The sequence below is a fragment of the Bubalus bubalis genome, chromosome 12 (assembly GCF_019923935.1).
Source record: "Bubalus bubalis isolate 160015118507 breed Murrah chromosome 12, NDDB_SH_1, whole genome shotgun sequence".
Lineage (NCBI taxonomy): Eukaryota > Metazoa > Chordata > Mammalia > Artiodactyla > Bovidae > Bubalus > Bubalus bubalis.
Window position 1 is genome coordinate 4,306,593 of NC_059168.1, and position 1,096,185 is coordinate 5,402,777.

General features: G+C 43.5%; 5 protein-coding genes, 3 long non-coding RNA genes, 1 other non-coding gene and 1 pseudogene across 24 annotated transcripts in view; 3 read left to right on the forward strand and 7 right to left on the reverse strand.

Annotated features, from left to right (window-relative positions):
* Window positions 1-39,953: 39,953 nt before the first annotated feature.
* Window positions 39,954-50,520, reverse strand: TXNDC9 (thioredoxin domain containing 9). Of its 2 annotated transcripts, none has more exons than XM_006050936.4 (5): window positions 50,363-50,520; window positions 47,799-48,017; window positions 45,782-45,900; window positions 42,884-43,138; window positions 39,954-40,560 (listed from the first exon to the last, which is right to left on the reverse strand). In XM_006050936.4, exons 2-5 carry the CDS (start codon window positions 47,985-47,987, stop codon window positions 40,443-40,445), a joined length of 681 nt encoding a protein of 226 aa, XP_006050998.1. In that variant the 5' UTR covers window positions 47,988-48,017; window positions 50,363-50,520; the 3' UTR covers window positions 39,954-40,442. The 2 variants fall into 2 exon arrangements, with proteins under 2 accessions (XP_006050998.1, XP_006050997.1); XM_006050935.4 differs by having other exon boundaries at window positions 50,381-50,502.
* Window positions 50,521-51,396: 876 nt separating this feature from the next.
* EIF5B (eukaryotic translation initiation factor 5B) lies at window positions 51,397-127,524 on the forward strand. The gene is made up of 24 exons (XM_006050937.4): window positions 51,397-51,691; window positions 79,997-80,122; window positions 80,224-80,308; window positions 80,966-81,638; window positions 82,972-83,189; window positions 83,571-83,721; window positions 91,489-91,584; window positions 92,079-92,168; window positions 96,060-96,134; window positions 99,105-99,391; window positions 108,193-108,300; window positions 108,488-108,598; window positions 111,030-111,097; window positions 111,654-111,795; window positions 119,728-119,859; window positions 120,273-120,455; window positions 120,603-120,764; window positions 121,268-121,399; window positions 122,833-122,964; window positions 123,056-123,132; window positions 123,249-123,413; window positions 124,255-124,393; window positions 125,591-125,752; window positions 126,086-127,524. Exons 1-24 carry the CDS (start codon window positions 51,657-51,659, stop codon window positions 126,191-126,193), a joined length of 3,657 nt encoding a protein of 1,218 aa, XP_006050999.1. The 5' UTR covers window positions 51,397-51,656; the 3' UTR covers window positions 126,194-127,524.
* A 208-nt stretch (window positions 127,525-127,732) lies between these two features.
* Window positions 127,733-205,600, reverse strand: REV1 (REV1 DNA directed polymerase). 6 transcript variants are annotated; one of them, XM_044925649.2, is made up of 23 exons: window positions 205,455-205,600; window positions 185,969-186,029; window positions 184,475-184,601; window positions 176,769-176,937; window positions 169,417-169,569; window positions 166,010-166,722; window positions 163,840-163,947; window positions 162,302-162,418; window positions 157,056-157,164; window positions 151,641-151,769; window positions 149,226-149,380; window positions 146,197-146,316; window positions 139,080-139,300; window positions 138,641-138,813; window positions 133,450-133,552; window positions 132,231-132,393; window positions 131,896-132,098; window positions 130,595-130,828; window positions 129,949-130,069; window positions 129,048-129,268; window positions 128,786-128,942; window positions 128,449-128,551; window positions 127,733-128,140 (listed from the first exon to the last, which is right to left on the reverse strand). In XM_044925649.2, exons 2-23 carry the CDS (start codon window positions 186,017-186,019, stop codon window positions 128,029-128,031), a joined length of 3,762 nt encoding a protein of 1,253 aa, XP_044781584.2. In that variant the 5' UTR covers window positions 186,020-186,029; window positions 205,455-205,600; the 3' UTR covers window positions 127,733-128,028. The 6 variants fall into 6 exon arrangements, with proteins under 6 accessions (XP_044781584.2, XP_025116489.3, XP_025116487.3 ...); XM_025260704.3 differs by lacking the exon at window positions 205,455-205,600 and adding an exon at window positions 204,842-205,028 and having other exon boundaries at window positions 157,056-157,161; XM_025260702.3 differs by lacking the exon at window positions 205,455-205,600 and adding an exon at window positions 204,842-205,028.
* Window positions 205,601-251,118: 45,518 nt separating this feature from the next.
* Window positions 251,119-833,293, reverse strand: AFF3 (AF4/FMR2 family member 3). Of its 9 annotated transcripts, XM_044925656.2 has the most exons (25): window positions 832,790-833,038; window positions 832,003-832,119; window positions 734,885-734,959; window positions 732,533-732,653; window positions 731,156-731,468; window positions 730,647-731,029; window positions 561,264-561,311; window positions 469,609-469,689; window positions 455,936-455,972; window positions 442,461-442,512; window positions 423,712-423,765; window positions 385,637-385,688; window positions 348,638-348,678; window positions 308,833-309,019; window positions 299,611-300,711; window positions 294,394-294,518; window positions 288,540-288,741; window positions 286,370-286,491; window positions 274,809-274,872; window positions 271,154-271,290; window positions 264,613-264,684; window positions 262,691-262,784; window positions 259,403-259,452; window positions 258,705-258,928; window positions 251,119-254,982 (listed from the first exon to the last, which is right to left on the reverse strand). In XM_044925656.2, the coding sequence occupies exons 2-25, from the start codon at window positions 832,053-832,055 to the stop codon at window positions 254,861-254,863; spliced, it is 3,810 nt and encodes a 1,269-aa protein (XP_044781591.1). In that variant the 5' UTR covers window positions 832,056-832,119; window positions 832,790-833,038; the 3' UTR covers window positions 251,119-254,860. The 9 variants fall into 9 exon arrangements, with proteins under 9 accessions (XP_044781591.1, XP_044781586.1, XP_044781587.1 ...); XM_044925651.2 differs by lacking the exon at window positions 832,790-833,038 and adding an exon at window positions 833,087-833,293 and having other exon boundaries at window positions 730,647-731,468; XM_044925652.2 differs by having other exon boundaries at window positions 348,638-348,675; window positions 730,647-731,468; window positions 832,790-833,043.
* LOC112577985 lies at window positions 270,571-271,061 on the reverse strand (annotated as a pseudogene).
* Window positions 447,381-447,452, reverse strand: TRNAC-ACA. The gene has a single exon. It is a non-coding gene; the product is annotated as a tRNA-Cys (tRNA).
* On the forward strand, window positions 537,651-540,183 carry LOC123328393. The gene is made up of 3 exons (XR_006543182.1): window positions 537,651-537,769; window positions 538,088-538,167; window positions 540,033-540,183. It is a non-coding gene; the product is annotated as an uncharacterized LOC123328393 (long non-coding RNA).
* Window positions 810,139-826,130, reverse strand: LOC123464754. Of its 2 annotated transcripts, none has more exons than XR_006639773.1 (2): window positions 825,201-826,130; window positions 810,139-810,638 (listed from the first exon to the last, which is right to left on the reverse strand). It is a non-coding gene; the product is annotated as an uncharacterized LOC123464754 (long non-coding RNA). The 2 variants fall into 2 exon arrangements; XR_006639772.1 differs by lacking the exon at window positions 825,201-826,130 and adding an exon at window positions 811,663-812,687.
* An 8,249-nt stretch (window positions 833,294-841,542) lies between the features above and the next one.
* LOC123328394 lies at window positions 841,543-855,890 on the forward strand. Its single transcript, XR_006543183.2, has 2 exons — window positions 841,543-842,521; window positions 855,661-855,890. It is a non-coding gene; the product is annotated as an uncharacterized LOC123328394 (long non-coding RNA).
* A 214,722-nt stretch (window positions 855,891-1,070,612) lies between these two features.
* LONRF2 (LON peptidase N-terminal domain and ring finger 2) overlaps window positions 1,070,613-1,096,185 on the reverse strand; it is a 32,705-nt gene continuing 7,132 nt past the window's right edge. The window contains 15 exon segments of the mRNA XM_045162412.1: window positions 1,070,613-1,075,433; window positions 1,079,982-1,080,057; window positions 1,080,059-1,080,122; window positions 1,082,081-1,082,119; window positions 1,082,122-1,082,246; window positions 1,082,786-1,082,947; window positions 1,084,117-1,084,235; window positions 1,085,058-1,085,172; window positions 1,086,501-1,086,600; window positions 1,088,303-1,088,493; window positions 1,088,872-1,088,875; window positions 1,089,399-1,089,567; window positions 1,090,230-1,090,271; window positions 1,090,273-1,090,353; window positions 1,092,385-1,092,503. Coding sequence (XP_045018347.1) covers window positions 1,075,239-1,075,433; window positions 1,079,982-1,080,057; window positions 1,080,059-1,080,122; window positions 1,082,081-1,082,119; window positions 1,082,122-1,082,246; window positions 1,082,786-1,082,947; window positions 1,084,117-1,084,235; window positions 1,085,058-1,085,172; window positions 1,086,501-1,086,600; window positions 1,088,303-1,088,493; window positions 1,088,872-1,088,875; window positions 1,089,399-1,089,567; window positions 1,090,230-1,090,271; window positions 1,090,273-1,090,353; window positions 1,092,385-1,092,503 — 1,601 coding nt within the window. The 3' untranslated portion in view covers window positions 1,070,613-1,075,238.

Genomic DNA, 1,096,185 nt, shown 5'->3' on the forward strand with positions numbered 1-1,096,185 from the left:
GAATAAGAAAATCAATTATTGGAATCGGAATGAAATAAGTTGAACTGGGACATGTGCTCCATCTGTCCTTTTAATTAAAAGTGATGAGACCCCTGCTCAGCCCACAGAGACTCAACAGACTGTCAAGCTACAGAATACTGATTCTTTCAAGAAACCAAGAAACTCTGAATCTCATCATGGAGAAGCATGGTGACCCGACTACAGATCTTGAAAAGGAAATTTCTGATGTTTGTGCCTTATCCTAGTAGCCTCCTCATTTCAAAATACAATTACCAAAAGGAGAGTTTTATATTAGTATTTCACTTACTTGGGGTCTTTTTCCTTTAGGTTAGAGGAAAGGTTACACTTTCCTCAGTGCCTTGCTGTAGTCTTTGCTATAAGAAGGATCTGACTGTTCATTGCAGCACTATTTAGAATAACTAGGACATGGAGCAACCTAGATATCCATCGACAGATGGATGGATAAAGATGTGGTACATATACACAATGCAATCTTACTGAGCTATAAAAAGGAATGCATTTGAGTCAGTTCTGATGAGGCGGATGAACCTAGAGCCTATTATACAGAGTGAAGTCAGAAAGAGAAAAACAATATTTTATGTTAATGAACATATATGGAGTCTAGAAAGATAGTACTGATGATCCTACTTTCAGGGCAGCAAAGGAGACACAGACATAAAGAACAGACTTGGAAACAGTGGGAGAAGGAGAGGGTGGAATGATTTGAGAGAATAGCATTGAAACATATGCATTACCATATGTAAAATAGATAGCCAGTGGGAATTTGCTGTATGATGCAGGGAACTCAAAACCAGTGCTCTGTAACAACCTAGAGGGGTGGGATGGAGAGGAAGGTGGGAGGGATGTTCAAGAAGGAAGAGCATATGTATACCTATGGCTGGTACATGTTGATGTATGGCAGAAACCATGATAATATTGTAAAGTAATTATCCTTTAATTAAAAAAGAAAAATAAAGAAGGAACTGGAAGACATTTCCACTCCTTTAAGCCCATAGCCTGGGCATCTCAGACCGCTTTGGTCACCTTGAGTCATATTCCCTGTTCTCCGTCTGCCTAGGCAAGAACAGACCTGGGCCAGAGCCTGGGGATACCAATAAACAGGCTATTTCTGCCAGCAAGGTTAAACCCCTATGAAGTCAGGTCATGATCAGGGTCCAGGATTGAACTCAGAGTGGGCTCGGCAGACAAGAGATCAGACAACTGGTCACCATCGACCACTTGCTCTCAAGTTCATTCTCATCCCAACCATTATTCTAATCATCTTCCTCATGTATAAAGAGCCCTGGTTCCCCTAGTAGCTACTAAATGAATTCACAAATGCCACCCAGGACAACTTGCTGTTGACCCCAGGGAATGCCTGAAGAGCCAGCCACCTGCCCCAAAGCCTCCACCTTCCACCAACCCCTCCCACTGCAAGCTCCTCCCAGCATCTCCTTTGGTCAGCTGAGCTTGGCTACCATCATTTTGAATTATTACTATCATTACTAGTAGACTGTGAGTATAAATATGTACTCAGCAATTTTGTAATGCTCTTTTCATCTTTTTTGTTTGAAAGTTAGTCTTTTGGGCAGTTCCTTCTAAACACCCAGGAAGAGAATATGTCCCAAGATGAAAAAGAGGTATTAAGAATTAAGAAAGTTATTTGAACAAACAAAAAGCCATGCTTTTCATTTTTCTTCCCTACAATATCAAGATGGTCTATTTGATTTCCCTTAGTTGAGCAGAAAATGTCGTATTCAGTCCAAAACACCAGAAAGACACAGGAACTTGGAATCGTAGCTGTGTCTGCAGAAACTCTCAGATTCAGTCACCTCACAGGAATCAGCCACTGAGCCCCCAGAACTGAATGAAAGAGGACACTCCGGCCCAGGAAAAAGAATAAAGAGCCATGTAGGTGCAGGAAAAGCTCATAGTTTCATGAAAGTGTATCTTTACAGAGGCTTCTCACCGGCTTTCTGGAAAGGACCCGTCAGAAAAAAGCACCGCTTGCATCCGGTTGCTAAAGCCCGAGTATTTTACTCTTTTTACTGCTTTTCCAAGGAGCAAAGATACTTCTTGGAAACCAAAGTAGAAGAACTTAGCTTTTATTGCAATGTGAAAGCTTGTCTCATTTCCCAACCACAGAACTAAATGTCTGTGTTGAGTACGCTCTTGAATGCAAAGAGACTATGTAAACACACATGCCGATGACTTAGGAACAGAGTCACTTTCTTCCTTTTTTGTTCCAATTATATCAGGAAGGAGCTAGAAGTGACAATAAGATGTCAGCACAGCATAGTGAAGCAACCCAAACTCTGTGACCCAACTTTCCAGGTGCCAAAAAGTAGTCTATGCTCAGAGAAGAGTGTTGAGGCATCACTGGAGTGTATGTGAGGACTGTCCACAGGTCGCCCAGGACTGATCTGGTCACACCCTGTGGCTTCCACCACTTGGAACCACTATCAAAATGTCAGGTCATTCGTGATGCCAAGCATGGCAACCCTCTTCTCCCTTCCTGAAAGCAAAACAGTGACAGACAGCATGAGGGTGTCAAACTGGGGAGTGCCCTGGAAACTGACAGCCTCAACACCCCTGGGGGTCAGTTTAGGCCCTGGTGGCCTCCCCTCACCCTCCCTCCACTGAGCGCTTTGTAATTCTTAAAGCAGGTTTAGATCTGTAAGGCATCATAGACCATTTCCTCCTCAGTTAAACAATGTTTCTTGAAAAAGTGGAAATAAAGGTCTTTGCACTTCTCTCACCAGAGAGCCCGCATCTGTTTTCCACAAATGTTCTCCCAGATTTTCCCCATAAGTCTTGAACCACAGGCATCCCAGGTCTTGGGGGCCTTCCAACCTGCCTGGAAAAGGTCCCATGTTAACATTCTAAGGTGCTGGGAGACGGAGGTGGCCCTGCCCCTACGTGCCCCACCCCATTTGGTCCTGGAGGGATTGAGAACTCTGTACACCCTGGCCCTGGCTTTAATGCTGACTCGGGTCTCTTGCTTGCTGTGGACTGACAAGCCTTTCTACCGATAGCAGCATCATGCCTTACCATCTCCTCTCTTTCTCTCCCTCCTCGCACACTCCCTCACATTTCCCACAGACTGCTATGCACCCACAGGCCTTAAAATTAAGATAACAGCAATGACAGTCACACATAGAGAACGTTTCTGCCATTAGGACCACGTTTTCTCGAGTCAAACATAAGCCGCCTTCTACGCTCATTTTTTGCAGAGTTGCATTTTGGCATGCTCTGTGAAAATATGTATTTAGTGAATTTGGACTTGTGAGCAAGGAACCAGCCTGGAAGGCTCAAGCTCTTCTCTTCGCTCTCTGCAGGCAAATCCTTTCCTGGTCAATAGAAATCTAGGAGGGAGTTCTTTCTCTCCCTTTGGCCCTAGTGCCTGCTTTCCTCATTTTCCCTATCTGGGATTTCCAGAGTTGAGAACTCCAGGAAGTTTCTCTCCCAGTGCTGAGGATTGTCCCAGGAATATCCCATTCTTTTTTTTTTTTCCACTACACCACGCAGCAGGCAGGATCTTAGTTCCCCACCCAGGGGTCGAATCCACTTCCCCTGCAGTGGAAGCATGAAATCTTAACCACTGGACCACCAGGGAAGTCTTAAGGAATATCCTATTCTGAACAACAATCAAGTCCAATAGACTGTGGTCTCTCTTCCACCCAAGACTCTTGAAGCCTGTCCAGTCTTTGACTCCTGGACACTGCCAAGTTTATGCTGTTAGACTTGTTGGCCTTCGATCTTTCACAGCCTCCGGAGAAGACAGGAGTTTGTTATAGCAGCCTCACTTAAGGTGGGTGGGGTTACATCTGGAAAAATACAAACACCTCTGTCTTTTGGCTTTGAATCCACAAAAGAAGACATCCCATTTGGCCCATCACAGTTCCTGTTAAATGCACACATATTTCTGTTCTCCATTTTTTTCTCTTGCCCATGGTCCCTTCCCAGGTGGCTCAGCAGTAAAGAATCCGCCTGCCAATACAGGAGATGCAGGTTTGATATATGGTCTGGAAGGATCCCCTGGAGTAGGAAATGGCATCCCACTCCAGTATTCTTGCCTGGGAGATCCCATGGACAGAAAATCCTGGTGGACTACAGTCCATGGGGTTGCAAAAAATTTGGACAGAACTTAGCGACTAAACAACAACAAATCCAAAAGTAACTATTCATAGATTTTTTAATTAAAAGAAGTCTAAACATGTGCAAGTATTATTTCAAAAATCATTCTATCATCTATATAATCTTTTACAACTTGGGTTTTCCTTGCAAGATTCTTGCGTTTTCTCTGACTCCAGCTTTTCTTATTTACTTAGCAGCAGACTCACAATCATTATCAGTTTATCAGTTTTTCATACAAAATGGGCCTGAGCAGGGTTCCACTCACCTGTCTTCAGTGAGCTCTTGTTCCTAGAGCCCATCAGCCCATCACCCCTTATATAGAGTCCCTGGCCTGCTTCCTCTTTCCAAAAGTGTTGACTTCATCCTCTTGGGAAGAGAGTTATGGCTAAGTCTTACAAATTATAGTAATCATCAAAATAATTATCAAGACTTTGAACTTATACAGGGCCTTTTATTCAGGAATGTTCTGACATTTGGTAAACATTAGTCAATTAGTTCCTGACCACACCTAAGAGGGCAGATCCTAGTTCTATTCACTTTGACACTTTCAGGTCCTACGTGCGTGGGTGCTCAGTATGTCTGACTCTTTTGCGACCCTATGGACTTTGGCCCACCAGACTCCTCTGTCCATGGAATTCTGCAGGCAAGAATACTGGAGTGGGCTGCCTTTCCTTCTCCAGGGGATCTTCCTAACCCAGGGATCAAACCCATGCCTCCCATGTCTCCTGCATTGCAGGTGGATGTTTTACTGCTGAGCTATTGGGAAAGCCCCTTCAGATCCTACACTTGTTTTTATTTTCACCAATTTCTAGGAATGGGGTCAGGTAAGAGAAGGAAGTAAGGCAGGAAAGAAGGAAGAAGGAAGAAAGGGAGGGAGGAATTGAATTGAATTTGGAGTATTAGAAACTCTTACTTTTGGTTTGTATTTTAGGCAACAAGAGCCATGCCTTAGGTTGAATGATGCTCTTTTGTACTCATCTGATACCTACAATTTGTTCCTAAATGTCTACCCCAATAAATACTTCAAGAGGGTTTATATGAAGTTTCAAGGAAAGACTCTTTGCCCCAGATTGTGCAAAGGATGAATTTTATAATTAAAAGAGGGTGCCTCCTGCATCGCCATGCCCTATGCCCCATTTCTACTGAATGGCTTGATTGCCACCAAACAGCCCCACTGTTTGCTCTGCACCTATGGACAAGCTCCTCCCTCTGGTGGAAACACCCTTGGGGACCAGATCAGCATCTCCTTAGTCTACAACCCCAGCACCTAACAGCCTGCCCAGCACCTATGAGATGCTCGACCCATGGAATAAGTGGCTTGCTCTTTGGCTGACTTGCTGATAGTCTGTCTCCTCTGCATCCCCTGCCTTTTCCCCAGCCCCCTGCTCTGCCACAACTGGAATGTTGGCTCCATGAGAGCAGTGAGCTTGGCGCTTCATTCATGGCTGCATCCTCAGGTTCCAGATCAGAGTCTGGCACATTGTGAGTGTGTATTCAGTAAATACTTGCTGAATCAGTCAACGCAGAAAGAGTTCCTTCGGTCTCACCCAGGCTCCAACCCCACATCCTATCTTGGGTTCCATTTTGCCTGGAGGATATTTCAGCCTGAAAACACCTTGAGAGCAAAGCCTGGGTCTTTTTTCCTGTATTGTCTAAATGGCACCTAAGAGGTATTTGGCAGATGTTGCTGGAATGAATAAAAGAACCAATGGATATTTATGACTTGGGGAAGTCACTGACTCTGTATCTATGACCCAGACTTTGGAGACTGGGATTTCCTGGTTCTCTCCCCAGGGCAGAGATGGTGGGGCTACAAGAGGGCAGGGTCTTCTGAGCAAGCATCCAGACCCAGAGACCAAGAGTTCCTGATTTTCACATTTGTGGAGAGGGTGTGAGAATGCTGATCTCCTCTCTGTTGTTGGCAGAGTTGGGATGAAAAGCAGGTAAGTAGGGACTTCCCTAGTGATCCAGGGGTTAATACTTCACTTTCCAATGCAAGAAGTGAGATTTCAATCCTGATCAGGGAGCTGAGATCACACATGCCTCGTGGCCAAAAAAACCAAAACATAAGACAGAAGCAATATTGTAATAAATTCAACAAAGACTTTAAAAATGGTCCACATCAAGAAAAAACTTTTTTTTGAAAAAGGAGATAAACAACATACCCTATTATAAACCATATCCCTACCAAACCATGGAATCCTCTGTCTTTATTTTGTCTACAAAGGTCTAGCACACATCCATGACAACTCAAATTCATTAGAATGCCCTGGGCTCATCTGTGAAGGCATCATGTCCCCAAGGCCCATCTAACCCAGTACTGAAGGCGCATATCAGCGTCTTGGAAGGCTCTCCCCTGGTTGGCAGCCTGTATGTTGCCTGGCAACAGCTCCACATAAATGATGCCCACTAATGCCCTCAGGCTTTGTTCAGTCTTCAGCAAGTCTCTATGGACGACCTTCCTTTCAAAGGCCTGGCAGACACCCCGTGGGGAAGCTGGGGGAAGTATTGAAAAAATAGCTTGTTGAACTTGCTCTTAAGTGAGACTAAATAGAAACAGCTCAAGATATTCCCTGCCACACTTCTGTAATTCTGACACCAATTCCAATGTGTGTGTTTTGTTCTATTCAAGTAGTTCTGTGACACCAGCTGAGTCTTACAATTTAACTCAATTCTGATACTATCTACCTGGAAATCAGACCCCACAGATTAAGGTTTCAGTCCTATAAGACTGCCCTCTGCTCCCACCTCCAACTTCAGAAGCCAGTTGTAAGTTCAGCTTGCACCTGGGCTTCTGACATATTGCTGTAGATCAGAGGTGCCAATGACTTCTCCTTGGGTTCCATTAATTTGCTAGAAGGGTCATAGAACTCAAGAATTTTTTACTTACAAGATCATCAGTTTGTTATAAAAGGTGTAACTCAGGAACAGCCCGATGGGTAAGATACCCTAGGACAAGGGGTGGGGAAGGGATGCAGAGCTCCCCTTGTGCTGGGAACACTCTCCCTGAACTCCACATGCTCACCAGCCCAGAAGCTCTATGACTCCTCTCCTTCTGGGTTTCATTGCAGAGGCAGGATTGATTAAATCACTGGTTACTGGTGACTCAATTCAATCTTTAGCCCCTCTCCCCTTGGTGGGATTGGAAGTTCCAATCCTCTGATCACTTGATTGATTCCCTGGCAACCAGCCCCCATCCTTGGGGTCTTTCATTAAAATAACAAAAGACAACTTTATGGTTCTCATCACTGAGGAAATTCTAAGGGCTTTAAGCTTTAGGGGCTCTGTGTCCAGAAGGGGACAAATGGAGGGGCGGAGCTTGGAACCCAGGTTTAGGCTAAGAGCCAAACCTGTTTTGCCCTAGATGCTGCCCCAGGTGGCATTTTAAATATTTATGCTTATTTATTTGGCTGCACTGTGTCTTCGATCTTCAATCCTCGTTGCAGCTTGCAAACTTAGTTTCGGCCTGCAGGATCTAGTTCCCTGAGTCTTAGCCATGGACCACAAGGGAAGTCCCTTGGCAGCACTTCTTTCCCTCCCCTGAGGCTGGTCTCAGACACACGCTTGGGGAGCAGTCTCACTGAATGCACATCGTGGATACTGGGTGTGGCGTACTCACTCTGTGGATAGGCTGAAGACGGCTCTCCTGTTTCCATATCCTGAAAGGATCTTTTTTGCTTTTCTAAGAACAAGAAAGAAACTGATCTGATCTGATGTGCATCTGTAGAATCTTTTTATTCATTTGAAGAGATCCCATGGTCATATAAACCTTGTTATCGCTCTTTCATGCATGCATGCATGCATGCCCAGTCGCTTCAGTCGTGTCCGACTCTTTGAGACCCCCATGGACTGTAGCCTGTGAGGCTTCTCTGCCAGAGTCCAGCTCCAGCAGCCAGGGATTCAACCTGAAGGGGTGAGCGGTGTCGGCGAGAGAAACTGAGGCAGCCTCTCATTTTACTTGGACTGCCTCTTTATTTCAAGCTTATGATTCTCTTTTATACTTTTACAAAAGCATTAGGTCAGAGGTTTGATATTTTTAGTTCCCATGGACCCAGATTTATTTTTCTCCAAAAATCATTGTTGCCCTTCAAAAGGAGTTCCTTCCTCAGCAATTCTCTTATCTACTTTTTCTCATGTGTGTCCTTGTGAATACACTGTAACTCATGCTGCATACCACATTCCTCAGTTTAATTCTTATCTTTCTAAGTCCTGTTTGCTCCTAGTATCCTAAGCTCACTATTTCTTATAAAGTGCTTCTACCTAATAATATCTCTAAAGTCCTTAATTTCTATAAGCTATCGTAGAATATGCTAACATTACAGCAATCCTTAAATCTTTAGCTTTGAACTATTTTAATTATTCTTAAGCCCTAAATTCAGCAAACGCCTTTGCCATAAACTTTTCTCACAAATGGGCTTCAGATAGCAATCCCTCCCATGGCCTCAAACTGCTGCCTGTGTGCTCACCCTGGAGCACTTTTTTTGTAAAAGTCCTTGAACAAATGTCAGTGATTAACTTTATGAATTATTCTTTGAGCACAGCTGCAGAAGGCTTTATGCTTTCTCATGCTCCTCTCAAAAACAATAAGCACCTTAATATTCTCTTCAGTCAACTCAGCCGAGGAAAGGGAAAATCAAGTCAGAATCACAAAGCCTAACTCCTTCATTCCGGGTCCGTGCCTGCGGAACAAAGGAAGGGGGTTTAGGACCGTGCCTCTATTTTGTCAATGATGCCTAACGCGGCTCCCGACACTTCTCTGTCCATTTACCACTGAGCCAATGGGGAAGCCTGTTCCTTAATCAAAACACCAGGAACAATAAAATCTATGCAACCTTTTTTTCATACCTTGAACACAGAATTTATGGATGATTTTTTTCTATTTCACGGTGTAGGATGTCGTCCTCAGAAAGAAAGGTCTACACTCTCATTTCAAAAGTCCGTATCTTCCAGTTTTCAATGAAGTCAATGTGAAGGAAAGCTATGATTGAAATTTCAGTCTAAGAAAAATTTGACTACCAAAACTGTCGGATGGGAAAGCTATCACATCTAAATATACTGCTGGTTGCTGCAAGGACAATTTGAAACCTAACTGCTTTTCTTGTCAGTGATTGCTGGCAGAAGAGAGGTATTTTGATCAATCTTGCTCACAAGAAGCCTCCTGCCAGCTCTGGGGTTCAGAGAATTGTCTTGTTCTTAGTAGTCAAGCCCCAGTTCATTGAGAGGTTCTTTCATGCTTGTTTTTCTCTGGGGGAAAATCTTCTATTTTGCAAGAGTACTTTTAAAATCTTTGGCTTGACACATCCCTAAATTATGTAGTCCCCTTGTGTGTTAAGAGCAATTATTTAATACCAGTTTACAAACATGTGAATATCTATATAAATTCAGACATGTAAACACATCTTTTATTGGCTTTCCTCTTATACATAATAAAATCTCCAAGAAAAATACTTCTCAATTGTCAAAAACTTCCATTACGTGGACCAGAAAAATTTTTTTGCCTGAAAGCATTAGGGAGATTGCCTATGAATGAAGGCTGGACCTTTAATTTGTTCTGATTACTTCTAGTTTATGCAAAGAAAGAGAATAATTTGGCATTTGAATTATGAACCTGAAATAGGCACTTTTGTGCATTTTCTATTTATAGTCATATGATGCTTTTTCTCCAATAAGGGTGAAATAAAATATTGACCTTGTGTTAACAAAAAAAATACAAAACAAGGTAAATAAAAAATGCCTAGGCTGGTTATAGAGAAAAGCAATTCCAGGAAGCAAGTAACAACGATATCCCCTTCAAAGTATTTCTGTCCATCCATTAAATGAGTATTTACTTAGTACCTGCAATGTGCCAACCACTGGGTTTATGGCAGGAATAAAATATTTAATAAGACACAGCCTCTGCCCTCAAGAAGTTCACTGCTATTTATTCACTGATGATTTTCTGGCCTCTGTTGGGCTAAGGGGCTAAACTGCTGGCTCCTCCTGGAGCCAACATCCAGCCTTTCATGCACAGGTCCTAAAACTCCATAGAATTTATTAGCCAGCCTACAACACACTGCTGCAGTAACTCTGAATTCTTTGTCCACAGGCATGGGAGTGTGAGACCAATAAAACTGTCATATTCAGGAACCAATAAAATCCCTGCGATTTAGTCACTAAGCAGACACCATCATTATCCTTATTTTATGGTTGAGGAGACTAATATAATACTCAATAATGAAACAGTTTATTCAGATGACCATATCAGCATGGGGGCAGAGGTTGGGTAAGGTGGACTTGTTTGCCTTCAACATTATATCCTATAACTCCTCCGAGAGGATAGAGATCCTTTCTTAAATTTAATGGCATCTCTGAGGACTACGTGACTTGGGGACCTGCATCAGTCAAGGTCACAGAAAGTTGCTTGTTGTGTGGACAACGCTGGCCACGGCGGTTGTGTAGAGGTGACATCCCCCAGTGGCGGCTGCGGTCCAGGGGTGTGAGGCATCCCCAGCAAGGCCGGGGAGGTTGCCTTTGATCAGGGAACGCCATTGATCAGGTCTGGGAATGGAGCTCTGTGTCCCATACCTGGGGATTTGCATTCAGGAATGGAGGACATTAGATGCTCTGAGCATGGAGCTCCCAGGGGTTGCTATCCAAAATCAGATCCTGAGGGGAAGCCTGGATCATGGAGTCACCAATGTCAAGTTCAGGGTGACCCTGGAAAATCTGAGATGGAGATTTATCTAAGTAGTGGGATATGTTGCCTTAAGAATATAGAGACCAGTCTCGGGAGCTCCTCATTTACAGCCAGTAATTCCAAGCCATCTATGGCCTCTGTAATAGTGACCAGTTGAGTAACCAGAGGGAATAAGAAAGTTCTTAGGGTTTGTAGATATTCCCCTGAGAATAACTACCTCATATCTGCGTCAAAAGGAGTGTGCCAGAAGCTGGCTAGGGCTTCCCGTCCACTGGTTCTGAATTTACTTTAACTTAGGCTGAGATGCATCAGTTGGCTGTTCTGTCTTGTGATTCCTTCAAATAATAATTAATTCTGGGATCCACTAGACCTGTGGACCTGAATGTGTAATTGTGTTGTTTAATTCTAAGATTTCTATTTGCTTTTTGTACCTTTAAAAGTTATTTTCTTTTGCTGAGACTTTCTACTTATCTGCTGAGACTTTTTTGTTTGTTTGCTTCAAGCAAGCATGTTTGTGGAAGGATTTAGAAATCTTTGTCAGATACATCTAGCGTCTCTGTCCTCTGGGTATGGGCATCTACTGACTCTCATTCATTTGGAGATCTCACTAGTTCTTGGTATGATGAGTGATTTTTAGTTGAAATCTGGACATTTGAGGTATTATGTTATGAGACCCTGGATCTTATTTAAACTTGTTTTAACTAGGGGGCTTCCCAAGTGGGCAGTGGTAAAGAATCTGCCTGCCAATGCAGGAGACGCAAGTTTGATCCCTGGGTCAGGAAGATCCCCTGGAGTAGGAAATGGCAACCCACTCCAGTATTCTTGCCTGAAATATTCCATGGACAGAGGAGCCTGGTGAGCGAAATCCACGGTGTCACAAAGAGTCAGACACAACTGAACTACTGAGCACACATATTAATAGCTCCCTCGGACACTGGCTCAACAGGGGAAGGGAAAGTTGCCGTGTCTTTACTGCTAGGTGGGGTTGGAAGTTCAGGGTCCCCACTCAGTCTCCACTGACACCCTGTGAGGAGCGGATCCTCAGTACTGTTGTGCAGGGGTGAGGGGGGTCGGTTCCCAAGCAGGCCTCTGCTGACATCTTCCCAGCTGGGAAGAGGCCCTGCTGCAACTCTCAGGGTGGGGTGGGTGTGACCTCATTGGGTGGGGTGACCTCACTGGGTGGGCTGACCTCATTACCTCTGAATGGTAAAGTCCTGATTTTTCATTAGACCCACACAGAATCAACTCCATTGGAGAGAAGGTGCTCATTACTGTCAGGTGATGGCGGAAGTCTCCAGTGACACCACGGTGAGAGTAGGACATTCGTGAGCCCCGTTGGGGTTAAAGTCCCAGCTTCCTTCCTGACACCACAACTTGGGGAGCAATTGAGCCCCTTGTTACAGCCTGGCGAGGGGGGAAGTTCTAAGCTCCCTGTTCAGCCTCTGCTGCTAGGGGTGGGGCTAGAGTTTGATCTCTGTTTTTGCCTGGAGTAGAGCGATAATTGTCAGAGGTTGTCTGTTTTCCCAGGTTGCTCCTTTCTTGATCCTCTGGTTAGACACAGCAGATTTTGTCAAGGTCTTTTGCGGGAGGGAAGGGAGTTTTTCTGGGATCATGGGTGTTTCCAGGTTGCTGGTTTCTTCCGCAAAGTCTGGCATATATAGAGCAAAACCAAACAAAAAAACAAAGCAAAAGAAAACAAACAAAACCCAGGGAGCTCACTGCCACGTCATTCTTCAGGTCATGAGCCAGTCTGCCTTCTTGACCTTTCAGTTTTTTAAAGCTTTTTTTTTTTTTTGGTTGGTTGGTTTTCGTTTTGTGATTTTATTTTACTGAAGTATGGTGGCGCTAGTGGTAAAGAATCCACCTGCAGGAGACATAAGAAATGTGGGTTCCATCCCTGGATCGGGAAGATTCTCTGGAGGAAGGCATGGCAACCCACTCCAGTATTCTTGCCTGGACAGGGGAGCCTGGCAGGCTATGGTCCAAGGGGTCAAAAAGAGTCGGACACAACTTAGCAGCTAAACACCTGTAGTGTCACTTATACGGAGCAGTGGAAAGTCTTAGAGCAGGTAAGGTAACTTGTGCTGAGCAGGCAATCTGATTGGTTGACCTGACCCTTCCTTTAATGGGAGAGCTGAAGGTAGAAAACTTAGCGTGAACAACTCCATGTTAGGCTTAATCTGGTTCTTTTAACAGTGGTTAAGTAAAAATAGGGTGTCGGGAAGGTTAAATGGTATATAAATAATATTAAGCATCCAGGACAGCGCTAGATATGTAGGTATGTTCTATTTCTTTACAGCAGTGATTTTCAGTGGCTGGTCATTAGAGCCACATGGACAGCTTTAAAAAACATCAGGATGCCCGTGCCATGTTCCAGGCCAATTACCTTGGAATCTCTCGGGGTTGGGCCCAGGCATGGGTACTATTTGAAGCGCAAAGAAGACCATGTCTTAATTCCCAGAACCTGTGACCTGTTTCTGGATGTATGTTACCAGACGGGAATCAAGGCAGCAGGTGGAATTAAGGTTGCTAACTAAGCAACTGACCTTAAGATAGGTAGACTATTTTGGATTATCCCCGTGGGTCCAGTGTATTTTCAGGGATCTTTGACCATAGAAGTGGGAGGCGGAGGAGTCAGTGTTAGAGATGCTATCAGGCGTCAGCCCTTAGGAAGATGGAGTAATGGGCCCCTAGCCGAGGAATGCGGAGTAGGCAATGGCACCCCACTCCAGTACTCTTGCCTGGAAAATCCCATGGATGGAGGAGCCTGGTGGGCTGCAGTCCATGGGGTTGCTAAGAGTCGGACACGACTTCACTTTCACTTTTCACTTTCATGCTTTGGAGAAGGAAATGGCAACCCACTCCAGTATTCTTGCCTGGAGAATCCCAGGGATGGGGGAGCCTGGTGGGCTGCCTTCTATGGGGTCACACAGAGTCGGACACGACTGAAGTGACTTAGCTGCAGCAGCAAAAGCAGCTGAGGAATGACGCAGCCTCTAAGTGGAAAAGACAAGAAAATGGATTCTCTATGGAGCATCCAGAAAGAGGCCAGCCTTGCTGACCCTTAGGCTCTAGCCCAGTGAGTGCTCCAGACTTCTGACCTCCAGAACTGTCTGTGGTTTTTGGCCACCATGATGGAGGTAGTTTTTATGACAGCAACAAGAAACTGAGATGTGCAACCAAGGTTAAGAACCACTGTAAAAAGCAAATAAACCAAAACCGACTGGAAAAGGTCAGTTTTCATTCCAATCCCAAAGAAAGGCAATGCCAAAGAATGCTCAAACTACCGCACAATTGCACTCATCTCACACGCTAGTAAAGTAATGCTCAAAATTCTCCAAGCCAGGCTTCAGCAATATGTGAACCGTGAACTTCCTGATGTTCAAGCTGGTTTTAGAAAAGGCAGAGGAACCAGAGATCAAATTGCCAACATCCGCTGGATCATGGAAAAAGCAAGAGTTCCAGAAAAACATCTATTTCTGCTTTATTGACTATGCCAAAGCCTTTGACTGTGTGCATCACAATAAACTGTGGAAAATTCTGAAAGAGATGGGAATACCAGACCACCTGACCTGCCTCTTGAGAAACCTGTATGCAGGTCAGGAAGCAACAGTTAGAACTGGACATGGAACAACAGACTGGTTCCAAATAGGAAAAGGAGTACATCAAAGCTGTATATTGTCACCCTGTTTATTTAACTTCTATGCAGAGCACATCATGAGAAACGCTGGGCTGGAAGAAGCACAAGCTGGAATCAAGATTGCCAGGAGAAATGTCAATAACCTCAGATATGCAGATGACACCATCCTTATGGCAGAAAGTGAAGAGGAACTAAAAAGCCTCTTGATGAAAGTGAAAGAGGAGAGTGGAAAAAGTTGGCTTAAAGTTCAACATTCAGAAAACAAAGATCATGGCATCCGGTCCCATCACTTCGTGGGAAATAGATGGGGAAACAGTGGAAACAGTGTCAGACTTTATTTTTCTGGGCTCCAAAATGACTGCAGATGGTGACTGCAGCCATGAAATTAAGAGATGCTTACTCCTTGAAAGGAAAGTTATGACCAACCTAGATAGCATATTCAAAAGCAGAGACTCTACTTTGCCAACAAAGGTCCGTCTAGTCAAGGCTATGGTTTTTCCTGTGGTCATGTATGGATGTGAGAGTTGGACTGTGAAGAAGGCTGAGCACCAAAGAATTGATGCTTTTGAACTGTGGTGTTGGAGAAGACTCTTGAGAGTCCCTTGGACTGCAAGGAGATCCAACCAGTCCATTCTGAAGGAGATCAGCCCTGGGATTTCTTTGGAAGAAATGATGATAAAGCTGAAACTCCAGTACTTTGGCCACCTCATGCGAAGAGTTGACTCATTGGAAAAGACTCTGATGCTGGGAGGGATTGGGGGCAAGAGGAGAAGGGGACGACAGAGGATGAGATGGCTGGATGGCATCACTGACTCGATGGACGTGAGTCTGAGTGAACTCTGGGAGATGGTGATGGACAGGGAGGCCTGGCGTGCTGCGATTCATGGGCTCACAAAGAGTCGGACACGATTGAGCGACTGATGTGATCTGATCTCTGCTGATGAGTTTCTGTGGGCTCTCAGCCATCATTTGTCAAAATCTTTTCTCGAAATCTTTTGAGGAATGTGTCTTTGCCTGAGAGGAAGTGAGTTGCTGTGGCTGTTTCACTGTTTCTGGTTCTTTTTTTTTATTTCTAAATTTTAAAAATTGAGATAAAATTTACATATAACATGTAAGTTTAAGGTGTATGCATTGATTTGATACAATTACATATGGAAATTTGGTTGCCCCCATTGTTTTATTTTTTATTATTTATTTTTAAAATATGTAAGTGTATATTTATTTATTTGGCTGTGTCGGGTCTTGATTGTGGCAGGCAGGGTCCTCAGCTGGGGCATGGCAACTCTTAGTTGCAGCATGTGGGATTGAGTTCTCTGACCAGGGATCGAACTCCTGTCCCCTGCATTGGAAATTTGGAGTTTTAGCCACTGAACCACCAGGGAAGTCCCACCACCATGGTTTTAGCTAATGTGCGTATCATGACATATGCTTTGCATTTCTTTTTTGGGGTAAGAACAATTAAGATCTAGTCTCTTACCAATTTAGATGTAATACAGTATTGTTGGCTATGATCACTGTACCATTTATTGGATCACCAGAGCTTATTCATCTTCTAGTTGCAGGGCTGTGCCCTTTAACAACCTCTCCCAAGTTCCCCCACCCACCCGCCCTTGGCAATCATCATTCTACTCTCTAAAAAAAAAAAAAAAAAAGAGAGAGAGAGAGAGTTTGGTGCTTTTATTTATTTGGCCATGGCACGCAGCATGTGGGATCATAGCTCGCTGACCAGGGAGCAACCCTGAATTGGGAATCTTAATCACTGGACCCCCAGGGAAGTCCTGAGTTTGCATTTTCAGATTGCACATATGAAAGATATCATAGTTTATCTCACTCAGCATAATGCCTTCAAGATCCATCCATGTTATTGAAATGACAGGATTTCCTTCTTTTTTTGATTTAATTTTCTTAACACCAAAAACATTTAGTATTGGGGTACAGGCAATTAGCAATGTTGTGATGGTTTCAGGTGAACAGTGGAGGGACTCAGCCATAAATATACATATGTCCATTCTCCCCTAAACCCCCCTCCCATCCAGGCTGGCACATAACATTGAGCAGAGTTCCTTGTGCTGTACAATAGGTCTTTGTTGGTTATCCATTTTAAATATAGCAGTGTGTACATGACCTTCCCAAAGTCCTTAACTATCCCTTCCCCTCAGCAACCATGAGTTCATTTTCTAAGTCTGTGAGTCTCTTTCTGTTTTGTAAGTTCATTTGTATCATTTCTTTTTCGATTCCACATATAAGGGATGTCATGATTCATATATTTCTCCTTCTCTGACTTTACCCAATATGACACTATATCCATCCATATTGCTGCAAATGGCCTTGTTTCATTCTTTTTAATGGCTGAGTAAAATTCCATTGTGTGTGTGTGCACCACATCTTCTTTATCCATTCCTCTGTCGAGAGACATTTAGGTTGCTTCCATGTCTTGGCTATTGCGGATGGTGCTGCAGTGACCATTGGCTGCATGCGTTCTTTAAGGGCCCTGTCTTTCTTTGGATACATGCCCAGAAATAGGACTACAAGGTCGTATGGTAGTTCTAGTTTTACTTTTTTAAGGAACCTCCATACTGTTCTCCATAGTGGCTGCACCAATTTACATTCCCACCAACAGGGCAGGAGGGTTCCCTTCTCTCCACACCATCTCCAGCATTTGTTGTTTGTGGATTTTTTTGATGATAGTCATTCTGACTGTATGAAGTGATATCTCACTGTAGTTTTGACCTGCATTTCTCTAATAACTAGTGATTTGAACATCTTTCCATGTGCCTATTGGTCATCTGTATGTCCTCCTTAGAGAAATGTCTATTCAGGTCTTCTGCCCGTTTTGAGTGGATTGTTTGTTTCGATGCTATTAAGTGTCATGAGCTATAAATTTTGGAGACTAATCCCTTATCAGTGACATGATTTACAAATATTTTCTCCTAATCTGTGGGTTGTCTTTTTGTTTTGCTTTTTGTTTCCTTTGCTGTGCAAAAGCTTTTGAGTTTAATAGGTCCCATTTGTTTATTTTTGCTTTTATTTCCATTATTCTGGGAGATGGATTTAAAAAGATTTTGCTGTGATTTATGTCAGAGAGTGTTCTGCCTAGGGATTTCCTTCTTTCTCCTGGCTGAATAATATTTCATTGTGTATATATGTATATATACATACATACATGTATATACACACACATCTTCTTTATCCACTAACAGACACTTAGGTTGTTTCCATATCCTGGTTATTGTGAATATTGCTGCAATAATATTGAGACTGCAGATCTGTTTTTGATATCCTGTTTTCATTTCCTTTGGATATACACCTAGAGGTGGGATGTCTGGTTCATATGGTATTTTTTTTTTTTTTTTGACCATGCTGTGCAGCATGCAGAATCCTAATTCCCTAACCAGGGATCAAACCTGTACCCATTGCATTGGGAGCATAGAGTCTTAACCACTGGACTGCCAGTGAAGTCCTCATATGTTCTGTGTTTAATTTTTTGAGGAAATTCCATACTGTTTTTCACTGTGGCTTCACCAATTTACATTCCTGCCAAGAGTCTAAGAAAATAAAAGTGTCAGTTGCTCAGTCTTGTCTGACTCTTTGCTATCCCATGGACTGTAACCCACCAGGCTCCTTTGTCCATAGGGATTCGCTGGGCAAGATTACTGGAGTGGCTTGCCATGCCCTTCTTCAGAGGATCTTTCTGACCCAGGGATCAAACCTGGGTCTCCTGCATTGCAGGCAGTTTCTTTACCATCTGAGCCATCAGGGATGAACATCTTTTCATGTGCCTGTTGGCCACTCAGATGTCTCCTTTGAACATTTGGGAAAATGTCTATTCAGTTCTTCTGTCCATTTTAAAAATTGGATTGTTTGTTTTCATGTTATTGAGTTTTATGAATTTATAAAATATATTTTGGACATTAACCCCTTATCTGATACATGGTTTGCAAATATTTTCTCCTATTCCATAGGTTGGTTTTGCATCTTGTTGGTGATTTCTTTTGCTGTGCAGAAGCTTTTTAGTTTGATATAGTCCCACTTGTTGATTTTTGGGTTTGTTGTTTGTGCTTTTGGTGTCCTAGCCAAAAATAATCATTGCCAAGGCTAATGTTAAAGAGCTTCTTCCCTGTGTTTTCTTGGAGTTTTATAATATTGGGTCTTATGTTTAAATCTTTAATCTACTTCAAGTTTATTTTGGTGAGTAGTGTAAGATAAGGATCCAATTTCATTTTTGTTTTGCATATGGTTATACAGTTTTCCAAACACTATTTATTGATTATCCTTTTCCCATTGAATGTTCTTGGTCCTCTCGTCAAATAGTTGACCATATATGCATGGGGTTTATTTCTGAGGGATTCCCTAATAGCTCAGTTTGTAAAGAATCTACCTGCAATGCAGGAGGCCCCGGTTCAGTTCCTGGGTCAGGAAGATCTGCTGGAGAAGGGATAGGCTACCCACTCCACTATTCTTGGGCTTCCCTTGTGGCTCAGCTGGTAAAGAATCCACCTGCAATGTGGGAGACCTGGGCTCGATCCCTGGGTTGGGAAAAACCCCTGGAGAAGGGAAAGGCTACCCACTCCAGTATTCTGGCCTGGAGAATTCCATGAATTGTAAAGTCCATGCGGTCGCAAAGAGCTGGACATGATTGAGCGACTTTCTTCACTTTATTTCTGAGCTCCCTATTTAATTCCATTGGTCTATGTGTCTAGCATCATGCTGATGTAATTATTAGTGGTTTGTAGTATAGTTTAAATAAGGACGTGTGATGCTTCCAATTTTCTTCTTTCTTGAGGCGCTTTGGCTATTTAGAGTCTTCGATGATTCCTTACAAATTTTAAGATTGTTTTTTCTATTTTTGTGAAATATGCCATTGGGAATTTTGATAGAATTGCATTAAATCTATAGATGACTTTGGATGGTATGGACCAAACACAAAATTAAATAAACTATAATAAATAAAATTCTGAAAGAGATCAGTTATGTTTCTATACACTAATAATGAAATGTGTCCCAATTACAATAGTATAAAAAACAATACTTAGGAGTAAATTTAATCAAGGGAGTGAAAGATCAGGAAAATGAAAACCACAAGACTTTGAGAAAAGAAACTTAAGACAATGTAAACTTATGGAATTAATGTGTTCATGTATCATGTATCTCCTGTATTCATGTATCAGAAGAATTAATATTGTTAAAGAGACCTGGTTTCTACCCCTGGGTTGGGAAGATCCCCTGGAGGAGGGCATGACATCCCAATCCAGTATTCTTGCCTGGAAAATCCCTATGGACAAGAATAGCCTGGTGGGCTACAGTCCATGGGGTCACCAAGAGTTGGACAAGACTGAGTGACTAAGCACAGCACATAAGTGATATCATATAATATTTGTCTGTTTCTTCCTGACTTATTTTACTTATTATGACAATCTCTGGATCCATCCATGTGGCTGCAAATGGCATTTCATTCTTTGTGGCTGAGTAATATTCCATTACACATACAAACCATATGACACACAAACCATACCACAGACACGTATACTGCGTCTTCTCTATACATTCATCTGTTGATGGACACTTAGGTTTCTTCCATGTCCTGGCTATTAGAAATAGTGCTGCTTTGAACAGTGAGATGCAAGTAATTTTTCAAATGAAAGTTTTCATCTTTTCTGGATATATGCTCAGGAGTGGGATCTGGATCATGTGGCAACTATTTTTAGTTTTAGTTTTTTAAGGAGATCCCATACTGTTGTCCATGGTGGTTACACCATTTTACATTCCTACCAATAGAGTGGGAAAGTTCTTTCTCCTCTAGCATTTACTATTTGTAGAATTCATAATGATGGCCATTCAGACTGGTATGAGGTAATTCTCATTGTAATTTTGGTTTGCATTTCTATAATAATTAGAGATGTTGACCATCTTTTCATGTGCCTATTGGCCCTCTGTATGTCTTCTTTGGAGAAATGGCTATTTAGGTCTTCTGTCTATTTTTTGATTGAGTTGTTTGGTATTTTGATATTGAGTTGTATGAGACAGCATTTGTCTGAGACAGCATTTGTGTATTTTAGAAATCAAGCCCTTGTTGGCTGCACTGATTGCAAATTTTTACTCCCAGTTCATAGGTTGTCTGTTCGCTTGTTTCCTTTGCTGTGCAAAACCTTCTAAATTTGATTAGGTCCCATTGGTTAATTTTTTCTTTTATTTCTTTTGCCTTGGGAGATTGACTTAAGAAAATATTGCTGTGATTTACAAAACATTTCAGGGAATGTTTTACTTGTGTTCTCTTCCAAGAGTTTTATGGTATCATGTCTTCTATTTACACCATTTTTAGTTTATTTTTTGTGTATGATGTGAAGGAGTGTTCTAATTTCATTTATTTTCATGCAGCTATCCAGCTTTCTTAAAACCACTTGCTGAAGAGACTATCTTTTCTCCATTGTATATTCTTGCCTCCTTTATTGAAGATTAACTGACCATAGGTGTTTGGACTTATTTCTGGGTTCTCTATTCTGTTCCATTGATGTATATGTCTATTCTTGTGGCAATACCATGCTGTTTTGATTACTGTAGCTTTGTATTATTGTCTGAAGTCTGGAAGGGTTGTACCTCCAGCTTTCATCTCTTTCCTCGAGATTGCTTTGGCAGTTTTGGTCTTTTGTAGTTTCATATAAATTTGGGACTATTTGATCTAGTCCTATGAAATATCATGGAGAATTTGATAGGAATCACATTAAATCTGTAGATTGCTTTGGATAGTATGGCCATTTTAACTATATTAATTCTTCCACTTCAAGAGCATGGGATATCTTTTTATTTCTTAGGATCATCTTTGATTTCCTTTATCAATGGAAACATAATTGATTTCTGTATATTGATTTTTATATTCTACAATGTACTAAATTTATATAGTTTCAGTAGTTTTTTTATCGACTCTTTAGGATTTTCTTTATACGAGATCATGTGTGCATGCTCAGTCATATCTGACTCTTCGCAACCCCATAGACTGTAGCCCACCAGGCTCCTCTGTCCATGGGATTTACCAGGTAAGAATACTGGAGTGGGTTGCCATTTCTTGCATCTCCTGCATTGCAGGTGGATTCTTTACTGCTTGAGTCATTGGGGAAACCCACAAGAGATCATATTATCTATGCCATGCTACTGTGTTCATCTGCTTCAGTTGTGTCCAACTCTTTATGGCCCCATAGACTGTAGCCCACCAGGCTCCTCTGTCCATGGAATTTTCCAGGCAAAAATGTTGGATTGGGTTGCCTTTTCCTTCTCTAGGGGATCTTTCCAACCCACGGATTGAACTCGCGTCTCTTATATCTCCTGCATTGGCAGATGGATTCTTTACCACTAGTGCCTCCTGGTAAGCCCCATATTATCTATGAAAGTGAAATTGCTCAGTCATGTCCAACTCTTTGTAACCCCATTGGACTGTAGTCTACCAGGTTCCTCCGTCCATGGGATTTTCCAGGCAAGATTACTGGAGTGGGTTGCCATTTCCTTCTCCAAGAATCTTCCCAACCCAGGGACTGAACCCCGGTCTCCTGGAATGTGGCAGACACTACTGTCTGAGCCACCAGGGAAGTCCTGGTATATATATTACCTATAAATAATGACAATTTTACTTCTTCCTTTCTGAATGAATGCCTTTCATTTTTTGCCTAATTGATCTAGCTAGGACTTCTAGTACTACGTTGAATAAGAGTGGTGAATGTGGGCACTTGTCTTGTTCCTAGTGTTATAGGAAAAGCTTTCAGTCTTCCATCACTGATAATGATGTTAGCTGTGGGCTTGTCATATATGGCCTTTATGTTGAGGTACATTCCTTCTATACATAATTTGTTGAGCTTTTATCATATGATTTTTATCTTTCATTCTATTAAACTGTTGTGTCTCATTTATTGATTTACGTATGTCAAACCAGCCTTGCATCCCAGGTATAAATTCCAGTTGGTCATGGTGTATGATCCTTTTAATGTTATTGAATTAGATTTCTTAATACTTTGAGAACTTTTGAATCTATATCCATCAGGGATATTGGTCTGTAGTTCTTTCTTATAGTGTCCTTATCTGGCTTTGATATCAGGGTAATGCTAGCCTCATAAAATGAGTTTGGAAGTGATTCCTCTTTAATTTTTTGTAAAAGTTTGAGAAGGACTGGCACTAATTATCCTTTATATGTTTGGTAGAATTTGCCAGTAAAGCTTTTTTCCCTCTGGCTGTTTTTAAGATTCTCTTTGATATATGACATTTTCATCATATCTTAGAGAAGTGGTTAGGGGAGAACAAAGAAAAAATAATGAGGACAGATCATTAGACTTTCTTCATTCTATTTTCTTTGTTCTCCACTAATTGTGTTATTTCAGAGTTCTAATCCTCTGGCTCACTTTTCCTGTCTTCCATTAGGTCTATTTTGCTGTACATGTTTTATATTGCATTTTTCATTTTATTCACTGAATTTGTCACCTCCAGAATTTGCCTGGTCCTTTTTTAATGATTTCTGCCTCTTTGTTATATTTCTCATTTTTCATGTATTTTCCTGATTTCATTGAATTGTCTATGTTTTCTTGTAGCATACTGGATTTTCCTCAGAACTGCTGTTTCAAACTCTTTATCAGCCTGATCTCAAAATTCCATGTCATTGAGCTCAGTTATTGGAGGATTACTGTTTTCTTTTGGTGATGATATTTTTCATGTTCCTTGGAGTTTTGTTTGCAGCTTTAGCATTAAAGTAGTCGTTGTTCAGTGGCTAAGTTGTGTCTGACTCTTTACGACTCACAGCTTATGGTGAACAGTGAATGGTGCTGCCAGATTCATGGTCTCCAAAGGAGAACTTTTAACTCTGGACCAAAAAGAGTCTCAGTCGCTCAGAGCATTGTGTAGATTTAAAGTGAAAGTGACAGAAAAAGCTTCTGACATAGACATCAGAAGGGGGCAGGAGAGTACCCGCCTCACTAGTTTAAGTGGGACTTTATATACTTCTCAACTAGCTACTGAGAATAGATTAAAAAATACCTCAAGACTGTGAGAATTTTGCCCAGACCCTTTCCCATAACATATATCCTGGGATGACATCAACACGAGATTAGCCAGAAGGAACGGGTTAACCCAGAGCTCAAAGGTGTGGAAGTTTTTACCCAGACCTTCTCCCATGACATACATCCAAAGCTCAAAAAAAAAAAAAAAAAAAAAAAAGGAATGTCCTTGAACAAGAGATGCTGCTGCCTATGAGGCCTGCTTGTCTAAGGCAAAAGAATGTGAAAAAGAAAGAATGTTTACCTCCTCCTCAAAGGGGCCTTAGGCTTGGACTCCTTATCAACCTGCCTAAGTTAACTTTCTCATGACCCCATGAACTGTACCATGCCAGGCTCTTCTGTCCTCCACTATCTCCTGGTGTTTGCTCAGATTCATGTCCATTGGGTTGATGATGCTATCTAACTATCTCACCCTCTGCCGCCCCCTTCACCTTTTGCCTTCAGTATTTTCCAGGGTCTTTTCCAATGAGTTGGCTCCTCTCCTCAAATCTTTAACCAGTCACCTTCAGGTGGGATATACTGTTCATTGTCCTGTTACATATGGATTTTCTCTGACCCTGTATGGGTACACCTGCTCCACACTTCTTTCTCCCTTTTGTGATGGGATTTTTAAGCTTTTATGCCTTCTCTGGTTCTTATAGAATGGATTTCCCTGGTGGCTCAGATGGTAAAGCGTCTGGCTACAATGTGGGAGACCTGGGTTCAATTCCTGGGTCAGGAAGATCTCCTGGAGAAGGAAATGGCAACCCACTCCAGTATTCTTGCCTGGAGAATCTCATGGATGGAGAAGCCTGGTAGGCTACAGTCCATGGGGTCGCAAAGAGTTGGACACGACTGAGCGACTTCACCTTCACCTGTTCTTACAACTCATCAGGTTGACCTCTGGAAACCTTTCTTCGTTTGCCAGAAGGTGGCATTACAGCACAAGATTGAGGTTTCTTGTCCACAGACTCTGGTCAGACTTTTCTGAAAATACTCTGGCCACTGCAGTCAGTAGCACACACAGAGTGTCCACTGCAGAGTAGGGTGGGGGTGGGGGGGGAGTGTGGCTTTGGCACTCAGGGCTTTGGGGGTACCTGCAGGTCCAGTGGGGAGATCTTCAGGTGAGCTTCCCAGAGGCTCATGAGCAGACTTCTTGCCAGAATCCTGAGCACAGTCAGTGGGAACCATGTCCCTTTAATGCTGTTTGATACTCTTAAATTTTTTTTTTTATCAGTGAATAGTTGATTTACAATGCTGTGTTAGTTTTGGGTGTACAGAAAAATGAATCAGTTATGCATATACATATATCCACTCTTTTAAAGATTCTTTTCCCATATAGGTCATTACAGAGTATTGAGTAGAGTTCCCTGTGCTATATGTGCGTGCATGCTAAGTTGCTTCAGTCGTGTCTAACTCTTTGTGACAATTTGGACTATAGCCTGCCAGGTTTCTCTATTCCTGGGATTCTCCAAGAAAGAATACAGGAGTAGGTTGCCATGCCCTCCTCCAGTGGATCTTCCTGACCCAAGCATCGAACCTGTATCTCTTATGTCTCCTGCATTGGCAGGTGGGTTCTTTACCACGAGCCCCACAGTAGGTCCTTATTAGTTATCTATTTCTGTTTAATATTCTTATTTGCCTCTTTTCTGATTTTCTCCATCTCTCCAGTCCTGGAGGCCCTGCCTCAGTACTCGAGGTGCTGCTGGAGAGAAATGGGTTTGTCCAGCAGTGTCCTGCACAGCCAGGACACCCAGGTATTCACGCACTGCTCTCCCTTCCCCTGGGAGAGAGGTTATTGCTGGTGCCAGGTCAGCACTCTGCAGGTCTTACCTGGCCGTGGCTGGGAGGGGTTGGGGCAGGTTCTTACCTGGCCGTGGCTGGGAGGGGTTGGGGCAGGTTCCCCAACTCTACTGGCGCCACAGCCTGTACCAAGGTCTGCCTATTACCAGATGCATGGGCAGTGAGACTCCTCCTGGATCCCTTGGCTTTTGGTGGTGGATCCCACAGCTCCCACTGAGGTACTTTTGTTTGTGGATGGATGGGTAATTAGCTGTTGTCATTGTTTTTAAGGTTTTTTTTTTTTTTTGAGTTTTATTTATTTGGCTGTGCTGGGTCTCTATTGCTGCTCAGGCGACTCTCTGGTTGTGGTGCATGGGCTTCTCATTGCACTGGCTTGTCTTGTTGTGGAGCATAGGCTCTAGAGCATTCAGGCTTCAGTAGTTGCAGCATGTGAGCTCAGTAATTGTGGCCCTCAGGCTCTAGAGTACAGGCTCAGTAGTTACAGCACATGGGCTTAGTTGCTCCATGGTATGTGGGATCTTCCCAGATTAGGGATTTGAACCTGTGTTCCCTGCATTGGCAGGTAAATCCTTTACCACTGAGCCACCAAGGAAACCCAGTTGTCATTTTATAAAGGGACCAAAAGGAGGGACATCTTACACCACGTAATGCTGAGGTCATTTCCCATTTCCAGTTTTCACAATCAAGACTTCTCCCTTACGAGATTCAGCCTGCTTTAGTTTTATTTTTGTCTTTCTGAAGGACCATACTCTTCTTTTTCCTGTGCAATTTGAAACACACACTTAGAAAAACACAGTTGTAAATAATGGGTTTTTTTTACAAGGATGGTAATGACTAGCACAAAATTATTTAAGTCAGATGGCTTAAAAATACATGAAACAAGAATTTATATCATATGTAAGAAAAAGGGCATGCCCCACATTACACTTAATGGAAGAAAGATTAGAAAAGTCTAAGAGAGTCTCATGAAGGGGCAATGTATTAACTTGTTTGCTTGGAGGGATCTGGAAAGAGGACACTGAGGAAGCCAGGCCACTCACAGAAGGGGTACAAAGTGGAGAGGAAAGATCTTGGCAGTGATCTGAGGGAAGGGAAGCCTTCTAACAGACCTGCACTGTCCAGGAAACCCAGACAGCATGTGTCCTCTCCTACCTCACCAACCCCCTCCCCCCAAACCAATGCATACCCCTTACTCTGTCAGCTGTTTTCCCAATCACTTGAAACATGACACTTTAAAATTGGAAGTACTTTTCTCCGTTGTATATTCTTACCTCCTTTGTCAAAGATAAGGTGGATGGATTTATCTCTGGGCTTTCTATTTTGTTCCATTGATCTATATTTCTGTCTTTGTGCCAGTACCATATTGTCTTGATGACTGTAGATTTGTAGTATAGCCTGAAGTCAGACAGTTGATTCCTTCAGTTCCATTCTTCTTTCTCAAGATTGCTTTGGATATTTGAGGGTTTTTTGTATTTCCATACAAATTGTGAAATTATTTGTTCTAGTTCTGTGAAAAATACTGTTGGTAGCTTGATAGGGATTGCATTGAATCTATAGATTTCTTTGGGTAGTATACTCACTTTCACTATATTGATTCTTCCAATCCATGAACATGGTATATTTCTCCATCTATTTGTGTCCTCTTTGATTGCCTTCATCAGTGTTTTAGGTCATTTGTTTCTTTAGGTAGATATATTCCTAAGTGTTTTATTCTTTTCATTGCAATGGTGAATGGAATTGTTTCCTTAATTTCTCTTTCTGTTTTCTCATTGTTAGCGAATAGGAACACTTTCTAACACCACACACAAAAATAAACTCAAAATGGATTAAAGATCTAAATATAAGACCAGAAACTATAAAACTCCTAGTGGAAAACATAGGCAAAACACTCTCCGACATAAATCACAGCAGGATCCTCTATGACCCACCTCCCAGAGAAATGGAAATAAAAGCAAAAATAAACAAAGGAGACCTAATTAAACTTAAAAGCTTCTGCACAACGAAGGAAACTATAAGCAAGGTGAAAAGACAGCCTTCAGAATGGGAGAAAATAATAGCAAATGAAGCAACTGACAAAGAATTAATCTAAAAAATATACAAGCAACTCCTGCAGCTCAATGCCAGAAAAATAAACGACCCAATCAAAAAATGGGCCAAAGAACTAAACAGACATTTCTCCCAAGAAGACATACAGATGGCTAACAAACACATGAAAAGATGTTCAATATCACTCATTGTCAGAGAAATGCAAATCAAAACCACTATGAGGTACCATTTCACGCCGGTCAGAATGGCTGCTATCCAAAAGTCTACAAACAATAAATGCTGGAGAGGGTGTGGAGAAAAGGGAACCATCTTACACTCTTGGTGGGAATGCAAACTAGTACAGCCACTATGGAGAACAGTGTAGAGATTCCTTAAAAAACTGGAAATAGAACTGCCATATGACCCAGCAATCCCACTGCTGGGCATATACACTGAAGAAACTAGAATTGAAAGAGACACGTGTACCCCAGTGTTCATCACAGCACTGTTTATAATAGCCAGGACATGGAAGCAACCTAGATGTCCATCAGCAGATGAATGGATAAGAAAGCTGTGGTATATATACACAATGGAATATTGCTCAGCCATTAAAAAGAATACATTTGAATCAGTTCTAATGAGGTGGATGAAACTGGAGCCTATTATACAGGGTGAAGTAAGCCAGAAAGAAAAACACCAATACAGTATACTAACGCATATATATATGGAATTTAGAAAGATGGTAACGATGACCTTATATGCAAGAAAGCAAAAGAGACACAGATGTATAGAACAGTCTTTTGGACTGTGGGAGAAGGCGAGGGTGGGATGATTTGAGAGAATAGCATTGAAATATGTATATTATCATATGTGAAACAGATCACCAGTCCAGGTTTGATGCATGAGACAGGGTGCTCAGGGCTGGTGCACTGGGATGACCCAGAGGGATGGGATGGGCAAGGAGGTGGGAAGGGGGTTCAGGATGGGAAACATGTACACCCATGGCGGATTCATGTCAATGTATGGCAAAACCACTACAGTACTGTAAAGTAATTAGCCTCCAATTAAAATAAATAATTTTTTTAAATTAAAAAAAAAAGAAAAAAAGAAAATCAAGAGAGAGAGAAAAAATAAAATAAAAACACGAGACACATTCAAATAAAAATAATAAAATTGGAAGTACTGGAGAGCTTTCTTTCTCAGTATCAACTTTCTTAGTAGGAAAAGTAAATTCAGTAATGCTTCTATCAGACAATTAAAAACTTAAGATAATCTCTCAAGACTATTTCATAATGTATACTATGTGCTTTACTTTTTTATGAGCATACAAAACCTGGTACTTTTCTCAAGATTGTTTTTACATGGAGATCTCATTTAGAGATTTGGTTTCCTCTTCCTTAAAAATAATTTTTAAATTTTATTTAATTTTGGCTGTGCTGTATCTTCATTGCTGCAAGTTTTTCTCTAGTTGTGGCAAGTGGGGGCTACTCTCTAGTTATGGTGGGGGGCTTCTCATTGTGGTGGTTTCCCTTGCTGTGGAGCACAGACTCTAGGGCGCGCAGGCTTCAGTAGCCGTGGCACATGGGTTTGGTAGTTGCGGCTCCCAGGCTCTAGAGCACAGGCTCCATAGTTGTAGTGAGTTGTGCACAGGCTTAGTTGCTCCGAGGCATGTGGGATCTCCCTGGACCAGAAATCGAACATGTGTCTCCTGCATTGGCAGGTGTATTCTTTACCACTGAGCCACCAGGGAAGCCTTCCTCTTGTTTTATGAAAAAGAAAAAAGAACAACGTTGTTGAGGTTTCTGGCCCAGAGCAGTCCACATTTTATTTCCTATAAAGGACTTACCCTGTGCCATTAGTTTCATAAGATGAGAATCTGCAGGGGGTGTTAAAAAGAAAGGGGAGGGTTTTCTCATTCACATTTGCCTGATTAGGAACCATTTTCATATGCAGCTTCTGTACAATAGAAGACTTTGCATTCATTAGAGAGCAGGTAGCTCTGTATGTATCACTATGGGACAATGTTCAAGCTATGTAGCTAAGTGTATGTTTGAGGGTGGGGGGAAGCGGAGTCCATGTTATAGGAGGCTGTCCTGACCTCAGATTCTTATCACCGAGAACAGTCCAGTTTGCTTGCTAGTGACAACCTAGAGTACCTTTTCTGTCCCTTCTCAGTTCAGTTCAGTTCAGTCGCTCAGTCGTGTCTGACTCGTTGCGATTCCATGAATCGCATCATGCCAGGCCTCCCTGTCCATCACCAACTCCCAGAGTTCACTCAGACTCACATTCATTGAGTCAGTTATGCCATCCAGCCATCTCATCCTCTGTTGTCCCCCTCTCCTCCTGCCCCCAATCCCTCCCAGCATCAGAGTCTCTTCCAATCAGTCAACTCTTTGCATGAGGTGGCCAAAGTACTGGAGTTTCAGCTTTAGCATCATTCCTTCCAAAGAACACCCAGGACTGATCTCCTTTAGAATGGACTGCTTGGACCTCCTTGCAGTCCAAGGGACTCTCAAGAGTCTTCTCCAACACCACAGTTCAAAAGCATCAATTCTTCGGCCCTTCTAGGTTTTTCTAAAATTGTTCATATCCCTTACCTTTCCCTTCTGTCTCATTTCATTCCTATGTGTGAATGTATGTGCTTAGTTGCTCAGTTGTGTCCAACTCTTTGTGACCCCAGGGACTGTAGCCCATCAGGCTCTTCTATCCGTGGGATTTTTCAGGCAAGAATACTGGAGTGGGTTGCCATTTCCTCCTCCAGGAGATTTTCCTGACCCAGGGATGAACTTATGTCTCCTTTGTCTCCTGCATTGCAGGCAGATTCTTTACCCACTGAACCATCAGGGAAGCCCCATTTCATTCCTAAATTCCCCAGTATTTGGCTTCTGTCCGGATCACAATGGTGACAATACAAAACGGGGTTTTACACTTAGGAGTTCGATTGCTGAGTCATACGGCATTTCTGTTTAACTCTTTGAGGAACCCAGAAAGTGTTTTCCATGGCAGATACACCATTTTACGTTTCACTGTTGAGTTACAAGGGTTTCACTCTGTATCTATCCAAGCACCTGTTCTCTTTGAATTTTAATAATCATTTTAGTGGATAATGAAGTGGTATCTCATTGTAATTTTGATTTGCATTTCCCTGATGAGTTATGATGGTGAACATTTAATCTGCTTGTTGACTATTTGTATATCTTTTTTGAGGAAATATCTATTCAAGTCCTTTGCCCATTTTTAGATGGTTTGCCTCTTAAAAAAAAAAAATTTACTTGGCTACGCCAGGTCTTTGTTGCTTCACATGGGATATTTAGTTATGACGTGGGAACTCTTAGTTGCCGCATGTGGGTTCTAGTTCCCTCACCAGGAATTGGATCTGAGTCCCCTGTATTGGGAGTGCAGAGTCTTAGCCACTGGACCACCAGGACCTTCCTGCCTTTTTGTCGTTGAGTTGTAATTTCATGTGAATTTGAACCGGTCTTTGCATTTTTGCAAAAAAGGCCATTGGAATTTTCATAGGCATTGTATTGAACCTCTTGATTGCTTTTGATACTATTGCTATCTTAACAATATTGTGTAACTCATGAACCTGAGATATACTTGAATTTTTAAAATAAATATTAACTTACTTCAGTGATGTGTAGTTTTCAGTGTACAGGTACTTCATTTCCTTGGATAAATTTATTTCTGATATTTCATTCTTTGGATGCTATTGTGTGTGTGTGTGCTTGCTCAGTTGTGTCCTATTCTTTGCAACCTCATGGACTGTAGCCTGCCAGGCTCCTCTGGAATTCTCCAGGCCAGAATACTGGAGTGGGTTGCCATTTCCTACTACAGAGGATCTTTCCGACCTGGAAATCAAACCCATCTCTCATGCGTCTTCTGCATTGGCAGGTGGATTCTTTACCACTGCGCCCCCTGGGAAGCCCCAGATGCTATTGTAAATGGCATTATTTTCTCAATTGTTTTACTACTTGTTCCTTGCTAGTGTATTGTCAACACAAAACTGATCGTGTGTGTTCATTTGGTACATTGCATCTTTGTAGTGTGCAAACTGAAATTCATTCATTCTAGTAGTAAGGTTTTTTGCTCTGTGTGTTCTTTGGGGTTTTCCATTTACAGGAGCATATCATCTGCAAGTAGAAGTAGACTGATTCTTCCTCTCCAATTTGGATGCCTTTCCTTTTTCTTACTAAATTGCTCTGGCAAGAATGGGCTTCCTTGTCTCGTTCCTGCTCTAAAGGAAGAAACTGTTACTGAATATGAAGTTAGCGTTGTGGTTTTACATGAATCATAATGAGGAAGTTTTCTTCTGTTCCTAGCTTTCTGAGTGTTATTATCCTGCAAGGATGTTATATATTTTCAAAAGCTTTTTCTGCATCTGCAATGATGATTTTGTGGGTTTTTCCTTGGTTCTATTACCGTACTGTATTATATTGATTTTTCTTATTTTTGAACCATCCTTGCATCCTGGAATAAATCCTATTTGGCCATAGTGTATAATCCTTTGGATATGTTGTCTGATTCCATGTTCTAGTATTTAATGAGGATTTTGCAACTGTAAGTGATACTGATCTACAGCTTTCTGTTCTTTAGGTACCTTTGTATGGCTTTGGTATTAGGGTAATATGATCTCATAGAATACATAAGAAATTGCTTCCTCTTCTCTTTTTTGGAAGAGTTTGAAAGACTAGTGTTACTTATTTAGACATTTGGTGGAATTCACCAGTAAAGTCATATGGTCTCGGATTTTCTTTCCTGGGCAATTTCTTCTTTTTTAAAAACTACGTCAACCTCTTTATTCAGTATAGATTTTTCAGATTTTCTATTCCTTCTTGAGTCAGTTGTGGTAAGTTGTGCATTTTCTAAGAATTTGTCTATTTCTTCCAGGTTATCTAATTTAGTATACAGTTGTCCATAACATTCCTTTATAATCCTTTCTAATTCTGTAAAGTCAATAGTAACATCCCAGTTTCTTTTCTGATATTAGTTGTTTGCATGTTTTCTCTTTCTCAATCTAGCTAACAGTTCGCCATATTGGCTAACAGTCTCAAAGAACCACTTTTGGTTCCAGCACCACAGTTCAAAAGCATCATTCTTCAGCACTCCGCTTTCCTTATGGTTCAACTCTCACATCCATACATGACTACTGGAAAAGCCATGGCTTTTGCTGTTTTAGGTTCACAGGAAAACTGAGTGCAAAGTGCAGAGATTTATCATATATTAAATGCTCCCACTCATGCATGGTCTCCCCCATTCTCAACATTCCCAACCAGAGTGGCACACTTGTGACAACTGATCACCTACCTACCTTGATGCATCATTATCACTCAAAGTCCTTAGTTTAGGGTTCATTCTTTTTGTTGCTCTGTTTTGGATGTGGACAAATGTATAATGTAAACATGTATAATGACATGTATCTGCTATTACAGTATGATTCAGAGTACAGATGTCCCTGACCTGTGATGATTCAACTTAAAGATTTTTTGACTTTATAATGGTGTGAATGCAAATAACATTCAGTAGGAATTGAACTTTGAATTCTGACCTTTTCCTGGGCTAGTGCCCTGTTGGACAGAACTCTGGCAATGCCAGGCAGCAGCAGGGAGCCACAGTTCCAGTTAGCACATGATTACAAGGGTAAACAACTGGCACAATTATAACCATCTGTACCTAGACAACCATCCTGGGTTTTCTCTCACTTCCAGTACAGTATTTAAACTACAGGAGATAGTCCACACTTTATACAACAAGCTTTATGTTGCATGATTTTGCCCAACTGAAAACTGATGTGTGCCCTAAGCACATTTAAGGTAGGCTAGGCTAACCTAGGAGAAGGAAATGGCAACCCACTCCAGTGTTCTTGCCTGGAGAATCTCAGGGACGGGGGAGCCTGGTGGGCTGCCATCTCTGGGGTCGCACAGAGTCAGACACAACTGAAGCGACTTAGCAGCAGCAGCAACAGCAGGCTAACCTATGGTGTTTAGATAGGTTGCTGCTGAGTCGCTTCAGTCGTGTCTGACTCTGTGCAACCCCAGAGATGACAGCCCACCAGGCTCCCCCATCCCTGGGATTCTCCAGGCAAGAACACTGGAGTTGGTTGCCATTAGATGTATTAAACGCATTTTTAAGTTATGGTATTTTCAATTTATGGTGGGTTTATCAGGCTGTAACCCTGTCATGAAGTCCAGACAGATCTGTAGTTTCACTGCCCTAAAATTCCTATGTGCTTCAGCTTTTCATACCTCACTCCACTTTAACCCCCTGGCAACCACTCATCTTTTCACTGCCTCCAATATTTTTAAGATTTATTTATTTTTGCTGCACTGGGTCTTCACTGCTGCATGCAGGCCTTCTCTGGTTGCAGTGAGCAGAGGCTGCTCTTCATTGCGGTGCACAGACTCTAGGGCGTGTGGGCTTCAGGTGTTATCACACACAAGCTCAGTACTTGTTGCTTGCAGGCTCTAGAGCGCCGGCTCAGTACTTGGGGGTGCATGGGCTGAGCTGCTCCGCTGTGTGTGGGATTGTCTTGGACCAGGGATTGAACCCGAGTCTCCTGGCAGGTGGATTCTTAACCACTGGACTAGCAGGGAAGTCCACTGCCTCCAATTTTACCATTCCTAGAAATATATAGTTGAAACCATACAGTATGTAACCTTTCAGATTGTATCTTTCAGTTTGTACCATGCATTTAACTTTCCTCCATGTCTTTTCAAGTCTTAATAGCTCATTTATGTTGAACACTGGATACTATTCCATTGTCTGAATGTACCACAGTTTATCCATTCATCTACTGAGACATCTTGGTTGCTACCAAGTTTAGCAATTATGAATAAAGCTGTTGTAGGCATTCATGTATAGGTTTTTGTGTGGAAATATATTTTCAACTTATTTAGGTAAATATCAGGAGTGCAATTTCTGGATCATCTGGTAAGAGTGTTTTGTAAGTAAGAAACTGCCGAACTGTCTTCCAAGGTGGCTGTACCATTATTACCAGCAGTGAATGAGAGTTCCTCTTGCTCTGCACCCACACCAGCATTTGGTGCTGTGGTTTCTGTTTTTGGTCATTCTAATGGGTGTGTAGTGGTATCTCATTGTTTTAACTTGCATTTCCCTAATGACATACAATGTGGGGCATATTTTCATGTGCTTCTTTATCTTCTGCATCTCTTCTTGGGAGAAGTGTCTGTTCAGGTGTTTGGCCCATCCTTTGAGTTGTTTTCTTATGGGTTGTTGTCTTAAGTTTTAAGTTCTTTTTATATTTCAAGAGTCTCTTATTATTGTCTTTTGCAAATATTTCCTCTCAGTCTATGACCTGTCTTCCCATTTTCTTCACATTTGTTTTCACAGAGCACAATTTTTTATTGAATAAAGTCCATCTTAGCCATTCTTTCACTCAGGGACTGTGCTTTTGGTATTGCTTCTAAAATGTCATCACCATACATACCCAAGATCATCTAGGTTTTCTCCTAGGTTATCTGCTGGGAATTTTAGTTTTGTGCTTTTACACTTAGTTCTAAAATCTATTTTGAGTTACTGTTTGTGAATTCTTTTTTGGGAGAAGGGCATGTGAAGGTCTAGCTGTTGTAGCACCATTGTTGAAAAGGTTATCTTTGCTTGCCTCTGCTTTTCTGTCAAAGATCAGCTGACTATACATACAATACGGGTTTGTATCTGGGCTCTCTATTCTATCCCACTGATTTGTCCATTCTTCTGCCAACACCACACTGTCATTGCTGTTGTTGATTAGTCACTAAGTTATGTCCAACTCTTTGCGACTCCATGGACTGCACCACGCCAGGCTTCCCTTGTCCTTTACTAACTCCTGGTGTTTGCTCAAACTCATGTCCAATGAGTTGGTGATGCCATTCAACCATCTCATCCTTTGTCACCCCCTTCTCCTCCTGCCCTCAATCTTTCCCTGCATTAGGGTCTTTTCCAATGAGTCAGCTCTTTGCATCAGGCTATAGTGTTGGAGCTTCAGCTTCGGACCTTCCAATGAGGATTCAGTGTTGATTTCCTTTAGGATTGACTTGTTTGGTCTCCTCGCTATCCAAGCAACTCTCAAGAGTTTTCTCCAGAACCACAGTTCAAAAGCATCAATTCTTCGGCTCTCAGCTTTCTTCACAGTCCAACTCTCACATCCATACATGACCACTGGAAAACCCATAGCCTTGACTAGATGGACCTTTGTTGGCAAAGTAGTCTCTGCTTTTCAACATGCTATCTAGGTTGGTCATAACTTTCCTTCCAAGGAGTAAGCGTCTTTTAATTTCATGGCTGCAGTCACCATCTGCACTGATTTTGGAGCCCCAGAAAATAAAAGTCTGACACTGTTTCCACTGTTTCCCTATCTATTTCCCATGAAGTGATGGGATCAGATGCCATGATCTTCGTTTTCTGAATGTTGAGCTTTAAGCCAACTTTTTCACTCTCCACTTTCACTTCCATCAAGAGGCTTTTTAGTTCCTCTTCACTTTCTGCCATAAGGGTGGTGTCATCTGCATATCTGAGGTTATTGATATTTCTCCCAGCAATCTTGATTCCAGCTTGTGCTTCCTCCAGCCCAGCATTTCTCATGATGTACTCTGCATATAAGTCAAATAAGCAGGGTGACAATATACAGCCTTGACGTACTCCTTTTCCTATTTGGAACCAGTCTGTTGTTCCATGTCCAGTTCTAACTGTTGCTTCCTGACCTGCAAACAGGTTTCTCAAGAGGCAGGTCAGGTGGTCTGGTATTCCCATCTCTTTCAGAATTTTCCACAGTGTATTGTGATCCACACAGTCAAAGGCTTTGGCATAGTCAATAAAGCAGAAATAGATGTTTTTCTCGAACTCTCTTGCTTTTTCCATGATCCAGCGGATGTTGGCAATTTGACCTCTGGTTCCTCTGCCTTTTCTAAAACCAGCTTGAACCAGGAAGTTCATGGTTCACGTACTGCTGAAGCCTGGCTTGGAGAATTTTGAGCATTACTTTACTAGTGTGTGAGATGAGTGCAATTGTGCGGTAGTTTGAGCATTCTTTGGCATTGCCTTTGGGATTGGAATGAAAACTGACCTTTTCCAGTCCTGTGGCCACTGCTGAGTTGTCCAAATTTGCTGGCATATTGAATGCAGCACTTTCACAGCATCATCTTTCAGGACTTGAAATAGCTCAACTGGAATTCCATCACCTCCACTAGCTTTGTTTGTAGTGATGCTTTCTAAGGCCCACTTGACTTCACATTCCGGGATGTCTGGCTCTAGGTCAGTGATTACACCATCGTGATTATCTGGGTCATGAAGATCTTTTTTGTACAGTTCTTCTGTGTATTCCTGCCACCTCTTCTTCTTATCATGTCTTTTTGTGTGTGTGAAATTTGAAGAAAATATGTACTTTCATTAATACTGTATCACATTAATTTCCTGTTTTGTTTTTTGCAACATATTATTTCTTTATATTCTCAGAATTGGATTAGAAGTGTCAAATATCGAATTCTTTTTAAAAATCATTAAAGTAATAAAATTTCTAGACTTTTAGCAGTAATACCAGATGCCAAAATACACAGATGTATATCAAAGTATATTGAGTGAATATAAATTAGAAATCTAGCATTCTATTCATCCTAAGTCAAACAAGTGGAATCACAATGCCATAAATTTTTTACCTAGGCAAAAATTCTTAAGTTTTTAAAAATACACATTGCATTATCAGTTCAGTCCAGTTGCTCAGTTGTGTCTAGCTCTTTGTGACCCCATGGATTGCAGCACGCCAGGCTTCCCTGTCCATGACCAATTCCCAGAGCTTGCTCAAACTCATGTACATCAAGTCAGTGATGCCATCCAACCAGCTCATCCACTGTCATCCTCTTCTCCTCCTGCCCTCAATCTTTCCCAGCATCAGGGTCTTTTCCAATGAGTCAGCCCTTTGCATCTGGTGGCCAAAGTATTAGAGCTTCAGCATCAATCCTTCCAATGAATATTCAGGATTGATTTCCTTTAGGACTGACTGGTTTGATCTCCTTGCAGTCCAAGGGATTCTCAAGAATCTTCTCCAACACCATAGTTCAAAAGCACCAATTCTTTGGTGCTCAGCTTTCTTTGGGAGAAGGCAATGTCAACCCACTCCAGTACTCTTGCCTGGGAAATTCCATGGACGGAGGAGCCTGGTAGGCTACAGTCCATGGGGTCGCTAAGACTCAGACAGGACTTAGCGACTTCACTTTCACTTTTCACTTTCATGCACTGGAGAAGGAAATGGCAACCCACTCCAGTATTCCTGCCTGGAGAACCCCAGGGATGGGAGCCTGGTGGGCTGCCATCTATGCGGTCACAGAGTCAGACATGACTGCTGTGACTTAGCAGCAGCAGCAGCAGCTTTCTTTATGGTCCAACACTCATATCCACATGCCTACTGGAGAAAGCATAGCTTTGACTATATGAACCTTTGTTGGCAAAGTAATGTCTCTTAATATTCTGTCTAGGTTGGTCATGGGCTTCCCTTTGGCTCAGCTGGTAAAGAATCTGCCTGCAATGCAGGAGACCTGGGTTTGATCTCTGGCTTGGGAAGATTCCCCTGGAGAAGGGAAAGGATACCCACTCCAGTATTCTGGCTTGGAGCATTCCACGGACTGTCCATGGGGTCACAAAGAGTCAGACACGACTGAGCGACTTTCACTTTAGGTTTGTCATAGCTTTCCTTCCAAGGAGCAAGCATCTTTTAATTTCATGGCTGCAGTCACCATCTGCAGTGCCTGTGGAGCCCAAGAAAATAACGTTCGTCATTGTTTCCTCATGTATTTGCCATATTACATTATACCTACTATTTATATATATATATATATGTATAGAAAAGCTCTTCTACTACTTTTGATAAAAAACAAGAAAAAAAAGATGGAGAAATTGGAAAACATAAACTAAATGAAATGAGAACACTGAATATGAAATAGAAGTGAAACAAGCTAGATTTACCAGAATTATGTTGGAATTATTTGAAAAATAGAAATGCCCAGGTATTGCTTTTTTCCTCCAAAGTTCCAGATGTGTTTCTAATTAGCGCTCATGTTTAAAAAACAGTGCTTTTTAAAAGGTATGATAAAACGATATGATCTTTTATTGTTAAAGTCTTCAAGTTGGGTAATGTCAGTCTTTGAACTTTGTTGTTCTCCTTCCATACTGCGTTTGCTGTGCTGAGCCTTTTTCTTTTTCTTATAAACTTGAGAATTAGTTTGTCAGTATCCATAAAATAAGTTTCAGGGATTTTGACTGGGATTGTGCTGAATCTATGAATTAAATTTATGAACCTGTGAGTCAAGTTGAATGTAATAACTGACATCTTAAATATTGAGTCACCCTATCCCTGAACATGGACTGTATCTCCATTCATTTATTCCTTAATATCTTTCATGTGTGTTGTTTTCCCTCAAGTCTTACACATATCTTATGTCCATTTAGTGCTAATGTAAATGGTAGCATCTTTTAATTTCAAATTTCAGTTGTTCATTGCTGCTGGTATAGGAACACAGTAGACTTTTGTACATTAACCTCGTATTCTACAACTTTGCTGTATCTTTCATTAGTTCCAGGAGGGTTGTTTGCTTGTTTTTGTAAATTCTGCTGGACTTACTATTAATACATGATCATGTCATCTACAAGCTAACACAAGTTTACTTCTTCCTTTTCAATCTGCACAGATATTTTTTTCTTTCCTTTTGTATTAGCTAAGACTTCCAGTATGATACTGAAAAGCAGGGGTGAGCTGGGAAAGACATTTTGCCTTGTGTGTGATCTTAATGGGAAAACTTCAAACTTCTTCCATTATGTTTGATACTAGTTGTAGGTTTTTGTAGATATTTTAAAAAAATCAAGTAGAGTACATTGCCTTCTATTGTTTACTGAGTTTTTAATCATGAATGGTATTGGATTTTGTCAAATGCTTTTTCTACTGATAACGTTATGCAATTCTAATTTTTTTAGACTGTGATTAATTGATTTTTCAAGTATTGAAACAGCTTTGCATACCTGGGATAAATCTCACTCGGTTGTGGTGCCTGGTTGTTTTTTATATACTGTTGGACTGATTTGCTAATATTTTAAAGATTTTTGCTTCTGTTCAAGACAGATACTGGTCTGTAGTTTTCCTGTAATGTCTTTAAGTATTAGAGTATAGCTGGTCTCATGAGTTAGGAATGAGACCTAACTCATTCTGCTTTTGAAAGGGACTGTAGAGAATAAAACCTCTTCATTAATGTTCACTAGAATTCACCAGTGAACCCATGTGGGTCTGGTGCTTTCTGTTTTAGAAAGGTAGTAGCTGTTGATTATATAAAAGAGGCCTATTCAGGTTGTCTATTTCTTGTGTGAGGTTTAGCAGGATCATGGTTCAAGTACCACAGAGACTCACTATCCTTCCCAAGATTGAGTATTTTCTTGAATAAGTGTTTTTGTTTGCTGTATGCTCTTATGACAATTTCCAGAGACTTTAATTTTTAGAAAAATATTTACCAGTTATGACTGTCTCACTGATGGGTCTGTAGATCATGCTGCCATTCCCAAAGTGCTTCTTGATTGTTTAATGCACGTCTTAAAATATAATCAATCAGGACCTTTTAAATAAGGCAGTATGGTCACAATCTGAAAAAGCTTTCTGATGCCATCAGTTGATTCAACAACACCATGCAGCTTACAGAATAAATAAACAGTTCTTTAATAATTACTTAAATATATTCCAGAAGTGAAGAGTGTTTCTAATTCATTTACAAGTGCTATCTGTTACACCAGTAAATGTTACTTGACCTCTTTATAAAGTAAATGCTGCTGCGTATGAATTAGTCCTGGAATAGTGTACTGAATTTCTATTTTCAATCCAGTAGATTAAAAACACAATTGTGAATGGTATAAAAACGTAAGAATCATTGTGATAAAACCAATCTCAAAAATAGAGAATCCAGACTCTCCTCAGATAATTTTAGAACTCAGAAGTTTTCCTCTACTTAAACACAAGCTCCACATATAAATATTAAAGATGTTTTTCACCATGATGCCACTGCATAAAACTCTAGAATGTGACCATCAGGAGATGAACATACTGAAATCAAGAGTTTAGAAAACACATCTAATTGTGAAGTAAGGAGAAATAAAAAGACGATTTACAAAGAATTATAACTAATTTCTAATCATCATCAGAGTCTGAATCATATTTCTTTCCTCGAATAGTTTTCTTTTCCAGCTTTGTGAAGTTTGTTCCAAATTTCTTTTGGCTCTGAAATGGTGGCTCCATTAAATTTCCACTAAAAAGAAACAAATATGAAAAACACTTAATTCTCTATGATTTAGTACAGCTAGTATTCTAAACTACACAAAAATCTATCCTCACTGTAACACATGGACTAGAGTACAATTTTCTTTATAATGCTGGTGTTGAGGAAGAGGTACTGAAAATTAACACTGATTGTTAATAGTTGATAATAAACAGTTTTAAACCTTACTTTGTACTACTAAATGCTTTTGACTAGCATTTTATTTTCTTATCGTTAATTACTGATTAGCATTTCATGGAATGAACCAACAAAATCTCTGACTGAAAACCATAGAAGGAAATGAGTTATTGTCATGTTTTGGGTATGCTGAATCTGTATTAGATTCCTATCCCTCTGAGAATGACATGGGAAAATCGTGCTCTATTTTCGATAGCCTGTTACGACCAGTTTGATCCTATTTAACATCTTTCAATGTTTAGATCACTATAGACAACAAACTAATGGAACTCATTATCATTAACCCTGAATTAGTATAGAATGCTTTTCATGATACCTGAAAAATAAGATCTTGGTTTTGAAATACCATTTGCCACTGAAGGGAATCATGGCTTCTTGGAGATAAAGTTAATTCCTATGGGGAGTACAACACAGGTCCCCCTAAAAGACCTTACCTGCACCACAAAGAAAGTGCTCAAAGGATCATGGGGATGTTCAAGAACACACAGAAGCCAGAATGCAAGGCTCTCACTGGGCAAACGTGAGGCAATCTGAGCGTCAAAGTAAATAATAACAGTAATACTCAATAATATATCCCATTGAGTAAAATAATCCATAGCCCATTCTAATACAAAGAAATGAAAAGGTAAACTAATGTGGGGTCTGGAAAAGGTCTTCCTTAAATTACCAGTTAGGTTGGTAGACAACTGGTTAGCCAGTGCTCAGATAATACGGCCAGCAGTGAGACAAACCACCCTACGTCTCCTGATACGGTACACTGAGAGCAAAGAACACATCACTTCCATGTTACACCTGTGGGAAATACGCAAAGCCTGAATCTAATTGTGAAACATTAGATGAACCCAAACTGGGAGATGCTCTACGAAATAACCAGTTGGACTCATCAAAACTGTTAAAACTATTGGAAAACAAGGACAACAAGTTGCTACAGGTTAAAGGAAACTAAAAATTCACAGTAAGTACTTGTGCCTCATTTCTTCAGTATGGAGGCTATTATTGGGACAATGATGGACTTTGAATATGGTCTGTAAACTATGTATTTTGTGCTTTAATAATTTTACTGTGGATGTATAAGAATGTCCCTGCTCTTAGGAAATGCGAACAGAAATATTTAGGAGTAAAGAGACAATACATCTACAATATCCAGTCAGATGGTTCTGAAATTTTTCTACTGATATATATACTGATATATATACTGATATACCCAAAAACAGAATGATAAAGCAAATATAAACTATTGAAAATTGAGGGATACAGGTGAATGATATATGAGAATTCTCTGCACTAGTTTCCAACTTATTTAAAATTGGAAATCACGCTTTAATATTAACCTTTTACTTAAGAAAACAAAACCTGGAACTTCAAAATCAATTTCTACAATATAGGAATGACTTATACAAGTGTAGGAGAGATTCAGAGAAAAAGGAGGAAGGAAAATAAAAAGATGAGGGAATTTTCTACTTATTGAAAGGTACTCTGACTGGAATAACTGGAAAACTTAACCAATTATTTTTGCAAATAAAAAACAGATACATAAGATGTGCTCTAATCTGTGAAATTAAACTGTCTGGAGAAGTGAACAAAGAGATGAGTGGAAAACGGAAGTTGGATTTTAGATCATTTTCTACTGAGACTGTTCTTTATAGTTAAGTAATTTAAGCTGAACATAGAAATGAGATGTTATATAGTTTATCAGAGTTGACAAGTGATACAGGAATAACTACATTAAAAATCTTATGTTTGAAAATAAGTCATTATCAATTTGAGTAATCTGGGTTCAAGCCGGAAGGAGTCAATTCTTCTCAAGTGTCATCCTGGGTTTCCAGATGAATACTGAATTAGATTTCATAGGATCTGTTTGAAAACTTTTAGAGTTAGGTGGACTTTAAAACCCAAGATCAACTTTATCTGGAACTCTGATTTTGCTGTAAGATCATACTAAGGTACACTTTAAGAGATATGCTTTTCCTTTGTGGCAGTTTTTCTTCATCTCCAGCTTCAAGATAAAGCTTATGGAAATATTTATTTCCATAAAATAAATATTAACATAAAAATTACCTAAAAACTTCAACTGAATATGGGAGTTAAAATAAACTGATGGTTTGCTGAATGTTACCTGTAATTAAGAATATCAGAACAACCCAGCCTCCACTCTAAGGTTTCTGTGGTGAAGTCGTCTGTATTTCCTAGGTCAGAAAATCCAACAACAAAATCCTGTGTTTTTCCATCTTTCACCAGTGCTAGTGTGGGAATGACTTTGATACGCAGTCTCTCACAAAGGAAAGGTGCTTTTTCCACATTCAGTTTCAAAAATTTGGTCTCAAGATGTTTCTTGGACAATATCACCAAATGTCTGTCTAGTATTTTACACCTGTAAATAACAACACATAGAAAACCAAAGGCTAAAAATGACAATTTCTTTATCAAAGTAAATATTAAGGCACATCTAAGTTTTTACTTTTCCTGAATCTCATAATCTGCCCGGAGAAGGCAATGGCACCCCACTCCAGTACTCTTGCCTGGAAAATCCCATGGACGGAGGAGCCTGGTGGGCTGCAGTCCATGAGGTCGCTGAGAGTCGGGAACGACTGAACGACTTCACTTTGACTTTTCACTTTCATGCATTGGAGAAGGAAATGGCAGCCCACTCCAGTCTTCTTGCCTGGAGAATCCCAGGGACGGGGGAGCCTGGTGGGCTGCTGTCTATGGGGTCGCACAGAGTTGGACATGACTGAAGCGACTTAGCAGCAGCAGCAGCAGCATAATCTGCCAGTCAACCTATGTATCTATCAGATAACCTTATTTCCATTTCATAGGTTAGGTACCTCTTTTTCTACCTCTTATGATACTGTAGTCTAGAAGGTTGGATCTGCCTTAATGAGAACAAAGTATTCAACATATGGCTTAAGTGGCTCACAAAGCTGTCATGTTCATGGCCAAGAATAAAAAATAGTCATTTTCCTTATGCATGTTTCCTGGCATTTCATAGAAAGAGGCAAATCTGAACTTGACAGAGCTCAGAAGACACCTCCCAGAATTAGAAATGTACAGGTGGTGTTCTCTTTGGAAGTCACTAAGAAAGACTGAATATGTCACCGAGAAGGAACCTTTCCAACCGTACAAATTCTGTTAGTGTGAAGTCTATCAAGGTTAAGGGCTACAAATCTATGGTCATTATGGTTCAAAAGAAGTACAAAATACCAGCAATATTTTTATTGAGCCACCTGAAAAGGAAAAGTGGTATTTTCTTTAAATTATACTTTAAACTGGCCAACCCTTTAGTGCATCTGAGATAACTATGAAAACCTCTGTGAGCAGTTGTTCTTACCCAGAGGTGATTAGTACAATCAACTTTTAAAACATACAGATGAATCAAAATTCTCTGGGACTTGGGCTGAGAAACATGCAAGTGATTCCCATGCTCAGTGAAGTTTGATAACTACTCTGCTTTCGATGATTAAGACACCAAAACCACAGCTGATTTTACCAGCAGGTTTTTGGGGTACTTCTTGGTAGTTTTTCCTGAGTTAAGTTCAGGTCCACTGAGTTTCTTATAACCTTGATGCCTCATCATCTGAGTGATTCTTTTTATATATTACTCATGCAGTGAAGCAATGGGATTTTATTAATAATGAAAACTGTCAGGAGAGAATAAGTGGTTTCTGAATGAAGCTCCAAAGAAGTGACAGATCATTTGGAGAAATACATTCTTGAGGATTTCTACATACATCAACTCCACAGTTTTACTGGAATAATATAGAATCTATTTTAAATAAGTATGTCCCATTGGCCAATTAATCCATTTTTTAATTGAATTTTAAATCCAATTTAAACCCTCATGATTTAAATCATGAGGGAGCAGTCATGATGTAGTTAAAATAGCATTAAGCTGGGCTCAAATCTGCTTCTATCATTTAGCAAGTGAGTGCCATCAGGCAAGTCACTTAATTTCTCCAAGTCTTGGTGTCCACACACAAAAAAACATGGGGATTATAAAGTACTTACCTCAAAGGGAGATTATGAATGTTCCAGGATCTTATACCGCCTGAAGTGTCTAGCATTACCACATGCTAAAAACTGTGGTATCTACCTGTCTATATTTATATCAACTCATTCAACCTTGACTTTATTTTCTTTCATTTGTATTCTGTTAGTTAATAAATCCCAGCCACTAATAACCACGTTGTTGGGTGAGGAGGCAAAGACAAGGGCCAGGCAGACTATGGAGATGAGAGAAGAGGGCAGGGCTGGGGCCACAGTGAACAATGGAGACTCTGGGTTGAAGTATGAGTTTCCGCAGGAGCTACTCAGCATCAGCAAATTGCTTTCATACAATTCTAGGTCTGTTATCACATCATCTGATGTTGGCAACTATTCAAACTTTGGAGCTAGGGAAAAAAAACAAGCTTCAGCCATCTGGTTTAAGATATAACCTCTTCTGGGGCTAGTTTTACTTTGAGGGATCGGCCTCCAGACAGAGGTTGGCAGACCTGGGCTCATCTAAGAGAAATCACTTTCTCCACCTTCCAGCCAAACCTGAAGTCCCAACTCTGCTTCTGGAGAAAGGCCTTGTCAAGCCACCGTCTCCCTGTGAATTGCCAGTTGAGAAGTGACTGAATTCAAACTTGTTGTTCAGGTGTTGGCCCCATTTCCAACACTGTGGCTGTATTGTAATAGTAGGGACAAAAGCAGAATTCTTGGAATTGATATTAAAAAAAAAAAAATTTAAGTGCTCATTGCTCAGATGTTTTTACAATTAGCTAGCGAAAATATCATTCAGAAAATAGCCACTTCTATGAAAATACTGAAATCCAATAATTTATACTTTTTTATGTCACTGGTTTTTAAGTTAATCTTTGATGACTGCTTAATTTTAATATACAGACTTCCAGTACAAAGGGACAACTTAGGAATTAGTTCCTTTCACATTTTTCTTAATTTCTCTATTAAGTCAGGGTATCTATTCAACAATCTCTTCATATTTAAAACGGTCACTGAGGGGAAACAAAGTTACCTGAATGTGGAGTCTCTGTAGAAATGGCAAACCACTTTTTTACTCTCCTTGACTTCTTGAAAAAAGTCTCTCTCACTAGGGATTTCTCTGTATTCCCCATGTCCTTTTGAAAGCCATTCCTAATTTGAAGAAAGGAGAAATACCACACATTTGAAATCTCTTTCAATGTCACTTTATATCTTATATCCAAATCACTATATTATTTTGTAATTAAGTTGACTTTATCTTAGAACTGAATTCCTTTCGGTGATGTACTTTCCTATCTTTCTAGTGTCACTGCAGAAATAGTCTGTGGGCACGACCATCTCCACAGCACGGCTTGTAATTATCTGTCTTGGTAACTTGAAACACGTTTTCTTAGAACTTTCAAAATAAAATTTTAGACTATAAAGATTGAGAATGTAAACGTCTATTTAATTTCTTTGCACTTAAACTACTAAAATCAAAAGAATTTGATCCAAGTTACTATGAAGCTTTAAAAAAGAACAGCTGTGAGATAAAGCCAACTGGTGCTTGGGGAGGGGACGGGTACTACAGCTCTGAAGCTGAGGAGCCCTGTGTACTTTTGATGACCGCCTCAGAGACAGCACTCTTCTTGCCTGGCCACCAACGGATAGTATCGAGTGAAGAAAAAGGTGTTTTCTCATGTGGTATCCAGAAAAAGGGACCCACAAGTCCAGCTAATCCAATTCTCCAAATCACTATCTCGACCTTTATCATCCATGTTGGACAGGTATTTCAGTTTCTTGTACCCTTCCCGTGGCAGGAAGCTGACTGCCTCGAGTGGAAACTTGTTTCCTTTCTCAAGACTTCTACTGTCATTTAATCTTTTTTTTTTCCCTCTATTTCTTTGTCTTACTGGCTGTGTTAGTTGCTGTCGTGTCCGACTCTTTGTGCCCCATGGACTGTATGTAGCCTGCCAGGCTCATCTGTCCATGGAATTTTACAGGCAAGAATACTGGAGTGGATTGCCATACCCTCCTCCAGGGTATCTTCCCAACCCAGGGATCGAACCTGGGTCTCCTACATTGGAGGCAGATTCTTTACCATGTGAGCCATTAGGGAAGCCCTTCTCAAGACTAGGTTTTAATAAAAAGGAGGACTGGACTTGCAGACAGAAGGACTTGAATCACTGCTCTACCACGCATTAGGCTGTGAATTCTCATAACCTTTCTGAGTCTCACATTCCTCATTGGTAATGTGGAGATTATAAAACAACTATCTCACTGAGCTACTGTGACAAGACAACATGAAAATAACAGAGCAGCTGGCACATCACATGTGCCTGAAAGCATTAATACATGTATTCTCTAGTTCTCAGAAAAGTCTTCTCTCACCGACTGCAATATATCCTGAACTTTGGTCAGCCTGGACCTCAGATGAGACAAGTTCTAATCTTTCAGGTTAGCCCTTCAAATATCACATGACTGCCCTGTTCCACAGTGAACATTTCTGCCTGCTTCTGACTGTCTCACATGAGGACTTGTAGACGTCCTCATCCTCTGAACGCACTAGAAGCGGGCAGGAGCCCAGGCTGCATCACTAGTTTTGGTATCTGTTTCATGGTGGCTTATGCTGAGCTACTGGGGGGCCCTGGTATTTTTACCTTATTTCTTTGGTAAAGCTTCCATAAAGAGTTTAAACTCCTTAATGACACACTTGCTTTGAGCACAGACAAATCATGACAGGCTTTCTCATAACTCTGCCTGAAAGGGAACCTGCGGACCCCTACTTCTCCCAGTGTTCGTCCTCATCCATACTCTCAACTACACAAATTTGAGCTCAGAAAATTATCCTGGACCAGGTGTCTCTTGTACTTGACTGTGAATTAACACTCATCAGGCTAACTTGGACTGTGTCTTTAAAAACTATCTTTTCCCCCAGGGAGAATTTTAATGGCATTAGGTACTTTTGAGGTCAAACAACCCTAAAGACTGAGAACTTTAGGCACATGTATATAGAAGTGGTTAGAAGCATACTGTGAGAGCAATTTCAGAAAGCAGGGCAGAGAGGTTACTTGTTTCTGCTGTTGAGCTTTCTTCAGAGCCTCGAGTCTCTTTTCTTTGAGGCGTTCTAATTCATCCTCATCCATCTGATCTAGTTTCTGAATTTCCGAATCCAAATGTTCTTCCACTAGTTTGGTAGTTTGAAGTAACTGATTCTCCAGGACTTTTGAAAACATGTCAACAGATGCGTTCGCTTCCATTCTTCTAAATGGTACGGTTCAGCCTTGATGCTGGAGAGAAGGTTTACAAAGTTGGAGAAAAAAATAAGACAGGAAACTTTTAGTTCCCAAAATGCTAGCAAATATATAATTTGGAGTTCACAAAGTGTTCTGCTGGCAACCAACCATGTCATGTTAAGAATTTTTACTTAAATGTTTTAAAATTTAATTTTCAACAGGTTATAGTTACTCGTGCGTGTTAAGTTGCTTCAGTTGTGTCTGACTTGTTGCGACCCTATGGACTGTAGCCCGCCAGGCTCCTCTGTCCATGGGATCCTCCAGGCAAGAATACACTGCAGTGGGTTGCCATGTCCTCCTCCAGGGGATCTTCCCCACCCATGGATCAAACCCTTGTCTCTTATGTCTCCTGCACTGGCAGGTGGGTTCTTTACCACCGGGGAAGTCACACTAGTCAAAAATAATTCAGACCAAAGGTTAGAGTGCTTTTGACTTTGCTTACTATTCTAAAACAAAGACAAACCTTTAAGACCATTGCCAGATCAGAAAGAAATGAGCAGTTGAAACTAAACCTAGCGTTGTATACTGACAGTATTCTTTACCAAAGGAAAAGGGAAGCAAAGCAGAAATGACTGCAAAGATGATGAAGTTTAACTGTAGCAAGGTTTTACACACATGTGTACACACCAAATTTTGCTTCAAGATAGAGCACATTTGAGCAAAAGACATTATTTTTCATCTCTGCCTAAATCATTTTAACTCTGAAGAGAGCTCATTACAACTTGTGTAAAGAACTCTGCCTGGTGTTCCCTAAGCTCTAGTTTCCAATTCTGTTCTCTCAGTAACTAATAAAGTCTATGAGCCCACAAAGATTGATACTAGTATTGATTTGGTGACACTCAGTGCTCGTAACTTTGATGTCAAACAACATAACACTCCAAATATAAAAAGCATATTGATGCTATATTGATCTATGTAAAATAGGAGTTTAAAAATAGACTCTAATTCAGATCTCAATGACATAGTCTATTTATTTAACATTTTTATTTTATATTGGCATACAGTTCATTTACAATGTTGTGTTAAGTTTCAGGTATACAGCAGAGTGATTAATTTATACATACTCAATTACCTTTTCCAAATTCTTTACCCATTTAAGTTATTATAGATTACTGAATAGAGTTCTCTGTGCTATACAGTATGTCTTTGTTGGTTATCTATTTCAACTGCGTATTTTAAAAGGAATTATTTTCTACCAGCAACAATTAGATGGTGAATTTTATGTGTACTCCTGGGTTATTACCACAGAAATTTATGATTTGTCAAAGCAGGAGACTGTTGATCTCAACTATGTTTTCAACTACTACTGAAGCACTTTTTAAAAATCTGAAATTTGTGAGCTCATTTGCCCAGCTTCTGACATACAGACTGGCCCACCAGACCCTCTATTAACTGTTGAACTGAACTGAAATAGTATTCCTGCAAAATTCGCCTCTGATTCCATTTTTTCCCCCACATGAAAAGCAGTCGAAAAGCATACTCGATTTCCTCTTTGTATTCCTGGAGCTAGGAGTGTTGGGAACACTGCAGGTGCGCAAAAAATATTTGTCAACGGTTGAAGTAGCATATGTCTAGCTATTGTTCAAATTATGGTTATGTTTAAAGTATTTCTGGGTTTTAAAAACCAAAATGTAAGTTCCTCGCATGCGATAAAATTTTAAAGGAGCTGTATTTCAAATACAGGAAATGAATTTCACACTCCCTACTTTTCAAGAAAAACTGGATCGGGGCGGATGAGACAGAGTAGTATCTGTTAAACACTGACTTGCTGGTCAGACCTTATTCTTTACAAGGGGCGTAGCGGTTGCTTGTCCCTGGAGTTTTACAGGCTGAGCTCAGAATTTAATTCTGGGATAATTGGGAGGAGAAGCGATTAACAAGAGCTGTTCTGGGCGGCAGGTTGTGCTGGGCATCGCCTTCAGAAAGGGGGAAAGGAGATGGTGCAGAGATAACTTCATTCTCCAAACCACAAGGTTCTGATTCTTTTTTCAGTTCAACTGAATGATGGGCAGGGATGTATCCTCAAGTTACCTAACCATTTCCGCGATTCCCCTGTGTGCACCCGCCAAAACAACCAGGGGGCCTCGCCGTTAACCGCACGCCAGCCGCTTCCCAAAAGTACCCTCGCTACTCCCCGCGCCCCCAGGGACAGACGAGGGCAGAGGCGAGGTGGCCCCAGCTTCAAAGCCTCCCCGGCGCATGCGCCAAAGCCTCCTCCGTGGCTGGGACTCCGGAGCCCGAGCCGCGCCCCTCCCCCGCCTAGGCAGGATGCGGAGCAGGCGGGCGTCCGTTAGCACAAGGATGCATGGCCGGTTTTTTCACGCCACTCTCTGCCTCACCTGAGCTCTCGGCGATACCTGAGATACGAAGAACCAGCTTCTCCAGAAGAGCAATCCTCTCTGGCTTCAGCCTCCAAGCAGCTGCGGGTAGCTGCGAAGCGACCGTCACTTCCGCCTCCTCATTGGCCGCGGATCTCACGCGATAGCAACTGCGACGTCCCAGGAAGTGGAGGTAGTGCGGGGGAGGGGGGAGGGAAGGGCGCGCGGCGAGCGCTTCTGCGCGTGCGCCCTTCTCCACCTTTCCTCTGCTCCAGCTCTCCGAACTCTGGCGTGTGAACCTTTCCCTCCCTCCGAGTAAACAGCCCAGAGGGCGGGGGAGCGAAGTACGCCGGAGATCGTAGTTTCTTAGTGCTCAGCCTGGAGTTGACGTTCTTAGGTTCTGACACATGTTACATCAGAAAGGAAATAGCAATGATTCTGCTCTGGAGTGGCACTCCAATTTTGTTTCCATTCGGTTTATTGAACAATTCCCCCCTTTAAAAAACAAAGTATAACTTACGTGTAAGTTTTTACATAGTTAACACATAGAGTCGTTGTCCAGATCCGGATATAAAACACTTTTACAACCCTAGTATGACATAAATTTTTAGAGCTTGTTCTCGGTTTGAATATAAAGATCATGATCTATTTAGGAGAAATAATGGGTGTGTCCTTTTTTTTTTTAATGGTTTCTGTTTACTTGTTTTGGTAATTCATGGACATGACTACGAGGCTCAATATTGTGGATTTCTGTCTCCCTTTGGAACACCCAGACGGCTCACCAGTGGTTCACTATCCTTCTTTATTCATCTGCACGCAGCTGAGTACAAAGGGACAGAGGTTAAAGGTGGAAGGGAAGCCCAAAGTCTACTTTTGAACTGAGATCCAATTCCCCAACTCTGCGTCCCCCAGCAGGAAGAGACCCGACGGGGGACATTTCCAACCTCATTGTCCACCTCCGGGTTCTAGAATCTTGAAACCCCGCGGACCTCGGAGCGCCGCGAACGCGTGCCGGAAGGGGGCGCTCCGGTTTCCGCCTGACGGGCGGGGTAACTAGAGACGCTCTACCCGCGGCGCAGCTCTCGATGAGCCGCGCCCTGCGTCCCCACGCCGAGGCGGCGGGGCGATGCGCTTGCGCACTCGGAGCTCACACCATATGTGCCCTGTCCCAGTGCGCGGGTCTGTGGAGAGCCGGGTGCGAGAGGCGGCAGCGCGAGGGGCACGGAGCCGAGCGGAGACCGAAGTCAGCCGAGGGACAGCGGGTCTGTGAGAGACCGAGTAGAGGGGCTGGGGCTGCGAGCGCCGCTGACACACGATGGGGAAGAAGCAGAAAAACAAGAGCGAAGACAGGTATTAGTGGCGGGGTCCTCACGGCGGCGGCCGGCGCGGCTCAGGGGGTCGCGCGGGTCCCGCGGGCGCGGGGCAGACCCGGGTCGAGGCTCGAGAGCGGCCCCGCGAGGCACAGGCCGGGACCCAGAGTGGGCAGCGCGGGGCCGAGACCCCAGTTCCGGGCGGGCGAGGAGGGCCTCGGCGGCGAGCGGGTTCCCAGCCTAGACTCCGTCCCCTCGCCCGGCTCGGGAGAACGTCTTTGGCTTAGGAGCCGGGAGTCGTTTTGGGGTTCGCGGTCCCTTGGGGGCAGGGCTCGGGCGGCCTCACGGAGCCGGGGGCCGCTTGGCCACCGTGGCACGGGCGGGTGGGAGTTGTTGTTGCGGCGCTGCTCTTGGCGGAGGTCTGGAAGAATTCTTTTTTATGTCTGTGTGCCTATGAATTCTTGGAGAGAGAAGGGTTTGGAATGCGACGAGCCTCCAGCCAGGTGTTCTCACCCTCGGAGCCTCTCAGGCACGTTAGAGAGAACGCGAGGAGAGTAGCAGGTTGCTCTGTCTTAACTTCAGTTAATTTGGTTCAGCTTTCAATTACTTACGGGCTGATTGTCCAGACTCCATGCTTTTCGCGTTCCTCCTTCCGGCCTTTTGGTCATTTCTTTACTCGCTAGCACCTCCCCTAAGAAAGGAGGAGATGAAACAAACCAACCAGGGTCGCTCTTTTCTTACCACTTAAAAATTGGGGGCGAGGGAGCTTAAGGGTGTATGTAGAGTTGAGTACCCCGAGATTATTGTAACATCCCTGGGTGTCATATTCGGTGGAGTTCTTTACCCCTCTTCATGGAAAGGGCTTACGTCCTAGGAGTGAACAACATATGTTATTTTTCACCTTTGTAAACTACTCACCAAACTTAGTTCAAATACTGGGCGTAGTAAGAGAAATTCGGAAGACAAAAACAGCACCCTTTGATAGTTCATTTTGACTCAAAACGGATATTTGCTCTTGAAGTTTGAATAAAATTACTAGTTGTGATTTGGAATCCTGGGTCGTTCCCTGACCTGGCCCTCACCTAGCTGTTGAATGGAGTTAAAAAGACACCGAGTGTCTTGTATTTCAGTTGGAGGTCTATTGGAGGAAGTTAGTTGGTTTGAAGAGTAGCCAGATAAATAAGAAAAAATAAGCAGAATTCTGGGGTGATTTAGTGGGGCAAAAATTTCTATGCTTTTGACAGGATGTTTTGGTGCCTGAGATACTTCTTTTTCGTCAGCCTTACACAAGAAATGGAGAGATGAGTGTAATAAAGCTTCCTGTACCAGTTACCCAGCTTCAGCCATTGTTGTCACGTGACTGGTCCTGTTTCATCTACCTGCTGGATATTTTAAAGCAGCTCTGAAAATCGTTTCATGTGTAAATCCTTTAAGTGTATCTGAAAGGTGAATACTTGAGGGGAAAAAAACCCACAGAAACACAACATAAAGCACAAACAAAATGTCATTAAACCCAAGGAATACTAGCAATGATTTCTTAAATACAGTTGTCAGTTTTCTAATTTCACTGATCCTTATTATAAGAAATCTTTTTTTTTTTTTTTTTAAACGGTTTGTTTGGATCAGGATTACAGAACTCTATTATTTAGATTAAAAAACATGTATGTATTATCTTAATTTTTTTACTTTTCAAGCTCTTTTGCATTAGAAAAAAGCTATTGAGAAGAGAAATATTTCTTCTTGTGTGTGTATTTTTTTAGAGAAAAGTGTTACTGATTCATAACATTGTTTACGGATGACATAAAGTTTAAATTGCAAACATTGGAACCTGTTAAATGATTGGTTTCATAGGATAGAAAGAAGGCTATTGGATTTTTTTCCCCTCAGACTAAATCTGCAGCCTTTATTTTTTGGCTCACGTTGAAGGAAAAATGGTGGCAATGTCAGTGAAAAACACATTTTCTCATAAGCCAATATCAAGTTTCTTTGTTTTTTAATGCTTTGTGGATTCCTCCCACCTCCCCTTCCCTTCCCAGTTGTCTTAAGCCAGACATGTTTCTGCTCAGAAAGAACTGGGTAAGAAATGAGCACCTGCTTATTAGCTATCAAGTTAAGGCATTGGGCCATTTTTCAGTTACTGGAAAGAACATAAAATACGTGACTATTTTAATCCTTATGTTGTTATTTAAAATTTTTAGCCACTCAGTGTTCATTTAAAATTAGATTTTACTATCTAATCTGAGGGCTTCCAGGTGGTAAAGAATCCACCTGCTAGTGCAGGAGACACAGGAGATGTGGGTTCAATCCCTGGGTTGGGAAGATCCCCAGGAGAAGGAAATGGCAGCCCACTCCAGTATTCTAGCCTGGAAAATTCCGTCGACAGGGGAGCCTGGTGGGCTACAGTCCATGTGGTCACAAAAGAGTTGGACATGACTGAGAGCGCATATGTGCTCACATACACATACATACACGTACACAGCTAATCTGAGGGATCTTATTTGGATTACATATGTTATGTTATGGAGACGGCAACGGCACCCCACTCCAGTACTCTTGCCTGGAAAATCCCATGGACAGAGGAGCCTGGAGGGCTGCAGTCCATGGGGTTGCTAGGAGTCAGACACGACCGAGCGACTTCACTTTCACTTTTCCCTTTCATGCATTGGAGAAGGAAATGGCAACCCACTCCAGTGTTCTTACCTGGAGAATCCCAGGGATGGGGGAGCCTGGTGGGCTGCCGTCTATGGGGTCGCACAGAGTCGGACACGACTGAAGCGACTTAGCAGTAGCAGCATGTTATGTTATATCAGTGACTGACCTTTGTTTAAACATAGAGTTCTAGAATTTTGTTTTAGCTTATGAAATTCTGAGTGAGATTTTGATAGGTGTTAAGCAGGTTTCCTTTTTCAGTTGACTGGGGTAAGAGTCAGTATTCACAGATCATACAGACAAAATACATGGCCAGTATTTTCGTTTCTTCCTGGGCTTCCCTCGTGGCTCAGATGGTAAAGAATCTGCCTGCAATGCAGGAGACCCACTTTCGATCTCTGGGTTGGGAAGATCCTCTGGAGAAGGGAATGGCAACCCACTCCAGAATTCTTGCCTGGAGAATCCCATGGACAGAGGAGCTTGGCAGGCTATAGTCCATGGGGTCACAAAGAATCAGACATGACTGAGCGACTAACACAAAACACATGGAACCTTTCTGGCCGTCGGTTTGTGTGGTCGGGCCGTACCTCACAGCACCTTGCGTGCTCTAGCAGTGCCCTACTATTTGCATTTACACAGCCCGATGGATGTTCTTTTATTAGTATATGCAGAGAAAAAAAGGATCCTGATTATCTAATTTTTCACAGTTAACCTCCAGTTCATCATTTTAATCCTTTTTTTTAAATCCCCCAAGTGTGGTAGTTGTATTTTTCAGGTTGTAAGGAATGTGTTCTGTTGACTTATCTAGAAAGATTAATACATTTCCATTCCATCACAAAGGCTGTAGAGGGAAGAAAGATCATTATTTCACTTATCTCACAGTCATACATAAAGATGGGGATGTCATTCAGAAATTAGGAGTTGTTTCAGGATTGAGTGGGCTTCCCTTGTGGCTCAGCTGGTAAAGAATCCGCCTGCAATGTGGGAGACCTGGGTTTGATTCCTGGGTTGGGAAGATCCCCTGGAGAAGGGACAGGCTACCCACTCCAGTATTCTGGCCTGGAGAATTCCATGGACTGTCTAGTCCATGGGGTTGCAAAGTCTTGGACATGACTGAGTGACTTTCACTTCACTTCAGGATTGAGTGCGGTTCTGGGGCATCTTCAGCTCTGACTTTTCGCTGGTGGTGAGTTAGTTACTGTTCAGTCACTAAGTTGTGTCCAGCTTTTTTTGACCCCATGAATTGCAACATGCCAGCCTTCCCTGTCCTCCACCATCACCTGAAGTTTGCGCAAATTCACATCCATTGAGTCAGTGATGCCATTCAGCCATCTCATCCTCTGTTGCCTTCTCCTGCTTTCAGTCTTTCCCAGCATCAGGGTCTTTTCCATTGAATTGCCTCTTCACATCAGATGGCCAAGTATTGGAGCTTCAGCTTCAGGATCAGTCCTTCCAATGAATATTCGGGGTTGATTTCCTTTAGGATTGACTGGTTTGATCTTCTTGCAGTTCAAGGGACTCTTCCAGCACCACCATTCGAACGCATCAATTCTTTGACTCAGGCTTCTTTATGGTCCAACTCTCACAGCCATACATGAGTACTGGAAAAACCATAGCTTTGGCTAGATGGACCTTTGTTGGCAAAGTAATGTCTCTGCTTTTTAATAGGCTGTCTAGGTTTGTCAAAGCTTTTCTTCCAAAAATAAGCGTCTTTTAATTTTGTGGCTGCAGTCATCGTCCACGGTGATTTTGGAACCCAAGAAAATAAAAGTCTTTGTCACTGTTTTCACTTTTCCCATATGTATTTGTCATGAAGTGATGGGACTGGATGCCATGATCTTCGTGTTTTGAATGTTGAGTTTTAAGCCAGCTTTTTCACACTCCTTTCACCCTATCAAGAGGCTCTCTAGTTCCCCTTTATTTTCTGTAGTGGTATCATCTGCACATCTCAGGTTGTTGATATTTCTCCTGGCAATCTTGATTCCAGCTTGTGATTCATCCAGCCTGGCGTCTTGCATTATGTACTCTGCATGCAAGTTAAATAAGCAGGTGAACTAGTATCGTAGCTCTTTGCTTTTAATGACATACAATGCCTCTGTCATTCCTGGCAAGATTCCTGCCTTTAGGGGAGTTCTGGCTGTCTCATTGACAACTGTCTATGTTCTAGACTTTCGTCTTGGTTTCACACATTCACCTTACTCAGGTATGATCACAGGGTCGCGGGTCCCTCCCCTGAGATAGGAACATGGTGATTCGCTTAAGGGACCTGTGTGGGCATAGCAGGTACTCCGAAGCTTCCCAGAGGAAGTAGTCCAGGTGGCAAATGTGTCAGGTAGTCCAGTTCAACAAAGAAATTTACTTCTCATTTGCGTCATTTTTGAATTAAGAATAAACTATTTGCATACGTTAGATCAAAAAAAGAAAAAAAGATGTATAATCTGACCGATCCCTTGGCTTACCTTGTTCCTGCTCTGATACTTCAGGTGATTGATACTGAAAGGAGGGGAAGATGTCCTAATTTGTCATAAATGGGTAAAAAAGCAGATGACAAACTTGTGAGCTTCTAGTAACCTCTTCAGCCTTCTATACTGGTGATCCCTGAGGAGCTTATGTAGGCATTTTTGATGTTGCTTACCAGCTAGTTGGACATTACTTTCCTTCTAAGTTTATTCCAGTCTGGCAGTTGGTCTATACAGTGGGCAAAGCATTGTTTAACTGAGGACCGGAGTGTCTGGTTAAGTTATAAAAGCAGTTCTCAAACTTTCTGGTCCTAGGACCTCCTTATACTCTTAAATTACTAGGGAACCCAAAAGGCTTTTCTTTATGTGGGTTATATCAGTCCATGTCTGTGTGTGTGTTAAGTCACTCAGTCATGTCCAACTCTTTGTGACCTAACGGGCTGTAGCCTGCCAGGCCCCTCTGTCCATGGGATTTTCCAGTGGAAAAGAATGCTGGAATAGGTTGCCATTTCCTCCTTCAGGATCTTCACTACCCAGGGATCAAACCTGCATCTCTTGCATTGGCAGGCAGATTCTTTACCACTGAGCCACCTGGGAAGCCCATATAAATGGATCAGATCAGATCAGTCGCTCAGTCGTGTCCGACTCTTCGCGACCCCATGAATCGCAGCACGCCACGCCTCCCTGTCCATCACCAACTCCCGGAGTTCACCCAGACTCACATCCATCGAGTCAGTGATGTCATCCAGCCATCTCATCCTCTGTCGTCCCCTTCTCCTCCTGCCCCCAATCCCTCCCAGCATCAGAGTCTTTTCCAATGAGTCAACTCTTCACATCAGGTGGCCAAAGTACTGGAGTTTCAGCTTTAGCATCATTCCTTCCAAAGAAATCCCAGGGCTGATCTCCTTCAGAATGGACTGGTTGGATCTCCTTGCAGTCCAAGGGACTCTCAAGAGTCTTCTCCAACACCACAGTTCAAAAGCATCAATTCTTTGGTGCTCAGCCTTCTTCACAGTCCAACTCTCACATCCATACATGACCACAGGAAAAACCATAGCCTTGACTAGACGGACCTTTGTTGGCAAAGTAATGTCTCTGCTTTTGAATATGCTATCTAGGTTGGTCATAACTTTCCTTCCAAGGAGTAAGCGTCTTTTAATTTCATGGCTGCAGTCACCATCTGCAGTCATTTTGGAGCCCAGAAAAATAAAGTCTGACACTGTTTCCACTGTTTCCCCATCTATTTCCCATGAAGTGATGGGACCGGATGCCATGATCTTCGTTTTCTGAATGTTGAACTTTAAGCCAACTTTTTCACTCTCCACTTTCACCTTCATCAAGAGGCTTTTGAGTTCCTCTTCACTTTCTGCCGTAAGGGTGGTGTCATCTGCATATCTGAGGTTATTGGTATTTCTCCCGGCAATCTTGATTCCAGCTTGTGTTTCTTCCAGCCCAGCGTTCTCATGATGTACTCTGCATATAAGTTAAATAAACAGAGTGACAATATACAGCCTTGATGAACTCCTTTTCCTATTTGGAACCAGTCTGTTGTTCCATGTCCAGTTCTAACTGTTGCTTCCTGACCTGCATACAGGTTTCTCAAGAGGCAGGTCAGGTGGTCTGGTATTCCCATCTCTTTCAGAATTTTCCACAGTGTATTGTGATCCACACAGTCAAAGGCTTTGGCATAGTCAATAAAACAGAAATAGATGTTTTTCTCGAACTCTCTTGCTTTTTCCATGATCCAGCGGATGTTGGCAATTTGATCTCTGGTTCCTCTGCCTTTTCTAAAACCATCTTGAACATCAGGAAGTTCACGGTTCACATATTGCTGAAGCCTGGCTTGGAGAATTTTGAGCATTACTTTACTAGCGTGTGAGATGAGTGCAATTGTGCAGTAGTTTGAGCATTCTTTGGCATTGCCTTTCTTTGGGATTGGAATGAAAACTGACCTTTTCCAGTCCTGTGGCCACTGCTGAGTTTTCCAAATTTGCTGGCATACTGAGTGCAGCACTTTGACAGCATCATCTTTCAGGATTTGGACTAGCTTAACTGGAAGTCGATCACCTCCACTAGCTTTGTTCGTAGTGATGCTTCCTAAGGCCCACTTGACTTCACATTCCGGGATGTCTGGCTCTAGGTGAGTGATCACACCATCGTGATTATCTGGGTCGTGAAGATCTTTTTTGTGCAGTTCTTCTGTGTATTCTTGCCATCTCTTCTTAATATCTTCTGCTTCTGTTAAGTCCATACCATTTCTGTCCTTTATCGAGCCCATCTTTGCATGAAATGTTCCTTTGGTAGCTCTGATTTTCTTGAAGAGATCCCTAGTCTTTCCCATTCTGTTGTTTTCCTCTATTTCTTTGCATTGCTCGCTGAAGAAGGCTTTCTTATCTCTTCTTGCTATTCTTTGGGACTTTGCATTCAGATGTTTGTATCTTTCCTTTTCTCCTTTGCTTTTAGCTTCTCTTCTTTTCACAGCTATTTGTAAGGCCTCCCCAGACAGCCATTTTGCTTTTTTGCATTTCTTTTCCATGGGAATGGTCTTGATCCCTGTCTCCTGTACAATGTCACGAACCTCATTCCATAGTTCATCAGGCACTCTATCTATCAGATCTAGGCCCTTAAATCTATTTCTCACTTCCACTGTATAATCATAAGGGATTTGATTTAGGTCATACCTGAATGGTCTAGTGGTTTTCCCTACTTTCTTCAATTTCAGTCTGAATTTGGCAATAAGGAGTTCATGGTCTGAGCCACAGTCAGCTCCTGGTCTTGTTTTTGCTGACTGTATAGAGCTTCTCCATCTTTGGCTGCAAAGAATATAATCAGTCTGATTTCGGTGTTAACCATCTGGTGATGTCCATGTATAGAGTCTTCTCTTGTGTTGTTGGAAGAGGGTGTTTGTTACGACCAGTGCATTTTCTTGGCAAAACTCTATTAGCCTTTGCCCTGCTTCATTCTGTACTCCAAGGCCAAATTTGCCTGTTACTCCAGGTGTTTCTTGACTTCCTACTTTTGCATTCCAGTCCCCTGTAATGAAAAGGACATCTTTTTTGGGTGTTAGTTCTAAAAGGTCTTGTAGGTCTTCATAGAACTGTTCAACTTCGGCTTCTTCAGCATTACTGGTTGGGGCATAGACTTGGATTACTGTGATACTGAATGGTTTGCCTTGGAAACGAACAGAGATCATTCTATCGTATTAATGGATACCACATTACAAATTAAAACTGAAAGATTCTTTAAATATATTGATTTTAAAATAAAAATAATAAGCATCACATATGAGCATAAATAACATTGCTGAATAATCACTTTCAAAAATTAATGAAAGTAATGGTGTTAAATGGTTCATAAACCTCGACAGTCTGGTTTAGTAGAAGATAACTTGATTCTTACCTGCTTGTGCATTCATTTGGCAGCAAATCACACACCGTGTGGCCTCTGGAAAACACCTCACAGTTGGGAGAAAATGAGAATGAAAAAAGGCCTCCAAGTATTATATGGAAAGTAGTTGTGACCTCTTGATTTAGTTTAGATGCCCTGAATAAGTCTTGAGGGGAAACTACCTTGAGAACTGTTTATTTAGGGATTCCTAAACTTAAGAGCTAGACATTTGTGAGACATTCTCCAAGCTTTTTGACTTTCATTAATGTTTGTCCAACAGGTGCTTAGAATGCTTGAGTATCACTCAGAGGAAAACTTAAGATATTTGTGGGCATGTTCATGCTCTTGATAGTTTACCCATTCATAATTTTATTTTTTTATGTAATAAGTGAGTTTATCAAAGTCTATTAAAAATCTCTTGGGACTGATTTTAATTAGGAATCCCATTAAGTTTTTAGATTATTTGGTACACTTTTATGTTTATGGTATTGAATCATTCCCTTCAAGAAATACATTGTCTGTTTGAGTTTTTAAGTGCCAAATATAGTGCTGAAATAGTGATAAACAAGTTAGTAATGACATGCTTCTCTGGTTAATTATCAGTAATATTTTATTATTTTCTTCATTTGCACCTTTAGGATATTTCTTGTTTGGTTTATTTCTAGGTATCTTGCAGTTTTGGTTTCTGTTAATATAGGAAAACTTACTTTTGAGATGATCTGACCATCTTACTGAATTCTCTATTACTAAAAGTGGCTTTGTGAAGGATGAGGCCTTAGTTGCGATTCACTTCTTAATTTGTGATAATATGTGATAGAGGGAAGAACAGGGAGAAAAAATTGACATAACGGCATTTGAATGTTTTAGTGACACACAAATGACTCCTTTTCCCCTCCCTTTCTAACTTGTTCGGTGGCTGAGTTGTGTCCGGCACTTCAGCCCCATGGGCTGCAGTGCGCCGGGCCCCTCTGCCCTCCACTGTCTGCCGGAGCTCGTGCCCGTTAGTCGCTGATGCTGTCCTGCCATCGCGGCCTCTGCCTCACCCTTCTTTTGCCTTCAGTGTTTCCCAGCATGAGGGTCTTTTCCAGTGAGTCGGCTCTTCGCATCAGGTGGCCAAAGTATTGGAGCTTAAGCATCAGTCCTTCCAGTGATTCAGGGTCAATTTCCTTGCAGTCAAAGCGACTTTCTAGTCTTCTCTAGCACCACAATTCTAAAGCATCAATTTTTCTGTGTTCAGCCTTGTTTATGGTCCAACTCTCACATCCATAACTGACTCCTGGAAAAACCATAGCCTTGACTATATGGACCTTGTTAGCAAAGTGACGTCTCAGCTTTTTAATATGCTGTTTGGGTTTGTCGTAGCTTTCCTTCCTTTTGTTAAATATGTACTGTTAAGAAATTTTAAATCAAGTGATTTGAACTGTTATTAAACAATATTGAAATAAACACAGTATAGTACTTGCTGCTGCAAGTTGCTTCAGTCGTGTCCGACTCTGTGCGACCCCATAGACGGCAGCCCACTAGGCTCCCCTGTTTCTGGGATTCTGCAGGCAAGAACACTGGAGTGGGTTGCCATTTCCTTCTCAATGCATGAAAGTGAAAAGTGAAAGTGAAGTCACTCAGTCGTGTCCGACTCTTAGCGACCCCATGGACTGCAGCTACCAGGCTCCTCCATCCATGGAATTTTCCAGGCAAGAGTACTGGAGTGGGGTGCCATTGCTTACCCTAGCAGTAATCACAAATTTACATAATGAGAACACTTAATTTAGAGGCAGGAAGTATGCTGTAACTAGTTTGAGAATCTGGAGGAAGGGAAAAGTACAAAGAGATAAGAACTACTCTATAACAAGTAGTGGAGAAAACAGATTTAGCATAATAATGTGCTTGAGGCTTACAGCCTCTCCACTGATAAGCCAAATGGGACTCCAGAACCTGTGGTTAAGTGTCCCAAATTTCTTTCTTCCTTAACTTTAATTGAATAACTACCTGTCTCATAGCCTGTTTACCATGAAGGCAATGATGATTTGATGTTTCATTCCTTCCCATTTCAGACATGATATAGAAAATTTCAGGTGTGTTTTTTTCAGAGGAGTCCCGGCTTTTCACCCAGCTAGCAGTCCTTTTTTAGAATCATTGGTTTTCAGACCTCCCTTTGGTGATAGAAAGGTACTTTTATTGAGATACAAAATATTATTTGTTTTTTCTGTTTTTGAAACTTGTTTCACACCATAAACTTCATATGAGCAGTCTCCAAAAACACAGTAAGTACTGTTTTAATGAAATTAAATTTGTTTTCATTAGGTTTTAGGTACCGAGCTCTGGTGAAACTAGTAGATGTCATTGATGATACCGCAGTAGTTGGAATTTAAGTCTAGAATCACATGCCCTCAGAATTCATTGTATGAATGTGCCACATTTGATTAACCCATCCATACATCAGTTAGTGGAGATAGGGGTTTTTCCCACTTTTTGGCTCTTTTGAATAATACCATTATAAGTTTTAAGTATAAACTTATACCTTATAAGTGTATAAGTTTTTGTGTGGGTATATGCCCAAGAGTGAAATTGCTTGGTCACTCTAGATTTAACTTTTTTAGAAACTGTTGAGTAGGTTAACTTGTTTTCCAGTAACTGTCAAAGCTGCTGCTCAGTTTTATATTCCAACCAACAATGTATTCGAGTTTCAGTTTCTCTGCATCTTTGTCCACACTTATTATCATCTGACTTTTTGATGATAGCCATTCTAGTTGGTGTGAAGTGGTATCTTATTGTGGCTTTTGGTTTGCACTTCATGATGGCTTAAGGTGTTGAGTATCTTATGTTTATTAGACTTGTATTTGTATATCTTGTTTGGAGAACTATCTGTTCAGATCCTTTGCTCATTTTATTTTATTTATTTTTATTTTTTTTAGAGTATAGAAATAATCTTTTTTTATTAATGTATTTTAAGTGGAGGCTAATTAGTTTACAGTATTGTGAGTTTTGCCATACATTGACATGAATTAGCTAATCTTTTAAAATATTTTGAACATTTTGTGCAAAGAGGAGTTATCACGGAGAGATTGAGTTCTTTATTATTGAGGAATAAGAGTTCTTTATATATTTTAGGAAAACCACTTTATCACATACGGTTTGCAAATATTTTCTCTCATTCTGTGCATTATCCTTATTTTTCTCCCATAGGAAGTTGTTTCAGTTTCTTGGTGGTGGTATTTGTAGCACAAAAGTTTCTAATTTTGATGAATTCTGGTTTATCTGTTTTTTCTTTAGTTGCTTGTGCTTTTGGTGTCAGATCTAAGAAATTATCACCAAATCTAAGGTCATGAAATTTTACTATGCTGTATAGTTTTAGTTCTTACATTTAGATCTTTGAGCCATCTGTGGTTAATTTTTTTTCTGTTGTCTGAAATCAGCAGTAAAGAATCGTAATGCAGGAGGCCTGGTTTCGATCCCTGGATTGGGAAAATCCCCTGGAGGAGGAAATGACAACTCACTCCAGTATTCTTGCCTGGAAATACCATGGACAGAAAAGCCTGGTGGGCTACAGTCCATAGGGTTGCAAAGAGTTGAACATGACTGAAGCAACTTAACAGCAGCAACAGGGATCCAGGTTCCTTCTTCGCACGTGGACATTCAGTTGTCAGAGCCCCCCCTTTTTTTTTTAAAAGATCATTCTCTATTTCCTTGTTCAAATCAGTTGACTGTGTATGTAGTGTTTTATTTCTGGACTCAGTTCTGTTCCATTGGTCCAGGTCTGTCCTTACTGTTTTGATTACTACAGCTTTAGTATTGAATTTGGAAAGTATGATTTCTCTTTGTTCCTTTTGGAGCTGGTTTTGGCTATTCTGGGTTCCTTGCATTTCTATACTGATTTTATGGTTAGATTCTCAATTACTGCCCTCCCCCCACCTCCCAAAAAAAGAAAAGGCAGCTGGGATCTCAATTGAGATAGGATTTCTTCTGTAGATTGATTTTGGGAGTATTGCCAATGTTATGCCTTCAAATCCATGAACATGAAATGTATTTCCATTTATTTAGGTCTTCAGGTTTTTTCCAGTGTTTTTTTTTTTTTTTTTTAGTTTTCAGTGTATAACAAGTGCAACTCTTTTTAAAAATTATTGAGACATTTAATTTTTTTTTTGCTGTCATAAATGGGATTATTTTTAAATTTCATTTCCAGATTTATTGCACAGTTTAAATACAGTTGATTTTTATATATCGGTCTGTTGTTCTTACTGAACGTCCTGTATTATTAATAGCTTGAATGTTTGTTGTATATATGGATTTCCCTGGTGGCTCAGTGGTAAGGAATCCACCTGCTAATGCAGGAGACCCAGATTTGATCCCTGGGTGGGGAAGATCTCCTGGAGAAGGGGATGACATTCCTTCCAGTATTCTTGCCTGGAAAATCCCATGGACCAAGGAGCCTGGCGGGCTATATAGTCCATAGTGTATCAAAGAGTTGAACACTGCTGAGCAAGTAAATAATCATTGTCGATTCCTCTGTATTTTCTGTGTACATGGTCATGTCGGCTACAAGTCCAGACAGTTTTCTCTTTGTTTTCCGTTCTTTTCCTGTCTAAATGGTTTATAGTTCTCTGGCTAGATCCTGCTGTCCAGTGTTGGGTAGAATCGGGGGAATGGACATCCTTGTCTTGTTTCTGATCTTGGGAGGGGAAGGCTTTCAGTTTTTCCAATGAATGGCTGTTGCATTTTGTAAAATGATATTTCTTCATCTGTGCGATGATTATGTGGTTTTGGTCTATTACCCTATTTATACATGATGGATTACATTAATCAGATTTCATGTGTTGAACCAACTTGCAATCCTGGGATAGATCCCACTTGGTCATGGTGTGTGATCCTTTTTATATGTTTTTAAATTTGGTTTGCTAGTGTTTTATTGAGAATTTCATTTTTTTTTCTTTTTTTTTTTTTTACTTTTAACCTTTCTATGTACTTGTTTGAGTTCTTTGGATAAACTTCATAGAATTGAATTTTTATTAATTTGATAATATCTCTGAGTTACTTATAATTTGCTTGTTACACATCCGTGTTCAGAGAAGGCAGTGGCACCCCACTCCAGTATTCTTGCCTGGAAAATCCCATGGACGGAGGAGCCCGGTAGGCTGCAGTCTATGGGATCATTGAGGGTCGCACACGACTGAGCGACTTCACTTTGACTTTTCACTTTTGTGCGTCAGAGAAGGAAATGGCAACCCACTCCAGTGTTCTTTCCTGGAGAATCCCAGGGACGGGGGAGCCTGGTGGGCTGCCATCTCTGGGGTTGCACAGAGTCGGACATGACTGAAGCGACTTAGCAGCATACATCTGTGTTAGTGGCTCAGTCATGTTCAACTCTTTGGAACCCCATGGACTGTAGCCCACCAGGCGCCTCTATCCATGGAATTCTCCGGGCAAGAATACTGGAGTGGGTAGCCATTCCCTTCTCCAGGGGATCTTCCTGACCCAGGGATTGAAAATGGGTCTCCTGCATTGCAGGCAGATTCTTTACCATCTGAGCCACAAGGGAAGCCCGATTAATGATATATATGATCTTATTTCAGCCATCCTGTTTTGTTTTTTATTTGTGCCAAGTCTGCAGTTTTTTGTTTCTATTTTTACCCTCTCTTATCTTGGATTAGAATTTAAACGTGCTGTTTCTATTTTTTTAAAGTGATTTGACTTAAAATTTTGCCTTGCATATGTATCTAAAGCCCTGTAAACCTGTAAAAAGGTAGATTGTTTCTACCTTTTGGCTGTTGAGGGTTTCCCTGGTAGCTCAGGGTAAAGAATCCACCTACAATGCAGGAGACCCCGGTAAAATCCTGCTGCTCTGAACATTTGTATGTGGTTTTTTTTTTGAGTCCCGGTTTTCCGTTCTTTTGAGTGTGGTATACACCAGGGAGTGGAGTTGGTAGATCGCTCAGGGCTTACCTTCTTGAGGAACCACCAAACTTTCCCACCGCAGCTGCACCGTTTTACATTACCACCAGAACGTACAAGGGTTTTGATTTCGTTGCCAGCAGTTCTGTTCCTTTTTTGTTATTATTAATAGCCATCCTTGCAGTTGTAAAGTGGTGTCCCATTGTGGTTTAATTGGCATTTCCGTGGTTACTAATGATGTTGAACATCTTTTATGTATTCATTGGTCATTTGTATTGTTGTTGTTGGTTAATCGCTAAGTTGTGTCCAACTGTTTGCGACCCCATGGACTGTAGCTCGATAGGCTCCTCTGTCCGTGGGATTTCTGAGGCAAGAATACTGAAGTGGGTTGCCATTTCCTTCTTCAGAGGATCTTCCTGACCCAGGGATCAAACCCAGGTCTCCTTCTTTGGCAGGTAGATTGTTTACTGCCAGGCCACCAGGGAAGCCCGGCCATTTGTATATCTTTGGACAAACGTCTGTGCAAATCCTTTACTCATTTTTTAAAAAAAGATTTATTTGGCTGTTGTTCAATCTTAGCTGTGCAGCGTGGGCATCTGCAAGATGAGGCATGTGGGCTTAGTTGCCCCGGGGCATATGGGAATTTTAGTTCTCAGACTAGGACTCAAACCTGCATCCCTTGAATTGCAAGGTGGATTCTTAACCACTGGATCATCAGGGAAGTTCCTACTCATTTTTAAATTGGCTTGTTTCTCTCAGGCTGTGAGTTATTTCAGGATGCTTGATCTTTAACGGATTTGTAAATACATCTCCCATTGTGTGGATTGTCTTTTGACTGTCTTGATAGAATGTCATTTTTACAAAAATTTTAAAATTTTTAATAAAATCTAGTTTTTGTTGCTTGTGCTTTGGGTATTCCTTGTGTATCAAGGAATCTACTGCTGAGTCATGCCAGGTCATGAAGAACCTATACGTTTTCATGAGTTTTGTTATTTTAGCACTAACATTTAGGTTATACCCCATTTTGAGTTAGTGTTTCTATGTAGTGTGAGGCAGGGGTCCAGCTTTATTCTTTTATGTGTGGCAGTCTAGTCCCAGCACTGTTTGTTGAGACTGTTTCTTCCCCTAGTTACTGATTTTGGCACTGTCACATCAGTGACCACGGATAAATGGGTTATTTCTGGACTAATGTTTTGTTTTTTATGGTTATCCCAATAACTTACCACATTGTTTTGGTTGCTGTAAGGTAAATTTTCTTAAATCAAAAATTTCAACTGTATACAGAAGTAGAACAGTTTAAACACACTGTCCACCACTCACATTCAAATATTATTGATTCACAGATTACCTCGTTTCATCTACATTCTACTCGCTCGCCTCCTCCCTCTCCCCATTATATTGAAATAACCCCAGACGTGTAAATATTTCAGTAGGTTATATAATTGTAAGAAATTATATACTTATAAGAAAGCTTTACATCTTAAATATAATTTTTAAAGAATGGTATGTTTTCATTCATGTGAAAAATTCATATACAGAGAATCCTGTCTGTGTTAGATAAATGAAATATTGTGGTTTTCTCTCAGTGGGATTTTTAAACTGTTGTTTGAATCCGTTGTCTCAGAAAATTCAATTTTGAAGTTTTACAGTGATCAAAATACAGTAGTTGTTACAGTGGTAAACAAGGTTTTTATTAAGCTGAAGTGATGAAACTGGTGAGGCTTGCCTGTGGTATGCAAATTGTGGTTGCCATTCCAGAATAGGGTTTTTTTCTTTAATAGTGTGTCTGTTAGGAATATGTTACATTCCCTGCTGGATGCTAGTTGTAAAAGGTAGGGAGATGAATTGAGCATACAGAAAGACATTTTCTGTTCTCAGCGAAGCTTGCATTGTAATTCAGAAAATAGGCGTAATACAGGGAGGAGCTCTTGGGTTGCTTCGCTGTTGTCTGTACTCAGTGCAGACCATTCTAATGATGGTGGTGCTCAGCACGTGAGAAGCTCTGTCTCCTGAAAGTAGTTATCTGCATCCAAATTTTATTAGTATTTGATTATGCCAGGTGAGAATAATCTTCTAACAGTGATTAAGGACTAGAGTTCTTTTACAAAGAGATTGAGTTTGCTATCTGTGAATGCTGAAAGTATTCAATTCAGTCAATTAATTTTGAACATAAGTTGTGTCCTTAAGGTGTTAATTGAGAATGTCGACTTAAATTACCAGCCCTGCTTTTATATATATATATATCTCTTCAAGCCCAAAACTAAGTATAAATTCTGATGCAGTTTGAAATTGTAAGTACTCTTATCAGATAGAAACAAAGATAAAAATTTTTGACATTCAGATTTGCAGCATCAATGTGAAGAATGATACTTTTGTTGATTCTAAACCAGTGCTCATGTTTTAATGTGCATGTGACTCACCTGTAGGTCTTGTTAAAATGGAGATTTTGATTCAGTAAGTCTTGAGTGAGACCTGAGATTTGGCATTTCCAACAAGCTGATCCTAATGCTGCTTATCCTGGATTTGTTCTTTGAGTGGCAGGATCTGAATGACCATTTTATTGTGAATGTATTGCTTCCTATGATGGCAAAACTTCAAAACCTAAACTTGAGTTCAGCATGCCTATGCTAGTAAAGGCTCAATTTTTCTGATATCTTTTTCAGTATGAAATAATGACTTTCAGCTTTGCTTTATAGCACTGTCTTGGGAAAAATGTTTAATTTCCATCAGTTTGCATCTGATCTTTTACATTAATGTGAAACAACTTAGTGGAGATTTGTAAACAAAAGCCTTGGTTGATGTTCTGTGACAGTAAACTGTGATAAAGTGGCAATCCATATAATTCATGGAGTGTTCAATTAAACAGGTAAAAGTCACTGGGGAGAATTTTCAGATTTCTGAAATTATCCACAACCCTGCATTTCGCCACAACAGACTGGTTCCAAATAGGAAAAGGAGTACTTCAAGGCTGTATATTGTCACCCTGCTTATTTAACTTATATGCAGAGTACATCATGAGAAACGCTGGACCGGAAGAAACACAAGTTGGAATCAAGATTGCCGGGAGAAATAGCAATAACCTCAGATATGCAGATGACACCACCCTTATGGCAGAAAGTGAAGAGGAACTAAAAAGCCTCTTGATGAAAGTGAAAGTGGAGAGTGAAAAAGTTGGCTTAAAGCTCAACATTCAGAAAACGAAGATCATGGCATCCGGTCCCATCACTTCATGGGAAATAGATGGGGAAACAGTGGAAACAGTGTCAGACTTTATTTTTCTGGGCTCCAAAATGACTGCAGATGGTGACTGCAGCCATGAAATTAAAAGACGCTTACTCCTTGGAAGGAAAGTTATGACCAACCTAGATAGCATATTCAAAAGCAGAGACATTACTTTGCCAACAAAGGTTCGTCTAGTCAAGGCTATGGTTTTTCCTGTGGTCATGTATGGATGTGAGAGTTGGACTGTAAAGAAAGCTGAGCGCCAAAGAATTGATGCTTTTGAACTGTGGTGTTGGAGAAGACTCTTTGAGAGTCCCTTGGACTGCAGGAGATCCAACCAGTCCATTCTGAAGGAGATCAGCCCTGGGATTTCTTTGGAGGGAATGATGCTGAAGCTGAAACTCCAGTACTTTGGCCATCTCATGCGAAGAGTTGACTCATTGGAAAAGACTCTGATGCTGGGAGGGATTGGGGGCAGGAGGAGAAGGGGACGACACAGGACGAGATGGCTGGATGGCATCACTGACTCGATGGATGTGAGTCTGAGTGAACTCCAGGAGTTGGTGATGGACAGGGAGGCCTGGCGTGCTGCGATTCATGGGGTGGCAAAGAGTCGGACATGACTGAGCGACTGAATTGAACTGAACTGAACCCATCCTACCCAACCCTCCTTTGAGGGTCCTCATTTCCGATTGAAAAAGCGGCCCTAAACTGATTTTATAGTTGGACACATTGGAATCCATAATAATGTGTGAATTTGGTGCTTGTACTTGCTTTTGCTTTTGTGTTCTTAGTACTTCAGTTATGAGGCATTTAGAAAGTGGAGAATTAGGCTGCATTTTGTGAGAGGTAGCAAGATGCATTCTGTTTGCTTGCATTGTGTGACGCTATGGTTTCATAGCCCTTTGAAGGGCATCAAGACTCAGTTCATAAGGAAACTTTAAGGTTGGAGGGGCTTTTCGTTTTTCTCTAAGACATGATTAGGTACTTCTGAATTTATTAATGAGCTGTACCTAAGATAGAACTCCATTGAGGAAGTGGAGAGTGTTGGGTTCGGTGGTTGTGCAAGTGGCGAGAGCTAGTGAGGAGCAATTACTGTTGGACTCTTTCTTGTTTTATCTTTGTGTTTCCTGTTTGTATATCTAACTGTTGTCAAGGAGTGCTTGACAGGTGTTGAGATAAGAAGAGATGGATGTTGGAGGAAAAGAAATGCTGAAAGGTGTCTTATGGAGAAGGCAGGACTAGATTTCGCTGTTTTCCTTATTGGTCCTGGCACCGGTGAGATAGTTCGGAGTGAAGAAGGGAGTCCTTATGGTTTCTGTCTTGTTTGCTCTTCTTCGTAAGCTGGTTTAAGGGGAGGAGCAGAAGCCAAAGTAAAGTGAGAAGGGTTAGTGACCACTATGCCTGCCCTCAGTACTTACGGATTGTGAACTTTTTTTTTTTTTTCTTTCCACTGGGGTTGGGGAGGGTCAAGTTGTGGGTGGGGAGAGGAGGCCTGTTGTGGTTTGGATTTTACCTTCTTCCATCACTCTGCTTTCTACTTATAGGCCCTGGTATCCTATTAGGAACAGAAAGAAACACATGAGTGCTTCAGTTATTATCATATCCTAACAAGTCATTCCCATACTTAGTGGTTTAAAACACTGAAAATAATCGTCTCTCTTGGTTCTGAGGGTTGACTGGGCTCAAATGGGCCTTGCTCGGAGGTCTCCATGTGGTTGCAGGTAAACGATGACTGAGATGGAGTCACTGGACAGTCCCCTCACTGGCCATCACTTCCTTCTGGAGGTCGATGGTAACTGTTGGTTGGGATGTCAGCCTGAACACCTGTCCTTGACCTCTCTATGTGGTCTGGACATCCTTACTAGCTTGGCAGCAGATATCTCAAGAGCCAGGAAGTAGAAGGCCTGGGCTCAGAAATTGTAGCATCATTTCTGCCATATTCAGTTGAGCAAACATACAATCTTGTATTAAAAGGGAGGGGCATAGACCCCCATTTCTTAGAATGGTGGAGAAATCATGGGCCAGGTTGTAAGACCTCCACAGAGGGTAAAATAAAGAGGCGCTGGAGAAAAGGTATTGTAGTAGGAGAGAATCCTTGGGAGCTGGGAGATTTTGAATTGTGGACTAATTTGGGAGGGGATTGGATTTTCTGTGTTCTTGTCTAATGCAGACAACTTTTTAGTGGAACATGCCTGTCATTAATAAATGGAATTTGCCAAGTTCAAAGTTGAGAGATTTGTAAATAAGTTAATTTTACCTCTTCACAGGGAACTTTTTTGGGTGGGGTTATATTGTATGTAATTAAAAGGCTTTGGTGTATTGATCTCGAAGTGAAGTGTCTCATTTTAAATTTTTATATGTATTTTTTGATTATTCCAAAAAGCCAAGCACTGAAGTTGATCACATGCTTTTACATACACTTAATAAATAACCATGTTTTTAAAAGACTCCGCAGTAATATCATTTCGGTTACATATTACATTGTGTTAGTAGAGATTAAGGTATTATAAAAATATTATATGTTAATTCTTATTTTTATAACTTGTAAAAATGAATAAAGTGATATATTAGATATATATAATTTTAACTTCACTGTTTTCAGTAAATTGATAAATCCATTCTGTAACCTCTCAACTACTTTTATAGTATCCCTAGAGATTTAAATTCTCTTTGAGGTATAATTGACAACAAATACACAAATTTCAAGTGTGGTGTCAATAAGCTTTGGCAAATTATACAGTTGTGCTTCTTTCACCAGGGCTTCCCTGGCGGCTCAGACAGTAAAGAATCTGCCTGCCATGTGGGAGACCTGGGTTCAATCCCAGGGTTGGGAATATTCCCTGGCTGATATTTTATATTTCCATTAGCCCTAGAAGTTCATGACCCTTTGTAGGCAATCCTTTCAGGCCAAAAATAACTGTAGTTTTTTTTTTGGGGGGGTGGTTATTGTAATTTTCCCTTTTCTAGAAATTCATGTAAATAGAATCATAGAGGATGTAGCCTTTATTGACTGGCTGGGTTTCTTTTAAAGTAATACTTTTCAGATTCCTCTATGTTGGTGTGTATAATATGAATTCTTTATTTTTATTATTGAGTAGTATTCTATTATGTGGGTGCCGTGCCATGCCTAGTTGCTCAGTCATGTCTGACTCTGGACCCCATGAAAGGAGCCCAGCAGGCTCCTTTGTCCATGGGGATTCTCCAGGCAAGTGGGTTTGCTATGCCCTCCTCCAGGGGATCTTCCCAACCCAGGGACTGAACCCAGGTCTCTCGAATAGTAGGCAGATTCTTTACCATCTGAGCCACCAGGGAAGGGCAGCTGGATATTTAGTTTTTATTGCAGCTTCTTGTGATTATGACTAAAGCTGCTGTGGACATTTGAGTACAGGTCCTTGTATGGACATATGTTTTTGTTTCTCTTAGATAAATACCTAGGAGTGGGATTGCTGGGTCTTATGGTAAGTGTGTATGTTTCACTTGAAACCGCCAAATTCTTTTCCAAAGTGACTGTGCCATTTTTGCATTCCCTCTAGGGGTGTGTTCCAGTTGCTCCACATCTTCTCTCAACACAGTATTATCAGTCCTTTTAGTCGTTCTGGCGGTTGTGGAGTGGCATATCATTGTGGTTTGACTTACATTTAGTTAATGGTACTGACCATCTTGTCATGTGTTTGTCATTGTCATATCTCATTTGGTTAAGTGTTGAAATCATTTGCCTATTTAAAAATTGTGTTCTTTAATGTTGAGCTGTAGAAATTTAATATGTTAGAGACAAATCTTTCATTAGATATATTATTGCAAAATCTTTTTCTCAGTATAAGGTTTGCCTTCTTATTTAAACTGTTTAGTTTTGCTAATTAAACTTTTAAGATTATTGCCAATTCATATGTGGTTGTAAGAATTAATAGACTCCTGTATCTTTTAATCAGTTTCCTCTAATAACATCTTGCAAAACTGTACAGTATCACAACCTGAATATTGACGCTGGTACAGTTCACTGATCATATTCAGATTTTCCCAGTTTCACTTGTACTAGCACACGTGTGTATGCTTGTGTTTAGCGTTACACGGTATTATCACATTGGAAGATTTGTAAATTCAGTGCCGTAGTCAAAATACAGAACATCACTGCAGGGATCCTTCATGTTTTTCATTTGTAATCATAATCATCTCCTTTCTGTGCACCTCCCCCTACTAACCCCTAGTAATGATGAATCTGTTCTATACTTGAATAAAATCTTTTATTTTTAAAAATTCATATGAGTGGAGTCATATATGTATATAACCTTTGGGAATTAGCTTCTTTCCAGTCAGTCTGATTTTCTTGAGAGCCATCCAAGTTGTTGCGTGTATCAGTGAGTGAAGTGAAAGTCGCTCAGTCATGTCCAGCTCCTTGTGACCCCATGGACTATACAGACCATGGAATTCTCAGGCTAGAATACTGGAGTGAGTAGCCGTTCCCTTCTCCAGGGATCAAACCCAGGTCTTCCGTGTTGCAGGCTGATTCTTTACCAGTTGAGCCGCAGAGGAAGCCCACATGTATCAGTAGTTCATTCCATTTTGTTGCTGAATAGTATTTCATGGAATGGGGATGAACCACGGTTTATTTAACCATTCACCCATTGAAGGACGTATGGGTTATTTCCAGTTTTTGTTTATGCAACAAACATTTGTCTACAAGTTTCTGCATGAGATATATTTTTTGTTACTCTGGGATAAATGAGCATGAGTGCAGTTGCTGGATTATATGGTAAGTACATTTTTAGTTTTACAGGAAAATGATAGACTGTTTTCCAGAGTGGCTGTACCAGTTTGCCTTTCCACCAGCAATGTGTGACTGATCCAGGTCCTCTGTGTCCTCAACCACCACGGGTGTTATCACTGTTGTTTGGAGAGAGGACATTATGATGGTGTGTAGTGATAGCACATCGTGGTTTTAGTTTGGATTTCCCAAACAGCTCATGATGTGAAACATCCTTTATTTGTTATCTGTAAATGCTCTAGTGAAATATCTTTTCATGCCCTTTGTCCATTTCCTAATTGGATTGTTTGGATTTTTACTGATGTGTTTGGAAATTTCTTTATATAGTTTAGATACTAATTCCCCTCTCTCCCCCCTGGCCCAGATATGTACTTTGCTAATACTTTCTTCTACTTTGTAGCTTGTTTTTTTACATTCCCTTCACATGGTCTCTTGTACAGTAGATATTTTAAATTTTGATGAAGTCCAGTTTTTTTTTTTCTGAATTGTACTTTTAACTTCAAATCATAACTCCTTGCTTACTGCAAAGAACTAATAAGTGAATTCAGTAAGTGGGTGGTTGCAGTACCAGATCAGCATAAAAAATTCAGTCACGTTTTTGTGTATTAGGAATGAGTATGTGGAAACATATACTGTGTGGATAAACATATAAATGCATAAACATATACTGTGTGGATCACAACAAACTGTGGAAAATTCTTAAAGATGGAAATACCAGACCACTTTACTTGCCTCCTGAGAAATCTGTATGCAGGTCAAGAAGCAACAGTTAGAACTGAACATGGAACAACAGACTGGTTCCAGTTTGGGAAAGGAGTACATCAATGTACTGTATATTGTCACCCTGCTTATTTAACTTATATGCAGAGTACATCATGAGAAATGCTGGACTGGATGAAGCACAAGCTGCTGGAATCAAGATTGCTGGGAGAAATATCAATAACCTCAGATATGCAGATGACACCACCCTTATGGCAGAAAGTGAAGAACTAAAGAGCCTCTTGTTGAAAGTGAAAGAGAAGAGTGAAAAAGTTGGCTTAAAACTCAACACTCAAAAAACTAAGATCTGGTCCCATCACTTCATGGCAAATAGATGGGGAAGCAGTGGAAACAGTGAGAGACTATTTTTTGGGGCTCTAAAATCATTGCAGATGGTGACTGCAGCCATGAAATTAAAAGACACTTGCTCCTTGGAAGAAAAGCTATGACCAACCTAGACAGCATATTAAAAAGCAGAGACATTACTTTGCCGACAACGGTCCGTCTAGTCAAAGTTATGGTTTTTCCAGTAGTCATTCATGTATGGATGTGAGAGTTGGACTATAAAGAAAGCTGAGTGCCGAAGAATTGATGCTTTTGAACTGTGGTGTTGGAGAAGACTCTTGAGAGTCCCTTGGACTGCAAGGAGATCCAACCAGTCAATCCTAAAGGAAATCGGTCCTGAATATTCATTGGAAGGACTGATGCTGAAGCTGAAACTCCAGCACTTTGGCCACCTGATGCAAAGAACTGACTCATTGGAAAAGACCCTGATGCTGGGAAAGATTGAAGGCAGGAGGAGAAGGGGATGACAGAGGATGAGATGGTTGGATGGTATCACTGATTCGATGGACATGAGTTTGAGCACACTTTGGGAGTTGGTGATGGAAAAGGTAATCCTGGAGTGCTGCAGTCCATGGGGTTGTAAAAAGTCAGACATGACAGAGTGACTGAACTGAACTGAACTGAACTGATGTGGAAACAAATTAAAAATACCAGTTCAGATTACTTTAAAAATTAAATACATACACTGATGGAAAAAATCAAAGAAGATTTAAATACATTGAGACATACTGTGTTCACAGGTTGGAAACTCAACATAGTAAAGATGTCAGTTTTCTTTAAATTCATGTACAGTTAATGCAGTTGAAGAATTTTTTGGTGAACTTTCCCAAGAATATTCTAAAATTTATTTGACAAGTCAAAGGAATTAAGAATAGAGAAAGCAATTCTGATCATGAAAGGAATCATTCCATTTCAAGATTTATGGCCACATTAATCATGACAGTTTAGTAGTGTCAGAGAAGGACACATCAGTAAATAGAGCAGAATGGAAGACTTAGAAGTAGCCCCATACGAGCACAGCCGAGTGGTTTCTGACAGAGGTGCAAAGGCAATTCCGTGTTGAATGGATAGTTGAAATGTTGCTGGAGCTGTTGGCTACCCAAAGGCAAAAAATCAATTGAACATTGAAATACCCAATGTTTGGAACACAACACAGTTAAAAATCTTCAGGACCTAGGAGCTGGTGAAAAGTTCTTTTTCATGACATCAAAAGCATAAAGGACAAACTTGATAAATGGTACCTCATGAAAATTCAAAATTTTTGCTCTGGTTAAAAACCCTGTTAAGTGAATGGAAAGACAAGCTACAAATTGGAAGGGAGTATATATAAACAAACCATATGTAAAAGAGGTCTGAAAACTCAACATTAAAAGAAAATGATTCCAACTAGAAAATGGGTAAAAGAAATGAAGAGACATTTCACTGAATATGTGTGAATGGCAAATACATGAAAAAATGTTTAACTTCTCTAGCCTTCAAGGAATTGAAAAGGAAGACTTTATCACCATACATCTATTAGAACAACTTGAAGGAACACTAGACATAATACTAAATAATAAGCTGGAGTGTGGGAGAAAATGCATATCTCTATGGAGATACTGCAGATATTGGTGTATATATGGAGATACATCAATATTGTTGGTGTGAATATTAAGTGGGAAACCACTTCAGAAAGTGGTTCAGCTGTTTCTTGAATTGCACATGCAGTATTCTTAATAGCTTCATTTTTTAAAGGGCATTCAGTTATAACATTTTTTCTGTCTTGATAGAGGAGTGTGGCCTCTGAAAACACTGCCTTGATTGAGTACCATGGAAAATTGCCTTTTATTTCTGTAAGTTTGCAGTAAGTTTGGAATAAAGGATTAGGAGCTATAAGGGGAAATACTAGTAGGAATATTGTAGCTTTGATAAAGGAAAAAGTGGTCTGCAGAAAGATATACCTTTGGAAATATACTCTTACAGATTTCTTAAAGATTTTAAAGCGTTCATTATCAGCATGACTGGATTTATATTTGACTCTTAGTTCGTTAAAATCTTCAAGCTGTAGTGTGTATGGATAGGTAGAAAAGTAGGACTGAAATGTAGATAGTAGATAGAGTATGATTTAAAGTTTCAAGTTAAATCACTGACACTATATGTCACTTTCATGTCCTGTTGTAATAGGGTTGACATTTAACGACATTCTTTTGAATCAAGGGCAGGAAGTTCTGTACACATTGAAAGAATGCTTTAAAAATCACGGTAATTAAGACTGTTAAGCATTGCTATATCATTGATATATTTTGTAGTTGTATATGGATTTCTCAAATAATTTTCAGAAACTTGATTACTGAATTTCCCATTTTCTAGGAAGTCACTACAGTTTTGGTGTCAGATTTGGGCTTGAGTTCCTGGTGTGTGAGTTTCTAGCAGGATGCCTTTTATGAACTATTTATCATCTTGAAGCTTACTTTAATAGAGTTGTTAAGGAGGATTAATGGCATAATAAATAGTGTGTCTGGTGATTGGTCAGCACAATGCCTGAGACACAGAAAGCATTAAGAAACTGTTAACTTCTCTTACTACCCAGAAGCAGCTTTTCAAACTCAGTGGCATACAGATGTAGTTCCGTGTTTTGTTAGTCTAGAGCTATTTGTTAATGAATATTGTGGCAGTATAGCCAACTGTTTTGATTAGATGAGTATAGTTAGGTGAGGGCTGACAAAGTTTTGGAGGTGAGGTGCCAAGTTTCAGTATTAACCGCCTTCACCTTCCCTTCTCACCCTGTCAGACTTCTGTTTTGTGAAATGTTGGCAGGGCTGCCTTTGGAGATAGTGCTGGTTGATCTCAAGCTGGGCCAGATGGCTGATGCTGGGCCAGGCTGAGGTTCCTGTTACCTGATGAGACCTGAGGTTTGGCCTTGATTCTTCCCTTCCCCATTCTGTGTACATTCAGTTAGTCACTGGTGGTGCTGATTGATCCCTTAGTATTTACCTGACTCATATGTCTTCATCTTGCCTGCCAGTGCTGCAAGTCAGGAGTTTGTCATCCCAGTTAACTGTAAAAGCTTCCTACCTTTTCTTGCTTCTTAACTAGTTGGGATTCTGCCCTGTCATTTATACCAGAGGCAGCTTTCTAAAATGCAAATTTGATTATGTCAGCAGGGTTAAGATCTTCAACTTCAGAGTCAGAGCTTCCTGGGTTCAAATCCCATCTCTGCCTTGTCTGATTCTGGACAAATTCTCTGTGCTTCAATTTCTTCATTTATTAAAAAAAGAAAAACAGGTCAAATCTGACTTGCAGTCACCTGGGAAGATAGCTAAACATACATTGCCTAGCTCCCACCCCAAATTCTGGTTCCCTAGATCTTGAGTGGGATTAAGAAATCAGTAGCCTGTAAAAAAGCTTCTCAGTTGGTTCAGATACCCTTTTTTGATGCCTCCTGAGGCCCTGTGCGTGTTATTACCTTTAGGTTTTTGCGCTCATTGTGTCTGATACATGGGCCTCCTTTGCCTGGTTAACTTCTTTTTTCCTTCAGTAACTCGGGTCAGAGTTTCCCTCAGCTGTGAAGTATCTGACTTTCTCTTTCTTGATTTGGTGCTTTGGAAAGTTACCACCAGTACAGCGGTTCTGTGTTCTATAATCTCCCTCAAATACACTGTCTAAAATATAGGACAAAAGGGAACACATTCAATTCTAATGTGTCACTTAGAGGCATTAAATTCCTTCATTTTGCAGTTCCTGATTTACTCATTTTCTCTCTCTCTCTCTCTCCTTGAAGCTTCTTGAGTATAAATTCTGTGTCCTCAGTGTCTTGTCACCTAATCTTAAAATTTGTTGCTGTTGGTTAGTTGCTAATTGTGCTTGACTCTTTGTGATCTCATGGACTGTAGCTCACCAGGTTCCTTCTTTCCATGGGATTTCCTAGGCAAGAATACTGGAGTGAGTTGTCGTTTCCTTCTCCAGATCTTAAAATCACATGTTTCATGTTAGGAATTGTTTTTGTTGAAGTGAAGCATCTTTGCAATGAGGCACCCACCAGTGGAGGCCGTGTTGCATGAGGTCCTTGTTTTCTTATTGCATCATTATTTGAATTCATACACCTTTTCTACCTGTGTGTCTCAGACTGACCTCCTTTGTTTTCTGTAGGTTTTAACGGAATTTAGTTTGTTTTGTTCTAAATAAAATGATATTGGTAGATGGGGATATTGGGGGATGGAACGAGAAATGAAACCAGGAATGTAAAAGATGGTGAGCAGGTTTGGTTCTGAATTTGGGGGCTGTTCTGTGTGTTTCATTTACTTAGTCATTCCTAATTTATTTAGATTTGGATGTGTGGTCATGAGTTGCTGAAAGCATTCACACTTTTTTGCATCTTTGTTTCCCCTCGATGAAAGTTCCTTTCAACTCTAAAATTTCTACTTTTCCAAGTAAAGCTGCAAAGATTTCCAAAGGTTTAGGTTTTACTGATAATCAAGTAATAATATTTTTCTCTTTTAAGTTCTTTTCATTTTATAAGTAACTCCATTCAGATATTCACACACACAGAAGAAACTTTGGTATCAACAAAAGTGAATTTCCTTTTCTTCTTTAGGGTTACTTGAACACAAGCATGAATTTCCTTTTCTTGATTACCTAGATTTTCTCCCTGGAGCTCTTCATTACGACTCTTTCTGGGTTTGAGTGTAACTCACACTTTATTGAAGTAGATGAGAGAGTCTGAATAAATAAAACCCAATGTTGTCATGAAAGACCTTGTCAAGTGATTTTTTTTCAGTGGGCTGCCAGTGCATGAAAAATGCTAAAATGAAGAGAAAATTTTATGTAAGTGAATGTGGTAGATTTATTATTTTTCTCTTGAGTAACACTTGGGTCTCCTTTGTTTTCATTTAAGTGCCAAGGATGACATTGATCTTGATGCCTTGGCTGCAGAAATAGAAGGAGCTGGTGCTGCCAAGGAGCAAGAACCTCAAAAGGCAAAGGGGAAAAAGAAAAAGGAGAAAAAAAGACAAGACTTTGAGTAAGTAGATTTTAAATATATTTGATTTTTCTTAGCTTTGGTGCTAGATTTACTTATTAAACTGATTCAGTATCTCAAACTGTATTTTAACCCGTTTCCAGTGAAGATGATATCCTGAAAGAACTGGAAGAATTGTCTTGGGAAGCTCAAGGCATCAAAGCTGACAGAGAACCTGCTGCGGTAAAGGTGAAATACAGATCACTGTTACTTGTTCATGCTTCTTTCTAGCTCCATTTTTAGGCACTGCCTTTGGAAATTTTTGAGCAATGTATTATGTTGGTTAGAAGTTTCTAGCTGATACCAAAGGGGGAAAACAGTTTCTAGGAAAGCAATAATAAATTTTGAAGTCTTTCACAGATATAAAGATACTTTATTTGGGAATCTAAAGCTGTTTCACTTTATATTGCCAGTTTATAAAATTGGTACATTTGGAAATACAACATTTCACAACTCTACCTCCATTTTCTATATTATTTCCTTTCCATCCTTTGAAATTGGATAAGCTTCAGAGTAATGAGAGAAGGGTAGGTATTTTTTTCTTTCAATTTTCCCCGTAGGTTTTTTATGCCATATGAGGAAGATAGTGAGCTGGACTGTGATTAATGTCTGCTTCAGAGCACTGGGTTCCAAAACTTCCAGTGACTGTGAGATGTGCTTGAGTCCTAGGCCAGCTGCTGGGACTTACTTGAGTTTTATATTCTTGTAAAAGAGCCGTAGTTTAAAATTCTTTTGATAGTTTTTTCCATGCGTACTTAATGAAGTACATGACTTTGAACAGCTTCAGTTATTTAAAAAAAATGAAATATAATGCTGTTAATATTTCTAACAGTGGACATGTTTTAGCCAACAGAAAATAATGAAGATGAACCCATCTCAAAACAAGATAAGAAAAAGAAAGGACAGAAAGGCAAAAAACAGAGTTTTGAAGATAATGATAGTGAAGAATTGGAAGAAAAAGATTCAAAGTCAAAAAAGACTGCAAAACCCAAAGTGGAAACGTACTCTGGGAGTGATGATGATGATGATTTTAATAAACTATCCAAAAAAGCGAAGGGGAAAGCTCAGAAATCAAATAAGAAGCGTGATGCATCAGAAGAGGATGAGGATAACAGTAAAAGAATTAAAGAGCGTATGAGAGCACATTCTTCTGGTGAAAGTGGTGATGAATCAGATGAATTTTTGCAATCCAGGAAAGGACAGAAAAAAAATCAGAAAAACAAGCCAGGTCCTACTGTCGAGAGTGGAAATGAAGATGACGACTCGTCCTTCAAAATTAAGACAGTGGCTCAAAAGAAGGCAGAGAAGAAAGAGCGTGAGAGAAAAAAACGGGATGAAGAAAAGGCAAAACTTCGGAAGCTGAAAGAAAAAGAAGAGCTGGAGTCTGGTAAAAAGGATCAGGGTAAACCAAAAGAATCTCAGCGGAAACCTGAGGAGGAAGCTCTGAAATCCAAAGTGACACTTGACTCTGGGGCAGCTCCTGCCTCTGAAGAGAAAGAGGGTCCCACAGGCGCAGAAGGTTGGTGGTAATATTGACAGAAGGGCCAGAGGCTTGGATTCATAATTAGTTCCTTTGTTTATTTGCTGTGCTGGGTTTTCGTTGCTATGCACAGACTTTCTGTAGTTGCGACGAACAGGGGATACTCCCTTACTTGTGGTGCGTGGGCTTCTCATTGTGGTGGCTTCTCTTGTTGCAGAGCACAGGAGGTCCTAGGAGCTTGGGCTCAGTGATTGTGGAGCATGGGTTTAGTTGCCTCGTAGCATGTGGGCTCTTCCTGGGCCAGGGATTGAACCCTGTCCCCTGCATTGGCAGGAAGATTCTTAAACACTGGACCACTGGGGAAGTCTTCAGTTAATCTGAATTTTGATTGTTATGCTCCAAAGTCATTTGTTATTTGTCCTTGGTTATAAGGGTACTGAGTTGTAAGATGCATAAAAAAAATTAGTCTAAGTACTTGTTTTAAATTGATTTTTGTTGCTAAACATGTATGTAGTATAAAGTATCTTTCAAATGAGTTGTACACAAACTAGGATTTTTGTGGAATTTCACTTTGGAAAACAATTTTTTGCTGCTGATGAATACTGGAAGTTGCTTAATGAAAAATTTATTGTTCCTTTTGATAACTCAGTGTGAGATGATACCTGAATTCTCTCCTGTTATTGAAAACCTAATTCAGGTTTTTAAATGAAAATGAAATGGAAAAGCAATATACTAAAATTAGTTAATGTCTTTTAAGCAATAGTGAGCCATGTTTTTGTACCAGAACCCGTTAACAAAAAAAAGCTATCTAGTTAAACTTACCCCTCTTATTCAGAATGAAAACAAAGATCAAGTGATTTACATAATTTTTCCTTTAGACTGGAAAACTTTTAATGGGAAAATTGGCATAGCTTTTAAACCTCTCAAATTCTTACTGTTTGGACATCTTTGAGGAGAACCATCATGAATGTAGCTTCAGAATCCTTAATTCTTCAGTATAATGCTAAAGAGTTCTTGGGACATATTTGTATTTTTGTGTTTTATCCTAGTATCTGTCCCCTTAAGGTAGGCTTCTTATCATCTCCATCTTACAGAAGCATTAGGTACAGTGTATCTTCTCCCTTCTGACAGCATCTTCCTGTCTTCTCGAATCACTTAGGATAACTCAGAGTAACACCAGCATCATAGGCGTCTAAGGAAGCCAGCTGGGTGGTTCTGAGCTGCACCAGCTCCTCCCAAGTGCTCAGGAGGCCTTGATGCCTAACGACCTTAGTCTGCTGCTGGCCCATTGTAGTCCCTGGATTCTAGGGTTTGCTCACCTCTGTTGTAGGAAGTGACTTTTAAAAATACTCTTTGCCTCTTTTTTTGGTAGATGACAATGAAGGAGACAAAAAGAAAAAAGATAAGAAGAAAAAGAAAGGAGAAAAGGAAGAAAAGGAGAAAGAAAAGAAGAAAGGACCTAGCAAAGCCACAGTTAAGGCTATGCAAGAAGCTCTGGCTAAGCTTAAAGAAGAGGAGGAAAGACAGAAGAGAGAGGAGGAAGAACGGATAAAACGGCTTGAAGAGTTAGAAGCCAAGCGTAAAGAAGAGGTATGTTTTTGTGAAGTTGCTGACATTGACACATTTTACTTAAATCCTCTTCTCATAACACATCTCTAGGTTTCTAATTGTAAAACTTTCTTAGTTGCATGGTAGTTCAGTTACATTATTGTTCAGATATAGATAATAAGATGAGTACAGAAAATCCTGCCTTATTTCCTCGAGTACAGACAGGAGTTGCTTTTGCATCGTTACCCTCACGTGATACTAATTATACTCATTGTGTACATTTAAAATACTTTCATTGGGAAGTTCCTAACATAATACTCTGCATGTATCTCAAGAGCTTTGTTAGAAATTTGGGGTGTTTGCTTTTAAATTTTGTAATTTGTTAAGCTAATACAGTTTTGTCTGCTATGTCTTCTTTTATAGGAAAGATTGGAACAAGAAAAAAGAGAAAGGAAAAAGCAAAAAGAAAAGGAAAGGAAAGAACGCTTGAAAAAAGAGGGGAAACTTTTAACTAAATCCCAGAGAGAAGCCAGAGCCAGAGCCGAAGCTACCCTTAAACTTCTACAAGCTCAGGGTAGGTGGTGGTCTTAATTAGCTGAACAGTCCAGAGAGTTCTCTCAAGCAGTTATCTCTGTAGTGGTCAAAAGGAGAATTGAATTGAGACAGAAGGAGAATTTCTGTGAAAAGGCTATGAAAAAGTCCAATAGTGTAAGTAGGTGAGATAATTTCATTATTTCAGGAGATGAACTCTGTACTGTGATAAATTTGCATGTTAAATAATAGTTTGTCTGTAAATGAAAGTACAGAATAGTGAAACGAGTCCCCATGTATGCGTCACTGAGTTCTAACACTTAGCATTCTTATTTTGTTCCCCTCTCACTCCTTCACCACCACTCTAGAGTGTTTTAAAGTGAATTACAGAAGTCAGTATTATTCTCTTCACAGTTTACTTTAGTAAGTGTCTCTAACAGGAGATTTTCCTTTTTAACATAGTATAGTATGTATTATTATATTTAACAAAATTCCTTGATTTCTTGATTTTGTCCATGTCTGTGTTTTTTCCACTTGTCTCCAAAACATCGTTTATAGATTTGTTCAGATCAGGATCCAGATTAGATTCAAGTATTGCATCTGGTTGATATGTGATTTGGTTGATTGGATTGATACTGCTGTTTTTGGCCTGGATTTATTTGTTCAAGATACTGGACTTTTTTTCTAGAATTTTCCCTGTTCTGAATTTATCTAATTGCATTCTACTGGTGTTGGTTAATTTATTTCTCTATATAGAGAATTATAATTTTTTAGATCTAACAGTTTGGCTGCTACTTAGCAGTGCTGTGTAGCACCCAGTGCCTCGTGTGAATAGGCATATGATCTGGTTGTCTTGCTTCTAATGATGTCAAGATTGATCATTGAGTTTAACCTTTGGTAGCCTTGTCCATTACAGAAGTACTTCATTGACTTTTCATCTAATAATTTAAATTCCAATTGGTGATCATTGCCTATATCCTGTATTTCATTAGGAATTGCAGAATTGTGATAGGAAAACCAGGAAATATGCTTAATTCTTTCCCTTTTTTCACTGATTTACAAAATAATAATTTGCTTTCCCCACAACCTCCAAAGCTAACCAGTGAGTTTAATTTTGTTTTCGATGTAGAACACTTCATCTTAATGGAATTTTATATAATTGATATGTTTTCATCTCCTGAAGTTATTTACATTTTGGATATTCTAATTAGATGCTATTTTTGGCTAGGAGGAGGTCAGTCAGGTTGGTCCCTATGACTTTTTCATTTGACTACAGTGTTCTTGGGCCCTTCCTTGCTTTCTGACACCATGAGATAGCTCAGGTTCACCTTGTACATTTTCTTCTCTAGACCTTGAAATCAACCGTTTACCCACCAAAGAAGTTGGTTCCTTTTAGTTTAGATTCCATAATACGAACATTTCATTAATTGTGTCTTTGACAGGTAAGATGATTTAAAATAGTGTCTTTGCTCCATCGAGAAGAATGTTTTGGGATTTCTCTTTATGTCTTGTCCCTGCATTCCACAGGTTTTATATTATAGTAATTTTGGTACTTATGCTATAATTAAAATAATAGCTACCATTTATTAATGTATTTAGTATATAACTGATGCTATTTTTGACATTATTTCTTCATAAAAGTCTTCATTTCCATCATGTAGATGAAAAAATGGAGACTCAGGAAACTTGAACAGCTTGCCTGAGGTCCTGGAGCTGAGATTTAACTTATCTGTGGGACTTCCTCTATGTTATGTTCAGGTGGAAGCAGTAAATTTAGAGAAACACAGGACTGAGATTTCAGAAAGTTTTATTTTTAACTGGGAATTTAGCTTTTTTAAAAAATGAAACTAAAGAACAGATTCGAGTACAACTAGCAAATCCAAATATTGGATTTAACTGATAGCTGTCTGACAGACTGGAAGCTCTCATGGAGAAGCTGGGATGGGGCCATACAGAGAGTGGCGTGCCAGTGTCAGAAATGCTGTTTTATGAAGTAGTTTGACTTGCGTTTATAAGATGAAAATTAAAATTATGAACTTGGCATCAGTCTTTAGGACAGGCTTGGAAGAGGTGGGATCTCGTGTGGCATCTCTAGCCTCAGTCTCCTTCTTTATTCTTCATAATGTTGCCCAGTGTTTGCCCTCTTATGGGCTCTGTATTGTCTGTTAATAAAAAAAAAAATCCAAACTTCTTAGTTGGGCATTAAAGGTCCTCCACAAGTTGTTGAGTCACTTCAAGGAAGAAATGCTGCATGTTATGTCTGACCATATCTTTTGAAGCCACCTTATTGGATAAATATTATTTACTATGTTCATTACCTAGGATTATATATATAACTTATTCATTGAGCTAAAAAATGTGTTCTTAGAGAGTGTATCTGCAGATATTTTCACATAATGACCTTGAATTGTGTAGCAGGTTATCTTTTTGGTCTGTTCATAGCCTTTAGCCTGTAACTACTGAGCATATAGCAAGTACACATTCCTTAAAAGACACAAACTACCAAAACTCAAATACATAACCTGGATAGTCCTGTATCTATTTAAAAATATACTCCTATCTATTTACATTTTAGCTCAGTTAAAAATTTACAATAAAGAAAACTTTATGCCTCTATGATTTCACTTGGGAATTCTAACAGATATTTAGGTAAGAAATATTGCCAGTTATGAACATTGTCTTCCAGAATCACCCAGCTCCTGAGGACAGCATTATCCTTATGTCATAGTGAGACAAAGACATTACAAGAAAGGAAATTGTAGATCAATATCCCTCATGAACAGAGATGCAGATTTCTCAACAGAGTATTAGCAGTGTGATTCCAGCAATGCAGTAGTCCCTTGTGCAATCTAGGAGTCGGGGGCAGCTCTCCATGCAGTCACCAGTTTGTGGACATTCGTAGTTGGCCCTCTGTAGCCACGGTCTATCCACATACTGAACCAGTAGTGGATCTTGTAGTACTCTAGTATTCAGTGAAAAAAGGTGAGTCCAAGTATCCGTGTAGTTCAAACCTGTGTTATTCAAGGGTCAACTATATAAACATACTTATGTGCATATATTTTTGTATATATTTAGGACAGTCTGTCATGACCAAGTGGATTTTACCTTGGTAGTGCAGGGGTGTTCAGTATTTAAAAATCAAGAAATAGTTCTCCATATTAATAGACTAAAGAAAATCTACATGATTGTCTCAATATACAGAAGAATCATTTCAAAAAATTCAGTATTCGTATATAATAAGAATCCACAAACTGGGGATAGAAGAGAACTTCCTTCCCTGATATAAGACATTTACAAAAAATATGCAATTATTACACTTACTTTTAAATGACTGAATACTAATAAACTCTAATATTGCGATTAAGGCAAGGGTATGCAGTTTCATCACAGTCATTCCACATTGGTCTGGAATGTCATGATTCAGGCAATTAGGCAAAAAATAAGGCCTGCAGATTGGTAAGAAATAGTCTATTCATAGATGCCAGTTGTCTACATAGAAAATTCCATAGAATCTATCCCCCACAAAATCCTATAGCTAGTAAGTGAGGTTAAGAAGATTATAGATAGGCCAGTATGCAAATATCAACTATTTCTATATGCTAGTAATTAACATATAAATACTAACAGTATAAAATTAACAGTACTATTTATAGTAGTACCCCCCCATAAAACAAATTGAAATACTTAGTTAAAATTCTAGTATTTGTGGAATCTATATGCTGAAAACTGTAAAATACTGATGAAAATAATCAAAGGCCTATGTAAATGGAGAGATGTTGCTTTTGCAGAGTCAAATGCAACAAATGCAAGCAGTCAAATCTGCTTTTGCAGATGTTGCTTTTTGCAGTCTGATACTGTTAAGATACCAGTTCTCCCAAACTGATTTGTAGATTCAGTGCAATCTCAGTCAGAATTACAGCAGAATATTCTGTTGATGTCTGTCAGCTGTTTCTAAAATGTATGTGAAAAGATAAAGGAATTAGAACGACCAAAGTATTCTTGAAAGAACCTTGGAAGACTCACAATATCCAATTTCAAGACTGGCTGTAAAAATACAACAATCACAGTGTGATACTGGTTAAATGGTAAACTAATAGGTCAATAGAACAGAACAGAATAGTCTGTCTGGTCAGGTTTTCTTTGTGTCATAAGTTCAGTTCAGTCCAGTCGCTCAGTCATGTCCGACTTTGCGACCCCGTGGAGTACAGCACGCCAGGCCTCCCTGTCCATCACCAACTCCTGGAGTCCACTCAAACTCACATCCTCTGAGTCTGTGATGCCATCCAACCACCTCATCCTTGTCGTCCCCTCTCCCGCCTTCAGTCTTTCCCAGCAGCAGGGTCTTTTCAAATGAGTCAGTTCTTTGCATCAGGTGGCCAAAGTATTGGGAGTTTCAGCCTCAACATCAGTCCTTCCAGTGAATATTCAGGACTGATTTCCTTTAGGATGGACTGATTGAATCTCCTTGCAGTCCAAGGGACTCTCAAGAGTCTTCTCAAGAGTCTTCACCACAGTTCAAAAGCATCAATTCTAAAGTGCTCAAGTTTCTTTATACTCCAACTCTCACATCCATAGATGACTTCTAGAAAAACCATAGCTTTGAGTAGATGGACCTTTGTTGGCAAAGTAATGTCTCTGCTTTTGAATATGCTGTCTAGGTTGGTCATAAATTTTCTTCCAAGGAGCAAGCATCTTTTAACTTCATGGCTGCAGTCACCATCTGCAGTGATTTTGGAGCCCCGGAAAATAAAGTCTCTCACTGTTTCCCCATCTATTTGCCATGAAGTGCCATGATCTTATGCCATGATCTTAAGACCAGATGCCATGATCTTCGTTTTCTGAATGTTGAGCTTTAAGCCAGCTTTTTCACTCTCCTCTTTCACTTTCATCAAGAGAGTCTTTAGTTCTTCTTTGCTTTTAAAAAGGGTGGTGTCATCTGTATATCTGAGGTGATTGATATTTCTCCCGGCAATCTTGATTCCAGCTTGTGCTTCCTCCAGCCCAGCATTTCTCATGATATCCTCTGCATATAAGTTAAATAAGCAGGGTGACAATATACAGCCTTGACGTACTCCTTTTCCTATTTGGAACCAGTCTGTTGTTCATGTCCAGTTCTAACTGTTGCTTCCTGACCTGCATACAGATTTCTCAAGAGACAGGTCAGGTGGTCTGGTATTCCCATCTCTTTCAGAATTTTCCACAGTGTATTGTGATCCACACAGTCAAAGGCTTTGGCATAGTCAATAAAGCAGAAATAGATGTTTTTCTGGAACTCTCTTGCTTTTTCCATGATCCAGCGGATGTTGGCAATTTGATCTCTGGTTCCTCTGCCTTTTCTAAAACCAGCTTGAACATCTGGAAATTCACGGTTCACTTACTGCTGAAGCCTGGCTTGGAGAATTTTGAGCATTACTTTACTAGTGTGTGAGATGAACACAATTGTGCGGTAGTTTGAGCATTCTTTGGCATTGCCTTTCTTTGGGATTGGAATGAAAACTGACCTTTTCCAGTCCTGTGGCCACTGCTAAGTTTCCCAAATTTGCTGGGATATTGAGTGCAGCACTTTCACAGCATCATCTTTCAGGATTTGAAATAGCTCAACTGGAATTCCATCACCTCCACTAGCTTTGCTTGTAGTGATGCTTCCTAAGGCCCACTTGACTTCACATTCCAGGGTGTCTGGCTCTGGTGATCATACCATCATGATTGTCTGGGTTGTGAAGACCTTTTTTGTATTATTGTTCTTCTGTGTATTCTTGCCACCTGTTCTTAATATCTTAATATCTTATGCTTCTGTTAGGTCCATACCATTTCTGTCCTTTATTGTGCCCATCTTTGCATGATTTGTTCTCTTGATATCTAATTTTCTTCAAGAGATCTCTAGTCTTTCCCATTCTATTGTTTTCTTCTATTTCTTTGCACTGATCACTGAGGAAGGCTTTTTTCTCTTTCCTTGCTATTCTTTGCAACTCTTCATTCAAATGGGTATATCTTTCCTTTTCTCCTTTGCTTTTCCCTTCTCTTCGCAGCTATTTGTAATGCCTCCTCAGACAGCCGTTTTGCTTTTTTGCATTTCTTTTTGTCATAGGAAGAGACAATTCAGTAGATAAAATATGGTGTTTGCTACAAGTGATAGTGGGATAATTAGACCATTTATTTGCAAAAAATAAAATGAAAAACCTGGCCCTCAATCCCACTCATTATATAGAATTTAACTTGTAATGGATTGTAGATCTAAATGTGAAGAACTTTCAGAGGAAAACATAGAAACTCTTTATGAGTTTGTGCTAGGCAGGGAGTGCTTAGGTACAACTTCAAAAGCATAATCCATAAAAGGGAAAAAAATGAGAAAATTGAGGAAGTCCAGTTAACAACTTCTGCCACTCAAAAGACACCATTGAGAGAATATCAAAGATAATACCTAAAAATCACACATCTGAAAATTGTGTTTATGTGTATATAAAGATAACTCAGAATTCAACAAGAAAAACAATCCTATTTGGAAAGGGGCAAAAGGTTGAAGAGACCCTTCACTGAGATACTGTAAGCATGTGGAAGGAATGCTCAACACCATGGTGGTGGTTCAGTTGCTCAGTTGTGTCTGACTCTTGAGACCCCATGGGCTGTAGCCTGCCAGGCTTCTCTGTGTATGGAATTCTCCAGGCAAGAGTACTGGGGTCAGTTGCCGTTTCCTTCCATGGGATCTTCCCGACCCAGGAATCAAACCCTGGTCTCCTGCTTTGCAGGCAGATTCTTTCCTGACTGAGCTACAAGGGAAACCATTAGGAAAATTCAAATTAAGACCACTATGAGGTACCACTACACATTTATTAGAATATGTAAATTTAAAAAACCCCAGCATTTGTCTTTACCAAATGCTGGCAAGAGCAGCTGGAACTCTCATGCGCTGCTGGTGGGAATGCAGAATTGCAGAGCCACTACAGTTGGCAGTTTCTCACACATTTAAATACAGTTGACCTCTGAACAACATGGATTTGATTTGTGAGGGTTTTTTTCAATAATAAATGCCACAGTACACGATTTGTTATTGGTTGAATCCAAGAATTTGGAAACCATGCATATAGAGGGCTGACTATAGGTTATATGCAGATTTTCAGCTACATGGAGGGTTGGCAGCCCAGAACTACATGTTTTTCAAGGGTCAGCTGTACGTATTTAATGTCCCATCCACTGCATGATGTGTATCCCAGAGAAATGTTCACACAAAAATCTGCATGCAAATGTTGATAGCAGCTTTATTCATACTGTCAAAAACTAGAAATAACTCAAATGTCCTTTAGCTGCCTATCGAATAAACGGACTGTGGTCCGTCCATACACTGGATTACTGTTTACCATAAGAAACGAAGTATTGATACATATAGTAACGAGGATGATTCGGATCCATTATGATGATAGCCAGACTGTAAAGCTTTATTTCTGTGACTTTCTGGAAAGAGACCATCTTAAGGGATGGAGAACAGATCAGTGGTTGCCAGGGACTTAAGGATGTGAATAGGGTTTAACGTCCCAGAGCAGCCTGGGGTGATGGAACTGTTATGCATCTTCATTATGATGGTAATTGTGTAACTACAAGCATTTGTCAAAAGTCAAAGAGCTAGACACCAAAAAGATGGAATTTTAATGCATGTTTAAAATACCTTATGTTGAAAAGAAGGGTTTCCATGAAAGTTCTTTATATTTTAGGGTATGTATCTCTGAGGTGAATAAAATGTTACCTTCTTAAATAGTGTTTCTTAGGTGTCAAGCAAGTAGTATAAACACTGAAATTTTCCAATTTTATCCCTCAGGTGTTGAAGTGCCATCAAAAGACTCTTTGCCAAAGAAGAGGCCAATTTATGAAGATAAAAAGAAGAAAAAACCACCACAGCAGATGGAAAATAAAGGTTTGCATACAAAACCTGTGATTTAGAAACAGTTTTGCTTGCCTTTTCCCCTATAACCTTAAAAACAGAAATCTTTTAAAAAGAAGTCTAACCAGAATTGCATATTGAAACCAACCAATTGCATATTGAAACCAACTATTAATGATATTAATATCATTCTCCACTGATTCAAATGACAGGTTAAGGGAAAAGTATATCGGTTTGTAAAATCTGAGTCCTATGCTATGAATAACTGTTATTGACTGAAAAAGCATAACTATCATTTCTTTTTTTTGCTGTTTCCTTCTCAACCTTCTGTAATTTTATATTCTAGTCTTGTCGGAAAGAAAAACTAGTTTCCTGTTTGTAAAAAATCATAGCTGGTATTAAATGTTTTGTAAACTTACTAAAGAATTTAGATTGTACTACTGGTGTTTATTCAGTAGTTAACAGAGTATCCTAACAGGAAATGCACTGAAAAGTATTGTTAAGTTGGTTTCTGTTCCTTTTATCAGTTTCTGAACCAGTGGAATTAAGTGCTGCTGCAGAAGTTGTGGAGCAAGGACTACCCGAAAAAGAAGAGACACCGCCTCCTGTTGAACCAGGCCAGTAGTGCTCATGTGTCCTAAGTTGTCTTGGTTGTCACTAGTTTGGAGAAACCAGATGTCTGGCAGAATTGGCCTTCTTACTTTGTAGTTCTTTCTTTAAATCGTTTCATTTTCTCTGGAAAAATTGTAGAGATGAGACTTGAATCACTGTTGTTCTTTACAGTGGTGTTGGAAGTGTTTTATAGAAAGGATTAGAGGTATTTGGATTTTCTCTAATGTTTTTATTTATGGGTCAGGATTCTTAGGTGGTACCAAAAAGACCTAAAGTTCTTTGTTTAAATCCTTTGGAAGCAAATTGGGAGCACTTTTGATTGGAGCTTTTTACTAAGAATCTTAAGAATTGACATTTTAAAATCTTCAGAGGTCAGCTTCTGTTTACTAAATTAGTAAGAGGATTCAGTTTACTCATTCTGTGTGTGTATTTTGGGATTGGAGAACATCTCTGGATTTTTTTTTTTTCTTTAAACATTGTTCTAATTCGTGAAACTAGGTGTTGCTAGGAGAGCCAGAGGCTGGCTACATTGTATGTTGGGTAAAATCAGGAGAATCTCCGGTGTTTACAGATAGGAGTAGGAGTTGCTTTAGAGAATGTTAAGACTGACCCTTACTGAGGAGAGTTTGGGGGAGAATGGATTCATGTATATGTATGGCTGAGTTCTTTTGCTGTCCTCCTGAAACTATCACAACATCATTAATTGGCTGTACCCCAATACAAGACAAAAAGTTTTGTGGTTTTTTTTTTTTTTTTTTTTGAAGATTGACCCACATTTGTGAAAGATACTGGGTTGGCCAATAAATTCATTCAGGGCTTAAGATGTTACAGAAAAACCCAAATGAACCTTTTGTCTAACCCAGTATTCAGATCAGATCAGATCAGTCGCTCAGTCGTGTCCGACTCTTTGCGACCCCATGAATCACAGCACGCCAGGCCTCCCTGTCCATCACCAACTCCCGGAGTTCACTCAGACTCACATCCATCGAGTCAGTGATGCCATCCAGCCATCTCATCCTCTGTCGTCCCCTTCTCCTCTTGCCCCTAATCCCTCCCAGCATCAGAGTCTTTTCCAATGAGTCAACTCTTCTCATGAGGCGGCCAGAGTACTGGAGTTTCAGCTTTAGCATCATTCGTTCCAAAGAAATCCCAGGGCTAATCTCCTTCAGAATGGACTGGTTGGATCTCCTGCAGTCCAAGGGACTCTCAAGAGTCTTCTCCAACACCACAGTTCAAAAGCATCAATTCTTTGGCGTTCAGCCTTCTTCACAGTCCAACTCTAACATCCATACATGACCACAGGAAAAACCATAGCCTTGACTAAAGGAACCTTTGTTGGTAAAGTAATGTCGCTGCTTTTGAATATGCTATCTAGGTTGGTCATAACTTTCCTTCCAAGGACTAAGCGTCTTTTAATTTCATGGCTGCAGTCACCATCTGCAGTCATTTTGGAGCCCAGAAAAATAAAGTCTGACACTGTTTCCACTGTTTCTCCATCTATTTCCCATGAAGAGGTGGGACCAGATGCCATGATCTTCGTTTTCTGAATGTTGAGCTTTAAGCCAACTTTTTCACTCTCCACTTTCACCTTCATCAAGAGGCTTTTGAGTTCCTCTTCACTTTCTGCCATAAGGGTGGTGTCATCTGCATATCTGAGGTGATTGATATTTCTCCTGGCAATCTTGATTCCAGCTTGTGTTTCTTCCGGTCCAGCGTTCTCATGATGTACTCTGCATATAAGTTAAATAAGCAGGGTGACAATATACAGCCTTGACGAACTCCTTTTCCTATTTGGAACCAGTCTGTTGTTCCATGTCCAGTTCTAACTGTTGCTTCCTGACCTGCATACAGGTTTCTCAAGAGGCAGGTCAGGTGGTCTGGTATTCCCATCTCTTTCAGAATTTTCCACAGTTTATTGTGATCCACACAGTCAAAGGCTTTGGCATAGTCAATAAAGCAGAAATAGATGTTTTTCTGGAACTCTCCTGCTTTTTCCATGATCCAGCGGATGTTGGCAATTTGATCTCTGGTTCCTCTGCCTTTTCTAAAACCAGCTTGAACATCAGGAAGTTCACGGTTCACATATTGCTGAAGCCTGGCTTGGAGAATTTTGAGCATTACTTTACTAGCGTGTGAGATGAGTGCAGCTGTGTGGTAGTTTGAGCATTCTTTGGCATTGCCTTTCTTTGGGATTGGAATGAAAACTGACCTTTTCCAGTCCTGTGGCCACTGCTGAGTTTTCCAAATTTGCTGGCATATTGAGTGCAGCACTTTGACAGCATCATCTTTCAGGATTTGGACTAGCTTAACTGGAAGTCTGTCACCTCCACTAGCTTTGTTCGTAGTGATGCTTTCTAAGGCCCACTTGACTTCACATTCCAGGATGTCTGGCTCTAGGTGAGTGATCACACCATCGTGATTATCTGGGTCGTGAAGATCTTTTTTGTACAGTTCTTCTGTGTATTCTTGCCATCTCTTCTTAATATCTTCTGCTTCTGTTAAGTCCATACCATTTCTGTCCTTTATCAAGCCCATCTTTGCATGAAATGTTCCTTTGGTATCTCTGATTTTCTTTCCCATTCTGTTGTTTTCCTCTATTTCTTTGCATTGATCGCTGAAGAAGGCTTTCTTATCTCCTCTTGCTATTCTTTGGAACTCTGCATTCAGATGTTTATATCTTTCCTTTTCTCCTTTGCTTTTCGCTTCTCTTCTTTTCACAGCTATTTGTAAGGCCTCCCCAGACAGCCATTTTGCTTTTTTGCATTTCTTTTCCATGGGGATGGTCTTGATCCCTGTCTCCTGTATAATGTCACGAACCTCATTCCATAGCTCATCAGGCACTCTTATCTATCAGATCTAGACCCTCAAATCTATTTCTCACTTCCACTGTATAATCATAAGGGATTTGATTTAGGTCATACCTGAATGGTTTAGTGGTTAACCCAGTATTACTGATCCTTTTTTTCTTCCCCTCCTATTCTCAGTGTAAAAAGGATCATTTTCCTTAGCTCGCCTCAGCTTAACCTGTTGAAATCAAAGACATTCATGTTGATAGACTTATGGGAGTTCACTACTTTTGGTGGTAATTTGTAGCAGTAGAAAGAGTTACTAATTTAGAAGGAGTTTAGGGTTCATGTTTCTGACTCATTTCCTCCTCCTCAGGAAAATGTGTCCAGGCTTGTTGGCAAGTAGTAATTATGACAGGGAAGCAAATACCCCGTGTTCCACCCTCATCTTCCTTTCATTTGAGAATAATTTTGCTTGACTAGATTTAAGTAAAAAGAGAGTCATTTTTGTTAATAAGGAGAGTTTATAGTCTTTAAATTCAAAATTATACCTTTCTGGCCGTTTTTGGGTTGTAAACACAACGTGCTGTTCTTTCAGCTGGAAGGGAAGTGCAGATTTGTACCTCCAACCATGTAATTGAAGTAGTATTTGTATGTATTTGAAGAGCTTAAAGCTAAATAAACAATACATTCTTATGTATATAGTTTGAAGATCAAAAAGAAGAGATATGTGAAATTCCATTTGTCCTCAAGAACTGAATGCCATCATGTACCCTTTTCAAGATCTAAAGGAGTATTTCAATGAGTTGCTAATATTTTGGACATGACTTAGCGACTGAACAGCAATATTTTACCTCGGATATGAAATCTGGGTTAAGTTTAATATATTGTATTCAAAACATGAGGAAATTGTGAAGCATTTAGTGACAGTAAAGGATTTAATCTGCTAGGTATGTTGAAAAATAGTTGCAAAGAATGAAATTATATACATACTTCTTTTTATAACTAAAGCGTTTTTTAAATGTCAGTATAGTTTTCTACATTTTTTTTTCTAAAAGCAATCTTAGTTCTGATAATTTTTATGTCCTTAATGAAAACTTTCATCCACAGAAGAGGAAGAAGAAACAGAGGATGCTGGGTTGGATGACTGGGAAGCTATGGCTAGCGATGAGGAGAGAGAGACAGGTGAGTAGCTTGGAAGCCTGCACTGATACCTCCATTGGCTATTGGTGATGTGTCTCTGTTTAAAGGAGTAGTCTCTTGATTGTGAAAGCTGCACGAGCATTCCTGGAGATAGAGGACAGTCTGGCTCTTTCCATTGCCATGATCCCTAAATCCTCCTGTGGATCCTGATTTCATTAATAAATGGTTTTTCAGAAAGTGATTTGTAAGATAGTTGCCTAGTATTTAGAATGCATTTTTTCCCAGAATGGTGATTTTTACAAATGAAAATAGATTATTAAAGCTCTTTAACTTAGAATAAATACAAAGATATACAAACAAGATAATAGAGTTCCTCCTAATCATTGTGAATAAAAAATGGTTTTCCTGGTCATTTCTTCCTGGCTTCTTTTTTAGGGTTTTATTTGCTGGCTTTCTCCTAACTTTTTGAAGTGAATATTTGGCTGTTTGTTTTTTCAGTCTTTTTTAAAATGATGTATTTTTCTCTAAGCCTGGCTTTAGCCAAATTCTCTAAGTTCTGATATATTGATATTTTTAAATTTCTATTTTGATATTTTAGCCTGTAATTTATTTAGAAGTTTATTTCTTATTTTATGAAAATGAGGACTTTACATATCTTTGTTATTTCATTGTGATCAGAAAAACACGTGTTTCTGTCCTTTGAACTGTGTTGACTTAATTTACAACCCAACAAATGGTTGGTTATTTTACATGTTTCATGTGACTGGAAAGAGTTTATATTCTGCATTAGTTGAGTGCTTTGCTATCTGTATTTAGGTTGCTGATTATTTTATTCAGCTTCCGAGTTTTTTTTTTCTGGTGTACTTTTCTCTCTTTTGCTGAGAGTGGTATACTTAAATCTCCCATTGTGCTTATAGATTGTCTTTTTCTCTGAGAGTTATCTTAATTTTTGCTCTATGTATTTTTGTGCTGTATTATTAAATGAATGTAATCTTACATCTTTCTGATGAATTGACTGTTTTATATCTTATTTCTAGTAATGTCTTTTTCCTTAAAGTCTGCCTTATCTGATGTTAATATAGGTATACCAGCTTTAATTTACTTGATTTTTCTGTCTGTATTACACTTTCTATATCCTTACACAGCATATAGTTGAGGTTTTTAAATCTATTTTGTTACTTTTTATTTTACCTGGAGTACTTAGCCCATTACATCTAGAATGTAATACAGTTAATGAAGTTTAGTGATCTTCTGTTTATCATCTTACTCTTATTTGTTCTATTCCTTTTTCTCTCCTTTCTAACTATCTTTTAGATTATTTGATTTTTTTTTTTAATTCCTTTTTTTGCCCTTTCATGAGCTTGGACGTTTTGTACTTTTCTTCTGACTTTTGGTGGTTACTCTAGATAGTTTTAACGTGGACTTCTGAACTATCAATGTCTGTTACCTTCTTTCCAAGCAAGATAAAGACCATAGAATACATAAATTACATTTGAACAGTTCTCAGTTTATATATACCATTGTTCTCATTTACTTTAATTCTCTGTTTTAAACCCCAAAAGCTTTAAAACACACACACACAACAATGGGTATACATTGAAGTTTATTCACATTCTGAGCTTTTGTGGTGCTTCTTTCCTTCCTCAATCTCTTACCTTCTATTGGGGTCATTTCTTCCAACCTGAAGCGTATCTTTTAGAATTCCCTTCAGTATGAATCTGCTACAGAGACTGTCCATATTTGCTTTTCTGAAAAATCTTTATCTCATCTTCATTCTTTTTTTAAAAAAATTTATTTATTTTTGGCTGTGCTGGGTTTTCATTGATACGTGGGCTTTTCTCTAGTTGCGGTAAGTAGGGGCTAACTCTCTAGTTGGTGGTACACAGGCTTTTCATTGCGGTGCCTTCTGTTGCGGAACATGGGCTCCAGGGCATGGGGGCTTCAGTACTTGGGGCTTCTGGTCTTTAGAGCACAGGCTTGATGGTTGTAGCACACAGGCTTGGTTGCTGCAGCATGTGGGTCTTCCTCGACCAGGGATCCAACCCATGTCTCCTGCTTTGGCAGGCGGATTCTTCACCATTGAGCCACCAGGGAATCCCTCATCTTCATTCTTGAAGGTGACATACTAAATGAGAAATTCTTTGTTATAATTTGATTAATGCTTTGATGATTCTAATCCCCTGTCTTGGCTTTTATTGTTTCTGTTTAAAAGTCAGGTATCACTCTAAAGTTTCCATGTGTCTTTGTTTTCATCAGTTTTATTATGATTCAACCCAGTTTGTTTTTATTTTCTCCTGAGTTGTTTGAAACTGTAGAAATAATTTGATGGCAAAGTTGGTGTTTTCTTACTGTAGAGAGAATTTATATGTACATCTACCAGGAGTCTGAGTGAACTAGCAATACAGAATCATCTTACACCCCGTTTGGAATTTAGAGAACCTGGAGGTGATCTGCCAGTAATGGGGAGATCCTGTTTACTTCCTGTTTATCCTGTTATTTCCCCAGAGTTTTTCAGGATTTCACCCCACAGTAAGGGCACTACCCAGTGTCCGTCTACCTTGCCCCCCTGAAATCCTTGGTAGGCCTGAACTCCCAGTGCCTGGACCCTTGAGCACTGAGGGGCCTTTAAGAGCGCTGCATAGCCTTTCAGCTGCCTCCTCCAGGGTCCGCAGATGACCCCGGGGGGAGGAGGTACTAAGCATTGTGCTCTCCACCCTGGGTTTCTGTCCTCTCAGGGACAGTGTATCCTGGCCAGTGATGCTTTCCTTTTTTTATTAGCTACTTAAGCTAATAAATGGTTAATGCATTAAGTTTTTACTGTAAAAGGCAGTCTTTACTGTAGTATGTAGACAAAACTTTGCATTTATGATGTATGAAAATATTAATTTTGAATTATATAGTAAAACTGCCTTATTTAGTACCCTTTCGGTATTATTTTGCCTTTAAGGTCTCTATTTTGATAGAAATCTCATTTTTAACTTTGGTTTATTTCAAAATGTCTTTTCCTGAAAGAGGAAAACACGGTGCATATAGAAGTAAAAGAAAACCCTGAAGAGGAGGAGGAGGAGGAAGAGGAGGAGGAGGAGGAAGAAGAGAGTGAAGACGAAGAGGAGGAAGAAGGAGACAGTGAAGGCAGTGAAGGTGAAGATGATGATGAAAAGGTGTCAGATGAGAAGGACGCTGGGAAAACATTGGATAAAAAGCCAAGCAAAGACGTGAGCTCAGAATCTGAGGATGACTCTGATGACGATCGAACTAAAGAAGAACGGGCTTATGACAAAGCAAAACGGAGGATTGAGGTACTCATTTTTCCTCTTCTCTACTCCTTTCCTTCCCCTTCCTCTGTGATTGTTAGAACTTTACAATTAAGGCTTCTATTGAGGAGCAATTTAAAAAACAGTCTCGGATTGGTATCTGTTCACTTTTTGTGATGCTGAGACATAATAGGTCCTTGACACTGGTCTAACCCAAGGACCTCACTGTTTGCTAAGATGGAATGCTGACTGCTTTATCAGTTTTTTCTTTTTTTAATCCAAATTTTAGTGTGCTCTTTGAGAGATTTTTTTATAGGTTTATAGAGATATTCTGAGCTTATGCGCTCTAACTGAGTGTTTGCCTTGTGTGTTTAGTCATTCTGACACATGTGGTCCCTTTAGTTCTTTAGATCAGTTGTGTTAATGAGGCTTCCGTTTAGTCAAGTTCACATACCCTGCCACTTAACTGTTTTCCCTTCTTAATGCAGTAGACTTCTACTACTATTTCTACTAGACTTCAGGAGGAAGTTTTCTCTAGTTATGTCAGCTTAGCATAAATAATACACTAAAAACTAATTTTCTTTGAAGAGGCTAAACTGTTTTAAAACTAAAAATTGTTTTTAGCTTTCCTTAATTTTTTCATGTGCAATTCTAGCTTTCAGTTAGTTTGTGAATACCTCTGTGTCAATATTTGCCTTTTCCTTCTGTAAAGTTTAGTTAGGAATACATTTTCCAAATTTCTAAAGGACTAACAAAGTCTGTTACTGTAAATTGGGGTTTCTCAGCCTCAGCACTATTGACATTTTGGGGCCTAAGAATTCTCTGCTGTGGGGGACTGTCCTCTTCATTTTAGGATGTTGAGCAGTATCTCTGATCACCCTCTAAATCCCCTCCGTTCTCCTGCTCGTGTCTCTGCTTCTTCCCACAGCACCTGCTTCAGCCAGACATTGTATACTGTGCTTGGTGATTTACGAACAGAATGGATATAATCAGAAAGTAACAGTTCCCTATTATCTCACTCCCTAGTGAGATAGAAGAACTGCCTTTGGCAATGAATCTGGTTATGAACCCCATGATTTAAAAAAAAAATAATTAAAAATTAAGTAATAAATTTAGTGTTTGCATCCCCCCACCCCCGGCCCCTCCTTTTAACAATATGCAGTAGTCCTCTTTAGCTCAACAATTTAAAAAAAGTTTTTTGGCTGCACTGGGTCTTCGTTGCTGTGCTCAGGCTAGTTCTGTGCTGTGCTGTGCTTCGTTGCAGTTCATGGGCTCATCAGTTGCAGCTCGTGGGCTTAGTTGCTTTGTGCCATGTGGGATCTTCCCAGACCCAGGATCGAACCTGTGTCTCCTGCACTGTGTGGCAGATTCTTAACCACTAGACCACCAGGGAAGTCCTAGGTCAGCAATTTTTAAACGGCTTGGTTGAGATGTGATTTCATACTGTAAAATTGACCCATTTTAAGTTTACAATTCAGTGACGTTTTGTAAATTTAGAGTTGTGCAGCCATTCCCACAGCTCAACTTTTGGAATATGTTCATCACCCCAGAAATATCCTTGTGCCAATCTGCAGTCATTACCCATTCCTGCCCCCAAGCAGCTGCTCATCTGTTTCCTGCCTCAGGACAGCATCTTCTCCAGAAACTTCATCATAAATGCAACTTTATATTACATGGTCTTGTGTGTCTGGCTTCTGTCACTTCAGCCTATTCATCTGTGTTGCTGCTCTGTCAGTACTGTGTTCCTTTTAACTGACAGCAGTGTCCCTTACATATAGATACCACATTTTATTTGTGTCCATTCACCAGTTAAAGAACATTTGAATTGTTTCCACTTTTTGTAATTTGTACTTCTGTTACAAAACAGTCTCATATGAGTCTGTGCATGGAGATATATTTTTGTTACTTTTGAATAAAAACAATTTTTAGCAGTGAATTTTTTTTAATCCTAGAAATTTGGCAATGTCTAAGAGTGAGATACGAATACCCAGTTGTGGATGTGACTGATGATAGAAGCAAGGTCCGATGCTGTAAAGAGGAATATTGCATAGGAACCTGGAATATCAGGTCCACGAATCAAGGCAAATTGGAAGTGGTCAAACAGGAGATGCCAAGAGTGAACATCAATATTCTAGGCATCAGAGAACTAAAATGGACTGGAATGGGTGAATTTAACTCAGATGACCATTATATCTACTACTGTGGGTGGGAATCCCTTAGAAGAAATGGAGTAGCCATCACGGTCAACAAAAGAGTCCGAAATGCAGTACTTGGATGCAATCTCAAAAACGACAGAATGATCTCTGTTCGTTTCCAAGGCAAACCATTCATTATCACAGTAATCGAGATCTATGCCCCAACCAGTAACGCTGAAGAAGCTGAACTTGAACGGTTCTATGAAGACCTACAAGACCTTTTAGAACTAACACCCAGAAAAGGTGTCCTTTTCATTATACAGGACTGGAATGCGAAAGTAGGAAGTCAAGAAACACCTGGAGTAACAGGCAAATTTGGCCTTGGAATACGGAATGAAGCAGGGCAAAGGCTAAGAGTTTTGCCAAGAAAATGCACTCGTCATAATAAACACCGTCTTCCAACAACACAAGAGAAGACTCTATACATGGACATCACCAGATGGTCAACACCGAAATCAGATTGATTATATTCTTTGCAGCCAAAGATGGAGAAGCTCTATACAGTCAGCAAAAACAAGACCAGGAGCTGACTATGGCTCAGATCATGAACTCCTTATTGCCAAATTCAGACTTAAATTGGTGAAAGTGGGAAAACCACTAGACGATTCAGTTCAGTTCAGTCGCTCAGTTGTGTCCGACTCTCTGCGACCCCATGAATTGCAGCAGGCCAGGCCTCCCTGTCCATCACCAACTCCCGGAGTTCACTCAGACTCAAGTCCATCGAGTCAGTGATGCCATCCAGCCATCTCATCCTCTGTCGTCCCCTTCTCCTCCTGCCCCCAATCCCTCCCAGCATCAGAGTCTTTTCCAATGAGTCAACTCTTTGCATGAGGTGGCCAGAGTACTGGAGTTTCAGCTTTAGCATCATTCCTTCAAAGAAATCCCAGGGCTGATCTCCTTCAGAATGGACTGGTTGGCTCTCCTTCAGGTATGACCTAAATAAAATCCCTTATGATTATACAGTGGAAGTGAGAAATAGATTTGAGGGCCTAGATCTGATAGATAGAGTGCCTGATGAGCTATGGAATGAGGTTCGTGACATTGTACAGCAGACAGGGATCAAGACCATCCCCATGGAAAAGAAATGCAAAAAAGCAAAATGGCTTTCTGGGGAGGCCTTACAAATAGCTGTGAAAAGAAGAGAAGCGAAAAGCAAAGGAGAAAAGGAAAGATATAAGCATCTGAATGCAGAGTTCCAAAGAATAGCAAGGAGAGGTAAGAAAGCCTTCCTCAGCGATCAATGCAAAGAAATAGAGGAAAACAACAGAAGGGGAAAGACTAGAGATCTCTTCAAGAAAATTAGATATCAAGGGAACAAATCATACAAAGATGGGCACAATAAAGGACAGAAATGGTATGGACCTAACAGAAGATATTAAAAAGAGATGGCAAGAATACACAGAAGAACTGTACAAAAAAGAGCTTCATGACCCAGATAATCACGATGGTGTGTTCACTCACCTAGAGCCAGACATCCTGGAATGTGAAGTCAAGTGGGCCGTAGGAAGCATCATTACAAACAAAGCTAGTGGAGGTGATGGAATTCCAGTTGAGCTATTTCAAATCCTGAAAGATGATGCTGTGAAAGTGCTGCACTCAATATGCCAGCACATTTGGAAAACTCAGCAGTGGCCACAGGACTGGAAAAGGTCAGTTTTCATTCCAATCCCAAAGAAAGGCAATGCCAAAGAATGCTCAAACTACTGCACAATTGCACTCATCTCACACACTAGTAAAGTAATGCTCAAAATTCTCCAAGCCAGGCTTCAGCAATATGTGAACCGTGAACTTCCTGATGTTAAAGCTGGTTTTAGAAAAGGCAGAGGAACCAGAGATCAAATTGCCAACATCCGCTGGATCATGGAAAAAGCAGGAGAGTTCCAGAAAAACATCTATTTCTGCTTTATTGACTATGCCAAAGCCTTTGACTGTGTGGATCACAATACACTGTGGAAAATTCTGAAAGAGATGGGAATACCAGACCACCTGACCTGCCTCTTGAGAAACCTGTATGCAGGTCAGGAAGCAACAGTTAGAACTGGACATGGAACAACAGACTGGTTCCAAATAGGAAAAGGAGTTCGTCAAGGCTGTATATTACCACCCTGCTTATTGAACTTACATGCAGAGTAGATCATGAGAAATGCTGGGCTGGAGGAAGCACAAGCTGGAATCAAGATTGCCGGGAGAAATATCAATCACCTCAGATATGCAGATGACACCACCCTTATGGCAGAAAGTGAAGAGGAACTAAAGAGCCTCTTGATGAAAGTGAAAGAGGAGAGTGAAAAAGTTGACTTAAAGCTCAGCATTCAGAAAACGAAGATCATGGCATCTGGTCCCATCACTTCAGGGGAAAATAGATGGGGAAACAGTGTCAGACTTAATTTTTTTGAGCTCCAAAATCAGTGCAGATGGTGATTGCAGCCATGAAATTAAAAGACGCTTACTCCTTGGAAGCAAAGTTATGACCAACCTAGATAGCATATTAAAAAGCAAAGATACTTGTAGACTTTTGGATCGCAGCCATTCTGACTGGTGTGAAATGGTACCTCATAGTGGTTTTGATTAGCATTTCTCTGATAATGAGTGATGTTGAGCATCTTTTCATGTGTTTGTTAGCTATCTGTATGTCTTCTTTGGAGAAATGCTACAAGCAATAAATGCTGGAGAGGGTGTGGAGAAAAGGGAACCCTCTTACACTATTGGTGGGAATGCAAACTAGTACAGCCACTATGGAGAACAGTGGAGATTCCTTAAAAAACTGGAAATAGAACTGCCTTATGATCCAGCAATCCCACTGGGCATACACACTGAGGAAACCAGAATTGAAAGAGACATGTGTACCCCAGTGTTCAACGCAGCACTGTTTATAATAGCCAGGACATGGAAGCAACCTAGATGTCCACCAGCAGACAAATGGATAAGAAAGCTGTGGTACATATACACAATGGAATATTACTCAGCCATTAAAAAGAATACATTTGAATCAGTTCTAATGAGGTGGATGAAACTGGAACCTATTATACAGGGTGAAGTAAGCCAGAAAGAAAAACACCAATACAGTATACCAACGCATATATATGGAATTTAGAAAGATGGTAACAATAACCCTGTATACGAGACAGCAAAAGAGACACTGTTGTATAGAACAGTCTTTTGGACTCTGTGGGAGAGGGAGAGAGTGGGATGATTTGGGAGAATGGCATTGAAACATGTATAATATCATGTATGAAACAAGTCACCAGTCCAGGTTCAATGCACGATACTGGATGCTTGGGGCTGGTGCACTGGGATGACCCAGAGGGATGGTACGGGGAGGGAGGAGGGGGGAGGGTTCAGGATGGGGAACACTTGTATACCTGTGGTGGATTCATTTTGATATATGGCAAAACGAATACAATATTGTAAAGTTAAAAAATAAAATAATTTTAAAAAAAAAAGAAAGGGAAAAAAAAAGCAGAGATACTACTTTGCCAGCAAAGGTCTGTCTAGTCAAGGCTATGGTGTTTCCAGTGGTCACGTATGGATGTGAGAGTTGGACTGTGAAGAAAGTTGAGCGCCGAAGAATTGATGCTTTTCAACTGTGGTGTTGGAGAAGACTCTTGAGAGTCCCTTGGACTGCAAGGAGATCCAACCAGTCCATCCTAAAGGAGATCAGTCCTGGGTGTTCATTGGAAGGACTGATGCTGAAGCTGAAACTCCAATACCTTGGCCACCTCATGCGAAGAGTTGACCATTGGAAAAGACCTGATGGTGAGAGGAATTGGTGGCAGGAGGAGAAGGGGACGACAGAGGATGAGATGGCTGGATGGCGTCACCGACTTGATGGACATGAGTTTGAGTGGACTCCAGGAGTTAGTGATGGACAGGGAGGCCTGGCGTACTGCAATTTATGGGGTCGCAAAGAGTCAGACACAGCTGAGCAGCTGAACTGAACTGAAGAATGAAATTGCTAACTCACGTAGTAAATTCGTGTTTAGCTTTTTCAGAAACTGCATTTTCAAAGTGGCTCTACAATTAAAGATTTTAATCACTTGAGGGTTCTAGTTTCTCGATATCCAAATACTTGTTATTGTCTGCTTTCCCATTATAACCATTCTAGAGGGATGTGAAGCAATGTGTCTAACTATGGTTTTAATTTGCATTTCCACGATGTTTATCATTTCTTTGTATGCTTTTTGGCCATTCCTATAGTCTTAATTGTTGAAGTATCTATTCAAACTTTTGTTCATTTTTAAATTTTGGAATTTGTCTTTTTTTATTGTGTTGTAAGAGTAGTTCTTTTCATTTTTAGCAGTATATTTTTGACATGCATACATCTTAAGTTTGGTAACATCTAATTTATTAAGTTTTTCTTTTACTAGAGCATAAATTATTCTTCTGGTGTTGTATTGAAGAAATCTTTGTTGAAACCACGATCATGAATAGTTTGTCCTGTGATTTTCTTCTTACAGACTTATACTTTTTGTTCCTTGTATCTATTTTAAGATAATTTTTATGTAGGGTGTAAGGATTTAGGTTATTTTTTTAATGATAACCAGCACCGTTGGTTTAAAAGACGACCCTTCCCCTCTTTGTGTTGCCTTCTCATCTTTGACAAATCAAGTGGCAGAAGTGTGAGGGTTTGCTTTTGGACTTTCAGTTCTGTTTCATTCATCTGTGCGTCTTTTCTTATGTCAGTACCACACTTTCTTGATTACTATAGTTTTTATGATAAGTTTTGAAGTTGGGTAATGTAAGTCTTCCAACATTGTTCCTCCTTTTTTAGATTGTTTCAACTTCCTAGGTCACTTGCTTTTCCATACAGATTTTAGAATCAGCTTATCAGTTTTTGCCAAAGTCTTCTCACACTTTTGATAGGGACTGCATTGAATCTGTAGATCAATTTTAGGGAGAATTACCATCTTATTAATACTGAATTTGCCAATCCGTGGAAATAGCTATCTCTCCATTTATTTAGATCCTTTGAAAGTTCATCCAGCAATGTTTTGTAGTTTCCAGAGTATAGGATTTATTTTTCTTTTGTTAAATTTATTGTCACATATATTGTTTTTTTGATGCTCTTGTGAGTGGAGTCACTATTTAATCTTCCATTGTTAGTACAAAGAAATGCAGTTGATTTTTATAGATTGATCTTATGTGCTGCACTACATTGAAATTTTTTTACTCCAGTAATTCTTCATAGATTGTAACTAAGCTCATGATGTTTGCTTTTGAGTCATACTTTTGTTTTTAAGATTTTATTTATTAGTTTTGGCTGTGCTGGGTCTTCTTGCTGCACACGAAGTTTCTCTAGTTGTAGCAAGCAGGGGCTGCTCTCTGGCTGCAGTGCACAGGCTTCTCCTTGCAGTGGCTTCTCTTGCTGTGGAGCAGGGGCTCTGGGTACATGGGCTCAGTAGTTGTGGCATGTGGGCTCTAGAGCACCAGCTCAGTAGTTGTGGGGCATGGTCTTAGTTGCTCTACAACACATGGAATCTTCTGGACCAGGGATCGAACCCTTGTCCCCTGCATTGACTGGTGGATTCTTAATCACTAGACCACCAGGGAAAGTGTGAGTCATAAATACTATGAAGCTGTTGTGTACTGCTCTTTGCTAGTAAAATTGCATCTCTCTTTTGGCATTCCAAAATATTTTTTCATTACAGTTTCTATAGAAGGATTCAGTGTCTGAGGCTAGAAATGAGAGTGTTCTTACAAAAATGGTTTTTAGATGGAAAATAGTTTTGTAAATGGCATTACTTCAGCCTTTTGTGGAAGCCCTCCTTCATTCGCACGCCAGCTTCACCTGAAAGGCTGGCGTTTTGAAGAGGAACTGCCGCCTGGTGTTTTTGTTTGGTTCTCAGAAACTGAAGTGTTTAGAAGTAGACGCTTGAGTAAACACATTGTGGGTCAGAAGGCTTCTCATGCTTAGATTCACCTTGGGAAGGTGGGAGTGCCATCTGGGTGTCTTAGGCTGGAGCTTGCAGTAGCCATGTACATGTGTACACTGGATGCAGTTTTGAAATATATTGCTTTAAGATTTTTAACAATTTGAAGTGAAATTTTTTTGAATGCTGGAGTATACTTCTTTTTATATAAACTTCCCCCCACAGGGCTTCCGTGGTGGGTCAGCAGTAAAGAATCCACTTGCACCGCAGGAGATATAGATTTGATCTCTGGTTTGGGAAGATCCCCTGGAGAAGGAAATGGCTATCCACTCCAGTATTCTTGCCTGGAAAATCCCATGGACAGAGGAGCCTGGTGGGCTACAGTCCACGGAGTCATAAAGAGTTGGACATGATTTAGCAACTAGACAACAGAAAAACAACAACATAAGTTAGAGGTTTTACTATATAGTAAGTGTGAACAAAATATTCATTATATTCCATTAAATTAACCACGTACAAAAGTGTTCAGAAAGTTTGAGCAAATATTTTACATCATTCTAATCCATAATTAGCAGTGCTGCTCTGAAATCTAAACAGGCGTCTCCTTGCTCAAAGGTGGTAAAGTTCACATTGTAAAATGCAATTACACGTAGTTAAATCAGCAAACAACTTGTATGCAGGTTGTGGCATTCTCTTGCGAAGGCAAACTAATTTAAAGGAAAATGGTAGTGAAAGTCTGAAATATTTAGTTTTGTGTGTGTGTTTTTGTTGTTGTTCCCAGAAACGGCGACTTGAACACAGTAAAAATGTAAATACAGAGAAGCTAAGAGCTCCTGTTATTTGTGTACTTGGACATGTGGATACAGGGAAGACAAAAATTCTAGATAAGGTAAGAAAATGTTGTGTGCATTGATATATAACTCTTTGAATAAGTGAATGATACCCTATGAAAAGCTAATAGAAACTATAGCACACATGGGCAGTTCTGTTTACAATAAGTAAGCTGTTGTTTTATTAATGCTTTTGCTTCTTTATGCATTTTGAAATTTGACTTGAAATCTACTCTCTCATCCCAGCTGCGTCACACACATGTACAAGATGGTGAAGCAGGTGGTATCACACAGCAAATTGGTGCCACCAATGTCCCTCTTGAAGCTATTAATGAACAAACTAAGATGATTAAAAATGTAAGTGCACTGTATTTCGTGTGTCTTAATCTCTGACAAAAATTGTTATAAATTATTTTACATACAGAAGAAAAGAACAGTATAGTATCACAGATCCACACGCTCACCATTCATAAGTAACAAACGCCACGTTGCCCTTCAGATCTCTTTTTTAAAGACACAAAGCATTAAATATGGTAGGAGTCCTCCTTTCTTCTTGCTCCAAGAGGCAGTCGCTTTTCTGTGTTAAAAGTATGCCATTTCCTTGTTTTAATACTTTTATCATGGATCCCCATGTTTAAACATTCTGTTTCCTCCCCAGCTCTTTTGATTTTATCTCCTTTTTCTCACTTTAGAAATACTCAGTTTTTATTTTTGTTAAATATAACAGGAGAGAAAATCACATATGATTAATGTAAAGCTTAGTGAATCAAACACCGTTTGTGTTACTCAGCTTCTGGGTAGAACCTTGCCAGTTTCTTTAGAAGCCTTGTGTCCCTTTTCAGTCCGAGTCCTCCTCTTCCACCCAGGATTAGCTTTTAAAGTCATCTCTAAATGTTGATATTCCGGTCCCGTTATCCGATTACTTCTGCAGAGTCCTCATCTACTGTTTGGTCTCAGAGTGATGGAATGCGGGAGAAAGGTCTGATCCTTCGCCTTTATGTACCAGCTTTTCAAACAAAGAGTGGTTTGGTTTTGTATTATTATAAACTCATGGATTTCAACCTGTTTATACTGTGTTTTAATCCATTTCAATTTTTACTATGCCAAGATAGTTCCATCTTTCTAGGAGTGATTGGCTTCTGAGTGTTTTTGATACTGTTCAAGTAGTCTTGTTTGTCTTGTGACATCCATGTGCTCTGATGTAACACACAGCATATTGTCACATGCTGGTGTCTCTCTTCAGTCTCAGTTCTGTGTTTAGAAAGGCTCTGTGAGTGTGTCACTCCAGCTTTTGTTTTGTTTGTTGGAAGTTGTTTTTTGAAGCTTGTTTTCTCGTAGATTCCTAAAGGAGTAATGGAAGTAATATTCCTTGAGTTCTTTGAATATTGAAGCGTTACTTTTTGACTTTCATCCTGGAAAATCAGTTGGCTGCATGTAAATCCTTGGTTCACCTTTTCTCTCCTAAAGTGTATTGACTGTTGTTGGAGTTTCTTCTCACATAAAGCTTCACCTTTCAAGTTTTAATACAAGCTGGCTTTCATCCTCTTATAAGCTATGTGGTCTTTTGCATCTTGGTATTGGTTGTTCTGGGTCAATTTTCTAGTTATATGGTGTTCCACTTTAGTATATAGTTTAATATCTTTATTTTAGGATAGTTTTCTTGAATTGCAGTTTTCTGAATTTGTAAATGAAATTTGATTCTGGTGGTTTTTATTGTTTGTATTCCAGACAGTGAACTGAAAGTAATTATGGCAGATTTTGATTTAAGACCACCAGAATGCAAAATTGAAATGTTTTGCATTTGAATCATTTTGACCTAGATCACTAGATAAGATTTTGGAAAATCATATCAAGATTGACAAAAGTATAGATAAGCAAAGTGAAAAAAGTTCTCTGTGTATGCGTGAGAGAGATTTGTTGGCCAGTGCTACTGTTCAGGTTAAAAGAGGATGTCCATATCTCAGTTCAGTTCAGTTCAGTCACCTAGTCATGTCCGACTGCTTGAGACCCCGTGGACTGTATCACACTAGGCTTTGCTGTCCATCACCAACTCCTGGAGCTTGCTCAAACTCATGTCCATCAAGTCGATGATATCATCCAACCATCTCAGCCTCTGTTGTCCCCTTCTCCTCCTGCCTTTAATCTTTCTCAGCATCAGGGTCTTTTCTAATGAGTCAGTTCTTCACATCAGGTGGCCAGAACATTGGAGCTTCAGCTTCAGCATCAGTCCTTCCAGTGGATGAATACTCAGGTGTAATGCTCTTTCCATTCGTTCATGGACTTTTGTCCAGAAAATCAAGTCTTTATAATGACATTTGAATAAAGCAGGATATGAGCTTAATTCTTTTAATATTTTAATATGTTAATTTTCTTTTAAAACATACTTTGGGATATTTTTCAGAGTTTAGAATTGCTCTAAAATTTGACCAGATAAGTTTTCCAAACACTGAGAGCCTCTTCTTCTGTGTTAGCTTTTTATAGATAATCACTGTCAGATCCTCTGTCATTTGTCCCTTACAAGTAATCTGTTCAGTTTTAGACTACATCATAGTTAACTTAACAAGGGGAATTTTTCTCATTTCATTTTTTTCTACAGAACGCCTTTTAATGAAAAATGTTAACTGTTGTGCTTTGCTGGTTGACTCACTATTTTAATAAAAGCAGTTCATTTGGAAAAGGAAGTGCTGTTATTTTGAAGTTTTCCTGGCAGAATAATTGTCTTGTAAAGATGCTTTTGTTGTTTTGGTTCTTTGTTAAGTCAGCTCTCCACTTTTCCTACTTTTTCTAGTTTGATCGAGAGAACGTACGAATTCCAGGAATGCTGATTATTGACACTCCGGGGCATGAGTCTTTCAGGTAAGAGTGGTTTGTGTCTTTTGTCAGCAGGCACACTGCTTGAAGCCATTAAGTCTCGACGTTCAGTGAGTGAGGACTTCTGACTAGTCATTAATCTTTGTGTACTATTTTGATATCTGTGGTCCCTGTAACTACCAGCCCTCACCTGTGCCTCACTGACTTGTTAGTAGGACTTTATTTGAGGACTTGTTTTTTGTAGAGAGAAGTCTTTTCCACTTTGAAAGAGCAAATCCTAATACATGCCTGGTCTATCTCCTATGAAACTGTTACAGGTGGAGTTTTATTCTGTTGCCTCTTGACCATGTTCCTTAGTGCAAAAAACTTGGTCAGTAAAACTGGCAGAAATAATGGAGGAATTTCTGGAACTAAGTCATTTGCAACTGATGTCAGTTCACTGTCAGATAAGCATTTGGCAGGTTAAGGGCTAATGCCACCTGAATTTAATGCATGTACTTCATTTTGTTCTTTCTGTGTGGGTTTTACAAAGAAATGAACATTTTAAGTTTCTTTGAGTAAAAGTATTTAAGATTTCTATTTATGTGTCCTTTTCCAACAGTAATCTGAGAAACAGAGGAAGCTCTCTTTGTGACATTGCCATTTTAGTTGTTGATATTATGCATGGTTTGGAGCCCCAGACAATTGAATCTATCAACCTTTTGAAATCTAAAAAATGTCCCTTCATTGTTGCCCTCAATAAGGTAAGCTCCTCTTCTGAAAAATTAAGTCGTGAAAATGTGCTTATTTTTTATGGTTAACATAACTTTCATGTAAGAAAATACACTCCTGTTAAGTGTACAGTTCACTGTATGTGGACAAAATCACACATACAGCCACCATCATTTAGAATATAGACCTAATGTCCATATTCCCAGAATGTTCCCTCGTGTTCTTTTTGTTTTTTTCCCCTTCATGTTCTTTTAAGTCAGTGTGCCCCTTCTACACCCCTAAATATCAGCTTTCTTTCTGCCATCATAGACTAGCTTTGTCTGTTTTATAGTTTCATATTAATGGAACTACACAGTGTGTGACCTCTTCATCCATGTTGCTACATAGGTCATAGATTGTTCTTTTTATTGTTCAGTAAGATTTCATTATCTGGTTAATATGTCTTCACCATACTTCATCCATGTATCTCTTGAAGGATTCTTGGATTGATTATAGTTTTAGGTTATTAGCGAAGCAGCTATGAACATTTTTACACAAGTCTTTGTGTAGACATTTATTTTCCTTTACTTGTAGTAAATATTTAGGAATAGAATTGCTGGGTCATATGGTAGGTATATATTCAGCCTTATGAGAAAATGACACATTTTCCCAAAGAAATGGTACCATTTTACATTTTTTAACCAGCAATTAGGAAGAGTTTGTTTCTGCACATTCTTGCCAACACTTAACCCCTGCCTGCTGCCACTCTAATTAAAGTGTGTAGTGCCAAAGTGTACCATTTCCATTTGCATTTCCATGATGACTAATGGCATCAGACATCTTTTTGTAGACTTCCTTGATTTCTCAAGTATCTGTTCAAACTCCTTTGCTCGTTTTTTATTAGATTGTCGTCCTACGCAGTTGTAAGAGTTCTTTATATTGTCGACAGAAGCCCTTTGTCAGTTGCGTGTGTTGCGGATGTGTTCTTAGAGTCAGACTTAGTTTTTCGTTTCTTTAATGATGTTTTTTTGAAGAGAAGAAATTTGTAATTTTAGCAAAATTGATTTATGAGAAATTTTTAAATAATTTGTTGTTTGTATTCTATACAAGTAACCTTTTCCCACCCCAAGTTCATGAAAATTTTTTTCCAGTGTTGCTAGATACTTATGATTTTAATTTTGCATGATATAAAGTAGAATCCAAAGTTCACTTTTTTCAAAATGTATATCCACCTCAAAAACCCCTTGTGAGGTTATTCTTCCCCCATTGAATTACTTTGCAATCTTTGTTAAAAATGACCATGTTCATATGTTTGTTCTTAGTATTTCTCTTCTCTTCCGCTGACCTCTGTGTCCATCCTCACGCCACTGCTTCCCTGTCTTGATTGTAGTTTCATAGTGATTCATGAAAGCAGATGGTGGTTAAGTTCTTCAACTTTTTATTTCTCAAATTTGTTTTGGTTATTTCAGGGTCTTTGAATTTCCATATAAAGCTTAGAATCAGCTTGTTATTTTCTGCAAAAAACCTTCTGGGATTTTAATTGGGGTTGTGTTTGTAGATAAATTCTGGGAGGATGGACATTTTAACCAAGTTGAGTCTTCCAGTCAGTGAGCATGGTGTCTGTCTCTACATTCACTTTCTCTTGACAGTATACTATAGTTTTTTATTGTCCATGTGCTGGTCATATTTTACTAAATTTTTCCTAATATTTCATGCTTTTGGTGTTACTGTAAATAGCTGTTTAAATTTTGGATTTCTAATCATCAATTTTAAATAAAAATACAGTTGATTTTTATATATTGACCTTTATCCTGTGACCTTTTAAATTCACTAGATTAGGCCTGGGGGCTTCTTTTGTAGTTCATGTGGGATTTTCTGTAGTTTGCCAAAAAGTTCATTCGGGTTTTCCAGGTTTGGGGAAAACCCGAATGAACTTTTTGGTCAAATCAGTACATGACTATGTAATCTGCTGATGAAAACTTTTATACTTTTCCCCTTATCTGTATCCTTTATAAATGTTTTTCTTCTGTATTTCACTAACTGGATCTTCTAGAATAGTGCTGAATAAAAGTGGTGACAGACATCCTTTTCTCTCCTTTCTTCTCCATCTTAGGGGAAAGTTCTCCATCTTTCCCCATTAGGCATGCTGGCAGGTGTAAATGGACTTTATTAAGCTGAGGACATTCCCTTCTATTCCTAGGTTACTTAGTGTTGTTTTTTGTTTGTCTTGAGATAGTTGTTGATTTTCGTCAGATGCCTGTTCTCCGTCTCTTGATATGCTCGTGTGGCTTTTCTCCTTTATTCAGTTAACGGTGAGAATTCCTGTTGATGTGGGGATTGGGGGACTTGACTTACTTCTTGTTATTTAAAACTTTATTGTTTTTAGAGCACTTTTAGATTCACAGCAAAATTGAGGGGAAAGTACCCCTGTCTTCACACATACAAAGTCTCCCCCATTATTGACATCCTGCAGGAAGAGGAACCTTTGTTACAACTGATGAGCCTCCATTGACGTGTCATTATCACTCAAAATTCTTAGTTCACTCTTGGTGGTGTTATACTCTCTGAGTTTGGACAGAGCTGGAGGAGACTGACCACTAAGCCTTCTTCACAGTCCCAGCTTCTCTAGGTGACCTTTGAAAACTGAATTCTTTCTAAGCTTATCACTTTTTTAGAAGAGAGATGAAGATTCTCATTAAGCTCTGATCAGCACCAGTTGTAAGATGGAGTTGTTTTCTATCTTTTCTAAGTCATAAATCCTGTTAAATGGTAACAATAAGAATTTACTGAGTGCCTACTGCATACTCAACCCTTACCATATATTCCAACTACTGTGTTAATTTTGGAGAAAGACTTTTGTGGGTGGCTTAGTTCAGTTTGAACTTATAATAGTTTCTGTGTCTTTTACTGTACAATGTGCACACCTGGTAGACCATTTCTTTCCACTTCATTTTGTTATCTTTTTTCCTTCTAGGAGTTTAACTGTGTTTAATCCAATTTCCTTAATTAATTAAGGTCATTCGAATGCTGCTTTTTTCAAATGCAGACAGGTCCTCCCTTAGGAGTTTTCTCCCAGACCGTACAAGCCCGTGCTTTTGGCTTCTCATCAGCACGTGGTTTGGCCAGTGGTGGCGCATCTGAATTAAGCAAGCACGGTGACCTGCCACACTGGTCTTGTGTCCTGGAAACCTCTGTTTGCTCCTTACTCCTAGAACTTTCCTAGAAAAACCGACAGTCTTAACAGGACCTCAGCCTGCTCTTCTGCTGTAGGCACCGCCTTAGTCAGCTGACTAAATTTTCTTGTTTTGTTGTTTCCGGAGAAGCAGCATCCTGAGAGCTCTGAGTTAGCAGCAGAGTGGGACAATGGTTAAGAGCTTGGTGTCCAGGGTTTGAATCCTGGGTTCCTATCCTGGCTTTGCCACTTCAGACTTAAAAAAATGGGCCTTAATTAGTCTCTTTTTGCCTGCAAAATAGAGCATTATTAAATTTTTGTAAGAATTAGATAAAATATGTCAGGTTCTTAAGACTAGTATTTGATCAGAGTAAGGTTCAAAATAGGTTCATTATTATCAAGTGGAAAAACGGTGACATAAGTATTTTCATTCTTTCTATAAATTTGCTTTTCCCTTATTTTTAAAGTGTTAATCGATCAGTTGTGTCCGACCTTTTCAACACCATGGACTATAGCCCGCTAGGCTCCTCTGTCCATGGAATTTCTCAGGCAAGAATACTGGAGTGGGTTGCCATTCCCTTCTCCAGGGTATCTTTCCAACCCAGGGATCAAACTCCCGTCTCCTGTATTGCAGGAGGTTTCTTCATTGAGCCACCAGGGAGGATTGAGGTAAAATTTATATACAGTGTGAAACTGAGTTTTGATAAATGTATTCATAGATCCTTGTCTATTTTTGTATAGTCACTAAGTTGTGTCCAACTCTTTGCGACCCATGGACTGTAGCCCACCAGGCTCCTCTGTCCATGGGATTCTCCAGGCAAGAATACTAGAGTGGGTTGCCATTCCCTTCTCCGGGGATCTTCCCAACCCAGGGATTGAACCCAGGTCTCCTGCATTGGCATGTGGGTTCTTTACCACTGAGCCACCAAGGAAGCCCACATCCTTGTTAAATAGCCTAAATTAAGACATAAAACTTTCCATCACCTCACAAGTACTAGCGTGCTCCATTCTAGTCAGTTCCCAGCCCCTCATAACAATCACTGTTCCAAATTCTATGTCCATGGGTTAGTTTTGCCTGTTCTTAAACTTCATGTAAGTCAAATTTGACAAAATATACTCTTTTGTGTCTGGCTTTTTACATTTAACATTATGCTTCTGTGAATTCATCCATGTTTTTTGAGGGTGTGAGAAGTATATTACTATTTTTTAAATAAGTCTTAATTTTTAAGGACAGTTTCAAGTTCACAGCAAAACTGAGGGGAAAGTAGAGATTTCTGATAGACTCCCTGCCCCACACATGCATAGCTTTTCCCATAGTTGTTCCCATGATCAGCATCCCCCCCACCCGCCCAAGTGCTACCTTTGTTGCAGCTGATGAACCTACACTGACACACTCAGAGTCCATAGTTTACCTTAAAATTTACTCTTGGTGTGGCACACGCTCTGGGTTTGCACAGATGTGTATCCACCAGTATAGAATCAGACGTTGTTTTCACTGCCCTAAATATCCTCTGTGCTCCACCTACCTCCACCCACTGTCAGCCACTGATCTTACTGTCTTCCTAGTTTTGCCCTTTCCAGAGTAGTCATATAGTTGGAATTCTATAGAATGTATGTAGTCTTTTCAGATTATCTTCTTTCTGTTAGCAATGTGTTAAAAGTTTCTTCTATGTCTTTTTTCCGTGACTTGATAGTTCTTTTCTTTTAGCACTGAATGATATCCCATTGTCTAGATGACCCATAGTTTATTTATCCATTTACCCACCGAAGGACATCTCAGTTTTGATAATTATGAATAAAGTTGCTGTAGACATTTTGTGTGTGCGTAAGTTTTCAACTCCTGGGTAAATAACAGTGGAGCATGATGGTTGGACTGTTTGGTCAGAGTGTTTAGTTTTCGTAGGAAGCTGCATAACTGTCTTCCAGAGTATCTGTAGCATGTTGTATTTCCACCAGCAGTGAAGGAGAGTTCCCATCGCTCCTCATCCTCACCAGCATTTGGTGTTGTGTTTTGAAATTTGGCTGTTCTGATGGGTGTGTGCTGTGCTTAGTCGTGTCCAAGTCTTTGTGACCCCATGGATTGTAGCCCACTAGGCTCCTCTGTCCATGGGATTCTCCAGGCAAGAATACTGGAGTGGGTTGCCATGTCCTCCTCCAGGGAATCTTCCCAACCCAGGGATCAAAGCCAGATCTCCTGCATTGCAGGCAGATTCATTAGCGTCTGAGCCAGCAGGGAACCCCATGAATACTGGAGTGGGTTGCCATGCCCTTCTCCAGGGGACCTTCCCGACCCGGGAATCAAATCAGGTTCTTCTGCACTGCAGGCGGATTCTTTACAGCTGAGCCACCAGGGAAGCCCGATAGGTGTGTAGTAGTATCTTGTTTTAATTCGTATTTCACTGGTGACATAAGATGACATCCTTTCATGTACCTGTTTGCCATTTTTATATCTTTTTTGGTGAAGTGTTTGTTAAACATTTTGGCCCATTTTAAACATTGGGTTCTTTGTTTACTTACTGTTGAATTTTAAAAGTTATTTGTATATTTTATTGTTCCTTCATCCACATGTTATTTTGCCAGTATTCTCTTCTAGTCTGTGCTTTGTTATCTCACTCTCTTTACTGTGTTTCACAGAACAAACGTTTTTAATTAAGTCTAATTTATCAGTTCTGTTTTTCATGGATCATGCCTTTGGTGTTGCATCTGGTCATCACCATGGCCAAGGTCATCTGGGTTTTCTCCTGTTTAAAGAGTTTGAGAGTTCGGTGTTTCACATTTGGATTAGTTTTTTTGTGAAGGGTATAAGATTTGTGTCTCTTCAGTGTTTTGCCTGTGGACATCCAGTTGGTCCAGCACCATTTGTTCTTTACCATTCCTTTTTGAAACAGTAAACCAACTTTTCATTACTGGAACAACACCTGCTTGGTCATAGTATATTTTTTATGTTTTGCTGGATTTGATGAGCTTTTTTATTTGGGAAGATTTTTGTGTCTCTCCATGAGTGATTTTGGTGTATAGTTTTCTTTTAATATCTCGTCTGGTTTTCAGAATAATGACCTTATAAGATGAGAAGTATTTCCTCCTCTGTTTTCTGAAAGGGTTTGTGTAGAAATATTCTTCTTTAGGTATTTGATAGGATTCATTAGTAAAGCCACATGAGCATGGAGTTTAAGTAAGCTGAGTTATTTAACTCAGTTTTATTTAGTTTTTAACTTTCCTTTTGTTAGTATAGAAATCTGTGTCTTTCAAAGGACTAGCTTTCGGTTTTATTGATATTCTGTACTGTTTGTCTATTTTGTATTTCATTGATTTCAGGGGTAATTTTTATTTTTATTTTTTTTTTTGTCTTTCTGGTTACATTTGTATTCATTGTTCTTTCTCTGGTTTCTTAAAATGGAAGCTTTCAGATATTTATTTTTTTCTTTTCTAACGCAAACATTTAAAGGTCTGCCTAGCACTATTAAAAACATTGCTTAGACTTACTGTGTTTTTATTTTCACAGGTAAAATATTTTCTAAATAGTTTTATTGCTACAGAATTCTAGGTTAAAAAAATTCTTTTTTCTTTCACCGTCTTCACTTTCTGGCTTTTATCTCTAGTCACTCTTTGTTCCACAGTGTTTAATATGGGATTTGTTAGATTGCTTTTAAAAAGACTTTTTCTTTAAGAATTTTGTCAGTGAGATTATGTAATAGTTTCCTTTATATTTATCCTGCTTCAGTTTGATTTCCTTAGTTCTTGGTCATTATTTGTGCAGTTATTTTTCTGCTCTCTTATTCTTCTTTAAGTGTTTGATAGAATTCTAGAGCTTTTCTAGACCTTGAGTTACTTCTATTAATATTGTTTTATAGAAGTTACTGAAGTTTTCTTTTTCTCCATGGTTTTTTCCTACATGCCTCAGTTGGGGTAGTTTGTATTTGCTTTATCTTATTTGCTGATCTTTAGCATTGTGTCATCTGCTTCAGTTCAGTGATTTTTTTTTTAGTTCAGATTTTATATATGTATACACACTTTTTAGCTCTACAGGTTACATGCTTTTCCTTTAAAGTCATTTACATAAATTTATATATATAACAACTGTGTATTTATAACAACTGTTTTAAGGCCCCTGGATGCTAATTGGGGGGCTTCCCTGGTGGCTCAGAGGTGATGCTAATTATATTTCATCATTGTCATTTCTGGGTCTGATTCTACTGATTTTCCTTCTTGATGGCATTCAGATTGGTCTGCTACCTTTGTATTATCACCCTAGACTGAGCCAACATAGTATTTTTTTTTTGTTTTTACTATTATATAATTTTCCTCTTTATACTCATCTATCACTCTTGAAAAGTGAGAGAAAATAGATTATTTATTTAAACAGATTCAACCCTTATTTGAGCAATAAAACAGTTACTGATGGGGTGTTCTCTGAGATAGGAAATAATTATTGTCTTCTGTATTTTTCATATGTCATTTTCCTGGTGATGGTACTTGGCTGTAATTAATCCTTTTTTCTGTCAGCTATTTAACCATTTTGGAATTCCAGCATATGTTAATGTTCCTAGCATATATTTGAATAAATGGCAGCCTCTCATGAACTGGTTGGAAGCCAGTGGGCAGTGTGGTACTTCAGTTTCTAATTAAGAGGGGATGCAGCTAAGCATGTGATCGGGACTTTCGGTTCCATGAAATGTCTGAGTAGTACACACTCTTCCACATGTGTGTGATACACATTCGGATTTCCTGGAGCTTTTACATTAACCTTATTTATTAACTTGTTGAGCTTTGTGAGTGCTTTAGAGATGTTTCTGACATAAAAAAACGTTTCTAGATTGATAGGTTGTATGATTGGAAGAAAAGCCCTGACTCTGACGTGGCCGCTACTCTGAAGAAGCAGAAGAAGAACACCAGAGATGAATTTGAGGAGCGGGCCAAGGCGATCATTGTGGAATTTGCACAGCAGGTCAGAAAGCTTCCCTTCTTTACAAGAGACCACATCACAGGAGATTTTTTTCTTCTTTTGCCTTGTCTTTATAATCAAGCCAGTACTTTGATTGGTACTGGTTCTGTTTCCCTATGAATGGCATTTAGCATTTTTCATTCCTTTCTCTTCTCCATTCTCCTTAAATTCTTTTTTTTCAAAGACCTCTCGTTGCAGTCTGAATTTTTAACACTTAAACAAACACTTGTTAAACACCAAGCTGACTTGGAAGGGAACTGCTTTTCTGTACTGTGTACAGGGCACATGTGGTCTAGGTGTTGGTGAGGCATTCTCAGAATGAAGAGCCATTGTTCATCCAGCCTCCAGGCTTCTGTTCTGGAGGCCTTCCCCCCCAGCTTGGCCTGTACCAATGACTTTGCTTTTTATGTCTCTAGGGGCTGAATGCAGCTTTGTTCTATGAGAATAAGGATCCCCGCACTTTTGTGTCCTTGGTACCTACCTCTGCACACACTGGCGATGGCATGGGAAGTCTGATCTGCCTTCTTGTCGAGTTGACTCAGACCATGTTGAGTAAGAGGCTTGCCCAGTGTGAGGAGCTGAGAGCCCAGGTGATGGAGGTAATGCCAGCTATTCAGTTTAATCCACCCTGCCCCCCCGCCGCCTCCCAAGCAGGGTTTTCAGGTGGGGCCATGGATTGCTCTCAGTTTAATCAGTGTGGGTCATCGTAGCCTGTGTTTCACCCCCTTTGCAACAATGTGTCCTAGGTTAAGGCTCTCCCGGGAATGGGCACGACTATTGATGTAATACTGATCAACGGGCGTCTGAAGGAAGGAGACACGATTATTGTTCCCGGAGTAGAAGGGCCTATCGTCACGCAGATCCGAGGCCTCCTGTTACCTCCCCCTATGAAGGAGTTAAGAGTGAAGGTGAGTCAGGGTGGTGAGCGTCGGCATGCAGCACTTGCACCATGTTGAGAAGTTCTGCTGGGGTTGTTCTTCCCTTTGAGAGCCACCTGCTGTAATACACACACGCACCCATCACGGGTTTAATTCCGGGTGTCTTCATACAGAAAGGACCTTCTATTAGAGATTTGAGAAATTTCTTACTTGCCAGCAGAGTTCCTCATAAAACTCAAATGCATGTTGTTTTGGTTCCACACAGCTATCTAGTTACCAACAGTAACTGTATGTATGTATTGTGGCATCTTCTGCTGTGACTCATTTGTTTACTCATTCTGTGGTATCTTGGGAATCAAAGTTACTTCGCTTTTTAATGTTGAATTTATCAGTCTTTGATTTGTATTAATTGCTTTTTGCATGTACTACAGAACTCTTGCTGTCCCAAAGTCATGACAGTATCCTCTATCATCGGGTCCCCTGCTAAGCCACCTTTCACGTAAATGTAGTAACAACTGTTTTGATCTCTGTAGAACCAATATGAGAAGCATAAAGAGGTAGAAGCAGCTCAGGGGGTAAAGATTCTTGGAAAGGACCTGGAAAAAACATTGGCTGGTTTACCCCTCCTCGTGGCTTATAAAGAAGATGAAGTCCCAGTTCTTAAAGTAAGTTCATTTCTTTCTTCCTCCAGTGATGTTTTGTGTTGTGTCTTGTGTGAGGAGGGCACTGCTGGGAATGAAGAATAAAACGGGCACCTTTGTCTTCGTGGAGACTTATCTGGGTCTCTGAACAAAAGGTTGATGGTTCAGAATCACTTCCGTTTGTATAACCACAAGCCGGCATAAGTGATCATTTATATACATTCAAGTTAGAACATTTTATTTAAAAAATGAACCAGGGACTTTCCTGGTGGTCCAGTGGTGAAGACTTTGCTGCAGGTTCAATCCCTGGTCGGGGGACTAAGGTCCCACATGCTTTATGGCCAAAAAACCAAACATAACCCAGAAACAGTGTTGTAACAAATTCAGTACAGATTTTAAAAATGGTTCACATCCAAAAAAAAAGAAGAATCAGAAGCTAGAAGTTCTCCATTCGTGATTTATTTTTTAAAAATACTCAGTTATATATATAGACTGGGCTTCCCTGGTGGCTCAAATGGTAAAGAATCTACCTGCAATGCAGGAGACCTGGGTTCAGTCCCTGGGTTGGGAAGATCCCCTAGAGAAGGGAATGACAACGGACTCCACTATTCTGGCCTAGAGAATTCCATTGACAGAGGAGCCTGGCAGGCTACAGTCCATGGGGTGGCAAAGATCGGACATGACGGAGCCGCTTTCACTCAGTCATATAGACAGAACTAACGAATCTCTTACTGGGTTCTAGAGGTCATTGTAAAGCCTGTCTGCCTGTCTTCAGGAGTAGGTGGCACACACGAGCCCAGCAGAGCTTCACAAAAGCAAATGCTGAGACCTGACTATTTATTCTCTTGCAAAGAGAAAACCCCGCTGTTGGCAGCACGGGGCTCCCGTGTGCTGGGGCAGCTGCTCTGGAGGCAGCACCCAGTCACTGCTCAGAGAGTCGGCCAGTGAGGGCAGGGGTGCCCCTCTAGCCAGTCTCCAGGAGGCCGTGGACTTGTGTGTCTTTCATGGCAATGACAGGGTGGTTTTACTGACCTCTGATCAAAATCTCTCCACCTTGTATGGAGCAGTGATAAAGGACTGTTGAGATGAGGGGTCTTGACCGTCAAACCCGCTGGGCTTAGGACTCCTGTACCACATACATCGGGACTTCTGTCTCCCAGAAGATTATTTGCTGTGTCATTCCTTTCATCCATCTGCTCTATGTCTACTCTGCCAGGTGCTGCAGAGGCCTCACGTGTTCCAGCATTAGTCAGCCTAACTGAAGTGAGATGCGCACAGCTCGGGTCGCACCCATGTCTCTTCTTCCCTTCCCGCACAAGTTTACCATGCCTTGCCCGCACTCAGCCTTGGGTTCATATTTTCAGATGAACACTTAATCAAAAAGAGAAACAATTTAATTCTAGGCTGCTGAGATAGCAGTGTATTTATAACCTTGTCAAATGTCGTTTCTTCTCAAGGATGAGCTGATCCACGAGTTAAAGCAGACACTGAACGCTATCAAATTAGAAGAGAAAGGCGTCTATGTCCAGGCCTCGACCCTGGGATCTCTGGAAGCTCTCCTTGAATTTCTGAAGACATCAGAAGTGCCCGTAAGTCATGGGGCCAACTCCCCAGGACTCGGTGGGGGGCGCTGTCCTGTCACCTGACACAGGCATTTGAACTGGGAACCCCTTTTTACAGTACGCAGGGATCAACATTGGGCCTGTCCACAAAAAAGATGTCATGAAGGCTTCGGTGATGCTGGAACACGACCCTCAGTAAGTTATTTCTCCTCTGCACTGAAGGCTTGCATGCTGCCTTTTTGATTGAGTAGGACTGTGAAGACATGGTCTATATTTCATCCAGTAATCCTTGATGTGTTTTAACCTTTCAGGTATGCAGTGATTTTGGCCTTCGATGTGAGAATTGAACGGGACGCCCAAGAAATGGCTGATAGTTTAGGAGTTAGAATTTTTAGTGCAGAAATTATTTATCATTTATTTGATGCCTTTACGAAATACAGACAAGACTACAAGAAACAGAAACAAGAAGAATTTAAGTAAGTTGGTAGTTTTACCTGCTTTGGAGCTGTGCCGACGCAGCTGCTGCTGCGCCGGCCTACATCGCAGACAGGTGTGTGGGCATCAGCAGCGCGGCGCTTGCCGCCCCGCAGTGACGCGCTGCCAGACCCTGCCCGCCCCTGCCCGCCTGGGACGCAGTGTGTGACCCCATGCTCTCTGTAACTTTTCTGTTCAGTATTTTATTTTCCATTCGGCAGACCTAGGTTGCATTAATGGCTTGGGAGTCCTCATCTGGGGTCGTGTGGACCAGCGTGAGTGGGGAATTAGAAAGTGAAGGGCCCTGCGTAAGGAGCCTCACCTCCTCCAGCAAAGCTCCAAGGGCGACCCTGGCAGGTCCCTTCTCTTGGAACTCAGGGGTAGGACTAGTAGAGAACACGGGAGAAGCTGGGAGACGCAGGGTAAAGCAGGGAAAAGCCTCAGGGAGGCGAGCTGAGGTTGACGGTGTGGCTAGGGAGGCAGCTGATCTGAGAACGGAGGGTGCGGCCCAGACGCCTGGGGCGGGGTGGGGGGGTAAGAAAAGCCCTGATCAGGGTGGGTACTGAGGCGGAGACACCGGTGACCTGGGGGAGAGCGCAGGAAGCACCTGGTAGGCTGTGGGCAGGGCTTTAGGGGATGGCGGTAAGAGCCCTTCGCCAGCCCCCCTGGTCCAGGCGGGATGTGGGTAGGGCTCTGGCCAGCAGGACCTGCAGGAGGGCCAGCCTCCCTGTTGCTCTCCCCCGAGGGAAGGAGACATCTCAGAGTCACTGGTGCTTGCTTTTTCATGCATCTGAAGGGATTCTGTAAGCTGAAAAATCCTTGGGTTGTACTTTTTTCTTGCAGGCACATAGCAGTATTCCCCTGCAAGATAAAGATTCTCCCTCAGTTTATCTTCAATTCTCGGGATCCGATAGTGATGGGCGTGACTGTGGAAGCAGGGCAGGTGAAGCAGGGGACACCCATGTGCGTGCCCAGCAAAAATGTAAGTTCTGGGTGTACTTTGAAAAGTCTTCTCTTAAAAGCAGTTCTGGCAGTTCAGGAGTGAACACAAAACCCAGCAGAGCTCGTCCCTCCCTGTACTTGATTCCTCGATGGCAGCTCCTTATCAGTGTCGATTCTCAGCACCTGGTGTCAGTGCTTGACGTAATGAAAGCTGCAGAATTATTGACCTTGATACTTCTGAGTCTGGGAGAAAATTCAGACTAGAATAATGAACACTCATTCATCTTTCCTCTGGATTAGCGTCATACCTAGGGAAAAGTAACATTGAGTAAATCCTGTGATTCACAGTTCTCATTGACACTTCACCGATAGTGCCCCAAATGTCTCTGGTCATGTTTGCTGATCCTGCCCAGGGCTCCATCCAGGTATGTGGAGTCTGGTTATTAGCGCTTCAGTCTTATCAGGAACAGCCCGCCATCCTTTCTGAAGAGTCCAGACCAGTAGTTTCACAGAGGGCGCCTCAGCCTGGATTTGTCTGGTGGTTTCCATGTGACTGGGAAGGACACTCAGCATCTCCATCGGGGACAATTTGCCCCGTTTAACCACTCACTGTCCTACCCTGGGCAGTGGTTGTACCTTCTCCCCCACCCTGGACTTCCTTCCCTTCAGGCATCTTGTACACAAGGGTTCATCTCTCTCGGTACCCAGTTATCCGGCGTTTGGTCGGCAGGAGCCCATTCAGGCTGGGTTCTGTCCTTGCTGCATGGCACTTGGAGCCTGCTGTCCCTTGCTGGGGCCCTATGGTGCCCCAGGAGGCCTGGCTCCCAAGTGCCGTCCTCTGCGCACCGTGACTCAGCTGCCCCTGGGGCTCATCGCTCCTCCACCAGCTCAGTGGGCTGAGCTGGACACTTCCTGGCAGCAGGGGTCCCTGGTGTGGCTTTAGCCAAACTAGATTCCGTTTTCATTCATATTCTCCTGGATGGGGATCCAGGCAGCAGAGTGGTGCTGTGGCTCCCCTCACTGTGGCCGAGGGCAGGTGGCTCACAGCGCCCACCACACGTGGGCTCCCTGCCTCTCCGCTCGCCCCCTTGTTCTCCATGCCGGTCACCCCAGGCTCATTTCTGACCCGGGGCTTCTGGGCCTGCTGTTCCTCCCCCTCCGGCAGTTGTCACGCAGAGGGCAGGGTAGAAACAACTCAGAGGGCCTCCGCTCACACTGCAGTTTCTGTTCTTTACAGTTTGTTGACATTGGAATAGTAACAAGTATTGAAGTAAACCATAAACAAGTGGATGTTGCGAAAAAAGGACAAGAAGTCTGTGTCAAAATAGAACCCATCCCAGGTGAATCTCCCAAAATGTATGGACGCCATTTTGAAGCTACAGACATTCTCGTCAGTAAGGTAAGCCACTCACTCAGCAGTTAAGAGAGGGGGCTGTCGGCTCTTCTGATGACTTGACTCGGGAGTGGAGGGCTGATGTTTAGAACCCGAAGGGACTGGATTCTTCATTAAGGCTTGGCTTGGCGTCCAGCCTCCTCAGAGCACCCACTAGAACACCTAGGTCGGGCCCCCTCTCCCTGACTCGCTGAGCAGAGGGGGCCCTGGGCCTCTGCGTCCTGACAGACAGGTGGGCGTGGCCTTGCTGAGCTCCACCGGAGCTGTCTTGGTGATGGCAGCACCGGGCACTCACTTGTTACGTGGTTTTGTTTATTGTCTGTGCCTTGGGCCTTGCAGATCAGCCGGCAGTCCATCGACGCTCTCAAAGACTGGTTCAGAGACGAGATGCAGAAGAGTGACTGGCAGCTTATTGTGGAGCTGAAGAAAGTGTTTGAAATCATCTAATTTTTCCACCGGGGACAGAAATTGGAGTCAATGCAATATTATGTGGTAATATCACCAAGAAAAACAAGGAATGGACCTGTCTGAACACTGATTGACCTTAAGTATAGAAGGAAAAAACTAGGTGTATAAAATGTTTTCCATGAGAAACCAAGAAACTACACTGGTTTGACAGTGGTCGATACACGTCCCCACAGCTCCGACGTGCCTGTTCACTCGCCCACGCCCTCCCCTACTGGCTGCTGTTTTAAAGTTTGCCCTTCCTTCCCCAAATTTGGATTTTTATTACAGATCTAAAGCTCTTTCAATTTTATACTGATTAAATCAGTACTGCAGTATTTGATTAACCAAGCTTCTGCAGATTTTGTGATTCTTGGGACTTTTTTGAGGTAAGAAACACGTCTTTATTTATTCATTTCCTTCCCAGTGATTCTTCTCCCAGCGTTCTTCTGCCATATGCCCTTAGGAATTTTTTAAAATAGAAAATTCGGCTTTCTTGATATTTCTTTATCTGCTTTGTGTGAAACCATGGTGTCGAGCATCGCCGGCTGCCCTTCACCGCTTGTGTGGTCACGAGCGTCCACAGTTCTCAGCACCATCCTCAGTTCTAATAAAGAACCCAGACGCGGCCCGCAAGTGCCACTGGGCTTCCCTGCCTGTCAGCAGAGCTGCTCTCCGAGCCTCCTCCTGGTACAGCACGTTCTCGCGAGGACAGGAACCGTCCAGTCACCTTGGGTCCTAGCACACATCGCAGCAGGGTTTTTACACATCAGTCTGCGTCTGTTTGTCCTAGCAGGTTCTATCATGCATATATTTTCTGATGAGACAATCAGCAGGGTGTTGATTAACTGTCTGGACTTAGTATTTCTTTCTAAGTTGTTACAGAGACATAACAGTTTCTTCATATTAGTAATTTGGTGGTAGCTAGTTCCCTAAGGTTTTCCTGAAGAATATGCGAAGTGGGTCCCTGAGAGCAGCAGTCTGTTAGCATCTAGTACCTGCCTACCTTCTATAGCACAGTGTTGAGTGAAGTCAGTGGGGGTGTTGGATAGCAGGTGTCCCCAAGTATTCACTGGCATAGAGTTATAAACTATATTTTTAAAGTCTTATAGCATATAGCATAGACGAATACTTTTATATACATTTGAAAATCTGTACCATTCTTCATTATTTCTGAAGTTTCTCAAGGGCCAGTAGAGGCGAAGACAAAACCTCTATACCATCTGGGGACATAATTTTCCCAGGAAGAACTCAGTCTTCATTGTGTGTGTGTTCTAATTCAAAATATGTGAACTCCTCCACTTGGAAGAAGTAAAGAAGACTTTGTTAACATGTCCCTGTGTCGGTGCTTTGGGTTAGGAGGGAGTGAGTCACGCCTGCTTTACCCTTGCTTTGGCACAAGTGGACACCAGTCAGGGCTCTCAGGAGTGTCAGAGCTTAGCATGGAGCCTGTAACCGTCCGGCCTGGAGGGTTTTCAGCCTCTTTAAGTAGAATAGTTCAGGATTTGCTTCCTAAAGGATTCACAAAAAGGAGCCTGTACAAAATATACATACAGTTCTTTATTAAACAACTGTAAACACTTCACTGTAAAAATCCATAAAACTTTATAAACAAACATTTTGTAAATAGAATCTATGCTACAGTAAAAGAACACAATTATTTACATGCAATACTGACAAATTTGGCACTTACTGAAAGAAATGTACAAAACACTTTGCTTAAAAAGAAATTTAAAATTATAAAACTCAGAGCATTTACTATCATGCACTTTGCAAATACCTCACAAGCACTTATGGCACAGCTAGTGGAGAGCGCCAGGCTCCCTGGTAATTCATCTTCATGTGACTTTTAATGTGCTTCCGTACGTTTGCTGTAAAACCACCTGAACATTGTCGAGAATAAAGTCAAATGCCATATTCCAAACCGACTCCACCGACTGCTGCATCAGCCTACAGGTGAGCAGAGGGGAGGTTAGTAAAGGTTAAGGGTTTGAACAGCTTCAATATAACACTCCAAAAGGTACGTCTATGGTTTGACTTATTTGAGAGGAGGAACAGCCTCGTTTTGACCCCTTTCTAGTCCCCAATCAATACTAGCTGGTGTTCAAAATGAAAACCATGGCTCTCGCGTAAGTAACTCTGAGGAGCCCAGTTAACGTAAGCAATGCCCAGAAAGGGTGCAGCCTGCCTGCCCTACCCCACGAGCTGTGGTGACAGACACGCTTTTTCCTTTTGGTAAAAAGCACTGAATAGTTTACCTTTTCATGTATTTTATAACGAGGTCCAACTTTTCCAAATCCTTTTCCTCTATTAGATCAGTGCAGTATTTTACAACTTGCAGAATGTCTTCCTCCATCGGATCTAGAGTGGGGAGAGCACATGTGAGGGCCAGCGTATCCTGAAGGGGGAAGGCTGCACTCCATGGGGAAAGTGGGGGCCCTCACCCTGGGGGGCTGTAGTGAGCAAGGCTGCAGAGCCAAGCCCACAGTGCAGGGGCTGGTTTATCAGACCTTGGAAACTAGCTCCTCCCTCTAGCTGAGTTCATGCTCTACACCCAGGCTGTCACTTCTCAGCACCGACACCAGGGCCACCAACCTGAGATGGTGGTGATCCACTCTCTGAGCAGGGTCTTCACGTCACTGAACTCCACGGCTCCAGCCAGGTTGGGCGCCGGGGGCCTGACACTTGTGGATACGTCAGGCTGCAACCCAGAAAGGCCAGCAACACCTGAAGTGGAAGCAGAGAGTTCTCCCTGTTAAGAAAACAAATGATAACAAGTGCTGGATTTACATAACATCCGGTACAGGAGGATCTGATGAAGGAAGGGGTCAAAGTTTAAAAAATGTAGAAGAGTTACCAGAGGTTTCTCTGATGTGGGACCTTCGTGTTTTAGAAACCCATCAAGGAGCTTCTGGGGACTTGTGCAGGCCCCTGGCAGGGTCTTCGCCGGGCTGTTCACCAGTGTGGTTTTCAGAGGGCTCTGAATCTTTCTTTGGGGGCTGAGGGGATTTTTTTTCTTGTTTCTTTTCTTGTCTTTCGCTGCTGCTGGTTTTAGCTGCAGTAACGGGTTCTTTGGCACTAGAGGAAGATGGACGTAAGATCCTCAACATACATGCCGAGGGGGTGAGGGGGAGAGCGCACAGGCTCCCTTTTCTGCCGTGTGCACCCCACACGTGGGCGCGTGCCCAGCCTGAGGGCGGCCGCCGGCCCCACTGCTCCGAGGGTTGCTCAGCCTCACGGCCTCTGCGTGTCTATCTCGGGGCTCACAGGAGTCAAGGGAAACTTCCAACAGGGGAACTGCTCCCAACAGTTCAGCAGCACTGTTACTGTTTTCATTTTAACAACTTCTTGTTAAAATGATTTCTGACCAGAGACATGAATGTGTTTTGTTATTGGAACAGAACGTTACTGGCCAGAGGTATTTCAGTGTTCACTTATATAACAAGCCGCTTACTGCAAAAATCCCCGGGGCAGTGATGTGTTAAATGTGTTTGTGACGCATGTTCAGAAAACCTTCAGATTCTGTGCTTTAAAGCTACATCCTTTGAAGGAGCAGTCTCAAAGGACAGCAGACTTGACAGATAACTCGAAGTTCCAGGTACGGTCCGCCTGGGACTCGGACAGCCCGCCCTCTGTCTCTGAGCTGACGGGCACTAACAGGACTGACGGCTTAACCCAGGCCGTCCCACGACAACAACCCAACCACACGCGCGCTCCGCACAGCTCCACTGCCGGTCCCTGAAGCCCGCACAGCTTACCGGGGGCGCCGGCCGGCTGCTGGGGAGGGCTGTGTTCTCCCTGGCGCTGTCTTTGATCGTAGGCTGCTCTCAGCTCCTTCTGAAGCTCCACAGGGAGAGCCGCAAACACCTCTGGGTCCACCTGGTGGAAAGGAGCAAGTTCGAAGTCAGACCTGGGCTGGCTCTATATATAGGCAGCTGGCTGATTTTTTCACTAAGTATTTCAAATCATACTTTTCTGATCTGTATGTATTTTTATTTGTATGGTCCTCAGCAGCAAAGCTCATTAAATTCTCACAAGGTTTTAGGCTGAGAATAAGGAATACAACTTTGAATATGAATCGATGAACAAAAACCACCAGGACAAGAAGCACTAGTGGAAAATGGGGAGCAAAATGCAAGAAAACAGGTGTGTGTGTAATGCGCCTCAAACCTCAAACCCTGACTGTTGTCCCTGGTGCTGAGGGGGGCCCAGGGAACAGCAGACTATTAGGCACCCCCACACCACAGCCTCCCTCTTTGCCCTGGTGTCCTGGCTGCTCTGTCAGCTTCTGTCCCGCGGGTGATGTGGAGACCCGCCACGCTCCTCCCACGAGGGCCGCGGTCAGCCCTGGGAGGGACAGAGGCGAAGAGAAGTGCTGGGGGCTGGACGGCCGAGGACACTCACCTGGGAAAACGCCGGAAGGGCTATTAGATTAATTCCCGTGTCGCTGTTAGGGTCTTGAGGGGCCGGGATTTGTAGTAGCACAGTCCCCACGGGTTGTGGCAGGATCCCTGTGCTGCAGCCGTTGACAGGCTCTCTCCTCCGGTCACCCGGTGGCTCCGCCTGCTGCACAGCACACGCCTGCTCCACCTGCTCCCGGAGGTCGGGCGGGAGAGCCTCCAGGACGGAGCGATCGAGCTGTGAGAACAGACAGACGCTCAGAGACCACATGTCCACACTGGACACTGGGGGCAGCAAGGTGAGCTACAGGTGCCCGGCTAGCAAGGCCACCCCCAGACAGACCAGCTTCTGGAATTGGCTAGGATTTTGGCCACTGACGCCTGGCTGGTCTGATGTGGACTCTGGAGACGACCAGTGCAGGCCCCTGGCTGGTTCCCAGGGCCAGCTCTGCCCACCTCCTCACCGGACCTCCTCCTCAGGGGCAGTCCTAGACCTTGCCCTGGAAGCAGCCAGAGCCCAAGGCACATATCCATTTCTGGGATGGGTCCAGAGTCAGAGGTTTACTTTTCAGACAGGAGACTGCCTGCCTCACATCTATTTGTCTGAGAGCAGCAATCCAGAAAAAAGGGATTCTAGAAGCTTAACTCCACTCCAGCCTACACACAGAACCCCCTGCCCATCTGTGACATCCTCACAGCAACATGACTGCAGACACTGGGCAGGCCAGGCTGGCTTGCTGGGAGCCACCCCTCGGGGAACTCACCAGAAACCCGTGCCCTCCCCCGGCCCAGTCACACCCACCCCTTTCCCTTGCCTTACAGCCCCCATTGCTCAGGGACACAGAGAAAAGTGGATTTTCCCAACAGAGCTTCCAAACTGCAAACACACCAATAGCATACCACGCTTACAGCCCACATCAGCTGACTGAATAGCTTATGTTAGGAAAATCATTCACCCTACAGAGCGAGCTGCTTGCCAAGGCTGCAAGAAAAACCTCTGATGTAAGGCCTCTGCAGCAAAGCTGTGCTGTTGACCAGGGTAAGTCACCACAATTACGTCTGGTGGCTGCTGATGGCGACAGTTCAGGAACTGGCTTTCATCCGTGCTGCACGACCTGCGAGAGCGGCAGGTCTCCATGGAAGCACTCTGGCCTCCCGGTCATTTCCCATTGGAATGAACACCTGGATCCTCCCTGACAGGTAGCCCTTTCTCCCTTTCTTGGCTGTTACTGGTAAAGAAAAATTGCATTCCTGCTGTAAAGCTACTCTCGTGCTGACCTCACGTCTACAACTGTGAACACACACCTGGGAAGGTGACGGGACCTCTATGCTTAGGTTGAGTCTTGGCTTTAAGCTGATGGGAGAATGCAGCCCGTTCCACTTGCTGGCACACTCGGCTTTGCTGGTAGTGACAGGCGTGACACCTGACGTCAGGTGTGGAGACAGAGACGGCACAGTGCAAGATCGAGGGGCAGGTGGCATTTCCAGATCCACAGCAGCCAGAAATACTGGAAATACAGGAGATGTCATAAAATAGCTTCTTCATGCAAAGAAGGCCTCGTTATGTATTCATTGTAACTCAGAACGTCAGGCTGCTGCACGCGTCTGGCAGAGCCCTCCCGGCCGCTGGCAACACTGACCTGCGGGCTCCTCTTCCGGGGGCCGCCTCGCCCGCTGGGCCTGCAGGAGCTCCAGGACCGACGGGGCCCTGCCCGCACCGTGGCTGGGCTGGGCCGCTGGGTGGCTGAGGCACGCGGGCGGGTTTGGATTCGCTGGAACCAACTGATTCACATGAATACCAACCTGCAACCAGAGTGAAACAGGTTTCTAGGAAGAAAAGTTCAGTGAAAAATATTCAAACAGCCTTTTGTATCATTTATTCCAAAACTACTTCTGCAGTAGCTGGTGAGCAGTTAATTTACCTCAACCTTCAGTATCTAATTCTAACCAATTTCTTCAAAATCAGAAACTCCAGAAAAGTAGAATACTGTGCCCACTGACGTTTTCATCAATTAAGCTTTTATTTATTTGTTTTTGGCTACAGCTTGTGTGATCTGAGCTTCCCAACCAAGGACCAAACCCCAGCCCACAGCACTGGAGGTGCTGAGTCCCCCCAACTGGACTATCAGGAAACAGCAATTAAGTTTTAAGACTTCAACAAAATGTAACTAGGGGGCAGTCTACTTGCAGCCCCACTTCATCCATCATTTTGGGGTGGGGTGGGAGGTGGGTGTGCTGCAGGGAAGCACAGGTAAGCAGCCCCGCCCCGGGGAGCACTCATTCAATCACTCCAGTGCTCAGGGGTGTGTGTGTGTGTTGGGGGGAGTCTTATCACCACTACGGACACTTCAGTCTTTCCACAAAACCCACACCATGCCACTAACTACCCTTTACTCATACATGTGTGTGCACACGGCCTACAAAGGTTAATCTTTAGGAAAATTGAGGTTTTTACATCTAGATGGCCTCTCACCATCTGTTCCAAAGGTATCTTCACGTGCCTGGGGTAAAGTCTCCCTGCTAGGTCATCAGACCTCAGAGGTCAGACCATTTGCAGCCTCACAGTCCCCCCGGCCCTGCCCATTGCAGGGACCAGAGCAGTGGTCCCTAACGGAAAAACGCTTTAAAAATTCAAGACCATGAGTGGGTGAAACCCTGATTCGCACCATGAGCACCCTCAGATGAACCCTCAAGTAAGAAAAGCGTTACAGTTCAGGGTTTCCCTACTCACCCCTCGCACGTCAGCTATGCCGAGCTTCATTGCATGAAACATGTTCAGGGTTTTCCCTACTCACCCCTCGCACGTCAGCTATGCCGAGCTTCATCGCGTGAAACGTGTTCAGGGTTTTCCCTACTCACCCCTCGCATGTCAGCTATGCTGAGCTTCATCGTGTGAAACATGTTCAGCGCGGCTGTGCCAATGAGTTTTGCACTGTCTGTTGCCTGGTCAAGAGTCACGGTCCTGCAAGTGATAGAATCAACTTTTTTAAAGAACAAAAGCTGCATTCCGTATGTATTCTCTAGTCCATAAGCGGTACGGAACTGTTTAAAAGGATTAAAGTTGTAAAGAGTTATCGAAAGCTTTAAGTAAGTGGGATCCTTAGGAAGGAGTGCCTTCCTTCAGTGAAGCCAATAATGTGAAATCCATTACGCGGGCAACAAGGGGGAAAGGAAAATCAAGACCACTGGGACTTTCAGAGACCTGGTCAGCTAAAAATATGCTGAAAAATGTCTCATAGAAAATGTAAATATTTTAATGTATACTTAACATCAGCATCTGTGCTGCTTCTCAACCCTGAGTGTAAGCACAACGATGTAGGCTCCCAACAGAGCTTTTAGGTTGCAAGACTATCTATGCGGAGTTACAGTTCCTGCTCACAAGAGAAAGATGACTCCTGGGTTCTCCTGACACTGTTTTCAACACGTGAACACGCCCAACCTAACTGTCCTTTCCTCCCAGAGGGTGTCTTAAGTGGACACAGATGTGTGGACAGCTCTGATAAAGGAAGAGTGGTGGCGCCCTGTCTGAAAGCCAGACTCGATTACACAGTTCTTACATCTAAAGACTCCTCAAGGAGGACCAGAGAATGTGCCAGCCCTGATGGCGGTGGTTTAGTTGCTAAGTCGTGTGACTCTTGCAACCCCATAGCCTGCCAGGCTCCTCTGCCATGGGACTCTCCAGGCAAGAATACTGGAATGGGTTACCATTTCCTTCTCCAGGGGATCTTCCCAACACAGCGATCGAACCCAGGTCTCCTGCATTGCAATGTAGTTTTTGGCACCTAATAATGCTGGCACATTATTAGGTGCCAAAAACTACATTTACTCTTGATTTTTTCCATACCATGAATACATCATGTTCTTATTTTGGATAAGTCCCTATTTCTTTAAGGAAACCCATTTGCAAAAAATTTCCACTGATAACGGTTATCTTAAGTGTATTTCACACAGATCAACAGAGAATAACTTAAAAGCAAGATTTGTAGTAGTGGACTGTGGTGGTTTAAACATGTTTATTTTCTCTCCAAAACAACACTAAAAAGGACTTGAAATTCTTTCCAAATGGCATAAACTCTTGAATACTGAAAGCAAATCAGTAAATGATAAGTTACCAAATGCCTGTTAAATGTGTAAAGCAAGGCACTAACTCTGAGATAAGCCAGTTTATAGTACAAAACCTCTGAAGGGCTTAGCAGTCAGAGGGGTCGGGTATGTGTGTGGAGGGTGCCTCCTCCCCTGACAGCTTCCCAGAGACGGGGATGGTGACACACAAGCTACAGACTGGGGCACAGCGAGCAGGAGCAAGGCCCCCTGCAGCACAGCACACCCTACCCCCAGAACCCCTCCTGAGTACCCAGAACACCAGCTGCAGGGCCCATCTTCTCGCCCACCCAGGGCTGCACATCTCATAGGAAGGGCGGCAGATACTGCCCGACCTGGTGAGTGACCAAAGACCACAGCCCCCCATCGGCTCCCCCTGGCCTTCGTGTCCTACTAAGAGTCTGGAGGCGCCCACGTGTCAGCAGTTCACGAACAGTCAACAGCTATCAGGTAAATGCTTGAAGAAAATCTCAAAACAGCAACAGAAACTGGAATAAAAGGAGCTTAGAGAAACAGACATTGGGACTATTAGAATCTTCAGGAGGCAAGAGAGAAATTCTCTCTGGGAAGGGAAACTATAAATACTTAAGGTCCAAAGAATAAATTTAAAAACTCAAAATGTTAGTAGAAATGAAAAATTTAGTTATTAGAGATGAAAACTTAAAAAAATTCACTGACCAAGTACCGGGCACAAAGACAAATGAAGACCACTCCAGAACACTTGTGATACAGAGCTGATTTCCTCTGAAGAGGCGATCAGAACAACAGGAACCCTGAGAAGATGATGGCAACAGAGCCTTTCTTTATCTGCTGCTGCTGCTGAGTCACTTCAGTCGTGTCCGACTCTGTGTGACCCCATAGACGGCAGCCCACCAGGCTCCCCCGTCCCTGGGATTCTCCAGGCAAGAACACTGGAGTGGGTTGCCATTTCCTTCTCCAATGCGTGAAAGTGAAAAGTGAAAGTGAAGTCGCTCAGTCGTGTCCGACCCTCAGCGACCCCATGGACTGCAGCCTACCAGGCTCCTCCATCCATGGGGTTTTCCAGGCAAGAGTACTGGAGTGGGGTGCCATTGCCTTCTCCGTTCTTTATCTGAGGAAGGACAATTGCTAAGTTATGTTTATACTTTAGGTCAGCAAACCGGTGAGTATGAGCAGAGATGGGTTTACACCCGTGAATTCTTGCTCAAGCTCTGAGCAGATCAGAGACAAAACAGATCCACACAGAAAAAGGCCATCTCACAACTCCAACTTTTTAGCAACTCTTAAAACGAACTCCGACTGGGGTAGCAGGCTGGGCTGCCCCGAGAGACAGGCCTCTAAGAAAAGAGGTCAAAACCAGTAACGGACCTGGGGATGTGCTGAAACTCAGTCACATTGGAAGGGAGTTTGGGGGTAAACTCAGTGGTAAATTCACAAAACAGCAAAACCGGATGCTCAGTAACTTGAAGAGAAACGCAATCAAAAGGAAAGGAAAGGTTAGCCTAGTGGACAGTATGGGGTATGTAGATACACGCGCATCCTAACAGCGGCACACTGGATGGACCAAACCAAAACCCACCAACTCTACCGGGGCAAACGAAACACGCGGATGGACAGCAACAGAAGGAAGCGGTAAGTCCGCTGCTACTGCCGACTCTGCTGACATTTTGGAAAACTATGGGTGTATCAGAAGGAACCACAAAAGAAGAATGGTGATCAGAACCGGGGAGAGGAGAGGGGCAAGGGGCTAGAAGCTGTTATTTGACCTTTTCAATTAATCACTTTAAAAAATACATATACAATCCAAAATAAAAACATACACAAAAGAACCCCCAGAAGGAAAACTTCTTTTTCCAAAAGAAAACTGTTATGAGAAAAGTTTCCCTAAGTGGTGATGAAGCCACAGATCGCGATCTCCACGCGGCTCTGACCTCCCAAACTTGTCACTCCAATGACAGTCTCTCAACACTGAGGCACGTGCTGCAGGGAGCCTGAGGCCACAGAATGACCACACACTGAGCTGAGGCAGGCACACCAGGCTCCTAACTACAACACTTCTGGGAGCTTACACTCTGTCGTCTCTTTCACATAGTCTATTTTATACAACCTTTCATATAAAAATCATTCTTATTTACCACAAATCATGTAAAAACAGGCCACAGGCCGGATGTGGGCCACAGGAAGTAGTTTATCATCCCCTAAGTTAGAGGAAATACAGGATCAGTATTATAATATTTCAGAAGCTCTTACCTAAAGCTTCTCTTAGGCAGTTATAATACCCCCAAAATGTAAGGCTGAAATTAATGGCTTACAATTGATCAACATCTTATATTTATAAAGTGACACTACTCTCAGTTTAAGAAGTGTAATTATCATGCATTATCATGTCTTACATCAAGGTAAAGGCCAAGTGAAGCCCCCTGGCCTGCACGTCCTACTAGGAGGCCAGAGGTGCCCACGTGTCAGCAGTTCACGTACAAACCATCAACAGCTATCAGGTAAATGCTTGAAGGAAAGCATGTCTTACCCAAAGGTAAAGGGCATGGTGAAACGAGCACTTTACTGCCAGCGATGCAGGCAGCTTTTGAGCTGTCCTGTGTTCACTAAAGCAGAGTCTTGTCACAGATAAACACCTGGAAACCCATGGAAGAAACGGTTCGGTCTCTGAGAGTCACTCCAGAACAGCTGGGGGCCTGTGGTAGGGCCCAGCAGCGACCGTGGGACTCGGGGTGAGGGCTTCAGGACACTGTTCTCTGCTTACATGTGTACATTTTTCAAAATAAAACTTTTTAAGTTAAATAGGACAAAAATGAACAAATACCGGTAACAGGAAGCAGATAAGTGCATACAAAAACGCTGAATGAATATTATTATTGAATTGGGGGGGGGGAGGCGATGGCACCCCACTCCAGTACTCTTGCCTGGAAAACCCCATGGATGGAGGAGCCTGGTAGGCTGCAGTTCATGGGGTCGCGAAGAGTCGGACATGACTGAGCTACTTCGCTTTCACTTTTCCCTTTCATGCATTGGAGAAGGAAATGGCAACCCACTCCAGTGTTCTTGCCTGGAGAATCCCAGGGACGGCGGAGCCTGGTGACGTGCCGTCTATGGGGTCACACAGAGTCAGACACGACTGAAGTGACTTAGCAGCAGCATAGAGTATAGTTAAAATCCCAATTTTTAATGTTGTGTTCGTAACTAGATTTTTTGGAATATCCGGATTTTTCCAAAAAGGCTTAAATGAAGGCAGATTTTCTCATTGAGCTTAGACAGACTCAGCTCCTAGGTACTTCTGAATGCACCAAAATACAGAGTTCTAAGAAACTGTAAGGTATTTAAAATTGAGTAAATAGCAAGAAGAAACTACTACACTGTATTTTAATTTACCTGTCAGTCAACCAGAGCTTCACAACACAGTGTCCTGTAGAGTAAAAGTGGCATCCAAAATTAGGTATTTTCATATTGGCCTTACATATGAGGCCAGACCTTAACATCAGTCTTATATTAGTGGCCCTCACATTTAACAAAATAGGGTTTTAAAATGCTTTCTACCAATTTTCAGAGACTACTGTGATTAATCTTTTCACAAGAAAGAAATCACACCTCCCTAAATGAAATAAAGTCCTCACTGCAATCATTTTCTGAGTAACTGCACTGAGGCTTCCCCACGGGACCTTCCCACCAAGCCCACAAGCACCCCCTTCCTGTCCCTGCACTGAAGCCACGGCCTGCAGACCCCAAGGACAGGACAGCCTGCCCCGTCGGACATGCCGACAGGCTGGGGCGACCTGGCCCGCAGGGCCGCTCCACGGCCAGGGGCCGAGACCTGGCTCTGCACGACTCCCAGGAGCGTCAGTGTCTGCAGCTCTTTGGGCACACTGTTCCTTGTTGTTTTTCTCCCATTTTCCATTCATAAAACGACCTGTAATGAAATATCAATATCTAATGTCCTTTTTATTAATAAGCTTACCTGGTGGTGATGTCACAAATGCCATGGCCTCCATATTTGGCAGATTCTATAGGGGCTCCCGGCTTCCGTACCATGATTTTGAGAGTCAGGCGTTTACCCTTCATGCCTATAGCTTCAAGGCGCCGCTGAATTTCTTCTGAAAGACTCAGAAGAAAAGCTTCTGCTTCTTTTGGCTACAGAAAGATAAACATAGAAAATATCCATGTTATTTTCCTTTGCGCCTAACGGTTGTTCTCAAGTATATTAACCTCCCATATTTAACATGTGATGATCTACTGCACTGTCTGCTCTAGTTACGAACATACGTTCTGCCAGCTCTGGGAACGGCAAGGGTTTTAAGGCTTCATTTCAAGTGTCAACAGTCTATGCTCTAGCTGGGGAGACAGGACTATGTGCAAATATGAAAAACAGAAGCTAAAACCTGTGAGGAGATCAGTACCTGGGAAAACCTTATTCCATAGTTGATCTCAGCTGAAATAGATTTTCTTTCCTTTTCAGTGCGAACTGGTCTGTCGTCCAAACCTCGGCAGAACCTATAAAGCATCTGACCAGTTTTGGAACCAAATTCTTTCTGGAGTTTGGCCATGGTCATATACTGCAAGTCTCCACACGTCCTAATCCCCAAAGACATCAGCTTGGATTCCATGGAACGTCCAACTCCTAGGAAAGGGACAGTTCCTTAATTCGGCATGTGAACTGTTAAAAACAACTCAGTGACATGAAATGACTGCTCACGCACAAACATCTAGTTTAAAGTAATCTCCCTGAAAGTTCTGAAGTGACATCACTGAAGCAGCTCATAGATTTAGAATTTTTTTTAGTGCCAATCATACTAGAAAGTTATTTCCAGACACTGCTTCTCAATTTGGACTCCACCTACAGGTGAGCCAGAACTTCTCAAATGGGTATTAGTCAGTTAGTTTTCCAAAAAGAGTGATTTTTATTTATTACTGAGTAATAAAGTTTTCTATCTTAGTCACAAAATCAACTAAGTTACACACTGGCTTAAGCTGGTCTACAGCATGACTACATTCTAGGAGGCCCAGGAATGTGAGGGATTCTACCATGGTTTCGGCGATAACACTTCTCAGTGGCTTCAGCCACGTTTTCTTTGAACGGGAACTGGAACCAGAAGCCATGTCAGGCGCATGCCACATGCTCTCGTACCAAACAAGGTGGCACAAGTGATGGGGACGGCGCTTCTCGAGCCAAGTGGCCGCGAGCGGAGGACAGGCAGGAGTCTTGTACAAACGAGGCCTATCTCCCTAGAAAGGCAGTGAGTTTCCTGCAGCCAGGCCGGCACCCAGCAGTCCCCTCGTCACCATTTGCAAGGTGGAGCCTCATCCAAAGGGTGCCGAACGCTTATGAACATGGTCTCCACATGACAAGATCCGTAAGTCCCTCAGCAATTCAGACTGAGGTTCTGCGGGGTCTGGCCCACCCTCCACTACTTCTGGCTCCAGTTCTCTGAGCGGCCTTGTGGGGACAAGCAGTCCGTCCCGGTTCTGCAAGGGGAACCTCTTATAGCCGTTACGCAGACACATGGTTAGGAGGGAGATGGACCACCTTATAAAAGGTATACAGCCACGGAAGGGGGACGAGGGACACGTTTAACTCAAGAAAACCTGCCCCCTGATGGAAGTCAGATGAGAGGCGCTAAGGGTGCTGCATTGCCTTTGTGCCACCTTAAAGTTCAAGTCAGAACAGAGACCAAGCGCGAACAGCAGGGGCTCGGTCAACACGAGAGGAAGGACACTGTGCACAGAAAGACCAGAGTTTAAGTGAAACCTAACCGAATGTACAGGGAGGTTGCCGTTCCCTTCTCCAGGAGATCTTCCCGACCCAGGGGCTGAACCCTCGTCTCCTGCACCACAGGAGGGTTCTTTACTGATGAGTCACGGGGAAGCCCTAAAGAGAGAATGATCGGGCAGCAGCAGATGGTGTGTACACGCGTGCTAAGCTGCTGCAGTCGTGCCGCCCACCAGGCTCCTCTGTCCATGAGATTCTCCAGGCAAGAACACTGGAGCTGCCACGCCCTCCTCCAGGGGATCTTCCTGACCCAGGGACTGAAGCTGCGTCTCTCATGTCTCCTGCATTGGCAGGTGGGTTCTTTACTAGTGCCACCTGGGAAATTACTAATTTTTAACAAGATAAATAGCTGCTGCTTTGTAAGAATTCTCAGAAACTTTTACTGCCTAGTCTCCTGTACATATGTGAAACCTGTTTCCAAAGGAACAGCTCGTATTTTAGATGAGTTACCAGCTCAGGGTAGGGATAACAACTGAAAATGCTGACATTTTACATACTAAAAAGCTCTAAAACCTGTCCAATAATAAATTTGAGGACTTTTATAAAAATCAGTAGTGTTATATGTAAAAATCTCATGGACAGTTCTGGGTGGCCACAGTTGGCTACAAGCCGCATCTGAAGCAGAGAGGGGCAGTGTGAGAAGGTGGTTTGCAGGAGGAAGTCCATCCTGGCTGCCCCACTTCCCCGCATCTCAGCTGTCTCAGGAAATTCAAGGCTGTGCCGAAGGATTCAGCCAGGACACATAACCGCACACTTGCCCTTCAAAACGTCAAGTCCTTCCGACCATGAAGCAAACGAAGGTGAAAGGTAAACTCTATTTCTGTGTTTAAAAAAAAAAAACCCAGAACACATGTATACCTGTGGCGGATTCATTTTAATATTTGGCAAAACTAATACAATTATGTAAAGTTTAAAAAAAAAAAACAAACCCTAAACCGAACAAATAAACCTTACAAAAATGATGCAGTATGAAGACGGTGCTATGGATGGAACTGCATCCAGAATCTCAAGATTCCTGTGCTGAAATCATAATTCCCAGCATCTCAGAACATGACTAATTGGAGAAAGGTCCTTCATAAAGGTAATTACACTAACAACAGGTCATATACGCGGGCCTAATCCAGCATCCCTGGTGTCCCTGTAAGAAGAGATCAGGACACAGACGCACAAAGAGAGAACACCATGTTGAGAAGACAGCCACCTACAAGCCAACAGGAGAGACCTCAGAAGAAACCCAACCTGCTGACAATTCAATTGTGGACTTCTAGTCTCCAAGATCTTGAGGGAATAAATATCTGTTGTTTAAGTCATGCAATCTGTGATATTTTCTTATGGCTGTTTTAGCAAACTAATAGAGATAACCAGTATCATAATCGAACTCAGATTCCACATGCACTTTAAATATACTGGTTCCTTCTTATATAAAACTGCAATAAGATGTGTTAATGTTGTATTTCACGTTTCTGGTACTAACACATTCTTCAGTTCAGTCGCTCAGTTGTGTCTGACTCTTTGCGACCCCATGAATCGCAGCACGCCAGGCCTCCCTGCCTATCACCAACTCCTGGAGCTTACTCAAACTCATGTCCATCGAGTCAGTGATGCCATCCAACCCTCTCACCCTCTATCGTGCCCTTCTCTTCCCACCTTCCATCTTTCCCAGCATCAGGGTCTTTTCTAGTGAGTCAGTTCTTCCCTTCAGGTGGCCAAAGTATTAGAGTTTCAGCTTCAGCATCAGTCCTTCCAATGAATATTCAGGACTGACTTCCTTTAGGATGGACTGGTTGGATCTCCTTGCAGTTCAAGGGACTCTCAAGAGTCTTCTCCAACACCACAGTTCAAAAGCATCAATTCTTTGGCACTCCGCTTTCTTTATAATGCAACTCTCAAATCCATACATGACTACTGGAAAAACCATAGCTTTGACTACATGGACCTCTTTAGGCAAAGGAATGTCTATGTTTTTTAATACGCTGTTTAGATTGACCATAGCTTTTCTTCCATGAAGCAACTGTTTTTAATTTCATGGTTGCCATCACCACCTGCAGTGATTTTGGGGTCCAAAAAAACAAAGTCTCTCACTGTTTCCCTATTTATTTGCCATGAAGAGATTGGACTGGATACCATGATATTAGTTTTCTGAATGTTGAGTTTTAAGCCAACTTTTCACTCTCCTCTTTCACTTTCATCATGAGGCTCTTCAGTTCTTCTTCACTTTCTGCCATAAGGGTGGTGTCATCTGCAAATCTGAGGTTATTTCTAATTCTCCTAGCAATCTTGATTCCAGCTTGTGCTTCATTTAGCCTGGCATTTCTCATGATGTACTCTGCATATAACTTAAATAAGCAGGGTGATAATATGCAGCCTTTACGTACTCCTTTCCTGATTTGGAACCAGTCTGTTGTTCCATGTCCAGTTCTAACTGTTGCTTCTTGACCTGCATACAGATTTCCCAGGAGGTAGGTCAGGTGGTCTGGTATTCCCATCTCTTTCAGAATTTTCCATAGTTTGTTATGATCCACACAGTCAAAGGCTTTGGCATAGTCAATAAAGCAGAAATAGATGTTTTTCTGTCACTCTCTTGCTTTTTCAATGATCCAACGGATGTTGGCAATTTGATCTCTGGTTCCTCTGCCTTTTCTAAAACCAGCTTGAACATCTGGAAGCTCATAGTTTACGAACTTTTGAAGCCTGGCTTGGAGAATTTTGAGCATCACTTTACTAGCAGGTGAGATGAGTGCAATTGTGCAGTAATTTGAGCATTCCCTGACAATGCCTTTCCTCGGGATTGGAATGAAAACTGACCTTTTCCAGTCCTGAGGCCACTGCTGAGTTTTCCAAATTTGCTGGTATATTGAGTGCAGCACCTTCACAACATCATCTTTCAGGATTTGAAATAGCTCAACCAGAATTCCATTACCTCCACTAGCTTTGTTCATAGTGATGCTTCCTAAGGCCTACTGGACTTCACATTCCAGGATGTCTGGCTCTAGGTGAGTGATCACACCATTGTGATTATCTGAGTCACGAAGCTCTTTTTTGTATAGTTCTTCTGTGTATTCTTGCCACCTCTTCCTAATATCTTCTGCTTCTGTTAGGTCCATACCATTTCTGTCCTTTATTGAGCCCATCTTTGCATGAAATGTTCCCTTGGTATCTCTGATTTTCTTGAAGAGATCTCTAGTCTTTCCCATTCTGTTGTTTTCCTCTATTTCTTTGCACTGATCGCTGAGGAAGGCTTTCTTATCTCTTCTTGCTATTTGGAACTCTGCATTCAGTTGCTTGTATCCTTCCTTTTCTCCCTTGCTTTTTTCCCTTCTCTTCTTTTCACAGCTGTTTGTAAGGCCTCCCCAGATAGCCATTTTGCCTGTAGTCATTTCTTTTCCCTGGGGATGGTCTTGATCCCTGCCTCCTGCACATGTCACGAACCTCTGTCCATAGTTCTTCAGGCACTCCATCAGATCTAATCCCTTGACTCTAATGTCACTTCCACTGTATAATCCTAAGGGATTTGATTTAGGTCATACAAAATAGTCTGGTGGTTTTCCCTACTTTCTTCAATTTAAGTCTGAATTTGGCAATAAGGAGTTCATGATCTGACCCACAGTCAGCTCCTGGTCTTGTTTTTGTTGACTGTACAGAGCTTCTCCATCTTTGGCTGCAAAGAATATAATCAATCTGATTTCAGTATTGACCATCTGGTGATGTTCATGTGTAGAGTCTTCTCTTGTGTTGTTGGGAAGAGTGTGTTTGCTATGATCACTGAGTTCTCTTGGCAAAACTCTATTTGCCTTTGCCCTGCTTCGTTTTATATACTCCAAGGCCAAATTTGCCTGTTACTCTAGGTATTTCTTGACTTCTTACTTTTGCATTCCAGTTCCCTATAATGAAAAGGACGTCTTTTTGGGGTGTTAGTTCTATAAAGTCTGGTAGGTCTTCATAGAACCGTTCAACTTCAGCTTCTTCAGCATTACTGGTTGGGGCATAGACTTGGATTACTGTGATACTGAATGGTTTGCTTTGGAAACGAACAGAGATCATTCTGTCGTTTTTGAGATCGCACCCAAGTACTACATTTTGGACTCTTCTGTTGACCATGATGGCTACTTCGTTTCTTCTAAGGGATTCCTGCCCAGAGTAGTAGATATAATGGTCATCTGAGTTAAATTCACCCATTCCAGTCCATTTTAGTTCGCTGATTCCTAAATGTTGATGTTCACTCTTGTCATCTCCTGTTTGACCACTTCCAATTTACCTTGATCCATGGACCTGACATCCCAAGTTCCTATGCTATATTGCTCTTGACAGCACTGGACTTCACTTCCATCACCAGTCATATCCACAACAGGGTGCTGTTTTTGTTTTGGCTCCGTCTCTTCATTCTTTCTGAAGTTATTTCTCCACTGATCTCCAGTGGTATATTGAGCACCTACCGACCTGGGGAGTTCATCTTTCAGTGTCCTATTTTTAGCCTTGTTGTACTGTTTATGGGGTTCTGGAGGCAAGAATACTGAAGTGGTTTGCCATTCCCTCCTCTGGTGGACCATGTTTTGTCAGACCACTCCGCCATGACCCATCCGTCTTGGGTGGCCCCACAGGGCATGGCTTATAGTTTCATTAAGCACATTCTTAGATTTATTTACTAGGGAGTCAAGTGGCTTTACAACTAACCCATCATAAAATGGTATTTGGGTCCTTTAATAACTTTGGCCTGTAACAGATACTTCTTAGGCTTAAGAACATGGATTCAAAAATACCACTGAATCTACTTATAACGAACTTTCACTAAAAATATACTGTCTTGAATGTTCCCACCACAAATACACAGGAGTTTTGTGAAGCTAACACAAGCTGCTTTACAAAAACCGGACAGGATTATCTGAAATGGTATCATGGATTACTATAAGCTTCAGAGAAACTTCCTTTTAAAATTTATTTTTAATTGAAGGATAATTGCTTTACAGAAAGGACTTTCTTAGAAAGAGGTATCACCATAGAAAGCATGTCTAAATATTTAATAAAAGTGAAGTGAATTCCCTACACACAAAATTTACACCTGTTGAAGGGCCTCAAAGGGCAATGATTTTCCTGTTATAGTTGGTTACACTTGATGATTTTTCCATAGAGAAAGAGCTCTACATGCTAGGGTAGCTAGCCAGAGAAGAGTAAAATAACTAGCCATGCTGCCCAATAGGGGAGAAAGGTATGCCCTTCTAGACATTTTACTCCTGAGTTAACAGAACTTAATACTTCGTTTTAGGTTTTCTTCTTCCTGATATGGTTCAAATATTTTCTACTTTTAAAACTACTTGCTTACTAAACTCAGAAACATATTGCTAGCTTGGCAGGACAATTTTGTAAACAGGGGAATCAACTGTCAAAACTTTATCTTGGGCCTATATGTATACTAACTATTTCAGTTCTGATTTATTTAAAGGATCAAAAGTCAGTTTCATCATATTCTTTTAAATAGTACTTCTTAGAATTCCTTGACCTTGGTACTTTAGAAATACTTAAATACTTGAAGTAAAACACACGAGAGGCAAAACTACTATATTAAGGTTCTGATAAATCAACTGAAGGGGTATTTACTGTGGTGTTGTGAATTTTGTTTACCATGGCACACAATAAAGATTAAAAAAATTTAAATCATGTTTTGGAAAAGAGAGATACATTACACGTCTATACAAAAGCACTGATGAATATTTACAACAAATAAAAGTTAAAAAGAGATGCTCTATATTTACCTGGTAGGTTAGTAACTAGCTGACCTCTGATAAAATCATCTACTTCTTCTGGTTTTAAGTGGTATTGGCCATCTGGTTTTGCTTTTCTAGTTGCCATTCTAGCCAGTAGAATATTAGAACCTATAAAAAAATTTTTTTTAAAAAAAGAAAAGTCATTTAAGAAATAGTCACAATTATTTTCAAAATTTTCTAACAAAGACATCTACAGATAGGTTATCTATCAAATTTCTGAAAAGAATGAAAATAATCTGCCACTGTGCTAACTGAGTTGCTAAGTCATGTCTGACTCTTTTGCAACGCTATGGACGGTAGCCCTCCAGGCTCCTCTATCCGTAGGATTTTCCAGGCAAGAATAGTGGAGTGGGTTGCCATTTCCTTCTCCAGGAGTATCTTCCCAACCCAGGGATCAAACCCACATATCCTGTACATGTCTCCTGCATTCCAGGTGGATACTTTACCACTGATCCATCAGGGAAGCTCCAATATTTAAAATATTTACTTGTCTGTGCCGGGTCTTAGATGCAGAGTGGGGGTCTTTAGTTGTAGCACATGGGATAGTTTCCCGACCAGGGACAGAACCCCGGCCCTGTGCATTGGGAGCACAGGGTCTTAGCCCCTAGACCACAGGGAAGTGGTCATTTTAAGCATAATACAAAACTGGCAGAATTCTGTTAAGTATTACAGATTATAACCACCATGGTTCCTGGACAGAGGCTTCCTTTTGTTCCCAAACGTGTGACGTTTCGGCATCTCCCACCCAGGTAAAGGAGCAGAGAAAACAATCCTGATCAAAGACTAGAGGTCCACAGGCAGCAATCATCAGCAATCAGCTCATTTTACCAAACAATCTTTGTGTTTCTGGCCACACCGTGCAGCCTGCAGGATCTTAGTTCCCCACCCAGGGGCTGAGCCGGACCCACGGCAGTGAGCGTTCAGAGCGCTACCCACTGGACCGCCAGGGAAGTCCCTCATTTTACCAACCAGTGGATCCACACTAGGGAGAAATAAGGCCGAAGCAATGCCACTGGACTGCGGGGAGCCCCCAAAACCAGATGTCTCGCTATATGATCAGAATATGGGCGCAGAACTGCAGGTATGAGTGTCTTAGAAAAGAAGGCAGACAGACAGGGAGGTCCAAGGTGTGTCAGTGGACACAGACATTAACGCGGAGCAGAGAGAAGGCTACCGGGGTTAGAGAAGGTGTCAGGCAGCTGAGAAACATCTCAGTGTGGGGTCAGATGAACTTCTGTGTAAATAACAAAATCTCCACAAACTACAGAAGGCTTCTATAAAGGACATATCTTAGTTTTATGGGAAACTCATTTAAAAACAATGTGTTTTCCTAGGGTAAATGTAAAAATATTTATGAAGAGAAAAAGTCACAAAGTCACACCAAAATGATAAAAGTGGTGAGCTGTGAAGAAAAAGAGGGCTGAGAAGTAGACACATCATCTGGGACTTTTGTCTTAATTATGTGCTTGAACTTAAAAGAACATATTCGTACCATCCCACTTGTACATTTAAAATAAATACAATTAAAAACGAAAAGCCTATTATACAGAGTGAAGTAAGCCAGAAAGAAAAACACCAATACAGTATACTAACGCATATATATGGAATTTAGAAAGACGGTAACAATAACCCTGTGTACGAGACAGCAAAAGAGACACTGATGTATAGAACAGTCTTATGGACTCTGTGGGAGAGGGAGAGGGTGGGAAGATTTGGGAGAATGGCATTGAAACATGTAAAATATCATGTATGAAATGAAAAAAAAAAAAACCACATATGTGAAACCTAATGAGAGGAAAGTCACAATGAGACTATAAACTACTTTTACAATGCCATTCTCTTCCTTGAGAGTAACTAACATAAATAAAATGTCACTGTCTTTATACTCTAAAAAAATAAATAAATAAATAAAAATGTTGAAGTAAAAAAAAAAAAAAAAAAAAAAAAAAAAACGAAAAACTAACCCTGTGCCTAATGACAGCGGACTCCAGGAGGCAAGCCCTAAACGAATGCTGAGGGGGTCTGCAGGCCACACCCAGGAGCCCAAGGGCAGGCCTGCTGGGGAGGGATGCTGTTAACCTGCTTTGCATTGGGTGGGCCAGAAAGTCTCTTCAGGTTTTCCTGTTACATCTTATGGAAAAACCCAAACAAACTTTCTGGCCAACCAGTATTTTCTGGGGCTCATGATGTTCTGACTTCTTAAAAGCCCCGCCTGACGCGGAGCACCTGCCTCCCCAGGGCTGGTTCACTCCTGAAGACGGCAAGCCACTTCCGGTTCCTGGGAGCCCGCCTCACACACCCCGCCAGAAGCCCAACCTCCTAGCCACACTCACACACACCGCAGCAGAGGCTCCAGCCGAGGAGCCCGTTCCCTCCCACTTCAGCCTCCAGATCTAGACCTGGTGCTCTCTCAGGTCACCCTGCGAGGGCCACACAAGCAATCAAGATCTTCAGTTAGCAGAGGCACCGCGTGTGCTCAGAGAGGAGGAGGCACGCAGGGAGGCCGAGGGCGACACGGGGGACTCCAGAGCACACCGTGGGAGAGCCCAGGAGGAGCACAGATGGCGGGGCGGGCACACGTCAACACTGCTGACTTCTGCAGACAGTGAAGACGGCTGGCTGAGGGCCTGGGGAGCTTCAGAGAGGAATCGAGTTCCTACAAGACTCAGCAACACGGAACTCCAAACCCAGCCCCACTGCACGGCTTTAAACACAGCCTCTGTTCACATGAGAAAAGTACAGTGTTGACAAATACTGAATTCTGTTCTCCCCATTTTTGAGGGAAAAGAAATATTCCAACTTGTGTACTCTAAAGATGTTATTAACCACTTACTAACACTTGCAACAGTTTGATCTCAGGCTTCGCCTGTGAGCCACACTAAGCACCGTCTCAGAAGTGGAGGCCTAAACATGAAAGTGAGAGAAACAAAACCTAAAAACTAAAGTTAACTGGGACCCAGTGCTCCTAGAGCAAGGCTCCGACCACACGAGCAGTGCGAGAGGGGCCAGCTACTGACCGATCCCCACAGAGGCAGCACATTTGGTCTGGTCCTTAATTTCCATGCGGACAGCATTCGCAAACTCGTCAGGCGTGAGTCTGGTCTCGGCGAGGATCTCGGTGATGTCTACCAGGGCTTCATCACAGCTGACGGCTTCGATGTCGTGTGTGTAGCTGCCAACACAGAGCAGAGGCGCCGAGGCGCAGCCACGCTTAGCACATGCCCGGCCGCACGGGCTTCCCACGGCCGCCTTCTCCAGCATTGCCTTATGCGACTTAAGATGCTGAAAGCATTAGCATTTTAACTGAACTGGCTCAAGTCACTTAACCTCTAACTGCAAAGTTCATCAGTATTTTTTTCCATATTAACTACCAAAAATACAACAGAAATGATCATTTCAATTTCTCTACAGTGAGAACACCTCCGTAACCCTTTGAATATATGGGAAGTATTGAGTCAATTAGAACTGTCACAACATTTAATTTTAAACATATTCGAACATGTTTTACCAGAATCCCTGAGGAAGAGAAAAACCACACAAATCAAGCAATTGATTGTCTCCTGAACACAAATGCCCAGGATAGAGCAGGATATGATGGCCAGTCAGCCACGTGCCCGTCTAGAAGGACACCAGTGACATTCTCTTCAGATGGAAACACTGCGGGCTTTGGTTTTGGTTGTTGCTGTTTTGGGTCAGGATCTACCTATACAGAGCACTGTTTCGGTTCACCAGAGGAAAGGAAAAGGGAGAGAAAAGTTGTTGTGTGGCTCTGATGTTCATTAAATTCGTGGACCACAGGCCAGCAGAGGCCTCAGGACGAGAAACGGATCTTCAATAATCCACTTGGTGAAGTACCAGGGGCCCAGCCCTCACCTCTAACAACTCACTGCAGGTTGTGAATCAGACTAATTACTATCCACAACCATTTAAGAGATGACTGGTCTGTCTTGGATTAACTCCAGGGAGCAATCTGTCAGAGCAGAGGGTGTCCTGATACGAAAGCCGCCCTGAGGAGGGATGTCCAAAGGCGGCAGGAGAATAACGGAATCTTTGGCTCAAAGAACAGCCACATGGCCACTGAAAATGTCTCCACCAACCCAAACTACATAACAGTGTGCGCGTCATCCCCACCCTGAAGTTTAGGCTGCAGGCCACTCGGGCTCCGTGACCACAGGCGGCAGCACCAGCTCAGACCTGCCTGCAGCCCTTGCGGGCCGCTGCGCCTGACCACAGCTCTGGGGGGCCCAGCAAGCACAGGCTCCACTTTCTAACAGGACGGCCAGCCCCGTGTTTGGGGTCTTAGGACAGCTGCGTGAGAACTGGCTACCCCCAGCCCTAAGTCCACACAACGATGGCAGAGAGCTTCCCTGGCCCTCTGAGGTTCGCGCTCCGTTAAAGGCAGCCCCCCAAAGGCGGGGCCCCTCTCCTGCAGGACTGGCGGCATCGACAGTTGTCTGCACGTGGTAGATACTCCATAAACAGGAGAGGAAGCAGTGACGAGAGAGGTGAGCATCTCCCTCAGAACAGCAGCACAGCCAGAGGGCTGACCGGTGTCCACCCACACCTCGCCGGCGGCTGTGCCCGCTGCCCTTGACAGAGCTCAGCGGCTGGGACAATGACCTTACCTGGCCTTTTAGAGAGAAAATATGCTAACTTTAGAGCATATAGAGCCTGCCATATACTTATTTAAAAGTTTGAGTTTTGAATTAACATTAAATATATGTACACTGTAAATATTCCAAAAACAAAATCTCCTCTCAAGCCATCTAATTACCTATCTGGAGACTACGGCCAACCCTTGAACAACAGTGGTATGAACCTTGAGGGATGGCTCATACATGGATTTTTTCAGTAGTGAATACAAAGAGTGCTACGTGATCATGAACACGGAGAAGCCATGCGTACACACAGCTGGCTGTGGGCTACACACGATTCTGCACCTTGTGGAGGACAGCACCCACGGCCACCAAGTCGTTCAAGGGCCAGCTGTATCACTAAACATTTTTATAAAAGCTAACATTTGGCACGCCTAATGATTTCAGAGGACAAACGGTTCGAAAGAGTCTCTACTTGTGAATCTATAGTTTTAATTTTCAACAAAATTTTAACTCATATTTAATAAAAGAGAATGACCAGGTTAAAAACACCCATCTTTCATCTGTCTGGTTCCATGAAGGGAAAACTGGAACCACTGAGCAAGAATCATGTAGACAGAAGATCAGACCCCTAGCGGCACCAGCGAGCAGCTCAGGTCCAGCCCCACAGAAGTGTCCCGAGGCCTGAGCCTCGCCCTGGAGGTGCTTACGGAAGGAGGGGGCCGGGTGCCAGGGGGCGGAGGGGTGGGTTTCCAATAGGCCTGAGGCAGCTGGGGTCCCCTCTCAGTATCAGGTACGAGCAGTCAAGGTTCGGGAGAATGAGTATGGTGCACATACCTGGCCAGCGTCTCGTACATCGTCTGTGCAACCTCTTTATATGCGTGGAAATCATAAGGGACCGCCTGGAGATTGGGACAGAGCTGTTTGGCGTACCCGAAATACATTCCATTCCTAATGCCAACTTGTCTAGAGAGACAACAGAATACAGGGGAGGTTAGACCTGCAATGTTTAAAAGCCAAATCAAGTGTCAAATATTGCTATCTCCCCAAGCCATCGACACACGAGTGTCATTTAACTCCCCTCTCAGGAGAGGTAAAAACCAGGCTGTGAGAAAGCTTACAGGTTTGTTTCCCCACAAAGGAGAATCCCACAACTGTCAGATAAGTGTGAGTGACACAGCAGACACGCCCAAATATGTTATTCAAAGACATCTCCCGGACCTTGTACCTCTGACCCCTCTGCAGATGCCAGAGCATCCCCTGCCAGCAACGTCACAACCACCCCAGAGCAGGACCGTGCTGTGGAGGTCTGCTGACCCAAACGAGGGCCTGGCTCAGCCACAGTTCATCCCCCAAAGACAGAGAACCACACAGAACAGTGAGCGCTGCGCGACAGACAGACAGGGTGTACTCATCCTGTCACCACCCAGCTCCCCCGCGACCGACTCCAGGCGCCCGTGTGGGCTCCATGAGGGCCAAGCTGCCGAGAACGGTGGCCACGGCGGGACGTCACTCTGGCAGGAGCCAGGGGTCCACAACTTTGAGGGACCTGATTGAAAACGGTACATCTCAAATCTCCTACATGTCTCTGTGCCCCACATTGCCTTTGATATTAAGAGCATTCAGCACAAAACTGTAATTATGGGATTACGCACAATGAGTAAAATTCCATGTTACTACTCTGCAATGAATCAAGAAGAAAATCTTACAGTAAAAACACAAGCAGATAACAATAAGCAGTGTTTCCCGAGATTACATACTTCTAGATAAACGCATCACATGGTTACTTCACGTTTCTACTCAGTAAACACGTACTCACTCAGTACTCAGTACTTAGTATGGAGGTGTCCCTGTTTTTAAGAAACACGGTCTTCAATACAGAGAGGCCTGTGGCTCCCTGACCATCCCAGACCACCACTGAGCACCAAGGAGGAAAAGAATCCTCCACGCTACTGAGATGAAATGGTACACTTTTTTAATGTATATAAAACGGTAATGGATGATCAGACTGCAAAGCCCAGAGTAGATGAGAAACATCTAATAGGAGGGAAAAATGACAGGAAAAGAAGAGATGACTAACAAATCACAGTAAAGAAAACAATGCTCTCACTCGTTTAACAAAAATCAATGTCTCAGGCGCCATGTGAAGTGGTGGGCAGAAGACAGTGAACAAAGTGGACCCCATGGCATCCACCAGGATGACCCGCACAGGCCGGGGGGACGGGCTCGAGCCCACGGGCCTTACTGAGGCAGGGGGTGTGTGCATCATAGTTTACAAGGCTACGTAGAAGTACACAAATAGTTTAAAACATGATATGCAGGTTCAACATGTAAAAGCTAAACTTATAAATTAAAGGAATGTGTTACATAATTCCTATAAGTACTATATTCTTATATTTACAGTACTTTCATTTTCAAATTTTTCACCTACACAAAAAATTTCACAGGCATATTACTTAGAAAAATATAATACATCAACTTACGTACTCAGGCGTATTGATATCCCAGAAAGAAGTGCTTAGGGATCACTCGACACCGTAAGGAAGTTATGAACAAAAAACGAAACACCTAAGAGGCCTGCCACGACTCAGGGAAGTAACACACTTCTAGTCGGTGGTTGGGAAAGGAGGCTCGCGGCATATAAAACAAATGAGTAGGACTTCCCTGACGGTCCAGTGGCGAGGATTCAGCACTCTCACTGCCGAGGGCCCGGGTTCAACCCCTGGTTGGGGAACTAAGATCCCACAAGCCATGCAGCATGGTCAAAAAATAACAACAAACACGTAAAGACAATTACAAAACAGTCTGTGGTGACTTCACTACAATGACGTCTATGCGGGTCAGCCGCCAGGATCGCGTAGGCCCTCGCGGCCGGGCCCTCAGGGAGAGCGGCGCGGGCCCTCCTCTCTGCGCTGCGGGCTCGCACAAGCGTCCTTGGGGCTGCAGCTGCTGCTGCTGAGTCACCTCAGTCGTGTCCGACCGTGCGACCCCATAGACGGCAGCCCACCAGGCTCCCCCGTCCCCGGGATTCTCCAGGCAAGAACACTGGAGTGGGTTGCCATCTCCTTCTCCAATGCGTGAAAGTGAAAAGTGAAAGTGAAGTTGCTCAGTCGTGTCCGACCCTCAGCGACCCCATGGACAGCAGTCCACCAGGCTCCTCCGCCCATGGGATTCTCCAGGCGAGAGTGCTGGAGCGGGTGCCAGTGCCTTCTCCAGTGCTGCAGTAGACAACGTTAACAACCCAACCATCAAATCACTGTCAGTGCCAATTCAACATTCTGTAGGACAGTCACATCACAAATTCAGGATTGTAAAGGGGGAAAACGGAGGTTTAGAAAGTATTTGCTCCTTAAAATCGATAATTATAGGATATTTGTATGTCACTACCTATCCATCCACATATCTGCCTTCTAACTTAGTTGTGGATAAAGCTATTACTAGTTCTCTATGGTGGTTTAGTCACTTAGTCGTGTCTGACTCTTGACATCCCATGGACTACAGCCTGCCAGGTTCTCTATGGTAAATGTAAGTAAAGGTAACAGGCATGCAAATCCTGACTTGTGGAATTAGATTCTACCTTCCTATTGCTTCTACGGTCACGTTCCCTACTTAGCTGACCCCATTATTATAAAGTCCATGTCTACTGAAAACTCTCCAGGCCCTAAAACTGGGATGACCGTCCCTATAACCTAGTCTCCAGTCCAAGCCCAGAAACGTTTCTCTGATGCAACTCCGAATATATTAAAAAAAAAAAAAAAAAATCTCACTGAAGGAAAACATAACTGTTAGATAGCCTTTAAAAAACAGGGTATCCAAGAGACCCTCCTTAGGAGCGCCCCAGAAAATGAAAAATTACAATCAAAGGACACAAACCCAATCGCTGTAGGTTTCATGTTTTTCTTTCCCCCCAACTTACACTCAAATTCGTTTTCACCACTTTCTGCATCTCCTTAAAACAAACATTTGCCATCTAAGTGACACTTAAATGGCTTGCTGCACAGCATTTGGCCCTCATATATCATCACTCCAATTATTCTCAACATATTCAGCTTGACAATCGCCATCTGTGGTACAATACAAATGTCCTATCCAAACACCAACAGAGGCCTGGAGTCCAAAACCTCCAGGAGCTGGCAACGCTCCTAACTCTGGGGCGACCTTGGCACTCATTCCCCAACCAGCATCCAGCAGGGAACGCAGGGCACGGGGGAAGACCCTACAGAGGCAGCACAGGAAGGCGGCTTCCACGTCACCAACAGCCAAGCCCAAAGACTGGGAAGCATCCCTCACGCATGCCTCAGAGCTTGGAGATGCAGAGCACGACGCCCGGTCACCAGAAGCACGCCGTCACCACCCCGAGACTCCGCAGGGGGAGGAGACGAGCCCCCTGCACACGGCACAGAATCAGCTCTAAACGTCCTGCACTAATGGCAACACGGGAATCCACAATTCAGATCTAATTATCGTTTTCATTAAAGAGAGTTTTAATTCCTTGGCGACATTATCAATGAAGAAGATTAAAACATAACTCTGTCACTGAGAAAAGCAAAGTCAGTCTGGGAGTAAAAGCTTGACATGTCATAAAGGATTTGAATATAATCCTTTTTTCTTAAATATCCTTTTAATAAAATAACTGGCAAGAGTTTAAGCAAACTATTCTGGTTAGAAGATGATGTGTCAAGATCCTTTTTTCATCAGATGAGACTTGCTTGAGTAACTCCAACTTTAAATCAAGAAAACTGTTATATGTATCAAATTGTTGTTGTATACTGTTAATGTTACATGTCAATTATATCTCATTTTTTAAAAAGTATGAATGACAAAACCATTAAGACACTACCAAACAAAAAAAGGACTAAAACCGTATCCGATGTGACTTCAGCCTGCTTCTGTAATCAGTGAATGCTTCCACATTTGCCAATGACGTGGAGACAAAAGCTTTGTTGCTGCTGTTCAGTCGCTCAGTCGTGTCCGCCTCGTCATGACCCCGTGAACTGCGACTCACAGGCTGCCCTGTCCCTCAGCATCTCCTGAGTTTGCCCAAGTCCGTGCCCAATGGATCAGTGACACCATCCAGCCACCTCACCCTCTGCCACCCTTTTCCTGTCTTCAGCCCTTCTTTCCCAGCCTGAGGGTCTTTTCCAATGATTCACCTGTTCCCATCAGGTGGCCAAAGCACAGGAGCTTCAGCTTCAGCATCAGTCTTTCCAAAGAGTATTTTGGATTGATTTCCTTTAAGATTGACTAGTTTCTCTCTGTGCAGTCAAGGGACTCTCAAGAGTCTTCTCCAACACCACAGTTGGAAAGCATCGATTCTTTGGCGCTCTGCCTTCTTTATCGTCTAGCTGTCACATCCATACACGTCTAGTGGAAAGACCACAGCCTTAACTATGCGAGCCTTTGTCAGCAAAGTGATGTCTTTGCTTTTTAACACACAGTCTAAATGCTTGCTGTGTTATAAAGTGTCTGTGTTCAGTTAACAAGAAAGAAAAAAATAATGAATGCTTTTAATTAATCACTTAATCATTAATCATTACTCCATTTTTACAACCTGAATAATCGATTTCTTTTTTTATTTTATTTTTAAACTTTACATAATTGTATTAGTTTTGCCAAATATCAAAATGAATAATCGATTTCTAAAAACATTTTCCTGAACTATGAGGAACACGTGATATGTATGTTTCCTCTGGAACTGACACAGCTGGCTGTAATCAGGGTTCGTGCTGGCTAGCAGTGCTGCAGCTTGAAGTGAGCGATGACCAGGCGTGCCACGGCGGAGCTGCTGAGCTGTGACCCAACAGGCAATCAAGTTTTAACATAACTTAAAAAAATACTGAGTACCAGGTTTAAATAACAAGGGATTTTTCCTGGCAGAAAGAAATAACGATCAGAGCAGATGACCCTAAGGCCCTCTTCCACCCCAAAATACCTAATTCTTTAATCTTATGCTTCGAAAGACAACGACTGAAAAATGACAATGTCCAGCTTCTTTTGGTTTTCATCACAGAACCTACTGCTTCAGCAGGTCACTAAAGTATTTATTTAAAGTTACCAAGCATTTGTGAAGGCAAAAAAAAAAAAAAAAAAAGGAAACGGAAGGGATTAAGGTTAGAAAGACTTCTTTCCATATTTATTACATTTAAGTCACAGGCTTGACTAACCCATCTAAATCCACTTCAAAAGATTATATAAGAAATGAAGTAAATTAATTATTCATTAAGCATTACAACATCTTTAATGCCTACATACCTGGCTTCATAACTACAAGATGCGATTTCAGCCTTTGACAAAACAGAATCAATTCCATTTATCTGTGCGGAATCTTGACTCTCCCACGTTGATGGATCTGGTATTTCTGCTTCAAAAATAAAATTGAATGATTTTATGTTAAAAACTGATTTTCCTTAACTTTCATTCAAGAAGTTTGTTTACCATTCATTTCATATACAAACGTTCAAGTTTATTTGGAATAAACGGACATTTACCCCCTAATTATTGGAATAAACTGACATTTACCCCCTAATTATTTAACAAAAGAAAATCTAAAACTCTAAAATAGCTTACTTCCAGTATATCCTTTACCAGCAATCAAGAACTTATCACAATACATACAGTTCTATCTTAATAACAGTTTGAAGAGACATATACCAAAGGATAAATATAAACCATCCCTTCAGGTCTCTGGAGATGCACAAGAATAATGAACCCCTTCCTACAGCTGCAAAAGGATGACACAGCTCTCCCAACTTCCAGCTTCACACAAGAACACCGAAGCACACAGTCTAGACAGAGCATACGATCTGAGCTATGATTTCTGATACAGCACGTCCTGTGATACGACCAGCGAGTGAGAAATGGATTAAAACACAACTTCAGTTACGTCTCTTGGGACACTACCGAATTCCCAAAAAGAATATGCTCTAAAAAAATCTATTCTCATAGTTGTACTATTCTGAACGAAAAATACCATGAGTCAGTAAAATAAGACAGAGTGCCTGGGCTGATTCTAGACAGACGCTGACAGCACAGCGTTAACAGCACGTCACGAACAAGCTCAGGATCTCCTTTCTATTTATTTCAGAGACATAACATTCCATGAAAAACCAGCCAAGTGAAAAGCACTGCCAGGCAAACAAAGGTTTACAAACAACTCCTCCTGGTCTGACTTCAGTGACCCTCAACACATTTCACCCAACTACGCGACACAGACAAGCAAGTCTGGGTTCCAGCACCCACACACATGAAGCATAAACGCAAATCAAAGTATGAGGACTGGCATATTCACAGGGTCAGATTCCACTTGCATCCAAAATCAGCATAGCATACAATCTGAGCCATGATTTCTGAAACAGCATGACTCCAAAATCACTGCAGATGGTGACTGCAGCCATGATATTAAAAGACGCTTACTCTTTGGAAGGAAAGTTATGACCAACCTAGATAGCATATTGAAAAGCAGAGATGTTACTTTGCCAACAAAGTAATGTCCGTCTAGTCAAGGCTATGGTTTTTCCTGTGGTCATGTATGGATGTGAAAGTTGGACTGTGAAGAAGGCTGAGTGCCAAAGAATTGATGCTTTTGAACTGTGGTGTTGGAGAAGACTCTTGAGAGTCCCTTGGACTGCAAGGAGATCCAACCAGTCCATCCTAAAGGAGATCAGCCCTGGGTGTTCATTGGAAGGAATGATGCTGAAGCTGAAACTCCAGTACTTTGGGCACCTCAGGCAAAGAGTTGAATCACTGGAAATGACTCTGATGTTGGGAAGGATTGGGGGCAGGAGGAGAAGGGGACAACAGAGGATGAGATGGCTGGATGGCGTCACTGACTCGATGGACGTGTCTGAGTGAACTCCGGGAGTTGGTGATGGACAGGGAGGCCTGGCGTGCTGCGATTCATGGGGTCGCAGAGTCGGACATGACTGAGCAGCTGAACTGAACTGAACTGAAGTGAACATATGCTATGCTGCTGCTGCTGCTAAGTTGCTTCAGTCGTGTCCGACTCTGTGCGATCCCTGAGACGGCAGCCCACCAGGCTCCCCCGTTCTGGGATTCTCCAGGCAAGAACACTGGAGTGGGTTGCCATTTCCTTCTCCAATGTGTGAAAGGAAAAGTGAAAGTGAAGTCGCTCAGTCGTGTCCGACCCTCAGCGACCCCATGGACTGCAGCCCACCAGGCTCCTCCGTCCATGGGATTTTCCAGGCGAGAGTACTGCAGTGGGGTGCCATTGCCTTCTCCAGAACATATGCTATACTAGGACAAATTAAAGACAGAATGCAGAGCAGTTGACCCAGTGTCCTGAAGGGGTTTGGAAGGCTAAGTATCAGCTTTAATAGTCCATCATTCTAAGCTGAAAATATGTAAGGATTTCAGGGTTGTTAGTATGACAGTTCTGGAGAAGGCAATGGCACCCCACTCCAGTACTCTTGCCTGGAAAATCCCATGGACGGAGCAGCCTGGTAGGCTGCAGCCCATGGGGTCTCGAAGAGTCAGACATGACTGAGCGACTTCACTTTCACTTTTCACTTTCACGCACTGGAGAAGGAAATGGCAACCCACTCCAGTGTTCTTGCCTGGAGAATCCCAGGGACGGGGGGAGCCACTAGGCTGCCGTCTTTGGGGTCGCACAGAGTCGGACACGACTGAAGCGACTTAGCAGCAGTATGACAGTTCAATAGTGGCTGCTACTAACCCAAAAAAGAAGAGCTGAAGCCTGAATAGCCACAACCAGCTGCCTTTCAAAGCAGCACCCATGAGTTATGCCTTAAGAGCTGGGGAGTCAGGGGACTTCTATTCGAAGGGCTAATTAACCCACCTAAGGGAAAAGTGATGCTGCTGGTGAGAACTGTCCGTGGTCCCTGCTCCCAGCGGCCTGCCTGGGGAGCCTGGCAAAGTTCTCTGCTCTGGGTGGGCTGACCCGGCCCACAGCGCGGCAGGCACAAGGCCTGCACGAGCGGAGGGAGCGGCTTCGCGGGGGGTTCGGGGGAAACGCAGGGACACAGCGTCCTCCCTGGAGGGCGAAGGAGAAGGCTGCTCGCCAAACCCTGACAAACCAGACGGCATATGCAGCGTGCGCAGGGACGGCTGGAGAAAGCAGAGAGGACCCGCATCTGTGAAAAAGAAATGGCTGAGAATAGATCTATGCTAACACAATTTAAAACTTTGGTCGCTCTTAGAATGAACACTGAAGTTGCTGAAGGGATAGGGAACACCTGCATTCTGGAATCTGGGAAGGGAGAATTTCCAAATTCGAGATGGTCAACGAGAAGGCTCACTGCTGAGTACGGCTCAGGAGCAGCTGCAGAGAGGCCTGGGGTGGGGGCCCTGGGCACGCTGGTCTGATCAGACCGAGTCCCTCAATGTGACAAGTAAGAAACTGAGGTCCTATAAAAGGCCAATGATGCTCTTGGCTCTAAGACCTTGCCTAGATGTGTAAGACAAAACATTAGAACTGCATTTTTTCTTAAAGTTCTGGTACAGAAGGCAAAGATTCTAATTCCAAAATTGATCCTCAATGTTTTAAAATTTGGTGTCATTATCTAATTATAGGGCCCAGGGAAAGAAAGATCAAAGAGTAACAAGGAGAGAGGAACAAAAGCACCGGAAGAACAAGTTCCAGGTGTGAGCTTAACTGCACCCCATCTGTAACAAAGGACAGCTACTCACGCTACATGCAGTAGATACTGTTAAGACACTAACAGGTCCACAGTTTAGGACACACATGGGAGTGACTGATGTCCAGTCAGAGAGAGTATAAAACATAAAGTATCGCATTCTCTTTTTCTAGTGACAGGAAAATCCAGTTTTGACAGTTTTCAATGGCAAGTGCAACATCAATACTTCTTCTAATATTTACTTTCTGGTTTACCACTCATACTTAAAGAGGCAGAGAGAATGTGAGCTATACGAGCTTATGAAAATCCAGCAGCTACACCGAGGAAGACAATTAAGTTATTACCAAGGTCAGAATTCTGCTTACAAACTGCTTATGGTCAGATCACTGGTGACAGGAGGAAAGACCCGAGAGGACCAGCTCTCCACGCTGAGGAAGGCTGCTTGCCAAGACCAAACCTCTGGACGCATACTGCGTAACAGGGGCAGACACAAGGTTCCACCCACAGGAGCAGCTCTGAGCATCGGGGCACCAAGAGATGCTATGAGCAGCGTGCACAGGCGTCTTCCCTGTTTAAAGCTCATTCAGAATTTCTTGAGTGCCCAGTGTGACAAGTGCCGTGCATTCTCTTAAGCTACCTGTTTACCAGAATGTTAGATTGCATCTTTAATACCACACAGAAAAGACAAAAAGGAAAACCAACCTACCACAAAACCAAGCTACCAATACTTCAACAACCCATCTTATCAAATACCACAATACAACTAACTCTCAACAAGTTCAGAATACCAACCTCAAATTCTACTCACTTCACATGAAACACTGGAATCTCAAAAACTCTCTTATTTAATGACCAGGAAAAGTTTCAGGAAGTCTGGAGAACACAAGTACACATGAAGCATCAAAACACAGCTATAATTATCCTTTGTATCCATGGCATGATGATCACAACCAGCAAGAAAAATGTAATCCCAAGAAGGTCCTCCGAGACATCTACTGGCATTCCTTTCATCTTAATTTCATCGAGGTCATTTCTAAAATAAGCCCCAGTTTTTGTAACTGAAAACAAAGAACCTGAAATAACTGGGATGAAGTTTAACTGCAAGCCATCCAGACTGCTACATATCTATTTTCTGATTAACACTTTTCTAAAAAATTAATCAAAAAAATTGTATCCACAGACATCCATGAGAAAACTGACCAATGTCAAATAATTACTTAGTAATTACTAAGCAAGTATTTCTCAGGGAAAACTGTGGGGTGGGGGAGGGAGGAGGAGGGCAGAGACATGAAAATCTTAACAGTAATATGATTAGTGTAATTTATTTAATTTTTGCTTATTAACAGCCAAAATTTAAAAGCCAAAGAGGCAAGAAAAAAGTTTTTCGTATGAAATAGGTACAACAAAGATGTGGGGATGCTTGCTGGCATTCATCTTCTCACTCCAGTAAACTAAGACCTTAACTGCTCTTCAGTCCACCGATGCCTACACGTCTTCAGAAAACAAACTTTAGCGTCCTTGCTGGAATCAAGAGCCCTAAACAACAGGTAATTAACTTTCAAGTCTAGAGGTTCCTACAAAATGATGTCCATGATCTTCCTCCCCAAACTAAATCTATACAAAGCAAGCTAATCATGCCTTTTAAACATTCTTCACTCTCTTTCCCAGGAAAGTATCATTATCCAATTCAACAAAGCCTAACTATAAACCACTCATTCGTATTATGTTCAGATTCTGCTTTAATATGTGACTGACACCCTTAAAACCCTTGAATGAAAAACCTAATTGTTTCAACTCTGCTTTTATTTCTGTAACAACAGAACCAAAGCAAAATGCAGAAGTCTTCGACAGGTGCACTAGGACTTCACAGCTTGTTATCTGTACCTGCTTTGCCTCTCAGGATCTTATTCTGATAATACTGCCATTCCAACTGGGGGTTAGCGCCAGGACGCAGAGGGGCCCTGCCGGTGCCCCTGTTACTTGTAACAGCCACTGGTTTTCCTGTAAGAAGAGTACAGTTAGTTTTAAATCTAAGCACAGGAACGTTAACAACAGTAAAAAACATGTAATGGAAAATTTTTCAGAAGACATAAAAAAATATGACATTTTTCTTTAGCTTTATTCAGGCATTAGTCCCTAATGGAGCCAGGAGCTTTAAAGATTATCAACTGCTATGCAAAAGTCATCTAAGTGTCTTTGCTCCCCCCAAAGTAAACTACTCATGACAATTTTGATGCATTTATTCAACTTAAAAGCAACACTATCATAGCTTCTCGTTGTCTCTGTGGTTTCTTAAAGTAGAAAACAGGCAACAGAGAACCTCAATTCAGAGTGGCAGGGTGAGGAGAGAAAGAAAAGCTGTCTAGGCTTTTTATAATTCTGGTATCAAAAAAGTAAGGTAACATCTAAGCTAATCTTTATTTTTACAGCAAGAAAAAAAACTAATCAAATATATATGCAGAGGAATCACAACCTGACCTACTACAGAATCAAAGGTGAGTATATATAGTCATGAAATTTTTGGTTTAGTTACAAAATCTTTCACACACCATTTCTTTGCATGCGTATGTGTCAGAAGATAGCTCTAACTCTGTAAACCAACACATGGATAATTCATGGATTTTTTGTGTATGTGTGTGTATAAAAATATATTTCACTAAATGCATTAGTGAGGACAAAGAAAAAAATGCATCAAAAAGCCAGTCATGGGCTAAAATCAACTCTTTACAATCTAAACACCCCTATCAGAGCTGAAGCAGCAACTACCTGTGATAAAAATAAAGCCCTATTATTATCCCCAGCAGCTTCTGTGCTTCCCTTACACTCTCGGAAGAAATACTCACTCTCGGAAGAAAAGGCTATTAGTTATCTCTTTCAGATCTAAACTTCTGAAAAATCCAGAATAAATATTTTCAAAAGTACTGACAGGTCACAAATACCTAAAATTTCCATTAAAACAAAGACTGCACGGAGGACAACACGTTTTAACAACGCTCAATAATACAAAATTACTCTACACCCAAAACCTTAGAATGCCTCCACAGATGGCTCATTCAAGAGGAAGGATAGTGACCCAAGTCGCAAAGACATATGCTACCATAAAATTTCCATTTATTGACAAAAAATAATAACTATAGATAAAAACATAGAAAATGCCCAAAGCAGGTCCTTAATCTTAATGATAGATCCTTCAAATGAAGAGTATTCTTCCCTAAAGGCCTGATCTCTACAGGGAGGAAAAATCTTTTTTCTAATTTCCCTCAATCTTTCTTAATTATGGAGTCCAGAAAAACTGGAAGCAGTAACTGATTTTGCCAAGGAAAATCAGAATGAATATTTCTTAAAGAGTATTTTGTGATCCCTTAGAATATATATTTGTAACAACATATCAATTTTCTTAATACATAAACAAGAATACAGACCTTTGAGATCTGGTCTATTTCGTATACCCACTGATACAAAGAAGCAATCCATATCAACATGCATTATACAGCTCTGATGTCTGGGTGAACTCAATACTGACATAGTTCCTAGAAGGAAAAAAAGAACGTTCAAACCCCAAACTAACCAATACTTTAAAAAAAATCAGGTCTAGTTAACTTTAGAAATTATATTCTTAAATGCTTACAAGCAGAATGAAGTTTTTAAAAAAATACAGATTCTATAGTAGATTATTTATATCACCTCAAGAGAAATCAAAGTTCAGTTTCTTTGGCTCTAAAAATAATGCAGAGATACAAATTTAGTTTCCAAACATCATGTTTCCTAGTCTACATTCTAACAAATCTCTCAATCTGTCTAAATGCTTATCTCAAAGTTACTCCTGTGTGCTGAATGGTATATAAAAATGTACAAAGTGTGTTCACATATTTAGTCCCAGGGAGCTAAGCACTTTAGAGGACAGCTACTCCACGTGGTAACAGCATTCCTCGATAGGACGGCCATACACACTGCTACTGTTACCAGTGCTGGGCAGTAGGTGTCAGGCACTGCTGGAAGAGCTTTACATGGATTCATTTAAATCCTTACAACCACACTATGAAAGAGATAATAAGCTTATTATCCCCATTTTGCAGAATAATAACTTCAGTCACACAGCCAGTAGGAGGCTGAGCTGGTCCCAGGCCGTCTGATTTCAGAGCCCACAGGCCACCACCCTTGTAAAAAGCGATGATCTCACAAAGGAATTTTCCTCTGATAGATTTAAGAACAATAGTACTGAGGTTAGTCTTCGTAACAGGCTTCTAAAAACTTACAGTTACTACCCAAAAGGTTGAGACAACTCTATTTACCAGACCGTGACTATGAGCACCTTTCCCTTGTTCCCACTAAGGGCACAGCGCTGGCCCTGCTCCTACCACCTCCTGGACCATCACTCGCCAGCCAACGGGAGACAGACGCAGGGAGTGAACTCACACGCTGCTTTCTGAGAATGGCGCAGCTAGGCGACGCGCGGCTGCCTGACTCCAAAGCCAGGGGCTTGCCTGCTGCTCTCCCTGTTACCTCAAGAAATAACTTATAGATCTTAATTATAATCCTGCTGTATAAAACTATTATATAAACATAATGTAAACAACTCAAAATAATGGTTTTAAAGATTCAAGTCATATGGAAGGCATATATGAAATGCCCACCGAATGCTTTCATACAATATAAAAATCTCTCATCTTGGAAAATTCCCACTCATGGAAATGATTCATAATTACTCTTTGAAGCTTTCTAAATTAAATGACCTTTAGGTAACAAGACCAAGGCATGATATAAGGAAAATCTAATACCTATAACCATTATTTTGAACTATTTTATAAATAACAAAAAGCATTTGGAAAAACTAAACACAGCAAACCATAACAAGAAACCCACATGTAGAGGCTCTACCAGTCTGGGAGACGTGAGCTTCTCTGTGCACCTGTTTCCACAGCTATAAACTGAAGGGCAACGGCAGTTCATCTTCAGGGAGGAACCATGTAAGCCATAAAAAGCAACGAAAGCCTCAAACTAGACACCAATTTATATTGACAGGCACAGAAATACAGCCTGTTACTGTTGGGTTTGTTCTGATGACAAGAGAAATATTGAAATACAAAACACAATTAGCCAATCTACTTATGTGAAAATACTTAACCTCACTAAAAGCGAACCACTATGATTACAACAGCTATTATGTCAAAGTCACTTAATGACTGAAAAATTATTATGACGCAAGCTTTTAAAAATTAACAGTTCCTCTTACCAAACCATTTTTACAGGAGATTAAGCACTGAATATAAACTATACTATATTTTACAGTTCAAAACTTCAACAACTGATAAAGTCTACAGGAAGAATGAATGCTCAGAACCCCAACCTTGGGCCTATTCAAATTACTTAAAAGATTTTTAGTTAGCCACATTCAAAACTAATTTTGTAAAAAATACTTTAGTAAGAAAGCTTTTTATCATCTGTTATACTTACTGTTACTTACAAAACCCGACACTCCTCAAGACTTCCACGTTACAAGAGCTTAGTACTGACCAGAACCCCAGTGACAGATTAAGAACAAAATGGTAAGCATGACTGTTCTTAAGAAAACGATTGTAGTTGAGTATCTACCTGTGTCAGTTACAACAAGTGCGGACCTGCCTGCTTTCATTTTTTTTAACTTTTCCCTTCCTGGAAAGATACCACTACTCTGTTTCTGCAGCGCACTGACAAACTCAGTCAGTTCCCACTTCCACGCGGATATGTGATGCAGTCTCGACCGGGAGTAGAAGTCCGAGATGAAGTTGAAGTCCGAGGGTCTGGGTGGCCCCGAGGGCCGCCCCCTGCTTGGGGAAGGTACTGAAGAAGTGCTCTTTGTGCTTGAAGGCCCCTGAACGGTGGAGTGGTGAGCACCGTTGACTCGAGGGTTACTGTGCAAAGGCGGCGAGGAGAAGGGCTTAGTTCTGTGTGGATCCCGCAGAGCGTCCGCGCTGCAGGCGCTCTGCTGGGCCAGCTGCACGGTGCAGTCTCTGAAGGCGCCGCGGCTCCCCTCGGCCCCCGCGGCCTCCTCCTGGGCAGGCTCTGGGGACAGCCTGCTGGCGACACCACTGCCCGGGGGCGCCAAGCAGCCCACGCTTTCTAAGGCACCGTGAGAGCTGTGGGCGTGCCCATTACAAAGGGCACGGCCACCTCTGGGATGCGGAATTCCATTCTGTTTCCTTCCTGGGAAGACAGGCTCCAGCCCCACAAAATCAAAGTCATTATCTGCAGCTTCTTCATTCCAGTTGTTCACTCCATTGACTCTGACTTCACTTTCCGTTTCAATTTTCTTAATTATGTGATTTCTAAAGCAGGAAAAGAAAAAATTTTTGTTTAAATGAATAGTGTTGGACTTTCAAGCTGAAACAATTTTTCATGTAAACTCTCTTACTGATATACACTTTAATATCACCCCGCCCGAATCTGAAAGATTAAACCACGACTTGAATTACTGCTCTTCCAACAGAAGATAATTCTTTTCTAAACTGAAGGAGCAAGGTACTAGGAAAATTCTAGCACATTAACAGCCTTTTAGGTTTTGTTTCCTTTTTAAAATTTCAGACACTCCCAAAGAAGAAATAGAATGGGATCATCTGAGATTGAAGAAAAAACCCAAAAAACAATTTTCAATTATTTTCCCATTAAAAATCATCTATTGGTATAAGCTTTAAACACCCAGACTGAGGCACAGTGCCTGGCATACATTAGTAGTCAAGCATTTGCTCAATTAATACAATATGAATAATTCCTGTAAAAATGGGTAAGAAACCTCATGTGAATTCTAAGTGCTATGTTTATTTTCAGTTTTTTATGTAAGGTACTGTTCAACACATTAAATTCAATACTGCCGCCCTCCTGAGGCTGGTTACTTTCCCTCAGGAAACAACCAACAGACTGTATTCATTAATCCATTAAAAGGGTCAACTGATGTAGATAAAAAGTAAAAAAAAGAAAAAGTCAATGTGTAAGGTTAATTCAATGAAATTTATATCCAGAAAAATGCGGATGTTTGCCCTATTGACAGGGAATTAGTGTTTCCTTTCTAAGAAATGCATTATGTAGATGCCACGATGGTAGGTCCAAGGCGGTCTGGACCCAGTGTCCTGATGACAGGTTTATCAATGCAAGAACTATGATAAACGCTACACTAAATTCCATCGCTCCTCCAATGATTCCCGGTAATGCTCTGTAATTAAAAATTCATTTGTATTCAAAAGAATCATCTAAGTAACAAAAACAGGAGTCTGAAATACAAAGCCGTAATTCACTCTTCTTAGGAAGGTCCACAGCGTTTGCCCAGTTTCAGTTCAGGCTCCAGATGAGGGCACGCACAGCACCAAGGCACAGGTTAGACTGCCACCCCATTAACAGGTTTAATCTCAAGTTCCTCCTCCTAATACCAACTGAGTCTATTATTAATGACAGAATGACTACACAGGAAAACCACACATGACCTGGATCCAAACATCACCTCCCATTTCTGGGTTGGCTCTGGCTGATCAGCTTGTGGAATCTGACTGCCAACTCTGGGTAGGTCAAAGCCTCGCAAGTAAGCACACCACAGAGAGAAACAGAAAACCAACCAGAAACGATTAAGAGACGAAGGAAAGAAAACCTAACGCGATCTAAGACAGAGAAAGTCTGGCCCTTGAGACAAAGAGCAAGGGAGCAAAAAGCGGCATGAAGGAGCTTCAAAAAAGTTTATAAAATGCGCTGAACATGCCAGAAAATAAAGATCAAGAAAGAAACAAAACTGCAATCAGAAAAGCCTTAGATCTAGTTTTCTGTGTTATAAATACTAAGACTTTAAATGAATACTAGCAACACATGCAATAGAAATGCACACACTGGCAATAGAACACTGCTCACGGCCCTCCTTCTGCACTATGGTGTTCCAGCCTAGGCAACCGGACATCTAAAGAGGCTGGACTGGAAACACACCACAGGTGGGTAATATATTCACTAGGCAACAACATAAATGGATCAATAATTACAATCTAATAGGCAAATTCTTCCTAAAATCGACACAGAGAAGAATTTCAAAACACACACACATAGATATTTTCCTTTATTAGTGGAGTAAGAAAAAAATAGATGAAGCTGTGCATTCACAAAGTTTTCTGATATTGCCTGTACACACTGATGGTACAAAAAAAAACAAAATTAGAAGTTTTAGGTAACATGAAAAACAACTTATGTAAGTGAATACAGTTAAAGAACAAACGCCAGCAAAGCTACAGAAGGTAGTGGCACTGGATCCCCCAGTGCAATTAAGACTCCTGGTCTTTTGGAAAAAACATATCCAACTCCCAAAGCAAGCAATTTAATAAATAAGGAGAAGGCTCATGACAATGAGTCATGATGATAAACCACCTGATATATAAGTTAACGCAACATACCAATTAACTGTGGAGCCAATTTACCTAGGGTTACTGCAATTAAAGCTTAAATCAAAATATTTTTAAAACCAGACACATGGAATAAGGCCTAGATTCATCTCTAATTCTATAACCTTGAGGGTCATCAACTAAATTTTCACCAACATAAAGTATTTATGTTTTTATATTGTTACTGACTTAGAATTTTTCAAAAATAACCTGGAAATGTTAACATTCTCATTGTCTACCTTTCTGCGCAACAGCACACAACAAATGCACAGTGGCGCGGTCCCGCCTTTGAGAAGGTAACATTCTGCAGCAAAGCACTCGCGCCAAAAACTATCACTGCCACGACAATCCATGAGAAAGTTTAATTCTAGTCACTTAACAGCCAATGCTTTAACATGGAAATCTAACGTGAGTGGAAAAGTTTTGTTTACATTTTATTTATGAAACTGTCGTGATAAAAATAATGTTTAGGTAAGACACCCACCCCTATAGTTCACCAGGATTAATACAGATGAATAGCCAGGTTTGACGTGTGTTTCTATCTTGAGTAGAGCAGGGGCCATGCACACTCTAAACCCCAGCTCCGCGGTCGCCCCAACCACACGCACTTACACCCTGTCGTTGAGCTGCTTGGTGATGCTGCTGGGACCGGGGAGCGGGTCCTCAGGTTTGCACACAGGATTAAAGTTGAGACTCTTTTGCACAGAGGATGGCTTGCTGTACAGCTGATACGGAATGCAGGACAGGAGTCGTCCAGCTTTGATGCTAAAACGAAAAAGTCAGAGCAATTTAAGAGTTTAATACCAGGGGTACACGAGCTTCACAGAAAATCAATGTTCTCAATAACAGGAGTATTCCACCACCACCATGTCATTGCCCTTTCTAGTTTATTCCTTCCTCCTTTGTTTTAGTGGTCCTAATACAAGATAATTTTAGTTAAACATGAAGAGACGTGTCTGAAATTTTAAAAACTAGTGGCCAACAATCTCACATTGAGGAGGGGAAAACTAGAGAATAGGATGAGAAAAGTTTAAACACAGAGCTGGACTAGTCAATATTTTAATAATCATGACTTTAATATTAACCACAATCTTTCCCCACAATCGCTACAGATGGTGACTGCAGCCATGAATTAAAAGATACCTGCTCCTTGGAAGAAAAGTTTTGACAAACCTAGACTTCATATTAAAAAGCAGAGACATTACTTCGCCGACAAAGGTTCATATAGTAAAAGCTATGGTTTTTCCAGTAGTCAGGTATGGATGTGAGAGATGAACCATAAAGAAGGCTGAATGCCGATGAACTGATGCTTTTGAGCTGTGGTGTTGCAGAAGACTCTTGAGAGTCCCTTGGACTGCAAGATCAACCCAGTCAAACCTAAAAGAAATCAATCCTGAATATTCATTAGAAAGACTGATGTTGAAGCTCCAATACTTTGGCCACCTGATGAGAAGAGGTGACTCATTAGAAAAGACAGCCGACTCATTAGAAAAGACCCTGATATCAGCTGGGAAAGAGTGAAGGCAGAAGAAGGGGACAACAGAGATCATGAGATGGCTGGGTGGAATCACCGACTCAATGGACATGAGTTTGAGCAAACTCCAGGAGATGGTGAAGGGCAGGGAAGCCTGACATGATGTGGTCCATGGGGTCGCAAGGAGTTAGACTCGACGGAGCGACTGAACAACAACAACAACAATCTTTCTCCAGTTCACATACAATCATCGAGGTTTTCTCAACCTATCTCACATGTCGTTTCCCCAGAATAACAGGACTGGATGAGGATCCCCAATTTCTAAGATTCACATCAGGTCTATTACATGTGAAAGCCTGTAATGTGAAGCATAAAATAACCTCAACTTTAAGAGAAGTAAGTAATTTATACTATTTTATATGTATAAATGTGATAGAGACAAGGCCACTAGAAGACAGGAACTAACAGAAGTTATCATATACATCTATGTATCCTCTTCCAAACATTCACTAGCTACATATCAAACATCACTGAGATAAATCAGGGGGCATGAGTAGTATAATACTAGACAGTCCTGGCCCACTAACAGACACTCCCAAACACCTATTATAACTAAGAGCTAAAACCAAGTTCATGAAACTGAAATTTGCTTTCTAATAAACTGAGTTACATATGGTTACTGTGTCTTTAAATATATCATTTTCAATTCAAAATTGAAACTTTTGAAAGCATGTGTGGCTTTAAACCTAAACTATATATTAAGAAAGCCACCCTTCAGTTAATTAGGAAAAAATGAATAAAGAGTAAAATACTTTTCTTATTATCTGACAAATTCAAAAGTTTTGACGTTTTCCTCAAAAGGCATGCTACAAAACTTAAAGTGTAAGAAATTACTGAACTGACTTAAACAAACAAACCAATTCAAAATATGAGTCAACAACTGTGAATACTGAAAAACGTATGATGATATCCTAAAAATGGAAATATAGCATGTTGCAAACTAAGTTCTTTTTGTAATTATAGCAGTATATAATCCCGCTGAAACACCTTCAGCTTTAGGTAGCATTACTAAACATGCTGAAGCACTAAATCACGACAGTGGAGAACGTCACTACTGACAGCACACTTCAACCCTCATTTACTAAAGAAACTACCATCAGGCTCGAGTCAGTTTTTATCAAGACGACACAGCGGAGACGGCAACGGTGCCCGGTGTGCCAGGGGCACACCAGAAGGAAGACCCAAGTGCAGCAAAGCCAGGACAGGCCCCGCGGTCGTGCTGGCTTCTCCCAGCCTCCTGGCAGAGTGCTGGCTGACCAGACTCGAGGGGCTCTCTGTGGTCAACACTGACCGCACACGACCCCTGTGAAGACTGAGGTCACTGGCGGAACCTAAGGCTCTCAGCCCATGGAGACTGATCAGAGAGCCAAGTTTAATACTGCAGGTTTCACCAGACCTCCTCAGAGATGCCTAGCAAAAGCAACTAAAGCCCAGCGCATCACCATCTTGTTAGACAAGGAATTTTTAAAATTTCAAACCCAAACCACTACACATACATTGTACATTCCTAACTGTCATGACTTATCCATCTGTCCAGCTACAGACATGGCAAAAGCATTATCTGAAGGTATGTTTTTAAAAGATCTTCTTTTAAGAAATCTCTCAGGGATTAACTTGTAACATTGTCTAATTTCACTGCTTATCCTAAGCACAAAGGAACTGTATATGTTCTACTATTTTTAAGAAAAAAAAAAGCTGAATACCAAATATCAAAATCCAGATTTCAAGATCAAAAGGAGTTTCACTTTACCAAAAGATATTACTACATGATTTCTTTAAACAGTGGACTTCCTTCATACACTGAAAATAGACTCTGGTATATATGAAAAATATGTGTGTATATATTATATAATATATATATTCTATTCACTGTATCAGACACATATTCACTGATGTGAAATATTTACTTACTCTGGGGACTCTTACCTCTCGGTTTGTCCTCTAGCCCCAGAAAACTTATCTCTAAAGTAGAACCTTGCTTCTAACACTCCTCTAAATCATTTCCTATGCTGACACAATGAATTTACACTGACAGTTATAACCAGAATCTGGAAAATTTTGTAGAAATCAAGATATGAAAGTCACGACGTTGATTTCCATTCCAAACTCTGTAGTATCACTGTAGCAATACTATCTTCTTTAGATGATGCAATTCTGCTCATCAAATGTCATATGGCTCCAGTCAACGTCCCAGTCATTCTCTATGAGAAAACCCCTAACACCGTGTATTCACCTGCCCATCCAATTCAGGCATGTTTTCTTCCTCATTCAAAAGTGAATTTAAGACAAGAAAGGACTGAATTATGGGCTAAGGAAAAACCGAACTGTTTTTGCATTATATTCTACCACTAAACAAAAATTCTTCATTCATTCAACATTAAAATTGCCTTTGTCCCTACCTCTCTGATCACCTAAGCTTTCCAACCACTCACAAAGATTGTACAAGCTCAGAAAAGGAAATAACAGGTAAGAACACATATATATAACTTGTTGTCCTTTATCCTACAGGGCCCAAACTGCTTTTTATTTTTCACTACAAATACTGAGAGTTAAACTATTCATAGTCATTCTTTAGCTCCTGAAAACCAAGAATATATTTTCTTATAAATATTATCTACAACATGGGGTGGGGGGGGGGACTGAAATGTGTGTACTGAGTAGTTGGCCAAGTAAAAATAATTTGAGAAGAATTCTGTAGTGTTGTGAGAGAAAAAAGTAAATACTCAAGATAAATTTTTTTTAAACGCAAATCTAGACCAGAAACAAGAATCATGCATACTTTCTATTAAGAATTGATGCAAGACACAAAAACGTAAGGGGAAAATCATGAGATAAAATTGTAGTCAACTTATATTTGATATGAATAAGCACTTTAATAATTACGTGGAGTGTAATTAGAAACAGTTTTATTCCATGTGAAGTGTGAGGGCTTCACGGCACTGCAGTTATGTGACAGACACGAGCATGTGAAGCTCAGGAAGGAAGGGCGCACTGACTGGGAGAAGACCCTGTGGGCTGGCGTGAACGGGAACCTCTCTCCTCGCGGCCCAGCCTGGGAGAACCAGGCTCTCTTGCCATGGGAGACTCAACGCAAAACGGACGACGAGAACAGAACAGACTTGGAGTAGCACGGCACCACGGTTTCTACTGTGCTCTGCCCTGATGAGCCAGAGGGGTGGCCAGAGTGGCTTCCGTAACTACTTCACACTCCAAATTTCCACATCAAATTGTCTGCAGAAAGGGATTAACAAAAATGTGAAAATCACAAACTCATACTATACCATATACAACCGTAAGATTCATAAGACAAAGCCTTCAGTTACAGAACTCAGAACTTAAACTAATGCACACAGGCTTCTCATTACAGGACTCCCCTGCCTCTTGGAAGTCGTGACCTCGTAAACATGCCTGTATTAACTCGGGTTTAATGGCACCTACACAGGCACCAGGGAATTTGAATCAAAGCAATCTGCACACTTAGAAGTGTTAGTCACTTTTCAAACTGCTCAAACCCCAAACAGGAAAACCAATTATAGAAGAGAATACCATATATCATCCTTTAAACAGCTAATATAATGTTCAAATTTTTAAGTATAATAAACTCTCATTAAAGCCCTGCAGTGGAGAAGAGATGAACAAGACTGGGATTAGAGCATGGAAGCAAACGGCTCTGATTTACCCTGCAGAAGCCCATGCTTATGACATCACGGACACCAGGCATTTATGTCATGTATGAGAGCACAGAGCTGACTGATCCATTTCTAGACAGATGAATGAGGCAGTTCTCCTATAACAACTTAAACGGCAAAGAGCAGACCCAATGATGAGTCAGAAATCTGGATTCTGAATTCTGTCACTTGGGCAAATCAGTTAACCTTATCAGTCCTGCCTTCTCATCTAGTACATAAAGCAGATACATCAGATAATCATGATTCCAAAGTCACTTCAGTTATTTAAAAACAGATCATTAGGTCTGAAGGTGTATTTTATAACTTGTAACTGCCTCAGCTGCGTTTATTTTGAATTACCCCTCTAGCTGCATTCAGCAAAAAAGAGCCAGTATAAAGAAAGAGCTGTCCTGAAGACCACCATTTTCTAAGCACACTAACGTGCGCCCAGCCGGGCCCCCCTCACCTCCTTTCCTGTCGTCCACCGTCTCCCCTATTCTCCCCAAAGCCAGACTAACATCCCCAGATCCAAATCCCAGCCCCAGCCAATGAAACGACTGTGTAAGTGTCCACACACAGCGGAACTCTGAAATGATACTAACCTCTCATACGAAAACCTCACAACTCCTTTTTAAGAAGACACACCACTAAAAGCCATGTGGATAAATCCTATATAATGAACAGTGATTGGGTCCTTGGAACACAGCACAGCATGTTCCAGGGATGAGTCTTCAACTTAATACACCAAGACTTAAATTTAAAAAACCCTAGTCTATATGAATAATTTGGCTTTCTGGAAGCCAAATGCACTTTTTCCCTAAATGTACCTTTGACCTTCCGGAATTGATTTTTCTAATACTCGGTCATGTTTAGAGAATACAAATAAAATATCATAGCAGCAGCAGCTTCTTCCGTATCACGTCTCTATAATATGGGAAGCACTGTGCCAGGTAGTCTGCATGAGTTATTTCTAGTTTTCACATAGTCATAACAGGTAGACAGTGATCTTCTTTTACAAATGAGGAGACAAGGTTCAGAATGGCTGCGCCCCTGCTCCTGTTACAATCCAAGACGACAAGGACCCTGAACATGAACTCAGGTCTGTTTCCAGAGCCCAGGCACAGCCTTTCCACAATATACTGCCTCTTGCAAATTCATGCTGATATCTGTGATACAGAAGACCTGAATAAGTCTAAATCTACCGAATAAATTAATTTAAGGTGTCAGAATTAATGAAATTTAGGGTAAGAAAAAAAGCTTTGGCAGTTGACCTAAATAATTTCTAAGTTTGTGTCATTAACACTCCACTATACAATCTGACCATTCTCTCACATACTGATTACAATCCATTCATGCATAAAATTATGATTTTAATACTTTCACTTTTAACTTTCAATCACTCATATAAATTATATGTGAATCACTTAAGTTCTAGCTCATCCTCAAATTTCAGATGATGTATTTTATGTTAGAAAGTTACTAAGAATGGTCACCACTGATTTACAACATACCAATTCCAAACCAACAGCCAAGAAACTAGAACAACTGAAAAACAGGTATTAATAATACTGCAAACTGCTCTCCTCTCCAAGAACTTCAGGTCCACATTATCCTCATCTTTTTCCCCTTCCGTTCAGTTCAGTTCAGTCGTTCAGTCGTGTCTGACTCTTTGCGACCCCATGAATTGCAGCACACCAGGCCTCCCTGTCCATCACCAACTCCCGGAATTCACTGAGACTCACGTCCATCGAGTCAGTGATGCCATCCAGCCATCTCATCCTCTGTCGTCCCCTTCTCCTCCTGCCCCCAATCCCTCCCAGCATCAGAGTCTTTTCCAATGAGTCAACTCTTCGCATGAGGTGGCCAAAGTGCTGGAGTTTCAGCTTTAGCATCATTCCTTCCAAAGAAATCCCAGGACTGATCTCCTTCAGAATGGACTGGTTGGATCTCCTTGCAGTCCAAGGGACTCTCAAGAGTCTTCTCCAACACCACAGTTCAAAAGCATCAATTCTTCGGCACTCAGCCTTCTTCACAGACCAACTCTCACATCCATACATGACCACAGGAAAAACCACAGCCTTGAGAGATATGATATAAACTTACTCAGTTCAGTCGCTCAGTCGTCTCCAACTTACTCACATATTGTTCATTATCTGTTTCCCCCAGTAGAATGGAAGCTCCCAGAAGCAGGGGAGGTGCTCTGCTTTGGTCAATGGTGTATTTCCCAAGTACAAAGAGCACTGTCTACTGATAACAGGTACACAGACATTTGCTGAATGAGTAACACACTTGGTCAAGCCCTTCCATCACTGCCTCCTACTCTTACTTGAGTCATCTCCCCTAAGTTCTGGGAGCTGAGGATGCAGGAACACTAACAGCAGACCATAGGCACCTGAACGACTACGCAAGGCTGAGGAGAACAGTTGTCGTTCAGTTGCTAAGTCGTGTCCAACTCTTTTGTGACCCCATAGACTATAGCCCGTCAGGCTCCTCTGTCCATGGGGTTCCCCAGGAAAGAATACTAAAGTGGGTTGCCATTTCCTTCTCCAGGAGATCGACCTGACCCAGGGATAGAACCTGTGTCTCCTGCACTGGCAGGCGGGTTCTTTACCACTGAGCCACCCAAGAAGCAGAGCAGTGTTGTTTAAGACACTGATTACTCTTCACCCTTAAGTTAAAAGGTACTGCAGGTTAGGTAAGGGTTTATAATACAAATAAGCATTCCAATTTCTAAAAACGCTTTAATTAAAAATTAAACTTACCTTTCCACAATCCATTCTGGCCGAATTACTTTTTCTCCCTTTAACTCTTTGATTTTGGCATTAGGAAGATTTGTGGCAATGATGTGTGTTGTTTTGGATCTGGAATAATACACGTGATACTGGCCTCCATGCAACATCATTAGCTTTCTCAATTCCTCAGCAGATGGATCTGTAAAATTAATAATAAAACACGCTGAAAGTTTTATATATAAGAAAGTAGAAGTAGAGCACTAGCTGAACAATCCCTTCAACTGGATGATTTAAAGAACACATCCCTGGTTCACCTTCTCCTTGGCTGTGCTGTCAGTAAACGAAGCTGGGAGGAAAATTACAAAGAGATAGAGCTGTTTTGCCTTACTCAGCATAGCCGATTCTCCTGGCCACTAACAGCCAACCAACACAAACACATCTCCTGCCGGGCTTCCTTGGTGGCTCAGGGATAAAGAATCCATCTACTGTCTACACAGTAGACTTGGGATCGATCCCTGGTCTGGGAAGATCCTATATGCCATGGAGCAACGAAGCCCGTGCGCCACACCTACTGGCTGTGCGCTCTGGAGCCCGGGAGCCGCAACCACCGAAGCCCACCACCCTGGACTCCACGCTCCACAGCAGGAGAAGCCACCACAGTGAGAATCCCGGGCACCACAACCAGAGAGGGGCCCCCATGCCCTGCAACTAGAGAAAAGCCCATGCACCAACAAAGACCCAATGCAGCCAAAGTAAGTAAAATTATTTTTTAAAAACTCATCCACATAAAAAAAAAAAAATCTTAGAAAAGCAAAAACAAAAACACCTACTGACAAGAGATGCCCAGAAGAGCAGACAGGTGCCTCGGGTAATGAATCTGATGCTGCCAACACTGCAGCGCTAGAAACGGTGGGGATTTTTACCACAGTTTAAAAACACCTACTATGGGCAGACTTACCGGAGGGCCTGTTAGACTTTACTCCTCTGAAGCTATCTAAACTTTTATTTAAGAAAATATAAGAAAAGTTAAAATAATTTTATTTGGTTTCCTAATACGAACTTGCATCAAAACCAAAAAATAAACCAAAATAAAAAAAAAGAACTGCCAACCAAGAAGCACCGTTTTATCCCCAATTCTGTTTCAAATTATTTTATTCTTAATAAAACTACAGAAAAATATCTTAAATATGAATCAATGTGGCTTATGCTTTCCCATAAAAATGTCTGACTCACTGAAGTTATGTTATGACTGGCATTACTAGTACCACATTAAACTAATTATTTTCAATAGCTCTTCTATTTCTTTTTATTTTTATCCTAAGAAAAGGAAAGGAAAGTGAAAGTCACTCAGTCATGTCCGACTCTTTGAGACCGCATGAGTCCGTGCAATTCTCCAGGCCAGAATACTGGAGTGGGTAGCCTTTCCCTTCTCCAGGGGATCTTTCCAATGCAGGGATTGAACCCAGGTCTCCTAGCTGAGCCGCAAGGAAACTCTGCATCACACCTCCCATAGCAACAGCTACTGGAGGTGATATCCACAGGAAGCTTGTGTATCTTCTTGGCTATTCAAGCAACAGATTGTCTTTAAGCACAAATAATACAAATCCAAGCATTTAAATGAGTACTTTTATTAGAATTACTAATTCAGTGAGTTTGGGTCTTTAGAAGAAGAAACATGTTTCCTTAACAGGAATTTTGGTAAGAGTTTTATCATGAACAACCTAACCTTACACCTAAAGTAACTAGAGAAAGAAGAACAAACAGAACTTGAAGTTAGTAAAAAGAAAGAAATCATAAAGACAAATAATACCAGAAATGAAAAAAGTTAAAATGAACACCATGGAAATACAAAGACTCCTACAAGACTACTGTGAGCAGCTATATATGAATAAAATGGACAACTTAAAAGAAATGGACAAATTCTCAGACAGGAATAATCTCCCAAGACTGAACCAGGAAGAAACAGAAAACATGAATAGACCAATTACTAGCACTGAAATGGAATCAGTAATTTAAAAACTCTCAATAAAGGCTTCTCTGGTGGTCCAGTGGTTAAGAATCTACCTTGCAGTGCAGGGGACACTGGTTTGATCCTTGGATGAAAGTGAAAGAGGAGAGTGAAAAAGCTGGCTTAAAGCTCAACATTCAGAAAACTAAGATCATGGCATCTGGTCCCATCACTTCATGGGAAATAGATGGGGAAACAGTGGACACAGTGTCAAACTTCGTTTTTCTGGGCTCCAAAATCACGGCAGATGGTGACTGCAGCCATGAAATTAAAAGACGCTTACTCCTTGGAAGGAAAGTTATGACCAACCTAGATAGCATATTGAAAAGCAGAGACATTACTTTGCCAACAAAGGTCCATCTAGTCAAGGCTATGGTTTTTCCAGTGGTCATGTATGGCTGTGAGAGTTGGACTGTGAAGAAAGCTGAGCACAGAAGAATTGATACTTTTGAACTGTGGTATTGGAGAAGACTCTTGAGAGTCCCTTGGACTGCAAGGAGACCCAACCAGTCCATTCTAAAGGAGATCAGTCCTGGGATTTCTTTGGAAGGAATGGTGCTAAAGCTGAAACTCCAATATTTTGGCCACCTCATGTGAAGCTGACTCATTGGAAAAGACTCTGATGCTGGGAGGGATTGGGGGCAGGAGAAGGGGACGACAGAGGATGAGATGGCTGGATGGCATCGCCAACTTGATGGATGTGAGTCTGAGTGAATTCCAGGAGTTGGTGAAGGACAGGGAGGCCTGGCGTGCTGCAATTCATGGGGTCGCAAAGAGTCGGACACAACTGAGCGACTGAACTGAACTGAACTGAACTGAAGCCTAGAGTGTGGCCAGCGTCTTATTTAAAACCTAGAGACTTAAGAAAATGGAGTTGAATTAGCATACAAGTGAACACATTTTAACATTCTAATGTGCAAGCATGACACTCTGTCACTCATTCATACCCTCAGCTAATATTTACTGAGATCTCCCAATGTGCTGCGCTAGCTTCCAGCCCTTGGGGCTCCCACCAGGGCTGCACTGGGCAGACAGAAAGGAAGTTGGAAAAATACCAGCTGGAGTGCAAGTAAATTCTATGAAGAGAAATAAAGCTGGATAAGAGATAAGAAATTTATTTTAGACAAGGCTGATCAGGGAAAGTCTCCTGGAGAAGGTAACATCTGACCAAGGCTTGAATGATCAAGACCCAGAGGAGGAAGAGCTGAATGGAGGCCCAGGGATCACTACACAAAACGGGCTTTCTGACTCCCCAAAACTTAATACATGTAAAAGCCTGACAAAACAAAACAAAACTCGGGTGTTCTGTTTTCTAGCCAAAATGCTCTGAAATGTATATACAATGGACCAGCTTAGGGAAGGAGGGAAATCTAATTAATCTGAATGAATATGATTCCAGTTTACAGAGTGAGGCAAGGAGCTATTCGTCACAGTGAAAGCATGAGCAGCAGCAGAGGAACAACAAGGTACGAAGACCGAACTAAGGTATCAGAATAATCCTGCTGACCACAGTTAGAGAATGTCAAGGTGAAAACGCAGGTGAGGGTTAGGACAAGAATGCCTTTACCCATTTTCATCTAGAAAACATCGGTTTATCCAAAACCAGTTTAAAAGCCCATTCTACCTCGAAGGCTCACTTTAGTCTGTGCCGCCACCACTCGCCTCTGTCCGTATCTGCTGTTCAGAGATTGACTTTTATCATCACAAAATCCATATTCTCCACCATTGTCATCTCTGTTCAAACACAATTCCTAACCCACAAGCAGCATAAAAAATATATTTCTTAATTAATCAACATAGAGTAAAATGGGATGAAAGGTTTAAAGACTGGAAAACTTAACAAAGATGTCAATTCCTCCTAAACTGAGCTATAGGTTTAATGTAATTCCTATCAAAATCCCAGCAAGGCACCTATTTTGTAGACACAGAAAAACTTCTCCTAAATTTTATGTGGAAAAGCACAGGCTCAACAAAATAGCTAGAACAACTTGACAAAGAAGAATAAAACTGCAATAATATACCTGATACTGCAGCTTACTATACAGGACCATAATCAAGATTACGTGGCACTGGTGAACAGACAGACACGTATTTCAACGGGACAGAACCCAGAACCCAGAAACAGACCCACCCGAATATGGCCAACTGATTTTTGAGAAAAGTACAAAATGGATGAAGAATAGCCTTTCAACAAACAGTGCCGGAGCAAGTGGATATCCACAGGTCACAGAAAACAGAAATAATCAATATGGACCATGAGCTTAAGTATTAAACATAAACCTGTATAATTTTTAGAAAAAACTAGGAGAAAATGCAGAGAAGGCAATGGCACCCGACTCCAGTACTCTTGCCTGGAAAATCCCATGGACAGAGGAGCCTGGTAGGCTGCAGTCCATGGGGTCTCGAAGAGTCGGACACGACTGAGCAACTTCACTTTCACTTTTCACTTTCATGCATTGGAGAAGGAAATGGCAACCCACTCCAGTGTTCTTGCCTGGAGAATCCCAGGGACGGCGGAGCCTGGCGGGCTGCCGTCTATGGGGTCGCACAGAGTCGGACACGACTGAAGCGACTTAGCAGCAGCAGCAGCAGGAGAAAATCTTTAGGATCCAGGACTAAGCAGACTTTTGACTTGAAAGCACAATCCGTAAAAGTAAAGGCTGATAAATTGGATCCCATCAAAATAAAAAACTGTTCCACAAAAGACTGTGTGAAGAGCGAGAAAGACAAACCACAGACTGGGAGACAATATTTGCAAACCACATATCTGACAAGAAGTAGTATCGAGAATATATAAAGCACTCTCAAAATCCAACAGTAAAAAAAACAAGCAATTCAACTGGAAAACGGGCAAAGGACACGTACGGACACTTCACTGAACAGGATCGGCAGGCGGCAAAGTAACCCGTGAAAGGAGGCTGGGCACTACCAGCGGCAGCAGACACCGACGAAAGCCACCTCGAGATGCACATCCATCAGAACACCTACATTAAAACCACAGAAAACCCAGCCTGTCTTTACAAAATGCTGACGAGGATGTGGAGCAACTGGAACACAAACTGAAACCACAAAGACATATCACTACATACCTATTAAATGTTTAAAACAGAAATCACTAAATCCTAACAAGGATGCAGAGAAACTGAATCGCCAATAAATTGCTCGTGGGAATGTAAATCATACAGCCACCTGGGAAAGAGTTTGGCAGTTTCTTTAAAAAAAAAAAACAAAAACCAGGCAACAACCATATAACCCAGCAACTGCACTCTTACGTTCACACAAAAACTCATACATGAGTGCTTACTGTCAAAGATGACATAATCCAGACATTCTTAAATGGGTCAATGGTTAATCTGTGGAAACACTCATACCATGGAATACAGCTCAGTAATAAAAAGGACAAAACTAATGATAAACACAACAACCTGGATAACACTCCAGACTATTAAGCTGAGTAAAAAAAGCCAATTAATTCCAGAAGGTAACATACTGTATGTTCTATTTATGTAACATTGTTGAATTGAAAAAGTACATGAATGGAGGCCAGACTAGCAGTCCCCAGGTGCTTAAGGAAGGAGCAGTGTGGCTACAGAAGGGAAGCATGAAGGATCCTTGTGTGAAATGTTCTGCATCTTGACTGTATCCGTATCATCCATACTCTATCCTGATTGATAGAGTGCTATCTTTTTTAAGATATTACACTGTGGAAAAGAGGACAAGAGCCATGGTTTCTCTCTGTATTTTTTCTGTGTGTGAACCCATAGTCAAAAACATTTTTAATTAAAAAAAAAAAAAATTGGAAAGCAAAGAAGTGAACTTAGAAGGGAAAAGATGCTGTTTGGGAGGAAAAAGAGAAGACAGAATAAGTTAACAGAGGCAGAGTATCCAGAAGATGGGGGATCTTATCTCTAAATTCAAGTTCAAAACTATGTTGGAAGGGATGGGGATCACCAAAGAGAAGTTCAGATGGCAGAACGGGGAGCTTTAAAGGAATCAAGGAAACCTGGAATATGAGTTACAGTCCGTGAAGAGCGTAAGAGTCAACATTATCACACAGTATGCCCACTGTCTCAATGAATCCAAAGCACTAGTCTTTACTTGCTGAGTCATCACAGAGGTCTTAGATTCTGTTTCATCTATAAAGCTGCAAAGCAGTCACTGAAAGTGGAAATTTTTATAAAAACAATTATACCACCACAACTTGCATGTCCCTAAAAAAGTCAACTTAATGGAACTTTACTTATGGAATTATAATGTAATCCTAACAAAACCAAGAATAAAAACTATTATTATTATCCCTATCTTAAAGGAAAGGACAGGGATAATAAAAGGTCCAAACGAGAAAATGTCTTATAGTCACATACAAATCAGTGGTGAAAGTAAATTGGGATTCCACATTGTCACCCATGGGAGTGACCGCTACAACATTCATTTGCTTCTCCCTCACACAAAGCATCCCCTTTTCTTCCTCTAATGTAAATAAGGGTGCCCCTGTAAATTGGGGACTTCCAAAACTGGCTAATGTAACAAGTTATGTTTATGTCTTTTTATTAACATCTGTAGTCTTTTATAATGCATCTCAGCAAAGTCTGTAGAGTTTGAATGTTCTAAGATGCCTATGTAGAAAAGCTGCATGTGAATTTTCCCAAAGTTGCAGCAGCACCGGTTTTGAGTTAGCGTTCCTAGACGAAACTGTCAGTGATGCCTGATAAAATGCAACAAGGCAACATTATTGCTTAACTGAAACTTAACTTTAATCAACAAACACCCCAAGCGTTACACACATCACTGCAGGGGCACCAAGGACACCAGAGTAATGAAATGTGGAAATGGAGCTCTTGCTCCTATCTAGTAAACCAGCAACTACAGTAAGATCCAATAAATGCCAGATGTGAATAAACACAAGGAGCCACAGCCCCACAGAACCATGAGAAGCCACCCCCACCAAGAACAGGACAAGGGACAACCAAAGGGAAGTGGTTCACGGAGACCTTAAAAACAAGGAGCTAACAACCAACTAAGAAGTAGAGAGGAAAAGGGCTCCTGGATGGCCGGTACAACAGAAAGCTGACGGTTGACACTGTAAATTAAAATTCTCAATCTCCTCTCCAACTCACAGAGAAAAACCACCCGGTCCCTTCCAGACACTGGACTCAATGACAACAGGCACGGCAGGAGGAGAGGAGGGACACAGAGGAGGAAAAATACAGCACGAGAGTAAACGAGACTCTGCTTCCTCAACAGTGAGAGCTGGGCCCTCACCTCTCCTGCGGGCAGCCAGATCCCAGCCACTGGGCTTACACCCGTCTAAAGGCCGGATAGTCAGAACCCGACGCCCGCTCCACCGCCCCCCACCAGCCCCAAAGGGCCTCTGGACAATTACAGCTGAAGAGTCACCAGGGGAGGGTCCCTACAAGGTCCCCCTCTTCGATGCTCACAGTTTACAAAGCCCCATACGTGTGATGAGCTGTTTAAACAGAACTACAACTTTTCATTTTAACGTCATCTGACTTAAAAAAAAAACCACGTGCTTTGATAAAAATTAAAATAAGCAGAGGTGAGATGGAAAGGAAGCGTGAGGAAGGAGTATCTAAGCAGAGGGTCTTACTTCTATCTTTTTTATATGCAAGATAAATAATTAAAAACAGAATTTAAAACAAGTCACCCCGATCCTAAGAAAAGGTACACAGCAAAACGAGATAAATAAAAAGTTTAAGATGCAGTCAACCTGTGTATCCATTAACATAGATGGCAACTCCACTAAAGATCGTCGATGAAGCTCCGTCCTTCTGGATAGCAGCGTCTGATCGAAACTGTTGCTCCAATTTCTGCACCTTGGCGGCCATATACCCACCCTAGAATTCAAGAAAAGGTAAACTAATCATAAAAGTTTTTATTTCCTTCCCACCTCCCCATTTTAAAAAGAAATTTAAATTAAAAAAAAAAAAAAAAAAAAAAAGACCTTACTCTGTGATAGTGATCAACATACAAAGATGACATAGGGCATAATAATAACATAAAGCATAATTCAAGGTGATACAACAGGCAGGTCAAGGGAGACTTATGTTAACTGAATTTTTAATAATTCTGTCCATAACATTGTAAAGCAGTTACCCTCCAATTAAAGAAAAATTCTATCACATTCTTACAACAGTAAGTGCTATGTTAAAAGAGGGAAAAGGTAAGTCTAGAATAAGTGTAATATCACAGAATATTGCTCTTATCTACAGAAATTATGCCAAAGTTTAAACCAATTTAAAATTTGACAAGTGGTCAGATAGAGTATATTTTAGACTGGCTTCCACTATCTTCTCTGTATAGTAAGCTTAACAACAAAAACTTAAAAGTAAAATTAGGCTGTTGACAAACCAACAGTTGCCCATACATGTGGATAAGAATACAATAAGCAATTCAGTGGTTAAGTTCTGGATCTAATCAATCTGATAGTAGTACTAAAATTCATAACAACAACCTAAAAAAAGAATGTAAAAAGATTATTATGTCTGCTAAAGACTTTTAGAAAGCTATACCTTTCCTGAACACTGAAACAATACGCTAAATCTATTAAGACTTATCAATCTTACTTTATTTATAAAGTCTTCAAAGTAAAACTGTAGATATCTATAAGTGGTATATATTTTCCCCAAAATGGAAATGACTTTAATACTGTTTTTGATTATTCAAATATCACATGCCATTAAACATTTTTTTTTCTTTTCCCAGAAAAGAAGAAATTTTAAATTAGCTGTGATCCATTCACTGCTAACATTATGGGATCTTACTTTTAAAGCTTATTTCTGTGCCTCAGAACACAAGAAGTTTTACAAACACAGGATCACATGTAATATTCCTTTATACCACAAGACCATCCTGCCAGATCAGCACACAGCTAAATGATGGGTACATACTCTTCTACGCTACATAAGATAACTTACTTGACCAATCCCCTGTTACTGGATGTCTATGTTTTCCTGTTTTCTAGGATTATTAGCAAATCTGGATAAAATGATGATATAATAAATTCTGTGCACTAGAACATTTATTTCCTCAGGACAAAATTTCGCAAAGTTTAAGCTTTCAATATACTGTGAATACACACAAAGAGTTGGTGTCTAAAGCGATTTACAATTTAGAAAAGACCTTAAACCACATTATAAACTAAAAGAAGAATGAAGAATACCTAGACAGTTCAATATAATTATTTTTATTCTTTAAAACACACCCATTTTTCCCAGTCATCTTCAGCTCTCTTCCTCCATCCACCTCGTCTCATGGTGGAGCTTCTGTATTAGGGGGGAAGAAAAAAGAAATACTTCAATTTCTTAACAAACTGTACTACTAATTGATACTATATTTCAATATCAAGAACAATGAGAAAGTAAAATAAATTCAAATGTTCAATTCATTAAAGTTGAAAGTATAATACTGAGGAAATTTTTCCAAAGCGTATCATTCTCCTACTTCACCCCAAACTCCGTGCAGATATATCAAGTTGAAATATCAGACTTTAATTACAACTAATTTTTATTTTTGGCCATGCCGTGCACATGTGGGATTTTAGTTTCCTGATCAGGGAATGAGCTCGTATCTTCTGCATTGGAAGCACGGAGTCCTAACCACTGGACCACCAGGGAAATCCCTTCAATTTTAACAGGAAAAACTTTTATGCATTTCTGAGCATCAATCCTAACACCCACGTATATAAAGCATCACCAAATCCAACTGACATACTGTGCTTACTTGTTAACATTAATTAGTGTTAAAAGAACCTAAAATATTTCCCTCCATAAACTGTCCTAAAATATGGCTTTTGAATTCTGTATTTTTTTTTTAATTATTACTTTATTTTTTGGCTACACCACACGGCATGCAGGATCTTAGTTCCCCAACCAGGAATTGAACCTGCGCCCCCTACATCGGGAATGCGGAGTCTCACCACTGGACCATCAGGGAACTCCCCTGATTTCTATCTTTGCTATTACATACTGCATACTTAAGAGTGCAGTCATATGAAGTGCAGTCATATGACTAGGCACACACACCAAAAAAGAGTGCAGTCCCAGTATAATTCATCTATTATGCAAAAACCCTAAAAGAAGTCAATCAAAGCAGCGTAATTAAGGGACATGATGTAGAAAGATTATCACTGATAATAAATTAATAAATCTGGCATTCTCCTTAAGGGAACACATGACCAACCATACCATCAAGCCACCAAACTAGCTGATCTCAAGTGTCAACTGGCTTAGCAGTGATAAACGTATAAATCAAAGCAGACATCACATGAAGCTCCTTGTAGAGTCAAATTCTTCTAATTCAAACAGCTACATCCTGGGTGGGATACGACTGCATTAGCCTTCACAAAATTAATATGAGCTCCATTTTTTTCTTTTAGTAACTATATAGGTTAATACCAAATGGTTACCATATACCACTGGAGAAGTCTTATATGTTATCCAAGTTAAACTGGTTCTGATATGTTTAAAACAATCTTTTATTGAATAACATTTTAAAATAGCCACACTTTATTCACATATATCACGTGATATTTTCCTTCAAATATTTCTTTCTTAGTATATATAGGATTTATAATATCTACTTGCTGACTTTATACTAATTATGATTTTTACTGCCTACTCTTAAAAGGCACCTGAAAGACATGCAGAGATGGTCTCAGCATGAACCCCAACAGGGAGACCAGGGGCAGGTGGAAAGGACTCTGAGAACAGGTGGCAAAGTGGAAGCCCTGACCAGGCACTGTGGGTGCAGGAGGGGAGGGGGCTGTTTGTTCTGTCTCTGACAAGCAAGGGCGTGTGTTCACCCGGAGTCCCAGGACAGCCATCCGTGCTGTTTAATACTTCTTCTGGTCTCAGCAGGCTCACTCTGTCCAGTCTGTTCCCCCAAGACCTCTCTCTATCTTAAAGGAGTCTGGGAAATGTGACCACACAGTTCTTGACTTTGACTCCACACATCTGCTCTTACAAGTGAAAAGTGTGGGCATTCTGGTCATTGTACATTAAGAACGAATACTAACAAAAATTTTACAAAACCATTAATCTGCTAAATGAAGCTAAGTTTAAGGAAATAACACATTTTAAAAGTTTAATTCACCTGACCATTTAAAAGCCTCATTGAAAGAAGTCAATACGAAAATCCGTGTTGATGGCTTAATGCGGGAGATCTCACTGCACAAAACTTCTTCAAAGAAAAGTTTTAAAGGTTCTCCCTCTTCCCAAGTAAAGCTATCCCAGACCAAGTTTTGAAAATGAAAAGCAATGAAGGGCTAAAAAGGTAATTTCATCAAATTTCAAAAATGTAATTTGACCCATGTACAGCAAACTCCTGCTGGCCCAGGATTCAATAAAAACCAAGAAAAGGGAAAAGGAAACAAGAAATACACTTCATTTTACACATTCAAATTCTACTTTGAAAAAAATTCCATGACAAATAGTAAACCTGGTTATATGGACCGACTCTCCTGCTGAGAAAGAGGAAAACTAGACAAAACATTGTTTAAAAAAAGAGCCTCAAGGCACAGGAGGCCGAGCAAATAATGAAAAATTACTGTGCCAAGACTCGGCAGCTGATAGAGGAGAGCTGCTGCGTCACATCAGCTCCCCAAACCGGGAGACCCTCCCCTCTGGCTGAGCACACATAATGAGTAAGGGAGTGCCAGCGGGGGCTCAGGGTCGTCCTGGGACACGGCTCTCCACATCTGGACGGAGGGCCCAGTGTCAGAGTCAGCTGCAGGCAGGCAGCCCAGGGCACCCTGCCCGGGGTCAGCCCAGCCTCAGAGCAGACCCAGGTGACCCGGGGCTGCCCCACGGCGCCTGGCAGAAGGCAATGTGGATGCTCTGAGGAGACAGCTGCCTAAACTTCATGTATGTCTACCCGCGAGCTTGCAGATACAGTATCTGGCACATAAAGATAACGAGGCACACCAAGAAACGATCACACGAACCAAGAGGAAACAACAAAATAAACAGACCTACACAGACTCTACGAAAGGAAATTAATGTAGACTTTAAAGTAGTCATGTTTACTCTGCTCAAAGAGGGGAAAGACAAACTTCAGACTATTGGTAAAGAACTGGAAAATATCAGAAATAACTAGACAGTAACTCTCTAGTGAAAAGATACAATATTAGAAATTAAGAATGTAATGAACAGAAAAAAGGAAACAAAGAATAAGTGGAATAAGTCAGAAGAAAATGTCCAGATAGGGAGCATATGGACAGAAGGGAAAGAGACACAGAATGTACACAAGAAAGTCTAATTTAAGTAAATTGCGGGGGTAAAGAGGAAAAAGAGAAGTTATGTTTAAAGAAACAATGGCTAAAACATAGTCTAAAACTGATTAAAGGTATCAAACTACAAATTCAAGAAGCCCAGTGAGTCCCAAACTGGGAAAAAAAATCAAGAACCTATATCTAAACATGTAATAGTGACACTATGAAAAACTAAAGACAGAAAAAAAAAGTCTTAAAAACTGTCATGGGTGGGAAAAAGAGATCCCGTTCAAACTACTGTAATGAAACAGACAGCTTTCTTTTCCACAGAAACACAGAACCAGAAGACAACAGTGCCGAAAGAAAACGATTTCTTAGAATTCCACACCCAGAGAAAAATTCAGCCAGGAAAGATGAAATAAAGGCTTTTTCAGGCAAATAAAAAGAGGTTAATGTCACCAGCATAGTAAAGAAAATTAGAAAGTATATCCCTTAGGTAGAAAGAAAATCCTCTTCGATGGAAGATCAAAAATACAGGAAAAACATACACACACACAGCAAGGAAAACAGTAAAGAGCTGCATGAACCAATCGAAAAAGCAAGAGAGTTCCAGAAAAACATCTATCTCTGCTTTACTGACTATGCCAAAGCCTCTGACTATGTGGATCACCACAAACTGTGGAAAATTCTGAAAGAGATGAGAATACTAGACCACCTGACCTGCCTCTTGAGAAACCTGTATGCAGGTCAGGAAGCATCAGTTAGAACTGGACATGGAACAACAGACTGGTTCCAAATAGGAAAAGGAGTACGTCAGGCTGTATATTGTCACCCTGCTTATTTAACTTCTATGCAGAGTACATCATGAGAAACGCTGGGCTGGAGGAAGCACAAGCTGGAATCAAGATTGCCGGGAGAAATATCAATAACCTTAGATATGCAGATGACACAACCCTTATGGCAGAAAGTGAAGAGGGACTAAAGAGCCTGTTGATAAAGGTGAAAGAGCAGAGTGAGAAAGCTGGCCTAAAACTCGACATTCAACAATCAAAAAAGATCATGGCATCTGGTCCCATCACTTCATGGCAAATAGATGGGCAAAAAATGAAACTAGTAACAGATTTTATTTTCTTGGGCTCCAAAATCACTGCAGATAGTGGTGATTGCAACCATGAAATTAAAAGATGCTTGCTCCTTGCAAGAAAAGCTATGACAAACCTAGCTAGCGTATTAAGAGGCAGAGACATCACTTTGATAAGAAAGGTCCGTCTAGTCAAAGCTATCGTTTTTCCAGTAGTCATGTATGGATGTGAGAGCTGGACCATAAGGAAGGCTAAGTGCTGAAGAATTAATGGTTTTGAATTGTGGTGTTAGAGAAAATCCTTAAGAGTCCCTTGGACAGCAAGGAGATCCAACCAGTCCATCCTAAAGGAAATCAGTCCTGGGTGTTCACTGGAAGGACTGATGCTGAAGCTGAAACTCCAATACTTTGACCACCTGATGCAGAGACCCCACTCATTAGAAAAGCCCCTGATGCTGGGAAAGATTGAAGGCAGGAGGAGAAGGGGACAACAGAGGATGAGATGGCTGGATGGCATCATCGACTCAATGGACATGAGTTTGAGCAAGCTCTGGGAGATGGTGAAAGACAGGGATTAAGCAAATGAACACCGCCACCACCACCACCGAGTACTGTCCTCACAATACAAGCAGATGGGACAGTCACTACGAAGTTCAACTAGTAGCTCCAATGGGTTCTCGCTTGTCCTTAAATGGGAAAGGCTTCAACACCAAAGAGCTGTTTTGAGGTTTTGTTTTGTTTCTGTTCAACCATAGAGACCCTCACTGTCTAAGGCTATGATCATTCTCAGATCACTGAGGTTATAAGGGCACAATGGAGATTCCTGGAATTCAAAACCCAGGGAAGCAGAACCTTGTTCTAGACCCACCTACACATTAGTCAGATTGCGACTTTGAAGAGACTCTCACCAATGTATTAAAAACAAAAATCAAATAACTATGTGCAGGGCATTTTTATGTCTTTGTAACACTCTTTTGTCTTCACCGCATACTGGCTTTTGAAGTGAAGTCGCTCAGTCATGTCCGACTCTTTGTGACCCCATGGACTGAGGAGCCTACTATGCTTCCTCTGTCCATGGGATTTTCCAGGCAAGAGTACTGGAGTGGGTTGCCATTTCCTTCTCCAGAGGATGTTCCTGACCCAGGGATCGAACCCAGGTCTCCCTCACTGGAGGCAGAAGCTTTACCATCTGAGCCACCAGGGAAGTCCTAATACTGGCTTTTAGGGATTCTAAATTGAGCTGACAGTTTATATTCTAACACAGCATGTATTTCATACATTTAAAAAGATATTTAGAACAGATATTACTCTTAATCTAACAGAACTCTTAAAAACATTTTTTTTAACCTGGTCTCTTCACCTTCAGTACACTGAAAGATTTTCCTATTATCAGTTATTTTAATGTACAATGAAACAATTCCTGTACTATAAGATATCAGTTTGATCAACACCAAACACACAGACTTGAAAAAACCTTAACCCACCACTAAAAGTGGCTACAGTACACAGAGCATTCTCTAGACAACAAGCTATACGTGTGGGTCCGTTTGCCTTTTCAAGAAGTGGGCCTGATCTGTCTTTTCTCAAGGCGTTCTCTACTGCCCTCCAAATTCATGGTCTGTGTTTATACACCACTTTGCCAGGTTGCTTGTATTCAGTTGTGCTAGGCATCCATTTTCAAAAACAGTTTTTCCTTCTATGTAAACGCACTGTATGTTTACTGCAAAAAACTGAAACTACAGGGAGCAAAAAAGGGAAGGGAAAATTATCACATTCCCACCTTCTTAAAAAAAAAAAAAAACACCTGTTGACTGACACTGTTTATTTCCTCTTCAGTATTCCTTAAATTTTTAACACTGAAATGTAAATGTTATGTTGAACAATGTTATGTTAAATGTTATGCTAAATTGTTATTTAAATTTAAATGTTAAAAATTTAAACACACCAGTGTATCTTACCACTGCATTTCCACAGTGTCTTACTTTTCCCAAGGAGGTCTGTACATCTCCTATTTATCTCGACAATACATCTATGGAATAGGGAGGCCAAATACTGATTATTTCACACATAGGCGCCTTCTAGGTAAAAGGGCTAAAATGTTTGGTAAGTATGCATGGCCGGTTTGTGGTGCAAAACCACACTCTTCTTGTACAAATGTATGTCTCCAAATCTCGCATGGAGAAATGAACAATGCTATTAACATAACAAACTTCTGAAAACAGCACTCCCACTGAACTGAACCAGCCTGACACGGTTCCACAACACGAGATGCTTCGACTCTGGCACCGTCCAGGTCAGAAACGGCAGCTGCTGGACAGGTGACAGGACTGCAGGGAGAACCGGGCCCCATGAACAGCCTGCATCCAGGCCCCACCATGTGTCTGCGGTCACGAGAGGCAGAGGCCCAGGAACAGCGCCCCTGCAGCTGGTTCTCTGGCCTCAAGCCGCCAGGAGCTCCTGCATCTGTGGAGAGAGGGCGGCCTGACCAACTCTAGTCTCTTACAGTTTTTAAAAATTATGATTCTGTGCATCTATCCATTTATGAAAAAGGCTTTTACGATGAAAGCACACGTATCATGCTACTCTGTTTATTCGTCCAGGAAAGGAAGGCTGCGCACAGATGTGGCTCTAACAGTAAGTAATGAACCCTGCTCAGTGAGAGGTCTGGCCTTTGCCCCTGGCTTGCCCTGCTGATTTCTCCTTTTACCTGAGGGTTAACAGCCACTTCAGGTAGTCTAACAGTAAGATTTACGGTGGAGGCTTCAGGCCACGCGCCACTAACCTTCTGAGGGGCTAGAGACAGAAGGTCAACCTCATCTATCTGACCAAACTCCAATAAAAACCCTGGCCACTAGGTGAGCTGCCCTGGTTGGCAGTACTTCGTGGGTATTGTCAACTGTCATTAACAGAAGTCACCCCACCTCAGACTCCAGCGGTGCAGCCAAAGCTCCACGTGGAACTCCCCTGTGTGGCCCATGCCCATGGCCGGCTTTAACCTGCATCTGTTCACTGCAGTAAGTCTCCACCACGACGACCGCAACAGCTCCCAAGAGCTCTGAGTCCTTCCGGTGAGCTACTGCCCCTGAGGGTGGTTCTGGGGACCCCCAAGCTCTGGAGTGCCAGAATGACAACAGCCTCCCAGTATTCATTCTTTCTTTTAGTAAAAGAACACCTCTCCTAACCCATCTTAGCGGTGAGCAGGGCTGCAAAGGGAGGCTCTATTCCCTCAACTCCTTTGAATCAGGAGTGGCCATGTGACTAAGCTCTGGCCGGTGAGATGAGAGCAGAGTAATGAATACAAAACTCTGTGCCATTTTTTCTGAAAAGAAGTTGTTTACTCTTTTTTGGAATGCAGCTTTGAGGTGACCGAGCTTCAACCAACAGAACAAAGACAGGGGATGGCTAAGAAAACAGAAGGAACCTGGGCCCTCAATGACCTCAAACAAGCAGTCGCCCATCAGCTATGCCCTGCCGCCATCAGGGCAGAGAGCTGTCAATCCTCTGTCATCGCCCACATCACTCTGCTCGAAGTCTCGGCCACAACCGCGCACCCTGGTCCCTTGCTACCCTGCACCCTAAGGAATGGACCTACATTTCACTGTTTGGGTATTATGACTCAGAAGCAATTATTTCAATAAACTACACAGAAATAGAGAGAGACAAGCAATAAGATAGAGAATTAAAATTTATGGATATACAGGTTTCGCCCCCTTTTTTCAAAAGTTTATTTTGCACCACTTTACTCTTATGAAAAACCTACATCAGTACATGTTTTTGCTAACCAAAAGAAACCCCAAGAGGATTTTCACTTTTATAAAAAGATGGGAAAGCAAAAGCCGCATTTGGCTTGCTTTGCAGCAGCCTGTTACCAAGGGAGCGTGCACCCAGGAGCGTTACCAGGAGCGTGTGCACTGCCCGGCGCCTTCTCCAGGAACCACGCGAGGTGTCACGGCGTCAAGCCCCCACTGTGGTGGGCCGAGCCACTGGGTCTGTGAGCATCTGCACTTCATCTCAGTTTATATTTTGCACCCGTTGGCAAGACAGTCCTGCAGTAACTGTTTCTTTGCTTTTGGCCATTTCAGCTTAAGAAAGGTTTCACAGGAACACTCTACTCAGCCAGCAGGGGAAATCTGTATTCAAACTGAAAATGGGTAACAGATACTTGTAATGTCCTGTTTGAGGCTGATCTTGCTAAAAGCAAATTTTCTATCTCAAACCATTCAATATAACAAATTTCTCTCTTATCCTCTTGGTTAGTCACAACAATGAAAATATATTTCCTTCCCCCCGCAAATGACTGATCTAACAAAATCAGTCATTTGAAAACAAAGTGTTCTAAAAGAATCACTAATAATTTTCTTCCCTGTAATTACAGATTTCCATAGAAGGAAAAGGAAACGAAGACACAGTGGTAATAAAAGTACAAAGAACCGCCACCTCTGGTTTTCAAGGGTGTAGCAACATTAACTGGTTTCCTAATGCCCTCCCTCTACTTGGTGAACTACAACTGCTCATTTAAGTATCTCCACTAGGAGGTCCCACCTGCTTCTCAAAGTCAGCATGTCCAAAAGTAGGGATCAAGCCACCAAGGAAAAGAATGTTCTGGAGATGATATGATTTTAGAAAAGAGAGTCAGCGAGGAGTGATTTCACTAAGGAGAGGCTCCAGTCTCACAGGAAAGCCAAACAGACACCTGGAGGAAGTTCAAGGTTGTGGTAAATCAAGGACTCCCAAGGCCAGGGGCGAACTCAGCCGGAGAACAAAGGGCGTCCCGCCAGAGAAGAGGGCGGCCTGTGCTCCCACTGGGGCTTCACCGGCAGCTCCTGGAGGGCGTGTTAACACACACGCTGGGCCCCAACTGCAAGCTGCTCACTTTGTAGGCAGGTCAGGAGTGGGGCCAGGTACCTGAATTTCTAAAAAGCTCCAGGGGAACAGTGACGCTGCTGGTGTGAGGCACAGGCTTTGAAAAGCACCAGCTTTGCCTACAGTGCACCTAGAGTGGTCACAGGACAGAGACAAGTGCAGCAGAGTTCCGAGGTACTGACACAGAGTACCAAGGAGGAAGAATGCCGTGACGACGCGCACCAGCAGAAAGACCTTCACAACAGAGTAAGCGCAGCTCAGCAAGAGGCGGTCTGGCTTAGATTATGGGTAACAAGATCTTTCCTGTCCTTCGCCTTCCCCCCGTCCCCCCCAGATTCCAGGTCTGAGCCAATAGTTTACTCCATGTTCACTGAATATTTACTGTAATTTGCAGTTTTCAAGATGAATAAAGTGTAAACCACAAGTCAAAATTATCTTTTAGAGAAAAAAGATTTGCACAGACCTGCAATACTGGAGCCAACATTAGCGGCACCGACAAAAAGCAACGGACCCCCAAGAAGACAGCAGTAGGTAGCTCTCTTGTTGGGGACTAGATCCAAGACTTCACTGAAAAGGCAGATCTGAGCTGAGGGCAACGAATAAGATTTTAATAGGCCTAGGGGAATGAAAGAGCGATTTCAAGAAAAAAAAAAAAGCTGTTCACGGCGACATCCTGGGGCTGACACAGGGACAGAGCCAGGGGCAGATGCGCAAGGCGGGGAGGGGACAGAGCAGCAGGCCCTCAGGGTCATCTGAGGTCTCAACCTGCCTGTGTGAAAGTGAAGGAAAGAAAAACGTCGCTCAATCATGTCCAGCTCTTTGTGACCCCATGGACTGTAGCCCGCCAGGCTCCTCTGTCCATGCGATTCTCCAGGCAAGAACCCTGGAGTGGCTTGCCATGCCCTCCCCCAGGGGATCTCCTGACCCGGGGATTGAACCCTAATCTCCTGCACCCGTAGGCAGGTTCTTTACCCTCTGAACCACTGAACCTGTGAGTATCAACGATGGAGGAGGCAATGACTGCATGCGGGGGCAAGGGTCCGGCTCCTGAGCCTCCTCTAGACCAAGAGCTCATGTTTGCCACCCACACAAAGCGTTAGAACTCCCAACTCACACGGCAGACATGCGACACACACCAGAAGCAAGCCTTTCTGAGTGGCTGCAGTTCAAGAATAAGGCAGGCCCACTTGAGTCTAGATCTGCTATCAGCTCCATTGGCCACAAACCTCTTCTCTCACAAACCCTTATGTTAACACAGCTGCAAGTGAAAACAGTGTTTTAGAAACAGCCACGGCATTACTTTCTGGCCTCTTTTCTCTTGCTTTGTGACAAGAATTCCCTATGTTAAAAACAACCACAAACAACTCCACTACTTTCTAGGATGACAGGACATTTTACCAAGCTACTGTGTTCATCGTAAGACACTAGAAATCTTCCTCAAGACAGTTTATTTAGGTTCTATGCCTGTGTTAGGAGAAGGCAATGGCACCCCACTCCGGTACTCTTGCCTGGAAAATCCCATGGATGGAGGAGCCTGGTAGGCTGTAATCCATGGGGTCACTAAGAGTCGGACATGACTGAGTGACTTCACTTTCACTTTTCACTTTCATGCATTGGAGAAGGACATGACAACCCACTCCAGTGTTCTTGCCTGGAGAATCCCAGGGATGGGGGAGCCTGGTGGGCTGCCATCTATGGGGTTGCACAGAGTCGGACACGACTGAAGTGATTTAGCATAGCATAGCATATGCCTGTGTTAACAGATTCTATTTCTGAGAAATCCTCCAGTGAGCTCCAAGAGGATATAATAACCTTTAAGGGACAATCAAAAATAAGATGTTCCATTGGGCACAAATAATATGCCAAAAAATTAACCCTCAACACTGTAAACCTAGCAACTTCAACTCAAGATCTAAAATTCAAAGTGCCAACTAAGTGGCTACAAGATTTTACAACTCTACCACCACCACCTCCCCTCAGTAGCAAGAATCCCAGGTCACAGACTTAGGTCTCTTTTCAGCTAACAACAGTAATAACCTACAATTAAAATTACAAATTCAAAAAGAAACCAAGAGTAAACTTTTTAGAGTCCAAATTACCGTGCTTTTAAAATACCAAAAGGCATGTAGTTTATAACCCTACCTACAACACAATTTATATAAAGTACTTAACTCAAATGAACCCAGGTTTCAAATGTCATTATTTCCATAAGAGAAAATGCTATTTTTCAATAGAAGGGGATCTTTCTACATACATAAATATATTCAAATGCAGCCTATTCTACTGGAGATCTCCAAGTTACCACTGCAGAGTTGTACCAACAGTGCATCCGTTCGCACTTCTTTAGCTACTGTTCTTTAAGAAAGAATCTGGCTGGCCTTTGTCCCAGGTTCCTGGGAGACTCTAAACCCCTGGAATTTCACAGCTGACAGCAGTCTCTTTGTTATCCACGGTGGACCTCCAGGACCACGTCTTTTATATAAACAGGTGACTCCCAGGTGGCCCCTTATTTCAAGATGGGGAGGCCACACTGGAAAGGCCAACCAAGTGATTAGAGGCTTGGCTCTGAGCCACATGCCATCAGCCTGACCTCCTGGAAGAAGAGGGCTCTGTAGATGAAATTCAACCTTGTGGTCCATGATTCAATCAATCGTGCCAAGGTAATAAAAACCCAATAAAACCTCTGGACTCTGAGATGCAGGTAAGCTTCCCTGGTAATCACAAACTGAAGGGTAGGAGGATGAGTCCTGAGGACAGGGAAGCACCGGCTCTGAGACCTCTCAGATCTCTCCACGCCTCTCTTCATTTGGCAGATCCCGGCTTGTATTCTTTATGATAAAATGTCAATTCTAAGTACAGCACCTTCCTGAGTGCTGTGAGTCATTCTAACAAATGATTAAATCCGAGGGGGCAATGGAACTCCCAAATACGGGGCCCGGTGGTCACAAGAGCAGGGGACCTGCAAGCCCCAAAGCCTGCAGCTGGCATCTGAAAAAAAGGGAGACTGATGCCCTTAACCTGTGGCGCCAGGTTGGCTGCCCCAGCGCTGGGCTGTTATGTTAAGAGCCAAAACCACATGGTGCACATAAAACAGCACATACAGCCCTGCCCCTCGTCTCAGGACTTAACAGAGGCTAAATGAGGAAAAGTCAAGTGAAAGCACTTTTTAAGGCCTGTGCTTAGTCACTTAGTCGTGTCCGAGTCTTTGTGACCCCTTGGACTGTAACCCATCAGGCTCCTCTGTCCATGGGGATTCTCCAGGCAAGAATACTGGAGTGGGTGGCCAGGCTCCTCCAGGGGATCTTCCCAACCCAGAGATCGAACCCAGGTCTTCCGTCTTGAGCCACCAGGGAGGCCCTTTTAAGGCCTAAAGCATTACAAAAAGGGACTTTTTTGGTTCCGTGCTCAAAAATATTAAAGAAGAAATTATTAAAATATTTTTAAAATTCATGATTGTTCAGCTTAAATTTCTGAAAGGCTTAAAATATCAATAAATGGCCAGTAAGTCATATAAAGTTTACTATAAGATAAAACTGAGAAATTCAATGAAAAGCATTTTAAATCTCAAGTGTAGAAATGATGGAGTTTCAGTTCAGTTCAGTTGTTCAGTCGTGTCCAACTCTTTGTGACCCCATGAATTGCAGCACTCCAGGCCTCCCTGTCCATCACCAACTCCCAGAGTTCACTCAAACTCACATCCATCAAGTCCCTGATGCCATCCAGTCATCTCACCCTCTGTCGTCCCCTTCTCCTCCTGCCCCCAATCCCTCCCAGCATCAGAGTCTTTTCCAATGAGACAACTCTTCGCATGAGGTGGCCAAAGTACTGGAATTTCAGCTTTAGCATCAGTCCTTCCAAAGAACACGCAGGACTGATCTCCTTTAGAATGGACTGGTTAGATCTCCTTGCAGTTCAAGGGACTCTCAAGAATCTTCTCCAACACCACAGTTCAAAAGCATCAATTCTTCGGCGTTCAGCTTTCTTCACAGTCCAACTCTCACATCCATACATGACCACTGGAAAAACCATAGCCTTGATTAGATGGACCTTTGTTGGCAAAGTAATGTCTCTGCTTTTGAATATGCCATCTAGGTTGGTCATAACTTTCCTTCCAAGGAGTAAGAGTCTTTTAATTTCATGGCTGCAGTCACCATCTGCAGTGATTTTGGAGCCCAGAAAAATTAAGTCTGACACTGTTTCCACTGTTTCTCCATCTATTTCCCATAAAGTGACGGGACCAGATGCCATGATCTTTGTTTTCTGAATGTTGAGCTTTAAGCCAACTTTTTCACTCTCCTCTTTCACTTTCATCAAGAGGCTTTTTAGTTCCTCTTCACTTTCTGCCGTAAGGGTGGTCTCATCTGCATATCTGAGGTTATTGATATTTCTCCCAGCAATCTTGATTCCAGCTTGTGCTTCTTCCAGTCCAGCGTTTCTCAAGATGTACTCTGCATATAAGTTAAATAAGCAGGGTGACAATATACAACCTTGACGTACTCCTTTTCCTATTTGGAACCAGTCTGTTGTTCCAGGATGAAATTTAGAAAATGTGAAATTCAGCTATTATATTCTGATTAAACCTCCCAAGAGCTCATTTTAGCCTTGATTCTGATCAGGCATGATTGAGAACAATAAGCAACATTTTGCCTACTCATATACTGGACTCAAGCAAAAACTATTTACATCATAACCAACTTTATGCCCATCCCCAACTAATCTTTTAATTTAAGGATAAGACCACATTGGTCTTTAAAAAGTTTCTCAAACCATCCCAGACGCATATGGCAGAATATACCATTCAACTCTACCCTCTTGAACCTAAGATACTAAACATACAGTGTTGTCTTTCTCTCGGTGATGAAGGGGAAAATTTAGAGTACCAGCGAAAAAATGGCTTTAGAGTTTAAATACACACACACAAAAATCCCAACAAAACCCTAGATTCTAGTTCTATTTCTCCTCGATCATCAAATAATTCTCTGGGTCTCATTTTTTTCTCCAGGAAAATACAGGGCCATGGCCTACAGAACCTTCAGGGTTCATTCTAGCACTGGCGTTCTGAATCTACTTAAGTGTTGACAAGTCAGCAACTTAGAATTTAGATACTCTTCAAATTTTAAAAATGCCACAAGGTGATGTCAAAAATCATTAAAGCTTACCATGGCGTAAAAACGTGCTACACCAATGTATCCCTCCTTACTAAAAACAAAAATAACAAAGGCTTGCACCCCAATCAACAGAAACACATGTATTTACCTGCCACCTGAAAATCTATTTTTAGCCTTAAGCAACTTTAAAGCTAGTCACATTTTCCTAAATCTAATGCTTCACATCTACGACATGCAAAGCCTCTTCAAACTAACTACAGAGCTGACCTACCGGACACACATGATGCTTTGACTCATTTTTAATGAGTTAATAATTCTGCATATCGTCACCCTGTTAAAACACTTCACACTTATAAAACACAGACATTTAAATATGGTGCAGATGGTCCCTAACTTAGAATGCTTTCGTTTACATTTTTTCGACTTTATGGTGATGCCAAAGTGACACACACTCAACTGAAGCCACACTTGCCCTTCTGGCCTCTCCTGGAGCCACAGACACCAGTGGGATGCTCTCTGGTGACGCCAGGTTGGGGCTCCACATCTCCCAGTTGGCCACCCAGTCCTGAAGATGGACCACCGATACACTCACAACCACTCTGTTTTTTACTTTCAGTATAGTACTGAGGCTTCCCAAGTGGCTCAATGGTAAAGAATCCACCTGCCAATGCAGGAGAAGCAAGAGACACAGGTTTAATCCCTGGGTCAGGAAGATCCTCTGGAGGGAATGACTACCCGCTCCAGTATTCCTGCCTGGAGAATTCCAGGGACAGAGGAGCCTGGAGGTTGTCAAGTCCATACAGTACACGGGGTTGCAAAGAGACAGACACGACTGAGCACGCTATAAGCTCTACCTAAGAACCAAACCCATTTTTCGGGCGTGGAATCCATCATGAAAGAAGGCAGAAATTGAACACACTAAAGATGGTGAAACTTCTCCTCTTTCCCAACTACAAGACTTGTACTTCAACTGGATCTCAAGGATTTTCCTGTCTTCAGCCTCCAGTAAGTCCTTTCAACACCACAATCACATCTCCAGCTGAACTTCAAAGGACAAGATATAAAAGCCACTCCAGTGGACGACTGTTGAGATAATCACTCTTAGCATCTTCCACAGATCTAAGAATAAAGCTGACTTACACCTAAAGACCAAATACTCGTCACTATTCTCAGCAGTTTATTTTTTAAATCCATTCTAGACATCCACAAAATGTATTTATTTTAAAAGGGAGTTCCATAAATATAACTTTGGTGGCCAGAAAAATTCAGCAAAATAAAGATAAAACTGGATGAACTGCATTTTTATTTCATGCAAAAACACAAAAGTCCTAAGTGAATACTCAAAGCTGTTTTCAGGTATTGGCTTTCAAAACTGTGAAACAGCCCGTTCTAAGCACTTTATATATATTAACTTGATTATTTCTTACCATAATCCTATAAAGTAGGTATTACTGTCCCAAGGAAGGCAAACTAAGGCACCAAAAGATATTCACTTGCCCAAAGCCACACAATCAGTAAATGTAGGAGCCAGGCTGTCTGACTCCAGAACTAATGTTTACATCAACTATATACCACTCATTCACTTAACAGGTTTAACTAAGAGCCTACTGTGTGCCAAGCACCCTTCTAAGCACCGGGGAGAGAGCCACAAACAAGTCAGACAAGGCCTCTGCCCTCCAGTGGAGAAGTAGTCTTGGAACAAACAAGTCTTATGGGGGAAATGGATACATGAAGAGCGTTATCTTATCTCGTAATACATGACAGGAAGAGAAAACAAACAAAATGAATCGAAAGTGACAGAGAGAGGGGCTGGCTTCATCTTAGGGGTAAGAGAAGGGATCATTCTGATGTGATAACATCTAAGCAGCAAACGGAAGACATCTGTCAAGGCAAGATCACCACCAGGAGGAAGGGGTAGGCCAACTTAAAGAACAGCAGGGATAACATCCCTAAGACAGGAACAGCGTGATTTGTTCAAGAAATGGCAAAAAGTTCTGATTCAATTCTAAGGGTAACAGGAAGCTTTTTGGAGGATTTTGATCAAGAAGAGTGATCGTGTGATTTATGTTTTTTAAAAGACCACTCTGTTACTTTGGGATCAGTCAGCAAGACCAAGAGAAACAGGGTCCCAGGGGAAGGCACTGCCACAACCGTCTGAGATGCCTGAACTAAGACCAGGATCCACGTATTAATTATCAGAAGGCACTAAAAGGGAGAAGGCAATGGCACCCCACTCTAGTACTCTTGCCTGGAAAATCCCATGGATGGAGGAGCCTGGTAGGCAACAGACCATGGGGTCGCACAGAGTGGGACACGACTGGGCGACTTCACTTTCACTTTTCACTTCCATGCATTGGAGAAGGACATGGCAACCCACTCCAGTGTTCTTGCCTGGAGAATCCCAGGGACGGGGAAGCCTGGTAGGCTGCTGTCTATGGGGTCGCACAGAGTCCGACACGACTGAAGTGACTTAGCAGCAGTAGCAGACACTAAAAGAACAGCATGCAAGCTAATCGTCCCTGAAAAAGACTCTAAAATATTCCTCCTTCCTCATCTCCTATTCCCGACTTGATTTTGAAAAAAAAATCAGTTTTTAAAAATATCCATGTTAATGCTTTAGTGGGTACTATTATAGGAGGAAAAAAAGGTTAAAAGGTATTTCCTTCACTTACAAACATACTCTTATGATTTATCATATGCCACAAACACCCATACATTCTTGAGAAGCAGAAAGAGCTTTACTGCTCTTTAGTTCAGGGCTTGTTCATTTACTTGGAGACAAGAAGTGGTAGCTCTTCTGATCAGCTTTCTTCTCACACTTTGTCTCAGCACATCCCAGCTCATACTATTAACAGGTTGTGGACTGCAATGAAGTACACCAAAGGGAATAACATGTACCACTATGTACCAGGGACTCTCTAGATGCCCTACATTTAAGAACTCATTTAATCCTCAGATACCCAAGGTAGGAAGTGAAGTCTTCATTACACAAATGAGAGAAAAAAAAAAAATCAGAGAAATCAGTAACTTAAATTGTCCACGATAATAACAGGCAGAGCCAGGATTTAAGTCTACATCTAACTCTGAAGTTCTTGTCTTTCTACTACAGCAGCTATCAAAGACAGGACTATAAAATATATATTACATGTAATCTTTCTAGCTTCTTATTACTGACTACCTTTTTGTTGGTGGGGCTGGGTTTATGAAGAATCTGAGTTTTGAAGTTGGGAATGCAGAAGATGAAGTGATCTTACATTTTCAAATACATTACTTTGAAAAAGTATTTTCTGCTTGAGATTCCAAAGAAATTAATCATAAAGATTGCCACCTTTAAAAAAAATATCTTAAGTATCAATCGTTTACCATGAAGTAGGAGTAATGTTCTCTGAAAGTCTGGTACAGATTCTGTTCTCAAAAGACCTACAGATAAAGACAGGATGCAAATAAAAAGAAAATCATCAATAATATCTGAGAAGTGGCAAACAGCCTAAGGAGTGAATGAAGAGCCTTCTAGATCAGGGAAGGATTGCTGGAAAAAGAGGGACTCTAGGTGAGCTTCCCTGGAGAAGGGAATGGCAACCCACTCCAGTGTTCTTGCCTGGAGAATTCCATGGACAGAGGAGCCTGGCGGGCTACAGTCCATGGGGTCGCAAACAGTCGGACACGACTGAACCAGTAACACACAGGTGAGCCTCCCAGAGTCTAGGAAGTACAGCGAGGGGGCAAGACTCTAGGAGCATCTGCTCCGGCTAAGACGAGCCTATGTGCAAAAGTAGAGATGGAAGTTTGGAAGCAGGTAGACGGTACTCAAGGTTACCTACGTTCCACACTAAAGAGAAAAAGGCTAATTCTCGCCGACTATAGTGGACAGGCCAGGCAGACAGACAGAATTAACAATCAGAATTACATAAAGTCCTTATCAGCCAGTTACAAGCTCTTTTATGGTACGTGCTAGTCTAGTTATTCTCATTTAAATGATACCATCTCTACGCTGGACGTGACCTGAAGATGCGGAAGGCAGAAATAGTAGACTCAACACCTGCAATCTGTTTTTTGTTTTTTTAAGTCAGAGGCGGGGGCGGGGGGGTCAACTAAGGAGTGATACACTAACATATTTATTTCCCAAATGAGTTTCGGCAGTAAGAGCAGGGAAACATGTAGGGAAATGCCCCTCTCCGTCCACACAGGTGCTGAATCATTTCACAAGGAGTGCAGTGGGCGAGGGGCGCTTGTCAGGACAGTTGGGGACAGGTGCCTGCGTATTAAGGCAACAGATAAGCAGGAAAAACAAGTGAGTAAAAACTGCCTTCGCAGAGTCCGACGCCGATTCCCGGGTCCCGCGGAGCGGAGGGGGTGACGCCACGGCGGGAGGCCGGGCGGAGGGTTCGGCGAGGGGCCCCGGCCGCCAGCCGCGACGCTCCGAGCCCGGCCGCCCGCGCGCACGAATGAATGGCGCGGGGCTGAAGAGCCGGCGCGGCGCCGGCGCAGCAGCCGGGAGTTTGCGGCGCGGTCCGAGCGGGGCCGGCGCGGGGCGCGGCGGAGAGGGCCGCGGGCGCGGGTCGTCGGCGCGGCGCCTCCGCGGGCGGCGGCGGCGGGCCGGCCGCGCCATGGCGGAGGGGGAAGGGGAGGTCACGCGTTACATAACCCGGCAGCTGCCGCGCTTCGGGCGCCGCGGGCCGCCCAGGCCGCGAGACCAACGGCCGCGGGGCCCGGGCCGGCGCGCCCGCCCTCGCCCCGCCTCAGGCCGCCGCGCCGGGCGACGCGGGGCCGCTCCCACCCCCCCCCCCCCCCCGCCGCCGGCCCGGGGTCGCTCACCTTCAGCCCTGCCCCAGACCACCATGCCCGGGCGCGGCCGCCTCCTCCGGCCTCGCGGGCCCCGGCGCCGCCGCACGGTGCCCTCGCCGGGGGCGGGGAGGAGGGCCGGCGAAGGAGTCGCACTGCCGCGCCGCGGTCCACGCTCGCCCCACGCTCGCGGCGGCCGGCCTGCGCGCGCTCGGCCCCTGCTCCGCCCCTCCCCCCAGCGGGCGCGCGCGCCGCGGCTCCGCCCCGCCCCGCCCCTCCCCCTCCGGCGGCCGGCGCGCTCTCAGGCCCCGCCCCGCCCCGCCCCGCCCGCGGCTGCTCGCGCTCCGCCCCGCGCGGCGCCCGCGCCCGCGTGGAGCCCTGCCCTGGGCGATGGCGAACCGCAGGCGCCAAGCCCCTGTAGTCCCCGGCCGGCCCGCAGCGGGCCACGCCTCCGTGGCACCTGACCGTCTGGCTCGCGGGGGCGGAGAGGAGCGCGGCGCGGGCCCGCCTTCCGCATCGCGCCGCCAGCCCTGCTCCCCGAGCCCGGCTCGCCTCCCGCTTGGGTCGCTGAGCCGTCCCGGCCTCCTAGAGGCCCCGCCCGGCTCTGCGCTCCCTGGTCTGGGAGGGCACAAGTACAGGGACTGACCATGCTGGAAATCCTGGAAGATCCGTAAAACGCCGGGGTCCCCCGCCACTAGCCGTTGACTCACAGTGACATCTAGTGACGGAAGGGATACTCGCGAACTGACACTTTGCTGTGTCAGGGGGCGACCGGGGATCAGGGCCCACGGAGGTTAGTGGGAAGGAACGCTGCGCCGCCGGGGGTGAGCGTTGCCAGCTCCCATGGGGGCTCGAACACTGGTCCCTGCGCGACCAGGCTCGCCCTGCATTGCACCTGGATCTTTGTAAACCTGCGGCAGGTGGCCCATCCCACATGCAGCACTGGGGTTACACGTGAAAGCAATTTGATACTACTGTCCAAAAAAATCATATATTATGTATGCCTAAATACAATTATAATTGAGGACCTTCTGGCAAAAGACAAGTTGTTCCAAAAGGACCATTTTCCCCCTCTTGGCAATTTTGGTTTGCCAGGAGATCATCCCATATCTCCATTACAATAGTCTTTATTGTTGGAACGCACAAGCATGAAGCGAACCTCCCAGCAAAGTCTCAACACTGTCCATTTATTGCCTTACCTGAAACACTTGAAGAGTTTGCAAGTGCTTAGGAAACAATTAGTACTCTTTTCAAAACTGATTTTGCAGAGCAGAGGCTTGTTTACTGGTGATTCAGCCAGTATTCAAATGTTTCTTTTTTCAGTCCCTTCGTTTTTACTACTTTATAGACTGCTATAAATGCACTTCAACTTGAGTATTCTTGTCTAACCTTGCTGAAAATGTTCTTCTGAGACGTCAGAATTTAATACAAACGGCATCATTTCAACAGGACCACAAACAGGTACTGGCAGTAACATCAGGGTATCACCTCATTAGATGCCACAGAAAACCAGTGGCAGCCCCTTATTACGTTTTTTTTTTTTTTTAATGTAAATCTATGAATGTCAGTATTCTATTAACAAGAAATGGTAAAACTCGATTTTCAAATTGAAGAATGACCTGTGAACTCTACAGGAAAAATACTGTTATATTTCAGTTTTCTTCCCCATTCTCTCCTATCCAAGTCAAAGATTTTTTTCCCCTCTATTTTCTCAAGAAAGAAACACAGACATTGAGATAACTGACCTCAGCAACACCTTTATAGAATATAGTAAAATGGTATTAGCTGCATTTTAGTGCAAATTGGTAGGCAGTCTCCAATAACAAGGGAGAAAAATCAGTGTGCTCTCTAGATAAAACAGGCTAAAAAGAGAGATAAAGAATAGATAAATGTATGTTTTATACCTACACATTTTGTATGCAGATATACACAAACTACAGAATCCTTCGGTACAATTTTGCCAAAGTTTTCTTTTGCCCATTTTAGAATATTCTGTTATGTTATAATATTCCAATAATATATTACACAGTGCCTAAAGACCCTTCTATTTCAATTTTATCCAGTCACCTACACTTGTTCATTCATTTACTTCCATTTATTCTCATGAGGACTATCTTTCCCAGTCTAAGGAGAGCTAGCCTCACCTTTGGGTAAAAGCAGCTGAGAAGGCCACTCAGGACTCTCTCACATAGGGGAGCCCTTTGGGTGCACTGCACCTTACTCCTCTTTTCTGAACTTTATTAAAAATCATTTTTTAAAGGTCTAATATTAATGCCATCTCAAGATCCTATGACATCTCAGGATCCTATGATCCCTGACACGTGTAGGGACAGCCCTGGATAAGGACATGACCCTGCTATCTTTTAACCTCCATATCCAGCAGTAAACTCTTCTTGGAAACATCTAGTCTTCTCACATGCCTCTAGTTTTCTCACATGCCAAAAACAGAAAATAAGAACATGGAACCATTAAAAAACAAAGATCTGTACTCAAGTCCCTTGGGTGAAATACACACTGTAACTCATGTGTTTGCTCTTAGGAAAGAGTGATCTTGCTAATTGTTATAAGGCAATTTATGCCAAAAGACAAAAAAATAAGAAGGAGCACAAGCCCACAGAAATTTTGAGAGGAAAATGGAACCAGAATTGGCTTACTTAATTCTTCTAAACACAGTATCTGTTTTTACAGAGTAAAGACACACCATGGGCAGATACGTATAATATCAGCCCTCCTTAAGGGCAGAATTCCATCTGTAACTGGGCTTCCCAGGTGGCACTAGTAGTAAAGAACCCATCTGCCAATGTAGGAGACCCAAGAGATGCAAATTCGATCCCTGGGTCAGGAAGATCCCCTGGAGCAAGCCACTCCAGTATTCTTGCCTGGAAAATTCCATGGACAGAGGAGCCTGGTGGGCTAGAGTCCATGGGGTCGCAGAGTCAGACACGACTAGCGCACACAGTGCCATCTGCCATCTGTAACTGACTGAACCCATCAGATTTGGAACTGTGGATACAGCAGCCTGACTGTACCACACTGTGTTATATAAGGGGCTTGAGCCTCTGAGAGGGATGTTGGTATCTGAGGGGTTCTAGAATAAATCCAACATACTTAAATAACATACTTCACAAAATTCTAGATGATTCAATAATTACTTTTGATGAGCATTCTGAACGCCAGTCACCCTTGTGTGAATAGTGAACATAATGCACGTCCTGCCCTTGAAAAGTTCCCCGTGTAGCAAAGGAAGCAAATAAACACCACATACTTGCCGTACAGGCTCAGAGCTGCTGCCAGAGGGTAGTCCATGGAGCACACAGGAAGGGTGTCTGGGAGGTTTCCTAGAGAGAATGACATCCCAGGAAGGATTGAGAGACACGTGGGATACCACTGCCCATGGAGAGAGCAACACATGTAAAGGCAGAGAAGGGAGGGAGAACAAAGAACATTCCAGAAACTGCCAAGTGTGAAGTACAGAGGGGCATGGGTAGGGGTGGGGTGTGTGCTGAAAAAGGAGGCTGGAGAGGCAAGCAGGGGTCAGGGCAGGGTAGGGCCCCATAAAGTATATGACTGGGTTTTGACTCTATCCTAAAGGCTTTAAGGGATAGCGTGGCCTTAGAAAGTCACTGTTTGCTGCATGGAAAATAGGTTTGGGAGGCAGTCAGGAGGACTCGTAATAGCCGAGGTGTTCAGGTGCAGGCTTAGAGGAGGTAGGGGGTTGCATTTGGCCTGGGTAGGGATTTTGCAATGCAAGTATAATGAAGAAAAGGGCAAATGCAAATCAAAACTACAACGAGGTACCACCTCACATGGGTCAGAATGGCTATCATAAAAAATCTACGAATAGTAAATTCTGGAGAGGGTGTGGAGAAAAGGGAACCCTCCTACACTGTTGGTGGGAATGTAAATTGGTGCAGCCACTATGGAGAACAGTATGGAAGTTCCTTAAAAAACTAAAAATAGAGCTATGATATGATGGAGCAATCCCATTCCTGGGCATATACCTGGAGAAAACCTTAATTTGAAAAGATACATGCACCCCAATATTCATGGCAGCACTATTTACAATAGCCAGGACATGGAAACAAAGGGATGGATAAAGAAGGTGTGGTACATATATACAGTGGAATATTACTCAGCCATAAAAAGAACGAAATAATGCCATTGCAGCACCATGGATGGACCTAGAGATTGTCACACTTCAGTTCAGTCGCTCAGTCATGTCCGACTCTTTGCGACCCCATGAATCGCAGCACGCCAGGCCTCCCTGTCCATCACCAACTCCCAGAGCTCACTCAAACTCATGTCCATCGAGTCGGTAATGCCATCCAGCCATCTCATCCTCTGTCATCCCCTTCTCCTCCTGCCCCCAATCCCTCCCAGCATTAGGATCTTTTCCAATGAGTCAACTCTTCGCACGAGGTGGCCAGAGTATTGGAGTTTCAGCCTCAGCATCAGTCCTTCCAATGAACACCCAGGACCAACCAGTCCATCCTAAAGGAGACCAGTCCTGGGTGTTCATTGTCACACTTAAGTGAAGTCAGAGAAAGACTAAAATCACATGTTATCGCTGGTATGTGGAGTCTAAAACAATGATACAAATGAACCTACTTCCAAAACAGAAAGATTCACAGACAGAAAACAAACTTATGGTTACCAAAGGAGAAAGGCAAGGGAGGGATAAATTAGGAGGCTGGAATGAACAGATACACATTACTATATATAAAATAGATAACCAACAAGGACCTACTGTATAGCACAGGAAGCTTTACTCAATATCTTGTAACAACCTATAATGGTTAACATAGGATATTGCTTATATGTGGAATCTACAAAAAAAGATACAAATGAACTTATTTACAAAACAGAAACAGACTGGCAGACATAGAAAGCAATCCTCTGGTTTCCCAAGGTGGGGAAGGATGAATTAGGAATTTGGGACTAACAGATACACACCACTATATATGAAATAGACACATGAGAAAGTCCTACTGTGTAGCACAAGGAAAGATATTCAATATCTTATAGTAATCTTTAATAGAAAAGATATTGAAAAAGAATAGATATAACTGAATCACTTTGCTGTACACGTGAAACTAACATAACATTGTAAATCAACTGTATTCAATTTTTAAAAAAAAATCTCTTTATGGTCATTTTTTGTGAGATTTGGAAGAAATAATGTGTACTCAAACCAGAAAGTCACATTGAATTATTTTTAAAATTAATGAATGATTATTTTTCTGGTTTGCTTAGGTCAGTTGTTCCTTCCTGATGTTTGTGTCAGATGTTTCAGAGCCTGTGTTTTCTATCTGAGATCGATCAATAATCTGAGTGATAGATTTTCTTCCTGCTTTCTTCCTTTCCCTTTCTCTAAATCTCCTTGCGCATGGAGCAATGTATTTTATTTATGAATTGCCTGGGAATACTACCACTGAATACCAGCCAGGAAGAAAAAAAAGCATGTAAAGAATCTGATTGCAGCGCAGGAGCTGCAGGGGACTTGGGTTCAATCCCTGGGATGGGAAGACCACCTGAAGGATGACATGGCAACCCACTCCAGTATTCTCGACTAGAGAATCCCATGGACAAAGCAGCCTGGCAGGCTACAGCCCAGGGGGTCACAGAGAGCCGGACACGACTGAGCAACTGAACTGACATCATTTAAAACTACAAGGAGTGTTTCCTTAGGCAATGTGTGTGAGTGTGTGTGGGTCTTTGTGCATGTTTGAAATTGAGGGTGTGCCCTCATGAACATTTATTCTCAGGTTAGAGTCACAAAGAACCATGCAAATGGTTGTAACCATGTAATTGTACCCCACCTCCATGTATCTTGGGCCCCGGCTAGGGAGTTTGGAATCAGAACAGAGGAAGGGTATCCCCAGGTGACACACAGCCTCTGGGGAATTTCTGGGCTGGGTGCCACGAAGCCTCTTGTGGATTCCCAGAGCAGATTCCCAGAGCAAAGCAGCTGCAGTGGACAGAACTCCTCTTGGGCTCCCTCTCAGGGCTTTTCCAGGCCTTGTCAGCCCCGGCTCTGGGATACACCTGTGTCCTTGAAGCTGATTTCTCTGTCAAGTGTGAGTTGACTCAAGTTGGTTTCAATAAGCCTAGCAGCCAAGATTACTAAGGGCTTCCCTGGTGGCTCAGACAGTAAAGAATCTGCCCGCAATGCGGGAGACCCAGGTTCGATCCCTGAGTTGGGAAGATCCCCTGGAGAGGGAATGGCAATCCACTCCAGTATTCTTGCCTGGAGAATCCCATGGACAGAGGAGCCTGGTGGGCTGCAGTCCGTGGGTCACAAAGAGTCAGATACAACTGAGAGACTAACACTTTCACTTTCAAGGATATTAAGATTAAAATCTGTGTTTCACTCATCTGAAAGGTTGATCAGACTGTCTTTGGAGAGTTAAAGCATTTCTCCCTACTAACATCACAAAGAACCAAGGTCAGGGCTTAGGACAAAGAGCTCTCAGCTCAACTTTCCTGGGGACCAGCAAATTCCCATGATTTTGGACTTTAGCAGAACTTGATCTCAGGGACTCGCTATGCACCACTATATGGAGAAAACAACATAAGGACTCAGGCGTAATTGATCAGCCCCCCTCCCCTCACTAGAACAGTAAGCAAACCCAAGGGACATTCTAAACTGCCATGAGCCTTGGACTTAGTGGGAAAGGATGAGAAATGTACTCTTAATTAGCAAGAGAGGTGGGAAGATCACATTTCTGGAGGAAAAGTAAGTGCACTTGCCCAAAGTGACTGTCCTAAATGATGCTATGTATCTTGTTTTTAAACTGTCCTAGATGACGTTTTTTCTTAGCGTCTGTCTGTAACCGGAATCTATCACATTAGGAAAGCCCACAGGGAAAATACAACTGAAGTTATACACCATATCGGCAGGAAAGCTGAAAATAAAGCACAGGGACTTCCACTGCCAACTCTGTCAACAATGAGTCCAGGGACCTGCAGGGACCTTGAAGGATGGAGTCTGTTTCTGAACTTTATTGGATGATTTCCCCTTTGTAGGTGTTAAATACTGGAGGAAAAACGATTAATCCACAAGTTGTGAAAATGATGACTTAGGCCGATGGTATTCAAACATAGATGCCACTTTAAATGGAGACTCGGTTCTGTTATAGAAACATCACTGGGCCAGCAGATAGGGACCAGGTGTCTGGTTCTGACACCAGCACCAATGAGCCACTTAATTTTGGACAAATAGATTAGCTTCTCCAAACCTCAAATTCCTGGTCTGTTCAATGAGTGGACTGTGATAAGTGGTGTTTTCCCTAGTTCTAACACCCTATGAAAACCCTAATATTTTAAAAAGTTTTATTTTATATTGGAGTATAGTTGACTTACAATGCTGTGTTAGTTTCAGGTATACAGCAAAGTGATTCAGTTATATATATACATATATCCATTTTTTTTCAGATTCTTTTCCCATATAGGTTACTATAGAGTATTGAGTATAGTTCCCTATGCTGTACAGTAGGTCCTTGGTGGTTATCTATTTTAGATATAGTAGGGTGTATATGTCAATCCCAACTCCCAGTTTCTCCCTCCAATCTTCCTCCTTTGGTAACCATAAATTTGGAAAACATTCATTTTAAAGTTTTAAAAACTGAAAAAAGTGAATTGGACTGATGGTTGTATTACGCAGTCCAAAATATTCAAAAGAATGCAATTCATTGAATATGATTTTTAAAAGCTAAAATGGTTAAGAAATATATTCATTTAAGGATACAAAGAACAACAGAGAGGCTTTTGTTTCTCTCTTTTTTTTTAAGGACAAGAGGAAGTCAGAATAGAGATAAGGGGATTATAAAAGACAAGCAGAATTCATCATTATATGAATTTAATCAAAGAAAGATTTAAAAAAAAACTAAGAGGCTCAATATTGCAAGCAGCATTCATAATCATTGGCTTTTAAACCACATATACAAGACATCAAATGTTTTTGCATGGGGGGAAGAGCGGCTCAGAGTACAAAAGAAATAAAGACTAGTTTTTAAAAAGACAATTTCATGACTCACAGAGGGAAGTGAAGAATCGCCAAAATCTAGGAACAACAGTTGATGTTCAGGAGGAGACTGAGCGAAAGGGCATTGGCAGAAATGGTTATTAACAGGTGGAGTGCACTTCAGCAGGCAAAGCACCAAGCTCAGACGGTATTGTCTCAAAGGCGTCCAGCAAAGAGACAGAGACATAGACAGAAGCTGAAAACAAAACCCAACCAATGTGAAGATTCTAGAGGAGGAAGCAGCACAGTTACCTTGAAGGAAAAACAACAACAAAAAAACAACTGAAAGACAAAGTCACAACAGAGAATAGTTTGCGTGCATGCATGCTAAGTCGCTTCAGTCGTGTCCGACTCTGTGCAACTCCATGGACTGTAGCCCACCAGGGTCCTCTGTCCATGGGGATTCTCCAGGCAAGAACACTGGAGTGGGCTGCCGTGCCCTCTTCTAAAGGATCTTCCCAACACAGGGATCAAACCCACGTCTCTTATGTCTCCTGCAGTGGCAGGTGGGTTCTTCATCACTAGTGCCACCTGGGAAGCCCAGACAATAGTTTAGGCAAATGCAAACTCTATTGTGGGAAAACGGCCAAGAAGAAAGCTATGGAGGGAACTCCCTGGTGGTCCAGTGGCTGAGACTCCAAGCTGCCAATGCAGGGGTCATGGGTTCGATTCCTGGTCAGGGAACTAGATCCCACATGCTGTAGCTAAAGATCTGGCATGCCCCAACTAAGAATTCTCATGCTGCAACTGAAGATCCTACGTGCCGCAATGAAGACCCAGCACAAGCAAACCAATGAACTAATTAAAGGAAAGCTATGGAAAAGCAACTTGAATTTTGAAAAGCACCATTTGGTCTCATTCTCAGACACGAGCTTAACCATCCATCACCAAACTTTGGGCATTTCTGGAGGTTACTTCTGTAATGATGAAGTAAAGCTGAGGGTTGGTTCTGTGCACAATGATTTTTAGTAGGGAGTGTTTGAAATTCCTGCAGGGGAGATCATCTCAAATGCTGAGCCAGAGGCTAGCAAGTTGGCCCCCTTACGAGCCAGGAAGAGGTAGGAGGGTGGCTCATCAGTGTCCTGGAGCTAGAACACCATTGCTCAGAGAGCCCAGATCCCCAGAAGGAAATGGGAAGGGCAGCAGGAAAGAAGAAATGGGGGAGGAAAGGGGCTCTAGGGGCAAGCAGCGTCTGTGCCATTTTCCGCTCTGCAGTGGAAGTCTTCTCTTGGCCTCCAGGTCACTGGCCTGCTTCCTCAGCAGCGTCACTTTGGGGCACTCTCTCCTTCACCCACCACTCTGCATCAAACTTTGTGCCTTTCCTCAACTCTATCTCTGGCTCTTCCCCCTTATCTGTCCCTCTGTCCAAATACTCCTTCCAAGCTCGCTGTGTGACCAGCTCCTGCCTCCCGTTCAGGCCCCAGTTCATCACTCACCTTGGCAGAGTGACCTTCCCAATGACCAGCCTGCCCAAGGTGTTGCCACCACGCTGTCTGTCCACTTTCCATCACATCCCCGGCTCTGTTGTCCATCTCCTTTCTTATTTCGTGCCTGAATGGTCTCCATCTCACTGCCCTCACTGGAGTATGAGCTCTCTGAGGAGAGAGATCTGGTTGCCTTGATCAGCACTGTGTCCTGCAGGCATTGGCTGCTTGGATAAAAGAATGATAATTACTCAGTTCCCAACAACTTTTCTTCCAAGTGTCCCTTGTCTCTTTTCGTCTTTATTCTGATGACTGTAGTTTTAGCTCATTCCTTTCCTTTCAGACTCACACAGTTGCTTCCTAAAAAAAAATCACCCTGCCCTTTTCTCTGGCCCCTCCCACATGTTAGTTTCAGATGAATCGCCCTAAGATATCATCTTTGTTATGACTCTTCCTATGATGAATTTCAAAAGCAGAGACATTACTTTGCCAACAAAGGTCTGTCTAGTCAAGACTATGGTTTTCCCTGTGGTCATGTATGGATGTGAGAGTTGGACTGTGAAGAAGGCTGAGCGCCAAAGAATTGATGCTTTTGAACTGTGGTGTTGAAGAAGACTCTTGAGAGTCCCTTGGACTGCAAGGAGATCCAACCAGTCCATTCTGAAGGAGATCAGCCCTGGGATTTCTTTGGAAGGAATGATGCTAAAGCTGAAACTCCAGTACTTTGGCCACCTCATGCGAAGAGTTGACTCATTGGAAAAGACTCTGATGCTGGGAGGGATTGGGGGCAGGAGGAGAAGGGGACGACAGAGGATGAGATGGCTGGATGGCATCACTGACTCGATGGACGTGAGTCTGAGTGAACTCTGGAAGTTGGCGATGGACAGGGAGGCCTGGGGTGCTGCGATTCATGGGGTTGCAAAGAGTTGGACACGACTGAGCAACTGAACTGAACTGCCAGCCAAAGACCACTGGGGACATGCCTGTAGTTAGCAATCTAGTTTATTACTCACTGGGCTTCTCTGGTGGCTCAGTGGTAAAGAATCTGTCTGTTGATGCAGGAAATTCAGGCTTGATTCCTGAGTTGGGAAGATCCCCTGGAAAAGGAAATGGTGACCCACTCCAGTATTCTTGCCTAGGAAATTCCTTGGACAGAATAGCCTGGCAGGCTACAGTACGTGGGGTCATAAAGAGTCAGACACTATTTAGCAACTAAACAACTACAACAATTATCACTAGCAATGGAGGACACACGGTATGTGTGTGTGTGTTGGGGGGACTCTCTCAGGCAGAGTGAAAGGAAGAATCTGTAAGATTTGTCTTTGGGTGGCTGATTTAGAAGCAGGTTTAAGGAAGTGGGGGTACACGCTAGACTGGATGTCAGAAAGCAGGGGTAATTCTATGATTGCTTGTCTTAATAATGCTTACCTGTGGCGAGAGAAGATCAGAAGGAAGACAAAGTTGTAATTAGTTGAGACAGGAGCTGTTTGGTAGTTTTGAGTGGCAGAGTGACCTTGGTTTTTCCATACTTAAGCAAAACTATGAAGTGACCTTGCTAGGTCTCATTTCATCCCGGTCTCAGAGTGACCTTGTCTGAGAATGGGAAGCTGTGAGATTGTTTCGTTCTACTCGGAGACTTACACACCTCGCTGTGACAGGCCGCTTTCACAGGCTGCTCTATTTTTTTTTTTTTTTCCTTTCTCATTCACTTTGGTCAAGGGCAGATGAAGTCAGGCCATGAGACATCAATCATGATATCCAGATTGCTACTGTTGCTGGGTTTGTGTTGATTATGATCAGAAAAGTGTCCTTTGAATGTAGTCTGTGGTTAATCGAAGGTTAATCTTTCCTTCTTCTATTGTAGGAGGAGTTGTTGAAATTCTTAAGTGACAGTGGCTTCGCAGAAGCTTTTAAGACTCTGGACAGGCTACATCAGCCAACTGCAACACAGACAATTATCAGAAGTAGAATACTATTAGCTTTTGGCATTGGGTTGGGGCCAAGTCTAGATGATGAGACCCAGGCAATGAAGGTGTATCCTGTAGTTCACCGGAGGTTCTTCAAGAAAGCCAGATGGATTTTTCTGCTAGCTTACTCAAAGCTGTTCTGTGTACACTTGTGTTTATACAGGTGCAATCAAAGTATTTGCTATGGCACAAAATTCTCCTTGGCTGGTTAAGAGGAAATCAAGGGCTACATGGCTGTCCACGACAACTCTAGATGCGAAATTAGACTGACTTTTGGGATTCTGAGATATATATATATCCTTTGAGCTGGAAAACATAAAGCTAAGATCCAATACCTTGGGGGTTTTACTGCTATTAACTGACATGGCCCTTTCACTAAATCTCCAGGTCGTAGACCTTGCAGAGACTGTTTGTTGTCGTATAGTCGCTAAGTCATCTCCAACTCTTTTGTGACCCTAGGCTCCTCTGTCCATGGGATTCTCCAGGCAAGAATACTGGAGTGGGTTGCTATGCTCTCCTCCAGGGGATCTTCCTGACCCAGAGATCAAACCTGTGTCCCTGACGTCTCCTGCTTTGACATTGCAGCTTAAGATAATACTTTAGGCTATGGGAGTTAAGGGTTTCTGAGAGCTTTGCTAATTTCGTTTTAGAATTCCTCTAGTTCTATTTTTTTGTTTGTTTGTTTTTTTGTGAGATTTCTGGATGATTAGTTTTACAGTAGAAGACAAAACTTTATGAAGTTATTTAATAAAAATACCAGTAAAATACATGTCCCTCTCATTAGAGAAATAAGGGAAAACAAGTTGGGAAAATAAAAGCAGGCAATTTTCTTTTTCCTTTTTAGTTCAGTTCGGTCACTCAGTCGGGTCCGACTCTGCAATCCCATGGACTGTAGCATGCCAGGCCTCCCTGTCCATCACCAACTACTGGAGTTCACTCAGACTCATGTCCACTGAGTCGATGAGGCCATCTAACCATCTCATCCTCTGTCATCCCCTTCTCCTCCTGCCTTCAATCTTTCCCAGCATCAGGGTCTTTTCAAATGAGTCAGTTCTTCCCATCAGGTGGCCAGAGTATTGGAGTTTCAGCTTCAGCATCAGTCCTTCCAAAGAATATTCAGGACTGATTTCCTTTAGGACGGACTGCTTGGATCTCCTTGCTGTCCAAGGGACTCTCAAGAGTCTTCTCCAATACCACAGTTCAAAGCATCAATTCTTTGGCGCTCAGCTTTCTTTATAGTCCAACTCTCACATCCATACATGACTATTGGAAAAACCATAGCTTTGACTAGATGGACCTTTGTTGGGAAAGTAATGTCTTTGCTTTTTAATATGCTGTCTAGGTTGGTCATAACTTTTCTTCCAAGAGGCAAGCGTTTTTTTATTTCATGGCTGCAGTCACCACCTACAGTAATTTTGGAGCCCAATAAAATAAAGTCTCTCACTGTTTCCCCGTCTATTTGCCATGAAGTAATGGGACCAGATGCCATGATCTTAGTTTTCTGAATGTTGAGTTTTAAGCCAACTCTCACTTTCAACAAGAGGCTCTTTAGTCCTTCGCTTTCTGCCATAAGGGTGGTGTCATTTACATATCTGAGGTTATTGATATTTCTCCCAGCAAACTTGATTCCAGCTTGTGGTTCATCCAGTCCAACATTTCTCATGATGTACTCTGCGTATAAGCTAAATAAGCAGGGTGACAATATTCAGCCTTGATGTACTCCTTTTCCTATTTGGAACCAGTCTGCTGTTCCATGTCCAGTTCTAACTGTTGCTTCCTGACCTGCATACAGGCTTCTCAAGAGGCAGGTCAGGTGTGCTGGTATTACCATCTCTTGAAGAATTTTCCACAGTTTGTTGTGATCCACACGGTCAAAGGCTTTGGTGTAGTTAATAAAGCAGAAGTAGATGTTTTTCTGGCGCTCTCTTGCTTTTTCAATGGTTCAACGGATGTTGGCAATCTGATCTCTGGTTCCTCTGCCATTTCTAAATCCAGCTTGAACATCTGGAAATTCACGGTTCACATATTGTTGAAGCCTGGCTTGGAGAATTTTGAGCATTACTTTACTACCGTGTGAGATGAGTGCAATTGTGTGGTAGTTTGAGCATTCTTTGGCATTGCCTTTCTTTGGATGAAAGGCAGGAATGAAAACTGACCTTTTCCAGGCCTGCGGCCACTGCTGAGTTTTCCAAATTTGCTGGCATATTGAGTGCAGCACCTTCATAGCATCATCTTTCAGGATTTGAAATAGCTTAACTGGAATTCCATCACTTCCACTAGCTTTGTTCATAGTGATGCTTCCTAAAGTCCACTTGACTTTGCATTCTAGGATGTCTGGCTCTAGGTGAGTATCACACCATCATGATTATCTGGGTCATGAAGATCTTTTTTGTATAGTTCTTCTGTGTATTCTTGCCACCTTTTCTTAATATCATCTGCTTCTGCTAGGTCCATAGCATTTCTGTCCTTTATTGTGCCCATCTTTGCATGAAATGTTCTCTTGGTGTCTCTAATTTTCTTGAGGAGATCTCTAGTCTTTCTCATTCTGTTGTTTTCCTCTATTTCTTTGCATTGATCACTGAGGAAGGCTTTCTTATCTCTCCTTGCTATTCTTTGGAATTCTGCATTCAAATGGGTATATCTTTCTTTTTCTCCTTTGCCTTTTGCTTCTCTTCTTTTCATAGCTATTTGTAAGGCCTCTTCAGACAGCCATTTTGCCTTTTTGCATTTCTTTCTCTTGGGGATGGTCTTGATCCCTGCCTCCTGTACAATGTCACAAACCTCTGTCCATAGTTCTTCAGGCAGTCTGTCTATCAGATCTTATCCTTTGAATCTATTTGTCACTTCCACTTTATAATCATTAGGGATTTGATTTAGGTCCTACCTGAATGGTCTAGTGGTTTTCCCTACTTTCTTCAATTTAAGTCTGAATTTTGCAATAAGGAATTCATGATCTGAGCCACAGTCAGCTCCCAGTCTTGTTTTTGCTGACTGTATAGAGCTTCTCTGAGAGGAGCAACCCCAAATCCAAGGAGCGGTGGCTGCATGGGCACAGGGGGGCCGAGAGGAGCTACTCCACATTCAAGGTCACGAGGGGTGACCTCGTCCAAGGTAAGGAGCAGCGGTTACACTTTGCTGGAGCAGATGTGAAGAGATACCCCACGTCCAAGGTAAGAGAAACCCAAGTGAGATGGTCGGTGTTGCGAGAGGGCATCAGAGGGCAGACACACTGAAACCATAATCACAGAAAACTAGTCAATCTGATAGCACAGACCACAGCCTTGTCTAACTCAATGAAACTAAGCCATGCTGTGTGGGGCCACCCAAGATGGATGGGTCATGGAGAGGTCTGCCAGAAGGGAATGGCAAACCACTTCAGTATTCTTGCCTTGAGAACCCCATGAACAGTACGAAAAGGCAAAATCAGGATACTGAAAGAGGAACTCCCTAGGTCAGTAGGTGCCAAATATGCTACTGGAGATCAGTGGAGAAATAACTCCAGGGAAAAATGAAGGGATGAAGCCAAAGCAAAAACAGTACCCAGTTGTGGATGTGACTGGTGATAGAAGCAAGGTCCAATGCTGTAAAGAGCAATATTGCATAGGAACCTGGAATGTTAGGTCCATGAATCAAGGCAAATTGGATGTGATCAAACAGGAAATGGCAAGACTGAATGTCGACATTCTAGGAATCAGCAAACTAAAATGGACTGGAATGGGTGAATTTAACTCGGATGACCATTACATCTACTACTGTGGGCAGGAATCCCTTAGAAGAAATGGAGTAGCCATCATAGTCAACAAAAGAGTCCAAAATGCAGTACTTGGATGCAATCTCAAAAATGACAGAATGATCTCTGTTCCTTTCCAAGGCAAACCATTCAATATCACGGTGATCCAAGTCTATGCCCCAACCAGTAATGCTGAAGAAGCTGAAGTTGAACGGTTCTATGAAGACCTACAAGACCTTTTAGAACTAACACCCAAAAAAGATGTCCTTTTCATTATAGGGGACTGGAATGCAAAAGTAGGAAGTCAAGAAACACCTGGAGTAACAGGCAAATTTGGCCTTGGGATACGGAATGAAGCAGGGCAAAGACTAATAGAGTTTTGCCAAGAAAATGCACTGGTCATAGCAAACACCCTCTTCCAACAACACCAGAGAAGACTCTACACATGGTCATCACCAGATGGTCAACACCGAAATCAGATTGATTATGTTCTTTGCAGCCAAAGATGGAGCTCTATACAGTCAGCAAAAACAAGACCGGGAACAGACTGTGGCTCAGATCATGAACTCCTTATTGCCAAATTCAGACTTAAATTGAAGAAAGTAGGGAAAACCACTAGACCATTCAGGTATGACCTAAATCAAATCCCTAACGATTATACAGTGGAAGTGAGAAATAGATTTAAGGGACTAGATCTGATAGACAGAATGCCTGATGAGCTATGGATGGAGGTTTGTGACATTGTACAGGAGACAGGGATCAAGACCATCCCCATGGGAAAAAAATGCAAAAAAGCAAAATGGCTGTCTGAGGAGGCCTTACAAATAGCTATGAAAAGAAGAGAAGTGAAAAGCAAAGGAGAAAAGGAAAGATATACCCATTTGAATGCAGAGTTCCAAAGAATAGCAAGGAGAGAAAAGAAAGCCTTCCTCAGCGATCAGTGCAAAGAAATAGAGGAAAACAACAGAATGGGAAAGACTAGAGATCTCTTCAAGAAAATTAGAGATTCCAAGGGAACATTTCATGCAAAGATGGGCTCGATAAAGGACAGAAATGGTATGGACCTAACAGAAGCAGAAGATATTAAGAAAAGGTGGCAAGAATACACAGAAGAACTGTACAAAAAAGATCTTTATGACCCAGATGATCACGATGGTGTGATCACTGACCTAGAGCCAGACATCCTGGAATGTGAAGTCCAGTGGGCCTTAGAAAGCATCACTACAAACAAAGCTAGTGGAGGTGATGGAATTCTAGTTGAGCTATTTCAAATCCTGAAAGATGATGCTGTGAAGGTGCTGCACTCAATATACCAGAGAATTTGGAAAACTCAGCAGTGGCCACAGGCCTGGAAAAGGTCAGTTTTCATTCCAATCCCAAAGAAAGGCAATGCCAAAGAATGCTCAAACTACTGCACAATTGCACTCATCTCACACTCTAGTAAAGTAATGCTAAACATTCTCCAAGTCAGGCTTCAGCAATACGTGAAACATGAACTTCCAGATGTTCAAGCTGGTTTTAGAAAAGGCAGAGGACCAGAGATCAAATTGTCAACATCTGCTGGATCATTGAAAAAGCAAGAGAGTTCCAAAAAAATCATCTATTTCTGCATTATTGACTATGCCAAAGCCTTTGACTGTGTGGATCACAATAAACTGTGGAAAATTCTGAAAGAGATGGGAATACCAGACCACCTGACCTGCCTCTTGAGAAACCTATATGCAGGTCAGGAAGCAACAGATAGAACTGGACATGGAAAAACAGACTGGTTCCAAATAGGAAAAGGAGTACGTCAAGGCTGTACATTGTCACCCTGCTTATTGAACATATATGCAGAGTACATCATGAGAAATGCTGGGCTGAAAGAAGCACAAGCTGGATTCAAGATTGCCGGGACAAATATCAATAATCTCAGATATGCAGATGATACCACCCTTATGCAGAAAGTGAAGAAGAACTAAAAAAACTCTTGATGAAAGTGAAAGAGGAGAGTGAAAAAGTTGGCTTAAAGCTCAACATTCAGAAAACCAAGATCATGGTATCCAGTCCCATCACTTCATGGGAAATAGATGGGGAAACAGTGGAAACAGTGGCTGACTTTATTTTTCTGGGCTCCAAAATCAGTGCAGATGGTGATTGCAGCCATGAAATTAAAAGACGCTTACTCCTTGGAAGGAACATTATGACCAACCTAGATAGCATATTCAAAAGCAGAGACATTACTTTGCCAACAAAGGTTTGTCTAGTCAAGGCTATGGTATTTCCAGTGGTCATGTATGGATGTGAGAGTTAGACTGTGAAGAAAGCTGAGCACCGAAGAATTGATGCTTTTGAACTGTGGTGCTGGAGAAGACTCTTGAGAGTCCCTTGGACTGCAAGGAGATCCAACCAGTCCATTCTGAAGGAGATCAGCCCTGGGATTCCTTTGGAAGGAATGATGCTAAAGCTGAAACTCCAGTACTGTGGCCACCTCATGCGAAGAGTTGATTCATTGGAAAAGACCCTGATGCTGGGAGGGATTGGGGGCAGGAGGAGAAGGGGACGACAGAGGATGAGATGGCTGGATGGCATCACTGACTCGATGCACTTGAATTTGAGTAAATTCCAGGAGTTGGTGATGGACAGGGAGGTCTGGTGTGCTGCGATTCATGGGGTTGCAAAGAGTTGGACACGACTGAGCAACTGAACTGAACTGATAGAGCTTCTCCATCTTTGGCTGCAAAGAATATAATCAATCTGATTTCAGTATTGACCATCTCATAATGTCCATGTGTAGAGTCGAGTCTTCTCTTGTGTTGTTGGAAGAAGGTGTTTGCTGACCAGAGCGTTCTCTTGGCAAAACTCTATTAGCTTTTGCCCTGCTTCATTCTGTACTCCAAGGCCAAATTTGCCTGTTACTCCAGGTGTTTCTTGACTTCCTACTTTTGCATTCCAGTCCCCTATAATGAAAAGGACATCTTTTTTGGGTGTTAGGTCTAAAAAGTCTTGTAGGTCTGCATAGAACCGTTCAACTTCAGCTTCTTCAGCATTAATGGTTGAGGCATAGACTTGGATCTCCATGATATTGAAAGGTTTGCCTTGGAAACGAACAGAGATCATTCTGTCATTTTTGAGATTGCATCCAAGTACTGCATTTCGGAGTCTTGTTGTCTATGACGGCTACTCCATTTCTTCTATGGGATTCTTGTCCACAGTAGTAGATGTAATGGTCATCTGAGTTTAACTCACCCATTCCAGTCCATTTTAGTTTGCTGATTACTAAAATGTTTTTTTCTTTACTTATCTTCTTTTCTTTCTCTTCTCTCTTTCCTCCCTTCCTTTGTCTCTTTCTCTCCTTCTTTTTCTCTGCCTCGCCCTGCCATGGTTAGAGCAGCAGCTCTCAGAGAAGCATCAATCTTTTCTGGGAACAAACAGGCAATAACCAGAATATATTCATAACCCAGGCAGGAGGCTTTGACAGGAAGTCCATAAGGAGAGTTTAAGGATTCCTGAAGTTTGGTTCCTATCCACGCCTGGTCTCCAGAGCTTTTCCAGGATTGTGTCACTAGCTGGTGGGATGTATTTTGGAAACATCCTCATTATACCTATAAAATTACCCCACTAATGTTAGTCTTACACCCCTGCCAATTGATTTTTGCTATTATGTATAATACCATAGGGCTACCCTGGTGGCTCAGCAGTAAAGAACCTGCCTGCCAAAGAAGGAGACATGGGTTCGATCCTTGGGTTGGGAAGATCTCCTGGAGAAGGAAATGGTATCCCACTCCAGTATTCTTGTCTGGGAAATCCCTTGGACAAAGGAGCCTGGTGGGCTACAGTCCATGGGGTTGCAAAGAGTCAGACATGGCTTAGTGACTAAACAACAACATGATGTAATAAAACAGTTTTGCTAACCTTCAGTAAAATTTTCTTTGGCACAACCAGAGAGGGTACCAATTTTTTTTTTTTTTTTTTTGGATCATCCTGAGAGTCCCAAGTATTATCTAATTAGTTAGCATCCTAATTTTTTCCACTTACACTTTCTGAATCAGGGGCTGGTCTCTCATAGCCTAATCACCTCTTTGAATTCCTCCAACACCTGTGTTTCCTGTGTGAGTACATGAGCAATTCTCTTGGATAATGCTGCCCTTTTTCTGGGCATAGTGGTCAGCTAGAGCACTACCGGGAGATTCAAAGTCTTTGCATTTTGAGTCACCTTCCACTTTTATTATAGTTATTTCCTTAAGTGAAAGCAAGGCATTAAAAGTTCTTTAATTTGTTGCCTAGTTTTTATATGGGATCCTGCTGATATAAGAAAGGCTTTCTGAAATATTCTGAAGTCATAGACTACTCTTAAAAATATATCCATTATCAGTAAAACTATTTGCTCTTTTATTCTTTTCCAGCTGGTAGAGCCAGGTAAGGGCAATTATATCTGAGCTGATTTGATTTGGGGAGTTGCTTCTCTTCTAAAGGTGAGTTTGGGTTTGTGGTAACATAACCTGCTTGACAATTTCAGGTTTCTGTTTTTAAATAAGAGCCACCCACCAATAAAATCAGCTTAGGGTTATCCAGAGAATCTGTAATAAATTGGTAGGAGACATAGAAAATTCTTGAAGACATACAAATAATCATAAAGTTCTCCTTTAGGTAAAGGAAGGGGAGCGGTTGGGTTTCCTGTGTTGTAGCAATAGATAGTAATGTTGAAGGAAAAAGAGTAATGTTTCATTGGATGTGAGGCAACGAGTTGAGAAACACTGGCTACTTTCCATACATAAAGGAGCCTGTTCACGGAGAGCCATTAAATTTAGTGGACTCCCTACAACTAGGCCGGTTGAGGCTTCCGAAGCTGCGATGCTGCTGCTTGGTTCTTGGGTGTGTATACGTGTGCTTAGTCGCTCAGTTGTGTCCGACTCCTGGCAACCCCATGGACTGTTGCCGGCCAGGCTCCTCTGTCCATGGGATTCTCCAGGGAAGAATGCTGGAGTGGGCAGCCATTTCCTTCTCCAGGGGATCTTCCCAACCCAGGGATCGACCTGGGTCTCCTGCATTGCAGGTGGATTCTTTACTGTCTGAGCCACCAGGAAAGCCTACTTAGTTCTTAGATGAGGTAACTATGTCTTAGCGGCCAGGTCTAAACGACGATTGGAATGAGCTATGGGCCTCTAATGACTCCCAGGTAATCGAGTCAACACTTATGGTTTATGACAACTAGGCAACCCAGGTTTGGGGTTGTTGCAGACCTGTTCTTAGGTCTCAGAAAGTTTGTTCATCTTCCAAGTATACGTTCAAGGTCTGAAGATTTAGTTCTGAAAAGGAGATTCAATATTAGACAAGCTTGGCACAGAGTGTCTGCAAGATACAATCTCCCTTGCCTGTTGTTCAGTCCCTAAGTCATGTCTGACTCTGTGATCCCATAGGCTGCAGCATGCCCAGCTCCTCTGTCCTTAGCTATCTCCTGGAGTTTGCTCAAATTCATGTGCCTTGAACCTGTGATGCCATCCAACTATCTCATCCTCTGTGCCCCCTTCTCTTTTTGCCTTCAATCTTTCACAGCATCAGGGTCATCCTAGGAGTCCTCAAAGTTGTATTTTTAAAAGTTGGTCTTGGAAAATTCTGAATAGTTTGTCATTTTCAGTGTAGTGAGAGAGTTATCTTCTTGTGATATTGTCTGCCATAAATAATGAACTTGTTGCAAAACTGAATTTCTTTGAAGGGTGTAAGTCTCTTCTGGACTAAGGTCTTTAATAAATACACAAAAATCAATCTTAAAATTTTGCTCATTTTTTGAATATAGTAAAAGATCATCTACATATTAGATTAGAAGAGAATCACAAGGAAATCTCAAATCTTTAAGATCTCAATTAATATGAGAGAAATAAGAGGAGAGCTTCAGCAAATTTCTGAGACAAAATACTCCAGGTGTATTGCTTATTTTCCCATGAGAAAGGAAATAAATATTGACTGTCTGGACCTAATAGGATGCTAAAGAATGAACATAAGTCCATCAGAGTGAAGTGCGTGGTTTCGAGTGGTGGTGAAGACAAAATGGAATTGCGGTTAAAGACTAGTGGGGAAAAAGGAATCACCATTTTATTTATGGTGGCACAGTCTTGCATAAATCGATATCTTTGCCCATGAGGCTTCTTACCAGGCAATCCTGGAGTTTTATAAGAGCTGATGCAAGGAATAATGAATCCCCGATTTATAAAATCTTCTGTACTGGGTCTTAATCCTTCCTTAGCTTCAGGCTTTATAGAGTATTGAACAAGAACAGGGAAGGGTTTAGAAGAGTCCATTTCTATTTTGATGGGTTTGGTCTTCAGAATTCTTTAGTAGGTCTGTTTGGCCCAGAGAAAATTAGGGCTCACATAATTGCTCAAATTGAGATTCAGCTGGATTTTTAGGTATAGCAAAGCTGCCATCTAAATTGCACTATTAAAGGATTATGCATGGGAGAGACTTTGGGTGTTTCCAGCATAGTCTGAGGAACATTTGAATGGGTAGTTCTGTTTACATAAAACATCCTTGCCAATAAAATTTACTGGTGTGGTGTCAAAGAGAAGAAAAGCATGTTGACTAGTGAAGGGCCAAGAGTTACAGTCACAGGCTGGGTAATGGGAAGAGTTTGAGCACTATTTGAAATTCCTAAATGGTTTAATGATAGACATTGTGGTAGAATTTACATCAACAGATTAGCACGCATATCTGTCAAAAAGATTTGCTTTTGTTTTTTATTATTAAAGATAATTCTGATTTAGAGGAATCATTGGAAATTGGGGACTACAATAGCCCTCAGAGTCCCTTCATTATTCCTGTTTGGAATAACAAGGGGCAGTGTAGTTCTGTTTCATTTTGTTCTTTTTTTTTTTTGGACCATGCTTTGAGGCATATGGGAATCTCAGTGCCCGAACCAGGGATTGAATCCCAGGCCCACTGCTTTGGAAGCACTGACATGTAACCCCTGGACCACCAGCGAAGTCTCAATTCTGTTTCATTTTAGTTCAGATGGGGTAGATATTTTTTCAGGGCTCCCCTCTCTCCCTCCACTCCTTTATTTTACAGTATTGGCAAGTAGTCTTTGTCAAGGGAAAGTTTTTATCGTCTCTGGAGGGAGAGAAGGGTAGATTTAATTGCTTTAATCAGAACATTATGTGCTTTGTTGGTTTACTGGCTTATTTTTCTTTTGGGTACCTAGAGCCTTTTCAAAATGTTCAGCCAAATGTTAAAGTTTATGGAAAGGGGTGATCTGCAAATCAACTTTTTTTATGAACCAAATCTGCAATTTCTCCCTTTAAATCGCCAACAAAGAAAGGTGGACAGGGCATTAGAAATGACATCAGGAGCTGAACCAGGATATTGTCTAAGTATGCTGGTTAGTCTGCTGATGAAGACTCTTAGGATTCTTTTGCTATTTGCAAGATGGAATCAAGGCCCATGGTTTTTTGTTTTGTTTATTTAGTTTTTGTTTTAGTAAGAAATTCTTGTGTTACAGTTTCCAAAAGGTTCTCACCCATTTGCTGTACTTTAAGATGTCCTGACTAAGGATCCTCTATGACTCACCTCCCAGAATATTGGAAATAAAAGCCAAAATAAACAAATGGGACCTAATTAACCTTAAAAGCTTCTGCACATCAAAGGAAACTATTAGCAAGGTGAAAAGACAGCCTTCAGAATGGGAGAAGATAATAGCAAATGAAGCAACTGACAAACAACTAATCTCGAGAATATATAAGCAACTCCTACAGCTCAACTCCAGAAAAATAAATGACCCAATCAAAAAATGGGCCAAAGAACTAAATAGACATTTCTCTAAAGAAGACATACAGATGGCTAACAAACACATGAAAAGATGCTCAACATCACTCATTATCAGAGAAATGCAAATCAAAACCACTATGAGGTACCATTTCACACCAGTCAGAATGGCTGTGATCCAAAAGTCTACAAGTAATAAATGCTGGAGAGGGTGTGGAGAAAAGGGAACCCTCTTACACTGTTGGAGGGAATGCAAACTAGTACAGCCACTATGGAGAACAGTGTGGAGATTCCTTAAAAAACTGAAATAGAACTGCCTTATGATCCAGCAATCCCACTGCTGGGCATACACACTGAGGAAACCAGAAGGGAAAGAGACACGTGTACCCCAATGTTCATCGCAGCACTGTTTATAATAGCCAGGACATGGAAGCAACCTAGATGTCCATCAGCAGATGAATGGATAAGAAAGCAGTGGTACATATACACAATGGAGTATTACTCAGCCATTAAAAAGAACACATTTGAATCAGTTCTAATGAGGTGGATGAAACTGGAGCCTATTATACAGAGTGAAGTAAGCCAGAAAGAAAAACACCAATACAGTATACTAACGCATATATATGGAATTTAGAAAGATGGTAACAATAACTCTGTGTACGAGACAGCAAAAGAGACACTGATGTATAGAACAGTCTTATGGACTCTGTGGGAGAGGGAGAGGGTGGGAAGATTTGGGAGAATGGCATTGAAACATGTAAAATATCATGTATGAAACGAGTTGCCAGTCCAGGTTCGATGCACGATACTGGATGCTTGGGGCTGGTGCACTGGGACGACCCAGAGGGATGGAATGGGGAGGGAGGAGGGAGGAGGGTTCAGGATGGGGAACACATGTATACCTGTGGCGGATTCATTTTGATATTTGGCAAAACTAATACAATTATGTAAAGTTTAAAAATAAAATTAAAAAAAAAAAGATGTCCTGAGTAAAATGTATCTCATTATTTTTATTAAGATTTTTTTTTACTAATAAAAGTATAGATCCTCATGCACTTATAAAAAGTCATACAGAGAGATCCCTTGTATCCTTTATCTAGTTTCCCCAAATATCTTGCAAACTGATGCACAATTTTACAAGGATATTGACGAGCCACCAACTTGTTCAGATGGCCCCAGTATTACTTGTAAACATTTGCGTGGACATGTGTACAATTTTATAGTTGGTTAGGTTGATGTACTCACCACCAACAGTCAAGATATAGAACAGTTCCACCTTGCAACAGCCCCTCCCGTTGTCCCTTAAACACCACATCTACCTCCCTCAAGCTCCTACATCCTTGGAAACCAATAATCTCTGTTTCTAAAATTGTGTTTTAGATGATATAGAAATGTTATATAAATGGAATCATGCAACCTTTTGAGATTTTTTTTTTCACTTAGCACAGCCTCTGGAGATTCGGTTGTAGCAGTTATCCATAATTCATTCATTTTTAATGGCTGAATAGTATTCCATTTTCCTCATTCACCCCCTGAAGGACACCTGTGTTGGGCTTCCCCCAGTTTTTTGGCTGTTACAAAGAAAGCTGGTATGAGCGTTCATGGACAGGTTTTTGTATAAACACAAGATTTCATTTATGTGGAATAAACGCCTGAGTGCAACTGGTGAGATGCATGCTAATTGCGTGTTTAGTTTATAAGAAACCGCCAGTCTCCAGAGTGACTGTACCATTTACATCAGCACAAACAACACACTTTGTCCACATCCCTGCCCACATATGGTGCTGTCTTTATATAGGTGCTTCTGTGTTGGGTACAATTTTGGCCATTCTGACAGGTATGTAGAGGTACATCATTGTGATTTTAATTTGCATTTCTTTGATGGCTAATGCTAAAGTTTTCATGTTCTTATTTGCTATGTTTTTGCCTTCAGTGAAATGTAAATATTTGTGTTTCTTGCCCACTGTTTGATTGGATTTTTTTTTCACTGTTATGTTTCAGGATCTTTATATATTCTAAATATTAATCCACTGTCAGATGTGTCATTTGCAAATATTTTGCTCCCAGTTTGTAGCTTGTCTTTTCCATCCTCTTAGCAGAGTCCTTCACGGAGAAAAACTTTTAAATTTTGATGAGGTCCAATTTATCAGTTTTTCCTTTTATGGACTGTGTTTTTGGTGTCAAATACAAGAACTCTTTACAAAGGTCTAGATCCCAAAGATTTTCTCCAATGTCAGCTGCAGAAAGATTTCTAGTTTTTCATTTTACATTTAAGTCCATAATTTATTTTTAGTTAATTTTTGTATAAAAAGTAAGGTTCAGGTTGAGGGTTATTTTCTTTATTTTGCCTGTGGATATCCAATTACCCCAATACTGTTGGTTGAAAAGGCCATCCTTCCTCTATTGAATTGCTTTTGTATCTTTGCTAAGACTCAGTTGAGTGTATTTGTATGGGAATATTTCTGCATTCTCAATTTTAATCCATTGTTCTATATGTATTTGCCTTGCTAGCACCACACTGTGTTTTTCACTCTAGCTGTAAATTAAGCCTTCATAGTAGACCTATTTCTCCCACTGCAGTTTTCTTTGTCAAGATTATTTTAGCTATTCTATAGTCGGTACCTTGGTGGCACTAGTGGTAAAGAACCTGTCTGCCAACGCGGAAGACATGAGAGATATGGGTTTAATCCCTGGGTTGGGAATATCCCCTGGAGGAGAGCATGGCAACCCACTCCAGTATTCTTGCCTGGAGAATCCCACGGACAGAGAAGACTGGCGGGCTACAGTCCATGGGATCACAAGAGTCAGACGCCACTGAAGTTTTCTGAGGAACTTCCATACTATTTTCCATAGTGGCTGCACCAATTTACATTCCCACCAACAGCGTAGGAGGGTTCCCTTTTCTCGACACCTTCTCTAGCAGGACATTGCATCAAAAAAGAAAAAAAATTAGAATATACATTCTTTTCAAGTGCACAGGGAACATTCTCTAGGATTGACCACATACGAGGGCACAAAACTAACCTTAACAAATTTAAGAATACAGAAATTATTTCAAGCATCTTCCCTGACCACAATAGCATGAAACTAGCTGCCGTCCATAGGATCGCACCGAGTCGGACACGACTGGAGCAACACGGCAGCGGCAGCAGCAGCAGTCAGTCCATGGGGTCACTAAGAGTCGGACACGACTGAGTGACTTCACTTGCACGTTCATGCACTGGAGAAGGAACTGGCACCCCACTCCAGTACTCTTGCCTGGAAAATCCCATGGACGGAGGAGCCTGGTAGGCTGCAGTTCATGGGGTCACGAAGAGTTGGACATGATTGAGTGACTTCCCTTTCACTTTTCACTTTCATGCATTGGAGAAGGAAATGGCAACCCACTCCAGTGTTCTTGCCTGGAGAATCCCAGGGACGGGGGAGCCTGGTGGGCTGCCGTCTATGGGGTCGCACAGAGTCAGACATGACTGAAGCGACTTAGCAGCAACAGCAGATATCAACCACAGGAAAAGAAATGAGAAAAAAAACAAACAAACAATGACATGAAGATTAAACAAGATGCTGAAAAGTCAATCAGTCAACAAAAAGGAAATTTAAAACATATCTTGAGACAAATGACAATGAAAAAAACAACTATAAAAAAAATCGATGAGATATAGCAAAGGACACTCTTAGAGAGAAGTTCATAGTGATACAGGCCTTCCTCAAAAACACCAGAAAAATCTCAAATAAACAACCCAACATACCACTTAAAATAATTAGAAAAAGAATAAACAAAACTAAAGTCAACAGAAGGAAGGAAATAAATAAAACAGAGATTAAAAAAATGATAGAAAAAGTCAATAAAACTAAGATCTGGTACTTTGAAAGGGTAAACAAAATTGACAAACCTCTGGCCAGGCTCACCAAGAAGAAAAGAGAGTGAACCTAAATAAACAAAATAAGAAATGAAGAAGGAGAAATCTCAACTGATACCACAGAAATGTAAAAAACCATAAAAGAATACTGTGAACAATTATATGCCAACCAATTGGAAACCTAGAAGAAATAGACAACTTTCTAGAAACACAGCCCACCAAAATTGAATCAAGAAGAAACAGATAATTTGAACAGATTGCACACTAAAAATGAAATAGAATCTATAGTAATAATAATAATAAGCCCTTACAAACAAAAGTCCAGGACCAGATGGCATCACAGGAAAATTCTACCAAACATTAAAGAAGTTATACTGATCCTTCTTAAACTTTTCTGAAAAGATTGAAGAGGAAGAAACACCCCCCAAGAAAAGTCACATAGTCATGTCCAACTCTTTACAACCCCATGGACTGTAACCCACCAGACTCCCCTGTCCATGGGATTCTCCAGGCAAGAATACTGGAGTAGGGTGCCATGCCCTTCTCCAGGGGATCTTCCCAACCCAGGGATCGAACCCAAGTCTCCAGCATTGCAGGCGGATTCTTTACCATCTGAGCCACCAGGGAAGCCCTCTATGAAGCCACCATCACTCTGATACCAAAACCAAAGACAGAACTAAAAAAGAAAATTACAGGCCAATATCTTTGATGAATACAGATGTGAAACTTGTCAACAGAACACTCGCAAACTGAATCCAACAACACATAAAAAAGACCACACACCAGGACCACGTGGGATTCATTCCCAACTTCATAAGTATGGTTCAACATATGCAAATCAATCAATGTGATACACAAAATAAACAAAAGGCAAAAACCACATGATCGTTTCAGTAGATGCAGAAGAAGCATTTGACAAAATTCAACATCCATTCATGATTAAAAAACCTCACATATATAATTTAAAATTTTCTAGAAATTTTCCACATTTAAAAAGTAAAAAGCAGCTGAAATTAGTTTTAATAATATTCTAACCCAAGCTATCAAAGTATTATCATTTCAACATATGAGCAATAAAACTTTGTTAGTTGGATAGTGTTCTTCTTCTTTTTTTTTTTTTTAAATGCTAAACCTTCAAAATCTTGAGGGTATGTTTTACTTACACACATTTCAGTCCAGGCTAAGCTCATTTCAAGTCTTCAGTACCACCCCTTTGCTCCCGCTTTTTTGCTTGACAGATTCTTCCCTTGAGACAATGAGCACAGAATAGCCTTGAATGCTTGAATTCTAAGGACCAGGAGGTGATAAGTTAGAAAGTGGGGAAACAACTGGCAAATATCTCAGAAAGTATTATTCCAGGAAGAAAAGGAAGTCTTCCATTCATCTGAGAACCTTGACTGATTTTCCGTATACGCTTAGATTTTTAAAATTTGTTCATCCATGGTGACTTTTCCATCCCAAATACAGGGCTTAGTTTCCCTGGTGGCTCAGATGGTAAAGAATCTGCCTGTAATACAGGAGACCCTTATTTCATCCCTAGGTTGGGAAGATCCCCTGGACAAGGGAATGGCAACCCACTCCCGTACTCTTGCCTGAAGAACCCCATGGGTAGAGGAATCTGGTGGGCTACAGTCCATGGAGTCGCTAAGAGTTGGACACACCTGAGTGACTAACACACATTTTTTTACATTATACTTTCAAAGGAAGATGACCCCCAGCTCTAGAGAAGCCAGGAGATTAAGAGCCAGTTTTCTGCTCAGAAATGCATCAGCTCAGCCACTTCTAGGAGCCTCCTATGCAGTTCCTCCTTCAGGATCTAATGGGCAGGTAGAGGAAGGGGAACTCCATTTGCAGCCTTCAAAGGGATGTCGAACCCTTCAGTGACAGAGCCAGCAGAGGACCAGAACAGCTCAGAATGGAATGAGTGAACTGCATGGTCAGAGGGCAAAGGGTGAATCAGGGGTCAGGGCGACCTCAACACCGTCAGCAAGGAGGGACATCCCAGAAGGGCCAGTGTTTGAACAAGAACCATCTGGGATAAGCAGTAATCATTGGAAAGAGGGTTAAGTACTTTGCCTGAGATTAAAAAAAAAAAAAAATAGCCCAGCAACTGAGGTATGTACTAAGGGCCTCCCTTTATTGATATACATATATATGGTTTTTATGAGGGACCAGCATTTACTTTTATGGCTGAGTTAATGGACTTCTAGAAATAAAAATTGAAGGCAGAAGGCAACATTTACTACTCCTGTAACATTAGAAAAATCTCCAGCAGCCTTTCTCCTTCTTTCTGTCCTTCCTTCTCCCCCTTCCCTGCTTCCCTCCATCTCCCCCTGCATCCCTTCCTCCTCTCACGCTCATTTACTCAGCATCAAGCCAGGTACTGTGGACAAGGAGAGGAAAGACTGGATCCCACCCGAACCAAGCAGACTAGCTCACATTCTGGTGCCTTGAAAGTCTGCACCACGTAGTGCAGGAAGGGGCTGCGTGGAGCTCTGAGCAAGGTGATTCCAGGGTCCGAAGCTGGCCCCTTTCTTGGATGTCAGGAGGCAGAGAAGTAAATGAAGGTTGTATCTAGGTGGGGGAGGCAGGTGGTCTGGATGATGCCTGTCTGAGGTTTGAAGGCTAATAAGGGATTGGCTGAGTGACTTTGGAGAAAGAACATCTAGGAAGTGGGAGGAGCTGTACAAAGGCATGGAGGTGCTGGGTTGGGACTTGAGTCCAAAGACCTCAAGTGGGCTCAGCATGACTGGAGCCCTCAATGGGGACACATGAGAAGGCTGAGATAAGACAGGCCAAGGCCAGATCACTGAGGGTCTTTATATATCCAAGATGCTGGATTATCTTCCAAAACAGTGGTTCTCAATGTGTGGAGATTTTTTTCCCCTCAAGAGACCGCTGGTAACGTCTGGAGACAATGTACATGGTCACCACATGGAGAGGGGTGCAACTGGTATCATTTAGGGGGTAAAGGTCAAGGATATCACTAAACATCCCACAATTCACCAGACAGCTCCCCAGGGCTGACTCCTTACTTTGCAAGGTCCAAACGAGAAGATGACTTTTGATCTAACACGCGCTGGTCAGGGTTCCCTTTGACCGTAGTATACCAATACTCAGCTAGTTGTGCCTTTGTGTGCTTCCCCTGTGGCCTTCCCTGGTGGATCAGACAGTAAAGAATCTGCCTGCAATGCAGGAGACCTGGCTTCAATCCCTAGGGAATGGCACCCTACTCCAGTATTCTTGCCTGGAGAATCCCATGGACAGAGGAGCCTGGTGGGCTACCGTCATGGGGTCATGAAGAGTCAGACACAACTGAGACACTTTCACTTTCTTTGCTTTCCCATTCTAAATGTTTGGAGTGAATACATTCTGTTGGAAAGTCTTACTTTTGGGGGGGGGGGGGCGGGAACTAGCAGCAGGCTAGTTCCATGAATTAACAAACTCATCAGAGTAAGAAAGAAGTATTATTTTTCTAGATAGTAAGTATGTGGACTGGAATGGGTGAATTTAACTCAGATGACCATTACATCTACTACTGTGGGCAAGAACCCCTTAGAGGAAATGGAGTGGCCATCATAGTCAACAAGAGTCCAACAGGCAGTACTTGGATGCAATCTCAAAAATGACAGAATGATCTCTGTTGGTTTCCAAGGCAAACCATTCAATATCATAGTAATCTAAGACTATGCCCCGACCAGTAATGCTGAAGAAGCTGAACGGTTCTATGAAGACCTATGAGAACTTCTAGAACTAACATCTAAAAAAGATGTCCTTTTCATTATAGGGGACTGGAATGCAAAAGTAGAAAGTCAAGAAACACCTGGAGTAACAGGCAAATTTGGCTTTGGAGTACAGAATGAAGCAGGGCAAAGGCTAATAGAGTTTTGCCAAGAGAACACACTGGTCATAGCAAACACCCTCTTCCAACAACACAAGAGAAGACTCTACACATGGACATCACCAGATGGTCAACACCGAAATCAGATTGATTATATTCTTTGCAGCCAAAGATGGAGAAGCTCTATACAGTCAGCAAAAACAAGACAGGGAACTGACTGTGGCTCAGACCATGAACTCCTTATTGCCAAATTCAGACTTAAATTGAAGAAAGTAGGGAAAACCACTAGACCATTTTTGTATGACCTAAATCAAATCCCTTATGATTATACAGTGGAAGTGACAAATAGATTCAGGGGATTAGATCTGATAGAGTGCCTGAAGAACTATGGACAGAGGTTTGTGACATTGTATAGGAGGCAGGGATCAAGACCATCCCCAAGAGAAAGAAATGCAAAAAGGCAAAATGGCTGTCTGAGGAGGCCTTACAAATAACTATGAAAAGAAGGGAAGCAAAAGGCAAAGGAGAAAAGGAAAGAGATACCCATTTGAATGCCGAGTTCCAAAGAATAGCAAGGAGAGATAAGAAAGCCTTCCTCAGTGATCAATGCAAAGAAATAGAGGAAAACAATAGAATGGGAAAGACTAGAGATCTCCTCAAGAAAATTAGAGATACCAAGGGAACATTTCATGCAAAGATGGGCAGAATAAAGGACAGAAATGGTATGGACCTAACAGAAGCAGATGATATTAAGAAGAGGTGGCAAGAAAACACAGAAGAACTATACAAAAAAGATCTCCATGACCAAGATAATCACGGTGGTGAGATCACTCACCTAGAGCCAGACATCCTGGAACGTGAAGTCAAGTGGGCTTTAGGAAGCATCACTACGAACAAAGCTAGTGGAGGTGATGGAATTCTAGTTGCGCTATTCCAAATCCTGAAAGATGATGCTGTGAAAGTGCTGCATTCAATATGCCAGCGAATTTGGAAAACTCAGCAGTGGCCACAGGACTGGAAAAGGTCAGTTTTCATTCCTATCCCAAAGAAAGGCAATGTCAAAGAATGCTCAAACTACTGCACAATTGCACTCATCTCACACTGTAGTAAAGTAATGCTCAAAATTCTCCAAGCCAGGCTTCAACAATATGTAAACCGTGAACTTCAAGATATTCAAGCTGGATTCAGAAAAGGCAGAGGAACCAGAAATCAGATTGCCAACATCTGTTGGACCATTGAAAAAGCAAGAGAGCACCAGAAAAACATCTACTTCTGCTTTATTAACTACGCCAAAGTCTTTGACTGTGTGGATCACCACAAACTGTGGAAAATTCTTCAAGAGATGGGAATACCAGCACACCTGACCTGCCTCTTGAGAAATCTGTATGCAGGTCAAGAAACCCCAGTTAGAACTGCATATGGAACAGCAGACTGGTTCCAAATAGGAAAAGGAGTACGTCAAGGCTGTATATTGTCACCCTATTCATTTAACTTATATGCAGAGTACATCATGAGAAATGCTGGGCTGGAGGAAGCACAAGCAGGAATCAAGACTGCCGGGAGAAATATCAATAATCTCAGATATGCAGATGACACCATCCTTATGGTAGAAAGTGAAGAAGAACTAAAGAGTCTCCTGATGAAAGTGAAAGAGGAGAGTGAAAAAGTTGGCTTAAATAAAGCTCAACATTCAGAAAACCAAGATCATGGCACCTGGTCCCATCACTTCATGGCAAATAGATGGGGAAACAATGAGAGAGTTTATTTTGGGGGGCTCCAAAATCAGTGCAGATGGTGACGGCAGCCATGAAATTAAAATACACTTGCTCCTTGAAAAGAAAGTTATGACCAACCTAGACAGCGTACTGAAAAGCAGAGACATTACTTTGCCAACAAAGGTCCATCTAGTCAAGGCCATGATTTTTTTAGTAGTCATGTATGGATGTGAGAGTTGGAATGTAAAGAAAGCTGAGCACTAAAGAATTGATGCTTTTGAACTGTGGTGGTGGAGAAGACTCTTGAGAGTCCCTTGGACAGCAAGGAGATCCAACCAGTCCATCCTAAAGGAAACCAGTCCTGAATATTCATTGGAAGGACTGACGCTGAAGCTGAAGCTCTAATACTTTGGCCACCTGATGGGAAGAACTGACTCATTTGAAAAGACCCTGATGCTGGGAAAGATTGAAGGTGGGAGGAGAAGGGAATGACAGAGGATGAGATGGTTGGATGGCATCACTGATTCAATGGACATGAGTTTGAGTAAACTCTGGGAGTTGGTGATGGACAGGGAGGGCTGGCGTGCTGCAGTCCATGGGGTTGCAAAGAGTTGGACACGATTGAGCAACTGAACTGAACTAAAGTATGTGAAGGGTAGGAATTATCTACAAATTCATTCATTCACTCACTCAACAAGAAGGCCAGGCTCTCTGCACACTTTGCAGACATCTGCTCAGTTCACCATTGCCCTTCATGTTGGTTGTGAAGATCAGGATGGTCCACAGAACTTTCTGAAGTCTGGGAGGGTCCGGGATCACCATTCCTCATGCAAAACCCACATCTGTGAGTTTTGTTCCACGAATCCACTTCCTATTCAGAGTCCTCCCTGCATCATAACTTACACACGTTCTTGGTTACAGACGTCACCTCTTCTACTTCCCAGTCGTTCATCTCAGATGTAGAATTTTTCAGTTTACAGAAATGATTTAGAGATTTTCAGAGCCAATCTGTATATTTTCAGAATGAGTCTCTTATGGAAAGATAAAGTCCAGTGGGAAAGGATGGATGGGCATAGATTCAGACCTTCCTCCCTGTCAGACTATCAGGGTAGTATCACTGATGGGAGGGACTTCCTTGAAAGTGGGGAAGCTTTTTTGACCTCTGATAGACATTCATCTGAGCATAGCCTGTGGCCTACTCCCCTGAATCTTAATGGAGCCATATGAATTATAAGAAGGTAGACAGATATACAGCATTTATTCAGCTATGTATGTCTTTTCTTCCCTCCTTTCCCCTCCCTCTAGGAATCAGGTATATGACAGTCAGCAGTTCTCTTCTATAAGCCTGTGTAGGAGGGAAAGAGGCTGGGACCATAAAAAGGAGGAAATGGGAAGAGAATTAATGAAAATCCCCAGTAGCTCTTAAGCTTCCCTGGTGGCTCAGATGGAAAGGTTCCATCCCTGGGTTGGGAAGATCCCCTGGAGTTAGGAAATGGCAACCCACTCCAGTGTTCTTGCCTGGAGAATCCCATGGACAGAGGAGCCTGGTGGGCTACAGTCCATGGGTCGCAAAGCATTGGGCATGACTGAGCAACTAACATTTTCACTTTCCAGCACTTCTTATTTCCGGATCAGTTTGAGGTTGGGTTACGTGGCTACAGAAGGGAAATGAGAGAGAACAGAGCCTGTAACTGCCTTCCTTTGTGGTTTCTCTTTGTGTCTGGGAGCCATGTGGAAGCACCGTGAGCAGAGGGGAGGAGAGCAGCCGCGAGCACTGCCCTTTTGTTGTGAGACCTGGACAGGTTGATGGCTCTGGTCTCAGACAGGGTACGGAGACCTTAGCACCATGTCCCATGTGTCAGGGGGGTCAGTCAATGGCAGGCATGTACACATAGATGTATCACACAAAATGCCAACAAGGGAGCAGAGGGATCATTTATCCAACTGGTCGACCTCCCAGTTGTGGCGGCCATGGCCCAGAGAAGTTAATGCACTTTTTGAGGGTCACAGGCAGTACGATCCTTGGAACCAGCCTCTGGGCCTCGGATTACTTGGCTGGAATTCTTAATGCCAATCACACCCTTGGAGTGAATAAAGGAAAACCTGTATTCTGTCTTGCACGTGTTCTTCAGCATCTGTATTGGCTGTTGCTGAACTTAGCGTCTGAAGCTATCATTTTCATACAAAAGCAAAACGGAATAAAACAATACAACCCATTCACCATGATTTACAAATCGAAGGCACCGAATAATAATACCTTGCATTTCCAGAGAGCTTTTTATCTACAGAGTTCTTCCTAGACAATAAGCACTGAATCCTCCAACTTCCCTTAGGAATAGAGACACACATCCCCACACGCACCAGCGACTTAATTTACATGAAACGAAGGAAAAGACATTCCGAAGCCGTGTTCCGCTAAATCATAATTACAAGCCTGAGCCCAAGATAAACATGTTGAACTCTCCCAGGAAGGCAGTGACGCTTACCCACAGGGGATTTCCTCTTAGATTCTGCCCTGCCCGTGAGGGGAGGACAGTTCAGGAGGTCCACATGAAGCTGGCCTCCCTAGGGTCACGGTCTCCTCGTAAAGCAAACAACCTCGGGCAAATGGCCTGTTGGGGGCGAGTGCTCGTGCAGTGGTCGGGTTGGACTTTGGGCCTTCCTCCTCCGCTGGGCAGCCCGCTCTCCTCTGCTGGGCCTGTCTGGCCCTCCCTGGCACCCCTGCCTCTTCATCGTCTCCTCTTGGTAATTGAAGGAAACAGTGTGAAAAGGTGTCACGGTGAGTCAGGGACTTCCTGTGAGACCCCTCGTGGGAAAACAGGCATTTTACAAAGAAGAGCCTGGAGGTGGATGCCCAGGAGCTGTCAGTCACCAAGGGAGGTAGAGTTGTCTTCCTAGCGCTCCATGAATCACACTATCTGGCTGTCACCTGCCTCCACCTCCCCAAGGAGAGGGGACTGTGTCCAGGCTCAGGTGTCCACCTGTGCCTTCAACCTGCTGGACCTTTTCCACAGTCTAGCCTTACTTACCGTGCTTACTTACTTGCTTTGAGATGACACCAGCCTCCACAGAGATGTCCCCAAGTCCCGTGTTAGAAATGTTCAGGCTAAATGACTCCTGTAGGGGCGTAGTGGAGAAGGCAATGGCACCCCACTCCAGTACTTGTGCCTGGAAAATCCCATGGATGGAGGAGCCTGGTAGGCTGTAGTCCATGGGGTCGCTGAGGGTCAGACACAACTGAGCAACTTCACTTTCACGCATTGGAGAAGGAAATGGCACCCCACTCCAGTGTTCTTGCCTGGAGAATCCCAGGGACGGGGGAGCCTGGTGGGCTGCCATCTATGGGGTCACACAGAGTCAGACACGACTGAAGTGACTTAGCAGCAGCAGCAGCAGGGGCACAGTGGCTGAGTGTGAACGGCTGCCCTCCAGGTCAGCGGGCTCTGTAAGAGTCGTTCCGGTGGAAAGCATGGAATCCCTTTATTTGTCTCTATCCCTCATCCTCTCCCTCCCCATGGCTGAGGCCATGAGACCTCCAACTGCAGGCCACCCACTTCACTCTTGGAGCCGCCCTGAGTCAGGGGCCACATCTCAGTGTCCAGGCAGCTCACGGGCAAGTTCCCTTGGTGCTGGCCAGCTCTCCCATCCCGGCACTGATACCTTATCTCTGCTGTTTTTCCTGGGATGGGTCCCTGGTTTACACTCAGGGTAGAAGGTGCTGTGTTGACCAGCAGTGGATTAGAACTGCCTGGTTTCTGGGTGTGGCTCTCTGAAGGCCAGGATAGAAATGGTCTCCACATGGTCTGTGATGGAGAAGACATCTCTGTTCTGCCTCCAGGGAGCATTTTTAAGGCCAAATTAGGGGTAAGAAACAAAAAGCACCCCATACTAGACTGATGTATGTGGCAGAAGCAACAAAAGGCAGAAACAGCCAGTAGGAAGGAGAGAACTTCCAGGGGTCTGGCTGGATGTGCTGACAAGAGATGTGCAGAAGTGGCCGCAGGACTGAACAGCAAAGAGGTTCCTCAGGGGAGGCCTGAGCAGTGACTGAGCCACAAAGGCCAGGATAACCAGAGCTGGCTTGCCAAGTGGGTGGTTGCTGGTGGGGCTGCAGCCTCAGTGAGCTCCTAGCAACGTGGAGTCTAGACGTCCAAGGCAATCTCAGAAAGTGAGGTAGATGGAAGAGGGAAGAATGCAGACCACTGGTAAGGAAGGCTGAGCTGCATCAAGCCTGTATGGAATGCTCCTGTATGAAATGATCACAGTATGGAAATGCTCCTGCCACTGGCAGGCTTGGTTTTATTAAAGGAGAGAAAGGATCAAGATGGCCAGAGAGATATAAGCATCATCACCACCACCACCATCACCACCACCATCATCACCATCATAATCATCACCAGCACCATCATCACCATGACCACCGCTACCATCACCACCAGCACCACCATCAAAATCATCATCACAATCATCTTCATCCTCAGCACCATCACATCACAATCACCACCATCATCATCATCACCACCATCATCCACAAACTGCACTAAAAAACTAGAAGCATTGCCTTAAAAGGTCCTGGAACTGTGAAGCATCTCTGAGGATGAAAGGATCATCATGAAGAGGAAACCGCAGTTCTGAGGTTGTGCAGAACTAAAAAGATGGAGGGCTGCTCTAGAACGGGATGAGCTTGGAGATCAAGAACATTGGGAGGATCCGAGGAGGACAGTCACTTTGTTCACCATAGAGGAACTGCCACGTCTCCATCCTGAAGGGTGAGAAGCCGGCAGCAGGGGTCTCAGTCCTCCAGTATGGAGCACTGGGTTCAGACAATCATGATGGGGAGGCCAGGTGAGGCCCTGGCAACACCCAGGCGGGATGGGATGCTCTCTACATTCAAGAGACTAGATGCAGTGAAGAGGAACTGGCAGAAAGGCTGAAAACCAGATGTGAAGTGGAGCAGGCAGCCAATGACCCCTAAACATTTGAAAAAGCCATGAAAGAAAGGTTATAGCCCCGCAAAATGGAAAAGTTTACACCCAAAGAGCAGAGTTAATAGAGCAAACAGAACAAGAATTTGGCACATATATAATTAGAATCCTCAGAGAGAAATAAAATGATATTGCACCCATAAAAAGGGATGTTTTAGAGATCTTGGAAATGAAAAATTTGATGATTGAAATAAAATTCTCAGTAAATGGGCAGAAGCACTGAAGCTGATAAGAGAGTAAGTTGAAAGGCTGAGCGTAGGAATGCTCTCTGAATAGCAAGAATGGACAAGGATACAGAAAGGATAAACACCGATTAAGAGAATGGGAGGAGAAACCCCACAGTTGCCAACATTCATTTAGCCGATCTTCAGCAGATGAGAACAGAGAACACTGAGGGGAGAGGTCACTCAGGCAGGGACAGAAGGCAGGGTCCCAGACTGAGGACAGGTATGGGTCCTGGAGGCAGCTGAGCAGAATCAAGGTCAAACAGAAGGAAAGACTCTTATCAGCAATTTCACAGTGACATTTTTGAGCTCAAGCATAAAGAGAAAACCCTAAAGGCTTCTGGGAGTAGGAGGGGGAGGGTAGAGAAGGGAGCGACTACATAACCACAAAAATAACATTGGATACGAGGAAAAACTGGGGAAATAGCTTCAAACTTCTGAGGAAAATCCTTGGGAATCATTATTCCACAAATGTAACAACAACACACACGTGAGGACCCCAAATGAGATGTTTTTCAGAGATGCAAGGATTCAAATATTTGACATCTGAGACCTGATCTGAAAGAAGAATTAACTCAAGGACTATGATACAAGAACCCACAAAACAAGGACTTCCCTGGCAGTCCAGTTGTTAAGACTCCAAGTTGCAAATGCGGGTGGGGACGGGGGTTCAATCCCTGGTCGGGGAACTAGGATCCCACATGCTGGGAAAAAAAAAGAAACCACAAAACAAATGGGGAGTCAGTACCTTAAACATAGAGCCATAAATCACATACCACAAGATTGATCCTTTTAAAGTGTATGATTCAGGAGACTTTAGTGTTTCCACAATGCCGTTCAACTGTCCCCAATGTCTAAGCCCAGGACACTCAGCGCCCAGATAGAAACCCTGTGCCCGTCAGCGGTCTCGCCCTGGGTCTTCATCCTAATTTAACAGGACATTGAAATAGGGTTCCTTTTCTCTCTTTTCTGAGGAGTCCTTGAGACAGTAGGAAAAAGCAAAATAAATAAAACTTGATCCATCCAACAACAGATGAGAGAAACTACAGAAAACGGTGGCAAATATTCACACAGTGAGACGGCAGGTAAACTGAAGCAGGTCAGGAAGTCGCAGCCAATCTGACTCTATTAAATTCATCTATTAAAAATGTGGAGGTGCTCACAGTGGGTAAACCCTACATTCAACCATATGCTGTTGGAACCACAGGTGAGGGACAAACCTAAAGTAAAACCACATAGGATAATAAGAGATCCTGGGATGGAAAAAGATATAGGCAAGTTATCGTAAATGATGCATTTCCATATATAATATATGGTGCTATAGAAATGTAACATGGGCCGAAATAGAATTGGAAGCAGAAGCTTAAGAAGACCATGAAGGATATTTCATGTAGATAAAAGGAATAAACTGTCAGGAAGATCTACCAGCCATGGGTGTTTAAACATCTAAAATATAGTTTCAAAATCTGTTCTGTTCTCTGTCCCCATATACTAGCAATGAAGCAAAACCCACACGCTTATGATCACAGGAGAATCTGTTAGACTCCAGAGAGATCAGGGAAAGTGACCAGAAAGACATGAAACATGTATGAGGCAAGAGTCCCAAAGGGGTGCGGGGGTCAAGCCTGCCTGTCAAGCACTGGGAAGTCGGGTGACCTCAGGCAGCCGGCTCAGGTAGTACCTTTGGAGTGGGACAGGACGGCCAAGGCACCAGGTCCACACTGGCCGCTGGGGTGTCTGGGCGCAGAGCACGGGGGCAGAATGGGGCTGCAGGACTCTGGAGGCACAGCATTTCTGGAACAACTTTATACTTCTGTACCCTCAGAAACACTATTACGTATATCAAATGCTCCAGCTTGGAGCAGGATACCCAAATGTCAGCCCAAGAACCCCAGTATGGGCTGCATCTCTTGGAGAGCGGGGACTGAGAGTGGGCGGGGCAGGGCTGGCTCAGGAACCCATTCTGCTCTTTCCTACTGTTCCTTCAGCCAGGAGACTAAGGCACACATTATCTGTTTTTAAACTGGGCGAGATGTCGCCTGATTGGAACAAGTGCATTTACATGAAATTTAATTCATAACTGATGGTTAAATAAGAGGCCACTCTTAGCCCATCACAACTTATAAGAGAAGAACAAAGTTGGAGGACTCAGGGTTTCCAATTTTAAAAATTACTACAAAGTTATAGTAATTGAGACAGTGAAATGCTGCCATAGGAAAGACACAGAGGTCATTGGAATGGAATTAGAGACCAGAAATAAACCTTCTAGAGTGTGGTCACTTGATTTCAGACAAGGATGACAAGACAATTTAATGAGGGCGAGAACAGTCTTTTAAACAAAGAGTACCAAGACCATTGGATATCCACATGCAGAAGAAAGAAGCTGGATCCCTTTCTCATGCTATATACAAAAACCATCTTAAAGTGGGGTTTAGAGCTACATCTAAATTTTAGAGCTAAAATTTTAAAATTACTTGAAGAAAATATAAGAGTAAATCTTCATGACCTTGGGTTAGGCAAAGCCTTCTTATATATGCTATGATGAAAGCACAAGAGACAAATTTCAAATAGATAGCTTGCATCTCATCAAAATTAAACACTTCTGCATCCAAAAGGATACTATCAAGAAAGTGAAAAAATGACCACAGAATGAAAATATTTGCAGATCTTACATCTGATCAGGGACTCATATCCAGAACACAAAAGAGATCCTTACAACTCAACAAGGCAAAAGACAAATAACCTGTGAAAAATGGGTAATTTAATAGGTGTTTCTCCAAGGAAGATTTTAAAACGGCCAATAAACACCTCAGTATCAGTCACTGGATTCTCCCTGGTGCCTCAGATGGTAAAGAATCTGCCTGAAATGCAGGTGACCTGGGTTCCATCCTTGGGTTGGGAGGAATTGCTGCAGAAGGGAATGGCTGCCCACTCCAGTATTCTTGCCTGGAGAATCCCCATGGACAGAGGAGCCTGGCGGGTTACAGTCCATGGGGTCGCAAAGAGTCAGGCAGGACTGAGCGACTAATGCTTTGGTACACATACATCATTAGTCATTATGGAAATGCAAGTGAAACCCACAATCTAACACTTGGTGGAACAGTCATTATAAAAAAGAGACGGTAACGTGTGTTGAGGATGTCGAGAAGCTGGAACTCACATATACTGCTGGTGTGAACCTATAACAGTGCTGCTTCTGTGTAGAATGGTTCAAAAGTTCCTTAAAAAGTCAAAGACAAAAAAGAAAAGGGAAAAACAAATGTAGGCTTACGTTAGCTTTAGTATGGACCATTTTCAATGTCTGTCTGCCGTTTGTGTCCGAACTAAGTCACATAACAGCTAATAAACAAAGCTCAGACATATAAACAAACAGACAATAAACAACAATCAAAAACTCTCTTAGCAAGATGATTCCAGGCTCCGTCACAGGTTGCTTTATTTTTCACTTCAAACTAACACTTAACTTCTTCTGCCAAAAGCATTATTAGATCAGTGCCCCTTTCTTTAAAATGCTTTTATCCATTCTTCCGGTTCAGGGGGCTTCAGACTTTTGTAGAGGAAAAGATAGCCTGTGACAAGTGGATGACATTTAACACAAAATCCTGTAACACAAGAGAAAGGACATTTTACTTGGAAGAGGTTCTAGGAAGAGACAGTAGGGTGTTTGTGAGACTGAGTGATGTGGATTTCAAGGTTTAATGAGATATTAAAAAAGTACTTTTCACTGATGCATCAGTTTTTACTGTCAAATATAAAAGTGCTTATTCTCACAGATCCTTAAGGCTCATTCTGTTACAGTACAGGAGGACGCTTCCCCGTTCCAGAACTGTGACGCACGCACTTCATGTGACTTACAGACACAACAAAACCTCCATACAGTCAAATAAATGGCCAACGATTCCATCATCCTTGCTTGTACTCGTCAATTTAAACTCGGACCAAACATAAGATCCTCCCAGACAAATCCTTAATATTAGTTGTCCTCTACTCCTTCCTAATATCTTGCCCAAATAATTCATGATTTGAATGTGTACTTCTGTTTATTTGCAATATGATAAAATACAGCTGTGGGGGAGCAACTTTTTCTTTTTTAATACAAGTGGGAGACAATTTGCACTTCTGTAAGCAGATCTGAGCAACCAGCAAAGGAGAGAAACTTTACCCTCCAGGACTGTAGGCGTCTTTGAAGCAGCTGGGAGATGAGACCTCTCTGGAAGAGGAAGAGCTCTTGGTAATTTAGGGAGGGTCCACTGGAATTCCCTTGGAAAAAGTGTTCACGAATTTCAAGAAAACCTGGAAGAAGTGTTCCTTGCTAAAGCCACCATTCTTTATTAATTTCTTGGGTTAAGATTTTTTTAAAAAAATCACATTATTAAAGATGCAGTTGAAAGCACAAGATTTCATCAGGAGTAGGGTGTGTCATGGTGATTCTTAACAGACCATTATGACTACTTGGATTAAAATAGTGACGATCAACACAGATCCTGTGCTTTTTACCCATATCAAATGCTCTCACAAGAAGTCTCAAATGAATATCACATAACAAAAATGAACTTAAGCTCTTTTAATAGTGAACAGCTAGACAAAAATGAAAACGGTATTGGATGTTAATAAATATAGCACTTTATAATCAATGCTACAATATGTACATTTTTACAGCATAAATTACTGTATAGAACTGTCTGACTTAAAATCCTCTTCAATTGTTGAAATAATCCTACGACCAATTCCTGTAAGAGGAGATGAAGGCCCTTTATTTTGGTTTGGTGGCTGCTTCAGCTGGATGGCTGGCGGTGTCTCACGGGGGATGAGGAGGTTTCTAAGTGGCTGGCAGCTTTCCCAAGACCAAGATGCAGAATTTGAAAAGGTGTTTAGTGTGACACATGGGGCCTCTGATATCCCCACACTGCAATCTTGAATTAGAATTGCCAGCTCCACGAATAAACATCCAAGATGACACAGCAAAAGGAAAATGGTGGAATTAAAATTCCTGCTCTGGCTGAGGCAAACCATGTGAGTGACTTTGAACTAGAGGTCACAGAACCTTGGCGGTAACCCGCTGTCGCGCTGTAGTAGGCGTGTCTGTTCCTTAACATCCTTCCTGAGATGAGATGAAATCTGAGTGTCTAGCTGGTGAATCTCCACCTCCTCATGCTAATAGTAATCTGAGTACCTGGAGTTCACAGTGCTGCTGTGAAGAGGGTATTGATATTATTTGGGCTTAACGCAGGCTGGAACTTTCATGACTGTCAGCTGTTACTCTTTTGTCCTAGATAAAGACTAGGAAAGGGGTTTCCAGTGGGTATGACAAGAAGGGGCCCTTCTGAATGAGCGTTTCATGATTGTTTCGGCTAAGCTCAAAGCACTCATTGTGGGATACAAGGAAGCCCCCATGTCTAAATAAATAAAAATATTAGGTAAAAGCTGAAAACCTCAACTGAACATTTATGGCTTGACCTTGGTGATGACAGTCAGGTCAATGGACAGATTTCCGGGCTCTGTCTTGCTGCCTGGAGGGAGAACGGTCATTCTCAAAGTCACTGAGTTCTCAGGTTGGCTTTCCCTCTCCAGGGAGCCTGACTAAGGGTTAGCCTACAATTAAGCAATAACGTTGAGGCAATTATCTAACCCACTAGAGGGAAAACCCTCCTTTCCTCAGGAGGGGTCTCTGCTTTCCCGAAGCTTGTGACATACCCGTGTGACAAGCCCCCTTTCTCAGGGACACACCTCCCAGAGCAGCTGTCCTCCACCCCACCAGCCCCAAACAACAAAAACAGTCACCACCAGAGGGGCAAGATTCTCACGAAGAGAACTGGCCTCCTGGCATCAAAGGGAAGCCAGGAGAGCACGGGTAGTGAGAAGCTGGTGCCGTGGGGCATCTGGCCAGCCCAGGATATTCAGAGCCTGCTGGTCTAGAGGCAGGCTGTGTTCTCACTGAAGAGGCGCCCACGGGGAGCAGGACCCCATGTCCCTCCTTCCTCTGTTTCCTAAGGCCAGGACTGGACGAGGAAGCAGATGGTGGGATTAAACCACCACCTGCAGGGGACCTGGCAAGGAGAGACCCCTCCACCCCTGCCCCCTCACTGGTCTATTAGAACCCTGCCAACCAGCAGGTTGGACTCAAAAGTGGTAACAGCAAAAGCTCGGGGGTCCCATGGAGACCCCACTGTCATCCTCTTGGTTCCAGAGACCTGGGTCGGAGCTAGGACCTTGCACATCACACACCTTTGCATCGTGGTACATAGAGAGACTGGGCTGCCTCTGTTGTCACGGTGATGCTTAACTCCAGCTGCCGGCGACCACTGGGGTCTCCAGCTGCTGCTCTAACCTGGTGATCCGCAATTGGATCTTTGGGGCAGCAGTTAATTGGGTTACATTTCACATAGTGGAAATGGAATTGTGGAGAGGGGCTTTATCCAAGAACCGGGGGCAGCAAGCAAAGGAGGAGAGTGTCTGGGCAGCCTGATTTACCCCTGACCCTTCAAACCTCAACGTCATCAAGTTCTCATATTGAATCTGTTTGTTTAAAGTTCCCGCTGTCTCTAGTAATTGTTCTTCTAAACAGTCAAGATACAGAATCTGACTGATAGAAGGGAAAAAAAAAAAAAAAAAAAACCCTAAAGGAATGAAAAAAAAGTCAAGCCAGCTCACAGAGAGGGTTGAGCTGGCAGCCCTGGGGAACTCAGGGGATTCATAATCAGTTTGCGAATTACTCAAAGGAAAAGTGTTAATACTGTTTTTTTGCCCTACAAATAGATCCGAGATAGCTGGTAGGGCTAAGGAAGTGCCTATCACTAAAGATGAGTGTGTTGCATGCTTAGGATTTTTGACACGTGAACTATGTGGCCATACGCAAGCCTTGGTGATCATTCACACTGTAGATGAAGGGAACAGAGGAGACTCAGAGAATGTTCTTTAAAAAGCCACGTACATTTGGCTACTGTGGGTAGACTCTGCCCAGTCAAGTAACGCGCATTCCTCAGTGGTATTTTCTTTGCTCATTTGGGCATCTAGAAATAAAGAGAAGATAAATACTGGGGGGGGGGGGGGGAAATCAGTCCTGTTTTATGAAAAACTGGAAAAGCATTGGAAACCAATACAGAAATAAGAAAATTGTGATTATTTTTTATAAACAAAGAGCACTCTTGGATAATTCTAAACATTGGCATTATTTTACATCATAGCTGGATATAAGCATTTTCTGATGAGCTTTTCCTAGGTTAGAAATGACTCTGCGATCCAGCTTTTCAGGTCTCAACATTACTTCCTGATGCTTAAAGACAAATGCTGATCCTTGTGTTGACTGGCAATTAGTACCTTGAATTCATCCCTCAGAGCAGTGTGTTCACAATTGGCCATAAGAGGTGGGTTTTCAAAGTAATGCAGAGGGATTTAATCCCTTGATTCCCATTACTACGAGTAAGAGCTGTGAGCCTATATCCCCTTTCAACTGACCCCAAATTCACCCCCTGCTGCCTCAGCGCATCAATTAAATAATAAAACCCAAACCAAACCATGGTCAGATGTATTTCATTTGAGGACAGAGTTTTATAATTTCCCTTATGCCAAGCAAACAAACCCATCTGATGACATATACAGAAGGATTCAGTTTGAACAAAGAGAACACGCATCTCAAAAGTCTGAACATTTCTTGTGCTATTTGTCAGGAAGTTTGTAATGTCAAAAAACTGTGTTCTTCTGGGAATGGGAAGACAAGGAAATAAACTCTGGCTCCAGATTGCTGGAAATGCAGTTTATGTGGTTGGGTTGTTTTTTTCCTTTCATTAAAAAAAAGATCTCTTAAGACTCCAGTTGATTCAGTGAAATGCCATTTGCTCAGTTGTGTCTGACTCTTTGTGACCCCATGGATTGCAGCCCACCAGGCTCCTCTGTCCATGGGATTCTCCAGGCAAGAACACTGGAGTGGGTTGCCATTTCCTTCTCCAGGGGATCTTCCCAACCCAGGAGTCAAACCTGGTCCCCTGCATTTCAGGTAGATTCCTTACCATCTGGGCCACCACTTCTTAAAAATAGGATTCTGATGGGAATAGACTTCAGCTGAGTAGTAGGCTAAACTGAATAAGGGGAAGATAGCTCTTCAAAGACGATTGGACATTTCTTAGCCCAAGCCACCTCTGAAAGAGTGCCAAGTTCAGCAGTCTCTGGAGCAAGCAAAGCCAAGGACCCCATCCTGGTCATCTTTGAGATGAGGTGGTCATCATGGTGACCAGAGCTAGGGTTCTGCTGTCGTATTTGAATATAAAGATACAGGCTGGGCAAAATGAAGCAATTGTTTTACTTCTGTTTCTGCTTCTTTTTAGTTTAATTTGAGGAGGAGAGGAATGAAAAAGGGGAGAAAGAAGAGTAAAAAAATAGGAGGCTAATAAAAAACGCTCTCACATGGAGGAGATATATATCATAGAAAGCCACTGGTCTAATATCTCTATCTTCGGTAGTTCAAAATTCTCTCATTTCACTTAAGAAAATATTGCTGACATTACTCCACCGTGTTGGTTAGAGCTGGAAAAACCTGGTAGACACAAGTGAGGGAATTAACTTCTGTCATTATGGAATGTTGAGTAAAACAGTGTCCCGGGGCTACTGGCTGGACAGGCATCAGTGTAGCTATCAAAATAACCCCCTTAAGCTTCCTGTTCAGCATTTTCTGGGACATTGTGGGTGTGTTATCACACACACGTGTGTAAATATGCTGGGAAATGGGAAAGACAAGTAGCAAACTATACTTCCAATAATGAAAACATTACTTTTTCCCCCCATGAAAAATATCAGACTTGGCAATGATAATCTGTTGGAAGCATCATTTAAAAACTTTTATGAAACTACAAGGTCCATTCTAAAGAGATTATGAACTAGGGACCAGAATGCTTATTTGAATATATTTTGAGTCTGAAGTTTCCTTGTAAAAATATTCACAGAAATTGGTGGACATTTTTTCTTTTTTTTACGTACAACTCGATGTCTCTCATTTACAACATAAATCATTTAATGTAACATTTGCAACCTTAGAAAGGCAGACATAGTTAATCCAAGTCAGTTTATAAATTCCAATTTCACATGGATTAAAAACTGCAGATAAATTAAGTCACAATAATATCCTGTACATGCATTAAGGCTGGTGACTGCTAAAGTGTCTTGGGTATCTACAAACAGGAAATCACACACAGATTACTGGGTCTGGAGAGTGTCTACATCATTAAAAAAAATCTTGCTTTTTTTTTTTTTTTTTTTTTGGTGATACAGATTTCAACAGTAACTCTGGAAAACTGTGAAAAATGTTATTTAAAAATATATATGTATATACTACTGCACAGTTTCAAAGATGTGGTTCATAAATAAGGTTGGCTGCACTTATTAATTTGATAACAATGGCTGCAGTTCCGAGGTGATTTAAACACGCAGTGACTTATACTCAACATTAGGCACTGGTCATATCCTTCAAGCGTACTACAGTTTTATGGTAGCTGTACTGTACATATATATTTTTAAATGTATGCATTTATACAAACTGTGTATATGATGTATGGGATGTCAGAAATGTACACATCATTGTCATGTAATACACACATCTTTGTTGTAGATACAAGGGTACGTTTTAGTGCAGAAAAGCTCACTGCGTTGATTCCACATGTTCAATCCAATACACAGTTTGTCAAGGTTTCAGATTTTTTTTCCAGTACATTTCTCTTTAGATAGTGGGTCCGACTTTCCGTTTGCAGTTTGAAAGTTTCCAGAAATAGCGTTTTAACAGAACCTCTCTTCCCAAGCACAATTCTGCATGTGAGTCTGATCTGTGTCGAATGGTAACAAATCCCACATTTTAATTATGAATATATTTGGGTTCCTCTCTTTCAAAGATATTTCTAATAATTGTGATCCAGGTCCATTCAGGTCATGGAGGGATAAGGCCAGTTGAACTTGTACTGAACTTCTGAAGAAATAATGTCTTCAAATAGAAGGAAATGATGATAGACATTCTACATTTAAATGGGAGCCTCTCCCGAAGGATATACAGGGAAGGGTGAGCAGTGCTGTCTCTGGGGGGTGGGACTGAGTACTTCCTACTTTACACTTGTCTGCATCGTTTGAATTTTCACCATGAGTGTCTGTTAGTTTCATAATCAGAAAACACAAGAGAGCTATTTGTACTTTGAACAAAACTAAAGAAAAGGAAGCAGCAATGATCAGAAGATGCTTCCTTATCAAAAGCACTGATGCCAAAGCAAGGAACAACCACTGCCCCAACACGCTGCACCAGTGAAATGCGACCGTGAGAGGAACGGCATGCTGTGACTGCCCCCAGCTCACTGGCTTCACGCTTTGCTGGAAGTGACTGCGGCTCACGGCGTCCTGATTGCTGCTGGCACAACCAGCTGGAGGCGGCCTGTGCCCTCACTCGTGAGCACACTGCGTGGACGCCACCATGAGGCCTGGGGCTTAAAGGTGGATAAGATCAGAAAGGCACCCCAGGGATGCACAAGGGACACTGCGGGCTGTCCTTTTATGTGAAAGTCTGAACATTTCATCAGAATTCAGCAACAGTGAGTAGAACTCAGCCTCAGTCCTCCAAAAAAAATAAAATAAAAATTTCTTAAGTTAGACCCCAGTGGGAAGGGGAAATCTAGTAATAATTAGTGAAAGGAATGTCAGAAGCACCTCAGTTGGATACATGTGAAAAAAGAAGTATTGTTAATACTTCCAGCTGCTTAAAGGCCAACACGAAATGCAAATTTCACAAAGCCTTCACTTGTTCATTGAGATGAATTTCAAATCACCAAAGCTGTTCAACCACTTGCACAGTTTTGAATCAGGGCTTAGAGCTAGGGAATTACAGCAATCTGATTTCCCACCCACAGATCAGGCTGACGAAAATGTTAACCTTGCAACCAAACCAGTGAGACCATTAGCATCTGATATACATGTTTTACGTTATCATCACCTTGAAAAATGGATTATTCCATGTACCCCATCACCTGTCTTTCTCAGGCTGTCTTGGGGTAATTTTGTCAAGTGAGAGGCATCAAGGTCATTATTTTTGTTTTTAAAGCATGGCAAGGTATATCCTCCTTTCCAAGAGTTTTTCTTTTTTTTACCAATATCTTTGTATTCAAATATATTTAACAAGAACACTAAATCTAGGATATGACGAGAGACAATAAAAGAAATAAATTTCAGACAATAAAAGAGATTTCAGACAAACACTGTAAACAAAATGTTGAAAAAACTAAAATGTAAACTTAATTAAAAAAAAAGCAAAACAAAGAATCGGGGGAAGACATACACGTACCGGATGCACGGGGGTTAAGCATGATGTTCCGGTCGCTGCTACCCCAGACAGAACTGCAGGGATCACCTGCTCTGTGGTGAGCAACCTGCTCATCAGACCCCGAAATACATCCCCCAGGTCAAAAATGCGTTCAGGGTCCGCACGGCACTTTCTCCAAAGACAGGGAGGATTAGACAGGATCACGGCAGCAAACAGTTCTTGGCCTGACAAAGCAACAGACACAGATTCCGAGGGAAGGGACACCCTAGACAATGTCCTCATTTGGCCAAGAACATGGGTAAGAAAGCTCTCAGACAAAGAAAAGGCTTGTTGAAAAGTATCGGCTGACAAGCCCACGGGGCTCCACAGCCCCTGGGGTCACAGTGGCGGGAGGAAGAAACACGTGCCGGCTGGGCTCCTGGTGGGGGCAGAGGGTTGTTTCTCACCGAGCCCGGGGACACAGCTGCTGCTGCTTCCTTTGGGTGAGTTTTCAAAGACATGGAGGGCTTTTTTTTTTTCCACCAAATCTCAGGGTCAGGGTCATGGTCATACTATTTTGGGGGGCAGGGCAGGGAAGGCCCATGGGAGTCGATTCATTTGCATCTAACACGTTTAGCTGATGGTAGAGTTAGATGGAGAACTGGATGGAGGAGGGGAGGGACCAGACAAAAGGCAGGGTATTTGGTAACATGCAGTCTAGTAAACGTTCAGCACAAAAATAACTGACTTATTTTCATTATTCAAATACCCATGAATACAGACAATAAAAAAATAATGGGAGAAAAGTATATTAATACTGAAAGTAATCAACAGTATAAGAGCTGGGTTCATCTTAACTGGCAGTCAAGCTTTTGGTGTGCTCTATTGCACCTGGTTCACTAACCCATGAGATTTTGGTTGAATATTCTAAGAAGTCACGGTTTAGCTTTGAACTAGAAAGTGTGTGTGTGTGTGTGTGTGAGTGAGTGTGTGTCTTCTCTAATCAGAAACATCAGATCACTTTGTCTAGCCTGGGAGGCTGGAAACTAGACAAAAAAGATGTGTTCTAGAGAACTGTTGTGTCTTACACACCTCCACAGGCAGCTTATTCCACACCCACACACACAAACACACATGCCCTGGGAGGAAAGACTGTTGTTCGATGCTGAAAACTATTCACCGCCTTTCGAGAAATGCTGTGGCCGGGAACGTGGGGAGCACAGTGTCCAGAAATGCTGGGCCATCCGTGGAGACGCGCGCACGCCGCAGCTGGGGGCAGCTGTCTAGGCCAGGTGGGCGCTGTTTCGCAGCCAGTGCAGGCCCTGCTGGGAGTACTGGACCAGGTGCTCCATGCTGCTGTGCAGGGTGACCGGCCCCATGAGCAGGTCCAGGTCGTTGAAGAATTCTGGTGAAACAGAGAGGACTGTCAGGGGGATACACGCTCAGCTCCCGGTCCCATCACATGACATGAGCCTCCCAGCAGAGAGCTCACCTAGGTCCTTAGAATCCCTCGACTGGCGACTTCTAATTCAAACCAATGACATCTATTCAGCCAGAAAGCAAGGAAAACTGACTTCTCTGGGCGGCATTCTCCTTTGTGCAGTGACACCTCTCACCCTGAACTTGGCCTGAAGCTCTGTCAGCCTTTACACTGTACTCAACTGTCTTAGGTGCTGAGCCCCTGGGGGAGTCCGAGGCTCCTGGAGGCAAATCAGGGATGGTTCTTTTTTTTTTTTTTTTGGCTTTTGAAGCAATCAGCTTGCATAAACTTTTATTTTTATTCTATTGGAGAAGAATTAATTTCCAATGTTGTGTTAGCTTCAGGTGTACAGCATAGTGATCCAGTCATATGTGAAATAGGATTCAGCTTCTTTTCCCTTATAGGTTATTGCAAAATACTGAGGAGAGTTCCCCGTGCTATAGTGTAGGTCCTGTTCACAGATGGGTTCTGAGACATCTCTACTGAGGCTGCCAGCCAGCCTGTGAACCTTCTCTGGGTTTGTCCTTGCTTTAAACACATATCACTGCCAAGGCTCTATGCTAAGGGAACAAGGGTGGAGTCAGAGGGGACACCAAGATGAAGAATGCATAGGCTCTGCCATCTCAGAGAGCAGTTTAGCGGCTGACAGAGACAAATCAATTCATGCGGCTGCCACGTTGCACCGACCAAGGCCGTTTAAGAGCACTCTCTGGAAGTAAGAATCTGGGAAAAGTGTTTGTCACTCAGTCGTGTCCGACTCATGCGACCCCGTGGACTGCAGCCCGCCAGGCTCCTCTGTCCATGGGATTCTCCAGGCAAGACTACTGGGGTGAGTTGCCATTCCCTTCTCCAGGGGATCTTCCTGAACCCTGGTCTTCTGCACTGCAGGCAGATTCTTTACTATCTGAGCCACCAGGGAAGCCCAAGAACCTGGGAGGAGGTTTTGAAAGGTGCTCCCGGATGTGCTGAATGAGGTCCCGCTAGGGAGGCTCAGAGAAGAGCCAGGGTCCAGGTGGCAGGGAGGACAGCATGGCAGGAAGCCAGGAACAGAGCCAGGGAGGAGGGGCAGGTTGGGGGAAGCCAGGTGGACTTTAGACTGGATGTGTGGCTCTGCTGAGGGACAGGTGGCAGCTGGTGGCACCATCTGGAGCCTGGCCTGCTCAGGTTCTCCCAAACCGGCCATAGAAACCTTTGTACATTTGTCCTTGCTCTTTTATCCACCTGTGACATCCACCCCGACTCCATCTCAGCTACTCGACTATCTGCTTTTCAAAATCCTGTTCTGTGCCAGCTCCTCTAGGGAGCCTGTCCTGCTGGTCTTGGCCCCCGGCACTGACCTCCTTGGCATCCCCACTGGGTTTTCTGGGCACACCATCCCTGAGCTGCTGTTATGTCCCGTCTGGTTACATGATCAGATTCATGTACTCAGGGCCCAGCTGCCGATCTGTGCCACTGGTTCTCATCTCATCATGAACTTCTCAGTCTTAGCCTCTGAAGCACGTTACCATGGGAACAAAACTCTCACTCAGTACTGGAGAAAGAGCAGGAACTTGGTAGGGAGAACATTAATAACATATATACCAATCAGGGCTTCCTTGGTGGCTCAGACAATAAAGAATCTGCCTGCAAAGCAGGAGCCTCGGGTTCGATCCCTGGAGGAGAAAATGGCTACCTATTCCAGTATTCCTGCCTGGAGAATCCTGTGGACAGAGGAGCCAGGCTATAGTCCATGGGGTGGAAAGAGTTAGACATGACTAAGCGACTAACACTTCATTTTCTTTCATAACAATGCATGTCTTAAAAGAATCTATACCTGTTGACCATGTCTTAAAAGAATCTACACCTGATCTATACCTATTCTATTTCTACAACTCCCTCCCATCAGAAGATAATCAGAAATATGAACAGTGATTTATATGAAGGTATCTATCATACTGTTATTTGTAATAGTGGAAGAAAGTGGAAGTAACATAAATGTTCAACAGCAGGGGAATGGTTTGAGAAATTGTGATACTTTAAGACTGTATAAAGTAGCTCAGCTCCCTTAGTAGCTTCCTCCTGCAACGCAGGAGACCACGGTTCGATCCCTGGGTTGGGAAGAGTGCCTGGAGAGGGAAATGGCCACCCACTCCAGTATTCTTGCTTGGAGAATTTCATGGACAAAGGAGCCTGGCGGGTACAGTCCATGGAGTCACAAAGAGTCGGACACGACTGAGCGACTGACACAGCAACTGTATAACCACTACTATGGCAGCGTTACTGAGCCATCATAAAGGGTGTTTTTGAACTAGTTAGTCTCATGAAAATATGCCTGATATAATGTAAAGTGAAAAAAAAAAGGATGTAAAACTGTACACACACTATGATCTTATTTTGGTAAAAATCCTGCATATTTGGAGAAGACTAGATGACATTTCAATAGAACGTTAATAGTGATAAGATTGTTGTTTAGTTGCTAAGTCGTGTCTGATTCTTTTGTAACCCCATGGACTGTAGCCCACCAGACTCCTCTGTCCGTGGAATTTCCAGGCAAGAATACTGGAGTGAGTTGCCATTTCCTTCTCCAAGGGATCTTTCTGACCCAGGGATCGAACCCATGTCTCCTGCATGGCAAGTGGGTTCTTTACCACTGAGCCACCAGGGAAGCCCGTGATAAGATTACCGATAATTAAAATTTTTTTTCTCTATTTTCTGTACTTTACAAATTTAGCCATAGTTTACATACATACCAGTTTAAACATGCTTTTATGAGTAAAAACAAGCATTATTTAAAAGAAATACAGCTACTGTATAGCTCAGGGAACTCGACTAGGCTCTGTGGTGACCTAGATGGGAAGGAAATCAGAAAAAGGGACATATATACCCACACAGCAGAAACTAAGACAACATTGTAAAGCAAGCATATTCCAATACAAATTAATTAAAAAGAAATACAACTTACCCATAAAAACCTTTTTTTTTTTCAGTTGTAACCAGCTATCATTTGAATCGGCAGTAACACTCATGTGTGTGTGTGTTAAGTCACTTCAGTCGTATCCAACTCTTTGAGACCGTACGGACGGCAGCCCACCAGGCTCCTCTGTCCAGGGATTCTCCAGGCAAGAATACTGGAGTGGGTTGCCATGCCCTCCTCCAGGGGATCTTTTCTGACCCAGGGATCAAGCCTGTGTCTCTTGAGCCTCCTGCATTGGTAGGTGGGTTCTTTCCACTAGCACCACCTGGGAAGCCCAGGAACATTCGTACTCATCAGCTAATTAATTCACGCAGTATTTCAGATCCCCAGCTATGTTCTAGGCACTGTGCCGGTCTTAGGGTTACAAAGTTGAATAAAATGTCATCCCTACCTCCAAGGACCTCAGTGTCTAAAAGAAAAACATACGTGTGCATAGCTATATAACTTGTATCTATATCACTGGTACCTGTATCATCTCTAACCCATCTCTATCTCTGATCTTTCCCACAGTAACCATAAAGACAGGCAAAGGCACTGGAGGTGCTGAGTAGGGGGAGAAGTCAGGGAAAGTTCACTCGGTAGGTGACAGCTTCTACTCGGGTGAATGATGAAATCTCGCCCAGCGGTGCCCGAGGACCCGGCTGTCTCCCCGAGCTGTGGCTGACCCACGCACAGCTCCCCCAGGGGCACGCACCTCTGTTTTCCTTGGCCAGGTTGTCCGCCATCTCCCAGTAGTCGTAGCTGTGGAGAATGCTGTTGGTGATGCTCACGTGATTGGCTGCCATCTGGTGGATGCGCTGCGGGATGCTGACGATGGTGGACGGGGACAGGGCGCTGCTGTTGGACAGGCTCCCCTGAGAGCCCACGGAGCCGGTGGGGGACGGGTTGGGGGACATGGGGGATGGGGTCCCAGTGCTCCTGGAAGGGGAGAGCATGGAAAAACAAGAGTGGAGAGGTTAGGACCTGGTGAGGCAGGGCGGCCCCTCGGGGCACGGTAAACAGTAGCGCGATGCCCAGCTTCCCGTGTGTGTGTGTGTGTGTGTGCGCGCGCGTGTATGGGGGGGGTGTGTGTGTGCGTGTGCGTGTATGGGGTGTGTGTGTGTGTGTGTGTGTGTGTGTTTGGGGTGGGAGGGCTCAGTCGTATCCAGCTCTTTGCGACTCCATGGACTGTAGCCCACCAGGCTCCTCTGTCCATGGGATTTTCCAGGCAAGGATACTGGAGTGGGTTGCCATTTCCTCCTCCATGGGATCTTCCCGACCCAGAGCTCCAACCCGTCTCTTAAATATCCTGCTTTGGCAGGCGGGTGATTTACCACTGAGCCACCAGAAAGCCCTTGCTCAGCTTCATGCAACATCTCATTTATCACCTTCACTTCGCAAAAATGAACTTACTTTCCACTGGCCCCCCATGGAGATGGGGCTTGGGCAGCTTTAGATGAATTCTGCAAGAAAACAAAAATGTTGACAGTGAGTACCATCTGCTTGAGTTTAAACAGCCCACAGTAACATGTTCTTGGTTGACCCCTGAGAGAAGTAATGGCAGACCCTGTAGATAAAATGCAGGGTCACAGAAACTGGATCTGGGAAGTTATAGTTACTAGGCTATTGGCTTTCTCTCTGCAGGATAGTAGGGCGGCAGGCAACCCCCCTCCCACACATACACTGAGAACATCTTATATTTAAATGTAGGGCATATTTGCAGAACTGTTGATACACATTTAATGCCTGAAAATATATGAGACCATCAGCTGTTACTGTTTTAACTTACGAAGCTTTAAAGTATTTCTCTTAAAGGAAGTTGCTCTTGAACATGTCTAAAAGAATAGATTAAATGTATTTCCTTAACAGAGACTGAATTCAAAAATTCTGATTTATTTAAATATTCTGATGTAGGATTTGTCGCCTGAGCCAGTTGTTTGCATTAGGCATTTAAAAGACATTTTGCCTGTGGCAAGGAAAGTTTCTAAATGTACAGAGAGATTTCCTCCCTGAGAGTCCAATGAAGCTTTCTTGGACACAAGTCTGTGACATTGTGAAGGAAAAAAATGGTCTTTATAATATGGATGTCAATGTTCCCTTCCAGAAACAAGAAAATATAATAGCCTCAGCTTGGTTTCCCCAGAGACAAAATGCTTCTTTTGGTTAAAAAGAATTTTATGAAGTGGTGACTGATTTTTAATTTTTAGTGGAGGTGTTATCAAAATGGTAAGAAATGGCCTTACACACGGGAATTGTGCAACATTGCCGTCAGGCCTCTTTCACTACAACTGAGGTCCCTTGACTGGAAAAAACACGGGTTGGCAAAGTCCTGCTTTTCAGAGCCAGTTGTACTGATGAAACTTATTTTATATGAACCAACTATCATTGTTTCCTGGTGGCTCAGATGGTAAAGAATCTGCTTGCAATAATGGAGACCTGGGTTCGAGCCCTGGGTTGGGAAGATCCCCTGGAGAAGGGAATGGCTACCCACTGCAGTATTCTTGCCTGGAAAACTCCATGGACAGAGCAGCCTGGAGGGCTACAGTCTATGGAATCGCAGGGTCAGACATGACTGAGCAACTAACACTAATCATTGTTTCCTAAAGTTTTCATAATCTCTGAACTTTAAGTAGTATTGAAATAGCCTTTGATTTAGGGTATCTACCAGGAACTTCTGGAGGGGGAGTTCTGATTTTTAAGTTATGTTTTTGTTCATTCTGTACAGTTTCACGGACAATCCACATACTTTCACAACTCGGATCTCTTAAAAGTTCTGTGGCTTAGAGTTCGGATTCCTTCTTTATTCAAGTGCTTTGCTTTACTATAATAACTCTTAAGTAATAGCTCTTCAGTCAGTTCAGTTCAGTCACTCAGTTGTGTCCAACTCTTTGCAACCCCATGGACTGCAGCACACCAGGCTTCCCTGTCCATCACCAACTTTGAGCCTGCTCAAACTCATGTCCGTTGAGTCAGTGATGCCATCCAACCATCTCATCCTCTATCGTCCCCTTCTCCTTCTGCCCTCAATCTTTCCCAGGATCAGGGTCTTTTAAAATGAGTCAGTTCTTCACATCAAGTGGCCAAAGTATTGGAGTTTCAGCTTCAGCATCAGTCCTTCCAATGAATATTCAGGACTGATCTCCTTTAGGATGGACTGGTTGGATCTCCTTGCAGTCCAAGGGACTCTCAAGTGTCTACTCCTACACCACAGTTCAAAAGCATCAATTCGTCGGTGCCCAGCTTTCTTTACAGTCCAACTCTCACACCCATATATGACTTCTAGGAAAACCATAGCTTTGACTAGATGGACCTTTGTTGGCAAAGTAATGTCTCTTCTTTTTAATACGCTGTCTAGGTTGGTCATAACTTTTCTTCCAAGGAGCAAGTGTCTTTTAATTTCATGGCTGCAGTCACCATCTGCAGTGATTTTGGAGCCCAAAATAGCTCTTAGATTCTTTTTGAAAACGACTTAAACTTAGGCACCCAAAGTAAAGGGAGACTCTTAGTGTCAGTACTCGTCATTATAACCCACGGTTGTCAGTGGACTAAGACAGTTACCTTTTTGGCTTAGCACCCGGATACTCTACATGCTTGGCCAGGCTACTGGATGCACATGGCCCACGGGACCTCCAACACAGCAGGGTCATCAGAAATCATCTCCAAGAAGTGGAGGTTGGGGATTAAAGATCTAAAATGATGACTGTGGGGACTTCCCTGGTGGTACGGTGGATAAGAATTCGCCTGCCAGTGCAGGGGGGACATGCTCTGGGAAGATTCCTAGTCCGGGTGTGGAGCAACTAAAAGCCTGTGTACTGCAATTTCTGAGCCCGAGCGCTGGCGCCCCCGAGCCACAGCTACTGAGCATGCGTGCTGCAACTGCTGGCGCCCAGGCGCCTAGACCCTGTGCTCCGCAACACGAGAGGCCACCGCAACGAGGAGCCTGGGCACGTCAAGGAAGAGTGGCCCCGCTCGCCGCAGGTAGAGAAAAGTCCACTCAGTAACGAAGACCCAGTGCAGCCAAAAATAAACATAAAATGATGGCTGTGTATCTGATAAAGACTTGGTGGAGGCAGAGATGGCATAATTTCTTGTTTCTATAGTCAAATGGACAGCAAAGAGGCCGGAAGTCTCAAATAAATTATGATGTCAGGTCCACTTCACAACAGAACATCAGGGTTTTTTTTTTGTCTCCCCTCCTCTTTCTTCATTCTCCCAATGAAAATGATTTCATCCCATAAAACAGCACAGTTTCCAATTCTATCCTTTTATGTGCACAGTGTTATTCTAGTGCCTCTGGGTTCTACCAAGCCATTTCTTATCATTTAGATTAACACCTTTATTAAAAATTAAATTAGTGACTGGAAATAGCAAAGAGGAGTTGCTTCTAAGGAGCTACTTCTAAGAGGAAGAAGAAGCTCTGAGTGAACACGAGGAATTTATGTTAGCTATAAAGATGGACCTCCTAGGATGCTGGGGTGGGTAACAGGATCTTCTTTCTCTAGGCACCTAGGCAGGGGGATAAATTAGATGGGTTCTCAGGCTATTCTCTGAGCCCTGAATGCCATGAGTAGGCCGTAAATAGGGTTAGTGCAGATATCAGACGGCTCCTGTATTAGCCCCAAATCAGTGGACTCTACATTGAACATGTCCTTGACGGGGAGACAGCTGGGTACAACATTCTGCCCGTTAGCCAGACAGTACCTTGAAATAGTCGATAAGTGCTTTTGAATACTTTACAGCATGATCCCTTTTGAGTCGAAACATCCTCCAGTACAGGAGAGCCAGGCATCGGTAACTGCAGGAGGAAGAGACGAATGAGTGGCCCCTGTGCTGACAATCTTGTTGTTCCAATGCACTCAATGTTCATAGCATGATTATATATATATTAAATATTTCTATACATGCATATATGTCTGTAGGTATCTGACCTTTCTATTTGTTTGATGAGATTCAAAATTTCAGTTACTCCATTAAAAACATCCCTTCATATAAGTAAATATGTATAAATAACATATATACATAAACAATATAAGAATAAATATGAATCAATAAGAAATGTGTGTATATATAAATAAAGAACAGAAGTACAAATGAATAGCTTTATTGCTTCTTCATTGGGACTAAGCAGCTGGCCATTTCCTTCTTCCACCACGGGAGGGCAGTCTCTCTCCACGAGAGGAGCGAGAGGCTCTGGCACATCGCGTGCTCTGCTTTCTGGGTGAACTTCAGGGCAGAACTACCTTACTCTGATTTTCCTTGGACATCTTGAACTTCTGGCCGTGGGTTTGTTGAAGCACAGCCCTTCTACCTGTTTTTGTCACCTTCCCTTTTAAGCTACTTTACTGAGGGAGAGTGGATACATGTACACATGTGGCTGAGTCCCTCTGCTGTTAATTGGCTACACTCCAATATAAAATAAAAAGTTTAAAAAAACTACTGGACTATAATTAGTTCATATAAAGTAACAGATATGAATGTTTTTTATAAGTAATTAAAAACTATGCTGAGACCACATACCAGTAATCCCTCTTATATAATATGAACTAATCATAATTAATTTATTAATCCTGACATGAAAGTTAAAGTTCGAAAAGAGCATAGAAAGCATTTCCCAAGCCATATCAACTACTTCTTGGTGCTTTTCACTCATAATTATTTGCTAACTCAGATATGGTATTGACAGAGTAGAACACCAACCTAGAAAATACAACTTAATGGTCTCAAATTTTATTTTTTTATTTAAATTTTAAAATTTATTTTTATTTTAATACAATTTTTAAAGGTTACTTTCTATCTACAGTTATTACAAAATATTGGCTGCATTCATTCCCTGTGTTGTATTAATACAATATATCCCTGAGTAATAGCACATCAAACTCTACATGAAGTGGTGATGCAAAACTATCAGAGACCCTCTTTTTTGTGTCTGCCACTATTGTTATTATTACTATTTTGAGATTCGGTTCTACGACTTGCAAATCAGGTTCTAGGGTAGAGTATGAACCGTCAGAGATAGAGACATCTTAGTTCCTTATCACAGCAGGCACTAACAGTGAGGTGTCCTGAGGAAATGTCATGGGGAAAATTATTGTTATTACAATCACATAATCATTATCATTTCTGTTATTATAGGAAAAAACCTGTTACATGTTGATTAACCTTTATAAAGTCTTTGATTATCAAAGTGGAAGGAACGGCTCCTCAGTTTAATGGGTTGAGAACCTGAACACACCGTCCTGACTCAGCCCTACTAACCCCACACGTAAAGAGACAGATGAATCATTCTGATTGCATCCAAAATGTTAAATATGACAGATTACATTGGGCACAATTTACATTCAAATGATTAAAACACAGACTTACCAGATTTTAGAACACACACACACACACACACACACACACACACACAGGAAAACGAGACCTGCTCACTTCTAGTCATGAATTCACCTCGTGCGTAGGGCAGCAGGGAGCAGGCTCTCCAAGGCCACCTCGAGAAATGCCCTCAGTTTGGTGTGTTAGAAGCGTTGTGAACACATCGCGCATTTTGGCACCAGGTTACCAGGTTTGCCAGTGCAGACGTGCAAGGCTGGGGAGGCTGTTTTAAGCCGGTATGGTGCACTTACCATAATGCAGCCAGCTGTTTATCCTCTGGTGTGGCATTGGGGCCTGAGTGGGTTTTTAGTCTCATGGCATACCTTAAAAAGAAAAAAAAGGAAAGGGAAACAAAGAAATAAAGCTTTCTTACTAGCCATCGAACATCTTCTAGGTTGGTAGTTCTCTTAGTCCTTCATGGTGCTTGCTGATTTTATTGTTATTTAGTCACTAAGTCACGTCCGACTGTGACCGTATGGACTACAGCCCGCCAGGCTCCTCTGTCCGTGTGACTTCCCGGGCAAGAATGCTGCAGTGGGTTGCCATTTCCTTCTCCAGGGGATCTTCCTGACCCAGGGATTGAAGTCACGTCTCCTGCATTGGCAGGCGTGTTCTTTACCACTGAGCCACCTGGGGAGCCCCGACGGTTCTTTCTTGAGAGCCAGCTGAGGTTGCCCATTTCCCCTAACCATGACATTATTGTCATGACTAGAAAAAAATGACTTTGATGACCATCTAGATACTTTCTGCTTTTTAACAATACAAGTCCAAATTCTACAGACAGTCAAGAGTGTTATCCATTCAAGCATTACCCACGTATATGGTGATGCATCCATTTTTACAACTTCTGATCTATGGCTGAGTGGCTGAGAAGATGTTGGTAAAGTTCAACCCTTTCGGACCAATCTCCAGAAAAATGTTTACTCTTTGTCCTCAGATGAATATGTGGGTTTACCTTTTTTTCTTTTATTGTTACAAAACTCTTATTTTGACAGCAGTATAACTAGTAGATTTTATGAACTTTTCTCAATCTCACTTATTTCTCTGATCAGCAGTTCATGGTCATTCCTTTCTCCAATAATACACCAGGTTACTTGCAGATCCTTGGAGAGACCTGAGGCAGGCTGGGGAATGGTCAGGGAGTCCTGGGTTCAAATCCCAGGTTAGTCACTCATTAGTCATGGGAGCTTACACAAATTAACATCTTTAAGCCTCCTTTCCCTTATTTATAAAGTAAGATGAGTACATTACTGCTGAGCGCATGGCATTGCTGTAGAGATTAAGTGAAACAGTATCTGTAACACTCTTAGCATAGCAGGCTGGCTTGTTGCAAGTTGCTCAAGAAAAGGTACTGTTATTACACCGTCTCCAACACATGTAGATTTGTAGTACTTTTAAAAAGTTTATTTTTTGATAGGTAAGAAATGGATTTATTCAGATTCAGAGAAAAGCACACTCCACAGACAGAGTGTGGGCCATGGCAGAGGGCGAGTGTGTAAAAATCTATTTATTTTTAATTAGAAGATAATTGCTTTACAATATTGGTTTGGTTTCTGCCATACATCAGCATGAATCAGCCGTAGGTATACTTACGTTCCCTCCCTCTTGAACCTCCCTCCTGAACCTCCCTCCCTTTTCAAGTGTATCCCCTTTGTTTAGCTTTCATGGGGTTATTTCTCACAGTTTATTGGTATCAACATTTTCTACTCTGCATGAAGGGTGGAAACCTTACTTCCACGTTTATGCCTTTAAATAACATTGCCTTGAGTATCAGATGGGCTTCCGTGGTAGCTTAGGTGGTAAAGAATCTGCCTACAATGTGGGAGACCTGCCGGGTTTGACCCCTGGGTCAGGAAAATCCCCTGGAGAAGGGAATGGCAACCCACTCCAGCATTTTTGCCTGGGAAATTCATGGACAGAGGATCCTGGTGGGTTACAGTCCACGGGGTTGCAAAGAGTTGGACATGACTGAGCGATTAACAATGTGCACCTATCACAGATGGTGGTATATTTTTTGTTTCAGTCACTGAGCACTCTGGTTTACACAGCTCACGAGGAGGGTGGTTTATTGCACGTGCGCACAGTTCTTGGCTTACGTTGCTTTCCTTTTCCTCCAATTGGTCTAAGATTCCTTCTTTTGCTGCTTCCTTTCTGTTTGAGAAACTTCCTTTAGCCAACATTTAAAGGTAGGTCTGTTAGATACAAGCTTTTCATTTTCCTTAATCCGAGAATGTTTTTGTTTCCTCTGTATTCCTGAAGCGCGCGGCCTCACTGGATCTAAGTGCACAGTTAGATAGGCTTTCTTCTCTCCGCACTGGAGGCCTGGCATGCCACCCCAGCTCCCACGGCGTCAGCCCGCGCGCCCGCTGTGCCTGAACCGGCGTCCCCTGTGGGTAATGCGTCATTCCTCTAGTTGCTTTCAGGGCTTTGTGTTTGTTGTCAGTTTTCAGAAATGTAGTTTTGATGGTGTATTGACATGCAGTGCTTTGGCTTTAGGCTGTTTGGAGTTTTCTCTGCTTCCTGAACCTGTAGGGTTATGTCTTTTGCCAAATTTGGCAAGTTTCAGTCATTACTTCTTTTAAAAAATATAACTTATTTACTGATTTTGGCTGTGCTGGGTCCCTTGCTGCGTGGGCTTTTCTCTAGCTGTGGTGAGTGGGGGCTATGCTCTAGCATAGTGTGAGGACTTCTCCTTGCTGTGGCCTCTCCTGTCGTGAGGCACGGGCTCTAGAGCATTTGGGCTTCAGCAGCTGTGGCTCCTGGGCTGTTTCTCTGACGCATGTGGGATCTTCCTGGACCAGGGATTGAACCCATGTCTCCTGCACTGGCAGGGGGATTCTTCACCATGGAAGCCCTAGACATTACTTCTTTCACATATCTTTCAGTTCCATTCTCTCCTTCTTCGGGGACCCCAAGGACGACCTGGAGGTTTTACTGTCATTGTGCTTGAAGCTCTCCACTTCTTTTTCAGTCTGCTTTCTTGGTTGCTGAGGTTGGGCGTAGATTCTATTTCTTGTCCTCAAGTTCACTGATTCTATCCGCTGTCATCGCTTCTCTACTACTGTGCCCCTCTGGTGAGCTTTATATTTCCGTTACATTTCTCAGTTCCATAATTTCCATTTGGTTCTTTTCCAAAATAACTTCTTCTTCTTTGTTGAGACTTCAATTTTTTTGTTTCAAGAGAATTTTTAATTGTTTGTTGAAGCATTTTTCTGATAGTTGCTTTAAAATCCTGGTCAGATAATTCTAACATCTGATTCATCCTGGTTACTGGTGTCAACCATGTGTTTCTTCTCATCTTGGCTGTGATTTTCTTGTTTCTTGGTATGATGAGTGAATTTCTACTGTATGTTAGACATTCTGGCTATTATGTTAGAAGATCCTGAAAGTGAAAGTGAAGTCACTCAATCGTGTCCGACTCATAGCGACGCCATGGACTGCAGCCCACCAGGCTCCTCCGTCCATGGGATTTTCCAGGCAAGAGTACTGGAGTAGGGTGCCATTGCCTGCTCCAAAGAAGATCCTGGATCCTGTTTAAATATTTTCTTTTAAAAGGAAGTCATCCTGTTTAGGTTTAGCAGGCAAGTCCTCGCCTACTTCTGTGGGATGTGGTTCCAATTACAATTTAATTTTCAGAGCCTTTATGCTACAATTTTTCCCTAAAATTCTGGCATGTGGGATGTAGATATACAATCCCTTTTAGTTTCCTGAAAAGGGATTGAAGCCATGCCCCCCTGAAATGAAAGCGTGGAGTCTTAAACACTGGACCTCCAAGGAAGTCTACATGGTGCAATTTTTGATTTGAGGAGGTGGGGTTCCATTTGCCAGTGTCCCCAGGCACTTTTTCCTTGGTGGAGAGAGGAATTCTCTCACATCCTTAGCTGGGCATCTGTGGCAGGACCCTGCACCCCCCCCCCCCACCCCCCCACTCCGCAGCAAAAGTGCTCCTGGCTCCCAGAGTCTCTCAGTGGGGGAAGGGAGTCTCAAACTTGGTGGGCAACATGCAGTTTCAAGCAGTAAATTAATGTTATCTTCTAACTCAGATAACAACAGCTCTCATTTTAGTTTTCAGAGTAGCTTAAGGGACTGTACTCAATCATCTAAAAAACGGACTGTATTCTCCACCCATGCAAAGTCCCACCGCTGGTGCAGAGCGGGTGTGCTTGTCAGCACCTCCAGTTGTATCTGATGGAATCAGGCAATTACTGCTGCTCGGGTTTGTTTGTTTACTCTTAAAGTGTGAATGCCTTAAGCAGACCATGTACACTCCAGGTCACCACAGGCCCTGTGACCTGCTGATCTGTCATACTGACTGAGTACATACTATGTTGTAGAACTCCTCCAGGGGCTATGAACACATTAATGAACAGATCAGACAACCCTCCCAAACCCCTGTGCTCAAGGCACTTGCATTTTAGGACACCTTACAGCCTCGTGCCTGTCTACTTCCTCCTACTTTCTTCCCCGCCTGCCTGTGGGCATCCACGTCTGTGCCTTATTCAGAGGTGAACCAGGAGAAACTAAGATCATGGACGTGAGTTTAAGCAAACTCCCGGAGATGGTGAAGGACGAGGGAGCCTGGCACGCTGCAGTCCATGGGTTGCGGACAAAACTTAGCAACTGAACAACAACAAGATCTCTTAAAGTAATTTTAAGTCTTTTTTTTACTATGGCAATTTCTTTTCTTCACAGTCCAAAATACTGTACCAAATAAGAAGACAGTATGAAGGAATCGCCAATGCATTGGTGTAGCAGAAATATTTTAATAAGAAAAAGGGCTGGACAGCGTTGACTTCTGAAACATTCTTGAAAAGTGCGTTTTGCAGGTGATGTGTTCTTGATGTTGGGATGACAATTTCAAAGGATGTCATCCTTTCCTGAATCCCAGAGGAGAGTGATGGAAAACACCGTTGACTGGGGTCAACGCATACCAAGAAGATTAAATTTAGGATGATTAGAAATCTTCCAGGGCTTCCCTGGAGATTCAGTGGTTAAGAATCTGCTTGCCAACACAGGGGACATGGATTCCAGCCCTGGTCTGGGAGGAGCCCACATGTAGCAGAGCAACTAAGCCCGTGCTCTGAGATAAGAGAAGCCACCGTGATGAGAGGCCCCACACCCCATAACGAAGAGCAGGCCCTGCTTTCCACAACGAGAGAAAGCCCGTGCCCAGTGACGAATACCCAGCCCAGCCACAAGTAAATAAGAAATTGTCCATCTGGAATAGTGAGGCATGGTAAAACACATCTACTCTCAGGTGGCCTAGAATCCCAGAATTAGAACAATCTCTTAGAGCTAATTTTGGGAAGGGTCATTTCATATAATGCATATTAGACATTATTCCAAGCAGCTGAACCAGCTAAAGACATAAAACATGACAAAGGCTGTCTGAGAACGATTAATGGATGAAATTCCCTTAATGGTTCATTAGCGACATGAAGGATGTGCCTTTCCATGCAGCCATCGTGGAAGATAGGTGTCTCCCGCCTGTGGCCCTGCTGTGCCCCGGTCATAAAGCCTGCGTCTGTTCGCACTGTGGTCCTAGCTCAGGCTGGGGGATGGTGCTCAGGTCCAAGCCTTAGACCAGAACAAGGCCAGTACCTTTTCAGGCAGAGCATCATAGGATGGGTTTCCTTTCCTAAAATCCCCTTGCACCTTCTTTCCTGTTATTAAATACTCCCAAATCATTTATTGATTGGAGTTAGAATTTAGATTATATAAATATAAATAGTATTAAATCATATAATAATATAAAACCACAGTACAGAGGTGAAAAGAGTTCAAATTCTGCCACTTCCCAGCAGGCGAAGTCGACAACTCACGTCTCCCTCAGACAAAGCTTCCTTCTGGCCAGTGGGGTTGGAGGAGCCGCCCTCCCAACCCTCACTCACACAGAGATCAAAGGAGGCAGGCGATGCCAAAACACATTGCAAGATCGTCCATCTTATTTGGGGGATGAACACTGGCTCTTGGTAGCTGACAGTGTGATCTTTTTTTATCCCCCAAGAATAATTATAATAGATATTTATTTAAAGTAATACATTTATAGCACAGATAGTTCTACATTGTACATTTCAGGTTTGAAAGTGAAAGTGTTGATCATTCCATCGTGTCCAACTCTTTGCAACCCCATGGACGGGAGCCTGCCAGGCTCCTCTGTCCGTGGGATTCTCCAGGCAAGAATACTGGAGTGGGTTGCCAGTCCCTTCTCCAGAGGTCCTTCTCGACCCAGGGATCAAAACTGTGTTTCCTGCATTACAGGCAGGTTGAGCCACCAGGGAAGCCCACATTTCAGGTTTAACCAACTTCATAAAGATACTTGAGGGCAGCCACATTCACAGATTTAGACTGCATGATTGTTTCATGATGAATCCTTCTCTCTTTTTTCTTTCCTGAATACCCTCTTTCAGGGTATGGTTCAAGGTAGAATTTAGCTTCCTCATATTTTGTCCACTGCTCTAAAGGCAAGACCTGTTTCCTCATGCTCAGTTCTAGCGCTCTCTTAATATGTACCCCCGTCATTACAAAAGCTCTCAGGAAGCCTTCTTGGGGCTTCTCTTACATCGTCATTCTCATATACCGCATCACCTCACAGTCAGCCCAGGGTACTGAACCCGACAGCGTTGCAATACCATCTTCAAATACCCTCCAGTCACCTGCTTGATGTTGCAATGGCAGGCCTGCTCACCGTTTTGACCCAGAGAGTGGGATCTTTTCTGTGTTTGCAGTACTTATATATATTCTTCCCTCCACCTTCTGCCCCACCCTCTTGCAAGAAAATGCAGTGCTTACCTGATGAGCTCAACTGTCTCTGAATACATGGTGTAAGGAGATTTGGACTCCATGGGGCCCTGTTCCATGGCATTTCCACACTCAATGAATGACAAGGCTGCTTCTGCATAGTTCAGAGCCTTTCCAAACTTTTCCACCTGGTCAAGAGTGAACACAGTGTCTTCCTCAAGAAGAGTTTTTCAAACAGCGTTGTCACAAAATCTATATACTTTATTTGAGAAATTCGACTGTAAAGTTCCCAACTCTTGCGAATGGAACCCAGAAAAAGTAGAAATAGGGTAATTCCTTCTCTAGTTATTTTCACAGATTCCTGCTGGTTTAGGGCAAATGCGTGAATGGTTAAACAGGGTTACGCCAAATCCATATCACAATCAGAACTGCACAGAACGTCACAGCTGCTTTAATTTCTATTGTCCTCTCTCTTAACTCCTAATGGTCAAATCAACTTCACTCCTTGGTCCTTGCTGTTGTGTTCAATATTGATATATGTGTAAGCTGATGGGTCTGACTCTATGTAAGAGTTTTCACATTTTTATGGTATACTCCCACTTGGACAATTTAAGGCCTTGGTTATTGTCTTTTACACTGCGACATCTATTAGGATGGCCAAAAAGTGCATTTGGGTTTTTCTGTAATATCGTACAAAAAGAAAAAAGAAAACAAAAAAAAACCCAAAGCAAACTTTGTGGCCAACCCAATACATCTCCACGCCTCCGTGTAGTCATGCATTTTTCAGTTGTTTCATGAATAGGACCTGACCCTAAGGGGGAGGAAAGACAGGGAGGGGAGGCACAGCTCAAGGAATGGCATCAGTTTGGAGACAATGCTGAGCATCAATAGCACTGATGTGGGAGGATTTGTTGCTGTTGTTTAGTTGCTAAGTCCTGTCCAACTCTTTTGTGACCCCATGGACTACAGCCCGCCAGGCTCCTCTGTCCATGGGATTCTCCAGGCAAGGATACTGGAGTGGGTAGCCAATCCCTTCTCCAGGGGATCTTCCTGACCCAGGAGTTGAACCTGTGTCTCCTGTATTGCAGGTGGGTTCTTTACCATCTGGGCCACAGGGGAAGCCCTTGTAGGGGACTGTAGACCGTCTAAACTTATGTTAATCTTTCCCTATATCAGCTTTACATTCTTAAGTTCTCATAAATCTAAATGTACACATCAGATTCATGGTTCCATACATTCTTACTCTTGATGGATAGCACATTCTAAATTGGGATTGGATAATCTCCCAGGTTTTCAAACATTCATTCATGAAACAAAACAGAATTACAGAGACTCTTAACTACTGCTCTTGCCTCTTAAAAAAAAAAAAAAACCCTCTCATTATTTATGACACCTTAGGAAACGGAAATGTAAGGTAAAACTCTCCTGTGTTAGCAAATCAAAAATTTAAACAGCTTTAACCCTAAGAGGAGTATTTCTTGGCAGTGCTTTTTAGATTAAGGAAGTCATTTCTTTCAGCAAGTATTTCCTGAAGTACCCGATTCTGTGTGATTTGCAGTTGACACACAAAAGCTCCTTCTAGGAACATGTATTTAGAGAGAAAAAAAAGTGCACTCATGAGATAGCTCAAAGTGCAAGGGAGTCCATGATTAACTAGTGAAATGCAAAGGAGTCCAATGCCAAAGGGAGGGCAGGAGGGAGCAAGTGAAGGGGCTACAGGGCGCCTGGGTGGCCTCCAGGAGGAGACCTGTAGGGACCCAGAAGGTGACCCAGGAAGGGAAAGCATGATCGGGCGGAATCTGGGGAGGACACTGAAGGTGTGAGTGTGCACGACAGTGAGAGTGTGTATGTATGAGACACTGTGAGTGTGCCCTCTGCAGGTGCAAAGCCCACTGGCTGGCACAAGTCAGGTGTGCTTAGAGGCGGCAGGGGGCCAGTGTGGTTGTAGCACAGTGTCACTGGGAAAGGCCAGGCTGGGCAAGGTGACACGGAATGAAGAATCCTGGTAAATCTTGGATGATTCAGGCAGGAAACTTCCTGCTTTAAAATTCAATGTGACCATGCATTGGCATCTACTGGCAACCAGACCGTTCCATCACAGAGGTCCCCAGACTTTTTGGCACCAGGGACCAGTTTTGTGGAAGGCAATCTTTCCAGACGAGTCGGGGGATGGTTTGGGGATGATTCTCATAAGGAGTGCACAACCTAGATCCCTTGAACTTGCAGTTCACAGCAGGGTTCACACTCCTAAGAGAATAGAATGTTGCTGCCGACCTGCAGGAGGCAGAGCTCAGGCAGTAAAGTGAGCAATGGGGAGCAGCTGAAACACAGACGAGGCTTTGCTTGCCTACCACTCACCTCCTGCTATGCAGTCTGGTTCCTAACGAATCACAGACTGGTAGTGGTCTGTGGCACAGGGGTTGGGGACCCGTGTTCCATCAGACTGTGGGATTTTGAGGATAAGATCTCTACCTCTTACTTCCCTTCTGTATTTTCTGATACTCTGATTATTTCCCCTGTATACCAGTGGACCCAGGCAGTGAGCTTCATACTAATAAATGCTTGGTGGGCAACCTCAGTAGCATTGAGGAGGGTGAGGTTATAGTTTATGCATCTGCAACCCTGGAAGAATAATACTCTGAAGGTCATTTGAGAGTCCCTTGGACTGAAAGGAGATCCAACCAGTCCATCCTAAAGGAGATCAGTCCTGAGTGTTCATTGGAAGGACTGATGTGGAAGCTGAAACTCCAATACTTTGGCCACCTGATGCGAAGAACTGACTCTTTGGAAAAGATCCTGATGCTGGGAAAGATTGAAGGCAGGAGGAGAAGGGGACAACAGAGGATGAGATGGCTGGATGGCATCACAGACTCAATGGACATGGGTTTGGGTAAACTCTAGGAGTTGGTGATGGACAGGGAGGCCTGGTGTGCTGCAGTCCATGGGGTCGCAAAGAGTCAGACACGACTGAGCAACTGAACTGAACTGAAGGTCATTTGAGATGTCTTACTCATCTCTAGTGCCCTGATTTCAGTTATGAACGCTGGAGGGGAGCAGAACTGAAATGACCAGGGAAGAAGGGGTCCTTTAGGATGAGATTTTCAGACGGAACAACCATATGATCTCTTACAGAAAAAAATCAGAAGTTTTATACCTCTTGCCTGAAGGCGTTAAGCTTTCCCAAATAAGAAAACTTACTCTTTGAAAACATCAAATCATAGTAACTTTACGGTCTTATGTGTGTGTAGTAGTTTCTTGGTTGTCCAGTTTCAGAGGAAGTATTTATTTTGGCAGGTACACATGAAGAACAACAAAAGTCTTTTTGAAAAGGGATTTGATCCTGGGACCAAGCCAAGGACTGGATAGGCTAACAAGGGAGAAAAATGCAAACCTTTTTTTCTTTTAAGGAAAAAAACAAAACAAAAAAAACTACCACCCACTGACTCCATTGCCTCTGGTTCCCATTCAAACTTTAGGACTAAATTGAAATATTTGTTTATCCAGGGCTTCCTCCAAGTCAGACATTATTAGTTGAGGTCATAATTTATTGGGCCATGAGCACTGGATTATATAAACACTTCTGCATTTAACAGACCCAGCCATCCTTGTAATAGATTTTATAATTACCCCGGCTATGCTGCCCCAGCGATGAAGCTGCAGTACAAACGCAATTTGGAGGAACAGATCTGGAGAGAAAAGGTCTTACCATCGCATCTGCTTTATGCTTCATTCGCTTAGCTTCTTGCATAAAATAATCTGCACTGCGTGGCCTACAAGGAGAGAGTGACACGAAACATCATTACTGTGCAAGTGTAAGACCTTCAGCGACGATTTTTTCCTTTGCTCAAACTTGAACCACAATTTCAAGACTCTGCTTAAGATGCAACCAAGTTTTTTTTTTTTTTTTTGCATTTCCAAACTACTGCCTATATGTAAAAGACCATTATATTGCTCTTAAGTTGACAATTCAAAACATGCTCAATATATGTAGATAAATATATACACGTTTACGGTTATTTTTTAACATGGATCCCCAGTGCCTAATTTGTAAATCAGATTTTTTTTTAATCTCATGGTTAAGAAAATGCAAAATCTTATTTCACATGCTGCTGCTGCTGCTAAGTCGCTTCAGTCGTGTCTGACTCTGTGCGACCCCATAGAAGGCAGCCCACCAGGCTCCTCCATCCCTGGGATTCTCTACGCAAGAGTACTGGAGTGGGTTACCATTTCCTTCTCCAATGCATGAAAATGAAAAGTGAAAGTGAAGTCGCTCAGTCATGTCTGACTCTTTAGCAACCCCATGGACTGCAGCCTACCAGGTTCCTCCGTCCATGGGATTTTCCAGGCAAGAGTACTGGAGTGGGGTACCATTGCCTTCTCTGAGACATTTACATAAAACAATCCACTTTTGATATAAAGATGGCAAAGATATAATAATTGTAAAGATGTGCATAGATGTGTGTATTTGTCTAGCCTTATGAAAATCGGTGTTGCTTGTTTGCATAACTGGTACCTAAAGTTGTATGTGTCTCTATAATTATTTTAATGCTTTGCAGTGAGAAATGAAAAGAGGTGATACTGGAATGATTACATTCCAGTTGTAATGAAGCTAATTGTAAAGTGATGTCTCCCTTGTCACAGTGCAAATACGGCTTGTATTCTCTTGAGTTCTGATTAGCTGGCTGGTAAACATTTAACCCCAGGCATGGGCATTATTAAAGCGATAACCCAACTCTGCTGCGAGATGAAGGTAATTCATCCAGAGACGAATCTGAGAGTGTGAAATGACCCCAAGTTACATAAAACCACTCATCAGACAGCACCTTTAAGTACTTCATCAGGTGGATTTTTAAACATCTACATAGTTTAGGTACCATCAGTATAAACTTTTTGTGTATTATGGGTCTTTATGTAATCAATAACCTTGACCTCTTCATGAATACTCACCATAAGGCACCACGCCCTGAATGAGAGATAAGATGTTAGCAGTGATAGTAATCATACACTGTGTAGTCTGCTTAACACACTTATTTTGAACTGCCTTCTTTCAGATTCTAATGGGTCTTTTTCCATACTACAGTATTAGGTAGCCCGGGCATCCTTTTATTCTAAGGGGTCAAAATGCTTAAAAAAATCACACAGATCGTGTCAATGACATTACCATCCAAAACTGTGATCCTCATTTGAAAGGTTTAATCAATGAAACAAAGGCACAAACCAGGATCAAAGCAAATACTTTAATCTTGGGTCACAAATCACAGAAGCAAGAGAAAGACCTTGGTTTTCTATCTCTTCTTCCCCATAAAATATCGTCAGCACTTGTGGTAACATGCTGGGAATATTTAACTTTCCCAACGAGGAAACAAGAACGCGGCTGCAGGGCCCCCTTTATGTGTATGATGAAACCCCCGTCTCTGGGTCATGATCCCTTCATGTTTTCCCGGCCACGCAGGCCTGAGCCCTTCCTTTAATCCTGACGGATCTGCACGGGTGGGTGAAGCCCGTGGGTTCCTTCAAAGGAGGGCTCAGCTTCGACCACCTCTTCATTCTCCAATTTATCTCCTCTATGTTTATTCCATTTGAATGACGTTTTGGTTGCTTTTCATGGTAGTTTATTCTTCTTTGTCCACAGATTGACCTTTGGACGCGTACTGGCTATCTGTTGGGTCTTTGATGCCAACTCTGGCAATTTACATTATTTTTGTTCTTGTTTTTTAATAGACTGTCAAGTTTTCTGAGCAGTTTTAGGCTCAGAGCAAAATGAAGTGGAAAATACTAACCCTAACCCTAGCCACTTGGTACACACGCACAGCCTCCCTTACTACTAACACCCCTCAATTGAGCAGCCCATTTGTTACAACTGATAAACCTAAAGTGAGTGACTTCCTTGATGGTCCAGCGGCTACTTCTGAAAGCTCTCACTGCAGGGGGCCCAGGTCTGATCCCTGGTCGGTGAACTAGATTTCGCATGCCATGACCAAGAGTTTTCATGCTGCACGAAAAGATCCGACATGCCGGCACAGTCAGATTTAAAAAAAAACCCTAAACTAACATGTCATTATCACCTTAAGTCTGTAGTTTACATTTGGATTCACTCTTGGTGTGGCACATTCTATGGGTTTTGAAAACTGTTTGATGACACATATCCACCATAACAGCACCACACAGAATAGGCTCACACCTTAAAAATCCTCTGCAATATTTTTTGTCTTTTTGCAGAACTCCCCAGAACAGAAGACCAGATCTACCGCTAGCTAGAAGCCAGGTCTGACTCCCGAGTTCAGATGGGGTCCTGCAGCCTACCTGTTCAGGAAAGGAGCTCCGTACCTCTATCCACTTCCTCCCTGCTGTTATCACTTGCTATGAACGCTTCCTTGTCAATATCCCCTGCTTTCCTCAAGGACCACATCCACCCAGGTCCAGGCTTTCATTACCTCTCCCGGCCTCGAGTTTCACTCCTGTCCCATCTCTCCTGAGCTTTAACTCTTGAGCAATGTTTGTAAAACACGGCTTTCATTATATATCACCACCCTACTCACAGATCTAAAATCAAACTCCAGAGCCTCTGAAATGGAATCTCAGTTCTGGTCCTTGGTAATCTTGCCTGACCCTCTTCACTGCATTACTTACTCACCAAGTCCCTCAAGCACAGTGAGTGGTGTCCTCACCGGCTGGTCAATGTCTCAGCACTGTTTTAGAAGCCCCGCTCATCCCTTCCTTCCTCCCTAGAACACCCTCCTCTCTGCTCCTTCACTAAATGCTTACAGTGAGCCAGATGTTGCTTGTCTCTCAGTTTCTCAGGCCCTAAGGCCTTTTTGCTGGGAAAGATTGAAGGCAGGAGGAGAAGGTAGCAACAGAGGATAAGATGGTTGGATGGCGTGACTGACTCAACGGATATGAGTGTGAGCACACTCTGGGAGATGGTGAAGGACAGGGAAGCCTGGCGTGCTGCGGTCCACGGGGTCGCAAAGAGTTGGACATGACTTAGTGACTGAACAACCACAAAAGGCCTTGGTAATTTCGGTTCATGCTCGGCTATGTCTTTCCTGATCTCAGATACCACTTCTTGTTCACACTTCGCTTCCAGGCATTTAATTACCTTCTGAGCTGTCCCGGGCTACAGTCATTGCGTGTGTGCAAGTTGGCAGCTGTAATATTTTCAGCGTGGGCTCTGCCGTAGACCTCTTTGATCTTTCCCACCTTGTTGTTGTAGGTACATGGTAGAAGAGAAATGAGTCCCCCGTGCATTCACATTTCGAGTTTAGAAGAGAGAGAGTGTATTGGCTTCTGATGGGGTGCAGCCTCGAAGCCAACGAGCCAGAGAACATCTCCATGGCAACCTGATATTCTCCGCATCATTATCTGTCCCACACTCGAGTAGAGGAGTTTGGTCATTTTTCTCTTGCCCTCTTTTTTGTAGACCTTGTCATTGACAGATCGTCATTTTTTCAAACGCATTTTGTTTTCATGAAAGAATTCTGGTAATAAGCCAAGGCATCTTCGTTTTCACTGGCCTTTTAAGTTATCCCCAGGGTGGCCGTGGCCTCGAGTTCCCCATACGGATACGGTCATCGGTGCTGTTTTTATCTGTAGTGTGTTAATGTATTCTTTAAACCTGAGATGGAGGCTGAGTCACAGACTCTCACAATAGTGTATGTGGATAAGTAACACCTCTATTTTCTGACTGTATCACAGGAGTGACAACATTAACCCGAGATGCTGAAGAAATGTACTATCAGGGCCTATTCAGGAACACATGAGAATTCTCCTCTTTGCATCTCACTGCACTGAGTCACTGAAGACTACCTGCTGATTGGCCCTTTTTTCCCCTCTCAGGTGATTTCTAGAGTGTTGGTTCCAGGTCAGATCATTATAAAGGCAACTGGATGATGGGACATCACCCAGATAGCCCGGCAACGCCATGGACACGTGCTGTCAGGGAGGCATCACTCTGGAGGTGACCTTCAAGTCAGCAGGAAGATAAAACTGTCGTCGCCACCGTGGCAGCTCCAGAATATAAGACTGCAGAGGCACTAAAATAAACCTAATTATCTCAGTGTTCAAACCGATTTTTCCCGGAGTCTTTTTTCTTTTTAAATGTGGAAAATCTAGAGTTTGGCTTTTTATTGTGATAATAACATTCTTCACATTGTTTCTCAGGGTGATGGTATGTGATGCTAATTCGTGAGAAAGCCTAAGAAAAGTACAGTTAAACATCATGCACGTGACTGACTGCATCGCCGGGGCTCTTCAGAACCTGGGCTTGGAGCATCTAAAAACCTCGGCTGAGCCACATGCATCTCTGTTATAAGAGCTCTTGGCTCTTATAAGTAATGTGAGCACTGGATCCAGAGAGCAGGGTCCTCCTCTCCTCCCAGTGCCCCCACCAGCACACATGTGACCTCAGTTCTAAGCAGCAGTGGGTCTGAGCCACCCTCCCGTTTCTGCTGGCATGGGAGTATCACAGCGCTCTGACGCTTTGTTCTCCTGCGTGACTGAGATGGAACTGAATGCTCTCCCACGGACAGCCTGGCAGGCAGCTTTCTGGGACTCCTATCTCCGTGAAACGCCCGTTACCCACCACCCCCCCCAACCCGGCAGAGCCAGCCTGTTTTGTGAAAACTGGCAGAGACAGAGAGACTGACATGTCTGAACGAACAGGTTCCCTGGCACCGCACAAGTCGAGATAATTTTCTTAGGAAGTTGGAATCCAAATCAGACAACGAGGCAACTGCACACCAAATGAATTCATCATCTGATAGCCTGTCAGCTTGTCATCTGATAAGTCCTGGAGGTGTTACCATGGCCCAAGCTGTGAGGTTCTTTCTTCCCTAAGAACGAGTAAGAAGTGGAGGAACTGTTTCCCACGCACTAAATGAATGCTGTGGATGAGGGCACTTTATAGCCAGGGGCCCCGGTGCTGCCGTTGGCTTTATGAGCACTTCCAGAAAGAAGTGAGAAGGCTGCTTACAGCTTCCCTAGTGATTCAGAGAGTAAAGAATCTGCCTGCAGTGCAGGAGACATGGGTTCGATCCCTGGGTCAGGAAGATCCTCTGGAAAAGGGAATGGCAACCCACTCCAGTATTCTTGCCTGGAGAATTTCATGGACAGAAGAACTTGGTGGGCTATAGTCCATGGGGTGGCAAAGAGTCGGACATGACCAAGCAACTAAGCACATTAGCTTTTAAGCACAAGGATTCAGATGCAGCTTTTGTTTCTATGTTCCTGATGTTGGCTGGGACCCTAAATCCCTGGCTTCTCAGAAACATGAGTGATGACTCATCGTGTCTCCTACAGGTCACAGGCTCTCACAGGAGGCTCCTCTCTCGGCCACACTTAGAAAATAACACACGCTTTCCAGGACACGCAGGCTAAATGTGGCAGGTTTTTGTCATTCTATCATAAGCAGCTTTCTGTTTAAGTGGAAATTCATCAATTTGATTGCTGTTCTTCTCCAGGTGTCACAGGTAAGACAAAATCATTTTACAAAGCCCTTCAAAGGATCAGAGGGCTCAGATTTCAATCAGAATGATCTGAAAGGCCTTGTCCACCATTCTTGCCCTCCCAACCTCTGGCCAAATTCTTTTGTTCCTTCTTTCTCTCTGTTTGGACTAAAAACAAGGAAACAAACAAAAAAACCTTGGCTGAGAGGGATTTCATAAGGGAAAAAATTCCATATGAAGAAAGAAAGGCACAGGAATGGTATTATCAGGAAGGGTGGGGTCCAGCTTTGAAGCGACGGGAAGCGGGGGGGCCCTTCGGGAGGGGAATGGTCACGGCCAGCCCACCACGGGAGTGCCTTGCCTTGATCTAATATCACCTATGTAAGGATTTCAGTTGGGGTCCTTTGAATAAATCACCTGACCTTTCACTTACAGGAGTCTTCCATCACCTATAAAATTAAAATCCTTTCAGCTGTAAGAATGCTGAGTATCATTACATCACAAGTGCCAACTTCGTCTTCCTGACCTGCCAGCCACACGGCACAGGTCGCGGCTTCAGCATCGCGCGGCAAGGGAGTCTTTTCTTGGCGTCTGGAGGTTTCAGTAGCTGGGCTCCTGTAATTGATGCCACGGGGACAGATGGGGCGTTCGGAGGCTTGGCTGAATGTGACGATCGTCCTTGTGAAATGTGGGCAAGAGTCGGCACATCCTTCTGGAAGCGGCGGGCAGGTTGGCACCCGGGGTTCTCTGGCTCCCCGGCACAGCAATATGGCACGGGGGAATGGAGGCCAAGCGCCTCACCATCAGCTGTGCTCAGATGTCTGCACCGAGGCCTTCGTGACACAGCTGTTCCCTAGATTTTTCCACCGCCAAGAACTCTCCTGTCACTGATGACACCAGGCGATTTATAGCTCATGGCTTTGCACTGATAAGATCGGTTTCTAGGCTTTGGGCTGAATGAAGCGCCGTCACTCATGGACATAAATTCCTGACAGATTTTTGAAACAAAAGTTTGGTAATCATACCAGTGTCACCTTAAAACCAGAGCTGTCCATTAAAATGAATGAAATAATGCCATTTGCAGCAACATGGATGGACGCAGACATTGTCATACTGAGTGAAGATAGTCAGATAGAGAAGGAGAAATATCGTATGACATCCCTTACATGTGGAATCTAAAAAATGATACAAATGAACTTACTTCTAAAACAGAGACTCATGGACTTATGGAATGAACTTATGATTGCCAAAGGGAAGGATGTGGCGAGGGATAATTAGGGAGTTGGGACCCATATGTATACACTGCTGTATTTAAAATGTTGTGTGTGTGCCTAGTTGCTTAGTCCTGTCTGACTCTTCTGGGCTTCCCAGGTGGCACTAGCGGTAAAGCACCCGCCTGCCAATGTAGGAGACATAAGAGATGTGGGTTTGATCCCTGGGTTGGGAAGATGCTCTGGAGGAGGGCATGGCAACCCACTCCAGTATTCTTGTCTGGAGAATCCCATGGACAGAGGAGCCTGGTGGGCTACAGTCCATAGGGCCGCAAAGAGTCGAACACGACTGAAGAGACTTAGCACGCATGCACGCATCTGACTCTTGCAACCACATGAACTGTAGCCCACCAGGCTCCTCTGTCCATGGGATTCTCCAGGCAAGGATACTGGAGTGGGTTGCCATTTTCTTCTCCAGGGGATCTTCCCGACCCAGGGAGCAAACCCTCACCTCATGTGTCTTCTGCATTGCAGGTAGATTCTTTACCCACTGAGCCACTGGAGAAGCCCCATCATATTTAAAATGGATAACCAGCAAGGATTACAGCACAGGGAATTCTGTTCAGTGTTATGTGGCCGCCTGGATGGGAGGGGAGTTTGGGGGAGAGGGGACACAGGTCTATGGGTGGCTGCCTCCCTTTGCTGTTCACCTGAAGCTATTACAGTGTTGTGAATCTGCTATTCCCTAACACAAAATAAGAAGCTTAAAAAAAACAAAAACCCTGTTGAGGAGTGAAAGTGGCACACGGCTAAACGTCAGGGGAGGAGGAGGTGCAGTCATACTGCCTCCCATCTGAGCCTGCAGGACAGGCTGATCTGGATCACATTTTTAAAATAAGTAATTCTGTTCAGTTCTATCTGCATTCTGAAGGCACCACCTGGTACCTGCTGAATTGGTAAGTAACCTCGGAAAAGGGGCTGGAAGCCTATGAATTTAAATTGACTTGCCTGTAGTAATTCCTTACATTCACGGAAAAAAGAAAAAGAAAAAAAAGATGCAGGTACTACCCTCTGTCCCCGCCAGACAGGCTTCCCTAGTGGCTCAGATGCTGAAGAATCTGCCTGCAGTGCAGAAGACCTGGGTTTGATCTCTGGGTTGGGAAGATCCCCTGGAGGAGGGCATGGCAACTCACTCCAGTAATTTTTGCCTGGAGAATCCCATGGACAGAGGAGCCTGGCGGGCTACAGTCCATGGGGTTGCAAAGAGACGAACGTGACTGAGCAACTCACATTTTCACCCCCGCTCCCCCAGAATGTTATTCCATTTAGGGTCATTCAACAGTTGTTACTGGAGTGCCTGCTGAATTCTGCCTGTTGTCTGAAAGGCGTGTTTATTCAACCATTAACAAGTATTTATAATACAAAAGGATGAGTTTACTATTTTTTTTTAAAGCTACAGGATGCAGCTCTGAAAGTGAAATGACAGTATGGCAACTGTTACTTTTGGGAATGCAATAACTGGATTTCTATCGACTCGAAATCATTTTGGTGCTAATTCTCTAGTTCTTTCTTTCCTTCTGGTGGTCTCTGTTTGTTCATGTCACTGCCTGTTGACACCTCCAGTGAGGAGAAGTCAGGAAAGTGACAGGAGCCAGGTCACGGTCCTTGAAGGTGGTGCAGAGTGGAGAGAAAACAGGAGGCTGAAAATTGTGATCGCAGAGGAGTTTCCTAGAGAGGCCACCCACGTACCGCATCTTCCCTGAATTAATAACTGAATGAATGAAGCATATACCCCCACTCCCGCCCCGGGACCTCAGCACACACCAGCCGAAAAGTTTACACACTTTTAGGTGACTTCCTAGCCCAGTGATCTCTTAAGACCCATATTTTTATTGTTCTGAGGAAGAGACAGTGCCTGCTGTTGCTTTTCAAGCTTGAAGAATTTCCCCACGATTTTCTCAGTTCAGTGGCTGAGTGGCTGTTTGAGCCGTGTGTTTCTTTTACTGTCACGGATTTCAAATCAATTGGGACACATGGCAATTGGAAGATGTCTCTCTCTCCATATGATGGATATGTAAGAGGGCTTTTCAAAAATTCTATCTATATCCATAAAAGGAGAAACAGTTTTCTTGTAGCTGTCAGCCAGAAAAATCACAGTTTGCTAATGGGAAGAATACATGATAACAGCCTCTTGGTTTGATACAGATAGGGACAAAATTACATTAGCCGCCGTCCCAGCAGATTGAGAGACATTTCCTCTTGTAAACAGTCCAAGGAGTTGCAGGTCCAAGTAGGACCATTTAGCTGTTGCTGTTTTAGACTTAGTTTTCTGGTCTATGCATTGGAAAACGCCTTACATGTTAATTTCCCATATGTGTGTATTTAAACACCACGCCCTTGATATGTTTGATGCTCCGGGTACCTTACTGTTGAATGTGTGTGTATGCTCACTTTGTTAGACTATGACAAAGTCTTAGTCTTCCTCTTCTTCCTTTTCTTCTTTTTTGTTCCCTATCACCAGATCTTTCATAATATTTGCACTATTCTTTTTTTAAATTTATTTTTCATTGAATATGGCTGATTTCCAATGTTAATTTCTGCTGCACAGCAAAGTCACTCAGTTATGCACATACGTATATTCTTCTTTATACTCCTTTCCACTATGGTTTATCCCAGGATAGAGAATATAGTTCCCTATGCTATACAGAAAGATCTTGCTGTTTATCCATCCTATATACACTAGTTTGCCTCTCCTAACCCCAAATTCCCAGTCTATCCCTCCTCCTCAGCAAGCTTCTTGAGATGAATAGGGGAGGTTTGGGACCCAAAACCTCAGCAAGCTTGGTTTGAATGATGTACAGAGCCACATTTCCATTCTTACAAAGACTTGACCTATAAGACAAGTATAATTGTTTTTCATTCCTCAAGGAACTGAGTTTCAAGCTGAAGGATACAGAGGCTGACCCATCTGTATAGTAACTACTTTATCTTCAATTTGTTTCTTAATATTAGGGAGAGTATCCTTAATTAAGATGAAAATCAAAAGATACCTACATCTTCCAAATGTAAATTTCCATATTGTCATTAAACACAATTCCAACTGCCTGTTTTTATTAACGGTTGAAGCTCCCTTTGAACAATTTACACCCCCAAACACTAATTATATACGGAGTTGACTGTCAGATTGGATTGCACTCCCATTATACGCCCCTCACCCTGGGGATTAATTACCACTTCTCTGGCTGCCCAGGGCAGTGAGATGAGGGAAAGGCGAGCTGGAGAGGGTCAGGGGAGAACGTGTGTGGGGTTGAGCGCAGGTGCGATCACAGGAAGAGGAGAAAAACACACGTTCTCCTGGGCCACCCTAGCACTTTACTAAACTCAGTCATCTGGGAGTGTGTCCAATGAAGGAACAAAGAATCTGGATTTGGCTCTCAATCCCCGAAGTCTGTCTCCTCGTTAGCTTAATGAGGTCCACGCATGGCCTGAGGAAGACAACTTAGTATTCCTGTTTCCCGGACGTGAAGAAACAGACCTTGTCTACACTCTTGATAAAGACAGGATGGGAGAGAAGGCTGGGAGGAAGATGAGGGTGGAAGAGACAGCTTTCACCTCTCCAGGTGGTCGCTCTGAGAAGGGGCCATCTTGCTGGGTCTCAGGGGACCCGCCAGGAGACCAGTGTCATGACTCACTTTTTCTGATTAGGAAGCAGGGACTCCGAGACGTTTAGCACCATTTTGGTTTTTGACTGTGGGTGGGGTGCGTGGTTTCCAGTCTGTCCCCTTAGCTGGACGGTCAGCAGTCAGAGGGCAGGGGGGACTCTCACTGGTGTCTGCTGGTTCCCGCTGGGGATTTAAGGGCGTGCCTCCCACAGATACACAACTGTATGCTTGCTGAACAGCTGAAGTTGAAAATGGGATTCAAGCCAAACTCTGGAAACCATATCTCCTGCCCTGGAGGCTTGTCCTTGACACATATTTTTTTCCCTAAGAGCCTAAATACTTTTCAGTATCATTTTATCATTTCTCATGTGTCGTTTTTGGCATCTCCCGAGCATTCCAGGATGCTATATTTATTCATGTTCTTCTTTTGTTTCTCCTCCTCTTAAGTTGATGCTGGGAATGAAATACTTGGGTTTTGGCACTATGATGGGGGGATGGATGACAGGATATTTTTTCCTGTTTAAGAATTATTTACACTTTTATAAAGACAATAGCATTTTAGAGAACAGAAAGCTTTCAGGAGTAAATCACCATTTTTCTTTGCCTGATACAGTTTACAAAGACAGAAATGCCTCTTTCTGGTAGCATGCAACCCCAAATGCAGGTGCTCGGAAATTTAAGACTCCTTGATGCCGTTTGCCTTAGATTTCTGGCATCCTGGATACAACCGTGATAGGACTGGCTGTTCCATTCATTCAAACCACTCCCCACCAAGGGCTCAGGGGGTGCACTCAGCAATGTCCTTTGAGAGGGTGACATTTAACTGACTGGGTCACATGCCAGAAATGACCACACTATGGCTTATATGTGTCTAATATATAGATACATATAAACCATCTTCCCTTTCCCACTTATCTGGCCTTCCCCATATCAACAAGACTCCACACTTACATATCATCGAAGATGAGTTTCTGCCTCTTGCAGTCCCGGTGGCCGTTGGAGCCTGGAGACCAGGGCTCTGTCTGTGGCCGTGACTTGTGGAGACTGTTTTCGGAATTGTTGTGAGCCGCTTTCTAGGCAACAAACAAACACAGCTGCCTTTGAGAAACTGGCCCTCTGGCTGAAGGAGTGACCCATTAGAATTGCTGGGGTTCTAGGTTAGACGTGATAGCGTTTTTTGTTTCGATTAAGAAAGAGAAATACATGCATTTCAGGTCTCAGGCTGCACGATTTCACGTGTGTGGCCAGATGTCATCTGCACGGCAACATCACCAGGGAGGTCTTAGTCTTGCTTTCACACATCCAAATCCTGAACCTGCCGAAGCTCAGATGGCTACTGCGTGTGCAGGCTCGGGGCTTAGGGCTCAGGCTCCTGACCCACGGTTCTCCAAACTGACTGCATCAGAATCACCATTAACACACAGACAGCTGAGCGCCACCGCCAGCATCTCCGTCTCAGTGGGTCTGGGGGAGGGCCTGAGAACATGCATTCTGCACAAGTTTCAGAGTGCTGCTCTAGGACCTGGGCTCTCAGAACCACTGAGCTGTGTTTATCCTTCACGAGAGGTTCAGATCATAGACTGACTGGTTCTTATCAGCTGTCTGTGACGAACAGGAAGAGCCAAGTGGTATCGCAAGAAATTATTTAAAATGTGTTTTAAAAGGGAACACTATCTGGGGAAAAATTTAAACATCCTTTTTTTCTCCCCCTGGAGATACAGATATTTAAAGAGCACCTAGTGTGCTGATCATTTGGATCATAAAACACCCTGTCTTTGGTTAGGAAATTCAAATGGATTCCTCTGAAGTAGTTAAAGCGGAGTGGATACCAGTGCTTCTTTAAATATGGGCTGATTTTATGTGCGGATCAAGCCTCTTTGTTATGAGAGCCTCTAGGACTCTGGGCATTTCCTTTGGCATGCAGAGGAGTAAATTACGGATGTGTGTGAACCCTGGTCTAAGCGGCTCTCCTCAGCTTGACTGTAAGCTTGCTGCAGGCAGAGACTGAATCTGTTAGATCATCAATGCTCCTCTATTGCTCAGCAGAATGCCTGGGACACAGTAAGTACTTCCTTAATAAACACCTGTTCAGGGAAAGAAGGTCGAAATAAAGTCTACAATTGGCTAAAGATTCTCTGCACATCATAGTTGCTTGTGATAGAAGGATCTACAGGCAAAGAGAAGTTGTGTTTGGTTTAAAATTTGAATTGCTTGCTTTTTTATTTCTGATTTTCCTAATATGATCTTCTCAGATTCTTGTATCCTAGAACTCAAGAGAACTGCTCTCAAATGAGGGTGCCTAAGAGGCTTAGTTTCCTGATGGTTCAGTAAGACTGAGTATCTTGCTGGACCTTAACAACTTTTTTTTGCCTCTTTGAGTCACCGGAGAAAGCATGAAATGCTGCCTCCCCTGTTTGTTTGCAGAGTCCTATTGCCAAGTCTCATTTCTCCCTGCCTCACAAAGCCCTGCTGGCTTTGAGAAGCTCAGTGGGGAGAGTTTGAAAGTAAATAAAGTACTTGGAGGATGCACAGTTCAGGGATGCCCACTCTTAGAGAGTGTCAGTAAAGAGGAACTCACCTGCAGTGTGAGTGTCCATAGGGGTGGAGCCGGGTCCATGTGGGCCCATGGGGAACGCAGGGTGTTGGAATCACCCTTGATAAGGTCACTAGAAGAGGAGTGGTGGCGACAGTCTCACACTGGACACCACCTTGGTGACCTTGGGCGGCAGGGAGCCCTGCAGCCTTGGCCTTGAGCTCCAATCCCAGGCTTGCCTCTGCCCCAGGGCAAGAAAGATATCAAACGTATAGACTGCTTGGCCCTAGACTCCCAATTTACTTTGTCCTGGGAGAGTGACTTTAGGGCTGTGTCTTTTCAGAATGGAAAATGAGGTCCTCCAAAGAGGTTCCTAAGCAGAAGAGGCTTAAAATACTGCCTCTTTTTCTTCTGCCACAGCCTGTGCGAGAGGCAAAGGGCAGCTCTTGCTGGGTCTTCCCAGAGCAGCATTCAGGACTGCCTTGTGGGGCCTTGAGCTGGAGTTCAGACAGAGCTGGGTTACAGGCAGAGTAAGGGCTGTGCTGGGTTTCATTTCTGTTTCAACCGGGACAGGAGGCATCAACCTACCGTGAGGTCCGTGGCGTGGCTCTGCAGCTGGCTCTCTGCCTTATGCTTTTTGCTGGAGGAGGTGGAAGTGAACAGACCGTTGCTGTTGGATCTGCTGGAGGAAGTTAAGTCCTCGCCGGAGAATTTGTGTTTAGAGGCGTCGGAGAGGGGTGAGATGGGCGACCGGAGCACTTTTTCATTTTTATTTATTGGTATTGCCAAGCTGAGAAAGGAAGTCACAGTAATGGAATGTCACACACTCAGCACAGGGGAAGGAAAATGTTTTATATATGACCCAAACCTCCCATTTAAAACCTGCTGGTAGGAAGACGTTTACTGGGAATTCTTCTGCCAGGAAACAATTTTATGGCATTAGGGCCGTAACAAACAACACACACATTTTGTTCATTGTTTCTTTACTTATTCTCCAAGAATTAAGAGTAATTCTGGAGCTAAACGACTAAAAATAATACTCTCACTTCCCAAGTTTTTCATCCAAGGATCTCAAAATACACAGGAAACCACTTACTGTTTTCCTAACAAGTGCAAGCAGCAGGTAATGGGAAACTCAATTAAATGATACATGAGATCGCTACTTCCAAAAGGACTTTTGCTAACACCTGCTGCTGCTGCTGCTGCTAAGTCGCTTCCGTCGTGTCCGACTCTGTGCGACCCCATAGACGGCAGCCCACCAGGCTTCCTCGTCCCTGGGATTCTCCAGGCAAGAACACTGGAGTGGGTTGCCATTTCCTTCTCCAATGCATGAAAGTGAAAAGTGAAAGTGAAGTCGCTCAGTCATGTCCGACTCTTAGCAACTCCATGGACTGCAGCCTACCAGGCTCCTCCACTGTGGGATTTTCCAGGCAAGAGTACTGGAGTGGGTTGCCATTGCCTTCTCCCTAATTATCACACGGAGAATAACACAATTGCAGAATAATCAAGCATGAAGCCACCTTCCAATTGTTAGGCAACCAGGCATTGATGAATACAAAGAACTGAAACAGTCTTTAGAAATGACATTTTCTGATTTCTACTTCCTTATTTTACCTTCAAAACTATTGTCTATGCCTGAATATACATCCCAGTGGACCATCACAGAAGGGAGTCACTTATATCTGGGTCTTTACAATGTACGTAATGTGGATAGGGCTCTCTCTATTACTTCACTTTGAAACAAAGAGTAGGAAGACACATTAGCCCAAAATGAACTCAATCCTTGCTAACTTGGGATGGTTCTAGAAGTCACCTGGTGGAGTCAGGTAATGTAAGGTAAATTCATCGGACAAAGGGTTAATCATTATTCCTGCATTTATGACTTCTTAATTGCATGTGTTGGCCATCACTGCAAACAAGCCCTTAAAGTCACTTCTTATTTTTTAAGCAATATCCTTAGTTGGTGGTCACAGTGTAGAAATTACAAATGTAGGCCTCTAGAACAAATGAGAAACCAAGATGCTTAATGCTATGCAAACACATTTGTGTAGGGAGAGAATTTCTGATGACAGCTTTCTGGTTTAAAAAGCACTGTGCACCCAACAATTTAGAAGTGAGAAGCTGTGTTCTAGAAAACTGCCTTGGGCGAATCAGAAGTAGCTCAGCCAGTGAAGACGAAACACTGAAGCTGAAGATGGATGTTAACTGTCTGAATGTAATGGTTTCTCGACACATGAGTAAAGAAACCCTATTTCTAAGTCTCTGTTATTTTACATACAGTACTCAGGAGGAACTATAGTGGTAAAGAATCCACTTGCAAGTGCTGGAGACATAAGAGACGCCGGTTTGATCCCTAGGTCGGGAAGATCCCCTGGAGGATAAAATGGCAACCCACTCCAGTATTATTGCCTGGAGATTTCCATGGACAGAGGGGACTGCTGGGCTACAGTCCATAGGGTTGCAAAGAGTTGGACCCGGCTGAATTGACTTAGCACGCATGCACTCAGTTCAGTCCAGTCGCTCAGTCGTGTCAGACTATTTGCAACCCATGGACCGCAGCAAGCCAGGCTTCCCTGTCCATCACCAACTCCCAGAGCTTGCTCAAACTCATGTCCATTGAGTCAGTGATACCATCCAACCATATCATTCTCTGTTGTCCCCTTGTCCTCCTGCCTTCAATCTTTCCCAGCATCAGGGTCTTTTCCAGTGAGTCAGTTCCTACATCAGGTGACCAAAGTATTGGAGCTTCAGCTTCAGCATCAGTCCTTCCAATGAATATTCAGGACTGATTTCCTTTAGGATTGACTGGTTTGATGTCCTTGCAGTCCAAGGGACTCTCAAGAGTCTTCTCCAACACCATAGTTCAAAAGCACCAATTTTTTGGTGCTCAGCCTTCTTTATGGTCCAGCTCTCACATCCGTACATGACCACTGGAAAAACCACAGCTTTGACTATATGGACTTTGTTGGCAAAGTAATTTCTCTGCTGTCTAGGTTGGTTATAACTTTTCTTCCAAGGAGCAAGTGTCTTTTAATTTCATGGCTGCAGTCACCATCTGCAGTGATTTTGGAGCCCAGGAAAATAAAATCTGTCACTGTTTCCATTGTTAAACCGTCTATTTGCCATGAAGTGATGGGACCGGATGCCATGCTCTTAGTTTCTTGAACGTTGAGTTTTAAGCCATGTACTACATGATTTTATTTTTTTTTTAAAGACTTTTTGATGTGGACCATTTTAAAAGCCTTTATTGAATTCATTACAGTATTGCTTCTGTTTAATGTTTTTTTTTTCTTCCTGCCACAAAGCATGTGGGGTCTTAGCTCCCCGACCAGGGAACGAACCCACACCCCCTGCATTGGGAAAGCAAAGTCTTAACCACTGGACTGCCAGGGAAGTTCCTACAGTATTACATGATTTTAAACACGTGTAGGAAAGGAAATTATTACATTAAATATTGTCAAGCACATACAATCTTTTCTTCTTCATCAGAAGTTTATCTATTGAAGTTGACCAAAGTAATTTTGAAACATTGTTGGGATCATGTCTTTGGGACATGCGATTACCATATATATAGAATTGTCTTATTACACTGGTACAGCTTGACAGAGGTAATCACAATGTCAGAAACACACAGACCACTTTTCCTAGAAAAATTCAAAGCTCTTTCATCGCGGCATTGAGTCCCTACTTAACGTAAGTGAAACTATCAGAGCCAGCAGGCTCTGCCAAGCAAAGGGTCTAGAGCAGGAGTCCCTAATCTTTTTGGCATCAGACCGGTTTCAGGGAAGACCATTTTTTCAGGTCTTTTCAGCAGGGATGGTTTTGGGATGATTCAAGTGCATCACATGTAACTGTGCACTTTATTTCTATTATTATTACATCAACTCCATCTCAGATCTTCAGGCATTCAACCCTGGACATTGAGGACCTCTGCTTTTATCCTGGGGTCCCTGAACTTGTACGGCAAAGAAATGACATCTTCATTTTCATTAACCTCTCACTGAAATGGAACATTTCCTTTAATGATGAACGAAGGCAGGAATCCAGACGAGTGGTTAGCAGGTGTACTGCCAGCAAAACCTGTGACTGCGTCACTGGTGGAAATCACAGATATTTGCATGTCATATCGGTTGTTGCAGGCATCTTCAGATATTACTTAGACTCATCACTACTAGCAATTACAGCAGTTACTAGAGCCAGCAGACAGGTTATTTAAGGCATCAACAAAGAAGCACATGTGTAACTCAATCACACATTTGAAGGACACTTTGGAGCCACATTTTCTCCTTTTACATGTGCGCAGTGTTTTGGGACACCGTCTGCTGGGCACAGAGGACTGCGGGCTTGGCCAGCTTGTTGTTGCTGCTCCTCCTCACCCAGACCTTCCAGAGCCCTAGTCCTTCTTTCCCAAGGTGATTCTAACGCTGCAGCCGCCTGCGCGCGGGTGCCCGGGCTCTCTAATTTCCTCTCCGGGTTTTAGTACTGCTCTACATCTTCTCCTAACCTTTCAGTTTACATTTTTATGTGTTGCACTGAAACATTAATCTCCCCTTAAAAATTCTATGTACACAGTCGGGGAGAGTGAAGAGTGTCTGGGCAGAGGGAAAGTGGTTTCTGAGCTGTGCTGTTTCTAAATGGAAAGAGCTTCTATGACTGATGATAAGCTCCTTGCTTGTAATAAATATCCGGGGCCTTGCTTTGCCAGGAAGCCGTTTGTCATGGAGGGGAGTCAGTGCCATGTAGGTCCCTCTGGAACCCCTTTGAGGAGGGGCTGTTTCACCTTGGAGACCCCAATTTTGTCTGTCACCACAAATTCAGTCCATAGCCAGGATCTTTAGGTGTGTTGTATGAAGAGTCTGCTTATCACATCTGTGTGATAAGCTTAGTGTTCTCATTACTCTTAATTCAGTTTTTTGGGTCTCCCAGGTGGCGCTAGTGGTAAAGAACCTGCCCACCAATTCAGGAGACATAAGAGACGTGGGTTCGATTCCTGAGTTGGGAAGATCCCCTGGAGGAGGGCATGACAATTCACTCCAGTATTCTTGCCTAGAAAATCCCATGGACAGAGGAGCCTGGTGGGCTACAGTCTATGGGTCACACAGAGTCGGACACTGCTGAAGTGACTTGGCACACAGGCAGAATTCAGTTTTTAAATTTTCAGAGTGGAGGGTGTGTTTTTGAAAGGATAGAATGTTCTACAGCTGGTAACTGGCCTTTGGTTACAAAGAAGCACGGCTGGTGCCCCTGGAACTGCGACAAGCAGCACACGCCCAGGCGTGTTGGTGCAGCTTGTGTGTGTGCTTAGCCACTCAGGCGTGTCCGAGTGAGACCCCATGGACTGTAGCCTGTCAGGCTCCTCTGTCTGTGGGATTCTCCAGGAAAGAGTACTGGAGCAGGTTTCCATGCCCTCCTCCAGGGGATCTTCCCAGTTCAGGGATCAAACCCAGGTCTCCCTCATTGCAGGCAGATTCTATACTGTCTGAGTCACTAGGGAAGCTCAAGAATACTGGAGTGGGTATTAACTATCCCTTCTCCAGGGGATCTTCCCAACCCAGGAATTAAACCAGGGTCTCCTGCATGGCAGGAGGATTCTTTACCAGCTGAGCTACCAGGGAAGCCCACACCAAGGGAAGCAGGTCTGCAGGAGACAGGCTGGGACCCTGGGATCCTCTGCTTCAGCGCTTGCACCTGGACACATGTGTCCTATAGCAACAAAATACAAAACAATCCTAAAGGACGGAGGGCTTCCCTGGTGGCTCAGCCGGTAAAGAATCTGCCTGCAATGCAGAACCAGGGTTCGATCCCTGGGTTGGGAAGATTCCCTGGAGGAGGGCGTGGCAACACATTTTAGTATTCTTGCCTGGAGAATCCCCATGGACAGAGATCTTGGTGGGCTACAGTCCATGGGGTCGCAAAGAGTTGGACATGACTAAGTAACTTAGCACAGCATAAGGGACTAAAAGCAACTGTAAGCATGTGCAGTTGGAGCAAATTATGAACAACAAGATACAAAAAGACCAAAAACCCACTGCCAATTTTGAGGAACTGGGAGCAAAAGCAGGTCCTGTGCACGCGCCGTGCACACAAGACCAATAAAGCGGGTGGGCAGACCACCTAAGTCCCCCTCTGGCATGACCCCTGGACCCACAACTTACCTCCTCACATTTAAGGAATGCACTTGCCCCCATCAGAGAGCGAGCAAGGGAAACTGTTACTTTTTCCTCACTCCTTCAAGCTGCAGCCTGAGCCCCAACGAAGCCTTGGCTGAATTTCTCCTCTGGCCTCTTATCAATTTCTATTGATTAAGGAGTCCAAGAACCCTGGTCTGGACACCCAGAGCAGAGAAATCATTAAAAAAAATCTGCCTCTCCCCCTGCAAACACATGCCTCTCAGACCCAGGCATGCCTCCACCAAGCCTTGCCTTTGCAGGAGCGCACGTACCTGTTGATGTTCATGCTGCAATGATTTGCGGACAAAGTACTGTTGGCAGAGGCGCTCAGTCGTGAGGCGCTCTCCCTCTCTGCCGGGGCTTTCTTGATCTCCCTGTAGTCGTCTTCGTTGTCGCACTGCATGGAAAGAAGCGAAAACCAATCAGCTTCGGACTTCGAGGGATCACGGTGAGCTCCCATCCCACCAGCTCGGGGGCTTCTTTGGACAAGGTCCTGAGCGCCAACACGATGGCAGCACTCTCGGCCCCGGCCTCAGTTCCCCGTCAGCTCCTCCTCGAACAAGGACGAAATCTGTCGTTTTGACTACTGACAGCTTACTGCGAGGAAAAAGCGTGACACTGGGATCAAACTGCAGGAGGGAATACTGTGACGGACGAAACTGCTCAACTAACGGGCTGGCTTCTACCCTCCAAAGAAGATCTGCTCTGGAGTCTCACTGGAGCTTCAGCATCCCTTTCTTTGGCATTTCTTGGTACCCAAACAAGGTATAGCAAGCGACCTCTCCTGGGCTTAATGCTGTAGGAGCAGTGACAAGCTCAGGCTTTTCTTCTGAAGTTCATGGCCTTGAAGGATCTTTTTATAAAACAGCAGTTCGACTGGATTGTTTGCACGACTGTATTTAACTTTAGACGTGTAATAGGTGTGATGCAGGCCTCCCAGGCGGCACTAGTGGTAAAGAACCCACCTACCAATGTAGGAGACATAGGAGACTCAGGTTCAATCCCCGGCTTGGGGAGATCCCCTGGAGGAGGGCCTGGCAACCCACTCCAGTCTTCTTGCCTGAAGAATCCCATGGACAGAGGAGCCTGGTGGGCTACAGTCCATAGGGTCACAAAGAGTCAGATGCGACTGAAGCAACTTAGCACAGCACACACGCAGGGGTAATGCACGCGCACTCAACCAACTTCTATTGTTGCTGAGATCGCAGCAACACAACAGAGAGACATTCAGGATTCTCAGCGGTGTTTCCAGGAGACGGGCACTGGTACTAAAGATAGAAAGACTCTAACCTTCTCTTTCTAGCTGGGATGTCAGCCTCTGGAGGAAGGACCACAGATGCTCACGTTGAAACTGTGCCCCATGGATGGTCCAAGCCAAAGCTCTGAACCTCCTAGTTTTGGCCCCCAGGGCTCCGGCAGGGCTAGACTCTGCACCCTGGGCAGCCAGGTCTTCGATGTCCCACCTCCCACACCCACAACTGGTGGCTTCACACCCTGGATGATGAGTAAAGAGCGCTGTGCACATGTTCTTCCCCTTCTCTATGCATGTTCACCTATGTTCCGGTAGATTTCATGAGGAGAGCTGAGTGTCAGGCTTAGTGTAAATGACGCTTCATAAGTTAAACTTAAAAAGTCCACGGATAGTAAAATTACTTAAATACAGATTATGAATTATACATGTCTCTGTTTTTGCACATCTCTACTGACATATGCCTGTATAGCTCTATGTATTTCCAATCTCTATACGTTTATCAATTTCTATCTCGGAAACACCTCTCTCTCTCTTTATATCAGCCTGTCCATTTATCCATCACTCTCCAGATGACTGATTGATTTACTCATTAATCAATTAATCACCTGGGAGTTGATGGATAAATGTATCTGACAAGTAATGAGGAGGGCAGGAAATGCAGAGGAAAACAGAAGGAAAAGAGCAGCAGGTGTGTAGCAAGCTAACCTGTATTACTAAATTATATCATTTAAACCCAACAACATCCCTGTAAAGATGTCAGCAGTTTACAAATGAAGAAACTGAAGTACACAGAAGGGAAGGTCACCTGATTGAGGTCACCTATGAGGTCAGGGCTGACTGCATGATTTGTGGGGTTCAGTGCAAAATGAAAAGGCTACGATCCATGTTCAAAAAGCTGGAGAAGATGCTTGATGTCAGTCTTGGTGATGATTTTCTTGAATTTAATACCAAAAGCAAAAGCAACAAAAGCAAAAATAAACAAGTGGGACTATGTTAAATGAAAAAGCTTCTGCAAAGCAAAGTAAAAGTCGCTCAGTCGCATCTGACTCTTTGTGACCCCATGGACTATAAAGTCCACGGAATTCTCCAGGCCAGAATACTGGAGTGGGTAGCCATTCCCTTCTCCAGGGAATATTCTCAACCCAGGGATCAAACCCAAGTCTTCGGCACTGCAGGCAGATTCTTTACCAGCTGAGCCACCAGGGAAGCCGCACAGCAAAGGAAACCATCAATAAAATGAAAAGACAATCTACTGAATGGAAGGAAGTGTTTTCAAATAATATATCCGAGAAGGGGTTAATATTCAAAACACATAAAGAACACTTGCAATTCAACAACAAAGAAACAAACAAAAAAATCTGATTGAAAAACAGGCGGAGGATTTGATTAAATATTTTTTCTAAAGAAGACATACAGATGGTCAACAGGCACATGAAAAGATGCTCAGCATCACTAATCATCAGGGAAATGCAAATGAAAACCACAATGAGATATCACCTCACACCTCTTAGAACGGCTGTCATCAAAAAGACTAGAAATAATACACGTGTGAGGATGTGGTGCAGCCACCGTGTAAACAGTATGGAGGTTGCTCAAAAAATTAAAACAGAGCGACTACATGATCAGTAATCTCACTTCTGGGTATTTATCCAAAGAAAACTGAAACACTGATTTCAAAAGACCCCCACGTTCACTGCAGCATTATTTACAACGGCCAAGACAAGGAAACAGCGTAAATGGCTATGGATAGATAAGGAAATTGTGGCATATGTATGTATACAACAGAAGAAGGGAGTCTCGCCATTTGCAACAACACAGATGGACCTGGAGGGCACTATGCTAAGCGAAATGAGCGGGATGTGTGTGTGTTAGTCACTCAGTCTCATCCGATTCTTTGCGACGACAAAGATGACAAAGACCTTAGGATCTCACTTAAATGTGGAATCTGAAAACCAAAACCAAACCACTCTGGGGTGGAGAGGGGGGTACAACATGAAGGGGCGAAGCAAATAAAAAAGTACAAGTCTCCAGTTATAAAATGAGTAAGTCATGTGGATGTAGTACAATACTAATAAGCAGCATGGTGAGTATGGCTAATAATACCGTAGCACACATTTGAAAGTAGCTAGGAGATCTTGAAAGTTCTCACCAGGAGAAAAAGAAATTTGTAACTAAGTACAGTGATGGATGATAGCTGGACTGATTGTGGTCATCATTTTGCAACACATGTAAACCAATATTGAATCATTATATTGTATAACTAAAAATAATATAATGTTATGTCAATTATACCTCCAAAAGAAAAAAAAAGCGGTAAAAGAGTAACATTATAAAGTACTAAAGTCAGGAACATTTTCCCCGTCTTGAAACTGGTCTCTTAACCTGTCAGAGAAGTGTGTTTATTTGCTTCTTTACATTGTGCTCCTGGAAGCATTGGGGATGCTTGGCATGCGCTGACTCTCCCGAATGCCAGGAGTGCCAGCCTGAGATTGGGTGCGCCCATGCAGCCCAGCAAACGGTCTCCGCCACCTACCAGCTGTGGGTCGCGGGGTGAGGAAGTGCAGCCAGGCACCACCCCTTCCCCAAGGCCAATTGGCAGTCTCTCCTGGGGGACCCCTCAGTACCTGGATTGAGGGCAGGGAGGTGCTGATCCTGACCCCAACCCTCACTATGCCTGTGCCTTGGTCCCTGGATGGGGCTGCAGAAAGGGGAGGCTGCTCCCGCCAGGAATGCAAAGGGGCCACGGGGCAGGCAGAACCCATCCTGGGGAAGTGGGTAGGGGTGGGACCAGGCACGCTCTGTTGTCCCATCACCTTCTCTTGCAAAAGACGGATTCAAAGATAAAGGGGAGAATTCCAAGATGGCAACCACAGGCATTAAATTCTGAGCATGGAGTCTTCTGAGCGGGGGCCGTGAGGCAAAAGTACTACACAAATCTCCAGCTGGTTTATTATTGGGAGACCCTACAGCCAGAGACCTGACTTCATTCCCAGCTCTGTCCTTTCTCACCTATATGACCCTAGGGCAAGTCACTTTAGGCTCTGTGAGCCTCAGTTTCCTCATCTGTAAAAGGGGTATGACAAGAATATTTGCCTCAAAAGTTGTAAGGATTTTATAAATGATTTAGCATCCCTCATGGGGACATACACATGTGTTAACAGTTGTGAATGATTTTGTCCCAAATTTGGGGCCATCCATGATGACTATAATCTTTGGTTTGTTACCCTTTGGGTTTTTCACTGTGGTCCTAGTCACTTTTGAAGATGTAGTAACAGGAGGGGGTAAAGATTCTCAGAACTGGTTTTAAATTATGATTAAGTGATTCTTGTGCTCAAAAATTCTTCAATAACATCTGAATGGCCAAGTGTTTGGGTCTACTTCTAGACCCTCGTCCAGCTCTCCCTGTACTTAAGTCCCTGCCCACCTCACTCTGTTCAATCCTTCTCTGTTCAGCTGGCTTCCTAGCTTTGGCAGCAAATCCTCTGATTACTCAAAAGTCCCTCCTGCTTAGGGCCCTGTTCCCAGCTCATCTCCACCACAAAGTCCTTCTGCTCAATACCATGGGGAGCACCAACCTGTGGCTCCCTAGTCACAGCCTTACTCAACTCTATGAGGCAGCTGGCTTCTTAAGTCAATGAATGACCCCACCTCTTCCAGTAAAGAATGGGGCTCACCTGTGTTTAGTTTTCCTCACTGGTCCAGCTTCTAGCTCATTCCCTGAAGACATTCAGTGAAGATTTCCCAATTGCCCACTTCCACATGCAGTGGGACAGGCCTTAATTATCTATCACATGGGAATAATAGCTGGTCTTCCCACAATGGGCGGTTCTAAGGATGTTGAGTTGAGTTACTATGTGTCAAGCACTTAACACTGGGCTTCCCTGGTGGCTTAGATGGTAAAGAATCTGTCTGTAATGCAGGAGACAAGGGTTTGATCCCAGGTTGGGAAGATGCCCTGGAGAAGGGCATGGCAACTCACTCCAGTATTCTTGCCTGGAGAATCCCATGGACAGAGGAGCCTGGCAGGCTACAGTTCATAGCGTTGCAGAATGTCAGACTTAGCGACTGAAGTGACTTAGCAGGCTCCTATGCGCTTATGTAAAGTGCTCTATGAACGTTTGCTGAAGAAGGACACATAAACCCCTGCTCCTGGAACATTCCAGACCAGTGGACCTGCCCACAAGTTTGGGACCCTCCCTCCCACTGTGCCTTCAGCCCCTCAGGTTTCCAGGCCTACCTTGCGTTTCCTCTTGGATTTTGGCAAGGTCTTTTCCACGGGCGCCTCGGATGCGTGGCTCGGGGGTGCGCTCTCAGAGTCCTTGGCCGCGGGAGCACTCAAGACCCCCGGCTCCTGGGGCAGGTGTTCCGGGATCCTGGACAGAAGTGTCAAGTCAATTTTGACCCAGAGTGACCGGACCTCGTCACTGTCCTTCAACGGGGAGAGAAGCTCGTTGCGGCCGAAGGGGACCAGTGTGTAGAACTGCTCCTCCAGCTCCTTGGCAATGTCGCTGGTGGTCCTGGCGTTGATGGAGCCCACGGGAGCGCGGGGGCCGCCGCTGATGCTGGTGGGAGCCTCCTTCAGCCTTGGGTCGTTCCCGGAGGCGGCGGCAGCGGCGGCGGCAGCGGCCACGGCCTTGGACAGAGGGTAGTCCTCCTGCTCCGACTCCAGGTCCGAGTCCGAGGAGGAGGAGGAAGAGGACGACTCCGTCTCGATGAACTCCTTGGATTTGGGGACGATCCGGCTCAGCCCCCGCGTGCGGCGCTTCTCGCAGGTCACGGCCGAGCGCAGCTCCTTGCGGTGGTTGGTCCTGCTGTTGCCGCAAGGCCGGGGCTTGGGGGGCTCCGGGGGAACCCCCGCGCTCGCCCCCAGCGCCTCGGCAGCTACGGGCTCCTCGGGCCGGTGGCCGCTGTCGCCGGCCGAGGTCCTCTCGGTGCGCCGGGTGGGCTTCTTGCCCGCGGACCTCCGGGCAGGCGCGGGCGCGCTCTCGGCGGGCGCACCAGGCACCGCGGGCGGCGGGGCGGCGGCGGCGGTCACGGCCACGGCCACGGCCGCGGGCGGGGACTTCTGCTTCACCCCTTTGCTCCCCGGGGCCTTGTTCGCGGTCCTCGGCCTCTGCTCCTCCTTGCAGGCGCCCTTGATGTCCTTGTCTCTCAGGCCGGGCGGGCAGACGTCGGGGAGCTTCCCGCAGTCCTGCGTGTCCTCCTTCACTGGGGTGTAGTACTGACTGCTCTCCGGCCCGTGGTGGCTTTCATTTTGGATCAGGACAGGGGGCTTGTGGTGATTCACTTTGTTTAGCCATTTATCCAGCTGCCACTTGTTAGAGGACGCTGGTTCCGCCTAAAAGCAGAAAACCGGCAACAAACAAAACATTGTTTAGGACAGGCTCACTTAGATGCGCCTGGCTGTTTTTCTCTTGACTTGCTGCTCCTCTAGGCGTGTGAGCAGAAACCTGATGGGCTGGAAACTCAAGGAACATGGAAGCCTGTAGGTGTGTATAGCATCAACAGGCACACAGGGCGGCCACCCACAGGGCTTCCCAGGTGGCTCAAAGGGTAAAGAACCTACCTGCCAGTGCAGGAGACCCGGGTTCGATCCCTGGGTTGGGAAGATCCCCTGGAGAAGGGAATGGCTACCCACTCCAGTATTCTTGCCTGGAGAACTCCATGGACAGAGGAGCCTGGCAGGCTGCAGTCCACAGGGTCGTAAAGAGACGGACATGACTGAGCGACTGACACTTTCTAGGTCCCCCACACTGAAATGCCAGTGCGGCAGTTTGAGAAATGAGAGGACCCCCCTATTCCTCATTAGGACCCATTTCCAGCACTTTTGAGTGTTATACAGTGTATATTTTTTGTATTTATACAGACATGCATAAACTTGAGAGCCCATGAAAGTTAACTGGGGTGTAGTTAGGAGACCTTGAGTGTTGAAGCACACATTTTTTTTGGTGAGACTTGTAATTTGGGGAGAAATTCAAAAAGGGGGCTGAGTGGACCCTGCTGGACTTGGTTCGTCCATCCTCAACCCCCTTCCATCACACTTTGCCCGAAATGTTTCAGACGAGGAGGTGACAATGAAAACCTCTCCTGTAAACAGTTTTGCTAAATTAGAGCAAATCCTGGGCATTCCAGGTGTTAAACTCTGACCCACAGATTGGCTCTGGGGGAGAGGCGAGGCCAGGGAATGCCCTGTAACAGAAGGTCAAAGGTCATGTAGACACATTTTGGGGAGAGAATAGTTTGCATAGTTTGCATTTACCTCTCTAGGGATCTATGTCTTATTGAAAGGTTAAGAACCAATTCTCCTGCTCCTGCTCTTAAGTTAAAGAGGTTGTAATACTCCCAGTACTCATGGTTAGCTGTTGGCATCTGGCTCTGCGGGAAGGTAGAGATGGTGATAATGAAGTTGTGGAGATGATCTCCATGATGATAGAACAAAAAGGGCAAGCAGATCTTGCAACACAGTTGACCATGAAGACAGAGAAGCAATCTCCAAGCAGCGAAGATCTGGGTCTTCAGCCATCCCTGAATTCACCTACCTCCAGCACATCAGAGAATGGTCAAAAGCAGGGACCAGGAGTTTAAATATACAGACAATGGCCAGACCAAATATAAAAACAGAATTCTGATTCACATTCTGCAGCACTCAGTCCAGGAAGGCAAACAATGCCTATGACAATCAACACAAGAGGCCAGGACTTGATTAATGACTGACAGCTTCACTCATTTTCCTTTGGGATCAACTGAGACCCAGCTGGGAAAGTCAAATATGCACCCCTACTCAATCACATACAATGCTCTACTTCCAGTTAGTCCACCTACAGTTTCCCCAGGCCAACACCTCTTCCTTCAGGCATACCTTTTTTCCATTTTATATAAACTTTTCCCTCTCCTCTGCCTGCTTTTGAGACTCTGCCAACATAAATGATGGTAGCTAACTCCCTTGCTATAGCAACCTCTTAATAAAAAGCCTTCACTTGTAAAAAAAAAAAAAAAAAAAAGAACCAATTCTCTTATGGGAGTAAATGTTGTTGATTTCTAATAAAAGTCCATTTATCCAGCCTCACTGATTATTAGTAGAAAAGAGGTATATTGATAAGTACAGAACTTTGTTGTTGCTGTATAGTTGCAAAGTCATGTTTGACTTTTTGGCAACCCCATGGACTGTAGCTGGCCAGGCTCCTCTGTCCATGGGATTTCCCAAGCAAGAATACCACAGTGGGTTGCCATTTCCTTCTCCAGAGGATTCTCCTGACCCAGGGATTGAACCCACATCTCCTGTATTGCAGGTGGATTCTTGACTGCTGAGCTACCAGGGAAGCCCCATAGAACTTTAGCTAGAATGTTTTTAATTCGTGAGATGAGGGAGAATTTTGGCGTGATTAAGGTGATGTATGTTTCCTTCCCTACGTCCTCCACTCTATAAATTCATGGCTTCTGATGACTGGGTGAGGTGGGGGTGGGGTGGGGTGGTGGAACTAGATACCGCCCAGAATAAAGAACAATGGCTTAGCTTTGCATTTCATATTGGTTTGTTAAAGCCTAGAGCAAGTCAGGCTCCCTGGCAGGAGAAAACCACTGTTCTTTAAGATCGTAATTTCTGAATGCTTGCTTTCAGGTGTCAAGATTTGGTTTTCAACAAAGAGGTTGGTATTAAGAGCAGAACTTGGGGCACCGCCTCATGCAGAAAGGATCCTGCGGCAGGGCGGCGAGGTGCGAGGAGGGCAGGCAGTGCTCTAGACCCAGGGGTCCTGGCTGAGTCTGGGGCACGGGTCAGGGAGATGGAAAGCCTTTAGAGGGCCAGCAGGGCCTGGGGCCGCAGAGTGTGGACGGTGAGCACTGCAGCTGAGGCAGGGGCTGTGGACAGTCTGCTGGTTCCCTCCAAGCAGACGAGACCAACTGTGCTTCAGGGAACCGCAGTGCAGGGTGTCGAGGGACTGGGAGCAACAAGTGACCACAAGCAGAAAATGACCCTGCAGCACACTGATGATCACTCCAGTGATTAAATCCTCCCTTTGCTGTGAAGGCGCCCTCCGGGAAATCTTAATGGGAGTCTCCTTGTGAGGCATTTCAGCACGGAGATCCCAGGCCCTGCTCCTGGGGCCATGAGGATCGAGGAGCATCCCCATGGGGTACAAGCATGGAAGGGGACTCTCTCGTGACCCTGATGGGGAGTCTGGGCTCTGACTTGATGTTCTGCTTTTCTTGTTTTTATGCCACCCATAGGCCAGGACTCCTGAACAAGAGGCAAAAAATCAAAATGATAAAATCTTGTTTCACGCCTCTGAGTTTTATTTTGTAAATTCTGACCTCGCTTCAATGTGGCACCTGCAGAGACAGGGAACAACGGAGCCTGCAGAGCCCACCTGACCTGGTCCATCCTTCGACAGTGAAGTGACGGAGGAAGCAGGGTGGCAGGACATAGAATGGCTTCTTTGCGGAGGGGGAGCTCTCGCCTGCCCTGAGGGGAGCTCAGTGTGACGAAAGGCTACTTTAATTAAAAATTATTTATTTATCCATTTTGGCTGCACCGGGTCTCAGCTGCAGCACTCGGGAGCTTCAATTTTTGTTGTGGCACATGGGATCTTCAGCTGGGGCATTCGAACACTTAATTGTGGCACGTGGGATCTAGTTCCATGACCAGGGATTGAACCCGGGCTCCTTGCATTGGGAGCTTGGAATCTTAGCCACTGGACCACCAGGGAAGTCCCCTGAAGGCTAATTGGTGGCAAACACATTTATGGCTTTGAGGTTGTCTCCTCCCCAGCCCCGTTTCTCTCTGACCCCTGGCTGGGTCAGTGACTTCTGTGCCTCAGCTTCCCCAGATAAATGGGGCCCAGTAATGTGAGTAGATGCTGAAGGCGCCTTGCAGAAGGGGGCACACACTGGACTGGGTGGACACATTTATGGCAGCATCTGCCACTTACCGCCCCCCACCCCCTGGTCATCCTCTTCCCCGCAGTCCTGAGCCTTCCACACCTCACGTCTCTTACATGCGAGGACACAGATGCCTGCCTGGAGCCGAAACACAGCGGCTCACAGGGAAACTCCCACTAAAACTCCCTGGAGGGAGTCTTCACAGCGAGGGGAGGATTTAATCAATGGAGTAAGGGCCCGCTGCCCCATGTGCCGCAGAGTCATTTTTTCTGCCCTTCACAGCCAAAGAAATCAGGACCATTTTCAGTACACTGCTAAATTATGTTCCCTTTCTCAAGGATCTACAATGACCTCCTCTTGCCTCTCGAACAAAATCCAAACTCCTCAGGCAGCCATCATCTTACAGGCATCTTTCATTGCTGTAACACCCAGTGTGCTCCCACATCACATGTATCATCTAATTTAATCCATAGATAAGAGATACTATCAGCCTTAGTGTTTAGATGAGGCTCAGAGAAGTTAAGTAACATGTCCAAAGCTGCAGAGCTACCAGGCACCAGCAAGACTAAACCCAGGCTTGTCACAGTTGAGAGATCAGATTCCCTTAAGCTCCCATTACTCTCTGGGGAAGCCTCATGAAAAGGGGACCTTGTTTCACTTGAGAAATGTCAGGTCTTCAAATGATAGAATTTGATCTGACTTTTGGAGAAGACACCACTAACTCTCCAGATAATACCTGTTGCCTTCCATTATCCTTAATGGCATCATCTTTTGATATCCATGTCTGTTTCATGTATATGAATCTTGCGTCTTCAACAAAGCCAAACACTGCTTTCCGGCAGAGGCCAGGTTTCTGCTTCTTTGTATCCCTTGCAGGACCCATAATAGGTTAGAGGGGCAGCTTGCTATGACCCTGTTGGTACTAATAACTCACGATGAGCTGTCTCTCCCTGTTTGTCACTTACTTCTCAGAAAAACCTCACAGATTAGACAGTGGGAGATTATCTGCCATTTTGGGGAAAAAACTGTGGCCAAGGAAGCTTAAACAGCCAAGAAATAGGTGGCAGGGGAGGAAGGCAGACTTGGGGCTTGGAGCTCCTTGCCTGGCAGGCTGCTGCCTCTGGTTTACCGTCTGAGCCATCCCCTGGGGTTCCGCCCAGCGCTTTTGCCTGTTTGCTGGCTTGCAGTGTGTATTTCCAGCCAGGACTCTCCTCTCTGATCAATCTTCCCTCTGATTCATGCACAAGCCCTCCAGGGTATACTCTAGTCTCTATTTCATCTACAACCTTCAGGGCACCCACTGCCACATACCCCATAGATGCCTAATTAAGGAGAAGCTTGTTGAATCCATGAATAGCTTGTATTTTTGAAGATTTTCAAGAATGATCTAGGGCAGCATTTTCCAAAATGTGCTTTTAGCCCATGAAGAAAGCCTACCATGGTTGGACATATTTGGGAAACACCACAATGGAGAACACTCTTTACAGGAGTGATGTTGAGGGCTGAGTGGTGCCCTGCAGTACAGAAACGGGTGAAACCCACTTTATCCTGGCTCTTCTCAAAATCCTGTGACCAGGGACTGCCCTGGGGGCCCAGTGGATACGACTCTGTGCTCCCAATGCAGGGGGACCAGGTTTGATCCCTGGTCAGAGAAGTAGGTCCGACATGCTGCAACTAAGAGCTCCCAGGCCACAGCTAAAGATCCCACGTGCAGTCAAATAAAGTCCGGTGACCAGGCTCTTTCTTGTTCACACAGCAAGCTGTCCCTTTACTTGGAACACTGGTCTAAGGAGCTCTGTGTGCTGCTGCAAATGTGCTAATGGAGGGGCAAAACGAAACCCCCCACCCCTTCCTGCTCCCTGGTCAAGCTCTGGTATGAAAGGATGTCCCAGACCAAGAAAGAAGAAAGAACTCAAATGAAAAAAATTAGTCTGATGACAAGCAAGCAAACCTCAGGCCGCAGAGACTGAATCCAGTGTCTCTTCCATGCCCACTCGCAGACTAGGGGTTATATGCCATGGTGATGTGTGTGAAAGGCAGTGGTTTTCTACAACCAGGGCCAGAAACACAGCTTGGATGAGACTCAGGAGAGCCAAGCAGGTGCCCAGTGCTGGCACATTGAGGGGCAGGGTGCAGGATGCAGGTGTCTTGGGACATCATGAGGATCTCCTGCTCTCATATCAGGACATTTCTGAAAGGGGAAAGGAGGGCCAGATACGTTTTGCTGCAAAGCAGCAGGAACAGGTCTTTGCGGTGGAATGGGAGGTGTGTGGCTATGAAGACCACTGGGTGGTCCTGTGGGGGACAGGGAAACGGGTCTCACTGCTCTCTGTCAGGGGACCTGGGCCAGCTCAGGGCAGACGAGAGCAGGGCTGCCGTACAGTCGGCCCTTAATGCTTCTTTCCCCTCTTTGCAATGTTCATTCTGCAAACTCATTGTAATTCTTTTTTTTTTTTAATAAAATCTTTGGCCATGCCACATGGCTTGTGGGATCTTAGTTCCCCAATGAGACACCAAACCCACAATGTCCTTGGCAGTGAAAGCACGGAGTCCTAACCACTGGACCGCCAGGGAATTCCCTCTTTGTATTTCTGAAGGGTGTGTGTCTGTAGTCGTCTTGGGAAAAAATGTTAAAAAAAAAAAAACAAGTCCCAAACCCCTTAATTTTTTTATTCCAAGGAATATACTCCTTTCCAGTAGAGAGAAGTCACATGCTCTGTGGCTACACCTGTCACTTCTGCACTCCCTCTGCAAGGAGAAGCCAGAAGTCGAAACCTACCCATGCCTCAGGTAACTTAAACTCTAAGGCCTGTGTTAGCAGCTTCCCCTCCTCCTCCTCCTCGGCTCGGGGCTCTGATAGCTGCTGGAAGAAATGACAAGTGCTTCCTTTCATCACCAAGGAGTTCAGGTCTTTGTAATTATTTCAGTGACATTTAGAGGGAGTCTGCTCAAAGCCCTTTATAACCGTGCTTCTCTGAGGCTGGTTTCAGCCTCATCTAGAAACTCCAGGAGTCACATTTCAACATGCAAATAGTATTCAACATTCCCGAATTTAACCTTCAAAGTCACGAAGAGCCGGGGATGGGGGCTCTCATTCACAGACCCTGAGGCTTTTAATCCACCGCCACTGTCCCCCTTGGCCCTTACAATGTCCCTGGAACCCAGTTCTTTCTACTACATATTCTGGAGGTTTACAACAAATTAGATCACAAAGCTGGCTCTGAAGAAGCTTAGTTAATGCCTCTGTTTTGTTTTGGTTTGGTTTTTTTTTTTGCTTGTTTGTTTCAAATTATTCTCATTAGAATATCAAGTCTGTGAAGACAGGCATCTTCTTTGTCAGATCATTGCTGTCTCCCAGGGCCAAGCGTATCTGTGGCAGAGACTCAATAATATTTGTTGAAAAACCATAAATGAACAGAAGAATGAATGAAATAATAGAGAAGGAATAATTTAGCTTCTGGGGAAAGTCAGGGTTATAGCAACAGATAGCTTTTACAGGTTAATGTTGCTAAGGGCCTTCCCCTTACTTATACAGAGAGATAGAGATAGACAGACAGACAGATCAAGAGAGATGGAGGGAAACAGAGACACAGGCACACAAACTGGAAATGTGAGGCTGGTTGGCCCTTAAAGGTGCTCTCCTCTCAGCACCAAGGTTTGGACATGTGGGTTTGGTTCATTTTAGAGCTTATTTAGAAATTTGGGCCCCACAGTGGTACAGAGGATTGCAGGCAAAAAAAAAAAAAAAATCCTATGACCCTCAGTAATGTGAAATGTCTATACACTTAAGAAGAAGCCTGTTTTGTTCCTTCTTTAGAAATCAAAGTCTACCCTTACCAATCCAGAAACTGGACAAATGTGTTCTCAGTCCTCTCTCAAGGATCCATGCTCTGAGTTACTATTTAATTTTCCCCTTTAAAGTAGAAATAGCAATGGGTTTTATCGGGACCATATCATGTTTTTATATGAGGCACCTAAATCTTCCACATAGATACTCATCATACCTATAAAAGCTTTCATTATTACTTTCAGGTTCATGCTAATTTTTCTCTGTATATTTTCACAAAGAAAACACAGTTAAAAAGGTTTTATTTATACTTATAGCCCGTGTTCTTCTAATTTGTGACAAACTGCAAAAAGGTAAGATTCTAGCCATGTCTAATCCACAAAACTCCTTTCTCCATGATTTACAGGGGCTCACACTTCAGGTTGGAGCTCCCCTATCTGCTTATTGCCTCGCTGACCCCAATCGTCAGGTTATGTCCAGTCAGTGATGTTTACAGCATGTTTGGAAAGTTCTGGAAGTCAAGATAGAGATTTTTGGATTGTAAGAGATGAAGTTTCTAGATCTCAAAGGAAGCTCTCTAGCTAGGAGCACTTTGAGGAGGAGGCTGGGGGAAATGAGCCCAAATCAATCCTGGCAGGCTGCCTGGGAGTGGTGGCCTATACGGGTCACAGGAGCTTGCAGGCCACGGAGAGTGGGGCAGTGGGAGGTGTGAGAACCACACTGGGAGGAGGACCGACTGTGCTCCCCAGGGGAGAAGCAGGCAGGGGAGGCCCCTGGAGGCCCGCAGGTACTCACCTCGGGACTGGAGTAGTGGGGAGGCTTGCTGCCCTCGCTCTCGCTGGAACTGCTCTCTGTCTCCGAGTCGGACCCCGAGCTGCTCTCCGAGTCGCTGGAGGAGCTGCTCCCACTGCTGCTGCTGCCGCTGCTGCTGCCCTTGCTCGAGGGTGCGGAGGCCCTGCAGTCGGCCGGCTGGAGTCCGGCACTGCCCACCCGCGAGGAAAGAGAGGGAAGGGAAGCCGAGTGAGCAAACACGGAAGCGCCGCTGAGCGGGCTGGCGGGCACCGGAGGCACGCAGCCAGCACATCTGCCAGCCGTCACCTGGATGGAGCTGGCAGACCCACCGGCAAGGTCACAGCAGCCTCCTGGTTAAGACAACGGGGAGCGAAGGCTGCTGCCCCCTGGCCATCGGGCACCGGCTGGTGTGACTGGTCTGTGTGACCATTTCAGAAAAGGAGGTGACGTCGCTGCAGGAGGACTGTCCCTGTTTTGCTGCTGTTTCTGGGAATGGCTTTTCAAATGCATCCCCGATTCCAATCATTGACCAAAAAAACCAGGAAATCCAAAATGCTTGAAATATTTTGCAAAGAACGAAAAGGTCTGTTTGCTTTATTTTAGGAAGTGGGCTGTGAGGAAGGGCACAGTGTCCTGCTCTGTGCTTGCACGGCCTTCTGGAAGGTTCCAGACACAGAGGGACCGACCAAGTTGTCTGGCTTCCTACCTCTCCCCACCCGTAGCGTCCAGTGCTGTCTTCTTTACAGGCCCTGGGTTGCTGTCTAAACAGTACTTTTCCTTTGAGCCTTTTATTAGAGAACTGGAGATCCCTCAGTCACACAGTTTTTATTTATTCTGACTTTAAAATTCAACTCCAGTGCGGTGGCATACAGCAATACCATTTCAAATTATACTCGATGTTCATATCCACGCTGAAATCTGCCAGGAAGTTCTATACTCAAATTAGAAACTCAAAGAGAACAGCAAACATGGATATTCCTCCCGGCAATTAATTAACCACAAAAATGCAAATAACATGCATCCACCCAAACAGTGAGCCATAAAGTTCTGGTACTCACAAAATAGCCAACATCTTCAGTGTCCGTTATTAATTGCATTGAAACACACCTGACTCTGTCCTTTTTGAGGTCAAACTCTAAACCCAGAAAATGCAGTGACTACTTTTTTAATGTTGAGTCAGCACATATCGGCTTGCTTTTACCTCTTGTGACCACCATTTCAACAGGACTGCATGCAAGTGAGCTTGTCAGTTTATGGTCTCAAGCGCAAAAGCAGCCAGGGCAAGGTAAAGGACCCTTCCCACCCGCCCCTTAGATCTTTGACAAATGCTTTGCTGGGGGACAGATTCCCATTAATCCTCAGTGTAGGGGCCGGGGGAGGGGGCGAAAATGCTTTGGGATCTTGCTTTTCAGAAGAATGATAAGACAAGAAATGATCTTGCCGGATGGACCTACAAATCAAAGCACTGTTTTGAATTGCAGGTTTAAGGAAAAGCGGAGTTTGAACATAACCTTCCCCAGTGGTTTTTATTTCTTCTGCCCGTGTCACGGTCTGTACCCAAACAGTCCGACAAAATTCTTCACCATCAGGCAGCATCTGCAGCTTGACACCTTGCCTGAGCGAAAATGATTCCTTTCCCAGCCTGCTGTTTGTTCCGGGGTTGAGTGAGGACTCCTGGATCTTTAGACAGAGGCTGGGAAGGGGCGGTTAGATCTAAGGGTTATAATATTTTTTTCTTCCCTTATGAACTAAAACCCATTTTTCCTAGGGGCTGAGTCAAAGTGACCACTATCAATGGAATCATAAAGAAAAGGCTCCACTATCAATAGAATCATGAAGAAAAGGCTGTTAGATCCTGAACTGAACATGAACGTTTGGGATCCATGTTAACGGTTTGTCAGCAGGTCCCCAAAACACTGGGGAAAAACCGCAAAAAGACAAAAACCTTCCCCAACCCAAACCAACACAAACCCAAACCTAAAAACTCCCCAAAGCCAAAGAACACATGTTGGAGGAAAGAGATCTGTCTGCCTGCCACACTCTGGAATGACATCTGCTGAAGTCCAGGAAATTAAGAGCATTTTGATTGGTTTTATATGATGGTCAAAGGCTTTGATCACCAAGCGGTACATTGTCCGGCTTTCATCCCCACAACAAAGGACGCCTGAGGCTGGTGTTGGGTGTACCTGGTCGCTGTGTCTGCAGCGGACGCAGCGACGTGTGAGCACTTCCCTGGGGCCTGCACCGCAAGCTGACTGTCTTTTGAAGAGCAGCCCTTTAATTTCTGGGAAAATGTCCATTAAACAGTTACTGTGCCGCCTTTCTTTTATGACCGCTGTCCTGTTGTAATGAGACCCACTAGCCCAGGGAGACAGAGTCTCTGATCTGAATCAGATTGGCAGAAAAGCCTTAAGAGTTTTATGTTTTCCTTCCTTATATTAGGAAATTCACTTAAAATGACAGTTTTACTGGCATAACTATTATTTGCTTTTGAAACAGTTGGGAGAGCCAAGAATTTTAGGTTTTCTTCCTGCCTTGCTTTGAAGGGCTGTGAGGCTCTTGTTGCCTCTGGGATCAGGACAGAATACATCCGTGTTTCCGTGGTCTGGGTAGAGACTGAGTGGCTTTTGATATGACAATCAATATCAAGGATGGAGGCAGGCCTGTCTGCAAGGGCTCTGGAGGCTTTGGTTGTTGGGTTAAGGTAACTGCCCTGACCTCCATAAAACCTGCTCCACTAACTAGCCTTTTTGGGGGTCACTGGGGAATGCTGGTCATTTCAGACTTAGTGTAGTGACTGTCTTTGCCACGAGAGGAAGCCACTGTGGCAGCCAGGGTGGCAGAATAAAGAAGCCTGGGATGGTCATCACAGCGGATGAGAACTAAGAGAAGGGTGGTGGTGGTTTAGTCGATCAGTCGTGTCCAACTCTCGTGACCCCAAGGACTGTAGCCTGCTAGGCTCTTCTGTCCATGGGATTCTCCAGGCAAGAATCCTGGAGTACATTGCCATTTCCTTCTCCAGGGGATCTTCCTGATCCAGGAATCAAACCCGGGTCCCCTGCATTGCAGGCAGATACAAGAGAAGGATGGGCTTGCTTAAACCAGAGAAGCTCTTTGGGGTAGTGGATTTAAGACGATGGAAAAAGACATGTTGAGCATACCCTCCTGCAAGAAGACTTCAGGCTTTATATATTTAAAACTGCAAACTGCGAATTTTAGTGTGCTGACTAGTTGTCATGTTTCCATACCAAAGACATTAACAATTTTTTCAACTTAAGTTAAAAAGTAACTTTTTCCTGAAATGATAACATGGATCGACTGTCGTGATGACACAGCATTTTTAGGAGAGTTCTTGGACCCTATGCCATTTCCAGATCATGGTGCCCTTGAAAACATGTGGACGTGGAGATATTATTGAGATCATGGAATAAAAGCCTTTGTGTCAACAAACTTCACACTTGCCTGGGACATAATAGGTGATCACATGTGATTATTTTTTGGGGGCTCCAAAATCACTGCAGATGGTGACTGCAGCCATGAAACTAAAAGACGCTTACTCCTTGGAAGGCAAGTTGTGACTAACCTAGATAGCACATTAAAAAGCAGAGACATTACTTTGCCAACAAAGGTCCGTCTAGTCAAGGCTATGGTTTTTCCAGTGGTCATGTATGGATGTGAGAGTTGGACTGTGAAGAAAGCTGAGCACTGAAGAATTGATGCTTTTGAACTGTGGTGTTGGAGAAGACTCTTGAGAGTCCCTTGGACTGCAAGGAGATCCAACCAGTCCATTCTAAAGGAGATCAGTCCTGGGTGTTCATTGGAAGGACTGATGCTGAAGCTGAAACTCCAATACTTTGGCCACCTCATGCGAAGAGCTGACTCATTGGAAAAGACCCTGATGCTGGGAGGGATTGGGGGCAAAAGGAGAAGGGGACGACAGAGGATGAGATGGCTGGACGGCATCACCGACTCGATGGACATGAGTTTGGGTAAACTCCGGGAGTTGGCAACGGACAGGGAGGCCTGGCGTGCTGCAATTCATGGGGTCGCAAAGAGTTGGACACGACTGAGCGACTGAACTGAACTGAACTGTGATTACTGAATGAAAAAATAAATAGAAAAAATAAGGATTTAGCCTTTCAAAAAGGTTACAAACTTATTGGAAAATACCTTGATACTGGGAAAGACTGAGGCAAAGGAGAAAGGGGTGACAGAGGATGAGATGGTTGGATAGCATCACCAACTCAATGGACATGAATCTGAGTAAACTCTGGGAGACAGTGAGGGACAGAAGAGCCTGGCATGCTGCAGTCCATGGGGTCACAAAGAGTCAGACATGACTTAGCAACCAAACAAGAAAAACAATCTCTCTTCTCTATTAAAAAAAAAAAAAAAAAAAACCACCAAAAACAAGTAAGGGGATTTCAGTCCCTCTCGTACTTTTCCAGTGTTAGTACCTCTCCTTGAAGAGAATGTCTTTAAACATACTCAAAATTTCATGTGCTATGTAATGTAAGCCCCATTCTCCCCTGGATGGTTTATTTCCTTTTGGTATTTTTATTTCAAGAAATGTTTTGCGTGTTTTGTGAGTGGCCAAGACCAAATACCCATTTGGGAGTGTCTTAGCTTCACTCTAAACAAATTGCTTGCCGTGCCCCTTCCATCTGGCCTGGGCCGAGTCTGAGTACCAGTGGTCAGAGAAGAGATCTGGACCCCAGACACCTAGATCTCACAGCACAGGCCCTCCTGCCAAGTGTACTGTGGGGCCTGGATAAGTATCCAAAGTCATTCATGAGCTTTGAACTAACAAGGAACGTGGAGGCTGGCTCTGTGCCTGGCGGGCACTGTGTGGGTGTCTGTGATGCCCAGCGTGCTGTTGAGATGGATTGAAGGATAACAGTTTAGGAGAGGTCCAGCTCCTTCTCATTCAGCACTCTGTATGAACTAACACATGCTTGCTCTCTAAACCGTAATCAGTGCCTGGCGTTGGTCCTCCTCTCCTGATGGTGTCTCTGTGGATACCAACTGATCTAAAACTATAACCACACTGTTGTTCAGTTGCTCAGTTGTACCTGACTCTTTTGCGACCCCATGGACTATAGCCTGCCTATCTCCTCTGTCCTTGGGATTTCCCAGGCAAGAATACTGGAGTGGGTTGTCATTTCCTTCTCCAGGGGACTCTTCCTGACCCAGGGATGGAACCTGGTTCTCCTTCATTGGCAGCTGGTCTCTCTACCGCTGAGCCAACAGGGAGGCTCTGATAACCACATTAGGAGATGTGACCATGGAAAAGCTGGCACAGGAGGTTTGCTGTTGCTGGAATTATCCCCCAAAATATAAAACTGGCGGGACTGTTGGTCTTGGACTAAAAGTTTTTGTTAGCTCTGATGCTGGGAAGGATTGAAGGCAGGAGGAGAAGGGGATAACAGAGGATGAGGTGGTTGGATGGCATCACCGACTGGACGGACATGAGTTTGAGCAAGCTCCGGGAGCTGGTGAAGGACAGGGAAGCCTGGCGTGCTGCAGTCCATGGGATCGCAGAGAGTTAGACATGACTGAGTGACTGAACAACCACAACAAAACTCTGTAATACCTCTAGGAACAAGTCTTGTATTAAACATGGCTTTTGAAGCTCTTCATGGTCTGGCCTTAATTAAATTTCTGGCAATTCCTCAATGGGTCCACCCCCAAACCTCAGCTATAATAAATCTCATCACTTTGACAACCTGGGTACATTTGTATATGCTATTTTCTGTTCCAGAAAGTCCTTTCTCCCTTTCTTCCTCTGGTTACCTCGAACTCACTCTCCAGGAATGAGCTGCAACATCTAAAAGTTCCAGGTTGCCAGCTTCTCCCACTGGTCCAGGCTATATGAGGAAACGTGAACACCCAGAAATCCCATGGACAGAGGAGCCTGGTGGCCTACGGTCCATGGGGTCACAAAGAGTTGGACAGGACTGAGCATGCACGCAGGCACACACACGCAGGGAGCGCACTGCCGTGTCTCTCCTCAGCCCAGAGTTCTCGGCTGACCTGCCTTCTCTCCATCTTTCAGTCTTCTTATGATTTTTAAATATATACGACCTGAAGATTTTAGCTATGCTCAGCAAGAGGAATAGAGAGGAGTATATCAGCATCTTATTCCAGAATAGGAACCACTCAATTAACATTTGTCAAGTGGAAGCCAAGACATGGATACAACCTAAATGTCCATTAACGAAGGAGTGGATAAAGAAGATGTGGTACATGTATACAATGGAATGCTACTCAGCCATAAGAAAAGTGAAATAATGCCATTTGCAGCAACATGGATGGACCCAGAGATTGTCATACTGAGTGAAGTAAGTCAGACTAAGAAAGACAAATATCATATGATATTGCTTACATGTAGAATCTAAAAAAAATAAAAAGGTACATATGAACTTATTCACGATAAGAAACAGAGTCACACATGTAGGGAACAAAGGCGGAAGTTCCCTCCTATGGTTACCAATGAGGAATAAATTGGGGGATTGGGACTGATATATACACATTACTATAAATAAAAGAGATTACTAATAAGGACTTACTGTACAGCACAAGGAACTTTACTCAATACTCTGGGAAAATATATGGGCAAAGAATCTAAAAAAGAGTGGATATATGTGTACGTATAACTGATTCACTTTACTGTACACGTGAAACTAACACAGCATTGTATGTAAACTATACTCCAATAAAAACTAAAAACAGTATTTATCAAGTCAGAAGGAGCCCTCCCTCAGTACTTCCAGACTCCAGCACTGTTTAACTGTGTTAAACGCTGACCTAGGGGACCACCAGGCAGGTCTCCTCTGCAGTCACTGCCCATTTTATCACTCAGGCAAACGAGGTATTCCTTAGTTGAGTCGAAAGACATTCACTGTGGAAATTAAGCTCTGACTTTAAAAGTCTGTGTGCTAAAGCTAGAAAGAACACGTACGTGGATAGTCTTGTGAGAAAAATGACTCGAACTGAGATTGTAAAAATGTTAAGGATAAAAGGAGGGCGTGTCTTTAAGTTTATGTTCAGAGTAAACGGCATGCGGTAAAGGATGATCCTGTGTGACCTCCGTTGAGAATTCACTTGGCGCCAGACGCTGCAGAGCTATAGCGTGCGTGTGCGTGTGCCTGTGCGTGTGCGTGCGCCTGTGCGTGTGCGTGTGGTGCGTGTGCGTGTGCCTGTGCGTGTGCGTGTGCCTGTGCGTGTGCGTGCGCCTGTGCGTGTGTGTGTGCCTGTGCGGGTGCATGTGGTGCGTGTGCATGTGCGGTTTGGGGAGGAGAGAGCTGACAGACACTTAGCCAGGCAGGAGCCTGCCAGAGAGGAGTCGCTTTCTTTCAGCTTCTCCAGGGAAAGAAGTGAACCGTCAGAAACCGTGCATGCACGCGTGCCTGCCTAGTCGCTCAGTCACGTCTCACTCTTTGCAACCCCATGGACTGCAGCCCACCAAGCTCCTCAGTCCGTGGAATTCTCCAGGCAAGAACACTGGAGTGGGTTACTGTGCCCTCCTCCAGGGGATCTTTCTGACTCAGGGATCAAACCCACACCTCCTGTGTCTCCTGGATTGCAGGCGGATTCTTGACCTGGTGAGCCGTCAGAGCTCTATAGAATCATAAAGTAGGTGAAGTCAGCTATAGAAAAAACTGTAATGCAAGTCATGATACCACTTGTGGACAATGCAAAAACTGCACATTTTTCACTAATATACAAAATCAAACAAAGGAAAGTTCTACAAATAAATCCGAATGAAGCATGCAGACCCCAGGGGAGGACAATAGCCATACCCCAAACAGGAACTCAGGTCTTAAGACCTGAGACCCTGGGGTTTTCTGTTACTGTATGCCTCTGTCTCTTTCTTAGAGGGTGGGTATTATTCTGTCTCTTTCTAGGTAGGGACAACCAAGTTCCTAATAAGGGACAGAACTGAGATTCTACTTCCAGAAAGCTATCCAATGAAAACAATCAGGGATATGTAAAACATGTATCTACAAGGATATATGCTCTTATGTTATTTGCAATGGGCTTCCCTGCTGGCTCAAATGGTAAAGAATATGTCTGTAATGCAAGAGCCCTAGGTTCAATCCCTGGGCTGGCAAGATCCCCTGGAGAAGGAAATGGCAACCCACTCCAGTATTCTTGCCTGGAGAATCCCATGGACAGAGGAGGCTGGCGGACTACAGTCCATAGGAAAGGATTTGTAAACAACCAAAATGCCCATAAACAGGAGACCACTTAAATAAATAACTATACATTCTTATGAGGGAATGTAGACCTATGCAGTTATTATAAACATATTAGGGCAGAATATTTACTGCCATGAAAAATTCGCACTCTGCATTTGTGAGGCAATGCGCTTGCAGTATGCCTATCATCTGAGGGCAGAGAAATGGACCAGGAATACCTATGTGCTTATCCTGCTTCTTCCCTTGAAAGAGAGAATAGGGTTTTACTGACTCGGGGTTTTTAAGCTTAAGAATCAGAAGGTCCAGAGGGTCCTCTGGACCAGAGGGACAGGTGGGAACCAGAGGGTCCCACTTGTCTATAAACAGGTTCTGACACGGGAGTATTAAGAACACAGAATGTGTAAGTCTTTTTGATGGGGTTTGTGAGGCCCAAGCGTAGAAGCACTGACATGTAAGTACTTTGTTACAACCTCCAAGGGGAACTGGGGTCCATCTGTGCTAGCTGTGGGGCACTGCTTTCTCTGCTGTGTTGCTGAACTCTTTGCCAAATTAGTGAAGGCCGTCATCTAACCTCATGTGATATCTGTGCATGGTCTTTCCTGGACAATCTGCTGGCTACAAAGTAGCATGATCAGAAGTACATAAAATATATACATATTCCATATACAGAGCAAAACACTGGAAGGATACATATTCAAATGTTAACTGTGGATATTTTCAGAAGGTGGAATTATGTGGATAAATATTTTTCGAACATTCCTATTTTTTCCAGTTCTTCATTTTTTCACCAATATAACATGCTTCCTTTTAAATGTCAATTACATTGTGGAACATTATTCTACTACTATATTATTGAATTTAGCTTGCTAGTATTTTAGTTAGGATTTTGGGAGGACCTATATTTATAGGTGAACTTGACATATATTTACATTTATCCATTTCATGTTTTGTGTTCCCTGGTAAAAAACCCTCCTGCAATGCTGGAGACCTGGGTTTGATCCCTGGGTTAGAAGATCCCCTGGAGGGAGGGCATGGCAACCCACTCCAGTATTCTTGCCTGGAGAATCCCCATGGACAGAGGAGCCTGGCAGGCTACAGTCCATGGGGTCGCAAAGAGTTGGACACAACTGAGTGACTAAGCACAGCACACAGCATTTCATATTTTGGAAACAATTTCTGGCAGATTTTGCAACATGGTGGTTTTAGCTTAAAAGAATATATTGCATAACGTTTCACCTTTTATAGTCTCTATCTATAATAAAGCTTATATAGTATGAGAATTATTTGTTCCTGAAATTTAGAACTTATCACTTGAAACTTACCACTTTTGTAATAACAAAAGTCTAAAAGTCTAAAAGGCGGTGCAGGGAGGCAGGTCTGTAAATATCACTGGGAAGCAGAGAAACATCTGTACCTCTTGTTTGAGTAACAGACAGGATTTAAGCTGGGAGACCTGGTAAGTTAGGGTCTTGGAGGACACTGGGCTTGCACCCTTGTGGAATGCTTCTCCAAAAGCCTGTTGGCTGGGCTAGACCATCCCTGAACCTTACAGCTAAGCAAAACCAGCCTGCAACTGCATTATCGTGCAGCCCTTGGCAGCGTTTAAGAGACTTGCCCAGAAACTGCTGCCTTCTGGTGATGCAAACTTGCTTCCCTTTGAGTCAGGTGGGTGGTCCTGCCAGTGAAGCCGAGTTGAAAAACCTTTCTTGGCTCAGAGAGCATTTCAAAGCCAGGAACTCAACATCCTTCTCTTCACGATTGGGACTGGAGTTGCAATGCAGCAACAGCTCACTCTATGGGAAGCCAGAAAGACCCCCAAGCACAGTGCCTCCCCTGGCAGAGTTACTATCTGGATAAAAGTCCCATTTACATTTCATTAATTTTATTATTAATGTGAATATTATATTATATTAATAAAATTAACATAATTTTAATACTATCTGGATAAAAGTCAGATACACAATGTGAAAACATTTTCCCCTCTGTGTGGGTACTCTTTTCCCTTTCTTGATGATATCGCTTGCAGCAAAACACTTTTAATTTGGATGTAGTTGATCAGCCTATTTTTTATCCTTACTTGACTATTTTTAATAATAGATGCTTCAATGTATATGGTTTATTATATTTTTTCAAGGCATTTTCTTTTCAGATCCCTCCTCTGAGCCTCACGATAATCCTACATAATAAGAGAGCCATCATGTCCACTTCACAGCACAGGTGTGGTGGAGAAGGAAGGCTTGGTGGAGAAGGAAGGGTGCCCCACAGATCCCAAGCTCCTCAGGCTAACTCGCACTCTCTGAGGACCCAGACTTTCTCAGTGACTGGGTTAAACTATCAGCCTTTCTGGCCTCAGGCACATCAGGCACATCTAGAGAATTTTTACCATGTGAGGCAGAATACTGTGTAAACTTTAGAACTGGACAGACCCAGACAGACATCTGACCTCCTCTGCTTGCTCGCTGTGTGGCCTTAGGGAAGTTGCTGACCCTCTCTGAGCCTCTCAGCTGCCTCCCTGGATTAAGGGAGTAATAACAGCATTGGCCTCATAGGGTTGCTAGGTGGACTAGATGAGAACATGCTTGTAAGTTCTTAGCACAGTGTCAAGTATATAACAAGTGCCCAACACCTAAGGTTAACAGTAGTCTCCTTTAATTTTTAATAACTCTCATACTTCTTCCAACATGGCAGCCCAAACAGATAGGAACTCCTCCAGTTTACTGGCATTCTTAACTCATATTACCCATCTGTGGTCACTTCATGGGATTATCAGATGTGCGATCAGGAAGGAACCTGGGAGATTAGCTACTCTGTCTCTCCAGAAAAAGAATGTCGAAGGTGATACAGCAAATGAGCTTTCCAACACTACTTCTTAGAGGTCTCCTAGTTCCATAAACTTTGCTGTTTTAGTGCAGAGTTCCAGACAGCTAGGACCTTGAACAAGGTCAAAGGCAGCTCCCAAGGGAGGCTGGTGGGGCCCAGAGAGACTGGCAGCACCCAGTTGGAATCGAGTATGTCTCCTGAAAACCCTCCTCCTACCCTCATCTCCATCTGAATACATCAATCCCATTTCTCTCCTGTGTTTAAAGCAAATAAACCAAGCATCTTAATGTCAGCATGACGTGGTGTTTAATTTGCATCTCACCACGGAATACAAGACTTAAGAATGACAAGCACAAGCGATTTTCATGGAAACCAAATGACAGAATGTGAACCCAGACTTGTGGCCATGCCCACTCAAGCTGTGATCTCGTGAGCTGTTGTCAACCAGGCTGGATTTGCTCCCCAGATGAGGACTCTCAGGGCAAATGTGTCAAGTATTATTCAGGTGTTTCTGCAGGAAGCGCTCTTCAGAAGGGCCTTTTGAAAGGCTGTGTAATAGCGCAGAGCTGACAGACCATGTCTGGTGACAGGGAACATGGACAGCAATTAAAATAAGCAGAAACCTAGCAACGAAGGACATGTGGGCCTCACAGTAAGAAGCCCCCAAAGAGGGGAGTTTCCAGGACCGGCAAACTCAGAGACTCTGGGGCCTCAGCAGGGACTCAGTTTCTTTCCATATCCTCTCACTGCCATCCTTGACTTGAGCGTCTGCAGGCTGATGCTCCTCACTGCTCTCAGATGGCTGCTACAGTCATCTCACATAGCTGCCCACGTCCAGGAAAAGGGATGGTCCTATCTTATTTCCCTCATTGCACAGACTACCTCTCATGTCAAGCTGGCTTGAACTGCATCCTGTGACCATGGCAGTAAGGGTGATAAGACCACAAAGATTGGGTTGGACCAACCAACAGACATTTCTTAGGGCTGGCGCCTAACCAACTTCCCCTGAAGAACCTGCGGCTCAGTGTAAGGTGAAGTGAATAGAGGGTTCTCTTTGTGAGGAAGTGGAGACCATCATCCAGAATGCCTGCACTATCCATGTGATCCTAACTTCCCAGATACCTGCCACATGTCCATCAAGGTAAGCTTGATGAATCAGTCCAGCTGAGGTTCAGGGGGAGTGGGGCAGCCTGGAAACCTGCAATCCTGGGTCACAGTCAATCCCTGGAGGTCTCCACCTCCCCATCGATTAAGACATGGGCTTGGATCAGATGATTTCAGATGAAATCAGATGGTTTCTAAGGTTCCTCTCACTACTAATATCCTCTGATAAATCTATAATTAATCAAAAATCCAATGGTCCTCATTTTAGCTACTTATCATGAGAAATGCCTAATAGAATTCTAACGAGATGACATGCTCCTTTCTGGGCTTCCTAGGTGGCGTTAATGGTAAAGAATCCACCAAGCCACCCGCCAATGCAGGAGATGAAAGAGATGCAGGTTGGATCCCTGGGTGGTAAAGATCCCCTGGAGTAGGAAATGGCAACCCACTCCAGTATTCTTGCCTGGAAAATTCTATGGGCAGAGGAGCATGGCTGGCTACAGTCCATGGAGCCACAAAGAGTCAGACATGACTGAGCAACTGAGCACACACATGTTCATTTCTATGGAATTCTTTGCCTTTCCCTCATTCAGGATGATGCGCTATGGGAGGGTGAGAGAAAATTAGAGAACACAGGCCCTCAAAGCCACGATGACTTATTACAGCGAGTTAGTCCTGAGTGGACTCTAATATGCTGTCCCTGTGTTTTCTTTCTGAAGATGCATGGAGGTGTCTATATAATGTTTGAGCACATGTGAAACACCTGCCTCAACAAGCCCAGGTGATCACAGGCATTCTCTTGACAACTATGTACTGAGCCTCTGATACGTTAGATGCTGTGCTGGGGGCGAGAGATTTCTTAGCTTGCTGTGTGTTGACTTCCAAGATGAGCTGAAGGCATTACCTGCCTGAATCCAGCCACATCCAGAGCATCTTCCTTTTGTTTTAGGTCAGTAGGGTTCCTCTGCCATTTAGAATTTGCCAGGCTCCTTCCCTGCACTGTGGGTCTGTACCCACACCTGTCTGGCATTGTTCTGAGCGTGGTGGGGGCAAAATGCACCATGCAAATCCACACCCTCTGATTTGGAGGGCCCAGAACAAGGTTCCATGGAGAAGGCAATGGCACCCCACTCCAGTACTCTTGCCTGGAAAATCCCATGGATGGAGGAGCCTGGTAGGCTGTAGTCCATGGGGTCGCTAAGAGTCGGACACGACTGAGCAACTTCCCTTTTACTTTTCACTTTCCTGCATTGGAGAAGGAAATGGCAATCCACTCCAGTGTTCTTGCCTGGAGAATCCCAGGGACTGGGGAGCCTGGTGGGTTTCTGTCTATGGGGTCACACAGAGTCAGACACGACTGAAGTGACTTAGCAGTAGCAGCAGCAGAACAAGGTTCCAAACAAGACAGTGTATGTCAAGTGTTGAATTGTAATAAAATCCTTAGGGCTGAGAGTTGAGGGACCAGGGGAATAGGGAGGGCCAGAGTTTTCGGTTGGGGGGGGGGTCCCCAGAGGAGTAGGAGCTAAGCTGAGTGCTGAACACAAGGTGGGATTTATCTTCTAGAGTAGAGATGGGGCAAGCCTTGGGCAAGGGGGTCGAAGAATGGGTGCGAAGCCAAGGCTGGCGGGACCCATCAGGGCGGTTATGCAGGGTGAAGAGAAACAGGCTCAGACCGGAGGCGGTACTATTTATCCTTCCTCCTAGTCTCCAGAGTCTGGTATCAAGTAGCCCTTTAATTAATTACTTAATTTACTTTGGTCTCAGGGGCCCGCGCCTGTGATCCTGTGTCTTTCTCGATAATTGGGACCGGTGAGCAGGTTCCCGCGAACGCAGGAGCAGGAGCCCTGTGGCTTGCGCATGCGCAGTTCGCTTTCGCGAGCCTTTCCCCAGGTATCTGGGTTCTCTAGCACCACGTGGACAAGATGGGCTTCTCCCATCAAGCCTGGTTCTGCAGATCTCCGCACTCTAGCCTTTCTATTTAGGCACACGAATGATGATGAACAGAGCTGGAAATATAGACAGGGACTGACGGATTTCCTGGACTGCGTGAAATGAAATTCTGTAAGCAAACGTTCTATGTCATTTAAAAGAGCAAGGCTATTCTGAGTGGGATGCTCTTGAGAAAAACGCTGGACCAGGGCTCTCTAGCCTCACTCTGGTGCAGCTGCAGCTAGGGGCGGGGACATATAAATAGGGAGGTGGGCTCCTCTCCAAGCACCTTTACAGTGTGGCCCTACAGATATACTCTTCAGAGGCTGTGCCCCCAAGAGAACACTGAGGGAGACCTCATGGTAGAAAGCAACCCCCACTGATAGAGGCAGAGAATGAGAGAAACCCAGCTTGGGGGAACACCACAAAGACATTCCAGTCGAGGAAAGACATGTACACATTGGTATATCTAAAATGGATAACCAAAAAGGACCCACTATAGGACAGGACCCCGTATAGCACGGGAAGTCTGCTCACATGGGAGCTGTGCTCAGTATTCTGTAATAAACTAAATGGGAAAAGCATCTGAAAAAGAATAGATATATGTATATGTATAACTGCATTACTAACTATTCCTCTGAAACTCACACAACAGTGCTAATCAACTATGCTCTGACACAAAATACAAATTAAAAGAAAATACAATTTTTAAATAGCCAAAACAAACAAATAAACAAAGATGTTCAGGCCATGCCTTCATCTCTTTAAGGTTAGCTGAACAATGAAAGGCAGTTTCATTGCCACATTGATCAAAGAGGGAAAACAGTGGAGAGGGGTAGGTAAGAAAAGGGAAGGGGAATGAAATAAACTAGAATGTGGCCAATATATTATAACTTTATTTGCTTTATCATTCCCGAGTATGGCTTCCCAGACAATGCAGTGGTAAAGAACTCCCCTGCCAATGCAGGAAACATGGATTTGATCCTTGGCTGGGGACGATGCCTTGGAGGAGGGCATGGCAACCTACTCCAGTATTTTTGCCTGAAGAATCCCATGGACAGAGGAGCCTGGCGGGCTACAGTCTGTGGGGTCACAGAAGAATCTGACACAACTGAACAAATGAGCATGCATATACGCATGCATAGTGCCAAGTAAGTCCTGTGACTCTCCAGCGCCGTCCTGGAGGAGAAAGTGAGCAGTCCCTCTCCCCGGATGTACAGCCCGCTGACAGGAAGAGCATCCCCAAACATCGCACCACAGGCCAATCAAACTTTCTTGTCCCTGCACGATGAGATGTTTTGTTCTGGGAGGGCCTGAATGGGCCTGTGCATCAGCCGTGGACGAGCCAGGCCTGCAGGGCCGCAGCGTGTCCTTTCCCCGGACACCAGGATGGAGGCCGAAAGTGCAGTCCGGGCCCCAGCTCGGCTCTGGTGAAAGGCAGAGAGCCTGTCGCTTGTCCAGGGGAACGGCTCCTGCCAGCAGGGAGCTCCCGCTTCAGACCCGTGGTCTCCTTGATCAGAACCACTCTGCCTCGAAGGCCTGTCTCACTTTTCTTTTCCCAGTGAAGGAAAAAGGAGCAAGGGGGATCATAGGAGGCAGGAGGAAGAGGGCAGGAGGAAGGTCTGGCGTCGGAGCACGGGTGGCAGCGTGCGCCTTGCGTGAATCCAGGGAGCAAGCAGAGTGCATTTGGAGCCTCAGAGTGTCACCTGAAGGAACACTCCCCATGAGGATCTTAAGTTAAAAGATGGGACTTGCCTTATGTCCATAAGGCCAGTGACCTGGCATCCCCAGGCCCCGGAGCCAGGACCTGCCACTTAATTTGCAGGGGCTCTCACTGCGAAACGAGTATGTGAGCCTCTTATTCAGGAGGCAGGAAACTAGTGTCATCTCACCACTAAGATACAGCGCCCCTCTTTTCTTCTGTGGCCTCTCAATGGGCCACAGCATTTTTTCTTTGCTATTTCACACCATGCTCTCTGAGCCCTGGGGTACTTGTGGGGTGAATATAAGCCCAGGCACTGGGGGTCTTATCAGGTGGTGCCCTGGCTCGGGGGTTGTGACGTCGAGCCAGGCACCTCCCCTCCCTATACGCCCACAACCCCAACCAACAGGGGTAGGGGGTGACCTCCAAAGTATTGTGGCCTTTGCACCAGGACACATGAGGCAGTAGGGTCAGGTTGGGGGAGAGGGTTGACCCTCAACAGCTGCCCACTGAACAGACCCCAGTGCTGCCAGCTCGGGGTGGAAAGGGCTTTGCAGTGCCCCAGGCATGCTGCCCTCCCGACCCAGCTGTGTCCATGCCCTTCTGGTGGGTATGAGATGGCAGCAGTAACTGCGGAGTGGAGGGGGGAACATTAGGTGGGACCAAGGGAGGCAGACTCTGAGAGCCCATCACAGGGAGGTGGTCTACCCAGAGCCAAGGGCTCCAAGCCCCTGCTGCATGCCCCATGGTCCCTCTGGACTTTGCTTACAAAACACAGATGCGAGGAACAAACTCTTAAGAATTTCAGGAGGACAACTGCAGAGCATTAAATCAAGTGTGGGCAGTCTGAGCATGGGGCTGTACGACACTGTACGGTCAGCGGCCCACGAAGCTGCTCCTGCTTAGAATGCAGGTTTCCTCCACCTCTGTCCTCCTCTGAAACACAGTGCTCAATGTACAGGCTGTCTTCCAGGCTCCTGTCAGGGGGCAGGGGCAGATCCTGCCTGTGATCTACCGGTAACCGATCTGCTCGAATGCCCTTACTTAGCTCACTGCTGTAAAGGTGGAAGAAAATTCTGCACACTATTTCCAGGTAACCAAGGTGGTGACAGCTTTGGAAGCTCAGAGGAGGCTCTGCAGAGAAAGGATTTTAAATAAGTTGGAGTCCCATGTAATTAAAATAATCTCGAATTAAAATTGCCACTTCAGTAATTGCTTTTATATTACAATATTTACTACCATTGCCGTTGTGTAACTTATCTCATTAATTACCTCTGGAAGAAAGATAGGCAATGAATAATTAATGCGATGTGATAACCGAGGGAGTAATAGGGCTTAAGACACAGAGCTTGGAAGTGCCACCTGCACGTGGTCCCATTAACGAGAACCTCGTAGCTGGAAGGCCACAAGCTGGCAGGGGCTGCTGTGTGCCCATCCCCCGGAGTTCTTCCAGGTCAGCACAGAAATCTCTGGGGTTTCCTCCCAGACGTGGAAACAAGTCAGGAATTCTCCTTGGTGGCAGCAAGAGAAAGCTTCCGCTTTATTGAAAACAGACAGTCCTTGGCACAGATAACTCAGCAAAATATAAGTCAGAAATGGCACCAAAGGGTCAGCACAGTGCTGAGGCAGCGGTCCGTGCCTTCTGTAAAGGGGAGCCTGATATTTTCCACCAGGACATGGATGGCGGGCAGGGGATGCGGAGGGAGTAGGAGTGCAGTCAGGTGCCTTTGATCTGCAAGTGGTACCCACCCCCTCCCCCCCACATGGAGTTCCAAATAGGCCAACGCTTGCTCCAAGGACGACACTCTCTGCAGGCACAAAGACACACAATCGTCCAGAAAATCAAACAGAATCCTTGTGCACTGTCCTACTGGGAGTGAGGTGCTTATTCTATTGTCTGAAAAGAGAGAAAATTAGTTTTCAAAGAAGCACTCTTAGAGAGTGAGACAGAATTGTGATTTAAGCTGCACTGATAGTTTGTATACACATGGCCCTCCAAGATCTGGACATTTTCTGATGTAATTTCCAATGAAGATCAGATAGTTTCACAGATTACTTTTTAGATGGACTTTTGATCAAGATATGCTATCTGTAGGGTTGCCAGATAAAATACAGGGCACCCTCTGAAATTTGAATTTCAGATAAACAATGAATAATATGCAATATTAGGGATATACTTGGAGAAGGCAATGGCACCCCACTCCAGCATTCTTGCCTGGAATATCCCATGGACAGAAGAGCCTGGTAGGCTGCAGTTCATGGGGTCTCGAAGAGTCAGACATGACTGAGCGACTTCACTTTCACTTTTCACTTTCATGCATTGGAGAAGGAAATGGCAACCCACTCCAGTGTTCTTGCCTGGAGAATCCCAGGGACGGGGGAGCCTGGTGGGCTACCATCTCAGGGGTCGCACAGAGTTGGACACAGCTGAAGCGACTTAGCAGCAGCAGCAGCAGCAGGGATATACTTATCCCAAAGTTTTCCCTGTAACTTTATTTGCTAAATCTGGCAGCCTAAGGTTTGTGATCTTTCTAATCCACCCATTATAGAAACATGTGGTGTCAAGCACGGAGGAAACACACGTGGAAGGTTTGTGAATGAATGCATGGTCTGGCATGTCTGGCAAACAGCATCACCATTAAGTAACATGCAGGGACTTCCTGCTCGAAGTTGTGCACAGTGTCTTCTGGGTTATTTGACAGGATCCGAGATGGAATAACATGTGAGAAGATTAATTATAGTTAATCATAGATTGGGAAGTCTGAGGATCTGGGAGTTCATATTTCAAGTTGCCTAAACTGTATTTTAAGATCAATGTAATACAACAGACATTTTCATGGAAGCACAGTATCAATGAAAAAAAATGTTGCCATATCAGTAAACAAAGGGTGTTACAGCCATCAAGCCATCACATTAGAGCTGTTTCAACCACCCAGAGAGTGCCTCCCGAGGAGACTCAGGATGAAAAAATGCAGGCTAGCTGAGGTGCATGTCAAAGGAATGATTTCAATGAGCCCCTGACTCTTGTATTTTGCCAAGAATACAAAAGTGCTAAGTTCTTTAACTTGAGATATCTGGTTTTCTTTAATTAAAACAGTAATCTCTTGAAGTTCTGACTACCTGGTCTTTGTTGCAAAAATTCCTGTATATCCTGGCTCCTCCCTTAGCCCTTTGGAGCAGTCCCTCAGAGCTATCTGAGATGCTGTGTCCCGGGCTTGAGTCCTCAGTTTTGTCCACTGAATAAAACATAATTCTCAACTTTTAGGTTGGGCACTGGTTTTTAGTTGACCATAGTTTTAGTAGACCATAGAAAAAAAATAATATGGAGAAGGCAGTGGCACCTCACTCCAGTACTCTTGCCTGGAAAAATCTCATGGACGGAGGAGCCTGGTGGGCTGCAGTCCATGGGGTTGCTAGGAGTTGGACACGACTGAGCGACTTCACTTTCACTTTTCACTCTCATGCACTGGAGAAGGAAATGGCAACCCACTCGAGTGTTCTTGCCTGGAGAATCCCAGGGACGGGGGAGCCTGGTGGGCTGCCGTCTATGGGGTCGCACAGAGTCTGACACGACTGAAGCGACTTAGCAGCAGCAGCAGCAGTCAGAAAATAAAAGGATGATACCATCTGTATCTATTTCAAAGTCACAAAATTCAGGGTTAAAATGTTGCCTTTTAAAGCTTTTGAATGAGCTGAAAGGGATGAAAAGTAAGCCTTATGTAACCACTTTCTCAGGGAAACAAAATTTGTTTACATCTCCACAACTGCAACGCTGCCAGCTAAGGTAGAAACCGAATGTGGCCATAGTTAGAGATTAGGATTTCTAGAAAAAGAAAATGTATTGAACTGGTTTCCAGAGCAGGTGTAGAGAGCGTCCACACCCCAGGGCCTTGAGCACATCCTGATTGTCGGGGTTCCGCCTGCCCTGAGCTGTGTGCTGCTGCGCTTGGTGATAATGTTGGAGTAAATAAGTACCTGCCCTCCTTGGGTGTTTCACACAAAGAAAGTGGGGTCTTTAAAGCTAGAGCTGATTTTCCAAGCTTGTGCTCGCTGTTGTTTCCACTTTTAATCTCATGCCACAGGCAAGGTAGAAAAGTCCTCGGAAAGGAATTCTACTCCTTCAGGCCTTATTGGAGCTTCCTGCTGCCCTGGATGGCCTTCCCTGTTGGCTCAGACAATCAAGAATTTGCCTGCAATGCAGGAGACCGGGGTTCAATTTCTGGGTTGGGAAGATTCCCTGGAAAAGGGAATGGCTATTCACTCTAGTATTCTTGCCTGGAAGAATTCCATGGACAGAGGAGCCTGGTGGGCTACAGTTCATGGGGTCGCAGAGAGTCGGACATGACTGAGTGACTAACACCATCCTGGAAGCAGCTTACCCTTTTTAGAACATGTAGGGAGGATAGAGAGGTAGGTGAGGTCTTCAGCACACACCAAGTTTCATTCCAGATTCCTCTTAGGGAGCTGCTCATGGGGCCAAGTGACCCAGCCCCTCAGAAACTCTACCCTTGTGAGGGGTGAACTCATTAAGACCTGAGTTTCCTGGAGAAGCCTGCCTTGACTAGGGTTCTAGCATTAAGACTGCCAACAGGGACTTCCCTGGTGGCCTGGTGGTGAAGACTCCGCACTCCCAACGCAGGGGACTCGGGTTGGATCCCTGGTCAGGGAACTAGATCCCGCGTGCCAAAACTAAAGATCCTGCATGCTGTAATGAGGTTCCATTTGCCACAACTGAGGCCCGGTACAGCCAAATTAAAAAACAAAAATGAAAACTTCCAACAGATGATCTTCCTCAGAAAGCTAACACTGGAGCTACCATGAAGAGGCATTGCACGAAGCTTGAAAGGAGAAGGTTAACGAGTAACGTGTTAAATAGTAACTGAAGTCACAGCAATGGTGACAGCAAATGGAAAATGAACTACAGTGATCGCCAACTGCTGGTGTTCAAACACCTGTCATGGAACCAAAGAGAAGATTTCAGACACCATCGTCATACTTCCCTCCAGAAGTTAATCAGCTAATGAGGAGATGAGGCCAGCAGAGGATGGTGGCCTGGGGAGAATCAATGGGGCACTCTCACACAGGAGTGACACAGCAGAGGGACCCAGACCTTGAAGGAGCACCAGTCCTGGGCTCCCCTCATGGAAGGGCTGACTTTTTAGGGGACCCAGGCTTTCTTCTTTTAATTTCAATTTGCTTGCTTCTTGGAAGAGAAGTTATGACCAACCTAGACAGCATATTAAAAAGCAGAGACATCACTTTGCCAATAAAGGTCCACATAGTCAAAGCTATGGTTTTTCCAGTAGTCATGAATAGATGTGCGAGTTAGACCAGAAAAAAGGCTGAGTGCCGAAGAATTGATGCTTTTGAACTGTGGTGCTGGAGAAGACTCTTGAGAGTCCCTTGGACTGCAAGGAGATCAAAATAGTTATTCCTAAAGGAAATCAACCCTGAATATTCCTTGGAAAGACTGTTGATGAAGCTACAGCTCTAACACTTTGGTCACTTGATTTGAAGAGCTATCATTGGGAAAGACCCTGATGCTGGGAAAGGTTGAGGGCAGGTGGAGAAGGGGGCGACAGAGGATGAGGTGGTTGGATGGCACCATTGACTCAATGGTCATGAGTTTCAGCAATCTCCAGGAGATGGTGAAGGACAGGGAAGCCTGGTGTGCTGCAGTCCATGGGGTCACAAAGAGAGGACATGACTGAGTGACTGAACAACAACAGCGTTTCATCAGGGATGGTAGAGCGGAAATGGAGGAGGGCATTTCAGAAGGCAGCAGCCACAGCTAAGTCTGGAGGACAGGGGAGGCCTGCGGGGTGATGTAGACCATGGAGGAGGGCTCAATCCAGGGGCGAAGGCCCCTAGGGGTGGCCTGGTTGTCTGAGCTTCTTCCTTGGCCCCCTGATTAGCATTCTAGAAACTGCAGGGAGCCTTCTTTCCCAAAGAACTGCAGCCTAGAGTCAATGAAAGGATGAAGTTAGATTTCCCCTCACTGGTGGCCTGATTCTCGTGTGAACTGCTGCCTATCACCACCTATTCCAAACAAATGTCCTTTCAACTCTTCCCCATCTGCCTTCATAACCAGAGCTCTTATTCCATAGTTGGAAATGAATGGTTTATGTCGAAAATGTTTCCTAACACTGACACATATTCAGAATTAGTTATAATTAGTGTGGATATATACTTTATGGTTTAAACCAGGATAATTTGCTTTTTTAAAAAAAAAATTGGTAAAATACAGATAAAAATAAAATTCACCATCCTAGTCATTTTAAAATGTACAGTTTAGTGGCAGTAAGTATATTTGTATTGCCTTGCTAACATCACCACCATCCATCTACTAAACTCTTTTCATCTTACAAAACGGAACCTCCATTCCTTATAAACACTAACTCCCCATCTCCCACGCATGCAGCCCCTGGCAACTCTCATTCTGCTTTCTGGATTTGACCACTCTAGATACTTCATACGAGTAGAATGACACAGTTTTTATTTTTTTGGAACTTGTGCCACTGAGCATAGTGTCCTCAAAGTACATAATATCCTCAAGGGACATGTTAGAATTTCTTATTCTTTTTTTGAAACTTTTTGGCCCCACCATGCAGTATGTGGGATCCTTAGATCCTTGACCAGGGATTGAACCCATACCCCCTGCATTGGAAGCAAGGAGTCTTAACCACTGGACTACCAGGGAAGCCCAGAATTTCCTTCTTTTTAAAGGCTGATTAATATCCCATTGTGTTATGCAGAGACCGCATCCTGTTCGTCCATTCATCCATCTATGGATATCTGAGTTGGATATAGCAGTTGGACATATCTGATCTGGATATATCATAGAAGATATCTAAGGATATCTTCTACAGCTTGGCTATCATGGATAATGCTGCTATGAACATGGGTCTACAAATACCTCTTGGAGATCCTGCTTTTGATTCTTTGGGATACATATCCAAACGTGGAATTGCTGGATTATCTTTTTTCATTTTTTGAGGAGTTGTCTTTTTTTTTTCTGTACTATTCTACACTCCCACCAACAGTGTACACGTGTTCCAATTTCTCCACATCCTTGACAACACTTGCTGTTTTGTTTTTTTCATAGCAGAGTAGTGGTAACTCATTGTGGTTTAAACTGGGACACTTTCACCAGTGAGGGAAACACAGCTCTTCATTACCCTGGGGTGCGTGGTGACTGCAGATATTCAGCCTGGGGAATGACACAGGAACTGCTGCTCCGGTAACCTCAGATCTGGGGGCAAGGAAGCCAGGGTGCAGCACTCTGCGGAAGAGCACATGCCAGTCTTCAGGGGGGCCCTGTTCCTCCCTGTCGTCTATCTGCTGGCATTCCCAACTTGCATAGGTAGAGGAAAAGTTTGCAGATTACTGCCAGGTAACCAAGGTGGTGACAATTTTGGAAGCTCAAAAAGGCTCTGTAGAGACAGGATTTTAAATAAGGTGGTGCCCCCGAACACTGTTATTGATTGCATAGTAAACACAAAGAAAATTTAGGCTTGTCGAAACACTCTGGTTAGAACAGTGGGCATTTGGACCTGGCTGGGCTGATAATAAAAGGCAATGAAGTTAACTGCTATGCTATACTCAGACAGCTAGTTAGCTGTGTGCTTCAAATAATCCACATCTCTTAACTAGATTTATGTATATCCCTGGTCATTTCACTTTGCTGCTGCTGCTGCTAAGTCACTTCAATCATGTCCGACTCTATGAGACCCCATAGATGGCAGCCCTCCAGGCTCAACTGTCCCTGGGATTCTCCAGGCAAGAACACTGGAGTGTGTTGCCACTTCCTTCTCCAATGGATGAAAGGGAAAAGTGAAAGTGAAGTCGCTCAGTCGTGCCTGACTCTTTGCGACCCCATGGACTGCAGCCCGCCAGGCTCCTCTGTCCATGGGATTTTCCAGGCAAGAGGACTGGAGTGGGTGGCCCTTGCCTTCTCCATAGATTAGGGTATTTTACATGATAATTTTTGTTTGTGACAAGTCTCCATTTATGTGTAAAGATTTATTATGTAGGCCCATATTGATTATGAGTAAAGCTTTAGAGATCCTAATAAAATATAGATGCATCGAACAGAGAACAAATCAGTGGTTACAAGAGGGGGCAGGGAAGGTGGAATGTAGGGGCAGGCAGAATTTATAAAAAGGGTTATTGTGGGATTATATGAAATCATGTGCGTAAAGCTTTTGAAAACTGTAAAGTACTACAGAATTGAAAAAAACTTTCAATAAAAAATTAAAATAATAAGGCAGATACTAATGCAATTACTGAGAAATTAAACAGATGAGTCAGTTCTTAATGTTGATAAGACTCTTTGCTTTAACAACAACAACAAAAAATATAGATCCACAGATTGTTATCTGATGTAAAGAACTAACTCATTGGAAAAGACCCTGATGCTGGAAAAATTTGAGGGCAGGAGGAGAAGGGGACGACAGAGGATGAGATGGTTGGATGGCATCACTGACTCAATGGACATGAGTTTGAGCAAGCTCTGGAAGTTGGTGATGGACAGGGAACCTGGCGTGCTGCAGTCCATGGGGTCTCAGAGTCAGACACAACTGAGCAACTGAACTGAACTGATAGATTGCTACAGGAAACCACCTCATGGGAAAGCTGGATTTATTGAACATAGAAATGGCTCAGGATTAGGTGGCAACATGGTGATCTTGGTGATCCAGGATATTCATGGGAAGAGAGATTATATCAGAGATTTACAAAGACTGTGTTCTTTATCCTGAGTATCTAATATTCCAGGTTTCCCATGTCTAGTCTACTAAGTGCCTCAAGTAAAGAAATAAAATCAGCAATCATACAATTTTAATTTTTCCTAAGGAGATGCGAGAGACGTGGGTTCAATCCCTGGGCTAGGAAGATCCCCTGGAGGGGGAAATGGCAACCCATTCCAGTATTCTTGCCTGAGAATTCCATGGACAGAAGCCTCGAGGGCTATAGTCCACAGGGTCGCAGAGAGTTGGACATGACTGAGCGACTGAGCATGCACCCACAATTTACATATTATTTTAGAACTTTAACCAAATCTACACAAACTAAAACATTTTCAAGGCTTTACAGTGGATAGTATTCAGATTCTATTCCAAGTACAGAAAAGGAGGAAACTACTATGAAGGTATTTTCAGCCGACACCATCCTATTAAGAGACGGTTCTATGAGGAAAGATTATAGGTGTGATACAGCCAATGGTACTTAGCGATATCACAGCTACGTCCTAACCACTGGGTTGCCAGGGAAATCCCCCCAACAGTATTTTAGTAACAGGTTATAACTATTACTATAATAGCTTGATGCCTTTAGTAACTGGGACCACTTAAACTTTTCCAGAAAAACAACTGGATATCAATAGCATCTCTATATTGGCTTTGGATATATTAAGTTTATGATATACATTTAAAATCGTTGTATTTGATGCCGTGTTTGCTGTAAACACGGCATCAAATATAACTTTACAGTGGTTTTCTGTCTCTATTTCAGGTGATGGACAGGGAAGCCTGGCGTGCTACAGTCCATGGGGGCGCAAAGAGTCAGACACGACTAAGCGACTGAACTGAACTGATTCAACAAAAAAGGAGAAAAAGTTGGCATAATGGTAAATAAAGTATTTTTGAATTAAAATTGCCACTTGAGTGATTGCTTTTGTATTAGAATATTTACTGCGATTTCCCTTATGCAACTTATTTCATTAATTACTTTTGGAGAAAAGTAGCCACCATGCCTAGGTTGGGATGTAAAGGGTTAAGGATGAAGGAGGGAATGGGGGTGTTTTGACTTTATCCTTTATTCCTCATCAAGAGTAAGAGCTTTTCAAGTTGCTTTTTCTTTTTTTGCAGCAACTGTATTACTAAAAAGTGGGCCATTTGTAATCAGCCTTTTTTAACAGAGCTCTCTGGCAAAAATAATCTCTCAAAGCCTGACAACAAGGCCTTGAGATGGATAGAAGAAGCATTATTATCTCCACTTCACAGAGGAGAAATTAAGCCCCTGTTAGTCCGACATCCCTTCTGATGTCCAGGGAGACCCATGTGGTCTCCACTTCCCAGGAACTTCATTTCACTTGGTTGAGGCAAGGAACTTGGGATGACAGATGACCAGTGCCCAGAGGAACAGTATATGGTCAGAGAACACAAGAGATTCAGCAGCTCATTACCAGTGACAGGGCCACACAGGAGGCGAGTCGAGGGTGCCGTGGGGGCAGGTGGCGAAGGCAGCAGGGCAGGGCGTTGCAGCTGTGACCGGGAGCATGGAGAGCAGGAGCTGGGCACGTCTGCGGGAGGGGCGGAGAGAAGAAGCCCTGCTCCAGGCAGAGGGACAGCAGGCGTCTCGGGGCAGGGGGTGAAGACTCCTGAGCCCCGACTCTCGAAATGAGTCTGAAGGGGGCCCAAGGACTCTTGATAGTTGAGCTCCTGCTGTGACATCTCTGTTTTTTCTTTTCCATTACAGTTTACTATGAGATACTGAATATGTGCTATACAGTAGGACCTTGTTGTTAATTTATTTTATAAACAGTACATTGTGTCCGTGAATTCCAAACTCCTGATTTATCCCCGCCCCTGCCCCGCAACTTTCTTCTTCATTAATCACAACTTTGGTCTCTATGTCTGTGAGTCTGTTTCTGTTTTGTATATACATTCATTTGTATCATATTTTAGATTCCATATATAGGTGATATCCTGGTATGTCTTTCTCTCTTCACTTACGTCATTTAATACGATCATCTCTAGATCCCTCTCTGTTGCTGCAAATGGTATGATGTCATTCTTTTTTACTGCTGTGCTGGTTTAGTTGCTAAGTCATGTCCGACTCTTGTGACCCCATGGACTGCAGCCCGCCAGGCTCCTCTGTCCATGGGGATTATCTGGGCAAGAATACTGGACTGGGTTGCCATTTCCTTCTCCAGGGGATCTTCCTGACTAAGGAATCAAACCCGGGTCTTCTGCATTGCAGGCAGATTCTTTACTGACTAAACTATGAGGGAAGCCCCTTTTATCACTGAGTAGTATTCTATTACATATATGTTCCACATCTTCTTTATCCACTCATATGTCGATGGATATTTAGATTGTTTCCATGTCTTGCCTTCTGTAAATGGTGCTGCTATGCACATTGAGGTGAACGTATCTTTTGAATTAAGAGTTTTCTCCAGATATATGCCCAAGAGAGGGATTGCAGGATTATATGGTAGCTCTCAGTTTTTGAGGAACCTCCATACTGTATTCCGTAGTGGCTTTCCACCAATTTACATTCCCACCAACAGTGCAGGAGGAAGGTTCCCTTTTCTCCATGCCCTTTCCAGCATTTACTGTTTGCAGACTTTTTGATGATGGCCTTTCTGACCAGCGTGATACATCACTGTAGTTTCGACTTGCATTTATCTAATAATTAGCGATGTTGGGCATCTTTTCATGTATCCGTTGGCCACCTGTATTTCTTCCTTGGAGAAATACCTATTTAGATCTTCTGCCCATTTAATACCTATTTAGATCTTTCGCCCATCAACAATGGTTTTTAGTTTTTTGGTTATTTAGTTGTATGAAGTGTCTGTATGTTTTGGAAATTAAGTCCTTGTTGGCATGACATTCCTTCCGATACCCAGAGAGATCTGTGTGGTCTCAACCACCCAGAGCCTTCACCTCACTTGACTGAGGTAAGGAACGAACTCAGGATGGATGACTGGTGAGCAAGGGAACAATATGAGGGCAGGTTCACATTTTAAAGACTCACGCGAGGGCGCAGAGTTGCTGTCAGGATGTGAGCAGAATTTGGCCTGTATTTTGAAATGTTAGTGAATAGCTAATATTTCTCCAGCCAGGTGGAAGGGAAAAAAATCTTCAAGAAATATAAGCCTTAGGCAATCATGCTGGCTTGGCTCTCCTTTACTCATCATATAACTCCGTCAAAGCACGACCGCAGCGCTTTTCAAGTTTTCCATCATCTTCTATTTTAAGTGCAGAACACAGCAGGAGGCCTGAAATCCCTAGAAGTGCTTGCCTGGAGAAAACAGAAGTGGACTGAGGTCTGTCCTACCACTGAGTGCACTGAGGTCTGTCAAGCCCCCAGCGGGATCCTTCGTGGGCGTGTGTGCGTTCCCATTTTACGTTCAAACGTGGAGTGGACAGAGACGAAGCGTGACTAAACGTGCCTCTGCTCTGACACGCGGGCAGAGGGAAGGGCAGCCTGTGGTCCTGCGCGAGGCACTCAGGCCTGTGCCAGGACTGTGAGGCCAGGGGATTTGTCCTTTTGGGGATTTTGTAGGCAAAGCAGGGATGAGGCCCTTTGCCACCAATGAGGTCTGCCAGGCCCTCCCCGCCCTAGGCTATGCTGCCTTCCCAAAACTTGGGCTCCACCCAACTTGGGCACCTGACTCCACCCTCCAGTCCTCAGTTTCCCCATGTGGAAAGTGGGGACAGTGATACCTACCCCAGGGGACAGTCGGGGGGATGAAATGGGGTGACAATATCAGGTCCCAGCAGAGGACTTGGTGCCTCAAGGCTCCCAGAGGCCTGGGGGTAGCCTGAAGACCACGAGCCTTTCTCATTCAGCATTCTGCTCATCCTCCAACAACAGCAAAGGCCCACCTGGCTGTCCTTTCAGAATTCCACTGAATAGCTCAGTGGCTGGGCAATAACACAAAGAAAACAGGGCCTCCTGCACGTAGTCCTGCCCAATTCTCTGTGTCTGTGCAGCATGCATGGCTGAAAAGGCCTCTACACATCCTATCTGCCTTTCCTCCCCTGGACCAGGATTCGCCTGGCTGCACAGGGGTCTGTTGTCGTTCAGTTGCTCGGTCGTGTCCAACTCTTTGCGACCCCATGGACTGCAGCACGCCAGGCTTCCCTGTCCTTCACCATCTCCCGGAGCTTGCTCAAACTCATGTCCATTGAGTCAGTGATGCCATCCAACCATCTCATCCTGTCACCCCCTTCTCCTCCTGCCCTTAATCTTTTTCAGCATCAGGGTCTTTTCCAATGAGTTGGCTCTTCACATCAGGTGGCCAAAGTATTGGAGCTTCAGCTTCAGCATCAGTCCTTCCAATGAATATTTAGGGTTGATTTTCTTTAGGATGAACAGGGATTATATCTTCATTTTAAGAAGAGGAACTGTGGCCTAAAGAGGCTTGCTGGCTCCCTGATGGTGAACAGGGCAAATGGGGCCACTGTGAGGCCAACTGGGGCCTCTGGACTTCAAGTCTGGGCTAGGCTTCTCGAGTCTCCGTCCAGTTAGCAGCAGGGAGCCAGCAAGCTGGTGGACCTGGTCTGCGAGAATGAAAAAAGGGCCACAGCCTTTCCCTTCCCAAGTAGTTGGTTTGGTATCAACATTTAACCTAACTGACCTGTACTTAATGAATGAGCATGGACATTTCAAATGCTGCCTTGCCAGGATGGGAGGAGCAGTGAATATACGGCAGCATGAAAAGGGAAACTCAAGGCCAGAGAGAGCTCCAGGGAGGGGAGAGGAAAGGCTCAGGAACCCACTCAGTTTGGCAGCAGGTTAGATGGTTGTCCTCGAATAACAGGGATGCAGATGGCCAGGCTCTGATGCCAGCTGAGGAGAGCAGAGGTGGGCACCATATTCTGCTGGCCAACAGGAGGACCCAGGATGACCACTGGCCTGCCAGCACCTGGCCTGGGAGGCAGCATGGGAAAGGTCAGCCTGCTCCCCTCCAGGGGGGCACGTTAACCTTTCAACACCAGCAGGGGAGCTCATGGGGCCCCAGGCACAGTCAGCAGAGCCAGCAGGCCAGCCTGCCAATGCTGGCCCAAGGCTGCCTTTGGAAGACGTTGGAGGCAGGAGTCAGAGGAGGCGAGTGGCAGAGAGGGGCCGAGAGTGGTGGAGGGACAGGCCCGGTGCCCAGAGTTAGCAGCTGGCTGGGCAGCTTGCTCCAGCTGGCTCAGCATCCTAGGAGTGAACAGTGAACCGCCTGGGTGGGGCTGCCTGGCTGTGGGTGGGGGCAGCAGGGAGAGGAGGGGGTGGGAGGTGCTGGCCTGAAAGGCTCTGGGAGCAGAGAATGAAGGCTCCAGGCCTTTGGCTAGTTTTCTCCACTAAAAGGAGATTAAAAGCAAAACAAAAAAACAATTGTGGTGTCACAATTTAAATAAGCTTTCATCAAAAGAAGCTAAGCAGTTTGGTTTTAAATAAAACAAAACCCCACTAATCTACTAGTTTTAAAACTACCCACCCACCGCAAATGTTTCTCCAGCTGGACTCCCACTTATTACGGGCACAGACACAAGTGAAGGAGTTATAAAGACACGGTGGCCTCAGGGCACTAAGAAATATACATGGGAGATTTTGCTGGTGGTCCAGTAGCTAAGGGGTTTCCCAGGTGGCACTACTGGTAAAGAATCTGCCTGCCAATGCAGGAGACGTGGGTTCGATCCTTGGATTAGGAAGAGCCTCTGGAGGAGGGCATGGCAACCCACTCCAGTATTCTTGCCTGGGAAATCCTATGGACAGAGGAACCTGGCGGGCTACACTCTTTGGGGTCGCAAAGAGTCAGACATGGCTGAGCACGCACAAGCAAGAGCAGTGATTTAAGAATCCGCCTGCCACTTCAGGGAGCTCGATCCCTGGCCCGGGAGGATTCCACGTGCCTTGGGGCAACTGAGCCCATGTGCCATAACTGCTGACCGCGGGAGCCTAGAGCCTGAACGCTCCCAACTACTGAGCTGGTGCGCTGCGGCCACTGTGCCCTGTGTGCCCAGAGCCTGTGCACAAGAGAGGCCAGTGCGGTGAGAAGCCTGCTCACTGCAACTAGAGAGAGCCCACGTGCAGCAGTGTAAGAGCCCGTGCGCCACAGTGAAGACCTAGCACAGCCATAAATAATAAATACACAAACTAAATTTTTCTAAAAGTTCACTTAAAAAACTTCCGGTTACCAGAGGCCCCTCTGGATGCATCCTCCTGGCTCAGACCTCAGGCGGTGGGTCCGCAGGAACCCGCAGGCACCCCTCCCAAGTCACTAAACCATCTTAATGAGTAATTAGTGGTTTCAAACAGCTTGTTATTTATTTACTCGAAAGACCATTAACAGTTTCTTTCAGGCTGCTCTGTTCTGTGGCGTAAAATACATGTTTGGGGCCTTTAAAAATATGCCTTATTTACCTGGTAGGACTCATTGTCTTCTCTGGAGCTATTACGTTTTATGGTGGAAATTAGTACTGGGGGGCTTTTTAAAAGCTGGTTTTCAGACTCGATAGCCTGCGTTTGCTTATGATCCTGCTGCAGACAGCGGCGCTGAGTCACCGAGGGCAGTCAGGGACGCTGAGACGGCGGCTGAGCAGCAGCAGCAAGGCGAGTGCGTCCACGTCGGTGAGTGTCCATGGGCACCACTGACCCCGTGGGAGAAGAGGCCCCACAAAGAGGCTCAGTGAGCGTTTTCTGTCTTTCCATGGCCCCCAAACAGATCTCTACCGGGATCCCCCAGGTTACCTGAGAGTCACTGCTTTTGAAATAAGGACGATTTACTTTAAAAATAATAAGATGAACCAAATTCTTTAGAAATCGACTGGAAAAGGTGTCAGGAAATGACCCAGGGTGACTTTTCGAGGTGAGTGAAGTAGGATATTGACATAGGAGAGACAGGTGGCAGGCTCCTTGAGGACCGGGGTGAACTCACCCAGCACCCAGGGACCCACAGTTTGGCTTTTTTTTTTTTTTTAAATGGGAGAATAGGCTAGACTAGAACCTATTACAAAGTTGGGAGGAAATAAGCAATAGTAAGGGATAGTTCTTGGGCTTTGTTGATATTTATTTTTCTATACTCTCAAGGTAAAAACATGCTCCATGCCATGATTTGTTCATGGTTCCATAAATTAAATCCACTCTGTCATATTTTCCTGTCTTCCTGTTTAAGCTTCTTGGCAGGACTTAGAGAATATCTTGTGGTACTTTGATTAGTGGGCTTTCTTAGTGATGCAATAGGGTAATTACTATCATATGAATAGACTAACAAAGCATTTTTTCTATTTATCACCTCATTTAATCTGACCATAAACCTAACAAGGAGGGTATAATTACCATCCTGTTTATGCAACTGAGAAAGTTCAGACTCAGATGAATAAATACTTTTCCCAAATTCCAGCCCAAGTTCAAAGATTCAAAATCCGATGCTTGCTTCATGATGTCTTACAAAAGAAGAGAGGAGATTAGGGAAAGCTGGGCCAGATATATGGTGTTTTTCCTCCTCCTTATCACGGGAGCAGAGATGTATAGCATAATTTGAACTCATGGCCTTTCATGTTTGAAAGGCATTAAGTTATTATTGAGCAGCCATTCTTTTTTTCTCTTAATAACTTTATTTCTTTATATTTACTTTTGGCTGTGCTGGGCCTTTGTTGCTGCAAGGGCGTTTCTCTAGTTGTGGCAAGTAGGGGCTACTCTCTAGGTGCTGTGCACAGGCTTTGCATTGCAGTGGCCTCTCTTGTGGAGTACAAGCTCTAGCTCTCTTTATAAGTTGGTGGGGTGGGAGGATGTTACTGAAGCTGCTAAGAGCATCAGCTGTAGCATCAGCTGCAGTCAGATAGGCCACACTGTGGCTTTTCAGCCTCTAGATTGTGAGTCAGTGACATGTCTCTGGAAACCCAGGTTCCCTACGATTTCTGAGAGGATATGTGGAAAATGAAACGAAATAAAAATTCATCTCTTTAGGCCCTAATGTTGAATTCCTCCTTCTTGGCTGAGTGGGCTATCGTGAGAAATAACGACAAGTGATGCATGTGAAATGCTTGGTGTTGTACTTACACGTGAGTGCTGTGCTAACAAGGCCCAGGACCACACAAGCACACGCCCACATTTAATACACGCAGTAGGTCTGCATGTGTCTAAGTTTCCTCTGAAAGTGAAAGTGTTAGTCACTCAGCCGTGTCCAATTCTTTGCGAACCCATGGACTGCAGCCTGGCAGACTCCTCTGTTGATGGAATTCTCCAGGCTAGAATGCTGGAGTGGGTAGCCATTCCCTTCTCCAGGGGATCTTCCTGGCCCAGGAATCGAACCCAGGACTCCTGCACTGTGGGTGGGTTGTGTACTGTCCGAGCCACCAAGTTTCCTCCACCACCCTGTAAACTCCCAGAGAGTGGGATACCTGGGTTTTTTTGTGTCTTGTGTAGAGACTGGCTCGACCCCTTACTCACTGTGCGGTCTCTATCCTGCAAATGTGCACTGAATGAAGGGAGGAAAACAGAAACACGAATAACTGGTAGAGATCATATGGGAGGGCATCGTAAGGTGTGCCCACAGTGGGAAGCCTGGCAATGAGGAGAGGGGAGGAAGGGACAGGGAGCAGCCAGAGATCATGTCTAGGTATTAGCAGAACTGTGGCATCCTACAGTTCTCTCTGGTTACTGATTTCTAATTTAACTCCACTCTAATTGAATTGCACTGGATGGTTTCAATTTTTTGAAGGTTTTTTTTTTTTTTTTTTTACTTTCTTCCTACTTTTGGATTGTTTAAAAAAAAAATCATTCAATTTCCCTGTCCCGTGTGGCAGTTAATAGTGCATCTCAATTCTATAACATCTTTTAGGCGTGGACTCCTCAGTAATAAGCCCCTGACTGTTAAGCTCTGCGTCCTGTGGTGCTCTGCTGCCATGGTGAACAGGCATCATTTCAGCAAGCTATTTTCTATTTTAAGCCCAAAGATGCCATTTGTTGTTGTCATTCAGTCGCTAAGTCGTGTCTGACTCTTTGCAACCCCATGGACTGTAGCATTCCAGTCCTTCACTGTCTCCTGGAGTTTGCTCAGATTCATGTCCATTGAGTCGGTGATGCTATCTAACCATCTGCATATCAGACACCTTCCAACCTGGGGGCCTCATCTTCCAGTGTTGCCTTTTCATACTGTCCATGGGGTTCTCCAGCTAAGAATACTGGAGTAGCTTGCTATTTCCTTCTCCAGTGGACCACGTTTTGTCAGAACTCTTCACTATGACCCATCCATCTTGGGTAGCCCTGCACAGCATAGCTCATGGTTTCACTGAGTTATGCAACATCCTTTGCCACAACAATGCTGTGATCCATGAAAGGGGAAGAGTTGCCATTGCTTAACCACAAGACATGGGACCTAATTCATTCATTCATTTGTTCATTGTTTTCTTCATTCATCAAATGACTTCTGTGTCTCCTAATTGCCAGGAACTGTGCTAGGTGCTAGGGATAAAAAAAAATAGCTAGGCCAGAAATGTAAGGATTATTATAATTATTAGTAGAGACAAAGGATCTACTAATGCTACTATCTACTAAACAAAGTGCAGATAGAGTAAGCTATTAACATTTGTTAGACTATAAAACATGGGAGGAACCACCAGCCTCTGACCCCATCCAAGCCTGCCTGCTTCCTTGCTGCGTGATGGGGATGAGAGAATTCTACTCCACACGAATCAGAGAACCTGGAGTGCAGCCTCAGCTCTACCACTTGCTGTCTTGTGACCTTGGGTGACTCCATCGCCTGTCTCAGGTTCAGTTTTCTTATCTGTAAAATGGGTCCCTTCTATCTCACGGGGTTGTTGTGGGATCATAAAATTAGACAGTCAATGAGATAGGGTTTCTAAACTCTAGAGCTCTTTAAAGACGTTTTGCACGGTATACCAAAGTGACTTTATCATAAGAAGCTGTTGTGTTGGAGAGACTAGGGACCACTGTGGGACTCGAGGCGAGGCTGATACTTCCCCTCCTGCTACTTTGTCATTTTACAAGTTGGAAATCTGAAACTTTCTCACAAGCCTCTCCTGCTCCCTGTTCGGACCCTTTGAGAAGAGCCCAATCGTCACCAGTGCCTGGCAACTGTAACTTTCTTCTCCAGATTTCAGGGTCGGTGTGTGAAATGAGACCCGGAAAGTCACTCTGCGGTGCTGGTGGCCACGCCCAGTACACGCCCCTCGGCTTGACGGAGGTCGGCCCACTTGGCTACGGGTCAGGAAGGTGAGGCCGAATGCAAAGTGCACCCCCTCCCGCCCCGGCTGCCAGAACCTGCCCTCCCCTGCCCAGTGGCACCGTGTCCAGCCTCGCTTCCAGATGTGATCACACTCAAACGGAGGTGAGCCTTCATTCTAGATGAGTCCTCACTTAATTTCACTATATTCTCCCTAATGGAAAGAGGAGAGTCGATGGGTGAGATTTATTTGAGGAAGGGCAAGATTGAGGCGAGCAGATGCACGAGGCTAATGGGGGCTTTCTCTTCACAAAGTCAGCACCTCTGGACTCTGGACCGTGAAGCGCCAAGCGCAGGTGACAGGCTGCTTCTCCCCACGGCCCTCCGGCACCAGCCAGGGCCGCTGTGCACACAAGGTACTTCAATGGAGCCTCCTGGCATCAGTGAATAAATCAACGGCAGTTGTTTAGATTCCAGTATAAATGGATCTTGGGCCTGAGATACTGCCAGATGGGCAGACCAGGTTACAGTCTGGTGATGCGTCGCCAAGGCTGTAAAAACGGAGCCATTTCTAGTGTCTGCAGGCTGACATTTCAGAAGATGATTACATGCACAGTTTAACCATACAGCCATTCATGTCCTCCTAGCCCCACGGCCTTAACAACTGCTTTCATGTTGGCTTTCTTGCTTGTTCCTTTTTTTTTTCTTCCCAAAGTTAAGCACAATCTTTCCCCTGCCCCTCCCCAGCTTCTCATCTTTCTAGCTGAATGTGATTTATTCATATGAAATTATGCTTCATTTTTATAAAACCCAAGTTACTGCAAATGAAGCTGGAGGTTTCACAGAAAATATTAATTCCTGATCTACGGCTATAAAGCATCCTGGCTCGCTCTGCAGCGGCTCTGTTGCTCCGAGACGGATGGAAGCGGTCCAAGGGGATGATTAACTTCTTAGCCGTGCCAGCTGCCTAGTACCCATCTTGCCCTGGATTTCCAGATTGACCCCCAGCTTCTCTGCCAACGTGCAATTGCTCAGCTTGATAAATCACATGAATCCTTTTTCTGATCACAGTTAGCTACTATTCACTAGTTAGGAAGGGAAGCTAATGGTATTCAGAGGCACTCTCCATACTGCACACACACCCTGTTTTCTCCTGATAGCATTCTTCATATTCTCCACATTACCGGTGACGCGGCACCTAAGACGTGCCTTTAGAAATGATCCACTGGCCAATTAATCCCAATTCTTCTCTGCCTCTCTCTGCCCCACCCAGCACAATGGTCTGTAGGAAGAAGAGATCCTCGAGAGACACATTATAAGTGGGTAAGTAAGAAGGAGCGTGTCTCTTTGCAAAGGGTGGTTTTCTTGTCATTGACTGGCTTATCTTGTTGAGAACTTTGCCACCTCTTCCTGATCTTTGCTTTTCTGTTATTTGGGGGCTGTAGCTAGCCAGCTGCCTCTCAACAGCATAAAACTGACAGATGAAAAATTCTGTAGCCATCAGGAGAAAAGAACAAAACCTACCCACCCCATCTTCACTCACCCTTCCCATACTGCAGGTGGCATGGATGAATTGGGCCAAAGCCTGTCTGGGCTTGGAGTACTTGGGGTATTTTTGTTGAGCCATAAATTAAGCCCATCACTCAGGCAAAACCAAAGAAGGCAACAGGTTTTTCTTGGATGTTTTTTAAAATTTAGTAATGACAATAGCACAGTTTTTTTTTTTTTTTTTTAATATATTTTTGGCCTCACAGTGTGTCATGTAGGTTCCTGGTTCCCTGACCAGGGATCAAACCTGCTCCCTGTTGCTCTGGAACTTCAGAGTCCTAACCACTGGACCACCAGGGGAGCCCTGCCAATATCAGAGATTTAATTGATCAATGTTGTATATTGATTGGCTTTCCCAGTGACTCTGCAGTAAAGAATCCACCTGCAATGCAGAAACTGCAGCAGAAACAGGTCTGATCCCTGGGTTAGGAAGATTCCCTGGAGGAGGGTATGGCAATCCACTCAAGTATTCTTGCCTGGAGAATTCCATGGACAGAGGATCCTGGTGGGCTACAGTCCATAGGGTTGCAAAAAGTCGGACATGACTGAAGTGACTTAGCATGCATGCACGTGTATTGATTACAGAGAACTCACTGAACTTTAAAGCATTACGGTCTCAACTGTCAGATGTTGGGTTTCTGCTAAAATGTTCCTGGAAACCAGGAAGCTGAAACAATGAAAAGACAGACAAGACCGACCTTCAGAAAACATCCGGATGTCCTCCACACTCTGACATTCCATGTAGATGAGATTTCTACCTGACCTTAGAAAGGAAAGAGCAAAGCCTATCCTGTGAAGGGAGACTTTCTTACGGGGAAGCAGAGGACAACTGGCTTCCTTCAGTGTAGACTCACCCCCCTCCAACAACCCACAGCAGGTAAATCACATTCCATCATCAGGCTGTTCATCTTGAGGCAAAACGACTCTGGTCCTGGATCAGATGTCCTGTGCTCACCAGGTAAAGGGGATGGACATGGGATCACAAAGGGCAAGCGAGCCAGACCCTCAGTGTCACGTGGTGATGGGACACAAACCAGCACGGGCTTTCTGCGCAGCCCCCCAGTCCCAGCATGCAGGGGGCAGCCGTGAGGGCCCCAAAGCGCTTCTTCTAGAGCAGAAACACGAGTGCCTAATCACCATGGAATTTTACATCAAGAGGTGATAACAGGCTGAAAAAATAAAAAGTTTAGGAACCCAGAATAGTTTGTGTGAATGGATGTAGAAATGATTACCACCAGGCCGTAGGGAATCTGAGGTATGGGGTTCGACCTCTACTTTGGGAAGGTCACAGCCTGGGGCTGTGGGGGGATTTTTACTCAATTCCATTCCCACCCTGAGGCAGTTCCTGCAACAAAAGAATTCTAGGCAAGTCATACAGTGGTTGGACCCAGAGTCACATTTCTCATTTTCTAGAAAAGGCTAGTTTACTCCACAGAATACGTAACATGACAGAAAATGACATCTGTCATGTGATAAGCTAGCATTCTCTAATTTAAGAACCTGGAAAACATGAGTCCAGTTAATTCAGTAGGCGTTACAAGTCCTTATTTTGAAGAAGGGTGTTTTAACTGTATCTCCCAACAATTACAGATATTTCTCACTCACGGAAATACTCGTGTGGCCCTGAATTAACAGAAAACATAGAACAGGAGGTGAAGGCAACTCATTGCTTCGAAAGGCACCGGGTTCCTCGCACTTTGAGCAGGAAAACTGCTAGATTTAGAGGGAGATGCTCAGTTACATTTGAAGACAGAGAAATTCGTAAGAAGAGCAGTGACTATGGGAACCTCTGTTTCCAGGCAATGGACTTTTTCCCTTACAGTTTTGCACTTAGTGGTTATATAACAACAAGGGCTAAGATGCTAACTTACGAGTCAATTATTGGGCTTCAGGAGAAGTTTTTGAGAAGATCAGAAGATGTCAAAGGTAATAGTGCTGCTCATCATGAAAGTCCATGCCCATCTTCTACCCAGGACAGAGTCACGTGTCTTTGGGGGAGAAGCCTTAGAATATATCAGTCCTAGTTTCTGATGACTTGTCTTTGTATCCACAATCATGTCTTCAAAAGGAGTGCATATTTTTAAAAAATAGTTCTTGATTCATTCTACCAAAGGCCATAAAGAGATTTTGTGTCTCTTTAGTCGTTTTATTGAAATGTAATTGATATACCGTAAAGTTCACCCATTTAAAGCATGCAATTTAGTTGTTTTTATTATATTTACTGGGTTGTGAAATCATCACCACAATCTAATTCTACATAATTTTTATCATCCCCCAAAGAAACCTTGTTACCACTGGCAATGGCATAACATTGTAAACTGTGGGCTTTCTCTTACTTCTCAATGTGTTTTGTTGAAGGAATCACTTAAGAAGAAGAGTCAAAGGGAAAAAAGAAACACGTCGAGAAAAGGAATTAATGTGTCAGATTTTAAATGTGTTTTGATCCAGTCCCTCTCCTCCTCCTACCAACAGACTCAGAGGTGGTACGGTTACCAGCTTTTGCAAAAGTCACAGAAGCAACCCCAGAAGATGACGTGGCAGCCACTCTCAGAGCACACAGGCTTGTGTGGCTGTCATGGGGAAGGCTTTTCAACTGAAATCACAACACTGCAGCTCAGCCCGCCACCACTGAGAAAATGCTTTTCATCTATATGCATGGATAATTCGCCTAAGTGACAGATTTTTCCTTGGAGAGGCACTGAACTGAGTTGGTTTACACAGGCAATTACTGCTCATTCCACAGAAAAAAAGAACTGGGAAGGAAAGGAGTGGGGGTGATGGTAGCTAGCCAATGCCAAGGTGTCTGCTAGCCTGCTGAGTGGGACGTCTCCTCCAGGTCTTTCTTACTTTGTAAGAACATCACTTGTGGAAAGAAAGAAAACAAGCCTTCGTCTTTACCACCTGTTAGTTCTTTAAAAAACACACACACACACACATACCCCTTGGCGAATGAGAAATAAAAAACCAACCCAAACCAATAAATGGTCAAGTCTACTCTAGGAAGTAACTTATTATACAACCCCACTCAACTATCTTTATACAGCCTTAGAGGCAAAGCAAGATGTGAAATACAGCTTGAGTATGTTTACTGATTAGGTTTCCATATCTCATTCAATAACACAAGTCAGAAAAGAGAAGCCAGAGTGAGGAGGAAAAAGTCAGGCACACAGGACTGGGAACTGGGTTCCGTGCATAAAGTATTTCGAGAGAGAATCTCATCAGAAGACAGACAGCTCTAGGGGAAGTGTCTGATGAGAACACCCCAGAATAAATGAAGTACTTATTGTTGAAAAATGAGCTCCAATCTCAACCAATCCCAAAGTTCAGAATTTACTGCACCATTCAGGACTTTCTTTCCAAGTTTCTTGTCTCCTGTTTCATCGCACAACGAGGGATTCTCCATCCTTTCCATGAAATACAACATGGAGATTTTTGCAGTAATAAACTCCACACATGCATGACAAATCGGAGCATGCAAAATGTTTAACATCCCAGTTCACAGATACTTTAGGGACAAAATCCGATTATGAATTATATGCCACAATAAATAGGGCTCAATGTTTCATAAAGCAATTTATAGTTCATAAAAATGACAAAATGTACCTGTCAGACAGAGCATGGAGGGCCGTTCTCTGGGCTGCCTGCTGGAAGAAAGGGTAGAGATGTTTGTTTAATATTCTGGCTTTTAAATTATGTGCTCAATGAATACTTTTAAAAAAAAAACCCTGTGTCACCCACATTTTTTGCCAGGTGGACAAATATGAAACTACTAGTAACAGAGTAGAGAATCCTTTTGTATTATTAGGAATATTAGAAAATGAACATTTCTGAAGTTAACTGAAGCCCCTACCTGGGCACACCTGCCACCAGGGGGCGAGCTTGAGGAGGTTGGACACGGCACCAGTCAGACCTATTTCATTTTTACTTCCTGAAATCATTTTTTAACACTATTTTATTCTAGTTTCCTGTAAGAAAAGGATCTGTTTTGGTTCCTTTGCAGTTACATTCCCAACGAAGGTATAATTTTACTCCCAGTTTTCAGATTTATTGATAAAGTCATCACAACTGGATATTGGAACATTGACTGGCTTTGAGATGATATTAGGTGATTATTGATATGTTTTAGACACAGTTAACATAATTTCACACGCTAGTAAAGTAATGCTAAAAATTCTCCAAGCCAGGCTTCAGCAATATGTGAACCGTGAACTTCCAGATGTTCAAGCTGGTTTTAGAAAAGGCAGAGGAACCAGAGATCAAATTGCCAACATCTGCTGGATCATCGAAAAAACAAGAAAGTTCCAGAAAAACATCTATTTCTGCTGTATTGACTATGCCAAAGCCTTTGACTGTGTGGATCACATTAAACTGTGGAAAATTCTGAAAGAGATAGGAATACCAGACCACCTGATCTGCCTCTTGAGAAACCTATATGCAGGTCAGGAAGTAACAGTTAGAACTGGACATGGAACAACAGACTGGTTCCAAATAGGAAAAGGAGTATGTCAAGGCTGTATATTGTCACCCTGCTTATTTAACTTCTATGCAGAGTACATCATGAGAAACGCTGGACTGGAAGAAGCACAAGCTGGAATCAAGATTGCCGGGAGAAATATCAATAACCTCAGATATGCAGATGATACCACCCTTATGGCAGAAAGTGAAGAGGAACTAATGAGCCTCTTGATGAAGGTGAAAGAGGACAGTGAAAAAGTTGGCTTAAAGCTCAACAATCATAAAACTAAGATCATGGCATCTGGTCCCATCACTTCATGGCAGATAGATTGGGAAACAGTGAAAACAGTGTCAAACTTTATTTTGGGGAGCTCCAAAATGCAGATGGTGATTGCAGCCATGAAATTAAAAGACGCTTACTCCTTGGAAAGAAAGTTATGACCAACCTAGACAGCATATTGAAAAGCAGAGACATTACTTTGCCAACAAAGGTCTGTCTAGTCAAGGCTATGGTTTTTCCAGTGGTCATGTATGGATGTGAGAGTTGGACTGTGAAGAAAGTTGAGCGCAGAAGAATTGATGCTTTTGAAGTGTGGTGTTGGAGAAGACTCTTGAGAGTCCCTTGGACTGCAAGGAGATCCAACCAGTCCATTCTAAAGGAGATCAGTCCTGGGTGTTCTTTGGAAGGACTGATGCTAAAGCTGAAACTCCAGTACTTTGGCCACCTCATGTGAAGAGTTGACTCACTGGAAAAGACTCTGATGCTGGGAGGGATTGGGGGCAGGAGGAGAAGGGGATGACAGAGGATGAGATGGCTGGATGGCATCACCGACTCGATGAACGTGAGTTTGAGTGAACTCCGGGAGTTGGTGATAGATAGGGAGGCCTGGCATGCTACATTCATGGGGTCGCAAAGAGTCAGACATGACTGAGTGACTGAACTGAACTGAACATTATTTCTAAAGAGTCTTTTAGAGATTCACATTGAAATATCTATGAATGCAATTACATGATGTTGGTATTTAAAATAATATAACCAGATGGGAGAGAGAGGGGGTGGGCATATAAATGAAACGAGACAGCCTTGGGTGGATGACTCTTTAAGGTAGGTGATGAGCACATTGGGGGAATATTACAGTATTCTGGGAAATTTTGTATGTGTTTTAAAATTTCCATAATAAAAAAAGAAAAAAGAAAATAAGGAGGCCTCCACCTCTCTTTCAGATTCTCCCAGTTTCTCACTCACTTTCCCTTTCCTGTTCTTTTTTTTTGCCCACTTGGCTTCCCCTGAATCTATGGAAGGCAGAGAGCACACTCTCTTCTCTGATGGGAAGTCACATGGGGAGGGGATCAAAGCGTGGCCTCGAAGACCAAGGCCTCCTCAGGGTCCACACAGGAGACAAGGAGTGTACATGGTCCGTCTTCACTTTTGACCCAACAGGTGTCAAGGTTTACTGTTTATCAGAGACAATAAGGTCTCCCATGCTCTTCTTCTTCACAGGAAGCAGACAAAATAGAATCTTCAGATTAGAAAAAAGGACACATCAGTACCATTATCCCTATTACAGAAACAAAAGATACCCTTGGTGATAGTAGCATGTCCTTGGATCAGGCAGTCAGACCAACACTTACTGAATTCCTACTACACAGAAGATGACTGCCATGGGCGCTACGGGGCACAAAGGCAAAAGCAGAAGTGGTCACTGTCCTGGACAAGCTGAGTCTCCAGAGAGTTAGAATGGAGGTCCAGGGATGACTTGCAGACAGTGATGAGATAACGTGCAAATAAAACGGTGAAGCAGGAGCCAGTCCAATATTGTAAAGCAATTATTCTCCAATTAAAAATAATTTTTTAATAAAGGACAGAGCTAAGAAGGACAGACTAAGGACAGACAGCTAAGAAGGACAGAGCTAAGAAGGGGTGGACATGAATGATGACTAATGGCTGGTGGATCTTTAGTCACTCAGTCGTGTCTGACTCTTTGTGACCCACCGACTGTAGCCCACCAGGACTCTGTGGTAAGAACACTGGAGTGGATTCCTATTTCCTTCTCCAGGGGATCTTCCTGACCCAGGGATTGAACCTGGGTCTCCTGCACTGCAAGCAGATTCTTTACCATCTGAGCCACCAGGGTTCTACAGATCCTCAGTGTGTGGAGTGGTTAACAGGTGCTCTGGGAATATCTGCAGAGTGAACGCCACCAAAGACATCACTTAGGGGTCCTTCGCACGGAAGTGTGGTCCGGGGGAGGGGGCCCTGCTGGCCCTGGGCTAGACGGCAGAGAAAGGGCCTGTCGGAGCCCCCAGCAGTGCTTCTCACCTGGGCTCCCCTCGCCCCAGTGCCAAGAGTGTCTGGGTTTGAGTTGGGCGTGTTCCTGTGCGTCACACTCACGAGGGGCTCACTACTGGCGTTTAGTGCCTGCCCCGAGGGTGCTAACGGCTTTTAAAAGTCAGGAGCGTCCCTGGTAGAATTAGAAACTCTCCCCTTAAAATGACAAGGGTGTCTCCGTGGAGACACTGCGGCAAAGTAGGAACGAAAGGCAGATTTGAAAGGAAGAACCCAGGGAACATGAGCTCTGGGCTCAGCGCCAGGAACGGAAAAATGATATGAGAAACTTAGATAAGTCTACAAGTGACACAGCCACAGTGAGTTAGGAAAAAACATAACATCTGTTGAACCGAGAGTGGAGAGTCTTATGCCCTGGGACAGGCTCTGCCTTTTATTTATATTATGGACCTGTATTCTGGTCCTCAACCCAGACCTTGGTTTTTAAACGACCCTTTCCCTCCCCGAATGGATGCTGAGGGAGCCAGTCGAGGTCCAGGTCCTGGGGACAATCCGAGGGGCAGCTGCCCCTTCCTCCCTTCCTGGATTCCAGGCAGTGAAAGCCCGAGTGTCCTGGCATTCTAGGGTCATGTCATCCATTCAAGACGGGAAACAAGAATGTGCGCTGTGCTTTCTCTTCATGGGGACATGTGAGGGAGTGGAATGAGGCAGGGGGAGGAGGTGAGAGGCTGGTGGAAGGTCTGGAGTCCAGGCTCCCCCAGGACACTGCAGAGGATGCACATCCTTCTCTCTCCTCTCTCTCCTTCCTCTGTGAGGGCCGCCCCAGAAGCACATTCACAGAACACCCAGCTGGTGCCGGGCAGCCATGGTTGTTCCCTGGTTCCCTCCTAAGTTAGGGGTCTCTTCTCACTCGGCAAGATGGCCTTCATGTTGGAAGGTATCCCTGAAAAGAACTTCAGTCACTCCTGACTCTGTTTGGCTAAGTATACAAAAAAGCATCTGGAACTCCCCAGAGGAAAGATGGCATATATTATTAGCACAGTCTCTCCGCATCGCCTCAGTAGGAGGTGTTGGAGACGCACTCGTCTTGGAATAACAAAAATCACAGGAGATGAGACTAAAAGTTCAACAGAAATCTCTTGCGTGGCGTCTGAATTTTCCCCCAGCCCTGGATGTCAATTTTTTAAAAAGTCTATTGATTCCTTTCTCTCCTGCCTGCAAATACTTCCCACTGGCTTTTGTGATAAGGAAAACACAGAGCTTGTTGATGTGCAGTCTATAGAAGATGACTTAAGAAGCAAAAGCAAAGCAAAACAAACCCCCAACAGAAAACTCAGATGCCCGTCACTAGAATACCTACGAATGGATGCTTCCCAGGTGGTAGTACCTGCTGAGAATAAGTCCATAGGGCTGATGTGGGCGAGGCCTCTAATGCAAGCTGAGCTGAAGCTGGGAGCAAGGGCTGCAGAAAGACATGACCCTGGGACCAACAGGTCCTTCCAGGCTTAGACATCCTGCACCTCACCAGTCACTCTGCAGTCTGTCCACACATCTGCGTGTGCCACTATTTTTAATGTCTGCTTTTGATTGTGCTATTTAATTTGTAGTTATTCCCCATCATTAAAAACTTAACAGAAGATGGCTCATCATCCGTCAAGAAAGGAGATGAGAATATATTAAATGTTTTAAATAACTCCTTGAGAAAAAAAAACCTTATGGCATTAAAACTCTATGTTATATGCCAGAGCAAAGATCACCAACTTTTTTTTTTTTTTTGCCTTAAACTTTGGCAGTTGCATACTATTTTATTTTACTGTTGGAAAATAATAAAATAAATAAACATTGGAATTAAACAGCAGAGAAAAATTACTTAGGTGACTCATGATTGAAGCCTGAAAAACTACTCATAGTAAACTAGATGAATTACCCACTTTCCTTTTCTTAAGACTTGTACATTACAGCAACTGTATTTCTCTCTTCCTAAATCATCATCTTCTCTTGTAACCTTCTTTTTATTCAGCTCTCAGCAGAATAGATTGAGAGGGTTAAGAGCCTGCATCATTGATCTTTCCTGAGTTCATTACTCATTCATGAATGACTCTGAAGGGTAAGTCTATGAGTCAAAACAAGTTTTCTGCCAGAAATAATCATTTTCCAGGTTCTCTTCAAGCAATGACATCTTTTCTCTGTCTTTATTATAGGAAGCTGGTGCTTGGGAGCCTAATCAGTAGACTTGCAGGTTTCAGTGTACACTAGATGAGTTACCAGTCACAATCTGTTATTGATGGGAAGTTAAAGAGGAAATTAAGTGCTCTTACTGTAACTGGGTCGAGTGGTGAACAAGTTCATGGATACTGGAGTGGGGAGAAAACAAAGGGAAAAGACTGGAATTCAGAGAGGCTTCAGCAAGATCCAGTTTCTTTCTTATTGACAGAAACAGAACTAACATGTGGGCAGAACCATAAAGCAATCTGATGTACCTGTTATGTGCAGGTACTGGGCTCGGCATGGGTGATGGTCAAAACAGACAAAGCTTTCGCAACACTGTACTTGGAATCTCCAGGTGAGCCAGACGCAAACGGTTAAACACACATGACGAGGGCTATGACCGAAGAGGATAGGAGCTGTGAACCAGAATGTGAAGGGTCCTTGTTTGGGATGAATGTACAAGGAAGGCTCTCTAAGGACAGGTAACATTATTGAGTAAGAAAAGTATGAATGCAGAAGGAGGAAGGGACAACTGTTTAGTAGCAGAGGCCCGAGGCAGGCCTGGACCCCTGCTTAGTTGAGGAGCTACAGCAAGGTTGCTGTCAGGCACATTAGTGAGCGGTGGGGACAGTGGCAGGTTGTGGAGGTCAGGTTAAGGATTTTGGACATTATCCACGGCAATATGAAATCACTGAAAGGTTTACATGAGGGGAAGCTGAGAGAAGGATGTGTGGCACCTGCCTGTATGTTCTTTGCAACTTTCGGTGAATCTGTAATTTAAAGAAAAAGAGTAGGGAGAAAGGCAATATGACTTACACTTTTCAAATACCCCTCTTCCTTTTGTGTGGCAAATGGATTGGGACAGGAAGGGACAAAGTTGAAGGTCACTTGCAGTGATCCAGGTAAGGGAAGTGCATGGGAGCAGTGGAGATGGAGAGAGCTCATGGTACATTTTAGAGGTAGGCTTGAGGGAGCTAGTGACTGACTGAATGTTGGGGGTGGGAGCCGTCAGGAATGAGTCCCAGGTTCCTGGCATGAGCATGTGGTATGGATGGAGAACCACTGACTTGGACAGGCAAGATGGGGCAGAAGCAGGACAAAGGCAGAGTTTAGATCTGGGTGTGTAAAAAACTCTAATTCGAAAAGATACACGCACCCCAGTGTTCACGGCAGCACTATTCACAATAGTCAAGACATGGAAACAGCCTAAATGTCCATTAACAGATGGATGGATAAAGAAGAAATGGTACGCGTATATGATAGAATATTATTCAGCCATCAAAAAGAATGGAACTCTGCCATTGGCAGTAACATGGATGGACTTGGAAGGCATTATGCTTAGTGAAGTTATGTCAGATAGAGAAAGACAAATATTGTATGATGTCACTCACACATGGACTCTAAAAAATTCAAGAAACTAGTGAATATAACAGAAAGGAAACACACCCAGATATAGAGAACAAACTGGTGGTTACCAGGGGGAGGGAGGCGGGGGAGGTGTAAACGACTGGGTGTAAGATAGGCCCAAGGAGGTATTGTACAACATGGGGAATACAGCCAATATTTGGTAGTAACTGCAAATGGAAAGTAACTTTTAAAACTGCATTTATCTTTTTTATTTATTTTTTTTTCTTACAGCGTGTATTTTTATTTTATTTTATTTTTAAACTTTACATAATTGTATTAGTTTTGCCAAATACCAAAATGAATCCGCCACAGGTATACATGTGTTCCCCATCCTGAACCCTCCTCCCTCCTCCCTCCCCATTCCATCCCTCTGGGTCGTCCCAGTGCACCAGCCCCAAGCATCCAGTATCGTGCATCGAACCTGGACTGGCAACTCGTTTCATACATGATATTTTACATGTTTCAATGCCATTCTCCCAAATCTTCCCACCCTCTCCCTCTCCCACAGAGTCCATAAGACTGTTCTATACATCAGTGTCTCTTTTGCTGTCTTGTACACAGGGTTATTGTTACCATCTTTCTAAATTCCATATATATGCGTTAGTATACTGTATTGGTGTTTTTCTTTCTGGCTTACTTCACTCTGTATAATAGGCTCCAGTTTCATCCACCTCATTAGAACTGATTCAAATGTATTCTTTCTAATGGCTGAGTAATACTCCATTGTGTATATGTACCACAGCTTTCTTATCCATTCATCTGCTGATGGACATCTAGGTTGCTTCCATGTCCTGGCTATTATAAACAGTGCTGCGATGAACATTGGGGTACATGTGTCTCTTTCCCTTCTGGTTTCCTCAGTGTGTATGCCCAGCAGTGGGATTGCTGGATCATAAGGCAGTTCTATTTCCAGTTTTTTAAGGAATCTCCACACTGTTCTCCATAGTGGCTGTACTAGTTTGCATTCCCACCAACAGTGTAAGAGGGTTCCCTTTTCTCCACACCCTCTCCAGCATTTATTACTTGTAGACTTTTGGATCGCAGCCATTCTGACTGGTGTGAAATGGTACCTCATAGTGGTTTTGATTTGCATTTCTCTGATAATGAGTGATGTTGAGCATCTTTTCATGTGTTTGTTAGCCATCTGTATGTCTTCTTTAGAGAAATGTCTATTTAGTTCTTTGGCCCATTTTTTGATTGGGTCATTTATTTTTCTGGAGTTGAGCTGTAGGAGTTGCTTGTATATTCTCGAGATTAGTTGTTTGTCATTGCTTCATTTGCTATTATCTTCTCCCATTCTGAAGGCTGTCTTTTCACCTTGCTAATAGTTTCCTTTGATGTGCAGAAGCTTTTAAGGTTAATTAGGTCCCATTTGTTTATTTTTGCTTTTATTTCCAATATTCTTGGAGGTGGGTCATAGAGGATCCTGCTGTGATGTATGTCAGAGAGTGTTTTGCCTATGTTCTCCCCTGGAGTTTTATAGTTTCTGGTCTTACGTTTAGATCTTTAATCCATTTTGAGTTTATTTTTGTGTATGGTGTTAGAAAGTGTTCTAGTTTCATTCTTTTACAAGTGGTTGACCAGAGTTCCCAGCACCACTTGTTAAAGAGATTGTCTTTAATCCATTGTATATTCTTGCCTCCTTTGTCAAAGATAAGGTGTCCATAGGTGCATGGATTTATCTCTGGGCTTTCTATTTTGTTCCATTGATCTATATTTCTGTCTTTGTGCCAGTACCATACTGTCTTGATAACTGTGGCTTTGTAGTAGAGCCTGACGTCAGGTAGGTTGATTCCTCCAGTTCCATTCTTCTTTCTCAAGATCGCTTTGGCTATTCGAGGTTTTTTGTATTTCCATACAAATTGTGCAATTATTTGTTCTAGCTCTGTGAAGAATACTGTTGGTAGCTTGATAGGGATTGCATTGAATCTATAGATTGCTTTGGGTAGTATACTCATTTTCACTATATTGATTCTTCCAATCCATGAACGTGGTATATTTCTCCATCTGTTAGTGTCCTCTTTGATTTCTTTCACCAGTGTTTTATAGTAAAACTGCATTTAAAAAATGCTAAGATCTCCCCAATGCCCCTCCAAAAGTTTGGGTGTGCAAAGTTCCAGTTGCTTATGGGATGTCAAGAGGAGATGCTGAGTAGACAATTGGATTTGTGAGACAAAACTGTTAAATGCCAATTAAGAACACAACATCAATATGTTTTCGCCAAGTGACAATCACAAGGAGAGAGACGGTTTGATTTTCTGGATCTGCATTTTGGTATTGGTCTAAGAGAAGCAGATCTAGACTGCAGCGGGGGAGCACACACTTCTGTCTCTGCGCTTCACGTGGGCATGACGTCCATCTGCGCCCAGCGTCAGGTTTATGACCAGGACAGTCACGGAGGCACCACTGCAGCAGCAATTACAATCGCATCCCATCATTGTGTTGGGCTTGTCTCCACATTTAATTACTTGAATAAACATGATTGCAGCTAATCTTAGTTCATTTGTGTTTGGCTGTTATTGAAGCAGGCTATGAAATTTACATGGACGCTCACATCTTTCTAGGAATTCTGGCTGGTAAGGCCTTAGTATTTTCTTGCCATTCTTCTTCAAGTTGAAACTTGCATTTCTTAACTTATTTCCCTGTTTAATTTCCTTCTACCTCTATTAGCACATTTTATGTTTCATTAACTTAATTTTTATGCTGTTGTTTTTCATTTTGGTCCTAGCTGATGAGTGTCTTTAACTTTATGTTGCGAGTTTCCATTTGGTGTTTTCCAATCCATTTAGCAATATTTGCAAGACAAAGGAAAGAGTCTATTTCTTTTCTTTTCAAGTAATAATGAGTACTTTGCACTTTTAGATTTCTGGAAATGCTGTCTAGGAAGCATTTTGCTCAGTGGACTTTGACCTTATCCTGTACCCTACAGGGGTCAGGCAGAGTCAGGCGTGACACTATGATTTATCATCCAAATAAGAACAGTTTTGAGAGTGAAATGGGATGCTAACCAGATGAGTGTCAGGGACAGAGGAGAAAATCCTGCTTTCTTGGGGCACAACATACGGTCACTTGAATAAAGATGACTCTACATATATAAACATGATCAGAATGAGCAGCACAGAATTTCAGGAGCTGAGGAACTTGCCAAAAAAGAAAGCAAACAGCTGAATGTGGTCATTTTTGGACAAACCACCCTGACTCTTGGTGTCTCTTTAAATCAGGTTGGTGCTTCTCCTGTTCTTCCTCCAGCTCATCCTCTGTTTAGAGTCTGCCTACAACCTGAGGTCCTTTTTATGAAGACTGCCTTGACCACTCAGGCTCCTGTTGACCCTCCAACTCTCAGAGCTCCAGGTCAGAACATGGCTTAGCGCTGGGCTCTATTCTTTCCTGGGGAACTTGCCATCTGCTTCACAAGAATTTTAGTCTTGGCTAAAACTCAAGTCCCCTGAAGATCACTAAAGGCAGAGATCTTAGCTCATCCTCACTCTGCTGGAAAGAGCCTCCTGCGGATGGGCATCACCTGCAGTGGGATTTGAGGTAGGATGTGAGTAGTAACTTTTAGTGATAATAAACACTACTATGTGCCACGGTTATGATTTCAGAGCTTTGCTGAAATACACTTTTTCCTCTTAGCTGTATATTCTTTCTCTATTTTACTATCTTGAAAAGCTAGGATACATTTTTCTTTAGAGAAATTTTGACTGGTTGTTTTAACTGCATAGCTTTGATTTGCATATGTCTACCAGGGATTACTTTGCCAACAAAGGTCCGTCTAGTCAAGACTATGGTTTTTCCAGTTGTCATGTATGGATGTGAGAGTTGGACTGTGAAGAAAGCTGAGCAGTGAAGAATTGATGCTTTTGAACTGTGGTGTTGGAGAAGACTCTTAAAGAGTCCCTTGGAATGCAAGGAGATCCAACCAGTCCATTCTAAAGGAGATCAGTCCTGGGTGTTCTTTGGAAGGACTGATGCTAAAGCTGAAACTCCAATACTTTGGCCACCTCATGCGAAGAGTTGACTCATTGGAAAAGACTCTGATGCTGGGAGGGACTGGGGGCAGGAGGAGAAGGGGATGACAGAGGATGAGATGGCTGGATGGCATCACCGACTCGATGGACATGAGTCTGAGTGAACTCCGGGAGTTGATGATGGACAGGGAGGCCTGGCATGCTGCAATTCATGGGGTTGCAAAGAGTTGGACACAACTGAGCGATTGAACTGAACTGAACTGAACCAGGGATTTGATAAAGATAGCAACTGACACTTATTAGTACTTGTTATATCCTATGGGAAGTGCTGATTAGAGTTGATGATACCAGATGGTTTGCTGGATAACATTATCTTAAAATTTGGATTCTGTTACCAACGCACTGATCTGGGGGCCTATTTAAGGTTGGTGGCCATCCTAACTTGGCAATTCAAACCTTCTGAGAGGGATTAAGAGGCACTCTTGTCTCCACTGAGCATTTCCAGGACATTTTACCCTAGAGACAACTCTATGAACAATGGTGACATTTGTCATGCTGCCCCTTCTGCATCCAGGAGGGGTTTGCCATCACAAGAGAAGAGTTTGGGGCAGCTGCTAAGAGTTAGGAGAAAGAAGGGAAGGTGTGGGGATCGTGTGAGCACACGCCCCAGGGGCTGTCCTCCAACCACAGTGACTGATGTCAGATTCCTCCCAGGAGGCGAGGGCCCCGGGGAGGGCCTGGATGATACAGGCACCTAGAGTGATGGGCCATATAGACCACTATGAGGGCAACGCTGCGGGTCAGAGAGCCCTGGTGGATTCCTGGGGGAGGTCTATGTGGTAGAGCGGGTGGTATATGGTGCTAAGAGGTCAGTCTGTGGTAGGTGGGTAATGGCAGAAAGACCCACAGCCATGCATTAGGCTATTAGTGTGGTGGAGGGGAGGGGCGGGCAGAAGCAAGCTGTGTGACACTCAGCTCCTTGCCAGGTCTTGGGGAGCAACTTGTGCTTCAAGAGCTGTGGCATCACTGTCCTAGAGCAAGTAGCCTCTTCTACCTGGGCATCTAGGAATTCGATCTATAAAGGACCAGACTGAGGGAGGCTAGATACCAGCTCCTTAAGGACAGGAAGTGGGTACCAGTTACATGACTAAACAACTCTTGGTACAGTACAAGGTCTACCAACAGCACAGGGCACATAGATACTTGACAAATATAATGTCCCTAGGTGACCAAGACATGATGGTGTTTCTGCCAAAGCCCTGATGGAGGATGGATTAACTTTCTCTCATTCATTCATTCACTCAGTTTGACTTCATTACTAAAAAGATTTGTGTCAGAGGATGAGAACTCAAAATAAGCAACAGATTTAAAAGTCTCTCACAGATTTTAAAGTTTATTCAAGCTTTTGTTAGTATAATTACAAACCAAAGAGTTTTTTTTTTCTTCTTAATTTTAAAAGAATGAGAAGTCAGACTTTTGTGTTTAAACAGGCATTACCCTTCAATTGCCAGTTACTCTTTTAGGTACGTTGTTGTTTAGTCTGTTAAGTCGTGTCCAACTCTTCTGTGACCCCATGGACTGCAGCTGACCAGGTAAGAAGATGTGAAAAATCTTTGCTGAACTATTATTTTGTTAAAAATCAAAATGGCATGCTCTATGTGCCTGCTTTCTTACAAGAAATTCATTTTGGGGTTTCCCTGCTGGTTCAGTAGTTAAGAATCTGCCTGCCAATGCAGGAAACATGGGTTCCATCCCTGGACCTGGGAAGATCCCACATGTATGTGCGTGTGTGTACACGCTCAGTCACTCAGTCATGACCAATTCTTTGCGGCCCAATGGACTGCAGCCTGCCAGGCTCTTCTGTCCATGAGATTTCTGTGGCAAGAATACTGGAATGGGTTGCCATTTCCTTCTTCAGAAATCTCTTCCACCCAGGGACAGAACCCAAGTCTCTTACGTCTCCTGCAGTGGCAGGTGGGTTCTTTACCACTAGCACCACCGGGGAAGGTCCCACAGGCCATGCAGCCACTAGGGCTGTGCTCCACAACCACTGAGCCTGCACTCTAGGGCCTAGGAACCGCAACTGGTGCCGTGTGCGGCAACCCCGAGGCCTGCATGCCCTAGAGCCCATGTTGTGCAACAAGGGAAACCACTGCAACAAGAAGCCTGCACACTGCAAATATAGAGTGGCCTCCACTCGCCACAACTAGAAAAAAGCCTGCATGCAGCAACAAAGACCCAGCACAGCCAAATAATAAATTAATTAAATTTAAAAAAAATCTTGCAAATTGACCTTGGAATGAATTAAAATGCTGTAAGAAAATGTATAAATGAGCAACATAAAGAAAGTCTGTTCCTCCCCCTTCTTCTTAAAAAAAAAAAAAATTCATTTTTTTTTTCCTTGTGGCATTTTTCAGTAAAAGCTTCTATCAAGGTACTAAATAAGAGACTGTTTTACTCTATGCGACTCCCCATCTCTGGACAGGTGGTAAACCACCAGTCTTTCTTGTCCTCTCTCTGTTGCCCTCTCTCTGCCTCTCTCCCCTAAATCGCCAGCTCACTATTCTCACCTCCTCCTCTGACTTTTAGATCTATTCTTCTATCATTAGCTACTCGCCTTTACTTAGATAAATCAATTTTATGGCTTCTTCCTGTACTCCTCTCCTTTCATTATCTAAATAAGCCTAAAAAATTCCAGCAAGGTAGATGCAAACTTGGAGACTGGGGGAGAGGGGTCAGCTCAGAGAGCACAGGAGTCCTGCACATTTACCTCAGGCCTCACTCTGCGCCTCACTTCCATTGGACTATTACTCTTTATAACAAAGAGATCAAGCCCTGAGCCTTTGGAGTGGGAGCACTGACTCCAATACCCTAGACTACCCAAAGAACTAACCCTAGGAAGTGTCAAATAGTGAGAACTCACACAAAGGAAACCACTTGAATACAAAACCCGGCATCACCCACCCACCAGTATCACCCTGTGAAGGATGCTTCATATGAATGACAAACAAAACAAAAATACAAACCCAATCATTAGCAGACACTGAATGAGACACCACCTCAGTCAGCCTTGCCCATCAGAGGAAAAACAAACCAACAGGAAAAAACTCAGCACAAACCTCCCCCTGTACAAAGCTTACACAAACCACTGGACCAAACTTAGGAGGGCAGAAACCAAAAGGAAGAAAGAATTCAACCTAGGAGCCTGGGAAAAGGAGACCTCAAACACAATACATTTAAAAAAATAATGAAAAGGCAGAGAAATACTGCACAAATGAAGGAACAAACTAGAAACACTGAAGTCCAAATAAATGAAGAGGAAATAGGCAAACTACCTGAAAAAGAATTCAGAATAATGATAGTAAAGATGATCCAAAACCTTGAAAACAGAATGGAGAAAATGCAAGAATCAATTAACAAAAACCTAGAAGAATTAAAGAATAAACAGAGACAAACAACACAATGACTGAAATTTAAAATACTCTAGAAGAAATCAATAGCAGAACATCTGAGGCAGAAGAACGAACCAGTGAGCTGGAAGATAGAATGGTGGAAATAACTTCTGAAGAGCAGAATAAAGTAAAAAGAATGAAAAGAACTGAGGATAGTCCCAGAGACCTCTGGGACAATATCAAATGCACCAACATTCGAATTATAGGGGGTCCCAGAAGAAGAAGAGAAAAAGAAAGGGTATGAGAAAAATTTTGAAGAGATTATAGTTGAAAATTTCCCCAACATGGAAAAGGAAATAGTCAAGTGCAAGAGGCACAAAGAGTCCCATACAGGATAAACCCAAGGAGAAACATGCCAAGTCATATACTAATCAAACTAATAAAGACTAAACACAAAGAAAGAATATTAAAAGCAGCAAGGGAAAAGCAACAAGTAACCTACAAGGGAAACCCCAAATGTTTAACAGCTGATCTTTCAGCAGAAACTCTACAGGCCAGAAGGGAATGGCAGGATATATTTAAAGTACTGAAAGGGAAAAATCTACAACCAAGATCACTATACTTGGCAAGGATCTCATTCAAAATTGATGGAGAAATAAAAAGCTTTTCAGACAACCAAAAATTAAGAGAATTCAGTACCATCAAACCAGCTTTATAACAAATGTTAAAGGGACTTATATAGTCAAGAAATACAAGAGAAGAAAAAGATCTACAAAATCAACCCCAAACAATTAAGAAAATGGCAATAGGAACATATATATCAATAATTACTTTAAATGTAAATAGATTAAATGCTTCATCCAAAAAATACAGACTGGCTGAATGAATACAAAAACAAGACCCACATATATATGCTGTCTACAAGAAGCTCACTTCAGACCTAAAGACACATATAGGCTGAAAGTGAGAGGATGGAAAAATACATTCCATGCAAATGGGAAGCAGAAGAAAGCTGGAGTAGCAATCCTCATATCAGACAAAATAGACCTTAAAATAAAGAATATTGCAAGATATAAGGAAGGACACTACATAATGATCAAGGGATCAATCCAAGAGGAAGACAGAGCAATTGTAAATATCTATGCTCCCAACATAGGAGCACCTCAATACATAAGACAAACACTAACAGACACAAAAGAAGAAATTGACAGTAACACAATAACTATAGGAGACTTTAACACCCTTCTCACACCAATGGACAGATCATTAAAACAAAATTAATAAGGAAACACAAGTCTTAAATGAGATGAGATGGATTTCATTGATATCTTCAGGACAGTCCATTCAAATGCAGAAGAATACACCTTCTTCTCAAGTGCACATGGAACATACTCCAGGATAGACCACATCTTGGGTCACAGATCAAACCTCAGTAAATTTAAGAAAATTGAAATTGTATCAAGCATCTTCTCTGACCACAAGGCTATAAGACTAGATATCAATTACAAGAAAAAAAAGTAAGAAACACAAACACATGGAAATTAAACAATACATTTCTAAATAACCAATAGGTTATTTAAGAAATCAAAAGGGAAATTAAAAAATTTCTAGAAACAAATGACAATGAAAACACAACAACTCAAAACCCATGGAATGCAGCAAAAGCAGTTCTAAGAGGGAAGTTTATAGCAATACAATCCTACCTCAAGAAACAAGAAAAACATAGAATAGACAACCTAACTTTACACCTAAAACAACTGGAAAAAGAACAAAAACCTCCCAAAATTAGTAGAAGGAAAGAACTCATAAAGATCCGAGCAGAAATAAATGAAAAAGAAAGGAGAGAAACAATAGTAAAGATTAGTAAAACTAAGAGCTAGGTCTTTGAGAAGATAAACAAAATTCACAAACCTTTAGCCAGACTCATCAAGAAAAAAAGAGAGAAGAATCAAATCAACAAAATTAGAAATGAAAAAGGAGAGGTTACAACAGACAATGCAGAAATACAAAGGATTATAAGAGACTATTATGAACAACTATATGACAATAAAATGGATAACCTGGAAGAAATGGACAGATTCCTAGAAAAGTTCAATCTTCCAAGACTGAACCAGGAAGAAATAGAAATTATGAACAACTCAATTATAAGCACTGAAATTGAAGCTGTGATAAAAAAATTTCCAAAAAAACAAAAGCCCAGGACCAGATGGCTTCACAGGAGAATTCTATCAAACATTTAGAGAAGAGCAAATGCCTATCCTTCTAAAACTTTCAAGAAATTGCAGAGGAAGGAACACTTCCAAACTCATTTTACGAGTTCATCACCACCCTGATACCAAAACCAAAGACAACACCAAAAAAAGAAAGCTACAGGCTGATATCAATGATGAACATAGATGCAAACATCTTGAACAAAATTTTAGCAAACAGAATTCAGCAACATATTAAAAAGCTTATATAACATGATCGAGTTGGGTTTATTCCAGGGATGCAAGGATTCTTCAATACATGCAAATCAATGTGATATATATTAACAAATTGAAAATGAAAGCCATATGATAATCTCAACAGATGCAGAAAAAGCCTTTGACAAAATCCAGCACCCATTTATGATTAAAACTCTTCAAAAAATGGGCATAGAAGGAACCTACCTCAACAAAGTAAAGGCAATATATGATAAGCCAACAGCAAACATTATTCTCAATGGTGAAAAACTGAAAGCATTCCCCCTAAGGTCAGGAACAAGACAAAGGTGTCCACTTTCACCACTATTATTCAACATAATTCTGGAAGTCCTAGTTACAGCAATCAGAGAAGAAAAAGAAATAAAAGGAATCCAGATCAGAAAAGAAGTAAAGCTCTCACTGTTTGCAGATGGCATGATACTGTACATGGAAAACCCTAAAGACAGTATCAGAAAATTACTAGAGCTAATCAGTGAATTTAGCAAAGTTGCAGGACACAAAATCAATATACTGAAATCTCTTGGATTTCTATATACTAACAATGAAAAATCAGAAAGAGAAATTAAGGAATCAATCCCATTCACCATTGCAACAAAAAGAATTAAATATCTAGGAATAAACTTACCTAAGGAGACAAAAGAACTGTACACACAAAATTGTAAGACACTAATGAAAGAAATCAAAGGTGACATAAACAGATGGAGAGATATTCCATGTTCCTGGGTTGGAAGAATCAATATTGTGAAAATGACTACACTACGAAATGCAATCTACAGATTCAATGCGATCCCTATTAAATTACCAATGACGTTTTTCACAGAACTAAAACAAAGAAGTCACAATTCATATGGAAACGCAAAAGATCCTGAATAGCTAAAGCAATCTTGAGAAAGGCTGGAGCTGGAGGAATCAACCTTCCTGACTTCAGATTATACTACAAAGCAATAGTCATCAAGACAGTATGGTACTGGCACAAAAACAGAAATACAGACCAATGCAACAAGATAGAAAGCCCAGAAATAACCCAGGTACCTATGGGCACCTTATTTTTGACAAAGGAGGCAAGAACATACAATGGGGCAAAGACAGCTTCCTCAATAAATGGTGCTGGGAAAACTGGACAGCTACATGTAAAAGAATGAACACTTCCTAACACCATACACAAAGATAAACTCAAAATGGATTAAAGACCTAAATGTAAGACCAGAAACTATAAAACTCTTAGAGGAAAACATAGAACACTCGATGACATAAATCAAAGCAAGATCCTCTATGATCTACCTCCTAAAGTATGGAAATGAAAGCAAAAGTGAACAAGTGGGACCTGATCTGCACAGCAAAGGAGACTATACGCAGGGTAAAAAGACAACCCTCAGAATGGGAGAAAATAATAGCAAATGAAACAGCTGACAAAAGATTAATTTCCAAAATATACAAGCAGCTTATACAACTCAATACCAGAAAAACAAACAACCCAATCAAAAAGTGGGAAAAAGCAAAAGTGATGTCATTCAGTTGTGTCCAGCTCTTTGCGACCCCATGGATTATAGCCTACCAGGATCCTCCATCCATGGGATTTTCCAGGCAAGGGTATTGGAGTGGGCTGCCATTTCCTTCTCCAGGGGATCTTCCCGACCCAGGGATCCAACCGGGTCTCTTGCATTGCAGACAGACGCTTTACCATCTGTGCCACCAGGGAAGCCCAACCTAACAGACATTTCTCCAAAGAAGACATACAAATGGCTAACAAACACATGAAAAGATGCTCAACATCGCTCATTATTAGATAAATGCAAATCAAAACCACAATGAGATATTACGTCACACCAGTCTGAATGGCCATCATCAAAAAGTCTACAAACAATACATGCTGGAGAGGGTGTGGAGAAAAGGAAACACTCTTGCACTGTTGGTGGGAATATAAATTGATAAAGCCACTATGGAAGACGGTATGGAGATTTCTTAATAAACTAGGAATAAAACCACCACGTGACCCAGAAATCCCACTCCTAGGCATATACCCTGAGGAAACCCAAATTGAAAAATATACATGTAACCCATTGTTCCCTGTAGCATTATTTACAATAGCTAGAACATGGAAGCAACCTAGATGTCCATTGATAGATGAATGGATAAAGAAGTTGTGGTACATATACACAATGAAATATTGCTCAGCCATAAAAAAGAATACATTTGAGTCCGTTCTAATGAGGTGGATGAACCTAGAACCTATTATACAGAGTGAAGTGAGTCAGAAAGACAAAGATAAATATCGTATTCTAACACATATATATGGAATCTAGAAAAATGGTACTTAAGAATTTATTTACAGGGCAGAAATGGAGAAAAAGACATAGAGAATAGACTTATGGACATGGGGAGAGGGGAGGAGAGGGTTAGATGTATGTAGAGAGTAACATGGAAACTTACATTATCATATGTAAAATAGATAGCCAATGGGAATTTGCTATATGGCTCAGGAAACTCAAACAGGGGCCCTGAATTAACCTAGAGGGGTGGGATGGGGAGGGAGATGGGAGGGAGGTTCAAAAGGGAGGGAATATATGTATACCTAAATGGCAACCCACTCCAGTGTTCTTGCCTGGAGAATCCCAGGGATGGGGGAGCCTGGTGGGCTGCCGTCTGTGGGGTTGCACAGAGTCGGACACGACTGAAGCAACTTAGCGAGCAAGCAAGCATGGCTGATTCATGTTGAGGTTTGACAGAAAACAACAAAATTCTGTAAAGCAATTATCCTCCAATTAAAAAATAAATAAATTAACACAGATGTATAGAACAGTCTTTTGGACACTGTGGGAGAGGGTGAGGGTGGGATGATTTGGGAGAATGGCATTGAAAAAAAATTTTTTAAATAAATTAAAAAAAACTTCCAGCAATGTAAATAAAGAACATTTGTGGAGAGAAGGGGAAGAGGAAGAGGAGGAAGGGAAGGGGAAGATGTTAAAATATATAGTTTAATAATTTTATGCAAATATCTATTTATATTAAAATACTTCTAAAAAATTGAAGTATGGGTGATTTACAATAGTATTGTGTTAATTTCAGGTACCCAGCAAAGTGATTCATACATATATATATTTATACACAAATATATATGCATATGTATGTATTTTCAGATTCCTTTTCATTATAGGTTATTACAAGATACTGAATATAGTTCCCTCTGCTATACAGTATATCCTTGTTGTTCATCCATTCTGTACATAGTGGTTAATCCTATACTCCTCATTTATTTCTCCCCTCTTCCCATTTGGTAACCACAAGATTGTTTTCTATGTCTGTGAGTCTGTTCCTGTTTTGCATATAAGTTCATCTGTATCAGCCTTTTTTAGATTCCACATGCAGGTGACATCATATGGTATTTGTCTCTCTCTCTCTGACTGACTTCACTCAGTATGATAATCTCTAGGCCTATCCATGTGGGTTCAAATGGCATTATTTCATTCTTTTTTATGACTAATACTCCATTGTGTATATATACCGCATCTTCTTTATCCAGTCATCTATTTATGGACACTTAGGCTGCTTCTGGGTCCTGGCTATTACAAATAGTGCTGCTCTGAACACTGGGGTGCATGTGTCTTTTTCAGTTAGCGTTTAATCTTTTTCAGATATATGCCCAGGAGTGGGATTGTTGGATCATACAGTTAATTCTACTTTTAGTTTTTAAAGGACTCTCCTTACTGTTCTCCACAGCGGCTACACTAGTTTACATTCCCATTAATAGTGTGGGAGGTTCCCTTTTCTACACACCCTGTCCAGCATTTATTATCTGCAGACTCTTTGATGATGGCCATTCTGACTGGTGTGAGGCGATACCTCATTGTAGTTTTTGATTTGCATTTCTCTAATAATTAGCAATGTTGAGCATTTATTCATGTGTCTGTTGGCCATGTGTATGCCTTCTTTGAAGAAGTGTCTATTTAGGTCTTCTGCCCATTTTTTTTTTTAGGTTCTTTGTTTAAAAAATTTTTTTTTAATCTAGTTTAGCATTTTTGTCTACTGACATTAAGATACTGAAGCAGAGGTTCTCTGAAGTTGGCTCGCTTGTGGTCACAGAGCCAGAGACTAAGACAGCTGGACACACACAGTGCCAGAGAGCGCCCTGGCCCTGCCTTTGCTGACCTGTGGACTGTTCGGGGCAGAGACTGAAGGGAAGGGGCCCAGACGCGTTTTGGTTTCTGCCCGTCCCAGCCAAGAGGACTGGTGGGACACAGCATGGATGTGGACAGACCTGGAGGTGAGATCTCTCTGGGCACGCTCACGCAGGAGTCATCTCTTAAGTCATTTCCCAAAGACCTAAAGACAGGAGGGCTTTATGTTTTTGAGACTAATCTTGATTCTTCAAGAGGTTTCTAGGCAGAAGCGTATTGGTTATTTAGAGCCTGCAAGAAACTCCCCAGGGAAGCTTTTTTTTTTTTAATCTCCAGGGCTCACTGTAACAGGACTACATATGTAAAGGAGGTGCCCACCCAGGTCAGGTCTGGTGCTGTTGGTCGAAGGTGAAAGATCCAAGCTCAGTGGTCAATTCTCAGGTCAGTGAGAGCGGCAGAAGCGTTTAGATTCTGGGACAGTGTTGGCAAGGCAATAGCACCTTCCACATGAGTGAGTCCTTGTGTGTGTGTGTGTGTGTGTGTGCGCGCGCGCGCGCACATGTTTGTCAACTTCAAAGTGAATGCAAATAAGATCAACAACTATTGATGGCTGAGCTGCCCCAAGACCCTCTCTGAGTAGTACGTGAATTGCAGTTTCTGGTTCCTGGGAGTGGGAGGTTAAATTGGGAATATGCAGGGTGATGCAATCCAGACCTTGCAGGTTCTACGTGGCTGCCTGGCTTTCTGGCCTGCTCTTCAGGGCTTTGGGCAATCATAACTCCTCGAATCTTCGCACAGGGCAGTTTCAGTGCAGGCCAGACCTTGAGCGCAGCCAGGATGACGACGGCCCATTAATAACCCTCATCTTTGGCAGAGCGGGTGGACACTGGGATTGCTCACTCCCTGCTTTGGCGGGTTTGCCAAATGCCTCTTGGAGCTTTTAACAGAGTCCTTATGCTACCTTCATTCCATGCTTTGGTGGAGTCCCATTCACTTCCCCTTGCAGTACGTGATTGGTTACTGTGAATGCAACCCAGACCCAGGGGTACGAAAGATAGATGTTACTTTGCTCTTGTCTGAAGACAAGATGAAAGGAACATACATATTTTGATAGTTTTGTTAAAAATGCAACCTGTGCTTGAAGAACCAAAATCTAAGTCTGGCTTTCTGTTTCACAACACATCCTGTTGAATTAGACAAAGTAGCAATATTTGAATGTAAAAATGGGTTTGTCATGGTTAGGAAAGAGCCTCATAATTTCACTTGGCAAGCCAATTAGATAACATAAGAGAAAGCTGAAGTACTTCTGACTGTTTTACTATTGGTGTTAGGATTTTCACCTCTCAACTGACCACTGCTTGATGGTTTTATACTTGAAAGTCTTTTCACACGTAACATGTTTAATTGTGTCTTTTTCCTTCAACTGACTCGGACTTTTAAGAATGAAGTCCAGTTAGAGATGAACTTGTTTGCAGAGCAGAAATAGAGACACAGGTGTAGAGAACAAACTTTTGGATACCAAAGGGGAAGGGAAGGTGGGATGAATTGGGATATCGAGATTGATATATATACACTATTGAGACTATGTGTAAAATAGATAGGGCTTTCCAGGTGGCGCTAGTGGTAAAGAATCAGCCTGCCAATGCAGGAGACAGAAGAGATGCAGGTTCAATCCCTGGGATGGGAAGATTCCCCTGGAGGAGGAAATGGCAACCCACTCCAGTATTCTTGCCTGAAAAATCCAATGGATAGAGGAGCCTGGCAGGCTACAGTCTATGGGGTTGCAAAGAGTCAGACATGACTGAGTGTCTGAACACCATAAAATAGATAACTAATGCCTGGAAAATCCCATGGACAGAGGAGGCCCGTAGGCTGCAGCCGCTGGGGTTGCTGCGAGTCGGACAAGACTGAGAGCGGCTTCGCTTTCACTTTTCACTTTTATGCACTGGAGAAGGAAATGGCAACCCACTCCAGTGTTCTTGCCTGGAGAATCCCAGGGACAGGGGAGCCTGGTGGGCTGCCGTGTATGGGGTCGCACAGAGTCGGACACGACTGAAGTGACTCAGCAGCAGCAGCAGCAGCAGCAATGAGGACTTACTAGAACAGGGAACTCTACTCAATGCTCTATGGTGACCTAAATGGGGAGGAAATCTAAAAATGAGTGGATATGTACATATCAGGGATTCACTCTGTTGTACAGCAGAAAAGAATACAACATTGTAAAGCAATAATACTCCAATAAAAACTGATTTAAAAAAGGAACAAAGTCCAGGTAGAAAGGAGACGTCCCCAGAGACAGATTCTGGCAGCCTCACACTCTAGCACTTTTCTATGAGAAGGGGACCATGTCTGATGACATTTCAGAAACTGTCTGGTCTGCTTCTTTTTTTTTTTCTCCTTGGCCACGCCCTGTGGAATGCGGCATCTTAGTTCCCTGGTCAGGGATAGAAACTGTGACCCCGGCTGGGGAAGCATGGAGTCTTAACCACTGGACCACCTGGTAAGTCCTTGATCTGTTCCTTAAAGATCGTCTTGTTTCACTCAGCACAATCTTTCAGCTACAGATCTGCCCAGGATGGAACTGCAAATGCCCAGGGGCACTGAATTCCCGCGAATGATTTTATTCCCCGTATTACAGAAACAAGAGCCTAAGATGGGTCTCCTGAGGAACGCTGTGCTTCTGAGATAACCGGCCCCACTTGGAGAAGACTTGGACAAACACAAACACAAATAAAACTTTCCAAGCGCATATCTGGACCAGAAACGTGAATGACTGTAGGGGGAGCCTCTCCCATGTGAAGGCCCCCAAGCCTGGGTATGAGTGATAGCACAGATTCCAGGCAGCACCCGCTCTTGAAGGGCTGAACCTCTGCAAATGCTACTGAAGGAAAAAACCCATAAAAGTCACAGGACAAAGGGCTCTTATCAGAGTCCTTTGAAGGCAGATTTCCACTTCTTCTGCCAACCTGTGCGGGGCTAGAGGCTTCATTTGAGAGGAGCGTGCCTATCTTCTTCTGTTTTCTGAATGGAGTCTCTTTTGGTGGTTCTGATATCCATTAAAAAAGCCTGGCTTAGTTTCCAAAATGTAGCTTCCTCTGAATTCTTCAGCTTAACAAAGCCATGAGTCTCCATTTTCGTGTTAATTGTATGTTTGCCCAAATTTAATGGATCACCTTTTAATTTCTACATAATTTTCTCATTTTCCAGATACCCACTGAGGATCCTCAGACTGAAATCAGTCACATCCCATGGTCCAAGCTGAGTGGACACAACTAAGCTTCCATCAATCTCAGGTACCCAGGGGAGGTTTGAGAAAAAAAAGTTAGAAGACAAGGTTGTGGGCCTTGGTATATCTGAGCTCCATGACATGTAGGTTGGCTGACCGTTTCAGTTATGGAAATGCCTGTTGATTAACATAAAAAAGATTTAACTACATTCTTGTGTATCCCCATCTATGCTTATGCTTCTCACAAATGATGTTTATAAAGATTGGCATCATGTTAACCAACAAGGACCTACTGTAAAGCACAGGGAACTCTGCATGATGTTATGTGGCAGCCTCGACGGGAGGGGAGTTTTGGGGAGAATGGACATATGAATATGTGTGGCTGAGTCCCTTCACTGTTTATTTGAAACTTTCACAACATTGTTTGTTAAATGGCTATACTCTGATATAAAATAAAAAGTTGAATAAAAGAGTGGTATCATGTAATAACGGAGAAGGCAATGGCACCCCACTCCAGTACTCTTGCTTGGAAAATCCCATGGAAGGAGGAGCCTGTTAGGCTGCAATCCATGGGGTCCCTAAGAGTCAGACACGACTGAGCGACTTCACTTTCACGTTTCACTTTCATGCATTGGAGAAGGAAATGGCAGCCCACTCCAGTGTTCTTGCCTGGAGAATCCCAGGGACGGGGGAGCCTGGTGGGCTGCCGTCTATGGGCTCGCACAGAGTCGGACACGACTGAAGTGACTTAGCATAGCATAGCATCATATAATAAAACTGGCTATCTTAACAGAATTTTGCACTTGCTTCTGGTGATAGTAAAATTTTATGTATAAAATATTACCTAACTAAACTTTAGGGCCATTAAACAAATAAACAGACAAAAACCTCCTGGTGAATACTGGTGTTTCACTGACTGTGACTGAAGGTTTGAATTATGATTACTTCATATGACAAAGATCTGATCGTTTTCAAAGAGAGTTACTGTTCTGTTTCCATATTAACAAGAAGCCAATCTATCAGTATAGTTAAAGTGGATAGGTAGCTTAGGTACACCACCAATGAAAGACTAAAAATAAAAACAAACATAAACTACTCCTTTTTTCTATTAGGTTTAATATATGTAATATATTATACACATTCCCTGGTGGTTCAGATGGTAAAGAATTTGCTTGCAATATGGGGGACCTGGGTTTGATCCCTGGGTTGGGAAGATTCCCTGGAGAAGGGAACAGCTAACCACTCCAGTATTCTGGCCCGGAGAAGGAGGAACCTGGCAGACTACACTCCATGGGCTCGCAAAGAGTCAGACATGACTGAGCGACTCTCACTTAATATATGTAATGCATACTTTTTTGTACAGTCATTGAGAATAGGGCATTTCCCAGCATTTAATAAGTACTTTGGATTTTTGAGGTTAAATGATCATAATGAATATTACAAATGTGTAATTCATCAAGACTGACAAGCTAGCATCTTGCACGATATCTGACATTTAGTAGGCATTCAAGATTGTTCTGAGAATGACTTTTATGGAAAAATGTTTTAGTTCTTGTTGGCTACAAATCCCATCTATGATACAGGTCATTTCTAATGTAGCAGAAACTTGATTTTGGAGCCTCAGCCCTCAAACCTGGTCCTGATTACTGCTTCAACTCCTGTTTATATAATTCTACACAATTTTGGCAGGAATCAAGAGCACATACCAGGGTGTTGGCTTTTATGAATCTCCTGAGATGTGAATGTCAAGTTGACTGGATGAACTCTGGCCACAAATCCCAGACAAGCACAATGACTCTATTTATTCAGACTTGGCCACCTGAATGCAGATTGACTCTGAGGGTAATAAATTTTCACAGGCAAAGAACTTCAGCATCCACCAAACTGATCCCGAGAAGAAAAATGCACTCAGGGAAGTGGAGCTGGGCTGCAAGAACCTCCTGTATTTTTATTTCACATCTGCATGTCATTCAGCTGATTCATTTGGTGACTGATGGGCATGCCCTGCTGATGGTTTCAGAGGTTCTGAAAAGCTCTGCTTTCTGTTATGCAATTGTCATATTAAAAAGGAACAAGGGAGAAAATGAACAGCGGCCATTACAATTGGCAATCTGCTTTTAATATTACACCCAGAGCTGATGTTACTTATCCAGTGACCTCTACAGTAAAGAGCAGAAAATTGAGATGGGAATGTTCTGCATGCTTCTTCATAAGAAACCAACGTTAACAAAACGCAGTAAGAACTGCAATTTGGCACTCAGAGCAGCCTCACCTATAATCCTGACACCTTGATGAGCGAAGCTTTAGCATTTTTCTCAGACGACTAGATTCTTTTTGAGAGAGATTATTAGCACTCTATGCGTTAAGAAGAAGCAAAGAACTGGCCCTTTAACTTGCAGATTTATGTTAACTACGTGGACATCTATTAAATTAATTGTGTGCTCTCCAAATATTGATTGGAGATTAAAAGGTAACTTTTCTTCATTGTGAGAAGCAAATGATGCCAGTAGGAAACTTTCCCTCTGCAGATTATATCCCATGATCACTGCCTGTAAAATTAAAACTGTCAGTTTAAGTGGATAAACCATGCTTATTTAAAGAGAAATATGCAGTTATATAATTAAAATGAAAAGACTGCCTAATATGTGTGGATAATGTGATTACTGGAAGCTGCAGGCACACACACAGACATTCAATTTGGATCCCTGCGCCTTACTTCCCTGAGTTAATGTATTTGTTGCCTCTGAAACGCTGTCTGCAGTGGACACCATCTCGGCTGCTCCTTGTTGAATGTTTTAATCACATGGCCTTGTCCTTACACCTTAGCTATAATAATTTCAACTAAGTACTTGCTGTGTCCAACCGCCCAAGCTCGCCCTCCTCACTTGAGAGGCCGAACTCATTTTTTAAACTTGCCTTTTATTTATTTACTTTTATTTTTGGCTTCAATGAGTGGCATGCAGGATCTTAGTTCCCCAACCAGGGATTGAACCTGTGCCCCCCTGCAGTGGAAGCATAGAGTTTTAACCACTGGATTTCCAGGGAAGTCCCAGAACTCATTTTTTCACTGAATGGGAAGATACGCAATATAATTCATCTCTCCCTCTCAAATCCACCAAAAAATTCCTTTAGCACTTAGTACTTTCAGGAAGCACTTTGTCTTAAATCTTTTAACTCCATCACTTTCTTCCAAAGAAATACTGGTGTCCAGAAATGTTAAAACCAAGGGTCATAGGCAAGGAGGTGCCACACATATTCTGTGTCCTTCCTTAATTTACCCAAACAAGAAATCTGACTCTCAAATCATATGTCTTATTTCTAGTTTGGGTGTCAAAGGCATGAAAATTATAAGAATAAACATGAGACTGAACATCCATTTTCTTTAAACGTCCAAATTCATTAAACCTGGTTACAATTTCAGTTCTAGAGATTACAGTCAAAATTCTACAGTGTGTGAAAGGGGAGGCTGTGAAGAAATCCATTCTCTTGGTTTCAGAGATTTCTGGAAAGTTATAACCTCAGTATGCCCTGGCATGAAGCTGTAGGCTTCCCAGGTGGCTCAGACAGTAAAGCATCTGCCCCCAGTGCAGGAGACCCGGGTTCGATCCCTGGGGTGGGAAGATCCCCTGGAGAAAGGCATGACAACCCACCCCAGTATTCTTGCCTGGAGAACTCCATGGACAGAGGAGCCTAGCAGGCTACAGTCCATGTGGCCGCAAGGAGTTTGACACAACTGAGCATAAAGCAGTTGTTGACGTTTCTACAGAGACTGGATAAATGTTTTTCTCCTAAATAGGTAGGTCAATTGTGTATTTATCTACAATTTTTGACCTTGGGTCTGTGTTTTTTGTCTTCTTTGTCAAGACTTTTGATCTTCTGATAAGACTAATTTGAAAAATCACAGTGTTCAGAAAAGAAATAGACTGAAAGTCATCTTTGATACTGAACAATAGACAGCAGGAAGTGCTCTTAATTCAACTGAACCTTATGCACCATTCACATATCCATTCAGCAAGTACACAGTACCTCTGCTGTACCAAATACAGTCCCTTCCCCTCAGGAAACTTCCAATCTGGTTGGTAGAGATATTTTTAAGAATAAATATAATGCATAACTAAAATTATGATGAGACCTAAGAAGAAAGGTTAGGTTATCATGACAAGGACTAACAAGGGGCCCAAGTTAGATTACTGAAGACTCCCTGATGAAGTGGAATTGATGCTGCACCTCCAAGATGAGTAGGTATTAGCAGGGCCAAAAATGAGGGAGGAGAAGCCTACGGAGGCCCTAAGCCACCTGGGCTCAACTTCCTGGAGGAGCTGAAATAAGACCCATGGAGTGGAAATACCATGACCCATCTCAATGTGAAGTGAAGCGGAAGCCCTGAGTGAAGCCAGCCTGTGTAGGGTGCTGTCAGCTACCCTATGGGCTTTGGATTGTACCCCAAGTAGAATGGGAGCCCATTTAAGATTTTAGATTAAGGAATGACTTGATCTGATTTTGATGATCTGACTTGATCTTTGTAAAAAGATCCCTGTGTATTCTAGAGGGGTAAGAAGAGAGAGATGCTGGTTCCTACTGGACTGGTTTAGACTAGCCAGGATGGAAAGAGGTGAGTCGGATGGACTAACAGCTGTGAATTTATAGGACTTGGAGATAAAACTAACATTGGAGTGTGGAACGGGGGCGTCATCAAGGATGAGTCTGATGTTTCCAGACTTGAACAACTGGGTGTCTGGCAGTTCTAGGTTAGAAATGGAAAGAATCACAGGGGGAACATATTTGTGTGTGGGTAGGGAGAGGGGTGGCAAAAACCAGAACTCCAGTTTAGCACAAACTGGATCTCAAATGCCTGTGAGACATCCAAGTGGAAAAATCAAGCAGGTTTGTGGTTCAGAAGAGAGCTCTGAGTTGAGGATTTAACTTCAGAAATTGTGAGCATATAAAAACTGAAGGTTGTGGGACTTGATGAGATCACCCTGAGAGAGACAGACAGACAGAGGAAGTGGGGAAGATAAATCAGGAATAAATGATGAAACATTCCAACATTCAAGACTGGATGGAGGAGGAGCAGTCAGCAAAGGAGTCTGAGAAGAAGACGGGCAAGAAACAAGGAGGATCTGACATTAGAAACCTCCAGAAAAGTGGAATAACCAACAGTTTTCAATGCTGTAAGCTAAGCTAAGTCACTTCAGTAGTGTCCGACTCTGTATGACCCATAGACGGCAGCCCACCAGGCTTCCCCGTCCCTGGGATTCTCCAGGCAAGAACACTGAAGTGGGTTGCCATTTCCTTCTCCAATGCAGGAAAGTGAAAAGAGAAAGTGAAATCACTCAGTTGTGTCTGACTGTAGCGACCCCATGGACTGCAGCCTACCAGGCTCCTCTGTCCATGGGATTTTCCAGGCAAAAGTACTGGAGTGGGGTGCCATTGCCTTCTCCGATGCTGTAAGTCTTCTGAAAAGAGACTTCAGCAGGAAAAAGCCTGAAAAGAGCCTAGCACATGTGGCTCTGCAGACCCACTGCAGACACTGTGACCCAGTAAGTAGTTCTGGCAGAGAGGAGGGGCAGAAAAGAGTTCAAGGAGTGAGTCCCCAAGTAACTGAGAGGAAACTCTTGATAAGAGGGAGGCAGTGTCCTCCTGTAATAGGGAGAAGGGAGGAGATGAATGAGGGGAAAGGCAGTTGTGTCCATCTGGTTACAGGAAGATGATGCTTTCCTGCTAGATGCCAGTCAGCATGGTGTGCACTAGGGAAGTAAAGATGAATAAGGCACAGAATAAGATTCAGGTCATTCACTCAAGAAGTCAGGAGGACAGATAACTAAATCTCATATTATCAATCCTGTAATTACAGGATCCTAAGGGAGAAAACTTAAAAATTCCATCACCAGTGAACTGTTATGTGTATATAATGTAATACCTAGAAGAGGCACTAAAAAACTATATAAAGAGATACACTCAAAAATACTATACATAAACAGAAATGGAATTCTATAAAATGTTCAAGGAACATTTTATCAAGAAAACAGAAAAATGAAAAAATAAAGAGAACAAACAGAAGACAGAAAATAAAATGAAAGATTAAGTCCTAACATAATTAATTATCATTAATGTAACATTATGTTACATTAATTAATATTGATTAGTTACCTTAATTTTCAACCAATTATTACATTAAATGTAAATGGTCCAAATACATTGAATTAAAAGACAGAAATTGCAAAGAGGATAAAAGATATGACAGCCATATGTTGTCTGTAAGAAACCAATTTCAAATATAACAATATAGGTAGGTTGTAAGTAAAAGAATGGGAAAAGTTATATCATGCAAACATTGATTAAAAGAAACCAACAGCTGCCACACTGATATCAAGTAAAGTAGACATCAGTACAAAGAAATTTAGGCGAGCTAGAGTGGAACATGGGAGAAGGCCATGGCACCCCACTCCAGGACTCTTGCCTGGAAAATCCCATGGACAGAAGAGCCTGGTGGGCTACAGTCCATGGGGTCGCAAAGAGTCGGACACGACTGAGCGACTTCACTTTCCCTTTTTCCTTTCATGCATTGGAGAAGGAAATGGCAACCCTCTCCAGTGTTCTTGCCTGGAGAATCCCAGGGACGGGGAGCCTGGTGGGCTGCCGTCTATGGGGTCGCACAGAGTTGGACACGACTGCAGCGACTCAGCAGCAGCAGAGTGGACCATGTGTGCCAAGTTGCTTTAGTCGTGTCCGACTCTTCGCAACCCTCTGGCTGTAGCCCGCCAGGCTCCTCTGTCCTTGGGATTCTTCAGGTAAGAATACTAGAGTGGGTTTTCCATGCCCTCCTCCAGGGGATCCTCCTAACCCAGGGATCGAACCCAGGTCTCTTATGTCTCCTGCGTTGGCAGGCAGGTTCTTTACCACTAGTGCCACCTGGGAAGCCCAGAGTGGAACATGTATAATGATAAAAGGTCAATCCACCAAGAAGACGTAGCAATCCCAAATGTGTGCACAAAATAACAGCAGTAAAACATGTGAAGTGAAAACACTGATGGAATAGAAAGGAGAAATAGACAAGTCCACAATTGTAGTTGGAGGTTTCAACACTCCTCTCCCAACAACTGATGGAGCAACTAGACAGAAAGTCAGCGAGGATATAGAATAACTCAAGGACAACATCAATCAACAGGTTCTAATTGACATTTGTGGAATACTCCATCCAACATCAGCAGAATATACATTCTTTCAAGTGCCCATAAAACATATACCAATGTAGACCATAGCTTGGGCCATAAAAAGTACTCAATATACTTATAAAAACTGAAATCATACAGGATGTATTCTTAGACCACAATAGAACCAAACTAGAAATCAATACAAGGAAGACAACAGGAAATCTCCAAACATTTGGAAATGAAACAACACACTTCTAAAAGCACCAAAGAGGATGTCTCTCTGAACTCAATTACAATGAAAGTACAAACGTGGAGGAATTTATGAGCTGTAGCTACGGCATTGCTGAGAGTGAGATGTATAGCACTGAATGATTGTTCTTAAAACAGCACAATCAGAAATCAATAATCTAGCCTCCCTCAAGAAAAAGAAGAGCAAAATAATCCAAAGCAAGTGCAAAGAGGGAAATAAAGGCAAGAAATCAATGAAATTGAAAGCAGAAAAACAGACAACAGAGAATATCAGTGAAACAAAAAGCTAGTTCTTTGGGAAGAGCAATAAAATTGATAAACCTCTAGTAAGACTGACAAAGAAAAAAGTAAAGATCAGTGTTAAGAATGAAACAGGGGCATGGATAAAGAAGTTGTGGTACATATATACAAAGGAATATTACTCAGCCATAAAAAGAACACATTCGAGTCAGTCCTAATGAGGTGGATGAACCTAGAGCCTGTTATACAGAATGAGGTAAGTCAGAAAAAGAAAAACAAATATTGTATGCTAATGCATTTGTAGGGGCCTCCCTGATAGCTCAGTTGGTAAAGAATCCATCTGCAACACAGGAGACCCTGGTTCAATCCCTGGGTCGGGAAGATCCTCTGGAGAAGGGACAGGCTACCCACTCCAGTATTCTTGGGCTTCCCTTGTGGCTCAGATGGTAAAGAATTCATCTGCAATGCAGGAGACCTGGGTTTGATCCCTGAGTTGGGAAGATCCCCTGGAGAAGGGAAAGGCTACCCATTCCAGTATTCTGGCCTAGAGAATTCCATGGACGGTCCATGGGGTCACAAAGAGTCAGACGGACACAACTGAGTGACTTTCACTTTCACGGAATCTAGAAAGATGGTACTGATGAACCTATTTGCAGGACAGCAATGGAGATGCAGACATAGAAAACAAACATGTGGACACAGTGGAGGAAAGAAAGGGTGGGATGAATTGAGAGAATAGCATGGAAACATATACATCACCAATGTAAAATAGATAGCCAGTAGGAATATGCTGTATGGTGCAAGAAGCTCAAATCAGGTGCTCTGTGACAACCTAGGGGGGCGGGATGGTGGGAGGTGAGAGTGAGGTTCCAGAGGGAGGGGACATGGGTATACCTATGGCTGATTCATACTGATGTAGGACAGAGACTAATGCAATATTGTAAAGCAGTTATTCTCCAATTAAAAATAAACAAGTTAAAAAAAAAGAATGAAGCAGGGGCTATCACTATAGATTCAGACTTCAAGTGGACAATGAAGTAATACAACTCTACACACATAAATATGACAATTTAAATGACATCGTGGACACTACTTCCTGAGCAATCCAGTGGTTAAGACTTCGCCTTCCAACCCAAGGGCTGCAGGTTCAACCCCTAGTTGGGGAACTAAGATCCCACATGCCTGGGGTCAAAACCCAAAACATAAAACAGAAACACTGTGTAAAATAGATGACCAGGGCAAGTTTGATGCGTGAAGAAGGGCACCCAAAGCCAGCGCTCTGGGACAACCCAGAGGGATAGGGTGGGGAGGGAGGTGGGAGGGGGGACACATGTATACACATGCGCCCCGATTCATGTTGCTGTATGGCAAAAACCACCACAATGTTGTAAAGTAATCATCCTCCAATTAAAATAAATACATTAATTAAAAAAAATGGTCCATGTCAAAAAATCTTAAAAAAAAAAAAAAATGACACAACGGATTAATTACTTGAAAAGCACATACCACCATAACCTACCCAATGTGAAATGACCTGAGCAGCCCTTTAACTATCAAGAAAATAGAGTATTTAAGTTTCTAAAAGTCTCCAAGCCCATGTGGTTTCCCTGGAGAATTCTGACAAACATTTAAAGAAGAATTAACATTAATCTTATACAATTGCTTCAAGAACAAGAAGAGCAGAAAACACTTAGCAATTCATGTTATAAGCCAGCATTACCCTTATGTCAAAACCAGACACAGACAATACAGAAAAAGAAACCTTTGGACCAGTATTCCTCATGAATATAAAAAGACAAGCACGTGAGGAAATGTAGAGCAAAAGGAATTCTCTACCATTGCTGGGGGCAGAGTCAGAAGGTACAACCATTTTGGGAAAATGGTTTGGGATAATCTGCTCCAATTGAACATCCTGCAGCATTTTCACTCTTGGGGACAGACCCAACAAGAATGTTCCCGCATGCTCCCCAAAGACTTGTACAAGAACGTTAGTAACAACACTATGGCAATAGCCCTAATGGCCCTTGTGCCTGTCAGCAGTAGGCTGGGTAAGCAAAGGATAGTGTATGCACAGGATGGATTAGGAGCCAGCAATGGAAATGCGTGAACTTCACTGATATGCAGTATCATGCATGAGTCTTATACACAAAGTGCTGAGTGACAGAAGCCAGACACTACAGCACGCAGTCAGAATCCTACTGATGTCAATGTGAAAGGCGAATACAATTGAGATATGGTATTAGAAATCAGGAGTAGTTACTCTGGAAAGAGATGTGGGAGACCCCGGAGACTGGCCATGTGTGTATCTTGATTTGGGTGCTGCTTACATGGGTGTGGTTTACGAATACTCATCAAGTCATGCTCTGAGGTTATGTTTAACTTTTATTGTGCATGAGTGCTAAGTCACTTCACTTGTGTCCGGCTCTTTGGAACTCCATGGACCTTTGCCTGCCAGGCTCCTTGGTCCATGGAATTCTCCAGGCAAGAATACTGGAGTGGGTTGCCATGCCCTCCTCCAGGGGATCTTTCTGACTCAGAGATCAAACCCACATCTCTTATGTCTCATGCATTGGCAGGCAGGTTCTTTACCACGAATGCCACCTGGGAAGTCCAACTTTTCATCTGGTATATTCAACTGTGGTGGTTTAGTTGCTAAGTTGTGTCCAACTCTTGCAACCCTGTGGACTGTAGCCTGCTGGGCTCCTCTGTCCATGGGATTCTCCAGGTAGTTGATGTAAAAAGAAGGAAAAAGCCTGTTGGATCTGGTGATATGAAGATTACAGGTGAGCACAAGTTGTGAGGAGGTGGCGGGCTGCAGGGATCTCATGTTAATTCCAGTTCTACATGAGCAGCACTGGAGCACAGAGCAGTTCAGGGACTGGGGCAAGGTTGCAGAGCTACTGGGGAGCAGAGCAGGGAGTTGAAGCCAGGGCTGCTGAGCCCGCGCTCACTCAGTAAACTGGCCTGTCTCTGATTTTGAGAGCACAAAGGCTGTGAGGATAAAGGAACATTAGACAGGAATATGCAAATGCATTTCAGTCTGAGGCTACTTTTTGAAAAACACACAGGTGGAGCAACTCTATGGTCTTGTGGAAGTCCCTTTATCACAGCAGCAACACAGGCTGGTGACCAACAATCTCAGGACGACCTGGTGTCATGCAAGAAAAGGCCAAGGATTTCAGTGCACTGCATTTACCAAGGCAGGGAAAACTTCTTGAAAGATTTGGGGCTAAGGGACAGACTCTGATTATATCTGCAAAACTCACTTACGTAAGATGTTTAATTATCTCTCCATACCAGAGGAAGGCGATTGTGTATGAGAGCTGTGTGTGTGCACAGCCTCCACTCTTTTGGGGGCACAATCATATTTTGGTCTTGAAGAGAAAACAAAATTCTGTATCATCAGTCTTTATTTATCTACTTTCCTTTTTTTCTTTTGAAAAACTTTATTATTTATTTATTTGGCTGTGCCGGTCTTAGTTGCGGCATGTAGGAGCTTCAGTTGCTGCCTGCGGGATCAGATTTGGGTCCCCTGATTGAAAGTGTGGAGTCTTAGCCACTGAACCACCAGGAAAGTCCCATTAGTCTTTTTTTAGAAGCATGAGAATTATTATTTTGTGATTATATAAAGGCCAAGCTACACACACACACACACACACACACACATAAAGGATAACATATATTCAGCGTTAGGACAATCACTAAACTGCCATATACAAAACCACGGTCTGGAGTCTTAATTACAAGGGAGGATTAGGGTATGAAAATCGTTCATTCTGCCCTTGCAAATGACAGGAAGATGTGTAAATGTAGGGACCAAAAGCAAGAAGAAAGACCTGACCAGTATATTCACAGAACAGTATTTTCTATGGCTACAGAGTGGAAAGGAGTAGCTGATAAAGCAAAATGGGTAAACTGAAAGTTTCCACTGCCTTAGACAATTTGGTCCATCCTTCAATTTTTAAACTGTATTTTCAGTAGAAATATTTTCTGGTAATAATCCAGGAAATTCTTTCCAAATTAACTTGCTGAATGAAATAGTCTGTAAACCACTTTTTCAATATGAAGTATACACAATCTACATGTTTGCTGTACATTCCACATTAAGTACACTATGGAATGTACTTAATCTGAACGTCCACTGGGGAAAAAGACACAAGAGATGAGATCATTTGCTTATAGATACAAAGATGATGACCAACATGACCCACTCACTCCTTAGTTCTGCCAAGATCATCAGGTTGTGGATGTCTGGCCTGCTGGGTGCACCCAGAAACAGATGGATCCATCTCTAAATAACCAAAAGCCTGAATGGTCCTCCTTGCTCAAAACTCCTTCCCTTGGGCCTTTCTTTGCTGGCCCATCTAGTTTCAAATTGCATTGAGCTCTGTCTTGTACTCAGTCTGTTCTTCGATGCCTCACCTTCTCTTATGGGGTGGGAGGCTCTTCTGTGACCCCACAGCTCAGATGCTCTTCCTGGATATTTCCTTTGACTTTGATCTCTCCTTGGTACACTCTCTCGGTACCTTATTTGTGTTTGGATGTCTAGACGGCTGCGTGACCTGAGTGGCATTCCCTGATACCTCTGCATAAAATTCACTATTCCAAGATCAACCGAACAGTACACGTGTCTTGTATCACATGTAAAAATGACACAGAAAACCTCTCTGAATTGTCTTTCTACCAATCACATTTACCCCAGCTTGACACAATACAAAATAGGTGATGAGAAAAAGGAAATGGAAGCGGAGGAAAATCTGTCTTTCAAGTTTTCAAACTTGCTTTAAAATACAAACATTTCCTGAAATGCAGAAGTGAAAGTGATGAATGTTAAGTGGGTATTTTTTCACCTTAACTGACTGATCAGAAGAGTATTTATAAACCCCTGACTGATGTCTGGAGCTGATAAATCAACACCAGAGGAGAACGTTTCAAGCACATTTATCACTTAAGACAAACAGGCTATTCTGAGTGTGATTATTTTTTATTCATCACTCTAGCTTACCTCCGCATTCGCTCCTGCTCAGTGTTAATAGCATCTGTGGAAGACTTCTCAATATTTAATGCTACAGCGTGCTTACTGCATGCTGATGAGGTGAAACTCACACGTTTGATCTCCAGAAAGCCAGTAACCTTTCCAAAAAAAGTTTCTATCTCACACTGAAGCCTGATCCCAGGCGGCTTCCATGTAAATAGCTGCTGTTGGCTTCAACACCATGAAGATACAGAATTACAGCTTTAAGGGAAATTAAAGGCCAAGATATTTATATTTGAACAGACTGGCTGAACAGCACAGAATCCTGTCATCAGCAGAGGACACCCAGCAGCCAAGGGTATTGCAATCTAGCATCCATATGACTCAACACCCAGGACCGTCTACTCAGTCAGTGTTACCATGTCACATTCAAAGAACTGCAACATGAAAGAAAATCTTACCTGTTCATTCTCCTCTTCATCGCTGCTTAGCTTAAGGTCATCTTCTAGCATTCTGAAAGAGGGAATACAAAGATACAGATACTTAGCAAACTCAAGAGACTTCAGCACCAAAATACCTGTGTTAGAGCAACGCTTCAGTAATGAGTGTAGATTTTGTTGTTCAGTCGCTAAGTTGTCTCTGACTCTTTGCAGCCCTATGGACTGGAGATCAAACCAGTCAATGCTAAAGGAAAGCAACCCTGAATATTCACTGGAAGGACTGATGCTAAAGTTGAAACTCCAATACTTTGGCCACCTGATATGAAGAGCTGACTCATTGGAAAAGACACTGTTTCTAGGAAAGATTGAGGGCAGGAGGAGAAGGGGGCGATAAAGGATGAGATGGTTGGATATCATCATCAACTCGATGGACATGGGCTTGAGCAAACTCTAGGAGATAGTGAAGGATAGGGAATGAATGTATTAGATTTCCTTATTGAAAAAATGTTTCCTTTCAAGCCCTTTTCCTCCAATGCCACATTATGAAAATGAACCCTCAGGACAGCCATAGGACATGACAGGAAGCTTCAAGAATACGAAGTTTTAAACAATCAGAATCAAACGGGTGCTTTTCCTTGTGAAATTTTAATTCCATAATTATTTGTTCATTGTTTCCCATGTGGCAGGGGCTTGGCCATATCTCTATTATTATTGGCGGGAAACAGAGGAGGAGAATGGGCAGAACCTTGCCAAGAGCTAGAAAATAGTAAACTTCAGTTCTCGATGCAGCTGTTTGGTGTTCCCCATCAAAGATCTGGAGAAAAATCACTGTCTGACCATCCTCCTGGATGGGGAAAAATCAAGTAGCAGGAAACTTTCTGAAATATCTCGTCCCTCAGGTGCGTCATGACAGATCCAGTGGGAAAGCATATTTTTGGATCCATGAAAGTTAAATCCATGCTTTCAAACTGTGGTGCTGGAGAAGACTCTTGAAAGTGCCTTGGACTGTAAGAAGAAACTAAAGGAAATCAATCAACCCTGGATATTCATTGGAAGGACTGATGCTGAAGCTGAAGCTTCAATAATTTGGCTACCTGATGCAAGGAGCCGACTCATTGGAAAAGCCCCTGATGCTGGGTAAGACTGAGGGCAGGAGGAGATGGGGATGACAGAAGATGAGACGGTTGGATGGCATCATTGACTCAATGGACATGAGTTTGAGTGAGCTCTGGGGGACAGTGAAGGACAGGGAAGCCTGGTGCACCGCAGTCCATGCGGTCACAAAGAGCTGGACACAGCTTAGTGACTGAACAATGAAAAGTGAAAAGTCAAAAATTAAAAAAAAATCTGAAAAAGAATAGATACATGTATATGTATAACTGAATCACTTTGCTGTACACCTGAAACTAACATAATATTGTAAATCAACTATACTCAAATGTCCAGGTTTGATGCACGATACTGGATGCTTGGGGCTGGTGCACTGGGATGACCCAGAGGGATGGTATGGGGAGGGAGGAGGGAGGAGGGTTCAGGATGGGGAGCACATGTATACCTGTGGCAGATTCATTTTGATATATGGCAAAACCAATACAATATTGTAAAGTTAAATAAAATTAAAAAAAATACAGGATGATGATAGATATATAAAAAATTAAATTTTAAAAAGAAACAAAATTCAAATGTTATTATTTCTGATGATGAAACTGTACTCTTATCAGCACTGCTGATTTATTTCTTTATAGAATAATTGCTTTCACAGGACGTCATTCAAAAGAAATCTCACTAAGAAGCACATCTAAACCCAGATGAGTGGAAAACTGCTCTGCCTGAAGCAAGGGGGAGAGTCCATTTTGGGACGGACACCGGGGCTCCAGGGATCAGTCTGGAGGCCACTGAGTCCCTGTGCTCGAGAGGCCTCGCTGTCCTCTCTGAAGTTACCTTCATAGTCCAAAGCCTGGGACTCCCCTGGTGGCCCAGGGGTAAGGCTCTGTGCCCCGATGCGGAGGGCCCAGGCCCCATCCCTGGTTGGGGAACTGGATCCACGTGACACAATTAAGGGCCCAGATGCTGCAGCTGAGATCCAGTGCAGCCAAATAAATAAAATAAATATCTTTTTTAAAAGTCCAAAACCTGACCCCTAAAATGTATTGTTTCCTTTAAAAGTTACTTATAGGCCTATTGTTGATAAATTCCTCTGATTATTTAACAATTTATTTTTTGAAAGAAACCGTTTTAAAAGTCTTTATTGAATTTGTTACAATATTGCTTTTGTTTTACACTTTGGTGTGTGTGTTTTGTTTTGTTTTTCCCGGCCAGGAGGTATGTGGGAGCTTAGCTCCCTGACCAGGAATTGAACCACCACCTCTTGCCTTGAAAGGCAGAGTCTTAACCACCAGAAATGGAAGTCCCTTCTGAATAGTTGTAGTAATTTCAGTGACTTTTGGGATAAGCTTGGGGTAAAGATCTGCCAGGGCAGGGTGTGGGCTCAGTTCTGCCCCAAACAGCCCCTCACCAGCCCCATTTCCCTCTTGGTAAAGTGAAGGGTTATAAAGCTGGGCATCTGCAAGGTCCAGTCCTGTTTTATTTTTGTTTATTTATTTATTTATTATTTTTTTTATTTTTTTAAATTTTGATGATTTTATTTTATTTATTTATTTTTTTAATTTTATTTTATTTTTAAACTTTACATAATTGTATTAGTTTTGCCAAATATCAAAATGAATCCGCCACAGGTATACATGTGTTTAGATTCTTTGAGTCCACAAGATAAATTTCAGGCACCTCATTTCCTAAAGCAGAAAAACTCTTGCATTTGTTCTAAAGAGCACGACTGTGAAGTTTCCGAGCAATTTTCCTGTACCATATAAGCCAACACCATTAGGGCACCAAATCCCCCCGCAGTTGTGGCCATTCTACCAGTAGCAAGTGGTACCCTTCTTTATTACTTAAGCCAGAAGCAAACAAGCCAAGCATCAGCAAAGACTGCACAGCTGCTCTGTAACTGCCTCTACATCTGTGTGGCTTATCACTCATTTCCCCCAACCTCATGAATTCGTACGTGGGCCTCCCAGAGAAGAGACACCATTGGGCTTTATTAGAGCATGGCTGGGACTGTGTGTCCTTTGTCCTGGGACCCTAGTGACCAGCCGGGTGGTGGCACAGAGTACAATACCCCTTGGTTGCCTGGGCACCTATCACAAGATGACTTTCCTACCTAAAGGCATGGTTGCTTTCTGATGAAAAGGACAGCTTCTTTCCCCCACTGCCTGTCTTGGGGTCAAGTGCCACCTGAAATTTGGTTTAATCTCGAGGACTGCTCTGTAAGCACTGAGGGTGGGAAGGTGGAGGGAAGGACACATCATGGTTAAGAAGGCCTTGTTAGATGGAAGTCATGTCAAGGGTGACTGAGGAGTTCATCTCTGTATGGACAACAATGTGTACAGATTTGAAGGTCACTGTCAACCAGAGGAAGACACTCCGACATGCCCAGAGCCAGGGTTTTTAGCTTGATTGCACACCAGTTTTCTGTGAGCTGGTCCCTGGGAGCTGTGCAGAGAAAAGAGTGTGTGGCCGCTTGCCTCTGAGAATCCAATTAAAGTCCAGAATGTCTTGAAATAGGAGAACCTGGCGGTGGGAACACCGAGTTCAACAGCTTATCCACACTGCACAGCACCCCGGGAAGCCTCTGCCAGCAGCACCTGGGACCGCAGTTCTGCAGACAGTCACCACCACCCGGAGCTCAGATGCCAAGAGGCACATGCTGAGGCGACTCAGGCTCAAGGCCCCCCGAGAACACGCCCGGCCCTTCTGCTTTGTCCTGGCCACAGCAGAGTCCTTGTGACTCAACTTCCAAAGCACAGCGCTTGTCCCTTTCAATGCTGGGAAATGTCAACGTGGCTTCTTAGCCTGAGGAGGACCTGAAGAGTATCTGAGGTTAGAGAGGAAAAGAGAAAAGCTGGGACCACTTAAGACCCTCAGAACCGTCCCCACTGGGTGCAGACTGTGGCTGGAGGCCACCCTCCACCCATATCCACACACACCATCAGAGCAGTCTGCCCCAGCTCCAGTCCCACCCATTGACGACATATTTATCATCTATTTTCTTTTTTTTTTTTTTAAATTTTATTTTATTTTTAAACTTTACGTAACTGTATTAGATTTGCCAAATATCAAAATGAATCCGCCACAGGTTTACATGTGTTCTATCATCTATTTTCTAAAGGAAATAGATGAGCTTAAGTAAGTTAAACAACAATAAGTAACAACAAAAGCTTTAAACCAAGCGTGAAAGAAAATGCAAGCTAAGTGTTGGTGAGGACTCAGGGCAGGGGTGAAGGCCGACTCCAGCACTCTGAAGCACTGAGCTCGGTGACTGGGGCAGAAGAGGAGGGCTTGTGCTAGAGCACCATTGGCTCGCAGGGCACCCCGGGCACGCCTGCATCTCTAAACCCCTCCAGCTGGGCCCCACCAGGCTCCCCTCTCCACGTCCGTCGGCCCCTCCCCTATACATCCCTGCAGTGGCCTCCCAGGTATCCTGCTCCTGTCCAACAGTAGCAGCTCCCAAGGTGGCAGGCCTGCTGAGCACTTTCTAGACGTGACCTCATTCAATCCCACAGCATCTCCTTGAGGTGGATGCTGCCGGGGCAGCGGTCCTCAGGGGTCAGACCATGCACTCTGAAGTCAGACCACCCTGGGAGGAATCCTGGCTTTGCATTCAGCAGGTCCTTTCTCAGTGGGTTTCCTGAGAAATCATTACACAATCCTTGGAAAGGGCTTAGTGCAGAAGCCGGTCCAGAACCAACATTCAACACATGTTCATTTTTCATGAATATTCCTCCTTTACCTCTGAGGATAAAGCCTTGGAGCATTTAGGAAACTTGCATGTGTCAGCAATTTGGGACAGAAGATGTTTCTGTAATAATGCCTTCAAACTAAGCCATTTGCTCATTTCCAGGCCATCCTGAGAAGAAAAGATGACGTTTTCTGGAGATTGTGGAAGGGGAACATATTTCAGGATATAATTGCTGCCATGGGTGATGGATCTGATGTGACTTTATGTCTACAGAGGACAAAAGGCATAGTCATCAGTCTGAGTGCACGGGAGATATGTCCTGGAGCCTGTGGTTGGCCACATGACAGAGTCCCTTAGCAGGGCTCACAATCTGATGACAATAGGGATGCTGAGATAAAACAGTTGATAAAATAAAACTCTGAAAATGAAGGCCAGAGAGCAAAGGTGCAGCCAGAGGTGCAGCGAAACCTGGACTTCACGTCCTGAGTGCCCAAGGAACTGTCCCACCGTGTCTGGACCACTTCTGGTCAGTACCTGGTGGTGACTTCACTGTGGAGTGTGGTCGGGCAGCTGAGAACCAGGACCCTGCAGGACTGAGGCGGGACTTTATTTTAAACGCGCATCTAGGTGATTCAGATCCTGTTCGTTTCTCACTGGGACAATGTGTAGACAACAGTTTCTTAACATTATTGTCCCAGGAAGGTTACAACATGCCCCCTGAGCAGCTGAGTGTGTGTGAACGCTCAGTTGTGTCTGACACTTTAGCGACGCCGTGGACTGTAGCCCACCAGGCTCCTCTGTCCATGGGATTTCCTGGGCAAGAATACCGGAGTGTTTTTCCTACTCTAGGGGATGTTCTTGACCCCGTGATCGAATCTGTGTCTCCTGCACTATTTTATTGCTATACCACCATGTGGAAGCTGTGCAGAGAAGAGGGTGTGTGGTCGTCTGCCTCTGAGTTCTGATGGGGAACCCAGTACAAACACTTCCCTTCACAGTTGGCCAATCCCACCTCGGGTGGACCGCTGTTTCTGGAAGTGAAGGATGAATGAGAACATTGCCTCACCACTGACAGCAGGATCGCCATCCAAACTCCCAATCACTTACTCATTCCGTCTTCTGCATTCTTTCGTGGTGGGCACCTATCCTTGGAAAGCATACTGTCTTCCAGGGCTGGTTCTTCTCACACATGACATTCAAACCAGTACCAGCATTTTTAAGGGCCTTAACATTTTGAAGGTCTGGCATAACCAATTGTCATGGAACTCAATTGCCTCATCTGAAGGTAAGGCTATCAGAAAAGTGAGGATTTCAATACAACCCTTGCAATTTGGACAGAGGAGCCTGGCGGGTCACAGTCTAGAGGGCTGCAGAGTCAGACATGACTGAAGTAACTTAGTATGAAGCATGCACTTGCAACTTCAATATTTGAAGATGGTAACTCTGGCTCAGTGGTAAAGAATCTGCCAGGCAGACCCCTTGGTGGGGAAGATCCCCTGGAGGAGGAAATGGCAACCCACTCCAGTATTCCTGCCTGGGAAACCCCATGGACAGGGGAGACTGGCGGGCTATAGTCCGTGGGGTTGTCAAGATTCATACACGACTGAGCTCTCACACACACACAGCTTTATGTTGTGGCTGCTGCTTATATTTTTGATGTTCACAATTCCTCAGGAAGCAGAAATAGTAGCCTACCCTTCACAGATGGCCAGCTGCTCCTAGGGCTCATCTTTTTACACAGGTATTGCAAACAGCCACATTAACTACCTTCAAATATGATGGCAGTCATTTCACACAGCACTGGTTTTTAATTAATAGTATTTCCCTGGAATTGCTTGTCATTTGGGACCTTTATCAGATCTGAATCCTTTAGTCTTTTAACGTTCATTTCATGTTCTTAATGGCTTCTTAAAAATCGGATTTTTAATTGGGCTGTTTGGTTTGCAGATTTGTTTCTATAGCTGGTGCTTCTACGATCTCCACCTGTTTGAGATTTAAAGCCAAAGACAAATGCTTATGACTCCCTATTAAACATATTCATATATGCAAATATCTATTCTAACAATTAGCTGTGGTATGTCAAACCTACCTGTCACGCAAGTTTATCCCTCTGAAGGAATTCCCTGAGCCTTCCTCTCTGCTGCTTGGAACACAGGAGGGGAACTTATAAAACTCATCTCCTTGTTTCTGAAGTCCACTGCTCTGTCAAGGTTAGCACTACCATCTGCCTGGGCTTATTTTCACTAACAGGTGACACCCTTCCTCTCTGCGTTTGTTCAGAAGAATTCAGCTTGTGCCATTCCCCAGTTAACTGAGAACCCAGGTGGCCTAGGGCAGGCTCAGCCAGAGTTGGGGATGTAGTGCATCCAGGTCACAAGTGAGGGAACTTAGTCTGGAAGCCAGTGTAGAGATCAGGAACAAGACAAAGGGTGGTCTATACAGACAGCCTGAGACTCTTCCAACTTTAAGTCTATCCTACCCAGGGGAGGTAAAGATGTCATGTCGACATCTTTCAAAGCGATGCTGGTTCATGGGAAGATGGCATCTGCTCACATAAGTCTTTCTGGATCCCCTCTTTCCAGGATTGATTCTAGCTGTTCATGAAATCGCAAACTCTCTTCTGAACTCTTTCATCCATGTGCACTCTGGGGTGAAAGAGTCCTATAGCTTTCTTGTGTATGGCCTCATTTTTTCTTAAGGACCTTAAGTTCCAATGGTCCTTTTCTTCTACTGAGTCTACCTGCCGTCTTGATACAGGCCTGTCTTCTCTAGGGGACAGTATCTCATTTCCTACCACTTAAGACCCTCGCAAAAGCCACCCCCATTTAGGAATCCTGCCAGACCCTAGTGAGACAGTCAAGCAGATAGTCTCATGCGTGTGTGTGCTTAGTCGTTCAGTTTTGTCCGACTCTTTGCAGAGGACCGTCAGGCCCTCTGTCCATGGGATTCGCCAGGCAAGAGTATGGAGTGGGTTGCATACCCTTCTCCAGGGGATCTTCCTGCCCCGGGGATTGAACCCAGATATCCTGCATTGCAGGGAAGCCCAGGTAGTCTATTATCTGGTATCAATACATTAGTATAGAATAAGTGGAAATCAAAGGAAGGTGAAAAGCAACACTAATACAAGGATGCAGCCTGTGGCTCTGGAGTGGGGGGTGGGATGGGGTTGGTAGCACTGAGTCTGAGTTCTTTCCCTAACCAGCTCTGTGAACTTGGCAAATCAGTCACTCATTCTGGACATGGTTCCCTCAGCTCTAAAATTAAGCTGGGATAAAATGAACTCTACAAACTCTTGTGGCTCTAAATTCTGACTCTGCCTCTACCAATGGGTGGAAAGTCCAGTCAGACTGTTGGGAGTTTAGCGAGTTCCCTGGATCTGAGTTGACACGACTCATTTAAAAGTAAAACTGCCAGGTTGATTAAAGGGTCCAAGTTCCACCCTGGAGCCAGGAGCCTGGAGCGAAGTCCAGTTATTTCTTTGAATGTCTACTTCCTCACATGTCAGGTGAAACATTTCACATGATTTACATAAAAATGAACACGGCAGTGCCTTTAGATGGTAGAGTGCTATAGAATGTTTGACTATTTCTAGAAACATCTCAGATATGCAGATGACACCACCCTAATGGCAGAAAGCAAAGCAGAACTAAAAGCCTTTTGATAAAGGTGAAAAAGGAGAGTGAAAAAGTTGGCTTAAAATTCAACATTAAAAAATCTAAGATCATGGCATCCAGTCTCATTGCCTCATGAAAAGTAGATGGGGAAAAAATGGAAATGGTGACAGATTTTATTTTCTTGGGCTCCAAAAGCACTGTGGATGGTGACTGCAGCCACAAAATTAAAAGACATTTACTCCTTGGGAGAAAAACTCTGACATACCTAGACAGTGTATTAAAAATCAGAGACATCACTTTGCTGACATAGGTCTGTATTAGTTTTTCCAATAGTACGTACAGATGTGAGAGTTGGATCATAAAGAAGGCTGAGCACCAAAGAATTTATGCTTTCAAATTGTGGTGCTGGAGAAGACTCTTGAGAGTCCTTAGGACAACAAGGAGATCAAACCAGACAATCCTAAAGGAAATGAACCCTAAATATTCACTGGAAGGACTGACGCTACAGCTGAAGCTCCAATATTTTGGCCACCCAATGCCAAAATATTGGCATCACCTTTTCCTCATTGGAAAAGTCCCTGATGCTGGGAAAGATTGAGGGCAGGAAGAGAAGGGGGCAGCAGAGGATGAGATGGTTGGATGTCATCATTGACTCAATGGACATGAGTTGGAGGAAATTCTGGGAGATCGTGAAGGACAGGAAAGCCTGGTGTGCTTCAGTCCACTGGGTCACAAAGAGTCAGACACAACTTATCAACTGAATAACAATAAGAAACATCTCTCGTGTGATACGGTGTAAAGGACGGAGCCTTGCCGGCAAGCACCAGCTACACTGAGTCTATAATAACTGAGCATCTTCCCAGGAACAAAGGTTCTTGTGCCAGGTGGTCATGAGAACTGGACCGGGAGGTAGTGGCAGCTCCCCACCTGGCTCGAGGCCAGGGAAGTGTTCTTTCTTCTGTTATAAACTAACCCGTTGTCTCTAGATATTTTCTATATTCTTCCTTATTATAGTGGAATGTGATCCCAAACACACATCTATCAGCTTAGGGGCAGTTTAAAAAAACTAGACTCATATTTTTCTTTTCTCCTAAGAGCATCTACAAATAAAATCAGACGGCACATATGCTAAATGATGAGCAGAGCAGCACAGCAATTTGCCGAGAACCCCGAACAAGCCTTCGCCAAGCGCTCTAGGCTCTGTTCCGTGCAGCACTGGAAGCATACGTCCTCTTAAACACTCTGTCCCTGCAGGAGCCTTCATTCTTTCTAAGGAACAATGTGTCCCCGAGCTCCACGGCAAAGGCACATTTAGAAAAGCACGTAGTCACAGGCCATTCTTCCAAGTAACTGAAACAAGGAGCTGGCGGCCAAGTATACTGAGCAGTTCCTCGCTGGATCAGTCTTCCGGGGCAGCAAGGACCCCGAGGTGCTGTGGCAGAATGTTTACAGAGGAAAGCAAACTTGGCAGGCCTGTTATTCTGACCTCCAGCACCTAGGGCAGCAGGAAGCTCCCTGCACAGGAGCCTTGGGACTCAAAGCCGGGCCAGCGGTTCTTAGACACCTGAGGGCTTGTTAAGACACAGGCAGCTGGGCCCGCCTCCAGGTGTGGGAACGCGCCCCCCCATATTTGCATTTTTAATAAGTCCCCGGGTGATGCAGAGGCTGCCGGCCAGAGGCCAAGCTTTGAGAAGCCCTGGGCTAGGCCGTAACCTCCTGCCCACAAAGGTTTATTACATCTCGAGTCAGCCATCGAGAGCAGAGAGCCTGTGGGATGGTCCCTCGAGTCTCCTCTGAGGACTTACTGGGGCCTGTGGTCTGGGTCGGGGGGCCTGCGGCCCTGACGCTCAGACACACCCCAGTGTGAATTCCTCCCCAGATCTCTCACAGTTTGACCTGGGCCAAAGGGTGGGATCCTAGAGAGAACCAGGGAGAACTCCTCTCACTCACTCCCACATCTGCTAGGGAAAAGAGCTCATTCACCCGACCAGCTGAGCCTGACTCACTGGATGCAAGCTCTCAAGGCTCGCACCTGCCCTCAGAATGCTGGGTTAGCCAGGCATGGAGACCGGTGACCCAGGGAGCCCCCGAGCAAGGCACTAGAGGAGGAGGGCCGTGCTGGCCTCAGACTCCTGCAGGGGTCGGCTGGAGTTGAGGAAGGTGATGCCCTGGCATGGTGGGCCTGGGGATGGAGGGAGATTATATCCTGCACCCCCATGGTGTTCTTTCTGAAAAGTCACACACACACACACACATACACACACACACACAGTTCAAGACTCCCCCTGAAGATAAACTATCCGGGGAAATGTCTCCCTCCTTCCTTCCCTACCTACTTACTTCCCAGTCTGGCCCCCAGAGTCACCACTGTCTGTAGTTCCTTATGTATGATTTCAGAGTTTATGCATTAACCAGCAAATATGAATGCAGCACCATGGGCCCCTTAGAGTTGTGCTCAGTCGAGTTCGACTCTTTGCCACCCCCTGGACTGTAGCCCGCCAGGCTCCTCTGTCCATGGGGTTTTCCAGGCAGGAATACTGGAGTGGGCTGCCATTTCCTCCTCCAGAGGATCTTCCCGACCCAGGGATCGAACCTGCGTCTCCTGTATCTCCTGCATTGGCAGGCAGATTTTTTACAACGTGAGCCACCTAGGAAGTCCCAGTTCAAGCCTAACAGGCCATTAAAATGTTCTAATAGCCATGTGAAAAAAAGTAAAAACAGGTAAAATTAATTTTACAACATATTCAATATATATAAATCAATGTTATCATTTCAATGTGATAACATACACATTTTCAGGGCTCAACAGTCATGTCTGGCCAGTGGCTGCCAGACTGGACAAGACAGGCTCAGAGCTTCTGCAGAAGGTGAGGACTCTTTGCATCTCGAGGAAGTTTCATGTCCCTGCCCCCCCGCCCACCACCCAACCTTCAGCCCCTCTTTGCCTCTTTCAGGGGTCACTCTTCTCTACATTTCCTTCCCCACGGAGTACACTGGACAAGCCTGTGACGGTAAAGACCCTGATAACTCAAGAGCGTGGAGGAGCTGAGCAGGAGAAAGGCAAGGCTCTGGTCAGAACAGATGTAAATGTGCATCCCCGTTGACAATTCCTGGTGGGGACAAGGGCCCCAAAGGCCAGTTAAATATGTCAGTGACCCACCTTGCTCCCAATTCTGAGGACACTATCTGCTCGGGACCTGAAACACCACAGGGTCTTACAGAAGAGCTGTGAGGAGAAACCTGTTCACAGAAGGATGTGCATTCAAGGGCCACAGCCTTGGAAAACGGAGCAGGGGCAGCTTTGCAAACTTGCTGTGTAAAATGCTGACCACTTGGCAAGGTAAGTCTGTCTACTTTCTTCTCTCATTGATCATGTCCCCGCTTCTCTTAGATGTAGTATGGACCCATCTTACCAAAGTTATTTGAAATATCCCTTTTTTTTTTTTAGTTACCTATTTTTAAAACTGTGCTGGCTGTTCTTTTTATTTGGAATTGCAGTTCTAGCAAGGGGATCCGGGCAGCTGGGCCCAGTTTCCTTGAACAGTTCAGGCCTCTTTCCACCCAAAAAGCTGTAAGCACAACACGTGATTGGGATGATTGTGAAAACAAGAAAATGTTCCCTCTTTTCCCTTCAGGGCACTGTAGATTATAAAGTAGCTTTCTCAGAACTATTAAACTTGAAAATTGCTTCCTCCTGAAAGAATTACAGGGAAAGAGGGCTGGCTGGACTCGATCATCTCTATCAAAAACAAGTTGCACTTTAGAAAGAATACTTTAATAGGGAAGGCTTGCTCCTCAAAGCTGGTTTTAAAATTCCCATCTTTGTCTGTTACAAGGACTTTTAGAAAATTAGCTTCTGAATTAATGTTTTTGGTATTAGAGGATTCTAATACCTCTAATTCTAATTAGAGGTTTCTAAGACTTAGCAGCAGCAGCAGCAGCAGAAGCAGCAAGGCGTGATGAATTCAAGTTCTGCAGACCTGAGAGAGAGGTCAGGGGACCTTGACTGGGAACTTGGAGTTTCCTATGCTGCATGGGGTTGCTAAGAGTCAGACATGACTGAGCGACTTCAATTTCACTTTTCACTTTCATTCATTGGAGAAGGCAATGTTACCCCACTCCAGTACTCTTGCCTGGAAAATCCCATGGATGGAGGAGCCTGGTAGGCTGCAGTCCATGGGGTCCCTGAGAGTCAGACATGACTGAGCGACTTTACTTTCACTTTTCACTTTCATGCGTTGGAGAAGGCAATGGCAACCCACTCCAGTGTTCCTGCCTGGAGAATCCCAGGGATGGGGGAGCCTGGTGGGCTGCCGTCTAGGGGATCGCACAGCGTCGGACACTACTGAAGTGACTTAGCAGCAGCAGCAGCAGCAGCATGCTGCCCAGACTTGACCATGGGCATTTGTTTACATGAACCTCTCAGAAGGGGATTGCGTACCTACCCCGAGGGAAATGAGAAATGAGATCTGCACCAACTGGGCTCCAGTCTGTGATGCCAAATGTTGATGGTCAGTAAATTGGAAACCTGGTTGCCTATTCTGTTTCCTAACTAGTGATTTCGGAGGTGGTTTGCTTATTTCATTCATAACTTTTGACAGGAAGGATGTATTGAATCTGGAGGGGTCATACATAGGGCAGGCAGGTTAAGATGTGTTCTTTTGTTCACAATATTGCTGCTGCTGCTGCTAAGTCGCTTCAGTCATGTCCGACGCTGTGCAACCCCATAGATGGCAGCCCAGCAGGCTCCCCCGTCCTGGAGTGGGTTGCCATTTCCTTCTCAAATGCATGAAAGTGAAAAGTGAAAGTGAAGTTGCTCAGTCGTGTCTGACTCTTCGCGACCCCATGGACTGCAGCCCACCAGGCTCCTCCATCCATGGGATTTTCCAGGCAAGTGTACTGGAGTGGGGTGCCATTGCCTTAGCCCAAGTCAAAAAAAATTTATATATGTATCTGTATAATCCCTTAGCCAGATTCAGCTTCATTGCTCAGAGCTCAGTGTGCTCTGAATTTTATTAACTTGCCTCAAACATAGTATAAAAAAGGATAACAAAGACACAGTCCTATCTCCTGACCATTCCTCAAAAGAAACCAAACAATAAAAATAAACAAACAAGAAAGCAACCAAGTAACAAAGCCAGCACAGGGCAGCCAGGTGGAAGTGGGGCCTTGGCAGAAATAGTGCACAGAAGGAAGCCTATAGCAAACTTTTATCTCAGCTAGGACAAGTGGGGCAAGATGAGACACAGAGACTGGAAAAGGATCATGTTGAATCTATTTTGTGATTTCATCCTCAACATTAATTATAACTACCTAAAGCCACTTTGTACCATTTGACTCCTACTTTTATTAATTGTATAATGTTCTGTCAAAAATACTTTATAGGATCTTTTCCATACATATCTGTAAGTATAAAGTATATAAATAAGAAAAAAAAATTATTAAATATGTTATAGAGTCTTTGGAACTTGGTAAAACTGCATTCTGTTTTGAAGCAGTTTTAGTTAAACTAAAGAAACTTAAAAAGTTTTCCTATCTGGGAGTGCTGTCTGTGTATGTCTATGCAGGTTTGTACTGATTGATCCATGGGCATTTGATTGTAGCGTGACTTTCTGCCTTGCAAGTAATTTATTTCTGTTCACAATACTAGGTTTTGCATTTTTGTGGCAATTGCTATTGACAAGTTGACTGCTGAGACAGCCTCTAATTAACAGATTTATTTGAATAGATACACTGTGAAGGTTAGGAAACAGAGTCAAGCATAATCCCCTAATAAGTAAAGGCAGGCATGCTGAACTACACTCACGTCACATGTTCCCTGAGTATGGCCTAACACAGTGGTTTCTAGACTTTATTACACAATGGAATCACTTAGGATCTTTTAAAAAATATCAATGCCAGGCTCCCACTCCACCCCCACATTCTGATGTAATAGATCTGGGATGTGATCTGGGCATGTAGAATTTTAAAAGTTCCCAGGATGATTCTCATTTATAGCCAAACATAGGAACCACCACATAATACAGCGAACTGGACCGTCTGCAGAGGGGAATATCTTGAATAGCTCTGGTCCTTGGAAAAAGTCCCAAACTCTGAGTTTTAGTCTGTCCGCTAATAAAAAGGCATGAAAGTCAAGACACAAATGAGACGATAAAAGTGAAAGCGCACTGGAAACTGGAAAGCGTCCTAGGGGTTTCTCATCCATGAGGTCAGCGTTACCTGTGTTGAAGCGCTGACTCATGGGCTCTTTCCCAGAGGTGCTGCTTTAATTGGACCTAGCCTGGGCAGCGTCAGTGCTCCTGTTTTGTCCCGCCGCACGGTATATGGCATCTCAGTTCCCTGACCAAGGATTGAAACTGCACCCCTTGCACTGGAAGCATGCTCTTAAGCACTGGACTGCCAGGAAGTTCCAATATTGATATTTTTGGCAAGCATCCCAGATGAATGTACTATTCAGCCAGGGTTGAAAACCAATGCCTAATTCCAAACAAAAGCTCACCTTTTCATTAAAGCTGTCTGCAATCTCCACGTCTTATCTGACTTTGTACAGAACTAGCGCATTGTATTAGGACCATGTATCAACTCAAGTGCCTTCACCTTTCCCCCAACTTCCATTTGAATACGAACACTTCCAGGGAGGTGGGCACTTCCTGAATGCCTAGGGTAAGGTACAACTCACCCTTACTAATGAGTTAATGGATTAGAATTCTTAGTGGTTGTTTTCAGCAACCATGGGCAGTGCTAGGGCATCTGAGATCATCTTCTGGCTTGTTCTTCAGCCTCTGGGATGAAACAGAGATGCTTCCATAGGTTATGCTGCCTTCCAAGATCTCTGGAGAAAGCCCCAAACTTTCTTCAAGACGGTACAGCAGTTGTTGCTGTTGTTCAGTCGCTGACTCTTTGTGACCCCATGGACTGTAGCACACCAGGCTTCCCTCTCCTTCACCATCTCCCAGAGTTTGCTCAAACTCATGTCCATTGAGTTGACAATGCCATCCAGCCATCTCATCCTCTGCCTGCCTGTAGGGTTTTGGGTTAGATGTCACCAGTGAGAGGTGCCTGCATAGGATTTGGAAGGTGGAAGGGTAATAGAAGGTTTGCACTGGGACAGTGGAAGCAGGCATATAAGCTCCAACAGGTGGTAGATATGAGGCTCTTTGAGAGGCTTCCAGGATCCTTCTGGGAATAACACCTGCAGACGCCAAGACATCTGAGATGACTGTCGGCAGTTTTCATCCATGGCTTTCCAGAACTGATCACTGATTTCCAGCTGGCCCCTGACCTAGCTTACCTAAGCCTCCTTATGGACTTGGAGGGCACTCACGTCCTGTGTTAAGTGTCTTCCTACTTGAAACACCTTGAGTGGCTTCTCTTTTCCAGATCAAATGCTAACTGGTATGTATAGTAATCGAGAGCTTGAGCCCTGCAGTCAGAAAGCCTGACTGATGGATCCATATGCCTGTTTTGCCACACACGCACTGTGCATCCTCGTGCAAAGAACTGAGTTGCTCTCTCAGTTTCCTCATCTTTAAAATGGACAAACAAACAATGTTCAGCTCCTAGGACGGTGGGAATTCTATGGGGGGAAATGCATAAAACATTTTATACAGTGGCTGATACTCAGGAATTACTCAATATTCAATATTAGTATTGGAATTTTATTACCCATTCTGTCTTGTAATAATCACCATAGGATAACGTAAGTTCTTTTTACTTTTTCTAAAAGAGAACATAAACGTCTTAATTTATTGACCACCTCCAGTGAGCCACGTACATTCTAGGTGCTAGAAATAGAAAGTTGAAAAGTCTTTGCCCTTATATGGCTCATAAAGGCAGATAAAAAAACCTAGCAAAGTAAGTAAAAAGTGGGAGCACAGATGCCCATGTTTTTTCCTTGTCAGATAGCCCTGCTCCTCTTTTTCTTTCCGCATAGATTTTATTCTCCCATATCTCCTGCATTGGTCGGCTTATTTTTTTTTTACCTCTGAGCAACCAGGAAAGCACCAGACAGAGGCTATTATATGAATCTACTCACCCTGTCTGCCACAAACCTAATAAGCAGATCGCTTAAATGTAAGGAGAAGGAAAAGCCATCTATGTTCCGTGTTAAAGAGAAAGCATCCTATTATCTATTCATTGAACTGGGTGGGGGATTGGTAGATGATCCTCAAACCAAGGCATTTCGTGAATTCACCTTTAATTTTACCATTTTCATAGTACTTTGCATAATACCTCTGATGCTTCTAGAATTTTTCACTATAAAACTTATCCAGGTGGTCTGAATACATAAATCAAATAACCTCAATTAAAAAAAATTCTCATACATACTAATTCACCACTTTTTTTAAAGTGAAAAGGGCTGAAAATTAGGTCAAGTACATGAAATGTTCTATTTATAATTTTCAGGTATACACATTGGCTTTTGCAATGGGAACTATGATAACCCATTCAAATGCATCTCTGGACTTCCCTGGTGGTCCAGTGGTTAAGAATCTGCCTACTGGTGCAGGGGACACCAATCTGAACCTTGGTCTGGGAAAATTCCACGTGCCACAGGGCGACTAGGCCCATGTGCCCCAACTACTGAAGCCCGCAAGCCCTAAAGCCTGCGCTCTACAACAAGAAAATCTACTGCAATGAGAAGCCCTTGGGTCACAACTAGAGAAAGCCTATGTGCAACAACAAAGACCCAGCACAGCACCCCACCCTGCCAAAAAAAATTAAATAGATCAGTATAACCCCTGCATCTCTATCCACCAATGATATCCTTTGGGGAGTTGTTCTCATGGTGATAAAAAACGTATCAAACAATCTATGCATATTAAACCCTGTCAGCCTATTGAAAGAGTATGGAAGGTCCTTAAAAAATTGAATTGCCACATGGTCCAGCAATCCCACTCCTGAACATACATCCAGAGAAAACTATCACTCAAAATGATACATGTACCCCAATGTTCACAGCAATTACAGTCCAAGACATGGAAGTAAACTAAATGTTCATCAACAGATGAATGGATAAAGAAGATGTGGTACACATAGATACAATGGAATATATTATTAGCCATAAAAAAGAACTAGGGGGACCTCCCTTGTGGTCCAGTGGTTAAGAATCTGCCTGCCAATGCAGGGGACACTGGTTCGATTTCTGGTCTGGGAAGATTCAACATGCTGCGGGGCAACAAAGGCCCGTGTGTCATAACTACCGAGCCTTCACGCCACAACTACTGAAGCTCGTGCCCCCTAAAACCTGTGCTCTGCAACAAGAGAAGCCGCTGCAGTCAGAAGCCCCTGCACTGCAACTCTAGAGTAGCCCTCGCTTGCTGCAACCACAGAAAGCCCACGAACAGCAATAAAGACCCAGTGCAGCCAAAACATTAGAAAAAAAAAAATGAAGGAATTCACTGGTGGCCCAGTAGGTAGGACGTGGTGCTTTCACTGTCAAGGGCCCAGGTTCAATCCCTAGTTGGGGAACTAAGATCCCACAAGCCTTGGGAGCCACGGCATAGCCAAAAAAAGAGAATGACATAATACCATTTGCAGCAACGGAGATGGACCTAGAGAGGATCATACTTAGAAAGTCAGAAGGAGAAAGGCAAATATCATATGATGTCACTTTTATGTTGAATTTAAAATATGACACAAATGAATTTATTTACAAAATAGACTCAAAGACACAGAGAACTGATTTGTGGTTGCCAAGGGAGAGGGATGGATTGGGAGCTTGGACTTCCCTGGTGGCCCAGGTGTTAAAACTCTGTGCTTCCCATTGCAGGGGGCATGGGTTCAATCCCTGGGTCCCTGGTCCAGAAAGTTGTGCATGCCACGCTGGTGTGCCCCCCAAAAATGTAACAGACTGAGTAGTCTGTAGACACAGCTAAGGGGTGGAGCTGCAGTGTGTCTCCATGCTAGCTACAGGCACAAATCAAAGGCTTGTCATTATCTGTGCAAAGTAGTTAAATTCTGGCCAAATAGTCATTTTAAGTCCTAACAAAGCATTCATACTCTTGACCAGCAAGAGTAGAACTTTCCCCAGATGACAGATGTCTGCATATGCAGGCATAACCGGTTAAGGGTTTGGGGGACACCCTTGTTTCTTGGTCTTGCTTGGTCACTTTGACTTATGTGACATTTACGTGATACTCCTTCTTAGAGATGCTCTGTGCATGGCTCTCTGGCCTCTTGAGGGTCTCTTTAACTTTGAATTTCTTTGATGAATCCACCTCTTCTGGCCACTCCTCAGAAGCTGATGCAATCCTAGGATTTTGCCCCCCACTCTCCAATCTTTTGCACCCTCTCATCTCTTCATCTGCTCCCAAGGGTGACCACTGTGACCTTATCCTCCACTGTGATATGCCCCAAACCAGATCCCACTACCTCCCCACCTAAAATCCAACATTCACTGCTGAATTCCATGTCCACCTGCTCATCTGTACGTGGGGTTTGGCTTCCCCTCTCTCCTCCTTACAGCTTCTTCAGCTTTCTCTTGAACCCATTTCTGTCTCCACCCCTTCTCACACTCCAGGTCTCACTGAAATCGCTTACTCCCTCCCTCTAGATTCTATTCCTCATTCCTCTAGATTCTATTTCCCACCTTGCTTCGGTCCCTCTCAAATCTACGCTGTCCCTGCTGCTTCTAAAGTTCACACACATCATCATGGCCTGGCCTCAACTCACGGCAGTTGCTCCTCTGTACTCACTTTGCACTGACCTTGACTGTGGCTTCGAGGACCAGGCCCTCAGAAAGCTGAGGCTGAGCAAGTGCTTTCCAGCCCTGTCACGCCCCCTCACTGCTTTTTTTCTCTCCCCATCGGACCATCTGAACCAGAATTCCCTCCCTCCCACCTGCACTGCACTCCCTGTTCCAGGGAAATCTCAGGCTGCCCGGTTCCCAAGGCTGGTCTCCAACCCAGGAGGCTCCCCATCACAGCTCTGTCCCCCGAGCTGAGTGTGAATTTCAGGAAATTTTAGAGTTTCAGGGGTCCTCTGAGAGCTTGATGAGGGATCTTGCAATATATGTGTGCCCAAATTATCTTCATGAAAGATGCAGACACTGTCACGAAACTCCGCCGGAGATACACGTAGAGGCCGGACTCCGGCAGCCTGTGGTCCGGGGCAGGGTTTTATCTTGGAGCATCTGGTGACACAGTGCCCCTGTGTCCTCTCTCCCCACACCCCGGCCCTGGACTATTTCTCTGCTTCCTCTGACCTACCTTCCCCAAAGACATTTACCTCGGGCCACGGTCAGGGGACTGAGGCCGTGAATGAACTTGTGCACTAGAGAAATCCTCTGCAGAGGGACTGGAGAGGCGTCGGTGACCATGCAGACCAGTGGTTGATAAACTGCGTTGTTACTGGCACCCCAACCCTTTTAGCAGGGGAGAGCCTGTGCAGGAGGGCAGGGGCCTCAAACATCTCCTCAGCCACCTTAGCCCCCCAGAGGGAAGCAGGCCGTGACAGTGCGTGCGGACAGCCCTGCAGGGTCAGGAGAAAACTGGACTTAAGGGAAGCTCCCTAGGACGAGGGCTGTTAGATAAAAGGTAGAAATTCATTCTGAGGGAGGTTGTGTTTCAGGAGGATGTTTACTTAGCGATTAGGAACCAGGGATGGCTCAGACCGTGAAGAACCCGCCTTCAATGCAGGAGATGCACGTTTGATCCCTGGGTCAGGAAGACCCTCTGGAGGAGGAAATGGCAACCCACTCCAGTATTCTTGCCTGGAGAATCTCCATGGGCCGAGGAGCCTGGTGGGCTACAGTCCATGGGGTCACAAAGAATTGGACATGACTGAACAACTAACACTTTCTCACTTTCAAGAACTAGGGAAAGGCTAAGTTCATTCAATTAACTTAGTGTTTAACATGGGGTTAATGTTATCTAGAATTCAGAAGCCTTTAAGGACTTTTCAGCAGAGCCTTCTTCCCTTCTCCTTGGGAACCTCTGGAAGGAGTGACTGGTCATCAGTCCCTGAGGCTTGGCTGTGCTGGCTGGAGTGCAAGGTCAGAACAGCTTTGCTGAAACAGAGGGAGGGTGTGGCCATCGCTGCAGGGCCCACAACCTACCTCTCTGGGCCCCGCTGCCTCTTGCAAATCTCGATCACTGTTAACTCTTTCCCCTGCAGAACTGAGTCCCAAGGCATGAAAAATCCCCAGCTGTTAAATCCAATGTTGGCCTTTGCAGAGGTCTCCCATTAGCCCAGGGGGCCCCTCTGGCCAGGGGACAGGACAGTGAATTCTGTTGATCCCTTGGTCTTGATCCCTTCTTCAGCAGCACAGTTCCTTATTCTTGCTCTTATGTGTCATCAACCGCAGCAGATCGTACCCCACTGATCTGGTGGCTCAGATGCTAAGAGCTTATCAGTTTGTGGTGGTCAGAGGTGGGGATTATGCCTGGGAGGTGCAGGCAGCATAAGGAGGATGGGCTGATGAAGGTCCCGGAGGAGTTTTCGAGGAGAGGGGAGGAGGAGCAGCAAGTCGTATCCTACAATCTCTGGGTGCTGTGTCCTCACCCGCAGCCTGCCCCCTTCCTCTGTCATTTGGACTGCACACACCTTTGAGGGTCCAGGTCAGATATGCTCCTCTAGGAAGCCACCAGACGGTCTGCCTGCTCTGGTCAGGAGACCACCACGGACCCCTGTCCTGGCTGGGTGCTAGGGGTTCCCTCCTCCTAGGCTCTGAAGGACCAAGATGATATATGTAACTCTGCATCCTGTGGACCAGTCAGGTGGTCAGTAACAGGTGAAACAGTGCGAGGGGGCTCGGCATCAAAGCTTCCTGAGGCTGGAGCTGCTGCAGCTTTGTGCGGGCTCTGAGCCCATCCGGATATAGCCCTCTCAGGGTCCTGACACCTTGCACAGAAATGCTCTCTCTCCATTTCACCCCCTAGCCCCGCAGGGCCAGTGTCATTTGAGCAGGGGCTGAGAATGTCATATTCCCATGGTCACTGTCACTCCAGGGCTGAGCATGGGGCTGCTGACAGAGCAGGAACTTAACTGAACAGATTCTCCACCGAACCAAATGAGCAGAAATAGACCACTGTGGTTACAGGGGAAGAGCTGGGCAGTAGAACAGGAGAAAAGGGCTAATACGATGTCATGACGAGAATTCCATTCTAACTGCAATTCAAGTCTATTAATTGATAGGAACGTTAAGATCATTACTCCAAATGGGTACCTCTAAATGTGATTGTTCAAGAAAATTTTATTTTTCTCTGTGTATATTTCAGTCATATTCTTGGAAAGAAACCTTCTTCCCACTCTTAGAAAGTGCAAAAACCGGATGTGCTCAAATCTAATTTTCATATGGAAAGAGTTTACATACCATTAGGATTTCTTACCTGAGATCATCATTTACAGTAATTCTAAGCTTTTTCTATTAAGGAAAAACACTTACGCTTTTCCTTTTTTTAGAAGCCAGGGTGATTTCAACCAAAGAAAAATGAAAGCATTAGTGGATATTACAGAAATGGCATTGCCTCCTAGATCCTGCAGTTTGTAAGTCCTACGTTTATTGCTGGTTCCTTGACACAGGGAAATGACTTTCTAAATCTTATGACACCAAGTAAATACTTCCTTCTACCTTTCCCTTATTACTCAAAAATAAAGTCATTAATTTTTTTTTAAAAGAATGAACACGAAAGCCAGTGATTTTTGGTGCCTTATTTACATTTAGCTTGGTAATAAGTAAAGCGCTCACAATACCTCTTTCTTTTCCCCTCATTATTTCCAATGTTAAAATATCTTACACACATAAAACCCAGGCTTTTCACTGTGTAAATATGTGCTTTTCAGAACCCTGCAGGCAAGGACTTCCCTGGTAGTACAGTGGATAAGACTCCTTCTGCCAATGCAGGAGACAGGGTTCTACCCCTCATCTGAGAAGATTCCACATGCCTCAGAGCAACCAGCCCGTGGGCCACAGCTACTGAGCCCACACTCTAGGGCCTGGGAGCGGCAACTATTGAGCCCAAGTACCGAACTACCAAGCCCAAGTACCATGACAACTGAAGCCTGTGTGACTAGAGCTTATGCCCTGCAAGAAGAGAAGCCACTGCGATGAGAAGCCTGAGCCATCTCAACAAAAAGTAGCCCCCAGCTCTCTGCAACTAGAGAAAGCAACTAGGTTCCAGCATAACCAAAAAAACAAACAAACAAACAAAAAAAAACCCCTCCAGCCAAGAAATTGAAGACAGGTGCTTTAAACACTCAAAGGATTTTGTGGGCTCAAGGTCAAATTCTGAAGGATGACCCATTTGGCTGTTCTTATCCCACTGATCTGGTGGCTCAGATGCTAAAGAATCTGCCTTTAATGTGGGACATCCAGGTTCAATCCTTGGGTTGGGAAGTTCCCCTGGAGAAGGGAATGGCTAGAATCCCATGGATAGAAGAGCCTGAGAGACCAACTTTTTCACCCCACTGATCAGGTGGCAGGTGTAAAGCCAGGGTGCTTGTAGTCAGAGTGGCCACTGGGCAGTCAGTCTCGCTGGCAGCCCAGAGGAAGCTGGGGGCTTCTCACTGGCAGCCCAGAGGAAGCTGGGGGCTTCTCGCTGGCAGCCCAGAGGAAGCTGGGGGCTTCTCGCTGGCAGCCCAGAGGAAGCTGGGGGCTTCTCGCTGGCAGCCCAGAGGAAGCTGGGGGCTTCTCGCTGGCAGCCCAGAGGAAGCTGGGGGCTTCTCGCTGGCAGCCCAGAGGAAGCTGGGGGCTTGGTGTGTAAGTGATTCGATTTCTGGCTCTACTTCCTAGTGTTCTTTATCAGCTTGGTGATCTGGTGGTAAAACTGGCTGTCCATTTCCAGCTCTATAAATGATAACACAAAATACTCTCTCAGAAGGGTATATTTGAAAGAAAATATGTTGAACAAAGGCTTTTGTATTCCCAGGAATGAAACATTATCAAAAGTTTATTACTTGTTATGAGAATTACTGCAGTTTCAGATCTAGGGGATTTATCTTCTAAATACTTACACACAACTGCCCGCCCCCCAGGTCCCCACAAGAGGGCATCTCCCTTCAGGAGCCAGCACCCTGGGAGCTTCTTGCTACTCGAAATGTATTTTCAGCCTCCCCTGATCCACTCTGCCATTTCACATGGTTGGGTCAACCTTTCCCTCACAAATTTGGGGTATCATTTTGATTTTCAGCCTAACTTAAGATACACTAGAGAAAGAGGCTAAACATTGTCAACATTGCTTTAAGAAGTAATAAGAACAGTTGCATTTCTGGGTCAGCTACACCTCCTCAATGACCTTCAAATGTTCAGCTCGTCTACTTAAAAGAAAGCTTTGAATCCCTTAAGTTATGTACAATATGAAAAGGAAGTGGCTGATACCTATACAGGAAAAAGTGCTGGGTCTGGAGTTAATTTTTGACTTTTAACGTTGTCACTTACTTACTAGCTCTATGGCCCTGAGTAATTTAACCTTTTCAGGTCTCCACTTCTGAATATACATTGAGAATAAATAATACACATCCCCTCAACTTTAAAGGGTTGAGTAAGGTAATGTAGATGAAAGAATAAATGAGGGTTTATATCAGTGTAGGCTCAGAGCCTCATATAGAGTAGGGCTCAATAAATGGAAAATGAATTGCAGGGTATGAAAGAATCACCACTAATTCCTCTGGCAACTTGACGAGTAATCCAGGGGTGAGGGAGGGTGGGAAATCCCGTTGGCAGATTGTACTTGGGTTTAGCATGCTCCAATCTGCTTTCTTAACTGACACTGGGATGGAAGTAATGAACTTCAATATCTGGTTATATGGCTCTAAGGCATCAGTTCAAATGATCAAACACAGGGAATTCATTTCATTCTCGTTGGCATGGGCCCCCTGGAAAGGCAGGCAATAGGCCTGGCCTCAGTAAGTGTCTGGAGCAGGCAGACGTCCAGCTGAGGGACCGGGGACCTGCACCCCTTTCGTTCCCTCTCCTGTCCCCTCACCGCCAGCCTGCACCTGCCTGCCTGCCTCCTCCCCATGCCCGGGACCTGGGAGCCCCGGCTGGGTGCTTCTGGCCTCTTCCTTCTCTTCTTCTGCTTGTACCTGTGGCTGGTTTCATTCACCTAGGCACTTAATTCTTCTACTGTTCCCTGTGATTCCTGGAGCTTTACGTCTCTGCTTTGAGGTCAGAGATGGTATTTCAAGTGTCTTTGGAGTCCCCCAGCCCCTGTCTGAGGACCAAGTCTGCAGCAGGTGATAGCTGACGAGGACACCGTGAAGGTGCTGGGCTCTGGTCCTGAAGGCTGCGGGCATCCGTCAAAGGACTGAAAGCAGGACAAGGACCTGCTTAGCCCGTCTTTCAGAAAGATGGTCTTTAGGGCGGACTTGGTGGGAGACTGGGAGAGAGCGAAGCCAGATTTTAAGGGAGGGAAAAACAGGGCCACAATCCTTATCTGAAACCCTCAGGTCTGGATGTGTTTTGGGTTCAGAACATCTTTGCATTTTAGGAAAGCAAACCAATGCTTACACCACACAGCCGATACATCCCAGGCAGGGTCTGGGTGCTCTAATGACTAGATATTCACAGCGAGTGGGATAAAAGCTGCACATCACTTTCAATCGGTTCTGCCAGAGGAATTTTTAAAAACCTCAGGTGTTCAGAGCTTTTAAAGTTTATGGATTGAGAGAGAGACTGTGGGTTGGTATTTAAAGGAAAGCCTTCTAAGAAGGATGGGTCTTGCTGACCAAAGACTCTTGTGTTTTGCTGAGTGCCTGGAGTGGAGTAAGTGGAGGGGTCAGGGAGAAGAACTGCTCAGCCCCATAGAAGGCAGGGTGTCTGGATTGTGGGCAGAGACGGGCAGAGGGCAAAGAGAGGGGCTGGCAGGCTGGTGCGGGATAGATGCTGAAGCTACCCAAGGAAGCCAGGCAGAAGAAGCTGGTGGGGCAGACAAGGGTCTTTAAGAAGAGAAATGCCTAGTCCTCAGTTTGAAATCAACTGCGTTGTTTTCTAACTCCCCTCCCTGTCCGCCCTCACATACCTGATGACTGCCTACAATAGGACCGTCTAACAGAAGGGTCAAGTGGCCACCTGGGTGATTTTAAAATTTCTAGTAATAGTGCTAAAAATAAAAAGAAATGGCGTAATTTTAATAATGTATTTTATTTGACCCAATACATCCTAAATAGTGTCATGTAATCAATAAAAGGGTTTCCCTGGTGGCTTAGATGGTCAAGAATCTGCCTGCAATGCAGGAGACCTGGGTTCAGTCTCTGTGTTGGGAAGATCCCTTGGAGAAGTAAGTAGCTACCCACTCCAGTATTTCTGCCTGGAGAATTCCGTGGACAGAGGAGCCTGGCGGGCTACAGTCCATGGGGTCACAAAGAGTTGGACACGACTGAGGGACTAGCACTAACAATCAATAAAAAATGACTGAGACCTTTCACTTTTTTTTTTGTACCAAGTGTTTGGAATTTGGAGTATATTTTACGCTAACAACCTTCTCTCCAGTCCAGACTCTCCACATCTCAGCAGCCAGCTGTGCCTGGCCGCTCCTGGACTGGGCAGTGCTGCCCTAGATTCCCCAGGGGCCTCCGGGTTGGGCGAGGGGCCCGGGCCCTACTCCCAGCTTTGTGCTGGGTGAGTCTCCCTGGTGGGGCTCTTACAGACTCAATGCTTCTAGTGCTGGACAATCTGACTCCAGTAATTCATCAGCATCCCATCAACCAGGGGATTTAGGCCAGGTGCCCTATCTATGAGCACAAACATGTTCTTCTCTAGTTAGATCTTTTGAGAAAGGCTGGAAGCGTGCCCTGAAACTGCAAGGGAAAATCGGGAGTACGACTTTCTCCGTAAAAACTCTGATTTTACGTGCGTGCCCATAGCTTTAAGGCATGGAGCAGGTGGGACTATCCCTGCCCCCACTCTTTTCATTATAAATGAACATGTTTAGTTTCGACAACCGTAATAAAGAGATTTCTCACACTAACAACACAGCCCTACATTTTCACTTGTTTTTATTGGTCAGAGATTGGATTTCATTTGTAATGATTAATCCTGAGACTCCGTGAGCACTTATACACACTTGAATGCCATAAAATAAGGGAGCTGATGAAGAAGACGAAATAAAGTATCTGCAAAAATAAACATCACAGGGTCATTTTTCTCTGGCTAAAGAACTCTCCAGAATCTCTGAAAAGATGACTTATGTGTGTGGGGACAGCCCAAACCATGCCAACAAGGCACTTACTAAACATGAGTCATCCAGAACTTTGCCCCACCGTGGAGGCACCCACTCCTCATAGCCTGGTGCTCCCCGCCCCCCACCCCAGCAGTTAGCCATCCAAGCCCATTCAAACAAAACTGATTGTTTTTTTTAGTGAGGGGTGTGGATAAAATTCTCAAATGAATTGCCTGAGAAGTCAATTTGACATATGATCACCTAAAATCTCGCTTTCTCAGAAGAACTATAAAAAATTTCATTAACATCACACCAATCTCCAATGTCCTCCTACCAGCATCCCGTCATTTAACAGCATCAAGTCTCAGGTGGTTTATACACACGAAGCTAAAATGACTGCATTGCAGCCAAACAGTAAGCAATTATACGCCCAGTTTATCGTGTGCTGCTGTCATTTAAACTTTAAGTTGTGTTCCACAGAAAAGGTATTATGCATTGCATAGTCCAGGGGAATGCCAGCAACATGCAGTTATATCTACCCCCACTTTGTTTTCTACAAAAGAAAGAGAATCAAGTTTGCTTGTTACTGTTCTACACTGTTCTCCCTTACGTACCACACTCGTGGTCTCTGGAAGCCCAGAGCTTGGACTAACGGAAGGTCTGCACATGGTATGACACAGCGTGTAATTTCTATGTTCTGGTGGGATTACTGATGGCCACGGAGAGGGAGGCGGCCAGCCTCTCTGCTCTCTTTGCTCTTCTCTTCCACTGTCTATTTCTTCTGAGATCCCTGCCCTGCCATGGAGATTTGAAGGTGTTAGGTCTCTCAACTCAATTTTCTTTCCCACCTCCAGGAAATAAAGCCCACCCGGTTCTTTCTAAGTAGAGACTGGAAGAAGGAGGGGAAAGCGGGTCAGGGGCACATTTCACAAGAGTTCAGGTCAGGTTCCTGTGGATCTGCGAATTCTTAGCGCCACTTGGGGTCCTGCCGCACGTGCAGCTGAGCAGACCCGTCTGTGGTACGAGATGGCCTTCTGCCCATCCCTGACCTGGGAGTGGGAGTCGTGTGTGTGTGTGTGTTTGGAATTGTGGATGTTCTACCTTGAAATAGACTCTCCAACTCAAAGACCAACTGTTAAGAGCCCAGAGTCTTTACAGAGAAAGAAAATGTGGAAATTTCAGGTCTACAAGGAAAATGTGGTAAGAAAGAGCAATGACTAAGACGATGAGTTACACTTCCGGACATACTTCTACTGTAAAGGCTACTTTTGTTTTACATAAGCAAGGCATTCTGTTCTGAAAGAAAGGTCCTTGGGATGAAAATAAGAGAAAAAAACAGGTCCTAGTAAGGATCCAAGTCCTGATAACTGTTTTCAGGGTTTGGCAACTCTGCCACATGTTCAGAGCTGATGACTGGTAGATTTGAGGATCTGAATTCTCCTCCTGGTTCTGATGTTAATTATTTAGCCATAAACTTCCTTGTGGCTTCTTTACAGTGGGAATAAAGAACCCAATTCCCAATCTTCTTTATAGGTTGTTGTTGAAGAAAATGTGATAAAGTGCTTTGGAAGACATTATTTTAGTAACATAAATGCAGTAGTAAACAAATACCTGACTATGAATTTGCATGCCATCAATATATCTACTGCCTGTTTGACAAGGTCTCATCTCTAACATTCTATGCATGATTTTTTTTTCCTCTAAAACTTCTCTGTATATTCCCAGCCTGTTCAAAATAGAATTCCAAGTGTGTATCATCTGTAGGACTGGGCAATGCTATGTTGTTTCTGGACCTAACCCAAAGTTCCAAGAACCAGACCATCTCTAAACTTCTTTCCAGTTTGAAAACTCATCTAATCTAAGCAACAACAATCTCTAGCCAGGAACCTCTCCTCTTTGCCTTTGGACTACTATTTTAGCAGCTTATTATTTTTTTTTTTTAAAGCTCATTTCCCCATCCCATGGCTACGTGTCTCCTGACACCACTAATGATGGAGTGCTGGGGCCAGCCTGGGCATCTCTTCCCTGCTGACTGTCCAAGAGTCAGCCTGTGACTCACGCCTTGGGCTCTCCAGCACTGGGGTGCTGGGTGGCTGTCACGATAATGTTTACAGGATTTGGAAATTCCACCTCAAGCTCTACTCCAAGGGTGTTGATCCTGGCTAGCTGCTTTCATGAAAAACAATCCAAGCACCCTGGCTCACTTGGGGAATCTGGCATTCTTGAGCTTTTGATACTGAGACAGTGGAAAACTTTATCAGTATCCATGCTGCCAGTAATTTTTATCCATTTGAGCACTTAATCTTTTACACATTTACCCAGCAATTTCCAAGGCTTACTACAGATCAGAGTTAGCACTCTTCTGCTAGAAGCGAATACCTCATGGTTCTGATAGACATGTTAGTAGACAACATGTGAGAATGTTTTAGACATTTAGGCATCAGCATTTTATAATGTCCATCATAGAGCCCTTCTGCATGTTTTGTTGGAATTACACTTAGCATTTCATTTTCTTTGAAGCAACTGTAAATAGTATTGTATATTTTAATTTGGTTCCTAGTTGTTGTCAGCATATAGAAACCTAATTGATTTTTGTGTGTTGATCTTCTATCCTGTAATATTGTAGAACTTGTTCATTAGTTCTACTTGATAGGTTCTTTGGGATTTTCTATATAGACAAGCATGTTGTCTTCAAATAGACACAGTTTTACCTCTTCTTTTGCAATATATGTCTTACACCTATTTTTCTTGCCATATTTCAGTGGCTAGAATTTCCAGTATGATACTGAATCAGAGTGGTGACAATCTTGCTTTCAACCTTAGAGGGACAGCACCCACTCTTTCACTATTAAGTATGATGTTAGCTGTGGCTTGCAGATGTTCTTTGCAAGGTTGAGGAAGTTCCCCTCGAGTACTGAGAATTTTTATAATGCATGGGTGTTAAATTTCCTCAAATGTTTTTTTCTACATCAACTGACATGATCATATGCCTTTTCTTCTTTAGCCTGTTGCTATAGTTGGTTACAGAGAAGGCAATGGCAACCCACTCCAGTACTCTTGCCTGGAAAATCCCATGAGAGGAGCCTGGTAGGCTGCAGTCCACGGGGTTGCTAAGAGTAGGACACAACTGAGCGGCTTCACTTTCACTTTTCACTTTCATGCATTGGAGAAAGAAATGGCAACCCACTCCAGTGTTCTTGCCTGGAGCATCCCAGGGATGGGGGAGCCTGGTGGGCTGCTGTCTACGGGGTCGCACAGAGTCGGACACGACTGAAGTGACTTAGCAGATAGTTGATTACACTGGTTGATTTTTGAATACTGAACCAATCTTGCATACTTGGAATAAATCCCACCTGGTCATGAGCATGGTCTTTCTATACAATGTAAGATATAAGTTAACATTTTCTAAAACCTTTTTTTAAATGTCTAGTTCATGGGAGATATTGGTCTGTTATTTTCATTTTTGTTTTGTCTTTGCCTAGCTTTGGCATCAGGGAAATGGCCTCATATGATTTGGGAAGTGATCCCTCCTTTTTCTTTTTCTGGGAGAATATATAAAATTAATGTTAACTCTTCTTTAAATATATGGTAAAATTCTGCAGTGTATCCATCAGAGCCTGGAGGTTTTTTTTTTTTTCAGGGGGGGAAGCAAATTTTAAACAACAAATTTCTTAAAATAGTTACAGGGCTCTTCTGTTCAATCCCTGGGTTGGGAAGATCCCCTGGAGAAGGGAAAGGCTACCCACTCCAGTATTCTGGCCTGGAGAATTCCATGGACTATGTCCATGGGGTGTTGGACACAACTGAGTGACTTTCACTTCACTTCATTCTGGTTAAGTATTTCAACTTGGCTGAGTTTTGATTATCTGTTGTTTCCAAGAATTGGTCCATTTCACATAAATCATCAAATTTATGTCTGTGGAATGTTCATAGGATTATCCTATCCTTTGGACATCTGTAGGGTCTATAGTGATACTCCCAATTCACTCTTGATATTGGTTATTTGTGTTTTCTCTCTTCTCTTCAATCATGCTGGAATTTTTAAAATTTATTCAAAGAACCAGCTTTTTGCTTATTAATTTTCTCTATTGTTTTCCTGTTTTCGATTTCATTGATTTTTGCTCCTAGCTGTATTATTTCCTTTCTTCTGCTTGTCTTGGCTTTTTGAGTTTCTCAAAGTAGAATTTAGATAATCGATTTCAGATCTTTACTCAATTCCAACATAAGCATTTAGTGCTGTGAAACTGAAGTGTAAGTGAAATTTGTTTAATCATGTCCAGTTCTTTTGCGACCCCATGGACTATACAGTCCATGAAATTCTCCAGGGCAGAATACTGGAGTGGGTAGCCTTTCCCTTCTCTAGGGGATCTTCCCAACCCAGGGATCAAACCCAGGTCTTCTGTATTGCAGGAGGATTCTTTACCAGCTGAACTACAAGTTCAGTTCAGTTCAGTTCAGTCATGTCCAGCTCTTTGCAACCCCATGAATTGCAGCACGCCAGGCCTCACTGTCCATCACCAACTCCTGGAGTTCACTCAGACTCACGTCCATCAAGTCAGTGATGCCATCCAGCCATCTCATTCTCTGTCGTCCCCTTCTCCTCCTGCCCCTAATCCCTCCCAGCATCAGAGTCTTTTCCAATGAGTCAACTCTTCGCATGAGGTGGCCAAAGTACTGGAGTTTCAGCTTTAGCATCATTCCTTCCAAAGAACACCCAGGGCTGATCTCCTTCAGAATGGACTGGTTGGATCTCCTTGCAGTCCAAGGGACTCTCAAAAGTCTCCTCCAACACCACAGTTCAAAAGCATCAGTTCTTTGGTGCTCAGCTTTCTTCACAGTCCAACTCTCACATCCATACATGACCACAGGAAAAACCATAGCCTTGACTAGACGGACCTTTGTTGGCAAAGTAATGTCTCTGCTTTTCAATATGCTATCTAGGGAAGTCCATTTAATGCTGTAAATTTACATATTGGTGTTGTTTTAGCTGTATCCTACAAATTTTGATATGCTGTCTTTTTTTTTGGTATATGTTGTAATTTTTCTTTCTATGTATATTAAAAATTTCTTTTGAAATTTCCTTTTGACCTACGAGTTATTAAGAAGTGTGCTGTTTAATTTCCAAGTGTTTGGAAATTTTCCTGTCTTTCCATTACTGACTTTTAGTTTGACTCTGTTATGGTGAGAGAACACACTATGATTTCAATTCTTTTTGTTAAGGATTTTTTTATGTACCAGAATAAGGCTTACCTTCATGAATGTTCCATGGGAGACTGTGTATCCTACTGTTGCTGGGTAAAGTGTTCTATCAATATCAATTAGATCCTGTTGTTTGATGGTTTGGTTCAGTTCATCTATATCCTGTCTAGTAGTCTATTAATTGCTTAAAGTAGGGTTAAATCCTTAACTATAATTATGGATTTGTCTATCTATCTTTTCAAATCTATCAATTTTTGCTTCATGTATTTTGAAGTGCTGTTATTTCTCCATACATATTTCCAATTGGTATATCTTCTTAGTGGGTTGACCCTTTTATCTTTATGTAATTTCCCTATTTGTCCCTAGTAATTTTATTTGCTATAAAATCTACTTTTTAATATTAATATAGCCACTCTTGATTTTTTAAATTAATTTTTACATGATGTATTTTCTGATATTTTTACTTTCAAGCTACCTATGTCATTATGTTTGATGTGAGTTTCTTGTGGACAGTAAATAATTGGGTCATTAAAAAAATCAACTCTACCAATCTCTATTATTTAGTTTCTGTATTTAGACCACTCACATCTAGTGTGATTATTGACAATGTTAGGGCATAATTCTGCCATATTGTCCATTATTCACTGTTTTTGCCTTTTGCTTCCTATTCCTCTTTTTCTCCTCTTCATATGGCTTACTAGTACATTTCTCAGATCATTTTGCTTTATTCATAGTGTTTTTTAATATGGTACTTTGTATAGTTTCCTTAGGAGTTGCTTTAGGTAATGCCATACACATAGCTAACTTATCAGTCTACTGGCATCCACTTTGAAGTATAGAAGTTTTACCTCCATTTTACGTCCCTTTATCCTACAGTTTACCCCGGGACCAGCATACAGCTTTAGAAGTCTGGGTCCAAAATATGAGGCCCTGTGGTTCCTGACCTTGAGGTGTGACCTTGAGGTCTCAAGCCATTCCTGTACCAATAACATTTGTATAGGCACTAGGCTTGCAGTTTAAAGAAACATAATATAACCATCCACTATAGCTCAGATCTCAGATGTATGATAAAAGCTCTAGGCAGATGGTCAGAATCAATATATAGTATCATACCTGTGTGGAGAAGGCAATGGCACCCCACTCCAGTACTCTTGCCTGGAAAAATCCCATGGATGGAGGAGCCTGGTGGGCTGCAGTCCATGGGGTTGCTAAGAGTAGGACACGACTGAGCAACTTCACTTTCACTTTTCACTTTCATGCATTGGAGAAGGAAATGGCAGCCCACTCCAGTGTTCTTGCCTGGAGAATCCCAGGGACGGGGGAGCCTGGTGGGCTGCTGTCTATGGGGTCGCACAGAGTCGGACACGACTGAAGTGACTTAGCATAGCATATCATACCCGTGGCTATTATTGGGTAAAATAAAGTACCGGTCTCAGAAGTTGTGGACCCCACCATGAACAGCCACTCCACTTTTAGGATTTGTTTTTATGCTAAGTCGCTTCAGTTGTGTCCGACTCTGTGAGACCCCATGGACTGCCACCTTAAAACCAACAAGCAACTAATCATGTTTCTTGCCCTTTATTGCTTTTCAAGCCCCTAAATCATCCAGTTAGTAGGACAAAGTACACAGTTCTAGATTATGGAATGTATTATGTTCCCAGGTCAGTGTCCTAATCCTTGGCTAAGTCACATTTTGGCATGATCAGAAAGGTACTTTATAATCATATAGTTGGAATGAAGAAACTGGTAGCAGGAAGATCAGGCTTCTATAGAGGGCTGGGAACGAAGCAGGGAAGGCCTGAACAAAGGTATGGCTACAGAGACATAAAGGAATAGAATAATTATACACAGGAGAAGCTGTGGGATTAGAATGTGAAAGGATACAGCAAGTGACTGGGCTCTGGAGCTAAGGAAGGAGATCGAGCCCATGGTTTTGAGTCTAGGTGGCAACACTAACGGAAGAGAAAGATCTGGGGGGTGGGGTGGAATGGAGAGCAATGTGAGGTTCTGAACACATAAGAGTTTGAGGTCTCGGTGACTGGCTGGAAATTCTGGTTAGGAGCTCGAGGAAGACATGAGAGTTAGGGATCTTGATTTGGGAGCTCCTGGACAGAGGTCAGAGTAAAAGATGTGGGAATGGATGACATCACCGTTAGGAGGCTGCTGAGAAAAAGAAACAGATCATAGATTGAACGTTGGTAAGAGAAACAACAAAACAAATCAAGGGAGTGCAGCTGGACAGCAAGGAGTAGATGGTTCAAAGCAGGCATAAGCTACAGGTCATAGACTACAAAGACGTCAAGAAAGTTAGGGGCTGGGAAAGGGCCACTGGTCTGGCCCAGGACAAAGAGGTCATGGTGGCACACAAGTCCAGATGCCAGAAACCAGAAGCAGAGGACAGGAAGTCAGAAAGGAGGGCCCACGGGAGGTCCAAGGACAGGAGAGAAAGGACAAGCATGAGAGCCCGGCAGCCATGATGCTTGATAGGTGTGGCTATTCCACTCCAGTGCTCTTGCCTGGAAAGTCCTGTGGACAGGGCAGCCTGGTGGGCTGCAGTCCATGGGGTCGCGAGGAGTCGGACACGACTGAGCGACTTCACTTTCACTTTTCACTTTCATGCATTGGAGAAGGAAATGGCAACCCACTCCAGTGTTCTTGCCTGGAGAATCCCAGGGACGGCGGAGCCTGGTGGGCTGCCATCTCTGGGGTCGCACAGAGTAGGACATGACTGAAGCGATTTAGCAGCAGCAGCAGGGAAAATACCAGAATGTTGCAGGCTGGGAGGAAGAGTACCTACGGAAAGGATGAACCGGGCCTGCGGAAGGACAGAGGGAGGAGACGAGGTCAGGGAATCGGAAGGGAAATGGGTCAGGAAGCAGGGAGGCGCAAAGCTGGGGGAACATTTCAGGTGGAGACAAAGCAAGTACAGGACACTGCCCCAAAGCCTCTGAACACATGATCACTTTTCTTTTTAACCTACAATGCTTCTCCTGTTGAAATTTGTGTCATTCTGTTGGGGCCTAAGGGGTTTCCAAATCCGACTAATCAGCAACATTAATTGGGAAACCTAAAAAATACAGATTCCTAGGCCCAAACCCAGCCCCAGTGAATAACAATTTCTGGTGGAGAAGGCCTAGGAATCTGCACTGGAAAGCCTCCTCAGTGATTCCTATGGTGATCTGGGTTTGAGACCTCAAGTATGTTTTAAACCAAAGATGTGTATCAGAATGAGCAGCTGAGTCCTCAGAGCACAGCTACTGACATTTCCAAAAGCTCCCCAGGAGATCTGGTGTGCACTCTGGTTAAGAACCACAGTCAGGAGATGGGACTGAAAAAGCAACCTGGTCAGGAAGGATATTGAAGTCACCAAACAGACTGCTTCTCTGTTCCTGACATCACCTGACAATTTCCTTTGGACATTTTCCCTATCAAAACAGTGCCTGCTCCCAGCCTGGCTGCTGCAGGTAGACTGATGTGATTCCTTGCGACTTGTCAATGCATTTCCGAGGCAGCCAGGCCGGTGGGGAGGTCAGCTCTGCTCGTTGGAGAGAGACTGGCTTTGGAACTGTTTTTGCAGCTTCTTTAAGGGAAAGCATATAGAAAAACATTGCTCTTTCTCTGAACTAACCACACACTGAACCTTATGAAAGAAACAGTAAGATGCAGGACAGAGACAAGGTGGTAGAAGAAGCCACATTTCACTAATTCGAAAGAAAATCTGATCAAGTAGACTCATAATTAATTTGGTCTGAAAATTCCTTGCTCTTTTCTGTTGATTTTTTTTTTTTAAAGCAGAAGCAACAATACATAACAACTATAGAAATGACAGCCTGACACGTACTTGTCTGGCTTTGACAGAGGCTGCAAGCCCAGCCCTTTTAATACCTCCCAGAGAAACATTTTCTTTTATCCAAAATGGTGGTGTGATCCAGTCCCTGCTCCAACAGCCCCGATGCCTCATCTGTTGGAGTCTTTTAAGTTTACGGCACAGACGGAAGCTGTCAGTTTCTCTCTCTTTTTATAGGACATTCACATTTGCATTCTCAACAGACAGTACATGCCTCAAAGGCCACATTCCCCCCAACATAATAATCCTACGCTGGAAATATGAACAAGATAATAGTAGAATGAAAATACTCTTACCCCGATGAAGGCTGGCTCCAGCTGTGGCTTAGTAAGTCAAAAACTAGTAAACTTGCTTGTAATAACATCCTAAAAATTCCAAAGGTTATTTTCCCTCATCCACAGTTAAAAAGCCATCTCCTACAGAACAGTGTCATGTCTGTGACGTGTCCAGGATTAAGGCAAGAGAGTTCTTGGTTATAGTAATTTGTCTGGTTAGAGATTAAAGAAAAAAAAAAACACTTGACTTGAGCTGTCAGTTAATATTTTTCACTTAACAACAACAACAAAAAAGCCATTTTCATGCTTCACAGCAGAACTGTGTGATTTTTAAACAGGTAAATTCTCCTCCGTGTCTGGCATCTGATAGTTTTTTTGCATGTCAGCGTAAGCAAGCAAGCAAAACACGACCGATGAAGTTTCAAACGCGTCTTAGTTACATAAACGGAAGTTAGCTTTCTTTGATATAGAATTACCGAAGCATCTCACTGAAAAAGCAAAATCCTCCTTGCAATTAATAAAGAATTGGGGTATTCTAACCGAGCTGAAAACTAAGAACCTTCAAATTCCAAATGTTTCCGTTCCTGGATGAGCTTTGGTATTCACATGTTAATAGGATGCCTGCTTTTTTTTTCTTTTTTTTCTTTGGCCAATGTTCAGGCCAAAGAGTCTGCGAAACAGACTTTTTCCATCTTATGACCTGTTTTAGAATTTCTTTCTTGCAAAATGTTAGTTATTTTGCTTGGCAGATTGCCTGAATTCATTCTTATTTTCTTTCTCTCTTACTACTTTACCTCTCTCCTCTCTCTTCTCTCCCATCTTTCCCCTCTTTTTCTTCTATTCTTTGATAAATTATATATTTAAATTAGAGTTCACTTGGACCTACAGTCAATGTGTGACTTGGCAGGGTTGCTAGAGTTAGCAAATAAAAATACATAATCCCCAGTGAAATTTGAATTTCAGGTAAAAACTATGCCCCCCCCAACCCAGTTTTTTTTTTTTTTTAAGTGTAAATATGTCTCAAATGGGGCTTTCCTGATAGCTCAGTTGGTAGAAAATCTGCCTGCAATGCTGGAGACCCTGGTTCGATTCCTGGGTTGGGAAGGCACCCTGGAGAAGGGATAGGCTATCGACTCCAGTATTCTTGTGCTTCCCTGGTGTCTCAGATGGTAAAGAATCTGCTGCAATGCAGGAGACCTGGGTTCAGTCTCTAGGTTGGGAAGATCCCCTGGAGAAGGGAATGGCAACCCACTCCAGTACTCTTGCCTGAAGAATCCCCATGGACAGAGGAGCCTGGTGGGCTACAGTCCATGGGGTTGCAAAGAGTCAGACAGGACTGAGCGGCTAAGCACGTGGTACACATGTCTCAAATACTGCGTGAGACATACTTACACTCATAAACTATCCCTTATTCATCTGAAACTCAAATGGAACTGGGTGTCTTGTATTTCATCTGGCAATCCTAGTTTAGAGGTGAAACAGAGGGACATGAAACAACAAAGGCTTCCATTTACAACCTCTGGCAGAAGAGACATTTCCACTCCTGTCCTTCTGAATGCCTTTGGTCTAGGTACAGCATTCTCCATGGCACTGCTTGTTTATTTTTGATCAATCCAATTTGAATAAAAGATCCACAGAGGGTACCACATCCTGATACTGAAGAAGTCCACTCAGAGTTCCAGGGCTGACCCAGTATCACCCGAATCCAGAACTTGTGAAATTGGTCCCTCAGGCAACATGCGATCTTAGTCCAAGCAACAGATACCATACAAACACTTGCGTTTTAATGGCTCACTTTTCTTCCAAATTTGAACCTCGTATTTAATGCTTTCAAAGGCACTGAATTCTGCTGGTCTGACTCTGAGGCTGATTTGTAATGGTATGATTAAAAAAAGAAGAAGAAGAATTCAAATGTACTTCAAAATGTAATGAAATGATCACCTCTTGGACATTCTGAGGGGAAGATAAAAATAATGATATGCTACAGACATTTAAAGATAAGATAAACACCTTAATTATGCTAATTCTTAATTCAAGTGTATTTTCCAACATCTAAGTACTCCCAGGGGTATAACACAATTTAGAAGTGCTGTTCTCTAGTTTACAGACACAGTCATATTCAGTATTTGGAAATAATCTGCAGTCTAACAGCAGAAATGAAGGCTGTAGCGAAGTGCAGTTAAAAGCATGAGCTCAGGCAGCAAAATCAGTTGAAATCCCAGCTCTGTCACACAATAGCTGTGTGACTCTGGGCAAATTACTTACCCTCTCAGTGCATCATTTCCCTTATCTGTAAATGGGGATAACCATCCCAGAGAGCTGTGAGAATAATATGAGTAAAATCTTAGAACAGTGCCTAGCACATAGTAAATGCTCAATAAATTTAAGGGGTGAGAGTCATACGACCTAGCCAAAACTGTCAGCAGGAAAACACAACTCACAAAATTAAGAGACTATCTCCATTTTCACAAGTGACTCATGAGAAAAAAAGATGTTTTTGTTTTTGTGGTCAGATGGATAACATCTATTTTTTCAAAATTAAAAAAAAAGATATTTTATGTATTTACACATTAAAAGTCCTCTGTTTTTAGAGTAATCTGCTTCTGAAAGTAGCATCACCCTGTTTCAAGAAGTAAGGCTGTAGGGTCACCAGTTCTACCCAACTACTGGTTGTTTTTCTTGTCTCACCCTGCTTATTAATTTTCCTTACTTGCCCAAACTCCAAAAGCAAATGAATAATACTCTCTCCCCCATCCCTACAATCCAATTAATCTAACTCAATCCTCTCAATTTAGTGTTAAACAGACTCTCAAATGAAGCAGTCCCCAGTCGCCGGGTTTCCCGCCATCTGGTGACGCAGAGCTTCATTTGTTCGTGTTTGGAGCAGCTGCTGAGCCCGGCAGTGCCTAGGTCCACAGTGCAGCCCATGTTTCTGTGGTCTGGGGCGGTGTCAAAGTAAGGGTACTTTCAAGTCCAGCACTTGTAGGGGAACTTCCTTGCTGGGACCCGCTACCTATGTGAGCTCTCCGAGCCTGGGTTCTTAATCTACAAAAAGGGAGATTCTAATGCTGTCGATGTTTTCGAGTTGCTATGAGGATTCACAGAACTGACTCATCTACAGGGTGATCCTGTGTTCAGCTTACGCCAGCTGTGCCTGCATCACTGTTACATATTGCACAACCCTCCGAGTTTTAGAAAGCATTAGCACACGTCTGGTCTACAGTTAGAATTCAGTATTTGTAACCTCTTCATCATGATATATATACCCCCACGGTACTATTTGAAAGAAATGCTTTCCATCCCACAGAGCCATCATTTTTAAAGCAGGAATGACCTTCTTCACACAGAAGGATGAGTGCATATGTGTGAATCTTTTGTCACCTGCCCATTATTCCTACAGTCCCTGTCCCTTTCTATGTGTGTGGGTGTGTCTGTGTGTGCACACTCAGTTGTGCCTGACTCTTTACGACCCCATGGACTGTAGCCCGCCAGGCTCCTCTGTCCATGGGATTTTCCAGGCAAGAAAACTGGAGTGGGTTGCCATTTCCTCCTCCAGGAGATCTTCCCAGTCCAGGGATTGAACCTGTGTCTCTTTCATCTCCCACGCAGACGGGGATTCTTTACCACTAGCGCCACCTGGGAAGACTGTTCAGTCATTTAAGAAGCTCAAAGTGGAGATGGAATTCTCTGTGGCAGAAACTTGAGGGCAGAGGCTTAAATACTTTACATGCTTCAGGGGGGTCATGTGAACACTGCTTTACCAAGACACACTCTGCCAACAGCAGAAGGCCCTTTGAGGTGAGCAGGTGGGCCAGGGCTGGGGAACTGTCCTTTGATGTCTGCCAGCTTCTTGGACTGTCAGATGAATTCCAGACTCCAGCCCCTGCTATTTCCAAGACCTCCATCACTGTGTAGAAACACCACCTTGACTCATGACCAGGCTTCCTCCTGACTCCTTCCGCAAGCCTCCTCCCGGGCTCTGTGGGCTACAACTCTCTAAACTTTATGGTGGGAGAGCAGATGGTCAGGGCTTTTAGGGAGATGCCAGCCTTTTGCTCAGAAACAGGATTCCTTCCTTCCGATACTACTTCATGAGCTGTCTGCAGCTGACCTAAAGCAGTGCCTCCAACAGGGACCTCAGATCTTGGTCCCAAGCTGGTCATTGCCAGCTTGGGAGGTCTCACTCGCTGAGACCTTGCCTTTCCCATCTGCAATATGAGATGTAGTAACGTCACTGGACTGTTGTGAGACTGAAATAAGACAACGTGTCTGGCAGAGTGCTTGGCACAAAGTAGACATTGAATGCACGGAGAGTATCATTTTGGTACCAGGCTGCCTGAGAAGGGACCAGCATTAGAGAGCGGCATGGGAGTGCAAAGAGAATCTGTGATCTGGGGGTGGGAGGGATGGGGAAAACTCAGTTTGTAAATATACAAGCTCTGCAGTTTGCAGATTTACATTTAATTAAAATCCACAGAAAAGAAAGAGCAAATCAAGCTAATAGTATTTCTGAAAGAAGATATACGAAATACACAGCAGATGTATTCAAACCAGCCTCTCTGTTACCCTGCATTTATTCATTTACTCACACTAATAATCTTTTACTGAATAAGTATTATGTTCTAAATGCTGGGCCGGGCTTCAACACAAAAATGTGAAGCAGCTTTATGAAAGAAAACATTTGGATGAAGCATAATCAGTCTGTTAATGTCAGGCAATATTTATTGATTACGTACTGCCATCAATACATATGGTAATATTTATTGATTTACCGCAGTCTCCCTTGGCCAGAGTGACTCAGAAAAATACTGCCATCTGCTACAACCACACTGAATACAGAGGAGCTCCAGTTTACTAATGAATGTCTCTTTGGACTGAAAGAGCTCATTGCAAAGGTGCCAAACTCACTTCCACAGACTGTCCACCTTAATCATCAAGTAAAAGAAGTAGTTGCTTCTCTGGTTGAGTTAGAGGTTGGTGAAAAATAACCCTTCCTGTTCAGCATTCACCCCAAATACATGTTCCGCGAGGCTGTGAATGGGTCCTGAAATTTTCTGAGTTGTCACTCCCTTGAGTCAAAGCTTTCTTTGGCTCTAATATAATGCCTTGGGTTCTCTGAGGAGAGTCCTGCAGGGCTCCCTATAAACTAGCCTGTCGGGCAGGGTGGGCTGGAGAGAGGCCCCACAGCAGACAGACTCCTTGGAGGCAGATCTTTAGACAAGCCCTGGTTTCCTCATCTGTAAAATGGGAAGGAGGAGCTTCCTCTCTTCCTGTAAGGAGGCTGGAAGAGGTCATCCTCACCAGTGACCAAGCCGGGGCTGCAAACACGGCAGGGCCCCTGCTCGTCATTTCCTTCTCTTCCCTCACTCCCTTGGCACAAGTTATTAATAATATCTCATTTATTGGTCAGTAACCTTTACTGTGTTTCGTGAACCTGGGTTGACACAAATGAATCTGTGTGGTTTGACTTGCACTAAAAAAAAAAAATACTAAGAATAGAAAACGTCAGTGTCATGGTGGGTAATGTTTTGTGACACTTTTGTTTGAAACATACACACTCATAGGCTGTGCTGCATGGCTGACTGAGGAGGTTATGTTTGAAAATTTGAGATGTGTATGTATTCCAAAGAATGAAAGTGGGAAGGGATTTTTGTATACTCATGTTCATAGCAGTGTAATTCACAACAGCCAAAAGGTTAGATGTACTTTAAGTGACTATTGATGGATAAATAAAATGTCTATACACATGATGGAATATTATTGAGTTTTAAAGAGAAAGAAAATGCCTTTTTAAAGAGGAAGGCAATGCTGACACATGGTGTAACATGGATGAACCTTGAAGACATTATGCAAAGTGAAATAAGTCAGACGTGAAAGGACGAATACTGTCTGATTCCACTTCTGTGAGGTCCCTAGAGTAGTCAAAATTATAGAGACAGAAAGTGGAGTAGTGGTTGCCATGGGCTAGAGGGAAGAGGAAACACAGAAATATTGGCTATGGCAATTTATTAATTTGGTATTAATGAGAACAGAGTTTCAGTTCTGGAAGACGAAGACCTCTGGGAATACTTGGTGGTGATGGTAGCCACAGAAATGTGAATGTACTTAATGCCTCTGAACTGTACACTTCAAGATGCTTAAAGTGGTAAATTTTATGTTATGTGTATTTTATCACAATTAAATTACACACACAAAAAAAGCTTGAGAAACCCTGACCTAGCTGACACCTTGAGAGATACGCTTGGATGGAATCCAGGTATAGAGAAAACAGAAAGCATGAGTCCAGGGGAACCAAACAGGAGATGGGATCGGACTTGCTAGTTTGGTGGAAGAATTTTCTTTTATGATCTCTGGGACGATGGGCCTTTCCGTCTGGCGTAAGGACATGGAAGTTAGGGTTTGCACCTTGTTCTGGGATGGCATAAGTTCAATCTACATTCTGGATTCATTTAGTATTTTAACCTGAGAGGACAGCTAACACAAAGCGAAAGTGAAAGTCACTCAGTCGTGGCTGAGTCTTTGCGACCCCATGGAGCCCGCCAGGCTCCTCTGTCCAGGGAATTCTCCAGGCAAGAATACTGGAGTGGGCTGCCATTCCCTTCTCCAAGGGATCTTCCCGACATCCTCCGGGGTCACAAGAGTTGGACAAGACTGAACGACTAACAACCAGCACAAAGCGACACCTAATTTCCTTCTCAGGTAAAACAACTTCCTGAGCCCTCCTCCCTTTCAGCAATGCTGCCCATTCCTGCTTGGACAAGTTGGTTCCTGAAGGCTGGGTCAAGGTCTTCCCTCCATATCCACTGGACACGCCACACCTCTCGAAGGCCTTCAATCTAATTGCATCTACGTAAGGAGGGAGTCCAAGGAGCCCTAAAGAGCCTTCCAAGGTTATTTTTTATTCTGTGCCTAAGAGTTAGAGAAACGGGATCTGGTCACTTTTCTCTAGACAAAGGGCCTATACTCGATTTCTCATTTTCCTAGCAGACAGGATCCTGGCAAATGACTTAAACAGATACGGAAAGGCAGTCTCTCGGGAAGGTACCTCACAGGCTAAAAGAACAGTCACAGTTCATCATTTTAGACATGGATTGCTATGGCCAAAATAAATATCAGGAAGGTTTCAGATTTCTCTAAAAAGAAAATAACCTCTTTTGGTAACAGTTCTCAAATCGACTTTGATCTCTCAAATTCCAAAACCTATTATATGATTAGTTTCTATAATCTTATTATTAAAAGCATATGCATAAGTGAGAGGTTTCTTTATATGTTTAGCACATAACTATTCCTTTGTATATTTTCCCTCCATATTTAACATTTTCTAAGGTAATTCTACAAGGGCCATAAGATATGTTTAATAAATAACTATGGACTGTGTCCCCTCTCCCAAACTTATATGTTGAAATCCTAACCCTTAATGTAATGGTATTAGGAGGTAGGCCTTTGGGAGGTATGAGGTCATGAAGGTAGCGGCAGCATGAATGGGATTAATGCCCTTACAAGAAGAGACACGAGAGAGTTTGCTTCCTGTCTCTCCATTCTTTGCAGTGTGAAAACACAGCAAGAAGATAGCCACCTGCAAACCAGGAAGTTTTGGTTTTGGCACTGAGCCGGCCGGCAACTTGATCCTAGATTTCCAAGCCTCCAAAACTATAAGCAATACTTTCTGCTGTTTATATGCCACTGAGTCTATGGTGGTTTGTTATATAGTAGCCTGAATTGATGGAGTTGATATAAACTCATTGATATAACATGAGTCACCTTTCACCTTTATAAATGACTCTCAGGTGCACATCAGACACCTGGAAAGGAGCTTTGGACATCATTTAGACCCACTTTGTTCCACCAGTCAGTGATACCCAAGTCTTCCAAGATGTTTAAGATTAGCAGCGGTGGAAGTGAATTCTCCAGCCAACTCCTGGCTTGGAGTTTACCTCTGGGGAGAGGTGAAGCCATGAACTGCTGGCCTCTGATCCTATAGTCTGGAGGCCGGGAGAAGAGCACTTCCAGCTGACATTTCTGGAGAAAACTGACCACTCAGCCTTTTTCTTCACAGCCCCAGCTTCATTAGGAGAGCTTTGTAAACTTCTTGCTGCTGTTCAGTCACTGCTGCTGCTGCTGCTGCTAAGTCGCTTCAGTCGTGTCCGACTCTGTGCGACCCCATAGACGGCAGCCCAACAGGCTCCCCCGTCCCTGGGATTCTCCAGGCAAGAACACTGGAGTGGGTTGCCATTTCCTTCTCCAATGCATGAAAGTGAAAAGTGAAAGTGAAGTCCCTCAGTGGTGTCCGACTCTTAGCGACCCCATGGACTGCAGCCTACCAGGCCCCTACGTCCATGGGATTTTCCAGGCAAGAGGACTGGAGTGGGTTGTTGCCATTGCCTTCTCTGTGTTCAGTCACTAAGTCATATCAAACTTTTTGCAACCCCATGGACTGCTTTCCCGTCCTTCGCTATCTCCCAGAATTTAACTTAAATTCATGTCCATTGAGTTGGTGATACATCTAATCATCTCATCCTCGGTCACCCTGCTTCTTCTTTTGCCTTCAATCTTCCCCAGCATCAGGGTCTTTTCCAGTGAGTCAGCTCTTTGCATCAGGTGGCCAAAGTAGTAGACATTCAGCATCAGTCCTTCCAATGAATATTCGGGGTTGATTTCCTTTAGGATTGACTGGTTTCATCTTGCTGTCCAAGGGACTCTCAAGAGTCTTTGTAAACTTAACCCTTTCTAACTGTGTTATCTTTTTAAAATGAGAGATGAAAATTCTCATTAAGCTCTGATCTGTATCAACTGCAGAGATAGGGTTGCTTTCTCTCTTCCTCTCTTTTCACTTTCTCTCTCTGTCACATATTATTACTGTTAAATAGTAATAATAAGAATTTACTGAGTGCCTACTAGGTACTGGACCCTTACCATATATTCCAGCTACTGTATTAACTTTGCAGAAAGAAGGTTTTGCGGGTTGCTCTAGTTCAGTTTGAGCTCATAATAGCTTCCCAGTCTTTTATTGTACAATGTGTATGCCGGGCAGACCACTTCCTTCCACTACATTTTGTTATTTCTTTTTCCTAGGAATTTAACTGTTTGTGTTTAATCCATTTTCCTTAATTTATGAAGGTCATTTTGAATCCTCATTTATTCTTTAAAGTTATTGCTATTCTGTTCAAATGCAGACGGGTCCTGCCTTAGGAGTTTTCTACAAGCCTATGCTTTCGACCTCAGACTTGAGCATTGATTGGCCAGTGGTGGGCAAATCTGGATTAAGTAAGCACAGTGACCCTGCCAAATTGCAGTCTTCACTGTGTCTTGGAAATCTCCATTTGCTCCTTATTCCTAGAACTTTTCTAGTAAAGATGTAAAATCTAAAAGGATTTCGGTCTGCTCTTCTGCTGCCCATACCACCTTAGTCACTTGCTTTAAAAGGTCATCACCATAGTCAAGGTCATGGAGGGTTTTTGTTTTTTTCTTTTCTTTTGGCTGTGCCATGCACCATGCGGGATCTTAGTTCCCTGACCAGGGATCACACCCATGTCCCCTGCACTGGGAGCATGATGGAGTCTTAACCACTGGACCGTCAGGGAAGTCCCCATGTAGGTTTTCTTCTATGCGGTCTTCCAGGAGTTTTATGGTACTGTGTTTTACATTTAGGTCTGTGATCCATTTTGGGTTAATTTTAGTGAGGAGTGTAAGGCTGTGTCTGAATTCATTTTTTTAATATGTGCATATACAATGTTCCACCACCATTTGTTGAAAAGACCATCTATGTCCATTGTATTGTCTTTAATTGTTTTTCTGAGACCAGCTGACTATATTTAGGTGGGTCTGCTTCTGGGCTGTCTGTTGTGTTCCATCATCTACTTATCTATTCTTTTGCTAAGTGCTGTAGCTTTATAGTGAGTCTTGAAGCTGGGTAGTTTGGGCCTCCAACTTTGTTCTTCTTTCTTACTGTATTGACTATTCGAAGTCTTTGGCTTTTCCGTTACAGACTTTAGAATCAATTTGTTGATATCCACAAAATAACTTGCTGGAATTTTAACTCAGATTGTACTGAATCTAAAGATGATGTTGGGGAATTTGTTAATTTTTTATTAGAAGTATTCCATTATGTTTCCAATACATTGGAAAGTATTCCAGTATTCCAATATGCCAGAATTGTTTACCCATTTACCAGTTGATGTATATTGGGGTTGTTTCCAGTTTCTGACTATCAAGAATAAAGCTACTATTAAAATTCTTATACTAATCTTTTAAATGACATATGTTTTTCATTTTCCCCATGTTTATAATTACAAATGGAAGTGTGTGCCTAATTGCTGGGGAATGCAATAAATATGTGTATAAGAAACAGTTTTTTAAAATGGTTATGCAATTTTTATACTCACAACAGCAATACACAAGAGTTTCAGTTGCTTCATAACCCATGACTGTTTGGTGGTGTTGGTCTTTTCAGTTTTAATCATTCTAGTGGGTATATAGTAGTATTTCATTGTGGTTTTAATTTGCATTTCCCTGAAGATGAATATTATTAGTAAAATGAATGTTTTCAATTCCTTATTGGCCACTTGTATATCTTCTTTTGTTTTGTTCAAGGCTTTGCCCATTTAAAAAAATCTGTGTTTTCATCACTTTCTTGTTGAATTGTCAGAGTTCCTTATATATTCTGGATACAAAGTATCTGTCAGGTATATGTACTGTAAATATATTCTCGCAGTTTGTGTCTTGTCTTGTCACTTCAGTGACCATAGATTTAGAATTTTGATGAAGTCCAATTCATCAGGGCTTTCTTTTCTCTGGTTTCGTGGTTTCTGTAAGAAATCATTGCAGGTTATAAAGAAATTGTCCTACACTTTCTTTTAGAAGCTTTGCAGTTTTGGCTTCTTTGTTGACGTCTGTGATCCATCTCCATTGTGTCTGGTGTGAGATTCATATGTTTCCCCAGCAGCTGCTCAAGCGCCATTTGTTGAAGACTTGGCTTTCCCCACTCAACAGCTTAATGTCTTTATCAAAAATCAGGTGACCATATATTTGTGGGTCTATTTCCAGACTCTATTTTATCTGTCTTATGTCAATGCCACACTATCTCAATTACTTTAGTTTTACAGTAAGCCTTGAAATCAGGTACTGTAGGGCCTCCAAACTTGCTCTTCTTCAACAGTTTTGGTTACCCAGGTCCCTTGCTTATCTATAAAAATTCGCAACTTGTCATTTTCTATAAGTGTCCTACTGCCCTTTGATTAACATTGTGTCATACTTGTATGAGAACTGACATATAAACATTCAATTAGCCTTCCAATGTATGAACTTCTCTCCATCTATCTAAGTCTAAAATTTCTCTCCTCAAGATTTAATGACTTTCCGTGTATAAGTCTTATATGTCTTTTGCTAAATTTATTCAGCATTTTATATCATTGTAAACAGGGTGGCTTTTATTTCATTTTGCAACTGTTAACTGTTTATTGCTATTAGAAACACAATTGAGTTTTGTAAACTGACCCTTCTAAATTCATTTATTGGTTCTACTAGCATGTTGCTTGGAGAAGGTGATGGCACCCCACTCCAGTACTTTTGCCTGGAAAATTCCATGGACAGAAGAGCCTGGTAGGCTGCAGTCCATGGGGTCGTGAAGAGTCGGACACGACTGACCGACTTCCCTTTCACTTTTCACTTTCATGCATTGGAGAAGGAAATGGCAACCCACTCCAGTGTTCTTGCCTGGAGAATCCTAGGGATGGGGGAGCCTGTCCCCATGGGCTGCCGTCTATGGGGTTGCGCAGAGTCGGACACGACTGAAGGGACTTAGCAGCAGCAGCAGCATGTGTGCTAAGTTGCTTCTGTCGTGTCCAACTCTTTGGACTCTGTAGACGGTAGCCCACAGGCTCCTCTGTCCATGGGATTCTCAAGGCAAGAATACTGGAGTGGGTTGCCATGCTCTCCTCCAGGAGATCTTCCTGACCCAGGGATTGAACCTGTGTCTTTTATGTCTCCTGCATTGGCAGGCAGGTTCCTTACCACTAGCACCACCTGCAAAGCCCTAGTAGTTGTTTATTAAATTTCTTAGGATTTTCTCTATAAGCAATCATTCATAAAGAGTTTTCCAAAAGATTTTTCAATCTTTATGTCTATTATTTCCTTTTCTTGCCTTATTGCACTCACTAGAACTTCAGAGAAGGGGACGACAGAGGATGAGATGGCTGGATGGCATCACCAACTTGATGGACATGAGTCTGGGTGAATTCCGGGAGTTGGTGATGGACAGGGAGGCCTGGCGTGCTGCGGTTCATGGGGTCACAAAGAGTCGGACACAACTGAGTGACTGAACTGAACTGAAAATTCCAGTGCAATGCTAAATAGAGGAGATAATGCAGACATTAACGTTATGTTCTTGATCTCAGGAGGAAAGTGTTTGGTATTTCACCATTAAATATGATGTTAGCAGGAGGTGTGGGGGCAGATTCCCTTTGTCAGATAAAGTAAGTTCTCTTCTTGTCCTAGTTTGCTGAGAGTTTTAAAGCCATAGATGGGTGCTGCTGCTGCTGCTGCAGCTGCTGCTGCTAAGTGGCTTCAGTCGTGTCTGACTCTGCGCAACCCCATAGACGGCAGCCCACCAGGCTCCCCCGTCCCTGGGATTCTCCAGGCAAGAAACTGGAGTGGGTTGTCATTTCCTTCTCCAATGCATGAAAGTGAAAAGTGAAAGTGAAGTCACTCAGTTGTGTCTGACCCTTAGTGAGCCCATGAACTGCAGCCTACCAGGCTCCTCCACCCATGGGATTTTCCAGGCAAGAGTACTGGAGTGGGTTGCCATTGCCTTCTCCGAGATGGGTGCTAAATCATGTCAAATGCTTTTTATTCATTTATTTAGAGGACCATATGGTTTTCTCCATTATTTTATTAATATGGTAGATTATATTAATTATGTTTTCTAATGTTAAGTCAACTGTTCATTCCTGTGATAAACCCTACTTGGTTATAAAGAATCATATCCTTCTTATGTATCATTGGATCATATATACTAATGGTTTGTTAAGAAGTTTAAGTTTTTAATGTCTATAAGAAATATTGGGTGATAACTTTCTTATAATCCTATGTCATATTTTGGTATCAAGGTTATACTGACTCTATAACAATACATTCAGTAGTTTTTCTTTCTCTCCTATTTTCTGAAGGAGTTTGTGTAAGACTAGTAGTTCATTTGTGGTGATTCATTGGTAGAAACATTTCTTACTTAAGTTTTGATGGAATCTGCCAGTGAAACCACCTGACTCTGGAGGAATTTTCTTTGTGGAATAGTTTTGAATACAAATTCAAATTCTTTAATAGTAATAGGGTCATTCAGATATTCTCTTTTTTTCTCATGGAAGTTATGATAAATTACATTTTCTGAGGAAATTGACTATTTCATCTAAGCTGTCAAATTAATTAGCAGAAATTAGTTCATAATATCCAGTTATTACTATTTAAATTTCTGTAGGATATGCAGTTATGACCACTTTTTCTTTGCTAATGTTGGTAATTTATATTTTTCCTTTTTTCTTCCTTGATTAGTTCTTTCAGTGTTTTGCTAATTTTACTAAATTTTTAAAAGAAACAAATTTTGGCTTTCTTAATTTCTCTATTGTTTTACAATGTATACTCCTATTGCTATTATGTATTTATTCCTAATTATTTCAGTTTAGTTTATTCTTCCTTTTCTAGCTCCTTAAAGTGGAAACATAAATTACAGATGTTCACCTTTGTTCTCTTCTAATCAAGCCATGTAAAGCTATACATATGTTTTTTGTTGTGCATATTGTTTCAGTGAATCCAGTAAAAGCTCGTAAATTGTACATGCATTTTCATTCAGTTAAAATTATTTTCTAATTTCCTTTGTGATTATTCTATTTAGGAATGCTATTTAACTTTTAAATATTAGAAGTTTTCTGGAATTCCATTGCTATTGACTTATAATGGAATCATGCTGTGGTCATAGAACATATTCTTTAAGATTTTAATCCTTTGGAATTTATTGATATGTCTTTTACTGTGCACAATAAGGTCTATCTTGGTGAGTGAATCATGTGTACTTGATTAAATTATATCGTACACTTTTTGGGTAGTGTTTTATAAATTTCAGTTAGGACAAAGTGGTTGTTAATGTTCAAATCTTCTATGTGCTTCCTAATATTTTGCTTAATTTTTTTTTATCGATTACTGAAGAAAGGGATTTAAAAAATTTCTATTTTTGTTCTCTCAGTTTTTGTTACATACATATTATGACTGTTATGGTTTCTTCATTAACTAACCTTTTTAGAATGAGAAAATATTCTTTTTACCTCTGCTAATACTTTTCATCTAGAACTCTATTTGGTAGTTTAATAGCATCACACTAGGTTTCTTATACTTACTATTTACACAGTCTACCTTTTCCTCTTTTGGCTTCAACCTACTGGTTTTTGTATTTAAACTGTATATCTTAAAGACAGTAGGCAGTCTTTTAAATCTAACCTATTTTGGTATTTTATTTTAATGCCTCCAATGACATTTATGCTCTTTTGGATATTTTTTAGTGGTTTTTCTAGGTATTTCACTATGCATCCTTAACTCACTGCCAGTCTACTTGCATTTAATATTATTATATATCACTTCACATAAAATGTAAGAATCGTGTAGTCATGCAATTCCACTTACCCTCTCTTATCCTTTGAACTATTTTATATTTTATATTTGCATACATCATAAATTCCATAAAACAGTATCTTATTTTTAGCATTAAATAATCTTTTATATTTACACATATATTTTTCATGTCCTGTAAATACTTCCTTCATGTAGGTTTGAACTTCCACCTGATATTACTACCCTTCAGTCTGACAAATTTCCTTTATCATTTACTGTACTGTAGGCCTACTGGAGACAAATTCTCTCAGATTATATAACATCAAAAATAACTTTATTTCACTTTATTTTGAAGGATATTTTAGCTAGATTTATAATTCTAACTTGACATTTATTTATCTTCTTTTTTTTGGTCTTTCAGCACTTTAACAATGTCTTTGCTTGTATTCCAGCCTCTGTACTCTGTGGTAGGAATCCTTTGGTTAACTGCATCACTGATACCTTAAACATAATATGTCATTTTTCTCTAGCAATGTTTAAGATTTTCAAGATCTCTTTAATTTAGGTTTCAGCAATTTTACTATAATCTTTCAAGATGTGGTTTTACTTTTCTTTATCCTGTTTAGGATTTGTTGGGAGAAGGAAATGGCAACCCAGTCCAGTATTCTTGCCTAGAGAAACCTGTGGACAGAGAAACCTGGTGGGTTCCTGTCCATAGGGTCTCACAGAGTCAGACATGACCGAAGTGACTTAGCATGCATACATGCATTGGGAAGGAAATGGCAACCCACTCCAGTGTTCTTGCCTGGAGAATCCCAGGGACAGAGGAGCCTAGCGGGCTGCCGTCTATGGGGTCGCACAGAGTCGGACACGACTGAAGCGACTTAGCAGGAGCAGCAGGATTTGTTGAGCTTCATGTAAGTTAAGGTTTTCAGCCAGTTTAGGAAAGTTTCAGCTATTAGTTCTTCAAATATTTTTTCTGATCTACTTCTCTGTCCTCTCCTCTGGGACCCCAATTACATGTATATTATACTGCTTGATATTGTCTTATAATTCACTGAAGTTCTGCTCATTGTTTTTAATCTTCATTCTCATTGTTCTTCATATTAGATAATGTTTACTGATCTGAAGTTTATTTACCCATTATTTCATCATTTCCATTTTTCACTTAAGATTATCCAGTTACATTTTCATTTCAAACATGTTACTTTTCAGTTCCAGAATTTTCACTTGGTTTGTCTTAATCTTTTCCATTTCCCTACTGAGAGGCCTCTTCTTTCACTTACTATGACCATGTTTTTGTTTATGTTCTTGAACATATTTTAATATCTGTTTTAAAGTTATTGTCTGAAAATACCAACATTTAGGTTACTTTTTTTTTCTTGATTATGGATAACAATTTCCTATTCCTACACATATTCTTTAATTTTTGGTTAGGCAATAAATATCTTGAATGGTATGTTATAGAGGCTTTAGATTCTGTTTTATACCTTTAGAGTATTAATATTTTTGTTCTTTCAGACAAATCACTAGCTGAACTTGTGAATACTCAGGACTGCATTTTGTTATGATCTACTCTGGTTATGCCCTTAAGTTTTAGGGTGAATCCTTTATTCTTAAAGGCAAGGCCTTTCTGAGGTTTCAGGCAAAACCCCAAGCGTTTGCCAAGTGTTTGTAATGATTTACTTTACATTCCCTATAACTTGGGTGAGATTCAAATTCCATACTCTACAGGCAGTCATAGGCAGTAGACAGATGTTGACATCTCTGCTCAGCTTTTCAGTGATTCAGTTATCATTTTCCACTGGGCTCATTGGCCTTTCCCCATACATATGCAGTTTAGAAGTCATTCAAGCATGACAGGGAATTTAAATACAGAAGTGGAGCTCGCTTCTGTATGGCTGACTTCTCTCTGGAATTTCCTCCCTTAAATCCCAGCCACCCTGGCAGCCTTGAACTCCATCTTCAGCCACTTGAAGATAATATGATTATGGCCTTGAATTGCAGTTGTTCTTTATGGAATGTGGAGTGCCCTCAGAGGAGAAGCTGTATAAATGTAGATCTCATGCATTCCAATTTCTTTCTTTCAAGGGTCAAACTGCCAACATTTTCTGCCTTTTCGCAATCAGACTCTAGTGTCTTCAAATTTTAAGTTTTGTTTTTTTAAGAATATTTCATCTGGAGTTTTCAATAGTTATCAGGAGGACAGTTAATCCAACATAAGCTTCTCTATCACTGAGAACACTGGCATTCTATCACAAAAATTTTAATTTGTGTGTGCGCTAAGAATAAACTGTAAAAAGATATAAAAAACTCTCATCTTTATGAATACTCAGAAAACCGTTCAATAATATATCCTGAAGGGATCCTCAGGTGTTATCCAGACTACTCTGTCCTATAAGGCAATCCCTGTACAGTGATGTATCATGCATTATGATTAACCTCCTGCTTTTACTTGTTTCAGTAGGTAATGTTTACTGAAGTATTGTTAATTACTAATGTTCCAGTAATGACTCCATACAAGTATATACTGCAAAATGATCACGACAGTAAGTCTAGTTGACATCTATTACCACACATAGTTACACTTTTGTGTGTGTGTGATGAGAGCTTTTAAGATTTACTCTTAGCAACTTGCATATATTTAATACAGGATTATCAACTATAGTCACCATGATTTACGTTACATTCCCAGGGCTTTTTTATTTTATAACTAGAAGTTTGTACGTTTTGACCACCTTCACTCATTTTGTCTACTCCTCACCCCCAGCCTCTGGAGGCTACTAATCTGTTCTTGGTATCTATGAGCACTCTCTCTTTTTTAAAGATTCTACATACAAGTGAGGTTATATGGTATTCATCTTTCTGTTGGACTTATTTGACTTAGCATGATGCCCTCAAGGTCTATCTGTGTTGTCATAAGTAGCAGGATATCCCTCTGTTTAAAGCTGAATAATATTCCATTGTGTACATATACCACATTTTCTTTATGCACTCATCTATCAATGAACACTTAGGTTGCTTCCATGTCTTGGCCATCACAAATAATGCTAATCTCCAGCTCAGTTGGTAAAAAATCTGCCTGCAAGGCAGGAGACCTGGGTTCGATTCCTGGGTCAGGAAGATCACCTGGAGAAGGAAATGGCAACTCACTCCAGTATTCTTGCCTGGAGAATCCCATGGACAGGAGTCTGGCAGGGTACAATCCATGGGGTTATAAGAGTCAGACACGACTTCGCAACTAAACCACCTCACTTTTAAAAGAGGCCAGTGAGGAAAGATGCTTCCTTGGAAAATGAGCTGCATGGAGACTCAATTTTATACTACAGTTTAAATCCATAAAATGCCTTTAAATAACTCACAGTTCATGGAACTCTACAGCAAAGCGATATAGAGGCATCTTGGAAGTTGACATTTTCCCACCAAACCACAAATGCGGAAGATGTATCTTCCCCAGTGCCTGTGTGTATGTTATTGACAGTTTTCTTTGCTCTGCTTCACCCCTTCAGTTTCCATGGAGTTCATAATTTTGGACTGTTTTATCAGGTTATCTCGGGTTTCCCTGGTGGCTCAGATGGTAAAGAATCTCCCTGCAATGCAGGAGACCTGGGTTCAATCCCTGGGTGGGGAAGATCCCCTGGAGGAGGGCATGGCAACTCACTCTAGTATTCTTGCCTAGAAAATTCCATGAACAGAGGAGCCTGGTGGGTGTCACACAGGGTCAGACATGACTAAAGTGACTTAGCAGATACACATCAGGTCCTCTCAGCTTGTTCCACCTTCTGGCATCCGTACACTGTGATTCTGCTGAACTGGCTTCTGAATCACTATGATTGTCCTGACCCTTAATGTTGAGTATCCTCTCAAAATCCACATGTTGAAGTCCTAACTTCCAGTACTCCAGAATGTGATTTTACGTGGAGACAGGGTCTTCACCAGGGTAATGATGTTAAAATGAAATCATTAGGGTGGGCCAAAATCCAACATAACTAGTATTTTTATAAAAAGGGGAAATATGGACATAGAGACAGGCATAGGAGGAAGATGATGTGAAGAAACACAGGGAGATGTTTATCTACAGAACAATGAACAAGACCTAGAAAAAGATCCTTTCTTCATAGTAGAAACAAATCCTAATGATAATATTGGGTTTCTAGCTTCCAGAACTCAGATAATAAATTTCTCTTGTTCACGGGACCCAGTCTGTGCTATATAGTTACAGAAGCCCTAGCAAACTAATATGCTTACCATCTAACAAATAAATAGAGCCCCGGTTTTCTACTTGGTTTGACTTATGACTTTGTTTTGTCTCCTAAGATCCACTCACTCCCTCATCATGGTAAATGGCCAAAAAAAGCAAAATATCCTAAGATTTGTGTCCTAGTTTTATCACTCAAATTGAATGACTTTTCTGATCCTTAGAGTCCTTATATGAAAAATAAGGATACTATCCCTGCTTTACTTATCTGTCTACATAGATAAAGCTCAGATAGGGTATCACACAGAGACTGTAAATCTCTATCCAAGTCTAAGGCAGCCTGAGTTCCTGCTCTTTATTCGTAATAAGCTATTCCTCTTGCCTAATCATAACAGGAACACTGCTAGAGGGCTCTTTGAGAGGATCAAGCTCAGAAGTCTCCACTTTTAATACAGGTCCAACCTCAGACTTTATTTCTGCTATTTCTAGTTCAAGAGGCAGGATGTGAGCAGATGAATAAGGAACTGCTTTGTTCAGGAATGTGGGGTCATGCTTCAAGCTTTCACTATTCACAATTCTCTGGAGGGTTTTAAAGTAATTTCTCAGACAACATATTGATTTTGTTAAGGTAATGAGTTATAGAAACTAAGGCTTTTCAGAAATGTATAAGGGAAGGAGAGCTTTAGTGGCACATCAAACCATATTAACAAAATTTGAGTCTATTGAATGTGATTTTTCTTTTTCAGTTGTTCTGTGAGGTTTGTGGGATCTTAGTTGCCCAACCAGGAGCTGAACCTGGGCTCTGGGCAGTGAAAGTATGGAGTCTTAACCACTGGACAGCCAGGGAATTCCCATTGTAGGTGATTTTAAATTTGAAAAAATTAAATGTAGGATGCTAGCTGCTTTCCAACATATTTTGTATGCTTTTAAAATGATTTTGTTGAAAAATGGTTGCTTCTATAATAATTAACACTTTTATAAAATTAATTATAAAAATAAAACTTACTCTCAAATAGTTTACATTTTACTTGCATAAATTCTTCTCTAGTCTCAAACGTTGCTCGAAAGAGCTAAATTTTTTAAAGTGACTCTACCCTTTTCAGTTCTCTAGAATGCCTCCAGATGGCATTAAAACCCTTTTCCTATTTTATATAGTAAAAAATTTAAAAATTAGTAATACTTTAACAATTTGAAACCAGTCACAATCATTATATCATTAGAAATCATGATAATAGAACCACTTATAACTTTTAGGATAATATCTTAAGAAAGACCAGCAAATAATCACAATCTTTATGAAATAAATGGTCATCCTATGCAAGCCGAAGACTCTTCCTAGACTGAGAAACACATCTTGGACAAATACACTCAATAATGTTATATCACAAGCTGTCATTTCTAATGGCTAGAAAGCACTTTAAATGCTTAGTAAGAAGAGCACTGGTCCAAATATAGATATATCCACAAAACTGTCTTATAAAAAGAAATCACATTTAACTCCTCAGAAATGATAAAAATAATTATTTTTAAGAAAAAAAACCTGTTATTAATTCCTATTCAGCCAAAATAATTTGTTAGCTCGTGAGTTATGTAAACTTTGGCACATAAACTTGGCATCAAATTAACCATCCAAACGTTTTTTCGATTGCTTGGGTATTGAGAGGAGAAAGACGAAATGTGGAATGAAGAACAGGTTTAAAAAGAGCCCTTTCTTATCTCTTTACAACTGCGTTTGTAAAGTCAAAAACATGAATAATCCCTTCATGGTCCAGAGAGGTCTATAACTGTATATTTCACATAATTCAGAGGTGAGCTGCAAAGGGCAGGCTTTAAAATGACACTGGTACTTCCCAGGTGTGTAGGACAGACGATCTCCCAGTATGTGAGAAACGTTCTCCAATTATTTATGACAGTGATAGACGTTGCTGAGCAAGTTGCAAAAGCTCTCCTCCCTTCCTCCGCCCCATAATACCATCAAATCTCATTACATCTATCTGTACATGATAAAGAGGAGCCTTGTGTTTTCAAGATTACTCTTACTGGGCTAAAGCATTAGAAAGACCTCAAATGCAACTGCATGCAAAAGCATTTAAGCAGACATTATCATGAGAAAGAGAACCACAGACTTCCTTCCATTATTATTATTACTATAACAAGATATTTGCGCTATTTTGTATTATAAGCGTATTAAAGAACTCGGGATAGAAACAGGAAAGAGACTTACGATGTATTCGATGTGCCATTGTCTGGACTCTCTGGCTCGGCATCACCTTTCTCTTAAAAAAGGAAGCAGAAAAAAAAAAAAAAAATACCAACATGTGAGTGTTACAGCCTTTAAGATTTAAGAGAGATTCAATATTAACAATCATTCAAAATGTGCAGCAGGAGGCTTTTAAAACATCTTTTTATTGTCCAAGAACTGGATTTGCAAAATAGTTTCTTCTCTGTAATACAATTGCCCGGGCACGGATCTATGAATAGGTTCGAAGGAGCTGTTTGCAAACAACCAGAGGCTCAGAGTGGAGACCCTGCCAAAAGATAAATATCTTACAGATGGAACCTGTTTTCTTCCCCTTCATTTTACAGAAAATTTAAGGAAATAAACCCCATTAGCGTTCTAGATGCAAGGCACTTTGATACTTTCTGCCATGTGTATCCTCAGTCACTTCAGTTGTGTCCGACTCTTCGTGACCCTGTGGTTTCTCTGTGCATGGGATTCTCCAGGCAAGAATACTGGAGCGGGTTGCCATGCCCTCCTCTGGGGGATCTTCCTAAACCAGGGATTGAACCTGAGTCTCTTGTGTCTCCTGCATAGGCAGGCGGGTCCTTTACCACCAGTACCACGTGGGTTGGGGGTGTCTAGCTTGTGTTTAGCCCTAACACAAGCTAAACCAGGTGGGCAGCATCAGGGCTTGGACAAGAGGATTGTACACAACACTGAGGCTGCACCCCACCTTACAAGATCCCCAAGAATGACACTCCACAGAGAGCCCTGGCAGCAGATTCTGGGGTCACCCTGTTAATGCAGAATAAGATGCAAATCAGAAATCCTTCCTGACCATCTGAGAGGCTAGTTAAGCAACATTTCTGCCGTATGTGGTCAAGGATTGGATGGGTCCATTTTTCGGAGTTTTAAAGGGCAAATTCCTCTCACAGTAGATATAATTCTTAGATCCTCAACCACTGATGGTTTGAAACTATACATCCTCATATTACAAGGTACTTCTTTTTATTTCCTTGAGGCTAGGAGATAGAAGGGCTTCCCAGGTGGCTCAGTGGTGAAGAATCCATCTGCTAAGCAGGAGACATGGATTCGATACCAGATTCCCTGGAGCAGAAAATGGCAACCCACTCCAGTATTCTTGCCTGGTAAATTTCACAGACAGAGGAACCTGGTGGGCTATAGTCCGTGGGGTCACAGAGTTGGACACAACTGAGCGACTAAACAACAACAGAGGAGACAGAAGGGTCACGACTGCCACTCTGAGTTAGCTCTGGCTATTGGGGTCGCACAGAGTCAGATATGACTGAAGTGACTTAGCATAGCATAGCATAGCATGCTGGGTATGCATTGCTAATAGTTTAACAAACCCCAGAGAAGATTATGAGTTGCAAGAGATGGGACTGAAGGTGGCAACTTGCTTTAGTTTGCTATTTCAAGTCAGGCCTGGAGACCTTGTAGAATCCCTCAGTCTATCATTAAGGGCCTCAGGTTTATGTCCTGTACCAAGCCCCTTTTTGACACCTAGGCTCAGGAATGACCTCCTAAATCACATGATGAACACACTGCAAAGATGCTGTCCATGCTGAACTCAAAAGTAAACTTCTTTTTTCCTTATAGGAAATGAAACGGTTGTGAGAGAAAGAAGACCATTCTATATGGCCCACACATCTATCTCAGATGTGACTGAGCTAATGAGTGCCCACATAGTGCTTGGAGTGCCCATGAAGGGCAGCCGCCTTGTAAAAAAGTCACAACACCTGTTTTAACTGCCTCAGCAGCAAACCCTGATCAGACAGAGCCCCCAAACATAGGAAATCACAGTGAAGTAAAAGTAGAGACAGCAAATTAATAAACTTTGAAGCTCATATTTCCATATCATATTTTGTCTTCCAGGCCAGACCTGTTGTGAACTCATTGAGAGACAGGCAAGACCTTGTCAGCTACTTTCATGCTAGAAAATAACCTAATTTAGTAGTTTCCAGAATTACTTTCCAATAAGTAACCACAATTCCTGCCAGAATCCCCAAATACAGAGTTACAATAGCTGCATTACCTAAGACAGGTAAAGACAACTAGCTGCTGTTCTTGTTCAGTTGTGTCTGACTTTTTGTGACCCCCATAGACTGTAGCCTGCCAGACTCCTCTGTCCTTACCAAGATTGCTGGGTGAAACATCAACAACCTCAGATATGCAGATGATGCCAGTTTAATGACAGAAAGTGAAGAGGAACTAAAGATCCTCTGGATGAGGATAAAAGAGGAGAGTGAAAAAGCTGGCTTAAAACTCAACGTGAAAAAGACAACTAGATGGAGGTTTAATTTTTCTTAAATACAGTGACTTTCCCCCCTTTCTTTGAAGAGACCGGTTATGTTTCCTGGTCTGCAGCCACCAGAAGTCACCCCACATCTCATCATCATCAGGAACGTAAACAGCAGGCAACAGTAAACATTTCTGAACAACTTATGTCAAAAAAAAAAAAAAAATCAACACGCTATATAAAGACATTATTTGGATGCTTGAATAAACATGTTTTACCTTGATCAACAATGCTGCCAGATAACTCGCGGGCTGGGGGACAGAGGCCTTACTGCACCTGGGGTCTGGGGGCTGTGGGGATTGGGGGCCGGATCAGCGCAGGCGAAAGCTGCAGCTGACTACCTCTGCTCTTAGCAGCACTTATGTTGTGGCAACGGGGAAAACAGAACAGTTTCTGGCAAACAGGAAGGATGCAACAGGGCCAAATGAGGCATTTGTGAACAGTCTGGGAGTGAATGCTCTCAGCTGATCATGAATTAACCTTTCTGGGGGAAAAGTAAGCTCAGGATAAGGTCAGGAATTAAAACTATGTCTGTTCATCAGAAAAAACGAAACAAAATTCTCCCCCAATATCTGGAAATTTTAGGTGATGCAATTTCTGAAGTTAACTTGAAATGTCTAAGTGTACAAGCCAGGAAGAATCATAGGCTCTTTATCAGGACCCAAGGGAAAAATGATGAATGTAAGCCAGAAAAAGTGCTCAGGAAGAGACTTTTCAGTTGGGTGCTCAGGAGATGTTTCCTTGCTACCACCAAACAGGACTACTGGGGGTTGTTCTGACTATTTCAGCTGATTTCACAATAGATTCCAAATTGCTGTCCTTTGGAAGGGACCTGAATCGATCTTTTGAAGACACTGGGCATAAGAGACGGACTCAGGTGCACCATGGTCATCTTGATGAGGAAATATAATTACAGATAGGCAGAGAGAAAAATGAGCCATAGAAAGAAAAATTATATACACACACACGTATGTGTATATATATTTATACTCACACATGTAAATAGATATGTACACGTATATCTATATTATTTGTTTTTTCTTTTTTAATTTCTTTTAAACTTTTTATTTTATGTTGGAGTATAGTTGACTCATTGGAAAAGACTCTGATGCTGGGAGGGATTGGGGGCAGGAGGAGAAGGGGACGACAGAGGATGAGATGGCTGGATGGCATTACTGACTCGATGGACGTGAGTCTGAGTGAACTCCGGGAGTTGGTGATGGACAGGGAGGCCTGGTGTGCTGCGATTCACGGGGTCGCAAAGAGTCGGACACGTCTGAGCGACTGAACTAAACTGAACCGATAGTTGATTAACAATGTTGTGTTAGTTTCAGGTGTATAGCAAAGTGATTCAATTATACAGATACATGTATCTGAAGCTGAAACTCTGGCCACCTGATGCGAAGAGCTGACTCATTGGAAAAGCCCTGGATGCGGGGAAAGATTGAGGGCAGGAGGAGAAGTGAGTGATAGAGGATGAGATGGTCGGATGGTATCACCAACTCAACAGACATGAGTTTGAGCAAACTATGGGAGACAGTGAAGGACAGGGAAGCCTGGCATGCTGCAGTCCATGGCAAGGCAAAGAGTTGAACATGACTTAGTGAGTGAACAAAAGCATTCTTTCTAAGATTCTTTTCCTGTTTAGGTTGTTACATAATGTTGAGTATAGAGCTCCCTGTGCTATATACTAGGCTCTTGCTGGTGATCCGTTTTAAATATAGCAATGTGTCCATGTTAATCTACATGTGTTCTTTCAGCTTGACGCTCCGAGCCTTCCACAGGACCAAGCACATACTACACACTCAGTATATGTCTGCTCTCTGATGACCTTTCATTACTGCAGAATCCCACGCGATAGTGGGAAAGAGGAGAATGGTGTATGAGCACGTTCCACTGAGATGGATACAGAATCTGACGTATGAAAGTTCCGAGGCTCCAACAGGCCACTTAAAAAGTTACAGTAGCTACATGTTCAGAGAAGGCAATGGCACCCCACTCCAGTACTTTTGCCTAGAAAATCCCATGGACGGAGGAGCCTGGTAGGCTGCAGTCCATGGGGTCGCTAGAGTCGGACACGACTGAGCGACTTCACTTTCACTTTTCACTTTCACGCATTGGAGAAGGAAATGGCAACCCACTCCAGTGTTCTTGCCTGGAGAATCCCAGGGACGGGGGAGCCTAGTGGGCTGCCGTCTATGGTGTCGCACAGAGTCAGACACGACTGAAGCGACTTAGCAGCAGCAGCAGCAGCAGCAGATACATGGTTAATCCAATAAATGTACCAAGGGCTTATATGGTGTGTACTCTGTCTGGAAAGATGCTATGTTATGCTAAGTCACTTCAGTCGTGTCCGACTCTGTGTGACCCCATAGACAGCAGCCCAGCAGGCTCCCCCGTCCCTGGGATTCTCCAGGCAAGAACACTGGAGTGGGTTGCCATTTCCTTTTCCAGTGCATGAAAGTGAAAAGTGAAAGTGAAGTCGCTCAGTCATGTCGGACTCTTAGCGACCCCATGGACTGCAGCCTACCAGGCTCCTCCGTCCATGGGATTTTCCAGGCAATAGTCCTGGAGTGGATTGCCATTTCCTTCTCCAGGGGATCTTCCCAACCCGGGGATCGAACCCGGGTCTCCTGCATTGTAGACAGATGCTTTACCATCTGAGCCACCAGGGAAGTCTTTAATGTCTAGTGGGTATTTTAACTATAAATAAATTTAATCCTCTATTTTTTGATTAATCAACTTCTGACAGTACCTTTTCTTTTATACTATGTGAAGTGAAGAAGCCCCCCATTTATACTTCCCTCCTGCTCTCCCTTCCCTCCATCAATCCTACTCTGCACAGCTATATCTTTCTTCCTGCATAGCCGAGATTTAAAATATTTATACTCTGTTCAGTAATTATTGAGTCATCTCATTAATATTAATTTAATTAATAATTTAATTTTGGGAAGTACCTATAGGCCAATGAGAAAAATTATATATGAATAATGGAATTTACAATATTGTAACAATATAAATATAATCTCTAAGAAACAGTAGAAAGACTGGACCTGTGTAGAGGGACTGCCACTAAACTTGAATGAAGACAAGGGCTCCCAGCATTTACGTCAAATGGATTCTCATTCTTATATCTCACTGTGGCATAGATTAATCTGTCTCAGACAAAGGCTATGCTTTTCCTAAAAAGAAGTTCAATAAAGCATGCATGTAATGTGTGTAAAAATGTATGTGTGTGTATATACATAGGCTTCCTGGGTGGTGCTAGCGGTAAAGAACAAACCTTCCCATGCAGGAGACACAAGAGACAGATCCCTGGGTCAGGAAGATGCCCTGGATGAGGGCATGGCAACCCACTCCTGCACTCTTGCCTGGGAAATCCCATGGACAAAGGAACCTGGTGGGCTACAGTCCATGGAGTTGCAAAGAGTCGGACACAACTGAAGCGACTGAACACACACACACACACACACACACACACAGTTTTTAAAAAGCAAATTAGGTTAATTGTGAAAACACCTTGCAAGCCCAGAAATGGGACACTGACAAATAAATAACCCAGAATCCTCTTAGGCCTGCATCCTATTGAGTTCCAGTTAGCAAGTAATGGAATCTTGTGTTAATCTTCCAACTTATCTTGATAGTTTTGGCTGCCCTGTATTTATTTGTAAACAAAATAGTCTTCAGTTTTTCCTGATTTTAAATTTCACATCAATGGACTCGTACGGTATGCATTCTTCTGGAACTTACTTCTGTCATTCAGTAGTATGGTTTTTAGATTCAGCCAACATGATGCACCTAGTTTTGGTTCATTCATCCTCACTGCTGTGCAGCATCCCCTTATTTAGTTCAGTTCAGTCGCTCAGTCATGTCTGACTCTTTGCGACCCCATGGACTGCATGCAGCACGCCAGGCTTCCCTGTCCATTACCAACTCCTGGAGCTTACTCAAACTCATGTCCATCGAGCTGGTGATGCCATCCAACCATCTCATCCTCTGTTTTCCCCTTCTCCTCCTGCCTTCAATCTTTCCCAGCATCAGGGTCTTTTCCAGTGAGTCAGTTCTTCGCATCAGGTGGCCAAAATATTGGAGTTTCAACTTCAGCACCAGTCCTTCCAATGAATATTTGGGACATCCTTTAGGATGTACTGGTTGGATCTCCTTGCAGTCCAAGGGACTCTCAAGAGTCTTCTCCAACACCACAGTTCAAAAGCATCAATAAAAACCTGCTATTTTCCTTTATTTGACACTTTCTTTTGGTGTTTTACTTAAGAAATACATCAGAAAGATGTTCTCTATACCCTTTTGAAAGTGTATAATTTTACTTGTCACATTTAGGTCTTTTACAAATACCTGGAATAGTTTCTGTATATGATGTGAGGTAGGAGTTAACTTCCTTTTTCTCCCTGTAGATTACCAGTTATTTTGGCACTATCTATTAAGAAGCCATTCTTTCTCCATTGATCTATATTGTTAGCTCTGACATGAATCTAGTTTTCATATATCTGTGGGTCTGTTTCCTCTATACCGTTTCACCGCTCAATTTGCCTAGTATTATCTTCATTACTTAGTTTTGTTGTTGTTCAGTTGCTAAGTCACGTCCTACTCTTTGCAACCCCATGGACTGCAGCACGCCAGGCCTCCCTGTCCCTTACCATCTTATTACTTAGCTAAAATATTCATTCATTCATTCATAATATTGGTAACACAAGCCTTCAGCCTCACTCTTCTTCAAGAGTATGAGCTATGTATTTTTGGTCCTTTGTAATATCAAATAAATGTAAGAATCAACTTTGTCAGTTTCCACATACAGAAAAACGAAGTTATAATTTCATTGTCTCCTGGTTCCCACAGCTGCTGTCAAAAGTCAACTGGAAGTTTAACTGTTGCTTCCTTATTAAATGGTATTTTAAGAATTTTTCTTTATGTATGTGGTTTTCAGTTTAACTATTATGTGCCTAGTGTGGACTTATTTTTCTTTATCCTGCTTAATATTCATTGGATTTCTTGAATCTGCAAGGTAGAGTCTTTGAATTGTGGAAAAATTTCAGCCATCATCTCCTTTAACATTCCCTCTCCTTCCTTATCTTTTTCTGGAATTCTAGTTAAATATATGTTAGACCTTCTTGCTTTATATCCCAGGTTTTTAAACTTCCTTTCTCAATTGCATTCTAGGTAATTTCTTAAGTTCATTTTCCTGCTTCATTACTTTTTCTTCACCTATATCTAAACTACAGTTAAACCTAACCAAAGAAATTTTAATTTCTGTAGAGGTTCTGATTAGTATACTTTTAAATACCATATTTTCAATTTTCTCATTTTTGAAAATTAACGTGAACATTCTTATTTTATGTTCTGAGCTCGGTAATTCCAGTATCTGAAGTCCTTGGAGGTCTCTTTAATTCTTGGCTATGTGTTGCTTTTCTTTGCTTTTGTTCAAGGTCTCTTGTTTTATTGTATGTAAATATTTTTGATAATAAGTGCTCATTTCCCTAGGGATTCTCATTCTATTATTATTTGTTCTTCTCTATTTTCTTTGTTTTCTTTTTGTGGTATATTCTACATAGCCAGATTTGATCTTTCTGTAATGGCTAATCTTTATGTGCCTTAATTTCCTTTCATATTTTTCATCTCTTTTGCTTTATATTCAGAAAAAAAATGTTTTCAACCTTATATTCTAGACTTCAGCTATTATCCATCATTTCTATTAAATTTAAAAGTTTTGTCAACTTTATCTTTGATTCTCAAGCACTCATTTGTTCTATAACTGCTTCTTTTTCATACCAATCTGTTCTTTTTATTTGATGCAAATAATTTCAATTGCTTCTAAAGACTGCAGTCACATTTGAAATTTTTTTCTTCTGTTTGTTGAATTAAGTAGATTTCCTCTGGGTCAGTGTTTTTCTTTGTTGCTCATGGTTATGTATTCACCTTTTTGAATGTGAATTCAAACTGGTTAAAAAGGTACTGGTGTGGATTTTCTGTATTAGTATATTGATCCATCTTGCTAACATATGTTTCCCTTGTAGGGAGGGGCTGATTTACAGCTTTTTCTAAGTGGACAGAGTATGTTAATTAAGAGTTCAGGAGAGAAGAACTCTCAAGACAAGCTGGGAATCCTGACTGTCTTCTGAACCCCCAGCAAAAATAGGAAGTAGTTTATTCTGGGTGTACAGCATTTTGGTTTATTTCTCTCTTGAGAAAAGCTGATTTTTCTTCCACCAACCTTAGATGTTGGAGAAGACTCTTGAGAGTCCCTTGGACTGCAAGGAGATCATACCAGTCAATCCTAAAGGAAATCAGTCCCGAATATTCACTGGAAAAACTGATTCTGAAGCTGAAACTCCAATCCTTTGGCCACCTGATGTGAAGAACTGACTCATTTGAAAAGATCCTGATGCTGGGAAAGATTGAAGGCAGGAGGAGAAGGGGATGACAGAGGATCAGATGGTTGGATGGCATCAGTGACCTGATGGACATGAGTTTGAGCAAGCTCCAGGAGTTGGTGATGGACAGGGAAGCCTGGCGTGCTGCAGTCCACGGGGTCCAAAGAGTCAGACACAACTGAGCGACTGAACTGAACCATAGATGTCTATTTTTAAGGTTTGGTATTATCTCAGAATCTACTCTGCTTCTCTCTTAGATGCATGTATGTGCCTGTGCTTAGTCACTCAGTCGTGACCAACTTTTTGTGACCCTACGGACTGTAGCCTGCCAGACTACTCTGTCCATGGGATTCTCCGGGCAAGAATACTGGGGTGGCTTGCATTGCCCTCCTCCAGGGGATCTTCCTAATCCAGGGATTGAACCCAGGTCTCCTGCATTGCAGGCGGATTCTTTACTGTCTGAGCAGGCAGATTCTTTATTGTCTGAGCCACCAGGGAAGCCCAAGAATCCCTTCTCTAGGGGATCTTCCTGACCCAGGAATTGAACCAGGGTCTCCTGCATTGCAGGCAGATTCTTTACTAGCTAAGCTACCAGGAAAGTCCCTCTCTCTTAGGTATCAGCTCCCAACTAGAAGTTCTAGGTAACTTAATTTTCTTGGCAAATGTTACTTTTTTTTTTTTTTTTGGTACTTTGGTTTCTGGGGGAGGAAAACCAGACTGAAAGCTCCGTATGAAAACCTGCCAAGATGGGAGTGGAGGAGTAAAGGGTGAAAGAACAGCCATGTTCCCATCACTGTCTATAGTCCACACCTCTTCTCTGTTGGGGTTGAGAGGGAACTGGATCTCTCCTGGAGTGAGCTCTGAAGGACATTCCCACCACCATGGCTTGTTCCTGTTTGTTTCATTATTTTCTTTTTTCTGAGCCATCACCTTCCCTGCCCAGGATTATCTAACAGCACAGTCCCATCCACTCTCCATTTTCCAGAAACCTAGCTGAATTTCTGGTTTGTTAATGAAATCCTTTCCTGTTTTCAGGGCTATTATGTATTTCCTTCCTTCACTGCCTCTTTTGGTTATTTTAATGCAGATTCAGAAGGGAGGGAAAGAAGCGCTTATGCTCAGTCTGACACATGAACGGGACATTCTCACATCTTTAAGAAACTATAAACATGCATCACTTATTTTAATGTTTAAGTTTCTCAATACTTAATAAGCTGCCATTTTATAATATGAAATTAAGTGGTAATCAGCAAGCTTGCTAAAGCAGCTCTCTTTTAAAAGATTTGGATTAAAAAATAATTTTGTTTAATTTATACACTCTTTTCTCTTAGTATCTACATAACCGTTTTCTAATTTCAAAAATAAAAAAGCACTGACCTAGAGTGGGGAAGATCAGTCCATCAAGATACAAACTGTTCCTCCGAAATTCAGTGTTTTCCTATTTTCTACATACTTAGTGGAGTCATGATTCCCCAAACTGTAATTATTTCAAACCAAAGGCAAGAAACAGCACAGGAAATGCTGGTAGGACCCGCTCTGTAAAGTTTCCAGTGTGCTATAATCCACAGAGGACACTCTGATTTTTATTTTTTTCCATTATGATTTCTTACAGGATTTTGAATATAGTTCCCTGTGCTATACAGTAGGATCTTGTTGTTTGTCTATTTTATATACATGATTGTATCTGCTAACCCCAAACTCCTAATTTGTTTCCCCCACTTTCCCCTTTGGTAACCATACGTTTGTTTTCTGTCTCTGTAACTGTGGTTCTGTTTTGTAAATAGGTTCATTTGTGTCATAGTTTATATTCTAGCCATAAGTGATACCATGATATTTCTCCTCTGTCTGACTTATGTCACTTAGCATGATAATCCCTAGGTTCACCCATGGTGCTGCAAATGGCATTATTTCATTCTGTTAGGTAGTTAGAACAGGGAAAAGGAGTCCAGAATGGCGGTGGCTAAAAGATAAGGAGGAGAAAAGCCCGCGAAATTAGAACAAAGGAAGGTCCAAGGACCGGAGTGAGGACCTCAGGTAAAACAAACAACACTCCTGGCTGGCCCAATTTACATAGGACAGGCCCAGGAAAAAAAAAAAAAAAACATATAAAAAAAGGAGCCAAAGCTAGCTCTCTCTCTCTCTCCCTCTCTCTCTCTCCTGCGCGCTGGGGCGCTCGTCTCTTCACGTCTTTGGTTCTACGTGCCCTCACGCTTTGAAGATGGATTTTCCTGCTATCTTCTAAATAAAATAGAGCTGTAACACTGATTTGTCTAAGAGCTATAACACGGTCCATTTGAGACCTGAGAGCTGTGACATGCTGAGGGGGCTTTAATGTCCGTCACTCCAAATCTTTGCTGTGACGAGACAAAGAACCGAGAAGCATACGCTCGCCTGACAATTTTTTTTTTTTTTTGCTGCATAGCATTCCATTTTGGGTGTGTGTGTATGCACACACTTGTATACACAAACATACCACATCACTGATTTTTAAATAATAATATTATCTTTTTTTTTTTTTTAATGGGGGAAGCTTTATTTGGAAAAAAAAAAAAAAACAAAACCCTTACCCCTAAAAAAGAGAAAGTCAATGACAAAAATACTTAGATGATGAATTGCCAGAATGTGGTTTATGCCATATCATGCAGGTGCCACTCACGATTCCAAAGAAGGTAGGCGTGCTTACATAATCTCAATGGTTATGCTGTGCCAAAAAAAATAGGGCAGATGCAAACAAGAATCTTGGACAGGAATTTAATCTCACACGGAAGGGATGAGAGCAACCTTTTTGGGGTCAAGGTTATGGGAGGGAAAGCCTACTGTCTTTGGGACAGAGATCCTTGAATTCAAATCCTGTCGCTTTTTTTAAGCCATGTGACCATGGTCTAGGTATTAACTGCAGAATCTCATTTTCATCCTGTGCAGAATGGGGCTGCAATGCCTACTTCATACAGCTACTGTTAGGATTAAACAAAAGAGCAGACATAAAGAAGAGACTGAACACAGAAGGGACTGAACAGCTATTTCCTTTGTTCTTCTTTATGTCAAAGACTCCAAGCTGAGAGGAAGTACATTTATTCTATTCTATCTATTATCTCCTCCCTTTACCCTGAACTGTTTAAGTTGAAATGGAAAGAAATGGTGAGGAAAGCAAAGGCAATTCTTCTGTATGCTCTCGTCTTTGGCATATGATGCCGATGCCTGCATACCTCATGAACTTAACCATGCATCTCCTGATTCCTTTCCTTATTATTACATTTATTAATTTCTATAGATTTCAAGTCCCTTGGAAATTTCACCTCTTCCCTGGTGCTTGTGCTCACAGCACATTCCAACAGAAGGTGGGATAATAAATGAGATTGCCTATGCACCATTACGCCATCATCCCCCTCCCCTGATCTTCCTCTAGCTGTGCACTAAGTCTAGGGCTTTCTCCTGCATTTGTCCCGATGTCTTTTCTCCATAATCTTTCTGCTCTCACAGATGCTCAGTGGGTGAGCCCCAGGCACATCTACTGGCTCAGAGTGATTTTCACGTTCAAACATAGCCTTGAAATTTGCAAGCAATGCTCTTTAGCCAACTGGATGGTCAAGAGACTAACAAAGCCCAGTCTCTGTGGGTGTGATTACACGACATGGATGGGGTGGCTTATGCATTTTTAATGCTCAGGGAAACATTAATACCAATTAGCACTGCTGAAGAAGAGAATTAAAACAATACTTCATGGAATGATATTCTGTTTGATGATGAAGCTCCAGTGTTTTATTAGACACTGGGTTCAACAACGAAATTCCTTCTAGGATACTTTAGTCTGTTTCTCCCCAGAAGAGGGCATGGTTTCTTCATGGATTCAAAGAACACTTATCATGAGATCTTCTGATTGTTCTTTGCCCACCTATTTTCTTTTAATTTAGGTAACTCATTGTGTGTGTGTAGTAGTCAGTCATGTCCGACTCTTTGTGACCCTCCATGGACTGTAGCCCGCCAGGCTCTTCTGTCCGTGGAATTCTCCAGGCAAGAATACTGGAGTGGGTTGCCATTTCCTTCTCATTCAGTTCAGTTCAGTTCAGTCACTCAATCGTGTCCGACTCTTTGTGAACCCATGAATCGCAGCACGCCAGGCCTCCCTGTCCATCACCAACTCCCGGAGTTCACTCAAACTCACGTCCATCGAGTCGGTGATGCCATCCAGCCATCTCATCCTCTGCCGTCCCCTTCTCCTCCTGCCCATTAGATGCCTTTAAAAATATTTTCCCCTCATACACACCAGAGGCCAACTGTTAGAAAGGATGGTATTCCTTCCTCCTAGGGCTACTTTGAAATTCACCATTTTATATTTTGGTCCCAAGTAAAAAGTGTTAGTTGCTCAGTCGTGCCAGACTCTTTGCGACCCCATGGGCTGTAGCCCACCAGGCTCCTCTGTCCATGGAATTCTGCAGGCAAGAATACTGGAGTGGGTTGCCATTCCCTTCTCCAAGGGATCCTCCTGACCCAGGGATCGAACCCAGGTCTCTTGTATTGCAGGCAGCTTCTTTACCATCTGAGCCACCAGGGAAGTCTTTATTTTGTCCCTACTTCCCTTGAATAAAGATAGAACATCCAAGGTCACGATGTACCTTATCCATGTGGGCAGCGCATTAACAAATGGCCCTCATATTCCCCACTTGATTTTGTCTTAGTGAAGTTCTTTTAAACCTATTGTATATTGCATGCATCCCCACTCTTCACCCACTCCCACCCCCACATATGAAGCTACAGAAAGAAGCATTTCTTACTTGGATTATTGTGTCCAGAGGAGGCAAGCTGAGAGTCCTAAAATGAAACAAGAGTTATCAATTAATTTTCTTATTTTTTCGTTAGACTTTATTCTTCATTTCACTAACATTTTAATATTGTCATGTATTGAAACAATACTATTTAGTTTATATGAGATTACAAAAATTACATGATAAAATTATTTTCACATCTTTATTCTTACAGTTTCAATGTGGCTACTATGAAATAAAAAATTATATGTGTTTATATTATATATCTGTTGGACAGCACTGCTTTTGAGGAATAACAGAACACTGGATATCTAATGGAAAAAAATAACCCTGACCTTTATATGAATTAATCTTAAAATCACTCTAATTAAATCATAGATCCAAGCATAAATACCCAAACTATAAGAGGTCTAGAAAAGTAACCTTTTTATTTTGATTTTCAAAATGAGATATATTATTGGTCGTTCAGAACCTAATCACTGATCATAATCTCTACCAGCTACCATAACAAGAAACATTTATGTGTTCCTTAAGCAGTTCTGGTATACAGCTCACAATCACTTCTTTGTTGTATTGTGGACTTCTTGTTTTGTTCACTGAAGTGAAATTCCTGTAACATAAAATTCCTATAACATAAAATGAACCACTTTAAACTGAACAGTTCAGTGGTATTTCATACAGTCACCATGTACTAAACCACCACCTCTAATTGCAAACCATTTCTATCATTGCAAAGTCAAATTCCTTACCCACTCACCACTTTCCCCATTTCCCCCTCTCCTCAGTACCTGGTGACCACCAGTCTACATCCTGTCTTTATAACTTCTATTCTGGGTATTTCATATTAATATAATGATACAATATGTCACCTTTTTTGTTTGGCTTCTTTCATTTAGCATAATGTTTCAGAGGTGCACCCATATCATAGCATATGTGAATGTCTCATTCCTTTTTATGGCTGAATAATACTCCATTATATATGTATACACACACACACACACCAATTTGTTTACCCATTCATCTGTTAATGGACATGTGGGCTGCTCCCACCTTTTGACTACTGTGAGTAGTGTTGCTATGAATATATATGTGCATGTGCTTGTTGAACCCTTTTTCAATTCTTTGAGTGTACATCTAGGAGTAGAGTTGCAGATCAGATCAGATCAGATCAGTCGCTCAGTCGTGTCCAACTCTTTGCGACCCCATGAATCGCAGCACGCCAGGCCTCCCTGTCCATCACCAACTCCCGGAGTTCACTCAGACTCACGTCCATCCAGTCAGTGATGCCATCCAGTCATCTCATCCTCTGTCGTCCCCTTCTCCTCCTGCCCCCAGTCCCTCCCAGCATCAGGGTCTTTTCCAATGAATCAACTCTTCGCATGAGGTGGCCAAAGTACTGGAGTTTCAGCTTTAGCATCATTCCTTCCAAAGGAATCCCAGGGCTGATCTCCTTCAGAATGGACTGGTTGGATCTCCTTGCAGTCCAAGGGACTCTCAAGAGTCTTTTCCAACACCGCACTTCAAAAGCATCAATTCTTTGGTGCTCAGCCTTCTTCACAGTCCAACTCTCACATCCATACATGACCACAGGAAAAACCATAGCCTTGACTAGACGAACCTTTGTTGGCAAAGTAATGTCTCTGCTTTTGAATATGCTATCTAGGTTGGTCATAACTTTCCTTCCAAGGAGTAAGCGTCTTTTAATTTCACGGCTGCAGTCACCATCTGTAGTGATTTTGGAGCCCAGAAAAATAAAGTCTGACACTGTGTCCACTGTTTCCCCATCTATTTCCCATGAAGCGGTGGGACCGGCTGCCATGATCTTTGTTTTCTGAATGTTGAGCTTTAAGCCCACTTTTTCACTCTCCACTTTCACTTTCATCAAGAGGCTTTTGAGTTCCTCTTCACTTTCTGCCATAAGGGTGGTGTCATCTGCATATCTGAGGTTATTGATATTTCTCCCGGCAATCTTGATTCCAGCTTGTGTTTCTTCCAGTCCAGCGTTTCTCATGATGTACTCTGCATATAAGTTAAATAAGCAGGGTGACAATATACAGCCTTGACGAACTCCTTTTCCTATTTGGAACCAGTCTGTTGTTCCATGTCCAGTTCTAACTTGCTTCCTGACCTGCATACAAATTTCTCAAGAGGCAGATCAGGGTCATATGCTAATTCTACATTAAACTTTCTGAGCAACCACCAGACTTTTCCACAGTGGCTGAAACGTTTTGAATTTCTACCAGCAATGTATGAGAGTTTCAATTTCTCCACATCCTCACCAAAGCTTGCTATTTTCTTTTAATTAAAAAAAAAATTATTATAGGCATTTAAGTGGGTGTGTAGTAGTTTCTCATTGCGGTTTGACTTGCATTTCCCTAATGACTATGATGTTGAACATCTTTTCATATGTTTTTTGGCCATTTGTATACTTTTTTGGAGAAATGTGTATTCAGATACTTTGTCCATTTTCTTGTTTTCAATAGTATCAAAATTATCTTTATTTTTTTCATTGAAGTATAGTTGATTTACAATATTGTATTAGTTTCTGGTGCACAGCAAAATGATTCAGTTATACACACACACACACACACACACACATACACATACACACATATTCTTTTTTATATTACATTGTCCGTTTTTCAATCGGGTTGTTTGCCTTTTGGTTGTTGAGTTAAAAGAGTATTTCGTACATTCTGGATACCAGACTTTTATTAGGTAAGTGATACGCTGAAAGTGGAGAGTGAAAAAGTGGGCTTAAAGCTCAACACTCAGAAAACAAAGATCATGGCAGCCGGTCCCACCACTTCATGGGAAATAGATGGGGAAACAGTGGACACAGTGTCAGACTTTATTTTTCTGGGCTCCAAAATCACTACAGATGGTGACTGCAGCCGTGAAATTAAAAGACGCTTACTCCTTGGAAGGAAAGTTATGACCAACCTAGATAGCATATTCAAAAGCAGAGACATTACTTTGCCAACAAAGGTCCATCTAGTCAAGGCTATGGTTTTTCCTGTGGTCACGTATAGATGTGAGAGTTGGACTGTGAAGAAGGCTGAGCGCCGAAGAATTGATGCTTTTGAAGTGCGGTGTTGGAGAAGACTCTTGAGAGTCCCTTGGACTGCAAGGAGATCCAACCAGTCCATTCTGAAGGAGATCAGCCCTGGGATTCCTTTGGAAAGAATGATGTTAAAGCTGAAACTCCAGTACTTTGGCCACCTCATGCGAAGAGTTGATTCATTGGAAAAGACCCTGATGCTGGGAGGGACTGGGGGCAGGAGGAGAAGGGGACGACAGAGGATGAGATGACTGGATGGCATCACTGACTGGATGGACGTGAGTCTGAGTGAACTCCGGGAGTTGGTGATGGACAGGGAGGCCTGGCGTGCTGTGATTCATGGGGTTGCAAAGAGTCGGACACGACTGAGCGACTGATCTGATCTGATCTGATCTGATGCAAATATTTCTTCTTATTCCGTCAGTTGTCTTTTCACTCTGTTGATAATGTCCTTCAACACATAAAAAGTTTTTAATTTTGATGAAGTCCAATTTATCTATTTTTTCTTTTGTTACCCATGCTTTTGGGGTCATATCTGAGACTCCCCTGTTAAATCCAAGGTTGGAAATATTAATCTCTGTTTCTTCTGTGAAGTTTATGGTTCTAGTTCTTATATTTGGGACCTACTGTAGTACTGACTTTCAATGTAACCCTTCACTCTCGCCACCCCTTTCTGTAGATGAGGCTGGCAACCATCCCCCCAGGGACGTTCCCCTGAACAATCGCTGTCATGCTCACACTGGTGGACAGGAGATTATTATAGCTTTCCACATACCTGGAGTGGCCGAAAGGCAGTACTATGCAGTATTTGAATTCAGTTACTGATCAAGTAAATAGTGACTGAACCTGATTTTATTTCCACTAAAGTGAAATGCTAAATTCTGTTTTGGGAATTCACATCCTCTTTCCTTGCAAAGGGCTTCCCAGGTGGCTCAGTGGTAAAGAATCTGCTTGCCAATGCAGGAAACTTGAGTTCAATCCCTGGGTTGGGAAGATTCCCTGGGGGAGGAGATGGCAACCCACTCCAGTACTCTTGCTTGGGAAATCCCATGGACAGAGGAGCCTGGTGGGCTACACTTCATGGGGTAGCAGAGTTGGACACGACTGAGAGACTGAGTACCTTCCTTGCAAAATTCCTATTTAATATGAATTATAAAAGAGAGTTATAAAACAATGCATTGAGATGGTAGGAATGTAAAAAAACCCATAAAGTCCAGTGAAACTCATTTACAATTTTAGTGTGTGGGACAAAAATCCAGTGAAATGAAGTCAACTTCTATTTTATGGCTTTCTTATTATTTTAAAAAGCAGTGACTATTTTATTTATTCTTTATTATTTTAATTTTACTCAGATTGGTGGGTAGGGGTTGAGTAAGAAATTTGGTTTTCTACTCTACTAAGCAGACTAAGTCATAAACAGATGGCTTTAATGTTAATGTGGTAGAAATGAGCTATTTATCTGAAGAAAAATAACAAGCTCAACTCTCAACCCAAGCTTCAGCTTTTGGAAACAGTGTATTAAAGATAAAATATGGTTCCTGAGATGATGGGCTAAAATGTAATCCTCAGAAATAATTTTGGCCAATTTGAATGGTTGCTGTTACAAAGAGGACATCCATAGTTAACTTCCCCAAAGGGACTGGGATATTTCTCACTCCTTCTAACTAATGTAGAGTTTACATCTGAACATGAATTAGAGTGAGCTCTTCTACATGAAAAATACTTTGAGTCTCATGTAGTTGAGTCCCTTGAGCCATCTGCAGATTTTGGTATTTTGGAGATGTCTTGTACCAGAGTGGTGAAGACTCATTTACTGTCAGATGAAGAAGAATGGTAACTGAGATAGTTTTCAACATTATGACCATTCTTGGGGGAAAAAAACACAAAAGATAGTACAAATTTTTGTGAAATTGTTTGCTGTTGTTATTGGGACACAGATCGTTTTACAACTTGATGCACTGCAGACATCCTGAAACCCAGATGATGACTACTGACCACAGGCTCTTTGAGACCTGAAAATGAGCTTCCAGAGAACTTGAATGATAATTACACACTGCAAGACCATGCGTTTCATAAGCAGTAAATTTCAAAATTTAATGAACACATCTGTGTCATTAATGATGATAATTTCTGTTTTGGATGGGGGAGTGAAAAGAAGCAGAAAATGGTTAAAGTCATTGGTTTAAAAAAAAAAATCACCATCGAAGCCTGCTCTCTGGAGGGAAAGAGACTTTGGAGAGACACAATAAAGACTGCCCCTAACGTGTCATCCCACGTCTCTAGCTGACATCCTCTGGATGGTGTACTGACCACAAATGGAGCCCGTGTGCCTAGACTGGACCACTCTGTGGGTACAGATGATGCCCCAGTATTCTTCTTACTGATCTGGAGAGTGCATCACTTGTCTGCTGGTGGAAGGTGTAATGATGCTCCTCCCAAGTTCAGGTCGCAGGGCCCTGGCTGCATTCTCATCAGTTCTCTGCTGCCAACGACAGGGCCCATGGTTGCTGCCTCTTGAAGCAGTACTGCCCTGTCCAGCCGGCCACAAGACTGGCGGGCGGAGGCGGGGGAGGAGGGCACAGACTATGCAGATCCTTTATTCCTCACTGAGCCAGAGCCTGGCTGGGCTCAGAGGGAAACAAGCTCCAGACACTGAAGTCCTTTCCATTTTCGTGTCTCCTGCTGCCCAAGTCGGACGCTCAGACGCTCTTACAGCTATAGCTTCTGTCTCATAGGCTTTTTCTCTCTCTGTGAACACCATCCCTGGGTAGCTGCCTGGAGAGGGGCTGGCCCCATCTGGGCTCTGTCATTTCAGCCTCCTCTGGGAGCATTCCACCAGACCTGCAAGGCTCCCCGTCGGGTCCTCAGGGGTTACAGAAGTGAGTGTACAAAGCCCCTGCCTTCCCCGCCTGGGAGCCCAGGGAGTCAGCAGAGGAAATGATGTGTATACAAGTTCTGACAACCCAGGGTGGAAAGGCACGTCGTGACTGCTGTGCGGGAGCGCTCTGAGCCTTTAGAGCCTGTCCTCATCCTTGGGTGCGTGTCCCGCCATCTTTGCTTTTCTGCCTGGAAACTTCATTCTCCCCTCAAGGCTCAGAACAGAGAAGCTCAAGGGTATCGGTTCTTTGAAATACTCCTGCATCTCAGAAGGACTTATTTGCTTTATGTTGTCACTGCACAGTGTCAAACTTCCATTATAAGAATTGTCTTTTTGACTATGACTCCTGTTTTAAAAATAAACCTTTATCAAGGTATAAATGATATAACATAAACTGTACATATTTAAGGTATTCAGTTAGATAATAAATATATAATAAAAGAATGTTACTATCGTCTTGACCCAAGGATGGCTCCATCTTATTAAATAGCACTTGCTAGTTAAACAACAGCAGTTTCCTAAAGGGAATCAACCGTGAATATTCATTGGAAGGACTGAAGCTGAAGCTCCAATACTTTGTCCACCTGATGGAAAGAGCTGATTCATTGGAAAAGACTGAGGGAAGGAGGAGAAGGGGGTGACAGAGGATGAGATGATGGGATGGCATCACCAACTCAATGGACATGAGTTTGAGCAACTTCCAGGAGATGGTGAAGGACAGGGAAGCCTGGTGTGCTGCAGTCCATGGGGTCACAAAGAGTTGGACATGACTGAGCAACGGAACACCAATGCAAGTGGCATTAAAGAAAACTCGGGACAATAGGAAAGTGTACGGAAAAGTTGCCTGTGTTCCTACAGCAGGCCATTCCTGAGGTTACTCTAGTGCTCTTATTTCCCACATTCGTTCATGACGCATGTCGCACCCTGACGGCCACGTGCACAGACGGGAGAACCACCTCTGGTGACTGAGAATATCTACAGCTGGAAACGTAGGCTTTTCTAACTTTAAATCCCGAATTCCCAACACCTAAACTATTGTTGGGCACACAGAAATCCCAGAACTTCTTTAAAGGCGGTAATGAGTTGGGAAGTAAAGTTTCTACAAATCATTTTGCTGAAGACAGAAATAACTGAGCGTACTAGTGGCTGAGAAAACCATCCGAGGAAGCATTATAATAAACACTGTATTTCATCAAAGGTAGTTCAGTTCAGTTGCACAGTCGTGGCTGACTTTGCGACCCCATGAATTGCAGCACACCAGGCCTCCCTGTCCATCACCAACTCCCGGAGTTCACTCAGACTCACGTCCATCGAGTCGGTGATGCCATCCAGCCATCTCATCCTCTGTCGTCCCCTTCTCCTCCTGCCCCCAATCCCTCCCAGCATCAGGGTCTTTTCCAATGAGTCAACTCTTCGCATGAGGTGGCCAAAGTACTGGAGTTTCAGCCTCGGCATCAGTCCTTCCAATGAACACCCAGGGCTGATCTCCTTTAGAATGGACTAGTTGGATCTCCTTGCAGTCCAAGGGACTCTCAGGAGTCTTCTCCAACACCACACTTCAAAAGCATCAATTCTTCGGTGCTCAGCTTTCCTCACAGTCCAACTCTCACGTACATACATGACCACAGGAAAAACCATAGCCTTGACTAGACGGACCTTTGTTGGCAAAGTAATGTCTCTGCTTTTGAATATGCTATCTAGGTTGGCCATAACTTTCCTTCCAAGGAGTAAGCGTTTTTTAATTTCATGGCTGCAATCACCATCTGCACTGATTTTGGAGCTCCCAAAAAAATAAAGTCTGACACTGTTTCCACTGTTTCCCCATCTATTTCCCATGAAGTGATGGGACCAGATGCCAAACTGTGTAAGATCGCATTACCCCATGCATTAGTATTGAAGACAATTGCTGCCAATTCATTGTAAAATGCCATCAATGTAAAACAGATCCTGATACTAGGATCTTAAAATGTGAAAAAAATATGCACCTTAGACCAATAAAATATAGTGGCTCTTAAGCTGTTGCTGATGGGAGGGAGTCCTTACCCGGTGAAGACACTACTGGAAAGTGGTTTTTTGTCTCTATTCCTGCCCTGAAAATAGGTTTCTCTGTACCATTTTTCTAGGTTTCATATTATACTCGTTTTTTTTTTTCTTTTCTGACTTACTTTACTCTGTATGATGGTCTTTAAGTCCATCCACATCTGTACAAATGATTCAATTTCACTCTTTTATGGCTAAATATGTACCCCATTGTATATATGTACCGCGTCTTCTTTATCCGTCCATCTTTTGTTAGCCATTGCGGTTGTTTCTGTGTTCTGGCTGTTGTCAATAGTGCTGCAGTGAACAGCAGGGTACATGTGTCGTTTTGAATTATGGTTTTCTCAGAGTACATGCTCAGTAGTGGGAATAACAGCAGAAACTAACACAACGTTGAGAAGCGATTATACTCCAATTTTTTTAAAAAATGGCTCTTTGGAACCATCTGAAGCCTGCTGTACTCATACGTCCCCTTGCTTGTCTGTCAACCCATCACAGGAATTATAAAAGACAAGAAATGGAAACACAGCTTCTTTGCTTTTCAGACCCCCACATAAAGCTAGTTACTATAGGAAAAGAACACTTGCTGTGGTTTGGCTTTCCTCTTCCCCACCAATCACTTTCTTTTCTATGAAGCTCAGAGCCACTAAAATAATGCAAATTAAAATCAATTTAAATGTTTACTTTGAGGCAATGAAGTAAAAGTGAAATTTTAGCTCAAACATTTTGTGGTCATTTCTAAAGCATGCCAGGAACCCAAAGAGAGATATAGATCATAAACTTTTTGGCTTCAAAGTGCTTTCCTTCACACTTGCTGGCTTTCATTCTCCTTGAACTGTATAGAGAGAAAGGCAATAGGGCTCTCATTTCTGTAATCATGCTAGAACTCTTCTGCCTAATGCTTTAGAAACTGATCAGCAAGAACAGTTTCAAACCAGATCTGATCCCATCAGTTTCGGCATTCATTGCCACGTGAAATGTTTGCGAAATGCCATTAGATTTGCACAGATGCCTTCTGGGGATGAAACAAGTTCTACAATTTTAGTTCCCTATTTGTGTTTCAAAACTTATGAGACTGCTCTGGAAATTAAGGGAAAAGGACAAAGCTTTGAAACACCTGCTAATGGCATGCATTCTTTACCAAATTCAATTACTTTTGAGATTTGAAGAATAAGGCAGACACATCTGGTAGTGTTTGTCTAGGGAATTGTGACTCGAAGTCCAATCTTCAGAGAATAGAAAAAACATCCAAGTTCAGTATCAATTGACTTTATTATATGTTATGTCCTTCAATACCCAGACAAATTGGGGAAATTCTCGGAAGTATGTAGCTAATTAATTTAGTGCTACTGGTAACTCAGAAAGCACATTTAAATCGACTTTCCTTTGAGGTCAAATTGCTCCTTTAATCTCAATAAGGACTTAATTTCATTATTTATTAGTCATTTTGGAGATTTTGCCCTGCAAGTTCCATAAACAATTCTAGCTCCTATACACTAGTGATCGTGATAATCCCAAACATTAATAATCTAATTAATGAACTGCAAGCCTCCAGCTGTCAGAATACTAATTAGTGGAGATACAGGTTAAAAGAGAATTAGTGAGGTCTTCTCAGTAAGCAGGACAAGGGCTCCTCCAAAGACGTCTGCATCTTAATTCCCAGGCCCTGTGAATATGCTACTTCTCATGGCAAAAGGGACTTTGCAGAAGTGATTAACTATTTTGAGACAGGAGATCATCCTATTATCCAGGAGGGCCCAGCATCTTCACAAAGGGAAGGGAGGTGGCAGGAGAGTTAGGGAAGATGTGACAAGGAGGTTAGAAGTCAGAATGACGAGAGCCATGAGCTAAGTAACAGGGGTAGCCTCTTGGAGCCGTGAAAGACAAGACAGCAAATTGTCCCTTAAAACATTCAGAAGAAACAAAGCTCTGCCAACACCTGGATTTCAGCTCTGTGACACTGATTTCAGACTCTGACTTCCAGTGTTGTAAGATAATAAATTTGCGTTGTCTTAAGTCACTAAGTTTATGGTGATTTGTTATAGTAGAAATGACATTAATGCAGTCTTATTTCATTGGGACAAGATAAATCACCAATACTCATTGTGAAATGTTTGAAAGAAAGGCATTATTAAAATCATGCAACGTTCCTACACGTTACTTATTTATTTAATTTTGGGGGCTGAGCTGGGTCTCTCTCGCTGTGCGTGGCCTTTCTCTAGTTGCAGCAATAGGGGCTCCTCTCCAGTTGTGGTGAGCAGGCTTTTACTGCTGTGGCTTCTCTTGCTGCGGAGCATGGACTCCAGGGCATGCGGGCTTCTGCCGTTGTAGCACATGGGCAAGGGAGCTTTGGCCCACGGGCTTAGCTGCTCTGTAGCATGTGGCATCTTTCCCGATCTGGGATGTGTGTTCCCTGTGTTGGCAGGTGGATTCTTAACTACTGGACCACCAGGGAAGTCCAATGTTCCCACACTTTGTTAAGTCACCTATTCTTTCTTGAGAAAAACCGAAAGATCTAGAGCTGAAATAGCTCCCCACAAATTCTATAGTAATCCTAGAGAAGACAGGATTTTTTTCCTATTTAAACTTCAAGTTCTGTGCCCTCTATGATGCAATGGTGGGGAGAAACATTTCAGCTCAGTTCAGTTCAGTCGCTCAGTCGTGTCCGACTCTGCGAGCCCATGAATCGCAGCACGCCAGGCCTCCCTGACCATCACCAACTCCCGGAGTTCACTCAGACTCACATCCATCGAGTCGGTGATGCCATCCAGCCATCTCATCCTCTGTCGTCCCCTTCTCCTCCTGCCTCCAATCCCTTCCAGCATCAGAGTCTTTTCCAATGAGTCAACTCTTCGCATGAGGTGGCCAAAGTACTGGAGTTTCAGCTTTAGCATCAGTCCTTCCAAAGAACACCCAGGACTGATCTCCTTTAGAATGGACTGGCTGGATCTCCTTGCAGTCCAAGGGACTCTCAAGAGTCTTCTCCAACACCACAGTTCAAAAGCATCAATTCTTCGGTGCTCAGCTTTCTTCACAGTCCAACTCTCACATCCATACATGACCACAGGAAAAACCATAGCCTTGACTAGATGGACCTTTGTTGGCAAAGTAATGTCTCTGCTTTTGAATATGCTATCTAGGTTGGTCATAACTTTCTTTCCAAGGAGTAAGCGTCTTTTAATATCATGGCTGCAATCACCATCTGAGACACATTTAGATTCTAGACATATGTTGAAGGTAGGGTAGATAGGATTTAATGATAGGTTGGATGCATGTCATGAGGGAGAGAAAAGAATCAAGGATGGTGCTGAAGAGTGTCCCCCAGAAGCTCATGTCTGCTCACAACCTGTGAATTTGACCTTATGTGGATATAGAGTCTCTGCAGGTAAACTCAAGTTCAGATGGTTGCTGAGGGTGGGCCCTAAATCTAGTGACTGCCATCCTTGGAAGAGGAGGGGAGACTTGGGGAGATGGCCCCATAAGTGTAGAGGCAGACACCAGAGTGATGTACCTACAAGCCAAGGGATGTGACCTGCCGTCAGCAGTCACCGGAAGCTGGAAGAGGCAAGGAAGGATTTCTCCCTCAAGCCTTCAGCAGGAGCAGGAACCTGCTGATACTTTGATTTCAGACTTCTAGCCTCCAGAACTGTGAGAAAAATACCCTTTTTCTATTTTAAGCCACCTGGTATGTGTACTTCATTATTGCTGTTGTTGTTCTGTCGCTAAGTCGTGTTCTACCCTCTGTGACCCCACGGACTGCAGCACGCCAGGCTCCTCTGTCCTTCACTATCTCCCTGAGTTTGCTCAAACTCATGTCCATCGACTCGGTGATGCCATCCAACCATCTCACCCTCTGTCGTCCCCTTCTCCTCCTGCCTTCAATCTTTCCCAGCATCAGGGTCTTTTCCAATGAGTCAGTTCTTTGCATCAGGTAGCCAAAGTAATGGAGTTTCAGTTTCAGCATCAGTCCTTCCAATGAATATTCAGGGTTGATTTCCTTTAGGATTGACTGGTTTGATCTCCTTGCAGTCCAAGGGACGCTCAAGTCTTTTCCAACACCACAATTTGAAAGCATCAATTCTTTAGCAGTCAGCCTTCTTTATGGTCCAACTCCCACATCTGTACATGACTACTGGGAAAACCATAGCTTTTATAGGTACCTTAGAAAAGAAATAGAGATGCCTCCAAGACTTTGGCCTGTGCCAACTGCACAAATGAGTAAACCACTTATTGCAAAACACAGGATAGAAGGTTAGTGGGAGGATTAAAGGCTCAGTTTTTGATGTGCCAGGCTTGAGATGTTTGTTAGATCCCCAAGTGGGGATGTTGAATAAGTAAACAGAAACACAAGTATGGCGCTTGGGGGATGGAGAAGGGGATAGAGATACAGATTTAGATGTTAGCCAGCTGAGCATACAGGGTATTTAAAATAAGAGACCAAGACAAGAATGCCAGGAGAGCGAACTAGGAGAGAGGAGGGAAGATGAAGGACCAAGGTAAGTACAAAGAGTGACAGTCAGAGACTCTGGGTCCAGCCTGGACTGGAGACCCGACAGAAAATACACCCCAGCAACACAATCAGCACATCTTAACAAGCAGAAGATTGGAGACGCAACAAACCTTGATGAATTAAGAAACTGACAAGTCATTGTGAAGGCATAATGCTAAAAAATAGTTATAAAAATGTTTGCTTGAAATACTGCCCACTTACTGCTACTGTTAAGAAAAATAAAAAAAAATCTCTATATATTCACTTGGAAAGACTTCTAAATATACCTTATTAAGAGAAATAAAAATCAACTTTTAGGACAGAGTTTACCATTGTGATAATTGTAATGAACAATTATTTCGATAATTTACTTTAGAAAGCTGTGATTTAACATCTAGCAATGACATGTATGCATTGTGTGTATCTGGAAAAAAATCAATTCTTAGAAAAAGTACTTTTAGTACTATACCATTTAGGACTTTAAAAAAAACTGCATATGCACAAATGCATATATAATGCACAAGAAAAAGAACTGAAATAGTACACACCAAACTCTTGATGGTAATCTCGGTAGGGAAATAAAATCTGGACAAGATAAACTTCATATTTTGCTTCTTCTATTTGTATAATTATATCTTTATAATGAGTATATAATTATGTGTTGGTTGTATGATTAAAAAAACAAAACTTACTATACTCATGTATGATTGAAATACATTTTGTGACAGATATTTTGTGTCTGCTAGTTCTCAGAAAATCTTTTTTATTAAGTCCTAGAAAATATTTTCAGCTTTATAAAAGATAACTAAGAAATTATATACTTCATGTCCTTAATTCTAAGACACTGATTTTAAGATACATCATTAATTTAATAACAGCTTTTCAGAAAGAAAAACAAGGCATACAATCACACTGAATGCATAATATGATTATAAGATGCATTTCAACTTCACAAATGTTTCTAGATAAAATAATAATTACAATATTCATGATGTTTTGGAGGAAGTAGGAAAGTGGAGGTAAGTATAATAGGACTGTAAGCTTGACATTATCCCTTGGATGAACAGACCTACACTTGCAAATTGTTGAAAATCAGATCCATGTGCCCCTGCCAGGAATATTTACACAGGGAAAGACAATAAGGGAAAACCCACTGTCCACTGGAAATCTTGTGTGAGTAAAGTATACTCATCCTGAGTGATGCAGGATCTCACCTTATTTGGAAATGGAAATTTGCTTGGTTCCACTTTGCCAGGTGGTTGAATAGCAGCAAGTGGTGGAGGCCAGGTCATCTCCTAAAGGGAGGGAGAAAAAAACAACGCTGTCAAACAGAGAGCATTTGAAGTAGCACATAAAACAGTTTCACAAGCTGGTCTTAGTAAGGCATGGAAGACATAAGGAATGAAGAGAGATAAATAATAAATGAAAGGAACTTTTTTAAAAAAGATCTGAAACCCACTTTTATGATTTCTTTTCCTCATCTACCAATTCCTGGTTCCATGGCTATCTCCATCAATGTTTCTACCTTGGAAAGATCTACTAGGCTATCCCATTTTCATTTCAGTTAAGCTCCTAAGTAAAGGGATGACCCAGTGGTAAAAGTTCCATGGAAAATACCATACAAAGGGGGCTGCTTCCAACAAAGTTCACAGGGTGTTTCTGAAGGAATGCACAAAACACAGGGATCATTATTTAGAGGGGCTATTTATTTTATTAGGAGCGGTGTAAGTTTCCAGTAAGTCCCAAACATAATTTTGGTCTTCACAGAAATGTCATTCATGGAGAAGTGAAAAAACAAATAAAGAATACAACTTTAGCTCAACATGTAATAATACTTCATCTGCTTTTTGACATATACTCTCACTAAACTGTGAGAGAGAGAGAGTGCAAGGTGGCAGGGGGACAATGTTTGTTTCATTCATATCCGGTATTTTTCTCCAGTTCCATCTCCTGGAAAATATTTGCATTCACCAAATGATTGTAGAATTAAATTGAATCCATTTCTCATTACCAAGAAACTGACTTGGGATTTACAAATCAGTTCTGAACCCTATTTCTTGATTCCTTCCACTTCCAAACCTAAGTGACAGGCACTGAGGCAAGAGGTGATTTATTTTGAGAAATAAACTCAACATTCAGAAAACTAAGATCATGGCAGCCGGTCCCATCACTCCATGGCAAATAGATGGGGAAACAATGGAAATAGTGAGAGACTTTATTTGTTTTGGCTCCAAAAATCACTGCAGATGGTGACTGCAGCCATGAAATTAAAAGACACTTGCTCATTGGAAGAAAAACTATGACCAACCTAGACAGCATATTAAAAAGCAGAGATATTACTTTGCCAACAAAGGTCCATCTAGTGAAAGCTATGGTTTTTCCAGTGGTCATGTACAGATGTGAGAGTTGGACCATAAAGAAAGCTGAGTGCCGAAGAATTGATGCTTTTGAGCTGTGGTGTTGGAGAACACTCTTGAAAGTCCCTTGGACTGCAAGGAGATCCAACCAGTACATCCTAAAGGAAATCAGTCCTGAAGATTCACTGGAAGGACTGATGCTGAAGTGGAAACTCCGATGCTGTGGACACCTGATGGGAAGAACTGACTCATTGAAAAAGACCCTGATGCTGGGAAAGATTGAAAGTGGGAGGAGAAGGGGACGACAGAGGATGAGATGGTTGGATGGCATCACCAACTCCATAGACATGAGTATGAGTAAGCTCCAGGAGTTGGTGATGAACAGGGAAGCCTGGTGTGCTGCAGTCCATGGGGTCACAAAGAGTCAGACACGACTGAGAGACTGAACTGAACTGATTTTGAGAAAAGCAAGAAATTCTCTGCTTAGGTGAACACATTTTCTGGAAGTCCACCCTGGAAGGGCTTACTGAGTCTATGTCACCTCTCACCCACCGTGACACATTGCCATGGAGGGGGACCAACCTCATGCACTTAAGGTGTCCCTTCTCTATCCTGCTGTTACCAAGGTCTCCCGAATGAAAAGCAAAGGAAGATCCAATGTCCCATTATTACCGTCTCTCCTCTGTTCCCCAAGCACCTGCCTGTTCTATCATGTATCAAACCATTTTATCTCTTTTAAAGAGGTTGCAAAGCAACACTGCTGAATTTGTGTCCAAGGACAGAGTCAGCCCAGTGCATTTCTTAATTAGTATTCTTGCAATATATCCTTGCAACGTCTCTACCTTTCCACTTACCTGAACTACCATTCTAATCACACCTTCGTTATTTTTAACCTGAAGGATGTTAATGCTTTCTGATGGTTCTCTTTCTACTTTTATTATTAATCCTTCCCACACATCTCTGCTGAATTATTTTTCCTAAAGTGAAGATCCAAAGGAAAAGCTCCCCTGGCTCCACAATCTTCATATACCATCACTTACACAGCCATAAGGGCTTCCCAGGTGGAACCTTTGGTAAAGAACCCACCTGCCAATGCAGGAGACACTGGTGACTCAGGTTCAACCCCTGGATTGGGAGGATCCCCTGGAGGAGGAAATGGCACCCCATGCCAGTATTCTGACCTAGGGAATCCCATGGACAGAGGAACCTGGCGGGCTGCAGTCTGTAGAGTTGCAGAGTTGAACACAACCGAGAGACTGAACACATACACACAGTAATAAAGGTGTTGATGGTGCCACGGGCTGTGCTTTATGCTTTTCAGAGTTCTGGTTCCATTCAAGTTTACACTCAACCCTTAGTGTAATTATTAGCATCTCCGTGTTACAGGTGAGGAAGTCAAAGTTCAAAAAGATTCATTGCTTTGCCCAAGTTCAAAAATGCCACCGCTGAAGTGCGCATCTATCCCCTTGGTACAAATCCAGTATTTGGTTTTCACTCTACTGCGTTTACTGAGACATCATCCTAGTGTCCAAACCTTCTACAAAAAGATTCCGATTTTCAGCCCTGTGCCTTTTTGTTAAGCCATGCACACTAGATAGGATGGACTACTGTCTCTGCTTTTACTTACAGCATTCTCTTTGTGTGTGAATGCCCTAGCGCCACATGCTTTTTGGATTTCTAGCCATTCATGAAGGCTCGTCTTAAACATCACCTCTGTCTTGAGGCCTTTGCTGACTCCCTTTCTATTCCAATACGATAAGAGAGCGCCCTTGTCCTCCTCCTCCAAGGCACTTTTCCCCTCTCTCTTTTTCATAGTAACTGTTTGTTCCTTTTTGTGTTGTAGTTTTGTGAGTAAACACCTCAGTCTGCATTCAACCATTTTTCCCTCTTCTGATACCCTTCTCCCAATGGAGAATAAAAATCGTGCTTAAGAAACCTAATGTCTTTCAAGAACAGAACTCTAAAGAAGGACTCAACATTTCTTTCAATATGGATACTGTCTACTCATCTTTGTGTGGACTAAATAAAGCACCTTGCTCAAAATTACCTTGTTGAATTGAAAGGAGCACCTATACATCAATGCAAAATTGCTTGCTAACATTAATTATAGCTAAATATTTCCATGTGATTTTTCCATCTAAAGAGTACCACTAAATTTATGAAGGAATAGTAAAGACAGTAAGTCCATCCGACTCTTTGCCACCCCATGGACTGTAGCCTGCCAGGCTCCTCTGTCCATGGGTTTCTCCAGGGAAGAATACTGGAGTGGGTTGCCATTCCCTTCTCCAGGGTATCTTTCCAACCCAGGGATAGAACCCAGGTCTCCTTCATTGCAGGCAGATTCTTTGCCATCTGAGCCAAAAGGGAAGTCCAAAACAGTTTATTAGAATTTCCCCAAACATTTAAATATACTTGTTTTTAATTAATGTGCAATGACTTTCTAAGACTGATTCATTATATTAAAGTTCTCCATTAGGGTTTCATGTGAAAGTTAAGTGCAAACAGACTATTTTTATTTCCTCTTCTGTCACTTACTAGCTCAGTGAGCTTAGGTAAGTCACATCTTCAAGCCAGTTGTAGTCATTTCAAACCATCAGCTTTGGAAGCAATCAGATCTCAGCTTGTGGTATCTTTGAAACAGAGGGAATAGAGATGCTAACTATCTCATGGCTTAATCATGAGGATTAAATGGGATTTTATAGATATAATATGTGTATATATATAATCCCTAACTCTATATGTATGTGTGTATATACACATATATGAGCATGGTTCCCTAATGTTTAATCATTCAATCAAAAGCAAATCTGACGCTGATTAGTACCAAGCTGAGTTTCAGAATTCTGTCTAAAATGAGAAGTAGAATCTCTCTCTGTTTTAGATGTCAGAAATCTGAGATGACAGAGTATCTGGGAAAGTGTTTTTATAAAAGAATGAAGTATTGTGCAAATGTAATCCATAATTAAGTTAGCAATGATTAATAGAAACTACATAGTACTAAAACAGAAAGTTATTTAAAGAGATTATTATGATTCCTGAGCATGATTTGTACTTTATACTGGAGAAAAACTCCTTAAGCTCTCATCAGAATAGATCTCTGACATAGTAATAATAGATCTCACATAGCCAGTGAAGAAAGATGTGACTTTAGAAAAGTGTTTCATTGGTACCTTAGTTCTGGGAGTGATTTAGATGTAAGCAGAGGTAAATTTTTCCATAACTGCTAACCCTTCACTTGGTTTGCCTCAGATTATTTTCTCTACAAGGAAAGGATGCTGTGTCCCGTTGCCAGACCATGGACCCCATGCCATTGCATCCAGCAGTCCTCACGCCTGCCCTGCTCAGACCTCCTAACCACAACCACCCCTCATCACTGCTTTGCTCTTCTTCCCATCCTCAGCCCCACTCAGCTGTTCTTTACCCACTTCCTGGGCCACAGATAAGACAGGAAGAGAAATACAAAGCTTGAAGCCAATTACTCCACACTCTAGGTAGGTACTTTCTGATAAACTTTTCTGCTACGGCTTGTATCTGTCTACCTTCTTTCCTTTCTGATTTTCTTGTCACTTAGCGACTTAGCAGCAGCAGCAGCAGGAATGACATTATACCCTGTTCCCCAGTAGCTGGGAGGTCCTCAGTTAAGAGCCTATGCTTAGCCAACTGATGGGATTAAGAATCTAAAAAAAATTATACAAATGAATTTATTTACAAAACAGAAGTAGACTCACAGACATAGAAAGCAAACTTGTGGTTACCAAAGGGGAAAGGTGAGGGGGAGGGATAAATTAGCAGTCTGAGATTAGCAGATATTCACTACTATAAATAAAATGGATAAACAGTAGAGAACTGCTGTATAGCACAGGCAGCTATACTCAATGTCTTGTAATAATCTAGCATGGAAAAGAGTCTGAGAAATTATTGTATATATGTGTGGATATAACTGAATCACTTTGTGGTACACCTGAAACACAACATTGTAAATCAAATATATGTCAAGAAAAATTTTTTTTGAAGGCAATCTGCTTTACTTTTTATGTTTTATTTTTTAATGTTTACAATGTGTATTTCCTCTGTACAACAATGCAAATCAGTCATAATTATACATATATCCCCTCTCTCTTGTACCTTCCTCCCCACCTCTCCCCTATCCCAGAGTGATAGGGGAGTCATCAGAGTGCCAGACTGGACTCCATGTGTGATATAGTGACTTCTCATCAGCTATTTATTCATATTTAACACATGATAGTGTATATATGGGAGAAGGCAATGGCACCCCACTCCAGTACTCTCGCCTGGAAAATCCCATGGATGGAGGAGCCTGGTAGGCTGCAGTCCATGGGGTCACTAGGAGTCGGACACGACTGAGCGACTTCACTTTCACTTTTCACTTTCCTGCATTGGAGAAGGAAACGGCAACCCACTCCAGTGTTCTTGCCTGGAGAATCCCAGGGATGGGGGAGCCTGGTGGGCTGCCATCTATGGCGTCGCACAGAGTCGGACACGACTGAAGTGACTTAGCAGCAGCAGCAGCAGTGCATATATGTTGATGCTACTTTCTCCATTCGTCTTGTTCTCTCCTTCCCCTACAGTGTCCACAAGTCCCTTCTCTATGTCTGTGTCTCCATTCCTTCCTTGCAGATAGGTTCATCAACACCATTTTTCTAGATTCCATAGATATGTGTTAATATCTCAGTGTTCACTGCGCACTGTTTACAATAGCCAGGATGCGGAAGCAACCTGAATGTTCATCAACAGATGAATGGATAAAGAAGATATGGTATATATACACAGTGGAATATTACTCAGCCATAAAAAGAATGAATTTGAGTCAGTTCTAGTGAGGTGGATGAACCTAGAGCCTGTTATATAAGAAGTAAGTTGGAAACAGAAAAGCAAAAGAAATTTTAAGTATATATATAAAAAAAGAATCAATGCGTCTGTGTTAACATAGCTTCACCAGTCCCATCTCCCAAGGAAAGATGTCTAGCTATGCAAGGGATATATATCAGAGTATCTTATTTTCTAGACAGACTTTATTATTATTATTTTTTATAGTGATTTTTTTTTCCTTTTCTTTTCTTTTTTTTTTACTTTACAATATTGTATTGGTTTTGCCATAGATCAACATGAATCCGCCACGGGTACACACGTGTTCCCCATCCTGAACCCCCCACCCACCTCCCTTTCCATACCATCCCTCTGGGTCATCCCAGTGCACCAGCCCCAAACATCCTGTATCATGCATCGAACCTGGACTGGCGATTCGTTTCACATATGATATACGTATTTCAATGCCATTCTCCCAAATCATCCCACCCTTGCCCTCTCCCACAGAGTCCAAAAGACTGTTCTATACATCTGTGTCTCTTTTGCTGTCTCGCATACAGGGTTATCATTACCATCTTTCTAAATTCCATATACATGCGTTAGTATACTGTATTGGTGTTTTTCTTTCTGGCTTACTTCACCCTGTATAATAGGCTCCAGTTTCATCCACCTCATTAGAACTGATTCAAATGTATTCTTTCTAATGGCTGAGTAATACTCCATTGTGTATATGTACCACAGCTTTCTTATCCATTCATCTGCTGATGGACATCTAGGTTGCTTCCATGTCCTGGCTATTGTAAACAGTGCTGCGATGAACACTGGGCTTCATGTGTCTCTTTCAGTTCTAGTTTCCTCGGTGTGTATGCCCAGCAGTGGGATTGCTGGGTCATAAGGCAGTTCTATTTCCAGTTTTTTAAGGAATCTCCACACTGTTCTCCATAGTGGCTGTACTAGTTTGCATTCCCACCAACAGTGTAAGAGGGTTCCCTTTTCCCCACACCCTCTCCAGCATTTATTGCTTGTAGACTTTTGGATAGCAGCCATTCTGACTGGCGTGAAATGGTACATCATTGTGGTTTTGATTTGCATTTCCTAGACAGACTTTAAATGCCAAGTCTCTATGTAGCTGCTGCTGCTGCTGTTGCTAAGTCACTTCAGTTGTGTCCGACTCTGTGCGACCCCATAGGCGGCAGCCCACCAGGCTCCTCCGTCCCTGGGATTCTCCAGGCAAGAACACTGGAGTGGGTTGCCATTTCCTTCTCCAATGCATGAAAGTGAAAAGTGAAAGTGAAGTCGCTCAGTCGTGCCCGACTCTTAGTGACCCCATGGACTGCAGCCTACCAGGCTCCTCCGTCCATGGGATTTTCCAGGCAAGAGTGCTGGAGTGGGGTGCCATTGCCTTCTCTGCTCTATATAGCAAATATACTCCATTCTGTCCTAAATGAATGAACAGATAAGGTTAAATAATAGGAGTATAGAAGGTTGTATTTCATGAACTGTGCAGCCTTTTCTCTCTCCTCCACATACCAATCTTCAGAAGCCAGGGGTTACATAGGCCAGTTTCCATGTTCCTGCCTATTAGACAGCAAGACTGTCCATGGGTCCCAGGACTCTGCAGCGTCAAAGTGAGAAGACGCTCATACACTCATTTTGCACCCCTGCCCACCCACCGTCATGTAGCTTCCACTTGTACTGATATCACCTGTATCAGCCCATCTCAGGACAAATGGCGGGAGACTTAAAGCAGCCATTCAATAAGTAGCACAGCTCTTTATTATCAAAAGAGAGAAGAAACAAAAATTTGCATGTTACGCTGAGGTCTAAAAATCTTAGAGTTCAAAACATGCAGTTAGGAAAGATCTGCAAAATGTACTGACCTTGCAAAAAGATGAAACTAGAAAAAGTGTAAACTGTATCTTATTCCTACTAGATGCCTTGGATAGAAAAACTACTTTCCCTGGTCTCTGTCCCTGGTTACTGCTTCCTGGTGCTATCTACCTTGGCCACAGCCACAGAGGTGTTTTATCTGAAACTGACCGTGCTGCACGGCTTCGGTGACCTTGCTCCACACACTCAGGATGCCCCACCACAGGATGCTATCAAGGCACACTGCTGAGTTACTCTCTGTTACCTTCCTACATTGTCCACCTCTGAGGCTGATGGACTTCCTTCCTGTCCTGTCCGAGCTTTTCTTGTCCTTTCCATTTTCATTTCATGTTATTCCAACCTCACTTAACTTCTTCATTCTTTCTCACCCCCACCTCTTTGATCAGGTCACTGACCAGTGCTGCCCTCAGCAAGGGCTGCCCGGCCCCCTCTCTCTCACCCATGATTTGTGTCACTTCTTTATGGTTTACAGGCTACTTAGGGCTGTGAGTTTTCCTTTTATGGGTTATCACTATCAGATTGTAAACCTTTTATTCCCTACCAGATGATAACCTCTTGGAGGGAAGAGATCATGTCTGGTAACTCCTTCAATGCCTACACAATGGATAAAATAATAGGAATCCATTTAACCTCTCTGAGATTCTTTTTTGCCTGTAAAATAACAACAATAAATTATACTTGTCCTACCAAACACATATGACTGCTGCCAGGATTGCTGTTCAATTGCTAAGTCATGTCCCACTCTTTGTGACCCCAAGGACTGCAGCATGCCAGGCTTCCCCATCCTTTACCATCTCCTGGAGTTTGCTCAAATTCATGTCTATTGAGTTTAAGATGCCATCAAACCATCTCATCCTCTGTCGATCCTTTCTCCTCCTGATTTCAATCTTTCCTAGCATCAGGGTCTTTTCCAATGAGTCGGCTCTTCACATCAGGTGGCCAAAGAACTGGAGTTTCAGCTTCAGCATCAGTTCTTCCAGTGAATATTCAGGGTTGATTTCCTTTAGGATTGACTAGTTGGATCTCCTTGCTGTTCAGTTCAGTTCAGTTCGGTTGCTCAGTCGTGTCCGACTCTTTGCGACCCCATGAACCGCAGCACGCCAGGCCTCTCTGTCCATCACCAACTCCCAGAGTTCACTCAGACTCACGTCCATCCAGTCAGTGATACCATCCAGCCATCTCATCCTCTGTCGTCCCCTTCTCCTCCTGCCCCCAATCCCTCACAGCATCAGAGTCTTTACCAATGAGTCAACTCTTTACATGAGGTGGCCAAAGTACTGGAGTTTCAGCTTTAGCATCAGCCCTTCCAAAGAAATCCCAGGGCTGATCTCCTTCAGAATGGACTGGTTGGATCTCCTTGCAGTCCAAGGGACTCTCAAGAGTCTTCTCCAACACCACAGTTCAAAAGCATCAATTCTTCAGCACTCAGCCTTCTTCACAGTCCAACTCTCACATCCATACATGACCACAGGAAAAACCATAGCCTTGACTAGATGGACCTTTGTTGGCAAAGTAATGTCTCTGCTTTTGAATATGCTATCTAGGTTGGTCATAACTTTCCTTCCAGGGAGTAAGTGTCTTTTAATTTCATGGCTGCAGTCACCATCTGCAGTGATTTTGGAGCCCAGAAAAATAAAGTCTGACACTGTGTCCACTGTTTCCCCATCTATTTCCCATGAAGTGATGGGACCCAATGCCATGATCTTTGTTTTCTGAATGTTGAGCTTTAAGCCAACTTTTTCACTCTCCACTTTCACCTTCATCAAGAAGCTTTTGAGTTCCTCTTCACTTTCTGCCATAAGGGTGGTGTCATCTGCATATCTGAGGTTATTGATATTTCTCCCGGCAATCTTGATTCCAGCTTGTGTTTCTTCCAGTCCAGCGTTTCTCATGATGTACTCTGCATATAAGCTAAATAAGCAGGGTGACAATATTCAGCCTTGACGTACTCCTTTTCCTATTTGGAACCAGTCTGCTGTTCCATGTCCAGTTCTAACTGTTGCTTCCTGACCTGCATACAGATTTCTCAAGAGGTAGGTCAGGTGGTCTGGTATTCCCATCTCTTTCAGAATTTTCCACAGTTTACTGTGATCCACACAGTCAAAGGCTTTGGCATAGTCAATAAAGCAGAAATAGATGTTTTTCTGGAACTCTCTTGCTTTTTCCATGAACCAGCGGATGGGGACCTCAAAAGTCTTCTCTAGCACCATAGTTCAAAAGCATCAATTCTTTGGTGCTCAGCCTTCTTTATGGTCCAACTCTCACATCCATACATGGATAAGAGAGATTAAATTACATTAAATTAAATTACTTCTTTTTCTCTCTCAGCATGTCTCCATGTTTGCTCCCTACGGAGGGTCCACCTCCACAGGCCTGGCCAATGACCACAGTGAACTCCAGAATGCTTTGTGCTCAGCAATTGACTCTTTACAAAATAAAACACTGGGTTAATCCTGCAAATGCAAAACGCCAAAGTCGATTTTTATCTGTGGCAGGGGCTGTTGCAGATCAGAGCATGATTTTATTTTCAGTTTCCATATCAGAATCATCACTCAGCATTTCGGTTCTTTCACACATATTATTCATGTTATTACACTCTTATCAGTTAAGTGCTGCCAACAATGGAACCTGGTAATTTTGATTATACTTGCATATGCTTTTAATGCTGGAAGCCAATAGGAGCACCATATCTCGTGAAAGGGAGACATTACAGCTGGCCTGTACGTGGGAGACAGAGCACAAGACCTGAAGTTAGATAAAGTGGGAAAACCATGCTCCTTCCTGGACAGAACTAGAAAGAACTTTCTAGTTGACAACCCATCCCTGGACTGTACACACAGACTCCAGGTCAGACTTGAAGCCTGGGCAGGCTTGAGCTTAGAACAAGGAGGTCACTGTCAAAATCACTAATTTGGGCTTCCCTGGTGGCTCAGACGATAAAGAACCTGCTTGCAATGCAGGAGACCAGGGTTCGATCCCTGGGTCGGGAAGAACCCTTGGAGAAGGGAATGGCTACCCACTCCAGTATTCCTGCCTATCTGAAGAATTCCATGGAGAGAGGAGCCTGGCGGGCTACAGTGCATGGGATTGCAAACAGTTAGACATGACTGAGTGACTAAACAACAACTCCACAGGTCTACAAAAAAGTCAAAACATCTTCATTCTGTTACTATAGTTGAGGGACCTATAGTTTGAAAAATAATAGGAAGTACAGTGCGTTCATAGCAATTGATGGAAAGCTTTTGGAAAAGCAGTAGCTGCTGAAAAATAAAAATACTTTTCTTATTAAGATTTTTTATACCTATTTTTCTTTTTTTAAAAATGTATTTTATTGAAGTACAGTTGATTTACAATGCTAATTTCTGCTGTACAGCAAAGTGATTCAGTTATATATATATACACACACTCACACACACATAAATGCATTCTTTTTCATATTCTTTTCCATTAGGGTTTATCACAGGATATTGGATTTAGTTTCCTGTGCTACACAGTGGGAACTTGTTGTTTGTCTATTATATATATGTATATATTTTATATATTTATGTATAGTAGTTTGCATCTGCTAATCCCAAACTCTCAATCCACCCCTCCTCTACCCTTCTTTCCCCCTGGCAACCACAAGTCTGTACTCTAGATCTGTGAGTCTGTAAAAACCTATTTTTCTTAGTACAACTCAGGCTGCTAAAATTAAAAATATGCAAATAACCAATGGAAATCTGTAAAAATAGGGTTACCAAAATCATAATGAAATCTTGTTCTTTTAAACTGAAAACCCAGGCATATGTCCAATATAAACTAAAACTGGCCTGAGAAGGGGATTCCCAGTTGCTATATGTGTATTATCTGGTCTCACACCCCCTCCCTGACCAGGGGGTGGGTGGGAGACGCTCTGACTGGAACACTGACTAATCTAATTCACTGCAACGCCAGAGCTTCTAAACTTGTCGCTATCCTCTGTTCTCAATGAAGTTAATCACCAGTGGATACAACAGAGGGTACACCATGTAGGTAAAGATTAATGGAATCAATTCGAGAAGCAGCTTTTGATTCACGTTTCACAGACTGGAGAACACGTGCATGAGAGGACAATATAATCCCACGGGCTTTCGGCAGGAAGGCAGGCGTTGGGCGCTGACATCAGAAGGAAACCTTCCCAACTGGGAATTCCAAGGGTGCCTTAAGACCTGAGCCACACACTCACTCCTATAAATCGACCATATGACTTCCAGTTCTCACAAAGCTAAGCCCGCGTGGTGTATGGCCTTTCCTTATTGCCCTCACACTGTAAAAAGAGTGTTATTCACTGTAAGGAAATCAGTCCCGTTTGCTGGAGGCCCGGACCCCTCACCTCTCTGATTTCAGCTGTCCTTGAAAACTCTGGACTCCTTGTGGAAAGGATAAGAGCCTTGACTGAAGGCTCTTTATATAACTGTCACTCTTGAAAAAATTATCTCATGCTGGAAATTGAAAGTGTTAGTTGCTCAGTTGTGTCCAACTCTTTGCAACCCCATGGGATGTAGCCTGCCAGGCTCTTCCAACCATGGAATTCTCCAGGCAAGAATACTGGAGTAGGTTGCCATTCCCTTCTCCAGGGGCTCTTCCTGATCCAGAGATTGAACCTGGGTCTTCTGCATTGCAGGCAGATTCTTTACCATCTGAGCCACCAGGTATATAGCTATCATTCTTGAAAACATTATCTCATGCCAGATCCCCGCATTTTGGACTTTTCTGAAGATTTCTTGTTCTAGATGCAGTTTTGTTGTTTTCTTGTTTTATTTCGGAACAGGAAGATGGACATGATCTGTCTTATTCTCCTGTCCCTTTGTGTTATGTGCGTTCCCCATTCTCTCTGTGTATTACCTGGAACCTTCCAGAACAATAAAAACCAGACACTTCTAAGGTTATTTTAAATGAAATCTATTCATTTAAGAGGAATATATTTCAAGCTTACTGTCATTCCCATTCTTTGATTTGGGGATAGCTTCTAGGACCTAAGAGTGTGTTAAAATGTTACAAGTAGTGAAATCTACATCAGGTTCTCTGCATGTAAAGGAGATGGTTTGATGTTCAGTGCACATCTGCAGGAACTTCATGGTTCTTGTTAAACCTAGGTGACAGTTTCACCCCTGAATTCCTGCTGGCAACACACAAGTAGGTACCTGCTAGCTCCCTGCATCCTTACAAACCCTGTGCTCCCAAAGAGAAGCACTCACAGGTTAATCATAAATTTAAAAGATGCTTTCAAGGAGAGACTGAAGCATGTGAGGAGCATTAAGAGGATTCCCCACATTTGGAATCTTGGGCTGGTATTTTCCTGTATCCTTTCTGAGAATAAATCATATTAAATCTAGGTTTACAAGAAGAGAGCCAAATTTCTGACCAGCTCATGAGAAAGGTCGTGTTATTAATGATGCCACTGTTATCCTATTTCTGATCTACATTATACCTCTTAGTGGAGATGCAGACACTCAGAAATTAGCCCTGGGAAAGACATATACATTATAATTAATCTCTGAAATAACTGTAGTTTGTAGTAATCAAACTTCTCTTTCATAGTGGCTCAGTGGTAAAGAATCCACCTGCAGTGAAAGAGACATGGGTTCGATCCCTGGGTCAGGAAGATACCCTGCAGAAGGAAATGGCAACCCGCTCCAGTATTCTTGCCTGAAAAATTCCATAGACAGAGGAGCCTGGCAGGCTACAGTCCACAGGGTCACAGAAGAGTCTGAGTGACTGAGCGACTAAACAACAACAAGGGAAAAGACGAGGAGGGCGGTGGAGGTGAGGAGAGGAGGGTCATAATTACGTTCTTGGCCATGTTTTTCACTTTATATGTTCCGAACCACTTTCCACAGACAGATAATCTGGAAATGTGCTTTTGATGAAGCCCGTGTCTCAGTTATAGAGAAGCAGAATGGTGGAACAGAACAGGCTCCAAGTTGGCATTTAATATTTGCCAACCTTGCCTGATACTTGCCCTGCCATGGGCCAGCAGGATGACCTTGGGCAACTTCCCTGTTTTGATTATTGGTGTCCTCATCCACAAACGGCTGTTAATAACCTTCTCTTGCAGGATTACTGAAAGGATTAGAGATAGACACGCAAAGTCCCTAGTGCAGGATCTGGCCTGAAGTCGCAGCTCCCTGGGAGGTAATCATTGCTGTGTCGCTAACTGTAGGATGCGTGTTCCAGCTTTTGGCGTAGACTTTGTGAAGGGATGGGATGAACATAGGGGAAGACATTTATGAGTTTGTTTGTTTTTTTAATTTAACTCACTTCATTAATTACTTAATACTTAACTGGTTAATTATTCATAGTCAAATAGAAGGCATAATGAACGTGTGCTTATTAAACAATAATTTGCTTCTCTAACTCCCTTTGCCACGAAAGCACCACGTGCACGGGGGATGGGGGGGTATGCTATGTCAGTGACTGGCATTTTTCCTAAATGGGACAATTATGAGTAACCAGGATGTGTCCTGTTTCCAAAAGTTGGTTTTGAGTTCCAAAGAGTTCAGATGCTTTGCCTTTGTGCCTACAGATTCCTCCCGGGACAGCAGGGAGGGCCTTCCAGCTGGCATGCTGGCCTGAGAGCTCATCTCAGATGAGCCGCAGGATGCAGTGGGGAAGGGGATGCAAAGGAGGAAAGCTTCTGTGGGATGGGGGGCAGGGCTTAGCATCCAGGCAGGGCGCATGCAAAGCGGGCCAGCATGGCCAGGAACAGACCCTGGAAGCCACTGGCGTTGAGATAAAAATTCTCTGGTGTGGCAGGATTTCTGGTTCACCAGAGGGAAAGCAGGTCTCACGGCTTCACTGCTGTGAACCTAACCCTGTTGAAGGCATGCGTCTTTCTCTCCTTCAAGCCCTTTCCCAGCTAACTTCCTATCAGACAGCAGGCTCCTGTCTATGAACTTCACTCAAATATCTCTTCTCAGGTTGAAAGGTGATTTATAAATCATCGGTTGGCATTGCCCAAGTCCAACCAGATGTTCCCAGACTTAAGGATGAATGTGAAAAGCAAGGTGACTTCATAGGAGACAGAAAATGTCTACCGCAATGCTCCATATATGGACAGTCAAATCCAGAGACTGGGAGAAAGCTGCTTAGCTCCAGAGAAACTTTTTTTTTTTTTTTTTTTACCATGAGGTTAAAATATCCTTAAAAAAAGGAGAAGCGAAAGATTAAAATGTTTTCCCTCAGAACTTCACAGGTCTTCAAGAAGAGAAGTTAGGGTCAAAAGAAAAATAGGAAAAGAGTTACCCTTATTAGAAGAAAGAAACAACAAAAAAGACTGAGTTTAGTATAGCCTGATAAGACGCTTACCCCTTGGGAAAAAATACTCTGTGAAAACAGAAAAATGAAGATAAAAGAGGAAGACACCAAATTAATGATGTCTAAAAAAGATAAGATTCAGAACTCAGTTGCTAAATGTGTCTTTATATGAGGCAAGGAAGAAAAGAACTTTAGGAGGAAATTAGAAAGCAAAGATGATCTTGCAGCAGTCTCTCAGGAGGGGGAGAAAGTGAGAAGGAAGGTTTGGAATATACAGGGCAAATGGATAATTTACAAATTTCAGACAGATGTTTCTCTTCTTTGATCCTCGCTGACAACACACAGCTCCATGTCAGGAGAAGGGGTCTTCAACCACGCTGAGCAGTTTATGACTCAGTAAAGCCAGTCAGGTCAGTGTCCCAGTGCACCCAGATGTGAACTCCCCCAGACACAAATTTTAGTCTCCACTATGTGCCAGGTGCTAGTCTAGGTCCTGGGAATACAATGTAACAGACACGGCCCCACGGGCTCTTAGGGAACATGAGCATCCCTGGGAGAGCCAAGTAATGAACAATGAAGAAGAAATGTAACTACAGCAGGCCCATACTCGTCATGGTGGCTGAGTTTTGCTTTGTTTTCTGATAGGACCACCCCAGCCACCAAAGCTCATCCTGCTTTAATGGGGGCTGGTTGAGAAGCCATATTCCTTACATTGATCTGATGTGTCTAATTAAAGAAAAGCATTAGAGGGGTCTGGGTTGCAGTTATCAGACATTTGAGGGGCGGCCTTGTGGAAAAAACATTTTGTGTGTCCTGTGGAGACAAGAAGCACGATTAGAGTCAAAGCTATAGGAAAGAGTTTTTTTTTTTTTTTTAATAAACCTTCTAATGAATCCGTCTCTGGAGCTAAATATTCCACAGGTGCTTTTTGTTAATAAGCCCTGCTTTAGGAGCTGGAAATAAAGCTGAAAATAAAGTCAATGTCCTCATGGAGGTCACCTTCTGGCCAAAACGAGACAATACTTTGCAACACCATGTGATACAACATAGTGTGACTTAGCATAATGTACTATGATATAGCATAATAACGAAACACAAAAACTACTCAATAATGGCAGCCCATCTTAAAACGGTTGAGCTGCTTATCTTGGAAGTTTCAGGACCATATAGAGTGAGAGCTCTCTGGGAATTCAAAGTCTGGAGCATCTGCTCTGTTCTGACTTTGGTGGGACCACAGCAGGGTTTGGGGCAAGCCCTGCCCCCTCCATTTGTCTCTGATTCTGGATTCAATGAATTATGAACTATCCATGTGATCCCTGAAAGGCTGGGAATACATGATTCCATTTTAATTTTTGATTTAACTGAGAAGTTTCCTCACTACATCTTTTGGATTACATAAATAGTACATGATTTTTGTTAAAAAGTTAAAGACTGCAAAAATACAAAATGCAGGAAAATGAAAGCCAGCCAGGATCCTAAGATGTAGAGATAATGCCCACAGTAAACAGTTTTAAGCCCTGGCTACTTATCCAGGTCTTATATACACATACTAACATGGGGATTATATGTATACTTCTAAAAAGGTCACACTGTTTAGTGACTTAATCTTTTTCATTTTTCATTTCTTCTTTCCCCAAAGAACATATAAACTTGCCATCTTTTTAAAGGCTGCATAGACCATTGCATTGCCTGGAAGTACTATAGTTTATTTAATCAAGTGATGTAGAGTTAAATTGTGGCTAGTTTTCATTACTACAACCATGCTTTAGCAAAAATCCTTGTATATTGATTTTTTTCATGGTTCTGTATTTCTTAAATAGGATTAATTCCTGGTATAGATTTTCTAAGTCAAATGGCATAAATATTTAAAAATTTCATATACTGTCAAATTGTTCTCCAAAAAATGGCCTGTTAATTTACATTTCTCCAACAGTATTCTGTTCCTGTTCCTTTACTAATATTCTTTTGAAAAATCAGATTTGAAGTGGCTTCTGACCAAGATGGTGATACAGGGGGCTCCTGAATTTCTGTTCTCTCACAGACTCACTGAACCCGGAGTAAAATCCTCGGAGAGAAATTCAGAAACCAGATGAGCGACTCCTGCACATCAGACAACAGAGAAAATGCCCGTATCAAAACAGGTGAGAAAGGCCGAGACGCACCGTGGCCATGAAGCCTGCCCTGGGCACAGCACCACACACTTGGAGGGCACTCCCTAACTCCCAGCTTGTCCTTGAGGAGTGAACTATCTGGACCACAGACCACACCCCAGCACTCTAGTTTCTAAGCATGCAACCTGAATGACAGGCCCCCCAGTCACCCAGCTCTGATAATCAGTGGGGCTTGCATTCATGAGTCCCATAGGACTATAGAAAACAGGACCACAGAAGCAGTTGTTAAGAAGCATGGCAACACTCCCATGGCTATATACCTGGCTCGGTGCAGGGGAGAAGTAAAAACACCCAGCTTCACGTTCTCCCTGGAAGGGGTTCAATTACATACATTGCCAGCTGTTGCCAGGGAGTCCAGCTTCTGATCAGTCTGCGTCTAGGTACTACAAATCTCCTCTTTGGGACACTGACAGGTGCTGGCACACTCTCAATTACTGGGAGCCACTAAGAACAAATACAGCAGTTGGACAACCACAGAAATTTGAAAGATAACCAGGAGCTGAGACCAGGCTAATTGATGAGGTTAATCTCCTATAGGAGACCAGTCTGTGAAGACTGAGAGGGGTGATTCTTTTATCTAGTATGCATAAACCAACACAGAATGTATCATAAGATGAAGAAACAAAGAGATATATGCCAAACAAAAGAACAAGATAATTTCCAAAAACCAATATTAATGAAATGGAAATAAAAGACTCAATAGAGAGTTCAATAGATAGTTCCAGATAATCACGATGGTGTGATCACTCACCTAGAGCCAGACATCCTGGAATGTGAAGTCAAGTGCGCCTTAGGAAGCATCACTACGAACAAAGCTAGTGGAGGTGATGGAATTCCAGTTGAGCTATTTCAAATCCTGAAAGATGATGCTGTTAAAGTGCTGCACTCAATACGCCAGCAAATCTGGAAAACTCAGCAGTGGCCACAGGACTGGAAAAGGTCAGTTTTCATTCCAATCCCAAAGAAAGGCAATGCCAAAGAATGTTCAAACTATCGTGCAATTTCACATATCTCACATGCTAGCAAAGTAATGCTCAAAATTCTCCAAGCCAGGCTTCAGCAGTACATGAACCGTTAACTTCCAGATGTTCAAGCTGGGTTTAGAAAAGGCAGAGGAACCAGAGATCAAACTGCCAACGTCTGCTAGACCATCGAAAAAGCAAAATGAGTTCCAGAAAAAGATCTGCTTTATTGACTATGCCAAAGCCTTTGACTGTGTGGATCACAATAAACTGTGGAAAATTCTGAAAGAGATGGGAATACCAGACCACCTGACCTGCCTCTTGAGAAGCCTATATGCAGGTCAGGAAGCAATAGTTAGAACTGGACATGGAACAACAGACTGGTTCCAAATCGGGAAAGGAGTACGTCAAGGCTGTATATTGTAACCCTGCTTATTTAACTTATATGCAGAGTACATCATGAGAAATGCTGGGCTGGATGAAGCACAAGCTGGAATCAAGATTGCTGGGAGAAATATCAATAATCTCAGATATGCAGATGACCCACCCTTATGGCAGAAAGTGAACTAAAGAGCCTCTTGATGAAAGTGAAAGTGGAGAGCGAAAAAGTTGGCTTAAAGCTCAACAATCAGAAAACTAAGATCATGGCATCCAGTCCCATTCAGTTCAGTTCAGTTCAGTTGCTCAGTTCAGTTCATTTCAGTCGCTCAGTTCAGTTCAGTTCAGCTGTTCAGTCATGTCCGACTCTTTGTGACCCCATGAATTGCAGCACACCAGGCCTCCCTGTCCATCACCAACTCCCGGAGTTCACTCAGACTCACATCCATCGAGTCCGTGATGCCATCCAGCCATCTCATCCTCTGTCGTCCCCTTCTCCTCCTGCCCCCAATCCCTCCCAGCATCAGAGTCTTTTCCAGTGAGTCAACTCTTTGCATGAGGTGGCCAAAGTACTGGAGTTTCAGCTTCAGCATCATTCCTTCCAAAGAAATCCCAGGGCTGATCTCCTTCAGAATGGACTGGTTGGATCTCCTTGCAGTCCAAGGGACTCTCAAGAGTCTTCTCCAACACCACACTTCAAAAGCATCAATTCTTCGGTGCTCAGCCTTCTTCACAGTCCAACTCTCACATCTATACATGACCACAGGAAAAACCATAGCCTTGACTAGACGGACCTTTGTTGGCAAAGTAATGTCTCTGCTTTTCAATATGCTATCTAGGTTGGTCATAACTTTCCTTCCAAGGAGTAAGCGTCTGAATTTCATGGCTGCAGTCACCATCTGTAGTGATTTTGGAGCCCAGAAAAATAGAGTCTGACACTGTTTCCACTGTTTCCCCATCTATTTCCCATGAAGTGATGGGACCCAATGCCATGATCTTTGTTTTCTGAATGTTGAGCTTTAAGCCCACTTTTTCACTCTCCACTTTCACTTTCATCAAGAGGCTTTTGAGTTCCTCTTCACTTTCTGCCATAAGGGTGGTGTCATCTGCATATCTGAGGTTATTGATATTTCTCCCGGCAATCTTGATTCCAGCTTGTGTTTCTTCCAGTCCAGCGTTTCTCATGATGTACTCTGCATAGAAGTAAAATAAGCAGGGTGACAATACACAGCCTTGACATACTCCTTTTCCTATTTGGAATCAGTCTGTTGTTCTATGTCCAGTTCTAACTGTTGCTTCCTGACCTGCATATAGGTTTCTCAAGAGGCAGGTCAGGTGGTCTGGTATTCCCATCTCTTTCAGAATTTTCCACAGTTTATTGTGATCCACACAGTCAAAGGCTTTGGCATAGTCAATAAAGCAGAAATAGATGTTTTTCTGGCACTTTCTTGCTTTTTCCATGATCCAGTGGATGTTGGCAATTTGATCTCTGGTTCCTCTGCCTTTTGTTAAACCAGTCCCATTACTTCACGGCGAATAGATGGAGAAACAGTGGAAACAGTGGCAGACTTTTTGGGCTCCAAAATCACTGCAGATGGTGACTGCAGCCATGAAATTAAAAGATGCTTACTCCTTGGAAGAAAAGTTATGACCAACCTAGACAGCATATTAAAAAGCAGAGACATTACTTTGCCAACAAAGGTCCATCTATAAAGGAAGCTGAGTGCCGAAGAATTGATGCTTTTGAACTGTGGTGTTGGAGAAGATTCTTGAGAGTCCCTTGGACTTCAAGGAGATCCAACCAGTCCATCCTAAAGGAGATCAGTCCAGGGTGTTCATTGTTAGGACTGATGCTGAAGCTGAAACTCCAATACTTGGCCACCTGATGCGAAGAGCTGACTCATTGGAAAAGACCCTGATGCTGGGAAAGATTGAGCCCAGAAGGAGAAGGGGATGACAGAGGATGAGATGGTTGGATGGCATCACCAACACAATGGACATGGGTTTGGGTGGACTCCTGGAGTTGGTGGTGGACAGGGAGGCCTGGCATGCTGCAGTCCATGGGGTCACAAAGAGTCAGACATGACTGAGTGACTGAACTGAACTGAGATAGGTCAAAATAACAGTCATAAAGATGCACAGCAAGGTGAGGAGATCAATGCGTGAACAAAGTGAAAAAGGTGAGGAGATCAATGCGTGAACAAAATGAAAATTACAACAAAAAGAAAATATTAAGAAGCATGAAAGAGAAATCACAAACCTGAAGAATATAATAAATATAATAACGTGGACCATAGCTCACCAGGCTCCTCAGTCCAAGGAATTCTCAAGGCAAGAATGCTGGAGTGGGTTGCCATTCCTTTCTCCAGGGGACCTTCCCAATGCAGGGACTGAACCTGAGTCTCCTGCATTGCAGGCATTCTTTACCATCTGAGCCACCATGGAAGTCCAAAAAAGTTCAACAGAGAGATTCAAAAGCAGACTAGATGAAGCAGAAGAGAGGATCAGTGAACTAGAAGAAAGGGCAGTGGAATTCATACAGTAAGAGGAGAAAAAAAAAAAAGATTGAGAATGAGTGAAGATAGCTTAAGACACTTATGGGACACTATCAAATGGAACAGAATATGTATGTGGTTATCCCAAGAGGAGAAGAAAGAGAGAAAGGGGCAGAAAGCTTTTCAGAGAACCTGGGGAAAGAAATAGACTTTCGGATCTAGAAATCTCAGAAAGCACCAAAGGAGATGAATTTAAAGAGACTCATACTGAGATGTGAGATGTATTACAATTAAATTGTCAAAAGTTGAAGACAAAAGTAAGAGAAATGCAACTTGTTTATGTACAAGGGAACCCCTCTAGGACCATGAGCAGATTTTTCAGCAGAAAACTTGCAGGCTAGAAGGTAGTGGGGATTATGCCCAAGAACACAAGACCCAGCAAAGCTGTCCTTCAGAATTGAAAGAAATACAAAAAGTTTTCCAGTTAAACAAAAGCTGAAGGAGTTTATTACCATTAGACCAGCCTTACTATAAATGTTAAAGGGACTTCAATGAGCTGAATTCAAATTAGTAACAAAAAATATTTGAAAGTGTAAAAGTCACTGGTAAGGGTAAATATATAAATTTGTAATACTCCAATATTATAATGATGGTGAGTATTTACAAGGGAGGTGATAAATAACTTATAACTCTAATACACAGGTAAAAAGAAATTATTTACAATAGCTATAATTATAATAATTTGTTAATGAATATACAATATAAAAAGATTTAAATTGTTGTTTTTACCTGACAGTTATACCACAGGTAGACTGTCCAGTTAAGTTGAGAAGAGTGAACCAATAGCTTGTATTTGTTTTTAAAATTAAATTAATCCTGGATAAGAGTTGCTTTTTTTTTTTTTTTAAGGAGTTAGTCCTTGACCACTAGTTTGATACCATCTCTATTTTGGGTGACCTGTTTCACCAGCAGGCCTGTTACTCTCCTTGACTAACTGTGTTAAGTGCTTATAATGGAATAAATTGCTTTTCTACATTAAAAAAAAAAGATTTAAATTGTGACATCAGAAACAAAATGTGGGAAAGGGAGTGTAAAAATAAGCAAGCAGGATATCAGCCTGAAACACTTTTGCACAGCAAAGGAAACATCAACAAAATGAAAAGGTGACCCATGGAATTGGAGATTTGCAAACCACACATCTGATAAAGGGTTAGCATCCAAAGCAGCCAAGGAACTTATACAACTCAATAGGAAAAAGCCAAACAATCCAATTAAAAAATGGGCAATGGACCTGAAGACATTTTTTCCAGAGTTGACACATAAATGGCCAACAGATACATGGAAAGGTACTCGATATCACTAAAGGGTAAGGGAAATGCAAATCAAAACCACAGACACCTCGAAACTTGCCCTGGTGGTCCAGTGGTTACGAATCTGCCTGCCAGTGCAGGAGACGTGGGCAGGGAACTAAGGTCAACGAGTACCCATCAGGTTAATTCCCAGCTTAAAACAACTGCCCTTCGTTGAGAAGAGCCCCACCCACAGAGGTGGACCTGAAGTAATGACATGCAAGGTTCTTGCAACTTAACCCTGACCTCTGGCCACCTCCTAGGGGTGGACAACTGACCCATGCTGGACCAAGATTTGAAACTTAAACAGAGAGACTGAAGCTGGCTGAAGCTGGTACCTGAATGGCAGTGTCCACGTACTCCAGTTGCTGAGGCCTCCATAGTCCGCTACCCATGAAGACCACGGCTGCCATTAGGTTGCAGAGGCAGGGGTGGGGAAGGGGTTCCCATTGTCTCAAGGCCTGGGACCGGCTAGCTGGCGGCTGTGATGAGGGCTCTGGAGCCCTGCAGGACACAGCCCTCAGCCTGTCCCCGGCCCACAGCTCACCTGCGGGCCCCGAGGCTGGAGGGCCCGTAGGGTCCCACGGAGCAGGCTGCCATCCACCTCCCACAGCACACTCTGTCACGAGGCTGACCACGAGGTTGACCATTAGCAGAGTGGGACCTCTAACTGCCGCCCTCAGTCTCGCGATAACTGTCCTGTGCTAACAACTATGCCCTGACCTGCCCCTATTCCAGAACTGCCACCCGATCCAGCAATCCCACTTCTGGGTATATATCCAAAAGAAGCGAATCATCATCCCAAAGAGACCTGGGCACTCCCAAGTTCACTGCAGCATTATTCATAACAGCAAAGGTATGCAAAGAACCACCGTGTCCACTGCAGATAAATGGAAAAACAAACTGTGCTATATATGAATGTTATTTAACCTTAAAATGAGGAAAACTGTGCCACTTTCAACAAATGGATTGACCTTGAGGACACTAGGCTAAGTGGAATAGGTCAGACAGTAACGACAGATACTGTGCGGCATCACTTTACGTGGAGAGAGAAAGTAGGATGGTGACTGCCTGGGGTAAACAGGGAGAGATTGGTAAAAGGATGCAAGTTGTGTCCAACTCTTTGGGATCCCATGGACTATACAGTCCATGGAATTCTCCAAGGCAGAATCCTGGAGTTGGTAGCCTTTCCCTTCTCCAGCAGATCTTCCCAACCCAGGAATCGAACCGGGGTCTCCCACATTGTAGCTGGATTCTTTACCAACTGAGTTATCAGGGAAGCCCTGAAGGATGCAAACTTTCAGTTATAAGAGCAATAAAGTCTGAGGATCTAAGTTTAGCTGATAATAAAATACTTACAGTTGTAATGATTATACTGTACTGCATAACTGAAATTGGACAGAGGAGCCTGGTGGGCTACAATCCATGGGGTCACAAAGAGTCCGACACAGCTTAGTGACTAAACCACAACCATAACTGAAACTTGCTGAGCAGAATTTAAGTGTGCTTACCAAAATAAGGAAGATAAACATGTGAGGCAATGGATGTGCTGATCACCTTGATGGTGGGAATCCTTTCACAGTGTATATCGTACCATCATGTATACTTTAAATGTATTGCAATTTTATTTCATTATACGCAATTCATTATACCTCAATTAAAAATTTTTTTAAATCACTGCCAATTTCATAGGAGAAATGAACTGTTGCTTTAATTGCATCTCTATTAGTATAGCATATTTATTAGATGCATTCTTTTCCTATTTCTAGAATACCTGTTTATATCTTTGCTCACTTTTATATGAGAATATATATTTTTATTATTGTTTAAAGACTGCTTTGGTTATCTGGGAAATTAGCTCTCTGTCTCACCTCTTAGGTTGTCCCACAAACATATTTACCATATCACATCTCTATTAATTCCTGAAATAAATATGAACAAGAAAATTGGAAGGAAAAGCAAGTTTTGAGAAGAAAAGGTGAGCCATCAAGTTTTATCTTTGAAGAGTATTCCATATAATCATTAAAGTATGCGGCAGGCAAGTTTTATTATATAGCAGCAAACTTTTCTAAATGTTGAAACCTGATTGCTAAAAATATGTTGTTGTTTAGTTGCTAAGTCATGTCTGAGTCTTTGCAACCCCATGGACTGTAGCCCACTAGGCTCCTCTGTCCAACAGATTCTCCAAGCAGGAATACTAGAGTGGGTTGCCATTTCCTTCTCCAAGAATCTTCCTGATCCAGGGATTGAACTGGTATCTCCTTCATGGCTGGCAGATTCTTTACCAGTTCCCCATTAAAAATACGTGTTGCACTAAAAGCTTAAATAGGGAAGGACATCAATGTTCCAGTTGAACCATCCAGTGTATAAGAGTGTGTGTGTGTGTGTGTGTGTGTGTGTGTGTGTGTGTGAATGTTTCCATATAATGGGTATGAGGGATCTTACTGGGTTGATGCAATCTTCTAAAACTATATTATGATGATGGTTGCACAAATCTATAAATTTACTACATATCATTGAATTGCACACTTGAAATGGGTTAGTTTTCTGATATGTAAATTACGCCTTGATACAGCTGTAAAAAAGAAGACCTAGAGATTGCTCAATTGTGGGTGCAGATGGTGAGTGGCAGAGGGGTTCTGAGACAATGAATACCCTCTAGACTCAGGGAAGGAGTAGCAAGTTTTTGATGAAGGGTCCAGACCCTCTTCAGCACGGCCCTGAGGACCCCAGCTAAATGTTCTTACCATTCTTTGACAAACTGAAGGGATACTGAAGGACACAGAAGCCCTGGTTTCACATTCCAGCTGGGCCCCAGAATGACCGTTGGCTTTGGGCAGATAACCTCTCCAGGTCAAGACCTCTCATATGAAAAATAGTAACACAGCTCCCTGCCGTGGCCTCTGTCCCCAGATTCCAGGGTTCCCCATGGCCCCGGGACCAGACTCACCACCTCCTCATTCCAAGTCCAGGGCTATTCCCACTTCCTTACGCACAGTTATTCTGTCTTTGGGGGCCCTGAAACACTGGGGAAGGCATATTTTTAAATGCCAGGTGCCTTTGGGCCTAACAGCACATGTCCTGATGCTTCTCCCAGGAGCATCTCCCTGGGGTTCAGGCAAGCCGGGTTCCCACTGCTCCCACATGCAGGAGGCTCATGCGCTCGCCCCCCGAAGCTGCCCGGATGTCTGACCTCTGCCAGCATGTCTCTGTCCACGCCCTACCCTTTCATCACATCCTAGTTCATGACCCCAGTGGTTCAGGAACATCTCACAGCCTCCTTTGTTTAACTTCCCCTTTCTTCGAAAGTCTAGAGCACTAACAGTTTATAACTCAGTCAACATTGATTGAGACCACAGTTAAGCCCTCTGAGGGCAGAGAGCCCTCTTTTGTTCATGACTCCATCCCCAGGGTCTATCTCAGTACAGTGCCCCCATGGGGTTCTCAGATAATGGTTGCTCAACAAGTGAGGGGTGAGGCTGTCCTGAAGCTTTATGACCTTGCTAGATCAACACACATTCGTATCATTTGTTGTCACTGTTCGGCAGGTGGGTCTTTCTTGCCACCAGGGCTGGGGCACCTCAAGATCGTTCTGAAATTCCTCTTTGGGAACTAATGCCTCTACATCATGGGCCTCTGAATTCCTGGGGATAAAGGGTTGGGCGTGTCAGCATTAACAGTGGATCTAAATTCAGAGAGAGTCAGAAGCGGTTCAGAGTCAAGCTTCAAGAAAGTGAATGAGTAAACTAAGGAGAGCCGTTCTGGGTCGTAACCCAACTCAGAGCTCATCCGCTTCGTTCTCAAGAAGAAAGTAGTTCTAGGAATGCTTGCAAGATGACATCACTAGAATGAGTTATTTAGCGTCTCAAAATGACTTTTTGAGGGACAATGAGTAATCCCTTTGAATGCATTAAAAATACTCCAGATGTGAGTATTTCTTTGAAAAACAAACCTAGCAACTACACACACGGCAGGAACTAATTCGACACCGACTGATCTTGTCTTATTTACAGTCGTGGCAGAACACTAGTTTGGTTCTGAGCAAATATGAACTTTGAAATAAATTTGATGCTGAACAAAAACCCAGCATCTCCAGTAGAACAATAAAATAATGCAACAGTAGGAGACACAGAAAAATACATAATGACCTCTCAGAAGGAAGGAAAGTGTGCAGAACTTGCAAATTACGATTCTCAGAGGGGTTTCAAATAACAGTGGGCAAAAAAAGAACACTCTAGTTGTTTCTGGAGTTCCTTATAATTGTGTCTTTTTGGCTCCTAATAAAGAATCGGCAGCAGAGTAGGGATTATTCTGGACATATTTCAAGAAATTAAAACAAAAGTTTAAAAAAACAGTAAGAAGAATAGAGGTCAGTCTGTTTACCTAGCACAGACAGATGGCTGTATTTATGTAGTTAGAGGAGTAAGGCAGAGAGACTTTCAAAGTTTCATGAAGCGCATTTGCCAAGAAAATGCTTCAGGTTGGCAGAAGGTAGAAACCCAGTATTGGGTAAATATTTAGCAACACTGACGGATTTTTAACACTAATATCTCTTGTGCAGCAGAACGTGCTTTATGGTCTGAAACCGCTCTCTCCATTCTGTTTTGCATGTGATGATACAAATCAAAACACAGTCACCTGTCGAGGATGAATTCTGCACCTGTGAAACTGTATTTCAAACAAGCCAGCTTCCCAATTACAATGGCGAGGAGCTGGCAGCGCGCGCTCTCCCTGCTCCTGTAGTGGGCTCCTTGCTCTCACACAGAAGGGCTGTTGGTGCCACCATGAACAAACCACTGAAATCCCCTTTTATTACTGCTGTCTGCACAACCGATGTTCTGTCTGGGCTCCGTGGCAGGCTCTGGCCCAAACCCGAGAGGGCTCCACTCCGAGGCATCCTCAGTGGCTCTGCCTCGGGTAGAAACCAGACTTCTGGGAACACCACGAGAGCAGTCTCCAACCTGGCTTCAGGGCGATGGAGTGGCCCTGCGCTGTGCTTGTCAATGGGGCACAGAGAACAGGGATCATGGAAGGGAGCTTATAGGGCAGCTGGGGAGACAGGAATCCATGAACACATGAAGGCACAAGAAAACAGCCCTTCAGGCACAGGTTGCAGTTGCTGTTGCTTAGTCACTAAGTTGTCATGTCCAACTCTTTGCAACCCCGTGGGCAGTAGCCCACCAGGCTCCTCTGTCCAAGGGATTTCCCAGGCAAGAATACTGGAGCTGGTTACCATTTCCTTCTCCGAGGATCTTCCCCACCCAGGGATTGAACCCGTGTCTCCTGCATTGGCAGGTGGAGTCTTTACCACTGAGCCACCTGGGAAGCCCTCAGACATGGGCAGCAGATTCCAAATTCAGGGCCAGGCAGTGATGCAGGGCTCACCATATGCTGGCATGGCCAGGGCTGCGTGGATCTACTGTCCAGAATCTATATCAGAAGGTGAGAGTTGGGTGACCCTAGGAACAGGCTGGTGGGATAGTCTGAGCTGGGACAAGGGGATGAGTAGAGAGCAGAGGAGGGTACTGGGCAAGATCTACAAGGGAATTTGAATGTGACCTCGAGGCATGGAGGGTAGGGGCTGGCAGTGGGTGGGCACTGAGGGTCTAAACGTGGAGGGTCACACATATCTGGTGCTGCTTTAGAGTGACTTGGCAACAGTGGGCCAGACAGTCTGGATGAGGGGACAGTGGAAAAGAAGGTGACCTTTTAAAGTGATGAGAAATACAATTACAGGAAGGAGGAGATGGTAGGCTCTAGGAAAAATCAGACATTTCGGCATTAGCGTAAGGAACTGCTTTTAGAGGACAGAGTCTGCAGGGCCAGCTTCTGATCTCGGAACAGGTCTGTTTGGAGGTAGTTGGAGCACCAAAGTGTCCCGGGCCCAGAAGGATGACTTGGGGGTACCCATGCTCCACCTCAACTCCTGGACCCCTACCGTGCCCTGCTCTGTCCAGCCGAGGCACCCTCAGGACACAGGGAACCCCCTTCACTCTTCTGGATTCTCCTCACTACAGCAGGCAGAGGCGGACCTGGTCACTGTGCCCTCAAGTTAAACAAACAAAAACTGTGTATCAACCCACCTGATTTATCCAACTCAACATAGAGTCTTCATACAGTCTTTGCCCAGCTTCTGACCATACAGAAGACATCAAAACCACTGTCTTTCCCCTCAGGAGAATCACCATTAGAAGTGAAGATGTGGGACTTCTATGGTGATCTGGTGGCTAAGACTCTGAGCTCCCAAAGCTGGGGACCTGGGTTCAATCCCTGGTCAGGGAACTAGATGCCACATGCTGCAACTAAGACCCAGACCAGCCAAAAAAAAAAAAAAAGGTGGAGATACAATGCAGGTATGCTCAGTTATGTCCTTTCTTTGCGACCCTATGGACTGTAGCCCACCAGGCTACTTTGTCCATGGGATTTTTCCAGGCAAGAACACTAGAGTGGGTTGCCATTTCCTCCTCCAGGGGATCTTCCTGACCAGGAGATCGAACCTGCATATCCTGTGTCTCCTGCATTGCAGGCAGATTCTTTACCACTGAGCCATTGTAGAAGCCCATGATGAACACATATTAATTAGTGAGCATCACAGAATGGCATGTAATTCGCATTCTTAGAATGGCAACATTATGCAGTTTAGATCACAAGGGTTAGATGAGTTGAGAGGCATTTAGAATCAATGACCAAATAATTTCAAAAGAGCATAAGAGCCTGAAATGAGCAGAGCAGCCTTGCTCTTCCTTACTGAGGATAAGACTTTAAGACAGAATGAACCTTGGGCTTTGAGAAAGAGGGAAAATATTTGAGTGGATGTATGAAAATTAAACAATGACCAGTGTAATCACCAAGTCACCCTTAACTGGAAATTTCACATTTAAAATCTCAGTTCAAGGGTGAGACTGGCCGATTCAGTTCCCTGGGCTATTGCTGATCAGAGCATGGACAGCTAATACGTTTTCAAAGGTGTTGAGTACAGAACACTGGCTCAGGTCTCCTTCTGCATGGCTCTTGCAGTCCTTAGAACGGTGTGAGGTAAGTGCTACTGACCCATTTTACAGATGAGGAAACTGAGGACTTGCGAAGTTAAAGAACCTTCCAAGGTCACACACGCAGTAGGTGAAGGAGCCACACCCCCACCCGCCTCTGAGCCACCCTGTCTCTGTGCTCACCTCCGTGGGGAAGGGGCTGCTCGGTTCCCACCCAGAGGCACTGGCTGCCAGAAGCACTCCCACTGCCCTCAACAGGCACCTTCTGCTACTGACCAAGCCCTGGACACAGCAGTAGAGCAGAGCAAGGCTCTCTGAGCTTCCATGAGAAATGCTTCCAGAGGGGATGCAGGCCCTGAGCCGCTGCTCACTCTCTGAAGCATGGGTCGTTTGACATCGCAGGGGAAACCTGTTTTGCACTAGTATACTTTTATAGGCATAACTAGTTGCTGAGAACTGGGTATTTCCAGATAGACTGTTTGCTGGGGTGGTGGGTGTGATGGTAAAGGGGGAGTCCTGGCTATAACGTAATCTTTGGCCCAGAACAAGGCCTCTGATAAGGGGTCTATGCTTTTCTTAAAAACAAACACACACACCAACAATAATAAACAAACAAAAAGCATCCCATTCAGGCTTTCAAGTCAGTTGTGGCTTAGGCGATTGGTTTTAAACAAGCATCTACGGAGAGCCTCCTGCGTCCATGCAGAGTTCTTACACAGGTCCTCTCACTGACCTACTTCCTTCCCAGGCATGTCTGAGGAAAGTGCACCAGGCATCTGCAGTGCTTTCCACACAGAGGAGGCCTCTATTCCTCCAAAAGCCTTGTCCTGCTCCTACCTGACCCCAGCCCCATCCCTTGCGGGCCTTAAACCAGCTGACGGCAGATGGTGGTGGCCGGGATGAGCCCAAGGGCCAACTGTGTGCAGCAGTGGGCCCCAGACCGTAGGTGTGGGTGGACAGACCACGTGGGGTCCCTGGCTTGAACTCTGAGTCCTAGGGATGATCGGCCAGGGAAGACACCATCCTGGCTGCCTGGGTCTACACTTCCTGCGTGGATTTAAGCATCCCACTGCCTGGCCTTCTATGCTTCTCTCGCAGATTTAACTACATGGCTCCTCATTACGACTCTCTCAAACCTCCTCATTATAACTCATCAGGATGCTAGCTCGACAACTCCAGCACCTGGCAGGCTCTCTACTCTGTTCCTGTCCTTTCTGAGAACATGAAACATGGTCTCTGCCAGGCTACCTCCCTGGAGGCAGGAGTCAGCTCCCTTCAGTAGCTCCCCAGGCTGCCCAGAGGAGAGGCCCAGCGCTCCCACAGCAGGCCCCGGGCTTACTCTACAAAACCCAAATCTGGGAAAATTAGTTCCGGTACTGCTGGTTCAAACAGGAAGATGGTATGTCCCTCTGACCTGGTCCCTACAGGTCTGTGGTATAAGGACAGGTTGGCTTGTCCCAGGCTTGAGGGGTTCTGCAGCAACCCGTGTGCCTGCCTTGTGTCCTTGGGCAGAGCAGCCTGGTGCTCCCGCGGCTTGGAGCTCACTTCCCCTTCCCTGGCTTCTGGCCTCCTCTTCCAATTCCTCCTGCAGGTTCAAGGCCGTTACCCGCACCTCTCACAGCACTGGCACTGAGCTTGGGGGCGTATTTATTCCATGAATAAAAGGATGGACCATGGATCTAAGGAAGGGGTGAAGCCGTGGGAGTCTCAGACAGACAGTGACTGGGATGGGGGGTGGAGGAAACAGGGGGCTAAGGAGCAGATCAGAAAGCAGGAGAAGTATCATGCACACGTACATTCCAGCACAGTTCCCGAACATGTGTGCTAAGTCACTTCAGTCGTGTCCAACTCTTTGCAGCCCGATTGACTGCAGCCCGCCAGGCTCCTCTGTCCATGGAATTCTCCAGTCAAGAATACTGGAGTGGGTAGTCATTTCCTTTTCCAGGGGGTCTTCCCAACATAGGGATCAAACCCATATCTCCTATGTCTCCTGCACTGGCGGGCAGGTTCCTTACCTCTAGCGCTACCTGGAAGCCCCATGGCTCTCCTACTCTTAACCAGCTCGGGCAGGATCAAGGTCTGTCTCTTCTGCTCCCACATCCATTTCCCTTTCATGTGAGCATCACTGGGATCCATATGGAAGCTCCTCTGTCTAGGTATCTATGTATCCATCTGTCAAGAGTGTTTTGTGAGGCATCTCTGTGTATACTGTACATGTGTGCCCCGCCCCCACTCACCACACATATAAACATGGACAGAAGGAGCTCAGAAAAGTCATCTCCATTTAAGTGGCCCCTCCTCAAAAGTTTCAATATAAGGATACCTTTTGGAAGTCAGAATTTGGTAGACTTGTAGTTTTTAGGGTATAGTGACCGTGAAATGACTAAAAAAGTTATCCTAAATTCAGTATCACCTTTAAATGAACACACCACATTTAATAATCAGGAAACAATGACATTTAAAAAAAAGTATAGCACCTCCTTGGGCTTCCCAGGTGGCTCTCCGGGTAAAGAATCCGCCTGACAATGCAAAAGAAGTTAGAGACTTGGGTTTGATCCCTGGGTCAGGAAGATCCCCTGGAGAAGAGCACGGCAACCCACTCCAGGACTCTTGCCTGGAGAATGCCATGGACAGAGGAGCCTGGCGGGCTGCAGTCCCTGGGGGTGCACAGAGTCGGACACGGCTGAAGCAGCAGCACAGCACACACAGCCTCTCCTTAGGGACCATCACAGATGTAATGATGAGAAAAACTCTCACTGGACTCTCACTGATGGGAAGCTGAGATGCATTATAGACTCTACTGGTGGATCTTCAGATATTCAGCGATGATGATATTAAGATTTTCAGTTATTTTCACTTCTAATGGCTAGAAAAACACATTGATTCATGGTTCCCAGAAATGTAGATAGGCTTTGGAGAAGGAAATAACGGGGCTTTAACACTACATTGACTACATATGTTAGGGTAATAGGCGTGTATTGCAGAACTTCACTATATTTCCTATATGGAGGCTCTTTTTGTTATTATTATTTTTTTTTAATCTAAACTGTCTACCTTCACAATTAAAAAAAATCTATTCCTTTTAAAGATTTTTTTTTCCTGTGAACCATTTTTATATCTTTATTTAATTTGTTACAGTATTGCTTCTGTTTTATGTTTTGATTTTTTGGCCTTGAGACATGTGGGATCTACCAGGGATCAAACCCATATCCCTTGCATTGGAAGGCAAAGTCTTACCCATTAGGCTGCCAGGGAAGTCCCCTACCTTCACACTTAAAAGAAAGAAAATAGTAGAAAAGGAAAGACATTTGAGTCTGTGTGTGTGGTATGGATGAGTGTGTACGTGCTAAGGAGATGCTTCTCATGGAGAACCTGGCCACTTTCCAATAAAGCACACACTACAGTTGTATTTTTCTGGCACCTCAGAGCCTAAAATCACCATTGCATAATTTTTACTAGGAACTACAAAAATCACTTTCTAAAAACTGACATAAAATCCACATACTATTAAATGTACCATCTTAGCCATTTTAACATGCACAGTTGAGTGGGTTATTAGATATTCACAATGCTGTACAATTGCCATCCATTTCTAACTCTAAAACATTTCCACCATACTCAAAAGAAACCTTGTACCTTCCAATCCACCCTCTGGCAACTACTGTCTACTTTCTGTCGCTATGGACTTACCTATTCTGGACATTTCACATAAATGGAATCAAATAGTGTTTGGCCTTTTGTGTCTTGCTTCTTTCACTTAGCATAATGTTCCCAGGGTTCATTCATGTTGCAATCTATGTCAGTACTTTATCCATATTTATGGCCAAACAATACTTCATTGTACCATAATTTGTTTATCTACTCATCAGTTGATAAACATTGGGGGTGGTTTCAACTTTTTGACTATTATGGATAATACTGCTATAAACATTCATGTAAAAGTTTTTGTGTGAACATGTGTTCTTAATTTTCTTGGATATATACTTCAGAGGGGAACTGCTGGGTCACTGGTCACTTTACGTTTAATTTTTTGAGAAATTGCCAACAGTTCTCCACAGTCCCTGCACCGTTTTACACTCCCACAGCAACAGATGAGGTTTCTGATTGCTAAACATTGTTGCCAATACTTCTTTTATTTTTCATTACCCTCATGGGGGAGAAGGCAATGGCAACCCACTCCAGTACTCTTGCCTGGAAAATCCCATAGACGGAGGAGCCTGGTGGGCTGAGGTCCATGGGGCTGCTAAGAGTCGGACATGACTGAAGCGACTTAGCAGCGGCAGCAGCAGCAGCAGCAGAGTTCTTTATAAATTTTGGATAACAGATCCTTTTTAGACGTATAATTTGCAAATACTTTCTTCCATTCTGTGAGTTGTCTTCTCACTTTCTTCATAATGTCCTTTAAGGTACAAAATGTTCAGATTTTGTAAGAGCTAACGTAGCTATACTTCATGGGAAATAGATGGGAAAACAGTGGAAACAGTGTCAGCCTTTATTTTCTGGGGCTCCAAAATCACTGCAGACTGTGACTGCAGCCATGAAATTAAAAGACGCTTACTCCTTGGAAGGAAAGTTATGACCAACCTAGATAGCATATTGAAAAGCAGAGACATTACTTTGCCAACAAAGGTCCGTCTAGCCAAGGCTATGGTTTTTCCAGTAGTCATGTATAGATGTGAGAGTTGAAGAAAGCTGAGCGCCAAAGAATTGATGCTTTTGAACTGTGGTGTTGAAGAAGACTCTTGAGAGTCCCTTGGACTGCAAGGAGATCCAACCAGTCCATTCTAAAGGAGATCAGTCCTGGGTGTTCTTTGGAAGGAATGATGCTAAAGCTGAAACTCCAATACTTTGGCCACCTCATGAGAAGAGTTGACTCATTGGAAAAGACTCTGATGCTGGGAGGGATTGGGGGCAGGAGGAGAAGGGGACGACAGAGGGTGAGATGGCTGGATGGCATCACTGACTCGATGGATGTGAGTTTGAGTGAACTCCGGGAGCTGGTGATGGACAGGGAGGCCTGGCGTGCTGCGATTCATGGGGTCGCAAAGAGTCAGACATGACTGAACGACTGAACTGAACTGAACGTAGCTATTTTTCCTTTTGTTTCTTGGGCTTTTCATGTAATAGTTAATAAGTAACTGTCTAATCAGAGGTCACAAAGATTTGGGCCTATATTTTCTTCTAAGATTTTTATAGTTTTAGCTCTAAAATGCAGATCTTCAATCCATCTGGAGTTAATTTTTACTTTAAAAAATTAGTTATTTACTTTTGGCTGTACTGGGTCTTCACTGCTGTACTCAGGCTTTCTCTAGCTGCAGCGAGCAGGGCTGTTTCTCTTGTTGTGGTGTGCAGGCTTCTGAGTGTGGTGTGGAGCATGGGCTCAGGAGTTGTGGCCCACGGGTCTAGCTGCCCCATGGTGTGTGGAATCTTCCTGGATCAGGGATTGAACCTGTGTCCCCTGAATTGGCAGGTGGATTCTGGAGCATCAGGGAAGTCTGAATTAATCTTTATATATGGTGTGAGGTAGCTGACTTCAGTCTTTTACATGAGATTGTTCAGTTGTCCCAGCACCATTTATTGAACGGACACTTCTTCTCTCATTGAATGGACCTGGCATCCTTGTCAAAGATCAACTGACCATAAACTCATGGGTTTAGTTTAACTCTCAATTCTATTCCATTCATCTATATGTCTATCCTAATCTCATCATCACAACACCTTGATTAAGTATGACTGTTTTGCAGTAAGCTTTGAAATCATCAAGTGTGAGCCTTTCAACTTTGTTCAATATTTTCTTTAGGCTTTGGAGGTCTCTTGATTTCCATATGAATTTTAAGATCGGCTTGTCCCTTTTTGAAAAAAAGGGCAGCTGGAATTTTGATGGGGGTTGCACTGAATCTGTGAGTCAGTTTGGGGAGTACTGTCATCTTAATATTATTCTTCCAGTCCATGAACACAGGATACCTTTACGCTTATTTACACCTTGAACTTCTTTCAACACTGTCTTTTAGTTTTCAGTGTACAAGTACTGCATTTCCTTGGTTAATTTTACTCCTAATTTTATTCTTTTGATGCCATTGCAAATGGACTTCTTTTCCTAATTTCACTTTCAGATTGTCCATTACTAGTATAGAGAAATATTTATTTTTGTATATTGATATTATATCCTGCAACACTGCTACTTGTTCATTAATTATGATACTTTTGTATATATATATGGGGGCTCTTTAGGACTTTCCATATAGAAGATGATGTTATCAGTGAATGGAGATGGTTTTACGTATCCCTTTCCAATCTGGATGTCTTTTATTTTCTTTCCTAATTGCCTTAGATAGTACTTCCAACACCACGTTGAATGAAGCAGTGACTGCGGACATTACTGTACAGTTCCGGATCTTAGCAGAAAGTTTTCAGTCTTGCACTATTAAATATGATACTAGCTGTAGGTTTTCCATGGATACTCTTACTGGTTGAAGAAGTTCACCTCTATTTCTAGCTTGTTGAGAGTTTTTCATCATGAGAGGGTGTTAGATTTTTGTCAAAAGCTTTACTATTTAATCTATTAGATGATAATAGGTTTTTAAAGATTATTTATTCTATAGTTATTACATTACTTGATTTTCATTTGTTGAATCAATTTTGAGTTCTTGGGACAAATTCCTAAACAACAATTTAAAAACAGCATGAATATGATCATTATGCTTATAGTATCATATACCAGTGTGGTAATTCACATTTTCATGGGATTTTCACAACCAAAAAATCCTGGGAAAGTGACCACATAGTTACTATTTTTAATCTTCATTTTAGAAGTGAAGAAACTGAAGCTTAGAAACTCACCTAGAAGACCATGCTGGCATATGATACAGACATTGAACAAACTTGTTTAAATGAATGAATGAATGCATGAAAGAGAAAAAGAAAAAAGCAAGGAAATGGGGTGAAGAAATGTATCAAAAGGGTATTTGCATTTGTTAGCAACTTAGCCAAGTCTAGCAAAATACAGAGAGGGATTTTCTATTAACAAAATCCAAACATATGTAACATATATTTTATAATTCTCTTTCCTGTAAGCTGGAAAGCCAATGCATTTTCTTTGATGTGAGGAGAGAGAAATGCTGAGAGGGGTACTGGGGGCTGACATGTCATTTAAGCTCATGGAGAACTTTATTACTTTGGAGACTTCATTCCAAATAATCAAACACACACACACACACACACACACACCAAAAACGACTGCTTCAGAAACCTAAAAGGAAAGTTTTTTTCCTTTCTCTTCTTTAAATTATTCTGGCTAATGTTTTGATTTTCCATTTCCCTTTGGGCATGAAGACAGTTTTTGGGATTTAGGGTCTTCGCATTGTAATAATTGTAAACAGTGCACTTGAAAGGCTTAATGTACACGTTACCAAAAGCCCTGTAGCCCGAACATCTGTAAATGCTAGTGAACATTATAAAATAAAGAAACAGAATTCCAGGTTTATGCCCAGTCTTTTTTAAGACACTAGTTCTGAGAGAAAGAGGGAGGAAGGGAGGGAGAGATGAAGGAACACACCCTAAGAGGTTGAGGTAAGCATTAGAAGTTTAAAAGGCAATACAATGTCCCCACTGCACACTCAGGGGACATCCTGCCTGACCATGACCTTTGCTCTGGCAGCAGGCCCGCCACTGACCCTGCCAAGGTTTTCCGAGGTGATCTGTTTGAAGCTGCTCCTGAAACTTTTCATTTATGTATTTTTTATGAGTAGCATATTTTAATTCATTCCCTTCAATTCATTAAACTGAGTGGATTAAAAGACATATAAACAGAGAAAATCTTAATAATATGATGTACATAGCATATCTAATTAACATGCACTGAGCCCTAAATGTTTTTAAATTAATTAATTTATTTTAATTGGAGGCTAATTACTTTACAATATTGTATTGGTTTTGCCATACAGTGACATGAATCAGTCATAGGTGTACATGTGTTCCCCACCCCGAACCCCCCTCCCACCTCCCTCCCCATCCCATCCCTCTGGGTCATCCCAGTGCACCAGCGCTGAGCACCCTGTCTCATGCATTGAACCTGGACTGGTGATCTGTTTCACATATGATAATATACATGTTTCAATGCAATTCTCTCATCCTATCCTCGCCTTCTCCCACAGAGTCCAAAAGTCTGTTCTTTACATTTGTGTCTCTTTTGCTGTCTCGTATATACAGTCATCATTACCATCTTTCTAAATTCCATATATATGTGTTAATATACTGTATTGGTGTTTTTCTTTCTGACTTACTTCACTCTGGGTAATAGGCTCCAGTTTCATCCAGCTCATGAGAACTGATTCAAATGTGTTCCTTTTAATAGCTGAGTAATATTCCATAGTGTATATGTACCACAGCTTTCTTATCCATTCATCTGCTGATGGACATCTAGGTTGCTTCCATGTCCTGGTTATTGTAAACAGTGCTGCAATGAACATTGGGATACACGTGTCTCTTTCAATTCTGGTTTCCTCAGTGTGTATGCCCAGCAGTGGGATTGCTAGGTCATATGGCAGTTCTATTTCCAGTTTTTTAAGGAATCTCCACACTGTTCTCCATAGTGGCTGTACTAGTTTGCATTCCCACCAACAGTGTAAGAGGGTTCCCTTTTCTCCACACCTTCTCCAGCATTTATTGTTTGTAGACTTTTTGATAGCAGCCATTCTGACTGGCGTGAGATGGTACCTCATAGTGGTTTTGATTTGCATTTCTCTGATAATGAGTGATGCTGAGCATCTTTTCATGTGTTTGTTAGCCATCTGTATGTCTTCTTTGGAGAAATGTCTGTTCAGTTCTTTGGCCCATTGTTTGATTGGGTCATTTATTTTTCTGGAATTGAGCTGCATGAGCTGCTTGTATATTTTTGACATTAATTCTTTGTCAGTTGCTTCGTGTGCTATCATTTTCTCCCATTCTGATGGCTGTCTTTTCACCTTGCTTCGTTGTGCAAAAGGTTTTAAGTTTAATTAGGTCCCATTTGTTTATTTTTGCTTTTATTTCCATTACTCTGAGAGGTTTCTGGTCTTATGTTTAGATCTTTACTCCATTTTGAGTTTATTTTTGTGTATGGTGTTAGAAAGTTTCTAGTTTCATTCTTTTACAAGTGGTTAACCAGTTTTCCCAGCACCACTTGTTAAAGAGATTGTCTTTTCTCCATTGTATACTCTTGCTGCCTTAGTCAAAGATCCCTGAAACTTTTTAAACCTTGACCTGCAGTGATTGTTCTCAGGAGCTCCAACTTCAAATGCATTTGCTCTGGGCTTTACTTTTGGTGTTAACATCCAAGGACTGATCAGGCCACGCCCGATGTTTGTTTAAACGGATGGTTAGGTTTGTGGACAAATACTCCTGCTCCTACGTGCACCCACACCTGTGTGCCCACACACACACACACACACACACAAACACACCCCACCACCACCACCACACACCCACTAATGGCAAAATCAGAGACAAGGCTTCTGAAGGTAAAATTAGTGCTTTAAAGTCCCATAAAAGACTCAAAATATTTTAAACTCATGACAGTTAGTTATCCAGAAGTGAAAAAGACATAAATGCTCATTCTGGCCCACAAGTATATAGAGGGTCCATTTTCTTAAGTTTGAATATTTGCCACAGAAATAATTTTAAGCATCCAAAATTTGTTCTGCTTTGCTGTTTTTAGGCAAGTGCCTCGAGTTGCAGAGAGTTACGTGGTGGGCAGAGATGATGAATGGCTGCCTAGAACCTGAGGCCCAACCTGGCTTTCTTTTCTCTAGGTACTTCTCTTGCAGAAGACAGTGGTGGCTAAAATCCATCCCTCACAGGAGGAAAATGGACAATGAGCAGAGATTTCCATGAGAAAACTTCACTATCTACCCAACTTCAAAATGGGCAGAAAGCTTTGGCTCTATCTCCAAGTTTTTCATAGCTGCCTTTTGTTGCCAGTTCCACCTCCTAAACCACCTCCTCTTATACCCTCCTCCACACTTTCAGGATGGACGTTCCCTCCATGCTTGGCCCCAAGTGTGGGAATCCTGACACACTGGTGCCTCTAACCTGGAGCCCGGGTGCTCTGAGGGGGCTGGTGTGTTGTCTGTGCCCAGCGCTGCCAGGGGAAGGTGTAAGTGTCAACTCTGCAATTTCATGCCAGTAGCCAAGCTGCCCTGCGTCGTCAGAGAAGCCACACACCCTCAGAAGATGTCACTCAGGCCTCTGCTTCCCATGGCACTCAGTACTTACTCAGCAAAGATGCCATGTGACAGCAAGGATTAGACGACCTGAGAGGGTTCCGGTCAACCCCACACTGTCCTAAGGATGAAGTCCAGCTTGGTCACTGAGAAAACTTGTGTTCTTTTTGAAACCAAAACATTATCTGTCATAAAGCATTTAGCCTGACTGTCTTTCTAGAATCTAGGCATACTCTATGATGTGAAAGGCTGTCATTAGCAGGAACTTTCCTCCAGAAAAGAAAAAAGATGGTTGAGAGATCTCCCTGAAGATCTAACACCAACCACTTTTCTAAGGTATTCTGTTTTTGTTCTGTTTGCACCAGATAGGGAGCCCTCGTGGCGAGGGAAAGTGACTGGGGAGGGTCTAATGTGTCTGATTAGAGGACCTACTCTGTACCAAGCTCAGAGACTATACTCTGTCAGCCAAACATTACTCATTGCAAGAACCCAGGGCAGCTGCATTCACTCTGATCCACTTTCTGGGTGCACCCGAGCGTCCCCTATAGCATCAAAGAAAACACTCGAGGAAACCTCCTCGTATGCCTGGCTGAGAAGCAAGGACTTACCTCACCAGCTGGCCTGAATGATTAGCAAGGGATTTATTTAAGCCCTCAGCCCCTCAGCCCCTTAGGGAACTGGATTCAGTCCAGAGAATCTGGAGGCAGTATGTGTTGATCAGAACCAGGCCCGCACAGCCCGCGTTTCCAGGACTCTGTCCTCTCCAACACCTCCCTGCCTGGAAGCAAGACTTCACTGGGGAGCTGCCCCTGGTCTGCAGTCTGGGACGGTGTGTGTTTGTGTATGTGTGATGGTGTGTGTGATGGTGTGTGTGTGTGTGTGTGTGTGTGTGTGTGTGATGGGGTGTGTGTGTGTGATGGTGTGTATGTGTGTGATGGTGTGTGTGTGTGATAGTGTGTGTGTGTGAGTGTGTGAGAAGGTGTGTGTGATGGTGTGTGTGTGTTTGTGTGTGAGATATGGTGTGTATATGTGTGTGTGAGATGGTGTGTGAGGTGGTGTGTGTGTGTGATGGTGTGTATGTGTGAGTGTGTGAGGTGTGTGTGTGTGTGATGGTGTGTGTGTGTGTGTGATGGTGTGTATGTGCGAATGTGTGAGAAGGTGTGTGTGATGGTGTGTGTGTGTGTGATGGTGTGTATGTGTGAGTGTGTGAGGTGTGTGTGATGGTGTGTGTGTGAGTGTGTGAGAAGGTGTGTGTGATGGTGTGTGTGTGTGATGGTGTGTGTGTTTGTGTGTGAGATATGGTGTGTATATGTGTGTGTGAGATGGTGTGTGAGGTGGTGTGTGTGTGATAGTGTGTGTGATGATTTGTGTGTGATGGTGTGTATGTGTGATGGTGTGCATGTGTGATGGTGTGTGTGTCTATGTAATGGGGTGTGTGTGTGTGTGTGTAATTGTGTGTGTGTGTGATGGTGAGTGTGTGTGTGATGATGTGTGTGATGGGTGTGTGTGTGTGTATGTGTGATGGTGTGTGTGATGGTGAGTGTGTGTGATGCTGTGTGTGATGGGGGTGTGTGTGTGTATGTGATGGTGTATGTATGATGGTGTGTGTGATGGTGTGTGTGTGTGTTGGTGTGTGAGATATGGTGTGTATATGTGTGTGTGAAATGGTGTGTGAGGTGGTGTGTGTGTGTGATGATGTGTGTGTGATGGTGTGTATGTGTGATGGTGTGCATGTGTGATGGTGTGTGTGTCTGTGTAATGGGGTGTGTGTGTGTGTGTGATGGTGTGTGTGTGGGTGTGTGTGATGGTGTGTATGTGTGTGTATGTGTGATGGTGTGTGTGATGGTTTGTGTGTGTGATGGTGTGTGTGATGGTGTGTGTGATGGGTGTGTGTGTGTGTGTATGTGATGGTGTATGTGTGATGGTGTGTGTGATGGTTTGTGTGTGTGATGGTGAATGTGTGTGTGATGGTGTGTGTGATGGGGGTGTGTGTGTGTATGTGATGGTGTGTGTGTGATGGTGTGTGTATGTGTTGGTGTGTGAGATGGTGTGTATGTGTGTGTGAGAGATGGTGTGTGTGAGATGGTGTGTGTGTGATGTGTGTGTGTGATGGTGTGTGTGTGTGATGGTGTGCATGTGTGATGGCGTGTGTCTCTGTGTAATGGTGTGTATGTGTGTGTGTATGTAATGTGTGTGTGTGATGGTGTATGTGTATGTGTGTGTGCTGGTGTGTGAGATGGTGTGTGTGTGTGTGTGTGTGATATGGTGTGTATGTGAGGTGTGTGTGTGTGTGTGAGATGGTGTGTATGTGTGTGTGTGTGAGAGATGGTGTATGTGTGTGTGAGGTGTGTGTGATGGTGTGTGTGTGTGTGTGTGATGGTGTGTGTGTGTATGTGATGGTGTACGTGTGATGGTGTGTATGTGTGTGTGTGTGTTGGTGTGTGAGATGGTGTGTATTTGTGTGTGAGGGATGGTGTGTGTGAGATGGTGTGTGTGTGTGATGTGTGAGAGATGGTGTGTGTGATGGTGTGTGTGTGTGTGTGTGTGTAATGGTGTGTGTGTGTGTGACGGTGTGTGTGATGGGGGTGTGTGTGTATGTGATGGTGTATGTGTGATGGTGTGTATGTGTGTGTGTGTTGGTGTGTGAGATGGTGTGTATGTGTGTGTGAGAGATGGTGTGTGTGAGATGGTGTGTGTGTTTGATGTGTGTGTGATGGTGTGTGTATGTGTGTGTAATGGTGTGTATGTGTGATGGTGTGTGTGTGTGTGAGATGGTGTGTGTTTGATGTGTGTGTGATGGTGTATGTGATGTGTGTGTGTGTGTAATGGTGTATATGTGTGATGGTGTGTGTGTGTGTAATGGTGTGTGTGAGATGGTGTGTGTGTTTGATGTGTGTGTAATGGTGTGTATGTGTGATGGTGTGTGTGTGTGTGTGTGACAGTGTGTGTGATGGTGTGTGAGTGTATGTGTATGTGTGTGTGTTGGTGTGTGAGATGGTGTGTATGTGTGTGTGAGAGATGGTGTGTGTGAGATGGTGTGTGTTTGATGTGTGTGTGAAGGTGTGTGTGGTGTGTATGTGTGTGTAATGGTGTGTATGTGTGATGGTGTGTGTGTGTGACGGTGTGTGACTGTGTATGTGTGTGTGTATGTGTGTGAGATGGTGTGTATGTGAGTGTGAGAGATGGTGTGTGTGAGATGGTGTGTGTTTGATGTGTGTGTGAAGGTGTGTGTGATGTGTGTGTGTGTGTGTAATGGTGTGTATGTGTGATGGGGTGTGTGTGTGTAATGGTGTGTATGTGTGATGGGGGGTGTGTGTGTGTGTAATGGTGTGTATGTGTGATGGGGTGTGTGTGTGTAATGGTGTGTATGTGTGATGGGGTGTGTGTGTGTGTGTGTAATGGTGTGTATGTGTGATGGGGTGTGTGTGTGTAATGGTGTGTATGTGTGATGGGGTGTGTGTGTGTGTGTAATGGTGTGTATGTGTGATGGGGTGTGTGTGTAATGGTGTGTATGTGTGATGGGGTGTGTGTGTGTGTGTAATGGTGTGTGTGTGTGATGGGGTGTGTGTGTGTGTGTGTAATGGTGTGTATGTGTGATGGGGTGTGTGTGTGTGTAATGGTGTGTATGTGTGATGGGGTGTGTGTGTGTGTAATGGTGTGTATGTGTGATGGGGTGTGTGTGTGTGTGTAATGGTGTGTATGTGTGATGGGGTGTGTGTGTGTGTGTAATGGTGTGTGTGTGTGATGGGGTGTGTGTGTGTAATGGTGTGTATGTGTGATGGGGTGTGTGTGTGTGTAATGGTGTGTATGTGTGATGGGGTGTGTGTGTGTAATGGTGTGTATGTGTGATGGGGTGTGTGTGTGTGTGTGTAATGGTGTGTATGTGTGATGGGGTGTGTGTGTGTAATGGTGTGTATGTGTGATGGGGTGTGTGTGTGTGTGTAATGGTGTGTATGTGTGATGGGGTGTGTGTGTAATGGTGTGTATGTGTGATGGGGTGTGTGTGTGTGTGTAATGGTGTGTGTGTGTGATGGGGTGTGTGTGTGTGTGTGTAATGGTGTGTATGTGTGATGGGGTGTGTGTGTGTGTAATGGTGTGTATGTGTGATGGGGTGTGTGTGTGTGTAATGGTGTGTATGTGTGATGGGGTGTGTGTGTGTGTGTAATGGTGTGTATGTGTGATGGGGTGTGTGTGTGTGTGTAATGGTGTGTGTGTGTGATGGGGTGTGTGTGTGTGTGTGTAATGGTGTGTGTGTGTGATGGGGTGTGTGTGTGTGTAATGGTGTGTATGTGTGATGGGGTGTGTGTGTGTGTAATGGTGTGTAGGTGTGATGGGGTGTGTGTGTGTAATGGTGTGTATGTGTGATGGGGTGTGTGTGTGTGTGTGTAATGGTGTGTATGTGTGATGGGGGGTGTGTGTGTGTGTAATGGTGTGTGTGATGGGGTGTGTGTGTGTGTGTGTGTAATGGTGTGTATGTGTGATGGGGTGTGTGTGTGTGTAATGGTGTGTATGTGTGATGGGGTGTGTATGTGTGTGTATGTGTGTGTGTGTGTGTGTGTCAGTGCAGTAATACCCTGTCCAGCCTCAGCAGGCTCCGAGTCTGACAGATGCAGGACTCATACCAACCAAGAAACATATCACAGAACAAGGATGACAGACAAGGCCTGGAGCTCCCATCTCTGCAGGGACTGGGAACAGACTTGGAGCAAAGAATAGATAGAAGGCAAAGGCGCTGGCTGACAGAGCTGCACACACCAGGAGATTCTATTCCTGCACATGACATATGGGGCTTCCCTGGTGGCTCAGATGGTAAAGAATCTGTCTGCAATGCAGGAGAGCCAGGTTCAATCCCTGGGTCGGGAAGATCCCCTGGGAAAGGAATGGCTACCCATTCTCCAGTATTCTTGCCTGGAGAATTCCATGGACAGAGGAGCCTGGTGGGCTACAGTTCTTAGGTCACAAAGAGTTGGACACGACTGAGTGGCTAACACTTCCACACTTTTCACATGACATAGGAGCATGATATTAGGACAGGAGAAAGCTTTGTGCAGTATTAAGATACTGTTTCTCAATGTTAGAATCTTAGGTTGTTGGCATGTGGCAAGCAAGCTCTACATGGCATTAGACTTGGCAGCGATTTTCTTCTATTGAATAAAATGAGCTTCAATCCTCTTAGATGCTTTTTATTTAGGGATCTAAAGTAAGACTATATCCATGTAATTGCACTGCCCTCAAATTCAGTCCATACTCTTTCAATTACCTTTAGAGGCTGTTTCTATCATGAGTACATGCTAAGTTATTAGAGTATAAAAATTCATAATGGTCCCATCAGATGGCTGTATTAGTTTTCTTCTTTGCAAATGTGCTGTCTGTACTCTTAGCATATCTCCTCAATCCTTAACCTTAGCTCTGAAATTGTTGAGGGAATCCTAACCACAGTATTGTAACCTGTCTGTGTCTTGTTTGGTGTGTATACACGGAAGTAATGCAAGGACCCTCTGAGGTTTTCTCTATTTTATCCTCATGTACAGCTTTGCTTGTGTCCTGACAGCCAAGAGGTTGGAAGAGGCAGAATGAGTTAGAGATGCTGCAGGTCAGTGTGAACTGGTTTGTCTGTTCGTAACTCAATGCAGGAGACCTGGGTTTGACCCCTGGGTCGGGAAGATCCCCTGGAGAAGGGAACGGCTCCAGTATTCTTGACTGGAGAAGTGCATGGACAGAGGAGCCTGGCGGGCTACATGGGGTCTGAAAGAGTCAGACTCGACCGAGCAACTAACAGACACACACAGCCGAAGGCTCGCTAAGCCACCCCAAGCCCTAATCTATGTGGATCTGTATAACAGGAAGAGAGAAAAACAGAGGGTAGAGGATTACAGTAAGACTCTATGACTTATGAAATTATGTATCACTGGGACTTCCCCGACAGTCCAGTGGTAAAGAATCCACTTTTCAATGCAGGGGTGTGGGTTTGATGTCCGATCTGGGAACTAAGATCCTACATGCCGGGGGGCAACTAAGAGAGCCCTCTCGCCACAGTTACTGAGCCTGTGTGCTCCAGAGCTTGCGCACCACAAGAAGAGAAGCCCATGCATTGCAACTAAGATCCAGTGCATCCAAAAAAAAAAAAAAAAGAAAGAAATTATATGTCACTACCTTAGTGCCCACTCATATTAAACATTTCTAAATCTAAAATAATAGCACAGAGGTAGATTCTATCTGCCTGTAAAAGGATAATGCTAGTTCGAAAATTATATCCAAATCTCCAACAATTACCTGGAAAGGTTACAACTGCTAAAAATAGATGACAGACTAGCTTAGAAAGAATAAAACTTTACTGTTGTCTTATTCCTTTCCTCTCTTTATAATGGAATCTTATATATTCTCTAAGGGCAGTAAAAGGGGACATCTCCTCTCACTTCAGGTTTCTGGGAGACAGTTAAGCTAAAAGTTCCTAAACATATTGCAGATGAAAGGTTCATCTGCTGTATCTTATTCTTTTTTTTTTTAATTTTATTTTATTTTTAAACTTTACATAATTGTATTAGTTTTGCCAAATATCAAAATGAATCCGCCACAGGTATACATGTGTTCCCCATCCTGAACCCTCCTCCCTCCTCCCTCCCTGTGTTTAGAACTTTTCAGAAAACTTCCAACTATTTCCATATTATTCAAGAAATTCTTAGAGTTGGAGTCAGTGCAAACATTTCAGTTCTTTAAGAAGTTATAGTCTTTTTGCTCCATCCCATGGATATTAACCAAGTTCCTGCATTTGAATCTCAATTGAATTTCTTTGAGTGACATGTAACTCTCAGCCAGTACAATGCCTGATATGTTTTGCATAAGAACCATTGGAGGGGAAGAGCCTGGGCTTTGTAATGTGACCCCGGGTGGGTCTGAATCTTAGCTCCGCTGCATGTGCTCTGTCTCCTGTGGAGCCTCTGAGGTCCAGTTTCCTCATCTGTAAATGGGATTGATGACCATATTTGACTCAAGGGGCTGAAGAGAGGCTCAGATAAGACAGGAGCACTAAAGCTATCATCAGCACACGAGCTTCTTGTGTCCTTAAATCTCAGTTGTGGCCAATGAAATTTTGTGTTGTTTTCAGGGTAGATGCTTTCTTTTCTTCAATTAAAATTTTTTTAATTGAAATATGGTTGATTTACAATGTTGTTAGTTTCAGGTGTAGAGCAAAGTGATTCAATTGTACATATATGTGTGTGTGTGTATGTATATATATATTTTTTTTTTAGATTCTTTTCCATCATAGGTCAAGAGTCACAAAGAATTGGACACAACTGAGAAACTGAACAAAAACCAATATAGGTTATTATAAGATATTGAATATAGTGCCTTGTGCGATCCGGTAGGTTCTTGTTGGTTATCTATTTTATATATAGTAGTATGCATCTGTTCGGAGAAGGCAATGGCACCCCACTCCAGTACTCTTGCCTGGGAAATCCCATGGATGGAGGAGCCTGGTGGGCTGCAGTCCATGGGGTCGCTAAGAGTCGGACACGACTGAGCGACTTCACTGTCACTTTTCACTTTCATGCATTGGAGAAGGAAATGGCAACCCACTGCAGTGTTCTTGCCTGGAGAATCCCAGGGACGGGGGAGCCTGGTGGGCTGCCGTCTATGGGGTTGCACAGAGTCGGACACGACTAAAGCGACGCAGCAGCAGCAGCAGCAGCTGTATGCATCTATTAGTCCCAAACTCCTAATTTATCCCTCCTCTGCCTTTCCCCTTTGGTAACCATAAGTTTGTTTTCTATGTGAGTCTATTTGTGTTTTGTAAATAAGTTCATTTGTAGCAGTTTTTTAGATTCTAAATATAAGCAATATCGTATGATCTTTGTCTTTCTCTGACTTATTTCACTTAGTGTGATAATCTCTAGGTCCATCCATTATGATGTAAATGGAATCATTTCATTCTTGTCTATAGCAGCAAACATGGCTCAGATGGTAAAGAATCTGCCTGCAATGCGGGAGACCTGGGCTCAATCCCTGGGTTGGGATGATCCCTTGGAGAAGGGAATGGCAACCCACTCCAGTATTCTTGCCTGGAGAATCCTATGGACAGAGGAGCCTGGCGGGCTATAGTCAATAGGGTTGCAAAGAGTCAAGTAATATTTCATTGTATATATGTGCTACATCTTCTTTATCCATTGAAATTATCATTAAGGATAAAAACAATATATCATATAATAATAATACTCATAAAGTGAAGGATATAGTATTGGAGAGTCAGATTAAAAAAGGTTTCATCTTCAAAATCACAAATGTTTTAAAAAAAATTTTAAGCTTCCCCACACCCTGTTTCTTGGTCCTCTGGGATAAAAACATGAGTGTACCTCTGCCCTGTGATCAAGAATCAGGCAGGTAAGTCTCTGATGCTGCCTAGAAATTGGGGGTTCTGGAGCCGGCAAACAGAACAGATACTGGAAAGCATCTGTGGTTTTTATGCCACAGTGCTATAAAGCAAGATAATAAAAATATAAATGCTAACTCCAAATTAATCCTTTTATGCCAACTTGCTGTAAAATATTTACAGGATTCAGGCTGGCTTTCGTGATAGATTTAACGTGTCGGTGGAACTCTGTCCTTTCTGGTACTTTTAGCTCCAGTGGCTGGATTCCCACCATACCATCTGTTCCTGACACTTGGTCTCATTAGCACGACTATTTTTATTGATACACACAGCAATGCATCTCATACCATCTTAGCTAAGCATTATTTATTGTATCTATATAGACAACAATATTAACACAGCCAAGCACCAGGATTGGCCCTTGAGGGCATCATTAAAATCAGCCAGTGTTCAGCGAGAGATTTAATGATGGATTTAATGGTATTAAATGGGAAAAAATGCCCTTGGCCTTTACATTCTCATTTAAAAACATATAAAAGAGCAGTAATTCAGGCCGTTATACTTCTCTCAAAGATTTTGCTCTAAATCACAGATGGCCATGGGAGGCCGTGGTGGCGGCTGGCTTACACCCACACACTCTGACTGGAGCCAGAAGTGCCTCATTGGGTCATAATTAGCAAACTGCCTGCAAACTCAACTCTTTAAATCAGAGACCAGCGAGTGCCAGGCTAAAGCACAGAGGGTGGAAAATGAGCAAAAACGACCTTCTCGGTATTCTCAGGAAGCTTCCTTCTCTGGATACCTGCAACCCCTTCATTTCACACTCAGGCCGTGCAAAGTGGTTTGTTTTGCTTTGTAAGAAAGCCTCATGGTTTGGCTCTTTGCTTAAGGACTTCGAGGAAGTATGCTTCCCTGGACCAGTTCCTGCCCACCTTTCTCCCCAGACAAGTCACATGTTTATATTTCAGAATCACATCACTTGACCAAACTCATTATCATTTCCATAGGATTGGGTACCCTGGAGAGCTCTGATCAGGGGCTGCTGGTCTGAAATATTTCTGATTCAAGACCATTTGTCTAGGTTTCAAATTTGGATGGAGATGGTTTTGGTAGAGCAGGAAAAAAAAAAATCCTGAATATTACTCAGAGGATTGGCTTTGCATTTGCTGGGTTCTGAATCTGCTCTGTGACCTGGGGCTAGACATCCTCTGCGTCTGTTCTGTAAGACTCTGTTATCTGTAAGATGCCTCCCAGACCTGGTATGATAGAAAACATACAAAACAACTCTTATAAAACAATTAGTTAACACTTGTGAAATGCTTTGTATAAAGCTTAATATTTTATTTCTTACTAAAACACTCAGAGTTTTAGTAAGAAATTGCTGGGATTTCCCTGGTGGTTCACTGGCTAAGACTCTGTGCTCCCTATACAGGGGGCCTGGTTTCGATCCCTGGTCAGGGAACTAGATGCCACATGCTGCAACGAAGATCAAAGATCCTGCGTGCTGCAACTAAGACCTGGCAAGCCAAATAAACAAATAAATAATAAATATGTTCAAAGAAATTGTTGATGAGGGGCTTTCCCAGTGGCTGAGACGGTAAAGAATCTGCGGGAGACCCAGGTTCCATCCCTGGGTCAGGAAGATCCCCTGGAGGAGGAAATGGCAACGCACTCCAGTATTCTTGCCTGGAAAATGCCATGGAGAGAGGAGCCTGGCGGGCTACAGTCCATAGGGCCACAAAGATTCAGACAGGACTGAGCGACTAACACTTCCACTTTCAAGCAATAAATATTGCTTTGTTTTCTAGAGACTCTAGAAACCCTGGAAAGTGTGTCCAGAATGACAATCTGGTTGCCCTCTCTTGGAACTTCATCAGGCCTCTCTGATACCAGCTGGAATTAACAAGCAGTGGGTGGCAGCTGCATTGTTCTTGCCTCTGGAATCAGGAAAGACTCATTTTGGAAATCCTGCAAATCAGCACCAAGAATGGGTCCTGGGGGAGAAGCCAGAGAGGAAACTGCCCAAGGACTCCGGTTGCCTCAATGGGAAAGTTGCAGCGCTGGGTCCTGCCCACACGTTTTACAGTCTTGTCAGGAAAAATAAACATCAGTGGCAGAAGCCCAAGCTCGGCAAATTAAAATACAGCTACAAGAGGATCTCCTTTGCATTTTAAAGCCAATTACAGAATCATTCAACTAATTTCAACAATGAAAGGAATGTAGAGCCCGTCAAAATTACACACACATGGACCCTGGTGATGATACCTAAAATTAGATTCTTGGGGGCAGCTCCTGCAAAAATAAATGCAAAGCGATTGCTCATAAGAAAATACATACTTTCCCATGCAAAACTCTCTCGCCTGTGATAAATTCCTCCAACAAAATGACTACTCAAGCATTTTCAACCTGCTTTGAAAAATACTGCAAGCTAATGTTTCTTGTCCAAAACTGTGTACACAGCATGGAAAAGAGAAGAAATGTGACAGCAACATCAGAGTCTTGAACTGTGTGAAAGCCAATACATAAAGGAAATGTCACCAGAGCTGGTTGAAATTGACTAAGAACCAGGTAAACATGGTAACCATGGTGTCCAACAGTTGCAAAACAAAACCTCTAAAAACCTATTAATAAACGTATTACCATCTTCTCTTCACCATCTAGACACAATGGGCCTAACGCTTTGGAATTTTTGAATAAAATACACTAAATAGAATCTTCTGTGAATGAACGAGACACCAAAGATCTGCTTCTCCCTGGTAAAGGAACTCTAAGAAATACTCATCTGAGGATCAAATGTTTCCTTTAGGGAGCACTGTTTGCTTTTAGAATTTTAATTATCAACCTCCACTAAGTCGCTGCCAAATTCTATAGTAGTTTTCAACCCCGAACAAGGTCTGCAGGCATTTTTTGGTTGCCACAACTGAGGGGGTGCTACTGGCCTGCAGGGGGCGCTGCTGAATACCCTATGATGCAATGGGCCCTGAGAACAGAGTCCTCTGGCCCCAAACGTCAACAGTGCCAGGGCTGATAAACAGACAACCCAGAGATTCCCTAGGTATTTACCCAAGATAAACGGAAACACAGGTCCATAAATCAAGAGCCACGAATGAATGGACACAAATGAACAGCCAGATGAACAGGTGCATAGGGTGAGGTCCAGAAGATCCTGAGGAGGGGTTTGGGGTGAGCCACCCTCCCAGCACATGGACAAGTTCTCGTTCACCCACCTGGAAGATCCCTGAACCCCATCCCTCTGGGGTTTTCTAGAGGCTTCATTTTGTAGGCACGATTGATTAAATCATTGGTCATTGGTGATTAATGCCCCTTTTAACCTCAGGACCCTTCCTGGTGGCCAGGACGTAGGGCTGGACATTCCAAGCTTTTAATGACATGGTTGGCTCAGTGTTTAAGAATCTGCCTGCAATGCAGGAGACATGGGTTCGATCTCTGGGTCAGGAAGATCCCCTGGAAAAGGAAATGGAACCCACTCCCGTATTCTTGCCTGGAGAATTCCATGGACAGAGGAGCCTGGTGGGTTACAGCCCATGGAGTTGCAAAAAGGTTGGAAACAACTGAGTGACTAAACAACAACATAATGCTAGTAACTTTCTGTCTACTTGTTCTATCAAATAACGAGAAAAAAGTTTTGCAATTTACAACTAAAATTGTGAATTTGTCAATTTCTCAAGGCAATTCTACCAGTTTTCACATCATACAAGGTAAGCTCTTTTATAAAATATATACATATTTGAGGTTATTATGCACCTTTGATAACTTATTATGCAAACTTTATCATTTTAAAACACTTCACTACATTCCTGGCAATATTATTTGTTCTGAATACTACTTTGACTGATATTAATATAGACCCTCAGTCTTTCCCTAGATTAATATTTGAGTATATTTTTCATCCTTTCACTCTGCCTATCTCTGTTTTTATATTGCACCAGTGGCCACGGGACTGGAAAAGGTCAGTTTTCATTCCAATCCCAAAGACAGGCAATGCCAAAGAATGCTCAAACTACCGCATAATTGCACTCATCTTACATGCTAGTAAAGTAATGCTCAAAATTCTCCAAGCCAGGCTTCAGCAATACATGAACCGTGAACTTCCAGATGTTCAAGCTGGTTTTAGAAAAGGCAGAGGAATGAGAGATCAAATTGCCAATATTCGCTGGATCATGGAAAAAGCAAGAAAGTTCCTAAAAAACATCTATTTCTGCTTTATTGACTATGCCAAAGCCTTTGACTGTGTGGATCACAATAAATTGTGGAAAATTCTGAAAGAGATGGGAATACCAGAGCACTTGACCTGCCTCTTGCAGGTATATGCAGGTCAGGAAGCAACAGTTAGAACTGGACATGGAACAGCAGGCTGGTCAAGGCTGTATATTGTTACCCTGCTTATTTAACTTATATGCAGAGTACATCATGAGAAATGCTGGGCTGGAAGAAGCACAAGCTGGAATCAAGATTGCCAGGAGAAATATCAATAACCTCAGATAAGCAGATGACACCACCCTTATGGCAGAAAGTGAAGAGGAACTAAAAAGCCTCTTGATGAACATGAAAGAGGAGAGTGAAAAAGTTGGCTTCAAGCTCAACATTCAGAAAACGAAGATCATGGCATCTGGTCCCAACACTTCATGGGAATTAGATGGGGAAACAGTGGCATACTTTATTTTTTGGGGCTCCAAAATCACTGTAGATGGTGACTGCAGCCACGAAATTAAAAGACGCTTATTCCTTGGAAAGAAAGTTATGACTAACCTAGATAGCATATTCAAAAGCAGAGACATTACTTTGCCAACAAAGGTCCATCTAGTCAAGGCTATGGTTTTTCCAGTAGTATGTATGGATGTGAGAGTTGGACTGTGAAGAAAGCTGAGCACCTAAGAATTGATGCTTTTGAACTGTGGTGTTGGAGAAGACTCTTGAGAGTCCCTTGGACTCAAGGAGATCCTACCAGTCCATTCTAAAGGAGATCAGTCCTGGCTGTTCTTTGGAAGGACAGATGCTAAAGCTGAAACTCCAATACTTTGGCCACCTCATGAGAAGAGTTGACTCATTGGAAAAGACTCTGATGCTGGGAGGAATTGGGGGCAGGAGGAGAAGGGGACAACAGAGGACGAGATGGCTGGATGGCATCACTGACTTGATGGACATGAGTTTGAGTGAACTCTGGGAGTTGGTGATGGACAGGGAGGCCTGGCGTGCTGCAATTCATGGGATCACAAAGAGTCGGACACGACTGAGCGACTGAACTGAACTGAACTGAATGTTACATGTACATTATCTTGGACTTTTAAGTTTATCTTGGTAGCTGCTTTCTATGTGCCCTGTCTGTTCTTGGTTTCTTTGCTTCTCTTGTCCTTCCTTCTTTTGTATTAATTGTGGCTTAGCTGGTAAAGAATCTGCCTGCAATGCGGGAGACCTGGGTTCAATCCCTGGGTTGGGAAGTTCCCCTGGAGAAGGGATAGGTTATCCACTCCAGTATTCTGGCCTGGAGAATTCCACGGACTGTATAGTCCATGGGGTTACAAAGAGTCGGACACGACTGAGCGACTTTCACTTTCACTTTGTATGAATGGAATCTTTCTTGTATTTTTCCCCCTCATTCACTTATTTGTGATATTTCTGTTTACTTTTAAATTGTTGCTTTTCAGTTTATGATGTGTATTTTTATTATGGCCTGTCGTAAAGTAATATATCACTCTATTTCCAATGTAAGAACTTTATAGTAGTACCCTTAGTAGTAGGAAATATGGTATATTTCCCTGTTCAGTCCTTTGTTAATTGTTGCCATTCATTCTACTTTTACATAAACACTTGAATAAATTTCTATCTTTGGTTTTAGATTACCAGTTATTGTTAACCTAGTATTAAATTAGGAAAAATATTTTATACTGAATAATATATTTAACATTCCTGGAGCTCTTCACTCTTTTGTGTAGCTTCGAGTTTCCCTCTGCTGCTATTTTTTCTTAAGCCGGAAGACATGTCTTTAACATTTTTTTAGTCCAATATGTTGGCAATGTCTCACCTTTTGTTTCTTTGAAAAATTCTACTTTCCTGCATTTTTGAAAGATATTTTCGTTGGATATTTATTTCTAGGTTGATTTATTTTTCTTTCAACCCACTTTGAAAATGTTATTCCATTGTGTTGTTGTTAGTATTATTTCTGACAGTAAGACTGTAGTTATGTTTTTATTATTTGTTCCCCTGTATATAGTGTTCCTTTGGAGAAGGCAACGGTAACCCACTCCAGTACTCTTGCCTGGGAAATCCCATGGACAGAGGAGCCTGGTGGGCTGCAGTCCATGGGGTCGCTAAGAGTCGGACACGACTGAGTGACTTCACTTTCACTTTTCACTTTCATGCATTGGAGAAGGAAATGGCAACCCACTCCAGTGTTCTTGCCTGGAGAATCCCAGGGACGGGGGAGCCTGGTGGGCTGCCCTCTATGGGGTTGTACAGAGTCGGACACCACTGAAGCGACTTAGCAGCAGCAGCATATAGTGTTCCTTATCCCTCTCTGTCGGTTTAAGACTTTTCTGTTACTCATTTTTAGCATTTTGATACGATCTACTTCGATTGTTATGTTCTTTGGATTCATCCTACTCAGGATTTGTTGAACTTTCTGCATCTGCAGGTTTATAGTTTACATCAAACATAGAAGACTGTAAGCCATTATTACTTTAAGGCATTTTTTCCTTCATCTTTCTCTCTTCTCTCCTTCTGGACTTGCCCGGTAAACCTACAATAGCCACCTAGATACTGTGACACAGGCCACTGCGTCTCTGCTCTTTTCTTTTGTAATCCTTATGGCTTATTTTGGATAGTTTCCATGTGATATATTCAGTTTCATTGATTTTTATTTTCTGAAGCATCAAATTAATGGTAAGTCTATTTGGTGAGTTTTAAAATCCAAATAGTATACTTTCAGCTCCAGAAGTTCCATGTTTATATCATCGATGTGTTTCCTTATTGTGTTATATCACCAACTTTTTATATCATCATCAACTTTTATATCATTGATTTCTTTCTTTATTGTGTTAGTCTTTTCCTTTAAATCTTCAAGATCATTTACATTAGCTGTTGGAAAGCCTTTGTCTGATAATTCCACAGTATTTTCATTTCTAGGGATGTTTCTATTGACCAATTTTTCATTTTTAAAGGTCACATTTTGCTTCTTTTTATGTCTAAACAATTGGAATCAATACTTAACATCATAAATGTTACACTGATAACTGTTTTAACCTTTTTTTCTTCAAAGATTGGTGAGATTTGTCACTAGTGAATAAGGTGTATCCTTCCAAGGATTAATTTTTAAGTTTTTAGCATGTGTCCAAAGTAACCTTTACTCTGGGGATATTTTATCCTTATTACTAAGGTATGACTCTTCTGGTGTCTCCACTTAATGGTGGTCTTTTGATTTTTCTTTTAAAGAGATTTCTCCATTATGGTTTGTGAGAATTCAAATACACCTCTGCCTTATATGAGCTCTGGGAATTGTTCAGTTTATAGCTCCATGGAAATCTTTATTTGCATGGCCTGTGGAGTTTCACATTATGTATGCAAGGATTAGTATTCAGTCAAAGACTCAAGGGATTTCCTATGCAGATTTCTGAAACTCTTTCTTTTAATGCCTCTACTTTTGTATTCTGCCTTGCAAATTCCTGTTCCCTGGGCCTCTCCAAACGTTGTTCTCTCCTCTCAACTTGGCAAGACTTCTAGATTCTGCTTGAAGCTACCTCTCTGTACTGCAGTCTGGAGAGCACTTCTGAGTATAAATTTGAAGTGGTTTCAGTAGTCACCTAATTTATTTTTCCTTCTTATAGAATCACAAGTCTGTACTGACTGTGTTCCAATGTCTAAAAATAGTTACTTCATGTATTTTGTGCAGTGTTCTAGTTATTTATGGCAAAAGGGCAAATTTTACGCTGTTTATTACTTCATCAGTGGAACCAGAGTAATCATTCAAAAATACAAGCCTGATGATGGCACTCTCTGACTATATAATTCATTGTCTACATTGAGATATTTTGGTAGTGCTAAAATACTAACCCAAAGGGGCTTTTGTGATAAAAGGCATAAAGGCAGATGGTCACAGGAAAACTATAACCCTCTGCCATTGGCAAGCATCATGGCTTAGCTTCTGAGCTCTTATTACCGTTACCCAACCTCCTTTTCCAACAACATGTACTCCTTACGCTATACTAACTTGATAATGCTCTTTCTTTTGCTTTTGACACCTCTCTTCTCCTGTCCATCTAGTAAATTATTCTTCTGCCCTCCAGGTGGTTGAAACACTATCTTCCTCTATGTCTCCATAAGACTTTGTACTTTATTTGGCAGGTACCTCATGGCATTGCATTAATTTGTTTACATTTTTCCTCCTCTCATGAGCTAGACTTTTGAGGATGTACAAAATCAAGAAATATATCTTTGAAAAATTAATCTAGAAGCAATATTTGTGAAATATTGGATAAAGGAAAAGTGAAATGGGTAGGTTAGGAGATAGTTCAATATCTATGCTGCTAAGCTGCTAAGTCACTTCAGTCGTGTCCGACTCTGTGCGACCCCATAGGCGGCAGTCCACTAGGCTCCTCTGTCCCTGGGATTCTCCAGGTAAGAATACTGGAGTGGGTTGCCATTTCCTTCTCCAATGCATGAAGACTGAAGTTAAAGGGCTTCTGTTGTGGTTTAGTTGGTAAAGAATCTGCCAGCAATACGGAAGACCCAGAAGGGAAATCTACTCCAGTATTCTTGCCTGGAGAATTCCATGGACAGAGGAGCCTGGAGGGCTCATGGGTTCACAAAGAGTTGGACAAGACTGCAACTAACACTTTCACTTTTTGAAGTTAAAGAAGCTCAAAGGCCTCTTAGCACCAAATCATCTTATTAATCTTAGACTCCGAACAACAGTCAAAATCTGCTTAGAAAATCAGGATTTTAAAACCTGAAAATCTCAGTATAGAAGTTCTTCATAGTTTATGATCTAAGTAAACCTGCCAAAATTTGATGAGTTTCAATGTTGGGAAAATACCAGCAATTTCCCCACTGTGCTATACTTAACATTCTACTACAGTACCCACTGCAACTGACATATATAAACCATCATGCACACAATCTCATTATTTGATGCAAAGTGAAAGTGAAAGTTGCTCAGTTGTGTCTGATTTTTTGCGACTCCATGGACTGTGGAATTCTCTAGGCCAGAATACTGGAGTGGGTAGCCAATCCCTTCTCCGGGGGACCTTCCCAACCCAGGGATCGAACCCAGGTCTTTGATCCCTGAGTTGGTACAAGACTACAGTTAAATATGGTGTCATGAATTTTTTTTTCCTTTTATGAAAACTTTTTTTATTTCAAAAAGTTTCCCAACTGGGACAAATACATAAAACAAAGATTTTTAAGACTCCTGACATTAGACAACCAACAACACTGATTCTTAGGAGATGGAAAAGAAGTAAGGTAACGTTATACATTATGCCAGGTTCCTGTACTGAGAGTTTCCAGACTGTGGAATTGAGAGGATAATTAGAGTTATCACTGGTCCAGTTAGAGCCCAGTGACCATCCTGAGCTGAGACTCTGGGAAGACTAGTCGACTAGAGGTTGTAGGACAGGGTGCCAGGGAGGAGACTGTTACATACAGAGAACCCTGAGACCTGAGGAAGGTCCCCTTGAGTACTCAGAGTCCTGAGTAACACAAGAGTGAGGAAACAACTTGAGGCTGGAGAAAAAGTCATCCAAAATGAGCAGAAAGGAAACACCAGGGGCTCACATAAAGCCAGAAACAGTCACTGTTCTCACTAGCTAGAGTGGAAAACCTCATCATGAATAGAGCATTGGATATCGCGTGCAAAGGAATCTTGTCTCAGCTCTGGGGAACAGTCAGCCATAGACTAAACGCTGCTCTGGTCGCATCTTTAAAGTTGCAAAACTAGACCCCAAATGATCAAGTTGTTTCCAAGTAACTTGACTGCACCCTAGAACAAAAGCTCAAGAAGATGCATAGAAATACAAACAAGCAGACTTCTCACTGTCTAATATCCAACTAAAGACTACTAGATCTACAAGGAAGCAAGACAGTGCAACCCACAATGGGGAGAACAGACACCAAAAGCAATGCAGAGCTGACAGGTATTAAAATTAGCAGCTAAAGATATGAAATAGTAGTATAATTGTAATCTATATGTCCCCAAAGTAGAGACACAGAATATATACAGAAGACCCAAATCAAACTACACAGAAATGAAACACAGACCAAAACAGTGGTTAAAAAAAAAAAAAGTAAAAATAGTATCAATAAACTATAGGATCACTTCACAGATGTCTTAAAGTACACGAAATTGGAGTCCCTAAAGAATAAAGGGATGAAAGGGATAGAAAATATGCTTAAAGAAATACAGAAAGAAAAAATTCAAATTTGATGAAAATTGTAAATTCACACATTCAGGAAACTCATGAACACAGGAATCACAAACAAAGCTATATGAGGACACAGTGTAATCAACTTGTTCAAAATCAGTGATCAAGAGAAAACATTAAAGCAGCCAGAGTAAAATGAAATGCGGATTTCTGTCGGATTACAGCAGATTTTTGTTGTTGTTGGAAACAATGCAAGTGAGAAGACAGTAGCACAACATCTTTAATATGTGGAAAGTAAATAGATACCAACTCAGTAACACATAACCAGCAAAAATACCCGTGAAAAACGAAGGTAAAAGCAAGAGATTTTTAGACATATTGAAACTGAAAGAATACATAATCTGCAGACCCGCACTTCAAGAAATGTTAAAGGAACTCCTAAAGGCAGAAGGAAAACAATAGCTGGAAATACGGACACACACAAAGGACTAAAGAGAACTGGAAATGGTTAACTTCAGAGGTCACGATAGAAAATACATTTTGTTATTTAAATGTGTTTAAAATATAATTGTTTCAACAAAAGTAATAATTCATGTGGAATCTATAAAATATACCAGCAAGCCACATAACAACAATAGCATAGAGGTGACTGGGAAGTGAATGCTTCGTATTGCAAAGTTCTTAACACGGTATATGCTTGCTAAGTTGCTTCAGTTGTGTCTGACTCTTTACCATCCTATGGATCATAGCCCGCTGGGTTCTGTGTCCTTGGCATTCTCTAGGCAAGAATACTGGAGTGGGTTGCCATGTGCTCTTCCAGGGGATGTTCCCAACCCACGTCTCTTACATCTCCTGCATTGGCAGGCAGGTTCTTTACCACTAGCGCCATTTGGGAAGCCCCTATACAGTATATGAGTAGCTTCCCTTGTAGCTCAGTTGGTAAAAATCTGCCTGCAGTGCAGGAGACCTGGATTTGATCCCTGGGTCGGGAAGATCCCCTGGAGAAGGAAATGGCAACCCACTCCAGCATTCTTGCTTGGAAAATCCCATGGACAGAGGAGCCTGGTGGGCTGCAGTCCATGGGGTCACAAAGAGTCGGGCACGACTGAGCGTCTAACCTTAACCTTAATACAGTACATCTCTTGGAAGTACACTGACAAGTTGAAGATACAAACCCTAAAGCAACCATTAAAATGACAGAGTTATAGTTAGTAAGACAACAAATAAGATAAAATGGAATAATGAAAGAATAAAGAAGGCAGAAAAAGAGGGAAGCAAAACAAACAAAAGTTTGAAGAGAAAATAGCAAGACAACAGATTCAATCCTATGCATATCTAAGCACATTAAGTGTAACATTCTCAAATCTCAACTGAGAGACAGAAATGGTGAGACTGCATAAAAAGGCATGACCTATTATAGGCTGTTTATAAGAAACACACTTTAGGGACGTCCCTTGTGGTCCAGTGGCTAAGACTCTGTGCTGCCCGTGCAGGGGGCCCACGTTCAATCCCTGGACAAGGAACTAGATCCCACATGCTGCAATTAAGACCCAGCACAACAAAATCAATAAAAAATACCACACTTTAAACATAAAAAACAAATAGATTAAAACAAAATGACAGAAATACCTATTACATGCTAACGTTAGTCAAAAGAGAGCTAGAGAGGTCATATTAACATCAAAGTATATCTCAGTGCACCTAGGGAAAAGGTGGTTACATCATAATGTTTAAGGAATTCAATCATCAATAGGACATTACAATCTAAATGAATCCATACCTAATAGCAAAGGTTCAAATGCATGAAGGAAAAATGGATACAATGGCAAGAAGAAATGGACAAACCTCTAATTATAACTATATTTCAATATCCCTCTGTTAGTAACTGATAGAATAGGAAGAAAATCAGTCAGGATGCAGAAAATCCAGTGGAATCTACAAAACCCTAGTAAAATCAACAAGTCAGTTTCACAGTGTTGCAAGATATAAGATCACTAAACAAAGATCAATTTTATACCTATATGCTAGCAACTAATAAACTGAAATTGAAATAAAATAACAAATGTCCCTTTACAATAGCAAAATACTAGGGACGATTCTGATAAAAGATACTCAAGTCCTGTGCACTAAAACTGCAAAACACTGCAGAGAGAAATTAAAACAGATTTAAATAAATGGAGATATATACTGTAATCATAGTTTGAAAGAATCAGTATTGTTAAGATGTCAGTTCTCTCCAAACTGATCTGCAGATTCAATACAATCCCGATAAACATCCCAGCAGGCAATTTTTTGGGGGGTACAAATTGACAAGCTGATTCTGATATTCACAAGGAAACGCAAAGGTGTTAAAATAACAAAACAGCTTTGAAAACAAAGAACAAAGTTGGAGAACTAACAGTATGTGATAGGAAATCTCATTATAAAGCTACAGTGAACAAGAGGGTGTGATATTGGTGTAAAGACAGAGATAGGAACAAAATACAGAATCCAGAAACAGACATATATGGACAACTGATTCTTAGTAAAAGTACAAGGATAGTACTTTCAACAACTGGTGCTGGAACAACTGGATATCCATGTGCAAAAACTGAACTACCCATTATTTTGAAGTATGTAAAACCTAAAATTGCAAAAATTTTCAAATAAAACATAGGAAAAAAATCCTCATGACCCTGCATTAGAGAAATGTTTTATAACTATGACATCTAAAACATGATACATAAAAAACTGATAAACTGAACTTCATCCAAATTAATTTTTTAAAATGTCATCTTTCAAAAGACATTGTTAAAGAGAAAGTAAAGATGAACCCTGTACTGAGAGAAAATATCTGCAAAGTATATATACATATAAATACTTTTATGCATATAAAAACTCTCAAAAATCAATAATAAGAAAAAAAATCAATGCAATAGAGAAGTGCAAAAGTTTTAAACACTTTGGCAGAGGAGATATTAAAAGATGCTTGCTCCTTGGAAGAAAAGCTATGACAAACCTAGGCAGCATATTAAAAAGCAGAGACATTTCTTTGCTAACAAAGCCCATATAGCAAAAGCTATGGTTTTTCCAGTAGTCGTGTATGGATGTGAGAGTTGGACTATAAAGAAAGCTAAGCACCAAAGAATTGATGCTTTTGAGCTGTGGTGCTGGAGAAGACTCTTGAGAGTCCCTTGGACCACAAGGAGATCAACCAGTCAGTCCTAAAGGAAATCAGTCCTGAATATTCATTGGAAGGACTGAGTGCCTGAACAAAAGAAGAAGATATATAGATGAATGATAAGTAATAAGTGCCTGAGAAGATGCTCAACATAATTAGTCATTAAGGCAACATAAATTAAAACCATGAGATACCATTACAAACATTAGAATGTTTAGATTTAGAAACACTAAATCAGGGGGAGCTGAAACACTCACATACTGTGGTTGGGAATGAAAAATAGGGTAAGTGCTTTGGTGGACAGTTGGGGAGGTTTCCTAAGATGCCAAATATACTTCTACCAGTTGATCCAAACACTCTACTCCTGGATATTTACTCCAGAGGGGAAAAAAAAGCATAATTCTACTAAAAGACATTTTGTGTGTTATAAACATGTGCACAAATGTTTATAACAGATTCATTTGTAACAGCCAAGAAATAGAAACAACTCAAATGTCCTTTAAAAGTCAATGAATAAACAAATACAGTAAATCTGTACATTGGAATTCTGCTCAACAATAAAAAGAGAATGAATTATTGATACAAGCCAAAAGATAGATGAATCTCAAAACAATTATGTACAGTGAATGAAGCCAGATAAGAAAGAACACATACTGTATGATTTTATGCATATAAAACTATAAAAAGAATACAAACTCACAAGGAAATGATACTTAATACCGTATTCTAACACATATATACGGAATCTAGAAAAATGGTACTGAAGAATTTACTTACAGGGCAACAGTGGAGAAACAGACATAGAGAATAAACTTAACGGCCATGGGGAGAGGAGAGGAGAGGAGAGGATGAGATATATGGAAAGAGTAACATGGAAACAAACGAAAAAACTAATGAAAATACAAAAACCTGGCTTTCCTATTAAAAAAAAACTCACAAAAGCCTGGTAATACTGAATTGATATCTTCATCAGGTGTCTGTGACCTGGAGCTGAGTAGCACCCGACTTTTTAATAAAGATGGGTCAGGAGAGCCTTCCCTGGTTTGCACAGTTAAGTTACCCACCAGGTCCTGTAAGCATCTGCATAGTCAAAATCTCTGTCTGAAAGAGCTTGAAATCTGATCTAGGAATGGAAGTAGCAGCAATAAAATTAATATTAAATAAGAAACTCTTTTCAGACCCTGGGATATTTCCTTTTACCTAGCAAAGAGGTTTATGGTGTGTGTGTGCTAAGTCACGTCAGTCATGTCCAACTTCTGTGCAACCCTATGGACGGCAGCCTGCCAGGCTCCTCTGTCCATGGGATTTCCCAGGCAAGAATACTGGAGTGGGTTACCATGCTCTCCTCCAGGAGATCTTCCCGGCCCAGGAACTGAACCCATGTCTCTTATGTCTACCTGCATTGGCGGTGGGTTCCTTACCACTAGCACTCCCTAGAAATCCAAAGAGGTTTATACTACTTTATTATTTCTTTTTAGTCAGGTTATCAGAAATTTTAGATGTAAATATAAGCAAAACAGTATACTTTCTAATTCACTAGAAATTGCATCTATGCCTTTAATTGTAATATTTCTATAAATTTTGTTTGGAGGAGGAAAAGAATAACACATGACTCATAAATGAAACACTTAGCTGATGGTATTTTGAACAAATAAATAGAACACAAACTCATCTATAATGACAGCTGATCAGTGGTGGCCTGGGGATAGGTGGGACATGCAGAGACAGGTAAGAGGAGTGAATGAAAAGCAGCCTGAGAAAAATCTGGGGAGTGATGGATATGCTCATTATCCTGATTGTGGTGATGCGTCTACATGAAAATTTAGGAAGTTGTCATTCTAAACACATGCAGATTATCATATGCCAATTACACCTCAGTAAAGAAATACAAAAATAATATTTCCTATTTCTCTCCAATTCTATGCAATTTAGACTTCACACATGCCATTCTTGCTATATGCTCCAAGCAGTATCTCTTTCATCAAAACAAGCCCAATAATTTTCGAGAAAATTTTCAGAAAATCTTCAAGTATGTTACCTTCAGTTATTTCTTGTCATTTTACAAGTTAACTTTCTCCTTTAACCTTTTTCTAAATGTGCTGAAAGGTATTTTCTCATGTTTTCATTAACCTGGTCTTCGGTGTCATAGACTCTGGTGATTGTGGATATTTCAGGTCAAGAAAATGAAGCCAGTGGCCTTGTTGATCGGATGCCTAAGTAAGGCAGCCACTGACCCAGCAGGACACTCCTGTGCTGCGCATATAGCCAGATCCTGCTGCTGCACGCAGAACCTTGGCTTTTTTTCTTCAGAACACTGCACGAAGGCGCTGCTCTGTTGAAAAGTCTTCACCAACTATGCCCCTGTCTTAACACCTCGTTGTAGGACCTCTCATCTTCCGCAACCCCGCTGTGCTCCAGTTCTTCGATTTATGCATTTCCCCTGATCATAAAAGCAGTGCTCTCTATATTATTTCAAGTCATTAATTAGCCAAGTTCCTTTATTTTCTGTAAGTCAATCCTTTTGCGGCTCTTCCCTTAACTACCTCCCCTCAGAACTATTTCCTTTGTTAAATACATGCTTATACAAGTTTCTGAATGTGTATTATGTATCAATTATATAATTACATAATTACAGTAATCGGATTTAACGGCATAATTAGAATGTGTAATTACATAATTAAAACATGTAATTACCAAGTTAAAAAAATAATATGGAAATTATTTTTTTAAATGAATAATGCATGTATGAGTAGGCAGCTCTCAAAGTTCACTGCTTAAGCGTTCTAAAAATCATTTCAGCTGCAAACAAACCTAGAACCCAGGAAGCAGTTATTTCACTTGACGGGTTGAATATTTTCAAAAAATTTAATAGATTTTGATTTTATTAAAATAGTAAAAACCTTTAAGAGTTCATGCTTCGGATGCAGGACAAAGACAAAAAAAAAGGCAGTTCTCATGGTCTGAACATATTATTCACCTGTTCCCCTAGACAAACTAAAAGTTTCCTTAATGTAATTAACTGCAAATAGTAAGTAGTGATGACTGAGAAAGAAAGTCGTGCCCCAGCTGGTATTCTGGTGAATCCATGAGACAGTATTTCTGATTCTACCCCAAAATTCCATGCTTGGTCTCAAAGGTACAATGCTAATTTTAAAAATAAATGTTGACTATACATGGGCTTCATAATAAAAAAAAAATCCACCTCTATTCATTTAATTTCAACTTGAACGAAAAGTTTTTAAATCTAGAAGTGTATTATATGAGTGGTATGATGATGATGGTTCAATTATGCTAGGTTGGAGATGCAGAGGGGGATCAGATGAGTTCTTCAGATTCACGCTATTCAGACAGACATATAGCCAATAAATAAAACACAGAGAGAATATAGGCAGTAATAGCTTTAAAAGACTTTTTAAAAATCTAATAAGTCATAATTTGGTGCCTAAGGAAGTAATCTTCATCATCTAAACCAGCAATCAATTGCTGATTTTTCTGATCCAAATCAACACAGCAGTTGATTACTTTCTTCACAGGAAAAATCCCTAAGTCCTCTTCAGGCCCATAACACTTTGTACATGCTTAATAATACAGCACTTAATCCCATTATCTCATAATTATGTTTACGTCTGCCACTTTTTAAGAATGTGAGTTCTAGGACAGCAATCACTCAGCGCAGGAAAGATTTCTCACACATGTTGAATGCCTGCAGGAGTCTTCTACACACAGATACATACACAGGCACACACACCAGGAAGGAATATTTGCCTGTCCTTTTCATGGGGACATAGAATGAATCTGTCTCTTGACAACACAAGTCACCAGCACATCTTTCAAAACCCAACAGTTTCACTTGCAAATACTCCTAAAGATCATTCTCAGATGAAAACTTGTTCTTGGACAGAAAAGGAAACACAAACATGAAATAAAAGAGTATGTTGCACAGAGAAGGCAAGAAAAAATTAGCAGAACGGCTACAGTAAACCACAGTCTAAAGCATGATATTTTGCATTACATGACGTAGCTGCTGCTGCTGCTTCTGCTAAGTCACTTCAGTCGTGTCCGACTCTGTGTGACCCCATAGACGGCAGCCCACCAGGCTCCTCCATCCCTGGAATTCTCCAGGCAAGAACACTGGAGTGGGCTGCCATTTCCTTCTCCACATGACGTAGAGGACCATTATATTAATAAGTGTGTATCTGTTGGATCTGATCAGTCTGGTCTTCAGGGTTGCTCTGTTTCAGCAGACAGCTCCATCACTCCTCATCTTATGAATTCATCTGCAGCAGTTTAATGTTTCAGTTCATTAGTTAATTATTTGCATCAACATTTCTTGGGCTTCTATTTACTCTATGTGAAGCAGAGTGCTGGCTCAAAAGATGCAACAAAGTAACAGCCCCTGCCCTCATGGAGCTCATACTCCAGGAATAGGACAGACACAGAAGCAAAGGACAGTCCACATGCTCAATCTGTGCTCAGAGAGTGCGCCCAGACCCAGGGAGTGTGGAGAAGAACAGTGCGCCATGACAAATTCCGCACACTGCACGAGGGCTCAAGCTCCTTGGACCCTGACCATTTCAGAGTTGTTGCAGATAATCTAGGTGAACTTCATACACCAGAGCAACTGGTTTAGAATGACTCCAACACCCCAGAACCTGGAGCTGGAAGATTCATTAGTCTCAGGAACCCCATTCCCTCTAAACATACCCATCCCCAACTCATCCACCCTCACTCCAAGGTAAAAACTGGCAAGCATTGTTCTCAGTCTGTTTTTGTTGGCAAACAAATTAGTAGATTGGGGTCCAACATGTGTGTGCATCCATGCATGCTAAGTTGCTTCCATCATGTCTAACTCTTTGCGACCCCATGAACTGTAGCCCACCAGGCTCCTCTGTCAATAGGATTCTCCAGGCAAGAATACTGGAGTGGGTTGCCATTCCCTTCTCCAGGGGATCTTCCTGACTCAGGGATCGAACACACATCTCTTATGTCAGACAGACCCATTCCCCCAAACATGTCATGAAATGCAGTGTCCTTTGTCCCACAAGTAGCTGTCTATCCATACCTACTGGAAGTCTCCTGAATCAAATGCCCTATTCAGCAGAAAATAGTTTGTAATGTAATACATGCATGCTGCTGCTTCAGTCATATTTGACTCTTTGAGACCCTGTGGAGCCACCAGGCTCCTCTGTCTATAGGATTCTCCAGGCTAGAATACTGGAGTGGGTTGCCATGCCCTCCTCCAGGGGATCTTCCTGACTCAGGGATCGAACCTGCATATCCTGCAACTCCTGTATTTCCGGTGGATTCTTTACTGCGAAGCCACCAGGGAAGCCCCTTGCAATGTAGTACATGGCCCTAAACTGAGGAATTAATGATTCTGCCTAGCAGCAAAGAAGAAACTTGCAAAAATTGTGGAAATGTGCAAGTTCACAGATATTCACATAAATACAGTTGAGGCTTATTGAGAAGGTTTGGCTTTTGTTTGCTTGCTTCTTTTGAGGAAATAGGTTCCTCCTTAGCTACTTGGGACCAAGTAGTAGTCACCCCAGAGCATCCTCCACAGAGGGACGTCAGCCACAGCCAACCAAGAGAGAAGTGCCCGGTGACTCTGAAGACAAATCCTGCTTTGAATTCCAGCCTCACTACCTACTAGCTGAGCGATTCTGGGTAGATCACCTAATCTCACTGAGCCTATTTTCGGCTTCTATTAAAGCAGGATGAGCTCAGTGACTCTTTGCAACCCCATGGACTGTAGCCCGTCAGGCTCCTCTGTCCATGGAATTCTCTAGGCAAGAATACTGGAGTGGGTCTCCACGACCTCCTGCAGGGGATCTTGCCCACCCAGGGACTGAATCCAGGTCTCCCGCATTGCAGGCGGATTCTTTATTGTCTGAGCCACCAGGAAAGCCTACAAGGAGGATGAAAGGAGACAGTATATGCAAAGCCCCAGCTCGGTGCACACATGCCCCCCTCCACACCTGACGGAGCAGCGGCCACAGTTAGGAGCGAGGGTCCCAGCTGGCTGCTAAGAGTTCAGCACCTCAGAGCCCACCTTTTCTTCTCCACTAGCCCTGCTGTCATTCTCCCTTTCTGCCCTGCCTTCACGCCCATCTCCAAGGTCAGATCTTGGAACCTCAGAGGTTTTCCACCTTCCAGAAGCTTCCTTCATATTTCAAAGAAAAAAAATTTAAAAACTCATCATGAAACACCAATGCTTCACGTTAATTTCATCATCTGTCTTCCCTTTAAAAACCCCACAGGAGACCACGTCTTGCCTGGTTCTCTCACCTTTTGTAGGTGAATGTCCGTGTTTTAATTCATTGCCTTTTCTATCTATTGAGTTCTCCTGCCCAGGCAGTGAACCTGTGAGCTTAAAATGGAAACAGAGAACCTCCTCCCTTTTCTGCAGCTGCCGCTTCACTAGCAGTCATTAAGTAGAGTCAGTGTTTTAACGCACTAACAGAAACACATGATTGTTTAACAGAGTATATTATGGAAAATGGCAGTGTTAATAGTCTCTGCGGAGTTCTAGCTGGGGAAAAGTACATTATAGCCTTGCCAAGGCAGGGGGCTGTTTTTGTACGTGAAAATAAGTTGCCGACATTGTATATCATTTTTATATCTTGTTGCTAGGCAACATCTAAGACTGTGGTTATTGCAAATGTGTCTGCTTTCTTGTTTAAAAAAAAAAATCCACTTCTTAATTCTGTTAAATTAGCCCCGTTATTGATTCTGTGGTCTTTCCTGAGTATATTGATTGAGGTTCATCCATTAGCTTGGGGTCGGGAGAGCGGGGGGAGGGGGGAGGGCAAGGCAGGCTTGCGTCTGTAACTAGAACACAGACATTAACACTAATCATTAGTTCTCTTGTTTGTCACTCTTTGTTTTCATACACAGACAGGTAGAGTTCTGGTACCCAGAGATGCAGTCTTCAAAGGATGAGAGGAAGATGGGGACAGAGTCTGCCAGTGAATGAAGTAAGTAAGTACACGTATTTTCTAGAGTAAGCTTCCTATCACCGTTGGTCCTGAGGCCCCAGAATATTTCTTTGTTTTCTTTCTCTTGAAGTATGGCTCTTGTTCCAGCCTCTGTTTACTTGTTCTTCTTTCCTGCTGATGTGCCACATTAGAGCCATATCCCCTGTCACTTAAGAGAGTGAGGGAGGCGGTGGAGAGGGTAAGGAAAGGTGACTGGACATTTCCCATGAAAGAGAATTCTCCTGGCCTCTCTCTCAGCCGCTCTTCCTGGACTCCTGCTAATGGGAGGTGTCTTCTCTTCACCCTGTTGGTGAGGGAGGGACTCTGACCCTACAGTGACGGGGATGCAGAGTGTGGTCCTCCCGAGGCTAGGCAGAGGTGATGGGCAGCAGCTTATTGGTCACATTTATCCTCAGCCTGGGGAGAGGCTCTCAGGGCGTGGAGTGAACCAGCAGGGGCTGTGGGAAGCAGGCAAGAGGATAGGGTGACTCTACCGGGGGGGCCTTGGCTTGTTCTACTAACTCCACAGGCTGGCAGGGAACTAGACTCCTCACTCAGGGATGAGCAGGAACAGCACCTGGTCCCTTGATAAGGAGGGCTGTTTGGATAGGAGACATTAGCCACGAGGATGGAATAGGTGGGGGCTTGTGGTTAGAATTGATGCTTTTGAACTGTGGTGTTGGAGAAGACTCTTGAGGGTCCCTTGGACTGCAAGGAGATCCAACCAGTCCATTCTGAAGGAGATCAGCCCTGGGATTTCTTTGGAAGGAATGATGCTAAAGCTGAAACTCCAGTACTTTGGCTACCTCATGCAAAGAGTTGACTCACTGGAAAGGACTCTGATGCTGGGAGGGATTGGGGGCAGGAGGAGAACGACAGAGGATGAGATGGCTGGATGGCATCACTGACTCGATGGATGTGAATCAGAGTGAATTCCGGGAGATGGTGATGGACAGGGAGGCCTGGTGTGCTGCAATTCATGGGGTCGCAAAGAGTCGGACATGACTGACTGAACTGAACTGTGGTTAGATCATGTGAAGCCCTCCTGGTTTCACCAGGTATCAAGGGAGCACATAGTATTGAATCTCAATCTTAGTTAGTCCATCATAGAAATAGAGCCCAGGATGAGAAAAAAGTTTGTTATCCCTGAAGCAAATCTGGAGTGGAATAAGTTGTTTACTGGGAAGGGCAGTGACTGTAGGTGAGGACCACTCCAAGGCAGCTATTGCTATGCAACCCTAGGCATTTCCCCTCATCTTACCTGGGCTTTCTCACCTCACCTGGTTTCTTGTCTAGGAAATAATTACACTTACGCTGTCAGACAGTCAAGACGTAGTTATGGAATACCCACAGGGCACAAAGCAATAAACTTATTGCTTATTTAAGCCAGAAAATAAAGCTAAAGCAAAGGACAGGATTTGTCCAAATACCTGGGCAAACCAGGCTCAAGTTAGGAGCATTAGACTCTTACTGCCTCCAGGCAATCATGGTCATATGTGGTCTTGGCTTTGGGGTATTTAAGAGCAGTATTTGAGAAAAATCTCGTCTCTTACTTTTGTCAAAATCTGTGCATGTGCTTGTGTTGGTTTTTATTATTTATTTTATTGCTGCTGTAAGAAATCAGTTCAAAATTAGTGGAATGCAAGTCATTCCACTCCAGATTTGCTCCAGGAATAACAGAACTTTTTGCTTATCCTGGGCTTTATATGGATAGATAGAGAGAGAGAGAGAGTATTGAGTCAAACTCAAGAGGATCATGAGTGAAAAATCATTGGCCTATTAGGGAAGCTCTGAAATTCATGAGTGCCTAAAGTTCATTTTATGCATAGTCACTGATTAGTGAGTGTGCATTTATTATCTTACAGGTCAGAAACTTGGAGGCCCAGAACTGGCTAGAATCAAGATCGTGGCAGAGTTGTGCTCTGTTTTGGATGCCCTAGATTCGGACACGACTGAGCGACTGAACTGAACTGAACTGAACTGAGTGGAGAATCTGTTCCCCACCCCTCCCAGTTTCTAGAGGCTGCCTGCATTTCTTGGCTCATGGCTCCTCCTTCCATCTTCAAAGCCAGTAAAGGCTTTTTCACACCCCCATCTCTCTGGTTCTCTCTTCAGCCTCTCTGTTCCACTTATAAGGGCACCTATAATTACGCTGCGCCTACCCAGATAGTCTAGGATCTTTCCCCACCCCAACATCAGCTGCCTAGCAACCTGATTTCTTTGTTCCCCTAACTCCCCTTTGCCACATAAAACATTCCCATATTCTGGGGATTAGGAATGTAATTCTAAGTACATTAGGCATGACTCTGTCCCCCACAGTGTCTGTATATGATTCATTATCTGTCTATCAAGAGCAATGATGAGGACTTACCTGGTGGTTAAGAATCTTCTTGCCAGTACAGGGACAAAGGTTTGATCCCTGGTCTGAGAAGATCCCACACACCACGGAGCAACTAAGCCCACGCACCGTGACTACTGAGCCCGTGTACCTAGAGCCCATGCTCTGCACCAGGAGAAGCCACTGCAATGAGAAGCTGGCACCATGCAACTGGAGAGTAGCCCCTGCTCACCGCAACTAGAGAAAGTCCACGTGCCACAGTGAAGACCCAGTGCAGGCAAAAATAACATACATACATATATACATTAAAAAATTTTTTTTTGTAAAGACTAATTAATGATGGGTTATGAAGGAGATCAGCCCTGGGATTTCTTTGGAAGGAATGATGCTAAAGCTGAAACTCCAGTACTTTGGCCACATCATGCGAAGAGCTGACTCATTGGAAAGGACTCTGATGCTGGGAGGGATTGGGGGCAGGAGGAGAAGGGAACGACAGAGGATGAGATGGCTGGATGGCATCACTGACTCGATGGACGTGAGTCTGAGTGAACTCCAGGAGTTGGTGATGGACAGGGAGGCCTGGTGTGCTGCGATTCATGGGGTCGCAAAGAGTCAGACACGACTGAGCGACTGAACTGAACTGAACTGATGAATTCTATGGGTACAGCCCAGCAACCTGTTGAAGACTGTTTATCACCTTGAGAACTTTATATTCTAAGGAACATAATGCATAAAATATTAATTACCATCAGAAAAAACCCTAGCATTTATAACATGATTTATAGTTACTAAAATACTTGGACATATATATTTCTTATTAAATCCTCATCACAACTTTGCAGGACATGTAAGGAAAGTATTATTATCTCTAATTTACAGGTGAGTAAACTGAGGCACGGAGGAATTTTTTTTTCTCTTAAAGTCACAAAAACAGCAGATTTAAACCTGTGTGTGCAAGTGTGCTGTGTCGTTTCAGTCATGTCCAGCTCTTTACAACTCCATGGACTATAGCCTGCCAGGCTCCTCTGTCCATGGGATTCTCCAGGCATGAATACTGCAGTGGGTTGCCATGCCCTCCTCTGGGGAATCTTCCTGACCCAGGGATCAAAACCATGTGGGTGCTTTACCACTAGCGCCACCTGAGAAGCCTTGATTCAAACCTAGATGGGCAGAATTCCAGTCCAGCAAAACCTACTCATACTGCAAAACCCTGACAGGATACATCATGTCAACATCTACTGCCCGGAGAAGCGGGAAGAGATCCTGTTTCTATGGTGTGAAAGGAAGCCCAGCGGTGGGGCTGTTCAGAAACTTTGTAAGGAACACACAGTACGTCTACACCTCTTGCAGAGCCGACATTCTCCCTGCATCACTGCAGAACTTATCCCTGGTCCTCACTGTAGACAGCGATGTAATGACGGAGCGAGAGGACAGGAAGGGCTACGTAGACAGCCAGCATCACCACGGGGCTGAGGGGCAGCACAGCAACATGTGCACTTCACACCCAGAGCTGAAAGGGCTGCTTGCTTTAATGTTCTGTGTGTTAATAAAAGAAGCAGCTGTGAATGGCTGCAGCCTGCCATGCCTGCTGGCAACTAGGTACCTGAACACATACAACCAGGGAGGGGGAGGAGTTTTGTTAATATCTGGTATTTCTGCTTGCCACTCTAGGTTCTTTTATTCTTCAAAAAGGAATGTTGTGTTTTGTTTTTTTTTTTCATGGAGAATCCAAGGTCGGAAACCTGTTTGCTCTAATGATCTCACAGATGGGTTCTGATGTCTTAACTTAAAAAATAAAGGGACTGATTCTCATGCTCTGCCAAAGAGATGGACATCTGTGAAATGTGGCCACTCCATAGACCATCTATAGTGACTGCTTTTTGGTCACCATCACCCACTCTCCCCATCTGGAGGCTACCCACAGAGGCCATGAGAAATGAAATCTTTTCCAGGGATCTTTGAAGAAAGCCCCGCAGGTGAAAAATTAGCAGAAGCTGCAAAGTCATGCTCGCCTGCCGGTGGAGCCCAGCAAAGTCTCGGGGAGCACACGGGGTGTCCCGTTGTGGCATCCTCTGGAGGTAAGACCTGCCAGGTCCCAGAATGCTCACTGGCCACCACCTTAAGACGTGACTCTGATGGTTAAACTGGTAGAGGATAAGAAAAATGAGAATCACTGGTAAAGGAAAACACACAAATTCGAAGGCATAAAGGAAGCGCAGAGTGACTTCCTTTCTTAATTGCCTAATACAATCCCCCCTAGATGCATAAATTACAGTTCCTATTAACAGCTCTATGAATAATAATCAGTTTACTTTCTGACTTGTACCTAAATATACTTTTCTATATGATTTCATCTTTTATTCAGCTGTTTAAAAGCAGAACATCTAATTACAGTTCCTATTAGTCAACATCATTTTTTCCCCCCTCTTTGCCATGGAGCATGTGTGATGACTGATTTTCTAAAAACAGAATTCCTTAGCATATGGAACAAATCGTGTTATTATTAATGCATCCCCAAATGACTCTGCATTTCAATTCCCTTAATTATTTAGTCACTGCTGATTATGTCTTTTTACAATTCATTATCGCATTTTTCGCAACATGAACATTTTATTCATTAAGTGTCAAAATGATCGGTTTGACCTCATAAAAAAGACACAGTTTTAAAAGTCTGTGCTTCTTTTCTTTAATGTTTTCACGCTATGTGATAACGTGGTGCTAAACAGAAAGTTTTTCAAGGACACTGTAACATACACCTGATCTGTTTGCAGTGACGGCCGTTGTTGGCTGACCTTGGGCAAGTGAGGAGTGGGCTGCGGAACTGCCCCTAGCACATCTCTAAAGATCAATCCAGAGTAAACGAGGAGTTTGGGACTAACATGTGCACACAATTATCTATAAAACAGATAACCCACAAGAACCTACTGCACGGGGAATTCTATTCAATGTTTTGTACAACTTACTTGGGAAAAGAGTCTGAAAGAGAATAGATGTATATGGATAACTGAATCACTTTGCTGATACACCTGAAACTCACATAACATTGTAAATCATCTACACGCCAATATAAAATAAAATTAAAAGAAGAACCCTAATTCAATCACACTGGGATGTGCTCATTTTAAACAAACATACTATCTGTGGAAGAAGATTGTTGTACGCGTTTTAGTCACAAAGCTAAAACCAGCTTTTAAAAATAGCTCTTCAAGTAGTGCTGGGAAACTCCGGGTAAGAAACATTTACTAAAATAATAACTGACTCTTGATAAGAATTAATTGTGCCCTCTGGTTGATCCTCCAGAAGTTATAGAACCAGATTCTGACCTGGACTCTTTAATAAGGCCTGGGCCCTAGGACCCTCATGCAGATGTTGGCTCATGATTTCGGGGAGGTCTGTGTACCTCGTCTGAGGCCAAATTCATTGTAAAAATTTTTTTAAAAAGCAAAGGGAAAATTGGAAAGGATTCAGAAGGCTGAGAATGTGAAGGAATTAAAGGAAAACAGACATGCTTATTTTTACCTGGCTAAAGGCTATCTCTGAGATGTGAGATTTTCTTGCAATCGTGCTTAATTTGTAACCTAGATGGTGGATACTACCATAATGTAGGGGCTTCTCTGGTGGCTCAGATGGTAAAGAATCTGCCTGCAATGTGGAAGACCTGGGTTTGATACCTGGGTCAGGAAGATCCCCTGGAGGAGGGCCAACCCAGGGATCGAACCTGGGTCTCCTGCATTGCAAGCAGACGCTTTACTGTCTGAGCCACCAGGGAAACCGAGGGCATGGCTACCCACGCCCAAATTCTTTTTTTTTTTTTTATTTTATTTTTAAACTTTACATAATTGTATTAGTTTTGCCAAATATCAAAATGAATCTGCCACAGGTATACATGTGTTCCCCATCCTGAATTCCATGGACAGAGGAGCCTGGTGGGTCACAATCCACAGGGTCACAAAGAGTCAGACACGACTGAGCGACTAACAGAATGGTAAACCTTTTTATTAGGTATCCTTTCTATTTTACCATGTACCTCCTGATCATGCTAAAACCGAGTCCTACTGAACAGGATGTGACCATGGAACTCATTTTTGTCTTTGTCTTTTGATTTAGAACAAGCAACAGATGCCATATTGTCAAAGGGAGGTGTACCTAGTCAGGGCAGAGCTCGAATCAAGTGACAATCCTTCATACATGGTATAAGAATATCAACCCATTTCCTTTCTCATTTCTTCTTTTAAGGGTCCATGTAGAAGCTGGAGATTTTCTTTCTTTCTTTCTTTTTTTTTTTGATACCCCTTTAAAAGATTCTTTCTTTCCTTCTTTATTTTTATTTTTTGGCTGTGCTGGGTCTTTGTTGCTGCATGTTGGCTTTCTCTAGTTTCAGAGAATAGGGGCTCCTTTTCATTGCAGTGTGTGGGTTTCTATTGTGGTGGTTTCCCTTGCTGCAGAGCACGGGCTCTAGGTGCATGGGCTTCAGTAGATGTGGTGCAGAGGCTTAGTTACCCCGTGGTATGCGGGATCTTCCTGGACCAGGAATCGAACCCATGTTCCCCACACTGGAAGGACGATTCTTAAGCACTAGACCACCAGGGAAGTCTGAAGTTGGGGATTTTCTGAACCTACCTCTTTGAAGACTCCCACTACTTCAACTGTTCTTCCAAGCCAGAGTAGATTTCTGTGTTTCACACTGCTCGCCTCAGTTGGATAAGTCTTAACGTGGGAAGGATTTATATTTAAGTAGGAGGGTTCTATGTCATTTGCCAATAAGACAGCTGCTCCAAGCAATCTACCAAGTTTATTTCGATGTGAAAATACCGCAGTAAGTTAGAAGCTACGCAGAATTTTTAATCCTTGGTAAGATCTCAGAAGGAGTCTTTAGAAACATAGCAGACTAGAACATATATTATGAAAACTACTCTGCCTGGGTAATCTGATTCATAATTAGGCATAATTGGTATAACCATATACTTGTAAAAGCAACGAAAGGGGCATAAATCGACACAAATGAAGGTAGTTTTATCATAACTAAGAAGGCAGAGAAATTTAAATGAGCACTTTAACTGTACTTACAGAGATAAAAAACCATCGATCACCTACAAACAATGTTCCACCAGGGGGTGTCGTCTGCATTTACTTGCTTCGTGGCTGCTTTGCAAGTGTATGCACCTCAACAGTTGTTTTAAAAAATGATATTTTTGTAAAGTGATTTATAATGTCCCGCTGGCTTTGATATTTATTCCGAGGAAGTACTGTCTTTATATTGTATTGTTTGTCAATCAAACTCAAAGCGATTCCAATGCTTTTGTTTTCTAGTAATACTACCTTGTAAAAAAAGCTGTAAGCAGACACCTAGACTCTAGATATCTAGGGGAATTTGCTATTAATCCCACATTAATCCTTTCCTGTAGGCAGGAGTCCTTTAGCAAAGCAATGATTTCCTAGCAATAAAGATAATCTCGTCAATACTCTACAACTGGATTTTACAGATGGATATTTCCTTAAGTGAACCTCATCTCTAATGAATTTGAAACTACTTGATTATCCTAATGAGAATAATAGCAGCTAACAGTCATCAGTTTCAAAATAAACTGTTTATTTCAATCACAGCTTTGCAAGATTGGTTTACCTCCAGAACTGTGTGTGATGAATGAAAACATTTGGTTAGACATGTTGACTCATGAAGATGTGTGTATCCACAAATTTATCTGGCAATAGATGTTACAACCACATCACATAATGAGTGAGAACAATGCCTTTCTTCTTTGCGAAATGCACGCTGTATTGAAATCTCTATTGACTGGCTGTCACCGGGCTGGTCAGCGGCTGAGCTGTTGTTGAACAGTGTCTGATGCAAGAACTCCAGCTGGGGTGAAAACTCACACCCGGGCAGGCAGGGGTGTGGGCTGTGGCCTCTTGGGGCCTCTGACTCTCCATCTTTATCCATCCCTCTCCTGGAGAGGAGGACAATGTTGATTGCTGGAGCTCTTACGAAGAGTAATATGGGCAGGTGGTGTCAGTAACAGAGCTTTATGGAGGGAGGCAAAACACAGGCTGATGCAAAAGAACCCTGTGCTTCAAGACGCACTACTCAGTAACTGGGTGATACATAAATACATGCTAGAGACCAGCTTGTAAGGAACTATCAAAGGTACTCTTTGAAAAAATTTATTTATTTATTTACTTATGGCTGTGCTGTGTCTTCATTGCTACACGAGGGCTTTCTCTAGTTGCAGCGAGCAGGGGCTACTCTCTAGTCATGTACGGCTCTCATTGCGGTAGCTTCTCTTGTTGTGGAGCACAGGGCTCTAGGGTGCACGGGCTTCAGCAGTTGTGGTGCTTGCACTTAGTTGCTCTGTGGCACACGGGATCTTCCTGGACCAGAGATCATATCTGTGTTCCCTACATTGGCAGATGGATTCTCAACCACTGTACCACTAGGGAAGTCCCTCAAAAGTACTCCTTGTGCACCCCTTGTGCCACATGTCAGGTATCAATCCTCAAGGAAACTGCTGGAAGCCCTGTACAGCTTCTTCTCACTGAAGCAACAGTGGAAGCCATGAGCATGCTTTTATATCATCGAGGCCAGGAGAGAGAGGTGATGCAAACACAAGAGTCCAGATGCATCCCCACAAGGAGAATTTGCCTAGTCTTATGTGTTGAAAATCACTCTATCTGGTTTCTGAACTTAGGCTCTGGAGTCTGGAGTTTAAACCCTAACTGTGTCTATTATTTATTATGCGTTCTCCTCCTGTTATCTCAGTTTCCTGCTCTGGAAGATGAGGATGACTTCATCCAGGGTTAAAGTGAGGATTAAAGGAGAGAGCACATAGCAAGAGCACAGAAAGCCATCGATGCATGATTTGCCATGCCACCGTTATTGCTTCTGTTGCTTTAGTTCACACAGTCTGCTCTGGTCCACAGAGTCTATTCAGATCCCTGCACCTTCAAGAAAATGAGGCTGTCATGCAATGTTGCTCTGATGGGCTCTTTATCATTTTTGGTAATAAAAGGTCCAGCACATGTCCTGCAAGTTTTTACTTCCTGAGTTTTCCCAGCACTGCTAAGACTTGGGCGGGGTGGGGGGTGGGTGGGAGGTTGAGTGGGCAGAAGGAATGCATTTTAAAAATGCTCCAACCAAAGTTATTGCTAATCTGATCTCCAAAACATGTGTTCTAATACACCAAATATTTTGCTCACTGCTTTTTCTTTCCATTTCCCCCCACGTGCACGTGCTTGCTTTTGATGTGGCATGCACTTTAAAAACACATTATTAAGCAGACAAGTCGGTCACCCCTGGAGCTGACACTCTGTCCCCTGCTTATTCTTAACAAGTCTCCTTTTGTGCTGAAGTAATTAATCATTTCAACTTTCTAAGGGTTGCTGATGGTCTTTCGAGATGACTCCAGTTACCGAGGCCCCTCTACCCCCATCACCGTCTACACTGTTCTGAACATGTCAGGAATCTGCTCCTGGGTCTGTATTCACATCACAGTGGGATCCTCATTTCATACAACAATAACCACCAACGTCCGAAAGAACTTAGTGTTCACTTGCCTTTTTCCAGAGTCTGGGCCTGGGGTGTGGGTGGAGGTGTGAGTGAGAGACTTTGGTGAAAAAAAAACAAGGAAATAGAAAGGGAAAAGGAATGATCAGCTCTGATTTTGCAGCCCAGAGGGGAGGTTTTAATCTTGGGTCCTGGAGGGAATCTCTCAGGACACCACCTTTTTCATGCATTGTGGCTGAATTTTCTTTCTCCCTTTTTTGTCTTTCTCTCTCGTTTATTGGCAGCTGAGTTTTCAAATGGCTTTCCTGTTTGAAGCTGAATCTTTGACTCACCAGGGTCAGAAAATGTCATTTAGTTTCCAGGGTAGGTTGCGGGGGAGTTGGTCATTTTTAAAATGCTGTATCAACAATTTTAGCTAAATTTAGGTTCTATTTTTAAAAGCCTACCCTTCCCTGTCCTCCACCCAGGTATCCACTGTTAAACTGAATTCAAAAAACAGGTTTAAAAATGACCAAAAATACTATGAGATCACAAGCTACTGCCAGAGAAAGGAAGACAAAAATGATTCATAAATTAAATATGAAGATATAAATAAACCAATAATGTTGAGTTAATTAATATAGATTCCCAGGGTGACTTTTAGAAAATGTGCACTTTATAAACAGAGACAAATCTATATTTGAGATCATTAAAAAGATATTTATGAGTAACTGAAGAATAGAGTTTTAAATTAGCACATAATGTATCAATAATAATGCTGATCTAAGATTTTTTAATCAGGTTCCAGAAGCCTAATCAATGTTCATACAGAAATACCTTTAAAAAAAAAAAAAAGAAGTAGAATATAAAATGTTTAGTATTTTTAATTCCATAGAACCACAGAACTCTTGTTATTTAGGATGACAATAAAAATAAGGCATTAAAATGAAAACATTGTTGTGAAAAAGTTGTACTAACAGACATGGGTAATAATAAACTACCCATGAGTTATACTCCTGTAACTTTTCAGGAAATTCAGGGGAGAAAGACATCCATTTGGATAAACAGATATGCCTTTTTAGTGGGAGGCAAAAGAAGAGGAAACTCTAAAAAATAAAATAGATCATTAGTGTAGTGTCAGAATACCCTGGTGGCTCAGTGGTAAAGAATTCTTCTGCCAATGCAGGAGACAAGGATTCGATCCCTGGATCGGAAAGATCCTCTGTAGCAGGAAATGGCAACCCACTCCAGTATACTTGCCTGGGAAATCCCATGGACAGAGGCTCCTGTAGGGCTACAGTCCATGGAGTTGCAAGAGTCAGACACAACTGAGCGACTAAAAACAGCAACAACAGTGTCAGGATATGACAATTATTTTCCAACTCAATACAGCAATCCCCTCTTATCTAGGGGGGAAACATTCCAATACCCTAGTGGGTGCCTTAACCCACAGATAGCAGTAAATCCTGCAAACATTGTCTTTTTTCCTATATATGTTAACACATAAGTATGGTAAAATCTGGGCTTCCCTGGTGGCCCAGATGGTAAAGAATCTGCCTGCGATGCAGGAGACCCAGGTTTGATCCCTGGGTTGGGAAGATCCCCTGGAGAAGGGAATGTCAACCCACTCTAGTATTCTTGCCTGGAGAATTCCATGGACAGAGGAGCCTGGTGGGCTACAGTCCGTGCGGTTGCAAAGAGCTGGACATGACTGAACGACTGACTCACACACACACACACACACACACACACACACACACACACACGGGATAAAGTTTATTTATAAATTAGGCACAGTCAGAGAATATCCGAACTGCAAGTATCTACTCTTGCACTTTTGGGCCATTATTAAGAAAAATTAGAGCCGCTTGAATACAAGTACCAAGACACCAAGAAGACTACAAGGTCACTAACGGGTGGGCTGCGCTGGACAAAGAGATGGTTCACATCCCAGGCGGGATGGAGTGAGATGGTGCAAGATTTCGTCACACTGTTCAGGATAGCATGTGATTTAAAATCTACTAATTGTTTATTCCTGGAATTTTCTATTTAATCGTTTCAGAGCTCAGTTGACCATGGGTAACTGAAACTGCGGATAAAAGAGGACTACTGTACCTGGAGAGACAGAAAGGGGCGTCCTTTTTCTAACTTATCAACAGAACTAAAAGTGTTAGGAAGCAGGCTGAGCACAGTGAATCTCCAGAATTTCTTGGCTACACGTGGGCCCAGGAATGGAGCCACATACAAATGCGAAAATGCCTCGTGTGCAAAAACCAGTTAATTTGGAGCTGAAAGAATGCTGAGACTGGATTTCCTATTCTGACATTGCGGTTGTGTGTGTGGACAGCTTTCAAAATCAGAACAAAACAACATGTAGATAAATATGGGTGCAGGTTCTAAAAGTCATGAAAAAAGTCCTGAGTCTCAATCCCTATGTTTTTTAAATACTTAACATCTCACTGCCTCCAACAATTATTAAAAAAAAACAAGAACTGCACAACTATAAATCAAATATGTCAGAATTTACAAGACAACATATACATGAAATGGCAAAAAAAAAAAAAAAAATCAGGTTTTTTTGTTTTTGTTTTTGTTTTTTAATGTTATAATGTCTACATGGGCTTCCCAAGTGGCACAGTGGTAGAGAATCTGGATGCCAAGCAGGGGACTCAGGTTCAACCCCTGAGTTGGGAAGATCCCCTAGAGGAGGAAATGGCAACCTGTTACAGTATTCTTGCCTGAAAAATCTTGTGGACAGAGGAACCTGGTGGGTTACAGTCCATGGGGTCACAAAGGATAGGACACGACTGAACGACTGAGCACACACAGCAATGTCTAAATAATTACGAGTGTAAGAACTACAGGTAATTATCTCTTATTTAAAAGATGATGGACTTGAAAACACTTAGTAAGAGAAAGAAGCCAGCCACAAAAGACCACATACTGTGTGATTCCATTTCTATGCAATGTCCAGAATAAGCAAATTTATAGAGACAAAAGGCGGGTCAATGGTTGCCTAGGGCTGGAGCGGATGGGGAAGGAAGAGAGGTGATGGCTGAGAGGTGGGGGTTATTTTTTGGGGGGTAATGAAAAGTCCTAAAGTTAACTGTGGTGAAGGACACACAATTATATGAATGTACTAAAAGCCACTGGATTGTAAAAGTTCAATGGGTATGTGAATTATTCTCAAAAATCTGTTTAAAAAACAAACTATGATTAATATCTAGATAGATGTTCTAATTTTCCAGGCCTGTATCTTGTCAATCCTTGAATGATCATTTTTGATCTTAGAAATTATTCAAAACTTTCCTGTGAGCATGTAATAGTAATGTGCAGCACATCAGTGTAATATCACAATGCTCCATGTGAAAAAAATAAAGAAACCTGTGTGTGATTTTCCCGATAGTAAGTACACTCTTAAAATGTACTTCTTGAGTTGATAACTGTGGGTAGATGTGCTTTAATTGTTCCAAGAATGGCTTTAGACGGAGCATATTAGTCATGGAAATAACTTTGACTTCCCTCTCTCAATTCCATGATCAACATCATAATTGAATTATCCCTGCAAATTTAACACCTTGATTTCTTAAACATGTAGATTCATCAGATATCAAAACAGAAAACTCCGTCTCATGAAAGATAATCAGACTACAGTTAGCGGATACTACACAAAAGGTCTGAACTCTTCTGGTGTGGACATCAGTGGTATGTCCTTTCCACTTCCAACCCTCAGGAGTTATTAAGTGAATTCTCATTGCTCTTGCAGAAGGTGTCCTCATGCTCCCAGGTAACCCAACAATCTTGACTGTCCTGGGAGAGCTTATGTTTCAGGTTATGCTTCAAGCTTATGCTTCAAAAAAGCACTTCAGTCTCTTTGGGGAAGGACAACAGGGTAGAGAGCAAAAACAGACATTGAGCAAAAGGTCAAAGTCATTCATTCATTCATTATTCCTTATCCATTTATTCAGCATTAATTAAATATCCATTACGTGCTAGTTGCTTGCTAGCCCCTGGAGATAATGGTCACTGCCTAATGGGGCTTAAGAAAGACCATTATCAGTCCATACAACAAGCGCTGTGATAAAAGAAAAGGGTCCCTGTGGAATATAGAACAGGAGCATGTATTCAGACTCTGGCAATCAGGAAGGCTTCCTGGAGGGAGTGGCATCTTAAGTGAGGCTTAGAGAAAAAGAAAGAAACACTTGGATGTTTGGGGTCAGGGGTAGACAGAGTAAGAGTGAAGCCTGGAGGAGAAGGAGAGGGCTGTGGTGTTGCTTGTACAGAAGTCGTGTACAGAGTGGGAGGTGGGCAGCGGAGAGAGACGAGGCTAAACACCATGGGAGCCGGAGCAAGTGTGGCTCTGTAGACCACATCCAGGAACCCGACCATGTCCTGAGCCTGGGGAAGCCACTAACGTGTTTCCAGCAAACATTCTTTAGAAAGCTGATTCTGCCTGCACTGGGGAGAGCTAGGGGGAGGCAGGAGACTGGAAGCCAGAAAGGGGGTCTCTGGAGTAATCAAGGTGGGAAAGGATGGTGCCTGAAGGATGGTGATAGGGACAGGAAGAAATGGACCCATTAGGAGGACATTCAGGAGAAAGCCAGCAGAGGAAAAGCCAGTTGCAGTGAGAGGTGACCTCAGGGCAGCGGTCTCATGACACATCTGGTGGGGCGATCTGGGGGCATGGGACAGGTGAGCATGAAAATCAGGAAACAGAGCCTGATAAATACACCTGATTGATACCCATCTCAGCACAGATGTGAACATGAACCGAGGAAGCCAGCCTGTGAGAAGGAGAGAGAGCCGGGGTAGGAGACCTACAGCTAAAGGACAGCTACAGGGAGAGACGTCCATGGAGGAGACTGGGAGGGAAGGGCCGCCAGGATGGGAGTAATTCCAGGGGGACGTGGTGTGAGAGAGGGCATGTGGAGGCAGGAGTGCTGGTCAGGGGCACTGAATGCCCACCAAGGGCTCACAACACTGCAATGGTAAATCTCATTCATGGAAAGAGATAAACAAGGATTTGCACGGGCTCCGCATGCAAGTGCTTATCTTTATGAGAATGGAGACTCACTGAAATATAAAGAAGCAAAGCACTCGGAGCCGTTGTGAAAACAGGAGTGAACACACAACACTGTGTAATCCAATGGACCCCACGGGCGGCTCTGCCACACCCTCTACATTCTTGTGTTGCTGGGGCTGAACCATGCACACCGCCTTTCAAAGGAATGCCTCTCTATTTGCTTTCTTGCCCACATTATGTCTCTGTAACCCACTTGTCCTGTAAGCGCGGGCTGAGCTCCTCCTGTGAGTCCGGCAAGCGTTCTAAAGCACTGAGTAAATCTACTTCTTTTTGAGTCACATTCAATCTTATTATCTCTCTGGCTTTGTGGATGTACCTTGCAAGGCTAGAGCAACAGAAAACTTTAAAACTCAAGTATATTTAACGCCCTGGTCCTCTCATGTAGTGCTGAAGTTCGCCCAGCATCCTGATGCGAAATGAGGAAGCTGTGTCTTTGACCTTGTTGGGAACCCCACCATCATGCAGTCTGGCTACTGACACGCAGACCTGGCCCAACCTGGGCACAGCAGGAGGCACCAGCGCCCGAGTTTCCTTGACAGCCTGTAGCATCCAGCTGTTGTTACTATTTGTGGGCCTGCTCCTCTCCTCCAGGTGCCCCTTCTCAGCAAGATACTGACAAACATGGGAGCAAAGATATTGACTATGGTATCAGAACGCACCCGAGACTGTGCTGGTGGAGAGTGTGTTCTCACGTGCCGCTGGGCCGGCTAACACCCCCTCCTGCTTCTACACTCCTGGTTCTGTAAGCCTCTGTGATGTAACCACGCACATGGCCACGTAAACACAGAAAGGCAAAGTCATTCACTCTGGACTGGAGCTTCCAGACCTCCGAGGTCCCTTTGGCCATTGCCCCGAAGCCTCTGGGCTCAGAACAGATTCTGAATTATAAAATTCTCACCCCGCTTCTGTTAGAAACTAAACAGCTTTGACATCCGCACAAAGCCTACAGAGTGTAGCCCATGGCCCTGAAACTAGCAGCAGTTTCAGGATACCCCCTCATAGGCACCAGGACCCTTAGGGAGAGACACAGAGCCGCTTAAGTAGGGCTTCTGGTTTCAGCCAAAGGACTCATAACACCTAGCAAAACTGCACCTTCAGATGTAAAATAAGATACTTTACATGATGTTTGTGTCTCTATCCATCTGGGGTGTCATTGTTCAGTCTCTCAGTTGTGTCTGACTCTTTGTGCCCCATGAATTATTGAATGCCAGGCTTCCCTGTCCTTCACTATCTCCCGGAGGTTGCTCAAATTCATGTTCATTGAGTCGGTGATGCCACCAACCATCTCCTCCTCTGTCTCTCCCCTTCTCCTCCCGCCCTCAATTTTTTTCCAGCATCAGGGTCTTTCCATCCAGGTGGCCAAATGAAAAAAAGAAAAATCAAAACAAGACACTGCCAAGTGAAACCCATTTATCTTGGATAAGACATGCAGTTTGCGTGGTGAATTTCTCCAGACCGCCATGACCGTTACTTTCGCTTTGATTCTATTTTACTATACCAAGCAATGGGATACGTAAATGGGGCTCCTCTGCAGTTATGCCCAGCCTGATTTTGCCATTTGTGGGCTTCATTTTGTCGTGAATAAAATCCTTACTACTTGAAACAAATGAAATAATTTACAAAGAAAACAACATGAGGCAGAAAATGCCTGTCTGGTCGGAAACAGGGCAGATCTGACCTCGGTCCAGTTCTGCAAATGACCCAAACAGATCACTTAAAACAAGAGTCTCTTTGTTTTCTATTTTCTCCAAGAGGGGTTAATGTATCTTTGTGGCACAATGGTAAAGAATCTGCCCACCAATGCAGGAGATGCAAGAGATAGGTTTTATCCTTGGGTCAGGAACGCACCCTGGAAGAGGAAATGGCAACCCACTCCAGTATTCTTGCCTGGGAAATCCCAGGGATGGAGGAGCCTGGCGGGCAACAGTCCATGGGGTCTCAGAGAGTTGGGCACGACTGAGCACGCACACACATACACACGTATTTTCATTTGGATTAAGGAGCTTGTGGACACCTGAGCATCAGGTTTCTCTTGGCACACCACTCAGGGCCTGGACATGTTGAGGTGGCATGATGATGTATGTGGTTTGTGATGGTAACCTCAACTCTCTCCTCTTTCACAAACCTCCCAGAAACGCAACTGGAAATCTTCTCTAGGAGGCTCCTCAGTTTCCAGAAAACCAAGGAAGTTGAGTTCCCTCTATTTGCTGGACACCTGGCCACTCACAGTGTCAGGAAATAGGTATGGGTCTCCAGAATTTAAACGAGTCCTGGTTACCCCCTTCATACAGCAGAAAGGCAACTCTACGTACATATCCACCATGAATATTTCACAGGAAATTGGAATTAAATTAGTGACTAAAGATGAAAGCCAAGAAGATAATCTGCTCAGATGGTGCCCTGAGACTGTCTGTAAATCCATCCTTTATATCCAAACCAGATCTCAAACACTGGCCTCTTATTACAAAGGCTCCCTACGTTATGAGGGTGCCTCTCAATAACCACCATCTAGAGCTGTCTGGCATCAAATCCGTGCATTCTAGTTTCAGCCCCACATGACCCCACTGCATTGTAAATGGATTTTATTTGCTGAACAAATGTTAATGCCATTCTACGTGAATGGATAATGCTAGGAAAAGCACCTACATATTACAGCACTGGAGCCCTTAAGGATGAAATACAGTGTAACTTAGAAAACTGTCTGTTACAAACATATGTCAAGCCAGGAGGGCTCCCAGACCTTGGAGCTCATCTCCATAGAACTCCGTTATAATTTGTCCCTTGGTTAAATGAATGTTGCCATAATACATAGATTTACTAGGTCCCAGGAATGAAATTCTCTGAGCTAGGATAAAAAATAATTGTACTTGAGAACATAATGTAATATTCAAATGACTTGAAAACAGTCACCTCAGCAAAAATAAGAGAGGGGAGAGGAAAATGAAGTTTAAAGGTGAGGTTGTTAATGTTGGCCATAAAACCTCCATGAGTTCAAGTGCACGCACGCATGATCAGGCACTTTAGGATCACAAACACGTGGGAGCGGGAAACCTCCCTTTCGTGGCAAAATGCCTGAGTGGTTTCATGAATGAGCCAGGGGGGTGCTTCTTGCTTTAATAAGACAGCACTGCAGGTGGGGGGCGGTGCTGGTCCCAGACAGAGTTGGTCAGAAATCCCGGCTCTACTGCATGGCAGCTGTGTGCTGCGGCTCTCTGTGTTTAACCTCCCCTTGCCTCAGTTTCTTCCTCTGTAAAATGGGGATGAGAATAGTTCCCAACTACACAGCAGGCAGCTGTGATGGCCCAGTGAGAAAACATAGGCAAGAACCTTAGAAGAGTGTCTCAGACATAGTGAAAGTGAAGTCGCTCAGTCGTGTCCGACTCTCTACGGCCCCATGGACTGGAGCCTACCAGGTTCCTCCGTCCATGGTATTTTCCAGGCAAGAGTACTGGAGTGGGTTGCTATGTCCTTCTCCAATAAATGTCATCCTGTCCTTGTTGGTGGTCCATATAGAATCTGGGCTTCCCAGGTGGCACTAGTGGTAAAGAATCCACCTGCCAAGGCAGGAGACGCAAGAGATGCAGGTTCGATCCCTGGGTTGGGAAGATCCCCTGGAGGAGAGCATGGCAACCCACTCCAGTGTTCTTGCCTGGAGAATCCCAGGGACAGAGGAGCCTGGCAGGCTACAGTCCACGGGCTTACAAAAGAGTAGGACACGAGCGAGCCAGGGAACACGCACTCACACATAATTTAGTGCAAATGAAGAGCATGAATGCAAACCATGGCCTCTCCTCATGAGTGGTTTCTAAACTCAGGGCCTCCATCCCAGTTTTCTCCAGTCTGGACTCTGCCCCCTCTCCTCCACAGAAACAGCACTCCAGGCACATCCCCAGCAGTCCAGTGGTTGACTCCAAGCTTCCAATGCAGGGGGTACTTCATAAGGTCACCCATGACCTTGCTTTCCAATCCTTAGGGTGGTCTTGCACCCTCCTCTCTCTTCTCCTCTGGGAAATTCTGAGCCCAGTTGAATGGAAATTCTCTTGGTTTCAACTCTGTGACTTTTCAGTTATGATTTTTCCTCAGGTTCTCTGCTGACTCCCTCTCACAGGCATTTGCCAGTGGCTCTTCCCTTGCCTGGCCTTGAAATGGTGGACTTTAGGCTCTCATTGCTTCTCAGCCTGTAGTCCCTCTCCAGGCAAATGGACCCATTTCTGCAGTTTTACAACCAATGTGCTAATTCATCCACAATGTTGGCCTGCCTTTCAGACCTCTGTTCTGAGCTTATGCACATTCTCCACGTCTACCTGAGTATCACAAGGCACCTCAAACTCAGGATGTCTGAAAATGATTGTGTGATGTACTCCCTCCTCTTGCCCAGCACTTAAACGGGGCAGGACCCTATGGTCCTTGCCCACCCCCACCCCCACCCCTCCATGTCCTCTGCTTGCCTTTTGCTGTGGAAAACTTTAGTCAGAGAATAAGCTTAATCAGAGAAATGAGAAGTGCAGAGATAGAACAAAGGAGACCAAATAATAATAATATAGTCATTAAGCATAGTCAAGGACCTTTAGCTCCTTTTCAAGGGCTACAGATAATATTCTGAGCCATAGCCTGTGAGCTGTCTTACAGATACTGAAACCCTAGGTAGAAGAAGGTAACTACATGATGACCAGACTGTAACCACGACATTACATTAGCTGACACAACTCTGAGAACTGGCCTCAAAGAAATGGGAACAAGTCAATCATAGAACTGAAGATTAACTGTACCTAAAACCACCAAGATGACGCTGGTCAGACCACCGATGACCAATTTAAGGATGACTGTCGTGGCTGACTGTACTGTGTTTCTGCATGTACCCCCCCCACTTCTGTCTATAAAAGCTCTTGCCTTTGTACAGATGGCAGCCTTCCTCCACCAGTTGCCAACATCTAAAATAAAGCAAACTTTCTTCTCCACCAGCCTGGCCTGTTTATTGGCTTTCAGTAACCACTCTTTCGGTAACAGCATCAGCCTCCCCTCCATCTTCACAGGTCTCTACCCAGCATCCCTCACCCGGGACCTGCAACAGCCTCCCCCTCCTCCCGCCTCCTCCCCATGACAGCCAGTCTGCTCACATCCCTCCCAGCTCCGATCCTTCACTGTCTCCCTGGTGCTTAGTGGTTCCTGAGTGTGGCTGACAAGGTTCCGAATGACTGGCCTCTCCTGCCGGGCTTCTTCCATCCACCCTCCCGCTGCACAGGCTCCTCTTTCCTTCCCAGGTCTCTGACAAGCCAAGCTCTCCACCCCTTCTGATAGAAAGCCCCACCATTTTCTTTACGTTGCTTTCCTATTTATCCTCCAACTTTCAGTTCACAGGCTGCTTCCTCAGGGACACTATTCTTGATCACAACTTAGGTAATAAATGGTAGAGAAAATGTTCAGGAAACTCTGAGTATTTATCACAAATAGCAGGACAGGTTTATTTATGAGATTAAAAAAATAATGTAGCATCTATCTCTTCCAGCACATTGTTGGTCCAAAAGGGCCAGGGTCACATCTGTCTAAAACCTACCACTGATGCCCGGTACCTCCCATATGGAAAGGGCATGCTAACGCTTGTTCAATGACTATCTCAACTTCAATTATTTTAAGGCATTTTTCATGACCCTCCTCTTCCTCCACACTGCTTTTCAGAATAAGATGCCTGCAAATAATAATTACCCCTGGTGATCTTGATGACATCAGGTTTGCCTGAGTTGATCCCAAGGGGAGAGAACCTGGTAAGGAAAACTGGGCTCCACAAAGACGGTCCAGAGTAACCCAGCATTAAAAAGGCCAACACACCTCTTTCTTTAGGGGGGAGGCATACAGCATGTGGAACCTTAGTTTTCTGACCAGGGATGGGACCCATACCCCCTGCTCTGGAAGCTTGGAGTCTTAACCACTGGCCCACCAGGGAAGTCCCAGCCAATGCATCTTGTCCATGATTTACAGCGAAGGGAATCCGCTTGTGGGCCGTCACACTGATGCTCACCATTCTCCTTTAGAGTATTCTTTCACTCACTCACTCGTTTATTCATTCATCCCACAAGATCGTGAATTCTAAAGTCTAGACACTGGGGCCACCACGTGGGAAGGACACTGATACATGATGGACACACAACCAACCCAGCAGGCTGTACCTGAGAAGGAGCCCTGTGCGTGTGTCTGCAGGGGAGGAGATGCTTAGAAGAGGCCAAGAGATCCTGGGGATTCCTGCTGTGAGAGGCAGGTAACAGCCAGGAAAACACTCCCGGCAAAACTGGGAATACCCGCATGCTCCTCTAGGAGCTCCCGAAGTACCAACGGCCACTGGGACACCTTGAGCTGCCAGGTGAGGGGCAGGAAAGGGCTCCCACGACAGCGCCAGCACCACCAGCACCTCCCAGTCTACACGCTGTCCTCGCCGGCTGCTCCTCGCGGCCTTCCAGTGGAGGCAGCGTCCCCCACCCTTGACCCTGCACATGTGCATAAATCAATTATCTCATGGGTCCAGGCTTTCCCTCTTGCTCCACACCTGACCTGAGGTGGGCAGGGGAGGTATCCGTGGTATGATGGGTTAGGGGTCAGTATTGTAGGGAGACAGGAGTGAGGCGAGGCTGGGAACTTCAATCAAGCTCTTAAGAAAAAAACATATGATGGTTTAAACACTTGACTGCAGCATCCAGTTTTAAGTGACTTTCGCATTATCTAACACATATCCTTCTGGTATGAGAACTACTCAAGCTCTTTATGAACGCCAAGCCTTGCCTGGAGTGTAGAACAGAAAGGTCAAATGACGGAGCTCTTCCATATCCTCAGAAAAGACAAGAAAGGGTCAGAAGGAGCAGGATTTTTAACACAGTGAAGCCAAAAAGAGGACCAGTGTGTTGTGGTCTGCTCACTTTTCAGACAGACGCCAAAGCCAACTGAAGGAGGATGGCTTAAACACCAAATATTGGGACCCGAAACATGAAAGTGTGTTGAGAGAGAAAAACAGGACAAGTACATTAGCATTTCACACAATTTGCATTTAGCCTGAAACAAGGCCCCAGGAAAGAGAATTTAGACATAAAGTACAATATGTATTTTATTCAGCATACACTTAAATGCCAGGAAGGAAGCTGCCACACACTTCTGACAACTGTTTTCTCTGTAAACCTCTGCCACAAAACCAGAAATCATTACAAACTCCACAAACCAAACTTCAATTAATTATTTTCATTAATTCTACAGTGAAGAGATTTGTGACATAATGCTTTCCAGGAAGAATAAAAAATATTCTACCTCTGAAAATGATTTGACAGTCAACGTAAAATTTCAAACCAAATAATTGTATTATTGTAGCTGACAAAGCAATTCAACAAAAAGTATGTAAGGTGTCCAAACATTAAAAATATATTAAAATAAAGTTATTTTTTCTTTATAGGGAATTGCCACACCATCTGGTCTGATTTATCCTGGTGTTTTGCCCAGTACAATATCAGCTTTCTGAGAGCCATAAATTATTAGGTTATTCCAATGAAAAAATATGAGTGAAGAAAAAATATAGGTTGAAGAGGACATCCTGATTGTAAGTCTGAATACTCAGGAGAACACTAACATGGCAGAACAGCCCAGCCTAAGTGAATCTGTGCGTGAAACTAGTTCACAGGTGTGCATGTGAGATGATGATGATGAAAAGCACAGGCTTACTGAGAGGACCAGGCAAAATAATAACGTGCGTAACAATATAGAAATAAATCTTCAGCATTGAGCATTACCTCTTTGTCAGAGTGCTTCTGATTCTAATTAAGTTTGGGAAAAAAAATAACCAGGCAACCCCTGCCTGACTGGGAAGCATGGACTATTAAAAGATGCTTTTAAATAGTAGGGAGATGAATGGGGGCACCCGAATGTGAACACGGCCATATTTTTCATCTCAACTCTGCTGCTCTATCTTCCAGCTGATCCCCTTCATACAGCATCACCTCAGCCTGTGCAAAGGGGCCAGATGGAGGTGTAGCGCCTAGGTTTCTAAAGGAAGCATGGTTTTGTAAAGTCTTATTTAGGCAACTTGGGTGATTACCCTCTGAAAGGGTAAAGATCAAACAACACATGAACACCGGGCTCACTCTGACACTCCAGCCGCACACCTCCTTCTGTTTAAAACCTACATCAACCAACTGGTAAAATGTTTAAAAGAATATCCTTACCCGAATGATTTCTTCAACACAGCTGTTGGTTTCTCCAGATCGACTCTCCTGCAAGCAAAGGGTAAAAAACATTAAGCCTGATAGAACAGTCTTACGGTTACAATGAAGAGATGGCATTGAATAGAGTTTGGACAGGGTGCATGCCTCACAGGGGACGTACAGATGAACTCATTTCCTTAATGGGACAGCACCCATCATGGCTGAGACCACCCCCTTCCCCAACTGCTGCACCACAGACAGGGCAGTCAGAGCATCGCACACACCCCAGAGTTGCAGCATTGGACCCTCCAGCCATGTCAGCTCTAAGCAGGGCAGCCTCCTTAGGGGCAGAGCACACAACTGGCAGGTGTGAGCTCCATGCACCTGGGGCTCCGTCAAAGTGTGGAAGGAAAGGTGGCCTCTACTGCCAAGGTGCATCTAGTCCACCCACTGGATACGTGCAAGGGCCCTGCCAAGTACCAAGCACGACTCTGGTAGTTGTATCACCCCCAGAGCCTAGATTTACAGGGTAATGGGCTGAAACCTGAAAGATCAAAAGGAGACACATCCTCCGAGGGCAGGCTGGGTGTCATGTCACCCACACTGCCCTGTGCTGAAGGCGCGGTACAGGCTCCAAGGAATGGGGACATCAGGTCACGGCCGACTCTGGGGACCGTTTTAAGTTTCAGAGATGCTGTGTGGTCACTGCTGGTAACACACTGCCAGAGCACGGGAGGTGGTTTTGTGGGGACGTGAAAGCAGCGTTTGCGGTAGAAGTGCCAGCTGTGGTCTCAGTGAGACACTTCTCCGGCCTTTGATTCAGTGACATTGACCAGCACTCGGCGTGACCTCCCAGAATGAGGCTTTCTTCACAATGTCTTTCCCAAGCCCTCCCTGTTCTCTCTTTCCTTCTCATGGTCCTCTCTCCCCGACAAATGCTGACTTGCATATTGCTGGTTTTCCTCGTTTGCTCTAAGTCATCCTTTTGAGGGCAGGTTAGCCGTGACTTCCTCAGAGTAGCATCCCTGGCCCTGGAATATTCAGCCATGGAGCATTTACCTCTTCTCCAGGGCACTCACCAGGAGTAGTTCACACAGCACTTGCTCCTCTTCAGTGTGCTCACCATGACGGCGATTCACGGACCGACTCTGGAAAGATCTCTCCTCCCTCCAGGACACATACCCCGCCCACCTGGGGGCTCTGCGTCCTTCAGCACGTGCGTCACACAGCCTTAAGCGTGTGCGGTGAACGGGTGTCTGTCAGAAGGCACGAATGAACCTACTTCCTGCCGTTCCCAGGAGTGGGAACGCTGACCACAACCCGCTCGAGGACTTTCCAGTATTACAAAGGTTCTACCAAAGAGTGCACCTTCAAATCCCAGACCTCCCTGTGTGCCCCCCACTTTCTTTTCCTGGTGGTGGAGTATTTTATCAGAAATATTCCACACTTCACACTAGGTAAGGAGCATGGGTGAATGAAAGTATGTGAGGCTTGAAAAGGGCCTATACATGATTGAGATTTTTCCTACCCAGATATGGAAGATTTGTCCAAGGCTCCCAACTGAGGCGCAGAAGGTTTACATGACTTGCCCTCAGGCCACAGAACAGCAGGGCCTGGACCAGGAAACAGGACTCCTAATCCTCAGCTGTGTACATTTTGTCTTCCAGATGCTTTCCCCAATCCCAAAGGCTGTGCTGGAAATATATCCATTCTCAAACCTGAGCTCACTTGTTTGGCAAAGGTATTTCATCAGCATGGTTTCTAGGAGTTTTCTACAGCTTGCACACTTTAAAAAAAAAAAATTGTGGTAAGGTAAAATAAACATAAAATAAACGACTTTAACCATTTTAAATATATATGGCCTTTAACCATTTTAAGTATATAAGGCCTTTACTGGCCTTAAATGCATTCACAATGTCACATCTAATTGTAGGACGTTTCTGTCACCCTGAATGGAGGCCCCAGGCCCCTTAAGCAGGAACTCTTCATTCCCCCTCTCCCCAGCCCCTGGTAACCACTAATCTTTTTACTTTCTCTCACTATAGATTTTTCTATTCTAGATATTTCATATAAATGAATTTTGCATTATGTGACCTTTTGTGTCTGGCTGGTGTGTTTCACTCAGAATAATGTTTTCAAGGTTCACGTTGTAGCTTATGTCAGTACTTCATTCCTTTTTGTGGCTAAATAATATTCCACTATATTTGAATATTATCACATTTAATTTATCTATTCATCAGCTGATGGACATTTTGGTTTTTCTACTTTGCTGCGATAGCACTTCTATAAACATCTATGCACAAGTTTTTGATTGAATGCCTGTTTTCGCTTCTTTTGGGTTATAGACATAGGAGTTGAGTTGGTGGGTCATATGGCCATTCTATGCTTAGCTTTCTGAGGAGCTGCCACGGTGTTTTCCACAACAGCTATGACATTTTGCATTCTTGCCAGCAATGCGTGGAGGTCCTAATTTTTCCACATCTTCACCAAACACTTGTCATTTTCTGGTTTTGTTTTGGATAATAGCCATTCTACTGGGTTGAAATGGTAACTTATTGATGTTTTAATATGTATTTTTCTAAGGATTAAAGATGTTGAACGTGTTTTCATGTGAACATTGGCCCTTTGTGTATCTTTGGAGAAATGGCTTTTTCCCAGTTTTTCATTGGGTTGTTTGATTTTTTATTGTTTGGTTGTAGAGTTTTTGATATATTTTGGATAAAGACCCTTATCAGATATAAGATTTGCATATATTTTCACCCATTCTGTGGGTTGTATTTTCACTCTCTTCATAATGTGCATGGATGCACAAAATTTTTAATTTTGATGAAGTCCAACTTACCTATTTTTTTTCTTTATTGCTTCTCTGTTGAGGTTATTTCTAAGAAACTATAGCCAAATCCAAGGTTATGAAGATTTACCCATGTGTTCTTCCAAGAGTCTTACAGTTTTCGTTTTTATATTTAGGACTTTAATCCAATAGTTTGAGAACTTTTAGGTGACGTTTATTTCCTTACAAATTATTTGCTAAGTTTTAGTTAAAACAGGAACACTATTTTAGTTAAGATAGGAACACTATCTTGGTATACATGGTTCCTTTCTAGTCTCATCATTAAGAGATCAACAACAAAATGTGCAAAGCACAACTGTTGGTAACAGTGCATTAACATAATCTACATGTCTATCCCTGTAAAAAGCAGTGTTAAATATCAAGATAAGGTTAGAAGACCCAATGCTTTCACTAATATCTCATTCCTCTTTCCTATATTCATCCCTTCTTCTGTTTTCCCAAAAGTTCTATTTTGGCAAACACATTGACTACACCCCACAACTTGCATTTCCAGGGCCTTATTCCAGGACTGCTCTGGAAATGTCACCATCCTGATACTTCAGTCAAATTAGATCAGAGAGTTCTTTTTGAAACTGACTCAAACCCTATATTCTTTCCAGGGCAGCCAGAGGCAACCATTATAAAGGCCTCAGTGGTCCTTTGAACAATGATCTCTTTTGGAGTTCAGGTGAGAATGAATGGATGAATTGGAAAACATATCTTCGGACCCATGGACCACTCCTCTTATCCCACTTCCAAATTCCAACCCTAAATTCTCAATGTATTTGTTATTTTCCACCTTAAAAACAAACAGCCAAGGAAAATGTGACTTCACACTCTCCTGGTGGACTCACCCAGGCACACAACTTATTACAAAAACTCTTTATATGTTTGGTTCCTTAAAGTTAAGCTTACCCTGAATACCACACTTCAATTTCATTTGAAGTGATTTATGTCGATGACAGGTTCCTCTTAATATCTCACCTCATGATCCTATAAATTTCCACTACCCTTCTCTGTAAACGGAACACTCGGAGAGGGAAACAGCATAGAGGCCTTGTTAAATACTTCCCTTGTCAATGTAGATGAAGGACGTAGGGTTATTACATTCGGCCATCGCAATGGGAATTCCAACTGTGAGCTCTGAGGGTCTGGCCAGACATCAGGTCCTTCCTTCCTGGGAGGGCCCCTCACCCACCTGAGAAGGTGCCGGGAATGAGGCCAGAACACAGGCCTTCCGCAACAGTCTCAGGGAGTCCTACCTTTAAATTACAGGGCTGAAGGGCTTTGGCAAGGAACACTTTGGGCTTTTTCCGGAACATCTCTGACTCCGGGGGTTCCCAAAGGAAGGCACTACATCGGGTTTGAATTTCTCAGATCCTATGTTGTTTGGAGTGGATCCATGAGGCACAATATTGTAGACGGTTTGAAACAGAGGGAACCTTAGTGCTCATTTTACCCAATTGGATGACTTCAACAGATGAAGAAACTGTGACCCGAAGAAGTAGAGAGTCTTGTCCAAAATCATTTTTGGCAGCAAGGGACAGTCAAGGTAGAACCTACACACACCTGTTCAACACCAGTTCAGTGAATTTTACTACCTCATGCAATCTCTCCAAGCTCAACCTCTAGAACTGGCTCAACTTGAGGTCACTGTCATGCTTACTGAAGAGAAATGAAAGAATCTGGACAGTATTTAGGTAAATTTCCTCCTTTCTTCCCACACTGCAAATCATCCAGTTCTTAGTCACTCTGGATCTTACTCATTAACCTCAAACATCACATGGATAAACCAAAAGTGGAAGAGACAGGAGAGGAAGTGGAGAAAAAGAGTTAATACAACCATTTATTTCTTCTGTGACATTAACACACAACAGAGACAAGAATTTGTGCCCTCAGAGACTGGAGGACAGAATTCTACTTCACCTTTTCCAAATCTACAAAGGGGGTGGGTATGTAGGGTTGGAATGGGTTAGGCACAGGGGTTAGGGAGATCGGGGGGCCTTTTACCTGCTTTCTTTCTCAAAGTCTTTCTCAAATATGGTTTCAGCTGCAGTTGTACACTTTGATTATACTTACATTTTTAAAACTTTCAGTGTTTATGAACAAGATTAAAACATGCATGTAATTTACATCTCCAAATTTTTGTTTACATTTTTCACAATAAAGTCATTGCTTTCCTTGGAAAGGTACCCAAGGAGAAGGAGGGCTGCACAATGAAAATTTGAATTACTCTGTATTTTGTGGGGGTTTGGAGCTGTTGCTTCACACTGGGTTGCTGAGCTGTTGCTCCCTATTTACTCTGACTTTGATGAACCCACACCATCTCCCTATCATTACATTTTGAAATGTGTCATAACAGCCTCACCTCACTGAACCTCCAACTAAACTTCAATTAAAAGCGAGCAACCCCAGCTGATTCTTCTTCTCGACAGTGTTGTCGATCACGTTCCTTTTTCACAGAACTGCTTTCCTCAAATCTTTACCGCTTGAAAATACACACCACACACTGTCAGCACAACGTGAGAACGAGCCTGTGGGTAAGGAGCGCTTCAGCAATATCCAGGAGCATCCTATTTCCGAGAGCCTAAGCCCCTAATTACCATGCCAGGCACACAGGCCTGGAAGAAGCAAGCCGCGCTGAAGGAGAAGAGGCTCGAGCCAATCAGTGGGAAATGGCATTTCACGACGGAGGAGTGAAGCTGTACACATCCTATTTTCAAAAATAGTTTAACTCTTCATCAGACGCGTGGAAGGAGGAACTTTCATTCTAAAACAACACTGTTTTGAAGTCACAGTACCTCTGTCTGCAAGCACTCAAAAGGTCCTCAAACATTCAGGAACTGTTTATCACATGCAGAGTCTTAAAAACTTCTACAAAAGTATTCTTAAATGTCTTACTCTTTTTTTCAGAGCAGCATTTTGCATATATTTTATTTTGTTAATGTTTTTTTAATGGTGGTAAAAGTCACATAATATAAAACCTACTATTTTAACCACATTTAACTGTACAGATCAGTGGCACTGAGTACATTCACAGCTACGCAACTCTCACCACCATACACCTCCTGAATTTTTCACCTTCCTAAACTGTAACTCTGTCTCCATTCAACACCAGCTCCCCTTGGCATCTAACAATGTACCTTCTGACTATGAATTTGACTATTCTACATACCTTGTAGAAGACTAATCAAACTTGATTCAGAGGGAAACTGAGATACAAAGAAAGGACGTGTCCCATCAATGCCACCAAAGCAGTGACTGAGGATCTGAGCTCAGCTTCACGGGGGTGTTTAGGTTCACACATCCACGTGAAGCCCCTTCCTCTGACTGTATTCCTGGCCAGTCTCATCCGAGGGCAGAGCCACCTGAGGCCGGGAGCCAGCCGTGCTCTCCTCAGCAGGTTTTACATCAGACCTAGCACCTCCCCTTTCAGGCTGCCCTCTGCTCCCAGTCACCCCCGGGGCAGGCTGGCCTCATCTCTCTCGCATGTCCTCCTGATTTCCCGGATGTGCTCAGCAGATCTGGTCACCTCTTTTTCTGCTGCTCACACCCCCTCTTCCTCTCGGAACGACGGTCACCACCATCACTGAGACACTGACACATCCAGGGGAAAAAGAAAACACGGAATAAGAAGAGAAAGCTGTATCTCAAGAATGCAAACAAAATGGCAGCAGACGGTAGCAGTATTATTTTCAACGAAAGGACAGTTCATAAAGAAAACACTGAATTGGAGAGCACAACACAGAATGAGGAAACAATAGAGCATCAAAATAAGGTGTGTCAAGAAAAAGAAGAAAGAGCATCAAAATCAGGCATGCCAAGAAAAGAAAATAGAGTTCTTAAGGTTGGATGTCTCTAATCCACTTCTGCTTTTCCTAATAGACAAAGGATACCAAAAAGAAGACCCCAACCATATAAGGGGGATAGAGAATTTGAGAATAAAATTAAACAAGGCTAAACTGAGAGATATAATCAACCTAGACAGTTATGAGGAAACCCCAATGCTTCAAGTATACGTGAGACGGCTACTGAAGTGATCACATGGTGAGCTACAAAAGAGCATCAGAAAATTCCTAAAAGCAGTTATTTTATAGTCCAGACTCTATAGTCACAAGTTATCAAAACAATTAAGCCACGAATTAAAACAGTAGACATAAAAATCTCCTAGAATTTTTAGAATAAAACAAACATCACACAACTATAAATAAATCACATTTACAGGAAAATAAAATTATAATATGGCAAAGCAAAATAATGGGATATTATTAGAGCTAAATTCATACACTAAAAGCTTTCATTCTTTTTTAAAATAAAATGTATGTGCTAAGCAATCAATTAAAATTTTAAAATCAAGGAGACATACAAAAGGAAAATAACAAATAGAGAAAACCAATGAAATATTTATAAAACAAAAGTCATAATTTATAAAGCAAAAATATAATTTCTTAAAACAAAAACACATTACTCAAAACAATAATAGAAAGTCACTTCATTTTGATATTTGGCAAAACTAATACAATTATGTAAAGTTTAAAAATAAAATTTAAAAATAAAATTTAAAAAAAAATAAAAAAATAAAAACAATCCAGGAAAAAAAAAAGTCCAAATAAACATAATGTGTTATAAGAAGGGGATAAATATATGGAAGGGCTTGTAATCATAAGAAGACATTGATGTTAACATTAATATAGAAAATAATACTAATAAAGTTTGATGAAGTTGGTAACTTTCTGGGAAAAAAGCTGATATAAAAAATAAAGAAAAATGAGATTAGGCCTATAAATCTGAGCATGCAGGTTAAATTAAAAATTATCTTCAAATAAGGCTTTAAGCCAAATAGTTTTAAAGTGAAGGGCTTTAAACTTTCAAGGAAGAACTAATTTCCACATGTTTATTCTTCCAAAGTAGAAGGTAATGGAAAGCTATGTGATTTATTTTATTAAATTAGTATGAAAACCTCACATAAGAAAATAAATCAATCCTCCTCCAAAAATCTGTGTAAAATCCTTAAGGGATTATTTGTAAATATGATTCAATAAAATATTTTAAGAATTAGTGGAGACTTAGTGGGCTCTGTCCCAGGAATGCAAAAATAGTACAATCCTAGGGTAAGTAACGTATCACTAGGGAAAACATGTAAAACTGTTACCATCTCAGGCTTTTTTCCTGACCTCAGAAGATTTTTTGATCATATATCTAGAAAAGTCCAAAAGAGTCCACTGTTACTATTATTTTAAAGGGAGGTTTAAAAGTGGTTGGCTATTAACAGTCAAAGCTCAATAGCTCTTCTGTGCAGCAGCAATAAACACTTAAAAAATATGAAAAAGATCCCACCCACACTATCAAGAAAAATAAATGCGGAATAACCTTAACAAGACATGTTGAAGATCTGTAAGAAAAATCTTCAGAATTCTACTGAAAGATGAAATGCCTGAAAGAGACCGCTCCTAGCTTCTCCAACACCTTCCAACTCTATCATACAATACAAAGCTAAATAAATGTATTAATTAGGAGAAACTGCAAAGTGAATTATCTTAAAAAAAAAAAAAGGAGGTGAATGTCATGTAACAGAAAACCAACCATTTTTAAAGTGTACAATTTAGTGGCCTTTTATATATTCACAGTGTTGTGAGTCATAGGCATCCCTATTTAGTTTCAAACGTTTTCATCATCCCAAAGTGAAACACTGCACCCGTTAAGCAGTTTCTTCTCACTCCCCTTCATGCTAACTTTTCACTATGATTTTAGTATACTAATAAATACCATCCTGAATTGAAAAGAACAAAATGAGAAAAATGTTGTCGAGTGTCATTTACTTGTATTAGTAGATTTTACGGTGGATACGTCATCTCTCATTTATGTGTTTATGACCAGTTTCTGGCAGAGTTCTTGGCACAACAGAGTAAGCACTTGAAGATGTTTGTTGAATGAATAATAAATGGCCAATGTACAAAAAAATTTAAAAGACTATTAAAAAATTAAAGTCTTACACTTTAGTATGATTGGTCATCTATATTACAATGTCTTCACTTTAATGAAATAAAAAAAAAAAAAAACCAAAAAACACACAGAATTACCTTAAAGGCAAACTCTTAAAATAGCAACATTTATATACTTTATTAAAATTAAGCATATACCCATTAATAGAGAAATCATTAACAAGTCATTTGGCTTCCCTAATCTCCACATTTGTATCTGTAAATTAGGGAACAAGTATTAGCCTTCTATTAACAGGCAATGTTGTTAAAGAGTTAATAATCGATTTTTTCAGTCCGATTCCCAGCCATAGGACAAGATCTTTCAATCATGTTGCTATTTTTATGAGAATTAGCGATCTCAATGAGCGCTTGTAGTTAAAAATGCATTTGGTTTTCAGGAAGTTAAGGGGTCCGTCACTGCACTGACCTTGTCAAGTCTCTACTGATGGCACAAAGAGATTAAAACCAGAGGCAGTGGCTTTACATCCTAATCACTAATTGATATTGAGCGCTTTTCCAGGGGGCCATGTCTCAGTACAGAGCCCTGTGCTGTCTACCGGGGCCAGCCTCCACACTGTCCCGTCATAACTGGGTACAGAATTCACACACAGGAATGACGCACACGCGAGTCCCGCCTGTAGCCTGAAATGGACAAGACCACTTCAGGACTGTTCTTTGCTCTGTGTTTTCTCATCTACAACTGTGCGGTCACTACTTTTAGTGAGAAGAAGACCACACAGGCTCAGGTAAGAGTGACAAGGCTGAAGATATTTAACCCTCCCATGTCAGGCATTCTTCAGTGGGACTTCTAAATGTACCATTTCCTTTTTAATCCTGAATCTCATCCAGTATTCCATCTATATATTGTTGACTGCTGAATAACATGGGTTTGAACCATCTACTGGCCTATTTTTTCCAATAAATACAGTAACTGTGTTTTCATTTTACATATCTTTAAGAGAACTAAAGGTAGGGGAAAGTGTGTGTTTGGAGAGAGATCACAAGATGTGGAATTCAAAGAACTCAGAGCCGAGTCCTGATTCTATCCACACGGTTTCCTGTCCTTGGGTGATTCATTCATCAATTCATTTGTTTCAGAGGCAGAGATAGCAGTAAGTGAATTCTGGATTGTTCAAGGGTCAATTGTAATCTAATAACACATGTTATTTGTAGGTAGCAGAAGGCTTACTAATAGGGCAATCCTATAATCTATCCTTTTTTCCCCTTAAATAATGGAATGAAATGTACAAGAAAAAACATTTGATTACTGTGTATAGTGAGAACATGGTTTTCGTTTCTAATCATGAAATTCTGAACACAGAAACCTATAAGATGGAGAGAGTAATCCAGAGGGCCTGAAGAAATTAACCGATTAAGGAGATTTAGGGCTGCTCTGATTTGTGTCCCTTGGTAAGACGGATAATCAATTCTCTTTTAGCCCTGAAATGAAATGACTATTGGAAATGGTAAAAGTGGGGCTAAGTATTTGGCAAAATTCTATGTGACACAGTCTATTAATTTTACCTAACATTTTGCTAAGAGAAATAGAGATTCACAAACAACTCTTAACTCATTACAGACCAGGGGAATTTTGCAGAAACGCGACACCTGTGGCTGGCAAGTTGTATTCTGGCCAAAAATTAATTCTGTTACTTCATTAATGGTTTGCCAGTCATCACACTCAGTAGTTACACCTGATGCACCCGCAAAGTCTTCTCCAGCACGGTGAGTTTCATTTTGACTTTCCATACCAGAATCAATCACTAAGGTTTTTTGTCTTTTTGGTGGTCTAATACATCATCTGAATCAGAACTATATTCTGAAGAACGATCATCTTCTGAGACAGTAGTACATACGTTGCTTGGATAGCCAAAGTATCTGCATAAATTCACTGAAAAATTCTTCACTCAAAATGTTGCAATGCACCATCTTTGAAATTTTTACAGTAATAAACTTGTGTTTATAATACACACAAGGTTGGAACAAAAATCAAATGGAGCAAAATGTAAATGATAATGACAATCATAGTTGTATAATGAACCTTTCATCCATTTTAAGCTTTAACAATGTTGCAAGGTGTTGTTAATTGTATCACTCTTTAAGAATGGATTGATATGTCTCTGGTCAATAATGTGTAATATATTAAAGTCCCTCATGAGTTTTTCTCTTCATTATCATTTCACTTTTCCAGAAAGGTTTCATGTCATCTGGCCCTCAGAACAGGGTTCATCCTGTGCGTACACTTAACATAAACTCTTTCTATGTATGCCCTTGGAGGAGATATGCTATAAATATGTGCTGAATTAAGATATCCAGTTGAAATCAGCTGGGATAGGAGAGACGATTTACCTGCCAGGTGGAAGCAAGTAACCTTGGAGAACATGAGTAAGAGATCAGTATGCATTTTGATTGGCTGGTGAGAACTTTTTAATACTAGGAAGTTTTCTATCCTTAAATTCTATTCTGTAAATCTATCTACAATGCCATGCTCCTGCTGTTTAGGCACTAAGTCGTGTCTGACTCTTTGTTACCCCATGGACGGTAGCCCGCCATGCTCCTCTATCCATGGGATTCTTTGGGCAAGAATACTGGAGTGGGTTGCCATTCCCTTCTCCAGGGGATCTTCCCAACCCAGGGATCAAACCCATGTCTCCTGCTTGGCAGGCAGATTCTTTACCACTGAGCCACCTGGGAGGCACCCTACAATGCTATACTTAAAGATTTTCTTCTTCTTTTTTTTTCATTTATGCATATTTAACAGCATTTTCATTCTTTCTGTTAAGCCATCCTTTTAAAAAATTTTATTATATTTTAATTTTATTATTTATTTATTTGGCTGTGCTGGGTCTGAGTTGTGCCATGTGGGATCTAGTTCCCTGGCCAGAGATGGAACCCTGCATTGGGATTGTGGCGTCTTAGCCACTGGACCACCAGGAAAGTCCCAGCATTTTCATTCTTAAGTCTGCTGATGTAGTTTTACTGTTCATCTTGGAACATATTTGCAGGCTATCGCAACCTAACAGTCACAATAGGTTTTATCTTTTCCCTTCCACTGCCATAAAATGCTCAGTTACTTCAAAACCTGTGTGTGTCACAGGGTAAGGCAGAGTGAGTCCACTGGCCTGGGGAACCAGCGGTGCCTGGGGCTGAACCTGGATATGAATCCAAACATTTTCCCTTTCCTCCACCAGGGCAGGTCTCAGAAGGCCCCTGGCAGTGCCTGATGACCACTGAATTTCCATGTGAAATATGACCAGACAAAGAAAGCCATCTTCTGGTGACCCTCGCTGGGCAACTCCAGAAGACGAGAGGCACATCAGCTCCTGTGCCCCCACAATGCGGGGAGGAGAGCTGGACTGTTCGCCATCCCTAGTCTAAGGCCTCTGCGGGGCCCAATGAGAGGACAAACTCTCCATCTTCATTCCCTCACTGGGTCACAAAACCCCATGGAGTGATAAGCTGAAAGGAGAAAAACAGCGCTTCCCTGGCAGCTTAGTGGTAAAGAATCTGCCTGCCAACACAGGAGACACGGGTTTGATTCCTGATCTGGGAAGATCCCACGTGCTGCGGAGCAGTTGAGCCCATGAGCCACAGCTACCGAGCCCGTGCTCTAGAGCCTGTGCTCTGCAACAAGAGAAACCGCTGCAGTGAGAAGCCGGTACACTGCTACCAGGGAGTAGCCCCGCCTACCATGACAAGAGAAAAGCCTACCCAGCAGCCAGCAACGAAGACCCAGCACAGCCAAAAATAGACGAATAAACTTATGAGAAAAAACAAAAGGAGAAAAAAGATTTTACAAAGCAAAATCTGATGATAAGTAAATACCCCATTTCAACTATACTGTGATTATTATGGCAAGATGCTACCTGGGCAGAATGCAGACAGCCCCTCTTCACTGCTGCCTGGCGCCATATGTTAGGTCTTCCAAACACAGAAAGAACTGGAGAGAAAACCATTTGCTTAGGTCCCCTGTTGGTGGCACAGACTTTGACTTTTTTGGCTTCTCTGGTTAGGATGTTACCATATTTGATCAGAAGGCAGATTTCTGCATCTAGAATCTCTCTTTCCAAAGAAGAAAATTTTAACTGTGTTTATTGAAAAAAAAAATAAAAAGGGCTGAAATATAAAGAAAACACACCCATGATTATATTGGAACAATTCAATGATAAAGAACATTTTGCGATAAATGCCAAGAGCAGTCAAATGATGTCAAAAAGTGTAAATGAAAATTAGTCAAGGCTGTTTTCTATCTAACACTATGGCTTAAAAGTTCACAGGAAAAAAAAATCACTAAGTGATCTATTAACCCTCCTTTCTAACATAATACCAATGAATAACGATGTTTGAATATTGACTTGATTTCTACCACTGGGAAAGTAAATGATTTTTGAGTCTTTTAAAATTAATTCTTATTGGAGTTGAGTTGCTTTACAATGTTGTGTCAGTTTATGCTGTAGAGAAAAATGAAACAGTCATCCATATACATGTATCCCCTCCCTTTTAGGACCAAAATGAGGCTGCATGTACGAGGCATTTAGGAGAGTGCCTTCCACCCGACAGCCGATCAGTAAATAGGCCCAGTGATTTTATCTTAGAGTTAGGGAATATTTTAGTACTTGGAAAAGAAAGCAATGAACACTAGGGACCAGCATGAGGACCACAAAGACCAGATGATGTTCTCACTCCAATTTCCTCTGGTCTTTTTTTTTTTTTTGAGGCTGTGCTACACAGCAGCATTCGCAATCTTAGTTCCCCCACCAGGGACTGAACCCACACCCCCTTCAGTAGAAATGCAGATGGCAACCCACTCCAGTGTTCTTGCCTGGAGAATCCCAGGAACAGAGAAGCCTGGTGGGCTGCCATCTATGGGGTCACACAGAGTCGGACACGACTGAAGTGACTTAGCATAGCATAGCAACCACTGGACCACCAGGGAAGTCTTTCCTCTGGTCTTAAACATGATGTATCTAGATTTCTTTAAGGTATCTATCAAGGACTTAAAACATCTGCCAGTAGGTGAGCTGGAAATGTACAAACTGGTTATTAACATGGTCAGGTGAACTAGTACACAAGGAGTAAGTATCGTTCAAAACTTGCATGTTCTAGATGCCAGGGACTCAGTAACTGAACATAAGAGGCAAAAATTCCTGCCCTTGACATGTCTAGGTTCCAACGAAAAGGAATAGTAAAAAGATCTTGCACACCGAAACTAAAGATTCCGTGTGCCACAACTAAGACCTGGCATAGCCAAATAAATGTACAAAATAAGTATTTAAAAAAACGAAGCTAAAAAAGGTAAACAGATAAATCACACGGTATCCTAGAAGGTAACATGCAGAGCAAGGGGCCTGGGGACGTGGGCTCGTCTCCCGGGCCACTGTCTGTGCAACCAACAGAGAATCCGAGGCCTGGGCTGGGAGAGCTCCCTCCCCACCGCCTTCCCTGTCCCTACACCTGCAGCATGTTCCCCTTCCACTGTGAGAACCTCAGCACTCTCAGCAATACTTGTGTTCAGTGTTTCCCTTTGTTGCTGAGCTGAAAGCTCCAGGTGTCTAGAAAAGAATGACAAGACCGAAGGAGGTCTGAGCCTTTGAGGAAGAGCTGAAGGGAATGGAGGACAGGAGTGGAATGGGCCACAGCAGAGACAGAACACATTTCAAGGCCACCGCTATGGAAAAGGGTTGAAAGGAATTCTGGGTCACTCCAGACAGTGGAGTTTGACCAATGGGGTCAAGTCCAGGAGTCAATCTAGAGTCTTGAAAGTTCTTTAACAAAGAAATATTCAAACAGAATGATTAATTACATGTTCAACCAGAAATTCAGTGACTGTCTGAGTGGAAGTTAGTCCCTAAGAGTTGGACATGACCGAGCGACTAACACACACACACACACACACTGAGTGGAAGTTAGTTATTAAGTCACACCTCTAAGGGTAAGATTCTTGCTAACTTTAAGACTATAATTTTGGTCACTACCAACCAATTTTCAACCAATAAGATGTTGCATGATAAATTTTCTTCCACTTTGAAAATTTTTTATTGAACTATAGTTGAGTTATTATGTTGTGTTCATTTCTGCCATAGAGCAAAGTGATTCATATGTATATATATATACATACACATATATAATTACCTTTAATATTCTTTTCCATTATGGTTTATCACAGGATATCGAATATTGTTCTCTGTTTTATACAGTAGGACTACGCTGTAGTTTTTTTTCCTTTTATTATACACAGTACATTTCTTTTTTATGTTTTTTAAATTAATTTATTTTAATTGGAGGCTAATTACTTTACAATATTGTGGTGGTTTTTGCCATATATTGACATGAATCAGCCACAGGTGTACAGTTTAGTTACAGTACTATAAGTCTGTATGAGTTATGTGTGAAGAAAACCCATAAAGAGAAGAAAAAGAATATTTTAAAAGCACTAATCTATAAGTATGAAATAAGAAATATTGCAGAACCCAATAAAGTAAGTGGATTAATTGGGTGAAGATTTGACAGATTTTAATGAACAATTAATAAAAGTGTTCAACATGAAAATCTGTTACAACCCTGTTGACATTATTTAACTTCAAGCACTTGAGTTCTGTGTGTTTATAATTAGCAAGCTATAAAAGATGCCATCCATAGGAACATAATGGAAAAAACTGTTTATAATGATAATTAGTATTCGTTTTCAGAGAGGCAGGCCACATGACTACAGGCTGCCGCAAACAGAGGGATAAACTCATTACTGAGGAAAACGCTACACTCAGGCAGGAACCCTACAACGCAAAGCCTTGCCTTAGAAAACACATTATAAATAAAGCTTCCTGCTAAGACAGGTGAGATTTTCCAAAGTGAGGGAGGAAGATCAGCGAATCCATACATTAATACCTTTACTGGACGTAATGAACTCTACCATGTTGGTAAAGACTCAACTGTAGAAGCTGACTTTCATCTTCTCTTTTTGGTTCCTCAAATCTCACCTGCATAAATGTTCCACAGAATATATTCTGTGTATTGTGAAAGCCAAGGGAAAAATTTTTTTAAAGATTTTTTGATGTGGACCATTTTTAAAGTCTTTATTGAATTTGTTACAATATTGCTTCTGTTTTATGTTTGGGTTTTTTGGCCGTGAGACATGTGGGATCTTATATCCCCGTCCAGGGACTGAATCCAAACCACCCGCATTGGAAGGCGAATTCTGAACCACAGGGAAACCCCCTTAATTTTTATTTTGTATTAGAATATAGTTGATTTACTTTTGATGCTGTGTTACAGCAAAGTGGTCCAGTTATACATATACATATATCCATTCTTTTTCAAATTTTTTTCCCATTTAGGTTTTTTCCTGCATTTGGGCTGTGGAGCTGACCTGGGACAGAACTTAATCTCCTCCTCTGAGCACCATGGGGGGCTTCCGGGGGCAAAATCTAGGCTCAGAAGCAGGAAGCATAAACGCACAGTACAAAGACGCTCCCATTTGTCGTTCTGGCTTTAGAAAAATCAAAGTGTTCATTCAGCAGAGATGAAGCTCCGGTTCCTTTTCACAGAAACCCTAACATCTATAGAGACCTACTCGGTGAAGCCCAAAACACTTTCCAGACACACGGTGAAGTAATCAAAGTGCCTCCTCACCTCTCACTGTACCTCTGAGCTGATAAAATCTATTAATCTTCTGACAAAGAACCTGCCAACACTTGGCAATAATTAGAGACAACGGTCCTCTTCTAGACACAGCATAGGCTCACCGTCAATATTAAGTGTTTCCTCTATTTGTTCTATATGTACAGCTCAGTTTGTATGAATCTTCGTAAGATTCCTAGCCTGAAGTCAGGGAGACATTCAGTGCAGGTCACGGGCTGGGCAAATCCAGATACACATGGACAGTAACCCAGTCGTCAGACAGTGCAGCCCACGGCATGGACCCCATGGGCCACACAGGTCCCTCAACAGACCTTATTTAAAAAGAGAAAGATCAGGACTTCTCTGGCGGTTCAGAGGTTAAGAATCTGCCTGCCAATGCAGGGAGCACAGGTTCAACCCCTGGTCTGGGAAGATCCCACATGCCGCAGGGCAGCTAGCCACAGTCACTGGGCCCTTGCTGCAGCTACTGGACCCTGCATGCTCTAGATGCTCCGAAGAGAGCATCTGCAATGAGAAGCCTGCAAAGAATTAGAGAGTGGACCCCACTCGGTGAAATTAGAGAAAGCCCATGCACAGCAAGGAAGACCCAGCACAACCAAAAATAAAGTTAATTAATTAATAATTTTTTTTAAAAGAGAAAAATCTAAGTTCCTTAATAGAGACATGGGGTGAGGCAGGGGGTGGGGGGGTGGCAGCGTACTTCTCATCATCACATGCCTTTTTTCTGGTGTCCTATGTCTTTTCAATCTGAGAAGCAGGAAGATGCCCTGATGCTGGCACTGATCCCATTGTGTCCCCCAAGTAAACAAACTCTCTGAGGGCCCCCCTGGTGGTCCAGGGGTTAAGAATCTGTGCTCTCAGTGCAGGGGCCCAGGTTCCATCCAGGCTGGGGGACTAGGTCCCCACATGCTGCAACTAAGACCTGGAGCAAATAACATTTTCTGAAAAGTCTCCTGAGGGACTCTTTATATACACACATTTTTATTAAAAAAAATCATATATTATTTTTTAAAAACATAAAAAACAAGGAAGATGATGAAGATATCACTTTTGGACAAACCCTTTTGCAAACAGACTGGAGTAAATTAAAAGCTAAAAACACAAGAAAAGCAATTACGTTCAGGGACAGTATCTAGAAGGTCCCTTATCAATGACTTCACTCATACATTTGGTCACAGGTGATCAACGGGGACCAAGGAAATGGACAGGGTCCTGAGTCTCACGGAGCTTATTCCATCCTCAAAAATTCCATATCCGCCCAAAACGGGGCGATAAACCAACAGGACGATTTCAGAGAGCGATGAGAAAAGTCAACAGAGTGACATGAAGGGGTGACGTCTAACCATTAAGATTCTTCTCAGCGTGGATACTACTGCATTTTCACTCATATCATAAAGGTATAATGAGGACTTTTAGTCCTTAGGGTGAAAGGGGCAGTTTGAGATGAGAGTGTGTACTAATAACAGTAGGTATAAAATCCCAAAATACAATCACATAAAACTGAAAAGAAACAGCAATACGCGTTCGCAATTTCTACCACATCCCCAGCACTCTAGGAAAGAACCTATTTACAGTTTCATTGCAGCCATACTGAAAAGGTAGAAAAAGAATCACAGGTTTGGGATAAGAAATTTTGCAAATAACACGGCAGGATTACAGAATGCAAATGTACATGCCACCACGCCATCTGTTCAATGTGATGGCAACATTGGGAAAAGGCCCCGAAAGAAATGATGTTTGAAATCATTAAAAAAATAACATTTCAAGTTTAAAATACTCAGGAATCTTAAAACCAGCATCAACACATTCAGCAACCATATGGCTCTACAGCAGGTTACAAAAAAAAATCACCCTGCTTGCATTTTCTACTTCAACCCAATGGTTTCTAAAACAGGTTCCTTTTTTTTTCTGTTGAATTCCTGGTATTTACAGCTTCTCCAATTACACCTAGAATCATAATATTCATTTCACCCTTCTGACGGAATAGATAATATAGTGAGGAAGATTAAAGTCAACTGTTCCAGAAAAAGGAACATGGAGGTGACTACATATAACTTAATGAACACATCTTATTTTAAGTCTATTAGTCTCTCCATCCCAGGGATGGGGGAGCCTGGTTGGCTGCCATCTATGCGGTCGCACAGAGTCAGACACGACTGAAGTGACTTAGCAGCAGCAGCAGTCTCTCCATATTGATCTCATAGTTTCAGAAATAATAGCCAACTTCATTGAGTGCCTTAAGTTGCCAAGCACTGTGCTTTATATTCATCATCTATTCCAATCATCACAGTTTTACAAAGTGGATACCACTTTTATCACATTTTGTAAAAGAGGAACTTCCTCGGTGTCATAAGACTAGCATGTGGCAGGACCACAGTCCAAAGCCAACTTCGCAGGCCAAGAACACATTCTCAGCTACTATTCCATGCCGTACATCAGTATTCAGATATTTCTGTGGACCAAACTGAGTTGACTCTTCAAGCTTAAGAAATGAGCAATGTATGTTTAAGTGTATTAGTTGCTCAGTTGTGTCCGACTCTTTGTGACCCCATTGACTGTAGCCCACCAAGCTTCTCTACCCTTGGAATTCTCCAGGCAAGAATACTGAAGTGGGTAGCCATTCCCTTCTCCAAGCAATCTTCCTGACCCAGGGACCAAACCCAGGCATCCTGCATTGCAGTCAGATTCTTTACTGTCTGAGCCATCAGGGAAACCCAACGTATGTTTAGGGTCAAGCTGGACAAGCTTTCTTGTCTCATCAATAAGAGATGCTTAGAGAAGTGCCTTAAACTTTAAGATGAGAAGGAGTGTTCTACAGTAGTCTACAGGAAAATTGTTCCAGAGGCAGAAGTCAGAAGGACACTCACATAGTTGGAAAAACCAGGACCAAACGGAGGACAGTGAGTGACTGTTGCCTGTGTAGTTTTTGAGAAAGGAGTTAGAAGAAGATTAACATCAGCAAAACCTATCCCATCTCCTGCAATAAATCAGAGACCTAAATTTTCAACCTAACTTTTAAAATGACATCTACATTGGGACTTGCCCTGGAGGTTCAGTGGCTAAGACTTCGAGTTCCAACGTAGGTGGGGTATGGGTTTGATCTCTGCTCAGGGAGCTAAGCTCTCATGGCCAGAAAACTAAAACATAAGATAGAAGCAATATTGTAAACAATTCGATAAAGACTTTAAAAATGGTTCACATAAAAAATATTTTTTTAAAAATGACATCCACAAAACGATTATTTCCATTGTCAGTAACAGACGACACACCCTACTCTATAACCCAAAGCACTCACCACTAGAGAAGGGACTTAATCTCAATCAGAGACACAGTGCAAATTAGCATAAGCTTTCCAGCGTCCGCCTGAGGATACGCCTGGTGCGCCTAACACAGTGGTGGCCAGCACTGCAGAGATGTGTGTCCCTCAAACTGAGCAAAGGATTTGTGATAAATAGTTCAACTTGTGAGACAGAAAAGCAGCCTGAAGTTCACTGGTTGTATTTCAGTTCATAATTCATCTCACAAGCTAATTCCAATACCTGGTAAAAATTACGAAATTTATAAAGGCCTAGAGAATTAAAAATTTACAACAGAAATCCTTGGGGTTTCAAAGGAATTAAAAAGGAGTCTCATTCAACTTAACAGTTTCACATAGTATCTTAGGGATACAGTGGGAACCCAATTCTTGATGATTGGATAGCACTATTAATTCACATGTAAAAATCAGAATATAAATGCCTCATTCTATGGCACTTCACTTTGCTTTGCTTTACAGATACTGTGATTTTTTTTTACAAATTGAAGGTCCGTGTCAGCCCTGAGTTTAGCAAACCCCTGAACATCATTTTTTCCAACAGCATTTGCTCACTTCATGTGTCTGTGTCATGTTTTGGTAATTCTCAAAATATTTCAAACTTTTTCACAATTATTATATTTGTTACTTTAAGCTGCGATCATTGATCTTTGATGCTACTATTGCAAAATATTACAACTCGCTGAAGCCTCAGCTGATGGCTTTTTTTAGCAAGAAACACTGCTTGTTTGCTTTTAGAAATAATGCTATCACAAACGTAATAGAATACAGGATAGTGTAAATATATCTTTTATATGCACTGATAAATGAAAAAAAAAATCATATGACTTGCTCTCTTAACTGAACCTGCAATCTCTCTGAGATAAGTCTCTTATTACCTCAAAAGGCTGGGGTCTGGTGAGTATATTTTAAATGCTAAAGTTACTTTTGTATCTAGAAGACTTTTAAAAAAATAACAAAATAACAAATAAAAATTAAAAAATAACAAAAGAACTTGATGAATAGTTCAGGAGGAGCTCAAAGGAAGTCAGACAGTAGGAACATCTCTTAAACATTTGAGTTCTCTGGAAATGAAGTTGCAACTGTAACCTCACAAATGCAACAAACTGTACAAGGCTAGATGTGAGGCACTCAGTGACCCCACAATCCGCAAAGGCGCCCTGCCCTTTAGCTGTGCCTACAAATCACCCAGCGAAGAAGCTACTGATACATGTGGCCAGGGGCATTCATGGGGCACAGAAAGCTATGTGGCCTCAGAAAACTCTTTCCCAAACCTTTCACTTCACACTCACCTCTTTTGCTTTTGTCTAATGCTTTTATTTCCTGACTTCTTAGCAATCTTGACTGTGTCTAGCAAGTCTTTAAATCTCATGTAGCCAAAGAGCAATAACATAAAGAGAACCAGAACAACAACTCTGGGCAGCACAAGAAAACATGACAAGTTTGTAACTACAACTGTTCATCCGAGAAAAAAACCCATACACCCAACTCACATAAGCACATGTACACTCGTTCTAGCTCACAGCCTCCTATCACTGCTGCCTCTTGTATTGAAATTCTGCTAGCAATTAACGAGCTCTGTTTTTATTGAGTCCATCTCTTTACATTCTTCAGTCCTTTCCTAGAAAGAATCAGAGACTAACTAATTGGACTCTAATTTTTATCTTTACTTATTATTAAATTATTTGGAGAGGGACCTATGTACATAGATTTCAAGACTGTCCGCATGAATATGTATTTTCTCAAGGGGAAAACTGTGAAACTAATCGTCTTTGATTCTAAATAAATGAGTAATCATAATTGGTGACTATGTCTGGGAGTTCGTTTGCAAACTGTTCCTATAATTGTGTCACTCATTTACAAGCACAATTGATCGAATCAGTACATAACACTGCATCCTACTTATTTGCATTAATTGTGATCAATTGTCACAGTTCGTTAATAAGACGGAATAATTTTTAATCCTAAAATAACTCTGCTGATTATCAAATGATTCTGTATTATTTAGTTTTTCTTTATAACAGTTAGAAATTGTCTAATATAATCACTGCATTCTTGGATTTTCAAACCACAGGGCCTTTTTATTTTACTGTGCTTGCTTTACTTCCAAGAATTTAGAGGTTTTTCCAAGCCATTCTGTCAACAGCTCATTAGCAAACTAAACTAGGGTGAATACATGTTGTGATTTTAAGCATAAAAAACATTAAGATACAGAAACGTAACATTAGAACGTGTGTGCCCAGTCGGTTCAGTCGTGTCTGACTCTTTGCGACCCCGTGGACTGTAGCCCACCAGGCTCCTCTGTCCCTGGGATTCTCCAGGCAAGAATTGCCATGCCCTCCTCCAGGGGATCTTCCCGACCCAGGGGTGGATAGTGTCTCCTGCGTCTCCTGCGTTGGCAGGCAGATTCTTTACCACTGAGCCACCTGGGAAGCTGGGATTATACGGCACATCTCTCTGTGCCTTCCCCTCAATCTTCCTTACAGGAAAATTTTACACTTTAAAATGTTTACACTTTAAACATCTCTGAAAAGACAAAGTCAATAAAATGTTTAAAAAAATTTAAAAATATGAGGTTTCATCCTTAATGAATATGTCTGTGTTAAATTATATTCTGAAATAATCTCCAGAATAAAATATTGTAGCTCTGCATTTCCCACATCCTAATTACAGTGCTAAATTAAGATTGGGTTGCTTTCCTATATTGTCATTATCTTACACTTGCCTACAGTAAAGCTAAGTCTCTCTTTACTGCCCACTCAGTCTTTGAAGATTCTCCTGGGAGTTTTCCTGACCACGCTGTTCTTCAGAAGAATTGTTAGAGTTAATCTGCAAACATGTCACTCTGCACCCTGTTTTCTAGAATCATATCATTTTTAGTATGGACTTTTGGGAGGCAGTGAGGGCAGGAGCATGGTCAGAAACCATCCACAGCACAATCACTTAGAACTTTTGTTAAAATTACCAATTATTGGGCCAGTTCCAGACTTACTGAATCAGAATCTCTGGGGTAAGATCCAGGAATTTACATTTTTAACAAGTTCCCTGGGAAATTCTTATATTACAACCAAGTTTGTAAAATACTTGAATACTTAGGAATATGGTAACTAACTAGATCCCAAGCTAATGCTGAGGCTAATCCTAGTGGAGTTACATGATTATCTATCATCATCCAGAAATATACCTGCTTATCCTTTGTTTTCTATATGATCATTTTCTACCTACTTCAAAACATTGCTTTTTCTTCCTTCCACGTCTACACTTTCAATCACATGAAAGCTCAGATTTCTTTTTCTGTTTGTTTGTTTTAGTAATCTTGGTACACAGTATTTTTAAAGGCCTTCTGATAATCTAAATGAATTTTTCAATGGCTTCTCTCTATTAACAAATTTATATCATCTCTCAAAACTGTGGTTTTGGGGTTAGTCAAGATATTCCCCATGGAAACCACATCCCTACCCCTCAATGCGTTGCCTGGCATTTTGCACTCAGTCACTCTCTCCTTTAACGGTGTTCACTGGCTGGCCTCTTCCGGAAATGACTCATAAATATTAATTCATTGAATTCCTAATGGAGACAACTCAACTGGTCACCAGGTTTTCAGCAATTTGCCAGTTAAATGATGGGTTTTGGTTAATAGCTCCAAAATCAATGCTGCTGTTGATCTGTTTCATTTGTAGTTTCGCACCTCTCTGATTCAAAAGACAATTTGGGACATACAGATGGTCAACAGGCGCAAGAATGATTCTCAACATCATTTACTGTTAGGGAAATGCAAATCGAAACCACAATGAGGTATCACCTCACATGGGTCATAAAGGCCATCATCAAAATACAAATAACTGAGTCACTTTGCTGTACAGCAGAAAAGCAACACTGTAAATAAACCATACTTCAATAACATTAAAAAAAAAAAGACAATTTGATCTTTTCCGAGAGCCAATACAGATTTTATTTAGTTTATTACTATGTAGGTGGTATAGAAAAGGGCCAAGAGCAGTGCCTGGATTTGCACTGTGTTCACATTATGTGTCTTAGTTTCCATCTCTGTATCAATGACCATGCCACAGCAGGACTTCCCTGGTGGCCCAGTGGTTCAGATTCCATGCTCCCAATGCAGGGGGCCTGGGTTCAATCCCTGGTCAGATAACGAGATCCCACAGGCCACAGTGAAGACTCAGCGGTGTCAAAAAATTTTTTTTTAACTTCTAAAAAATGATCATGGCAACAACATGTTACAGAGGTCAGTGTATTACATGTATTACATTGAAAAGTGACTGAAAAGGGCCTGGCTCCAAAGCCAAGATGTGAGGTCATCATTCTTACTTTGAAATCCTCAAGTGTATTCTTGGCACTGTTATAAATCTTAGGCTCCTGGATCCTTAACCCACTCCTCGTTCTCTTTTCTTAAATGTTTTACTTCAAAATATATCATACAGGACCTCCCTGGGGGTCCAGTCATTAAGAATCTACCTGCCAATGCAGGGGACACGAGTTTGATCCCTGGTCTGGGAAGATCCCCAGAGAAGGAAATGGCAACCCACTCCTGTATTCTTGCCTGGAGAATCCCATGGACAGAGGAGCCTAGCGGGCTACAGTCCATGCGGTCGCAAAGAGTAGGACATGATTGAAGTGACTTAGCATGCGTGCCAGGGAGATCCCACATGCCACGGAGCAATTAAGCCTGCGCACCGCAACTCCTGAGCCTGAGCTCTAGAGCCCATGTCCTATCACTACTGAAACCCACGCACCTCGAGGCCATGCTGTGCAACGAGAGAAGCCACTGCACTGAGAAGCCCGTGCACCGCAACTAGAGAAAGCCAGACCAAGTGCAGCCATAAATAAATATCTATCTATCTATCTATAAATACACACAGAAGTGTGTTCATAACACATACGCATGCTTAAAAGAGTAACAGTGAAACACCTATTTGTATATCCAAACAGCTTCAGATACAGAATTAAAATATATTTTCAGGTCCACTGTGCTCCTCACCTCATCACCCACCCTTCCCCATCCCAAATGGTGTATTTGTTATTCCCTTGCTTTTCTTTATAGAGTTTTACTACCTGTCTGTTTAATACAATTTTTAAGAAAACTTTGCAAGCTGCTCATAAATCCTTTTATGACCTATTTTCTTGTCAACACTTCCCATCTGCCGCCTTTTTATTAAGCTCTCCTGTTCTCTTAAAGTGAGGACTGTCACAGACTCTGAAAGCTGTTTTGTTCCTCACAATGGTCCACTTCTTTCTTCACTGCCTAGCTTTTGAAGGCTTCCTCTATCCCCTATCCTCCCCAAGACTCCCTCATTTAATGTTTCGATGTCTAGCCATGTTTATGGATCATTACTCTGGCCCTGGGCACCACAGACCTGTGGTCCTGACGCTGGCCTAAAGTACTTAGGCAGGGAACGTCCATAGTCTCGAATCATCCCTTGTGCTCTTCACCCTGTGTAAGAGCTGAGTACAAGACAATATTTTACAAGCATAAAAGGGATCTTTGAGACGTTTCTGGTGTGTCAGTGTGCCAAAGGCAAAGACCTCATGAAAGGAAAGGAACTAAATGAGATTGTGATAAAATGTACTCAGTTTTCTGGTCTAAATTAAATTTCTGTGCTGGATACCAAAGGTTTCCTCTTTGTGTCCTTCTTTTAAGTAGTTCTGACGGCAATTAAAAAGAGCCCTGTGGTCACTACACTGCACTCTATTCTAACCACTTCTATCATCTAATGATGCTAGTTTGGCCAATGAATATTACCAGGATTTTTTATTAAAATAAATAGTTTTAAATGGAAACACTCAATAAAAAATCTCAACAGATTTTTTTTTTCTGCAAAGGAAATGGAACCACAGAATTCAAAATGAATCCATCTACCTTGCTCAATAAAGACTGCTGTTCATTTACTGTGGTCATTGATTTTTTTGCAGGTAATAACAGAGGTTGAGAAGAAGTAAGCTTTTAAAAACGTGGATGTTTTTGTCTTTCAAAAAGGAGGCTTTGCTCCTTTTCTAGAGACAACAAAGGATAAAATTGCCTATTTCAGACAAAAAAAAGTTTAAAATGTGTCTTGTGCTAAAAGGATAACTATTTCAGAGTAAAAGTAACACTTTTGTGTTATGAAGATGACTATTTCAGTGTAAATATACTATTTTCTCATGGGCTATGAAGTTAGCTGATGACTGATTTAAACTATATAAACATCAGAGTCAGACTGTTCTATTTATTTTGTCTCCAGTTAAAAAAAAAAATTTCAGGAAAGAATTCACACAACCCTAACCCTAATCCTTTAGCCTCCAAATAAAGTATCTTAAATAAATACAACTATGATTTAGAGACACTGGAAAATATCTGAGTTCCTCCACTGATTTATGTTTCTTACATGCCATGTTATAGAGACCACTTATAAAAATCAACTAGTAATACACATATTATGCTTTTATCCAATGATACAAAAATATGATTTAGTGGAGACTAATTCATCCACACAGTAGACCCATTCTTGACAAGGTGACCCAGAGGTTTGGGGGCTGAGTGTGGCCAGGGTGTGTGAGTTAGTCAACAGCATCCTAACTGAGCAGCTCTGAGCCAGAGGGGGATGGAAGCACTGCATGAAAAGTAACACGACAGGTTCATGATCAATTTTCACCTGAAATCCACATGCCACAAAGATGTTGCTTCTTTCCCAAGGGTGGAGCAAACATGCCACATTGGAAATGACAGAGAAGGGGATAAAAGAGAGACATTAATGAAGAACTTCCAAGCCATGAGGGTACCAGGAAGATGCAGTAGAAACCACCTATCTCGCTGGCACTTTAATTCCTCCGAATCACCTTCCCAAGGGAACCTGAGGAAGTCAGTTGTTGCCGGGGGCCTCAGAGAGAATTCACTTCTATTGTAACATCTGACTAGTCTAGCTACTTCCCAGTCTTACCACTGTGGTCTCGCAGAATTCGTTTATGCAGCTTTTCTTTGATTCATGATACAAAGAATCTGATGATGGCTGCATAACCCAGACAGAAAACAGACAGGGGATAAGATCAAAGTCTCTACTCGGGGTCTGTCACTTTTACCCAAGGTGTGTGATATCATTTGGAGTTGGATTCTAGGGTCTTGACAAGTTCATCTGCTCATAAAAATCCACACATCTTTAAAAGTCCACTTAACCTTTCCATGATCATGAGGGATGGAGTAAAGCAGAGTTCCACGACAGTTTCTATTTTGTTTGATCTATTTCATACATTTTTTAAGCACAAACACAGATCTGGAGATTGGTATAGCTATGAATCCAGTCCTTTGAAAGAACTTCTCAGTAGGCTACGAATGTCAGGAGAATCCTACGATCAGCCATTCGATCAGCCACGTGACCAGCTACCCAAAGGCTTCTCTCTTTGCAGACACCACAACCCCTCTGCTGGTAGTGCCCCTCCCGTGGGCAGGGAGAAGCCTGAGTCTACATGCTGGCCAATGCCAGGGAGACCTGCAAGCAACCCGAGCTTCATCAGGGAAAGTGAACTGGGGAGCTTTGCCTGAATTTGACTCCACAACCGACTACATTCACTGAACACGAACTCGAACATGACTCAGAACTGACACGTTCTTCGGGAGCGTGACAGACAGCACTCAGCACCATCAACACCCCACAGAACCCGGAATCAAAAAAAGGCCTAAGAGTTATGCCTTCTGTGCAGCTGGATACTCAGAGGTGACAGGGAGGTCACACATTGCTTCTGAGGCATTTTAATCAGCGTCCTGTAGGAACCTTCTTCAGCATTAAATAGAAAGAAGAGATGCTGAGAGTCAATTTGGCAACGCTGCTGAGAACACGTGGGCACAGATGACCTCAGGCAGCAGCCGCATGAGCTGCTGAACGGCAGTCAACACGAGCTGTGGGGAGGCGAGTGCCGGAAGGACAAGTGGCAGAACTGATGGCTCGGGCCAGCCACCAGGTGCCGGCGGAGACAGCAACAGGGACCGTCCCAGCTAGAGGAATGGGGAGCGCTTCTCTGGGTTGACTCTTTGGAAGCCTTTGAGGAAAAAAAAAGACACACACACAACTGGGCAGGCAGCTTCGACCCATGAGCAATGAACTATGGAAACAAAGAGTGATTAAAGAGTAAACCAAAGAATTATTTATATGAGCACAGAAGGTCCTGGCTGTCACATTGCTTATTTTAGCCACACATACTCCATATGTTTGACGCCAGAATTAGATTCAGAAAGAGCTCATTAAGCTGGATGGGCCATTCTAACAGAATGGAATTTAATAGAGATAAATGAATATTATATTTAGGGCCAAAGATACAACTCCAAGAACATACGAGCTGGAGCTTAAGCACCTCCTGTGTGTACAACTTTGGAGTTACTGGTGGTGGGAGTTGGCAGTGAAGCAAAGTTGACTAATAAATTATTTTTTTTGCAGGAAAAAGGACAACCTTGCTATGGCCAAATAGAGTGCCCTGTGCTATGTTCCAGAAGCCATTCATTAGAAAGGCGCCCAGAGAAGAGGAACATATGATGTCACTGAAAAAGTCAAGGATATTATATAACCCTCACATTTCTGAAGGGGAAATTAAAGCCAATGATGGGCGCACAGTTCATTCACTCAACTAGTATTTGTTGAACTCCTACTATGGGTCAGGCATTGTGCTCGGCAGTGGAGTTGCAAGATAAGGTACATCTCCCCAGCACTAAGATCTTCCCAGAAATTGGCTGGAATATACAATGACTACAGGGTCTCTGAAGATATTAAAGCCAAGTCTGGAAGCTACTTTTCCATCTTAGGCTGACTGGAAATGGAATAGGTGAATTGTAAACTCCTAACTCAGCGCGTGTTATGACCACCTACCAGTTACATTATATATTTCTCTTTATTAGTTCTTCCACATTCTTTGAGAGAGGCTAACTAGTTTAATGTGGCTTTTGGTAGAACGCAATAGAAACCAACTCTAGTGAACTTAATTTGAAATGGCATTTATTAAAGAGAATATTGGGTTTCTTATAGACCCCGCACAAGACCTGGGAAGCTAGGCTTGAAGACCTTAAAGACAGAAGGTGCACAGCATGCATGGCTGGGGCCTGGGGAAGACGCCTCTCTGTAATTGATGGGCCCCATCCCTATCAGCGGGCAGCGGGTGGCGGGCACTGGATGGCGAGCACTGGGTGGTGGGCACTGGATGGCGAGCACTGGGTGGCGGGCACTGGGTGGCGGGCACTGGATGGCGAGCACTGGGTGGTGGGCACTGGATGGCGAGCACTGCATGGCGAGCACTGGGTGGCGGGCACTGGATGGCGAGCACTGGGTGGCAGGCACTGGGTGGTGGGCACTGCATGGCGGGCACTGCATGGAGGGCACTAAAGTGCTACAAGGAAACAGCAGCCTGGAAACCAGAGGACACTGCCACCACTGTTGGCATCCTCGCTGGTAGACTCCACACATTCCCTACATCCTTGGACCACAAGACTCCAACTGAGTATCTGGAGGGGGATGAATCAAGCTGGCAGAGCCTGTATTGTGAGCTTAAGCCCCAGTTTCAAAGGAGGCTGGAGAAGCAAGCATCCAGCATTTTCAGTTTCTGCAGGTGGGTCTGCCTCATAAGGCAGGGGATTCTATTAGGATGATCAGATGCTGAGTTCTCCCAAAACTAAGAAAGATGTAAAATCACTCAATGGAAGTTATAGCAATTCTTCTCCCAATAATATATTCATGAAACCCAGTAACTGAAAGAGAATGCCAAAAGGTGAGAAAATGAAAGCTGGTAAAGTAGCTTCTCTACTACGAGAGGGAGTATTTGCTTCCCAGGTGGCACTAGTGGAAAAGAACCCGCCAGCCCATGCAGGAGACAGAAGAGACATAGGTTCGATCCCTGGGTCAGAAAGATCCCCTGGAGGAGGGCATGGCAACCCACTCCTGTATTCTTGCCTGGAGAATCTCATGGATAGAGGAGACTGGCATGGGGTCGCAAAGAGTTGGACACAACTGCAGCAACTTAGCACATACACATTTGCTCCTCTAAATCCCAATTTTATGGAAGAACTCTGATAGTCATGGCTACTCCTAAACATGGGTCACATTGTAAACTGTCATAGTAGGTCTGAATGGAACTGATAAGAGGAGAAAAACCAAAGAGAAAGCAGGGAATTCCAGGCTGTGGCTCAGGCAGTAAAGAATCTGCCTGCAATGCAGGAGACCTGAGTTTCATTCCTGGGTCGGGAAGATCCCCTGGAGAAGGGAATGGCTACCCACTCTAGTATTCTTGCCTGGAGAATTCATTCTTCAAGAGCCATCTCAAATCTATTACGGCAGATGAGGTTGAAGTCAGCCTACTGGAAAACTCATCACTGCAACAAGACTAGAATAACCTACTGGTATCATGGGACTGGGAGCAACCTCTAGCAGCCAAGGAACCCATCATATAGTGTCCCTGGGGCCTGTATTTCCAAAAAGATGGCTGGCAATCCCCGTTTGCCAAAGGGCCTCTAGAGAAAGTCATTTGATAATTTCTGTAGATAAGACAGAGGGCTTCCCTGGTGGCTCAGATGGTAAAGAATCTGCGTGCAATGCAGGAGACCGAGGTTAGATCCCTGGGTCGGGAAGATCCCCTGGAGAAGGGAATGGCAACTCACTCCAGTATTCTTGCCTGGAGAATTCCATGGACAGAGGAGCCTGATGGGCTACAGCCCAAGGGGTCCCAAGAGTTGGACATGACTGAGCAGCTAACACTTCACACTAGATACGACAGTATTGCAGATGACTTCCATCCCATGCTCAGAATATTCTTTGGTAACACTTTGCTCTTTCCATCCAAGATCCCCCTCCAATCCCCAGGAGTGAGAACACAGAGAAGGGCTCACCATTTCTTCCATTAATTTCACTGTGGTCTCCACAGGACAGTGCTGGGTGTAGGGCACCGCAACCTCACACACAACACAGGTAAGCATCCGCTGGGGCACCCAGACTCCAGGTGACACCTCTGAATGCCAAACTCCCCCCAGGAAGTGTGAGTGTGCTAATCACACCGCTGGGACAGGTGGGCACACGGAGAAAGAGACTAGCCCTCCTCACAGCTGTCAAGCTGGGGCCTTCTCATTAACACCCACATTTCGCTTTCTTTCTTTTTTACATTTCTTTTTTTTTTAGGTCTTTTGACTACAGCTTGTGTACTTGAAGCATGTCACTGAAAAACGCACAGATGGGATCTACCAGCTCATGAGAAGGCTCTCACAGCTTCTGAAAGCATGCTTGGTTTCGTTCCTTAGGAAGAAAAAGAAATCCTGTTTCTGATGTCTACGCATATCCCACACTCTCCCTGCTTCAGAGACAGACTATCAAAAAAGCCAACATTCCAAGCAGTCCTAGGCAATAGGGCAATAATTAAAATCGAGTCCTTGTGATTTTTTTTTTTAAATCTTAAAGCAGCTAATTGTATCTGCTAATCTTGTCTGCATAGTTCACAGAGAGGGCACAGCGCAGGAAACAGACTTAACATTAGCTGGAACTGACTGAAAGTCAATGTTAGGCTGGAAGGGTAGACAGGACAGGCAGCGGGTAGGGGGTGGAGATCTGACAGGTGGTGCCCTGAGGGGATATGTGTCCTGAAGCAGGAAGGTCTTGAAGGAGGGGCCTTCTATCTTGTTGGGAAAGTTCTGGAGAGAGGGGACTGGGAGTTTGAGTTCAGAAGCAGGAAGGGGATGAGCACTGCAGGAAGAGTTCTGAGAACCATGAGTCTGTCTGGGATGACCCTGAGACTTGAGCATTTTAATAAGTAGCATCTCGGATCCTCTGAACAACATCAAAGAAGCAGAGAGGATAAAGTTACTATTCTCTGGCTGGATGCTGTGTTCTCTTTGTAGGAAGCTGTCTCTTTATAGAAAGAAGAAAGGGGGCTATGCCAAGATCCAACAGTCCGATCTTGAATACAAGTTCCTAGTTCTGGACTTAGAGGTGGCCCCGGCCACCCCCACCTGGCCCCAGCCAGCTCACGGGTCTCAGAGAACTGTTTCCCAACAAAGGGCCCCCTTCCCTGTGGGAGTTGGTACAGAGAGAGCTCTAGTCAATACATTTAACACATGCCCAGAATTTGGAAAGGATGAGATCAGCAATCTTCCCAGAAAATACCCAACAGAATTTATTTGGCTGATAAAATTATAGGACTTCTTCAATCTCAGCAAAGGCATTCCATAAAAAGAAGGCGCTGGCTCAATAAACATTTGCTCAGCGCCCACTCTGCCCATGTGTCAGGCGCGGGCCTCCAGGGTGGGCGCGGGCAGATGGGAGGGAGTTAAATAGACTGGGACAGGCTTTCCACTGCAGAGAACCTACAACTGAAAATATCACTAACACAACCCCGGACATGACAACATCTGTCCCCAGGAAGTGCTGGGACCGACTTTACTGAATAAGAAGAAATGCTGAACAAGTAGCACAGTAAGTCCTCTACGTATGAACCTTCAAGTTGCAAACTTTCTAAGATGCGAACGTGTGTCCCATCCGCGTCAGGCATGCGTGAAACTGCAGCTCTCCCTCCGTCTCCTGTTGCTGGTGATCCTTCAGCTCCTCCGTCTCCCACCCACCCTCCCTCCTCCAGTCAGTGACTCTTTATGCCTGGATGCCACTATGACACTATACTACTGTGCTTCCCAACGTACTCTACTGTAAGAGTCAAAATGTTTTATTTATTTTTTTTATGTATTATTTGTGTGAAAAGTATCATAAACCCATCACAGTACAGTACTACATAGCTGATTGTGTTAGCTGGGTACCTGGGCTAACATTTTGGACCTATGACCAAACTGGACTTAACGAATGCACTCTCAAAAAGGAACCGTTCGTATATAGGGGACTTGCCGTATTCAGTTGTATCCATTATCTCCAGCCCAGCAGGCCCACCATCGTGCGTCCTTTTAGAGGACTCCAGAGTAACACAGCTTACCCGTGTTACCTGGTAGGCATCCCAGTGTGTACAGCAATGTGCCAGCCAGCCAGTGACGCCAGCAGGTAACGACAGAACCTTGTCACAGAGGACCACTCTGATGGGAGGATTTAGGAGCAGAAAGTCATATATGATTAAAAAATCTGATGTCACTAGTGGAGGAACTCAAAATTCTGCTCTTCTTTGTGAGTTAATTTCACACTATTCCTAAACATTCAGAAAGAGCAAGAACGTGTACATTCAGTGAGGCGCTGGCTGGATAACAGGGAACCTGTATTAGGGAGTTCACCAGGTCCAGGTGAGCCAGGCACAGAGGAGCAAGTGGAGGGGATGCTGGCTGGGGACAAACTCTGGTGATGCCTCAGCATATCTGCAGGGACCCCGTTAGAAAGTTTTTAGGAAATGAGTAGACTGTGAACTTGGGGGTCCTGCAGGTGTGCCTGACTTCAAAACTACTGCTTATACCTAACAGAGAAGAGCAACCTCCAGGCCTCTCCCCTGCCTCAGCCTCTGGAGCATGGCTTGGCCATGCTCTGCTTCCGGTTGGCATCTTGTCACTGAGCAGCCTTGAGCTCCCAGACCCAACTGGCTCACCTCCCCACTGATCTGCATTCGCCTCCCATACCTCCTCCCTCTGAACCTAGACTTCTGCCCTGATAGCGTGGGCCCGAGGGGTGTGGGCACTTCCCCAGTTGGCAGAGGAGAGCGGGAGGACGTACCTGCTACCCTCCCCACCACACACACACAGAGTTGGCCTCAGTGAGGGGGTGGCACCCTGACATCCTGGCCCTGATGCTTCTGCTCACACAGGTCCTCACCCCCCATCCCTGTGACCTCCTGGAGAACCACTTCCTAGACTATGACAACGAGGAGGAAGGTGACCCCTTGACCATCCTCCACAGAGGGCAGGATACCATGTGGGCTGGGCCAGGACCCCCGAGAAAGGCTGGCATTCTGGGACTAGGAGCCTCCTACGAGGTTTTAACCACCCTGGAAGCCTTGACCCTAAGTGGAGGGAAGAGCAGAAACAATGCAGCTTTTTGCAGGAAAAAAAGAGTCAATTAGCAACTGTAAGAAGCATTATGTGCAAAATTATCCATTACAGAAAGAAACCACTCTGTCCCTCAAACTGGTTAAATTCCATGAAAGGTAATTAAAAATGTGACCCCTGGATGTTGACGGCCTCAGTCTGAATGCTGACTTTGTCATTTGAGAGTTACATAACCACTTTGTATCTGTTTCTTTACCTGTAAAACGTGAGACCACCTGCCTCACAGAGAATGTCTCAGTTCAGTTCAATTCAGTCGCTCAGTCGTGTCCAGCTCTTTGTGACCCCATGGATCGCAGCACGCCAGGCCTCCCTGTCCATCACCAGCTCCTGGAGTTCACTCAGACTCACGTCCATCGAGTCAGTGATGCCATCCAGCCATCTCATCCTCTGTCACCCCTTCTCCCGCCTTCAATCTGTCCTAGCATCAGGGTCTTTTCCAATGAGTCAATTATTTGCATCAGGTGGCCAAAGTACTGGCATTTCAGCTTCAACATCAGTCCTTCCAACATTCAGGACTGATTTCCTTTAAGATGGACTGGTTGGATCTCCTTGCAAAATGCCTGGCACATAGTAGCCACCCAATCTGGTGGCTCAGTGTAAAGAACCTGCCTGCCCATGCAGGAGACACAGAGGTGTGGGTTCAATTCCTGGATCAGGAAGATCCCCTGGAGTAGGAAATGGCATCATATTCTAGTGTTCTTGCCTGGGAAATCCCATGGGCAGAGGAGCCTGGTGGGCTACAGTCCACGGGGTCACAAAAGAGTTGGACAAGACTGAGTGACTGAGCGTGCACTCTCAATAAATATTAGCTACTAAGTGTTTATTTACATCATAACACCATGCTCTGTTCTATTTCACTTCTTGATGAATTCTCTCTGACCCACCGTGAAACATTACAAACTTGGATAAGTTGAATAAAATCCTTAATGATAAGGAAAGGCTCACAAAACCTACTTATTTTGCAGATGTTTCTTCAAGGTTGACTTCCACACAACAATTAATTGAAGGCAATGTTGTGAAGATTTTTATTATCACAGCCACAATGTTTTGAGAAATGATAAAGGTTAGTTGTAAGGTGAATTCTGAAATCATAGCAATGACGTTTTCAAATGCCATTGCATTAAAAGCCATTGGTTTATCTGGCACTTTGAAAAATCTCCTACACATGCATAATATGCATGCATGGATGTGGAACGGGATGCACTGATAATTTGGAAAATATTGGTTGGTTGAATTAAACAGATCTTCCATATGCTAACACATTTCATTACAGAACATCAAGAAATCACATTTATTTACATCACCACCAGTCTCATCAAAAAAGATCTTAAGTGTGTAATTTAATGTAGCTGTCAAGCTCCTAAGTGGCAGATACAAGTTTTTTCTAAAATTGTGATTTTTACTTGCAAGCTCAAATTTTATCATTAGCAACAAACACTGTCAATTGTTTTCCTGGAAGTGACAGCTTCACTTCATTCATTTTCAAGAAGCTGTCTGCCAAACACCCAAGTTTCAGAACCACTGGGTGTCTCTCAGGCATTCTTTAAAGTAAAGTTGTGTTCCATGTTCCTTTTGCATGCGCTATGAAGTGGTTTTTCTCAACCTATAACCCTACGGGGGAGACAGAAATGCCTTACACATACTCCTCACTTAGCAAGTATTAGAAAGACATGCATTCAGCTGTGAAATCTAATAAAATAAATAATTTCACTTTTTATTATTTTTTTTTAATTTTAACATTGTTTTCACCAAATAACAGCTGTTTGAAACAGGAAATTTTAAGACAGTTGAATAGAACAAAGTGAAAGATCACTCTATCAGGATAGCTGCTATGAATAAATTCCTTACTACGTGGATTTGAATCCCATTTTAAGTTTGGCACTGGACTGAACACTGGTCTAAGCCAAAATTTTCTCTTTAGTGTTTTAGAAGCCCTGAAGGTTTTCCTTCAGATTTAAGGGGGGTGAGGGGGAGGAGGAAAAAAGGGAAAAAACCCTTCTATAACAGAACCTCATTAGCTTGATAATGGGTATCCTGAATGCAACTTGGTACTCCCCAAAATTTCAGAAAATGGCAAGAAATTTAACACCTAGGTAAGATGTGAATTTACAAAAGCCTCTTCTCTTTGGTGTGACAAAGCACATTCCCTCCACATAGACATATGACTCTCCTTCAATCTGAACAAAATCTATTAAAAAAAAAAAAGGCAGCTGGAGACCACTTTGTATCTCCCCAGTGAGAATGCCAGTGTTTTTCCTTAAAGTATCAAGCTAACAAGGTTTTATTATACCAGATTGTATAATTTCAATGTGAAAAAAACTTACATACATTTGTTAACATCTTGTAATCTATGAGATGGATCACAAAGAGATGAATGATGTAGGCCAGTGTTCCAAACAAAATTCACTCCATGCATTTGATTCCTACACTGTATTTTCTGTGTAAATTTGTACCTTCAAGACTTCTAAGATATACTCATAAGCCCTTCTATCAAGTGAGTTTAGATCAGCAAATTGGGCAAGCAATTCCCAAGGATGTTATTTCCAAATCTAAAGCCCAGGATGGGCTGGGTCAGGCCCTCGTTGCCATCACCAGTCTTCTTGGGTATCTCACTAAATTCAGCATGAAATAAAAACACACTAAGTCTTACACCAAAATATAGGCTATGACTTAGAAACATGCTTTTAGCTTTTTTTTTTCTGTTTTAAATAACACATTTTTGGGGGGCTGTAGCAGGGAGTTTGAGACACAGTTAATACTTATTTTGGCAAGATAGCAACAAAAACCGAAAAAGCGTAAGTTTCACTCTTTCATCAAGGACATTCTTGAAGTGAAACTGGCAGGTTTTTGTTTGTTTTTAAACTGTGAGTCCATGGCTGTGAACGCGGTTATTTACCGTAAGAAGCCGGCAGTTTTATTCTCCCATTGTTTCCACTCCAACTGTGACCATCAACACAATGGAAAAGAGCAACAAACAGCTGTTATCTCAACATCACTATGAAGAGAGTTTTGGCCTCGGGGACCCACTGTAAGGGTCTTGGCGCCCTCAAAGATTATGTGGTAAGAGCTTTACCTCTCTCTGCCTCAGTTTTCCTATTTGTAGAATGCAGACAATACACAGGACATATCCCACAGGGTTGCTGTGAGAACTACATGGAATAAACCATGTAGAGAACAAAGCTGGCTGATGGTAGGCGCCATGTAAGGATGGGGTGAAAGGAGAGTAGGGACCAACTGAGAGCCCTGGCCCATTTAGGCATGATCAAAATAACCACCGCAGTGATCTAACAAAAAGGAGAATATTCATCAGTCATTTCCGCTGAAAGAGTTGTTGGCTGAGTATTTCTCTGAGATCATGATGTTAGATCACGATCCGGGAGATATCAGTATCATGCTTAAAAATGCCAAGCTAATGATGAGTTCCTTCCATTGCATCTACCTATCTTTTCAGTTCAGTTCAGTTGTTCAGTCGTGTCCAACTCTTTGCAACCCCATGAACCACAGCATGCCAGGCCTCCCTGTCCATCACCAACTCTGGGAGTCCACCCAAACCTATGTTCATTGAGTTAGTGATGCCATCCAACCATCTCATCCTCTGTCGTCCCCTTCTCCTCCTGCCCTCAATCTTTCCCAGCATCAGGGTCTTTTCCAGAGTCAGCTCTTCGCATCAGGTGGTCAAAGTATTGGAGTTTCAGCTTCAACATCAGTCCTTCCAATGAACACTCAGGACTGATCTCCTTTAGGATGGACTAGTTGGATCTCCTTGCAGTCCAAGGGACTCTCAAGAGTCTTCTCCAACACCACAGTTCAAAAGCATCGATTTTCAGTGCTCAGCTTTCTTTATAGTCCAACTCTCACATCCATACATGACCACTAGAAAAACCATAGCCTTGACTAGATGGACTTTTGTTGGCAAAGTAACGTCTCTGCTTTTTAATATGCTGTCTAGGTTGGTCATAACTTTCCTTCCAAAGAGTAAGTATCTTTTAATTTCATGGCTGCAATCACCATCTGCAGTGATTTTGGAGCCCAGAAAATAAAGTCAGCCACTGTTTCCCCATCTATTTGCCATGAAGTGATGGGACCGGATGCCATGATCTTCATTTTCTGAATGTTGAGCTTTAAGCCAACTTTTTCACTCTCCTCTTTCACTTTCATCAACAAGTCAGGGACTCCTTCAAAGGCCCTAGTGATGAGATCTAAAAAACTCTAATTGCTGGCCTCCCCTGTGTGGCCCAAGCACCTCACTTGGGGTTTGCCAGCCAACTCCTCAAAGCACTGGGGAGAAAGCTGACACTTATGGACGTAAGTGTGAGTAAACTCTGAGAGATAGGGAAGGACAGGGAAGCCTGGTGTGCTGGAGTCCATGGGGTCGCAAAGAATCAGACAGCACTGAGCAACTGAACACCAGCAATATACAGGACGCCCATTCTCCATGCTCTGATCTTTAGAGGTATAACACTTTTGATTCATACAGAGATAAAAAGTTGCAGAATGGAGAATAACATTTGTCTTATTGGAGCTTTATAAGAACATTGCAGCCAAACCTACGTGGACAGCTGCAAGAAAAAAAATGATTTAGGCAACAACAAGTTTGCAGCAACCAGCCATACTTCCTGCCCTTTTAGGATAAAAGAAGCCTGAATTCTAACTCAGGTAAGATGGTTCTTTGGCACACCAGTCCACCATCTTGGTCTGCTGGATTTCAGAATTAAGTTGCTATTCTTTGGAACTCATCTCTCCATTTATTGGCCTATCTCATGGTGAACAGTACCAGCCTGGACTTGGTGACAATTTTATGATAAGTATACTTTAGTAGAAATAAAGTAAACAAGTTGCTGTTCTGTCAGTAAACAGTGACATATTTCTTTCCATTGGCATATTCTCTGAGGCCAGCCTATCAAAACTGATGCAGTCTAAAAATAATCAATAATAAATGTAAATTTAAGAACACGTAAGACATTTCAATCAATTAATTAGAAAAACTATCACTAAATTCTTGATTTGGCAATGGGACATCTCTCAAGTGAAAGACAGGTGATTCCTAAAACCTGACAACAGGTTTTGTTTTTGCACTCTTTATTTTAATAGTACCCTGTCACTATACCACTTTTAAGCAGTAATCCCACACCTTGACTCTTTTAAGTCTATGGAAAATCTTGCAAGTATCTGAATTAAACATGGGCAGAGGAAGGAGAAAGCTAAACAACTTTCAGTCCACAAAATCAGATCACTCTGGAGAAGATTCCAGGTTTTCTTTGTTTGCATAAAGTCTGCACTCAGGGCAGCCCATGAATCTTACTAGAGGCAATGAAGTAATAACTCATAGGGCTGAAAGAAAAAAAAATCCCAGAGCTGGTCATGGTGAGGGAAACACAGAGTGTGCAGTTCTAAAACTGTTTTCCAGATTGTATTCTTTAACAAAGATACCTATTATTCATGCTTTTGAAAAAAGTCAGTCACTTCCCTAGGCAGTCCATAACGAGTTCTGCAGATTCATGGAATTCCTTTCTTGAAATCGTTTCCTTTACCTGAATTTTTATGTTTATACTATCTGTCTCCAAGCTATTTAAATTCAGCTTGTGAACAGGGACCACGTTTATATCTTCTGAGCCATGCTCATCAACCTCTTAGCAGCTCCATAAATGTCTAGATAACAACAATATTAATAATATTAATGAAGCATTACATACTGCAGGGTGGGTATCAGTTTTTCTTCCATTTCCTGTGGGTGAAGAGAGCCACCTCTGTAAAATTTCTCTATTATTACCTCATGGTAGGAAAACAGTCAGAGGTTCTCTGTAAAGGCAATTCTGAACTTTTGGAAAGCTCAGAGTTGACTGGGAATAAACAACTGGTGGTTATTTTGCAAAAAGCAGCAAAAGAAATGGGTTACTATTTCATATGTGGCCAGATTCACAAGCAGTCCGGTCTTGCCGATGTGTCCGAGGCCACACTTGTAGTCCTGTCCTAACTATGAAAACACTGACCTTAAGCTTTCTTGAGTCTTTAATGTCCTTTTTGATTATTATTAGTGTCCACAGGAGTAGATACAACAGCTACCCCCTTTAGGTATAAACTAACATCAATCATCATTGTAACTTTTATTTAAAAAATTAGAGCAGTTAAGGACCAAAGGGAAATAGTCTTCCTTATTGACATCATCTAAAAATGCCAGTGACAGTGGTATGATGGCTCCATGTTCATTCAATTGCCAGTGAATCCAGATCCATAACTCAAAGCTGGATTCTCTGCAGAACAGGGCTTCGAGGCATCAACAGCCAAGATCATTTGATAAAAGAGATTTAAAATTTGTATCAGGATTTTACTTTCCAAGAATTCATCTTTCAGCTTTTGTGGCTGGTTGTTTTATTTCTAGCCTACTGGGAAAGGTAAGACCATCTGAGGTAGGCAGATGTTTGAGCCTAGATGCAGGCATGAGAGGAGGAAGAAATCCTTGCACATCTCCTATGAAGGCGGATGGGCCCGCGCTGCACGCTGCCGCGCTCGGGGTCACGCACTTCCAGGAGGGCCCCGCGGGGGCTGCAGAGCCATCTCCTGGGACGCGGCTTGCTTGGAGGTTCTGACTCACTGTATCAGGGCTGTTTTTCCTCTTGGGAAAGATCAGACACTTGCCCTTTATAAAAAACCTCCAAGATGAGTCACAAGGAAAATGAGTTGGCATTCTGGGGTGATGTGTGGCAATCAAGGCTTGAAACGAGGCCGTGCGGCGGCAGAAGGATGCTGCGACCGTGTCCCAGGCAGCTAGGGAGGGCCAGCGAGCATGCTGTGCGCACAGAATCCCCGGCTCCAGGGTTCCTGGCGTGGGCCTCATCATGCTTCTAGGACTCCCACTCAATTTCCAAAGGGTGCTACCCAGCCTGGAAACAAACCTGGTCCACGGAGGAGATGGGAGGATCCACAGCCAGGGGAGCAGATGGCTTGGGGAGAAGCAATCTGGAATGATAGTGAGGTGTGGGAGTCGACATGGAGGCCGGGAGAGCGAAGAAGAGGCCTCGGTATGGCAACAGATGACAGTGTCGTTGGGGAGGAGCAGTTGGGGGAGGCGAGGGAAATGGAAGTGATGTATTTATGCAGAAGGGTTGCAGGATAATTAGGAAAATTCTCCTTCTGTCCACTTGGCCAGTCCTGCGTGGTTCAGACGGAGCAAGCACTGGCCTCCTGGAGGAAGCAAAGGTTACAGGCTCTTCCAGTAGACATTCTATTTCAGATGGAAACAAATCCAAACTGAGCTAATTTGTGTACAGCTGCGGGCAGTATAAACATGGCTGTGTGGAATTCTTTATGGAGTAGAGGCCTTTGTACTCCATACTTCACTGAAGTTAATAAGTAGGTGTCAAACTTTGAATTAAAATTCCCAGAAGAGGACACAGCACAAAGGACAATAAAAATGATTTTTAAATAATCATAGGGATAAATAGCATCCACTTCTGACAAATGTAAGTGCTGGCATAAAATGTTATTAGGCTACAGAGATCGTCTTTTGTTCAGGAAGTCTGTTTTATTCTCCAGCCATGTCATTCATCATCCTAATGACCCCTCAAAATGTAAATTAAATAGCAAAGATGGATTCACTCGAAAAGCATCTTTGTGCTTGGTGTTAAACCATTTTTCTACTTTTATTCTTATATATCAGTTCATTTCTTTGCTGGGGAAAAAAAGCCCTCAATCCTTGAACACTTTATAGGGTAAGTTCATGTAATTCATATTTTCAGTAAACAGTTCATTCATTCTCCAGTACTCTGGAATTTGCGATTAAAAAAAACCCACAAAAAAACCCGAAATCACATTTTAAAATGCTATGCCCTGTAAATTATGTCTGATTCAGAAAAATCTTAGAAACCTGTGCATGCATTTGCTTTGTTTTATTCAGAAGCGATCTGGTCTGGGGAAGCCCTCAATAGGAAAGGATTAGTGAAAATTTCAAACAGCCTGAGTTTACTGAACTGAATGCATTAATGGCTAGGCAAACACCATTTCAACCATTAATGATAAAAGAAAAAGGTCATGAGCCAAATTAGTTGCAATTTCTTGTTCTGTATTGATAAGAACATTCCCCATTCCTATGATGAATAGAGAAATCAGGGTTTTGTACTTGACCTGAATTTATGCATGAGCACACACACAACAGGAGTGATGGAGCAGCCCTGCTCGGGAGGCATCCAGGAAAAATACGCCGGGAGAGGAATACAGCAGCAAATCATGCCTCATTTTGGCATGATTGGTCCTCATTTGCCTCTCTCTGTCTCTCCTTCTCTCTCCCTCCCCAGCTACTCTCCTCACCCCCTCCCCAGCCTAGCCTCTCTTTCTGCAACTTATAAATCATTCTTTGGCCGTTCCTGCTTATGGGAGAGCTCAGCTAACCCATGTGTCTCTCTAGCTCTCAGCTCTGTGTGTGTGAGTGAATGTATATAAAATGAAGGTACAAGTAACTGCACTGCTGAGGTTTACCTGATGTCCAGTGGACACCCATTAATCTGTGCGAGGGGGTTTCTACAGCCCCAATCTGCAGAATAAATTATCATTAACCAAGCTAGGTATGCCCTATTTTATGAGGTCAGAATTGTTGAAGAGAGACCCCAGAGCGGTGGCTTGAAACCATCCAGCTGGGAAAGAAGCAAGCTGGTAGGCAGCACCACAGTGAAATCTAGGCTCTTGCAAGCGCTAGGGACGAACTGCTGGTCTGGCTTGAGGGACATCCCCAAAGCCTGTGTGGTTCGTGGGGATTGCTGCATCTTAGAAGCTCCCATATTTAGCAGCAGTTCCTAGGCAGGGTCCCCCCCTGGTTGACTGTCACCTCCTTCTGAAGGTTTGGCTGATTAAAGAGCACATTATGACAAACAGGGGTTCACAGTAAGATCCACATAGTCCACCCAACATCCAATGGGTTATTGTTAATGGAGAACTTTCTTTACAACATGACAGAGCTGAATTCAACGCAAGACTCAAGAGTGTCAGCATGACAGTTGGCCACATAAAGAGACTCTCGTCTGAACTCAAGCAACGGCTGTTTCACTTCTGCCCATCAGTTTCCTAAAAATGCACATTTTGATGGGCCCATGGATTGGTATATGATTTAAGAGCAGCGCTAACGAGTGAGGAGGACACTAATGCCACGTGTCCACAGGGTCTTGACAAGTCCTGGTGGGAAAAGAACAAGAAGATGGGGAAGGGATGTAGTCTGAGCGATAAAGTAGGCATTACTCCTGACAAAACCAGGCATGGCTCTACGCAGACATTTAACTCTAGTACTATACATCGAGAGATGTATTTTTAAATTTTATTTTTAATGGGAGGATAATTGCTTTACAATGTTGTGTTGGTTTCTGACATACATCAGCAAGAATCAGCCGTAGGTGGGATCTAATCCTCAATCCTCAACTAGAGTCTGGGTAGATAACTGGTTAGGATTCAATAAGTTAATTTATTTTTGACCCCAGGCAGGAAAACAATGTCCAGTCCAGCAACAGGGAGATTTCCTACTGTGGAGAATGTGCCTTTTAAACTTTGCAATCTAATAATAACATAAATTCACACCAATATGGTACCTTCTTAGAAACACAGAATGTGCACACACAAAACCCTTCAAGAATAAAAGAAATAAGCTCCTCCCCTAAATGTTTTCAGAGCAAATTCCCAGTGAAGAAGGATCTCACAGTTTGAATGCATAGACTTTTAACCAGATCTAAAATTCCTGCAAACAGGCCCCTTTATAAATGACTGACAGTCTCACTAGGAACTCTACAAAATAAAATCCATGCTTCATTAGTCCTCCAGCTGAACTCAGAATCCTCTGGCTCAGAATAAATCTCAGCCTTTAAAAATAAATTCTCCTCTGAATTAACATCTCAGAATCATTAATCTTTGGAGTGACCCTTCCATTTCATTTGGAAGAGAACTACCGCATTTCACAAAAGGTCTTTTTTTTCTTTTGGCAGACCATGATTTCATGGCGAGAAGGAAAATAGCATGGCTTTTTTCTTCTTATCACTTCCCCATTCTCACCCTCAAGGTGGCTGCTTTTTCCTTCTCAACCAAAACACCCTAAATCTAAAATTAAGGGGCAGCTATAGACTGAATCAGGAAGGGACTGAAAATTAAGGTTTAGGTCTGTGGAAAAATAAAAATAGACTAAAGGGAATGATTATACATTTCACGGAGAAGGAAGCTCTGTGATTAATAAAAGTTTAGTAAATTCACAAGGGCTGGGATTTTATTCTTCATCGCGGGGATCTGGTTTGTCAAAAAGACACAACTCCGCTTGATTTTTCCACAATATGGAACATGGAACATGAATTATGTTAATATAATTAACAAGTCAAATGAAGAGATGAGGTCTGTGTGCAGCCAGGAGAGACACTGCTCCCTTTCACCCAATGTGTCAGATATCAGAGGAACAGAAATCAAGTTTTAAATACATGTGGAGGGCTTGTTCTACAGGGTAATTCTTACTGTAATTCCTCCTGAAGAAGAGATCCACTCTGGAAAGTAAATAATTGTTCCTTTATATGCTGGTATACTAATCTAGATTTTCAAACCTGAACGTTTACCAAAAGCAGAGTATGCCATGCTGTCGGCCAGCTTTCACCATGAAGCCCACACAAGTCAGGTCTCAGAGGAGAGCCTTTCTGGTGTAAGGACTGCTGGGTTCACTGTATTTCCTTCTCTTATCATCCTCCATCTTATCATTGGGCTTCCCTTGTGGCTCAGCTGCTAAAGAACCCGCCTGCAATGTGGGAGACCTGGGTTCGATCCATGAGTTGGGAACATTCCCTGGAGAAGGGAAAGGCTACCCACTCCAGTATTCTGGCCTTGAAAATTCCATGGACTGTATAGTCCATGGGGTCGCAAAGAGTTGGACATGACTGAGTGACTTTCACTCACATCTTCCTTCAACCTCAGTTCTTCCCTCTTTCAAGGATATTCCGTGGAACCATCTGTGTCTTTCCGTATTTTGGGATTCTTCAGCCAGAATTAGTCCCCCGAGGCTCAGAGGGTAAAGCATCTGCCTGCAATGAGGGAGACTCGGGTTCAATCCCTGGGTCTAGAAGATCCTCTGGAGAAGGAAATGGCACCTACTCCAGTATTCTTGCCTGGAGAATCCCATGGATGGAGGAGTCTGGTAGGCTACAGTCCACGGGGTCATAAAGAGTCGGACACGACTGACTTCACTTCACTTCAGCCAGAAATGACTCCCTATAAGTTTGTCTGTTACCCACTCCTTCCAAACAATTCTATCTTCTACTATTAGGTGGTGGTGGTGGTGGTTTAGTCACTAAGTCTTGTCCAAGTCTGTGACTCCATGGACTACAGTCCACCAGGCTCCTCTGCCCATGGGTTTTCCCAGGCAAGAATACTGGAGTGGGTTGCCACTCCCTTCTCTGGATGATCTTCCCGGCTGAAGGATTGAACCCAGGTCTCCTTCTTTGCAGGTGGATTCTTTACCAACTGAGCCACCAGGGAAGCTCTATCTTCCTTTATTTTTTAAAATTTAAAGATCATATTTATTTGGAGGAAACAAAAAACCCCACAACCCAAAGGATAAGATTTTACATATCAAGACATCTCCCAGGGATTAGGTCTACAGATTACAAGTCATTTTCATAGGAGATATTTTTGTACAAATGTTCCATGTATTGAGGAGGAGGTCGTAAACTTTGTTTTAACAGGGTGGCAGGTAGAGGAGCAGGGGGAAAACACCTTTTTTGTGTACATCTACTTGGAAGGAGTAAACAAGAAGAGAGTAAACCCTACAACTTCATCATCTACAGCAAATGGTTTAAGAAAAACACCCTCTCAACCTTGGGTATCTCTAAAAGCCACTTGCTAGCTACTAGGCACTCCAAGCCAATTATTTAAAGCTATTTCCCTTGGTATATCTTTTATGTCCACTGGGCAAATGATTCATTATGCTCACTGCTGCGGTACTCATGAACCAACACTCCTGCACGAAACACAGCATTCACCACTCAGCTCTCCATGCTTACCAACTCTAAATGGCTCTCCATCACCGAGAGGGTAAATCTACAGCCTGTAGAGCTACGGGCTGCCCCATCCTAAGCTTTCCTGTCTGGTTCATCTGGGCATTTCCTTCTGAACAATCTCTCTAATAGCAGAAATTGGGACTGGTACTGAAATGCATGTAGCCTACCTATAACATGAGGGGCTTCCCTGGTGGCTCAGCTGATGAAGAACACTCGTGGCAATGCAGAAGATGCAAGAGACATGGGTTCAATCCCTTCCCCCCTGGGTGGGGAAGATCCCCTGGAGAAGGAAATGTCAAAGCACTCCAGTATTCTTGCCTGGAAAATTCCGGGGACAGAGGAACCTGGTGGGTTACAGTCCATGGGACTCCCAACTTGAATTTGAGGGAAAAATGAGTCTGAGAGAGATACTCTCAGTTCTAAATTTGTGTTTGTGCCCAGTAGTTGCCTGTTTCAGGGATGAGGGTGCTGGGGCTTTGAAGCCCTGAAAACTCCATCCTTGGCTCATTATAGGTTTCAGAGGCAGTGAAAGGGATGGAGCCCTTTGGGTCCTTGTCAGTGATCACTGAGTTGCTAGGGATGGAGCACTTTGGGTCCTTGCCAGAGATCACTGAGTTGTTAGGGATGGAGCCCTTTGGGTCCTTGTCAGAGATCACTGAGTTGTTAGGGATGGAGCCCTTTGGGTGCTTGCCAGTGATCACTGAGTTGTTAGGGATGGAGCCCTTTGGGTGCTTGTCAGAGATCACTGAGTTGTTAGGGATGGAGCCCTTTGGGTGCTTGTCAGTGATCACTGAGTTGTTAGGGATGGAGTCCTTTGGGTGCTTGTCAGAGATCGCTGAGTTGTTAGGGATGGAGCCCTTTGGGTCCTTGTCAGAGATCACTGAGTTGTTAGGGATGGAGCCCTTTGGGTCCTTGTCAGAGATCACTGAGTTGTTAGGGATGGAGCCCTTTGGGTCCTTTTCAGTGATCACCGAGTTGTTAGGGATGCAGCCCTTTGGGGTGCTTGTCCCCAAAGGGGACACGGAGTTGTTCATGGTGGATCTGCACTTCACTGCATCTTAGTCCTGGGCGAGAGCGAAATTTGACCACTCACTTGGGCCATTTGAACAAGGTCGTTTGGAGGGCAGATCTCACTTCTGGGCAGATCATACTGACAGGACTGGCCTTGGAAGGAATCATGTGATAGAATGTCTCTGTATACCCTCTCCTGTTACATTACAGGCTATGGAGCTTACCTGTTATCAGCTAATTTTATTTCATCCCCTACTGTCTGGAGATGTGCCAAGAACTACTAAAACAGGAGACATGTAGACAAGTGAAAGTTTATGGATCCAGTTGACTTTTGGTGATGAATCTGCGTGACGAGGAACTAGGTCTGAACCAGGTGTGCAATTATTTTTTAAGTCCTCAAAATACATTAAAAAAAAAACAACAAACAAAAAACTCCTTTCAAATGCCTCTTATTCACCCTCTGCCTGATATCCAACCCTGTTCATGTTTATTCAGTTCCAATGTGCCTTTCAGATTTATGATCTTGTTCCTACTTCAGAAAGGTTTACATGACCCTAAGCTGGGTGCTCAGCCTCGTGCTTGCTGGATCTTGTCATTACTTTCCACCCACACATTCACAAACTGGGAGAACACTCATCTGACCCCCTGGCCAGGTCTTGCTGGAGAACCCTTTCTTCAGATTGGCTGCAGCCTACCCTGACACATGGATGTCCCAAGATTCCCACAGCTAAATTAAAATTAGTACACTAGAGTCATTAAAGAAAAATGTTTTTTTCCAGAACAAAGGAGGGACATGCAAAGGTCAGATGGCCTCCTTAACAGAAGATGGACATGTTCCCATGATGTCAGGCTTGCGGGCAGAGCTAAAAGCACGTACGGTCCCCTGCTGTCTCCCCTCCCTGCCAGGAAAACTCGGAGCATGCAAGTCTGCCATCAGGACAACCTTTGATTGCTTTTGGACTAGTTTAACTTCAAGTCCATTGGATTAAGGTCCTTTAAAAAGGGTCTGTATTCCATGCTCCATGGAAGAAATTTTATTAGCCAAATTGAAAAAAAACTGAATGACAATAAGGCAGACATATATTACATCAAACCGAGGGCTGCAGAAGAAATCCCATTATAATATTTGATTTGTAGATTTCTTAACCGGAAAAAGAACAACAGTACTCATGAAGAGATTTTACTGTATTAATTTGGGCTATTCTCTTAAAGGCTTTCTTTTTAAAAAAGACTTAAATTTATTTTTAATTAATGATAATTGCTTTACAATACAGCATTGGTTTCTGGCAAATGTAGGAAAAAGTATTTCAAATATGTTGACTTCAACTTTAAAAAATAGTACCTTTCTCTGAATTACATCTCCAGTGAGTCCTAACTTGTAAAATACAAGTCCTCTCTCAACTTCCCGTAATGAGATACTTGCTCAGGCTCACCTACCCAAACCCCTAGCACTAGCTGGTATTTGTAATGCTCCTGAATCATCCCAAAACCATCCCCCCACCCCAGTCTGCGGACAAACTGTCTTCAACGAAACAAGTCCCTGGTGCCAAGAAGGTTGGGGCCTTCTTGTCTAGATTTTCTGCTATGAGGGGAGGAGACTGGCTTCAGCCTGGTTTGTCCAACTCCAAACAGAAACACTACTAAATATCCATGACCACGTGTGATTCTAAGGGCTCCTTCTCTGCACTTACTATTTGTAACCAAAGTCAGCAAGTGTTGCACTTATAATTTCACAGACACTGCGATAGTCAAAACTATGCATGGAATGTTTTAGTAATGAACCTAATATGAATACTTTAGATAATGCCAAAGCAAGAGAAGAAAAAGTATATCCCTAATATCATATTGGGATGGGAACTCAAAAAATAAAATATAGTGAAATGTCACTGTAATTTGAGAACAAATAAGAGAGTAGGTAATGGGAAGATTGGGATAAATTAAATAAATCTTGTCTGTAAAACATAGACATTGATGACATTATATGAAATTTCAAGTGAATAAAAACTGTCAATTAAGTAGAAGCTTTAGCATATGTATAATGTCTGAACTTTGCCATTTTAAAATAGCATTTTATTTTCTGTATTATATTTCAAAATGACATCCAGGATTTCAGTTACAAGAGAAGGAATGTTTATTTCAATTAAACGTTATCATTACTCCAATGCTTGCAGATACTTTTCTTAGCTCTTCCTTTATTGTTTCCTACTTTGTCAGTTTCTTTTTAAAAACTGTGCTAGTGTGGATTTTGAAAAGTTACTATCCTACGACCTTTGTTCTTAAGCATTTCAGATGGACATGCAACCCAACATAACTTTAAGACATCTTTCTCTTTTGTGTATTGTCATCCATCACTTGTAACTTCTGAAAAGACTAAAGCGTGCACATCCATACTGTATCTTTTTGAAGTGGCAGCTGTCTTTGTCAAAGTGTTGCATCTTTTCAAGGAAATGTCAGCAATGTTATTGTTGGGCCTCCCTTTGCCCAAGAGGCCAATGAGGGCTGAACCACGAAGCCAACAAGACAGTTAAATCAATAGCAGTCACCGCACCATTGTTCACCCAGCAGAATCTTCATTTACAATGAGGTTTTTACATCATTAGAGCAAGAAACAGGCCTGTCGATCTCTACTGGTTTCAAGTGCTAGATGAAAGAATTAATTTGATGGTCACAAAAAATATGATGTAACTGTGTGCCTCACACCTTTAAAAATTCATGTTTAGGTTTACAACTTAGAAGAACAGATGTATTGCCTAGAATTAAAACCCCTGATTTATCAATTCTTTCTTTTTCTCATAGTCTACATAGACTCCAAACAGATCTAATCTTATACAGAGAAAAGCAAAAGGTTTCAATATAATTCCTTGAAGATGAATAATATATTTGAAATACATTTATGTTGACACATCACAACACATGCTCTATCATGACAGACTTCTTTGAAAGGAATGAAAACATTCCATAACACCCAAGCACACCTTCTCAGGGGCAGATGTGGTTTTGGGAGCCCCTGGAGGAGATTGCTTAAAAAAGAATGCAAAGTAAGGAACACAAAATTAAGTACAGGGTCTTCTAAGAGGACAATGCAATCCAAAAGCCCTGAAATTTAAGCTTGATCAACTGAATGGTAAATTTACCCCTGCCTCAACCATTGAAAAGCACATGTATCCTTCTGTTGTCCACTGACAAATTCTGAATGAACTGGGCTTCTAGTTTGGTCTTGTTCTCACAGTGGCCTCTCCAGACCTCCCCTGGATATTCTGTCTTAGGGCTGGGAGAGAAGGCATGGGTATGTGGGTTCCGTCCACAGCGTTCTGTGAACATCCTGAAAAACTGCCGGTGGCCACTCCCACCCAGAGAGACAGTGGCCAGAGAATACTTTCTGAATTTTACACAATTTAGGGGGCTGGACAGGCTTGCCAATAGGTATAAGCTTATAGCTTTCTGAACTAGCTTTATATATGTGCATGTTTTGTTTCTAATCATTTATTTTTAGTATGGATTTTCAATGGAAAATTAATCAGAAAAGCAATAAAGAAATGCGGTAAAGAACATCATCTATTGGAATCAGAAAAATAAATGTACAGTTACAGAAAAAATGTTACTGTATGGTCTACATTATGATTTTAAATGGTTATGATACTAAGAGATTGAAAACACAGTATCACTTCACTCTTTAAACTGGTCTTCTGTATCATACACTATGATTAATGGGTCAAATCCAGCCCACCACCTGTTTGTACAAATAAAGTTTTATTGGAACACAAGCGTACTCACTCATTTACATATTGGCCATTGCTGCTTTCATGTTGCTTTGCCATGGCAGACTTGAATGTCTGCAGCAAAGACCAGATGGTCCCCAAAGCCTTAAATCTTTATTACCTGGCCCTTTATAGAAAAAAGCTTGCTAAATTCTGTTCTGTTCTACTTTTATTTGCAGAATTACCTGTAGAAAATTAGAGGCTGACATTCACACTTACTGATTTTTTTTTTTTAACTTTTAATTTTGTATTGGGGTAAAGCTGATTCATAATGTTGTGATAGTTTCAGGTGAATAGCGAAGGGACTCAGCCACACGTACACGTATGTATATCCACATTCTCTCCCTAACTCCCCTCCCATGTAGCCTGCCACAAAACATTGAGCAGAGTTCCCTGAGCTATACAATAGGTCCTCGTTGGTTATCCATCTTAAATATAGCAGTGTGTACATGTCCATCCCAAACTCCCTAACTGTTCCTCCCCCCAGCCTTCCCCCAGGCAACCATAAGTTCATTCTCTAAATCTGTGAGTCTCTTTCTGTTTTGTAAGTAAGTTTATTTGCAGCAACATGGATGGACCTAGAGACTGTCATTCTGAGTGAAGTAAGTCAGCGGAGGAGAAATATCATATGACATCCCTTATGTGTGGAATCTAAAAAGAAATGATACAAATCACACTTACTGGTTTTAATACTGTGATGATCTTAATTCTGTGATCTAGACTTCCATTATCTAGGTTCTCTGAGGTCATTTTTCCATTCTCCTCTCTGTTTGGAATTTCCTTTCAACACTGTCTGCCTAAAGGAAATGGTTCCTACCTTCTCCCTGAGATGGCTGCTCTAAAAGTCATGTCTGGGTAACGAGCACATTCTAAATTACTTGTCTCTTTCTTATTTTTCTAAGGATCTGGTGTAACTACCAATGTTTCATCACACCCCAGATCTCACTGCAGTGTCTGATACCTATAATGTTGCAGTGTATGATCTCACAGTTATGAAGAAGGTGAGAATATTCAAACACAGGACAAATTTCTAATGGAGTTTCTGGAATATTTGTGAAGGAGTTGGCAAGTTCTGGGAGTCGACTGTCCTGAGACTCTGATCACATTCTCCTTTTGCTACCCAGGCAATTTAACACAAATTTAGGGTATATTAGCCTAGACAAATTAAAACTAGGATACTATTATCGAAGTAAAGAAAGAAAGTGAAAGTGAAGTCACTCAGTTGTGTCCGACTCTTTGCAACCCCATGGACTATAGCCTACCAGGCTCCTCTGTCCATGGGATTTTCCAGGCAATAGTACTGGAGTGGATTGCCATTTCCTTCTCCAGGGGATCTTCCTGACCCAGGGATCGAACCCGGGTCTCCTGCATTGTAGACAGGCGCTTTACCGTCTGAGCCACCAGGGAAGTCCTTATCAAAGTAAACACATCCTCAAATATAAATTGCTTCAGAATGTGCAAAAGGAAATTCTGTATTATTTGATGTTACCTATGTAAGTCTCTTTGGAGTGACTCTTGGACTCACAGATCCTCACAGAATATTATTTGGGCATCATGATAACAGCATCACTTAGACAGCAGAGCCTAAGTGCCGCCACCCGTCCTCTGATAGTTTAGCCAGCATTTGTCATCCTCCCTTCCCACCCAATCCTTCCTGAAGCCTGTGTGTTCCTTCCATCTGAGATGGGCTGGGACTGGGGACCTTTGCTACAGTGCCTGCACCTGGACAAACATCTCTCCAAGCAACGAAACACAAAGAAATGTGAAGGGACTAAAAATAAATCCATGCCTGTGCAGTTGGGCAAATTATAAATAACAAGATACAGAAGATCACAAACCCAATTACCACTTGTGAGGTATCAGAGCAAAAGCAGGGACCTGTGCATGACCCCTGGCACACGGCAGGGGTGTGGCAGACCACCCAAGCCACCTCTCTGGCCTGACCCCTCACCCCATATAAGAGACCAGCTTTCCCTCCCCTCCTCAGGGAGCAAGCAGAGAAATCTGTTCCTTGTTTTCACTCCTAATGGCTGCAGCATGAGTCCCAATGAAGACTTGTCTGAATTTCTTCTCCAGCCTCTTATCAATTACTATTGACCAAGGAGTCTAAGAACTCTGATCAGTAACATATCCACGTCAACATTCTGAGCACGGAAGAGACTCTCATGAGATCAGCAACATGGAGAATCACTGCAGGATTTGCTCCCATATCTGCTGTGGGGATCAGCATTCCACACTGTGACCTCTCCTCCTCAAACAGCTCAGAGGGAGGGTGTGGACTTGCGGGGGAAGATGGGAGTGACGCCCCGTCCCGGACAAGAAAGAGGACATGGCCACCCAGAACATGGTCACCCTGAGGCTGACACAGACCGCTCTGTGACCCGCGAGGAAGAGAAAAGCCATTCTCACCATCTGGACAGACAACGTAGAGGGAATCAGCTTCGGCCCTCCCCCAATCAGTCGTTTTTTTTAATCCAAATAAACCATTTTGTTCACCAGGGCTGGGCCTGTCTGCTTCCTGGTGCTGCTTCAGCTTTCTTTTCACAATGAAGATGATCAGAGCCTCCTCAACACCTCCCACAACAGGAACAATTTCTCTTAGGGATGTATCTGAAGCACTTCAGAGTATGTGACACAGAGCAAGTATTTAATAAATGCTAGTGATGTGCTAACTTTGAAAGTCCCTTTTTAGACAGTGCTATTGACTGAAAATTTGTCTTCTCCAAAATTTATATGTCAAAGCCCTAAAACATGATGTGACAGTATTTGGAATTTGGAGGTAGAGGCCTTTTGGAGGTAATCAGGGTTAGAAGAGGTTGTGATGGTAGGAGTCCTCCTCACAGGATTAGTGCTCTTTTAACACATAATGACTGGAACCATATTCATATGTCTTTTGTTACCCAAACATTACTGACCAGACATATGAAAACGTTTTTAGAGAGTGATACAATTAACATTCCGTTACAGTTCAGTTCAGTCATTCAGTTGTGTCCGACTCTTGTGACCCCAAGGACTGCAGCACGCCAGGCCTCCCTGTCCATCACCAACTCCTGGAGCTCGCTCAAACTCATGTCCATTGAGTCGGTGATGCCATCCAGCCATCTCATCCTCTGTCTTCCCCTTCTCCTTCTGCCCTCAATCTTTCCCAGCATCAGGGTTTTTTGAAATGAGTCAGTTCTTCGCATCAGGTGGCCAAAGTATTGGAGTTTCAGCTTCAACATCAGTCCTTCCAATGAACACTCAGGACTGATCTCCTTTAGGATGGACTGGCTGGATCTCTTTTCAGTCCAAGGGACTCTCAAAAGTCTTCTCCAACACCACAGTTCAAAAGCATCAATCTTCAGTACTCAGCTTTCTTTATAGTCCAACTCTCACATCCATACATGACTACCGAAAAACCATAGCCTTGACTAGCCTTTGTTGGCAAAGTAATGTCTCTACTTTTAAATATGCTGTCTAGGTTGGTTATAACTTTCCTTCCAAGAAGTAAGTGTCTTTTAAATTTCATGGCTGCAGTCACCATCTGCAGTGATTTTGGAGCCCCTCAAAATAAAGTCTGCAACTGTTTTCACTGTTCCCCCATCTATTTGCCATGAAGTGATGGGACTGGATGCCATGATCTTAGTTTTCTGAATGTTGAGCTTTGAGCCAACTCTTTCACTCTCCTCTTTCATTTTCATCAAGAGGCTCTTCAGTTCTTCTTTGCTTTCCACCATAAGGGTAGTGTCATCTGCACTATTAACATTACTGTGTGAAACTGTTAGAGCTTAAAATTGATCAAGGTTCACTATACAATTTAATGTTATTGTTATGACTTACCTTTTGGTCCATTAGGTTTTTGTGCTAACCTTGTGTATATTATAAACACAAAATTTCCCAAAAATGATGCAACGTGAAGTTTTGAGTGAAGAAGAGTTTTTCAGTGAACTTTGTACAAATACTTGATCTGACTATCCAAGTGACATGCACACTAGTGTCTCAGAAGCTGACAGTTCTTCAGGATATAGTTCTGATTCAGGTGATATGAATATTAGACCAACAAGAAGACAAAAATCCTTAATGATTGATTCTGATACATAAAATCAAAACGAGACTCATGGTGCTGGAGAATGCTCCTTTGCTTCTGCAGAAGAGTGGACTGAAAACAATATTTCATGAAAATGAGAAGAATTTACAGGTATGTCAGGTCTGAATGTAATAACCCACAAAGTGTTAATGAAATAGTAGAATTAATTTTAATATTATATCTAATATTAGTTAATTAATAGAGGAATTGATGCTTTTGAACTGTGGTGTTGGAGAAGACTCTTGAGAGTCCCTTGGACTGCAAGGAGATCCAACCAGTCCATCATAAAGGAGATCAGTCCTGGGTGTTCACTGGAAGGACTGATGTTGAAGCTGAAACTCCAGTACTTTGGCCACCTGATGCGAACAAATGACTCATTTGAAAAGACCCTGATGCTAGGAAAGATTGAAGGCAGGAAGAAAATGGGATGACAGAGGATGAGATGGCTAGATGGCATCACATGGCTAAATGGACATGAGTCTGAATAAACTCTGGGAGTTGGCGATGGACAGGGAGGCCTGGCATGCTGCAGTCCATGGGGTCGCAAAGACTCGGACATGACTGAGTGAGTGAACTGAACTGAACTGAGAATTAATTTTTGGCTGGCTAAAAGAAAAATCGCCAGCCCCAGGTGCTGGTTTCTGTAAAAGTTTCCCAATCAGTAATGAGTTAAGGAGAGACACCATAGAGCTTCCACATGAGGAATCTCCCAACCACATGAGGACACAGTGAGAAAGGAACCGTCTACAAGCCAGGAAGAGGGCCCTCACCAAAACCCAACCATGCAAACATCTTGATCTACGCCTTCCAGCTTCCAGAAACTCAAGGATATAAATGTCCGTGGCTTAAGCCACCATTCTATGGCATTTGTCATAGCAGCCTGAACAGGTGAACAGAGATAGCTTTATGGGCTGAGGAAGAGCATCAATTAACATTATTTCACAAAGTGAGACAGATAAACTAGACAGAGAGACCCAGAAATTACTAATGACCTTTTATCATTATCTCCAGCTTTCGACTTGAACTTTTTATCTATTAACATTTAAAGGATTCAAAACTAAGAATCTAGATTCAGACTATTGGAATTTATACCCTGTTCTGCCACTTTCTCATTTGTAAGGCTTTCCTCTCTAAACTACAGAGGGATCTTATCTATGAAACAGAACTCATAATGGGGTTAAATGAGAAGTTGCATATAAAGTGCTTAGAAAAGGCATGACCCACCCATACAGTGAGACACCATGCGACTGCGTAACGTGATAAGGAAACTTCTAGAGAGAGAGATGTCCAAACAAACTGGTGAGTGAAAAGATAAACAAGGAAGAGAAAATAGACATTGATATGTGTCTTTTGTAGAAAAGAAAGAGAGAGAGGGAGGGGGGAAATGGGGGAGAAGGACAAATAAGGAAAATATTTATTCCTATGTGATTGCATTGGCTCAATGAAAACTTTAGATGAATCCACAAGATAATAAATACAGCAATCAGAGTGTTAGGGGGAGATGGAGTGGGACGACGCAGGAGAGATGAGGATGAAGGCGGAAGTGGAATTTCAGTGTATACTTTCTTAGAAAGTGAAAGTGAAAGTCACCCAGTCGTGTCCAGCTCTTTGCGACCCATGGACAATACAGTCCATAGAATTCTCCAGGACAGAACACTGGAGTGGGTAGCCTTTCCCTCCTCCAGGGGATCTTCCCAACCTAGGGATCGCAGCCAGGTCTCCCACATTGTAGGCGGATTCTTCACCAGCTGAATCACAAGGGAAGCCCTTTAATATTATTTAAACTTGAAAAATAAAGAATGAAGGAAAGAAACCGCATAAAAAAGAAAGAAGGACTTTATCTGGCATTTAGCATTTAGATTGTTTGGCAATTTTTCTGATGACTGTCTGGAAAATATTTTTAAAACCTTAATTATATAATACATAAGCACACGCTTTTAAAAAACTTCACAAAGCACAAAAGTACACTATTGATAATCGGTTATTTTGGAAGAGAGATACAGACTGGCAAAAAGCAAAAGGGATGAACACTTTAAAATCTAGGTACTTTTGTGCCTCTCAGGTGGCGCTAGTGGTAAAGAACCCACCTGCCAATGCAGAAGACACAGGTTCGACCCCTGATCCAGGAAGATCCCACGTGCTGCAGAGCAACTAAGCCCCTGCACAACTACTGAGCCTGTGCTCTAGAGCCCAGGAGCATCAGCTACTGAAGCCCACGCACCCTAGATCCTGTGCTCCGCAACAAGAGAGGCCACCGCAAAGAGAAGCCTGCAGACTGCAACAAACAGGAGTCTACCCCCCACCCCCACTTGCCGCAGCAGTGAAGACCCAGCACAGCCGAAGATAAATAAATAAAAAGAAAAGTAGGATCAGGCTATATACTTGTTTTGCAACTGCATTTCATTTAACTTCTTTAAAGTTCTTTCATCAACTACAGATTGATATATAGATCATCTACATTCAGCATATGTAGATCTGCATCATTTTTCTGTCATTGACATATGATAATCCACAATATTTTTATACCCCAATTTAACATCTTCCCTATAGGAAGGCATTTGGGTTGTTGTCAGTTTTTCTCTATTACTAGTTCTTTGTGCACATGTGTGGATATTTCTGCCGGAAATGTGCTCAGGAATGAAACTGCCAGCCTAAAGGGCTCATGTTCTCAAATACTGGCAGATAGTGCCAAACTGCACTCTGAAAAGACAATGCCAGTTTACAATCTCCCCAACAGAGCACTTCCCTATATTTGAGAAGAAAACTGATATAAAGATCGATTTAAAAAATTTAAATGTTGCTTTTGAAGCTGAACTGTATTTCAATAACACAGTGTAGGGACATACCTTTGATTTTAAAAAAGATGACATGTTGAAATTCAGACAGGCTAAAGCAGAAGATGCTGAAGAAGCTGAAGTTGAATGGTTCTATGAAGACCTACAAGACCTTCTAGAACTAACACCCAAAAAAGATGTTAGACACAACTGAGTGACTAACACACACACACACACACACACACACGCTGTAAAGCGCTACCTCTTTTCTTCACTTACTTGCTTCTCCACCTCTTACCTCTTCCTCCTCTTTTTTTTTTTTAAACTAAATCTCTATTGAGAAGTCATATAGCCACAGAAAACAAGAAAACGGTTCACCTTGGGTTTCTCGAGTAAACAGGTAGGAAGACCCAAGGTGGTTATATGACAAATACAACACATTTGGCTCAGATGGTGAAGAATCTGCCTGCAGTGTGGGAGACCTGGGTTTGATCCCTGGGCTGGGAAGATCCCCTGGAGGAGGGCATGGCAACCTGCTCCAGTATTCTTGCCTGGAGAATCCCATGGACAGAGGAGCCTGGGGGGCTACAGTGCATGGGGTCGCAAAGAGTTGGACACAAGTGAGCAACTAAGCACACACGTACATATGATGTTATAAATTTAGATGAAACTGTTATTATTAGTTCAGGGAACTCCCCATCAATACCATCTAAGTGCTCACCTATTACCTCCACATTTCAGAAACAGAAAAGCCCATTCTGACCTACTTCCTGCCATAGCCACCTTCCCACAATCCATTCCTGTGACTTTCACAGGCACGTCTGGTTCTAGAAGAATTTTCCAGGGTCAATACTTGATACTTTTTGCACAAAACTTGACCCAAGAATCAGTCAGAAGTTTCCATCTGAAGCCAAGCAGAGTTAAGCCAAGGTGCTTTAAATTTGCTAGTCAAGATGTTTCATTTGGTCATCTTTTCCCAGTCAAAAATACATTCTTATTCAATAGTTCTCTACTCAAGGGGTTAATGAACTCTTTTTCAAGTACAGCAAAACCTTTAAATCTTAAAGAAATGATTTACTTTTCCTTAGCTTTTTAAAAAATCTTTTTCATTATTTTTCAATGCACTGTGGAGGTTTATTCAAAAATGGAAAATGGTTGGTCACTTTATCTGCCAAAACTAAATGAGGCAGATATTTATTGTAAAGTCAACAGAAAGGTGAATTCAACTAATTACCATAAGAGATGGGAATACCAGACCACCTGATCTGCCTCTTGAGAAATTTGTATGCAGGTCAGGAAGCAACAGTTAGAATTGGACATGGAACAGACTGGTTCCAAATAGGAAAAGGAGTATGTCAAGGCTGTGTATTGTCACCCTGTTTATTTAACTTATATTCAGAGTACATCATGAGAAACGCTGGACTGGAGGAAACACAAGCTGGAATCAAGATTGCCGGGAGAAATATCAATAACCTCAGATATGCAGATGACACTACCCTTATGGCAGAAAGTGAAGAGGAACTAAAAAGCCTCTTGGTGAAAGTGAAAGAGGAGAGTGAAAAAGTTGGCTTAAAGCTCAACATTCAGAAAACGAAGATCATGGCATCCGGTCCCATCACTTCATGGGAAATAGATGGGGAAACAGTGGAAACAGTGTCAGACTTTATTTTTTGGGGCTCCAAAATCACTGCAGATGGTGACTGCAGCCATGAAATTAAAAGACGCTTACTCCTTGGAAGGAAAGTTATGACCAACCTAGATAGCATATTCAAAAGCAGAGACATTACTTTGCCAACAAAGGTCCGTCTAGTCAAGGCTATGGTTTTTCCTGTGGTCATGCATGGATATGAGAGTTGGACTGTGAAGAAGGCTGAGCGCCGAAGAATTGATGCTTTTGAACTGTGGTGTTGGAGAAGACTCTTGAGAGTCCCTTGGACTGCAAGGAGATCCAACCAGTTCATTCTAAAGGAGATCAGCCCTGGGATTTCTTTGGAAGGAATGACGCTAAAGCTGAAAGTCCAGTACTTTGGCCTCCTGATGTGAAGAGTTGACTCATTGGAAAAGACTCTGATGCTGGGAGGGATTGGGGGCAAGAGGAGAAGGGGATGACAGAGGATGAGATGGCTGGATGGCATCACTGACTCAATGGACATGAGTCTGAGTGAACTCCGGGAGTTGGTGATGGACAGGGAGGCCTGGCGTGCTGCGATTCACAGGGTCACAAAGAGTCGGGCACGACTGAGCAACTGATCTGATCTGATCTGATCTGATGATCACCATTTTAGGACAACAAAGACCAACATTTAAACTGCATTTCAGAAGTTTTATTTCAGCAACAGATAAAAGAGAAGTTGGACTGTAGACATATATACTTAATTTTGTTGTTCAGTTGCAAAGTCGTGTCTGAGTCTTTGTGGCCCCGTGAACAGCAGCGTGTCAGGCTCCCTTGTCGTCCACTCTCTACTGAAGTTTGCTCAAATCCATGTCCATTGGAGTTGATGATGCTATTGAACTGTCTCATTCTCTGCCACCCTTTCTCCTGTCCCCTTCAGTCTTTCCCAGCATCAGGCCCTTCACATCAAGTGGCCAAAGTATTGGAGCTTCAGCATCAGTCCTCAATGAATATTCAGGGTTGATTTCCTGAATAGTTATGTGCAATTGATTTATTTTTTCATAAAAAGCAAACTCTCCTGCCCAACCCACACCCCCTTCTCTAGTAAGACATTCAACAGATTCTCAGGAGAAACTTAGGAATGGAAGAGCCTCATTGTCTACACCAGCTGCCTCCTCAGAGCCCAGTTTCTTGCCCTTTGTGAATCCTCTCCTGATGATTTTGGTGCATATTTCTAACTTCTTTCAACTTATGGAATGTGGACTGTCCACACCATTTTTTGTCTTTTTTCATTGACTTTGTTATATCTCTTTATAGTCTTACACAACCTATGCCTTTCTATTTGTCCAGACTAGTGATGAACATAGAGTTGGCAAATGCCAGTAAATATTGAATTGAAATATTTCGTTGAAAAAAATGATATAGATACAGCTGATGAATATGATTCAAGAGTCCCTGAACTGCGAAGCAGACTAATGATCTGCCAATTTGATAAAAACATATTAATTGTGAAATGATAACAAAGTCTCTGATGAAAAGAAGAAATGAAGCCTCCCAAGAAAATGAAGCCTCTCAAATGATTAATTTTTGGAATATCCTGGAGAACTTATCTGATAAGCTGGGTCAACAAGACTCAAGACTTTTCTATTTTCAACCCTCTCTGCAATTCCTGCTGAGGACATTATAAAGTTACACACAGAACACAGACAAACGTGGATTCTCTTCTCTATTGTTAACTAAGAAACAAGTTTGCAAAGAAAATTTTATGTTATCATCCCCTTTGCTTTTCTTTCCATTTTCCTGAGATGTAACATTTCCCCATAAATTTTGAAGTGATGACTACATACATGTATTGACCATCTACACTGTATCCAGCAGGGCGCTCAATGCTTCAACTGAATCATCTCATTTCTTCCTCATATGAGGACATTGAGGCCGGCATTCTGCATCTCCCTTGGATTCCAAAGCCCTGGCTCTTAATACCGACCACAGCACTCCATGACCCCACACAAGACAAGCTGTCATCTCCAACTTCAAGAGCAAGCTCACGATCTCAAAGAGCACATCCTTAAACAGCTGCATCCTGGACACCTTCCTTTTCACTGTCTCCTCTTCTCCCGCGGGACAGCTTCCTCAATCCTGCCTTTGCTTCTGCCAACATTTTCAATCCCCAAATGCTGCCTCCAGCCTGCAGCTCTGTTCCCTCAAGAAGCTTCTTCCACATCTGCTCTGCCCACCTCCTACCCCCAGACAAAGCTTTAATAATATATTTTTGGAATAGTAAAAGCAGGGAAAATGTGTTAATGACTGCTACACGAGACAGCATGATGACTCGGTGACCTTTGAGGAGGGCATGAAGGCCATGTCAAGGTTATAGGTTCTGTTCTGTTTTTAGACCTGGGTGCTGATTACATGGGTTTACTTAGTAAAATTTTAGCAAGCTATACACTCATGATTTACACATTTTTCAGAATTTGCTGTATTTATTTAAAATGTGTAAAATCATAGTTTCACTTTTGGGAAACTGATATGACTTCATTACATTTTGAATACTAGAATACAGTGTGCAAATTTTCCAAGTTTCTCTCCCCTAATGTAAACTGGTACAACCACTAAGGAGAACAGTTTGGAGGTTCCTTAAAAAACTAAAAATAGAACTACAATATACTCCAGCAATCCCATTCCCAGTTATATAACCAGAGAAAACGATAATTCAAAAAGATAGATGTTCATAGCAGCATTATTTACAATAGCCAAGAAATGGAAGCAACCTAAATATCCATCAACAGAGGAATAAAGATGTGATGTTTGTACACACACACACATACACACACCCCCAACACAATGGACTATTACTCAGCCATTAAAAAGAATGAAATAATGGCATTTTCAGCAACATGGACAGTTCTAGAGATTATCATAGTAAGTCTGACGAAGACAGACAAATATCATATAATATCACATATATATGGAATCTAAAAAATGATACAAATGCACATATTTACAAAACAGAAACACTTCCAGACTTCAAAAACAAACATACAGTTACCAAAGTGGAAAGGTGGAGGGGAGGGATAAGGTAGGTGCTTGGGATTAACATATATGCACTGCTGCTAAGCTGCTAAGTCATTTCAGTCATGTCCGACTCTGTGCGACCCCATAGATGGAAGCCCACCAGGCTCCCCCGACCCTGGGATTCTCCAGGCAAGAGTACTGGAGTGGGTTGCCATTTCCTTCTCCAATGCATGAAAGTGAAAAGTGAAAGGGAAGTCGCTCAGTCGTGTCCAACTCTTAGCGACCCCATGGACTGCAGCCTACCAGGCTCTGCCATCCATGGGATTTTCCAGGCAAGAATACTGGAGTGGGGTGCCATTGCCTTCTCCAGTACTACTAAATATAAAATAGATAATCAACAAGGACCTACAGTATAGCACAGGGAACTCTACTCAGTATTCTGTAATAACCTGTGGAGGCAAAGAATCAGAAAAATAATTGATATATGCATATGTATGATTGATTCACTTTGCTGTACACCTGAAACCATCACAACATTGTAAATCAACTACATTCCAACATAGAATAAAAATTAAATTTAAAAAAGTTTCTTTCCCCAATCTTAATAAAAAACAACATGTGCAGTGGAAAAAAAATAATACATTTTCATCTCAGCTTAAAATTCTACAATGGGTCGCATTGCCTCCAGACCTCAAATCCAAGGTCCCGCTGATGGCCCCCTCTTGTTGGTCAACTTCATGTCCCTTGGCTGCCCCTGCTCCCCTCTGCTTGTCTCCCCTCTGGTCCCAGCATCCCAGCCTCCTTCCTGCTTTCTGGTCTCAGCTCCTTGTCTTCTCTTTACATCTCTGCTTAGGCTAACCTCACCCCTTCAAATCCAAGAATAGTTCAAACACCATTTTCTCTAGAGCCCATCTTGCAGGACTCAGCACGATGTTGTCTTTAATAAATCCTATGGCTTTGGAATGTCTGAGTTTGGTCACACACACAAAAATGCAGTATATTGAAAACAAAAAAGCCCACTTATAAAAAAAAAAAAGCCCTCTTCATGGCTTCTTGTCTTTCACCCCACATTCACTAATATACACAAGTCCTCTCAACTCCTGTAATCTTGGTAAATTGAAACTGCAGTTTTCTGAAACAAAGGTCACTTGCTCAGCCACAGATAAATAAAAATTCACAAGCATCTTCAGGAAAATCAATACAGGTACTAAAAAATCCAAGTTGATAATAAATTTTAGTTCCCCTTGCACATTGCTCACGAATGTCACTATTTACTGGAACTGCTGTAATATCAAATATTTCAGAAGGTTATTGATTTTGCCACTGAAGTGTGACTAAAGGGATAAATAAACTGTTCCTGGGGTCAATCGATCCATTTATCTTCACTGGTATTTTATAAAAAGTCAAAGTAGCATAAACTTTGATAAATAAATGTTATCATGAAAGAAATATCGCTGACATAAGGACTTGAAGGAAGAAAGAACAGACCATTCTGATTTCTGAAAGACAAAAAACTGGTTTAACATTTTCGCAACCACAGGGTCAAGAAAAATAGGACCTAAAAATCAAGTCCTCATGAAATAGACATGCAAATCAACAAAGGGTTTGTTTTCTTTTTCCTTCTTCTTCTTTTTTTTTTTTTGCTTTTTTATTCTGCTAATTGGAAAGTAACTGCTAGAGTCTCTAAGGTAGAGAAATGTCTTTGAATATTTTGAAGGTATGTTTGGAAATGGCAGTCTATTTAAATTAAAAAACATTAGAATGGGGTACACTCTGAAGTGGCTTTTGAAGGCTTTACTGTTAAATCAGGCTCTACCAATAATCACTTACCTGCACCACAATCATCCCATAAAGATTTCAAGGCAACCACAGCCTCGTGGCTGTAAGAGGACATTAACGCTTCCAAAGTGAACGTGTAGTGAAAGTGTTAGTCACTAAGTCGTGTCTGACTCTTTGCGACCCTACGTAGCCCAACCAGGATCCTCTGTCCATGGGGATTCTCCAGGCAAGAATACTGGCGTGGGGAGCCATTCCCTCCTCCAGGGTATATTCCCGACCCAGGGAATGAACCCAGGTTTCCTGCATTGCAGGTGGGTTCTTTATCGTCTGAGCCACCCGGACATTAAGGCTTCCAAGGAATTTTGACTCAAGTCCAGGAAAAGTGGGAACCCCACAAAGTGCTATAACATACCATGAGAACTTAAACTGGCAAGATTTTACTGCAGTTGTGTGAAGGCAGCATTACCATCATGTGATGGAACAAGCTGATGATGATCAAAGTACACAAGTTGACGCAGTCATTTCAGCCCAGTCATGACTTCGGTCAAACCCATCCCCCAGGGAGATGCGCGGCTCTTAGAATGCGGAGACTGCTTATGAACTTGGTTTCAGTGTCCTCAGAAAAGGCTCTCCCAACTTAACTTTCCAATCCAAATCTCTCAGATTTGAGCCCGCTCTGCTTCTCTTCTTATTAGTACCAAGACCCCTTCAAGAATGCCTGATTTTTTTCCTTTCCTTCACACAGGCCGTGGCCATCTTCAAAGACTCCTGCCTAGAAAGAGGCTTTTCAGGGTCCCGTTAGAGAAAAGCCCATTCAGCATAGGGTGAGGTAGCTAAAAACAGGGTCTCTCCCCTGGGGGGCTGGTGTGATGCCCAACAGCACACAGTGGGCGCTGCATACAATGCTATTTACTGATGGCGAGTGTCTCGATGGCCAGACCAGGTCTGGGATTCCCTGAGGGCCACAGGATGTTAGCAAGGTGGTTCTAACAGCTGCGCAAGCCACCGCAGGCAAGGACAGAGTGGGAGTCCTGGGTCCAGTCAAAGGGGGGAAAGGCCCTCAACCAGAGGCTGTCTGGAGGCCTGGATGCTCTCCATGAAATAGGCCTGGTACATTCTCATGATGGCAGGTCACTAGAAAGAGTCCATAGAGTGTACAGTGCTGCTCAGTTTCCATTTCCTAAACAGCTGAAAGTATAGGATCAGCGCCAGACTTGCAAAAATGCACATCCCTGTCCAACAGCAGCATTCCTCCTGGTCATTTGAAGGAACAGGATATGTGTGTGCATGTGTGTGTACCTGTGCAAGCATGCTTGGGTGTATATGCACACATGCCATCCAGCTATAAATTTACTGCAGTAAATCTCCCTGGTATGACGGCACTAAAGAAATAAGGAAGATATTCTTTAGTGGCAGATTTCTTCTCTCTTCTCCTCCTTCCCAAGTCCCTCTGAGGCATACTGGACATGTCTTCCCAATGCATTACAGCAAGACCCCGACATTTGAACCTTCAAAGATGCAAATGTACGTTTGCATGTCCAATCACATAAGTTAGCTCACAAGTTCACATCTGGCGTACACTATCACGTACCTGGAGAAGGCAATGGCACCCCACTCCAGTACTCTTGCCTGGAAAATCCCATGGACGGAGGAGCCTGGTGGGCTGCAGTCCATGGGGTCAGGAAGAGTCGGACATGACTGAGCAACTTCACTTTCACTTTTCACTTTCATGCATTGGAGAAGGAAATGGCAACCCACTCCAGTGTTCTTGCCTGGAGAATCCCAGGGACGGGGGAGCCTGGTGGGCTGCCATCTGTGGGGTTGCACAGAGTCAGACACGACTGAAGCGACTTAGCAGCAGCAGCAGCAGCATCACGTGCCTGCATCCTCCACAAGCCGCTGTGCTTTTGTGTACTTTACTGTACAGTACAGTGTAGAGGACAGTACTACAGTGTCTTTATTTCAAGCCCAGGATGTCCAGAAGCAAGCACAAAATCAGCAGTGATGTAGCTGGCACTGCTAAGAAGTGCCAAGTGATAATGATGGAAACAAAAGTGAAAATAATGGAAAGAGTGAAAGGAGGAAAAAACATGCTTTCTATGTATTATTTGTGTGAAAGGTATTATAAACCTATTACAGTACAGTACTATACTGCTGATTGTGTTAGCTGGGTATCTAGGCTAACTTTGTTGGACTTATGAACCGACTGAACTTACAAATGTACTCTCAGAACTTATTTGTATGTTGGGGACTTACTGTAGAAGAAAAAGAAGACGATTTCCCTGTCAAATCAGTGAGATCTTCCCTTCCTCTCCCAGGGTGCCATCTACACATGGGTTATGCAGCACAGCTGGAGAAAATCTGAATGTAGCCCTGCAGACTGGGCCCTGTCCTCGGGCTTGGCCACGCAACCTGTGTTTCTCCATCCAGGCTTCTCCCAGTCTCCGACAAGTTCTGCCAAACTTCGTGGGCTCTGTGGCCAATGGGGCTCTCCACTTGGTCCATCTTGGTCCCCTGCCTTCATCTGCTTTTCTTCGTGTATTTAGTTCCTCAAGGAATGACACCGCCACCCTTCTGACTGCTCAAGCTGGAGCCCTGGAAGTCAGCCTCAACTGTCCTCATTTCACCCACAACCGATACATTACAAACTCTTCCTGAGCCTGAGGCCACTGTCCTCTGCACGTTCCTCTCCATTTCTGTAGTATTTAGTCTGTTCCTGCTTCCAATCTTTTTAGTCTGGCTGCGCAGCTGCCTCCCAACACATCTCCTAGGGTCCCGTCCCACTCCAGTGGCTTCTCCGGTAGGAGAAGCTGTAGTGATCTTTCTAAAGCAGCACCAGAGCCAAGTCACTGGGAAAGACCCTGATGCTGGGAAAGATTGAGGGGAGGAGGAGAAGGGGGCAACAGAGGATGAGATGGTTGGACGCATCACCGACTCAATGGACACGAGTCTGAGATAGTGATGGAGATAGTAATGGACAGGAAAGCCTGGCGGGCTGCAGTCCATAAAGCCACAGAGTCGGACATGACTGAGTGACTGAACAACGTCTGCCTGAGACACTTTGATGGCTGTGCCCTTAGAAGCGAAGGCCAACTGCTCATCCCAGCTGGGGATGGCATTTCACGATCTGGCATACAAGCATCTGCTCAATTTCTTCCGCAGTTCCTCCTTCCAGCCTTGCTCAGCCTCACCTACACGTCTAGGCTTTGCAAATCTGTTTCCCCGTCCCTCTGCATCACCCACTTCTCTGCTTGGATGTAATTTTCTCCTCAAACCGGAAAGGGAGGTCCCTCCTGGGCGTTCCCACAAAACTCTGTGTGTGGTGGCCATTAATATTGCTCATGAAATCAAGATTTTACACATATATGGAACTGTATTTGCACATGACTGTTTAAACTGTAAGCTCATGCACTAAAAAAGTATAAACTTTAATAAACAGTATAAGTAATTTATAGTCCCATAAATTTTTAAAATCTGAAAGTCACGTGCTGTAATTAATACTGACTTGTTCTGCATATACAATGAAGGAAATATTTCTCTTTCTATAGTCAGAGAAATCAAACATTTATTTAAAATCAGTAAACAGTAAATTCTAATTCCCAGTGGGGGACTTTTCTGAATAATGGTTAAATACACACATATGCAGCATACTATGTGTCTGAGTATAGTTAGCTGAATTCTGTTGACTCAGCTCAACAACGCAGGTGTAGCTCATTTTACATGATGGGCATCCTTTGATAACTGTGTGCAAACTGAACTTCTGTGAATCAAAGTTTATTTTAAATGTTTCAATGAGCAAATTCTATGTAATTCCATGTTCAAAGGGAAGAATCATGTCCTAATTTAACTTTCTTGAATAATCCAGACTTTTATAATTGGATCTACTTATAGCAATATTATAAAGTAATTAAATTGATTATCATCACAGAATAAAACACGAAGAAAAAACCCAGTAATATAAGATATGTAGCTACCTATTACCAATATCCTACATAATACCAACACTGAGATGATTAAGCTGTCTTAAAAGCCTCTCATGCATAATGAAGGAAGAAATACAGGAAAGTTTAGTATTTATATCCTTCTGAATCCCATTTGATCTACTAATTTCAATTTTTTTTAAACTCCCAATTTACCACTACCAAGAACACACACAGCATTCTAGAATGGAGGCATATTTTCCCAAAGGCACAAAAATTAGATTCTTAGAAGAATTATCTCAATTTTTAAGTAAATAAACACGAAATAGCTTCTTAGGCATACCAACATACATACACATATAATTGTCTCATTACACTCTGTTTCAACAATTATAAGATGCTGTCAACTGTGAGATGTACCACAATGCTGCGTGCTATTGAGAAAGAAAAACTTCTGTCAACCATGTTATGATTCATAATAGATTGTAAGACACACTCTAATTTCAAAGATGTTAAAATGTGAGAAAATGTGCATTTTGAAATCACTGATATATAGGAATAGACTCCTTTCTGCTGCTTCTCCAGCATTTTGGAAGACTGCCTGGCAACTAGTAAACACTCTATAAATACTTCTTGAGTGAAGGAAAAAATAATAATATTTAAAACATAGCAAAATGATATCTTGCATATAGGAAAATTATATAAATTATGGACACTGATCAAAGATTTTAAAGAATAACAGTTGTTTTATATACCAATTGTCTCTCCTTTTAATTGCAGCTCAGGAAATTAAAATATAATTATAACTTTTATAAATGTCCATTAAATAGATGCCAATCAGGTTTAAGACATGCAAAAATAAATCATCTATAAATTTTATGAGATTCTTGCACATGTATACCTGTGGTGGATTCGTTTTGATGTTTGGCAAAACTAATACAGGGTTTCAGGTTTAAAAAAAAAAAAAAAATTTTTTTTTTTTTGAGGTGGCCTGTTTAGAAGCTTTTATTTTTTATTTTTATTTTTTTATTTTCTTTTTAAACTTTACATAATTGTATTAGTTTTGCCAAATATCAAAATGAATCTGCCACAGGTATACATGTGTTCCGATCACCCTACTATGCCAATTTGATAATAGTTTGCAATAGACTGTCCTTTGAATTTTACTTTAAGACCATTACTTATTTCAGACTTATCTCAAAGGTCTGAGTTATCTTAATGTAACCAAATACCCCTTAGATTCTATCTTAAATCCTGTCAATATGAATGGGAAAGTGCCCTATTTCACACCTGCTGACAACTTGCTGATGCTGCCAATTACAAACCTCCTGAGTGTATTTCATGAACAGTTCTTCCTTAGTATATTTCTTTTCTGTTAGCTGACATTCTTTTGAGATATTACCAAACGGGAGCACTTTTATAAATGAAGAGAGTTCAAAGACTTTTCATTTTTTGCTTAAATTGGCTAAGTGTTAGTTCATCCCTTTACACATCTTCTTTATGGATTTTAGCCCTCATCAGAAAACTTCCCTTTTCTTCTTGGTTGTTTTGCCTCCATGGGCTTACAGGTATGAAAATGTGAACTGGTAATGTCATCTTTAATGGTTTTGCCATCTGATGGTCCACTGGGAATGGAAGCTCTGGCTTACCCAAGCCCTGATCTTCACGTAAAAATGCCAGGTCCACTGGGTCTGAAATAACTCTGTACTCAATACACAATGCAAAACAGGGTCTGGACTCTGGAGAATAACGAACCAAGGTCATTGTGTTCTGTCTTCAAAACAAAATGCACATCTCCATTAAACGGCAAATCCTTCACTTCTAAAGGTTGAATAGGACAGTATTTATAAAAGAATCCCACTTGGTAAAATTTAGAGTACAGGAAAAAAGTCCTATCCAAAAATACACTCTGGCTTGGGGCCCTTTTTGTTTGATTTTGAATTAACTTATTTTACACTTTTTCTCTCTCAATATTTTGGAAGGCAAACACTGGTAGATACAGAAGTCTCAGGCCCTGAAATCTAAAATACTTCCCCAAATCCGTTAGCTGCCTCGTAAAGTTTTCAGTTCCAAGAGGGCTTTCATTTTTATTGATATGTGTTTGGTGCAAGCAATACCAGTAGCAATGCTTTCCTATCTTCTTCATTGTTTTGTTTCTTCAACAGTCAGCTTTGCCTTGGCCTTGTTCCCTAGGCTCCTTTAGAGAGGGAAAGAAGCTTCCAAATGACTGTGGCCAGTTCTGTAAGACTGTTTGGGTCACTAACATAATGCGTCTAGTCCTCTTTCCTAGGTGTCTTTTAGGGTTTAGAATTACAGCCCTTCCCACACCCCCAGAGCCGGCCTTCCTGCCTGTAGACATGTTGGTGGGTTGCTCCATAATGATGCCCAGGTAGCTGGTGCCCCACGGGCCTGCCTTCCCTTCCCTCCACTCTCCTCTTTGCTGGTGCTGCCTCTGGCTTCTTCCCTTTCCCGCCATGCCCTCTGGCTTCCTCCTCTGAGCTGTCACTCTCCTGCATTTGCTCCTCCCACTCTACCACTTTGGTCTCCACGCTGGGGAAGTCCATAAACCGTGCTCCCCTATGGCCAGCATTCAAGGGGTGAACTGTGCTGCCTACAACTCCGTAGGGCATCTGACGATGGTGTGCCATCTGGGAGGCTCTCCTGTTTCGTCTCCCAGCTGGCAGCCATATCTTCAAGGACCTGCCCTGAAGATGCTTGTTCAAGTTTCTGCCAGCCTTACTCTGCTACCTTGGGGAAAGGTTTCCACTGAAACTTACATAACAGCACTCTTAATTCTTGGTAACTAACCCTCTACATTAAGGGCAAAGTCAGTCCTCAGCATACCTGCCTGGCATTCCCAGGCAAAATGCTTCTTGCCTGCCCCACCTCCTCAGAAATTAGTCCATTATTTTTTCTTCTCTCACCCTCTCTGATGTTGGCTACTTTGACAAGGAGGAATGGCCCAGTGCATTGTTCCCTTTCTCCTGAGTATTTATTTCCAGCTTCAGACCCACAAGGAGAGAAGCGTCATGCACTCCACGACATGGATACAAACAGCAATATAAGTCCTTTGTTGCCATTTTATATTTCAAAAACTATAACAGATATTCATGAGTTTAATTTAACTGTCTACTTACAACCAGCCATGCTTGTTAAGGGCTGCAATAAACCAACAGAAAAATTAAGCGCTCCACTTCCTCACGTCCTAAGTAATAGATTATTTGAAGAGGTCCACATTACAGATTCAGTTGGTACTCATACCAGCAGCACAGATCCTAATGATTCCACTTGGTATTCCTACAGATGTTATCATGCATCATGCCTTCTGCTGCCATCGCAGAATCAGGCCATCCACTGCTTGTTTTTTTATTTTTTTCCAATTCCTTGTGTTTGATAAATAAGCTGATAATCTTTGTGGTGCACAATAAAAGAATATTAAAACCAGGCCTGACTAATGTGTGTCTGGAGACATAAGAAGGAATAAACTGTTTAAAGTCCCAGCACCAAAACACTCCAGCTTCTTGCCTACTGCTCCATCCAGCTGACGGTTAGGCATTCTTACATTTCCAGATGTGATTCCAAACAATGTGAAAATAAAACTCTCTAACTTTACTTGGAAGCCTTTAACTGTGTTCTTTCATCATGCCAGATATTCGTGTGATTGACTTAAGAACCCCACAAGCTCCATGTTATAGACGAGGAAACTAGAACTAGGATAGTTTAGGAGGGACTTCCCTGGTGGTTCAGTGGATAAGAGTCTGCAGGGGATGAGGGCTCCAGCTCTGGTTAGGGAACTAAGACCCCACATGTCATAAGGCAACTAAGACTGCCCACCGCAATTAAGACACCATGCAGCCAAATAAATAAATAAACATCTTTTTAAAAAGAAAGAGTTTAGGAAATGCACTTGGTAGGCAGAGAACTAAGAAGTGGTGGACCTGGGCTTTAGACATACACCCCGTGACATCCAAGTAGGTGCTTGAAGATCCACTTGTTGGCCTCAAACATAATCCTACCCTTGTCTATCTGGGGTCGTCAGATATATGTGTCAGCTTGGCTAGGCTAGAGGCCCTGGTTTCTCAATCAAACACTCACCTAGGTGTAAAGGTATTCTGTGAAAGCTGTTAACATCCACAATCAGGTGGCTTTATGCAAAGGACATCATTATTATGGATAATATAGAATATCCCTGAATATTCATTGGAAGGACTGATGCTGAAGCTGAAGCTACAATACCTTGGCCACCTGATATAAGAGCCGAATCATTGGAAAAGACCCTAATGCTGGGGATGATTGAAGGCAGGAGGAGAAGGGGATGACAGAGGATGAGATGGTTGGATGGAATCACTGATTCAATGGACAGGAGTTTGAGCAAACTCTGGGAGATAGAGAAGGACAGGAAAGCCTGGTGTGCTGCAGTCCACGGGGTCACGAAGAGCCAGACACAACTGAGCGACTGAGCAACAACAATCTAATACATATATATTATATTATGCATATAATATATATATCTCCTTCTGTTTCTGATCCCTTCCGGAACCATGACTACTTCACACATGAACTCTACTGATACTGTACATGCCAATACTGCGTGTCACCTCTCCCATGACAATGTTCAGCAAGTCATACACTACATGCCAGGCAAATATTTGATGCACTATATTCCTGAAAATCAACCTACCCCAATCCCTTAGTGACAAGCGATTTAATTCTGTTTTTCGTTTTGTAATTCGGGGCTCCTTTCTCCTTAATGGAGGCGTATCCTTCAAGGACATCCTACTCATGCACTTGGAGTCACTCATATATTTATTATGTCATTGACTAAAAGATGTCAGAATTATGTAAAATCTGTGTAAGCTGCCTAACACTAGCTCAATCTGTTGCACTGTGTACAATTTTACCATTTTACATAATTAACAAGTTCATGCAAAACTCAGTCATTCTATGCGCAAGATTAAAGTGAATTATTCCTAGTATTACCAAAATATTATTCCTTAGACACTAGTTTAGAAAAGCCCATTCTTCTCTTCAGGTTAAATAATCACATTCCCCGAATGCTTCACAGTGAATCATGCATCCAGTCTGGCAATGACTTCACTTGCTTGCCTGTGGAGCTTTTGCTATTCCTTCTTTCTCATCCTAAGTAGCTAGCATTTGATTCTTTCTTCTGATAAGAGATTCTGAATTGCTGAGGAATGCTGCTCTTATTTGGAGGAGGAAATGGCAATCCACTCCAATGTTCTTGCCTGGAAAATCCCATGGACGGAGGAGCCTAGTGGGCTGCAGTCCATGGGGTCCCTGAGGGTCGGACACGACTGAGTGACTTCACTTTCACTTTTCACTTTCATGCATTGGAGAAGGAAATGGCAACCCACTCCAGTGTTCTTGCCTGGAGAATCCCAGGGACAGGGGGGCCTGGTGGGCTGCCATCTATGGGGTCACACAGAGTCGGACACGACTGAAGTGACTTAGCAGCAGCAGCTGCTCTTATTTGGAGGAGGAAATGGCAACCCACTCCGATGTTCTTGCCTGGAAAATCCCATGGACAGAGGAGCCTGGCGGGCTACAGGTCATGGCGTCACCGAGTCAGACATGACTGAGTATGCATGCACAGTACTCAATATGAAACAAATATTTACCACGTGAATAGAAACAAAGGTCAGATAGGCAGACAGACAAGCTGTAAGCATCACATGGTCAAAAGTCCAGTCCTCGTTCACTTGATTCGAGATGGACAGTGAAGAACCAGGTTCCTCTCCGCCAAGAAGAAGAATGAACAGGTAGGTGAACGATAGTATCGAAAGGTCTTGGATTCACTATATTCATCCTTTCGCCACTGCAGTCCCCCATTCATTATTAAGGGAAATGGAAGAAAATGGGCAAGTACAGGTCACGCAAAGAGAAACAAAGGTCAAGCAGGCAGAGAGAGAAGCCTTCAGCATCACATGGTCGTAAGTCCAGTCTTCATTCATAATAATTCTGAATCTGTGCTGCCCATTCTACCTCTTGCCTACTGATCTAAAACCAGTAAGAAGTCATCTATGTGTCACGGAAGTTAACTTTCAAACTTCACTCAATGTCACTGATGAAAAAATGTTTAAAAATGATTTCTTCATCTACAACAGTGATAGGTTCTATCTGAGATGAACTCCCAAATGTAAAACATACTGATTTAGATTAAAAAGGACACAACCACAATGCTATGCTCTGCCACAGAGACTACTCACTAAATATTAATCGCATTAAAATGACTACTCAGGAGAAAAGCACTCTTAATACTTGATTTGGGAATAAACATACTTCTGTTCAGGCAACAATAGAAAACTATCCTCTCATTATTTATTCACTAACTACTGTTAGTTAACAATTTTATTGTTCATTTATTTTCGATCCCAGGCCTATTTTTTAAAACTATATCTGATTAATAATTAAAAATACTGTATTATGTAGCAGCATTTGGATATTATATTAAAGCATTAAGGAAAGCTCTAGAGGTAAAATAGCAATGTACTCATCCTCTACCACCCCTGTGCTATATTCTAGTATTTTGATCACAGTATGCGCAAAGGGATGTACCGAGAACACCTAGATGAAAATTTTATAGTTATTGCAAGGATGTTATAAACAACCTTGTCATCTGTATCACTGTCTACGAGAATACAAAGGAATCAAGTCTCTTGGATCACAATGAGGAAGGACTCTGCTTCTCCTAAGTAACTGAGTTTCTATTTAAGGACAACACGAACACGAATCTTTTTCTTTTTTTTTTTTTTTTGGCCACATTCCATGGTATGTGGGATCTTAGTTCCCTGACCAGGGATCAAACCTGTACCCCCTGGACCATCAGGGAAGTCCCAAGGACAAGATGACTCTTGAAGTCTTTCAAATTTCCCTATTCACTTTAACTGTTAGGAATCTCAGCATCAATTTACAGGCTACTTTTACTTACCAATAATTGTATGAATTTTGGTAAGCTACCTCATGTCCTTTTCAGAATAAGAGAACTATGAGGAGCAGTGTGGTTTGGCAGACGAAGTTAAATATCATCATTTCAGGAACTCTGGCTGGCTTTGCTCTTTGGCTGGAGCAAATCACTTAATTAAAGCCAACATCATGTATTTCTCCAAATTCAGAATTAAGGATGCTATAATTCCTTTCTCCTTATCCAAGGCTACTCTGATGATTGGTGAACTTGGTGAACTTTAACTGAAAAATCTTAAAAGAATGCTTGCACATAAATGTTAAGGAAAGTATTTTTTAAAAAAGCTTTTGATTTGTGTGCACAGTATAATAAGCCAGCACAGTGTCTGAGTCAGAGCTGTGGGCTCTGGGCTTCCTGGAGTGGAGCATATTAGTCCATTCATCCTGCCAGCTGTCTGATGCTTTGTCTTTGACGGTGGACTGGCCCATGCTGCAGGAGGTGCGGCCTCACGCCCGGGTCCAGGCGGTTTTGTGTGTGGCTATCACATCCCAATCTCTTTCAACCACTGATCTATTATTTCTATGTGTTCCTTTTCATAAGACTGAGAATGGACCAAGATTTAGTACAAAAACGATTTTTTTTTAATAAGAAAAAGAATACTCTCAAAACTCAGTAGAAAATGGAAATTACAGACTAGCTCCCTCAATAGATCAAACTGGTTTTGTCGAATATTCATGACCATTTCAAGATTTGCACTTTTTATGTTCTTTTAGATCAGCAGGGCAAAGGGTGTGAGTGTTGCAGCTAAGCAAGTCCTGACCCCTGTGACACGGCAAGATCCAAGTAGGAAGGTCGAGGAGTCCTGGGGGTTTTCTGTGTCCCAAGATTCATATTGAAATTTACTGATGAACACTTTAAACTGAATATAAAAACAGATTCTAAGTGATGTGTCATGTATTATTGCAAAATGTTTCTTTAAGAAATAAGCTGCTTTACCTGGCAGCAGCTGTCATTATCCCCCTGAGTGGATTCTGAGTGGTACCCAAATGGGGTCAGCTGAGTCAGGGCAGCCAAGGGGCTGGAGGTGGAGACCTGTATACCTGTGGCAATGTGGCACCACGAAGACAAAACCCAACACCCAGGCTAGGCGGTGAAGGACCCCTGCCGTGAGCGCTGGGAGGTGAGATTCCAAGAAGCCCCGGGTATCTGAAAGCAATTTAACATTTTAAAAGCTCTAAATGGTAAAGGTTAACCTCTCCATTGATTCACCAATACTGTCTTGTTGAGATGCTAGATTTTACAAGCGCAAGGGACTGAGCCCCAGTGAAAGAGAGGGGCAGAATTCATCTGCAGCAAGGACTGCAGCCTCAGACACAATATTCCATGGCACACGGAAGTAGTTCAGAGATAACAGGACAACAGATTGCTCTTCAGCACCAAGGAGAGCAAGGCTACATCCACATCACTGAGGAACAGCGAGCCTGGTTTCTCCGAGTGATTGGCCTATAAAAGGAAGACTGCTCTATTTATTAATGTAAGAATCTAGCATTATGAGAGGCTTAGGGCAAAAACCTACTGTGTCCCATGGGAAAATGTTTGCCCAGGAAACAAACAATCAATAGTTCTATATTATATTTAGCTAAAGTTTTATGCGTGATGACAAACACAGTCCATAAATGTCACTTGGTAATTTGCACAGGCAAAAATTATTAGCCAAAAGTCACACATGGGGCATGCATGCTTCCAAATACCACATAACTGATTACAACATGTCTTCATATTTATAACTATGCTGTATGTCCCTATTAAGACCCAATAAATTACTTCTCTGCACCACTGATTATAAAGATCTTTCTTCATTAGGGTAACTTCCAATCACACAGAGCTTTCAAAAGGTCGTATTTTTAACCTGAATAAATGTAGTTGTATTTTTCACCAAATGATCCCTTCAAAATCAGAAATCACTAGGGTATGGAAGAGACACTGGGCTACATATTTCATCAGGAAACCGTAAATATAATGAAGGGCGAAATCTCACAGGGTCGTACATCCCCAAATTGTAACACAGGGAAACAAATTCTCAGCTTATTGTTTCTGTATTAGAGACTGATTTTTGCTCTGCCAAAATCACACATTCCACAAGCAAAAAATAGTATTCCCGTTATTTTAAGCCACTGCGTTTCGAGGTATTTTGCCATGCAGCCACAGCTAACACAAAGCCTCCCTATAAGAAGAGCACAAAGACGCTTGTGATGGGCTGTTCTCTTTGTAGAGGCAAATGCTAAGTGGCACCAAAACAGAGGAGAGAAAGGACAACCTTTATCTGAGCTTAACACCTCCTTCCCCACCAAGCCCACACCCTATCATCACCTGGACTCTCCAGCCCTCACTATGTTCTAACAGATCCTGGAGCAAAACCAGCTCCAGCTCACTCCTTCTGCTCAGAGAGGAGGAGAAAGAAGAACCTAAAGTGGCAAGGACAGTGTCTCATCTAGCTATACCCACCACTGTGCCTAAGGCAGGAGGAACTTCATTTAAGTAATTATATTAAATATTGAACTCCTGGTAGTATTTTTTCCTCACATGTGTATGTATTATCAATGGTGAATTTTTGAGTGTGTATGTTTGTGTACATTCTAATATTGAACAAATAAGTAAACAGATTGTGGATAATAAGAACAAGGTTTCTCTCTGTCGGAAAAGGCAGTTATGAATACAGAAAGAGAATATTAGAATGATCCCTGTGAAACTGTATTGGAATTAGAGGTATCAGTATGAACCCTATTTTTTGTTGGATAAAAAGGAAGATAAATAAGATATATGGATGTATGATAGATGTTAAATAGATACTTATAGTAGTTACAGATGGATGGATGTATATATGTATTTTATATGTATATTTAATATACTATAGAAGAAAGATAGATAGGTCATGTAGTAGCTTTGGCCAATGAAAGGGCCTAGTAGCAATGAGCACACACACAGTGCTTGCTAAAAACCATTTCTGCGATAAACCAAGGCTCCCTGAAGATGGCTGATTCTAGGTCTGGGGTTGTAAACCATTGACTAAAATAAAAATCTATGAATTCATATTGGTTAAGTAAATCAAGTAGAAGGTAAGCTCTTCCTTACAGGGGAATGCTGACTAATAAATGTAAAGGTAACTATGTAATTAGAAAACCACCATCTCACACGCATCACTATAGTAACTGATTCAGGCAAGAATCATCAACGAATGTTAAAACTACTGAGTGAAAGGTGGGTGATAAATAAGGTGTTGGCATAGCTCAAAGATTCTTACTGATCGTACTCATTAGTAATGTCAGTGGAGAAACCTGACAGGCACCACCGTAATCAAGTGGTGATGTTCACAGCCCCAGCAACAGGAGAAACTGGTATCATGGGCCTCCTGACATAACGTTCTGAGAGGGATCAGCACCCTTCCAGTGCCAAAAATGCAAAACTTGAATCTACTCAGTTGTGTCCAACTCTGAGACCCCATGGACTGTTGCCTGCCAGATTCTTCTGTCCATGGGATTTCCCAGGCAAGAATACTGGAGTGGGCTGCCATTTCCTTCTCCAGGGGATCTTCCCGACCCAGGGATCTAACCCAAGTCTCCTGTGTCTCCAGCATTGGCAGGCAGATTTTTTTAACACCTGAGAAGCCCCAGAAAACATTAAACAGACCTAAACTAAGAAACAGACTATAAAACTATGGCCTCAAGGCCTCAACAATGTCAAGGTCACAAAAGACAGGAAAAAAAAAAAAAAAAAGCCCAAGGAACTGATACCTATTAAAGGAGCCTAAAGAGAGATGTCAACAATGATCTTAAAGTGGATCCTGGGCCAGAAAAAGAAAGAGCGGAATCATTAGTACAATATGAGAAATTAAAGTAAGGACTGGAGATTACAACATTATAGTAATATTAAATCCCTAATTTGTATCACTGTACTGTGCTTATAGAAGAGAATGTTGTTGCTTTGGGGGGAAATATACTGGAGGTATTTAGGAACAAATAAACATCATGTCTGTAACTTACTCTCAGATGGTTCCAAAAAATTATATGTACATATGCTAATATATTTTAGATTATATACACATAAAGGAAGCAAAGTAAGGAGAAGCAAAAGAAAGAAGAAGGTGGGGGAGGAAAGGGAGGAGAGGAGAGAAAAAGAGAAAAATAAAGCAATGTGGTTAATATTTGGGGAATCTGAGTAAAAGGTGGAAGGGAAGGCTTTGATTCTTCCTGCAACTTTTAAGGATGAAATTATTTCAAAGTAAGTGTCTTAAAATTATACAGATATGGAAAGATGAAAAATATTCACTTAATAATGAAACAGGTTAATTAAAATGCTACATATTAACTTCTAACAGTAGTTAACATGAAAAAATACAGAACAACATGGACCAATAGGGATAGATGCTGAAACCAAGTCAAGTGAAAAAGGCAAGTTAGACAAGGTCATGGACAGTTCAGTATCATCTGCAATTTAAAACAAATATGGGAAATATTACCATAAGATAGTTTGTGAAATTTTTAGTAGTTTTTTAACATGAAAACCCCACATTTTCATTTCTGACTGGGGCTTAAATTATGTGCCCCATAAATTATTGTAATATTTTATTTCTTTCATAACAACCAAAATGAATTAGTTATTTCTGGATAGTATATATCCAGGTGTTCACTATATTATTCTATGTACTTTTCAGTATTTCAATATTTTTTCAGTTTAAAAAGGATCTTTCCTTAAGTTTATCTTAAGATGCTAATATAGCTTTAGCCTGTGGTGATAAAACCAGAAAAAAGGAGCAAAAACAACCCAACAGTCAACATTTCAAAGTCTTTTTTTAAGGCTTGTTATATTTATTTTTCTATAATTTTCATTTAAGGAAAAATAATGTCACCTATGTAAAAACAATTATCAATAACCTCAGATATGCAGATGACACCACCCATATGGCAGAAAGTGAAGAGGAACTAAAAAGCCTCTTGATGAAGGTGAAAGTCGAGAGTGAAAAAGTTGGCTTAAAGCTCAACATTCAGAAAACGAAGATCATGGCATCTGGTCCCATCACTTCATGGGAAATAGATGGGAAACAGTGGAAACAGTGTCAGACTTTATTTTTCTGGGCTCCAAAATCACTGCAGATGGTGACTGCAGCCATGAAATTAAAAGACGCTTACTCCTTGGAAGGAAAGTTATGACCAACCTAGATAGCATATTCAAAAGCAGAGACATTACTTTGCCAACAAAGATTCATCTAGTCAAGGCTATGGTTTTTCCTGTGGTCATGTACGGATGTGAGAGTTGGACTGTGAAGAAAGCTGAGCGCTGAAGAATTGATGCTTTTGAACTGTGGTGTTGGAGAAGACTCTTGAGAGTCCTTTGGACTGCAAGGAGATCCAACCAGTCCATTCTGAAGGAGATCAGCCCTGGGATTTCTTTGGAAGGAATGATGCTAAAGCTGAAACTCCAGTACTTTGGCCACCTCATGCGAAGAGTTGACTCATTGGTAAAGACTCTGATGCTGGGAGGGATTGGGGGCAGGAGGAGAAGGGGACGACAGAGGATGAGATGGCTGGATGGCATCACTGACTCGATGGACGTGAGTCTGAGTGAACTCCGTGAGTTGGTGATGGACAGGGAGGCCTGGTGTGCTGCAATTCATGGGGTCCCAAAGAGTCGGACACGACTGAGCGACTGATCTGATCTGATGTAAAAACATAATTTCATGTTGCTGCTGCTGCTAAGTCGCTTCAGTCGTGTCTGACTCTGTGTGACCCCAGAGACAGCAGCCCACCAGGCTCCCCCGTCCCTGGGGTTCTCCAGGCAAGAACACTGGAGTGGGTTGCCATTTCCTTCTCCAGTGCATGAAAGTGAAAGTGAAAGTGAAGTCGCTCAGTCGTGTCCGACTCTTAGCGACCCCATGGACGGCAGCCTACCAGGCTTCTCTGTCCATGGGATTTTTCCAGGCAAGAGTACTCGAGTGGGTTGCCATTTCCTTCTCCTTCCTGATTTTCTCTTCTGACCAAATTGATCTCCCTTCTTTCCTGTAAATAGGGCATCCCAGGTGGCTCAGTGATAAAGAACTCGCCTGCTAATGTAGGAGATGCGGGTTCAATTCCTGGGCTGGGAAGATCCCCTGGAGGAGGAAATGGCAACCCACTCCAGTATTCTTGCCTGGGAAATCCCATGGACAGAGGAGCCTGGCTGGTTACAGTCCACGGGGTCGCAAAGAGTCAGACATGACTGATGAGACTGCACACACACGCACAGAACAGATTACTAGATTGACCACCAAATTTTCTGATACTAAAACATAACCCAAAAGTATCAGAAATTACAATACTCTGATTCTATGTGATAGCAATGGATATCTATCTCATTAATGGCAGCCCAAATTCTGTACCAACTAATATGTATTTCTATACAAGATACAACATTATTTGGTAAGGAAAGTAAATGATGAAAGTAGCTTGCTAAAGGAGACTGTATTATCTGCTCTATGAAAAAAAAAACCCACAAAAATTTCTCTTGTGTATTTATTACTTGGCCGTTATATGAAAATATTATACAAATAAAAACTCCAGGAAGAGAAAAAAACCCCAATGAATTCTTACAGAACTGAATAGTAATATACTAGTGCATGATCAATTCTAATACCAAAAAAGGAAGAAAGAAAAAAACCCAGTTTTTCTCTTTCAGTGTAGTTTTCAAAAGGGAAAAAGTAATTTACTGTTCCTTCAACCAAGCAGTTCTGTCCTATTATTTGAAAATATATTCTGGTTGCAGGAACAAAATAAGATACAGATTCCTGTTCTTATTTTTTGTACTGGCTTGCCCTTTGCCTTGCTGGGTATCTTTGATGATGAGCATGATAATTCACAAGTCATAGAGGAAAGTTTTCAGAGCATTATCATCTGGCTTTGGAGACAATAAGGAAAAGGCAATCAAAATTGGAAATACCCTGGGAATATCTTGGGCCATTTTAAAACAATTTAAATTAGACCGCTACTTCATTGCATTTGATGTTCTTGTAAATCTACTGACAAACATCTCCATTAACCAGTTCCTAGTTCTTTAGACACTCTGCGCGTCAGAAGTACTAATCCGCACACGCCGTGCTCCACTCCTGCCTTCTGCAAAGATGGTGCCACCAGTAGAAAAGCATCAGTGCTCGCAATATTAAGTGCGCCGATCTTTAATTCATTAACAGCTCTGGGTTGTTGCATTCATTCATTCATTCTGACAACAAATATTTACGAGGTGAGATGAACAGACATAACCCAAATAAGCATTAAACAACAGGCATAGGAAGTGCTAACCTCAAGGCGACCTTACAGAAGTCATGTGCCAATGGGGCACGAAGAATAAGTACCAGCATCGCCTGAAACCAAAACCTAGTAGAAGCAGCCTCCATGGGCCAACTTTACATACGCTGCAGTCTTGTTTTCAAAGACTTTATGAAAAATAACAGCAGCAACAAAATTCAGTAGAAAAGTTTCATATGAAGACTAAACTTGAGTGTCAGCCCCTTCTTTGTCATCCAAAACTGCTTTCACACAAAACTCCTATATCCTCCTATAGCCCCATAAAAAAGTTACTTTTCATCAGGGGCATGAAAAGGCCTGGTTATCACGCTTTGAAAAGCAGAAATTACTATAAATCCTAATCATTATCTTTATTGCTTTATGGTATACCTTAGGTTACTGTTTGATTTTTATTAACATAGACAATAATCATTAATTCTTAGTGGTAGTCTGGAATCATTTCCCTCCACAGTTAATGTTCTTCCCCATAAATGACATGGATGAAAAACATCTGGGGCACCTAATGCTTTTATGGAGGATCCATGAGCATAAAACTATTAATGTTTATCTTTTAAGTGTAATTATCATATTTCTCACATAAATGCTTATGGTTGAACACATCAATTAAAACTGGATTCATAATTTTCATGTTCCAAATGAATTTAATAGTGTGAAGAAAATCTGTTGTATGCCCTCTTGCATATGTCTTTCAGGAGGCATTACTTCGCCAATTCTAGAAAAGGTTGTGGAATATGAGATGATTCCTTCTGTGAACAAATCCAATCCTCTGGGCAGCTGCCATCAATTGGCATACATGCACCACCATAGGTAAAACAGATAGCTAGTGGGAAGATGCTGTAAAACAGGGAGCTCAGCTCGGTGCTCCGTGATGACCTAGAAGGGTAAGATGGGGTAGGGTGGGGTAGGATGGAGGCTTAAGAGGGAGAGAAATTATGTATACTCATGGCTCATTCATGTTGGTGTATGACAGAAACTAATACAACACTGTAAAGCAACTATCATACAATTAAAAATAAATTTAAAAAGACTGGAGCAGCCATGCTTGTTCAGATTATTTTAGGTCTAATAGATGAACTTTGTTCATGTTTAGGAAACTAAGTTCAACTTACCTACAATATTTTTAATTTAAAAATCCCTATTAAAATTTTTTTCACACTAATTAATCTTTTTTCTTCTTAATAAGTAATACTAAGGATGTTAAAAGTAGCACAGTTTCCCAAATTACACCTGAAGTGAGTAGAAAATAACAAATATAAGAGGAAATTAATGAAACAGAAAACTGATGAACAGCAAAAGAATCAGCAAAGCTGGAAGTCAGTTCTTTAAGGAGACTGATAAAATTAATAACCACTGAGCAGCGCTGATCATGATGGAAAAAACAGAAAACAGAAATTATCAATATTAAGAAGAAAACAGTGACCATAATTACAAACTGCACAAAAATGAAGAGCACAATGAGGGGTAGCATAAACAACTTCGTATCAATAAATCTGACAACCCGGATGAAACAGACAAATTCACTTAAAGATACAACTTACCAAAACTGACACAAAAAGAAATCAAAATCTAAATAATGCTGCATTTGTTAAAGAAATAGAATTCATAATTAAACAACTTCTCAGAAGAAAACTCTAAAACTAAATGTCTCCACAGTTAAATTCTTCCAAAAACTAACAAAAGAACTAATTAAAAAAACCAGTCATACACTTTCAGAAAATAAGGAAGAGAATATTTCCCAGCTCATCGTATGAAGTCATTATAATCTTGGTACCAAAATCAAAGATAGGAAAAGAACATTACAGGTCAAAATTCCTCAGGAATATCAATATTAAAAAGTCTTAAAAAAATATCAAATCACTTGGAAATATATAAAGAAAGATAATATATTATAACTGGTAGAATTTACTCCACAAATTAAAGGCTGGAAATCAATTAATGCTGTTCACTGTATTAACAGATAAAAGGGGGACATTCAAACGATCATTTCAGTAGATGCAGACAAAGCATATGACACATGCGCTTATGTCTGAATACATAACCCATCTGTGTTATATCACCCATTTATGTGAAAAGCTTTTCAACATGCTAGGAAGAAAAGAGAACTTCCTCAGCCTCTGTGTGTACAAAATATTGATAAGACTTTGGTCTGAACTGTATTTGTGATGCTGAGCAGAATTCTGATTATCAATTTCTAGAAATAAGATTTCAATAATGAAAAACATATGGAACAGCTGGAAAGAAATAGGCTTTGGGCTTCAGAATCAGCAAGTACTTTATTTCACATTCTATCCAAAGTATTCCCAAGATCCGCAGTGGTAAGTTCTATAAATTTAGGAGATGATTCAAAGTTTTGCAAAAGGACCAATTAAAGATGACTAGGATCTTCTGAATTCTGGCTGAGTGGCGAGTGAGGCCCAACAAATTCATTAAAAAGAGACAAAGCACAGAGCAGGAGCTCTGGCGGTGCAGTTGTGTAAAGCACACCTACGATGCAGCCGGCAATAAGAATTCATCATTTCGCTTTGGGAAAAACATACTCTCCAAACAGGAAATTTCTGCCTCCTTGGTCTCTAAGATCTACATAGCTTTAAAAAAAAAAAGGAAAAAGAAGATGCTCTGACCTACACCAGTATGCATGTACTGTACTAAACATTAAGTGTGTTTGTTGTCTCTCTATATTCCTAACATGGAATGCATTTTTAATGTTGCAGTTCTTACCATGATAATTAAACCAAGGTCAAGAATAAACTTGTGTATAAAGGTTCAGAAAAATTCCACTTTAAGATGGCTCTCTGCTTTCTGACTGGAGAATGGAGAGAATCAGAGTAGGTAGCTAAGTTCAGGTCTCCGGAAAGGACTGCCCGTGAGGACCGTCAAAACAAGAGTATCATTCACGGATCCAACTCAAGCCACTCCTCCTAGTCCATTGTAATACCCTTCCCCCCAACCCTTAAGTGTCCCAGCCCTGTCCTTCCTGCAGCAGACACAACTGAACAAACTTTTGTGCCCTACATCAGACCGAGGACTGAGGGAATTTTAGGTGTTTTGGAAAGAACACACACAGAGAGCAGTCAGCAATGCACAATCTCCTCCCTCTTCAGTGAACACAAACCTCACACAGCCGTCAAGGTTGCAGGTGCAGGTCACTTCCTGTGAGCTGCTTTCCTAGAGCCCCCAAAGACTCTGACCTTCTTCCTCCCGTCACTGCCCATACCCCTGTCATGGCTCGCCTGTGATCCTCTGGTGAGCTACGGTTGACCTCCAGGGTGCGTGTGGGATTCGAGCTGGGTCTGTCTACGTGGAAGTCTTCCTCCATGGCTCAGCACAGCACCCTGCAGGCAGCCACTGCTCACTCAACGAGAGCTGCTCCCCGGCCTTTTCATTTGTCAGGAACATGAGAGAGGACTGTGGTCATCAGGAAGTCGAGGGAGCCAAAACCCCACTCCTTGTCCTTCCATCCATCACATTACATGTAAATCCAAACTTCACTTTACCTGGCTTATTGCTGTAAACTCAGCATTGATCTGGCAAAAATAGCAACATTATGAAGACACTGTACCACATGCTATGCTTCAGATTAGAAACTATTAAGATGACACATTAAAACCCAAATGCCATTTCATCAACTTAATTTTCCCATGTAGCACACTTCAAAAGGGAATTTCTATTTTAGATACACAGCATCAAATGCAAATCACTAAGGTTTTTAATACTATTATTGTTATTATTACTCTAACCATCAACATTATTATTACAACAGATTTTTTTTCCTTTTGCTCCTACTGATTCATTAAAATTTACTTCAGTTTTGGCATGGATGATCAATGTCCATTTTTTCAAGCTCAACAGAGATATTTTCCTACAAACTATCCCCAGCGGCTCAGTGGTAAAGAATCTGCCTGCAATGCAGGAAGCGCAGGTTCAGTCCCTAGGTCAGGAAGATCCCTGGGAAGAGGGCATGGAAACCCACTCCATTATTCTTGCCTGGAGAATCCCATGGCCAGAGGAGCCTGGTGGGCTACAGTTCCATAGTGTCGCAGAGTCGGACATGACAGAAGAAACTTAGCAAGCACACATGCATGCATGCTTATTATTATTGATGAGCGCAGCACATCCAAGGAATAAATCTGATTGCCACCGAGCGGATACTGGAATTTACATCTATTGCTTTTGATCTCCATGAGGTCAAGGACCACACGTGAATGTCACATTTATCTTCTTAGCAGACAGCAGAGTGCCTGGCACATATTAGGTACCCAATCAAAGTTTGTGGAATGGATGCCCCTCAGTTAGTCTTGGTCAGATGAAAAGATGACTCAAGAATTTAAAAAGCGGATTCACTTTGATATTTGACAAAACTAATACAATTATGTAAAGTTTGAAAATAAAATTAAAAAAAAAAAAACTTGTGTGGGAAAGCAAACACTAGAAATAGTTAAGAGACTAAAATTCTTTAAAAAAATTAAAGATGCATCACACTTCAAAAAAAAAAAAAAAAGAATTTAAAAAGGAACGTGGTGAGATCTCAGCCTTCCATAACCTCTGACCTTCCTTGCTGGGCTTCCCTGGGGTGCATGCCTTTGCTGAGCCTGTCCTGGTGGATAGAACAGTTCAGAGGTCAAGTGCAAGTGGAAGGGCACACACAGAACATGGCTGCAGACCCCTGCACCACTCAGCACACAAGAAGACGAGCAGCAAATGTTTGTTCAGTTAGAACTGGACATGGAACAACAGACTGGTTCCAAATAGGAAAAGGGGTATGTCAAGGCTGTATATTGTCACCCTGCTTATTTAACTTATAAGCAGGGTACATCATGAGAAATGCCAGGCTGGAGGAAGCACAAGCTGGAATCAAGATTGTGGAGAGAAATATCAATAACCTCAGATATGCAGATGACACCACCCTTATGGCAGAAAGTGAAGAAGAACTAAAGGGCCTCTTGATGAAAGTGAAAGAGGAGAGTGAAAAAGTTGGCTTGAAGCTCAATATTCAGAAAACTAAGATCATGGCATCCGGTCCCATCACTTCATGGCAGATAGATGGGGAAACAGTGACTGACTTTATTTTTCTGGGCTCCCAAATCACTGCAGATGGTGATTGCAGCCATGAAATTAAAAGACGCTTACTCCGTGGAAGGAAAGTTATGACCAACCTAGACAGCATATTAAAAAGCAGAGACATTACTTTGCCAATAAAGGTCTGTCTCGTCAAGGCTATGGTTTTCCAGTAGTCATGTATGGATGTGAGAGTTGGACTATAAAGAGAGCTGAACACCAAATAATTGATGCTTTTGAACTGTGGTGTTGGAGAAGACTCTTGAGAGTCCTTTGGACTGCAAGGAGATCCAACCAGTCCATCCTAAAGGAGATCAGTCTTGAGTGTTCATTGGAAGGACCGATGTTGAAGCTGAAACTCCAGTACTTTGGCCACCTCATGCGAAGAGTTGACTCATTGGAAAAGACCCTGATGCTGGGCAAGATTGAGGGCAGGAGGAGAAGGCATCGACAGAGGATGAGATGGCTGGATGGCATCACTGACTCGATGGACGTGAGTCTGAGTGAACTCCAGGAGCTGGTGATGGACAGGGAGGCCTGGCATGCCGCGGTTCATGGGGTCGCAAAGAGTCAGAGATGACTGAAAGACTGAACTGAATGAACTGAAATGTTTGTTCAGTTCAACAGTGCATATTGTTCTGAGACCCACTAGCTGAGCTTTCATTCCTGGGAAGCTGTTTAATATCAGGGAATCAACCAAGGTCATAACTATGGATCAGAACTGATAACATTACTGGGTAATGTTACCATTACCTTTCATGCTACAGACAAGTGTGCTGTCTTTGCAGACATTTTAATTAATATCTGCAAAGGAAAACAAAGTCATGATTCACACATTTCAGTAATATTTATTGAGCCCCAATTCAGCTGCGTGAGGAGTTGAGCATACAAAAATGAATAATTCACCATCCTTCGTCCTCATGGGGCCATGTCTCTGCTAGGAGCACACATGCCCAGTATCTGGAGTGGGGCAGAATCTGCTGGTCCACATGTGGGTCTTGGTTCTTTATGTTTCTCCTTTCCCCACACTGAGTTGGGTTCTACTGTTTACAGACATACGTTTTTTATACAACAAAGCCCTGCAACCCAAAGCACCTACTTCCTGCATCGTTAATTTATGCATACATGGTATACATACATAGGTGGAGGACCAGGTTAGAACAGGCATAAACTGTTCTTGATGGGCTTCCCAGATGGCTCAGTGGTAAAGAATCCACCAAAGCAGGAGACACAGGGGACGCAGGTTTGATCCCTGAGTTGGGAAGATCTCCTGGAGAAGGAAATGGCAATCCATTCCAGTATTCTTGCCTGGAAAATCCCATGGACAGAGGAGCCTGGTGGGGTATAGTCCATGGGGTCACAAAGAGTCGGACGTGACTGAGCGTGCATGCACATGGTGCACTCACGAACCGTTATGTAGGGGAGGTTGAGAGCATTTCGAGGGCAGTCTTCATCTCGTACATGGACTTTGAGGCTAACCCCTCCATCAGATGGGCAAAGCGCTTTGAACACACAGGACCTGGATGAAGGGGTAAGCCTGATGCCACGCAGGCTTGCAGAGGATGTTATATACGGCCTGCCCTTTCATTATCCAACAACTTGTTTCCAACATATCATACACTGAACAATGCTTCTATCGATCTCCTGCTAGAAACCTGATTTCTTTCCTCTGCTTATATTAACAGATTAAATACTTTTTCAAATAAAATCAAATCTCTGAAGTCAAACCAATCAGGATGATGCTCATATATGTAAACCTCCAAAACCTCTAGACAAAGGCACCCTAGTGGATATGCCCTGCGTGCATGCCCGGTCCTTCAGTCGTGTCCGACTCTTTGAGACCCCATGGACTGTAGCCTGCCAGGCTCCTCTGTCCATGGGATTTCCCAGGCAAGAATACTGGCATGGGTTGCCATTTCCTCCTCCAGGTAGATGTGCTGATCCAGGTCAATTTCTACCCAGTTTCCCTCTGGCTCCTCTGGGCTCCACGCTTGGGGTGTAAGTGATGTACAAGGTCGTCCTGGACTCTCTTGAGCGTGGTAGACGTCTGCTTCCTTGAAGGAAAGGGGTTGAAACCTACACTTCTCATCTCCGAGCTTGCTCAGTACTTTTCATCATGTCCCTGCTTGTGTAGACAGATACTAGCTTAGGGGCAACAGCTAGAAGGAGTTGAATAATTAAATAATTTTCATCAGAAGGAGATGAATAATTAAACAATTTTCTAAAGGATACCAAATTAGAAGCCTCTGAGTTGGATGGAGCTGGAAGCAATCCAGCCTTGGAGCCTGCCCAGGAATCTAAACCTTCAAAATAGGAAATGTCCCGATCAGAGAACTATGGATGTACACAGAGATGCCACAGAGAGCATAGGAGGCTATTTCATGCTTCAGGGTCCATCAGGCTATTGTGGGACAGATGTTCTAATGTGAGAAAGGAAATGAAAGCTTCAGCCTATGTAACTTCATGAAAACCTCAAAATGACAGTAAAATAGCATCACGTCCCTTTTTAGTATGCACAACATGAAACCCGGGATCCTTCCTTAAGCACAAGTTTCCTAAATTCTTTGTCCACACGGATATTTGCAAGTGATACTTACAGGTTATCTTCATACAGAATGTACTCATCTAATTTTATTTACAAAACTAGAATAAACTAGACTTTGTCTGCCAGTATCCAGAGGAACTTGAAAGTCTCTGATAGATAAAATAACCTTGCTTTAATAGTTCAGTGACTGTATCTGCATAAACTGAATGAGGTTACTTTTTTTTAATCATCACTCTTTATATAAATAAGGAAAGTCCAATGTGTTCTTCAATAAAAAACACAGAAAGAAGCCAGAAAAGAAGACAATTTCTCTGGCAGGATTTGGTGATTTGCTGGGTAATAAACTAATAACTCTACTGTGGCTTGTGATGATCCAATCTATGTTCCTAGCTATGACTAACCCAGACAGCATATTAAAAAGCAGAGACATCAGTTTGCTGACAGAAGTCTGAATAGTTAAAGCTATGGTTTTTCCAGTAGTCATGTATGGATGTCAGAGTTGGACTATAAAGAAAGTTGAGCACTGAAGAATTGATGCTTTTGAACTGTGGTGTTGGAGAAGTCTTGGGAGTCCCTTGGACTGCAAGGGGATCCAACCAGTCCATTCTAAAGGAGATCAGTCCTGGGTGTTCATTGGAAGGAATGATGCTAAAGCTGAAACTCCAATACTTTGGCCACCTGATGCGAAGAGCTGACTCATTAGAAAAGACCCTGATGCTGGGAAAGGTTGAAGGTGGGAGGAGAAGGGGATGACAGAGGATGAGATGATTGGATTGCATCACCGACTCAATGGACACAAGTTTGAGCAAGCTCGGGAGTTGGTGACGGACAGGGAAGCCTGGCGTGCTGTAGTCCATGGGGTTGCAAAGAGTCAGACATGACTGAGTGACTGAGCTAACCTGAAGACATTTTGAGCTATGCTTTAAGAAATAGCATGGGTAAATGGAAGTAAAAACTCTGCTTAGTATGAGAAAATTCATAACCAATTATGTCACATAATAGAAATTAAGTCCATGGATCAACTCAATTCAAGAAGAAATCATTGTTATCATTAAGTCTGACTGCTACCTCCTTTCATATAACTTTACACTAACTTAGGTTGACCTCACTTATTTTTTAAAAAACCGATCAGTTTCTTGTTCCTGGGACTTATACTAATCACCTGAAAAACCACTTTACTTAAAGTGTAGCTTCTTATAGAAAAATGTCCTCTTAGAACAAAGCATTTTCTGATATCACATGGCTTTGTCTTCACTTTACTTAGATTCAAGTTCATAGTGCAATGAAATAAAAAGCAATTGAAAACTTTTAAAATAAATGTGTTTGGGTATAATATTTTACAACCAAAATAGCTTTCAAATAGCATTTCTAAACAACTGAAGAGGCTGGAATGCCAACAAAGATCTGAGAATAAGCATCACTTTAAAATATAGTTTGACATGTTCACTGAAGGGGAACCAGAGGCAGACGCACTATTATACATTTAGAATTTTAATTTTTTTTTTAATGAGCATATAACTTCTTTATATGTTTCAAATTCAGGAAAAACAGAAAATCCTGGGATATTAACATAAATAAACTACTTTCAGGATTCCACAATGACTGCCACAGACCTGCACACCAGCATCTCTCTAAACTTAAGGGAAATGTTGACTCTGAGCTAAGAGAGTGTTCGATGCCTAGGTGAGGTTGATAGGATGAGCTCAGTTTACTCAAACCCTGTGCCCTCCCACTGGGAAAGGATAAAAGGATGGTTCCTATCTGAAGAATGAAACAAAATAATTCTCTTCCCAAGGATCACGATCTGTTAATAAGAAAGACAAGTAGAGCTGAATACACAGCCGGTTCCCATGAAGGGCTGTGCAGCACACCCAGTAATGTGCAGTCAAAGTTCAAGGTCAGCTGCATTGTCAGCTGTGTCTTCAACATGGCTCGTGCACGCTGGTCCCACACTAGTCCGAGTCCAGCCTGAGCCCTGACCCCAGCCGTGGATACCATGCGGTCACCTGAATGTGCCACATACTGTTGTTGTTGTTTTTTTTTTTAATTTTTTTTGGAGTATAGCTTTACAACGTTGCACTAGTTTCTGCCGCACAGCAAAGTGAATCAGCCACACATACACATATACCCTCTCTTCTAGACTCTATTCCCACATAGGTCGTTACAGAACACCTAGGAGAATCCCCTGTGCTATCAAGTAAGTTCTTATCTGTTATCTTTTATATATAGCAGAACTTGTTTTAAGAAGGGAGAAGAGAATTCTCCAGCAGGTGAGGTAGGCCTCTCACCCTCCCTCCTTCCATCCCTTCCTCTTTCATTCCCCCTCCTTCTCTCCCTCTTTCTCTCTTTCACTTAACTCCTACATTTCTGTACTCTGGGACCAACGAGGCTTCTGATCAAAGGTGATCTGTGACTGGGGTTCCAAAGTGTTGATTAATGCTTGTACCTGCTATGCAGATCCATGGGGGGAGGGGAAGACCAGCTTAAGGGCTTTCATGTTTCTTTAAAGTGCCAGCATTTGATGGGCAAAGTTTCCTACTGGGACCTTAGAAGTTAGCTTCAAAATGCAAGCTCAAATGTATGTAATTTCCAATCTACACTCTCAAGGACATGCCCCATGTCTAGAAGGCTTTCATGAGACCTGAGAGGTACATGCTTATAACTGTCCTCATAGCACATCTGGGTATGATTTAGTAACCTGCCTAAGCTTTTGCACACTCAAGTTCCAACTCAAGTTTAAGATCTGGAATTGAAATTCATATAAAAGAGCATTTAAAGTTACTGAATGAGTCTGCCTTTTTTTTTTTTTTTTTAAACTTCACAATTTTGGCAATGGTTCACAGTTTCAGGACACTGAATAAGTATGGATTATCATGATCCCAGGATCAGCCTGCTTTATAAAAAATCAACAAAATTAGAAAATAAACACAACGGTGTCCTCCCCCCTCATTACCTTTGGCTGCTTCAGGCCTTGACTGCATGATAGGTCAGGTGCTAAGAACTCCGTTCACTGAATAGGAGTTGTTTTTGTTGTTGCTTAGTTGCTCAGTTGTGTCTGAGTCTTTGTGACTCTATGGACTATAGTCCACCTGGCTCCTCCGTCCATGGGATTCTCCAGGCAGAATATTGGAGTGGGCTGCCATTTCCTCCTCCAGGGGATCTTCCCGACCCAGGGATCAAAGCTGGTCTCCTACATCTCCTCCACTGGTAGGCAGATTCTTTTTCACTGAGACACCAGGGAAGCACAATCACTAAATAGTTGTTGAGCTCAAACCACTTGCTGGGATATCAAGCAAGGCAGTCTGCATGCTCTGTCCACAAAGAGCTCTCAGTGTGGCCACCAAGGAAAGCCACAAGGTACCGCTCCTTTGAAGGGAGAGTAAGGTATTGGTTTCATAACTAAGAAGAGACTGGATCTTTCTGGCTACCAACCCCGAAGGACCCCAGCTATGAGGACTGGTTGAGATGCTGGAAGACCTCCCATGGATCCTTTGCTCTTCTTTTTCATTTCACTGAGTGCTTCATTAAAGCCATAGTTATTTACGTACACTGTTTAGAGATCACTGTGATACTTTTGTTGTTGTTTGATTTATAGAAACACACTCTAAGTAATTTGCATCATGAGGTTTGCTATGTACCCACTTCAGTCCATGGGAAACGAGATGTTCAACAGCACAGTCTCTGTAACTATAAATTAGGCGCATTTATCTTCCTTAATTTAGCACTACAATCAGTGCCTAGATGATACAGCTGACTCTGCTCATTTTTCTCTTTGAGAAAGTGCATTTCAGAAGATAGTTCTCCTCATTCCAGATTTTATGCTGATTAAGAAAAGAAAAAAACACACCAAGATTTGGTAACAGAGCACTCTCTAGTTTTATGGGGCAAGTAGCAAGCACTGCCAAGAGAATGCTGCACTGCAGAGGCATCCTCTGTACTTACGGCCTTTCCCACACTACACACACCGGAGCGCTGCCTGCAGACTGTGCGAGGGGCCTGTCGGATGGTGCCGTCTTTCCTTGCTCAGGGACAGGACTATACATGGGACACCGTGCCACCTTATAAACAGTCTGCCCAGCTAAAATGTAGGGACTAGGAGGGTAGGGTGCGTGTATCGCTCGGTCGTGTCCGACTCTTTGCGACCCCATGGACTGTAGCCTGCCAGGCTCCTCTGCCCATAGGAGTCTCCAGGCAAGAATACTGGAGTCGGTTGCCATTTCCTTCTCCAAAGAGGGTAGGGACTGCACCTCAAATTCATCCTCGTGTGGCACATACAAAACAGCCATCAATGTCAGCTCCCCACTCTCAGGATCAGAGAAGGTAACTTCAAGAGTTTAAAGGACGACATAGAAGGGCGGCAGGGGAAACAGCCTCCACGTGACCCTCTGGACTTCTGAGTTAATCATGTTTTCCAATTAACTTTTCCACTGTGCTACACAGATCGTCTTGTTCTATTCATGATCATAACATACAGTTTCAATAATGTGTTTTTTTTTTATTGATGTTAAATATGCTCCTAGGAGCTGCACTGCAATGAAGTAATTTCATAGAAAGGCAAACCAGATTTGCTTGTCAGATAATAAATATATATGTTCATAATTAGAACAGATTTATATTTCCAGCAAGGAGCATAATGGAAAGAAGACGGCGGTATGGAAATTTTGTGCCCTGCAACAGTGGTGATGTATTTCGCCTGAGATCGCTTTCAGACCCAGACACAAGATTCTGAAAATTAAAGGTGTGGGGAGGAGTTTGGGAAAGTTCTTTTGAGGACCCATCAAGAAAGCAATGATCTTAAACCAGAGGTGGTGGTATTTAGGGTAAGCATTTGAAAGAGTCTTAAACATGAGCCTTGTTTGTAGAGCAGACAACTAACGGTGGCCGGAGGTGTTAGGAATAAGCTAGTCCTGGGAGGGAGATAGGCTTCAATACTTGTGTCAACCCGGCTGAGCATCCTGAACTTACTTGGGTCTGAGACCTCCACAAAATGCTCAGCAGGCACTCCAGGCTTGGGGAGGAAGCCCCAGCATCTCAAGGGAGACAGTCACTCCTCTGGAATGGTTCAGAATGACAGTACAAGGAACTGAAAGAGGCTTACATATACAACAGAGCAGACTGAGGACCAGACGCCCTGCTTGAAGTCTCCCCATCAGAAGCTGGGCTTCTGGTTCCTGATGCTTCTCCCAACACATCATTGGGGGAGACAGTGGGTTCTCTTTTAGTCCCATGGGTGGACCTTTGACACTGATCTATCAACTGCACATTTTCAGGTCTAGAAGGTGAATACATTTATGTGAGTTTTCATAAAGTGCTGAATGTCAAAAATGGTTCTGAGAAGGCTCCTCTGTGACCCAGCACATCAGGCGCTACAAAGGCAATTCCCTAAAACAACAGAGGGATCTACAGGACTTCAGAGGGGCTGCACATGTATCTATAAGGGCCCACTCACAGGGAGCAGAGGAGCAGGGCAGGTCAGAGAAGGAAAGTCCTGACCAACCTCCACCCACAGGATGGGGCAGGGATGCAGTGGGCTTAGCCTCACAATGAGGGCGGCACTAGCCCAGGGACAACAAGAGTATAGATCCAGCGACTTTCTAGATGCCTTGTGTTAACAGTAGATGTTTACGTACAGATGCTTACCTTGTTAGAGCTTCCCTCTTCTTCTCGACCCAGAGGAGAAGAGGCCTGCGCTCCAGCGCTCAGAAGGGGCCCGATGGGAAGAAGCACTTCCAGCCCCAGGTGGGGGGGGGGGGCCTCTGCCTATTACTGCCTAAGGGAGAGGGCCAGCGCCTGGCTCCAAGTCCTTCTGGTACTTTCCTTTTGCTCTCCCATCAGACAGGAAGCTTTGCCAGGCCTCTTAGGGAAAGCTGTGGCTTCCAGCATCACCCAAACCTGCTGGAATTGGAATATTTAATTCCGGGGAGAAGAGACACAGATGGAAGACCACCTTCTCGCATCCTCTCTGTCAGCTGAGCTTTCCACCTACATCTGCTGCTTATGTCTTATTTCCCAACTAGCTCTGAATCCAGGATAGGAAGAGACTTTATATCCTGCCTAAAACCTGACACCTTAATGTCTGGAAAAGGGAGATCACCCAATGCTGAGCACTGGCACAGAGAAGGCAAGGGCCACCTCCAGCACGGGTGGCGTTCTTTGCTCCAGAGCCGTGGAGACACCTCAGAACCCCCTTCAACGGGGTGTTTGCAGCAGCACCACGGCCACTGAACCGCCTTTGCAACATGAACTATAACCTGTTTGTTATTCCTGTTCCTGCATACTGGACATGGGTTGTGTTTTCTAGAAAAACTTTCTTACGGTACTTAGCCAGATGGCTTCTGTCTCTCACTCATTTATTCGTTCACTGTACAAATATTTAATAAGCAGTTTATAACCAAGTGGGAGAGAAAGCAGCAGATATTTTCCTTAATGAACTTCTTTTAAAGAATTAAGTACTGAACATAATATAGTACCATGAGGCCAACTGAGAAGACATATTCTCACTACACTCATGGCTACAATTTAAAAAAGAAAAAAAACTCAAACATTCTCTGAGAATTGCAGGCCATCCCCCATGAATGAGAGTGGTGACTGTATGTTCCATCTGATGGCGGAGAACTCTGAGGGGTCCTGGCCCCACCATGGGAGTTCCTAGGACCCTACAAATAGCCCCAAACTGGAAGGCATACAGTCTGTTCCCAAACTCCATCACTACTCCTCTATTCTGAATACACTTAGGCTTTGAATACACTTCAGGTTTTTCCTTTCCACTCAAGGTTATCAGAGAGTGAGATATACGAGTGCTCAACAACATGGAGGAAGGAATTGAGAACATTTGCTTGAAACAATCCAACTTCGAATACTCTTCCCAGTAAATAATACAGTTTCCTCATCCTTAATCAACAGAAATGAAAGGAAGGAGACAGGATATAAGACTATGAGTTCAAACAAAAACAAAAGCAGAAATAACTCCAAAATCAGGAAAGGAAAACACACACTCATTGGCTGATCTTGGGGCATCAATAGACAGATAGACAGATAGGTAAATTGACAGATGAATCAATAGAGAGACGAATGTCCAGGGAGAGAGCTAGAGAGAAAGAATTTTCCAAGATACTTGGAAGGAAAAGTAAGCATAACCCAACACTCTTGTGTTTTTCTTCCTTTCCTTTCCCCCCTTCTCTTTCTTTCTATTGCTCAGAGATCATAGCCTTTCAGGAAAGGGAGTTGAGTATCAGCTGGGTGTTAATTAGAGGACTTGAGTTCGCTGGTACAGAAGGATTAGCACAAGCCAGCCACACGATGCTCGGCTAATCCCTCACCTGAGGCACCGGAGCCGCCAGGGCCTGGTGGGGCTGTGTGGGCAGGACTTCCCAGGAAATCAGAGGATCGCTTCCTGACAGCTCCATCTGCCGAGTGCCAGCACCTGGCCTGCTTTGATGATGGGTTTTACCCTAATCAGACCACCCAGGAACTGAAGGGACAAGGAAGCCAGCTGAGCTTCTGAGAGATGTCCATGCTGCTACCAGGAGGATTACAGAATCAAGGCATTCTTGTTATCTGTCAAATCTTTGTACATTCCTACACAGGCGGGAGGAAATGCCATTTGGGCTTGTGCCTGTGAAGTTTATAGCCTTGTAACTTCACGTTCTAATTTTTTTAGAACACCAAGGAGAAGTTCCACAACATGAAAGGCACCAAGGCCAACCTCAACTTCAGAAGTCTCAGGGAAAGGAAGGGAATTAGGGGGCATCCATTCTGTCTGCAGATGCCAGCTCATGGGGAGAAATCACTGGACTTACGAAGTATGAACACACTAGTCAGAAAGGCAAACACTCTTAAGGGACTAATGACCTTCATCAAGAAAGAGTTTCTTCCTTCAGTAATTATTGGCATGTCCTGGTCAGAATGGCTGCTATCAAAATGTCTACAAACAATAAATGCTGGAGAGGGTGTGGCAAAAAGGGAAACTTCTTACACTGTTGGTGGGAATGCAAACTAGGACAGCCACTATGGACAACAGTGTGGAGATTCCTTAAAAAACTGGAAATGGATCTGCCATATGACCCAGCAATCCCACTGCTGGGCATACACACCGAGGAAACCACAATTGAGAGACACGTGTACCCCAGTGTTCATCACAGCACTGTTTATAATAGGATATGGAAGCAACCTAGGTGTCCATCAGCAGACGAATGGATAAGAAAGCTGTGGTACATATACACAATGGACTATTACTCAGCTATTAAAAAGAATGCATTTGAATCAGTTCTAATGAGGTGGATGAAACTGGAGCCTATTATACAGAGTGAACTAAGTCATAAAGAAAAACACCAATACAGTATATTAACACATATATATGGAATTTAGAAAGATGGTAATGACAACCCTATATGTGAGACAGCAAAGGAGGCACAGATGTAAAGAACAGACTTTTGGACTCTGTGGGAGAAGGCGAGGGTGGGATGATTAGAGAGAAAAGCATTGAAACATGTATATTACCATATGTGAAATAGATCGCCAGAGCAGGTTTGATGCATGAAACAGGGCACTCAAAGCTGGTGCACTGGGACAACCCTGAGGGATGGGATGGGGAGGGAGGTGGAAAGGGGTTCAGGACAGGGGGACACATGTACACCCGTGGCTGATTCATGTCAATGTATGGCAAAAACCACCACAATATTGTAATTAGCCTCCAATTAAAGTAAGTAAATTAATTTTAAAAATAATAATGATTATTGGCATGTATTTTCTGCCCTCAGTCCAGACATGAGCTCGAGCTGGATCTGTGTGCGATGTCGTCCACAATCAAAGTCAATGCAGGACATCTCAGTCTAAGTGGACCCTCAGACTCTCAGGTATGATCCAAGGACATCTATGATTATTTAATGGGCCCCAAACCCTAAAAGTAACATTCTAAAATGATTATTTACATTCAGGAAGGAAAGAGGAGGAAAGTACAGTGTATTTCATGGTGCTCGGACATGAGAACCGTGGGGTGCTGGTCTGACAGGCAGGGAGACAAAGGAAAAAAGCAATTCACACAGATACACAGGAGCATAAAAAGAGATGACTGTATAAAGCACATATAATTTGAGTGAAATGAAGGTTCTTATCAGAAAAGATTTGAGAACAGTAACAGCCTTTATTTGTGTGTGTGCTCAGTCCTGTCCAACTCTTTTGCAAACCCATGGACTGCAGCCCTCCAGGCTCCTCTGTCCATGGGACTCCCCAGGCAAGACTACTGGAGTGGGTTGCCATGCTCTCCCCCAGGGGATCTGACCAACTCAGGGATCGAACCTGTTTCTCTTGTTTCCTGCATTGGCAGGCAGGTTCTTACCACTAGCGCCACTTGGGAAGTGCCATATATAACTTTAATACATACTATACTCTTTCTATATGTACACATATGTATGTATATGTGTGTATAAATGTACACACACAAACACGTATGCACAGAGAACCCTATTGGTTCTGTTTCTCTGAAGAACCCTAATACAAATGTTAGCCTTTTATTATTACTTTATGGCTGAGAAAGATGAGACGTTCAAGGGATCAATATCACATGCAAGATTCCATCTTGATTGACTGTTTCCACAAGGATCATCCTGTTTGATCTTGGATCCCAGGGAACTTGGGCAGAATGCCAAGAGGATGATCTACTTAACACACACAGCTGGTTGTTTCCTTCCCATCACAAAATAAATATAAATGTTTAGTTTAGCTTAAATGTAAATGTTTAAGATGCACTTAAGTAACATTTAACATCCTGATCACAAAGGTCTTTACACTTAGCTCACCTACTCACATAAACACAATGACAGAATTCTTTGATTTAGAAGAGAAAAGGGCTTCTCTTTTACTTTGTTGGTCCTCCTTTTCACTGGGTTAAAGAACCTAAGCCCCTTTCCAACACAACAGTTTCTGTTTAGATCGACACTGTACCGGAAGGAGTATTTAAATATTTGCAACAAATTGGAACGAATTACCCAGAAACATCCAACTACGTGCAGCTTTGAAAAGGCTATGATATATTAAAGTAGAAACTACCAATTTTCGTTCATATTTCTTAACGCCACACAGGGACAAATATAGCTATTTGTTAAAGCTAAGCTTCCGGAAACATTTGATATTCTACTTCTGCATTAATGAAACACTTGAAATAGAAGAAGTGAAATTTACATTTCTTTCATTATCTGTTTATGGCATTAATAAGAATAACTTTGCTAGTGTGTCAATTTTCCCTTGAAGTAAATTTAAGTTGTTAAGAGTACATAAAAGCTTTATATTTAAGTCTTGTTCTAAACGATGACTATATTGTTCTGATGGGGCCTGCAGCATTGAGATGACAGTCAGATATGTTCCAGTGTACTGAACTAAAACCTAATTTAGGGAAAAAAATCCCTTCTTTCACAAACACTGAGATCTTAGATTTCTCATTAGAGTTCACCTCCAAATACATATACATCTGACATGGCAGATGACTCCTGCTATACTTTTTTTTTTAACATTTTTTTCAGTTTTATTGAAAAATACTTGACATACATCACTGTAAAAATTTACAGTGTACAGCATGATGGCTTGATTTACATCTATCATACAATAAGCCACAATAGGTTTAGTGAACATTCATCTCTCACATGGATACGATAAAGAGGAAAGAAAAGGCCTTCTGTGATGAGAACTCCCAGGCGGCTCAGTGGTAAAGACTCTGCCTGGAATGCAGGAGATGTGGGTTCAATCCTTGGGTCAGGAAGATCCCCTGGAGAAGGGAATGGCTACCCATCCTAGGATTCTTGCCTGGAGAATCCCATGGACAGAGGAGCCTGGAGGGCTACAGTCCATGGGGTCACAAAGTGTCAGACACGACTGAAGCGACTTCACACATACATGATGAGAACTCTTAGCATCTTCTAAACGACCTTCCATCATGTGGCAACTCATGCTACTATATAATCTTAAATCAGGAGACCCTGACACTCCAGAGCTTCCGTCTATGTTTGCAAGTGAGTGCTCATGGGGTATGTGCATGCTATTCCATTTAACCTGTTACATGGACTTTCCTTTGTGATTATAAATTTTTTTATCAGTTAAGTAATTAGAAAAATATCCCTCTTAAGTAGGTAGAATTTTCGAGTTTTCCAAATTATCTTCCAGATAACTTGTTTTCAGAAACCAAAACTAGAACTAGAACCAGAGGCAATTCCACTTTGTTTTGTTTTTCATCTGTCGAATCCTCACCTTTGTTTCCTGACCACCACCTCCTCACTCCCTTTCTTCATGCTCCAGATTACTAGGTCCATATTAAAGGGAATCAGAAAAGGTCTGCAGAGGCTGAAGACCCATCAGTGGAGAATGAGTATTTCTGGAATATTGCTTTGAAGCCATGAATAGGGAAATGAGCTTCTACTTCTGTGGAGACCAAATCAGGACAGTCAAGCCCCCTCTCTCCAAGAAGGAAGGTCCCAGTGAGAGCCAGTCATCAGGGTATGGATGGTGCATGGGAGTTCCTCTGGCAGTCAGAGCAAAACAAACTGGCTCAGCACTGCTCTAAATTCACAAGAACTGCCAAAAATTCCCCCAAAATTCCTTAGAAGATTCAGCAGCCATTCCTGCTATGAGAAGCTTGGCCTAAAAGATTTCTGTAGGAAGAAGTCTTTCAGGCAGTCTAATAAGTTAGCATGCCCTTGTCATGTTATGCTTACTAGAGCTGCCTTGCATGCCATGTGCAGTAAACCTTCCAATTTTATATAATCTCAATTACATGTAGTGGCAGAGATGGCTAACTACATATTACTATCCATTCTCCCCTTCTCTTTACTAACTGCACCCAAATTTTGTTGGATGAGGCAATATATTCACTTGATAAGTCATATTTCCCAATTTTTGCAGTGACTACTCATGTGATTTAATTTCTTTCAATGAAATACAAGAAGTTATCTGTTGGGGCATCTGAGAAAGTTCCTTAAGTAGACAGTTACTCAGCTGGTAGCCCTTCTTCTGTCCATTCCCCTCCTTTCTAGCAGGGAGAGCAATACGATGGCTGGAGCTGCAGTAACTACCTTGTGACAATGAAGTAACTTTGAGGAAAGAAGTTACACACTAAGAATCTGCCTGCAGTGCAGGAGGCCCGGGTTCAATCCCTGGGTCGGGAAGATCTTCTGGAGAAGGGAATGGCAATCCACTCCAGTATTCTTGCCTGGAGAATCCCATGGACAGAGGAGGAGCCTGGAGGGCCACAGTCCATGGGTTGCAAAGAGTCGGACACGACTGAGCCACTGACAGGACTACTACTAAGGATGGTAACACAAAGAAAGAGCCTGAGGCAATGATGATGTCGTGGCTAAACAGCCTGTTGAGATCAATCAACTTGTCAATCTTTTAAAGACACACATGGCTTATCTTTCAGGTACCTTGGTCACCCCTTTCTCTAGTCAATTATTCACCACTTCCTGAGTGTGCCAAGGGCTGAAGACACTAACATGGGTGAGATGTAGTCATAACAGTCTACTGGGGGAAACATTCAGGTAAGCAGCAGCATACATTTTATGTTACACTAAGATGCTTATCATCATGCATTTAAAAGATGCTTTTACATAACATATATATGTGAAATCTAGAAAAATGGTACAGATGGTCTTATTTGCAAAGCAGAAATAGAGACACAGACATTGAGAACAAATATATGGGCACCAAGTGGGGAAAGGGGTGAGGGTTGAATGAACTGGGAGATTGGGACTGACATATATACACTAGTGATAATATACATAAAATAGATAACTAATGAGAACCTACCACATAAAGCTCAGGGAACTCCACTGAATGCTCTGTGGTGACTTAAATGGAAAGGGAATCCAAAAAAGAGGGGCTATATGTATACATATGGCCGATTCACTTTGTTGTACAGCAGAAATTAACACAACATTGCAAAGCAACTATATTCCAACAAAAATTAAGTTTAAAAAGTAAAAAAAGAATAATAAAAGATGTCTATTAAGTACTTGCTAAGTGCTTACTCCTTGGAAGAAAAGTTATGACCAACCTAGATAGCATATTCAAAAGCAGAGACATTACTTTGCCAACAAAGGTCCGTCTAGTCAAGGCTATGGTTTTTCCTGTGGTCATGTATGGATATGAGAGTTGGACTGTGAAGAAAGCTGAGCGCCAAAGAATTGATGCTTTTGAACTGTGGTGTTGGAGAAGACTCTTGAGAGTCCCTTGGACTGCAAGGAGATCCAACCAGTCCATTCTGAAGGAGATCAGCCCTGGGATTTCTTTGGAAGGAATGATGCTAAAGCTGAAACTCCAGTAATTTGGCCACCTCATGGGAAGAGTGGACTCATTGGAAAAGACTTTGATGCTGGGAGGGAATGGGGACAGGAGGAGAAGGGGACAACAGAGGATGAGATGGCTGGATGGCATCACTGACTCGATGGATGTGAGTCTGAGTAAACTCTAGGAGTTGGTGATGGACAGGGAGGCCTGGCGTGCTGCAGTTCATGGGGTTGCAAAGAGTTGGACACGACTGAGCGACTGAACTGAACTGAACTGAACTGATAACTCACACAGAAGCCCTTAGCTCTGACTAGGGGAAGGGAGAAATCAAGGAAGTTTTCCAAGCTGGACTTGGCTACAACCATGACCTCCTCCTCTCTAGAGCAGAGGTATTCCCAACAGAGAAGCAGCAGTGACTGGATCCCCTCTCCACCCATGCCCTCCACACCCCTGGCTCAGTGACACCACCATCTGTGTCTCACTGCCAACAGATTTTACTTCCCTGAGAAACAGTCATGTGAGACTCAGAGAAAAAAAGCAGAAGAAACCCATCCTGCCCCTTCCCTGTTGGAGGACATTGTTGGCAGCATCAGCACATCAACAGTGGCTGTCGTGAATACGACCCAGCCTGTTCCCAGATTAATGGCCATTCGAAAGTTCACTAACACCCCAGCCCTGTTCGAAGTCTGCCAGGGACCTCTGACTGAAACAGTCGACTGCATCTTCCCTGAGCATATGCCAAGCTGTCATGGAAGAGAAACTGCCCCCAGGACCTCAAAGCTGCAGAGAGTGCACAGCAAGTGAAACACACAGCTCAGCCCCTTCCTCCAAAGCCCAGGGGAGGACCCGGGGATGCTCTGCAGTGGCTCCAGCACAAATACTAAGAAGAGGGTGACAGCCCATTATTTGAACCCTGGGGAATGCAGAAACACACTAGTCCACTGACTTTAGAAGATTCACAGGTGATGTGTTTGGTTTTCACTGGATGATGATATTATTATATGGACAATAATTCTTTGATCTTTAAAAGAAAATGTGGCACTGTCTTCCTCTCAAACCCCAAAGATCTCTTTTCCTCTGAAAAAAAAAAAAAATGACAGTTTATTGAGTGAAAGGGTTTTTCCTCATTTTAGTGAAGATCCTTTCTCCGTTTTCATAGATTTACTGCACACCATAACTGTCAAATTATTACCTGATGATCTATTTCTAATGAACTCAACTTGGTTAAAAAAAGAAGCCCAATGTGGAATAACAGTTTCTCATCAGCTTCCTATTACCCACCTGCTGACGGTTCATGGTCTCTTGTGTAATAACTGATCTGAGAGTGATCTTTGCAGAGTCTTCTGGTGCTTCCCTTCTTGTATGTTTCTCTCAGATTGGTACTTCATTTAACACTGGGACCAGAAGATCATCCTTCCCACTGAAGTCTCTATTTGCAACTTTTGCTTGGATGTTCATCAACATGAGACTGAATGTTGGCTTTCAACCTAACCCACTTCTGCCTTCTATGAGTTCTCTGTATGTGAAATAAGTCTACTTGCATTAACTTTTTGTTCTAATGGCCACAACTGGCCTTGGGGTTGATTATCTTGGGTTAGAGTTGATTATATTCTTTGCATGTTATCACAAGGGCCTCCCAGATGGCGCTAGTTGTCAAGAATCTGCCTGCCAATGCAGGAGACGTAAGAGACCTGGGTTTGATCCCTGGGTCAGCAAGATCCCTTGGAGGAGGGCCTGGCAACCCACTGCAGTATTCTTGCCTGGAGAATCCCATGGACAGAGGAGCCTGATGGGCTACAGATCTTAGGGTCACAAAGAGTCAGACCCGACTGAAGTGACTTAGCACACAGGTTGTCACAATGTGAATATTTCCCACTAAAAATTAAAACTATTTAAATGTACTAGCGATTGCCCTATCAGTAATAACATCCATACTCAGGAATGTCTTAATAAGTAAAGTAGAGTTGATCAAACAAAAACTCAACTTAAGGCAAAGCAGACTCACGGATGGTGGAGAATCTGAATTCCTGCTTCTTCAGAAATCTAGAGTTCTCGGTGAAAGATTCCCAGCCACATCAAATCACACCACGTGACAGGCGCTCTGACCTGAAGAAAATAACAAGCAGCAGCCCTTCTCTCCCCGCAGGTTGAGAAGCTGACATCCTACGGAAGAATCAACATGCTCTCCTACTTCTTGCTCTTTGGCTTTTTCAGCACTTAACATGCTATGAGCCATGCTTGGCCCTGGCTGTTCAAAGAAGGATAAGACGAGGCAGTGGGTGCCAGAGTGGCCAAGGAGCTGCCCTCCACCCAGGGTGACATGTGGTCAATAACCCATGGGATCCAAGTCCAGAAAGAGATCTCTTTTTCAAGATGAAATATGATAATCATGGTTTAAAATATACATTATTTTACATTCAATTAAGAAAAGAAATGGACCTTAAGAAATGGACCCCTCTTGGGTATTTTTTAAAAACAGACTTTTAGAGAAACAGTGCTAAGGAGTCTGGATGAACCTGTGATGTATGCTCTTGAATGTGATTCCGCCATTCAAGCATGCCACAGAAAAGTGCACTGAAATTCCACACCACTGCACTAATGCCAGAGGAACAAAGGCAAGACCTGACCCTCCTCCTGAGGTGCCCTCGTCCTCAGAGATGAGTGAACACAGAGGTAACTCTGGATACAGGACAATGAGGGCCGGTGCAGAGACAGGGACCATGCACAGAGGAACCAGCAATCCAAGAACAGCCTTTAGCTTGTTCTTGGGAGACAAATATGATTTCTAAGACCTGGTATCCTTTTACTGAGAATTAGTTTGGCATTTCTACTCCTTCAAAGTAACAGTGTCTCTTTCTCCCACTGTTCAGACACCACCAGGATGGATGCAGAAGACACAAATGCATAATTCTCTGCTTGTCTATTTAGCAAAACAAGCAGCAAGAAAACAATTCTTTGACCAGATAAAACTCCTAGGCTCATGGAACTCTGAGGAAACCATCTACATCTTCCTTGTAGACTGGTGGCAACCATGACTCCCTCTCCAGAGACAGGTGAAGAGCAGAGATCAGGAGCCCCATCAAGGCTTCTTGGTTCCCATTACACCTTCTCACCTGTGAAGTCAGACCACTCACCCAGGCACCCCAGTGGTCCCTTCCAGAGGGGATGGAGTCCAGCCCTTCCTGCTCTTCATGAAGGCTACTGGGGATGGTTTCTGTTTTCCGCTTGTTTTGCTTCTGTCCCACACTGTCTAGCCAGGGACAATGAGGACCTCACCATCAATCTTATCCGCACCGGGGAAACTATCTGTGATCCAGATTATGCAAACATTGATTCCTTCAACTGGCTTCCTGTGGACTCTAAAGCCTAGTCCACAGGCATATTACACATGGCTCAGCTCTAAACTCTGGGAAAAAGAATCGCTAGAGAAGTCATCTTCTCTGAAAGTAAGCCCTGCACCTGGAAGATGCCTGGGGTTGGAACGCAAAGGCTGTAGACAGAAATCTTAGCACCCACTCAGCACTTCTCAAGAAGAATGTGGGGTATGTGACAGAGGGCTCTGCCCCATGCCAGCACAGGCCTGGAGAACATTCAAAATACACAGCCTGGAGGAAAACTGTTACATACGTGATGGATAAACAAGACCACTGTATAGCACAGGCAAAACTCTATTCAATACCCTGTGATACACCATATGGAAAAGAGTTATGAAAAAGAATATATATATATGTGTGTGTGTGTGTGTGTGTATAACTGAACTATTTTGCTGTATAGCAGAAATTAATACAACATTGTAAATCAACTATAGTTCAACCAAAGTGAAAGTGTTAGTCAATCAGTCGTGCCTGACTCTTTGCAACCCCATGGACTATAGCCCACCAGGCTCTTCTGTCCATAGGATTTCCCAGGCAAGAATACTGGAGTACCATTTCCTTCTCCAGGGGATCTTCCCAACCCAGGGATCAAACCCAGGTCTCCCACATTGCAGGCAGATTCTTTACCACTGAGCCACCAGGGAAGGCTTTATTTTCAATAAAAGTAAAAAAAAAAAAAAAAAAAAAGTATTGAATGATTACTATAAATGACTACATATGTGCAAAGCCAGTTAACTGAATTTTGGACAGATAGAAATTCTTCAGTTACCTACTTCAACGATTTTCTAAATGCTTCACATGTGTCCCCTGTGAAGCCTTCTCCTAAGCTCTGAGAGACACTCACAACCCCTGCCTTGCAGACGCGTTTCTATCCTGCAGTATGACAGAGGGAAGGATCATGAACTCAAAATATGGTGATGGTCCAGAGGGAGGCTCTGACCTCCTCCTGGGGGATCAGGAGACACCAGCATCTCCAGAATTTCTCCACATGCCTCAAATGCAGACATGATGTTTCCCTTGCAGATTGACAGTTATCAAGAATAGAGGGAAGCCAATTAAGGTGGGCCACCCTACTTCAGTTCAGTTCAGTTCTGTCGCTCAGTTGTGTCCGACTCTTTGCGACCCCATGAATCGCAGCACGCCAGGCCTCTCTGTCCATCACCAACTCCCAGAGTTCACTCAGACTCATGTCCATCGAGTCAGTGATGCCATCCAACCATCTCATCCTCTGTCGTCCCCTTCTCCTACTGTCCTCAATCCCTCCCAGCATCAGAGTCTTTTCCAATGAGTCCACTCTTCCCATGAGGTGGCCAAATTACTGGAGTTTCAGCTTTAGCATCATTCCTTCCAAAGAAATCCCAGGGCTGATCTCCTTCAGAATGGACTGGTTGGATCTCCTCACAGTCCAAGGGACTCTCAAGAGTCTTCTCCAACACCACAGTTCAAAAGCATCAATTCTTCGGTGCTCAGCCTTCTTCACAGTCCAACTCTCATATCCATACATGACCACAGGAAAAACCATAGCCTTGACTAGACGGACCTTTATTGGCAAAGTAATGTCTCTGCTTTTGAATATGCTATCTAGGTTGGACATAACTTTCCTTTCAAGGAGTAAGCGTCTTTTAATTTCATGGCTGCAGTCACCATCTGCAGTGATTTTGGAGCCCAGAAAAATAAAGTCTGACACTGTTTCCACTGTTTCCCCATCTATTTCCCATGAAACGATGGGACCGGATGCCATGATCTTCGTTTTCTGAATGTTGAGCTTTAAGCCAACTTTTTCACTCTCCACTTTCACTTTCATCAAGAGGCTTTTTCTCCCGGCCACCCTACTTAGAAATCAATAATAGATGAATAAAAACTAGGTCAAAGTTTACATTTATTTTTTTGACACTTGGGTAAAATGTTTGTTAAGAAAATAATACTAAGAATGGGCATGTGGGAGGGTCATTTATAACCTACTTAGGAGGCTAAACTATCTCAGGCGGCTTTAATCCCTAATTACATACAAATGAGTAACTAATCACCAACCTTTAAGCTATGACTGTGCCTTTTCATTTGTGCATTACCCAGCAGGCCTTGCCTACATCTGAGATAAAAACATTATTTTGAAGACGTGTCACTTGTGGGTTTCTATTTGGCAACATTTTGTTGCTCGCATGCCAGTGAATGTGTTATTTGATCTATTCAGTCATTAGGTAAATATTTAGTCCACACCTATTATGTGCAAAGCCGTGTGTGTGTGTGTGTGTGTGTGTGTGTGTGTGCGCGCGCGCGCGCGCAATAGTCACTCAGTCGGGTCTGACTCTTTGCAACCCTATGGATTGTAGCCCACCAGGCTCCTCTGTCCATGGGATTTCTCAGGCAAGAATACTTTCTTCCTTCTCCAGGGGATCTTCCCAATCCAGGGATTAAACCCGAGTCTCCTGCATTGCAGGCAGATTCTTTACCATCTGAGCCACTGAGAAGCCCAGGAAGTACTGTTAACAGATTGGAAAAATAAACAAACATCTAAACAAGTTCATGAAATAGAAAATGAAAAAAGAGATGTATCGATGAACTGCGTGAAACTTTCACAGGAAGTGGAAGTGGCATCTGACCAGGGAGATCACGACGGGGGGTCTTTAGGAACAGCTGGAGGGTGGGGTGTGGGTGGAGATTGTAAATCAGCTAGGAGAGGTGGGAAGCATGCCTAGGGTGCATGGGGAATACTGAGACATCAGTTTTTTCAGTCTTGGAGTCAACCAAAGGACTACTGGAGGATAAACCTTGGAAGAAAGCTTGGGGAGTCGGAACAGAGCATCCTTCAGCCACAATCAAGCATCTAGACTGAGGCTCTGGACTCCTTTACAACAGGGAGATCACGACACTCAATGTAAGAGCAATAAAGCCAAATTACTTTTCCAGTCCTCTGCAACACAAGATGCTCTCACTTGGGCTGACTGACCTCCTTCCCCCATGCTGGTCTGCACAGTACAGAACCCCTGTCTGGGGCCCTCAGAGCTCTTTGCAGTCTGCCTTGAGGAAGGCCTGGCAGTTTCCTGCCTGCAGTGTTCAAATTCTGTACTGAAGGAGGAAACAGACAGAACAGGCTCCATCTGGAGAGCAGGACTCCATCTCGGGCGGGACTGTGGACATTGAGCTCTATGCCCAGTATCTATGGAAACAACATACCAACGGGAAAACCAGCCCCCCACCCCCAAGGAAGAGCCCCAGGGCTCCTACCTAGACTCTCCATTGCCTAAAAAGAATACCCTAACTATCTGTGTAACCAAATAGAACCATTCATTCTATTATGCTTACCGGGGTATGACCACAGGCCTGTTGATAATTGTCCATTGTTAACTACCTAGGCTTAAGGCCTACGAATTAGGGTTTAAGGCATACGAATCATGGGTTAACTTTGATTGTATCTTTCTTTTCCTTTGTTCAGACTAGTTTCGGGGAATTTGGGGAGGTGGGTTTGGGCATGTACGCTTAAGGTATATAAAGTTTTCACAAAAACTGGTCGGGATCCTTGGCTAAGAGGAGACTCTGCCTTGGGCCCGCCGGTGTAATAAACTGCACTCCACTATCTGCATCGTCCTCCTGAGTGAGTTTGTTTCCTGAAACATGTGGCTACAACAATATCACTCATTCCTTTGAGAATCTCCCGGTCTCAGAGACTCTTCCAAATTAAATCCTGCAAAAGCTCCCCACAGTGCCTGGCTGCATCTACGTGCTGGGCCTTGGCTGGGCTTTGTATGCAGGCATTTTTCTTGCAATTCCATTCAATTCTGTTCCACATGGAACAGAAAAACTCAAAGGAAAAGGAAGACGAATGAAAATAGTGGAGAACAAGGGCCTTGTTAAACAGCACATCTCTCCCCCACAAATGAGCTTCTCCTGTTGTCCCCAGAGGGCCCCTCTGCCTAACGCTGAGGAAGAATTCAAGTCCTAAAGACCCAGCCCAGGAAACCGAAGGCAGGGCCATCATCCTCTATTCCCAACCAACAGTTCCTCCAGGAAGACATCTGAGAATGAAAAACGCTGTGTCACAAACAGAAAACAAAAAGCAAACAAAACACAAGAAAAAACAGACATGGGAAAAAAAACAAAACCTCACAAATGAGCTTTCCCTGCCAGTAACTCATGACACCATCTAATCCTCAACTAGAGGGAGATGAATTGGGTGGAGCTTGGGGGAACAGGTGGGAAACCTCTGGATGTGTCCTGAATTTACTTGCTCCAAATAAAATTTTAGTTGGAAGAAAAGAAAAGTCCCTTTCAAGGTGACCTTGAGCAAGTTACCCAGGTTTCGGATTTCTCATCTATAAATTGGGAAAATAATATTACCAACCTGATGGGGCTGTCAAGAATTTAGTGAACTAGTTCATGTAAAAGTACTTAACACACCCACTTTGGATACCTTATTGCTGCTAACATTCATGTATTAAAACCGTTTTATTTATTTAACTGTTTCCATTACAAGTAAAGTATCTTTCCTTTCAGTTTCTCTAAAGTTAGGAGAAAAGATAAACTTTGGGGGAAGTGTATAAATGCCACTTGGTGTTGAATGTCCTAAAACACTCACAGGCTTCTAGGTATGTCTTTTAAAGCCCTTAAAATAATTTTTCAGTGACAAGAAATAGAATAAAATGTCTTTTTACACAATAACCATGAGGTGATATTTTTTACTCTTTCCAAGTACTTAAAAAAAAACTCTCTTTTATATTTTCCCTAGCCATTATAGTGAAGAAAGCTGAGCGCCGAAGAATTGATGCTTTTGAACTGTGGTGTTGAAGAAGACTCTTGAGAGTCCCTTGGGCTGCAAGGAGATCCAACCAGCCTATTCTGAAGGAGATCAGCCCTGGGATTTCTTTGGAAGGAATAATGCTGAAACTCCAGTACTTTGGCCACCTCATGGGAAGAGTTGACTCATTGGAAAAGACTCTGATGCTGGAAGGGATTGGGGGCAGGAGGAGAAGGGGACGACAGAGGATGAGATGGCTGGATGGCATCACTGACTCGACGGACGTGAGTCTGAGTGAACTCCAGGAGTTGGTGAAGGACAGGGAGGCCTGGCGTGCTGCGATTCATGGGGTCGCAAAGAGTCTGACACGACTGAGCGACTGAACTGAACTGAACTGAGCTGAGCCATTATAGAGAAACTTTTACAATCAAGTCTCTAATATTAGCAATTTGAGTTTATAAGAGACAAAGCATTACTAACAGTGATTTTATAGCTAAATCTTAATTACATGTTCAACTGTGTCAAGTAAGTTTGGACAAAGAACTTAATTGTGAAACTAAATGTGACCTAACAGTAAGATTAAGTGAATTCTCTTTCCGTTCTTTCTGTTCTCAACATTTCTACACTTGTGGTTAGGTTCCTCGGGTTTTGTTTTCGCTTTGTAATCCATCCAAAAATAAGAGGGGAAACAAGATAAAGGAAAGTGGGTGTGTGGGGAAATATGTGATAGACATTCCAAGAGAGGAACAATGAAATTATGTGTTGAATCTCAATATTCTCTTTGGTAAAAGAGATATAAAGTCACAGTATTCTGGATTCCAATGCCTGGGGTATCAGAGACAATTAACTGTTTCTTCTTTGAATGATCACAAGAAATCATTAGTACTAGTAATAATGAAAATAATATGGCTAAACAAAAACTGAGTGGGTTTTGCTTTGGTGTGTGCTTTGAGTGCATTGCCATATCTATGAAATCATTTTATTTTACAAAATTAAGATTAAAAGAATAGACTTAACCATTTTAAACTCATAGATGGAGAATGTATGCAACAAAGAAAGAACATTTATTAATTTATAGTTCAGCATTTTACTATTCTAATTTAATATCCACTCTGTCATGAGTAAAGAATGAATCAAGTCATAATTACTCTTCAAAATAATGTTTCTGACAAAAACTGAATGCCTGTCCTTGAGAACATCTTTCTGAGTTTCAATCCATAAAGAGGATTCTTTGCAAAAATAATTTAGAGTGTCTGTGATTCTTCCAAGGATTTCTCTTTTCAAAATACCTACCAGGCCATCATCCTGGTTGATTTTTTCTAATTACTAACTTGTTTAACCGCCAAATGCTCATTTGCCAATGGCACACTGCCTATGACTCGAGTAGTTCCTCATCACTCTCACTGATATGATGAAATTAAGATGTGCGGGTCCCATTTCCAAGTGTTGTGTTAGCCGCTCAGTTGTGTCCGACTCTTTGGGACCCCATGGACTGTAGCCTGCCAGACTCCTCTGCCCATGGAATTCTCCAGGCAAGAATACAGGAGTGGGTAGGCTTTCCCTTGTCCAGACCCATTTCCAAACTGATGTGTATTTGCAATTTATTGTCAGATGTTTACAATCACTTAGTGACAAATAGGATGGGCAGACACAGGGTCAGAAAAAAGACATCTGAATTGGAATTAATATTACAAATGGTGAGTTCACTTGTAAATATTGTCATTTGCAAATCTGGAGTGACTGACTTCTCTAAGAATTAAAAATGAGATACTAACTTGCCTTGTTTAGAGACAAGAGGTACCCGTAGAGTTCTTCCATTTCAGAAAACTCCTGGGCTTTCTAAGACTGAAACCCTTACTTGCTTCCCTGGGTCCCCCTGCCCCCATCCTGAAGATGCTCCCCTGACCTTCCCTCCAATGTTCTGCTTTTCCTCCTTCCCTGATTATCCAATCCTGCATATTACTATTTCTAAGCTTTATTAGGAAAATAGCTATAGAACACACTGGGCTGGCCAAAAAGTTTGTCATTACGGAAAACCCAAATCAACTTTTTGGCCAACCCAATAAAAGCCTTATCTGACTATATCATTTGTTATTAGAAATGGTACAAAGACAGAAGTCCTCTCCTTCAACACACTGCCCTTTACCAGGGCCCTTCTGTTTCTTCCACTAAGGACTGACTAACCCCAGGCACGTGAACCCTAGTGGTTGGGAATGTGGGTGCTGAGAACAGACAACTGGGTGCAGATCCTGGCTCTCTAACTTGCTGTGTGACCTAGGGTGAATTGCTTAACCTCTCTGGGCTTCAGTTTCCTTAAGTGTAAAATGTGGGTAGTAATGGTGCTCAACTCAATAGAGTCAGGAAGAGTATGAGGTGAGATAATGCGGGAAACATGCCAACACAGTGCCTGGCAACCAGCAAGCACCGAGTAAGAGATGGTCATTACTGGGGATGTCAAGCACCATCCAGGCTACATCAGCAAGAGGCATCAGGATCCGCTTCTGAGCCCTGAAATCTGAAAAGGGGTCTGTATGCTGGGAACTTCAAAAGGAAGCCTCACATTAATGGCTGTGTAATTTGGGACCAGGTTAAGAAAGATGATGCTATGAAAGTGCTGCACTCGATATGCCAGCAAATTTGGAAAACGGAGCAGTGGCCACAGGACTGGAAAAGGTCAGTTTGCATTCCAATCCCAAAGAAAGGCAATGCCAAAGAATGCTCAAACTACCACACAATTGCATTCATTGCACACGCTAGTAAAGTAATGCTCAAAATTCTCCAAGCCAGGCTTCAACAGTACATGAACCGTGAACTTCCAGATGTTCAAGCTGGGTTTAGAAAAGGCAGAGGAACCAGAAAGCAAATTGCCAACATCCGCTGGATCATTGAAAAATTAAGAGAGTTCCGGAAAAACATCAACTTCTGCTTTATTGACTATGCCAAAGCCTTTGGGCGATCACAATAAACTGTGGAAAATTCCTTAAGAGATGGGAATACCAGACCACCTGACCTGCCTCTTGAGAAATCTGTATGTAAGTCAGGAATCACCAGTTAGAACTGGACATGGAACAACAGACTAGTTCCAAATAGGAAAAGGAGTACATCAAGGCTGTATATTGTCATCCTGCTTATTTAACTTCTGTGCAGAGTACATCATGAGAAATGCTGGGCTGGAAGAAGCCCAAGCTGGAATTAAGATTGCTGGGAGAAATATCAATAACCTCAGATATGCAGATTGACACCACCCTTATGGCAGAAAGAGAAGAAGAACTAAAGAGTCTCTTGATGAAAGTGAAAGAGGAGAGTGGAAAAAGTTGGCTTAAAACTCAACATTCTGAAAACTAAGATCATGGCATCTGGTCCCATCACTTCATGCCAAATAGATGGGGCAACAATGGAAACAGTGACAGACTTTATTTTTGGGGGGGTGGCTGCAGATGGTGACTGCAGCCATGAAATTAAAAGACGCTTGCTCCTTGAAAGAAAAGTTATGAGCAACCTAGACAGTATATTGAAAAGCAGACAGTACTTTGCCAACAAAGGTGCATCTAGTCAAAGCTATGGTTTTTCCAGTGGTCATGTATGGATGTGAGAGTTGGACCACAAAGAAAGCTGAGCACCAAAGAATTGATGCTTTTGAACTGTGGTGTTGGATAAAACTCTCAGTCCCTTGGACTGCAAGGAGATCCAACCAGTCCATCCTAAAGGAAATCAGTCCTGAATATTCATTGGAAGGACTGATGCTGAAGCAGAAACTCCAATACTTTGGCCACCTGATGTGAAGAACTGACTCATTTTAAAAGACCATGATGGTGGGAAAGATTGAAGGCAGGAGGAGAAGGGGATGACAGAGGATGAGATGGTTGGATGGCATCACAGACTCAATGGGCATGAGTTTGAGGAAACTCTGGGAGTTGGTGATGGACATGGAGGCCTGGAGTGCTGCAGTCCATGCGGTTGCAAAGAGTTGGACACGACTGAGCGGCTGAACTGAACTGAGTAGGGACAGACATTCAACACCAGCTGTGCATCCTGGCAGTTGTGTGACTCTAGATTGGATATCTAATATATCATTAGACTTTCGTTCATTATAAAACTTGAACACAATACTCCCCAACACGTGATGATTTTGGGGGGAATTTTTTTGATATGCAAAATGCATTTGAGAAAGGATCAGAAACAGACTCACACAGCTACTCACAAATGTTTATTTCCCTTTCCTCCTTTAGAACAATGCCCCTCTATTGAATTTGTGAATATCTAGACGAGGACGTGCCATGTAAATAAAAAGTGCATTGTGGTCAATTTTAAATCGTTCTATGTCCAAACTATAAGCCTTTGAAAATGGAGGATCAGGAATAGCTGTAACTTCTCAAAGTCATCAGAATCTATTATTTCATCCTGAATAGAAGCGACTGAGAAATGAATTGAGAAAGTTATTTTATAACATGCTTTCCGGGGCTGTGTTTTAGGTAGTAGCGGTGTGGTGCAGGGGGGTGGGGTGGATGCCAGTTGTTAAAAGCAGTCAGGAAATGGTGAAATGAGAGACACGGTGGTGGATGGTTCTATAGACACAATGAGCGGACAGCACGGGAGACGGGGGACAGATCACACTGCGAAGGACCTAACTGAGGAGCTGGTTTCCCTCCACAGCCTTGTTCCCGTGATCCTCCGCTCCCTCCGAAAATGGTCCACAGCTGGAAACAGGCCGCTCTCACCCATACAACCGCGTGAGTTGTTATGCAGGTGTAACAAATGATGAGTGGACGTGAAACTGTGTCTCGTGGGTCTGACTGCATGCCCAAGGTCATGGGTCAACTCAGGGGCTTCATGGCTTAACCTACCTTGTATACTAATCGCAGGGTCTTATTGTGACTGTGTGTGAACAGATGACATAGATCTTTACCTCTGCTGCACACAAACCAAAATCCCAAATAAAATGTCCTTCTGATACAGGATCAGTGATGTCTTTTCATATACATTTAGCATTATATAAATGCAGGGAAATTAAAATTTTAAAATACAAAAAAAAAAATACCCTGCTTAAATAACAATTTGCCACTCTGACAATTATACATAGAAGGTATTGCTTATTTTTTTTTTTTCAACCCTCATTCACCTTATAGGACTTTTCTAACTTGTAAGTGTAGCAAAGATCAGTTTCAAACATTTTCTAGTAAATGGTGATATATCTATCTGTCTCCATATAGATATGTGCATGTATGCTCAGTCGTGTCTGACTCTGAGACTCCATGAACTGTAGCCCACCAGGATCCTCTGTCCATGGGATTTCCCAGGCAAGAATACTGGAGTGGGTTTTCATTTCCTTCTCCAGGGAATCTTCCCAACCCAGACATCGAACCTGAGACTCCTGCATCTCCTGCGTTGGCAGGTGAATTCTTTACCACTGAGCCACCTGGGAATCCTCTCTATATAGATATATACCTATTGAAACTTTGTGGATGCTAACAAGGCAATAGTGCACACAATACCGTAAAGAACTACAGTGCTTAGGAATGCTTCGATTATCACCAAGGTGATGTAGTAAAGTAAAAATGATAAAATATAATTAAACATTATTTACAGAAACTATCAAAAAATAATTAACTTGTACAAACCCAGAACTCATATGAAAAAAAGAAACTGATGGATAATAAAATATACCGTATTCTGTCCTCTAGACACAATTACTTCAAGGTAGCAATTAAAGTTATAGGAAGCTGTTAAGTTTCTTTTGTGACACTTTATTACTGTGAACTCAAGATCCTTTGATGGAGAATTGCCTCCAAAAAATTCTTATGATGGTGGGATATCTTAATAGGAACTCAAAGATGTGTGTTATAAACAAGTAGAAATGAATTTTGACACAGTCACGACTCGGCTGTACTTGTCATATTCCTGGTGCCCAAGAGACAGACTTTTGCTCCAATTAGAAATGTCTAATGCTCTGAAAGCCAAGGCTGAGCACAGTGTAATATTAAGAAAAAATTAAATTTTAATGCAAAAATAATATTCTGCAGAAAGACTGGCAGAAGAATATATTTTTACTAATGATGATCATGTCAATGTTTTTTTTACACATTTGTTTATCATTTAAGGAAGTAGAACAATGCTCCATAAAGCCATTCCAGTGTCCTTGTAGGAAGCATTCAGTTTTTGAAAGGGTATAAAAATCCCACATTTTGGTCTTTTTTACAGCATATTCAGAGTCTAGAGAATTCTCTGTATACATAGGCACATGTAAACATAAACTCCTCTATACTACGGCAAGGGATGGGGGGAGAGGCTAAGATTTCAAATGTTTTTATACAGATTTTGTAACCACTCAAAAATTTAGATGGTTTTAGTAAAAAAATAGTCACAGCAAATTTGAAAATTGTATATGTACATCAAACAGCTATCAAGAATCCAACTGCATTTAATTTTTCATCCTCTTATACTTTCCTTGTCCTCAAAAGATGCTTTTTAAAAATATATATAGTTTTAGTCCAAACATACACAAGTGAAGGTAATACAATGGGACAGTAAAGGACGAATTGACTGATGTGCGTCCACTGAAAGAAGAGCTGAGTGTGAGACCAGCGGCGGAGCAGGAAGACAGCGGTAGCAAGCACCAAGGCCCTCCCACACAGATGTGAGAAGAAGCCTGAGCCACGGGAGTAGTGTTTCCTGAAGCAGAACTGAAATGGAATCGTGACAGACGTGGAATGCACCCCACTCTGCGGGAAGCCACTCAATCAGGGGCTGTTTGTTACTGCATCAGAGCTCGGCTTAAACTGATTGACATGAAGCCTGCATCTGGTTTTTATTAGCAAGTTGTGGTTTGAGGACCTGTTTTTACTCTACCACAAAAGTTATCCCTCTCCTGCAAGGCCTTGTTTCTACATAAAGATAAATGGAAACGATTTGGTGACATTCCTTACAGATGCCTAATTTCGACCCTTCAGTATTATGCCATGAAAGAAATTTCAGGAGCACTTGTGTCCATCATCCATTCCTTTTCATGACAGAACATCTCAGCATTGCTGAACAACAGGCGACATTATCCCCGGAGTGTGGTGACAGACAAGCCTTTCCTGAGAGAGGAACAGAAAGTGGAATAGGAAATAAGGAACTCCCTGGTATTATATGATGAGTCATTACCATTGCCTCTGACTGAGGGGGAAATGGAAGCTTCATGCCCTAAGAATCACAGCGTAAAGTAGGTTTAACCTGTATAAAGCAAAGTATAAGTACCTACCCACCAAAGTTACAATTTATAGCAAGTTCAGCAGAATGGACTGACCATGGAGCTCAATAAACTCCAAGCCCCGTGTTGGAGCCCTGGTATGAAGGGACAACACACTTTCCCTTGCCCGTGGGATCTGGACAAGCGTCTCCAATGCAAAAACCATGCAGGCCCCTCATATTCACAGACCGTATGTGTGTGTGTGTCCATCTCTACATGGCCAGGTAGAAACCTGCTACATACCTAACTTAATTAAAGGTTGACCCTAAGAATTGGGGAGGGCATTCCAGAGTTATTTTCCAATGTGTCACTCCTTTACAGGGAAGGGAGTCATGCTAGGCACCTCAGAGTTGCCTGCAGAAAGAGATTAAAATCAAAGGAAAACAACCCCATGTGATAGTTCCCTTAAATTTATCTCTGCAGCCGGTCACATCAGAACATTCACTTACGTTTGTGTGTGGGATGTGGAAGAAGGGAGAGGAGAAGATGGGAGTGAGCCAGTATATCTCTTTACAGAGCGAGAAAGATATAGCCCGGGGTCACAGAAAGACCCCGACCCTGTCGGCCCCAACCAGGCGTTCACAAGGCAACACTGTCTCCAAGGGTGGTGTGAAGGTTCTACAGGACCAACTGGATCCTCCAGGTTAGAGGGATCTTTCAGACGGGGCACATGCAACGAGCAAAAAAGAAGCAAACTCTTAAGATCTCTGGAAGATAAGCACACGTTCAATCTTTTTCAGCAAAAAGCCACTCAGTGTGTGGAAATAAAGGGTTGTGATGCTGTTTGATGTATCCTCAGCATCTAAAACAAGAGAGGCAGGTGGGCCTTTCAAGATGGAACAGTCACAGAACCTCAGTTGGCCTGGCCACAGGCCCAGCAGCATGGTTCATGGCCACCTGGCCCTCAGAGTTTCTGGTAGACTTGCGCATGTGCTAAGTTGCTTCCATCATGTCTGACTCTTTATGACCCCATGGACTGTAGCCTGCCAGGCTCCTCTGTCCATGGGATTCTCCATGCAAGAATACTGAAGCAGGCTGTCATGCTCTCCTCCAGGGGATCTTCCCAACCTGGGGACTGAACCAATGTCTCCTGAGGCTCCTGCACTGCAGGCAGATTCTTTACCATTGAGTCACTGGGGAAGCCCTGGTTGACTTGACTCACCCACGATAATTAAAGCAAAATGCCCCTCATGTCCCTAGGTGGGTAGTTTTCCACCTAGAGCAAGGAAATTGGTCGTGATGTTGTCCTCGGCCCCAGTAAGAGCACTGTTTTCAGTTCTAGATACACTGTTAGGACAAGATCCAAACATGAGCAAACAGAAAGACAAAGGCTTTGGAGAACAACTTTAAGAACTGAAGATGGAGAGCCTGGAATACTGGTGGAACTAAGTAACTATCCTCCAGGTATTTGAAGGTTTGCTATCTGATGCAATTCAGGAAATCTTCACTAAGGAACGTCCATGTGGATGATCCCAGGAGTAACATTGACTGTCAAAACAGTCCCTGTCCTTGGGGAGCTTGCAACTTGGTGCAGGCTGGGAGGTTAGAAATCACTAGTAAGGACACAGGCAAGTGTGAGGAAGTCCCCGGGGCCCTGGGGACTCATGGGCGTGTGGGGAGGTCATATTTCACTAGAGCACTTTGTGGAGGGGGGATGAAGTGGAGAGCCAGACTCTCTGAGCATAAGGTAAGAAACAGGACATTATCAGGAATAGGACAAAGAGAGGTTGGTGTGGAAAAGAAAATGTATGAGGGTGGAGGGAAGAGTCTGGTTTTGTCTGGAAAATACAGGATGATGAGGACAGTAATGGAAAACTGGTGTGTAAGCATGTATTTCCCAGGCACATTTATATTCAAAGAGAATTTTTATCACATTATAGAAATATTCTTATTTGAGTGTTAGGAAAACAGAGAACAAATATCCTTCCCTCACAACCCCCTGGTTCCAGGTAATACTTTTTGGTTCAATACATTATAAACACTCAACAATGGACTACTGATTTGAACAGGAGAATGAAATTATGTTTTTTAAAATAGTGTAAGGGGATAAATACAAATGAGATTATTGGCATTTTTCCTCCTAAAATCAGGCGTAGATTTCTTTTTCCCTTTCTGTTTGTCAACACAGCCCACTCATGTTAAACACAGCCTTACAATAAGGGCCCCCCTTTTAAATCCCTAAATTCCATATCAATCTCCTCTAGACACAAACGGAGTTCACACCCCTCCCTCCCACACCCATCACTTCCACATCCCATCACAGGACCCTAGATGTTTTCAACAGTGACTCAGACGAAACAGCATGGCCAGGGGCTCCTGTGTGCTCTATTACACTAGAACAATCCCTGGTACATGGTCTGTGGTCAACAGTTTGTTGTCAAATAAAGCAAACAGATCTTTAACTTAGGTAGAACAACCCAAAATAAAATGATATGTTTAATTGTTTCTTTGCTCCTTAAAATTACCCGTGATACCAACAGAGTATCCAACACAATCCTGATTTTGCACCAAATGAAACGTGAATGTGCAGACTTTCAAAGGGAAACCCTTTCTTTCCTTGATGGACTACCAGACTGATCATCGCCCCCCACCCCAGTACCCACCTTTAAATATTTAACTGTATCTAAACAACAATAATAGTGCAGGTTTCTCTACTGTGCTTTTTAGACTCAACTAAAAAATGCTGGGGGCTTCCCAGGTGCTGCTAGTGGTAAAGAAACCACCTGCCAACGCAGGAGACATAAGAGACCTGGGTTCGATCCCTGGGTCGGGAAGATCCCCTGGAGGAGGGCATGGCAACCCACTCCAGTATTCTTGCCTGGACAATCCCATGGACAGAGGAGCCTGACAGGCTACAGTCCATAGGGTTGCAAAGAGTCAGATTCGACTGAGCGACTGAGCGTGCACGCAAAGAAAATGCTGACCTCCTATGTCCTCACGCTTTCATAACTATTACCAGGAAAGTAGTCATTCTGATGTTTCATCTAATATTGCTACTTATGATTATTTTTTATGTTTACTGAAAAAACTGCCAGCACCATATGGACTCAGATAATCTGCTGGGATGTTGTATTATATGAACAGTATGCTAAATGCTATCAACCTTATAATAACCCTCCAAATACTTTTCCTCCTATCACCTGCTGAGCTTCAGGCTGCAAATCTTTGATTTTTAAAAAAATCAATATGCCATCTATGTTGAATTATTTTTCATCTCTTCCTCCCTCCTCTCTCCCCTCCTTTGTGCCTACATGCTACGTAGCACAGGAAGCCTGCAAACTGGACCAGGAGCACCTGTGGAAGGGACACCGGCAGGTCTCGAGGGGAGTGGGCACCAACCACAGCACAGAGCAGAGGGGCAGGCTCCAGGCCCCCGCTGAGCACTCTGACAGGCTAAGTCAGGATCTGGCCCCCACCTTCTGCCAGCCCCCGCCTGGGCACGCCGTGCTGTTTGCTCTCAGCTGCATGGACACAGCTGCCCCACCAGTGACCTACCTTCATACAGCCCTGTGCTCCCTGCTTTCTCCACTGTCACATGTCCATCCATATGGAGGGCTTGCTACCTGTTTTCTCAAAACTGGAAATCCCACTGACTCAGCCACACACCTCTTTCACTTTCCAATCACTGCCTTTGGGGTTTTAGTCACCACATGCAGGCATTCATTATGAAAGCCATTCTCCCAAAGTTTTCCTCATCACCTATCTCCCATTGATCTCTCCCTGCCCTGGTTCCCACTCTCCCACTATATGGTAAAGCAGGGACCAGCTGACTTGGGTGGGGGGAGGTATCTTGTTTTAAGATGTGACTTTCTAGCTCTTGTTTTCATATTACCAGTTAGAAGCCTCTTTAATCTTAAGATCATATCCTATGGGCATCATGACCATTGAAAACTGTGGTTATGAATTGCAGAGATCAGACTCGGAGATATATTGATCTTTCCTCCCTTGGAGTCCCCAGGGTTTCCTGTCTATCTCATTCACTTGGCAGTTAATCACGTCTTGCTTTGAGACACATGTGGTTTCCCTTTTGCCATTTGCCATTTTCTTTAGCTCTTTGTTCCCAACTGGCCAGTCCGTTTGACGCACAGAGGTTATGTGGATTAAACATCTCTGCATTTTTCATAGGCTATGCAAACTGGGTCTAAAACATATGTGTGGAATGACCTGTGAGCCTCAATTCTGAACAGGCATGGTGTCAACTCATTTCTCCCTGTTTCTGCTAAGCATAGCAACGAACCCTGGAAATAACACAAAGAACAGCTGAAGGAAAAGTCTAAAAGGTGTCAAGGGTAAGGTGAATTGGCCCGGGATCCTAGGTCCTAAGGTACACAGAGTGACAGCATCTTAGAACCGCCTCATCCAACACAAGACGATGTCTCAGACCTGGCATTCCCCGGCCCACGACCTGCAGGAACAGAAGGCAGCCGCGAGACTCAGTCCTTCTGCAAACTGAATGAGTCTTAACCTACCCAGGTGGTGCTAGGGGTAAAGACTCCTGCACTGGCAGGAGACCTAAGAGACACGGGTTCAACCCTTGGGTCAGGGAGATCCCCTGGAGGAGGGCATGGCAATCCACTCCAGTACTCTTGCTTGGAGACTCCCATGGACAGAAGAGTCTGGCAGGCTACCGTCCATAGGGTCGTAAAGAGTTGGACACAACTGAAGTGACTTAGCACACTTAATCTACGATAGCAGATGAGGCAGAGCTGGTAAGGGGGATGGGTCACATGTCCCACCCACACACTAGTGTCAAGAAGTGTTCTGCGTGACGCAGAGACTGCCAGGCCTGACTGCCCTCCTCACCCAGATACACCACGAAAGGAGGCTCCGCCACAACGAGCAGGTGACTTCACTGTGTAAACACCCCACTTTCAGCAATAGTTGCTGTTTAGCCACTCAGTCATTTCTGACTCTGCGACCCTATGGATTATAGCCAAGCTCCTCTGTCCATGGGATTTCCCAGACAAGAACACTAGAGTGTGTTGCCACAGAACTGCTAAACAGAACATCAAGAAGAACGTGGAAGAAATGAACAGCACAGATCTCACTGACATATGTAGAAAACTCCGCTCAATAACAGAACTCACGTTTTTTTTAAGTGCCCATGGAATAGTCAAAAAGGCAGGAAATACAGTGCATTTCCTGTATCACAAAACAAACTTTAACCAACTTAAGAGAACTGAAATCCTACACAGACCATAAGGAAACCATACTAGAAATCAGTAACAAAATACAATAATCTCTAAACCCCTGGAAGTCACACAACATACTTCTCAACAATTCATGGATCAAAGAGGAAATCTTAAAGCAAATAAAGAATCCACAGAACTGAATATGAAAATATAACATATTCCACATTCAGGACAGGCAGCTACGGCAGTACTGAGAGGGGAAATTGATAGTGCTAAAATACTTGCATTAGAAAAAAGGAAAGATGTCAAGTATTAGAGACAAAGAAAACAAAATCTTGATAAAATACTAGCAAATCAAATCTAGTAGTGTATAAAAAGCATTAAGCACCATGACCAAACAGGATTTATTTCTGGAATGCAAAGACAACTTGAAGGAAATGTGTGGTGATGGAATTCCTCTGATGTTGGCTGAACTGACATCAGTATCCTGACTATGATATTCTCTCATAGGGCTGCAAGATGTTACCACCTGCAGGAAACAGGTGAAGGCTACCTGGGGTCTTTCTGTATTATTTCCATAAACTGCCTGTGAATCTACAATCATCTCAAAACAAAATGTGTAGTTAAATAATCTATGGGTGCTGAATGTAATGCAACTCAATCATTCATCTCTAAGAGATCTCCATTATCACGGAAGACTGAGTGGCATGGTGGTTGGTTCTTAGGGGTTAAAGAAACTTCAATTTTATGAATGACACAAAGTGAATGCAAGATGAAATATAAAAATACATTAAAAAAATTACTGTGAATGCTAGACCTAGAAGACAAGAGTATAACCAGATTGAAGCCACCTAACTAAAGAAATGCCATGTGACTCAGAAGTATGGTTGAGGTGACTGACCATCCCAGTCCTTTCCAGGGAAGAAGCCTTAGTCAAATCTATCACTAAGATCCTATTAGTAAAGCATTCACACCATCGGGATGGAAGCCCAGAATTGTCCTTGCTGCTGCTGGTGCTGCTAAGTGGCTTCAGTCATGTCTGACTCTGTGCGATCCCACAGATGGCAGCCTACCAGGCTCCACTGTCCCTGGGATTCTCCAGGCAAGAACACTGGAGTGGGTTGCCATCTCCTTCTCCAATACATGAAAGTCAAAAGTGAAAGTGAAGTTGCTCAGTGGTGTGCGACTCCCCGCGACCCCATGGACTGCAGCCTACCAAGCTCCTCCATCCATGGGATTTTCCAGGCAAGAGTACTGGAGTGGGGTGCCATTGCCTTCTCTAAGAATTGTCCTTACTGGACTTCAAATATTCCAGTCCTATTCTCCTTCCTGGGGTGCATGGCAGATAAATCAAAATATTTAGAAATCCATAGTAATCCTGTAACTGGTGACAGCTAGCTGAAAGCTATTGTTGCATATATGTCTATCTTTTGCTTTTTTCCCTCGAAGCCAGCCAGATCGCAAACCTATATTCTTCCCCAAATTTGTAATCTTTTTCCCACTTTAGTGAATAAATTGACATTCTACTTCACACATCTTGATAGTTTAATTTATGTGAGTACAGTTTTAAGAGTCTGGATGCAAAATCAGTTTTCTGAGCCTAGGGACTGTGGCAAATGCAGCACTGAAGGCACCACCACAAACGCCCTCTTAAGAACTGGGGGGACTTTCACAACCCACGTCATTCCCTCTGTTTGTCTTGTGTGCTCTGATCTTTCTGAACCCACTAGTCATTCTTCTTGCCTACAAGATCTTTTTTGTGATAGTTTGAGAATTCTTTGGCATTGCCTTTGGAATTGGAATGAAAACTGACCTTTACCAGTCCTGTGGCCACTGCTGAGTTTTCCAAATTTGCTGGCATATTGAGTGCAGCACTTTCACAGCATCAACTTTCAGGATTTGAAATAGCTCAACTGGAATTCCATCACCTCCACCAGCTTTATTCGTAGCAATGCTTCCTAAGGCCCACTTGACTTCGTATTTCAGGAAGTCTGGCTCTAGATGAGTGATCACACCATCATGATTATCTGGGTCGTGAAGAACTACTGCACAATTACACTCATCTTGCATGCTAGCAAAGTGATGCTCAAAATTCTCCAAGCCAGACTTCAACAGTACATGAACCGTGAACTTTCAGATGTTCAAGCTGGATTTAGAAAAGGCAGAGGAACCACAGATCAAATTGCCAACATCTGTTGGATCATGGAAAAAGCAAGAGAGTTCCAGAAAAACATGAACTTCTGCTTTATTGACTATGCCAAAGCCTTTGACTGTGTGGATCACAACAAACTGTGGAAAATTCTGAAAGAGATGGGAATACCAGACCACCTTATCTGCCAGTTGAGAAATCTGTACACAGGTCAAAAAGCAACAGTTAGAACTGGACATGGAACAACAGACCAGTTTCAAATCAGGAAAGGAGTACATCAAGGCTGAATATTGTCATCCTGCTTATTTAACTTATATGCAGAGTACATTATGAGAAACGCTGGGCTGGATGAAGCACAAGCTGGAATCAAGAATGCTGAGAGAAATATCAATAACCTCAGATATGCAGATGACACTGCCCTTATGGCAGAAAGTGAAGAGGAACTGAAGAATCTCTCGATGAAAGTGAAAGAGGAGAGTGAAAAAGTTGGCTTAAAACTCAACATTTCCAAAAACTAAGATCATGGCATCTGGTCCCATCACTTCATGGGAAATAGACGGGAAAACAGTGGAAATAGTGACAGATTTTATTTTTGGGGGCTCCAAAATCACTGCAGATGGTGACTGCAGCCATGAAATTAAAAGACGCTTCCTCCTTGAAAGAAAAGTTATGACCAATCTAGACAGCATATTAAAGAGCAGAGACATTACTTTGCCAACAAAGGTCCATCTAGTTAAGGCTATGGTTTTTCCAGTGGTCACGTATGGATGTGAGAGTTGGACTATAAAGAAAGCTCAGCAAGGAAGAATTGATGCTTTTGAACTGTGATGTTGGAGAAGACTCTTGAGAGTCCCTTGGACTGCAAGGAGATTCAACCAGTCCATCCTAAAGGAAATCAGTCCTGAAATTCATTAGAAGAACTGATGCTGAAGTTGAAACTCCAATACTTTGGCCACCTGATGTGACGAACTGACTCATTTGAAAAGACCCTGATGTTGGGGAAGACTGAAGGCGGGAGGAGAAGGGGATGACAGAGGATGAGATGGTTGGATGGCATCACTGACTCAATGGACATGAGTTTGAGTAAACTCTGAGAGTTGGTGATGGACAGGAAGGTCTGGCGTGCTGCAGTCCATGAGGTTGCAAAGAGTTGGACATGACTGAGTGACTGAACTGAACTGAACTGAGGCATTCTTCAGTCAACAAAACCAAATTCAATATGGTGCTTTGTTCTGACTATATTAACACAATTGTCACATGACAAATAGGAATATACATGAGAGTTTTACTACTGCTTTGACTACCAAGTGAAATAATTTAGTTTTGCTTATTTTAAAGCACTATGAAAATTCAAGATTTAAAAATATAATATTATAATAAAGGCAATGAAATTAATTTCTCCCAATTCCAGGCTTGAAGACTCTTATTAATTAGCTCCATTAAGCTTATGATTTGGAAGATTAGACTAAGACCTTTACAAATACTTCATCTGTCTCCAGTAGGACCTCCCCCCAACCTGGTCTCCCTTATGTGAGCCCTGGGCTCACGTAAACTTGTAGGAGAAAGCCATTTTAGATGAGTTTACTCGGTTTGAATTGAACTGTGGGGTTGGAGAAGACTCTTGAGAGTCCCTTAGACTGCAAGGAGATCCAACCAGTCAGTCCTAAAGTAAATCAACCTTGAGCATTCATTGGAAGGACTGACGCAGAAGCTGAATCTCCAATACTTCAGCCACCTCATGTGAAGAGCTGACTCACTGGAAAAGACCCTGATGCTGGGAAAGATTGAGGGAAAGAGAAGAAGGGACAACAGAGGATGAGATGGCTGGATGGCATCCCTGATGCAATAGACATGAGTCTGAGCAAACTCTGGGAGATAGTGAAGGACAGGGAAGCCTGGCATGCTCTAGTTCATGGGGTTGCAAAGATTCAGACAAGACTTAGCAACTGAACAACAATTGGGTTTACATTTGAAGACAAAGTAAAACATACGTGGCTATAATGGCCAGAGAGTAAAATTAATATGGATGAAATACTGCCTAACAGATCACCTATTATTAATGGTTAAAAAAAAATGACCATGGGAAACTGGACTCAGAAACAATGACCTCAAAAGAAAATGTATGACAAAGGAATAATCAGTAAAACTCAAAAGAGATTTTTTTTAAATCATTGATAAATCATTACCATGTTATTTATGAGGAAAACCATTGATCCTGATTTAAATAATTTCATTAAGCTAAATATGAAAATGAGAAAAATTGGAAACAGATTAACAGCGCTCTATGGAAAATTGATTATGGGAAGGAATTAAATTGGCTTAATGATGTTCCCTCAGGAACTTCATGAAAATTAATTCATGCTGGGCCAATTCTGATTAAAATGTTATGCTCATAAATTGGAGTCAAAACATCCTATGCTCTGATGACATCATTCTGCAGCTTGAATGCCTTGCTGTCTTAGATGCTCCTAGGCTACCTTCTTCTGATTTTCCCCGACCCCTGCTTTCTCTTTCCCAGGCCTTCACTTCCATTTATTTTTTTCCACATCTCAGCTCTTATACACAGGTCTTCCCCTGGACTCAGTTCTAAACCCATGTCTATAAATTCTCTCTCCCTCACTCCCCTACTCTTCCCAGTCTCCTTCCCTTTCTTCCTCCCTTCCTCCCCCTGTAAAGTTCAAGACTTTAGTCTCCATGTCTCCCCACCCTTTCTCCTGAGTGCCAGCTATGAGTTTCCAATGCCTGCAAGACTCTTTTCATATAGATGTTCCACTAACGCATGACACTCAAACAATTCCAAACTGGACCTAGTATCCTTCTCCACAACCTACTGGACACAGGGATGTGCTGGGGCGGGCTCCAACCACCTCATGCTCTGACTAGTACCCCTCTTCCCAACTCCACATGTAGTGAGTGACACCATCCTGGTAGGCAGAAATCAGCTTTGGTGAAAGTGTCTACGATGTGAAAATTGGCAAACAGCCCCTCTCCGGATTATTCCTCCACATTCCACTCAGGGCCACTGCCTAACGCAAACCATCATTGGTGTGCATCGGGACTATTGCATTGTTTCAATTGCAATTGATCCCCATGACTTCCATCTCGGATCATACAATCTGTCCTTCTCACAGCCACAGGCTTCTACCCCTTATAATAGAGTTTTGCACCTTCAATTCTGCTTCCATATCTCACTATTTTCTAGGGAATTAAGTCCCAAACACAGTAGATCATCCTGTGTTCCCAGAACAAGAGAAGTACCTGAACATGTACATCTGTGAATTTCTCTTGTATTCCCTTAACATCAAATGTTCTTACCCTCATCACCCTCATCTCAAGGTCCACTCAGCTGAGAAGCCCCCATCCTGATTCCCCCCAGGAAGAAGTAACCCTTCCTCCCTTTGTGCCTACACAACCTTTGTTTGATCACAATTTCTTCTTCCCTCCTAAGCTTCAATGTCTCATGCGTGAAGCTTGGCAAGCCGTTGTTGTCACTTCCATCTTTTTAAAAACCTCCTTTTGCTCTGAACTGATGGAGATTCCATGTTCCTTTCAACCATGGATTTCCTTCACTTTGCTTTCCTAACCCAATTTAATTATTCCTCAAACCATAAGTATTTACAGAGTTAAGAATGCCTGGTCTGTCTCTCACAATCATGCAAGATGAAAGGATATTTAACCCCAGGCTGGGTGTTCCAAGTGCCTGCAATTAAGTGAATCTTTCTTCCTCCTGTTGGTTGACTCTGTGATTAAAAAAGAAAATGATTTCATTAGAGATAATTTAGTTGACATTTCTGCTTTGGTTCAACTTGGAGTTGCAACGGCTTCCGCTGCCCTGGCATGATTTAGCATGCAGTGACATCAGGAAACAAGGAATGGGAATGCCCTCAATGTATCTGAGTCATGGGTGAGCCATGGAGTGAGCAGAAAGAGACAGGGGCCCAGATGAGGTCTGCTCGGTCATAAACATGCATGGGGAGCCACACTAGCTTCTGGCTGGCTGGAGAGGTTGCACAGTTTCCCATCATCCTTCCTTTTTCAGCTTTACTTCCCTTTACCTCTTCATTGCCCACGTCCAAGGCGGCTGGAGCAGCATCCTCTTAATTATGTACCAGAACGCAGTACTGCGCAATCGCAAAAGAAGACATTCACAGATGTAGGGTCAAGAGTTGTTTTTCAGTTGCTCCGTTGTGTCCAACTCTTTACTTCCCCCTGGGCTGCACCACACCAGGCTTCCCTGTCCTTCACCATCTCCTGGAGCTTGCTCAAACTCATGTCCACTGAGTCGGTGATGCCATCCAACCATCTCATCTTCTGTCACCCCCTTCTCCTCTGCCCTCAATCTGTCCCAGCATCAGGGTCTTTTCCAATGAGCTAGCTCTCCGCATCAGGTGGCCAAAGTATCAGAGCTTCAGCTTCAGCATCAGTCCTTCCAGTGAATATTCAGGATTGATTTCCTTTAGGATTGACTGGTTTGATCTCCTTGCTATCCAAGGGACCCTTAAGAGTCTTCTCCAACACCATAGTTCAAAAGCATCAATTTTTCAGCACGCCATCTTTTTTATGATCCAGCTCTCACATCCTCACATGACTACTGGAAAAACCATAACGTTGACTATATCGACCTTTGTAGGCAGAGTATGAGATAAAAATGAAGAAAAAGGCAGGTGACACAGGGTCTGGCGTCAGATGGAATAAACGTGCAGTCATTCTGAGACCCATGGAAGGAAAGAAGCTTGGCCATAGTTTTTGGATTTCTGCTCTCCCCTCTGCTGGGGTAGAAGGGTGAGGAGCTTATGCCCCACTCCCACACAGGTGAGAAGATGCTCTCCTCAGGTGGGCATGCAACATCTCCCTTCCAGACTCCCCAGGGATGTCAGGCCTGGGTCACTCCACTCGCTTTAACACCCTCACCGGCAACACTAACATTTATTTTGTCTTTTGGTGACTGGCGATTCCAGTCTACCTTGAGTAAAATGTACTAATCAGTAGAAAGATCCATGTTTGGATAATGCTACTTTCTCTGAGGGAGAAAAGTGAAAGAGAAAGTGTTAGTTACTCCGTCACGTCTGACTCTTTGTGACCCCATGGACTATAGTCTGGTGGAATTCTCCAGGCAAGAATACTGGAGTGGGTTGCCATGCCCTTCTCCAGAGGATCTTCCCGACCCAGGGACTGAACCCAGACCTCCTGCATTGCAGTCAGATTCTTTACTGTCTGATCCGCCAGGGAAACCCTTTATGGGGGAAGGGTCAACTTAAACTCTCTTAAGTAAGAAGAAAGACAACTTTTTATTAATAGAAACTTATAAACCTGAAAATCCATATGGCTTCTACCAGATCATCTAGATACATTCTTAAAAATTAATAGATCTCTACCAAATAAAATGATATTAGTATTTCTAAGCCTGAATATCTATTTGCTGTCATCTTTTATATCTGGGACCTTTGAACTTTTATACAAAATAGTTAAAATAGCACTATACATTTATAGAACGTTCTTCCCTCAAGAAATAACATTCTGCCAAGGAATAACATTGTCCACCTCAGCCTCAATTTTTGTTCTGCTCTTTGAACTGAGAAAAACACAATATCACCTAATAGCCTACAAACAGTGCCTCTTCTCTGGGAGAGGCAAAAACATTTTCAATAAGTACTAAAAAGGGAAGAAATGGTAAAAGGCACAGACCTGAAAAGATGTCCCCATAGTTTTTCTCTGGGGTACTTACTCTTTTTTTAAATCTGTATTGGAGTATACTTGCTCTACAATGCTGTTAGTTTCTGCTGTACGGCAAAATGAATCAGCCGTCCATATACATGTATCTCCTCCCTTTTGGACTTCCTTCCCATTCAAGTCACCGCAGTGCATTAAGCAGACTTCCCTGCACTACACAGTACGTTCTCATTAGTTATTCCATGTAGAGTGTCAACAATATATAGGCGTCAATCCGTATCTCCCAATTCCTCCCACTTTCTCCCTTTCCCCTTTGGTATCCATATATTTGTTCTCTATATTTGTGTCTCTGTTTCTATTTTGCAAATAAGATCATCTATACCATTTTTATAGATCTGATATATATATATGCATTAATATATGATATTTTCTCTTTCTGTCTTACTTCACTCTGTATGACAGTCTCTACATATATCTGAAAATGGCACTGTTTCATTCCTTCCTATGGCTGAGTAATATTCCATTGTATATATGCACCACATCTTCTTTATCCATTCATCTGCTGATGGACATTTAGGTTGCTTTCATGTCCTGGCCATTGTACATATCAGGGTACTTACTCTTAAATGACAACACATTGAAGTCACCTTCCTGATGTCCTGAAGAAAGAAGGGTCCCACCTTCTCTTGAGTAACCCTCCATCTGTGACCCAGAGAGCATCCTTTGTCATCCTGAACGTCTCTTCCACCAACACCTCCTTCCCTCCCCTTCCAACAACCACAGCTCTTCTACAGCCTGAAAAACCCACTGATTGATCCTCTTGCTTTCCTGGAAACCTCCTCTCTCTCCCTCCTTCCATCATTCTTCATTACTAAACATGACTTAGAATCAAAATCTCTATTTCATCGTCACCCATCCAGTCCCTTTGAAATCTTTCCCCACCTGGCTTAGGTTCTATCAAACTGTTTTCCTATTTTTATTGCTTTCACAAAAGTCAACAAGGACCTTCTTTTGCCACAGAAATAAACTTTCTTCCTAACTTCTCAAGGCATGTACAATGGGGACGCCTGCTTCTCCCCTTGCCCTCCTGACACACTGCCCTCCCCTCAGCTCCAGGACACTCTACGTCCCTCTTTTCATTCCTACAGCTGTTCTCTGCTGCGGTCTTCAGCTGTGCACTAATGATGCCGGGTTCCCAGGGCTGAGTTCTGAGCCCCTGACGACTCTTCTCTCTCTCAATCTTCTTCCCAAAGGGATTCAGTTACTTGTTTCATTCACTGAATTCTCATTTCTAGGACTGCTCTCTCAAGCACCTACCTTACCTCTCCAAATGCCTCAGAATTCCACTTAGATTTTCTGCCATCAACTCACATTCAACATATCCAATGAGAAATTATCACGTGCTGGAACAGATTCCAGAGAACCGAGGCTGCTTGTCAGTGTCTTCACTTTTATGACCCACGTGCCTTGCATGGATTAAGCTTTATGAATATCTACATCTACAACACGAGAGTCAAAATATCTTTCCTGCCTGGTCCAGAGGGTTGTTGTGATGGTCAAATGGTTTTTACACCTACTGAATGCTGTAAATGCCTGAGGCAGAGTCTTGTCAATTCTCCTGCCTCCCCCATTGCTCTACGGAGCCCTTCCTCAGTCTCAGAATCAGCGCCTTCTCTTCCATGTTCTCCCTTCTCGGCACCTCCAGATGCATCCCCAAGTCCTGCAACTCCCCTTCAAGACATCCATCCTTCTCATTCTTTCAGTCCAGACCTTCATCCCCCAGTACTGGGTTGACCCAATAGTTCATTCTGTAAGATGGTACAGAAAAACCCAAACTTTCTGGTCAACCCAATACTTGCTTTCTGCAACAGTTTGCTGATTCAGACATTTCCCCCTTTTTCTCTTCTCTATCCATTCTGCTACCCACTCACCCCCACAACAACCTTCCTAGGTTTTAACTCCCACAACATCTCTTCCCATTTCCTAAACTGATAATGGTCCCCACTCTGCCCAGGAAAATATCCAAACTCTCCTGGCTGTCTTCCAATCCCTCTGGAACATAACCTTTCCTCTCCAATCAAAAGGATCTCCAACAAATCCAAAACCAGAACCCACGACTCCTAAATGTAAACGCCATGTCTCCCCTCAAGGCTGAAAGCTCCGTGAAAATATACCTACATTAAAAAAACATGTCTTCAATTTATTTTGTGTAACCCACACTGTGTAGTCCACCGTGCATGTGGTGTTGGATCCAACTTGCGCTGAAAACGCTAAGCAGGGTAATATGATCACGAAATCATATTGAAATGAAAGCCACTTCAGTTTCAATAACAACATCATCCAGCCCCACACTGGGGATCCAGGCCCAGGGCCAAACCAAAAAATGAGCAACAAAAGGCAGTGTATTAGTTGGAGGTTTTAGCACAGTAAGACTGATCTAGAAACATATCCTGAGGCCCAGTTAACAAAACTTTATGGTGGGAGAAAAAAAAAAAAAAAGGATGATTCCCAGCGTCTAAATCATGAGCAGGAAACCAAAAGAATCTGGCATGTCTGTGCACTGTGAAGACAGAAGAAGCCTCGATCCCTAAACAGGTGAACCAAGGCAGATCCGCTTCAAGCCAGTGTCCTTTCCAGGGGCACAGAAATCTTCCTGTTTAGGGCCAGATGACCATCTGCCAGAGGACAGCGGTTCTAATCAATCCACTGGGCACTAAGAGCATGGAACTCTCGTACTGGGCATCAATCAGAATAGACCCCCCAACTCCACAGGGAAGGCCAATGATGGTCCAGTGCAGAGGCCACAGGAGTGTGGCAGGCTCAGGAGCCACAGGCTGGCTTTCCAGTCACCCTCTGTTCTCAGAGACCACGAGGAGGCCACCAGATCTGTTCAGTGGGAAGATCTGGAGAGGAGCGCGTCCAAGAGAAGGCTTACCTCTAGAGCTGCTATAGTTGGTGAATTCTGGAGTCAGGGAAGCCTCAGGCAGTCTCCTTTCTTATCAGTTCATGGAAATCATGTGGCGGAGGGGATCAATGACAGTGACACCATGCAGAGTTTCATGGAATATTCTGGTTAATTTTCTTTTCAAGATGGATGGTATTTTCATTAACTCGACGACTAGTTACGGGCCCTTTATTGCATGCTAGGCACTGCTGCGGCTACCCACGATACATCAGTAAACAAAACAGACATGGTACTTAATATACTGAGGAGGCAGGCAATGAACCAGAAAGTGACGAAGGGAACTGCAGACAGTGGTAAGTGAAATGCAGAATTCCTAACAGGCTGGAAAGGATGCAGAATACATGTAGATGGTCAGGGACCTGAGGGAGGCAGTCAGTGGAGGTCATGGGACGAGGATGCGTCTCCAACTCCTTCTCACCACCTTCCCCTGGCTCCTGGAGTTGGAAGCGACCTCTCAGCCAGAGCTCTGTCTCCACTCCTGCCTGGGACAAATAGTACGTTGCCTCTTTACTCCTTTGTGAAGCCTGGCACCATCATAACAAAACAATGCCTCCATACCTACACATGCTTAAGGACATATGGACACGTGAGCTCTTTGCTGGTTATTTCATTTCATGGAAAAGCATGCTTTTGGGCATACTTGACCTGATCAGAAATGGACCCTAAAACAACACATGACCACTTTCATTTTTTTTTTCCTGGAGATCTTGTATAATTTCTGAACACTTCCATTTCCATGACGCTTAGTGGCTCTGTATGGAGTGTTCACTGTGGACACATTTGTTGTTCTCAGCATTTGTGGGTCACACTCACCTCTCACTGACCTGTGCATGATGCAGCCAAAGGGCAGGCCAGCTGCTCACTAGAAAAACACCTGTTTGCTAGGAGTTGACATGAGGAAGGAAAACAGGCCCTCAGGACTTGTGTCCTTTGTAATGGCTTTATACCCTGTGAAAAATGGGGGCCAACGAGGTTGCTCTCCTGGCCTTACTTTCTCATGACCTGCATCAATTCAGAATACTTCATGAATAATTTTTATCCATCACTTCAGACTAGCACTTAGGATGGAGGAGTTTGTTTCTCTTATTCAAATTTATGCACAGAGGAGGAAAAGATCACTTGACATGGACCCATGTTTCTCCTAAGTTTGACACCCTAAGCCTGTGCCGCAGGGAATTAGACCCAAATTAGACATTTGGGTCCATGGAAATCATTCTCACTGTTTAGAAGTGGGTGTATAACACTGTGGGCTTTTCAGGGGGCTCAGTGGTACAAGAGTCCGCCTGCCAGTGCAGGAGACGCAGGACACTGTGGTTCCATCCCTGGGTTGGGAAGATCCCTTGGAGAAGGAAATGGCAACCCACTCTAGTATTCTTGTCTGGAGAATCCCATGGACAGAGGAGCCTGGTGGGCTACAGTCCACGGGATGGCAAAAGAGTCAGACAGGACTGAGCATGCACGCTCAGTACAGCACCAACTGCCTAACTCTCATTCTTAATGTTCTCTCTGATCCAGGTGGACTTTTATTTATTTTTTTTTTTTAAATTTTATTTTTAAACTTTACATAATTGCAGGTGGACTTTTAAAAAAATAAGACCTTTAATGGAAAATGATTGGTACAGGTCTTCTATTTCCACTTTGCATCTGCAGCTATTGTTTTAATTAGTTTGTGCGCTGGTGGGCTGGCCCTTTGTCGTGGCCTGCCCTGGGGGATGGGGGCCTGCAGAGGGGTCTTCTGTTGGAACGTGGGTCTTAATGAGCCATTTCAGAAAGACAGCCTTCTGCTGAGCCGGGAGCCAGAGCACCACCCGAGATGCCCCCAGGAGAGGATGGCTCATGAATTTCTAAGGTTGCCTTTCTCATTTGCATTTAAACATAACTCCCAAAGAAGAACAATTTCACCAGTGATTTTCTGAGCTGGGACGTGAGGGAGTTTAGAGGTTGAATATGTACAAATTATGTTAATACAACAGAGGTAAATGAAAGTCAAGAGCATTGTCATGTAAAACATATACCTGTTATCTAAATGTCTATTTTCTACCAAAGGTGGCTCCCCCTCACCCCGCCACCACCTTTCGGTGAAGCGTGATGGAAAGGTTTTAAAGAAAGTGAACCTTTAAAATTCCTATTTGATTAAAACCATCTGAAGAGTCCTCCCATTCCTGTAGCATGGGCTTCAGAAACCTTAACAAGAGGAAGATTGGTTGGTACCTGGTGACTCTGTACAATGCTTGGAAACCAATGTAACTTAACACTTGTGCGGACGTCAATAAGTGTGCTCCAGCTCAAAAGTGAGCACGGTGCTGAGCGATTCTGACACTGACTGCGTGACAGCCACAGACCCTGTACCCAAGCACTGGCAGATAAGAAGCTAAGGGCAGTGATGGAAGGCGCCTGGCTACAAGCAGGCATGATCACAGCCCTGACCCACAGATAGACAGCCTGCTCGCCTTCACCACCGGGGCACTCCGGCATTTATCTGAAACCGCCTCATCCAGGTCTGACCACCTTTTGTCTCTCCGACTAGTGAAAAAGGGAAATGGTCTGTCCATGCCGCCCCTGTGCCAGTGAAGGGTCTCTTGTTGAGCAAGAAGTAATTCAGAAGCTGACACTGGTAATCACCCTGCAGGGCTGAAAGGTTATTGAGTGGGATCTGTTTGAGCCCCTTCTCCCCGTCCACCCGTTGGGTGCCGCTGGAGACCATGGACACCTCACTTTCCAAGCTGTGATATGACACACGAATGAAGCCATCCCAGGGCCAGCAATGATGCGGCCCTGTGACGATGTGGTAGCACGGAGGAGTCCCATCAGCAGGCTGTAATTCAAGGTCATTACTAAGGTGCTTCCTGAAATACACAGCTTCAACCACTAAGAGTGTGTTACGAAGACTGCCCACTTTGTTTGGAACTTAAAATACCCAAAAGAACCCGCGGTATGTGAGCCAACCATGAAGCCTGCCAACCTGGAGCACTTCCTTACACTGGGACTGGCATTCGCCTGCCCTTACTTTTTGGTCAACTTGATTTTCAGTCTCGCCGAACTCTGTGGGTCTTTTGTCTTGACAGTAGTTAGACTAGGGAGCATGATGTGGAGTTTGAAGCCAGAATCCACTCAGACTCACTGAATTATTCATTTTAACCCCAATGAATTGGGGAAGAATTGGGTCTTCTCCAGTATCACACAAAGGAAGGAAAAAACCTCAACATCTATCTAAATTATACAAGTGTCTGAACAACTTTACTTGGGTAAGACGCTGATGGTGGGAAAAATTGAGGGCAAGAGAAGGGGGCGACAGAGGATGAGATGGTTGTATGGCATCACTGACTCAATAGACCTAAGTTTGAGGAAACTCAGGGAGACAGTGATGGACAGAGAAGCCTGGCATGCTGCAATTCATAAGGTCACAAAGAGTCATATATGACTTAGTGACTGAACAACAACAACCACAAGATATTCCTAGAAGTGAAAGTGCTTGTCGCTCAGTCGTGTATGACTCTGGGACCCCATGGAGTGCAGCACGCGAGGTTCCTCTGTCCATGGAATTCTCCAGGCAAGAATACTGGAGTGGGTAGCCATTTCCTTCTCCAGGGGATCTTTCCGACCCAAGGATCAAACCCAGGTATCTTGCATTGCAAACAGATTCTTTACTGTCTGAGCTGCCAGGGAAGCTCAAGATATACCTAGACAGTATACTAAAGAGCAAAGACATCACTTTGCCAACAAAGGTCTGTATAAGGACAGGTAAGGTTTTTCCAGTCGTCATGTATGGATGTGAAAGTGGACCATAAAAGAGGCTGAGTGTCAAAGAATTGATATTTTTGAACTGTGGTGCTGGAGAAGACTCTTGAGAGTCCCTTGACACACGGTGATCAAACCAATCAATCCTAAAGGAAACAGATCCTGAATATTCATTGGAAGGACTGATGCTGAAGCTGAAGCTTCAACACTTTGGCCATCTGATGCAAAGAGTTGACTCATTGGAAAAGACTCTGATGCTGGCAAAGATTGAAGGCAAAAGGAGAAGAGGGAAGCAGAGGAGGAGATGGTTAGATAGCATCACCAACTCAATGGACATGAACTTGAGCAAACTCTGGGAGATACTGAAGGACATGGAAGTCTGGTGTGCTGCAGTCCACGGGGTCTCAAAGAGTTGGTCACAACTTAGGGACTGAACATCAACACAACAAAAGGTACACCTGCCTTCTAAAATACAAATCACAATGGCAGGGAAGTCTTCTGACTTCAAATCAATGGATGCCAACGTGGACCACGGAAGTATATTTGCAAACTAATTATCTGTAAACCAAGACGTTGACTTTGGCATTTTGCTAATTAGTGAGAATAAAATGGAGAAACTGTTTAGCAAATCTGAATTCTCATACACCCTGTATCCTTAAAGCACGCTCCTGGGCTAGGAGTGAGAGGCACGTGAGCTTCCATTTGATTACAAGACCTTTGGAACCCAGCTGGCTAAGGTAGGATACGTGACACATGTGCTTTGATGAGCACGTGTGGCCACCGCCCTTCCTGCCAATATCTCGTCATAGCTTTCCTTCCCCTCTTTTTTTTTTTTTTTCGCCAAGCCACCCTAGATTATAAAAGTGATGCATCAAAGAAGATCTCACTAAATTGTGGAAAAGCACAGCCAGGGAGATGGAGAGCTAAAATATAGAAAACGAAGCTAAGAAACAGATTCTGAAAGCAGTATTCTACTGGTAAGAAGGACCAAGAAGGTGACAGATGGGCCCAGGTCCACACAACCAGCCCAGGGCTGAGGCAGGATATTTTACTATCCTGGTGCCCACCCAGAGTTTTTGCACACAGTTCACTGCACTGTAAGAGGAGGTTAATACCAACTCTTCTTCAAAATAAAATTCTATTAGATATGGATTTCTGGTGGGAATACTTTAGAAATTAAAAAGGATTTTCAATTTAAATTAAATATCTAATTATGTCTCCAAGAATTCATACCTCAATAGGAATCTGTTTTACTTCACCCTTTTATAAAAAAAAAAAAAAAAATTCGCTTTTCTCTTTCTGCTCATAAATTAAGAGTTCTGGGAAAAATGATTCATTTTCATCTCTGATTAAAAGGCAGCCTATTAAAATAGGTTTGGGGATTAGAATCTGAGGTCCAGGGATTCAACGAAATTGTAGGGACTAGTTCCTGGATGTACACACACGTATTTTTCCAGGAAAATGTTCTTAGCATTTATCAGATTTTCAAATGGATCTAGGACTTTCCCCAAAGATGAATAACTTCTGTTCCAGAGAGGGCTGAGGTTTTGGCAAAAGTAAGGAATCCACACTTCGGAATCTTGTTTCTCTCAATAGCTTCTAAATCTCTTTGATTCGCGCAATTGCTTTTAAATTCACAAAGGAAATCCGTAAGACCTACAAAGAAAAGTCAACTCCAGCTCTCACTGGAAGGGAAACAGGCAGGAACTGATGAATTCTGCAGTGATGAAAATTTAATATACAACTTTTTACTTCATTTCAGGTAGCCTGAATTTCAGATTGGATAGTGTCATCAGAGAAACCATTTCTTTCCCTTTTTTACCCCCCTATCTCCTAGTCTTTTTACATTAAAAAAGAAAGGCTTATATTTACTTGACTTGAATTTTCCTAGCGAGCTTTTTTCTTCTGAATTCAAGTGACAGGAACTGAAATTATTCCACCTGGGGAGAAGAGAAAGCTGAAAGCCAATTTAATATTGGTTTTCAAATACATGAAGGGTACTCAGACGGAGGATGATGGCCCAAGGAAATGGTTTTTGAACTAAACTATGAAGAATCTGAGTTTTGCTCTGAAGTTAAATTTCCTGACATAAAGAGTTCATAACATTAAACTGAGAGACTTAGGACTGTTTTTGGAGACTTTCTGAATAGGACGGATTCTTTAAAAGCTTGGGATGGCTTGGATGCGGTCTTGCCTGACGTCAGGAGGGTGAATTTTGCCCCCCACAGTACCTTCCTGGCCTGTAAATTTAAGGATATGGCTGGTGTATCAGAAGTTGCAACACTCACCCTGGATGTCCAGAGTCACCTCTGTAACCTGGGCTGGACAGCTGCCAACCAATAAATCCCACACACAGTGATCTTTCAGCCACTATTGCCTACTTGGGGCCTGCTTCTGTCTGAGGCTAGGGAGAGGGTATCCAACAGAGGGGAGAATGCTGTTCCCCAGTTTTACCCCCAATCTCCACCAAAGCCTCAGAGAACCTACGTTTTCAAGGAAAACAGAAGTATTGGGTTGCCCAAAAAGTTTGTTTGGGTTTTTCTGTAAGATCATACAGGAAACCAGAATGAACTTTTTGACCAACCCAAAAGATCTCAGGTGTGATAGTAGAAACTTGCATGAACATTAGTTTTGTTTAAATCCATATTTAATTTTTCAGCACATATTTTTTCTTCTATTGGCAAAAAGCAGAGCCTGGCTCTGCTACTGAAACACCGTCTCTGCGACTGGGCTGGTCTCTGCCTCCGTATTTGCTGGACAATACTGTCCCCACTTAGAAGGGAGGAGATGTCTGTTGCCTTAGACCTTCAGATTGGCCTCAAAAGTCTTTACGTGAATCCCAAAGTAGACACCAAGGGGACACAAGGGTCTGGAAACTCTGATCCCTCCAACTCTGATCAGCCCATCCTCACAGGCTCAGAGACCCTGAGTCGTTCAGGGAGCCTGGAAGACATCTGGTCAACTTCTGTATGCCCCTCAGTCAAGGCTCCCAAGTGGTTCACCCAGCTCCAGCCAGGATGCCCCTAGAAGGAGGAATCACTACTTTCAACCAAACCATGCAAAAGTTTGCCTGCTCTAAACAAGAGAAAGAGCTGGGCTGAAATCTGCCTCTTTCTCTTGTCCACACTCATGTGTCCCTTCATATGAGTCTGTGCAATGTCACTCAAAGATCTAAATGCAGGACTTTCACCTGAGCAATAAAGTCCAAGACAGCCGCAGTATACGGGCCTTCAGGTACAGGGTTTTGGGGTTGTTTTGTTTTTATATTTTGCATGCTTTTTATTTGCTCCAGATGTAGTTGAACTGTCACTTGCTGGCACCCTGGATTTTTTCTTATCCCCCTGCAAGGAGACCTCAAGTGAGCTAACCTGAGAAACTGGGAACAAAGACCCCTTAATAATCCTGCTGTCTTACTGAGGAGATCTCCTTTTCAAAATAAAAGTTAAAAGGTTATTGTATGAGTCTGGACAGATCCCACTCTCAGCTTTCCGTGGTTGCGATCACAGAATCTCAGGTTCAGGAGCAGAATTCCTATGAAGTTAGTGCTATCTCTTTTTCGGAAACAAAATAACTTGAAAAGCATGTCTGAGGATCCTTTACAAGTGAAGAATTCTCACAGAACTCCGATCCACAGGAAAAATCTCAACACGATACATTGTAGCTGCCTAGTGCAGGGCTGAAAACCCAGCAGAAACCAAGAGTGGCTCAGAAGTTCAGTATGGAAAACGTATTTAGAAAGTGCTCACAGTATGGTTTTATTAACATTAGTAATAGGGTAATATTAATGTGGTACTATGAATACATCAATATGGCATGCATCCTAAGTCATTCAGTCATGTCCTGACACTTTGGGACCCCGTGGACTGTAGCCCGCCAGGCTCCTCTATCCACGGGATTCTCCAGGCAAGAATACTGGAGTGGGTTGCCATTTCCTCTCCAGGGATCTTCCCGACTCAGGGATTGAATCCATGTCTCATATCTCTTACGCTGGCAGGTGGGTTCTTGACCACTAGTGCCATTTGGGAAGCTCACCTCAACATTACTTATCGATGAATAAAAACGTCGACGAGAGTAATATGAAGGGGAAAGCCACTGGCTTTTCCCCAAGCACACAGCCCGAGCAGCCAACATGGCAGATGGAAATCATCATCCAGAGGATGGGGGCATCCTCCTTCTCCTCCTGGAAGAGGACACAGCCCATGAGCATGCGTGACACAGCCAGGAAGAGATGAAGAGCTGACGGGACCAAGAGTGCGCATATAAGGCCTGAGAAAGGGTCCTCCAACTGAGAGAGACCAATTCAAGGAGGGAAGGAAGATACTTTAAGCCTCTCCAAAATCTGAGAAAAGCAGGGAATATCTGACTAACAAGCACATCTGTCTGCCTCCCTCCTGCTCTGAAAGACAAAGACTTGGACTAAGTTATTTCCGAGTGACCCTGAGGCTCTCCAGGGCCTTGCGCACACTAGGCATTTCTCACACGTGTATACCGAACGGACTGCATTTTCTCAAGGCCAGAGTCCCAGCCTGAGAACCAGCTCATTTCAGTAAGAGGCGCCGCGTAAGAGGAGTCTCTGTAGAAAAGAAGTAGGCTGGCTGGTCACAAGCTCAGAACAGCTGTGGGGCTGAGGCTGCGTAAGAACAAATCAGGGAGAAGTCTCCAAAGCCATGAAAAGCCACCATTCAGAGTCCAACGGAGAAAAAAAAAAGCTCAGTGTATTTTTAGGTTTCTTTTTTCTATTCTTTATTTACAAAAATAAATGACTTCTTAGTTCTGCTATCTCTATATTAAATGTTTTCTTTCCTGCTGCAGATTCACTATTTGAACTCTGAGCATCACAACAATTTGAATTCTGTCGAGCCAAGCAAGGCAGATAATGCAAACGCTGTTCTGAGTATCGTATTGTGCTGTCTACATTTCTCACCATCTGTGGTTTCCAACAACTACACTTGTTACCATAATCAGGTGCCCTTAATTAAGTTGGTTTCTACCCAGTGTTTTTTATAATGTAAAAATTCCCAGCAATCTCCTTGGTCTTATGGCCCCATTATGGCTACAGCACACTCTTCAACCCCAGGGACTGCTTGACTTAATAGAGGATTGTGAGTTTCACATTCATCGTCATAATGTGCTTATGGAAATACATATTATGCTGTTTGCCTTCCCCTGCTGTTGCGCAATCTCATTTCAGCCTCGAGGGCTGCCGGGCACACTTGGCCCTTGTGCCAGGATGGAAGACACAAGAAAAGGCCTAACAGACACAGTGTCATTGTTCTTGCTCCTCTGACTGCCACCGTAATGGCCCTCTGGCACAAACCTGCATGAGGTGGCAGTTAGAGACGGGGCACATCTCAGAGACAACTGGACCAGAAAGGAGGAGACGGAGAAAGGCAATGACTTCTCTCTCCCAACAGGTGGCAATTTTTAGATTTCAAAGGAATAACAGACAAACACACTTAGAACTGGACTTGTGACAAGCGCTTTTCTTTTTCTGACTCCATTAATGCCAGGTTTGTTGACCTGAACCATGAGACCATGTATTTTCTTCTTACGTAATACTCCCTGGGCAGCAATTACCTGGATCAATTTTCTTTTATCCAGATTGATTTTATAAAAAATATCTTTCGGTCATGGCATTTTATTTACCAAAATATGTGTTGGCATAACGTGTTTTTATAGTCAGTCGAGAGAACTTAAAGTAAGAGAGTTATTGTTAAATTCTAGGAGTAGTTTCTTTAATTATAAAAGTAATTTATGTTCGCCATGAGAACAAAGTAAAAAAGAGTAAAAATATTAAATAATGTCATAGACCAAAATGATCTCTAGTAACAGTATGTATTTATAAAATTGAGATCATCCCCTGCATGCTGTTTTACACACTTATTTTTCAGTTAACATATCATAAAACTTTCTCATGATGTAAGTGCTCTTCAAAACTGTCTTTTAATGTCACATAGGGCATAGGAATTTTTTCCAATTCCTTGATGCATTAAATGAAACTATGACACACATTTCTGTGGATATCTTAAATTTCTTTACTCATGTTCAAAATTGCTCTGTAGAATATTAACAGTTTAAACCTCTAAAAGGATATGACAAGAATGTCTGCTCCCAATCCTTCACAGTCTTTAATTTTTTGCCAATGTGATGGGGAACAAGCTACGATACTGATATTTTCATTTGTGTTTTTCCAAATTGTTTCTTGGACAGTTTGACGCTGTCTTTTGTGCACAGGCTGCCCAGGACCTCTGCCCATTTCTCTTTTACAGCACTGGGTCTTTTCCTGCATGTGTGTGTATGTGCTTGGTTGCTCAGTGGTGTCTGACTCTTTGCAACCCCACGGACTGTAGCCCACTAGGCTCCTCTGTCCATGGGATTCTCCAGGCAAGAATACCGGAGTGGGTTGCCACGCCCTCCTCCAGGGGATCTTCCCAATCCAGGATGAAATCCAGGTCTCCCGCATTGCAGGTGGATTCTTTACTATCTGAGCCACCAGGAAAGCCCGTGGGTCTTTTCCTAATTCACACTTAACAGTCCTTTATGTTTTAAAGATATTCACAGACTAAAAAATTGCCCCAGTTTGTCATTTGCCTTTAAATCTGAGATCATGTTTTAAAAAATCAAATGAATAGGAATCTGTATCTGTGTCATTTCCCAGGGGAGTTTCAAGGCATCATTGGAAATGACTCCATTTATAATAATCAGATACAGGTGATGTTCTGAACGTGTCCATTGGCTGCTAACCACATAAAGCAGAGAAGCACTTAAAACCTTTTGAAAAAAAGAGAGCCTTGACAACTATCGGAAGACATAAAGTGCCAGCAGTTTCCATTGCTCTTTTGCCATTCATGAGATCAGGACCCAGCAGTATCCAAAGACCCCATCCCTACAGAAGGCTCTTTCCAAGCACGGGAGCCACATGCCAGCAGGCAAAGGCTGTTCAGGCCAGTAGTCATCCTTTGGAATGCTGGCTGGAGTTTGAAGGAACCCAAGGAAGATAAACTGAAAAGAATAAAGCACCCCAGTTTGAGCAACCACACTCACTGAGCCACTTGAAATTCCTGAGTCTCGTTCTGACACATTAAGTACAGGAAATATTCCTCAGGACTCTGATGTGTAGACCCAGGACGCTATATTTACTAGAAATGTGTAGGAAACATTCAATGCAGAGCATTTAATTCAAAATGCAACTGAAAACGAGGCAATCAAGAAGAGAACCAAGATTAAAACTAATACAGAAAAAAATCAGGACAGGAAAAAAAAAAAACTTCCCAATTATAAATAGAGAAAGAGAAAGACCATATGATACCACTTATATGTGGAATCTTAAAAAATGATACAAATGAACTAACGAAACAGAAGCAGACTCACAGACTTGGAAAATGAACTTACGGGTGAGGGAAGAGAGGGATAGTCTGGGAGTTTGGGATGGACGTGTACCCACTGCTATATTTAAAATGGAGAACCAAAAAGGACCTACTGTACAGCCCGGGGAACTCTGGTCAAGGTTATGTAACAATCTAAATGGGAAAAAATTTTTGAAAAGGAATAGATACATGTACAACTTATTTACTTTGCCATAAACCTGAAACTAACACAACACTGTTAATCAACTCTACTCCAACATAAAGTAGAAAGTTAAACAAAATGAAGTGTATGATAGGACTAAAAGCATACGTCATAATTAAAGACGGGGCAGGATTTAACAGTGGAGGAAACAGAACATTCTGGGCTTTAGGAGTTAGGTTTACTCTTCTACAATTACTCAGTTAATTACCGCATACAAGTAATCTCCCTGACAGACCGGACATTATCTTTATCATAGTATGTAAGCACTCATTCATACATAGGATACTCCACAAACCCTTAATAAAGACAAAAATCTCAGTCCCTTAAAGAAGTATTCATGTGCCTGTGGCTGATTAGAATTCAACCATAAGAGATGAGAAATGAACGAGAGGAAATCTAAGTTCTACTTCATCAGATGAGCCTGGTACAGGTGGGAGATTAACTTGCAGCGTTTCTTGAACAGGAATTCAAGCCATCTGTCCCCATCCATCCCAGTGGCAGATGATGTACATCTTGAACTGAGCCTGCTCTTCACTTGGCCTGTTCCCTCCACTCTGCTGTGAGTGGTTTATAACTTTTCAGGCCTGCGTATAAAGGATGATTCCCACAGTTCTGCATCACCTGTGTTTTCCTTCATCTGCGTGTGCCTGCTCAGTCAGTCAGGTCCGACTCTTTGCGACCCTACAGACTGTAGCCCACCAGGCTCCTCTGTCTGTATGATTCTCCAGGCAAGAATACTGGAGTGGGTTGCCAGCCCTCCTTCAGGGGATCTCTCCAACCCAGGGATCAAACCCACATCTTCTGTGTCTCCTGCATTGCAGGCAGATTCTTTACCCCTATCCAAGATGATACAATTCATTTCTTCATGGCTCACTCATGATTTATTTTTAAAGTCTTTGTTGTTATTAATATTAATACTACTAGTATATGTGTGTTCGGTCGTTAATTGTGTCTGACTCTTGCCACCCCATGGACTGTAGCGCACCAGGCTCCTCTGTCCATAGGCTGTTCAGTTCAGTTCAGTCGCTCAGTTGTGTCCGACTCTTTGAGACCCCGTGAACCGCAATATGCCAGGCCTCCCTGTCCGACCTAAATGAAATCCGTTATTATTATACAGTGGAAGTGAGAAATAGATTTAAGGGGCTAGATCTGATAGACAGAGTGCCTGATGAACTATGGACAGAGGTTCGTGACATTGTACAGGAGACAGGGATCAAGTCCATCCCCATGGAAAAGAAATGCAAAAAAGCAAAATGGCTGTCTGAGGAGGGCTTACAAATAGCTGTGAAAAGAAGAGGAGTGAAAAGCAAAGGAGAAAAGGAAAGATATAAGCATCTGGATGCAGAGTTCCAAAGAATAGCAAGGAGAGATAAGAAAGCTTTCCTCAGCGATCAATACAAAGAAATAGAGGAAAACAATAGAATGGGAAAGACTAGAGATCTCTTCAAGAAAATCAGAGATACCAAGGGAACATTTCATGGAAAGATGGGCTCAATAAAGGACAGAAATGGTATGGACCTAACAGAAGCAGAAGATATTAAGAAGAGGTGGCAAGAATACACAGAAGAACAGTACAAAAAAAAAAAAAAAAGATCCATACGCTGAAATATCAAATACTTGACAAAATCAAGTGTTTTGACCTTCAAGGGTCTGGCATGGTTGGCCACCTGAGGGGAGAAACTGCAGAGAACCAGGACTGGAATCTTATCTGATTGACCTCAGAAGGGCCAGAAGTCAGAAACATAATTATCTGGACAATTTGGGTGAGAAAAACTCACTTTTCCCTGAATTCTTTGTTTAAAGAGGCTTTAATGGACTGAATTACTCAGATAATTGTTCTGCATTGGTTTGCCTGTAATTAAAATCAGGAAGGGAATAACCCTGCCAGGCAAGCAGTGTGGTCTGGTTTAGAGTGCCGAGGACTCACTTCAAAGGTTAATGCAATGGTTGTACCACACAGCTCCAGAAAGTGCCAGCTGAGCAGAAAAATTCATTCAAACATTAGTTTTAATGTCTAATTTCCTAAGAAATCTACTTCACAAAACTTATATATAAAACCATGGTTTTCAAGCATGAGAAAGAAAAGCTCTTTCCTTTTTTTTTTTTACATAAAATAATCCAAATTATACAAGTGCTTTCCTCGCAGTTTGTCAAGACTTAGCTCAGTTTTTTTCAATTTTGTAATCTTTCATTTTTTCAACTTTACCATGGATTATGAAAAAAAGTGAGTATTATTCCCTCAGTCGTGTCTGACTCTGTGACTCCATGGACTGTAGCCTGCTAGGCTCCTCTGTCCACAGAATTCTCCAGGCAAGAATACTGGAGTGGGTTGCCATCCCCTTCTCCAGGGGATCTTCCAAAACCCAGGGATCGAATCCAGGTCTCCTGCATTTCAGGCAGATTCTTTACCATCCGAGCCACCAGGGAAGCCCCATAATCGATTATTAGTTTCCACTATTTTTTAAAATATCAGGCTTCATGTGTTGAGGTGATTATGCCAAGAGCTGAAATACTATGGATAGTGAGCAAGGCACACTGCATCAAAGGCTCACATACAGGAATCCATCCTTCCAACTACACGATTCACTGATTTTTGTATACGAAGGGGATGTACGAAGCTTTTAAATTTGGCCCCAGGTAGAAACTTTTCATAATGTAAGATCTTCACTCAGCTTCCATATCCAAAGTCCTTATCTCAGTACACTATGAAATACCTAGAAATATTAAACACTGGCCCCTTCTGTGAAGGCCTGGGCTGAGAATTAAGATTGCTTAGAAATAACCTGAAAGACTGTCTAAATGTGTTTTTGCTTTGTTTTGGTAACTTACTAGATCAGAAATATGCTATAGTCCTATGGATGTAAAAATAACTGACTAGAAGGGACTTCCCTGGTGGCCCAGCAGTTCAGAATCCACCTGCCATGGCAGGGAACTCGGGTTCAATTCCTGATCCAGGTACTAAGGTCCCACATGCCTTGGGACAACTAAGCCCAAACACCACAACTCCTGAGCTTGCTTGCCCCAGAGCCCAAGCACCATAACTACTGAAGCCTGGGCACCTCACCTAGAGAGTAGCCCCTGTTCACCAAAATTAGAGCAAGGCTGCCTGCAGCAATAAAGAGCCGGGGCACTGCAATGAAGACTCAGTACAAACAAAAATAAATTTTTTAAACTTAAATAAAATTCCTGAAGTGCAAATATGTTTAAAAAACATATGTGACTTGAAATGGAAAAAGGTATGTGAGCAAATCTACAAACCTAAAAACCAAATAGTATCTTAATACCATTGCTCTAGTTCTGGACCATCCAGCCCTGCCCCCACCCTGCCCATCAGGAGGACCCAGTTAATTCAGGAGAGCGGCTTGCTGCCTGAGATTCTTGCCAGAACACTTAACAGGCCCCTCATTTGTCGGGTGGTTTTATAGGTCTCTGGTGCTGAGCAGAGGTAAGGACAGCTTGCAGGGCAGGAGGAAGACAGATAAAACCACCCCGCTGTGCAGACTCAGCCCATTTGCACTGGCTCTCATACAGAAAACAAATTGCAACCTCTCACAAAGGGGCTCTTTTCTGCACTAGCAACCCTGAAAAATGCAGGCCAAAAAAAAGGTGAGTAAATCAGGCAACTTCACATCAGGAGGAAAAAAAAAATGGCTACCACTCCAACAGCTGCTCTCATAATTAAGAACAGATTTCATCACTAAACTCTTGCTGGTTTTGTCTGCAGCAAAACAAATACACAGATGTGAGGCATTCCATACTGGAAATTTTGTACTGGGTAACCAAACTGAATTCACCTTTTCTGCTTTAAAATCTTCTCTTAAAATATAATCCAAAGAGAAAAGCATACACCAGCGTTCAAACCCTAAGTACAACTATATTTCTGTCATCATCTTGCAACTAAATTTATTTTGGCATTCTCCCAAACTCACTTTCTTTTTACATATTCAGAACTGCAATGGGCTGCCATGGACATGACCTCTCTCAAATAATGAAAGTATGCCACCAGCTTCTTTTACTCATAAAATTGGCTCAATTTACGGCTGCCTCATTTATCCACGTTTTAAAAGATTGCATGGCACATGCAGTAAAAGGAATAGCATTTGACCTTTTTAAAGGTAAATTGGTGTGCCGTTAAGTCAGAGAAATAAAATTAATGAAATGATAAAATTATAATAAAAATGGGTAGGTGAGGGCAAATTAATGGAATGCCACTCTGCTGCAATGAGAAATCTATGGCTCACACAGTATGTGTGATTCTCACAAACAAAATGCTGAACAAAAGCAGCCAATAATATAAAGTACAAAAATGGGCAAAAATTATTTAAAGTCAAGATACTGGTCAACCACAAGCGGATGGGGCAGGTGCTGGAAGGGGGTTATCAGAGGGTTTCTAAGGGTCTAGTAGTGCTCTCTTAATCTGGGTGATGGTTACACAGATGTGTTCAATTTGTAAAACTTCACGCTGAATACTTAGGATTGCTTGTCCATAAATAAAGGGTACCTCCACAAGAAGCAAAAAAGAAATTAAATTTAAAAAATACTCAAGGCGTGCACTAAATTTCCAGATTCTCAATCACCTGCTCACCAGTGTGAGCCAGAACCTTTTTACATGACCCAATCCACCCAGTGATCACAAACTTCCTGACGCTATTACAGCAGTGTCTTGATTAACAATCTTCATCAAGTCTTGTTATACTTTTTGAGTGACTGAGTTGGGCGTATGCTTTAGCTTCAATGTCCTAGGACAGCTTATTTAATAAGTTAAACTGATTACCACCCCCTAAAAGTGTGAATGTTAAATAACCTTCTGTTGTGCGTTTCACTATGACATCTATAATTCAAAGCAAAGGAGTTCTAAACACGTCATTTTCAGTAAAATGTGGTTCTTGGAGCATTTTTTTTAAGGACATGTTATCACACTATTATGCCCAAGGAACAATAATCTTTATAGAAAGCCACCAATATCAATAAGCTAAGGAAAATGTAAGATAATGCCTACCCAAGTTAACACAGTACTTTGCAAGAGTCCGAATACTTAGATTTAAAACGCTACAACCAGCAAAATACCCAATGTGTAGTTTAGCGACGTTTGATTAGTAGATTAAAGAGTGGTGGAGTTCTCATTTGGAATTGCAATTTCGGAAGCCGACATCAATGCTGTAAATAAGCTTTCAGACATGAGAGAACCTGGATAAGCTTACTAAGTGAGTCGTGGTGTTGCTCACGAGGGTGGTGTTTTGCACGCTCTCTCCTCCCAGTTAGGTCTTTGATGAACAAAAAGGCTGATCGTTACAAACATAATCACACACGCTTTACTTTAAGTGGCCTCACAGCTGCACTTCTCAAATGGTGACCATCAATGCATGAACCAGGGGTCAAAGGCATAAAGAAGCTTTCTTGACACTGAGGGGAGGGGCTCTCTGACCCCTCTCATTATGTTTGTTCATCTATTTCAACATTGTTGCCAAGGCTGAATTCTCTTCTGATGGCTTGATCCTACCCAGTAATTTATGTCAAACCATAAAACCTAAACGAAAGGGATACAGGACACTTCATCTGTAATCTCTGGTGAATCACTCTGGGGTCCACACGGATAAGGGAAACCTAAGAGAACTTGTACCTGCCACAAGGAAGCTCTCCACAAACTGGTGTCTGTTGCAATGAACTGAAATAGCTCAGCGTCTGGTTTTGCCTTCACGGGCAACGATCCCACAGGCAGACATATCTTCAAGCTACTGTTAGTTTAGGTGCAGCCACAGACCCTTCCATGTGCATGCGGTTCTGAGACAGAGCTGCAAACCCAGGACAGGGCAGGGTTCATCTCGCTTATTCTCAGCTTTAGCTAGGGTAAGAGATGTGCCTTGGACTGTGGATATATCAGACTATGAGCACTGACTTGTTTCAAAGAATTCTTCCATAGCCAGAATTTAAGGAAACTAGATCTGTATCCCGATGCAATTACCGATTTCAAATGTGGACACTTCCCTACCAACTATTTGCTACCTCAGACGAGGGTTTAGTTTAATCCTGCACTACCCACAGCTTTTTAAAATATATTCTCTAGTGTTTGAAAACTTAATGTCTGGCCAGAATTCTGACAAGATGTAGGATATAAAGTATGCTATTTTCTCAATCTCCAGCCTGGGATAATGTTTGCTTATAAAACTGAGTTTTTTGTTGGGGGGTGGGGGGGATGCTATGTGATCTTTTTTAAAGATTTTCTTTTAAAGCTTTAAAGAATTTTTAGTGTTAAATTTAACATTTTAACTGAACATTACTTTGTAAAGCACCTGCGTGGGAAGCACTGTACTTAGTGCCCAGGATATAAAGATGAATAAGACAGGGTGCCAGCCTGGCTGGGGGCTCACAGGTCGTAGCTCCCTGAAAAAGCCAGCTATGTGAGTCTACGGATGGAAGGATGGATAAAAACAGAGAGACGAGAGTGCCGTGAAGGAACAGAGAAAGCAGCCATTCTGTGAGCAGACGTTTCACAGAGGAGATGATAAAGAGGTTTAGTGACAGAAGCCCAGTGGGGTAGGGGTGAGTGCAAGCAGCAGATTTCTGGTAGGGAGCGTGCGTGTGTGTTCGGTTGCTCAGTCATGTCCAAGTCTTTGCAACCTTATGGACTATATCCCGCTAGGCTCCTCTGCCCATGGGATTCTCCAGGCTAGAATACTGGAGTATCCCAATGAAATTATAGTTTTCAAATGTGGACACTTCCCTACCAACTATTTGCTACCTCAAGTGAAGGTTTAGTTTAATCCTGCACTGCCCACAACTTTTTAAAATATATTCTCTAGTGTTTAAAAACTTAATGTCTGGCTGTTTCTTACTCCAGGGGATTTTCCAGACCCAGGGATCAAGCCCGCATCTCTTATGTCTCCTGCACGGGAGGTCAGGTTCTTTAGGAGCAGTTCACTATAAAACATGGAGGCATGAGCATGCATGGTGTGTTGTTCTGAGTGGCTAGAAAAGAGAGCACCTGGCTCAGGGTCCTGGGGTGAAAGCCAGAGCAGGAGATGCTCTGAGGGAAGCATCTGAGATGCTCAGAGGGAAGATGCTGAGGTTCTAGACTTTTATCTTCTAGGTTAGTATTTTCTAGCATGTTTCTCAGAATGCTAATTCCATGAGTTGCTCTGAAAAAAAAAAAAAAAAAACAACAACCAAAGTTCAACTGAGCTTAGAAAATGCTGCTCAGAAGAGTCTCCTTTCAGAGATTCATAATCTAACATTTGGTATAAGAGAAATATGAAAGTAAAAACCCATGTAACTCAAACATCATTTTCATGGAGCTACTGATAACCTTCCAAACTAATGTTCTGCAGAATACACTTGGGAAATGCTGAAAGCTGCTCTAGGAAACTGGGTAAAAAAGGACCTGCTGGAGCAAGAACGTAACATGATCACACTAGTGTTTTCCTTTTTATTTCCTCTGCATTACAAAAAAACTTTTTAGTTATATATGCCTGGTAGTGAGCAGATGCTGAACTACATTTGGAAGAGATTAATGGCAAAAAGCCAAGAGGTGATGAAACCCAAGGATGAGGGATTCTACTCAAGAGACTTTCTAAGATAAAATTAAAAGGAATTAACAATGAAGTAGAGGGGGGTGTGTGTGTGTGTGTGTGTGCACTCGTGTGTGCTCAGTCATGTCCAACTCTTTGCAATCTTCTGGGCTATAGCCTGCCAGGCTCCTCTGTCTATGGAATTCTCCAGGCAAGAATACTGGCGTGTGTAGTTATTCCCTTATTCAGGGGATCTTCCCAACCCAGAGATCGAACCCAGATCTCCTGCACTGTAGGCAGATTCTTTACCATCTGAGCCACCAGGGAAGCCCAACTGCATTTCATTGTAACATCATGCAATTAGCCTGGCTTGTTGGGAGGGTGATGAAGAAAGGCAGTATCTTTTATCGACAATGGTCTTAACATCCCACACAGTCAATCAACAAACAGCCCCCAAATACCTAACATGAGTGAGACACAGTCTTTAGTCACTTAGGAGACACCAGGAAAAGGAGGAGGGAACAGCACAATCATAATTGATCTCCAGGAAGATTCCAGGAGCCACCACTTAGCTACATATAATGACTGTAACGACTGTCATGAAGTTCTTCAGCATTTAAGTACAGAATACTTTAAAACCTGTGTGAGATATAACAAAATTTCAACTCTCTTCAAAATGAGGGGGATAAAAACCCTCAAGAGTTATGAGATATTGCTGCACTGCAATGGTAATGCATTTAATGGAACTGAACTGTACATTTAAAAATGGTTAAGATGGTAAATTTTATGCTACCACAATTTTTTAAAAATTTAAAGAATTATGAAATTAAATTATCTTAAATTTGTCCATGAAATACCTGTTCTGTATCACACAGATATACTTCTCCCCTGTTTGCCTGCAAGGATTTTAAGGTGGGGAATAAAGAGGAGAAACTGGATCTTTAGAAGGATTAATCAGATAATGCTCTTCAGGGTTTGTTAAAGAGAAGTTGACCTGATGAATACTCAAAAGCTAGAAAAGCTAGTAGTCAAATAGGAAGTAGCACTAAGATTTGGATGACTATTTGAGATTTTTCGAAAGAGCAATCAACAAGATATGGTATAAAATAAAGAACCCAAGATGATCCCAAGAGTCCCAGTAAGACCAGGGCAATTCAAGTTGTGAATTGTGTGTGACCACAATTCAAATTGTGGTCAACTTGAATTTAAACCATTGAAATGAAAACATCCAGAAAACATTTTGGTTAAAGGAGACTACAGCTTGGATGCTGTTTAACCATCAAGGCCCAAAGATACCATCCAGAGACACATGCCAGAAACTCAAACCAGGAACTCAACTCACCACAACCTTCCAGAACCAGCTGAGCCATCACTTTTTGTCCCAGGGACACTACAGTCCTCACCTATCTCTACCAGACTTCACTTGAAGTTTGCCTGGGGAGGAGAGGGATTAACAGAGAGGAAACAACCATTTCACTTTCAACTTGAAGGGACTGAAGAAACTTCCAGAGGGTGGAAGAGTCTCTTCTAAAACTTTACTAATACAATTATGTAAAGTTTAAAAATAAAATAAAATTAAAAAAAAATAAATAAAACTTTGCTGAGCTCTAGGGAGCAGAATCTACCTGAGAAAAATTAAATCTTTTACAGAGTTTATGCCTTTAGGCAATCTGACCATTGATCTTCCTTCTGTTTGGATCCTATTTCTGCAGGCAACTTGGAAACTCTCTTCTGATCTGAACAAAAGGTCATCTGGCATTTCCAGATCCATCTCTGTGATGTTCCATTCACTGAAACAGCAGATTAAACTAATCTTGGCTGTTCAATATTCATAAAGCCTACAATCTCTCCTCTCCATTCCAACACATGGGCGGGGGAGGGGGGAGGGGAGCAAGTCAGAAAGTCATTATACTTGAGTGGAAGAATCTTACCACAGGGTGGGGTATTGATAAAAAGAAAAAGGGAAAACTCAAGTTTTTAATTAAAACCTTCACAGCCTTATCACAAAATGTTTCAGCCTTTGCAGATTTTTTCCACTTAAAAGAAGTGTAGTCAATTTCTAGGGGGTGGGAAAAACAGTACCTGGAAAAGCAACATGTATTTTTTTTCACTGGAATGGATATATTTAGACAATCTTACCTATCTCTATCTTTTAAATTTAAGCTCAAATATTTATTTTCCATTTTAAAAGGAGGCATATTTTAATTTCTAATCTAAGGTTATTGTGGCCTACTAAATATATCTACTAAATATTTTATTTTATTTTTACTTCTGCTAGATACTTAATCTGTATAATACAGCTCAGGAAAAAAATGTAGTCATAAAACCTGTTGGTATAAAGATAAGCAGTTTATTTAATATCTAATTAAATGTAGTCACTAGAGAAATCACAGCTTATGAAACTTTATCAGAAAAAGATTAATCCATTTCAGGCTTAACCCAAATGTCAGAAGAGAACTCATGAATTTAGATAGGAATCCACATATTAGGCAAAGAAATTTTCATATTGGGTAGAAAGAACCTATATTACTGGCTATATTTATACTTACTTCAATCAAATTTATATACTTTGTAACTATCACTGATGTCGGGGCAATTATCATATATAATAATGTAATAGGGAGCCTCTCTCTATTTGTCAAAAATGTCTACAATGTCCTTAAACACTTTATGAATTTATAGATCCCATCCATCCAGAAACTCAGAAAATTACATAGACTGTGTCATCCTAATTCAAAAATAACAATTCAACAAAAAACGTTGGACTCAAACACTGGAGAAGTGAGAAAGGAGAAAATGATTCCTTCCTTTGAAGGGCTCATGGAAACCATGAGAGCTAAACCTTTAAACGAGCAATCACTGATATAAAGTAGTAACTACCATACAGAAGGGACTGCCTGCTTTCCCCCAGTCTCTATTCATGTCTTCTTCCAGAATATAAAATTTTTCTCAGGGCACAAGATGACCCAGCATAAAGACTGGACAATTTTCTCAGCCTTCTTTGAATCTCAGAGAGCTGGGTGACTAATTCGGGCCAATGGAATATGAAAGAAAGTGGTCTGCACTCCTTCCAAGTTGAACCTCTAAAGGGCAGGACACGCTCCCCCCACATTTCCCCTTCCATCTGCCCAGTCTGGAAAGGAACACAGAGCATCTTGGATCACATGCATGAGCCTAACAGTCCTACTGATCACAGAAGAGGATAAAGGAGCCTGAGTCCATGATTGGATATCACCGAGCAGAACCAGCACGCCATCTCAGATTTAAAATGAAAGAGAAATTAACTTTTGTCTTGTTTTTAAGCTGCTGTTTTTGGAACCTATTATAACAATGTGCTCTAATTTATTTATAATAGAGATGCTTCTTTTTCTGAGGATTATGTTACTGGAAAAATGCCCATTAAAAGGAAGAACCAAAATTTAATAGTGTGAGTAAAGGAGAGTATGATTTATAACTTTTTCATGAAAAATAAAACCCTGAACTATGGCAATAAATTAATCTTATAATTAGTAAGACAGAAATGAGAAGCAGAATTTTATAAATTCTTGGGAAAAAATGACAAGTAATCACAGGGAGGGGCATAATCTCTTTTTTTTTTCCCACTAAGGTATACAATCATGAGATACAACTAATGACAAAGAATCAGATCCTGTAAGAAACAGAATGGAAACTGTTTCTGAATCACTGACACAAAGAAAAGGATTAAGAAAAACAACAGTGATTCAGGTGAAAAAATACAGATCAAAGCAATTAGAAAGAAATTAGTATTAATAGAACTGCAAAAAAGACCAATCTGACTCAACATAAGGATAATTCAATTAAAAGGCAAATCAAAACCAATATGTGCAAACACTTAATATAAAAGAAATTCCCTGAACTAGAAAAATGAACTAATCTTAAAAGACTGAAAAAACACCCCATGTTTCAGGAAATGCTCAGTACTGAAACATTTTCATTAAGCCACAGAATTTTAAAGAAGTAATTCTTCAGGTATTTAAGCAGAAAGAACAAAACATCTATAAGAAATAACAGATGGGCATATCAGAAGAACATATGACAGAACTCAAGAGTGGTTCTGTGTTTGATGAATCTAAAGAAATAAGAGAGAGAAGGAAAAAAACATTATCTGGAGTGAAGTTCATCTTATATCTTTCTTTTTCTGGATGGTGGGATCTGAGCTGGTTTTAAAATTTCGTTGTTTTCCACTACTTAAATTGTTTAAATGAACATCTAACCTGTTAATAAAAACAATGAGTGATGAAACAGAAAAGTATCAGGAATAAGATGGAGGGACTTCCCTGGGGGTCCAGTGGTTAAGATTGTGCTTTCAATGTAGGGGATACAGGTTTAATTTCTGGTCAGGGAACTAAGATCCCACATGCCACATGGTAGAGTGGCAAAAAAAAAAAAAAAAAAAAGAGAGAGAGAGAGAGAATAAGATGGAAAGCCTTGTGCCAATATATCAAAAATGTTCAATTCTAGGTGGTGACTTTCTAACTTCCAAGTATTACTGTTATATTTTTTAAGAAGAACTGGCCTGGGGAAAAGAGAATTTGGCAGGCAGACTAGGAAAGGACAGCACTCCAAGCATAAACAGAGCAAAGACTGAAAGAAAATGACATGCTTAGGACCAGCAAGAACTCTAGTTAAGCAGATGGAGATAAAGTCTGGGTCAGATTATACACTATGCTTAAACTTCATTCTAGTCTTTATTTCTGTCACTAAATCACAGAATACTATTCAAACCAATTAGAGTAGTCTGTCTCTATTTACCAGTGCAGAAAAATGCAATGCCCAGACCTCGGGAACAAAATAATTCAGTACTAGATCAAATAGAATCCTTATCATTAATGCAAAGATAAATGAGAAGGAACCCTGATCTCAATGTATCTATGAGATCAGAGGGACAAGATATTTGTGAGATCAGATATTTGTGATACTTACAAGATATTTGTGAGATCAGATGGACACAAAGAGAAGTAAATAATAGAAGTAAATAATAACACACAGTAATACAGCACCATGGATGGCATTACTGACTCAGTTTGAGCAAACTCTGGGAGATGGTGAAGGACAGGGAAGCCTGGCATGCTGCAGTCCATAGGGTCACAACATCAGACACGACTTAGTGAATGAACACACAATGACAATACATCACACGTGGACATGATAGGAATTTAGAAGAAAAGAAGTTCTTGGATGCTTGAAGCAGACTGTCAAAGTGGTGGCGCTTAGGGGCAGGTCTTGAAAAAAGGATGGAGTATTTTAAGTCCTCCCAGTTTTACAAGAAATTGTATCATAGGATCCCTACCTACAGCTGTATCACACTTCTATTTATCTTTTCTCTTACTGAAATTATAGTGAAAAGATATACTAATTAATCAGTTATACTGGACTTTGACTATTTGAAAAAATAAGTAAGGAAATAAGCTTCACCTTACAGCAAAATAAGTTCCTGATATATAACTTTTCATCTAGTTCTTCCATGGGTTTCATACGTTAGATTTAACTCTTCAATATACCTATGGAAATAGCCTTGTAAACCGTAATTACAAAGAAAGACATCACAGGAAGGAAACAAAATTTAATTTCTCTACTAAACAAAGTTAATCGAAAGACTAAAAACTGTTTACAATATATTTAGGAAAGGTCAACTTTAAAGAACCCAGAGTTAGGAAGAACCCCTGGAGAAGGGAAAGGCTTCCCACTCCAGTATTCTGGCCTGGAGAATTCCAAGAAATGTATAGTCCATGGGGTGGCAAAGACTTGGACATGACTCAGTGCCTTTCACTTTCATTTTCTCAGTAAGAAAACATACAAATACTTCAACAGAAAAATAAGTAAAGGACATGAACAGAAGATTCACAAAAGATTATATATGAGACGCTCTTGTTCATTTTGGAATTGTAAACTAGTTGTCTAAGAATTTTTTCTTGGGAAATATTATATCAACACAAAATTTATTTATTAGGATGCTCATTGCAGAATAATTTACAATAATTAAAAAAAAACCCAAAACAGCTTCAGTGCCCAGGAAAAGGATGATATAAATAAACTGTGGTACCTCCACAGGATAAAACCACTGAAGAAGTCTCCCAACCAAATGAGATGCAAAAGAACAAGCATCAAAAGCTGTCAAAGACTGTTCAGTGACAGTACCGTGTTGACGGTACATTAGAAAAATGAACGGGATAATGACCAAATCTAACAGCTGCATCCCAACTCCAGACAGGAGAAAGTACAGGAAAAGCCCAGAAGGATCCATACCAAATGTAAATTGTGATTTTTTTCCAGATTGTGGGATTACAAGGGATTTTTTTTCTCCTTTGTTTTCTTAATGTCATCCAAGTTTTTACAGTGAAGACACGCTATTTGTAAAATCTTTGCTGATCTTTACAGTAAAACTTCTGGAAACAGTTATCTATATGCAATGTCTCTAATTCCTCTGCTTGATTCTCTCTTCAAACCAAACAGGCTTTGGCCCCAAAACCTTTCTTCCATGTTACTAAATCCAGTATCAGCAGAATTGACCCTGGTGATCATTCTCTTCCCATCTCGACACCCTCTCTCCTTGTGGCTTTTGGACAGCACGTGGCTGTCTTCCTACCTACTGACTCTTTTCTGTCTCCTTTACAGCTTCCTTCTACCCATCAACCCCTTGCCCGGACTGCACCAGCTCTCAGCTCTGCTCTTCAGCCACGCTCAACCTCTGGGAGACCATCCAGCCTCAAGGCATTCGACACCACATGTTTGTGGAAAACTCCCAAATCTCTATCTCTGGCCCAGATGCAGATTTTCTTCTCTACTAAACTCCAGAATTGTCACTCCAATCTGTGTGCCTACTTATTACCTCCACATAGATGTCTAATAGACATCTCACACTCAATAAACCCATGCTGCTGCTGCTAAGTCGCTTTAGTCGTGTCCGACTCTGTGCGACCCCATAGACAGCAGCCCACCAGGCTCCCCTGTCCCTGGGATTCTCCAGACAAGAACACTGGAATGGGAGGCCATTTCCTTCCCCAATGCATGAAAGTGAGAAGTGAAAGTGAAGTCGCTCAGTCGTGTCCGACTCTTAGCGACCCCATGGACTGCAGCCTCCCAGGCTCCTCCGTCCATGGGATTTTCCAGGCAAGAGTACTGGAGTGGGGTGCCATTGCACTTCTGCTATTCCCCTCAAACCCTGCTTCCCATATAGCTTTCCCCATCTCAGTTGACAGCAACTTCCTTTCGGCTGCTCAGGTCAAAATCTGACCTCTGTTCCTCTCCATCTGTCATCCGAGCCATTAGAAAACCTTCCCGGCTCTCCTTCCATGTGGATCGAGTCCAACCTCATCGTGTTTGCCACCACCTTGAACTCACTGCTATCATTGCTCCCCTGGATCAGGGCAGCAGTCTGCCAGCAGAGTTTCTATTCCTGCCTGGGTACAGTCTGCTCTTGACATGACGGCAAGACTGATCTTCGGACCACCTAAGTCAGATCCCTGTAACACCTAAGTCAGATCACGACATCTGTGCTCAAACTCTACCAATGGCTCCCCATTCTCACTCACTGTCCTTACTGTGGCTGAGAGGGCTCAGCTGGTGGGCTTGCCCTCCGGTCTTTTTCCTCCCCTTGCACTCGGGGGCAGCATAGGCCTTGCTGCTATTCCAGGGCGAGGGTCTCTATCCTACCCTACCTGACACCCTCTCAAGCCGTCTTCCTGCAGACTCCCTCACTTTCTTCTTGCTCAAATCTCCCTCACTCACTGAGGACTGTCCTAACCGCCCTTCCTAACGCTGCAACCCAGTCCCGACTGACATCACATGCACCCCCACCCCTTCCTCTGCTCTGCCTTTTTCTTTTTCCCTAATACTTACCACCACTTACAAAAGGTTAAAAAGGAGTGATTAAAACAGGCCATGATGAAGCAAAGAAAGCTACTCTGAAAACTCACACTTAAATGGACTTGATGTCTATTAGGAAAGGGTGGCATAAGGCTGCAAGGAGTACTGTCCAGAGGGACATGGTGAGGATTTAACCTACAGGAGTTAATAGTTTAAAAAAAAAAAAAGAAAACAACAACAAAAAAAACAGAACTGAAATAGACCACCACCGAAGTTCCAGGAAGCAAATCTAAAGCCAAGAAGCCCAAGTGACAGGTTGATTTGCAGGTCCACATAGAAAGGGCGAGAGTATCCAAAGACGGGGTGGCCTCCCTGGAGGCTGTGAGCTGCCTCTAGGCTGTGGAGCTGGAACACAGACGGGAGGAACCTGTACAGGGCTGTCAAGGGAGGAGCCAGATACACCACGGAATTTTGGAGAAGACCTTCCATCACCAAGGCTCTCTGTGAGATTTTCAAGACTTCTGAGAATTAAAGGGAGAGGGGAGGGGCTGATACATTGCTGAATGTGTACACCTTTCTATTTTTCACTGTTTATCCTCCTGGTCACCCACTTAAATGGGTCAACCCTTTACTGCGTTGACCAAGGGCTGCATAGACCTGAACGCTAGGTAACCAGCAATATTACTGAAGGATGTGTCTGGAAGATGGCAAAAAAACCTGGATGTGGATTATGTTTCTGTAAATTATGAAACAGTGGATTACCACGAGTAACTGGAATAGGATTGTGACAGAAACAGAGAATGACATCCAGAGGAAAAGGGCCGTGGGACACTCTGGGAATCGGCGCTCACTGGCAGGGGCCTCTAAGAACCCCTGTATCCTAGGCTCTTTGCAGTACATGAACACTTGATTCTCATGGCAGAAAGTGTGAAGGTGTGGGCGCTGCTCTGCGCCCCCAGCACCCTCATTGCCCTGCTTGTTCCCACGTCTCACATCACGTGGCTGGAGACCCGAAGAATCACAAACACAGCCCACCCCACGCCCTGCCCCCCAGCCAGGACTTCTGCTCATGGAAATCAGACAAAGGAGAACAGGGAGAAAGAGGCCAAGCACATACACAGCACCCCTGGCAGAGGCCCGGCCTGCTTGGGCTTTTGTTTCCAAGGCCTGCATATAGCTCCGTGGTTTATTTCACTTGGGCTGTGTTTACATACATCAGTAAATATGGTTCCCATTGCCCTTCGGCACAGCGGCTATAAATTACTTGTTGGAAGCATCAGCCTCCTTTCTTCCCATAAAAGGCTCGGCAGAAATGACCGGGGCCCCAAAGAGAGGAGGTCAGTGGTTGGAAGGGAGTGACTTCCTTCACCCACGTCCTTACATTAATCAACTGATTCAACAAATATCTAACTGAGCCAGGCACTGTCAGGGGTGCTTCCATAAACAAAGCAGTCAAAACAAAACAGAAATCCTTGCCCTCACAAGGCACTCCAAATCTACTGAGCTTCATCCACCTCATCTCAATTTCCATATTCTGAGCTCTCAAACCATCTAGGGGTGAGCACATCAGAAAAGACATGTGAAGCAGCCAGAGCTACTATGACCAAGTATAATAATAACTGTAGCTGTTTTTGTTACTGTGGATATTTTGAGTGTTTACCAGGTGCCCACCCCTGTTCTGAGCATTTACATCACTAACTTATCAAGCAGTCATAAAAATGCTATTAATGGGCACTGTTGCATTCAACTGTGATCCTCACAGTTTTAAATTTTAGATGGAAATAGGGTCTTGGCAAAGGTAACTGAGTTAAAATGAGGCCATCTGGGTGGGCTGTAAGCCAAAGTGACTGATGGCCTTACCATAAGAAGAAAATGGGACAGATGCAGGTAAAGCGAGGAAGGACACCCTGAGAACAAAAGGAAGAGATTGCCATCTACAAGTCAAGGAGAAGAAGCCTGGAGCAACACCCGCTTCACAAGCCTCCAAGGAAACCAACTCTGCTGACGCCTTGATTTCGGGCTTCCAGCCTCCAGAACTGTGAGACAATACATTTCTGCTGATCTAAGCCAACCAATTTGTGAAAGTGTCTGCTGGTCCTGAAGCCCGACCTGGGTCAGAACAGAAAACCGCCATGTCCCAGGATGGCCGGCAGGCCACTGGTCCCCTGCACAGCCCCGGATGGAGTGTGTAAACGGCAGGATCCTCCATGCGTGCATACTACAGAGGTATCACTAATGCAGCTTCCTCACGTGGGTGAGTGATGCTGCCACTCAGCTCAATTAAACACGCTGTTTAATACTCTGTGCCTGCAAAGAGATCTGTTTCAATGAGTCATTCTAAATATGTGCTCCCTGAACATTTTAATGTCTCTTCTCAGCCCCAGTCTTGTTGATTTTGTATTTCATGGAACTGGAAGTAAAACTCAAGAATGATGTGGTCCACGGCAGACAATAAAAGCTCAGAAAAACCGAAAACATGGACTGAGAAATTCCATGCCAGACTCAGCAATAAACTCTCAGGACGGGGCTAAGCGTTAAATAAGTAGGACTCGCGTCACTCAGGCTTTGCTGTATTAATCCAGGATAATCTCAGTCTTCACGACTGCAGTGACTTTTAACAAATAAACACAAAAGAAATTGCAGGATTTCATTTTTCTTTCTCCTCCCACCTCTTGTCATGGAGCCACTACACCTCCAACTCACACACAAGCAGAACCACTTTCAATAACACCCTCATTTTTATATTTTGCTAGCTTTTGTTGTTTCAGGGGCATTTTAAACGAGAAAAATGTAGCCAGTAATTTTTGAACGCCTACCATGATATCACCGTGCTAAGCATTTACAGACTTTATCTCATCTACCCTCTGGTAACTCTGTGGAGCAGATATGATCATTCTCTCCACTCCACAAGAATGGAAATGGAGGGGAAGTTAAAGCCCTGGCTCCTGGTCACATGGCTAACAAGTGTCAGAACCAGGATGGAAACCTGGTCCTTGTGGGTGTCCAGAGACCTGGTCATCTCACTGAGCCCCGTGCCAGCCCGGTGTGTCCAAAGGCCTGCACGTGATTTCTGCCCAAGAGAGGATGCAACACATAAGAAGAGGCTTTCCTCCCTGGACTGTGCAGGATTGAGGAGATGCTGGACCACACAGCATCTTTGCAAGTGACTCCCAACTCCCAGTCTTCAGGCTCTGAGTCCCAGGTCTGGAGTAACACCCCCAAGGTTGCCATTTAAGGGAAAACAGATCCATCATGTGTCCAGATGATATCTGGGACAGGAAGCTTTATGAGAACTGAGAAAATATATGGGGAAAATAAAGTGGCTTGCCACCCGCCTCTACCCGTGTCCTGCCTGCAACGCCTCCATCACTGGGAGTAGCTTCCCACCTCATGGCTGGAAAACTCTATAATATGAATCTAGAGAAGCCAGAGGGGAAGGGGGGATGGGAAAAGGTACCTGTACCTTCTCCCAACAGGTCACATTTTATTTTATTTTATTTTATTTATTTTTTTTTTTTTATAAATTTTATTTTATTTTTAAACTTTACATAACTGTATTAGATTTGCCAAATATCAAAATGAATCCGCCACAGGTTTACACATTTTAATATGCTTTCTCCACCATTTTCAATATAAGATTAGAGCAACTGAAGTCATTTTAAAGTGACTGAGTGCTTTACCTTTTAGGGTAAATGTAAGAGTACCAAAACAGGCTGGCTGAACATAAGAGTACCGAAAACTACAGAAACATTTCCACTTGCCAGCCTTTGCTGTGACCTTCAGGACGACCCACCTGTAAGATGGAAAAGAAGCGCTTTCATCCCACTGTATCTGAGACCAAATTTGTGAGTCTTTGCTTCTGAGTCTAAGCGGTACCAGTTCTCTGAGACTTCCCGAGAGAAAAGAGGATGCAAGAAGCACAGAGTGTAACCATCGATGCCGTTGCTAGGCCACACCGTGGGAGGATGGAGGCTGTCGTGATAGGCAGGATGAGGCCAAAACAGTGGGACCACAGGCTGGCCACACACCCTCTTTCCATCAGGGAGCAATCAGAGAGCATCCTTTGATTTGAGAACATTAAGCAGCTCAGATGTAATTAAGAAATTTAGCCTGGTATGAATATGTAATGTACACACTGCTTTGCAGACGCCTTCTTCCTCCGACAGGCTGGTGCCGACTTTCATTTGGAAGAAATCCATTTTCATACAAAGGTAACCGAGATGAACAGGATGTAGGAAGCCTACCTCATTCATCTTCTGTGAACTTTAAAGAAAAAATCAGTTAATTGCTTTTCTAGGAAGCTATTTCATGAAATCAAGGTGCTTTATCTTTCTGCTCTTATTTGTGGTATAAATGGTGATTTTAAAATGCCCATCATGAAAATGCTATGATTAATCAATACATCTTAAGGGATTTAATGACTTCTTTTAAAAACAGAAATCTGATCAACCAAAAACGGTCAATGTGTTCTTGTAGATGAATTATCAACCACTAAGAAAACTCCAAACATACAGTCTACTAAATGATATTCAAATATAGGTGTCTCTTTCCCTGAGGAGGGGCAGTAGTCACGGGTTTCCTGACTGTGCAAACACGTTCTTTTCCCAGCCACTCAAGCCCTCTGCAAGAGCCGGGTTAGTTACTGCCATTTATTAAATTAATAGCAAACAGAAACTAAAACATGAATGTTTTAGAATGCCACCGCTGAAGCTGTAGCGTGCCGAACAAACTGATTTCATAGACCAAGGCTCATATTTTGTCTCCACCGCACTACATATTAGTCTTTTTTATAGCACTGCCCAATTTTTGTTTTGCCTACAGCACCTAGGAAAAAAATAGGTATTTTTTAATTCTACCAACTAATATGAAGCACATATGAAGCATATAATATGAAGCACACTAATATGAAGACTAATATGAAGCACACTTTTCCAATCTGAAATTATCTTTTTAGATAATTTCACCTCTTATTTCAAATAACAGTGTCTTATTAGCCCATGAGCCGAAGACAGGCACTGTGAAACTAATCAAGCATAAGCTTCAGGGGCTCTGGAGCCAAGGTTCCTCCCAAGGTCCCAAGAGGAGCCCCAATGATGTGTTTTTGTAAATATTTCAAGTGTAAAATATTTTCCTATGCTTTTTTTTCCTAAACAGGACCCCAAGACAGTATAAATATTAGGTCTCACAACCTATATTTGCCCCCTCTAGGTTAACAGTAAATTACATTTTACATGTTAAGGGCAAAATACTAATTGTGTATGTGTGTGCATGAAACAAAAAATAATTCACTTCCACCAGAAGAGTCAGTGCGCCCTGCCTTAGAGCACTCCAAGATGCCTGCTTCAGCCATTCCTCAAAGCTCCTGGCTCCTACCGCACAGGAGTCACACCCTTCCAAGTGGCACCCCCGGGAGGGCTCACTTAATGAGGGGTAGCATCAGGAGTGAAAGTCTTGGCTATAACAACAAAAATATGTTTTTCATTAAACACAAAACTGAACTGGGAACAGCCAGCCAAGAGGCAGGTGTATCGGTGAAGGAAGTCCCTTGAGGTCTCTCACTTCCACATCAAACTGCACTGAAATTTCTCTACACTAATTACCTATTATTGAAGATGAAAGAATGGTAACAAATAATTCGCCACGGCAGCAGACAGGGTGCACATGTCGGAAAGAAGGAAGAATTTACCAAGTGTAAAATCAGACAAGAGAGATTCTCAAATTCTCCATTTTAAAAAACAACAAAGAATTTTTTCTACTCTAAGGATTATGAAGGTAAGGGAATTTTCCTAGGGCTAGAAGCCCGATTTTAAATTTAGTTTGGACTATAAGTGAGAGAAATGGCAAATTAAAAGTGAAGTGCTGGAGTCTCCTTAATTTCTTAGAGGCAGAGATCATGTTTTAAATTTTTTTTTTTAATCTCTCACACCACATTCCACCTAGCTATTGATTTGCTTTTCTTATGAGGATCGGCCCTTCCCAGTACCATACATATAGTTATATTTTCACTTCCCGGGTTTTCATGTCATTTTTACCCAATGCTTCTTTTGAGTCTCCAAATTCTTCACAGTGTCTTAAGTCTTGCTCTACAGCTAACATCTTGAAAAATTGTAGTCAAATAACACAAGGTCCCTTCAGGTCATCTCCTGTGTCAATTTTCCTAAGAAACATATGCTCTATTTCAATGAAAAGAATATCAGTACTACTGAAAGGACATTTCCACAGAGCTGGTATCTGTGTAAAAAAATACAGGGCATTAACACTTATTAAATGGCTTGCCACCCTGTTTTATTCCTTCCAAAAAATAACAGCAAATATACCTTCAAATCCAACTAGTTGATAAAATTCTTCAGTTTCTATTATGACTGTGCCTTTATAGAAATGTCTTATAAATATTGAATGATATGTCTACAAAGGGTATTTTTTAAACTCTTGGGGGTACTGTAAAGAAACAAACCAACCAACAAACCCTTTGAGCTTGAAGGACAGGAGATGGAACATTCACTTTTAGGTACCACCCTGCTGCCCATGGGGAAGACTCAAGTTATTATAATGGCAGACTGACGGAACACACAAGAGTTACATGATCCAAATTACCATAGTGTCCCTAATATGCAAAATGACCATAATGGCCCTAATATGCAAAGCTTTTTGCTAAAATAAAGACTGCATATACTCTCCCCCACCAAACAAACAAAAAACCCCATCAATTTTAACTTTGTTCTACAAACAACATTACCTCTTTTCCTCAATGCATGATTGACCTCTTTGAAATATACCCTGGAGAAAGTTCAGTGTCATTCCATGTGGGGGGAATGAAACACTTCTCGTATAAAAGTTCTCATTTCTCTCCATCTGCATCTCTGTCTCAAGCATTTCCCTCTTTCTGTGATTACCAACACTTGCACAGGGTGTCATTCTCAATCTGGAGTCTGAGACGGGCATCATGGAAGCGTCCACGTGAGCAAGGACATACCCAAAAGCCCAGTGAAGACTGGAGAGCTGTCCACATAAGGCTGCCCTGGTTGTCAGAAACAGACTTTTCACCAGAGCTTTACCAAGCTCATTAGGTTCTAAAGTAAATAAATTGTTACCCAATAAATTTTAAGTTTCTTTGGTGCATAAAAAAAATCATTGTAACAAGGAATCACTGGGAATTAAAATTATGAAGGGATTCCTGGTGATTATGGTCACCTCTGTTCAAAAATAAGTCAGGTGTCACTGGCTGGTACAGACCATTTATTTGATGAGGATAAGAAAAATCAAAGAGCTGGATGAATTCAATTTTGTCAGCAGGTATCTAGGTATGTTTCCTACAAACGTTTAGAAACGTGAATGCTTACAGAAGTTACATTTTGCTTCCATTAATTCCTAATAAACACTTTTTGGGATCCATCATAAACGAATAATCAAAAGAAGTCCTTGGTATGCATGTCACTTAATTTCCTCATGAGAACCTGTGTAAACATCTCAGAGTAATAAATGTGTCTTCTTTAAGGGGAATACATTGATCTCTCAGTAGGTACCTGGTGCTTTCTGAGATGCGAAATCAGAAATGCATAGAAGAGCTGACAGTGGCTGAGTCTTGTCAGACCCACGGTGAAAAACGTCAAATCATCTGTTTCATTTGGTTACTAGATCAAGTTAAGATACAAAGAATATTTTGGCCGTCACTGTTGTTCCATCTTTAGAAAAGAATATGTCAAAAAAAAAAACAACTCCATGAAGAGTTCCTGAGTATAATGTTCTTGAGCTTACACTGTATTTTAGTAAGTATACCATATCACAGCAAAACAAACAAACAAAAATGTACAGTCATATTTCTTCATGTGATCTTGGCAACTGTCATCTATTTGGAATAGAATACGAGATGTGATTTTCTCAAACAGAACCTCATCTTCCACCCAGATTTACCGTTCAGGTGACTAGCCGCAGGCTCTTTGCTAACTCTGTGATTGGGATTTACTTGTTTTAAAGTCTAATATTCCATATATTCATCCTATATATTTTGTACTGCAATGAAAAAGCACTCTAGAATAAGCTCAACATGCAAACCAGAAGATCCTGAACTAAAAGATTTCACTCTCTTCATATAACCTAACATCATTTTCATAGGACAAGGAGAATTCTCACTTACCATCAATGAATCCAGATCTCAGATATTATAATATAGATAGGACACCTGAAACTTTTGAATAATCACCATGTTCAATACTGAATCACTTAACAATTACTTCAGAAGACATGATGAGGTCTACCTTGTGAAGTTTCTCCTGGAACCTTTCAAAACTGTCAAAAATGTTGAATTCTTTCTGAACTCTTTTACATACAAATTAACCTCTTTACATACTAAAAGCTTTGACATACTTTTTTCCTGCGTACAAAATCTCTGACAACACTGCCTTGTTACACACACACACACACACACACACCCCTTGAACTATATTACCTCAAGGCATTCCTTCCTGAACGAGCAGACACACCACAGCTGCATATGCTGGTACTTAAAAATATTCTTATTATAATCGATTTGAGATTTTACGAGTCACTATGGCTGCGTATACCCTTCTGTATTGATGGCTACAAGTCCCACCATGCGACATTAGTCACCCAGCGAAATAAACAAACAGGGAGTGAGATTCAGAACTGTCAGGTCAGCACGCGGAACAACTCAGATGCGTGTACATGGTGTTGAGAAAAGACTCACCTCTCCTTGTTTGGGGATGCTGAACTTGGAGAGCTTGGCCTTGGCTCTGGCTGACTCTGACTTGGTGGCCGGGACACCCCTATACAAGCAGTGCACGCCAGTCTCTGCAGATGACTTTAGCTTCGGAGACTCATCGGGCGCCTGATCTTGGCCATCCATGGGCCGCACATAGGCAGTAGGCTTCTGCTGGACAAGGCTGGGTTTCGAAGCCAGGGAGGGAGGAAAGTTCTGCACGCAGTGGCCATTGCCGCTGTGCTTGGCTCCCATAGCAGGGGGCCTGTCCTGGGTCTGAAGACCCACCTCGACATTGCACACCTGTTTGGTCCGCGGCTGCTGTCTGCCAACGCCATCGCCAAGCAAGGTCCTGAGACTGCCCTGTTGTGCTGAGTTGGAAGAAGAAGAAGAGGAAGATGAGGAGAAGGGGCTGGACGCACTGGGGCTGGGGTTTTTACTACGATTTTCTGGGTGAGCAGATCTGTTCAGATCAAGCGTTCTGTGTCCGTGCTTACTTGCTCTCTGTTGGCCATCGGATGGCGGGTGCCCAGCCTTCTGCCAGCCCATGGTGCCCCGCTTACTCTGCTGCCCGGGGACGGCTGCTGGGGTGGAGGATGTGGTGCTGCAGACGGATGCTGGCTGAGTCTGGGCTCTTGAATCTGCCACAAAATGCTCATCAATCTTGGTCACGGGAGCCTGAGGAACCCCAGGTTTGGGAACACCCACAAGATGACTCTGGTTTGATCGATCCGTGAGAAAGTCTTTCATTTCATCGTAATTGCCTAAAGTGTTCTGGAGCCGGTTGGAGAGCTCATCCCCCTTGTTAGTCTAGAGAGAGAACACAACACCCACACTTAAGTTAGAGATCACGGAAACACAGGGGGATGATGGAAGGAGAGGCACCCTTATCACTGAAAGAGACAGACCCGCCACATTCAGAATGAGAACAGGAAGATTTGATCAGACTCAGCGTTTCTGAAGACATCTGTCTACTCTCAGCATCTCACCAGAGCTGGACCACTGCTACCAGCCTCAGCGTGCACAAGTGAAGCATCTCTCCTTGGTCTTGTGCCGCAGCCAAGGAAACTAGGAAATTTACTATTGCCATGTCACCAAATGTTCTGGACTAAGGTTTTCCTTAAAAGTGGATTTCCTTTTCCTTTCTTTATTTCATTCCACTGTAAGTTTTCCTTGAAGTCCAGATTGGGCTCAAATTGTTTTGCTTCCAATGTCTAAATAAAGAATTATTCTCATCAGAAACCCAGAGGGACAGACAGAAGAAGCCAGAGAGTATAGCACCGTGTCTGTCATCCTGCCAGCGGTCCCCGGGCAGCAGGCTAAGGGGGCATCATGGCACTCAATCTGCTCTAAGCCCCTGGCCTGAACTATGCTCACTTCCAAGCAGCCTGAGAAATGAGTGAAATCTGGGAAGAGAATTTCATTTTGGAAGCGAGGTTATACTTCTGGCCTTCAGCAGAAATAAGAAACAATCCAACAGTTCTTTTCTTATGAACCATATCAAGTACCCTGCTCCTAGGATAAGCTACGTGCGACAAAGACGGGACCCAACCTCTTTTTAGTGTTTTGTTTCCTAACAGTTTAGAAAACATAACAAAGAGCCCTGACTTTGCAAATCAGTGCAGAGATGAAGTCAATTATGGATAAAAACCACAGCACGCAGACGTCCATCTTCAATAAAACTTGTATTTCACTGAGGGACCAGCCAGCAAAGGTATGTGAAAGAGACACCAAAATTTGTCGGGGGGGACCCCATATTTAGGGGTTGAGCTGTCTCAAGTTGGGTTGGCCAGCTCCTGTAGTCAGAACTGCCATCCCATGGGGTTAAGCAAGAGGAAAGAGGGGGTGAAGAAGAACACGTGGAAACCATCTACCTTGTAGGGTTCACTAAAGAGGGAGTAACTCGAATTAAACGCGCCGTCGTCCTGCTGAGCTTCCTGGTTTCTTCTTTCTCGTTCTTTCCTCCGTAACACGTTTCTATCCGGTTCGTAGACACTGCATAAGGGAGAAAGGAAAGAGGATAACCACACAAACAAATTAAATGTAATGCCCAGTGTAACATTCACCTGAGTGCAGAGGCCTGGTTCATGGGGAAATGATGATGGTGAAGGGGAGCAGGGACCAGATGAAGGCCAGTCTAATCAAGCAGTACAGTGAGGGTGTTTTAGAATTCCTTTCTTTAGGAGGGAAAAAAATCTTCAGGACAAGTTGCAACCAGTACTAGACCTCTCTCCTAATACGTGAAAGAGGGAGTACCTACACAACTTTGACAGGAGAAGACTGAAAATAATCTTAAAGCAGATGGTAATTACTGCAATGTGTAAACAGAAATTATGAGTGTATTTCCTCTTATGACATAGCCCCAGAATGTTATATTGGAATGTGTCTGCTCTTTTCTTTCTCCCCCGCCTTTTTTTTGCACGGCTGTGTTTCTGTAGTGATTCTTTCATTAACTAGATCCCCAAAGAGCTGTTAAAACTCCATGCTGCAGTGGTTTTCACGGTTATGAGCCTTCTTCTGATCTCTGCTAATCAGTCAAGTCGTCAAACCCCTCCCGAATCCATCCTTCCTTCTGATATATTTGACACGATCACTCTTCCTCCCCATGAAAAATGCGCAAAGAGGAAGGGATGCAGGCAACGACAGAGAGGACGGAAATTGAATCATGGTGTGTCATCAAGGAACTCGGGCTTTTTGTGCAAGAAAATTAATATCTATTCCCTCAAGATGTAATTACGAAGTGACCAGAAACCTGATAACTAGATGGACTAAGGAAAAAAAAAATAGTGTTCCTTCCTCTTAGTAAGGGGAAAATAAAGGGGCTAATTCAACTAATAATAAGGAAGTGACTCGTTAAGTGATGGAAGGAAACAGACTTGTTTTTTCAGCTCAGTAGACAGAGAAATCTGGCCCCCGTGTAGACAACAGAACTACCCATTGTAAGGCACTGCCACGCCCTCCAAACGAGCTCTCTGTGCATTTCCAGCAGTTAGTTTAAGTCACCTTGTCATCATTTTGCTCAGATCTCCTTCTCAGTCTAGGAGACACAGGCTGGAGTTGGGAGCCAGGACGGCCACGTCCTGACCACGATCCTGCCATAAACCAGTGATGTGATGACGGAAAAGCCATGCCATCGCTCTCTCTGCAGCCCTCATTATAAAACAGTACCCTCATGGTACTGTCGCAAGGTTTGAACGTGAAGGAAATCTCCAAAAAGAGCTTTGTAATACCTTTGGGTGCCCAAAATCCAATGTACTGCTATCAAATGTTGTTATAATGAGAGGATTCGAGGGTTCAAAGAAACTTAAAAAAATAAGTGAGGTTTGGGGTATTTTTTTTAGCTTAATTGCTATCTCGAGTAAAAGAGCATATGCATGTCATGTTGCTGTAAAGGACGCAAATAAAACGATCATAAAATAAATATTGCTTATCCTCCCAGCTCTGCCCGTGAGACCAGGATGTATTTTAAATTCGCTGTCAAAGGGGTGATGTTCAATGTGCTTCTGGCAAGACTTCGAGAGCACCTAAGGCATTTCATTTAAATTTCAGATCAGGGAAGGTTAAAATACCCAGAACATGTAGCCTATTAGCATTTTAATTCATCCTTAGTACATTACCCAAAGGTATTCGGTTTGGGAGTCCAAGAAGTGACCTTCACGTAAGGGAGGCTGGGACCCTAGTCTTCCCCGCGGTGAGGCTCACCACTCCAACCCTATGGTTACTGGGAACTCCCCAGGGTGGCTTTGGTGACAGTGACTGGCATAAGGGAGGCACGAGATGGGAATGACACTCATTCACAGAACCAGGAGACAGAATGATTGTTCTGCCCAGAGTGCAGACTCCTGGGCCTGACTTTTGTGGACATACCGTGGAGTTCTGCTGGAGGCTGGGGATACACATTCATGCTGTGGATGGGCACGAAGCGGGCTGGGGCCAAGAGAGGCACTGCAGCTTTACACTGAACTGGCTCATTTCTGGACCAGCACTGGCACTCAGAAACACAAGCCTGCGTCACATGCACACGTCCACGGGTGAAGCACCTACTGTGTGCCCCCCATGCACAGAGATTCCCACAGACATGCGTGCTGTCTTCAGCCAACTCAGGCTAACCACACACACAAGACTGGTGGGATGCATGAAGTGGACTGATGGAACACAGAGCAGGCAGGTGGTCATTCAGGATGACTCCCCGGGCTTCTGAGAAGCCCCCGTACCCAGTATGATACCTCCTGCATCTGCTGGCTGACGACTGAAACTCCACAACTAGAGAGTCGTTCCTCTGGTTTAGGATGTCTTCACCCCTGTAAGAAATGCAGACACCACAAGGAGGGAAAACACTTTACACCTGATCAGCCCTTGGCGCCTAAGTGTGCATGCGTTTGTCAGCTTTTCCCCAGAGGCCAGGGGGAAAGGACACAGGACACCACGGTCCAAGGGGGAGTCCAAACAGGGCTTGTGATGCGATGAAAAGGTCAGGAGCAAGGTAGAGTATAGCAATGAAGATACAGAAGTTACATTTCAAGGGACTTCCCTGGCGGTACAATGGTTAAGAATCCGCCTTGCAATGCAGGGGACTCAGATTTGATCCCTGGTTGGTGAACTAAGATCCCGATGCCACAGAGCAAGTAAGCCCATGTGTCACAACTAGAGAGCCCACACACCGCCACGAAAGATCCCACACGACGCAACGAAGATCCCGTGCGCTGCAACTAAGACCCGACGCGGCCAAATAAATGAATACATATTTTTTTTAATTCCTAGAAGTGGGATTAGACATTAGGCTTGCATAAAAAATGCTGGAGAGGATGTGGAGAAAAGGGAACCCTCTTACACCACTGGTGGGAATGCAAACTAGTACAGCCACTATGGAGAACAGTGTGGAGATTCCTTAAAAAACTGGAAATAGAACTGCCTTATGACCCAGCAATCCCACTGCTGGGCATACACACTGAAGAAACCAGAATTGAAAGAGACACGTGTACCCCAATGTTCATCGCAGCACTGTTTATAATAGCCAGGACATGGAAGCAACCTAGATGTCCATCAGCAGATGAATGGATAAGAAAGCTGTGGTACATATCTACAATGGAGTATTACTCAGCCATTAAAAAGAATACATTTGAATCAGTTCTAATGAGGTGGATGAAACTGAAGCCTATTATACAGAGTGAAGTAAGCCAGAAAGAAAAACACCAATACAGTATACTAACACATATATATGGAATTTAGAAAGATGGTAATGATAACCCTGTATGTAAGACAGCAAAAGAGACACAGATGTATAGAACAGCCTTTTGGACTCTGTGGGAGAGGGGGAGGGTGGGATGATTTGGGAGAATGGCCCTGAAACATGTATATTATCATATGTGAAACAGATCGCCAGTCCAGGTTCAATGCATGAGACAGGGTGCTCAGGGCCAGTGCACTGGGATGACCCAGAGGGATGGGATGGGGAGGGAGGTGGGAGGGGGGTTCAGGATGAGGAACACATGTACACCCGTGGCGGATTCATGTCAATGTATGGCAAAACCACTACAGTATTGTCAAGTAATTAGTCTCCAAAAAAGTAATTAATTAATTAATTTAAAAAAAATTCCTAGAGGGGGGATTTGATGTTTGGCTAGCATTAAAAAAAAAAAAAAAAGATACTTAAAACAAAAATGAACCTACCTATTCTGCAGTGTGACTTGGACATTTAAGGAAAAGGCATTAAAGGGACTTCTCTAGTGGTCCAGTGGCTAAGACTCCGAACTCCCAATGCAGGGAGCCCAGGTTCAATCCCTGGTCAGGGAACTAGACCTTGCACACCACAATGAAGAGTCTGCATGCCGAAACCAAAGATGCCGCAAAATAAATTAATTAAAAAAAAAAGAAAAAGGCATTAGGATAGAAGCCACATCGATGAAGCAGGTATCCGACTGGCTGCATTTCTGGGGTCAAGGGTCACTCCCAAATATGGAGAAGAGGGAGGTAAGGCACTGCACTCCTCCTTAGGCAGACCTGCCTTGTTCCCAAACACCTTGAAGCATAAAGATAACCAAATACACAGCAGATTCAGACTGCCACTGGCTCACCTTCTCTAACGAGGTCCCGCAGGCATGCCCAGCCTCTGGCTTTCCTACAAGGAGGACTGAATGCCCTCAGGACCTCCTCCACATAAGCCACTAACACAAACACACTGGCCACCTTTCATGGGACACCATGACGTACCCTCCACGCCATCAGATGAAACCAGAATGACCCAAGATGACATCTCCCCCTCCCCGAGAGGACGGCGATGGAAGCCTCACAAGGGAGGCATCCTTGTCGGCTGCCTTCCCTCGGGTTTCTCTTCTCCACCTGGGGAGGGAAGCACTGCTTCCACTGATCATTCAGCATCTCCTACCAGGAACCCACCCTCTCCTCCCTTATCCTGAACTGGAACCACAACCCACTCGCCACCGACAGAGAGCGGAAGTCATCAGAACGGAAAGTCTGGAGCTGCCAGCCCTCACCTCTCCCTAAGCATCTGAACTTTTCTCTCCTCTACTGACACTCAGTGTTCTGACTCACAGACAGTACCTTCCCAATGGTGAATCCACCATTCCTCTAATCACAAGTCTGGGAAGGTTCTCGCAACCCCAGAGAGCACATTGCTCTTGATGTCACACCATTAAAATTCAGCCCTCTTCCCCACTCTGCCATCCAGCAACACTAGGGCCGGGCCATTTGCTTTTCAAGCAAAGGAACCTTCCTCCCACGTGCCAAAAGTGAGGTCAGCTTCCCTGGGGATAGTCATAGAGAATTTCGATTCTTGGGGTGTCAATATAGAAACTCAGTAAGAGCCTCATGGTATGTGTTACGTCTCTTTGTAACTAGCAGATAGTAAAATCTCTATCATCTGTAAGGTGGTTTCTTATTTCTCTGACATTTACAAGAATCGTACTCCTCAAATGTATGCCACCAAATGTATTTATTTATTTTGCATGAAAGTAAAGGCAGTCAACTGCTATGATACTATTTACTACTTATTGCAAATGTATATCATTCCCACAAAATGAGGCTTTTTAATCAACTTCTTCTAAAAGATTTACTTATTAAAAAAAACAGTCAATGAAAAATGCTGTTAAAAACATATCTGATAATTTCCCTTATATCTGTTTTTAATCTATAAATTGAAGGATTTTGTAGGGCTCTGGTCAAAGCCAATTGTGCTGCTTAAGGAGGAAAAGATGCCCCAATATGACATTATCATTTCCAAAATTAATGTATTCTCGATTACACGCTGACAGCATGGAACTGAGCAGCAGTGATACCTTCGAGCCTCAGGCTTCTACCTTCCGCTGAGCTCAAAGCACTTCACATATATATCCTTTCATCCTTACAACGTCCCTTGGAGAAAGACAGGGATGGAAGATATTCCTGGGTTCACTTTTTTAAAGATGGAGGAACTTAGGATAAGAGTTTGAATGTCTAAACAGTGTCATGAAGAAGACACCATGTGGAAGCACCTATGTCCAAAGTACTTTCTTCATGTCCATCCAGGGAAGGGGACCTAAGAACCAAGAAGTGGCCACATTTCCTACACCCTGGTGTCTGCAAGCCCAGGGTCGAGCAGTTGTAAACATAAGCAGCAGCAAAGCAAAGCAGGGCAATGAAACAAAGGGCAGCTATTTTCTCCTTCAGACAGTAGTTAAAGGACCCCTTCTGGGCAGAGAATATTGACATCCTGTGATTGGGACACGTGAGAAGGAGCCAGGATCGCTTCCTGCAAGAGATCTCCTTCGAGCTGGGTATTAAAGGAGCAGATGGAAGAGAGGGAAGGGAAGAGGAAGGACCAGGAAGTAGAAGACCCACAAATAATGAGAAAGTGGCTTTGACAGTATTTGGAGGAGGTGACATTTGCCTTCACCACACCATCTTTAACCAGATGGAATTCCACATTCAAAGTTTCGTTTATTTGCTTTGCTCCACTGCTAAGCCACCTCACCCTAAATAAGTTTATTTGATCTCTTCCTGAAACCAGGCCTGGTTGGGAGTGAATAAGTGAAGGGTGGGTGCAGGGGAGAATGAATGAGCACCCAGACTCACTAGCCCTTTCTTTACAGTTGCATCAGGGCCTTCCTTGACCAGCTGGACCACAGAGGAGACAGTCTTATCTGTCCGAGGATGTGGACAGTTCTGGAATATGGGGCTAACCAGCCCCCAAGGGGTGGGCTAGAGGCACGGGTCAACAGGAAGAAGAGGTACTAAGCAAAAGGGGAAGGATGTTCCGCAGACACTGTCCTGCTCTTCAGAGCAGCAACGTCAGCAACTGTGTGTAATTAGGAAATGAAATCAAGCTCCAAAATTATAACAATTGCTTTAAATTTAATGAGTCTAATTAACAGCTCTTGTTATTTATAAAACAAATATTAAAAGATCAGTAATCCTTCCTTAAATCAGAGAAAAGCAAGGTTGTTGAAGTTTACTTGCAAAATCCTTTCTTAGTCTGCAGTCAGAGCTGGTGGCTGCTGCTGCTGCTGCTAAGTCACTTCAGTCGTGTCCGACTCTGTGCGACCCCATAGACAGGAGCCCACCAGGCTCCCCCGTCCCTGGGATTCTCCAGTCAAGAACACTGGAGTGGGTTGCCATTTCCTTCACCAACGCATGAAAGTGAAAAGTGAAAGTGAAGTCACTCAGTCGTGTCCGACTCTTCGCAACCCCATGGACTGCAGCCCACTAGGCTCCTCCGTCCATGGGATTTTCCAAGCAAGAGTACTGGAGTGGAGTGCCATTGCCTTCTCCGAGAGCTGGTGGACTGAAGGGCAGAAAGGTGGTCAGGGAGTGGGTAGGTGATAAAGGCAAGTTAGACAGAAAAGACGTGGCTAGAGACAGAGATGGGTAAGGAAGCAAGGATCCTCCCAAATGGGGTACAGGAAGGCCCTGAGCTGTTGTAGCTGCTGTGGTGTTGGTGGTGACTCTGACAGTTGTGGCTGTAATGGTGATGACTGTGATGATGGTGATTGTGATGGTGGTGATGGTGGCGGTGGTGGTGGTGGTGCTGCTGCTGCTGCTGGTGGTGGTGGTGGTATGCATGGTGACTGATCATGATGATGGTGACGGTGGTGATAGTGGTGATGGTGCTGATGGTGATTGATCGTGATGATGGTGGTGGTGGTGATGGTATGGATGGTGACTGATCGTGATGATGGTGACGGTGGTGATAGTGGTGATGGTGCTGATGGTGATTGATCGTGATGATGGTGGTGGTGGTGATGGTATGGATGGTGACTGATCATGATGATGGTGACGGTGGTGATAGTGGTGATGGTGCTGATGGTGGTGATGGTATGGATGGTGATTGTGATGGTGGTTATGGTGACGGTGGTGGTAGTGGTGATGGTGCTGCTGATGATGGTGGCGATGGTATGGATGGTGACTGATCGTGATGATGGTGACGGTGGTGATGGTGCTGATGGTGATGGTGGTGATGGTATGGATGGTGATTGATCGTGATGATGCTGCTGATGGTGGTGATGGTATGGATGGTGACTGATCGTGATGATGGTGACGGTGGTGATCGTGGTGATGGTGCTGATGGTGATGGTGGTGATGGTGCTGCTGCTGGTGGTGGTGATGGTATGAATGGTGACTGATCGTGATGGTGGTGGTGGTTGTGGTGGTGATGGTGATGACGATGGTGACTGCGATGGTAACGGTGGTGACAGAGACTATGATGGTGATGACTGTGATGACGGTGGGGACCGACCGATGGTGATGACTGTGGTGCTGATGAACGTGGTGGTAGCGATGGTGGTGATCGTGATGGTGGTGATCGTGATGGTGGTGATGGTGACTGACGGTGGTGGGGATGGTGATGGTAATGACGGTGGTGACGGCAAAGGTGATGGTGGTGAGAGCGGTGGCTCTAATGGCGATGACTGTGATGGTGATGATGGTGGCGACTGATGGTGCTGACTGTGATGGTGGCCGTAGGCGGGGGTCGTGATTAAAGACCTGCTGGGGAATGAGGACTGGCCAACAGTGCATACTGGGAACCCTAACACTGAAGAACACTCCTATGACCCTGCTCACTAATACTGGGCTTTCCACTTTGAGTCGCTGAATCCCAGTTCCCATCCCTGTTCACCCTACCTTCCCCCTACAGTTCTATGCCTGACCCACCATGAGCTCTGTAACTATAAGCATCAACCCCACGATGATTTCCACCATGGACATTTTGAAAAGGTGAGCCCAACCTTACTTGTGTGTTTCTAACCACAAAGGCTGTCTCAATCTTAATTCAATCTTGGAACTCTGAGAAAATTTACAAATCTCTGCTTTAGGGCTGCCAGCCTGTTCTATGAGAAAGGGAAGAGAATTAGGGCTAGTCTGTGCCATAATCTCTTCTGCACCACAGCTTTTGTGAAACTAGAAAATTGAAGAGAATCAGAAAGTAACGGACACCCACAGAAAAATTTAGCTAGTAAATATTTTTAAAAAAACTAGCCTTTTGGGATGACCTGTACCATCATCTCAGACCCATTAGGCCCAGATTAAATTTTGCTAATACCAATTCCCCTTTATTACTCTACGCAGCCACTGTAGGAAGGACTTCACATGCATTATTTCATTTCATAGTCTTTAGAATCCCAAGAGAATTCTCCATCCACCCACGAAGAAACAAGAGGCTCAATACCCATAGTCAGCGAGCGACAATGCCTGGGTCTGAAGCCAGGCAGTCTGGCACCAGAGACTGACTTCTTCGACTCAGCTTGCGTGGCTCCCCAGGGAACTCACTTACTGACAGACTTTGACAAATGGTGCCCCCATCTTTTGTTAGTAAATGTCAGGCAGAAGGGTGTTCATTTTCAGATCGTGACAATTTCAGTTCATTCTTCCAAGATCTGCTAAGCCCCCTTGGTGGATATGCATGAACCATAAAAATTCTTCTAAAGCCTATAAAATAGAACTGGAATAAGCAATTCAAATGAGTCAGCACTAGCAATTAACTAATACTCCAGCTGATGAATTCTGTACAGCGAGCTCCTTGAGAATTACACAATACCAGAGTGACTGTGTTTTCTAACGGGGCCAGAAGGGCCTGGTCGCTGCTGCAGGATGGGCCTGGACACTGACTGTTTCCCAACTATTTACTGAATCCCGACTCCATTTCTAACTTGATGGAAATGACGACTGCTCCAAATCTCTCTCGTAAACACGCTCCAGTGAGCGTTCAGAGAGATGACAGATAAATGACAGCTTTGCATAGCCAAGGGTTAAATGTTTTTCCCGAGGGATCCTCAGTCTTGGTGCCACGAGAGCAAGTCTCAGGTTCTAATGGAATTGTTCCATGATAAACCACCGGGCTGGATGACAAGCAGCTTTCAAAGAGGCTCTCCGTATAGTATCCACACCCCAAGTTAATTTGAGTTTCTTAACAGGACCTCTTTGCTTTATAATATAAAAGTGCCTTGGGATGAAGCAATTACACTGATTTACCATCTTCTCCTTGGCAGACTATAAAGACACGGCAGAGCCTTGCAAAAGCTGTAACTTAACCAAATGAGGCCCACCTGCAAAGCCCCTACTATGCCATTTCAAAGAGTCCACTGCAGCCCCAGGAACAGAGCCGGCATCCATCACAGGTGTCCATGCTGAGCAGGATGCCTACTCCCAGGGCTTCTCATGTTAGAGCCCATAAATTACTCTTCTTTCACCAAATGCTCGGTTAAATTTCATTTTCGCTTTACAGCATCAGTTGCTAAACTTCAGCTCTGAGGGATTTTAAAGCCATTCCCAGGGAGGATTCTATCTTGCAGCCTCTTGTAACCAGGATGCTCTCCCAAACAACCCCTGTGTGGCCACCAAGCTCATGGGCCAGGGTGCCCACGTTGGGGGCAGAAGAGCGACTGGGGTGCCTCATCTAACTTCCTGATATTTTCAACAGGTCAGGCTCCCAGACAAGGAAAGCTCTGGGACCTCAAACATCAACCATTAAAGAATGGATCACATTCTTCCTAAATCCAGCTCTTCACCTCTGCTTCTGCCCAGAAACAGGATTGAGATAAGCACCAACCTGCTGACATGGACCCTGGAGGAGGAAATGGCAACCTGCTCCAGTATTCTTGCCTAGAAAATCCCATGGACAGAGGAGCCTGGCTGGCTAAAGTCAGGGGGTCACAAAGAGTCAGACACGACTGAGCACACATGCATGCTGACACGACTATTCTGAAGTTGAGTAATGGTCAACGTGGGCTACTGCAGTGTGAGGTTCAGAACTAACCCTGGGCTAGGATGACGACACAGAGAGCTCCCGCTGTGGACAGGTGGCGTTAAAGGGAAACTGAGGCTGACATATGTGCACTGCCATAAAACAAACAGCTCATGAGAAACTGCTGTATAACAGGGAGCTCAGCTCGGTGCTCTGTGATGACCTAGAGGGGCGGGAATGGGGGGTAGGGTGGAGACAAGAAGAAGGGTATATGTGTATACTTATAGCCTTGGAGTACGGAATGAAGCAGGGCAAAGGCTAATAAAGTTTTGCCAAGAGAACGCACCAGTCATAGCAAACACCCTCTTTCAACAACACAAGAGAAGACTCTACACATGGACATCACGAGATGGTCAACACCGAAATCAGATTGATTATATTCTTTGCAGCCAAAGATGGAGAAGCTCTATACAGTCAGCAAAAACAAGACCGGGAGCTGACTATGGTTCAGATCATGAACTCCTTATTGCCAAATTCAGAATTGAAGAAAGTAGGGAAAACCACTAGACCATTCAGGTACGACCTAAATCAAATCCCTTATGATTATACAGTGGAAGTGAGAAGTAGATTTAAGGGACTAGATCTGATAGACAGAGTGCCTGATGAACTATGGACTGAAGTTCGTGACATTGTACAGGAGACAAGGAGCAAGACCATCCCCATGGAAAAGAAATGCAAAAAAGCAAAATGGCTGTCTGAGGAGGCCTTACAAATAGCTGTGAAAAGAAGAGAAGTGAAAAGCAAGGGAGAAAAGGAAAGATATAAGCATCTGAATGCAGAGGTCCAAAGACTAGCAAGGAGAGATAAGAAAGCCTTCCTCAGCGATCAATGCAAAGAAATAGAGGAAAACAACAGAATGGGAAAGACTAGAGATCTCTTCAAGAAAATTAGAGATACCAAGGGAACATTTCATGCAGAGATGGGCTCGATAAAGGACAGAAATGGTATGGACCTAACAGAAGCAGAAGATATTATGAAGAGGTGGCAAGAATACACAGAAAAACTGTACAAAAAAGATCTTCATGATCCAGATAATCACAATGGTGTGATCACTCACCTAGAGCCAGACATCCTGGAATGTGAGGTCAAGTGGGCCTTAGAAAGCATCACTACGAACAAAGCTAGTGGAGGTGATGGAATTCCAGTGGAGCTATTTCAAATCCTGAAAGATGATGCTGTGAGAGTGCTGCACTCAATATGCCAGCAAATTTAGAAAACTCAGCAGTGGCCACAGGACTGGAAAAGGTCCGTTTTCATTCCAATCCCAAAGAAAGGCAATGCCCAAGAATGCTCAAACTACCACACAATTGCACTCATCTCACACACTAGTAAAGTAATGCTTAAAATTCTCCAAGCCAGGCTTCAGCAATATGTGAACCATGAACTTCCAGATGTTCAAGCTGGTTTTAGAAAAGGCAGAGGAACCAGAGATCAAATTGCCAACATCCGCTGGATCATGGAAAAAGCAAGAGAGTTCCAGAAAAACATCTATTTCTGCTTTATTGACTATGCCAAAGCCTTTGACTGTGTGGATCACAATAAACTGTGGAAAATTCTGGAAGAGATGGGAATACCAGACCACCTGACCTGCCTGTTGAGAAACCTATATGCAGGTCAGGAAGCAACAGTTAGAACTGGACATGGAACAACAGACTGGTTCCAAATAGGAAAAGGAGTACGTCAAGGCTGTATATTGTCACCCTGCTTATTTAACTTACATGCAGAGTACATCATGAGAACCACTGGGCTGGATGAAGCACAAGCTGGAATCAAGATTGCCGGGAGAAATATCAATAACCTCAGATATGCAGATGACACCACCCTTATGGCAGAAAGTGAAGAGGAACTAAAGAGCCTCTTGATGAAAGTGAAAGAGGAGAGTGAAAAAGTTGGCTTAAAGCTCAACATTCAGAAAACAAAGATCATGGCATCTGGTCCAATCACTTCATGGGAAATAGATGGGGAAACAGTGGAAACAGTGTCAGACTTTATTTTGGGGGGCTCCAAAATCAGTGCAGATGGTGACTGCAGCCATGAAATTAAAAGATGCTTACTCCTTGGAAGGAAAGTTATGACCAACGTAGATAGCATATTGAAAAGCAGAGACATTACTTTGCCAACAAAGGTCCATCTAGTCAAGGCTATGGTTTTTCCAGTGGTCATGTATGGATGTCAGAGTTGGACTGTGAAGAAAGCTGAGCGCCGAAGAATTGAGAAGACTCTTGAGAGTCCCTTGGACTGCAAGGAGATCCAACCAGTCCATCCTAAAGGAGATCAGTCCTGGGTGTTCACTGGAAGGACTGATGCTGAAGCTGAAATTCCAATACTTTGGCCACCTCATGTGAAGAGCTGACTCATTGGAAAAGAGCCTGATACTGGGAGACATTGGAGGCAGGAGGAGAAGGGGACGACAGAGGATGAGATGGCTGGATGGCATCATTGACACAATGGACATGAGTTTGGGTAAACTCTGGGAGTTGGTGATGGACAGGGAGGCCTAGTGTGCTGCAATTTTGGGGGTCACAAAGAGTCAGACATGACTGAGCGACTGAACTGAACTGATAGCTGATTCACTTCATTGTACAACATTGTAAAGCACCTATACACAAATTAAAAACAAAATTTGACCTGTACACATTCCACAATTTGAACAAAGAGAATGAAAAATCCATTCAGTTCCTGGATCCTAAAATATTTTTAAGGCTACAGAATATAATAATGAGAAGCATAATAATATCAATAGTGGGCAACTGTCGTGTTCAAGAGTTTCTAAAGAAAGTTGTATTTGTTATCTTCTTTAGGAGAAGGCAGTGGCAACCCACCCCAGTACTCTTGCCTGGAAAAGCCCATGGACAGAGGAGCCTGGTAGGCTGCAGTCATGGGGTCGCTAAGAGTCGGACACGACTGGAGCAACTTAGTAGTAGTAGTAGTATCTTCTTTATCCCTCTCAATAAACCTGCTATGTATCCTCTGTTTATGCAAAGCACAACATCATAATGAATATATATATAATGAAATAAAATCTGTGTGCCATAAACAGATTCTTATGCTCATTTTACAAATACACACCCTTCTTCAATGAAAAGGGCTTAGGAAAATTAAACATTACTCTTAGTAGTAACCATTACTATTAAATTCTAAGTTTTGTATAAGTTCTGGATATTAAAGACAAGTTAAGTTTTTAAAATAATAAATTCTTATTCAAAAAGTGCTCAGCTAATACATACGGTATATAGAGTGCCAGCTAGTCTGTGGCCCCACCTTGACACAGAGACTCCTGCAGATGTTTCTCCATCTTGCTGGGGTGAAAATTCTGTAGTCAATTATGCATGATGTAGAGGAAGATGTTGAGAATTATGAATTATTTGAACTCTACGGTCCTATAATTCATTCTGTGCGAGTGACACTAAAGATGATTGATTCTAAATATCCATATAACACAGTGTCAGAAAATCAAGGGGTCTTCCCATGACTGATGCATCGCTCACACATTTCCCCAGTTCAACCAGACATGCCATTGATCATAAAACTGTTTCATTTGATCCCTAGAACATTAAGAATATTATATATTATGAGGCTGCCTACACATGATGATAATTATCCCAGTTCTTTGAGAAATGTTTCAAAGAGGACACTCGCTAAGTCTGTTCTGACAACATGGTTGCTTCAAGTTCTCTTAAAATGTCACCTCGTCCTCTCCTTTCCTCTCCTTCCCCAGCCCTCATTGTTGTTGTTTAGTCGCTATCCTGTCCCATTCTTTTGTGACCACATGGACTGTAGCCCACCAGGCTCCTTCTGTCCACAGGATTCTCTAGGCAAGAATACTGAAGTGGGTTGCCATTTCCTTCTCCAGAGTATCTTCTCAATTCATGGATCGAACCTGCATCTCCTGCATTGGCAGGCAAATTCTTTACCACTGAGCCACCTGGGAAGCCCCTTCCCCAGCCTTTACTCTTTTTTTTATGTTTCCCACATACACCCATATACAGAGTAAACCCAATGTCTTAGGCAATGTAAGTAGCTCTGATATTAGGGTGAGTTTATTAATGTCCACACCTCTCAGAATAAGCTGACAATGCCTGGCTCACAAGAGGCACTCAATGACCATTTATTTGTTCCATGAACAGAGGAACCGATGGATGGATGAATCATTGACTTTCTTTTTCACTAATCCTACCTTCAGCGAAGCCAGGAAGGAGAAGCAACACTGGGAGTGGATTTGTCTGGTCTTCTCAGGATAGTAAAGCACATGCTCTGATAAACAAAGCCCTTTCGGGTACATTCTGAAAGCAGCAGCTTCGAGGAGTTGCTGAAGCTAGGCTTTAACAAATAATATTTTTTTAAGATTTGCACAAAGAGACATGGAAGTGTCATGATGTCCTTTTGCAATGAAGAGTCTACATGCATTTATGGAACATATTGTATTAATAACAGGTCAGTGAAAAACAAACTGGAAAATTACTGAACTCGAAGCCTTCTTCAGTAAGAAGAAAATGAATGAGAGGCAGCTTGGAATTACACCGAAAAGACACAGCAAAGCCTCCCACTTAACAAGACCTTAACTTCCAAGGACTGTCCTCTAGAGTCAAAGGCATTACCGCTGGGCCGGGAGTGAGAAGACTCAGAGGTGATCCAGCCACAGGCAAGCTGTGAACTATTCCGTCCCACAGGCTCAAACATGTAAACCAAACCAATCCATACATTGATCAGTAAGAAGCACACAAGGGGCCTGAAAATGTTAATGTGTTCTGCCAAGGTGAAGTATCATGAATAGCTGGATGGAAGGTAATTAAAATACCTCCCATGCAGGAAGAAATATGACCCCTTATCCATCCCAGGTAGATGGCCTGAGAAGGCATCACTAAGTGCTGACTTTGACCCAAGAATATCCTATCTAGGAATTTACAATTTGTATTTAGGATATCACTGCCAAACGAATTATGAATTAAATTACAAATAAAATTTAAACCAATTAAATATCATTTCAAGAAATGGCTGACAAATTACAATACTTCATCCAATGCAAGACTATGTAGCCGTTGGATGGCATGAATCTAAATGTACAGATGTGGAAAATATCCAAGATACATAAACTGAAAAGAATAAGTTGTAGATAGGAAATAATATAATCTCTTTTACATAAAATAAAAGAGTGTTTATGGATATATGAAAATGTTTAAATATTTATCTCTGAGATGAATGATAGAATGGTGGGGAGAGAAATGAATTAATATTCTTCTGTCTTCTTTGAATATTTTATAATCACATATTACTTTTGGAATAAAGAGTATTGTGTTTTAAAAATATTAACAGTGTCTTTTTAAACTTTTTATTTTATATTGGAGTACAGCCAATTAGCAATCTTGTGTAGTTCCAGGTATATGGCAGAGCCATACATGTCCATGTACCCATTCTCCCTCAACCTCCCAGCCCATCCAGGCTACCACATAATATCGAGCGAGTTCCCTGTGCCGTACAGTAGGTTCTTGTTGTTACCCATTTTAAATACAGCAGTGTGTAGTGTGGGACTCCCGGGTGGCTCAGTGATAAAGAATTTGCCTATCAATGCAGGAGACACAAGAGCCTTGGGTTCGATCCCTGGGTTTGGGGAGATCCCCTGAAGAAGGAAATGACAACCAACTTCGGTATTCTTGCCTGGGAAATCCCATGGACGGGAGACTGACGGGCTACAGTTCATGGAGTCACAAAAGAGTCAGACATGACTGAGCACACACACGTGCAGTGGATCCCTTTCAGAACTATCTATAAACATGCAAAATGTAAAATTAAGGCTGTGCTGTGCCTAGTCACTCAGTCACATCTGACTCTTTGTGACCCCATGGACTGTAGCTCACCAGGCTCCTTTGTCCATGGGGATTCTCTAGGCAAGAATACTGGAGTGGGTTGCCAAACCCTCCTCCAGGGGATGTTCCCAACCCAGGGATGAAACCCAAGTCTCCCCGCACTGCAGGTAGATTCTTTACCATCTGAGCCACAAGCGAAGCCCATGAATACTGGAGTGAATAGCCTATCCCTTCTCCAGTGGATCGTCCCAACCCAGGAATCAAACTGGGGTCTCCTGCATGGCAGGTGGATTCTTTACCAGCTGAGCTACCAGGGAAGCCAAAATTAAGGCAGTGATTAGTAAATTTGGATTTACTAATTGGATTTCATGCTGCCCTCTACCAGGACCCTGGCTCTCCCCGCCAGGCCAGGCCAATTTTCTCCTCTACTCCTTCTCTCCTACTGACCACCCTCCCCAAGGATGAACTAAACCAATCTCTCCAGCTATCTCACCTACTGACTTCAATCTAACCAAATTCTACATCAAGCAAGAACATTCTGAATTTCCCAGTATTTCCCCTGTAATTACACATGCAAAAAAAGAAAGAAAGAAAGAAAGCCACCATATTCATCTTGAGAGCATCTAACTTCTCACCGCACCTACTCCAGTATCATTTGGGCCTCAGACAAATAACATGCATGATTTCCATGGATAATTCAGAAGACAGCAGGTCATTTGATAGCAGCTCTGGGAACTTCTCTTTCAGAACTCAACTTGCCTGCTTCCTCCAAGAGACACAGAATCCCAAGATTATGAACCCTAGGTGCTGAGGTGTCTTGGACATTGCATTTATAGTGGGACAACATTTTACATCAGAAAGGGGTAGCTGAACTGCCAAGGCCCTTCAGTAGCTCTGAACCCTACTCTCCTGGCTACAAATTAACTGTCCATTCCCTACAAATCTTTCCTGCCTTCTAATTTCTCTAGGACTCTTTTCCAGTTTTTATGTGAAACTGACTCATCTTTTATCTCATCAAACTTTGTTTGCTGTTTGAGAAATACTACTTATGATATTTCTTTTCAAGTTTAATTTTAGATTAAAAAAATAATTTTTCTTCAGATTATGTTGTGCATTTCCTTTGTTTCAAATATTTATGTTTCAAGTAGTTGTCTCTGACTAGTATTTACAAGTCTTATAGAGCAACAAAATTATCATCAATAAATGCAAAATCACCATAATGTTAAATTAGACATATCACATTTTCTTCAACATTAAAGGCTATGACTAATGGTATTTCTATTAGTATCTCTAAAAATATTAGTAAGCCTGCAAATCCAATGTGCCATTTCCTAACCATGTCAATTATTTACCAGGTATATTAAATTCACAAAAGAAATAATAATAAATATGTAAAAATTGCACATCTCCACTAATAATTTAAGAAATGCAAACTATATCAAAGTGAAATCATTTTTATCTGTCCAATTGAAAAAGGTTTTTTTGAAAACAAGGTAGAAAGATAATATAATATTCCATCCCAGTAAGTGCTGGGTGACTGGGGCGTCTCCCATGAGGCTGGAGTGAGGATAGGCCAGAACAAAATTCCTGAAAACAGCTGTGCATTTTGCAATACATATTTGGAAACTTTAAAGAGAATTGTTCACCTTGCTAATCTCCTTCTAGGAATCTGGCCAAAGAAAACTGTCAGAAATGCAAAGATCCATGCAGATGAAATTTTTATCAGACTATATGACTGAAGCGACTTAGCAGCATTGTATATAAGGGGGCTTCTCTCATAGCTCAGTTGGTAAAGAATCCGCCTGCAGTGCAGGAGACCCTAGTTGAATTCCTAGGTTGGGAAGATCTGCCAAAGAATGGATAGGCTACCCACTCCAATATTCTTGGGCTTCCCTTGTGGCTCAGCTGGTAAAGAATCCACCTGCAGTGTGGGAGACCTGGGTTTGATCGCTGGGTCAGGAAGATCCCCTGGAGAAGGGAAAGGCTAAGGTATACTCCAGTATTCTGGCCCAGAGAATTCCGTGGACTGTATAGTCTTTGGGGTTGCAAAGAGTCAGACGTGACTGAGTGACCTTCACTTTCACTTTCATTGTATATAAGAGGGAAACTAGAAGCAACCCTGTGTGCAATGATTAGCAAATAATGAAATAATTTGTATGTTGTAGCCACTCTACTCATGTGTTCAATAATATTTAATGACATAGGAAATGCCCACAATGTAATATTAAATTAAAAAACAGGATAAGAATTATATAAGCAATGTGATTAAAATGCCATTAAAATTATCCATAGACATATGTGTGTATGTATGTATGCACATATACATGAATATACACATTAAGAATCTAAGAGAATACCAATATGTTAACATGAGTTATTTCTTAGTAACAGAAAAATATAACATTTTATTTTTCCTTTGCTTTTACTCAGTATGTTTGATGCTGTGTATTAAACATTTATTATTCTTCATACATATTAGGATAGGTACTCTCAAAAAAAAACACAGAAAATATGAGGTTACCCAAAATATTCTTTCACATTTTTCTGTATGATGTCATGGAAAACCTTGAATGAATTTTTGGCCAAACCAATAACAAGTGTAACGACTGAGTGACTGAACTGAACTGAATAACAAGCGTTGGCGAGGATATGCAAAAGCTGGAACCATGTACACACTGCTGGTGGGAATATACCAATAAAGTACAACTGTCATGTAAAAGAGCATGGCACTTCCTCAAAAAATTAAAACTAGAAATTACAATATGGTCAAACAGTTCTACTTCTGGCCATATACCTGTAAGACTTGAAAGATGGTCTCAAAGAGATCCGTGTTCACAGCAGCACCATTCACAACGCCGTGAGGTGGGAGCAGCCCGAGTGATGAGGGGCTGGGCAAACTAACTGTAGCCTGTACATGCAATGGAATGTTAGCCAGCCCCGACAGGAAGGAAATTCTGACGTGCGCTACAACGTCATGGGCTGAACTGCGTCCCCTGCCCCCTGCCGATTCCTATACTGAAGGCTTAACCCCTAGTGCCTCAGAATGTTAGAGACAGGGTCTTTAAAGAGGTGATTAAGTCAACATCAGGTCATTAGGGTGGGTCTTAATTCAATCTGACCGAGATCTTACCAGAAGCGGAAATGAGGACACGTGAAGGAGAAATCAGGAAGGCCTGTACAAAGACTGCAGGAAGAGCTCACGAGAGCTCGTCCTCTGCAAGCAAGGACAGAGGCCTCAGAAGAAACCAAACCTGCAGACACTTTGACCTTGGACTTCCAGCCTCCAGGACTGCAAGAAAAAAATATTCCTGTTGTTTAAGCCCCCCAAGACCAAAAAATAAACCTTCATTATGAAAAAAAAAAAAAATTCTACGGTCCTAAAAATTCTACGGCCTTGGTGTATGAGGAAGAGTTAGAAGATGTGAAACTAACTGGATTTATTTTAAACATCTGAGCTATGACAAGCTTGCACCTACATACTCACACACACAAATGTGGACTACATGAATTGTCAAATCTGTATGAAACATCTGAGTTACTTGCAACTCTCTAAAATTAACTCAAATCATTTACCAGATGGCAAATTCTGGAAATAAATTTAAAATATGCAAAAAAATACTATCTGATTTTTATACAAAACACAGAGTACCTAATTATAACTTCGTATTTCAATTTTGAGAAGAATTTTTATTTCTAATATCAGTTCTGAATGATAATCAATTCTGATTTGCAAAAAGGTCTATGTTTTGTAAGCAAATAAGTATTTCCCACTTGCAATTTTTATTGGACAATAAAGACCATATGGCTAAGAATTCATTTGAATAAATAAAAAAAGATACAAATTTTTATAATACAATGTGCCTCTAAAACTTTTTAAGAACCTCTGCAACAGCTTTTTGCGTGTCTCCAATTAAGATTTACTACATAATAAGATTATGTAGTAATAATACACAACCTTTTCTAAAGTCATATGATTCTTCGATATTTACCCTTGCTACACCACAGCATATAAATCATGCAAGGGAATTCTCATGATACACATTATTTAGGGCACAGAATCATTTTGATTTAATTCTCAATAAGTGAAGCAGTAACTTGTTACTTGAGACTGGCAAATCAATATCAAATGCTTGTTTTAAGATTGCTTATCACTCTAGTCATGCAAGTAGCTTGAAAACCTGAAGTATTCTCATTGACAAAGGGATTGCTCCATTTGTTTTCTAAAAGCTTTCCCATATGACACTATGCTTAGTTTTACAACCAAGAAAAAAATCAATTTCTTTCTTCAACTTGTCAATCAGAAAACACATACAGAAACAATGGTTTTATTAGAACACATAAAAGTACACTGAATAATAATGTAAGAGGCAACGGAAATATAAAACATTACATATAAAACATACACATGTAAAATAGAATTAACATACACATAAAACAGAATGAACATACATATGAATAGAGACTTAAATGCAAAAAAAAAATTAAATATGGAAATTAAAACTAAGATGACAAAAATCAGATGGACTTACTCTTACCTTTGGTTTTCCAATATACCCATCTCTTTTTCAGTTCAGAATTCAAAATAATAAATAAAATCATTAGAGCAACTTCCTTTTCCCATTACCATGAAAGTCAACTGAAACCTAATTTTTCTTTTTGTTTTTATGTATGAACACTAAACTTCTGGGGGGGTAGGGGGGTGGGTATTAATGCTGGCACATTCATATCAGAGCATCAATAAAAAAATTTCTCTTTAAAACAGAGTCTGAGTGACTCTAAATTACACTTTATACAATAAAGAACCAAGAAATACAGATGTCTGTCTGGCTTTTGATCTAGTGCCTATAAAGACTCCTAAAAAGTTATATATGGGCAACTACCTTAGGTAGATAGCAACATAACACATTGATCTAATTGTTATCCACATTCCCTCATTTCATCAAGGTCACTCAAGCTCACCATATATGAAGTAGTATATGTCACCCATACACATTGCCTCATATAATTTTTTTTTATTTTAACAGATTATTTTTGCTGTTCAGTCGCAAAGTTATGTCCAACTCTTTGCGACCCTGTGCACCCAGGCTTCACTGTCTTTCACTATCTCCCAGAGTTTCTCAAACTCATGTCCATTGAGTCAGTGATTCTATCTAGCCATCTCATCTTCTGTTGTCCCTTTCTCCTCCTGCTCTCAATCTTTCCCAGCATCAGGGTCTTTTCCAATGAGTCAGTTCTTTGCACCAGGTGGCCAAAGTACTGGAGTTTCAGTTTCAGCATCAGTCTTTCCAATGAATATTCAGGCTTGATATCCCTTAGGATTCGCTGGTTTGATCTCCTTGCTGTCCAAGGGACTCTCAAGGGTCTTCAGCACCACAATGCAAAACCATCAATTCTTTCACACTCAGCCTTCTTTATGGCCCAACTCTCACATCCATACATGACTACTGGAAAAACCACAGTTTTGACTATACGGACAGTTGTTGGAAAAGTGATGTTTCTTCTTTTTAATACACTATCTAGATTTGTCATAGCTTTTCTTCCAAGGAGTAAGGTGCTCTAATTTCATGGATGTAGTCACCATCTGCATTAATTTTGTACCCCAAGAAAGTAAAATCTGTCACTGTTTCCACTTTTTCCTCTTCCATATTTTAATGGATGGTTATTGCATTTCCAAGGCAAACCATTCAATATCACAGTAATCCAAGTCTATGCCCCAACCAGTAACGCTGAAGAAGCTGAAGTTGAATGGTTCTATGAAGACCTACAAGACCTCTTAGAACTAACACCCAAAAAAGATGTCCTTTTCATTATAGGGGACTGGAATGCAAAAGTAGGAAGTCAAGAAACACCTGGAGTAACAGGCAAATTTGGCCTTGGAATACGCAATGAAGCAGGGCAAAGACTAATAGAGTTTTGCCAAGAAAATGCACTGGTCATAACAAACACCCTCTTCCAACAACACAAGAGAAGACTCTATACATGGACATAACCAGATGGTCAACACCTAAATCAGACTGATTATATTCTTTGCAGCCAAAGATGGAGAAGCTCAATACAGTCAGCAAAAACAAGACCAGGAGCTGACTGTGGCTCAGACCATGAACTCCTTATTGCCACATTCAGACTTAAATTGAAGAAAGTAGGGAAAACCACTAGACCATTCAGGTATGACCTAAATCAAATCCCTTATGATTATACAGTGGAAGTGAGAAATAGATTTAAGGGCCTAGATCTGATAGATAGAGTGCCTGATGAACTATGGAATGAGGTTCATGACATTGTACAGGAGACAGGGATCAAGACCATCCCCATGGAAAAGAAATGCAAAAAAGCAAAATGGCTGTCTGGGGAGGCCTTACAAATATCTGTGAAAAGAAGAGATGCGAAAAGCAAAGGAGAAAAGGAAAGATATAAACATCTGAATGCAGAGTTCCAAAGAATAGCAAGAAGAGATAAGAAAGCCTTCTTCAGTGATCAGTGCAAATAAATAGAGGAAAACAACAGAATGGGAAAGACTAGGGATCTCTTCAAGAAAATCAGAGATACCAAAGGAACATTTCATGCAAAGATGAGCTCAATAAAGGACAGATATGGTATGGACCTAAACAGAAGCAGAAGATATTAAGAAGAGATGGCAAGAATATACAGAAGAACTGTACAAAAAAGATCTTCACGACCCAGATAATCACGATGGTGTGATCACTCACCTAGAGCCAGACATCCTGGAATGTGAAGTGAAACGGGCCTTAGAAAGCATCACTATGAACAAAGCTAGTGGAGGTGATGGAATTCCAGTGGAGCTATTCCAAATCCTGAAAGATGATGCTGTGAAAGTGCTGCACTCAATATGCCAGCAAATTGGGAAAACTCAGCAGTGTCCACAGGACTGGAAAAGGTCAGTTTTCATTCCAATTCCAAAGAAAGGCAATGCCAAAGAATGCTCAAACTACCGCACAATTGCACTCATCTCACACGCTAGCAAAGTAATGCTCAAAATTTCCAAGCCAGGCTTCAGCAATATGTGAACTGTGAACTTCCTGATGTTCAAGCTGGTTTTAGAAAAGGCAGAGGAACCAGAGATCAAATTGGCAACATCCTCTGGATCATAGAAAAAGCAAGAGAGTTCCAGAAAAACATCTATTTCTGCTTTATTGACTATGCCAAAGCCTTTGACTGTGTGGATCACAATAAACTGTGGAAAATTCTGAAAGAGATGGGAATACCAAACCACCTGATCTGCCTCTTGAGAAATTTGTATGCAGGTCAGGAAGCAACAGTTAGAATTGGACATGGAACAACAGACTGGTTCCAAATAGGAAAAGGAGTTCGTCAAGGCTGTATATTGTCACCCTGTTTATTTAACTTATATGCAGAGTACATCATGAGAAACGCTGGACTGGAAGAAACACAAACTGGAATCAAGATTGCCGGGAGAAATATCAATAACCTCAGATATACACCACCCTTATGGCAGAAAGTGAAGAGGAACTCAAAAGCCTCTTGATGAAAGTGAAAGAGGAGAGTGAAAAAGTTGGCTTAAAGCTCAACATTCAGAAAATGAAGATCATGGCATCCGGTCCCATCACTTCATGGCAAATAGATGGGGAAACAGTGGAAACAGTGTCAGACTTTATTTTGGGGGGCTCCAAAATCACTACAGATGGTGACTGCAGCCTTCAAATTAAAAGACGCTTACTCCTTGGAAGGAAAGTTATGACCAACCTAGATAGCATATTCAAAAGCAGAGACATTACTTTGCCAACAAAGGTTCATCTAGTCAAGGCTATGATTTTTCCTGTGGTCATGTGTGGATGTGAGAGTTGGACTGTGAAGAAGGCTGAGCACCGAAGAATTGATGATTTTGAACTGTGGTGTTGGAGAAGACTCTTGAGAGTCCCTTGGACTGCAAGGAGATCCAACCAGTCCATTCTGAAGGAGATCAGCCCTGGGATTTCTTTGGAAGGAATGATGCTAAAGCTGAAAGTCCAGTACTTTGGCCACCTGATGTGAGGAGTTGACTCATTGGAAAAGACTCTGATGCTGGGAGGGATTGGGGGCAGGAGGAGAAGGGGACGACAGAGGATGAGATGGGTGAATGGCATCACTGACTCGATGGACGTGAGTCTGGGTGAACTCCGGGAGTTGGTGATGGACAGGGAGGCCTGGCGTGCTGCGATTCATGGGGTCGCAAAGGGTCGGACACGACTGAGCGACTGATCTGATCTGATCTGATTGCCAAGCACCACTGGTTGGCTCTTAAAAGTGAAGTCTGATCCAGGAAAAGAGTCATTTCTCATTCCAGTGTCCATTCCTTGGGAGGGGCTCACCCTGGGCCCTACCCGGGCGTCCTCAAGGTCACCAAGGAGGCAGCGCACTGCTCCATGGCCTCTCGTGCTTAGCAGTACATGACTGAGGGCCAGTCATGGCTCTCTTCTGTACAGCCAAGGTCAACTTCCTCCATCCAAACTTTCATCTTTGGGAACCCATGAACCACACACGGTAACAAAGTAGAACCTGCTTGAGAACTGCTCACACCAAGAACCGCCCTTGTGTGTGCATGTGTGTGAAGTCACTTCAGTCATGTCCAGTTCTTTGCAATCCTACAGACTGTAGCCCACTGGGCTCCTCTGTCCATGGGCTTCTCCAGGTAAGAACACTGGAGTGGGTTGCCATGCCCTCCTCCAGGGAATCTTCCCAACCCAGAGATCAAACCTGAGTCTCTTTACATCTCCTGCATTGGCAGGCAGGCTCTTTACCACTAGTGCCACCTGAGAAGCCCAAGAGCTGCCCTCACTTTACCTTAACTCTGTCAAAACAAGGATGCTTATGAGGTCTATTTCACCCAAGGATCAGCACCTACATCAAGCTATGCTTATGAAATCCTCACTGAATTAGTCAACCTTCTGTCCAGGAATGCTGCCAGTGTGCTGGGCACCTCCAAGTGTGAATGAAGCACATTTAGTTGAAGCAGTAACCAGACACCCCAACTATGAATAAAAATGACTGCAGCAGAGGACGATGGCTCTTCAGGTGACCATCAAGTCCTGATAAATGAGGAGAACCAAGCACTTTTTGACCAGTCTTGGCCACAAAGCTTATGGGTCCATGAACCAGAAAATAAACTGTAATGGGAAGACTCGAGCTTGGAATCACAAGATCCGGGTTTTGGCCCCAGGGATACCTTTTCTTTTTCTCAAGCACTTGAAGAGGAAGACCTCCCTTTTTGAAGGACATAAATGCTATTTGCAGCAACATGGATGGACCTAGAGATTATCATACTAAGTGAAGTATATCAGAAAAAGACAAATATATGATGTCATCTACACGTGGAATCTAAAATACAACACAGGTGAGCTTATCCACAAAACAGAAACAGGGTCACAGACAGAGAAAAGCGACTGTGGTTGCCAAGACAGGTAGGGGTGAGGGAGGGAGGGGTTGGGATCAGCAGACACAAACTATTATATATAGGATGGATAAATGAGGTTCTACTGTATAGCACATGGAACTACTTTCAATATCCTGGATAAACAATGATGCAAACGAATATGAACAAGAATGTGTGTGTATATAGATATATGGGTTTCCCTAGTGGCTCAGATGGTAAAGCATCTGCCTGCAATGAGGCAGACCCAGGTTCATTCCCTGGTTTGGGAAGATTCCCTGGAGAAGGGAATGGCAACCCACCCCAGTATTCTTGCCTGGAGAATTCCAGAGGAGCCTGGCAGGCTACAGGCAATGGGATCGCAAAGAGTTGGACTTGACTGAAGTGACCTGGCATGCATGCATGCGCATACACACACACACACACATAATTAAATCGCTTTGCTGTACAGCAGAAATTAACACAATGTTATAAATCAATTAAACATGAATAAAATAAATTTTGTATGAAAAGAATTTCCTTTCATTTATGTATTCTCAGTACCTAACGGTGCTCAGCATATGACCAGCCCCCAGTAAGTGTTTGTTCAATGAAAGAGCAAGAGAACACATCTTTGTGTCACCTTAAGCCCCTCATGTTTCCAAAGTTTTTAAAACAAGGACATCTCAACACCTGTAGGACTTTAGATCAGATTGTTGTGAGAACAGGTAAACTAGTACAAATAAAAATTGTCTATTAACCATAAAGGTAAGTTAAACAAAGGTGACAAAGCTTAGAAAGGTAAGTTCTAAGGAAAGATGCATTCTTGGGATGGTGTGGTGGCCATCAGGAGGATACTTCAAGGAATGATTATGAACAAAAATAAAATATCCTCCAAAAGCCCAGATTTCTCCTCTGTCCCTAAACCACTTAATCTACCTCTTGGCTTCAAAGATGTTCACTCTACCAAGAAAACCCATTGATAAGGTTCCAACCAAACCTGGAAGTGTGTGCCAGGCTCCGAAAAACGAAGGTGTTGAAGAAAATTTTTCAAACTCTGCTGACAAGCTTCTCCCTCATGAGTTTCCCACTTAACATAGATGGTGCCACTGTCATGAGGCCTTAGGTTTGAAGTGTCTTCCATTTATCTACACATTCAGTTCCTATTATTCATTACAAATGCTTGAAGAAAAAAACGCTTCTTCAATAATCCCCCTTTGGGGTTTTGGAATCATAAAGTATTTTGGGGAAAAAAATTAGCTTACCTTATAACATATTCAAAAATAAATCCCAATAAATTAAAGAATAATTTTTAATGAAACTATAAACCAAGAAGAAAATAAAAGTAAATATTTAAGAGATCTTGGAGGGGGCTAGGATTCTTAATCACTAAAGCAATACGAGAAAAAAAACTTGCTATATTTGACCATGTAAAAATTATACATTTATATACATCATAAAATCTCCAGCTAAAATATTAAGAGAAAAAATTTAAAGGATATAAAACATATAAGAAAAGGGACAACAGTATTATTACATATAGGGTTGACAAAAAAATTCATTGAAGTTTTTCCAAAAGATGTTATAGAAAAATCTTAACAAACTTTTTGGCCAACTCAATATATAGAGTTGTTAGAAATAAAGAAAATGGTTTAAAAATAACAGATAAAGTGAATCAGGACATAAACAGCAAGTCCAAAAATAAAAAATGAAGAGAAAGAGAAAAAAACAGAACATGTTAATAATGCAGATAACCAGTATTTTAAAAAATGGAAGAAGAAAGAAAATCACCTTCCCTACCAAATAGACAAAGAACTAAAAGTATAATCTTCAATACAGACAATGGCACAGGGCAGCAGGAGGTCTCACTCACTCCTGCTGGTAGCTAAAAAGGTCAAGCTTCCAAAGGGAAAATTGGCAATATATCAAAAAGTGATATCAATATATCAAAGCTCACAATCTCCAAACAGGAAATCCATTTTTAAGAATTTTTGCTAAAGGAATTAGCAGTGATATTTGCAATGTCTTCTGTACAGGAATGCTCACCATAGCTCATGCTAATATAACAGCTAAAATATTATGAGGAAAAGAATCTAAAGGTCTAATAGAAAAGGGCTAAGTAAGTTATGGTGCCTTCATGTAACTGAGTATTATGAATCTGTTTTCAAGGAAAATATCATAATGATAATGATAGATAATGATAAATTCTTACAATATTAGTGAAAAGGCAAGATTCATAATTATATAGGTTAGCATCCAAATGGGGGGAAGGGGCCAAGAGGAATACACATTGTGACCACTTGACTCCATGAAGAAAGCATGAATGGTACTCTCAACTTGAACCTGGAGTGACTTGGTGCTTTTTGTTTGGTTTTTTAAGTGTGTGATTTGGGTTTCTGTTGACTCTGAAATGGCATGGATAGAAAGAAAGACTCTCAAAATCAATATGTCTAATTATAAAACTCCTGGCTTTATTTCTTCTCACCTAAAAAAAAAATAATAATAATCCCCATCAAGCCATTAAATGAAGAGGGGGAAAAAAAGAAAGGAGGAAAAGGCAAGGACAATACAGGAGTCATTCCTCCACAATGAAGAGTCCAGCACAGAAGCCTCTCCAGCCCCCGTGTGGTTCTCCAGAGGACACAGGACACACAGAGGGACCCATGCACACTTCAGCTGAGCAAGTGGACCTATAGATGTCTGCGTTCCCACCACGCTAAGGGTACTGGCTGGTCTCAGCAGATCTGAGCCCAACAGACCACCTGGCCCCTTATCTCATCCTCTCCAGGATTCCAACCTTCCACAAGTCGACTTAAATTGTCCTCAAATTTAAAAACTACAACAACAACAACTGGTGATATCAATAAGCCCCCAGAAGGATGAGCAAGTGTGTACATATCAAAAGGAAAAGGGCTGCAGAGAGCAAAAAATGTTTCACAGAAAGCCACAGAAAAGAGTGAACTATCTCAACCATTTTGTGAACTAGTAATACAAAGAGAGCTTTGATTTTATTTCTCATATATTTCATAAAAGTTGGAGAGAGAGAGTGAAACACATCATGGGGCTTGCAGTTTGGGGGGAAGAGGCTGGGCACCAGTCCAAATCTTCCCATGATTTTACCCCTGACACATAAAGACCACAACATAACAAAGCATCCAAGTGCTGGAATCTGTATCTACGAGTCATGGGACTAAGCAACATGTTTTATTTTCTTCTTTCTAGTTCTTCTACCTTTAAACTTTCCTGAAATGAGTCTTACTTTTATCATGAGAAAAGACTTTTATAATTGTGCTTAAAATGTTCATTAGCTAAATGAAATGCCACCTTCAGTATGTCAGCTTTCTGCTCAAAAATCTACCACAGCTTCCTAGGGATTAGTAGCTATCCAATCAAACTTACTCTCTTTCCAATATTTTCTATCAGATGTGATGATGTCCAGAATCCTTAGCATGACATAAGAATTCTCCCTAGCCATACCCACTGACCTACCTGCCTCCTCACCCCTAACCAAGTTACTCTGCTACATGCACTCATATTCTTGAAAGACCAGGTTGCTCCCCACACACTGGGCTCCTTAAGGTACCACACATCTTGCTGCTAAGTCGCTTCAGTCGTGTCTGACTCTGTGCGACCCCATAGACGGCAGCCCACCAGGCTCCCCCATCCCTGGGATTCTCCAGGCAAGAACACTGGAGTCGGTTGCCATTTCCTTCTCCAATGCATGAAAGTGAAAAGTGAAAGTGAAGTCGCTCAGTCATGTCCAACTCCTAGCGACCCCATGGACTGCAGCCCACCAGGCTCCTCCGTCCATGGGATTTTCCAGGCAAGAGTACTGGAGTGGGTTGCCATTGCCTTCTCATCTTAGTTGGCATGAAATTCTGTGTTTTCTGACCCACCACCCATTGCTGGAAGGTTCCTCCTCTCCTCTAGGGAGCAGTCTCTCCCATAACTAGCTGCTTGCTCCAGGGGCCTGGGACTCACATTGAGTCCAGATAGCTTTCTTCATCCTCTTCCCCACCCAAACTCTACATTCTCAGGCAACTCATTTTTGCTCTCCTAGAACCCAGCTCCATGCCTAGCTCCAATGGGGCACTGAATACATGTTGTGAAATTGAGTCCTCTTAACAGTTCTGTGTCTTCTACATTACCAACACAGCAAGCACCTGCCTCAACACAAGTGGCCACTTCAAATCCAAGATCTCTACCTGCTCTGCTTTCCCCCTGGAATTTCACCTGCTCTCATGACCCATAACATTCCTCCTTCCTCATGACTCTCGTCATTCTTTCAAGTGGAGCTTCTGCCCCCGGACCCCACTCTGTTGACCTCCCCCATATATTCTTCTGACCTTATTTTTCTCTGGGAGCCTTCCTAAACATGTAGCTGTTTGGACCCTGTGTGCCCAATGTTACTAAGGACAATGATAATCATAGCTTGTTGTTGTTGTCTAGAAGATAAGTCATATCTGACTCTTTTGCAACCCCATGGACTGTAGACCTCCAGGCTCCTCCGTCCATGGGACTTCCCAGGCAAGAATGCTGGAGTGTGTTGCCATTTCCTTCTCCAGGGGATCTTCCTGACCCAGGGATTGAACATGCATCTCCTGTGTTGGCAGGTGGATTCTTTACCACTGAGCCACCAGGGAAGCCCAATTATAGCTAACAGCCTTCCCTGATGGCTTAACCGGTAAAGAATTGTCCTGTTATGCGGGAGACCTGGGTTCAGTCCCTGGGCTGGGATGATTCCCTGGAGGAAGGCATGGCAACTCACTCCAGTATTCTTGCCTGGAGAATCCCCACAGGCAGAGGGCCTGGCGGGCTGCAGTCCTTGAGGTCACAAGGAGTCGGACATGACTGAGCGACTGAGCACAGCGCAGCCTCCACATTAGCCTGCGATCCCTCCAAAGAAAGAAAACATGACAAGTTACTCGATTCCATTTCTCCTGAGTCGCTGATGCTGCGCACACAGAGTTCCACCCCAGTGACTAGATCTTTGCTCCAAGAGTCTAATCCAGCTGAGGTGCAATCATCTGACTAACCCAGCTTGAATACGGCACTGAGCTTTTTCAAAGGGTCTGAGTGCTCCTGGAGACCTCCTCTCCTGTCACCCAGGGGCTGAGAGAAAACAAGGCAAGGATCCCTTTTCTCGCCGTTAGAGGCCAGAGAAAATGTCCTGGTTTTACAGCCTACCAGTCCCATCAGATGCCCACCATGAACCCCCGATGTGAACACATGATAGGGTGGTGACAAAAACTGGTGTCAGCTTCTCCTGGTCTGCTCCCCTGCCTGGCGACACTCTCTGGAGCTGGGGTACCTGCTCCTTTCACCTGATGCTTACAGGCCTGCCTTTTCTTTTTTTTTTTTTTTTTTCCTTTTTTTTCCTTTTTTTTTTTTAAATTTAATTTTATTTTTAAACCTGAAACATTGTATTAGTTTTGCCAAACATCAAAACGAATCTGCCACAGGTATACATACGCTCCCCATCCTGAACCCTCCTCCCTCCTCCCTCCCCACACCATCCCTCTGGGTCGTCCCAGTGCACCAGCCCCAAGCATCCAGTATCGTGCATCGAACCTGGACTGGCAACTCGTTTCATACATGATATTACACATGTTTCAATGCCATTCTCCCCAATCTTCCCACCCTCTCCCTCTCCAACAGAGTCCATAGGACTGTTCTATACATCAGTGTCTCTTTTGCTGTCTCGTACACAGGGTTATTGTTACCATCTTTCTAAATTCCATATATATGCGTTAGTATACTGTATTGGTGTTTTTCTTTCTGGCTTACTTCACTCTGTATAATAGGCTCCAGTTTCATCCACCTCATTAGAACTGATTCAAATGTGTTCTTTTTAATGGCTGAGTAGTACTCCATTGTGTATATGTACCACAGCTTTCTTATCCATTCATCTGCTGATGGACATCTAGGTTGCTTCCATGTCCTGGCTATTATAAACAGTGCTGCGATGAACATTGGGGTACACGTGTCTCTTTCCCTTCTGGTTTCCTCAGTGTGTATGCCCAGCAGTGGGATTGCTGGATCATAAGGCAGGTCTATTTCCAGTTTTTTAGGGAATCTCCACACTGTTCTCCATAGTGGCTGTACTAGTTTGCATTCCCACCAACAGTGTAAGAGGGTTCCCTTTTCTCCACACCCTCTCCAGCATTTATTACTTGTAGACTTTTGGATCGCAGCCATTCTGACTGGTGTGAAATGGTACCTCATAGTGGTTTTGATTTGCATTTCTCTGATAATGAGTGATGTTGAGCATCTTTTCATGTGTTTGTTAGCCATCTGTATGTCTTCTTGGGAGAAATGTCTATTTAGCTCTTTGGCCCATTTTCTCACGGACCATCACAAGTGAAAGCGGTGTTTGAAAACATAGTCTCAGGGCTTAGGGAAGTGTTGTTTTTGTCAGACTGGGTGGGAAGTCACACTGGACAATGATGGGAAGGCCCCCCTGAGGGAACAGAGTCCCCACTTGGCTAAACTCTTGAAGGAAAACCAGGATGTGAAACTAAGGGATGAAAACCCCCATTAACTGGGGGATGTACCTTTGACAAGAGTCAAGCAGACCTGTGTTCTGACTGCAGTCTGTCACATCCTGTGGCATGGGTATCAACCTTGTTATTTTTCCCCTTTAATTAGGATTGTTAAAGTAAAAAGAAATGTGAGAGCAGTTGTCAGTAAAAAAAAGAAAAAAGAAAAGAAATACTGACATATAACAAAAAATTGGTAACTGTCTCTTCATATACCCTCTTGTTGTTGCTGTTCAGTCACTAAGTCATGCCAGATTCTTTGTGACCACATAGACTGCAGCACACCAGGCTTCCCCGTCCTTCATTATGTCCTGGAGTTTGCTCAAACTCATGTCCGTTGAGTCGGTAATGTCATCCAAACCATCTCATTCTCCATCACTCCCTTCTCCTGCCCTTAATCTTTCCCAGCATCAGGGTCTTTTCCAATGAGTTGGCTCTTCACATCAGGTGGCCAAAATATTAGAGCTTCAGCTTCAGCATTAGTCCTTGCAATGAATATTCAAGGGTTGATATCCTTTAGGATTGACTGGTTTGATCTCCTTGCTGTCCAAGGGACTCTCAAGAGTCTTCTCTACACCAGAATTAGAAAGCATCAATTCTTCAGCACTCAGCCTTCTTTATGGTCCAACTCTCACATCTATACATGACTACTGGAAAAACCATAGCTTTGACTATACAGACTGAACACAAGCAAGAACTAAACCTTACCAAATTCTAGTCTATGAATTCTAAAAAAAGATACAATTCAATAATCTCAATACACACAGCTCTTCATCCTGAAGAGAACTGCCTCCTCTTTGATCACATTTCCTTCCTGTGAAACCAGTACAAAAAGAATCCCAAAATACTCTAGATAAAAGTTTACTATTCCATATCCTTTCTTAACCAGAAAAAAGTTACACATACCAATTCTGTAATTTAGTGATTTCTTATCGAAAACTGGAAGGCGGCATGGAAAAGAAGCACAGAGCTTAAGGGCTGCACTTCTGGGGGTGGGGTGGGGGGGACCCAGCTCTACTCTTGCCAGACATCCACCTCTGAGAAACAATGTCCTTTACTCACAAAGAGAGACAATAAGGCTGATATCCCACACCCTCTTTGTATTTTCGGAAAGACAAAATAAGACATTGCTCCTTTACTATAAAAGAGTAATTCAAGTAAGAAAGCAGTATATTAGTAGCAGCACCAAAGAAAAGCTGATGCTGATAACATAACATTAAAATCTGTAGCAGAGTTCAATTTGTCTCCACTACTCCTAAATTTTATTATTGAGTTTCTTGAAAAGTCATCAACTTTAAGAATTTGAAAGCACATCTGAATTAAGTTTGAATGTGTCAGGAGTGTTGATGGGATGGATGCTCCAAATGGTGGTGAGGGTCTGGAGGATCAGTTAGGACCTCTCAAGCTTTCTCTTACTCCCAAGAGGTGAGGACTGTATAGTCTCAACACCAGCTCATCAGGACAAAGGCCCATCACCCCAGTGAGTCAGCCCTGTCAAGTCCTCCTCCGGGTGACAGCTTCCCTCTTCATCACCTGGAAAGTTGAGCCAATCCAGGTCCCTGAGTTTTCCATACATGCCAACAGTGAGCTAAAACTATATGCAAATGTATCACCTCAAGACAAGGAAAGTCACGTGGGACTGATGGTTCCACCAATATCATGTCTGCGGAGAAGTTCAAGTAAGAGTCTTCTAAGCCCCTGGTGGAACTCCTCCAGTTTCAGCAGAGCAGCCAACAGGTCCACAGACGAGCTATGAAACGGGCCTCATTGCACAGGTGTGGCTTCAACCGTACCTTGACTTCAGGGAGCAGAGTGTTTTTGAAACACACCTTGGAAAGACCCTCACTTGTAAGGCCAGGCAGTGTCAATGCTTATTTGTAAAACAGTGTGAAAGTGAAAGTGTAAGTCACTCAGTTGTGTCCGATTCTTTGCGATCCTATGGACTGCAGCCCACCAGGCTCCTCTGCATGGCGTTTCCCAGGCAAGAATACTTGAGTGGGTTGCCATTCCCTTCTTCAGGGGATATTCCCAACCCAGGAATCAAAACTGGGCCTCCTGCACTGCAGGCAGATTCTTTGCCAACTGAGCCACCAGGGAACAGTGTAACACTAGGCCAAATATTCTGTTAACAATAAGAGAAGTATCATGATTCTAATCATGGCGTGCCAAGGCAACTCATCTCCAATGTGTTGTGTGCAGATGACAGGCAGGCAGCTGATGCTAGAGTTAGGCTTGTCCAATTAATCAAATAACCTTCATGCCACTTACCCTTGGAATTGGCATTAGGAAAGCCCCTGTGTGCCCCCACATCATATAATTCCATGGCTTCCTGTTCATTAAGTCCAGGTTGGACTAGGCTGGTATGTCATATTTTGACATGTAGCCACAAGGGATATACAATCACAATTAAGAGGAGACCTTAGCTAAAATTGACATGCCCTGCTCGAATGAACAATTTATGACTGCACAGGGGTAAAACCACATATAGCTTCTCCAAGTGATGAATATTAAACTGTCAGAAGCACAAAAAGATATAATTCATTTATTAAGTTTGCTTAAGATGTTTCTTTTTGCTTCAAACCAAACATAGAGGAAGAGGTGTTTGAATCATGGCAAGTACACAGGATGTTATTAATTGCATACAGACTGTCAATACTAAGACCATCATGAATGATATTTATTGAATAAACCTGCAGTGTTCATAAAATCCTTTTCCTCTCACATTTAACCCTGCCCTGGTTTCCTTCTGCATTTAGAATAAATGCCAAACTCCTCATCATCACTTGCAAAGCTCCAGCCTACGCCCTCTCTCTGAGCCCATCGCATGCCCCCACCCCCACCCCACTCCACAACCTCTCCAAGCCCCTGGCAGAGCCACGCCCTGACTCGTGCTTCCCCTGGCAGGCTGGCCCTCTTTGCTTTTTGTCCTGTGATGAATGAGGAGAGAAGCCCTTGTCTTGCTTCTTTCCTTGCTTAGAAAGCTTTTTGCCCCTAAACCTCTGTGTGGCTAACTTCTCAGTTTGTTTTAGTTGCTCAGTCATGTCCGACTCCTTGCAACCCCATAGACGGCAGCCCACCAGGCCCCTCTGCTCGTGGGATTCTCCAGGCAAGAACACTGGAGTGGGTTGCCATTTCCTTCTCCAAAAGGAACTATAGAAAGAAAGAAAGGGAAGTCGGTCAGTCGTGTCCGACTCTTTGCAACCCCATGGACTGTATGCAGCCTACCAGGCTCCTCCATCCATGGAATTTTCCAGGCAAGAGTACTGCAGTGGGTTGCCATTTCCTTCTCCAGATCTCAGGTCAAATGTCACCTCACCGAGGGGGTTCCTCCTGCCCCCCAATGAGGGATGCCTCCACCTGCATCATTATCATGTCCCCTAGCACCCGTTTCGTTTTCTCTGTAGTATAAACTATATGTCAGGCTGAAATTTGCCATCTGCCGATTATCTGGCCCATTGAGATGGAAGCTCAGATTGGAAAGCTGTTTCCTCTCTGTGGAGTTTCTAGAATATTGCTTGGCACACAGTAGGTCCAGAATAGCTATGCTGCTAAGTCACTCCAGTCGTGTCCAACTCTGCGCGACCCCATAGACGGCAGCCACCAGGATCCCCAGTCCCTGGGATTCTCCAGGCAAGAACACTGGAGTGGGTTGCCATTTCCTTCTCCAATGCATGAAAGTGAAAAGAGAAAGTGAAGTCACTCAGTCGTGTCCGACTCTAGCAACCCCATGGATTTTAGCCTACCAGGCTCCTCCATCTATGGGATTTTCTAGGCAAAAGTACTGGAGTGGGGTGCCATTGCCTTCTCCAGAATAGCTATAGGTGACATAAATAAATGCTGTGCTAGAAGATGGACAAAGCAAGTTACAGACATGATGACCCACACCACTGAAGATATCAAATGACTGAGAATTAAATGGACTAAGAACAGCCAAAAAACATTAAAAACAAAATGTAGCAGTTTCATACCCAACTGAGATTAAGCCATCAAAGTGAGCTGAATGTATTCAATTCAAACAAATTATTTAATATCAATAAAATAAGGACGATCACACATAAATCCGAGTGGCCCAGGCTGGGAAGGTGTTCTGAGTGAGGTTTGATAATGAAGAACTTGGTGAACATTCTCAGATGGTGTTACAGACTGAATATTTGTGTCTCCCCCAAATTCATGCTTTGAAGTCCAGAATTTCCTTTGATGTTACAGTATTTGGAGGTGGGGGCCTTTGGAAGGTAATCAGGTTTAGATGGGCTGCCCTGGTGGCTCATTTGGTAAAGAATCAGCTTGTAAGGCAGGAGACCCAGGTCCAATCCCTGGGTGGGGATGATTCCCTGGAGAAGAAATGGCAACCCACTCCAGTCTTCTTGCCTGGAAAATCCCATGGACAGAGGAGACTGGTGGGTTATAGTCCATGGGGTTGCAAAGAGTCAGACATGACTTAGTGACTAAATCACCACCACCACCAACACCAGGTTTAGAAAAGGTCATGAGGGTGGGGTCCCCTGATGGGATGAGTGTCCTAATCTGAAGAAGGGACACCAATATATCTCTCTTTCTCCTCACCACACCCCCCCCCCACCACCACCAATATGAGGACACAGCCAGAAGGCAGCTGTCTGTAAGCTGGAAAGAGGGCCCTCACCAGAAACCCAATCAGCTGACACCTTGATCTTGGACTTCCAGCCTCAAGAACTTTGGGTAATAAAAGTCTGTTTTTTAAGTCCCAAGACTCCATATTTGTCATACCAGCCTGAGCTCACACACATGGTGTGTCTGATGTGGTACCCATTGCCTGGAACATCAGAATTGCTCAATAAATGTCACTGAATTGTGAAATATTTAAACTAAGAAAACTCTGGAAGGTTACTATAGCCTTCTCAGTGAATTGTTTTAAAGACCACTTTATAGAGAAGTGTCTCTATAATCTCTAGTGATCCTTCCAGCATAAATACGGGACATGTGGATATTAAAATTAGGCAGGAGAAAAATCATCTATGAATGTAGAAAAATCATCTATGAATGTAGGGATGACAAAACCCAAAATAATTTTTTGTAAGTAGGGAGGACTTATTTTCTTTAGCCTCGCAAATTTCAAAGAGGCTCTGCACATGCAAACAGACTCTAGCTTTTCCTCGTTCCTCATGCCCAGAAACTGGGACATTCAGATGCCAGGAGCCGGTTCAATATCTAAACCATGAAATAAGCACACAGGAGAAACTCTGAAACAACCATGAGAACATCTGTGGAGCTGCCAAAAGGCCAGATGCTTCTCTCTAAAGGCTACAGATTTGACTTGGGGAAGAACCTCCAGCCTCAGCCTCCAACAAGAAGGGCAGGTGGAATGACGCGGTGTGCCGTGCGTGCTCCTGGCCCCTCCGCCAGCATCTCCTCTGACAGCGGCACTGTGGCACCACCAGGCTTGGTGGCCCACGAGGATGCGTGGCTCTCCTGCGCAGGAGGGCAGGGCTGGGAGGATCTGGTCTGAGGCTGTGCAAAATGACTCCTGTACACTTACATAGGCAGAATGTGACATTAAGGGCTTCCCAGGTGGTGCCAGTTGTAAAGAATCCACTGCCGATGCAGGAGACACAAGAGACACAGGTTCGATCCCTGGGTTGGGAAGATCTCCTGGAGAAGGGCATGGCAACTCACTCCAGTATTCTTGCCTGGAGAATCCCCATGGACAGAGGCGCCTAGCAGGCTACTGTTCAGAGAGTCACAAAGAGTCGGACACAACTGAAGCGATTTAGCACACACACAATGTGATATTTAAAAAGATGTAAAATCACTTCGCTGCACCTGAGATTTTTATTTTCAGTGAAATTGAGTACAGATGAAGGGAAAAATATAGCTACATTCAAAAAAAGGTTTCATGATCAAGAATATCAGAAAATAAAACTTTTTTTTAACCAATATGCACAACAGAGAGCAATTATTTTTACTACTGCCATCTACTAAACCATCAACTGTGTGATCTTTTGCCTTAAATCTGAGCTTTTAAAAGATTTTCCTCATATGCATTCATTGTCACACTTGCAAAACTGGCATGAAGATCTGGCTTGAAATAATGATTCCAGAGGGGTTTTGTAGCTGTTATTGAGGGGTTTTGCGATTTTTTTTTTTTTTTTAAAGAAAGCCTAGACTTCTTTTTCTACATTTGTAGCCCTGATGGAACTCATCTGAGCTTAAAATTTGCTGCCAAAATTATTTTCCAATATCTGTAACACTGTTGGGCCTCCAGAGAGCATGTGTGCCCTGGGCTTTCATAATTAGGCAGCTCACACCTGAGCATCTCGCCTCTGGTAATGAGATCTCGTGGCACAGCTTCCTTCCCATCTGGCCATGGGGCCAGATGAACCCAGCGTGCCCGTGACCATGAGCAATGTAGCCGCCTGCCCTGCTCTTCACCTTGAGATACCCAGGCTCTCCTCTCCTCGCTCAGGCCTGGAGGGCATCTTCTTCTCTCTCCACACCTAGAAGAATCCCCTGTCATGGAAGACACTTCATAAACATTCATTTCCTGGCAGTAACAATATCTATATATTCATAGACATTTCCAGTAAAAATAGGTCTTTCTGTTTTCCTTTGCCTCTGTCCTCTAAGACACAAATATTGGGGATGGTTCAAAGAAAAATCTCTAGATGAAAATACTGAATTTATGCAAGATTGCCCCTTCTCTTGCCTCCTTTGCTGCTAAGTCACTTCAGTCGTGTCCGACTCTGTGCGACCCCATAGATGGCAGCCCACCAGGCTCCCCCATCCCTGGGATTCTCCAGGCAAGAACACTGGAGTGGGTTGCCATTTCCTTCTCCAATGCATGAAAGTGAAAAGTGAAAGTAAAGTCGCTCAGTCGTGTCCGACTCTTCACGACCCCGTGGACTGCAGCCCATCAGGGATTTTCCAGGCAAGAGTACTGGAGTGGGGTGCCATCACCTCGCCTCCTTTCTGTCTGTCTAAATGAGTTACAGAGTGCAATGATTCTCAATGCTGTTTTTCAAGATTTTTTTTCCTTCTCAACACACCACAGCAGTTCCCTTTCCTGAATGGACACAGTAGCCAACCGCTAAGAGAGTCAATTCCCTACCACGACAAACAGAAACACAGACTACCTCATTTCCCCTCTGTGGGCTGGCCCGCTGTTTGCTGGCTCACTGGCCGATGGATGTTTGACACGACATTCAATTTTGGTTGACCCTTGAGATTTTAGTTTGGGGGAAGTTGATATGTTTATATTCCTTCAAAAATGATCCATAAATGTGCCAAAGAGGAAACAGAAAACATTCTGTCCATTCAGAGGCCCATGGACTCTGGTCTACTACCAGCTCACAGTCCAGGAGCTCCGACCACATTAAGCCATGAAGCAGATCTGAAAGGACTGATAGGAAAAGTCTGCCAGGAACAGTACAGGATGACCGTCTTTTCTGGGAGAAAGAGCTGCGGCCCAGAGACTCTCAAGCACCTCCCTAGCCTAGCCAGCCATCCTCCTCCAACTCAGGGCTGGAAGAGCTCAGGTCTGAAAGGAAGCAGGAGAAACCAGCCAGGGCAGTGGGTGCTGGGCAGAGCGTAAGGGGAGGTGGAAGTAGTTTCTTTAATCAAAAACTGTTTTCTTTAATCAAGTGGCCAGCGGTAGCCAGAGAAGATGTGAACTCCCCTTAGCAAAGCTGCAACTTATGAGCTAGTTGCTGTGCAGTTGCTCAGTTGTGTCTCTCTCTTTGCGACCTCATGGAATGCAGCATGCCAGGCATCCCTGTTCACCATCTCCAGGAGCTTGCTTAAACTCATGTCCATTGAGTCAGTTATGCCATCCAACCATCTCCTCCTCTGTCATCCCCTTCTTCTCCTGCCATCAGTCTTTCCCAGCATCAGGGTCTTTTCTAATGAATCAGTTCTTCATTCAGGTGACCAAAGTATTGGAGTTTCAGCTTCAGCATCAGTCCTTCCAATGAATATTCAGGACTGATTTCCTTTAGGATTGACTGATTTGATCTCCTTGCAGTCCAAGGAACTCTTAAGAGTGTTCTCCAACACAATTCAAAAGCATGAATTCTTCGCCACTCAGCTTTCTTTATAGTCCAATTCTCACATCCATACATGACTACTGGAAAAACCATAGCTTTGACCATACAGACCTTCGTTGGCAAAGTAATGTCTCTGCTTTTTAATATGCTGCCTAGGTTTGTCACAACTTTTCTCCCAAGGAGCAAGCGTCTTTTAATTTCATGGCTGCACTCACCATCTGCAGTGATTTTGGAGTCCAAGAAAATAAAGTCTGTCACCGTTTCCACTGTTTCCCCATCTATTTAACATGAATTGATGGGACAGGATGTCATGATCTTTGTTTTTTGAATCTTGAGTTTTAAGCCAGCTTTTTCACTCTCCTCTTTTACTTTCATCAAGAGGCTTTTCAGTTCTTTTCCGCTTTCTGCCATAAGGGTGGTGTCATCTGCATATCTGAGGTTATTGATATTTCTCCCTGCAATCTTGATTCCAGCTTGTGCTTCATCCAGCCTGGCATTTCATATAATGTACTCTACATGTAAGTTAAATAAGCAGGGTGACAATATACAGCCTTGGTGTACTCCTTTCCCAATTTGGAAACGGTCCATTGTTCCATGTCTGGTTCTAACTGTTGCTTCTTGACCTGCATAGAGGTTTCTCAGGAGGCAGGTAAGGTGGTTTGGTATTCCCATCTCTTTTAAGAATTTTCCACAGTTTGTTGTGATCTACACAGTCAAAGGCTTTAGTGTAGTCTGTGGAACAGAAGTCCATGCTTCTCTGGAGCTCTCTTGCCTTTTCTGTGGCCCAGCGGGTGTTGGCAGTCTGAGCCAGGCAGTGTCTGGATGGCACCATCCCCACCCATCAGCAGATGCCATGTTCTAGCCAGGGCTCTTGTTTTGCTGCTAAGACACCTAGAGAACAACCCAGCAACTGCTAACTCACTTACGAAGGACAGAGGTCATTATTGAGTGCTCACAATATATCAGGTTTTCTGCTAAGAACTGCCTGAAAACTTCCCTTCAAGGGTTGTGGTTGTCAGTCGCTCGGTCGTGTCCAACTTTTTGTGGCACGCCAGGCTTCCCTGTCCCTCACTATCTCCTGGAATTTGCTCAAACTCAAGTCCATTGAGTCACTGATGCCATCCAACCATCTCACCTTCTGTTGCCCCCTTCTCCTCCTGCCCTCAATCCTTCCCAGCATCAGGGTCTTTTCCAATGAGCAGCTCTTCACATCAGGTGGCCAAAGTATTGGAGCTTCACCATCAGTTCCTCCAGCGAATATTCAGGATCAATTTCCTTTAGGATTTGATGTCCTTGCAGGCCAAGGGATTCTCAAGAGTCTTCTCCAGCACCATAGTTCAAAAGCATCAATTTTTCAGTGCTCAGCCTTCTTTACGGTCCAACTCTCACATCCATACATGACCACATAAACACACTACCTTGAAGGGCACTGATATTTATTATTCTAGGTGGATGTGTGTACACACACACACACACACACACACATGTGATTTCTAAACTACCCTACAATCCTATGTTGGTGTGTTAATCACAATTCAAGGGACCTCCCTGGCAGTCCTGTGTTAAGACTCTGTGCGTCCAATGCAGGTACCTGGTTCGGTAACTAAGATCCCACATGATGTGTGGCATGGCCAAATTAAAAATAAAATAAATAAAAAACAATTCAATCCACAGTACACATACTTGACAATTTCTTAAATTCAGAGTGATTAAAATCTTGAGTTAAAAAAAAAAAAATCAACTGTGAGATCTAGGCCGATGTTTATCATGGCCATAACACTTAAGTTCTTCATTCAATCATTAGTGTACTGATAAAACTCTCTGCAAGGAGTAAAACATCATGTCCTTGGTGACATATTAAGCTGCAAAGCTGTTTCCTCTGTTCTCTGGTTTCTCACTTATATTAACGAGTGTCATAAAAAAAAACCTTTAAGATAATATTTATTTGCAGAAACAAGCACTGACTTGGAGCACTTAGAGGCACATATGTGCCTGGAGGGGAAACACTCGAGGGAATCCTGATATTTTATCATGCCATGGATATTATTACCCCTGTCCCTGCACATCTCCACACTCGGCCGGCTCTGGGTATTTCATGTCTATCTCTACCCTGACCGGACCCTGCCAGTGGCACACCTGCACGTCACCCTCAGCAATGACACCAGTAAATAACACGTCTTACCCTTTGTCAGAACTGTCCAAGATTAAATAAATGTGACATATTTTAAGAAGGAGTGTGTCTCTGTTGTTTACAATTTAGCGAAGATAAAGCCATGACAAACACTGTAAGCCATAAATCAAGACATCTACCGTTGTACTGCTCTTATTCATCTCCGGGTTGAACAAATGTTAATTATAGGGAATTTGAAAATGAGACTTGTTAATGTCATTTTTAATTTAGCATGTTACAGTGTAAATGTTTTCCATTGTGTTAATTTACACCTGTTATCACCAGCTTCATTATTAGGTTTATAGCGGAGCAGTTCTTTGTGACTCTGGAATTTGCTTAAAATGGCAGAAACAATTACTAATTAGAAGGGCATGTTTACTTTAATTATATTTATTTCCTAGTCTAGTTTTATATATAATGTACTATGGAAGTGTATGATTTAATTAGTGAAACCCATTTATCACAAGTAATTTCTCAAATGAGAAGTGCTTAAAAAACACAACATATTCATTCAGAGGATGATAAATTCCTTGGACAATACGCCTGCAGAGTGACCTGTCTCTACAGAAATCTTTTGCTCATGAACTCAAGGTATTTTCCCACTTCTGTTCCAAATACTGTAATAATTACCAGTAATAAGACTTCAACGCTAACATTTTTAATGCAAATTTTAAATGGGTGTCCAACATTTAGAAATTTATAAGCTCAAAATTTTAAAACCTGTATTCAAAATTAACATAGGCTTATTTATTGATATGCACACTGACAAATTTCATTTAAAACTCTAAGTATACACAAAGCAAATTCCTTTTGTTTTTAATAAAAAGGACATGCGTTTTTCTTTTTTTCCCTCGAGTCATTTCTCTGGCACCCAAAGTATAACTGACTTTTCCCCTCCAGATATTGGGGTATAGTTTACTACCAATGGAATAATTCAGGAAAAGACTATCAGTAGGTGTTAAATTCCCCAGAAAGACGGCTGGAGAACAGGACACGTGGTCTCAAACAACTGCCCCAAAGGCTCTTAATCAGAGGGAAGTGCCTTTAGAGCAGAGAAGTCTGGTGGGCACCTGAAACATGCAACCAAGACGCAACCCCCCAAACGCGGCTTGTCCTGGTACGCTTGCCCAACCTCACCTCCAACACGGCCTCCTAAGGACCACGTGGGGAGCAGCTCTTCCTCAGGTGGCCTTCTTAACTCGTACAACAGGAAATGGACAGATACGGACCGCAGGACACTCCACAAGAACTAGACTGGACTTTTCCACATGGTCTATATCACAAAAGACTCTGGAAAAAGCCATGGGAGTATTCTAGATGTAAAAGAGACTAAAGAGATGTGACAGCTAAATACAATATGTGCTACTTGACTGGGTCCTGGATTACAAACAACAACAACTCTATGGAAAATTACTGAGACAACTAGGGCCTGTTGTGCACTAGAATATGGACTGGGCACTATATCATCATATCAAGGTTACTTTTTCCTGGGGTTTTAATAGTAACAGATTGTGTAAGAGAATCCACTAATTCTTCAGAGACATACCTGAAGTGGCTCAGGATGAACTGTCGTATCTGCAACCTTCTTGGAAATATGCAAAAAATGACTTAAGACCCCATGCTTCCAATGCAGGGGGCCCAGGTTCAATCCCTGGTTGGGGAACTAGATCCTGCATGGTGCAACTAGGACTCGGTACAGCCTAACAAATAATAAATTTAAAATTTTTTTAATGTATTAAAAACAAAGTTAGAGCCAGGAAGGAAATGTAGCAAAATGGCAAGTGAATGGGGTCAAGCTCATCACAACGTCTTTCCACTTCTCTATAAACTTGAAGTCACAGGTTGGGGAAGTATAACTATTCCAACGGGCTGGGTGGGAGGGCGAAGGAGAAACACTCTTTCTACAACTTCTCACATGCAGACTTTCAAGAAATACTGTACTCCTCTGTGTGCAACCTTTTCAGCATGATGATTAAACCCATTAAAATGGCAGTTACCCTTAGAAATGGCTTCACAGTCGTGCTTCCGTATACGCACAGGCAAAATTCCCATAAAGTACATTCTAATCACCTGACATTTCCAGACCCCAGAAAGAATCCATTCTACAGAGCAGCCAGGACATTTCCCATAAAGAAACACTCTTTCATAAATCCCACAGCCCAAAGAGAGAGCCAGTTCTCTATTCGGTTCTGTTATTAAAAATCCAAATATACTGGTTTTTCTAGTAGTTACGTATGGATGTGAGAGTTGAGCCATAAAGAAGCCTGAGCGCCAAAGAACTGATGCTTCTGAATTATGGTGCTGGAGAAGACTCTTGAGAGTCCTTTGGACAGCAAGGAGATCAAACCAGTCAATCCTAAAGGAAATCAACCCAGAATATTCATTGGAAGGACTGATGCTAAAGCTGAAGCCCAATATTTTGGCCACCTGATGTGAAGAGCCAACTCACTGGAAAAGACCTTGATGCTGGGAAAGACTGAAGCCCGGAGGAGAAGGGGACAACATGCTTGGATGGTTGGATGGCATCGCCGACTCGATGGACATCAGTTTGAGCAAATTCCAGGAGATGGTGAAGGACAGGGAAGCCTGGTATGCTGCACTCCATCAGGTTGCAGAGTCGGACACAACTTAGTAACTGAATAAGAACAATTCTTAACAAATAAAAGTAAGCATTTGTACGTGGAGATTTCACCCAACTAAGAGAAACCCTTCAGAACACTAAAAGGCAGAGTATAGACCACTCATCTCTAAGTAGAGCCCGCTGAGTATTTCCATTCTGCTTCTGGACCACTCCCACCCACCCCCATACAGCAGGCAATGCTGTCTCTTCTGGAGGAAGCTCACTGCTCTTGGATTGATGGGGCTTAATAGCCAGCAGAATCTGCTATCGCAGGACCCACAAAAAGATCCGTCATTCCACAGCCCATCTCCAGTCCTCCCTGTTCAGAAAGAGGAGCACACACACTCCCTCTTACTCCTTGCACGTGCATCCTCAGTCGCTCAGTTATGACTTCGGGACTCCATGGACTATGCAGCCTGCCACACCTCTCTGTCCATGGATGAGGGAGGTCATAAGATGTTTCAAGAAACAGCAGGAAAATCCAGGCAGAGCCCATGCGATGCCTCTGAGGCAGGTGCAGAAGGCTGCTAGTGAAGAGCTAGTGAGACCGCCGACACCTGGGTAAACCTGCAGCTGCGCAGCCTGAAACGATGGCCTCCAAACCCACTGCACTTGCACATCCCCAAATGGACAAGTTTCTGGGGTCTCCCACCTCCAGAAAAGGAAAGAACTGGGATGAGGCAAGGCTTGTAGGAGAGACAAGAGACCAGTAGTGGCCCTGTCTGGGCAGCAGCATCTCCCCACCCCCTCTCTGCCAGGCTGTTTAGAAGTGAAAAACTAACCTGACTCCTGATCTATTGTTTATATAGAGTCAAAGTTAAAACCCAGGGAGCTGGACAGGCACAGACTGCACGCGTGTGTCTGCATGTGTGTTCACTTCCAAGTTCACACATGTACTACATACACTGCACTGTGTACTTCAGGAAGTAACAACCCCTTAAGGAGAGTCTGCTCAAGCAGGTAAGTTTCAGTCAAACGTAACCTTCACCTTAGAAACCAGGAACTGGAGTAATTAGATTACCATCTTTCCAACACTGTGGGAGAGATGTGATCAATTGGAGCCAAGATCAGTTACATTATTTGGTTTACCTAAGTAATGGACCCTTAAATGCAATCAATACTTCTCCAGGCTGTGAGGCTTCAAGACCTGAGATGCATTCAAGAGAAATGCTGATGCATTTTCAAAGAGCCTTAGGATGTTCAGTCATGTGGGAGGGGACTGCAGAGACTGAGGGGAGAGAAGGAAAGGGTCATCTAAACGTAGGGTCTGCCTCTCTTTCCCTCGTTCATGTGCTCTTTTCATGTCTGTTTGTATGGACAGTTCACATATGAGCTATGTGAATTACATTAGATATAATTACATCATGTCTTTTACTGAAGATGCTAATCTTGGGAAGAGCAACCATGCCACTCAGTTTCTTTTCAAAGTTTCAGCATTGAAACTTCTTTACAGGATCAAGAATAAAATTAAGATCGCTACTGATGTACAAAGAAATTCACAAACTTTAGTAAACTGTGAAGTTATGAAGAAAACGGCAGATGCAGCTTCACATCTTCCATCTCACCCCACCTTCCCTCCACAAATGGATCAAGGGACGGGCAGTGTGGATATCACACCAAGTTTGTGTGGGGACCAGCCAGTGCTCTTGTCCTGCCTTCCAGGACGACACTTGCTTGGGCTGGATCTGTGATGTCCGTGTGTGTGTGTGTGTGTGTGTGTTAGTCGCTCAGTCATGTTCAACTCTTCGTGACCCCATGAGCTGCAGCTCGCCAGGCTCCCCTGTCCATGGGATTTCCCAGGCAAGAACACTAGAGTGGGCTACCATTTCCTTCTCCGTCAGCCAGCATGGACTTTCACATTTTGCTGTTTGCCAATAAGTGAGAGCTAACTCTGAATAACTGTATTAATGGTCCTAAAATCAAACAGGCCCCATGCCAGCAGAGGGACAGCTCACCAGGGCACTGCATTACAGACATAGCTAGGCTTTCGGCTCACACGTCTTTCCTCCAAAATGAAGAAAACGCACCTGCAGCTCTGTCTTCTCATCTGTGCAATGGGGGTAATTAGGAGCTTGCACAGCTTGTCTGGGACTAGGAAAAGTAACGGGGCATCTAGGAGCATCTTAGACACAAGGTAAGTGCTTAGCCTGTTGTGACGGTGTCAGGAGCAGCACCCTATAGGAAGTTTCCCTTTAAGGGTCTTGCATCTTTCTGGCCACATCATCTGCTGATTCAACAAGAGGAGCCCACGTAGCAAGAACACTCAGGGAAGCCCCCCAGTGGAGCTTCTGATGGGGGCCTTGAACTCACCTAATCCTGCACGCCCTCATGAATGTGCTCTTCCTCATCCTCTTGACAGTATTAAAGGATTAACTAGCACTTGGGACTCCTTGAAGAGGCCTGAAGGGTGTTTATGCATGAAATCCAAGTACCTAAGCCCACAGCTGTCCCTGGGGTGCCCACTGACCACCTCCGTGTACAGTGGATGTACCAGCTCCTCAAATCAAGCACTGAGCTTTCCAGGGGCTGCGGGCTCTGACCTGGTGAAGGCTTCTCACTCCAAGGCATTACTGCTTCCATTTCCTTTAAAAACGTCAGTCTAACCCTGAGGATTGCAGAGGGCCCTTGTGGTCACTAGCACTAGGGAAAGAGAATTCCTTCTGCCTGGGGCCCTGAGGCTGGGACATGGGCTTTTTCCTGCCTTCAAACCTGAACTGAAACAGGGACCCTGCCTGGGTCCTGAACCTGCAGACCTTCGGACTGGAGCGTATACCGTCGGCCCTCTTGCTCACCAGTCTTAGACTCGAAATTATTTGCTCCTGAGTCTCCGGTTTGCTGACTGACCCTGTAGAGTTTGGGACTTGCTGGCCCTTATAATCACATAAGCCAATCCCTTACAATAAACCTCTCTGTATAAACACACACAGCCTGGTTCTGTTTCTCTGTAGAACCCCGACTAATACAATCACCAAGGGCCTCTACAATTCTAACCTATGCCTCATGGTCATCTGATCTCTGTTTGCACACCTCCCAGGGAGGAGGCCACCTTGCCTCCCACGGCAGCTCATCCTGTTTTAAGGAGGGTGATACGTGGGAAGTACCACCTCTGGATGTGAATCCAAAGCTGAAGCAGCCTCATTCTCAGCATAAGGAGCCTGGAGCTAACAGGTGTGACATGACCTGAGTGGAGTACACACAGGGAGCCTTTTATCCTTGTTTTCTATTCTAACTGCATGAACACAGGTTGAGACTGCCTTGGTTGGTACTGCCAGTTTTGCTTCCTTTTGGTTTTCCTGGCTATAAATATCATAATGTTGGTAATACTGAGTCTGCAGGGAACCCTCAGCCCATTTTCACATGCATCATGGTGAAGTGAAACCACCCCCATCCTGCCAATATCCTGTTCTGCCAAGGACCCTGCATGCAGAAGTGAGGGACTTCACATTTGCTACAATAACCAACATCCTTTCGTTACCTTCGGGGCACAAATGGTGGAATTACGATCCTGTCATCTAGAGAAGCAGCTCTTCCGCTCTCCTTCCTGTCATCCAGAGACTGGATTACACATCATTGCCTCCAGCAGGAAACAGGAGACGGCTTCCGGCCCCCAAGCACTCCCTCTCCCGCCCCCTCTCCCAACCAGAGGCCACCAGCCCTGACAGCACATTACAGTCAACTGGGAGCCTTCAACGTGAACGCCAGGCCCAAGCTCAGGGATTCCTCTCCAGCTGCAAGTGGAGGGGTGAAGGTATTAGTAAGAACTTCTTAGGTGATTCTAACGTGCAGCTGATCTGAAAGCCAGACCTCTGTCTAGGCCAGGGGTCACCAAATCTTTTTCTGTAAACAGCCAGACAGCAAACATCTTACACACTGTGTGGGCCATCTGGTCCCTAAGGCAGCTGCTCAGCTCTGCTCCTGCAGCACAAAAGCGGCTGCAGACAACACGGAAATGAGTGTCTTGACCGTGTTCCAATAAAACTTTATTTACAAAAGCAAGCAGTGCACAGTAGTTGGCACACAGACTGCAGCATGTCAATCAATCCATTCCTCATCCAGTTTCAAAAGGGTTGTTGCACCAAATACAAACTCACTGAACTGTGTTATTACCCAGCTCACATTTTTCTTTCTTGCCATGCCACCAGGGACTCTCAGATGGCTTGGTGAGATCAATATTTACTGTCCATCTGACATTCCCTTCCTGTATCGAACTAATAATCCCATGCAAACAGGAATAAACTTGTTCTTTGAGGATCCTTTCTGTCTCCCAGTAATCACTGCTGCCTTTTTAGATGTTCACAAACATCTGTTCAAGATTGTTTCTCGAATTTCATCATAAACTGACTTAAGCACACCCATCTGTAGGTTCTAAACTATGCTTTTCCCCCACTGAAAACCAGAACATGTTCACTGAAATCATTTACAATCTCCAGGCATCGCTCTTTTTCTTGATTCACAAAATAATATCTACAGTGGCTCCACAATCCTATCTGTAGGTTCTCTTGGTGCCCAGGAGACCTACATTCTCTATATAGCAGCTCTCATTCTCTCTCCTATCTTGGACTTTAATTTCTCCCAACCATGTTTATTCTACCCTTTCCCCATTTCAAGATCATTCTTCCCGATAAATATGATAAAGTCAAAACCGGAGTCAAGCAGCTCTGCTCTCCCTGTGACATCTGTTTGCACTATACCATCTGTTCTAAATAAGGCTCTGCGTTCTTCCTCTTGGCTCCAAATGCAATTGCTCTAAAATCTCTATCCAGGTGGCTGTGCATTCTGGGCTGCCTGGGGCAGTCAGGTATCTGTGTTTGGCCCTGAGGTAAATAAATGGTAATAGAGTCTCTTCACTCCAAAACATTTTCAGTCTGAACAGCTGGGTCTGTACAGAAAGCGGAGGAAATGGAGGCAGACAGTATTTCATAGACTTGGTGGCTTCCTGGGTCTCTCACCCACTCAAGAAGAACAGGAAAGCATTCCTGCTGAAGTCTCTAGCCATGCTGGGTTCACCTCCTGGATCTCCTATTTACCAGCTGTGTGACCTCAGCGTAAGTCATTCAATCCCTAACTCTCGACTTGATGGAATCTTTGTACCTATTAAACTCATGCATGCCTGATCACGGCACTTAGCACAGCACACAGGTCACAGAGAAAATGCTCAGTGTGACCCACTATTACTATAAGTATCATTATCAAAGATATTCACCCCCTCAACTCCACCTCCCCCAGTCTCGTAAAGTCTCTCCCCCCTTGCTGGAGAAGTCTTTTGTCTTCCCTGGAAAGCGGGGCTCCTCAGAGGAGGTTTCTCCCCTAGCAAAGAAACAACTTGCATTAATAACTTACATAACTCGTGAGCTGCTCTGGCAGGAATGCAAACACATATTCCATGAACCCCTGAGCATCTCGATTCCCTGGAATCGAGATAAACAACACTCCTGCGTGGTTCCCCTGGGAACAGCAACCCCCCCCCACACACACACACTGAAACTTGGGAGATTTCAACTCCCAAAGAGCCAGAGTAAATCAAACCAGCTAGAAAACACAATGACTACATTAACTTCCTGAGAAAAAAGACTGACCGAAGCATATTCAAATAAGAGCATTAGAAAAAGGACCACACAGGAAAAAATGAGTGATAGCTGGGGTTGAAGCACCAAATACAAAAATAGCAACCCTTTACTGAGCGACTACCGCATGCCAAGAAATGACGTGCTCGGCGTTCCATAAACCTTATTTCATGCATCCCTCTCAACAATTCTTCTGGAGAGTGAGGCTCAGAGGACTCGCTGGGCGCATAATTAGTAAATGGCAGGAACAGAGTTCACCCCAGGTCTCCTACACCCAAAGTTCAGGCTCTTTCAGATACCCCATATTATTTTTTTAATAAAGACAATCCAAACCTGGTTTTGGACACTTAAAAAGCAAAAAAATTTCAAAAGGCAGTTTATGGGGTCACAAAGAGTCGGACATGACTTAGTGACTGAAAAACAAAAAAAAAAGCTAAAAGCCTTCATGATAAAAAAGCAAAATACTATTTACTTGCATTTTAGAGGAATCCATAAGCCTTGTTGATTAAGTGGATAGATGACTTTTAGTCGGCAATTTGGATGATGAAAGTCAGATACCCAAGGTGCTTTTCACACAAGACATATAAAATATACACAAGGCCAGTAGCTTGAAGCAGGTCATTACGATGAATTATTTACATCCAGCAAACTCAAGAGAGGTCTCATTTTGACCCTTTCTGTGTACCAGAGAGAAAGTGAGCAAATACCATGAAGTGGCCCAGAATTTAGAAGATGGGGTCCTATTAATAATGGACTGAACGTTATATAGATACCCTAATCCCCAATGCGGAGAAGGCAGTGGCACCCCACTCCAGTACTCTTGCCTGGAAAATCCCATGGATGGAGGAGCCTGGTAGGCTGCAGTCCATGGGGTTGCTAAGAGTCGGACACGACTGAGCGACTTCACTTTCACTTTTCACTTTCATGCATTGGAGAAGGAAATGGCAACCCACTCCAGTGTTCTTGCCTGGAGAACCCCAGGGACGGGGGACCCTGGTGGGCTGCCGTCTATGGGATCGCACAGAGTCAGACACGACTGAAGCGACTTAGCAGCAGCAATCCCCAATGGGATAGAGTTGGAGGTGGGCCCTTAGGGAGATAATCAGGATTAGCTAAAGTCATGAGGGTGGGGCTCCTATGATGGAATTAGCGCCCTTATGAAAAGAGGAAAGGACCAGAGCCCCCTCTCTCTCCACCAACTGAGGACTCAGCAAGAAGACATGCATCCACCAACCAGGAAGAAACATCAGCTGGCACTTGATCTTGGGCTTCCCAGCCTTCAGAACTGTGAGGGATGAATGTCTGTTTAAGCCACTCACTCTGTAGTAATTTTGTTAGAGCAGTCTGAACTGACTAAAATAGGTTCCTATCCTAGTCCACATACTGGCTACATGTGTGAACTTGTATTAGATGTTTGGTGTCCACGAGCTTGAGCTTTCAGCAGTTAAATCTCCCTTTAAAACTATGTCTTCTTTCAACAAATGATGCTAGAACAACTAGATATCCATGTGCTAGGGAATGAAACGGGACCCTGTGCAGGGGAGCCCTAGGGCCACCACCATGCTTAGATACTTGCCGAAAGGACAGGGACTCAGCAGCATTGTAACAAGATGTATCACAGCCATGCAATAAGCATGCAAAGCTAGATCACAAAGGGAAAGATACATGGGAATCTGGAGGAATCCACAGAAAGTCTTCCCTTTCTCTCCTTTCTGTGAGGGTTTACACTGATCACACTTTCCCCCCATCAACAAAAATGCAACAACACAGGTACAATGTTTCTGCCCAGGAAAGCTCATTAGCGACTTGGCACCCCAGGTTTTTATCAGAAGTTGGTCATGTAACTCAAACCAAAACTACAGATACCCCCTCACAGAAGGAAAGCAAGAGGTCTCTTCCTCACATCAAAATTAACTGAAAATCAATCACAGACCTAAATGTAAGAGCTAAAACTATTTTTAAAACTATTTTAGAATATAGAGGAGTTAATCTTCATGACCTTGATTAGCAAAGCTTTCTTAGATATGACACTAAAAGTACAAGTAACAACAAAAAGCAAAGTAGATTTAATCAAAATCATAACCAGAGCTGGTGAGGATATGGAGGAATAAGCACCCTCATACACTATAGGCGGGATATACAATGATGCGGCCACTTTGGAAAATAGTCTGGCAGTTCCTCAACCATCAACTGTAGAGTTAAACATCTCAACCAGCAAGTCCCCTCCTGGGAATATACCCAAGAACACTGAGAACATATACACAAAAACCTGCACACAAATGCTTGAAGCAACATTTCTGTAATAGCCAAAAAATGTGAACAATATGGTCTATACATTCAATGGAATACTGTTCAGCAATAAAAAGGAACTACATGCACTACGATGTGGATAAACCTTAAAAATGTTATGCTGAGCAAAATAAATCAGACAGAAAAGGCCACATGTTATATAATTCCATTTATGTGAAACTGAAATCTATAGAGAACAGAAGTAGTAGGTTCATGGTTTTTCTAGGAGTGGGCTTAGTGGGGAGCTGGTCAGGGGCGATAGCTACAGGGTGCAGGGTTTCTTCCGGGGGTCATGAAAATGGTCCAAAATCAACTGCGGGGAGGACTGCCCAGTGTGAAAAGACTTTGTACGGATGAGTTGTATGGTAAGTGAGTTATATCTCAACAAAGCTATTTTTCTTAAAGTGTGTATCTGTACTATACCAAGGCAAGTTAACAAAAGGACAATGATAAAACAAAAGCTAATTTTGACCCAGAGGCCACATCAATGCTCCCATCCATCTGAAGAGTCAACCAAGAAGCCAGATGTCAGACCTGGAAGAAGGCGGCCCAGGGCCTGGCCCTGACGCCTTGCAAGGGCCTCTGGAGAGGACAATGAAAGTTTTTTTGGCATGAAACATGGCAGTATCTAAGGACACCTTTTATAATCCCAACCATATGAAGTGCTTCCTTAAAACCATAAATAACATTCTGCATGACCACAATCACAAAACACCCATGACTAAATGTATTCATCTGATCATCAATAATTAAAGAGCACTCAGAGGGTCCAGGAGATAAAAGTGATGATGTCAGGAGAGAAATCTGACAGAAGGGGACACTGAGGCACAGCAGTGTTAACGCACCTAAGGTCACACAGCTGCAAGGAAGGAAACTGGGCTTTAAACCCAGTCGCTTTGGCTCCAAAGGCTGTGCCCTTCACGGTGCTAAATGCCATCCACTTAATGGTGCTACCTTTCAGCCACAATTCCCCATCCCCTCTAGAAGCTGTTCAGATGTTTTGTTGAAATACAGACAAACCACATATTGACTATCTCTAGGAGCTATTAGGAAAACTATTTTGATAGCTATTTTTGTTTACTTACATTTATTTTAAAATGTTTGATTGAAACACCCTTTTTGTTTTACGACAGTTTCAGATGTAAAGCCAAGCTGCACAGACAGTACAGAGTCGTCTGTACTCTCCAGGGTAAACTCTCCAGTTTACCCTGCTGCTCACATCTTACCTGACTACCTCTGCCACAAGGAAGGAACCAACCTGGGTTTACTGCTGCTAACTACATGCTGCACTTCCTTTTAATTTCACAATTTCTCCCCCATCATCCTTTTTCTCTTCTAGGACCCAATCACATTACAGTTTGTAGTTTCACCTCCTCCAGTTCGCGACAGTTTCTCAGACTGTCCTCATTTCTGATGACCTTGACTGTTTCGAGGTGTACCAGTCAGGCATTTTGTAGGACGTCCCTCAGTTAGGGTTTTACTGATGCCTTTCTCATCCCTGGACTGAGATTCTAGGAGAGGACCACAGGGGCGAAGGGCCCTTCTCATCATGTCTCATCAAGGGCATGTGCTATCACATGACTCACCACTGCTGACCCTGACCCTGACCCTGACCACCTGGCTGAGAAGGCATTCACCAGGCTCCTCCCCCCGCAGCCCCCACCATAAATGGCGCTTTGGAATAAGTCACAAAAAGCAACTCCAGGGATGGAGAGTTAAACTCCACTTCCTTGGTGGCTGTAGCTATATAAACATAATTGTATTTCTAAATGGGTTTAATCTGCCCTGGCATTGAAAAAACAAAACATGCCAAACAAGCGTGCCCTGCCCTGCCCTGTCTGTAGTGACCCTGTCAGGGATCTGAGGGTTCACTCTGTTCTTCCTGTGTCTCAATATCAGTGAGTAACAGGTACTTTCTGCAAGGTAATAAAAAAAAAGTGAACCAAAGAGCTTGCAGAGAAAAGCCGGAAATCTGTTACATTTTAGAGGATGTTTAACAAACAGGAGGTGAGAGGAAGGAGAAAAGTTATCCTGTGAGACAGGGGGTGACACAATTTGTATATGTTCATATGGGCTTCTTGCCTGGAAAATCCCACAAACAGAGGACCCTGGTGGGTTACAGTCCTTAGGGTCGCAGAGTCGGACACAACTGAGTGACTAACGCTTTTCATATGGACAGCTATTCTTTTAAAAGATATTTTTTAATGTGGACCATTTTAAAAGTCTTTTTGGAATTTGTTACAATATTTTTTCTGTTATCAGTTCAGTTCAGTTCAGTCACTCAGTCATGTCCGACTCTTTGAGACCCCATGAGCCTCAGCACGTCAGGCCTCCCTGTCCATCACCAACTCCTGGAGTCCACCCAAACCCATGTCTGTCAAGTCAGTGATACCATCTAACCATCTCATCCTCTGTCATCCCCGTCTCCTCCTGCCCCCAATCCCTCCCAACATCAGGGTCTTTTCAAGTGAGTCAGCTCTTCGCATCAGGTGGCCAAAGTATTGGAGTTTCAGCTTCAGCATCAGTCCTCCCAATGAACACCCAAGACTGATCTCCTTTAGGATGGACAGGTTGGATCTCCTTGAAGTCCAAGGGACTCTCATGAGTCTTCTCAAACATCACAGTTCAAAAGTATCAATTCTTAGGTGCTCAACTTTCTTTATAGTCCAACTCTCACATCCATATTTCTGTTACCAGTTTTGGTTTTTTGGCTGAAAGGCATGTGGGATCTTAGACCCCTGCTGCTGCTGCTGCTAAGTCACTTCAGTCATGTCCAACTCTGCACGACCCCATAGACGGCAGCCCACCAGGCTTCCCCGTCCCCGGGATTCTCCAGGCAAGAACACTGGAGTGGGTTGCCATTTCCTTCTCCAGTGCATGAAAGTGAAAAGTGCAAGTGAAGTCACTCAGTTGTGTCCAACTCTTTGCGATCCCATGGACTGCAGCCTACCAGGCTCCTCCATCCATGGGATTTTCCAGGCAAGAGTACTGGAGTGGGGTGCCACGGGCAGGGGTCGAATGCGTACCTCCTGCATTGAAAGGTGAAGTCTTAACCACTGGACTGCCAAGGAAGTCCTGTATGGACAGTTATTAAAGTGCCAGTTTCCAACGAGCTCTCCAGTCACAACAGGTATAAACATACTTCCAAAGTGAGGTGTCAGGCTTCTCAAAGGAACTTTTCAAGGTTAGCGTTATCACAACTATTTCATGACTGTTTATACCCTCTGCCCACTCTAAATTAAAACAAAATAAAAGGAGGTCAAGAGAGAATTTCTTTTTCTTTGAGAAAAAAAGCTGTGCTGTGATTATCACTACCAATGCTTGCTGGGGTTGGGCTGGGGTAGCAAGCAGGTGGAGTACCCACTCCCACCTGAGTCTCATGAGAGAAGCTCCAAGAAGAAAAGCGCTGCCCTCCACATGGCTGCCCGAGAGCCAAAGGCTGCCCAGTGAGCAGGACGGGAAGCCGACCCCCGCCTGGAGGCCGGGGCGGACACAACTGCTCGGGCAACACCTGCACCCTGGTCCCCACTCCCAGGTGGAACGAAGGGGCCTTGACCTGGGGAGCCACATGCAGAACGTATGATGGGGATGCTGCCTGGAGGTCACCCTGAGGCTTCTTCCAGGGGACAAGGTGACCCCAACAGGGTCTAGATGGAGCAGACCTCCGTAAAATCACCATCTGTGAGGGCACTTGGGAGCAGCTGAAGGAAAAGGCTGCCCCAGCAAGGGGGCAATTCAGACAGACAAGGAAGTGAAATATAAAAGAAACATTAACTGATATGGAGGATACGATGAGAGGGTCTAAAATAAGTCTAAACACAGTCCTTGAAGAAAAGAATAGAAAAGATGGAGGAAAGGGGATATGTATTCAAGGAAATAATAACCGAGACTTTTCCAGAGGTGATAAGACATGAATCCACAGATATACTAATTGGGGTAAATAAAAAGAAATCCAACTTAGACACATTGTAGTAAAACTGAAAAGCCCCAGAGATAAAGACACAACACAGCAGCTTAGCCCAGAAAACACAGAGCCAGCTTTTAACCAGACTGGGCAGGTAAGAAATTCTCTCTATTTCTCACAATTAAATTACCTTTCTTTCCTCAACTCCTTTTCTTTCTCAATACAAAGCCAATGAGAAAGGGCAGTGAGAACACAGGGGATGATGAAAAAGGCGCCACACACACCTCCTCCTCCACTCTCAGGGTGGATGCCCACAAGCATGCCGCAGGCAGGAAAAGTCTTACCTTTGGATGAATGAAGTCTCTCAAGTTTTTACTAAGGTACTAATTCTTTGATGCTTTTGAACGGTGCTGGAGAAGACTCTTGAGAGTCCCTTGGACAGCAAGGAGATCAAACAAGTCAATCCCAAAGGAAATCAACCCTGAATATTCATTGGAAGGACTGATGCTAAAACTGAAGCTCCAATACTTTGGCCACCTGATGCGAAGAGCCGACTCACTGGAAAAGAACATGATGCTCGGAAAGATTGAGGGCGAGAGAAAAAGAGATGATAGAGGATGAGATGGTTGGATGGCCTCACCATTTCAATGGACATGAACTTGGGCAAACTCCGGCGGATGGCGAGGAACAGGGAGGCCTGGCGTGCTGCAGTCCATGGGGTTGCAAAGAGTCAGACAGGACTTGGAGACGGAAGAACAACAATACACTTGATCGTTTATTCCAACTGCTACTAACTTGAGAGAGTTTGTTTTCTACTTAACCCAAAGGTCCACTGTAAAAACAGACTCATGAGTGATCCCTCTTCAATGCAAGTATTAAATTCTTGTGACCTCTATAGTGCAATCCGCAGAACAAATCAAGACTATCTCTCGCCATTTGTTTTCCCAGGAATGGAAACCACAGTTGGCTTGATACATGTGGCCTGTGTAAACACAGAAATAATCACTGTGCAGCAATAATTTCGCACTCACCTCCACTCCTATTTTTAATAAGCAAAATATTAACCTGCCAACTTGTTGAGAAAAGCATCTATTCTTTTATGAATACTATAGATGCCTTATGAGATGCTCTTCTTATACATCAGCTGACCAGAAAAGAGGACGAGATAATGAATAATTTCCAGGGGAAGGAAAAAATCCCCTCTTCAGCTGGTTTAAGTCTTGCCAATAATGTGCACACAGCATTTCACATTTACCATAAAGCTTTTCAATTAGTTCACAGACAAGTTAACCTCCTCACTCCCAGAAAATATAATTCACACACGCTTTATACCATGCGGCATTCTGCTGGCTATTATCCATCATTTACAAGTGTTATTTGTCTATAAAAATGACACTAAATTTTTGAAAAATGACACTGCTCTGCCTGCTTCTAGCAATGTTTTAAAAAATGGTACCCCTGCAAAAGGCTTTAAGTTGGATAAGAAGCAATTAGTCAAAGAAGCAATAAATATTTTTTAAAAGGATATAAATGATTGCTTGTCCAGATAGCCAAATGTCTAAAGGCTGATGCACAATAAAATAAGGGTTAATGTAAAAGAGTCCACTTGATTATTTATGGTTAATAAAGTTAATCAAATTCAGTGCTTCTTACTCATGCATGCATTTAAACAGAAACACAAGTATGATATGCATATTTATGGAAAGCAGCCCAAAAGATCATTATCTCTAAAAGAAATCCAGCAAAGAAAGAGATGCCTAAAATGTTGTTTCCTCTCACAACATAAACTGTTTTGCTTCAAACACAAACATTTATTTTAATTAAAATGATTAAGCCAAATAATATTTTCCACAACTGACAACCATGACTAAAACATGAATTCCAGGATTAAATATTAAAATAATTTTTGGAGACATAAAAACACTCAGTCAGAGCCCTTCAATTTTCCTTTTTCCAGTATCTCATCTACCTATCCTTGAGTATTTTTGTTCCTCCACTCAAAAATCTAGTCTCCAAAGACATATTAGGATCTTTTTAAAACAAAATTAGATAAGCATAAGCTCATCAATCAGCAATTTCTAAATGCGTTATCTTCAAGTGGTTGGGTCTTTTATGTCACTTATCTGCTTAAAATTAAGTGTAAAAGAGTTCCCAAGAAAAGAAGATAGAAAATTAACTTCATTTCATAATAAGTTCTCCAATCATGTCAGCAGACAGCTGACATTATTACAGCTCACACTTATAAATCAGTGGTTATATACACTGGTTAAGCAAGAAAAGAAATGAAGAAGGCAATTATATAGTGGTGAAATTCCCATGCAGCACATTTGCAGTCAATATTGCTAAACAGGGGTTTACTTGTACTTTAAAAAAAAAATCTCCAGACATTTTGGGGGTTAGTCATTTTTGAGGGGAAGAAAGTAGGAAATCAATGCAATTTGTCTTACAAGAAAAAAAAAAAGCCAGCAAGAAATCAACAAATTATCATTATAACTCAGTTCATTGTTTATTTTGAAAGTGAATTCTAAAACTTCCACATATCATAAAATGACAAAACAGTGCTGAATTAAACTGAGAGTAGAACATTTTGGGGGAAAGAGTGACATACAAATACAGACATTTAGTGACAAACGAGCCGCTGGCAAACACATACAGGAAAGAGCCCAAATTGGGTCTCCTCACTCTTGTCTGTCCTGTGCCAAGTGCCATTCCTAATCTTAGGAAGTGGAAGTGTCCACTTCTTGGACGCTTTATTAACTCTTCTTTTAATGCACAGCTGAATATTATAACCGGCACACTGTAGACACACAATTACTAGATGCTGATTAGACTGTGATGTGTTTGTAATGGTCTGTATCTGTAGTAGAAGGTTCTGGCAGACCCAGTGAGGGCTCCTTTTCTTCTCCTCTTATGAAGTGTTAGTCACTCAGTCATGTCTGACTCTTTGCGGCGCCATGGACTGGAACCCGTCAGAATCCTCTGTTCATGGGATTCTCCAAGCAATAATACTGGAGTGGGTTGCCATTCTCTCCTCCAGGGGATGTTCCCAACCCAGGGACTGAACCTGGGTCTCCTGCATTGCAGGCAGATTCCTTACTGTCTGAGCCACCAGAGAAGCCTTCTCCACTTATGACTACATGTTAATATGTGATGGCCTAAGTAGTGCATCAGAACAAGCAATGCACCTCACTGCAAGAGGAGAAACATCCTCTCTTCCATCTTCTTAAAATTACTTGAAAGAAATGAGAGATCTTTTCTACACACTCCAAATGAGGACCAAATAACGTTTATCATGTCTGAGGCACCATTTGATTTTCAAAGCATTTGCTAGAGATCTGTTCATTAACTCCACAGTATCTCTGCAAGGAAAGCCAGAGAAAATACTGTCTGATACGGATATTTTACAGAGGGGAAGATGGGAGACAAATCCACAGAAAACTTGATGACAGCCTGAGAGCATCAACAAATAGAACCTAGAGAAGATAACTTATTTGTATCTTCCACTCCAGGGTTATCTACGACCTGAAGGCAATAATGCTCTTGACAATGGGCAGCTGCAGTGACTTGAATCTTCAGCTAAACTCTCCTACCCATAATTCTTTCCCTCTCAACCAGGAAACACAAAGATCTGCTCATACTTCCACTTGGTTAAAAGTGGTGTTGCTCAAAAAGCCAGATGAATAATCCTAAATCCCCAGGGAGATGTAAAAAGTTGACTTCTTGGAGTCCAGTCAACAGCCAAGGAAAGAGCTGGGTGATCTGCAGGGGAAACAGTCTCTTATCTGTTTCCTTCCTGAGAACAAATGGAGCCAGCACAGATCCGACTGTGCATGTGTGTGCATACACACACTTCTCCAGGCTCATCTGAGCTCAATTAAGAGAGCTGTTTCTGAATGATCTGTTCCCCACAAGGTCAGAATTTTCTGGTAAATATTTCTGACAACTCCACCCTGTTTAAGAGCAACAGCAAAATAAGAAAACAGCCCACTAGAAAAAGAGTCTGAATTCCATGGAGAAGCCAACAGTGGTGTTAAGAAGAATGGCAACTAAATAGTCACACCATTTATGGCCTTTATGTAACCCATACATCAAGACTCTGGCTAGGCAATATTTTTAGCATCCCTTCTCACAAGGTAGGGCAAGGATGCTTATTAACCCTATTTCACAAAAGAACTTTGGCCCAGAGAATTAAAAGACTTGTCTGGACTCTAAATGGGTGACAAGGTAGAAAGACATGAATTCAGGTCTCCCAACTCCTGGCTAAATAAATGATGGACAGCTCAGAAGAGTTATAGAAAAGTCAACGCAGCGTCAGCTGTTATTTACACTGCCTATGATAAATGTTTGTTCCGGGGGTGGGGGGACTTCAAACAAGATGGGAAAGAGTTTAAACACAAAGGGCTAAAGGGTTTAATACAGGAGAAAAATCTATTTGCTTTTCCTCCAGGGGAGGAGCTGGTCAGGAACAGCCTGTTCTTCTAGGAAAGGTTGGCCCAGCACAGCCAGGGCCACCAGACCCCAGGCCATGTGGACCTGAGATGCATGCTTCTTCAGCACAGCTAGCTTCTCTCTTAATGCTCCACGTTCTGCTCTTTTAAATCCTGCCTGACTTTGACCTGGAATGTCAGTGATTTCTTCTGGCAAGCCAGACTCGGATTTGTGTTATAAACAATGACCAAGTGTCCAAATTCTGATACGGAGCTAAGGGAGAAAGGAGGAAAAGAAAATTAACTGTGGGTCTGCAGAAGCTAAGTGATGATCCTATCCTGGAAGGAACAGACACACCATACCCTGCCCATTGAGCTGGGAGGTTTCTGTGGTTGAGATCTTGGTTGTATATGGGGGTTGTATGGGATTTCCTTTGTAGGGGGCTCACAGTTAGCCCAGAGTAGGAAAGCCTCAATAGGAAGAAGCTGGGTTGCTTGGAATAGCGTAAAGGCTGTCATGCCAAAGAAGGACTACACATGCGCAGAGCAGAGCTTACTAACAATCAAGAAGGGATCAACCACGGCGAAGGCTGACTAGCAAACTGGAGGCTCATCTGCCTCCCACAAAAGCTCAGACGCCCTCAAAGATGTTGGGAGGAGACTTTCACATGGAGAAAGATGTCAGACACAATGAAAGCAAGGACTCCTTCAAATGCTAAGATTTGATTGTTGTTCTTTAGTTGCTGAGTCATGTCCAACTTTTTATGACTCCATGGACTGTAGCTGCTCTCTCCATGTTATTTCCCAGGCAAGAATACTGGAGTGGGTGGCCATTCCCTTCTTTAGGGATCTTCCCAACCCAGGGGTCGAACCCACATCTCCTGCATTGGCAGGCAGATTCTTTATCACTGAACCACCTGGGAAGCCCTTGAGGATTCAATGATGGTTTCTAAATGATTCTGCTCAGGCCCTCACAATGGTCGCTTGCAAAGGATGAGCACTGGGGTCACAGACTGAGTCCCAAGGTCGGCACTATTAGCTCATAATTGTGTGACACGAGGTCGCTCTTCCAGCCAAGTGTGGTCTCCAAATTGTGGTATTTAGTAAAACCAACTGGGGAACCAACTCAACCATAAAGATATTTCTATCTATCCTCTACAACTTTTAAATCCTACTCTCCAGAAGTGGATCTAGGAATCTCAGTTGTTAAAAAGCCTTCCAATTTGCAGAACCAGGGTTAAACCTTTAAGCCAACATCTTTATTTGTGAAATAGGACATTAGCTTTTGCCTAAATGAGTCACGAAGATATGTAAACAAGACGACAAATGTGAAACACTCAGCACAGCCTGTATCTAGAAAACACCCAGTCCCTTAACAAGTGTGTTCTCTGTAGTGCAAGGTCAAGCTCATAAGCATTCACTGACTAAAAATGAGGACACCGTGACTTTTCATAGAGTGAATGTTCAGCCATCTCCTATGTTCTTGCCTATTTTCCTGTCCTTCAGGCATGAAACTTGGATGAAATTGAACGCAACAGTATTTCAATCACTCAAAAAAAATGCCTTAGACATGCAAACTTTTGTTGTTGTTCAGTCACTAAGTGGTGTCCAGTGTTTTGCGACCCCATAGGCTACAGCACGCCAGGCTCCCCTGTCCTTCATTATCTCCTGGAGTTTGCTCAAACTCATGTCCATTGAGTCAATGTTGTCTTCCCAGCACCTCATCCTCTGTTGCCCCCTTCTCTTTCCCTCAACCTTTCCAGCATCGCAGTCTTTTCCAATGAGTTGGCTGTTCGCATCAGGCGGTCAACTACTGGAAAAACCACAGCTTTGACTATACAGACCTTTGTCGCCAAAGTGATGTCACTGCTTTTTAATACACTGTCTAAGCTTGTCATAGCTTTTCTACTGTGAACATTACCCTAAATTAATTTAACATAAAGATGCATCGAAAAGTTTAATAGAGTACTACATACAGCCTTTGAATTTTTGCTCTTTTATAACAATTAGAAGCTTAAGCTATAAATTCTGTACAACGTTGAAAACTCATATTTATTTCTACATACTCAGGTGAAAGATAAAAGACCCCATTTCTTTTCTTCCTTTTATCAGGCAGTCACATTCACTCGTTTAAAACCCTGCAAGGCACTGAGGTGGAAGAATTATCCTGTTCTGACACTTCTATTGCCACAAACGGCTCCCATTCTTTAATTGTAAAGTTGCTTCTAGACACCAGGGTGAGCGTTAAAATACCCCCAGACAGAAAGGAAGAAAGGAGGTAATTGGAGCAATTTATATCGAGTGAAAAGACATCTCCTGGGTCTCTGCATCTCTCATTGCAAGTTATTAGACTGTTTCTGTTTGGGTGGTTTTATACAAAAACGTGGTAAAGCATGGTTGTTTCAGCACACCTAAAGGCTACACTCCAAGCAGCTGATCTGTACGTGAGAACAAGGAGCTGTCAAATATTGCCTTCCAGCAGATTAAAACCGGCTGACTAACAGATGCAAAACTGTCGTTGCTGAATTGCTGTGAATAGAAATCTGAGCATTTTCAGAAGATACATCACTTTTTAGAGCCGTTGTCTGATGCCTCGGGTCCATTATCCTGTCCATGACTGAGACAGAACCCCTGTCTTTCATTTATGTGCATCCTCTGGTTCCTCTGAAGGACGACACAGGGTTCGGCATTATTCTCCAGCTGTGTGCTTGAAAAGTGATAGGCTGGCTTCTAATCACTGGTGATATTTTCACCTTGTTTCACACATGATCATTTTAGAAACACACTGTCTTCATTTCTGACTGGCCCCGAGAGTCTCTGTGCTCATCTCTGTCACACAGGAAGCCTCTGACTCAGTGCAGATGCTCAGTCAAGCTTTGCTGAATGAAGCAACTATCCTTAACACCCAAAGATCTACGCCCTCTGGATGGTTTTTGGCAAAGTCTTCATATTGCAAACCGCCATCTCTAGTGAACGTGTCTGATTGTTCTTAATTTTTAATAAATGAAGTTTTTCTTAAAATGGGACATATTGTTTCTGGCTTTCTGTTTTAAAGTTATTGATAGAAATGAGCATTTTGAGAGTACACAATAGAATAAAATTATAGTTATATTCTTGCCCAGCAGAGTGTAGGTGCTCAAATATTCTTCAGAAAGACTCTACATTTTAGAAGTTACAGCACTGAAACACTGGATTTGAAATATACTGCAATTTAACAATGTAAATTTATTCTTTTTGATTGTGGTCTAATAGTATATGACTTTTTCTTAAAAAAAGCAGAATGTGTGTAAAAGCTTAATGCTGGAACTGTCATCTCATAAAATAGAGAACGTTTCTAAAAACAAAAATGATTGACAGGAGGAAAGCCTGAGATATCTTTCAATAAAAGAATAAAAATTACAGGAGGGGTTCAAAGCTCCAAACTCTGGGTTTTCATGTGAAGAGTGTACAGAACATGAATTGTGAGATGTACGCTAGACTGTCTATGAATGAGATGACTCCATGAGGCCACACTATACAAATACGGACTTCAGTTTGAAATAACAGTCGCAGGGCAATAGGGAACACACATTTATTGATCCTCGAAACACATCTGGAGGGAGGGAGTGCAATTCTGTAAGGCTCCTCATCTGAAGAAAGCAAGCTCCAAGCTTTGGATCCAACCTAACAGGACCGGTGAGAGGGCTCCATGTCGGGGTCTTCCTTCAAAGGGGCTGGCAATGCACAGATGTTAGAAGGCTTCGGGCAGAACGGTCCATGAACACCCAATGCCGCAGTAAACAGGCTGGGCCTTTATCTAAGCACCATGACTGTGATGTGCTTTTCCTTTTTCTCTGCAAATCAGCTGCCTGTTTCCTGGGGAGATACTCTGCCCATCTCACTAGTGAGTACAGACTCCAGGCACCCTCTGCATGGCAGAGGTGGTTATCTGTAGGTAGGACAGTCTGCAAATCCAGCTTGCTCAACTAAACACCACTGCTCATGTATTTTTATGCCTTCTGATGCCTGTTACTAAACATAGACCCTAGGAGAGTCACTAAAAACTGGAGCTTTCTAGTCTACGAGATGGGGTGGCCAAAAAGTCACTTCAATTTTCACCACAGAATGAGACACTTTGGATTCCCTGTATCCTAGTGCTCAGGATGTCCTCCAAGTGACCCCTTGGCCTTCAAGGGAACATGCTGTGGACCCATGGGGAGCAGGAGCCATGGACGGGGAGTCCTGGGCCGGCTGAGGCGCTGCTGGCTAGGCCACACTGGGAGGGGGCCTCCTACTGATACAGGCTGCAGTCCCAGGAAGGTGCCCACTGGGGACCAGGAGGGAAGGTGTCAGCAACAAACTGAAATGCCTCCAAAGCCATCCCGAGTGCTCACCTTTGGTTTTTTCTTAAGTGTGGAATCAATGCCATGAATGCCAAGAATCTACCGTATCACAAATATTGACTTCTTGGTTTTTATTACAATAAAATATGCTTGGCCCACTTCATAGACTTTCTGCACCCAGAAAATTCCATCTGAAACATGCTCCCCAAATAACTATCGTGGCTGTCTCTTATTTGTATTTTCTTTCTTTATCTTTGACATTTTGTCGCTGTTTTCTTTTTTCCTGCCATCACTCTTACTTTAACAGAGTCCTTTTGTTCCTGATCTCTGTTCCCATATTAAATGACTTGGCCAATGAATTTACAGATTTAAACACGAATATGGTATTGCTGGGCTTCAGTGAAATGTCAATGACAACTTCCAGCACTTTAAAGTCTGAACGTTGAAGACAGATTCCCTAATCTCAGTCTTGGAGAAACTTCCTCTGCTGCAATCTGTGTTCCCCAAAATTCATCCACTGAAGCCCTAACCCTGAGGCACTCAGAATGTGACCTTATTTGGAAATAGAGTCTGTGCAGATATAATCAGTCAAGATGCCACACCAGAGCAGAGTGGGCCCCTAATACATTATGACCTGTGTCCTTACAACAGGGAGACATTTGAACACAAACCTGCACACAAAGGGTCAACACGAAAGTGGAGAGCACGGTGACCACAAGCCAAGAACATGAAGTGTTGCCAGCAAACCAGGAGAAACTAGGAGAGAGGCATGAACAGATCGTCCCTCCCGGCCCTAAGAAGTCCTGCCTATGCCTTCATCTTGGAGCACCAGCCTCCAAAAATTGAGAGAGTGAATTTCTGTTGTTAAAGCCTTCTGGTCTGTGGCACTTGGTCACGGTAGCCCTAGCCACGCACTGTCTCTGTTCCCTAAGAAGCTCAACCCAACACAACACACGAGTCAGTCAAACTCAGAACAACATGGAGCTCAACACAACACAAAACAGAGTCAGTCAAACTCAGTACAACACGGAGCCAGATACACAAGACACTGACCTTTTCTCAAGTAAAGGCAAGTTCATGTATCACAGTCACAAGTTGAAAATTAAAGTATCACTTTTGCCCTCTACAACTCAAAGGCTGCTACCAAGAGCTTTCAGATGGCTGTTCATGGAAATCAGGGGGTTTTTGTTTTCTTTGTGGGTGTTTTTTCCCCACACTTCAAGAACTAGAGAATAAAGGCCCAGGAGAGTGCCTACGGACATGGTTTATCCTGATTACACCAATTCTGCCCCTGCAGAATGAAGCAGGATTTTGGAAACAGCCACTGCCACTCAGAGGCACACTGAAGCCCACCTTTAAGCCCTGGTAGAGAAGGCAATGGCACCCCACTCCAGTACTCTTGCCTGGAAAATCCTATGGATGGAGGAGCCTGGTAGGCTGTGGTCCATGGGGTCACTAAGAGTCGGACACGACTCAGCAACTTCACTTTCACTTTTCACTTTCATGCATTAGAGAAGGAAATGGCAACCCACTCCAGTGTTCTTGCCTGGAGAATCCCAGGGACAGGGGAGCCTGGTGGGCTGCCGTCTCTGGGGTCACACAGATTCGGACACAACTGAAGCGAGTTAGCAGTAGCAGCAGAGAAGAAGATAAGAAGAGGCAGCAGGATGCCTGAATAGATTTTTAAAATTCTAATTTAAATGTTCAAAAGGACCATTATAGGATCTTAACTCATGCCAGTAAATAGAGCACTTAATTACATGACAATGAGCTATACATATAAACCCTCTAGAAAGGAAACTGGGGGCAGAGTTCTCTGGGCTCTAGGGAGTATCTTTTGCTTTTACGAGAATGACCTGAGCTAACTAACATCTTGTGTTTCTCGGTGGGGGATGAGATGACTTCAGAGAAGACCACACAGAAGCTAGCCTTGGATGAAGTTCAATGTCAAGGATCCCAGGTAAAATATGGCAAACACCCCTAGCTCCCCAGACCACCTCTTCCAAAACCCTCCTAGGAAACACAATGATCCAACCTTCACTAAGAAAACAAGTCCTCGAGCACAACAACAAAATCTGGGGCCACAGTTTTGCCCCTCCAGTGAAGGGGGCACTTCTTATACTAGAGCTCTGAAAACTAAAAGGAAGAAGCCTATGACATCAGTCATAATGCATTAGAGGCCCACAGTCAGAGGATCGTCTGAGCTGTTTGCTTCTCTGACTCTCCGTCAGGACACTCTGTCAGGATGCTGTGCTGAAAATACCCTTCCATGCAGCACAACCAAAGCAGAGCTTGGAGAACTAGCAGCTACACCTCCTAGAAACTGTCGGACCAGAATAATCCTATTTCTAGATGTAGCAACAACAGTAGCAAAAAAAAAAAAAAAAAAAATACAAAGCAAAAAAGAAAAGAAAATTAGGGAAACAACAAAGGAAATTTCCATATAATTAGGGAAAACCTCAGACTTGGGTATTTTATAAATATTTCAAGCTTTCACTTTTCCTTATAGTTTCTAGCCAAATTCCCAGTGTGCATCTGTCTGCTGATGTTTCATATGATGGTGAACACAGAAGACTGTGTTCTAGTTGTCTCGCTGGCTTCTCTTCTGTAAGAGGTTTCAGGCCTCGAAGGCACTGCACTACGATATCTTGGGGTCCGGATTATGGAGCCCTGGTACCTCCTGGCTAACTGGACACACCCATAACCACACAGCCCGGAATCTTTGTGCTCATCTGCCACTCACAGGGGGTGTTAATCTGGTTTGCAGGCCAGCTGGCAGGCTTCCACCAAAGCAAATTAGAAAATCAGACTGGGCTAGAGAAACAGAAAATTCTCCTGGCCCAGCGGAGTTACTTCTGATGCCATGGATGCAAAGTGGCTGCCATTTATGGGGAAAAAGTTGTGTCTTTGGGGTCACTGAAGTTTGGTCCCTCAAACTCTGTATCATCCCCCATCAATTACATCTCTAACTACAAACCGAGATAAGTTCTTATTTAACGCAGTAACAATTAAAGTGTCACCCCGAGACACAAAGAACAGATTCAGCACCGCTTCTGCTGCAGCAAACGATCACCTCCACACTAAATACAGGAATCTGTTTCCCACAGAGGATTCAATACTTTCCCAGTGCTTAAAAAAAAAAAGCCTCAACACCAGAAAGTAAATACATGTGACCTCAACATCAAGTGCAAGAGTGGTCACTGCAGCTGAACTCCTAGAGAAGCAGAAAGCTCATATCTCACACCTAACTTCCTAGGAGACAAGCCTCAAAGTACTTGTGGTTCTGGCCCCGGGAACCTGTGTGCCTTTTCCTCTGCACGACTGAGTTAGTGTACGTCCTAGACACTCCTTCCAGAGCCTTTGCCTTTGACTCTTGAGTTGCTAAAACCATCTCTTAACTGTCATTCTTTCCCCATTTTCCCCCCTTTTTCCTTTTAATAAACTTCCTGTTGCAGCCCAAGAGGCTGGAACAGTGCAGGTGTAGCTCCCGCAAGAATGCTAAAGATGATTTAATCTGCTAGCAATACCTCCTCCACGGGAGGGAAGCCTGGTCTCCTGGGCCAGGGCAAGGCCAGCAACACCAGGGTGTGTGGGAGGCAAGAAAACGGCCCCAGAGATGGGGGTGTTCCTAGGTACCTGGGAATATGTTATGGCATAAGGAAAAGAGGCTTTGCAGGGGGACTAAGGTAGGAATCTCAAGCTGGAGATATTTTCCTGGATGATCTCAGTTTGTGTGTTAGTCACTCAGTTGTGTCTGACTCTTTGTGAACCCACAGACTGTAGCCCACCAGGCTCCTCTGTCCATGGAATTCTCCAGGCAAGAATACTGGAGTAGATTGCCACTCCCTTCTCCAGAGGAACTTTTCAACTCAGGTATCGAACTCTGGTCTCCTGCATCACAGGCAGATTCTTTACCATTTGAGCTACAGGGATGATCTCAGTGGACCCAACCTAATCACAAAGGTTCTTAGAAGCAGGAGGCAGGAGGGTTGGAGAACCAGGGATTTGGGGGGACGGCTGCTGGCTGTGAAGATGGAGGAAGACACCAGGAGTCAAGCATTGCAGAGAGACTCCAGCAGCTGGACAAAGGCAACAGATTCTCTTGACAGCCTCTAGAAAGAAGACAGTCCTGTGGACACCTTGATTTTAGCCCAGGGAAGCCTGTTTCAGTCTTTGGATCTTCAGAACTGCAAATAAATGCGTGCAATTTCAACCCACTGAGTTTGAGAAAATTTGCTCCAGCAACACCACCAAATCTAATCCAGCATGTTAACCCCTCCCTTCTGATCTAATCTGACGGGGGAGTTTGGGGAAGCAAGTAGGTAGAAAATACCTAGCAGGTCTCCAAACTCTGTTCTCAGCTACCTCCACTCCCCATGATGAGCTGTTCCATTAACAGAAGCTAACCAGGCATCACTTCCTTTCCTTGAAGACTACTCAGCATTGCAGAACTCTTAAGGCTGGACACACAATCTGATCATTTAAGCCAAACCTACAATTTTATCAAGAAGAAAATTATTTTCCTTTTACCAAGAGGAAAATAAGAATGCAGAGAGTGTCGAGGAATGCCCAGGGACTTCCAGTCAACTGGTAACTTCTGCTGATATCTTAACCCAGTTTTCCAAATTTCCTATCTCCTGCTTGTATCGTCAACAACCAGGTCCCTCGGAAGCACAGACTTTCTTCCCTAAGTTATTCCGTTGGCAAACTTCTCCAAAATAACTATTTCAGTTAGTAAAATGTACATATTTTGCATATTCCCACAGACAACTCAGAGAACTACAAGGCACATCGCAGCATCAGGCACAAGCTAGGAAAGAGGGCACTAGCCTGGCTGCGATCTTGAAGCCAGGTGCCTTTGGCTTCTCCTGACACATAAGCGATATCATAAATCAGTGCAGAAGTCTGTCAAGCTGTAGGTTCTACAGACGCCATCCAAAGTGCTTATATGCGGAATCCAAAATATGACCCAAATGAACTTGTCTATGAAACGGAAACAGACTCACGAACACAGAACAGACTTGCGGCTGCCAAGCCAGAGAGGGAAGAAGGATGGATTGGGAGTTTGGGATTAGCAGATGGAAACTATTATGTATGGAATGAATGGACAACAAGGTCCCCACCTGCAGAGCACAAGGAGCTATACTCAATGTGACAGTGATAAACCATAACAGAAAAGAATATATATATATATATATATACACACACACACACACACACATATATATACACACACACATATATAATGGCATCACTTTGCTGTACAACAGAAATTAACACAACACTGTAAATCAACTATGTTGTCGTTCAGTCATTAAGTTGTGCCCGATTCTTTGTGACCCCATGGACTGCACCACGCCAGGTTTCCCTATCCTTCACCATCTCCCATCTCTTCTGCTTAAACTCATGTCCATTGAGTCGGTGGTGCTATCCAACCACCTCATCCTCTGCCGCCCCCTTTTCCTCCTGCCCTCAATCTTTCCCAACTTCAATAAATTTTTAAAATATTAAAGAATTTTTAGCACCTCAAATTTGCAGCTTTTTACGAGGCTTGTTTTTATTATTTTGAACCAAAGTAATCTGTTTAGAGCTGGAAGAGACTTAGAGACTATTTGTTCCACCTTTCACTGAGTCAGAGAATTCTCTCAACAGGAGTATGTACACATGACGTGGTCCTGACTCAGAAGTGCAAACTAAAGAATGTCTCCGGGGCCCTTCTCCCAGCTGTAGCACTGAGTCTTGTTTTTAATTAGTGCATAAATGATGACAGAGGGCACAGGCTCATTGGGCTGCAGGCTGCGCTGGGTTAAGTGGACTTGCAAACATCTCCCAGTGAAAGGATTAAAAACTCAAATTAAGAATAATATTACATCAAATGGAGTTAACTGTCATACACAGAGAGTACACTTAATCTCCTGGGCATATTTATGGAGAAAACCATAATTCAAAAAGATAAATGTACCCCAATGTCCACTGCAGCACTATTTACAATAGCTGAGACGTGGAGGCAACCTAAATGTCCATTGACAGGAATGGTTAAAAAAGATGTGATATATATTTGTGTGTGTATGTATTACACACACACACACACACACACACACACACACACACACACAGTGGAATATTACTCAACCATAAAAAAGGATGAAATAATGACATCTGCAGCAACATGGATGGACCTAGAGACCCATCACACTAAATGAAGTCAGAGAAAGACAAATATGATATCACTCATATGTGGAATCTCATTTTAAATGATATAAATGAACTTATTTACAAATCAGAAACAGATTCACAGACTTCAAAAACAAACTTACGGTTACAAAAGGGAAAACATGGTGGGAGGAGGGATGAATTAGGAGCTTGGGATAAATATGCACTATTGTATATAACAATAGATAATCAGCATGAACCCGCTGTAGAGCACAGGGAACTCTCTCAAAACTCTGTAATAACCTATACGGGAAAAGACCCTGAAAAAGAATGAGCATATGTATGACTGAGTGATTGTAGTGTATGCCTGAAACTAACACAACACTGTAAATCAACTAATGCTCCAAAAATTTTTTTCAAAAGATTAACTAAAAGCTAGCACACGTTTCTCAACTACGTTGTCAATGCCACGGCAGACCTGCCTGCCACACTGCCCTTCTTGGCTGTGCCCCTGTTTTATAATGGGTGCCTCCCCCCAGGACACGGTGAATTCTACAGGCACGAGCAATTCCTGCTCAGGCCTCAGAGATGGGCAGACCCTCCGGAACACAAGAGTTTATGAATTGTACTTCCTTCCAGCCCTTCAGCAGAACTCAAAGGCTCTAGCTTCATAAACACTTGCAGATATAATCTAAACATTTCCTCCGGGCCTAGTTCCTGTACCAGTGTTTGCTCCTTGGTTTGAAGTTTATACTCAGTTGGGACTGAAGTCAGTCTGATGGATGCCAATGTCATGCCTGAGTGCTGGGTGAACAGGCTGCGTCAGACTTGCCGTAGGAAAAGATTAGGAAGTCAGTCTCCCTGAAGCTGGTCGTTTCCTGAGTTCCTAGCCATGAAAACAGAACATCCAGGTGCTTCTTCTCCTTGCTCTTGACTACCCATGCGTGCATGTCAATATTACTTATGTAGTATATAAACTACGATGCCCTCCCCCGAGTCCTCTAGCACAGCAGCCTGACCAAGAATAAGAACTACAATTAAAAAAAAAAAAAAAAGTTTGAAGACTGCTATATCCTTTAACGGAGAAGGCAATGGCACCCCACTCCAGTACTCTTGCCTGGAAAATCCCATGGACAGAAGAGCCTGGTGGGCTGCAGTCCATGGGGTCGCGAAGAGTCGGACACGACTGAGCGACTTCACTTTCACTTTTCACTTTCATGCATTGGAGAAGGAAATGGCAACCCACTCCAGTGTTCTTGCCTGGAGAATCCCAGGGACGGGGGAGCCTGGTGGGCTGCCGTCTCTGGGGTCGCACAGAGTCGGACACGACTGAAGCGACTCAGCAGCAGCAGCAGCATATCCTTTAAAAGAGAGAGACAGAGAGAGAACCTGTTTTGCTTTAACATTGGAATGATGCTATGTCCAGTGTCATAATTGGGCTTCAACCTCAACTATGTCTTGCTTTCCTTATCTACCAGCTGGGGTAGGTTACTGTGAAGACTAGAGAGAGTATGGATGAGATGCCCTTACTGATGCTCTTGTTACCATTATTTATTGCTACTGGCAAAGTATTTCCTGCAAGTTTATCATAAGTTTGTTCAGCTCTGTAAAAGAATATTAGGTTGGCTAAGAAGTTCATTCACATAAGCTGTTATGGCAAAACCCAAACAAATGTTTTGGCCAACCCAATATATGTCTTTTAATTAAAACATGACTACAGTTCATTTTGAGGGCTTTATTTTCTTTTAAATTATTATGCAGGGCCTGAGCTTTAAAAAGCTCTCTGGAGATGGGTCAACCCTCTTGTACATCACTGTTCCGAAACCAGAGACAAGAAGCAAAAGTAAAGCCAACCATCTCAGATCATAAAGAAGGGGATGGAGGAAGGAGCCAGAAAGGAGAAGAAAGAAGGGTCTATCACCAAAAAAAAAAAAAAAAAGAAAAAAGAGGTAAAACTCTGGGGGAGAAAAGCATAGGCATGCACCAAGTCCTAACAGGGTTTGCCTCAGATCTTCTCCTTGAAGGGAAAATTCTGTATTGTTTGGGCTACATGGTCAATCACACAGATTAAGAATCAGTACAATGTGGGTCGCTTCTCAGCCAAATCTCTACTTCAGGGCTGAACAGCGCCGTTGTCCTCCTCTGGGGACAAAGGGAAGCAAAGCTCTCTGCCTGTCTCAGAGAACTAGGAAGCACCCCTGGCGCCACCACTCGCCAGCTGCAACATTTAGGTATGAAGTCAGCGCCTCCGGGTCCCGCTGCGCCAGCTGTCAAGAGGGAGAGTACGAGTGCCCTCCAAGCACAGCTAACTGGCCTGTGACAGCGCTTGGGTGAAGCCGAGCCTATCAGCCTGGCTCACCCACCTTTGTCTCTAGGAAACCACAGAGGGTCCCAGGGTGCTGCCAGAGGACCTGCTCAGTGAACTCTGCACGTCTCCAAAAGAGAAGGCCTTTGAACGGGTGTGGAAACCCAGGAGGACAGTCAAGGCAAGGCTGGGAACCCAGGCAGGGCCTTTGCCGGGCCAGGAGTAGAGCTAGGCGGGGAGGTACCCAGAAGTTTGCAATCAGGGTTAAGGGTTGTGTTGTGTTAGTTGCTCAGCCGTGTCTGACTCTTCCCAATCCCATGGACTATATAGTCCACTAGGCTCCTCTGTCCATGGAATTCCCCAGGCAAGAATACTCCAGGAGTGGGTATCCATTCCCTTCTCCAGGGGCTCTTCCAGAGCCAGGGATTGAACCCAGGTCTCCTGCATTGCACAAATATTCTTTACCATGTGAGCCACCATGGACGCCAATCAGGATTAAGGAGGTGGCTAAAAAGCCAGGTGACAGGAGAGACCTGGGAGCCACGTGGAAGCCATGGAAAAGCGGGGCCCCAAAACCAACAAGACTGCCTAGACAGAAGTCAGAGAGCAGTACGGACAAGACCTCAAGCTCCTGGGTGTCCCACTGCGGGAGGGGCCAAGCCCACCATCCACAAACACAATGAGAAAAATAGTGCTCGGGAGGTAGGGTGGTTATGGTGAAATGGATGAAAAGATCTTGATACAGAGACCTGTTTTCTGTCTAACCATGAAGTGGCTTCCAAATTTCAGGAAGTGGATTTGTAAAAGCTATTCTCTCCCCTTCGTTCAGATCTGAAGACAAGGAAGAAAGTTCTGGAAGCCACGTGGAACAGACCTGGAAAAGCATGAAACCCCCACCTGCTTACCTGGTGAGCCTCCCCACCCCAACTCCAGACAGGTTCTGCTTCATCTCCACACCCTGCTCTGCCTCCCCGCCTCTCCTCGGCCTGCTCTCTCCTCCACTCGCCTGGCCCAGGAGCTGTGTGTTCTAGATTCTCAAAGGAACGGAAAGCAGGGGGGCCCTGAACAGGATGCGGCCCCAGCAACTGACTCAGACTCACCTCTGCTCCTTCAGATGCACTGAATCTTTTCGGGGAAAAGAGTTACGATTTACTGAGTGCTAAGTGTAAGACTCTGTCCTGGGTTAACTGTCAGAATTCACTCATTTAATTTGCTTAAGATGGGGCAGTAATAGCATGCCCACTTTATAGATATGGAAATTAAAAATCAGATGCTAACCATGGGCATAGCCAGAAGTAAAGCCCACATTTGGTCTCTTGTGAACCAAATGTGCTCCCATAATGGTCAACAGGCAGCCTCTGTAGAGAAATTATGTCTACTGGAGGTAAAAATGAGATGGAACCACACAGAAAGCTCTTGTGTATGGGCTGTTTTATTATTATTATTACTTTAAAGAAAAGTTCCTATTGACATTTCTCTCCTTCATTCAGTTAATTTTAATATCTGGTTCCCTGAAAAGCTCTTTAAGAAAGTTTAGCCTAAGTATAAAGGCTCTAATGTTTTCTTAACTTTGCTTTTTCATTATGAGTCTTTCTCATCAAAAATGGTTCAGGTTGTCCTACAAGTAAACACAATGTCAGGAAAAATTAAGATGTGTTGAAATATGAAATGAATGAATGAACAGACACACTTCAGAAGAGACAAGAGGGAAGCATCATCCTCGATGCTTAAATTGTCTAATTCTAGCAGAACCGTGATGGACACTGACTAAAGCACAATGACCGGACCACCCCATGCTGGTTTCTGGGTTCTAAATATAGACCATGTCCAAATTCCCCAAGTCTAACCCCAGCTTTATCACACATACTTGGCAAAAGAATGTCATCCTGATAAAGCCCTCCATGGCTAACTCAATGCCCCCAACATAAACTTGTCTTCCCCAACTGCCAGGGGAGAAATGAATCGCTTCTGTACTCTTGGTGTCCAGCCAGACTATATTAAAAAGTCCTTGATCTTGCCACAGCCAATAAAAAGTGCCTCCCCATCAGTTATGAGAAAGCTGCCGTGTGACAAATTTGAATACTACATCGTGGAGGGAAAAACATCAAGGGCTGCATAATCACTCTCAAAGTGACATGGGAAGCTATTTGGTCATGACTTTATCATTGAGTGAGTGACCTTCAGGATTAACTCAGGCTCCAATTAACACTTGAAAAGCCCTTAGGAAACAGGGTGATATGCAGTCTTATAAAATGGCTCTATAACAATGCATTTGAATTCCTGAGTCCTTATGCACAATACTGGTCTCCTTAATTTTCTTTTAGTCACAGAACACCAGCGTTTTTCTTTTACGAGTTAGGCCTACACTATGAAAACGTCTACGTAATCAACTTTTGCAATTAAGGCAAATCGAAGGCAGCAGACTCCCGTCATGTCCTTAGGAAGTGACAGGTGAAGCAAGGCCCACGCAGGCTCGGAGTCCTTCCTGGCTGACTCTCCATGGCCCACGCTGTCCCTCTGCCCCAGCTGCGTAACTCCAAGCCTCCTGCTTGTCCAGACAGTTCAGAAAAGCCTCAGCTGTGCCTTCAGGATGCAATCATTTTCACCCGGCAAGACAGCTTGGCCAAGCCTCCCTCTGAGCTCCCCTCTCTCCTCTGCATCTGGAAACACTAACAGAGGAATACAGCCACTTCTCTGAGCGCCAGCTCAGCTTCTGCTTAGGGTGGAAAACGGCCGCTGCCAGGGCCATGTCCACCCTTGTGGAAAGGGAGTCACAGATGCCTCTGGGAGTCTGCTGAAAGCTGGAGGCTCTCTTCTCAGGGGAAAAAAAAAAAATGCACATGTGATGTTGGCAGGGTGCAGGGGGGTGAGGGTGGGGGGTTCCCTAACCTCCAGGTTTCAAGGCTAAAAGAGGAAGAGTAGGGTGAGGACAAGCAGAGAGAAAGAGATGACGGTAGGGGAGACAGAGAAAGAGAGCGAAATGGGGGGGGGGGGGCGCAGTCAGAACATGTGACAGACACTGAAGAGCGTGCTGCAGAGAGAATGGACTGTCTTCTCTCTTTGCCTGGGAGTCAGGTGTCTGGGTTCTGGTTGAGGTTCTAGCTTCCCAGTGACCTTGAGCGAGCTCTTGGAATAAGCCCCAGATTCTTCCGGTGTGCAAGGAGGGCCATTAACTAGATAACATCAAAACAGTTTATACCTATGAACTCATTTAACGCGGACAGCGATCCTTTGTGGTGGGTATACTTTTTTCCAAGAGTTCACAATTGACAAAATAGTCATCCATGGCCAGTGAGGGCAGTGGCCCCGGGGGCGGGGATCAGACCACCTGATTCAGAGCAATGCTCTCCAACATTAGTAGGCGGTTCCTGCCTTTCACAGACTCACACACCAGGGGAATAGTTTCAATACAAAATATATATATATATGCTCAATATTTTGACAGTGAAATGAACATAGCTATAAATGGTATGTAAATATACAGTGGACAGTTTTTTTTGTTGTTTTTTTTTTTTTTTTTTACAAAAAAGGGAATCAGTGTCTCACTACACATACTGGTTCAGTTCAGTTCGGTTCAGTCACTCAGTCGTGTCCAACTCTTTGCAACCCCACAAATTGCAGCACACCAGGCCTCCCTGTCCATCACCAACTCCCGGAGTTCACTCAGACTCACGTCCATTGAGTCAGTGATGCCATCCAGCCATCTCATCCTCTGTCGTCCCCTTCTCCTCCTGCCCCCAATCCCTCCCAGCATCAGAGTCTTTTCCAATGGTTAGACACATTAATTTATTATGAAAGATTTGTGTCGATAAAATATCATGTATCTTTAGTAATATTTAAAATGTCATCAAGATAACTCACTTTCTTGAGGACATAAAATTATTTTCAACAAAGGATAGTTTATAAAAGCTTGTGTTTTCACTGCTGGTCCATAGCACACTTCTTTATGCACATTTATTAGCACAGAGCATATCAATTACTTTATGACCAATAGATACAGCAACTAACACACAAAACTATCAGTGTTACTCTAAAACCAGTTTGGGGAAGGCCCGGAAGACACAGGTGGCCCTCGGTATCCACAGGTTCCGCAGAAGCAGCATTCAGCCAACCGGGGATCCTTGGATATGGAACTTGCGGATGTGGAGGCCGACCTGCTATGCCATTTTGTAGAAGGGATTTGAGCATTGGTGGATTTTGGCATCCTCAGGGGTCCTGGAATCAACCTCCCATCGATACCAAATGACACCTGTGTTAACCATGACACTAACGATAAACAAAAAATTCTGCTTAGTCAAACACAATGAATTCAGGTTTGCAGAATTACTTGTAATGCAATCAAATACTTCCTTAAAACCTTACACACACACACACAAGTCAAAGTGACATCAGAATGTCTTGAGCCTGTCATAGCTCTTTGTCAGAGCAAAGGTATGAACTCCCCTTCAACCCCTTTCTATACAAGAGGCTGGTCTGATGTAAACATCTTTCTCATCACCTTAGCCACGCCAGTTCCCAACTCCACACCCTTCCCTAACAGCTCTCCTATCCCTTGACCGCAAACACGCAAGTTCTCCATCAGGGCCTTTGGCCTTTCACTGAGATTTCTATACCTTAAACTCCAAAACCACTCCCAGCTGGACCATTTCCATTCCCAAATCCATGCAGCAAACTGGCTATGCCAGAATCGCCTGAGACTGTGGGTTTTTCATAAGCCAGTACAAACCCCTGGTCCCCCACCCTAGAGACTCTGAATGTCAGGTGATTCCGGGAAGCAGCTAGATTTAAGAACTCCTGGACTGCACCGTGGATATTAACACTGTGTTTTGGGCACAGTGCTCTCCACTGTATAATGAGGAAACCGGGCTACAGAGATGACCCCAAGTCTCCGTCCACACGGACCTAACAGTCCAGGAGTCTAGCTTCTAGAGCTACTTCATGGACACTGGTTTCTCTCCAACCAGACTTCATGTTTTTCAGAGTAGAGACCACATGACCTCTTCTGAGTGTTTCGTGCACAGTTCAATAAGCGTAATCATGAGCTCCTATGACAATGCCCTGCAGATTGAGGAGACAGACGCTGCTCTGGCCAGGCAAATCTTGTGCAGAGTCTGATCCACAAGTTAGATCGGGCATCAGAAGAACCTCCCACAGAGGCTTCAAGATATTGGCACTTGATTTACCACCATCCGCAAACTACAGAAATCACTCTTCCAAACACCAGAAAACCAAGAAAGCTTAAGTTCTGACTTTCTGTCTATTTGTTAGGGAAACCACAAAAGATGCTTACAGATTCTATCTCTGGTTTATGAGAATTATGAGCCATATTGCTGGTACTGTCGAAAGTGTTCACATATCTAAGAGAAAGTAATGGTGAGAAAAACAAGATCATAGTTCTTTTTACTGCAATGTCAAGAGGAAAATGCAGGTAACCATTCAAATCCAGCAAATACATCAAACAGGCTTTGCATCTGTTACCAAGCTTATACTATTGAAAGGGGACTTTACTAGCTGGCCTTTTGGAGTTTTCCAATGTGTGGCTATGGAATCTTCTTAACAAGAAGAGTATCTCTGTTGAAATGCTAAGATTTACAGAAGCAGAAAAAAACAATTGTCCTCACATTTATGTAGCCTTAATCGCAGGTGGCTCAGTGGTAAAGAATCCACCTGCCGATGAAGGGAACACGGGTTCAACCGCTGGATCAGGAAGACCCCTTGGCAACCCACTCCAGTATTACTGCATGGAGAATCCCACAGACAGAGGAGGCTGGCAGGCTACATACAGTCCATCGTGTCACAGAGAGATGGCCACAACTTAGCAACTAAACAACAACGATGTAAACAACAATCGTTTTCAGGTCATTTCCACATGTTATTTCATTTCAGCCTCTCACAACAGCCCTTGGAGCAGGCAAGGTGTACATTATCTGCATTTTTACAAATGAAAAAATAAAACAGAGAGGTTATGAAACTTCTCCATGGTGGCGCTAGAACCAGTCACCCAGGGTTCACACTCTCTTACTGACTCGCTATACCAGGAATCCCACAGAGGAAGAAGATGTGTGATGTCTGGCCAGGTCAGTGAGGGGTCGGCTTGTTTCCTTCATTTTATTTTAAATTTGAAGGTACTGAAACAAGGTGTCAGAGCATTCAACTGGCCACAGGCCCCATCGCGTCTAATTATGTCACTGTTTCAGACAATTCTCCTTGGGGCTTCCCAGGTGGTGCTAGTGGTAAAGAACCCACCTGCCAACACAGGACACATAAGAGACGCGGGTTTGACCCCTGGATCAGGAAGGTCCCCTGGAGGAGGGCGTGGCAACCCACTCCAGTACAGTCTTGCCTGGAGAATACTATGGACAAAGGAGCCTGGCGAGTTATAGTCCACAGGGTCACAAAAAGTCTGACTCAACTAAAGCAACTTAGCACGTGCAGACAATTACTGCATCTTCTTGGTCCCTGAAGGCATCTGAGTTCGTGAACCCACTGCTAAGTAATTACACTTACATACCTAAGCAAATATAAATAATTCTATCTTAACATCACATAATATCTTAAGAGCACATTCACATCATATGTTTCACTTGCTTCTCATATTCCTATTTCCTGATTAGAAAACAAAGCTCAGTGGGGGAGGGAGAGAGTGGAGAATGTAGTATCAACATATATACACTATCAAGCATAACATGGACAGCTGGGGAGAAGTTGCTGTGTAGCACAGGGAGTCCAGCCTTGTGCTCTGTGATGACCTGGAAGGATGGGATGGGAGGAACTGAGGGAGGCTGGGGAGGACGGGGATGTATGTATAGTTATGGCTGATTTGCACTGTTTGTATGGCAGAAATCAACACAACACTGTAAAAAAAATTTAACTCAAATTAAAAAAAACAAATAAAAACAAAGGAATTCAGACCAAAAACAAACAAACAAAACTGACTGACTTTCACAAGGTCAGGACCTAAACTCTGAATGTGTCAGGCAAGAAAGAACATGGTGTGGGAATTTCTTAAGCAAGTTTCGAGGTAAAGCTCTTTGGATAACCATCATATAAAAGTTTCTGAATGTGAGTGCTCAGGTAGGCATATGTTGAAATTTGATTATCACTCAAAGGGCAGTCCTTAAGAGTATGAGCAGAAATGAAACTTCCATATTCCCATTAAGGAGTCATGTACCGACATTTTTCTCCCCGAGTGTTCGTGAGTTTGTAATAATAAAAAAGAAGCTGACAAATGCCTGTATTTTTAAATAATTCAACAAAATTACTAGCAAAAGGAGTCCAGCAAGGTACAAAAGAATTATATATCATGACAATGTGAGATATTCTGGGAATGCGAGGTTGGTTCAACATACAAAAATTAGTCAATGTAATAAATCACATTTACACAATAAAGGACAAAATTCACATGATCAGATCAATAGATGCAGAAAAAGCCTTTGACAAAATGAAACACTTTCATGATAATAACATTCAACGAACTAGGAGCAGAAAGAAACTTCCTCAACCTGATAAAAAAGACATCTATGAAAACCCACAGACAACATCGCACTGAATAGCACATGAATGAAAGTTTTCCCCCTAAGATCAGGAACAAGTCTAGAATATCCATTCTCACCACTGGTATTCAACTTTGTACTGGGGGTTCCAACAGATCAATCAAACAAGAAATAAAAGATATCCAGATTGAAAAGGAAAAAGCAAAACTATATTTGCAAATCAGCTGATCTTGCATATATAAAATTCAAAAGAATACATATATACATGCACACATACACACCAGTACCCAAATATCAAGACTAATGAATACATTCAGCAAAGTTGCAAATACAAAAAATAAAGTGCAAATTATTAGTCATCCACATTTTCATCAATATATAATTACTGGCAACTAAAAAGGTTGCTCTTTTATTTTTATTCATCTCCATCTGAGATGTAGACATATAAAATTCAGAGTTTATATTAGATGTTTCAACTATCTGCTATTTAAGAGATATGTTTCTTGGAATACACACAGTTCTAGAAAATGCGAAAGGAAAAATCTTTTGCTTATATAGCCAAGAAGGTTAAGTGATGAGAATTAGAAAAGATTTTGAAGCAACAAAGATCTTCTGCTAGGCCCATTAAAGAACACTAATTTGTTCACGTTTTAATTCTCTAATGGGTCTTTTTCAAAGTACTATATAGCAGTTGTAATTGGTTCAAAATATTGCATCTTGATGCTCACACAAACTGAAAGTAATGACTACATTTTCACTTATAAAATTTATATTTTTACTTTGGCCCAGTCTCCTGGAGGTTTTAAACACCATTAAGCACATCACAATATTGGTGTGGACTCTCTTTCTTCAATTTCATTAGAATTAATGTAGAAGAGCATCTTATTCCAACAATAGTGAACATGTTTCTTACGTAACATAACCCCAAAATACATAGCAAGTTGTCCTATGTTTCAGAAAAGCATTATATTTAGCTCTTTTCTAAAGATCTGAATATGGACCCTGCCTATTCTAAAACCCGTAAGGAATAAAGTGGGCCGGGGTATGGCTATGCTCTGAGAAATCCTGTGAAGACCCAGGAAATTCCCCTCATCCTCTCTACTCTAGAACCCCAGTAAACACACATTAATTCCCATCAACGGTTATTTATCACTCCCCAGGTACTTGTGGTTCACACATCTTCTTTTGTTACTTACATTTTTTTCAAACATCAAAACTAGGTTCAAGCTATATGTAAAGCTTCAGTTAAAGAAGGCATTAACGAGACTTTTTCTGTAAAGCAGATAATTTATTGCCTGATTCCCTTCCAAGGTATATGGATTTTGCTCCTCATTTACAACTTGATTATAATTATTGGCAAGCAAAGTCAAGTTATTTAATTTACAAATCAGGACACAGTAATTGAATAACAGTATTCTTTTCTGCATGGTGGAAGCAAATTATTTAGAGATGAAAGTTTAAATAAACACATATTTTTAAAAACAATTTCCCTAATGTTATAAGTCTGTAACACAGAAGCTTTGGACCTCTGGATGAAAACATCTCACTGGGGTTTATCACCTGTCCCTTTTTTCCAAAGTGAAAATTCAAAAGAGATGATAAATACCAGTAAAAAGAAAACCACAGGCCAAAAGACAGAAATCTTCTATAATATGAAAGAATATGTACCAGACAGTTCTATAAACTTTTTTGAATCTTGCTATTTTTCTTTAATCTAAAAACACTGATTAACTATATACACACATATATATGTGTGTGTGTATATATATATATACATAGAAACATTTATACCTACATACATGCTGCTGCTGCTTAGTTGCTTCAGTCCTGTCTGACTCTGCAACCCTACGCACTGCAGCCCACCAGGCTCCTCTGTCCATGGGACTCTCCAGGCAAGAATGCTGGAGTGGGTTGCCATACTCCCCTCCAGGGGATCTTCCCGACCTAGGGATCGAACCTGGGTCTCCTGCATTGCGGGCAGATTCTTTACCACTGAGCCACCAGGGAAGTCTACATACATGCATACACACACACACACACACACACGTGTACACACACATGTATATGACTTCCCCAGTGCAGTGGTAAAGAACCTGCCTGCCAATGCAGGAGATGAAAGAGATGCAGGCTCTATCCCTAGGTCTGGAAGATCCTCTGGAGAAGGAAATGGCAACCCACTCCAGTATTCTTGCCTGGAAAATTCCGTGGACAGAGGAGCCTGGTAGGCTACAGTCCATGGGGTTGCAAAGAGTCAGACATGACTGAGCAACTAAGCATGCACGTATGCACACACACACACACACACACACACAGATACACACTGATTAGTTACATAGTAGACTATTCCACTTTCCACTTTCTCATCACCCTCCCTTTAAGAGAACATGGATCCCTGCTGACTGGCATGTGACCTGCAGTACTGCTTTGGAAAAGAAGGATAGTTTCCCTTCCAACTGATGTCAGGCTTGACCTTTCAACTTATTAAGCCAATGACATGGGAGCCATATGACAGACTCCACATCCAGCAAAAGGTCTCTGTCCCCTCTGTTGAGAGGATGGCATATTTCAGAAGAGTGCACTCTGTCAGGCTGGGTCTGGGAATGAAAAAGACACTAGTGTACACCTGACCATCACCTGCCATGTAACACAGATAAGAACAACAATTTGCAACTATAAGCCAGGGATCTGGGGGGTGTATGTTACCAGAGCATCACCTGACAAAAGCTGGCTGATACATATTGCAGCCCTAACATTTAACCTGCTTCACCAATTTGACTTACCTGTAGGGAGATAAACCTAAGAGATGTCATAAACAACTCCTAGGGGAGGTTGATTTCACATTACAGTATGAAAGAAATACTTCATGACTCAACTCCAGGTTTGCCAGGATCCAGCAATATGATGTAAAGCTATCCCATGTTCTACATCAGTGATTAATGCAGAGATGAAAGAAGAAGGAAATCAAGAGACTAGAAAGCAGGGAAATCTAGAGTCTATAGAAATGAGGGCTACATGACTTCACGTCACTGTACCAAGACCACAAGGAACAGTCATCCCATTGGAGAATCTGGGGTCATTCTATGACCGAAGACTGGGGAGCAGGCATATGGGTATGGACCGAAGTAGAGATACGAGGTCAAGGTATAGTTATCCATCTGAAATAATGATCGCAGTTTGTATCGACAGAAAAGAATATAAATGTTGCCATTTGGGCTATAGTCATTGCTCCTAAGTCTACCTCAACTGAACAATAATATAATTGCTTCACCAATTTTGAAGTTCCGGGTTTAACTGTTTTCTATCTTAACTAAAACACATATAATAAATGTTTAAAACAGGTAGTTCTTAGCACTCACAATGCACAGGACTCATAAAGTTTAATATTATCACTGAGGAGCCAGAAGAAGAAATCCTTGCCCTCAAGAGAAAAAAGCATTAGGCCATCTTCTAAGACTGTGTTCTGTCATCATCAGATAAACACAAGCACAGACCTTTGGGGCAAGGGGAAGATATCAGCTAAAAATTAAGATACAAACTGACTCACATAAATGCTTCTAAGTATCTTTTCAGCCACAGAATGGATACAATCATTGAAAACAATTGCTAATCAAAACATTAAGTAAAAAGAAAAAAAAAATTAAGCAACCGTGAGACCTGGCAAAAAGAATGAATAATAAAGTTACCACTTCTTGAGGACCTACTGTGTGCTGGGCTATATTATCTTATTTAATCTGCATAGCAAATCAGTTGCATAGGCATTATTGCCTATTTTATACATGAGGAAACTGAGGTTAGGAAACAGAGAAGTTAGGTTACTAGTCCAAGGTAGTACACTTTGTAAATGGCATAGTCAGAACCCACCACAGGCTGGCTCCAAACCTCTGCCCTTCCCATTATCAGATGGCAGTGTTCTGGAATTTGATCAGCCAAGCAGATTTTTTTCCTTAAAATTTAAACTGTCTTATTCAAGGATTTTTAAAGGAGGCATTCAAAGTTATTTTTGTCACCTGTTTCAACATGTCACAATTCCTTATGCCAAGAATCTATTAACTTTACTTCACCCAAATATCTTGTGACACAAATTAAGCCTATTTACCCTTTCTATGTCATCAAGGTAACACTTTTTATAGAAGCAGTAACAGAGCTTGAAGAGACAGTCTGTCTTTATGTAGAAACTAAGAAGAAACTGCAAGAAACTCTGCATGAAAAAGAATCACTTACTCATTTTCAAATTACTTTCATAAGGTAGTTTTACTAATTTGTCTGCTGCATCATTACTGTTATTAATAAAATTACATTTAGGTGTTGGGGTAGATTGGACCAGGTGGGGTGAACAGTTGTGACCATTTTCTTCATCCATAAAACTTGTCAAATTAGTGGTTTTACAAGGATACAAAGTTTTTATGTGTTTGAAATGCTGACAAAAAGAGCTGTACCTAAAATGACAATGACTTTCAGACAATCCTAGCATAGGAAAGCCTGTTTGATTAGAATTACGTTTATTTGAAATATACAATAATTGGACACAGTATATTATTCATCCTGAATTAAAAAGCTGAAAGTAAATCTCAAGATGTTTCTCTATATATACCTTATTGTACCTGTTGGAGACCACACACACACGTGCATATGCACACACATACAAATTACAAATAACATCAGAAGGGACCTCAGAACCCATACCCTATAAGCCTGTCATTAAGAGATACTGAGATAACTTCCGATAGGATGATGGCCACAAGGAAGGACCTTGGAGCCAGACCACCTGGGCTAAACCCCCAGCTCTGTCTGCACTGGCTGTGGCATGTTGGGCAAGGTACTGTTTCCTTCTCTATAAAATTGGGAGTAACAGAACTGGCCTCACAGGTTAGGAAGATTAATTGAGATACCGTACATGTAAAGGGCTCACCGCACTTCCTTATGAAGAAAAGCTAAGAAACCCCGAGACCAAATAGGCTGAGAGCGCCCTTCTAAGGAGATCCTGCTGTGAAATGTCAGAGCGACGTCCCAGGGCACCTGCCTTTGCCAGTCTTGTCTGTTTGAAAACATTTTTAATAATCTGTGTTCAACAGTTCACCGTGAGAAAAGCCCACTGATTTTTCCTGGCAAGTTAGCCTCATCCAATTTCTTCCGAATCAAAAAACCACCCCAGCCTCCTCACATTAGGTGACTCCTCTAAAGCAGCTGCCCACTGGGGCAAGCAGGGACAGGGAGGGATGGACTGTGGGGACAGATGCAAACTAGTATATACAGGAGGGATAAACCACAAGGTGTCTCAGATGGTAAAGAATCTATCTGCCTGCAATGCAGCAGACCCGGGTTCAATGCCCAGGTTAGGAAGATCCCCTGGAGAAGGCAATAGCAACCCACCGCAGTATTCCTGCCTGGAGAATCCCATGCACAGGGGAGCCTGGCCGGGGTTGCAAAGAGTCAGACACGACTGAGAGACGAACAGTTTCAGTTTCAAACCACAAGGTCCTGTTGCACAGCACTGGGAACTATATTCAACATTGTATGCCAGACCATAATGGAAAAGAATATGAACACAAATATATACATATGTATAACTGAATCACTCTGCTGCACAGCAGAAATTAACACGGCATTGTAAATCAACCATACTTCCATAAAACAAAGCAGGCAACCATGAACCCCACTCTCTCCAGGCTTCCATGTCTCTGACGATTTCTTCAACCTCCTGCCCAGACTGCCTTCCAACCCACGGCTCCTCTGGGTCCTCAGCCAACGTCTTCTCCCCTCCCTCTTCCTAGGTAATCCTGTCCAACCACGTGACTGTCACTAGCATCTATGTAAGATAACTCCCAAATATTTATTTTGTCCTTGCCTTCTTTCAAAAGGTCACCACCACACAGCAAACTTGCTCCAGGCAACTCTACCTGGATGGTCCACAGGGATTTCAAATGGAACATTTTAAGATCCAAACACTCCATCCGCCCCCACTCAGCTTGCTCCTCCTCCTATACTCCTACCTCATCACACAAGCCAAACATCCTAAAGGCATATTTGCCCCCTCCCCGACCCAGTCTCCCTTATTCCCCCAACAAGTCAATCAGCAAAATTTCCAGTGTAATTCCCTACAGACTTCTCTAGTCCTCCTCTTCCGTCTATCCTTCCTGCCTGACCTGATCCTCCAGACATGGCCCATCACGGCCCCCAGACTCACCCATGCCAAATGCCTTCTAGAAATAATAATAAAATATAAGTGGGGCCGTTTTGCTCCCCTGCTCACACAGCAGTCCCCGGCCTACTGGACAATGTCTAAGCTCATTGAAATGCCATGTGGGGCCCTCCGCACCCAACCTCCCCTCCTGCTGCTGCCTACCTGGAATGCTTCAGACCCACAACCCACCTGCACTGGTCACAGCGACCGTCACAACACACTGCCCTGCACCTCTCGACCTTGCTTACATTAGTGCACCTGCAGTAGCCTCTTCTCCTAGCCTACCTCCAATTCATCCTCTAAAACTCAAAGTGGATGTCACTTTGCCCAGGAAATCTTCCCTGAAACTCCATAATGGAGAGGGTACTCTTTTATGTACTCCACTGGGTTCCCTAGTAAAACAGGTACAAACCCTACTGAGATTATTTGAAATAATCCATTTGAAGCTTAAGTACACAAACACCAAGGGCTAAAAATGTGTCCGGCTTAATAATCTCAATCCAGAAACCTGTAAATCTAGAGAAAGAGAGATATGAAGAGCAGCTTAGGCATACATATGGTGTTAGATTATTGTATATACTATTTCAGGATGCTAAAACATTACTTTTATCCTGCTGAGGGATAACAGTAAAGAAAAGAATAGAAATCAATTTATGTAACTAATTATCTACCTAAATAGTAGAAATGAAATTACCATACTTTCTTTTTCTACTATAAATATTTAATTTCCATATTCAGAACTTGTTAACTCAGCCTTGAAGTTTTCATTCAACTTGCGGGGTGGGAGGGGAGAGGCAGGGACTAAAGTGGTATGTAAAATTCACTGCTTTCCCATAAGATACTTTTCTCAGATACTCTGCTCGTACTAAAAGATTAAAGTCTACTTACTGAAAAACAAAGACACACTCTAAAGGACAGTCACCTAAAAGATTTAGTTCTCAGAAGAAGCCATACCATATTCTGGGGAAGGATCTACCTTTGATGAAAACATACACACACACACACACACACACACACACACACGGGAGAGTCCAGCCGAGCCGCCCACTCGAGCACATGGAGGTGATTCTGAGGACTCAGCAGCCTCTGCAGGCAACATCTGTCCTGAGCGCCAATATTATGACCAGCAGATGATCAGGGTGCTTGGGAATAGCATGGATGCTCCCTCCTCACCCCAACATGAGCCCAGACAATGGGAGCCAAGCAAAGGCTTCATGCTGAACTTCCACAGCCAGCCATACAACACAGCCATACAACTATTAACTGTTCAATTTTCCACCAAAGAGTGAACACTGCTAACACACGGAGGTTGTTGACGAGGTATGGTTTCCCCATTACTGCTGATGCGACAGCCTGCTCCCTCAGGATGACAGACAGCTTACATACTGGGCTCAGATGGTCTCTAAAGTTACATCCTCCCATCCAAGGAATCCTCATTTCCACTGCTGCTGTGGACCACAAGAAAGGCTAAGTGGCACATTTCAGAAAGTGGATGGACCAACCCATTCCGGATCCTGAGTGTCTATTTCAGTGAACTGCAGAGTCAGGCCAGCCTATCTCGTCAGTCAAGCCCCAATTCTGAATTACATAGCCAAAGTTCAGAATTTAGCTGACCACTATCAATTGCTTTTTTTTATTCCAAAGGAACAGCTTGGTGTTTCTTCTTGCTGTTGTTGTTTGTCGTTCAGTCAGTAAGACATTTCGGACTCTTTGCGACCCCAGGGACTGCAGCATGCCAGGCTTTCCTGTCCTTCACTATTGCCTGGAATTGCTCATCACCATTGAGTCGGTGAGGCCATCCAACCATCTCATCTTCTCTTGCCCCCTTCTCCTGCCTTCAATCTCTCCCAGCATCAGCGTCTTTTCTAATGAGTCAGCTCTTCACATCAGGTGGCCAAAGTATTACAGCTTCAGCTTCAGCATCAGCCCTTCCAATGAGTGTTCAGGATTGATTTCCTCAGGATTGACTGCTTTGATCTCCTTGCAGTCCAAGGGACTCTCAAGGGTCTTCTCCAGCACCAAAATTTGAAAGCATCAATTCTTCTTGCTCAGCCTTCATTATCATCCAACTCTCATATCCGTACATGACTACCGGAAAAACTGTAGCTTTGAGTATACAGACCTTTGTCACCAAAGTAATGTCTCTGCTTTTTAATATGCTGCCTAGGTTTGTCATAGCTTTTCTTCCAAGGGGCAAGCATCTTTTAATTTTGTGGATGCAGTCACCATTCACAGTGATTTTGGAGCCCAAGAAAATAAAATCTGTCACTGTTTCCACTTAGGGCCCAACACAGCAAACCACTGACTCAGAGCCCCTCCTCCTTGACTGGGGAAGCTGTGCAAATCACCTGGCTATTCCGTTATCTGTATCATTATTGATAGTCATTAAATAATGTTTTCTCCAAAGTGAGAGAAAATACATTAATTTGATGATAACAGTATAAATCTAAGCAATAACCAAACCCCTGCTTCCTTCTGCTGGGTCTGATCTGTCTCCATGCCTGGGGGCAGCTGTTTCCCTCTCACTTAGTCCCTACCTGAAGAAGTTACACAGATTCTAATGTTGCCTACTACAGGAAATGGTTAAATGCAATTGGATAACACTGGATTATGAGGTAGAAGGCAATATTCCAGCCACTAAAAGCACAAACGCAAAGTGCTGCCCCAAACAACAGGCTAAAAGCAAAGGTGAGCACTTCCTCTGAGGGGGTCACACATGTCTCCAGGCTGCACAATTTAAACTAGTCACTATCATTCCTGAAAAGTCAGCTCTGTCTTCCAAATCTGAAATAGTCACAATTGCTGAAGCCCAATCTGGCGTGCTCCTATCAGCTAGTCTTCCATGCCTATCTCAGAGAACGAAAATCTGTGTGTGTGTATGTGTGTGCATGCACACAAACCCTCATTAAGAAGATAAAGTAAATAAATTTCCCGCCAAGCTCACAGTACACTCAAAGTCAACTGTGCTGTATTTACTCACATAATCAGTCTCATCTGCACTTATTTTTCTAATGAAACAGGACTGGAAATTAAACATGGCTAAACAGCAGCTAAGTCTGACTGCCTAATGGACTCGGGCACTCTGCTGAGTGAGGGACGGTCCCCCCAGAGGCTCTGAGCCCACCATGGGTTCCACCTGGAGCTGAGCTGTGATTTATTTTAGGACACTGGGAAAGGTGCAGTTTGCAGCTATGGCCACAGGGTAGTGCAGTAATTCTGCAAATAGTTACCCCCTCCCCCATCACGGCCACCTCCCTGCACCACACTACCCCTAGTTTCTTCATAAAGAGAATGGGACCATTTGGTCTGAGTCCTGGGCACCTACAGGAACGTTTGTGAGATTCCTGAGAAACACAGAGTATTTGTAAAATTCTAAATCCAGTCACTCTAAGCACTGGCTCTTAATGCAGAAGGACTCTGTCTCTGAAGGGTTGACAAGAACTGTAAAGCTATAAAAAGTGATTAGCCCATTTATTATAAACTGTGTTTACTTAGGTTTTTATGTTTATTTCCCACTATATCCCCACTAGGATACAATTAACCACCCCCTCACTCATCAAAATTGTATTAGGAAGATTCACAAAAATAAAATAAATGCTGCATCAAAATGTAACCTCCCAGCACTGTGGAACTGTAACGTTATTATGCAGAGCCTTCTCAAAACAAAAAGAAGATGATCCAAAATTTTTAAAGAGCTTCTTTTCAAAGGAATGTTTATTCTTTTACTTCTTGCTACTCAAGGTTTGGTCTAAGGACCAGCAGTTCTATCTGGGAGCTGATTAAAATTGCAGACTCATAACCCTACCAGGGAGACCTGCTGTGCTGCAGTCCAGGGGGTCCCAAAGCGTCAAGACACGACTGAGTGACTGAACAACAGTAACAACCCTGCCCTGCACCTATTAAATCAGAATCTATGTTTTATCAAGATACAAGTTATCTAGATGCAGGTAGCCTGAGAAGCGATGGCCTGAGTGACAGGTAAGTATATGGACCTTTGTACTTCAAAACTATTTTCTAAGCCCTAAGTCTTTTCTTCCTCAAGATACATTTTATAGAAAAATAAATATATCTTGAAATTCTAAAACAAAAGTAGACAGATTATTTCCCCAGAACTGCTGATGATTGGCTAGAATAAAGCCTTTTTCTATCTAAACTGCCAGGTTACTAATTATCATTTCAATGAACACTGACAGAAAATTTGGTCTGTCACTTCATAACTCAGGTAAACAGTGCAGGTATGACAAGAAAAATTTACCTAAAACTAACAGACTCCTATTACAACCTCCAGAGGATTTTCAGAAACTAATTTCCTGTCCATAAAAAAAGGAAAAATAAAATTATTTCAGTTCAAGTTAAGCACATAGCTCTAAACTGAGTTGCTATGTGAGTGTGGTCACCAAATTACAGTCACTGTTGTTTACCTCAGCTAACAACGAGCCTCCTGGGAAGAAATTAATGTGAAGAAGCCTAAGTACCCTCCATGCCCTTCTCCACACGTGAGTAGAGAAACTGCAAAGGGTAAAATACACAAGTGAACGCAATTAATGACTATGGCTCTTTGATTCCTGCTCACATGTGATAGGAATAATCATACAATTGTGACGCTGGAAGGACTCAGAGATAACTTCCTGCTGCCAGTCCACTTACTCTGGAAACTCGTTCTACAAGGTCCCTGGCAGGGGGTCTCAGCCTCCTAGGGACAGGTCATTGATACTCTCTGAGACAGCCTTGTCACTCACACCCACTGACCTTAATGACATCCTTGGACAACCCAGTGAAATACCTGGGAACACTCAGAGCCCCTATCATATCCCCAGGTATTTCACATCCCCAGGTATTTCACGTCCCCAGGTATTTTGTTTCCATAGACTAAAATCCATTAAGCTCCTCTGATGGTGTGGTACCCTCTCATCCTGGTATAACTGTGTTATTTTGTTTTTACTGAAACTAAATTATGATTAGCCTGACATAATTTAATGAGACCCACAGAGCCAAATGAAGTCATTTGATGTAATGGGTGGTAATTCAATACATTCTCAGCGAAACATCAAAGATTATGTAATGGTTAATATATCTACACGTTACTAGTACAACTGTAAGTAAGGACATATCTGTCTGCTCAACCATGATGTACAACTAAGAAAATCTACTGACCTCTACTCAAAAAGGTCCCTGGGTCCTACTGCCAGGGACAGAACTCTGCACCAGATGGATGACCTGGCCCAACGTGACCTTTCTGTATCCTTCCCCGTTTATGATAAAGAGACATTCTGAAGGAAGTAAAGGGTATAAAAGAACTGCGTTTGGCATTCACGAAGCAATTGACACTTTCATTACTTAACATCACAACCTTATGAGGTAGGCCGGTATAAGTGCCGTCATTTTATAAGTGATTAAACAAGACTGAAAATAGGAAATGAGAAAGATCTTGAGCTGCCCAGGGCCAAACAGAAAGCAAGACTGGAGCCAGCTGAATTCAGAAACCTCAATTAAATTCCCAAACAAAAGAGAAAAGGCAACACTAAAATAAGTTTTATGGGTTCCACTCTAAAACAAAACAAGGAAACATTATGTTATCATTAAATGATATTAAAATCATCTTTTATGGCCCTGATTTTGCCATCAAAGCTTTATCCCACCGCCCCCCCCCAAAAAAAATCCTGTATTTCATTTTTAGGGAGTTTTTTTTTCTTAATTTGACTGTTATTTTAACCAAAATTATGCCAAAGGGCCTCGTTCAAGTTGCTAAATTTAAAGTGCCATTGATTAGATCCATTCTGGTTCACAAGGACATTCTCCCGAAATAGACTTTTAGCATTTTATAACCCTCCTACATTTTCACAGAAGAGAATCTGGAACACAGGAAGGAATCATTTCCTCACACACAAGACTCATTTTCATCGTCATCAAAAGGCACTTGGTTAAAACCCTTGGTTAAAGCTCGTCTGCACATCCAGTGCGCATCCTCCCCATTATCCTGACACCCAGTTTGAGAACCTGGGTCCTTAGCTTCAGCGCCCTGAATTAAGCCGTCTCCCCACCACCCCACCCTCCAAGATACACCACTCACGGAACCACAAAGGGATGCACCCCTCAGCTCCCTGTGCTCAGCACTGTTCTGATTCCCACCTCTCACTGGCCACCAGCCCCTCCAAGGGCGCAGCCCTCCTGCCCTGGCCCTGGCAGCCACTCTGCTGTAAATTTTCGCATCCCTGCACCTGGGGAGGCCCTTTTCCACGCTCTGTGCATGTGTGCTCTGGGCCAATGATGGGCCCCGCAGCCAATCATCCTCCACCTTCGGCCAATGAGAAGGAGCGCAGCCAACAGGACTGCTCTGGACCAATGGGCTCCAGCACGCCCAGGGCTCAGGCCACGCCCAGTGGAGGTGCTGGGTACCAGTTTCGCCTCTCCTTCTGGTAAACCGCTTCCAACAGTACAGAAGGAATGGGGACAGGCCTGAAAATGTTTGCTTTGTTGGAGCTAGAGCAAAGGGCTGAGGGTCAAGATCAGGAATGAGGGGCCGCTTTCTAACCCTTCATGGGGGGAGCCTAAGGAGGCCTGGAAGAAGGTGATTGATTTTTAAGACAACCAAATAGGCCCGCTGGCGCTCCTGGGAAGCCTTCGACATGGAGACTACAAGGTTAGTGGCGCCTCCGCTTGGCTCCCCGTCAGCCTACAGGGGTGCAGTCCATCCCCAGATGAGTTATTAATAGTTAATAACTTCATCCAACAAGCTCCAAGCTTTATTCCCTCCTTATTTCTAGTCACAACCTTCCCTCCATATGGACTTTCCTCCCTTTCACCTTCTCCTTCTGAAAGTCCACTTCTCCAGGATGACTTTCACAGGCGCTTCTGCCCTAAAGGTCTCTTCCCCTACCCTTGTTGTTGTTGCTCAGTCGCTTCGTTGTGTCCGACTCTTTTGTGACCCCATGGATTGTAGCCCCCAGGCTCCTCTGTCCTTGGGATTTCCCAGGCAAGAATACTGGAGTGGGCTGCCATTTCCTTCTCAACCCAGGGGATCTTACTGACCCAGGGATAGAACTCAAGTCTCTGCTTTGGGGGCGAGTTCTTGGCGGTGGAGCCACCAAGGAAACCTGCCTCCCCCTCAATAGCGCAGCCTCAGCTTCTTCCTATAGCAAATCCTGATCTGGATGGCTTATTCTCCTTCAAGTTCCCTACAAATCCACTTTCCTTTGAATTACTATGGTAGGTTTTTGTTTTTGTTTTGTTTTTTTTCCTCCTAAACTACAGGTTTCAACCCATGGATAAGGAATTTTTAAAAAATAGAATATAAAATACCAAAGTACATCTCCCATAATGCGGGCAAGTGTTATTTGTGACTCTAGTTTCAGTTATGAGTCTGTGTGCACACAAATGATGTGGTGGGTTGCAATGTTAAACATACTTGCTACTGTGAGTTGTGGTAGAAAACCTTTGAAAGCAACTGTTCTCTGACACCTAACCTAGAGGCTGCCTAATGCTCGGTGAATGCTCACTGAACAAGCTGATGGGTATGATATGATCCATTTGCTACAACTTCAAAGTTCCACTTGCAAAGAATATAAAGTAGAACGCCTATTGGAACCCAAAGAAATGGATTCTGGGCCATGTGAAGCTATGGGGCAGAGGAGTAGGAGACAGGAAGCTGAATATTTACTATTTTATTCCAACAGACTTTCTCCCCAGTAACTAACATGTGTCTATATTTAAGGGAGATTAGATACAATTTTGACTTGAGTTCACTGTGGAAAGCTTATCTCGGTCACTGAAAGCACCTCATGATTACAGAGTTCTGAATCTTTGAAGTATCTGGTATAGGTAATTCCACCATGACTCATAAAAGCATCTTTCAGAGACACCATGAAAGCCTTTGTTCCAGTTCTTTCTTTGCCCAAGATGCCGCTATGTCCTCTCAATACCCCACCCCCACCGTCTGTAAAAATCCCATTCATCTTTCAAGGCTTAGTTCAAAGGCCACCTTTTCCACGGAAGCCTTTTTTAAAAAACTCGATTTTTCCTCTTTCCCTCCTCCACCACCCACCCACCCTGGTCCCAAATATGGTTTCTTTCACTTGGGATTCACCAGTGTGGAAGCCTTCCTTTTATACATGTGTACTTGTCTCATCTCCACTAGACAATAACACGCACAACTCACGCTTTACTCTTCTCTGCATTCCCTGTGGTAACCAGCACGAGCTCTTGTCTTTAAGAGGTGATCAATACAATGTGTTAAGTGAATAAAGGAAAGCAACTGTTACGCCATTCAAAGGGATGGTCTTTATTTTAAAGGCCCTGAGGAATGGCGTACATGCCCAGAAGCTGATCAAAAGCTTGTGGAGAATTGGAAGAAAAGGGGACGGAGGGGACAGAGATGGAGTTTGAGAAGGGGCTCGGCTCCTCTAGGCATCTGTCCCTGTAAACTTACTGAATCCCCAGCTCTTCAGGGACTCAGCTCTAAGAATGAAGCTAGGGAGCTGGGCACAGGATGCATGCCTTTTCAACTCTCCACTCCTGCTTCAAACCAGAAATGGGAAGTAGAAGTGGGAATAAGGGCAGCCCTTCTCAACTTTAAGGTATGGCTGAAAAGAAAAACTGAAACTGCTATCTGGATGATTCAGGTTCAAAATTTCCGCCCCACCCCCCCAACCTTGAAAAAAAAAGTGGGGGTTTCTGGAGGGGAGGGGAGGAGGGAAAAGGGTGTGCAAGGAAGCAGAGGAGATTAAATTCAACAGTACTGAGCTCTTTAGTTCATATTGTCTCTACAGTCATTTGGGGATGCTTTCAGTGACCACTAGACTAAGCTAGCTCAGGTTCAAAGCACAGTCACAACTAATAAACTCAAATTTGTTTTATTGGAAAATGATGTCCAGCAGTGAAAACATTGTTAAAATCCCATTCTCTTTTGCCTTAGTACCTTCTCCGCTCCCACCCACCCTCCCCCCCCTAAATAATAGTGTTTTCCTAAAAGGGATTAAAGAAAGAAATTTTTAGTGGTCTCTATTTTAAATTTATATACATTTTATAAGCTAATTCAAATAGGGCAGCAGATGTAATTTCCTAAATCATGGTATTTTGTTTTCAAATCTTTAATTTTAAATTAATATAATTAAGGGCTCTGACCTTCTCTTTCTTTAATATTATACCAGGATCTTCATCAAGATTTTGTTTTGTAATAAATTCCAGACCTGCCCTCATAAAATGGGAATACATCTGTAATACTTTAGAAAATACACTGGATTTAAAATCAGAAAAGTTGAGCTTTGAAATTAATGCTTGGTTCAAACATGGCTCCTCCACTTCTACATGTGTGACCTTGGGCAGCTAATCTTCCCAACCCTCAATTTCCCAATCTGTAAACTGGGAATAAAAACAGTACTTGGTTGTTCCCTAAGGTTGTCATGAAAATTAAATGAGCTAAGCCATGTAATGTACTTAAAATAGAGTTTAAAGATGCTAAGTAGGTGCATTGTACTTAGAGCGTGTCTAGCTAAGTGTCTGTTAAATGTTAGTTTAAAAATTCGGCTGTCATTTGTTTTATGGTCTCAGTAAAGTCCTTCTACAGTTCAAGGCCTCTATTTCCTTATCTTTAGAATGGGACTGCTACCACTTACCACTTCTGGGACTGTTATGAGATTCAAGTAAGGAAACAATGGATATGAAAATGTTTTGACCCACAGAAAGTACTCAAATGTTAGTTATTTGGGGTCACTTATAAGCGTAAAAGTAAACCATAAACTTAAAAACAGAAAAACGTAAAGGTCAACCAGAAAACTGAGTTAGAAAATAGCGTCCATTCCATGTTAGAAATGTATACTTAAGGAGTTTGGTTTCGCTTTAACTGATCAGAAATATATAAGCTCTTAGAAGATGTAACTTCTGCCTCTGCAAACTAGAAATGCTCCCTCAATCAAGCCAAAGCGTTCTACTATGTTTTAATCAAGAAAGCCTGCACAGTTTCATAAGCCAAAGAGAAACTGATGAATTGATTAAAATCTGACTGCATGTACAGCAACTTAAAAAAAAAATGCTTATTTTTTTAAATAATAAAAGTACTGTAGCTAATGTAAATTTCAAGTCAATTCAGCAGACATTTTTTGTAGAACTGTGCTCCAGGTAACTCAGCCAGAAACTAAAGATGCAGAGGAAGAAAGAGCTTAGGCATGTGCTGGAAAAGTCACAGATTATGACTGATAATTTCAAAATATCCCTTGTAAGAGTCGTAAGGGGGCTTCAGTTTTGAGTCAGCAAACAGACAAGAAGCCTAAAAACCCACCAAAACAAAAAGTTCTTTCCTTTGACTGAAAAACTGCCTTTTAAAAACAAAAGTCAAGCACAATTTCTATCTCCAAACCTACTGAATTTGTGCCAGAAACCAACATTTCAAAGTGTAAACCTGTAAAGTAATAAGTATCTATAAATGAAAGACTGAAATAAACCCCAGAAGCAACAACACAGTAATTAGCGACTTTTATAGAGTAATAACATGTTTCATATTCTTTTTACACTGACTCTTTGAAGTTTCCAGTGTAATATATAAAACTTTTATTACATTAGGGCCCATCCTTGTGTATTTTATAGGTGCCAGCATTATGCAGAGCAAGCTGCACTTGCTGATCCTCCTATCTTTTATAACAAACTGTTTGCTAATGGACTAGCTTTGTGTCCAGTTTAGTTAGTTACACCTGGTTTTAGACAGACCAGTCACTGGAAGCATGAAGCAAGGGAAACATACACATATCCACAAATCATCTATATGATCTATAAATCAAATAGCAGTTTAGCTTTAAAATTGCACACTGCATATTCATGTGCACACCACTTGCAGTTTTAGACACATGTGAATTCTTTACTGAATTAAAGAAGAAAAGGGAGGGGTGGGGGGAACCAAACCTCAGCTCTACAATAAGCGATTTCCAGAGGCAGAACAGAATGCAGTTAATATGCTTGTTCCACAGATGTTCATTCCGTAAATATTAAACATAACACAAGTTCCTCCAGGAATATGCAGGCAGTAATTTTACCACCTGAATAGGGCTGGTTGGAAACATTTAGGAGATGGGGGGAGGCTGTGGATAAGAGGGATGTGGAAGCAGCCAATGGGATTTTTAACACACCCGAAACTAGAATTAAACTGTTTCCAGCGGCGCTTTACCTACAGCAGCTCCGCAATGTGAGGAGCCGGAGCCACAGAACCCCGAGGGCTACCGCCAGGCCGCCCGCTCCCCAAGCTGCGAGCCTTCAGCGCGGAATAAAGGGACACACGGGGCGCCAGTGGGCTGGAGCTGGGACAGGAGCAGTGTGGCCAGGCGAGGTGTGAAGAAAGAGCCCAAAGGGATTGCGAACCTCGAGGAAATGAGTCTCCCAAGGCCAGGGCCTCCGGAATTCCCGCACGGAGAAGCACTCGCCCCACTGCCCTCGGGTTCACTTTCTACCTCGGGTGGAAGTGGGTGGGAGAGATAGAAAGGATGCGGCCGCCAGGACCCGGCGCAGACAGGCGGGAGGCTGGAGCATCCTCTAAGGGCACTTGGCAGCAGCCTCAACTCCAGGGGGTCGCTGATGTGAACGACGGGGTGCGCAAATGGAGGGAAGGGAGGTGAGAGGTGCGGGGGCGGCGTGGGGGAACCGAGGGGTGGATCCCCGGCACTAGTGACACGTTCTAGAAATCGGTGCATTATCAAGGCTGCGCTCTGCCCCTGGCTCCCCACATCACCGGCCCCCGGGATGGGGGCCGACAGCACCGTGGGGAGGAGACGGGAAAGGGGGCCGAGAAGACAAGCGGGCGGCCAGGCCTCCCCCTGGGGGAGACGGGAAGGAGCCGGCGTGGCGGGCGCCCCGGACCCTCCCCGCCCCCACGGTGGCTGGTCGCCCGAACCCCCGACCCAGGTGAGGGCGCGCGGGCCGCCACAGTCTCCCCTCGCCGCTCGCGCCCGCCCAAGCGGCGGGCACAGGGACTCACCACAGCGACTCGAGGTCCCATTCCTGGAGCAGGGCTAAGTCGAAGCTGTCCATGGTGGGAGGTGTCAGCGCCGCCGCCGCCGTCGCCGCCGCCGCCGAGGATCGGGCCGCCCGCGCGCTGCAACGAAAGGCGCCGCTCAAGGTGCATCCCGACCGCGCCGGAGGGGCCGCCGCCCGCCCGCCGCCCGCCCCCGGCTCGGGGCTCCCGGCGCCCCCCTCCCGCCTCGGGGCCGGCCGGGCGGCTGGCGGCGGCCAGGGCACTCACCCGCTCGCCGGCTCGCGCAGGCACACACCGCAGAGAGCGGCGCGATCGCCGCCGCCGCCGCCGCCGCCTCCTCCTCCTCCCCTCCCCTCCACCCCGCCCGCCCCGCGCCCGCCCCTCCTCCCGCCCTCGCGGCGGCCCGGCCCGGCCCGGCCCGCTGCAGCCGCCGCTGCTCCGAGCCCGCCCGCCCGCCTTTCTCCTCCGGGAGGCGCGTGTGCGCGGGCGAGGCCGAGACGCGCGCGCGCCGTGAGCCCCGCGCCGCTCCCGCCCCGCGCGCCCCTGCGCTCCCCGAGCGGCTCCCCCGGGTACCGACAGCTAGCAGGCCGCGCCGCCCGGCCAGCCCCGACCCCCGCGTACCGCTCCGCGCCGCGACCCCGGCCTCCCGGGGGCGCCCGGCGTGATCCGGCCAGCCGGGCCGAGGCGCGGGCGGCGGCGCGGAGGGTCGGAGATGCAGAGCTAGTCCGGGGCTGCCGCATCTTCTGCCCCGGCTCCGCCCGTCCTCCCCCCAACGCCCGGGTGCACACACTTCTTGGAGGGGGTCCGGTCTTCGCCTGACCCGGCCGGGCGCCTCCCGCCGCGCACCGGGCGATGGGGCGGCTGCCGACCTGAGTGGGTGCTGGGAGATGCCCTGGCGGCTCCAGGCGTGGAGCGAGTTGGCGGTGCAGCCTGCAGTAGCGCCGTAAACAAACCGTTTAAAATATCGAGCCAGTAAGTTACGTTAAATCAAGGGCATCGGGGATGAAACCTCTTCTGAGGGGACCTGCAGTTTGGGGAAGGTACCCCCATCCCCAGTGCTCCAGCTGGCCCGACCCTGGAAACCCACCTCCTTTCTATTTCTTTCAGGGAAGGGGGACAGGCCTCTGGGGGTTGACTGCAAACTTCCAGCCCTGTCTTCTGTCTGACAGAAGGATGACAGAGTGTCACTGTGGCTCCTGAAAAACCAAGTTCTTATTATTAGTACTTCCTGGAGTTTAAAGATCACTTCCCCCCTCCCTTGCTTTTGTGTAAGGGCTGGGAAGCCGGCGTCTCATCAGCGCCCTAGCCCTGTTTGTTTCACTATAGCTGGCCAAAACCCAGAACCTCTCTTTTGTCTCCTGACTCTCCTGTCCTCTTGGCCACAGCGCTGGGAGCCTGGCCCAAGCTCCCAAAGACTTCCTGGAGAGAGCAGTACAGGGCAGGGTAATACCCATCCCTTGCACCCAACCCCCCAAGGCCCTGCCATAGGGAGCCTTCTGGCACGCTCCCCTTTTGTTCATTCTAGACAAGAGGAACCACTGCCTGAGGCTGCCAGAAATCTAGACCCTTGGGTGGCACTAAATCACAGGATCCCTCCATCTGGAGGCAAGCCTAGGAATCATACCCTCCTCACCTCCCTGACCTCTGAATGAGGATTAACAAACTAAGTCTGGAGCACACGCAGGAGAAGAAAGGACCAAGGAGAATTCTTTCCTGTTTGGGGTTGGATTACAAAAACGCTCAACCCCCTGCTGCCTTCCCCCAGCTCTGATGTAGTCCTTCCTTTATTAGCATCCATAACTAATGTGCAGAAGGTAAAACAGTAAAGGAAGGCAGAGTCTGACAGAAAGGAATTTCCCTCAACACGGGTTGAGGGAAAAGAATTGGTATTTTACAAGCTGGTAAGTCCCAGCCCCTAAAGACCTCCCTCATTAGTTGAAGGTAGTAACAAGGCTAGGAGGAACAAAGGGAATGCGAATATGGGGGAACACATAGGTGTGAAGCACTCTTCCCAGGACCCAGTCGAGGGTGTATTTGGAGAGACTGGGAGGGAGGGGGGAATCTCTCTTCTCAACGTCTCCTTAGCATAAGGCTTCTTGCAAATGTTTGCTCTGGCAAAAGTGAGATGGCTGAAGCATCCAGACAGTGTTCCCAGGAACAAAGGCTGCGGGGCGGACGGAGGCGCGGGGGCCGTTGTTGAGGGTGGAGGAGAGCTCAAGAAAACAGCCCCGCTCTGGAACAACTGCAAGTTCCACTCCCCAACAAGAGGAGCGTCCTGTTGCTGGGCTAAGGGCTGCCGGCTGCCTGCCGGGAAGCTTCTCCAGAAAGACCTCCCACCCTTCTCAGGGATCTGACTTCCCTTCCCTTCCCACACGTCTGTTTATACAATGGAGGAAGGCTGAAGAACAAACAGAACCATGTTTACTGGGACTCCCATCCTGGGCCTGAGCTCAGGATACAAAATTGCCCTCACCATGGAGGCTGAGGATAAATAGACGGTCCTGGAAGAGGGAAAGGAGAAAGCCCTAGGGGTACTGAGCTGGCAGAGTGGTTCCCTCATAAAAGACCTCCCCACCCCCCCGCCCCCCGCCCCTCACCCCTCCCAAAGCCACGGAGGAATGGGTAGATAGATTTCTATTTGAATTTAAACATGGTGTCTCGTGCTAATACATGGGTAAATTTGGGCCTAAAGCAATTTAACCGTGGGTAGTGGGCATTTTTTTCTTCAGGACTAGCTCATGTTTTCAGTCTCAGGCCTCTAACATAGGGGAAGTTACATGAACACTTTTATTTCCAGTTTTTGTGTATAGTCTCCAGTGGGACAATAAGGCCTTTTGAAAAAACTCAAATAATATTGTATCAGTAGATGCCAGCTTTGCTAAGTTGTCATGGAAAGAAATTTATATTATTCACAGGTAAAAATGTAGAACAGTTAATGAGAGCTTTTATAGGGTGATCTTATTATTATTTATCAGGTTTATTAAGCTGTTCTTACTATCCTCCAGCCAGTGGTATGTTTTGGTACACATGTCACTTATGTCAAAATGTTAAATCCTTAATAAAAAGCACCAAAAAGTGTCAGGGGGGCAGGGGGTGGAGAGGGGGGGTTGGTGCTTGGACACCCTGGGATTCAAATGCCAGAACTAAAAGGGAGGATTTTTTTTTTTTTTGTAAAGGAATAAGAGATAACCTAAGTTAAAAATAAAACTGGTATTTCCTATGAAGCTGATATAGTTTCTGTGCATAGCAAAGGCAGTCAGGCTGGAGGGACTTCTCTCCTCTGGAGATAAATGAGACATTACTACAGAAAGCTCAACAAAAGTGCCCAGCTTCAGAGAGCAGCTGGGGGAGGCAGCTACATGAGAGGGGCTGCTGGCATCCTAGGTCAGGTTTGTTTGTTTAGGCCACATCTCTGAAGGAAAAGGATTCAGAAATGAATCCTACTCAGTGTGGGGCAGGCATTCAAGGGCACTTAGCTAGGGCCTCACTCACATTCTGCCAGCCTGGAACTGGAAACCTCCTAAACAGATCCAGAAGCAAGTCTGTGGTGTCCGACTGAGATCACCTTTTGGATGCGGATGGAGAGAAGAGAGCCCTTACATGGCTTTATTAATTCAGGCCTTTTTCTGAAAGACCTGGCTGCAGCTCAGAGGTCTTTTGTGACCAGGTAGGAATTTTCCTTTTACGATCCCACCATTCCGCTGGAAGGATATGCCTGGCCAAAAGTCAACGGTGCAGGTGGTCCTGCCGGAAGGTGATGGGAGCCCTGCCCCACCTCCGCCAGCACTGTGCTCACCACAGCCCCCCTCCTGTTTCAGCCAGACGGTGGATGGCACCAGCGCTCAGTCTGTGTCTCCTTCCTGAGGCTTCTTGGATGTTTGTATTTGTCTGTAGGGATGGCAGGATCAGCCCTCTAGGCTTTCTGCTTGCAAATGACATGCTAATACGCCAAGCCCCCAGGACAGCTCCAGTTTTAATCCACCTGGGAGCTCAAGAGTCCCCAGGGCTTTCCTCTCTGCTATCTTAGAGTGGCTCTAGCCTGGGATCTGAGGGGCCTTTCTTTTTCTATCTTTTTCATCATTCACCAGGTCCTGAGCAGATGGTGTGGCTGTGCTGGCTGTCATCACTCCTCCTATGTTTCCATGGAAACCTGGGGCATAGGGACCATCTCTGCCTTGGGCTCTCTGGCAGTATCCTCTGGCCCCTCCCCCTTGCCTGCCCACGTTCTGGAGAGTTTGAGAACCTTCTGCCAGGGTCATTTCTGAGATCATCTAAGGACATACTCCCCAGGAATGGTTAAGAACTGGCTAGAAAAGGGACGGGAGGAGAGGGGAGGCCAGTTCCCAGTTGTGTGGCTGAAGCCAGTTTGCAATGGGGGCATATTCAGACTATCTGTCCCTTTAGCTGGATTCCATAATGGCTGATTATTGCCCAGATGTCAAAAGAGATGTGCCTAAGCTTGTCTCTGCTCATCAGGCAGCAGATATGTAATGAGTGTAACAATGTTACTGATAGTTTACCTTTAACTGACATTCTGCCCCCTCCCTGAGCAGCCTTCTGGATTTTTTTTTTAACAAACCATGTTTTCCCTAAGGAATGTACCTTCCTCAAAGTTTCCAACATCCTCCTGCCTACATAATTCACTTATATATCTACTAAGACATTAATTAGATTCAGAAGTCTGTGGAAACAGCAGAGCTGGGCAGGTCAGAGGCCAGGCAGGGCAGAGAAAAGAGTGGGGAAAATGACCCTTGGGAGAAGGGGGGGAAGCAGAGGGAAATTTTTCATGCCATTCAAGTACCAAACAAGACAATTTCAAAATGTGGACAACTACTATAACATTGTTTAGAGAATTAAAGTAGTGTCCAGTTAAAGATTACTTTTATTTAAAAAAAAAATTTGATTTGGCATAAGAATTCTATGGATATATGTCTTTGGTGTTATTCAGTTGCAAAGTTGTATCCGACTCTTTGTAACTCCATGGACTGCAGAACTCCAGGCTTCCCTGTCCTTCATTCACCTGGAGTTTGCTCAAACTCATGTCTATTGAGTCAGTGATGCCATCCAACCATTTCATCCTTTTTTGTATTAGTTGCTCCTTATACATCTGCTACAAAAGACTATTGTGTCTGAAGCTCACCATAATTTTTTTTTAAAAAGAAACAAAGCATGTATACTGAAAATGAAAATGCAGACAGAAAAAGCGTAGGCAATTCAAAAAGTGGATCAGAAAAGTAATTCCTATCATAGATCATGTAGTTCACACCATGCTGACCTACTTGGGGGATAATCCCATTATTTGTGATACAAGAAGATCCCTTGGTACTGCTAACAAGAACCAACCATCCTGACTTAAAATTTAATATTCCCACTGGCTCTTTGTTGTGCTTCTTTGAGATGTGCACTGACCATCGTGTAAGACTCAAGGACTCTAAACCTTTGAGAATGTGTGCATGCAACTCTTTGCAACAATGGCACCCCACTCCAGTACTCTTGCCTGGAAAATCCCATGGATGGAGGAGCCTGGTAGGCTGCAGTCCATGGGGTCACTAAGAGTCGGACATGACTGAGCGACTTCACTTTTACTTTCCACTTTCATGCACTGGAGAAGGAAATGGCAACCCACTCCAGTGTTCTTGCCTGGAGAATCCCATGGATGGAGCAGCCTGGTAGGCTGCAGTCCATGGGGTCACACAGAGTCAGACACGACTGAAGCGACTTAGTAGCAGCAGCAGCAGACTGTAGCCCACCAGGCTTCTCTGTCCATGGGATTCCCCAAGCAAGAACACTGGAGTGGGTTGTGATGCTCTCCTCCAGGGGATCTTTCTGACCCAGGAATTGAACCTGCATCTCTTGCATCTCCTGCATTGGCGGGTGGGTCCTTTACCACTAGCGCTACCTGGGAGTATGGCCAACATTTCTATATTATGATATACTGGGTTCTATCAATTCTGTGTATTCCTCCTAAAACCACATGAGGTATGTTACCATTGTTTTTGTTTTACAGATGAGTAAAAAAGAACAGCTATGTGTCACAAACCAAAGAGCAACAGATTGGATCTAGTGATCAAGGCTGGGTTGGACATTTTTGTCTCTGATAGCTCTAAAATGTTGGAGTTCTATCTTCAGCTGTCCTCCTGAGCACTGCCAGACAGGAATCTCTGGAGGACAGCAGGGGAGCCATAAATCTTTTCCTGTTTAAATGGAGGACCTCCTCCTTGGTTTAAACAAATCTCAAGGTGTTGGCCTGTTCCCAACAGGAGCACCTGCTGTTTAGTTAGGTGTTGACAGACAGCAAGAGTAGCATCCAGGAGGAGGAGATGCAGCTTAGGTCTGAGGGGAAACGTGGTAAGGAAGTCATGACATGACTGCATGTCAGACTCTTCTTTGTGGCACCAGAGAGCATTCAGGTGTAGAGCTAATGATGCCCACAGAGCCTCAGAGGACACTGAGGTCACAAGTGGGCCAGTTCTGGCTCATGTCCTAAAGACAGAGAAATTTCATATATATGTTTTGATAGTTAAACATTGATGGGCCAAGGACAGCAATATAAGATCCTCACAAAGTCTATCAGGTAAAAGCATCTCCAAACCTCAAAGTTCATAGCAGAAGTGCTCTCATCTGGAAATAGAAGAAACAGAGAGAGCAGGGTACCTCACTGGGAGCTTGGGACAAACACGTGATGTCTGTCACTGCTAATTGCCTACCCGATATCTATCTGCCCCCTTTTATACTAAGAAAACCTAAGTTTGGGGAAATGATGAGCCCAGGTGAAATAATTATATTTTCTAGTCTCTATCACAGCAAGAACTGGGCATGGAACACAGCTCAAGCCAATGAGACATAAGCCTAAGTCGACTGGAATTTCTTTTTTATTTTTTTAATATAAATGTATTTATTTTAATTGGAGGCTAATTACTTTACAATAAGGCTGGAATTTCTTGGCAAGTTTCACTTTCCTGGAGTAGGCAGACTTTTATCCTCTAGGTCACTTCTTTCTTCGTTCTTCCAGAATGCAACTGAAGGCCTGAGATAGAGGAGCTGCCTTGGACCCTGCAGGCAAAACTCACAAACTAAAGTTGGCAGATCTGAAGTTAAAAGGAGGCAATACCCTTGTTGGTTTCTTCACATAACTGTGCCATCTTTGAACCACCACCTAGCTCAAGACTTTTGGGGACAAAACAAGACTCTATTTGGCTGAGCCACTATAATCATGTTTTGACTGTTACACCTAGCTCATAAAGAAGTCATGTTCCTCCAGTGTGCTCTTCACAGGGCCCCTTACGGTAAGGTCTATAGGTGTTCCAGACGATGTGCCCCATGGGCTTCCCAGGTGGCTCAGTGGTAAAGAATCGACCTGCCAATGCAGGAGACACAGGAGACTGGGGTTTGGTCCCTGGGTTGGGAAGATCCCCTGGAGAAGGAAATGGCAACCCACTCTATTATTCTTACCAAGAAAGTCCCATGGACAGAGGGGCCTGGTGGGCTACAGTCCATGGGGTCAGCAAAGAGTCAGACACAACTGAGTGCGGGCACACACACTTGCCCCAAAGGCAAAGCCTATATTTTCTCTCTTAAATACATTCTTGCCTTCTGGGTTCACTCCAGTTGTAAGAAGATCAATTAACAAGAAACCCATGCAGCCTCAATTGTCTGAAGACTGATTAATCCAGCTCCAGCATTTTTTTAGTATTCCATATTAATAATTGTTTCTTTATTTCCATGTTATTTATTAACCTGGTTAAGTGACTGTTACATCCCTCATAGGGGTACTGGAAGATCTCATTTCTGGAAAATAGTGTAGGAACAGTAAGAGTCAGCCTTTCTTGTGTCCTTGCCACATATACAAAAAATATGCATGTTTTAGGCTCTGCCATTGTTTCTACCAATAAACTAATTACCACTGTATGAAGCTGATTTACTTCAGAAGGAGTTCAGAAAAACAACTAATTAAGAACAGGATTTTGAAATATAAACTGTATTACAAGGTTAGAACGCTATAATGAAATTGTAGAAGCTTGGAAGTCAGGAGGAGCCATGGAGGCTCTCTCGCTAACCTCCAACCCCAGGCAGGAACTCCCTCTCTGTTAGCCCTGGTATGTTCAGCCCACTCAAGGAGGTTTCTAATGATGGGTAGTGCACTCTCAAAAGGCTTCCTATTCCATTTCTAATGGAGCTTAGCTCTGCCTGAACAACATTCTTCTTTATATTTATGAATCCCAAATTGATCTCCCTGCAACTTCCTAGCATCTCACCAGCTTACAGTAAGCACTCAGTTACAGCTCAGCTCCACCGAACCTCTCTCGGTCCTCAATACCTGGAATTACTTGCAAACTCAAGTAGTTTTCCTTGGCACCTTTGGCAGAGAGAGCTCCTTGTTGGGCTGGGAATCCCTTACAATGAAGGGGAGCCAGTGTGTAAGAAGGAGGAAGTAGACAGGGGTGAAAGAAACTCCATCTTCCTCCACCTGGTCGTTGGTTTCTTGGAAGAAGGGAGCTTCAAAAGGCAGGCGGAGCCACGAGCAAGAAAATAGCCACTACAAGAGAGGGAGGCAGGAACCTTTCCAAAAGAAAGCTACATCCCTGCGGGTTTTTAAGGAGGAAGCTGCACAATGAGAAGTAGAACATGGGGGCCCAAGACTCCAGGAGAAGGGTGAGAGCGAGGCCAGGAAGGAGGCCTCAGGGCCTCCTCCCGTCAAGACAGCAGCTCTTTCAAGAGCTAGTTCCCAGTGTTTTTCCAGAGTTCCAACTCTCCTGTGACACATATTATAATTCCATATACTTGGCACAGATAGTTACATTTTTATGAATTTAACATTACTTTCTGTCACTCTCTAGACAACAATATGAAGTTTATTACAGCATAAAGGGAAATTCATCCTTTTGGGCCCAAGTGAGTGGCAGCCCACATCCCCACACTGTCATCTCTGTTATCCTTCTCTGAAGGATGCGACCTCAAGTCAAGGATGGGGTTACTTAACCAAGCCCAGGTCTCGGGCTCAGGACCCAAGACAATACTCTCAATGAGCACAAAAACCATTTCAGAGAGAGAGAGAGATATATATATATTTTTTTTTTAATTTTTTTTTTTTTTTAACCAAACAAACATTATTGAGCATCTAGTACATGCCAAGTAGTGGATTAAGAAATAAGGAGAGAGACTTCCCTGGTGGTCTAGTGGCTAAAACTCCGTACTCCCAATGCAGGGGGTCCAGGTTCAATCCCTGGTAAGGGAACTAGATCCCACATGCTGCAACTAAAAATCCTTCATTGCCACAACTAAGACCTACTGCAACCAAATAAATAAATGTCCTTCTGCTCAGTCATGTCTGACTCTTTGTGGTCCCATGGACTGTAGCCCGCAAGGCTCATCTGTCCATGGGATTTTTTTCAGGCAAGGGTATTCGAGTGGGTTGCCATTTCCTTCTCCAGGGGATCTTCCCAACCCAGGGATCGAACCCATGTCTCTTGCATCTCCTGCATTGACAGGTGGATTCTTTACCACTAGTGCCACCTGGGAAGACCAAATAAATAAACAAGTAGCTTAAAAAAAAAAGGGGAGTGATTATATTATAATATGATTAGTGGTATGTCTAGGGAAGTGCAAGTACTCAGGGAGATCTTCTAGAAAAAATGACTGACTCATATTCTAAGTCAAGAACTGACTCATCTGGAATAAGGTGTGTGGCAGAGGGTGGAAGAGGTCTGTGTGCCACGCTGAATCACCTGCTATGACACAGGTGTGTCTTCAAAGCTATCGGAGCAGGAGCAAGGGGGTGATGAGTCCTGTCTGAGGCTCTCGTAATGCAGAAGCTAACATGTGGGTTGGGTCTAAAGGAACGAGAGTCAAAGTGTAGCTGGAAGTGATGGAAAAGCATTCCAGGCAGAAGGAAAAGCACAGGATGGAGCACAAAGGCAAGGTGCACGTCACATTCTGGTGACAGAGGAGGTTCTGTGTCATCAAAGTGTTGCTTTGGGAAGGAGGGCTGGAGCAGTCTGCGTGTCATGTTCAGGGTGGGAGCAAAAGCAGAAGAAAAAGGCGCCAAGGCCAGGGCAAGAGATTAGGGCCAGGTGGTGAAGCGCCTGTTCGGCTGTTGTGAAAACACTGTAAGTGGGCAGGAAATGAACATCAGAGATTCAGTAAAGCAGCGCGCATACACCCAGCTGCTAACCCAGGGGGATAACTGAGAATCGAAAAGAGGAAATGGTTTCTGAGAAACCAGAGAAAGTATTGCACAGAGCACTCAGCTCAGAGGCTTTTTTTTTTTTTTTTTGCTATAAAATCGAGCAAGCCCTTCCTGCGGCACAGGGTTGACCACATCATCTGCAGGGCCCAGAGCAAACTGAAAATGTGGAGCCTCTTGTTCATAAATGATGAAGAATTTCAAGATGATGAGAGGAGAGTATTAACTCAAGTGCAGGACCCTTCTAAGTGTGGGGCCTTGTGTCACTGCCGAGGTCACAGCCCACAAAGCCAGGGTTGCTGAAGTATTGGTGCTAAAGGGCACCTTGTCGCTAATGGGGTGAGTGTTGGGAAGCCTGCATCACAAGGCTGGTTGAGCAGCACATGGGGAGCACAGTCTGCACCACAGTACTGAAAACATTCAGTGGAAGATAATCCGAGCCATGCACAGCAACGTGTGATGGGGAGATCTTAAATTAAAAGTAGTCTCAGGATGTCTCTAGTGGTCCAGGGGTTAAGACTCTCAGTTACCACTGCAGAGGGCATGGATTTAATCCCTGGTCAGATCCTGCATGCTGCACAGTGCAGCCAGAAAAAGTACTTTCAATTTATAAGTGAGTCCTCACAAAGGCTTCTGTTGGCTAGGCAAGGGACGATAGAGCTGTTAGGGAAACTGAGGGAAGGAGGAAATTGTTCTCCAAAAGAAAATAGTAATAATAGCAGTACAGGAAGAAAGGAAGAGCTTGGCTAGAGGTGGAAGGAATGCAGCTTAAGGGAGTAGAGTTTGGGGCAAACACAGAAAATGTAAATGGGATTTCAGAATTTTTAATGATATGATATACCCAGCAAGTCTTAAATAAAAAACTGCAATGCTCATCCAAGCTTAGGAAAAAAGAGCTGAGTGTGTGTGTGTTGGGGGAGATGATTTTTAAACCCAGTTGCAGATTAGAATCACCAGGGAGAGTTTGAAGAGCCTCTGAATCAAGGGAAGCCATCACACAAGTGGCCCAGAGGTATCTCTTCCGGCCCTGGTTCAGGCCCTTTTCTGTGGTAACCCTGTCATTTCCATTGGCCTATTTGTCTCTCTTTGGGCCAGTTGCACACTTTGAATAACTACAGCTTTGTAATAAACTTTGATGGCTCCTGGAGGCAGCTACCCTCACCTTGTTCTTCCTTAAGACATTCTTCTATTCCTAGTTCTTTGTTTTTCATCATTGCTTTAGAATCAACTTTTCAAATTACACGCACACTCACACAAAAATCCTCTTATCATTTTTACAGAAAATGCTTTGAATATATAGATCTGTTTGGAGAACTAATACATCAATAATACTGTCTTCTGATACCTGAACATGCTACGTTACTCCGATTATTTAGATTTCCCTTTACTTAGATCAGTAATGTTTCATATTCATGTCCATAGAGATCTTGCATATCATGTGTTAGATTTTTTCCTTTGATTAAACTAACCTATTTATTCTAATAATTTGTCTGTAGCTTTATTTCCTATGTACACGATAATTCAGCAACATCATCATGTGATTTAGGGATGGCTTTTTCCCAACCACTGTAATCCTTACACCTTTATTTCTTTTCTTAACTTACCAGCTAGAATTTTAACTACAATGTTGAGTAGAAACAGTAATGGTGGGCATCCTTGTCTTATTCCTTATTTCAAACTAGGGTTTTTTTAGTAGATCCTTTATCAGATTAGGGAATTTTCCACTTATTCCTACTTTGTTAACCTTATAGCTATTAATTTTTGTTGTTTGTTGAAATCATGAGTTGTAGCTGAAATTTATAAAAGGTTTTCTTTGGCCTGTTGATTGTATTATCTGACATTTTTTTTTCTATTGATGGTTAATGTAGTGAATTACATTGATTTTCAAAAGCCAAACCAGCCTTGTATTCGTGGAGTAAATAAAACTCGGTGGTAATACGTTACTTGCTATAGATTCAATGTGCTATTTTTTGTGGGGGAGGGGAATTTCTGCACCAATGGTCATGAATAAGTGAGTAAAATTTTCCTGTTTTGAAGTGAGCTCGTTAGCTTTTGCTAAGAAAGCCCTTGGAAACGAACTGGGGACATGTACCTCTTTTTCTTTTTATTCTCTGGGAAAGATGGTGTACTCTTGGAATGATTTCTTCTTTAAGAATTTAGTGGCATTCACTAGTAAGTCATCTGAGCTTAGACATTTCTCTGAAGGAAAAATTTTAATTATGGATTTGATTTTTAATAGTTTTAAGTCTACTTTCTGTCAATTTTGGTAAGTTGCTTGCTTCTACAAAGATATCACAGAAATCATGAAAAATTTCAAATTGAGTGGCATAGTCACGATGTTTCCCTATTTGTTGTCTTTTTAGTAGCTGTAGGGTCTGTAGTTATTCCCCTTTTCATTGCTTACATTGCATATTTATGGTTTCTCTCTCTCTCTCTTTTTAAGTCAATATCACCAGCACTCAATTTTATTATTGTCACAGAACGGCCTTTTGTCTGCTTTGATTCCTCTTTTCTACCTCATTCATTTCTGCTCTCATCTTCATCATTTCCTTCATTCTAATTTATTTTATTTTGATTTGCTGTTTTCTTCTGACTTTCCTGAGTTGGATGCTTGGCTCTGGTAGTTGGTCTTCCTTCTCTTCTAATATATGTATTTAGCGCTACATGTTTTCATGTAAGCGCATTTAGCTGCATTCTATAAGCTTTGATGTATAGAACTGTCATTATCATTTAGCTCAAAGTATTTTCTAATTTCCATTGTGATTCCTTCTTTAACATGCTAGGCACTTAGAAGCATATTTCTTTGCTTCCAAATATGTGGGATTATCTAGTTAACCTTTAGCAGTTGACTGTGGTTCAACTGCACTATGATTGCAAAAGATACTCTAGAAATCTGATCTTATGAAAATTTTTGAGACTTACTCTCTGGTCTTACATATGATCAATTTTGTAAATACTTTCTGTGTGCTAGAAAAATATGTGTATTCTGCTACTATTGATACAGTATTCTCTCTCTAATACATATGGGCTTTCCTGGTGACTCAGTGGCAAAGGATTATGAAGCTGTTTGCCAATGAAGGAGATGCAGGTTTGATCCCTGGGCTGGGAAGATCCCCTGGATAAGGAAATGTCAACCCACTCCATTTAATATCCAAGTATTCTTTTCTGGGAAATCCCATGGACAAAGGAGCCTGGTGGGGCTACAGTCCATGGGGTCACAAAGAGTCAGACATGACTTAACAACTAAACAACACTATATATATGTATATATATGCATATTTATATAATATCATGTTTTCTAATATTATCATTCAAAGCTCTTTATCCTTATTGATATTTTTTCTGCCATTGTATCTAAGAGACATGTTAACATTTCCCACTATAATTAAGAATTCACTTGTTTCTTTGTATAATTCAAGTTCTGCTTTATATATTTTGAGGCTATGTTTATTAAATGCATAAATATTTAGGACAGTTATATCATCCTGGTGAATACATCTTATTAAAAGGATGATGTGTCCCTCTTAATCGCTAATGATGATTTTTGCCTGAGAAGACATAGATAGAAAAATACTGCTAAGACTAGTATCAAAGAGCATACCACCAATATTTTATTCTAGGAGTTCTATAGTTTCAGGTCTTACAGTCAAGTCTTTAATCCATTTTCAGTTGATTTTTGTGTATGGTGTAGGCTAGTAGTCTAGAATCTTCTTTCTGAATGTGGCTTTACAGTTTTCCCAAACATCATTTATTGAAGGGACTATCTCCATTGTATATTCTTCGCTTCTTTGTCATAAATTAATTGTCCATATATGTGGGGATTTATTTCTAGGCTTTCATTTCTATTCTATTTTTCTGCTAATACCATGCTGTTTTGATTATCAAGGCTTTGTAATATAGTTTGGAATCAGGCAGTATGACTATCTCTAGTTTTATTTTTTTCTCAGGGTTGTTTTGGCTATTCAGGGTCTTCTGTGGTTCCCTATAAATTTTAGTGTTTTTTTTTTTTTCTATTTCTGTGAAAAAAATGTCCTTGGATTTTTATAGAGATTACACAATCAAAGTGTAATTAGTCTGTACATTAGTTTAGGTAATATGGACATTTCAATAATGTTAATTCTTCTAATCCATGAGCACAGTGTATCTTTCCATTTATTGTGTCTTCTTCAATTTCTTTCAATAATGTCTTATAGTTTTCAGTGTACAAGACCTTCAACTCCTTGGTTAAATTTATTCCTAGATATTTTTTTGTTTTGGTTGTGATTCTAAGTGGAATTATTTTCTTGATTTCTCTTTCTGCTAGCTCATTATTAGCAACAAGAAATGCAAAAGAATTCTGTGTGTTGATTTTGTACCTGCAACTTTTCTGTATTTGTTTATTTCTAATAGTTTTTTGGTAGAGTCTTTAGGGTTTTCTATATATAAGATCATGCCATCTGCAAATGGAGGTAGTTTTACTTCTTTCCTTCTGATTTATATATCTCATGGCTTCCTCTAATTGCTATGGCTAGGACTTCCAGTTGAATAAAAAAGAGTGAGCACTCTTGTCATATCCCTGATCTTAGAGGAAAATCTTTCAGCAGATGGACCCCTTAAAAGAAAGACTGGGAGATGGGTGACTTTCCCTGTTCCATCTGTGCTGAGTCCTTGGGTGATAAGCCACAGTGAGTGCTTATGTGTCCATTAATAACCTCAGTAACCTCTTCATTTGCCATATCTATATGAGTTCCATGGACACAAGATCCATTGGTTTTCAGAGGTAGGTGTTTGGGGGACCTATCCCTTGGGTGAGAGTCTGAAAAGTTGGGGTGCTAAATTTAGGGTTCAAACCCTTTGCTCCTTAGTGATAAACCAGGAATGTGGAGTTACCACCAGACTGTACGATGCTGTGCCAGGGGTGGGGTTTATGGAAGAGTACATCTCAAAATTTCCTCACATTTCACTGTGGATATTTTCTCATTTGCTGATATGCAGGAGTCTCTCAGATAGTTTTCAAATTTCTTTCAGAGGTAATTGCTCTGTGTATATCTGTACATTTGGTGGAGAAGAGTAGCCTCCTATACTACCATCTTGATCAACCTATTTTACCTTTATTATTAAAGGATATTTTGCTAGGTTTACAATTCTAGATTGACAGTTTTTGCCCCATCAACTAAAGATATTATATTACTGTCTCTGGCTCTATCTTGTCTGTTTAAAAGTCAGCTGTCAATATTACTTTATTCCCTTGAAGGTAAGGCCTCTTTTTCCTCTGACTGCCTCTAAGATTTTCTTTTTTGCTTTTTCTCTCAGCAGTTTTACTATGATGTATATAGAATGTGGGTTCCTTTTTCTTTATCCTCCTTGAGGTGCTTAAGACATATCATCTGAGTTTGATATCTTTTAATCAGTTTTGGTTCATTCTTAGCCTTTATCTCGATAGCTTTTAATTATTGATTTTGACTCATTCTCTCTTTCCTTTTGTTCTGAGACCCCAATTTCATGCATATTAGAATTTCTCACTGTCATCTCTTCTACTGTCTTTCAAAATTTTAATTTTTTGTCTTTTAAATCTCCTTTCTGAATATTTTCTTATAATGTATTTTCCAGTTAACTAATTCATTCTTCAGTGGTGTGTAATCTGCCTTTTAAGACATTTACTGAGTTCTTGATGGAAGTATCATGTTTTTTGATTCTAGAGTTTCCATTTGATTCATTTTCATAGTTTCTCATCTTCTGTTAAAATTCTCCATCTTACCTGCTTTCAATTTAGACATCATAGTTATCTTAAAGTTTGTATCTAATGATGTCTTTATCTGGAGCCCCTATAAGTATACTTCTACTGTCTATTTTTTTCTGCTGACAAGTCATTCGTATTTTCATAGCTCCTTCTCTAAAGTTTTTTTTTAAATGATGGACATTGTATTTGCAAAATAATTTTCAGAAGTAATTTGAGGCCTACAGTGATCTTATTTTTCTCCAGAGAAGTACATCCCTTTCTGCCAGGTTCTTAGGCTCATTAGCAATTTAGGACTACCTTTATATAATTTCACATGCTGGGGAATTTTAAATGATAAAAAAGCACCTTTAGGGGCACATAGTTCCCATTTTGGGGGGTACACTCCTCGAGATTCCAGTCCTTACAATTGGTGTTCATTACGCTTCGTTTTTCTTTATGGACTTTTGTCACCACCTGAGCCCGACAGGCCTGCCAGCAGCTTGTGTTGTCCTCTCATCACTGCCTTCAAAGTTGACCCTCAGACAAAATGTAGTCCTAGACGCCACACACACTTCCCTTAGTTTCTGTTTTCTTCTGGAGCATGGTTCTGCAATCCTTCACTTAACGTTTAGATCTCTAATGCCTTTATATTCTAATTATTCACAAAGTTCTTCCTTCAGATGTACTGAATAGATGCACATGTGCTATGAAAAACAAAGCTATTCTTAGGTTTGGGTAATGTGCTCTGAAAATGACCTTCACAGGATGGCTGTGAACTATCCTTCGTATTATTAATAGTTAAGAGCACAGGATTTGGTTCCAGCAAATCTGGTTCAAATCTTTGTTTTGTTTCTGTTAGCAGTGAGATTTACAGCAACTTAATTAAACTTTCTGATTCTCACTTCTCTCATGGGTAAAATGCGAATGATGATTACAGCTCCTTTGCTGACAAATAAATAGAACAATATTGTAAAGATACAATACAGAGTTGGCATCTAGTATAAGGACTGATCAAATGGCAACCATTCTTATTCAATATGAATTATTTAAATATTTAATAACAGGAGTCAAACATAACTATTTTAGATTTAAGATGGTTACAATTATGGGAATTTTTTTTTTCCTCTGGTATTGTATTTCAGAAAGAAACTCTTAGGTCATGTCTCTGGGGTCCTGGAAATACTTGCTTTGTAATTTTTTCATACTCAAATCTCAGCAGTGTTTATGCTGTAGAACTCAGAAACCCAGTGGAATACTTCTTTGCATTGTGGGGTCAATTACAAGCTCCAATTAAAGCAAATCTGGCTTTGCCTACATGTAAGGTTCAAAAGTATACCTGCAAGCAGAGATGTATGAGATTTCTGCTTATGTGTCTACGTTTCTACAACTGCTCCAATTGTGTTTATGCCTCTACCAGTTAGTTCCCTCTTCACCCACAGGTAAGGCCAAAGGCACATTAGCAAAAAGTCCCTATGATGACCCTCTGGGGCCCTGTTGTTCTAGCCCTACTTTTCAACCACTTGGCCTTGTTTTATATGTCTAGAGATTAGCTACTCTTCAGGAGACTATTCCTGCCAATTCTGCCTGTTGGGCACTTGAAAGCAGGTTCATTTAAACATCAACAACTAGGAGTCCTCATTGACCTCATGCTGCTTAATTCCTAACCTAGTCTTGACCCCCAGAACAAAATCTTGTGAAAAGTCAATAAAAGTAGCAAACAGTGTTATATTATCCTTGGCAGACTTTGCAAAACAAAGATAGGATTTAACAATAGTTCATCACAGGCTTAATAGTTGCTAACAAGTATTGAGTGTTTACATGCACATATGCGCTCACGGATGCACAGAACAACCAAATGAGGTAGGCACTGTCGTTATCCCTGTTTTACAGGGGAGGAATTATGGTAAGGAGATACAACAGGTCCATCCTAGAGGAAATCAGTCCTGAATAGTCATTGGAAGGACTGATGCTGAAGCTGAAACTCCAATACTTTGGCCACCTGATGCGAAGAACTGACTCATTGGAAAAGACCCTTATGCTGGGAAACATTGAAGGCAGGAGGAGAAAGGGACGACAGAGGATGAGATGGTTGGATGGCATCACTGATTAAATGGGCATGAGTCTGAGTAAACTCTGGGAGTTGATGATGGACAGGGAGGCCTGGCGTGCTGCAGTCCATGGGGTCACAAAGAGTCGGACACGACTGAGCAACTGAACTGAACTGAACTATGGTTTACTGGGGCAGAGTATTTAACCTGAGGCCACAAACCATACACCAGGCTCCTATCAGCAACTCCTGGAGTCTAGGTGCTGTCCCTGAAGAATCTTAGACTGAAAAACTGAGACTCAGTGTAGCACAGAGGAAGCAGCTGTGAAGTTTTGAAGGAATGACCAGAGAATAGATCTATAGTTATTCTGCAGAATTGCTCTGTTAGAATGGGGTAGAATATGGCTTTTTTGGGTGGGCAGTAGAATAAACGTTTAGTTTTCAAGTACATGTGGAACATTTCAAAATTTGACTATGTGCTTCACCAATGAAATTAAGTTATAAACCAATAACAACAACAACTTAGAAAGAAAGCATAGGAGTACTTTCTAGCAGTGAGAAAATGAGACAAAAATCATAATGATATTAGAATGTTTTAATACTGAATGATAATATAAATGGCACGTGTCAAAACAAGAGAGATATAGCAATACTTAAGGGGAATGTATGTATGCTTAGTCATGTCTGACTCTCTGCAAACCCTGGACTGTAACCTGCCAGGCTCCTCTGTCCATGGGATTTGCATACCCTTAAATACATTAGAAAAAATAAAGTCTCATACTTTATTTTTAATTGCAGCATAGCTTATTTATACAATGTTGTGTTAGTTTGGGTATACAGCAAAGTGGTTCAGTTATACATACATACATATATATGTATAATATATATAATACATGTGTGTATACATATATTCTTTTTCAGATTCTTTTCCCTTATAGGTTATTACAAAATATTGAGTATAGTTCCCTGTTCTATACACTAGGGCAGTGTTGGTGGATTGTGCTTTTTAAGACTATCCTGATAAGAACAGAGACCTAAGGATCTAATTCAAACAATTAGGTTAGCAAATATCCAAATCAATGCATCAGAACAGGGTGAGAGGATTCTGAAAGCAAAGGAGAGCATCTGGCCATGTAAGTGGTCATGTTCAATAAATAATCCATTAGAGGAGGCATTAGCAGATCCTGAGAAGAAGCTTCTTAGAGAAACTTACAATGGGCTAGATGAGAGGTAAGGCTCCTGAAAGTACAGCTGACCCTTGAACGACACAGGTTTGAATCAGTATGTCCGCTTAAATGTAGCCCCATTCAATACGGAATACTGCAGTGATACAGGGTGGGCGGTCCGTCGACGCCGTAGAACTGAGGATGTGCAGCACCAACGCTAAGTTAACACGGATTTTCCACTCTATGGAGGTTGGTACCCCTAACCTGTGCACTGTTTGGGGGCCGACTGTTTAAGCCTGTGAAAAATGAACCTTCTAGTCACTGGATTATGTGTTTCCATAAGATCTCTGACTAGAACCACTTAGTGGGTAACCAGGTTACAGCGCTTACCCTCACCAAGGATTCTAACAGCCCAACCCAAGGCCCTCCACACAAGTCTTTGTACTTGAGGATCTTTTACTGAGGTGACATGGAATTATAGTAAGAATAAAATTGCTTAGTGGTCCTGCTGCCCTGACTACTAGTTTTGTTTTATCCCTGTGACTATTTCTCCAACCAGAAGCCTGAAGCCTGGAGGGTGAGGACCCCACCAACCCAAATAGTTCTCTACTACCCCCACTTATCTGAGAGGAGGAAATAAACTTCCCCCTTAACTCTTTTGTTTTTTAAGTCATGCCTTGCAGTTTGCAAGGATCTTAATTCTTAATTCATGGAACCCATGTTCCCTGCAGTAGTAGGGCAGAGTCTTAACCACTGGACCCCAGGGAATTCCCACTCCCCTTAACTTCTTGAGACAAATTAAAATGTAGCTTCAGAAGATTATCATAAGATTGAAGGGTTCTTCCCTTCACCCCAGGCTTTCAACCTAATAAGACGAGTCTAAGTATGGATACGCAGAAGGTGATGCCACCTCACTCCAGTACTCTTGCCTGGAAAATCCTATGGACACAGGAGCCTGGTAGGCTGCAGTTCATGGGGTCACAAAGAGTCAGACATGACTGAGCGACTTCCCTTTCACTTTTCACTTTCATGCATTGGAGAAGGAAATGGCAACCCACTCCAGTGTTCTTGCCTGGAGAATCCCAGGCACAGGGGAGCCTGGTGGGCTGCAGTCTCTGGGGTCACACAGAGTCGGACACGACTGAAGCGACACAGCAGCAGCAGCAAGTATGGATAGAAATAGATTTGGGGACTGCTAATATTAAAGTCTTTTCATACTGTTTATGGGGTTCTCAAGGCAAGAATACTGAAGTGGTTTGCCATTTCCTTCTCCAGTGGATCACATTCTGTCAGATCTCTCCACCATGACCCGCCCATCTTGGGTTGCCCCACGGGCATGACTTAGTTTCATTGAGTTAGACAAGGCTGTGGTCCTAGTGTGATTAGATTGACTAGTTTTCTGTGAGTATGGTTTCAGTGTGTCTGCCCTTAGTATAATCTAATTGTTTCCAACACAGAGGAGACTTTAAACCTAAATTACCATAGCCTGGTGTTATCTATATAAATCCATCCCATAATTGTGGGAGATTTTTTCCTCCTTTGCTGAAACTTTTCTTGTTGCTCTGATTGAGCTTGAGTAATAGAAAAAAGCTCAAATTTATGGCCAGAGTCAGAGCAGACATACTTAATTGGCAAGGAGATCCAACCAGTCCATTCTAAAGGAGATCAGCCCTGGGATTTCTTTGGAACGAATGATGCTAAAGCTGAAACTCCAGTACTTTGGCCACCTTATGCAAAGAGTTGACTCATTGGAAAAGACTCTGATGCTGGGAGGGACTGGGGGCAGGAGGAGAAGGGGACAACAGAGGATGAGATGGCTGGATGGCATCACTGACTCTATGGACGTGAGTCTGAGTGAACTCCGGGAGTTGGTGATGGACAGGGAGGCCTGGTGTGCTGCAATTCATGGGGTTGCAAAGAGTTGGACACGACTGAGCAACTGAACTGAGCTGAACTGAACTGAATATTAAAGTGCTGGTGTGAAGGTGAAATGATCTGTGACACCTGTTCCAAAGATGGTGGAGACGAGGGGAGGGTGGTCACAGAGGCTAAAGCAGTGGCTTCCCAACTGAAGATTAAAGAAAATGAAGTTCACATAGGTTTGCTCTGTATCCCACTAGTCATTAATCCTGGATAAGGCTTGGACCACTGTATCTTGAAAGAATGCTGGTTCTGTGGACATATTTATTTAGAAAGTGCCAGAGCTGGTCAAGGCTTTGAGACAGATCTTAAAGGATGGTTTGGTCAGCGGAAAAGGGGTTCGTTCAAATCAGAGGAAAGCCAAGGGGTGAGGATGACTCTGAAATTCTCACTCAGACAACTGATGGGCAGTGCTGCCAAGATAATGGATGGAGGAGATGTCAGTCAAAGTCGTGACAAACATGGTATCTGGCCACGTGTGGGAAGTCCTTCTTCAAGACACTGGTGGACCTTAATCAGAGTTACTGTCTCAATCTGCCTTCATCTGTATTTACACAATTGCAATGTTCCTATAACTTTCTTATGGGTACATTTGTGACTATCCTAGAGCTTCAGTCTTTATATATTTTCAATATGTTATTGACTATAATGGGATGTCATCTACTGAGGGCTGAGATGATCAATCCTGAGAGAACTCTCCACAAGCAGGAACTTTATTTCAAATGCTTTACTGTCAGCTTTAGATAATAGGTAGGCTGCAATCTTTCTTTTTCATGGGGCTTTCCAGGTGACTCAGTAATAAAGAATATCTGCCAGTACAGGAGATACAAGAGATGTAGGTTCAATCCCTGGGTCAGGGCTTCACTATTTTGCCAGGAAAAGCCCATGGACAGAAGAGCCTAGCAGGCTACAATCCATGGGATTGCAAAGAGTAGGACTGAGCAACTGAGCACACATGTTCTTTCTTTTTTCATGTCTCACAAACATCTAATGAGTTTGTGGATTCATATTTAGTACATGAGGAAATTAAGGCATTAATCTACAGCATCTTCAAGGATGTAAGGAACGGTTGCAAAACTAAGAGGTAGTCATAGCCCAGATGCAAAGAACAAAAATGAACACAGCAGCAAAGTTACCCATCCCCAAATAAAGACAATGTGACTCAGCAATGAAAAGCTACATCACCGTACACGTGATCTAAAACTGAGTAACTGAGAACATGTCTCTGAAGAGCAAAGGAAAGCAAAATGGCTCTTTAATAAACTAAATCAATGTCTCTCAAATTATGGGTTTTCTAATTGAGCATTTCCCAAAATGTGCTTTTCCCAATGCCTATTACCAATGAAAGGCGCTGAGAAGAGCAGCTGCAAAGGAAAACTAACTTCATTTAACCCAGAGCTGATCAAACTTATTTGACCTGGGAATGCATTTTTCATGGAACATCTATTATCAAATCCCTAAAACGTGTGGGGAATGTTGAATTAAGAAACCAGTTCATGTGGTGCAACCACTACAGAGAACAACATGGTAAACTAAAAATAGAGTTGCCATATAATCCAACAGTCCCACTCTTGGGCATATATCCAGGCAAAACTATAATCCAAAATGATAGATACATGTATGCCTACGTTCATAGCAGCACTATTCACAATAGCCAAGACACGAAGACAACCTAAATGTCTATCTACCATGAATGAATAGAGAAGATGTGGTATATACATTCAATGAAATATTACTTAGCCATTAAAAAAATGAAATAATGCCATTTGCAACAACATAGATGGACCTAGAGATGATGTACTAACTGAAATAAGTCAGACAGAGAAAGACAAATACCATGTGATATTACTTGTATGTGGAATCTAAACTATGACACAAATGAACCTATATGAAATGGAAATAGACTCAAAGACATAGAGAGCAGACTTGTGGTTGCCAAGGTGGGGCGGCGGGAGGGAAGGACTGGGAAGTTTGGGATTAGCAGATGGAAACCATTACATATAGAATGAATAAACAACTAGGTCCTACTTTGTAGCACAGGGAACTATATTCAATACCCCATGATAAACCATAATGGAAAAGAATATGAAAAAAAAATATGCATGTATAACTGAATCACATTGTTGTATAGCAGAAATTAACACAGCATTATAAATCAACTATACGTCAATGATTTTTTTTAAAAAAGCACAGGACAACATATGTTGTAATTGTCTTCACTCAACATGAGAATCTCTGATGCTTAACAGAAGGATTTTATCCATTAAAAAAAGAAAGCAATCCATGGTTTAATGTCATGGTGTCTGGTGTAGCAAGGTGATCCATACATGCTTATTTTTTAATTTTCAGAGTAGTTTTTTTAATAACAAAGTCATTATTTGTCATCAAGTTTTTAAGTAGATTTTTTAAAAAGTGAAGTAGCAGTGATCTTCAGAATCAGGATAAAACCTTAGAATTAGGAAGAATGTGGCTTTCTTAACATCCACTAAAAATAATTTAAGAAATTTCTACTGTCTCATGACCTGCCCAACCCAGGAATAAATTATTCCCTCTAGTTCCTCAGCTCATAGTTCCTCTGAAACTGTTAATTCTGCTTAGATGCCTTCTGAGTGTGAGTGAAATTTAATTATCTCATTTTCTTTAATAGCAGAGTGCAGATTAATTGCTTAAGAAGAAAAGATGGCTGTTCCATGAGTGGAAAGGTACAGAGTCCTTGGTGCTCAAGATATGGCCATCAAGATGGAAGCTTTAACTGGAGAGCCTGTGAAAGTGCATATTTACAGAAAAGACAGAGCTTTTATTCATATAACCTGATTTTTCATTTATGTTAAAATTTATTTGGTTTTATGGAATGAGGATTAAAGTGTTCATCCAGCAAACAGCAGTTCAAATTTTGGCTTCATCACTTACTAGCTATTTAACCACAGGTAGGTCTCTGAGCTTCAGTTTCCTCTTTGTAAAATGGCATTAATAGCTCAGCAAACTAGAATAAAGTCTTTGTCATTTTAGCCTTTTGAAATCTTCAGGATGAGTGCGGCTCACCATCTTGCTCCCCTCAAGCAAAGCTTCCTTGCAGACACCCACCCCCATCCCACTCACAGTTCTCAAGGAGAGAGATCCAGTCAGGAAACAGATCGCTGACAATAAACTGAGATACACACACTCTTTCCTTCTCCCTGAAATGGAAACGCAGAACTAAGAAGCACCAGGCACACAGGACAACTGTGACATGAAAAACACAGAGCAAAGGAAACACAAAGTGACCCAGGAGAAACAGAAGGACAACGAGGGAACGGAAGACAGCACGAAAGCACTCTAACTGGACACACACGTAGCACACACATGGATACCAAGCAGGGAAGGGAGGGAGGTATGGGGGTGGGAAGTATCCTGCACACGCTGTGCTGGGCTGTGCTGTACCAATTCGCTTCAGTCGAGTCCGACTCCTTGCAACCCTGTGGAATGTAGCCCGCCAGGCTCCTCTGTCCATGGGATTCTCCAGGCAAGAATACTGGAGTGGGTTGCCATGCCCTCCTCCAGGGGATCTTCCTGACCGAGGGATCAAACCCGCAGCTCCTGCATTACAGGCAGATTCTTTACCACTGAGCCACCGGGGAAGCCCCTGTGTATACACTACTATGTATAAAGTGGATGACTAATGAGAAGTGACCATACAGCACAGGGAACTCTATTATGCTCTGTGGTGACCTAAATGGGAAAGAAATCCAAAAAAGAGGGGACATATGTATTTGTATAGGTGATTCACTTTGCTGTATAGCAGAAACTAACATAATATTGTAAAGGAATCACATTCCAATTTTTTAAAAAAGACTCTAATTAATATGCCAAGACACTTTTGGAGAAAATATATCCTTAAAATGAGAACAAAATGCTAAGAAAAGAAATGATTAGAGAATAAAAGACAGTATTTGCAGATTAAAAAAATAAGACTGGTTAAAAAAACTTTTTAATTAAAGAAAAACTAGAAAATAAACCCAAATACTCTACTCTCTTAGAGTATAGGGAGAAAAGACAAGAAAATTTAAAACTATGAGAAAGAAAATTAGTCTAGAAGATTTCACATACAGGGTTAGAGATGAAAAAATAATTTTTTATAGTTGAAGAAAATTGTCAAAGTTTAAGGATAAAATTCTTCAGAATTAAGAGTTTTATGAATGCCCAGAACAACTAAAGAAAAGAGAGCCATACCTAGACACACCTCTGATGTGTACCTAGACAGTACTCTGATGAGTACTAAGGATATAAAGAAAACTTTGTCTAAAGGGTTCTATGCCCAAACAGGCATCAGTCAAGCATGAAGGCAAAACAATATTTTCAGACAAAAACATATCAGAAAGTTTATCTCCTATATTCTTTCCTTTAAAAGTATTTGGAGATATATCTAGAAAAACAAAGGGCAGAATAAGAAGGATATTGCGGGGTCTAGGAGTCTATGGGTTCCAACCCAGAGTCCTGATAGCAGTGGAAGAAATTTCCAACATGACAGTTGCATAGCAAGCTTAGAGGAAGGAGCAGAAGGGCGGTGGGGAGATCAGGGTGGAGGTCTCCAAAAAGAAAAGACAGACTTGGGGAAAATTAATCACAAGGGCAAATAGTGCAAGAAAAACAACAGCCACCAGGGATCAGTGGTAAGGTTAGGAATGTGTAGTACAGCTGAACACATAACTCACACATGAAGCAAACTAAAGCATGGCCATATCGGAGGATATAAACAAAAAGAGAAGATTCATGACCCTTGATTCTGGTACCATCATCTCTTCACTGGCCCGTGGGTTAGGATGTTAAACTTATTAAACGACTTGATCAGTGGATGGACAGCCATGGAGACTTGGCTGCAACCACAGGACAAAAGTGTACAGTCAATGTTTATCCCCAAAAGTGGAACATGGAAGGTGGAGAAAGCGTAGGGGCAGCTTCATCTTCTAAAGTGAGGAACAGGAGAGATAATACTAACAAAAGTTGAAAGAAAGCGAAAGTGTTAGTTGCTCAGTCATGTCTAACTTTTTGGAACCCCATGGACTGCAGCCCGCCAGGCTCCCCTGTCCATGAAATTCTCCAGGCAAGCATTCTGGAATGAGTAGCTATTTCCTTCTCCAGGGGATTTTCCCTACCCAGGGATCAAACCTGGGTCTCTTGCATTGCAGGCAGATTCTTTTCTATCTGAGTTACCAGGGGAGCCCATCAAAAATTGATGGATTGAGAAATGCAGAATTAGTATAATACTGAAAAATACAAATATAAACACAGGAAGAACAAAGATAATAATATGTCAAACACTCTGAAGAAGAATATATATATATATATGCTGCTGCTAAGTTGCTTCAGTCGTGTCCGACTCTGTGTGACCCCAGAGACGGCAGCCCACCAGGCTCTCATGTCCCTGGAATTCTCCAGGCAAGAACACTGGAGTGGGTTGCCATTTCCTTCTCCAATGCATGAAAGTGAAAGTGAAAGTGAAGTTGCTCAGTTGTGTCCGACTCTTCACGACTCCATGGACTGCAGCCCACCAGGCTCCTCCGTCCATGGGATTTTCTAGGCAAGAGTACTGGAGTGGGGTGCCATTGCCTTCTCCAATATATATATATATATAACCAAATCACTTTGCTGTATACCTCAAGCTCACAAAACATTGTAAATCAACTATACAATAAAAAAAAATAGTCCTCTGTGATGACCTAGGGTGTGGGATGGTGGTAGGGATTTTCTATGACAACCAGTGATGATGAGCTCAGCTGTTGGACCAAGAAGAAGCTCCAAAGCACTTCCCAAAGCCAAATTTGCACCAAAAAGAGATCATGGTCACTGGTGGTGTGCTGCTGATCTGATCTACTACAGCTTCCTGAATCCTGGCAAAACCACTACATCTGAGAAGTATGCTTAGCAAATCAATGAGATGCTCCAAAAACTGCAATGCCTGCAGCCGGCACTGATCAACAGAAAGGACCCAATTCTTCTGCATGACAGTGTCAGACCACATGTCCCACAACCAAGGCTTCAGAAGTTGACTGAATTGGGCTGTGAAGTTTTGCCTCATCCGCCATATTCACCTGACCTCTCATCACCCAACTAAGCCTTCTTCAAGCATCTCAACAACTTTATGGAGGGCAAACACTGCCATGATGAGCAGGAGGCAGAAAATGCTTTCTAAGAATTCATCTAATCCCAAAGCACGATTTTACGCTACAGGAATCAGCAAACTTATTTCTCATTGGCAAAAATGTGTTATTTTAATGGTTTCTATTTTGATTCTTAAAGATGTGTTTTAGCCTAGTTGTAATGATCTAAAATTCACAGTCTGAAACCGCAATTACTTTTGCACCAACCTAATCATTGTAACGGTACACAGAAGAATAGAGGTGGCCATGCGTGTGGTGGTTTCCTTGGGGACGAGACCAGTAAGAGGAACCTGAGGAAGATCCAGCCAGGTGAGGGAAGAGAGCTCCGGGCTGGGGAACACTTGTGCGATTTCAGGCAGAGGAAGGACCTGGTGGCTGGGGTAGACTGGGGTGCTGTAAGGAAGCTCCGTGTGAGCCTGGGAAAGGGGAAGAGCCAAGTCTAACAGGGCTTTGTGGGCCACATTTTAGGATGCTAAGGATTTACTCAAGAGATGCCATGTAAGCACTGTGACTTGTCTGTTATCAATATCACACTCGAGGCTGGGAACTCCTGGCTCTAGGCATGCACCCGAGACAAGAGCTTCCAAGTGGGCTTCCTGACCTCTCGGGAAGGGACCCAGCTTGTGGGTTTGCTTTTCAGGATCTAATAACTGAGCTACCAAAGAAGAAGAAAACGTTCTCAGATAACTGAGTGGAATGCGTGTGTGTGCTCAGTTGCTCAGTTGTGTCTATTTGCGACCCCATGGACTGTAGCCCACCAGGCTCCTCTGTCCATGGGATTCTTCAGGCAAGAGTACTGGAGTGGGTGGCCATTCCCTCCTCCAGGGGATTTTCCCAACCCAGGGATCGAACCTTCATCTCCTGAGGCTCCTGCATTGCAGGCAGATTCGTTATCGTTGAGCCACCAGGGAAGCCCCTGAGAAGAATCCACGTGTCCCACACACTGTGTGCTAACTTGCAGACCCCTAATGAGAGGAGCTGAGAACGCTGAGGGAAATGGCTGGATGTCCCCATCACCGGGGTGCCAGTCCTCGTCAGGATGCTGGGAGCCTGTTTCAGCAGGAAGCAGAGGAACATGCTCAGGGCCACTGAGGTGCTGATCAACAGCAAAGCACTCCATTCAAGAAGCTGGAGGCACGTTTACGGGGCTCTCTGGAGCCTGGGCCTGGGCCAGATGCCAGCAAGCACTGCACAGATACGAGCCCTACCCCAGGAAGTGCCTGTTCTTGGAAGACAGAAATAGATGTGGGTGAACACAGATCCAGATTCTCACAGAGCACAAATGCTGCCCAGGGATTAGGCTCGGCACTCCGGGAAGCTGAAAGAACTCTTCTAATCCACTGGGGTCCTTGTTAGTGCATCGAAGCAGTAATTTAGTCAATGACAAGGGTTCACGGCGCTTTCTAAGGCACTTAACTTACTCCCAGGATGTTGGTGGCACATGAGGGAAATCCAGCTCACTAATCTTTAACACTTGTCATAATTATTTCTCCTTCCATAATACTATTTTCCCCCTGAGAAATGCAAAATTATTACATAAGTAATGTAGAAATATAAGTCTGTGAGTTTTTTTTTTTAATAAAATGTAGTCAGAGACCCCGGGGAATTTTTTTGTAACAAAAGCCTCGCAAATCAATTATATTTTCTCATTTCAGGTTCTGATAATTGAATATTTTATTTTGATATTTATTTAATTTCCTTCCAAATGAAAAGGTGGAGTTCTGTTGACACACTGAGAAGGGAGGGTATTATTAATTAAGGTTGTTTAAAGTCGAAGATGAAAACAGTGTTGGTGCATATAAATGTGCTTCAATGAGCTGTCAGGATGCTCCAGGAGGTTGCAAGGACCTTGGTGGTGATCCTGCTTGAAGGGACAGGAGTGCTGTGTCCCCGTCCTTGGTAGGAGGCAACTCTGCATTCACAGTTCATCAAGTCAGAGAAAAAGTACCTGATGCGCTCAGCCGGGTGTAGTGATGGGTAAGGAACAACAGGTTCAGAAAGGTTGAGGACGCTTGCCCAGGACCACACAGCTGCTTGGTGGCAGAGCCAGAACCAGATGGGGGTCTTTGATTCCTGGTGGCACTTCTTTCTATTTATTTTCTTATTTTTATCTATTTGGCTGTTCCAGGTCTTAGTTGCAGCATGTGGGATGATCTTAGTTGCTGCATGCAGGATCTTTAGTTGAGACACGTGGGATCTAGTTCCCTGACCAAGTATTGAACCCAAGCCCCCTGCATTGGGAGTGTGGAGTCTTAACGGCTGGACCACCAGGGAAGTCCCCGCAGTGGGCACTTCTAACTGACACCCTGACCCCGGAATCTACTTGGCCTGACCTCTGAACATGAATCGTTGCTCTCCATCCCTGCTACTGCACAAATGTTCTGAACGTCTGCATAAACAAGGCCTGACAGAAGCAGCCCAGGAGGGTGGTCCCTGCTCCCAGCTTGATGCTGGTGAGTTAGCCAGGGGCATGGAGGACTCCAGGATGGGGTGCAGCTGAGGGAGGGGCCACCATCAATCAGCAAACGATCATGGAGCAGGTAGATATTTGACCCTCTCTTGCTAGCTCCCTTCCTCAGCTGGGAACTCCTTTATAATAGGTGTGAACGGTACCCCTCCTAGTTCCCTCTCACCCATTCTCTCTCTCCGCCCCCCTTCCTTTGCCCATTCTCATGGGAACAACTATCCAGAGGCTTCTGGTGTTTTTAGTGGTTGGTTAAGGATGACCAGAGCGACCCATTCATGAAAGGTTAATTTCAGAGTTCAAGCAATGAGTTTTCCAGAGCCTGCCTCTTCCAACTGGTGCCACTGGAGATAAGTAAACGATACTTATTGTTATTGGGCCCAAAGGATACTTTGAGTACAGAGAACTCTGATCTGTCTGCCTAAGTCAACCTCATGTTCTTTTCTTTATTCCCTGTGATGCCAGAAGGTAAAATGGGAAACAAGGGCCAAATTTACAAAGAGACCAATTTTGCTTTGAAAAGAAAGATTTTCAAGTCATTGAAATTCTTTGGAAAGAAAGAAATGGCAGTATTCAGGGGCTATGAGCTTTCTGTTGTCAGAGATAGTTAAAGAGAGAGGACAGTTCCTTATGAAAATATGCTGGACGAGGAGAGTATGGTTAGAATCTGTGACCTCTAAAGCCTCAAGGCTCACATATCTAATTTGTTTATCCTTCCTATGGACACATTTCTGGAGTTTGGTCAGAGGTCAGGGGTCAGCAGTCAGGCACCTCCAATCCATCTGTCGCCTTGGCTAACCCAGGCTGCTCATGCACTCCATCCAGCCAGGAATATGCCGGCTGCAGCATTGAACAGGACAGCTGGGCAGACCACGCGCTAGGGGGTCGGAGCTGCCTGATTTCAGCTACACCATCACCATGCACAAACGTAGCAGCATCAACCACTTAACCAAACCAAAGGATTCATTTTGATGAGATTCTAAAACAAGAATCCCTAATGATCCCCCCACTTAGAGTCAAAGGAAAATGTGGCAGGAATGTCATCCTATCATTTGAATGTGTACCCACTTGCCAGTTACTCTGGGTTGATGCTTCCTGATGTAAACAATCAACTGAACATAAAATCCAAATCATACATTTGACACTTTATCCAAGACCAAAAAAGATTGGTTATTTTGGCAAAAACATCAGCCTCATAGTTTTCCTGGCAAATGTTCTATTACTAAGTGGATATATATACAGTTGACATTATGAGCAAGTAATGGTCAGGCCATTCCAATGGGCAATTTACTCTCCGGGAAAGCGACAGAGCTGCTGCTATATGCACGCTCTTTTCCAGGCTACTCGGAATTATTTAGAAAATTACTATTATTATTATTCACAAAATGCTCCACCAATGTGAGGAATTAACCCTCTTCCCCAACATGTCTCAATTACTTGTTCTTCAAGTAATAAGCATGTTAAAGCAGAAGTGAGTCCAGATGCTAAATAGTAAAAAAAAAAAAAAAAAAGTTACTTTTCACTGAGTGCTTGGTATGTCCCAGGCACTGTGCGTGTGTGAACAGGGACTAAAATCCAGCCTCATGAAGTCTTCACAGCAACCCAGATGCATTATGATCCCTATTTTAAATGAAGAGTAAGCTGAGGCTCAGAAATGAAAGTCACTTGCCGGCCATAACAGCCATCAAAAAGTCTGCAAACAATAAACTCTGGAACGAGTGGGGGAGAAACAGGAGCCCTCCTGCACTGTTGGTGGGAGTGTGAACTGGTGCAGCCACTGTGGAGGACAGTATGGAGGTTCCTTAAGAAACTAAAAATAGAACTACTGCACAATCCAGAAGTCCCACTCCTAGGCATATACCCAGACAAAACTATAATTTGAAAAGATACCTGCACCTCTATATTCATAGCAGCACTGTTCACAATAGCCAAGACACGGAGGCAACCTAGATGTCCATCGGCAGAGGGGTGGATAAAGAAGACGTGGTACATGGACACAATGGAATATTACTCAGCCATTAAAAGAGGGAAATAAGGCCATTTTCAGCATCTTAGATGAACCCAGAGGTTATCATACTAAGTGAAGTAAGTCAGACAAAGACAAATATCACATGATCTCACTTGGGTGGAATCTAATTTTTTAAAATGATACAAATGAGCTTATTTACAAAACAGAAACAAACTTACAGATACTGAAAACAAACTTATGGTTATCAAAGGGGAAATGTGCATGGAAGGAATAAATCAGGAGCTTGGTATGAACATATATACACTACTATATACAAGATAGATAACCAACAAGGGCCTACTGTATGGCACAGGGAACTGTACTCAATACTCTGATAACCTATATTGCAAAAGAATCTTAAAAAGAATGAATATATGTATTATTGAAGCACTTTGCTGTACACCTAAGACTGCTGCTGCTGCTGCTGCTGCTGCTAAGTCGCTTCAGTCATGTCCAACTCTGTGCGACCCCATAGACGGCAGCCCACCAGGCTCCCCTGTCCCTGGGATTCTCCAGGCAAGAACACTGGAGTGGGTTGTCATTTCCTTCTCCAATGCATGAAAGTGAAAAGTGAAAGTGAAGTCACTCAGTCGTGCCCAACTCTTAGCAACCCCATGGACTGCAGCCTACCAGGCTCCTCCGTCCATGGGATTTTCCAGGCAAGAGTACTGGAGTGGGGTGCCATTGCCTTCTCCCACCTAAGACTAGCTAAGACTAGCACACATTATAAATCAACTATACACTCATAGAATTATTTTTTTAAAAAAGGAACATAATTCGCCCACGGTCAAACAACAAAGTACTTGATGGGTGATCATTAACATCCCTTTTACTGGGAGGCAGAGCTGGGAGGGGTCTCATGTTCATCAAAGCCTTTACACTTGGCTTCTCTGTGGCTCTCTTATGACTTGTACCGTCCATGAGAAGGAAGTGGGTCATGGCCACGTGTCACTGGCAGGAATCCTTGTCCTAAGGGAGCCACACTGTGTATGTTACACTTTCAGGAGCTCCCTATCGTTTAAGAGCATGTAGCACCCAAAACAAATGATTAAGATGTAGTCTCCCAAATTGAATAGGTGCGCATAAAAGATCCTAGAAGTTCACCGATATATTCCGTGTTCATGGAAGCCATGGTTAGATTCTTAGTTGCAAATGTCATCATTTCTAAAGCTGATGGGCCAAAGGCTGCTGTGTGGGCAAGGTTCCATGCCAGCTCTCCATTCCCCAGCACCAGAGATTTATGCCACACCAAACACTCCCCTCACCAGGCCTGGCTGGTGTTCATGCGTAAGAGACACCTGTTCCTAAGGGTGCAGCCCCATGGACACAGGGTTCGGTGAGACACTGGGTACATTGTGAGAACTGAAGAAAAGGTGTCTGTTCCTTCAGGCAAATGGGGTCAGCTGGGTCTTAGTCCCTATCCACACACTCAGCCATGTGCCCTGTGCAGGAGGCTGCCTGCCTACACAGATCTTCCTACAGCACATGGTGTGTTCTGCTGCTGCTAAGTCGCTTCAGTCGTGTCCGACTCTGTGCGACCCCATAGACGGTAGCCCACCAGGCTCTCCCATCCCTGGGATTCTCCTGGCAAGAACACTGGAGTGGGTTGCCATTTCCTTCTCCAATGCATGAAAGTGAAAAGTGAAAGTGAAGTCGCTTAGTCATGTCTGACTCTTAGCGACCCCATGGACTACAGCCCACCAGGCTCCTCCATCCATGGGACTCTCCAGGCAAGAGCACTGGAGTCGGTTTCCATTGCCCTCTCCATGTGTTCACTGCCCCAGAAATACAAGTCCTGCATATCACAAGTTCCAAATAGTGGTTTCCAGGAACTCCAGGTTTTCTGGAGTTCTTTTAGGAGCCTTGTAAACAAAATCATTGACGCAGTTTAGGGCGGTGAGATTGTTGGGCTATCTTGTAGCTGCCTTGAGCAGGTGTAGCCTCGAGGAACAACCCAGCTTAGGCACCATCAGGACCACAGAAGTGTCCACGGAGGGGACAGAAGGGTGTTTGTTTGCCAGGCCAAAACACTAAGTGCTCACTTTTTATTGCTAAACAAAGATTGTCAAGAATCTCCTAAAGTACAACAGCATAATTTCAGGCCAGACAACAAAAAGGTTGAATAGTAGACTCATAGGGCCTCCCCAGTAGCTCAGTGGTAAATAATCGGCCTGCAAAGTAGGAGATGTGGGTTTGATCCCTGCGTCAGGAAGATCCCCTGGAGGAGGGTGTGGCAACCCATTCCAATATTCTTGCCTGGAGAATCCCATGGACAGAGGAGCCCGCCGGGCTACAGTCCATGGGGTCACAATGAGTCAGACACGACTGAAGTGACTGAGCACATACTCACGCATACAGTAGACTCATAAAACTAATGGCCAGAAATTCCACACCAACGTTTTCAATCCAGAGTTTCTCAGACTCCAGATGGTAAAACATGCTACTTAATAGTCAAAAAGATGGACTCAAGAACCCGGTCCCCCAGCATCCCTGTTCCTTTAGGAAGACGGAGGCCTACTTCTTCCGTGACACTCGGGCCCCACGGTCACCAGGCTTAGTAGCCGTTCTCTCAGCATGTCACTGGGTGTTCCCTCTGCCCCTGAACCACTCAGATGAGTATGATTTCCAGGTTACTGTTATTTACATGATGTAAGAGCAGTTTTCCTGGGTGAGGCTGTCTCTTTAAGTAGATTTCTCAAGAATTAAAGGTCTCCTGCAGCACCTTCTCTTTATTATGTTTATGAGTCAGTGAGGGTGAAGTGGTGCACTCCAGGGAAATAGTGAATGAATGGATGGATGAAGGGATGGATGGATAAAATAATGAATAAATATCTAAAATCCCCATCTGCATGTCATGTGTGGAAACACTGAGATAATGATATTAAAAGTTAATGGTTATCTCTGGGTGTATGCCCAGTAGTACGACTGCTGGGTCATAAGGTAGTTCTATTTTTAGGTTTTTAAGGAACCTCCATACTGTTATCCATAGTGGCTATACCAATATTTATTCCCACCAACACTGCAAGAGGGAAAACCATAATTCAGAAAGACACATGCACCCCAGTGTTCATCGCAGCACTATTTACAATAGCCAGGACATGGAAGCAACCTAGATGTCCATCAACAGATGAATGAATAAAGAAGATATGGTACGTATATACAATGGAATATTACTCGGCCATAAAAAGAAACAAAATTAGGCCATTTGTAGTGATGTAGCTGGACCTAGAGTTGCCACAGAGAGTGAAGGAGTCAGAAAGGGAAAAACAAATATTGTATATTAGCATATATATGTGGAATCTGGGAAAATGGTATAGACGAATCTATGTGCAGGGCAGGAATAGAGACACAGACATGGAGAATGGACTTGTGGGTACGGGGAAAGGGAAGGTGGGCACGCCGGGAGAGCAGCACTGACATATGCACAGGGCCACGTGTGAGACAGCAGCTATGGGAAGCTGCTGCCCAGCACAGGGAGCCCAGCCTGCTGCTCTGTGGTGACCCAGAGGGGTGGTTTGGGGGAGGTGGGCGTGAGGCTCTCGAGGGAGGGGATATAGGCCTATTATACATGCGGTGGATTCACGTTGTTATACAGCTGAAACTAACACAACATCATGAAGCAATTATACTCTAATTTAAAAAATAAATAAAAAAATTTTAAAGCCCCATCTAAAAGTTATGTGTGGCATCAGGAGATACGAATATTAAAAGCTAATGCTACTAAGCACTATCATAGGCCTAACAGTTTTCTAAGAAAGTATGTATATTTGCTCACTGAATCCACCTGGTTTCCCCTTTTACAGAACTGAGTAACTCGCCTGCCAACCACACAGCTGGTGAGATTTTTCTTCTGAAAAGCTTACTAGGTTTTTGTATTTTTTTCTTTTCTGAATTTACTTGACAGAGCTCTTTACATATTTGAAACAGTACTTGCTCATAAAAATACTGAAGTATTTTTCAAAGTTTGCCGCTCATCTTTTCACTGTGTGTTTTTGATAGAGTCAAATCTATACTTCTATTTATACTTCATTTATTCAGTATCAGGCTTACAAAAACCTTTCTCACCACAAGATTATTTCATCTTCACCTGAATTTTTCTCTGGTAATTTTCAAGCTTTATTATACAACATTAAAATATTTCTAGAACATATTTTGGTTTAATGTATTAGGTATGCCTACCTACACAGCATATTAAAAGCAGAGACATTACTTTGCCAAAAAAGGTCCGTCCAGTCAAAGCTATGGTTTTTCCATTAGTCATGTATGGATGTGAGAGTTGGACTACAAAGAAAGCTGAGTGCCAAAGAATTGATGCTTTTGAACTATGGTGTTGGAGAAGACTCTCAAGACTCCCTTGAACTGCAAGGAGATCCAACCAGTCCATCCTAAAGGAAATCAGTCCGGAATATTCATTGGAAGGACTGATGTTGAAGCCGAAACTCCAATACTTTGGCCACCTGATGGGAAGAACTGACTCATTAGAAAAGACCCTGATGCTGGGAAAGATTGAGGGCAGGAGGAGAAGGGGATGACAGAAGATGAGATGGTTGGATGGCATCACTGACTCAATGGACACGAGTTTGAGTAAACTCTGGGAGTTAGTGACGGACAGGGAAGCCTGGCGTGCTGCATTCCATGGGGTTGCAAAAAGTCAGACACGACTGAGCGACTGAACTGAACTGATGCATCTACTTTTATTCTTCTCCTCACCACTCCAACAGTTAAGACAGTGTCCCAGTATCACTTAATGAAAAGTTACTTGTTGAACCATTCACTTACTCAATGAATATTTATCCAGAACCTACCATGAACAGACATTTTTCTAGGTCCTGGTGATAGATGACATTCTAATGGGAAGAGGCAGATAATGACAACTAAACATACAACATGTTAGATGATGTTAAACACGACAGACCCAGAGGGGCTGGAATGGCTTTCTTGGTCAAGGGTGATCAAGGAAGGTCTCTCTGAAATGGAGACATCTGGGTGGAGACCTGAAGGAGGTAAGAGATGACCCAGGCACCCAGGCAGGGAGTGCCAGGCAGAGGGAACCACAAACACTGGACCAGGAGGTGGAATTACATTTGGTGTATTCAAATCATGGCAAAGAGGCCACTCAAACTGAAGCCATACCACCAGTTAGGGAAAAGGAGGCCAGAAGTCAGAGGGGTGGCAGGAGTCAGGCTGTGTGGGACCTGACAGGTCATGGTAAACACTTTGAATTTTGGTGCTGGCTGAGTTGAGCAGATTGCATTTCCAAATAGGACCTCAGCAACATCCTCTGCACTCTTCTGCATGGCCACATTGCCCTGCCTCTGTCAGGAAAGGCTGTCTCTCAACCTCTGAATCTCAGCTGGTTTGCTAACTGCTTTGGCCAACAAAATATGGCAGAAGGATGTTGTCCCAGCTCTGGTCTGGTGTGGCAGCTTCTTCTTCCTGCGTCTTAGAGCTCATCACAAAGGGAAAAGTGCACGAACCTCAGGACTGGTAGTCTGTTCAAACCGCATGGAGAGCCCTGGAAGGGGAGAGGTCACCAGGTGCCAGGATGTGAGTGAAGAAGCCACCCTGGAGGGGGCCCTCCAGTCCAGCCCACACTAAACTTCCCCCATTCATGAACCACAGGATCTTGAGCAGAAAGGAAAGGTTGTTTTAAGCCACCATGTTTTTTGGGGGGTACTTGATTATGTAGCTTGAAACAGTGAGGTAAGGATGCCATGGGAGGGTTTTGAGCAATCATCTAATTTGACTTCAGTTTTACAAGAATTCCTCTGTCTCTGTGCTGAGAACAGAATAAAGAAGGGAGCATGTTTGTGGAACAGGTGAGGGACCCAAGAGGTTGAATGCTAAGAAGGGATTCAATCTAGATATATTTCAAAGCACACGTGGATGGGATCTTCTGATGGATTAGATGTGGGTTGTGATAGAAAGAAGTGAAGGATGGCTTCAGAGGGCAGGCCTGACCCTGGAATAATGAAGGGGGCTTCTGCTGATGTGCAAGGAAACGACAGGAGGACTAGTGCTGGGGCTAGGGAGATCAGGAATTCTGTTCTAAACAAACGACGACTGAGAGGCTGGACACACACTCAAAGTGGAGACTCTGAGTGGAGATGGAGAGTGAGGTGTCCAGTCAGAAAAGAGGTCAGGGCTGGGAGAAGTCATTTTGGAAGTCGCTGGTGTTTCAATGGTGTTGTTGGACCAGATCACATGGGGAGTGAATGCAGACACAGAAGAGATGCTGGAGGTCTGAGCCCTGAGCACTCCAGCATCTTACATGCATGAAAGAGTTGGAAAAGGCATCTAACAGGAATCTAAAAGGAATCTAATCCTTACTATTCCAGATAGGATAAAGAGGAAGAGAAGGATGTTCTGGAGGTAGAAGAAGGTATTTCAAGAAGAAATTAGGGACTCCCCTGGTGGTCTGTGGCTCAGATGGTAAAGAATCTCCCTGCAATGCAGGAGACCTGAGTTCGATCCCTGGGTGGGGAAGATCCCCTGGGAAAAGGAATGGCTACCCACTCCAGTGTTCTTGCCTGGAAAAGTCCATGGAGGAGGAGCCTGGCTGACTACAGTCCATGGGGTCACAAAGAGTCAGACATGACTGAGCAACTAACACTATATCTGATGGCCCAGTGGTTAAAAATCCACCTTGCAATTCAGGGGATGTGGGTTCAATCCCTGGTTGGGGAACTAAGATCCCACATCCCACGGAGCAACTAAGCCCGCATGCTGCAACTATGATGCCTGTGGGCTCTAAAACCCACCACGAAGACCCAGCACACCAAAAAAAAAAGGGGGGGAAGAAATTACTGTGTCAAAGCTGCTGAAGATCAAGCCAAATGAAGACTGACCATTGATTCTCAATATGACTCTCCTCACTTTTGCTATTACTGATTCCAAAGGTGCTTTTATCACCCGGTACATTTGCATGTGTGTGAGAGCCTGTGTGCGTACTTTCTCTTCTCTCCCACTGATCTGTTTATCCATCTGGAACTATGTGACCACTGAAACTTTCATAGCTGACGAGACAAGCACCATGCCTGCCCCCACCTTTTCTTCAAAAATATCATTGCTATTCTTTAGAATTTTAGATTGGAATTTTACCAAGTTCCTCCCCCTACCAATGCACTGGAAATTTTTTTACATACTTTTTGCATAGAAATTAGGTTGGTGAAAGTTCATATTGCTTATCTAGTCTCCACATGCTATGTGTTTCCAATTATATATTTTATGTCCCTAAGTAGATGGTTTTTTTTGCAGAGGGGGTAGAAGTCTCATGTATTTTAAGTTCTTTTCTAGATATTTATACTGCAGTGACTTTTGTGAATTAAATCCCTTCTTACTGGCTATTTTTTGCCTTAAGAAACCTATCCATTTTTGTATAAAGAATTCTCTTATCATTTCTAATGATTTTACACGTGATGCAGACAGATTTCAACCCTTTTGCTATTGTCACGGGCAAGACAGCTTTTGAATCACAGAGCCAGTGAATAAGACTGTCTGACGTTTTGTTGATAAAATCACTCCTAATTTGGAGAATGGGATGTAATGTGTCAGGATTTCAAAGTGTTTCCCAAAGAACTCCATGATCCCCAGGTGCTCTGAGAATGACTGTAGCCGTATATCTCAAACTGTCCCGGAGAGCCCCAATTTCCAATATTTTTTTCCCTTTGTTAATCCATGAGTCAGACCATATGTCCTTTGATCTTTGCTTCAAAAAATATTGCCACAGTATTTAGAAACAGGGACAGCCCAGACAAAGTTAGAACATATGGGATGTTTTTCCTCTGAACCCCTAACTTTCCTCTTAGAATTCTTCCTGGTGCTGTGTGTTGGGTGTATACATGTGCATGCCCATGCACACACACACACTGACACACACACACCGACACACAGTGGTGTCCTGGAAGAAAAAGATGCCATTCAAATAATACTACATGTGCTGCTTCTGCACAGCCTGGACTCAGGGTAGCCCTAAAGCCAGCTGGGGGAAGGGTTCGGAGCTGGGGAGTCTCATTTTGAGCCCCACATCTGACTGTGTGCACTTGGTGGACAGGTCGCTTAACCTCTTGGAATTTCCGTTCTCTGTATGTAGAAAGTGTGTGTAATATTTAACATTGTGGGGCTGTTGTGGGGACTCAGAAAATGACTCTAGAGTGCTCAGCACAGGTAGGAGCTAGGGAGATATGCCTATTCCTTTGATTTATAAGGAGGTTCCATATTATTGCTCAAATCCTTAAGGAAATTCTCTAGTCTCCTACTCTATTCCCTGATGTAGAAGCAAAGTGACCAGAATACATGAGGATGCAGGAAGCAGTGGGGCTCAGTTTCCTGAATCTCCCACTTGTCTGTACAAGCAAACCACCAAAGGCTCATCTCTCCCAGTGACTACCAGCCTGCTTCCACTCAGAGACTGTTGTGCAAGAACCACTTGTCACCTTTCGCTGTCCTCGTTCAACCACCCCCCTGCCTACTGTGTTTCCAGTCTTCCTCTGGGAGGCCTCCCTCCCTGTGCACAGCTTGAAGTCAAATGAAGGGATCTGACCTTTCCCTGGAGACAGACATGTGACTGACACACAGCTCATCACCCTCCCCTTCCTGGGATCCTATATTTTATACACGTGGTGTGCCAACATGGGGACAGTTGGGGTCTTGTCTGCTAGAGCGATGCCTACATTACATGGCCCAGCCCTTGCCCACGTTCCCACTGCCATGGTTCTGCCCACGTTTCCACTGCCATGGTTCTCACTGGTATCTTACTGGTTCTGGCTGCCTGGCCTTCAGAGCTCCTTACTTGCTATTCTTTAAGCCTGGTCAGTCTCCAACATTGTTTCAAAAGATGGCTTTTTTGGAATGAATAAAGAAGCCACAGTACATATATACAATGGAATATTACTCAGCCATAAAAAGGAATGAATCTGAGTAGTTGAACTGAGATAGACAAACCTAGAGCCTGTTATACAGAGTGAAGTAAGTCAGAAAGAGAAAAACAAACATCATCTATTAACACACACATATGGAATCTAGAAAAATGGTACTGATGAGCCTACTTGCCAGGCAGGAATAGACACACAGAGGAAGGGCTTGTGGACACAATGCGGGAAGGAGAAGGTGGGACGAATTGGGAGAATAGCATGGAAACATACACATTACCATGGGTAAAACAGATACCTAGTGGGAAGTTGCTGTAAAACAGAGGGAGCTTAGCCTGGTGCTCTGTGATGACCGAGAGGGATAAGATGGGGGGAGTGGGGAGGGAGGCTCAAGAGAGAGGGGATAAATGTATACATATGGCTGATTCATACTGTTGTACAGCAGAAACCAACACAACATTGTGAAGCAATTACCCTCCAATTAAAAAACAAACAAACAAGGATGGTCTTTTTGTTCGGCACCACTCAATGTGGTTTCTTTCCCTTGCAACAAGAGCATGGTCTGATGCACCCAGATTCACCAAGAAAAAGAAGAAAAGGAGGCTCAATGCACTCCAAGAGTTCTCTCTTACTGTGGTCAACATCCAGGACTTGGGAGAAAGGTGAAATCCTAAAACACATCACTAAATGGGACAGGACCACCGAGCTGAAGTTAGGCATCACCATGTTGGAGAGGATCTGCGAGTAGGAATGCCTTTTTATCATCAAAAAGGGCAGGAGGATGGAGGGAAGAGGGGTAGCAAAAGGCAAATTGATAGAACCACCAACACAAGTTCCTGTGTGCTTTTAGGAGAACTTGAGACAATTTCTTTGTGGGAGCTGGGGGAAAGAAAATGGTCGATTGGCCCCTTCTCGCTTACTATCCATCATCTCAGCATTGCTCCTCGGCCCTGAGAAAGCCACCACGGAGTGCTTCACTAGTTATCTGATCGTCATCCTACTTAACGCGCTTCGTGGTCTGCCAGCGGATGGTAGTTTAAGCAGAATCTAATTGGTAACATATTGTCGATTGAATTAAGTGCCATATGATAGAGATTTAAATCCTGGTAATTTTTCCAGAAAGAAAAAAAATAACCTGTCAACAGGCTACAGCAGAGGAACAGCAATAAATCAAATTGTCATGTTTATTAGTTATTGCAGGAGTCTGGTTGTCTTGTACTCATTATAATCCCCCATTTTTAGCACCGATAAAAACTATAAAGAGAAATATTTGTGCGAGGTGCTTTTTAATAGGTCTATGTTTGCACACAAATACCTGCTTGTATTTTAATCATGAGAAAAATGAGGCTATTTCACTTTAAAAGGAATTCTGACTGTTTGTAGATGAAGGATAATGTGTTTCATCTTTTATGAAGCAATGCTTTAAAACATTGGGATTCAACTCACTAATAATCAAGAAAAGCAAATAAAACCAATGGAGTAGTGCCATTTGCTTATCAGGTTTGCAAAAATTAAAAGAATTGATTAAAATGATGGCACTAAAGGATTTGCAGAACAATCACTGCAGTTTAATTTGGAATATTTAAAAATGGAAATAAATTAATTTTCCATATATGAGTCTAGTTTAATGAATTAAGAAATGTCAGTACCAAAGAGTGCAAAGTAGCCATTTGGAAGAATAAGTTAAATCATACTTAATAATGTATTATGAAGAATCTAAATCACTTGTATTTTCTTTTGACCTCACGGAGTGTTGCTTTCAACATTTCTTCTTACATGAATCAGAAATATAATAGCTATAGAGTTACCAGATGATTCAGCAATCTGACCCCTGGGGATATATCAGGAAAAGATGAAAACTCTGATTTGAAAAGATACATGCACCCCAATATTCATAGCAGCACTAATTACAATAGACAAGACAAGGAAACAATGTAAGTATCCACCAACAGATGAATGGATGAAGATGTGGTACATATATACAATGGAATACTACTCAGCCACAAAAAGAATAAAATAATGTCATTTGCAACAACATGGATGGATTAGAAGTTATTATACTAAATGAAGTAAGTCAGATCAAGAAAGACAAATATCATGATATCACTTAGATGTGGAATCTACAAAAATGATACAAATAAATTTATTCCAAAACAGAATTAGACTCACAGACATAGAAAACAATTTATCATTACCAAAGGGGAAAGGAGGGAAGGGTCAATTAGGAGTTTGGGATTAACAGATACACACTACTATATATAAAATAGATAAACAAGGACATACTGTAAAGCATATTCAAAGTCTATTAATTAATAACAGAAAAGAATCTGAAAAAGTGTATGTGTATACATATGCATATAATACATATGTATATATGGAAAGAGAGAGATACATATATAACTGAATCTTTCTGCTGTATACTTGAAACATTGTAGATCAATTGGACTTTACATAGCATTTACATATGTAGCATTTTACAATTTAATAGCATTTTATATATGCTATTTAATAGCATTTTACATATGTAGCTTGGCTGAAATCTCATAAAACCCTACAAACTAAGTAGAGCAGGTTATTTTACCCCCTTTACAAATAAAGATACCAAAATGTGGAAGAAAAAACGACTTACTGAAGGAGTCCCACGGCTGTCAAAGTCAAAAGGCTGGGTGCAAGCCTAGGGATTCTTCCCCTGAACCACAGAGCCGAACAGAGGGTCTGGAAATTAGCGACCACCATCCAGCTTCCGCCACAGCTTTAACTCTCAGCGTGACTTTGAATCTGGTTCTTAATTTCCTGGGACTCAGCTTCCTCACCCACCACATTCCATTACCACTTAGCTCACACTGTAGAGGCGACACAGGGAGCTCGGAGCAGAGTCTGCATGCTTAGACCAGCTCTCAGCTCTCTTCTTCAATAGGCACCATCACACAAGGGATCTGAGCAACGATATGAGCAAAGGTGTGTAACACGGGAGCACACGCTTTCCACATGAGAGGCACTAAGCATAGCCCATTTACCATCACTTGGCTGTCAAGTTACACCTGTCTGCCTTTGGCTGCTGTGCACATGGACATACAGCATGTGTAAGAGCTCCAGAGCTCGTGGAATCGAATTCCCAGAATTCAAGCGCTTGTTCCTCTCACCAGGGGGACTTGTGGAGGGCTGCCCCTGCTCCTTCCCCATCTGCTCACAACACCCTGCAGGGAAAGGACTGCGTGTTGGTGTCATTGCTCTGACTTCTTATGTGTCTCCCCAAACACCCAACCACACAGCCCACTTGCCCACTACCGATCTTTTCCTCCTACCATTTCCCTTCACATCTGAAAGCTTAACTGCACAAAACGTGATGCCAACAATAATGATAATGCTGGCCACTAACACTTAGGAGGCCCTTTCAGTGCATCACTCTTCTAAGCACTTCATATGTGTTAGTTCATCTAACCCTTATTTAGATGTAGACTATTGTTGTAGAGACTACTACTGAAACCAATTTACAGATGCTGGAACCCCAGATGCAGGTGTAGAAACTTGCCCAAAGCCAAAGAAAGTGTTCAAGTTGGGATTAGAACCCAGAAGTCTAGCCAATGAGCAATGAATATATTTTCCATTTCCAAATGCAAAATAAATAAAAATATGCATGACATAACTGAACACAAAGTGTTGGTAATGCCCACAGCAAGGGAACAGCAGTACAGAAACAAAAACTAAAACCTTAGAATACTGAGTCTTTCTGCTACCATTACTCTAAAAACCTCACTATCATGAGATGGGAAAGCTTGAAAGCCCTACACAAGGGAGGGCTCTCTTCTTCAATTTTGCACCCACAGCCCGATGCTTTGGGCAGAGAGCATAATTTTCTTAACTGAGGGTTCAGTGTGTACACTCAAGACTCAAAGAATGAGCAGGCTACTATCTGTTTGTTGATGTGGGTGTGAGTTAACATCTAGTTAGTTAGTTCAGCCGCTCAGTCGTGTCCTACTCTTTGCGACCCCATGAATCACAGCACGCCAGGCCTCCCTGTCCATCACCAACTCCCGGAGTTCACTCAGACTCACATCCATCGAGTCAGTGATGCCATCCAGCCATCTCATCCTCTGTCGTTCCCTTCTCCTCCTGCCCCCAATCCCTCCCAGCATCAGAGTCTTTTCCAATGAGGCTAGATGTTAACTCCTCCTCTGAAGGAGTTAACATCTAGCCTTTAGCTAATTCTTGCTGCAATATCAGGCCCCAGACTACTTGAGCAATTCCCATCCCCTGGGATTTTCACCTCTTTGAATAGAGGGATTATAAACTACATATCCAAACATGATTTCACTTTTATATTTGTAAGACCTGAATAGCAAGGAGTTCACATCTTAGGGAAGAAAATCCTTTATCACATGATAAACTCTCTAGTTTCAAAAATATGGTCACTATTGCTATTTTGTGTTATGTATGAGTCTTTATGTGTCACATGTGTGTATGCCTGTCTGTAAACATACTGCTGCATGTATATGTGCATGATGGGTGTACTCACATGCACACACATATACAATTCCATTATCACTTAGCTCACACTGCAGAGGTGACACGGGGAGCTAGAAGCAGAGTCTGGACAGACTCCATTGTGCACACTTAGACCAGCGCTTAGCTGTGAGGATGTGCTGTGCAAGAAATAAATAGTGCTGTCGGCCCCCGCCCGGGAGGCAGCCTGAGCCATTTCTTCAGGACCGGTGGTGGCCTCAGTGTGAGCCCTGCACACTTGATCCCTCCTGGGCCCAGGTGTCTGAGACCGCTCACGGGCTCTTTATCTGAGGCGTAGCCAATGGCCTACGTGGGGTTCAGACACACTCTTCCTGACGCCCACAGGCCCAGCCAGCATCTCAAAGGTGGGTGCACACGCTCACACCCAGGTTGTGCGTTCTCTACAAGCTCCCCCCGTGTGAGTTCTGTGACCTTTCTGGACTACATTCCACATCTGCTTCCCCAGTCGGTGCGGCCACTCACCGAGGCTGGGTTCTGTCTATGGGGCAGATTGAGAGTCCCCACTACCAGGCCCTGAGGAGCTTGGGCCAGGCTCCTCTGAGTCACCCCCTGAAGGCTGCAACGGGAGGGTCACTCCTTTTCCATCCAAGGTGGCCCAGAGAGTCAGACCTCTTTGGCTTGATCTTACCTCTCAACACACACGCTCTTTTTCTTTTTCTCCCAAATTAAGTTGTTCAACGTCTTCCTTCTGAGGCTGAGGGTGCAGCTCCCTTCTCCCTGGCAAGCTTTCTGAATGGCACTTTCCGTATAAACAGGAAGAGTGCATGTGGTCACCACTGAAGTGTGCAGGTGTTGATAGAGGATGTGAAAGTGTGGAGGCGAGTGACTAAACCAGCCAATGGCGTTTCCCCACCAGGCATGCAGCCAGCCTCCTTTCACCCACAGCAGAGCAAGGGCGACCAGAAGGCTGGAACCAGCAGCCCGAGCCCCCTTCTGGGGGGCCATTTGACACAGAGCAGAAGAACATGATCAGGGAGGCCAAGGGAGAAGTTCTCAGTTGCTCTGCTCCTCTCCCTAACTCTAAATAAACCCTTTACAAGAATCCCAGGAACAGCCTTGAATCCCTTAAATATAATATATTCTTGTCATCAGGTATGCTGACTTAGATAGGCTACTTAACTGAAACTCTGCTGGTTTCCCTAAACTTCCTGGGCATCCAAGAGATCACACCAAAAGCTACATCCTGCCTCTGGACTGGAATAAGTCTTCTAGAACTTCCTAGGGCCCAGATGCACTGGCAGAGGAGAAAGAACACTGGATGAGGAATCAGACACCCCGAGGCTGTGTGCTTGGAGGGCTTGTGCCTCCTCACCTCCACCAGTAGGGCTCCCTGCTCCGTGCCCTTGCCTCTCTCCCTGCCCTCGCCCATCTCTAAAGTCACTTTCACTAATGTCACCAGGAAGCTTAGACAATGGACGCTTTTTCAGTTCCTGTCCCTATTTGTTCCCCAGGAGTGTTGACACGTGTGACCACTTCTTTACTTCTGGAACTTTCCCATTTGCCCCATGACTCCCAACTCCTAGCTGTGGTTGGGAATTTCTGTCACCATCAGGCTTCCATTCCTCTGCTATCACCTTAAATTCTGTCCTTCCCGGGCTCCACCCTCAGTGCACAGCTTTGCATTCCCTGAGCGGCCTCTTCTGCAATCTAGATATTGCTTTCCAAAGCCCACATCCACCTAGTCCCATCTCTGCTGCTCCCCCAGGGCATCTCCCAGGCATCAGATTTAACCGTTTGAATGAAATCCTGGTCTGTAACCCACACCTGCGTCACTTTCCGTGTGGCTTGTGAAACCCTTCCTGTCATCTTCCCAGCTTGCTCCTTGATTCCTCTCCTGAGTTTGCCTCCGTCTGGTCTGACCTTGGCTAATATGGCTTTTTCAGGCTAGACTCTCAGTTTCCTTATCCAAACAGGGCCATCCATCCATATCCTCAGGATGGATGAACTTCTGGACACACCTAGACACTGCCCTACTCACCCCCATGCCCATCCCAGTATTGGCCACACCAGTTCAGTTCAGTCACTCAGTCATGTCTGATTCTTTGTGACCCAATGGAATGCAGCACGCCAGGCTTCCCTGTCCATCTCCAACTTCCGGAGTTTGCTTAAACTCACGTCCATCAAGTTGGTGATGCCTTCCAACCATCTCATCCTCTGTCGTCCCCTTCTCCTGCCCTCAATCTTTCCCACCATCAGGGTCTTTTCAAATGAGTCAGTTCTTTGCATCAGGTGGCCAAAGTATTGGAGCTTCAGCTTCAGCATCACTCCTTTAATGAATATTCAGGATTGATTTCCTTTAGGATGGACTGGTTGGATCTCCTTGCTGTCCAAGGGGCTCTCAAGAGTCTTCTCCAACACCACCGTTCAAAAACATCAATTCTTCCATGCTTAGCTTTCTTTACAGTCCAACTCTCACATCCATACATGACTACTGGAAAAACCTTAGCTTTGACTAGACAGACCTTTGTTGGCAAAGTAATGTCTCTTCTTTTTAATATGCTATCTAGGTTTGTCATAGTTCTTCTCCCAAGGAGCAAATGTCTTTTGATTTCATGGCTGCAGTCACAATCAGCAGTGATTTTGGAGCTCAAAAAAAATAAAACCTGTCACTGTTTCCATTGTTTCTCCATCTATCTGCCATGAAGTGATGGGACCAGATGCCATGATTTTAGTTTTTTGAGTTTAGTTGAGTTTTAAGCCAGCTTTTTCACTTTCCTCTTTCCCTTTCATCAAGAGGCTCTTTAGTTCTTCTTCACTTTCTGCCATAAGGATGGTGTCATCTGTGTACCCAAGGTTATTGATATTTCTCCCAGCAATCTTGATTCCAACTTGTGCTTCATCCAGCCCACCATTTCTCATGATGTACTCTGCATAGAAGTTAAATAAGCAGGGTGACAATATATAGCCTTGATGTACTCCTTTCCCAATTTGGAATCATTTGAATGCAGAGTTCCAAAGAATAGCAAGGAGAGATAAGAAAGCCTTCCTCAGTGATCAATGCAAAGAAATAGAGGAAAACAACAGAATGGGAAAGACTAGAGATCTCTTCAGAAAATTAGGGACACCTAGGAAACATTTCATGCAAAGATGAGCACAAAAAAGGACAGAAATGGTATGGACCTAACAGAAGCAGAAGATATTAAAAAGCAGTGGCAAGAATACATAGAAGAACTATATAGAAAAGATCTTCATGACCCAGATAATTAGAATGGTGTGATCACTCACCTAGAGCCAGACATCCTGGAATGCAAACTCAAGTAGGCCTTAGGAAGCATCACTGCAAACAAAGCTACTGGAGGTGATGGAATTCCAGTTGAGCTATTTCAATCCTGAAAGATGATGCTGTGAAAGTGCTGCACTCAATATGCCAGCAAATCTGGAAAACTCAGCAGTGGCCACAGGACTGGAAAAGGTGAGTTTTCATTCCAATCCCAAAGAAAGGCAATGCCAAAGAATGCTCAAACTACCGCACAATTGCACTCATCTCACACGCTAGTAAAGTAATGCTCAAAATTCTCCAAGCGAGGCTTCAGGAATATGTGAACCATGAACTTCCAGATGTTCAAGCTGGATTTAGAAAAGGCAGAGGAATCAGAGATTAAATTGCCAACATCCACTGGATCATCGAAAAAGCAAGAGAGTTCCAGAAAAACATCTACTTCTGCTTTATTGACTACAGTAAAGCCTTTGTCTGTGTGGATCATGACAAACTGGAAAATTCTTCAAGAGATGGGAATACCAGACCTCCTGACCTGCCTCCTGAGAAACCTCTATGCAGGTCAAGAACCAACAGTTAGAACTGGACATAGAACAACAGACTGGTTCCAAATTGGCCATACCAAGTCCCCAATAAAGGGAAAAATTCTTTTTTCTTATTTCTAAGCCAGAACTGGGCTGCCTTTCTGCCTTCTCTTTTCCACAGACTCTCCATCAATCTCCAATTATCAAGATCTCTTAACTCTACCCCCTAAACCACACCTCAAATTCTCTCTCTTTTCCTTTCCCACAGCCACACCCTTCCTCCAGACCTCGACATCACAGGGGCATGTGCACCCCAGGTGTGGAAGCAATCCACTGAGGTGTGAAAGGAGAAGGCTGGAATACCTACTCATGCTTACTTGTTTGTTTGGGTTTATGAGCTGAAGACTCATAAACATTTACCATCTGTGTTGCAGCATAACATTTACCGTTAACTATTTGGACGGGTCCCACCCAGCGGCACTGAGCGGGCGCAATGCTGGGCAACCACCACCACCATCTGACCCAATACTGATTTTTGTGGCATTCTTTTAGTGTCTGCTTCCCGTGGATGTTTTAATGTACATGACGCGTGAATACCATCATGCTATGATCACTTGTGAACAATCACATATCTCCTGGAATATGTTGTGGAGATTTTTTTTACTGGAGAAGGTTGCATGATCAGACATGTGGACATGCCTGGCTGCCTGGACTTCTATCCTAGGAAACAGGCTCCAGAGCATTTTCCCAACTGCCTCCACACTTGCTTTGTCAGAGACAGCAAAAATGGTAACGTTATGCTTCCTCACCCCACTCCCAGTCTTCATACCCTTCGATGGCTCGCCATCACCTCCAGGAAAACCCCCACGTCCCATCACCGAGCAGCCAAGGCACTTGATGCAACAGGCTCTGCCCTTTCCAGCCATGTCTCTGCCACTCCCGTGATCCACTCCCCGCTTCACTCACCAAGACCGTTGCCCCACAGGTGGTTTGCTAAACACCTGGACCACGCTAGGCCACTCTGGCTTCTCCCACTCTTCGGGAGAATGCCTTCATTGCCATTTGCTCTCTGGCAAGTCCCCATGAATGCTAAAAGCCCTTCCACATTACTCCTCTCTGAAGGAGAATCTTTATACCCGAGAGCCACCGCCATAGCATTTGCCTCCGTGTTCAATGGCATTTACTATGGGCGATCTGGTAGTTAAGGGAAGGGGATCTGATCTGATGTCAGCAAGACCTGGGGTTGAATTCCACCTCTGCCGCTTACTGGCTGTGGTACCTTGGGGTGCAACTTAATTTCACCTTCCTCATCCACACAACACCCCCGTCACAGAGCTATGGTATAAACTTGACAACATCGTGCCTGAACAGGATGTAACAGTCATTCGGGTCTATGGGGTCGCACAGAGTCGGACACGACTGAAGCGACTTAGCGGCAGCAGTGGAGATTATTGTTATGGCTATTTTGTTTACCTTACTATTCAGAAAACTCTTTATAAAATGCATCAATTTCATAGCAAGGAGAGCTACTCCTGATAAGGCAGAATGCCTTCATTTAAAAAAAAAAAAAAAGGTAATTCTTTAGTGTACACTTGTAACAGGAGGTCAGAGAATGCATTTTCTGCCGGCGGCTGAGGGTGGGCCTGGGGGAACATCCCCAGCTTCAGATCTCCACCGCTGCCCGGACCACTCACCTCCCACCACTCGCCCAGCAACAACCCAGCACCAGCAGGTTGCTGAACACTCTGGGCTGCATCCTGTCACCATGCTTTTGTATGAATGAGTTCCTTGCTGTGCCCACCCTGGCAGGGGAACTCAGGGGAGCCTACTCCTCTCAGCCAGGACCCTTGTGTTCCCCACACAGAAATCCCTGTTCTGGGACTAGGATGTGAGCAGCAACAAATCCTAACTACTATATATGACACAGACCAACAGGGACCAACTGTGTGGCACAAGGAACTATATTCAATGTCTTGTAATAAACTACAATGGAAAAAATATGAAAAAGAATATATATTTATGCAAACTGAATCACTTTGCTGTATACATCATAAATTAACTGCAAATAAAAACAAAACTCAAAATTTAATAACTAAACAATAACAATTATTATTTTTTGAACAGCAGAAAAAAGAAGGCTATGGAGGCAGGGCTTGTCACAGACGCCTTCATTTACATTTATTTCCATCCTCTGGTAAAGTATCTGGCATGATGTTTCTGTTCAGGTGTTTGTTTTTTTTTAACTTTTATTTTATATTGGAGTATCAGTACAGTTCAGTGGCTCAGTTGTGTCACGCTCTTTGCAACCCCATGGACTGTAGCACATCAGGCTTCCCTGTCCATCTCCAGCTCCTGGAGCTTGCCCAAACTCATGTCCATTGAGTTGGTGATGCCATTCAACAATCTCATCCTCTGTCATCCCCTTTCCCTCCTGCCTTCAATCTTTCCCAGCATCAAAGTCTTTCCCAATGAGTCAGTTCTTCGCATCAGGTGGTCAAAGTATTGGAGCTCAGCTTCAGCATCAGTCCTTCCAATGAATATTAAGGATTGATTTCTTTTAGGATTGACTTTTAGCATCCCATGGCAGTCCAAGGGACTCTCAAGAGTCTTCTCCAATACCACAGTTCAAAAGCATCAATTCTTCTTCAACTTTCTTTATGGTCTAACTCTCACATCCATATGTAACTATTGGAAAAACCATAGCTTTGACTAGACAGACCTTTGTTGGCAAAGTAATGTCTCTGCTTTTTAATATGCTGTCTAGGTTGGTCATAGCTTTTCTTCCAGGGAGCAAGCATCTTTTAATTTCATGGCTGCAGTCACAATCTGCAGTGATTTTGGAGCCCAACAATATAAAGTCTGTCACTGTTTCTATTGTTTCCCTATCTATCTGCCATGGAGTGATGGGACCAGATGCCATGATCTTAGTTTTCTGATTGTTGAGCTTTAAGCCAACTTTTTCACTCTTCTCTTTCAATTTCATCAAGAGGCTCTTCAGTTCCTCTTCCCTTTCTGTCATAAGGGTGGTGTCATCTGCATATCTGAGGTTATTGATATTTCTCCCAGCAATCATGATTCCAGCCTGTGCTTCATCCAGCCTGCCATTTCACATGATGTACTCTGCATAGAAGTTAAATAAGCAGGGTGACAATATACAGCCTTGATGTACTCCTTTCCTGATTTGGAACCAGTCTGTTGTTCCATGTTCAGTTCTAACTGTTGGTTCTTGACCTGCATAGAGGTTTCTCAGGAGGCAGGTCAGGAGGTCTGGTATTCCCATCTCTTGAAGAATTTTCCAGTTTGTCGTGATCCACACAGTCAAAGGCTTTACTGTAGTCAATAAAGCAGAAGTAGATGTTTTTCTGGAACTCTCTTGCTTTTTCGATGATCCAGTGGATGTTGGCAATTTAATCTCTGATTCCTCTGCCTTTTCTAAATCCAGCTTGAACATCTGGAAGTTCAGGTTCATATACTGTCGAAGCCTGGCTTGGAGAATTTTGAGCATTACTTTGTTAGTGTGTGAGACAAGTGCAACTGTGCGGTAGTTTGAGCATTCTTTGGCATTGCCTTTCTTTGGGATTGGAATAAAAACTGACTTTTCCAGTCCTGTGGCCACTGCTCAGTTTTCTGGATTTGCTGGCATATTGAATGCAGCACTTTCACAGCATCATTTTTAGTATTTGAAATAGCTTAACTGAATTCTATCACCTCCACTAGCTTTGTTCACAGTGATGCTTCCTAAGGCCCACTTGACTTTGCACTCCAGGATGTCTGGCTCTAGGTGAATGATGACACCATCATGATTATCTGGGTCATGAAGATCTTTTTTGTCTAGGTCTTCTATGTATTCTTGCCACCTCTTTTTAATATCTTCTGCTTCTGTTAGGTCCATACCGTTTCTGTCCTTTATTGAGCCCATCTTTGCATGAAATGTTCCCTTGGTGTCTCTAATTTTCTTGAAGAGATCTCTAGTCTTTCCCATTCTGTTGTTTTCCTCTATTTGTTTGCACTGATCACTGAGGAAGGCTTTCTTATCTCTTCTTGATATTCTCTGCATTCAGATGGGTATATCTTTCCTTTTCTCCTTTGCCTATTGCTTCTCTTCTTTTGTCAGCTATTTATAAGGCCTCCTCAGACAACCATTTTGCCTTTTTGCATTTCTTTTTCTTGGGGATGGTCTTGATCACTGCCTCCTGTACAACGTCACAAACCTCCATCCATAGTTCTTCAGGCACTCTGTCTATCAGATCTAATCCCTTGAATTTATTTCTCACTTCCACTATATAATCATAAGGGATTTAATTTAGGTCATACGTGAATGGTCTAGTGGTTTTCCCTACTTTCTTCAATTTAAGTCTGAATTTGGCAATAAAGAGTTCATGATCTGAGCCACAGTCAGCTCCCAGTCTTGTTTTTGCTGACCATATAGAGCTTTTCCATCTTCAGCTGCAAAGAATATAATCAGTCTGATTTTGGTATTGACCATCTGGGGCTGTCCATGTGTAGAGTCTTCTCTTGTGTTGTTGGAATGTAGTTGATTAGCAAAGTTGCACTGGTTTCACATGTATAGCAATGTGATTCAGTTATACATATTCATTACTGTTTAGTTGTTAAGTCATGTCCGACTCTTTGCGACCCTGTGGACCGTAGGCCACCAGGCTCCTCTGTCCATGGGATTTCCCAGGCAAAAATACTGGAGTGGGTTGCCACTTCTTTCTCCAGGGGATCTTCCCAGATCAGGGATCGAACCTGTGTCTTCTGTGTCTCACGTATTGGCAGGCTGTTCTTTATCACTGAGCCACCTGGGAAGCCCCATTTATATATATACATGTATCTATTCTTTATCAGATTCTTGGGATTGACATGTATATACTGCTATATTTAAAAGATAATCAACAAGGACTCACTGTATAGCACAAGTAGCTCTGCTCAATATTATGTAACAACCTAAATGGGGAAAGAATTTGAATTTGGAAAACCTATTCCTTACCTTCTTAACCAATATGCATTGTTCTCCTTCCATGTATCTTGCCCAGCCCAAACCGGCATGATGTGTAGGAAAAGTACTTCCTCTGTCACAATACCCAGCACACGTCATTACAATCAGTGGTTGCTGAAGAAGTGCATGAGGTTATTACACTGCAGTTGTGTGAAACCAATTATGGGCCCAAGTCCAGTTGTGGGTTAGCCTTGCCACGCTGTGTAATCTGGAGCAAGGTATCATATCTCGGAGCTGCAGCTCCCATGTCTGTAAAATGGGAAGCACAAGACATGTCTTCCCATAGGAACGGGTCGTGGCCAAAGCAGGTTGTAAACTGCAGAGCCCATTGTGAAAGTGATGCGGCCAGGTGTGCTTGGAGCTGGAAGCAGGAAGGGAGGATGCAGGAAGGAAGATGACAGAAGAGAAGGGGAAAATGCTCTGCACCCAGCAGGACATCAGCTGGATGCCTGACTCCAAATATGCTGCTTCTCTAGCAGGAGAAAGTCGGGGCTTCGCCTCTGTCCCAGGAAGGGCTGTGTTTGAGCCAATTCCCTGTGTATTTGGTAAAGTTCTCGGCCCTCCCTGGAGGGAAGTAATGCATCCTACAACCTCATGCCTCATGATAGGGAACAAGACCAGGTGTCTTGTCTGGTCTTGTCTGCCGGACCAGGAGACAAGCCCCCAAGGGGCTGCATGGGGGAACCGCTCCGTGAGGCTGGGGTGGGGAGACGTGTCTGGGAATCCTGCAGTTCTTTGCTGGGCAAGCAGAACAGCACAGGCGGTAAATGGGTGAGTACGGGCTGGTTAGTGCCAACTGAGTCTTCATCATCGTTCCCAACCACAGTGGGTGTGGGCAGCCTCGCCTGCCTGGTGCCAGTCTAGGTATGGAGACCGGGTACTAAGGGAGGGGCCCATAGGATCCTTACTTGGGAAGACTGTGCACAGTCATGAACACGCATCTGAGAAAGTGCCCATCTCCACACCACCCTGAGTGCCCTCACGAGGCTCCTGCACACAGCAGGTGCTATGAAATTAGGTTGACCAAATAAAAGGATCTAATCTAATCGATATCTCTTTGTGTATGTTTATATTTATTGTGGGGTTTCCCAGGTAGCACAAGTGGTAAAGAACCTGCCTGCTAACGCAGAAGACATAAGAGACTCAGGTTTGATTCCTAGGTCAGGAAGATCCCCTGGAGGAGGGCATGGCAACCCACTCCAGTATTCTTGCCTGGAGAATCCCATGGACAGAGGAGCCTGGCGGGCTCCAGTCCACAGGGTCACAAAGAGTTGGACACGACTGAGGCAACTTAGCACGCATGCATATCTACTGTGTGTCCTGCGTGATAATTAAAAATAACTGACATTTATTGCATTCATGCTTACAGTGCCCCAAGAAGCACTCTGCATGTATTCATTTCCTTAATCCTCCAAAAGCCCTGTGAAATAGATATGATTCTTAACCTCATTTTAGCAATGTGGAAAATAAAGTACAGAAGTATAAGAAACTGTCCAAGGTCACACAAATAATCAATGATCAATATAGAGTTCAAACACAAGTATTACTGTTTCAGGGCACATACAGTTTCTACACACACACACATGCACGCACACACTTTATTCACATACTTTTGTACATACGTGTAAAATCAAGCCTACATACTGTATTCATATGTAAATCTAAATGCATAATGTTTATTCCTGGCATGACTGTCCCACGTGAAATTTTCATTAGATTTCTCAGCCTTCCTGAGCAACCCCAAATGTACACATGTATACAAAATCATTTTACTGGGAGTAATAAATTTCAGTAGCACATATATCAAACTGAGGGAGAAGAGGGATGCAGCCAAGTTAGTTAGTGGAACAACTTATCTGTATTAGAACCAAAGGTTTCTGGATTAAACAACAGAAGGAAACAATCCAAAGGCAGAAGGAACAAGTCTCACACACAGGTTTAGAAAGTGATGGCAAACGGGTAACAAACGCATCCGGGGGAGGGAGGTAAAGCATCCCATCACATAGAAGAAAAATTGCCGTGGAGCCACTCAGTAATTCATGACCGGAACACGAAGCAGGCGCTGCGGCAGGGATAAAATAGGAAACAAATAGGGTAGACAGGGATGGAACATAATTACAGAGCCACTCAATCGGCTGGCACCGTTTACCGGAGAATAAGTTGCCTCCATGAGAATTTGCATACAAATGAGATGCTGAAAGCACAGGAACGGGACAGTGATAAGACCTCATACATGTTATTAAAGCATGTCAGTAAGGAAAAATCATTCAATTGATACCATGTAGGTTTAACGACATAACATGACCAAAATAAAATTTAAATGGTATCCTTGGCTTCAAAACAGGTATGTGGCTTTCAGTTCAGAATGCTAACGGATACTCTGTGTGTGTCTATCTCATTCATTTTCTTTTTTCTCTTTTTAAAAGTTTTTATTTATTTTTAAATTTGAAGCATAGCTGATTTATCATGTTGTGTTAGTTTCAAGTGTGCAGCACAGTGAATCAGTTATACATATATACATGTACATATTTATGTATACGGGCTTCCCTGGTGGCTCAGATTGTAAGGAGTCTACCTGCAGTGCGGGAGACCTGGGTTTGATTCCTGGATCGGGAAGATCTCCTGGAGAAGGAAATGGCAACCCACTCCAGTATCCTTGCCTGGAAAATTCCATGGACAGAGGAGCCTAGCGGGGCTACAGTCCATGGGGTCACAAAGAATCAGACACGACTTAGCGACTTCATTTTCACTTTCACTTTATGTATGTATATTTTTGGCCTCATGTATTTGAAGTATTATTTTAGGAACAAATATTTTAAAATAAATATTGAAGTATCAGTTCTCCCACTGGTTAAATGTAATCATTACTTTAATTTTTCATTTTCATGAACACTTCTGTATTCTCTTGTTCTATGCTGCATCTAACTCCTAAACAAGACTTTTAAAGAATAATTTCTGCCAATCTTTCATTGCTAACGTTGACATAATCTTCCTTTATACGTAAGACAATAATGTTGTTTAACGTTGCTCAGTCATCTCCAACTCTTTGTGACCCCATGGACTATACAGTCCTTGGAATTCTCCAGGCCAGAATAGTGGAATGGGTAGCCTTTCCCTTCTCCAGGGGATCTGCTCAACCCAGGGATCGAACCCAGGTCTCCCACATTGCAGGTGGATTCTTAACCAGCTGAGCCACCAGGGAAGCCCAAGAATACTGGAGTGGGTAGCCTATCCCTTCTCCAGTGGATCTTCCCAACCCAGGAATCAAACCGGGGTCTCTTGCATTGCAGGCAGATTCTTTACCAGCTGAGCTACCAGGGAAGTCCTGAAACTGAATCACTGTACTGAACACCTGAAACGAACACAACATTGTAAATCAACTATACTACAATAAAAAATTATATTTAAAAAAAGGCACACCTGCCACAAAGCATGCACGTCACACAACAGAGATGTAGATGCAAGGCCTGGCCTGCTCCCTGCTCATCCTCCTTAACTCCCAGCCAGGTGCTTGCTATGTGAGTTGCTCCTTGGGCCCCCTACCTGGACTTACCTGTCCCAGGACAGGCAGTGAAGACCTTTCTGCAGGTGGCTGCCGAATCAGATGCTCAGGTGGCAGACACTTCCTGCCCATGCTCAGCGGACTGGGGTACAGCGGACAAAGATCGATGTCGCTTAGCGTATTCTCTCTCTGGTCTCAGGGACCGCAGACCACGTGGTCACACACAGTCTGCTTAAGCAGTTCTCCGAGAAGTACCAGGAAAAGCTGCTCAAGGCTCGAGGGGGACCAAACTGAAATTTTCAGCTTCCCTAAGCTCCTTATACAACATCCTGAGCTCCTTAAGGGCTCAGAGGTCCTCCAGCCCAGGAGTGCTTGTTGGTTGGTTGGGAAACTCTGTTCTAAGGTACAGAAGCTAAGAGAGGGTTATTATTTCCATACCGGGTAGGCCCTTGGCTGATACCTGTGTTACTGCATCCCTGCATTTGGGGTTTTTAGTTACCAATTTGATTGTCTTAAAATTTTGTCTTTTCTCTATTTGATACTATGTTTCAGGGCACATTAATGTTCCTGCTTGTTTTAATTTTGTTAGTAATTATGCTTTATATCAGTTAATGAAATTATTCAATTTCTCATTATAATTACAATTTTACATTGAACTTGACTTTGTATGAATATAAATACTGCCCCCCACCTCATTTATGTTTTGCATATTCCTGAGAGTCTTTATTTATTCTTTTATATTATTTGTCACTTTGATTTACATATTAAGAGCCTAGAAGCTTAGTTAGAGTTTATGTTTCAGCTGGTATTTGCCCTTTAGAAAAGGAGTTTTCCCCTATTTATTTTTATTGTCTTAATTCAATTGCCTTTTCTTCTGTTATTTTTCAGGGTTCTTCTTTTTTATATTTCTATGTAAATTATGTATTCCTCTCTTTGAAAGGTAGAGATCCTGTTGTAATTCCATTGCTTTTTATTCTCTAAACCTTGTCATTTTGAAACTGGTAAAAACATAAGCGATATTTACTGTTTTAATTTTAGTAAAACTGATATAACGTCTCACAGCTACTAATGGCACAATAATTTCAGTAATTCTAGTGGGAGCTGGTGGTAACTGAGTGTGTACCATGTACTAGAAACCTGGGCCAAGGGCTTCAAAGATGGGATACAGGGATGGCGTTCCCAAGGCTGAGTGCCCGGCCAAGGCCAAGGGCTACCAGAGTTGAAGCTGGATGCTGAATCCAGGCTGTGTGATCCCAGAGGCTAACCCCAAACCCAAAGGGATGCCCTCAGACACCACCTAAGGGACAGACAGTCCCTTTTCCCCAAGTGGCCTCTGCAGTTCCTCCAAAGATGCTCAGAAGGTCCTCTTAACCAAAGATCACTGGGGAGAAAGGATCATGGGGATTCATTTTTTTTTTTTTTTGATGGGGATTCATTTTGAGTGAATCCATTTCACGTGGAGAACAAAACTTGACACTCAGTAGAGAAACAAGAAGTCTGATTGCAACTTAATCTTTGAAAATCAAGTGAAGAATTAAGAAAGTAAGTTTATCTTACATTTACAAAAGTATTGGTTATCACTGTAATTACATGCTCATTCTTAAAGGCAAACAAGAGTGCCTTAAACTGAATATTCTTTGGTTGGCTTTTGGGTGCAATATTTCTGGAGAAAGAGTCGGATGGCACATAAGGACATCCTTCACTTCACATGGTTTTATGACAAAAGCATGAAGAAAGTGTCTCTTGTATTTAAATTAAAAAAGAAGCAGCAACATCAAAGGATTTATATATTTTCCTAATGTCTCTCTTAATCCTTGACATTAAAAATCACTCTCTCTTGAAATGCCTAAGTGTGGATTTTCTCTTCAATTTTTAACTAGAGGAATTCTGCTGAACTGCATTAGATAATAGTTTTACATGTTATTTAAAGAGCTCTCCAACACCACTTTTATCCGCTTCATGAAATCCCACCCTCTCTAGCAAAATGGATGGACTTGCATCACCTGTTCACTGCATTGCACTGTCCTCTTCTACTTAACGTCTGACCAGTGAGGAACGACACACTGTACCAGTCTTGGTCCCTACAGGAAACAGATGGCCTCCTCATTCAGATGGTATAATGGAGGAGAGTTTAATACAGAAAACTTTAAAAATGTTGTTGGGCAGGGCTAGAGGAAACCAGTCGAGGATGCTGCAGGATATCTGGGTTAGCAATGTCAGGAAGCCATTACCAGTCACCCTAATTCCTCAAACCATCTCCCGTGACCCAAGGAGCATAGCTGGTGCTGCAGGGCAGGAACTGTTGTTTAGATAGAAGGACACAAGCCATTTGCAGTGACCCAGCTGAGAGGGAGTATAATTACCCTGATATCACTCTTGTACTATCTTCTGCTCTCCTACCAGTGACAGCCATTGGCCAAACCCAATGGAATCCAAAGAACAAGGGAGGGATTCCCTGGCAGTTCATTTCCCAGCCAATGCAGGGAAGGTTCAATCCCTGGTCTGAGAGGATTCCACATCCCACAGACAACTAAGCCTGCACTCTAGAGCCTGTGATCCACAAGAGAAGGCGCCACAATGAGAAGCCTGTGTACCATGACTAGGAAGCAGCCACCGCTCGCTGCAACTGGACAGAGCCAACATGCAGCAAGGAAGACCAAGCACAGCCAAAAGTAAACAAAAAAATTAATAAAAATACAAGTTAAAAAAAGCAAGGAAGCCCACTGACTACATTTATAAAGTTCAGACTCTCAGATCACAGTGTGGGAAAGGAGAAATTGAACATAAAAGTGAAAGTCATTCAGTTGTCATTCAGTTGTGTCTGACTCATTGAGACCCCATGGACTATAGGCTCCTCTGTCAATGGAATTCTCCAGGCAAGAATACTGGAGTGGGTTGCCATTCCCTTCTCCAGGGGATCGTCCCAACCCAGGGATTGAAGCCAGGTCTCCTGCATGGCAAGTGGATTATTTACCATAGGAGGCCAAAAAAAAAATCTATCATTCTGACATATTTTGCTCCCCCACAGACTGTAGCCCACCATGGGCTACAGAAACTATCACAAATATTTTCTGGCATTTTGAGGCCAAGAGGCCATATCTAAGTTTTCAAGCCTTAACTTAATCACCAGTTTCATAATCTCACTTGATTTATAAGGTTTAATGAGCAAATGGAAGTTTTAGAAAGGATTTAAGAGGGAAATCACTCCGTATTGTATCATATTTTGAAGGACTTAAGAAAATTTTGAAATGCAAAGTTACTCCTGGCCCCTTTTGGAACACATTCAGATCTGAAATGAATGTCATCTAGAATAATCATTAAAATCTATTTGCTTCTATACATTCAGAATAATGGCCCTGTTTTTGAACATGCTGATGGTTAACACAGGGCAAATAAAGGCAGAAGGAACAGAAGACCTCATCCTGATAAAAAGCTTTGTCCAGGCTACACTTGCACACGCAAGCACTCGTTCGAGCTGGTGAGTCGTTTACTTGCTTCCAGAACGTAGCTTCCCACTATCTACCCACCTAGGAGACAGACCACTCACTAGCGTAGAAGATTCCTTTCGATTTAACAGTACTTCAACAAACATTCTGCAAGGCTGACCATGCCTGACGGTCCACAGCCCTCGTGAATCCTCAGTGTTTCATCGCTGGAAGCTCGTTATCTCCTCTGGCTACTGTCTGGGAGCCAGGACCTAGAGCATCTGCGTGAGTCTAAGCCATGTCTTAGGTACGGTCCCCCAGAAATAGGCTCTTGAGACAAGGGTTCTAGTGTAAATCGTTTCTTTCTTTCTTTTTTTTAAAATTTTATTTTATTTTTAAAATTTTACATAATTGTATTAGTTTTGCCAAATATCAAAATGGATCCGCCACAGGTATACATGTGTTCCCCACCCTGAACCCTCCTCCCTCCTCCCTCCCCATTCCATCCCTCTGGGTCGTCCCAGTGCACTAGCCCCAAGCATCCAGTATCGTGCATCGAACCTGGACTGGCAACTCGTTTCATACATGATGTTTTACATGTTTCAATGCCATTCTCCCAAATCTTCCCACCCTCTCCCTCTCCAACAGAGTCCATAAGACTGTTCTATACATCAGTGTCTCTTTTGCTGTCTCGTACACAGGGTTATTGTTACCATCTTTCTAAATTCCATATATATGCATTAGTATACTGTATTGGTGTTTTTCTTTCTGGCTTACTTCACTCTGTATAATAGGCTCGAGTTTCATCCACCTCATTAGATCGTTTCTTTGGGAGACAAAGAAAACATCAGTAGGGTAGTTGAGTAGAGAGAGACAAGAAAGGGAAGGCATCCAAAAGAGGGCATTATCAAGCCACTGTGGCCAACTGGAATTTAACCTTCTGGGAAAATGAAATAGGAACCCATGTAGAACATACAACTCAGGAGCTAGGGACTGGAGTATTTACACAACGACTCCTATCTGTCATTGGTTGAAAGCTGCTTGCTGGAGGGACTATTTGGCTGAGACCTTCAGTCTGCCACAGATGAAAGCAAAACGAGGTTTGAAAGCTAGAGAAAATCCTCAGGCATGGAAGTACAGGCCTTGGCAGGTGGCTGTCGGATTGGCATATTCTAAGGTATAGTTGCAGCCAGGGGATTGGGTAACCAAACAGCTCCTGCTACACCATGGCTCTCTCCCATCACTTTCAAATACCACCAGTTCTGGGGAATTATGTTCTTGTCTTGAAGCAGGGAGACCTCTACTCTCCCCACCCTATTTCTCTCAAGAGTTGTGTTGAGTCTTCAGACTCAGAGAACAAATTTATAGTTGCCAGCAGGGGGAAGGATGAGGGGAAGGGATAGTTAGGGAGCTTGGGACGGACATGTGTGCACTGCTGTACTTAAAATGGATGACCAACAGGTCCTACACTATAGCACAGGGAACTCTGCTCAGTGGTATGTGGTAGCTTGGATGGGAGGAGATTTTGCAGGGAATGAATACATGTATATGTCTGGCTGAGTCCCTTTGCTGTTCACCTGAAACTATGATAACATTGTTAATTGGCTATACCCCAATACAAAAAAGGGGTTCTTCCCAGGTGGCTCAGTGGTAAAGAATCTGCCTGCAAATGCAGGAGATTCAGGGGACATGGGTTCAATGACTGGGTTGGTAAGATCCCCTGGGGAAGAAAATGGCAACCCAATCAAGTATTCTTGCCTGGAAAATTCCATGCGCAGAGGAGCCTGGTGGGCTACAGTCTGTGGAGTCGTAAAGAGTGGGATATGACTGAATGACTGAGAACAGCACAAAATAAAAAGTTTTTTTTTTTTTAAATTTTGTTGAATCTTCCCATTCTCTAAGTTGTTCTGAAGTCCTAGGCTTTTGGAACACCAAAGTCAGCAACTGACATGCCTCCTGACTCTCTAGTCTATCCTATTTCCACATGAGACAATGGATACAGAATGAACTCTCTGTAGAAATGGATAAAATTAAGTGGAGGGAAAACTGGGAAGTTTAACATCTCAAAACTTTACTCTTCCATAGACCCCACCACTGTTATTTCATTAGATATTTCATCATCCCATGCACAACAGAAAATATTACCATGAGAACACTCACGAACACTAGTACTAGTAAGTTTGAATAACTAGAGTCAAATAAAAAATAATATATAATCTTTGGCATCTGCATGCTTATAATTCAAACTTTTTTTTTTAATTAAATGCCTAGAGAGTATTTTTCTTTAGGCCATGATGATTCCATCATTTGTAGTAGACAAATGCTTCAGCTGAAGACAAGTAGACAAGTAAATACACAATAAATTTGTTTGAGGGTACGAGAGAGATGCTGGGACAAACGCCAGCACTTGAGGGGCCAAAGCTCTTGAGAAAAAGGAAACCCATTGAAAAGTCAACTATTTTCATTTCTCTTTGGACATTTGTGGATTCCTGACACAGAGAGAAGGCTGAACTGGGCAGAAGAATGTTATAAAGAATCAGATAAGCCAGAAGAGCTTTTGCTAATCTCAATCTCACAGGGATGCAAAGGCAAAACAGGAGTTTGGGTTTGCTGAGGCAGCACAGACTTGAAGGCTCAGTACATGAAAGGAAGAGAAACTCAGGAAAGTGAGTCTGACACCCCATAGCAGTTTTCCCCTTGAAGCACTTCCTGATTCTTAATTTCTGTAATAAAAAAATGCTCAGAAACCTCTAAAAATATAGCTGGAAAGTACTGCAGATATTTTAGTGCTCTTGTGTATCTGGGGAGATAAAAATTGTGACTCCAGCACCCGTCAAGCTCTAGTAAACACCCACGCTTTCAGCTGAGAGTCTGGAGTACATACTAAATGTAGTTCAATCAGAGACAGTCTTACGAAGTCTGTAACATAGGATAACATCAATCCTCTCTGAAGGAAGAAAATAAAACATACTCAGTCACCTCAATTTTCATACATATGACACAATTTAAAATATCAAGTATACAGAAAACAAGGTCGAGGGAAAAATAAGCAATAAAAATAGATGCAAAGGTGATCAACATATTTAATTACTGTACACCATTCATATATATATTAGACACTTCTCTGGTGGCTCAGACAGTAAAAGTGTCTGCCTACAATGGGGAAGACCTGGGTTCGATCCCTGGGTCAGGAAGATCCCATGGAGAAGGCAACCCGCTCCAGTACTCTTGCCTGGAAAATCCCATGGACGAGGAGACTGGTAGGCTACAACCCATGAGGTCACAAAGAGTCAGACATGACTGAGGGACTTCACTTCACTATTCACTTATAGGATTAATGAGTTTCTAAGACTAGATGCTACAATGAAGAATTTCAATAGAAAACTCTAATATATTAAAGAGAAATTCTAGAAGTTAAAAATATAACTGAAATTTTAGGCAGAACACTCTGACATAAATAGCCTCAGTGTTTTCTGGATCTGTCTCCTAAAGTAAAGGAAATAAAAGCAAAAATAAACAAACTGGACCTTCTTATGTGCTGCGATTCATGGGGTCGCAAAGAGTCAGACACGACTGAGCGACTGATCTGATCTGATACTAAAAAGGTTTTGCATAGCAAAAGAAATCATAAACAAAATGACAAGAAAACCTACTGAATGGGAGAAAATATTTGCAAATTATATGACCAATAAGGGATTAATATCCAACATATACAAACAGCTATTACAACTCAACACCATAAAACCAAACAATTCGATTAAAAAATGGGCAGAAGAATTGAACAGACATTTTTCCAGGAAAAGCAGATGGCCAACAGGAACATGAAAAGATGTTCAACATCACTAATCATCAGGGAAATGCAAATCAAAACCACAAGGAGATATCATGTCACATGTGTCAGAATGCCTATCATCAAAAAGAACACAAATAACAAAATGGTGAGGATGTGGAGAAAAGGGAGCCCGCCTACACTGTTAGTGGATTGTACATTGGTATAGCTACTATGGAAAATTGTATGGAGGTTTTAAAAAAACTAAAAGTAGAGCTACTATGCTGCTGCTGCTAAGTTGCTTCAGTCATGTCCGACTCTGTGCGACCCCATGGACTGCAGCCTGCCAGGCTTCCCCGTCCCTGGGATTCTCCAGGCAAAAACACTGGAGTGGGTTGCCATTTCCTTCTCCAATGCATGAAAGTGAAAAGCGAAGGTGAAGTCGCTCAGTCGTGTCCGACTCTAGCGACCCCATGGACTGCAGCCCACCAGGCCCCTCCATCCATGGGATTTTCTAGGCAAAAGTACTGGAGTGGGGTGCCATTGCCTTCTCCAAGAGCTACTATATGACCCATCAATTCCACACCTGGGTATTTATTTAAAAAAAAAAAAAAAAAAAACCAATAATCCACTAGGAGTTTTATAGTTTCTGGTCTTAAATTTAGATTTTTAATCCATTTTGAGTTTATTTTTGTGTATGGTGTTAGAAAGTGTTCTAGTTTCATTCTTTTACAAGTGATTGACCAGTTTTCCCAGCACCCCTTGTTAAAGAGATTGTCTTTAATCCATTGTATATTCTTGCCTCCTTTGTCAAAGATAAGGTGTCCATAGGTGTGTGGATTTATCTCTGGGCTTTCTATTTTGTTCCATTGATCTATATTTCTGTCTTTGTGCCAGTACCATACTGTCTTGATGACTGTGGCTTTGTAGTAGAGCCTGAAGTCAGGCAGCTTGATTCCTCCAGTTCCATATTTCTTTCTCAAGATTGCTTTGGCTATTCAAGGTTTTTTGTATTTCCATACAAATTGTGAAATTATTTGTTTTAGCTCTGTGAAGAATACCATTGGTAGCTTGATAGGGATTGCATTGAATCTATAAATTGCTTTGGGTAGTATACTCATTTTCACTATATTGATTCTTCCAATCCATGAACATGGTATATTTCTCCATCTATTAGTGTCCTCTTTGATTTCTTTCACCAGTGTTTTATAATTTTCTATATATAGGTCTTTAGTTTCTTTAGGTAGATATATTCCTAAGTATTTTATTCTTTTTGTTGCAATGGTGAATGGAATTGTTTCCTTAATTTCTCTTTCTATTTTCTCACTATTAGTGTATAGGAATGCAAGGGATTCCCCTGTGTTGATTTTATATCCTGTAACTTTACTATATTCATTAATTAGTTCTAGTAATTTTCTGGTGGAGTCTTTAGGGTTTTCTATGTAGAGGATCATGTCATCTGCAAACAGTGAGAATTTTACTTCTTCTTTTCCAATTTGGATTCCTTTTATTTCTTTTTCTGCTCTGATTGCTGCGGCCAAAACTTCCAAAACCATGTTGAATAGTAATGGTGAAAGTGGGCACCCTTGTCTTGTTCCTGACTTTAGAGGAAATGCTTTCAATTTTTCACCATTGAGGATAATGTTTGCTGTGGGTCTGTCATATATAGCTTTTATTATGTTGAGTTATGTTCCTTCTATTCCTGCTTTCTGGAGAGTTTTTATCATAAATGGATGTTGAATTTTGTCAAAGGCTTTCTCTGCATCTATTGAGATAATCATATGGTTTTTATTTTTCAATTTGTTAATGTGGTGTATTACATTGATTGATTTGCAGATATTGAAGAATCCTTGCATCCCTGGGATAAAGCCCACTTGGTCATGGTGTATGCTCTTTTTAATGTGTTGTTGGATTCTGATTGCTATAAAACTCCTAGAAGAGAACATAGGCAAAACACTCTCCAACATACATCACAGCAGGATCCTCTATGACCCACCTCCCAGAATATTAGAAATAAAAGCAAAAATAAACAAATGGGACCTAATTAAATTTAAAAGCTTCTGCACAACAAAGGAAACTATAAGCAAGGTGAAAAGACAGCCTTCAGAATGGGAGAAAATAATAGCAAATGAAGCAACTGACAAACAACTAATCTCAAAAATATACAAGCAACTCCTACAGCTCAATTCTAGAAAAATAAATGACCCAATCAAAAAATGGGCCAAAGAACTAAACAGACACTTCTCCAAAGAAGACATACAGATGGCTAACAAACACATGAAAAGATGCTCAACATCACTCATTATTAGAGAAATGCAAATCAAAACCACTATGAGGTACCATTTCACGCCAGTCAGAATGGCTGTGATCCAAAATTCTACAAGTAATAAATGCTGGAGAGGGTGTGGAGGAAAGGGAACCCTCTTACACTGATGGTGGGAATGCAAACTAGTACAGCCACTATGGAGAACAGTGTGGAGATTCCCTAAAAAACTGGAAATAGAACTGCCTTATGATCCAGCAATCCCACTGCTGGGCATACACACTGAGGAAACCAGAAGGGAAAGAGACACATGTACCCCAATGTTCATCGCAGCACTGTTTATAATAGCCAGGACATGGAAGCAACCTAGATGTCCATCAACAGAAGAATGGATAAGAAAGCTGTGGTACATATACACAATGGAGTATTACTCAGCCATTAAAAAGAATACATTTGAATCAGTTCTAATGAGGTGGATGAAACTGGAGCCCATTATACAGAGTGAAGTAAGCCAGAAAGAAAAACACCAATACAGTATACTAACGCATATATATATGGAATTTAGAAAGATGGCAATGATAACCCTGTATGCGAGACAGCAAAAGAGACACAGATGTATAGAACAGTCTTTTGGACTCTGTGGGAGAGGGAGAGGGTGGGATGATTTGGGAGAATGGCATTGAAACATGTATAATATCATATATGAAACGAGTCACCAGTCCAGGTTCGATGCATGATACTGGATGCTTGGGGCTGGTGCACTGGGATGACCCAGAGGGATGATATGGGGAGGGAGGAGGGAGGAGGGTTCAGGATGGGGAACACACGTATACCTGTGGCAGATTCATTTTGATATATGGCAAAACCAATACAATATCATAAAGTTAAAACATAAAATAAAATTAAAAAAATAAAAAATAAAAAAACACCCAATAATCCAAAGGATACGTGTACCCCCATGTTCATAGCAACATTATTTACAGTTGCCAAGATACAGAAGCAACCTAAATGTTTGTCAACAGATGAATGGATAAAGAAGATATATATATGTACCAATCAACCACTCCAATTTAAAGGCACAGCTTGTCAAAAACAAATGGGATTTAAAACAATCAAAACCCAAGTACATGCTGCTTATAAGAATCTAATTGAAACATAAAGACAAAAAGAGGTTAAAAGTAAAAGAATGGAAAAAAATAACCATGCTAACACTAGTCAAAAGAAAGTTTTTATCTCAATAGATGCAGAGAAAGCCTTTGACAAAATTCAACATCCATCTATGGTAAAAACCCTCCAGAAAGCAGGAATAGAAGGAACATACCTCAACATAATAAAAGCTATATATGACAAACCCACAGCAAACATTATCCTCAATGGTGAAAAATTGAAAGCATTTCCCCTAAAGTCAAGAACAAGACAAGGGTGCCACTCTTACCACTACTATTCAACATAGTTTTGGAAGTTTTGGCCACAGCCATAAGAGCAGAAAAAGAAATAAATGGAATCCAGATTGGAAAAGAAGAAGTAAAACTCTCACTGTTTGCAGATGACATGATCCTCTACATAGAAAACCCTAAAGACTCCACCAGAAAATTACTAGAACTAATTAATGAATATAGTAAAGTTAAAGGATATAAAATCAACACACAGAAATCCCTTGCATTCCTATACACTAACAATGAGAAAACAGAAAGAGAAATTAAGGAAACAATTCCAGTCACCATTGCAACAAAAAGAATAAAATATATCTACATAAAGAAACAAAAGACCTATATATAGAAAACTATAAAACATTGGTGAAAGAAATCAAAAAGGACACAATTAGATGGAGAAATATACTGTGTTCATGGATTGGAAGAATCAATATAGTGAAAATGAGTATACTACCCAAAGCAATCTATAGATTCAAAGCAATCCCTATCAAGCTACCAATGGTATTTTTCACAGAACTAGATCAAATAATTTCACAATTTGTATGGAAATACAAAAAACCTTGAATAGCCAAAGCAATCTTGAGTAAGAAGAATGCAACTGGAGGAATCAACCTGCTTGACTTCAAGCTCTACTACAAGTCATCAAGACAGTATGGTACTGGCACAAAGACAGAAATATAGATCAATGGAACAAAATAGAAAGCCCAGAGATAAATCCATGCACCTATGGTCACTTTATCTTCAACAAAGGAGGCAAGAATATACAATGGAGAAAAGACAATCTCTTTAACAAGGGGTGCTGGGAAAACTGGTCAACCACTTGTAAAAGAATAAAACTAGAACACTTTTTAACACCACAAAAATAAACTCAAAATGGATTAAAGATCTAAATTTAAGACCAGAAACTATAAAACTCCTAGAGGAAGACATAGGCAAAACACTGTCTGACATAAATCACAGCAGGATCCTCTATGATCCACCTCCCAGAATATTAGAAATAAAAGCAAAAATAAACAAATGGGACCTAATTAAAATTAAAAGGTTTTGCACAACAGAGGAACCTACGAGCAAGGTGAAAAGACAGCCTTCAGAATGGGAGAAAATAACAGCAAATGAAGCAACTGACAAACAACTAATCTCAAAAATATACAAGCAACTCCTGCAGCTCAATTCCAGAAAAATAAACGACCCAATCAAAAAATGGGCCAAAGAACTAAACAGACACTTCTCCAAAGAAGACATACAGATGGCTAACAAACACACGAAAAGATGCTCAACATCACTCATTATTAGAGAAATGCAAATCAAAACCACAATGAGGTACCATTTCACACCAGTCAGAATGGCTGCGATCCAAAAGTCTATAAGCAATAAATGCTGGAGAGGGTGTGGAGAAAAGGCTGTACATTGTTGGTGGGAATGCAAACTAGTACAGCCACTATGGAGAACAGTGTGGAGATTCCTTAAAAAACTGGAAATAGAACTGCCTTATGATCCAGCAATCCCATTGTTGGCCATACACACCGAGGAAACCAGAATTGAAAGAGACACGTGTACCCCAACATTCATCACAGTACTGTTTATAATAGCCAGGACATGGAAACAATCTAGATGTCCATCAGCAGACCAATGGATAAGAAAGCTGTGGTACATATACACAATGGAATATTACTCAGCCATTAAAAGAATACATTTGAATTAGTTCTAATGAGGTGGATGAAACTGGAGCCTATTATACAGAGTGAAGTAAGCCAGAAAGAAAAACACCAATACAGTATATTAATGCATATACATGGAATTTAGAATGATGGTAACGATAACCCTGTATGCGAGACAGCAAAAGAGACACAGATGTATAGAACAGTCTTTCGGGCTCTGTGGGAGAGGGCAAGGGTGGGATGGTTTGAGAGAATAGCATTGAAACATGTGTATTATCATATGTGAAACAGATCTCCAGCCCAGGTTCGATGCATGATACAGGGCGCTCAGGGCTGGTGCACTGGGATGATCTAGAGGGATGGGATGGGAAGGGAGGAGGGAGGGGTGTTCAGGATGGGGAACAAATATACACCTGTGGCAGATCCATGTCAATGTATGGCAAAACCAATACAATATTGTAAAGTAATTAGCCTCCAAAAAATAAATAAGCAAATCGGCAGTAGAGTCAATTTCAGAGCAAAAATATCACCAAGAAACCAGAGGGTCAATGATAATGGTATCTTATAATGATGAACAGATCAATTCATCAAAGGAACATACAACACTAATATTTATGTTTTTAAAATATAAAGTAAAAATTTTAAAAACTGCAAGGAGAAACAGAGGAAATCCACAATTATGGTGGATGTCATCACCCATCTATCCACAATGGAGAAAACAAGTATGCAGAGAATCAGAGTTAATATAGAAGATTTGAACAACCCTATCAATGTAACTGAACCAATTTACATCAAAGAACACTCCATCCAACAACAGCAGAACGCATTTGTTTTTCAAGGGCACGAGGAATATTTGTCAAGATAGGCCATGTTCCAGACCATGAAACCATTCTCGGTAATTTATAAAGGGATGAGAGTTCCATAAAAACATCTATTTCTGCTTTATTGACTATGCCAAAGCCTTTGACTGTGTGGATCACAATAAACTGTGGAAAATTCTGAAAGAGATGGAAATACCAGACCACCTGACCTGCCTCTTGAGAAATCTGTATGCAGGTCAGGAAGCAACAGTTAGAACTGGACATGGAACAACAGACTGGTTCCAAATAGGAAAAGGAGTATGTCAAGGCTGTATATTATCACCCTGCTTATTTAACTTATATGCAGAGTACATCATGAGAAACGCTGGACTGGAAGAAACACAAGCTTGAATCAAGATTGCCGGGAGAAATATCAATAACCTCAGATATGCAGATGACACCACCCTTATGGCAGAAAGTGAAGAGGAACTCAAAAGCCTCTTGAAGAAAGTGAAAGAGGAGAGTGAAAAAATTGGCTTAAAGCTCAACATTCAGAAAATGAAGATCATGGCATCCGGTCCCATCACTTCATGGGAAATAGATGGGGAAACAGTGGAAACAGTGTCAGACTTTATTTTTGGGGGTTCCAAAATCACTGCAGATGGTGACTGCGGCCATGAAATTAAAAGATGCTTACTCCTTGGAAGGAAAGTTATGACCAACCTAGAGAGCATATTCAAAAGCAGAGACATTACTTTGCCAACAAAGGTCCGTCTAGTCAAGGCTATGGTTTTTCCAGTGGTCATGTATGGATGTGAGAGTTGGGCTGTGAAGAAGGCTGAGCACCGAAGAATTGATGCTTTTGAACTGTGGTGTTGGAGAAGACTCTTGAGAGTCCCTTGGACTGCAAGGAGATCCAACCAGTCCATTCTGAAGGAGATCAGCCCTGGGATTTCTTTGGAAGGAATGATGCTAAAGCTGAAACTCCAGTACTTTGGCCACCTCATGCGAAGAGTTGACTCATTGGAAAAGACTCTGATGCTGGGAGGGATTAGGGGCAGGAGGAGAAGGGAACAACAGGGGATGAGATGGCTGGATGGCATCACTGACTTGATGGATGTGAGTCTGAGTGAACTCCGGGAGTTGGTGATGGGCAGGGAGGCCTGGTGTGCTGCGATTCATGGGGTCGCGAAGAGTCAGACAGGACTGAGCGACTGAACTGAACTGAACTGATGTCATCTAAAGTATGCTGTTTAGAATGGGATTAAATCAGAAACAAATAATAAAAATCCCTAGGAACCCCTCAAATATTTGGAAATTAGAGGGAAGCCTGGGGTGCTGTAGTCCATGGGGTCGCAAAGAGTCAGACATGACTGAGCGACTGAACTGAAATGAACTGAAGAGACTTCCAAATGGATCTCAGGGAAAAAAACACCAAGTAAGAAAGTATTTTGCACTGCATGAAAATGAAAACACAACCTATCAAAAATCTTCAAGATGCAGCTAAAGCTATATTTAAAAGGATATTTAAAACACCTATAATAGAAAATAAAGAAATTTTGAAACCAAAGACTACCTTAAGAAATGAAAATAAGAGGAGCCAATGAAACCTGAAGTAATCAGAAGAAAGGAAATAGTGAAGATCAAAGCAGAAATTTATATAATAGAAAAACAAAAGGGAAATATTAATAAAACAAAAACTAGCTTTTTTGAGAACAATAAAGCTGATAAACCTCTAGTTAAATGGCTTCACTATGACTTTCACTAAACATTTCTTCCAGGTTATTATTAGTCAAATGAATTGTGGTATGCCCATACAACGGAGCACTGGTCGGCTTTTAAAAAAATGAAAATATGGCACAATATGGATGAGTCTTTAAATAACTATGCTGAGTAAAAGATGACAGACAATAAACAAAAGAGGCTGTGGGATTTACTTCTATACAATTTGAGAAAATGCATGGAGAAGGAAATGGCAACCCACTCCAGTGTGCTTGCCTGGGAAATCCCATGGACAGAGGAGCCTGGAGGGCTCCAGTCCATGGGGTCGCAAAGAGTCGGACCTGACTTAGCAGCTAAATGACAACGAGGCAAGTGAGGGTGCCATAGGGCCGAGACCACAGAAGATACCAGATACGTGATGAGTGACCAGGCTCGTCCCTCCGGGGTGCTGACGCTGTGCTCTCACTGAAGAGCTCTTTCTTTAACTGCCACAAGTTCCAGATATTCAGGCTCCATGGGTGAGTAAAACGTCCCCTTCCCTCCTCACCAAAATAGTAAACCTACTGGTTTTAAAGGTTGGCCCCCCAAAAAGACATTAATAAAGCAATTTACCATCAATTATAAAAAAAAATTGAGAAAATGCAAATAAGCTACAATGGCAAAAGCAGATCAGTAGTTGCTGGGGGTAGGGATGGGGAGGGTCAGAAGGGAGGTAGTACGAAGGAGTTCCATAAATCTTTTGGAAATAATTCTACCTCTGGTGAGGCTTCCCAGGTGGCACTAGTGGTAAAGAAACCACCTGCCAATGCAGGAGACGTAAGAGACGCAGGTTCAATCCCTGGGTTGGGAAGATCCCCTGGAGGAGGAAATGGCGACCCACTCCAGTATTCTTGCCTAGACTTCTTGTCCAGTATTCTTCCATGGACAGAGAAGCCGGCAGGCTACAGTCCACGGGGTCTCAAAGCATAGGACACGACTGAGCGACTAAGCACATACACACACACCGTCTCTGCTGCATATTCTCATTTTGTTTTTTACAACTCTTGACAAAAGCAAAAACCATTCTTAGCTGGTGGGCCATACAAGGGCAGGCTGGGGTGGGCTGTCATCTGCTAGTCCCTGATCCAAACCACTAGCAAGGGACATGTTACTCTATACACAATAACAGAACGCGTTGCCTGAACACAACTTTGCATGAGAGAACCCATCCATAAAAGTGTGAAGAAAGTGAAAGTGACGTCACTCAGTCGTGTCCTACCAGGCTTCTCAGTCCGTGGGATTTTCCAGGCAAGTGTACTGGAGTGGGTTGCCATTTCCTTCTCCAGGGGATCTTCCTGACCCAGGGATCGAACCCAGGTCTCCTGCATTGCAGGCAGACGCTTTACCCTCTGAGCCACCAGAGAAGCCCCCATAAAAGTGTATATACTTATAATTTGAGACAAAACTGATCCTGATAAAAGTCTTGATGATGGTTACCTTTAGGGGTAATACTAATGATGAAAGCAGACACTTTCGTACAGACACTTTTAAATAGCGCTTCTGAGGGGCCAGTAATAATATTGTTTCTTGATCTGGGTAGTGGCTACACATGATTTATTTGTGAAAACTTCCTTGAATTACATACTTATGATCTGTATCATTTTCCATATATGTGTTGTACTTCCAAAATAATTTTATGAAAATGCTACAGGGACTTCCCTAGTGGTCTGCTGGTTAAGAATCCACCTTCCAATGCAGGGGATGCAGGTTCAATCCCTGGTTAGGGAGCTAAGATCCCACATGCCATGGGGACACCTAAGCCCAAGTGCCGCACCTAAAGAAGCCCGCATGCTTCAACAAAGACCAATGCAACCAAAATTAATATTTTTAAGTTAAAAAAATACTACAAAATCATAGAAGTCCATTTTTTTACCCCACAAAACTTATTTTCTTCTCATTGCCAGTTTGTATCAGTTTCTTTTAGCTGTCTTAATTAGTAAGAAGCATAGCCTACCCAAGTTTCCACTTCATCTAAAAAGCTTGCTGATGGCCCAGAAGACTGTTTTGCGGCTCAGGGTCACTGTAATGCTACTAAATAAGAGTACCCCAAACATTGACTTTCCATGTCATGAGTGAGGTGGGAGGGAGAGAGAGAAAATGAGATAGAGTCAGAGAGGAACAGCATAGGCCCTCGAGGGAAGTCACCCCAAGTACAGAAGTACAATAGTTTCATCATCTGGCCTGAGGTCGTTCTCCCTGATCATAACACATTTCAGTAGAAGAGAATTAAGAACACAGTTTAGCCCAAATCAAAAAGCCTCACTGAACATGTTTTTCTCATTTGTGCTTTATCCTAAACATTTGTAAAGATTTAGCAGTACACCCCTGCAAGCCTTTTTAATCCACATTCCAGTACGAAGAGTTTTCACAAAAGCTTCTCAAGGACCTTTTTATTTCCAAGCTTCAACAGAGCCAAGTTACTTCATTCTCTCAGATGGCTTGGGGAAACCTTGAGACCAAGACCCACAAACAGGACAGATAAGAAGGTGACTCATGCAAGTAGGGAGCTCCCATACCTGCCCCGGTGTCACCAGGATGGGGCCACGAGGGCAAGCCCCAGGGTCCAGACATAAGCAGAAATACAAGAATGGTCAGAGTGGTCTTCCACTGCTGGGAGGCGTTGCTGTGTCTCAGGTCTGGGTTGAAAAAATAATATTTACTGACCTGTCTTTCAATTTGTAGTTGAGCTGATACGCAGAAAGTTGAGTTTCTTAAGGGGAAAATGAGGCTTTAAGAGGAGACTGTGGGGTATTAAATGGAAGCACAGCATCCAGGAGCTTGTGACCCCAAGAAGGGCAGGAAAGTGTTTAAAACTGTGAGCACAGACAGAAGTATCAGCATCAGAAGTGTATGGGTAGGTATAGACAGGAAGAAGATAAAAATATCAGTTGAAAACGGGGAAAGAGAAATAGAGTAAAACAGAGACATGAAAGGGTGGAAAAAAGATGAAAGGATGACCAGGAAATGTGCCAGGGCTGGTACCTCTTGATGTCTGCCAATCAACAAGAGGCGAGGGCAACTCCGATGCTGATGACCCTTCAAGCCAGCCTCCCAAGGAAAGAATCAGCCCTCCTGGACCAAATGACTCAAGCCCCTCTCCCCACCCCTGCCCTACCCTTTATTACACTATGCCTGTACATGGAAGAATTTGGGAACTAAGGGAAGAACAAAGCATAACAGCATGTGATTATAAATGATGCGGGCTCAGATGACTGCTTTTGATAGTTCTAAGGAGTCTGTGTGGGAAAAGACAAAACCAAAAGAAAACCCACAGCACTCAAAGGTCAGAAGATCTTTATGGAAGCATTGAAAGTGTTCCTTATTCTTACAGCTGTAGGGCAGGCATAGCTGTGGAACAAGCTTAGAATCTGGTTATAGCATCTGTAGCGTTGCTGCATCAGTTAAGCACCCAACCCCCCCAGCCCTTGATCCGCAGATTTCTCCTCTCACTGTACTTTTACTGTCGTCATTCTGTCACTAAGTCATGTCTGACTCTTTGCAACCTCATGGACTGCAGTGCACCAGGCCTCTCTGTCCTTCACTGTCTCCCAGAGTTTGCTCAAACTCACGTGCACTGAGTTGGTGATGCCATCCAACCGTCTCATCCTCTGTCACCCCCTTCTCTTCCTGCCCTCAATCTTTCTGAGCATCAGAGTCTTTTCCAATGAGTCGGTTCTTCACATGAGGTGGCCACACTAGTACATTGCTGTCCTAGGACATCACTAGTACTCTAGTCCCAGGACATATTCTTAATAGTACATCACTGTACTAGGACACTAAAGAACAAGATGCGCCCGAGAAGTAGGATGGAGACATCTGGGCAGACACGAAGAGGCTGAGAGTTTTGAACTAGCCAAATTCCCCTTAATCTTTTAGTAGTGGAAACAAGACCTCACATCCTCCCAAAAACCTTTCCCTGAAGCTTTCCGATAACTGTGGCTGAGCAACTGTATCACAAGACCCTCGGCCATCAGCCCTCATCACCTCTAGACGCTAAAGAGAGCTCCATCCCCATGTACCCCTGATAAATTTATAAGACCTGCTCTGGAAGGTAATAACCTATTCAGCTAAGAGAGAATGGCAACAAGCTAAGAGAGATTCAGAGCTTTGCTGAATTGTTTGCTGAGTATTGTTGGCAGTTACTTCACATGGAAAGCATATATAGAAGTGAATTCTGAGGATGTAAAGCCGAGGAAGAAGAAATACATAATCAGGTCAAATCAATTAATATACTCACTGAGGATTTTGGATTTAAAGTGCTGACTTTTGCACCTGTAAGTGACAGTGATTATTTGCTGGGATTCACTGAAGCCTGGACGCAAATCCTGGTCTATAGTCAATGAGGCTGAACACTCCTGGTAATGCTTTGCAAAATCTGGTGAGTTTATTAAAACAGTTTCCTAGGTAGCACCTCCAGAGATTTTGATTAACTAAGTCTGGGTTAGAATCTGAAAATCTGCATTTCTAAGCAGCTCCTAGGTGACACCTATGCTCTAGGCAGATTTGGGGTAGCAAATGATACCTGAAGAGGCAAGTATCTGAAGATGAAGGATGGTGGGAGTCATGGGATGGATCTGGTAAGTACAACCTGTTCAGATGTCCCCCGACTTTGAGCCATGGGAGGACCATCCTTTCCCTCAGGCTGTAAGAGGTGAGTCAGTGAAAAGGGCCTGTGATCCTTGAAAAGATCTGAAGTGGCTGTCTTCTGAAGGTTGGGGATATTGGCGTGGCCACTTATTGGATTTTCTTTTTTATTTAATTAACTCAACTGTGTCATTTCACTTCTTTTAAAAATAATTATTTTTCCTGTGTCAGGTCTTAGTTGCAGCGTGCAGGATCTTTTGTTGCATGTGTGGGCTTCGTAGTTGTGGTGCACAGGCTCAGCTGTTGCGATGTGTGGGCTTAGTTGCCCTGCAGCATGTGGGATCTTAGTTCCCCGATCAGGAATCAAACTCACATCCCCTACATTGGAAAGCAGATTCCTAATCACTGGACCATCAAGGAGGTCCCCATTTATTGGATTTTCTGATCTCAATGGGAACTTGACTTTGTTGGCCTGGAAAGACCAACGATGCTCACAAGTCCGAGAAGCCTGGCTGTCCATGTTGGCTGCTGCTGAGGAGATTGGCTGGGGCTGCTGACCAGAGTGCCTGCACATGGGCTGTCTGTGAGACGTGGGCTTTTGACAGCATGATGGTTGTCTTCCAAGGAGGAAGGAGGGAAGAAATGAATGCCCCCAGCCCTTTCAGCGTCCAGGCCCAGGACACACAGTGGTGCTGCTACCACGTTATTCTCTTGGTCCCTCTAGTTTCAAGGAGAGAAGAAATGAACTCTACCGCTTGATGGGAGAGAGCGACAGACTTTGCTGTCATGCCTAATCCACTACAGACACCAAGAGACAACACATTCTGAACTGGCTTCTGTGAACAAGGCATTACTGATGCATCAGATCATAAAAAGGGACATTCATAATAACATTCCCTTGTCAGATGCAAAATGGCAAATATAAAACTGAGTCAGAGCGGGTCTGGAAGGCACGAATACACTGCCCGAGCCAATGGATCATATTCATAGGCTTCCTGCTCCTATTTCCCTCTTCTCCCTTGACCCATGGCTTCCTGAGGCATTCCTTAGGATCAGTAAAATGGGGATGCTAGGAAAGCAAGAAGTAGATGGGGTTAGCACCACAGTCCTTTTTGAAGTGGCCCAGAAACACAATGCTGGAGTAAATCCTCCCAGGGGCAAAACTTCAGATAACACATCTGGGTGACCACTTCATGTGGAGAGAGACATGGCCTGAAAAGTGATTCTACACTTATTTAAGTGAAGGGGTACTGGCTTGGCCAGTAGGTGAAAGATGTTGAAAAACACAGGATTGAAAAGTTAGTGACAAGGAGGTCTGGGGGAGAGGTGAAGACTCTCTCAGAAGACATCTACGCCCCGGTGGGCACCTGCCAGAGGAGGCGCTGCAATTTCAGTTATTTGTTGAATAAATTATCTGACTAGCATGTACGTACAAGTTTTGATATTTGAAATAATATTTTATATAATTACTATTCATAATGTGATCGTGAAGAAAACCATACATAATTACCTTTTAGAAGTGTTTTTTTCCTTCCTAAAGACCCACCTTTAAATCTGTGTGGAGATGGTAGAAATATTCTGCCATGCTCTCTGGGATGAGCTGGAGCCTACATACTATGAATTATGTGTATGTATATGCATGTGTGTATGTATGTGTGTGAGTGTGTGTATCGTGTAGGGATGTATGTGTGTGATATGTGTGCATTTATGTATGTCTATGTATGTGTTTGTGTGTGTATGCATGCACACCTGATGTGTATGCATATCTGTGTATATCTGGGTGCATGCGTGTATGTGCATTCACGTATATGTGTCTGTATGCAAGTGCGTATATGGTGTGTATGTGTGTATATACCCATGTGTATTTATGTGTATGTCCATGTGTATTTATCTGTGTATATGGGTGTGAGGTAAATGTGTATATGGTGTATGCATGTACTTGCATGTATATGTTTGTATGCAGTGTATGTGTATACATGGTGTGTGTACATCCATGTTTACCCATATGTATATGTGCATATATACATGTGTATATGGGAATATGTGGCAGTGTATACAGCTGTGTGTGTATGTTTGTGTGCATATACATGTGTATGTGGGAGGTGTTTGCTGTGGGGAGTGTGTGTGTGTGTTAGAGGGGCAGCTAGAATCCTAGAGCAGAGACAGAAGACTGCAGGTCTAAGATGTTTTAACTACACATTGAGGAGAGAGCCTGGGCCAAGGGGCTCTTAGGAAGCTAACTGACGCCCTTCTCTGAGCAGTAGAAAGCAGAGGCAGCCAGAGGAAATGGAAATGTTCCAGACCAGTGCAGGGTGAAGAAGAAAAATCACACATGAGGCCTGCTCAAAGAATACAATGTGTAGTGACTCAGGAATTACAACAGTTAAGTGATGACATGAAGGCTTAATGTACACTTAGGAGTTATATTCAACCCTTGGCAGTAATTCAGGGCTCATGAAAAGAGAGATAATAATAATAATGAGGATGACAACTGAGACTATTAAGCACTTACTGGGTGCTAGAGCTGTTCTAAGCCTCTTGCGTATTAAAAGAGTTCTGCAACCAATTCCACCATGGTGGGGTGTGTATGTGACGGGGCTTCCCCCCACCACCACCAAGCAAGCAACTGTCTAATCACTCGCTGGGGATCGTTTAACTCGACTTAACCCTGACACAGTCTACCCAGAGATGGCCTCAGGTCCCACAGCCTAGGGCCCAGGCCCACAAGACCGCCCCTGACTACTTCAGGGGCCAATCCCAGGCACTGGCCATTACTGTGCTTCTGACCGACTGGCTGTAAGTCAGAGGTTGGTGTTGGTTAATTTGCTAGAGCAGCTCACAGCACTCAGAGAGCTATTTTACGTACTACATCACTGCTTATTGGGCTTTCTTTGTGGCTCAGCTGGTAAAGAATCCACCTGCAATGCAAGAGTCCTGGGTTTGATCCCTAGGTTGGGAAGATCCCCTGGAGAAGGGAAAGGCTACCTACTCCAGTATTCTGGCCTGGAGAATTCCATGGACCATATAGCCCATGTGGTCACACAGGTCAGACATGACTGAGCAACTTTCACTTTCACTGATTATAAAGGATGTGACTCAGGAACAGCCACATGAAAAAGATGCATTGAACAAGGGGTGGGGAAGGGGTGCAGAGCCTCCATGCCCTCTGTAGGTCCATTCTCCCCACATCTCCACATGCTCACCAACCCAGAAGCTCTCAGAACCCATCCTTGGGGTTTTTATGGAGGCTTCATTACACAGGCAGGATTGATTTAACTCACTGGCCATTGGTGACTACACAAAACCTCCACCTTTCTCCCCTCCCCAGAGGTCAGGGGGTGGGACTGAAAGTTCCAGTCCTCCAATCACAGGGCTGGCTCCCCTGGTAACCAGTTCCATCCTTAGGTTCAGTCCAACTTGCACCTCATTAACATAACAAAAGACACCTTTATTGCACACATCACCAAAAAAATCCCAAAGGTTTTAGGATCTCTGTGTCAGGAAAGCACAACAACCAAATATGTATTTCTTATAAATCACAATATCACACATGTATTAGCTCTTTGAATTCAGATAACAACCCACCGAGATATGCTCTATCATCTCCACTTTATAGACAAAGTCATCAAGGGACAGAGGGAAGGGGTGACAACTTGCCCAAGTTCGTACAGCCTGGAGGTGATGGTGCCAGGATTCAAGTCCCAGTAGCCTGACTCAGAGAAGGCAATGGCAACCCACCCAGTACTCTTGCCTGGAAAATCCCATGGATGGAGGAGCCTGGTGGGCTACGGTCCATGGGGTCGCTAAGAGTCAGACACGACTGAGTGACTTCACTGTCACTTTTCACTTGCATGCATTGGAGGAGGAAATGGCAACCCACTCCAGTGTTCTTGCCTGGAGAATCCCAGGGACGGGGAAGCCTGGTGGGCTGCCATCTATGAGGTTGCACAGATTTGGACACGACTGAAACGACTTAGCAGCAGCAGCAGCCTGACTCCAGAGTCACTGGGGTCCACAGCTAAGCAGGTTCATGGGTGGTTTTCTTAATATCTTTATGTCTGTAGATAAAGCTAGGGGAATGAATCACCCATTAGATTTTTGCTATCCAGTTCTGAAAAATGTAATAGTTTCTCTTATACTATCCTAAACCAGCTACTCTGATATTAACTAGAAGTAGGGTGACCAGCCACCCCAGTTTGACCAGGAGCTAACCAGGATGGTTGGTCGTTCTAAAAACCTTGCTATTTAAAAGAAATATATTTATTTCTGTGGACTTCCACCAATTTATCTTAATAAAGTCACCAGGATAACTTTCACATGTTGTCTCTGGCATCCATGAATAACTATTAATAACTTATTAATAGCTAGGTAGGCCTTCACGTGGTTTTTCATTGAGTAGTGACTTTCTTCCCAGCATCCTGAGATGGTCTTGCTTTGTTGTTGAGTGGAGGGGAGGGGGAAGAGTGACCCCCAGCCCACTGAGTGGGAATCAGGCACCGCTAGGTAGAGGGAGAGCTCTAGGAGGGACAGGACTCCAGGGATGGTGGAAATCTCCCAGGAGGGCCAATCTCTCTGATCTGCAGGGTCACTCTCCCAATGCAGACCTGGGAGAGCACAGATCAGTCAAGATGCCTGTGCATACCACTTGCATCCGTAAGACGGGGCACACTGGGCCACCCATTCATCCTGCAAAAGATCTGAAACTCAGTGTTGGGTGCACGGCCGGCCAGTGCCTTTGATGTCTTTGTAGAAACTGGTTGATTGTCAGCATTTCTCCCACCTCTTCACCTTGTGGCCTCAGAGGGTCGTTCCCATTGGGCCTTTAGCTCTCTTTGTCCCTTGGCCCTCTGCCATCCGCTGGAATCTTTTCCTTGAGCAACTGGGGAAACACATTTATCTCAGTCTCTCTGGTGAGATCTGACCGCCTCAGCTCAATGCACTGTCTCATTTTCTGTAAGTTCAATATCCCAGTGGGGAGAAAAAGCCCTGCCTGCCCTGCTCTGTTTTATCAGACCAGTCAGAGTAATGTGAAAAGTGCTGGAGGGCCTTCATTTCCTGAGCCTCCCTTCGTACCCGCTAATGATCTGTCCTATCTGGGCTGAGGCGTGTAGACTGGCAAAAACAAATCCTAATGGGTGATCACTTCAAATGGCATCAACAAAGTCACTCAGGCAGAAAGGGGTTTGTGTGGCACGGATAGTCTGTGACCAAGATGCTTTTGAACTCAATTTTTGCTTAAAAATGAGCAACAAACAATCGAGAAATGAATAACATGGGATCTGGGATCATTTGTGTAAAATTTCATTTGTATCAAAAGAAACCTGTGTACCAGAACCAAAACTCTGGTCATTGTGGCTGACAACATCCTCCCGAGTGATCATCACTAAAATGGAACTCTGCATAATTTCCTGACATTTGCGCGTCTCTTCTGCATGAGAAATCAGTTCTGAAATCCAAACAGCTTCTCAGGAAAAAAAAATATTTGAAATACGAAAGGAGATTTCATTTTCTCCCAATCTCTAGAGATAAAGCGGCACTACTTCAAGAGGGACACAGTTCAATCATTTCAACCTCCAGTCTTAATCTAGCATCACACTGTAATCGTACAGTTCTTCCTGGGGGTAAACAAAAGCCTGCTTTAAGGCCCTAGTTTATAATTATTTTACCATTAGAAGCATAACCATATTTTAAAAACCTGGTGTTTACTGTTCTGATCTCTTTGCCTCACTCCCAGTGATCAGCTGGCTTCCAGTTAGAGAGACGAGCCTGGAAGGAAATGAAGGTCTTTCTAAGAACTAATGAAAGACCATCTCTTCCGCAAGTGTTGTTTATGTTCGTCATCATTTGCTGGAAGACACTCTAGGAAATGGGAAGGAGATTATTATACAAGAACACATCTCGTAGGGAGAAATAAAGCTGGGCCTGTCAATTCTGTGTCCTATCCCAGAAACTGAGCGACGCAGTTCCAAGATGCTCAGTGATGTTCTTTTATTTTGCTTTGGAGCAAGATGGAGAAAGTGAGCAGCTTGGTCCTGGGAAGCCCGCAGTACTGTGCTGGGCCCTGGCATGGCACTGAGGACAATCGCTTAAGAGCCCACAATTAACTTATCGTTAAACATACGATGAAAATGATATCACTTATATGTGGACTCTTTAAAAAAGGTACAGATGAACTTATCTACAAAAGAGAAATGGAGTTACAGATGTAGAAAACAAACTTATGGCTTCCAGGGGTAAATGGCAGGGATAGAGAAACTGGGAGATTGGGACTGACATACACATATTCCTACATATAAAATAGATAACTAATAAGGACCTATTGTATAGCACAGGGAACTCTATTCAATACTCTGTAATGGCCTTTATGGGAAAAGAATCTGAAAACAGTGAATATACGTATATGCATAACTTACTCACTTTGCTGTACACCTGAAACTAACACAACATTGTAAATCAACCATACCCCCAATGAAAAAATTTTTAAATACAATGAAAAAAGAGTCCTGACATTGCCTGGCCAATTCTCCAATCTAAAAAAGGAGATGGCTTTCTTTCTGTTGCTTCCATTAAGGACCCAAGAGATTATGCAAGAATCCCTGATGACCGCAGTGTATTTAAGGAGTCCAGGTTTACAGAGTGTAAAAAGGATACAGCCTAGTGCATTAATCTCTGGGCTTATTTATCCCCTGCTCACTCCTTTTTCACGGACCCTTTATAGCTCTGCTCTGAACTGGCAAGATGGTGGGAAACTCTGGGTGACATGAGGGTGCTATGGAGCCCAGGGGTGGAAGTGAATAGACTGGCCCTTCTGTGTCCCAGTCTTCCTTCGCTGACCTTGGTCAGTTTCTCAAACAAGCCCCGCCTCCCCAGCTAGCCTCCATGTGTTCTGTCTGCCCAGAGCCTTGTGCCCAGACCTGGCTTCCTCCAACCACAGCCTCCTAGCTCCAGGCTACTTCCCACAACAGCCCCACTCTGCCCTGACCTGTGTGCCTAGCCAGCTGGACTCTCTTCCCCCCGCCAAGTTTTCACTGTGATGTCCATTCCACTCATAAACCAAGAATATTACCTTATTGGCTAACATGTTAGGAAAGTCAAACCTAGCAACATTTTCAACCCCAATACGAGGCAGCACTGGTACCAACATACCCTCTGGCTCTCCCTCCTGACTCTGGGCAAAATATCCATCAGCGTTGATTACTGTATGCTGATGCCCAAATCTTTCTCAGCACAGCCCTCTGAACAGTTACAAGCTACTGCTGTGGGTTAGCAAGCAAGATCTCTCAGCAAACAAGTATTTGTTGAAGCCTGTCATAGCCCACGTACCTCTCCCAGGCCCTGGGGACACGGTAGAAAACACGGCAAATGACATGCCCTCATAGAAGCCAGATAAATAGATCCATACTTTAACATCAGACAGGGAAAATAATGTATTGAAGGAAAATTAAAGCAGAGAAGGAGACGGAGTTTCCTGGGGTGGGGTGGGGAAGGGGGTTATTCTGCTAATGGTGGTCGACTCTGATTATATGAAGAAGACATTTGAGTGGAAGGGAGGGAGTTGAGCCTGCAAATTCGTGTGGGGAAAAGTCTTCCAGGCAAAGGGAATAGTAAGTGCAAAGGCCCTGGGGTGGGAGCTCCATTCACCATCCCATACTTAGCTCTTATTTTATTCAGCGTAGGCTTGTTTTGTTTATTCAAATAAGCAAAACAAGATCTGAGCAGCCTAAAACAACAGTGATGTAATTCTTGCCGTGTTAGTTGGGCAGCACGTCTCCAGAGGGAAACCCAGGAAGAAAGGACCTTCCATTAAGGCACAGTCCCTTCAACCCAAGGCCTGGGAGGACAACCTGGAAGGGCAGAGCATGCAGAAGATCCCACTGGGATGCTCCAGGAGCCAGGCCTGAGGGCATGCACCTAATTTCTGGCCATGTTTCCAGAATCAGCCACCCAACCCTACTTATTCGCCAGGGACACTGGGAAATGTAGCCTAGGAGGGGGAAAAGGGACCCATATGGGGTGGGGGTTGGGGTGGGAAGGGGTGTACAAGCACCATCTCTGCTCCATCACAATGCTGTCTCATTTTGATTATATTTCCACAGATGCAGAGAAGTAATAAGAGATCTCAGAGGTTTCACTGAAGTATCTCATTTCACAGATGAGGCAAGAGGAGCAAAGTGACTTGCCTGGTAGAGTCTAAACTAAGAAGCTCTCCAGATTCCTTCCATCCTTCCTTCCTTCTTCTCTTTGGGTTATTTACTTAGGTATAACTTATATACAATAAAGTCACCACTTTCTAAATATGTCATTTGATGGGTTTCAACTACAATCATATAATCGTAGTCATTACACAGAGAATATTTTCATCACACCAAGAGGTTTTCTCTGGCCCCTTTGCATTCAGTTCTCTCTCCTATCTTCTTCACCTCTCAGAATCACTTTTTAAAAAAGATTCCTGCTCCAGCGCTCACAATTCTACCCAAGCAATATTTTTACTTGACCAAGAAGCTACACATTCACTGAGGTCAAGAATTAGGCCTCTACTCCCAGCTGCTAGAACAGGACTGGACAGGGGGCAAATCCTAATAATTGATCAGAGGTGAAGTTGGTACAACTTTTTCTCTTCTAACGTGAATCTGTCAAATGAGCGTTTTTTTCATATGGAGGGAGGAGGTAAAGGAAAACATATGGCCATATTTCACAAATCTAGGATGTCTGTGACGACAAGATCTACCATTGTTTCACATACCAATGAAAAAGGAAAATGCTGTCAATTAATTCTGGCTAAACGCTCTCTTATCACTTAAAGATATTAATTTATACTTATTAACAGAGTTTATACAGGTTTAATAAGATATAGATTTTCATCGTGGTAAATATACAAAGCATAAAAGTTACCATTTTAACCGTTTTAAAGTGTACAGTTCGACAGCACCAAGTGCATTCGTACTGTTGTGAAACCATCACCACCATCCATCTCCAGAATCCTTCATCTTTGCAACCTGAGCCTCTGCACCCATTAAACAGTAAGTCCCCACTTCTCCCCTTACCACAGTCCCTACTGTTCAACTATCTGTCTCTATGAGTTTGACTACTCTTGGACCTCATATAAGTGAATTCATATAATGTTTGTCCTTTTGTGATTTATTTCACTTAACAATGTCATCAACATTCATCCAAACTGTAGAATGTATCAGAATCTCATAAATGCTCAGGGCTAAATAATAGCCCATTGTATGTACAGACCACATTTTGTTTATCCATTTATCTGTGGAAGGACCTTTTGGTTGCTTCCATCTTTCAGCTATTGTGCATAATGATACTCTGCATGGGGCTTCCCAGGAGGCACTAGTGGTAAAGAACCCGCCAGCCAATGCAGGAGACATAAGAGACACATGTTTAACACCTGGGCCAGGAAAAACCCCTTGGAGGAGGGCACAGCAACCCACTCCAGTATTCTTTGCCTGGAGAATCCCATGGACAAGGGAGCCTGGCGGGCTACAGTCCATGGGGTTGCACAGAGTTGGACATGACTGAAGCAACTTAGCACACACGCACGATGCTCTGAACATGAATGTATAATTATCTGTTCAAGTCCCTGTCTTCAGTCCTTTGGGATCTGTACCCAGAAGTGGAATTACTGGATCATATGGTGATCCTATGCTTGATTTTTTGAGAAACTGCCATCCTACAGTGACCACACCATTTTACATTCCCATCAGTGGTGATGAATCTGGATTGCAATTTCTCCATATCCTCACCAACATTTTTTATTTTCTGATTTTCTTTTTATAATAGCCATTCTAATTAGACATAGATTTGTATCACATATCACTCTTGTGCATTCATAAGAAGGAAAACATAAGTGAAATGAACAGTTCCAGATACCCCTAAAACTTCATACTTAGTCTGACCTTCCAGAGTCACCATATGACTCAGAGAGGAAGTTTTCTTGCCCATGTCACGCTCTGTGATATAGGACCATCAAGCTCATTGGTGATGTGGCATTTTTAAAAAAGGCCCTAGAAACAAGCCCTGGTGGGCTTCACAGGTGGCGCTAGGGGTAAAGAACCCGCCTGCCAATGAAGGAGATGTAAGAGACCTGAGTTCGATCCCTGGGTTGGAAAGATCCCCTGGAGGAGGGCATGGAAACCCACTCCAATATCCTTGCCTAGAGAATCGCATGGACACAGGAGCCTGGCAGGTTCTCTGGGGTTGAAAAGAGTCAGACATGACTAAAGTGACTTAGCACAAGTACAGCTGGTGCTGGGTGCCTCAGCTCTTGTTGCTTTTTGTAGAGTCAGCCTACTTGTGACTCTTGCTTTGGGAGTGTTGCCCAATAGCCTGGTTTACCACCTCCTCCCCCCACGCCACCATGTCCTGCGACCACTCTGTACAGTGCTGCACTGGGACCTCAGGATTTTCTTCCAGGTCAACGATCTCCATTCTGCAAGTCTTGATACTGGTGCTTCCAATGTCAGTGCCTACTCGGGCAATGGCAATAATGTTACCACCTTGACAGAGAATGTAAGATGTCACTGATTGCAAGACATATCTTAATTCCAGAAAGGTTAAAATTAAAATTTTTTTAAAATTATGTGTATGGTAGCCAGAACATGGAAGCAACCTAGCTGTCCATTGACAGATGAATGGACAAAGAAGTTGTGGTACATATATACAATGGAATATTACTCAACCATAGAAAGAAACAAATTTGAGTCTGTTGAACTGAGATGGATGAACCTAGAGCCTGTTATACAGAGTGCAGTAAGTCCGAAAGAGAAAAACAAATATCATATATTAACACATCTATGTGGAATCTAGAAAAATGGTACTGGTGAACCTATTTTCAGGGCAGGAATAGAGACACAGATATACAGAACAGACTTGTGGACACAATGGGGTAAGAAGAGGGTGGGACAAATTGAGAGAGTAGCATAGAAATATACACATTATCACATGTAAAACAGATAGCTAATGGGAAGTTGCTATGCACACGGGGAGCCCAGCCTGGCACTCTGCGATGATCTAGGAGGGTAAGATGGAGGAGGGTGGTGGGAGGGAGATTCAGGAGGGAGGGGACATATATATACTTATGGCTGATTCACATTGTTGTATGACAGAAATCAATACAATATTGTAAAGCAACTATCCTCCAATTAAAAATAAAAAATTTTAAACTTACGTGTACTGTTGAATGATGAGATTTATTGATACAGTGTGATGAATTTTGCACATGGATCACTTGATATGAAGATTCTGCTGTAATCCAGTTCCCTCACTGGAAATTACCATTTAACAACTTAGTTAGGTGGGCAAGAGATACACAGCACACCCATCCAATGAGACCAGAGCCCATTTCAACCTGGATCCTCAAGGCACAAATAATAGCGCTGCCCACACAGCCAGAGGAGGCACAAAGGAGCCACAGCAGCGGCATCAGGATGCATGATCCTTCTGTCAAGATGCCTGCCAATCCTGTTACTCAAGGAGAGGGAGCTCTTCTGGTCTTTAACTGGAAAAAAAAGAAAAAGACATCTCTATGGAAGAAAGCCTGAGGGTCTCTTTCTGCCATGAGGGGGCAGAATGGACACTTGTTGGTTTAGTCGCTAACGCATGTCTAACTCTTCGTGACCCCATGGACTGTGGCCCGCTTTTCCACTGAAAGGATTTGGTTGCATTCTCTTGAAAAGTGAAATGAAAGTGAAAGTTGCTCAAGTCTTGTCTGACTCTTTGCAACCCCATGGACTGTCCGTGGAATTCTCCAGGCCAGAATACTGGAGAGGGTAGCCTTTCCCTTCTCCAGGGGATCTTCCTGACCCAGGAATCAAACCAGTGTCTCCTGCAATGCAGGTGAATTCTTTACCATCTGAGCTATGAGGGAAGCCCTTGTTTTATGTGTGATATAATTCTTCTAAGTCTTGGCATAACACTTTTGGGAAAAGTTAACTCTTTAATTCATCCCTGAATGCTGTTCTGGTTTTCCTTATGGTTGGCAGGATCATGTAAAAGTGTATACCCCATCTGGAACTTACAGGTCTGAATTACTTCTGAGAAGTGAGAAGGGAATAGATGGTAATGTAGAAACACCCAAAACAATCATGGAAACAGAGAGAAAGTTCCCAGGAGAGGGCAATTTAGAAACTTCATTAGACTTACAATGAATTTATCTTCATCATTTACTTAAATTTTTATAGTTAGAAAATATAATAAATATAGGTTGGCAGAAGTGCATAAAATGCATAAATTTGCAATAAATGTAATTATAATGTTGCTTAAGTCAATAATAATTAGAATCTAGGTAGCCCCCTAGAGCTTCCCTGGTAGCTTAGACAGTAAAGAAACTGCCTGTAATGTAGAAGACCTGGGTTCGATCCCTGGGTTGGGAAGATACCCTCAAGAAGGGAATGACAACCCACTCCAGTATTCTTGTCTGGAGAATCCTATGGACAGAGGAGCCTGGTGGACTACAGACCATGGGGTCGCAAAGAGTTGGACAACACCTGAGGGACTAACACACGCCCAGCCCCCTAAAAACCCAGCCTTGGGCTCCCCTCCCCATTGCACACTGCTCGCCTTGCTGTGAACATATCAGCCAGAGACTCTAGGCTCCAGCCAGTGCTGCTTCATGGGTGCCAGCTGTGTGGCTTCACAAAGCCATACACTCAAACCAGTCCCAGGCTTGGGTTGTAATGCTCTGCCCTCACCATCTTTAAATTCTTAGTAACTCTATGAACTTGTGGTTTTACAAGTGAAGTCAATGGAGTATGCACATGAGCAGAGGAGATATATGTATACTTTATGTTTTAGTACTTTTCCCCTCCTTTTTTGGGACAAAAGATCCTACAAATTCATGGTGTGCTGGTCTAATAAATTATGTAGTTGGTTGCAGATAAAGGAATGCTAAATGCAAAAGGAAGAAAGAGAGAAAAGGGAGGGAGGGAGGGAAGGAGAGAGGTAAGGAAGAGGGAAGGAAGGAAGAGAGGGAGGGAGGCAGGAGAGAAGAGAGGAAGAAAAATGTTAACAGGTAATTTTTGGCAAGAAACCTATAGGTGCTCATATGTGACACAGCTGGAGGGTGACCTCCAGCTGTTCTAGATGTAATAGAAAGGATATAATCACTCAGCAACTGACCTCATTCCCTGAACAGACCCTGAGTGCCAACCATATGAAAAGCATTGCAGCAGATTAATGAAACACCATTCCTACCCTCAGGGGATCTCGAGTTTCCTGAGCAAAATGAAATATACATGCTCCTTCCTGGCTTCAAACATTTATCCTCACCGCAGCCAGAGTGATCTTTCTAAAACATAGATCTGAATATAACACTTCTGTCCTTAAAACTCTTCATTGACTTCCCAGCACCCTCGGAATAAAGCTCCAACTCCCTGACTTGGTGATTTACCAATAAAATTCATAAAGGGCCAACAGTAAGAAGACAGACTACCTTCTATAACGAGAAGTCCTAGGAAGAGGGGCCTTAGACCTGGTCAATTCATCTGGCCAATGATCTCATTGTAAAAGTGGGATCTCTTCATCTGGCTGTTCTGGCATTTCAACAAATTGATTTGTTTTCTGGAGTTGGCATATCTTCTGATCCCCAAATGGCAGGTTATATCCACAGGGGTGGGAAAAAGGGAGTGATGTGTTTGATTCTTTGTGACCCTTTTAATGAGCATGGAAAGCTTTGTGGAAAACACTCCTCCCCAACTTTCTACTTGGCAAGTACTGCATTCTTGCCAAAGCTACCCTTGTCCCTGAAAAGGGAATGGGATGACCATGATCAGCTTAGACCCTGGTCTGAGGAGGAGTGGTCCTCCTCTCAACCACATCCTGCCTAGCAGCTAAACAACAAAGAGATTCCAGGAGCAAAGAAGGATGGCTAGTGGCAAAGCAATCATTAGTGCCCACCACCTCAGGCTTATAAGACCCTCCATCATCTTGTCCTGCCCACCCCACCTCATCTGTTGCAATGTCTCTCACCCATTCTCTTCTTCAGCTGCACTAAACTTCCCCACCTGCCAGGCTCTGTTCTTGTTTGGGGTATCTGCTCATGCCATTCTTTTACCGGGAACCCTTTTTCCAATGAAGCACCTACTCCCAGACTTCAGCGTGAATACACATATACATACATGCACACACACAATTTACTTGATGAATTCTGGCTCATTTTTTTTGAGCAGTAGTTTATCCAGTATCTAAGCAGGATAAACTGCTTAGAACTGCTTAGGGAAGCAGGCAGTATCTGATCTATTGATACATTTTGTGTGTTTCCCTTTTTCATTTTATATTTTTGCATTAGTTCTGGACATTTAAAAACAAAAATCCAGCTTATTGATATCTCTTGAAAATTGGGAACACTGGCCCCACATGGCTTCAGGACTCCATTCATTTAAACCAACCACTCCAGTTCATTCAGCCTCTACATGGCTAGACTAACTCTTTTTTCTAGCCTGGTTGGCCCTGTAGACATTTGAGGTTGGCAACTGGCTACCCTGGTGGCTCAGTGGTAAAGAATCTGTCTGCCGGTGCAAGAGGCACAAAACACATGGGTTCAATTCCTGGGCTGCAGAGATCTCTTGAATAAGGAAATGGCAGCCCACTCCAGTATTCTTGACTAGGAAATCCCATGGACAGAGTAGACTGGAGAACCACAGTCCATGGGGCCACAAGAGTCAGACATGACTGAGCAACTGATCTCACACACACACACACACACACACACACAAAACCTTGGTTTAGACTTCCCCTGCCTGCCCACTCCCGATCTGGTTTGGGATGTTTACCAGGCCCCCTTCCCTGTCCTTGTCAAAGCATTTCCACATACTATTGCAACCAGCCATTTTCTTGTCAGCTCCCTCAATACTCCTTCAGATAGGAGCTTCCTTAAAGGCCATGAGTGTGTCTGTCGTGCTCATGGCTCTGGTTTCATCACCTGGCCCAAGTCCTGGCAAGGAGCAGGTGCTTAATGAAAGTGAAAAGTAAACAATATGATGTTTGTCTCAGGAGAGCATTCAGACCCTATTTGTTTACCCTGCAATTACATGTTCATTCAAGCAGTATCAGCCAACTGCCCATTGTAGGTCTGCTAGTATGCTCGGTGCTAGGAATGGGAGGTAAAGAAGTCCTCCCTGAACCTCGATGAGCTCGCAGTCTTTAACAGGGAGACGGAGATATGTGAAGGTTACAGTGGAGATGGTTAATGGTATCAGAGAAGAATGTGGAGGGGCCCTGAAGAGTGTAGTTGACTATCTTTAGTGGTAAAGAAAATTCAGCTGATTAGGGAAAGGAGGAGATGCAGAAATCAGAAAGGAGCAGTCAAGAAACAATAATACAGCCTTGGGACAGGGTCTTGATTCCCCCTCAAGGAATATACATGACAAAATCTTTGAGTTCTTCTGTAGGTACTAGAGTCCCCACCCAGGTGGAGGATGGTAACTTCAGGCTGAGCGCTAGATTCCTGGACCACCGTCCTGTTACCTCACCACTAACCAATCAGAAGAAACTCTGAACATGGTGGAAGATAATGAATGGCAGAGAAGCCTCAAAAAGGTGGTGGGCACTGGAGAGGCGGCTGCATCATGGTGGAGAGGTGGCTGCATGGTGCTGGAGTGACTTTGAAGAGATATCCCATATCCAAGGGCAAAGGAAAACCCCCAAAAGATGGTTCAGTTAAGTTCAGTCAGTTCAGTCGCTCAGTCGTGTCCAACTCTTTGTGACCCCATGAATCGCAGCACGCCAGTCCTCCCTGTCCATCACCAACTCCGGGAGTTCACTCAAACTCATGTCCATCAAGTCAGTGATTCCATCCAGCCATCTCATCCTCTGTCATCCCCTTCTCCTCCTGCCCCTAATCCCTCCTAGCATCAGAGACTTTTCCAATGAGTCAACTCTTCACATGAGACAACCAAAGTATTAGAGTTTCACCCAGGACTGATCTCCTTTAGGATGGACTGGCTGGATCTCCTTGCAGTCCAAGGGACTCTCAAGAGTCTTCTCCAACACCACAGTTCAAAAGCATCCATTCTTCAGTGCTCAGCCTTCTTCACAGCCCAACTCTCACATCCATACATGACCACTGGAAAAACCATAGCCTTGACTAGATGGACCTTTGTTGGCAAAGTAATATCTCTGCTTTTCAACATGCTATCTAGGTTGGTCATAACTTTCCTTCCAAGGAGTAAGCGTCTTTTAATTTCATGGCTGCAATCACCATCTGCACTGATTTTGGAGCCCCAAAATTAAAGTCTGACACTGTTTCTACTATTTCCCCATCTATTTCTCATGAAGTGATGGGACCAGATGCCATGATCTTAGTTTTCTGAATGTTGAGCTTTAAGCCAATTTTTCCACTCACCTCTTTCACTTTCTTCAAGAGGCTTTTTCCTCTTCACTTTCTGCCATAAGGGTGGTGTCATCTGCATATCTGAGGTTATTGATATTTCTCCCAGCAATCTTGATTACAGCTTATGCTTCTTCCAGCCCAGCATTTCTCATGATGTACTCTGCATAGAAGTTAAATAGGCAGAGTGACAATATACAGCCTTAACGTACTCCTTTTCCTATTTGGAACCAGTCTGTTGTTCCATGTCCAGTTCTAACCGTTGCTTCCTGATCTGCATATAGGTTTCTCAACAGGCAGGTCAGGTGGTCTGGTATTCCCATCTCTTGAAGAATTTTCCACAGTTTATTGTGATCCACACAGTCAAAGGCATAGGCATAGTCAATAAAGCAGAAACAGATGTTTTTCTGGAACTCTCTTGCTTTTTCGATGATCCAGCAGATGTTGGCAATTTGCTCTCTGGTTCCTCTGCCTTTTCTAAAACCAGCTTGAACATCTGGAAGTTCACGGTTCACATACAAGATGGTAGGAGGGGTGAAATCAAACCCCATAACTACCAGAGATGCTCAGAGGGCTCAAACAAAACTTGTGTGCACCAGGACCCAGAGACTGAACCAGAACTGTGTTAGAGTGTCTCCTGCGGAGGTATGGGTCAGCAGTGGACTGCCACAGGGGCAGGGGCTCTGGGTGCATCAGTCCTGGGTATAGCATAAGCCCTATTGGAGGAAGTTGCCATTAACCCCACCACAGAGCCGCCAGACGGTTACTCCTTGGAAGGAGGGTTATGACCAACCTAGACAGTATATTCAAAAGCAGAGACATTACTTTGCCAACAAAGGTCCATCTAGTCAAGGCTATGGTTTTTTCAGTAGTCATGTATGGATGTGAGAGTTGGAGTGTGAAGAAAGCTGAGCGCTGAAGAATTGATGCTTTTGAACTGTGGTGTTGGAGAAGACTCTTGAGAGTCCCTTGGACTGCAAGGAGATCCAGCCAGTCCATTCTGAAGGAGATCAGCCCTGGGATTTCTTTGGAAGGAATGATGCTAAAGCTGAAACTCCAGTACTTTGGCCACCTGATGCGAAGAATTGACTCACTGGAAAAGTCTCTGATGCTGGGAGGGATTGGGGGCAGGAGGAGAAAGGGACGACAGAGGATGAGATGGCTGGATGGCATCACCAACTCGATGGACGTGAGTCTGAGTGAACTCCAGGAGTTGGTGATGGATAGGGAGGCCTGGCATGCTGCGATTCATGGGGTTGCAAAGAGTTGGACATGACTGAGTGACTGAACTGAACTGAACTGACAGCCACCAGAACTTACACAGGATTGGGAAACAGACTCTTGGAAGGCACGAACAAAACCTGTGCGCACCAAGACCCAGGAGAAAGAAGCAGTGACCCCACAAGGGACTAACCCAGACTTGTCTGTGAGTGTCCGGGAGTCTCCAGTGGAGGCATGGGTCAGTGGTGGCCTGCTGCAGGGTTGGGGACAATGAGAGCAGCAGTGCCTGCATGGGAGCTTCTGATGAGGTCACCATTATCTTCATTACCTCCACCAGAGTTTGGCCTCAGGTCAAATAACAGGGAGGGAACACAGCCCCACCAATCAACAGAAAATTAGATTCAAGATTTACTGAGCAAGGCCCCACCCATCAGGACAAGACCCAATTTTCCCCTCAGTCAGTCTCTCCCATCAGGAAGCTTCCATAAGCCTCTTATCTTTCTCCACCAGAGGGCAGACAGAATGAAAACCACAATCACAGAAAACTAACCAATCTGATCACATGGACCACAGCCTTGTCTAACTCAATGAAACTAGGAGCCATGCCATGTAGGGCCACCCAAGACAGATGGGTCATGGTGGAGAGTTCTGAAAAAATGTGGTCCACTGGAGAAGAGACTGGCAAACCACTTCAGTATTCTTGCCTTGAGAATCCCATGAACAGTATGAAAAGGAAAAAAGATAGGACACTGAAAGATGAACTCCCCAGGTCAGTAGGTGCCCAATATGCTCCTGGAGATCAGTGGAGAAATAACTCCAGAAAGAATAGAGACAGAGCCAAAGCAAAAACAACACCCAGTTGTGGATGTGACTAGTGATGGAAGCAAGGTCCGATGCTGTGAAGAGCACTGTTGCACAGGAACCTGGAATGTTAAGTCCATGAATCAAGGCAAATTGGAAAAGGTCAAACAGGAGATGGCAAGAGTGAACATCAACATCTTAGATATCAGCAAACTAAAATGGATTGGAATGCATGAATTTAATTCAGATGACCATTACATCTACTACTGCGGGCAAGAATCCTATAGAAGAAATGGAGTAACCATCATAGTCAACAAAAGAGTCCAAAATGCAGTACTTGGATGCAATCTCAAAAACAACAGAATGATCTCTGTTTGTTTCTAAGGCAAACCATTCAATATCACAGTAATCCAAGTCTATGCCCCAAACAGTAATGCTGAAGAAGCTGAAGTTGAACGATTCTGTGAAGACCTACAAGACCTTTTAGAACTAACACCCAAAAAAGATGTCCTTTTCATTATAGGGGACTGGAATGCAAAAGTAGGAAGTCAAGAAATATCTGGAGTAACAGGCAAATTTGACCTTGGAGTAAGGAATGAAGCAGGGCAAAGGCTAATAAAGTTTTGCCAAGAGAACACACTGGTAACAGCAAACACCCTCTTCCAACAACACAAGAAGACTCTACACATGGACATCACCAGATGGACAATACAAAAATCAGATTGATTATAGTCTTTGCAGCCAGAGATGGAGAAGCTCTCTACAGTCAGCAAAAACAAGACTGGGAGCTGACTGTGGCTCAGATCATGAACTCCTTATTGCCAAATTCAGACTTAAATTGAAGAAAGTGGGGAAAACCACTAGACCATTCAGGTATGACCTAAATCAAATCTCTTATGATTATACAGTGGAAGTGAGAAATAGATTCAATGGATTAGATCTAATAGAGTGCCTGAAGAACTATGGATGGGGGGGTGGGGTTCGTGACATTGTACAGGGGGCAGGGATCAAGACTATTCCTAAGAAAAAGAAATGCAAAAAGGCAAAATGAGTGTCTGAGGAGGCCTTACAAATAACTGTGAAAAGAAGAGAAGTGAAAGGCAAAGGAGAAAAGGAAAGATGTACCCATTTGACTGCAGAGTCCCAAAGAATAGCAAGGAGAGATAAGAAAGCCTTCCTCAGTGATCAATGCAAAGAAATCGAGGAAAACAATAGAATGGGAAAGATTAGACATCTCTTCAAGAAAATTAGAGATACCAAGGGAACATTTCATGCAAAGTTGGGCACAATAAAAGACAGAAATGGTATGGACCTAACAGAAGCAAAAGATATTAAGAAGAGGTAGCAAGAATACACAGAAGAATTATACAAAAAAGATCTTCATGACCCAGATAATTAGAATGGTGTGATCACTCACCTAGAGCCAGACATCCTGGAATGTGTAGTTAAGTGGGCCTTAGAAAGCATCACTACGAACAAAGCTAGTAGAGGTGATCGAATTCCAGTTGAGCTAGTTCAAATACTAAAAGATGATGCTGTGAAAGTGCTGGACTCGATATGCCAGCAAATCTGGAAAACTCAGCAGTGGCCACAGGACTGGAACAGGTCAGTTTTCATTCCAATCCCAAAGAAAGGTAAGGCCAAAGAATGCCCAAATCACTGCACAATTGCACTCTTCTCACACACTAGCAAAGTAATGCTCAAAATTCTACAAGTTTAGTTTCAATAGTATGTGAACCCTGAACTTCCAGATGTTCAAGCTGGATTTTGCTTGGGGCTGGTGCACTGGGACGACCCAGAGGGATGGAATGGGGAGGGAGGAGGGAGGAGGGTTCAGGATGGGGAACACATGTATACCTGTGGCAGATTCATTTTGATATTTGGCAAAACTAATACAGTTATGTAAAGTTTAAAAATAAAATAAAATTAAAAAAAAAAAAAGAAAAGGCAGAGAAACCAGAGATCAAATTGCCAATATCCGTTGGATCATCGAAAAAAGCAAGAGAGTTCCAGGAAAAAAAAAAAAAAACAACTACTTCTGCTTCATTGACTACAATAAATCCTTTGACTGTGTGGATCACAACAAACTATGGAAAATTCTTCAAGAGATGGGAATACCAGACCACCTGACCTGCCTCCTGAGAAACCTCTATGCAGGTCAAGAAACACCAGTTAGAACTGGACATGCAACAACAGACTGGTTCCAAACCAGGAAAGGAGTACATCAAGGCTGTATATTGTCACCCTGCTTATTTAACTTCTGTGCAGAGTATATCATGTGAAATGCCAGGATGGATGAAGCACAAGCTGGAATCAAGATTGCTGGTTAGAAATATCAATAACCTCAGATATGCAGACCCTTATGGCAGATATGCAACCCTTATGGCAGAAAGTGAAGAAGAACTAAAGAGCCTCTTGATGAAAGTGAAAGAGGAGAGTGAAAAAGATGGCTTAAAACTCAACATTCAGAAAACTAAGATCATGATATCTGGTCCCATCACTTCATGGCAAATAGATGGGGAAAGAAACAATGGAAACAGTGGCTGACTTTATTTTAGGGGGCTCCAAAATCACTGCAGATGGTAACTGCAGCCATGAAATTAAAAGAGGCTTGCTCCTTGGAAGAAAAGTTATGACCACCTAGACAGCAAATAAAAAGCAGAGACATTATTTTGTCAACAAACGTCTGTCTAGTCAAAGCTATGGTTTTTCCAGTAGTCATATATGGATGTGACAGTTGGACTATAAAGAAAGCTGAGCATGGAAGAATTGATGCTTTTGAACTGTGGTGTTGGAGAAGACTCTTGAGAGTCCCTTGGACAGCAAGGAGATCCAACTAGTCCATCCTAAAGGAAATCAATCCTGAATATTCATTGGAAGGACTGATGCTGAAGCTGAAGCTCCAATACTTTGGCCACCTGATGCAAAGAAGTGACACATTTGAAAAGACCCTGATGCTGGGAAAGATTGAAGGTGGAAGGAGAAGGGTACGACAGAGGATGAGATGGTTGGATGGTATCACTGACTCAATGGACATCAGTTTGAGTAGGCTCCAGGAGTTGGTGATTGACAGGGAAGCCTGGCGTGCTGCAGTCCATGGGGTCACAAAGAGTCAGACATGACTGAGCGACTGAACTGAACTGAATAAATGACCTCCTCCACCAATTATTCCCCCTTTAAAAACTTCCATGATTGAGCAGAATCTTCAGAGTTGGTTTTTGGACATGAGTCTCCTTCTCCCCAGGTTGCTAGCCTCCTGAATAAAGCAATCTTTCCATTCCTACCAGTCAATCCTAAAGGAAATCAACACTGAATAGTCATTGGAAGGATTTATGCTAAAGCTGAAGCTCCAATACTTTGGTTTCCTTATGCAGAGAGCCAACTCACTGGAAAAGACCCTGATGCTGGGACAGATTGAAGGCAAAAGCAGAAGAGGGCGGCAAAAGGGTAAGATGATTAGCTGGCATCATCCACTCAATGGCCCTGAATCTGAGCAAATTCCAGGAGACAGTAAAGGGCAGGGGAGCCTGGTGTGCTGCAGCCATGGGTCATAAGGAGTCAGACACGACTTAGGAACTGGACAACAACAACCACCACTCCTGCCAACACTGGTCTGTAGAGTTTTGACTTTTGAGCAGCAAGCAGCCAAACCTGAGTTTGGTAACAGTGTTGTTGCAACACTGGAAGCCACTGCCCTGCTGGGACTGAGGGGCAAGAAGAAGAGATAGTACAAAGGAGCAAAGGAGAGCCGGAGTTCTGGGGGCCTGATCAAGAGGAGAAATCTGGCCCCACTGTAAGCAGAAAGAGAGTCTCCAGAGAAAGAGAACCAGGCATCAGTTTCTTGACATAGCAAAGCCATTTTGGTCTAAGCCATTTTGTGATCTAACCCTGGTCACAATGCTTGTCCTTACAAGTCTCAGTAATCAATGATCTTAAGGAAAGTGAGACAAGGCAGGAACAAAGCAAAAGCAGTCAAGAAACAATAGCTCAGTGAAAAAACTGAGTCCTAGTTCCTCCTCAAGGAATGAAATATACATAACAATCTGACACAGTCTTTGAGTTCTGCAGAAATTAAGCCCCCCCACTCCCAGATGGAGGATGGAAGGATGATGTTGACCCTCTTGACTTCAGTCAACTAAAGCTTGGACTGTGTCGACCTTTGCCCTAACTCTACGTGAAATTCTCCGCTGCTCAAGCCCCTTCGTGAATATGCATGTACCTTAGTTTAAAGCTTTCCCAGTTTTGCCATTCGAGAAGATACTTCTTTGAGAAAGGTCTCTGAGGTTCTCCTTACTTGTGGCAGGTAACAAATCTTTCCTTCTCCCCATCTTTGGCTTGGTTGTGCCTACTGGCTCAACACCCACCAAGAGACAAACACAGTTTTCAGCAAATACCAATGAACAGAGTAAGGAAGAACTACCCAACCTCTCTCTCTCTTCCCTCCTGCCAGCCTCTCCCATTGGCTGAATCTCACTGGGAATTGAGTGGACAGGGTGCCAGGTGACAGGTTCTGCACAGGTCAGCCTCCTGGGGTACAGACCAGGGCAGAGGAAGGAAGAAGGGAGAAAAAGACCTGGGTTGGGGGCAGGGGTGGCAAGACAGAAAACACCTGATATAGAGACTTTCCAAGACGAGCTCCCCCAGGAGCTGAGCATAAAGTCAGGAGGGGAAACACTGTTTTCGTGATATCTGGTTTCATTTATTTTAGTTTTGTTTTATTGTTGTTTTTGGTCTCTTTGATTTATTTGTTGATTATTCTTATATGTATGGATGTTTTCACCTTATTTACAGTTTTTATCACATGGAAATGAGTTTGCTGAGTCAGCTACCCTTTGTAAACCCCAGTGACATGTTCATTCACTAAGGCAGAAGTTCTCCATTTAAACAGTTGGCCTTGGAAATAAAAATCTAAACAAAAAGACTCAAGAATTTGGGGGTTTGGTTTTGTTTCTTCAATTACCGAGTACATCAGCCAGAGTTCAGGCATTGGCAATGGCATTTTCAGTGCTATGGGGAAGGTTGGAAACCACTTCTGTGATCAATCTAGATTTCCCTGTAGCTCTGAAATAAACGACATTAAGTCCTCATCTCAAATTTTAATTCCCTTGAGATCTCTTTGTTCCTTCTCTTTGCTCAAATAAAAGAAGGAACATTTATGAAAGATCTGGTTTCTCCATCTATTTCCGTCCTTAAGGGAATAAAAATGGTGGTGGATTGTGCAAGTTGAGAATGAAATCTTTGGAGCAGATTCCTCCTTGTGATCCAGTTAGGAATTTCTCAAAGTCTGTGTCTACACTACATGGACCAAAACATCTGGCTGAAAAATGAGACCAAAACAAAGCTGTGTGTTTCCTTTCATTGCCTCCCTAAGGAAAACCCAGGGACTAGGCATTGTGTAGGCTCCCAGCAATGGCTCCACAGAAGACACACCTGCTGGCCACGTGGAGGGGGCTTGCAGCTCAGAGAGGAGACGAAAGGCAGCTAAAGATCTGGAAGACTGCAAAAGTCCTTTCCAAAAGGCTTTAATGGCAGTTTATACTAAAGTGCTTTGACCTGGCAAGCTGATTGATTTCTGACCCTCCATTGGTTTGTGCTGTCAATACTGGGCATTCTTATGGAAAAATCCTCTATACATTGCAAACTTAAATTTTATGTAGATTTTTTTTAAATTTCCATTTCAAAAGGAGATTTTGAAAATCATTCCAACAGGATGTCTACATCCCAATGGTTAGATGGGCAGAAGGCAAGCTGGGGGACCTGTGTTCGGGACCTTTTAACCCCTGGCAAACAGCTAAGCCTCTTGTGGCTTAATTTCTCTGTGAGTAAAGAGAGCTGAACACCTCTACCTCATTGCCCCATTGAAGGCCGACCGGGAACGAATGAGAACTCGTTCTGGTGCTTGAAGAAGCACAGAGCACCATAGGAAAGCACAGTAGCACTTACTCGCCTTTCTGGCTGCTTGCCAAGACTCGGGGCTACAGTCAGGTGTGGCCCCTGGTGGGAGAGGGACGAGGAGGTCACTGTTCACCAGCAGTGCGTTCACTGCGATGGCTGCAGCAGGTCTGGGCTTGGTGGGTGTCAGAGGAGGTGGGTTTTGGGCACACTCCCCAGACAGTGAGGTCTGCATGTCCCAGGTCTAAGATGCTCTGAATGCTTCACCCACTAACGGGGGCATGTGGTAAGGATGGGGGAGTCCCTGGGACTACAGGAACCTCTGCTGTGATGCTCCGTTTCCATTCGAGGGGTGTTGCCTGATGTAAGAAGGTGTGGGTGGGGCTCTCAAACCACAGCTACTGGGAAGGTGTGGTCCAGGGAATGCGGGCATGCTGAGTCTTTAGCCTGCCATCTTCCCTCCCCCAAAACGCATGCAAAGTCCCTCTAGAATCCTGCCACAGCTGTGCCCCCCACTGTGTGTCCTTTGGGGACGCCCACCTCTGTAGTCAGGAGCACTGCTCTTCCTCGCTCACCTGTCCCCTGGGGGCCCAGGGACACCGAGCATCCTTTGTGAGGCTCTAGGTTTCATGACTTTGACCTCCATTTTTAGTGAAATCAATTTAGTCACCTCTGATTGTCAGGGCTGGACCCCTTCTCTCCCTCCACATGAGTCCGGTCATACCCCTTGGGTAAGGCGAGGGCTTGCCACCTAACTGTGACTCACAGAAACAATTGAAATCTGTAAATAGGGAGACTTAGAGCCTTACAGTGACCCTGGGGTACAAATTTTCTCTGTCTTCATTTTTTAGTTCAGTAGACTCACCTCCCCTCCCTTGCCACTTGGGCCTTCATTAGATGCCCCAGGGGCCAACTTCAAAGTCAGCCCCTTCCATCTATGCTGACTGGACATCAAAAACGGTGTTCCCAGGGCCTCAATGGGCACTCTGTTACCATCCATTCTGCTTCTGGGAAAGTTGAGGGAAAGCCCTTCCCTTCCCATACTACTTGCAACCCAGAAGGACCCTGTAGGGCTAATGGGCCCAGAAGCCATTCAAAAAGTTGCTAAGCAGGGAGGGGTAGGGATACAGAGACAAGGGAGGAACAACCAAGAAACAACAGCTCAGGGCAGGGTCCTGGTTCCTCCTCCATGATGCACATATCAATATCTTTAAACTCTTCTGCAGAACTGAAATCCCCACCAAATGGAAGATGTTCCAGAGAGAAGCGCATCAGGAGACCACCTGAGGTCAGATTACAGGCGTGCAGGCCCCAACACGCCCCGTCCTTCTCAGCAAGCCTGCCCTTGAGCCGTCGCTATGAAACTCCTCACCAGATCCCCCAGAGCTGGGAAACACAGTTTTGAGAGGCTCAAGCCCACTGTGTCCCCCTTTGCTGGCAAAGCAATGAGGCTATTCTTTTATACTTCACCCGAAACTCTGTCTCCAAGATTTGATTTGGCACAGGTGCAGAGGCTGAGTTTTTAGCACTGCCATGACACTCAGGGTCCAGGAAACCTCTCCTCCACTTGGGGAGTCTCAATCCACAGCATTGGACAAATATGCTGTCCTTTAAACTTATCCTGTAGATTTAACTTCAGACCAAGACAAATATGGAGTTTGGAGCTCAAATGTATTAAAGGGATTTATGCAAGACTAAAAATAGAGAGAAATTCATTACATTCTTTTCTAGTAAGAAGCTGGATTCACTTTGCCAAATGTGTCTCAGAAAGTGCATCTTTTTTTTTTTTTTCCTGTCAATAGTTACATCTGCTGCTGTTCCCAGCAGGGCAGATTGTCCATTAAATAATCACAATATAAGGGAATCCTCTATGAAATACAATTTTAACTCAGGAGGACATAGGTATGCCATGCTTTAAAGGATAGAGATGTTCTTCAAAGTGATTTTTCGGTAAAGCAACTAAGAAATACCAGAAATGCACCAGAAGGGAAATGAAAAATGTGGCTCAGACTCCAGACAGGAGGCGGGGGTGGCTGCGAGTGGTGGGGGAGGGCGCAGCCTCGGCCTGGGGGGAGGAGGGCTGCTCTGTCACGGGTAAGGTCTGCGGCTCCAGGAAGCCAGGGACCCTGGCCGCCCAAAGGGCCACTGCCAGTAGCGCCGGCAGCTCTGGCTCCCCTCCCCCACTCCCTTCTGGTTTGCTTTGCACCATGATCAGGCCAAGGCAGAGACAGCCAGGGATGGGGCCATGCCTTGGAGAGGACCCCGGAGCCAATAGGAAAAGAGCTTTCACTTCGTGGACAATTTACAGCGGCTTCTGAAGCACAGTGGCTTCTGTGATGCAAGGTACAGTTGGTACAGCTCTGAGGAAGGCATTTTATGTCCTAGAGATGTTCTGTGCCTGTCAGAGATGCTGCCTTTTAGACAGACAAATTGCTGATCTAACTCAGATGTCCGCTGAGGCCTCACTAACCCTGGAGTTGAGGGAACCTTGGCTTCTCAAGCCCTCAGGGGCCTTCTGATGACTCCTGAGCACCCCCAGATTCACTCTCAGTCTGGACCTGACTCCCCACACCCTGTCTCCCATATTCTGTCCTGATGGGGGTGAGACACAGACTCCTCTTGGATCCCTTGTAGGAATCCCTGTACACAAAAGCATCATAAGCCAACCCGCCTAAAGGTTGGGGTTGGGGCGCATTTGAGGGTTCTATCATGCACCTGCCTGCTCACAACATCAAAACCTCCCCACAGGGTCTTCCTTGGGGGTGACGAAGATGCGTTGGTGCTTGATGGAGGTGATGCTTGCGCACCGCTGCGTATGCGCTAAACACCACCGTGAATGGACCACCTACTGTTCTGTGAATTTCACCTCAGCAAAAAACAGACACCATCTGCAGCAACATGGACGGACCTAGCGATTACCATCCTAAGTGAAGCAAGTCAGAGAAGACACACACATGATACCGCTTATATGTGGAGTCTAACATATGACACGAACGAACGTATTTACAAAACAGAAACAGACTCACAGATGAGAAAATTAACTTACAGTTACCAAAGGGGAAAGATGGGGAGAGATAAAGTTCGAGTTTGGGGTTTACAAGTACACACTACGATATAAAAAACAGGTAACCAACAAGGGCGTACTATATAGCACAGGGAACTACACCCAATGTCTTATAATAGCTTATAATGAAAAAAAATCTGAGAAAGAACAGATAGATGGAACTGAATCATTTTGCTCTACACTTGAAACATTGTAAATCAACCATACTTCAATGAAAAACAAATAAAGGAAAAAACAAACAAAAAACTCCAAACCCCAAACCCCCGCTCCAGCATCTCCCTCACTCGGAGCCCAGCTGTTCCTCTTCCCTCACCTCCCCTTTCTCAGGCCAGGCCAGCCTTCCCTGCCCACCACGGTGCCCACACTTGCCCTTACAAGTGACTCCAGGGTACCGCTTTCCAGGGCCTGGCCTGGGCCCATCTACCCTCCAAAAAGTCAGTAAGCCGAAAAGAGTGACATTTCTCTCTGTTCCGCTGACTTAAGTGAGGTGTTGTGAGGAGTCAATGGGCACAGAGGAAGGTTTGCTTTTTAATGACCAGTAGCATCATGAGATGGAGAAGGCAATGGCAACCAACTCTAGTACTCTTGCCTGGCAAATCCCATGGACGGAGGAGCGTGGTAGGCTGCAGTCCATGGGGTCACTAGGAGTCAGAAACAACTGAGCGACTTCACTTTCACTTTTCCCTTTCATGCATTGGAGAAGGAAATGGCAACCCACTCCAGTGTTCTTGCCTTGAGAATCCCAGGGATGGGGGAGCCTGGTAGGCTGCCATCTATGGGGTCGCACAGAGTCGGACACGACTGAAGCTACTTAGCAGCAGCAGCAGCGGCAGCATGAGAAACGCTGGGCTGGAAGAAGCACAAGCTGGAATCAAAATTGCCAGGAGAAATATTAATAACCTCAGATATGCAGATGACACCACCCTTATGGCAGAAAGTGAAGAGGAACTAAAAAGCCTCTGGATGAAAGTGAAAGAGGACAGTGAAAAAGTTGGCTTAAAGCTCAACATTCAGAAAACTAAGATCATGGCGCCTGGTCCCATCACTTCATGGGAAATAGATGGGGAAACAGTGGAAACAGTGTCAGACTTTATTTTTCTGGGCTCCAAAATCACTGCAGATGGTGATTGCAGCCATGAAATTAAAAGACGCTTATTCCTTGGAAGGAGGGTTATGACCAACCTAGATAGCATATTAAAAAGCAGAGACATTACTTTGCCAACAAAGGTCCATCTAGTCAAGGCTATGGTTTTTCCTGTGGTCATGTATGGATGTGAGAGTTGGACTGTGAAAAAAGCTGAGCCCCGAAGAATTGATGCTTTTGAACTGTGGTGTTGGAGAAAACTCTTGAGAGTCCCTTGGACTGCAAGGAGATCCAGCCAGTCCATCCTAAAGGAGATCAGTCCTGGGTGTTCATTGGAAGGACTGATGCTAAAGCTGAAATTCCAATACTTTGGCCACTTCATGCGAAGAGTTGAGTCATTGGAAAAGGCTCTGATGCTGGGAGGGATTGGGGGCAGAAGGAGAAGGGGAAGACAGAGGATGAGATGGCTAGATGGCATCACCGACTTGATGGACATGAGTTTGAGTGAACTCTGGGAGTTGGTGATGGACAGGGAGGCCTGGCATGCTGCGATTCATGGGGTCGCAAAGAGTCGGAGTCGGATACGACTTAGTGACTGAACTGAACTGAGCATCTGTGACCAGAGAAGGCAATGGCAACCCACTCCAGTACTCTTGCCTGGAAAATCCCATGGACAGAGGAGCCTGGTAGGCTGCAGTCCATGGGGTCACTAAGAGTCAGACACGACTGAGCAACTTCACTTTCACTTTTCACTTTCATGCATTGGAGAAGGAAATGGCAACCCACTCCAGTGTTCTTGCCTTGAGAATCCCAGGGACGGGGGAGCCTGGTGGGCTGCTGTCTATGGGGTTGCACACGACTGAAGCGACTTAGCAGCAGCAGCATCTGTGACATTCCACCCCTCACATAACTGGTCCCCCTGAGTAGATACCCAACTCTCCCAGCCCTACAGAACTCCTCAAGAGCTCAGAGAGTAGAGACAAGTTGTCCACAGCTGAGTGGTCAGACACTGACCAGCAGCCTGCTTCTGCTATTTCCTTGCTCCTTGACCTTGAGGGGCCCTCCAGCCTCTGTGCACTTTGGTCCTTTCACCGCTACAAGGGGGTCATAGCAGTGAAACAGGAGAGAAGGGGGCAGGGCACAATCTATGAAAGAATGACATAGCCTGAGGACAGGACATAAACTGATTAGTACCAAATACATCCAATATGGCAGAGAAGTCTACTTCCACTAAACCTTGAGCCTCGGTACAGCTCATTGTAACACATCAGCAAGCTAAAGGACACACCCACAGGTGCCATGACAGTTCCAAGGCCAGACATAAAGGTCAAAGAGTGGGTGATGGCCCAATTCCTAGAAATGTTCCCTTTCCCCAAAATAGCTGGAATACTTCTCTTCTACTCATTAAGCCTATGAAATTACCCAGCCCTATCAAAAACTGCTGACCCCATACTGTGGGACCACTCTAACCTTCTGAGATGGCCCACTCTCTGTCTATAGAGTATGGTGGTTTAGTTGCTAAGTCTGTCCAACTCTTGTGACCCCATGGACTGTAGCCTGCCAGACTCCTCTGTTCATGGGATTCTCCATGCAAGAATACTGGAGTGGGTTGCCACTTTCTTCTCCAGGGGATCTTCCTGATCCAAGGATCAAACCTGGGTCTCCTGCATTGCAGGCAGATTCTACCGACTGAGCTACAAGGGATGCTGTAGCTTAGAGTATGAAAGTGAAAGTGAGAGTGTAAGTTGCTCAGTCATATCTGACTCTTTGCAACCCCATGGGTAGAATTCTCCAGGCCAGAATACTGGAGTGGGTAGCCTTTCCCTTGTCCAGGGGATCTTCCCAACCCAGGGATCAAATTCAGGTCTCCCACATTGCAAGCAGATTCGTTACCAGCTGAACCACAAGGGAAGCCCAAGAATACTGGAGTGGGTAGCCTATCCCTTCTCCAGTGGATCTTCCCAACCCAGGAATGGAATCGGGGTCTCCTGCATTGCAGGCGGATTCTTTACCAAGTGAGCTATAAGGGAAGCCCGTGTTTCTTTCTAAATATATCCACTTCTTACCTTTCACTTTCTCTCTCACTGAATTCTTTCTCAGTTGAGACTAAGAACCTGAGCTTCATTAAGTCCTGAGGCCAGATATATGACCTCAGTTAAAAGGCCGTGGGTTCAAGCCCCAGTGAGAAGTGCATGGTTTCAGCAGGACTTACTTCATCTGGTCTAGGAAGTGCTAGGTCATCAGAAGTGTCCAGCCTGCCGTAGTGATAGCGACACTTAGTGTTAGAGTCTGTGGTTCCTGGCGCCTCAGAGCACGGCCAGCAGAAGGACTTGCCTGTGTGGAGTCTTGGCTTGGCGATCCTGTATTCCAACTATCTCCACTTTCATTCTTCACCTTCCCAGGAGACCTGTCCATATGGACTCAGAAATTCTGGGGTCCCTGGGACTGCAAAGATGCCTGGAAAGTGGGTGCTTATGCATAAGTGTGTCACATTTTAACTGGAACTTGTTAAATTGCTTATGTTTGTATTAATTACAGTTTACAAAACACCCTTACAATAATTTTCTCACTTGTTTTCACAACCACCATACAAAGCAGATTTTCCCCTATCTCTAGAGATGAGAAAGCTGAGATTCAAAGAGGTTAGGGGACTTGCCTAATGTCACAAAGCAAAGGGTAGCAAAGAAAAAACCAGGAGTTCCAGCGGAAGCCCTGTCCACAAAGCCAAGGTCTTCCTCAGCTGAGTGCCCCCACGTGGCCAGCATGGGTTGACAGCTGGTGGGCAGAATGAAAGAAAGTCACACAGGTCAGGCCTGCCCCAGCAGAGCTTCCAGTCTACATGGGGACAACTGAAGCGCTACAGTCCCTGGTCCATAGGATGGCCAGAACTCTAGGACATCATACAAGGAATTCTTTTTATTTTCTTAAAGGACATATTGTGGTGATGAGCTGTGCCTCTGGCGAGCGTGCCTGTGGATGCAGTGAGGAAAGCTTTGTGGCTGGTTCTCAGCTTGGGGAGGGAGGTGGCCCAGGTGAGGGGACCCTTGGTCCAAGGCAAAGTCAGGGGACCCCTGTCACTGGGCAAAGCTGTCCAGGTTCACCTAGACATGACTCAGTTTTTTAACTCATCAAAAGGGGATCATCAGAGCACCTGCCTCATAGGGTTATTGCGCAAACAAAATGAGACAATCTATGTACAATATTTCAGGGCTTCCCTGGTAGCTCAAACAGTAAAGAATCTGCTTGCAAAGCAGGAAACCCGAGTTTGATCCCTGGAGAAGGGAATGGCAACCCACTTCAGTACTCTTGCATGGAGAAACCCATGGACAGAGGATCTTGGTAGGCTACAGTCCATGAGGTCACAAGAGAGTCAGACACAACTGAGCAACTAACACTTTAACTCACTTTCATGTAAGTTATTTAGCATGCGTCCAAAATTTTCAATATATCAATTCAAGCAAGCTCTGTTCCACTTTGACTATCATTAGTATTAAGCAAATTCAACAATAGCTGATGCCACATGCTTTGTACAATGATTGGGTCATATCAGATTAACTGCAATTAACCACTCCAGGTTGGATATCCTTTATTCCTCATAGATTATACATAGACTTGAAATCCAGGGAGCACTAAAAACATCACCGCGATGAATGGCAGAGAGAAAAATTATAGTCTGAGAGTTTTTTACAACCTCAGTCACAAAAAAGGTTTTGGAGAGAATGCTCAATCATAAAGACATCTTTTATACCTACTATTTCACCTAAATGTCAAATTAGACTTTAATTAAAGTTTTTAATAAGTATGCTTGATCTTTATTTCATATGTGTGTTTGGGAAATTTTGTAAAATCTACTAAAATACAGTGAAATAGATTAAAAAGGGTGGAATGATATGACCTTTTAAAAAATTTTTTGAAGAATATATAAGAAATGGCAATTTCCCACTCTTATTATTTTGTTCATTTTCAAAAAACAAGAACTTAAAATAAAAAGATATTCAAGAGAAGATTTTCTCAAATACTGAAGGTAAACTATTTTCACATTGTGACGGCAACTTGGGTCACTCATCATTTTTAATAAACTAATTAATGACTAAGAGTGAACAAAATAGGGAAGTGAGTAATCAGGTGGAATTTATGTTACTTTAAAGCTGGAATAAAAGTCTATGGGATGGAAAAAAAAAACCCTTTGGGGGCTTGGCCAAGTTCTTCAGCCAGGAGGCTGAGCAGAATGGCTGCTCTCAGGAATCAGCGTCTGGGCACACAGACAGAGCCTATTAAAAATTAACAAAATAGTTTGGATGACTATTTTAAGGACTGTGAATTGGCAAATGGTAAGTACCTAGCTGAACAGATGACGGGTTTAGATTCTTAATAGCCAATTGTGAAGGAAATGGACCACGACAGGCTTTCAGACACAGAAGTGGCCCATGGCACCAAGACTGAGACAGGGGTACATCACAGTGTGTGATCAGCGATTCCCCGAGGAGCAAACCGGAAAAGCCCAGTCTACTGTCCCCTCAGTTGCTGAGAATTTTCTAGCAAACTAAGGGTAAACCTGGAACTGGGGGTGGAAATGTCAGTCACCTGCATCGCAGTGGGCCTTAGGAATGGGGACACCCAGTAACAGGCAGAGGCTGACTATTACAGGCATTATGCAATGGTTTAGTAATCTGGATGTGTGTGTGTGTTTTCTGATGTTCTGACACCTTGGGGCCTGGATAAACCTAGAGAGAATGGCCCCTCGAGGGCTGTCAATTTCTGGGTCTTTGAGCTTGCCTCTCATATGCAAACCAACCCATCCAACCCCCTCCTCTACCAGGCTCTTACATTCAGGGTCACTACTCCCCTGCCCTAATCACCTCAGGACCAGATACCAGACAACTACCACAGCCCCTAAGTCCCAGAGCCCACTGAAATTATTCAAACTAGCCAACCCTAAATTTGCTTCCTCTGCTTGGCCTGTTCCTCCCATACCTGAACAATAATAAAACAGCCACACCAAGTATTCCTAGCTTCAAAGAAGCTCCACCAAAATGACATGTACCCAGAAAAGGCCAGGCTGAGGAAGTGAGTCTGAGCTTAGAATGCAGGGCCCCTGTGCCTGCATGGGTAACCTGGACTTTATCCTGCAGACATCAGAGAACCTCTGCCATCTCCTGAGCCAAGGGCAACTCTCCTGGAAGAAGATGGATCTGGCCTGGGCTGCAGTACGTGTGGTGGAGGCAGGGAGGCCCGTGAGGAGGCTGGAGTAGCTGCGTAGGCAAGAGGGCTGCCCCAGGGCCCTTGGAGAGAGAATGAAAAGTGCACTGTAGATCACAAAGGGCAAGATTTGGCAACCAGCAAAATGCAGTGAGCAGGAGAAGAGGAAGAGAATGACCAGAGCTTCCAAATGCCAGCCTCTCCAAAGACAGGGGCAGGAATAGGAGTGAGGTAAAGAGGAGACGTTTGGAAGTAAGGGGGTAATTGGCGTCTTCATTTCCTCTTTCGAACGAGGATGCTAGTGACCGTCATGTTTGCCTTCATCCCACTCGCACTGACTGGCCTAGAACCTCCTGTCCTAGGTGCTGAGGAGGAAGCAGGGAATGAACAAACCCAAACCAGCCACCTGCTCAGAGCTTATATCCCAGTGGGGAAGATATTTTATAACATACTGCTGGGACTTCCCTGGTGGTCCTGTGGTTAAGAATCCACCTTGCAATGCAACGGACGTGGGTTCAATTCCCAGTGGGGGACACTAAGATTCCCACGTGCCATGGAGCAACTAAACCCAAGTGCTGCAACTATTGAAGCCCATGCACCACACCTAGAGTCTGTCTGTTGCAACAAAAGATCCCGCACGCCGCAACCAAGCCCTGACACAGCCAATGAATTAAATAGACAAATAAATATTTTTAAGGAGCATCATAAGCCAGGAGCTGCAGGCCAGACTCAGCTGCTTGCCCTTCTCTAGTGACTTGCTGTTCATTTCATCCTTGAAAACACGTTCGCATCTGCCTCATCAACCTCATTCTCGCTGACATGAAGATAGCATCAGGGCTTTTAGCGGACAAGCCAGAGTCAGTTACACTAACTTAGAAATCCATATTTATTTATTTTCCCCTTCAGTGTATCCAATAAGTCCTAATAAAAAGAGATGAAGGAGTCATGTGGGTACTCCTTCACACTCCAGACGGGTGTGAGCAAATCTCCCAGCCTGGGGAGGGCAATTCCTCAGTTGTTGCCCAATTCTATCCCTCCCTGGAGGCAGGAAAGTCCTCTCCATTGGCCAGGCCCTCCTTCCTTCCCAGGGTGCAACAATCACCATTGCTTTTATCTGACTTCTACCTGCAGAATGATCATTTTACATCGGATTCCAGCACCAAGCCTGGGAGCCATAGATCAACAGCAAAACATACCGATTAGCTACAGAGAGAGAGAGGCACCAGGTGGGCAAAGCCATGCAGTGTCCCAACAGCAGGATGAGCGCTTTTCCACCTGTTTGACTCACCTCTACCCTCTGACATCTCCCCTGGCTGTGGGCAAGAGCTGCTGTCTTTCCTTCGGTCTTAGGCATCTCAGGCTGCATCAAGTAGCAGCTTCAACCACAGACAACTACTCCTCACAGTTCTGGAGACTGGGGCCCAACATAAAGATGCTGGCCAGTTGCTTACCTGTTGAGGGCTCTCTTCCTAGCTTGCCGACAGCTGCCTTCTCACCATGTCCTCACATGGTAGAGAAGAGATCATCTTTCTCCTGTCTTTCCTTACAAGGGCACCAAACCCATCACGAAGTCTCCATTCTCACAACCTAATTCCCTACCCCAGGCCCCATCTCCAAATACTATCACATGGGGGTTAGGGTTCCAATGTCTGAATTTAGGGGGAACCCAGTCATTCGATCCATAGTACCTTCCTCGGCCCAAAGGCCATGAATGAGCCCTTCAGGTTCTCTCATCATGGATAAATTTGTGTAGACATTTTATTTTAAAGCCAAGCAGAAGGTAAAAGGTTTTACTACTTAATAACACCAATTTTATCATCACTTAGCACAACTTCCTTCTGACAATTTTACCATCACTTACAATAACTTCCATTAGGGTAATAAGGCATTAAGTAGATGTTGATTGCAAATAATCTGCTTACATTCACTAATTATATGGAGACTGATTTTTTTTCTCCTGTTTAAAATGTAATTTTAAAACATCAATACTTCCTAAAAACAAGACTTATCAAAGTGAGGAGACACTTTGGCCTCAGAAATAGAAAATGAGATTTTTATATATTTGGCAAGTGCCCGATTACAGGATGAACATAAATGAAGGATTCATCTTCAGCAATAATGTAAATGACTCACTATAGCTGATTTGCTCTCACCTTCTCTCCCTTGGGGTCAAATTAATATGTTTACTCCCGACAAGCCATTTTATACAGAAGAAAATATTGATGCCTCGCTGCCATCTCACAGGGTGGGGAAGGGGGCAATCTCGCATATGGTCTTTATAGAGATTAAGTATAAATTGCCAGGCTCTGAATTTTACGAGACTTCCATAGCTGTGAAGTGCTAGTTTAAGTGAGGTATAGAGGGGCTCTGGCTACATTATATTTTTATTTAAGGCTGCTATAAAGTTTTGTAAGGCTGTCCATTACAACCCTGGCTTTCAGAGGGCTATCATAACTCAATGGGAACAATGATACTACCATTACTATGACTACTAGCAAATTGCTATTTGAATATTGGCAAGAACATAGATTCTAATTATTTGTTCTCAATCTGATAAAATAACCTTTGGTTATTTTCAAGTTTATAAGATCAATAATGCCCAGACCTGGGTTGTCAGAGACGTCCTTTAGGGGTCTTCTGCAATCAGAAATGATTTCCTTTCATTAACGAACATTTTCTAACCTCTTTTTCAGTAATATATTCAGATTTCTTTAACTTAGTGGGAATAAAAAATAATCCAGATTTCAGTTAAAATAATGACAATGATAGTTTGCACTATATAATGTTTTTAACTATTTAAAAACTATTTTCTTCTCTCATTCTCTCTTTAGAAGATCCTGAGCATTAGTTGAACACATCTTACGTGTTACATTTTATGGTTTGGGCAGGTATTTCCCTGTTTTATAGATAAGAAACCAAGGCTTAGAGAAATCAAGTGACTTGCTCCAGGCCATATGAGTGACTTTCTATAGTGAGAACAGAAGGACTTAGGTGTCCTGATCAATAGCCTTTCAGCTACAGAATGTGAGATGCTTATGACGGGAAGCGCACACACACTCTTTTTAATGTACTTTTATCACAATCTCCCGAGAGGGAGTCGTACATGAGCACGTGACTTTTAGCTTCAGAATTGGCCAGTTTGGGCCTATGCCAAGGGCCTGGCCTGAAGCATGCGGCCTATTCTGTGCACATCACCATCAGATCCACGTGAAGAGGTTTGGGACAGCTAGCTGTCCTGCCCCGGCGCGTGTGGCCTGGGGCACGTGAGAAGCAGCTGCAGGGACACCAGCGGCATCACCCCTCTGCTGGGTGACTCTGCCCTGACATAGGCCTTTCAGAGCAGTCACTCTGGTTTCCACCCCTGCCGGCAAAAGCAATTATAGGTGGGCATAAGTTCTGTGTCCCAAGAGGTTTCCAAAGAGCAAGTAAAAAATTTAGCATAATTGAAATTCTCAAGTCCACTAACAGTTGAACTTGTGTCTACCAACTGCAAACTGCTACCCCCAGGATGTACCGATTCCCACTGACACGCTGCTACTATGCTTGATATTTGGGGATTGGGTGGGGGGTGGGGATGGTCAAGAAAGTTTAGATCAAAAGGACTCTAGGATTGTATAGTATAGGGAACTATATTCAACAGACTATGATAAACCACAATGGAAAATTATACGAAAAAGAATATCTATGTGCATAACTGAATCACTTTGCTATATGGCAGAAATTAACATACATTATAAATCAATGATACTTCAACAAAATAAACTTAAAACAAACAGATATATAAAACAAACTTATGGTTACCAAAGGGGATAGTGGGGTGCAGGGGGAGATAAATTAGGAGTTTGGGATTAACATGTACACACTACTATGCATAAAATAAATAAACAACAAATACCCACCATATAGTGCAGGAAACTATATTAGATATCTTATAATAACCTATAATGGAAAAGAATCTGAAAAAGAATATATATATATATGTGTGTTTGCATATTTGTGTGTATATATATATCTGAATTACTTTTCTGTATATCTGAAACTAACACAACATTGCAAATTAAATATACTTCAATGTAAAGAGGCTTCCCAGGTGGCTCAGTGGTAAACAAGCCACCTGCCATTGCAGGAGATGCACGTTAGATACCTGGGTCGGGAAGATCCCCTGGAGAAGGACATGGCAAGCCACTCCAATATTCTTGCCTGGGCAATTTCATGGACAGAGGAGCCTTGAAGGCTATAGTCCATCCAGTTGCAAAGAGTTGGACATGACTGAGTGCACACACATACACACACAATTTAAACAACGGTTCCAAAAGAAGAAGAAGATCCCAGCCGAAAAAGGTCAAGAAACTCCTCGATACAAGATTCTTCCTCACTTGCTGTCTCTCCCCTCTGTCTACACAGCCCACAGTGACAGCCAGGGGTCCCAGGGCAGCTCCAGAGCCAGAGAAAGCGAGGCTTGTTCACATATTGCCAGGGATACACACTGCCAACCTGAATTGTCAGGTGACTCCCACCATAACATCCTCCTCCTTTAAACTGCAACTTGTATTTCTTAGGGTATAGAAAGGAACTGCTTGGCTTCCTTAGGCACAAAATCATCACAGTGAGTATTTTTTCCTTGCCACAGATTGTCTCCTCAAGTTTAAAGGTTGTGGTAATGCATTCGCCATCACCCATCATTGTGTTTACAGAACATCCTTTGCAAGGGTTCAGATGAATAGATGCAGGCCCTGCAGGCCCAGCGTCGACAATCTACAAGAACATAGGTCTAATTACTCCAAATTCTGATACAATTAGGCCCAACTGTTCAATTTTCCACGTGTTCCTCTTAATTAAAAATGAAATGAAAAAGAAACCATCAAAATTATATAAATAAAAGCAGATGGAATGCAGGATGGGAAGCTCTTCTACAATAGCATTCCCTTTAATAGGATCCATTGGTTAATTTGGTTGAGACAAGCAGTGTTAAAATTAAATAAGAATGAACATACACTGGGTAAATATTTGTGGTTTCCAGCCTGTGCTACCATGATAAAGGTAATTTAGCTTAAAAGCGGTCATCATCTTTCTTCACAACTGATAAAGCATTACTAATTGTGTGTGTTAATATGATACAATATGGAATTGAATCGAGATTTTATCTTAATAACATCTCCACTAAATTAAAGACGGCGTTGGATGACAGCAAAGATAAGTCTGTTTATCTCCTAGTAGGACATAAAAAAAAAACTGTGAAGAGATGGTCTGGTGCATATGTTCTCTATACTATTTTAGCTGCTAGTTGTATTACATTTATTGTCACTATTGTAAACAACACTTTGTGGAGGGATAATCTAGATAATGTTTTATGGAGAAAAGTAATACTTTAATTATGATACACATGATACCAACCTTTTCCTTTCCATGTCTGATAGGATATTTCTATAAACAAGATGCTGGGTGGAAAATGATTCGACTTGGCTGCAAGGAAATAAGCATCCGTCAGAGCTATTTCACTGCCCCTGAGCCTCTACAAGCAGGAGATGGGCAGACAGGGATTGCCACAGAGAGAACTCCCTGCTTTGTGGGAGTGAACGATGATGATTTAACTGCAAGAATGCTCGTGCCATGGTTCCCATGCATCCCTTCCTCCAGACCCTGAGCTGCCTGTCAGTGTGTGGCTGGGGTGTGCACAGTCTGTGGAGGCTCTCAGCTGTGTCCCTGCCAGGCTGGAGGCACAGGACTCCCTTGGGGGCGCTGTCCAGCTGGAGGCCCAAGGCCTGAGAAACCCAGCTCCTTTCCCCACCTGGGCCTGGGGGGCCTCCCCTGAGGCATGCAGCACCGCCACAGCCCTGGCTGCCCTGAAGGACCCGGAGAGGTTTTGAACGTCAGTTGTTTAGTCTGTGAATGTGTTTGTCTTTACAAGCACATGATGCAAACTGCTGTGAATTTACTGTGAGCACGAGACCCCCGCCCTCCCAGCCACACGTCTCTATGGGTTCTGGTGCCCTGTCATCTCGCCTCACAGCCCAGCCCCCCACACACGTGCAGACCTATCTCCTCACTGCCGATTTTCAGCACACAGTCATGTCTGATACAACACAGCACGAGTGTAAACAACCAGAGTTGTTATCAAGTAATGGCTGAGAAGGAAAGCAGTTCAAGAAGAAATTCAAACCTCCCCCCAAATATGCTGTCCACAAAATCAGCCTGCAGGAGCAGATGCCAATCCTATTTTTATATCGACCTGATGGAATTCTTAATACTCAGCAAAAAAGAAAATCAGAGTTTAACATGAAGCAGGAGATATAATAAATAATGAACAGCACTAACAGCTTAGCATCATAAGGAAACAGATGGAAAACTTCTCTCCCGAGATCACTGCTTCCAAAATTAGAGAAAGGGCTTCTGGATGTGTTCAGGGTGGAGAGTTCAAGCCTGAATTTCAATGAGGTGGGAATACTTTTTAGTAGAGATGCAAGACTCTCCTGTCTCCCTTTTAGAAAACACAGAAAGGATGGCATTCATCTGCTTTACCCAGGACTCAAAGGCAAAACCTCAGGCTCTTCCAGAATGTTGGATTCAATTAAACCTGGAAAGATGCTGCTGGGGCTTTGCTGCCTACAGAAGTGTTACAATGCCATCGTCTGTCCAGGAAAAGAAAGGACCACCCATCCGCATGCTGAAAGTTCTCAGAATACCAGAGCATCAGGAATATAGGAATCGTTTCCATGAGAAGAGCATGACCAGCCATGGTTTCTTAACAGGCTAAAAGGCCAGTGACCCTTTTTCAGGGACCCTAAAGGCCTGGTCTTCTGAATCTACAGCTGTGGCAGGGTGGACACAGTGCCAGTGAAAGAGTGAGGGTGAAGCTGGACTGTGCCACCTGGCTGTCTCTGCTCTGAATTGCCTGGGGACAGCACGGATGCCTAAGTCCCTCTTTACTCCCTTTCCAGGAAAGAAGGTGTGTCACAAATGGACACGCCAAAGCACAGGTAATCTTGGGGGAGCTCGCATGCCACCAATCCCAGTCCCTCTGGCTCTCCGGAGACCCCCTTCTCCAGCTGCCACCTTCAGGAAGTTACTTGACTGTACCACATCCTCCTGAGAGGCAGATGTGCGCCTGTGGCCTTCTGCTCACTGGTCAGCAAACCCTGGGTGGGCTCCGGCCCCTTCTGCCTCAATTCCAGCAATAATGAGGTCCTTCTTAAGACTTGGCTTCACAGCTGATTCAAAGCACCTCTGCTGGTACTGTCATCATCTCACCAACAAGGCTTTCATACTAGAATGGCTCTCAGAAGTTGGCGAGAGCAAAATTTGCAGAAACAGATGATCCAAAATACTCTGATTGGGGTTTGGGGCCATCCAGAGCAGTCTGGCAGAGAATGGCTTCCCCCGAAGACTGGAGTCTGACATATCACCAGGTATCCCGATCCCGGCAAAACTCCAACAGGCTCTAGACTGAAATCTTGAGTCTAAGACTCATGAACTGGGGACACTGCAGATCGTGAGGCGTTCCGGTTTCACCACAATGGTTCTGATGAACGTCACAACCCATGACACAAATGAACACAAACGGATGGTCAAGCCAAACCCAAGTTCAAAATGTCAGAAAATAGGAGATAAGGTAACTTTCCTCAATTTCAGGAATGGATAGGAAATGATGAAGTCAAAAGCATGTTTTTCAAAACCATAGCAGCTTCTCTCTTCAAAACCAAGAAAAAAAACTTCCCTGTCCAGTGGTTAAGACTCTCTGTTTCCACTGCAGGGGGTAGGGGTTCTATCCCTGGTCTGGGAACTAAGATCCCACATGCTGTGTGGAGCAGCAAAATAAATTTAAAAAGAAAGAGGTCATGGGTCCTGCCCAGTCTCAAGGGGAGAGGATCATACGGGGCAAGAACACTAAGAGGTGGGGTTTATGGGGGACACCCTATGTGTCTTCCTGCCATAGCACTCAGTTACCAAAATCAGGAAATTTAACACTGATGCTGTCCTCAGGGGACCAGAGCCTGATGTCAGTCTGTCCCGTCATTGACGATATGAACTCTGATCATTTGGTGAAGACAGCATCTACTCGGTTTCTCATCTGTAGTAAATTTATCAATTTCCCCTTTGTAATTATGGAGTCATAACCTGTTCATCAAATCTTCACCCAATAATTTTAGCAAAATTAATGACCTTTGCCTGATTCAGCTGTTACCAGGATCGCTGCAAATTTGGGAGGCTTTGCCAATTCCATCCTTCCATTTTCCTTTTATTAGTTGGCATTCTGCATCCTCTCTCCCTGCATGTATGTGGGTATCTAAGTATGTTTGCCTGTGGGTTTGCATGCCAGTGTGGACTCATGGATTCTTATTATTTTACTGTCCTTATTTATTCTGATGTTCACATTGTCCCAAGCTTGATCAGAGGGAACACTTGCACTCTGGCTCCTATCTTCTGAGTTCTTTTAACATTTCCCCATCATTCTGGGCATACTTCCTTACTTTCTGGCATAACAGTGATCCGGGTCCACCTTGTACTCTCCTGGCACAGCCCTGGAATCAAGTCATTTTTCTTGGGAGTGCTGGTTCCTTGTATTGGAGAATGGCATGTAGAAGCCAAGATCAGTGTATGTGACAGGCTGTCAAATAAATACATGGACGGTGAACGTGAAGAGGCCACTGCAGCGGGAGGAACAGTGGACACCAGAAGCGCTGTCGGGTTAGAGGCTAAGAGCCCCACCATAGACAGCCTGTCTCTGCCCTGAAGTGTTTACAACTACGCCAGACCCTTAATGGGTCCTCTATAACCACCTGGTTGATTGATTTATCTACCCATTGACCATATTTATCATTCGATAATAGAGCTGAAGTTACTTTTGTTGTTGTTGTTCAGTCGCTAAGTTGTGTCTGACTCTTCTAACCCCGTGAACTGCAGCATGCCAGGCTTTCCTGTCCTTTATTATCTCCAGGAGTTTGTTCAGATTCAGGTCCATTAAGTCAACGATGTTGTCTAACCATCTCATTCTCTGTTACCCTCTTCTCCTGCATTCATCAGGGTCTTTTCCCATGAGTCAGCTCTTCACATCAGGTGGCCAAAGTATTGGAGCTTCAGCTTCAGCATCAGTCCTTCCAATGAATACTCAGAGTTGATTTCCTTTAGGATGGACTGATTTGATCTCCTTGCTGTTCAAGGGACTCTCAAGAATCTTCTCCAACACCACAATTTGAAAGCATCTTTTCTTCAGCCCTCAGCCTTCTTTATGGTCCAACTCTCACAATAGTACATGACTACTGGAAAAACCATACCTTTGACTATATGGACTTTTATTGGCAAAGTGATGTTTCTGCTTTTTAATACGCTGTCTAGGTTTGTCATAGCTTGCCTTCCAAGGAGCAAGTGTCTAATTTCACGGCTTTATTAGATGTATTTTCTTGGACTTTTTCAATAGGTAAAATCCAGTGAGTGAGCAGTTTGGAGATCATCTGGGCCACCCCTCCATTCAATTAACAAGGCCTCTTGGACCTCAGGGGTCTTCCTAGGTGCCTCGGTGGTAAAGAATCCGCCTGCCAAGCAAGAGATGTAGGAGACACAGGAGACTCAGGTTTAATCCCTCGGTCAGGAAGATCCTCTGAGGGAGGGACTGGAAACCCACTCCAGTACTCTTGCCTATAAAATCCCATGGACAGAGGAACCTGGCAGGCTACAGCCATAGGGTCACAAAGAGTCAGACATGACTGAGCAACTGAGCACACACCCATGACACACTTGGACCTCACCAAGGGAAATGTCATCTCCAAGTCACACGGGCACATGGCCAGCAGCAGAGCCGGGCCTGGACACCAGTCCTCCTGGCTCCAAGCCCTGCATGTCACACACCTCTCATGAGAACCATCTATAATGAGGCACCACAAAGAATCCTTTCCTTTGAACAGAGAAGGTTTTCTCAAGCCTCTCCCTTTACTGCCCTAGTGTGGCCTGGCCTGGGAGCCATGCCTCCTCCCAAGCCCACACTGGCGACCACTGCCCGGATCAAGGTCATGGGCTTCAGCAACGTATGTTTAAGGGAGTCACACCCCACGCCAGGCACTGCAAGTTCTGAGCACACACACCACTGGCTTTCTTGACCATCGAGACCACCTGCAGGGCTCTAAGGAGGGTGGTGACTTGGGGAGGGACACGGCCCCCCATCTCTGCCCTGAGGTCCTCAGTGTCTACTGCATGGCAAGAGTACACTGTGTTACTCCTTATTCATTAACAAGTAATACAGACAATTTTCTAAAACTCTAGATGAAACTGTAGCTGCAGGTTACTCAGACCTTCTTCCAGGCCCAATATCTTGCATATTTCCTCTGTCATCAACATGAACACCTTGCAAGGAAGCTATAATTAGTTCCCGTTTTTCTTTGGAAACACCTGGGGCAGAAGAGGTCAGCCTCATCTAAGGTCACACAAAGCGGGTGGAGGTGAGAGGGCTGGGGGCTGGCCCCCTCACCCACAGACTCTGAAGCAGGACATTCCCCTGGACAGAGGCATTTGAAGGGGGGCAGAGGCCAAAAGGCTGACGTGCATGGCTGGGTAGCCTGTGCTCCCAGGAGGGGGCATCCCCTGGGCCTTTGCCCGGCTCCCTTCACCAGCCTGTGTCCCCAAGCCCCAGCCCCGGGCAGGCTCATCAGGCCAGGCTTCAGGCTGCCCTCTCTCCAGCTGGGGCATCTTCATTGGCTTCTCCCCTCCCTAAAGGACTTAGTTCCAGTTCTCAGCTTTTAAGTCTCCAAAAATCTTCTGTCAGGGCCAGCCCATAAATGTCCCAGCTTGGCTGGAGACAGCAGTAATCCACACCGAGGTTTCCCTCGCACGACTTGGAGCTTTGCCTAGACTGCTCTCTAAGGGAGGGCAGCAGTGTGGAGATGGGGTGCAGAAATAGTCCCGGGAAACACTCCTGGGATAGGACCTGAGATGGAAATAAAACCTATTGCTCAGGACTCTGCTCAGGGAGCTTTGCTTGAAACACCTTGAACAAGCAATAATTCCCACCGTGAGACCAATACTCCAATGAAAAGGTGCTGATGACTCCAGACAGTGCAGGCATCAGGGTTTCCAAGAGCAGCTAAGAGTCTAGATCTTTTGGAGTTAGATCTGGATTCCGGTGCCAGTTCTATGGGTTACCAGCTGTGGGACCTTGGGCACATCCCCTTAACCAGAAGAGAGACTAAACATGTTATCCCCTCCCCGGGGCCTGTCTGGCCTAAAGTTAATGAAGCCTAAGATTTATGTGTAGTTGTAGTTTTCTGTCACTTGTTTGGGAGGAGGTGCTCTCAAAGTGTAGTAGGGAAGAACCTCTATTCTTAGTCACTAAAGGGATGCTGCCCATAAACTGAAATTGTATATAATGGCCCATCTCTGGGAACCCTGCCTCCCAGGTAATGATCATTAAGCTAAAAACATTTCCGTTTAGCTCACAGGAGACTCACTGACCAGACTGTGTGAATGACTACAGGAAGGAAGAAAAGAACATACCCCTTCTGGAGACTGACCTGAACCAGAAAATAGTAAACTTCATTTCCTGCCCTTTTAATACAAAAGAAGCCTGAATTCTAACCCAGGCAAGATGGCTCTCTGGGACACAAGTCCACCATCTTCTCAGTCTGCCAGCTCTCTGGAATAAAGCCACTATCCTTTGTCCCAACAACTCGTCTCTCGACTTATTGGCCTCGCTGTGTGTGAGGGGGGCGAGCTTAGACTGTAACAGAACTGCATGCGCTCCAAAGCCTTGACTCCACTTCTGCTGTTACTATGGGCCATTCATGCATTCGGAGGGACAATCCTTACTCGCTAAGGTGTAGGTGGTATGGGAGAAGCGATAGCATTCAGAGCTTGGGGCCCGAGTGCAGCCCCAGGAATCTGTGCACTGAGAGCATCATTGTCCATGAGGCCTCGGCTCTGACTCCTCCCCGTCTCCCCACCTGCCTGTGCTGTGCTGTGCTAAGTCGCTTCAGTCATATCCGACTCATTGAGACCTCATGGACTGTAGCCTGCCAGGATCCTCTGTCCATGAGATTCTCCAGGCAAGAATACTGGATTGGGTTGCCATTTCCTCCTGCAGGGGATCTTCCCAACCCAGGGATCAAACTCGCATCTCTTAAGTCTTCTGCCTGAGGCATGAGGGTCCTTTACCAATAGCCCTGCCTTCCTGGGTCTCTTGAAACTATGTACGTGAAAGCACCTGGAAGAAAAAAGTGCTATTCAAATGTCCAAGGTGAGCATGCCCTGCCTTTTTCAGACCTTGCCCCCTGGCACAGAGGATCCCCAACTAGCACATGCTGGCATCACAGGAGGGATCTGGGGAAATACAGATGTCTGGAGTCCACCCCAAGCCAGTTAAATCAGAGACCCTGGGAGCAGAACTCAGGCATGGGCTCCTGGTTTTGGTCCCTCGGCTGCTGCTGCTGTGTATCCAAGGTTGGGAGCCACCATCTCAGAAAGCCTTCCTGTGCCTCCCAGACCTTGTGGTTCTGGAACCTTGATCCTGGAATACTGCTCTTCGCCATTCATGTGTGCTTAGCATTTGCTTCCTGGTACCGTCACTTGTCATTCTGTTTCTGCCTCCCAGGGTAGGTGGTGAGTATCTTCACACCTTCCCCATCTTCCCCTTGTCCCCTTACCACACCCTGCCTCAGCTCTTGGCATTTAAATATACCTCCAGTTGTGAGCAGGAGTATGGAGCTGGCTGGCTGCTGTGCACCCAGGGACAGCTGATCTACTGGAAGATGGGAGAATAGCCACCACACATGTCACTTTATGTGCCAGGAGCTTCCATGCTAGGAGCCCCATAAGATGTTAAGACTGGAGAAGGCGCTGATCAGTCCCAGTTTATAGGTGAGAGAGGTAAGGCTAACAGAGATGCAGTGGTTTGCCCGAAGAAACAGGGCTCCCCGGTGCTGGAGCTGGTCTGTGGCTCTGAAGCACATGCTCTTCTCTGAGCAGGCTGCCCCAACTACGGTCTCACTGATGCAAGGGTTGATCAGAGAGAAAGTGTCTGGGTCCAAGACTGGTGCCAGCTCAAGCAGAGATCAAGAGGGCCGTAAAACTGAGACTCCAATTTCACTGCACATGTTCCTGATATGACTAATACTTGTTTTGTGTGGCCAGGCTGAGAACCAAATGACTAACTCAGCTATAAAATCTGGGTGCTTTCCTGAGTTCCTGCAGAAATACATTAATAATAAGGTAACCTATAAATATTTAATTGACGATTAGAGGTTTTTCCTTTTTTGGATGGGAATCAACATCCTTTGATAATTGCATCTGAAAGTTGCAAATAATCTCTGATCCTCACGCTTCTTGGTGAAACCTATGTAAATGATCACTTCAAAAAAAGTCTATTTGGAGTAAAAGGCCTGGTGGGAAAGATGAAGAGTGAAACCATTCTAACCTGGAGGTCATTTCACCATGAGGGTGTGAGGACAGGGCTGGAAGCAGGCAGGCAGTGGGTGCATAAGTGAAAGGCTTACTCTGTCCAGGTTGCTCCCTGTTCTCCTCCTTTATGCCCAGGAAAAAAAAAAAAAAGGTGAAAGTTGTTAGTCACTCAGTCGTGTCTGACTTTTTGCCACACCATGAACTGTAGCCCGCCAGGCTCCTCTGTCCATGGGATTTCCCAGACAAGAATACTGGAGTGCGTAGCCAATCCCTTCTTTAGGGGGTCTTCCCCACCCAGGGATCAAACCCAGGTCTCCTGCCTTGGCAGGTGGATTCTTAACCACCTGAGCCAAAAGCATCCACCAAATCCCACGTTGATCTCAGATGACTCAGAATTTCCTGCCCTGTTGTATGGTTGCTGGAGCCAAAAGCGAGAGGCCCACCCGCTAAGGCAGTTGTTCCTCCTCAGTGGTTAGAAGTCTGATCCTGGAGCTATTTCTAAATGCAGTCCAGAAAGTCTGGTTCTGTGGGTTCAGCTGGGGCCAAGGGAGGGCTCAGGAATCTGTCACCTTAGTGGATATCCCAGACTCATCAAGGCTGTGAGATGCAAGCTTAACATCATAGACTCAGGATGCCTCAAAGATCATTCAGTTCAACCTCCCCTTTTTGTCTTATCCCCCATCCCATCAGGGGTCCCCTGTACTCCTCTCTGGGCTTTCAGGATCAACACCCATGGAAAGGAAGGGAGGGGAGGGAGGCAGGATTGGGCCAGGTGAGAAGCCTGGGTGCATTGCAGACTCAGTGAAGGCCCACTCAGCTCCACAAGGGGAGTTCTGCAGCAGGAAAGGCCATTCAAGGGGTCCCAAGCCAAGTGAGTGGAAAGATCTGTGCCTTTGTACCTCTGCACAGAGCAGTTATTCCTAAAGAGGGCTGACAGCCAGGGACATCTCCAGCAGCATCTGGGGGAGGGAGTGCTGGTCCCCCAACGTCCACAATGGTTCTCTCTACTACTAATTCTCCTCCTCCTCCAGGACTTTCACAACTCAGTACTATCACCTCCTACGCATGCTGGGTGAATACTCAGCTGAGAAACTCTATAGCTTGTGAACATATTCTTTATCTGAAGGCATACAGACATGCTTTAGCGGTTCTCCCATATCACGGGCAGGCAGGTGGCGCTAGTGGTAAAGAACCCGCCTGCAAATGTGGGTTGGATCCCTCGGTCAGGAATCCCCTGGAGGAGGGCATGGCAACCCATTTCAGTATTCTTGCCTGGAGAATCCCACGGACAGAGGAGCCTGGCAGGCTACAGTTGATGAGGTCGCACGGTGTCAGATACACCTGAGCAACTTAGCATGCACACACAACCTTCATACAGAGGCAAAGTCAAAATGTGCCCGATGCGGTCCTGTGGGCCCCTCTAAGGACACTGTTGTGGTCATCATTCATTGCAAACATCTCTATACCCCAGATCCTCTGCTTAGAAAATTTTCACAAATTTAACCCTCAAATAAACCCATGAAGCAGAACCTACAAAATCATTGTTCTCATTTTACTGATGAAGGAATTTTGAGATGTTCAGAGCAATTAAATACATTGCCTGATATCCCGTGCAGTTGGTGGGTGAGCCTGAATGAGAACTCAGGTCCCCTGGCACGCTGTTCACCAGCGTTAAAAATATTCCCTTTGAAAGCTGGGTCCCAGGCCCCATCTGCAAAGGGGAACCAACGGAAAAGCACGCGCTACTCCTGGTGTCGGCCTGCGTGAGACCTCATCTGGCAGCCAGGATGTCAGGTGCCCTCTTGGACGCAGAGTCCCTGCTGTGATCGTCCACATGGCCTCAGCCAAGGTCTTGGCTGCTCTCCCTGTGACCTGTGACCTCCTCACGCCCCAGGCTTTCCTAAGCAGAAGAGGGTCTTCAGGGAATCCCCTAGATATTACATCAACCAGCTTAAACCTTCCTCATTGATAAAGGGAAATGATGTCACGTGGATAAAATCACTTTATATGACTATTCTTTTCCACTCCTTGGTAGTCTCACTCTTTTAAGGTGTATGTTTAAAAAACATTCAGACATTTCAATAAAAATGTAACACACACACACACTCCTTTCTTTCCCAGACATGTTTTTCTCTAACTTGAATGTTTTAATAGAAGCAGGTGGGAAACCCTGAAATCACAGAAAAACTAATTAACAGGCATGGGGGGAGGGGGTGACATCAGCAGAGTCCTACCTAGGGTGTCCTCATCTTCAGAGTCCCCTACTTATGGTGTCCTCATCATCAGCATCCTACCTAGGGTGTGCTCATTGTCAGAGTCCTCCTCATCAGAGTCTCCTATCTAGGGTGTCCTCACCGTCAGAGTCCTACCTAGGGTGGAGGATCCCAGGCTTCACCTCGAGGCTCCAAGGTACAGAGATGCAGTTGCATTGCTGAACAAACACAGTGCTGGGTCATCCCTCAGTGGCACCCCCAAATTCAACACACAGCTATCTAGGCTCCATGGGGGCCTGCTCCTGGCCCCAAGAGGCCCCCCACCAGCCAGAGGGAGAGGATGAAGGTGACCAAGGCCTCCTGACATGGGAGTGCAGTTCATGTTCGCTCCTTAAGTCCTGAAGGTCCCTGTTTTATCAAAACGCTCCACCTTGGCTGGGGGCAGGGAGAGACTGTCTGTGCTTCTTGTCCCAAGGCTACTGCTTCCCAGGAGCAGGGAGACCTGGGGCATCATGCTCTTTTCTCCTCTCTCTCCCCCATCCTACACCCCTGTGTCCTTCCCCCTGCAACACATGCAGCCACTTGTCAGCCACCAAACCCCTGTGTGACAGAAACACACACAACTCTGATTCTCACAGCTGCGATATCAACCGAGAGCCCTTAGGTAGGCACTGACCTACATCGAGTTTAATATGGAAATATAACCATGTTTATCTTAAAAAAAAAAAATCCCTGACCCACTTTCAGGCCACCAACACAGGTACTCCCGGGTAAGGCAGACTCCTGTTGACTCCTACTTGCACGAAGGCTAATATCATTAGCATTTCTCCTGGGGTCTAGAGTAACTCAATCAAAGCCCCCTCAGCCTCCCCAGCAAGGGCCAATTCTGAAAAGTGCCTTAATTTATTTGTCAGAACACACGGATGCTGCTTCGAGGGCCTGAATTAAAACAGTGAATTCTCAAACACAGGCTCATGGCCTAGCAATTCTATGCATCCTTCACAGGATGGGGCATTTGGGGGAAAAAAACAGAGCTAAAGTATTGTAGTGATGAATTTATGAAAGAGTGCTTGTCGTTTTTCTTCCCTTCACTTTTCAGTTGCTCTAAGAAACTCCTTTAAAATTATTTTAAAATAACTTTTGTGTTGCATTAAATGGTACTAGCTGAGATTTAAATTCTCTGGGGAAAAAAACAGAATTGGCTCCATCCACATTAGCATAGTTGAAAGAACACATGATTTGGAATTCATAGACCCGGGCTGAAATTCTGGCTCTAGCGTCTAATAACAGCATGACCTGGGGTGGTCCTTACCTTTCTTTTCTATTTGCTTCTTTTGGAAAATGGGAACCACATTTACACTTACTTCATGAGTTATATACTATAAAGGCCAAGTAAGATCATGCATGTGTTTTACCAGCTATAAAATTTCTCCTAGGATAAAGCATCTTCCTTCATTTTACATTCACTAGTAGGAGGGGTGAGGGCTTCCCAGGTAGCGCAGTGGTAAAGAATCTGCCTGTCTGGGGGAGAATGGATACATGTATATGCATGGCTGAGTCCCTTTGCTGTTCACCTGAAAATATCACAACATTGTTAATTGGCCATTCTCCAATACAAAATAAAAACAAAAACAACAAAAAAAGAATCTGCCTGCCAATGCAGGAGATGCGAGATGTGGGTTTTATCTCTGGGTCAGGTAGATCCCTGGAGTCTTGCCTGGAAAATTCCATGGACAAAGGAGCCTGGTGGGCTACAGTCCATGGGGTCACAAAGAGTTGGACACTACTGAGAGACTGAGCACTCATGTAGTAGAAGGGGTAGAGTCAACACAGAGAGTCAAGAAAAGTTCTTTTCTAAATCATGATTGGCTTCCCAGTTTATCCTCAGGTCCTCAGAGGTACTCAATCTCTGTGTTTATCTCCACATGTGGCACAAAATTAATTATAATTCATTCACACTAAAGTGTAAACATCTCTTGCAGGAACCAAGACTTTAATTGGCATTGCAAAGTTCTCTGAGTGAGGAACTGAGGGTCTATTAATAATTTGGGGATAGGAAGGCATATTGGGTTTCCCAAATTCCACTAATAGGGATTTCCGCTTGTCATTGGAAATATTAGTTTTGAGGAAATCACAAGTCGCCTGCTTGTGGATACTTAAGGATGCCACTGTGAGTGGCAGGGATGTGATCTGAAATGAGTTGTTTTCCACAAGAACCCAGGGTAACTGTTACCAATCTCTGAGTCAGCACCACCGCACACTTGTCACAAATAATCACCTTCCTGGGACCCCTTGCAGCTGTGGTCCTGACCCAGGCTCCTCACCCTAATATTAACACCCAAACACCAAGAATATAAGAGGCTCTTCTTTTAGATGCTATTATAGATGGAATTGTTTTCTGATTGTTCATTGCAAGTATATAGAAATAACTGCTTCTTACATATTGATCTTTCATTTGCAATCTTGGTGAACTCATTCATTGGCTTTCATAGGTCTTTGAGTGGATTCCTTAGGGCAGGGGTCCCCAACCTCTGGACTCTAATGCCCAATGATCTGAGATGGAGCTGATGTAATAATAACAGAAATAAAGGGCATAATAAATGTAACATGATGGAATTGTACGGAAACCATCTCCCTTCCGCTGTCTGTGGAAAAACTATCTTCCACAAAACCAGTCCATGGTGCCAAAAGGGTCAGGGACCACTGCTAGGGTTTCCTATATGCACGATCATGTCATCTGCAAATAGATATGTTTTATTTCTTCCTTTGCAATCTGATGCCTCTTATTTCTTTCTCTTGCCTAATTTTACTGGTTAGAACCTCCAGGACAATACTGAATAGAAGTGCTGAAAATGACAGCTTGGTCTTGTTCCAGTCTTAGGGTGAGAACATTCAGTCTTACTTCTAAGGATGGCATTCGCTGAGGGCTTCTCATGGTTGCCCTTTACCTGATTGAGGGATTTTCCTTCTAATTCTGGTTTGCTGAATATTTTTATAACAGATGTTTTGAATTTTGTCAAATGTCTTCCTTACCTCTATTGACATGATCATGTGGGTTTTGCCCTTTATCCTATTAATGTGGTGTATTATGTTGATCAACTTTTGGGTGATAAATCAACCTTGCATTCCTAGGATGAGTTCCACTTGGTCATGGTGTATAATCCTTTTTATATGTTCCTGGATCTGATTTAATATTTTGTTGAGGAATTTTTACATCTGCATTGATAAAACATATTGGTCTGTAGTTTTCTTTTCTTGTGATGGCTTTGATTCAGGGATTAAGGTTTTACAGGCCTCATATGATGAATTGACAGTGTTCCCTTCTTTCCTGCTTTTTGAAAAAGTTTGTAATTCTTCAAATGTTTGGTAGAATTCACCAGTGAAGCCATTTGGGACGGGACTTTCCTCAGCGCTTTTTATATTATTATTTTAATCTCTTTGCTTGTTACAGGTCTATTCAGATTTTCTTTTTTATTCTCTTAACCAGTTCTTACAGGAATCAAGTCACCCTAAAGTGAACAGGCTCAGAGATGCTACTGAGTTGATGCTTGCAACTGAGTCCTTTTCCTTCGTCCAAGCAAGGAGACTGTGGCTGCAATACCTAGAAACTTTTCTTGAGCCAGTTTAATTTCCTGAAATATTTGGTCCAAAATATGGGCTTGTGAATGAGCAAAAGCATGCTGGAACTAAATCCCCATCATTTTGCAGTCCAATACAAAATGCCGCAGGTGTTCACTGAGATGCCCATAGCTCTTCTCTAAAGCTGGAGAAGGCTGGCTGATATTACATGACTTCTTAGAGGTGGTCAGTTCCCAGGAAATGCATTAAAACACACACACACACACACACACACACACATTCTTTTTTGTCTTCTTGGATAGCTCAAAGGCCTCTGAAGAGTTATTATCAACAACCATCGCCCCCACCGCAAAGGATCAGAGCCCTTCAGAGTTGCCACTATGGACTCAGTTTCTTGTGATTTCTTTTCCAGTTTCTTTTCCTGGCTGCAAGGAAGTGAGCTTCCCGGACTTCATTTCTAGGTGTATCTGAGAGTCACTTTCATTGTTATCATTTTTGTTGTTACAAACGTTTCATTGTCTCTATCATTACCTAGAAATGGAATTATGTGCAAAACTAATACCCGTGGAGAACTTGTAAGACTCAAGAAATCCAACCATATTCTCACAGTCATTCTTGAACCATAGTTTTTGGCTTCCTTCCTGCATGGAAGGCTCTTATTTTTCACTTCTTCTCTAAGTTTACTCCTGAGAGGAGAACTTATCAAATTGCTCCCATTAAGTAGACTCCCTTTGTATCTAAGTTATGTAGGTCTCTTCCTTCATGGAGTCTGCAAAAGTAGGTGAGAACCCCACAAAAGCAGTAAGTGGCTATTGGGACGTCCACCCTGAGCCAGGCCATCATCTACTCTTGTCTGGGTGACTCCAGGACCTCCTGCTGCTCTCCCTGCTTCTTCCCACCACCATGGTCTACCCTCACCCCAGGGGCAGAGTGCTCTTGTTAAAACATAGTCAGAGCATGGCACTTCTCTGCTAGGATTAGTCCAATCACTCCCAATCTCATTCAGGAGATGAGCCAGTCTTTACTGTGGCCTGCGTCTCTCTGCTCTCGTACCTGTGCTCTGCGCTCTCCCGGGCTCTCCACCTGCTTCCGCCTTGTGGTCTCCTTAAACATGCCCGTGTACCTTCTGTTCCTTCTGCCTGGGACAATCTTCCCCTGGAGAGGCACAGGTTCACCCTTTTACCATCTCTAGGTATTGACCCAAACATCACATTCAAAGTGAGCATACTCTGCAGACTTGTGGTTGCCAAGGGGGAGTGGGGTGGGGGAGGGATGGATTGGAAGTTTGGGGTCAGCAGACACAAACTGCTATATATAGAATGGATAAACAACAAGGTCCTACTGTAGAGCACAAGGAACTCTACTCAATACCCTATGATAAACCACAAAGAAAAAAATTTAGAAGAATGTATATACACTTATAACTGAATCATTTTGCTGTACAGCAAAAATAAACACAACGCTGTAAATCTCCTACGCTTCAGCTTAAAACAAAGTGAGGCTGTTCCTGACCACTCTTTAAATTTCATCTCCATCCCTACCCCTAAAACCTCTATCTTCCTTACATTTTATGCACCAATTCTGTTATTGTCTTTCTCTCTGCAAGACTGTGAGGTAGAAGTTTCCTCTTTGTTCACTGAAGGGATCTGGGTGCAGGAAGGACACCTTTTACACGGCTTAACATCCCATCGCCCAAGCAGGTACTGGTCGTCCCTAAAGACCTGGTTGACCCTGTAACAGAGTTTCCTGTGGATCCATTTAACCGGCTGAGTGAAGCCAGGGCCACCATGCTGATTAGGCAACTTATGGGAAAACTTTTTCTCCTTCTTTTCCCAAGTAGAAAAATAAAATTCAATGCCCAGAGAATTGTTATCTTTCCTTTTAAAAAGATTAGTTCACTTTGTTTTCTTTAACCAAAGATATATAAAAATATATATGCATATAAACATATACTTACATTGGACACGCCTGAGCGACTCAGCACTGCACATACATAATATATATATCATGTGCTGTTAGGACTTCAACATATTAACTTCGGGGGGACACAAGCATCAGTGCATGTACATGCTAAGTCACTTCAGTCGTGTCCGACTCTTTGCAATTCCATGGACTGTAGCCCGCCAGGCTCCTCTGTCCATGGAATTTCCCAGGCAAGAATACTGGAGTAGGTTGCCATTTCCTTCTCATGGGGATCTTCCCAACCCAGGGATCAAACCTGTGTCCCTTTATGACTCCTGCCTAGGCAGGCAGGTTATTTACCCCTAGCGCCGCCTGGGAGGCTCATAAGCATCAGTAGTGAAAGTCGCTCAGTGATGTCTGACTCTTTGCCACCCCCTGGACTATACAGGAATGACCATGGAATTCTCCAGGTCAGACTACCGGAGTGGGTAGCCTTTCCCTTCTCCAAGGGATCTTAACAACCCAGGTATCCTGCATTGCAGGCGGATTCTTTACCAGCTGAGCCACAAGGGAAGCCCAAGAATACTGGAGTGGGTGGCCTATCCCTTCTCCAGCAGATCTTTCCAATCCAGGAATCGAACCAGGGTCTCCTGCATTGCAGGTGGATTCTTTACCAACTGAGCTATCAGGGAAGACCAGGTAAATCCTAAACACTCTTTTAAAAATTACAGATATATAAACATATATATGTACCTGTAGATAGACACACATATATACATAATATATATATTATGTGCTGGTAGGATTTCAATATACTAATTCTGGGGGAATACAACTGTCAGTAGTTATGGTAGATGCTAGAAACACTTTTTTACCTCAGATATACAAACGTATATATGCAGTATACATATATTTTATGTAATTAGGATTTCAACATACGCATTTGGGGGGGGGGGGCGGGGGAACACGCATCAGTAGCTATGGCAGCTTCTAGAAACACGTGTTTTTATACCACAGATATAATAAGCATACATGCGTATGTAACACACACATTATGTGCTAGGCGGGTGAGGAGGGCCAGTGGCCGGAAGCGGAAGTGTGTGTCGCGGGCGCCGTGCCTACCCGCAGCGTCAGAGGCGGGATGTCTCCCGCAGGGGCTGCTTCAAGGTGATTTTCATGTCCACAGGCTCTGAGCGACGATGGCGAAGCAGCAGCTAATCACTCGGGTGGAAGGTTCTTCCGACTGTGGTCCGAGGGCCATGGTCCCTTCCGCAGTCTGGCAGCTCTTTGAGGACCCGAGTGGACAATCTGACGGAAACGTGTTCTCTGTGGGAGAGTTGTTGTCTCAGCTCCCGTCGCGGAGGGCACAGCCTGCGTCGCGAGCCGGAAGACAGAGCAAAAGCCGGTGGAAATGGAGTTGATTCCGCAGACCGTTCAGCGTCTCATGACACTTCGCTGAAGGAGGGTGGGGTGATCCAGAGGGCGTGCGCTCAGCTGTTCCCCCAGCTGGACAGCGGGCGGGGAGGCTCCTCGCCCTCCCCTGGCCTTGCCGTGTACACCCGCCGCTCCTTCCCATGGTGGGAGCCCTGGACACAGCTCTGAGAGAGCAGGGTGCTGGTGAGACCCTTTGGGTGGCGTAGGCGACTGGCCCCCACAAAAGCCTGTCTGTAGACGTGCGATTCTGGTGAGCAGGGGTGGAGATCTGCTTGCCAGGATGAGCAAGTAGCATGTATAAAATATATAAAGATAATTATAATAAAAGATGATATTTATTTTAAAAATAAAAATAGAAAGATCAGTTATTTCCTGATCTTCAATCTTTTTTATTTTTTTAAATGTGGATCATTTTAAAAGTCTGTATTGAATTTGTTACAATATTGCTTCTTTTATTTTTGTTTCTTTGGCTGCAAGGCATGTGGTGTCTTAGTTCTCCAACCAGGGATCAAACTTGCACCCTCTGCATTGGAAGGGTGAACTCTTAACCCAATTCTTCAGACTATGTCTAAAATTCCAAACTTTTTTTTTCTACCATGTACACCATAACTTTACCAGAATATTTCAGTGGCCCAGTTGACTCCCCCGTCTCCTTTTCCTCCCCTTTACAATCTACTCTCTATACAGTAACTTTTGTTACTGTTGTTCAGTTGCTCACTCATGTCCAACTCTTTGCAACTCCATGGACTGCAGCACACCGGGCTTCCCTGTCCTTCACCATCTCTCGGAGTTTGTTCAGACTCACATCTATTGAGTTGGTGATGCCACCCAACCATCTCATCCTCTGTTGTCCCCTTCTTCTCCTGTCCTCCACCTTTTCCAGCATCAGAGTCTTGTCCAATGAGTCGGTTCTTTGCACCAGGTGGCCAGAGTATTGGAGCTTCAGCTTCAGCATTAGTCCTTCCGATAAATATTCAGGGTTGATTTCCTTTAGGATTGACTGGTTTGATCTCTTTGCTGTCCAAGGAACTCTCGAGAGTCTTCTCCAGCAGCACAGTTGCTGCTGCTGCTGCTGCTGCGTCGCTTCAGTCGTGTCCGACTCTGTGCGACCCCATAGACGGCAGCCCACCAGGCTCCCGTTCCTGGGATTCTCCAGGCAAGAACACTGGAGTGGGTTGCCATTTCCTTCTCCAACGCATGAAAGTGAAAAGTGAAAGTGAAGTTGCTCAGTCGTATTCGACTCTTCGCGACCCCATGGACTGCAGCCCACCAGGCTGCTCCATCCATGGGATTTTCCAGGCAAGAGTACTGGAGTGGGGTGCCATTGCCTTCTCCAAGCACAACAGTTAGAAAGCATCAGTTCTTTGGCACTTAGCCTTCTTTAAGGTCCAACTCTCACGTCTGTACATAACTACTAGAAAAAACATAATTTTGACTATATGTACCTTTGTCAGCAAAGTGATGTCTCTGCTTTTCAATATGCTGTCTGGGTTTGTCACAGCTTTTCTTCCAAGAGGGCCTTTAAAAACTATATAAGCCAATATCATCCGTATCATTCCACTTATATGCCCAAGTCTTTCCATCTCAGTATCATCTGGTTACTAGCAACCTCTATAACCTCACATCCCCTCATTTCCTCCCAACTCACTGTACACCAGCCACGCTGGCCTCCTGTCCTTTCTCTAATACATGTCTCAGGGCCTTTTCACTTGCTCTAAACTCTGTCCAGAATACTTTCTGCCAGATATCTGCCTGGCTTGCTCCCTACTTCTTCCTGGCCTTTTGCAGTTAGACCTCTGAACACTCTCTGTCAAACAGCATAGACTCCACCGACCCACCCCTCTCTTCTCCTCACCCTTCCTAGCACTTCAGCTCTGCTGACATATAACACACTTATTGCTTAGAGTTTGTCTCCTCTACCTACATGCATGCATGCTAAGTTGCTCCAGTCAGGTCCTACTCTTTTTGACCCAGTGGATTGTAGCCCACCAGGCTCCTCTGTCCATGGGGATTCTCCAGGTAAGAATCCTGGAGTGGGTTGTGATTTCCTCCTCCAGGGGATCTTCCCCACCCAGGATCAAACCTGCGTCTCATATGTCTCCCAAGTTGGTAGGAAGGTTTTTTTTTTTACCACTAGTGCCACCTGGGAAGTTGCTTCTACCTACAGGGGAAACAAACCCCTTTGTAAGCAAATCCCTTTGACTGGTTCACTGCTATACAAACAGTAAGTGACATATAGAACACATTTTTGCATCTTCTCTGTAATAAAAGAATTAATTTATAATAGTAGCTTTCAGAAACAACATGCATCCAATAGCAGAAAAGTGATCAAGCCAATTAGTTTCACTTCTCAATGGAATTTTGTGTAATCAATAAAATCGATGGAATCGCTCATAGATATTACTCAAAGGACACAAATGATTTTCAAAAAGGACTTCAAATTGTTAACAGACACACAGGGGGAAAGTATTACCCACCTCACAACCAAGAAAAAGCAATTTAAAACATTGATGGGATACCATTTTCCTGTTATTAAATTAGCACATGTTTCTCTTTAAAAGTACATCACTGGGTTCTGGAAAGGCTTTCCAATGGTGAACTCTATTCTAGGGGATGTAAATTTATACACCTTTGGAAAAAAATTTTGGGACAAAAATGCATCATATTACATCAAGATGTTCATTCTTTTTCATCTGGTAATTCTGCTGGGAATATCACATAAGACCATAATAAATACCATGGATATATATTTATATTCCCATGGTATTTTCTATATATATATTTATATTATGGCGTGTGTGCATGCTCAGTCACTAAGTAAGTCGTGTCTGACTCTTTGTGGTCCCATGGACTGTAGCCCACCAGGCTCCTCTATCCATGGGATTTCCCAGGCAAGAATACTGGAGTGGGTTGCCATTTCCTCTCCAGAGGATCTTCCCAACCCAAGGATCAAACTTGTGTCTCCTGAGTCTTCTGCATTGGCATGTAGATTCTTTACCACTGACCCACCCGGGAAGCATATGTTGGTGTGTGTATATATATATATTTACTTACACACACACATATATATATCAGATAATCTACATGTCTCATGGTTAAGAAAATGATGATGTATCTACCCGTTATAAAGCCACTAAAATGATGTTCATTAATGGTTTTATTGACTTGGAGAAATGTTTATAACATAACATGATAGTTATTAAAAAGAAAATCAGCACCAGTTTATCTACATAAAGAGTGCAGAATGTCCACAGAGCACCTTTAGGAACCTGGAGAAATTTGACTTCTTTGCAGAATTACTGACTTGACATTTTCTATTTGTATTTCCAAAGTCTTAAACTTCTCCTCAGTTATGCTTTGGCTGGGCTCTTTTTAGTTACAAATAAACAATAAAAATTTCACTCTGCCTTCCCTACTGCTAACCTCCATTAGTACTACACATAATTATTCAGGTTTATCATGATAGAAGTTTTGTGCTTAAATTTTAACCATAAAGAATTGTTAGCATTTTAGTAAGTCATAACATTTCACATCTATTAATATATATCGGTTGGCCAGAAAGCTCATTCGGGTTTTTCCACAGGATGTTAACCCATACAAACTTTCTGCCCATCCTAACAGAAACTGGCTTTCTTTTTTAAGCATATCTATTTTTCTCATCAAAACAAACAATAACAGGGAAATAACACCTATAGGAAAGCCCTCACAAGTTCTCTTTTCGGAAAAGATTCATCAATCACCATGGTGTGTGGAGCGCTGGAATCAGTTGTACTTGGAAAAGGAGAACTGACCAAGAGGGACTCCATCACCTGCTCCTCACAACCCAGGAGGAGAGGAGGGGGACAGCAGAATTGCCAGTCAGCCACATGGAATTCACCAAATAAATTTTAAACCTATTCTCTGTTCCACAACTGGGCTCCTGCACATGCAGACCTGGCCTACAGTTTATCCAAAGAAGTGAATGGGGACTTCCCTGGTTGTCCAGCAGCTAAGACTCTGTGCTCCCAATACAAGGGGCCCAGATCCATCCCTGATCAGGGAACTAGATCCCACACGCTGCAACTAAGAGTTTGTACACGGCAATAAAGACCCAGAACAGACAAGTTAATAAATTATCTTTTAGTGTTAAAAAAAAAAAAAGAGAAGTGAATGCCTTTCTAAGTTGAAACTTTTGAAATAGCTATAGACTCAGAATAACGCAGACACACCATCACCCAGTGCTCCCAGCCGTAACATTTTGCAATACTGTAGTACAACCCCACAACCAGGATATCAAAACGAGGCTGACACAATCCACTGATCTTATTCAGATCACTGCAGTTTTGCTTGCACTCGTGTGTGGGTGTGTGTTGAGTCCCACACAATTTCATCACAGGTGCAGTTTCATGCTTTCAACACAGCAGTCAAGATACAGAGCGGCTCCCTCACTACAAGGACCCCTCTGTTGACCTTTTACAGACACCCACTTCCTTCCTCTGACCCTGGTCTATTCCTAACTTCTAGCAACAACCAATCTGTTTTCCATTTCTACATTTTTTCATGTCAACAAAAATTATATAAATGGAATTATATAGAGTGTAAGCTTTGGGGATTGGCTTTTTTTTTTTTTTTTTTTTTCACTCAGCCTACTTCCTTGTAGACACATCCAAGGGATTCTTCCAAGTAGCTACATGTGTCAATTCGGGTTCCTATTTATTGCTGATTAGTATACCATGGCCTGGGTGCACCACATTTTGTTTAACCATTGAAGGCTTTTAGAGTGTTTCCAGTTCTTGGCTGTTACAAATAAAGCTTCCACAAGCATCCATGTAGTTTTTTTCTATGAACTTAAGTTTTCATTTCTCTGGGATAAGTGCCCAAGAGCACAATGGTAAAGAATCCGCCTGCCAATGCAGGAGATGCAAGAGACACAAGTTCAATCCCTTGGTCAGGAAGATCTCTTGGAGGAGGAAATGGAAACCTGCTCCAGTATCCTTGCCTGGAGAATCCCATGGACAGAGGAGAGGAGGTCAGGAAGATACCCTGGAGAAGGAAATGGCAACCCACTCCAGTATCCTTGCCTGGAGAATCCCATGGACAGAGGAGCCTGGCGGGCTACAGTCCACGGGGTCACAAGGAGTCAGACATGACTGAGCGACTGAGCACACATGATAATTCCATTTAGTGTTATAAGAAACTGCCAAACTATGTTTCAGAATGGCTGGACTATTTCACATCTCACACTAGCAATGTGTGAGTGATCCAGTTTCTCCACATTCATACCAGCCTTGGGTAGTGTTGTTATGTTCTAATTTTAGCTATTCTGATCAGTTGATAATCATTTTCATTTGCATTTTCCTGAAAGTCAATGATATTAAACATCTTTTCATGTGGGTTTTTTGGGGTTTTTTTTGCCATTTATCTACCTTTTGGGGAAATGTCTGTTCATGTTTTTTTACCCATTTTATGATTAAACTGTTGTTGTTGTATTACTATTGAGGTTTTTTTTAACAAACAAAAAAAAAAAAGAGTAGCTTTTCAGAGCAGTTTCAGGTTCACAGCAAATGTGAGCAGAAAGTACATGTGCCCATATATGCACAGCCTCCCCTACACTCCCCACCCGAAAGTGAAAGTGTTAGTCGCTCAGTCGTGTCCAGCTCTTTGCAACCCCATGGATTGTAGCCCACTAGGCTTCTCTGTCCCTGGAATTCTCCAGGCAGGAATACTGGAGTGGGTTGCCATTTCCTTCTCCAGGGGATCTTCCCAAACCAGGGATCAAACCCGCATCTCCTGCATTGCAGGCAGATTCTTTACCATCTGAGCCACCAAGGCTCTACGTGTACCCCCAACCTGAGTGGTACATTATTACAACCCACGAATACACGCTAACACACCTTCAGCCAACATTCAGGGTTTATTTTAGGGTTCACGCTCAGGCTTGTAGTTTATGGGTTTAGGCAAATGCATAATGACATGCATCCACCACTGTAGTTTCATACAAAATAAAGTCACTGCCCTCAAAATTCTCTGTGCTCCACTTTTTCATCATTCCGTTCTCCTTAACCCCTGCCAACCACTGATCTCTTTTACTGTGTCCAGCTTTACCTTTTCCAGTATGTCATGTAATTGGAATCATACATGCAGCCTTTTCAGATTGACTTCTTTCACTTAGTAATATGCAATAAGGATCTTCCATGTCTTTCTATGACTTGATAGCTCATTTCTTTTTAGCACTGAATAACGTTGCATTGTCTGGCTATATCAGAATTTATTTATCCATTCACCTATTGAAGTACATCTTGGTTGCTGCCAAGTTTGGGCGATTATGAATAAATCTGCTCTAAACATCCATGTGCTGATTTTTGTAAGGACGTAAGTTTCCAATTCACTTGGATAAGTCCCAAGGAGCAAAACTGCTGGAATGTACAGTAAGTTTGGTTTTTTAAATTGTCTTCCATGTTGGCCATACCATTTGCATTCCCACCAACATTGAAAAAATTCTGTCATTCCACCTTTTCACCAGCTTCTGCTGTTGACAATGATTTGGATTTTGGCCACTTCAATAGGTGTGTAGTTGTATCTCATTGTTTTAATTTGAAAATCCTAAATGACATATAATGGGAAGTATCTCTTAATATGCATTTGTGCTATCTGTATATGTTCTTTGGTGAGAAGTCTGTTCAGGTCTTTGCCCAATTTTTATTCAGGTTGTTTGCTTTCCTATAATTGAGTTTTAAGAGTTACTTGTATATTTTAACTAACAGTCCTTTCTCAGATATGACTTTTGCAAGAACACTTTGTCTGGCCCTAGGCCCCAAATAATTTTGCTTTAATGTAAGAGGCAACTAAAGAGAGCTCTGAAAAATAGAGAGAGGAAAACAGAGAGACTGAAAAGTGGAATAACAACAAGGCAACATGGCTGTGTTTTTCTTTTTTCAACCCCTGACCCATGAGATGAAAGTGACACAGCCTTCTTATTTTGCAACTCCCAATTCTGCAATAGAAAATGACCAAGGTAACATTCCTCCCCTGGACAGAGCAGAAATCCTGCCCCCCAAATACCAGAAGGGATGGATCAGGAACCCTGCCTACAAAACAAGGCAAGGAAAAGTGTTCTCCTTTCCTTCTGGCTTGACACCCTCCTCCATCTAGAGATACCAGGGAGCCAGAAAGTCCTGGCAAGGGGGCTCTTCCATAGGAAGTTCTGAGCCAAGGAAGCATCTCTGTCTCCTGATAAAGACTCCAACCCAGAGACACCAGATGCAGGGCAGCATCAGCAAGAGGGAATCTGCCCCAATAAGCACCCATCCCAGGAAGTGCTCTCTGCCCCCAAAGGCAGGGAGGAGCCTGCCCAGGAATCACTCTTTATTTCCAGGACCTGCAGCATCCCTTCCCTCATTTACAGTCACCAGCTGAGAAATTCCCTCCACCCTCTATGGCAGCACAAGGAGCAACCAGCAGAAATCTCAGCACCAGATAAATCAAACAAATCAAAATAGCACCAGGAAGGCTGTGAGATTTCATTGTTTTTGCAACCTTAGCTCAAGAAATTAGTCTGGATGCTAAACCTAAGACAGTCACCTAACATTATAGCTAAAATGTCCAGTTGCAGTTTAGTTGCTAAGTCATGTCCAACTCTTGCGACTCCATGGACAGTAGCCTGCCATGCTCCTCTGTCCATGGGATTCTCCAGGCAAGAATGCTGAAGTGGGTTCCATTTCTTTCTCCACTAAAATGTCCAGGATACAATTAAAAATCACCAGTCATACCAAGAACCAAAAAACCACAACCCAAGTGCAAAAAGACAATCCACTGAGGGCAATACTAAGAGGAATCAGACATGTAGGATTATTTGACAAGAATTGTAAAGCTGTCATTATAGAAATGTTTCAACAATCAATTACAATTCTGTTGACACAAATGAAAAATTTAAATCTCGGCAAGAAACACAAGTTATTTAAAAAGAAAACAACAACAAAAAAAAACAAAAAGAACCAGTAGGGGACTTACCTGGTGGTCTAGTGGGTAAGACTTTGCACTCTTAATGCAAGGGGCCCAAATTCAACACCTGGTCATGGAACTAGCTCCCACATGCCACAATTAAGACTCAGCACAGCCAAAATAAATAAATAAGAATCAGTGGGAAATTGAAGAAGTGAAAAACTCAACAACTGGAATTTTTAAGTACTGCTGCTAAGTTGCTTCAGTCATGTCTGACTCTGTGCGACCACATAGACTGCAGCCCACCAGGCTCCCCCATCCCTGGGATTCTCCAGGCAAGAACGCTGGAGTGGGTTGCCATTTCCTTCTCCAATGCATGAAAGTGAAAGTGAAGTTGCTCAGTCATATTCGACTCTTAGCAACCCCATGGACTGCAGCCCACCAGGCTCCTCCGTCCATTGTCCAGGCAAGACAACTGGAGTGGGGAGCCATTGCCTTCTCCGTTTTAAGTACTGGATCAGGTCAATAGTAGAGTGGAGATGTGAGATGATCGAATTTGTAAATGAGAAAATAATAATAGATTTTACACAGTCTCAACAGGAGAAAGAAAATAAACAGAAATAAAACATAAGAAAACAAGCAAACAAAAAAAGAATTTCAAGGATCTGTGTGTCAATAATAGAAGATCCAACATTTGTCACATCAAAGTTTCAGAAGAGAAAGCAAGAGACTATGGCTGAAAGAGGATTCAAAGAAATTATAACTGAAAACTTCTCTAATATGGCAAAGGACATCAGCCTACAAATTCAAGAAGCTGAGTGAATCCCAAACATGATAAATCCAAAGAAACCCATGCCAAGACACATCACAATTAAGCTTCTGAAAAAAAAAAAAAGAACAAAATCTTGAAAGCAACCAGAGGAAAATGACACATTACCAAGAGAAGGACAGCAAATTGTATGAGAGCAGGTTTCTCATCACCTGAAAACCATGGATACCAGAGGCAGGGGAATATTTGTTAAGAACTGAAGGAAAAGGACTGCTAACGCACAATTTCTATATTTGGCAAAACTATCCTTCAAGATAAAGAGGAAATAAAAATATTGTCAGTCGGCAAACACAAAATTTGCAGTTAGCAGACCTACCATTAATAAATGGCTATAACAAGTTCCACACAGAGAAAAGTAATAATAAAATAAAGCATTTTGGAACACCAGGAAGGAAGAAAATAACAATGGAAAGAGAACATTTATGGTTATATACAATAGGCTATCCTTTTACTCCTAGGTTTCATGAATCATATTTCACCATGGAAACAAAAATAACACCATCTGACACATAAGTCAGTTTAGGGGAGCTGAAGGCACTTCAGTGGAGGTAAGATTTCCAAGCCCCACTTGAAGTGATAAAATGCTCGTAATAGTAGATGGTCACAAGTCACATTGTTTATTGTAACAGAGTAATCACTAAGAAGCCTTTTCAAAAGGATACACTCAGAATACTATAAGCAAAGAAAAATGTAATTCTAAAATTTGTGCAAAGTATCTATAGTGAGACAAGGACAAAGAAACAGACAAATGAGAAACAGAGGAAAGAAACAAGTGATGGAACGACAGACTTAGTTCTAACATATCAATGTTTAAATATAAATAGTCTAAATATATTTAAAAGCTTTTGGGAGGGAACCATCAATGAAATAAAAAACAACCTACTGAATGGGAGAAAATACTTGTACATGATATGATCAACAGGGGGTTAATATCCAAAATATTTAAATAGCTTATATCTCAATATAAAAAAATTTAATGGGCAGAAGAGCTGAACAGTCTTTTTTCAAAATATGACATCCAGATGGCCAATAGGCATGTGAACATACGCTCAACACTGCTAATCATCAGAGAAATGGAAATCAAAACCACAGTGGGATATCACCTCACACCTGTCAGACTGGCTGTCATCAAAAAGTCTACAAATAACCAATGTTGGTGAGGATATGGAGAAAAGGCAACCCTTGTATCCCATCAGTATGAATGGAAATTGGTGTAGCCACTATGGAAAATGGTATTAAGGTTCCTCAAAAGATTACGAATTAAACTATATATGATCAGGCAATTCCACCCCTGGTATACATCTGACGAAAATGAAAACACTAATTTGCAAAGAGGCATGGACCCCAATGTTTGTAGCAGCACTATTTATTCTACACTAGCCAAGGCATGGAAGCAACCTAAGTGTCCATCAACAGAAGAATGGATAAAGAAGATGTGTTATACACACACACATACCCTCATGGAAAAGAACTGAATTCTGACATTTGCAACACCATGGGTGTATTATGCTAAGTGAAACAAGTCAGAGAAAGACAGCTACTATACATGATCATTTGTATGTGAAATCTACCTACCTACCTAGCACTTGTATGTGAAATGAGACCTACCATATTCTGGGCCATAAAACAAATCTCAAAGGATATAAAAGCACTGAAAAAAATGCAGATCATGTTCTGTGTCATAATGGAATCAATTAGATTAGACCTCAACAAGATAAAGAACACAGGAAAATCTCTAAACACTTGGAAATTAAACAAGATACTTCTAAAAAACGTCTGGCTTCCCTGGTGGTCCAAGGGTTAAGAATCTGCCTTGCAGTGTAAGGGACGCCCGTTTGATCCCTGGTGTGGGACAACCCCATATGCTGCGGGGCAGCTAAGCCCAGGAGCCGCAGCTACTGAGCCTATGCACTCGAGTCCCTGCTCTGCAACAAGAGAAGCCACTGCAGTGAGAAGTGCGCGCTCCTCACCAGAGAGTAGCCCCGCTCTCTCTAACTAGAGAAAGCCCGCACACAGCAACAAAGACCCAGCACAGCCAAAAAGAAAGAAATCAACAAATCCTTGTTTAAAAAATCTACTGGTCAAAAATGGAGTTTCAAAGGGAAATTTTAAATGTACACAGAACTGCAAGGAAATGCTCACCAATTATTAAAGGTTTGAAAGGTTTATAAAAGAAAGAATTTAGCTTTCTTCTTTTAAGTCACTCATCAGGCTCTTTCCTCCCCTGGCTGAGTTATTCCAGTGTATCTAACCATACCATTTTCTGACTCCTCAATGAATTTTCAGTCACTTGCAACACAATCTCTCCTCACCGATCACAGCCCTCTCCAAGTTTCCATTCATACTATATGGTCCACAATATTCTTCTGCAGGTAGGAAAATTTAAGGGAAGGAATTTTTCCTCTCATAGACGCTGTCACAGAGCAAATGTGTTCAAAAGTGTTAATAAAATCTTGATTTTAGGAATGGCTCCTAAAGAGAGCTGGAAAGGCTCTAATGGGGTATAAAATCTGGCAATTAAATCCTGAAAGAATGCCTGAAAACCTCTAATGAGCTTTGCATGTTTCCTCTTTTTCTAAAAGTGGGGTTGAACGAGTTACGTTATTCACACTTGGAAGTGTGAAGCTTAGCAAAAGCAGGCTTAATGACGTTTCGGCCAAGTGCTATGAGAGCAACATGGTACTCAAACACTAATCTTCAGAAATTATAAAGAAATACACGCAGTACTACAAATGGAAGCATTTTTTCTTCTTTTAAAAAAAATCAGATATAAGTACATGAGTCGACATAGCTTTGCCTTCCATCAGGCAGGGACCCTGGCGAGGGTGGTGACAAGTTAATTTCAGGACTATGTGTCTGAGAGGAGAAACATAGCTCTTGCTTTATGACAAGTTTCACTTGGGGGCAGAGGTCCAGGTTGGCTTTGGGGGTGGTCTGAGGGCCACCTGGACAAGTCAGGTCTCTGGCTAGTTCTGGAACTGGCTCTTTTCCAGGCCTCATTAGGCTAGGTTAAATTGAAGCCAGGGAGTGGGGGGTAGGAGGGGGGGAGTGGATAGGGTGGGTGTGGGGTTGGGAGACAGGTCAAACCACCTGGGGAATCTGGACAGTACACACACTGGAGCCCTTCAGATTCAGGACAGCACCAGATTCATCCACACTCATCATGGGTAAGACATGTTGGAATTGGGTGGGTATCGAATGAGGATAAGACCTGATCTTTGCCCTCAAGAATTTTACAATCTCCATGGCCATGCCTTTGTTCCTGAAAGTTGACTTTCAGTGGGACATCACACTCTGAAAGCTGGTCAAGAAGGCTGCTTGATTGGCTGGAGAAAAGCCACCTTCCTGTGAAACACAACCACCCTCGGATGCTCGCATTCCCTTGGCCATCATTCTGTTCTATCGAGGCAGCAGGAAAGTGTCTTGGGGATGAGATCTGACGACAGTGCGCCAGCTCCTGGCTGGGCTAACGGAGCCTGTGCTGCTGAGTGCGTGCTGCACGCTAGGTCGCTTCCGTCACGTCCAGCTCTGTGCGACCCTGTGGACCGTAGGCCCGCCAGGCTCCTCTGTCCATGGGATTTTCCAGGCAAGAACGCTGGAGTGGGTTGCTGTGCCCTCCTCCAGTGGATCTTCCTGATGCAGGGATTGAAGCTGCGTCTCTTATATCTCCCACATTGGCAGGCAGCTTCTTTACCACTAGTGCCACCTGGGAAGCCCATGCGCGGGGACCTCTGATCTAAAAGTCACAATCTCTGTTCTGAACTTAGGGCATAAATTTGAAGCTGGTTTGTAGGCTCTGCTGAGGCTACCACTAAAATTCATGGGCATTTCCCAATTACATAAATGTGAAGGGATGAGAAAAGAGTCAAGGCGCAGACTGGCCAGGAGGAGGAAACAGCCCAAGCCTGGGAAACCACTGGCTCGACTTTTTTCAGGAGATAATCAAAACATGTACACTACACTACAGTGACCTATTGCTCCAGTGATCAGATTGCTGAAGCCAAAAATGGGCCATTAGACTCAGCATTGGTGAGGGCGTAAGAAATAAATGGATGCTGGGGTCCACGGCTGATGAGAGTATAAATCAGTACACATTCTGTTGTTTTTGTTCAGTCACTCAGTTGTGTTTGGCTCTTTGCGACCCTATGGACTGCAGCACGCCGGGCTTCCCTGTCCTTCACTATCTCCCAGAGCTTGCTCAAACTCATGTCCATTGAGTCAGTGATGCCATCCACCCATCTCATCTTCTGCCATCCCCTTCTCCTCCTGCCTTCAATCGTTCCCAGCACATCAGGGTCTTTTCCAATGAGTTGGCTCTTTGTATCAGGTGGCCAAAGTATTGGAGCTTCAGCCTCATCATTGGCCCTTCCAATGAATATTCAGGACTGATTTCCTTTAGAATTGACTGGTTTGATCTCCTTGCCATCCAAGGGACTCTCAAGAGTCTTCTCCAACACCACAGTTCAAAAGCATCAATTGTTTGGTGCTCAGCCTTCTTTATGGTCCAACTTTCACATCCATACATGACTACTGGAAAAACCACAGTTTTGACTAGACAGACCTTCATTGACAAAGTAATGTCTCTGCTTTTTAATATGCTGTTTAGGTTTGCCATAGCTTTTCTTCCAAGGAGCAAGCTTTTAAAAACACTTTTTAAAATAGATGTATTTATTATTTGACTGTACTGGGTCTTGGTCACGGCATGCAGGAGCTTTAGCTGTGGCATGCAAACTCTTAGTTGTAGCATGCGGGATCTAGTTTTATGACCAGGGATTGAACCCAGGCTCCCTGCCTTGGAAGCACAGAGTCTCGGCCACTGGACCACCAGGGAGGTCGCAGTACACATTTTTGACTTGTGGTATCTACTCAAATGTTTCAAGGTCATACCTCTTGACCTGGTATTTCTATTTAAACCTCCAGAACCATTCTATGAGTGCTCTGAGACTCAGGAATGTTCCTTGTGGCTTTGCTTAAAAACTTGAAAGTATTAAAAACATACAAGTAACCCAAGTGAACGCTAAAGAAGATTAAATAAATGTTGGCAGCTTCACACAGTAGAATACTGTACATGTCTTAAGAGTGAATTAGACCTCTTTATACTGATGTGGAAAGTGAAAAATGCAAGCTCAGAGCAGCTTGGCTCATATGAGTCCACATCCAAAATAATCAATGGCAACAGTAATAGAGTTAATATTAGTGTGAAAAAAAAAGAAGGTAGAGAATTAATTACCAATTTTTGGCAGCCTGTCTCTAGAAGGGAAATAATGCACATTCCTGGAAACCTTGGAATTTTAAGTAACCTGGAATCATTTAATCAGCAAAAAAGAAAAACAGTAAGGTCCTACTGTGTAGCACAGGTAACTCTATTCAATATTCTGTGATAAACCATAAGGCACAAGGATATGAAAAAGAATATATATATGTACAATTGAGTCACTTTGTTGTACAGCAGAAATTAACACAACATTGTAAATCAGCTACACGTCAATAAATTTTTTTGAAAAAAAAGAAAAGAAAAAAAGATAGGACAGTGTTGCAGTATAGTTCTGAAACACATCTCAAGCCAGGGAATATTAGCAGGAGTTATTCGTGATGGTCTTACACACAGGAACATATGAGGTGATACTTCACAGAGGACATGGATCTCCGGCGTGAATAAACAAGGGGAGGCACAGCCAAGGCCACGCTGCAGGTTCATGGAGACTCCATATCACATCAAAGATCGCCCCCGGGGGACTTCCCTGGTGGTCCAGAGGCTAAGGATCCGCCTGCCAACGCAGGGGACACAGGCTCTATCCCTGGTCTGGGAGGATCCCAAATGCCATGGCACAAGTAAGCCCGTCGCCACAACTACTGAAGCCCGACCTCCAGAGACCATGCTCCCCAAGACAGAAGCCAGCACACCCCGGCACACCGCACCTCTGCTGCCACACTGGAGAAAGCCTGGGCAGAGCAGCAAAGACCCAGTGCAGCCAAAACAGATACAAACTTTGAAAAAGGGCAGTTGGAAGCATATACACTACCATATTGGGGTCGCAAAGAGTCAGACACGACTGAGCGACTGAACTGAAGTGAACTGAACTGAACTGATGTAAAGTGGATAGCCAATGGAAATTTACTGTATGACTCAGGGATCTCAAACAGGGACTCTGTGACAACCTAGAGGGGAGAAATGGGGCAGGAGGTGGGAGGGAGGTTCAAGAGGGAGGGGACATATGTAAACCTATGGCTGATTCATGTGGACGTATGGCAGAAACCAAAGCAATATTGTAAAGCAACTATCCTTCAATTAAAAATAAATTTTTAAAAAAGAGTGTGGTTGGTTGTGGGTTTTGAGTGAGCAGTTTTTAAGTCTCTTGAAGCCTCAGTTGGGTGAGAAGTCCTTTTTAAGGTCTGGTTGAGAAGGGCTCAGCAGGCGGGTACGGAAGTGCAGGTGAGTAATTTCTGCTGGTCATGGAACATATGCTGGCACCAGGGCAGTGCGAGCTGGCTGACCACCACCGATCTAGCTAAACACAGACCCTTCCAGAATAACCTCAGTGGACTTTCCCACTCCAATACTTTCTCTCTTTCATCTGAAGCCTCCGCTTCCCCAAGTTACTCAACTGAAGAAAATCAGAAAAAAACAGAGATAGACAGAAATGCATTAGGAAGACGAAGATATGAGTGGTGATGGGGACTGTCAGGAGGGAGGACCATTGCAGACAAGTCACTGGAGGTGCAAATCACACTCACAAACATGTGCAAAACCAACCAGGACCTCAAGAGGCAATGACAGACCCCCAGTCCCAGAGCCTGCCTTCCGGCCACCCCCAGGGAGCCTGCTCTACAACGCAGCCATTGATTCAGCCCAGGTGCAGCAGCCCCCGGCCACCCCCATTTCCCCTTCCTACCCACAGCCTCCCCACTGCTCAGGAAGCTGTGAGGTCCCTGCTGCGCATGCAGAACTCAGCAGCAGCTCAGGAGCCAGGGGAGTAAAGAGGAGGGGCGGGTGGGGGACAGTTTCAGGCTGATTCTCACCCTGAGAGCAGCTCTTGTGGCAAAGACAAGCCATCAAGTGAACTTGGGACAGTCTTGTAGGGCTTATGCCTTTACTGCCAGCCAGGACTGGACCCGGGAGGAAGATGAAGCCACCAACAATACTGGAGCCATTACGATGCATTTTATGGGCCCCTTGGGCCAGCGTAGACTCCCCAGGTGGCTCAGTGGTAAAGAATCTGCCTGCCAGTGCAGGAGATGCAGAAGCCTCAGGTTCGATCCCTGGATCAGAAAGATCCCCTGGAGGAGGAAATGGCAACCCACTCCATATTCTTGCCTGGAGAATCCCGTGGACAGAGGAGCCTGGTGGACTAGAGTACACGGGGTCGCAAAGAGTCAGATGCAGCTGACACAGAATGCACAGACCGATCAGAATCTGGCAGGACAGATTTGCAGTGCACAGGTGGAGGGCCTTGGTGCTAGAGAGCTAACTGAAGTCTGAGCATGACTGAAATCTCTCCTGGGCATGACCACAACCAGGTGAGATTCCTGAAAACCAAGAAATCTCCAAGATGCAATGAAACAAGTCTGTAAGGATGTTGTAGTCACCTATGGGGACAGGCTTGAGAAGACTTCAGACCAGGAAAAAACACATCTCTGTGGTTTAAGACACCTAGCTTGTGGACTTTGTGATGCTTGCCTTTGAAAACAAATACAACAGCTCATTTTCAACATCCTGCTAAGAGAAACTTAGACTGTCTACAACAGTTCCCAGTGTAAGGCTACACATTAAAATACAGCAAAGCCGGAATTACATGCTTTTAGCCTAAACTAGGGCTTCTCCAGTGCTCAGCTAGAAAAGAACCTGCCTGCCAATGCAGGAAATGCAAGAGACAAGGTTTGATTCCTGGGTTGGAAAGATCCCCTTCTCCAGGGGATCTTTCCAGTATTCTTGCCTGGAGAATCCCATGGACAGAGGAACCTGGTGGGCTCAAGTTCATGGGGTCCCAAAGAGTTGAACACAACAGCATACATGCAGCCTAAAATAGGATCACAGGCTTTCTGTGAGACTTCCCTCACGTCTCAGGAAACTGTCCAAGAACCATCTACTTATCAAGGGCAGTGCCACCTGCAAGGGATATGTGTGTCTTAACTGACATATTGTAAATACACACAAAAAACCAGAGAGCTGATACCCTAAAGTCCTAAATATTAGATGAGAATTAGATTAAGTGCATGTTGATTCCATTTAACCCACTTAACTGTGTTTTAGTCCTCCATGTAATTGCCGACTGGAAATCTATGCATGTAAAAAAGTATCTAGGTTTTCACTTACTATCCTTACATGTTTATAACACACAGAAGAAAAACATCCGCACAATATGGGCTCCAAAACAAATGGAATCAAACCAAGATGTTCTTTGTTTGAGGGACGTTTTCTGAATTAGGGCCATGAAAACATTCATGATTTTGTGGCAATTTCACAAAATAGGATTTACCTTGATGACTTTGTAAAGCCTTGCGCTGTAATTTTATCTACAGACATTTCTGATTTTTCTGTCATCTGATATGCATTTTGCTGGATGGAGACATAAACATGAATTCCATTTGGGATTGTTTTTTTCCTCATCACTGGTAACTGTCACTGCACACCCACAGACAGTCAGGACATGAGCTCACCAAAAGTGGAGCTGGGGTTCAGTTTGCCTCATGCAACACGAGCATGGCACAGCATCACGCTGCATGGGCCCTGCACAGTTCATTCATTCATTCAACAAGCACACCCTTTCCCTGTTACTGTGCCCGGCATCCTATATGATGAGGAGGAGCCCTACAGGATAAAACAACCCATCCCAGAAGGAAAGTTGTTGTTGTCTAGTCGCTCAGTCATGTCTGACTCTTTTGTGACCCCATGGACTGTAGCCCACCAGGCTCCTCTGTGCCTGGGGTTTCCCAAGCAAGAATCCTGGAGTGGGCTGCCATTGCCTTCTGCAGGGGATCTTTCTGACCCAGGGATGGAACTCGCATCTTCAAGCCCAGAAGGAAAGTAGTATAGAACTATTTTTTCTATCTACATTAGTGTAGTCTATACACATGTCTATGTACCACCTTGTTTAAAATTATTTTTGGCAAGCCCCACAGGCCAGTTTTCTGTTTGTTCTCTGAGGGCCCTGGAAGGTCTGCGCTGGCAGCAGCAGGATGCAATCAGGTCTTGTGGGCTCCTTCCTAAGGGTCCTAGCCTAGGACAGGGAGGAGAGGCGATCCAGAATGTCGTTTCTAGTTTACTGCTTTTGACTAAAATAGCAACATTCACTCTGACATAATGACTGCACCAATTAGGCTTAAGCAAAGAAAAAACTCTGATGGAATAAATTTAGTTGTGGGATGGAAACCTCTCTAGCAGTCCCTGCAGTAATTTTTCTGCATCCTCCCAGGGGTTGGTGACAGGCATGGTGCAGGCTGGACATCCACAGGGAGGCTAAGCTTCCGAGTTGGGGGAGGGGGAGTCCTCCTTGAGCAATGCCCAGCTGCTTGCTGGGCATTGTTCGTCTCTCCTGCCTTGCACCCCAGCAGAACCTAGTCAGAGCAGGGGTGAAGAGGAAACAGGGAGAGCTGGACAGCAGGAAGGGCCTAAACAATACTTGGGCTAAAGTTTCCAGAACACTGCCTTGAGTGGAAGCCCCCAACGGCAGGGTCTCAATCCGTCCGACTGTGCACAGAGCAAATAAATACCAAATGAAAGAATGGTTGGATCCAATTTCAAGGGCATTCAAATAAAAAACCACTCTTACAACAGCCCACGTCCTTTCTCTGGGTGATGGTGTACAGAGGGACTCCTCCCACACAACCCCCTTTGTGTATAGGAAACTCGAGTGGGGTGTAGCACTGTGGTCACGATTTGTTGGGGCACTCAATGACAAATCAAGAGACTAGGAGCATTTTGACTTTAAAATCAAACAAAATAAAATGGAGGTTCCAATAGAAAGTCATTTTGAGTAATTGTTCAAAAGTACAAATGTCTCTCTGCCGTGGCCAACAAGAACAAGTGTTTACTCTGTTTTGCTTTTTACATGAAACTGTCAGCCAAGTTGAAAAGCCCTTTTCATCCCTGGCTGCCGCCTACGGGGACACCTGATGCTGTGCATCTGTGCAGACGCTCACTCGGCAAGGCCAAAGCCCCGCCCGAGGAGGCTGCTAGGATCTTGGGTTCTCGCAAAGACAGGGAGACATGAGAAGCTGATTACTATTCAGATCAGCAGCCAGGCCTGGCTGTCTGGAACTGACATCGCCAGGTAAATAAAAGGACATTCACTGCAGATGGAGCACGTTGTCACCTCCCACCGTGGAAGGGGAGACGCCTGCGCCCATGGCATTTGTGGTCCCCATGTGGATATGTCTCCAGCTCCTCAAACGCAGGGGTCATGCCTTGTGCACAATTACACACGCTTTGTGTAATTTATTATTTCATGTCACTTGGCACCCACTCCATCCTCAACAGCCTTAGCCAGCAAGTACCTGGACCATTAGACGTAGCATCAGGCGGGGATGCATCACAGCCTGGGGTCTGATTCTTGGTCCCTCCACTCGCTTCCTGGGCTGTGGCGTCTCTGCATATGACACTGTCCACTTGTCAGTTAAGACCTTTATCAAACAACAGCAGCAAAGCCATTGGCTCTGTGGCTTACATGCATGCTTAGTCACTTAGGTTGTCTCTGACTCTTTGTGACGCTATGGACTGAAGCCCACCAGACTCCTCTGTCCGTGGCTTATATGGATTAATGAAATGACCTCATAATAATAACTAACTTGTATTGACCTTTTTCTCTGCACCCGAGATAGTGCTTCATATTCATTATCTCACAACAGCCCTGCAAGGCTGTTAGTACCCTCCTTTTCCAGCTAAGGAAGCTGTGCACAGAGAGGTCAAGTAACTAGCCCCAAGTCACACAGCCAGCACGGTAAGGTAGCTCAGATGCCCATCTGCTCTGTTCCTGACTCCAAGCCCACGCCTGCTCCTCCACACAGCCTGGCGGGTAGACACAGCTCCGCTCTCCCTACTCCCCTCCCTCCAGAGGGCTATGACACCATCCTTCGAGTTGTGGAAGGCAGTTTCTCAATCACATGCAAATTTGGTTTGCCCTAAGTATCAACCTCACTTTATCTAAAAGCCCATCTTAACGTGAACCTGCAAGGAGCTGAAAGGGGCTGTGGTGACTCAGGGGTTCAGGGCGTCTCCTGGGAATGACTGCGGTAAGACTATACCCTGCCTTATAAATCTTGTCCAGGAAAAGAAAAGAAGCCAGATTGCAGGCATAGAATTACTCCAGCTGCCGGGACCCCCGGCTCCCAGGCTCCGGGAGATCAGAGGGGAGCCAGGCCCATCGGATGCCTGGCCCAGAGGGCCGTGTTTGAAGCGAAGACTCTCAGGTTTCCAAGGAGGGAAGGGTCGCTGGGGCTGAAGGATGAATCCGCACTATGTGGCTCCTCAGATAAGTTGAGGGCGGCAGACAGGATAACGAGCCAGACTCCTCTCGAGCTCAGATAAGATTGAGGCCGCCGTCTCCAACCATGTTATTAATACTCGGCTTGCTCTGCTGCCTGCCCAGGCGGAAAGGAGAGAGAGCTATTCTCTCCCTGCAGAGTCAGAACAGGCAGGGGCTTCCCCAGCAAGGGGGACCTCAAGGTTACAGACCAAGGAGGGTGGTTATTGACGGGGCCAGGCCAACCTCGTCTGGTCCCTGCATCTCGGGAATTCGGCTCCATCCCAGAAGTGAGGCTGTGGCCATGACCTCCCTCTACCTCGCAACGTAACCACATTTACTAAGACATGGATATGGCACAAAGGCTTCCCAGGTGGCGCTAGTGGTAAAGAACCTTCTCGCCAATGCAGGAGACATAAGAGACCTGGGTTCGATCCCTGGATTGGGAAGATCCCCTGGAGGAGGAAAGATCCCCTGGCTACCCACTCCGGTATTCTTGCCTAGAGAATCCCCATGGACAGAGGAGCCTGGCAGGCTACAGTCCATGGAGTCACAAAGAGTCGGACACGACTGAAGTGACAGCAGGCATGCATGGATATGATACAACAAATATTATGTTTTCATAAATCTGTTTGTGAGATTAGCAGTGTGCCAGAGACGATGATATATGCATCAACATCTATGACAGCCTCCTCTGAGCATTTCAGATAAATCTTGACCTGTGAGAGTATTGTGGGGCTAGACTTGCAGGACCAGGTGACTCTCAAAGCTTCTTCTCCATCACAGTGAGATGTTAGCAAGATATTTTTTTTTAATGGAAGCTTATCTCTGGGGTCTCCGTGTCCTGCACTTTCACCCTAGGAAACTCGTGTTTCCATCTGCATGCCCCACCACTGCACACATCCCCCAAACCCCTCCGTGTTGGTCCCCCCCGCCAGGCAGCCGCCCAGACCCCAAGCTCTCGGGTCGGCGCCTGCAGCTGGCTTCTTGTGTGTCCTTCTGAGAAGACGATCAGTATAAGGCAGTATAAGGGGCATGCCTTCCCCGACCCCAGGCTCCCACCATGGTCCTTCTGTCTTCCAGCATCCAGTAAATCAGGGGTCCCCAACCTCCAGGGTCTGATGCCTGATGATCTGAGGTGGAACTGATGTAATAATAACAGAAATGAAGTGCGCAAGAAATGAAATGCCCTTGACTCATGCCAAAACCATCACCTTCTGGTTTAAGGAAAGACTGTCTTCCACAAAACCGGTCCCTGGTGCCAATGAGGTTGGGGACCACTGCAGTGAACATTTACATGCAGAGCATGAGTCAGTTCCACTAGAGACCCTCTCTCCCACACACACCCATGTTCTCTCTAACCTCTTCCTCTTCCTCATTCTCTTGAAATTCATCGGAGTCTCTTCAGGAAACACCCTACCCACCTCCTAACCCTCTTTCCCTTTGGGAGCCAAACGTGAACCAGAATCGAGGGCGGATGTTGCACAGGTGGCGGTGGGGATCTGGGTCCACCCGGGAGAGACGTGCCCGCCTTTGCCGTGGAGGCAGATGCAATGATACTCCCAGAAGCGCTGGCTCATCTCCAGGAGCCCCTAACTGCTCAGTCTATTTCTCCAAGGAAACCTGCTTTCCTCAAGCACTAGCATTCAAGATGAACTTCACAAACATGATTTCCTGCAATGTGATTTGTTTTTCTGTTGTCTTCTGCAGAGACAGCCTTGATGGTATGGCTATATTTCCCCGAGCAGAGCATCCAGATGCAGCTCGAGATGTCCGTGGACTGGTCTACAGGGTAATCTAAGCTCCTTTTCGTGCAGCGTGCTCTTGATGGAGAAGTGTGATCTGAGTGCCAACCACTCACCCTGCACCTGGGAGGGGGTCACCTTTGGTGAGTCACCTCACCTCCCATCTGCCTCACCTCTGGTTCCAGCCTGTGTCCTGGGGACCAGCCTCACGCAGGTGTGAACAGCCAGCTTCTTGCCTGGCCACACCCGCTTTGGGTCTTCTCTCTGATACTGAGGATGCCCGTGGAAAATGTCTCACCCACACATCACCTGAAAGTGCAAAGTTAATGCCTGTGAGGGTGGGAGAGGAGGCCATGCTTCCCCCTGCAATGCTCAGGGAGAGGGCTCTGAATCTTATTCCAGAAGGTTCTTCAGAGCCCCAAGGAGCAACATCCAGTGACCCTTTGCAGCGCCCAGCTGGATCACACATCTCTCCCCTGCCTCCTCCCTCACGCCTGCTTCCTGGGACCACCCAGTTTATTTATGTAGCCCCAAATTAACCAGTCATATCAGACCTTGTCTCAGGATGTATTCTGCTGGCAAACCAGGAAGAGACTTCTTCTTCATGCCCCCAGCTATACACATGGACCAGCTGGAGAACCAGGCAGGAAGGCAGCTTCTCAGCACGTCTGTAAGTGTGCACGCACAGTCTCTCAGTCGTGTCCCACTCTTTTTTGATCCCATGGACTGTAGCCCACCAGGGTCCTCTGTCCGTGGGATTTCCAGGCAAGAATACTGGTGTGGGTCACCATTTCCTTCTTCAGGGGATCTTCCCAACCCAGGGATTGAACCTGTGTCTCCTGCTTGGGAAGGTGGATTCTTTACTGCTGAGCTACCTGAGAAGTCCCTTAAGTGTGACTGTGGCTCGTTTCATTGCTCTGGGCATCGAAACCAGAAACCTGTTTGTGACAAGCCGCAGAAGAGCTTCCATGAACACAGGATTGCATAAAGACAAAGGAAGAGCGGGTTCTTGCTCTAGAATGAGACATAAGGCAATTTCTTATATACTTAACTTGAGCATAGACATATAAAACGATCTCTGGGTAATATAAACAGATTCTGACATCAAGTTTCAACTGTCTGCGCTGCCAAAAGTAAGAACGTTATTAATAGCACGTGGAGAAGAGCCGGTCTCTGTTCTAAGCTGAGCCAGATCCCTTGGCTTCAGCATTTTCTCCTCTCTGGACTTTGCTTGTCCTGCAAAGTTTGCGCTGGGACATCATTTCTGCCACCAGGTTCAGAGTGAGCCTCAGTGGCTTTACGGGAGGGACTGCAGAGAAGACTTGATTCCCCCCAGGACTCTGCTAAGGCCTCCCTCCATGTGGAGCACCCTGTCCTGGCCACCCGACAGCCTGCACAGCCTGGGCCCCTGGCTCTCCCCGTCTCTGATCCCTCTCCCCCCTCCTGAACTGTGGCCAAGACCCCAGATTCATCCTCTGCCTCTTTGGAGGGAAGAGTGTCTTCCTGACCAGGGTCTGAGCTAGGAGGGATCCCCCCAGCGAGCAGGGGTCGACCTGTCCTCTCTCATTCTGTGCTCAAATCACCTTCCCTCCCCGAGTGTGGACTCGGCATCTCAGTACTTCCTGCCCGAGGCCCTGTGAGCAACAAGGAGATGAAGGCAGCCCTCCTGGTGGCATGTGGGTCCCTGGGCACCAGGTGAAGTGAGCTGATGAAAAGAACGTGAGGCGGGACAAAAGGGAATGGGAAAGGGCCGGCGGGGGCGGGGGAGGACGGACCTTCAGGCAGCCAGTCATTCCTCTCTGGCTCTGTAGACAGCCTCGTGTAGGTGCTCCAACAAGGGATGGGAGGGGAGAGGAAAGCGGAGATGGGCAGAACTGAACCTCTTAGAAATGGTCTAGTTCCGCCGGCTAGAAAGTATGTAAGATGTGAATCAAAGCCCGTTGGGGACGGAGCCTGCAGCAGGCAGGATGCTTTCTTACCCCTCTTCACCGCCCCCTGCACTTCTAGAAAGTTCAACCTTGGAGTTTCCTAATTACCTGGGGGTGGGGTCACCTGGTTCTTTCCAAGGTAGAAGCGGGACGTTGGCTTTAGAGCGCCACCTGGAGGCCGAAGGGGCTCAGTACTCAGAGGGGCTCGGGTTCACTTATCCGCTCTAGGGAGACCAGGGGCACCTCAACCTCGCCACGCCCAGGACAGGCTCAGGCACAGCCAGGGCCCTTTAACACAATCCGGACTCAGGGAAAGGCCGGCAACCCCAGACCTCTCAGAGCTTCCTCTGGATTTTTTGGATTCTATTTTTTCTTCTCATTTAGTCCCACCAAATGCATTCCAACCTTACAAACTCTAACAACTCAAGGCTGCTGCTGCTGCTGCTAAGTCGCTTCAGTCGTATCGGACTCTATGCGACCCCATAGACGGCAGCCCACCAGGCTCCCCGTCCAGAGTTGCTTATTTTTATGAACTGAGTCAACACAGAAAAGTGGGAAACGCACACTTCTTAACCCAAATGCTATTGCTTCCCTTGATTCTTTTAAGGAGATTGTGGGGAGAAATATCAACAACCTCAGATATGCAGATGATACCACAAAGCCGAAGCGATTTGGCATGTAGGCACACAAAGACTAGCTGAGTTCCTGTCTTTGGTACATGTTCCCATGGTGCTCTGAAACATACACACAGAGGTTGTTCACATTTCCACCTTTGTTTAATATCCATCTTCCCCATAGACTGTAAATTCCTTGAAGGCACAGCCATGTCTCATTCACTACTGTTCCCAGGCACTTCACACTATCTGCATTGGTTTTCAGGACCAGAAATGGACAGAACTGGTATCAGGTTTTCAGCTGATCACAGAAAGGGACACAGAGCTTCCAGGGGGTTGAAACCAATTTAGGGTGTATCTTCATGTGTCTCCCTCACTCCCACCTCAGCTTTTTCTGATCATGCCCCTCCTTGAGCTCTTCATACTGGTCAGAATGGCCATCATCAAAAGGACCACAAATAACAAACGTTGGTGGGGATGTGGAGAAAGGGGAACCCTCGTACATCGTTGGTGTGAATGGAAATTGGTACAGCCACTATGGAAACAGTTCCTCAAAAAACTAAAAATAGAATTACCCTATGACCCACAATTCCACTTCTGGGTATATACCTGAAAAAAATGAAAACACTGACTTTAAAAAATACATGCACCCCAGTGTTCATAGCAGCACTGTATACAATTGCCAGGATATGGAAGCAACCTAAGTGTCCACCAACAAATGAATAAATGAAGAAGATGCAGCAGACAAACACACACGTATATATGGGCTTCCCTAGTGGCTCAGCAGTAAAGAATCTGCCTGCAATGCAGCAGACCTAGGTTTGATCCCTGGGTCAAGAAGATCCGCTAGAGGAGGGCATGGCAACCTGCTCCAGAGAATCCCATGGACTGAGGAACCTGGAGGGTTGCAGTCCATAGTGTTGCACAGAATCGAACACAACTGAAGAGCCTAAGCAGTATACACACACACACACACACACACACAATGTAATACTACTCAGCCATAAAAAAAGACAAAATTTTGTTATTTGCAGCAACATGGATGGACTTGGAGGACATTATGCTAAGTAAAACAAAAGTCAGGTGGAGAAAGACACTGTATAATATCACTTATATGGGGAATCTAAAAAGTACCACAAACTAGCAAACATAACAAAGAAGAAACAGACTCACAGATATAGAAAACAAACTAGAAGTTACCAGGGAGGAGGGGGAGGGGCAGTATAGGAATAGAGGATAAAGAGGTACAAATTATGGGGTATAAAATAAGCTATAAGGATAGATCATACAACACAGGGATTATAGCCAATATTTTATACTCTATAGAGTATAACCTTTATGTGAATCTCTATATTGTATACCTGCAACTTATATAATGTTTCTGTACATCAATTATACTTCCATAAATTTAAAAAAAAGGAAGAAAGAAAGGCCTTTGAGTTTTAGGAGGCTGCCAGTCAGGTGGGTTGACCCTGGAGTACTGGGAGGATTTAGAGCCTTGGGACGGGGCCAATCTTAGGGGTGAATCTAGAGTGAGAAGGAGCCTAGTTTTCCAGGCAGAGTATGGCCATTGACGGGGGGATGCAGCTAAGAGATGAGCGGCCACCCAGCCCAGGTTAGGAGGCTCGTGGGTATCTCAGGTATCCTGACAGCTGAGCAGAGCATGGGCGCAGGGCACCCAGAGAGGACCCTCTGCAAACACTGACTCTCAGGGCAGTTGGTCAGCAAATAGCAAGACCTCATCCACCAGCTGGTGGCGCAGGTGGGTCCTCACCCCTGCCTAGGGCTCCACACCACACGGCAGCCCCTCCACATCATGCATTATTCACCAGATAAGACACGCGGTGATGTGACATTTTCTTCTTTGCAGTCACTTGAAGGTACTGTTTGTACTAACATTTACTGAAGCTGCAGCATCTTAGCAGGATTTATGCCAGGCGTTGCTAACATTCTCTCTGTCGTCCCCTGGAGGTCCGTCCTCCCCTCAACGCCCAGAGATGGTGGAAGGTGAGGACTTGACCCTCTCAAGTTGACAAGGAGGGTTCAGTATCTAAGCCAGGGCACCTGAGCCTGAGACACTAACGTGCCCGCCTTCTTGAGGAGAAGAGAGCTCTAACTGGGTTTAAAGTGTGTTTGTGTGTGCTGTGTATGCGTGTGTATACATGAGAGTGTGTGAGCATGTGAGACCTCTGTGTGTGTGTAGATTGTGAGTGTGTGAGATCAGGTATATATGTGTGATTGCTAGTGGTGTGCTGTGTGTGTCCATGAGTGTGTGCAAGCGTGTGAGACCAGGTGTATGTGTCTGCTCTATGTATACATGAGTGTGTGAGATTATGTATGCGAGTGTGTGAGGCTGGTATGTGAACATGAGTGTGTGTGTAAGTGTGTGAGCTCGGGGCAGTCAGCCAGGGCCCAAGCGCAGCCCTCCAAGGGGCTCCTCACAGCTCCTTGGACTTGCCAGCCCAGCACACCCACACCATGCCCAGGACCGAGTGGAGTCCTGCGCCCAGGGGCTCCGAGCCTGGCTCAGTGCCAAGCCTCGCCTCGCCTCATGCCTCCTCCACAGAGCCCGGGCGCAGCACCGAACAGTCAAATATTTTCCTTTTCTGTCATCGCTAACGATAGCTCCAAAGTTCCCAGATCACTGCCTTCTCTCATTGCCATAATTAGCAATTTTCTGATATCATACAAGCACTGGTTAATTATTTCCTAGGAGACAAAGCAAAGTCGTGGGACGCTGCTGTGCAGTGGATACATTCTGCTCCCGAGAGAAGCCCAGCGCTTATGTGTCAGTCACACTGCAGGGTGGGCCCCAGAAGGGCACAGTGACCCCAGGTGGGGCCCGGGGCGAGGGGGGGTCCCAGCCCCGCTGTTCACCGATGTGTCAGGTGGGTCCACAACATCCCTGGCCAGGGTCCCAGTAGGACGAGAAGACATTTGCCCCCACCCCCTCCCCAAGCCACCTGTGCCGTCCAGCATCATCCCCTCCCTCTGTGTTCCAACCCAGCTCGCCCGTCTTCACCCTCACCCTTAGGGCCCTTCTCTGTGTCTGCTTCTCCCCCCAGGGACCAGGGGAGCTGAAATCCCCTCCCGAGGGCAGGGCCTCCAGCAGCAGTCTGGACACAGGCCCCTGAGAGTTCTGAGGCACATGGTCACACGGGACGCACCGCAGACCCTCTAAGTAGCTGGCTGGGTGAAAAGAAGGAAAACCACCTACAAGGCTATTTTTGTCCGGGGTAATTCTAGAGACTGGAGCGCACACTGGGTTTGAGTTTTCTTGCCTGCCTTACTCAAATAACAACCCCAGTGGCGTCTTCCTTTTGCCAGCGAAAAAGTCCCTTCTCGGTGGGAGGTTTGGGCTTCTCTGTTCCCAGAACCCAGCAGGGGCCACAGGTGTGTCGTCCAGGTGCCTCCAGACAGACGGGATGCTTTCATCTCTCCCTGGCTCCCCCCGCCCCCACTCCCCTTTACAGGGGGCTCTGAGAGGGCCTCTTGCCAGCCACATCCTGTTTGGTCAGGATGCCTTCACCTGAGCCCTGCCACCCAAACCCCCACCCCATCTAGGGTGTCAGGGCTGTGCTGGGCTGCTTACATGTGACCTGTGTCCTGAAGGCCCAGGCATCTGGCTGCTCCCTGACAGTCTGGCCACCCGGTTTGCTAGGACAGCCCTGGCTGACACCTCCTGTCTGGGATGAATGGTTAAGAACTCCACAGAGTGTCACGGTTTGGACCACAACGACGGTCCCCCTACCTGGTAAAGGGGACTTCCCAGTGGGAAAGAATCCACCTGCCAATGCAGCAGACGCAGTTTCGATCCCTGGGTCAGGAAGATCCCCTGGACAAGGAAATGGCAACCTACTCCAGTTTTCCTACCTGGAGAATTCCGTGGACAGGAGCCTGGCGGGTTACAGTCCATGGGGTTGCAAAGAGTCGGACATGACTTAGCAACTGAACAACAGCAACCTGGTGAGGAAGCTTCAAGCGCCAGCAGCATCTCCTTGGCCCCTAAAGTCTGGCCAGCCTGCAGCACCTCCACCCCTGCTGGAGAGGGGCTGGAAGTCCTTCTGGAAACCCGAGACGAGCCGCTGTGGGCTGAGGAGAGCAGGCCGCCCCCGGGGCAGAGACCTGCGAGGCCAGCGCTTCACACCCAGCATCTGTTCAAACCCAGTTCAACCCTTCCCGTGACACTAGAGTCCTGGAGCCCTGCTTCATGTCTCCAGCTGAGGCGTCCTTCTCTGAGCCTGTAAATCCAGCCTGAGCTCCTTTAGCCTCCCTTGGCTCTGAGGGGCAATGTGACATCAGGCAGGTCACCTCCCTGCACTAAGCTTCCCTTTACCCACCTGTAAAACTAGAGTGCTCACTGCAGATGCCGCACAGGCTTCACTGCAGATGGTGACTGCAGCCGTGAAATCAAAAGACGCTTGCTCCTTGGAAGGAAAGCTACAACAAACCTAGACAGCGTATTAAATAGCAGAGACATCATTTTGCTGACAAAGGTCTGTATAGTCAAAGCTATGGTTGTTCTAGTAGTCATATATGGATATGAGAGTTGGACGATACAGAGGGCTGAGTGCCAAAGAATTGATGCTTTTGAACTGTGGTGTTGGAGAAGACCCTTGAAAGTCCCTTGAACAGCAAGGAGATCAAACCAGTCCATCCTAAAGGAAGTCAACCCTGAATATTCATTGGAAGGACTGATGCTGAAGCCAAAGCTCCAGTATTTTGGTCACCTGATGTGGAAGGCCGACTCATTAGAAAAGACCTTGATGCTAGAAAAGATTGAGGGCAGGAGGAGAAGGGAGCAACAGAGGATGAGATGGTTGGATGGCATCACCGACTTAATGGATATGAGTTTGAGCAAATTCTGAGAGATAGTGAAGGACAGGGAAGCCTGGTGTGCTATATAGTCCATGAGGTCACAAAACGTCAGACACAATTTAGTGACTGAACAACAAGTACTCCCTTCCTTTCTAGACTGTAAGCACCTTTTCCTTAAAAGGCAAAACCCAGAGTTATGTGTCGAGTAGACTACATGCTGGTGTTTCACAGCCGCGTCACCAAGGCCCAAGCCGACGGAGAGCTGGGTGTCATCAACCCATTTCACAGGTGGAGAAGAGGGGGTTCAGAGAGCTTAGCTTATTGGCCCAGGTCACACAGCTTAGCAGTTAAAAGATCAGGGATGGTTTTGAACACAGGCCCTTCCTCCAGCTTGTCACACAATCCCATCTCCCTCCACAAAAACCTCACAATGACAAACAAAGCTTTCATCTGAAATCTACTGCAGGTTAGCCATGAACGTGAAAGGAAGTGAAAGTGTTAGCTGCTCAGTAGTAGTAGTGTTAGTTGGTCGGTCGTGTCTGACTCTTTGTGACCCCACGGACTATAGCCTACCAGGCTCCTCTGTCCATGGGATTCTCCAGGCAAAAAGATGGGAGTGGGTTGCCATGCCCTTCTCCAGGGGATCTTCCTGACCCAGGGGTGAAACCTGGGTCTCCTGCATTGCAGGCAGACTTCTTACTGTCTGAGCTACAAAGGAACCCCAAGGTTAGCCATGGAGGTGTACAATGGATGACATTTAAAATCAGCTGTGCTCTTTAAGAAAAATCGAATGGATTCCAGGCATCAGCTGAAGAGGACAATCATTTACACAAGCCAAGAAACTTTAAGAGCTTCAGCCAAAATCAATAGGTCACTGCTCCCTATCTTCTGCCCTTGAGAGTTGAGTCTGCTCATGACTGTGACTTCCAGATCGAAGAAAAGATGTTCCAACAAGGTTTGCTATTTGCAAAAAGGGCCAGGGGATGTTGTTTGCAGGTACAAGGATTTGTGCGTCCAGAGAGGAAGTCTTGCCAGTCTATCCTCAGCTTTGCCACTTCCCCTCTGGGCCTCAGTGTTCTCCTCTGTGCAATGGGCCTGGAGGAGCTCTGCTCCAGGACCCCTGTGGCCCCTCCTCTCAGGGACCCCTGAATCACATGTCTTAGATGCTCAAGGTCTCTTCTGCTGTCTAGAAGGTTTGCACGCGCAAGTGGTAGTGTAGACTGATTGGTCCCTCCCCAAAGACAAGTCCACGTCGTAATCCCCAGACCCTGTGAATGTGACCTTATTTAGAAAAAGGGGAGTTTCCCTGGTGGTCCAGTGGTTAAGACTCCGAGATCCCAAAGCAGGGGACCCATGTTCGATCCCTGCTGGGAGAACTAGATCCCACGTACTGCAACTAAGAGTTGGCATCTTGAAGCTAAGATCTGGCACAGCCAAATTAAAAAAATAAAAAAGGGTCTTTGCAGATAAATTAATTTCAGGATTTTAAGATGAGATCATACTGGATTACCTAAAGGGGTCCTAAATCCAATGTCGAGTATCTTTTAAGAGACACGTAGAGGAGAAGGCCACGTGAAGACTGAGGCAGGGGCCTGGCTGATTTGGCCATGGATCAAGAAGCACCATCAAACCCCACCCAAAGCCAGAGGAGGCAGGGAGGACAGTCTCTCCCACGGCCTCCAGGCCAACCCAGCCCCATGATACCTTGATTCTGGATTTCCAGTTTCCAGAATTGTGAGGGACTAAGTTCCTGTGGTTTCAGGCCATCCATTTTGGGGTAACTTGTTACGGGAGCCGTTCAGAAAGTGGATGCCAAGAGCCTTTTGTGAACACAGCCCGAGGGCATGCGTGTCTACTCTCCAAATATTGGTACAAGTCGCTTCATGGGTAAAGGTTTCTGGAAGGAACTGCTGGGTGGAATCACCGACCGAAATCAAGGTAAGCCACTGCCTGTTAGAAAACCTGCGGATGATCTCCAGTAAAAGGCACAGGGGCTGAACAAGTCCCTCCAGCCACTGGGTTAGTTCCCACCTCCCCCGAACACTCCCATCGCCCACCGTCACGGGCAGCCGGCCCTGGGCTCCCCTCGGATGGCTGAGTGGTGTCTCTCCTGCTTTCCCTGCTGGTCTGCGGAAAGCCCCGCCTGCCAGCCCTCCTCCTCCTCAGCCCAGCTCCTGCCCAGCACAGCAGGCCCTGCCGACCACTCCACCCAGGCCTTGGGGACTTTCTTACGGCGAGAGCCCGGGTCCTCGGCAGCCCCACTTCGCCCCATTCCCTGGCACAGCTGGCCCTCCTTCCTTTCTGAAACCCCCCAGATCCTGATGACATGACCCTCCTGGACTCTCAGCTGACCTGTCTTCAACCACCTTCCCAGTTTCCATCTCCTCTGCTCCCAGCATGGTCCTCTCGGGCCTGCCCAGCCTCAGACTCACCTGGGGTGGGTGAGGGATTGGTTTATGTCACCCTGCCTGGGCCATGGGGCATCCAAACATTTAGTCAAAATTCCATAGCTATATACACATGTGTATATGCAATATATGTATATATATGCATATATATGTATATACACATATATTGTGTGTATATATATATTGTATTCAACTTCCCTCATGGCTCAGATGGTAAAGAATCTGCCAGTAATGCAGGAGACCTGGGTTCAATCCCTGGGTCAGGAAGATCCCCTGGAGAAGGGCATGGCAACCCACTCCAGTATTCTTGCTTGGAGAATCCCATGGTCAGAGGAGCCTAGCAGGCTACAACATGGGGTTGCAAAACAGGGTTGCAAAGGGTTGGACATGACTGAGTGACTAATACTTTCACTTCATATAGGTATATGTATATATACACATATATGCATATATACATATAATGTTGTGTGTGTGTGCTTAGTCACTCAGTCATGTTTGACTCATGGACTGTGGCCCTCCAGGTTCCTCCATCCATGGGATTCTCCAGGCAGGAATACAGGCGTGGGTTGCCATTTCCTTCTCCAGGGGATCTTCCCAACCCAGGGATTGAACCCATGTCTCCCGCATTTCAGGTGGATTCTCTACCACTGAGCCACCAGGGAAGGTCATATATATAAAATCAGGAGAACCATGATGTCGGTAGTCGGTAGGATTCTCGAGCGCTGCCTCAGACCTAATGAATACACATGTTTGGAGGCACCCAGGAATCTGCAGGCAGCTCAGCAGATTCTTATTCTCCTATAAAGGAAAACAGCTGAGCTTCGTGGCCAGTAGGGAGTTTCAGGGCTCAGGAGCCCCTCTTTTTCTCAGTCAGCAGGGTCCCCTCTTCCTTCACCCAAAGAGGCCAGGATGGGGTCCCCAGGAAAGCAGTTAGACTAGACCTGGCAGGGCAGCCTGGGCCTGGGGGCTGCAGGCTTGGCTTCCATTCAAGCCACTGAGGCCTCCCAGTGGAAGTCAAGAGATGGCCCATCTCTGACACTTTCAGCAACTTTCAGGAGGATTGCTTTCTTACTGTTGCCTCGACTCTGCGGTCATCAAAATCAGCCTTCCAGGAACACTCAGCCAAGTGGTAACACCACCGAAAGAAAAAGACTCTTCTTCCTTGTGAGCTCTTTGAATCTGGTTGATTGAAGCCAAATGCTGCCACCAACCACCAACCCCGCCCCCAGCTGATTTCACACACGCACAGGTGAGGCCACCACCCACAGGAAGATGACGTCCACTCCTGGGCCAACAGGCAGGCTCCCCTCTAACGCCTGGGGCCGAGTTTCTTTCTTTTTAACTTACTTTATTGAAGTATTGTTGGCTTGCAATGTTGTGTGAAGTTTCTAGTGGACAGCAAAGTGATTCAGTTATACATATATGTATGTTCTTGTTCATATCCTTTTCCATTATGGTTTATCGCAGGATACTGAATATAGTCCCCTGCACTGCACAGGAAACCTTGTCTATCCATCCTATAAGTAAAAATTTGTATCTGCTGATCCCAGGTTCCCAACCCATCCTTCCCCACCCCACCCCTTCTTGGCAACCACAAGAGGTTGCCTCCTAGAATTCTCCACCTGGATACTCAGCCTGCATTCCACTCAGCATATCCAAACCCGCTTTATCAGCTCCCTTCCCATGCTCTTGTCCAAGTCTATACCTAGCTTTGGTTAATGGTAGCACCAGTCACCCAACTGTTCCTGTTAACAATTCCATTGACATATTTTCTTCCCTTCCTCTCTTACCTCCCACACCTGGTTGGTTACAGGATCTTGTCTGAGTCTCCCCTCCTCTCTCCAACCTTACAATAGCCAGACTTGGCTCAGTCCCAGTCACTTTCTGCCTGGATTCCCTATAAAAAAGGAGAGCTCTTTAAGAGGTTGTAGGTAGAGATCCGGGCTTCCCCAGTCGCTCAGGGGTAAAGAATCTGCCTCCAAGGCAGGAGAGGCAGGAGATGCAGGTTTGGTCCCTGGGTCGGGAAGACCCCCTGGAGGAGGGCACGACAATCCACTCTAGTATTCCTGCCTGGAGAATCTTATGGACAGAAGAGCCTAGTGGGCTATGGTCCATAGGATTGCAGAGAGTCACACACGGCTGAGGAGACTTAGCATGTGTGCACAGGTAGAGTTCTAGCATCAGACTAATCTAGGTTCAAATCCCAGCTCTACCGTTTACTGTGTGACTTCAGGTGGGTCAGTCAACTGCTCTAAGCCAGACAATTTCCTTATGTGGAAAATTCCTATTTCATAGGGTTCTGATGAGGATTAAATAGGACAGTGTTTAGCTTAGACCCTAGCACAGTGAGTCCATTCAAGGAACACCTGAACTAAATACCGTCAGTTCTCCTGGGTAGACGAGGCCTTCCGCAGCCTGAATGTGGCCCCTCGCACTCCACTGGAGCCCCACCCCATGTGTTTCCTCACACTGCTTTTCTCTCTGCCTGGAGCACCCACTCCGTTGTCCATCCAGTTAACGCAGATATGTCCTTCACAAACGAGCTTGGGTGTCACTTCTTTATGATAACATGTCAGGAGCTTGAAATTGGCTGCGCTGGGAGTATTTACACAAAGGAAACTGGCAAACACGGCAAACCAGGGGGTGATCTATTATTTGCATGATTGTCTAGACTTGAGAAAATACCGACAAACACGTTAATAATGCAGACTAAATGTCAAAGAGGGTTGTGCCTGTAACGATTACACTGCAAATAGCTCAGAAACTGAGCAAATATTCTCCCAGTATTTGCAAACTGTTATCTACCTCAGCAAAGAAGTTGCTTACATCATTGACAAATGAGTGACATACATCTTTGTTGGTTCACTTTGCCTTGTAAACAATAGACATTTATGGGGAGGTTTTATTCATTTAGAATGATATGAGTGAGTTCTCTGCCAAATCAGATTGTATTATGCACTCATCTGTCGCCTGATTTTGTAACACTGGTGTCGGTGATAAGATGATAAAGACTAATAGTAGATTTTGCAAGAAATAGTGAGTCACTCAGAGAAGGCAGTGGCAACCCACTCCAGTATGCCTGCCTGCAGAATCCCAGGGACGGGGGAGCCTGGTGGGCTGAGGTCTATGGGGTCGCACAGAGTCGGGCACGACTGAAGCGACTCAGCAGCAGCAGCAGCAGTGAGTCCCTAAAGTTACAGGTATAAGCTGAAAAATAAAGTTGCTTAAAATCTATATCATTTCTAAATGTAAACAACAAGATCACAAACAGAACATTTTGTAAATCTTCAATTGGTCTCATGATTTTCACTCACAGTGTAGAATTATTTTTCAGTTTCTAGTCCCCAAAATGTCAGATGACATGGGACCTCCCTGGTGGCTAAGACTCCGCTCTCCCAGTGCCAGGGGGCCAGGTTCGATCTCTGGTCAGGGAACAAGATCCCACATGCGGCAACTAAACATTACGCATGCCACAAGGAAGCAATGAAAATCAAAGATCCCGTGTGCCCTGAGTGCCACAACTAACACCCGGAAAGGTCGAATAAATAAATACTTTAAAAAAAAAGAAAAATATTTTTAAAATATCAAATGACAGAGAAATTGGCTAAGCTGGTTACATGCAAGCAAGATGAAGAGAGACAGAAAATAACAAGAACAAAAATCATGTGACACATTGAAACCCCTCCATTTATCACATCATCGTTGAGATTTGACCACAGGGTGGCTAAAGGTACAAGAGTTCCAGAAAAACATTCTTAGAAGTCCGTGTGGATCCATTAGCTATATAGGTTCTACAGTAAAGAGTGCTGTGTATTTTACATTTGTTTTTAGATTGTGTGCTGAGCATCCTAAAATATTTACATGGGTAAGAACTCCTTGCAGCTGTGTGCAGCTGCCGGACTTTGTACTGGGCGGTATGCATTCCTGGGATGCCTTTTACAACTTTTTACACAGAGGGAAAACACAAATGCAGTAAGTTAGACACAAAGTGCATTGAACTTGAGTATAGTCCTCAGTGGACTTCCCTGGTGGCTCAGACGTAAAGCATCTGTCTACACAGTCCTCAATTTACTGGGTTGGCCAAACAGTTTGTTTGGGGTTTCCCATACGCTGTTATGGGGAAATCTGAACTAACTTTTTGGCCAAGCCAATATATCTATTCATACAATGGAATACTACCAGCAACAGAAAGGGCAGGACGTCCTGGGCAGGGAAAGACAGGAACGTGGCACAGAGGCGCAGTGAGTGGGAGAACGGGCACAGGGGCATGCGTCCTGCGGAGTCATCTGAAGCTCACCACCTCTTCCCTGAAGAATATAACACTCTTGCGGGCATCACAGGTTCCAGGTGTTTGCAGCTGACTCCAGGGCTGCCATGAAGTGGCAATGCCAGGGCATCTGAGGTGGCAGAGGGTCCATGGCGAAGTGACCAGTGCAGTCCGCCGGGTGGGAACTCAGGCTTCATTCACCTGCCCGCACAGGCCTCGTGGGTGAGGATTAGCCGCCTGGACCCTCCGGGGAGAAGTCCAGCTGGGACGCCCAGGATCCAGCCTCCATTCCTGCCGTCCGTCCACGTCTCGGAAGGAGAGTCCCCAGACAGGGCAGGGAAGAGGGCACAAAACGGCCCCAGGAAATGACTACCGGACACTCTCACGTCCCTCTTCTCCATGTTTGACCCGGGCAGGAGGGCAGAGAACCACAGGGGCGACTTGGGCGGCGAGGTTCCGTGGCTGACCAACCCCGTCTGTCCTTCCCAAGTCTGGGCAGTTCCTCAGAGGGAAGGGCCCACCTGGTGGGAGAGCCGAGCATGCAGAGCCCTTGCTTCCCAGAATGTGGGTCTTGGGGAGCAGCGGGTGCCCCACGAGGTTGGATCTCGCCTTTCACCACGAAGAGACAGGAGGTCACATACAGCTACCGCCCAGGGGCTCAGCTGCCTCAGGCCCCTAGTGGGAAAGGGCTGCTCTTCCGTGTAGGCGCTCGATCCCTAGGATCTACTGAAGCCCACAGCCCAGCACTGACCTTGAAGCCAGTGAAGGAAGCAGCGTGTGCTTGGAAACTGAACAGTGAACCAAAGACGGAGAAGCCAAAGAGCGCCCACCGAGGGCCAAGCCTTTGCTGAGCCCGCCCGCACCGGCCACCCTCCCGCCCCGCCTGCTCTCATTGCTCTGCTGGGAGCAGGCTCCTGCCTTTGGGTCATGCACACCAAGACACAGTAGAGACACTCCCCTTAGCATCTACCCTTCCACCCCAGGAGGCCAGCACTCTGCTTGTGCTTTTAAACCAAAGAGAATTTGCTCCCCTGGGGAAAATGGCCACGCGTGATCAATATTTAGAGCTAAATGGTACATCCATGTGTCCTACTGAAAAACAAAATCAGGGCTTCCCTGGTGGCTCAGCGGTAAAGAATCCGCCTGCCAATGCGGGAGACACGGGTTCGATCCCTAGTCCAGGAAGATCCCACGTGCTGCGGAGCTACTAAGCCGGTGGACCACGCCCACTGAGCATGCATGCCCTAGAGCCTGTGCTCCACAACCGGGGAATAGCCCCCACTCGCCACAACTAGAGAAAGCTGGTGCAGAGCAACAAAGGCCCAGCACAGCCAATAAATAAATTAAAAATAAAAAAAATACAACAAAACCAAGCAAACAAAACATCTCCAAGTGGTAAGGAGCCACCAACTTGACTGAGACTCATTCCACCGATGGGTCAAGGCTTTGGGGTTTGTGGGTTCTGAAGCTACTTTACACATCTGGCTATTGAGCCCATGAAGGGTGTCAGGTCCCAGTGGAGATGGGTATTGAGTTTAAAATCCATACTGGGTTTCAAAGACACCACACACACGAAAGTGAAATAACTCATTCTTACTTTTATATGGATTATATATTGAATTAACACACCAAGTTAAATAAACTATATTGTTAAAATTTATTTTGCCTGTTTCTTTCCATTTGTTAAAAGTATGACCACCAGATTGCCCATGACTTGTACTATGGCTGATATTCTATTCCAGTTTTAAGAGAAAATTTCCCCACATATTTCAAGGGAATCCGGTTTTTAAAAATAACCAGAATAGTAAGAAACCAAATCAAACACTTTATTTCAGTGACCTGGACATTCTAAGGGCTTCTCACCAAGGATGGTGGGAGTGGGGGCCCTGGTGCTGGCAGCCAGGGATGCACTGTCTGTGGAGGATTTAAAAACGATGACAAAATCTAACCAGGGATCAGTCTGCTGTTTATTATTGCTACTATGTTGCTCCCGCAGTGACAGACGGTTCCCAGAGTGCCAAACCCCTCCCCAGGCGCACACGGGGACTTACCTTTGGGACACTCGGTTCTGCTGCCCGCTGCCCCCCGGGGATCCCCCCGCCACGTGGCACACAGCCTGCCCTCTGCTTTGGTCAACAGCGACAAGGATCAGTATCCAGCCTGGGCCCTCTCGGAGACCACAGGCTGACCTCCTCCCTGCTTCGTCCTGACCCTCACTGGTCAGGCACTCTTGTCCCGCTCCCAGAGCCCGTACCTCTTTCCACCACCCCGCAGGGGTTAAGGAAGAGCAAACACCCTTCTCAGGGGTGAGGGTCCACTGCAGGGGACCCCTGGGCTCACAAATGCTTCTGTTGCCCCCATAAGTTGGGTGCTATACCTGGAGCTACCAAAACCATAGGCTTTACAAAGCATTCTAGGAGCCAGGGTTCTCCCGAGCAACAGAACCAACAGGATGTATAGAAAGAAAGAGCCTCATTAGAAAGAATTGGCTCAGACTTCCCTGGGGATCGAGTGCTTAAGAGAGCTTCCCAGGTAATGCTAGTGGTAAAGAACCTGCCCGCCAATCCAGGAAACATAAAAGACACGGGTTCAGTCCCTGGGTCTGGAAGATGCCCTGGAGAGGGGCATGACAACCCACTCTAGTATTCTTGTCTGGAGAATCCCCAGACAGAGGAGCCTGGCCAGCTACAGTCCATGGGGGGGGTCACAAAGAGTCAGACACAGCTGAAGCGACTTAGTGTGCACGCATGTAGTGCTTAAGAATCCACCTGTCGATACAGGTTCGATCCCTGGTCTGGAAAGATCCCACAAGCCATGGAGCAACTATACCCATGCACCCAACTACGGAGGCCACATGCTGCAACTACCGAAGCCTTCGAGCCCTGAACCCATGTCTAGCATCAAGAAAAGCCACCGCTTGCTGCAACTGGAGAAGGACCACATGCAGCAACACAGACCCAGCACAGCCAAAGATAAATAAATAAGCAGTTTTTTAAATTATAAAATATAGAATTGGCTTACATGCTGGAGGCTGTCAAGCCCAAAATTTGAAGACCCACTGTCCTAGGTCAGGTCCAAAGGCTGGAAGCTACGTAGAACCAAGAGGCGCTCATGTTCCAGTTTGAAGACTTCAGGTGAGAGGCAGTCTCTTTCACTGGGGGTGGGGGTCGTCTTTCGTTCTACTCAGGCCTGCAGCTGATTGGAGGCGGCCCTGCTCACATGACTGAGGGCCCTCTGCTCTACTCACCATCCATCAATCAAACGTTAATCTTGTTCAAAAACACCATCACAGACTCACTCAGAATAATACCTGGGCATCATGGCCAAGCCAGGTTGACACATAAAATGAACCCTCATAGCTCCAGAGTGCTGGAGAAGACTCTTGAGAGACCCTTGGACTGCAAGGAGATCAAACCTGTCAATCCTAAAGGAAATCAGTTCTGAATATTCATCGGAAGGACTGATGCTGAAGCTGAAGCTCCAACACTTTGGCCACCTGATGCAAATAACTGACTCATTGGAAAACACCCTGATGCTGGGAAAGATTGAGGGCAGGAGGAGAAGGGGACGACAGAGGATGAGATGGTTGGGTGGCATCACTGACTCAATGAACATGAGTTTGAGCAAGCTCTGGGAGTTGGTGGTGGACAGGGAGGCCTGGTGTGCTGCAGTTCATGATGTTGCAGATTCGGACACAACTGAGTGACTGAGCAACAACCGAGCTCCTTACAGGAGAGCACCAGGGCAGAGATGAGAAAAGGAAGAGGCGGCTGTATGGGCTCAAACGCTGAGCTGCACCACTCCTGTTGCACAACCTCTCTGGGCTGGTGCCCCTTCCACAGACCACACCCACCTGTGGAGAAGCACCCCCACCATGCTCAGGGCCATCCTTGGCACTAACTGCTGCCACTGTTAGCTTTACAGTGTGGCTGGGATGGTGGTCCCAGGAGCTGGGAAGCCAGGAACAAGGGTAAGCCAGGGAAGGCGCCCTGGGGGAGCCGGACATTCTAAGTAAGCTCAAAATCACTTCCCATGGCTTTATGGCTTATTTTCTTTCATTTGCCTCTTAACTTTTAGATCTAGGACCTTTTGAAGGTAAAAATTTCATCAGCTTCCCAAAATGAGTGCAAAACCTGCTTTTCCTAGATTAAATCCACTTCTGTGGGTCAGGTAGCCAGCAGACTGGGAGCGCCTCCCTCCACCAGGCAGGGCATTCCTCCCACTCCTGAACCTCCCAGGTCCTTCTAAATCTGTGTTTACTCCAGGGCTGCTGAGCTCAGATCATCTCGCGGGTCTAATCTGAGCCCTTCCCGGCTGAGGTCTGAACTGATTCGACAGAGCGGCTACACAGGCACTGAAGCTAAAAATAGGCACCTTTTCAGAGCGAGAGGAGGCAGAGTCCTTAGAAGTCCCACAGCGGGAGAAATGCAAGCCCTGGTCCAGGCCCCGGGGGCCGCCGGTGGGTGAGCGCGGGGGTCCAGTGAGTATTTATGGAGCAGTTACTGCACACGGGGTACTGGGGTCGGCGGGGGCGGTGTTAGTTCTTCCTTTCCTTGGGGCTCCCGGAGGAAGGACTCGCCCATCCTTCCCCAGGCTCCTTGACAGACGCGCTGGTTAGGCCTTAGCATCCATTGGGCCCGTCCAGTAGTCACCGTGCTCCACCCCCTCCTCTGCTTCTCGGTCCCTAACCCTAATTCTGCCCCTCCTGACCAAGTGCATGGAAAGTCGCTTCAGTCGTGTCCGACTCTGTGCAACCCCATGGACTGTAGCCCGCCAGGCTCCTCTGCCCGTGGGATTCTCCAGGCAAGAATACTGGGGTGGGTTGCCATGCCCTCCTCCAGGGCATGATTCCTGACCCAGGGATCAAACCCGAGTCTCTTACATCTCCTGCATTGGCAGGCGTGTTCTTTACCACTAGCGCCACCTGGAGAGCCAAGTGCAAACACGCCCATGCTCAGATGGAAATGGAGCAGGACCCTGTGGTCCCCGCCCGCCCCTCTCCCTCATGTCCTCAGCCTGCCTTTTGTCTGTGAAAAACTTTAGCCAAAGAATAAGTTTAATCAGAGAAGTGAGAAAATGCAGAAACAAAGGAAAACAAAATAATAATAGTCATTAAGCAAAGTTAAGGACCTTCGGCTCCTTCTCAGAGGCTACAGATAATATTCTGAGCCATACCATGTGAGGGGTCTTGTAGATACTGAAACCTCCACCAGGTGGAAGAAGTTAATTACATGATGACCAGACTGTAGCCATGACGTGAACTGCCACAACTCCCAGAACTGGCCTCAAAGAAATGGGAGTACACCAACCCTGTAACTGAAGACTAACTGTACCTAAAAAAAAAAAAGATGACTCTGGTCAGACCACTGATGACCAGTTTGAAGATGGCTGTCAGAGGTGACATGCTGTTTCTGCATGCACCCACCTCCCTTTGCCTATAAAAGCTCTTGCCCCTCGATTGGGGGATGGCAGGGGGAGGATTGGGGGAGGGTGTCAGCCTTTGGACATGCGTCTGACGCCCCCCACACACACACTCTCCACCCCCCCCCACACTCTCTCCACCCCCCCCCCCCCCCCCACGCATCAGAGTCAGACAGGACTGAGCATGCATGCATCCCCTGGGCTGCTGGCCTGTGAAATGAAACAAACTTTCCTTTCTACCAACTTCCCCTCTTTGTTGGCTTTTGAGCTGGGAGAAGCCAGACTCCACTTTTGGTAACCACATCCCAGCCCATGAGCTTCTCCCCAAGCCTCTCCTTTCTGAGTGCCCAACCGGGGAGGCACATGGTCACCTACTGATGGCTTTCCACGTAATTTAGCAACTTTAACTCCAGACCAAGGTGGAGCTCAGCGTTCCCATTTTATAAGAAGAAAATCAAGTCTCCAGTAAGTGAAGTGGGCCATGCTGCCAGTGTGGGATTGGAAGCCATCTGCAGAGGCTCTGTGGGTCTTTTCATCATCCATCCAGCAGGGGGCGATAGAACCTAAACTTACCATCAGGCCCCTCTGAGCCACAGGCTTTGGCCTTGATTTATCCTCAGTTCAGTTCAGTCGCTCAGTCGTGTCCGACTCTTTGCAACCCCATGAATCGCAGCACGCCAGGCCTCCCTGTCCATCACCAGCTCCTGGAGTTCACTCAGACTCACATCCATCAAGTCGGTGATGCCATCCAGCCATCTCATCCTCTGTCGTCCCCTTTTCCTTCTGCCCCCAATTCCTCCCAGCATCAGGGTCTTTTTCAATGAGTCAACTCTTCACATGAGGTGGCCAAAGTACTGGAGTTTCAGCTTTAGCATCATTCCTTCCAAAGAAATCCCAGGGCTGATCTCCTTCAGAATGGACTGGATCTCCTTCAGAACGGACTGGATCTCCTTGCAGTGCAAGGGACTCTCAAGAGTCTTCTCCAGCACCACAGTTCAAAAGCATCAATTCTTCGGTGCTCAGCCTTCTTCACAGTCCAATTCTCACATCCATACATGACCACAGGAAAAACCATAGCCTTGACTAGTCGGACCTTTGTTGGCAAAGTAATGTCTCTGCTTTATCCTAGTGAGTATTTGATCTTTTCAGAGAGAGAGTGGGGTTTTCCAGGTGGCTCAGTGGTAAAGAATCAGCCTGCCAAGGCAGGAGACATGGGTTTGACTGCTAAGTCGGGGGAAGATCTCCTGGAGGAAGAAATGGCAAACCACTCTAGTATTCTTACCTGGAGAATCCCCATGGACAGAGGAGCCTGGCGGGCTACAGTCCATTGGGTCACAAAGAATCAGACACGACTGAGCATGCATGTATGCGAGAAAGAATCTATAGCTTTCATCAGCTGTGAGCCAGAAAAGACTACGCAAGAATTCCAAAATCCTATAACAATGAAAGCAGTAACAGTAAAACCCTGAAAGCTTGTTTTTTGGGTCAAAGACAACACTAAGACTCCCTCCTGGCTGCAGTGGGGGCTAAGCTGTGCAGAAAGGAACACCTTCCGTCCCTTCCAAGGGCAGCTCCGTCCCCGAATCCCTCTCTTCATTTCTGAGTGCACAGCGACACCATGTGGTCATTTCTCAGTACAGCCTCTCGTTGCTCTATTTTTTCATTATTTAAAAAATCACCAGATTGACGTTTTTGCTAGACATTTTGCCTTCATCTCAGAGCACAGGAGAGGCAACGGAAGCAGCTGTGACTGGGAAGAGGTCAGCTAAGCTTATGGGGACAAATGTCCTCCTGGCATGCTGGCCATGGCGACACTCGAGCTCAGGAAGCCTGCCGAGGGCGACCCCTTTGGGCACTGTTTGGGGGGAAAGCAAGGTGGTGGTGGGACCTCCAGGTACTGAGCTAACATTTAACCCCAAGCTGTGCTGCTGCCCTCTACTGGCCCCTCCACCTGCCCCCTTCTTCCCCGCCTCCCACCCCGCCCCCCAGCCCTCCCCAAATCCAGGCTGCTGAAACTTGGTGGAAAGATCAAGGCAAACAGGTGAAACCAGGCAAACTCTGCCTTGGTATAACCTCCAGCCTCAGGAGGTGGAAATGGGGGCTTGTTACGTGAGAGGAGAAGGTCCGGGGATGGGTCACTAAGCCCCTCCTTTATTTTAAATGTGAGTGAGGGAAACAACTTTCAGAGGTCTCTCCTGAAGGAATTGCATATGGCCGTACACGACCAAGGCAATGGCAAGCCACTCCAGTACTCTTGCCTGGAAAATCCCATGGACAGAGGAGCCTGGTAGGCTGCAGTCCATGGGGTCGCTACTAGTCGGACGCGACTGAGCGACTTCACTTTCACTTTTCACTTTCACGCAATGGAGAAGGAAATGGCAGGAGGGTAGAGGGAGGCTGTCTAGGTGGCTTTGGATTTGAGGAAGGATTTGCCCCTGGAAGGGATGGAAGAGGCTCCTTTCTGCACAGCTCAGTCCAGCACTGCAGCCAGGAGGCAAGAGTCTGACCCCGTGTGGCTGCTGCTGCTGCTGCTAAGTCGCTTCAGTCATGTCCATCTCTGTGCGACCCCATAGACGGCAGCCCACCAGGCTCCCCCATCCCTGGGATTCTCCAGGCAAGAACACTGGAGTACGGCCATATGCAACAGCCTTTGAGCCAGAAAGTAAGCTTGCAGAATTTTCCTGTTACTGTTTTCATTGTTATAGGATTTGGGAATTCTTGTATAATCTTTTCTGGCTCACAGTTGATGAAAGTCGTAGTGCCTTTTTCTCAGAAACTCACTGAAAAATCAAGGCTGTGGCTAACATGTGTCAAGGCACGGTGGCTTAAACAAGGTAGGGGGTGTTTTCTCTCACATAATCTGAAGTCTGATAGAGGTACAGGTGACCCAAGGTTGCTATGGCGACTCCACCGTGTCATGAGACCCTAACTGCTCTGCTTTCTGCTTCATCAATCCTGAAGTAGGTCCACAGGGTTACATTATGATCACAATAGGGTTGCTAGAGCTCCACCCATCGGTTCCGAGTTCCAGGCAGAAAAAAGAAAGAAGTCTCGTCTGTAACCAGCAGTGACAATAGCTTCTATTTCTTCAGTGCCTACTGTGTCCACATGCACTGTCGCATCCATTCTCAAAATAACCCTTCCAGATGGTGTTTATTATTCCCATTTCACAGGTGAGGGAAATGAAGTTTATTGAGGCTGTTGCTCTTGTGCTTGGTTGGGTCCAACTCACTGTGATTCCAAGGACTGTAGCCTTGGATTCTCCAGGCAAGAACACTGGAGTGGGTTGCCATGCCCTCCTCCAGGGGATCTCCCCAACCCAGGGATCGAAGCTGTCTCTTACGTCTCTTGTATTGCAGGCGGATTTTTCACTGCTGAGCCACCAGGGAAGCCCAGTGAGGCTGTCACCTGCACTATGTAGTGAGTGACGGAGGCACAATCTGAACCTAGAACTGACTTCCAATCCCATGGTGTTTACACTAGGACCGGCTGAAGGGGAAGAGCCACAAGACTCAGCCAGGCATTTTGCCCCAAGGGCCACCTTTCAAAGCTCCTTGCTTGGCAGTTATTAATGATTCTTAATTGTAAGTAGAGAGAAACGACACCAAAACATTCTTCTGGAGGAGGAGGTTGCTGCTGCTGTGCCACCAGGGGGAAGAGGGGGGAGCATTAAATAGAATGGTCTGCTGCAAAATCAGCAACTTTGCGGGTACATTTCATGGAGACCCTTCATCCTTATGCTGTGCTGCTGACTTTGTAGCCACAGGTGAGACCTTCCACGTGACCCTGGTCTGCTCTGGTTTAACATCCCCTCATAGTGTCATCTTTCACTATTTGTACAGTTAGTTTCAGAATTTTGTGAAACTCATTTAAATGTTCCATATTTGCGTGCTCAGTCGCTTCTGTTGTGAACAACTCTTTGAGACCCCACCGACTGAAGCCCGCCAGGCTCCTCTGTCCATGGGATTCTCCAGGCAAGAACACTGGGGTGGGTTGCCATGCCCTCCAAAAGGAAAATCCTTTTGTTTGGTTAAAAACAACTTACTCCAAGGTTCCTTTGACACTCTTCCAGTATTTTAAAATATATTTTTAAGGATTAACTTGGCAAAATGGTTTCCCCGGTGGCTCAGCAGTAAAGAATCTGCTGCATTGCAGGAGACCCAGGTTCAATCCCTGGGTTGGGAAGATCCCCTGGAGGAGGGAATGTCAAACCACTCCAGTATTCTTGCCTGGAGAACCCCATGAACAGAAGAGCCTGGAGGGTTACAGTCCATGAGTCTGCAAAGAGTCAAACACAACTGAGCACCTCATTGCTCAGAAGACAGATTCAAGAAGCAGCTGAACTGTGTTCTGCTGGTCTGCAAAGTGGAGGAGGCTTATAAAGGAAAAACCCACAAAATATATAAGTTGTCAAGAATAATAACTAGAGCTGGCAAGAAGGAAGGGCGCTCATTAGGCAAGGGGTCTGGAATGGTTATAGTTACAAGGGTGAGACCTTGAGACCTTAAGGCTGCAGGTGGTAGCTGCTGACAAGTGTTTTGAGAACAGCTGATGGTGTCCTTGAGTCTGACACAGTTCGGGAAATGTAGGTTCTCAGAGGGGCAGGAACGTGCTTGAAACCATATCCACAATGGCCACCCGGCTTCATTTTCGATGCCTGAACCACAGTGACTCTATTTTTATTTCTTAAATGCATTCTTTCCTTTCAAAGTTAAAGCAGGTGCACAATGCATGTTTGATGGGCCACAAAACAAACTGTTCTAGTGATCATAAAGCTCAAGTTAAATCATGTGTAAGCCGGAATGACTTCCCCCACCTGTCAATGTGAAAAGTCCTTCCGTCAAGGTCAAATGTCACATAGGTCTCACTGGGCTAAAATCAAGGTGTCATCAGGACTGTCTTCCTTTGGAGGATCTGGGGCATAGTGTGTTTCGCTGCCTTTTCCAGCTTCTCAAGGCTGCCCACCCTCTTTGTTCATGATTCACTTCCATTTTCAAAGTCAGCTATTCTATTGCTCTGACCTCTGCTTCCATTGCCCCATCTTCTTCTCTGACTTCCCTGTCTCTCTCTCTCACTTTTAAGGACCCTTGTAACTGTGTGGGCCCATCCACATAATCCAGGATCATCTCCCCATCTCAAGAGGTGTGTGTGTGTGTGTGTGAGAGAGAGAGTTGCTTAGTCGTGTCCAACTCTTTGTGACCCCATGGACTGTAGCCCACCAGGCTCTTCTGTCCATGGAATTTCCCAGGCAAGAATACTGGAGTGGGTTGTCATCCCCTTCTCCAGGGGATCTTCCTGACTCAGGGATTGAACCCGGGTCTCCTGCATTGGCAGGCAGATTCTTTACCACTGAGCCACCAGGGAAGCCCACCGGCCTCTTGGGGAGTCATTCTGCCTGCCACACAGGGCCTCAGCACTCACCCAGTCTGCCTGTGGCCACCTGGCCTGGCCCTGAGCCCTTAGGCTCCAGGTCACGAGGACTTGGGAACCTAGCAAGGCTTTCCCGCACGGCCCAGCCAGGTCTCTGGGTTTGGAGAAACTATTGTTGGCCAGGGGAAGCCCACCCACCCCTCCTTGGGCCTTGGTCTGTGCCCAGTTGCTAAGAGGCCGACATTCTCATTTGCTCACCAGACATAGGCTTCATCGCTCACACGTCCTGCCGCCGTCTATTTTACTGATATGAGGGATGCTGCAGGCTGGGTTTTGGGAAACAGACTCTGAGATGGAGTCTTGGTGTGTGGGATGCTTGTTAAGAAATGCTCTTGGACATAGGTACACCTCTGGTTAATTTATGACGATGTATGAAAGAAACCAAACCAATATTGTAAAGCAATCATCAATTAAAAATAATTTATTTTTTTAAAAAAAGAAAAGAAATGCCCTAGGAGTCAACATCTACAGAAGGGAAAGGCAGGAGGTAGAAATGGGCAGAGCAGCAAAACCACAGGCTGGGCTGACCCCACGGGGAGTGCTGGAGCTGGAGTGACCTCTCAAAGGTGTCCTGAGCTAGGCTGCACTCACTCCCGGGTCTAAGCTGTAGGGACTCTCTGCAGTTAGGCAAGCCCAGAAGAGGCAGAGCTGAAGGCTGGGGGCAGAGGGCACTTCCAGCCCCCAGAGCAACCTGTCCTTGGCTGAAAGGCGCCTGAGCGGCAGCATGTGGCAGCACTCACCGCAGCCCACCCTGTGCCTCTCAGACACACTGCTTCCACCCCTTCTTCCACTCTATGTTCCAGAAGCAGCTCCTTCAGGATTCCCATGGCCTCTTTCCCTGGGGACACTTTAAAGGAGATTGTGTGCCTGTGTGTAGAATCACTCAGTCATGGCCATCTCTTTGCGACCCCACGGACTGCAGCACGCCAGGATTCCCTGTCCATCACCAACTCCCGGAGCTTACTCAAACTCATGTCCATTGAGTCAGTGATGCCATCCAACCGTCTCCTCCTCTGTCATCCCCTTCTCCTCCTGCCCTCAATCCCTCCCAACATCAGGGTCTTTTCCAAGGAGTCAGTTCTTTGCATCAGGTGGCCAAAGTATTGGAGTTTCAGCTTCAGCATCAGTCCTTCCAGTGAATATTCACGACTGATTTCCTTTAGGATAGAATGGTTTGATCTTCTTGCAGTCCAAGGGACTCTCAAAAGAGTTTCATCCAACACCACAGTTCAAAAGCATCAAATCTTCAGCGCTCAGGTTTCTTTATGGTCCAACTCTCACATCCACACATGACCACTGGGAAGACCATAGCTTTCACCATGTGGACCTTTGTCGGTAAATGTCTCTGCTTTTTAATATGCTGTCTAGGTTTGTCACAGCGTTTCTTCGTAAGATGTAAATAAGATCCTGATGCTGGCCAAGATGGAAGAAGAGGGTGGCAGAGGATGAGACAGTATCACTGACTCAATGAACATGACATTGAGCAAACTCCAGGAGACAGCGGAAGACAGAGGAGCCTGGCATGCTGCGGTCCATGGGGTCGCAAAAGGTCGGACACGACTTAGCAACTGAACAGTAAGATGCCTCTGGTGCTGCTCTCGAGGCCACATCTGATGACCATGGTCTCCCTTCTGGACCGTCCACTCCAGGCTCCCCTCACCTCGGTTAGCAACTCTGGTCTCAGTGGCTTCACCGATGTGATGACCAGAATCTCATCTCTGAGACGAATGAGCTCTAGTCTACACGCCCTTCTCAGTCTGGAGCTGATGCTTGTTCATTTACATCAACACTAAGCAAGGGGGTTCCAAGAGTCTCCCGTCCTTGTGCGTCACCCGGCTTCACATGCATCCCCTTTCTCCCCTGTGTGCAGCAGCCCTGCCTCCCGCTCCTGGGCAAATACCCCCTTCAGGATGTGACTTACTTCCTGCTTGTTGGTGACCCTGACGTGTTCAGATACAATGACAGCTTGTAATTCAGTGAGTCTCACATGTTCCCAGGCAGAGATCTACCTTTGAGAACAAAGACATCTCAATCTGCAGAGCTTAGAATTAGGAGTTTAGTTTTTTCCCCCTTGCTACCATTTCAAGGGGCTTCTCTGGTGTCTCAGTGATAAAGAATCTGCTTGCCAATGGCGCAGACATGGGTTCAATCCCTGGGTTGGGAAGATGCCCTGGAGAAAGGACTAGCAACGCACTTGAGTATTCTTGCCTGAAGAATTCCATGGATGGAGGAACCAGGGCTACTAAAAAGCTCTTTCAAGACCACTCTTGACTGTAGGAGTATAAAGCTGCCATCTATTTTCAGCTTCCACATGTGTACCAAGCCCACAGGACCATGAACTAGTCGGACTTTTCCTTCCTCCTTCACTTGGTTGCACACAAGCTCCCGGTCAGTGTCAGGAAGGCGCTGAGGAGCCTCGCTGGCGGGAGGATGGTGGAGACAGAGACCTGGGCTGCGGGTCGCATAGTTGGCTGTCCCCTCTGATCCGGCTTGTTTGACTGTAGACCACGTCTACCATAAAATGAACCTCTGTGGGCCCACACCCCTTGTCCTGGGGCAGGGGCTGTCAGAACCCAGCTTGTCACGGTCATCTGTACAGCCACTATATGCCCTTTGGTCAAGGGTCCCATCTCTGCCAGTCTCCTGCAGCACACTAGAACTGTTTTGTTTTTGTTTTTTTTTTTGAAAGATGTAAGAGGCACAGGCTTGCTCTGCAGAGCAAAGCAGTGTGTGCTGTGCTTCTCCTATTGTGATTTTCCATGAAGAAACACAGCTCCTCTCCCATCGATGATACATCTGCCAGGTTATACAGCCCAAATGCCAGGGATCCTTGTACCACAGCCCAGACCTCCCCACAGTCTGCAGGCATCTGTTTCATCTTGTCTGCAGGTGGGAACCGAATCCCAGATATGGAACCTGCTGCCTCCAAACCCAAGGAGGAAAACAAGATGCTGTGCTGCTTTCTTCACTGTGGGAGGCACAAGATGGTGTCACGCACCATTTCCTTCAGGTGGGCTGTCCCGCTCCAGCACGTCTCTCACCACCAGACTGAGGTGGCAGGCCCGGAATCCTCAGAGGGTTTATCTCCCACCTTCTGCAGTGTTTTACCCGGATCTTCCACGCACTGGCTGCTTCTTGTTCACCCAGGTTGGTCAGGATGCTCTCAGTGGTACAGTGGGTGAATGTGATGCTCTGCCCAACTTCCACGTGGTCCAGGTTTCTTCAGACAATGTAATTACGATGGGCGGGTCAACATTAGTCCTGGGACAAAACCCTAAGTGTACATGTTGGTTTCGTGGGAACGCAAACTGCCTCTCCTCTGATAGGAAATGCCAATGTCTGCACACTAGCTGCCTCCGTCCAAGTTCCTATGTCCTGGCAAAGAAACAGCAGACTTGTACTGCACACTGCGATCGGGGTGAAAGCTCATTTCAGTTTAGGAGCATCTACTCTCCTTTTCCAGGATCCACTGGGATTTTTCAAGGGCTTGACTAGTAAGTTAAATGCAGAGTCCGTGGGACCACTACCTCTGCATTCTTTTGATACTTAATGTTGATTTCTCCCTCCCCCCTGGATGTGATATTGTTTCAATTTGCCTTCTGACTAAGCCAACGGGGATAGTTTCAGCAGTTTCTGATTGCCCCTCCCCGCTATCACAGCTCTTACCTCTCACGCCAAAGAGCCAACAACAGGTCTAATCTGATCACACATTCAGGAACCAGGGAAATGACCACCAGGGTGGAGGGAGTCTGTGAACCAATGGACCCAGAGGGAGCCGAGTCCTGACCAGGACTGCACACACCCCACTGCAAAAGGGGTGCCAAGGCGATGTTGGATGTACCTGGACAGGGCTTCCCAGATGGCACTGTGGTAAAGCATGCTGACAACGCAGAAGATGCAGGAGACTGGGGTTCCATCCCTGGGTCGGGAAGATCCCCTGGAGGAGGAAATCGCCACCCGCTCCAGTATTTCTTGCTTAAAAATTCCCAAGGACAGAGGAGCCCGACAGGCTAGAGTCCACGGGGTCTCAGAGTTGGATACAACTCAGCGACTGAGCACACACACATACCTGGACGGCAATAAAAATATGGGTCCTGCATGCAAGAATCTTTAAAATGTGAGCTTTTACTCTTCCCCCGTTGCACTGTTAGCTGAAGGAACCCCTGAAGAAGGACAGGAGACACTTACCGTGGTGTGATGGTCCCCCTCTTCCTGGGGAGCTGGTCTCTTCATTCAGCAGGTTCTGGGTATGACCCTGACTCAGATACAGAAACTGGGCAAAGGAATGTGAATTTCTACCAGGGCGACTCCCCTTGACCTCTTGGTCGCTGCTCCCTGATTCCTCTGAGTGGTTCAGGCTAAGTGGCTCCCGTGGTGGCTGTCCACCTGTTTTGCCCCAGGGGCGCTCTGTTGTAACGCCATCCTGTAGCCCTCTGCGGTCGGCAGCACCTCTCCCGCGCTGTGACGGCTCTCCTGCTGCTGGAAGGTGCGTGTGTTCTGTGGCCTCTCCTGCTTCAGCATTCTCTAATCTCAAGCGCCATCGGTGGCATGGGTTCTGTGTCACACTTCCCCACATCAGTCTGGGATGGATTTTAGGGATTCTGTACCCTCATTCCTCAAGCCACTCTCCCATTCCCTGGAGTCCTTCCAGCATGTTAAATGGATCTGGAATCCCAACAGATTTCTCCCACAGTCGTCAGCTCTCTCTTATTCAACTTTATGCTCCAATCCCTTTGTTGAAGCGCCCACAGAATCCCACTCCATGCACTGTCTACTGGCTTCTGCTGGTATACATGGATGAGGTCTTGCCCCTAGTTGGGTTTTATAGTGATTTTAACCCTAGTTATAGGCTTAATGGGGCTTCCCAGGTGATGCAGTGGTAAGAACCTACCTGCCAATGTAGGAGACACAAGAGATGCAGGTTCGATCCCTGGATTGGGAAGATCCCCTGGAGAAGAGAATGGCCACCCAACCCAGTATTCCTGCCTGGAGAACCCCGTGGACAGGGGAACCCAGTGGGCTACAGTCCACCGAGTTGCAAAGAGTCGGACACGACTGAGCCACTGAGCATACAGCCTTAGTGACAAGGAGGGTAGAAAGGGTGGATTCTGAGGGGCCCATGGTGTCCGCTGCTATAGGAAGGAGCTCTGGCATCATCTTTAAGCTACTTCTGTAGGTTCACTAGGTCCAGGAGGAATTTCCCAGGGATTTTTATTGGCAATAAATTGTTCATAGCGTTTATCTTTGTCTAGAGCATCCATCAGTCTTATCAATAGCTACCCAATTCCAGTGTCCTTACCCAATTCCAATGCCCTTCACCTGCATTTCTCAAAGGCCTGACAGATGGCATGAACTGGTCCTTCTGCTAGGACACCATCTCAGTCCACCACCAGGGAAAGTTTCACAGATAGATGGTCACTTCATGCAAGGAGCTCTCCAGCCAGGGACAGGGATCTTACTGCAAGAAAGTGGTGAGTAGTCCAGCTCCAACACCTCATTTTAAGACTTGATTTCCTGGCCTGGTATGAAACCACTGCAGGCTGGCTCTAGGGAAGCAGGCTCTGAGACAAGAGTGTATCCTGCAAGACATTTATTAAGGCAGGCCCTTGGGAACAATGCCTGTGAGATCCACACCAAAGGAAGGAAGGGGGAACGGGCAGAGGGGGACGTCCAGCCAGACTGCGGGTGCAACAGCAGCCTCAGCTGGGCTCCCATGTGGGACCCTCTGTTGGGCTGACACAGCTGAACCCTTTACCCTATCACTTTGATCAATTACCAAATGTGAGTCTCCCCAGGAAAGGATGAGACCTGGTGGGACACGGCCATCTGAAGGGGCCGACAGCCAGACACTCTCCCAGCCAAAGGCTACCAGTCTCGCATTAAAGAGGACCTGGGCCACGCATCGCTGATGCCCACCATGCATGAATATGACACGTAGGTAAAATAAATACATGACAACCTTTGCCATTTGAAGACAATGAGGTTTGGGGGCATGCTCGTTACTGTAGCATCATGTGGTCTATCCTGAAAGATATACTGAACCTCATGCTTTGAAAGAAGCCTCAAGAATATGCAAAAGGAGCTTGTTCTAGAATACCAGTCTTTTCTTTATTCAACATGGTGATTCAACAGTCATTCTGAGCACACGAAGGTGAGTAAGGGAGACAATTTTTTTTGGACCTCCACGTCCTTGGTTGGTTCACCAAATTCACTGGCTCAGGTCCCCAGTCTGCTGACACAGTCACTGGGTCTGGAGGAGGCCCACACAGAGGTGGGCCCTGGGGCTGGAAGGGGCAGATTTCTGGGTGAAAAGCCAAGGGTTAAAACAGAATTAAACAAAAACTCAGTTTCTTAGCCACACTAATTACACCAAGTGTTCAATAACCACTTGTGGTCAGCAGCTACCACATTAGCATCAATAAGCAACATTTTCATCATCATAGAAAATTCTACTGGACAGTGATGAAGGATTTAAGATTAGTTATCAGTATACACTGATAAAGGCCTGAATCTTACAGCTCATGTATAAAAGAATCTCAGTTTAGGCTTTCCCGATTATGACAACAATCCTAATAATTTAAATAATGTTACAAATAACTATTTATGAGGACTGAAACTTCTAAATTGTGTTTTTCAACAACCAAGCTACAGACAGAATTTTAATATCACTGAGAAACTAATATAGTACAAAACTGTCTCAAGGAGGAGGTGGTCCAAGTATATGGAACCAACTGAAAAGGGAAGGAAAAGTATCAAAAAGGTGTCAAATAGTTAATAAAAAGAGCTTACAGAGTTTTGTGATGAGTGTGGTATGCCAGCTTTATATTTACTTCTTTAAAAATTCTAAATAAATATGCATTGTCATACCTAGCTCTGTACCTGGAATTTTATATTCCTTTTCTTAAGAAACATGACCCCCCATCCCTGAAAAAAAAAATAAGCTTCAGTCTCTATAAAATTTTTCTGGATATTCTATAAAATAAAATCTTATCTGCCTTGGACAGAATTGATTTTAAGAAGTGATTTTTGTTTTTAAAGCAAAGCCACTGATAGCCTCTTCCCTGATTTTTCTACTCCTGCATTAAGGTGGAACAGCTCCACATCTGTGCTGAGTTGGATAGTGTTCCTCCAAATGCACGTCCAACTGGAACCTGTGACTGTGACCTTCTCTGGAAACTGGGGTCTTTGCCGATGTAATCAAGTTAAGATGAGGTCATGCTGAAGTGAATGACCAGGGGGCTTCCCTGGTGGCTCAGAGGTCAAAGCATCTGCCTGCAATGCGGGAGACCAGGGTTCAATCCTTGGATCGGGAAGATCCAGTGGAGAAGGAAATGCCACCCCGCTCCAGTATTCTTGCCTGGAGAATCCCACAGACGGAGGAGCCTGGTAGGCTACAGTCCATGCGGTCGCAAAGAGTCGGACACAACTGAGCGACTTTTCCTCCACTTTCCTCCTCCCTCCTCCATGCTGAAGTGAAAGTGTTAGTTGCTCAGTCACGTCCAACTCTTTGCGACCCCATGGACTGTAGCCCTCCAGGGTCCTCATGGAATCAAGTTAAGAAGAGGTCTTGTGGGATGAGGGTTGGCCCTACATCCAATGACTGGTGCCCTTCCGTAAGAAGGAGATCAGACACACAGACACACGCAGTGAAGGTGGGCATATTGAGGACACAGACGAGCTCTGCTGCCCACAAGCCCAGGTGCGCTGGCAGCCACCAGGAGCTGGAAGATGCGGAAACATTCCTCCAGAGGGGCCTCTGGAAAAACCGTGACCCTGCTGACACCTTGATTTTGGACTTTTAACCCCAAGAATTTCAAAATGATAAATTTCTGCTGTTCACCACCACCAAGTTTGCGGTAACTGGTTGGACAGCATCCATGGAAAATCACACAATACCCTGCATATTGATTCGATCTAATTCCCAGTCATTCTATCCTATGACTCGGGTACAATTATTTATTAAAGGACATCTACAATGCTTTTATTTACAACAAGTACCACATGTTAGACATACATTTCCAGTGAGAGAAAGTAAACAGTACAAGAATACATGAAGTAAACATCGCAACCCTCAAGTCTGGTCTCGCGTAAGCAACAGGAAATGTCAAATATTGTCATTACACCTTGAATTCTGATTTGAACTTAGGAAATAAAAGGAAAGCCAGAGGAATCATCTACATTTTCTGAATGTGAAAACACACTGCCTATCTCTAGATAGCAAAAAGCATGATTTCTGAGTTTATCTCCATTGACTTATGTTCAAACCTGCCCTTCTGATTAAATAGTAAAAAAAATACATATCAAATTCTTAACTGGTAAAGTCATTCCAAAACAATCAAATTGAGATGCTATGATGACACCATCTTCTGCTAGCATGAAAAAAGCAATATACAAATAGAACTCACTGACCTGGTAAGTTTTTTTCCCAGAGTTCAGTGGGAAATTGTGTATATGGGACAGGGGTGGGGAACGGGTCAGCAGTATGAGAGAAGATAAGCCAGTGGGAAACTCGATCAAACCGTTCACATTACAAGAGCATATTAAACAATGAAGGTCTACCTGCAAGGTTTTACAAAGATTCCTAGAGGTAAAAAGTTAGAGGTAATCCATGTTGCAAGCTCCATTTTTGCCCTTAAGGCTTTAAGGGCCACAGAGCCAAGTCAGCCTCACGAGCCAGGCCAGCTTCTCCGGTGCACTCTACTGTTATCAGGCCTGGTCTTCCTGCGCAGGAGCACCCCGCTCTGCAAAGCTGTCTCTTTGCTCCCCAACTGCAGCAGTGGGTCTGCGCCCACAGAGGGGGGTGGCCCCCGGCTCAGCCCCTGCAGAGAAATACTCATTCTGAGAGTAAAAACCTCTAACAGAGGCTGTAGCCGGAATGCTACAATGAGCTTGTTTAATCATGTTTTCTGTATTTTGTGACACTTTGACATTTTGGGAGCCTCCCTGACAGGGAAGAGATGGCCCCTTCCTTGGCAGCAAATTCTTCCCTTTTTTTGGGTCTGAATTTTTTTTTTTCCAACTTTTTTTTTGTATTGGGGTATAGCCAATTAACAATGCTGTGATCGTTTCAGGTGAATAGCGAGGGGACTCAGCCACGCACATACATGTATCCATTCCCTTGGCAAGCAATTCTGAGACACCATCAAGAACCATGACTCTCACAGGAAAACCAAGCAATGCAGCACCCACATCCTGAGCCACCTCCTCCAATGGCTCTTACCTGCCGGGAGGCAAGATTGCTCTGCCCGAGTCACCCAGGACCAGCACCAGACAGCCGGAGGCCACCCTGCAGCCCAGGGCCCCGACATTATTCAAACCAGCCCGCGCCTTGCTGTCTCCCTGCCTTCACAACACAAGCTCTGCCCGCTCTCTCCCCTCTCCAGGCCCTGCCTCCGCTAGACCTGCTGCTTCTCCCTGAGGACCTGGGCGGCAGGGCACCACCCTCCCCACGCTGCCACTCGGTCACCTCCGTGTGGGCTGGGACTTCCCAGGCGTTCCAGTGGGTGAGAATCCACTTTGCCGGCTTCCCTGGTGGTCCAGTGGGTGAGAATCTGCCTGCTGATGCAAGGGACACATGTTCAACCCCTGGTCTGGGAGGATCCCACGTCTCAGAGCAAGTAAGCCCGCATACAACTACTGAGCCCACGTGCTACCACTACAGAGGCTCGCGTGCCTAGAGCCCGTGCTCCACAAGAGAAGCCTGTGCACTGCAACCAGAGAGCAGCCGCCACTCACTACAACTAGAGAAAGCCTCGTGCAGTAAAGAAGACCCAACACAGCCAAAAAAAACTTAAGAGAAATCCCCCCGAATAAATAAATCTTAAAAAAACAATCCCAGGGGACTTTCGTTCTATCTCTGGTCAGGAACTGAGATCCCACGTGCTGCGGGGCAACTAAGCCCTCACGTCACACCTAGAGAGCCTGCACTCTGCAAGGAAAGAGTCCCACATGATGCAATGAAGACGCAATGCAATTACGCAGCCATTAAAAAGAATACATTTGAATCAGTTCTCATGAGGTGGATGAAACTGGAGCCTATTATACAGAGTGAAGTAAGCCAGAAAGAAAAACACCAATACAGTATACTAATGCACATATATGGCATTTAGAAAGATGGTAACGATAACCCTGTATGTGAGACAGCAAAAGAGACACTGATGTATAGAACAGTCTTTTGGACTCTGTGAGGGGGGGGATGATTTGGGAGAATGGCATTGAAACATATATAATAACATATAAGAAATGAATCACCAGTCCAGGTTCGATGCAGGATACTGGATGCCCAGGGCTGGTGCACTGGGATGACCCAGAGGGATGGTATGAGGAGGGAGGTGGGAGGGGGGTTCAGGATGGGGAACACGTGTATACCTGTGGTGGATTCATGTTGATGTATGGCAAAACCAAAAGAATATTGTAAAGTAATTAACCTCCAATTAAAATAAATAAATTTATATTAAAAAAAAAAAAGACATCTTTGTAAAAAATCCTGTAGGTACATTTTAACACAGCTGGTGCAGCGAGCAGGGTGACTCTGCCCTTGACAGAGTGGCATGCCCATGACTGCTCCTGACTTACTAGACAGATGCACGGACTAGCCCACACTGCCTCTGGAGGCACGGCCAGCTGCTGGCACCCCTGGGCTCCACCGCTCTGGCTGCCATCGCCACCATGGTTTTCCAGCCTGAATTGCAGGCAGACCTCGCAGCCCGGGCCTCTGCGACCCTCATGCACTCTCGGGTGCTGTAGTCCAGGCTGATGTTAATGGTAAACCCCTAGTTGGCCCCCTCTGGGGCACCTACCGTCCCATTTGATTCTCTACCCAGCCAGCCTCACTTCTGGGCTGGTGACCTGGAGGGTGACTAGGATAACTGTCTGCGCTTGAATCTGAGTCTCAGCAACCAAGGTAAAAGCCCAGCTAAGTCACCCCTCCCCGTTCTATGAGTGATGGGCCCCCCGGCCTGCCCTTTCAGGGGCGTCCCCAGCAGAGTCCAGGTGTTGGTTCCAGTGTGGGAAAGGCCGACACGGTGCCAGGAGCCCTCCTCAGGGAAGCCACGGGGCCTAAACGTGTGCAGGCTGCTTCCAGAGTGAGTGTCGCCTGCCTTGCTGCTGTGCGGCCTGTCCCTGATCCAGTGGGATGTTACAGATCCCTTCTGAGGAGACCGGCAGCTCAACATCCACTGCTCTGTGTAAATTATAACTCAGTTTCCTAAAGAAAGGAAAAGAAAATGGGGAAAGAGTGCTTTGTCCGCAGTCCCCCAGGACCTGAGGATGTTTCTCAGCCTGTGTCTGCTCCGCCAAGCTCTTTGTGACCCTCTGGACTGCAGTCTGCCAGGTTTCCGCTGGGCATGAAATTTCCCGGCAGTAATACTGGAGTGGGTTGTTATTTCTTCTCCAGGGGACCTTCCTGATCCAGGGATCAAACACACAACTCCTGGTCTCCTGTACTGGCAGGAGGATTCTTTACTACCTGGGAAGCTTCTCAGCTCATGGGAAACGGCAGATCTCCTGGCCAACGTGTCTGGGCATCATGCGTGTTGCTGCCTATGAAGATGCTACAATCTTCCTCCCAAATCAGGATGCTGCACCTCTGCTCTCCTGGACCAAGACCAGCCCCCTGTGATGTGGACTGGGGTACCATAGAAGGGAGGCCTCTCAAGACCATGAGGAGCTGATCAGGCCACACCAAAGGAAAAAAAGAAAAAAAACAGAGTTATGCACAGATGAGAGACAAAAAAAAAAAAAAGAGAGAGAGAGATAAAGAAAAGAGATACAAGCCATCCTGAAAAAAATTAAAAGAAAAAGGGGTAAAGGGGATGGACAATGCTGCAGTCAGCAACTGTCCTGGGGAGAGCTTCTGCCTGAGGCTGCAGGTTTCTTCTCCACCCCCTCTCCCTTCAGTCAGACGGAAATGAAAAACCTCAAGTTCAGGGGCTAAAGGTTTGACACAGAAAACTATTTTTAAAAAAGAAAAACAGAAAAGGAAAAATATCCACCTAGACACAGGGAAGAAAATAAAAGATAACTGTAGAGATCTATCTACCTATATGTGTATGTATATATATTTTTGCATTAAAATTATATATAACTTTAGGACTATATATATAATTATAGGACTCCCCTGTAGCTCAAACGGTAAAGAATCTGCCTGCAACGCAGGAGACCTGTTGCTTGATCCCTGGGTCAGGAGGATCTTCTGAAGAAGGCAATGGCAATCCACTCCAGTATTACTGCTTGTAGAATCTCATAGACAGAGAAGCCTGGAGGGCTACAGTTCGTGGGGTCACAAAGAGTCGGACATGACTGAGCGACTAACACTATATATTAATTACACTATAAATATTATATCATATATAATTTTAATGCAAATAAAATATATACAGTGAAACTTTTTAAAGGGAAACTTCACTAAAGTGGAGTCAGGAGGCCAGAAGGGCTGCTCATGCCATACCACTCCAACATTAATTACAGGAAGTGCCATCAGTGACAGACCCCAACAGAAGGATCATCAACAAGAAGGGATCATCAATCACAGGCCCCAACTGGGCAAGATGTACACTGCATCTCCTACCAGAAATCGACTACCGAATAAACCAAAGTTGCTGATAAAAATGCTATTTTATTTTGAAGGTCACCAATACATATACATGTGCTTCCCTGGTGGCGCCATGGGGTCATGAGAGGGTAGGATACGACTTAGCTACTGAACAACAATACATATACATATGTAAGTACACTAAAACAGAGGTCTACAACGTGGTCCAGCTGGAAATCCAGAATCTATAAACTAAAAGTTTATATTACAAATTATCCGATTAGCGGTATTTGGTCCTGTCTAAAACATCCATGTGGACATCTGGTCCACACTCAACGGTCTTGTCAAAAACATGTTTGGTCTTGTCAAAAAACATCCAGGCTTAGGAAACATCCCTGGGTTCAAAGAGCCAGTAACATTTCTTTATACTTTTGGTTTACAGGATTAATACCTGAAACATACTATCATGTTGTATTAGTCTAATAACTGTGCTGTAGCTATATTGCTGGCAGTCTCGCCTCTTGCCCAGCAGCCTCGCTGGTAATGGCACATGGGGTCAGGGCTCGAACCCTGCAGCAGCAGCTGAGACTGGGATCTCATGATACACGGTGAATTAAAATGTCACTGGGCTATTTTTTTTTTTTTTTGGCATTTCAATTCTGCTTTTACCTTTCTTGAAATAATAAAGCATAATAAGCTGAAAATGTTGCTTTAACTGTGATAAAGAACCCATCTGCCAATGCAGGAGAAATAAGAGATGTGGGTTCGATCCCTGGGTCAGGAAGATCCCCTGGAAGAGGGCATAGCAACCCATTCCAGTATTCTTGCCTGGAGAATCCCATGGACAGAGAAGTCTGGGGGGCTATAGTCCAATCAGTTGCAGAGAGTCAGACACGACTGAAGCGACTTAGCACGCACACAAAAATTCACCAATTTCAATACTTTTTTTTAAACGCATGCTGATATGACAGCTGTCACCATACAATCCAACAAAAGTATTCTGAATGAAGTTAAAGACAACTAGTGGCTACCTGCATTTGCATGGGAAAGAAATCACATTAACCCTTTATTGTGCACGACAGATCTCAAGATTGCGAACACAAATGTTATTAGATGACTCCTACCAAATACAGAAATTAAAGGCTGCTTGCTTCACTGTCACAAGCATGTTGGTAAAAAGTATCTTCTTTGGGTCTAACACAAGAATACGTGACAACACCTGTAGGTGACTGGAGACGTCCACTTACGCCTTTGGAAGATGTGAATGAAAAGTACACTATGCAGAATGCAGAAGAAAATGTCAGTGACTGAATGAATTATGTTGAAAGAGTGTACGTTAGTGGAAGGCATGGCAGAGCCAGAAAACCAGAGCTCCAGGATTTCCACTAGAAACTTGAAATATTTATACATCAGGAGTGAATGGTGATCAAAGGATAAACTACACTGTGGAAGGCTGGCAAAGCACGTTTCAAAAGCGGATGGCAGGGGGAGGAGCCAAGATGGCGGAGGAGTAGGATGGGGAGAACACTTTCTCCCCCACAAATTCATCAAAAGAGCATTTAAACGCCGAGTAAATTCCACAAAACAACTTCTGAATGCCGGCAGAGGACATCAGGCACCCAGAAAAGCAACCCAAGTCTTCGAAAGGAGGTAGGAAAAAATATAAAAGACAAAAAAAGAGACAAAAGAGGGAGGGACGGAGTTCCGTCCCGGGAAGGGAGTCTTAAAAAGAGAGGTTTCCAAACACCAGGAAACCTTCTCACTGCCGAATCTGTGCCAAGCTTTGGAAGCACAGAGAGCAACATAACAGGGAGAAAAAATAAATAAACAATTAAAACTCGCAGATTGCGAGCCCTACGGTAACTCCCCCAGCGGAGAAGCAGCGCAGACACCTGCACACGCCATTAGCAAGCGGGGGCTGGGCAGGGAGGCGCGGCGCGGGCTGCATCACTTAGAGTAAGAACCTGGCCTGAATACCCTGAGCGCTATCTGAACGAAATAATTTGGGCTAGCAAACCAGACTGTGGGATATCTACCACGCGAAAAGCCAGCCCTAACCTAAGACACCGCCAGGCCTGCGCACGGAACAAAGGACTGAACAGAGATAGCCGGCTGCAGACCTTCTCCCTCGGGTGACAGGCAGCCAGAGCCAGAAGGGGGCAATCGCAGCCCCAGAGAGACACTATCTATAAAACTGTAAGCAGGCTTCTTTGCTAACTAAAACTTCTTGGGGGTCTGGATGGTCAACATCTGCCTGAGAAGGTGCGCCGGTTTTACACCCAGATAACCGAGTGGCGGGGAGGCGATAAGTCGCAGCATTGGCGCTCGCCAAACACCTCATCACCTGAGCTGCTCGGACCTGGGAAGAGCACAAAACGCAGGCCCAACCGAGTCTGCGCCTCTGAGGACTACCCGAGTGCCTGAACCTGAGCGGCTTGGACCTGGGAGGTGCATGCAGCCCAGGGCCGGCCTCGGATGGTTCCCGGCGGAACAACCTAGAGCCCAAGCAGGGTGGGCAGGGAGGCTACACGCGCCGTGAGCGGGGGCAGACCCAGTGTGGCTGAGGCACTGCGAGCGCACGCCAGTGTTATCTGTTTGCAGCATCCCTCCCTCCCTCCCCACAGCGCGACTCAACAAGTGAGCCTAAAAAAAAAAAAAAGTGTCCTCCACCGTCCCCTTTGTGTCAGGGTGGGAACCAGGCACTGAAGAGACCAGCAAACAGAAGAAGCTAAAACAGAGGGAACCGCCTTGGAAGCTACAGGCCATAGATTAAAACCCTGTGGTTACTATGGACCACATAGGAAGGGGCCTATAGATCTTGAGAAATATAAGTTGGACCAAGGAACTAGCCAAAAATGAACTGAACCCACGATACTCACAACAAAACCAGAGAAAGTCCTAGATATATTTTTATGATCATTCTTTTTTTTTTTTTTAATTTTAAGTCCTCTATTGTTCCTTTAATTTTCACATTTATAACCTATTACTTTGCAAAAAAAAAAAAAAAGACCCTATTTTTTTCTTCAGCAAACTTCATATATATATTTTTTATAATTTTTTGACCTTGTTTTTTTTTCTTTTTCTTCTTTTCTTTAACATTGTATTTTTGAAATTCCAAACTCTACTCTAGATTTTTAATTTTAGCTTTTTGGTATATGTTATCAATTTTGTACCTATAGTTTTTTTTATAATTTCTGTGACTTTTTTCTTTTTTTTTTCTCTGTTTCTTTCTCTTCTTCTTTTATATAACATCATATATCTGAAATTCCAAACTCTACTCTAGATTTTTAATTTATGCTTTTTGGTATTTGATATCAATTTTTTACCTGTATTTTCTTTATAATTTTTGCGACATTGTTTTTGCTTGTTTGTTTTTTTCTCTCTTTCTTTTCCTTCTTCTTTTTTTTAACATTGTATTTTTGAAATTCCAAACTCTACTCTAGATTTTTAACTTTTGCTTTTTGGTATTAGTTACCAATTTTGTACCTATATTTTCTTTATAATTTTTGTGACCTTGTTTGTTTTTGTTTGTTCGTTTTTTCTCTCTTTCTTTTCCTTCTTCTTTAACATCGTATTTTTGAAATTCCAAACTCTACTCTAGATTTTCAATTTTTGCTTTTATGTATTTGTTACCAATTTTGTACCTTTAAGAACCCAATCTTCAGTACCCATTTTTCACTAGGGAGCGAGATTACTGGCTTCACTGCTCTCTCCCCCTTTGGACTCTCCTTTTTCTTCACCAGGTCGCCTGTGTCTCCTCCCTAACCCCTCTCTACTCTACCCAACTCTGAATTTTGGTGTGCTCCAGACGGTGGAGAACACTTAGGGAACTGATTACTGGCTGGATCTGTCTCCCTCCTTTTCATTCCCCCCTTTTATCCTTCTGGCCACCTCTGTCTCCTTCCTCCTTCTTCTCTTCTCTGTATAACTCCGTGAACATCTCTGAGCGGTCCAGTTGTGGAGTGCACATAAGGAAGTGACTACTGGCTAGCCCACTCTCTCCACTATTGATTCCACCTCATCTCATTTGGGTCACCTCTAACTCCCTCCTCCCTCTTCTCTTCTCCATGTAACGCTGTGAACCTCTCTGAGTGACCCTCACAGTAGAGAAACTTTTCATCTTTAACGTAGATGTTTTATCAATGGTGCTGTATAGAAGGAAAAGTTTTGAAACTACTGTAAAAATAAGACCAATAACTGGAAGCAGGAGGCTTAAGTCCAAACCCTGACTCCAGGGAACTCCTGACTCCAAGGAACATTAATTGACAGGAGCTCATCAAACGCCTCCATACCGACACTGAAATCAAGCACCACACAAGAGCCAACAAGTTCCAGGGCAAGACATACCAAGCAAATTCTCCAGCAACAAAGGAACACAGCCCTGAGCTTCAAGATACAGGCTGCCCAAAGTCACCCCAAAACCACAGACATCTCATAACTCATTACTGGACACTTCATTGCACTCCAGAGAGAAGAAATACAGCTCCACCCACCAGAACACCGACACAAGCTTCCCTAACCAGGAAACCTTGACAAGCCACCTGTACAAACCCACACACAGCGAGAAAACGCCACAATAAAAAGAACTCCACAAACTGCCAGAATACAGAAAGGACACCCCAAACTCAGCAATTTAAACAAGATGAAGAGACAGAGGAATACCCAGCAGATAAAGGAACAGGATAAATGCCCACCAAACCAAACCAAAGAGGAAGAGATAGGGAATCTACCTGATAAAGAATTCCGAATAATGATAGTGAAATTGATCCAAAATCTTGAAATCAAAATGGAATCACAGATAAATAGCCTGGAGACAAGGATTGAGAAGATACAAGAAAGGTTTAACAAGGACCTAGAAGAAAAAAAAAAGAGTCAATATATAACGAATAATGCAATAAATGAAATTAAAAACACTCTGGAGGCAACAAATAGTAGAATAACAGAGGCAGAAGATAGGATTAGTGAATTAGAAGATAGAATGGTAGAAATAAATGAATCAGAGAGGATAAAAGAAAAACGAATTAAAAGAAATGAGGACACAAAACGAATTAAAAGAAATGAGGACAATCTCAGAGACTTCCAGGACAATATTAAACGCTACAACATTCAAATCATAGGGGTCCCAGAAGAAGAAGACAAAAAGAAAGCCCATGAGAAAATACTTGAGGAGATAACAGTTGAAAACTTCCCTAAAATGGGGAAGGAAATAATCACCCAAGTCCAAGAAACCCAGAGAGTCCCAAACAGGATAAACCCAAGGCAAAACACCCCAAGACACATATTAATCAAATTAACAAAGATCAAACACAAAGAACAAATATTAAAAGCAGCAAGGGAAAAACAACAGATATCACACAAGGGAATTCCCATAAGGATAACAGCTGATCTTTCAACAGAAACTCTTCAAGCCAGGAGGGAATGGCAAGACATACTTAAAATGATGAAAGAAAATAACCTAGAGCCCAGATTATTGTACCAAGCAAGGATCTCATTCAAGTATGAAGGAGAAATCAAAAGCTTTTCAGACAAGCAAAAGCTGAGAGAATTCTGCACCACCAAACCAGCTCTCCAACAAATACGAAAGGATATTCTCTAGACAGGAAACACAAAAACGGTGTATAAATTCGAACCCAAAACAATAAAGTAAATGGCAACAGGATCATACTTATCAGTAATTACCTTAAACGTAAATGGGTTGAATGCCCCAACCAAAAGACAAAGACTGACTGAATGGATACAAAAACAAGACCCCTACATATGTTGTCTACAAGAGACCCACCTCAAAACAGGGGACACATACAGACTGAAAGTGAAGGGCTGGAAAAAGATTTTCCATGCAAATAGGGACCAAAAGAAAGCAGGAGTAGCAATACTCATATCAGATAAAATAGACTTTAAAACAAAGGCTGTGAAAAGAGACAAAGAAGGTCACTACATAATGATCAAAGGATCAATCCAAGAAGAAGATATAACAATTATAAATATATATGCACCCAACACGGGAGCACCGCAGTATGTGAGACAAATGCTAACAAGTATGAAAGGAGAAATTAACAATAACACAATAATAGTGGGAGACTTTAATACCCCACTCACACCTATGGATAGATCAACTAAACAGAAAATTAACAAGGAAACACAAACTTTAAACGATACAATAGACCAGTTAGACCTAATTGATATCTATAGGACATTTCATCCCAAAACAATGAATTTCACCTTTTTCTCAAGCACACATGGAACCTTCTCCAGGATAGATCACATCCTGGGCCATAAATCTAGCCTTGGTAAATTCAAAAAAATTGAAATCATTCCAAGCATCTTTTCTGACCACAATGCAGTAAGATTAGATCTCAATTACAGGAGAAAAACTATTAAAAATTCCAACATATGGAGGCTGAACAACACGCTGCTGAATAACCAACAAATCATAGAATAAATCAAAAAAGAAACCAAAATTTGCATAGAAACGAATGAAAATGAAAACAGAACAACCCAAAGCCTGTGGGACATTGTAAAAGCAGTGCTAAGGGGAAAGTTCACAGCAATACAGGCACACCTCAAGAAACAAGAAAAAAGTCAAATAAATAACCTAACCCTACACCTAAAGCAACTAGAAAAGGAAGAAATGAAGAACCCCAGGGTTAGTAGAAGGAAAGAAATCTTAAAAATTAGAGCAGAAATAAATGCAAAAGAAACAAAAGAGACTATAGCAAAAATCAACAAAGCCAAAAACTGGTTCTTTGAAAGGATAAATAAAATTGACAAACCATTAGCCAGACTCATCAAGAAACAAAGGGAGAAAAATCAAATCAATAAAATTAGAAACGAAAATGGAGAGAACACAACAGACAACACAGAAATACAAAGGATCATAAGAGACTACTATCAACAATTATATGCCAATAAAATGGACAACATGGAAGAAATGGACAAATTCTTAGAAAAGTACAACTTTCCAAAACTGGACCAGGAAGAAATAGAAAATCTTAACAGACCCATCACAAGCACGGAAATTGAAACTGTAATCAAAAATCTTCCAGCAAACAAAAGCCCAGGTCCAGACGGCTTCACAGCTGAATTCTACCAAAAATTTAGAGAAGAGCTAACACCTATCCTGCTCAAACTCTTCCAGAAAATTGCAGAGGAAGGTAAACTTCCAAACTCATTCTATGAGGCCACCATCACCCTAATACCAAAACTTGACAAAGATCCCACAAAAAAAGAAAACTACAGGCCAATATCACTGATGAACATAGATGCAAAAATCCTTAACAAAATTCTAGCAATCAGAATCCAACAACACATTAAAAAGATCATACACCATAACCAAGTGGGCTTTATCCCAGGGATGCAAGGATTCTTCAATATCCGCAAATCAATCAATGTAATACACCACATTAACAAATTGAAAAATAAAAACCATATGATTATCTCAATAGATGCAGAGAAAGCCTTTGACAAAATTCAACATCCATTTATGATCAAAACTCTCCAGAAAGCAGGAATAGAAGGAACATACCTCAACATAATCAAAGCTATATATGACAAACCCACAGCAAACATTATCCTCAATGGTGAAAAATTGAAAGCATTTCCTCTAAAGTCAGGAACAAGACAAGGGGGCCCTTTCACCATTACTATTCAACATAGTTTTGGAAGTTTTGGCCACAGCAATCAGAGCAGAAAAAGAAAAGGAATCCAAATTGGAAAAGAAGAAGTAAAACTCTCACTATTTGCAGATGACATGATCCTCTAAATAGAAAACCCTAAAGACTCCACCAGAAAATTATTAGAACTAATAATGACTATAGTAAAGTTGCAGGATATAAAATCAACACACAGAAATCCCTTGCATTCCTATACACTAATAATGAGAAAACAGAAAGAGAAATTAAAGAAACAATTCCATTCACCATTGCAACGGAAAGAATTAAATACTTAGGAATATATCTACCTAAAGAAACAAAAGACCTATATATAGAAAACTATAAAACACTGATGAAAGAAATCAAAGAGGACACTAACAGATGGAGAAATATACCATGTTCATGGATTGGAAGAATCAATATACTGAAAATGAGTATACTACCCAAAGCAATTTATAGATTCAATGCAATCCCTATCAAGCTACCAACAGTATTCTTCACAGAGCTAGAACAAATAATTTCACAATTTGTATGGAGATACAAAAAACCTCGAATAGCCAAAGCGATCTTGAGAAAGAAGGATGGAACTGGAGGAATCAACCTACCTGACTTCAGGCTCTACTACAAAGCCACAGTTATCAAGACAGTATGGTATTGGCACAAAGACAGAAATATAGATCAATGGAACAAAATAGAAAGCCCAGAGATAAATCCACGCACATACGGACACCTTATCTTTGACAAAGGAGGCAAGAATATACAATGGATTAAAGACAATCTCTTTAACAAGTGGTGCTGGGAAATCTGGTCGACCACTTGTAAAAGAATAAAACTAGAACACTTTCTAACACCATACACAAAAATAAACTCAAAATGGATTAAAGATCTAAACCTAAGACCAGAAACTATAAAACTCCTAGAGGAGAGCATAGGCAAAACACTCTATGACATACATCACAGCAGGATCCTCTATGACCCACCTCCAAGAATATTGGAAATAAAAGCCAAAACAAACAAATGGGACCTAATTAAACTTAAAAGCTTCTGCACATCAAAGGAAACTATTACCAAGGTGAAAAGACAGCCTTCAGAATGGGAGAAAATAATAGCAAATAAAGCAACTGACAAACAACTAATCTCAAAATATACAAGCAACTCCTACAGCTCAACTCCAGAAAAATAAATGACCCAATCAAAAAATGGGCCAAAGAACTAAATAGACATTTCTCCAAAGAAGACATACAGATGGCTAACAAACACATGAAAAGATGCTCAACATCACTCATTATCAGAGAAATGCACATCAAAACCACTATGAGATACCATTTCACACCAGAATGGCTGCGATCCAAAAGTCTACAAGTAATAAATGCTGGAGAGGCTGTGGAGAAAAGGGAACCCTCTTACACTGTTGGTGGGAATGCAAACTAGTACAGCCACTATGGAGAACAGTGTGGAGATTCCTTAAAAAACTGGAAATAGAACTGCCTTATGATCCAGCAATCCCACTGCTGGGCATACACACTGAGGAAAGCAGAAGGGAAAGAGACACGTGTACCCCAATGTTCATCGCAGCACTGTTTATAATAGCCAGGACATGGAAGCAACCTAGATGTCCATCAGCAGATGAATGGATAAGAAAGCTGTGGTACATATACACAATGGAGTATTACTCAGCCATTAAAAAGAATACATTTGAATCAGTTCTAATGAGGTGGATGAAACTGGAGCCTATTATACAGAGTGAAGTAAGCCAGAAAGAAAAACACCAATACAGTATATAAATGCATATATATGGAATTTAGAAAGATGGTAACAATAACCCTGTGTACGAGACAGCAAAAGAGACACTGATGTATAAAACAGTCTTATGGACTCTGTGGGAGAGGGAGAGGGAGGGAAGATTTGGGAGAATGGCATTGAAATATGTATAATATCATGTATGAAACGAGTTGCCAGTCCAGGTTCGATGCACGATACTGGATGCTTGGGGCTGGTGCACTGGGACGACCCAGAGGGATGGTATGGGGAGGGAGGAGGGAGGAGGGTTCAGGATGGGGAACACATGTATACCTGTGGCGGATTCATTTTGATATTTGGCAAAACTAATACAATCTTGTAAAGTTTAAAAATAAAATAAAATTAAAAAAAAAAAGCTGATGGTACTGCATCATCCTTCAGTGGAGAAGTTTACTGAAGTTGAAAAGATGAACAGCAAAGCAATGAACAAATCATCATCCAGACTTCCGGTGGTCACACTCAAATACGGGCACGAACTTCATAACGATACCAACAAAATCAAGTTCACATAACCAACATTTTAAACACATCTAACTAACGTAAAGCCAATAATCAGGTCAATATGTGCATGAGAACAGCAACTGTTCATCCACTGAAGAATAACCTTGCTGAACTTCATGATAAGGAAGAACAAGAATAAATATGAAATTGAAATCATCATGAACTGCAACAAAAATAATAAAATTTTAACAAAGTGAAATGTTTGCATTATTTGACAAATCATAGACCAGATGTCTCGAGGGATGTTTTGTTGTTGCTGTTCAGTTGCTCAGTTGTGTCCTACTCTTTGCAACCCCATGGACTGCAGCACACCAGGCCTCCCTATCCCTCATTATCTCCCGTAGTTTGCCCAGGGATGTTTTGAACAGGACCAAATGTTCTGCAGGGGTCTCTGTCATTACTTCAAAAAGCCAGGACCTTGAAAGAAATACTGCTCCATGTTTAAGTGCTCCAGGTACCTACAGCCCTCCAGCCGGCCTCTCCAATGTTTCCTGTCCCCAGTGAGAGGTCTCCTCAAAGACTCCAGGGGCTCTTCCCAATCCTTCTCCCAACTGTCTTGGAGAAACACCACTCTCCAGACTGGAAAAGACTCTTTCTGTCCCTACTGACACCAGAGCTACACTCTCAGTGCTCAATCCTATTACCATTCAACAGTCCCTGCTTCAGAGTTCTAAACAGTTCAAATATTTGGGTCTCTAAAAAACCTCACCAGCTTTCTAGCTCTAAATTTACCCCCCTTTGCTTAGGCACGTTTGGAGATACCCATCCTTTTCTCCTTAGCTCCTCTGGTCTTATTCATTTATTTGGTTGAGATTTAAGAAAAATATCATAACAATATTTTTCTCCCAAAAGGTGGAAATATTTCTAGAACTTGACAGCAGCAACAAAAATAGCCAATTAGGTAAATCCAATGCCCCTTCAATATCTTTTATTTGCTCTGTCTCTGATGGCCAATCCCAAGAACACTAATCATATATCCCTACTGGATCAGCTACCATCCTCCTTACGGACGAAATCCTCAAATGATATTGGCAGAATCCACAGTGCAGCTCCTATGGAGATCCAAAGAGATCCCTCAAAACCCTTCCCCAGAGTTAGTTAGTATCTTATAAATAGAGGCCCTTTAAGACATTAATTTAGGAATATGAGACTGTAAAGCCCAGGGTATCATTATCCATTGCACCATTTTCCACAACACTCCTATTTCACCTGTGAAGAAACCAAATAGCCAGCGATGCAGGTTTGTCCAGGATCTCTGAGACATAATCAATATCATTGATTATGATACTGCTGTCCTCAGCCCCCCACTTTATCAGCTTTCATCCCTACCAACAGCAACATTTTTTCTGTGCCTGATTTACGTAATGCTTTCTTTAGTACCCCAGTAGATAAAGCCAGACAGTATCTTTTCACCTTTACTTGGGAAGGACAGCAATATGCCTGGAGAGTAATGCCCCAGAGGGTCACTGCAAGCCCTTCTGATTTCTCACAAACTTTAAAGGCTGATCTAGATGGTATCAAGCTCCCTGAAGGCTTCACCCTCCCTGAGGGTGACTTATATTTCTGCTCCCCTCCACGAATGTTCTCACAAGAAAACATAGCCTCTATTGGCTGAACTTCTAGTCTGAAAGAGACAAAGTCTCTAAGGAAAAACTACAGTTTGTTCACACTCAAGTTCACTATTTAGGACATTTAATCTCAAAACAAGGACTGCATTTAGACAGCAGCACTGCATCCTGAATGCCCTAAAGCTCAAAACCAACTGCAAGGTTTTCAGGATTGGCAGGTAACTGTCGCACCTGGATCCCAAACTTTCCCCTTATGAACCAACCGTTATATACCTTGTTAAAAAACTGCTGAACTTAACCCTATCTTCTGGGAAGATTCAGATGGCATGACTTTTTAAATCTTAAAGGAATGTTAATAAATCCCCCTGCCCTTGGATATCCCAATTATCAACTTCCTGGTGAGGAAATACCCCACGTCAGCTGCTTGGCGCTGAAGTGACTGTGAGGAGATATCCCATGTCCAAGGGCAGAGAAGCCCCAGCAAGATGGTCGGGGCTGGGGCAGCAGCTGCGCCAGGGCTGGAGCAACTCTGAGGAAATAGCCCACGTTCAAGGGCAAAGGAGAAGCTCCAGCACGACAGCAGAAGGGGTGAAATCGCATTTAGAATCAAACCCCATACCTGCCAGAGAGGCTCAGAGGGCTCAAATATAACCTTCTGCACACCAGGACCCAGAGACTGAGCCAGAACTGTGTTTGGGTGTCTCCTGAGGAGGCATGGATCAGCAGTGGACTGCTGCAGGGGCAGGGGCTCTGGGTGCTACAGACTTGGGTATGGCATAAGCCCTCTTGGAGGAGGTCGCCATTAACCCCAGCATAGAGCTGCCAGAACTTACAAAGGACTGGGAAACAGACTCTTGCAGGGCACAAACAGAACCTTATGCACCAGGACCCAGGAAAAAGCAGCAGTGACCCCACAGGAGACTGACCCAGACTCGCCCGTGAGTGTCCAGGAGTCTCTGGCGGAAGCGTGGGTCGGCGGTGGCCTGCTGCAGGGCTGAGGGCACTGAGTGTAGCAGTGTGTACATGGGACAGTTTAAGGAGGTCCCCATAGCTTCATGGCCTCCACCAAGGTTTGGCTTCAGGTAAAATAATGGGGGGGAATACAGCCCCACCCTTCTACAGAAAAATGGATTGAAGATTTACTGAGCATGGCCCCGCCCAGCAGAACAAGATACAGTTTGCCCCTCAGTCAATATTTCCAACTGGGAGGCTTCCATAATCCTCTAGTCCTTCTCCATCAGAGGGCAGAGAATGACAGTCAAAGAAAATTAACCAATTTGGTCACATGGACCACAGCCTTGTCTAGCTCATTGAAACTGTGAGCCATGCCGTGTAGGGTCACCCAAGACAGACAGGTCATGGTGGTGTGGTCTCACAAAATGTGGTCCACTGGAGAAGGGATGGCAAACCACTTAAGTATTCCCGGCTTGAGAACCCTGCCGGGAGCCACCACGGGAGATCCCACCCATGACAAAGGTCATGCAGAGAGAACCTGACAGGCAAAAGCAGATCGGGCCTCGAGGGATTCCCTGGATCTGCTTGAGCATCCACCCCAAAACCAGAATCTGTCTGTCTTACTATATTGTGCCTTTCACAAACTCTTCTGACATTAACAGGGGGCTATCCCCGACCACCTTTCTCTGGAAGAAGTCAACTTAGGGCTTTAGTTAATAAGTCTCCTGGATATGATAGGAGTGTTTTAATTCAAACCCCTCTGATGGCTTTCCAGCTTGCCTGACAGGTTTATCCATACTCTTGCAATTAACACACATGATTGTTCACAACTCCCCAACCTTGAAAGGCATGGGAAGCCAAAACCTTCTAAAAGTCCTAATGAGCATAGAGTCCTTTAAGGGATGAAAAATGATTAGAAAAGACAGTACTGGTAAAGGGCTTCATTATTGGGCCAATGCTTGCTGCCAAGTGCCCATATCCCTTATCCATTGTGCACCTGGGAGTGCACTGGTTAACATAGTTGGAATGTAAGAAAAACAAGTAGCAGCCTTGGAAAACTCACTGCACCTTTGCTCTGTGAGAATGTAACTCTGTTTAGCACTTTCTGAGGCTGACATAGATTAGAAATACAAAGAAAAAACACTTCAAGGGAAAATAAGTTTTCTGGTTAAGCAGCCTTTATCAAAAAAGGGTCATAAAATGTCCTCAGGCCTCCAAGGCCAGAAGATAATGTACACAACATTGTTTGTGGGAAAGGTATGCAGAAAAAATCCTGGTTCCGATAAACACAAAACAGATGTAATGTTTGGGCGGACTTTGCATGACTTGGCATCTTTCATTTCCCTCTATGTACAAGTCAAGGTATAAAAGTTCCTTTTGAAAATAAAATTATGGGCCTCGCTCACCGAAGCTTGGTCTCCCCATGTCATTCTTTTTTCCCTTTCTCTCTTTTTTTCTCTCTCTGTTCTTCTTTCAGGATGACTCCTTGGAACACAGGAGCTTTATTGGCTTTAAGAGTAAACCAAGGAAGATCAAGCCTCTTCCTCTTCCCTTTTTACTTTCCTTATCGCCTATGCCATCATCCTGAGGGTACCCCTGGATCCTGCTGGGGCTGGACCCGGAAGAACCCCATGCACAGTATGAAAAGGAAAAAAGATAGGACATTTAAAGATGAACTCCCCAGGTCGGAAGGTGCCCAGTTTGCTACTGGGGATCACTGAGAACTAACACCAGAAAGAATGAAGAGACGAAGCCAAAGCAAAAATAACACCCGATTGTGGATGTGACTGGTGATGGAAGTAAAGTTCAATGCTGTAAAGAGCAATTCTGCATAGGTACCTAGAATGATAGGATGACAATCAAGGCAAATTGGAGCAGTGAGCAGCCGAGAGGAGATACCCCTTGTTCAAGGTCAGGAGTTGGGGCTGAGAGGAGATACCTCACCTCCAACATAAAAGAAACCCATGTAAGATGGCAAGAGCTCAGAGAGGGCATCAGGGGGCAGACAGACTGAAACCACAATCACAGCAAAGTAGCCAATCTGATCACTTGGGCCACAGCCTTGTCTAACTCAATGAAACTAGAACATGCCATGTAGAGCCACCCAAGACGGATGGATCATGGTGGAAAAGTCTCACAAAATGTGTCCACTGGATAAGGGATGGAAAACACTTCAGCACTCCTGCCTTAAGAACCCCATGAACAGTATAAAAAGGAAAAAGATAGGACGCTGAAAGATGAACTCGCAGATCAGTAGGTGCCCAATATGCTACTGGGCATCAGTGGAGAACTAACTCCAGAAAGAATGAAGAGACGGAGCCAAAGCAAAAACAACACCCGGTTGTGGATGTAACTGGTGATGGAAGTCAAGTCCAACGCTCTAATGAGCAATGCCGTATAAATACGTGGAATGTCAGGTCCACGGATCAAGGCCCATTGGAGTAGCGACCAGCTGAGAAGAGAATCCCACGTCCAAGGCCAGGAATGGTGGCCGAGAGGAGATACCACACCACCAAGGTCATAAGCGGAATCAAGAGGACATACGCCAGGTCCAAGGTCAGGGACAGAGGCTGGGCTTTGCTGGAGTAGACGTGAAGAGACACCGCAAGTCCAAGGTAAGAAAAACCGCATTAAGGCAGTAGAGGCTGAGAGAGGGCTTCGGAGGGCAGACAGACTGAACCCACAATCACAGCAAAGTAGCCAACCTGATCACTTGGACCACAGCCTTGTATAACCCAATGAACCTGAGGGCCATGCCCTGTAAGGCCACCAAGATGGACGGGTCGTGCTGCAGAGTTCTGACCAAGAGTGGACCACTGCAGATGCCATGCTATGCTCTGCTAAGTCGCTTCAGTCATGTCCGACTCTGTGTGACCCCATAGACGGCAGCCCACCAGGCTCCCCCATCCCTGGGATTCCCCAGGCAAGAATACTGGAGTGGGTTGCCATTTCCTTCTCCAAAGCATGCAAGTGGAAAGTCAAAGTGAAGCCGCGCAGTCGAGTCCGACTCTTAGCGACCCCATGGACTGCAGCCTACCAGGCTCCTCCGTCCATGGGATTTTCCAGGCAAGAGTACTGGAGTGGGGTGCCATTGCCTTCTCCTGGACCACTGCAGAAGGGCATGGGAAACCACTTCAGTATTCTTTCCTTGAGAACCCCATGAACAGTATGAAAAGGAAAAAGATAGGACGCTGAAAGATGAACTCGCAGATCAGTAGGTGCCCAATATGCTACTGGGCATCAGTGGAGAACTAACTCCAGAAAGAATGAAGAGACGGAGCCAAAGCAAAAACAACACCCGGTTGTGGATGTAACTGGTGATGGAAGTCAAGTCCAACGCTCTAATGAGCAATGCCGTATAAATACGTGGAATGTCAGGTCCACGGATCAAGGCCCATTGGAGTAGCGACCAGCTGAGAAGAGAATCCCACGTCCAAGGCCAGGAATGGTGGCCGAGAGGAGATACCACGCGACCAAGGTCATAAGCGGAATCAAGAGGACATACGCCAGGTCCAAGGTCAGGGACAGAGGCTGGGCTTTGCTGGAGTAGACGTGAAGAGACACCCCAAGTCCAAGGTAAGAAAAACCGCATTAAGGCAGTAGAGGCTGAGAGAGGGCTTCAGAGGGCAGACAGACTGAACCCACAATCACAGCAAAGTAGCCAACCTGATCACATGGACCACAGCCTTGTATAACTCAATGAACCTGAGGGCCATGCCCTGTAAGGCCACCAAGATGGACGGGTCGTGCTGCAGAGTTCTGACGAAGAGTGGACCACTGCAGATGCCATGCTATGCTCTGCTAAGTCGCTTCAGTCATGTCCGACTCTGTGTGACCCCATAGACGGCAGCCCACCAGGCTCCCCCATCCCTGGGATTCCCCAGGCAAGAATACTGGAGTGGGTTGCCATTTCCTTCTCCAAAGCATGCAAGTGGAAAGTCAAAGAGAAGTCGCGCAGTCGAGTCCGACTCTTAGCGACCCCATGGACTGCAGCCTACCAGGCTCCTCCGTCCATGGGATTTTCCAGGCAAGAGTACTGGAGTGGGGTGCCATTGCCTTCTCCTGGACCACTGCAGAAGGGCATGGGAAACCACTTCAGTATTCTTTCCTTGAGAACCCCATGAACAGTATGAAAAGGAAAAAGACAGGACGCTGAAAGATGAACTCGCAGATCAGTAGGTGCCCAATATGCTACTGGGCATCAGTGGAGAACTAACTCCACAAAGAATGAAGAGACGGAGCCAAAGCAAAAACAACACCCGGTCGTGGATGTAACTGGTGATGGAAGTCAAGTCCAATGCTCTCATGAGCAATACCGTATAAATACGTGGAATGTCAGGTCCACGGATCAAGGCCCATTGGAGTAGCGACCAGCTGAGAAGAGAATCCCACGTCCAAGGCCAGGAATGGTGGCCGAGAGGAGATACCACGCGACCAAGGTCATAAGCGGAATCAAGAGGACATACGCCAGGTCCAAGGTCAGGGACAGAGGCTGGGCTTTGCTGGAGTAGACGTGAAGAGACACCCCAAGTCCAAGGTAAGAAAAACCGCATTAAGGCAGTAGAGGCTGAGAGAGGGCTTCAGAGGGCAGACAGACTGAACCCACAATCACAGCAAAGTAGCCAACCTGATCACATGGACCACAGCCTTGTATAACTCAATGAACCTGAGGGCCATGCCCTGTAAGGCCACCAAGATGGACGGGTCGTGCTGCAGAGTTCTGACGAAGAGTGGACCACTGCAGATGCCATGCTATGCTCTGCTAAGTCGCTTCAGTCATGTCCGACTCTGTGTGACCCCATAGACGGCAGCCCACCAGGCTCCCCCATCCCTGGGATTCCCCAGGCAAGAATACTGGAGTGGGTTGCCATTTCCTTCTCCAAAGCATGCAAGTGGAAAGTCAAAGTGAAGTCGCGCAGTCGAGTCCGACTCTTAGCGACCCCATGGACTGCAGCCTACCAGGCTCCTCCGTCCATGGGATTTTCCAGGCAAGAGTACTGGAGTGGGGTGCCATTGCCTTCTCCTGGACCACTGCAGAAGGGCATGGGAAACCACTTCAGTATTCTTTCCTTGAGAACCCCATGAACAGTATGAAAAGGAAAAAGATAGGACGCTGAAAGATGAACTCGCAGATCAGTAGGTGCCCAATATGCTACTGGGCATCAGTGGAGAACTAACTCCAGAAAGAATGAAGAGACGGAGCCAAAGCAAAAACAACACCCGGTTGTGGATGTAACTGGTGATGGAAGTCAAGTCCAACGCTCTAATGAGCAATGCCGTATAAATACGTGGAATGTCAGGTCCACGGATCAAGGCCCATTGGAGTAGCGACCAGCTGAGAAGAGAATCCCACGTCCAAGGCCAGGAATGGTGGCCGAGAGGAGATACCACGCGACCAAGGTCATAAGCGGAATCAAGAGGACATACGCCAGGTCCAAGGTCAGGGACAGAGGCTGGGCTTTGCTGGAGTAGACGTGAAGAGACACCGCAAGTCCAAGGTAAGAAAAACCGCATTAAGGCAGTAGAGGCTGAGAGAGGGCTTCGGAGGGCAGACAGACTGAACCCACAATCACAGCAAAGTAGCCAACCTGATCACTTGGACCACAGCCTTGTATAACTCAATGAACCTGAGGGCCATGCCCTGTAAGGCCACCAAGATGGACGGGTCGTGCTGCAGAGTTCTGACGAAGAGTGGACCACTGCAGATGCCATGCTATGCTCTGCTAAGTCGCTTCAGTCATGTCCGACTCTGTGTGACCCCATAGACGGCAGCCCACCAGGCTCCCCCATCCCTGGGATTCCCCAGGCAAGAATACTGGAGTGGGTTGCCATTTCCTTCTCCAAAGCATGCAAGTGGAAAGTCAAAGTGAAGTCGCGCAGTCGAGTCCGACTCTTAGCGACCCCATGGACTGCAGCCTACCAGGCTCCTCCGTCCATGGGATTTTCCAGGCAAGAGTACTGGAGTGGGGTGCCATTGCCCTCTCCTGGACCACTGCAGAAGGGCATGGGAAACCACTTCAGTATTCTTTCCTTGAGAACCCCATGAACAGTATGAAAAGGAAAAAGACAGGACGCTGAAAGATGAACTCGCAGATCAGTAGGTGCCCAATATGCTACTGGGCATCAGTGGAGAACTAACTCCAGAAAGAATGAAGAGACGGAGCCAAAGCAAAAACAACACCCGGTTGTGGATGTAACTGGTGATGGAAGTCAAGTCCAATGCTCTCATGAGCAATACCGTATAAATACGTGGAATGTCAGGTCCACGGATCAAGGCCCATTGGAGTAGCGACCAGCTGAGAAGAGAATCCCACGTCCAAGGCCAGGAATGGTGGCCGAGAGGAGATACCACGCGACCAAGGTCATAAGCGGAATCAAGAGGACATACGCCAGGTCCAAGGTCAGGGACAGAGGCTGGGCTTTGCTGGAGTAGACGTGAAGAGACACCGCAAGTCCAAGGTAAGAAAAACCGCATTAAGGCAGTAGAGGCTGAGAGAGGGCTTCGGAGGGCAGACAGACTGAACCCACAATCACAGCAAAGTAGCCAACCTGATCACATGGACCACAGCCTTGTATAACTCAATGAACCTGAGGGCCATGCCCTGTAAGGCCACCAAGATGGACGGGTCGTGCTGCAGAGTTCTGACGAAGAGTGGACCACTGCAGATGCCATGCTATGCTCTGCTAAGTCGCTTCAGTCATGTCCGACTCTGTGTGACCCCATAGACGGCAGCCCACCAGGCTCCCCCATCCCTGGGATTCCCCAGGCAAGAATACTGGAGTGGGTTGCCATTTCCTTCTCCAAAGCATGCAAGTGGAAAGTCAAAGTGAAGTCGCGCAGTCGAGTCCGACTCTTAGCGACCCCATGGACTGCAGCCTACCAGGCTCCTCCGTCCATGGGATTTTCCAGGCAAGAGTACTGGAGTGGGGTGCCATTGCCTTCTCCTGGACCACTGCAGAAGGGCATGGGAAACCACTTCAGTATTCTTTCCTTGAGAACCCCATGAACAGTATGAAAAGGAAAAAGATAGGACGCTGAAAGATGAACTCGCAGATCAGTAGGTGCCCAATATGCTACTGGGGATCAGTGGAGAACTAACTCCACAAAGAATGAAGAGACGGAGCCAAAGCAAAAACAACACCCGGTTGTGGATGTAACTGGTGATGGAAGTCAAGTCCAATGCTCTCATGAGCAATACCGTATAAATACGTGGAATGTCAGGTCCACGGATCAAGGCCCATTGGAGTAGCGACCAGCTGAGAAGAGAATCCCACGTCCAAGGCCAGGAATGGTGGCCGAGAGGAGATACCACGCGACCAAGGTCATAAGCGGAATCAAGAGGACATACGCCAGGTCCAAGGTCAGGGACAGAGGCTGGGCTTTGCTGGAGTAGACGTGAAGAGACACCGCAAGTCCAAGGTAAGAAAAACCGCATTAAGGCAGTAGAGGCTGAGAGAGGGCTTCAGAGGGCAGACAGACTGAACCCACAATCACAGCAAAGTAGCCAACCTGATCACATGGACCACAGCCTTGTATAACTCAATGAACCTGAGGGCCATGCCCTGTAAGGCCACCAAGAAGGACGGGTCGTGCTGCAGAGTTCTGACGAAGAGTGGACCACTGCAGATGCCATGCTATGCTCTGCTAAGTCGCTTCAGTCATGTCCGACTCTGTGTGACCCCATAGACGGCAGCCCACCAGGCTCCCCCATCCCTGGGATTCCCCAGGCAAGAATACTGGAGTGGGTTGCCATTTCCTTCTCCAAAGCATGCAAGTGGAAAGTCAAAGTGAAGCCGCGCAGTCGAGTCCGACTCTTAGCGACCCCATGGACTGCAGCCTACCAGGCTCCTCCGTCCATGGGATTTTCCAGGCAAGAGTACTGGAGTGGGGTGCCATTGCCTTCTCCTGGACCACTGCAGAAGGGCATGGGAAACCACTTCAGTATTCTTTCCTTGAGAACCCCATGAACAGTATGAAAAGGTAAAAGACAGGACGCTGAAAGATGAACTCGCAGATCAGTAGGTGCCCAATATGCTACTGGGGATCAGTGGAGAACTAACTCCAGAAAGAATGAAGAGACGGAGCCAAAGCAAAAACAACACCCGGTTGTGGATGTAACTGGTGATGGAAGTCAAGTCCAACGCTCTAATGAGCAATGCCGTATAAATACGTGGAATGTCAGGTCCACGGATCAAGGCCCATTGGAGTAGCGACCAGCTGAGAAGAGAATCCCACGTCCAAGGCCAGGAATGGTGGCCGAGAGGAGATACCACACCACCAAGGTCATAAGCGGAATCAAGAGGACATACGCCAGGTCCAAGGTCAGGGACAGAGGCTGGGCTTTGCTGGAGTAGACGTGAAGAGACACCGCAAGTCCAAGGTAAGAAAAACCGCATTAAGGCAGTAGAGGCTGAGAGAGGGCTTCGGAGGGCAGACAGACTGAACCCACAATCACAGCAAAGTAGCCAACCTGATCACTTGGACCACAGCCTTGTATAACCCAATGAACCTGAGGGCCATGCCCTGTAAGGCCACCAAGATGGACGGGTCGTGCTGCAGAGTTCTGACCAAGAGTGGACCACTGCAGATGCCATGCTATGCTCTGCTAAGTCGCTTCAGTCATGTCCGACTCTGTGTGACCCCATAGACGGCAGCCCACCAGGCTCCCCCATCCCTGGGATTCCCCAGGCAAGAATACTGGAGTGGGTTGCCATTTCCTTCTCCAAAGCATGCAAGTGGAAAGTCAAAGTGAAGCCGCGCAGTCGAGTCCGACTCTTAGCGACCCCATGGACTGCAGCCTACCAGGCTCCTCCGTCCATGGGATTTTCCAGGCAAGAGTACTGGAGTGGGGTGCCATTGCCTTCTCCTGGACCACTGCAGAAGGGCATGGGAAACCACTTCAGTATTCTTTCCTTGAGAACCCCATGAACAGTATGAAAAGGAAAAAGATAGGACGCTGAAAGATGAACTCGCAGATCAGTAGGTGCCCAATATGCTACTGGGCATCAGTGGAGAACTAACTCCAGAAAGAATGAAGAGACGGAGCCAAAGCAAAAACAACACCCGGTTGTGGATGTAACTGGTGATGGAAGTCAAGTCCAACGCTCTAATGAGCAATGCCGTATAAATACGTGGAATGTCAGGTCCACGGATCAAGGCCCATTGGAGTAGCGACCAGCTGAGAAGAGAATCCCACGTCCAAGGCCAGGAATGGTGGCCGAGAGGAGATACCACGCGACCAAGGTCATAAGCGGAATCAAGAGGACATACGCCAGGTCCAAGGTCAGGGACAGAGGCTGGGCTTTGCTGGAGTAGACGAGAAGAGACACCGCAAGTCCAAGGTAAGAAAAACCGCATTAAGGCAGTAGAGGCTGAGAGAGGGCTTCGGAGGGCAGACAGACTGAACCCACAATCACAGCAAAGTAGCCAACCTGATCACTTGGACCACAGCCTTGTATAACTCAATGAACCTGAGGGCCATGCCCTGTAAGGCCACCAAGATGGACGGGTCGTGCTGCAGAGTTCTGACGAAGAGTGGACCACTGCAGATGCCATGCTATGCTCTGCTAAGTCGCTTCAGTCATGTCCGACTCTGTGTGACCCCATAGACGGCAGCCCACCAGGCTCCCCCATCCCTGGGATTCCCCAGGCAAGAATACTGGAGTGGGTTGCCATTTCCTTCTCCAAAGCATGCAAGTGGAAAGTCAAAGTGAAGTCGCGCAGTCGAGTCCGACTCTTAGCGACCCCATGGACTGCAGCCTACCAGGCTCCTCCGTCCATGGGATTTTCCAGGCAAGAGTACTGGAGTGGGGTGCCATTGCCCTCTCCTGGACCACTGCAGAAGGGCATGGGAAACCACTTCAGTATTCTTTCCTTGAGAACCCCATGAACAGTATGAAAAGGAAAAAGACAGGACGCTGAAAGATGAACTCGCAGATCAGTAGGTGCCCAATATGCTACTGGGCATCAGTGGAGAACTAACTCCAGAAAGAATGAAGAGACGGAGCCAAAGCAAAAACAACACCCGGTCGTGGATGTAACTGGTGATGGAAGTCAAGTCCAATGCTCTCATGAGCAATACCGTATAAATACGTGGAATGTCAGGTCCACGGATCAAGGCCCATTGGAGTAGCGACCAGCTGAGAAGAGAATCCCACGTCCAAGGCCAGGAATGGTGGCCGAGAGGAGATACCACGCGACCAAGGTCATAAGCGGAATCAAGAGGACATACGCCAGGTCCAAGGTCAGGGACAGAGGCTGGGCTTTGCTGGAGTAGACGTGAAGAGACACCCCAAGTCCAAGGTAAGAAAAACCGCATTAAGGCAGTAGAGGCTGAGAGAGGGCTTCAGACGGCAGACAGACTGAACCCACAATCACAGCAAAGTAGCCAACCTGATCACATGGACCACAGCCTTGTATAACTCAATGAACCTGAGGGCCATGCCCTGTAAGGCCACCAAGATGGACGGGTCGTGCTGCAGAGTTCTGACGAAGAGTGGACCACTGCAGATGCCATGCTATGCTCTGCTAAGTCGCTTCAGTCATGTCCGACTCTGTGTGACCCCATAGACGGCAGCCCACCAGGCTCCCCCATCCCTGGGATTCCCCAGGCAAGAATACTGGAGTGGGTTGCCATTTCCTTCTCCAAAGCATGCAAGTGGAAAGTCAAAGTGAAGTCGCGCAGTCGAGTCCGACTCTTAGCGACCCCATGGACTGCAGCCTACCAGGCTCCTCCGTCCATGGGATTTTCCAGGCAAGAGTACTGGAGTGGGGTGCCATTGCCTTCTCCTGGACCACTGCAGAAGGGCATGGGAAACCACTTCAGTATTCTTTCCTTGAGAACCCCATGAACAGTATGAAAAGGAAAAAGATAGGACGCTGAAAGATGAACTCGCAGATCAGTAGGTGCCCAATATGCTACTGGGGATCAGTGGAGAACTAACTCCACAAAGAATGAAGAGACGGAGCCAAAGCAAAAACAACACCCGGTTGTGGATGTAACTGGTGATGGAAGTCAAGTCCAATGCTCTCATGAGCAATACCGTATAAATACGTGGAATGTCAGGTCCACGGATCAAGGCCCATTGGAGTAGCGACCAGCTGAGAAGAGAATCCCACGTCCAAGGCCAGGAATGGTGGCCGAGAGGAGATACCACGCGACCAAGGTCATAAGCGGAATCAAGAGGACATACGCCAGGTCCAAGGTCAGGGACAGAGGCTGGGCTTTGCTGGAGTAGACGTGAAGAGACACCCCAAGTCCAAGGTAAGAAAAACCGCATTAAGGCAGTAGAGGCTGAGAGAGGGCTTCAGAGGGCAGACAGACTGAACCCACAATCACAGCAAAGTAGCCAACCTGATCACATGGACCACAGCCTTGTATAACTCAATGAACCTGAGGGCCATGCCCTGTAAGGCCACCAAGATGGACGGGTCGTGCTGCAGAGTTCTGACGAAGAGTGGACCACTGCAGATGCCATGCTATGCTCTGCTAAGTCGCTTCAGTCATGTCCGACTCTGTGTGACCCCATAGACGGCAGCCCACCAGGCTCCCCCATCCCTGGGATTCCCCAGGCAAGAATACTGGAGTGGGTTGCCATTTCCTTCTCCAAAGCATGCAAGTGGAAAGTCAAAGTGAAGTCGCGCAGTCGAGTCCGACTCTTAGCGACCCCATGGACTGCAGCCTACCAGGCTCCTCCGTCCATGGGATTTTCCAGGCAAGAGTACTGGAGTGGGGTGCCATTGCCTTCTCCTGGACCACTGCAGAAGGGCATGGGAAACCACTTCAGTATTCTTTCCTTGAGAACCCCATGAACAGTATGAAAAGGAAAAAGACAGGACGCTGAAAGATGAACTCGCAGATCAGTAGGTGCCCAATACGCTACTGGGCATCAGTGGAGAACTAACTCCAGAAAGAATGAAGAGACGGAGCCAAAGCAAAAACAACACCCGGTCGTGGATGTAACTGGTGATGGAAGTCAAGTCCAATGCTCTCATGAGCAATACCGTATAAATACGTGGAATGTCAGGTCCACGGATCAAGGCCCATTGGAGTAGCGACCAGCTGAGAAGAGAATCCCACGTCCAAGGCCAGGAATGGTGGCCGAGAGGAGATACCACGCGACCAAGGTCATAAGCGGAATCAAGAGGACATACGCCAGGTCCAAGGTCAGGGACAGAGGCTGGGCTTTGCTGGAGTAGACGTGAAGAGACACCCCAAGTCCAAGGTAAGAAAAACCGCATTAAGGCAGTAGAGGCTGAGAGAGGGCTTCAGAGGGCAGACAGACTGAACCCACAATCACAGCAAAGTAGCCAACCTGATCACATGGACCACAGCCTTGTATAACTCAATGAACCTGAGGGCCATGCCCTGTAAGGCCACCAAGATGGACGGGTCGTGCTGCAGAGTTCTGACGAAGAGTGGACCACTGCAGATGCCATGCTATGCTCTGCTAAGTCGCTTCAGTCATGTCCGACTCTGTGTGACCCCATAGACGGCAGCCCACCAGGCTCCCCCATCCCTGGGATTCCCCAGGCAAGAATACTGGAGTGGGTTGCCATTTCCTTCTCCAAAGCATGCAAGTGGAAAGTCAAAGTGAAGTCGCGCAGTCGAGTCCGACTCTTAGCGACCCCATGGACTGCAGCCTACCAGGCTCCTCCGTCCATGGGATTTTCCAGGCAAGAGTACTGGAGTGGGGTGCCATTGCCCTCTCCTGGACCACTGCAGAAGGGCATGGGAAACCACTTCAGTATTCTTTCCTTGAGAACCCCATGAACAGTATGAAAAGGAAAAAGATAGGACGCTGAAAGATGAACTCGCAGATCAGTAGGTGCCCAATATGCTACTGGGCATCAGTGGAGAACTAACTCCAGAAAGAATGAAGAGACGGAGCCAAAGCAAAAACAACACCCGGTTGTGGATGTAACTGGTGATGGAAGTCAAGTCCAACGCTCTAATGAGCAATGCCGTATAAATACGTGGAATGTCAGGTCCACGGATCAAGGCCCATTGGAGTAGCGACCAGCTGAGAAGAGAATCCCACGTCCAAGGCCAGGAATGGTGGCCGAGAGGAGATACCACGCGACCAAGGTCATAAGCGGAATCAAGAGGACATACGCCAGGTCCAAGGTCAGGGACAGAGGCTGGGCTTTGCTGGAGTAGACGTGAAGAGACACCGCAAGTCCAAGGTAAGAAAAACCGCATTAAGGCAGTAGAGGCTGAGAGAGGGCTTCGGAGGGCAGACAGACTGAACCCACAATCACAGCAAAGTAGCCAACCTGATCACTTGGACCACAGCCTTGTATAACTCAATGAACCTGAGGGCCATGCCCTGTAAGGCCACCAAGATGGACGGGTCGTGCTGCAGAGTTCTGACGAAGAGTGGACCACTGCAGATGCCATGCTATGCTCTGCTAAGTCGCTTCAGTCATGTCCGACTCTGTGTGACCCCATAGACGGCAGCCCACCAGGCTCCCCCATCCCTGGGATTCCCCAGGCAAGAATACTGGAGTGGGTTGCCATTTCCTTCTCCAAAGCATGCAAGTGGAAAGTCAAAGTGAAGTCGCGCAGTCGAGTCCGACTCTTAGCGACCCCATGGACTGCAGCCTACCAGGCTCCTCCGTCCATGGGATTTTCCAGGCAAGAGTACTGGAGTGGGGTGCCATTGCCTTCTCCTGGACCACTGCAGAAGGGCATGGGAAACCACTTCAGTATTCTTTCCTTGAGAACCCCATGAACAGTATGAAAAGGAAAAAGATAGGACGCTGAAAGATGAACTCGCAGATCAGTAGGTGCCCAATATGCTACTGGGGATCAGTGGAGAACTAACTCCACAAAGAATGAAGAGACGGAGCCAAAGCAAAAACAACACCCGGTTGTGGATGTAACTGGTGATGGAAGTCAAGTCCAACGCTCTAATGAGCAATGCCGTATAAATACGTGGAATGTCAGGTCCACGGATCAAGGCCCATTGGAGTAGCGACCAGCTGAGAAGAGAATCCCACGTCCAAGGCCAGGAATGGTGGCCGAGAGGAGATACCACGCGACCAAGGTCATAAGCGGAATCAAGAGGACATACGCCAGGTCCAAGGTCAGGGACAGAGGCTGGGCTTTGCTGGAGTAGACGTGAAGAGACACCGCAAGTCCAAGGTAAGAAAAACCGCATTAAGGCAGTAGAGGCTGAGAGAGGGCTTCGGAGGGCAGACAGACTGAACCCACAATCACAGCAAAGTAGCCAACCTGATCACTTGGACCACAGCCTTGTATAACTCAATGAACCTGAGGGCCATGCCCTGTAAGGCCACCAAGATGGACGGGTCGTGCTGCAGAGTTCTGACGAAGAGTGGACCACTGCAGATGCCATGCTATGCTCTGCTAAGTCGCTTCAGTCATGTCCGACTCTGTGTGACCCCATAGACGGCAGCCCACCAGGCTCCCCCATCCCTGGGATTCCCCAGGCAAGAATACTGGAGTGGGTTGCCATTTCCTTCTCCAAAGCATGCAAGTGGAAAGTCAAAGTGAAGTCGCGCAGTCGAGTCCGACTCTTAGCGACCCCATGGACTGCAGCCTACCAGGCTCCTCCGTCCATGGGATTTTCCAGGCAAGAGTACTGGAGTGGGGTGCCATTGCCTTCTCCTGGACCACTGCAGAAGGGCATGGGAAACCACTTCAGTATTCTTTCCTTGAGAACCCCATGAACAGTATGAAAAGGAAAAAGATAGGACGCTGAAAGATGAACTCGCAGATCAGTAGGTGCCCAATATGCTACTGGGCATCAGTGGAGAACTAACTCCAGAAAGAATGAAGAGACGGAGCCAAAGCAAAAACAACACCCGGTCGTGGATGTAACTGGTGATGGAAGTCAAGTCCAATGCTCTCATGAGCAATACCGTATAAATACGTGGAATGTCAGGTCCACGGATCAAGGCCCATTGGAGTAGCGACCAGCTGAGAAGAGAATCCCACGTCCAAGGCCAGGAATGGTGGCCGAGAGGAGATACCACGCGACCAAGGTCATAAGCGGAATCAAGAGGACATACGCCAGGTCCAAGGTCAGGGACAGAGGCTGGGCTTTGCTGGAGTAGACGTGAAGAGACACCGCAAGTCCAAGGTAAGAAAAACCGCATTAAGGCAGTAGAGGCTGAGAGAGGGCTTCAGAGGGCAGACAGACTGAACCCACAATCACAGCAAAGTAGCCAACCTGATCACTTGGACCACAGCCTTGTATAACTCAATGAACCTGAGGGCCATGCCCTGTAAGGCCACCAAGATGGACGGGTCGTGCTGCAGAGTTCTGACGAAGAGTGGACCACTGCAGATGCCATGCTATGCTCTGCTAAGTCGCTTCAGTCATGTCCGACTCTGTGTGACCCCATAGACGGCAGCCCACCAGGCTCCCCCATCCCTGGGATTCCCCAGGCAAGAATACTGGAGTGGGTTGCCATTTCCTTCTCCAAAGCATGCAAGTGGAAAGTCAAAGTGAAGTCGCGCAGTCGAGTCCGACTCTTAGCGACCCCATGGACTGCAGCCTACCAGGCTCCTCCGTCCATGGGATTTTCCAGGCAAGAGTACTGGAGTGGGGTGCCATTGCCCTCTCCTGGACCACTGCAGAAGGGCATGGGAAACCACTTCAGTATTCTTTCCTTGAGAACCCCATGAACAGTATGAAAAGGAAAAAGATAGGACGCTGAAAGATGAACTCGCAGATCAGTAGGTGCCCAATATGCTACTGGGCATCAGTGGAGAACTAACTCCAGAAAGAATGAAGAGACGGAGCCAAAGCAAAAACAACACCCGGTTGTGGATGTAACTGGTGATGGAAGTCAAGTCCAACGCTCTAATGAGCAATGCCGTATAAATACGTGGAATGTCAGGTCCACGGATCAAGGCCCATTGGAGTAGCGACCAGCTGAGAAGAGAATCCCACGTCCAAGGCCAGGAATGGTGGCCGAGAGGAGATACCACGCGACCAAGGTCATAAGCGGAATCAAGAGGACATACGCCAGGTCCAAGGTCAGGGACAGAGGCTGGGCTTTGCTGGAGTAGACGTGAAGAGACACCGCAAGTCCAAGGTAAGAAAAACCGCATTAAGGCAGTAGAGGCTGAGAGAGGGCTTCAGAGGGCAGACAGACTGAACCCACAATCACAGCAAAGTAGCCAACCTGATCACATGGACCACAGCCTTGTATAACTCAATGAACCTGAGGGCCATGCCCTGTAAGGCCACCAAGATGGACGGGTCGTGCTGCAGAGTTCTGACGAAGAGTGGACCACTGCAGATGCCATGCTATGCTCTGCTAAGTCGCTTCAGTCATGTCCGACTCTGTGTGACCCCATAGACGGCAGCCCACCAGGCTCCCCCATCCCTGGGATTCCCCAGGCAAGAATACTGGAGTGGGTTGCCATTTCCTTCTCCAAAGCATGCAAGTGGAAAGTCAAAGTGAAGTCGCGCAGTCGAGTCCGACTCTTAGCGACCCCATGGACTGCAGCCTACCAGGCTCCTCCGTCCATGGGATTTTCCAGGCAAGAGTACTGGAGTGGGGTGCCATTGCCTTCTCCTGGACCACTGCAAAAGGGCATGGGAAACCACTTCAGTATTCTTTCCTTGAGAACCCCATGAACAGTATGAAAAGGAAAAAGACAGGACGCTGAAAGATGAACTCGCAGATCAGTAGGTGCCCAATATGCTACTGGGGATCAGTGGAGAACTAACTCCACAAAGAATGAAGAGACGGAGCCAAAGCAAAAACAACACCCGGTCGTGGATGTAACTGGTGATGGAAGTCAAGTCCAATGCTCTCATGAGCAATACCGTATAAATACGTGGAATGTCAGGTCCACGGATCAAGGCCCATTGGAGTAGCGACCAGCTGAGAAGAGAATCCCACGTCCAAGGCCAGGAATGGTGGCCGAGAGGAGATACCACGCGACCAAGGTCATAAGCGGAATCAAGAGGACATACGCCAGGTCCAAGGTCAGGGACAGAGGCTGGGCTTTGCTGGAGTAGACGTGAAGAGACACCCCAAGTCCAAGGTAAGAAAAACCGCATTAAGGCAGTAGAGGCTGAGAGAGGGCTTCAGAGGGCAGACAGACTGAACCCACAATCACAGCAAAGTAGCCAACCTGATCACATGGACCACAGCCTTGTATAACTCAATGAACCTGAGGGCCATGCCCTGTAAGGCCACCAAGATGGACGGGTCGTGCTGCAGAGTTCTGACGAAGAGTGGACCACTGCAGATGCCATGCTATGCTCTGCTAAGTCGCTTCAGTCATGTCCGACTCTGTGTGACCCCATAGACGGCAGCCCACCAGGCTCCCCCATCCCTGGGATTCCCCAGGCAAGAATACTGGAGTGGGTTGCCATTTCCTTCTCCAAAGCATGCAAGTGGAAAGTCAAAGTGAAGTCGCGCAGTCGAGTCCGACTCTTAGCGACCCCATGGACTGCAGCCTACCAGGCTCCTCCGTCCATGGGATTTTCCAGGCAAGAGTACTGGAGTGGGGTGCCATTGCCTTCTCCTGGACCACTGCAGAAGGGCATGGGAAACCACTTCAGTATTCTTTCCTTGAGAACCCCATGAACAGTATGAAAAGGAAAAAGATAGGACGCTGAAAGATGAACTCGCAGATCAGTAGGTGCCCAATATGCTACTGGGGATCAGTGGAGAACTAACTCCACAAAGAATGAAGAGACGGAGCCAAAGCAAAAACAACACCCGGTTGTGGATGTAACTGGTGATGGAAGTCAAGTCCAACGCTCTAATGAGCAATGCCGTATAAATACGTGGAATGTCAGGTCCACGGATCAAGGCCCATTGGAGTAGCGACCAGCTGAGAAGAGAATCCCACGTCCAAGGCCAGGAATGGTGGCCGAGAGGAGATACCACGCGACCAAGGTCATAAGCGGAATCAAGAGGACATACGCCAGGTCCAAGGTCAGGGACAGAGGCTGGGCTTTGCTGGAGTAGACGTGAAGAGACACCGCAAGTCCAAGGTAAGAAAAACCGCATTAAGGCAGTAGAGGCTGAGAGAGGGCTTCGGAGGGCAGACAGACTGAACCCACAATCACAGCAAAGTAGCCAACCTGATCACTTGGACCACAGCCTTGTATAACTCAATGAACCTGAGGGCCATGCCCTGTAAGGCCACCAAGATGGACGGGTCGTGCTGCAGAGTTCTGACGAAGAGTGGACCACTGCAGATGCCATGCTATGCTCTGCTAAGTCGCTTCAGTCATGTCCGACTCTGTGTGACCCCATAGACGGCAGCCCACCAGGCTCCCCCATCCCTGGGATTCCCCAGGCAAGAATACTGGAGTGGGTTGCCATTTCCTTCTCCAAAGCATGCAAGTGGAAAGTCAAAGTGAAGTCGCGCAGTCGAGTCCGACTCTTAGCGACCCCATGGACTGCAGCCTACCAGGCTCCTCCGTCCATGGGATTTTCCAGGCAAGAGTACTGGAGTGGGGTGCCATTGCCTTCTCCTGGACCACTGCAGAAGGGCATGGGAAACCACTTCAGTATTCTTTCCTTGAGAACCCCATGAACAGTATGAAAAGGAAAAAGATAGGACGCTGAAAGATGAACTCGCAGATCAGTAGGTGCCCAATATGCTACTGGGGATCAGTGGAGAACTAACTCCACAAAGAATGAAGAGACGGAGCCAAAGCAAAAACAACACCCGGTCGTGGATGTAACTGGTGATGGAAGTCAAGTCCAATGCTCTCATGAGCAATACCGTATAAATACGTGGAATGTCAGGTCCACGGATCAAGGCCCATTGGAGTAGCGACCAGCTGAGAAGAGAATCCCACGTCCAAGGCCAGGAATGGTGGCCGAGAGGAGATACCACGCGACCAAGGTCATAAGCGGAATCAAGAGGACATACGCCAGGTCCAAGGTCAGGGACAGAGGCTGGGCTTTGCTGGAGTAGACGTGAAGAGACACCCCAAGTCCAAGGTAAGAAAAACCGCATTAAGGCAGCAGAGGCTGAGAGAGGGCTTCAGAGGGCAGACAGACTGAACCCACAATCACAGCAAAGTAGCCAACCTGATCACATGGACCACAGCCTTGTATAACTCAATGAACCTGAGGGCCATGCCCTGTAAGGCCACCAAGATGGACGGGTCGTGCTGCAGAGTTCTGACGAAGAGTGGACCACTGCAGATGCCATGCTATGCTCTGCTAAGTCGCTTCAGTCATGTCCGACTCTGTGTGACCCCATAGACGGCAGCCCACCAGGCTCCCCCATCCCTGGGATTCCCCAGGCAAGAATACTGGAGTGGGTTGCCATTTCCTTCTCCAAAGCATGCAAGTGGAAAGTCAAAGTGAAGTCGCGCAGTCGAGTCCGACTCTTAGCGACCCCATGGACTGCAGCCTACCAGGCTCCTCCGTCCATGGGATTTTCCAGGCAAGAGTACTGGAGTGGGGTGCCATTGCCTTCTCCTGGACCACTGCAGAAGGGCATGGGAAACCACTTCAGTATTCTTTCCTTGAGAACCCCATGAACAGTATGAAAAGGAAAAAGATAGGACGCTGAAAGATGAACTCGCAGATCAGTAGGTGCCCAATATGCTACTGGGCATCAGTGGAGAACTAACTCCAGAAAGAATGAAGAGACGGAGCCAAAGCAAAAACAACACCCGGTTGTGGATGTAACTGGTGATGGAAGTCAAGTCCAACGCTCTAATGAGCAATGCCGTATAAATACGTGGAATGTCAGGTCCACGGATCAAGGCCCATTGGAGTAGCGACCAGCTGAGAAGAGAATCCCACGTCCAAGGCCAGGAATGGTGGCCGAGAGGAGATACCACGCGACCAAGGTCATAAGCGGAATCAAGAGGACATACGCCAGGTCCAAGGTCAGGGACAGAGGCTGGGCTTTGCTGGAGTAGACGTGAAGAGACACCGCAAGTCCAAGGTAAGAAAAACCGCATTAAGGCAGTAGAGGCTGAGAGAGGGCTTCAGAGGGCAGACAGACTGAACCCACAATCACAGCAAAGTAGCCAACCTGATCACTTGGACCACAGCCTTGTATAACCCAATGAACCTGAGGGCCATGCCCTGTAAGGCCACCAAGATGGACGGGTCGTGCTGCAGAGTTCTGACGAAGAGTGGACCACTGCAGATGCCATGCTATGCTCTGCTAAGTCGCTTCAGTCATGTCCGACTCTGTGTGACCCCATAGACGGCAGCCCACCAGGCTCCCCCATCCCTGGGATTCCCCAGGCAAGAATACTGGAGTGGGTTGCCATTTCCTTCTCCAAAGCATGCAAGTGGAAAGTCAAAGTGAAGTCGCGCAGTCGAGTCCGACTCTTAGCGACCCCATGGACTGCAGCCTACCAGGCTCCTCCGTCCATGGGATTTTCCAGGCAAGAGTACTGGAGTGGGGTGCCATTGCCCTCTCCTGGACCACTGCAGAAGGGCATGGGAAACCACTTCAGTATTCTTTCCTTGAGAACCCCATGAACAGTATGAAAAGGAAAAAGACAGGACGCTGAAAGATGAACTCGCAGATCAGTAGGTGCCCAATATGCTACTGGGCATCAGTGGAGAACTAACTCCACAAAGAATGAAGAGACGGAGCCAAAGCAAAAACAACACCCGGTCGTGGATGTAACTGGTGATGGAAGTCAAGTCCAATGCTCTCATGAGCAATACCGTATAAATACGTGGAATGTCAGGTCCACGGATCAAGGCCCATTGGAGTAGCGACCAGCTGAGAAGAGAATCCCACGTCCAAGGCCAGGAATGGTGGCCGAGAGGAGATACCACGCGACCAAGGTCATAAGCGGAATCAAGAGGACATACGCCAGGTCCAAGGTCAGGGACAGAGGCTGGGCTTTGCTGGAGTAGACGTGAAGAGACACCGCAAGTCCAAGGTAAGAAAAACCGCATTAAGGCAGTAGAGGCTGAGAGAGGGCTTCGGAGGGCAGACAGACTGAACCCACAATCACAGCAAAGTAGCCAACCTGATCACTTGGACCACAGCCTTGTATAACTCAATGAACCTGAGGGCCATGCCCTGTAAGGCCACCAAGATGGACGGGTCGTGCTGCAGAGTTCTGACGAAGAGTGGACCACTGCAGATGCCATGCTATGCTCTGCTAAGTCGCTTCAGTCATGTCCGACTCTGTGTGACCCCATAGACGGCAGCCCACCAGGCTCCCCCATCCCTGGGATTCCCCAGGCAAGAATACTGGAGTGGGTTGCCATTTCCTTCTCCAAAGCATGCAAGTGGAAAGTCAAAGTGAAGTCGCGCAGTCGAGTCCGACTCTTAGCGACCCCATGGACTGCAGCCTACCAGGCTCCTCCGTCCATGGGATTTTCCAGGCAAGAGTACTGGAGTGGGGTGCCATTGCCTTCTCCTGGACCACTGCAGAAGGGCATGGGAAACCACTTCAGTATTCTTTCCTTGAGAACCCCATGAACAGTATGAAAAGGAAAAAGATAGGACGCTGAAAGATGAACTCGCAGATCAGTAGGTGCCCAATATGCTACTGGGGATCAGTGGAGAACTAACTCCACAAAGAATGAAGAGACGGAGCCAAAGCAAAAACAACACCCGGTCGTGGATGTAACTGGTGATGGAAGTCAAGTCCAATGCTCTCATGAGCAATACCGTATAAATACGTGGAATGTCAGGTCCACGGATCAAGGCCCATTGGAGTAGCGACCAGCTGAGAAGAGAATCCCACGTCCAAGGCCAGGAATGGTGGCCGAGAGGAGATACCACGCGACCAAGGTCATAAGCGGAATCAAGAGGACATACGCCAGGTCCAAGGTCAGGGACAGAGGCTGGGCTTTGCTGGAGTAGACGTGAAGAGACACCCCAAGTCCAAGGTAAGAAAAACCGCATTAAGGCAGTAGAGGCTGAGAGAGGGCTTCAGACGGCAGACAGACTGAACCCACAATCACAGCAAAGTAGCCAACCTGATCACATGGACCACAGCCTTGTATAACTCAATGAACCTGAGGGCCATGCCCTGTAAGGCCACCAAGATGGACGGGTCGTGCTGCAGAGTTCTGACGAAGAGTGGACCACTGCAGATGCCATGCTATGCTCTGCTAAGTCGCTTCAGTCATGTCCGACTCTGTGTGACCCCATAGACGGCAGCCCACCAGGCTCCCCCATCCCTGGGATTCCCCAGGCAAGAATACTGGAGTGGGTTGCCATTTCCTTCTCCAAAGCATGCAAGTGGAAAGTCAAAGTGAAGTCGCGCAGTCGAGTCCGACTCTTAGCGACCCCATGGACTGCAGCCTACCAGGCTCCTCCGTCCATGGGATTTTCCAGGCAAGAGTACTGGAGTGGGGTGCCATTGCCTTCTCCTGGACCACTGCAGAAGGGCATGGGAAACCACTTCAGTATTCTTTCCTTGAGAACCCCATGAACAGTATGAAAAGGAAAAAGACAGGACGCTGAAAGATGAACTCGCAGATCAGTAGGTGCCCAATATGCTACTGGGCATCAGTGGAGAACTAACTCCAGAAAGAATGAAGAGACGGAGCCAAAGCAAAAACAACACCCGGTCGTGGATGTAACTGGTGATGGAAGTCAAGTCCAATGCTCTCATGAGCAATACCGTATAAATACGTGGAATGTCAGGTCCACGGATCAAGGCCCATTGGAGTAGCGACCAGCTGAGAAGAGAATCCCACGTCCAAGGCCAGGAATGGTGGCCGAGAGGAGATACCACGCGACCAAGGTCATAAGCGGAATCAAGAGGACATACGCCAGGTCCAAGGTCAGGGACAGAGGCTGGGCTTTGCTGGAGTAGACGTGAAGAGACACCCCAAGTCCAAGGTAAGAAAAACCGCATTAAGGCAGCAGAGGCTGAGAGAGGGCTTCAGAGGGCAGACAGACTGAACCCACAATCACAGCAAAGTAGCCAACCTGATCACATGGACCACAGCCTTGTATAACTCAATGAACCTGAGGGCCATGCCCTGTAAGGCCACCAAGATGGACGGGTCGTGCTGCAGAGTTCTGACGAAGAGTGGACCACTGCAGATGCCATGCTATGCTCTGCTAAGTCGCTTCAGTCATGTCCGACTCTGTGTGACCCCATAGACGGCAGCCCACCAGGCTCCCCCATCCCTGGGATTCCCCAGGCAAGAATACTGGAGTGGGTTGCCATTTCCTTCTCCAAAGCATGCAAGTGGAAAGTCAAAGTGAAGTCGCGCAGTCGAGTCCGACTCTTAGCGACCCCATGGACTGCAGCCTACCAGGCTCCTCCGTCCATGGGATTTTCCAGGCAAGAGTACTGGAGTGGGGTGCCATTGCCTTCTCCTGGACCACTGCAGAAGGGCATGGGAAACCACTTCAGTATTCTTTCCTTGAGAACCCCATGAACAGTATGAAAAGGAAAAAGATAGGACGCTGAAAGATGAACTCGCAGATCAGTAGGTGCCCAATATGCTACTGGGCATCAGTGGAGAACTAACTCCAGAAAGAATGAAGAGACGGAGCCAAAGCAAAAACAACACCCGGTCGTGGATGTAACTGGTGATGGAAGTCAAGTCCAATGCTCTCATGAGCAATACCGTATAAATACGTGGAATGTCAGGTCCACGGATCAAGGCCCATTGGAGTAGCGACCAGCTGAGAAGAGAATCCCACGTCCAAGGCCAGGAATGGTGGCCGAGAGGAGATACCACGCGACCAAGGTCATAAGCGGAATCAAGAGGACATACGCCAGGTCCAAGGTCAGGGACAGAGGCTGGGCTTTGCTGGAGTAGACGTGAAGAGACACCGCAAGTCCAAGGTAAGAAAAACCGCATTAAGGCAGTAGAGGCTGAGAGAGGGCTTCAGAGGGCAGACAGACTGAACCCACAATCACAGCAAAGTAGCCAACCTGATCACTTGGACCACAGCCTTGTATAACTCAATGAACCTGAGGGCCATGCCCTGTAAGGCCACCAAGATGGACGGGTCGTGCTGCAGAGTTCTGACGAAGAGTGGACCACTGCAGATGCCATGCTATGCTCTGCTAAGTCGCTTCAGTCATGTCCGACTCTGTGTGACCCCATAGACGGCAGCCCACCAGGCTCCCCCATCCCTGGGATTCCCCAGGCAAGAATACTGGAGTGGGTTGCCATTTCCTTCTCCAAAGCATGCAAGTGGAAAGTCAAAGTGAAGTCGCGCAGTCGAGTCCGACTCTTAGCGACCCCATGGACTGCAGCCTACCAGGCTCCTCCGTCCATGGGATTTTCCAGGCAAGAGTACTGGAGTGGGGTGCCATTGCCTTCTCCTGGACCACTGCAGAAGGGCATGGGAAACCACTTCAGTATTCTTTCCTTGAGAACCCCATGAACAGTATGAAAAGGAAAAAGATAGGACGCTGAAAGATGAACTCGCAGATCAGTAGGTGCCCAATATGCTACTGGGGATCAGTGGAGAACTAACTCCACAAAGAATGAAGAGACGGAGCCAAAGCAAAAACAACACCCGGTTGTGGATGTAACTGGTGATGGAAGTCAAGTCCAACGCTCTAATGAGCAATGCCGTATAAATACGTGGAATGTCAGGTCCACGGATCAAGGCCCATTGGAGTAGCGACCAGCTGAGAAGAGAATCCCACGTCCAAGGCCAGGAATGGTGGCCGAGAGGAGATACCACGCGACCAAGGTCATAAGCGGAATCAAGAGGACATACGCCAGGTCCAAGGTCAGGGACAGAGGCTGGGCTTTGCTGGAGTAGACGTGAAGAGACACCGCAAGTCCAAGGTAAGAAAAACCGCATTAAGGCAGTAGAGGCTGAGAGAGGGCTTCGGAGGGCAGACAGACTGAACCCACAATCACAGCAAAGTAGCCAACCTGATCACTTGGACCACAGCCTTGTATAACTCAATGAACCTGAGGGCCATGCCCTGTAAGGCCACCAAGATGGACGGGTCGTGCTGCAGAGTTCTGACGAAGAGTGGACCACTGCAGATGCCATGCTATGCTCTGCTAAGTCGCTTCAGTCATGTCCGACTCTGTGTGACCCCATAGACGGCAGCCCACCAGGCTCCCCCATCCCTGGGATTCCCCAGGCAAGAATACTGGAGTGGGTTGCCATTTCCTTCTCCAAAGCATGCAAGTGGAAAGTCAAAGTGAAGTCGCGCAGTCGAGTCCGACTCTTAGCGACCCCATGGACTGCAGCCTACCAGGCTCCTCCGTCCATGGGATTTTCCAGGCAAGAGTACTGGAGTGGGGTGCCATTGCCTTCTCCTGGACCACTGCAGAAGGGCATGGGAAACCACTTCAGTATTCTTTCCTTGAGAACCCCATGAACAGTATGAAAAGGAAAAAGATAGGACGCTGAAAGATGAACTCGCAGATCAGTAGGTGCCCAATATGCTACTGGGCATCAGTGGAGAACTAACTCCAGAAAGAATGAAGAGACGGAGCCAAAGCAAAAACAACACCCGGTCGTGGATGTAACTGGTGATGGAAGTCAAGTCCAATGCTCTCATGAGCAATACCGTATAAATACGTGGAATGTCAGGTCCACGGATCAAGGCCCATTGGAGTAGCGACCAGCTGAGAAGAGAATCCCACGTCCAAGGCCAGGAATGGTGGCCGAGAGGAGATACCACGCGACCAAGGTCATAAGCGGAATCAAGAGGACATACGCCAGGTCCAAGGTCAGGGACAGAGGCTGGGCTTTGCTGGAGTAGACGTGAAGAGACACCCCAAGTCCAAGGTAAGAAAAACCGCATTAAGGCAGTAGAGGCTGAGAGAGGGCTTCAGACGGCAGACAGACTGAACCCACAATCACAGCAAAGTAGCCAACCTGATCACATGGACCACAGCCTTGTATAACTCAATGAACCTGAGGGCCATGCCCTGTAAGGCCACCAAGATGGACGGGTCGTGCTGCAGAGTTCTGACGAAGAGTGGACCACTGCAGATGCCATGCTATGCTCTGCTAAGTCGCTTCAGTCATGTCCGACTCTGTGTGACCCCATAGACGGCAGCCCACCAGGCTCCCCCATCCCTGGGATTCCCCAGGCAAGAATACTGGAGTGGGTTGCCATTTCCTTCTCCAAAGCATGCAAGTGGAAAGTCAAAGTGAAGTCGCGCAGTCGAGTCCGACTCTTAGCGACCCCATGGACTGCAGCCTACCAGGCTCCTCCGTCCATGGGATTTTCCAGGCAAGAGTACTGGAGTGGGGTGCCATTGCCTTCTCCTGGACCACTGCAGAAGGGCATGGGAAACCACTTCAGTATTCTTTCCTTGAGAACCCCATGAACAGTATGAAAAGGAAAAAGATAGGACGCTGAAAGATGAACTCGCAGATCAGTAGGTGCCCAATATGCTACTGGGCATCAGTGGAGAACTAACTCCAGAAAGAATGAAGAGACGGAGCCAAAGCAAAAACAACACCCGGTTGTGGATGTAACTGGTGATGGAAGTCAAGTCCAACGCTCTAATGAGCAATGCCGTATAAATACGTGGAATGTCAGGTCCACGGATCAAGGCCCATTGGAGTAGCGACCAGCTGAGAAGAGAATCCCACGTCCAAGGCCAGGAATGGTGGCCGAGAGGAGATACCACACCACCAAGGTCATAAGCGGAATCAAGAGGACATACGCCAGGTCCAAGGTCAGGGACAGAGGCTGGGCTTTGCTGGAGTAGACGTGAAGAGACACCGCAAGTCCAAGGTAAGAAAAACCGCATTAAGGCAGTAGAGGCTGAGAGAGGGCTTCGGAGGGCAGACAGACTGAACCCACAATCACAGCAAAGTAGCCAACCTGATCACTTGGACCACAGCCTTGTATAACTCAATGAACCTGAGGGCCATGCCCTGTAAGGCCACCAAGATGGACGGGTCGTGCTGCAGAGTTCTGACGAAGAGTGGACCACTGCAGATGCCATGCTATGCTCTGCTAAGTCGCTTCAGTCATGTCCGACTCTGTGTGACCCCATAGACGGCAGCCCACCAGGCTCCCCCATCCCTGGGATTCCCCAGGCAAGAATACTGGAGTGGGTTGCCATTTCCTTCTCCAAAGCATGCAAGTGGAAAGTCAAAGTGAAGTCGCGCAGTCGAGTCCGACTCTTAGCGACCCCATGGACTGCAGCCTACCAGGCTCCTCCGTCCATGGGATTTTCCAGGCAAGAGTACTGGAGTGGGGTGCCATTGCCTTCTCCTGGACCACTGCAGAAGGGCATGGGAAACCACTTCAGTATTCTTTCCTTGAGAACCCCATGAACAGTATGAAAAGGAAAAAGACAGGACGCTGAAAGATGAACTCGCAGATCAGTAGGTGCCCAATATGCTACTGGGCATCAGTGGAGAACTAACTCCAGAAAGAATGAAGAGACGGAGCCAAAGCAAAAACAACACCCGGTCGTGGATGTAACTGGTGATGGAAGTCAAGTCCAATGCTCTCATGAGCAATACCGTATAAATACGTGGAATGTCAGGTCCACGGATCAAGGCCCATTGGAGTAGCGACCAGCTGAGAAGAGAATCCCACGTCCAAGGCCAGGAATGGTGGCCGAGAGGAGATACCACGCGACCAAGGTCATAAGCGGAATCAAGAGGACATACGCCAGGTCCAAGGTCAGGGACAGAGGCTGGGCTTTGCTGGAGTAGACGTGAAGAGACACCCCAAGTCCAAGGTAAGAAAAACCGCATTAAGGCAGCAGAGGCTGAGAGAGGGCTTCAGAGGGCAGACAGACTGAACCCACAATCACAGCAAAGTAGCCAACCTGATCACATGGACCACAGCCTTGTATAACTCAATGAACCTGAGGGCCATGCCCTGTCAGGCCTCCTAGATGGACGGGTCATGCTGCGGAGTTCTGAAAAAGAGTGGTCCATGGTCCACTGCACAAGGCAATGGGAAACCACTTCAGTATTCCTGCCTTGAGAATCCCATGAACAGTATGAAAAGGAAGAAAGACAGGACACTGAAAGATGACTCCCCAGGTCAGTAGGTGCCAAGTATGCTACAGGAGATCAGTGGAGACTAACTCCAGAAAGACTGAAGAGACAAAAATGCAAAAACAACACCGGGTTGTCCATGTAACTGGTGATGGAACGAAAGTCCAATGCTGTAAAGAGCAATATTCCATAGGTACCTGCAATGTTAGGTCCAGGAATCAAGGCAAACTGGAGCAGCTAGAGGCTGACAGGACATACGCCATATCCAAGATCTGGAGGGGCGGCCAAGAGGAGATACGCCATGTCCACGGTCAGGAGGGGTGGCCAAGAGGAGGTATGCCATGTCCAAGGTCAGGAGCTGCGCCCGAGAGGAGATATGCCATGTCCAAGGTGAGGAGTAGCGGCCGTGAGGAGATACCTCACATCCAAAGTAAGGAGCAGGACGGTGCTTTGCCTGAGCAGCTGTGAAGAGATATCCCACGTCCAATGTAAGAGAAACCCAAGTAAGACGGTAGGCGCTCAGAGAGGGCATCAGAGGACAGACAGACTGAAACCAGTCACAGCAAAGTAGCCTATCTGATCACATGGACCACAGCCTTGTCTAATGCAATGAAACTAAGCCATGCCGTGTAGGGCCACCCAAAATGGACAGGTTGTGGTGGAGTGGTCTCACAAAATGTGTCAACTGGAGAAGTATATGGCAAACTTCGTCAGTATTCTTGCCCTGAGACCCCAGGAACAGTATGAAAAGAAAAAAGTTAGGACACTGAAAGACGAACTCCCCAAGTCGGTAGGTGCCGAATCTGCTACTGGAGATCAGTGGAGAACTAACTCCAGAAAGATTGAAGAGACAAAGCCAAAGCAAAAACACCACCCAATTGTGGATGTGATTGGTGATGGAACGAAAGTCCAATGCTGTAAAGAGCATTGCATAGGTACCTGGATTTTTAGGTCCAGGAATCAAGGCAAATTGGAGCAGCTAGAGGCCGACAGGACATATGCCATATCCAAGATCTGGAGGGGCAGCCAAGAGGAGATATGCCATGTCCACGGTCAGGAGGGGTGGCCAAGAGGAGGTATGCCATGTCCAAGGTTAGGAGCGGCGGCTGAGAGGAGATACGCCATGTCCAAGGTCAGAAGTGGTGGCCGTGAGTAGATACCCCACATCCAAAGTAAGGAACAGAGGCAGTGCTTTTTTCCAGCAGCCGTGAAGAGATACCCCACGTCCAACGTAAGAGAAACCCAAGTAAGAAGGTAAGAGCTCAGAGAGGGCATCCGAGGACAGACTGAAACCCCAGTCACAGCAAAGTAGCCAATGTGATCACATGGAGCACAGCCTTGTCTAACTCATGAAAATAAGCCATGCCGTGTATGGCCACCCAAGTCGGACAGGTCATGGTGGAGAGTTCTGACAAAATGTGGTCCACTGGAGAAGGGAATGGCAAACCACTTAAGTATTCTTCCCTTTAGAGCCTCATGAACAGTATGAAAAGGAAAAAAGGTAGGACAGCGAAAGATAAACTCCCCAGGTCAGTAGGTGCCCAGTTGCTACTGGAGAATAGTGGAGATCTAACTCCAGAAAGAATGAAGAGACGGACCAAAGCAAAATCAACACCCAGTAGTGGCTGTGACTGGTTATGCAAAGACCGTCCGATGCAGTAATGGGCAATATTGCATAGGGACATGGAATGTTAGGTCCATGAATCAAGGCAAATTGGAGTAGTGAGCAGCCGAGAGGAGATACCCCATGTCCAAGGTCAGGAGCAGCAGCTGGGCTTTGCTGCAGTAGCCGTGAAGAGATACCGCACAATCAAGATAAGAGAAACCCAAGTGAGACAGTTGGAGATGAGAGAGTGCATCAGAGGGCAGACAGAATGAAACCACAATGACAGCAAAGTAGCCAATCTGATCACATGAACCACAGTTCAGTTCAGTTCAGTTGCTCAGTCATGTCCGACTCTTTGCAACCCCACGAATTGCAGCACACCAGGCCTCCCTGTCCATCACCAACTCCCGGAGTTCACTCAGACTCACGTCCATCGAGTTAGTGATGCCATCCAGCCATCTCATCCTCTGTCGTCCCCTTCTCCTCCTGCCCCCAATCCCTCCCAGCATCAGAGTCTTTTCCAATGAGTCAACTCTTCACATCAGGTGGCCAAAGTACTGGAGTTTCAGCTTCAGCATCATTCCTTCCAAAGAAATCCCAGGGCTGATCTCCTTCAGAATGGACTGGCTGGATCTCTTTGCAGTCCAAGGGACCCTCAAGAGTCTTCTCCAACACCACAGTTCAAAAGCATCAATTCTTTGGCACTCAGCCTTCTTCACAGTCCAACTCTCACATCCATACATGACCAAAGGAAAAACCATAGCCTTAACTAGATGGACCTCTGTTGGCAAAGTAATGTCTCTGCTTTTGAATATGCTATCTAGGTTGGTCATAACTTTCCTTCCAAGGAGTAAGCGACTTGTAATTTCATGGCTGCAGTCACCATCTGCAGTGATTTTGGAACCCAAAAAAAATAAAGTCTGACACTGTTTCCACTGTTTCCCCATCTATTTCCCATGAAGTGATGGGACCGGATGCCATGATCTTCATTTTCTGAATGTTGAGCTTTAAGCCAACTTTTTCACTCTCCACTTTCAGTTTCATCAAGAGGCTTTTGAGTTCCTCTTCACTTTCTGCCATAAGGGTGGTGTCAACTGCATATCTGAGATTATTGATATTTCTCCCCGCAATCTTCTTTTTTTTTAATTTTTTTTTATTTTTAAACTTTACATAACTGTATTAGTTTTGCCAAATTGATTCCAGCTTGTGCTTCTTCCAGCCCAGCGTTTCTCATGATGTACTCTGCATAGAAGTTAAATAAGCAGGGTGACAATATACAGCCTTGACGTACTCCTTTTCCTATTTGGAACCAGTCTGTTGTTCCATGTCCAGTTCTAACTGTTGCTTCCTGACCTGCATACAGATTTCTCAAGAGGCAGGTCAGGTGGTCTGGTATTCCCATCTCTTTCAGAATTTTCCACAGTTTATTGTGATCCACACAGTCAAAGGATTTGGCATAGTCAATAAAGCAGAAATAGATGTTTTTCTGGAACTCTCTTGCTTTTTCCATGATCCAGCAGATGCTGGCAATTTGATCTCTGGTTCATCTGCCTTTTCTAAAACCAGCTTGAACATCAGGAAGTTCACGGTTCACGTATTGCTGGAGCCTGGCTTGGATAATTTTGAGCATTACTTTACTAGCATGTGAGATGAGTCCAATTGTGCAGTAGTTTGAGCATTCTTTGGCATTGCCTTTCTTTGGGATTGGAATAAAACCTGATCTTTTCCAGTCCTGTGGCCACAGCTGAGTTTTCCAAATTTGCTGGCATACTGAGTGCAGCACTTTCACAGCGTCATCTTTCAGGATTTGAAATAGCTCAACTGGAATTCCATCACCTCCACTAGCTTTGTTCGTAGTGATGTTTTCTAAGGCCCACTTGACTTCACCTTCCAAGATGAATGGACTATAGCCTTGTCTAACTCAAGGAAACTAAGCCATGCGTGTAGGACCACCCAAGATGGCCAGGTCTCAGTGGAGAGGTCTCAAAAATGTGTCCACTGCAGAAGCTAATGGCAAATCACTTCAGTATTCTTGCCTTGAGACCCCATGGACAATATGAAAACCAAAAACAATAGGACACTGAAAGATGAACTCCCCACGTTGGTAGGTGCCCAATATGCTACTGGAGATCAGTGCAGAACTAACTCCAGCAAAATGAAGACATGGAGCCAAAGTAAAAACAACAATCAACTTGGATGTGACTGGTGATGGAACGCAAGTCCGATGCTGTAAAGAGCAATATTGCATAGGAACCTGGAATGTTAGGTACACGAATCAAGGCAATTGGAGCTGCGAGCAGCCGAGAATAGATAACCCTCGTCGAAAGTCAGGAGCTGCGGCCAAGAGGAGATACCCGACGTCCAAGGTAAGGAGCAGCAGCCATACTTTGCTGGAGCAGCCGTGAAGAGATACCCCACATGTAAGGTAAGAAAAACCCCAAAAGACAGTAGGAGCTGAGAGAGGGCTTCAGAGGGCAGGCAGACTGAAATGACAGTCACAGCAAAGCAGCCAATCTGATCACATGGACCACAGCCTTGTCTAACGCAATGAAAATAAGCCATGCTGTGTAGGGCCACCAATATGGATGGGTCATGGTGGAGTTCTGACAAAAAGTATCCACTGCAGAAGGGAATGGGAAACCACTTCAGTATTTTTCCCTTGTAAACCCCATGAACAGTTTGAAAAGGAAAAAAGATACGACACTGAAAGATGAACTCTCCAGGTCAGCAGGTGCCCAATATGCTACTGGAGATCAGTGGAGAACTAACTCTAAAAAAGAATGAAGAGACGGAACCAAAGCAAAAAACTCACGGTTGTGGCTGTGACTGGTGATGGAAGGAAAGTCCAATGCTGTAAAGAGCAATATTCCATAGGAACTGGAATGTTAGGTCCACGAATCAAGGCAAATTGGAGCAGCAAGCAGCCAAGAAGATACCCCACATCCAAAGTCACGAGCCATGGCCAACAGGAGACACCCCACGTCAAAGGTAAGGAGCCACGGCTGCGCTTTGCTGGAGCAGCCATGAAGAGATATCCCACATCCAAGGTAAGAGACACCCAAGGAAGATGGTAGGAACTCAGAGAGGGCATCAGGGGGCAGACAGACTGAAACCACAATCACAGCAAAGCAGCCAATCTGATCACTTGGACCACAGCCTTGTCTAACGCAATGAAACTAAGCCATCCCATCTAGGGCCACCTAAAACAGACAGGTCGTGGTGGAGAGGTCTCACAAAATGTGTCCACCGGAGAAGGGAAAGGCAAACCACTTCAGTATTCTTGCCTTGAGAACTCCATGAACAGTATGAAAAAGAAAAAAGATAGGACACTGAAAGAGGAACTCCCCAGGTCAGTAGGTGCCCAATATGCTACTGGACATCAGTCCAAAATGCAGTACTTGGATACCATCTCAAAAATGATAGAATGATCTCTGTTCATTTCTAAGGCAAACCATTCAACATCACAGTAATCCAAGTCTATACCCCGACCAGTAACGCTGAAGAAGCTGAAATTGAACGGTTCTATGAAGACCTACAAGACCTTGTAGAACTAACACCCAAAAAAGATATGCTTTTCATTATAGGGGACTGGAATGCAAGAGTAGGAAGTCAAGAAACACCTGGAGTAACAGGCAAATTTGGCCTTGGAGTACAGAATGAAGCAGGGCAAAGGCTAATCGAGTTTTGCCAAGAGAACGCACTGGTCATAGCAAACACCCTCTTCCAACAACACAAGAGAAGACTCTACACATGGACATCACCAAGTTGCTTCCCCTGCCCTGCCTGGCCTTGCCTGCAGCAACATCAGTACAATGAAGGCCCTGCCCCATGCTTTCCCTTCACTCCTGTGTCTGCCTCCTTGACTCTGCTGCTTCCCCAGGGCAGAGTGTCTCTCATTTCCAGCAAAACTGTGAGTAACAATGAAGTTTTCTTTCAACGGCACTGACCCTCTCTGTGTTGTCACTCAGTCACTGTTACAAATTAAGACCCAGGCACAAATCAGAGCTACTGCTCCCAACATGGCCAAGTACAATGGCAGCACTTTCATTTCTTCATTCTTTTATTCTGCTGAAATACCCTAATATTCTAATAGGCAATTTCTGCTGTTCAGTTGCTTAGTTGTGTCTGACTGCTTGCGACCCCATGGGCTGCAGCATGCCAGACTTCCCTGTCTTTTACCATCTCCTGGAGCTTGTTCAAACCCACGTCCATTGAGTCAGTGGTGCCATCCAACCATCTCGTCCTCTGTCTCCCCTTTCTCCTCATGCCCTCAACCTTTCCCAACATCAGGCTCTTTTCTAATGAGTTGGCTCTTGGCATCTGGTGGCCAAAGTATTGTCTTTTTGATACATACTTAAGATTCACTACTAAAAGCTACTTTATAGGATTCAGCAGATTTTGGCACTTGGTGTTTTTTTTTTTTTTCAGCACTAAGTTGAGCACTAAAAGTCCAGGTAAGGAACTGTAATGGTAAAAAGACCTTCTTCTAGGACACAGAAGTCAATGGCTTAGATTTAGGCATTTAGGCCTAGTGGAGAGGAGGTGATATCTGGCAACATTCAGGGTTCAATCTCACCTGTGTGGCTGGTACAGATGTCCCTACCATTCAAATCTGGCTCAGATGATAAAGAATCCACCTGCCAACGCAGGAGACATGGGTTCAATCCCTACGTTGGGAAGAGCCCCTGTAGAAGAGAATGGCAGCCCATTCCAGTATCCTTGCCTGGAGAATTCCATGGACAGAGAAGCCTGGCAGGCTACCATCCATGGGGTCGCAAAGAGTTGGACACGACTGAGCGACTCACACCTTCCTTGGGAATTAAGTGCTGATGAACCACAGAATCAGAACAGGGCCTTTCAGGACAGATGGTGTGCTAAGCACTGAGAGCTTCTTCCTGCAAGCTGCCACTGCTACCCACGTTAAAATGGGAGAAGGGAAACCTCCCTAGCTGACTCCAGGCACAGCTGCGTAAAATGAAACCTGCGCTTCACAAAGAAAGAAACCAACCTCATTGATTTTCCTCCTAATGAATGATGTTCATTCTTCTCCATATTTTTTAGATTTATTATTTCAAAGACAGCATCTAAATTTTAAACAGTAATTTAAGTGGTGGGAGAAAATATAAAGAAAGACAAGAAGGAGAAGAAACAAATGAATATTTTTTAAAAAGCAGGTCATAGATCCGAATGACTTTATGTAATACAGCTAGGTCAGGCAATGGAGTATTTTCATTGTATCAATGGCCAACTTTCAAATAATTTTATGACAAAATGGTAATATCATGGTTCACAGCAATTTTACCATCTATAAATTTGTTCTTTGATGACTGAAAAGCCTTGTCCTAAGACTTGACATATGTTAAGAGTTGAGTTACAACTTACTAAATGTTTTCTTGGCATTTTCTTGGTTTGGGTGAGAGAAGCAGTTTAAACAAAGACATCTCTTTGATTATAAGGATGTGATCCTTATATATAAAATGGGATCACCCTTCAAAATTTGGCATGTGAATTGGTTAGAACCTATGGTGGTTGCATGGATAAATCTTGAAACTTTAAATTTTTTTTTAAATTTGGAACTTTAAAAAAATATTCTTTCAATTCAGATGACAGGGATACACAGGGAACAAGATAACCCACCCCCCACCCCAGCAAAATCGCCTGGACTTTCAGAATACTGTCAGGGTATCAGTTGCATTTCAAAGACACAGGCAGGGATGGAATTATGAATCAAGTCACTCAGAAGAGTGACTGGAAAAATATCTAACAGAGTGTACTGTGCTTCCAGTGTTAAATTTAAGGAAGAAAAATTAACCCCCAAACTTTTATCACTCTAAGCAGATTCTGTTTTTATTCTGATGTAACTAGAGCATTAGGACCAGAAAGTTTTCAGTGAAGTTAAACTGGAATGCTCTGACTTTGAACAAGGAATTACATTATTTTCTGAGATATCCTTAGACGTAACATCTCTATCATAGTTTAAAAAAAAAAAAGAGGAAGGAGGAACAGGGAGGCATATGAACCGCTCTGTTTTAAGTAGACTTGTAGCAAACCAGAGTTGGGATTCCTTGAAGTTTGTAAAAGGAAGCTTTCTTCCTAATATGACTTGGGATATTGTTTCTTTCATTCGGCTTCATGATAAATAATGTAACCCAAGTGCTCAGGAAGTACCCACCTCCTGTTTTGAATGATGTGGAGGTGTGAGGCTACACAGAGCATGAAGCGATTGCAGTCCATTCCCTTTGGTGTCAAACAAAAACAAACAAAAAAAAGCTTTTGACTTAGAAAATGAACTTATGTTTGCCAGGAGAATGGATAATTAGGGAGTTAGGGATGGACTTGGACACACTGCTATATTTAAAATGGATAACCAACAAAGACCTACTGTGGGGAATTCTGCTCAATGTTATGTACCAGCCTGGATGGGAGCAGGGTTTGGGGGAGAACGGATACATGTATATGTATGGCTGAGCCCCTTCAATTTTCACCTGAAACTATCACAACATTGTTAATCTGCTATATCCCAATACAAAATTAAAAGTTCAAAGTTAAATGAAAAAATTTCTGCTGCTCTGGTCTGCATCATCACTACTGACCAGACTTTTATACGAGAACACACAGAACGACAATACGGCTCAGAAAGGGGCAGACCGAATCAGGAAGAGGTAACAAGGATTCTGGTTAAAGAACTGTGCAAGTTATGACATTTCAAGAGTGAGGCTGAGAAAGCAATAGCATCCAACTGGTAGGAGGAAACTCTATGCTCTGAGCACAGAAACTTAACTTCAGGACATCTCCTGGAGAAAGCAGGATCACACTGTGGTTATCTGGACACTCCCACACAGAACAGCAACGATAAGGCTTTAAGGTAGAAAAAGATTTTCAAGAAGAGAAAGACCACGGTCAAGGTACACCCACGGTCAAGAACCGCTTCTAACAGAGGTGTCTGGTATACCGCAGTTCTGCTTTCTCTCCGGTGATCAGCTTAGGCTGTAGTGCCTGAAAATGGTGACTACTACCGGCAGTGCAGGGGTGCCCAGGGGTGCTAGAGGTCAAGAATTCACGTGCCAGGGCAAGAGACGCCTGGGGCGGCAAGATCCCCTGGGGAAGGAAATGGCAACCCACTCCAGTCTTCTTGCCTAGAAAATTCCCTGGACAGAGGAGCCTGGCAGGCTACATACAGTCCATGGCATTGCAAAGAGTCAGACATGACTGAGAGATTGGGCACACACATTGTCAACGCATGAATCAATAACAGATTTTAGAAATCACTTGGCCAAATTGCCTTTAAACCATGTTTAAGATGAGATTTAAGATACACAGTATGTAAGGCACTGGAAACAGGGATTGGAAAATACCTTCAAATTTTCTTTGTGATTAAGTTAAGTATTTGCTCACTCCATAATGAAACTGAGTTTCTGCCACTGAAACCTCCTACAACTAAAAACAAATATGACTATGAAATCTTTCTAATAAAAATGCTTGATGGATTGATGAACCAACCACCACTGGTCATCATTAACTCCATTTTTTAAAACTCAAACATCACATATCTTGAATGAATAATAAAGCAGAACTCAAAGCTGTGATAACTCTCTAGCGTGGTTTTCATCATCTCATTAAAAACATCCACCTCACAGACCAAGAAGCCACCTAAACATACCAGCTGTTGGCCAGTGAGAATGAGTCAGCACATCGTGTTCAAATGGTTATTCCAACTAACATCATCAATATTCACCAGGGGGTTGAAGTTATACACAGTATTTCAATAGATAACAACTAGTCTGATCATAGTAAAACTTAAAAAAAAAAAATTTTAGGCTGGGTTTGGAAAAAAAAAAAACTTGCTGAATATTTACATCCCATACCCACCTCCCTCTCTTTGTATATTGTCCTGGTGTGCTTTCTTGGGATAAACAGATACCGAATTCATAGCACCTTTTTAACGTCTTTCAGTGGATGGACAGTGAGCTCAAATTTACTGATGGGTCTAACATCTAACGCCAATCTGAGTAGAAACCTGACATTTTCTAAATGCTTCACACCCACTGGATTAATAAGACATTGTGTTTCCAAGGGGTTCTCTGCACTATTTTGGTTGTATTCTTAACATCTCAATATGGGTGGAATTCTAGCTCCCTTTATTCACCCTGTGCTGTCTGGGTGTGCATGTGGGTGTGTGTGCACGCACAAATGCATATCCTCAAATCAACTACACTGTTTTCAGGTTTTTCTACATCTAAGGTACACCTTCTTATATTCTAATATTCATTTAGTTAAAATGTGCAATTTACCACATTTGAACTACTGCAGGACACAAAAACACAGCTCTATTTGGTTCTATACTACTTCCTGGATAAGGACTAACTTCACCCCCAACACTGGACAACGGTTTGATTTCTCCATTTCACACAAAGCCTCATAAGCATGTTTTCAGCTAGCCCAGACTCTGAGAAATATGCTTCCAGATAACAAGACAGTTTCCTTCTTACTACCCACCCACCCAAGCAAGCTGTTTCCGTCTGGAGGAGCAAGACACTTCACTGGGAAGGCAATCTTCTTTCTGGCAAAACCTAAACCACTCGTCAATTATCTTTAGTGTACTGAGCACTGGAAGCATCTGTTCCAGAGAGATTTTTTTAGGTTGTTTTCCAACCATGGGATCCATTCAGATTTCAGGCTGACCTTGTACGGAGTCAGATTCCATCTAGAACAGACTTAACTTCTGAGTAGGAGACAATGTCTGCCAAGTGTTCCATTCTGGAACCCTATCAACAAGCATTTTACAAAGCATGATGGATGGATGTTAACTCATCCATCCCTGGCACGCCTCACAAAAACTCAAGGCCTTCCAGAAGCCTCGACAGAAATCAACTATTTTTCTCCTTGCTATTAATGAGCTCTTGCCGACTGTTCATCTTACACGTGATGACGACTAATATTCGCCCAATGGCAAGCAGGCGCTCTTTCAGCGAGACCATGCCCAGTGTGGCCAGTTGAGCCTTCTACGCCAAAGGCAACACCACCAGCATCCACCAGGACCACGCAGGACCACTAGGGTTACTCTGCAAAAGAAAGGAAGACAAAATCAGCAGCTCAAGTAGAAGCCTATTCTCAATGTGGTCTTCTGTCTCATCAACACGAGCAAGAATTAAATGCTGCCTTCTCTTTTAGGTCTACTGCAATGGCACCCCGCTCCAGTACTCTTGCCTGGAAAATCCCATGGATGGAGGAGCCTGGCAGGCTGTAGTCCATGGGGTCACTAAGAGTCGGACACAACTGAGCGACTTCACTTTCACTTTTCACTTTCCTGCACTGGAGAAGGAAATGACAACCCACTCCAGTGTTCTTGCCTGGCGAGTCCCAGGGACGGGGGAGCCTGGTGGGCTGCCGTCTATGGGGTCGCACAGAGTCGGACACGACTGAAGCGACTTCGCAGCAGCAGCAGCAGCACCATTCATTCAGCCCTAAAACACAAAGCTTACTTTTTAAAAAGCTTTTTATAATTTATTTATTTCAGGCCGTGCTGGGTCTTTGCTGGTGCGTGGGCTTTCCTCTAGCCGCAGAGATTGGGGGCTACTCTCCGGCTGCAGTGCACGGGTCTCTCATTGCTGGGGCTCCTCTTGTTGCGGGGCAGGGGCTCTAGCGTGCACAGGCTTCAGCACTCGCCGTTTCCAGGCCTTACAGCACAGGCTCAGTACTTGTGGGTACTGAGTACACACAGGCTTAGCTGCTCTGTGGCATGTGGGGTCTTCCCGGATCGGGGATCGAACCCGTGTCTCCGGCACTGGCAGGCAGAGTCTCTACCGCAGAGCTACCAGGGAAGCCAAGACAAAGCTTACTTCTAGGTTACACACTTAAATGGGGGGAATTCACATAAGGAAGAACCTGCCAAGAGACACATCTTCCATGGAAAACTCTTCATGAATTAGTTGTTCTTAGTCTCTTAAAGCTCTAGTTCATGATTCTCCTGGTGGTTCAGTGACTACGACTCCAAGCTCCCAATACAGGGCGCCTGGGTTCAATCCCTGGTCAGGGAACTGGATCCACATGCCACAACTAATAAGACCAAGCACAGCCAAATTAATAATAATAAAGCTCTAGTTCAAGTCTATGACCCATTAGAAGAAGTGATCGTAATTTTTATCTCTAGTTTCCAATGTTCTGTTATTGTTTTCTAAACATGCTCTACAAAGCAAAATGTTTATAAAGAAACAGTATAGGTGCAAATTTGACTGTTATAAATCTTATAATAAAGTCAATGAGACAAATATACATATATGAAATAGCTATATATATGAGTTACTGTTAAATATATATATATGTGTGCAGCATCGTGGTTTAGTTGCTAAGTCGTGTCTGACTCTTGTGACCTCATGGACTGTAACCCACCAGACTCCTCTGTTCATGGACTCTTCCAGATAAGAATACTGGAATGGTTAGCCATCTCCTTCTCAGGGGATCTTCCTGATCCAGGGATCAACCCCAGGTCTCCTGCATTGTAGGCATATTCTTTTACCAACTGAGCCACCTGGGAAGCCCATTTAATGAATTACTATTAAATATGTATATGAATTATTATGCCACCTGATTCATAAGCAAACAGGCACTTCTGGATTGAGCTCTGAGCAAAAGGTAACCACAGAGTTGTTTTCAATATTCCTGGAACTGAAACCAAGATACCCAGGTCTCCCTGCTTCTCCTCCATCCCCATTCCAGAAGCAAGAAGAATCCAAACTGGGAACCAGGGAGGGTGGCTCCGGGCTCACCTTAGCTCAGGGTGAGAGATGAAGAATGGCACCAAGGTCAAAGGGCATGGAGGCGCCCACGTCACCGTGCAGAAGGCACCCACCTCCCCTCCAAGGGAAGACGGCACAAGTGTCGGACAAAACGACCTTCTCTATGGTTCACACCCTCTTTTCCTCCTCACTTTATTGAGTAGGGAGACACCGAGTAGCAGGCTTAATGGGAAAGCCTCAGCATAAAGGGGCTTCCGTGGTCGCTCGGACGGTAAAGAATCCGCCTGCAATGGAAGAGACCCAGTTTCGATCCCTGGGTTGGGAAGATTCCCCTCGAGAAGGGAATGGTTACCCACTCCAGTATTCCTGCCTAGAGAATCCTATGGGCAGAGGAGCCTGGCGGGCTACAGTCCATGGGGATGCAAGGAGCTGGACACAACTGAGTGACTAACACTTTTACTTTCAGCATAAAAATACCTCCCACATAGGACCTAAAATCCTCCACAGTGGGAAGACAGGCAGTCTCCCAAAGGTGTTCACCTTTAGGTTCCTGAAGCCTGTGACTATGCAGCTTACACGGCGGCAGGGACCCTGCAGATGTGAGTGAGTCAGGGACCTGGAGAGGTGCAGAGATGATGCTGGATTGTTCCTGGCGGGTTCAACCTCGTCACAAAGATCCTTCCAGCAAAGAGCTGCTCTGGGCTGTGGTCAGAGGTGGGTGTGAATTATGGAATAAGGGTCAGAGGTCAACACTGCTAGCCTGGAAGATGGAGGAAGGGGCCAGAGCCAAGGAACACCAGTAGCCTTTCAAGCCCAGAGAAGGGGAGGAAATGGACTCCCCTTTAGAGCCTCCAGCAAGGAATCAAGTCTTGCCAACACTTTGATCACAGCCTGGTGAGACCTGTGAGGGATTTCTAATCCCCAAACTGTACAATAATAAATTTCTGCTGTTTTTAAGCCATGACAATCATGCAATGTGTTACAATTAGAGAAAAATTTGGGTTAATAGCAAAAACACCTAGAAAAAAGGATAATTCATACTGTCATCAAGCTAACCTAATCACCTTGCTTTCTGAATCTGAGCTACAAAACAGAGGAGGAGCAGAGATTATAATAGAGCGGAGGGTGAGGAATGCCTGAGGGTGACTTTTGACCCAAAGCATTATCCTGGGTTTGGAAAAGACAGAACTCACATGAGAGTAAAAGACACAAGCCACCAAAAGACACAAAAAGAAAGGAAAATTGATGGAAACAATACAAAAGACACTTCACCTGACCCTAAACCTGCCAAGACCTGGCCCTGTCCCCTCCCCTGTCTCCAGGACAGGTGAGTGGGCACAGCAGGAGGAACTATACACTCTCAGTCACAAGCCCACACCATCCCCTCCTGGCTGCTGCTGCTAAGTCACTTCAGTCGTGTCCAACTCTGTGCAACCCCATAGACGGCAGGCAGCCCACCAGGCTCCCCCGTCCCTGGGATTCTCCAGGCAGGAACACTGGAGTGGGTTGCCATTTCCTTCTCCAATGTATGAAAGTGAACAGTGAAAGTGAAGTCGCTCAGTCGTGTCCGACCCTCAGCGACCCCATGGACAGCAGCCTACCAGGCTCTTCCATCCATGGGATTTTCCAGGCAAGAGTACTGGAGTGGGTTGCCATTGCCTTCTCCACCCCTCCTGGCTCCGTGATCCAAATGCGGGGGAGACGAGCCATTTGCACTTAGCAATGCTTCACAGACCTGAAGCCTGTTCATCACTGAAATACAACGGAATATTACTCATCCGTAAGAGGAACAAAACTGGGTCCTTTGGAGTGATGTGGATGAACCTAGAGTCTGTCATACAGAGTGAAGTAAGTCAGAAAGAGAAAAACAAATACTGTATATTAACACATGTACATGGAGTCTAGAAAGATGGTACTGATGGACCTATTTGTAAGGCAGGAATAGAGGAGCAGACGTAGAGAACAGAATTGTGGACACAGAGAGGGAAGGAGAGGGAGGGACGGATGAGACAGTAGCATTGAAATACACCCACTACTATGTGTAAAAACAGGTAGCTAGTGGGAATGTGCTATATAACACAGGCGCTCAGCTCAGTGATCTGTGATGACCTAGAGGGGTGGGATGCTGGGGGAGAGGAAGGAGGCTGAAGAGGGAGGAGATGTATGTACACATGCGGCTGATTCACTCTGTTGTACAGCAGAAATTAACACAACATTATAAAGCAACTATACTCCAATAAAAACAAAACCCTATGATAAACCAAAATAGAAAAGAACACTAATAAAAGAATGCATACATACGTATAACTGAATTCCTTTGCTATATGACAAATTAACAACAGTGTAAATCAACTATACTTCAATAAAAATAAATAATAAGAGAAAAAAAAAAGAGCATCACTGAAGCACTCCTGGGAGCAGAGAGAAAGCCCATGAAGATGGGACAGAGGACTAGGAAAGCTTCTAAATTAATGACAGAGAATTTTCTCATTTATTCAACGCCTGTTCATTAGAGGTAAGGCAGGATTAGGTACAAAAAACAGGGTCTATCCTGCTGATGGACGACAATTACCAAATCTTCTGATGTTGGTGAGAGAAGTACAAAAGAGACAGCCAACCAGAATAAACTGATTTCTGACAGAAAACAAATTACCTTCACGTAGTATTTATCAGAAAGCATTTATCATTTTTGCTCCACAAGGCACATGCTACTCTACCAGGTGTCTCTCTGGGCTGTTGATAAATGAGATGGTTCATAAACGGCCGTAACGGAGTAGGCAGCAGAGCAGGTACTGCCAAGCTTCGCTGGAGTGTGATGCGTCTCGACACACGAAGGCAGGAATATCAGCACTATGAAATATCAGCACAGCATACCTGAGGCTCAGGTTCTCTGTCTGGCATTGATCCAAAATGGCTTAAAATCTGCTCTTTTGTGGGATCCTGAAGTGACAAACCAGGACACTGACTGCTGATAAACTACAGCATACAGAGTTCCTCGCACTCTGGGCCTTCCACCTGGTCAAGGAAGAGAGACAGCCTTTTCAGCGATTCATTATCACACTTGTGTGTCCATTACACAGTTACCAAGGCCACGTCTGCTGAGCAGATTCCTGGCATTTAGCACTTCAGTAATTCATTAGCATTTCAATAAACGGACAGGTGGCGCTACTGGTAAAGAATCTGCCTGCCAACGTAGGAGATGTGGGTTCCATCCCTGGGTCAGCAAGATCCCCTGGAGAAGGAAACGGCAACCCACTCCACTACTCTTGCCTGGGAAATCCCATGGACAGAGGGGCCTGGCGGGCTGCAGTCCACAGGGTGCAAAGATCGGACAGGACGGAGCGCACACACACGGGTACACAGGCTCAAAGCAGAAATCTGCACCGTCACACCGTGGTGCCCGATCTATCCCACGCCCATCGGTAGCACCCAGACGGCTCTCTTACTATCGTAATATAAAAACGCATCTGATATTATTAGGAATCACTTTTAACGGCTACATGCAATCCTACATTTGAAATATACCATAATTTATTCAACCATTCACATAAGATGTATTTTATTAATAAGATAACACAAATAATATTAAGTAATTATGCAAAGTGTTTTTTTCCCTATGTGCGTGAGAAGGGGCTGTCATTGCCTCAGGATAGATTCCCAGAAGCAGAATTACCAAGTCAAAGAGTTGTTGTTTAGTTGCTTAGTCATGTCCGACTCTTTGTGACCCATGGATTATAGCCCACCAGGCTCCTCAGTCTATGGGATTTTCCAGGCAAGAATGCTGGAGTGGGTTGCCATTTCCTTCTCCAGGGGATCTTCCCAATCCAGGAATGGAACCCATGTCTTCTGCACTGGTAGGCGGATTCTTTACCACTGAGCCACCAGGGAAGTTTAAGTCAAAGAGTTTTAGCAGTTTAAAACCTGTATTCCATGCCACCAAACTATACTTCAAAAGACATGCTATACAGCAACAGCACACTCACAGCCTGAGCCTGATGCCAGGGGAGATCCTACGGCTTTAGGAGGACACACCCTGCTGCCTGGGCCCCTCTCACTGCCCAGCAAGGCTCCATCCTACGTAGGAACACTGAGCAGAAACAGCTCCAGGGGGCCCGGGTTTGTTCTGGCTTCATCCCTGCCTCTCATGTGGGAATGCTAGCCAGTTGCTCAGTCGCCTTAAGGTAGAACTTCCTCATCTGTAAAATGGGAGTAAACCACTAAGGTCCTTTTTGATTGCAAGACTATAGCATTTATGAAAACTGGGGTAAACTCTGGAATTAGATTATAACACACAACCATTCTTAATTTGATTAAAAAGCAAAGATATCATTTTACCAACAAAGATCCGTATTGTCAAAGTTATGGTTTTTCCAGTAGTCATGTACAGATGTGAGGTGGATCATAAAGAAGGCTGAGCGCCAAAGAATTGATGCTTTCAAACTGTAGAGTTGGAGAAGACTCTTGAAAGTCCCCTGGACAGCAAGATCAAACAAGTCAATCCTAAAGGAAATCAACCCTGAATACTGTTTGGAAGGACTAATGCTAAAACTTAAGTTCCAATACTTTGGCCACCTGATGTGAAGAGCCAACTCATCGAAAAAGACCCTGATGCTAGGAAAGACTGAAGGCAGGAGGCGAAGGGGATGACAGAGGATGAGACGGTTGGATGGCATCACTGATTCAATGCACATGAACTTGGATGAATTTCAGGAGATGGCGAGGGACAGAGAAGACTGGCGTGCTGCAGTCCAAGGGGTTGCAAAGAGTCGGATACGACTTAGCGACTAAACAACAATAGAATAGGAACCCTGAGAGCCACCATACTCAGTCATCATCTTCCAACCAGTTCCCTGTGCCCCAGACCTTGCCGTTCACCTGGTTGCATTCTGCCCTCTGGCCCGTGAGGCGCGCTGCCCAAAGGTGAGCAGCAAGAGCGGCTGGAGAGGGGACGGAGCTGGCACTGCAGGCGTGACTCCTCAGCCTTGCATCTTCCAAGTATTCAGTGTCCGCCTGTGGTAGCCGTCTCTGTGATGGTGGCTCAAAGCCCGGAAGCGGCCGATCCCCACGGCAACGATGGAGCCGCCGTCGGGGAATGTCCTGGTGTCCTTGATTGCCAGCATGCAGCCATACTCCAGGATCCTGGCGGGACACGTGAGAGAGACGGCTGAGAATCGGCAGCTGTGATGTTCAAGGCGAAGGACTGGGAGCCAAGACTAGAATGAAAGGTGGAGTCACAACACAGATGTCCCCAGGCTTATACTTCGATGGGTAACAGGAGCCACTAGAGATTACCAACATCACCTTAAATTGTTCTCCAAGAAAAATGATACATTTAATTATAAGCCCCGTCCTCTTTTTAATCTTTTGGCAGCACCACACAGCATGTTCACAATTACAGTGTCAGTCGCTCAGTCCTGTCCAACTCTTTGTGACCGCATGGACTGGACCACCAGGCTCCTCTGTCCATGGGATTTTCCAGGCAAGAATACTGGAGTGAGCAGCTGTTCCCTTCTCAAGGGGAATCTTGCCAACCAGGATCAAAACCAGATCTCCATGTTGCAGGCAGATTATTTACGATTTGAGCCACCAGGGAAGCCCTACCACTCAGCATGTGGGATCTTGTTTCCCCAACCAGGAATCAAACCCATATCCCCTGCATTGGAAGCATGAACTCTTACCCTGCGTGCTCAGCAGATAAACACATGCCACTCCGTCTGGTGCCCGTTTCCAGGCATCTTCATATCATAAGCCAATAGCAGGGCTCAAAGAGACGGAGCGGGCAGGGCATGGTGGAGAAGGCCATGGCGTACACAAAGATGGGCACATCTCTGGTCAGATTGCAGGGTAAGAGGAATGTTAACTAGATGTGGGAGCTGTCAGACACGGAAGGGTATGACAACCGCGGTTCTCTTAATGACAAAACCCACAGGTTTGCCTAAGCCTTAGGCGGGAAAAGAAAGTCAACAGTCACAGCATGAGAAAGCGCTCAGCAAGCCCTCTTATTTAATCTGATGAGAGAATGTGCTTAAGATGACTACGAACACACTCTCACGACCTTGAGGGCACAGTGCTAAGTGATGTAAGTCAGACAGAGAAAGACAGAAACTGTATGACCTCATTTATATATGGCAGCTAAAAACAAAGAAAACCAAGTTCACAGAGGACAGACAGGGTTACCAGTAGTGTGTGTGTGTGTTTGTGTGTGCGTGTGTGTCTGCCTGTGTGTGTATCTGTGTGTGCAATGGGTGGAGGGGGTCAAAAAGCACACAGCTCCAGTTATAAAATAAGTCCTGGAGATGCAATGCACAGCATGGTGACCACAGTTAATAATCCTGTATTGCATATTTAAAAGTTGCTAAGAGCATAAATCTTAAAAAGCTCTTATCACAATAAAAATATTGTAACTGTCTGGAGACAGATGTCAACTTAGATCTACTACGGTGATCATTTCACCATATACACAAATATCAACTCACTCCGTTGTACACCTGAAACTAGTATAATGTTAAACGTCGGTTACATCACAAGAAAAATAAATAAGAAAAAATTCTGATGAAAGCAAAAATGACAGACATCTACTAATAAATAAAAAAGACTAGAAGAATGATAAGATCTCAATCCTTACAGGTCACTACAACACAAAACTTTAATCACTTTAAAAGAAAAAAGAACTGTCAAGCCTATTTTGAGGGGAAAAAAGCCTGTTTTCAAACATCTTTTGTTTTTAATGAACCGTGCCTTTTCACTTCTGAAAAATTCAGTATTGTTTATTTAGATATAAAAAGCAACCATATGATTCTGTCAAAACACACTTTTGGAATATTTCTTACAATCTTCTTCAATTAAATTCCATAAACGCTTTGCAATTCATTTTTTTTTTCTTTTTTGAGGCCAATTTCTCTGCCAAAGAGGGGAAAAAAAAACTGAGATAGAGCTGTGAGGTTAGCCAGGACTTTCTTCTTGTAACCTCAACTCAGCACGAAGTACCTAGAACGCGAGGCCTTCCTGTGACAACTCCGTCCTTTCTTCATCACAGACTCTCTCTCTGTCAGAAAGCTCACCTGAGAAATACCGAGATATGCATTCTTCGGCCAGAGCAGTCATATTAAAATTTCTGCTTGCCAACTACTGTAACAAAACAAAGTTAAATAATACTGCCTGGTATTTAATTCTTTTTAAGATTGTTTTTTTTTTTTACGTGGACTATTTTTAAAGTCTTTATTAAATTTGTAAAAATACTGTTTCTGTTTTACGTTTTCGTTTTTTGTCTGCAAGGCATGTCAGATCTTAGCTCCCCAACCAGGGATGGAACCCACACACTCTGGAGGGGAAGGTTAAGTCTTAACCACTGCACCACCAAAGGAAGTCCCTATGGTAATCAGTTCTTAAGGAAAAAGAGCTCTCTCTTGTGGGAGCTGGGGTCCTAGAAGACAAAAGGGACTGAGGTGAGAGAGATGGAAGGTCGGCCCTGTGAGGGAGGGGCGGGCTGTCCCTCCCCCAGGAAAGCAGCTCAGGAGACAGGGTTCGCCTGGAGGAAGGAAGAGGCAATCCCATCTTGCTGGTGTCTACACTCTCCATGGAGAATCAGGTCAAGGAGGGGAGAGGGAGTGAGTAGCAGGTGGTGGAAGACAAGAAAGTATCAAAGAATCACCTTGGAGAGTGAAAAGCTGAAGCTACCAGAGAGGCACGGTAAAAATGCTAATGGCGTTTCAAGTCTCAGATTTAAGATTATGAATTTCAACTGAAATTTAATCTTCCCTACTTTGTGGGCTGACTCTAGCTTTGCTCTCTACATATACAGACACACACAAAAGCAAAAAGAGCTGACTTTGTCAGGACTGAAAACGGGAGCTAAGGGACCAAGGAATTAAAAGCTGCATGTGAAGGGAGAGGAGGTGGAGGCCAAATTTTAAAAGTGCCCGGATTTGTCATTTCCAGAGAAATACTTACTTCTGAAAGTTTTTCTTTGCACAAGGGACAATGCATGGCGTGGTCCAGGCAGCACTCGAGGCATTTCAGGCAAAACATGTGTCCACAGGGCATAGTAACAGGTTCAAAGAGCAACCTGCAGAAACATCTGGGTTTTCAGCAAGACATGTCCACAGTAGACTTTCAAAGAATCTATTCATTTTATAAGAACTCTAGAAACCACTTATACCCATTTTCTGTTTTCATCTTCCTTATCCGATTTTTATAAAATAAAGCAATTGTTATTGAACGTGAAGGTGAATTCGCTCAGCCGTGTCCGACTCTTTGCAACCCAGTGGACTGTAGCCTACCAGGTTCCTCCGTCCATGGGATTCTCCAGGCAGGAATACTGGAGTGGGTTGCCATTTCTTTCTCCAGGGGATCTTCCTGACCCAGGGATCGAACCCAGGTCTCCCTCATTGGAGGCAGATGCTTTAACCTCTGAGCCACCAGGGAAGCCCATATTGTTAAGGTTTATGTAATTTCTCTGACAAAAGGAGTTCAGTTCAGTTCAGTCACTCAGTCGTGTCCGACTCTTTGCAACTCCATGAACCACAGCATGCCAGGCCTCCCTGTCCATCACCAACTCCCGGAGTCCACCCAAACCCATGTCCATTGAATCAGTGATGCCATCTAACCATCTCATCCTCTGTTGTCCCCTTCTCCTCCTGCCCTCAATCTTTCCCAGCATCAGGGTCTTTTCCAATGAGTCAGCTCTTCGCATCAGGTGGCCAAAGTACTGGAGTTTCAGCTTTAGCATCAGTCCTTCCAATGAACACCCAGGGCTGATCTCCTTTAGGATGAACTAGTTGGATCTCCTTGCAGTCCAAGGGACTCTCAAGAGTCTTCTCCAACACCACAGTTCAAAAGCATCACTTCTTCGATGCTCAGCTTTCTTTATAGTCCAACGCTCACATCCATACATGACCACTGGAAAAAACCATAGCCTTGACTAGACAGACCTTTGTGGACAAAGTAACGTCTCTGCTTTTCAATATGTTGTCTAGGTTGGTCGTAACTTTCCTTCCAAGGAGTAAGCATCTTTTAATTTCTGAAAACAGGAGACACAGAGGTAAAGAGCAGACTTTTGGACTCAGTGGGAAAAGGAAAGCGTGGGATGATTTGAGAGAACAGCATTGAAACATATACATTATTGATGTAAAACAGATGACCAGTGGGAGTTTGACGCATGAAGCAGGACAACCTGGAGGAATGAGGTGGGGAAGGAGTTGGGAGGGGGTTTCAGGATGGAGAGGACACCGGTATACTTATGGCCAACTCATACAGATGGATGGCAAAAACCATCACTGTATTGCAATTATCCTCCAATTAAAACAAATAATTTTTTTAAGCCCATTATGTTTAGGATACACAATTCAGAAAGGCTGGATTTTTCACAGTGGCATAGATGCTATGTCACCATACCTCATACAAAGGGCACACCTGGAGTCAGCCACCTCTGTGGGGAGCTCTTCACTTTCTCCTGTGTTAGAGTTCACATTTCTTTGGGGTAAGAAGTCAGCCTCTGAAAAAATTTAAATGCTATAATTAACACTTGCACATCTGGGTAAGAGAAAGCAATAAAGTGTATTTCCTCTGGCTGAAGTGTGTTATAGGCTTCTCTGGTGGCTCAGATGGTAAAGAATATGCCCTATGTGGGAGATTCAGGTTCAATCCTTGGGGCAGGAAGATACCCTAGAGAAGAGCTACCCACTACAGTATTCTTGCCTGGAGAATTCCCTGGACAGAGGAGCCTGGTGGGCTACAGTCCACTGGGTCACAAAGAGTTGGACGTGACTGAAGCGACTGAGCACGCACGCAGGGACACATTTAAATGAGTTTTAAATGTCCTTGACAGTTCCAGGACCCCCAAGATGCCAAGATCCCTGATGCTGGATGGAGTCCCTTACAGAAAACAGTGCAGTGTTTGCGTATAACCTAAGCACACCCTCCCACACAGGCACAGCCCAGAGGTATCTCGGGGTCCGTTCCAGTCCACCACAGCAATAAACTGAGTCATACAAATTGTTTTTGGTTTCTCTGTGCATATAAAACTTATATTTGGGCTTCCCTGGTGGCTTGGTGTTAAAGAATCTACCTGTCGAGGTAGGAGACATGAGTTTGATCACTGACTTGGGAAGATATCCCACATGCCAAGGAAAAACTAAGCCTGTGCACTGCAACTACTGAGCCTGTGCTCTAGAGCCTGGGAGCTGCAACCACCGAAGCCTGAGCGCCCTAGAGCCTGCTCTGCCGCAAGAGAAGCCACCACAGAAGTCTCAGCATGGCAACTGGAGCAGCCCTCACTCTCCACCACTAGAGGGAGCCCTCGAGCAGCAACAAGGACCCAGCACAGCCAGAAAGTATGAAATAAAGTAAAAAAACCCTTATGTTTACGCTATATTGTATTCCACCAAGTGTGCAGTAGCATTATGCCTAAAAAACAATGCACATGTATTAATTAAAAATAGTGTTAGTCGCTCAGTCATGTCTGACTCTTTGTGACCCCATGGACAGTAGCCTGCCAGGCTCCTCTATCCATGGGATGCTCCAGGCAAGAATACTGGAGTGGGGTGCCATTCCCTTCTCAAGGGGATCTTCCGAATCCAGGGATCGAACCTTGGTCTCCCACATTACAGGCAGATTCTTTACCATCTGAGCCACCAGGGAAGCCCTAATTAAAAATAACTTATTGCTAAATAGGCTAACCATTTCCTGACAACACAAGTTTGCCACAAACCTTCAATCTGTCAAAAATAATAATAATGATAATCTGCAAAGCACAATAAATGAGGCATACCTATACCTTAAATCATCTCCAGATTACTAATAATACTTATAGCAATACATGTAAATGTTATGTAAATAGTTATTATACAGGGTAAAAGCAACTTTGGCTTTTTGGCACTTTCTGAAATTTGTTTTCCCAAATATTTTTGATCTGTGGTTGGTTGAATTCACATGTACTGAAGCCTGACTGTATATAGGCATTATTTATCTATAAGTCATGAATAAAAGTTAAAGTTATACCTAAATTTCTGTGCTTTTTTGGTTATGAAGTCTTTATAGAAGTAACCACTGAAACTGGCCTATAATCTAAAAGGTGATGTATTCATTTCATTATTCATCTTAAACTGCCTGTATAAAATTTTTTTTAAGTGTATTAAGCATCAGCCAACAGTCTATAAGTCTACGGTCACATACTCCAAGATAAACAGCCTACTGACCTTTCTTGGGAATTTTTCCAGGGGCGTTCACATCGTGTGCATCCTCCGAGTCATTCAGAAACTGTCTCTTTAAACCAGTGCCGGGCTCCATTGGAAGGATGCCGTCTAACACCTCCTGATCCTCTTCACAGTGTAAGCTCAGTATGAAATGTAAAACTGAGGAACTGTTATTTCTAAACACATCAGGTTTTCTCAGATGGATTCTGATAAAGCAGGAAAAAAGAATCCTGAATGTTAAAGACAGTATAGCATAAGAAAAAAAGTTCATGCAATAGCCTTTCTTGGGAATCTTTGGAAAAAAAGAAGGCTTACACTCTTCCTTCATAATGGGTTTCATCTATTAACTGCTGAGATGAACTGTACAGTTTTCATGGTAAAATATAAGGATAATTTCTCCCTGAGGGGGCAACTGAATACCAGTATTTATATATTCAAATTATCCCTGTGCTTTCTTTTCCCTAAGACAAAATAATTTCAAGTCTCCTGAGGTTTTAGGTGTTTTGGAATGTTCTAGAAGTTTCTTTCAATCTTCAGTGATTTTCTTTTTTTTTAATATTTTATTTATCTACTCAGCTGCGCCACTCTTAGTTGCATCATATGGAATCTTTAGTTGCAGCATGTGGGACCTAGTTCCCTGACCAGGGATCAAATCCAGGCTCCCTGCATTGCAGGCAGAGTCTTAGCCACTGGACTACTAGGGAAGTCCCATCAATCTTCAGTGATTTTCAGTACTTCTACCAACACCCTTGGAAAGTTTTAATTCTCAAGGGGAGAAGCCAGAACTGGTCTTGAGAAGTACTAGCTAATGGAATGTCAACATCTGAATAACTTGTAAATGCCCAAAACTACATTAAGCTTAATAGAGATAACAGTGACTTCCCTGGTGGTTCAGTGGTTAAGAAGCCACGTCTCAATGCAGGTCACGTGGTTCCATCCCTGGTCAGAACTAAGATCCTACATCCCCTGGGGCAGCAAAGCCCAAGAGCCACAGTTGGAGAGTCTGTGTGTTGCAACAGGAGATCCTGTGTGCTGCAACTGAGACCTTACGCAGCTCAATTTGAAAAAAAAAAGAGATAATGTCGACAAATACATGCACTTCCTACCTTAGACCTTCCTGCACTGCCACCTTCCTCCACAGGACCCTGGCTGTTCATATGGCTCTGAAATTGAGCCTTTAATCTCATGGTCAACAATATACTTTGGGTGGAAGATGTTAAATTCTGAGGCATGTTTTCTGAGGTTGGGAAAAACACCTCACACAGAACCTACAAAATTGCCAAGAGGAAAAAAGCATTTTTTAAAACACTTTTGAAAAATATATAACAAACCTAAAAGATTCAGAGGAAATGTAAAAACAAGAACTCATGGTCACTGGAAATGCTAAGGCTGTGTAACTACCGTTTACAAGCTTCTTTAACAGGGTAGATCTTTACACCAAGTGTGACTGGATGACCTCTAATAAGATTAGGCTAAAGATCTGCATAAAAGAGTAGATATTTCTGCATCTTGTTGGTGAAGCTTCACTGAAAATTTCAAGTCAACCTATGTAGCTGAATTGATATATTCTGCATGTATCACAATGTCTTTTATGTGGCTCCTGCACCAACTATAACATTTGAATTACAAACTCTAGGATAAATCACCTTGCATCCCCAGCGTCATACATTAACCTTGTCTCACTGATACATGTCATTAGTTCAGCAGAGGTGAGATATATGTGCCCTGCCTCGTGAAATGTGCTGCATTATCCATGGATGAAGGTTATCAAATGCATGAACTCATCATTATCATTGTGCATTTTAAATCACACTGTCATGAATATTCAGAGTTACATTTCTCGCTTATTTTACACAAAGGAGCTACTCAGCATGAACACAAAGGCAGAAAGTAAGACTCAAAGAAGCAAGTCACTGAATGGGAATCACACCTTCTGGGCTTCTTTCTTCACTGAGTTACATTCAAGATTTAAGAGCAAGGCAGTAGAGAAACTCCCTCAACGTTTCCTTACTTCTTCCCAGTCCAGAGAAAGCCTGGGCTTTCACATGATGCCCCTGGATGCATCCAAAGACAAACATTTGAAAAAACAGTGTGATGATACACTTGTGTACAAACAGCCCTGAAAAAAAATCACTGCAACAGTTTTACTTTCATATTAAATAGAATAAACACAAGCCCACAGAGGACAGCTTCAGATCGACCACTTTATAAATCGGGCAAACGGGAATGTCCCATGAGCATGATCCATGATCAGAACACCAGAGTCCACACTTGGAGTCTGATCCCAAAGCAGATCCAAGGGACCGGCTAAAAGAGAACTGGACGCCCAGCACCTTTAACTCGCTCAGTGATCAGCGGTCACTACCATGTTCCCGTCTTCAAGGCGCATATGGTCTTGTGGGAGCAGACACACATGATAGAAATAACTATAACGAAGTGTCAGCATACAGAGTGCCACAACGGAAATGAACAAAACACAACACGGATCAGGATTTCCCAACAGCATTTGGTTTTTGCTTTATGGAAGCAGTATTTTCTCAAATCACTGTATATATTGTGCTTTGTTTGTTTGACCAGTTCACGTGTTATATTTCCATTGGAGTCAGTTGTTCCCATCATTTAATCTTTCTCTTCTGCGCTACTGAATTTTTTTCTTGTTGGTCCTCAGTTCTTTGCTCATATTTAAGAAAGATGAACTGCTTCCAGCAGGTTTCCTCTGACACTGAGTCAGTTAGAGCCTTGGATGACTGGATGGATGGATGACTGTGTGGATGGATGGATACTGGATAGATAGATAGATGGATAGATGGATGGATGGATGGATGGATGGATGGATGACTGGGTGGATGACCATATAGATGGGTGGATGGATGACTGGGCGGATGGATGACTGGGTAGATCAATGACTGGGTGGATGACTGGACAGATGGACAGGTGGACAACTAGATAGATGTATAGATGGATGGATGGATGAATGGATGACTGGATGGATGGATGGACAGACGGATGGATGGACAAATGAATGACCGGATGAATGGATGACTGGATGAATGGATAGATGGATGGATGGATGGGTGACTGGGTGGACGACTGGATAGATGGATGGTTGGATGAATGGATGACTGGATAGATGGATGGATGACTGGATGGATGAATGGATGACTGGATGGATGAATGATTGGATGACTGGATGGATGGATGACTGGACAGATGGATGACTGGCTGGATGAATGGATGACTGGATGGTTGGATAGATGAATAAATGAATGAATGGATGGATGACTGGGTGGATAAAATAAAGGAAAAAGGGAGAACAGGCTACATATTGTCTATTAACCTGGGTTACTGTTTCTTCAGTGTTTCTAAAACAAAGGTAATTAGAATGTAATACAGCAGAAGGAAAAATATCTTAATTATTAAATAGAGAATGCAATATGTGTTCATCTCATCGTAAGTTCTTTAAAACTTTAAAATCTCTTAAGGGGTTTAAAATTCAAAGATTCATGAAAAAAGCTACACCTTTTATTCTTTGGCTTATAAATCTTCTCAAGGACAACTTAAGCTACCATTGTTAGGTCAGCCAACCTTATTTTGTACCACAGAGAAAGAGATATTGGAACTTTCCAGCCAAGACACAGAGATTAAAATTATTCCAGAATACATACAAAACTCACCCTTTTACTAACACTGCTTATATTCACCATGTATATTAGGGCTCAACTGCTGGACATGATTATTATATGATCTTCCTATTTAAACTGTAATCTTAAACATATCTTTTAACTCACAAATTTATAAAGTTCTTTTATTTTGTTTACATATTTGTTCAGTGCATAAGGCGTATTATTCAAATCATCTACTAAGAGTAATCTAAATTAGTATTTCTTATCTAGATCCAGTTGGAAACTTGGTCTTTTGAACTGCGCTGGATTATTATGAAGTGGATTGCTACATTAAGACTACCTATAAACTGAGAGAAATGTACACTGTCTATAGCTGCCTGATCACAAGTCTTATTTAATAATTTATTAAGAACATTCCATAAATTTACATTTATTATCTCCAAAGCCGACCCATACAAATACCTTAGGCAAGACAGGTTTATTCTGACAAACTTCACCAGCATCCTGCAGAGCCTGTTCATAGTTCTTCATGAATAAATACAACTCTGCTCACAGCAGCAATAATGAATTATCACCAGGAGCTGAAAGACATCAAGGATGGAAATAAACAAATATGAATGCATTTTAAAAAATCATCTGTAAGTGATTAAAAATATTAAATTAGAAAATGAACATAAAGATAACCCTACTTTGTTCGTGGGAATGTAAACTAGAGAATGCAAACAGCCACTATGGAGAACGGTATGGAGATTCCTTAACAAACCAGGAAGAAAACTACCGTGAAAGTAAAAAAGTCACTCAGTTGTGTCCGACTCTTTGTGACTCCATGGACTATAGAGCCCATGGAATTCTCCAGGCCAGAATACTGGAGTGGGTAGCCTTTCCCTTCTCCAGGGGATCTTCCCAACCCAGGGATAGAACCCAGGTCTCCCGCATTGCAGGTGGATTCTTACCAGCTGAGCCACAAGGGAAGCCCAAGAATACTGGAGTGGGTAGCCTATCCCTTCTCCAGCAAATCTTCCCAATCCAGGAATCAAAACGGGGTCTCCTGCGTTGCAGGCAGGTTCTTTACCAACCGAGCAATCACAGACAATAAGATAACTACAGTTCATAAAGACATGTGTAGAACCCTGGTGGTCCAGTGCCTAAGACTCCAAGCTCCCAATGCAGGGGGCCCGGGTTCGATCCCTGGCCTGGCAACCAGATCACATGCCACAACTTAAAGAAAAAAAAAAGATCCCACAGCCTGCAAGGAAGATTGAAGATCCCACATGCTACAACTAAGACCCAGCACAAATAAATTTTTTAAAAAAGACACAAGTACCCCAATGTTCACTGCAGCACTATTTACGATAGCCAGGACATGGAAGCAACCTAGCTGTCCACTGACAGATGAATGGATAAAGAAGCTGTGGTACATATATACAATGGAATATTACTCAGCCATAAAAAGGAATGGATTTGAGTCAGTTGTAGTGAGGCGGATGAACCTAGAGTCTGTTATATAGAGTAAAGAAAGTCAGAAAGAGAAAAATAAGTATCATATATTAATGCATATACATGGAATCTAGAAAAATAGTACTGATGAACCTATTGACAGAGAAGAAATGGAGATACAGATGTAGAGAATGGACTTGTGGACAGAGCAGGGAAAAGAGGCTAGGAGAAGTTGAGAAAATACATTGACATATATACAAAATCATATGAAAAACAACTAACAGCAAGCTGCTGTATAACACAGGGGGCCCAGCCTGGCACTCTGTGATGACCTAGAGGGGTGGGATGGAGGCAGGAGGCTCAAGACGGAGGGAATATTTTTATAATTATGACTGGTTTGCACTGATGTATTGCAAAAACCATCATAACATTGTAAAGCAATTGTCCTCCAGTTAAAAAAAAAGGTAAAATAAATAATTTCTCAAATCATATGTAGAGTTTCGTAGTTTGGTAAGTATATTTTACACAGCTTCTCTCAGGCAATCAGAAACGAGAATGAGTGATATCTCAAAATGCATCAGGAAAACAGCCTGCCACACACACAGTAGCTACAACATAATTTCCACTGAGTAAATGCTGAGCCATCTTAATGTTATAACTAGGCACGGAAAAAATAAAAGATTTAGAGTAATTTTCTTGAAAGTACACAAGGAAATTTGCACTTAAAAACATAGTAAAGCATAATTTGTTTTTCTATACAACTGAGTGGGTGCCGATTCATGACCATAATTGTACTCATAATATGTTCTCTTACGTGGGAAAAGAATGGAAAAAAAATATCTTCCCTAGATTCTTCAAACAGAAGAGATCTTGAGAATTACTCATATGCTGCTAAGGACCTAAGTCCAGCTGCACACAAGCCAAGAGATCTAATGACAGTCTACGGAACTGTTGAGAAGGCAGGGCACCACGGAAGCACGACAAAGCCAGAGCTCAAGAAAGCAGAACCGTTACGACTATTTCTTATGCTGCTGGACACGATTCACTCTACCCATGCTCATGCTAAGATCTCTGAAACAGGGCTGAAGTGTGCCTTTTAGCTGATCGATAAATACTCCCGGAACCTAAGATGTGTTCTCATCTCTCTACTTTACACAGGTTTCCAGCTTGCTCAAAATCCTTGAGCTTGACTTTTTCTCAAAGTAAGTACTTGGTGCTTTCGAAACCCTACTCTGTATCTTCTTAGTTTACACAGTTAACTGGGCAAACAGGCATAAAAGAACTCATGCAAAAAGATAACTGTATCAAGACATGGTGAGCAGGCACTGCTCATAAATGTGTTATTGCTACAAGTGTGTAATATAGAGAAGGGTATGACAGGGGCAAAGGGGGCAAAGGGGAAAGGGACAGCAGGAACGGAAAGCCAAACAGGAAAAAGCTGACTTTTTTAGAAAGACATTGACTAGCTACAACAGAGATCAGCAACTTTTTCTTTTGTAAAAGGCCAGATATTAAATACTTTAGGCTTTGCAGGACAAGAGGTCAACTCGAGGATATGCAGGTATTTCTATAACAAGAAAACAAATTTTTATAACTTATTTGTTGACAAAATTCAAAATATTTTTGTAATATAGGTCCACGGGGTTACAAAGAGTAAGACACGACTGAGCACACACACATATACTCCACACACACACACACACACAATTAGAAAAATGGAATTCTCCTCCAGAAGGTAAAATTTTCTCAATTCAGGTTCAGGCTTAGTGTCCCCTGTCATAAACATCAACTGAAAATGTTCACCGCCTGATCTATAATGAAATTTTACATATTCATCGAAAATGCTCACAGGTTCTATGCAATACTGATGTCAGTCCACAAATGTGATTTTAAGATTTTTTTGATGTGGACCATCTTTAAAGTCTTCACTGAATTTGTTACCATACTGCTTCTATTTTATGTGGTTTTTTTGGCCACCAAAAAACTACCCGGGTAGTTCCCCCAATAGGTATTGAACCCAAGCTCCTGAGTTTGGAAATGTGGGGTCGTAACCATTGGACCACCAGGGAAGTCCCAAACATGTAATTTTAGTTGAGTACTTCACTGCCTAGAAGGTGGTTCATGAGAATTCTATTAGAGTCGGCTCATGATATTAGCCTCTGTAGTCCAATCTACACTGAACATAATTGCAGATTAATCCTTTCCAACCCAATATCAGGTTAAGTGCCTCAAAGGCACAGTTAAAACGCATTTTGGAAACATGAAATTTTTAGAGATTTTTGGAAATCTAAAACAAACCAAAAAAAAAAAAAAAAAAAAGAGAGAGAGAAAAGAAAATGCTGCTAGAAATATATTCTGAGCTTGGAAATACACCTACTGCAAATCTATGTGAGAATGGACATTTCCATCTTGTTCCCACTTTGCTGCAAGTTGATTCTCTGGAATGTTCTAATAATTCACACCTGATGAAAAAAAATAGCTGACTCTTCCATTCTAGTATTTGTACTGTTTCCTTTGATGTTGCAAAAACAGTGGGGGTAGTGGAACATTTTTCTCTTATTCTTGAATTTTTTTAAAAAAAGTGTCTAATGTTTTAACATGAAGTATGTTTGCTAAAATCTTCCGAAAGAGAAGATTTATCAATTAGGTTAAACTGCCTAGTCCTAGTTTCTTACAAGGCCATTAAACATGCAGGTATGTTACATATAACATGTCTCCCCGTTGGTATTACTGAATGGTTTATCTAATGTTGAATTACCCTTACATTTCAGGGGTAAGCCTTCCCGTCTTGACCTGAACTCTTACTACATAGCTGGATTCAAAATG

Bases quoted from the DNA above. Each gene is read 5' to 3' on its own strand.
- AFF3 (XM_044925651.2), bottom strand. From the start codon at position 832,055: ATGGACAGCTTCGACTTAGCCCTGCTCCAGGAATGGGACCTCGAGTCG. The intron at 274,873-286,369 runs GTAAGTGTGGAG...CTCTCCTTGTAG, and splicing joins AAACTCATCTTCGATGATAT to GCCACGCAGTGCAGATTATT. The intron at 254,983-258,704 runs GTGCGTGCCCCT...CTGTTTCACCAG, and splicing joins CCTGGCCAAGGAAAACAGAG to AATTCTTCAACGACCTGGAC.
- EIF5B (XM_006050937.4), top strand. From the start codon at position 51,657: ATGGGGAAGAAGCAGAAAAACAAGAGCGAAGACAG. The intron at 80,123-80,223 runs GTAAGTAGATTT...ACCCGTTTCCAG, and splicing joins AAAAAAAGACAAGACTTTGA to TGAAGATGATATCCTGAAAG. The intron at 123,414-124,254 runs GTAAGTTGGTAG...TTTTTCTTGCAG, and splicing joins CAGAAACAAGAAGAATTTAA to GCACATAGCAGTATTCCCCT.
- REV1 (XM_044925649.2), bottom strand. From the start codon at position 186,019: ATGAGACGAGGTGGATGGAGGAAGAGAGCTGAAGATGACTGGGAAAAA. The intron at 162,419-163,839 runs GTCTGTATTCTT...CTCTTCTTACAG, and splicing joins AAATAGACCAGATCTCAAAG to GAAAACCAGTGGCTGTTACA. The intron at 128,943-129,047 runs GTAACTCTTCTA...TTTTCTTAACAG, and splicing joins CCACATCAGAGAAACCTCTG to GGAGAACTCTCTGCTTCCAC.
- TXNDC9 (XM_006050936.4), bottom strand. From the start codon at position 47,987: ATGGAAGCGAACGCATCTGTTGACATGTTTTCAAAAGTCCTGGAGAAT. The intron at 45,901-47,798 runs GTAACCTCTCTG...TCTTCAAATTAG, and splicing joins AAGCTCAACAGCAGAAACAA to GAATGGCTTTCAAAAGGACA. The intron at 43,139-45,781 runs GTAACTTTGTTT...TGTTATTTACAG, and splicing joins TACAGAGACTCCACATTCAG to GTGTAAAATACTAGACAGAC.